At 42.2% G+C, this 1,153,433-nt stretch overlaps 8 protein-coding genes and 1 pseudogene across 53 annotated transcripts in view; 4 read left to right on the top strand and 5 right to left on the bottom strand.

Moving 5' to 3' along the window:
- Window positions 1-32,421: 32,421 nt before the first annotated feature.
- On the bottom strand, window positions 32,422-147,759 carry CD109 (CD109 molecule). Its single transcript, XM_074947991.1, has 33 exons — window positions 147,349-147,759; window positions 142,346-142,506; window positions 112,351-112,379; window positions 106,228-106,458; window positions 105,985-106,110; window positions 91,842-91,881; window positions 90,703-90,787; window positions 87,236-87,332; window positions 85,666-85,804; window positions 85,152-85,261; window positions 82,689-82,928; window positions 80,974-81,075; window positions 80,810-80,872; window positions 79,389-79,565; window positions 76,016-76,168; window positions 75,204-75,278; window positions 74,575-74,635; window positions 72,849-72,981; window positions 70,033-70,150; window positions 68,368-68,481; window positions 67,560-67,778; window positions 65,837-65,981; window positions 64,781-64,957; window positions 62,440-62,521; window positions 57,440-57,668; window positions 56,629-56,794; window positions 55,656-55,846; window positions 50,542-50,697; window positions 50,388-50,453; window positions 42,713-42,855; window positions 37,177-37,333; window positions 36,658-36,760; window positions 32,422-32,729 (listed from the first exon to the last, which is right to left on the bottom strand). The coding sequence occupies exons 1-33, from the start codon at window positions 147,441-147,443 to the stop codon at window positions 32,524-32,526; spliced, it is 4,389 nt and encodes a 1,462-aa protein (XP_074804092.1). The 5' UTR covers window positions 147,444-147,759; the 3' UTR covers window positions 32,422-32,523.
- Window positions 147,760-154,374: 6,615 nt separating this feature from the next.
- Window positions 154,375-231,734, top strand: SLC17A5 (solute carrier family 17 member 5). Of its 4 annotated transcripts, none has more exons than XM_074947988.1 (11): window positions 154,375-154,462; window positions 203,570-203,766; window positions 205,314-205,547; window positions 206,196-206,283; window positions 208,043-208,129; window positions 209,938-210,056; window positions 212,448-212,606; window positions 218,676-218,808; window positions 222,375-222,522; window positions 227,940-228,030; window positions 230,039-231,734. In XM_074947988.1, the coding sequence occupies exons 1-11, from the start codon at window positions 154,390-154,392 to the stop codon at window positions 230,174-230,176; spliced, it is 1,467 nt and encodes a 488-aa protein (XP_074804089.1). In that variant the 5' UTR covers window positions 154,375-154,389; the 3' UTR covers window positions 230,177-231,734. The 4 variants fall into 4 exon arrangements, with proteins under 4 accessions (XP_074804089.1, XP_074804090.1, XP_074804088.1 ...); XM_074947989.1 differs by having other exon boundaries at window positions 154,449-154,467; XM_074947987.1 differs by lacking the exon at window positions 154,375-154,462 and adding an exon at window positions 192,707-192,839.
- A 57,262-nt stretch (window positions 231,735-288,996) lies between these two features.
- On the top strand, window positions 288,997-293,598 carry EEF1A1 (eukaryotic translation elongation factor 1 alpha 1). The gene is made up of 8 exons (XM_074947986.1): window positions 288,997-289,145; window positions 289,940-290,129; window positions 290,997-291,176; window positions 291,275-291,571; window positions 291,807-291,957; window positions 292,183-292,439; window positions 292,619-292,853; window positions 293,198-293,598. The coding sequence occupies exons 2-8, from the start codon at window positions 289,986-289,988 to the stop codon at window positions 293,320-293,322; spliced, it is 1,389 nt and encodes a 462-aa protein (XP_074804087.1). The 5' UTR covers window positions 288,997-289,145; window positions 289,940-289,985; the 3' UTR covers window positions 293,323-293,598.
- An 8,069-nt stretch (window positions 293,599-301,667) lies between these two features.
- MTO1 (mitochondrial tRNA translation optimization 1) lies at window positions 301,668-314,929 on the bottom strand. 2 transcript variants are annotated; one of them, XM_074947982.1, is made up of 12 exons: window positions 314,719-314,929; window positions 313,185-313,384; window positions 312,195-312,312; window positions 310,795-311,084; window positions 310,124-310,236; window positions 309,775-309,998; window positions 309,362-309,492; window positions 307,216-307,420; window positions 306,964-307,135; window positions 306,096-306,214; window positions 305,394-305,551; window positions 301,668-305,134 (listed from the first exon to the last, which is right to left on the bottom strand). In XM_074947982.1, the coding sequence occupies exons 1-12, from the start codon at window positions 314,912-314,914 to the stop codon at window positions 304,949-304,951; spliced, it is 2,112 nt and encodes a 703-aa protein (XP_074804083.1). In that variant the 5' UTR covers window positions 314,915-314,929; the 3' UTR covers window positions 301,668-304,948. The 2 variants fall into 2 exon arrangements, with proteins under 2 accessions (XP_074804083.1, XP_074804084.1); XM_074947983.1 differs by having other exon boundaries at window positions 301,669-305,134; window positions 309,775-309,965.
- A 9,107-nt stretch (window positions 314,930-324,036) lies between these two features.
- On the top strand, window positions 324,037-365,039 carry CGAS (cyclic GMP-AMP synthase). 2 transcript variants are annotated; one of them, XM_074946849.1, is made up of 5 exons: window positions 324,037-324,780; window positions 336,618-336,840; window positions 339,749-340,003; window positions 342,257-342,359; window positions 344,401-344,755. In XM_074946849.1, exons 1-5 carry the CDS (start codon window positions 324,121-324,123, stop codon window positions 344,753-344,755), a joined length of 1,596 nt encoding a protein of 531 aa, XP_074802950.1. In that variant the 5' UTR covers window positions 324,037-324,120. The 2 variants fall into 2 exon arrangements, with proteins under 2 accessions (XP_074802950.1, XP_074802952.1); XM_074946851.1 differs by lacking the exon at window positions 344,401-344,755 and adding an exon at window positions 364,946-365,039 and having other exon boundaries at window positions 324,040-324,780.
- DDX43 (DEAD-box helicase 43) lies at window positions 346,972-411,294 on the bottom strand. The gene is made up of 17 exons (XM_074946848.1): window positions 410,913-411,294; window positions 409,318-409,373; window positions 406,285-406,417; window positions 403,855-404,004; window positions 402,607-402,688; window positions 399,661-399,817; window positions 399,453-399,571; window positions 398,996-399,106; window positions 396,349-396,490; window positions 392,187-392,287; window positions 379,024-379,111; window positions 376,293-376,420; window positions 366,553-366,666; window positions 365,656-365,790; window positions 360,781-360,868; window positions 347,581-347,718; window positions 346,972-347,225 (listed from the first exon to the last, which is right to left on the bottom strand). The coding sequence occupies exons 1-16, from the start codon at window positions 411,292-411,294 to the stop codon at window positions 347,605-347,607; spliced, it is 2,100 nt and encodes a 699-aa protein (XP_074802949.1). The 3' UTR covers window positions 346,972-347,225; window positions 347,581-347,604.
- An 8,781-nt stretch (window positions 411,295-420,075) lies between these two features.
- Window positions 420,076-936,002, bottom strand: KCNQ5 (potassium voltage-gated channel subfamily Q member 5). 2 transcript variants are annotated; one of them, XM_074947984.1, is made up of 14 exons: window positions 935,624-936,002; window positions 566,421-566,511; window positions 536,180-536,306; window positions 487,262-487,437; window positions 485,862-485,987; window positions 473,082-473,192; window positions 468,408-468,503; window positions 462,488-462,582; window positions 460,308-460,334; window positions 450,970-451,190; window positions 442,720-442,828; window positions 423,986-424,117; window positions 422,517-422,643; window positions 420,076-422,063 (listed from the first exon to the last, which is right to left on the bottom strand). In XM_074947984.1, exons 1-14 carry the CDS (start codon window positions 935,983-935,985, stop codon window positions 421,116-421,118), a joined length of 2,748 nt encoding a protein of 915 aa, XP_074804085.1. In that variant the 5' UTR covers window positions 935,986-936,002; the 3' UTR covers window positions 420,076-421,115. The 2 variants fall into 2 exon arrangements, with proteins under 2 accessions (XP_074804085.1, XP_074804086.1); XM_074947985.1 differs by lacking the exon at window positions 460,308-460,334.
- LOC141983831 (mpv17-like protein 2 pseudogene) lies at window positions 529,642-530,207 on the top strand (annotated as a pseudogene).
- A 187,547-nt stretch (window positions 936,003-1,123,549) lies between the features above and the next one.
- RIMS1 (regulating synaptic membrane exocytosis 1) overlaps window positions 1,123,550-1,153,433 on the bottom strand; it is a 490,703-nt gene continuing 460,819 nt past the window's right edge. For 19 of the 40 annotated variants that reach the window (XM_074947937.1, XM_074947946.1, XM_074947941.1 and 16 more), the window contains 5 exons: window positions 1,146,672-1,146,813; window positions 1,133,468-1,133,580; window positions 1,128,899-1,129,000; window positions 1,126,718-1,126,857; window positions 1,123,555-1,126,352 (listed from right to left, as the gene is read on the bottom strand). In XM_074947937.1, the coding sequence (XP_074804038.1) occupies window positions 1,126,134-1,126,352; window positions 1,126,718-1,126,857; window positions 1,128,899-1,129,000; window positions 1,133,468-1,133,580; window positions 1,146,672-1,146,813 (716 nt within the window). In that variant the 3' untranslated portion in view covers window positions 1,123,555-1,126,133. Of the gene's footprint in view, window positions 1,126,353-1,126,717; window positions 1,126,858-1,128,898; window positions 1,129,001-1,133,467; window positions 1,133,581-1,146,671; window positions 1,146,814-1,153,433 lie in introns of all 40 variants that reach the window. The other 21 variants (XM_074947964.1, XM_074947971.1, XM_074947972.1 and 18 more) reach the window with 5 other exon arrangements.

Here is a 1,153,433-nt window from a genome sequence, read left to right as displayed (position 1 = left end):
CTAAATCTTGTCTTGCAGGTAACAGTCAGCAAACCCCAGTTCCCAGGTTCCCCAGAGAGTCTCTCTTCAGCATCCAGTCCCTCTCACTATGACATTTCCAAAAATTATTAAGTTCACTGCCTCCAGAGAAACAGTGCACATTCCAACCTGTTAACTTAGCCAAAGACTCACACTTCACTTTACTATGCCACACTGATTTAGTTTTACTAAAAATAATCTTGTTAACGAAGACCAGAGATTTAAGTGGTACTGACCAAGAGAAAAAGAGACAAGATATGGTTACAAACAAAACAAAACACTTTCTGGTGAGTGAAACTTAATTCTACCAACTTCTATTTTTGCCTAAAACAGTTTCTCACTTACAGAAAGTTATCAACAGTTCCCACCAAGAGGATCCAACTTTCACAGACTCAGAGAGTGCTGTTCCCCATGTCCCACAAGACTAGAATGTCTTTTTGCTCCCCCTATATTACCCAAAATTCATGGTCTTTGCCTCAAGAGCCAGGAAAGCAGCCTAGCCTGCAGGCTCTGACCGCAGAGTACTTACTAAGTTGTCTCCTCCGCTCATTAGCTCAATGGCTTTGTTTACCTTTTATGTAAATGTACTTTCATTGTCCTCTGCCTGTAATCAAGCCAGTCAGACAGGCAAATTCATATTCCTTTCTCGAGGCGTGGTCAGGCTGGATGTATGCACTGCTTCCCAAACATATTTTAAGAACCTATTTCCAGCACACATCCATAACTCTTTATACCCAACCCAGACAATAATTTTCAGGACCAGTGTGTTATCAGTTTACAAATGATACCTTACAGGACACCTTATAGATACATATTATAACAACAGTGTGCTGTGGGTAACAAGGCTGTCAGGCTTGGTATGTGTTACAGTATGGTGGGCCCTTTACCAGTTGCAATTAAGGGGCTCTTAGGGTCACAATCAGATACAATAAAAGCAGTTGATACAGAATTTTGAACAGTCAGTTTTACATAGAGCTTTCTTACTTATAACCAGATGTACTCTTTATCCAGACCCACACATTACCCAGTATAGTTGGCTGACAAAGATTTTCCCAGCCCCAAAACACACACTGTTTCCCAAGCCCCTGCAATGAAGTCAATCTCCTGAAGGTATAAAACTGCTGGCATTAATACAGTAGTCGGCAGCATGTGTGCCTGGGAGCTCCTTGGAATTGACTCTGAATGGAGCTGCTTTACTATCCCTCCCAATGCTTTGAAAAGTCAAGTATTAAACCACTGGAGGAAGTGTACAAAAATGACCGAAACTCGGAAACTTTAATGACATTCAGGTTTGATTCAGATGTTCCAATGTTATTAAATCCTGGAATCCTCTCTCTCTTTTTCCCCAAATAGTTCTCTTGGCCCTAGTCTGTTTCTGAATTACCTTTTGCATAGCAGAATGATGCCAAAAGCTAATGGTAATCCATTCTATATATGAGCTGCACACACAGTATTTGCTGAACAGGAAACAGAGCCAACAATTTTAGGGTGTTTTTAATTTCTCATTTCTTTGTTTTGTGTCTTGCTTTTCCACTGAACAATTCTCCTCACAGAAGGTGGATCTGAAAAGGGAGGAGAGCTAAATGGAAGAGTAGCCATTTTATTTAATCAGCTTATTAAAAGGCACAATGAATACAGCTGCAGATCTTTTACCGTGTTATTAAATTAAAAGTATATTATTTTCCTTAGAAAAAATGAGTAAGATGAAACTTCTCCTATCGGGCAACATTCCTTTTTGAATATATATTTAATTATTATTTACAGAATTAATTCAGTTACATGTGTAAGCGGGGGAATAGTCCCGCTCTTGTGGGGAACTTTCCTGGCTTCTGCACGACCCCGGTGAAGTGGGCTAGCAAAAGGATCTGAGTCCTCACTCCCACTTCCTTTTTACCCAGTGGCCTCCCTGCCCTTGAGGACTCCCCTTCCACTCTCCTGTCTGGCAGAGTCCTCGTAACCCTAACAAGGCTGGGCCCAGGATTCCTGGGGGGCTCGACCCCCAACCCTGCTGTGGTCACCTAGGACAGGGGCTAGGGTGTCCCTACTCCAGGGTACTCTCTCTGCACTGGGCACTTCTCTGACACACTGACCATTACATACAAGTTAAAGCAAATGCAAGTTATTTAATCAACAATTAATTTTAAAAAGAATAAGGAATAATGGGAAAGGTTAAAGGAAACACATCACCCCGCTCTGTGGCAGGGAACATCACAAACAGTGTCTCTGGAATGTCCGGGCAGTTCACAGGCTGTTCCTTGTAAGTCCCAGGCCTTCTTCTCAGGCCCTGGCTGTGCTGCAGGGATGCTGTGGGTTGGACACTTGCTCTGGTGGTGGCCACACGCTCTCAGGCTCTAAGTGGTAGGACCCTTCTTCCCAGTATCGCCCCCACCCTGTCGAGGTTATGATCCAAGCCTGGCCTGCAGAGCCCCTTGGCTGAGGCGTCTCCCTGTGCTGAACCTGCTGCCCAGGGTCCCCCTCGGTCTCCCCAGCTGCTCATCGCACCCAGCTCCAGACTGCTCCAGCCCCAGCTGCGCCACTCGGTCTCTGCACTGCTGCTGCTGCTCTGCCTCCAGCTCCCTGGGCTGCTTCTTTGGCTGCTCTGGTTGCTGCAGCTCTGCTCCTAGGATGGGTCTGCTCTGCAGGCTGCTTCTGTGACTCTGCTCCCAGCACTGACCTGCTTCCTGGGCTGCTTTTCTGGCCCCTCTGGCTTTGGGGCTGCAGCTCTGCTCCCAGGACAGGGTCTGCTCTCTCTGGATCTGGCCCAGCTCTGCTCCCCAGCTTAGCTTGGGCCCCTGCTTTCTCCTTAGCTCGGCCCCACTCTGTCTGACCCAGGCAAATCCAGCTCACGCGGATGACGGGACCTCCCTGGCCTCCTGACTCTCTGATTAGCCTGCCCGCCCTGTCATTCAGGCTGACCTGGAGCAGTGGCCTCTCCCCATTGTTCCTGGGAACTGTCAGTCTCAGGGTCCTGGTTTCCCATAGACCCTTCCCCTTTTAGTACTGGGAGCTAGCCAACCAAAACACACCCACTGAATGTTAGTAAGGGGGCAACAGTCCCCTTACACATGGACAAGTAATACAACAAAGGAAGAAAAGAATTTAAAAATAAACCACCTGACAGACTATAACCCAAACACTCACGACCCTTTACAAACTTAAACCATATTTAAGTCCAAGATGATTCCTTCCTGAGGGATGATTCCCATCTTCTAAGAGCCCAATTCAAGTCAATTTGAATATTCTTCTATGTGTTTTTAAATACTGAGGGCCAGATTCATTCCAGTTGCTTTGCACTGCTGCAGCAATGCAAAGCAGCCATAGACCCAGTTTAACCAGGCAGTTAAGAAAGGTTTATGAATGCATCACTCTGATGAATCTGGCCCTGAATTGTTATGTACTCTTGGAGCTTATGATAGACATGTTGCAGAACAACTGAATATCAAGACCCTAAACTAAAAAAGCACCTCAAAAATGTAACAGGCAAAATTACTGACAAGGCTTTTTAATAATTTACAAGCATGATGCTAAAGTTTGAGCAAAAAATTCCCTGAAATTTGGAGAAGATAAGAAATGTTGACCTTAAAGGTCATGATGTTCCCCATTACTCTCCTGCTCAAATAAAAAAATAAAGGTTAATGAATAATTTAGGCTGGTAGACATGATACATACATAGTGAATTTTGATACTGAAATATAAAGATGAGGAATTGTTGATTGTTAAAAATAAGGGTTTTGTTATTTTAATCTAACAGTTCATAATTATGGATAGTGAATGAGTTTGGAAGGGATAATACTTATGCCAGGCTTTGGCCTAGCTGTTGCCTGACATGAGTGTTCTCTTACCAATCTTTCTTTTTATATAGACTAATTTAAATAACGCTTAAAACCAACAGAACAGAGGTGATGTTTTGTTATTGTACTGGAGGATTGAGCTAAGAGGAAGTTAATTAGTATAATAAAGTACACAGCACATCATGCTAAAAATCCCCATATTGGTAAAAACAGGGGTAAGGTAACATGAAGACATCATGACATGAAAACAGTGTAGACAGCAAATGTTATGTAAATTAAAGTTTGCAAATTCGGACTGTACAGGTAATGTAACTCACAATGCTTAAAATAGATTGGAAAAAGGCTAATGAATATGTAATATGAAAAGGTATAAAACCCAGTGAAGAAAGGGGCCAACTCAGAGAAATACCAGATCTGAAACTAAAGGAACAAGACTGAAGGACCCGATCAAAGACAAAAGCTGAACTGACCCTCATACAGTGAAGAAGAGCTTCCCCAGAACTTGATAACCCTACCTGTTCCCTCTTATCTGTTATTGTCTGGTATAAATATATGTTCAGAAACTATGTAACAATGATTTTACAAATTTTAAAAATAAAGGTACAAATTAATTAAGCCCGAATTGGGTGGACTTGTAACTCTGTTTCCTACCTTAAAGGTACATACTAGAAATCAAAATGCATAATTTGACTGTCTCATTGTACTTATTGCATTGTTTCCTTATACTCCCCCATCAGTCTGTCTGTAGTCTCTAATCTTATGGGTATGTCTTTACTAGCAACGGTAAAGTGCTGCCGCGGCAACACTTTAACGTGGCTGTGTAGTCGCAGCACCAGGGCTCGGAGAGAGCTCTCCCAGCGCTATAATAAAACCACCTCCATGAAGGGAATACCAACCAGCGCTTGTCCACTGTCTATACTGGCACTTTACAACACTGAAACTTGCAGTGCTCAGAGGGGTGTTTCTTTGGGTAGGGACCATCTTTTTGTTCTGTGTTTGTACAGCACCTAGCACTATGGGGATCCTGGTCCCTCACTGGGGCTCTTAGGTACTACTGTAATACAAATGAATAATAATAATTAATAATAATATAATGTATGGTACCACATTCTGAGATATATAGAGCCCACGCAAGTGCCATTTGTCATTCACTCTACACCTACATATTAAGGACGTAGATGTGCAGTAAGATCAGATACAGACCTGAGTGAGTGGAGAGATTCTATGACTGGAGTTAGACAAGGGTGTGTGTTATCACCAACCCTCTTTGCATTAATAACAGACTGGCAAAATGAAGCGACAAAAGACATCGTGTAAGGTGTAAAACAGGTTAGCAGAGATGAATTACATGACCTTGCCTTTGCTGAAGACATTGCTGGAATGATTGCTCTTACATCAGAAGTAAAACAGGAAGCTGTGAAAATTGGATTGAAAGTAAATGAGAAAGTAAAAGAGATTAGGAAGGTAAGAAACTGGATAACCGATGCAAAGGCGTACGTGGATGCAAAAGAAATTGAACATGTAGAAGAGTTCTGCCAGTGATCACATTTGAAGGTGGCCGCAATAAAGATATTCATATAAGAGTAGGAAAAGGAATTACCCCTTTTGGAAGATTGAACAACATCTGGTCAAGTAGAGATCTCCCCACCAAACTAAAGTCTCTGTACAATCAGGTTATACCATGTGATTGTACAGAGCATGCTGTTGTATGGAGCAGAGACTTGGCCATTGGCAGTGGCTAACAAAAAAGAAATTGGAGGCTGCTCATAACAGGTGGTTGAGGACAATACTACACATTTCATGGAATAAGTGTGAGAGCGAGGGAAGTGACAGAGCAGAATATGATAGAAAATATCATCAAGGAAAGAAGGCTTAGGTGGTTTGGACATGTACATGGAAGATGGGAGACATGCTAAACAAACATTGTATTGGGTACCCAAGGGAGGAAACAGACAGCAAGTAAGGCATGGAAAAGCTAGTAGAAGACAGTGACAGAGGATACTGAATGTGCTGGCATCACTTGGGAAGAAGTATCACAACTAGTGACTATAATCAAAGGAGGAACTAGAGTACCTGATGGGTCAGCAGCACAGGAGGAACTAAGGCTGATGCTGAAGCCGAAGCCTGAGCCCCGCTGCCTAGGGCTGAAGCCCTCAGGCTTCGGCTTTGACCCCAGATGGTAGGGCTCTGGCTTCAGCTTCAGCCCCGGGCCACAGCAAGTCTAACACCAGCCCTGGTGACCCCGCAACCCACTTTGGGGTCCCGACCCAAAAGTTTGAGAACCCCTGGTCTACGGTGCAGAAGTAGGGTCCAACAGAGGTAATGGTTCTTTTCAGAAAATCTGTACGAAAGACCATCTTGAAAGAGATTTCCAAAGGCACAAATGGCAATTGGAAGCCCATTCACTTCCAGTGGTAGTGAGGGACCAAACTGCTGTTTGTGTCTTTGAAAATATCCTTCTTTAGAAGGTTTTATTGAAATACTAGGAGCACTTGCTGATATTGCTCTGCTTTACCAGCTACCAACAGTATTTATAGCTGTACTTGTACAAAACTATATATTACAGTCCTGTCAATGTGACTTTTCAGACAGCTGAACCTCAGAAGCATTTCTTGAATTCAAGCATCTCCCTTTCTTTTCACTTGCCTGCAGGATAATCATTGAAAAACTGGTAGATCATTAGGAACTTGGGGAAAAATTAGTAAATTCCTGTGTGTAGTGGATTTGAGACTCTGTTGCTGGAGGAATTATGGATCCAACAAAAAGGAATCATGAGGTCTGTGGATCTAAGTGAAATTTCACATCAAAGCGAAGAAGCACTAACCACACCTATACCTCTTCTTCTTGATCATCTGCATCATTCACAAAACATTGCAGTACACCAGTTTCATTTACTCAGCTGTAAGTCATAAAAGGGAAATCTAACATCATCTTTTATAAATGAAACCTTCTGCATCCTTTATCTGCTGTGCTTAAATTCCCATATGTTGGGCTCATACAATCAACTAACTAACCACTCCAACTGTCCCCAGGTAATGGCCAGATAAAGTCAAGAACACTGCTCCACTTACTAAAATAGATTTGCGTCGTGCTATTTGTTGGAATGAGGGGAAAGCTGACAAAAACTTTTGGAATCTGGCTGCCAGATTCTTTAAGGGCTCATTTTATGCTGGCCAACCTATATCAATAACTTATGTCTAAATTCTTGTATGGGCCATGATTATTGTCTAAACTTTTCAAACTTGAGCATGTAAAGTTAGACTGCTTAGCCTTGTTTAGGCAGCTGTGTAGCAGTGGGCTAACTTTCAAAGGAGCAGAACACATATAGCTCTCACTGACTCCAGGATTTTCCGAAAAGGGGACCTGAAGTCAGGCTTCACTCATCTGAAAAATGTCAGTCTAAATTCTGAAGGATACATACCTAAATCAGGCGTTGTGCATCCAGGTGTTTGCTTCATGCACCCACATTTGGGAATGTCTGCCTCAGTTTAAAATGTTTCCCAGGACTAGCAAAGAAATCCCAAGGTTGGCGTTGTAGACACTCTTTTACCTACAAAGTGGGCAGATTGCTATTTTTCCACAGATAATTAAAATGAATAACCAAACCTGATGTTTTTTAAAAGCGTACGTATTCAAACATTTCCCAGCTTTCAGAAGGCTAAAATGGCTCCAGGGCCGTAACTCATCCGGCATGTTCTCTAGCTTACGTTTCTTTCAAGGGCATCTGCGTCCCAGAACAGCGAAAATAAAAAAAAATAATTGATGCGTTCCCACACCTCATCAAAGCTCATTGGAGCTTCAGCCATAATATAGAACCCAGAACCATCTGTCATTTCATTTCACTCATGTGGGCTCGGAACAATCTTAAGCGTACAGTCAGTGTTTATCCATGCAGCTGCAAGCTGTAGAACACAAAAACAACAAACTGCTGTGGTGATGTGAAAGCCTCACAGATATGGATATGTATTACACTAGTAACTTGCAGAGGGCCCAAAGCTTTCCATACAGCTATTGCTGTCCGTGTGTAAGTATGCTGATGTGCTCAGCAAGAGTGGCCTTTATTCTTAGATGCGGTTCAACACAGCCACAGAATATTCTAAATTGTATACTTCCTCTCTCTTTTGCAGGATCTGGAAATGGCTATTAACAGGAGCTGATTGTACACAACCTCAGCAAGGTGCTGAGTATCCTCACTTCCCATTCTGATTTATGGACTGACTTTTTCAGAGACCCAGAACACTTTCAGGAGCTAAAGGGTTTACCTGGAGATGCTAGTCATAGAATCATAGAATCATAGAATATCAGGGTTGGAAGGGACCCCAGAAGGTCATCTAGTCCAACCCCCTGCTCGAAGCAGGACCAATTCCCAGTTAAATCATCCCAGCCAGGGCTTTGTCAAGCCTGACCTTAAAAACCTCTAAGGAAGGAGATTCTACCACCTCCCTAGGTAACGCATTCCAGTGTTTCACCACCCTCTTAGTGAAAAAGTTTTTCCTAATATCCAATCTAAACCTCCCCCATTGCAACTTGAGACCATTACTCCTTGTTCTGTCATCTGCTACCATTGAGAACAGTCTAGAGCCATCCTCTTTGGAACCACCTCTCAGGTAGTTGAAAGCAGCTATCAAATCCCCCCTCATTCTTCTCTTCTGCAGACTAAACAATCCCAGCTCCCTCAGCCTCTCCTCATAAGTCATGTGCTCTAGACCCCTAATCATTTTTGTTGCCCTTCGCTGGACTCTCTCCAATTTATCCACATCCTTCTTGTAGTGTGGGGCCCAAAACTGGACACAGTACTCCAGATGAGGCCTCACCAGTGTCGAATAGAGGGGAACGATCACGTCCCTCGATCTGCTCGCTATGCCCCTACGTATACATCCCAAAATGCCATTGGCCTTCTTGGCAACAAGGGCACACTGCTGACTCATATCCAGCTTCTCGTCCACTGTCACCCCTAGGTCCTTTTCCGCAGAACTGCTGCCTAGCCATTCGGTCCCTAGTCTGTAGCGGTGCATTGGATTCTTCCATCCTAAGTGTAGGACCCTGCACTTATCCTTATTGAACCTCATCAGATTTCTTTTGGCCCAATCCTCCAATTTGTCTAGGTCCTTCTGTATCCTATCCCTCCCCTCCAGCGTATCTACCACTCCTCCCAGTTTAGTATCATCTGCAAATTTGCTGAGAGTGCAATCCACACCATCCTCCAGATCATTTATGAAGATATTGAACAAAACCGGCCCCAGGACTGACCCCTGGGGCACTCCACTTGACACCGGCTGCCAACTAGACATGGAGCCATTGATCACTACCCGTTGAGCCCGACAATCTAGCCAGCTTTCTACCCACCTTATAGTGCATTCATCCAGCCCATACTTCCTTAACTTGCTGACAAGAATACTGTGGGAGACTGTGTCAAAAGCTTTGCTAAAGTCAAGAAACAATACATCCACTGCTTTCCCTTCATCCACAGAACCAGTAATCTCATCATAAAAGGCAATTAGATTAGTCAGGCATGACCTTCCCTTGGTGAATCCATGCTGACTGTTCCTGATCACTTTCCTCTCATGTAAGTGCTTCAGGATTGATTCTTTGAGGACCTGCTCCATGATTTTTCCAGGGACTGAGGTGAGGCTGACTGGCCTGTAGTTCCCAGGATCCTCCTTCTTCCCTTTTTTAAAGATTGGCACTACATTAGCCTTTTTCCAGTCATCTGGGACTTCCCCCGTTCGCCACGAGTTTTCAAAGATAATGGCCAAGGGCTCTGCAATCACAGCCGCCAATTCCTTCAGCACTCTCAGATGTAACTCGTCCGGCCCCATGGACTTGTGCACGTCCAGCTTTTCTAAATAGTCCCTAACCACCTCTATCTCCACAGAGGGCTGGCCATCTCTTCCCCATTTTGTGATGCCCAGCGCAGCAGTCTGGGAGCTGACCTTGTTAGTGAAAACAGAGGCAAAAAAAGCATTGAGTACATTAGCTTTTTCCACATCCTCTGTCACTAGGTTGCCTCCCTCATTCAGTAAGGGGCCCACACTTTCCTTGGCTTTCTTCTTGTTGCCAACATACCTGAAGAAACCCTTCTTGTTACTCTTGACATCTCTTGCTAGCTGCAGCTCCAGGTGCGATTTGGCCCTCCTGATATCTTTCCTACATGCCCGAGCAATATTTTTATACTCTTCCCTGGTCATATGTCCAACCTTCCACTTCTTGTAAGCTTCTTTTTTATGTTTAAGATCCGCTAGGATTTCACCATTAAGCCAAGCTGGTCGCCTGCCATGTTTACTATTCTTTCGACTCATCGGGATGGTTTGTCCCTGTAACCTCAACAGGGATTCCTTGAAATACAGCCAGCTCTCCTGGACTCCCTTCCCCTTCATGTTAGAGTCCAGGGACTCTATCCTTGCTCTGTCTCTCTCTAGCTTTTGCTTTATGAAATAAATGACCATTCATTCATCCTTAGGGGGTACACAGCAGCTGTCCTATTTGGTACATGATAAATGTTATTAATCTGTTCCTTGTAATTGCACTAGACCTTCTGACAAGGACTTCGGTAGATGAAGAAGCTGATGAACAATTTGATTAGGACCACTTTAGTGCAGTTTTACCATTCATCCATTTTGTGTTTGAGTTGTGGATGGTTCTACTTTGAACAATTTGCACAATGGATTGTTGTGTGTCTTGGTTGTCATTCATAATAGCTGTGGCAGAAAAATAAACCCACCTTCCCTGGATTATGGAATAAGAAATCGTCCTGTCAATTATTGTGAAATTGTTATGATAGGGCACCACATAATAATGTGAATTATGATCGAGCCCCTAGAGTACCATATCATATATGGACTGGGGATCTGTGCATAGTAATAGGATACTATATTTTATTTATAAGTATAAAGCAAATTATAGTGCCTAGACTTACACTGCATGCATCCTTAATGAAATGAATGTATGGTAAGACAAACCAAACCCTGACTTCAAACACCTAATACTTTGGCTAAAATCTCCTTTCCAGTATGTTAGTACAATGCCACTGAGGTCAATGGGGCTACTCCAGGATAGTACAGTAGTTTCTTGTCCCATGTGTCTCATTTGCTACCACATCATCGGCTTTCTTCTTGGGAGAAATGTCTGCAGTGTCTGAGACTATAGTGTTGATTTCAGACATAATTGTAAGGCAATCAGTGGCTCATTCTTATTTGGGTGCTGCTATTTTAGGTTGTAGAATGCCATATGCAAACATTTATTTGCATGTTTTATTGCCATTCTCATAATTAAAAGAAAAAGGTGACCTCTTGCCATGCAGCCATAGTACACGTAATTAATGAGTGGCAAGGTAAGCCCTGGATATGTCCAACACAGAATGCATTCAGAGCTATTGTCTGAACCAAGAGGCAATTTGGAGCTGCCAAGCTGCACCTCCTGCCCCCTTTTTGTCTGTCTGACTCCCCCAACAACTCCCCCTTTTTAAACTACCAGAATTAATTTTGTTCTCAGGGGCCGCTCTAGCTCTGAGCAAATCGGGGTGGCTGAGTCAAACCTGAGTGTCGCTGCAACCCCAATCATAACACCACTCACTCAAATTTGGCTTGGGGGCCACCTCCTGTCATAATGGGGCCAGCCCAAACTTGAGCGAGTGGTACTGCAACATGGCACTTCGTCTCCCCACTTCTGTCATGACCATCAAATCATCAGAAGGCTCACCTCACCGGGCCACTCCTGAAAGCGCAACAGACCACCCCTCACCCCAGTTGAGAATCTCTATTCTAGAGTAGAGGGGCAGTACACTGACGTTTTGGCTGGGGTGGCAGGTTGTCTCGAGCAGCCCTTGCTTGTTTTTCTGTAATCCCAGGCTTTGGCCCTTTGGGACAAAACTAGTTTTGCAGGTTGACTGGGGAGGGGATAAAATCTTCAAAGCTAACAGCTCAGGCCAGTCTCCCCGTCCCAGCAGCTCATCATCTGATCTCAGTGTTCCTCCTCCCAACCACCAACTGACACCCAGCGTCTCCTTCCAATTTTCCTCACCAGGCTTGAGTCCTTAAAAGCCTTTGATGCTTTTCCTTAAAAGCCTTTGATGAGGGACCTTGTCAAAGGCATTCTGAAAATCCAAGTACACTATGTTGACAGGATCACCCTTATTCACATGCTTGTTCACCCCCTCAAAGAATTTTAATAGATTGGTGAGGCCTGCTTCCCTTTACAAAAATCATGTTGACTTATCCCCGACAAATCATGTTTAATTATGTGTCTAATAGTTCTGTTCTTTACTATAGTTTCTACCAATTTTCTCACTACTGAATTTAGGCTCACCAACCTGTAATTGCCAGGATTGCCTCTGGAGCCCTTTTTAAAAATCAGCATTGCATTAGCTACCTTCCAGTCATCTGGTACAGAGGCTGTTTTCAGTGGTAGGTTGCATACTACGGTTAGTAGCTCTTTAATTTCATATTTGAGTTCCTTCAGAATTCTTGAGTGAATACCATTTGGTCCTGGTGACTTATTACTGTTTAGTTTATCAGTGTGTTCTAAAAACTCTTCTATTGACCCATCAGATTGGAACAGTACTTCAGATTTGTTGTCCACAAAGAATAGACTGATGAGGGTATCTCCCCCATATCCTCTGCAGTGAAAACTAATGCAAATAATTCATTTAACTTCTTTGCAATGGCCTTGTCTTCCCTGAGTGCTCCTTTAACACTTCATGGAAATGGGTGACTTAGTGACCACAAGCTTGTTTTCGATTATTGCCATTTGTGCACAGTATATACGGTATTATTTTTCTATTGTTGTATATACTAATCCTCCAGTTTTACTCTTGAAAAATAAATCTTAAAAAATCTTGAGTTGTTGGGGAGGAAGAACAAAAAGTGGGCGGGCAGAACGCTTACTAATGACAAAGTTTGGCATGTAGCTGAAAGCCACTAATGAGAATGCCCACTGTGCAGTCTGTCCGTATTCTGAGTGGTTAATTCTGCAGACTGTAATCTAACAGCACAAATATAACCAGCAAGGCCACAAGAGATCATTCAAACCTTTTTACAAGGGCATGATGGGGAACTGAACTTTACAACAGCCTACGATGAGATTTGGCTTGGCCCTAGATGTAGCCTGAGAACGTGGCATCTGGTGTATGTTTAAATAACTCAGAAAAAGGCTGCACACATTTAAATTGCACATAAATATTCATTAGGAATGGGTGAACATTGAAAGATTCAGAAATTCTGTTTGGTTCAGGTTATGCCCTGAGGCACATTTCTTATAAGATTTCTGATATGTTCCAGTCAGGCCTCCTCAGTAATGATTAGATCATTTTTCAATACTGTGAGACTCTTTGCAAACCAGTGTGTGGAAATCTGGTCCAATAATGATTTAAAGAACCAGAACTCATTTACCTTGGGAACCATGGGCCTGATTCGCCTTTCATTTAAACCAGCTTTACCCTGGTGTAATTCCACTGACTTCAGAGGAGTTACTCAACACTTACATCAGTGCAAATCACAAGAGATTTAGGATTTGTATGTCTCCTTTAAATATAGCCTTATGTTTTGTTCCTGCAGCAAAGACCATTGACATCTTCAATCTTTATAGGCTTAAACATATACCATACAGCTCTCAAACTTCCAAGACCCAAATGTATGATGCAATGAGAAACCCAATAAACTAATATGAGTGTTGGAGATATATGGGTTTGTTTTTTTAACAGACATAATACTTTCTATGATATCAGTTTCCAGAGAACACTGTTGATAGATAATACAACATATGCATGGGATAGAGACAAATATTGGTCTGGAGCCCAGGACTGGGAGTTGGGTTTTATTCCCAAATTCATACAGATTTGTGTGCCACCCTGTACAAATCATGTTACTTCTGTGTGCCTCATTTTCACCGTCTTTAAATTGGGGACAATATACACAGTACAAGCCATTAGAAACTGATCATTTGCCAACAGTTACCACAAAAGTATCATAGACATTTCCATTGTACGTTCAGGGGAAACAGTAGTAATCTCAGAAATGTGGCACTCTAACTGTGGCTAATATTGATTTTTTAATGGTACTCCCAGAGTGCTTGAGAATTCAAGCAATAACATTTGTGGCATTTTGACATCTTAGAAGCACATTCAAATATGTGATCACCTACCAGATCAATATTCATAAGAGACACTCGTGTATCAGGCCCCAAACAGAAGAAAACTACGATAGAAAATACTTTATTGTTTGTTTCAGTCTATGGGTTGGTATACAGGAGTGAAATAGATGCTATCACGTCGCTCCTCAATAAACGAAAAATAAGAAAACAGCATCTTTGGGGAGTAGCTGAGAAATAGGTACTCTGTCCTGGTGAGTCACCAATACAGAAACAGAGAAGCCCTGAGACCGACCGCAAGAAGAAAGTAAATCTGAAAGATAAGTGCGGAATTACACTGATTTTTCTAGGCCTACATACTTAAACAAATTCCTTTTCTCGACTAAACCAGAAAAATAATGTACTATATGAAAAGTGAATCTCATTAACTGATGAACCCCAGACATTTGGACAACTGATATCTGCTGAATTAAAAAACAGAAACAAAGCAACCCTGGAAACAAAGTTGACACATGAAGAGCAGCATTGGTGCTGTGTATTCATTAATGTCACTGCACTTCCATTTTTTGTAACGTTATATGAATACTGTCACTGTTTGAAACGAAGATCTGAATAAAGATTAAAAATGGGGAAAAAAGAAGTGGTGTATGTAGCTCTTTAACTATGATTTTTTTCAGTGTATTGCCTCTAAATTTCTAAACCTATCCAAGTTAAAGGTGTCATTTTGTGATTCAGAGTTGATGCATCATATTACTGAAGCTACATACAGTGTACTCTGTCCTAGAACCTTACATTTATTCTTTTTTGTTTTATTGTTTCCTATATCCCATAATAAAATTAATTCAGACTGATAGCATGTGGCTGCTCTTTATGTACAGGAAAACACAGGAAAAACTCATAAAAAATCCAGCACCCATTTCTGACTGGAATGAGCAAAATGTTCAACGGCATACTTATTCCTTACAAAACTCTTTACAACTCACTGGTATGTTCAGTCAACCCTTAACATAATTTAATGTCATGCTAATGATAAAAAATTTTGCATGCTTTTTATTTTTCCAAGTTTCACTGAAATCCAATTAATCATAAACTAGAAGAAACAATAGTCTTAAGCTGGATGTGAAGAGGAAGATTCATTAATCATAATGACGCTCAGCTAAAAGTCAATCAACTCATTCCTCTTTAATAGAATTACCATTACAATGAATTTAAAATCATATCTGAAATCAAATTACAAAATATAAACTGAAAATTACATGACAGCTCAGTTATACAGACTCTGAGAGTGTGTTTTCACTGCCAAAAAGAAAAAAAAAAGTCTGTTCTTAACTGGGGGTTAGCTAACCTAAAGGTTCTCAACCAGGAGGTACATCATCTTATCTAGATATTTGCCTAGTTTTACAACAGGCTACATAAAAAGCCCTAGCAAAGTCAGTACAAACTAACATTTCATACAGACAATGGCTTGCTTATACTGCTCTATATAGCATACACTGAAATGTAAGTACAATATTTATATTCCAATTGATTTACTTTACAGCTGTATGGTAAAAATGAGAAAACAAGCAATTTTTCAGTAATAGGGTGCCACGACACCTTCTTTTTATTTTTATGTTTGATTTTGTAAGCACGTGCTTTTTAAGTGAGATGAAACTTGGGGATAGGCAAGACAAATCAGACTCCTGAAAGGCGTACAGTCATCTGGAAAGGTTGAGAGGCACTGAGCTATCCCACTTTAGCTAACTCAAGTTAAAATAGCAGTGAAAACAAAGCAACTCAGGATTTATTGCTGGTTAGCAGTTTGGGTTCAAGTTTATAAGGAAGCCTGAGACTGAGCTGATAACCCAAGTTGCCACATCTTCACTGCTATTTTAAGCAGAGTTAGCTCACACTTTATTATGACAGACTACACCTTTATTATAGCAGTGAAGCCATCCCTTGATATTGAACCTGAGAACACAATGTACTCTAAAACTTATGGCTTCATTAATATCCTGCTGAGCTAGGGGTGGCTGCCATCTTTTTCCTCATGCAAAACCACAGAGGTTTTTCAGTACATTACTTCCACATGTGCACATACTACTATCCTTTCCCTTTTAACCAGATTTTTAATAAGCATTTCTCGGTAAGATATCTGTCCTCTTGCATCAAGCGTCTCTGAACCTGATCCTCCTTTCACACCAGTGTACACCAGAAGTACTGCAACTGAAGTCGGTGAAGCTCCTGTGGTGTAAAGTTGTGAATCAGAACAAAATCAGGCCCTTTTCCTTAACTCCTTAATTTCTTGGTTACCAGAGGCACAATGTTCCATTTTCCTCCTCAGCAGTTAATGCCCTTTCTGTCCTAAATAGCAATGACTATTCCAGGCCTATTTTCAGGGTAGATTATACCAAATCAAATTTATTTAGGTGATGACCACTCTCAGGTCTGAAGATCTTTGTTCCTTTATCACCCAAATACAGACATGCCTGAAAATAGGCCTGGAATAGTCACTGGGTGTGAGGCATGTCTGTATTTGGGTGATAAAGGAACAAAGATCTTCAGACCTGAGAGTGGTCATCACCTAAATAAATTTGATTTGGTATAATCTGCAAGTTGTAACAGATGAAAAAGGTGTCATGGATCAAGAAGAATATTGATTGAGTGTAATTTTGGCAAGATGATGTTTTGGGATCTTCACCCACTATCCAATGTGGTAGTGATTTTCTTCGTCTATAGGACAGACAGAAATCTTCCAAACTCCTCCATATATAGATGGTCACCTCGGGAACCGCTGAAGCACAATCAAGAAGTATCTTCTAAATAAAACCCATCACCTCTTCAGATGAATTTTGTGCCTTACTTTCCATTTAAAAAAAAAAGTGGGCTTACTTTGAGCACTGCTTAAAAGCAGCTGGTACCAAATGCCTTCTAGGAAGATGTAAAACTTCCATAATGGAAGCTAACATTATTCAGTGGTTGGAAGTTCCATCAAGGAGAATAGGCTAAATTATGTAAACATGTCTCCTCAGCATTAAATTAACAGCTGAGATATGTCTGTTAAATCCAAAGCTGACTGCAAAGAGTTACAAATAGATCTCAATTAATGGGGTAAAAAAATGGCAGATGAAATTCAATATTGATAAGTGCAAAGTAATCCACATTGGAAAACATAATGCCAACTATATATTCAAAATGATGGGATCTAAATTAGCTGTTACCACTCAAGAAAGAGATCTCAGAGTCATCATGGATAGCTCCCTGAAAACATGCACTCAGTGTGCAGCAACAGTCAAAAAGCTAACAAAGTGTTAGGAATCATTAGAAAAGGGACAGATAGCAAAATAGAAAATCTCATAATGCTACTCTGTAAAACCATAGTAAGCCCACATCTTGAAAACTGTGTGCAGTTCTGGTAGCCTCGTCTCAAAAAAGATATATTAGAATTGGAACAGGTTCAGAGAAGGGCAACAAAAATTATTAGGGTTATGGAGCACTTTCCATAAAAGAGGAGATTAAGAAGACTGGGGGCTGTTCATCTTAGAGAAGATATAACTAAGTGGGGATATGATAGAGGTCTATCTATGCTGTGGAGAAAGTGAATAGAGAAGTGTTATTTACCCCTTCACAAAACAAAAGAACTAAAGGTCACCCAATGAAATGTATAGGCAGCAGGTTTAAAACAAACATAAGGAATCATTTCATTACACAACACACCATCAACCCGTGGCACTTATTGCCAAGGGATATTGTGAAGGCCAAAAGTACACTGGGTTCAAAAAAGAATTATATAAGTTAATGGAAGATAGGTTCATCAATGGCTAGAGATGCAACCCCATTCTTTAGACTTCCTAGACTAAACCAGAAGATTGGACTAGATGACAGGGAATCACTCAAAATTACTGTATTCTGTTCATTCCCTCTGAAGCATCTGGCACTGGCCACTGTCAGAGACAGAATACTGTGCTAGATGGACTATTGGTCTGACCTATTATGGTTGTTTTTTGTTCTAATAAATAAATGATAAGTCATGAGCATAGATGGCATAACGCACCCAGTCTACCCTTTTTAAAATAAACATGCAACAAAAAGGAATTCAGTAGAGATGAACAGATAGATGGAAGAGCAAAACATGGCCCATTTTTGGGGACGTTTGAAGGGTCCTACAAACTTTTTCTTAATGTGGATCCCATTTAAACAAAGTGCTTATATTGTGGAATATTCATCTCACCTCCTATTCATGGCCATATAGACCATCTCCCCTCCAATTTGCAATCAAACAATCTTTGTGGCAACTACAGTAACTGCTTACATGGAAAAATATTCCTCCCTCTTTTTCTGACACCACTGTTCATTCTGATACCAGTGTCACCTCTTTTGCTGAATGATAGCAGAGATCTGGGGCCTTGCAAGTTGCTTTCTCAATGGAGGAGAAATCAGTGATGTTGAGTCTGGGAATATTCTTATGTGTACCTCCCTTTATTTATACACATACACCAGTCCTGTAATGAGATGGTCAAACAGCGTGAAAGACAATCTGTTAGGAATTTCAGCCCAGCACCAATGCCAGGCTCCCAGGAAGCAATTCTGCTTCAAGTTGGACTCTGATCAGAACCAAAGGCAGACAGCAAACACTCGTGCTGCTTACGGAGCAACCTCTCTTCCCAGGCTGCCTAGTCTAGATTAAAATCTCGCATAATCCGAAACCAACCACAACGCAGCATGGATGTCTTCCTGAGAGTCAAAATTGGCTCGCTTGTTAAGAAAAAGAACTGAGAAGACCATATGTAACAGCACCACCTGGTGATGCACGCAATAATAGTATGTAGAAATATTTATGCATTTTAAGCTATCTTTTCATGCAATTTAGCTAATGGAAATGAAGAAGAAAAGTCAGCACCATGTGACCAGCCAGCTGTCCAGGGAACATAGTTTCTCCAATCACAAATTCTTTCCATTCACCATTTTCTATGTTTTATTTAATGCATTTTGAAAGAGAATGGTATGGAAATCTCTGTAAAATTGAAAATGAAGGTTACCCGCAAAATAAGTATGTTGTTTTAAAGGTGAAAATGGCACCTTGATTTACTTGGAAAATAAGAAGGTTTGCATAATGGAAGCCATCTCACGGTAGTAATGAAATCTAACCCAAACGCCACTCTGCTGCAGAACAACAATCATGTGCAGTAACAATAGTGTTTCATTTTTAACACATGTAAGGCTTTAAACAGTTGAAACGTTTGCACTTTGTACATTTAAATGTCCAGAGTTAAAAATGACGCAAGGGCAACAGCTGCTGCTTCAGTCCTCTCCTCCAGCCAAGCACAACAACTACTGTGTGAAAAGTAAAGTACTGTGCAGCACTACTCCTGTTCCCACTGAAGCCAATGGGTGGGATCAGGCCCACAATTTGGAACAAAGAGAAAACAAGCCAATAGACAAACAATAAAATGGAACATAGTGGTTTCTGAGGGGACCTACTGTGCTCACAGTAGAGATTTGAATTGGAATTTGAATTTATCAGGAGGAATTCCCTTTTCCTCTGCTGAATTTTTCCTCAGCCAAAGTCATTGCAACCTGATAGCGGTATGTTCTTTGCTGTAGTGTGATTGGCGTCCCTGTGGATTTTAGCTACAGAAGTGCAATAACAGCCTAAATCACTGCATAATCAAGGGCTGTGTGGTGTGCTGGTGGTTGCATTTGGTTGCATTTGCTGGTGGTTGCTGTGGTTGCATTTTCATGCAAAATAATAGAACTCCTAGTAATATGGAAGCAGCACGTCAACTCAATATCAGCTATTTATAGTCTTTCCATTTTCACAGTCAAGCTCCACTGGCAATTATGGCATAATCAGTCATTTATAATTATAATAATCTTATATTTATATCATATGACTAATCCAAAGGATTGAAAACCAGGCTATCAATGTAAACTTTGTGTTGCCGGCTGTATCGGATAGGAGACTTGAGATGGTTTTAATCCGGCTGCAACTTTATTATTCGATGTCCGGGACTACCCACAGATAAACCTATACAGTGCAGGTAACTCCAAGTTCATTCAATAACTAGCCAGGGGGCTTCTGCCAGCCCCTTCCCCCCTGCATTTTTCCATCCATTTCCCCCAGCCAACCCATTGCTGGGACTTTACCATCCCCCCCCAAATGAGGGTTAAGGGGGGCTATAAGGAAGGGGCGTTGGCTCCCTGCCATGCCAGTCATAGGAGCCCTAAGCACTAGCCCCATTCTGCTCCTTTAACCAACACCTCCTTTTTAAGTCCTTTGCCAAGCAATTTATCTGGTCAGTGTATCCCTTCCCAATGGTGTACCTCCCCTGGGCATCCTCCCCACACTTACATAGCGAGTTGCAACACCATAGCCTAACTCCCTTTCCTACTCACCCTAACAACCCCCATGCTTCAGGGCACGGTGCAGTCATTTATGTTACTCGGAATCTGTTTTCTATATGTTTCATCCTTAAATGCAAGAAGTGACTACGTTCAAGGTAGCAAGAAACACTGTTACTGAGTGAGTAACACACTGAACTGTTGTTTGTTCTCCTGGAGTTCTTTCTTAGCTTTTTGTTGTCCACATTCTGAAATGTAAGCCATTCAGACTGAATGTATATGTTTTGTTTTGTGTCTGCAAAACAAATGAAACTTTACTTTAAAAACCTCTGTTTGTGCAGCACTGTGTCTCCAGCTTTTGCAAGGTGAAACCATCTTGAGGAAAATGATACCAGTCAGGCCCCTCCCCAGCCTGCCAGATGTTGTTATTTGCACCTCATTTCTAGTCTGCATTTGTCTAGATACATCTTCCAGGTACTGGCTCTTGTTATGCCCTTGTTTACTCGACTGAAGAGCCCTCATCTATCTGGAAACTTCTCCCCCATGTAAGTACTTCTAGACTGTGTCGAGCAAGTCATCTGTTATCCCGCTCGTGGCTGAGCTAAATGAGTTTCTTAAGTTGCTCACTGTAATACCGGGCTTTTAGACTTCAAATCATTCTTGTAGCTCTTTCTTGACTTGTGTACCATTAGGTAACACCCTTTTTAAAGTGTGGATACCAGAACTGGACACAGTATTCCAGTAATGGGTTTCACTAATGCTGTATACAGTGTTAATACCGTTTCCCTACTTCATTAATACAGTGAAATGGTATTAACACTGTATACAGCATTTATACATCCAAGGATCATGTTTATACATCCAAGGATCGTGTTTGCTGTCTTAGCTACCACATTGCACTGGGAGCTCAGGTCTCAGTTGGTTATCCACCTAAGGCTCTTCCACAAACACTGCTTCCCAAAATACAGTCCACATCCCAAAAGGGCTGGCCTACATTCAGTATGCCTAGATGTCTGGCCTTGCTTTTGGCTCTATTAAAACACATGTTGTTCAAGTAAGCCCAATTTACCAAGCCATTCAGATTGCTCTGTAGACCAGACCTGACCTGATTATTTATCACCCCACCCATTTTTGTGTCATCTGAAAATGCTACTGGACATGATTTTATATTTTCTTCCAAATCATTGATAAAGATTTTGAAGAGCGTTAGGCAAGAACAGATCTTTTCTGGACCCCACTTTCTTACAAGTGGGGGAGATCAGTGAAAGTGTTGACATTTAAAGTATCATTATTAACATATAAGTTAACCCCACTTGAAATGAATGGGCAGTTCAGATGCCAAAGTCATCGCTTCAAGCTCTCTCAAACTCAAGTAGACATCACTGTATCAGTTATATTCTGGTCATGTTTTGAAACATTTCTCTGCCCCCATAACAAAAAGTGACAATTTTTTTAAAAATAGAAGCAAAGACTCTGGAGAATATTAAAAAACACTGTCTACAGACCCCAGCTACTCTTTTACGCTAGGCACTTGGAGAAGATTGCTGGACAGGTTGTTTGAGAATTGGTTTGTCAGGATAACTGCAGTGCAATGCAACTTTATAAGTAACCTGTCAAAAGATCTACACTACAGGATGTATGCCTTTCCAAAAGAATATCCCACCTAGGAGGTGCAGTGAAGTGGAATTATTTATTTATATTGGTGGAGCTTTCCTGTTTTAGTCTGTATATCTGTGTTCAATCCAGGTTATGAGAGCTGTATTGAGTTTTTAATAACGGTAAGAAAAAATTGTGGCCTAACGGATATATATTGATATGCTACTTAACTTAACCTGGTCATACATCAGCTGAGAGTTTTGGTGATATACTACCATATGAAGCAATCTGTGGATTGCTTTCTCCTGTGCAAGTGCCCCATATATTCAGTCACATTCTCTCTCCCTTGATGCACACTCAGTTCCAGGAAAAAAGTGACATATTACACCAGGAAAACGTTGTTTGATCTGAATATTCCAACCACAGATATTTAGAATTACACTTTCTGAAATAAACACAGCTCTCCACAAATTATTCAATCATTGGTCTCAGATTCAACAGTTTAGAGCTGTGAGTTACTTTTAAAGCAGGCTGTGAAATCGTATGAAAGCGTTACATAATGGTACAGAGATACTGCCAGTAATGTCTCCTAACTCATGAAGTAGAGGCCCAGTAAATATGAGATTTACAGCCGTTTCATAAGATGTAAATTAATTAGCAGCTCTCCTCATTATAATTTACAGAACCAAAAGTACACTCCCTCCAATACAAGGAAACACGTAAGTATATGCTTAATTTTAATAGGCTAGGAGGGGGAGCGGAGAGAGTGCCTGTTTACCAATGTGATGAACACATATTTCTGAAGAAAAACATACATTGTTTTCCATTTTTATCTTTCTAATTAGACTGGTATTTTTCTGAGCTGGAAAGTCCATTAAGAGGAAAGGGGACAAGCAAAACACAGACGAATTTAAAAACAGAAAGGGTAATTTATTATTGAATTGGAACCATATAAACAGGATTAGTCACTCTGAGCCTTGTACAGATGCAGGCTTGTTTACAAACCCAGAGTGCTGGTTGAAAATATATCAAAAATGGCTGCAGAAAGCTGGCATGCTGGCTGAATAAAACAGGGCTCTTGTATTGGCTCCTGCAGCAATCACAGGCACTTATTTTAAACCATAAGCTCGTCAACAAAAACAAAGCCCAAGGGTCAGAATATGACTTGAAGGCACAGGCCTGCAAGGGGGATGGTGCAGTGATACCTTCTCACAGATCCTGCTGGGGGGCAATGTGGGCAATAGCTCAAATGCACACAAGGGAATTAAAAGTGTGCACAGCACACATCTCCCTTCTGCAGCCAGCCACCAATACTGGCCAGGCCAGAGGCTAAGCCTCCACACTCCCCTTACCTTCTCTGGGATAGTCAGAGCCCCAGTGCAATCCCTTTACTCAAAGGGACTTTAATTCTGCCTGGCTCCTTATACCCTCCTTCCCCACTTCTGCACTGTGCAATGGCCAGGCACATAACACACAATACTCCTTGTTCTGGAGCACCAAGCTGAGAAGTAACAGCTGCTCTAGATTTTTAGGGCACCTTTCACAAATACAATTGCACTTTACAATGGAAAGCAGTGAAGCCTAATGGTTAGAGTCTGATACAAGGCATCTGAGGTTCTATTTTGACCCTGCCACTCTCTCTCTCTTTCTCTCTCTCTCTCACCTGGGTCATCTTTCTTTACCTCAGTTTGCCCATCTATGAAGTAGGTATAGTTATATGGCACAGGCATGAAATGAGGCGTAATAACAGAACTCCAGCTAGCTAGAATAAAAAATGCTTGAAGGCAAACTTGGAAGGAACTAAAAAAATCAACAATATAGATTTCATAGGTGAGTTAAACAAACTGAAGCCAAATGAGGAAAAAACTAGATTCCAAATGCAGCATGCTGTATGTAAAATACAAGATACAAATTAGAAACAAAATGTAAATTGCAAGCAGGAACATAAACACAAAGCAAGTTCTATATATAAATAAATCTATTCCACATTGCAACTGTTTGATCAAATGCTGGCTCTGGCCTGGACCAATGGAATCATACCCAAATATCATGGAATCAGAGGGACTGAGGAAAAAAAACTCGTGGGCTATTCAGTCTTTCCTCCTGCAGAACTGTCCTCTATTGTCATAGACTTTAAGGACAGAAGGGACAGTTATGATCAGCTAAGTTGACTTGCTGCACAACCCAGGCCAGACAATTTCACTCAGTAATTTCTGCAGTATAAAAATATAGGCTTTGCCATTTTGGATCAGACTCAAGGTCCATGGAGCCCACTATCTCTGATAGTGGCCAGTACCAGATGCTTCAGAGGAAGGTACAGAAACAATCTTCCCCCGCATGTTAGATTTTCTCCTGATCTCTGTTAGTCAGAGATTGATTTGATGCATAAGGTTTAATATCCATTTAATAAAATTTGCTGTAATTAATTATGATTTGCTTGATGGTATGATCAAACCCATTAACGCGTGGTTGAATTAGAGCACATCTCTATGAAAGTCCTGCCTCAGTGTAGGGGGCTGGACTTGATGATTTCTCAAGGTCCCTTCCAGCCCTACATTTCTGTGATTCTATGAAAAATTCACTCTATTTTCTTAGTTCCTTTAATTGTGCATTTGACAGGGTATTTTTATGTATACTCCGTTTCACTGTTTTAGCCCCTATTTTGTGAGTCTTGCATACAGCAACTGGGGAAAGAAAAACATTAAATAAGAACATGCCCATTATGGCTGTTTTGATAGCTACAGCCTGTTTACATGGCTCAATTTTCCTGTTTCTGAAGGCTAAGCGGAAGATTTCCCTATGGTAGGCACTGTAGAAGACAGCCATAAGTCTGCCTCCTTAGATCCCCAGGTAAGCTCCGCTGTGAGGTCGTACCATTGGCAAGGCAGGGGGTGGGAGGGACATGTCAAGGGCCAGGGCCACAGCATGCAGCTATGCAGAGATTGCAGGCAGCCCTCGGCCCAGAGGTCAATCCAGGGAGGCTGCCATAATTTATACTGTCCCTCAGAACTGTCTAAGCCAGGGATCTCAACCTCGAATCACCACAAGGGCCACATGAGGACTAGTACATTGGCCCAAGTGCCGCATCACTGACACCTTTTCAAATAAAGGTACAAAAGCCCGCCCCTGGCCCCACCCCCACTCCATCCCTTCCATGAGGCCCTGCCCCTGCCCTGCCTCTTCCCACCCCTTCCCCGCCCTGATTCCAACCCCTTCCCCAAAGTCCCTGCCCCAACTCCGCCTCCTCCCTGCCCCTATTCCAACCCCTTCCCCAAATCCCCACCCCTGCCCCACCTCTTCCCCTGAGCGCGCGGCTCCCTGCTCCTCTCCCCTCCCTCCTGGAAAGCACTAAGCGCCGCCAAACAGCTGTTTGGTGGGGGGGAAGCATCTGGAGATAGGCAGAGGAGCAGGGACACGGTGTGCTGAGGGAGGAGGAGCGGGGTCGGGGGAGCTTGGCGGCCCACAGGAAATAACTCCGGGGAGGTGGAAGGGATGCAGGAAGCTTGGCGGGCGGCAGGAAATAACCCCGTGGGCTGCGTGTTTGAGACCCTTGGTCTAAGCTATACCGGGAGCCACTCCAGAGTTTGTCTACACTGCAATTAAATGCCCACGGGGTCCCAAAGCCCAGGGTCCAGCCTGAGCCGTAATGTCTATGCAGCAGTTTTACAGCCCCACGAGCCCAAGTCTGCTGATGTGGGCCAGCCACGGGTGTTTAATTGCAGTGTAGACACAACCTTTAAGTCAGTTTAGCTCTTCCACCCTCTTCCTCCATCTTACAGGTGCAGCACGGAATCTTACCCAAACTTCTTTGTGGTAGATGCAGGTCTGCACATTCTAAGTTCCTGTGCCCACACAGTACGTGTTGCTTGATAACAAGAAGATCAAATGCAGTACTAAAAGGAAAAGCTTTTGAATGCTAGTCTTTGGCTCTGAATAGAATGGCAACAAGTTGGAATCCAATGGTGTGTTGATGGCATAGGGTTAGCAATTGCCTTTAATTATATGTGCTCATCTCCCGTTGCCCATAAACCGTAGTTGATCAGTTAGGTCTTTGTCCTACATGTTGCTCTAGTCATTAGACTATTCTGTTCATGCTAGGATCAAAGCAGTACAACACAGACAGAGAACAAAATCAAAATTACAGGTACACAAACTAAAACAGGAAAAAGATGATTTGCAGAACATGCACTTTAATGCATAAATACGGTATCCGCTGTTTTTATTATTAGTAAATAAACATTCCACAAATTCTAAGATCACTGTCTGCTAAAGTTCTCATTGACCTTAAAAATTACCACTGTTTACTTCCCAAAGTACTAGTAATGAGGAACATTTAGGCATTTGGGGGAGGGGGACTCAAAAGGCAGACATTTGGCATTAGAAAGATAGAAAAATACTGTAAAGACAATGGTTCTCTTGGGTTTGAGAAAAAATATTTTTAGAAAACCGAAAACTATGAAACCATCTACCACTCTGGGGATGTTTCTCTCTGTTATAAGAAACAAATTTGTAAGCATAAGTTATGTGTTAAGGATAAGAACACAACTAAAAAACATATGGGGAAAGGATTAAGCACCGTATTTTAATTATTTTATTATTAATCTTCTCATAGTGGATGAAAATATCTTCAGCCCTGCAACATTTATACACATGGAATGAAAATACAAGAAATAATTTTGACATATTCTGAGTTTCTCTAATCATCTACTGCCATCTGATGGTAAGTATGTTTTCCATAAGTTGTTAATTATCCCAGTTAAAGCTCCAGGTAATATATTGTTTTAAAACCAGCACTGTATTTTTGAAAGCTTTGAACTGATCTGGTGGATTCATTGATTTTTTCCTCCAGGACAGCTCAAGTTTAACAACTTGAAGTTTTAACTACTTTCAAAACTAAGGACTGCTTTCAAGCTGGTTGTAATTCCCCATGGGAAAAAAGTTTTCTAAAGCATGGGAAATCTGAAAAATCAGTTGAATTAATTCTATTATTATTTCATAAAATACTGTAGTACAGTGTAAGGATTGAATTGTGTTCCCTTGCTGCCAGCGTAAGCCCCAGTCCTGCAATAAACTCTGCATGGGAAGATCCCTGCACCTACTCAAAGAAACAGTGTCATTCATGGGGCTCATTATTAGCACTTAGACCCACATGCAGTGAACTCCATATGGATCTGTTTCTGTTGAAGATAATGGCAAAACTCCCACTAATTTCCGTGTGAGCATGATCACATCATTGTTGAATGATGTCACCCTAGCAGAATTTCTTTGGTTAGAATAACTAGGCAAACAACTTGTCAAAAATTAATGTAATATTTAATAGAATTTCCAGTGGGCATCATAATTTGTATATGAATAAAAATAAAGCAATTTTAATCTCTAAAATTCTTACATAGACTAGTCTATATTTAATCCCATAACATTCACCATAAAGAACTTACACATTTCAAAAACCAATTGGCCGCAGTCTTTGCACAATAGTTTTAAAAAACAAAGATTTTCTTTTAGAAATCTATGATTTGACTAGAAGTGAAAATATGCACATGACCTCAGTCTAGATCAAAGCAGATACTTGCCCATATCTCAAAGCAACAAGAATTCCGGAACAATTGGCTATGGCCTCAATACCTAAATCAGTTGAGATGCAATAGACCAGGACTGATGTGCAGTAGCAAAGCTGGGAAGAAATGTATAGTACATCTGCCTATACTATGCTGCTCTTTAGCCAGTGCTTTTATAGTTCCTTATTTACATTAGCATCAAACTCACCTAAAATATTAAAAACCACAATAAAAATTGATCCATAAAAAATGCCTGACATGAGAGCTGAGCATTGTTCATTAAGATTTTGTGAAATTACCAAGAAATAGAGAAACAAATGCATTCTGTAAAGCTAAAGAGAATTCTTCATTCAGCATCTCTGGTTATACATATATAGTACTATATAGTACAGTTACAAATTAACACTTTACACATCAGAAATCAAATAGTGACAACAAGAAAGAATAAGATATTTGGAATGGTCAGATACACTAAAGCTATCAGACTTCATTGCATAAAATAGTAGTGCAATGATGTTGCAAAATGGCATACAAAATCGGAATAAACTTGCTCTAAGAAGTACTGTTGAAATCAAACATATGGAGCCTAATAGCTTTTTTTACCCAGGGGGAACTAACAAGAGAATGGATCAAGTAGACAATAACTGCTGTTGTATTCACATCCATAAATTACTGGGGACATATAGTCCTTGAAAACCTTGAAAGCAGGACTATGGGTAAGTGCTATGTAATTTAATATGGATTAAAACAATAGGCTTCTATAGAAAATATAAATCTACAGAATTCAATTGACTAGCAAGTAAAATCCTTTCCATATGTTTTTGGACCATCCTATATAAATTCTTTAATAGGGATATAATTCTCTATTAAATTCTATAGCTTCAAAATGATTATACAAAGGTCATTGTTTTCTTTTAAATTCTATAGTACTTTTCCATAATGCTGTAGTTAATAATATTCTTCTACCATGTTCCCAAACAGGCAGGAGAAAAACATAAACAGTGCCCTGTATAAAGGGAGAAAGTATCTATAGAAAATGTAATGGCCACATTAGAAAAGGATAAACTATTATGATGGCCAAATTAAGCACAATACAATAAGAGTGAATTTGACCTCTCTCCTCAGAGTTTGAGATGGAAAAGGGAGCAAAGTAGCCAATGACCTTAGTCTTTCATACAGTCAACGCTTTTCAAATTTAGCTCTCATTTTACAAATTCTGCAAATTAAAGCTATTAATATATTACATATTCTTAACAGACTATTCTTCCTACACTGTATTGTAGTTACACCGTATACACATACAGAGTCCCTGGACCTATTTAAATCCATTCAAGTCAATGGGTTATGGAACATGCTCCAGGAGTAGAATTGTGAAAAGTGTCTAAAAATGACTGAGGGTGCATAAACTCCATTTTCATAAGTCAGTTAGGAGCCCAAGTCCCATTGGAAGTCAGTGATAGTTAGGTGATTTTCAGAATTGTACCTTTCCGCTAGATCTCTCTCTAAGATGTATCACGATGTTTGTATGGCAAAGTCTGACAAACTGTAGTCCCTGTAGTGGCAGGGGGGTCCTGGCTGGGAACCCTGGCAGTAACTGAACTGCCCCCGTGAGCAAACTTCACAGTCCATGTATAGTCATTATGAAGTACTCACAGCTAAGGGGAAACATTGCCCAGTTGACCCTACAATGATATAATCCAACATATACAAGCCTTCTATATGAGATACATACAAAATTTTAAACATATAGGTCCAAAATCTTCCCTCAGCTATCACCATGCAGCTTCATTGCTTACAGTTAGATTGTATGGATGAAAGTGAGTGTAGAATTTGGCCCCAAATGTTTTAAATACATTGTATGGTCACTTCTGGGAGCTTCAAAGAATACTGAAACACACAATGTTTTTCAAACGCACAGCAACCGTCAGACAACACACAACAGGACTCCTGTTCAAAAGCATTGTCTTAACAGTGCTCTTTAAGAGAGTCCACTACTGTGATTGCCTCAGATACATCCACTGCAAATATAAAATACAAAATCAGAATACTTACATAATTATCCCATGACTCTGATACAAAACTAAAGGCATTAGCTATGAATAAAAAACAATGTGGTGACATCATTCTTGTCAATGGAGTGTACAGATTAAAGATCCCTCAGAGTCAATATTCTGTTTTACATGGCAAGTTACATGCTGTGCATGTTCATGCCTCATCAATATTCTTTAGTGTGGAGACAGATTTGGATTTTTTTTAATGATGTCCCTGCTGTACATAAAAAAGGACTGTTCATATACTGATCCTGACACTTTTCATGACAGGATGCGCATGACTGATGCTTCTTAGTGTTGTTCATTAGACAGCCAAGAACTGTTTAAAACATGTGTAGTTTCTGAGAAAACAAAGTTAAGTGAACACTAATACAAGCTACACTGCAAAAAAATTAGACAAAAGCAATCTGAACCTGTGTTTCTGGAGAGTATTTGGGAAGCTACGATTCACTGCAAAAAATTCAGGGTTTTTTCCCCACCATCTACTGATAGAAAGTAGTAGTTCATCTCCAGTACTTTTCCACTGGAAAACAAGCCTCTTTCTCATAATATTAACCACATATCAATTTTCCTCTTGATAGCTTTATGTACAGTACAAGCCAAAAGTAGCGGGCTCTGTGTTCTGAAAATTTAGAATAAATCTGAGGAACATGACATGTCAACAGACCCAATGGCTGCCCACCAGAACCAGAGTGTGAGGTGAAAGAAGAAGTGTTCTTGAAGTTCACCGAGTCAGTATATTCCAATACAAAGTGAAAAAATAACTTCCACAGCATACACTATCTGTGACTGCCCATGCTCTATACTTGGGACCAAAGAGCTGACTGATAAACTGGACTTGGTAGGCATAGGAAGCGGAAGAATATTTATACTGGGGTCTTGATTTCCTATTAATTTTGGGTCCCACTAAAACAATGGAACTGCTCACAGATTCCAGACCTTTATTCAGGAGCATGGTATTGTACTCAGAAGGAGCCTCATTGATTTCAATGGGTAAGATACAAGTGAGACACAATCCAGCTCAGAATAAAATACTATTCAATTACTCAGTGACCCAGATACAACACACATCAAAATCAATGGGAAGGCACACACTGACTACAATGAGCATTGGATCAGACCCAAAATGAGACCCCACATTTATGAAAAATTTTAAAAAATTAACACTCTCTCTCTCTCTCTATATATATATATATACACATACACATGCTTTAGGCAATTTTTGAATATTCCTAAGCTACATTTTGATTTTAAAGAAACTCTCAGCAGGTAACACCCTGTGCAGAAAATCCTTATATCCCTCTGCACAATGCGGCTCTGAACTAATCCCTTTTCTTTAAAAAATATTACAAAAATATATATATTTTAAGCAATAGCAAAGTTGGATGAAAACAATACTCAAGAAAGTCAAAATGACTCTGTCAATTAATTACACACAGAGAGACTTAATACACAAGAGTGTGTATGAAGGGCAAATAATAGCCGTAACTTTAAAATTTTGTCTTGTTTCTATTTCTGTCACAACTGCAGTTGCTCTGTATTTATAGTAACTGTTATCATTTTGGTTGCTTTAAAAAAAACAGTCAAATTAAATACTATGGGCAATTTTGGTAAGGATGGGATGGGGGCATAACTACCCAACAAACAGGTGCTCGCGGTCATAGCAAAAGCAGAAACGGATCCTATCGTCCAACTCTGGCAGAACTTTCAAAGACTACACATTGAATTCTACCTGAGTATGGAGTGCAGATTTAGGCCTAAATGCAGGTCCATAATCTGGAATAAGGAGCTCCTACCCTCCCTCCCTGGAGTCCCAATCTAGTAAAGCACTGAAGCATGGGCTTATATGCTTAAAGATAAGCATACACACACACACACTCACTCACTCCACTTAATCTATTCCTACAAGCCCTTCCTGCAATCAATAATGGGAGTTATGGATTGCAGGATCAGATACTAAAACTGTGCAGCAGCAGATGTTTCTTTGCATAGCTGTTGCTGGCTAAGGATGCCTGTATCGTTAACATAAGGAACACAGGCCCGAGCACCCCTGTTCAGTCGGCCAATGCTTCCTGTAACAGAGGTCCTCCAGAGTGGCTTTTCTACAAGGCTCAAGGACACCAGAACTGGGTCAAGCCAACTTTGATCCTGGACTCCTGCTGCTACCCACAGGTTTGCCAGTCGGCACCTGGGTATCAATCACATTTCTTTGCCACTTCCCAGAGTTCAATGGCTAGATCATTCACTATGAGGAGGGAAGTTGTGTTTATTATTATTATTATTATTATTATTTTTTAGGATATTCAGAAATAAAGTCCCAGGGGTAGAGTCCCTGCTTTCCAAATTTCACTGTAAGAATCAAAGCCTTCTTTCAATGTAAAGAGTTTTTAAAATCTCTGAAACCTTTGAATAGCTTATTTTTAAAAAATATGTAACTTACAAACTGGCAAAAGCTCTCTTCTTTGCCATGATAAAAAGATTTGATGGTTCTTTGATTATCAGCCATTTGTGAATGCATCATTTCCTGGCTCCCATAATGGCTTTGTAGATAGCTCCATTTACTTTTCCGATTGTCCAATCATGAACGTGTACAATGGAGTTCAGTATTAAGCAGCCTTAGGTGTGCAGAACAGAACTGAGCAGGGTACTGATACAAACCCACAGTTATGCTTACTGAAAGTCAAATCAAAGGGTAGATAATTTTTCTGAATAATTCCAGAAACTAACATTATTCCTTAATGTTTAACACCCGTCCAAAAACAGTAAGCAAAACAAAAATAATGCTGAAAGGAGAAAAAGAACATTTGGAAAATAGAAAGTTAGTCTTAATTGTTTTCTCACTTAATCTAATTCTGTGTTTCTTTAGAAAATGTAAATAACTACAGCATGAAAAAAAGCATTTAAGAATTTGTTAAATTTGTCCAGTAGAAACACACAACATTTTTCTGACCCAGCGAGTTAGCCTATGGGCCCAATCCTGCTTCTACTGAACACAATGGGAGGCTAGTCTCTGATATCTCTGGGTGACGCTTCAGCTCTTATTAATATAAAACTTTCTTTGGGTGATTTATGGAAATCTCAGAAGTGCTACATAAACGTGTCTTCTTACACCATCCAACTCTGTAGCAAGCCTGCCTGGATCACAAACAATAAGCAGAACAGGGAAATCGCTGAAAAGTGCTGGTGCATTCCTGGAGAGCCATTACTGGAGTCCGTATCTCTTTTGCAAAGACTGCAGTCATTTTCACAGAAGACACAAGATGTCAAGCCTTGCATCACTTCTGAATTGTAGCTTCTCGTTGCTCTTCTCCCTGTCCAAAGAGGTTAGTAAGCATCAGCTTCTGATCTTAATGGAAATCATTGTCAAACAAACAAATATTTAGCCTGCATTTTCATAGCTGGTTGAGATATTTTGTTCAGGTTTCTTTCTTAAAATAAATACTTGGGATGAACCAAGCCACTGAAATGCTATGACTTCTAGTGGAATCTAGAATGCAAGAGGAAAACAATGCTTTTAATTCAAATCCATCACCAGCAGTTGGCCAATGCTTCAGAAAAAAATAATAACTTACAGCTGTATATTGCAGCTACAAACAATAACAGTAAAGAGATTATTTAACTTCATAGGGACCAAACACTAATGCAGACTGGGGCAAATACTGCAAAAATTCCTTGTATTTGCTCAAATTTAGACATGAATCTTTGCCCCTTTTTATGTTCACTTTCTGCCATCCCTGAAGTTTTTGCAATGTACTTGCACAAACCCTTACAAAAAGGTAGTTTGAATTGCACATGTTCAGGTATCCACAGTCACAGAGAAAACTAGGGCTGATTGGAAATCTTCTGACTATTCTTCCATTGGAAAATGCCAATTTGTCAACACTGAAACATTCTGCCAGAACACGCTGATTCCTAGGCAACCCACCTAGCAGGCCACTGAGCTCAGAAGCAGGAGCCTGGAAGCCCCGGGACCCCAGCTCCCAAGCTCCCTGGCTCCTTGCAGCTCTCCTGCTGGGCTGCCACCCATGTGATGGGGAGCTTGGGAGCCAGGGTTCCCAGGCTCCTTTGAAGCCCACCAGAGCCAGGTCTCCCAGGGAGCCTGAGGCGCACACTTTGCCTTGGAGACAGAAAACCGTACCGGCTGTACGGTTCACTAATTCTGAAATGAAATGCTGCAGGATTTCGTGTCTGCAAAAAATGCGATGGTTTTGTTTTTTCATCCCAATTCAGAATGGAAATTTTTCCAAAGCCTCAAAAAAAATTTTGCAGAAAGGAAATGTAATGTCATGGCCAGCTGTAGATAAAACATTGCTTGACACACCCAGGAGATAAGAGCTCTCCAAGCTCCTCATCAGAAACCTGGCATAGAGATACTTAATCAGATTAGACAAGGTTCTGCTCACACCCTTACAACCAACATGCACATTCAACGTTTTTCTCTCAGCAGCTGTGGGTGAGGATAGAAAATTCCAGAGCACTTAATGCACTAAAGCACCTGGCATATGTCATATAGGATGGAACTCTGCTTATTAACACAGCATGGGGAAAGATTCACAAAACCCCTTGCCAGAGTCCTGGCACAGAGGCTATTGTACTGTCTATGATACCTGATTAATGAACATCATGGACAATATTACTTTGACTGTAATCACATGCACTGGCAAAATTGCTGCTTCACTAAGTATATTGGTGATTTCCTACATAGCACTCGGAATGGCCTGCTTCTAGAATAATATGCAAAGCAATCTTTTTCTTTATTTAGGGTTAACACTGTGGCGTATTTGTGGTTTATATTGTAGTTTTTATACAACAGTACAAGATGTAATTGTACATTACACCTTCACTTTTTACGCCACTAAGTGATGCCTTGTTAAACAGTCAGTGTGTTCAAACCTAGAGGATAATAAGCAAAGTGACAGCCAACATGGACTTGTCAAGAACAAATCCTGGCAAACCAACCTAATTTCCTTCTTTGACAGGGTTAACACATAGGAGGGCAGCAGTAGACATGATACATTTTGGTTTTGGCAAGGTTTTTGACATAGTCTCACATGACATTCACATAAGTAACCTAGGAAAATATGGTGTAGATGAAATCAGTATAAGGTGGGCGCACAGCTGGCTGAAAGACCATACTCAAAGAGCAATTATCAGTGGTATGCTGTCTAACTGGGAAGTCATATCAAGTGGGGTCCTGCAGGGCTCTGGTCTGCAATATTTCCATTAACAACTCGGAGGACAGAATGGAGAGTATGCTCATGAAATTTGCAGATGACATCAAGAAGGGAGGGGTTGCAAGCAATTTAGAGAACAGGATTAGAATTCAAAATGATTTTCATAAATTGTAGAATTTGTCTGAAATCAGTAAATACAAGTGCAAAGCACTGCACTTAGGAAGGAAAATCAAATGCACAAATATAAAATAAGGAATAACTGGCTAGGCAGCAGTTCTGCTGAAAAGGATAGGGAGGTGATAGTGGATCGCAAATTGAATATGTGTCAACTGTGTGATGTGTGGCAAAAAAGGCTAATGTTATTCTGGGATGTGTTAACAAGAGTGACATCCATAAGACACAGAAGGTAATTGTTCCACTGAGCACTGGTGAGTCCTCAGCTGGAATACTGTGTCCAGTTTTGCGCACCACACTTTAAGAAAGATGTGAACAAATTGGAGAGAGTCCAGAGGAGAGCAACCAAAAATATAAAAGTTTTAGAAAAATCTGACCTATGAGGAAAGGTTGAAAGAATTGGGTATGTTTAGTCTACAGAAGAGAAAGCTGAGATGGACATAACAGTATTCAAATATATAGAAGGTTGTTTTAAAGAGAACAGTGATCAATTGCTCTCCATGTTCACTAAGGGTAGAACAAGAAGTAATCAGCTTAGTTTGCAGCAACAGAGATTTAGGTTAGATATTAGGGAAAACGTTCTAACTGTAAGGATAGTTAAGCACTGGAACAGGTTACCTAGAGAGGTTTTGGAATCACTGTTATTGGAGGGGTTTAAGAATAGGTTAGACAAACACCTGTCAGGGATGATCTAGACATACTTAATCCTTTCCCAGCATGGGTGGGAGAGTGGACCTGACATCCTGTTGAGTTCTCTTTCAGCCCTACATTTCTATAAGTCTACGATTTATTTACGCACTGTAAATTCAAAAATATTAAACATTCACTATGTCATTTTTGGAGATTAGCTCATCATCAGTGTTACACATAAAAGGCTAAATCCTGTAGAACTCAGTCAGTCCTGAAGGTTAATGGAAATTTCACCAAAGTAAGGACTGCAGGAGTTGGCCCACAGATTCCAGCTATTATGTATTCATGTCACGTACAAATTGTTACAGTGTGTTAATTAACACCTTACGACTTAAACACTCTTTAGATTGCCAGGATAAATTAATTACTTCTGCCACTTCCTCATTTTAATTTTGATCCCTAGGATTTGATTATATTTATTTAATATAGGCTGAATTAATTACCTCCATCCAGATAGAGTACTTTGTAAAAGAACGCTCTGCCATGGAGTATTTGGATTTCCTCTGGGTCTACTAAGGGATGGACAATAAAAACTGTATACAACCCAAATCTTTATTAAAGTTTAGGTCAGTTTGTAATAGGAGGACCCAGCCCTCTGCCATTTTCTCTGGCCTATCTTAAGCTCTTCTCCCCACCCCCCACCTCACCCCTCCACATGATTCCCCACAGCCTCCAACTTTACCCAAGAGTTTTATTCATTGCTGAATTTCGTCAAAACACATGCCACACCTAAAACAGAACCTGAGAAATATTTCTGCATGTACGTTTTTTTTACATAACTATTGAAATCAAAATATTGGCACCCTCTCCTCTAAGGAACTCTGTATTTAAATAAGAAACAGATGGAAGGGCCACCTGAAGATAATCATTAACTTGGTAATTGAACCACACCAGAGTTCATACTTCATTTTGGTAGTTTTGGAAACACACTAGGCCAGATTCTCAGCTGGTATAAATTGGCTTCAATAGGATTATGCTGATCTACACCAGCTAAGAACTGCTCCATTAAGACTAGAAGAGTTAATAGTAATTCATTATAACTCTTGACACATTTGCAGATAACTGGAGAGTAACCTATAGCATTTGTAAAGTATCAAGTGGCTTTTCCTGGTCTTCACATCTTCTCTGCTTTCATGAATACAATAACTGCATATTTTAGCTTGTGAATCACAGTGATCTATCAAGAATGACCAACACTTACTAGGTTCATAGTAATCCACTATAGTCACGGAGGCACTTTGAGTATTTGCTACTTTGAAGTCTCTCACAGCAGGAATATCCACACAAACCTGTGTTTCATTTAGCTAGAAAAATACAAAAAAAAAATACATTCAGAGAATTCTAGATAGGGTGTTGTGAGGGAAGGGATGGGGACTAGATGGTTGGCTAATGGTCTAAAAACTCACCTCTAAAGACCAGAGTCTGAATTTAGGTCATTAAACTGATCTCTGGAAATTTAGCCAAATCACAGATCATTTAAGTAAGCAAACAATTTACTAAGGGCTCAATCCAGCAAACCCATACTGATCTAAGTAGTCCTTACCTACACATGCAGTCCTGTTGACAACAGTGTTGTGAGTAATGGTTTAGCCATACTGACTCCCCAAAAGATGTAACTATGATTTTTATAAAGGTGTCCTTCTGAATTTAAATCAAATAGCTGGTGAGTTGAGTTTAGCACCTGCCATTACAAATGGATTTTCCTGTTTTTTCAACTTACAGAGTCTAAGTATAGGTTGACTTTCCCATTGTCCTTTTCCACCTTCTTAACGGGATCATCTAATGAAATGAAATCTGGTGATACAGAGAAGCCACTAAGTAAATCAACCTCCATGAGGGCCATACCATTCTTGGAAGATGCACCGGACCCCAAGTACCTTTTAAAAAAATGGAGACAAGAAAACTTTTAATAGAAATCAAATATTCTAACATTAAAATGAAATGCTCTGCTATTTAAATTCCACATTATAATATAGAAAGTATAGTATTTGGGAAATGAAGGAAAGATGATATGTTTGAGGACAGATGTTGAATTTCTAAGGTTTTAAGCGAATTATTTAACATACTCTGAAAATTAACAAGTTAGACAAACATTTATATCTCAATTCCCCCTAGCAACCTCAAACACATGGCCAAGGAGTAGATTAACCTCTGAGCAAAGAAAAGTATTGCAGTTATTTACCATTTGCAGGAGCCTAATTCTGATCCCACTGAAGCCAAAAGGAGTTTTGCCATTGGCTGCAGTAACAGTAGACATGGGCCCCAAAAATGCAGAGTAGTAATATAATTATCTGCAAATTTTAAAGGAGGCCTACAAGAAAACCCAGATTGTACATTGCTGGGATTCTAAAACTATATCACTTGGTGCTACCATTTTCTGGTATTTTTGTGTAAATTTATAGATTGAAGAGTCTATTGAATTTGCTCCCTATTTCTCCAATAAGGGTCCATAATTCACTTAATGGAATCACTTGATTACCTCTCCAACCTTCAATACAATTTTAAAATGTTCATTCCATATTAGCCATCTGGTTTTGGAAAGAGAAAGTTTAGCAAGTTGAATTTTTCCATTTCCCCCTGAATATTGCTTATTATAGCATCTTCTGCCAGTTTGAGTATCACATGGTGGAGGTGAAAACTTTTCTCTACAGCAGGAGTGTAACATACCGTGGTACACAATGAAACTATCAAAATATATGTATGGCTTTCTCTTCTACATGTAACACTTCCATGCCCAGCCAAGATTGCTTCTTTAAATAAAGTAGGTGGCACAGGCTGTTTCCTTGGCACTGAGGCTAAACCACCATTGTTATTGAGGATGGAACATGTCTCTAATCTGCATTTTGAATGCCTGACAGTAGTTGAAAGTAATTGAATAAACTATTTCTTTGTAGATTTGGATGGGTTTAAAAAAGGGGAAGACTTGCTTTTCACAAAGCAATGCTATTAAGCCTGACAGCATGGCTGATTGAACACAGATAGGACTTTGAAACAAATACAGCACCACTGCTGACTTCGGTTGGCTTATGAGATTAGAAACAGATGAAACCATCTGTTGGATGAGGCACTGTGCCAAAGTAGCTGCTATTGAAAACAAATAACTGAATTGGAACTGGATGTAATTAGGTCTGTGTTTACAATTACAGCTGAGAGGATATAGAAACATCCAAGCCATCTATCTAGCCTGGGTACCACTAAAATAACAATGGGCAACCCAAACAACCTGGTACTCCCCCCCAAAAAGTGAGTCAAATCTATCCCCTAACAATTACACATGTGCCTTCCTCCAAAAAAACAGAGAGAGGCAGGGGATAGTCCCAGTTATTGTCTCCTCTGTAACATGGGCCCTTAAAAACACACACACACATATACACAGCTAAGAAAATGGAAAGTGATAGAAGGAAAGAAGTGAAAAGAAAAACGTGTCTCTTAACTGAATTAAGGAGACCCTGGGCTGGAACTTTGGGTTATGTGATCATTCCTCCAGCAGTCTAGGAGCTGTAGCTACCCTCTGCACCATGCAGCAGAGGGCAGCAAATGAGCACAGACATCAAGCATATGTAGCCAGTAAGCACAGAGGGCAGAGTGAGTAGAGCTAATGGAGCATGCCTTCCTATTCCTTAGAGACAGCAGAAATCCCACTGCATGCAGAGGCAAGGCCATCCAGAATTAGCAACAACAGCACATGCTCCTCTACCAATCCTGCAAGTTTTCTAACCAAAAATCCATCACGCCGCTGTCACAGTTCAGGACAGCTGCACCTGCATTCCCCTTCTATGGTCCAACAAGGGCACCCAGTCTCAGCCTTCCATCACCCCTCTTGAATGGAGGCACAGTTCTCTTTCCTTTTGGACCTGGGGATCTCCAGGCTGAACAGTTCCCTGCCATCACTGTGTTATTCCCAGCAGAGGCAGGCGGCCCAAGCAGGCCTGCTTGCTGTCTATTCAGGGATGGTTAACAGTGGGACTGCCCATAGTTATATTTACCACACAGCTTTTTCTATGCAGCCTATTTTATTCTTAAGGTCGAAGGACTACACAGAAAAAATATTACAAACCATGAAAGAATCTACACGCATGCTAATAAAGTTTACCAGAGATCACCCCAGCACTAACATGGGCTCTGGCAGGAGCAGTCCTTCAACACCCCACCCGCAGGGTTTCCTTGTGTTACCAGTTCATCTCAGCTTCAGCTCTGAACAAGCACGCAGTCTTATGGAGCCTCAGTGGGCCCAGTCCTGCCAACCATTCCTTAAGGATTGGGGCCCTCTGTGGACCACGGGTCCTGTCCATTTGCTGAATCAGGAAGAAGGCAATGAGCCTGTGTAAAACCAGGCTATTTATCCAAAAATCTTTTCTTTGTCTCTTGGTCCCTGGGAAATCTAGTTTGAATGAATATTTGGGCACCTCTCCAGAAGGTAGCTTCAAAGAGTCTGATAACTGAAAGAATTACATTAGCATCTCTCTCCTCCTTGAGGAGTTATATACAGTGCCACAATAACAGACACAGTAGCATTTTGAGTAAAATAAGCCCCAAAATTTTTGAACCTAATTCAATAAGGTTTAACTTAATTCAATAAAGTGTATCTTAATTCTGTAAGGTTCATCCAGGAGGTTGCAGGATATTGTCAGCCTGGCACAGTTTCCACTAGGAGATTTTGTGAGACATCACAGGCTCAAAGGTCAACAGCATGCAGATGACACATGGTGGGCAAATGTTATTCTGTTAACCTAGTGCTTTTGGCCAAAGTCTGCTCAAGAGCTGGCTGAAGCAATACAGAATTTCTGCTGGCTGGTATTGGAAAAAACTTTGAGGTGTTTGCAGCCATTGACCAAAGATGCACACCCATAACTACTCAAACCAGTCCACAGCTTAGGAATTCTCCTGAACTAACAACCTGCATCTTGCTATGATTTCTAGATTATGCTGAAATGGAAAATCACATCATGTTATATGGATTCCAAAATGACTAACAGTAAAATTATTTAGGCATTCAGTACACATGGCATGAACCGTGTCCCATTAATCAGAGAAAAACCATCTGATTATCAGATCCAGGCACATATCTGTTACTCTAAGGGTCAAATCCTGCCTAAGGTGCATTGGCACAGAATCATCAGGACTCATGTGGACCACCTTAGGCTCCAGACTGATGGAGATTGGTCCTGAATGACCATGTACCATTCTGAAGTGGCTGCACAAAGAAAGATGTCAAAAGTGGCAGTGCCTTTCAGCATCCCAGAAGAGGAGAGAGATGGGGTCCTTCCAGGCTGTATCATTGGTCAAAAGCTCTGAATCAGATATCTCAGCCAGGGAAAGAAAATGGGGACATCCAGCTAAGATTACCCCCAAGCCCGTGGTGTATATTAGCATAGAATATGTCGCTGAAGTGCCTACAATTTGTGCTGGAGTTCACTTCACAGAAAACTTTGAAAAACATTCTGTTTACAGACAGCTCTGCTTATACACTGCAGTGTCCCTAAACCCCTCCTGTATCACTGGGGTTATTACCAGAGACATATACATGTAATCAGGACTTTTGTTTCAAGATTTTATACGCTCCTGTTGGTTATTACCCAATGAAGTCAATCTTCTATGCACTGACCTCATATCTGGCTATATATACATGTATATATATATATATATATATACACACACACACACACACACACACACACACACACACACACGTATTATTATTTGTATTATGGTGAAGCAAGAAGTTCCAACTGTGATCAGGGCCCCATTGTGCTAGGCACTGTACAAACAGAGTAACACACAGACATTGTCCTGAAGAGTTTACAGTTAAAATAAATAACATACAAAGGGTGTACAGAGAAGGGGTATAAAAAATAAGCAGCGTGAACAATGTGATGGTTTGCAAAGGTCACGTTTGCATGGAAATGATTATAATGTCACAAGGGAGCTGCAATTTCAAGGGAGGAAATATTCAACAGGAACAGATAAGCCCTTAAAGATTGTTTTTCTCCCAGTGTCCTTGGTAGTAAAGCACAGAAAGAAGGGAAAAATGTAAATATATAATATACAAGCACAATGTCCTTCAGGGTTTTCTGTGAAGTATCCGGAGCTCTTTAACCACAACAGGATGTGTCTAATGAGAAAACTGCTACAGAAAGATGTTTTCTTTAAATGCTTCCCTTTAATATATATATTCAGTGTCATGCCAAGTAACAAAGAAAGCCAGCAAAGGAATTAAGAACACAGTTCTCTTGTCTGACTGGATGACTCAGAGGTAACTAATGAGATATGGCGGTTCTATGCCACCTGTTCACTGCTAACCCAAATATAAAAGCTAATAATATCCTATGGCTGTTCAGTGGCTTACAGGAAGTGATTTTGATGATCTCAGTCCACTTCTAGTGGACATGTATTCACATCACAAAAAACACTTTTCACAACTGGTACCCTTTGTTCCACGTTGGAATGAAAACAAAACCTTTTGATTGTTTTTGCAAGAACAATGTCCATTTTCACACAGAAACCAGAGCACTTTTCAATATGGGAAATGGCAGGGGGCCTGTGTGTGTGTCAGTCATGCTCTGCAGCCTGGTACTTAGGGCACTGGCCTGTGATGTGGGAGACCTGGGTTTAAGTCCTTGCTCTGTCTGACTCAGAGCAGACAGGTTTTTCATTGCAGATCACTCTGAATCAGGCAGAACAGGGACTTGAACTTGGGTCTCAGACATACCAGGCTACAGAATATGACAGCCTTGTTCTCCCCACACCTAACGAAGTTTTTCTCAAAACCAATCGCCACAAAATGTTTCCGTTTCAACAAAACAGCATATTGTGACAAAATTTCATTCCGTCAAAAATGTTCTGCATCAGCTCTGAGATAAAACCTGCAGATCTTCTATCGCTGAGCAGCACAGATAACCAGAAACCTTTGAAACTTCAAATGATATTATTGTGCATATAAACACTTCCATATATCTCTAACCTTTATGAAACCCTCATACTTCGAAAAAATGAGATGACAAATGGCAGCTTTGTTTTTTATAATTATGTTAATTAATAATCTGTTCAGATCTAATAAGATATCTCTTTGTTCGTTTAAATATTTGCTTCTGAATTTAATAATTGGTCTCTTCTATGAAGTCATTAATTTGTTCTGTAGTAGATATAAATCTAAATCACAGGCATTAAAAAATACATACAGTACTTCACTCCTCTTAAATAGTATCAATACCGTACAGATCAAGAGAAGCAGCGGAAGCACCAAATGAGTTACTTACCTTGTACATACATTTACGGTAAAATGGTTTATGTCATTTTTGTCATCTTTTACGACAACATCTAAGTCAAAAGCTTCTTGACTTTGGACAGATCTGCGCCTTCTACCAATGACTGAATGTTTCACATTGTAAATAATGTTGAGCTATGGGAGTACAAACACAAGACATAGATGAAGTCTGTACAGCAAAAATGAGTTCAATAAGACGGTTGGCTTGATCTCAAAGTCTATAATGGTAGAACTCTAGAGAACAGATCATATTAAGTGTAGTGATTGTCTAAAATCTGGATTCTCAAAATTCTCTGTTTGTGGTCCAGTGTCAGCCATCAGTAGCCACTGAATACTTTTTATTGACAGATCAGTATATGATATTCAAAGGAATACAGGAAGTGTCAGAAAGCTACAAGTGCAACACTCTGATTGTCTTATGATTCAGTGCCATCCACTAAGACCTTAGCAGGGCCTGACTGAGGAAAATGTGTGAGTTCCATAAAATGCAGGAATTTTCTAACTAGCTTCTACCATTTGATAACATGCACTGCTGCAGATATTTCCTGTCAATTCTGAAATGCAACGAAAGAAAAAACTCTGGACAATGACACTAACAGAGTTAGAAAGGAAAAACAGTCACAGACCTGGGAATATGGAAGGAGAGCAAATAGGAATTTTTACTCACAAAGTAGTTTTATTTACGGAATTTACCTTGATCCTATGTGTGATATATTATAGCAATTCTACCTTCAAAATAGATGATGGTTAGCATTTTACTCTAGGCTCAGTGTAAGAGAGAGATATATTTATTTAAACCTTAATAAGGACCAATTTATCACATCAGCTAGTTCACTAATAAAAAGACACCATGACAGTCATCAGCTAAACACAAATCAGAAATATCAGTAACTGAGCTTTCACCTGCCAGTTCAACAAATGCAGGCCTCTGCCAGGTGAGCTACACAAGGAAATGTGACAGTGTGTCTAGCAGAGGACCGTGGTATACATATAAAAGAAGCCCATACACTGGACACCACTACAGAGGATTCCTGATGTATTTAGTGTAGGAGATGTGCATCAGCCACTTGAAACAGCTGGAGAAGGGTTGTAGAACAAGAATTTCTTCAGAAAGGTCTGACTAATCAGGTGATGATCTGATTATCACAACATTTTAGGAAAGTATAAATGTGAACAGCCAAACCAAAGATGCTGAGGTCAGGATTAAATGACCATGAGCACTTTCATGTGACAGTCATTAGAGAACATTCACCGAGGAAGGGAAGTGACTGGTGTGGCATAGAGAACCAAACATGCCAGACACAAAGCATTTAGAAGTTGCTGAGAGTTAGACATAAATGTCAGATGCCTTAAGACTGAGAACCTTGCCATGTGATATTGATTTATAATGGCAATATCTTCCCACCGAAACACAGTACACCAGCATGGTTGGCAGGACAAGGTATCTGGAAAGGGACCAGAGGAAGAGTTTATAATTCAGCACCTCAGGGAGAAAAGCACTTGGTACAACGAAAAGCTCAACTTTGAAATTCCTAGAACAACAAAAACAACTACAAGATGGTGAGAAAACTTTTACTATTAAGTGCTAATAAACATTCGTTTGACAGATTTGTGATTATACCCAACAAAAGGAAAGACTTGTGATTACACCCCACCTTCCTTTTAGATAGTTTGCATATACAAACCGATACTCTCTCCCTGTCTTCTTAGCCTTCTAGATAAATCTCTGGGAACAGCAAAAAGAACTTTACTTTCTGCTTATTATATGAAAATAGCAGAGTTGGTTCATCTTTTCAAATACAACTAACTACCAACATCACTATATCCATCACTACAACAGTACAATAGGAGAGGATGTAGGAAATTGTACTCCATTGCCATACAATCATTTAGCATGATGCCAGACAATGAAAGAAAAGATGTTAGTCTAAATTCAAAGGTACCACAAAGCGTGGTACAAGTAAGTCAGCACAAATAGAGGGGCCTTTAATTTTCTGTGAGCTGCTTTTCCTGCTCTATCTTCTGACCCCTTCTTGTGAGTTACACCATGTACTCCAACTTACAGATGTTTACTCCTGTCACTCTGTATAGCACCTCTGAATTTAGCACTCAAGTACAGACATGATTCAATAAAGACACCACAAAGATGGCAAAACACCACTGGCTCTGAAATGAACACTTATCTTGAACAACAACGTATCCCGAGGCAACTGAACAAGTTCAGGAATAACACAGAGGATAGAGTGGTCAGTTTATTGGAGACATGTCGTAAGTTTGGTATAATCAAGCTGGAACCCACACAGCAATTTGTCATCACAGGAACAATGTTGTTTTAGCTTTTGCCAGGAAAAACAAATTCATGAGAATTTACCACCAGCACATGGACATCTGAAGCAACATACTGAACAGGTCAATTAGCAAACATTTTACTGGAATGAGTTACTGCTGCTAAGGTCTGACTTTCCCTTCCTCCCTTCTCATGGATGAGGGGAGGTTCGCACAGGAATGGAAACAGTTCTTAATATAAAAAGGTTTACTGAAGCCACCTTCCTTGGTGCAGCCTAACTAAGTAGCAGAGAATCAGTTAAAGGCAGACTTGTCCACTCTTCTTATAACACAGGGGAATACCAGAGAGGGGCAGGGAGAGGAAATTGAAATTTAATATTTTGCATCCAAAAGAACTTTAAGAAAATAACTTCAATGGTATCACGTCCAAAAATATGTGAGTTATTTTGAAGGTCTCCATACAGCCAAGGACAACTTCCTCTCCCTTTCTTATTCTTAAACTATCACCATAACAAACATGTATTTGGCTGAGGGCATTTGTTGAAGGAAATATTTGCAGCATTTTCTCTCTTTTAATTATTATCCTTGGTGAAAACATGTTGGGAAAATGCACATCTCAGCCCAGATCCTCAGCTGGCGTAAATCGCTGTGGCTCCATTTCAATGGAGATAGGCTGATTTACATCAACTGGGGATCTGGCCCTTTGTCCAAAAGGCTTAAGGAGAGGAAAGATAAATTTCTTTAGGACACGGACACCGTCTGCCCAAACCAGGCCAGAGCTACCTTCCTTTTCAAATTATAGGGATGGACTAATCCTGCTCCTCTCCAAACCAGGGCAATAGCTTGCTGTGCAAGTTTATCAACTGCAAGACCAAGAGACTACAAGAAAAATGTTGGCCTCTGCAATTTTCATGGCAACCTAGAGGGTCTGAAGTAGAGGCAGCTGAAACTCATTTACAGCCCACTGAGACCAATGTCAGAGAAGGTTATAAAGTATCAAGCAGAGTCATCAAGAATTACACAGGTTTTTCTAAGAATCTATCTTGTGGAGAACTAAAGCTCTTCCAATAATGGCCAGTCCTTGAGATCCCAACAGGAGATGGTATGGGACTTTCTGGTATTTAAATGAATCAGTGTGTGACATGCTACATCTGGAGGTAAAGTCAGATCCGCGGAATAGAGTGTCTGACTACTGCACTCTGATAAGGTGTAGGACAGTGGAACCCAGCTGAAGAAAAACAATCATGCTGTCATATGCTATCTGATTTAGCAGACAAGATCCAGATCCTGCTTGCAGCTGGGGAAAAGTGAAATCTGATTTGAACAATATCAGAGCTCCTTCCTGAAAAGCAGCCCCACCAAGGAAAGCAGGAGGAGAGAGGTGGTCCCGCCTAGGAATAGTTTTATTGGATGAAATGCCTTACTCCAATGCCTTGTCTTTGCTCTGCCAAGCTGCAAGAAGATAAGGATAAAATTGTGGCATCTCTGTCTCTAAGCTACAAGAAGAAATACAACCTAAGGCTGATTTAGATCAGTGGTTCTCAACCAGGGATCCAGGGCCCCCTGGGGAGCCATGAGCAGGTTTCAGGGGGTCCGCCAAGCAGGGCCAGAGTTAGACTCACTGGGGCCCAGGGCAGAAAGCTAAAGTCCCACCACATGGGGCTGAAGCCCAGGCCCTGAGCCCCATCACCTGGGGCTGAAGCCAAAGCCTGAGCAACTTAGCTTCGTGGGAACCCTGTGGCTTGGGGCCCCCGGCAATTGCCCTGCTTGCTACCTCCTAACGCTGGCCCTGGCTTTTACATGCAGAAAACCAGTTGTTGTGGCACAGGTGGGCCGTGGAGTTTTTATATCATGTTGGGGGGGCCTGAGAAAGAAAAAGGTTGAGAATCCCTGATCTAGATGAAGCATATGAACTGGATCCAGCAATGTAGACCTTCGTACATCTGTTTGGTTTTTGAACCTTAGGTCTCGTGGTAGTCTATTAAAAATGTATATTATACAGTATTTCTCATTAATGGTGAAGGTTAAGTAGTATCATTGCTTTTGGAAACCATCCTTGCTAAGTTCCCCTCCCCCAGGCCTTTTGATATGATGGATGAGCAAATGTTGCCGCACTGAGATATTCATTCTCATCTTGGCCCACTGTGTGGAATCTAAAATTATTCTCTAACATATTGGAACTTTGTTGTAAACACAACTAGCATTTATGTCAATGCATAAAAAAGACTGATGATTTATGAGTCTGCCGGCATTGCAGCTTGATGCTGAATAAACAACGTATATACCTTTAACTGCTGTTCATTGGTAATGTCCAGTCATGCAAATTTCTTTGTGAATGTCATTTATCCATATGTATATTTATCATTTTAAAGAACAAGCTTTCAGTTCTCTTTCCTGGTCTCCTAGATGTGTCAGGACATCGAAGAGAAGATCAAACAGATTATAAGAAACTGGAATTGGAATTTTGCTGACTTAAAACTTATGGCAAGGATAGATTAAGCTCTATTTTCCCTGAGTAGGCATAGTAATGGTGGGAGCCTTTTAAAGCATTGTGGTAAAACAGCCTATAACTACCAGATATACAGTGATCTATATTTTTAAATAAAGAAGAATGAGCTTAATCCCCATGCTAGATAAGATCTAGCTTTTCCATACTGTCTACTACAGGGTTTCTTGCTTCTTCCTCTGAAGCATCTCGCAGTGACTACTGTCATATAGGATATTGGACTAGATGGACGGGAGGCCTGATTCAGAATGGCAATTCCTATATTCCTACTTTTCCCTACATAAATTGCCTCTGAAATTTCACTGAACATAATGAACAAGATTCCCTTCAGCAGCTGAGCTCTGCAAGCTAGGAAACTGAGAAGCATAAGGGAGCCAGTTACTGGTCCCTCTGAGGACCAATCAGTGCCAGCCCTAGTTTGAGACACAGCAGACAAAAATTAAGTTAGGGCTGCCTGAATTCATACCATAAGGTCCTCTGGATCCCAGCAGAGGTGTGGCAAAGTGAAGTTCTGCTATACTTCTTTTACTTCTTTTCTTTCCCTCCTCCTCCCTGACATCAGTCAGCTCTGTGTTTTTGGGGAACCAGGACACAGTATCTAGCCTGTCTGATTCATGAAAGACACCTCCCCACCACCACCACCACCACCACCACCTGTCTCTTCTTGAACCAAAACTGATCAGAGAAAAGGCTTGCAGAGAGCAGCGAAGGGCACTGGGAGACACACCTAGACCCCTCCTGACAAGGGTGACAAGATTAAGACATCTCCATTAGCATACAGAATGGAAAACAGAGACACCTCCCCTAGCCTCATCTGCATGAAAGATGGGACAGGGAGACATCTCAATTTGCATACAGAATGGAGAACAGAGAACCACACTAAACTCTGAGATCAGAAAAGCAGGGAGGCACTGCATCATGGGAATCTCTGCTCCAGATGTTAATGAACCTACGCCTGTACACACCCAGCTCAGAAATTATCAGACCAATTCTAGTAATAAATCCTTGATTGGTATCCAAAATACTGAAGCAGCCTAATTGCATTGTGAGCTCCCTGGAAGAAAACACCACCCATAAGCAAGAGTGATCAGCTCCTATTGACAGGTTTCAGAGTAAGAAGCCGTGTTAGTCTGTATTCACAAAAAGAAAAGGAGTACTTGTGGCACCTTAGAGACTAACCAATTTATTTGAGCATAAGCTTTCGTGAGCTACAGCTCACTTCATCGGATGCATACTGTGGAAACTGCAGAAGACATTATATACACAGAGACCGGTTTACCCATAAACAAATCTAGTGTTCTCCCTTGAACCATTGTATTTTCTCTACAAAAACCCCTACCTATGCCCACGTAAGTGTTCTGATGCTTAGATCTAAGCATCAGACAGGCTCTGCCTGTCTCCTGCCCTCAGGGCCCTGAGTTACCACCATCACCTGGGAACCCCGACCAGTTCAAGCTTCAGGGAATGGTGAGATCCCCTTCTTTCTCTCTCTCTCTGTTTTCCTTTCTACCTCAGGTATTAACCTTTGATAATGTATGTTTTGTTGGTTTAGGCTCTCCTTGTGTAGTTATCACTATCATTCAATAAATAACTTTTATGGTTAAGCTGGCTGCTTCTCTCTCTCTCTCTCTCTCTGAACTTTACTCTTTTATGTTTTTAGCTTCCCCCATTTGCTCTGCAGCAACGCTTCTTTTACCTAAGCTAAAGATCCCTGTAGTGCCCAAAAATACTGTGGGATTTACTCATCAAGTGGGTTACTACCAGTACAATTGTAACATGAAAGTGGGATAGGGACGTGTTAAACCTGTGGCACATCAGAGGGGGGCAGCTGAAAGTGCTGCTCAGCCCAGCCTATTGAGACCAGGGGCACATATAAGGGTGACAGCTTAAAGGTGCTGCTTAACCCAGCCCATTGAGTACAGGGACATATGAGGGGATCAGCTTGAGAGTCCTGATTGACCCGGTCTGCTCAGACTTGCTTGTTAGTGTGTGTGTGTGTGTGCGCATGTGTGTGTGCGTGTTCATCTAGTTCTAGGGCTGGAGGAACCCAGTCCTGGGGAACCTAGGTACTGCAGGATAGCTCCATTGGAAGGGGACTTGCAGAAGGAAGGAGATGAGCTCCATATGAACACACAAGTGACATAAGCAGTACATTAATAGAATTACAGAACGCCCCCCCCCCCAAGAGTAATCCTAATAAATGAGCATACCCCAAAGTAACGGGCACATCTGGTAACATCCCCCATATTTCCCTTATACTGGGGTACGGGTGGTTGGTGCAAAGCATTCCCTACTGGCAGATTGCAAGCAGATTCTGGCCTCTTTGTGATGTCAGAGTACCACAAAACAGCTAAATCCTGCTAAAGAGAACTTGGCCTTCTTCCCTTTCTGCCCTAAACAGCATTTAAACAACTGTGACAGTTCAGAAGTGGGAAAGGTAATCTATACATTACTAAGAGTGTACCCATGTTCTGCACTGATTTACAACCTATCACACTGGCTTCAGTGATTGTGCAGGGGAAAAGTCTGCACAGAATTTGACCCACATCATTTTGGCAATTAGTAGAGTGCCTTGGAATTCATTTAAGGTGCTATATAAATACAAGTTGTGTGCAATCTTGTTTTGTGCAGTCATATGGTCCCAGGATATGAGAGAGACAAGGTGGGTGAAGTAATATCTTTTATAGAACCAACTTCTGTTGATGAGAGAGACAAGTATTACCTCACCTGCCTTGTCTCTTCTCATATAAATACAAGATTCTTCTTATTATTGATCTAGTTTTATGAAATTTCCTATTAACATTCTTTCTTCAAAAACCACATTTAAAAAGGGATCTTAAAAAAAGGAGTAAGTATAAAATATCTTCCTGCGTACCTGAAAGATGGCAAACCCAACACCCTCTGCTGAAACTGAAATGGCCATCGGTTGCATAGGTACAATCTGAAAGAATGACATGGTGATTTAAACATATTCAAAATATCTTCAGGTGACAGGATTGATTAGAATTCTTCCTCATTTTCTACAGTACCTCTTTGGTCTGAAGAAGAAAACGGTTTTGAGTATCAACAGAAAACGTTACTGGAGCTTCCAGACTAGGTCCAGTCACTGTTAGATCAATTCCTGTTTTTCTGGAAGTAATGAGAGCTCCGAATGTACTCAAGGCTTGCAGGGCCACGACGGTGTCCTGATGAGAGAAACAAATGCTTTTGTATTAAATATAATACAAAAAGTCTGCAAACTAGGTGAGCACCAGTATCTGTTAAACTTTGTCTATACACAGAAGTTGCATTAAATTAATGACAGGTTTCAGAGTAGCAGCCGTGTTAGTCTGTATCCGCAAAAATTAAATGAGACCTCTTAGCAGGGACACTCTTAACCTGATTTCAGAGTATATTCATAAGGGTTGCATCAATTTAATAAAATAATCAGTTCTTAACTAATTCAGGTAAGTCATATGTAGGCAAGGTCTTAGATAATTGGGGCTTCCTGACCCTTACTGTGCAGACTGCACTGTCCATCCAGCTGACAGTTTGGTAATGACAACCATTTCTGATGGAATATTACTACTGCTTCCTCACAGATAAAATGAGATACTAGTGATAGTCACAATGGGCCACATGCCAAAGTCCTTACTCAGGGCCAGATCACCCTCTCCCATAGTAAACCCAGGAAAGAGGAAAGTCCTGTGAGGATTACCTCACAGTTACTGCCACATCATTTCGTCATGGAGGTTGGGATTTCCCCCCAACTCCAGATCCTCTGAGATATGCAGATAGCCAGGATCATCCATGGAGAGATCCTGTATCTCTGCTCAGACTGTTGGTCCCTGGTGCTCCCCTGCCATGTTCTCTGGCATCACAGCTCTACTGAAAGGCTTCACTCCCATCAGAGCAAGGGGGTCATAGTAAAGGAAATGCAGCCCCAGATACTTCTGGAATTTTCTTCTGGCGCTGTCTCTGGACTGCAGCTTGATTTTTATTTGTAGATGCCATGGAGGTCTGTGGAGTTTTGAGCCAGGCTCACACTTTTATAAAGGCCTTGGCCAGCAGGAGGACAAGTTAAGGAGGAAAGGCAATGAGCCAGCCACAATGTGGCCTAACAAGAAATAACTGTAAATATCAGACATTCTGCAGCACTTTTCCACAGCAGCTCGATCACAGGAACAAAAAGCTGTACCTTTGAGAAACTGCAGATGTTTAAAAAAAAAAAAAAAAAAGTAAAAATAATTTTTGCCCAGTATTACAGCCAACTTTTCAAAGAGGATTCCCCTCAGCTACAGACATTTTGCTCCCAACATTTTCTGCAATCATCTGAACCCACTAAACACAGTATGTGTTTGTACATCAGCATTCTGCAGGCACACAAATTCTCCTTTTTTGCAGGTGCAAAATATCTGGGTGTGCAAAATTGTAGCCCTAAATTAAAAGGCAGTTTTTGGACATTTGGACCTCTTGAGTTTAGTATGGGAGCTGAACAAGACAACGACTTAATCTGAGTCTTTACATTGTCAGAGAATGGATTAATCTTAAAGCATTTGCTATTCTCTTTGCAATTATTGCAACAATAACAGATTCATAAACTGTAATGTCCTGTTCTCATTATAATTGTGTCATGATTATCAGAATTTTAATAACTCATATTCTGAAAAATATGGTGATGAGCTGTATTTCTTTGACCTTTTCATAATTCAGTTATTTGATTTATTGTTTATTCTTAGCTGTTGGTAATAGAAACACTGGGCCCTGCGGGTTTGGCACACAGAGGTTTTAATTATTCAATCTTAGGTCACCTTCTAGTAATAGGAAATTTGTTATATGACAGCAAACATTCATTAACAATGCAACTCTGACTGTGCCAGTCATAAATATAATAGAGATTTTTGATTGACTAGTCAGCAAGTACTATCTTTTTTTCTCCTCACTGTGTTCTCAAATTATCTACTTCACTGATTCCTTAAAATCTGGAAAATTCAGATTGAGTGGCGAAGTTGCCAAAGTTAACAGAAGACTGAATCACTAGCAGTTGGAATTTCAGCCTGACGACTTAGATGAAATGTTATGGTAGAGAAGATGCAAATTATGGACTACAGGAGAAAATCAATGGTAGGTTGCAATGGGCAGACATTTCTCAGGAGAGGGCCAAGATTTACCCTACAAGAACACTGTCTGGTCTCTCATTCTTAAGAAGATGGTCCCTTTATAGTAGCAGAGCAATCAATAACAAAAAAATTGGATAACTGCCCCCACTCTACTCAAATTTCAGGAGTTTTGGACCTACTGATTGAAGGCCAGATCTTACAAGACCTCTATCATAACTGAAGTGAATGGAACTGTACATCGTATTAAGGACTAGAGGATCAAGCCCATAAACTCCATCCTGAATGCAACTGCAAACACACTGGTAAACTAACAAGCCGTCATGTCAACATGGATAAACTGTTATTGTGGTGCCATGCAGATTGAACAACAAGGATATGAAATATTTGAGGTTACTTGTAAGCAAATGGCTAGGGAAAATAGTAGAAGAGAATATTAATTCCTTAACAGAATTTCAGCAATTCATATATCAAACTGGAGCATGATGTCCATGTGGGATCTTATAAATATATTATTCTTTGGTTGAATTGAGCATTATTCCTTTATAATTGTCCACACTACTCTTTAAACATGCACACGCACACATAAATTAAAAACATTTTAAAATAAAACATTCTGATCATATTTTATATATTGCAGACATACAAATTAGAAAATAGTTTATGACAGTTCAAGTTAGAAAAGTATGACACAGACAGCCAAGAGCTGTCTAACCTCACTGTATGATAATGACGCAAACTCCCCAATATGGAAATCTCTTACAAGTCAGGGAAATACTCTAGCTAATATAAAATAATTCACTCTTTAAATGTAACAAATATGCTTTGGGGTCACACACAAAAGTTAAGTAAGAGCAAGCTATAAAGACATTATTTTCTTTGGAGAAATGTCAAAATTAAAATAGATTAATCTAGCCTTTATTGTGAGAAACAGTGGATAAAGGGATGGATTAAATTCATTGGTGAGCTTCACCATGATGGTACTACAGTGACATGCTACTAGATTTTCAAACTCCAGAATAAAAATACCATCTGGAAAATAATCTGAAAGCTATTTGCAACTGAGATATTGCTTTAATCAGTCTCTTCAATTAATAATAATAGAAGTAATGTATTACAAAGAACAACCTGGAATCCCAGGGAAACTGTACTGGTTTTACAAATTTATTCTTCATTTAACAGAACTAATATCTCTCAGATTACTGTCAACATTTGAACAATTGAATTGAATATGAAGCTTGGAAAAGACAATGAGAATGAGATAAGGCATTGTACTTGACTGAGACCACATTTTACAATAAACAGCTAGCTTAAACTAATGCATTCTCAAGTACTATATAGATCCTGTTGGATACCAACACAACTTGGGTGATGTGGTCTCAGTAAAATGGATACCTGCTAGAGGTAGAGAAGATCTTCCATATTTACTGGGGATTCAGAAATTCTGACAATACTGGGGATCTTCTCCAGATGCCATTCAGAACAACTGTAATTTGACAACAACTGGCTATTCTTCATGACTATTCATTGACTCCAAAAACAGTAACAATTTTCAAAGAGAGTTTGGCAGATGTACTTGTGTGAAATGTCCCTTATTGTTGCTAGTAATTAATAAAAACAATAAAGGGCCAGACCATGTCACATTGATTTATACCTAAAGTGAGCCCTGCCAGTGCGGAAGGTAGGGTCAGCTGATTACCCGGCACCATCTCCTCTGGCCTGTTTCCACAGATACCCTGTCCAAGGGTCCAAGGTCCCACACATAGAGAGGGGAAGACTAAGGGAGGAAGCATCAGGAGCAGGGCCAGGGTAGACATTTATCATTCTCCCACAAACCCTGGGGAATCTGCAGGGCACCAAAAGCCACTGGATGCCATACTTTTCTGCAGCATCTCCATGCTGGGAACTCCTATTTTCAGGTATGTACTGGGGCAGCCACAGGGAGAATCACACTGCCCCAGAGCTGAAAGGAGGGGCACAACAGTCCTCAGACTCAGTGCAGAGCCAGTGCAGGGACGCTACATGCATGGCCCTGTGCATCCCCTGGATCTCCTGATAGCAGCAACATTCAAGGGCCAACCCCTTCTCACCGTACAGTGGGAAAATTTCACCTCTACCCCTAAGAGGAATGCAGAGGAAACCCTAGAAGGGGAGGCTCCATGGGCTCTCCCACACCTCCGCGCAACTCTCCTCTGTGGCTTTCTCAGCAGGAGGAGTGACCTGGCCTAATAATGACCTCTTGCATTTAGAGAACATCTTCCAGCTGAGGGTCCCAAACACTTTAACTGAGGTCAGCCTCACAACAACCCTGTGAAATAGGGCAATACTACAGAGACCAAAAAAGAGAGATCTCGAAGATGTTACCAACAAAACAGGGTGCAGATATGGTGTGAGATGCAGAATGCAGCACAATATGCAATCATTTAATAAAATAACGGATTTTGTTTCAATATCTCCTCAATAGGAAAGATCTAAAAATGCAGGTGAGATTTTTTTTTTAGCTGAAAATATCACTTCCTCCGCTTAATTTCAGTTCTTGTTGCTTTCCTTTTAATATTTGCCCTTTAAAAATATTTGAACTGCTCTTCTTTTTCTTTGTTTAATATGTTTATTGGATAAAATATATAGTCTGTGTTTAAGACCTAATCCAGCAGAGCATTTAAGTATGTGCTTAATGAGAACTATTTGTTACAGAATAAGAAACAATCAATGTATGCTATAGAAACGTTTAAAAAAAATTAGAAGTGAAGGCCCAGCTGTTTGAAGGTATTTAGGTGTTGCCACTCTCAGCATTGCAGTGCCTAACTGAGGAGCCTAAGACTCATTTTAAGAAGTGATTTAGGCACTTCAGTCTAAATCCCATTGGCCATCATTGGCATTTAGGCCTCTAAGTGCCTATATCACTTCTGATAATCAGACTTAGGCATTACAATGCCGAGTGCAGCATCACCTAAACACCTTTCAACATGTGGGCTGACACGTCGATTTGGAAAGCACATTTATATATAGCAAAGCATCAACAATGCTTCTAAAGGTGACGGTCTGACCTGAGTCGATGAATAACCTCCAAGATGGTTTCTTTGCTGGCTTAACCATTTCATAATAGGGATCCCCTCGGATAGTCTATCTTGCTGAAAGTGAGAGAGCAGAGCATAAGCTGAAAGCTCAATGTCTATGGAGCGTGGCTGCCATGAGTCAGACAGTTGAGGGGCTGGAGACGTCCAGAATCGAATGTCTCCTGGAAGAGAGATCATCACTGATGTCAGAGCCAAAGACAAGAATAAATGCTCAATAGCGGAGGAAAAACCTGCCTATTTATGTTTACCTATAGGATCCAGCAAAGCACTTCAGAACATGGTTCACATTAAGCGTGTGTTTAAATGCTTGGCTGGTTAGAGATGGACTTGGTCATGTGTTTAAATGCTTTACTGAACTGGGGCTGAACGCCAGATACAAAACCCACCAGAGTCCACACAATGACTCCTACTGACTTCAAGGGATTTTGGATCTGCCCTTTATGTAGAATTATAGAAGGACCCAATTCAGAGAACACTTACTAAAGAGGCATAGTGCTCAGTACCAGAAAGAATCCCACTGAAGTGAATGGAACTGACCATAGTAGTAAGCATTACGCTTGGTAGTAAGAATTTGCTGGGCCAGGCTCCTTTAAGGCTTATCATCAGAATAATTGACCAGGCCTGACCCTGTTGAGCTAGTGAGATCTGATGGGCACTCATAACAAGGTGGGATGGCAGCAAGCTCATGTTTTGCAATAATATAATCACACTGCACACAAGTGAATACTGTCATTAAGGCTGAAACCCCACCTTCGTAACAGACCCTATTCACTTGCATATAGTTTTCATCAGGATTACTGCTCTTCAGGGTTCTATTCTATTCTAAATAGATCCCTATACAGCACTAACAACCAATGTCTGTATGCAGCCAAACAGTGATTTCTTCTATTTAAGTTGGAAGAAAATCCATTCACACTACTGCATGAAGAGCTTCTTACAGTACCTTGCTGCTCTGATCTCTGGTTTAGAACATCCAGGGCATCCTTTGCTTTTATACTCTTTGCCAATGACAATGCATATGTCACAAGTGTCAGCGTATAGTTATCTGAAATTCCTTCTTCTAATTTAGTTTCCAAGAAGTTTGCAGCATTTGCTACAGCAAGGGCATTCTGGGAATAAAGATTGTATTGAAAGATGTTAATTTAATACTACCAAGAATTTAAAAAAGCAGTTAACAAAAGAATGAATGTAGGCAACAGCAACATTAAATTGCAATATTAGAATTTATAAGAAATATGTATTAAGGAAGAGAAATAACATTTTTTAATATAAAAGAAAATATAAAAAAATCTCTTTCAGAGTCACAGACATGGAGGCAGACATGGCAGAGTCACAGTCATAGAGGCATTAAGGCCTCAGTCAACAAAAAACTTACTTAATTTGAAACATGTGAGCACTCCTGTTGAAGTCAATGGGACTGCTCACACCCTTAAAGTTAAGCACATGCTTATCTGCTGTGCAGGATCTGGGGCCTCAGCTACAATATATTTGCCTCTTTTGCCCCCAACTTTGTTAAGCTTTTGGAAAGGCCCACTGACACTAGATGTTCCTCAGTTTTAACACAACTCCTTACTACCAGTAGACAGGAAGGATGCCATCAGGCCAAAGTGTAGCAAAGTTTAACCCAATCATGTGTTATTGTCCTTGTTATGATATCCCTCAACTTCTTTAAAAACTGCAAAATGATTAAGAATTATTGGGATAGTTTGGGAGGTATTTTATTAACTACAAGCAACACCAAAGTATTCTAATACCTCATCATTTTGGTAACCAAATAAAGTTGTCATAATGTAAGCTGTGAGAGTGATTGGGCTACTACTGCCTCCTTGAAGTTCACTGTGTATCACTCTTCCAGGTTCCCAGAATTCACCATTAGGCTTCTGATGTTTGACAATCCAATCAGCTGTTTTCTTCACTACGTATGGATCAATATCTATGAATGGACGAGCTTGCAGGAAACATCGTAATACAAAAGCTGATAACCTTGGGGGAAAGGTTAACCAAATACAAAGAATTAATGATATATTACAGCTTCTTCTATTAAACATGTTTTATTATTCAGACTGCTGTAGTGCCCTAAGTGTGCTAAACACTTTCCAAATACAGAGGAAGACACATGCCCTGAAGAGTGAGCATTAATCGGCAAGGAACAGCTAAGAACCACTAACTGGCAAAGAAAATAGTTATTTTTCCTGTCCATAAAACAACACTTTCTTTACATCTTCAGCATTTCAAACCTACATACAGATTACAGGCTCCAATTCTGCCAGCACATGCTAACTTTTAGTCAGCTGTTGCTCATAAATTAAGTGTGTGTACACGTTTGCAGGATTGGGGCCTAAATTTGTCAAAGAACTTTATAACTATATTATATGACGTAGAACAGCAATAAATGTGATTTTAACAAGACAACAGAATCATAACATCCCACAGAATCATAATGTCAGAACAACCCTCTGTGGCTTAACTGTGAATATTTTGAAACTTTTGATTGACCTCTTCTTATGCCATATGTACATCCTAATACTGCACTATTTATGTACCAAGGTTCACAGTCTTGATACCACCATGCAGAGAATCTTATTTTCTCCATTCTATCAATATTAAGCCTGATCCAAAGCTCACTGAAATCAGTGAAAAGACTCTGACTGACTTCAGAGAGTTTTGGATCAGGCCAGTAATTTAAATCATTCTTATTTAGATGAGTTAGATGAGCTGCATGGAGCAGTCACTATCAGTCTATCAAGGTACTTTTACAGAACCCATCATCTTAGTATCCGAGCACTTCAAGAGGAAATTCAGTCCCTTGAAGAGGGCTAGAACAAGCCCTAAGTACCACTTCAATCCCACTTAAGACCTCAAGAGATAACTGGGATCTAAGTGGATGGCATAGGCTGCTGTTAGCAGCTATCAAGAGAGGTTTGGAAGTCAGCACCCTAGCAGGCAGGGTACAGGGTGTGGTTAGAGCAGGAGTGGGTTTGGTAGGTGAGACGGATCACTCACACCTGTAGAGAATCTGATGAGCTAATGACGTATTTAGCTCCCCTGTTAGATAGCCTGGAGAAGAAGGCAAGCAGTATAAAAGGCTGAGCCATGGAGCAGGATAGAGAGAGGCTCTGGCTCTAAGTCCAACTGCTGCTTGTTGGTGGTATACCTGGAGCACAAGACAGAAAATAATAATTAAAAAAAAAAAGACACCTAGTGGACTGTGTGTGCTGTTTAGTTTGTTCAGATGGGGCTTCCAAGTGTTTACAAGCAGGGTCTTGTCTGAGATCTGCTGGTCAGCCAGAGCCAGGAAGGTTGAGAGGCAGCCAATGTGAGGATAGGCTGAATCTGGGGGGAAAATGGAGGTGCTAATGCAGTGGCTGAGCAACAAAAGGAGAAGCAGAGGATGTTGCAGGCATTTCAGCAGACAAATCAACAAGCTCTGCTGGGATGGCAGGCGGAGCAACAGTGAGTGTTTCAGGTATAGCAACAGTTAGTACAAACTGTGACAAGTCCTGCCACAAGGCATGGAAATCAGGGGGCTGGGACCCTGTAAAATGGGCCCCAAGGATGATCCCAATGAAGTCTTACTGACTTCTGAAAGAACTGCTACTGGTGCAGCTGGGATAAAGGATTAAGGGCCTACAGTTAGCACCTTATCTGGCAGGAGAAGCCCAAGCCACTTCTATGGCATTGGGCAAAGAGCAGGCCAAGAATTATGAGATATTATAAGCGGCTATGCAGGATCAGGTAGACTTGTCAGCTGAAAGATACAGACAGAAATTTTAGGATGGCCAGGTGGACTTATGAGGTAGGGCTCAGAACAGTCACTCAGAAGGCCAAGGGGGGGCAAGATATAAAAGTGGTAATGGAGGTGTGATATTAGAGCAGTTTTTGCAGAACCTCCTTGATACCACTCAAGTCTGGGTGAAGCGACACCAACCAAAGACAATGGAGGCAGTGGTAAAACTGGACGAGGAGTGCGTTGATGCAGATTTTCAAAAAAAGTGGCATGTCCAACACAAGTGGGAGAAGGGGGTAATAATGTGAGACCGCTCAGGCAGTAAGACCTGCAGGTGCAAAACAGGATGAAAGGAAGGCCATTTCAGCCAGCCAGGATATCACCTGCTACCAATGAGATGGAAAAGGAATGTCCATGTTTGGAATGGAGGAATATTGATGCTGGACTGGAGTGATCTGAAGCTCTCAGAAGGGAGTAAAAACAATTCCTGTAAGAGTTAGCCAAAGACAAGAGATGGGTATTATTGATTCAGCAGCTGATTGCTCGCTCCGGCAGAGCAGGCTAGTTAAATCACAGTGGGTTCGGGAGGGGAGTGCTCTAGGCATAGAGTGCACACATGAGGAGAAAAAAACTTATCTGGGGGTGCTAGTGCCATCAGAGGTACATGGGAAGTTCTGATGGAAAAGGGTCAGAGTAGGGGGAACTTTGCCCCATCCTGTGGTCCTAGGGATGCATTGGAACCCATTCCATTTAAGTAGGAGAAGAAAGGCCCAGGAGAAGGAACCTCATTGGATGGCAGGAAAAAGGGGACCCCAGGCCCACAAGGGTGTATAAGAGTAAACCTTAGATGGGAACCAACAAGCCAAGAAAACAGGACCAAGGTAGACAATACTGGGGTAGAGGAGAAGCAGGAAAAGGGGATGGAGGAGCAGAGGTCACCTGTACAAGGACAGCCCGAAGAAAGAGTGGGAGGTGAACCCAACATACCTCAGAGAAAGGGAAGACCCCTGAGAGTTTAACACCTCAGGGGGAGGAGAGGCTATCAGACAGTGGGGTGCTGGTGGGGCAGGATGACTGAGAATGCTCTACAAAGGATGGGACAGATCAAGGGCCAAAGTCTGTGGGTTTGTCCCTGTTGCGATGACCTGTGGGATGAAATGGAATTGTGGGGTACACCACTACCTAAGGAGTTCTTATTCTGTGGACAGAGAATGGCGAATCCTCACAGCTGACCCACAGAAGGTCAGACTAAGAGAACTCCAGAGGCAATGAGGCAGAGGCAATCACCCCCATAAGGAAGATGAAACACGTCAGGGAGAAAACTGGAAAAGGGAGCCCTAGCTAGGAGAAATAAAGGGGGAGGTGTGTGTCATGGTGCCATTAGCAGCTGGGTCACTTATAACAACCACTGGTATAATCAGAGTAGGAGCAGGTTTGGAAGGTGGAGAAGAAATCACTTGCACCTATGGAGAGCCTGATGAGCAAATGCCATAATTAGTTCACTGGCTGGATAGCTGGGAGAAGACAAGTAGTATAAAAGGCTGAGCCAGGGAGCTGGAACTGCTGCTATGTTGGTGGGACCTGGAACACAAGGCAGAAGACAATAAGAGAGCCACTTGGTGAAGGTACCCTGGTGAACTGTGTGTGCTGTTCGGTTTGCCCAGAGGGCTTACCAGCTGGGGTCTCAAGGAGCTGACAGGGGGACCTGTTCAGAGTGGGGCATAGCCCTTGTGCTGGCCCTCTACACAGGGTCTAATTTCACCCTCAGAGAGACTGTTCATCCAATGGGCCTTCAGTAAAGAAAGATTTAAAAGATGTTCAGAACTTTGATGACAAATAATCCTAAATGTATTTGAACAGCTTCAAGGCTGATGAGTGGATCAACAGTACAGCTACAATTTATTTGCTGAGCATGGACAGAACAATGCTCAGAGCTATCCCTATTTTTTGTAATAGCATGAAATTATCTTTACCACCACAAGACTTTGGGAGGGATTCTCCCTCCTGCTCCAGTCCTCATACACTGCTGCAGGAGCAAACGGGGATCCTAAAAGCACTTCATCCTGCTGGGGTGACCCCCCCCCACACACACACTCCCCCAAGCAAAGGCACTGTGAAGGACAGCAACAGGCTGCAGTGCCCCTCACAAGCCCTGGAGCAGCGATTCTCAACACGTGGGCCGCAGGCCGCATGTATCCCAATTAGCACACAACTGCAGCTCAGATGTGTGCTAAAGGCCACCAGGCCATGCAGCAGGGTCTGGGTTCCCAGCTGCCTGGCCACCCCGCCTGGCAGCCCACAACAATAAATAGGTTGAGAACCATGGCCCTGGAGTATGGCACATATTGGGAATGGAAGAGGGTGGCACTATGGCACCCAGCATTACAGCCATTCTGAATAGTTGTGATGACCAAGGAGCTCCTCAGTGTCAGCCCAGCCAGGTCTGCCATAATTTAAAATAGCTCCCTAAATTATGCTGGGAGTTTCTCTGACCCCAAAGCAGCCTGGAATTGAGAGGTCGCAATAGTGGCTTAAAGGCCGAGGACACTGTGGGTTTCACAGCACAAAATTTCACCCTTTGTGTTGTGTCTAGCAGCCAAATGTGCAGTGTACTTCATTGGTTCCATTATAAAATGCTTTCTGTTCTAGTGAGCTATTCTCTGGGATAGAAGAATCACCTCCAAGCATTTAATTCAACAAATCCCATGGTGAAAGTGACTCACTACTCATCTTTTGTGAAGCTAAAAAACTCTGTCCTAATAATGGCCTTAGATCATCTAAGCTAAAAAGACAGTACATTCTGTGTAAGCTCAAAAGCTTGTCTCTTTCACCAGTAAAAGATATTACCTCAACCACCTTGTGTCTTAGAGAATCTTACAAGTTGGCCTAAAGACATACCGAAAACCAGACTGCAGCCATATCTGGGCATTTTTACCAGTTTCACAAACGTTTTAGTCCCAGTGAATTATGCAAATATTTGACAAAATTCCAAACTGAATATTTTCTTTTTCTGGCAAAATTACTTACCACGTGCTCCCAGAGGAGTCACTGTTTCCAAAGGCACTGAAAGAGCCATCATCCCTTTGGTAGAGAAGCTCTCTTTGGTAGCCTGAAGAGACCAAAGCAAAGACAGGTATTGTATAAATTACTCCTGAGTAGATCCAAACTGGAATTTCTTTCTGGGGGCTATAGGAAAGGAGCTTTCAGACAGTGGAGAAAGAGAAGTGAGATTGCTCCAGCAGAGTATATTTATGTAGATTTTAAATCTCATGTTTCAAAACATTTCTGCTAAATGTGCGGGAGTAAATATGAGTGAGAGAATTAAAAAAAACCCAAAAACTAGGTTGCAATAACATTAAGGATCTGTTTATGGAAACTGAGGTGCATAGCTCCCACTCCATCTTTAACCCTCCTGTCATCAAGGGACATCAGATCGGTACACAACTGTACATTTTCACATAACTCCACTGCTGCACTACCTACGCATAAGAATGAATTCAAGGCACAGTGAGATGTACCATCTTCTGAATAATAGGAAAAATGGAAAGCAGAAAGGAAAATATGTACCAGCTAGAAAGGCAGAAGATGCAGCAAAAAGTAGTTATGTTAGAGTTGCAGCTGCTCGTCTCTGCCAAATTTAAAGAACCAGCTAGCTGTCAGAAAAGCTTGCTGGAAAAAGTTCCCCTGCAAGGGTGGCCCTCCAATGAGGTGGTTCAGCAGTGACCAGCCAGCCATGAAGAGAAGTGCATTAGAGCAGAGGTTCTCAATCTTTCCCTTTCTGAGGCCCCCGCAACATGCTATAAAATCTCTATGGCCCACCTGAGCCAGAACAACTGTTTTTCTGCATATAAAAGCCACGGCCAGCGTTAGGGGGTAGCAAGCAGAGCAACTGCTTGGGGCCCCAAGCCCAGGGAGCCCTGCAAAGCTAAGGTGCTCAGGCTTTGGCTTCAGCCTCAGGTAGTGGGGCTCAGAGCCTCAGGCTTCAGCCCAGAGCGGGGAGGTTAGGCTTTCTGCCCTGGGCCCCACTGAGTCTAATGCGGTTCTGCTTGGCGGACCCCCTGAACTCTGCTTGCGGCCCCCCCAGGCGGCCCCAGGACCTTGGTTGAGAACTGCTGCTTTAGAGGAAGGCTCTGGTTAAAAGATATCCCTAGGTTTTCCAAGATATTTCCTGGTGTTTGACACATATATGTCTTTTTGTTGATAATATGTATCCTCAGGTATAGTTTGATATCAACCACTTACTTAGCGTCCCATCACAACAACTCATAGCAGTACAACATCCTTTTCTTCATATTTTTAACTGCAGTGCAAAATCAGTTTACGTAGATGTTTTTTAAAATGAAACGAGTCTTTTAGTTGAACTGTTTTGCTTCTCCACTGACTCTTTAATGTCTTTGAAACCTTTCGTCTAGATTTCACATGCTAGGAACATTATGAAAAACCCCATCCTGACTGTCTGTAAGCCATATCAATAATAATATCTATTGCACAGTAAGATTAATAAAAATATGTTGAATTAATGCACTGTGGTGCATCCTAGGAGCTGTAGCCTGACCCTTAGAGCAGAATGGAGGCATGAGGCACCCAGAGTATAACTTTCACTGCAGCAGCATTTCCAAATTAAAATTATTGGTTTTCAGCTAAAATTTTTCAGTTTTCTATTAAAAAAAAACAAACAAAAAAAAGTCCATGAAAAATTTTGCTGAAAACAAAAAACAAACAAAAGACTGTCTTCATCTAAACTTTCTGCAAGAAAGAAAACTTCTGACAAGCTCTGCTGTGTAGCTCTGGGGGTGACCAAAGTCTAATAATCAGGCCAAGAAGAACTCCTGGAAACTACACCATTGAGAATATTTCTATTCGCAGGGCTATTTCTCCCTCTAGTGCGAGATCAGTCTAGGAAGCTAGGTCAAATTTAGACCTGGTATCTACTTTAATCAAAGGAGTTCTCTTGGGGATTAATCTGGTTCATTGTGTTTTCTAACTAACTTGCAACCCTTTATGATGCAAGGAGCAGTCAGAAATATTCAGACTTGTGCTGTTTTATTGGCAAGAGATAACCAGCTCCAAGAATGATGATATGGATCACCTTTTACAGAGCAATTTTACCCTGGAAAGTTACTATATACAAATGGCATCTTCATACTCAGCAGATCTTACTTTAGGAACAAATGTAAAATTGTCTGACTTTTTAGTATTGTCAGCCCTGGAGAACCAACATAGCTACAAATAAGTGGGCTTCTCATCTAGCTCACACATCATCAAAAGAATGGCGAATCAAATTCCAAATGCAGGGCCACAAATGAAGTATTTTCTGTGAGTATGATATTTTTTTTAAATCTAGGATCTTCCCTGAAAGTTTACAGACCTTCTCTCATAAATGATGTAGCCTTCAGTTTAATATCTTCCTTCAATTGTCTTGTGTTAGTCAGGTATTCCAAAACATAAATATTAGGAGCAAAATTTATCATGTTCTGTTCACCACAGCCATAAGGCATCTTAATCAGTGATTCCAAGCCATTGATAGAAGGCCCAAGAATATCACCTGAAAGATAAAATTAAAGGTCAGTGCACATAAATGTATGCATACCACATAGAGGATGGGGTTACTTACACTGTGGAAGCATGTGATATGTTACACTTTTCATGTCCCCTTTAGCCATCTCATCTCACCCACTGCCCACTCACCTATCTGCCCAGGGACATATTCTAAGATTTCAAATTGCTCAGCAGTCACTGTTTTCAAAAACAAAATAGAACCTCCCACCCCGGGCCATGTTTCATTAATTGTACACATTTGCAATTTCTGTCCCAGAATTATACTGGCCTAGAGCTTCCTTATTAAAGGCTGAATCTCTAACCATATGAAAGAGACACCTACATGATGAAAACACTACCATAATATCCAAGTAAGATTCAAATTCCTCTGTCTTAAACAGTATCCACAGAAACCTCATTCTTAGCCCAATGGATGATGGGAGAGGACTTTGGGAGTTAATCAGAGCAGCATCCATCCCAACAATCTAACATTACAATTAAGCCAATATGAGTATAAACACAGTGTCATTAAAACCACAAATCAGCAACCACCCGGGACCAAATCTTGTTCACTTTACTCACACTAACCTCCCCACTGATTTCAGTGAGATTAACCGTATGAGGCAGGAGAGCAGACTTGGGCCCAAGAAAGAACTCTGCTATATGGAGAACAAGTCTGATAGTTTGGTAGGGGAATTGGGTAGACTGGCTTCTCAAAAGCGGTTGTAATGACACAGTGTTACGCTGTACCACATCTTGGAAGCTATGTGAGTTGAATGTAAATCCAACACAAGCCCAGCAGACAGTTTTATATTTACAGTGTGCAAAAGAGTAAGAGGTTGCTAGAAAATAAATGAAGGTGTAAATAGGATAAAATAATCCTTACCAATAACAGTGACTTGCACTCTTTCACTGCCACTTACTACATCAGGAGGGAAGGTGAAATCCAAAGTTTCTGATACAGTTGGTGGGTTATTCCCAGTCAAATCTAAAAGACGTGTCTGTGAATAAGACTGTTCCAGCCCCTCAGCCTATCAAAATAAACGAAAAGGATCACTTTAATCGCCAACACTTTACATGCTGTCTTTAAATTTCTCTTTGTGCTAGTACAAAAGTGTTTGTCGGACTGCAAGATCTAAACTGCTGCTATCAAATGATTTCTGCTACTTGCTAACACAGCAAGAAGTAGAGTATTGACTCATCTGAGCTGATGCACATGTTTGTGTTTCTTTAAAACAGCAGGCACTTCCATCTGTAGTAATGGCTTATCAAGATGAATTGTTAAGAACAAACAATAATATACAGGGCCTGAGACAAAGTCCACTGAAGTCAGTGAGAATCTTTCCATTGACTTCAATGGGTTTTGGATCAGGACCACGGAGCAGAGCATTCTAAGACAAAGATGTGTTCTTTCACACAACATGCAACACTGTAATGCTCAAAGAATGAAATTTTGTTCTCGGGGGAGAAATTCACCCCTGTGGAGAGGGCAAAGTGGTGGGAGGAAGGATGGTTTCAATGGTTAGGGAGATGGCCACAAACGCAGGTTCAAGTCCTTACTCCACTACAGACTTCCTATGTGACCTTGGGCAAGTTGTCTAGCCTCTCTCGGCCTCAGTTCCCCACCTGTAAAATGGGGATAATAGTATTTCCCTACCTCTCAGGGTGTTGTGAAGATAAATACATTAAGGATTGTGAGGTGCTCAGACATGACAGTAATGGGGGCCATATAAGTACCTTCAGGTACGTCTACACTGCAGCTGCAAGCATGACTCCCAAACAGACTTGCACTACCTCTGCTCAAGCTGCCGCACTAAAAATGGCAATGTGCATGCTGCAGCATGACTGGTGTCACGGGCTAGAGACCAGAGCTTAGACCCAGGGGATCAGGCAGGCCCAGACTCAGGTGGCTAGTTCCAGCCACTGTCCATACTGGAACATCCACACTGCTATTTTTAGCATGCTAGTCTGCCTGAGCTAGCACGAGTCTGTCTATCTTGGCTGCATGGCTGGCTCCCAGCTGCAATGTAGACATATCCTTAGACAGTGCCAGCACAAGTCTGTTTAGAGTATGATGTGTTTGTCCTCTATATAGGGGTAAATTTCACCCTTAGAGCCCAAGCCTGAACCCTTATTAAATTTCACTGAATTTAAAGGGACTACTCTTGCGAGTGAAAATAACTTGTTTGAGCAAGTGTTATAGGATTGGGCACTTATACCTCACTTAAATAGAGTCACAGTGGTGTAAAACATACAGAATTTGGATGAGAATTTTAGTTCCTTTATTTTATTTATGAATAACTTTTTGGCTAACTTTCTTCCCCTGCCAGAATACAGAATTTGTCATGTTAAAGCTCTGTTGAAATAAAGTCAACTGTGTCAAATTTAGCTATATTTTTGTTTATATTTCTTAAAAGGCAGTCTAAACCATGTTAAGGAAGGAGTTCTTTAAAAGATAAACTTTCTGATAACATTTACCCATTCTGAAAGCTTCAGGTCAAAATGCAGATAAATAAATATTCCATTGGTCTGCCTTTTCACAACATTCTCCTGTTTAAGGGGATACCATCTCTGAATGCTTGACATGATCTATGCCTTTGAATATTTACCTTCACTAAAACTTTCTGGAGGATGGCATCTGAAGCAGTGGGTGATATTGCTGCCACTTTAATAGGAATCTCTCCCAGCTCTTTTGGTTTGATTGGGAAATTAACCGTCTTTGCATCTTCACTTGGTACCAACACAGATTGCTGGTTTCCTGTAGCATTTATTTCATTGGATGTAATAAGAATTTCAAATGTGTCACTGAGGTCAAGAGTCACCATAACCTATAAAAAGATTGCAATTAATATTTTTAACTGGAAAAAGGGTGTTAATCTTAGGAACTCCCTTTTATAAACTGTCATTTTCTGTGTGTATTTAAAAATATGTCTTAGTTGTACCATTTATCACTGAAGAAACAGTAAGGATCTCAAGGAGATATGATCATTATAGTATGTATAAGCCTTGCAGTGTCTGGGCAACATCCAAGAATCAGAGCAAGAAAACATGGACAAGAGGAAAAGAAGAAAAAAAAAGAACTGGAAGTCGATGGGAGCTGAAGATACTCAGAACTTCACAGGGACTGCCATTCACCAAATGGAAGGGCTCAGGAAAACACTATATGTCATACCAGATCCAACCATCAAACCCAGTATCCTATTTCTGGCCAATCCCATTCAGAGGATGCCAAAGACAAATAGTCCATTTGACAAATTTGGGTGCAATGATTTACATGTAGGAAACTAGATTTTCCTGACTCCTGTAGCATATAGTTCATATATTAAAGAGTACCTCCAGAAGAGCTGACAAACTTCAGAGTGTAGCAAAATGGTAAGGAAAAAATACTAACAAAAAAGAGAGTTTGCCTATATTTACCTCAGTTGCTTCTTTCAAATAATTGAAGATGTTTACTTCCAAAATAAACTGCTCTCCTCTGGTAACCGAGTAAGGAAGATTCAAGGAAATAAAAAAGGGTTGAAAAGCTTCTAACTGGAAAACAAAATCATTATACAACAGTGAACCCTGGTGGTCATATATTAGCTATTAAATTGGCTACAGACAGTTTAGATTCAGATCCTTTCTAATTAGACTTTCCCATTGGTAAACCTGGACTAGAGAACAAATTTACTTATATTGGACAATTAGCATTGGGTAATATGCAGGGTTTCTGATTTTTGGTTTTAACCAATAAAACAGCCAATAAAAAAATGAAAACAGTGTTTATCCAAAAATCACCAAACACCAGAAATAGTTACTTGTAGTTAACGGCTTGTCTATGTAGAGCAGTAATGTGGACTAGAGAGGCATGATTTCTAAAATGTGTTGCACATTAATTGGTCTGTGTGGATCATGCTGATGCACACTAAAGATTCTCTACTGAGCTTTACCATAGTGCTGTTTGAAACAGTGTGACACTACAGCACGCTAGGGAACATTACAAAAAGGTTACTCAGTACAACACAAAGAGAGAGCCCCCCAAAACCCCAGTTTTTAGACATCTACATAGAACTCAAAAACTGCTAAAAATAAGCCTCAAAAAATGAAATGAACAAACCGTGAAAACCAGAAGCCCTAGCAGTAATATGATAGGACTGAAGCAGGAGCCAAAGCAACTATTAGTACAATAGCAAATGCCTGTTTCCGAGGACTCTCTGGGTATGTTTACACTGCAATAAAACACCTGTGGCTTCCCGATTGTCAGCTAACTCGGGCTCCCGGGCTCATGTTGCAGGGCTATTAAATTGCAGTGTAGATGGTCAGGCTCAGGCTGGAGTCTTGGCTCGGACCAGCCACAGGTGTTTTACTGCAGTGTAGACATACCCTCTAGCCCTGTTCACATGGGAGTAGCTGGGTTCTTGGCATTTTCAGATCTTAGGTGCCTAGAATGATTTAAAAGTCTAACCTCAGACATCCAGGTTTGAAAGCTTTGACCTTTCCCATCATTTGGGATCCTGTTAAATCATGACTTTCAACTGTTTTGGATGCCTAAGCAATGGACGATTTAAAAACTTGTCTCTACATGGCGCTATCTTCATGCCAATGGGGAAGAATATATTAGAAAGCAAAATAATGGGCTCATCTAATAATCTATTTTTTCTTCTTTATGTATTGCTTTCTGCAAGTGCTGTAATTTTTGGTTTGTATTTTTAAGATTTATCTATATTAGGTATATTTTTGAAAATACAACATTTTTTAACTAAAGCTGTGAAATAAAGAAACGAAAGGAGGCAGCAAGCAGATGCACTTATAATCCAACAAAGACAGACGCCCAAAGGCACAGAATCACTGTATATCACTCTGCAGTATTAAAGTTATTTATGCTTACAGGAGAAGGAGGAATATGGTACCATAGATTTTAAAAGAGACCTCTCCACTGATTTCAGTGTGCAGCTCTGCTTAAAATTTGATTGTATTTAATGAGTCTTGTTTTCCTTCTTAAAATAATCAGGTTGCTACTGTTCTTGTTACAATATAAAACTGAAAATAATAAACTGGGGTGTTACCACTAACATAAACTGGAACTATATTGTACTATGTTACCTCAACAGGAGCAGTCGTAATTCCAAGTCCAAGGTTTTCAGATATTACAAAAGCACTGGCTACCCAAGAAGTGATGGTATCAGGTACTGTAACTTCCATTGTTGTATCTCTGCTGGATCTAACAAGAGAAAAACACATCCGAATTTCAAAAGCATTAATTTAATGGTCAGTAAATTAAATGTTTAAGACAGACCATAAATGTAGTCTGAATTCTTAACTGGAAAGATTGTTGTTTACTTTTCTTCTTGTCCAAACTTTCTGTAAAAATGTTTTTGTTAGGCCCCAAAGTAATAATTAAATGGTGAATTAAAAATTATTCACTTTAAGACAATAAATCCCTCTATATTCTATAGAAATACCCTCCAGATGTCAGCTGTTTTCCTAAAGCGCCTGATACTAATGCTTAGTTAAATGAGTGTCATGTATTGAAGCACAGTACGGGTCAGATTGTGTCACCAATTTAGCAATTTTGGATCGTCTCATGGTTAAGACACTGGACTAGGGCTCAGTAAAGTAGGATTTAATTTCTGCATCTACCACAGATTTTAGTGTCATAGAATCAGGGAAATGTAGAATATCAGGGTTGGAAGGGACCTCAGGAGGTCATGCAGTCCAACCCCTGGCTCAAAGCAGGACCAATCCCCAACTAAATCATCCCAGCCAGGGCTTTGTCAAGCCTGACCTTAAAAACCTCTAAGGAAGGAGATTCCACTAACTCCCTTGGTAACCCATTCCAGTGCTTCAGTTTTTCCTAATATCCAACCTAAACCTCCACCTTGTTCTGTCATCTGCTACCACTGAGAACAGTCTAGATCCATCCTCTTTGGAACCCCCTTTCAGGTACTTGAAAGCAGCTATCAAATCCCTCCTCACACTTCTCTTCTGCAGACTAAACAAGCCCAGTTCCCTCAGCCTCTCCTCATAAGTCATGTGTTCAAGTCCCCTAATCATTTCTGTTGCCCTCCGCTGGACGCTTTCCAATTTTTCCACATCCTTCTTGTAGTGTGGGGCCCAAAACTGGACACAGTACTCCAGATGAGGACTCAACAATGCCAAATAGAGCGGAATAATCACGTCACTCGATTTGCTGGCAATGCTCCTACTTAAACAGCCCAAAATGCCGTTAGCCTTCTTGGAAACAAGGGCATACTGTTGACTCATATCCAGCTTCTCGTCCACTGTAATCGCTAGGTCCTTTTCTGCAGAACTGCTGCCTAGCCACTCTGTCCCTAGTATGTAGCAGTGCATGGGATTCTTCCGTCCTAAATGCAGGACTCTGCACTTTTCCTTGTTGAACCTCATCAGATTACTTCTGGCCCAATCCTCTAATTTGTCTAGGTCCCTCTGTATCCTATCCCTACTCTCCAGCGTATCTACCACTCCTCCCAGTTTAGTGTCATCTACAAACTTGCTGAGGATGCAATCCACGCCATCCTTCAGAACGTTAATAAAGATATTGAACAAAACTGGCCCCAGGACTGACCCTTGGGGCACTCAGCTTGATACCGGCTGCCAACTAGACGTCGAGCCGTTGATCACTACCCCTTGAGACCGATGACCTAGCCAGCATTCTATCCACCTTATACTCCATTCATCAAGCCCACACTTCTTTAACTTGCTGGCAAGAATACTTTGGGAGAGCATATCTAAAGCTTTGCTAAAGTCAAGGAATAACACGTCCACTGCTTTCCCCTCATCCACAGAGCCAGTTATCTCATCATAGAAGGCAATTAGGTTAGTCAGGCATGACTTGCCCTTGGTGAATCCATGCTGAATGTTCCTGATCACTTTCCTCTCCTCTAAGTGCTTCAAAATTGATTCCTGGAGGACCTGCTCCATGATTTTTCCAGGGACTGAGGGGAGGCTGACTGGCCTGTAGATCCCCAGATCCTCCTTCTTCCCTTCTTTAAAGATGGGCACTACATTAGCCTTTTTCCAGGCATCCGGGACCTCCCCCGATCGCCATGAGTTTTCAAAGATAATGGCCAATGGCTCTGCAATCACATCCGCCAACTCCTTTAGCACCCTCGGATGCAATGCATCTGGCCCCATGGACTTGTGCTCGTCCAGCTTTTCTAAATAGTCCTGAACCACTTCTTTCTCCACAGAGGGCTGGTCACCTCCTCCCCACACTGTGCTTCCCAGTGCAGTAGTCTGGGAGCTGACCTTGTTGGTAAAGACAGAGGCAAAAAATGCACTGAGTACATGTGTGCATTGAGTACATTAAGTGCAACTCCAAGTGTGATTTGGCCTTCCTGATTTAACTCCTGCATGCGTGAGCAATTATTTTTATACTCCTCCCTGGTCATTTGTCCAATCTTCCACTTCTTGTAAGCTTCTTTTTTGTGTTTAAGATCAGCAAGGATTTCACTGTTAAGCCAAGCTAGTCGCCTGCCATATTTACTATTCTTTCTACACATCAGGATGGTTTGTTTCTGCAACCTCAATAGGATTTTTTAAAATACAGTGTCACCAGAGGTAAATCATCAAATCTCCCTTTGCCTCATTTACCCATCTGTATAAGGGACCTAATACTACTTCCCTTTCCCCACCCTTTCTCTGTGTTGTTCATTTAGATTGTAAGCTCTTCAGGCAGAGATTGCCTCTTAAAATGTATTTGTACAATGCCTAGCACAGTGGACCTCCAATCTTAGTTACTGCCTCTAGGTGGTACTGTAATATAAATAGTAATAGGGATCAATGCAGAATACTATTTAAAATGTAATAGTGCAACATGCCCCTGGAAAATAATTAAAGTATGTCAGAAATCCAGAGCAAGTAAGAGTAAAAATCTCTGTTTTTCTCTAAGTGTTTACCTAGTATTGGTGTCAATCCAAAGCCAAGTCTCCGGGAAATTTTTCCTTACATGTGGACTACTGAAAGCAGGAAATCCGCCTGCAGTACCTAGATAGTCATCAAAATCTGCACTATAGGGTATCATCTCATCATCTACAAAATTAAAAATATTGTCAAATATCAGAAAACTACGTAGCAAAACAAAATCAAATTAGCACCCTGTTTCATGAATAATTATTTACAAACCCACAAGAAGTTTGGTAAGAGTACACATGGTATTTCTGAATTGAATTTAGTGTTATGGCACTGTTATTTTCACTTAAACACAAAAGCATTGCACACAAAATTTAAGTTTGGCAGGTCTCTATGTCTATACAGCAAAAGGAGCAAGTCTCCCAGCTAGGTCATCCGACTTGGGCTAGCAGGTCTTGTGCTACACTCTAAATGTAGCTGTATAGACAGGACTTTGAAGTTGCAACTCTGGCTGGAGCTCAGGCTCTGAAGGCTAGGGAGGAGGGTGGGCTTCAGACCTCAAGCTCCACCCAAGCCACAACCTCAAAGCGCTGTTTAGAGCACTAGTGTGAGCCCCACCAGCCCAAGTCTATCAACCCAAAGTGGGGGGCTCACTCCCATTTGCTTCCAAATGCTGCGTAGACATACCCTAGATGGCCTCTTTAGGGGTATACATATACTCCATATAGTCTGAATATAACTATACTAGGGGTGCTGAGCCATTGCTGTTTAACTCAATGAGAGTTGAAAACACAAAGCACTTCTCAGGTCCAGGCCCCTTTCAGCCACTTTGTGTCAAGACAGCAGTAGCATGGACAGAAACCATAGAGTCCATGGGGAAAAAATGCAAACTAGCCTAAGTCCCATGTTCAAAAGCACCTACGTTGATTAGGAGCCTAAGTCCCATCAATTGATTTAAGTTCTTATGAAAGTGTTACCCCATATTTATACCCAAAACTCTCTGAAAATCTTAGGGTGCAGTCCTGCAAACACCTATTCATGAGGGTAGTCATTAGAGATTAATTCAGTGGGCCTTGTCACAGTGGTTAAGACTGCTCATGTGAGTAAGAATTTGCAGGATCGGACTCTTAAGGCTTAATCTTGTGCCCAGAATCTGATTTAGCCGGGCTGGGTGCAGCATAAATGAGAGAAATTCTTCTCCCTAGATTGTAAAGTAACTGCAGAGATGTTCCGCAGAGATTATTCAGTCATATGAAGTAAGGTCTTATGTACCCACACATATAAGACAGAGGAGGAAAGGATCTGTGTAGTAGCCCTGCAGGCTCAACGCAATGAGCTCATGCAGAATGCAACTCACCTCCAGTACATTGCACACAAATCTAGTCACCCAAGCTGCACAGCTGAACCACATTGGTTCCGCTGCAAAGGGACCCTCTCCATCTGTGGAGGAAGGGTCTGTATTTGAAATATCTATTTCAGGAATTTGTCTTCAAGCCCCGATGGATCTTTTGTCACCTCAGACAACAATGTAATCCTGACAAATATGCAAAATACACGCTATTAAAGAAAGTGATTCAAATAAAAGATAAAACATGTAGGCCAAATTCTCCCATATTACAACATCTTACATACAGGTAAATCTATGACTTCTGTGGCGTGACTCTGGGTTTTTCTTGGTGTAACCAACCAGAATTTGGCCCTGTTTGTTTATCTTTAACTCTCCTGGACCTAGCAGATAGCAATGGTTTGGTTATGCCAATTTTTATTACTTACAGAGAACATTATTCTTGTCTTCTGGAAGGTTTGCATCAGTCAATACCCAAAGGTTGCATTTCTGGATAAAAAAAACATATAATATATTTCAGTACAGGACATGTAAAGTACTCATTCTCTTATTTTTCGTTTCTTTCATTCTTTTTAAATGTCTTTCTTTCTTTTTTAAATTAAACTCAATTTAAAATAAAATGAAAGTCAATTTTTAGCAAGTCAAATGCATGGCACAACAAATGCTATTTTCTGACTTTGAATCCTTACCACACCATCAGACATCACTTAGGTGGCATGACGTTTTGGCTTAAAGAAAAAAAGAATTAAGTACAAAGACTTCAGTGGGCTGCTAGTTCATCTGCATGCTTTCATTTTGAAATGGGCACACAGTGATGAATTTCACTATTATCTATTAAAATTTTGTGAATACTTTCATTTTTAGACTTTTGTAAAACAAAATTAAATTCTCCCCCAAAACAACTTGATGCTCTCTTGACAAACACAGTAGAAACTATGAAAACAGTGGATTGTCTGCAGTTTTCAAACTTTACAAGGAGTATTTAATATATTTTCCTTCTGCAGAGTATGTACAATTAAAGAGAAAAAAATCCAACTTCTAGATTTAAAAATGATACCTGAAAGACACTGAGAGGACTTCTGATTGCATCAAAATATTGTACTGTGTTGTACAAATGTAGTTCATGGAGCACCTAAGAAAAGAAAAATAAAAGAATGCAAATTGTGAAAGCAGGGTGCAATTCTTTAAATAAAATGTACTATACAGGATGTTAATTTGCAGAGCTATCCCTCAAATAGTAGATCTCTTGCCTCTGGAAAATTGGAGTTACCATATGAATGGCGTTAGGCAATAATGGCTTACACCAGTGGTGGGCAACCTGCAGCCCATCAGGGTAAGCTGATTGCGGGCCGTAAGACATTTTGCAGACGTTGACCATCCGCAGGCAAAGCCCCCTGCAGCTCCCAGTGGCCGCGGTTCGCCGTTCCTGGCCAATGGGAGCTGTGGGAAGCGGTGGGCATGTGTGAAGAGCTTTCCTATGTTATTTGTTTCTAAAAGAAAAATGATTTGACTGTGAGCAGTTTGATGGACAAAGTTCAAAAGTGTTGGAAAAAGATGAAATGCTGATTGGAATATTAGTCTGCTAGCATATCTAAGGAATGAAAATTTACAGGACAGAACAAGTATAATTCCAAATAAAGGGGCTCATCTTACAAATAGTATATTCCTAAGCAGCTCACTAATGTTGATAGACAACTTGAATGAGTAAGAATTGTTCACACAAATAAAGGTTGCAAGATCAGTACCAAAGTTGCATTCTATACTTATCTATTTATATCTATATAAAATAAAACATAAAAACTGTTACATTTCCATAACCTTATACTTTTCAGAAATACACTGTATACAAAGCTTTTTTCTTTTACTTACACTGTCTTCTGTAATGTCGCTACTTTCTCCAAGGAGCTTTGTACTTTTGTCAACAACTGAAAGTCCAATTACAGAACTGGGTTCAGTTACACTGATTTTAAGGGAGACTTTCTCAGATGGATTGACTTTATCTTTATTCCAAGATACTTTGATCTAAGAAAAAGAAGAAAATGATGATGGTTTAAATTACACGTTAATATTTCAGGGTCAGCCAAGAGCTTTCAATCATGAGCTTTTTATTTTAATTAGTTGTGGCTGAGAATCTGGTTTGGCTGAGGAAGGCATGGTTCCCACCAACTCTTGGAAGGCACTAAGGGTTTACATGCTGCTCCCCAAACCCTCAGATTCCTTCACTCTGTAGTTGGTAAGCACCAGCACCCCCATGGACATCCTTTGTTTCTGTGATGGCCACTATCTTGGCCAATAACAAGTATTCAAGGGACCACTAGAGCTAAAAGGATGAGTCGAAGCTAAAGCACCAGATTCTGTAGCCGGAGCAGTCACACTCACATCCTCTGTGGGTTGGGCACAGAGGGGGTTGTGTAACACACTCTGACCAGTGGGTTACACTTTCAATCTGCAAACCAGCCCCACAGGTTCCAACCGGCCCTTCTACAGCTATCCCAGTATTTGCATAGGGGGTTGAGGAACAGATGCCCGTTCAGTACTCCTGTTTCAGATGAATAATTTTGCCCTTTTCTTCATTGGAGAACCAAATTTTACTCTAAACTCTTGACTGGAAAAATGCATTTAAGGAGAGAAACAGGTCTTCCCAGAACTACATTCACTGTGAAAAGTCTGGGCCAGTGGCAAACATACTATCAATGGCTAAAGTAAATGTGATTATCACCATAGGTGCCGACTATGTGGATGCTCCGGGGCTGGAGCACCCATGGGGAAAAATTGGTGGGTGCTCTGCACCCACTGGCAGCTCCCAGCCCCGCCCCTCCGCCCCAGCTCACCTCTGCCTCCACTCCGCCTCCTCCCCTGAGCACGCCACATGCCTACTTTTCCCCCTAGCTCCCAGCACTTGCCGCCGCAAAACAGCTGTTTCACGCAGCAAGCGCTGGGAGGGAGGGGGCAGGAGCAGGAATGTAGCGCACTCGGGGAGGAGGCGGGGAAGAAGTGGGGCCGGGGCAGGGATTTGGGGAAGGGGTCCAGTAGGGGCAAGGAGGAGGCGGAGTTGGGGCAGGGACTTTTGGGAAGGGGTTGGAATGGGGGCGGGGTAGGGGTAGAGTGGGGCGGGGGAGGTCAAGCACCCACCGGCGCGGGGAAAAGTTGGCGCCTATGATTATCACTGCTTATTATGCTGTAAATAAGACAACAGACTGATTCATGAAGAGAGATGGGTTTGGATTAAATGACATTCAAAACACTGTTGTCAAGTTATTTATTGAAATGAAATGCAAGAACAGGCTATAAGTTACTCCCAGAAGTAACTGATCACGTTTCTGCTGCACTTAGGAAATTTCAATAGCTATGCCTCACAAAGAGAAGTAGAAATAGTTTGGGAATTTTTGTAGCTTTGAAGAAGATCAATTATTTCATTATATCCCATTGGTTTCCAAATCTGAAGTTTTCAGTGGCTGAAACCATTTGGCTAATATTTAATTCCCATTAATTCATCTTCCCAATTTTCCATTATCTCTGTATTTAAGATTGCCTGGTTTTCTCATCTTTAAATTGCACTTTAAACAGATACTTCGATTTTGGCCTGTTCCCACAAACCCATGCTCACAAGACAAGTCCTTACTCAAAGGTTTGCAAGAACAGGCCCTATCTCTGTAATATAAAGTATACTGTAATCTTCACTAGGAGCCTAATACAGCACCACTGAAGTCAATGGAAAGACTCCCATTGACTTCAATGGAGCTGGATAAGGCTCTATATGCTTTCTTGTTACAAATATCTTCTCCTGTTTCTGATCTTAAACTTCTGAGTTTTAGCTCTCAGCTACATTACCTTTCTTTATTGCTATTTTTAATTTATTGAACTTTTAAGAAAACAGATATGCAACACAGCAGGAATGTGTCACATGTAGGGTATGGCAGCTTTCTGACCACCTTGCCACACAACCTGTTTATAACACCACAAACAATGCTCAGCTCCCAAGGATGGAATAGCATTGTGAAGAGAATGGAGAATAGCTAACCAATTCACAAGCACGAGCCAGATCAATTTCCACCCGATTCCTGGTTCCAAATAAAACTGTTCAGCATATTTATAGGTTCCAAGGCCAGAAGGGACTATTGTGATAGTCTACAACACAGGGCATAGAACGTCCACAAAATAATTCCTAAGGCATATCTTTGAGAAAAACATCCAATCCTAATTTTAAAATTGCCAGTGTTGGATAATCTATTATAACTCTTGATAAATTGTTCCAATGGTTAATGACCCTCACTGTTAAAAATGTACACCTTATTTCAGGTATGAATTTGTCTGGCTTCAACTTCCAGCCATTGGATTGTATCCTACCTTTATCTTCTACATTGAAGAGCCCATTAACAGATATTTGTTCCCCATGTAGGTACTTACAGATTGTAATTAAGTCACCCCTAAACCTTCTTTTTGTAAGCTAAGTATATTGAGCTTCTATGAGGCATGTTTTCTAATCTTTTAATCATTTCCATAGCTCTTCTCTGACCCCTCTACAACATCCTTCTTGAATTCTGGACAACATAACTGGATGCAGTATTCTAGCAGTGGTTGCACCAATGCCAAATACAGAGGTACAATATCCTCCCTACTCCTGCTCAAGTTTCCCCTGTTCATGCATCCAAGGATCACATTAGCCCTTTTAGCCATAACGCGTTTGACTCCATTGAACAGGAGAAAAATTTCCACTGGCCAACTTTTTCCCAAATGCCACTTCTGTATTGCCACAAAGAGAACTGGCTGTACTCATGATTCATGGAGGGAGGGGAAAACAGTCCCTCTATGCAGCCTTTCCACAGTTTGGTTCCTCTCCACACAGCAGAAACGTGTTCATTCCATTTTGTTTTCTGCCTTCCGGATTCATAACATAGCTGGGAGTATTGCTCCTCTGAGAGGACAACACTTGTATGTTCTGAGTATCGCCCTTCTGAATCTTTCTCTAGTCCAGTTCTGGGGGAATCATAGTTGAAGCAACTCTCTCCTGGTTTACTATGATACCAGTATCTTCCCAATGTCTCCTCCAACAGTCTTTCACTTATGGCCTGAACCAACTGCCAATGAAGTCAGTGCGAGTTTTCCACTAAATTCAGTGAGCTTTGAATCAGGCCTACATTGAGGAGGATTTTTTTATCAGCAAATCTTCCATTCTGAACTATTACTTAGTATGTAAGACACATAAAGAAAGTCATCTCAAACTCAGTCTTTGATTTACTACCTTGTTTTCAAGAACAGGCTGAATTGGCAGAGTCAGGGCATCATTTACAACTTCCCCATTCTCATCAATATAAAAGATACTTATACACGCCACAGGAGCCCAGGAATTTTCTGGTTTTAAAGTGAACGTTGTCAAAACCTCTGTGCCTACAGCCACAATCTGTTCTTTAGCTACCACCTGAAAGGGAAAATAAAATGTCCAAGTTATAAGAAGATACTATCTGTATTACAATCACAAATTGTCCCTTATTTTGCAATAAATTTTAAAGACAGCTCATATTTTCTATGGAAGGTTATCTGTGCCCTTTTTTGGAGAAGGCCCGAGAAGGTTGGTTGGCTTTTGCGGGGGAATATGGAGGAGAGGGCAAATGGATTATTTTACATTAGAAACTCACGTCTTGACTAGCCTTTTTTTCTGGAAGACTCTCCGGACAACTGGGGAAATAATAGGATTGTGACATTGCAGATATCAAGCAACTGAAATCTAATTGAGAAGGGAGGTAATTTTAACTAGACAGATTGAAACATGGAGGGGGGCTGTTTGTTTGTGACATCTAGCGCTAGTAGGAAATTTTCAAATGTTTTGAAAAAAGTGGGAGAAATTTTTTAAAAATTGTGACATTTCCCCCCTGTTTTTTGACCATCTCTTTTAACACCACAAACAGTTTCCCTATAAACATTTGGAGGAAAAGCGCTGTTTGTTAATGTTTCAACACCATTCTTCATTTCAGTGCTGGGAAAGCTCAACGAATATACATTTCAGACCTCCAACCCCAACAAAACCAACGAAAGACCATACTTAACATTCCTCTTATTCCTAAGACATAAAAAACAAGAAGAACCACCAGACTTCCAAACTGTTCATTTTTTTAAAAAAAAGTAGCCTTCTTTTACATTATAAAAAAGGGCACAAATCTATTTTTTCTATTTCAGGTCAAATGTGAGATTCTAAGGTCACACTTGGTCAGCTTGCTGTTAATAGAAATCTATGCATCTAACACCAAGCATCTTGATCATCAGGGGTTAGAATGTGCTGTGACCCCATGTGGATTCTTGGGGTGGAAGGGTTGGAAATGCACCCCTGCCCAGTAGATGGGCACAATCTAATTGATGAGAGCTGGCACTGCTACTAAGGCTCATCAGCTAACAGAGCTGGCCTGAAACAGAGGAGAACACACTCCTCCCTTTAAAAGAATGGCAGAGCAGCCTCTCCCATACAGCTCCAAGGAGGCAGATAGTGGGGCTCCCTCTGAGTAAGGACTGAGCAAATACAAAGTAAGGACTGGATCCACTGTTTTTACCGAGCAAATCAATAATAATCAAATCTCTCAAATATTTAACCACATTTTTTTACTCATTTGAATTTATCTCAGGTTGGTAACAATCACCTCAAGTCATACACATGTAAAATTGGTACGTTACCAGATAACTGATCTCCTTTATTAGCTTGTTGCTTGCAACACTCAGCTCAAAAGGAATCCCAACCTAGAGAAATAACACGATGATAGGAATAAATAGGTGTCCATGATGAATACCAGACAGTAATGTTTTATTGGCAAGTATAGCTTCATATGAACATGTGTTACCTTTACATCTTGTCTTGGTTTTTTTATCTGGAGGTAAGTCATGCTGGGGGAGTTGAATACACCGTGAATTGCTATGTTAGTTTCACTATTAAGAAAACTAGCCTGTAAGACAATACAAAAAAGGCTGTTACTAGAATTATAAAATTTATTTACTGCTCACGTATATACTATCATTATATACGGTATGACACAGACTGAAAATGTTATATATATTATATACATATGGTTTCAACACAGTTAGGGTGGCCAGATTATCAAAGTGAAAAACCAAGACATGAGGCATGGGGATGGGTGAGCTCATGGCGAAGAGCATGGACAAGAAGGTACACCTGGGACTGGCTTGGCAGATTAAATAGAGGGCGTGAAGGTGCCTCTTCACTTTCTGTAGCAGCTCAGCAGAGCTCGGCGCAGCTCAGAAGCAAGTTTACAAAACAGGGGGGATAGATTTTTCGACAACCTTACTGCAAGCCAGGAATAACCTTAAGAAACTGGGAGATTCCTGGTTTTTGGGGACAACCTACCTGAGGTGGTGGGAAGGGGAAAGTGGCAACATGAGACTGGCCTGAGATGCATTGATCCCTGATCCCCATACGTGCTGTCATTCTCACCAGTCCAGCTGCCCACAGTCTCTGACCAGGCAGGCAGGTTTTGCAAGGGGGTTACATAACACCTTTTTTTTTCTTTTTTTTTTCCCCACCAAAACTGCAGGGACCCTAGAAAGGCCCTTGAAAAAGGACATTCAGGGCCATGTGCTTGCCATTCTCATAATACTCATGTATGGCATGTCACTTAAAGCAATGACTCAATAAGCAACTGAGTGCTGATCAGTTTTCAGGTTTTCTTAAAGCACTATCAGTAATAACATTAGTAATTCCTTGGTTGATCATATCTCCCATTAGTTTATATCAACTACAGTTATTCACATTGTGGCCTGTTTCCATTCAGTTCTACTGGTATAAAATCCAGAGTAACTCTACTGAAGCCAATAAAGTTATTCTAGATTTACAGTGGTATGATTTAGAGCAGAACCTGGCCCCATGAATTTCATCTAGAAAAGCAACAGCTGGTGAGATAGCTCAAACTCAAACCAGGTACAATCACAATTTTCCAAAGATCTCAGAAGCTTGTCACTACACATGGCCTTGACCTGAATATTAATCCCACTTCTTATTTTAACACCCTGTTCTCCCTTACCCTCCTCACAGGGGATAGCATTCACTGTGCCCTTCATCAAGTGAGCTATGCAAACAAACAGACAGGGAATCACCTGATGTACAAGTAGATTTATACCTTCCCTCTTCTTCCTCTAGGGCTAATCACCAATATCTGCAAGCTCCCCCATGAAGATCAGAATTCTGACAGCACAGTCAAGTGGATAAGGCACTAGCCTACACAACAGAAGACCTGCCTTCTATTTCTGGTTCTGCCACTGACCTAGTGTGAGACACTGGGTGAGCCATTTCACCTTTCTGTGCCTCTATTTCCTTCCCCATCATTGTCTGTCTTGTATACTTAGTATCAGGCACTCTCTCTCGCTGTGTATGTGGTGTCTAGGACAATAGCCTAGGTGCTACTGTAATACAAACAATAAATAATTGCTCCCCACACCAGCTGTTGCATAAGTCAGAGGCAATGTACTGTTGAAAAGCCACTATAGTCTCATTCTTTGAATTGTGCTGGATTAATGCTTTGAGTTTTCATGATGTAAACAATACCTTAATAAGCAGATTCATCGTATTAGTCAGAACCGGGACCTCAAGGTGAATGATTCCATTTTCTGGGACAGTGTAATTTAGGATATGCACTGTCTCATTTCTCTGCTGCACTGCTCCATTGTTGTACATAGAGAACACAGCGTGGTGAGGAACAGTGTCTGACTGTTCTGCAGTGATTGTGACATAATTTTGTCTCTCTTCGGCCGTCAGCTGATTTTTGTCGGAACGTGTTACTTTTAGCTAATAACAAAAAACAAGGAAGTGTTCATAACACAGGCCACAACATAAATCCAGGATTCATAAGATGTAACCATACATTCGTTTTTATGACATGATTATATTATTTAAACAGCAGTTATCTTCAGGTTTGTAATATGTCTATCAGGACACCTCAACTCCATAACTCAAATTCCAGGTCTGAAATTTCACATAGGGAGTATCCAGAGAAGAGCAACAAAAATGATAAAAGGTTGAGAAAATCTGACCATGAGGAAAGGTTAAAAAACTGGTCATGTTTAGTCTTGAGAAAAAAAAAGACTTAGAAGGGACCTGATAACAGTCTTCAAATATATTATGGGCTGCTATAAAGAGGACAGTGATCATTGTCCTCCGTGTCCACTGAAGATAGGACAAAAAGTAATGGGCTTAATCTGAAGCAAGGGAGATTTAGGTTAGATATTAGGAAACACTTCTAACTGTGAGGATAGTTAAGCTCTGGAATAGGCTTCCAAGGGTGGTTGTAGAATCCCCATCACTGGAGCGCTGTAAGAACAGTTTGGACAAACATCTATCAGGGATGGTCTAGGTTTACTTGTTTCTGCCTCAGCACAGGGGGTTGCACTAGAAGACTTCTCTAGGTCCCTTCCGGTGTTTCTACGATTCTACAATACTGACTCTGACTGGTAAATGGAATGGGAAGCAAGACAAAGCAGGCATGATGGGAAACCGTCCCCTTTCCAACTGTGAAGATTACTAGTGTTCTTGTGAAACCACCGCAGCACCCCACAGCTAAGTATGCACATTGAGCCCCAGTAGCAACAAGGGTTAGTCCAATGTCTAAGTCACGTGTAGGAGGAACAGAACTGATTCAGACATGGGCTCATCAAAAAGCCAGAGGAAAAGAAACTGCACAAAATTTGCATGAAGTACCAAAATGAGCACCTCCCAGTACACAACTTCTCCACTTCAAATCCCTCAGTTACCTTCACAGATTATATCAGTTCTCACATTCCATCAATCCCTTCCCCCATAGCATATCCAGTCTCCTCTCCATCCCACACTCCATAAATTCATCCCCCACACACATACAATTCATCTCTCTCCCTCCCTCCCTCATCTAAAAGCCTATCCCTCCCACTAGACTGTTAATTCTCCCTCACCCCGCAGTCCATTAATTTGCCTTCCTCTGTGTGTATCTCATATTCAGAGCTCCACTTATCAGTAGTTGCTCCTTTTGTGTGGATAGCTGACAATCCCTCTCTTCGCTTGTCAGCTGCTCAGCACTGGTACCAGCTTCCTCCAGTACCTCCCTGTGTCTTGCTTTGGAGGATAAAGTGGGTGAGGGCTGGGAGCAAGCTGAGAGGATGGTAAGGGAAGGGAGAAGAACCAAAAGCCAAAGACACCTGTTGTGAGGCCATAGTCTTCAGCTAAATGGTGAGGTTAGGCTGGTCTGCTGTGAATGCTCATAATCAGCACTTGCCATTTATCTATCTGGATCCAAGTTTTACACAGCTTCAGCGAAAAAAAATTCACTTGGCTCATTTCAACAAGCTTTAAAGTATTTCCCTTTCACATGGTGCAATTGTGGTTGCCTCTTAAATACTGACATTGTCATAGAGTAGAAACCCTTTTATCTGTCTAGAATTGGGAACATGAGATTTAGTTAGATGACAGGGCTTTAGATAAAAAGAAAAACACAAAGGACATAGCCCACTTTCAGAAACCAGGAGGTTTTTACATAAGGAGGTGTTTGGATAAATAAGTTTTATAAGATTCTATAAAACAGCTAAGTACTAAGCATATGTTAGTAAAAACACGAGATTCATTAGCTAACAGAGTTATTTAAAAAATCCAGACTAGCTATAGAGTGTTCTGACTGAAGAAAAATAGGTATCAAAATGGAAAATAATCAGCCCTGATGCAAATCCTAAAGACTCTGTGAAAAATTTCTTTTCCTCAAGAGCCTTCACCAACCATCTCCAAATATATTCCACATACCTGAGCCAATGTCCATTCTACAACATTTCCTATTATTTTATAATTTTCTAGTGCAAATGACACTCATGCTAAAATTGCTGGCATGAATACAATGAAATAAGAGGTGTCCTTAGAATAAATTTGTAAATTCCCCCTAACACTCAGCAGACATTTTTAGCTAAGCAGAACCATAAAAGGAACACTGATTATTTTTCTTACACAAGAACTATCTTGATGAACAAACCATAATTAAATAGAAGAACTTACAGTAGCTGTGAAGTTCAGAGAAGGCTTTAGAGCTCTAGCATAGTCAGAAAAATCAATGATGTAGTCATTCTGCTTTGGAAATACAGTGGTGCTTGCATTCTGCGTGATTCCTGTTGGAGTAATCATGAGTGTTCAGAAGACATGATTTCATGTATAATCCTTCTGAAAGGCTTCTCCCAGCTCTTCACGATGCTGAGGAAACTCTCTTTATTTAAAATATTAATTCCAATCACCTCCATTTCTACTGTTGTCACTATCCTTCCCACTGGGGACTCCAGTGCCCTGACAATCCAGGCATACGCACTGGTACCCTTTCCCTCAACACCAGATCCCTAAGGCTGCACAGTACTTCCGTGAGTTACACTGCTCCATTCCACACATTTGCCATCCTCCCTACTCTCTCCCGTGATTTGAAGGGTACAGCTTTTTGAGCCCTTCTGCATATAAACAAACTGCTAGGATATAAGTTCGATCATTTGTTTTCTATAACAACATCACATAGTAAGTAACATACCTGTAAGTGATTCTGTAACTACAGCTATAATTTCTGTTGGCCCTCTGTAAACTATATCACGCTGATACCGTGCATGTTGGACAGTAGATAAGTTTTCAAACTCTAAGTAATTAAAAGTGAAGTTCACAGATCCATTTATCTATAACGAGAAAACAACGATCTTAATTTGTTTGACTGGATTTTTTCCAGTGGAGTCATCAAAACTCAAAGCACTTAAAATCAGAACAACTTTTTTTATCCATTATTTCTAGTTAAATTGGATAGTACCCTCAATAAAAAACTACAATTACAGTTCATGAATTAAGATATTAACACTTTGTTTTGGTAATCATCATTCTTGTTTCAACAATAAAAGTCTTTTAACTGTAAGCGACAATAGGGTCTGATCCTGGCAAATTTTGATGTTTTATTATGAATATTCATTATCTATACACTGCCAGATTATTAGTGCAATGTGTTCTATAGTGAAATACAAATGACAAGTCCCTGCCCAAGAAGCTTAGAACTGGAGAATATGATCCTGTAAAAGGATGTGGTTAATTCTCCATCACTTGAAGTCTTTAAATCAAGATTGGATGTCTTTCTAAAATATATGACCAGCTCAGCCATAAGATATGGGCCTGATGCAAGAATTACTAGGTCAAATACTTGGCCCATGTTATACAAGAGGTCTGGCTAGATTATCATAATGGTCCCTTCTTGCCTTAAAATCTATGAATAAAGTACTGAGCACCTACTGAGACATAGCATAGTGAGAAATTATACAAACAAAAAGTGAGGGGGGAGGGATAGCTCAGTGGTTTGAGCATTGGCCTGCTAAACCCAGGGTTGTGAGTTCAATCCTTGAGGGGGCCATTGGGGATCTGGGGCAAAAATTGGGGATTGGTCCTGCTTTGAGCAGGGGGTTGGACTAGATGACCTCCTGAGGTCCCTTCCAACCCTGATGTTCTATGATTCTATGAGCAGAGATTAACAGAATAACAAAGGTTACAATGGTGAAAGACTGTGGGATATGCTTATTAGTTATTAATATCTGTATAATGGTAGAACCCAGCTGTACCATTATGACTGTGGCCCCAATGTGCTGGCTGCTGCACATAACATAATTGAGACAAGATACATACATCTTGTTAGTCCCATATAAGGGTGAGGGAGTTTCTGTTGGCTTTTTCTTTTCAATTTATTGAATGCATTAAAATGTTGGGAGAAAAACAGGCAGGTATGGGGACCAGCAATGGAAGAGTAACAGGAAGAAATGACTTTAGATGAAAGGTGTAAAGGAGAATGTTGATGATTGGCTCAGGGTCAGGAAAGATGCTTCAAGTACAGAGGGCGATATAAAAAAAGGTCTGGAGTGGCTTATGAGAAAAGAACAGGAGAATCAACAAAGAGCAGTGTGTGAGCAACACAATAGGAGGCAACAGGAGAAAAGATTCCCAGTGGGGACAGAATGTGTGTTGATAATTACTGATGAGGGTTTATTCCAATAGTTCATCTGGGCAGTGAAGTGGATGCAGAAGCAAAGTTCTTACGTTCATAAGGACTCTACGAATTGTCAACAAAGACTCACCTCCAATGTTTTAGTAACATTTCTCTTGCTCCCCCAATAGGACACAGGAATGCAAGTGACTGTTACACTTCCTCTCACTGGCTTTCCATAAGTATACCTGAAACATGACAAGAGAGATCATATGAACCATTATCACATGGTTTTGGATTTCTGAAGAATGTACAAGACCGAAGAATAAAGAAAAAAATGTATCTGAGGGCATTAAATAAAACTACAGCACATTTGTACTTTGAAATGATTAGAAGCTTTTAAAGCTGGCATCAGTTGAAATTCATCAAGGGCATGAGCCCCCAGATTGTGAGTGGGGGATGTGCACAGAAGTGGAAAATACTGCCCTTTTCCCCCACAGCCACTTGGAAGTCCATTATTATTATAAAACACTGTTCATCCATAGCAAGGTGCTGGACAATCTGAGATCAATCAATATCAAAATAACTACAGAAAAACAATAATTGGTCAGACTTTTTACATTTTATCATTTCATAATAATTATGACATTAACCCACAAGAAATAAGAAAATGTCAAACTTTTAAAATTCTATTGAACAAAATGTGAATGTTGCACAATTTTAGTGCAGTAGAGTTTAAAGGCTGTGAGGGAGGATCTTGTGTGCCCTTTGAGGATTGCACTAATCTTACTAGATGGAGCTAATACAGATGGAGACCCCAATTTATAAAATATGCCTGGAAAAGTAACCACAAAGTAATAAATTGATCTAGCATTCTTCCAAAAAAGTCCCCAGGCAAACATAATTAAAAACCGTAAACAAGTCTTTTCAATTTTAATCTGAAAGCTAGAACAAATTCAGGTTTTTGAATGTCATTGGGAAGCTTAGTTCAATTATCGTGAAGCACAGATACTAAACTGCTTTTCCGCAAATGCTTCCAGATTATGTTTAAGAAAAAACAATAGCTCATCAGACTCAGACCTCAAACAACAGCAAGGGAAATTAAAAAGAGCAAATCAAAGAGTGACTCTGGGCCAATATTGTTAGTAAACCTGCAAGTAAGCACTTTTAGTATTGTACAATCAATAAGGAATTACACTGGCAACTGTTACAGAGATTTTAAAACAGAGACGCTGGGAAAATATCATCAAATATCCTAATTCCAGGAAAAACTTTCACAACAGTCTGCAGCAACTGCAGTCTTTTTAGAGGACAGGCTGGAAGACCTAAAAATACGAGTTACATTAATCAGCTATAATCTAATCTAGAAAGTTGGCTAGATTGTCGGGCTCAACGGGTAGTGATCAATGGCTCCATGTCTAGTTGACAGCCGGTATCAAGTGGAGTGCCCCAAGTGTCGGTCCTCAGGCCGGTTTTGTTCAATATCTTCATAAATGATCTGGAGGATGGTGTGGATTGCACCCTCAGCAAGTTTGCAGATGACACTAAACTGGGAGGAGAGGTAGATACGCTGGAGGGTAGGGATAGGATACAGAGGGACCTAGACAAATTAGAGGATTGGGCCAAAAGTAATCTGATGAGGTTCAACAAGGACAAGTGCAGAGTCCTGCACTTAGGACGGAAGAATCCCATGCACCGCTACAGACTAGGGACCGAATGGCTCGGCAGCAGTTCTGCAGAAAAGGACCTAGGGGTTACAGTGGACAAGAAGCTGGATACGAGTCAACAGTGTGCCCTTGTTTCCAAGAAGGCCAATGACATTTTGGGATGTGTACATAGGGGCATTGCCAGCAGATCGAGGGACGTGATCGTTCCCCTCTATTCGACCTTGGTGAGGCCTCATCTGGAGTACTGTGTCCAGTTTTGGGCCCCACACTACAAGAAGGATGTGGAAAAATTGGAAAACATCCAGCGGAGGCCAACAAAAATGATTAAGGGGCTGAAGCACATGACTTATGAGGAGAGGCTGAGGGAACTGGGATTGTTTAGTCTGCGGAAGAGAAGAATGAGGGGGGATAGCTGCTTTCAACTACCTGAAAGGGGGTTCCAAAGAGGATGGATCTAGACTGTTCTCAGTGGTAGCTGATGACAGAACAAGGAGTAATGGTCTCAAGTTGCAGTGGGAGAGGTTTAGGTTGGATATTAGGAAAAACTTTTTCACTAGGAGGGTGGTGAAACACTGGAATGCGTTACCTAGGGAGGTGGTGGAATCTCCTTCCTTCGAAGTTTTTAAGGTCAGGATTGACAAAGCCCTGGCTGGGATGATTTAGTTGGGGATTGGTCCTGCTTTGAGCAGGGGGTTGAACTAGATGACCTCCTGAGGTCCCTTCCAACCCTGATATTCTATGATTCTATCCCTGTGTCTTTCATATCTCAATCTGGTAATATTACAAAGATGATAAAAAGAAACTGACAAATCTGAAGACAGTGTAAATCTCAATGCTTTTTTATCCAAAGACAGTATACTTGAATTATCATAAAAATATCACTGGGGGAAAGCCATGCCCAGTATACAGCTAGGACCAATAAAACTTCAGAATTGCAAGGGATTCAAATTCACAGAATCCTCTGACATCCAAAACTGACTGCCTTGCAACCATCAGTCACAACTGTAACCATTCTATCACGGTTAAATGGAAGAGTTAAGTAAACCTATATACATAACACTGAACCCCGACTCACACTGGCAAATTCTAGACATCAAAGTATCTTAGCCATCTATCTTATGGGTTTCTAAGTCCACTCATCTCCACAGTATGCGAGTGTCTTCCATGTAACATAGCTTGGCAACAGCAAAGTCCCTTGTAAACTTCATGGACTCTCTAGTTCATCTGCCTTTGGGAATTACAGAAAACTCTATTTGGGATGTTTTGGTATGAGGGTTTTTGAGAGGGATGGGAGGACTAGATCTTATTTTCACTCCCAGCCCAGTGACACTATCACAGATCAGTGAAAGAGCCTGTCACAGTGCATAACTGTCCTGGGCTGTCGAACAGTGGACTGTAACAGATTTAAAATAATGAATAACAACAACAAACACTGCTAAATGCGCTAAAGCAAATGAAAGAGAATCAGCTGCAATTAACAAATATTTATAAACCTTTAATAGTGACAATACTTAGCACTACTGTAGCAACATGCATCTAAGAATTTCAAAATGCTTTACAAATGTTTATTACATTTCAGTTCCTCCCTGATCACTTGCAATTTCAGTTCTCTTGAAATCCAGACTGAACTGTTTCAAATAAAATGGAGCTATACATGAATATTATTCCTCCTTTAATCTCCTTTTCCCACCACTTTAGGAGAAGTAATCTGCCATTTTTAAAAGTAGATTCTAAATTCTCTGGTCATACACCATGTTTGTGCCACACTAAGCACACTCTCATGTTCAATAAATAATATCTAAATTAGAAATGGGATGAAACACTCATTTGTCACCTTTTAAAATCCATATTATGATTGATTTATAACTTTATAACTACTTTATAACATAAAGTAACATGAATATATATGAATTATATATGAGAGAGTTGTGTAAATTTATGATTTACTTACTTTGCAGTGACAATACCAGTAAAGTCCTTGTCTTTCAAAGGATAATATAATGATGTTGTAAGAGTAACTTCAAATTTTGGTAACACTACAAAAAAATCAAAAGCTAACATTAAAACATATCAGAAGTATTAAATTCATACTCAGGAGAGCAAGTATCAATTTTTTAAGTAATAGGGGTATTTCAGTGTAATGATGATGGATTCTCCCATCAGTCTGATGGACGAGTGATTTCACTGTAATACAGATTGCATTACTACAGCTTCCTAAAGGACATCAGGTAGAACATGTATTTTGAACCAAAATTGGTATGCATCTAAGGCTGATCCTGCACTGAGAACCACACACAGACTGCTGCACCCATACAGAGCCAAACTGACTTTGATAAGTCTCCAAGCAGACATGGAGGTCCATTTGTGCAGAGACACTTGCAGGACTGAGAACTAAGGTATCATTCCTTTCTCTCTCAGGTCAGACTTGAAAAAAAAGACTACTCATCAATTCAGTCTTTACAGTACTATCAGTGAACTTAAAAGACTACACAGATGATAGGGTTTCATTTGCTCTAGTTCAGTTCACACTGATCATCATTTCAAAGTTAAGAATGCCTCCTCGCGGCATATTAGCAGTGACTTCAGTTGGAGTTATTGCCTTTGTTCACAGCACAGAGCAGGAATCATGCATTCAGATAAGCAGGGAACATCCCGCACAATCTATATCCTCTAATTGCTGTTGGTGAGATACTGGAAAACTGAAGTCCTCACTGTTTTTTCTACCACTTTTCCAATTTTTATCCAAAATATCATTGATTAAACTACTAAATGACATCCTGATCCTGCAAGCTGTGGGTCAGTTTCAGAGAGGTAGGAGATGCAAGTGGGGTTTCATGTCCGTATGTCACCAAGTAATTGTTTATCTCCAAGTGTTTAATGCCAGATATTGATACCTGAAGAATAGAATGACACTCTTCCACAGGAATCAATTTGAAGTATGGGAATTATTGTGATGTGCACTTAAAAAAAGACACCCATCAATGTAGTATTTGAGCACCGTTGTCATCTTGACACAATATAATACTTTCCCATTGCCAGAAAAGAAGGATTACAATTTTCTGTCTCTGAGTGCACATGGACCACACTTACCATATTCCATCACAGTAAATCTTTGATAATGAGTTTGATCCTATAGAAAAACAAAACAAAGTATATAAAATTGTGCTTAGATTATTTGGTTCGTTATATCTACTCTAGCCCAGTCCCACACTCATTCAAGTCAAAAAAAGCAAGATTTCAGCCTACAAGTTAAGTTATAGTCATTGAAATTGTGCCATTTTAAATAATGACATAACAAAGAACCAAATATTGATTTATGTCAGTGAAGATAAGTATTATTTATTTATTTACCATAGAGAGACCACCAGTCAAGGATCACAAGCTCCATTATGCTAGACGCTGTAAATACACACAATGAACAGATGATCCCTGCCCCAAAGAGTTTATAATCTAAATCTAAGACAAGAGAGCAGAGGTATTCAAGTAATCTTAAAATTCTTCATTAACTCAGTAAATCTGCAAGATTCTATTAGCCCTGTGTGTCCTGAACTGCTTAGTTTCCTTAATAAATAATAATACTTAGCTCTTGTATAGCACTGTTCATATTTTAGATCGCAAAGCACTTTACTAAATAGACCAGTATCATTTTACATCTCCACTGGCTTCAACGGAGATATGTCAGGGCTGAACTTAGCTCAATTACTTTTGTTTATTGGATTAAAACAAATGGATGGAAGAACTAAGTTTTCTATACAATATATAACATTGCTCAAGGCCTCTCCTTTCTATTTTCCGTCTTTCTAATTCCTTCTGTTGCTTCCTGATTTTCTCCAGGATCACAGTTTAAAAAAGTAACCCTTATGTGGCACATTTAGCTATGTGACTGTAATGTTTCGGTTTTCTGTGCACTGCACTTTTAAACTTCTATTCTGGTATTTAGAAATCAAAAGCCATTTTTGTTCTCAGAGACTAGGGCAGACTGTCCAAAGAGACACACAATCTGTGCTCTCCCTCTGAGACTTTACTTTTGATTTCATTTATTCTATTGTTCTCTTAATCTAAAATGAAAGTCATTGCAGCTGATAGTACAATGTCCGTTGCCTCTTTGCGCACATAACCCTTGATGGAACTTTTAACTTGTGCATTGTTACGCTAAAAGACACTGCCAACATTGCAATGGTCTGACTGCTGATTTACTGATGGTGACTTACAGTCTATAAAGTTCAGGATGACCTGCAAACAAACACGTGGAATAACATGATTAAACTTTCTTTCAAGACGGATGCATTAATCACTCATATTTCTGTTTGCTCCTTTCTAAACCATATGGGATATATTAATGAGCATTCTCTGATGATAAACAACAGATCAGTTAAAGAAACATTAAGACAATTGCTAAGTTAATATGTCTTGTATCTTGGATCTCACTGATCATTCGGCTTTCCAGAGCCAATAAACAGATGCTATTGTGGAAAAGAGGCTTAAAACATGATGTAAAGAATGAAATATTCCTAATTTGTCTTATCTGAAGCAAAAGTATACCAACAAGCCATTGGTTAATATACACTTGTAATGCCAGAGTTCATCTGAAAATGTAAAACAAATGTAGGTATTTGTTCTGTCCAACTAATTGTCCACAGCTTGGCTTTGAAGTAAGATTTCAAGAGAATGTTGTTGCCTTATATGAAATCTCAAGAGTCAGTCTCAAAGATTCTGAAGCTTAGTGGGAGTTGGAGCCTATCTGAATGGATTCCACAGCCCTTGTCATTTGGTGGAATCTAGAAGGGAAGGTCAGATCTCGACTGAATGGAGCTGTGGTCCCAACAACTATATGAGTTCCTGCATTCATCTAGAAGTAGTTCATTAAATCCTCACTGTCTGATAGAATATGGGTGAAGATATTGGGCCACAACGGAGTGGCCGCCCCTAAAAGTCTCAAATGCTAAGTAGGGCAGGGGAGGGGAGAATTAAAAGGCTCACCCCTAACAGTTTACAGGACTCCAGTAAAGTGGAGAGTCCAGTGGAAAGTCTGAGCTGGGCTGGGTGGAAGGGGCCTGATTTAAAGGTCTTGCATCCCTACTGCTTAATAGATTCCAGGTGAAATCACATTATCTTATTGTTAATTTCTTTGTTAATAAAGCCAAGCCCCAGAAGGAGCAAGCTTCTGATGTATATTTATATATAAATACTTACTTTTCCTAGCGAGTTATCTCTAGCACAAGGTAAACTCAGATTGTCTGAATTCTGAGCAATCAATCTGAAAGCAATGACCAGTGGAATAGCTGCCTTATACCTTACTAAGGACTTGGCTACACTTGCGAGTTACAGCGCAATAAAGGAGCCCCGGGCGCACTAGCTCACTACCCGTCCACACTGGCAAGGCACGTAGAGCGCTCTGACTCCGTGGCTACAGCGCTGCGGGTACTCTATCTCGGCGAGTGGACTAATGTCTGCTGCGCCCCCACTGGAGCGCCGTGGCGCCAGTGTGAACGAGGTGTTGCATTACTGCGCTCTGATCAGCCTCCAGAAACGTCCCATAATCCCGTTAAGTCAAGCGGCCACTCTTGTCATTGTTTTTGAATCACTGCAGGAATGCGGATATGCCCTTTGAAAGCACCGTTTCTGACAGCCGGCTGCTTATCTGCTCAGAGACAAAGCAAGCCATTAGTGTGGAATGCTGTGTGTGAAAGAGAGAGGTGGGGGAGCGAGGGGGGTTTGCTGCTGTTTGAACTTACAAGACAGCATGCTGACATGCTCTCAGCCCCCCAAAAACCCATTCTCTCTCCCCCCACATACACACAACACACTCTCTGTCACACTCCACCCCACCCCACCCCACCCCCTTTTGAAAAGCATGTTGCAGTCACTCGCATGCTGTGATAGCTGCCCACAATGCACCACTCCCAATGCCGCTGCAAGTGCCGCAAATGTGGCTACGCCAGTGCACTTGAAGCTGTCAGTGTGGACAGACTGCAGTGCTTTCCCTACCACGCTCTCCAAAGGCTGGCTTAACTCAAAGCGCTCTACCTCTGCAAGTGTAGCCATGCCCTAACACTCCATGTACGTTTGAAAAGATGCTATCACGGCCTGCAATTTCCACAGTATTAGGTATCTTAAAGAAATGACAGATACTGCATTAGACTGTATGCCCGATGCTTATTAAAGGCGTAAACCTATTCTAGGAATTAAATTAAATTTTACCCATAAACAGTCCATTTTGCTGAGCTAAGCATTAGCAGTTCACTGCTTTTAAAGCCAGGAAAGGGGAGGTATTTTCCTTCTTGAAATAAGTTTTCTGTGCACCCCAATGCACCAGTCTGGGATTGAAAGAGTTACTTGTCCCCGCTAGCAGCAGAAGACATAGATTAAAGCGAGTTTAGAGCCTTTGGCAGCAATTTCTTTAAGTTGACAACTTCCCTGGCAGCAATATCAAAAAGTCAAAGATTCATAGAATCATGGAATGAAAAAGACCCTACTAGGTCATCTAGTCCATCTGTCTGTCAAAGTGGATTGTTCCCTAGTGTGCATTTACTAGTGATTTGTCCAATCTAGTTTTAAATATGCCATGCAAAGGGACTTCCATCACTTTCCTTAGGAAACTATTTCGTAAACTAATAAATCTTACTGTCAGGAAATTTTCCTCATAATCACATCCATTTTCTCTGAATCTCACTACCATACTCCTAGCTAAAACGCCTTAAACTATGCTAAATAATTCCTATTCCTTTTTTATGTTTATGCCCTTTAAATATATATTACTTAGTAAATGCAAGTATAATCCTTCTTTCCAACTCCAAACCTACTGACTAAAGGATTCCATCCAGCCCACTAGGGATATTTTTAACTCTTCTTTGAATTCCTTCCCATTTAATTTGTTTCTAGTAATCAGATGTACAAAAATAAACACAATATTGCAGGTGTACTCTCAGCATGGCTACAGAGAGAAATTATTCCTTCCCAGACCCAAAACTGCTTGCTTTGTGCGTGCAACCCAAAACTACATTGGCTTTTTTTTTCCTACCATACCATATTGCAGGCTCATATCTTGTAAATTGTTCATGGCAAGGACTGTCTCTTTTGACATATATTTATAGTGTGCCTTGAACAATGGGGCCCTCGATTCTAAGCTCTATTATAATACAAATAAATAACAAAACAATCATAGTAGTGATGCACTACCAACTGTCACCCCTACTTCTCTTTCAGCATTACAACTTTCCAGATTTTTCCTTCTTCATTGCATAGCTGTGTTTTGCTGGAAAACATGCAAGCTGATACATGTGGAGAAATATAATTCAAAGTTGAATTCCATTTTGTTATTCTCTGCCTGCAATAGGCTGGCAGTGTTAGCAAGTAATGACCTGGCTAAAGAGAGATTAAATAAAGTAGAGCTGACTGCTGCAGCTGATGCTAGCCTACCTGATACAAGGGTACACCCCTCGGATAGACGAAGCTAGGGATTAGAAGAGATCTGTTTACTGGTAAGGCATTCTCTGGGGAATCCTAAGGAAAAGCTTCAGGCTGGAAGGGTTTCCTGTAATTACTGTGGGTTAAATCCTGGCTCCTCTGAAATCAATGGGAGTTTTGACACTGATTTCAATGCTGTCAGGATTTCACTCTGCATGTTGTGCACCAGAGTATAGTAGTGGTGACTTTGCTTTGAGACTGTAGTAGCTGTGTTAAACCAGACTTAGGAGGGCTGAGCTGTTTGGATTGGGGTAGGGAAATAGCACTTTACAGTTTACAATTTGTTTCTAAATATTAGTAGGTCCTTTTCTATTATCTGTAGTGTCTGCATCTCCTTTCAATTCAGTAATAACTCCAAATGTCATTAACAGTATGTCTGCTCACTCTTCTAGTTCATTCATATCTTATTTAATAGGACAGGACCTAACACAGAACTCTACATTTCCCTGCTAATCACCTCCTTTCAACTCAATATTTTGCTGTTTATCCTAATCCTTATTTTGTGGTCCCTCAGCTCGTTTTCTATCTATTATAGAGTGCATATCTTATTTAGGTTGAAATAAGCGAGAACATGATTTCATAAGACAGTATTTCAAATGCTTTGCTGATATCAAAATATTACATCTATGGCTTTCCACTAAATTTTTATTCTGTTTCCATAAAAATTTGGTTGGTTTTTTTAATTCATGCTTCTTACTACTGTTCATGTTTGTGTTCCATTGTTTTCCTTGAGATAGAAGTTAGAATTGTGGGGAAATAAATGCCAAACATTCTTCTTTTTTTTTTAAATCAATGTAACATTTGCCTTTCTCCAATCTTCTGGTGCTCTGGTCACCATTTAAAACTTAGCATTTACCAAAAGTAAAAACTGAATTACTACAGTTATAATCCTGCTCAGAGTAACAATTGTTGTACCTCAGAAACCATTATGTGATAACACCTAGTAAATGTCCTGAGAATTTATAATCTAATTTGAGATAAGATGTAAGGAGAGAGTGATAGTAAGAGGGAAGGAGGAAGAGAAGTCAAGTACATGTGAGCTTTGCTCTGTTAGCAATTCTCAAACTGTAGCATGTGTAGCACTAGGAATGTGCAGCCCACAATGAGATGGTACAAGTGTCAATTAAAAGTATAGTGTCAAAACAAGAATCCATTAGAACTACATTGATTAAAATCATGAAGGTTGGGCACCGAGTACTTTTGACTCTTAGATACAGTAGGCTTGGTCTTGAAGTCTGAAAACCTCTATTCTAAGGGGTAATTTTTGTTAAGGGGAGGGGCAGCAGTGGTGGTAAACAACAACAATAATGCTGGCAGCTATAGCATGCAGATTCCCTCAGGCACCAGCCTGATCCGGACCTAGAGACTTTTGTTCTTCTGATTGTATGTTTGATGGCGCTGAGGTAAGGGCCTTATGAACTTCAATAAGATGCTCCTTCCCCAGCCCAACACCTAAGAGAAAGGAAGAAAGCCTGCTTGCCTCCTAATGACAATAAGAGATCTAGGCTCTCTGCCAGGTGGAATCAGTTTGGAAGCCTTCTTAAATGGGACATGGATTATTATATTTTTTTAAATTTTGGTTTTGGCATTCCCCTTCCATATTCTTGTACAGATCCTTGACCCATACTACCTGAATGGGGCTGGGAAATAAAGATTAGTCTTTTCACACAGACCACTATCCACTAACTCAAGTAGCTATTGTGGCATCGCACTCCCACCCCTCTTTCCTAAATCAAATGCAAATCAAACATTAACCAAAGATAATTAGAACAAAATAATAACGCTAATTAATAACATACACAGAAACATCTAGGATACAGGACATGGTAGAGGATCTGAACACCTATGAGAGAAGACAGGACTGCAGGACTAAAGTGAAATCTAAGTGATTAATTAATTTCTTGATAGATTTTGGCATGAAAAACTTAGAAGAAATGTAGGGAAATGTGAGTAATTTGACAGCAATGTAATATTTATCATAAGGGCTTCAGACTGTAGATACTGAAGCCAGATTAATGTAATTATACAAACTGTCAGGCATACAGGAGCCTACAACAAAACACAGCAGAATGCCTAGCTGTTCAAAAAGTTTTTTCAGTTGGAAAATGCCATTTCATAGCATTTGAGGCCAGAAGGGACCACCAGATTATCTAGTCTGCCCTCCTGTATATCAAGGTCACCAACACCACTCAGTACCAGCACATTAAACCCAGCAACCAAAATTAGACCAAAGTATTACAGCCCACAGGAAACCAGACTTATGTGCCACTGGCAAACAACAGAAGGGACTGAGGCCCCTACAATCGCTGGGGAAAGATTAAGTGAGATATTCCCAGATAATCCTGGCAAGTGACACATTCCCCTGACAATGCAGGGGAATGGGGGAAAAAAACAATGTTCTTTCCCAAGTCCACATACAGGGATTAGTTAGGGACCCTGAGCATGTGAGTAAGAACCATCCAGCCAAGCACCTAAGAGAATACTCAGAGACACCTCATAGCCCTGGCCTTTTCCCTACCCAATGTCTTATCACCACCCATGGCCATCCCTGATGCTTCAGAGGAAGGAGATAAAAAATAAACCCTTCCAGAATATACTGGGGGAGGGGGAGAAAGCCTTTTAAGACCCCTGCCAGTGGCCGACTGAAACCCTGAAGCATGAGGTTTAGGAATACAAAACATAATCCAGAAGTGAGTCCCAGGACCGCTGAGCCCTGTCCCTTACCATCACAAGCAACCTCATCATACAATTGCACTCATAAATCTGTCCAGCTCTCCCTTAAAATTAATTCAGTTGTTTGCCCCCACAACTCATATTGGGAGGCTGTTACAGAACCTCATCCCTCTCTCTAATGATTAGAAACCATCTTCTAATTTCCAGCCTGAATTTGTTCATGGCCAGTTTATATCCACTTATTCTTGTGCCAACATTGTCCTTTAGCCATATCCCCTCTCAGCCTTCTTTTTGCTTGACAAAACAAGCCAAGCTCTTCCAGTCTCCTCTCATAAGACAGGCCCTCCATTCCCCTGATCATCCTGGCTGCTCTTGTTCCAGTTTAAATTAATCTTTTTTGAACATGCATGCCCAGAATTGTACCTAGTACTCCAAACAAGGTCTACTAGTGCCTTGTACAATGGCATTAATGCTTCTCTATCTACCGGAAATGCCTCACCTGATACATCCTAGTACCACATTTGTGTTTTTCACAGCCACATCAGACTGGTGGCCTGTAGTCATCCTGTGATCAACCCACACACCCAGGTCTCTCTTCTCCTCTGCCACTTGCAACTGACGAGCCCCCGGCTTGTGGCAGAAATTCTTATTATTAAACCCTAAGTGCATTACTTTGTACTTTTGTACTATTGAATTTCACCCCATTTCTGTGACTCCAGTCTTCAAGGTCATTCAGATCTTCCAGTATAATATTCTGATCCTCCTCTGTACTGATGATGCTTCCCAACTGTGTATCATGAGCAAACTTCATTAGCACACTCCTACTTTTTGTGCCATGGTCTTTTAATAAAAATATTGACTTAGATTGGTCCCAAGATGGATCCTTGAGGAACTCCACTAGTAACCTTCCTCCAATGTGTTAATTCACCTTTCAGCACAACCTGTTGCCTTCTCCCCTTTAGCCAGCTCCTTATTCACCTTACAATGCTTGTACTGATCCCCATCTTCCCTAATTTAATTAATAATTTCCCATGCGGTATTGTGTCAAATGCTTTACTGAAGTCCAAGTATATTAAATCTACTGCATGCAGTCCCCTTATCTAAAAAAATCAGTTATTTTCTCAAAGAAGGAAATCAAGTTAACCTGACATGATTTACCTCTGGTAAATCCATGTTGCATACATCACCTTTACCATTTACCTCTCTGAATTTAATTATTCATTCCTTCACAATTTATTCTAAAACCTTGCATACTGCTGAGGTCAGAATAATGGCTCTGTAATTGCCCGGGTCACTTTTCTTCTTTTTCTTAATTATAGGTACAATGTTAGTTATTCTCCAGTCATATGGTGCTACCCATGAATAGATAGATTTATTAAAAATCCTTGCTACCAGACTAGCAATCTTATGTACCAGTTCTTTCAGTATTCTGAGATAGAAATTACTCAACCCCCCAATTTGAGCGCATTGAACTGAAAGTTTTTCTTCCACCTCGAATGTGCTAATTTCCATTTCTAGACACCCGTTCCACCAGCCGTACTGCCTTAATGCACATGTTCCATATTATCATCCTTACTGACTACCAAGGCAAAGTATTCATCTCGGTTTTGGGCCATACCTAGACTATCTTTAATCTCCTTCCCATCTACACTGCCCAATGGCCCATCCTCATCTTTCCGAATTCTCTTTTTATTTACATAACTAAAAAAACTACTATTTATTTTAATTTCCTTGGCAAGAGTTAATTCAGCTTGACTTCTAGCCTTTTTCACTTTATTCCTACATTTTCTAACCTACACAATGTAGCTTTTTTGCGAATCAACCCCTTTTTCCATTCCTCATAGGCGCTCTGCTTACTCCTGTTAAAAAATTTTTAGGTGATTATTCATCCAGCTGGGTATGGAGCCCTTCCCTACAAATTTTTTCCTATTGCTGGGGGTGCAAATTTTCAGATAGTTTTTGTATAACTGATTTGAAGAAATTCCTAGCCTCCTCCACATTTAAGTCCTTGAACTCTTCAATCTAGTTGATTTCTTTAACTAATTTCTTTAATTTCCCAAAGTCTGCCCTTTAGAAATCAAAAACCATAATTAACTAACTGGTTTTGATTACCCTTCCATTTAATTTAAACTCAATCATTTAATTGAAATCAAAAATTTCCATGGGAATGTGTTAATTTTGACAACATTTCATTTAGAAAAAATAGAAACTAAGCTTTTTTGATTTGGTTGAAATGTTCTGTTTTGACTTTATTGGAATGGAATGTTTCAACTTTAATGAACACTTCATTTTGATTTTTTCTAAACAAAATTTCATCAGAATTGACAGGTTCCCACAGAAGCTCTGTTTCAATAAAACAGCATTTTCTGCAGAAAAACACTTTGTTGAAAAATTTTCAGTCAGCACTATTAGTAAATGAATACAGAATACTACAAATGTGTATATTGTTTCCCCCTGTGGGAATAGAATGTACACTTAAAATTTTGTCTCTGCTGTCAAGGAGAAATAATGCTAAAGCCCTGTATTAGGGCAAAAAACATCACAGGACTTTTCTGTTGCAATGCCTAAAGCATGCAGGTTTCAGTGCTTTTATCCTAGTTTTCTATTAAGGCTTTTTCTTGGTTATACTGACATCTAGTGGGCAACAATTTTTTTAAAAAACTCCATTTCTTTTGCATTGCAACTGACTATCCAGCATTTATCTAGACTGAGTGAATTTAAAGTAACATTTTATGATTTTGTAAAAAATCATTTTTGTTTTTATTTTAATTATGAAGTATATATTCTCTTAAAGGTGTACTGTAAAAGCTCCAAATCCTGCACTGGAAGCTGCTAGGGGATGAACCCCTGCAGTCATGCAGAGTCCTATTAATAGGGACCCATGAAAATCAAAATTTCATGGACTGTGCAGAAATAATGAAATTAGTCCAATACCATGATTATTCCAACAGCAGGGAGGGGGAAGCAGGCATCTCCATTTTCACCTGCCCGCTGAGGATGCAGCTACTTGTGGGTGGTTAGCTGGCCAGTCCCATCCCAGAGCAGTGGGGTATGGGGTGGTGATAGACTAAACCTACCCTGGGGAGTAGGGGGTGCAGGCTGGGGAAAAAATGTCTCATCGATGGCCAGCGTGCCGAATGGCACCTGAATGAACATCGAGAACCAGCTGAGCACATAGATGACCCATATGGTGCTGGCCAGTTCAACGCAGCTCTGACCCAGGCCACAGGTCTGTGCAGCCAGCAGGGAGAAGAGGTAGCACTGACAACGTAGAGATTAGGAGGCCTTGCCCAGTCCAGCCCACGGCAGACCCTGCAGGCCCAGGGGAGATGTAGCATTGCTGGCTGGTGAAGAGCTGAGACTATTGGCAGGGAGATGAGAGTATGAGCGGGCCTTGCCCCAGCAGAGGGCTCGGAGTGTGAGGGGGCCCTGCTCTGACAGGGGGATTGGAGTGGGGGGATGGATCCCAGTCTCAGCTCCTTGCCAATCAGATTCAAATATCAATCCAGATCTGAATGTTGCAAAAGGCCTTTAGTGTACAACAGGCCAAACTAAAACCCAAATCTGAACACCCTAGAATTCTGGGAAAGTTCTGTCCATGATCAGTATTCAGATCTTACCATTTGAGCCAATCTCTATATCCTGCAGCAACTAAGTTTTCCCTAATGGTACACATAAGTTCTGTGTAACCCTGCTTGGAAGGATAGCTGGTGCATTTGTATAACTTTACATATAAATAGATAAAACAATTTTTTTCTTTGAACACTTAGATGCAAGGGACCTCTTCTTCTTGAGGCAAATCCAGCTCCATCATCTGTAGCCAAATCAGTGCAGTTCCATTGCACTAGGGTGGAATCTCCACGGGAGCCATACAAAAGGTGTTCACCCTCTGCATATTGTGGAACACAGCTCCATGCTGACTTGGGGCACAATACCACACAGGAGGCAGGTGGGAGCAGGACATTGGCTGGCCAGGGACAGAGTTGGAGCAGAGGGAGGCATGATAATCATCTTACATGTGAAAACTGTTGACTCCAGGAAGAGAGAGGTGGCACAAATTTGGGGTGGCACAAATAATGGGGATGAGCAAGAGAATAAAGAGAATATTTAGCCTGAGTAACAGCAAAATTTTCCTAAGCAGTGAGACCTATCAGATTGTTCAATAGTCTGCAAGGAAAGTTGTGGATGCCTTGGATTTCGGGACTTCTAACAACAAACTGGACAAAGCACCAGAAAATATAGTACAGGGACCAATCCTGCATTAGCAGGGGATGGTATGTTCCACAGACCTCTGATAATCCATGAAGCACTTGCTAGTGGTCTGCAGAAAGACAATCTCTGTATTTAAATGTGGTCCACACTATGAATACCTTTTGGAACTCCTGAATTAGATAGCTTCAAAGGTTTTTATCACAGCTAACTTCTATGATTCTATAACTATAGGGATAACAGGTAAAATTTTCAAAAGATTTAGGAGCCTAAGTTCCACTGAAAGTCAATGGGACTTAAGCTCCTAAGTGACTTAGGCACTTTTGAAAATTTTACCCAAGAGGAACATCCAGAGTTATAGTAATAAAGATTTTTTTTTTAAGGCCAGATTCTGATATCCTTACTCTGTTTGATTAGTACCTTACTCCTGGAGTGATGCCATGGAAATAAATGAGAGCATTTCACGGAGCAAGGTGTTACTTAGCATATGGGGGTCAGAATCTGGCCCCAGGAGTTTTGGAAAGGAAAATGAACTCTCTTGCTTCAGGGCATAAGCCAACTCCTAACTAATGGAGTCAAGAAGAAACTTTTCCTGGAGGCAAATTACTCTACCATTGTCTTCTGCAGGGTTTCCTGCACAGTCCTCTGAAGCATATGCTATTAGCTGCTGCTAGAGACAAAATATTAGATGAGATAGTCCACTGGATGGATCCAGTATGATAATTCCCTTCTTCCTATACAAATTTGGAAGTATATTCATTGATATTTAGTATTCTGAAAACATAAGACCCTCATCAACATAAGACATCTCCATAGTATGTGAGCATGGGCTCCCTCACACAGAAATGCTGCAAAATATTCTATCAATGTACAGTGTGAAGCTCAAATCTGAGCATGCATGAGAGCCAGAAGGGAAAAGAGAATTATTATGGAAAATAATACACATGCTTGAATCTGAGGTTTGTGTTGTGTTGTCTCCAAGATACGAGCACAATGAGCTAAATGGCTCAGGCTTTACCAAGCCACAGCCAATGTCTTTCAAGACTGACCTGACATTTGTGGCTCACTGAAATTCCCCTTCTTGCTCAGGCTTATATAGTCCCTAACGCTTATTTGGCTAAGCGAGTTGCATACGTTTTGTGCTAATTTGCTTTGTGAACTGCTGCCAGTCATTGGGATGACACTAAATAGTGTCCTAATTTTCTCTCTGCAGCAATATGTGATCTGATTCTCTTTTTCATATTGCATTTGTATCCAGTGCCATGCTAAGCCCTACGTGTGAAGCTCCAAGCGGTATATGCTTTCCCTGAACTTTGCTGTAGATTCCTAAATTTCAAAACTTCAGGTTTTTGGGAACACTACATTTTTACTGAGATTTATTCATATCCTGTAATATGTGTTGGGTGGTTTACCAGTTGCAGAACGAGTTCTTTTAATCTGACAAGAACTCACCTCCCCTTTATGGCTTTTCCTCCGTTCTCTTAGAGCTACCACATTAGTCAAAACAGAAGCTAAGGAATTTTTCTTTTTTCCTTTCCAATAAGGAGCTTTTCCAACTTTGTCTTTTATTTTCTCCCTCATAGACAGTTACAAACCAAAGGCCCAAACCCGGAATCATTGCTACCGAGAACAGTGCTTACGATCCTGATTTCAGTGGATCTACTAACAGTAGGGAACACCATACTCAGTAGTAAATGTTTGCAGAATCGGATCCTTAAATGCATCTGACTGCTACTATCACCCACTTTAGACTATATGAATCTCTAAAGTTTTGTGAACAGCAAACTAAAACTAAAATTACGCACTTTTAAACCAGTCTTTAAACTTGTGCTCCCAACCCCCCACCCTGTCCAAAACTCATTTAGGTGAATGGGCTTCTTTCTATTGACTTCATTGGGCTTTGGAGCAGGCCCTGAATTTGTATGTACACAAGCAATAATTTACATGCCCAGATGGGAATTTGCAAGCACAAACTGGATAGGAAACATGAAGCTGAATTTCTGAGAGCCATATTAGAGGAAATTTTGGAAATGTGACTACAAAACTGTACACTTTTGGAGCAATCATTATTAACCTCTATGACATGTACATTTACAAAATATACATTACGTTTACTAGTATCCCATGGAATATTGTAAACAGTTAGAAACTATTATAAATTACAACTTACCAACTAACCAAAATTTAGTGACATATTTTGTGATGCCTTATTATTGCTTTATTACTCACTTATTTGCTATTGTGCATAACTCAGTCATTTTTAATGGCTCTCCCAATCACTAGTGTAAATTACTGAGGTTCTGCTCAAATAAAACTATCCAGCCCTTTTTAAAATTACAGCTCCAGTGTTTGATTCTATGGCCTCTTGAGCCAGTGACTGGCTGCATACCATGTTGATTTTTTGTAAACTTGCCTGTCATTAATAAATCTAAGTGTGCCTCTTCTCAAGACACCAGAATAGTCTGCTTGTAACCTTCCATGACTTTTTTCTTTCATGAAGGAACATTTGTTTAAAAAAAATGTAAACAACATTTAAGTTGTAACGTTAACTGTCAAAACCAAAACTCAAAGCTCAGGATGAAATATGCACCTTAATTTAGAATGTCCAGAATTCTACTTTGCTACAAAACCATAAACTATTAAAACCTTTACCTAGGTTTTGTTAGTTATCCCAGCCTATAGCCTCAGTCCTGCAATGAGCTCTGTACAGGCAGACCCACATTGACTTCAAGAGGGTTCAGCCTCATTGCAGGATCAGGGCTTATACTTGTTTCTGTTTTGTCTCATCATTGCAAATGTAGATTTCATTCTTAAACTGTGGGGAATTTCACTGTCTGGCAGGAGGAACTTACCTTCTATACAATTCAACAGTGTTAATACTCACATTGACTTGTACTTGTATTGACCAGTCTCCAAGTAGAGGACTTGTTGATAATTGAAATCTTCTGGAAACCATACCCAAATCACCTTTCTCTGACAACCACTGCTGAATCAAATTCCCTCGAGGGTCCTAAAGTAAAACCCATGTTGCATGTTAAATGTGAGCATACTCAGGAGCATGACTTGACTGGAAATTCAAATGTCAAGCTGATTCCAGTTTATTGCTAGATTTCTAATGTGTACTCACCCGGATGTATATGCTTAGAGAAGTTTTGAAGGGTTTGAGATCAGGATCAACAGTGACAACCCGAAACTTCACTTCTTGGCCTGGTTTATATAGAGACTTGTCAGTCTGGATGAAGACAGAGATACTCTTGTGCTCAAATAACAGGCTGGTGCTGTTAGAGAATAACAGCCGGCCCTCGGCATGGCCTTTCACCAGTAACTCATAACTGCCAGCCCTGCTGTTCAAAGGCAGCTGAAAGAAAAAGAGTATCTCTGTTACAGTCTCATGTACTGCAGCTTGTAAACATGAAGAGTAAGCGTGTTTCATAAAGACATGTCTTGTACACCCTGACACCTTTAGGAGCAGGTCAAGTGATTTAGTTCACAAAAACAGTGTGAAAACTGTCCCATTCTTGTGAATATGTACTTCTCTGAGAGGCCTCCTGTTTTCAAATAGTGCTTGCTAGGTACATTTCCACCCAGCTAGTTTGGCCTTTAAATATATCATTTTGGAGAAATCTGAAACAAATGGCTCACTCCAGCAGAAAGCAACCTCCTCAGTAAGTAGCTCTGCAGACTGCCTGGGATATACAGCCACTTGGACTACTTCTGATTGCACAGAGGTACTTTTCCCTTGTGAGCAAAATCCTGAAGTGATAGTGATGAGCAGCCTACCATTCCTCCCCATAGGGAGATCCTTAGCTGTTTGGATGCAGAGTTGATTGTTGGACTTCCATAACAAGCCAACCTATTTCCTGAGTAGTTTGGCCTGTTATGGAACCAACATCCATAATTTTCCATAGACATGCCCCAGCAGGCTGAAGAAACATTGCACTTGGTAGCTAGGAGTCTGACTCTAAAAGTGTCATTCCTTGCAATTACCCGCTAGTTGTCTGAGAACTTGCATTCAGATGTGCCTTTCTGAAACATTTTCTTCTTATTCCTGCCTATAATCAGACTCAACCAAAATGCAAGCAGGAGGCTTTCCATGTATGTATATATATAGCTGGAGCACTGAGAAAAATTTATAGTTAAAGTTGCCTAAGCATTTCCACTTAACTCGCCCCACTCTCCTTTTTTTTAGTTCAATTGCTTAGCAATTTCCACAATTTTCACTTTGGGGGCTGAAATTTTCCCGACTTGGTCATTGTCTGCTAATGAATTTTCCTGGAAAGTTTGAACAAAAGGCCTGATAAGGAGAGTATGCTGGATTGGATGGGGGAGGGGGATTAGGCACTTAAATAGCATTGAGGAACTGGGCCATCACCCTGGGAAGAGTGCCTTTCAGGGAAAATTGGGTTTTATTTGGCCATGTTACAGTGGCTTAAAAGTTTGTACGTAGCGCACACACTATAATTTTTCTAATAATACTTTTCAAAATAATTATCCCCCTCCCCCCAATACTTTAAGGAAAAAACAATAATACATGTAAATCTCCAGGCTCCGCCCCCAACTGGCCGCCATCATAGCTTTCTATGCAGGTTCAGTGCACAAATCCTTTCAGCAGTACCTAGCAGATATGCATGCCCTATGCAGGGCCTGAGTAGTGTAGAGAGTCAGGTGGTACACAGGGGAGTTTCACCCTGAATGAGGCATTGGTACATAATGAGTGAGCCTCGGGTACTGTGGATCTTTGACCCATGCTAGCCCAAATTCTGGGTCCTGTTGTGCCATCAGATTTTTAAACAAAACACCCAGATGATTTCTGGTTAAAAAAAAAAAAAACTTATGGTGTGACATGGCCTTTCATATGCAGTTAGAAAAGTGTAAATATGGAATCTGAAATCAAATCAATTTAAACGCAATAGGTTGACATTTTTCAGTAAAACATACAGGAAATTAAGTACACACCTCAAACTGGTAATGAGAATTGCATCTGTTAATTCACCAGGCCCAGCACTGAAAAATGTCGTACCATATTCTGTAAATAAACTCTCTCTTGCTTTTAAAATTTGTTTTAAGGTCATATGAGTGAATGGAATTTCCAGGGTGGGGAAAATGCCATACAATGACCATACAGATTAAATCATACGTCTATATAGAATGTGTATCTATACGTGTATGCACACAGAAATCAATAATTTTTATTCTCCTTTGTAAATTTTCTATTTATATAAGCAAGTAAAAAAAGTGAAAATCAGGAGTTCAGCATGAAGGAAAATATCTTAAAATATACAGTAGAACCTCAGAATTATGAATACCTCAGGAATGAAGGTTGTAACTCTGAAATGTTGGTAATTCTAAACAAAACATTATGGTTGTTCTTTCAAAAGTTTACAACTGAACATTGACTTAATACAGCTTTGAAACTTTACTACGCAGAAGAAAAATGCTGCTTTCCCCTTTTTTTTCAGTAGTTTACATTTAACACAGTACTGTACTGTATTTGCTTGCTCTCTCCGTCTCTTTCTGCTGTTGCTGCCTGGTTGTGTACTTCCGGTTCCAAATGAGGTGTGTGGTTGACTGGTCAGTCGTAATTCTGGTGTTCGTAACTCTGAGGTTCTACTGTACTCTCTTTGCTCTCTCTAGTTATATCTTTGTTTCCTATGCCAAATACACATTTATCACAGAAACCAAGACCATCATTCAAATGAGGACTTACCAAACTACATCTTTGAAGAGGAATGCCACACTAAACTTGGTGCTTTTTTTTTTTAAACTGGAGTTTTTAGTAGACACACTGCCAAGAACATATGATTCATGTCTTCTAAACCTCTCACACTTCATGGACAAATATTCTAGAAAATGTTAACTAAAGGGACACAGCCCCACTTATAACTTTTGTCAAAAAATTGGCTCAATATGTAAAAAAAAAAATTAAGTTAAATTTATGAACATTTTAATATATTTAATGATATGGTATTAATTGTGGAAACAGGCAAGATCCCCTAAGAAAAAGTCCAAGAAATATTCAGAGCATTCAAAACAATGGATAAAACAAATAAAGAGCTTGCTCCTTTTTATCATAGCAATTGAAAACATTTCTAACAATTATTATATGAGCACACTTGCAAGGATTTAGTTTGATTTTTTTTTTTTACTGAAAAATACACATTGATTATTTGCAGTTCCCAAATACATTTTTCATAGATTTTATTATTATTATTATTAATAATGGCAGCCAAAATGGATTAATCTATCACTTTTTGACTTCCCAATAATGCTAACACATCCTGAAAAAAAAATCATTTTTTTCTTCCTGTCACTTCCCTGGCTATTTCATCCTTCTTGATGCCGATGTCGGAAGTTGTCAGGCTTGTAAAGTCAGCAATAGGGAAATGAGGTAGCATAACTGTTTTGCTAAAAGTAACTTGAGTCCTTGCTCACATTTCTCAGCTGACAGAGACCACAAGCTCAGGAAGTCACTGCTAAAATAATGGTAGCCATTGACTCCAACTCCTCAGCTCCATAAAAAACTACTCTAAAAAGGGCATTTCCTGACCAAATGGGAGTTACTCAACTCTTGGGTGCTGTCCAGTAGGAGCTTATTATGTGCTTTCCCACTTACACTCTCCATCTTTTTTTCATGATTCTCTCCTCCCTCAGCCATGACAAAAATCATTCTCGCTCACAAATGGTATTCTTGTCCTCACTTTCTTTTTCTTAACAATAACAGTAATAATAATAGCTGGGCTATGAATAAAAGAAGTACAGCTGTAAATCACATCAGTTACTGTCATGAGCTCTCACCTCAGCCCATGAAGTTACTGTTTCTTTCGGAAAATATGACAATCAAAAATAGTAACTCACAGTAACACATTATGTAGATTGTATTACCAGACAATTACACTGTAGGTAATATGGTTGACTACTGTAGCCATGCTAATGAAAAAGAACATTCTCCCCTCGAAAGAATGAATTAGTTATCATTAATGCTACAACTTAGTCACAGAGGTCACGGCAGTCACGGCTTCTGTGACTTTACCAGACCTCTGTGACTTCTACACTTCAGGAGGCTGTGCGCCCCTGCCCTGCAACTGAGGCTAGCTGGAACCAGGACCCTGCAGCCCCAGCCTTGTGGCTTCTACCGGTGGCTGCAGTCAGGGCCACGTGCCACAGCCGAGGCCATGCGCCCTAGCCCTGTGGCTTCCACCAAGGGCTGCAGCCAGAGCTATGTGCCCCTGCCCGGCGGCTTCTGCCAAGGCCGTGAGCCCTAGCCCCATAGCGTCTCGGGCTTGGCGGGGTCTGCAGACACGGCCGTGTGCCTCAGCCCCGCACTTCCACCAGGGGCTGCAGCTGGGGCCATGTGCCCTAGCCCCACAGCGTCCCGGGCTTGGTGGGGCTGCAGCCAGGGCCACACAGCCCTCTCGTGGCTTCCCAGGGCTGTGCATCCCTCTCCGGCTGTGGCCAGGGCTTGGCGGGAGCTTCAGTCAGGTCTGCACACCTGTCCCACAGCTGCGGCCAGCTCTGGAACGTGGGCTGTGTGCCCCACGTGGCTGCGTCCCCCGCTGCGGCCACTGGAGCCAAGCTCAGCCTGTCAATCCCCCCATGGGACTCCAGTCCTCCCCCTATCTAGCCCTGCCCCCTGGTTATTTTTAGTAAAGTCATGAACAGGTCACAGGCTCCATGAATTTTTGTTTATTGCCCATGATCTGTCCGTGACTTTTACTAAAAATAACCAAGACAAAATCTTAGCCTTAGTTATCATAGCTTCAGATAGTAATTAAAGACACTAGAAGCTGAACTCTACAGACTCCTTGTGTGTATCAGAGCCACCTTTAGATCTAACACTTCCTGGAACTGGCCAGTACACAATTTCAGTCTTCATCACAAATTAGCACAGCCTCAGGGCTGCTCTAAATTGTGCAAGCTTGTACTAGTCCCCTAGAGGCCACTACGGTGGGTGGGGATCACCAGGAACTGAAGAATGCACTGGTCACGCTCATATCTCCCCCAACAAAGCCCAGGCTTCAGCAATAGAGCTTGGAAGGGTGCCCTAGAGTTGCTGTAGGGATTTCCCCACCAGGAAAGACTCCCACTGGCTTGTTAGGACAGCTTTAAGGCTGCTTTGTAGCACGGGAGCATCACAAATCCACCTTTTCATAGGCTAGAATCTGGCTCAAAATCAGTTTTCCTCTCTTTTTATGTGGTTATTCACTATGTATTAAAATACGTTAGTAATCACAGCAACTACCTCCTTTCAAAGCTTGTGGGAAATAATGGGATTTAATATGGGAGTGGTTTGAGGAGATGTAATGGCTCTTTAAGAAGTGAGCCAATAATTCATAACAATTAACATAGCCAGTGAATTAAACTCTTTTCTGTTCATGAAATATCCATGAATGGGCTTCAATTCTTAGTCTGTTTGCTGAATGAATGTTTTGTGCAAATATATTGCAACCTATGGATTTCTCACAATTCACAAACTGTTCACTGTGAGTGTTGCTTCAAATATTTGATATTTGCCAGTCACATTCAGTTGTTTTGATTGAGTATTCATGTTATTTGGGGTCTGAATATCAAAGATGCTTAGCATCTGCATCTCCCATTGACTTCATTTGGAGTTGCTGATGCTCAGAACCTTTGAAAACTAGCCCTTGGTAAAATGTGTTCCTTGATACGATAACATAGCTCTTAAAATCAGGTTTTCAATGTGAATACTTATGATTACAAATTCAGAATGCACTTTCCACCTCTCACACATTCTGTAATATCTGATTAACATATTGTTTGAAGTTGGAAAATTTGTTTGCTAGAGAATGTAATTCCAACAGAGTATTGTGTATGAACACAATCAATGTGAAATTGTTTAAAATTTTGATCTAATATTTGTGGATGGGGGTTTTGGCACTATTTATCTAGCATTCACAGTGTGTTGGGAAGAATGATGTCTACCAATCATAAACTAATCCGTGTAAATGCTGTTCAGATATTAGAGTCCTATGCCAGCTGATGCTGGGACTTGCCTTCTAAACCCTTCAATTATTCTATAACAAGCTATAAAAACATTTGGAATGGGATCTCCCTGGCTCACTGGTCAGCTAGGGGATGCACTCCATGAGTATCAAAATAATTTGCACCTTGCACAACACTAAAATATATCATGTCATCAACCTAAGTCAATAAAAGAAGCATTGAGAGACTGCAGTTATCCAACACAAACATTTGCTATGAAAGTCAGGTAGTACCAGAAAAGAATACTTACTGCTGGAAGAACAAGAGTTCCAAAGGAACCTAAATTAAGAAGGGAAGAGAAAAATAAAATAAAGTTCTGCCAGCAAGCCTCATTTTATCAAAAACATCAACATTAAAAAGATTGTAGCTCTTAGTGACTTGCATCCTCAGCAACAATTAACTAACAATCCTCACAGAGCATTCACATTCCTGCAGTTCCTGACCCGGAATAGGTGGCATTCCAGGCTGGGGAGATGTGTCAGAGCTTGAAGGGGCAGAACCACAAAACCATGCACTGGCCAGTAAAGCAGCTCCTTGGGGGTCTATATCAACTATTGCAAGTTAGAACAGCTTTGTGCCAAGGCAGGTTCAGGCCCTGATAGGTCCCAGGACCAAGAGAGCAGAAAGGTGGCATGTAATCCCATCTCTTCTCTCCAGATGTCCTGACCACTGCTCTAGCACACCAACAGCTATGGACTAATATTCTTTCTTCCAAATGCTTCACTCCTTTATTTAGTTCTTGTGTATCATTTTGGAAAATTTGAAAAATTGAACAGCTATTAGTAGGGACAGGCATAGGGTGGTCTAAGAGACACAGCACAAAATCTCACCCTTGGTGTTGTGCCAAATGTTTAGTGCACTTCATTAGTTCCATTATAAAAGTGTTTTAAATGCTTTCTATACTGGTGAGCTCTCTTTTGGATAGAAAAATCACCTCCAAGCATTTCATTGAACTGAACCCATAGTGAAACTAACTCACTACTCATCTTTTGCAAAGCTAAAGAGCTCTGTCCTAATAATGGCCTTAGATCATCTAAACTAATAAGACAGTGAGCTCCCTGTAAGCTCAAAAGCTTGTCTCTCCCACCAACAGAAGTTGGTTCAATAAAAGATATTACATCACCCACCTTGTCTCTCTAACAAAAAGCAAATCAGAGAAACCAACAAATAAAAAACAAACTGCCCAAACTGAAGAGTTAGCACATCTTGTCTGCTAAAAATTAAGCAAAGAAGCATGCCAGTTAAGTGCTAATACACAAAGGGAGGGGAAGGCAGGACGAGATTCCCACCCACACAAACTGTTAGGTAGCATCCCCCTCTAGCATACAGGAATGCACTCAGTGGTACACCAACCTAAGGGGGCATGGCCTGCAGATCAGAGAGCATCATCACCATTTAATGAGCATGCACCATGATCCTGCTCAGTGGAGCAGCAAAGTGACCCTTATAGAGCATCACCTTGGCCTGGGTCCCAAGGAATCCTGCTCTGTCTTGCAGTAGCAGGATTCCTGTGGAAGAGGGTGCAGCAGGAATACCTCTCTGCTCCCTCTTAAATTCAGCCATTGGTTTGGACCTAAAGCAGTCACAGAGCTTATTGAATTCATCTGATGACAACAGAGCTCGCTATTCTCTCCCACATTATTATCATCATCATTTTGTAGTCTGATTACTGCATGGAAATACAGGAGAAAGAGGTCCATGGAAAGTGGTCCATCAGTGGCACTCCCTGTAACTTAATTATATGGCACAGGCAAGTCTGAGGAAAATGAGTACAGTTTTGCTTTACGTAATGTGAATAGAACTGGGGCTACCCGCACAAAATTCTCTGAGGAGTCCTTGTGGCACCTTAGAGACTAACAAATTTATTTGGGCATAAGCTTTCGTGGGCTAAAACCCACTTCATCAGATGCATGGAGTGGAAAAAAACAGAAGGCAGGTATATATACACAGTACATGAAAAGATGGGAGTTGCCTTACCACGTGGGGGGTCAGTGCTAACAAGACAATTCAATTAAAGTGGAAGTGGGCTATTCTCAACAGCAGAATACCAAGAAAGGAAAAATCACTCGTTAGCACTTCCCACCTCTTCCACTCAGTTCCCCAAGAATGCAGTTTGACTCCAGTCTCATCACTCAGTTTCCTTTATTTGGCATACAGCAGAGCTACTCTGAGCTGATGAGACTAAAGCATGAGGGGTCAGGGGGTAGGGCACACCACACATCCAAAGTTACACAGCAAACCTCTCCCTTCCATATACATTTACACATCTCATTGCATTAACTATACACTGCATAACACATTTTGTGATTGGCTTGGTTACTTTGTAGGAACCAATCCCTGTACAGCATGCTCTGTACAGTTCTGCCTCTTAGCTTACTAATCCATTTACTTATTTTAGCACAAATATTCTGTTTTCAGCCTGCTAATTAATTTATCCCCTTACTCCTGTCTTCCAAGAAATAAGGCCTCCCCCATGTTTAATTTAGTCAGCCTACATTCCTACCATGTGTAAGGCATAGTAAACACCACATTAATAGGTATTACATGCATGGTATTAATATAATATACATTACATACCTAAAGTGTTGGGAAGTTATACTAAATTAATGTATTATGCTCTTCCCACAGTTCCATTCACCATATCCCACCACACTTTGCAAAGCTGAAGTCAGCTTTGGCATTAGAATCATAGAAGTGTAGAACTAGAAGGAACCTCGATAGGTCATCTAGTCCAGGAAAGGAAGGAATGCCCAGTCAAAAAGGTACCCTGGTGGCTCCGGTCGGCACTGCCAACCAGGCCATTAAAAGTCCAGTCGGCGGCGGGGCTACCTGCCCTGGCCCCTCACTGCTCCCAGAAGCAGCCACAGGTCCCTGCAGCCACTAGGCAGGGGCAGCTAGGGGCTGGGAGGCTCCACACACTGCCCCCCCGCACTAAGTACCTCCCCCTCACACATACCCCACACCCCAACCCCCCTGGCCTAGCCCGGAGTCCCCTCCCGCACTCCAAACCCCTCATCCCCGGCCCCACCCCCAGCTAGAGCTTTCAACTCCCTACACACCCCAACACCCTGGCCTAGCCCGGACCCACCTTCTGCACCCCAAACCCCTCATCCCTGGCCCAGCCTGGAGCCACCTTCTGCACCCCAAATCCCTTATCCCTGGCCCCACCCCCAGCTGGAGCTTTCACCTCCCCACACACTGCAGTGTTTTCAATGTAGACATATCCTAAGTTGTAACATTAACATTGTAGCATTCTAAAACGTAGTGTCCTCAAGGCTTCTACTCTCAGCCAGGTGCTAGCCACACAGACCTGCCCCGCAGTGCTCTTTGTTTTTGATGTATGGTTGAGGAAGCCTGCATGAGACTGTTTGCAGGGCCACACAAACTATGGAATATTAATCGACTGTTTCCTTACTCTTATGCAGTGCTAAAGTAATGTCACCCCTTTGCTGAGTGGGAGAAGAAGTTGAGTCTGCAGGTCATTTTCGAACAGGAGGAGAAATCACTGCTGTGGAGTCTGGGCATTTTCTTAGTGTAATTAGTTTTATTTGCACATTCTAAGGAATGGTAGGAGGGAGAACAGCAGAATAAAGATAATGAATTTCAAGAAGCCAGATTTTAGCAAACTCATGGCGTTAAGTAGGTAAGATCCCATGGGAAGCAAGTCTAAATAGAAAAACATTTGAAGACAGTTGGCAGTTTTTCAAAGAGACATTATTAAGAGCACAAGATCAGACTATCCCACTGCATAGGAAAGATAGGAAGATGGAAAGAGACCACCCTGGCTTAACCGGAAGATCTTCAATGATCTAAAAATAAAAGAAGAGTCCTACAAAAAGTGGAAACTAGGTCAAATTACAAAGGATTAATATAAACAAATAATACAAGTATTAGAAAGGCCAAGGCACAAAACAAGATCACACTAGCTAGAGACATAAAGGGTAACTTGAAAACATTCTACAAATACATTAGAAGCAAGAGGACAAGGTAGGCCCATTACTCAATGAGGGGGGGAAACAAAAACAGAAAATATGGAAATGGCAGAAGTGCTAAATGACTTCTTTGTTTCAGTTTTCACCAAGAAGGTTGGTGGTGATTGGACATCTAACATAGTGAATGCCGGTGAAGATGAGGTAGGATCAGAGGTTAAAATAGGGAAAGAACAAGTTAAAAATTACTTGGACATATTAGATGTCTTCAAGTCATCAGGGCCTGATAAAATGCATCCTAGAATACTCAAGGAGCTGACTGAGGCGATATCTGAGCCATTAGTGATTATCTTTGAAAAGTCATGGAAGACAGGAAAAGGGAAAATATCGTGCCAATCTATAAAAAGGGAAATAAGGACAACCCGGGAATTATAAACCTGTCATCTTAACTTCTGTATCCGGAAAGGTAATGGAGCAAATAAGATGATAAGTAACAGTCAGCATGGATTTGTCAAGAACAAATCATCTCAAACCAACCTGATAGCTTTCTTTGACAGGGTAACAAGCCTTGCAGATAGGGGGGAAATGGTAAACGTGGTATATTTTTATTTTAGTAAAGCTTTTGATACTGTCTCGCATGACTTTCTCATAAACAAACTAGGGAAATGCAACCTAGATGGAGCTACTATAAGGTGGGTGCATAACTGGTTGGAAAACAGTTCCCAGAGAGTAGTTATCAGTGGTTCACAGACATGCTGGAAGGGCACAACGAGTGGGGCCCTGCAGGGATCAGTTCTTGGTCCGTTTCTGTTCAATATCTTCATCAATGATTTAGATAATGGCATAGAGAGTACACTTATAAAATTTGAGGATAATACCAAGCTGGGAGGGGTTGCAAGCGCTTTGGAGGATAGGATTATAATTCAAAATGATCTGGACAAACTGGAGAAATGGTCTGAAGTAAATAGGAGGAAATTTAATAAGAACAAATGCAAAGTACTCCACTTAGGAAGGAACAATCAGTTGCATACATACAGAATGGGAAATGACTGCCTAGGAAGAAGTACTGTAGAAAGGGATCTGGGGGTCATAGTGGTCCACAAGCTAAATATGAGTCAAGAGTGTAACACTATTGCAAAAAAAGCGAACATCATTCTGGGATATATTAGCAGAAGTGTTCTAAGCAAGACACAAGAATCAATTCTTCCACTCTACTCCACGCTGATTAGGCATCAACTGGAATATTGTGTCCAATTCTGGGCACCACATTTCAGGAAAGATATGGACAAATTGGAGAAAGTCCAGAGGAGAGCAACAAAAATTATTACAGGTCTAGAAAACATGACCTATTAGGGAAAATTGAAAAAATTGGGCTTGTTTAGTCAGGAAAAGAGAAGACTGAGGGGGGACAGGATAACATTTTTCAAGTACATAAAAGGTTATTACAAGGAGGAGGGAGAAAAATTGTCCTCTGAGGATAGGACAAGAAACAATGGGCTTAAATTGCAGCAAGGGAGGTTTAGGTTGGACATTAGGAAAAAATTCCTAACTGTCAGGGTGGTTAAGCACTGGAATAAATTGCCTAGGGAGGTTGTGGAATCTCCATCCTTGGAGATTTTTAAGAGCATGTTAAGAGCATCCACCTGTCAGGGATGGTCTAGATAATACTTAGTCCTGCCATGAGTGCAGGGGACTGGACTAGATGACCTCTCGAGGTCCCTTCCAGTCCTATGATTCACACCAGTCCTTGAACTGAGATGGTCACTAACAACATGCAGGCAATCTCCTCTTACAGAATTCTCAACCCAAACACTAATGCCCACTTACCAAGAAGTAACTCTGCACCAACTTGGAGAGATCAAGGCTGAGATCAAACTATCTTGCTGAGATCAAAAGACTCTACAACACAATATTAACACCAATACCGTATTTCTTCAAAAACTGAAAATCCCTTATGTGTGACAGCACCTTCTAGTGACTCCCTCCATAACAATAAATTTAACTGCATCATATGAACCATCCTAATTGTTGTTTCTTCAGTGGATAATTTTTCCTTTATAAGTTAGCATTTTATAATGTGTACAAATATACTGAAATATTTTCACAGCCCGTCCAAGTACATATCTGGTCTGACTCTGAATTTTCAATTGAATTTGCAACTCAGACAAAGTTTTAAATTTTCCAAGCAGTGCAATAGATTTAACCCGTTCAAATTAATGGAAGATGTGGGACTAAATATCCTGCACTACTTTGAAAATCCCAACCAAAAGTTCCTCCCAAAATAAGTGTGCTCTCTCTCACTCACAATTTGCCCATACACATGCATGGGCATGCCCAAAGTCTTCCATCTGCCTACACTGTTCTTAGCAGGAGCAATGCCTGTTATTCAGACATCAGAGTAGGCTAAACCTCTATTAAGAAAAAAATCTAATTATCCCTGGAAATGATGTCTTTACATTTTCCAGATTTCTACTTTTTTCATTTCTGTATGTTTTCAAATGTAAGGCCCTTCCTCATCTCATCCAAGGTTGCAGTGGTTAGTCTAAAAAAGTAAATATTTACCTTATCAAGACATTGACCTTACCGCAATAAATTGAGATATCATCCTATTCTCATATCAACACTGCTTATGAAAGGAATAAAATCATATTAGAAATGAAGATCTATACAGTAAGGAAAAAAAATCCACAATCAAAAATATTCTCTACTTTTTTGTTATGCACCCATCTGCCATATGGGCCCTGTCGAGGGCCTCGCAAATAATAGTGACATTGTCCTCACAACACCCAGTGAAGTATGAAAGTATTGTCTGAATTTTTACAGATGAGGAACTGAGGAACTCTTCCAAGACTACAAAGAAAGTCTGTGGCAAAGCCAGGAATTGAAGCCAACTCCTCCTGAGTTCCTAGCCCATCATCTTAACCATAAAATATTCCCCTCTTGACAGGAAATTTCTACTGAAAACCAAATTCTAATCTGTGCAAAATTCTGCTTAGTACTTAATCTTTTACTTAATTTGATTGAAAAAGGTCAGGTAATCGCAATGTGACCAGAGAGTGATCGTTTCCAGTTCCCAGTGTAAATCAGTTCGAAAACAATAGAAACATGTGGGGAATTCAAAGAACATTGGTGCTAGTATTGATCCACTTTCATTACTTACTTCCTGATTTTTCTTCAAATAAAGTCAGTGACAAATCTCTCACAGATTTCAATGGGAACAGGATCAGGCCCTTATGGAGCTGTCTACACATTCAAATCTAAGTTGTTCACAGATTGTGTTATAAAACGATAGTCCCCATCTGTGTTATAACAGGGTCTAGTCTTGCCTTGTAATTGGGACCAAAGCATGTTACTAAATTGTGATACATAGTTGTCTATAACATAATGCAGTAATATGGTTATAACACAGTTTAGTAATCTGTATGCAAGCAAGACTATTCCACTTTATAGTATGGTTGGGAGATTATATATGATAGGCTGTGATGGGGTGTACCAACTCCGTACTGGGGCCTCCAGGGGCGGACTAATCATTGTGGGCCCAGGTGGCCATGCCCCCTTTCCCCTGCTGCACATGCTCCAGGTGGAAAAGCCAGCTAAAAGGAGGCTGCACAGCTCAGTTGGGGTGGAAATGGAGGAGGAAGGACGTACCATGCTGGTTCCTGCAACGCTCCTGGCAGTAGAGCCTGAAGACCCAGACTACACTCCAGGTGACTCGCTGACTGCAGATACTGCCAGGGAAGCCAAGCCACTGCCCGCTGAGGAAGCTGCTGCCTGTTCTATGTCCCAGCCCAGAGGGTAGTAAGGCCGATAGACTGTTTGTTTGTTTTGCCCCACCCAGGGGCCATAGAATGATTGATATTTTGCCCTGCCCAGAGGGCTAATTCCCCCAGGGCAACTGCCTGCCCCAGCCAGGAGGTTGCAGGCCATAGACTTTGTTTGCTTTGCCCCGCCCTGGGGCTGCAATCTGCTTTCTGCTTTGCCCCTCCCAGGGGGCTAATTCCCCAAGTGTTGCTGCCTGCCCCACCCAGGAGACTGCAGGGCTCCAGACTGGTTGTTCGTCTTGCCCCAGCCAAGAGGCTCCATGGCTCCAGACTGTTTGTTTTGCCCACCCAGAGACTACAGGCTATTTGTCTAAGTGACCCCGTCAGGGGCTGGGACCCACTTGGCCGAAATCACCCGCTTAACGTGGGGACCCCGATGATGGGATGATGGGGTGCACCAACCCCACACCGGGCTGACGGGGACACCCTAGCTCGACACAGGGCACCCCGTCACATAGGCATATTCATTTAGAAGCACTGATAGACCTGTTATAACCTGATCCAACAAACACAGTAAATTTGCCATTAAGGGCCATAAGAAGTTAATAGATTAAAGATTGTCTCTCCTTTGTTATCAAAATTATGAAATATATATTAAATATATATTCTCTCCTCCCTTCTTTCAAAAGACCAATTACATGATTTTCATAACTCTGCTATCCAGCAATCTAGGAAGCCCAGTTTCTAAGGTCATGGTTGAACTCATCCCCCATTACATTACAAAAAGCCTTGTGCATTCTCTTTATATACTAGATGGAAGTCCAGTTTTGAAAATAAACTCATGCAATATTTTAGTACTTATATACATATAAAGTCAAGACCTTGTTTGAGGGACCCTAATAATCTGGATGGACTGTTTGGAAACCAGACCATGAATCTGCCAAAAGAATGATGTTGATGTAACTAAACATAAGTTAGTTAATGTAACTAAAACTAATCAAGGCACAGTATGGTTTACACACCTATGTCAATACTTACTATTGTTATAAAGATAATGATGTGATCCATAGACATATGGTACTAAAACAGGCTCCATTCATTAGAGAAAGTAGTTGTAATACTGTACAATTTTACTCAATTTATTTCTCAGGAGAATTAGTTCTATCAGACATAATATATTTCTGATTGATTTCAGTTAAAAATCAAATAGCCAGAATAATCCCATTAAAATACATTTCACATATTCTTACTCTTTTCATTTAGAAAGAAAGTGGAACACAGGAATTGCCACACTGGATCAGACCAGAAATCCATCTAATCCAGTATCCTATCTGACAGTAGCTAGTACCAGATCTTTCAAAGGAAGATGTGAGAAACCCTGTAGTGGACAACTATAGAATAACCTCTCCAGGGCAAAAGTTTCTTCCTAATCTCCGTGAGTTAGTGGTTGGCATGAGCTCTGAAGCAGGAGGTTTATATCCATTTATTTTTAAAACATTTTCCTATATAATGTGACTGTGAATGTTCTTGTGATCCATATAAGCATTCAATCGTTTTACAAATCCTGCTAGGCTCTTGGGCTCAATATATATTGTAGCATTGAGTTCCATATTATTTCTTTTATCAGTTTTAAATGTATTGAATATCAATTTCATTGGGCATCTGCTTGTTCTTTGTTATGAACACTGAAAACACAGCTTCATAAAACTGGTACTTCCTTCATAGCATGTGCATCCTGTGTGTATTGAGTCATATGGGCTGATTTTAGTGACAAAAGTAAGTTTTTAGTACTTTTTTCCTATTAGCACTGCACAAGTTACATCACTTAAAGAGAGAGGGAGAAATGGATAACATTTTCATGTACATCATCAACAGAATTGTTCACTAAATTCTATTCAGGTACACCTGTGTAAACTTATTAAAGACAGTGGGTTTGAAGCAGTGTCACAAAGGCATAATTTTAGAACAGTGTTGTTGCACTGACATAGCTAATGGCTTAATTTGGCCTGAAGAACCTTTATTACCCATGGTGATCATTCATGAGAAGGAAAAAAACGTAATTTGACTCTCAATTGTACTTGTTTCTTCTCCCTCCTGAAACATAAATTCAGGTCCTGAAGTCTTTACTTAGGCAAATCTGCTTCTGATATCAATAGGAGTTTTGCCAGAAGTAAGTACTTAAGGATTGTGCTTCCTTATATTTCAAAAATTAAGTTTTCTCCTTACTGAGCTCCTGGACAAAATGAAAAAAACAATCAAATGTTCACCCAGGTCCTATATATATATATATATATATATATATATTTAAAGATATAGCATTAATTCTCCTGATTCTTTTTTTTTTTTTTTAATGAGGTAAAACCAGAATAACTCAGCTGATCTGGGATGGGCAAAGGAAAAACCCTACCTAGTATATGCCACCCATTAGAATTTAAACATGGGTTCAGCCACATGACTCATAACCACCAGGCCTTCTTGCAGAGAAACACATTCCAAAAGCCAAGTCTTCAGAAGCACTCAGGTTTTAATGGCAACTGCTTATATACATCTGTGGGTAGAATTTGGCCTCAAGCAACTTAAAAGTTTTCTCAGTGTTGTGTTTGTTCTACCTTTAGAGTGACAACCTTTTTTTTTTTAATGTCTCTAGGAGTTCTCATCAGCTGAAAAGTAGTTTATGCAGCTGCTGACACACAGACCCTCCCCAGGCCTCTTAGTTTTCACAGCCACAGAGGCTTCAGGAGTTCCAGGCAATAAGCAAATAAATATTTTTCTTCTCTTTGGCAACTGACAAGCACAGCATTTTAGCATTCTGGCCCACCTCACCACAGCTGGAAGCTTGCCATTCTCCTTGATTGCCATATATGGGAGGAACTTCAGGGAGTCCTTCAAAGTACTTGACATGTGAGTGGGCAGCCTCTCTTCTGATCAATGATATACTCCTCTTGAAAGCTTCTCTCTCTCACCAACAGGAATTGGTCCAATAAAAGATATTACCTCATCCTCCTTGCCTCTCTGTTGATCTATTCCTGACATTAGCCATGGAACTCTATTAAGAGCAGTATAAGCTTATCTACAGGAAACCTGGTTCTCCCGGAGTGGCATAAGGAAAAGATTTCAGAGTAGCAGCTGTGTTAGTCTGTATTCGCAAAAAGAAAAGGAGTACTAGTGGCACCTTAGAAACTAACCAATTTATTTGAGCATAATGCAACCGATGAAGTGAACTGTAGCTCACGAAAGCTTATGCTCAAATAAATTGGTTAGTCTCTAAGGTGCCACTAGTAATCCTTTTCTTTATAAGGAAAAGACTTATCAGTAAACCAAGAGGGGTTTTTTAAAAGGAACTCTGGTATTTGAGTGATGACTGAGGCAGGTTTTAGATTAACATATGTATTTAACTAACAACAAGAAATAATTTATAAAGTAAACGGCTGTAATGTAGCCTAGCTGTATCTTCTGTCTCCGTCCTTACAACTCATTCCTGTCTCTGTATGCGAGTGACTCGTGAGTTGACAGGTAGCATAGCATTGCCTGCAGTCAGCAAGGACAATGCTTCTCCGTAACATGCCCAAATACATCCATTAATGATAATAACTGCTTTGTATTTAGCACCTTTTACAAGAATCTCAGAGGGCTTTATAAACATTAATTAAGCCTCATTATTACACCCACTTTACATATGTTTTACCTGAAATACAAGGTGGTAACTGATTCACTGAGGGTCACATCAAGTCAGTGTCAGAGCAAGGAGCAGAAACTACTCTGCTTTGTGGAGTACAAATTCCCTTTGTGGAGGGAATTTGTAAATTCCTTAGTGGAGCCTTGTCTACACTAAGGAATTTAAATGAATAAATCCTTACCGTTACTAACACCATTTCATCTGCATTGGTGTTGGCATTTTGAGAGCCCTACTGAAGATGGCTCCCTGGGTCCAGCACCTATTTTCAGCACTATGTTGATTAGGCTCAGGCTCATTAAGCAGGTTTAACTGACTTGACCCTGGCAATCCATCCACACAATGATCAGAAGCATTGTTAACAATGGTACAACTGAACTGGTGTTAGCAACAGTGAGAGTTATTTTTGTAAAAGTTCTCTAGTGTATCCATTGCTTAGGAGTTCTTACTACCAGGACCATTACCCTACTATCCATTGTTCCTCCCTACCATAAGGAATAAAACTGAAAATATTAACTTCAAATCTTTCCGAGTCGAAAACATAAATAAACCATCTGTGGCATTAGGTCACATTTAGATTCTGATCACTGCATAATGATCTTGTTAGGAACTTAACACAGCCAAGTCTGAGACTTTACTTTTAAGTGTTAATGTGAGCTGCCTTGCCAGGAAGGTTTTCCCACATTCTCACTGCTTTAATAGTAATCCCTTCAAACTCCAGCCAAATTTCATCCTGAATGAGCTAAGGACTTTCTCAACTGAGATTATGATTCAAAAGTTCTTCTGTATGCTAGTATGCTGCTAAAACGTGTATCACACATTTTTTCAAAGCTTTGCTTGTGGACAAAATTAATTAATTAACAAAATTCTGCAGACAGAGTAAACACCAATCCCGCAGCCACTGCTTTGGTATGAAACTGCAATAGAATTTTGCTGCAGACACATAAGATTGCTTTATTTCTGGCTTTAAAAGATTAGTGTGATTCCTCCAAGGGCTTGAACATTTTGGGCCAGATTCTCACCAGGTGTAAATCAGCATATTTCTAATAGAGCTATGCCAGTTGAAGACCTGGTCCTTTATGCAACTATGGAGCATGACTAAAGATATCAAAAGCATTTTCCGTGGCCAAATCTTAAATCTCTTACTCAATCAAACCTCAGATTGAAGCCAAGGAAAGTTCTGTAAAAGTAATAATGACTAAAAACTGAGGAACTCGTGCTGTAAACAAGGTGGAGCCAAAAATCCCAGACACCCAAACCTGTAAGGCAAAACAGTGCACATCACCATAGGCGGTGGGCCTGATTCTCCAGTGCCTTGCACCTTGTGCAGTCACTTACACCTGTACAAGAGGTATATAAAAAGCTACCATGCTGATGTACACAATGTACAAATGAGGCTGTGAAAAATCAGGCCCATTGTCTTTAGTAAGCAGTACAAGATCCCTCTTCCATGAGTTCTGAGGCATCAGCATTCAGGAGAGCCCCTGGCAGCATGTTCCCACACCAGCTGATACAAGATGGCAGGGAGGTTGGGGGCAAAGTGGAAGGGTGGCAATATGGAACAGAAAGGTCTACATGCAGCTGTCCCTTACTGCTGGCAGCTTTTAACACCCTGCCATGTCTGTAGGGCAGAATGGGGTGGGCAACCTTCTTGTTCTTAGGAGGAGAATTAGGAGGAACCTATGGGGTTTCTGTTAGAGCTGATGTAAAGTCATTTTTAGTGCACTTCAACAAGTTTTATTGGTCTGTGACAAATGCAGCGAATGAACGGGTGAGCTCTGCACTCTGAGTACTCAGATGCCAACTAGTTCCCCAGAGAAAGATGATAAAAGTAATTACATAATCAGGCTGCTGAGCTGGGTAAGATAAAGAGCAAATTAGCCCATCAGCCCAAAACTGACAAAGAGGCAGAAGAAATGCCAAGAGGAAGGGACTGGGGGAGGGAACAAGGCTAGCTGAGCTCAGTCACACAGAGGCTTCACGGAAGGAAGACCTCTGTTCCCCTCAGGTCCTGACGGAGGGCCAAAATAAATGGTAGTGTGAATGTACAACCAAGGGAATCTGCACAGTTTCCAGAGGGAAAGAAGACAGGAGCGGAGATGCACCCTGTTACATGGTCCTACCGAACCCAGGAGCCTATGTTACCTATTCTTGAGCCCCAACTACTGGCACTAGAGCTGGTTGGGAATTTTCTATCAGAATGTTTTTCTTATAGAAAATGCAGTTTCTGCTCAATCAAAATTGTCCATGTTTCATTTCAGCTCAGTTCAGCATTAAACTCCATTTCTGGTGTCACATTGCTTCATGGGAGCTGTAGTTCAGGACTTCATTATCTCCTATGACCCTGGCTCTCTGGCCAGACCAGCTCTCCCAGGATACGTCAGTCTTTCCTCTGACTGAGTGGTGTGCTGCATCGCCTGGTGGGTGCATCATGGGTGCATGGTCAATAGGGAAAATAAGGGTCTCAGGCAACCCAAATTACAGCTCTCATAAGGCAATGCACCACAATAGGACACTACAGTTTAGTGTTGAATTGACTTAAAACAAAGCATTTTAGGTCAGTTAACAAATGGAAGCAAAACATTATTATTTGGGAAAGTCAGACTATTTTGTTTTCACTGAAAATGCCAAAAGAAAACATTTAATCATTTCTGAATGCAATTTTTTATTTTTTGTTCCATGAAAAATTTTGATATTTTAACTTTTCGTCCCAATTTTGGATGAACACAAATGTTGAGATATCGACATTTCCCATGGGATGGAAATTCCCATTTTTGCTCACCTCTAACTGGCACCTTATACAGAGGCGACACATAACCCTTGGTAGTGGGGGGGCATGTGACCGCCCCACACGTTGCCTCTGGTTCTAGAACCCAGAAGGGTGTGGAGGAGCATTTGTGGGGGCAAGCTACACCAGAAAGCTGGGGCGGGCGACACCAGGCAGCTTGGACCAGCCCCATGCAGTGGGGCTCCGGGAGAGAGAGCCACCTCCATCCTGACTCACCTTAGAAGCTGTTGCTAAATGGAAGGCAGGACAAGTCCGATGCAGTGCGAGGCCCTGAGCAGAGCCCCTGCTGTAGGAGTGGGAGAGTGTCCTCTGCCCTGGGAAAAGGCACGGGACATTCACCCCAGGGAAGTCTGAAAAGTAGGCAGTGGGAAGTGCTGGCACTCCAGCAGCGGGGAAAGAGAAGCAGCCCCATGTAGCTGTGGGGGGACTCTGCCCGCAGCCAGGCACCTGGCTGCTTTCTCCCTCCCTGCGCTGCCCGGACACATGGTGAGAGCCGCCACCAGGGGAAATCACTAGCTACTCGCTGCTGGGCATCCTGGCAAGAGGCAACCCAAGTACTTGCCTATCCCCACTGCCCTATGGGGCAGACTCTGCAGAAATCTGTGACCTCACTGCCCCCCCACCATGTTGCCTCTGCGTTATTAGTTACCTATTTACATATATACAGATATAGAACACTCCTGTAACTACTTTGTCTCACCTAAAAGGGGGCATGGCGCCCTCATTAAGGACTTCATGATTTGGCCCAATGGAAAAGAACTTCAGCTAGTATGAATCAGTGTACCACCGCTGAAGTGAATAGCTAACCTATATACCAGCTAACGAGCTGGCCTTATATTCATGTTAATTTGGAAGGTGTTGCTAAAAATAGTCTCTCCCCTCAACTTTCCCTACTAGCTGTCCTCATCTGTTCTTTATCCTGTTAGGGAAAGGAAATCTTAGGATGCCTGCAGGTTGAAATGATTGAAATTACTTCATTTCTTTCTTTTGGCAGCTGTGTTTACATATGCTTGTTCATAACATATTTACAAGTTTTTTCTTCAAACTAATAGATGAAAACCCTTTTTCCTGAACAGCATGTTTCAAAGCAGCTTAATACCAGAGAAACCAAGAAAATTTGTTCTGCAAAGTTCTCCTGGTTTTTGTATTTCCACAAAACCTATATTACTGTTATTGTTACCTCGTTGAAAGAATCCTCATCAGTTGCTATGACAAAGATAAACAAATCCCCTATAAAGATTCCATAGCCTAAATGAAGAGCAGGGGCTAAAATATTCACAGAAAGGAAATTAATTTTCCATTGTGAAAGAAAACCTAGAAAATTATTTTTATATGTTGATTTTGTGGCTTTATTTAAAGTATGTTAAAATTCTTATCCTATATAGTAACTGAAATCATACCAGGCTTATACAACATAACTATAGCGTTGTGTTTTCTGCCACTGGGGTTAAGTCATGGAAGAATTAATACACTGGACCCAAGCCCCAGAGGCTCTGCAAGGATAGTACTTGGGGTCTACTACAGACCCCAGGATCTGATTTGGATATGGATAGAGACTTCTAATATGGAGACCATATCTTTAATATTTTTGATTAAATGCATTCTATTAGGAATTGTGTGATTATGGGAGACTTTAATTTCCCAGATATAGATTGGAGGACTGGTGCTACTAATAATGGCAGGCCCAGATATTCCTGGATGTGATACTTGACAGATTTCTTCACCAAATAGTCACCAACCAACAAGAGGTGATGCTATTTTAGATTTAGTATTGTTAAGTAGCGAGGATCTCATAGAAGAACTGGTTGTAGAGGACAGCCTTGGTTTGAGTGATCATGAGCTAATTCATTTAAACTAAACGGAAGGATAAAGAAACAAAGTTCTGCAGTTAGGGTCCTTGATTTCAAAAGAGCAAACTTTAAAAAATTAAGGGGATTAGTCAGGGAAGTGGACTGGACTGAGGAACTCAAGGATCTGAATGTGAAGGAGGCTTGGAATTACTTTAAGTCAAAGTTGCAGAAGCTATCTGAAGCCTGCACCTCAAACAAGAGGGGCAAAAATGTAGGGAAGAGTTGCAGACCAAACTGGATGAGCAAGCCTCTCCAACAGGTTATTAAGAGAAAGCAGAAAGCCTACAAGAAATGGAAGATAGGAAGGATCAGCAAAGGAAAGCTACCTCCTGGAAGTCAGAAAGTGTAGGGAAAAGGTAAGAATTTGCAAAAGTCAACCAAAGTTGGACCTTGCAAAGGAAATTAAAACCAACAGTAAAGGGTTTGATAGCCATATAAATAAAAAGAAAACACGGAAAGAAGTGGGACCACTAAGCACTAAGGATGGGGTGGAGATTAAAGATCAACAAGGAATGGCCCAACGCCTACATGAATACTTTGCCTCCATTTTTAATAAGTGTAATGAGGAGCTTGGGGGTACAGGCAGAGTGGCTAATGGAAATGAGGATATCGAAGTAGAAATTACCACATCCGAAGTGGAAGTCAAACTCAAATAGATTAATGGGACAAAACTGGGGGAAGGGAGGGGCAGATAATCTCAATCCAAGAATATTAAAGGAACTGGCACATGAAATTGCAAGCCCAGTACCAAGGATTTTTAAGGAATTCGTAAACTCGGGAGTCATACCCTATGACCTGAGAATTGCTAAGATAGTACCTATTTTTTAAGAAAGGGAAAAGAACTGATCTGGGAAAGTACAGGCCTGTTAGTTTGACCTCAACTGTATACAAGGTATTGGAACAAATTTTGAAAGAGAAAATAGTTAAGGATTTAGAAGTAAACAATAACTGGGATAAAATACAACATGGTTTTACAAAAGTTAGATCATGCCAGACCAACCTGATCTCTTTCTGTGAGAAGATAACTGTTTTTTTTAGACAAAGGAAATGCAGTAGATCTAATCTACCTGCATTTCAGTAAGGCATTCGATACAGATCCATATGGGAAATTATTAGTTAAAATGGAGAAGATGGCGAATAAGCTGAGACTTGAAAGGTGGCTAAGGAACTGGTTAAGGAGGAGACTACAGTGAGTCACACTGAAAGGTAAACTATCAGGCTGGAGGGAGGTTACGAGTGGAGTTCCTCAGGGATCGGTCTTCGGACCAATCTTATTTAACATTTTCATTCATGACCTTGGCTCAAAAAGTGTGAGTGTGCTAATAAAATTTGTGGATGACACAAAGGTGGAAGGTATTGCCAATATCATACAAGAAGATCTGGATGACCTTGAAAACTGGAGTAATAGAAATTAGATGAAATTTAATAGTGCAAAGTGCAAAGTCATGCACGTAGGGACTAACAAGAAGAATTTTTGCTATAAAATGGGAACTTATCAGTTGTAAATGACAGAGGAGGAGAAAGACCTGGATATATTGGTTGATCACAGAATGACTGTGAGCTGCTAATGTGATACAGCCGTGAAAAAGGGCTAATGAGTCCTAGGATGCATGAGGCGAAATATTTCTAGTAGAAACAGTGAAGTGTTAATAACTTTATACAAGGCACTGAGACCTCATCTGGAATACTGTGTGCAATTCTGGTCTCCCATGTTTAAGAAAGATTAATTCAAACTGGAACAAGTAGAGAGAAGGGCTACAAGGATGATCAGAGAAATGGAATATCTCAAAGATCTTTGCTTGTTTAGCCTAACCAAAAGAAGGCTGAGGGGAGATATGATTGCTCTCTATAAATACATCAGACAGATAAATACCAGGGAGGGAGAACAGTTATTTAATTTAAACACCAATGTGAACACAAGAACAAATGGATATAAAGCCATCAACAAGTTTAGGCTTGAAATTAGACAAAGGTTTCTGACCATCAGAGGAGTGAAGTTCTGGAACAGCTTTCCAAGGGGAGCAGTGCAGGCAAAAAACCTAACTGGCTTCAAGACTGAGCTTGATAAGTTTATGGAGGGGATGGTATGATGAGATGCCTACAATGGCATATGGCCAATCTGTGACTGCTAGTAGCAAACATCCTCAGTGGCCAGGGATGGGGCACTAGACGGAGAGGGAGCTGAATTACTACAGAGAATTCTTTCCCTGGCTGCCTAGTGCCTCTTCCTCCAAACTCTTCCCTCCTACCACCTGTGCTCCTCCCTCCAAGTTTCATGCAGGTTGCTGCAGGATTGGCCCTCCCTATGCATTACCTTCCTCCATATCCACATCCCACTGAAATAATGAAACTGTCAATTTACAGAGGATGGCCTATTGGCACCGGAAACTGTAGTTTCTTGACATTTGGACGTAGACTGAAAGAGATAGGAATCACCACAGCTCTCATCGCTTTCAAACCTGGGTGCAAAACTCACTTCCTTGACTCACTTTTCCATCAATGACTAGACAAACATGTGCAAACTTGAACTCAGGCCTTATCTCCAAGGATTTCAGGCACTGGTGACCAGCCATCAGTTTAGCTACACTAGTGTGAACCCCTAGCATAGACTGGGAAAGATGCTATTTGCTGTTCTTTGTACTGATGCAGTTATCACTGCTTGAAACTGGAATAAAATGCATGAGTATGAATTGCAGCTTAACCTGTTCATGATTTGCTCTGGTGCAGCTACACAGGTGGCTGGCACCAATGGCTGTGATGGGTACATTTCCAGTCCAGACAAGTCAACTCACTCCTTAAACTCACTCCTTAAAAACACAAAGCATCCAAATATTTATTCAAGTTTCCTCTTAAAGGTGGTGAGACGAGTGGTTTTTTTGTATTGGTCTTGTTGAAATTATTTGGAAGGCACTCAGACACTACAGAGGTAATGCCATATAATAATCTACAGATGGGTTTAAAAAAATACTGGGAACCCCTTACACAGGTCAACAAAGATTAAGCAATTTCCTGCCCACAGGAAATAAGCACCTCTCACACAACAGCATGACATATTCACAGCATATCTGTACCAAATGGGAAATAGGGGGAAGCAGTTAGGGATCACCCATCTTACACCACATTTCCCCATGCAAATGCTTAATCTACACTGGAATGCATCATGGCAGAATCACTACCGTCTCCTGATAGGCACACTTTAACCCTCCCTGAACAGGTCACATGGATGCCTCCACAAGTAAGGAGCCCATGGCAGTAGGGCATGGAAGTCAGCCATGCTGCCAAATGCTGGGTGTGGTTCTAGGAGTCTCACAAAGGCATCAAGGACACCCATGTATGTTTGAAGTTCCCTCGGTTTTCTGATGACTTGCTAGCTGTCTGGGTATTTCTATAGCACCTAACACTTCAGGATGTAAGTGGACAGATCTGTCTCCTGCCTGTTTTGCCCAACCACTAATCCTGTACCTCCAGGGGAAATATACGGTGCAACTAATCTCAAGAAGCCACAGATTTTTCCATTGCAATATTGAGACGTGCTGGCAAAATCCCTATGCATCTCCTAAGGGAGTGCAAATGCACTCTGCTTCCAAGCAGTGTGTTTCTCAATAGACAGTAAAAGCAACTCTACATTCAGCACATGGCTGCAGAACCAGCTGCACAGCCTGCATGTGCTGCCTAGGGGATCTCGTCATGAGTCAGATAAAAAGGGAAGGTTTAGGCAGAAAAGAAGTTGCATTTCCACATTCATGACTAGAACAAATGAGGGTGTAGCAGAAGTAGCAGGGATTAGCAGTAACCACTCCACTCTCAGAGTGTGAACAACAGGTTAAAAACAAGCTGACTTCAGAATTCTGCTATTTTCTCTCTCATTTGACAGAGCCATGAAGGACGTCACACAGGATAGTGATGGGATCCATTCTCACCTCATCTGCATGGGCCAATGGCCAGTTTACTAGAATCAAACAGCTCAACGGCAGCAGCTCAGTCAAAATGCCCAAGTCTGTGAATATGCTAGGCCTGAAATATACAGTGTGGCTGATGTCAACCCAGCGTGGGAAGTGTAGTAATTCCAGTGGGTATTGTGTGTTTGCCAAGGGTGGGTGTGGAGGTGGTGATGCTGGTTACAGAGCTACTGGAAAGCCCTATAAATGAGTGCTGTATCACACCCGTTACCATGCTAGTGGCTGTGCCACATCATCATCCCTGACATCCTCTATAGCAGTGCTTCTCAAAGCCGGTCCACCGCTTGTTCAGGGAAAGCCCCTGGTGGGCCGGACCAGTTTGTTTACCTGCCGCGTCCGCAGGTTCGGCCGATCGCAGCTCCCACTGGCCACAGTTCACTGCTCCAGGACAATGGGGGCTGCAGGAAGGGCGGCCAGCACGTCCCTTGGCCCTCACCGCTTCCCGCAGCCCCCATTGGCCTGGAGCGGCGAACCGCAGCCAGTGGGAGCCGCGATCGGCCGAACCTGCGGAAGCAGCAAGTAAACAAACCGGCCCGGCCCACCAGGGGCTGTCCCTGCACAAGCAGCGGAACAAGTTTGGGAACCACTGCTCTAAAGCTATTCAGTTCCCTTTCCAATAGTCTGAGACAACATCCTAGAAACACTTGTAGGACTATATAACTGTTACCAAGGGTGTATGTTAGGCCAGGGAGTGAGGATAGGTTGCCAGCCTGGACAGAGTCACGTGTGATTGGATACTTCTCAGTCATATGCAGGTCTCTTCCCCTTGAAGCCGCAAACATCACCTTCTTAAGAATATACAGCTGCTGGCAGCCAGTGGAAGTGAACAGACCTACACTAGCACCTCCTTGCAGGGAGAACTGTGGGAGGTTCAGCTCCCTGGGACTTCTGACTATTGGGACTCTACCAGACTTGCTGAGGACACAAGATGTCTGGACCATCAGAAGATGTGAGATTTACCTTGGATTTATTTTGTTTAATGTTCACCTTTCTCCTTGAAGAGAAGTGGTCTGGCAGGGAGCAAATCAGGGAAGCAATGGTGCAGCACCTTGGGAGTGCATTAACTGTGTAATTATTGCAGCTGCTCAGTGCTGGAGTACACCAACCCCTTAGGTGCCAGTAGCATGCCAAGCGTACCATGACTTGGAGGCAAGCATTGTACATGCTTCAGCAGCTAGGCCTTGTAGGCAGCTAGCCCTGGTGGATCCCAGTAACCACACAGACTTATGGCTAAGGGGAAGGTTATTTTACCAGGGCTGCCAAGAAATGTTGCAAATACCCTAGATACAGAGTTATAGTTCAAAGCGAGCAATAGTGGTTCTTATTTTAGCCCCTGGGCGATCCAGTCGAGGGTTAGGTCTCTTCAGGCCTGGTGCCTGGAGTGCCCTCTCCAATCTAGTCTCTGTTCAAACAGCGACTTGCAGGTTTCCAGGCTAGATTCTGATAGTGTCTCTCCCTGGGGTCCTTCTGCACTGACTAAGGGAAGATTAAAAACCTGGGTATGTTTAGTTTTGAGAAAAGAAGACTGAGAAGGGGACCTAATAACCGGTTTCAAAGATGTTAAAGGCTGTTAAAAGAGGACAATGATCAATTGTTCTCCATGCCCACAGAAGGCAGAATAACAACTAATGGGCTGTAGCAAGAGAGATTTAGATTAGATGTTAGGAAAATTTTTCTAACTATAAAGGGTAGTTAAGTTCTGGAATAGATTACCAAGGGAGGTTGTGGAATCCCCCTCATTGCAAGTTTTAAAAAGAGGTTAAATACCTGTCAGGGATGGTCTAGGTATATTTGGTCCTGCCTCAGCACTGGGGGCTGAACTAGATGATCCCTTGAGGTCCCTTCCTGCCCTGCTTTCCTGTGATTCTAAGCTACCTGCCCTTTATTCATGACTGCATTGTAGAAGTTATTCTAATTGCACTGCACAGTTGGAGTATTGCACAGGAATGTTACCCCTGTCTTTCTGCAAAAAACTCATCACAGTCCATTATCATTTAGCTTTAGGTTGTTCAACAACTGTACAATCCCGTAATACTTTTTTCCATAAAGAGTTGGAAGTACTTCTCGCCTGTTCTATTTTTGTTTTAAACCACAGTCACTCAGAGAACTGAGGATGTATGAATCTCACGTCGCCCTACCCAGATGCCGTTGCCTCACAATTCCATAGCAACCACATTTCAGATTTTCAAGTATATCCTCTGCAACCATCAATGAATCACTTGGCACAGCTGAAGAATATTAGCTATACTGAAAAGAAACACTGTGATATGTTTATGTTAACACAAGGGATTCAGCATATCTAGTATTTTCATCCTTACTAAATTGTTCTTTCACAACTTACCATTCATCAGTGTTTTCCACTGTTTCACGTCAGAGCCATATTGTTAAGTATGCAAAACAACTTCTGGCAAGAACTATTTTTCCAGTATTGACATGGATGACATTGTACTTGTCTGAGCTTGCTAGTCATTCTCACAGCCTCTGTCATGTTTAGCACATATTCGTTTGGAAGATAATTTGTACAGCTCTCTAGTTCAAAGTTAATTCTAGTAACAGTTGTTTCTTTCACTACAGAGGGGATGTACAATCAATGCATATAAATTAATTTACTATTCCAAGAAATTTACAGTTAATGCATACAAATAATGAAAGCTATTTTCAACCAGATTATAAGAATGACCACACTGGATCAGACCAGTTGTCCATCTAGCCCAGTATCCTGTCTTCCAACAGTTGACCGGTGCCAGATGCTCCAAGAGGGAATGAACAGAACCAGTCAATCTATTCAGTGATCCATCCTTTATCATCATCGTATCCCAGCTTCTGGCAGTCAGAGATTTAGGGACACTCAGAGTATGGGGTTGCATCCCTGACCATCTTTGCTAATGTCCTCCAATGGACCTGTCCTCCATGAACTTATCTAATTAGTTTTTGAACCCAGCTACACTTTTGGCCTTCACAACATCCCCTGGCAACAAGTTCCATGGGTTGACTGTGTGTTGTGTGAAGTACTTCCTTTTGTTTGTTTTATACCTATTGCCTATTAATTTCATTTGGTGACCCCCTTGTTCTTGTGTCATGCGAAGAAGTAAATAACATTTACCTATTCACTTTCTCCACACCAGTCATAATTTTATAAACCTCTATCATATCCCCCATTAGTCATCTCTTTTCTAAGTTGAACAGTCCCAGTCTTTTTAACCTCTCCCCATAGAGAAGCTGTTCCATACCCCCACATTGTTTTTGTTGCCCTTCTCTGTACTTTTTCCAATTCTAATATATCTTTTTTGAGATGGGACAACCAGTCGTGCATGTAGTATTCAATGTGTGGACATACCATGGATTTATACAGTGGCATTATGATATTTTCTGTCTTATTATCTATACCTTTCCTAATGGTTCCTAATATTGTTAGCTTTTTTGACTGCCGCTGCACACTGAGCCGATGTTTTCAGAGAACTATCCACAATGACTCCAAGATCTCTTTCTTGAGCTGTAACATCTAATTTAGACCCCCAGTATTTTGTATGATCCTCTGTTGATAAAGCAACTCTACTTCATTTTGGCTCAAACAAATAAAGCTTAACCTAAGTCATATTTTATGAATCAAAATGTTTTTTCAGTTTCCTTAAATTCTAACATATGTTATTATAAGTAAAAGTATTTTTAAAACTTAATTTTCTTTCCATACTTATGCTGTACATTGACTTTTTTCACATCATTCAGTATTGTACAGATAATGAAAACAGACTGTTGGTTTTCACTCTAGCTTAAAGTCAATTTCATAATCAAGCTCTGTTGTTTTAATTTAGATGGACTATAGGGGCCCAGGTGTTAGCATAAGCCAACTATTGTCCAACATGAAAAATTGTTAAACAAGGTCCAGAATTTGGTATACAGTGGCCTTGGGCTGTTTAGTACCATGGCAAACACACCATTAAGTTTTTTTTAATCTTTTATTAAAGATAAAGAAAAGAAGGGGAAAACCAGTTGGCTGGGAACAGTGAACTGCAGCCACTGGGAGCTGCGGGGGGCCATGCCTGTGGATGGTCAACATAAACAAAATGTCAAGCGGCCCACCAGCAGATTACCCTGATGGGACTCATGTCAAAAGTTGCCAATCCCTGTTATAGGCAATTGTGACCTCTTATTAACTTACATGTATTTGTTACAGTTGAGCTCACAATTTGTAGGCCCAATTATCACAACAGTTCTCATGCACTAGAACTTATTGCAATGTGTAGATGGCAAACCCTGCAAAGAGAATGTTTTTGTTTCCAGTTGACTTTTTATTTTCTTTTTTATTTTCTTCTTCTTTAATTAATGGAAGCATTTCTGTTGAGCTTACGTTTTGAAAAACTTATTTGGGTCAGTAAAACTCATTAGGCACTGCTATTGTTAGCATTCCCCTGGGATTTTTTCTTCCAACTGCATTTGTAAGTAAGCTTGGCAGGACTCAATTTCAATAACCTTTTGCCTGGTAAAGAATCAAATAAATGTTAACTACGAGGAAGGATATTGTTCTGCACATAAGACTGGATTTAGAGTCACTTTGAAACCACCCCAAATTCTCTTTTAACTTAAGCGCTGGAACAATGCCAGTTGCTCATTGTCTATGCATGACACAACTCCTGTCTTGACTAGACTTTCCAGATCTGTTTTGATGATCTGATGGCATATGGCAAACTCACGCTCTCCTTGTAACATTCGGGTGGGCTGCCTGGCTTATTGGACAGCTTTTACAGTGAAATATTACATGCTCTCCATTTCTCCTTTGAAAACCAAAGCATGTTCCTTTAATACTGTAGCTAGACGGCTTTACTTTCCTCCATCAAGTGAGCTTTTCGCCAATTCAGCTGGATCTTTTTGATCCATCACTGGCTTCTCATGTATGGGAATAAAGACCATAATCAGAGACATTGGAGCTCTCTATCTATGGAGTTTAACCTGCATGTCTATAGTCCCCATCATTGTCAGTGGCTCTCCCATGAATGTCAACAGAGCAATTCATGTAGATTGGAAGATACGCCTTTTCTGATATAAGCAATACTGACGCTTCTATATTCACTTCCATTCAAAGTGAAGGTTCTTCTAATAGTGGTGTTACCCAGAACCTGTAGCAAGGCCCTAATGTCATGAGGATGTGCATGGTCATATCTTCTCCAGAGCTATTCTTTCTATATTCTTCTTAGTTTTACTGCAGAAAATACAAGCTCCTTCTCTTCCCATGTCCCAGGGGCATGTTTTTGTCCTGTTTACTCGTATATGTTTTTCCTCTAGACATGTGTTTCTACTTGCAGACATATTCAGTGTGTCCCTTTCTACCCCAATACCAGGAAGGTAGGTCTCCAAACCAAAGCATCACTTCTAAATAATCTCGCTTGCTGCATCAGTGTCTGATATTTTGCTTCTGGTACATGAAGCCAGGCTCAGGTGAGCAGCACTTCTGTATTGTCTCTCTGCATGGACCACAGACCAGCGTGTCATCAGTATATGTCTGTTTCATTTGTTACATTACTTAGTAAGCAAGGCAAAGATGTGAACCTAGTCATACTGCAACAGTATTTATCTCATGACTCATCTCAAAACTCCCCTAAGGAATCAAAATTTTAATTATAACATATTTAAAACTACAAACCTGTCAACCGTTAGAGAATAGACAACTCTATTCTATTTCTTACATAAAGCAAGAGTTATGTTAAATAAGGAACAAATTCTCATGCCAACTGAGGCCCTGATTAAGCAAAGTACTTAGAAATATACTTATTAAGTTTATGCTTAAAGTTAAGCATATGCTTAAGTACCTTGAGGCCCAAATCATTTGAGCACATGCTTAACTTTAAGCGTGTGCTTTGCTGAATAGGAAGTGATTACTCACACGTTTAAAGTTAAGCACATACTTAAGTACCTTACTGAACTGGGGCCTTCAGATTACATTGCTCTGATGAATACATGGAGAACCACTCCCAGGTTGTGGGATACATATTATGGTCAATAGCTTCAGGTACCCCACCAATACTTGGCCTGCCCATGAGTAGCATATCAACAGCTGCCAGCCTATCACTGTAGGTAACAGCACCATAGAAACAGTATATCTCAAAATGATGTCACCACATCAGCCAGTTGGCATGATCCAATGTGTCAACACCACTAACAGAAGCAACAATTTCAGGCCACCATATTCAACCGTGACATAGATTAACACAAGATTGTTTTGCTGTCCAGAGGGTAGTTAAAGAGGTTTAATCCGATAGGCTATTTTATCTCTGAGTCACAGTAGTTCCATACTAATAGTTAAGGCCCTACCAAATTTACAGCCATGAAAAAAATGTCACAGACCGTGAAATGCGATCATCCCCCATGAAATCTGGCTATTGTGGGGGGGTCTACCGTTGGCTGGGCTCCAGCGGCTAGTCCTGGCCAGGCTGGGCAGGGAAAAGATTTCCTCCTCCCCCAGCTGCAGGAAGCTCTGCAGATGTGCTGCCTTCAGAGCTGGGCTCCCAGTCAGCAGTTGTGGAGCTTCCTACTGCAGCTTCCAGCGTGCTGCCCTTACTTCTGTGCTGCCTTCAGAGCTGAGCTGAAGTGAGAGCAGCCACTGAGCTTCCTGCAGCCAGGGGAGGCTCCTAGGGGTTGGGGGGGGTCTGACCCGGCCCCAGGAACAGCCCCTGCAGGGGAAGAGAAAGTCCTGTCCCAACGCAGCCCGGTTGGGACTAGCAGCTGGACCCCGGCGCACAGTAGGAGCCCCCAGCTTGAGCACTCCTAGCCCTGTCCCTCCCCAGCTCTGGGCCCAGTGCTTAGGGGTTAAAAGGACCTTGGGCAGGCTGTGGGAGGGGACCACAGCAGCCCCCTGACTGTGGGATCCTGGGCAGTTGCCCATCTGTAAGGCTGACCCCACCCCCACCTCAAAAGCGACAACCCCGCATACCCTGCAACCCTCACTTCTGTGCTGATGCCCCCACTAGCAGCAATGCAGAAGTAAGGGTGGCAATCCCACAACCCCCACCGCATCTCCCCTTTTTGGTCAGAACCCCCACAGTTACAACACTGTGAAATTTCAGATGTAAACATCTAAAAGCATAAAATTGACTATTTTTAAAATCCTATGACTTTGAAATTGACCAAAATGGACCATGAATTTGGTAGGGCCCTACTTATAGTCTTCTGTGCCACCAGGACAGAACTCCTCCAATTCCCAACAAGCCCTGCTGTGAGAGCAAGAGCCTGGTACAGCTTGCTTGCTTCTGGCCCTGCCACTTTCTCAACGCTTTATCTCCAGTGCCTGTTTTTTTGCCTTTCCATGTATCAAACAGAAAATCAGGAAAAATATAAAAACTGACAAGAAACAGAGGTATATAAGCTGGGGTTAAAGTTAAATATACAATTTTTAAGTGTTGTTTTAAATCTTTTCCCCACTCCTCTCTATGTGGTATTGTTATAGATTCCTAGATTCCAAGGCCAGAAGGGTCCATTGTGATCACCTAAGCTGATTTCCTGTTCACAAAAGCCATATAACTTCCCCAAAATAATTCCTGTTTGAATTAGATCATGTCTTAAAAATATATATGTGAGTTGAGTTAAATATATCTAAGTTGAGTTGCTATGAGTTGGGTTCAAACTTCGTTGAAACTGATGGGTGTGAATGCACCCTTCATTTAAGATAGCTGCAAGAGACATTAAGGCGCCTCACCTAAAACAAGGCAGAATGGAGTCTGTCCAAAAATTAGCATCATAAGCCTGGAGGGTTCCACTGGATATTTTTTTACCAGAGATATTTTGTGGGTGGGTGCGTGAGTGGGTGTGGGTGAATGGTGTGGCCTTGGGAGAAGCCCTGTGTTCAGGGAAACAGGACTTTGTACGTTCTCTGTAAATAAACAAAATTGCATCAAACAGATACCTATCATCAATTTCTCCTCCTAACTGGAACAACCTGCTAGACCCTGAACTGTGGCTAGCTGCTCCGGTCAAAAAGGGTAACAATATGCTGTCTGTTTAGAGCCTGAGTCTGAGCACTCACAGCCCCCACTGACGTTAGCACATTGCACAATCAGGTCCACATATTACAAGTTCTTCGGGGCAGGAACTGGTCGGATCATATGTCGGTAAATTACCTGGTGCCCTCTTAGGCATTAAACAAATGTAAACAATAACAGCCCATACCAGGCAAGCTAGACTTGCTGTCAAGAGAAACAGAGACAGAGGAAGATAGGCTGGGAAATTAAAAGAGAAAGGAAGGGAAGAAGAGAGCAGTTTTTACAATAAATGTGCATTCTATTTTCCTTCCAGGAACAAAATAGCAGAGCATCTGAAGGGGCACTGTGAGCCCAAGAATATTCAGCCTCAGACAAGATGAGGAGGGGAAACGAGCTGCTGTAACAAGTTTAAAAGCAACCTAGAAAGTGCTGAACTGTCTTAAACACTTTCTGTGTGTATCATCTGTTATTTCAACACTTGCCATGTATTTATTAAAACAGAATGATTTACTGTGTTAATATACCTATACAGTGTTATACAAACATCTGTATCATAAGTGTCCAACAAATCTTTTCTAAAAGCCATGTTAGCTTCACGTCCAACAATTTATAGCTGGATGAGGTCTCTTTTGAAGGTAGACAAATTCACACTTTCACTTGTGACCTCATAAATCATTACTGCACACTTATACATTCCCTGAACTGATTTTTCCAGTGAAGAGAGGGGAGAAAATAGTCAGCCTCCTATTACCCAAACTGAAATATCCCACTGCCCATCATTATACTGTGTAGTTCTGTGTGATGATGTCATATGACAAAGTTTTACTCAGCATGGGTTCATATCTATATTATATTGTAGTGTGTGGGAAAGTTTTGAAATAAGAGGAGAATCAGTTACTATAATGAGGGAAATCAGGGCTATAGTTTTAAGCAAAATGATCTTGGGGAATGGTTTGGATGATTCGGGGACTTCATAGTGGAATGGGGCCTTCTATGTTTGTGGCAGCTATTCTCAGCCACCCTCTCGTGGAATGAGTTTGGGGTGTTCAGCCTATTTTCTAGTGAATATGTGCTCTGTTCTACATCTCCAAGGTCCTGATCCAAAGCCCACTGAAATCAATGGGAGCCCTTCCACTGACTTCAATTAACTTTGGGATCTGGGCCCAAAGGTGGGCAATTTAACAACAACAACACTCTTTTGGAGCGGATCCAAGGTATGAAGCACCTCAGTGCTCCAGCTATTCCTAGCTGTCAGACTTGCCAGCATTGGCTATAGCCACCTGAGCATACATTACAGCAGCTCTCAAACTACTCTAAACTTACAACATAAACAGGAGCAGTCATCAGCCAGCGCCAGAATTCAGGGGTCATAAAGGTGGCCTTCACCCCTTTAGCCATACAGCTCAGACTCTGGGCCATTGCCTCAAAACAAAGAGAGACCTTCTCACTCGACTCTTCTGAGTGACAGCCACCTCATTATGTGATCAGGGCAGCCTCCTCCCCACACTGGCCCCCCACTTTTTCTCAGTCTGCCTAATATATATAAAGCAATGGGGCTGGGTTGCTTTATGAGAGGCTTTGACACTTCATATGCTCCTGCCTGGTCTCTGAATCCTTCCAATAAATATAGGAAAGAGAGGGGGTTTCTGTATTGGACTCATGTGGCCCTAGTGTCCAGAGTCCTTTAAAGATCCACACAGGTACCATATAAAATGACACTCCCCTACTACACATATTATTTTCAAAGTGCTTATAATGAGTTAATGGTTTGTATATGTGTGCACCCATTAACTATTCAGCAAACAGTTCCACCTTTAACTATATTTAGATGGAAATAGGATTTTTCTTCTTTGATTGACCATACTTGGTAAAACAAGTCCAATAAAATTCATGTTTTAATGTATTTTTAACAGCCCTGATATTTCGGGGAGGAGGGGAAGAATAATCTTCATGTAAATCTCTCTAGGCCAGTGATTCTCAACCGGGGGTATGTGTTTCTCTGTGGTTACGCAGAGGTCTTCCAGGGGATACACCAACTCATCGAGATATTTGCCTAGTTTTACAACAGGCTACATAAAAAGCACTAGCAAAGTCAGTACAAACTAAAATTTCATACAGACAAAATGAGAAAGTAAGCAATTTTTCAGTAATATTTCAGTAATACACTTTTGTATTTTTATGTCTGATTTTGTAAGCAAGTAGTTTTTAAGTGAGGTGAAACTTGGGGCATGCAAGAAAAAATCATCTTCCTGAAAGGGGTACAGTAGTCTGGAAAGGTTGAGACCCGCTGCTCTAGGCTGTTCCTGCCAACCCACCTTTTTCAAAGGTAACTTCTCCATGTAGCACGGTATCATTCCCTCTGAGTACTTCACCTCTCACTGTGACTTGTGGAAGGCTGTCTGTCAGCAGAGCTACCCCGATTGTCACATTTGCACCAGGCCTAATGTTCCGGGGACCTGTCACCAGAAATGTGGGTCTGGAAAACATAAAAGGGGAAGAGGAGTAAATCAAATCCACTCATCACAGTCTGGTATTTAATAATCTTGTTTTACAAAAGGCAATAACTATGTTGGTGACAAATTCTATATTTCTGCTGTTACACACACACCCTATTGTTCTTATATACCAATGCTAGAAGTCTAAATAATCAGATGGGTGAACTAGAGTGCCTTGTATTAAATGAGGATATTGATATAACAGGCATCACAGAAACTCGGTGGAATGAGGATAGACAATGAGACACGGTAATACCAGGGTACAAAATATATTGGAAGGACAGAACAGGTCGTGCTGGTGGGGGAGTGGCACTATATGTGGGAAAAAAGCATAGAATCAGATGAACCAAACTGTACCATTGAATCTCTATAGTAATAGTAATTCCATGCTGGAATAATAAGATAGTAATTCCATGCTGGAATAATAAGAATATAGCAGTAGGGATGTATTACCAACCACCTGACCAGGATGGTGATAGTGACTGTGAAATGCTCAGTGAGATTAGAGGGGCTATTAAAATAAAAAACTCAATAATAATGGGGGATTTCAACTATCCCCATATTGACTGGGTACAAATCACCTCAGGACGGGATGCAGAGATAAAGTTTCTTGACAACTTAAATGACTGCTTCTTGGAGCAGCTAGTCCTGGAACCCCCAAGAGGAGAGGAAATTCTTGATTTAGTCCTAAGTGAAGCACTGAATCAAGTCCAAGAGGTAAATATAGCTGGACCCCTTGGTAATAGTGACCATAATATAATTAAATTTAAATTCCCTGTGGCGGGGAAAACACCACAGCGGCCCAACACTGTAGCATTTAATTTCAGAAAGGAGAACTACACAAAAATGAGGAGGTTTGTTAAACAGAAATTAAAAGATACAGCACCAAAAGTAAAATCCCTCCAAGCTGCGTGGAAACTTTTTAAATAGATTTTATTTAAATACATTTAATAGAGGCTCAACTTAAATGTATACCCCAAACTGAAAAACATAGTAAGAGAACCAAAAAAGAGCCACCACGGCGAAACAACAAAGCAAAAGAAGCAATGAGAGGCAAAAAGGTATCCTTTAAAAAGTGGAAGTTAAATCCTAATGCGGAAAATAGAAAGGAGCATAAACTCTGGAAAATGAAGTGTAAAAATATAATTAGGAAGGCCAAAAAAGAATTTGAAGAACAGCTAGCCAAAGACTCAAAAAGTAATAGCAAAAAAAATTTTAAGTACATCAGAAGCAGGAAGCCTGCTGAACAACCAGTGGGGCTACTGGACAATCGAGATACTAAGGGAGCAATCAAGGACAATACGGCCATTGCGGAGAAACTAAATGAATTCTTTGCGTCGGTCTTCATGGTTGAGGATGTGAAGGAGACTCCCAAACCTGAGCCATTCTTTTTAGGTGACAAATCTGAGGAACTGTCCCAGATTGAGGTGTCATTAGAGGAGGTTTGGGAACAAATTGATAAACTAAACAGTAATAAGTCACCGGGACCAGATGGTATTCACCCAAGAATTCTGAAGGAACTCAAATGTGAAATTGCAGGACTACTAACTGTCGTCTGTAACCTATCATTTAAATCAGCTTCTGTACCAAATGACAGGAGGATAACTAATGTGACGCCAATTTTTAAAAAGGGCTCCAGAGGTGACCCCGGCAACTACAGGGTGTTAAACCTGACTTCAGTACCGGGCAAACCGGTTGAAACTATAGTAAAGAACAAAACTGTCAGACACATAGATGAACATAATTTGTTGGGGAATAGTCAACATAGTTTTTGTAAAGGGAAATCATGCCTCACCAATTTACTAGAATTCTTTGGGAAGTGGGGGTGGTCAACAAGCACGTGGACAAGGGGAATCCAGTGGATATAGTGACTTTAGATTTTCAGAAAGCCTTTGACAAGGTCCCTCGCCAAAGGCTCTTAAGCAAAGTAAGCAGTCATGGAATAAGAGGGAAAGTTCTCTCATGGATTGATAATTGGTTAAAAGATAGGAAACAAAGGGTAGGAATAAATGGTCAGTTTTCAGAATGGAGAGAGGTAACTAGTGGTGTCTCCAGGGGTCTGTATATTCATAAATGATCTGGAAAAGGGGGTAAATAGTGAGGTGGCAAAATTTGCAGATGATACAAAATTATTCAAGATAGTTAAGTCCCCGGCAGACTGCAAAGAGCTACAAAAGGATCTCTCAAAACTGAGTGACTGAGCAACAAAATAGCAGATGAAATTCAATGTTGATAAATGTAAAGTAATGCACATTGGAAAACATAATCCCAACTACACATATAAAATGATGGGGTCTAAATTAGCTGTTACCACTCAAGAAAGAGATCTTGGAGTCATTGTGGATAGTTCTCTGAAAACATCCACTCAATGTGCAGCGGCAGTCAAAAAAGCAAACAGAATGTTGGAAATCATTAAGAAAGGGATAAGAAGAAGACAGAAAATATCATATTGCCTCTATATAAATCCATGGTACACCCACAGCTTGAATACTGCATGCAGATGTGGTCGCCCCATCTCAAAAAAGATACATTGGAATTGGAAAAGGTTTAGAAAAGGGCAACAAAAATTATTAGGGGTATGGAACGGCTGCTGTATGAGGAACGATTAATAAAACTGGGACTTTTCAGCTTGGAAAAGAGATGACTAAAGGGGAATATGATAGAGGTCTATAAAATGATGACTGGTGTGGAGAAAGTAAATAAGGAACTGCTATTTACTCCTTCTCATAACACACGAACTAGGAGTCACCAAATGAAATTAATAGGCAGCAGGTTTAAAACAAACAAAGGAAGTATTTTTTATCACAACACACAGTCAACCTGTGGAACTCCTTGCCAGAGGATGTTGTGAAGGCCAAGACTATAATAGGGTTCAAAAAAGATCTAGATAAATTAATGGAGGATAGGTCCATCAATGGCTATTAGCGAGGATAGGGAAGGGATGGTGTCCCTAGCCTCTTTTGCCAGAAGCTGGGATTGAGCGACCGGGGATGGATCACTTGATGATTACATGTTCTGTTCATTTCCTCTGGGGCACTTGGCATTGATACTGGGCTAGACAGACCTTTGGTCTGACCCATTATGGCTATTCTTATGTTCACCCTACTGCATGTTGAGACAGAGGCTTATACAAATAATGTAGGCCAAAAGCCTAATGGGTAGAAATTGCCTCAAATAAATTGTACTCCATTTTGCTAGCCTTGAATTAGTAAGAAGAAATAGTTCTGAGTTTATTCTTTGCTGGGGGGTGTGTGTGTGTGTGTGTGTTTGTGTTACTAATTAACAGAAAAAAGACAACTGGGCTGGATGGTCAAGAGGGGATTTGTTAGATGGCAGATTTACGACCCTAAAGCAAAGGCATACACCCCAAGGACAACATAAGGAGTTGAGCCAGAGGGACAAGATAGGAAACAGCTGCAGATACTCCTGGTAACAACTCAAAATAATGCTGATTAAGAACAATCTTGAATACCTCATGATTGACAGCTCTGGTGTGACACAGCAAGGTCCATAGGTTTATATGGGAACTTATTATGATAAAAGAAGAGTGTGTTGCCATGGGACTTTGGGTTTGTTCTGCATCAGCATTGGAGCTTTGAATGCATTTAACAAAGACCCAGCTCCCCTCCCTTGTGTGCAGTTTCAGCTGGCCACTGGAACTGACTGAGCAACACTAAGGACTGGTAACTTTTAGATCCACCTGCAGAACCTTGCGGGGGGGGGGGGGGGGGGGTGAATGGAAGCATATGCTGATATTAATGCTTAAATTGTACTCTCAATAAATGCAGTGTATTGCCTTATCCCCTTTTAATAGATTGTGTGTGCTGCTTATAAGCATAACAGCATTACTGTACAAGCCCAATCATTTCACCTCCCTCTAATAGAGGGAAATTACACTGAAGATACTTTATTGATAGGGTAGTGTCAGTGCCAATGTCCAGTTTAACTCATTCGTTCTTTGCTACCTACCAAAATGGGAATCAAGCCCGGAAGCAAACTTACAAATTAATTTCTGGTAACACAGAAGTTACTCTTTGCAGGCAAAGCTCAATGCCAGTGCAGAGACCCACTAATGCCAATGGAACCTTAGGCGGGCACAGGGGGTCCACCCGCACAAAGGAACCTGCAGGATCGGGGCCTTTTGCGACTCATCTTCCTCCACCGACTTCAGTGGGAGGAGGCTAAGGCCCCAAGCTTAAAAAAATGCAACTTAAATCCCAAAGAAGCACCTAAAAGCTGTGGTTAGTCTGTGAAACTCCTAGAAAATAAACAAGAAAGAAAAGGGGAAAGCCGCACACCCATCTCAATGTTGCAGGCTCAGGTAATTTTGTGTCACAACAGATTTAGCATGGGAGAGGGCAAATCACAGTGAAACACAAGAGGAGATCCAAAAACGCATTCCCTATCTGGGAGGTTATTGAACTTAAAGCACCCTTCCCTGGCACAGAAAAGCAGAGGGATTTCTCTGGTTCCTCCTACCCATGACTCACTACGGGGGCCGGGGGGGGGCACACATTAATGTTACACGCAGTGCATGTGAAATGCACCGTACAGCAGTCGGAGTGGGCAAGCAGCTGGCTATAAAGTTTGCTCCATTTATTTGCAGTGCTGTGATCACTCTGGGAGGGAACGTCTCAGCGGGCCCCAGCTGAGGCCAATGACTGGCCATCGCTTTCTGCGGCCCCGATCCTGCTCCACTGGAAACGGGAGGATCCGGCCGCCGCAGCACCGCGTTCAGGCCTGAGTGGGGCACCGCACGCACGGCGCCTTGCCTCCAGCCAGCCCCCCTCTTCCCGCCCCCCGCGGCTCGCCCTCGTCCATACCCCGCCGCAGCCGACGCTGCCAGGAGACACGAGACGAGATGAAGGAAGGAGAGCGGAGCGGAGCCGCTCGGTGCAGCCCGGCCTGGGAACAGCATCCTGCTCCGGGAGTGTGCAAAGCGGCTCGCGGGATGCTGCTTGCCTCCTCACCTGGCTCCCGTCCCGCCGGAGCTGGCCGCAGGGCGGGGCGTGCCCGCTCGGGGAGTGAAAGAAGCTCCTTCTTGCCGCCCCACCCCGCCCTCTCGCTTTACGCGGGGCTCTTCCCAACCTTCCTCCCTGCTGCGAGGGCTGCGGGCTCCAAAATAGACCGGCCCGCTCCCCCCGCCCTGACACGGCCTCTGGCCCTTCCCTGCCAGCAGGGGCGGCTGCAGAGCGCGGGGAAGGGATGTGGCGGCGTTTGAAGCCTGCCGGCCAAAGTGCGCTAGTCTCGATGAAGCCAGCTGTAGCTCAGGAAAGCTTATGCTCAAATAAATTTGTGAGTTTCTAAGGTGCCACAAGTACTCCTTTTCTTTTTTGCGAATATAGACTAACACGGCTGCTACTCTGAAACACCACCAGGATGCCCCTGATAGCCAGCCCCACCTCTCCACGGTGCCTATCTGAGCAGTGCCAGCCGCCCCCAGTTAAAGACGAGTTCAAGCTTGAAAGAAACTGGGCTGAGTGGAAAACATGCAATCATTGTCCTAGACTGTGAGTCAGACTTTCAGCGAGACGGCAACCAAATAGGCATCTCGCAGGGGCGTTTCCTAAATGCGTGTGTCAGATATAGATGAGATGGATCTCTCTCTCTCTCTCTCTCTCTCTCTCTCTCTCTCCAGACAGGGCTATTCTAAGGGGCTGTGTTCTGATCTACAGTTCCCACCTCTTGCCCTTTCTGAAACAAAAACAATATTGACGGTATTCTCGTACACTCCAGCGTGAATGTAAAAACCAAAAATAATCGTGATCGATGTGTTAAATAGACAACTGTGGCTGGCAACTTCACTTGGCTTATTTGCAAAGCTGTGAATTGGGCTTGGCTCCACTCAGGTCCAGCCCAGCGGCACTTGGCACAGGATTCAAGTGGGATCCAAAGTAATTGGAAGTCATCTTTCCACACTCCCACCCCCACTCCTGGATCTGGCCATGGGGACAGTGGGGCCCTTTGCACAAATTAGAGCCACTTTAGGGCTAGTTTAACTTGTGCTGATTCACAGAATCATAGGACTGGAAGCAGTAGTGCAAGTAGGGCAGTACCCTCCAGTACGCAGTACCGGCAAGAGATTTTTAGCGGGTATGGGGTACCAGAAAGACTTGGGGCTAGCCCCCTCACCCCCAGGAGGTGGGGCTGGGCTCTGCTCCTTAAAGGAGCGGAACATGGCTAGAGAGGGCATTTATTATTTATATGACTTTAACAGCACAATACATATGCTAATAAACTTAAACAAAGGCTTTATGTTTGTTAGCATATGTATTGTGCTGTTATTTGGTCAGGAGTTCTCAAGAGGGGAAGGGAGGGGGGACGGAAGATGTTTAAACAGTGTTTTTGATTCTGTTTCTCCCCATTGGTCTGAATTATCCGTGACATTCATACTGCATCACATCAAGTCCAAATCATTAGAGAAATGCCTCTGCTTGCACTGACCAGAGGATGTTTGGATTCTGACGTCAGCCCAGTTCTGCAGCCTGACGGGAATCAGGTGTTGTCCCCAGTGTACACAGAATTCTTCTTTGTTGCCAAACTAGTCTAACATGCATTTTGTTAACTGGAACTGAAGCAACAAAACAAAGAAAACAAATGCCCCATTTTCCAGCTTTGAGGGTGAGAGAACTAAAGTGAAGATTATAATGCCGGACACTGATGACCTTAAACCAGCTGCCTCAGGAATCTGCCAAGAACTTTGCTGAAAATAGGTTCCTCATCTTAGCAATGGAGCTAAGACTTATCACACATCTGCCCACCTTTATTCGAATGAACCTCCTTCTGATCTGACAGCTCAGGCATTGTCAGTTTTATCCAGAACAATTTACAAACCTGTAACGTAATCCTGTAAACCCTTGATCAATCCCATTGAAGACAATGGGACTGTCTGTATGACTATGGACCATTTTTGTAGTAAGAGTTTCAGGAGTCTGTTCTGTTCCTATAAAGGAAGTTGAATCTCCCATTGAAATGCAATGTTTGGGTACTATACCATAATGCAGTTTAGAATACAGTTCTACTTAAAATTTGTCTTTTAATAAATCATATATGCTGAAATGGCTCATCACCCAACTCCCATAGTCCATATAAACAGACAGAAATACTACATATGTGGGGGGAAAGTGAGTAGTTAAGCATGTTGATGTTTGTATATACAAACCCCCATTTCATCACTGTACTGGAAAATATAGTTAAACTTAATTTTCTATGGAATTTGAAGAAAGTTTAAGAGCACCAATTGTTGTCCGTGTCAATCAGTGTGAACCTGAAAAAATTACATGCCTTCTAAGAGAAAAGAATCATTCCACACTTACTGAAAAAAAAATTCCTTCCAACTGGTGTTCAGAAGAGTACTACAAGACACATACATAACCTCATGAGCAGGGGGCGGAGAGGATACCCTCCCACATTATGACCAGCAAAATAAATAAATAATAAAATCTCTAGGAAACAGAGGTTCACAGATTTGCAAACCTAAAGACTTTTGTTATGCTTTAAACCACCTCAGCACACACCAGGTTTATGAACATTAAAAAAGTTAACTGAAAAGGAACACTGAAGCCCATTAACCTGAATGTGTGCCAGCCAGTATGCCCTCACTGACTAAAGGCTCAGTCACACTTGAACAGCTAAAAATTAATCTTGCCCTTTTAGACTAAACAGAGTTATGTCACTGGCTCCAGCTCTGTTGTTACATAACAGATAACAAAGCTCTAGTGGTGCATGGTGCTGGCACATAGGGTCTCAGGTATGTGGTGTGACTTTTCAGAATCTCTTTTGGGAATAGTCATGTACGTGAAATAGCTGGTACTTATGATTATGCTATTTTTATGCGTGTATTATCTTGGTATCTGAAGTTATGAATATTAGCTATGTTTATTACATGTTTGCTCCTGTGGTAATATCCACAAGGTATTTAGCCAGCACATGAAGGGACAAGTCAAGTTGAATGCCCCATTAACAATGGACCCTGGAAAAAGCCTGTCTACACTTAATGGACTTTTCCTGTGGACATTCTAACAAGAATATGGGTGGAGGTGATGGACATGTAACTTGCCCATGTGACACCAAACACCATCTTTCACAGTGAGAACAGATTTCCCTTCACTTGGCAGAAGGTGGGGCCCTCGGCTGAAGTCACATGGAGGGTCACGTGGGGAGATCACATGCCCCCCCTTGTGTCTTTCCCATGAGTGCAGTACCAGCAAGAAATGATTTCTACTTGCACCACTGACTGGAAGGGACCTCGAGAGGTCATCTATTCCAGTCCCCTGCACTCATGGGAGGACTAAGCATTATTAGACCATCCCTGACAGGTGTTTGTCTAACCTGCTCTTAAAAAGCTCCAATGATGGAGATTCTACAACTTCCCTAGGCAATTTATTCCAGTGCTTAACCACACTGACAGGAAGTTTTTCCTGATGTCCAACCTAAACCTCTCTTGCTGCAATTTAAGCCCATTGCTTCTTGTCCTATCCTCAGAGGTTAAGAAGAACAATTTTTCTCCCTCCTTGTACTTTTTATGTACTTGAAAACTGTTATGTCCCCCCTCAGTCTTCTCTTTTCCAGACTAAACAAATCCAGTTTTTTCAATCTTTCCTCGTAAGTCATGTTTTCTAGACCTTTAATTGTTTTTGTTGATCTCCTCTGGACTTTCTCCAGTTTGTCTACATCTTTCCTGAAATGTGGCACCCAGAAATGGACACAATGCTCTAGTTGAGGCCTAATCAGCACAGATTGGTAGCACTGGCCTGACCTGGTTGAACTCTAGGTATACTGCAATATAACTGTTAAATACAATAGTCCCTTATTTATTATTTTATCATCTGAGGACCTCTGGAGCACTGTTCTCTGCGCACACATTCTTCCTGGGGCACAGACCTGCCATGTGTTCCTATACCAACTCTAAACTACAATGTTTCCACCAAGTTGAGGTACCTACGTAGGACAGCTTCATGGGCCCTTTGCACCACTCCATATTGGAGATGAAGATCTGGTCCACTGTAGTAATAATAATTACCTAGCATTTTATACAGGGCTTTTCATCGGTAGACTTCAAAGCACTTTACAAAGGAGGTCACTATCATTATCCAGATTTTACAGATGGGGCAACTGTAGATAAGTAAGTTATCTTTCACCCATGGGTTTGCATTATTAAAAGTCAAATGTACTAGAGCTGCCCATCAGTAGCTGGGAATTGAAGGCCCTGGTTCAGCAGGAGACTTAAGCATGTGCCTAAATTTAAGCAGTCCCATTGGGAGCTTTTCAATTGCTTATCTTTTATTTAGGCACCTAAATAAGGGCCTGATTTTCAAAAGTCCTCAGTCCCATTGTGCCACTGGCTTGGATTTTCAAAAAAACCTCAGTGCCTGACATGCTTGCTGGTTCTTTTGAAAACCTGGCTCCTGTTTTGGTGGCTAAACGGAGCAGAGTTCATTTGAAAATCTGTCCCTAAGCATAGTCTTCCACACAGATCAGCAATAAGTCGCAAACCTCCTGTGCATTCACTCCCTTATTTGCAAATGCACATGGCAAAAATGATTTGGGATGCGTGGTGGAAAATGAGCAAGTCCAGGACACTAGGGCTTAACCACTGTCCCCTTTATGCTAATGAGGTACAAAACTATGTGTTCTGTTAGGCTTAACTTCTGCTGTGGGTAAGAGTAAGTTGCCAAGGTTTATCACAACAAATCGCAGAATGTGGCCACCAACTCTTGCTCGTGGCCACACTGACACTTTTTCCTAAAATACTTAATTAACTTTAGGAAAAACGAATATACATATCCAAATCACTGTCATTTATTTACGTAGGGTTTCTGGGGGGGTTTTGCGGACTCAGTAATAAAAATAATGCTGTGAAAAGTAACATTTGTATGTTTGTTAATATCACTTCACAGCACACTTAGTAGCTAGCTGGGAGTCTGTGATAAGTGATAACTGTAGGTTTGTTAATATCACTTATCGCAGCCTCCCAGTTAGCTACTAAGTGTGCTGTGAAAAGTAATACTTGCATCTTTGTTAATATCACTTTCCTCAGCAAGGCCCAGGACAAATGAAGCCTTGGAGGGGGGGCTCCGAGGGGGATGCAGTGGGAGCCTGGCACGATGGGAAGGGTGTGAGCCCCGCTGCCTCAGAGCTGGGGGTCGGCACCCAAAGTCCCGCTGCTGTAGCCTGCAGTCCAACCAACCCAGGGATGAAGCCTGAGCTCCACCACCCCACCGCCCCCAAAGGCGGATTGAGAACTCACCTTGCTGCTGCAGCACTGTGCCCCACCTATCTCCAGAGGCGGTGCAGGATGGTGCATCCAGGAGCAACCGGGAGGGCAGGGCTGCAGGAGGCTGTCGTGGCTGCATAAAAAGCCCCTGGTGGACGCATTTGAGACTCGCTAAATTAGAGCACTATCAGGTTCCTCTACACTCCCTCATCTGGCATGTCTATTTTTACCTTGCAGTTAGGTTTTGTTTAGACTAAGATTTAAAGGTGTGTTGTTGAATTGTATTATGCTTATACACTAGAGAGTTAGGTTGATGTAAGGCAGCTTACGTAGACCTAACTCTGTAAGTGTCTACATCACAACGTTGCTTTTGCCGGAGTAAGTTGCCCACTACACTGACCTAATAACTGCACCTCCATGACAGGAATAGTGCTTAGGTCGATGTAGTTAGGGCGATGCACTGTCTGCATTACTTACATTGCCTGTTGGTAATGAAGTGTCTGCATTACTTACTTTGCCTGTTGGCTGTCAGCACAGTTAAGTCGATGGAAGCTCCTGCAGAGGATACGCACCACCGACAGAGGGGGAATAGTGTGGACATGGCCTGTACATTGACCTAACTTAGGTCAACTTAATTTTGTAGTGTAGATAAGGCATTAGTTATCCTGATCTAAATCAATCTAACATTTTCAAAAACACTAGTCAAAGGAAAGCTTGTGCTAAACTGGTCAAGTTAAACCTTAGGTGGGAAACTAGGTTTTAACTCAAACATCCTAACCAGTGCTAAAGTAAATCTTGCTGCGTGTTGACTAGCCAGTTCTGCATCCACTTAAATGAGAGCAGTCTCGTTTATTCTGGGCAGGTCTACACTACAAACGTGCATGGGCGCAGCTACACCGATGCAGTGGCACCACTGTAGTGCTTCTGGTGATGCAGTTATACCGAAGTAAGTGTGTAGTGTAGACTTGGCTTCTGTGAATACTTCTACTGTGCTAACAGTTCTCATGGCAATAATCCAAAGTAACTGATTATAATGGTATTATTAAACTGCTAAGAGATCTGTGTTCACCCAAGAAAAATGTCTTAGCTGGGGGTATAGTTTCCAAGACCACAGAAATACCCATTTGGAAAAGTCTCAGTCTATAAGCCCATTTTAAATGCTTGGCTCCTAGCAACACCTTAGAGATTAATTTGTGCATGCAACTAGAAGCTGGGCACTGCACAGCAAGTTACTGAGATCACTCTCTGAGGAAAGTTGTCCTGGGCCAGAACTCTGTCCTTTTAGAATAATTTTGAAAGCACAGCATGCAACATGAAAGGATTTAATAATCCTCAGATGCTTCAGCCCAACAAAGTGGACACACTGAGGGTTGCATTTGTGAGGTATAAGAAGTCATCACTGCATTCAAAGCAGTGGGATTGCCAGCCAGCAAAACCAGTGGAAAAATCCATTTCTGTTTGTTTTTGTGTTCTGGAGTTGGATACACACTGCAGACCTAAAGATTTACACGCTGCTGATATATCCCTCATAGCGGACATTCCATATGTAACAGTTTCATTAGCAGCCAGCTGAACCATTTACTGTTACTCTTCCACATCCTCAAGAACCTGAAACAAATTGTAGAAGCTGAAAAACCTGTGGATTTAAATGAATACAGCTTGTGAACCAAATGCTGCTCACTTTCCTCAGGCAAGCAGTCCAATTGACATCAATGGCATGAGTAAGGTTTGTGAACATCGACAGCCATAATACTTGGTAATGCTGAATTGCTATGGTGCAAAGACTAGAATGGAGCTTCCAGATAGTATGGCAGGAACATCTATTCTTCTGTAAAACAGTAGAAGCTGAAATAAAAACCATTTAACTTTGAACACAGTACAGTAACTCTGAAAACATGTTTGCCACACCAGTTAGAATTTCTGGGGGAAATGCCAGCAAAAGTGAAATATTGTAAGGATTCAAATGGTCAATACACTTGGCATAACTGCCAACTATCCTGATTTTATAAGGAAAAATTAACTTTGGAAGCTGAATTTAGGTTGATTAGGCATTAACCAAATTACTGACCCAGTAGAAGTATTGTGTTCTGTGTTCAAAGGTTTGGGTTCTATTAAAGGGAATGAGATAGATCAAGGAAGCTCTTGGCCTGTGCTTAATAAAAGTTTAAAGTGCATTTTATTTGAGTTTACCCTTTTATTCTGTTTGCAAAATATTTAATTGTTCCAACAGTGGAATATTAAAACATATAAAAGTGTACTATTTTTATCAGGGTGAGAGATTTTAAGAGATTTTACTAATGGCACCAGGTTGTCATAAAAAATTGCCCCATTGAAATTTATTCACGAAACAACGACAAAAAAAAGTATTTGTTTATTTTTATTTCCTTTCAATTGTACTTTATAAAATTCCATTTACACCAAGTTATATTAACCTTTTCATTTTAGCTTAAGTTCTGTTCCCTTTGTTGTAGTGGTTTACATAAGATCATTTCTTCCCTCTTTTGTTGTGAACACAGTAGAAAGAGCCAAGAAAAGTCCACTTTCATTAAACTCTTTAGTGTGCATTAGTACTGATTCATCATAAAGAATGTGACTTCTCTGAGAATTCAATGATGTCAAACTTTATCCCACAATTAAAGTGTTCATTTAAACTTCAGTGTTAAAAAGGAACTTCGAAAGCCAATGTTTCCATAATGTCATAAAAGACATTATTACCTTTTGCAGTACATGCATTCATATGTTATTACTTCACTTACAATTAAATACATTAAAAAACTGGTGGAAACATTTTTTATGAAAACATTTTTCTCTAACAATTACTTAGATGTGGAAGGATTAGATGTTTATCAGCAAATGTTGGTCAATGTCTATTTCACTGTACACACACAAACTGATGAAAAAATATTTCCATAATCAAAATTTACAGATAGGCAAAGAAACAAAAATGCTCTGGATAAGTTATTAGAATTTGATTTAAGGATATTCGCTGTGACTATTTTGACGTGTGATAGTGACAACTTGTATTTCAATGGTTATAAAGCTTTAACTTTTTTGAATCTCAACATTTACTATTATTAAATAGTTTTTGTTGGACTCCTCTTTTGCCTGACCGCTCCAAAATTTCCTGCAATTGTAAAAAAATTGATTGATAAAAATAGAAAAAATCCTTATAAACCTGTAATTATGCACAACTGTGAAAATTTAAATCAATAAAACTTGGAAAAATGCTTAAAAATAAATATATTATCTATCAAAATTATTTTAAAAAAATCAAATTCTTCCAAGCCTATTTATTAGATTATTTCATCCAGAAATATGGGAAGTTCTATAGCTCAATATGTCCTTATAGCATAGTACAGCCAGGCGTAACTCATTATCTAACTATTATATGTGATATTTCTAAAGCACATACTACCTTACAAAATTAAGAAGGATCAGAGTCCTTAAAAAAATGATGCTATTACTCTCTATCAGATTGAATGTCTGAATTTGGGTTTGAGGTTTATTCATTTATAATTAATAGGTGGGAGATGTCTTTCGGTTATTGTTCACAGGCACCATTCCTGGAGGAAAGGCTCTCCTGAAAAAGCAATCTAGACCTAATTACTGGCAGGCTCAAGCTTAATTTGATCTCTTCAGGCAAAAAGTTCCATAAACATAAGCCAGACATCCATGTGATAGTACCGATCACTTACAGTAGTTTTCATCCATAGATCTCAAAGCGTTTTATAAAGGCAGGTAAGTATTAAGACCCACATTTCACAGATAGGTGAACTGAGGTAGAGAGGTTAATGCCAAAATTTTAAAATGTCTGTGTGTGCTAATAGTCATTTTGCTGTATGCAAGCAGGGCTGCAAGCAGGAAAGGGGCAGCTAGGGAATTCTGAAAGATGGTTACTGAGAGCACACAAGTTTTCTGAATGCCCTGGGGCTTGAGCACACCAAAGCTGCAACTAAAAACCTGGGGCTGGTCCATGCCAGCTGCTTTAGGCTCATAGGGCCCTAGCTAAGGGGCTGTTTATTTGCAGTGTAGGCTAGGCTGGAGCCCAGGCTCTTGGACCCTGCAACGTGGGAGGGTCCCAGAGCTCCGGCTACAGCCTGAACCTGAATGTTGACACTGCAATTAAATAGCCCGGAGCCCAAGTCAGCTGGCACAGGCCAGCTGCAGGTGTCTAATTGCAGTGTAAACATATTTCAAGTGTCTAGTTGGGGGTATAATCTAGGTGATAGGCAGGCAAACAGAATTTTCTAAATAAAGTGGTGCAGGCTCAGCTGCCCAAAGCAGCAGGCCCTCAGGGGTTGCTTGACAGTCTCTACATGCTTAAAATAGACAGTTTTCAGGGTAACGATTCCCAGGCACATACACATGAGAGAAAGAGACAAACAGGATTTTCTGAAGGTTGCTAGAGTTGGTTTAGTGAAACATGGAGAGTCAGAGGAGCAGGATAGAGGTTGGCACCGGTCGGGAGATTCGGCTTCCCTGTCTGGACCCTTTATGGGCCATTAAAAGCCCATAAAGGATCAGGGGAGAATTGTCTGGCATAGGCACTGTGTTGGGCTGCCATACCAGGTGCAGCACAGACTCTGACATGCTGTGCTTTGACACCAGTAAGGGCTGACATTGTATCTGGCTCCCATTATACAAAAAATGACATAAAGCAGATCAATACCACCCCAATCCATAAACCCACTCCCCACAGACATGCACGTAGTACTGCCTAGCACAACAAGGGTTATACTTGTACTGAACAAGTGCAACCCCTTCTATTAGAATCTGCATTTCCCCACCAAAATACATTTATTAGGTTCTGAAGAAGGGAGTCCCTGAATGGGAGGCTGTCTGAGAGAGGTGCTGACATTATATTTTAGTTTAGGTGGATCAGTTTGTAATAGCCTACATGACTCAAGCATTTTCTGATCAGATAGCTGAGAAAGCTCAGAACTCCAATGAAATTAACTGAGTTATAAAAACTCAGTTCCTGTAGGATTATTGGTATTACAAGCTTACAACATTTTTGACTTTGTAATTTATAAAACATCCACAATTAAATAAACAGACGTATGTGTCATTGTATTACCTCATAGCTTGATCCATGCAGATCAAGGGATACTATCCATATGTTATGCATTGGTGCATAACATAGGTAATTATGTTCTTCCACTCTCAAAGTGCCTAGTGTCTGGAGCAGAGAAAACAAAAGCCATAATAATTACTTTAGCCATTCAGATATTAATGTGGTCATTGTTGAATTTATTATTATTAAGATTAAAGTCTACTAGTACTGCCATGAGCATAAGTAAAGCACAGTTGGGACATTGTAACATGTTGTATTTCCAAAATAGTAAGGAACATAACTATAGACTCCAGAGGTCTGGTTCGTCTAACCCCATTTCAGGAGGAAAGAAATACACATCATCTGTCAATATTCAATAGTAGCCACCATTTATCTGGACCATGAGTAATCTACAGGTAAAGAAGAAAGCAGAGGAAAGAAAAAGGTTAAGCTCCCAGACATGTGCCTAGAGGCCAGGTAAGCCAGAGAGAGTGAGCCCACATTCTGACAGCAGGGTCTATAATGCCTCTGGAGTTTTCTGACACAGGAAATAGTAATCCACAGGTACTAAATCAACTCCAAATATTCTGCTCCTCTGTCAGGGTTCCTTCCCCACTCTGAACTCTAGGGTACAGATGTGGGGACCCTCATGAAAGACCCCCTAGGCTTATTCTTACCAGCTTAGGTTAAAAACTTCCCCAAGGTACAAACTTTGCCTTGTCCTTGAACAGTATGCTGCCACCACCAAGTGTTTTAAACAAAGAACAGGGAAAGAGATCACTTGGAGACGTCTTCCCCCAAAATATCCCCCCAAGCCCTGCACACCCCCTTTCTTGGGGAGGCTTGAGAATACATCCTAACCAATTGGTTACAAAATCATCAAAGACCCAAACCCCTGGATCTTGGAACAATGGAAAAATCAGTCAGGTTCCTAAAAGAAGGATTTTATTTAAAAAAAAAAAAAAAAGGTAAAAATCATCTCCGTAAAATGAGGATGGAAAATACTTTACAGGATATTCAGATTCAAAACACAGAAGATCCCCCTCTGGGCAAAACCTTAAAGTTACAGAAAACAGGAATAAACCTCCCTCTTAACACAGGGAAAATTCACATAAAACAAAAGATAAACTAATCCGCCTTGCCTGGCTTACCTATACTGGTTGCAATATTGGAGACTTGGATTAGGATGGGTTGGAGAAGATGGATTTCTGTCTAGTCCCTCTCAGTCCCAGGAGAGATCAACCACGTAAACAAAGAGCACAAAACAAAAGCCTTCCTTCCCCCAAGATTTGAAAGTATCTTGTCCCCTTATTGGTCCTTTGGGCCAGGTGCCAGCCAGGTTAGCTGAGCTTCTTAACCCTTTACAGGTAACAGGATGGTGCCTCTGGCCAGGAGGAATTTTATAGCACTGTATACAGAAAGGTGGTTACCCTTCCCTTTATATTTATGACATCCTCTATCAGGGCTGGTGCAAGGATGTTTTGCACCCTAGGAGAAACTTCCACCTTGCACCCTGCCTCCGCCCTGAGGGGCCCCCCCTGCGGCAGCTCCGCACCGCCCCCCCTCCACCCTCAAGCGCCCCCCCGGGGCAGCTCCCCACCGCCCCCCCTCGCCTGAAGCGCCCCCCCGTGGCAGCTCCCCACCACCACCCCCTCCACCCTGAAGCACCCCCACTGTGGCAGCTCCCCTCCGCCCTGAGGCGCCCCCCCGCGGCAGCTCCCCACTGCCCCCTCGCCCCTTGGGGAGCCATGGAGCAACTCCCCTCGGCCCGGGGAGCCATGCGGCAACTCCCCGCTCCAGCTCACCTCTGTTCCGCCTCCTCCCCGAGCACACCGCCGCCGCCGCTTCTCCCACCTCCCAGGCTTGTGGCGCCAATCAGCTGTTTGGCACGCAAGCCTGGGAGGGAGAGAAGCACAGCGGGGCAGCATGCCCAGAGGAGGAGGCGGAGCAGAGGTGAGCTGGGGCAGGGAGCGGTTCCCCTGTGCGCCACCCAGCCCCCACCCCCCATTACTACTGCAGGCGGCCCTCCCCGTGCCCCTCTGCCCCAGCTCACCTCCGCTCCACCGCCTCCCCAGAGCGTGCTTTTGGCCACCCCCAACCCCTTGGTGCCCTAGGCGACCGCCTAGTTCGCCTAGTGGTTGCACCGGCCCAGTCCTCTATGATGTGTTACAACAGGATTCGGCAAGCCAGAGAAACAGAATCTATTATCTACCCAAGTTGGTCAAAGTGGCCATCACTCTGGAGTTCCTAACAATGGAACAGATATTTGCTGTTTGAATGGTGTGAATGGATTACCTACAATGACACTAGTGTAGAGCCTAATTTATTTAGAAATTATATCCTTCAGTTGGTGACCTGGATTGTGATACATTTACTCCTGATCGAACCACCAAAATCTAACTCTTCTCTTAAAATGGACTGTAGGCAGCAAGAGGTGATAATTAAATCTCAGAAAAGGCAAGGAAAATGAATGGTTACTTGTCTAGGGAGGTTTCTGACAAAAATAAATAGATATAGTTTGCTTTTTGTGACTGTGTCATTGGTTTCTGGGTGCAACAGCCATTTTGGACACAACAGGGACTGATATGGTTCTGTAAGGGACACCTTAAGGGGCAGGAGCTATATGGACACTTGCATGTCATTTACAAGATTGTCAAGATGAAAGGCCATATGGAATGGAAGGGAGTAGGTCACAACTGTGCCTGGATTCCTGATCACATCAGCCTGATTCACTATCACATCAGCCTGGCCTGGACACATGCCATTGTCCCTTGATTACAGAGTATAGCTTTTTGGAAAATGAGAAGATTGTTTCACAAAAATAAATCAGCTTTTTGTTTAAAAATCAAAAACTCAAAATACCAACAAAATTCAGTTTGGGGCAACCAATTTTCTGCCAAAAATGTTCAGTTTTCTGACAATAAATTGAAAGTTTTCTAAGGAAGCATATGCAGCAAAAAAAAAAAAAAATCATTACATTGAAAACCCAATAATTCACTGAAAAAGTTTCCACAGAAATTTTTCACCCAGCCCGTTCCCAGAGCATCCAAGCAGGAGAAAAGCAGAAGAGTAACAGTCTGTTTCAGAGCAGTGTCAGCCCATCCCTTCCCATCTTGGCAGCTGGCCCTGGTATGTTTACTCGTGACTAGAATCTGGCTCTGCCCTTTGTACAACACATTCCTCTGTGTGGATATGTGATCATGGCCTCCCTACTCAACAGCAGCTTTCTGATGGATTTGTGTCAGCGATTCACAGAGTTTAAGGCCAGAAGGTGCCATTACATCATCTAGTCTAACCTGCTGTGTAACACAGGCTGTAGTGTTTCACGCAGTGTCCCCTGTATTGAGCCCAATAACTTGTGTTTGGCAAAAGCATATCTTCCAGAAATGCATCTAGTCTTGATCTGAAGACAACAAGAGATGGAGAATCCACTACTTCACTTGGTGGTTTGTCCCAGTGGTCAATTACTGTCACTGTTAAAAATGTGTGTCTTATTTCTAATTTGAATTGTCTGCTTTAACTTCCAGCTATTGGCTCTTCTTATGCCTTTCTCTGCTAGACTAAAGAGCCTTATGATGAGGTATCTACCCCACACATGTGAACAAAGGGTAAACAGAAGTAAAGAGCTCCTGGATGATGGGCCAGGCCTAATTAATGATGCAACCCATCTGGAAAGGGGCCAGGTGATACTATAAACAGAGGACATTGGGAGCAGAAGGGTGATGTAGAGAAGAACTTTGTAGTTGCTCTTCTAGGTTTAGTAAAAAGTAGTCCAGCGTGGTGACAGCAAGGAGTCTGATGGAGTGAGTCTTGACTGTCTGTCCTAGGTCCTTGGACTGGAAAGCATTGTAGAGGGTGAGCCTGGGTTCCCCTACCAGGCATTGGTAAGGTGGCATGAAGCCCCTGAGAAGGGGATATGGACTACTGGAAGTCCTGAGAAAGGGGTGTACAAAACCACTAAGCCCAGAATTGAGGGAGGCACACAGGATGCAGAGGTTGGACATTTGTTTTGACTGGACTTTGTTACCCTGAAAGGTTGGGGCGGGGGGGTGAAGTGTGACCTGACTACAAGGATGAGTCTCAAGAAGAGACAGATCACCTTGGGCTGGAGTGACCGTCAGCAGGGGTTCCTAGAGAGGACAGTGATGCCACACCCAGCCATGAGGAGACACTCCAGCAGTGAGTCCACTCTTCTACAAGCTCTTTTGTACCCAATATGTTGTCCGCATAAAGATACTTATACACTTATGTGTTCTCTCAATCTTCTTTTTGATAAACTAAACAGATTAAGTCTCTTACTGGAAGGCATTTTGTCTCGCCGTCAAATCATTTGTGTGGCTCTTTTCTGCATCCTCTCCAGCTTTTCAACATCCTTTTTAAAATGTGGACAGCAACACTGTATGTATTCCAGTAATGGTGTTGCCAGTGCTGTATACAGTGGCAAAATCACCTTCCTGCTTCTACTCACTACTACCCTGTTTATCTATCCAAGTATCTCAGTAGCCCTTTTTGCCCAGCATTACACTGGGAGTTCATGTTCAATTGCTTCTCCAGGATTATACCTAAATCCTTTTCAGAATTGCTGCTTTCCAGGATGCAGTCCCCCATTCTGTAGGTATGGCCTACATTCATTGTTCCTAAAGATGTGACCTTGCATTTGGCTGTACTTATATGCATTTTGTTTGAATGGGTCCAGTTTACCAAGTGATTCAGATTACACTATATGACTCGCCTATCCGCATCATTCTTTATCATTTCATCAATGTTTGTGTCATCTGCAAATTTTATCAGCCATGATTTTGTATACAAGACCATTGATTAAAACCTTGAATAGCATCAGGCCTAAAACCAATCCCTGGGGAACCCCACCATAAACACCCCCAATTAGTGATGATTCCCTATTGACAACTACTTTTTGAGATCTATCAATTAGCCAGTTCTTGATCCATTTAATATGGGCTCTCTTGATATTGTATAGTGCTCGTTGTTTAATCAGAATACATGTGGTGCTAAGTCAAATGCCTTACAAACGTCTAAATACATTACATCTATGCAGTTACCTTTATCAACCAAAATTATAATCTCATCCAAAATATGAAATCAGGTTTGTTGGACAAGGCCTATTTTCAATAAAACCATGTTGACTGGTATTATATTCCTGTCCTTTAATTCTTTATTGGCTGAATCTCTTATCAGCTTTCCAGTATTTTCCCTGGAATGGATGTCAGGCTAATTGGCCTATAATTACCCAGATCATCCTGCTTTCCTTTTTTTTTAATATTAGCACATCGTTAGCACTCTTCCCATCTTCTGGAATTTTCCTATTATTCCTAGAATTTTATTAAAAATTAATATCAGTGGGCCAGAAATCTTCTCAACCAACTCTTTTTAGGACTCATGGGTGCAAGTTATCCAGGCCTGTGGATTTTAAAATGTTTATCCTTGGCAGATGATATTTAACATCCTCCTTTGTTACTACAGGATTGTATAGTATTTCATCATCCTCATATGGTAAGAATGCATCATCCTGCTTCTCTCAAATGCAGAACAGAAATTTATTGAACACATCAGCCCTTTCTGCATCATTAACAATTTTGCCATCTCCAGCTAGTAACGGGTCTATACCATTGTTATATTGATTTCTTTTGTTCCTGATACTCTTTGCCCCTCTATCCTTAGCCTTGCAAGCCATGGATTTCTGATTACCTTGGCTAGTATCCTGGGACCTGCTATGATTGATCCTGAACTCATTGTTTTATTACTCACTCCTGTCAGTCATCACGTCCACAGATTTTGTCCTCAGCATATATTGTTGCACTTTCAAATTTAGAGTTTTGAAGCTGTTGCCCCAATGAGAGATAAACAGAACACAAACCTTCTCTCACAAGGTTACTGAAGAAAATCCAAACATCAAATAAACAATATGTAGCATTGTTCGTTATTAAATCCTGCATGGGAAACTTGAAGTGAGCTGTAGCTCACGAAAGCTTATGCTCAAATAAATTGGTTAGTCTCTAAGGTGCCACAAGTACTCCTTTTCTTTTTGCGAATAAAGACTAACACGGCTGCTACTCTGAAACCTGTTTATATAACAGTACAACATAAATGGGAAAAGGGAAAAGAAGAGTATGTTGTGTATTATATTTGAGCAACCTTCATCCAAATCTGACTTGTAAGGAGTCACTGAAGAGTCACATTCTAGTCAACTTCTCAGGGGAAAAAAATCCTAAATGAAAAATTTAAAGCCGCGACCCACTATAGTAAAGACAGGAAAATTATTATTAATGAGAGTTTACAGCTACTGTGGGAGAATACTAATCCTATAAATCTACCTCAGAGTATAGCCAAGCAGGACAATATCGTCTTTGTGGCACAGGTCCACCAATGGCCTAAACCCTTTTGGATTGGCCAACATGGCAAAAGAAAGAAAAGAGTCAAATACTATGCAAAAAATTCAGATTAGGAGTCAATGCTACTAAGTTCTACTACAGCAAAATCAATTTTGTTTCCCTGAAATCTAGAGGTGGGTGAAATTTTTCAGACAAATCATTTATTTGCCAAAATATGCAGCTTCGGTAGACCCGAAACTATTGGCAAATTTGACGCTAATTTGCCAAATAGTTTCAACCAAAAAAAATTGGAGAAGAGGGTGTCATTCACAAGGGGATTTTCCAGCTATTCAGAAAATGGCTGGAGGAGTTGAGCCATCCCCCAACTTTTAGCCCCGCAGTTAAGACATTCACCTTCAATGTAAGAGAAATGGGTTCAATTCCTACCTTTAGCTGATGTAGAACAGAGAGTGTAACATAGGTCTTCTGCCTCTCAAGTTAATGCCATAGCCACTGAGCTATACGATATTCCAGGGCAGGGCCCTCTCAATTTCTGCTGTTGAAGCAATTTAACTTGTAATAAAATACCTGAATATTCACTGTAGTAGCAAGTGAGTGTGAATAATACAACAGCCTGATGAGAAGGGCACTGAGTGGGGAGACCCAAGTTCAAGTCCACTGGTGATTTAATTAATTATACATGGAACAGCTTTGCAAAAGTTGTTGGTCAATTTGCTGAAATATTCCAGAATGTTTCACTTTCAGTTTGACTGGAATCAAAAACTTTTTCAATTTTTTGCAGTTGCCAGCAAACCAAAAAATTAGTTCATCGCTCTGCTCTACTACAATTAAATTGATTGCTCAAATACCTACTTGCTTATAAAAGAAAACTATGGGGCTGATTCTGCTCTCACATCTGTTTCATCGTAGTGTAACTCCACTTACTTCACTGGAGTTATTCCTGATTTACACTGGTGTAAGTGAAGTCAAAATCAGATCCACAGTCTCTCTCCCAATGCACCTGTATTACAAAAGTGCCATCTTAAGTTCTACAGGTATATAAAGCAAATAAATAATCATCTAAACATAATTATCAGTGTAATAGTAAAAATTTTAAACAAAGGAAACTTAAGATAATGCAAATCTTATCAAGATATAAAAGAGTGGGAACAAAGCTAATGACCCTCTGCTGGGGAGGGAAAGTTGGCTTTTCAAAGTGGGTTCGGCTCAGCTCCTTTTGTGACTAGTTACCAACTCCCAGGAGTTGGATTTGGGTTTAGGCCTAGGCCTAGCCTGTGGTTGAGTTAGGTGACCAGATGTCACATTATAGCCTGTGCAGGGTCTTCCATAAGATGGAGTCTGCTCTCAGAACGAGAGGGAGCCCAGGGGCTAGGAAAGGTCCAAAACCTGGCATTTGACTGCCACAGTTTCCCTCAGAGTGGGCTCTGCAGACTGGAGAGAAACCTGGACCCTGATGATCTGAAACAAGGGAACGAAGGACAGAAATGTGTAGGAAATCCAGATGGTACCTGGAGTGAAGAAGGACTGGGGAAGAAGCTCTATCAGCTAGAGAGAAAGACCTGGCTGGAACTACCTGCACTGAGGGGTGGAGCAAAGGGAATTAGAAGGGAATTAGAAGCCCATGAGGGGCTTGGTGGACTGCTGACCAGCATAAGGAGGCTGGTAATCTCTAGTTCTGAGTTAAATTGTTCCCTTTGTTAGTAAACCAAAGTCACTGCAAAGCACCAGTTGTGACCACTTTGTTTGCCTCTGGAAAGATGTCACCTGAGGCAGTGGCAGGCTCTGATGCTGGATGAAGTAATACTGAACCACAGGTCCTAAGTAAAAACATTCCCAGCAGAGTTCATGTATTAGGCTGTGTCAAAGGCTAAACTTTCAAGCAGTGATTCTGAAATGGATTCTAACTTCCTCATGGTTGCCCAAAAAATCTCTCTGGGTATGTCTACACTACAAAATTAGGTCGAATTTATAGAAGTCGGTTTTGTAGAAAGCAGTTTTATACAGTTGATTGTGTGTGTCCCCACACAAGTGCTCTAAGTGCATGTAGTCGGCAGAGTGTGTCCACAGTACAGAGGCAACCGTCGACTTCCAGAGCGTTGCACCGTGGGTGGCTATCCCACAGTTCCCGCAGTCTCCGCTGCCCATCTGAATTCTGGGTAGAAATCCCAGTGCCTGATGGGGCTAAAACATTGTCGCGGGTGGTTCTGGGTACATATCGTCAGGCCCCTGTTCCCTCCTTCCCTCCATGAAAGCAAGGGCAGACCATGGTTTTGCGCCTTTTTTCTTGAGTTACCTGTGCAGACGCCACAGCACAGCAAGCATGGAGTCCATTCAGCAAACTGTCACCGTATGTCTCCTGGGGGCTGGCAGACGTGGTACTGCATTGCTACACAGCAGCAGTTAATTGCCTTTTGGCAGCAGACAGTGCAGTATGACTGGTAGCCGTCATCGACGTAGTCCTGGGTGCTCTTTTAATCTGGTGCCTGGGCAAACATGGGAGTGACTCAGCCAGGTCATTTCCCTTTTAAGTTTCGTCTCGTGGCGATTCAGTCCTACCGGCAGTGCACTGTCTTTTAACCTCCAGCCAGCAGAAGATGATGGCTAGTCATCATACTGCACCGTCTTCTGCCGAGCACCCAGGAGATGATGACGGCATGCGGTCGTACTGCATGGTCTGCTGCCAGCAAGATATATAAAGATAGATGAAGTGGCTCAAAACAAGAAATAGATCAGAGTTGTTTTGTATTCATTTTCTCCTCCTTCCCTCTGTGAAATCGATGGCCTGCCAAACCCAGTTTTGAGTTCTATCCTTGAGGTTTCGAGTTCTATCCTTGAGGGGGCCATTCAGTTTCTCGCAAAGCCACCCCCTTTGTTGATTTTAATTCCCTGTAAGCCAAACCCGTAAGCCATGTCGTCAGTTGCCCCTCCCTCCATCAGGGCAACGGCAGACAATCGTTCCGCTCCTTTTTTCTGTGCAGACGCCATACCACGGCAAGCATGTAGCCCGCTCAGATCACTTTGGCAATTAGGAGTACATTAAACACCACGCGCATTATCCAGCAGTATATGCAGCACCGGAACCTGGCAAAGCGATACCGGGCGAGTAGGTGACGTCAGCGCGGTAACGTGAGTGATGAGGACATGGACACAGACTTCTCTCAAAGCAGGGGCCCTGGCAATATGGGCATCATGGTGCTAATGGGCCAGGTTCATGCGGTGGAACGCTGATTCTGGGCCCGGGAAACAAGCACAGACTGGTGGGACCGCATAGTATTGCAGGTCTGGGACGATTCCCAGTGGTTGCGAAACTTTCGCATGCGTAAGGGCACTTTTATGGAACTTTGTGACTTGCTTTCCCCTGACCTGAGACGCAAGAATACCAAGATGAGAGCAGCCGTCACAGCTGAGAAGCAAGTGGCAATAGCCCTGTGGAAGTTTGCAACGCCAGCCAGCTACCGGTCAGTCGGGAATCAATTTGGAGTGGGCAAATCTACTGTGGGGGCTGCTGTGATGCAAGTAGCCAACGCAATCAAAGATCTGCTGATATCAAGGGTAGTGACCCTGGGAAATGTGCAGGTCATAGTGGATGGCTTTGCTGCAATGGGATTCCCTAACTGTGGTGGGGCCATAGACGGAACCCATATCCCTATCTTGGCACCGAAGCACCAAGCCGGTGAGTACATAAACCACAAGGGGTACTTTTCAACATGGGATGGCCAGGAAAGGTACATGAAGCTCGCATCTTCAGGAACTCTGGTCTGTTTCAAAAGCTGCAAGAAGGGACTTTATTCCCAGACCAGAAAATAACCGTTGGGGACGTTGAAATGCCTATATGTATCCTTGGGGACCCAGCCTACCCCTTAATGCCATGGCTCATGAAGCCATACACAGGCAGCCTGGACAGTAGTCAGGAGCTGCTCAACTACAGGCTGAGCAAGTGCAGAATGGTGGTAGAATGTGCATTTGGATGTTTAAAAGCGCACTGGCGCAGTTTACTGACTCGGTTAGACCTCAGCGAAACCAATATTCCCACTGTTATTACTGCTTGCTGTGCGCTCCATAATATCTGTGAGAGTAAGGGGGAGACGTTTATGGCAGGGTGGGAGGTTGAGGCAAATCGCCTAGCTGCTGGTTTCGCACAGCCAGACACCAGGGCAGTTAGAAGAGCACAGGAGGGCGCAGTGCGCATCAGAGAAGCTTTGAAAACCAGTTTCATGACTGGACAGGCTACAGTGTGAAAGTTCTGTTTGTTTCTCCATGATGAAACCCACTGCCCCTTGCTTCACTCTACTTCCCTGTAAGCTAACCACCCTCCCCTCCTCCCTTCAATCACCGCTGTCAGAGGCAATAAAGTCATTGTTGCTTCACATTCATGCATTCTTTATTCATTCATCACACAAATAGGGGGATAACTACCAAGGTAGCCCGGGAGGGGTGGTGGAGGAGAGAAGCACCAGGAGGGGTGGTGGAGGAGGGAAGGACAAGGCCACACAGCACTTTAAAAGTTTAAAACTTTAAAACTTATTGAATGCCAGCCTTCTGTTGCTTGGGCAATCCTCTGGAGTGGAGTGGCCGGGTGGCCGGAGGCCCCCCACCGCTTTCTTGGGCTTCTGGGTGAGGAGGCTATGGAACTTGGGGAGGAGGGCGGTTGGTTACACAGGGGCTGTAGCGGCGGTCTGTGCTCCTGCTGCCTTTCCTGCAGCTCAACCATACACTGGAGCATATTGGTTTGATCCTCCAGCAGCCTCAGCATTGAATCCTGCCTCCTCTCATCACGCTGCCGCCGCATTTGAGCTTCAGCCCTCTCTTCAGCCCACCACTTACTCTCTTCAGCCCGCCACCTCTCCTCCCGGTCATATTGTGCTTTCCTGCACTCTGACATTGTCTGCCTCCACGCAGTCATCTGTGCTATGTCAGTGCAGGAGGACACCATGAGCTCAGAGAACATTTCATCACGAGTGCGTTTTTTTCGCCTTCTAATCTTCACTAGCCTCTGGGAAGGAGAAGATCCTGTGATCATTGAAACACATGCAGCTGGTGGAGAAAAAAAAAGAGGCAGTGGTATTTAAAAAGACACATTTTCTAGAACAATGGCTACACTCTTTCATGGTAAACCTTGCTGTTAACATTATATACACGGCACATGTGCTTTCATTCCAAGGTCGCATTTTGCCTCCCCCCACCACGTGGCTAGCCCCTCACCCCCCCGCCCCCCCCCCAGCTAACAGCGGGGAACATTTCTGTTCAGCCACAGGCAAACAGCCCAACAGGAATGGGCACCTCTGCATGTCCCCTTAAGAAAAGCACCCTATTTCAACCAGGTGACTATGAATGATATCACTCTCCTGAGGATAACACAGAGAGATAAAGAATGGATGTTGTTTGAATGCCAGCAAACATACACTGCAATGCTTTGTTCTACAATGATTCCTGAGTATGTGCTACTGGCCTGGTGCGGTAAAGTGTCCTACCATGGTGGGTGGAATAAGGCTCCCCTCCCCAGAAACCTTTTGCAAAGGCTTTGGGAGTAATTTGCCCTGGCATTTGGATGTAATCATTAAACATGCTTGCTTTTAAACCATGTATAGTATTGTCAAGGTTCCTCCCCCACTCTGAACTCTAGGGTACAGATGTGGGGACCTGCATGAAAAACCTCCTAAGCTTATCTTTACCAGCTTAGGTCAAAACTTCCCCAAGGTACAAAATATTCCACCCTTTTGTCCTTGGATTGGCCGCTACCACCACCAAACAAATACTGGTTACTGGGGAAGAGCTGTTTGGACACGTCTTTCCCCCCAAAATACTTCCCAAAACCTTGCACCCCACTTCCTGGACAAGGTTTGGTAAAAAGCCTCACCAATTTGCCTAGGTGACTACAGACCCAGACCCTTGGATCTTAAGAACAATGAACAATCCTCCCAACACTTGCACCCCCCCTTTCCAGGGAAATGTTGGATAAAAAGCCTCACCAATTTGCATAGGTGACCACAGACCCAAACCCTTGGATCTGAGAACAATGAAAAAGCATTCAGTTTTCTTACAAAAAGACTTTTAATAGAAATAGAAGTAAATAGAAATAAAAAAAAATCCCCCCTGTAAAATCAGGATGGTAAATACCTTACAGGGTAATTAGATTCAAAACATAGAGAACCCCTCTAGGCAAAAACCTTAAGTTACAAAAAAGATACACAGACAGAAATAGTTATTCTATTCAGCACAATTCTTTTCTCAGCCATTTAAAGAAATCATAATCTAACACGTACCTAGCTAGATTACTTACTAAAAGTTCTAAGGCTTCATTCCTGGTCTATCTCCGGCAAAGACAGAATATAGACAGACACACATACCCTTTCTTTCTCTCCCTCTCCCCAGCTTTTTAAAGTATCTTGTTTCCTCATTGGTCATTTTGGTCAGGTGCCAGCGAGGTTACCTTTAGCTTCTTAACCCTTTACAGGTGAGAGGAGATTTCCTCTGGCCAGGAGGGATTTTAAAGGGGTTTACCCTTCCCTTTATATTTATGACAAGTATTTTAAAAGGTACACTCACCAGAGGTCCCTTCTCTGCCTGGCGGGTCGGGGAGGCAGGCTTGGGTGGGTCCAGGGGGACTGCCTCCAGGTCCAGGGTGAGAAACAGTTCCTGGCTGTCGGGAAAACCGGTTTCTCCGCTTGCTTGCTGTGAGCTATCTACAACTTCATCATCATCACCTTCCTCGTCCCCAAAACCTGCTTCTGTGTTGCCTCCATCTCCATTGAAGGAGTCAAACAACACGGCTGGGGTCGTGGTGGCTAAACCCCCTAAAATGGCATGCAGCTCATCATAGAAGCGACATGTTTGGGGCTCTGACCCGGAGGGGCCGTTTGCCTCTCTGGTTTTCTGGTAGGCTTGCCTCAGCTCCTTAATTTTCACGCGGCATTGCTTCGGGTCCCTGTTATGGCCTCTGTCCTTCATGCCCTGGGAGATTTTGACAAATGTTTTAGCATTTCAAAAACTGGAACGGAGTTCTGATAGCACGGATTCCTCTCCCCATACAGTGATCAGATCCCGTACCTCCCGTTCGGTCCATGCTGGAGCTCTTTTGCGATTCTGGGACTCCATCATGGTCACCTCTGCTGATGAGCTCTACATGGTCACCTCTGCTGATGAGCTCTGGCCAGCATGGCAAGCTGCAGGTGACCATGCAAACAGGAAACTGAAATTCAAAAGTTCGCAGGCCTTTTCCTGTCTACCTGCCAGTGCATCTAAGTTGAGAGTGCTGTCCAGAGCGGTCACAATAGAGCACTCTGGGATAGCTCCCGGAGGCCAATACAATCTAATTGCGTCCACAGTACCCCAAATTCGACCCGGCAAGGCCGATTTAAGCACTAATCCACTTGTCAGAGGTGTATTAAGGAAATCGATTTTAAGAGCCCTTTAAGTCGAAAAAAAAGGCTTCATCGTGTGGACGGGTGCAGGTTTACATCGATTTAACGCTGCTAAATTCGACCTAAACTCCTAGTGTAGACCAGGGCTCTGACTCTAATGTGGTCCAGTGGATAGAACACTGGACTGAAAGTCAAGAAGGGTGAATTTTATCCAGAGGCTTGCTGTGTAACCTTGAGCAAGTCAGTTACTTATCTGTCTGTTTTCCCATCTGTAAAAAGGGGGTGATAACTGCCTACATTAGCAAAGTGGTTTGGAATCTATGGATGAAAAGTGCTATACAAGAGATAAATATTATTACTACCAGAAACCATGGTTAAGTTCTGAGTGCAACATGCTAAACTGGAATTGTAAGTCTTGCCAGGGCCAATCAGAGGCAGGGCCAGAAGGGCCATTTGGCCTGGGCCTCAAGTTCCAAGGGGGCCTCAAATTTAGACACTTGTTAATTTTTTGGCATTTGATAAGTTTCACAACTGATTTTTATGTGCATCCCTATCGGACCAAAATATGACACACTCTCTCAGTTTAGAGCTGCAAATTTAAGCAAATAAGAGATGTGATTTGGTAAAAGACATAATTTTGGGGTTAACTGATATAGATATTGTCATATTAAAGAGTTTAAAATCGTCATAAATATTAATAAAAATATACTGGTTCTGATGGCACAAGAATAGACCATGTGTCGTCATTTTTTATTTTTATTATGGCTAGGGACCTCAAAAGCTGGAAGTGGCATGGGCCTCTCTGGACCTGTGAGAGGGCCTGAGACTTGCTTCTGTTGTAAAAGCCATTACATCTCTTGATTAAAAGTGCAGAATGTTCAGGGTAAATCCCAATTTTGAAATAAATCATCAAATGAGTAATCTCTTTTACAATTGAAAGATCATTGTTTCTGCTTGCTAGACTCTTGCAGATGATTATAGAATCTTCAGATCTGAAAACTTTCTCCCTGGAAGTCTCCTGGTAGAGATTAAAGAAAAAGGTTTCCATTCCTCCAGCCAGTTTGAGATCCTGACCACCACTGCACTAGGACTTCAGGTTTCCTGGATTCAGCATTGTCTAGGAGTGAAACAGTACTTAGATTCCTAATTCACAAGTTAATCCTTCATAAACAGCATTTTTTTGTCTTCGAGATAGTTAGACGTGCCATCCTGGCCTGTGGGGCAGGTTTACAGCTGTTATCTTTTATTTATCCTCCTGTAGTCTCTGCAAAAAGGATTCTTCTTAGCAATAGCAGAAACAGAGTCTCACCTCTTCTGCAATGTGGCCATACTCTACATAACAGCTTTTTTGAGATCAAACAGAACTGTTTTTCCACTGAGAGAATTCAAAATAGCAACAGCCACTCCCACTGAAGATTCCAACTTCAGCAGAGCTGCATTTTTAGGAGCAAAATAAGTGTCCTTAAGTGGCAGCTGCAACTTCTTGTTGGGCATTTTCAGTCCTTGGCATCTTCACTTTCCTATCCCAGCTCCCATCAGGCTTTCCCAGCAAGAAGAAAGAGAAAATCTATTCAGATACCTTGTCAGGAGCTCAGCAGCACGTCAGTGCTCCAGAACTCTCAGGGCTGCCCCACCACCCCCACACTCTTCTTTAATTATAATACAATGTATTCTACTGAGACTTACTCTTATTTTGTTTTGCCAAAGACTTGCAGTGACATGGGTGTTACGTGGTTGGTTCAAATAAGGCACTAATGCATTGGAGATAGTTAGGAGATGCAGTGCTTCAGTGGTAACTCCTGAAGGTGTGGTGCTTAAGATACCACAATGTCTCCAGGGACCCCAGGGGAGCACTGCTGCTGCACCATCTTGGAGAGGGTGCCGTGTATGTTCCCGTATCCCCCATCCCAGCATTGCTGACTGGGGTAAGGGCAGGGGGCTCTTTCCCAAGCTTTCTGACGCCGCAAGCAATGCCACTAACGTTACTGCCATTCCCTGCATGAAAGGAATGCAAGGAGTGCCATTAAAATGAGCTGGAGAGAGTACATGAAGCACAAAAAAGGAGGCACACCATGATGGCCACATAACTTGTGAGACAGGCTTCCTTCTAATGAATTTTTGGAAGGACCAGGTGACTCTGCCTCCGAACTTTATAGAAGACAGCATTGACCCGGAACTCACAGGAGCCCTGTGCATCTGCGATCAAAGAGCAGAGAGAGTGGGTGTGGGGGCATCCTCTCCCTTCCCAGCCTAAATCCACAGGCAGCAAAATCTATGGTGATAGGGAGCCCTGAGTCATCTGGAGCAGACAGAATGCCTCCAGACAGCTGGAAAACACATTGTACTGCCAGAGTCACATAAGCCAATTCTAACTTGGTCAGCATTACCTTACGCATGATTTAGTAATATTTTGTATGCTGCTTTCTGATGTGAGCAGGCTGCACTGGCCAATTGCTTTCAAACTCTGCTCTCCTTTTGATTGCCTCTGCTCTTCCTTCCCCTTAACCCCACCATTACTGTTGGAGCACAGGGACTGCTGGCACCTACATAGGGAACATGCCTCCTAACCAGGGCCGGATTTACACCTTACACGCCCCTAGGCACAACATCTTCAGCGCCCCACCTCCCACGTTCCCATGTGGCCCCCCAGCAGCCCTGCATGACCCGCTCTGCCTCCTAACCTAGCTCCAAGAAGGCTGCTGTGATTTTTTCACTTGAGGAAAAAATGCACCCGCCACCCGCCGGCTACCTGTTTGCCGCTGCCCGCCACACAAGTCAGCCTCAGCCAGCTCAGGCTGTTCTGGCCCCACAGCAGCCTCTGGTTGGGAAAAAGGCAGAACTGCAGCACATTTTCTGCAGGGGAAAAAAAAACTGCCTCCCTCGGACAAGAGCTCTGCGCGTGCTGCAAATGTCACCTAATGGGACGAGGGCACAACGTGAGACAAGCAGTGTGTGGGGCATCTCAGGGGGGCAGATCAGGAGGTTTCCTCCCTCACGAGAACTCCCACGCAGTGAGGCCAGCAGCCACAGGGCAACAAAATAGCCCCAAATACTGCAACTCGCAACTGCTAAAAAAAAAACAAAAAAACCCCTGGCAAGTGACAGCTAAAAATAGCCCAATTGGGCTAGAATCACATACTTGGCAACTTTTGAGCACGCCGGCAACCCTAGGCATGTGCTTGCTGTGCCCACTTGGAAATTCAGCCCTGCTCATAACTGCTTTTCTTCTCCTAATTATCTTACTATCTTGACTCTTCTCCTCCCCACCCCCCATGCTGTGCAAAAGAGGTAACTGTCTGTCTAATCTGCAAAACTGTATAATCATCCTAACATGAGGTACATTTAAATAGTCTTACTAGCAGATATACTAATCTTTATTTGGTCTCATATCTTTAAACTATTTATCTCGTTCTTCTGAGATGTCTGGCTGTTTCCATTACTGAGAAGTCATAAGTTTTGTAACTTTATTCAAATACATAATGTTTTCCTGTCCCTTTCCTTTCTTTTCCTTGATTAAATCTGACCGCAAAAGTTAAGCTCTCTCTAAGGACATAGTAAACATGACTATTCTGTAATATGAGTTCCTGAAGATCAAAATAAAGAGACTTGTGGGTGCATGGAAAATCCTAAGAGACAGACCATTTTAAATCATGTCCTCATAAAACTCCAGAGCCTGAGAGAAAGCTATTATAGTACTATATACAATTTGTGAATTAGATTGGCACTGTTTGTCCCTGATAAGACATCCTCCCTGGCCTGAAGTGGAAATTTTACCCACTTCTGCACCATCTGTACAATGTACTGTAGTAAAAACAGGCAGTGCTTAACATGCCCTGGAAAACAGGAAAACAAGCACTCATCTGCCTATGACAGATCAATGCAATGGAGCCTTGTTCATGATGTGTAACTACACAGCTGCACAGAGCTCTTCTTAAGGTGAGACCAACAGGATACAAGACAACACAGCAACAATTTCACATGCTTTCTCCGGCCAGGAAAGACTCAAATAGGGAATCCTTTTTTCCAATTAGAACTTTAAATGAAACAGTGCCACCTGCTGCTCTATCTAAGGTATGTCAATAAAGTGTCTTTTTATGTAGAAGTACACTGCAATTGTGATAGGAAACCTTAAATATGAATGATGTTAAATAATCTTCACAGCATGACAAAGAAATAGACAGAAAAATGTGGAAACTAAAATATCTTGTGCCAACAATGGATCCAGGTGTACCTAACCAGGGATGACAGAAGACCTGAAGAAGAGCTCTATGTGGCTAAAAAGCCTGTCCCTCTCACCTACAGAAGTTGGTGCAATAAAATATATCACCTCACCCACCTTGTCTCTCTAATATCCTGAGACGGACAAGGCTACAACGACACTGCATATGTAACACCAGCAGACCCCAGGCAGGATTGAACTTGGGACCTCTGGAGCTAACTACATGAGTCTCTGCTACATGAGCTAAAAGCCAACTGCCTCTTAGCTAAGGCTGTCGAGCAGACTCATTTAACTCTCTCTAAGTGGTTTTGGTGCCACTAAATGGGACAGAACACCACACCCAGAAGGTGTGTGGGTTACACATACATGGGAGATAGATGTTAGTCATGTTGCTTAATCCATTACTGGAGAGCAGTCACATACTACGGTGATGAAGGCAGTACACCTCTACCCCGATATAACGCGGTCCTCGGGAGCCAAAAAAATCTTACTGCGTTACAGGTGAAACTGCGTTATATCGAACTTGCTTTGATCCACCAGAGCACGCAGCCCCGCCCCCCCGGAGCACTGCTTTACCACGTTATATCTGAATTCGTGTTATATCGGGTTGCGTTATATCGGGGTAGAGGTATATAAGAATCTGAATAGAATAGAAACCTTCCCACTGTCTTTGAATTTATTTTCTTAACTGGCACACAAGTTTAACAGGTTTTGTGTGATACTATTATATTTACATATTTGAGTACGTAAATGATGCCCAACCCAGTGGTCCAATAATAATTAGTGGTCTTCAATAATAAAGAAAAGTGTTAATATGTCATGTAAATAGCTGTAGTGGTTATTCATGAGTTAACCAAACACCTACCCAGATAAAAGTCTTGTATTCTGACCTTAAACTCATCAGACTCAGGTTCTGGCAGACCACTAGTAAGAGCGCTAATGGGAATGCCCTGCCACTGCTCCTGGAGAGTTCAGCTCAAGTAACTCACAACAGGAAAGAAGTCAGTCTCATCTGCAATGAATGCACATAGTGGGGTCATATAGCTGGGTCCTGGACCTTTTAGTGCTTTTTAGAACATTACCAATATTTTGAACTGCATCCAGAAGCAAATGGGTAGCCTTTACAAGTCACTGATATGGTGTGTTCATAACGTGTTCTTACTCAGGAGGTGAGCACTATACACAAGTGCATACCAAGGCAACAATGTGGAATTGTCACAGGTTGCTGGCCCCTTTAAGGGGAGTCTGGGCTCAATCTACCCATGTTGAGCTAACTTAAGGGGAAGGAGGTTATTTAGGCAGCTAATTAGTAAAAAGCCCCTGGGCCTGCTAAAAGGCCACTGGGGCTCAGTTGGAGGGTGGTGCTGCTCCTCACAGAAAGAGAAGTTCTGTAAAGGAGCTCCAGAAACAAAAGGCTCCAAGGATGAGAACTGTGCAGCTCTTGAGCCCAAGGGGAGAGATGGGTTTTTTTCTTCAAGTTTATCTGTATTTATTAAAGTACAACCCCAGCAGGGGAATTCTGTCTTACCCCAGGGTTCGGCAAACTTTTTGGCCTGAGGGCCACATTGGGGTGTGAAACTGTATGGAGGCCCAGGTTGGGAAGGCTGTGCCCCCCAAACAGCCTGGCCCCCGCCCCTATCAATCCCCACCCACTTCCTGGCCCGTGACTGCCCCCTTCAGAACCTCCAACCCATCCAACACTCCCGCCGCTCCTTGTCCCCTGACCGCCCCCTCCTGGCACCCACCGCCCCTAACTGCCCCCCGGACCCCACCCCCATCCAACTCCCCCTGCTCCCTGTCCCCTGACTGCCCCGACCCCTATCCACATCCCCATCCCCTGACAGGCCCCCAGGTCTCCCACACCTATCCAAACCCCCGTTCCTCTCCCCCCGACCCCTATCCACACCCCCTCCCCCTGAGAGGCCCCTTGGGACCCCACCCACTATCCAACCCTCCCTGCTCCCTGTCCCCGGACTGCCCCGACCCCTATCCACACCCCCATTCCCTTACAGGCCCCCTGGGACTCCCACACCCTATCCACCCCCCACCCCGCCCCCGTTCCCTGACCACCCCACCCCAGAACATCTGCCCCATCCAACCGCCCCCTGCTCCCTGTCCCCTGACTGCCCCCAGGGACCCCCTACCCAACCCCGCTGCCACGTGCATGCCACCACCGCCCCCTTACCATGCCGCTCAGAGCGGCAGGAGCTCACAGCCCCACTGCCCTGACGAAGCCAGCTGTGCTGTCCATGCGGGGGAAGGGGACAGCAGGGGTGGGGTTGGGTGCTAGCCTCCCCAGCCAGGAGCTCAAGGGCCAGGCAGGGCAGTCCCGCGGGCTGGATGTGGCCCGCGGGCCATAGTTTGCCCACCTTTGTCTTACAGGCTACTGGGCTGCGTAGAGTCCCTTTTCTGAGAAGGCCCCTTGCAGCACTCTGTCATTAGGGGGTGCTACAGGTCAGGCATGCCTTGTGACAGGAACAATCAACAGTGTCTAGTGCAGTAGTTCTCAAACTTTTGTACTGGTGACCCCTTTCACATAGCAAGCCTCTGAGTGTGACCCCTCCCTTATAAATTAAAAACACTTATTTATATATTTAACCCCATTATAAATGCTGGCTGCAAAGCGGGGTTTTGGGTGGAGGCTGACAGCTCGCGACTCCCCATGTAAAAACATCGCAACCCCCTGAGCGGTCCCAACCCCCAGTTTGAGAACCCCAGTCTAATGCCTTGGTAGCATGGTGATTGGTCTCCCTAAATAAACTGACAGGAAGGATTCTATAACTATAGAAATATAATTGCTCCTCTTGTCCTAAGCACAAGATCTAGAACGAATCCCAAATCTATTTCTAGTTTGCTTCATGCTCTTGTACTACTCTAACAGCAATGTGGAACAGAACTGTTGTTATTCCACTGACACTTGCAAGCTCAACTTCGTATGTGATGATGCAGTTGGCATTAATATCAGGACTGTTCTGATTTAACCCTGTACTTACTAGTGCTGCAGCTCTTCCAGGCAGTTATTTTTTACACAGCTATAAAGATAAGGGCATTGGGCAGCCAGGAGAGCAGGATGTTCTGAAAGGATTACCAGTGGGGTCATTAGTCTGACTCAGCAGCACTCCAGCCTTGCAAAGGGCACAGAAGAACAGATGTGATCTCATCAGCTTCCTCTTGCAATCTGCAGTCTTGTGTGATGTATTCAGCCACAGGTTTCTGAGCAAGCTTTTTTTTTGCTTCCAAAGGGGAGAAGTGGGGCTCAGGCACTTTCATGATCTCATGCTATTTTCTCATCCACTTGAAATTGTGCAACTATGGCGAGCAAAGTGACTTGCTCCAGTCAGATTTTTATAAAGCCTGAGAGATTTTTGGGCACAGTCCGCTAAAAGGTTTTTTGGGTTGTGTTGGTGTATGGTGTTTTTTGTTTACCCCTGAAATTTAAATCTTAATAGTCAGAGATTTTTCGTCAATAAGGATTACTCTCATATTTGCATACATATTTCAGTGTTCACAAAGATCCTAATTTTCTGAAGTGCTGATCACCCACAACTCCCATTGGGCTATATACACCCCTGGAATAAATACACTGAAATCAATGGAATTGTGCAGGTTTATGCCATTGATGTATTTTGCCCGTGGTCTTCAGTGGGAGCTGTGGAGGCTAAAAAATTTTCAGGATCAAGCCTACAGCTCTACAAAACAAAAGAAAGAAATGACAGCACAAGATTATGCCACCTTTACTCATGTGGAATAGTAATTTACAGTGTACATAGTCCGAGTGATTTCAGTGTGATTACTTGCATAAGGTACTACTCACTGAGAGTAAAGATGGCAGAATCTAGCCCTTAAATATGGAGAGCTGCTTTAAGTTGTTTGAACCAACACAGAGGAGCTTTACCTGCAACTATCTCTGGATAAGTGACATTATAGCAAGAAGCTACAACAGTGCACATGTCTTGTTTGCAGTTAGAGGCCCCAATCCTGTAAATCGCTGTGCTCGTTCAGATCCCTATGACAGAGTTCCATGACTTCAATGTTTCCACAGTATGCATCCGATGAAGTGAGCTGTAGCTCACGAAAGCTTATGCTCAAATAAATTGGTTAGTCTCTAAGGTGCCACAAGTACTCCTTTTCTTTTTGCGAATACAGACTAACATGGCTGTTACTCTGAAACATGACTTCAGTGGCAACCCATGCAAGTGCTAGGTACATTCACAGACTAGAGACCATAGTACGGCTCATCAGTCTAACACATCATTTTAAACAAAGCGTTCTTAAAACAGCTATTTTGGTTTGGGGGTTTTGCACGTTTTATATGTATATGGTTTGTTACTGAGGCTCAAGCTGTCAGCTGCAACAGGCAAATGTAATTGTTGGGCTATGGCCGTGGTCAATGACACGAGACCATCTTAGAAATGTGAAGAGACCAAACTGTCTGTCAGATGACATAAGGCAGATTTAAAGGGTGACATGTCTATGGCTCTCTGTGAGGACATTTTCACATGAGATAATAGGATTGTAAGCAGTTGTTTAAAGATTGCTATTATAGGGCCCAGGCCCTTGGACTCAGGCAAAACTCCCATTTCACTGGGAGTTTTGGCTGGGTAAAGACTGTAGGGTCTGACCAAGAGTGAATAAATATTAAACCTGATCTAGAAATTGAATCTCTCAAATTGACCATCTTTCCTCTGCACAATAAAGATGTCTGAAATGTTTCTCACCTCTCCAGCCCTTAGTGCATAGGGCCTGGTCAGGAAGGAGAGAGAGAGAGAGGGGTGGGTCTCCACCCAGAAAGGCAACAGTTGGGGAGCTAGAAGCCAAGAGTTAGGTGCCCCTGCTTAATCACTGAGGGGAAATACAAGTGCAGTTGCCCTTAACTATGATATGTATGGTGTAAAAGCAAGTACTGTAGAATAAAAAGCACAGAGAAAAAAGTCTCAATAGTCTTTTTGGGGAAAAGAATAGCAAAAAGAGAGACATGGAAAGATGACAGCTAACAGAATGTTAGCTAACAGAATGTTGGGAATCATTAGGAAAGGAATAAATAATAAGACAGAAAATATCATACTGCCTCTATATAAATTCATGGTACGCCCACATCTTGAATACTGCGTGCAGATGTGGTTGCCCCATCTCAAAAAAGATATATTGGAATTGGAATTAGAAAAAGTTCAGAAAAGGGCAACAAAAATTATTAGGGGCATGGAACAGCTTCCATATGAGGAGAGATTAATAACACTGAGACTTTTCAGCTTGGAAAAGAAACAACTAAGGGGGGATATGATAGAGGTCTATAAAATCATGACTGGTGTGGAGAAAGTAAATAAGGAAGTGTTATTTACCCCTTCTCATAACACAAGAACTAGGGATCACCTAATGAAATTAATAGATTAATAATAATAATATATAATAATTATAATATAATATATTATATATTATATATTATTATAATTCATTATTATATATTATATTATAATAATATATTATATATATATAATATATTATTATAATATAATATATAATAATGAAATTAATAATTAATAAAACAAACAAAAGGAAGTATTTCTTCACACAACACACAGTCAACCTCTGGAACTCTTTGCCAGAGGATGTTGGGAAGACCAAGACTATAACAGGGTTCAAAAAAGAACTGGATAAGTTCATGGAGGAAGGTCTATCAATGGCTATTAGCCAGGATGGGCAAGGACGGTGTCCCTAGCCTCTGTTTGCCAGAAGCTGAGAATGGGCGACAGGGAATGGATCACTTGATGATGATCTGTTCTGTTCATTCCCTGTGGGGACACCTGGCATTGGCCACTGTCAGAAGACAGGATACTGGGCTAGATGGATCTTTGGTTTGACCCAGTATAGCCATACTTACGTTCTTATGAAGAGGGAATTCTGCTCACCTTGACTCTGTGTGTGGGGAACAAAAGGCCAGCGCAATGGGGTGGGGATCAATACTCCTCCCCCAAACAACCTGAGGTTAGACCAACAGAGTCCCTGGGTGCTGACCTCAGGGGACATGGAGCAGAGAGGGGAATTTGGCTATGGGGGAGGCTTGAAGACTCTCCCTTGCCTGACTCTTTTGCTGTGAAAAGCAGTGTGTGGTTGAGAGCCGTTGCACAGGGAGGCAGCCCTGATATTTCTCCCTTTGGAACAAAGAATGGCTGCTTGTAATATTCCCGGGGGGAATGGAGAATCTCAATCCAGTTTTCAGGTGATAGACAGATTGGGGAACCACAGGATACCATACACACTGCCTAGAAAGGCAGGTGGAAGGTAGAAGTTGGAGAATCAAGTCTCAAGTTTACACCCTGAGGTTTTGGGTAACAAGGGTAAGAAGAGGCATGTGAAAGCTCAGCTCCATAGGTTCTAAAGAAGAACTTTTTTTACAGGATGTTTTTCAGACAATTCAGTACAGAGTTTTAAAGGCTTGCTAGCAGGAGATTTGTTTTCTGAACAGATGAAATGTGAAACTGTGAAAAGTAATGGCAAAACTGACATCCAGGGAATAAACCTGTCCAGGCAATAAATCAGTGGGTTCCCCTAGGATGCTGGTCACTTTTGTAGGGGCAGATGAGACAGACTGACAATATCCTGTAATATCTTGAACAAACTTATGGAATTAAGATACTGTACATTTTATTGAATTAGGGTTAATACCTTTGGGGTATGTTGTATTAAAAATGCAGTTGTGTGTATGTTGGTGCATTGTATGTAATGAACTTTCTCCATTATTAGCTTTTGCAGCCCCCCACTCCTGGAGGGAGATATGCATATATTAGCTCAAACTGGATTCTCCAGATACCAACAGACAAATAAAAGACTTTTGGATAAAAGCTTGGATTTTAAACTGACTCGGGGCCTTCTTCCTGATTCAGCAAACAGACAGGACACCCTAGTCCTCAGAGGGACCCACTCCTTTTGGGGACGATTGAAAGGACTTGGCTTACTGAGGCCCCATAAGACTGTGAGCTTGTTCTGGGCAGAGGAAGATATAAAGAACCTATCTCACTCAATTAGATCTTTCAGAGCTGAACAAGGCATCAGGTGCCTCTACCATTGGGTTGCCAACCATGGGCAGCGGATATAATAGGCCAGGGGAGGCTAAGCCTCCCCAAACAGGATGCGGCACTCCTCCCTTTGGTGTGCCACCGTCGAAAGGGTGCCAAGGCCGTGGCCCCACCCAGGCTCCGCCTCGAGGTCCCACTCCTGGGTCCCGCTCTTACCCCGTGGCCCCACCCACGCTGCTCCTCTGCCTCTTCCCCCAAGAGCCACTGCCCGCCCACAACTCGCACTTCACCACCCCTTCCCCCCACAGCCCCACCTCCAACCCCCTCCTGCCCCCTGAGAGGCAGAGAGGCATAGGCATCAGAAGGGGAGGCTTGGGAAGGGTGAGCAGAGGTGGGCCTTGGGGCGGAGCAGGGGATGGGGCCACAGTCCAGGTGCTGGTGGGCCCACACACACTTCTAGGTGCTTCTGGCTCTCAGGCCCAGCCTCCCGAAATGTGGCAGTCATGCATCCATGTTGCCAACAAGAAGGGACGTCTTTATTTCTTCATCTCTGTACAACAAGATCGGGAGTGCAAAAAAGCAGCAAGAAATACACCCTGGTGAAGGTAGGCGAGTACTGCTTACTATTATTAATAATAATAATGAAGATAATAATAATAAATAGTGGGAGGAGAGGTGGGGTGGGGCAGGAGTGCTAAGAAAACAGTCCTTTATTTTTGAAATACCATGCTGAGAGCCCTATCTACGAAACACACTCCTTAGTGCAGCCAAACTCTGACTCAAAAGGTATGCTGGGGGGCTTAGTAGAGGCTACGGAGAATCAGAAGAAGCTACCACAGAAGGAGGAAGGTAGGAGTGCGACCTGCCTTTCCTCAAACCGATGGAAGGAGATTTCAGGCCACAGCAGGGCTGTGCTAAGGGAGGTTCAAACAGTTCCAGTGGAACAAGGCCTGGGCCCATACAGGACCCTTTTGGAGGGGAGGTTTATTTCTCGCTATTTCCTCCTGTCATGGGGCCCTAGCCTTCTCTATGTAGTGCCACAAATGGAGCATTTGGGAGCTCCCACTTAGTACCCTGAATGATGTATTCAGCAGCCTCTGCTTAGTGCTTTATAGATGTCATTGATATCCACCCCAAAACAGCGGAGTCTCTCTTTGCAGATGGGGCTACAGTGAGATTCAGTGGGGTTGGAGTCTCTCTGGGACTGGAGGCACAGTGACAGTGGGGATGGGGTAGGGTGACCAGACGTCCCGATTAAATTGGGATTGTCCCGATATTGAGCAGTTTGTCCCGCGTCCCGACCGAAGTACGGTCGGGACGCCATTTGTCCCGATATTTTGTTTCAGGTGCATCTTTTCTTCCCCCGCCCTCAGGCGGCAGTGACAGGCAAGGGGCGCGCCTTTTTAATGTTACACTCACCCGACACATCCAGGTCTTCGGCGGCGTTTCGGCAGCGGGTCCTTCAGTCGCTGATGGACTTCGGCGGCATTTCAGCAGCAGGTACTTAAATCTTCGGCGGCAAGATTTATTTCCCGCCACTTAACGTGCCGGGTGAGTGTAACAATTGAAAAGGCACTCCTCCTGTGGCAGTCCCGATATTTTGTATTTAGCATCTGGTCACCCTAGGATGGGGAAGGGGGTCTCTCGAGGTCCCTGGGGCCTGTGCCAGGCAGGGTGACCAGGTGTCTGGTTTCTGACCGGAACACCCGATCAAAAAGGGATCCTGGTGCTCTGGTCAGCACCACTGATTGGGCCATTGACTGTCCAGTTGGCGGCGCTGTGCAGCAGGGCTGGCAGGCTCCCTGCTAGCCTCCACACCACACGGCTCCCGGGAAGCAGTCGGCATGTCCCCCCTCCAGCTCCTACACGTACTGGCAGCCATGGGGCTCTGCGCGCTGCCCACAACCCAAGCACAGCTACCGCAGTTCCCATTGGCTGGTAACAGCGGCCAATGGGAGCTGCGGGGCGCCTGTGGATGGGGCAGCATGCAGAACCACCTGGCCACGTCTCTGCGTAGGAGCCGAAGGGCAGACATGCTGACTGCTTCCAGAAGCTGCTTGAGGTAAGCGCCGCCCGGAGCCTAGACCCCTGACCCTCTGCTGGGTCCCAAACCCATGCCCCAGCCCTGATCCCCCTCCCGTCAAGGTTCCTTCCTCACTCTGAACTCTAGGGTACAGCTGTGGGAACCTGCATGAAAGACCTCCTAAGCTTACTCTTACCAGCTTAGGTTAAAAACTTCCCCAAGGTACAAACTTTGCCTTGTCCTTGAACTGTATGCTGCCACCACCAAGCGTTTTAAACAAAGAACAGGGAAAGAGCCCACTTGGAGACGTCTTCCCCCAAAATATCCCCCCAACCCCTACACCCCCTTTCTTGGGGAAGGCTTGATAATAATATCCTCACCAATTGGTATAGGTGAACACAGACCCAAACCCTTAGATCTTAAGAACAATGAAAAAGCAATCAGGTTCTTAAAAGAAAAATTTTAATAGAAGAAAAAGTAAAAGAATCACCTCTGTAAAATCAGGATGGTAAATACCTTACAGGGTAATCAGATTCGAAACTCAGAGAATCTCTCTAGGCAAAACTTTAAGTTACAAAAAGACACAAAAACAGGAATATACATTCCATCCAGCAGAGCTTATTTTACCAGCCATTAAACAAAGGAAATCTAATGCATTTCTAGCTAGATTACTTACTGCATTCCTGATCTGTTCCCGGCAAAAGCATCACACAGACAGACCAACTCTTTGTCCCCCCCCCACTCCAGATTTGAAAGTATCTTGTCCTCTCATTGGTCATTTTGGGTCAGGTGCCAGCGAGGTTACCTTAGCTTCTTAACCCTTTACAGGTGAAAGGGTTTTGCCTCTGGCCAGGAGGGATTTTATAGCACTGTATACAGAAAGGAGGTTACCCTTCCTGTTATATTTATGACACCTCCAAACTCCTCAATCCCAGCCCAGAGCACCCTCCTACACCCCAAACCCCTCATCCCAAGCCCCACCCCAAAGTCTGCACGCCCAGCCAGAGCCCTCAAACCCTCCCGCACCTCAACCCCCTGCCCCAGCCCACACCCCCCTCGAAACCCCTCGATCCCAGCACGGAACATTCCAAACCCCTCATCCCCAGCCCCACCCCAGAGCCTGCACCCCCAGCCAGAGCCCTCGCACCCCACAGCCTGCCCCTGCCCAGAGCCCCCTCCCACCCTCCAAACCCCTCGGTCCCAGTCCAGAGCACCCTCCTATATCCCAAATCCCTCATCCCTGGCTCCACACCAGAGTCCGCACCCCCAGCCAAATGACAGGGGGGGGATGGAGTGAGGGGGGCGGCCTCGGAGGAGGGGCAGGGCAGGGACCGGCAAGGGTGTTCAGTTTTGTGCGAGTAGAAAGTTGGCAAACCTAGTGCCAGTTAGGATGGCCAACACTGTGTTTCAAAAATAAGGGACTGTTTTCTTAGCACCCCTGCCCCACTCCTTCTCCCAATACTATTATTATCATTATTATTAATAATAATACTAATAATAAATACTAAAAAGCAGTACTCACCTACATTCTCCAGGGTGTATTTCTTGCTGCTTTTTTCAGCTCTCAGCAACTCCTGGTCTTGTTGTACGGCGATGAAGAAATAAAGGACATCCCTTGTAATTAAGGCTTGTTGGCAACCCTGTCTTTGCTCTCCCAGCTCTGTTCCTCTGTGCTGGCCTTGTCCATGCTCGCCTTGCTCAGGGCCTGGCTCAGAGATTGTCTCATGGTGCTGGGCAGCTGTCACAGGAGGGTCAATGTCCCCTGCAGCTTCTACCAGCCCCTCCCCAGCTTCTGGGCTGCACTGTGCCACACTCCGAGCTGCTATCTCTGCTGCTCCCCAGGCATCACCCATTCCATATGTGCTGAGGGATGGGCCAATGAGTGGGCGGTGGAGCAGGAGCCAAGGGAGTTGTATGAGGCAGCAGCTCTAGAAGAAGCTCTGTATGGGTTTCAGCAACCCTTCATGAGCTTAAAAAAAAATAATTGGGGGGTCCGCCACTCTCCCACACATGGCCTCCCCACTTTAAGCACTGGCTATAGCTCTCAGTTTCACAGAGATATTATGATCTTTCATCTGATTTCTCTCAGTTTCCAGGACTTATTAGTTAGTTCTTCCACATGCTACCACAGTCATTCCAAACCTCAGAATCATTTGTGATGAACTTGGTAGGTGAATTCTTGTAGTCAACTGTGACTTCCACCCTGAGTGTCTACAAACACATGCACATGAGTGCTGCTCAAAAATGCAAGCTGCAGCAAGCCCGTGAAAAACAGAATCAGAAAAATGTGAGTGATCTACAAAGTTTCTTGAAACATGAGAAATGTGACCATGTTCCTAGTGAACAACCTGCAGATGGTTCTGCTACTCACACTTCTGAGCCTTCCTTAGCAAGAGAGGATGTTGATTTGGGTTTGCCAGTCTTGTTGGGTGCCGAAATCTGATTCTGGCACAGAGCTTGGTGCTGAATTGTTGGGTCCTGGCGTCTCTGATTCCAGGACAGAGTTGTTTGTTAGGTGCTAGTGCGATTGTCATGGGTGTGGATGCTGAAAATGGTTCAACTATTGAAAGTATATGGCAGAATTTTGACTTTGACAAAGCAGATCTGGCTACCTGACCACAAATGATGCATTCTGTTTTCTGGTTTTTTGCTAGAAAACAATCTAAGGCTATGTCTATGACTTTCGTCGGTATAACTCATGTCACTTGGGGTGTGAAAAAAACATCCCCCTGAGCAACATACAAGTCACAGCAACAGAAGCACTGGTGTGGACAGCACTATGTTGGCAGCAGAGCGTCTCCCACCGACATAGCTACTGCTGCTTGTTGAGGTGGTTTAATTATGTTGATGGGAGAGCTCTCTCCCATCGGCATAGAGCGGCTACACGAGAGATCTTACAGCGGTGCAGCAGCATTGGTACAGCTGTGCCACTGTAAGCTCTCTAGTGCAGACTTGGCCCTCCTGTTAATTTAGAACAAGACTTTAGCCTCACAAATGCAACAGAAGGCAAGTATTAAAATCATGGTTCTTTGTCAAAATTCCTGATGGGGAGTTACGCCAGCGATCTTAGTTAAAATACAGTTCAGCTCTTGCCTCCATGTTCAGCTTAACTTGTTTGCTTTTCTATCCAAATTCCTGATCTGCCTTTGCAAACCATAACACTTGGGTCACTATCGCTTTCCACTTTTGTGTTGGCATACTTGCACATTAATGTTCAAAGGAACACATGGAGGCAATTGCTTGCAGGATGTAACTTGCATAATAATTGGAAAAGGGTTGCACAATTGACAGGTTTGCAAACCTACTATCAGATGCAGAAGGACATGTGGTGCAATATTTTATATAATCACTTGGATATTTTGCTGTACTGAGGTGAGAAGTGGTTAGTTTGAAAGGTTCAGATGAGAAACGGCAATTCTCATAATGGTAATTTTTTTAGATTTATTTGAATTACTTGCAAGGTATAAAAAGATAGGCTTGTCTACACTTACAGCACTGCAGCAGCACAGCTGCAGCACTTAGTGAAGAGGCTACCTACACCAACAGGAGAGTTTCTCCTGTCAGCACAGGTACTCCACCTCCCTGAGAGGCAGTAGCTATGTTGACTGGAGAACCCCTTCCATCGACATAACACTGTCTACACCGGGGGTTAGGTTGGTAAAACTACATCACACAGGGGTGTAGATTTTCCACATCCCTGGGCAACGTAGTTATACCAATATATGTTTGTAATGTAGACCAAACCAGTATGTCTATACTTAAAACGCTGCAGCTGCACCACTGTAGCATTTTAAGTATAGACACTACTTATCCTGACTGGAGAGCACTTCTCCCATTAGAGTAGGTAAACCATCTCCCCCCCGAGAGATGGTAACTAGGTCAACGGAAAAATTCTGTCTACACCGGGGTGTTAGGTCAGTATAGCTGTGTCTCCTGGGGAGGTGGATTTTTCACACCCCTGAGCAACATAGCTATACTGATGTAAATTCCTAGTATAGACCAGGCCATGTTGCGAGATCATGTGGAAGCTATTAAGGCTGGTACCACAAAGGTAATCATAAAAAGATTAGGGTTGGAAGGGACCTCAGGAGGTCATCTAGTCCAACCCCCTACTCAAAGCAGGACCAACACCAACTAAATCATCCCAGCCAGGGCTTTATCAAGCCAGGCCTTAAAAACCTTAGGAATGGAGATTCCACCACCTCCCTAACCCATTCCAGTGCTTCACCACCCTCCTCGTGAAATAATGTTTCCTAATACCCAACCTAAACCTCCTCCACTGCAACTGGAGACCACTACTCCTTGTTCTGTCATCTGCCACCACTGAGAACAGCTGAGCGCCATCCTCTTTGGAACCCCCCCTTCAGGTAGTTGAAGGCTGCTATCAAATCCCCCCTCACTCTTCTCTTCTGCAGACTAAACAAGCCCAGTTCTCTCAGCCTCTCCTCGTAAGTCATGTGCCCCAGCCCCCTGATCATTTTTGTTACCTTCCGCTGGACTCTCTCCAATTTGTCCACACCCTTTCTGTAGTGGGGGGCCCAAACCTGGACGCAATACTCCAGATGTGGCCTCACCAGTGACAAATAGAGGGGAATGATCACTTCCTTTGATCTGCTGACAATTCTCCTACTAATGCAGCCCAATATGCCATTGGCCTTCTTGGCAACAAGGGCACACTGCTGTCTCATGTCCAGCTTCTCATCCACTGTAATCCCCAGGTCCTTTTCTGCAGAACTGCAGCCTAAAGCTGTGCATGGGATTCTTCCGTCCTAAGTGCAGGACTCTGCACTTGTCCTTGTTGAACCTCATCAGATTTCTTTTGGCCCAATCCTCCAATTTGTCTAGGCCACTCTGGACCCTATCCCTACCCTCCAGCGTATCTACCCCTCTCCCCAGTTTAGTGTCATCCTCGAACTTGCTGAGGGTGCAATCTATCCCATCGTCCAGATCATTAATAAAGACATTGAACAAAACCAGCCCCAGGACCGACCCCTGGGGCACTCCACTTGATACCGGCTGCCAACTAGACATCAAGCCATTGATCACTACCCGTTGAGCCCAACAATCTAGCCAGCTTTCTATCCACCTTATAGTCCATTCATCCAATCCATACTTTTTTAACTTGCTGGCAAGAATACTGTGGGGAGATCATATGAAAAGCTTTGCTAAAGTCAAGATACCTTCCGTCCACCGCTTTCCCCATATCCACAGAGCCACTTATCTCATCATAGAAGGCAATCAGGTTGGTCAGGCATGACTTGCCCTTGGTGAATCCATGTTGACTGTTCCTGATCACCTTCCTCTCCTCCAAGTACTTCAAAATGGTTTCCTTGAGAACCTGCTCCATGATTTTTCCAGGGACTGAGGTGAGGCTGACCGGTCTGTAGTTCCCCAGTTCTCCTTCTTCCCTTTTTTAAAGATGGGCACTATATTTGCCTTTTTCCAATCGCCAGGACCTCCCTGAATCGCCACAAGTTTTCAAAGATAATGGCCAATGGCTCTGCAATCATATCAGCCAATTCCCTCAGCACCCTCGGATGCATTAGATCTGGACCCATGGACTTGTGCATGTCCAGCTTTTCTAAATAGTCCTTAACCTGTTCTTTCACTACTGAGGGCTGGTCACCTCCTCCCCATACTGTGTTGCCCAGGACAGCAGTGTGGGAGCTGACCTCGTCTGTGAAGACCAAGGTAAAAAAAGCATTGAGTACTTCAGCTTTTTCCACATCATCTGTCACATCTGTCTCCCCCGTTCATTAAGGGTCCCACACTTTCCCTGACCTTTTTTTATTGCTAACATATCTGTAGAAACCCTTCTTGTTACCCTTCACATCCCTAGCTAGCTGCAACTCCAGTTGTGTTTTGGCCTTCCTGATTACACCCCTGCATGCTTGAGCAATATTTTTATACTCCTCTCTAGTCATCTGTCCAAGTTTCCACTTCTTCTAAACTTCCTTTTTGTGTTTAAGCTCACCAAAGATTTCTCTGTTAAGCCAAGCTGGTTGCCTGCCATATTTGCTAATCTTTCTGCACATCAGGATGGTTTGTTCCTGCACCCTCAATAAGGCTTCTTTAAAATACAGCCAGCTCTCCTGGACTCCTTTCCCCCTCATATTAGCCTCCCAGGGGATCCTGCCCATCAGTTCCCTGAGAGAGTCAAAGTCTGCTTTTCTGAAGTCCAGAGTCCGTATTTTGCTACTCTCCTTTCTTCCTTTTGTGAGGATCCTGAACTCAACCATCTCATGGTCACTGTTGCCCAGGTTGCCACCCACTTCTGCTTCCCCTACCAATTTTTCCCTGTTCGTAAGCAGCAGGTAAAAAGAACAGCCCCTGGTTGGTTCCTCCAGTAGTTGCACCAGGACGTTGTCCCCAACACTCTCCAAAAACTTCCCGGATTGTCTGTGCACTGCTGTATTGCTCTCCCAGCAGATATCAGGGTGATTGAAGTCCTCCATTAAAACCAGGGCCTGTGTTCTGGAAACTTCAGTTAATTATCCGAAGAAAGCCTCATCTATCTCATCCTCCTGATCTGGTGTGGTGGTCTATAGCACCCACCCACCACGACATCACCCTTCTTGTTCTTGCTTCTAAACTTAACCAAAAGACTCTCAGCAGGCTTTTCTCCAGTTTCATACTGGAGCTCTGAGCAATTATACTGCTCACTTACATACAGTACAACTCCTCCACCTTTCCTCTCCTGCCTGTCCTTCCTGAACAGTTTGTACCCATCCATGACAGTGTTCCACTCATGTGAGCTACCCCACCAGTCTCTATTATTCCAGTCACATCTTAGTTCTTTGACTGTGCCAGGACTTCCAATTCTTCCTAGGCTTCTTGCGTTCATGTATATGCACCTAAGATAACTAGCCGATTGCCCTGTTTTCTCAGTATGAATCAGGAGGCCTCCCCTGTTGCACCCTCCTCCTTGTGTTTGTTCCCGGTGTCCCACTTCCCCACTTACCTCAGGGCTTAGTTCACCATCCCCCGGTGAACCTAGTTTAAAGCCCTCCTCACTAGGTTAGCAAGTCTGCCTGCAAAGATACTCTTCCCTCTCTTCATTAGGTGGATCCCATCTCTTCCTAGCAATCCTTCTTCCCAGAACAACATCCCATGGTCTAGGAATCCAAAGTCCTCTATCCGACACCACCTGCGTAACCACGCATTTACCTCCACAATTCGACGCTCCCTAACTGTACTTATCAAACCTAATGGAAAATGAATTTATCAGTTTGAGCACAAGAAAAATATAAGACTATTTTTGACAAAGTTGGGAAAGATAACTACTGCTAGCGTTTATTTTGCTGGAGGAAATGCTTCCCAGTAGCTGCTTAGTGGATATAAATTGTGGGAATTAAGTTCTAAATGAGAAGCATCTCTTCCAACTAAGTTTTGTCTATTAGTTTTCACATGGTTGTCCTTTATTTCCTTCAGTTAGGCATTTTAGTTATTTATGAATCCAAAGCAATAAAATAGAGAAGTTAAATGTCTGTCTGCAACTGAACTCAGGTCTCAGAGTAGCAGCCCTGTTAGTCTGTATTTGCAAAAAGAAAAGGAGTACTCCGGTCAGAGAAGCTGTGATCCGTGCCCACAGCTCAGAAGGGGCTGGGATTTGGGTCCCCCTGTGCATGTAAATAGAGGGGTGTCTTGGAAATTTCAGCATAATCCCCCTCCCCAACACACACCACTTTCACGTGGGCCTGAAGAGGAGAGACTTGCAAACGGCAGGCGTGAGATGGATGCAGGAAAATGCTGCCTACACCCAGAGGAAGAGACTGCGTGAGCCCCTACCCTCCAGCCCGAGTCGCTGCCAGCACCAAAGATGGCGGCTGAGGGCTAGCTCAGGGCCGCGCTGCGCCGCTGGGGAGGCAGCTTCCGCCCGGCGTCAGTCACGTGGCCGCCGCCGCCGCCCGCCCCTGGGCTCCCCTGGCTGCAGAGCCCTGGCCGGGGCTCGGGTCCACTTCGCGGTGGCTACGGGCGGGCTGGCGCTGGGCGCGATGCGGGCCCCGGCGGGCCGCGAGGCGGAGCCCGAAGACGCGGCGGATCGCACCCCGCTGCTGGGCGAGTCCCAGCCCGGCACAGGTGAGCTCCGGGATGGGCCAGCAGCTGCCCCGGGCGCAGCGCGGGGCCGGGGCGAGCCCGCGCGGGGCAGCGTGTGAGGCGGCCTCCCCGCGTTGCTATGGAGCGGGCGGGGGGCCGGGGCCGGAGCGCCCCGGCAAGGCTCTGGCAGCGGGGGCAGCTTGGCCCTGCGGGGCTGGGAGCCCAGCTCTCCTGGCAGGGACCGAGCCGGCCCTCTGAGTCCGCTGTGCCGGCCCCTGCCCGCCCTAGAGCCGCTGCCGGGGTGCCCTGTCCCCTCTCCCCGCCCCAGTGCAGCGGGACAGGGCGTCCCGGGCTGGGCGCCTCCTGGGGCATGGCGAGGCGCTGTGCCCGGTCAGGTGTCTTTGCGGCGCGGGGCGCCTCTTCCACACCTTCCCTCGGCTACGCCGGTGATCACGGGGGTGGCTGGCCATCCTGGATCACGCGGCGTCCCAGCAGACTGCTGCTAAAAGCCACTCTCAGGGGACTGAAATATCCCGCAGTGTCCCAAATCTTTGTAAAGGTTTGAGCATTTCTCCACTCGGTATCTTAATCTTCATCGGAGTCTGTGGGCCTTTATGCACTATTAACTAGTTGCTATGGGAGAATTGTATTGTGAGCTGTGCATACAGGTGAAGAAAAAAATCAATAGGGCAGAGGAAACTCTAAAACACAGGTCATTTTAAAGAATGAGGTAGGAGAAATAAATCAGTTCTGACCCTTTGAGCAGCATTCTCATTATTATTTCTCATTTTTATTTAAAATGATTATTACCATAGCACACTAGAGGCTCTAGCCTTTGTGATATGCATTGTATGAGTATATGGTACAAAACAGTCTCTACCCCAAAGAGTATACAATCTTGGACCCTGATCCTGTAAAGACTTACATGTGTGCATAATTTTAAGTACAAGGGTGGCCCTGTTGATTTAAAGTTAAGCAAATGCACAAGTCTTTGCAGGATCAGGTTGTGACCTAAACACTAACTGGTGGGAAAAGCGAGCAAATGGATTTCAAGAGAAGAGGAAGTTAACAGAACTGGGGAAAAAGATTTTTCCGTTTGTTGGCTGTTTCAGAAAGTGGAAGAAAAATTGTTTGGGGTTGAACAAAATGTTTAGTTTTGACAAAAATCAGTGTTTCAGTTTTGAACATTTTTAAATATCTTTGATTTTAAAACTAAAGGATTTTTTTAAACAGTTATAGTAATACTAATACAACCATGTCTTTTAATAGCTGAACTGTGTAGACAACCCTGTAGATACAAAGTAGATGTATAGGTGGGGGCATTGGTTTGCTTACTAATAGAGACAAATGAGCAGTCCTAACACTTTTTTCTGCCTAAACTATTATCAGCTGACAGTGTTCCACAAGAGTCCTGGTAGACGTTAGTTGTAAGGAGGATTGGTAGTTGCTTTACAGCTTTTGGGGAATGGGGGGGGGGGTGGTTCCACCCATAAGGGGCGTGTGGAAGAAGGCATGATGGCGTTCATGGGAGCACCAGACACTGTGGCTTTTTATTTGTCAGTTGTTAAAGCAATACATTCTTAAGCTTGCACAATGTGCCATACTCTAGTTTGAGTGGCTCACCTCACCCACAAGAACAAATGCAAGAGAACAACACGTCCTTAAACTGCAAAAGTACAGTGTCAGGGAACTTTCAGTACAGACTTTCCCTTAAAAAAAGAAAGGGAGGGGAGGGGGCAGACTATTTACAGTTCTAACCGAAAGACAGGAAAGCATGTTTTTGAAAGCAACAGAAGTAGGAGCTGAAGGCACTGTTCAAGGTAAGGAATTGAACCTTGTATCTGACTGTGTTGGATCCTGCAGTGGCCGCCTTCCTCTTCATAATCATTTTAAAAGCTGGAAGGAGAGTGAGATGTATCTTAAAAAAATAAGTCTTGAGCTTTCTGTGCTTTGAGTCAGGGTTCCCTCCCCACTCTGAACTCTGAGGTACAGATGTGGGGACTCGCGTGAAAGAAAGCTTATTTCTACCAGCTTAGGTTAAAAACTTCCCCAAGCACGAATCCTTCCTTGTCCTTGGATGGGTACTGCTGCCACCACCACCAAATGAGTTAGACAAAGATTCAGGAAAAGGACCACTTGGAGTTCCTGTTTCCCTAAAATACCTCCCACCCCCGCAACTCCTTCGCCCCCTTTCCTGGGGAGGCTTGAGAATAATCTACCAACCAAATAGGTAAACCAGGTGAGCACAGACCAGACCCTTGGGTTTTTAGGACACTAAAAACCAATCAGATTCTTAAAAAAACAGAACTTAATTATAAAGAAAAAAAAGTAAAGAAGCACCTCTGTAAAATCAGGATGGAAGGTAACTTTACAGGGTAATCAGATTCAAAACACAGAGGATTCCCTTTTAGGCAAAACTTTAAAGTAACAAAAAACAGGGATAAACCTCCATCTTAGCACAGGGAAAATTCACAAGCTAAAACAAAAGATAATCTAACGCCTTTCCTTCCTATTACTTACAATTTGTAATCTTAGATGCTTAGTTCAGGTACGGCTTTAGGAGATGTATTTTCCCTGCCCTGATTCCTCACTGACCCGGAGAGAGCATAAAGAAACACAAAACAAAAACCTTCCCCCACAGATTTGAAAGTATCTTCTCCCCTTATTGGTCCTTTTGGTCAGGTGCCAGCTAGGTTATCTGAGCTTCTTAATCCTTTACAGGTAAAGGAGAGTGTTAGGATATAGATATACAGGCCTGTCTGTAAAGGCCTGTACTTTAACAATTTAGGGGTATTCTTATCACTTGGCTAGTTCTAGAAGTATAAAAGAAAGAATCAAAATCACTGTCTGCTGGTGTAAGGGCCTTCTCTTACTGTGACAGTCTGAGGCCCTGTGCTTAGGCTAAGGCCTTTGGCTAAGCAGCAGAGGCAGCCATAAGCTAGGAAGCGACAGGTCACATCCTCACATTCCAAACTAGTCACATTGAAAGAAGGTGCTATTGGGCTGTTAGGAATACAATCCTGTCCTGAATACAATCCTGTCCTGATAATGCCTATCACCTCCAGAGAAAGGGAAGTGCCTAGAAAATGTAAAAAGGAAACAGCATCCTGTCTGGCAAGAACTCACTTATCAATACTGGGATGTGAAATCCTCACTTCTGTATTGTTTTGTCATTATAGTTCCTACTTTGCTATTGTTTGTCTGTATAATCTCTGTCTGGTTCTGTGATTGTTCCTGTCTGCTGTATAATTAATTTTGCTGGGTGTAAACTAATTAAGGTGGTGGGATATAATTGGTTACATAATCATGTTACAATATGTTAGGATTGGTTAGTTAAATTTCAGGAAAATGATTGGTTAAGGTATAGCTAAGCAGAACTGAAGTTTTACTATATAATCTGTAGTCAATGAGGAAGTGAGGGGGCCTTGGTGGGAGGGGGTGGGTGGGTGGGTGTGTGTGAGGGAGAGATGGGAACAGGGTATGGGGGTGGAGAAATTGGAACCATGTTTTGCTAAAGGGGGAAATGGGAACAGGGAATGAGGGTAAGGAAATTGGAACCATGTTTTGCTAAAGGGGGAAATGGGAACAGGGAATGAGGGTAAGGAAACTGGAATCCTGTTTGGTTAAAGGGAGAAATGGGAACAGGGACACAGGTGTAAGGCTCTGTGGTGTCAGAGCTGGGAAGGAGAATACTAAGGAAGGAAACTGGAATCATGCTTGCTGGAAGTTCACCCCAATAAACATCGAATTGTTTGCACCTTTGGACTTCGGGTATTGTTGCTCTCTGTTCATGCGAGAAGAACCAGGGAAGTAGGTGGGTGAAGGAATAAGCCCCCTAACAGAGGGCTTTTATGCTACCCTTAGCTGTATGTTTATGACAGACTACCTGATCAAGCATTCTCAAATAATGCATCTACCTGTTGATCTATATGTTAAGCAAAATATATGGTGAGAAGTTTACAACTTAAAACTGTATGGTGGAGTCATATGTTTATTAGGTTCCCTCACCTTAATTTCTTAGTTTTGTATAGTGCATTCATTTTCCAGACTTTATTTCTAAAGGAAGAGTAATAGAAATTCCAATTAACCTACATTTCCAAGGGAGTGTTAGATCATAAAAATGTGAAGCTTCCATTACTATCATTTGTTTAACCTTTCTATTAACCATGATGTCTAAACAGATTTAGCCACAGTTGTACTCATTCTTTGGAAACTGTCATGATCAATCAATTTATATTAAGGACCTATTGCTTCCAAAGCAATTTGAGAGAGGATAAAGTTGCTTGACTAGTTTTGCACACTGGGGACTTCCTGAAGAATTATTTTTTAAGTCCCCAATACATCTCAATTATACTCCTTGATCTCACTTAAAAATGAGATGTGCCTCTTTCAAATACTGTTTTAAAAATAAGATTTTCAGAATGATCACATCCTGGTAAAGATTGACCTGTGTTTATCTTTTGCACTGAAGTTTTAGTTTTTTCTTTTGTATTTAAATTTTTAATATATGCAGAAAAAAGAAGTGATCAGTATACCCCGGCACAGCATTTTGAGGTGGTGGTCACCAGTCTACACTTACATTTCATGTGCACTGTTGATAAAGTTTCCATTAGCTCCAGACTTAGCCACCCATTGTCCTACAACCTTTTACAAATTCAGCATAATCCTTATTTATTTATTTATTTAACTCCTTGAAACTTCTATCTATAAACATTGGGCATCAGTTCACATTCCTCTAGCAAAGTAGCAATATATTTCCCTGGTATGTTTCCAGATTTCTTTGATGAGCCTGTCTTATAATACTAAATGCTTCCCACGAAGTGTGAAGTGTACACTCTGGTATGTCTGCAGAGAAGATTATTTTCTCCTTGTGTCCTGCTCATTGTATAATTTTAGTTATTCACTACTGTAATCCATTGTTTTTGAGTAAGCAGGTCTGCAGTTTCTGTTCTTCCTCTATTACCTTTTTTTCTGCAAATGTTGCTTTGAAGGTCTAACCCAGGGGTGGGCAAACTTTTTGGCCCGAGGGCCACATCAGGGTTGCGAAACTGTATAGAGGGCCAGATGGGGAAGGCTGTGCCTCCCCAAACAGCCTGGCCCCCAACCCCTCCCACTTCCTGCCCCCTGACTGCCCCCCCCCCAAGAACCCCCGACCCATCCAACCGCCCCTGCTCCTTGTCCCCTGACCACCTCCTCCTGGAACCCCCACCCTTAACCGCCCCCCGAGATCCCAGCCCCTATCTAACCCCCCCCAGCTCCCTGTCCCCTAACTGCCCCGATTGCTATCCACACCCTGCCCCCCGGTACCCCACCCCCTATCCAACCCCTCCTTTCCCCTGACTGCCCCAACCCCTATCCACACACCCCTGCTCCCCATCCCCTGACCGCCCCCCCATCTCCCCCCGCATCCAACTGCCCCCTGGGACCTCCTGCCCCTTATCCAACCGTCCCACTCCGCGCCCCCTCCTTACCATGCCTCTCAGAGCAGCAGGAGCTCGCAGCCATGCCGCCCAGCCGGAGCCAGCCACGCTGCCTGGCAGGAGTGTCGAGCTGAGGCAGCAGGAGAGGGGCTTGGGGCTAGCCTCCCCGGACGAGAGCTCAAGGGCCGGGCATGATGGTCCCACGGACCATAGTTTGCCCACCTCTGATCTAGCCACACAACAGTTGATTTTTTTCAACTCTTACCTCTCTTTCCCATTCCTCTATGATTGATTAGTCCATGTTCTGGTCTAGTGGCCATGCTTTTGAAAGTTAGTGATTTTGGCAGGAGGCGTAAGTTCAACTTACTTTTAAAGATGTATATCTTAGAATTTATTCTTAACATTTATTCTACCCTGTATCAGATATGTTTTTAATTGGTCCATAATTCAGTCTTTCACAAATGTTGTCTCTTCTAGATTTCTTACCAAAAAATACTTGTTTGAATGTGTTTTCTTGTCCTGGGAATACTTTAAATTGTATTCATTCTTGTCTTTTATCTCAGCATTTTATCCACGAGCTCCCTAGGTAACCCATTCCAGTGCTTCATCACCCTCCTAGTGAAAAAGTTTTTCCTAATATCCAATCTAAACCTCCCCCATTGCAACTTGAGACCATTACTCCTTGTTCTGTCATCTGCTACCACCGAGAACAGTCTAGATCCATCCTCCTTGGACCCCTTTTCAGGTCGTTGAAAGCAGCTATCAAATCCCTCCTCATTCTTCTCTTCTGCAGACTAAATAATCCCAGGGTTCAGAGTGGTAGCTGTGTTAGTCTGTATCAGCAAACAAAAAAACCCCAAAAAACCGAGGAGTACTTGTGGCACCTTAGAGACTAACAAATTTATTTGGGCATAAGCTTTCATGGGCTAAAACCCACTTCATCGGATGCACGCAGTGGAAAATACAGTAGGATCTTGGGAGACAGACTAGTCCTCGCTTACAAACAGCCCCCCAACCTGAAGCAAATGCTCACCAGCAGCCACACACCACACAACAAAAACAGTAACCCAGGAACCTATCCTTGCAACAAAGCCCAATGCCAACTCTGTCCACATATTTATTCAAGTGACACCATCATAGGACCTAATCACATTAGCCACTCCATCAGGGGCTCATTCACTTGCACATCTACCAATGTGATATATACCATCATGTGCCAGCAATGCCCCTCTGCCATGTACATTGGCCAAACCAGACAGTCTCTACGCAAAAGAATAAATGGACACAAATCTGACATCAGGAATCATAACATTCAAAAACCAGTAGGAGAACACTTCAACCTCTCTGGCCACTCAGTAAAAGATTTAAGGGTGGCAATTTTGCAACAGAAAAGCTTCAGAAAGAGACTCTAACGAGAAACTGCTGAGCTTGAATTAATATGCAAACTAGATACCATTAACTTGGGTTTGAATAGACTGGGAGTGGCTGGGTCATTACACATATTGAATCTATTGATGAAGTGAGCTGTAGCTCACGAAAGCTTATGCTCAAATAAATTGGTTAGTCTCTAAGGTGCCACAAGTACTCCTTTTCTTTTTGCGAATACAGACTAACAGGGCTGTTACTCTGAAACCTGTCATATTTCCTTAAGTATCTTCACACCTTCTTGTCAACTGTCTAAATGGGCCATCTTGATTATCACTACAAAAGCTTTTTTTCTCCTGCTGATAATAGCTCATCTTAACTAATTAGCCTCTCACAGTTTGTATGGTAACTTCCAACTTATCTGTGTGTGTGTGTATATGTATATATATATATATATATATATATATATAATAATCTTACTATATGTTCCATTCTATGCATCCGATGAAGTGGGCTGTAGCCCACGAAAGCTTATGCTCTAATAAATTTGTTAGTCTCTAAGGTGCCATAAGTACTCCTCATTTTAAATAATCCCAGTTCCCTCATCCTTTCCTCATAAGTCATGTGCTCCAGCCCCCTAATCATTTTTGTTGCTCTCAGCTGGATGCTTTGCAATTTTTCCACATCCTTCTTGTAGTGTGGGGCCCAAAACTGGACACAGTACTCCAGATGAGGCCTCAACAATGCCGAATAGAGGGGAATGATCACGTCCCTCGATCTGCTGGCAGTGCTCCTACGTATACAGCCCAAAATGCCGTTAACCTTCTTGGCAACAAGGGCACAGTGTTGACTCTCATCCAGCTTCTCGTCCACTCTAACCCCTAGGTCCTTTTCTGCAGAATTGCTGCCTAGCCACTCGGTCCCTAGTCTGTAGCAGTACATGAGATTCTTCCGTCCTAAGTGCAGGTCTCTGCACTTGTCCTTGTTGAACCTCATCAAATTTATTTTGGCCCAGGGGTGCTGGTGATTTTTTTAAAATTTGTAAGCTACAAATGAAAAAAAAAACAAGTGGCAGGTCAGGGTGGTGGTGGGGAACCTGGGAGGGAAAAGAGGGGTTCTGGCTGATGGTTGTGGTGGGATTGCTGGGAAGAGAAGTGTCGGGGGGGGGAGTCAGATTGGGGAAGGGGGGGGACCCCTGGATGGGGAAGAGAGGGATCAGGGTGAAGTGGGGTTTCTGGGAGAGGCCTGGCTTCTCAGGATCCTTTCTGGGGTTCAGCTCATCTTTGGCTCATTCTGCTACCTATTGGCAGTATTGGTGTCATGAACCATTAGAGCCATGGTGTCCTCTTCAGTGTCCTGGTAGTTGGCCATCATGGTATCCAAGTCCACCAATCATCCCAGGGGGACAAGAACCAGCTTTCCTGCTCGCTTGGCTGCTGATGCCAAATGCTGGAATCGGTGTCTCAGCATCAGTCCTTTGATTCAGCTCAAATTTATATCTAGATCCATCCCAGACTCAGTGCCCCTTTCCCTTAGGAGCTGGTAAAGTTCCTCTCTTAGCCCTACCTATTTTTCAAAAGGCAGCAAAGCATCTTTGGCTCAGATATCTAATGTACTTGCTGTTTTCTGATTTGTATGGTCTCCAGCAAGTTCTGCTTTCATCAGGAACCCTTCCCACTAGAGCTGGGGAGCCAGCTGGACTTGGTCAAGTTCATTTCTAAGTCACGTTTCATAAAGTCACCCAGGCAATTGGCCTACTTAGCAAATGTTTCTCAGAACAAAATGAGAGAGTGAATATTAGATTTATTTTAAAAATCAAATTGCCATGTATCTTGAAATTAAATATTCTAGCTTTATTAGTATATATTTAATATAATAAAATATATTTCGTATAATATTTTAAAGTATTCAATCTAATAACTAATAATTGGAGACGTTCTCATGTTTATAACTGTATATCATTTGGTCTGTCTTCTCCTGGGGGAATTCTGCGCTGCCAAAAAATTAAAAATTCTGCACACTATTTTAAAACTCTGCATATTTTATTTGTCAAAATAACACAGTATAATCACACCAGTTTCAATTATTTTTGGTCATTTATTTCAAAATATCTGTCAGCAAGTATGTGTAACAATACAGACAACAAAAAAGATTCAGGAAATTTTTTTTGACAAATAGATTCCTTATTAGGCATATTAATACACAACTCTGAGTAATAATTCATTTAAACCTCAATACAGAGCAGTATTTCCTGCACCCCTCAGAAGCAGTGCAGAGGCTTGGACGAGTCAGGGATAACGAAGGAGCTGAGGGAGGGGGAAGTAAATTGCTGGGAGGGACCCTGGGGTGTGAACTTGTAGGGTTGTTGGGTATGGGTGGGAAAAATATGGAACAGGTTTTTATGGGGGGTGAGAAGGGATTGTTAGGGAGCTTCCTCCATGCTGGCTGACCCCTAGCCTCTCCCATTCAGTCAGGCACATCTGTCCCTGTCCCCATGTGTTCCTGCACCTCCATGTGTCCTTGTACCACTTGTCCACCCACCCCCACTGAGACAGCCCCCCATCCCCATGTGTCTCTGTGCCCCTACTCAAGCATCCCCCGTCCCTGTGTCCCTGTACCCCCTCCACTTCTCCCCATGTGTCTCTGTGCCCCCACTTAGCCACTCTCCTGTCGTTATGTAGCTCTGCACCCCTTCCTCCGTCACCGTATAGCCCTGCATTTCCATTCCCATTCAGCCCCTGCACCAGTCTGTCCTCCCCTACTAGCCCTTATAAGTCCCTGTCTGACACCCCCCAGCACCCAATGCTGTCTGTCTCCCCATAGCCCCCATCTCTTGACCTGGCCTGACAGAGCCTGCCTTCATCACAGCACCTTTCTCTTCCCTAGCTGGCCAGGAGCTGCTACTGTGTTCTATCACCACAACGCCCTCAGGTGGGCATAAGGTGGAACTGCATCAACATTTCAGCAGAAACTTTTTTCTGCACAAAAAAATAAAAATATGCACAGCTCATTAATTGTGTGTGCACACAGTAGCTCAGAATTCTCCCACGCGTATCTGTCTGGCTTAAGGAAGGTGAGTAGTCCCCAATTTCCATAGTGTACGTAGCCAAAAAATTATTTTATCTAATGCTGGGTGTATAGGGGTTGCACAATTTGAGCTGCTGGAGATATCTCTCTAGCTGTAAAGGAGAGGGTAAGATTTTTTTCCATGGGTGGCAATCAGATCTTTTCACTTTACTGATCCAAAAGATACATTTTTATTGCTCTTCAATCCCATCAGCATTGAGAACGTGAGCTGGACTTTCACAGGTCACATTTTCAATTCTGTTGACAATGCCACGTTCTCTACAGAACCTATATTAGTCCTTGTGAAAGGCAGAACCTGCTTGACTTCCAGATCCAAGGCTTGAGTTCATTGGAGAGTTAGAAATCTCACCTTGTTACAGAGTAACATTTAGAGCAAAATTTGTCCTGGAAGCTATAGAGATGTGATAAACATGGAACCCCATGGTGGCCATTCTGTAGCAGCACTTCAGGAGTGTATCTTAAGTCACAAAGAGAAACAGGATACTGCACACATTTTCAAGTGTATAGCATACTTGCCACTAATCTTGTTTTTTTTTATTGTGAAGTTTCAGTTTGAATAACCATGTTTCAGAAGACCTCTTGAAACCTTTGTAACCATGCTGCTAAATCCCCTTTGTAAAAACCTTGCACAACATTTACGCTTGAGGATCAGCCCTCTGACCAATAGGTATATATGCTTTTAACTGCCACTATGTGTGGGAGAGGTTTACATATCAGCAGGGAACTAGATCAAAAACTTTTCTTCCCACTCCCACTCAGTCACTCAATATCTAAAATATGTTTTTCAGGGTAAATAAACTTGTTTTCTCACTTCTTATATATAAATATCCAAGTTATCATGAATAAAATGCTTTTTATCCTTTTTTGCAGCAAATAACTTCTAAAAATCTCTTATTGCAGTGCCTACATGCTGCTCTGCTCGCTACAATTTAGCATTACTGGCCTTTTTTGGATTCTTCCTGTTGTATGCATTACGTGTGAATCTAAGCGTTGCTCTTGTAGACATGGTAGAACCTAATACAAGTTTAGCGAAGAATACAACTTCCAAAGTGTGTCCAGAACATTCTTCTGCCCTAAACATACCTCGGAATACAACGGTAGGATTTAATATATGTTTTCTAAAATATGTGATGTTATTTTCAACAGCATGCTACGATTGAGTTTGATGTTTCATGTTTAACTGCTCTATTAACAGTAGAGGAGCGGTGCACTGTTTTGCTTTTGTTTTGTTTTTTTTACCAGCAGACCTTCTCAGAATATAGATTGGCTCTTTTAGAACTATTCTGAGACCTTAGGTGAATAATGTTGTGCTGTCCTAAAGGACAGACTATATTACATCCGTTCTAAACTATACTTAGCAAAATGGCTACACTGACCTTGTAGGTCTAATATGACTCACTCTGAATTGTGTGTGTGAAGTGGACATTTCCTGTTGTATCTGCATCAGAGCAATTGAGAACTCAGTGTCTCTGCCATATTATTAAGCTACATCTGTTTTTCATAGTCTTGACTTCGTATGAAATTTTGTTTTAATGAAAGGGACAAGTTTCATTAGATCTTTACTGCATACATAATATTCTTTATCTCTTCACTTATGATCTCTCTCACAATTCTGGTTGGTCCTTCATATCCATCCTCTTTCTTTGCTCCCCTCTCTCTGACCTTTGAAACTACCTTCCCTGATCTATTTCTAAAAAACACATTGACTTTTCCTTTCTGTTTCCTACTCTTTTCCATATCTCTGCTTTTTTTCCATTCTCCCCTGGAACACCGATTTGCCAAGCCATCTCTCTTCACTGAACCTCTTCCTTGAAACTTTGTCATATTTCCTATGAGAAATGAGTTGATTTAAAAAAATAAAAAAAGTTGAGGGCCCATGAAAATGTGTGCGTGTCTTAACTGACAACTATGCATCTTATTAGTGTAAAACTCATCCTGACTCACCTTTTTGACTCATTTAGGACTTGCTTATTGAGTCGTGACTGAATTTAGACCAGTAGCTGTTTGGGGCAGGGACCAGATTCCCTCCTTGTTTCTTTGAAGTGCCTGGCGTACCCTTGGATTCTCAGAAATAATTAATGATGATTCAGAACTTCTATGTCTCATGCTCTCCAAAACTACCACCTCTGCATCTGTCAGTGCCATTCCATCTCTTACCTTTATAATTGTAAAATTCACCTCTCTGGTCTCTTCTTTTACCGCTCTGTCCTCCAGTCTTCTACTAAGGTCATCTGCCCATCCCGTTACTCTGATCTCTCACACACACACACACACACACTAGTGCAACCCTGTCTCTTCTTGAATTTAGTGGACTCGTAACATTCTCCTTTGCGTAACCTTGCTGCTCCTGTATACGTTTGTCTGCTTTTCTGTCTGCTGCTTGTCCTGCCCCATATAATCTTTTTGTCTCACCTCTATTTTCCTTTCCTTCTATCTCTTTGCATTTTGGCTTGCATCAGGCTATGCCTATTCCAAAAACTGTCTGCCTGAGTAAAGGCCAAGATGAAATGCATTGAGACCTTCAAAGTTTAGCCATCAGGACTAAATAATGAACCATGGTTTAATTACATTCTTTGCTGGATATTAAGTATTGCATGATGCAGAAAGAGTGTTAGTTAAGCCCTTTTCTTTTTTCCTTCCTCAGGGGAAAAAGTATTCTTGGGATGCGGATACTCAAGGATGGATTCTTGGTTCCTTTTTCTATGGCTACATCATTACTCAGATTCCTGGTGGATATTTTGCACGTAAAATAGGAGGGAAGCTGTTGCTGGGGTTTGGCATCCTGGGTACCGCTGTCTTCACTCTGTTCACTCCCTTAGCGGCAGACTTGGGGGTTGGATACCTCATAGCAGTCAGAGCCTTGGAGGGGCTCGGAGAGGTACACCAAATTGTCTTGTCTTACCCTTAATCCAAATTAGTCATTTCCTGTATCAAAATAGTATAGTTCTTCTAGCACAGCAGTTCTCAAACTGTGGGTCGGGACCCCATTTTAATGGGGTCCCCAGGGCTGGCGTTAGTCTTGCTGGGGGCTGGGGCTGAAGCCCGAGCCCTGCTGCCCAAGACCGAAGCCCAAGAGCTTCAGGTTATGGGCCCCCTGCCTGGGGCTGAAACTCTTGGGATTTGGATTTGGCCCCACTGCCCAGGCGGTGGGGCTTGGGTGGATTTAGGCTTCGGTCCCCTCCTTCTGGGGTTGCGTAGTAACTTTTGTTGGCAGAAGGGGGTTGCGGTACAATGAAGTTTGAGAACCCCTGCCTAGCATATGGGAAACCAAGAGTGAGTTATAAAGAGAGTTATTTTATGTGTACTTTTACATCCTCTTCGTGCAAAAGGTATATTCACAAGCAAAAGCTTAATTCTGCCTAACTGCCCGTGTGCATTTTTTGTCAAAACAGCTTCTCGTTGATTCATGAGACTAATAGGTTGTGCTGCTGTTCCGAAGTATATGATTTAATTGGCACATGAAAGTTTGAGTAGATAATTCTGGAATTACCATATATTTCAACAGAATAAAAAAATTGTTTTCCAGGGTGTCACCTTTCCTGCTATGCATGCCATGTGGTCGTCTTGGGCTCCACCACTGGAACGCAGCAAGCTCCTTAGCATTTCATATGCAGGTGAAAGAGAATGAAATGTCCAGATTGGTAACAAGCTTATAAATGTTTAGTCTATTAACGCTTTTAAAAACTATTTGTGTATCTAGTTAAAAACATAATTTACCCTCATTATGCAAGCTATTGTTTACTCTTTCGATGTCTGTTCTCAAATGTGTCTTCAGGATAATGACTTAAGAAAATAGCCCATAATAACAAGATAAAGACTCTCCTTACTATTTGCTCCACACATGAAAGTACAGTGCAGTACAACTTGTCTCTGTGGTCCTAAAACATTTTAACATACTTATGTTATATACAATGATGCAACAAATGACTGAAAATTATGCTGCAAAGACGCTGTATAATAAATAAACTAAAACATTCAGGAACCAAGGAGGAAAGATGGTCACAGGCAAGAGTAAAAAGAGAGAATTTTTGAGAGTCGATAGAGTCCAAAGAAGTTAACAAAGTTACAATGGCGTAAGCAAGGTGTATAAGTGAGAGGAGAATCAGTCTGTCAATTGCAAACCCTGTTCAGTGGGCAGGAACGATGCTGGATAAGACACCTTAAGACACCAGGTGTAAATTCAGAGAACAATCTATTTTCTTCTTTGTTCATATTTTCATTCTTGGCAGGCCTGTGATTTTTGGGCTTATTTTCTTTTGTCAACACTTAATGTTAAAGTAAGATATAGTTCCCATTTAACTATCCATGGAATTATTATTTTGATGTGTGTTTTATGTGAATGTTGTATTTTGTTTAATTAGCCAGTTTGTGGTTGAAGCTTTCTCCCAGTGTGAACGTGATCTCTTAATATTGCCCTGTTTCAGCGAGAACACAGTTCGGACACCTTAAGCTGTTCTTACTTTTCGAACCTGTCTGACCAACAGATCAACACAATGATATCTGCTGGTTTCAGACTAGGTTTGGAAAGTGATCTTGTAAAATGACGTTTTGAGGTTCTGTACTGATTGTGTTTAAATGATTCCCAGGTTAGATTTCCTTAGTTTACAAATACTATGATGGCTTTTTGCCTCCTAACTGCCGTCTCTTTGACCTGAATCTTGGATTGGAAAGTCAAGAAAAGTTCTTTCCTGCTCATGAAGCATCACCAGTAATAGCTTTGCACATGAAATTCTTCTGTTATCTGCACAATCCTACTGAGGTTAATAGGATTTGCCTTGCATAACTGAGAGCAGACGGTGGCCCTGCAAATGGAACCTAGTTAACAGTTCTGTTGATTATGGGAATACTGTCCAGCTTTCACATCCTTAGGCATGCAAAGGCAGCACAGCTATGAGCAGTTCAGAGCAGTAAAAACCGAGTCGGGGAATCAGTAGATGTGACTCAGAAGATTTGTAGGGAACAGATCTTTGACTAAGAAAAGTGCCCTTTGTATGCTGTCACTTTTCAGAGTCAAACTATGTTTTTAATATGCCTCCATTTCACATTTGGAGCCCTCCAGTTTATCAGAGATCAGTAATAGGCCAGGAACTCACCTATATTTCTCACTCTTTCATAGATCTTTCATTGGTAGTGTTGAATGTTATGAGTCTTTACAATTCCATTTTTTCATTCTATTGAAGCAGTTACAGTAGCTGAAATGACAGCCCTCTAGTGGTGGTGAAAATATTTATCTGCAAACTTCCTTTTGGTAAATCAGTGCAGCAACAACAAAATCTGACTGGTAATTCCAGCCGTTGTATGTTTTCTTGGATCAATCCATATGCCACTTACATGTGTATTTGGTAAATTGAAAAACAAACTGTTTTCTTCTAGGTGCACAGTTAGGAACAGTTGTGTCTCTTCCATTGTCTGGCTTAATTTGCTACTATGTGAACTGGATTTATGTATTCTACATATTTGGTAAGTATTTGGACTTTTTAAATTCCAAACATACTCCTCTAGTGAAGATTTCCTTTTCCATTTCTGTGACACCTCTTACCTTAGGATTACAAATAAGAGATCAAATACTTCTAAAGATGTGCTTGTCCATATTCTGAAGCTGCTGATGCAGTGACATTTTCCATCATGGGAAATCTAGAGGCACTTCCCCTGCTTTACAAGAACAGTGATTCACAAGGACTTCCTGAGGGAAAATATAATTATATATATTATATATTTCCCAGGAGAAATATAAGGCTTATTGTTTCAAAGCTTCTAAACACATTTTTATTCTGATCCAGACTTCCCAAAACATTAAAACATTGCTTCCCTTGTTGCTTGATTCTTCAGAGAAACTGCCGCCTTTAATACAAGTAAATTCCTGTAGGAGGCTGTAAACTATGCCTTCAGTAAGCAAATTTGTCCTTAAATTGGGCTAAATGCTGTTACCCAACAAATAGTCTGAGGTCAATCAATTTAGAAAAACCTAAGACTTTAAGTTCTTGTTTGCTGTGTGAAATTGAGTTAACTTTGATCCCTGGAACATGGTCTTCTTAGCTGAAGACCTTCTCAAAAGTAACTTGCATGTGTTCTTCATTTACAATGTGAAACTTTCAGAGTTTCGCTAGCAAAGCCACAGGAGTTGAGCTAGGGATTCACTAAAGAATGCCTTGAAAGGTGGGATGCAGTCGTCTTACTGAGAATCACATCCTAAAAGCTGATAACGGCTCAGTGCACACACCTCAAGGAAAGAGAGAATGTATTTGAGATGACCACCACAGGTTCAAGGGCTTTCAACAGCCCTTCCCCTGCATCTGTCCTACTTCCAAATCTACCTTATATTTGGGAGAGAAGACCAGGAATAAATTACGAAGTATTAAACAGCTCCTGATTTCATGTTCCTAAAAAAGACCACCAACCCTAACCTCCAAGCAAAACAAAACGTGGATAAACTAGTGCAGTGGTTCTCAAACTTTTGTACTGCTGACCCCTTATAAATTAAAAATACTTTGTTATATATTTAATACCATTATAAATCCTGGGGTTTGGGGTGGAGACTCCCCAATGACAGCTCGCAACCCACCATGTAATAATCTCACAACCCCTGAAGGGTCCCAACCCCCAGTTTGAGAACCCCTGAACTAGTGGAAAGTGTATTTGTTTTATATAACATTTTTGTTATATAAAAACAAATACAACTGAGTAGTACTGCTGTGATCTGGTATTCCACCACAGAAACGGTTTTCCATAGTTTATAGTGTAGTATTTATTGCTGCTACTGCCAATTTTATTATTGTTGTTGTTTAACATTTTTTAACACAACCCTAGTTTACTATTTTTATATTTTAAAAAATAGGTATACTATCACTTGGGCTTTTCATAACTGTGCATCTTCTGTATTTTTTAGATTAAAATTTCTTTTATGTATATGTTACTTCCTTCCTGTGTCATCCAGATACCTTGTCCTGGAGCTGTTGCATGTAGTGGACTGACAACAGATTCATTATTTACCGTTATTGCAAATAAGGTCACTTTGAAGATGTCTCCATACTAGGTCATTCATATGAATCCTTGCCCACACTAAATGTTAAGGTCCATTCTCTGTCTTCACCTACAGCTGAGGGACTGTTGGTATGAGGGTAGAGTTTGGCCCAGACAGTCTAATACCATTTTTATTTGCTTGAGAATCATTTCCCCACTTTGTGGTTCTAAGTGTTTGTATCTGTGTAGTACCTGAGGGCTTTCTTCAATTTAATGTGCAGCTTTTATTTATTTATTTTCAATGGAAGGTGCACTTGGAGTATTCTGGTTCCTCTTCTGGATCTGGTTGGTGAGTGATACTCCGGAAACTCACAGAAGAATCTCTCCCACTGAAAGGGAATATATACTTTCTTCCCTCAAAGATCAGGTATGTAGCTTTGATGCCGGTTTTCTTATTTAAATAAGAACAGGAGCTACTGAGGGACAAGACCTGCCATAATGTTGAAGGAAAAATTGAAGTTTAGATCAACATTCTTAATCTGAAGCAACTGAGTAAACGTTAATAAAAAAAGTCAAATAAAACAAAGGATGTTAAGATACTGGACTGTTAGATCAGTGAGAAACAATCATTAGTCATTAAAAGAGAGATACCTGGGGGGGAAAAAAAGCAAGTTTACCCTTGACTATGTTTAATCAAAAAGTAATGTGAATGCATGTTAATTTTTTAAATATCCCCAAAAGGTGAATGCAGTATGACAACATACACAGGTGCACGCCATCCAAATTTTCTAGCAACATGGGTCTCCTGTTAGTGCATTGATTTGCATTACAACATACCTTTTTCTGCCTGGACAGTGTAGGGTATGTATAATTTGTTACCCGAAATTGGGCCAGCTAGTAAACTTAGGGAGGACTAGTGACCCACCAGAGTTTGGCAGAAAGCAGCACGTTTATTATTCTGATAGCTAAGGTCAAAATAAAAGGGGCGGGGGGGTGTCACACTCGTGTACTCACACTCCCAGGACAGGCGCGGAACTGGAGATGTCAGGATCCTTCAAGGTAAGTGTTCCACAGTGCAGCAATGATTATTAACTACAAGACATGCAAGCATTATCTGTTGAGAGTCTATGGTGCTCTCAATGCTCAAGATCTCAGAATAGGAGAGATTCGGTTCACATGTGTTTGAGGAGTGATTTTAAGTCCCTAATTGTTGATAGCAGTAAGGAGGGAGTAATTAAGTTGTTGCAGGAGGACAAACATTCAGAAAAAAATTCTGATTCCAAAACTACTTGAAATCATTGTCCGTTTGCAACATACCAAATAGAGGAACATTTTTCCTTGTCCTATATGTGTTTAGTGCTTTTTCAATGAAGCCTGAACATGGAAAAAAATAAGAGTTTTGCCTGCTGTAACCATGCCTTTGTGGGTCAAAACTGAGAATACCAAATTCAGGACAAACTGCTGAGAAATAGGCAGACACACCCCAAAACTGGTGGTTATTCTCCCATAAGATATACCAAACCAGCAACAAAAGTAAACTTCTGTTTCACCACACTGGCTAACAAGAAGTCAGAAAAGCAGTTTCCTTAGGCATGGCAGTCCTTGTATCACCACCAAAAACACTAGACTTAAAGATGACTTAAAACCAATTTCATCAAATAAAATGTGGTTCTGATTCCAAAGGACCAGCCATGCACCCAGGTCAATATATAACTCAGATCTTACCCAATAATCATGCTGTTGCCAATCCTTTAGTATCTAAAATCTACAGGTTTATTTATAAAAAGAAAGAAAGGTGAGAGTTAAAATTGGTTAAAGGAATCAAATACATATAATAATTTCAAAGTTCTTGGTTCAGGCTTATAGCAGTGATAGAATAAACTGCTGGCTTAAGTCAAGTCTCTGGTTGCTTCCAAATCATTGGAAGGACCTCAGTCCCTTGGTTAGAATGTTCCCATTTGTATAAGTCCATAGTCCAGAGGCTTGAGCAGGAAAGGGGCAAAATGGAGATGTTTTCAGCACCTTTTATATCTTCTCTCAAGGAAAGGGAATCCCGTTGTTCTTACTGTGGAAAATTACAGGTAAAAGATGGAGTTTGGAGTCACATGAGTAAGTCACATGTCCATGCATGACTTCTCTTAGTGATAGCGGGGAAAGTCCATTAGGAGTAGATAGACGTCTTCCATTGTAAGTTAAGTGTTCTTTAATGGGCCATTCTACTTGAATAGTTCCTTCACAGTGTGCTGGCTAAACACCTTATTGGTGTTACCCAGAAGCAAACACCTTAGAAATACAGGTATATAGTTAATATTCCTAACTTCAGCTACAAAAACGATACATGCATACAAATAGCATAATCATATTCAGTGAATCATAATGTTTCCATAGACATCTTACATGCCACATTTTGTACAAGATTTGTTGCAATTGTATAACAGTGGTAGCAACAATCTATGTGGTTATAGTTTAATCAGATAATGTTACACCTACATACCAAAGTAATTGAGGGAATAAACCCACTTTTTTATTATTCGTTTCGGTAGGGTTTCAGCTGCAATAGCTTTTTAAATATAAAGGCAAAAAATATGGCATAATAAGTGACTCCATAATAGATTTGACTTTCCATTTGCTTCCTAATTTGTCAAATTTTGTTTCGTTCGGTTACTATAATTAGCAATAAAGAGAACACATCTAAGGATTCAGGCTGACTTTGAATGTGCTCTTCAGAATGCAAAATAATCAGATTTAGGTAAGGGTCAAAACGTCTAGAATAAATATTCCTAGGAGTTGTCCTGATTATTTCCCTCCATTTTCCTAGCTTTCTACTCAGAAGTCTGTACCGTGGGAACCCATGCTGAAATCCCTTCCACTCTGGGCTATTGTTGTGGCACACTTTTCTTATAACTGGACTTTCTACACTCTTCTCACACTATTGCCTACGTACATGAAGGAGATCTTGCGATTTGATGCACAAGAGGTGAGATAAAACACAAATATTCCAATCCATTTCCTGTTATAGTTCATGACTTAGTTTTCCTCTGTGTAGTAGAGTGGTGATACAGTCTGGTGTTTAGAACAGGGTACTCAGTCGGGAAGCTTGGATTCTACCCCAGATTGTCATTGACATGTCATCGCTAGTCTCCACACACTGAATTTTTCCTGCTGATGTCCATTAAATCATTCCATAGCTACTAACATTGCTTAATTGCACTCTCTCTCCACTGTTTGTTTTTGTTTGCATTCTGTCAAAGAATTTTTTTTGTTTTGGTTTTTTTTTAAGAAAAGGACAAAGTAGGAGCACAGTGGAACAGGGAAGGGGAGCAAATAGAATTCCTGAATAAATACTTCTCATGATTTCTTAGCCCCGACAGAGGAAGGAAGAATCAGTGTACTGAAAGTGACATGAATCTGAGGAAAAAGAGGAGGCTACAAGTGCAGTTAGAAAATAGTGAAGTATCAGCTAATAAAATGTATATCTCTGGGACTAAATGGTTACATCTGAGATCCTATCTACACTGTAATATTTTCTGTGCCAAGGGACTTGGTTAAAGGGGCATCTCTAGGGCCCTACTAAATCCATGGCCATGGAAAACGGCGTCACGGACCATGGAATCTGGTCCATGTGTCGTCGTCGTTCCCCCCCCTCTTCCCCCCCCCCCCCCCGTGAAATCTGGTCTCTTGTGTGCTTTTACCCTATACTATACAGATTTCACAGGGGAGACCACTGTTTCTCAAATTGGGGATCCTGACCCAAAAGGGAGTTGCAGGGAGGCCGCAGGGGTATTTCAGGGGGTTGCGATATTGCCGCCCTTATTTCTGCACTACCTTCAGAGCTGGGCTTCCAGCCAGCAGTCGCCACTCTCCAGCTGCCCAGCTCTGAAGGCAACGCTGCTGCCTTGTGGACCCCATAACATCTCTTTTTTTTGGGTCAGGACCCTACAATTACAACACCGTGAAATTTCGGGTTTAAATAGCTGAAATCATGACATTTAAAATTTTTAAAATCCTATGACTGTGAAATTGACCAAAATGAACTGTGAATTTGGTAGGGCCCTAGGCACCTACTACCAAATCCCTTTTTCTGTTGGAATTTTTTACCTGTTACTAGAACATCTAAGATTACTGTAATTGAAAGATTAGTTGGGAAAATACATTTTCTCTGAATTCTTTTGAGCTTATTTTTGTTGTGTATTTGTTAGTGCTTTGTGTGCAGTCAGTTTCATAGTTTCCCCAGCATAGTCAGTTTCTCTTTGAGGTGGAATTGTTGTTTTTTTGTTTTTTTGTTTGGTTAGGTGGCAGGTGTGTAGGTGTGTGTGGAAGAGGGGTTGATGGGTATTCCACCTGACAACAACAAAAAAAGAGAGAGAAATGGTAAAACAAAAAAGGGGAGGGGGGGGTTTGGTGTGCAGGTATAGCAAAAAGGGACTCGGTGCAGACGACAGGGTTCCAGATCCAGGGCGAGCCCATCATCCCCCTGGCAGAGGGGAAAGCGTACCAGCACCTCAGCACGCCGACGGGTTTCCATGTCCAGCAGACACCCGAGGACACCATCCAGGAGATCTTGCAGGATGCCGCCAAGATCGACGCCTCCTTGCTAGCACCGTGGCAGAAGATAAACGCCCTGAACACCTTCCTGATCCCCCGCATCTCATTCATCCTAAGGGGATCCATCGTGGCAAAGGTACCCCTCAACAAGGCAGCCAAGATCGTCCAGCAGCTGGTGAAAAAGTGGCTGTTCCTTCCCCAGAGAGCCAGCAACGAGCTGGTCTACATCGCCCACAGGCATGGTGGTGCCAATGTCCCCCGTATGACATTGCGGTGATCACCCACGCTTTCCGCCTGCTGACGTGTCCCGACGCCATGGTAAGGAACATCACAGCAAACGCCCTCCATGACGCAACAAAGAAGCGGATCGGCAGAGCCCCCTCCAACCAAGACACCTCCAGCTTCCTGAGCGGTTCCCTGGATGGCGAATTGGGATGGGACGGGCACAACATCGCTTCACTGTGGTCCCGCGCTTGCAATGCCACGCGTCGCCTGGGGAAGCGCATCGGCTGCCGCTGGGAGTGGTGCAAGGAGCGCCAGGAGCTGGGAGTCCTGGTGCTGCAGATCAGGTCTGACGACAACACCATCACCACCCTACCCGCCAGGGGCATGCTGGAGAGGACCCTGAAGGCAGCCATCCACTCACTGTACATGGAAACCCTGAAGCGTAAACCGGACCAGGGTAAAGCCTTCGAACTGACCAGCAAGTGGGACACCAGCAACCACTTCCTCGCCGGGGGCAGCTTCACCCATTTCGCCGACTAGCGGTTCATCCACCATGCCCGGCTCAACTGCGTCCCGCTCAACGCAGCCGTCCGCCATGGGAACCGAGACAAGCGTTGCAGGAAGTGCAGCTACTCCAACGAGACCCTGCCCCACGTCCTGTGCAGCTGCAAGCCCCACTCCAGAGCCTGGCAGCTGCACCACAACGCCATCCAGAACCGCCTGGTGAAAGCCATCGCACCGCGCCTGGGGGAAGTCGCTGTGAACTGCGCCATCCCCGGTACTGACAGCCAGTTGCGACCTGATGTGGTAGTCACCGACGAGGCCCAGAAAAAGATCATCCTCGTCGACATCACGGTCTCCTTTGAGAACAGGACCCCAGCCTTCTGCGAAGCCTGAGCTCGTAAGCTGGAAAAATACGCCCCCCCCCCCCCCCGGTCGACACCCTGAGAGCAAAGGGTTACAAGATGCAGATGGATGCCCTGATTGTCGGAGCCCTGGGCACTTGGGACCCCTGCAACGAGCGTGTGCTGCAGACCTGTGGGATCGGTCAACGCTACGCACGGCTCATGCGGCGCCTCATGGTCTCGGACACCATCCGATGGTCCAGGGACATCTACATCGAACACATCACCGGCCACCGATAGTACCAGGAGGTGTGAGCCGGTACGACATCGTGCATCAACTATGGGAAAGGGACTGAGAGACTTCTTCCATTGGACCATATGAACTGGAACCATAAACTCACTGAACATTAAATCCTACCAAATGAGGGTAAATCCATCCTCATCATCGTATCCACTCATTATACTCCACACCTGAACATAGCCATTATATGGACAACGTACCCCCATATCTCAACGTCTGTACTTTGACCCATTAAACTTTTACCCCCAATCGGGGAGATTGCAGGTTATGTATTCCTTATGCCACCCGTTCCTAAACCGAATTTCACACCCTTTGATAATCTGTACTTTATTCCCTGATAACCAGAAACTTCTATGCTGAAACTCTGTACCATTTTCTCTTTACTTCAACATCTTAATAAAATTATTAAATTTGAAACTGTTCATTCCTTCTGAAGCACCTGGCATTAGCCACTGTTGGAAGACAAGATACAAAGCTAGATGGACCATTAGTCTGACCCAGTATGGCTGTTCTTATAATCTTAAATTAGTATTAACTCTTTTCTTTGAAATCTAGGCAACTTTTTTTAATCTGATGGGATCCCTTTTAAAACATGGTATTCCTTTTCCCCTTCTTCTCAGGAGAAGTAGAATACAAACCATTGTTGCAATGTAGGATTTAGTTGTGCTACAGCCCAGTTGAAGTCCAAAAATTAGCATAATTCAGGAATATAATGACAGGACATAAGATAAAATGATAAAGTAATTGAAATTATTTATCCTGAAAGGGGGAAACATGCTTATGCTGTGTAAATACCTAAATGAGGGTTATATGAGAGGGAAAACAGCATTAGACACATCTTAAAGCAAGATTGACTGGCTGAAGTTGAACAAAAGGAAAATATAATTTAGATCAGTGGTTCTCAACCAGGGGTCCAGGACCCCTTGGGGGCTGCCAGGCAGGGCCAGTGTTAGACTTGCTGGAGCCCAGGGTAGAAAGTCAAACCCCCACCGCATGGCACTGAAGCCCAGGGCCCTGAGCCCCGCCGCCTGGGGCTGAAGGCAAAGCCTGAGCAGCTTAGTTTTGCGGGGCCCCCTGTGGCATGCGGCCCCATGCAATTGCCCTGCTTGCTACCCCCTAACATCGGCCCTGGCTTTTATATGCAGAAAACGAGTTTTTATAGCATGTTGTGGGGGGCCTCAGAAAGAAAAAGGTTGCGAACCCCTGATTTAGATTTAATTTATTTGTATTACTGTTGCACCTAAAGGTTCCAACTGTGATTGAGGCCTACTTTGTTTACAGAGGTGAAATTTTCTAAGCCACAAATGGGAGCCAAGCACCTTTGAAAAATCTCTCTCAGAATCCAAACAGATGAGACAGACCAAGGGAAACAGGTGAAGTGGCTTGCCCATATTCATGCAGCAGGTCAGTGACTGAGCTCAGCACCCAGGTGTCCTGATTCCTAGGCAGGTGCCCAAGCCACTTGACTGTGATGCTTATATTAAGAAGAAAGTTCCAGCATCACTGTTGAAATAGTTTGCCAGGAGAAATAGGCAGGGAACCAACTCAGAGGTGCCCAAAGTTAAATAAGAGCTTGGAAAGCATAGCTTAGTGTCCTTCCTATTTAACACAGGCGGTTGGATCAGAGGTCTCAGGAGCTGTTCAAGCAGGCCCATGACAGAGGTGTCTGCCACCACAACCTTGAATTTTGCTACTTTGTATAAAACTGTTGCTTAAATGTTAGCGAGTTTTACTGTGTGGAGTGCAGCTTTCCTGTATCCCTGGCATTTTTAAAGCAAATTGACTTCAGATTGCCACATGTTTGACATTTAAAAAAAAAAAAAAAAAAATCGCTTGCATCAGAGTGTCATTTTAGCCTATTGCCGCACTTTCAGTTGGGAATTGCATTAACATTTAAAATGCAAAGCTGCCACATAGTGTCAACGCTATTCCTGTATCCGATTAATTGTCTGACTAATTAAAAGGGAATTTGTTAAAATGCTGATTAGATATTTGAAAGACACTTCAAAGGGGATCTTTATTACTGAGACTCTCTTGATTTTGGGTGTTTTTACTTATTGCTCTTCTTAAAAGCAGAAGTTTAAAAAACAATGGGCAGCATCTTTGAGTGTTGATTTGGAGGAATCCTGTTGGGATGAGACTTGTGCTTTAGTTCTCAAATATAACAATACGCTCTGATTTAAAATTAAATGTCATACAGAAGTTTTTCTTGTTCCCTGATTTATTTTACATTTAATGAGTAACATAACAATATTATTATGCCTAAGAGATGTACCCCATCGAGTGGACATCCAAACACTTCTTTAAGTAGGTCAGATACTTGCAAATTACCCTGCCACTACAGATAATCAGCTGTCAAGTTAAATGAAAAGGCAAAAAAGTTGAGTTAATTTGGGACCCATATAACACAGTTCAGTAGTTTAGATTTCCTACATCAGATGAACCACTTGGAACAGTACAAGGGCATACTAAGGACCTAATCCTGCTTCTGTGGAAGTCAGTATCTGGGTGTGTTGCAGTTGGTTTAGTGGTAACACTGTAAGGGCATGTAGGGATGTAGGAATTGCCATACTGGATAAGAAACCCCACAAAAGGCAGATTTGGGATAATCTGACCCGCCCACATTAGGTCTCAACTGGATCTCTAATAGTTATATATTGGATTACACTCTGAACCATGAGGTTTAATATCACTTTCAAAATTTTTGTTAGCCTTAAGAATTGTTACTTGGCCATTTGGTGTATGTTAACCTGACTATATAGAGTTTTTCTTCTACTTTTCTCTTTTGTCCTTTAAAGTGTTGGCTTTCATCTGACAATTATTTCCAAGCCCATTTTTGTTAAACAGAATATTTATCAGACTGACCTTATGTGATGGCCTCTGCGCAGTATTCATGCTCTGATACATTCCAAAATGTAATAAAATAATTGTGTAAAAAATGTAATGATCTGCCTAGCTTATCACCAGATATCTGATTGTCTTATGAAAGAACAGATGGCTATCCTGTTGGCTCACTTGACATTTTTAGTAGAGCTAAGTATCTTCCTATCGCTGCAGCACAAGTGCTTTTTCAGAATATTTTATGTTTATTTCAGTATTTTAACTTAAACACCTTTTTTCTCCTCTCCAGAATGGATTGTTATCTGCACTGCCTTATTTTGGATGTTGGCTGTGTATAATCATGTCTGGTCAAATTGCTGATTACTTAAGGGAAAAACAGAACTTGTCCACTGTGTGTGTGCGCAAAACGTTTACCCTAATAGGTAGGTAAATTAGGTGAATAATGTGCATGCTTTTTCTTCAGTTTAGAACACTTAATGGTGCCTAGTTAGGGATAACGTAGGCATCATGAGTTTGACTCCTTACAGATGGTCTGCTGTCAGTCCAGGTATATGTGTGTTTGGGGTGGGGTGCTGTTCGTCAGTGCTGGTGATTTCCAAGAGTTGCAGGACACATGCAGAAGTTGTACCAAAATGTATGTATGTACTTGCTGGACAAAATATCAGTATCATACTATTTCTTAGGGTTCCTTTGGACCTATGTGTCTTTAGTTTGACTGGTTTGATATGCACTAATCATACATTGGCCATTTTAGCTTGGTTTGCCTTATCTTTTTCTGTCTAGCTTTAAAATAAAAATCCCTCTTCCTATTTTAAATTCCTACTCTGCTCTAAAAAGGTGAGCTGCAAATGTTTTTACAAATTCCTCCAACTACTGAATGTGCTTACTGTCCCCAGCAACGGATGGGTTAAGAAGTGTGTTTGGCACATTTTAAGTTTAGAAATCTTCTAAACAGTTGTCTGCTGCACTGTTGAGGATACATTTATATATACATGACTGAAGAAATTAAATGTCAGACCTTTTTTTCTAAATAATAAACCTGCTGTTTTTTTCCACTGATCTGCACTGAAATATATTCTGGGAAAAAAGTTTATCGTTCCACTATGTTGTCCTCTAACAAGCAAAGATGAACATATCTATTTAAAGCAACTTTTGTCATCTGATTTCTCAGAAAAACAGATTCCGCTGGAGTAGACATTTCTTTTACAGTGCTCGCATCAAAGGGTAAAACTTTCAAAGTCACCTAAGTGACTGAGGAAGTCATTAAGAGTCAGTGAGACTAAGGGCTTGTCTACACTGGCACTTTACAGCACTGCAATTTTCTCGCTCAGAGCTGTGAAAAAACACCCCCCTGAGCGCTGCAAGTTTCAGTGCTGTACAGTGCCGGTGTAGACAGTGCACCAGCACTGGGAGCTGTTCCCCTCATGGAGGTGGGGGTTTTTATAGTGCTGGGAGAGATCATTAATGAAGACAATCCCTTAACCCTGGTCTACAGTATGAACTTACGTCAGTATAACTACGTTGCTCCTGGGTATGTAAAATCCACACCCCTGAGTTATGCAGTTTCACTAACCGAACTCCTGGTTAGACAGCACTATGTTGGGAGGGCTTCTCCCAGCGACATAGCTACTGCCTCTCGGGAAGAGTGCCCATAGATAGTGTCGGAGAAAAACACAGTTCTCACTCTCAGGTTGGGTGCAGCAAGTCAGATACAGTTTATTTTCTCAAGCAATTGCACAGAGGGAGAGAGTGCACTAGGACACAGGGTTTCCCCCACCTAGGCAGGTCTCTCTAAAGATAAACAATTAGAGCAAGCATTTATACCTTTATTACAGACAATAATGAGCAACAGCTGCATATTATTTATACATATTCCTTCATGATATCTTATTTTTCTCACCAATTTCTCTTATAGTCTACATTCTATTCTTATCTAATACAAGGTCACAGCGGCCTCTCTCTCAGTTCTTTTCCCACTCACTTTGCACAATCCCCACTTCTACAAATCTTGCGTTATTAAAGCTAGAGTTAGCCTGACTCCTGCTCATTTCAGAGGCCTGCATCCAAATTCCCTTTATGTACCTCCACAGTAGCATCTTCACTAAGCTAAGCTGCGACGCTGCAGTGCTGTAAGTGTAGACGAGCCCGTAGACTCGTAAATTACTATCTATAATTCAGTGCACCTTAGAATATGTTATGAAGTGGTTCTCACAGACTAATCTTGGTATCTTCCAGGTTGCAGTACCTGGCTGATTTTAGTCACCAATGCCCAAGAAAATCTGTAACTGTTGCAATTTTTGTACATGCCTGTAAATTAGAGAGAAAACAGCTAATTAACGAAGCTGAAGAAGGGCTAAAAATTCTGACAGGACATTTTGAAATCCAGGCCAGCAAAACTCAAAATGAAAAATCCAGAAATACGCATTTTAAAAAGAAATTCTCTGCTTTCCCTAAGACTCCTTAACAAGATACGTATGATGTCTTTTTCAAACTAAAAAGACGTCTTCATCCTTTTATGCAACCACATCTATCTGTGGTAAAGAGGACAAGGAAGTATTCATAGTTTCCAACTGTGTCAGCAGAGCATATGTTTTAACTTTTTTACAACTGACTGCCATCTTTTCAGTATCCAAGTGTTGTGGCATATCAGTATATTGACAAAACTCACATAAATCCAGAAACTTGTGATTTGGTTGCATGCCAGAAGTTACCTTTTGTAAAGAGCCCATTGGAAAGAGCTATGACAAAATACTGCATCAAAATGTTCTGAAGCTAACACTTTTGAGGAACATATGGGGTCACCATTTGAAACTATCTAAAGTAATGTCTTGTAATAGCAAGCTGTTCCATTAGAGTGTACTTACAGATAGTATGATGTCTGAATCCCACTACAGAATTCATAATCTCTTGTTCCTCCTTGTTTCAGAGTAGCAGCCGTGTTAGTCTGTATTTGCAAAAAGAAAAGGAGGACTTGTGGCGCCTTAGAGACTAACAAATTTATTTGAGCATAAGCTTTCGTGAGTTACAGCTCACTTCATCGGTTCCTTCTTGGTTTCTGATGGTTTGTAAAGCTCAGACTATTTTGAGTAATTACACATAGAGTTGCTTGAAGACCAGAAAGTATTTGCAGACGTTCCTTTGAATTCGAATGGTGGTTTGGTTCACTTATACCCACCCTTATTTCCTATTTGCAAATATTCATGCAAATAGGCTTTTGGTCACTCAAATGGTTCTCGAATGGTTGTTCTCCACATGAAGACCTGTATTTGCATTTGAATGGGGGTATTTGTGCCCAAACATCAGTATTCATTATTCACCTTTTGTTGTTCATTATTCTCCTGTCTTAAAAGGGTTTTCACCCCTGATGGAGCAGAAACAATACCATGTGACTTAAGTGACCAATTCTGATAGTGGACAGTCAAACTAAACAGCTGACAAACACCCACAGGCTGAAAGTTGGTCAAATCATCTGTTTACACAATTACAAATGATGAATACATGCAGAAGTCAGGATCAGTTCATCAGAAGAAAAAAGTGTTCAATTTGGATAACTTACTCATCACATATAATTCACACAGCTCTAGTCTTCCCCCATTTTATCTGCTATTGCAGCCTCTGTTAATTTTATCATAGTACATACATAAAATTGACCTGATCTGATAAGACTAGGCTGATCAGTATCAGTTACTTTCTGATGACCTTTCATCCAATTAAAGCTTGCTCTCCTATCTGCCACCGGTATGGACTTCAGTGGGCTCATGCAGCACAGACGTCCTGGATTCTCTTCTAATGGAGCCATAAAATTGCAAATCTCCATTTTAATTTAAAAAGTACCATGCTATGTTTTGTGCACTAGGTGGCAGTAGTAATATAGAAAATACACCTAAATACATAACTTAGTTTTAGGTTCTTTGTATGATAAATAACGGTTAAGCATCTTTGTGGTGGTAAGTGTCTGGAGGTTTCTAAATGATGTTGTTGTTTTTAGGAATGATCGGACCTGCAGTATTTTTAGTAGCAGCTGGATTCATAGGCTGTGACTACACATTGGCTGTTGCATTCCTAACCATATCAACAACACTAGGAGGCTTTTGTACATCTGGTTTTGGCATCAACCACCTGGACATAGCTCCATCGTAAGTATTGCTAAAGCTAGTTTTAACACAGATGACATTTTGATAATCTTCAACATGAATTAACACTAAAGCTGAGTGGTGTGTTCCATTTAGTGTTAAATGTTAACAGTGGTGAAGCATTATAACCTTTTAGAAAGGTTATTTGCATTTGAAAAACATGCTGTATAAATTGGTCAGATGTTACTGTGTCATAAGCAGGCAGTATGTGGTCACTGGCTATGGGCAGATCAATCCTTATGTACAATTATTTTTCAGTAATGATGTAATTTTTCAAAAGAGAAGGCTAGATTCTCATCTGTGTTTCTGTGCCTTGTACAAGACCAGAGCCCGGCAGATCTCTCTCTTTCCTAAAAGATTTATCTGTACTCTTTAGATGTCCACATAAATACAGAATAATGACCAGTTGGAGAAATATTCAGCTCTGAGTTTGATTTACCCTCGTACACAGGACACTAGTGAAGTACAAGATTTCAACACTTATCAGGGCAGATTCTCTGCTGTGCAAGGCTCCTGGGCACAGCAAAGCAGAATGGGCTGCTCTAGCTTTTGCTAGCTGTCTATGATCCCCCAGGTTCAGGGAGCTGTGGATTAATGGTTTGAGCGCTGTACTGGGAGTCTGGTAGTTTTAGTTTCTATTCCCATGTCTGCCACAGGAACCATAGCCAGATTCTGGTCACTTTCCCACCCCAACCTTTATGCTGGTAGCCAGCCTCCCACCGCTCATTTAACAGTTAGCTCTATCAATTCTGTCCCCTGTGGGGATTCCCCACACTGGGCGAATCTAGACGGCTGGCTGGCTCTCTAAATTAATAAATAAATAAATTAAATTAAAAATACACCAAAAAACTACATTAAAAATATTAGGATTGCAAAGTAAGGCAATGACAGAATTAAGGTTGCCTATACAGCCATAGTGCAGGCCCCTTGTATTATATGTGATCATGTCATTAAAGACTATACTATCTTTTCCACAGGACCCCTGCCTCATTAATTCCACAGAATGGACAGTGCTCACTTAATGAGCAGCTATTCAATATTTTGTTTTGTCCCCACTCTTCAGATCTCAGGACTTACATTCAGCACACCATTCAAACCCTGCTCCAAAGAGGAGAATTAGTTTCCTCCTGGGCTTTTCTGTGGTGCTCATCACTATAGTTTCTGAGTTTTTCACAGTCGCTAATTACTTTATCTTCACAACACTCCTGTGAGGTAAGGGCATGATATTTCTCCATTTTACAGATGGAGAACTGAGGCACAGAGAGATAGGGTCTAAAGTATTTTAAAAATGTGGGTACCCAATTAGAGAGACCTAAGATCTGATTTTTTCAAAGAATTTGTCATTTTATAGCTTTTTCTACACGGAGAGCACAATTCCTGTTGACTTCCATGTGAGTGCACAGCACTTCTGTAGATCAGACCCCAGGGATACCCAGAAAATAAGGAATTAAAATCACAGTGACAGTGTGGAAAGTTTAGCTTAAGTGACTTGCCCAGTATCACATAGGTACTCGGTGACAGAGCAGGGATAGAATCCATGTATCCAGTGCAGCATTTAATTGCCTTAACCGTGAGCCATTCTTTCTGTTTCTGCAATCCCCTGCCTCAGTCACTACACACCTTCCAATTTCTGCAACAAGTGAGGCTGGGGTCCTGGAGACCAATCTCCTTCCCTACCCAACCCTGATTCATCCCCAGAGCAGGTCCATCCTGTGCAGTGAATAAGGCAGAAGTCCTCTGCAAAAAAAATATTATGTAATCAGATAATGAAAGACTGTATTATAATGCATACGCACAAGGGGGCCGAATTAAGGTTACATGGACATTCTTAATTCTGGCTTTGTCTAAGTTTTGAGTGTTTGACTTAGCAATTTAATGTTTTTAAACGTAACTTTTGTATGTGTAACTTCCTAAGTTTTAAAAAAAGCAAACTGGAAAAAAACCCAAGTACCATCATATTGACCCGCACATGGGCCATCAGCAAGATTGGAACTGTTAGATCAATCACACAGGTATCTGCCACTTGAGCTAATGGCGTAACAAGGAGTAATAGTAGATTGTCATCCTTTGGATAACCAGCACTAGAGGGGGATGTCAGTGGGTTTCACATATATTTTCTGGGAGTGGGGGAATTATCAGATTTAGGATACCTTGGGTTCCATTCTAGGCACAGTGGAGGGAGTGGTACTAATGGGTACAGAATCTTCTGTTCATTTTCCCCCAAGCATGACCACTTTCACCCTATCCCATCCAACCTGTCCTGTCTCTTTCTACCCCTGAATTCTTGTCCCAATCTCACTTCCTCACCTAGCCAGCCCCAGTCTCCATTCCTCGGGCTTCTGTTCCCAGTCTTTTTGCCTAGCACATCCTATTCTCAGTTCTCTGGACTCTCCATTCCAAGAGTCCTTGCCCACTCAGTCCCACTTTTCCCCCTACTCCCCATCCTGCTGAGAATGCCCAGTGTAGATGGGAATCAGCAGCTAAATTTCCTGAAATCTAAGAAGTCTTTAGTGAGCACGTGAAAACTGCTCTTTTTACCCAAAGGTTATATTTGGGCAGATATTCCTAGGGGTGGCAAAATGATCATTCCAGAAGCAACGGCACCACCATCGCCATGCTTTCTCTCTCTCTTGCTCACATTTCAATACCCTACTCCAAAGCAGGGAAGTCCTAGCACTTTTCAAAGAAAAGGTTGCCAGAATTTTTTGACGTGATCAAAATGAGACCCAGGAAAAATAAGTCATGCTTGGAAACAGCTGAACCATTTTGTCTGAAATCTTCCAAAAAAAAACTTTAGACTGAGGCAGACACCTGCCATTGAAAGGGGAGAAAATGAATTGGGGCATTACTGTGGGCATATAAAAGAACATAGTGATGAGCTTGCTGGCTATTACCATAAGGGCCTTTTGCTATTCAAAAAATTGTAACATGCCACAGCAGGAATTTGTATAATAAATTTAAGTTGCAGGAACTGTTTCCTTAAATGAACAAAAATCTTCACACCCAAGTAGAAGACCTGAATTATAATATAAAAATGTAGGTGTGTCTCTTCCCATTATGTTGTAAACATTTGAAATGATTGGGGAAGGGGCAAAATTATCTGTGTGGGGGGGAAATATATTCACTTCTGGCTTCTTCCCTGAAATGTTGGCTAATTCAGCCAATTACAGTAATATATTTCCTTAATGATGATGATTCTTAATATCTCACTCATCATAGATCCCTCATATTGTTCCCCTGGCTCTCTGATGTGCTGAACACATCATGTATCTTGCATTGTCTTCTCATTCTGCCCCTTACTTAATCAGTGAGTCCACTGTATTCGTGAATCCCCTACTATGTTATAGAAGATCTTTGTCAATGTTTGGACTGTCTTGCTTTGCAGATTTGTCATATTTAGCTTTCTGTTTCATGCTGGATTCTTTACATTGTACAGAGAGTTGCACCATGGTTATCTGCATCAGACTGTGTGTTATCAAGTGCACAATCTATGTGAGAAATACTAAAAATGAAAGACATGTAGCCAGGAATGAGCTGCAAATGTTTCTCTGGGGCCTAGATGAGCTTTGAAAGTGCATATTAATATTGTTGCAGTGCTTAAATGTTTTAAGGAAGAAATGCTGCATGTAGGTCCATTAAGGGCTTCATAGTGTTTTGGTATATACACTTATCTGCCCCTAGAGGCTTTTACACTTGGGCTCTATGAAGCTGAATGTCATATTAATTTTTATGCACTTTCAAGTTGCCAAAGGAGTATAAATACATACCTTGTTTAAAAGAAATAAGTATCACTTTAGTCAAAATTTCAAAGTTTAAAGTAAAATACAGTGCACTGCCTTAGTAAGGCTTCGTAAGTGTGTTGACTTTAAATAAAAATCATCCAATAGTCTCGATGCTTGAATTTGTAGCTCCCTTGTAAATGCTTTATTCAGAACGAACACACACACACGCTGCTAATCCCATCTGATTGTACGCATAGGTGCTGGAACAAGGGCGGCAGGGGCTGGGGGGAGGTGCTGCACCTACCCCTCCACCCCCACCCCCACAGCGTGAAGTGGTTTCTATTATATACAGGGTTTGGTTCAATGGCTGTCAGCGCCCCCACTATAAAAATTGTTCCAAAACCCCTGATTGCAACATATGCATCATCGCCTTTTATCTGCAGTGTGAGATTCCTTCTAGATTCTCCTATTTCAGTAAGTAAAATGCCAGGGCTGTGCATATCTCTTCAGGAAGGCTAATAGGTTCCAGGGGTGAAATACTGAAGCCAACACGAATTCTGCCATTGTACTCCGGGGGGCCAGGATTTCATCCCATTGTGTTAAACAGGGAGTTAAACCAATACAGCTATTAGGAATATCTCCTTTCCCTTTTATTAGCTCATGGCTGACCTTAGTTAGTGATTTTTATATGGCTTCTGGGGGCAGCAAATCCAGCCTGCAAATCTTGCCCTGTTACTCCTTTCTGCTTCTTCAATCCCTGGGCTCTGAACTGGAAGATTACAATTTTTAGTTCTAGTCTCACTTCTGCCACTGACTTGCTTTAATGTTCTGCACTGGTAGAGCATTTTGCAAGCATGGCATCCATATGCCTTGCAACATCCCTATAAGTGATAAATATATTAATTTTACAGGCACAGGGAGGAGAAACTGAGGCTCAAAGAGGTTAAGTGAGTTTCTCGAGATTACAGAGCAAGTCGTCATCTAAGACTGCTGCTGTGTGTGTTGAGAACAGCACACCTTGGGATCCCAGAGAGATCCAAATGTCTGCAAGTGGACCTGCAAAAGTGGGTGTGGCAACCAGAAACATGGGTGGTCTTAGTTAAACCCACCCGCCATTTGTGTGCTACAGCCACAACCCATACAAATCTGAAGGGATCAAATGGAGCATGTGTTCCAAAGCCCTGTGTTGGTGGAACTTATGCTTTGAAGTAAAAGGTAAATGGAGAAATCTTTAATGCCTCCTGTCTTATTAGCAATGGCATCTGCGTCGTCTTTGTCTATCCCACACATCACCCTATCATGCACCACACACTACTCACCTCCACCTTCCATCCCCTTTTTCTCCTCACCTCTCCAATGGATCCATCCAAGACAAATTGGTTGGTGCTTACCAAAGAGGGCATGGTTTGCTGTAAGAGGCTGGGTGAGACTCTCAGCAGTTCACTGGTTTTGGCCTAGCCGAAAGGTGGCAACCCTATAACATGAAGCATGTAAACCAGTAACTCATTTTAAGGTGACACTGAGTTGCTCTTAAAATAAATAAATGGGAGCCATTCCCACGCAAGTACTAACTTGTCTTGGCTTTTAGTTCATGTGATCTGACAAGACTACAGCTGAAGGTGGTTTGGCTCCTATATCAAGCAGTTTCACCAAATATGGGAATAAGTTAATAAGCAGTGTGAACAATTTCTTCTACAGGTATGCTGGGATCCTGCTCGGAATCACAAATTCATTTGCAACTGTCCCAGGAATGGTGGGGCCAGTCATTGCAAAAAGCCTGACTCATCATGTAAGACTGTTTGTTTGTTTGTTTCACTGATAAAATTTCATATGCCCTCTTCTAGTGGACATTCTCCATTCTGAGATGCTGTTTTATAGAAGGATAAAACGTGATGTATATGCCAGTCTTACTCTTAAGTTGTGATAAAGCTCTGTGCCCTGGATTTTATTTTGGTGGCTGTTATACTGGCAGTAAAATGTGAGGTTGCATTTCAAAGAGCCACATAGGGCTTTAGGTATTTGGCTGTCAGTGGCATAGACCTTGCCTTCACTAAGAAAAAGAAAGGTGGGTGTATTTTATCACGAGTTAGCTAACACGTGAATGACTATCGTGGTAAAATCCTAGTGTGGACAAGGCCATTATAGTTTTAACATGTTAGCAGGTAAACACTGCCTTGGTTAGTTATGGAAGAGTGATGGTGTTTGAATCCTGAATTAAAAACTTGTCAGGTAAACAAGGAAAGAACTCCTTTCAGTTGTATTTATTTGTAATGTGTATCCTGGGATTTTAGTGTATATTATAAAATACTATATAGTTCCTCAGAGACTTGAATTAGATACCCAGTCTGAGACTTTTTATTCCCAGCACTACTTAGTCATAAAATGAGAAACAATCATGTACAGTAAAAGCTATATCATCTGGCACTTTACCAGCCGGAAAGCTCTATAAACCGGCATTTCTGATCTTCATTGAAAGTCCGGTTTACTGTCCAGTTAGCGCAGAGCTGTAGGCTCCCTATCTGGCTTCGCGCAGCTCCCTGGAAGTGGCAACATGTCCCTGCTGCGGAGGCTGGTTAGGTGGCTCTGCACACTGACCTGGCTCCACAACTGCGGGGGCGGCACCTGCAGGCGGAGGCAACATGCTGAGCTGCCTAGTTGCACCTCCGCCTAGGAGTATAGGGACTTCTTGCTGCTTGCGGGGAGCCACCCGTGGTGAGCGCCGCCCTGATCCAGCACCCCAAAGCCCCTCCCGCACCCCAACTCCCTCCCTCTTAGTTAACTGGAATTTTTCACTTACCAGCACCTCCCATTCCCCCAACATGCCGGATAACAAAGCTTTTACTGTACATAACCAAAATGCTTTTCTTTTAGAATTATTGATAGAATTATTTAAAAATCCTTTAGGGAGGGCAAGTGGGATGAGTGACTTTGCTAGTACAATTGGTGAATTGAGTAACCTAGTAATAAATCGCTCCAACCGTTGCTTTGAAAAACACTGAAGTATTATTTAATGCTGTGGGTCCAAACAGATCAGCTTTGTCTGGACAGCTTAACAAAAATTCTCTTATACTGTTTAGTCTGGTGTTAATACAGTCTCATTCAGCTACCCTTTTCCTTTCTTTACCAGTAAAGACACTTTGCAAGCTTGTTTGAATAGTCACCTGCTATTTTAAAAATGGCTTTTTAACCTTAAAACGTTTACATATATGTAAACCTCAGTATTTTTTTTTTTTTTTAGAAATGTATTAGCCAATGCCATTAATGCATCCTAGACTTTTTTTAGACTACAAACCTTCATCCTGGTTTCAGTGATATCCCTTCACTGCCAATAGTAAACTTCTCTGTGGCCCAAAATCAATCCAGGGCTGAAATGTTTATGTAAAACCCATGGCTGGAACAGTAATATAGTAACAAATAATCAAACTGATTACCCATAAAGCATAGGAAAGATTTGTGCTGCTCTGAAAACTGAGTAGTCCTTTCCATTAGGTTCATTCTCCATGCATTGGGTTAGCCCAAATACAATTTTGAGACAATATATTTGGACTTTCTCACTTTGTTAAATGACAAACTGGGCGGAACAGCCCTTATCACATGTTAATTGCATGGTTTTAAAATGTATTTGACTTCTACTGCTATTTAAGTTGTCCTTTTGTATTTGTAATGCTTTTGATGTCAACGTGAAACTGCACTGTGTAGAATTTTCATTTGACAAGAAAGAGTGTGTCTTTTTAGCAACTCTTCATTCTAAGATATGACGCTGTAAACTCATTGCTTTTATTTTTTTCTCTTGGCAGAATACTGTGGGAGAATGGCAGACTGTTTTCTATATTGCTGCTTCTATTAACTTATTTGGAGCAATTTTCTTTGCATTATTTGGCAGTGGAGAAGTGCAGGACTGGGCACTCAATGGCCGCCACTTGCATAGAAACTGAAGGAGTTATTGAGATATCAAGGCTATACTGAATCACTGTACTAAAGTCATGTGACCTGAAAAGTGCCTTTCATATTGATGCCCAGAAAGCTACAAAAGCTTTTCAGTTTAACCATTTTATCTGTGTACTGTTTGTACTGGAAGTCACTTGACAATGCATGTATGTTATTTCTGTAACAAGAAACTACTTAGCTCTAGTAGAATAGCCTCATGCTAAGACTTTATCAGATACTTGATCTAAAACCTAGAATTTTAAATCAGTGTGCTGGGCACCATTTTCTGCCACCTCTTAATATTTTCTGAATTAAAACGGGTAGGAAGATGTCTTCTATCATTGACAGGGCGCAGGAGAGAGAAGGGATTGTGTGTGGTGTTGGGAGGAGGAGGAATGTATGTAATAAGGAACCTTTTTTTAATTTTTATGATGAAGTTAACATGCTTCTACAATTTTAATATCCAGGAACTTCCTGGTTTTCTAGAAGTTTTTATTATATTTTAATTTTTCTTTTTACCAATATTTTAATTGGTGTTATAGGGCTCTGTTTTACTACACACATTTCCAATATGTAAATATTCCATGTTCAAGAACATGGCTTCACAATTAATAGAGTAATTAGAGAGCAAATTAACAACAAACAGCTTACATATGAGACAGACACACAGAAGGAGTCCTTCTGCTCCCCCCTCAGTGGGGTAAGATATTGACATACCATACATTCAGTGTCCTATGCATCAACAAAGGAGTACGTTGCTATGGTTTGAATTCTAAGCAATGTGAAGATTGCACTAGAAACGGAATAGCTGGGTGTGTGTATTAAAATGATTTTCAATCTGGCAACCTTTTTTTTTCTCCATGACAAAAAGCATTCAAAGCAAAGGAACTCTCAAATTCTTCTGCTAATGTTGTAAATTTGCCAGTAGAAATGTACTAAAATGAGGCCAGTGCAGAGATTAAGGATAATACTTTTTAGTTCTCTTCTACAGTTACTCTAGCCCTGTTCACAGGTTAAAAATCAGTGATATTGGGGAAAGAACCAGTGCAACTTCATTTTTGGAAGTTGCCCCAGGCGCTTGCTGTTCTGAGTCTGAGAGAATTGTGATGTTAGTACAGAATTGACACTTGGAGCATTCTTTTACTATAAATGTACACTTGGATGCTACACACCCCACTAAACCCAATTATGAGTGAAAATTATAGTCTAGAAGGAATCGGTGATTGAATATCAGAGGGACTCCACTTAGAGTATTCACCATGTAGAAAGGGAAAAATCCCCTTTCCAAAGATTCCTGGATTGGAGCAGGTTGGCGAAGGACACTTTGCTTTATTTTTTCCACCTACCACCAATACAAAAAGAGAAGCCTGGCACACCTGCCTACTGGTGCTCCAGGGGAGTCTGGCTGACTTCATTTCTAGGAAATGGCTACTGCCTCTCTTTACCAGCTTTAAGAACCTTTGTGTTTTCACCTGCGTTGAAGTGTCATGTTGTCTTACTATAGAAGTGTGTTAAAGCTGTGCTGTATCATCAATTTGTTTCTACAATAAATGGTGCCAGATTCATATGGAATTTATATTTGCACGTGACTGTTATTGGAAATGATACAATTCTAATTTTTGGGAAGTGATCCTCCAGTTAAACAGAGAATGTATCAACTGTGGGTGATGGATGGATTAGGGGATTGTGAATGGGTTTCTGAATCCCTAACCACTGCAGCAGTCTCAAATCTAGCAGAGACAGGTGAGTACTGTCTGTATGAAAAGAGGTAGCTTCGTTTTGTGTTCACAAAGCAATTGGGCTTTTTACTGGTCTCAGCAAAAATGGTGCCAAATAGTCCAAAGAATTGTTTGTACATAGACTGAACTAGCCTCTTCCCCTACCACCTCGGGATCATGCTCCAGGTCAGAGGTGCAGCAGGATGAGGAGAGGCTTGCATGGCCACTACTTTTTTTTTTTTTTTTTTTTAATTGACAACTGTTCTGTAGACAGAGCTTTAGATTCCAGTGTTGTCAGTCTGGCGTCTTGGTGACCACGAACATTGAATTTCCAGAAGAGAGATGGAATCAGAACATTTTGATTGTTTTTATCTGTGAGTTAAGACAGTAAACATTAAATAGATCCAATGTCACTGATTCTATTTGACAGGTTTCAGAATAGCAGCCGTGTTAGTCTGTATCCGCAAAAAGAACAGGAGTACTTGTGGCACCTTAGAGACTAACCAATTTATTTGAGCATAAGCTTTCGTGGGGTAAAACCCACTTCATCGGATGCATGCAGTGGAAAATACAGTAGGAAGATTTTATATACACAGAGAACATGAAACAATGGGTGTTACCATACACACAATAACGAGAGTGATCAGTTAAGGTGAGCTATTACCAGCAGGAGAGGAAAAAAACCTTTTGTAGTGATAATCAAGATGGGCCATTTCCCACAGTTGACAAGAATGTGTGAGGAACAGTGGGGAGAATAAACATGGGGAAATAGTTTTACTTTGTGTAATGACACATGCACTCAGTCTTTATTCAAGCCTAATTTGATGGTGTCCAGTTTGCAAATTAATTCCAATTCAGCAGTCTCTCACTGGAGTCTGTTTTTGAAGTTTTTTTGTGGTAATATTGTGACTTTTAGGTCTGTAATCGAGTGACCAGAGAGATTGAAGTGTTCTCTGACTGGTTTTTGAATGTTATAATTCTTGACATCTGATTTGTGTCCATTTATTCTTTTACGTAGAGACTGTGCGGTTTGGCCAGTGTACATGGCAGGGGGGCATTGCTGGCACATGATGGAATATATTCTGTTTTGAGTTATCCAAGCCAGACTGAGGAGTCTTGGAATTTCTGGTTTTCATACCTATTTTGTTCTTTTAATCTCATGCATAATTGACACAGGTGCTCTGTGTTCCATTAATTTTGAAGTGAAAAGCTTGGCTGGAAAGCAGGGACAGAAAAATTATAGTAGGTCCTCATGTTTATTTCTAGAAAGCAGACCAAGGCTAGCTGGGGTCCTTATTCTGAAGCAATCATAACATTTGATGATAGAGTTTGATCCACAAGGCGTTAAGCACGCTGGCCCCAATCCAGCAAAGCATTGCAACATATGCTTAACTTTATTTTGTAGGTTCAAACCCATAGAATAGAAAAACTATATTAAAATGTCAAAAATAATTTAAATAATTATTGCCCTTCTGCCTCTTTACCATGCTGCTGCTCGCTCTCCCTTCTCAATTTATCTGTTTACTTGCTTCCTTGTATTGTTTCAGAATGTTTTGGGTGCCCAGCTTGATACCTTAAAGGGTCTTGATTTTTTCAGAAAGTGCTGGACACACAATCAGGCCCTGTTAAGAAGTTTCAAGTTGAACACCCAAAATTAAGAATTAGTTTTAAAAACATTGTATTTTTTTTATATTTTATATTTATATTCATTTTCCTCCTTATCCTGTGTAACTGGTTCCTTACTTCATTTTGTCAACTTCTATTTTTAATATAAGTAATGGTGTTCTATGCTTCCCTGTGTCACACCTTACGGCAGTCTTCCCCTACTACCTAGTCACCAGGCTCTGAGCTGATCACTTTCCCAGGGGCTGAACTGTTACTGTCAAACACCCTCCCAGGCTGTAGCTCCTATTCTCAAAAGAGATTTTTTCCTTCCCATCCTGGAATAGTTGCTGGAATAGTTTGTTTCCACCCTGTATAACTGGTAATTGAGTCTAATTGACATCTAACTATTTTCAGAATTTGTCATGAGGGGAATAAAATGTTAAACAAGACCTGGATATTGTGACCTAAATCAGGCTACCTTTACATCTTAAATGTTCTTCCTCTATATAAACACTTCTGTACTGGAAAGGTCTACTGTCTACTACTATATCTTTCATGTGTCTCAAAGTCACATCTCCTATAAACAGCTGGTTGGTTGGCCAAGTCCTATTTTGGGAGCAATAGGATAAACAGAAATGAGCTGCCTTTACAAAGAGAGTTTAATAGCCAGACTACACTTGCAAGGATATATCAATGATATACTATTTCTGCTGTACTGTGACCGTGCTGACCAATACCAAATTGATAAGTGTTAAATAAATTAGAGCATTATGCTGCCAAGAAGCCAACACTCAATCAGTACCAAGTTTAGCAACAATGGATTAAATGGTCTAGGACAGAGCCTACTCACTTGGCAAAATATTCAAGTGGCAGAAACAGCCTTCTGTAATGTCTTTCCTAACATGCAGATTAGTGATAGACATTTTTAAAATGATGTACAAGAGTCAGTATGTACTTCTCACCATCCCTGGAAACTTCCTGTCTTCTTCCCTCACCACCTCCAGTATCCTGTGCTGCAGAATATCACAATTGGGCTACTTCAGGATGCTGGTTGCTTCCAAGGAGAGATTACAAAAGGGCATTTCTTTCCATGCCAGCCAGCCCATCCTTTTCCTTCCGATGTACAGCACCACTCAGAATTGTGCCTTAATGATCAAAGATCAGCTGCCCCAAAGGAAATCTTGGGAAATACTGCAAAGAGTTGTCCAAAATCCAGATAAACATTTAAGAAAGTAAAGTTGGATAACTTAAAGTCAGTCTGCATGGTAATGAACGAGCAGGTGGTCCATGAAGGTATTTAGGCACCTTAATCCTGTTTTTAGGCACCACTGCATGCCACAAAACTCTTGCTTGGCTGCCACCTCACCCTGTAAGTACCTAAATTCACTTGGCATCTAAGTTTTTTTGCAGTAAAAGTTCCCTAGGTGCGTATGTTTCAGTCTCTGGGCATTTGCACTGCTGCCAGGTGTCAGGGCACCTATCTCCCACCTAAGCTATAGAGAGATTCACAAAGCAGGAAAGCTGGATGTTTGACTGCCTAATTGCATGTGCGGCCTGATCTGGGAGGCATGCTCAGAGGCCAACTCTTGGATCAGGTCCCTCTGGTAAATTCACACAAAACAGCTGGGGGCAGGAGAAGGAAGAGAACCTCCCTTGTAATCTTTAGCCTAGTGGACAGGGAATTCACTCGGGATGTGTGCCACACTCCTAACCACTAGGCTGCAGAGTCAGTCCAACTCTTTCTCTAGCTCAATTAATATGTTCAATATTAATATTCAATTAGTAAAAGTGGAACAACTTCAATGGGCGAGACTGCGGGAGCCCCGCCTCAGAATATCCCATAGCCTAGTGATGAGGGCACTCACTTGAAAGATGGTCGATCCCTGTTCAAATCCCATCTCCCCCTCAGGAGGAGGGGGAACTTGAACCCGGGGCGGGGTGGGTCCTCAGACATTCTGGGTGAGTATCCTAGCCACTAAGCTAAAGATTACAAGGAGGGGCCTCCCCTACCCCTCTCAGCTCCCTGGTGGTTTTGTTCTGGGCCCTGCATGCAACTAGGCCACTGAATGCCTATCTTTTTTGGTTCCTGGATCGCAAGCTGAGCTTGGCACCTATCTCCATCAGAGGGATGGGGCTTAACACACACCCCTCTGGTCACTGTCTCCCATTCGCTAATAGACCACGATCCACAAAGACAGCATGCTAAGCAGGGAGCTGCCTAAGACACCTAGTTCTCCCTATTCATTGTATAGGGTGCCTACGTGCTTAACAGACTTTGTGGGTCACAGTGATGTCCCTGTGTTGTTGTTTTTTCTAGGCGCCTAAAAGTTAGGTGTTGCCACTCTGAACATCACAACACCTAAGTCCCTTTGAGGATTCCCACCCACAGTGACTATCAATTCTTTCAAGTATACCTATTTAACCCACCAACAGCCTACCAGCTGCAAAGAAACTGCTGTTTTGCATCTGAATTATTTTGGCCACCTGTTTCATTTGGATGCTCCTGTATGCAGGGACCTTGTCTTCCTCTGTGTTTTGTACAGTACTGAACATGCTGTTCATTTTGAAATAAGTGCCTTTAATGCCAAAGTAACCCAAATTGCTTCTAAAGGAAATATATAATCTCTCTAGACATCCCATACCCATCACCATTCAAGTGTAGCCACCAGAACAGTAGCTAGGGAAAGAGTTTCAGAGTAACAGCCGTGTTAGTCTGTATTTGCAAAAAGAAAAGGAGGACTTGTTAACTTCTTCCGTAACAATCAAAACAATCTTTGGTGTTAATAAACAATGTATGGTATAGCAAATAGCCTGGTGACACTAAGGACATGTCTACACTACCACTTTATGTCAACAAAAACTTATGTCGCCCAGGGGGTGTGAAAAAAAACAACACTCCTCTGAGCAATGTAAGTTTTGCGCAAGAGGCAGTGTGCACAGCACTATGTGGGTGGGAGAGCTTCTCCTGATGACATAGCTACCGCCACTCGTGGTGGTGGTTTTATGATGTCAGTGGGGGAGAGCTCTCCCAGAGTAGCTACACGAGCGATCTTATAGAGGCACCGCTGCATCGGTACAGCTGTGCTGCTGTAAGCTCGCTAGTGTAGACATGGCCTAAGAAAGCAATGACGTTCCAACTTAAGTCTGCCATGCACCCATTTGCTCTTCCTTCTGTGGCCTTTTAAAGTAAAGTGTTTTGTACAGTATGAACCTACTGAGGCCGAACACCAGCTTGTAACGTTTTACTGAGACATCTCACCAGCTGAGTAGAATTAGGCCAGCACAGGTCGAGGCTTGGAGAATTCCAAGAAAAAATACCCCGAAAGCTGTTCACAGTGGTGCGGCTGAGGCAGCGTAGACAGTCCCTTCCCCGAGGCACAGTCTTGTTGTTTGTGTTTGCATGGTGCCTAACACAAAGGGGCCCAGGCACTATTGCAATACAACTGGTAAACAATAACATTATTGCTATGCTAGAGCATTAGTTCAAAGAAGAATATGATGCTCAAACTGCCATCTCTAGGGTGTGATAGAAAGCCTTCAGCCAAAGCACCCGCAGCTGTTGCAAAGTCTCCCGTGCCTTTTGTTAAGACAGGGGCATAAATGCTGCGGTATAGCTGAATCGCAGATATTCTGTAGGTCTCAGATTTCCCCTGTAGCTTCAGTTGTTGTTACACGTGTCTTCACTCTTTCCCTAAAAGAAAAGGAGTACTTGTGGCACCTTAGAGACTAACCAGTTTATTTGAGCATAAGCTTTCGTGAGCTACAGCTCGCTTCATCGGATGCACATTCCCTGTCTCAAAGAGTTTACAATTGTCAGTGGTGTTTTATACAACTCTAGATACAGGAATGAAAGATGAAAAAATTAGTTCTTTACCATGTTTAAAACAATGGGTCAGATCTAATACAACACTCAGTAACCTCCTCCCCCCCCCCCCCCCCAGCTAACACTCCTACACACCTGGCTAATTCAATCTTCAAAGGGTTGTAACTCGATACAATCAAATTTCATTGGGAGAATTAGTTTCATGGTGAATTTCAATTGTTTATCTCCAGTTATTTCAACAGAAGGGCTGCTTAAAAAAAAGTCATAAGAATTACTTTATAATGAGAAACATATTTCCCCCTTACTCTTCTGGAACTTAAAAATTGCTGAATAGTTTGCTTAAATTTTCACATAAGTGTATGCACACAAAAAATATTCACATTGGCAGTGTCCAAGCCTGGAAAACTTCAGCCTGAAATGTGAAAAATCAAGTAGGTGTGAGTTACTGAAAGCAGGGTTAATGCAAGCCTGTAACCTTACCTTTAATGGTAGCTGCAGCTCCTATTAGATGTATGGGTGGGATTGGGCTGCTGGAATATGCCTAGCATCGGAGCTTGCTGTATCACCCCCAGAGCATCTCTGGAAATGAAATGTGGTTTCAAAAGCCAGAATTTCCTTCCTACCCCCACCTTCCTCCACAGGATGATGATTTGCTGCTGACTGGAACTGGGCAAAGGATACAAGTTCCGTTTTGAGAGAGGTTTTGAAATTTAGCTTAGCTCCAAATTGGAACAAAAACTAAAAATGTTTAAAATCTCGGCAAAGGAAATTTAAAAAAATAGGTTTTGTTTTGATTTTGACTTTTTTTTTAAGTCTGTTCTATATAATAGAAGTGACAATAAAACAATTGAGAAGTCATTCCAAAGCATGACAAACCTTTTGTTCCAACAATGATGAAAGGGAACATTGTTGGAATTTGGGGGGGGTTCCTGCCAAAATGAAATTCTGGCCCAGGCAACCCAATGTCATGAAGGATTTCAGTTTTGGTAGAACTGCATTCCAATAAGAAAAGGAGTACTTGTGGCACCTTAGAGACTAACCAATTTATTTGGTTAGTCTCTAAGGTGCCACAAGTACTCCTTTTCTTTTTGTGAATACAGACTAACACGGCTGTTACTCTGAAACCTGCATTCCAATAGAATCTGGTTCCATCAAAGGCTTCAGCCAGCTCATCTGCTGATCGGCACCAGAAGCAAATCACTAACCTTCCCCTGCTGTCTCAGCTCCACTGGCCAATGCCTGTTGGGCAGATCTAGGACTCTGCTCATTCCCCATCCCCCTCACACACCTAGGGATTAGTCAGTGAATAGTGCCTATTTACCTCTGCAAGCCCAGCCCCAAAGTCTATGTGGGGTGTTAGGAGGAGCACGGGGGGCTTACCCATCCATGTAAAGGTGTGAGGCCAAGGGACAATCCTGCTTTAAGTGATAAGCCAATGATTACTAAATGTTTCCTTTCTTGCTGTGCTACAGTTCACATCCTAAAGAACAATGGGCAAATAATTGCTGCTATGGTGAACTCTGTTTATAAACTGAGGATTTAAAAGGGAAATGAAATGAAGCACATTTGAGCACTGGTTTGAATTCCAGGCCTCATTCTGCCATTCTTACTCAAAGCTGTCTAAGCGATCCAATGGTGCTTTTTTGGTTTTGTTTTGAAAGATTAAGCAAAAACACTTCAGCTATTTCGAGTAAAGGGGACTGGGAGTTAAAAAACAACCTCCTTTTTGCATTATTTAAAAAAATTATTTTTTTGAACAGTTCTAAAGGAAAAATGGCTAGGAGTAAAAACTGAAATTTGGTACAGAAAGAACTCTTCAAGTAAAATTTGGTTTTTATCTGACCATGGCCGAACCCTTTCAAAGTTACATGTGCAGTACACATTGCATAGGTTGTTTGTTTTTGTTTTTGCTTGGCTAGAAAAATACATAACGTAAAAAAGAGTTACACTCACCAAAAGAAATATTTAGAGAGTAGGGCACTATTTGACATAATTAAGGTGGGCCAAATCAGCCCCTGGAGTAATAAGAAATTGGTTATTTACCAGAATCCAATTTCCTCTTGGTTTACTTCAAGTCTATGTCACTCACCACTACTGTCAGTAACAGTTTTTGTACATTTAGGCCCTGATCCGCCAATGGGCAGACCCTTATGTGCACCCAGAGTCCCATTAAAGCCAGTCTGCATAGGGTCTGCCAGTCCACACAATTGAGGGTTTAGACCAAAGGTGGGCAAACTATGGCCTGCGGGACTGTCCTGCCTGGCCCTTGAGCTCCAGGCCGGAGAGGCTAGCCCCCGGCCCCTCCCCCGCTGTGCCCCGCAATCACACTGCCACGCGGGCAGCCCTCTGGGCAGCGTGGTTGGCTCCGGCCGAGTGGCGCGGCTCCCAGACATGCTGCTCTGAGCGGCATGGTAAGGGGGCTGGGGGCAGGAGGGGGCTGGATAAGGGGCAGGAGGTCCCGGGGGGCAGTCAGGGGACAGGGAGCAGGGGGCGGTTGGATAAAGGGTGGAGGTTTGGGGCGGGAGGGCGGTTGGATAGGGTGGAAGTTCTGTGGGAGGTGGGGAGCGGTCAGGGGACGGGAAACAAGGGGGATTGGATAGGTGTGGGAGTCCAGGGGAGCCTGTCAGGGGTGTGGATAGGGGTCAGGGCAGTCAGGGGACAGGGAGCAGGGGGGGTTGGATAGGGGGTAGGGTCCCGGGGGGGGCAGTTAGGGGCAGGGATCCTGGGAGGGGACAGTCAGGGGACAAAGAGCAGGGGGTGTTGGATGGGTGGAGGGTTCTGAGGGGGGCAGTTGGGGGCAAGAAGTGGGAGGGGGCGGATGGGGGCGGGCCCAGGCTGTTTGGGGAGGCACAGCCTTCCCTACCCTGCCCTCCGTACAGTTTTGCAACCCCAATATGGCCCTCGGGCCAAAAAGTTTTCCCACCCCTGGTTTAGACTAAAAGGAGACTCTCACAGTCTGTAATTTGTTCTATAAATCCTTTGGAAATGTTCATGTAAATGCATAACTCACTGTCCAGAATATTTTTGTTAGTGTTTTTTGGCTTTTGTATCATGAAGTTTAGTTACATAATGTGGGTATTTTTACATAATCTTTATTAATATTCCATTCATGGTTATACGAGCCTACAAAAAACCCTGTTTCTGTTAAAAAAACCTCTATGGGTAAAGAGTGGGACACTAAAATATGTCAAGCAATCGCTGTCAGCTATATGATTACATAGCAGATGGGATTGCTGAATACTTCTGGTGGGGGAGAGTGGAAGTTAAGCACAGGAAATGTACAAGTGCCAGTAGAGAGCTGAAGAAATAGCAAAAAGAAAAGGAGTACTTGTGGCACCTTAGCGACTAACCAATTTATTTGAGCATAAGCTTTCGTGAGCTACAGCTCACTTCATCGGATGCATACTGTGGAAAGTGTAGAAGATCTTTTTATACACACAAAGCATGAAAAAATACCTCCCCCCATCCCACTCTCCTGCTGGTAATAGCTTATCTAAAGTGACCACTCTCCTTACAATGTGTATGATAATCAAGGTGGGCCATTTCCAGCACAAATCCAGGGTTTAACAAGAACGTCTGAGGGAGGAGGGGGGGTAGGAAAAAACAAGGGGAAATAGGTTACCTTGCATAATGACTTAGCCACTCCCAGTTTCTATTCAAGCCTAAGTTAATTGTATCCAATTTGCAAATTAATTCCAATTCAGCAGTCTCTTGCTGGAGTCTGGATTTGAAGTTTTTTTGTTGTAATATCGCAACTTTCATGTCTGTAATCACGTGACCAGAGAGATTGAAGTGTTCTCCGACTGGTTTATGAATGTTATAATTCTTGACATCTGATTTGTGTCCATTTATTTTTTTTACGTAGAGACTGTCCAGTCTGACCAATGTACATGGCAGAGGGGCATTGCTGGCACATGATGGCATATATCACATTGGTGGATGTACAGGTGAACGAGCCTCTGATAGTGTGGCTGATGTGATTAGGCCCTATGATGGTGTCCCCTGAATAGATATGTGGGCACAGTTGGCAACGGGCTTTGTTGCAAGGATAGGTTCCTGGATTAGTGGTTCTGTTGTGTGGTATGTGGTTGCTGGTGAGTATTTGCTTCAGGTTGGGGGGCTGTCTGTAGGCAAGGACTGGCCTGTCTCCCAAACACTATTGTTCACCTGCACATCCACCAATGTGATATATAGACTCCAGCGAGAGACTGCTGAATTGGAATTCATTTGCAAATTGGATACAATTAACTTAGGCTTGAATAGAGACTGGGAGTGGCTAAGTCATTATGCAAGGTAACCTATTTTCCCTTGTTTTTTCCTACCTTCCCCCTGCCCAGACGTTCTTGTTAAACCCTGGATTTGTGCTAGAAATGGCCCACCTTGATTATCATACACATTGTAAGGAGAGTGGTCACTTTAGATAAGCTATTACCAACAGGAGAGTGGGTTTGTGGGCGGGGGGGAGAGAGAGAAAACCTAGATTTGTGCTGGAAATGGCCCAACTTGATTATCATACACATTGTAAGGAGAGTGATCACTTTAGATAAGCTATTACCAGCAGGAGAGTGGGGTGGGGGGAGGTATTTTTTCATGCTTTGTGTGTATAAAAAGATCTTCTACACTTTCCACAGTACGCATCCGATGAAGTGAGCTGTAGCTCACGAAAGCTTATGCTCAAATAAATTGGTTAGTCTCTAAGGTGCCACAAGTACTCCTTTTCTTTTTGTGAATACAGACTAACAAGGCTGTTACGAAGAAATAGCAGTAGAAAAGGGTCAAATGTAGAGAAATATTCACACAGGGGTGATGGTAACCATCAAATGTATGGAAGTCTGCAGTGCTGTTGCAGTCGTGTTGGTCCCAGGATATTAGAGAGACAAGGTAGGTGAGGTAATATCTTTTACTGGACCAACTTGTGTTGGCGAAAGAGACCAGCTTTCGAGCTTATGCTGACCTGAAGAAGAGCTCTGTGTAAGCTTGAAAGCTTGCCTCTCTCACCAACAGAAGTTGGTCCAATAAAAGTTATTACCTTACCCACCTTGCCTCTCTCAACTATGGAAGGACAGGTATGACTCAGTGGTTGCAAAGTGCTTTAAAGATCATCAGCTGTAGGTAAGTCAGTCTCTCTAGCTACTTGTGCAGCATCCTCCCACACCTCAGAGCACTTCACAAAAAATAAGGGCATGGCTACACTGAACTGATGCAGCTGTACCACTGTAAGCTCTCTAATGTAGCCGCTCTAAGCCAACGGAAGAGAGCTGTCCCATTGGCTTAACTACTCCAGCCCCATGAGGAAAGGTCACATAGGAAATTATGGCAGAGCTGGAAATCAAACCCAGACCTCTTGAGTCCTAGGCCTTGTCTAAACAGGAAAGTTGCATCAGTTTAACTTAAATCAGTTTTTATTTGAATGTAGTTTACTTGGTGCACACCTCTGCATCAGTTTCAAAGAGAGGCATTTTTGTTTTAGTTTAAGCCTGCTCCAAAGCAACATAAATTAAACTGCATAAGACTCTCTTAAACTGAAATAAGACTGTCCACAAAGGGAGTTGCACCAGTTTAATTAAATCAGTTTAAAATCATACATTAGCTTAAACCAGTGCAACCTTCTCATGTAGGCAAGCCCCTAGCCTGCTTGCTTAGCCATTGACTCCTATGGGGCTGCTCATGTGGATGCATTTATTCACGTGGTTAAGTGCTTGCAAAATCAGAACTGTCAGGCTTTGCTCTTTATCAGGTTTCAGATAAAATATCACATACAACAATAATTTTGCCACTTCTTGCAGTTATATTGTAAGTATCATGATATTTGGTATTTTTCTTAAAGTCCCAGTACCTGGAATCCTTGGATTATCTGAGTATATCAGTTTTCATTTAAAAAAAAGTTTCTAGCCCTTGTGGTTGTGAAGGAAATAATTAATGATGATAAATGATGATATAATATCCCCTAGCTCTTACAGAGTGCTGTTCATCAGTAGAGCTCAAAGCACTTTACTGAGGAGGTCCACCTCATGAAACACATTTTACAGATGGGGAAACTGAGGCACAGAGCACGGGGTGACTTGCCCAAGGTCACTTAGCAGGCCAGTAGAATAGAAACCGGGTGTTCTGAGTCCCTGTCCAGTTTTTATCACCTTAATGGTTCAAAAATCAAAGAAGCCAGAAAAATAAAAGGCCCAAATGTTTGCCTAAAAATCATGAGCTTTTTAAAACTATCTCATGGCTTTTGAATGTTTGCAGTACTGACAGCAATAACAATATCAGTAAGCAAGCTAGCAGTATGCTGCCAGAAACTTCTCCATTCCTCGCTCCTTGAAAAAAAATCTTGGTTTTATGAGAGTCATGGAGAGGCAAAAATGGCATAAAATGCTGTTAGCTCAGATTAAGACACAATCAAAACCAATATTTTTTGCGGACGTAGGCTACATTCTGCAGGTTCATCATTTTCATTCTACAAGTGCTTAGAGTACCTTCTTGTTGCAAACATAGAAAATCAATGCACATCAGTCTTGTTTCATCTCCATAAGAACAGACTGAAACCACAAGGCCACTGAACAGTGGTTTTCCCCCCACGCTCCTTCACAGGGTGCTAACTTCAAAACTTCCTTTTGGCCATTGAAATGCCAACTCTGTTAAGCAAGTGGTCAAACCACCAACATCCAGTTTGAATCGCTCACTGACTTTTAATTATAAGGAGCAGCTGGCTTCACTTCTGACTGAGGACCTATTGGAAAAACACAAACATGCCAAACACGAGTCAAAACTAGGCCCTGCTGTCTGTTTCTGCTCCATGAAAGTACGTCACTTCTATCTAGGCTTCAAAGATGAACTATTTCAGAGCATGCGCAACTTTAGGCATGCTGAATAAACACACTTTTACAGGGGCAGATGTTTTTCCACGGAGAGCAAAACAATCCCTTTGCAAATCCCCCTGCCCACCCCCGGCCTGTTTGAACCATTCTGAATCATAATGTATGATTCAGGAATCAAACAAGAGTGGGGGTTTTCCAGATATCACAGTTAATGTGCAGCTCCTGTTTCTCTCAGGAGAGTTCCGTTTGATTCATATCTTTTTAGCTGAGTCATGAGTCATAACTATGTAGTTGTACGTTTCTTTGTCTCAATGCACTAGGCAAGGAGGTTACTGTTTAGAGCCGCTGCCCCTGTTCGCCGGAAAACACAAAGGAAGGGATTTAGAATGACTGAAAACACATTGCTGAGCTGGTGCATGCCTGTGGAACAATAGAAAGAGCTGGCAGGCCCCCCCATGCTATATAGAAAAGCTTGCAGTACATTCAGTGCCCCCTCCCCCTCCCTCAGAATGCCATTATGTTCTGAAAGACTCTCAGAGGCAAAGAAGAAGGTATACAGTGGAGTATTATAGGAATTTAAGGCACACAGTTATTCAAGGTGCAAAACACTTGGACCTAATTACAAGGGCTGTTAAAACACTGATCCATTAAAGGTTTCAGAGTAGCAGCCGTGTTAGTCTGTATTAAAGGATTTTTGGATCTGAGTCAAAATGAAACAGCAGAGCAGATAATACATTAGTTCAATAATAACAACGTATTATTCGTTGCAGCTCATGATGTGTATAGCACCACAACAGCACTTGATTTTGATTTCAGTGCTATCCTTAAAAGAATGTTCAAGACCTTTCCAAACAGGTCTCAATCCTCTCCTTGGGAGGGCCCCTGCACCCACATGCAACACACTGCATGATTAGCACCTTACCTTACACTGTTAGGTTTTAAAGCATAATGGCTTCAGGCTGAATTTTAACACCCCTTCCTTCAAAATCAAAGGGGAAAACGCTATGTAAGACTTGACAAAAATCCTCGAGCTTGGCCTGCAAAGGGTTTGACTAAATGCTACTTGATTCTCTGAGCAAGGCGGTGACCAGGAATTTAGTGGTTGGTAAAGTATAACTCTTATTAATGGTGTGATAATAAAGCATGAATAGCCATGCTTTATGCTTATCTAGTGCTTTCTGTCTGCGGGTCTTAAAGCAAGTTACAAGCATCCAGTCTGACCTCACCTCTGTTAGGAAGGGAAGTATTAGGGTATGTCTACACTGCAATCTCACACCTGCCCGCTGACTCGGGCTTGGGTGAAGGGGCTGTTTAATTGCAGTGTAGATGTTTGGGCTCAGGCTGGAGCTTGGACTCCAGGACCCCGCAAGGGGTGAGGGTCCCCAAGCTTGGGCTGCAACTTGAGCAGGGGCAGGCTGGGAGTGGGTGGCAGGGGATGGATCACTTGGTGATTGGTGATTGCCTGTTCGGTTCATTGTAGCTGGGGCACCTGGCATTAGCCGCTGTCGGAAGACAGGATACTGGGCTAGATGGACCTTTGGTCTGACCCAGTATGGCTACTCTTATGTTAATTAAAGAGCCCGTTAGCCCAAGCCCTGTGAGCCTGAGTCAACTGGCTGGCAAGGGCCAACTGCGGGTGTCTAACTGCATTGTAGGCATACCTTAACTAACAAGGCTGGCCTCTGGAGTTTGGGGTAGGCTAATATGATTATTTAATGCCCCTCTAAATGCAAACACAGCCCAACAAAATGGTGGATCAGTAGCTCCTGGTTCCTTAGCCCCAAAAGCTTTAGGAAGGACTGTGACCAGTTCCTGATTGTCAGGAGGCATGTACGTTTCCGATTTCAGCCATCAGTTCAGGTTCTGAAGATACTCTGTGCAGTGAAAATGGTTAGAAGCCTTCCACCTTTTCAGAGCTATGCTAAGTATGGACACTAAAGAGCTCTACAGCTTGGAAAACCTGTGTACCACAAAGGCTGAATCCCAAAGCCATTTTACAGTGCTGAGGCACACAGACACAAAAGGACAGGCTTGAAACTAAGTCAGCGGCTGAGCTGGAAGTAGACCCCAGGTTCAAACCACCAGACTGGTGTCTCGCTGTCTCCCCAACAAAAATTGTGATAGTTTGCAATTCCATTTGAAGTGACAAAGTTAAAATGACTTCATGCTCTTTGTAGTTGAGCAAAAGAAGATGCATTAGTGAAGATACTGGTATGATGTTGTTTTAAAAAAAAAAGAGAGAGAGAGAGAGAAATTGGCAGCTATTGAATCCCTAATATAGTCTAGTCCTGCTTGATACTTTGAAAAAGACAAATATTTAAGTATATGGAGCAACTCTTTGGCAAAAGGTATCTGTATAATGACTCTCACAGTTGCAGCTGAGTATTTTACTAGGTTTTCTTTTTTAAAGACAGGTTTATAAAGGCAATGTCCTGAGGGGCAGCCTCTGGAGCAGATTGCCTGCATGCTGGGTGCAGACTTCATCATTAAGTTCAGAGATCAAAGGCAAGGAGGTTTAGAAAAAGCCAGGTACAGTTGTGGTAGACTGAACTTTCTCATTAACAAGGAGGGAAAAAAGGACACTGGTGAGAGTGTGCGTTACACAGACTGTAGGCTGAATTGCTCCCTATGTAGAAACCACCTACACAATGCATGATGACAGGTTTCAGAGTAGCAGCTGTGTTAGTCTGTATCCACAAAAAGAAAAGGAGTACTTGTGGCACCTTAGAGACCAACATGCATGCATCCGATGAAGTGAGCTGTAGCTCACGAAAGCTTATGCTCTAATAAATTTGTTAGTCTCTAAGGTGCCACAAGTCCTCCTTCACAATGCATGATGAGTTGTTTGGGGAGTTTGTGTAGATTTCTGAATTCAAGAGCTGAGGAATGAGTTTCTCTTGTATATTTATCTCATTTAATCTTCTTTTGCTATCTAGTCCCTGTGATCAAACCTGCTGTCAGTGAATCCAGACAGAGCTACTAATTTGAGAAACTTCATGCCACCACACCTCCAGCTGGCTCTATATTTACATCTTCTCCCTTTGATCTCACATTCACCGAAATTAATGACTTTCTGGCAGCCCGTGCTTCCCGCCTGCGCTGCGTTCTTTTTTTTTTCCTAATGGAAGAGACCGGTGTTCAGAAAGTCTGGTTATTCAGTTTTCTTAGCCAAATAGAAAAGGTTCTATCACTCTGTAGCTTGTATGTACTTGACAAACGTGATAACCACTTCTGTGTTCCATATAGCCTACAAATTAACAAAAGAAGGCGAATGTTCTGCACTTCTACAAATGCTTCATTTATAACCTCAGCTGCTATACTATGGGGTCTGCTTATTTTATCCACTGGGAATTTTGTTTATTGGAAGAGAAACAAGAATGGTGCAGTGTGCCCCTGTTAGACTTACTGGACTAGTAAAGGGGTTCACTTTCCAAAGAAGAAAGAAAAGGAGTACTTGTGGCACCTTAGAGACTAACCAGTTTATTTGAGCATGAGCTTTCGTGAGCTACAGCTCACTTCATCGGATGCATAGCATATCGTGGAAACTGCAGAAGACATTATATACACACAGAGACCATGAAACAAAACTTCCTCCCACCCCACTGTCCTGCTGCTAACAGCTTATCTAAAGTGATCATCAAGGAAGGCCATTTCCAGCACAAATCCAGGTTTTCTCACCCTTCCCCCCCCCCACAGACACACATACAAACTCATTCTCCTGCTGGTAATAGCCCATCCCTCTTTGAAACCTCTCTTTATAATGCGCATGATAATCAAGGTGGGTCATTTCCAGCACTAATCCAGGTTTTCTCACCACCACCCCCCACACACACACCCCCCTCCAAAATCCACACACACAAACTCACTCTCCTGCTGGCAATAGCTCATCTTACAATGTGCACAGCAATAATCCAAGTTTAACCAGAACGTCTTGGGGGGGGGGGGTTGTAGGAAAAAAACAAGGGGAGATAGGCTACCTTGCATAATGACTTAGCCACTCCCAGTCGCTATTCAAGCCCAAATTAATAGTATCCAATTTGCAAATGAATTCCAATTCAGCAGTTTCTCGCTGGAGTCTGGATTTGAAGTTTTTTTGCTTTAAGATAGCGACCCTCATGTCTGTGATTGCGTGACCAGAGAGACTGAAGTGTTCTCCGACTGGTTTATGAATGTTATAATTCTTAACATCTGATTTGTGTCCATTTATTCTTTTACGTAGAGACTGTCCAGTTTGACCAATGGATCTACAACCTATCCTGAAGGATGACCCAACACTCTCACAAATCTTGGGAGAAAGGCCAGTCCTTGCCTACAGACAGCCCCCCAACCTGAAGCGAATACTCACCAACAACCACATACCACACAACAGAACCACTAACCCAGGAACCTATCCTTGCAACAAAGCCTGTTGCCAACTGTGCCCACATATCTATTCAGGGAACACCATCACAGGGCCTAACAACATCAGCCACACTATCAGAGGCTCGTTCACCTGCACATCCACCAATGTGATATATGCCATCATGTGCCAGCAATGCCCCTCTGCCATGTACATTGGTCAAACTGGACAGTCTCTACGTAAAAGAATAAATGGACACAAATCAGATGTTAAGAATTATAACATTCATAAACCAGTCGGAGAACACTTCAATCTCTCTGGTCACGCAATCACAGACATGAGGGTCGCTATCTTAAAGCAAAAAAACTTCAAATCCAGACTCCAGCGAGAAACTGCTGAATTGGAATTCATTTGCAAATTGGATACTATTAATTTGGGCTTGAATAGAGACTGGGAGTGGCTAAGTCATTATGCAAGGTAGCCTATCTCCCCTTGTTTTTTTCCTACAACCCCCCCCCCCAACACGTTCTGGTTAAACTTGGATTATTGCTGTGCACATTGTAAGATGAGCTGTTGCCAGCAGGAGAGTGAGTTTGTGTGTGTGGTTTTTGGAGGGGGGTGTGGGGGGGGGTGAGAAAACCTGGTTTAGTGCTGGAAATGACCCACCTTGATTATCATGCGCATTATAAAGAGAGGTTTCAAAGAGGGATGGGCTATTACCAGCAGGAGAATGAGTTTGTATGTGTGTCTGTGGGGGGGGGGGGGAAGGGTGAGAAAACCTGGATTTGTGCTGGAAATGGCCTTCCTTGATGATCACTTTAGATAAGCTGTTAGCAGCAGGACAGTGGGGTGGGAGGAAGTTTTGTTTCATGGTCTCTGTGTGTATATAATGTCTTCTGCAGTTTCCACGATATGCTATGCATCCGATGAAGTGAGCTGTAGCTCACGAAAGCTCATGCTCAAATAAACTGGTTAGTCTCTAAGGTGCCACAAGTACTCCTTTTCTTTTTTCTTTTTACGAATACAGACTAACACGGCTGTTACTCTGAAACCTTTCCAAAGAAGATGAGCTCTTTGGGGCAGAGCTGTGTGTGGACAGTGACTATTACTCAATTATAAATCATGATCCAATATTTCATTGCCAAGGTTTAGTCATATCCCTGGAAGCCTGCCCTGTGAGTGGCTGGGTGCTGTAAGGTAAATGAAGTGGAAGTGGTTCAGGTCTGTTGAGTGGATTGAGGTAGAAGAGCCTGCATGTGGAGAGCTACAGCCCGCCTACATGTCATAGAGTGATGCCTCAGGGAAGATGGTCCTAAGAAAGTCTAACCTGGCGGAGCCACTAGCCAAATCCTCCAGACCCTGCTGTAGGGAGGGACACTGTCTGCAGAGGCTATTGATGACAATGAGCTGTAGTAACTGCTATGGAGTTGCTTTGCTGGAGTTCCATGGCCCATCCAGAGTTCCCCTACACAAAAGATCAATTTATTCTGTCTTTGCCCAAGGAGAGATGATTTGGATGCAAGGTAGTGAGCACTTTGGTGACAACTTCTTGCTATCATGGTACACTTGGCCATACAGTAGAGTCGTCTTAATTGACATACGCTGGTGGATGGTGAGTCAAGCCGCTGCCCTTTTTCATAAAGAGGTGGAAGGATTTTCTTGTCGTTAAAGCACTGGACTAGGTCTCAGGAGACCTGTGTTCAGTTCTGGTATTGTATGTCCTTGGTGTCTTTGTGCCTCAGTTTCCCGCCTGTAATATGAGAATAAATACATTAGTGTCTGGGAGATGCTCAAATACCATGTTGATGGGCTGGAGGGGAGGTTTCTAAACAGAAGCCCTTAAATATAAAAAATATTTAAAAGGACATAAAAATTGTACTGCATAACATGCTGATATTATAATAGTCACTGCCTTTCACCTTGTTTATTCCTCTTATCTCTAGCAGCTTCTGTAGTAATATACAGAGTTTAGAAAGACATACTTCTTTAATAACTGGTTACGTGCCTCTTAACCCTTGGCACTGGTTCAATGCATTCCTGTTAAGCAAAACTTGTGTTAATTCTGTATTGAATTAGCAGAAATTCTTGCTATTCGTTCTGTTGGAGAATTGATCAGTCTAAAGACAATGTCTGTCCCTGTTAAATGGATTATACTTCATTATCATATGCGCAGTTATTAGTCTCCATTAAGCAGAGATTTCAGTACAATCACATTCAACCAAACACTTTCAAATTGTGCACTGGTTTGGAGAGAGGTGTATTCAGAGCAGAGACTAGGAGCAAGAAATTTCTTAGTTCCAATCCCAGTTTTCACACTGATTTTGTGGCTTTGGTAGAGTCACTAGCCTCTCTGCCTTTTGTCTTCCCATATTTCAAAGAAGAATGGTTTGTGTCTACCTCACAGGCACCTGTAGATTTGAAGTTGAAAATAACACAGTGCTTCCATAGCACTTTACAAACAGTAACAGTTAGTGTGAGGTAGATATCATTATCCTCATCTGAAAACTGAAGTGAAGATGGGTGGCTTGCCCAAGGACATTTAGGAAGTCTGTGGTCATCTGGAATAAGACCCCAGTTCTTACTGTTACCAGTCTTACAGTTTTAATCACAAACACATCTTTCTACTCTATGGCTCACTCCCTCTCTGTGCTATGAAAAGCATTTCCCTTGTTCACACTGGGGAAAATTTGCAGGGATTTCCCACTGTAGCTAATACTGGTTCAACTCCACTAGAGTTGACAATTCTGGTAGCCCTTGCATAAGTGGGCCACTAACTGCTGGCATTAGGGTGACCAGACAGCAAGTGTGAAACATCAGGAAAGGGTTTGGGGTGTGTTAGGCACCTACATAAGACAGACCCCCAAATATCAGGACTGTCTCTATAAAATTGGGACATTTGGTCATCCTAACTGTCATTGTTTAAAGCACTAAGTCAGTTAGACCTGCGCTGAGCACATTTAGATGACAGTGCTTGAAATGCCAGCATTTGTAATGTTGCTTACACTGGAGGAGCTGGAGTGGTATGAGTACGACTGTGAAATTCTTCAACAAAAAAACTTCCAAAACAGACTCCAACGAGAGACTGCTGAATTGGAATTAATTTGCAAACTGGGTACAATTAACTTAGGCTTGAATAAAGACTGGGAGTGGATGGGTCATTACACAAAGTAAAACTATTTCTCCTTGTTTATTTCCCCTCCTACTGTTCTTGTCAACTGCTGGAAATGGCCCACCTTGATTATCACAACAAAAGGTTCCCCCTCTCCCCCGCTCTCCTGCTGGTAATACCTCATCTTACCTTTCCACAGTATGCATCCGATGAAGTGAGCTGTAGCTGACGAAAGCTTATGCTCAAATAAATTGGTTAGTCTCTAAGGTGCCACAAGTCCTCCTTTTCTTTTCACCTTACCTGATCACTCTTGTTACAGTCTGTATGGTAACACCCTTGTTTCATGTTCTCTGTGTATATAAAATCTCCCCACTATATTTTCCACTGTATGCATCTGATGAAGTGAGTTGTAGCTCACAAAAGCTTGTGCTCTAATAAATTGGTTAGTCTCTAAGGTGCCACGAGTACTCCTTTTCTTTTTAAGGATACAGATTAACACGGCTGCTACTCTGAAACCAGTGATGATGATTGTGATGCTTGGTTGAGGTGGAGGAGTCAGAGGGTGGGATATTTCCCAGGAAATGCCTTACTGCTCAGTGATGAACTAGCAATTGGCTGAGCCCTCAAGGGTTAACTCTCATACTCTACAAGGCAGCAGGAAAGGAGGGAGGGCAGACAGAGACAGAGACACACACCCTGTGTGTGTTTGAGAGATAGAGATGCGCATTTTCCCTTTAAGTATGAAGAGTGGGGTCAGAAGTACACTGCCTTGTTAATTAGATCAGCAAGCTGAGACCAGACCACTCCCGCCGTCCCTGTGTCCCTCCTGCTCTATGGAAGATGGGGTAAGAGGGGCGCAGGAGCGGGAGGAGGGGGACATCCTGACATTAGCCCCCCTCTTCTTTCCGGCCCCCCCCCACAGCAAGCAGGAGGCTAGGGGAGCAGCTCCAAGGCAGAGGGCAGGAGCAGCACAGGGCAGTGGCAGAAGGGATAGCTGAACTGCTGGCAATTGATAGCCTGCTGAGCAGCTGCTGCACAGGGAACTTAGGGGAGCTGCTAGGGGGGCTGCCGGTCCACCCTGGTTCCAACCACTCACCAACAGGCTGCTCTTCCAGCAAGCAGTGGACAAAGCAGGCAGCTGCCAGACGTTAGAAGGGAGCATTGCACAACTTTAAACGAGCATGTTCCCTAACTGATCAGCAACAAAACAACATTAACCTGGACGAGTTTAAGTGAAAAGAAAAGGAGGACTTGTGGCACCTTAGAGACTAACCAATTTATTTGAGCATAAGCTTTCGTGAGCCACAGCTCACTTCATCGGATGCATAAAGTGGAAAACACAGTGAGGAGATTTATATACACACAGACCATGAAAAAATGTGTGTTTATCATACACATTGTAAGGAGAGTGATCATTTAAGATGAGCTATTACTTGCAGGAGAGTCGGGTGGGAGGAGAGAAAACCTTTTGTAGTGATAATCAAGGTGGGCCATTTCCAGCACATTTCCAGGAGTTAACAAGAACATCTGAGGAACAGTTTGGGGGGGGGGGAAGGAATAAACAAGGGGAAATAGTTTTACTTTCTATAGGTTTCAGAGTAGCAGCCGTGTTAGTTTGTATTCGCAAAAAGAAAAGGAGTACTTGTGGCTGTAGCTCACGAAAGCTTATGCTCAAATAAATTGGTTAGTCTCTAAAGGGCCACAAGTACTCCTTTTCTTTTACTTTGTATAATGACTCAACCACTCCCAGTCTCTATTCAAGCCTAAGTTAATTGTATCCAATTTGCAAATTAATTCCAATTCAGCAGTCTCTCGTTGGAGTCTGGTTTTGAAGTTTTTTTGTTGAAGAATAGTCACATTTAGGTCAGAAATCGAGTGACCAGAGAGATTGAAGTGTTCTCCGACTGGTTTTTGAATGTTATAATTCTTGATGTCTGATTTGTGTCCATTTATTTTTTTACATAGAGACTGTCCAGTTTGGCCAATGTACATGGCAGAGGGGCATTGCTGGCACATGATGGCATATATCACATTGGGAGATGTGCAGGTGAACGAGCCTCTGATAGTGTGGCTGATGTGATTAGGCCCTATGATGGTGTCCCCTGAATAGATATGTGGGCACAGTTGGCAACGGGCTTTGTTGCAAGGATAGGTTCCTGAGTTAGTGGTTCTGTTGTGTGGTATGTGGTTGCTGGTGAGTATTTGCTTCAGGTTGGGGGGCTGTCTGTAGGCAAGGACTAGCCTGTCTCCCAAGATTTGTGAGAGCGATGGGTCGTCCTTCAGGATAGGTTGTAGATCCTTGATAATGCGTTGGAGAGGTTTTAGTTGGGGGCTGAAGGTGATGGCTAGTGGCGTTCTGTTATTTTCTTTGTTGGGCCTGTCCTGTAGTAGGTGACTTCTGGGTACTCTTCTGGCTCTGTCAATCTGTTTCTTCACTTCAGCAGGTGGGTATTGTAGTTGTAAGAATGCTTGATAGAGATCTTGTAGGTGTTTGTCTCTTTCTGAGGGGTTGGAGCAAATGCGGTTGTATCGTAGAGCTTGGCTGTAGACAATGGATCGTGTGGTGTGGTCTGGGTGAAAGCTGGAGGCATGTAGGTAGGAATAGCTGTCAGTAGGTTTCCGGTATAGGGTGGTGTTTATGTGACCATCGCTTATTAGCACTGTAGTGTCCAGGAAGTGGATCTCTTGTGTGGACTGGTCCAGGCTGAGGTTGATGGTGGGTTGGAAATTGTTGAAATCATGGTGGAATTCCTCAAGGGCTTCTTTTCCATGGGTCCAGATGATGAAGATGTCATCAATATAGCGCAAGTAGAGTAGGGGCATTAAGGGACGAGAGCTGAGGAAGCGTTGTTCTAAGTCAGCCATAAAAATGTTGGCATACTGTGGGGCCATGCGGGTACCCATAGCAGTGCCGCTGATTTGAAGGTCTACATTGTCCCCAAATGTGAAATAGTTGTGGGTGAGGACAAAGTCACAAAGTTCAGCTACCAGGTTTGCCGTGACATTATCGGGGATAGTGTTCCTGATGGCTTGTAGTCCATCTTTGTGTAGAACGTTGGTGTAGAGGGCTTCTACATCCATAGTGGCCAGGATGGTGTTTTCAGGAAGATCATCGATGGACTGTAGTTTCCTCAGGAAGTCAGTGGTGTCTCGAAGAAAGCTGGGAGTGCTGGTAGCGTAGGGCCTGAGGAGGGAGTCTACATAGCCAGACAATCCTGCTGTCAGGGTGCCAATGCCTGAGATGAAGGGGGGCCCAGGATTTCCAGGTTTATGGATCTTGGGTAGTAGATAGAATATCCCAGGTCAGGGTTCCAGGGGTGTGTCTGTGCGGATTTGTTCTTGTGCTTTTTCAGGGAGTTTCTTGAGCAAATGCTGTAGTTTCTTTTGGTAACCCTCAGTGGGATCAGAGGGTAATGGCTTGTAGAAAGTGGTGTTGGAGAGCTGCCAAGCAGCCTCTTGTTCATATTCTGACCTATTCATGATGATGACAGCACCTCCTTTGTCAGCCTTTTTGATTATGATGTCAGAGTTGTTTCTGAGGCTGTGGATGGCATTGTGTTCTGCACGGCTGAGGTTATGGGGCAAGTGATGCTGCTTTTCCACAATTTCAGCCCGTGCACGTTGGCGGAAGCACTCTATGTAGAAGTCCAGTCTGCTGTCTCGACCTTCAGGAGGAGTCCACCTAGAATCATTCTTTTTGTAGTGTTGATAGGTAGGTCTCTGTGGATTAGTATGTGTTGGAAATATTCCTTGAGTCGGAGACATCGAAAATAGGATTCTAGGTCACCACAGAACTGTATCATGTTCGTGGGGGTGGAGGGGCAGAAGGAGAGGCCCCGAGATAGGACAGATTCTTCTGCTGGGCCAAGAGTATAGTTGGATAGATTAACAATATTGCTGGGTCGGTTGAGGGAACCATTGCTGTGGCCCCTTGTGGCGTGTAGTAGTTTAGAAAGTTTAGTGTCCTTTTTCTTTTGTAGAGAAGCAAAGTGTGTGTTGTAAATGGCTTGTCTAGTTTTAGTAAAGTCCAGCCACGAGGAAGTTTGTGTGGAAGGCTGGTTTTTTATGAGAGTATCCAGTTTTGAGAGCTCATTCTTAATCTTTCCCAGTTTGCTATAGAGGATGTTGATCAGGTGGTTCCGCAGTTTCTTTGAGAGCGTGTGGCACAAGCTGTCAGCATAGTCTGTGTGGTATGTAGATTGTAATGGATTTTTTACCTTCAGTCCTTTTGGTATGATGTCCATCTGTTTGCATTTGGAAAGGAAGATGATGTCTGTCTGTATCTGTACGAGTTTTTTCATGAAGTTGATAGATTTCCACTCCATACGGCTAAATGCAGTGCCTTGCATAATGACAGGTTTCAGAGTAGCAGCCGTGTTAGTCTGTATTCGCAAAAAGAAAAGGAGTACTTGTGGCACCTTAGAGACTAACCAATTTATTTGAGCATAAGGTTTTTTAAATGAGCAGTTCCTGTAACTCCTCTCCCTCCCTGGCATCTATCCCTCTGATGTATTTATAGAGAGCAATCATATCTTCCCTCAGGCTTTGTTTGGTTAAGCTAAACAAGCCAAACTCCATGAGTTTCCTCTCATAAAGTAGGTTTTGCATTTGTCTGCTCATCATAGAATCATAGAATATCAGGGTTGGAAGGGACCCCAGAAGGTCATCTAGTCCAATCCCCTGCTCGAAGCAGGACCAATTCCCAGTTAAATCATCCCAGCCAGGGCTTTGTCAGGCCTGACCTTAAAAACCTCTAAGGAAGGAGATTCTACCACCTCCCTAGGTAACGCATTCCAGTGTTTCACCACCCTCTTAATGAAAAAGTTTTTCCTAATATCCAATCTAAACCTCCCCCATTGCAACTTGAGACCATTACTCCTCGTTCTGTCATCTGCTACCATTGAGAACAGTCTAGAGCCATCCTCTTTGGAACTCCCTTTCAGGTAGTTGAAAGCAGCTATCAAATCCCCCCTCATTCTTCTCTTCTGCAGACTAAACAATCCCAGCTCCCTCAGCCTCTCCTCATAAGTCATGTGCTCTAGACCCCTAATCATTTTTGTTGCCCTTCGCTGGACTCTCTCCAATTTATCCACATCCTTCTTGTAGTGTGGGGCCCAAAACTGGACACAATACTCCAGATGAGGCCTCACCAGTGTCGAATAGAGGGGAACGATCACGTCCCTCGATCTGCTCGCTATGCCCCTACTTATACATCCCAAAATGCCATTGGCCTTCTTGGCAACAAGGGCACACTGCTGACTCATATCCAGCTTCTCGTCCACTGTCACCCCTAGGTCCTTTTCCGCAGAACTGCTGCCTAGCCATTCGGTCCCTAGTCTGTAGCGGTGCATTGGATTCTTCCATCCTAAGTGTAGGACCCTGCACTTATCCTTATTGAACCTCATCAGATTTCTTTTGGCCCAATCCTCCAATTTGTCTAGGTCCTTCTGTATCCTATCCCTCCCCTCCAGCGTATCTACCACTCCTCCCAGTTTAGTATCATCCGCAAATTTGCTGAGAGTGCAATCCACACCATCCTCCAGATCATTTATGAAGATATTGAACAAAACTGGCCCCAGGACTGACCCCTGGGGCACTCCACTTGACACTGGCTGCCAACTAGACATGGAGCCATTGATCACTACCCGTTGAGCCCGACAATCTAGCCAGCTTTCTACCCACCTTATAGTGCATTCATCCAGCCCATACTTCCTTAACTTGCTGACAAGAATACTGTGGGAGACCGTGTCAAAAGCTTTGCTAAAGTCAAGAAACAATACATCCACTGCTTTCCCTTCATCCACAGAACCAGTAATCTCATCATAAAAGGCGATTAGATTAGTCAGGCATGACCTTCCCTTGGTGAATCCATGCTGACTGTTCCTGATCACTTTCCTCTCATGTAAGTGCTTCATCCTAGTAGCCCTTCTCTGCACCTGTCCCAGTTTGAAATAGTCTTTCTTAAACAAGGAGACCAGAGTTGCACACAGTATTCCAGATGAGGTCTCACCAGTGCCTTGTATAATGGTTCTAAAAATTCCTTATCTCTACTGGAAATACCGTGCCTGCTGTATCCTAGGACTGCATTAGCCTTTTTCATGGTCGCATCACACTGGCGGTTCATAGTCATCCTGTGATCAACCAATACATCTAGGTCTTTCTACTCCTCTGTCACTTCCAACTGGTACGTCCCCAGTCTGTAGCAAAAATTCTTGTTGTTAATCCCTAAGGGCATGACTTTACACTATTAAATTTCATCCCATTTCTATTACTCCAGTTTTCAAGGTGTCCAGATCTTCTTGTATGATACTCTGATCTTCCTCTGTATTAGCAATACCTCCCACCTTTGTTTCCTCCAAAAATTTTATTAGCACACGCCCGCTTTTTGTGCCAAGGTCATTAAGAAAAATGTTAAATAAGATTGGTCCCAAGACTGATCCTTGAGAAACTCCACTAGTAACCTCCTTCCAGCCTGACAGTATGACCCACTGTAGTCTCCCCTTTAACCAGTTCCTTGTCCACCTTTCAATTCTCATATTAATCCCCATTTTATTCATTTTCACTAACAGTTTCCCATGTGAAACTTTATCAGATGCCTTACTGAAATCCAGTAGATTAGATCTACTGCATTTCCTTTGTCTGAAAAATCAGTTATCTTCTCAAAGAAAGAGATCAGGTTGGTCTGGCATGATCTATCTTTTGTAAAACCATGTTGCATTTTATTCCAATTCCCATTTTCCTCTGTCCTTAGTGACTTTTTCTTCCAAATTTGTTCTAAATTGAGGTTAATCTAACAGGATTGTAGTTCCCCAGATCACTTTTTTCCCCTTTCCCTTTGTCCCATGTTTTATAAGCAAAGAAGATGCGTTTCTGCCCTGCAGAATTTACACAGTAAATTATATTCATTAAATTAAGTAGTTCACAATATGTAATCTGTTGCTAAGAGATCCCTTTTTGCAAACTATAAGAGTAACTGCAGGATCAATACAGTGGAAATTCAGCCAAACCTTTCATCCTTGAGACAGTCTTAGGGCTAGTCTACACTACACCAATGCAGCTGTGCCACTGTAGTGTGTCTGGTGAAGACGCTCTATGCCGACGGGAGAGAGCTCTTCGACAATAGCGCTGTCCACAGTGATGCTTAGGTCAGTGTAATTTACATCACTCAGAAGGGTGGCTTATTGACACCCCTGAGTGACAGAACATAACCTGTAGTGTAGACAAGCCCTTATTGTTTAAGAAAAAACACAAACAAAACACACCCCAAATAGCGCTGTCACTTTTTACTTTTGTTAATTCTGCTCTCTTTCCTCTTTGTATTGGCTTACAGTTGCCACACTATACTAATCCTGGGAGATATAGCCAATGCCAAGACAAGTGACATTGGGTGATGTGTATACAACAGTTCCTGCCCCGTAGTTGAAAATAGGAATCACCTACTACAACTTTTGTTGAATGTGGTGTCAATGGTTGGGGGAGAGGGTGGTTGATAGATTTATTTCACCCCTATCAAAGGAATAGTATGTAAAACAATTTATAATTATCTTTGCAACTAGTTTCACCTCAAAAAATTAATCCTGAAAACACTCTACAGAGTACTTCATTGGGACTGTCTTTATTCTGAGCTATTGCTGGCCAACACTGCTTCCCAGAAAGTTTCCCCCCTTTTTATATGATGATGGCAAGTGAGAAACAGTTTCCACTTCTCTATCTTATTTAGGAGTTAAAGCATATCTAGGCTACCGTGACTCTCTGTACAGCACTATGAAGTAAATGTTTGTGAATGCAGAAAGTAGCCTACAAATTAAATATAAGCTATTTCCCTTCAGATCACCTTTGTGACTCTGAAATGTTGAATTTAGTGATGAAGTTGTCAGAGAAAAACACAGTTCTCACTCTCAGGTTGGGTGCAGCAAGTCAGATACACTTTATTATCTCAAGCAATTGCACAGAGGGAGAGAGTGCACTAGGACACAGGGTTTCCCCCACCTAGGCAGGTCTCTCAAAAGGTAAACAATTAGAACAAGCATTTATACCTTTATTACAGACAATAATAAGCAACAGCTGCATGTTGTTTATTCATATTCCTTCATGATATCTTATTTTTCTCACCAATTTCTCTTATAGTCTACATTCTATTCTTATCTAATACAAGGTCACAACAGCCTCTTTCACAGTTCTTTTTCTACTCGCTTTGCACTATCCCCGCTTCTCCAAATCTAGCGTTATTAAAGCTAGAGTTAGCCTGACTCCTGCTCATTTCAGAGGCCTGCATCCAAATTCCCTTTATCTACTTCCACAAAGTGTAAAGTATTTAAAATAGTATGTAGGGCAGCGGTTACCAACTGGTCAATCACAATCGACTGGTCGATCCTAGAGGATCTCCCAGTTGATCACAATCTCCGGCGGTGCAGCAGGGCTGCTGCTAAGACAGGCTCCCTGCCTGCTCCAGCCCCATGCCACTCCCAGAAGCAGCCAGCACGCCCCACGGCCCCAGGGCCGGGGGACAGGGGTCTCCCTCTGCGCGCAGCTCCTGCCTGCAAGCACTGCCCCCACAGCTCCCATTGGCCGGGAATGGGAAGTTGTGCCCAATGGGAGATGCTGGAGCAGTGCTTGCAGAGAGGGGCCACGTGTGGAGCCACGGGCTGCTCGCCCCCCCCCCGCCCCCGTAGGGGCATGTTGGCCCCTTCCGGGAGCGGCATGGGGCCAGAGTAGGTAGGGAGCCTGTCCTAGTGGCAGCCATGCTGCACCACTGACTGGGAGCCACCAGAGGTAAGTGCTACCCAGCAGGAGGCTGAACCCCAGCCCTAAGCCCCCTTATGGATCCAGCACCCTGATCCCCCTCCTGCACCCTGAACCCCCTCCTGCACCCCAAGCCCCAGCCCTGATCCCCCTCCCAGAACCCTCACCCCCTCCTGCACCCCAACACTGCCCCAGCCCAGAGCCTCCTCCTGCACCCAAACTCTCTCCCAGAGCTTGCACCCCTCACCCCCTCCTGCACCCCACCCCCTGCCCCAGGCTCAGCCCAGTGCCCCCTCCCACACTGTGAACCCCTCGGCCCCAGCCCAGAGCCCGCATCCCTACCCGAACCCCAACCTCCTACCCCATCCCAGTGAAAGTGAGTGAGGATGGGGGAGAGTGAGTGACAGAGAGAGGGGGATGGAGTGAGTGGGGCGGGGCTTCGGGGAAGGGGCAGGGCCTCGGGAAAGGGGTGGGGTAGATCCAAGGTTGTCCTTAAATTCAAAAAGTGATCTTGGGCGTAAAAAGGTTGGAGACCACTGATGTAGGGTAATATTTTGTATCAAAGTATTCACTTGCTGTATCAGTTTTGTCCCCTTTTTTTGCACCAAAGAACCATTCTAATTCTAGTGCATATGTAATAGAAAAATAGTGCAATCTGTGGGTTTAATGCTGAACTGTAAAACATGTCTAAAGTTTAAATTTTTTATGTTCCTAAATCAGTCTAGAGATTTGTGTAATTTAAAATTTCTAAACGTATTTGACACTTTGGTACATTGTACTTTTTTAAAGTTTCAGTGTGCTCTGTGATCTTAAATAGAGCTGATCAGGAAATGTTGTTTCCTCCCTCCCGGCGCAAACAATTTTGACGAAAGCTTTATAAAAGAGTTTTTGCTGAAATTTTGTCAACGTCTTGTTTTCATCCAAAAATGAAACATTTTTCAGCAAGCAAAACACTTTGGCCCATCTGGTAAAAGTTTTTGGTTTTACTGAAAACTTACAGCACACAAGATGAAATTTTTCAGTTGCCATTCCTTTCAGTGGAACCTCTAACCTCAAAAAAATAAATAAATAAAAAGTCCTGTTTTAATTAACAGGCGGTGGGAGCTTTGACTAAAAGAATTCAATCAGTGCTAATCCTAACTGTTTGCAGTCACCTTTAAAAATAATTGTGTTAGTACTGGAATAAAGTATTACTTTGATTACTAATTATTTGTACCTCGGTAGCTTCAACAATATGCATCAAGGAGCTTAAAGCTATGATCGCTTTATGACTTCAGCTGTCACTCTGATGCAAAAAGTGTCACATTTGAGTATCCAGCAAGGATAGAACTTATAACCTCCTGCTGTACCTACAATTTACGCTGAAGTAGAGCCTTGATTCTACGTAGCAGTATTAGTACTATACACAGTGGAATAGTTCCAATTCCAGCCAGTAGAGGGTAATAACACATGACTCACTAGGTAGTTTATTATCAGCTGGCCTCTTTCTAAACCACTGTCCTTGGGCATGTTTGATTTGTGTAACGATTCCGTGTCTGTCATAGCACTGCTCATTTCTCCCACTTCCTCCTTCACCCGACTTCTAAATCCTCTCTATCTGCCACATTAGAGCTTGGCAGAGTCTGACAGTTTGGCATGTCAGTCTTGGCTGACATTCATTCTTGAATTCCACTTGAATGCCATGGAGCTGACTCACATGATCTCACAGTTTAAAGTCTGCTTTTTGCAACCTTTAATACAGGCTTTTAACTTCTGAAGTGCCATTCCTCCACGCAAGCATGGCTGTTATTTTCCACAAGTATTAAAACCGAATAGACCAGGGAGGCAAGTAGTATATGTGAATCCACTCCCATGATGCTACATTATTTAACAGTTCAAAACACTTTGCCAGCAACCATGTCTATTTACTACCTTCTGTGGGAAATCACACGTTGTTGTGAACACATTTTTGATCCTCAGTCAGGAACATAGGAATTGCCAGATGAGTTATTATGTCAGGCTTGACAAAGCCCTGGCTGGGATGATTTAATTGGGGATTGGTCCTGCTTTGAGCAGGGGGTTGGACTAGATGACCTCCTGAGGTCCCTTCCAACCCTGATATTCTATGATTCTATGTATTATTGTACTTTTCCATCTAGTCCAGTATCCCTTTCTTCAGAGTGATCAGTACCAGATGCTTCAGAGGAAGATGCAAAGAACTTCATAATAGACAATTGTGGAATAAGCTGCTCCTGGCACAGACTTTTCCTCATCTCCGCTCCCCCTTCTAAAGTACAGTCCTAACCTTTCCTTTGCTAGAGCTTGAAACAGAATAACTGTGGTTCCCTTCCACAACTTAAGTTTTGTGTAGAGTCAATTTTTTTGATTCTGAATAGTGTTACATGCTGGGGAGATATTGCTGCTGCATTATATGGCCAAAAATGGGGTGCATGGGGGGGCAAGACAGCTTATACAGCAGCATGGGGTTCCTCTACACTATTAGTGACTTTCGTGTTGTTGCAGCATGTTATAAATTCATAGTTTTTAGGTCAGAAGGAGCTACTATGATCCTCTAGTCTAACATCCTGCAGAATGCAGGCCTTTGAATTTCTCCCAGGAATTCCTGCTTCAAGCTCAATAACTTCCGGATGAACTATGGCATGACTTTTAGAAAGACATTCATTCCTGATTTAAAAACTCCAAGTGATGGAAAAGCTGCCACTTCCCCCCATAAGCTGTTGGAGTGGTTAATTACTCACTGTTAAAAACTTGGCCCTTATTTCAGGTTTGAACGATTCTAGCTTCTACTTCAAGTCATTGGATCTTCTTATCCTTTTGTCTCTAGATGAGATTCTTCTAGTATAGGATTCAGTCTGCCTGTGTAGGTCCCCATAGACCGTGGCCTGATCTACACCTAAAAGGTCAACCTCGCTACGTCACTCAGGGCTGTGAAAAATTTTGCTGTGAAGCTGCAGTGTTATAGCTGTGCCTCTGTAGCATAGATGTACCCTATAATTGGGTTACCTCTTAATCTTCTCTTTAGTAAGCTAGATGGATTGAGCACCTCAAATCACCGGAAGGCATGTTTTCCACACCTTGAACTGTTCCCACAATGGCTCTCTGAATTCTTTCCCATTTTCCAGCATCCTCCTAGATGTCTGCAAATGGCTTGATGTGGTAACCATGGTTACCAAAGTGATGCAGGTGGCAGGCAGGCAGAGGAAATGCAACAGTATTCGACTGACAGATTGAATGTTACACAGTGCCACAGCCTCAAGACAGGCTGAATGAAGCTAAGAGGTAATACTGGCGTTGAGCAAGCTGCTTGGCATAGCGTTTCCTTACCAGACTTTCCCGGAAGGAAAAGGTTAATCACTTGGTTAAATTATCACTAGGGCGGTCAAGCGATTAAAAAAATAAATTGCGATTAATCACACAGTTAAACAATAACAGAGTACCATTTATTTAAATATTTTTGGATGTTTTCTACATTTTTCAAATATATTGATTTCAATTACAACACAGAATGCCAAGTGTACAGTGCTCACTTTCTATTTATTTTTAATACAAATATTTGCACTATAAAAAAACAAGAAATAGTATATTTCAGCTCACCTAATACAAGTACTGTAGTGCAATCTCTATCATGAAAGTTGAACTTACTAATGTTGAATTATGTACAAAAATATAACTGCATTCAAAAATAAAACAACGTAAAACTTTAGCGCCTACAAGTCCATTCAGTCCTACTTCAGCCAATCGCTCAGACAAACAAGTTTGATTACATTTGCAGGAGATAATGGTTCCTGCTTCTTGTTTACAATGTCACCTAAACGTGAGAATAGGCATTCTCCTGGCACTGTTGTAACTGGCGTTGCAAGATATTTTCATGCCAGATGCACTAAAGATTCATATGTCCCTTCATGCTTCAACCACCATTCCAGAATCCCTGATGATGACAGGTTCTGCTCGATAACAATCCAAAGCAGAGCGGACCAATGCATGTTCATTTTCATCATCTGAGTCAGATGCCACCAGCAGAAGGTTGATTTTCCTTTTTGGTGGTTCGGGTTCTGTAGTTTCCGCATTGGAGTGTTGCTTTTTTAAGACTTCTGAAAGCATGCTCCAAACCCCATCCCTCTTGGATTTTGGAAGGCATTTCAGATTCTTAAACCTTGGGTCGACTGCTGTAGCTATTTTTAGAAATCTGACATTGGTACCTTCTTTGCGTTTTGTCAAATCTGCAGTGACAGTGTTTGTAAATCAAACAACATGCTGGGTCATCATCAGAGACTGCTATAACATGAAATATGTGGCAGAATGCGGGTAAAACAGAGCAGGGGCTATACAATTCTCCCCCAAGGAGTTCAGTCACAAATTTAACTAACACACTATGTTTTTTTTTTTTTAATGAACATCGTCAGCATGGAAGCATGTCCTCCAGAATGGTGGCCGAAGCATGAAGGGGCATATGAATGTTTAGCATATCTCTCACGTAAATACCTTGCAACACCAGCTACAAAAGTCCCATGCGAAAGCCTGTTCTCACTTTCAGGTGACATTGTAAATAAGAAGCAGCCAACAGTATCTCCCATAAATGTAAACAAACTTCTTTGTCTTAGTGATTGGCTGAACAAGAAGTAGGACTGAGTGGACTTGTAGACTCTAAAGTTTTACGTTGTTTTGTTTTAAGTGCAGTTATGTAACAAAAAAAAATCTACATTTGTAAGTTACACTTTCACGATAGAGATTGCACTACAGTAGTTGTATGAGGTGAATTGAAAAGTACTATTTCTTTTGTCTATCATTTTTACAGTGCAAATATTTGTAATAAAAAATAATATAAAGTGAGCACTGTACACTTTGTATTCTGTGTTGTAATAGAAATCAATATATTTGAAAATCTAGAAAAACATCCAAAAATATTTAATAAATTTCAATAGGTGTTCTATTGTTTAACAGTGTGATTAATCGCAATTAATTTTTTTAATCGCAGTTAATTTTTTTGAGTTAATCGCGTGAGTTCATTGCAATTAATCAACAGCCCTAATTATCACTTAACAGCATGAGAGGCAAGAGATTTAAACATTTTTTTTAAAATGCACTTCGGGGGTCAGAGAATGCATTATTGAGAAAAATCAACCAGTCTGACTCCACCCAGCAGACTTCTGTACACGTTCACTGCAGTCTGTCATTGTGCACAGTGAATGCACGTATCTTTCTGATGAGTTCCTTGGACATGCTTTACAGTGAATAAGGGGTGCATGGGGTATCTGTATTTTGGGGTCCCTTTATGATTTCCATAGAAAGTGGTAAAATAAAATATCAATGTTTATTTCACCACAAAATGTATCCACCAGAATGAGACAGGAGAATGTTGTAACGTACACACACCAAAAATATTCAGGCAAAACCACAGAATATTTTAACACTAACAAATTATACTGCAGTGGGTATTCCTCAACTTCCCCTCCTGTTTACCTGTCTCTGACATGCATTGTTGGTTGGTCACTCTTTGAATGCCTGGAGCCATGTCGTCAGCAGATTTAGCAATACTAAAGTAAATGAAGCTATGTCAGTTTATAGCAGCAGAAGATCTGGTGGCTGGTCCACTATGCTGGGAAATAAGAGGTTGTAGTAAAGTAACCTATAGCGATCCCTGGTCTCTTCCCCATTCTCTATCCTGCTCCAGAAGAGCAAGCGTACTAAAATGGCCACCTCTAGGCAGGAATTCTATTTCCCATGCTGACTTGGGACGTGTAGTAGAGACAGGCTACAAGCAAGCCCTTTTTCCTTTTAAAATGGGAGTGGGCAAGCTGCCCACCCCACCCCCACCCCGGCACTATTCTCTCCAGCATAGGTGAGCTATAGAAACGTTGAAAGAAGTTCAGCATCAATGAGTGTCATTCCACACAAACACATTCCTTGCCCTATTTTTCCTAGTCACTGGCTTTTGATCATACTGGGGGCATTTACCAGGGATTGACAGTCTAAGACGCTCCCATCAAGTAGCTTACACATAACCTATTTCCCTCTTCTAACTCTGTAATTCACAACTCACCAAAACACATCTTTATAGGAGTAGTTCAGAAAAGAAAGGAGGACTTGGAAACAGCTGTTAATCTGGGAAGAGTTATGTGGGAAGCTTGTGCACACCTGCACATACTGTCTGATTTAAACCAGTATTAGTCCACTTTCATGAACAATAAAACATTCACATATGTAAAATCCTGTTTATTGAGAAGTATAGACATTCTATGCCCTGCTGCTATGGCACTAATCAAGTCAGGATGCCTTGGTACAATAACGGCTGGGATTTATTAATAAGTTGCTCAGCTAGAGGCTGTTCTCACTGATCCGAAACTTCCCTGTGATTTGATAGTAGATATATAAGCATGACCTGGAATTCTTACTCCTGAGTTTTATGAGGGGGTAGAATGGTTAGCTTCTGTCTCTGACTAAAATGGACTTGCTGGTTGGCTTAACAGTTTAATAATGAAGAATAAATCACTCAACAACTGAGCTGAAAATCTCAAGAATCAATATAATGTATGGATCTTGTGTTTTCCCAAAGGACTAGGTAGTAAAGTCTCTTTTAAGTCTTCAGAGACAGGTTTTTTTCCCAATCTCTTTCACCTATATTATGGGCAGCTATCCCACAGAGCACCTCTTCCCATTCTGGCACTATGGCTTGTGGGAAGGGGGCAGGGAGTGCGGGGCATTCTGGGTCCTGTCCCAATGCTCCGTGATGCATTGGTTCGCATCCCAGCAATCCCTGTGCTTCCGTCCACATTTGGCGCCATCTTTCAATGTTTTTTGTACTGCACGCTCTGTCTTCCCTTTCAGTCTGCGGGAATGGAGCCCGAACTGCTGAGGAGTATGCTGACGAGTCTTGCCAGTACGTCACGTTTGGCAGTCAAGTTATTCCTTATGATCCAAAGTGACAGTGAGTGCTCCGACGATGATATCGACTCGAGTAACGCATATGACACGAGTTTGCTTGTGGCATTCACGGACATGCTCACCACTTTGGAACGCTGCTTTTGGGCTCGGGAAACAAGCACTGAGTGGTGGGATCACGTCGTCATGCAAGTCTGGGACGACGAGCAATGGCTGCAGAACTTTCGGATGAGAAAAGCCACTTTCATGGGACTGCGCGAGGAGCTCGCCCCCACCCTGCGGTGCAAGGACACGAGATTGAGAGCTGCCCTGATGGTGGAGAAGCGGGTGGCTATTGCAATCTGGAAGCTGGCAGCTCCAGACAGCTACCGATCGGTCGCTAGCCAGTTTGGAGTGGGGAAGGCGACCGTTGGAATCGTGTTGATGCAAGTTTGCAGGGCCATTAATCGCATCCTGCTCAGAACCGTGACTCCGGGTAATGTGCATGACATTATGGCTGGCTTTGAACAAATGGGTTTCCCTAACTGCGGAGGGGCGATAGATGGCACGCATATTCCACATCTGGCACCAGCCCACCTAGCTTCCGAGTACATTAATCGGAAGGGGTATTTCTCTATGGTTCTCCAGGAGCTTGTGGATCACCGTGGGCGTTTCATTGACATTAACGCAGGCTGGCCCAGAAAGGTGCATGACGCATGCATCTTTCTGAACACTGGCCTGTTCAGGAAGCTGCGAGCTGGGACTTTTTTCCCAGACCAGAAGATCGCTGTAGGGGAAGTCGAAATGCCCATTGTGATCCTTGGAGACTCCACTTACCCTTTAATGTCATGGTTCATGAAACCCTACACAGGGAGCCTTGACAGCAGCGAGGAGCGGTTCAACAACAGGATGAGCTGGTGCAGAATGACTGTGGAGTGTGTTTTTGGCTGTTTAAAGGGCCGCTGGCGCTCTCTGTATGGGAAGCTGGACCTGGCCAATGACAGCATCCCCACGGTTATATCCGTGTGCTGTACCCTCCATAATATTTGTGAAGGGAAGGGTGCATGATTCACTCAGGCATAGAACTCGGAGGTTCAACACCTGGAGGCTGAATTTGAACAGCCAGAGAGCAGAGCTATTAGAGGGGCCTAGCGCAGGGCTGCAAGGATTAAGGATGCCTTGAGGAAGCAATCTGAGGCTGAAAGCCACCAGTAATGTCTGGTGCCCTGCACAGGAGTGAAGTACAGTGGTTCCAATGTTAGTAGGAATCTGTGTTTGCTACGCTGACTTGCAGTGCCTGTTTCTTTCCTGGGTTAAGGTATCTTTTACTTAATGCAATAATAAAGAATGTTTTCAAAGCCAAAAAATCCAGTTATTGAAAAGAAAATTCATTTATTGAAAAGAAACACAACTGTTTGGGAAACAGAAAGGACAAGGGGGTGGGGTGGGGAACGGTACAATCACAGATTTGCGTATGTCTTGTTATCATACTCAGCCTTCCTGTCTGGAGTGCTGTGCAATGAGTGCTGCACTTCAGGATGGCTGTACTGCATGGCGATGGGGGTTGAGTGCAGTGGGTAAGGGTGGTAGTTTTCAGGGCTGGGTGGTGAAGCTACAGGTCTTGGAGGCAGCTGGTGGCAGTAAGAACCCGGATGTTGGGGAAAGTGGGTTGGAGGTGACATGGGGGCACAAGGGAAAGAGATTTGGGACAAGGACTGCAGGGGGGTCGGAAACGGTAGTGTTCCGCCTGCATGACTACGAGCACCTGGATTGAGTCCACTTGGTGTTCCATTATGCTTATCATCCGATCCGTGCTTTGCTGCCGGAGCACCGCGCTTTTGTGCTGCCGCTCCTCATTCTGCTGGCAGATCCTCCTTTCACTGTCCCGCCACTCCTGCACTTTTTGATTTTCATTATTGAATGCTGCATTACTTCATGCAACGTCTTCCTTGCTTCTACATGGCCTCTTTCTGATTCTTTGGAGTCTTTCGGCCGGTGATAACACAGATGGCTGAGATTTCAAGGTTGCATCTGTAAAGGCAAAATGCAACACTTAACAGAGGCAGCATTGTTCACGTCAGACAGAGCAATGATTCCCCCATACTTAAGGGCAGCACAGTCTACACAATAGCATAATTTGCCTGTCCCAAAGCGAGCACACATAACCCACAGGAGTCCCAAAATGGTGAGTAAGCACAGGGTTAAGCGTGACTGATTGTTTCATGGCTGTACTGTCCTCTGGCTTTCTGTGCCTTGGGGAGAGCCAACAGTGGCAGGGGGGCCTGTACTGAACACATTTTCCACAGGAGTTCATCCTGGAAGATATCTCACTGCTGAGGGTGACTTAGGAAGCAAGGGAGGGTTTTCTACGGCAATGCGGCTTCTGCCCTGGCCCATATGCAGCTTGCCTGTGTACAGCAATGGTCCCCCCGCCCCTTACGACACAGTGGCCCAGACAAGTTAGCCTTACTGGGACAAGGACCACAATGGCTCTTCCAAGAAACCTGCGCAAGCACATTGCCCAAGTTCTGGATGAGACCTTTGAAGAGATCACAGAGGCTGATTACTGTGATGTGAGAGAGCACATCAACACCCTATTCTGCGTCTAGGCATGCATGCGGCCCTAACCCTCCTCACCCCAAGAGTCAGCATGAAATAACTTCCTTCCAAAAATAAAAGCTGCCTACTGGGGACCTCCTCTGGTGTTTGTCCTTCCCCAAGCACCGGCCTCCGCGACTGGCTACCTTCCTCCTGGTTTGAGAACAGCTCCTGGCTGCATGCATCTAGGGATTCCGGGGTGTCTTCCTCCGCCTCAGCACCCTCGCTCCCGCTTTGCTCCTCCTCCTCCTCCTGCCTTGTTGTCCATGGCGGTACTCGAAGTGGAGGTGGGGTCGCCCCCAAATATCGTGTCGAGCTCTTTGTAGAAACGGCAGGTCGCAGGGGCAGCACCAAAATGGCTGTTTGCCTCGTGGGCTTTGCGGTAGGCATTCTGCAGCTCCTTCACTTTAATCCTACACTGCAGTGCGTCCCGGTCATGGCCCCTTTCCATCATGTCCCTTGATATCTGCCCGAAGGTATCGTAATTCCTACAGCTGGAGTGCAGCTGGGACTGGACAGCTTCCTCCCCGCAAACACTGATGAGGTCCAGCACCTCGCCATTGCTCCATACTGGGGATCGCCTGGCGCGTGGAGGCATGGTCACCTGGAAAGTTTTGCTGAGAGCACTCCACGCCTGGCTGAGCAAACAGGAAGGGGATTTTCAAAATTCCCAGAGAATTTAAAGGGTGGATCTGACGGTTGGACATCTGAGGGCAGGGCAGTAGAATTCAAAGTGATGATCAGAGTGGCTAGAACAGGCATTGTGGGACACTTCTGGAGGCCGACCAGGGCGTCCACACTGGCGCTGTGGTGCTCCAGCGGGGGCGCACCAAACGTTATTCCACTCGCCGAGGTGGAGTACTAGCAGCGCTGTAGCTGCGGAGTCAGAGCACTCTACATGCCTTGCCAGTGAGGACGGGGAGTGAGCTAGCACGCCCGGGGCTCCTTTATTGTGCTGTAACTCGCAAGTGAAGCCAAGCCCTAAGTGCTCGTCTACACATGGAGTTATTCAGGAACCGGTATTTGTCTGGACACTCTTATTCCAGAACAAGAATACCTTGTACTTGTTTAGTTTAACCTACTTGCTTAGCGTATGTCTGCATTGGCAGAGTTACAGCGCCGCTCAGAGACCGCTGAAGGGAAATCACTGTTGTGTGTTCACACTGTCAGCTGTCTGCGCAATAGTGTGTTCACACTTGCGGCACTTGCAGCGGTATTCAGAGCGGTGCACTCTGGGCAACTATCCCATAGAGCATCTCTTTCTCTCCTGCTGCTAAGAGTTGTGGGAAGGCGGAGGGGGTCACGGGGCATCCTCAGTCCTGTCCCAATGCCCTGTGCTGCATTGCTTCGCATCCCAGCAATCCCTGTGCTTCCGTCCGCATTTAGCGCCACCTTTCAATGGTTTGTGTACTGCGCGCTCTGCCTCTTAGGTCTGCAGGAATGGATCCCGCACTGTTGACCAGTGTGCTGCTCGGTCTGACTAGCATGTCACGAGTGGCAGTGGAGTTATTCCTTAAACTACAAAGGCAAGAGGAGTTTGACATTGATCTGGCCATGTGTAGTAGCTACAACATGAGATTGCTTGTGGCATTCACAGAGGTGCTGACCACAGTGGAACGCAGCTTCTGGGCTCGGGAAACGAGCACTGAGTGGTGGGATCACATCGTCATGCAGGTCTGGGATGACGAGCGGTGGCTGCAGAACTTTCGGATGAGGAAAGCCACATTCCTGGGACTGTGTGATGAGCTCGCCCCAGCCCTGCGGCGCAAGACACGAGAATGAGAACTGCTGTGCCATTGGAGAAGCGTGTGGTGATTGCACTGTGGAAGCTGGCTACTCCAGACGGCTACTCATCAGTTGCTAACCAGTTTGGAGTGGGGAAGTCGACTGTTGGACTCATGTTGACGGAAGTGTGCAGGGCCATTTATCGCATCCTGCTCTGAAAGACTGTCACTCCGGGCAATGTGCGTAACATTGTGGCTGGCTTTGCACAAATGGGCTTCCCTAACTGCAGAGGGGCGATAGATGGCACGCACATTGCAATTCTGCCAGAGAGAGTTAGAATGGCTCTATTCCCTAGTGGTTGGGGTACTCACCTGAGAGACTGTAGATCTCTGTTCAGATCCCTTCTCCCACTCCAGAGTGGTGGGGATTTGAACTGGGGGTCTCCTGCATCCTGGGTGAGTGTCCTGACCAGTAGTTTTCAACCTTTTTACATTTGCAGACCCCTAAAAAAATTCACATGGAGGTGAGGACCCCTTTTGGAAATTTTAGACAGAGTCTGTGGATCCCCACGGTCTGTGGATTACGGGCTGAAAACCACTGGGCTACACTAAAGGTTGTAAGGGAGGCTGCTGCTTCTCCAGCTGTTTGTTTGGGGCTCCACATGCAACTTAGCTAGCTGTCAATGCCTCTTCCCTTGGTTCATTGATCACAAACAGAGCTAGGTACATATCTCTGTGAGGGGGTGGGGTTTAGCCCAGACTCCTCTGTCAGCATCTCCCATTGGCTAGCTTAGGCACCTCACCAATGACATACAAGCTTTGTGGATCGCATTTTAAGGTGTCCATCTCTCCCCATTCATTGCACAGGGAGCCTAAGCACCTAACTTAGAATTTATGGACCACAATTCTGTTCCTGTGATGTTTTTTTTTTCTTCTCAATCTTGCAACACCTACCTTGAGTAATTACAAAAGTGTCTCATAAAGGAGCATGTAACTGGGGACAGGTACTTTTTAACTTCAAGTAGACTTGCCATGCAAATAATACATTTATCTGGGCTTTGGGCCCCTTCATGGTCTCTCAAATTGGACGCTGAAAAATTGAGACACCCAAAATTACTCAAAAAGAAAAGAAGTACTTGTGGCACCTTAGAGACTAACCAATTTATTTGAGCATAAGCTTTCGTGAGCTACAGCTCACTTCATCGGATGCATAAAGTGGAAAGTACAGTGAGCAGATTTTATATATACACACAGACCATGAAAAAATATACATTGTAAGGAGAGTGATCACTTAAGATGAGCTATTACCAGCAGGAGAGTGGGGTGGGAGGAGAGAAAACCTTTTGAAGTGATAATCAAGGTGGGCCATTTCCAGCACATTTCCAGGAGTTAACAAGAATGTCTGAGGAACAGTATCACTCTTGGAAAGCTTGGGCCTTTGCCACTATCATTTTGCTTCCCCTTCTGAAATGTCTGGCAGCAGAAGTGGAGGGAGTGGTGAGGGGAGAAGGCCAAGAGCTTTAATGTATTAGGCACTGTGTGACGGAGCTGGGGTTAAATGTGAGGCTATCAACACACATTTTCATTCTGCTCCTAATAGATTTCCTTATTCTGGCATTGATAGACTGTATGGAAAATGAATTTACTAACCTCCTAAAGTACATAAATGTTCAGCTGATCTAGCAGTCTAGGTTTTTTGTATCCATGGCAGCCCTGGCAATCCCATTAGCATAATAAAATATCTGATCTTTAATTCTCTATGTCAACGACTTAACAGAAGCCGTTTATCTCAAGTAGAAACAGAACTGCTTCCTTCTTGACTTATTCAATCCACTTTTGTTTGTAACGTACCCTACCTCCACATCCCCAAAATGTCAGCACCTTGGTTTCAACTGTAAGACTTTCACTGTGACATAACCATAGGATGTAAAGGATCACCAGTCTAACACATTTCAGAGTAACAGCCGTGTTAGTCTGTATTCGCAAAAAGAAAAGGAGGACTTGTGGCACCTTAGAGACTAACCAATTTATTTGAGCATGAGCTTTCGTGAGCTACAGCTCGCTTCATTGGATGCATACTAACACATGCGATTCACATGCAGTCCCCAGTTCCTACACTGTATGTCATGAAGCAGACTAATGCTGACTTTGTTTAGCAAGTGTGAATAATCTTCAAAACGTATGTGCAGAGTGACTCGGCAATAGTGCTTAAACATATACAGTAGAAGTGAAACGTACACACTAAGATTTTTACCCGAGTTAGGAACTGTTTAAACACAGTTTGTGCCAAACCAGTTTCTTAACAGTTTGATTAGCCAATGTGGTTCTAGTTTCATGCATAATGTTTTAACTTGATTACGCTTTAGCCAAGCTTGCAAGGGCTGGGTTAACTGGAACCATATTCATTAGCCACATTTAAATACAATGAAAAAGGCCCTCATCTGCACAGGCCATCTGCGCAATGCCACATGTGACCTACAGCCATAATTTGAGAGATGCGGCATGGGTCAGTGGATATGGCATTGGACTAGCAGTCAGGAGATATGGATTGTCGTCCCAGCTCCACCACCAATCTGCTTTAGGACCTTGGATGAGTCGTTTTCTGTGCCTCTGTTTCCCCTTGTGTCCTTTTTCTTGTCTATTTAGATAGTTCCTGCCCTTACATATGTCGGAAGACTGGATACTGAGCTAGATGGACCTTTGGTCTGGCCCAGTATAGCAGTTCTTATGAGTGCTCCAGCTGGGGGTGTGGGCTCTGGGGGGGATGGGAATGAAGTGTTTGGAGTGTGGGAGGGGGCACTGGGCTGGGGCCAAGGGGTTTGCATTGCAGGAGGGGGTGTGGGCTCCGGGAGGGAGTTTGGTTGCGGGGGGAGGGGGGCCCTCGGGGCAGGGGGTTGGAGCATGGGAGGGGGTTCACCATGTGGGCTCCAGGCGGCACTTACCTCAGGCAGCTCCCGGAAGAGACAACATGTCCCTCTGGTTCCTAGGTGCAGGGATGGCCAGGGAGTTCTGCTCACTGCCCTATCCACAGGTGCTGCCCCCACAGCTCCCATTGGCCAGGAACCACGGCTAATGGGAGCTGCAGCATTGGCACTTGGGGAAGTGCCTGTGCCACGGGCAGGGGCAGCATATGGAGCCCCACGGCAGCCCCTGTGTCTACGAGTCGGAGGGACATGTTGCTGCCTCCAGGAGCCACGCAGAGCCAGCTGCTGTGGCCAACCGGACTTTTAATGGCCTGGTCAGAGGTGCTGACCGGAGCCGCCAAGGTCCCTTTCCGACTGGGCGTTTCAGTCAAGAACCGGATGCCTGGCAACCCTAGTGCTGCTAGATGACAAAGAATAGTCATATTAGTACCCATATTGTGTTATGACACACTCCGATCTTAGCTATGTGTATGGGGATGGGAGGAATACTGTATTATGTTGCAATTCTGTAGAGTCTTGCACTTCTGACCAGGCTGTACTGTGATTAGAGCATGATTTGGTCCAGTTCATTCAAGCGAGACCGAAGCATATTGTAAAACAGTGTGCGACTAACTGTGTTGTTACGTGTTTCCATGGGGGGGAGGGATAGCTCAGTGGTTTGAGCATTGGCCTGCTAAACCCAGGGTTGTAAGTTCAATCCTTGAGGGGGCCATTTGGGATCTGAGGCAAAAATTGGGGATTGGTCCTGCTTTGAGCAGGGGGTTGGACTAGATGACCTCCTGAGGTCCCTTCCAACCCTGATATTCTATGATTCTATGAACAGAGTAATGTCATTCTGTAAATAGGCAAGTTTGTCAAGGAAACTTCATAGTTGGATGTTTTCCAAAGATTTAACATTAGTTCTGCAGCTGTCAAAACTAACTGATTATATGCAGAGCTGGTAATGCTGTCCATACTGAAGGTTGCCTGACACTTCCCACTATAAGATCCTGCTTTCAGTTGCCAAACTTTAACCATGAAACTTACTATACTGGCTATCTGCCTCAGACAGAAGCAGGGGTCCTGTGGAATAATAGTATGTGATCGTGTAATTAAAGGTTGTAGCATAATGCATGCTCTCAAAGGGGCAGAATTAAGATTGCACAGGCAACTTTAATTCTGGCATTTCATTTCTAAGTGCTTTACTTTGCAACCATAACATTCTTTTCATGAACTTTTTCGATGCAATGTTAAAATACGGTTAAATTGTTCTGTATGTAATAGTATGGTTAGCTATTGTGGTAGATGCTCCCATATTTAACATTTGATTTACATGTGGTTATGGTAAATGGAAGATTGCTATAAGACATGGTTTTCTTATGACTCATTAAAAATTAGTCTCTGTTCAGTCCATTGTTTTGTGTTCAAGTAAATAGAAACACATAGTTTATAGAAAGTCTGCTTTTCTTGTACGCTGCCAACATCTGAAGGGATCTTTTGCCTCAAAGCATTATTAGCTTTCATTGGCTCCAACAATATATTGGATAAAAAGAAGGAAATGGTTCTTCAAATATGTTTTGCTAAAGCATTAATATTTACAAATACATTAGAAGCAAGAGGAAAAACAAGGTAGGCCCATTACTCAATGAAGATGGAAAAATATGAACAGAAAACATAGCAATAGGTAAAGTGTGAAGTGCCCCTTTTGTTTGTTTTCACCAAAAAGACAACTAACATGGTGAACATCAGTGTAAATGGGGTACGAAAACCCAGGGAATTATACACCACTCAGCTTAACTTTGGTACCCAGAAAGATAATGGAGCAAATAATCAAACGATCAATTTGTAAGTACCTAGAAGATATTACGGTGATAAGTAACAGTATTCGTCAAGAACAAATCATGTCAAATCAACCTAATATCCTTCTTGGGTTATTTGGGGAATAAGCCTTGTGGATAGAAGGGAAGCAGTAGATATAGCACATCTCATCTTTAGTAAGGCTTTTGATACTGTCTCTCAAGACCTTCTCATAAACAAAATAGGGAAATACAGCCTAGACAAACGTATTAAATAGGGGCAGGATATACAATTGATTGAAAACAGTACTCAAAGTAGTTATCAATGGTTTGCAATCAAGCTAGAAGGACATATTGAGGGGTCCCACAGAGGTCTAACTTGAATTTGGTTCTATTCAATATCTTCATAGATGATTTGGATAATAGCATAGAGAGTACACTTATAAAGTTTGCAGATGATACCAAGCTGGGAGGGGAAAATAAGTAGGATGCAATTCAATAAGGACAAATGCAAAATACTACACTTTGGCAGGAATAATCAATTGCACAAATACAAAATGGGAAATGACTGCTTAGGAAGGAGTACTGCAGAAAAGGATCTGGGGGCTATACTGCATGACAAACTAAATATGGATTAACAATGTAATACTGTTGCCAAAAAACGCAAACACATTCTGGGTCATGTTAGCAGGAGTGTTGTAAGCAAGACACAAGAAGTAATTCTTCCACTCTACTCAGCACTGATAAGGTGTGGAGTACTTTGTCCAGCTCTGGGCACCACACTTTGAAAAAGAGGTGGACAAAATGGAGAAATTTCAGAGGGGAGCAAAAAAAATGATTAAAGATCTAGAAAATATAACCTACGAGGCAGAGCCGTAACCAGGGCGGAGTGAGCAGGGCAGCCTCCCAGCACACAAAACCGACGGGGGGTGGAAAAATGGGGTGAGAGGCCAGCAATGTGGGGACCCATCTGGGGTCACATGCCCCCAGATATTTTGGTTGTGCCCCCCCCACGCACACCCAGACACGCTGGGTGGCTCGCTATGGTGAGTCAGGGGTTGGAGGTTGCCCTCCCTCCCTGAGCACCTCCAGGAGGGGCTCCCCCACACCCCGAATGTTCCTCCATCCCCTCCCAGAAGCTTGCTCCCCACAGTTTTAAAACCTCCATGGGACGGTAATATGCCCCTCCCAGAACCTTTCAATTGTTCCCCCTACCCCGCTATCAACAGTTGTGTGCTGCCTCTGAATGGGATGATGAAAAAAATGGTAGTGGGTGCACGTAGACTTGCTCACCTCAGGCTCTAAAATACCTCGTTTCATAGATTCATAAATATTAAGGTCAGAAGGGACCATTATGATCATCTAGTCTGACCTCCTGCACAACGCAGGCCACAGAATCTCACCCAGTCCTGCGATAAACCTCTCACCTATGTCTGAGCCATTGAAGTCCTCAAACCGTGGTTTAAAGACTTCAAGGTGCAGAGAATCCTCCAGCAAGTGACCCATGCCCCATGCTACAGAGGAAGGCAAAAAACCTCCAGGGCCTCTGCCAATCTGCCCTGGAGGAAAATTCCTTCCCAACCCCAAATATGGCGATCAGCTGAACCCTGAGCATATGGGCAAGATTCACCAGCCAGATACCCAGGAAAGAATTCTCTGCAGTAACTCAGATCCCACCCCATCTAACATCCCATCACAGGCCATTGGGCCTATTTACCATGAATATTTAAAGATCAATTAATTACCAAAATCATGTTATCCCATCATACCATCTCCTCCATAAACTTACCGAGTTTAATAATAGTTACGGCTCTGCTATGAGGAAAGATTGAAAAAACTGGGTTTTCTTTAGTCTAGAGAAGAGAAAACTGAGGGAGACATGAAACAGTTTTCAAGTACATAAAAGGTTGTTATAAAGAGAAGAGTGATAAATTGTTCTCCTTAACCACTGAGGATAGGACAAGAAGCAATAGGCTTAAATTGTAAGCAAGGGAGATTTAAGTTAGACATTAGGAAAAACGTCCTGTCAGGTTAGTTAAGCACTGGAATAAATTGCCTAGAGAGGTTGTGGAGTCTCCATCATTGGAGATTTTTAAGAACTGGTTAGACAAACACCTGTCAGGGATGGCCTAGATAATACTTAGTCCTGCCTCACTGCAGGGGACTGGACTAAATGACCTGTCAAGGTCCCTTGCAGTCCTATGTTTCTGTGATTAAGGGCCTGGTTTCTAGAGGCATTGGACATGTACAGTTTCCACAGACTTCAATAGGATTTACAAGAGCTCAGCACATCTGGAAATCTGACTCTAATTTTCTAGAAATTACTGTTTTCTTAGTATATCTATCAAGGATGAGCCCAAACTGGTGAATACCTATAGCATTGTTGGTACTGTACATGGCCAATGTATAAAATTATATGCACCAAAGCAAAGTTATTTAACCTTAAAGTGCTTTGGAAAAAAATTTGAGGACTTATTTGAAAATATTTTACAAAAATATTTTGAGGAGGCTTTATTTTGTGTTGCCTCCCAACTTTGCATCTAAAAATATATAAGTTGTTGGTTCTTTCCCATAAATATCACTCCACATTACTTCAACTCACTTGGCCTAGTCCTGGGTATTTCACCATAACTTGGGTGTGTCTGCCATTTTGACCAGATCTGCAACATCCCAGAAGTCATTTTAAAATGTAATTTCTAGTCCTTTGTTCAGAGAAAGGACCTTTAGATAAATCCTGTCCACAGTAGCACAATGCTAAACAGTTAACAAAATCAGCTTAAAGTAGCTTAAAGTAGCTTAAATTATTTAACCATGTTAAATTAAACCAGTTGGCAGAAGCAAGTTCTCTTTATCTAATCTCTTGATACTTGCATAGCCCCAATGAGTCTATTAAAAGATCCATACGTTTGATAAACACAGTTCATTAGAATGTGCAGTTTCCAAAGATAATGTACCTGTAAGGGACAAGAGGGAATGGTATAACAGTTCATCCATTTGTGTGAAGTTTGGAATTTCTCCTAGGAATGAACAAATTAAAATACATTTCTGACTTGAATATGCAGTATTAGTTATATTTTAATGCAAGCTTAGCCATTCTCAGTCTCTACTAACACTTACCCCCTCCTGTATGTAAATATTTTAGTTTAAGGGGAATCTCTGGCAATACAGAGATTGGATAAATATAGTTCACTGAGGCCCTGAGCCTGTGAAGACTGTATTTGCCCTTATGCATGTGAGTGGCCTTGTTAACTTCAAAGGGACTTGCCATGTGTAAAAATTAAGAGCATAAGTGTTTACTGGATGGACCCTAAACTTATGCCATTTTTACATATATGGTGGAATGGAGTATGGTAATTTTTTTGGTGGGGTGGGGGAGAGGAGTGCTGAGGATGACAGAATATGTGAATTCATCTTTATCTTCTGGTGTGTGTCTGATGATTTAATGTGTTTAGAGTTGGGGTGGATTTTATAGAAAATCAATTGCTTTATTTTACAATGACACGCATGAATTTAAAAGTTTAACTGCAGGAATTGGTCAGGGGGAGGGGGAAGACTAGCCTGATTTTAAATTTTAAGGTCAATCAAATATTTGGTCTAAAGATATGCTGACAGCAGAGACAACCCATGCCTGCCAACAGTCGGGGGAGGGGGATAGAGTGCGGGTAGCTGGCTTCAGCAGTGTTACTGAGCATGGTCAGTTTGTGTGAGCACGCTCACACCAAGCCAAGCAGCAAATCTGGGTGGGGGGGCACATAACACCCCCCCCCCCCCGCCGCCCATGACTCCCGCCGACGCGTCACCTCAGGTTGACAATGTCACTTTAAATAAAAATAGTTGATCTGATAGGAAATGAAAGATCTCTTGTAAAATGTCAAATACTCAACAGGTTTCCAGAACACAGGAACATTTTCTAAGATGTATCTGTGTTCTCTTATACTGTGCACATGAGTAACCTTACACATGCACTCTCGCAGGTGCACAATGGAGGACTAACTGTTCTTGCAAAATAAAATCTCACTGCTTTGGAGATCAAACTGGATTTAACAAAGTGATACTCCAAAATCTCTTCACTCTATCAAGGAATAAACTAGATGTTTAAAGACAGCCTGCCAAGAAAGTAATTCTACACATTCATCTCTTACTTAATAAAAAAGGTTTAAAACTTTGCAGTAACTTTTACTAGTCAGGCTTATAGACAAAGGAATTAGTCTTGTCAACACCTGCCAATGTTAATCACTTAACATCTCATCCTGAGGCTATTTGCACACAGGAATAACCTCACTCATGTGAATAGTCCCATTGACTTCTGTGATGCTACTCATCTGCCTGAACTACCAGTTACAAATATATTTGCAGGATAGAGTCCTTAATAGGGAAGATCTGGTAGTGCTTTGGGCAATGGAAGATCCAAAGGTAGCAGAGAGACTTTAATAAGAGTGTCGGGGGAGAGAGAGAGGGATGGCAAAACCCACTTAATTGTTATCAGTTTCATAGCATGTCATGTGCAGTGCTGTAAGTGTGCAAGGTACTTTGTAGACATGCAATACAAGGTCCCTGTCCCAAAGAGCTAACATTCTAAAATAAAATATTTTCTGTAATTGAACTAATGCAGCTAACAAAAATGTAGAGAGGATGTTTTTGTGGTTAGGTCACTGGACAGGGACTCCTGAGATGTGGGTTTGGTTTCTGACTCTGCCACAGGTTTCCTGTGTGATTGTGGGCAATTCACTTCATCTCTCTATTACGAAGATTAGGGGTAGTGTGAGAGGGGATGAACCATTAATGTTTGTGAGTGCACACCACAGTGATGTGGGCCATAGAAGTGCTTAGATGGATTTTAGATCCATGTTGAGCAGGAGGCAAACATTTTGGGGTGCCTTAGACTGGACATATTGCATATCTGCCCATTATCTCCTTTCTGGGATGGTTGGATGTTTTATAGTTTGTATGTAGAAAACCACCTTCTGTGTAATTCTGTACTAGTAATTCTGTTCATACTAGTCTCAGTTAAATGATGCAAGACAAGAACTGCTCATCTCCACCTCTAGTCTTGCCCAAGCAATTGTCCATATGATGATGCTCCAGAACACAAAGGTCATCCAAAGCAGTGCTGGTAATACATTGCATGTGTTGCTAAACCTTCTGCAGATGTACCAGAGAGCGGCTTCAAAGCTACCTCTACAAAATGTGTTCTGCTGCTCATTCCAGAGCTTCAGCCAATGCTCAGAATTGGTTTTAAAGTTCATTGATTTATCCACTGGCAGATTCAGAGTCACATAAGAGCTATCAAAGCACCCCAGCCTTAACAACTTTATAGCTATGAAGATTATAATTCATTCTTTCCTTCCATTCTGGTATCCCATTTGGCCAGGAAAACATCCAGTAACATCCAGAGAACATAAGTATGCCTATCAAAACCTATGGGGTAACAATTGCTGGCTGCCCTTGTACTCAAAGCAATTTCTGAGTCTTCTTCTACGTGTACATTGCCTTCTGTCGCCAATGTTTTATGAAATGGCCCTTTCTGTTTTGAGTGGCAGCTGCCCTTCTTAAATAGGGCATGATACAACTGCCATTCACGTAACTGGAGAGACTACTCTTTACTCATTCAGGCAGGTCCATAGTTAAAAAGATATTTCCCATGAAGTCCACAGACCTTCAGCTATATTGCAGAAGTTGTTGCTGTCTGCAGGAATATGACTTCTAGTTCAAAATGCCTTTATTGCTCCAAATACAACTGCCATTATAATTTTGGTATAACACTTGGAGATGTTTGATTTATAAAGGGCTATAGAGAGAAATAAACCAAAGGTTTTTTGCCCAATGTGAAACAAAAGTTACTGATTATCCCTTGAAAGATTGAAAATGAACTGTTTGCAATCCAAATTCACACTTGTTTCAGATATTCTCGTTTGTGAAAATTCCTGCCAGCAAACTCAGACTGGTTGACTTGGAAGGGAAGATGCCAATTTCTACCTACAGTGTCCACTACAGGAAGAAAAGGGTTCCATTTTTGAAAGTAGATCACGTAAATCTTTTGCACCTGTTTAAAGATAATGCTTAGTTTCATTGTCAATTAGAATTTTTGTCAATTGTCTTTTTAACTCGTGTTATCAGATGGATAGAGGGAACTGAAAGATCAGTCTATTGGAAACACTTTCCTGTTTGTTTTTTATACTAAATTTACAAAAAACCTGTCTTTAAATCATCTTTAATAAAGCTTTTTTAGATTCCTTTGAAAGTAAAGTCTAGAAATGGTGTTCAACTTTCTGACCAACCATTACCCTCTCGACCCAGATTTCAACCTTTGCCTCTGTTAACAATAAAGTGTGTTATCTTCTGGCTTAGAAAAGGCACAGAATTTCATTTCAGGGACATGATCCATTTCTCTCTCCCCATATTACATGTGCTCTTAGATGATTATTTGATGTGACTGAATTTATTTTTTACCTCTGTGGTATGATATGTACTGTTAACATTCTGAAAAATAATTGAACTGTATTTAAATTATCCTGCTTTTCTTTGTATACATTTTTTTTGAGAACATGGAAATTACCAACCTTTTACACTTCTCTTTCCCTCCTATAAATCAGTGAGTTAATTTAATATTATCTGAATCTGTGTTACAGGTTTTTATTTAGTGTGCTTTTGCCTTTTTTTCCTTGTTAGTTTAGTCAATTATGTACTATATTAAATAAAAATATTTTAAAATCATTTAACTTTTGGGAAAAGCATGCTTTCAAACTTTAAAAATTCCTTTAATTTTGGCCAGAACTGTGTAAAATATTTTTACACACACACACTGGATGCATTTAATTGGGGCAAACCCATCAAAAATTATGTCAACTTTACTTATATGTTAGAATCAAACTCTGGCCTGTAATCTTTTTAATATTTTTTAAAAAATGAAACACTACAGTTTGCAGTGAGTTTCATGCTGGGTCTGTCTGAGTTGGAGAAACTTACAGTAAGGTTGGAGTGCAAAGATCTTTGCAGCACAATGCTACTCTACTGTTTTATAGCCCCAGTCCAGTAGGCACATGCTCATAAGAATATGAGCAGTGTCATTGACTTCAGTGGACATTACTCATGTACTTAGAGTCACACTTGCTTAAGTGCTTTGCTGCATTGGTGTGGGGCTTTTTGTTTGTTTGTTTGGTTGGTTGGTTGGTTGGGGGTTTTTTTTGTGAATGAACTTCTAATATAGATGCTTAAAGTCACCTAAGAATAGTTATGGGTGTGGAACAGTGAGCGCTGCAATTAACTGCTCCCACCAAATGGGAAAATTGCTGAAGGTGGGTTGGGCATGTTTCTTTAAATAATTCCCCTCATCCCTATTGTGAATGCTGTATTAACTTTTCTACTAATTTTCCCTATTCTTTCTCCCCCGAATGGGAGCCAAAGGAAGCTGCAGCCACAAGGAATCACAGGCAGTTCAGCTCCATTGGAGTCGTGGAAGACTGCATTGTGAGTATTGGACATGAAGTGAAAGCTTTCTCACTGTGACCAGGGTCTCTAGACTGTGTGTACATATATGTATATTTGTGTATGCACCACACTCAGAGACCGTAACACTTCAAGGCCTTCTCTGTACAGCAAGAAGAAGGAAATAGAGCACAAGCTGTCCCCCTCCCCCTCATTTGCAGGTCACCTTTAAAAGTGACAAATAGAAAAATATTTGTTGTTGCCTTCAAGTAGCTTCCGTTCAAACTGAATTTCCCTCTCTTACATTGATATGAATCTTGGAATATTTCTGAGCTTTCTTATATTCCTTCTGATTTCTTACTCAGATTACTCAAGTGAATAGGCCAGAAAATAATTAAATCCATGTAAATCATGAAGGTTTTATCCCTAACAATATCCTCTTTTGTGAGCTGTTTTACACCTCACAGTTGACATAACTTGAGAACTAATTTGTCAGGGTTATCAATGCATTCAGTGGTTCTCTTGGCCAAGATAAATTTTTGACCTATAAATAGAATATAGTATTAGTCCAGATTTTTGTAAATCTGATTTCTTGCATTTTAGTACATTTTAGACCAACAGTGGGCAACCTGCGGCCCGTCAGGGTAATCTGCTGGCAGACCACCAAACGGTTTGTTTACATTTGCACAGCTGCCCACAGCTTCCAGTGGCCACGGTTCACCGTTCCCAGCCAATGGAAGCTGTGGGAAGCAGTGTCCAGAATATCCCTGCGGCCCATGCCACTTCCCTAAGCTCCCATTCGCCAGGAATGGCTAACTGCGGCCACTGGGAGCTGCGGGCAGCCATGCAAATGTAAACAAACTGTCTGGTGGCCTGCCAGCAGATTACCCTGACGGGCTGCGTGCAGTCCACGGGCCGCAGGTTGCCCACCACTGTTTTAGACGCTCAAACATCTCAGCTCAGATTTTAAACTTTTTGTTTCTTATGCTTGTTTCTCTTATACTACTAAAGATTTAGCGGCAGTTCCAAAAAGGAGGGACAAGAGACTACCTTAACAAATGCCCTTTGGAAGTTTGGCCTGTCTTGATGTAACTTTGAAGGTGTATGTATAAAATGTCAATCACCTTTTGTATTTTTTTGTAACATTAGAAGAAACGTCCACTAAACTAAAATGTACTGTACCCCTACAACTGCATCCACTGTGATAAGGCTGCTTTGATATTTGCCATTCCTGTGGGGTTCCTAAGATAATGAAGGCTTTTCTTAAATTCTGGTGTGTTGAGCAACTGCAGACAAATACAGGCTCATCAGGGTATGGATTGAATAACATTTTCCTATTTCCATGCTGAAGATTGTTGCATCTGTATTAAGGAGCACACTTGGTCTGTCTGAGGGCATTCTCTAGGGGGTTTGTTTATCTTACAGCACAGCGCTCCCTGTTCTGTAGAGAATGTGGCAATGATCCAGTTTGCACAACTTGTGCCTTCTCAGTGGCACAAATATGTCAGGAGGTGGTGCATGTTTAATTTATATTGGATAAGCAAATCTGCCCCATCCTATGATCTTTTTACGAGAGGAGAGGGAGATTGCAGCAGTATCCTCCAGAGAGGAGCTCACGTTGATGTCTGTCTGGCTGAACAAACCCACCCATAATGCCCCTGTGTAGATGCAGCTTTGTCAACAGAAGAGGACTCCCACTGACACAGCTAACTTTGTTTAGAGAGGTGGTGTTCCTAGTACACTGACAGAAAAAGCCCTTCTGTTGGTATAGGCTGCATCTACATTATAGGGCTATGCCAATTATAGGCTCCGTAGTGTAGACATACCTTTAATCTTGTCCTAGGAAAAGAAATAAATCCTGATCCTTCTCAGAAGTTTTAGGTAGGGAAGTGCAGCACTGCTCGGGGGGAGGGAAAACAGGCTGCTTTTATGTCCCACCATGGAAACCAAGTGGCAGTTATTTGCTTCTGGAATGGAGTCAGGAAATCCTATCTACAAATAATCCAGATCAGCTGACCCCTTTTTCCTCTCCCAGCTTTCTGTAGCTCTTTTCACTGTTCACCCAAAGCAACTGGCAGGGGAATCAGAAGAGGGTTGAGAGAGGAAGTCTGGAAGGAGTAGTGGGGTGGGGAGTTCGGAGGGCCAAGATGTTAGTGTCACAACAGGTGTTCCATCCCCCTTTTGGTGCCTAATGTCACACATCCCATATCAACCAACCTAGGAGACACTTTCTCTTGTTTTTTGTTGTTGTTTTTTTTTTAATATTAAGAATATGGGTGAAGGTGGCAGCAAAGGGGTCCCTTAAAATGAGATGATGTGTTTTGATAGTTCTTCATTTGTTTCAAAAGAAGGTGGTCACCTTAATTTCTCCTGCCTTCACACCCCAATGCTAAAGCAATGGCAAATCATTGTCTGCTGCAACTGTCTTTCCTGAACAAATGTCACCTAGGAGTAAGAAACAATATGGGAAACTGAACAGAAGGGAGTAAAACAGTTTAGTTTCACTTAAAATGTGTTGATCAATATCTTCTTGTTCATTGCTGACACACTTCCTTATTAGGTTCCTGGGAAGGCCAGTCATGGAGAAATATTGCACAGTGTGTAAACTTTCTGTATCTTTTCATTAAAAATGTAAGACTTGCCGTACTGGATCAGCTCAGAAGTCCATCTAGTCCACTGACAATGGCAAGTACCATCTACTTCAGAGGAAGGTGCAAGAAAGCCTGTGGTGGATAATTATGAAATAACCTGCCCACAGAAGTTTCTTTTTAGCACAATCAGTTAGTGGAGGAAGAAGGATTTTGAATGAGGGATTGTGAATATTTGAATGGCCAGACCCGAATGGTTAGACTATAAGAATACTTTGCACTTACATTATATATAGTAGCATTTGACTAATGTTATCCCCATTATTTCAGATGAGGAAACTGACATGAAGAGATTGCAGAACGTGACTGGATGTTGCACAGTGAGCTGCTTGCAATAAACTGCTCCTAGAAGACCCAGAATCTAGCTAAGCTCACTCTCTGTGTTCATGGAACCTTCTATTTTCCACCTTTCATCTTTCTCAGCCATCTCTGCCATCAACCTGAATGCTGAGACACACAAGCCTTGTCTACACTGGCAAGTTTCTGCGCAGTAAAGCAGCTTTCTGCAGTGTAACTCCCGAGGTATACATGCTGCCAAGCCACTTAGTGTGCAGAAACTGTGCAGCTGAAGTGCTGTAAATAAAGCACCCCGATGAGAGGCATACAGTTTTCTCTGCCGGGGATACAGTGCTGCAGTGCCAGTGTAGACCCTCTAGTCGATTACAGCACTGCAATTGGCCTCCAGTAGGTGGAGCTCATCTTAAGTGATCACTCTCCTTACAATGTATATTTTTTCATGGTCTGTGTGTATATATAAAATCTCATCACTGTACTTTCCACTTTATGCATCTGAAGTGAGCTGTAGCTCACGAAAGCTTATGCTCAAATAAATTGGTTAGTCTCTAAAGTGCCACAAGTACTCCTTTTCTTGTTACTGCATGTGATGCATGAAAAAAGCCCAGCTTGACTCTGAATGAGGGGAAACTGATAAGAAAAAAATCTCTTCATTTGTAAGAGCTTGTCTACACATGGAGTTGTTCAGAAATTACTATTTTGAAAGAGTAATTCCACACATGGACACTTGAATTTCTGAAATTCCAGTTTAGCTCAATTCATGCAGTAACCAGAAAAAAGGCACACTTATTCTGGAGTAAGCATGTGCATGCATGGATTTACTCAGAAATTGGGTTTTAAATTTACACCTTCCCTTAATCCAAATTAACTTTCAAATGTTGACAAGCCCTACAGTAAGCACATGTGATACAGAGAGACAATTAACATGGAACCTTAAAATGTCCTTTTATAGAAATGTTGTGGTAACCATGTTGGACCCAGGATAGTAGAGATAAGAGGTAATATCTCTTATTGGACCAACTTCTGTTGGTAAGCATGTGTAAGCTTGAAAGCTTGTCTCTCTTTCACCAACAGAAGTTGATCCAATAAAATAAAATTACCTCACCCACCTTGTTTCTCCTTTTACAGAAATGCTTTTCAGAGGAGAATCACACTTTAAACTCAAGATAGCCCATTTAAAGCAAGTTGTTCACTGTCTTCCAAATGAGTAACATTCTGCTAGCACAGCGACAATGAACGACTGGGGACAAAAACAGTTACCGGTAAGTGAAGTGTGCCTGCCTGGCCTAGACTGAGGGTTACTCTCTGTGGGCCAAACAGCTGGCATTGGCTTACAGAGAACAAAAATTCACCTCCTGCTCTCTGAGCACTTGGGAGAGGTCAGAGGCAGTTTGTGCGAGCCTGTGAGGGAGAAGAAGGTGTGTGTACACAGGTGCATAGGGGGCTAAAGGCATATGGTGTTTGCATCGGATGTGTAAAGAAAGAATGATAGAGATGCACAGGTGGTGGCGGAGGTGACTTGAAAACATGGGAGGAAATGACAGGATTGACAGGGACCAGGAATTATGTCTGGGATGGGGACGGGTGTGTGGGTATCTGAGGGGTGTGTGGGTATCTGAGGGCGTAGGGCAGTTTCGGGGGGATGGGGCAGTAGGTGGGAACTTAAGGAAGGTGGGAGATGAGGGGTAGGTTGTACATACACAAGCTGGGTAGGAGAAATGGAGAACGTTTTAAGGGGAAAGGCACCATCTATGGTGACTAGACAAGAGGACTGAGCTCCTGCAAGCAAAAGGGTCCAGGAATTTGTGTGGCGTGCGAAAGTGACAGGCTTGCTGAGGAAGGGGGTGGGGTGGGGGCAGGGAGCAGGGCTGGATGGGGAGAGGCAGAGTGCCCAGGGACGGGCTGAGGTGAGGGTGTGCGGCTGTATGGGGGAAGGGCGGTGTGGGGGAGGGGCAGCTATGTGGCTGTATGGAAGACATGCAGGGGGGGCCGGCTGCAGGGGGGAGGGACAGGTACAGGGGGCAGTGTGGGGGGGATGGGCCCACGGGGGCCACACGATGTGTGGCGATGTGGGGGAGGGGCAGGGAGCAAGGGGAAGGGTGGGCAGAGGGGACAGGGGGCAGCGTATGGGGATCGGATGGGAGGGGCAGAGAGCTCTAGCTCTGCGCCCCCCCCCCGGCGGTGACTCTGCCGCTGCCCCCGGCAGCCGGGGCTGGGGCTAGAGCGAGCGAGTGACACTCAGCGCTGGCGGGTCTGGAGGGGCGGCCGCGATTCAGGCGAAGGCCGGAGTCCGCTCTCTGGGCAGGCGGGAGGGGCCGTCACCAAACTCCCCGAGGGGAGACCCAGCGGTGCAGCGCGGGGGATGGCCCCTCCTGCAGTCGGTAGCGGGGCTGGGGACAGCAGAGTACTTTGTCCCCGCTCCCTGCCAGGCCCGACGCTAGGGGCGGTGGGAGCGGCGGGGAGGAGCGAGTTGAACGCTGGAGCGGTGACGTGTCCCGCACGCCCCGCCCCCGCGCAGGATATATAAGCGCAGCCGCTCACGTTGTCGGTCTTTTTCGCAACGGGTTTGCCGACGCCTCGCAGGTGAGAGCCGGCCGCGTGGTGTAGGCCCGCTGGGGGAGGGGCAGGCCCATGTGGCTGGAACAGTCGGGCCCGAGGGGCAGGGTGGGCGAATGCGGCCCCGCGCGGGGAAGCTGCGGCGCGTGCGAGAGTCCGGGGCTGGCGGCGGGGAAGGGATACGCGGGGGGGGGGGGAGGGAGGAACTCGCCCCGGGGGAGGGCCCCACAAAATGGCGACGTGTCCCTCGCGCTGCCTCTTACGTGCGGGGTCTGGGCCCCGGGGAGGGGCTGCTACATGCGGGGCCTTGGAAACACCCCCCTCCCCCCCGTGACTCTGGGGGGACTGTTCCTCCTTCCCTCGGCCTGGTGGCGCCGGCTGGCCGGCGGCGCGGCAATGGGGGGGGTGGAGAATAGGGCCGCGCTCCCCGGTGCAGGGCCGCTCCCATTCGCCGCCGCCCGCTCAGCGAAGATGGCCGCTTCCTCTGTCTACCCTCCTCCGCAAGCGCCACAAAATGGTGGACGCGGCGGGCCGGGCGGAGTGTTAGTTACACAAAGGAGCTGCGCCCGGGCCTGGCCCCGGCTCTGCGCGCTCCGGCCGCATGGCAGCGCCTCGAGCCCGCGGGGGACCGAGCCGGCGGCGCGGGGGGGCGCAAGCGCTTCTCGCGTGTGGAGCCCCCCCGCGGTGGGCGGAGCCGTGGCCCTCGAGTACCGCCTGGGCCTAGTCACGGCCTCGAGGCCGCCCCGCCCTGGGGCGGGCGCTGCCCCCGGTTAGCGAGGCTCTGGCCCGGGGTGATCCCTGCCATGTTTTCTCTTCTCTAGGTGTTGATTTTGTAACGAGCGAGCCGGACGCCGCGAGCCACCCATCATGGGCAAGGAGAAAACCCACATCAACATCGTCGTCATCGGCCATGTCGACTCCGGCAAGTCCACCACCACCGGGCACCTCATCTACAAGTGCGGGGGCATCGACAAGAGGACCATCGAGAAGTTCGAGAAGGAAGCTGCGGAGGTACCTTCGCTGGCCCAAAAGATTTAATTAGCCCAGTAGCCTGGTTTAAGTGCAAAATGGAGGCTCTGAGAGCAGCCTGGTTTGGTTACTCCAGGCCACTGTTGATGAAATAGCACTGTGCTCCTTAAGCAGCGCTTTTCAACTACTCTGCAGGCAGTACATCTACACCCGTCTGTGAGGTCAGGGGAAAAAATACCTGATTTATCCAGAGACTTCAGTAACAGCAGGGATTTTCAGAGTTCTCAGCCTCTGACTGGGTGTTCAGTCAGACAGGCAATGCTAAACAGTTTTGTGTAAGCAGCTGCTGCATTTAGGCTTTTTGCTAATGGTAGAGGAATACATGGCTCTTCCTATATCAAGTTGAAAAACATTTGTTACTACCTGTGCCTGCTCCATATGTTCATCGGTGTACTTTCATTTCTATGTAGTAGAAGAGACTGCATTTCAATAAAAAAAATACTCTGAGTGACATTAATTATACTAGCTATAAAAATTGCCTGCTGGTGAATAGCACATCTTCTAGATGTGGAAGAGATTACAGTGGTATGAAAACAACTTGAAGCAGACACTTGATATGAGGGCTTGTATTTGTAAGGTCTAATGTTAAAAGATCTGTTAATATAATTAACAGACTGAAGGCTAAAGTGTCACTAGGTTAAATAACCGAGAAGAGATGGAATCTTTCACCAGTTGTGCCAAATGTGTTCGTGCCAAAGCTGTATTAGCATTACAGAAAACTAGCTGCAACAGAAGCCTTGTACTATTTTAGATATTTTCCTCTGTTCACTAACGTACAAATTGTTTTAAATGGTCATTTAGAAAGCAGTGCAAAATATACTAATGTTACACTTTTTTAACCACCTGTAGATGGGCAAAGGTTCCTTCAAATATGCCTGGGTTTTGGACAAGCTGAAGGCTGAGCGTGAGCGTGGTATCACAATTGACATTTCTTTGTGGAAATTTGAAACAAGCAAGTACTATGTCACCATCATTGATGCTCCTGGACACAGAGATTTCATCAAAAACATGATTACTGGCACCTCCCAAGTATGTAAACACTATGAATTCAGTGGAGGGTTTTAGTGTTTTCTGACCTATATTTGTGGTCCGTGCAAAAGAAACTAATGAATCTTTTTTCCCCAAAGGCTGACTGTGCTGTCCTTATTGTTGCTGCTGGTGTTGGTGAGTTTGAAGCTGGTATCTCGAAGAACGGGCAGACTCGTGAACATGCCCTTCTGGCCTACACACTGGGTGTAAAACAGCTGATTGTTGGTGTGAACAAGATGGATTCCACTGAGGCACCGTACAGCCAGAAGAGATACGATGAAATTGTCAAAGAAGTCAGCACTTACATTAAGAAAATTGGCTACAACCCAGACACCGTAGCTTTTGTACCAATTTCTGGTTGGAACGGAGACAATATGTTGGAGCCTAGCTCTAACGTAAGTTTGTTTATCTTGTATATCAGAATTAAATTGGAGGGACTGCCAGAGTGAATTGTCAGGATTAAGAAACAATGCATTTGAATGGCGTTTATAGCTGTTTAAAACTGGATCAGATCAGGTTTCGTGTTTCACAAACTACCTTAAGGTATCAAGGAGGAAATGTATTTGTCCTTCCTATTTCTACATCGCAGTATTTCTAAATGCAAGTTACATTTTTGCTGCTTTTTGTTAGATGCCCTGGTTTAAGGGATGGAAGGTTACTCGTAAGGATGGCAATGCCAGTGGAACTACCCTGCTAGAAGCTTTGGATAGTATACTGCCACCAACTCGTCCAACTGACAAGCCTCTGCGTTTGCCTCTGCAAGATGTCTACAAAATTGGTGGTAAGTATTTTGTGCAAATAGTTCTGTAACTTTTTCTCCATTAGTAAGCTTTTTAGACTATCACTGTCAATCTGTTATATTATCCCTTTAAAAAGCAGAAATGCCAACATTTGCCAGAATGTTTGTTTTTTAGCAGGAGAATGGTGGTTTAAGTGTCATACCTGTTTGTATAAAACCTTAGTTAAATTGGAAGGAGTGAAAACCGAAAGTTGCTTTTCTTTTCAGGTATTGGTACTGTTCCAGTTGGTCGTGTGGAAACTGGCATCCTGAAGCCAGGCATGGTGGTAACATTTGCACCCGTCAATGTAACAACTGAAGTAAAATCTGTTGAGATGCATCATGAAGCTTTGAGTGAAGCTCTGCCTGGTGACAATGTTGGCTTCAATGTCAAGAACGTGTCTGTGAAAGATGTTCGCCGTGGTAATGTTGCTGGTGACAGCAAGAATGACCCCCCAATGGAAGCTGCTGGCTTCACTGCCCAGGTACTTTTCAGAACCATTTGAAGATCTTTGAAACGTAGTTATGGATTGATGCAAATATTGGTTCATCTTGTTTGGAGTGAATACTTTGAAATTCTCTCTAAAAGATAATCACTCTGGTTTTTTAACCAGCTTAAGCCAACAAGTTATGCTGAGAGGTTATTTTTTTAATATACTTACAGGTCATCATCCTGAACCACCCAGGCCAAATTGGTGCTGGTTATGCCCCTGTACTGGATTGCCACACTGCTCACATTGCTTGCAAATTTGCTGAACTGAAAGAGAAGATTGATCGTCGTTCTGGTAAGAAATTGGAAGATAGTCCTAAATTCCTGAAATCTGGAGATGCTGCCATCGTTGACATGGTCCCAGCCAAACCCATGTGTGTCGAGAGCTTCTCTGACTACCCTCCTCTGGGTAAGTGGTTCTCTAAAATGACTGCTTGTACGTTCATGGTATGTTAGTGCCATGCTCTTTTAGAAATCTCTTAGTTTCTTGGGTAGTATCCACTTTACTTTGTTAGGTGTCATTGACGCTTTAAGCTTGCTATAAATAAGACTTTGTGCAGTGCTCCATAACCCTTTTAAAATGGGTGGAGGCCAAATTCCAGTTTACCTTCAGATACTTCCATTTTCATTTGCAGTTTTATATTTTTACTTCCTGCCATATCCAGAGTGGTATTGTCACACAGCGGTTGCCTCATTCAGGGTGTGTATCTGTATACTCCCATACAAAATTATAAAATATTGTTTTGTTTCCAGGTCGTTTTGCTGTGCGTGACATGAGACAGACCGTTGCTGTTGGTGTCATCAAGGCAGTTGATAAGAAAGCTGCTGGAGCTGGCAAGGTCACAAAGTCCGCCCAGAAGGCTCAGAAGGCTAAATGAAAATTCTGTACGTCAGCTGCCACCTCAGTCTTAATCGGTGGAAGAACGGTCTCAGAACTGTTTGTCTCAATTGGCCATTTAAGTTTAATAGTAAAAGACTGGTTAATGATTACAATGCATCGTAAAAGCTTCCGAAGGAAAGGAATGTTTGTGGACCATTTGTTTCGTGGCAGTTTAAGTTATTAGTTTTTAAACCAGTAAATTTTTTAATGGAAACAACTTGACCAAAAATCTGTCACAAAATTTGAGACCATTAAAAACAAAGTTTAATGCTAAGTTTGTGTGTTCTTTGGATTAATGTTGACTCTATAGGAAAACTATATATCCAATTTGAGTAAAATTCAATTAATATTTTATATTTGCGTGAGTTAAAGGTGAATTGCAAAGCAGAAATAAAAATTGAGTCTCTTGAGTGTCCCGAACAGTACAGTAGGATTCAGTTTCAAAATTTTGTATCCATTTTACACATCCTTAAACAATTCCTCATTGACTGAAGATACCTGCTGCACTGCACAAATCAGATGCAGTAATGTATTGCAGAGTGCTGCATTCTACAATATGTTCAGTAAACAGATTTTTTTTGACTGAGGAAGGTGGGATGGACAGTTAACATCAAAGGGTAAATTTTGTTCCATGTACCATTAGATTAGTTGGGACATCTTGTGCACACTTGAGCTCAGTTTTCACTTTGTTTTCTAGTTTGTCCATAACCTAAATGGATAGGTATGTAACATACATTCATGCATTTGCTTAAGTCATTTATTAATCTGAATTCTCCTATGTATTCCAGATCACTAGCAGCATTAAGTCTGAAAGCTGCAGTGAACTTACCTAAATTCTGCTGCTGAAATCAGCCTGTGTAAAACCACTACTTGCAAAATCCTAGTCATGAATAAATGTGGGGAATAGAACTAGTATGCATTTTAGTCACACTGGTTTTAAAACTAAATAAGAACTAACTTAAATGTTTGAAGGCACATCTATACTTAAATATGGCTCTGAAATCTTCAACAAAGCTTGAGAACTGCTTGCTTGTCTAGTTGAATTGGATATTAAAATGCCAAAGGAGCCAAATTTTAAACCTGGGGAAGAACTTCTTTGAAGTCAAAGGACTTGTTAACAAAGTCTGAATCTGGCCCAGTTCTCTGTAAAAGCACACAGTAACAGAAGAAAAGGATTACTGGAGCTGTGATGGGATCAGGAAAAATAACAACTTGTAGCTGTATAATCCATTTCCAGCAAGATTTTTTTTTTTTGCTGTATGAAATACAAACCAGCAATGAGATTTGAGTTACAATTAGTTTGGCAGGGGCCTTTAAAGTAGACAAATACGGACAATGCAAGTTAATCGAGGTTTCAGTTGCACAATGATACAAGATAATTAATCTTACATTCTTTCTACAGCCTCAACAAACAAGGTAGCAAAGATCACTACACTTTGTGGCTGGTTAGTATTGCTTTAAAAAAAAAAATTTAGCACCAACTTTACAGTCAGACCAGTGCACCTCCTATTTTTCATCTGCAACATAACCTTTTTTCCCTTCACTTACAGACCCCTTGAAAGGTGGTAGGAAGGGCCACTGTACATAGTGAAAGGCTACTGTTTTTCTGTACTGACTTCATTTTCCCCACCCATCTCTCATTGTTATCTAACAATTAGATTAATTAGTTTCACACCTTAGATATATTTCCTGGATAATACCAAGCTCTTCTTACCTTTTTGTCTTAACCCCATGCCTTCTGCCTAACATCAACTATGTTTCTACAGAGTCTTTACTCACCTCTGCAAGGTAGAGCTCTCCCCCCCACCCCCACAGTGAATTAATCTATTCCTTCAGGAAGATGGTAGTATTTAAAAGGGAATAATGGAAGTATCTCAATTTTCAATGTTGACTGAGTTTAAAGGTTAATGTAGCTATCGCTAATAGCTGGAAGATCATTTGTTAAAATTATCACAAATGTAAAACTCTAGATAGTGTATACCTTTCCCATAAGCTGTTGCCATATCTAAAAAGATATGGCTGTGCAAATTCTGGCTAAAATAAAATTGTCCTCCAACCATGCCACTTCAGGAATTGTCACTAATTCAATAAAAGAAAAATACTGCTGCTGGTAGAAATAGGGTCCTGTTCAATTAGAATGAAAAGCCAAGTAAAACTACCACAGCTCCAGTGAGCTATCTTTGAAGTCTACTAAAGCATGTGAAATGAGGGAAGATCTTGCATATTCATATTACAAATTCCTATCAACCAGCCATCAGGGTGTAGCTGCTGGTTTTGCATTGATACCACTTTAGGACACAGTACAGATATAACATGTCACTTTGTTGTCCTGTCACCTTTCTCTGCATGTTGAAAGCTCCTTAGTTTCCACCAAGCTGAGTTTTCCATTACAAACCTTGTTCTTAAAATCTGCAGGGTACTGTCTTAAACTGAGTCCTTGCTGCATAGTGGCTTGGAAATAAGTTTGTGGGAAGGAGGTGATTCAACATCAGAAGTTTCTGTAGAGGCAAAAAGACTGCCAACAGATTTCGCTTGCAGCCTAGCACTTGCTGGCAGATTAAATGTGGCTAGCTGATGAACAAGTGGCAGAGAAGGAGGGCAGAAAGATGGACGCTTGCAGTGGAACTTTTTAGGATCCTATTTTCACATGGTCTGTAAATTCTGAAATAAAAGTCATTTCCCTCAAATAGAAAGAATGTTGCAGCATGCGAGAAATGCAAAGACTTGTGGGAGGAGAATTCAGAGCTAAGTCTATGCCTGAGTTACTAAAACGTCACCTTTTGATTATTAAAAACAATTTACAGTTTAACTTTTCACTATTTATGCTGGGAACTTATTTTTGAGCACGTTCAGCTTTGACAGTGTAACTAGGCTAGTTTTGCTTTCTGGTTTTTATGATCTAATACACTGCTGTGGGGGACACTTTTTTAGAAATCTATGAACATATGTAAAAGCATATCTCTGATTTTATAAGCAAAATTTTGGGCTTAGACTACTTACGTCAACCCTCTAATAAATTCCATAGCTGAGAACTGCATCTGATCTCTGATTCTTTATTTCCCAAAATGTGTTCTTCCCAGCTGTCACACTGTCATTTATCTAAATAACTTAATATTCAAATTATCCTACAGTATTTGAGATTTGTTTGTGTGCAATGCTTTGATAATCCTACTTAAATCGTAAACATTATTACAATAGCCTATGGAGAAAGTGGTAGAATCCCCCTGTCAAATTTATTTCAAATTGGAATGGTCAGAGTAGTAAATAACTCTTGGATACTGAGTGCTCTTTCTAATTTCTGTTGCACATCCTAGATTTCTAGTTTTTAATAGAAAAACAAACATAAAAATGTAAATATTTTTTAAAAATCACCGAAGCTATGGATCAAGCATTGTGTTTAACCTCAGGCTGGTGCCTCCCTAACTACCGTAACCCGATGAAACAGTTTTAACGAATGTGGGCAGAAGCACCAAAAATGAGAAAACAGGTCATTGTTAGAAAACTTGTGAGTGGAATGCTGCTCTCTTAAGGGTTCTTGAAATTTCGCTCCACTTATGGCAGGCAACTAGCAATGACCTTTGTTAGGGCTGACCTGCAGCTATTTAACTGAAGGTGTTATGTGAAACAGATTTTAGAGAAAGCCTAAAGTACGTCTGGTTTAAACTGAAAGAAGTTGAGTTTAACTCAGAAACAAGTCTGTGCTAAACCAAAATAAACCACTGTCAAACTGAAATAATCTTTTACCCAGGGATGAATTCCAATTTAACCAAACCAGCATAATTAAAGTAGTGCAAGTTTGTGTCTAGGCCACTGGTGGGCAACCTGCAGCCAGTCGGGGTAATCCACTGGCGGGCCGTGAGACAGTTTATTTACATTGACTGTCCGCAGCTCCCAGTGACTGTTCGCAGCCAATGGGCGCTGCGGGAAGTGGCTCAGGCTGGCTGCCGCGTTCCACAGCCCGCATTGGCCAGGAACGGTGAACCGAGGCCACTGGGAGCTACAGGCAGCCATGCCTGTGGATAGTCAATGTAAACACACTGTCTCGCAGCCTGCCAGCGGATTAGCCTGATGGGCCGCAGGTTGCCCACCATGGTTACTGGCAGAGGCTCAGATTAACTTTTTCCCCATATAGTTCTTACAGCAGAGGTTTTCTAACTAACTGTGGGGCAGAGGGTCACAGCAAAAAGTTCGGGGTGGCGAGCGGTGACGCCAGGCAGCTTGGGGAGGGACCACCACCTCCAACGCAACTCACCTCAGTGATAGAGGTGGCGCTGTGGGTCAGTGTCAGCAGCCACCATGGCCACACTGATGTTCACTCCTGGTAGCTTCTGCACCTAGTACTGGCTCTGCCTTAGGGACCATCTCTCATGTGCCTGCCTCCACCCTGAAATCCAGAGGAGGGAGGGGTGGATATTGGGGGGGGAGGGTGCTCAGCGCAAAACTTTGAAAGCGGCTGCCTTACCATAATAGGCTAGGCTACAGGGTAAGCTTGCAAGTGTAAGATCCACGTAAGATGGAGGGGAGATGTAAACTTCCAAAGGCCAGCTAACCTAGCTGCTGATGGGCTTGGCCATTAGCTGAGCATATAAAGGTGTGATCTTTTGCTGATGGATGGTAAATGAGGAAAGTTATATTCTTTGGCTTGATGCGAGGATGATGTCTGCCACGGGGTTCATTGGTGGGGGGTCTTAGGTGGCTGAGGAGCCCAATTCGTGCCCTGCAGCGTTTCCCACAGAAGTGATAGGTGTAAGCTTGGAGGAGACTGTTGTGGCCTTTCTGTCCTCCTTTGTCGCTTCTCATGAGCATGTCTGTTCTCCTCAAAGTGAGCGGGTGGAAGCATTAACATGGGCGCGACCACTGGAGCCTTTTTTGCCATCCAGTTAATTAAAAATCATTTTGCTGGGAAAGGTGACGTCTGGTTTTCGCAGCCCCTCCCCGTCCTAACCTGGGCGCGTGTGTGGAGTGTTAACCGGGGTCCTGCTACTTGTGAGGCAGCCTGAGGCTGCGTCACAGAACCCCTCAGCTAAGCGTTAGCCCTTTGGCTTGTGTTCTGGGCTACTGAATAGAAGCAGGCCCTGTGAAACTGGGCTTACATACCTGCAGGCAGCCAAGAAGCTGTAAGGATGACAAACCTTGCATAGGGTGAGGCAAGCCGCTTTGTCTGCATGAGACGGGAGAGACTTTATAGGAGGAGCGAGAATAAGAAAAAGCTTGTCTTGAATCCTCCGTGCATTAGACGATTGAAGCCCAGGGGCCTATCCATTACCAATGGCCTTCTACAACAGGGTTAACACAGGCTCAGACACATCACAGAGCCACTTCCCCATTGGCAAGACTGCCCTGGCCGGGGATGGACACACAGGAGGAGTCAAATGCAGGGCAAGGAAACTGATCTCAGGCCTGGAAAGAGAACCTCACGCCAAGCAGGCACAGCCCTGAATGGTGGCAAAAGGCTGGAGCCCTGCAAAAGGGAGGGGGTGAGATACGGTTCTGCCTCCTTGAGCAAAAAGCTGGCACCATTAGTAGGTGGCAAAAGGACTACACTGTGATCTCTTCACGTTTGCCATGCCTCATTCTGTGTGTCTAGGATGCTGCCTCTCAGCCCTAACTTTCCTCTGGCACTGAGACATATATGAGGGCTGTGACGTGTCTCCACCATGCAGGCAGAGGCAGAGTAAGGTTTCCTGGGGCCCTGGGCCAGAGCAAGTGTGTGTGTGGGGGGGCAGGCTGCAGGCAGAAGGGGTGGAAAGGGGGTAGCCCCCCCCCCCAGCTCCACCCCTTTCTGCCCCCTTCCCCCCGGCTCACCCCTGTTCCACCCAAGGTTCCCCCCTCATTCTCACCCTCCCAATCCCACAATCCCTTTTGTGCCTTTCTGCCCCCCCTCCTGCCTCCCCCCCCCCCCGGCAGCCCCAAGACCAAAGAAGTTCCTCCAGTCCCAGGGCTGCAGCATGGAGTCAGGTGGGGGGGGGTCTTCCCCTGCCCCCCCCCCATGCTTCTGGGGGAACCAGGGTCACGGCCCTGGGACTTCTCGCATCCCCCACAACTGTCCGGCGCTTCTGCCGGAGAGTGGGTCAGGGCGGTGGGGCTTCTGCCCCCATGCTGTGGCTTCTGCCAGGGTCGGAGGCTGCGGGGGGGGGGAAGAGGCTTGTCCCGCTTGGTGCTGATAGCGGGGTCAGTTGGCAGGGGCCCCTGGGCATGGGGCTGATTGGCCCAGTAGTTAATCCTCCACTGCATGCAGGAGGCATAAGAACTAACAAGAAGCCTGTTGCTTGGCTAAGCTGCGCCAGTTAGACGTTGCCTTCTCAAAAGGCCAGTGATTGCTTTCTGAATGATCTTGCCCGCCTTGTTTCTCACCCTCACTGCCACCTCTGCTTTAAACAAACTAATCAATGCCAAGGAGTCTTGCTGTAATAAGCTTGCTGTTCCCGCCTGCATTTCTGAATAGCTATCATCTGATGCTACCCAGTTCCCCAACTCCTGTTTTTAAATCCTGGTCTTTAATTATTAAAATATTTACCCCAAATAATCCATTTTGACAGCCTCCAGTCCCTGCTTATAATGCATTTGTTTAACCAAAGTTTTCTTAGCAAGCCCATAGGAGGGTGACATGGTTAAAACAATGTTAAAAAATAAATCACTTCGAAGCTATTGCTCCTGCTCGGACAGCAAAGTGGTTATTCAGCTCCACCCAGTGGCACATCTCAGAGCTTTGTGAAACAGACACTTGCTTACAGCGTATTGCTGCAGAACAAAGGGTGGCCAGCACCTTGCAGCGAGAATGCATTCGCTAGCCATGTGTGTAATAAAACGTGGAATGCAGAATAGCAGCTTCTCCTTCTGCTATCTTACGGCCATTTCGGAGCAAACTAACCCAAAAGCACATAGCTGGGCCAAAAGACTCCATATGTATAATTTCTAGCATGTTGGGCACCTAAATCACTACTGACCTTTGGAAATCTTGGCTAACATCTTTAGCTTAGAAGTTTCTTCACCCTTCCCTATAAGAACTAATGATTATATATAAGTGCTGAATTGACACAGCTAGTATTTAAATACTCTGGAGCTAGATAGCTCCAGCACTGTTTCTCCCTCTCTTTTGCTAATCACCATAGTAGTTGTATGCTGTTTACATGCTAAAATTGACTAAAAAAATCTGGCCTTCATAGGCTCAATTTTATTGCTAGTGTCTTCCCCGACCTTCCTGATGCACCTTTATTGCAACTGGCAGAGAAGCTCCATGGCTTAGGCTTGTCCTCAAAAAGGCCATTCTCCCAGGCATCAACAGTTTTAGCCAGGGGCCACTCAATTATAGCTGCCAGGCTGGAGTAAGAGGTGGGGTTCTGAGACAACTCAGGGCTGGCTCATTGAGGGTGTTAAAGCTCAGAGGCAGGATATTGAAATGGATCTGAAATTGAATAGGGAGCCAGTATTGACCAAATGTGATACAGGGCATGCTACATTCACTTCTCCCCCACCTGAGTCATCCCACACAGCTTCTGCATGGCTTTCCCTCTCCCCACACTAGAGCATGCTGCAGCAGTGTAGACAGGAAGAGAGAAAACAGCCTTGTTGAAAGGGCAGCAACTCCTTCATAGCTGAACTGTTGTTTCAACAGTTACAGGCATGACAAAACATCAAAGCTGTGCACGACCTTCATCGCCAGATCACCTTGATAGGCCACAGTACCTGCCAGTTTGTCGATGTCTCCCCCCTTTCTTTTACCATCAAACTATCCCAGATTCAGTTTGGGGCAACATCTTGCCTGGAAGTTCCAATTTTCTTCTGCAAAACTGAATTGTCTGCATTCCATAAGAAAATCTAGGAGCTCCGTGCTGTAGCATTATAGTCCATCTCACCTCTTTTGTTCCTGAGCTATTTTACTGGCAAACATTCTTGTTTGCCTTTGTAGCAGAAGTTTGCCCTTAATATGTACTCTGTTGAAGGAAGGGAATACAAAGGATTCTCTTACTGAATGACTCCTAACAAGAAAGAACTCAGAGAAGCAAATGTTGTCTGCCAGGAACAACAAAAAAGAGAAAGAGGGTGAAGGGAACTCAACAGGAGTTCCTTTGAACTTTAAAATAGCTCTAACTAAATTGCTGATTAAAAAGAGCAGTAACAGGGAACTGACGTGTTCCTTCCCCAGCGAACCACAGAACAGCAAAACTCAGCTGGTATAAATTGGTATAGTGCCAATGTAGTCAACAACAAAGCCCTTTGGTTTCATGTCAATCTAGTTTCCGGTCAATTTCTGTAAGTACTTAGAGTACAGTATGCAACTTACACAACAAAAGGTTAAAACTCAAAGACTCTCAAATGAGACTGAAACTAGTATTATAACAATGAAGTTCAAAGAGATACATGCCAGGATTATGCATTGAACAGCAGTCTTACAAGTAGGGGTGCAGAAACCTCTGAACCTTCCAAACCATTGAGAACCAAAGGCCAGTCTACAGTTTGGCTGTCCAAAATACTAACCCACATAAGCTGACAGCCTACAAACTCTACTAGTGCACGCCTGGCCCCTGACTTGGCTCTTACTGTAAATGGAGAGGACAAGAATCTGCTCTGACATGACTGACTGACTGCTGGAAGGGAAACAAACATTCCCTGCAATGTTAGATCAAGAGCCACTCTACACTGGCTTAGGAAAAGCATTTAGAAAGTGTGTTTATAGTTTAATGCAAAATGATTTACTAGATTCAGATTCTGTATAAAAATACTCAACTGCAGAGCACCCAGGTTTCCACCCAATCCTAGTGCAGACAGGATTCAAGTCTCTTCACTCCCTATTTTTGCGACACAGTATAAGTGATATTCCTAGTACCTAAAACCCATTTCTAATGTAATTTCATTCTATTACTAAACATATGGATAACAGTGTCGACAATAGCAGATCTTTGATTGCTTGTTTTCTAACGAAGGTTGCCTGCTCACCTCGCTTCCAAATTCTGCCTTTGATTCCATGCACATAACCCCCTCTGTGACCCCAGTTGTCATGCATTAATTAATGTGTAGATTATAGTCAGTCACTATTTCTGGTGTATTCTCTGGCACTGTGTAGACACTACTTCATTTAAATCAGTGACTGGTTGGGTATTTTGTCACCTCTCTCTTAAGTACTTCTGTGCCCCCCTTCATTACCATAATTGCTGAGCACCTCACAGTCTTTAGCTAGCTTCACAACACTTCTGTGAGATAGATAATTACTGTAATCCCCAGGTCCTTTTCAGCCAGCCAGTCCCCAGCCTGTAGCAGTGCATAGTGAGAGACAGTCTCTACCCTGAACTGTTTACAGGTTAAGTATAAAACACAATCTCAGTCTGCAGTGGGATCTGAACCCTTATAAAACTCATACAAGCCCCTGGGCCAGACAAAGCTGCAATATTTGTTTTTTCATATGTTTGTTTGCATTTGTTCACATTTAATCTTTTTAAAAGCTACAGTAAGTTTGAAGGAAATGTCAATCTCAGCTTTTAAGTGAGGTACAGCTATGATGTACTTTATTACATGCTACTATTTTGAGTTGTTAATATCAGAGTAAAACATTTGGGATGCAGACTGACTATCCCACTGCTGGATAGCTGGAGTTTAGAGGAGGCCTAGGAGTTTCTTCATATTACCTAGGATTGTGCATCTTACCTTTTTCCACCTCTTTGTGGCAACTGAGAGGGGTGAGTCTCCTTCCAAGAGCTGACAGAGCACTGGATACTGGGGATAGTTAGGCAAGCCTGCTCACTCATTGCTTTCATACTTGAAAAGAAATGCCATTTCAGACTTCTCCTCTTAAGCACAGGCACAGATATCCTGGTTAATTCCAAGGGTTGATAATCAATCCCTAAGATAATTGCTTAAAATTCAGGATTTTTTTTGGAAGAGGCACAATCTTTTTAACATGGAGCTTTTTTAACCCTCCAGCCAGAAATGTCCTGCAAAGTCAGTTCCATCATAGAATATATACCCGTGCTAACTGTTTTTTGTTAGAGAATATTTATGCCCTTCCAAGACTTGTATGGTAAAACAACTAAGTGGACTGGCATACAGGAAATCATTGTTTACATTCAGTTCTTCTCACACGCTTCTCTATAGCACGATTCATTCTGTATTATGTTTCATGGATAATGGGTATTTTAAGCTATGTTTATCCATTAGAAGTGTGTGTTGCAGCATTCTAAAACTAAAACATTATAAATATATTCTCCATTCCCAGCATTTAGTTTTTGCAATAAGTAATCTACCTCTGTGTTTTCAAACAGGCAAAAAGACACATTTATGCTATTGTTTTGACATCAGTGAATTCAGGCTTATGACAGAGGACTGGCAACTCCACTCAGTTTCCCGAGAAGCCGAGCACAGACAAAAGAGCAGTCACTCCAAAGCTGTTCCTCATGTGGCTTAGAAATGTAGTTCTGCTCTGAAAGATGCCTGCAAAAATGGCACTAGGGATTGTGCGTTTGTCTCATATTTACAAAGTAAAAAGATGTTTTTTCTCCTAAATGCCAGCCCTGCAAACTCAACCTAGGGGCAGAGTAAACCTGGGTTCTTTCTTTCTCATGCCTGCCCACCAGTATTAAAAGTCAAATCAGTCCTTCAGTGATGCCCATGCAAACTCATTGTCTCGCTGGGTTGTACAGGTGTAACTGACAGGAAATTAATAGACAGCTCGGTTGATGGTGCGTAAGAAGAAACAGACTCCAGGTCCCACAGCCTTAGCTCTGTTGACTCTGTGGGACTAACAAGGGTAGAGTGCTTATTTTTGTCACTAAATGAGCAAGTTTGTTGAGTGAAGGTGCCATTCTGCAGTATCGCTTTTCTGAGTAATAATAATTAATTGAATACGTTAAATCTTCCCATCCTACTGTGTTCTGGGGTAACCATTTCTCAAGCTATATGCTGGGTATGAGTTAATGGCTTCTGGAAAATAAATAAATGGAAGAGTGATCCTAAAGTTTCATCTAAATTGAAAGTTAACTTTTCTTCATGATCAGATTGAAAGCCAGCCCTCCCAATTGAGTTACCTCCCAAAGTTAATTTTAAAATTTGAGGCCCAGGGGGTTGCATCTTAACATTACCCTCAGCCCATTAAAAAGAGTTACTATAAGGTAAGTATTTATAAATTCTTTCCATAAGCAGGAATGTTTCCAGCTGGCTGAAATCATATTAAAACAAAAGCAGCGCCAGCCACTGCAGAGTTGGGGACAAATCCAAGTCCTATTGAAGACAATAAGCAGAGAGTTACTGGGCTTTTGGCTTTCTAGTTCTCACTAGCATCTCATGCTGCTCACTGCTCAACAGGGCGATATGTTCCTCCTTAGTCAACACCTTGGGTAGAAGGGATGTTTTTTCAGCAATGCTTTTTAATAGGTGTTTGATTGACCGATATCCCCACCATCATTTTATTTTAACTCAAGAGGAGCATGACACACTGATGAGCTACTTAGACTCCTGGTCACTCTACAAAAGCTCATGGGTATGCTGACTTCAGATTAAACTGATGACATAAGCCATAGGAAACAGCTACAATGGTTTTTGGCTTTAGGTGTAGCATACTCATCTGTATACTGTCTAATGACTGTACTCTCCTTCGTGAAGGCATTTTAACAAAGCCATTTTCTGGTTCCTCCTCATGAAGCACAGCTCAAGCTTGAGTTCTGAAATTTACTCTTCCCAAGCGTATTTCCCTCTGGTAAGGGTCTGCCAATCCTAGAGTGCTCTATGTGCTCTGTCCTTTGCCGATTGGTCTTCACAAATCTCAGCAGGTTAACAATGGCGGCTGGTGTAATCCCAGGAATGCGGCTGACTGCTCCGATCTGTCAACAGAAACAGTAACAGATCAACTGGAGAACACCCGAGTCTCTGAAGCTTTCCAGCGAGCCTTATTCCAGACAATGATGTCCAACTCCAAAATAGAGACATGACACACACTGAGTGTTTAGTCCTCCCCTTCCTCGCCAGCATATACATATTTAGACACCCATACAAAGAGTCCCTTGGACAGATATGGAAGCATTTGGTGCTTAGATGGGATTCCATCACTGTTCCATCCTCATCCCTGACCCAGTGCCTCACCGTCTGGGGGCGGTTGGAGTCTAGTTTCTCTCGCACTTCCTGGGACAACGATGCATCAATGGCAAAGTAATCTAAGTCCTCCGGCAGCTGGAGAGCTTCATCTCGACGTACTTCCTCTATTTCCTGCTGCTGGCTGGCTACATGCCACTCATAAACAGCTGCAATGGGAGTTGTGGGGGGCACAGAGAAAATAATAAAGATACAATACATTTACAGCACAGGCGCTCTTGTCCCCAGAACTAGGACTTCTGGGTGGGATTTTCAAAAGTACCTAAGAGAATTAAGCCTCTAACTGCCAGGGACTAGGGAGTTTAACACCTGTAGGTGCTTTGGAAAGTTTCACCAACTCAGCTTGCAATGGGAATGAATAAACACAGACAATGTTCCTCTCCCCTGAGGAGAGGCTGGTCCTCTGGGGCAGCTTGCAAGCCATTGATGGAGTGGTATGGTGGGAAAAAACAGGACAGAATGAACAATGAGACAATTCCTCTCGTCCCCCAAAAGGAGGAGAATAGGGGCCTCTCCAGGGGAGGGCTGGGGGCCAGAGATGAATGGGTCTGGTGCTCTGGGGGCAATAATTCTTTCCCCACTCAAGTCCATGCAGAGATGACTGGGGTTTCTGGTCTGTGCTCATTCACCACTGAATGAGCTCTAAAGCCATTGAGCAGATCTGGTTAAGGAGGACTAGCAGACTCCTAATACCTTCTATTTTCAGCCTCTTTGCCAGTTCTCTGCATTCAGCAAACTTTCTCAAGGGCTCTGGGATAGCTCTTGCCAAAAGCTCCATGGTGACCTCTGGATACTGAAGGATGTCCAGGGCACTGTGAAAACAAGAACACGGTAACAAGGCCAGCGAATTACCCAGAACAGGTTAACAGCTGTTCCTAGCGAGAGCCACTGAATTTAGCTTTGGAAGGACAGTTCAGAGATGAATGATCACAGAACCTAACCCCTTTTCCTGCCACCATCAGATGAGTAAGGGAGAGCAGCTCTTTGCTGAGAGGAGGGCACATTTGGGTAGGCAAATAGGGAGAAGGTGGCTACATAATGGCATCTGAGGAACCTTGAAACTGGAAAGTACCTAGCGAGGGAGTTTTCAGGTATTGACCTGAAAAACAACAAAAGGGAAGGTAAAGAGAGGGGAGACTAGGAGAGATGGAGGGACTAGGGCCACCGTGACCAAGAACTGCTACCATCTGGCCTAGGTGAAATGAGTTGGTGTCTCAGTCTAGTTCCTAGGTCCACATCGTCCAACCATCACCTCCCTTGTCAGCAGTCTCAGTAGAGGCGCCACGGGCTGACCAGCACTAAAGCGTGGAGTACCTTCACACAACCAGGGAATAGTCGCTCCAGAGCAGGACTGAGGCACGTTGCATAGAAAGTGCCACTTTGCCGCAGCCAGTGCTATACCTCTTCCATGGCTAAGACAGGCTGTCAGTCTGCCACCACACCACCTCCACAGAATTAGATTTACTAACGGAGTTTTAGAAAGCAGAGAAGAGAAAAAGAAAGGTGTCTTCTGCAGAAGTACACACTGGACAGACAAGAAAGGATCAGCTGTAGCCTTTACCTGGCAAGTGAGCTTCGATTGGTGCTTATGGGAGCCTCTGGAACCAGCCTGGACCACTTGGTGGCAGTGAACTGAAGAGATTTTAGCACTGCTATTGCCTCCTCTATAGCAGCCTTCATCCGAGATGCTTGTGCATATCGCTGTTGGGACACACAGCCAGCTTCCTCAAAACCTTCAGAGAGAGAGCACGTGTGAGCAAGAGAGGGTGCACAGACAGGGCTGTGAACATCACCAGGAGACGCGACTGCCTACCTCGGAGGGTGAGCCTGCTGTCTGCGTTATCGGGCCGCAGGGACATGCGGAATTCCACTCGGCTGGTGAACATGCGGTATGGTTCATTGGTGCCTAGGGTGGTGAGGTCATCGATCAAGACTCCGATGTAGCCCTCCGTGCGGCTAATGATAAAAGGGGGCTTGCCACTGACACGCAGGCCAGCGTTGATCCCAGCAATCACTCCCTGACAGAGAGCAAAAATGGTCATAGGAGCTGCTGCGAAACCAGCACAATGGTACTTTCCTGATCCACACATGTGGCCAAATACAAGCCATTAGGTCTGTGTAGCACACTCCATGTCACATGAGGTGTGTGATGGTCTGTGATGCTTTAACTGCCCTAGTGGTTTAATTCCCGCACTGGGAAAGAAGAGGCTCTCCACATCCCTTTCAGAGCTCTGAGGATCCCCTCCTTGTTCTCCCCCAGCTGAAAGCATGTGTTGTGGTGACTATCTTTCAGCCTGAATGTCAGGCAGACTGCTTGGAGCTAGTCATCATTGCTACTTAATCAATTCAGAGGGGCTCACGGGTGAGCAACATGATCCTATCCTGCCTGTATGTCCGTCTGTCCCCTGAGAAGCATTTTTTTTCTGCAGCTCTTCCAGCTGCTTTAGTCCTTGCTACCAATAATCACACCAGGGCACCAGGAAACTAGCCTCTTGGGCTGACTTTAGGATTCCTTGGCATTTTTAAAAACGAAGTTGTAGGAAAGTGGTTCCTGAGAATAGCAGGGCCTTTGCTGCTGAATGCTCTGACAGCCGTGTGCACATAATCCCAGATCATATCCACAACTCAGGCAGTGCCCAGTGGGAACAGTGCCGTGTGGGAACAGCACTGGGATCGCTTGCAGGAGGAAGGAGAAGAGTGACAAGGCAGCCACTGTCTGACATAGTACCTATATGGTTTGCAGTGCTGTTCGGTACCACTAGTTTGTGGGGTTTTTTACGGTCAGTGCTTCTCCCCTCACTGTCCAGTACTGCAGTTGCTGATTGGGGTTAGAATTCTAAGACACCTTCAGTCAGTGCAGCCACTGGAGACTTTTCACATGTGCTCCCAGTCATGCCCATCAGGAGTGCAATCTCCACACTGCCCATGTGGCTGTGTCTACACTAACAGACTTTGTAGCTGTAATGCATCACTGGTGCGACTCCAGCAGTGGTAATCAAGATAGAAGCCAAAATGCAGGCAGGGTGCAGGCGGGCTGTGGGCTTGGCTACACTTGTAAGTTAGAGAGCATTAAAACAGCCCCAGGCACCCTAACTGCCGACCCGTCCACAGTGGCAAGGCACTTAGAGCGCCTGGACTCTGCAGCTGGAGCGCTCCCGGTAATCCACCTCCATGAGAAGCGTAAAGCTTGCTGTGCCCCGGCTGAAATGCCCGGGCGTCAGTGTGAACGAGGTGCTGCATTACTGCACTGTGACTGGCCTCCAGAAACGTCCCATAATCCCCTTAAGTCAAGTGGCCACTCTTGTCATTGTTTTGGAATCGGCTATAGGAATGCGGATATGCCCTTTCAAAGCTCCATTTCCAACAGCCGGCTGCTTATCCACTCTGGGACAAAGCAACCATTAGTGTGGAATGCTGCTTGCTGTGAGTGTGTGAGAGAGAGGCGGGGGGTCTGGTGCTGTCTGAACTTATAAGACAGCATGCTGACATGCTCTCAGCCCCCCAAAACAAACTCTCTCTCCCCCCACATACACACAACACACACCCTGTCACACTCCACCCCACCCCATCCCCATTTGAAAAGCAAGTTGCAGCCACTTGCATGCTGGGATAGCTACCACAATGCACTGCTCTCTGTGGTGTTGCAAGAGCTGCTAATGTGGCCATGCCAGTGCGCTTGCAACTGACAGTGTGAACACACGGCAGTGCTTTCCCTACTGCGCTCTCCGAGGGCTGGTTTAACTCTCAGTACCCTACATCTGCAAGTGTAGCCATGCCCTATGACTAGTGTTGGATGACACAGTGGCAAAGCTGTTCCCATCTGCACTACACTGTTACTGCCATTGGGGGCTGCACTGGAGGTGAATTACATCTACCAGGCTTGCTAGTTCAGAGGAGGCCTTTCAGGTTCTATCCATTCCCCTTTTGAGCGTGGAGCATGCACTTCCAGATCTGCTCACCTGGGCTGCAGCTTCTTCATAGCCCGTGGTGCCATTTATCTGTCCTGCAAAGAAGAGTCGCTGAACAAGACGAGACTCAAGGGAAGCACTGAGCTGACGGGGGTCCAGAAAGTCATACTGAACCCCATAGCCTATTACAAGCAAACCAGACAGACAAAATCAAACACCCCGCCCTATTCCACAGAATAAAGGTGTCAGAATTCCCACTGACAGCCCAGGATGATATAACACCTCCCCACTCACCCCCAAGTGCAAGGGCATGTAGGTTTTTTCACACCCTCAGCCTCTGGATACAGTAGGGGTCACATTTCCAGATGCCTTTGCAATGTAGACTCTCCTCCACCCCCTTCAGTGGAAAGGTGGTCTGGAAAGGGCCAGGTCACACTGGTTGGAGTCATCTGGCCCTCACTCACCTGGCTGCATCATCTTGGCTTTCTCCAAGCCACGGATGCACGCAATCACCTGCTCCTGGAGCTCCGGCGGCAGAGTCATTGACATCCCTTGGGGGTAGATGACATTGGAATCCAGACCCTCAGGCTCCAGCCACAGCTGATGAATGCGGTTTGGAAAGCGCAGAACTTTGGATTCAAGCGAGGGACAGTATCTGGAACAGGCAACAGCCATCACAACAAGGGCGCTGACATGGAGAGAAGCAATCTCTCAGAACAGCCCTTCCCGAAGCTACACAAGGGAGACCCAGAGGGCTTCAGATACACTGTCAGATCACTACAGAAAGATCTCTCCAGGATGCCCCATACTCACCGGGGCCCTCTTGTTGTCTCCTGTACATGGTTGTTCAGGTGAAGGCTATTGTGGATGATATGCTCCACTTTGGCATTGGTGAGAGTCCGGTAGCATGAGAGCTGATCTTCTGGCTGACAGAGGTCAAGAATCATTTGGATTTAATCCAACAATACTACTTTGCACTTATTTAGCAGTTTTTTTCTAAAGACCTCAAAATGCTCTACAAACATAATAGCATTGAAAGGGGGGTAGCGTTGTCATCCCCGTTGCACAGATGTTCAGTGATGTTAAATAACAAGCTGAAGAGTAAGTCAGTGGCAGTGAGTAGTATAACCCTGGGAGCCTTGAAACCATGTTCTCTGCTCTAATCAATACACTACCCAATTACAGAACAGATATCCCAAGGAAGGTGATGGATATGGGGTGGAGGTCCATGGCATTCCAGCTGGCCTTACCCTTCCTATCTAAGAGCTGATGCCTCAGAGAAGCAGAATTCTGAGCCATCAAGGTGAGGTAGCTGGACACCCTCTGATTGCATGGGTCAAACACTGACAAGACCACTTCCTCAGCCAGCAGACCCCACCCACACACTGCCTTGATGGTGCTGATCACAGCAGTATAGGGATCACCCTGAGAGCACTTTCCCAGCTCACCCCAACTGCATGTGTATTATCAGCATTCCATCCCACCTTGATCCACACAGCCTCACTGAGGAAGCTGAATGGCACAGGAGGGTTGTCAGCCATGTGCCTCTCCAGAATGCTGAAGTCAATAGAGTCTTTGGCCAGTCGAGGTGGGGTCCCAGTCTTCAGCCTCCCCACAGCAAATCCCAGTTTCTCCAAGGTCTGAGCCAGCCCAATGGAGGGCTGATCCCCTAATCGCCCAGCGGGATGCATCTTTAATCCGATGAAGACCACCCCCCTCAGAAACGTGCCTGTAGTCAAGATGACACTCCCAGCGTGGACTCTGCTTCCATCCCCTGGAATAGAGTCAGTTTATAGAAATAAGCACATTTCATATTAACAAGCCCTTGATGTTTTTGGTGCTGTTACTTAGCACCAGCCCACATTCTCCACTGAATTTGCGTGCGCCTCTTGTCAATACAGACAAAACTTATGGAGACACAAAACCAGGCGCAGTTTAACATTCCCAGTACTCTGTCTCATCCTCATCTGAGGGGACAAGAGCGAGTGCCAGTGACCAGAACAAAGCCCAATAAGTTGCGGACCCAAATTTCAATGACTCTACCCCTCTCCTTCCGCACCAAGGACTGATGACAAAGACAGCTGGAGGGTCCTTGAGTGCTTAGAATTTCTTTCTGATGGGAAGAAAATTTTATCCACAGATTTTAGGCCCTCATCAGTAAAGTGACAGAGGAAATACAAGAACTTACAAACATGAAAGTTAAAGTAAAAGGTCTCATCAGTGCAAAGCTGCTTATTTTCATGTTACTACTGGGGAAAGGTGTTGGTCTGGCAGCAATGGTGGCTGAAGTTCTTCTACCGAGACAGGATGACAACCAGATAGCCACGAAATAAGAATTATGAATAATTCCTTCTACACTTCTCTCATGCCTGATGGCTACCCTGAAAAGCTCACTTCTAGGGACCAGTTCCATGCATTTCTTCATCTTGATGAGATTGTCAGCAAGGGAGTCAGTTGGTGCTACGTGTGATGGTGATGTCTGTAATGTGGATAACACTCACTAGACAATGTACTAAGAAAAATATACTCTTTTTCACAAGTCAAACACTTATTAGAGGAAAAGGAGTTTGTCTCTGGCACACCTGATTAACCCAACAAAATCTTCTCATATAGCCTGGGACATATTCTGAATGACTGGTCTATAGATAAACCTTTGTAAATCTGTTCTCCAAATCACCTAGTTCTCACACCCACCACTGTGATGGCTGGTTTGTTTCGCTCATACTCAACCTAAACCAGATTAACGAAAGACTCCTTATCCTTTTACCAGTCCAGCCTTTAAGCATAAGTCAACTTGAGGAACCAGACATGTTTACTCTCATGGTCCCACTTACGACCAAGACATAACCAACCCAGTGAAGCACCTTGAGCTTCCAGTATGTACCTAGAATGACCCCACTGACTTGGCATTTCCCAGGACGGTCTGGCTCTGGTTCCATCAGGAGAAGATCCTCCACGGATGCCTCATGAACAGTCAGCAGTGGAGTGTTAAAGATTTCTTTCTGCCATGAAAGAAGGAAGCATTGAGTGTCCATACATCACTAAGATGGGCCTGCCCTCCCCTCAGAATAACATCTCAGAACCTCGTCCCCAAAACATTCAGCAACAGCCTCCCTCCTGGATACACAGAGCTTCCTTTCTTTCACCCCATTGCTTTCCCACTCTGTCATCAGGTCATTTCACTGTACTTGTGATCTAACTCGCTGCCCAGGACATCCAATTACTGCACTGTTTGGGATTTATTACATGGAAATGAAGCACTAATAGATTTTAAGGCCAGAAGGAACAATTAGATTTACTCTGATCTCCTGTACAACACAGGTCAGTTACCCTGTATTCAGCTCAATAACTTGTGTTTGACAAAAGTATCTTGCAGAAAGGCTTCCAGTCTTGAAGACTTAAGAGATGGAGAATCCACCATTTCCCATTCCCTAGTGGTTAATCATGTTCACTGTTAAAAACCTGCGCCTTATTTCCAAACAGGTTTCAGTTTCCAGCCATTGGTTCTTGTCATGTCTTTCTCCGATAGATTAAAGAGCCCTTTAGTACCTAGTATTTTCTCTCCACAGAGCTACTTATATACCATAATTAAGTTGCCTCTAGATTGTTTTTGATAAGCTAAACAAATTGAGCTCTTTCAGTCTCACATTGTCAGACACTGTTTCTAGCCTCAAATGAGTTTTACCTTCTATCTGCACCCTCTCAATTTTTCAACATCCTTTAAAAAATGTGGACACCAGAACCATCGTGGGCTATTTGTTTCTCTAATTAGACCCAGGTTTTACTTCTCTCCCATTTCCCTTGACCCAGTCAGAAATTCCCCATCCCATTTTACCCCATTACTTCTCTTCTCCCCCTGCCATGTCATTCTCACCTGCATGTTTTCTTTATAGAGTTTCCTATCAATCTGGGCTCGGAGACCCCACACAGCAGGCCCCTTACACCGGTTTAGCACCTTGTAATGAACTCCAGACTGATCACAGATCCGAGCACACAGCCCGTCTAGGGCATCCACCTCCCTCATGAGATGCCCCTTTCCAATGCCACCGAAGGAAGGGTTACATGACATTTGCCCTGGATAAAACAAAAGAGAGCCTTTTTTCATCAACTAATGGCAGCCTTGCATTTTCTGAACCCTAGCATTTATTACTACTGTTTAACAAGAAGGCAGCTCAAGGCCACAGTATCATAACTCACCATTAGACCGGGATCTTGGCTCCTAGCCTCATACTCGTCTACACGTCTATGCTGCCTCTCATGAGACATCACAGAAACTACTAAAAGGTTAGTTACATATCACGGTGTGGCCATAGAATCCACTGGGTTCTGTCACACATGCAAAGCTACTAGGGGAAACAGACTGTGTGTGCCACAAGTATGCTGGTGAAGCTCAGCTGTTTCTCATACGCATCATAGCAAGACAATGTAGTCACTCAAGCTTCAAGCAAAGGACAGTATTTCAATGACAGCTAGCTAGTTAGACACTCAATTTGATGTCTGGTCTACACTACAGCTTTACATTGGTAGAACTGTTTCGCTCGGGGGTGTGAAAAATCCACACCCCATGTGCAATGTTGTTATACCAACCTCCCTCCCCTGGGCCGGTGTAGACAGCGTTGTCAGCGGAAAGCTTCCCTTGTTAACATAACTGCTGCCTCTTGGGGAGCTAAATTAACTATGCCGACGGGAGAGCTCTCTTCCGTCAGAGTAGGAGTGTCTTCATGTTAGCGTTACAGTGGCACAGCTGCACTGATGCAGCTGTGCCAGTGCAGTGTTTTAAGTGTAGACCTGTCTGTCCCTAAGACGGAAGTAATTCTAGTTGAGTGAAGGACATAAGAGGGACATCTCAGAGCGAGGAAAAGCATCTACCTTTTGTGATTATGGCCACATCTACGTTATGGGTGCTACAGCGCTGTAGCTATGCCATTATAGCAGCACAGAGTAGACACATCCTAGACCAATAAAAGGAGTTTTTCCAATGCTGAACGAACTCCACCTCCCAAACAGTGGTAGCTAGTTTATGGAAGCATTCTTCCTTCCACCTTGGAGCGTCGGGGGCGGGGGGAGGCGGGAGGGCAAGGGGGGCATAGATCAGCCTAGCTACTGCACTCAGGGTGTGAATTTTCCACCCCCCAAGCGATGCAGCTATGTCGATCTAAGTTTTACGTGTAAACCAGCCCTAGGGCTTGCAATAGACGAGTCCTGCTGGACCCTAGACGTGCTCAGCTCTCCCGCAGCATCGGTGGCCAGGAACGCTCTCCCCGGCTCGGTGGCCGTGACCCTTTAGGCTCCCTACGATCAGCCGGGGGCTGTGAGTCTCTCTGCGCCGGGCGCTGCCCGGGAGCCCACGCGACGCACAGAAAGGGTCACAGCGCGGGCGACTGACGGGCTCCGGGGGACGCGGTTACCGATGGTGTCGGCCTTGTGCGTGACGAGCAGCGTCCGGACCCCGCTCCGAGCCGCCGCCGCCGCCGCCTCCGTCCCGGCATGGCCCCCGCCGATAACGACGACATCCCAGCGAGGCGCGGTGCCATCGCTCCCCGCGCGGCGGCGCCAGGGCGACGGGGCGGGCGGTAGCGCGCGGCGGCGGCGGAGCAGGAACATGGGGGCGGCAAGGAGACCTCAGGAGCAACCGCTTGGGGGAGGGGCGGGGCTTCCCCGCAGTCACGCCGCGGGCTGGGAGACGGCAGGCCCCGGGGTCAGCGGAAGAGTGAACCGCGGACCCGCCATTCCACGCTCCCTCTGGGCGCCGCCATGGCTGCGGTCCCCGGACCCCGCCCCTGGAAGGTGGCTGACAACGAGAGGGCGGAGCAGGAAGTAGGCACCATCGCGGCAGCCGAGGCGCAACAAGCGCGTCTCGTCTGCCCTGGAGGACCGAAGGAAGCGGCAGCGCGGTCTCCCCCGCCCGCGGAATTTCCGAGGCTGCGAGTCACGTGCCCCGCCCCGGCTGCGTGCGGCCCCGGAGAGAGCGAAGAGCCGAGCCCCGCCCCACGCCACGCGGTGCCTGCCCGGCTGGCCGTAAGTGGCGTCAGTGGCCGGTCTTTGTTGCTGCGCCGTCGCGAGTTCCCAGCCTGAGGCCCAGGGGTAGCTATTGGGGCGGGGCTGGGGGGCGCCCGCCCCGCGCTGCCCCCGGGGCAGGTGCGTGTGTCTGTGTTACGTGGGCGCACAGACAGAGCCAGGTGGTTTTGCAGTTTGGAAAAGCGCTGTACAGCATTCAGCTGCGGGGCTGCTCTCTGCCGAGTCCGGAGGGAAGCTCCTGCTGTGTTCTTTGCTGGCCTCTTTCCCGAGCAGATTAGAAATCGTGGGGCCTACAGCAGGCAAGAACTTAGTGTATGCAAAACACTGAACGAAGCGTAAAGCCTTGCAAACGGGATTTGCAGTATTTATGAATGCAAGCTATTAGGCAGAAACTCCACCATTGCTCCTCACACAGCTTCACCTGCCCTGTGGTCACTGTTAGGCATCGCGATCATGTTTCCAAAACAAAATTTGCACTTCTCTACTTCAGCACTAACAGATGAGTATATTGCCTTCTGATCCTAGTCCAGAGACGTTTTCTCAGGCCTTCTCCTCACTGTGGCCTAGTGTACGCTATGGAGTTACGTCCACATAAGGCAGCTTATGTTGAGCTAACAACATCTGTATGTACACTAACAGGTCCCACCACAGTAACTTGCCTGCTACATCGAATTAATTACTCCACCTTCATAAGAGGTGTAGTGCTTAATTCGATGTTGTTAGGTTGACTTAGAAGCAATATAGTCACTGCGTTGCTTATGTCGACCTAATTGGCCTCCAGGAAGTGTCCCACAATGCTCCACAGTGACCACTCTGGTAAACGTTTTCAACTCCGCTGTACAGCAGCCAGGTACACAGGAGACACCTCCCTGTTAAAGGACTGGGAACTTTTAAATTTCCAAGAGCTCGCCTGCCCAACTGATCATGGTGCAAATGTGCTGTTGCCTGGAGTACACAAGAAGTGGCGGATCTTTTTAGTCTGTGGGGAGAAGAGGCTCTGCAGGCACAGCTCCGATCCAGCCGTAGAAATGCAGACATCTACGAGCAGATTGCACAGGGCACGGGGGAGAAGGGCTACACCAGAGACATGTAGCAGTGCCATGTGAAAATCAAGGAACTGCAGCAGGCGTACCAGAAGGCAAGGGTGGTGGACAGTTGCACTTATAAGGCCTCAACTGGTATTATGTCCAGTTCTGGGCACCACATGTCAGGAAAGATGTGAACATATTGGAGAAAATCCAAAGAGAATAAGAAAAATGATGAAAGGTCAAGAAAATATAACCTATGAGGAAAGATTGAAAAAACTGGGATTGTTTAGTCTGGAGAAGACTGAGGTGTGGGGGAGGGGACATGATAACAGTTTTCAAGTATGTAAAATGTTGTTATAAAGAGGAGCGTGATCAATTGTTTTCCTTATCCACTGAGGACAGGACAAGAAGAAGTGGATTTAAATTGCAGCAAGGGAGATTTAGGTCTTGTCTACATTGCCACTTTTCAGTGCTGAAACTTTCTCGCTCAGGGCGGTAAAAAAACACCCCTAAGCAATGCAAGTTTCAGCGCTGGTAGCTACTTTGCTCGTGGGGGTGGTTTTTTTACAGCGCTGGGAGAGCTCTCTCCCAGCACTGGTGCCGCGACTACACAGCTACGTTAAAGCACTGCCGCGGTGCCTTAACGTTGGTAGTGAAGACATACCCTTAGATTAGACATTTGGGAAACTGTCCTAACAGTAAGGGTAGGTAAGCACGGGAACAAATTACCTCAGGAGGTTGTGGAATCTCTGTCACTATAGTCTTTTAAGAACAGGTTAGACAGATACCTGTCAGGGATGGCTTAGATCAGTGGTCACCAACCAGTCGATCACGACCAACTGGTCAATCCTGGAGACTCTCCCAGTCAATCATGATCTCCGGCCAGTAAAAGTCCGGCGACGCAGCAGGGCTAAGGCAGGCTCCCTGCCTGCCCCAGTCTCATGCTGCTCCTGGAAGCGGCCAGCACACTCCTATGGCCCCGGGGATGGGGGGGGGCAGGGGTCTCCACGCGCTGCTCCTGCCTGCAAGCACCGCCCCTGCAGCTCCCATTGGCTAGGAACGGGGAACTGTGGCCAATTGGAGCTGCGGAGGTGGTGCCGGCAAAGAGGGGCAGCATGCAGAGTCACATCCCGCCCCTGGGGACCGCAGGGGCATGTTGGCCCTTTCAGGAGTGGCATGGGGCCAGGCAGGCAGGGAGCCTGCCTTAACCCTGCTGCGCCACCGCCCGGGAGCCACCCGCAGTAGGTGCCGCCCGGCAGGAGCCTGCACCCTAACCCCCAAGTCCCCTCCTGGAGCCAGCACCCCATACCCCTCCTGCACCTCAAGCCCCTGCCCCAAGCTCCCCCCCAGAGCCAGCACCCTGTACCCCCTCCTGCACCCCAGCACTCTACCCCAGCCCAGAGCCCCCTCCTGCATCCAACTCCCTCCCAGAGCCCGCACCCTGAGCCCCCTCTTGCACCCCAACTCCCTGCCCCAGGCTCAGCCCGGAGTCTCCACCCACACTTCTAACCCCTCAGCCCCAGCCCAGAGCCCGCACCCCCTCCAGAACCCTAACCCCTTGCCCCAGCCCACTGAAAGTGAGTGAGGGTGGGGGAGAGCAAGCGATGGAGGGGGTGGGGGGGAAATGGAGTGAGTGGGGTGGGGCCTCAGGGAAGGGGCGGGGTAGATCCTGGGTTGCCCTTAAATTCAAAAAGTGATATTGTGCGTAAAAAGGTTGGAGACCACTGGCTTAGATAATACTTAGTCCTGCCTCAGTGCAGAGGACTGGATTAAATGACCTGTCAAGGTCCCTTCCAGTCCTTTAATTCTATGATTCTACGAGTGCTCTATTACTTCATGACTTCTCTTTGGACTTCAAAAGTGGGCTACACTTGGGCTATATAAAATTTTAAAAATGTTCAACACAGGTAAAAGTCCTGATGATTAATAGTGTGTTGGGGAAGAACTCCTGCAATCTTCTATGGTTGCCTTGACTGACTTTGTCAAAAATAAGGCCACTGTTGGATCATATTAAAGAAGTTCTGTATTAAAATCACAAATGAGTTTCATTCCCCATAGTTTAAATTCCAGGGTATTACTAATTAAGAGGTCTCTTGCGTTTTGGTACTGTTTCTCTCCCTCTCTGTGTGAAACTTGCAAGCTGCTAATTGTGTTAGCACATTCTAAGACAGAGTCTGTTCTCAAAGCAATTCTTTGTAACAAAAGAAACAGCGCACAAAGACTCCCCGCCCTTTTGTTGTAGTTATCTCACTTTGTTAACAAATGTGATTAAAATAGAGATAGAGGATGTATGTGGATGGATGCTTAGTGTGGATAATAACTGAATGATCAGGAAAGTGCCATTCTAAGAATCCAGTGTCCATCGGCCGAAGAAGGCATCAAATGGAAACTGTTATACCAATAAAATAAAAACCAGCAGGATCTTATTAAAGGGGAAAAGGCAAAATGCCACATTTATTGTGAATACAGAAAGAATCATAGTAAGCAGTTAGTTATAGCTATAACATTCCATTCAATTTCATATTTATTCACACATTCATTCATATGCACACACACACACAGGTTCTGCAAGGTTGTTATCATAGTTACCAGCCTTAGAGTTGCTCATGCCAAGCCACTGGCCAGGTGGCCTGGACATGAGGAGGGAGCAGGGCCTTGTCAGATGCACATCTGATGCTCCTGGAAGTTGGTTTGAAGAATCAGACCCCAAAGTTCTCACTTTCTAGAGTCCATTTTTATAGGAATTTCTTCCTGTGCCAGTCTATGGGAATTGCTTCATCATGCTGTTGCTGAATCAATCAACAGATGGCACATTCTTGACCGCCCTGTGTTGTTCTCCCATCCTTGAGGCTGTTGGGTGGATTCCAGTCTGCCCTCCAGGGGTCCTCTGGTTATTTCCACTTGATGCCTTCTTCAGCCAATGGACACTGGATTCTTAGGCTGGCACCTCCCTGAATCATTCAGTTATTATCCACACCAAGCATCCATCCACATACATCCTTTATCTCTATTTTAATCACAATTGTTAACAAAGCGAGATGAATACAACAAAAGGGCGGGGAGTCTCTGGGTGCTGTTTCTGTTGTTACAGAGTATTGCTTTGAGTCTCTCTCTGTGCGAGTAGTTGTTACAAAGAATTGCTTTGAGAACAGACTCTGTCTTAGAATGTGCTAACACAATTAGCAGCTTGCAAGTTTCACACAGAGAGGGAGAGAAACAGTACCAAAAACCAAGAGACCTCTTAATTAGTAATACCCTGGAATTTAAACTATGGGGAATCAAACTCCGATCATTTGATTGGACAATTTAGTCCAATTTGCTAAAAGAACAAAAGGGGGTTCTATTGGAACTTAACTGCCTCAAATGTATAAAGGGAATGTAAGATGTAAAAAACAGAGCAGTGTGGAAGGGATGTTGAGGAAAAGAAAATGTGTATGTATCTATCTGTGTGTGTGTAAATATGTAAAGTTCTAAGGACCAATTGGTTTAGTTTTTGTTTTAAATAATGCCACTAAAAATCCATTTGACTCTTTAATTCAAAGTTGCAAAATGGAGACCTTTTTGCTAGACACAGATGATTAGTGTTGTTTGGCTTTGGGATTTGGCATTTAACCCTTAAAAGGTAACCCAATGCTTTACAAAATTTAAAATGTTTTTAAGTTGTGGCTGCAGCAGGGCAGTCAAAATCAGGAGAATAGAAAAAAAAATCTGGATTCTTTTTGTTTGTTTGTTTTTGTAACAAAATAGCAGATGAGAGCTGCAGTAAAAATAAATAAATAAGCAATTAAAAAAGACAGTACCCCTCTGAAGCAACAGCAGGGGTGAGGTGCACAAAATAAAAAGAAGCAATGTTAGAAACACTGAGTCTTAAAATGGCTCTGAGTAATCGGACTGTCACTTTGATAAAGGAACATGAAAACTCTGTAAGCACAAAAGAAATAGTTACACCTTATGTAAAAATTAATATGGATAATGTTATAGAAGTTAAACTATGGAAGGAATGTGCATTTGCCCCAGAACATGTGCAGTGCATATTGTGCAGTGTATATTGGGGCAAAAGAAATGCAAACATACCATGCTACCTAATTAAAATGCTATTAGGACTCCAAAGGGAGCCACAATAGGTTGGGGTTTTCTTTTTCAGATTGCTGTGTGTTTTGGAAGCAGAAGTTAAAAGTTATCAAAACTCTGGTGAAAGTTGATTGTGTCCCTTTTAAGATAGAGTCTCTGAGCTGCTGATGGCTTTAAATCCAAAAGCAAGCAGGAAGCATCTGTGAAAATGCAAATTACTTAAATGATAAAGGAAGGAAAGAACTAGCAGCACAAAGGAGCTGCAGATAAAGGACATACCTGGTCAGCAAACAAATTGTCTAAATAAAAGGCATGGGATCACAAGATAACTTTAATAAATTTAATGATAATAAGTACCCCTGTAACAATGTATAGTGTGTATGATTTTTGGAAAAATCCTTTAAGGTCATATGGTAATGATGCTTCTCAGCTATTACCTGTAAATAAACTTAAAGCTTAACACAGCAGAAAAAACATTATAAACTTGGTCTGCTGTATAAGGAAGGAAACTGAGGTATCCCACCTCAAGGATTTAATGACTAAACAGTGGGATAATTTCCCCATAACCCTTAAAAGATAGAAGCCATTGAAATCTGGCCTGCCTATAGAACAAACACAGGAAAATATGGGGGTAATTCCTCTGTTTTGCCTGCAATCAGCAAGGGTATTTGTAAAAGAAATATTTTAAGCAATAATCTGCCACCCCAAAAGGGATAGAAACATGTTCTTTTTATCTTTCAGAAAATCAGGAAAAGCTGATGCCAGCTGAAGAGCAACTCAATACCATGAATCTACTGTCACAATAGAAATTGTGTTTTGTGTTCTATGTTTTGTCTTGTTCCTAGCACTGTTGTGTGTTTAAAAAAAAATACTGCAGACCTGCAGGTAATTAAGAAAAAATTAAGCTCTCCGTCCCAGCTACAGGACAGCCTAATACAAAAACAAAGAAAGAGATCATTGTTTGACACTTATCAATATGAATGGATGCAATACGTTTCCAGTATTGTAAAACCAGACTTGTTAATGGGAGAAATTGTTGTCAGAATTGCACACCAACAGTTCCTGGAGGCAAAGGTATGGAAGGTTAGCCCACTCCCCATATTACACATGGGATCCTTCTGGCTACCCCGGACCTCTCGTTGGAGTCGGTTTTTGAAGTTTTTTTATTGAAGAATTGCCACTTTTAGGTCTGCAATCGAGTGACCAAAGAGATTGAAGTGTTGTCCGACTGGTTTTTGAATGAGAAACTGCTGAATTGGAATTAATTTATAAACTGGATACAATTAACTTAGGCTTGAATAAAGACTGGGAGTGGATGTGTCATTACACAAAGTAAAACTATTTCCCCATGTTTATCCCCATCCCCTCCCCCCCCACTGTTCCTCACACATTCTTGTCAACTGCTGGAAATGGTCCACCTTGATTATCACTACAAAAGGTCGTGTGTCCCCGTTCCCCCCCCCCCCCCCCCCCGGGCTTTCCTGCTGGTAATAGCTCACCTTACCTGATCACTTTTGTTACAGTGTGTATGGTAACACCCATTGTTTCATGTTCTCTGTGTATATAAAATCTCCGCACTGAATTTTCCACTGCATGCATCCGATGAAGTGAGCTGTAGCTCACGAAAGCTTATGCTCAAATAAATTTGTTAGTCTCTGAGGTGCCACAAGTACTCCTTTTCTTTTTGCGGCTGCTACTCTGAAACCTGTCAGCGTTTTCAATGACATTTGTTATTTAAAGAAACCAACAATTAAATAGCACAATGGTATCCATCTGCACAATGATAACAAAGGTAAATGATGAAGTGCCAAGAGTAATAAAAATAACATTTAAAAAAGTAAATAATGTAAAGGTGTGAAACTCCATTTATCATGGATGGCAAGAAAAATACAGTCCAGTTCAGGCAATGAGAAGAGCAGCTAAGACAAATTGGCTATGAGTCTTTATGCAGAGGTATAAAGTGATAAGGGATTCTTTTAAACACTAAAAACATTTCTGAATCAAGTCTCCTGTAGCAGCTCAGCACAACCCACAGGGAAGAGGGGTCTTGTCTAGACCCTTGGATGCACTGTGCCGCTAACAAAACAGCCCTGGGAAATGGGTGTTGAGTGCGTGGAGAAGAAAAGCCCTTCAGCCCCCCAACACCCTATTTTGGCAGTCAGTGCATGTGGCACACGCTGTATGAGGTGACTGTTACTCAGTGGCAGATTAGCCACTGGGCCAATGCGACCATGCCCAGGGGCCTCAGCCAACTGGAGGGCCCTGGAAAAATGGGTGCTCCCGCTCTGCCTTATGCTCCTGCAGGGGAGTGCGGCAAGACCCCGCACCCTGTCCCTGCTCCCTGACAGGAGCACGGGGGGACTGCCGACAGAAGGGGGGAGGGGCCCCCACTTGGTCTGGCCTAGGGCCCCACAAAACAGTAATTGGTCTCAACCCTGGTCTGGACCAGGCTCCTCCCTGATTTGGCCCCTCTCCTGCCTCTACCTGTTTGACCCTCCTGTGCAGTCAGTATCCCCGCTGCACAGGCTTTGTCCCACAGCCAACGCTGATGAGCCGCAGTTTTTAACGTTACACCGCTTGCCCTCCAGGGCAGAGGGGGGGTGAGGGGCTCTGGGGTTGCCAATTTTCTATTTTCAGAAATGCAAACACCCTGGTTCCACCCCTTCTCTGGGGCCCTATTCCCATTCACTCCATCCCCCCTCCCTCCATTGCTCGCTCTCCTCAACCCTTGCTCATTTTCACTGGACTGGGGTAGGGGGCTGGGGTGCGAGGGTTATAGCTGGGGATGTGGGCTCTGGGGTGGGGCCGGAGATGCAGGGTTTGGGGTGTAGGAGGGGGCTCTGGGCTGGGGCCAAGGGGTTTGGAATGCGAAGGGGCTCCAGGCAGGGGCAGGGCGTTGAGGTGTAGGAGGGGTATGGACTCTGGGCTGGGGGTGCAGGCTCTGGGGTGGGGTTGGGGATGAGGGGTTTGTGGTGCAGGAGGGGGCTTAGGGTGCAGGAGTAGGTTCCCGCCTGGGGCAGGGGATTGGGGCATGGGAAGGGTTCAGGGTGTGGGCTCCCGATGGCGCATACCTCAGGCGGCTCCCAGAAAGTGGCCTCCAGGTTGCTGTGGCTCCTAGGCTGAGGCGCAGCCAGGCGGCTTTGTGCGCTGCCCCTGCCTGCCCCCGCAGCTCCCAGTGGCCACGGTTCGCAGCCAATGGGAGCTGCAGAGCGTGTGTGTGTGTGTGTGTGTGAGAGCAGCCCAGAGTCCCCCTGGCCACCCCTAAGCCTAGGAGCCAGAGGGAGATGCCAGCAGCTTTCTGGGAGCCAGGCAGGGACCCTGTCTGCCCTGCTAGGAGAGGCCGACCGGAGGTTTAACTGCCCGGTCAACAATGCTGACTGGAGCCGCCAGAGTTGGCTGACCCGCTGCCTTGGGCTGCGCTGTGCCCTGGCCGCCGGCGTTTACATAACGCCCCTCACAACACCGCGGCTGGCCTCGCTGCTCCTGCGCCCGCCAAAGCCCGGCCGGTTGTGGCGTGGGCGGTGCCGCTGTCCCCAGCAGCCCGCGGCGGGAACAGGGTCGTGCCCCGCGCTGAGTTTCGTTTCTCCAGCGGCGCGCCCCGGCCCCGGAAGGGAACTTGCCTGAGCCTGGGCTCGCGCTTGGCGCCTCAGAGCCCGGAGCTGGGCGGGCGCGGGAGGCGGTGCGCGCTGAGCCATGGGGGACCAGTGCGCCGGGGCCAGGCGAGCGAGAGGCTCGAGAAAGGCAGCGAGTCAGAGCAGAGCTCCTGAGCCCCCTCGGAGCCAGCGCGCCGAGCCCCCTGCCCGGGGCGGGGGGCGAGCTGGGGCAGGGAGCGGGGACGCTCGGCCTCCTGGTGGGCATGCCAAAGCCCCTAACCCCAGAGACGCCCCTCCGCCCATTGACCCGCAGGACGCCACATCTGCCAGATCCCGCGCAGCGAAGGGACCTGCTCTCAGCGAGATGGGATGTGTCCCCAAAGGGAAGGGCTCTGCCCCGGGAGAGGGTATCGCCGTCCCCAGTAAGCAGGGAGCCATCCCCCCTAGGAAGGGCTCTGCCCGCAGAGAGACGGGCGCTGTCCCTAAAACAAAAGCGTCCGCCCCCAGAGAGCCGCCCGCTGTAGCTGCCGCCTGCTGCACAGGGGCAGAGAGCGGCGTCGGTGCCAAGGCAGGTGGAGTGGGAGCCCGGCCGCTCCGGGATGTGCTGAAGACACTGAGCCTGGGCCGGCAGGACACGTCGGAGGCTTCGGAGCGTGTGAACCAGGTCATCCGCGCGCTGCTGTCAGCGATCAGAGCCCGGGAGGGCAGTTTCAGCTCAGTTGAGATTCTGGGCACCGGTAGCTACTACGAGCATGTCAAGGTGAGGAGAAACGGGCAGGGGCTTAAGCACTTCATCTCCAGCGGACACTATTCATGTAGGACCTAGCACAGGGGCGGGCAAACTTTTTGGCTGGAGGGCCATATCTGGGTGGGGAAATTGCATGCAGGGCCATGAATGTAGGGCTGGGGCAGGGGATTGGGTTGTGGGAGGGAGTGCAGAGTGTGTGTTTGGGGGTGCAGTGTGCAGGAAGGGGCTCAGGGCAAGGGCGTGGGGCAGAGGAGGGGTGCAGGGTGTACGAGGGGGCTCAGGGTGCAGGAAGGAGTGCGGGAGGGGGCTCAGGGCAGGGGGTTGGGGGGCAGCAGGGGACTCAGGGCAGGGGGTTGGGGGGCAGGGTGCAGAAGGGGTTTGGGGTGTGGGCTCCGGCCCAGCACTGCTTACCTGGAGTGGCTCCGGGGTTGCAGCGACATGCCCCATTCCTGGCCCCTGGGAACTGCAGGGAGAGGTACCTGCAGGTGAGGGCAGCATGCGGAGCCCTCTGTTCCCCCTCCTCCAGGGGCCCCAGGGACGTGGTGCCGGCTGCTTCTGGGAGTGGCGCGGGGCCTGCAGTGCCAGAGGGCTGGCAATCCTGTGGGTCGGATCCAAAGCCCTGACAGGCCGGGTCCGGCCCATGGGCCCTACTTTGCCCACCCCTGACCTAGCATGACTAGGGCACTTCCAGTTGTGTGCATCCGATGAAGTGAGCTGTAGCTCACGAAAGCTTATGCTCAAATAAATTTGTTAGTCTCTAAGGTGCCACAAGTCCTCCTTTTCTTTTTGCGGATACAGATTAACATGGCTGCTACTCTGAAACCTTCCAGTTGTGATGTGACTCATAATCTTCTGCCACCTCCAGCCTCCCTCCCTGGAACAGATTTTGAGATACTCTTCAGGGTCCTTTTCTGTCCCTGATTCTTACTTAAAATGGTCTCCATTCAAATTGTCCCAGCATGGCACAGCCCTTGCTTCTGCTGCAGTAGCTTCTGAAACTATAGTGGCTCAAGCGCTCTTTGTGCCTTTCAGGTACAGCACATTATCTTACAGGGACACTTTCACTGCACTCTCTTTCCCATAATGGCTAATTATATTCCTTCTAGCTATGCATTTTATATTGAACCATAGATTTGAGTACCCCCAGGTTCCTAGCAGGTTTCATGAAATCTGTTTTGTCTCCCTTTGGGGTTACAGGGATAGTGGGGGCCAGAACCACCCGGGTGGGGCAAGTGGGGCAATTTGCCCCAGGGCAATATACTATACTATAGTATTGCAACTTTTTTTTTATGGAAGGGGCCTGTGAAATTGCTTTACCCCAGGCCTCCTGAATCCTCTGGGCAGCACTCGTGGGGGCTAGTTGGGAGGGAGGGAGATTGATGTTGTAAAAACAGTTTTGTTATAGGGGTGGGGAGGCTTTCCTCCTTAATAAAATTTTCCAGATTTTACAAAAGATATTCAAACTGGTTTACTCTAATTTCTTCAGGAAGTTTGTTGAATTAGTTCCTGTTGATTAAGAGACAGCTCCAGATCTCAGACAGTTTGTGCTCTGCATTAATAGTTCTAGAAGAACACAGTTATCCTGATGGTTCATATAGATGAAGATAATGTAGCTGAGACCTGCTCCATTAGTCCATTTAGACTGGGAGCAAGTGGAAAAACTGGAGCACAGGCTTGATTTGCTCATGGTACCTAAGACACACAAGTAATAGGGGTATTGATCATTGTGGATAGTCTTTATATATGAGAAAGCCTGGGTGGTGGGGACAGGAAGAGTAAACTCTAACATGTCAAGATGGATCCTTCATGGCTGGGGATAACAAGTTTTAATACAGTCTGAGCTGACACTAGTTATCCCTTAATTCTTCCGGCACATACCACAAACAGCCTGTGCGTGTATCCAAATGGTTTAGTCCTGTCTAAATAAAAAGCATGCTCTTACAACATCCAGAGTATGGAGTCTCACTTGTCTTGGGGTGGAGTGAATTTCAGAAGACCATGAGATAAACAGATTACATGGAGGTCAGAGAACATAAGAACAGCCATACTGGGTCAGACCAAAGGTCCATCTAGTCCAGTATCCTGTCTTCCTACAGTGGCCAATGCCAGGTGCCCCAGAGGGAATGAACAGAACAGGTTATAACCAAGTGATCCATCCCCTGTCACCCACTCCCAGCTTCTGGCAAACAGAGGCTAGGGCTACCATCCCTGCCCATCCTGGCTAATAACCATTGATGGACCTATCTCCATGAACTAGTTCTTTTTTGAACCCTGTTATAGTCTTGACCTTCACAACATCCTCGGCAAAGAGTTCCAAGGTTGACTGTGCGTTGTGTGAAGAAATACTTCCTTTTGTTTGTTTTAAATCTGCTGCCTATTGATTTCATTTGGTGACCCCTAGTTCTTGTGTTATGAGAAGTGTTATTTACTCCTTCCTTATTTACTTTCTCCACACCAGTCATGATTTTACAGACCTCTATCATATCCCCCTTTAGTCATCTCTTTTCCAAGCTGAAAAGTCCCAGTCTTATTAATCTCTCCTTATACAGAAGCTGTTCCATACCCCTAATCATTTATGTTGCCCTTTTCTGAACCTTTTCCAATTCCAATATATCTTTTTTGAGACGGAGCGACCACATCTGATCTGCACACAGTATTCAAATTGTGAGCGTACCATGGATTTAGATAGAGGCAATATGATACTATCTGTCTTATCTATCTCTTTCTTAATGATTCCCAACATTCTATTTGCCTTTTTTTTTTTTTTTAACTGCTGCTGCACATTGAGTGGATGTTTTCAGAGAACTATCCCCAATGATTTCAAGATCTCTTTCTTGAATGGTAACAGCCAATTTAGACCCCATAATTTTTTATGTGTATTTGGGATTATGTTTTCCAATGTGCATGAAGGTTCTGAACTTCAGTCTCTTATCTAGCAGCCTAAATTTGGACGCCAGGACCTCTCGCCTATCCTTCCCTATGTCATTGGTACCTACATGTACCATGACCGCTGGCTTCTCCCCAGCACTACACATAAGTCTACCTAGATGTCTTGAGAGAGCCGCAACTTTCACACCAGGCACGCAAATCACCATGCGGTTCTCCCAGTCATCAAAAACCCAGCTATGTTTTTAAATGATCGAATCCCCCATAACTTACCTGTCTCTTCCTAATAACCGGAGTTCCCTCCTCCAGAGAGGTATCCTCAGTGTGAGAGGATACCATATCATCATCTGGAAAGAGGGTCCCAACTTGGGGTGAGGCCTAAAGGTGACTGTCCTGTTGGAAAATTGTACGATAGGTCCTCTCAGAGCCTGAATCTACTCAATTTTTCTAGTCAATGTGATGGCCATAAGGAAGGCAGTTTTCATTGACAAATGATAGAAAAGAGGTGGCCAGGAGTTCAAATGCCCCTTCCCCAAAAAATCAGGCTTGACAGCACCAGATTAAGGGCCCGCAACAAAGAGGATTCCCAAACTGGGAGGAAGCTCCTTAAGGAACTTTGATCCCAGAGGGTTTAAGAAGACTGCATATTCCTGGACTGGAGGGTGATGAGAGGATATTGCCATCAGGTGCACCTGTATTGAGAGGCTGCAGTGTTTTAAGGACAATAGATAGTATCTGCTATGGACTATGTGGCCCATACTGAAAACTTTCTCCATTTGGCTCCGTAGATTAGTCTGGGTGGTGGCTTTCTGCTGTGCAGTAAGATGTTCAGCATTGCACTAGGGCAGTTCAACTCTGTAGATCAGGGGTGTCATAACCATAGGGGTAGCCTAAATTCCTCCTTACCTGTAAGGGGTTAAGAAGCTCAAGTAACCTGGTTGGCACCTGACCAAAGGAACCAATGGGGACAAAAGATACTTTCAAATCTGGGGGGGGAGAAGAGGTTTTGTTTTGGGTTCTTTGTTTTTCTGTGCCGTTCGCTCTTGGGACTAAGAGGGACTGAACATCAATCCACGTTCTCCAGAACTTCCTGAACAAGTCTCTCATATTTCGAACTTGTAAGTAACAGCCAGGCAAGGCGTATTAGTTTACCTTTGTATTCTCAACTTGTGAATTTTCCCTTTCCTAGAGGGAGGTTTATCCCTGTTTTGTTGTAACTTTGAAACTAAGGCTACAGGGGGTTCCTCTGTGCTCTTTGAATTTTCTGCTACTCTGTAAGGTTAACTACCAACCTAAGTTTAAAGAGGTGATTCTTTTACCTTTTTCTCTTTTAATACAATCTTTCTTTTTAAGAACGTGACTGATTTTTCCATTGTTCCAAGACCAAGGGGTTTGGTTCTTTGATCATTTTGTAACCAATTGGTTAGGATGTTATTCTCAAGCCTCCCCAGGAAAGGGGGTATATAGGCTTGGGGGAATACTTTGGTGGAATAGGACTCCAAGTGGTCCTTTCCCTGATGGTTAAATCACTTGGTGGTGGCAGCGATCCCAAGGCAAGAAGGGAATCTGTGCCTTGGGGAAGTTTTAACCTAAGCTTAGGGGGTCTTTCATGTGGGTCCCCACATCTGTACCCCAGAGTTCAGAGTGGGGAAGGAACCCTGACATGGTGGCAGAGTGGTGGGATCATTTTTGAACCAAAAGCACAGCAGGATTTTAAAAGGACTAATTTTTCTTTCCTTTTAACTGCTTGGAAACAGGTTTTTGCTGAGAGCAGTTAAGAGTTTTTTTTCTCTGCCTGAAGGCAGAGGGGTCAAGTTACAGTAGCAAAGGAATTCACAAACTGGGTTGTTTTTTTCTTTCTAACTCTTGGGTATAGCTAGGTTAAACACAAAAAGGCTTGGAGGACAGAAAGTGATGTCCAGAAAAAACTGGAATTAGCCAGATTCAAAGCACAAGAGAAAGAAAAGGAACATAAGAGAATGATTGAATTAAAACAACTCGAGAAAGAAGCTGCTGAAAGAGAAGAGAAAGCCAAAGAGGCTGCCCACAAGAGAGCTATGGAGGAGAAATAAAAAAAGAGAGGAAGCATGCTGAGGAGGAGAGGGAAAAAGAGAGGAAGCATGCACTGGCGTTAGAGATGGCAAGGGCTAAGCAGAATATACCAGACAACCCTAGCAATCCTTCTCCACGTACCTCTTCCCATCCCAGAAAGTTCCCCATCTACAAGGCAGGCGATGATACCGAGGCCTTCTTAGAAAATTTCGAAAGGGCCTGCCTTGGGTACAGCATCTCTACAGATCAGTACATGGTAGAGCTGAGGCCGCAGCTCAGTGGACCCTTAGCTGAGGTAGTGGCTGAAATGCCTAAGGAACACATGAACAGTTATGAACTTTTTAAAAACAAGGCCAGAATCAGAATGGGGCTAACACCCGAGCATGCCTGTCGGCGGTTCAGAACCCAAAGGTGGAAACCAGACTTGTCATTTACCAGACATGCCTACCACATTGTGAAACATTGGGATGCCTGGACATCAGGAGCAAATGTTAAATCTCCAGAAGAGTTGCCCTTCCTAATGCAAATGGAGCAGTTCTTAGAGGGTGTTCCTGAGGAAATATAAAGTACATCTTAGATGGGAAGCCCAAAATTGTAATCGAGGCAGGGGAGATTGGAGTCAAATGGGTGGAGGTGGCAGAAAAGAAAAAAACTAGTAGCAGTTGGAGCGAATATCAGAAGGGGCAACCCGAAACAAATCCCTGTCATTGGGGGCAAGCCAAGGCCCCACCTACATCCCAAGGAAAAACCCAGACAGCTTATTGTCCCACCACACCATTCTCCAGGAACCCACCTCGCCCCAGTGACCAGTCAGCTGGGCGATGTTTTAAATGTAATGAGCTGGGGCATGTGAAGGCCAACTGCCCCAAGAACTCCAATATACTGCAGTTCATTACACCGGAGTCACACCCAAGGTCCTCAGGCCCAGATGCCTCCCAGGTACCCTCAGAGCGAAGGAAAACTGTGAGTGTGGGCAGGAAGAAGGTTACAGCGTGGAGGGACACTGGAGCACAGGTGTCAGCTATCCACCAATTCTTAGTGGACCCCAAATTCATCAACCCAGAGGCCCAAGTGGTGATTCAACCATTCATGTCAAAATCTTTAAACTTACCTACAGCTGAGTTGCCTGTCCAGTACATGGGCTGGTCAAGAATGTGGACTTTTGCAGTCTATGATGTTTATCCCATTCCCATGCTGCAGGGGGAAGATTTGGCCAACCATGTGAAGCTAGCCAAGAGGGTGGGAATGGTCACCCGCAGCCAGACTAAGCAAGCTTTCACACCTCTCCCTGTTCCTGAGCCTTCCACCAGGGCCCCATCTGTGTTACCAGAGACCCAGACAGAGGTGATGGAACCCGATCCCCTGCCAACGACTGCAACAGCCATAGTGGATCCAGTCCCAGAGACCCAGCCAAAGCCAGTCCCAGAAGCAGAACTGGCAAAGCAAGCAGCACCAGAACCAGTGCCAGCATTGAGTCCAGCGCTGGCAAACCCATCTACAACTTCAACACCAGAGGACACCACCGAGCCTGCACTGGCAGCAGCACCAGATAACCCTACACAAGAGACTCAGCCAGAGCCTGAAATACCACACAGTGCACCAGTGGAGAGCGGTTCACAGTCAACGGAAACAGCCCCATCACTTGCATCGCTTCCAGAGGGACTGAGCCCAGGTCCACAATCCAGTGAGGAACTGATGTCTCCAGAATCAAGGGAACAGTTCCAGGCTGAACAGGAAGCAGATGAAAGCCTCCAGGGAGCTTGGACGGCAGCACGGAGCAACCCACTCTCTCTCAGCTCTTCTAATTGATCCTGGTTTGTTGTAGAAAGAGGACTTTTATACAAGGAAACTCTTTCTGGTGGGCACCAGGAAGACTGGCATCCTCAGAGACAATTGGTAGTTCCACCTAAGTACCAGGAAAAGCTCTTGAGCTTAGCCCACGATCATCCTAGTGGCCATGCTGGGGTGAGCAGGACCAAAGACCGTTTGGGGAGGTCATTCCACTGGGAGGGAATGGGCAAGGATGTTTCTACCTATGTCCCGTCTTGTGGGGTGTGCCAAAGGGTGGGAAAACCCCAAGACCAGGTCAAAGCCCCTCTCCAGCCACTCCCCATCATTGAGGTCCCATTTCAGCGAGTAGCTGTGGATATTCTGGGTCCTTTCCCAAAGAAGACACCCAGAGGAAAGCAGTACATACTGACTTTCACGGATTTTGCTACCCGAGGGCTGGAAGCAGTAGCTCTAAAGAACACCAGGGCTAAAAGTGTGTGCCAGGAACTAACAGACATTTTTGCCAGGGTAGGTTGGCCCTCCGACATCCTTATGGATTCGGGAACTAATTTCCTGGCAGGGACCATGAAAAGCCTGTGGGAAGTTCATGAGGTGAACCATTTGGTTGTCATCCCTTACCACCATCAAACAAATGGCCTGGTGGAGAAGTTTAATGGAACTTTGGGAGCCATGATAAGTAAATTTGTAAATGAGTACTCCAATGATTGGGACCTAGTGTTACAGCAGTTGCTCTTTGCCTGCAGGGCTGTACCACATCCCAATTTAGGGTTTTCACCATTTGAACTTGTGTAAGGCCGCAAGGTTAAGGGGTCATTACAGTTGGTGAAGCAGCAGTGGGAGGGTTTTACGCCTTCTCCAGGAACTAACATTCTGGACTTTGTAACCAACCAACAAAACACCCTCCGAACCTCTTTAGGCCTTGCTAAAGAAAACCTAGAAGATGCTCAGGAAGAGCAAAAGGCCTGGTATGATAAACATGCCAGAGAGCTGTCCTTTAAAGTAGGCGACCAGGTCATGGTCTTGAAGGCGCTTCAGGCCCGTAAGATGGAAGCATCATGGGAAGGGCCATTTACGGTCCAAGAGCACCTGGGAGCTGTCAACTATCTCCTAGCATCCCCCACCTCAACCCTTGAGTGTACCATGTTAATTCTCTAAAACCCTTCTATTCCAGAGAATTGAAGGTTTGTCAGTTTACAGCCCACGGAGGAGATGACACTGAGTGGCCTGAGGGTGTCTACTACGAAGGGAAAAGTGACGGGGCGTGGAAGAGGTAAACCTCTCACTGACCCTCGGACGCATGCAGCGCCAGCAAATCAAGGAGCTGTGAACTAGCTTCACGCCGATGTTCTCAGCCACCCCAGGATGGACGCAATGGGCCTACTACTCCATTGACGCAGGTAATGCTCGCCCAAGTAGAGCCCAGACTTACCAGGTGGCACCTAAAGCCAAAGCTGCTATAGAACAGGAGATCCAGGACATGCTACAGATGGTGTAATCAGCCCCTCTAACAGTGCATGGGCATCTCAAGTACTTCTAGTCCCCAAACCGGATGGGGAAATACGCTTTTGCGTGGACTACCGTAAGCTAAATGCTGTAACTCGCCCAGACAACTAGCTAATGCCACGCACAGATGAGCTATTGGAGAAACTGGGATGTGTCCAGTTCATCTCTACCTTAGACTTAACCAAGGGGTACTGGCAAGTACCGCTAGATGAATCCGCCAAGGAAGGATCAGCCTTCATCACCCATGTAGGGCTGTATGAATTTAATGTGCTCCCTTTTGGGCTGCGAAATGCACCTGCCACCTTCCAGAAACTTCTAGATAGTCTCCTAGCGGGATTGGGAGAATCTGCAGTCGCCTATCTGGACGATGTGGCCATATTTTCTGATTCATGTGAAGAACACCTGGAGCATGTCCAGAAAGTCTTTGAGAGCATAGGAGAGGCAGGGCTATCTGTTAAGGCTAAAAAGTGTCAAATTGGCCTAAACAGAGTAACTTACTTTGGACACCAGGTGGGTCAAGGAACTATCAATCCCCTACAGGCCAAAGTGAATGCTATCCAAAAGTGGCCTGTCCCAAAGTCAAAGAAACAGGTCCAATCCTTCTTAGGCTTGGCCAGGTATTACAGACGATTTGTACCGCAATACAGCCAAATCACCGCCCCACTGACAGACCTAAGCAGAAAGAACCAGTCAAATGCAGTTCAGTGGACTGAGGAGTGTCAGAAGGCCTTTAACCAGCTTAAAGCGACACTTATGTCTGACCCTGTGGTAAGGGCCCCAGACTTTGACAAACCGTTCCTAGTAACCGCAGATGCATCCGAGCGAGGTGTGGGAGCAGTTTTAATGCAGGAAGGACCGGATCAAGAATTCCACCCCGTCATGTTTCTCAGCAAGAAACTGTCTGAGAGGGAAAGCCACTGGTCAATCAGCGAAAAGAAATGCTACGCTATTGTGTACGCGCTGGAAAAGCTACGCCCATACCTTGGAGGACGGCGTTTCCAACTACAAACTGACCATGCTGCGCTGAAGTGGCTTCACACTGTCCAGGACAATAACAAAAAACTTCTTCGGTGGAGTTAAGCTCTCCAAGATTTTGATTTTGAAAAACAACATATTCCAGGGACTTCTAACAAAGTAGCTGATGCACTCTCCCGTGAAAGTTTCCCAGAATCAACTGGTTAAATTGTTCTTGAAATGTGGGACATAGTGTTAGTTTTTATATAATCAGTAGTATGTCTAGAGGTGCATGGGTCTTATCAACTCTGTTTTCTCCTAGAGCTCCAGGAAGAAATCACAGCCAGTGTGGTACCGGCTGTCCGACACCATCTGTGATTTGTGGGGTGTGTCATAACCATAGGTGTAGCCTAAATTCCTCCTTACCTGTAAGAGGTTAAGAATCTCAAGGTTGGCACCTGACCAAAGCAACCAATGGGGATAAAAGATACTTTCAAATCTGGTTGCGGGGGGGGAGGGAAGAGATTTTGTTTGGGGTTCTTTGTTTTCCTGTGCCGTTCGCTCCTGGGACTAAGAGGGACCGGACATCAATCCATGTTCTCCAAATCTTTCTGAACAAGTCTCTCATATTTCAAACTTGTAAGTAACAGCCAGGCAAGGCGTATTAGTTTACCTTTGTTTTTTCAACTTGTGAATTTTCCCTTTGCTAGAGGGAGGTTTATTCCTGTTTTGTTGTAACTTTGAAACTAAGGCTAGAGGGGGTTCCTCTGTACTCTTTGAATTTTCTGCTGCTCTGTAAGGTTAACTACCAACCGACGTTTACAGAGGTGATTCGTTTACCTTTTTCTCTTTTAATAAAATCCTTCTTTTTAAGAACGTGACTGATTTTTCCATTGTTCCAAGACCCAGGGGTTTGGTTCTTTGATCATTTTGTAACCAATTGGTTAGGATATTATTCACAAGCCTCCCCAGGAAGTGAGTATATAGGCTTGGGGGAATAGGACTCCAAGTGATCCTTTCCCTGATAGTTTGTTAAATCACTTGGTGGTGGCAGCGATCCCAAGGCAAGAAGGGAATCTGTGCCTTGGGGAAGTTTTAACCTAAGTTGGTAAGAATAAGCTTAGGGGGTCTTTCATGTGGGTCCCCACATCTGTACCCCAGAGTGGGGAAGGAACCCTGACAAGGGGGTCTCAAACTCAAATTTACCTTAGGGCCAGTGCCAGTCCTCAAATCCTCCCAGCAGGCCAATTATGTCACTCATGCTGCCCAGAACCCACTCCCCAAAGCTCCGCCCTCTCCAATCTCTGCCCCCCTATCTGCCTAAGGCTTTGGGAGGGAGTTTGGGTGAGGGAGGAGGTCTGGGTTAAGGGATTGGGGTGCAGGCTCTGGGAGGGAGTTTGGGTAGGGGAGGAGGTCTGGGGTGCAGGCTCCTGGATGGAGTTTGCGTGCTGGGTGCAGGCTCTGGGCTGGGGCAGAGGGTGAGGGTGCACGAGGAGGGGGTAGGGTTGCAGGCTCTGGGAGGGAGTTTGGGGGCAGGAGAGGGTGTATGGGAAGGGGAATGGGGTGCAAGCTCTAGGAGGGAGTTTGGGGCAGAAGGGTGTGGGGAGGGGGTGCAGGCTCTGGCAGGGAGTTTGGGGGTGGGAGGGGGTATATAGGGAGGAGATTGGGGGTGCAGCACTTACCTGGGGCTCCAAGGCGGCGTGGGCTGGGGGGCCTCCACGCGCTGCTGCCCCCCAGGCACAGCCCTCACAGCTTCCCATTGGTCGCAGGGGTGCTCGGGATGGGGGCAGCACATGGAGGCACAGCTCCGCCCCACGCCGGGGCCGACAGACACATGCAGCGAGCAGTGCAGAAAGCCGCTCAACTCTGCTGCACTGCCGGTGGCTGGCGCATGGGCCATTGTAAATAGACCGGGGGACGCGCGGGAGCAGCAGGCAGGGCTAAGGGAGAGACCTGGCCCCAAAATTCCTGGAGCCCTGCGAGCCACATTGGGGAGGTTCTCGGGCTACAGATGGCCCACGGGCCGGGAGTTTGAGACCCCTGCTGTAGATGTTATCAGAATTCAAGAAGAATGTTGATATATTGAAGAGGTTTCAGAGGAGAACCATGGGAATGATTAAAAGGATTAGAAGAACATGCCTCAGCAATTGAGCTTGATGGATCTATTTATCTTAACAAAGCAAAGGTTTAGGGGTGACTTGATTACAGCCTGTAAGTACCTATGTGAGGAACAATTACTACTAACTTCAATAAGAGGGAGGGAGAATTGAGCAGCATAATGTGGGTCTGTCTCTTCTTGCTGCACTTAGGCCTTTTATATCGATGTTGTGTAAGTTGTTCCAGTTTCACTTTATGAAATGTGTTGCTTACCCCACTCTTTAACAGAATGATTAAATCACTTCTAATCTACAGCCATCCAAAAATAAAACTTCCAGTAAGAGTTGATAAGAGTATCTGCCTGACAGGGTTGTATTGTCTTTCTCCTGTTGAGGGTTCCCTGGTCTTAATTTACTGCAAATTACCATACATTTGTTCCCCTCATCACTGCACATGGAAGTGGATGGGAGAATAAAGTTCATAGAGGTATTTATAATGGAAATGCAGGCTAAAACTTTACTTGTAATAACAAAACTCAGTAAGCATTGTATTTCTATGATTCACAGATTTCTGCACCAAATGAGTTCGATATCATGTTTACAATGCCAGCTCCTAGAGTTGAACTGGAACAATGTGATGGCTCTGGTGCCTTTTATTATGTGAGACTTAAAAGAAATCCTCAAGGAAACGATCTGGACAAATTTATACAGGAAGATGGAACATTAGCAGCCTGTAAGATGCTTTTTGCCCTGAGGAACATTATTAAAGAAATTGTAAAGAGCATGACAAGTAAGTATTCAGTGGATAATATTTTCACTTACAGGTATTACTGTTCACATTAATCTCTGTACATATAAATCACTGTAAGTAGTGTTGTACATACAACTTATGTTCCTGTCAGCAGTGCCTTCATAGATGTGTGCACAAAATGCTAGAAAAACCTATACATATCTGAGCTTTTTCTTGTTGCAAGAGCAACAAGAGAAGAGCAACCACAGACATACAGGGCCTGATTCACTCCACAGAGTGTGGAGTGGAAGGGTTCTGTCTGACTCCATTCTTATGCAGCAAGCTGTTTTTGCAACTTGAAATGAAGGACATTCAGGGTATGGTCTAAAGCCGTGTATACACCTGCCACCTGACTCATTCAACATGACCTTGTGCAAAGGTCTTGGTGTTGAGCCTCCAGCAAAAGAGACTAAAAGGTAGCTATATATTTTTCCCTTCATTTTTGCTGTTCCTCCCGAGCTTCAAAAGTTTAATAAGAATTTTTAACTAATGCTTCTGTGGCAGACCACTCATTCCTTATCTTGTCTCAGTGAAATAGTTCTTTTTAAAAGTATGTTGTCCTAACCAGCTGCACAAAAAATTGTATTAACTCAAGAAGACTTTCTTTAGAATATTCTTTGTATAGTACAACTCCTCAATAGAGTCTGCTTAAAGAGCTCTGGAAATGTGGAGACTTAAAAATAAGTGTTTCAGATCTAATATTTCCCTCAAATACAGTCAGTCTCTTAGGGATAAAACAAATTAGAGTTTAATTCAGGCCAGTCACATTATGAAAACAACAGATGGCTTAAACAAGTTTGCAGAAGTATTTGAAAAAATCCTTATCCCATATACTGACTCAATTTCTTCTGCTTTATACCAAGTGTTCTTACATTTTTACTGGAAGTAAGCTTTCTGTAGTTTCTAAACTTATCCCGTCCCTCTTAAAACAAAGCAGTTTTTTCTTCCAGCAAGGTGCTAGAAACATTCAAACTTATAAGTTTGTAAAATAACTCCAGAGACTGATTGTTGTAGCGCTGAAATGACGGATATGGTTTTTGACGTTTGAGTTTCTTTTACGTCAGCATTAAACTGTTCAAATAACCTTGTCCCTAATGGACCAGGTCAGTGAATGTGGATCTTGTGAAAAATTCAGTGTCTTGCTTTTCAGTGTAGTATTTTTTGCTCAAGAATATGGTGCTATAATCAGGGGTGATACTCACATGGAAAAGAGGGGTGAATCTATGTTGAATTATGGTGTGTAGACCAAGATATAAAGTAAGCACTATACATAATGGAATGCCCATTGATGTCAGCAGGGGGGGTATACAGAAATTAGGGAAGAATATGATTTTAATTCATTAAATGTTTTATTTGTGTAAACCCTTGTGGTTTAGAGAGCTTGGCCCCTTTAAATCTTTTTCCTATTGGGGAGGGGGAGCAGTGAGAGAAAGGAGGGAAACTTGGGGGTGTGGCTCTGGAGCCCAGGTTGAGAAGGGCTGCAGCTGGGAGGCCCTGGACAAAGTGAAGGGGAGAGAACCTGCCTGAAGCCTGGGAAGTACAGGGTGGCCTATCGGGGACACCCCAGGACAGGAGCCAGGAGGAGCACTGTGCCAGGGAGGAATTGCCCAAGAAGGACAGGCTGGAACTGGACCCAGTATCACTGCTGCCCAGGGCTGCATGGGGCTGTGAGTACTGGGGCTTGTGACTCTGCATTGGGAATAAGGAGGGAGGCTGCTAGTTAGTTAAGTGGGGAGGTTGTTGCTCTGTGTGGCTTTGCAGGGAGCGGCAGAAGAGGGTACCGGAGGGGTTTGTTGGGGAAAGTTCACTGGCACCGAAGACGACCAGGAGCACCCAAGAGTCACCATTGAACTGGAACTCTGCTCAGGACTCCTGAACTCTGTGTGCAGACACATTCCTCAGTGTCTGCCCTTTCAGATTGTGCTACCACTGGGCCTGTGGGGCCTTGGTTTGGATGCAACCCTGTTCTACTGCTCCCCCTACATTTCCCCGTGTTGTTTTTCTCCTCTCATCCCTCTGTAAATAAATATCTCCCTTTGTTATATCCATTGTACTTTTCCTGTGGGGGTGTGTGTGTTCACTCTGGGGGGTTTGGAACAGGTGCCCCTGGGGTGGAAGGAATTGTCCTGCTGCATTCCTGCGTGCGCCGTCTCTTGGCCAGAGCTGCCTGCAGAGAAGACTCCATCTTGGCCACGAGGGCACTAAAGTTAAATTTGACAATTTATTTCAAAAACAAATGTAACACTAACAATATACTCTAAGTGAGAAAATACAGTCCCCTTTAGCTAACAGGTATGTGTGTTGAAAATTGTGAACATAACTAACATTTACAATATTAAATATAAAAATACATTGAGTTCTATGGGTCTAATGTATTCATACAAAAATATTCCTAAACACCACAAGAACATTCCACTTTTAGAATCAGTACTCACTGCAAATACAAGATCTCTCCAAAACACCTTAATTTCAGTTATATTAGAAAGGCACTTTCTTTTCATTACATGGTAGCATATTAATGCAGCTAGTCAAATACTGAAATCTTATGTTAAAATTTTACATAAGCTACTTACAAAAATGGCTTGGTTATTTGTTCTCGATGGGGGAAACCTGTAATTATTTGTCCCTCATGGAGTTCTAAGTAGTTTCATGCATCTTCCTTTGTTTACTTGGTCAATTTTCTGCACATACCTTAAAAAAAAAAAAAGAACTATTTGCATTATACAAACTGATTTAAAAATACTTAGTCTCTTCATATATTCTCTAATAGTCAATTACTGAAGCTTTGTATATGACATGATTTAGCTGCAAATTCTAGTTAAATAAAACAAAAAACATTCAAAAATGGTTTCCTCCAATATTAAAAAGTTAAGGTTATTAAAGAAAAGTTGTTACTTTTTTTTAATAGGAACGGAAATGAAAGTGACTGTGGATAAAAAAAAGGCTGGAAGCCCTGCAATAACACTTCGCATTGGGAATCCTCCAATGGAGATATCAGTGGATATAATCCTGGCTTTGGAAGTTCGGAGTCAGAGCTGGCCTGCCAGTACACAGGATGGCCTAAAAATTGAAAAATGGCTAGGAAGGAAAGTCAAACAAGAATATAAATGGAAGCCAATATACCTAGTACCCAAACATGCCAAGGATGGAAGAGTGCTAAAAGGTATTGTTTTTATTTTGAATACAAACTAACTTTTTTTTTTAAAAATGTGAGAGGGGTCTTCTGCTCAATTAGTAATTACCCAACTGTTATACGGGGAAACTACGTATTACTTTTTGTTTGTCAGCAGGGCATGCAGTATTCTCCTCTTAACAGAGGGGTAGCCGTGTTAGTCTGTATCCACAAAAACAATGAGGAGTCCGGTGGCACCTTAAAGACTAACAGAGTTATTTGCGCATAAGCTCTCGTGGGTAAAAAACCCACTTCTTCAGATGACTGAAGTGAGAATTATAGATACAGGCATAAATATATATAGGCACATGAAGAGAAGGGAGTTACCTTACAAGTGGAGAACCAGTGTTGTAAACCAATACATAAAAGGATAAATGGATACAAATCAGACATCAGGAATGGGAATATACAAAAGCCAGTAGGAGAACACTTCAATCTCCCTGGACATTCAGTAACAGATTTAAAAGTAGCCATCCTTCAACAAAAAAACTTCAGTAACAGACTTCAAAGAGAAACTGCAGAGCTACAATTCATTTGCAAACTTAACACCATCAATTTGGGCTTAAATAGGGATTGGGAGTGGCTGGCTCACCACAAAAGCAATTTTCCCTCTCTTGGTATTGATACCTCCTCATCAATTATTGGGAGTAGATCACACCCACCCTGACTGAATTGGCCTTCAACATTGGTTCTCCACTTGTAAGGTAACTCCCTTCTCTTCATGCGCCAATATATATTTATGCCTGTGTTCATAATTTTCACTCCAGTCATCTGAAGAAGTGAGTTTTTTACCCATGAAACCTTATGCCCAAATAAATGTTAGTCTTTAAGGTGCCACCGGACTCCTTGTTATTCTTCTCTTAGTCTGTCTTGTCCGTGGCTACATCTGGATCAGAGCCATCATCTAAGAAAACCCTATCTTTGAGTTATTAAACTTGTGCTATTATTTGTATCGTGGAGGCTCTGTACAAAGACCGTTCCTACCCTGAAGCTCTTACATCAACGTGTCTGACACTGAAGTAATTTGAGATAGACCCTCCCATATTGGAACATTGTGGTACTTACCAACCATGGCCATGAAGAGGTATTTTTGCCACCTTTTTCGATTATACAATAGAAACCTATTGAGAATGAAAGAAAGTATGCTTTTGCACAAATAGAACATCAAAATGAGTTTCTGTATGTGAAGTTGAGTGATTTAGTCTACACAAAAATACATCTAAAACCTCAATGTTTTGCATTGTCAGGGCAATTTACTAGATTTCCCTATCAAGTTCAGGTCTTCATAAGTGCACCATTACCATTATTTTTATTTAACTTGGCTGTCACAATCATGATCTGTGGCAGTAGAGTACATCTTGGGGGAAACTAACATTTTTTCTACTATATTTCAGCAAAAGAAAGTGTTATGCTAAAGAAAGGCTTTGCTACAGAATTTTTTTTTTAAAAAGCTCAGTACAGATTTCACCTAATGCTATTTGAGAGTAGTATTACCTTGTCATGTTGATCGCCTGTAATAGGAAAATTAAATTTAAAACAGTGACTATGTGCTTCATGGGGCAGAAAGCTGATCGATAACTGGGTGGGAAGCATATAGCCATGTGTTGGTGCTATAAAAATAATGTGGCTTAAGCCTATTTAATTCTTCATGGGTGTTAATTTACTCAAACTGAATGCCTTGCCTTGGGTGGATAACAGGGTACTATTGCGAGAGTAACAGAGGCGTACTCCTAAAACAAGGTCATGTCAGAATCAATAAACAGTAGAAGAAGTCTTAAAAATAAAGTTATGCCAAACACTACCGCAATTGGCTTATCCCAAAACAAAAAATTGTTTTCAGATTGAAAGTACATTTCAAGTAATTTTAAAGATGGAAGACTTCTTGGGGTGTTGTAATTATCCCAAAACCATGCATTGTAAACCCAGGAAATTAAGAGTTAAATTTACACTTCAAGAAAATCCAAACATATTTAGGTATGGAAATGCAGTTAAGGTATCCAGACAACCATAACTCTGTCTTGTAGGAACATCATGAAAAAAAACATACAATTAGGGGATTTTAGCATTTTGTGGATTAGATTATTAAACTGATATTTTTAAAGTAAAAAAAAAAAAGTTGCAGACATGTCCAAATAAATTCACTTCAGGATGACTTTTCTTTAGCTACAGAAACTGTGTAAGACTCATATTCTGAATGGGTAAAAGTGTTAATAAAATGTTTGTATTCTTTTAATACATATTTAGAAGACACCTGGCGACTCTCTTTCTCACACATTGAAAAGGACATGATAAAGAACCATGGCAACACAAAGACATGTTGTGAATCTAAGGGAGTGAAGTGTTGTAGGTTAGTACTTCGTATGTCTTTTTTAAAGTCTCTTTTAGCCACTATATCAATCTAGCAAGTGTGTTAGTTCTTTCTAAATTTATAATTTAATCTGTGGTGTGAGAGAACAACCACCCATACTCAGGAATGATAGTGAGCCTCTATGAAGCCTTTTTATTTGAAAAACACTTCATGCAGATCACCTAATCCTCACAACACCCTTCTGTTGTAGGCAAATAAATACAATCTTGTGCAGTGCTGACTATGTCTGGCTTCCATTGAAGTCTAAGGAAGATGGGGGCATACTACATCACAAATTCACTTCCCATTTTTGCATTATAAAGCAAACAGATGAAATCTGTCAAAAAAAAACAAAACAAAACAATCCCTCCCCACACTTCCTAAGTCTGATAAAAAAAAGTTAGCCCCAGTTTGTTAGATTGGGAAGTCTATTGGCTCAGCCATTAGGAACTTCACCACTGTGGACAAGAAGCTGGATATGAGTCAAACAGTGTGCCCTTGCTGCCAAGTAGGCTAACGGTATTTTGGGCTGTATAAGTAGTGGCATTGCCAGCAGATCGAGGGACGTGATCGTTCCCCTCTATTCGACATTGGTGAGGTCTCATCTGGAGTACTGTGTCCAGTTTTGGGCTCCACACTACAAGAAGGATGTGGAAAAATTGGGGAGTCCAGCAGAGGGCAACAAAAATGATTAAGGGGCTGGAGCACATGACTTATGAGGAGAGGCTGAAGGAACTGGGATTGTTTAGTCTGCAGAAGAGAAGAATGAGGGGGGATCTGATAGCTGCTTTCAACTACCTGAAGGGGGGTTCCAGATAGGATGGATCTAGACTGTTTCAGTGGTACCAGATGACAGAACAAGGAATAATGGTCTCAGGTTGCAGTGGGGGAGGTTTAGGTTGGATGTTAGGAAAAACTTTTTCACTAGGAGGGTGGTGAAGCACTGGAATGCGTTACCTAGGGTGGTGGCGGAATCTCCTTCCTGAGAGGTTTTCAAGGTCAGGCTTGACAAAGCCCTGGCTGGGATGATTTAGTTGGGGACTGGTCCTGCTTTGAGCAGGGGGCTGGACTCGATCTCCTGAGGTCACTTCCAACCCTGATGTTCTATGATTCACTATATATACTAGATATTGGACACTAAATAAGTTAGCTATTTGAGGCAATTCATTAATTAGTATGTTGGGGGTGGGGGGGAAGGGGAAAATACATGAAGATCCATTTGGTGTTTTAAACAGTATAGTTTAAGGAATTGATTTTTGACAGATAATCCATTTTGCATTCTGTAGTTTTACAAATCATGAACCCTTCTGAATTTCATTAACAATTCTAAGCATAGGAAGAGAGAAAACAAAGTCATCAAGTAGGTGTGCATATAAAGACAAAGCTAACTCCTTGAGAGTCTACTTCGTGTTGGTCAGTTCTCTAGATTTGACATACAAGACATCAAATTATTAGGAGAATCATTTTATTTTTAGCTACAACAGTAATTTCAAAAATTGTTTTATGGACTGGGCCAGATTCACTATTGTTGGTGCAACCACATGTAAATTGCACCTTCCCATACCCATTGGCTCCTTCTGTCCGACGGAAGGCAGTGGTATATCAGTTTGTCAGAAGAGGGCAGCTTTAATTTGCAGCAGTCTCCAAAACTGCCCACTGGTGGTAACTGCTGTGGGGAGTGCACTAAATGAAGCATATGACTGGCCAATACTACTCAGTTTCTGGGTTATGATGGCTCTCAGTGGAAGGAAATTTCTATTATAATGCATCACTGAAACTTCCCTTGGACGCAGTCCTTCAATCTTGGGAGCCCTGTGGTAAAGCTAATGTAATCCTGGGATGAATCTGGCCTACAAAAATGCAATGGGTTTTCATACTTCATAGGAAAATATTATTGGCAAGATTCTTTATCCCACTGGTTAGGGATCAGCATCAAGTGCCTCACAAAAGCAAAATATTCTGTACTTTAACAACATTTCCAGAAACACTTATTTAGCATACATAAAGCATTTCCCAGTAATATCATCTTATTGTTCAACAGGAAAAACTGTCTGAAACTTCTGAAGCATCTTCTGGATCAGCTTAAAACAAAACATGGAAACAGACGGGGGCTGGACAAATTCTGTTCCTACCATGCCAAAACTGCCTTTTTCCAAGCATGTGTCCTTTGGCCAGATGACAAACAATGGCTGTTCACAGACCTTGAGAGCTGTTTTCAAAATTTTTTGGATTACTTTCTGGATTGCCTCAACAACGCATACCTTCCACACTTTTTTATTCCTACACATAACCTTTTTAGTAGGCAATTGATTGATAAGGCAAGCAGTGATTTCCTTTCAAAGGAAATTAAATATGAAATAAACAATAGATTTCCAATATTTGAACTGCAGAATTAAGGAAATATTCTATTGTGTTTTTTAAAATTTTCATTTATATTTTATAAATCAGAATATCTAATAAAGAATCAACATTTGAAGTTATTCCTTGGGAATTTCTGGTGCTATGAAAAGTGGTGGTAAAGTAATCATGGACAATAAATGACACTTGCACATTTAAATTAAATTATGCAACTTAGTGGTAGAGGAGAAGGGACAACAGGACAAATTTTTCACAATTTCAAGTCTGATTGGTGCCAGACTACTTTCAACAGGGGGCGGGGGACACGGCGGGAGAACTAGCTATAATCCATACTTTCCTGCTCTCATTTCTATGCGCTTGTCTACACAGTGCAGCAATGCATACTATGGGGCTGTGATTTCTCAAGTGCACTTCCATGTTACACATTAACTAGTCTGCATAGTCCCTGCTGGTGTACAATAAAAGCTCCCTCATGTACTTTAACACAATACAGTTCTACACTGAAGTGCTAGGGAGCTTTTAGTGTGCACCAACAGGGTCTACGTGGACCAGTTAGTGCGCAAAACAGTGCGTGTTACAAATTACGCCCACTGCAGTGCACAGTGCCACACACTATAGACAAGCTCTATGCTTCTAAGAAGGCAGCAGTGATTCAGTAGTAAGAATAAAATATTGATTTGATGCAGAACAATGACAGGCAAACAAATTTACAGACAAATGGCCATATTATACTCCTAGTTATACTGGTGCAGTTCTGAAGTCAATGGAGTTGCACCAGTATAAACAGAACAAATTATTAAGGCTGCCTTTATGTGAAGGACAATCATCAGTGGCTGACAGAAGTTGGTTACTGACTTTGATATAGACTCCCCCAACTAACTGCTTTTATCTATTTATGTATTTTCAGAGATGTTCCAAAGATTTGCTGCCATAACACTTTGCAAGTACAAAGGACTATAACTATTAAGTATAATTATATAACATGGAGTTGATGGAAACACAGTGTTTGAGGTCAGAAAGTGGAAGAATGCAGGCCGATCCTGATAGCACTGATGAACACTAGTAACACAGCAATCTAGTGACAAAAGCAGTTAGCAATGCTAGTGCTATCACAGTACAACAGTAACTATAGCCACTTTATATTTTGGAATCCAGTGCAAAGACATATGCACCCAAGTGCTAAACACATTTACATCCTGCAGTTTGATTGCATGCTGTATGTACCCATGTGGCTTTGGCATTTGCAACCCATGAATAGGGCTGTGTGTAGGAGGTATAAATGTTTTACAGCCACATAAATATGAGTATAGGACACAGGAGTGGAAATGACCTCCTGGGTCATTGAGTCCAATCTCCCCACTAATAAGTTTCATCTTAAAACTTGCTAGGTTGTTTGTCCCCACTACTCCTACCAGAAGGCTGATCCTGTACCTCGTTCCTCTGATGGTTAGAAACCTTCTAATTTCCAATCTGTTTTTATCCATGGCCAGTTTGTACCCACTTGTTCTTGTGCCAACATTGTCCATCAGCTTAAATAGCTCTTCTCCCTCACTGCTGAGTATCCTCCATATGTATTTACAGACAACAATCATAACTTACCTCTATATTTATCCCGAAGAGGCAACACTGCATAATAGCTTGCAAAAAACCAAAATCATAGATCTGATTTTCTTTCATCCATCACTTTGCTCACGTTGAGGTATTTGTTGGATACTTGAGTACTGAATATTCTAAAACAGAAATGTGCTTAAGGATAATTATACTTTTTACTGATCCTGCTTTTAAGTGATAACGACTATAGTTGCACTTTAATTTTTGGATGTCAGAATACAAGCAGCCACAACAACAGACTTTATCTATTACATCTGCTCAGACAGAACTTAACTTGATTCTTCTTTCTTGAAGAGACTCCATGAAACAAGAGCACATAAGAAAGGTACAGCCAGTGGAAAAGCTATTACATTTTCAAGTTTTTTATTTAGCAGATGCAAAAATCTTACAGCATTTGAAAACTTCAGTGCTGTACAAAACTGTATTCCTTTATTCTCTTAAAAAAGGTCAAAAACATAAAAATAAATACGAAAGGTGAAATCTTAGCTCAACTGAAGTCAACAGGAGTTTTGTATATAAGTATATAAGCTTAATGTAAAAGAAAATAAGAGGCCCAGAAGAATCAAAATAGAAAGCATACAACCTTATTAGAAAAAAAGATTCGGGCCTCACAAAATTTGTGTACTGTTAATCATTTGGTTAGGTTTCCATCCACTCAGTATGACAGACTTGATGAAATATTAGTTCAGAGATTTATTCAGCTATTACTGTAAGAATGCGCTTCATTTTCCAACAATGAAAGAAGACACCCATCAGTATTCCATGCCTTATCTGTCCCAAACTAGAGATGTAACATCCTCCTTGCACTCCACTGACATAAATGGTGGTAATATCAGGCATGTAAGTTATTTTGGAACAATGCTGACAAGCGTTGGGTGTATGCACCAATCTGATTCCCTGAAAATATAAGGGAAAAGTTAATTTTTAAAATTCTTGTATATTAAAAAGTTCTGCAGTTTGTCAAATTAAAAGCAGAATCTTAATTTTCTCCGGCATTTTTACAATTTTAAAAAATTAAGTCATTGCAATGACTAACCTTGACACACACTTTCCCCCCCTTAAGCGTGGATTAAAGAATAATTGAGAGTGACGTCTAAACATAGCAACACATCGTTAAATGTAAGGAGAACCAGATTTTCAAAAAGTCCACAGACCTAATTCGTGTGTACAAGACAGGACAAAAGTACACACACTTAAAAAAACTGGCCCTAAATTCAAATCTATATTACTATTATTATAAGAATTTACTTACGTTGTTTAAATATCTCCCAGGCGATTAAAAACCCTTCTGGGACTTTCCACGAGGTCTTCCTAAATCCTTTTCGATTTCTTTTTTCACCTGAAATTGCTTGAATCTTTCTGCCATTGAAATAAGCTCTTCAGGAACTGCCTGATAATTAGAAAGGTATGTTATGGAGAAAGTTTATTCTAAGTGATTCTCTAAGCTTTGCAGTCATATGCCCATGAGGTCAACAAATAAGTATTTATCCAGAATGTTTTCTATTATTCTATTACTCTTATGACTTTGCAGCTGAATACTTTATCAGCACACCAACAAGAAAAAGCCAAGGGAAGATATCTTTTTACCTAAAAAAATTAGGAAAAATCTTGTGCAGCTTGAGTGATAAATTCTTTGCTGCTTTGTCATTAGATTTCTAGTATACGTAGATAAACCAATAGGATATTGTCAACTAAAAAATCCTATGATGTATTTCAAAGACTTCTGCCTTTGAGTTAAACTCTTCAGAAAAAGTTATGGGAAAAGGACATAAAATTCAAGTAGATTAAAATCTGGCACTAAATAATCTACTTGAATTTTATGCTGTTTACTCCATTTCTGCACCCAAATTTTACACCTTCAATTTGGTTAGCTAAATTCCTTATCTGCTCATGTTTAGTTCTTAAAATGTTTTTAAAGTGACTGGAATTCTCTTAGGATTTTTCATCCAAGTAAGCCTTAGTATCAGACCACCAAGTTAGAGTTCACTGAACTTTGGTTATGAAAAGACCAAGAATTCAAGTTGTTAAAAAAGAAACACCACAGTTTAGTATTTTTGTTTAGTGAAGATCAACCACCTCATTCTGATGCAATTGCAGGATAGAAGAAATCTTAGCTTTCCTATCCACAATACATTTTGCCCTACATGAATGAAAATGGTTCACATATTTGATGGAAGTTTTCTGTCAGAAAAAGGCAAGTCTGGCTAAACTAAAATGCTTTGTAAAACAGTGTCAAATTTCACTAAAATTTTGTTTGTGAGAAAAAAGGGAAAAGTTCTAATCATCTCTGAGTGTCCCATTTCAATATCTTCAGAACATGAAATGGTTGATTTTTCCTTTTCAAGTGGACATTGTTTTTAAGGGTTTTTTTTGTTTGTTTTGTTTTAAGATATGGAAGACACCATTGTAGAGGGGAAGGAGGGCAGGTAGTGAAATATATATACCACCACATCTCGAAGAACTCAAGTTTCTATAAGGTGACTCTTCTTTGAGTACTCCATATATATATTCCACTCTTGGTGGCTCAAAGCAGTGAACTGAAGACAGACAGGTGCTTGGAGTCTACTTAAAGAAACATAACAGTGCTCTGCCAGAAGCAACATCAGATAAAATGGTTACCTACCTTCATGCTCAAATAAATTTGTTAGTCTCTAAGATGCCAAAAGTACTCCTTTTCTTTTTACCTGCCTTTTGTAACTGTTCTTTGAGATGTGTTGCTCACGTCCATTCCGTTCTAGGTGTGCGCACGCCCACGTGCACAACTGTTGGAGACTTCTGCCTTAGCAGTATCCATAGGGTTGGCTATGGCACCCTCTGGAGTGCCACACGCATGCGCCGGTATATCAGGCGCCGCCGGCCCTATGCCCTCTCAGTTCTTTCTTGCCAGCAACTCCGACAGAGGGACAGGAGGGCAGGTAATGGAATGGACATGAGCAACACATCTTGAAGAACAACAGTTACGAAAGGTGGGTAACTGTTTTTTCTTCAAGTGCTTGTTCATGTTGATTCCATTCTAGGTGAGCACAAGAAGGGAACAGGACACCAAGGGCTCGAAGGGGGCTTTCATGAGCCGCACAAGCACCAGATTCAGGTCTCAGAGGGACTGGGTCCTGGATTTGGAGGTAGAGCCGCTCTAGACCTTTTAAGAACCGGCCCATCATGTTATGAGCGAAGACTGACCTGCCCTGAAACAGAGGGTGAAAGGCTGATATGGTGGCCAAATGGACCTTAATTGATGAAAGGGACAAGCCCTGGAGTGTGAGATGCATAAGATAGTCAGGATCGACTGTAGCAAGGCCTGCTCAGGCCTAACCCTGTGGGCCGAGACCCAGCACGTGAATCGTTTCATTAGGCCAGGTAGGTTGCTCTAGTGGAGGGCTTTCTACTACCCAGGAGGATCTGCTGGACATGGGCCAACCACTCCTGCTCTTCAGCAGTTAACCATGCAGCAACCAAGCTGTTAGGTGCAGCAGTGGTAGATTTGGGTGCAGGAGCCTGCCGTGATTCTGGGACAGGAGATCTGGCCAGAGGGGCAACTGCATCAGGGTTGTTACCAACAGGTCCATCAGCGTGCCAAACCAGTGTTGGTGAGGCCAAGCCGGGGCTATCATGATTACCTTGGCTTCGTCCTGCTTGATCTTCGTGAGGACTTTGTGCAGCAACAGCACCGGTGGGAAAGCATACATCAGAGTCCCCAATCACGGGAGTAGGAAGGTTTCTGACAAGGAGCTCCTTTCGTTCCCCCGAAATGAGCAGAACAGATGACATTTCCTATTCTGGTGAGTCGCGAACAAGTCCGTTCGGGGAGATCCCCACTTTTGAAAAATCCCATTGACCACCTTGGGGTGGAATGCCCATCCCTAGTGAGACAAGAAGGCTCTGCTGAGGCGAGCTGCTAATATGTTCCTGGTTCCAGGGAGGTGTGCTGCCATCAGATGAATGGCATGCTGCACACAGAAGTCCCAAAGCCGCAGGGCTTCCAGGCAGACGGCTGATGACCTGGCTCCACCTTGCCTGTTGATATAAAATATTGTGGTGGTGTTGTCCGTCAGGACTTGAACCACTTTGCCTTATAAGTGGGGCCGAAAAGACTGACAGGCCAAGTGAAGTAAAAAGGGAAAGAAACTGCTGACCACTTGCAAGGCAAGGGAGAGGTGCACTCTGACCAACCATCACGGGCAGTAAGAAGAAACTGAGAGGGTATAGGGCCAGCGGCACCTGATATACCGATGCATAAGCATGGCACTCCAGAGGGCACCACAACCAACCCTATGGATACCGCTAAGGCAAAAGTCTCCAACAACTGTGCACATGGACACGCACACACCTACAACGGAATAGACATCAGCAAGCAGTTGAAGAATATGGTTAGAATATGGTGTAAGGAAAGTCACTAGCAAATGAATCATTTGCTTCAAAATGAAAATCTAAGACTACTTTATGCAAAAATATGGGATAGGAGCTAAAGGTGATTTTGGGTGGAATATTATATAATGAGGCCTGCATAAGTGCCTGTATTTTCCCAATTCTTTGAGCTGATGTAACTACTATGAAGATGGTTGTTTTCCTGGACATGTGTAGTCAGGAACAAGTTGTCTGGGGGCACAAACAAGGGGCCCTATTAAACCCGCTAGGACAACATCAATATTCCAGGAAGGAGGAGGAACTCTGAGAAGGGGAAAGAAACATGATCCACTGCAAGGTGGGAGAAAACTGTGGTCCTGAATGTTTGAGTGGGAGAACATATGTTGATATGGCTGCCAAATGAACATGAATGAAACTAACAGGCAGTCCCAAACTCATTAAATTCAGCAAGTAGTTCAGGTAGCTGAAAATTGTGTCTTAATAAGAAATAAATGGCACTGCTCAGCCCAAATAATGAATCTCTTCCACTTGGTTGTGTATGTTGAGCTGGTGGAATCATTTTTACTTTGAATTAAAGCGTTCTGAACATCCAGAGACCAGAGTCCATGGGGCCGGATGCACTGCATCCGAGAGTGCTAAAGGAGTTGGCGGATGTGATTGCACAGCCATTGGCCATCATCTCTGAAAACTCATGACGATCGGGGGAGGTCCTGACAACTGGAAAAAGGCTAATGTAGTGCCAATCTTTAAAAAAGGGAAGGAGGAGGATCTGGGGAACTACAGGCCAGTCAGCCTCACCTCAGTCCCTGGAAAAATCATGGAGCAGGTCCTCAAGGAATCAATTCTGAAGCACTTAGAGGAGAAGAAAGTGATCAAGATCAGTCAGCATGGATTCACCAAGGGCAAGTCATGCCTGACTAATCTAATTGCCTTCTATGACGAGATAACTGGCTCTGTGGATGAGGGGAAAGCAGAGGACGTGTTATTCCTTGACTTTAGCAAGGCCTTTGACATGGTCTCCCACAGTAGTCTTGCCAGCAAGTTAAAGAAGTATGGGCTGGATGAATGGACGATAAGGCGGATAGAAAGCTGGCTAGATTGTCGGGCTCAATGGGTAGTGATCAATGGCTCCAGGTCTAGTTGGCAGCCAGTATCAAGTGGAGTGCCCCAAGGGTCGGTCCTGGGGCTGGTTTAGTTCAATATCCTCATTAATGATCTGGAGGATGGCATGGATTGCACCTTCAGCAAGTTTGCAGATGACACTAAACTGGGAGGAGAGGTAGATATGCTGGAGGGTAGGGACAGGATGCAGAGGGACCTAAACAAATTAGAGGATTGGACCAAAAGAAATCTGAGGAGGTTCAACAAGGACAAGTGCAGAGTCCTGCACTTAGGATGGAAGAATCCCATGCACCACTACAGACTAGGGACCGAATGGCTAGACAGCACTTCTGCAGAAAAGGACCTAGGGGTTACAGTGGACGAGAAGCTGGATATGAGTCAACAGTATGCCCTTGTTGCCAAGAAGGCCAATGGCATTTTGGGCTGTGTAAGTAGGGGCATTGCCAGGAGATTGAGGGACGTGATCGTTCCCCTCTATTCGACATTGGTGAGGCCTCATCTGGAGTAGTGTGTCCAGTTTTGGGCTCCACACTACAAGAAGGATGTGAAAAAACTGGAAAACGTCCAGCGGAGGGCAACAAAAATGATTAGGGGACTGGAACACAGGACTTATGAGGAGAGGCTGAAGGAACTGGGATTGTTTAGTCTGAGGAAGAGAAGAATGAGGGGGGATCTGATAGCTGCTTTCAACTACCTGAAAGGGGGTTCCAAAGAGGATGGATCTGGACTGTTCTCAGTAGTAGCAGATGACAGAACTAGGAGTAATGGTCTCAAGCTGCAGTGGGGGAGGTTTAGGTTGGATATTAGGAAAAACTTTTTCCCTAGAAGGGTGGTGAAGCACTGGATTGCGTTACCTAGGGAGGTGGTGGAATCTCCTTCCTTTGAGGTTTTTAAGATCAGGCTTGACAAAGCCCTGGCTGGGATGATTTAGTTGGGGACTGGTCCTGCTTTGAGCAGGGGGCTGGACTCGATGATCTCCTGAGGTCACTTCCAACCCTGATATTCTATGATCTCTCTGTGTCCTTTATCCAGCTAACATCTCAACTGTGAGGTGGAGGGAGGCTGGATCCAGAAGCAGGAAGTTTCCATTATCCTGAGAGATTAAGTCCAACAGAAAAGGTGGTAAGGATTTTGGAGGGTGAGCTGATAAGACTGAGATCTGAATATTAAAAACTGTCTTGGCCAGACGGGTGCTATCAGTAAGGCTGTGACTCTGTCACGGAGGTCATGAATTCTGTAACTTTCTGGGATCCGTGACTTCTGCAGCCGCCGGTGCCACTGACCCCAAGGCCACTTGAGCAGCTCAGGTGGCCCCCGACCCTTCCCCCCCCAGAGCACCCAAGATTTAGTGAGGGATATATAGCACAAGTTTGGACTGGTCACGGGTCGTGAATTTTTGTTTAGTGCCTATAACCTGTCCATAACTTTTACTAAAAATACCCATGACTAAATCTTAGTCTTTGCTATCAGTTCTATGGGATCTTTCTCAATACCATCTGAATCATCATCATTCTGGAGACCATGGATTGAAGAATGTGTCTGACAAGAAACCTTGTACTTAGGCCTCCCCTCAAACAGAATCCAAGACACTTCTCATTAGTGACTCTCGAAAACAGGTTTACTGACAGTTGACACCATCCTTGAAAGATGTCTTAGATCAGGGGTCTCAAAGTCCCGGCCTGCGGGCCATCTTTGGTCCGAGAACCGCCCCACTGCGGCCTGTGCAAGAGATGCAGGCAGACATGCTAGCAACAATCTCAACTACAGGCACCGCCCCCCCGGAGATCCCACTGGCTGGGGGAGAGGGACAGAGATACCATCACTGGTTGCCGGGCACAGTCAGCCCTGGAGGAATCATCATTAGTTGCCAGGCAGAGTCAGCCATGGAGACAGCATTACTCCCCCCCCCACACAATGAATACAAGTCAAAACACCAAACACAACTAGCTGATGCACACCTTGCTGCAATCCTGAACGTTTCAACTGCTCAGTCACTGAGGCCAAACATCAACAAACCGACAGAACTGAAGCATTGCCAGGTGACTGGCCAACACTAAAAACTCTCTGGGAGGTGAAAAATTGTATAAAGTTGTATGACAGTTTAATTATTTCTAAGAAATTCGAAATAAAAAAATACAATAGAAACATTTTCTTTTCTGAACACCATCTTCAGTAACATTATTGGTCCACTGGGAGGATTTGAGGACTAGCACTAGCCCTAAGGTAAATTGAGTTTGAAACATCTGTCTTAGATAATGGAGTCCGACTGTCCACTCAATTGCTGGAGAATTGCCCAATTAGATCTTTCACGGCATCTTACAGGAGGTATAGGGCTCTGGAAGAATCTATTCCAGAATCAAACAAACAGTCTCCTGCCATAGGGGCTATAACTGGGCTCCTTCCAGCCTGTTTATATAAAACATGTCAGTCATTTTCTGTATGGTCAGTCCCTGAATCATTGGTAGCAATGTAGTCAGACTCGGCAAATTACCCTGAGTTCTAATATATTTACTTGCACTAGTTTTCTCATGGGTCCACAGACTTGCATTTGATGGTGGTTTGGATGTGCTCCCCATCCCAGGAGAGAGGCATCTGACACTAAGGTATTGGTGGGGAGAATGCTACCCTCCCCACCTTTGCATTTGATTGGGACCCTCCAACTGAACAAGGGAATATTGGAAGAGAGTTGCACTAACATACCTATGTAATGTCTGCTTAGCAGGTAGTCAGACTTCAGCCATCCTTGCATGCAGTGATCACTTTTTGAATTTAAGGGCAACCTCCTGCCCCTTCCCCAAAGTCCTGCCCCACTCACTCCATTCCCCCCGTCTCTGTCACTTGCTCCCCCTCACCCTCATTCACTTTCATCGGGCTGAAGTAGGGGTTTGGGAGGGGGTGCAGGCTGGGGCCAAGGGGTTCACAGTGTGGGAGGGGGCTCTGGGCTGACCCGGGGGCAAGGGGTAGGGATGCAAGCTCTGGGAGGGAGTTTGGGTGCAGGAGGGGGCTCCGGACTGGGACAGGAAGTTGGTGTGCAGGAGGGGGTGTGGGCGCTGGATCTGAGAGGGGGGTCAGGACTGGGGCAGAGTGTTGGTGAAGAAGGGGGTCTGGGGTGCTGGCTCCAGGAGGGGGCTCAGGGAGTGGGGTGTGGCCTTCCGCCAGGCAGCACTTGCCTCCGGCAGCTCCCAGTTGGCACCACAGCATGTCTGCCACTAAGGCAGGCTCCCTGCCTACCCCAGCCCCACGCCACTCCCGGAAGGGGCCAACGTGCCCTAGCAGCTCCTGAAAGCAGGGAGGGCGGGTGGCATGTGGCTCTATGCGCTGCCCCTCCCTGCAAGCACTGCTCCCTTTGGCCACAGCTCCCTGTTCCCGGCCAATGGGAGCTGTGGGGGCGGTGCTTGCAGGCAGGAGCAGTGCGCAGAGGGAGATCCCTTCCCCTCCGCCCCTGGGGCTCATGTCCACTTCTGGGAGCGGCACGGGGCTGGGGCAGGCAGGGAGCCTGTCTTAGTGGCAGCCCCATTGCGCCGCCAGAGATCACGATCAACTGGGAGATCCTCTAGGATCGACCGGTTGGTAACCACTGTCTTAGACGATCGACTGAATTGACCAATTATGAATGTGAACCTTCAACCAAAGAGACTGCACTATACTGCAAACTTCTGAAAATACTTTCCTCTGTCCACCAGCATCATCTCTGTTCTGCCCAGGTTCAGCTTCATCCAGGTATTCCTCATCCAAGCACTGAGCCATCTTGGTTGTAGTGGTATGTTCATGTTGTGAAGGATAAGCAGAGCGGTGTTTCATCTGAATATTGCTGGCACTTAAGTTGATGTCTGACCAGTTCACCTAGTAGAAAAATGTAGATGATGAAAAGGACAGGAGAGAGAATTGATCCTTGTAGAACCCTATAAGTGAGGGGTGTAGTGGTGGAGAAGCATCACTACTGCTTGGGTGTGTCCCTCCAGGAAGGACTCAAACCATCTGAGTGCATTATCCTGGACTCCTGCCACGACTCTCAGGTGAGACAGCAGTATCTCATGATCAACAGTGTCAAATGCTGTAGAGAGGTCCAGGATGAGAATGCATGTCTGTCCACTGACAGCAGATCATCCATTAGTGCCAATAAGTTTGAGTTTCATGTCTTGGCCTTAATCCACACGGATGTATCTAGAATGTTAGCTTCAGTCAAATGAGCTTGTAGTTGGCCTTTTGCCAGCTTCTCTATGAGCTTGCTCTCAAATGGGAGGTTTGACACTTGGTGATAGTTGGCAAGGACTGAAGTATCTAGAGTGGGTTTCTTCAGTGTTGGTCTGATTATTGCGTGTTTGAAAGAACAGTACCTCTGAATGAGGTGTTAGCACTTTTAGACAAGAATGGTACCAGCTGTTCATGACTTTCTCAAGGCTAGGAGGCTGGCATTCACAAATCTTGAGTTGGGACTTCTCTAGGGTACCTAGAACTTCCTGAAGAGTGAGTGTAATGAACTCTGGGAATGTAGCTGGGATGTTTGTTGGTGGATGGGTGCAGGCAGAGTGAATCCATGCTGTTTGAGAAGGCTTCCTAAATGTGAGAGATCTTTTCTGGAAATTCAGATGATAGTTCTTTGCAACAATTGTTGCTTGGCTCTGATGCAGACGGTAGGCATTTAGGATTGATGAAGTGATTTACCATCTTGGGGTAGGGTTTGGAAGCCTCAATGGAGGCTGATATGAAGGTTCTTTTGGCCTCTAATATAGCCTCAACATAAGCTTTAAGAATTTGTTATATTTCATCCCGTTGGAATCAGCCTTTGTTTTCCACCATCGGTGCTCAAGTTTCTGCCTCTTTCTCTTCATCCAGTGCAGGGTGTCTGAAAACCCAGGAACATCTGTGTGGGCCAGTGTGTCAATGGCCGAGACCAGAATAGAATAGTAATGATTAAGACTAATATATTGTCACAGTTATTTTTAGTAAAAGTCATGGACAGGTCATGGGGAATAAACAAACATTTATGGGAGCCTGTGGCCTGTCCGTGACTTTTACTAAAAATAAATGGGGGGAGGGGCAGGGCTAGGTAAGGGGGAGGAATGACAGCTGAAGTCCCATTGGGGGGAGGGAGGGAAGGAAGACTGACAGGCAGAGCCTCCTGCCATGGTGGGGAGCACAGCCCCAGCGGGGGGGGGGCACAGAGGCCCCCACTCAAGCTGGCTGTAAGCCGCGGGGCAGGGGCACATCGTCCTGGTTCCAGCCCCAGTTGCAGTGCAGGGGCGCGCAGTCCCGCCTCCAGCCCCGGCTTCAGCCCCTGACAGTTGATGCCGAAGTAGTCATGGAATCAGTGGCTGCTGTGACTAAATTTTAGCCTTAGTAATGATTCATCAAATCCTCAATTCCTCATCCTGTGCGTGGGGTGCTGTTGCCCCATACCAAGCTTTATAACATAGGTCCCTAAAATGTGGGGTGTGCCCCCTTAGGGGGGAATGGAGGAATGTTTGAGGGGGGAATGGAGGGGCCCAGGCCAGCTCCCATGAGAGGGGGGGTGAGAGCACCACCCAGCCCTGTTCCATACCCCCAACTCTGCTCCGACCCCAGCTGTAACCCTGGCTCCACTCCCAGCACCAGCCTTGGCCCCCCAACCACAGCCCTGGCCCCGCTTCCAGCCCCCAGATGCAGGTCTATTCTTGGCCCCAGTCCCACCCCCCAGCCACTGCTCAGTTCTCAGCCCCAAACCCACCCCAGCTGCGGCGTCAGCCCCCTTACTCCTGTCTGCACCCCCCCCCCCCTTGGGAGCTGTGGTCCTGCTCCTGGACCCTGGAAGGGTGTGGATAGGGGTAAGAGGGGCATGACCATGACAAGTTTGGGGACTACTGCTTTAGAATTTGGAGTCCACAAGACTCTGGTCGAATCAGGATAATTTCTCTTTCTTATTGCCTGGATGCTGGAAAGTCTCTGACCATGGCCTTAATCAGGTGATGCTCTGTCCAAGATTGTGGCTGAACTGTAATGTCCTTTATATCCAGGATGAAGATCAGGTTCAGGGTATGTAGAGGCTGAAGGTCTCCTTTTCTGGAAGATGTCTCTTCCTCCAAGGTTCCAAGCATCTTTGCCTGAAAGAGGCTCGGCCATGATCTTTGAGTGGTATAAGATTGAGGTCTTCTCTGTTTCCTCTAGCTGCTGGTGTGTATACGCCTAGCAACTGGAGCCTGGGCTGGGATTCTAAAATGCAGAGCACCAGCTGCATTTGTGATGAAGCGTGCAGAGTCTTTGAAAGGGAGATCTTTAATTGCTGTCTGCACCTCCCCAACCATGCAATGTTAAAGACCATAGCTAGGATTCTATCCTTATGGTGTCAGAAGTTGCCATGTATCTAGCCGTTGTATTGGAGGCATCTAAAGTGGCCTGGGAAGAGGTTAGTGCTACCAACTGCCCCTCAGAAAATCTCTCTCTTTCACTTTTTCTTGCTCTCCTGAAGAATGTTATTAGCAAAGTCTAAGACCTTGGACCAGTTCAAGTAATTGTATCTTACTGACAAAGGGTAATAGCAATTTTTAATTGCAGGCTAACTGATCAGTAATTAGAGACACTTTAGCCTCCTGCCTTTTTGGTTGCTACTTTTTATTATTTCTCTCATTGGCCACCATGACAAGAAAGTGAACCTGGTACACAAGGTATTATGGATACAATCTTCCTTCTGAGAATATCTAATACAGTTTATCTGCCTTCTTAGATGTCAGTGCAACTGATGCTTGAATATCCCAGATGTCCTCTGCCAGTTCCAACAAGGCTTCATTGATAGGTAATCCCTAGCGACTACGCATGGAGTATATCTAAGAGCTTGCAGGAGTTCTCCGGTACTACCTCCACAGGAGTTTCTATTCAAATTCTATACGGTGGACCAAGTCCTGAAACTTTTGTAATTAGTTGAGAGAGCTGAAGGAACCATTACCTCATCTTGTGATGAAGAAGCAGTGGCCACAGACGGACTGAACACCCATGGAAGGATGCTTTTCTTTTGATATCTTTGGTAGGTGTGCTCAGTGTGTTGCAGTGCAGTTTGAGAAACAATACCTTAAGATGGTACAGGAGAAATGGACCTAATTCTGGAGCAGGTGCAGATGCAGGTTGTCCCAATTGTTGTAATCCCCAGGCATTCCAGTAGGGCCAGCAGTCTGTTATAGAGGAAAACACCCAGAGCCAAGGTGGATGTCACCAAAAAAAGACTGCCTGTCTCTGTAAACCCTAGATCTTGACAGAGGCTCTCAAATCTGAGTTTTAAGGGTCATATGAATATGACATCAGGGAATAATCAGTATATTATTTTTGACTTTGATTTGAATCAGATAAAGAGACGAAGCACTCCTCATCCAGAAGAAGGGTTTGGGGGTCTTAGGATCCACACCCAAATGTGGCTCAACCTGTGTTGAAGAGGTACTCAGAACCACAGCAGTAGTGGTAGCTGGCACTGTAGAAGAGACATTCAGGACCAAGGACAGCAACAGTGACTCTGGTTCAGCTGATACTTGACCGTCTCCCACTACTGCAAATGATCTCAGTTCAAAAAACATTGCCTTGAGAAGTGGAGAAGGGGGTTATAGCACCAGAGTGAACTCTGCTGATGTGATTGGTACCAAATGAATCATCAGTACTGCAGTCTCTGTACCACTCAAACATGGTGCCAAGGGTCCAGCGCTGCTCCCTTGGGGGTCCAGCGCTGCTCCCTTGGGGGTCCAGCGCTGCTCCCTTGGGGGTCCAGCGCTGCTCCCTTGGGGGTCCAGCAGTACCTGATCCAGGCAATGAAGCCCCCTTAGACTGGGAGTAGTAAGGCAATTTCAACCACTTAGGTCTGCAGCAGGTGATCTACCTTTACGCTTCCCAGAGAAGTGATCCTTTCTACCCCATCCAAAGTTTACTTGGGGATCTAAACAATCCTACCAGAGTCCACAGCCAGGAGTCTCTTGGAGGATGGGGCTCAACTATTGATCTAAAGCATTACTAGAGCACTTCTGGACCTAGGGTGAGCTTTTTGGGGGTGGAGGGGGCAGGCAGGTTTCTTTGCTTGCACGGATCTAAGGCAGGCTACAGAGCAGTCTAAAAGGAAGTTTGAGGTGAGCCTCTCTCAACTTCTGGTCCTTTTTGAAGAAGACTACAGATGGAAAACATATCAGGTCTATGTCCTTTCTCTGAGACAAAATAAGGATCTTGTGTGGCCATCACTAAGCAGCATGCGGGAGGAGGGGCAGGTTTTAAAGTCAGGAGACTTAGTTCAGTTAGTAATTCCCTGTACCAAGGGAAAATATTTTCCCTTGAAGAAGAAAAATAATTATACCTAATATTCCTCACTGTACTATAATCCTAATCCTTGCACACATATTTACAAGTACCTACAAGGAAAACAGTTTACATGAACGCATTGAGGCCTGGACACTGCCAAGGTTTTGTCTCAGAGCCACAAGTAATAAGAAGGAAATTAGGGACAGCTGAGCCCGCTCCACCCTTTCAGCTTGCGAACTGAACAGAAGGACACTCAGGGTGACTGCATGGCCCCAGTGGATACTGCTGGCCAAAAGACAGGACACATGCATACCCAGAGTGGATTACATATGGACAATCATGTCAACAAATGCTTTTTGGAAAACCCAGTCCACTCTCTTGTACAGTCCTTTTTCACTGCTCAGCTGAAGGGCTTAATTGAAGTTAGGCAGACTCTGCCATACTGAATGGCAACAGCCTGTCTTCTGGCTTCTCTTTTTACAACTGAGGTAAAGTACCACTGCCAGAATGTCCAATTTGAGGATTTTTTTTTTTTTTTTTTTTGAAGGCTGGAGGGCCCAAGCTCCCAATTTTCCCAATGAAACTACAGACGATACGGTTAAGAACGGGCTTCTCAGTAAGCTTCTCCCCCATGCTAAAATACCATTTCAAATGGTATTTAGTGATATTTAAACAATTGAGAACTACGTACACCTTGCCCTGCTAAGGTAAATATTCTTACTTGATTTGCTCTTTCAAGAATGCTGATCAGCTCAGATGCAATCCTCCAGTCATTCCTAGTGACAAGCGTTACAGCCTCCCCTGTGCGTCTAAGAGAAAAATACATTCTTACTCTTCAAGAGAAGAGAAAACTACATTGTTGGACACTTCCTACCGACATAGGCATAAGAAGCTAAACTTGTCCAAGGAGAGGAGAAAGTCAGAGTATTGAGATTTCAGAAATAACGTTGCAATTTATAAATTAAGTTTTCATTAACAGAACTGGTGGAAAAGGCTAGACTCCTCAATGGTGTTGCTTTTACTATGTAAACTGATTTATTGCTGCCCTATTAACATCTTTAGGCCTGGTACTTAATTCATTCTTGTTAAATGAGTTTTCTACAATTCATTTCTGAATATGGTAGGTCCATACCTATAATGGATCATTTTGAAAAAGGTTAACATTTAGTACAACACTAACAAAGAGTAATCTGAACTCTTCCAGAAAACTAAACATTGAGCACACTAAGCCAAACTCAGAAAAGCACAAAATGGACCCACAAGTGGTTGGGTGAATGCACACATTGCAAAAGCAGCCTGCGTGTTTGTATTCGGTCTAACCTGAAACGATCTCTTCTCTTCTCCTAACGAATTATTCTAGTCAGAAGTAGGAATAATCTATTAGGGAAAATATGTTTAGTGACAATCGCAGGGGTGAAACATGGTAATAAACCATAAACAGGGGTACTACAACCCAGCCTCTGTCCTGCTCCTGTCAGAGCTATTAATTGATAGAGTACCCTCTCTACTGGCCTGAAGCCAAAGAAGAGAGCAGACAACTTCTCTAAGCAATTTACAATAGCTTCAAGGCACTACCAGTGATTGGTGCCTTCTCATGCTGCTGGTCACTGGTTTTCAGAATTTGGCCCATGTGTCTCCTGTATGTTTTTTCCTCACAGAATAGAAATCTTGTGCACAAAAATTCTAAGCAGACATTTACTGTCACACTGCTTGGGCTAGGAAGAGACTGGACTTCGCTCTGCTTCACCTGTTGATCCTAGAAAATGTTTTCTAGCTTTATAGTTACTCCTCTCCAGCAACTGTAATGGATTGGTACATATTTTTGAAAAAAGTCTGCAGCTATGCAATCAGATTTGACAATCTGTGGCTGAATCCTCTGTCCAGCTTCTAGACTTTCAAACCTCTTTAGATTTCTTGGCTTTGGCTGTACAGAGCAGAAACATATATACATTTAAAGAGCTCACTGCTAAGTCTCATCCACATTAGGCACAAATGAGTTATCAGATGTTTTACATTCTTATGTATTGTCCATAAGAAACAATTTGCAAGACGACCAATGCTGCATTAAATGTTCCCTAGACACTCTTACTACTAACCACTTATGTGTTTCATCTGTAGATCTAACAGCAGTCTACATAACCAGATAAATCACCATTTTACAAATGGGAAAATGGAGGCACAAAGGTTAAGTGACTTGCCCTAAGCTAAGGAGCAACTGAAATTCAGAAATCTGGTCCCATGATTCCTAGTCCATGTCTCATCCACAGGATCGTGCTGCAAGACATGTTAACCACTTTCAAACTTTTTTACTTCCTCTTGTTGCTGGAGAATGTCATTTATGAAATTTGAAGTATGAAAATCAATATGGAAGTCCGTACAGTCAGTTCTCATTCTGCTTAATACTACTTTAAAAAGGGTGAAGTTTACATAGTACAGTGTTTTTTCTGACACTGAAATACTGTAACCACATACATCAATACCTTAAAGGCAGTGCAATTTCCATATATAAAGAGATACAGATATGGAATATATATTTATTTTATAAGAACAAATCTGTACAATACATTAAAATGAACTCCCTAGAATAAAATCCAAGATACATACTAATATAGAAGCATTAGGAAAACGCCTATCAACAAAGCTCCATCCCATTAGAGGCTCAGTACAGCGTTCTTAGGCAACCTGCATCTGTCTTATGTTGCCTCAGTAAAGCATCTTCATTAGCAGTTGCTGTTCCTTTTTGTTAAATCGGAAGTTCCCAAACTGTGGATCACAACCCCAAGTGGAGTAACTCCATCAGCAGACGAGGTTGCGGCAATCCCAAGTATGCAGAGGTTGTAGTTTTGCAAAATGGCACCCTCCGCACAGCAAGACCCATACATACAAGGATCATGCCGCATAGACGATATTTTTAGCTCCGCAAAATGGCATCATCCATAGTGTGACCTCACACACTCTGTATGTGTGTAAGGTCACACTGTGTGGAGAGTGCCATTTTGCAGAGCTAAACAACATCCTCTATGTGGTGTGACCTTGCATGTATAGTGTGCATGAGGTCACACTGCACGGAGGATGCCATTTTTAAATGGCGTCCTCCGTGCTGTCTGGGGAAGCAATACACGTGAAAAGGAGGTCATGTAATGCGAACTGCTGAGTTCATTCTTATATAATGGAATCATTTGTCCATCTTCTAGACTTTTAAGCCTCTTTAGGCTCCTTGGATTTGGCTGTACGCAGCACCTGTTCAACTGTTCCCCCAAACTGCCTGCCACAATGAGGGTCACCACCCCGGGGGGGGGGGGGAAGAGGGGTCGGTGTGTGTGTGTGTGTGTGTGTGTGTGTGTGTGTGTCCCTTCCCCTCTCCCCCTTCATTATTATTTGATTAAGGCAGAATGGGAACAGGTTTAGAACCCATTGTACTGCCAGTGACTGTCATGAAACTGGAGCACAATGGCTACAACTACCAGCAAGAAGTTCAGAAATAATTATGTTCTCAAATTCCGTCTCCCAGTTTACTATGGAGACAAATACTTACTCTGTAATCTTTCATTTTACTCCTGGGGGAATGCTGAACCAAAAAATTAAAAATTCTACACTAAAATATTTGAAAATTCTGTAAAATTATATAATCATGCCAGTTTCAATTTTGGTAATCTGTTTCAAAATATTTGTCAGCAAGTATGTCTAACAATACAAAGCAAAAAAAAAAATTCTGGTAATTTTTTTTTGACAAACAGATTCCTTACTAGGCATATTAATACAGAACTTCGTATAATTCATTTAAATTACAATACAGAACTGTATTTCCTGCACCTGTGAAAAGCAGTGCAAAGGCTTGGGGGAGTCAGAAGTAACGGAGGACTTGAGGGAGAGGGAAGGAGCCTAGGAGTGAACCTGGAGGGTGTTGGGTGTGGCTGGCAGGTTTTTCTTTGGGGTGGTGTGTCGGATTGTTAGGGTGTTGGAAAGCCTCCCTCATGCAGACCCTGGATGACCCCAAGCCTCTCCCATTCAGTCAGGCATGTGTGCCCCTGTTCCTCCACCCCTACTCCCCATGGGTCTCTGCAACTGCCCTTCCCCATCCCCAGGCTCCATACTGTCACCCCACTAGCTCCTGAGCCCATGCTCCAGTCTGTCCCTCCCAATAGCCATTCTGAACCCCAGTCTGTGATTCCCCAGCAGCTCTGTGCGCCCCACTCTGCCCTAACCTGGCTCCGCAGGCAGGGTGCTGTGATGAACTTCCACTCCTGGGGGAATTCTGCAGCACTGGGAACAGAATTTTGTATTTTCCCACATAAAATACATTTTGCCTAAGAACAGGTTTCAGAGTAACAGCCGTGTTAGTCTGTATTTGCAAAAAGAAAAAGAGGACTTGTGGCACCTTAGAGACTAACCAATTTATTTGAGCATAAGCTTTCGTGAGCTACAGCTCACTTCATCCGATGAAGTGAGCTGTAGCTCACGAAAGCTTATGCTCAAATAAATTGGTTAGTCTCTAAGGTGCCACAAGTCCTCTTTTTCTTTTTGCCTCAGAAATGCTGCAGTTTTGCTTTTTGTCCACCAGAGGCAGCTGTGGCACTAGAATAGCCAGCATGAATGCAGCTGGCTGTTCTCTTCCCACAGCAGCCTCTGGTGGGAAAAAGGCGGAACTGCAGGATTTAGGCAAAATGTTTTTTTTAGCGAGAAAATAAAAAATTATGCCAGAGAGAGGAATTCTGCACATCCGCAGATGCGCAGAATTCCCCCAGGAGTATCATTTGCAGTAAGAACAACTGACACCTTAATTTTAAGCATACTTCAAAATCACAATTATATCTTTATTGGAGAGAGAGTTTCCCTATGAACTTAAGTTATTACACTGTAGTGATTAAATGGCACTTGTTTTACAGGCACTACGGGCACACTTTTTATGGATCAAGGCTAAGAAGAAGTCAGAAACTAGTTGCAGTCTTTATATGACAAACACCATGTATCACCAGATGCTGACAGAAGGCTATATAGAAACTGTTTTTTCATCAATCTTATTTGTTTTGTTACATTTCTGGAGTTAATCTGGCATTCAGACCTCTCTTTGAAGCCAACAAGCTGCATGACTGTAGTAAGGTGAAACTCTGGACATTCAAAGTGTGCTTGTTGATTGAATTCCTAGGGAGCTGACTGAGAATTTTATACAGTAGTTTATAATGTAGAATAGATTTAAGACAAGGAAATATTCATCTAGAACATCTTCCAAAATATGACTCTACTCAGGTTTAAACCCATTTTCATTTTTTGTTCACAACCCAAGTAATTACCAACATCACGCCAAAACCCTGATATGCCTTTTGCTAATTGATTTCAAAACACACAATGCCAGAAATGGAACATTAATATTTGAAATGTATCTTGGTATACACATCATACTCTGGAAACATCATTTACTGTTGATCTCACATTGCATCAGCAGTAAGATTTAGATTATCTGTTGCTCTAACATCTTAGAAACCATATATTAAAAATATACATTAAATAAAAATGTGAGTAATCCTAAGTAGCAAGCTTTACTGTCATTTTTAAAAGATGAAAGAGAATTCAGTTTATATGTAGAAAAACCACTTACCCTGCTCGTCCAGTACGACCTACTCTATGAACGTACTCTTCAATGTTCCGAGGGAAATCAAAATTGAAAACATGAGTAATATCTTGTACATCAAGCCCACGGGATGCTAAATCTGTAGCTATCAATATTCTCACTCTTCCTGCAATAAGCATGTATGGAAAATATACATTGGTCTTTTATCTTGCTAATGTACAATACACAATCTATCCACCTTCAATGCTTATATGGCTCCCATTATCCTAGTATTGGAGTACCACACAATCTAGTGTACTTAGCCTCTCAGCACCAAGTGAAGAAAGTAATTCCTATTGCTACCATTTTACAGATGGGGAGCTGAGGCACAGAAAGACTTGCCCAAAGTCACACAAGAAATCTAGTTGATTAGCAAATTGAACCCAGATCTTCCAAGTCTCAAGTTAGCATCCCAATGACTGGACTAGCCTTCATCTTAATGCCATTCTCCTTAGCAGGACACAATCATGGACCAGGTGGGTTTTACTACACGAAAACCATCACCCAACAACAAACATTTCATACTCATATAGCCTTCATTCTAACAAAATACGGTTTTGTTTTTTTAAATTCCAAAATATAAGAGAGAAGTCAGCAGTAGTTTAAACTGTCATCTCATTTTCACTCATGGTCATTTCAATTTTTAATGGATAAAGCAACAACTTATCTCCTCTTCCTTACCACGTTTTTCTAGTGCTAGTATTTGGTACATTAATACAATTAAAAATATTCTGAGTCTTACTCCCACACATTTAACATTGAAGTTATTTTACTTTTAACTGCTCTGTGTTACAAAAACCATTATGCTACTGGTATGGATATTAAGTTTTTAAAAGTACAGACTGAAATTGCCAGGCTCAAGAGAATAGCATTCAAGGGCAATACTTGCCTTTCTTGAAGTCATCCAAAGCTTGTTCTCGATCACACTGTTCTCTGTTGCCATGAAGAGACTGAACTGGAATTCCTTGGAGACTAAAATCACTTGATAAGTCATCAGCTCTAAAGTTAGATAAAGGGACCTTTAAATACTTTAAAATGTATGAGGAATGAACCACTAGCAAATAGTTATGAACAGAAGCATTCCTATCTTACACAAAAGTCTGCTCTAGTTAAGAAGAGACTTATTGTGACAGTACTGGAAATGAGCACCCCTAAGCAAATATGCATTTGATGAACTTTTTCAAATGTCAATAACAGTATACTCATTCAAGTCAGAGATGTCCCCTAAGTTTTGAGGGGCACCCTGGGAGACAAACTAGAGTATGACTGTAGATACTCGTACGGTCCCTATCACAGTAGCATTTGAAAGCCTCCCATGTATTTATGGATTTATCCTTACAATATCCTTGGAAGACAGAAAAGAACTGCATCTATTTTACAGGGGCAGAACTGAAGTACAGAGATTTAGGGACTACATAGGACGTCTGTTGCAGAACCACAACAGAACTCCAATTCAATGGCTTACCCACAAGACTATCCTTCCTTGGGATCACCTTTAGAGAATGTGTGGAAAGAAAAAACTAATGAAGCCTACTTCACACCTGTAGTAGCTCAAGAGCATACTAAAAACAAGCAGATACAATTTCAAGATTTCTCTCATTTTTGGCATGCATGCAGACCATTTAATGGATTCCCTTACCCTTTAATGGTAGAAAATGCTTCTTTGGGCCAGAGTGTACACTAATATTCTTTCTACAATGTACTTCATGCTCGCGTATTGTGAAGGTCTTTTGCTACTTTCAGCTTCAGCTTACTATCTTGTTAAATATTGGAAATGTTTCGAAGTATTTAGAATATTTTTAACAGAAGCTACCTTTTTTCTCTGTATTTGAAGGATAACCATTGGGATATTTCTCATGGGGATCAAACAGTTTCATATTTCCAATAACTCAATTCCAAGTGAACATAGTTAAGAGAACTCACTGGCAAGGGGTGTTTTCCCTACCAGTCCAGGAGAGTAGCTCTACTTCAACGGCACGTACATTAAGAAAGTGTTCTATTACTGAAAAAATCTGTTTTATGTACACTCATCCCACATATATCAACTGGATAGATTTCACTAACTTTTAAATCCAGGAAGGAGGCAGGTGCAGAGGCTTTTTCCCAAACAGAAAGTCCTGGTCAGAGAACATATCTCACCCCAAAATACCTTCCCACAGAATTCAGGAAAACCAATACTTTTAATCTTATTACAAGTCATTATTTATGAACTGAAAGTGCTGTATGCACTGCCGCACACCTTTATACAGAAGAAAACAGAAACCACAGACTTCTACTTATAACAGAACTTGTTTTCAATGAAGTGGTTTCAACTCTAAAATGCTACCTACTACTGAAGAGCTCTAACTGATACTAGATCTTTTACTCAGGATACTTCCCTATCAATTAATTAAAACAGAGCAAAGACTATGTGCAAGTGAAATGTTTTCTACTTCTAAATGAACATATATTGAGGAAAGCTCATGCCCCATTTTTACTTCCTTCAGTCAACATTCTACATTATGTATTGTTTTACAATAAAGGTTGTGCTAAACCCAATTTAAAGAAAATTCATATAGTTTTTTCTTTTGAAAAGGACTCACACCTCTAGCTGGTTTCAAGATAAGAAACTGCACTTCTGGTGTGCAGAACTGAACAGCTTCTGAACAAGGTAAATCTGCCCCAGGAAAACTAGTTATGACTAAGGTTAAGATTTTGTCATGGTTATTTTTAGTAAAAGTCACGGACAGGTCGCGAGCAGTAAACAAAAATTTATGGAAGCCCGTGATCTGTTTGACTTTTACTAAAAATAATTGAGGGGTGGTGGTGGGGGGAAGGGGGCTGATTGAAGCTTAAGGAGAGGGCAGGAAAATGAGAGCCTGAGCCCTACCGCAGGGGTGGCTGAGAGCTGCAGGGGCTTCTGCCCCTGGTGTCTGAGAGCTTCCCTTGCTGGCTGACAGCTCCAGCCCACTGCCTTGGGCTGTGGCAGAAAATGTCATGGATGTCTCTGGAAGTCACAGAATCTGTGACAATTTTAGCCTTAGTTATGATATTCAGTTAGGTCACAGCATCTTCATATAAAGAAAAGGAGTACTTGTGGCACCTTAAGACTAACCAGTTTATTCTCTAAGGTGCCACAAGTACTCTTTTTTTGCGAATACAGACTAACACGGCTGTTACTCTGAAACCCATCGTCATATAGTATTCCTTCAGAAAAAAATCTTATATTCTTATAGTTGGATAAAAAGGTTTGGCATGTCTACATTCAATATTGACTCTACTGTACATCAGTCAAGGGAGAAAGAGTCTTATAATAGTAAATATGACTATATTAACAGATTATCCTAAAAAGGGAAATCAGATTTTTAACATATTTAAAAGTGATACTTTAGTAATATGCAAGCAAAATTGTGATAACATACAAAAAAACAAAACAAAAAATATCCTAACAGACTAAAAGTATTGGAAATAATTTAAGATTTTATTATTATTTTAGGAGGTATATCAATTTGAAATCTATTTTTAATTAAACAAATTAGAAGTAGTTTCAACTATTATGCCCGGCAGAGTCCAGTCAGTTAGTAGTTTAACCACCACATATTCTGATGCCTGAAAATATTCCTCTCCCCTATTATTTTGTAAAAGATTTAGCTTAATAGGAAACTGACCAGAGTCATTTTCCCTGTATCTAGAAAATGTTGCCAATGCACATAACATGAAGAGAAACATTTTTCATTCATTTTGTTATAGTAGTTTTGGGTGTTACTTGCTAGAGCAGGTAAATAGTTGCATACATCGTCATGTTCTGGGGTGCAACCCTGACCAGTGATGGGTTGTGTCATCACTTGCCCTGAAAACATGAGTGCCTTAAAACGCTCCACAGCTGTACCTCCCTTATCTGGACACTCATGCACAGCATACAAGCATGCTATGAGTGTCTGCATGATAAGCCACCCTGGTTTAGCTGCTCTGACTCCAGCAGTCCACTTGTTATACCACAGTCACACTCCAGCCTCCATGAGGCTTGGTTATGATTGGAAAAATGATCCCAACACTCCCCAGTGCTGAATTTTCCCAAAACCACGTGCTTTGCAATGTCCAACCCTTTCCTGGACCATTCAGAAAAAACAAGGTTTGTTTGGTCCTGTAGAGAAACAAACCGCACAGCTCAGTACTTTAACTTGAGTTAACAATCACTTTAATTCAAACAGCACTGGGCTGATTTAAGTAAAATAAGTTTGTTAACAAAAGGAGATAGGATTTTGAGTGAGTCCAGGTACAAAGGATAGAGTTAGAAATGGATTACAAGCAAATAAGAGACTAGATGCTAAGAGTTAACAAAACTACAGTCTTGGTAAAAGGTAAAAGTTTTACCACATTACCTTCTTGCAAGATGGCTGACCACCCATCTGATCAGGATCTGCCTCAAAGTACTTAGTTCCTGTATCTTCCTAAGGTAAAAGATACCTTGGGGCTCTTTGCCTCTGTTTTATAATACTGTGAACCTCTGAAACGGATTCTTCTGAAGAAAATTCCATGCTGGTTTCTTTCCCTGCTTGTGTTTGCTAAAATGCAAATGAATGGCCACTTGACATGTGATTGCTAATTGATTCTGATGACACCTGGTTGGAAGTGTGGGCCTGTCTTTTGTCTGGGAGAAACCTGTTTACCCACTCCCAGATTTGTCTAGTAAACACTTTAGTTCCACATTTCCATTGTCCCCTGGGCATTTACCATATGTACACCAGGCAAGGATATTAATTATCAGTGTGTTAGGTTTTCCAACGATACCTTACATGACACATCAGATACAGTTTATGACATTAATGAACTGCGGCCCACTGAACTGGTTAGGCCAGCTGAAACTCACTACCAGATACCAGAGAGCCCCCTGCCCTCTTAGGGCTAGTCTACACTGGCAATGCTAAAGCGCTGCCACCGCTCTAAAAAACCCCACCTCCACGAGAGGCGCAGCTCCCAGCGCTGGTGCACTGTTTACACTAGCGCTTTACAGCACTGAAACTTGCTGTGCTCAGGGCGGTGTTTTTTTCACACCCCTGAGCGAGGAAGTTGCAGTGCTGTGAACTGCCAGTGCAGACAAGCCCTTACATTGGGATGCTGTTAGATCCACATACATGTGTAACTTAAGCTGCCTGTATTCATCACATTCTCAACACTTATTCTTTGTACCTTTACTATAAAGAAAGATTCTACTGAGTTTTGTTTATTCAGCTTTTATAAAGAAATGTATTCCTATTATTTGTATTATTGTAGGGCTTAGGAGCCTCAGTCATCAGAGGTAATCGTACTTCAATAGCAATTTGCTATGCAAACCTGGAGGCAGAAGAACAAACAACCTTCTTTCAAAACAGGTCTAGTTTCTTTCTGTGTTGGTGAAATAACAGAGGCAGTTGGAACTGCTCTGCCCTTTGTGTCCTTGGGGGAATTTGTTTAGATTGCAAAGATCCAGGATGGGATGCCAGCTGCCTGACTTCTTCTGAATCCGGAAACAGTGGGAGTAGAAACCCTGTCCCATGTGCTGGGGAGGGACCTGTGCTATGGCTCCCAGTTGCAGAAGAGGACTTATTTTTCCCTGTAGAATAGACTTGTGAGAGGGGTCCCTGAAGAGGGAAGGTGGTAGGACGGGACAGATAGGAAGGGGATGGAGTATCCTTCCTTGACTATCTCTAGAACCCACTTGTCTGTGGTGATGAGACTACGATGGGAAAAATGGAGCTAGTCAGTCGCCAAACTTTTGGAACGGCAGACATGGTGGGGATGACTGGAACAACGGAAAGCTTCTCGGGGCCTTGACCACACCTTCAAAATTGTTGCTTTGGTATTGGTGCATCAAATGAACTCTGATGGAAGAATGTGCAAGGCCTTGGTCCTTCAGACGAAGCAGGTAATCCAAAATTGACTGGACTGAAGAATACAAGGGGGAAATGCCCTGTTCAGCTGCCCAGTGGGAAAATCGCACAGGCTACCGCTGGGTGGAACACCCACTCGTGGTGAGAGGAGAAGTCCCTGCTTACCTGATCCGCTAACGTGTTCTTGACCCCCGGGAGGTGACATGCTTCTAGATGGATTCTGTGGTGGATGCAGAAGTCCCAAAGACAGAGTGCCTCTTGGCATAGGACCGAGGATTGAGTTCCTCCGTCTGTTGATATAGAACATTGAGGCTGTGTTGTCCGTTAAGACTCTGACCACTCCGCCCAACAGGTGAGGAAGGAAGACTGCGCACGCCCTGAGCTCTCTGACGTTTATGTGTAAAGTCATCTCTTCCGGGGACCACGTACCCAGGCTCTGGAGATCAAGGTGTGCCCCCAAACCGAGATCCGAGGCGTCCAAGACCAACTCGACTGAGTGGAAAGTGCTGTTGAAGGGGACTCCTTCCAGGACATTCTGGGGGTTGGACCACCATCAGAGTGAGGTGAATATCGTTGCGGCAATGGTGACGACCTTTTCCAGGTGTTGCCTGGACTGGGAGCAGACAGTCGCCAGCCATTGCTGCAGGAGTCGCATCCGGAGCCTGACATGGTGCACTACATACGTACATGCCACCGTGTGACCTAGGAGGTGCAGGCAAACCCTGGCCATGGTCAGGGGAAACGCGGAGACTTCTGCGATGAGATCCGCTAATGCCCTGAACCTCTCCAGCGGCAGGAATGCTCTGCCAGAGGTTGAGTCGAGCACCACTCCAATGAACTCTATCCTCTAAATGTGGATTTTGTGTCATTCACCAACAGGCTGAGGTGATGTCACATGGCCAGCAGCACCGCAAAGTCCCCATGGACCTGGAGTTGCCTTTGACTAGCTAGTCATCAAGGTATGGGTAGATCTGGATACCCCGAAGTCTGAGGTAAGCTGCCACCACCAGCATGCACTTGGTAAATACTTGTGGTGCTGTCGCTAGGCCAAACCGAAGGACCTCAAACTGATAGTGGTTGGGACCTATCATGAACCAGAGGAAGCATCTATGGTCTCTCCGAAGCTCTGGATACTGAACAGGCGTCCTGGGAGGGCTGAGTCAACCCCCATGGGTTCCATGGGTACCATGATGCTGGCCACGGAGTCTGAGACCACGGGGCTGGCTTTGATGTCGTCCTGTAGCCTGCAACATCGGTGCCAGAGCTTGTCCTGCAGCTAGGGAACCTCGTTCCAAACCCAAGCTAGAGCCCAAGTCTCTCTGCCCTTGTCCGAGGTCCGGAGACCAGATGGTGCTGCGAAGCTTCTGCCTGTCACGGTCAGAAGCGTGTTGGCTGCAAGAGGGCAGCCGCTGGCAGGACGTCCCCCACGATGGGGAGCGTTGCCATAGGAGAGAGGACTGTGGTGGTCCAAACACGGGTTTACCCAGTCACTGGGACCCTGCAGGGGCTGGAGTGGGCGGCACCGGGAAGGACAATCTCTTGTGCTGCTTGTAGGACCTCCGGCATGGACAGCACCCATAGCAGACAAGGGACCTCTGTTGCTATCCAGGAAGTGGGCTGGGTTACACCGCGTGACCTTAGCTGGGGCCCGAGATCCCAAAGGGGGTGAAGAGGTGCCCGAGACAGTGCCTTGGTCCACCCCAGATTTATCCTTTCCCTTGCAGGAAGCTGGAGACCTTCCTCACCCTGTCTTCTTGGCTGTGAACTGGTGTCTGCTTGCAGACTGTACCGGTGGGGCACTGCGCACTGAGTTCACGGTGCTCAGCACCGAATCAGAGAGCTGCTCCGGCATCGGGGTAAGGGCAGACTCCATAAGGAGCACTTTCAAGTGAAAGTCACGCTCTCTTTCAAGCTAATGTCATGCTCCTCCTTCATCCTTGGCTTGAAGGACTTGCAAATTCTGCACTTATCACTAATGTGACCTTCGCCCAAGCACTGAAAACAACTTATGTGGATCGCTAATGGGCATGGGCCTTTTACAGTGATCACAGGGCTTAAAGCCTAGGGACCAGGTCATGCCCCATCCTGAGGCGAAGTCCCATTCGGGACCTACTAAGTCTCTAAATAGCAGAAAAGAAACTAAAACTAGAGGGAAACTATATACAATATACAAGAGGTAAACGAATTCAAATGAATAAGCAGCAACAGCTCTAGCTGAAGCAGCAACAGTTCCATGCACTGTCACTGGCAGCAAGAAGAAACTGAGGGGGGTGGGCAGGCGGCATCCTATATGCCATGGCATATGCGCACCACTCCAGGGAAGCCAGAGCCAGTCCTCAACGGATACTGCTGAGGGAAAAACTTCCGGCACTGGTGCATGTGGCAAGCACACACGCCTAAGCTGAATGGACGTGAGCAATCACTCAAAGAACCACCTTAGGAAAAGTGGGCTCTGCTAGCGGATTCTGTCCTAGACCAAAAGACAGTAGAGAAGGAACTGGGGGCGGTCAGACCTTACAGAGCTATATGTACGTTCTGCGTACAGTGTCAGAGAGGGGACGTGTGCATGTGCTGGTGAAGAGCTCCGATCCCAGCCACAGAGGGTGCTGCCACACTTCAAGTGATGTCCCTTTGAGTGCTCCACTGTAAGAACTCATTTTTCTCTTGTTCCATTAGCTATGATCACTTTTTTTGAATTACCAGTTCACTACAACATTCCTTTGATCTTTACATGCCAAAATGTTCATAAGTAACTATTCTGTAGTTTCTAAAGTTTTAATGGAATTTTACTAAGAAGAGATGTTTGCAGCACTGTCAAACTTTTAGGCATTGAGTTAGGAGGGCCAGGTTGTGTTTTCTCTTATATTACAACCACTACGAGAGATCCTGGAACGGGACGAGTGCAAAACACACCCACACTCAAGTCTCTTTGGAGTCTTGAGTCTGCTCTTTTAGGAGTGGCAGAGATAGAGGCCAGGGTCTGCCACAGATCATTGGCCATCTTAAAGATTCCCTCATTAAGGGGCACAATTTATCTGCCAAGAATCATAGGGTATAAGATGCCAGTTTCTATGATTTTTCTTGGATAATTGCTAAAGGGATCTCTAAAAGGTGTCTGCCATTAGTTTCAAGATACCTAGAAAGGCCTCCAAGTTACCATCATCAGACAGTACAACTTCATCTAGCAAATTACCATAGATGCATGAGGAACTGAATATTCCTCCTGATGATCACCACCACTCTGCATGAATCATAGAATATCAGGGTTGGAAGGGACCTCAGGAGATCATCTAGTCCAACCCCCTGCTCAAAGCAGGACCAATCCCCAATTTTTTTTTTTTTTTTGCCCCAGATCCCTAAATGGCCCTCTCACGGATTGAACTCACAACCCTGGGTTTAGCAGGCCAATGCTCAAACCACTGAGCTATCCCTCCCCCCAGTTTGAGAGCCACAACCTGCTGAGGGGTCCACATCATTCTTGGAGACCTAGACAGAGTGGTCAATTTACGCCTAGATGAAGTGGGGGAAAAAAATCTCTAACAGGTCCTGGAAATTGAGCTCAAGGATTCCAGGGTGGCCAATAAGGCCAGGTCTGCACACCATAGGGATATGGTACATAAGGCCAAGACGAAAGAATCCAGGCAGTTTGGACCCAGACCAATTTGTGTCTTACTGTAGGTAGAAGAGTGTCCTGAGATCCCCTTCTATGGCGCCCACTTATAGATTGTGTCAACTCAGAGAGAAGGGTTCCTACTATCCCCTGAAAAGGAAGAAGTAGAAGAGTAAACTTCTTTGAGAAGAGGCTGATTGCTGAAAAAGTTAGGTTGAGATGATGTTCCATGAAATAGGGATACCAGTGACTACGGAGGTTAATTTAGCACACTTTTCGTCTTTGGTACCCTTCGTTCCACTACTGATATAGGTCTTGCAGATATTATCAGTCTCATGTTCAGAAGAGGAGCTTCTGGTTCAGGTGTAATTAGCCAAGTTTCTAGAAGATGTAAGTGTAAATGGTTCCAAGGTTGTATGCATCAAGGAAGGTGTTGCCAAAGGCAACAGTACTGCAGGGATTAGTGCCAATGAGGGGCTCATCTCTCACTCTGTTGCAATGTCATCAGCGTGGATGTAGCTGGCGCTGATACAGAAGGATTGGTAACCAAACTCAACTGGCACGTGATTGCCAGTGCCAAAGAACGTGCATCAGGTGGGACAGCTGAACCATAGTGCAGATCAGGCTTTGAAGGGAGTACTGAGGCACAGTCACAAATATGACTCTTCAACTTCCTTTTTGACAGTACTGGGGAAGATGATCAAGTTGGAAACCGTTTTCCTGTCTCACAAGAGTTTTCGAAAATGTTTCCCATCCAAAATAGGACAGTCAAAATCTCAAATTTTCATGAACTGATAGTCCAATAAATAAATAAAAATTCAGATCAGGTCAATCAAAATGTTTCATTTCAATAATTTCAAAACATCTCATTTGTCTTTAATTTTAACATTCTTAGTATAGAAAATCTTAAAGCCCGTTTTAAGTTAAACAGTGCAGTCACATTCCAATGCATATTAGTTTTATGATACTAGAGAACTTGCATAAAATGTAATGGTCATGTACAGTGCTGGGGAAATACAGTAAGTCAATATAAACACTAGAATGTGGTTGAAAGTAATTAAGAGTGTCCTAGTTAGTAACTTTGATCTGAGAATAACTGATTAATTTCTAAATAATGAGTTGATAGCAAACTAGACAAATGTAATATTGGTTAAACAATTACATACGTAAGTTTCTTTCCCACAAATATGATGACTTTATCTTTAGGCTTCATAGTATCAATGAAGTAGCGTGTGAAAGCTCTCTTTTCTTCTTCTGGGATAATAATAACTTTCTGCTCAACTGTATTTACTGCCTGTGAAATATGAAAAAATGATGTTAAGTAAAAAGAAAATCATTTCACTCCAGTTAATTCATTCTCACATTACAATACCTCAGGCCACAGACTTCAAAACTGATATACTTGATTGTGTCAATAAATGATATCAGGAGAGAATCTTAAATATTCACTTCATAGGAAAATAGACTGTGTCAAACTCTAGAAAGATAAGTTTGCTATTTTTCTCTGAGCAGAACTGGGAAGAAGCAAATTAACTAAGCTTCAGAGGGCAGGCACATGCTACTGAGCCAGTTACAGCCATGGGCCCTGTAAAACTTGGAGCTGTAGTTGCAGGTCTTCACCCTAGTCTTGTACCCTACAGGAAATTTCATATAGGGAATTCCTGCTCCTTCAGCAAAAGACCAGACAGGAGAGACACAGGGTAAAGGAAGGAACCTGGAGGGATATCTCTGCATTTATCAGAAAGGCGGCCCAGAATAGGAGACATCTGCAAAGAGCAGGAGCTGGCTGTTATGAAGCCTCAGCTACGGAAGGTTGTGAATCCCTAAGACAAAGGCTAAGTGAACACCTGAGGAGCTTTGAGATCTTTTCGGTGCTTTGTTTTAAGTCTTTTTCTAAGTTAAGAAAAGTCCTGAGCAGAGGAACTGAAATAGTGAAGTTGTCTGGAGCATGATCTCATTGGGCTAGTGGATTAGTCCACAGGTTTACAGTCACTTAAACTCTGTGCTTCAGTTCTCTGTTTGTAAACTGGCAGTGATAATACTTTCTCCCTTTCTCTCTATTAGCTCTTTGGAGTCTAAGCTCTTTGAAGCAGGGACTTTTCTTACTGTGTATTTGCATAGTGACTAGCACATGCAAGTCCCAATCTTGTTTGGGTGCCAGTAGGCATGACATACTAATTAACAACAACAACTGTGACAGAAGATGGGGAAAGGCGAACAGACTGGAAGGTAGCCAGGTGGTAATACAAAATTCACTTACTTTATTATAAAGGTTTATTGACAATCCTTTTTTTTTTTTTTCCTTTTACTCTATGACTGTGCTATTATGATATTTACATGGTAACTAGAGAGCAAAATCTGCTAAACTGAGATCAGACATTGAGCTGCCTTTGTTGAACTTCTAAAAGAAGAAAGGGGGCTTCAATCATTAAAACAAGTTGGCAGACCACCGAGGAAGACAGCTTTTTTGCATTGTAAAAGGAAGAGGGCTGAAAAAACTGCCTGGAAGCAGGAGGGAACTAGTGGAACCACATAAAGAACTGAACCAAGTCTTGCTCTGATGGATAAAATATCCTACCTAGGGTCTGATCTACAGAAGGTAAAGCTCATTGTCAGAATAACAAATCTGGTTGTGAAAGAGAAATACTAATTTCTTTATGGCACGATTGCATGCAGGCTGAAGCAGGGGTGAAACAGCATATGCACTATTTGAAAGTTTGATAAATTTCAGAACTCCCATGCTTTATAAAATTGTGAGTAAAATGCGTTTGAACAAATTTCTCATTCGTTATAGTAAAGTTATAAAACAGGAGTAAAAAAAACCCAAACATTTGCTGCTACATTTCAGTACAATGTTACTTCAATCTATAACCAGTCAATCCAAAAATTAAAAATGCATTGTAGAAGCTCTTGGAAGATATAGCAACTATATAAGGGCTAATGACTCCTTTGGCATCAAGAAACAATGGATTTTTATTTATTTATTTTTAAAGGCATCCAGTTGAGGCTTTCAATACTGGGGAAATAGTAGTACATCTTTCCCTCTTGCTTTTTGGCAGGGCAGAGGGTAACTTTACATTTAGGGAGGTGGTATATGAATTTCTTCCTTGTTCTCCCAAATCAAACCTTGAATGCATTTCACCCCAACCTAATATCTGATGCTACATCTAAATACGTCTAAATACTCCAGTTTGATGTTTCTGCTAAAATGATAGGTTGACTTTTACATGCAGTTGACTTTTACATTTGTTAGGTTTCAAAGTCAATACAAAAATAGAGATAAGGGGGGAACTTTACACCTCTGAGAACTATGACAGGTTGTCTGTATACGCCGAGCAATGCGTTTACATCTGTTTCACATTTTAAAGGTTATTTTTGTAACCAAAAGAGCTCAAATTTTTTTTAAACACAAAAACTCCAATTCTGGATGAAAATTATATAGCATAATCAAAAAGGGCAATTACATAGCAATGTGTGGCTACCTAATATTATACACGAGCCCTTGGCCATTAGGTAGATTTGGATGAAAAATTTACTATTGAAGTCATCTGCTTATGGGTGGAGAAATACATTATTATTAACCAAATCAATGCTTTAGAGACTTCATAAAATTTATTTAATCATTTGTCCATTACCAAAGCTGAGACTAAATGCTCTTTGGCATGTCTCATTATATTCTTATCACAAAGTTCTTTTCTATTTACAGTTCTAAGATACATTCTGGGCTTTTACTGAAGCTTTTAAAATACCACTGATTTCTGCTTACTTGGAGCATGTTGTGAAAGACCAGACTGGATTATGCTTTTAACTAAATAAAGTATTATTTGAATGTTCCAAAACATTCAAAGTTATGAGCAACTACAAGGAGTAATGTGATTTTAAAAAAAACCAACCTACCGCTAAATCAAGAGTGCCAACATATACGATCATAGGATCTTTCAAATATGATTTTGCAAGGCGGCGAACACCATCTGGCCAAGTAGCACTGGTGGGAGAGAAGAAAAACATATTTTAAAATGTGTTAAAAGGCAAGAGGTCTCCAATACGTCTCTCATCCATCCCACATCCCAATACATTCCAGCAAGGTCTTACACCCACAATAGCTGTCATGCATATGTACTAACCTTAACAAGAAAAATTGGAATTGCTCATTTATGAGCATAAATTCAATCCAGTTGGTATTACTGAAACCTGGTGGGATGATTTATACAACTGAAATGTTAAAAATCAATGGTTATAACTTATTTAGGAAGAACTGGAAGGGGAAAAGGAGAGGGGGAGTGGCACTCTGTCAAAAATGGCATTACCTGTTTCCGAGTTACTGATAACTCGGAAGAAAGTTATCTTGAAGGCTTCTGGATCAATGTCCTAACAGACAAAACACAAGATGGGGTACTAGCTGGTGTTTGCTACAGACCACAAAAATCACACTAGGGAAAATGAACAGTTCCTTACATGCTTATCTACAATGTGCAGGAAAAAAACACTGTGTGATCATGAGGGACTTCAATTTGAGTGACATATGCTGGAGGTCTCGTACTGCCAGAACTAAAACATTCTTGGAATTTCTAAACATTATAGATGATAGGTGGATAACAGTGCCTTGGCTGTCTGTCCAGGCTCCTGTGTGGCGGCAGAGATGTTGGCTGTCTGTCCTAGGACGACTCTGAGTCGGACAACGGTTCTGTCTGAAATAGCAGGCCCCAATCCGATGAATGGGGAAGGTGTACAACAAGAGCAGCAGTTCATCCTGAGGTGTAGGGATGTCTTGGAGAACAGACAGCCCGAGAGAAGCAGAGACTGTAGGTGACATAAATATAAAGGGAAGGCTAACCACCTTTAAATTCCTCCTGGCCAGAGGAAAAACCCTTTCACCTACAAAGGGTTAAGAAGCTAAAAATAACCTCGCTGGCACCTGACCAAAATGACCAGTGAGGAAACAAGATACTTTCAAAGCTGGAGTGGTGGGGGGAACAAAGGGTTCTCTCTGTCTCTGTGTTGTCTTTTGCCGGGACCAGAGCAGGAATGAAGGTCAGAACTCCTGTAAAGGGTTAATAAGCCATCTAGTTAGATATGCGTTAGATTCTGTTTTGTTTAAATGGCTGATAAAATAAGCTGTGCTGAACAGACTGTATATTCCTGTTTTTGTGTCTTTTTGTAACTTAAAGGTTTTGCCTAGAGGGATTCTCTATGTTTTGAATCTGATTACCTTGTAAGGTATTTACCATCCTGATTTTACAGAGGTGATTCTTTTACTTTTTCTTCTATTAAAATTCTTCTTTTAAGAACCTGATTGCTTTTCCTTGTTCTTAAGATCCAAGGGTTTGGAACTGTGTTCACCTATGCAAACTGGTGAGGATTTTTAATCAAGCCTTCCCCAGGAAAGGGGGTGTAGGGCTTGGGGGGGATTTTGGGGGGGAAAGACGTTTCCAAGTGGGCTCTTTCCCGGTTATATTTTGTTAGACGCTTGGTGGTGGCAGCAATAAAGTCCAGGGACAAAAGGTAAAATAGTTTGTACCTTGGGAAAGTTTTAACCTAAGCTGGTAAAAATAGGCTTAGGGGGTTTTTCATGCAGGTCCCCTCATCTGTACCTTAGAGTTCAGAGTGGGGAAGGAACCTTGACAGTAGGTATGGCAGGAACATCCTCTGGTGTCAGGAACATCTCCTTACATCCTGGAGTCTGTGGGGTGCTCACTGAGACTCCAGAGGTACCTGGTTCAGTAGTCAGAGCCAACTGGTTTGCATTTTGGTGTGGTGGCAGCAACAGAACATCCAGAACTGCAGTCGTAGAGGGAAGCTCTACGTGTCACCGGGTGGTAGGGATGGATCCCGCTTCTTCTTTACCTTACCCTTCAGCTGGGGGACCTTTGGTGGTGGTTCTGCTGGATCCACAAGCAACATCTTACCCAACCTGGCATGGCTCAGAGAGGGAATGTGTCTATATGAGTAGTCTGACGCGGGGATCTGCTCTTATGCCTATGAGCGTTTATTACTCTCGTTGTGGGCCTTTGATGCTGGCAGCTTCGTACCATAGCTCATGCTCAGAGGGACTCTACTGACCAGTAGAGGCTGCTATACAGTGGGCATGTGTGTGGGGTATCTCCCTGGCCAGGATCAGAGTGCATCCAGGGCCTTACTGCCTCTTCCTAAGGAACCTGTGGAGTTGGAGCTCACAGGTCTCTAGTTCTGAGTGCGAAGGACTTACAGATGCTGCACGTCACCAAGATGTGCACCTCACCCAGACAGTATAGGCACCGTTGATGGTCAATGCTGATGAAAAAGGAATGATGGCAGAAGACAGTTCTTGATGCCTGGGATCCTGGGCATGCTCCTGGATAGCAAGGGGTTGTCCCCCTGAACTGGGGAGGGTTTATACTAAACTATGAAAAACAATCTATTTACACAAGTATACAACAACAACTCTCTTATCGAAATAAGAGAAGGAGGAATAGGGGTTTTGACTCAGGCCATGAGACGGTAAGAGGGAACTGGAGTGACATTGACCCGCACCACCCCATATACCCTCGGTCGGGAGCACAAGGAGACATACTGAGCATGTACAGGTCAACAGACGCTGCTTGGAGAAAACTTCCCGACTCAGCACACATGCACCTATGTGTGGAATACACATGGGACCATCACTGGAAGAACAGATCATTCTGAACCAACCCTGGAAGCAGAGGAGGCACAGCCTTGTGTGATCAGTTGCAAAGGTGCAAGCTGCCATGGGTCTCCAGAGCTGAAGACAGTTCGTAATTGTGGTCCAAGAGCTCTCCTGAATTGCATGTACCAGACCTGACAGAGTTAAGAGTTTAAGATATGGTAGGCCCTGGCTATCAGTGATGCCCCTATAAACTGTATCTTCCGTACAAGGAGTTAACATGGATTTTTTTACCTTTAGCTGAAGATCCAACTCCTGGTACAGAGCAAAGGCTGTCTGGGTGGAAGACAGGACTGCTTCGTAGGAATGTTCCTTGAGTAGTTAGTTGTGAAGGTACAGGAAGACTAGGATCACTTCTTGTTTCAGGTAAGGACCTTTGAGAACACCCTTAAGGTTAAAGAAAGGCTGAAGGGAAGCACTTGGTATTGGAAATGATCCTGGCCTATAGTGACATGTAGGTATTTCCTGCAGGATGGGTGTATCTTTATTTGGAAATAGGAATATTGTAGGTTGAGGGCTGAAAACCAATCCCCTTCCTCCAGTGAAGGAATTATAGCTGCCAGAGTCATCATTGTAAGCTTGAGACTTTACAAACTTGTCTTAGATACAAGATCAGCCTCCACACTGTCCTTCTTTGGCACAAGGAAATATCTTGAGTAAAACCCTTTGCCCTTGTGAGGAGTAGGACCAGTTCTATCATTCTTAAAGAGAATATTTACTTTTCGTCTCAAAGGCTTAGAAGAGGGGTCCGTTAAGAGGAAGAGAGAAGGGGTCCGGAAGGGAGAGACTGATGTGAAATGGATGGTATAGCCTGTTGTGACCTCTATGACCCACTTGTCTGTAGGGATCCCGCGCCAATCATGTTGGAAATGGGAAAAGGGGTCTTCAAAGGTGGGGAGGTGAGCAAATGGACAGCTGTAAAACCAGAGATGTGGGAGGATATGAACCTTGACCAACCCATCAACACTGTTGCTTTGAAGAGGACTGGGTTGTTGTGGAGGGCAGATGAGTGGCCCTTTCTATCTCTCTCAGGAATGTATGTCTTTTTCTAGGGGTTTTGGTGGATCTTTGGAATTCAGAGAATTTAGCAGAATGCAATCTCTGGGCAGCTGGTGACCTACTAAATCTTCTCTTATCGTAGGTATGTATATGTCCAGGGATCTCAAAGGAGCCCTAGAGTCCTTCAGCATGTACAAGGACTTGTCGATAGTCTCGGAGAAAAACTTCCAACCGTCAAAGGGGAAATCCTCAATAGCGTTCTGTACTTCCCTTGGAAACCCCAAGAGTTGGAGTTATGATGCCCTTAGCATAACAGCTGTGGAGATGTACCTGGCAGCAGCGTCTACAGCATCCAAGGATACCTGAAGAGCAGTTCTGGCCAATAACTGGTACTCTGAAGTGATGGACTGGAATTGCTCCCTCTGTTCCTGTAGCAGATGTTCAATAAAGGCAGTTAAATCTACTATAGTTTGTAAAATTATATTTGACCATGATCCTGATAGTTCAGTCTTCACGTCCGTCTAGAAAAGTCCAGTCTTTAGTTTATCATATGTGATAGAATTGGACAAGTGTTGCTTACCCACTCATTTACCATAAAAAAAACCCAGAGAGTCTTTAGGGGGAACCATTTACATGTTGGTGGAACAGTACTCGAATTGGCTAAGATAGTGTAATGCCTCATTAATGGGTAAGGCAATCCTGGAGTTGTTGCTGACTGCAGGAGATCCAACAGTTTGTGCTGTGAATCCTTGACCTCTGAGTGGAATCTGAAGAGTGTCAGCTACCCACTTTATGAGGTCTTGAAATTGACAGAAGTCATCAGCTATGGAAGGTGGTGGAGGCATAACCACCTCGATTGGAGATGAGGATGAAATGTGTGTTTGGTGGTTGGCCTCCTGCTCCTCAAACATCTCCTGTGAGGGACTGGTGGTGTCAATGACCGAGAAGGATCACAGGCAGGAAGCACAGAGTCTGAAGCCTGGAGTCGTGGGCACAGTCTGGTACCCAAATGAGGCATTGGAGGGGGGAGGGGTTGTTCCCCCAGGAGACTAATCTAATGCTAAACTATTAAACTCTTTACAATTAGATGATTCTTGTTCTGTAGCATGAAGTCAAAGCTGTGGACACTAAAGGTTCCAACCTGAACCATGCAGTGATGAGAAGGAATTGGAGAGGTGGTCAGACCATCCTGTCCTTTACACCCACTGTTGGAGGAATGAGGGGAGCAAGGGTGCCAGTGCAGACCAATGAATGCTACTTTCTGCTATGGGTGTGCATACGTAACCCACAGCAGAATACAATAAGGACCATCACTTGAAGATCAAGCTTGATTTTCAAGAAATCTTGGACACCAGGGAATTTCCAGCAGACTGGAAGAAATGTTGTGCCACTTTTTTTTTAAAAAAGGTAAATGGGATGACCCAGGTAATTGTAGGCCTGTCAGCCCGACAATGACCCCAGATAAGACAATGGAGCAGCTGATATGGGACTCAATTAGAAACAATAAAAGGAGGGTAATATAATTAATGCCAATCAACAACGGTTTATGAAAGCTAGATCCTGTCAAACTAACCTGATTTTTTTGTTGTTGTTGAGAATACAAGTTTGATAAAGGTTATACTGTTGACATAATATACTTAAGATTCTGCAAGGCATTTGACTTGGTACCATATGACATTTTGTTTAAAAACTAGAAAGACAAAATTAACACTGCACACATGAAATGGATTAAAAGCTGGCTGATAGGTCTCAAAATGTAATTATGAAAGGGAAACTGGGTGTGTTTCTGGTGGAGTCCCAAAGGGGATCCCATGCTTGGTCCTATGTTATAACTTTTGTCAATGACTGGCAAGAAAAAATCATCACTGATAACATTTGCAGATGACACGAACTGGGGGAGTGGTAAATAACTAATCACAGAACCATAGAATATCGGGGTTGGAAGGGACCTCAGGAGGTCATCTAGTCCAACCCCTTGCTCAAAGCAGGGCCGATCCCCAACTAAATCATCCCAGCCAGGGCTTTGTCAAGCCTGACCTTAAAAACTTCTAGGGAAGGAGATTCCACCACTTCCCTAGGTAACGCATTCCAGTGTTTCACCACCCTCGTAGTGAAAAAGATTTTCCTAATATCCAACCTAAATCTCCCGCACTGAAACTTGAGACCATTACTCCTTGTTCTGTCATCTGCTACCACTAAGAACAGTCTAGAGTCATCCTCTTTGGAACCCCCTTTCAGGTAGTTGAAAGCAGCTATCAAATCCCCCCTCATTCTTCTCTTCTGAAGACTAAACATCCCCAGTTCCCTCAGCCTCTCCTCATAAGTCATGTGTTCCAGTCACCTAATCATTTTTGTTGCCCTGCGCTGGACTCTCTCCAATTTTTCCACATCCTTCTTGTAGTGTGGTGCCCAAAACTGGACACAGTACTCCAGATGAGGCCTCACCAATGTCGAATAGAGGGGAACGATCACGTCCCTCGATCTGCTGGCAATGCACCTACTTATACATCCCAAAATGCCATTGGCTTTCTTGGCAACAAGGGCACACTGTTGACTCATATCCAACTTCTCGTCCACTGTAACCCCTAGGTCCTTTTCTGCAAAACTGCTGCCAAGCCATTCGGTCCCTAGTCTGTAGCGGTGCATTGGATTCTTCCGTCCTAAGTGCAGGACTCTGCACTTGTCCTTGTTGAACCTCATCAGATTTCTTTTGGCCCAATCCTCCAATAATAAGATAGGTCACTGATAAAGAGAGATCTGGATCTCTTGGAAAGCTGGGATCAAGCAAACAGATTAATGTTTTAATGTGGCTTAATGCAAATGTATACATCCAGGAACAAAGAATGTAGGCTGTACTTACAGGATGGGGAATTTTATCCTGGAGTCAGTAATTCTGAAAAAGATTGGAGTTCTTGGTGGATAATCAGTTGAACATGAGCTCCCAGTGCAATGATGTGACTAAAGTGCTAATGCAATACTGGGATGCAAAAAGAATGGAATCTTGAATAGGAATGGAGAGGTTATTTCACCTCTATGTTTGGTACTGATGCGACCGCTGCTGAAACAGTGTGTCCAGTTCTGGTACCCACAATTCAAAAAGGATATTGACAAATTGGAGAGGGTTCAAAGAGCCATGAGAATGATTAAAGAATTAGAAAACATACTTTACAGTGGCAGACTAAGAACATAAGAATGGCTATACTGGGTCAGACCAATGGTCCATCTATTCCAATATCCGATCTTCCAGCGGTGGCCAATGCCAGGTGCTTCAGAAGGAATTAACAGAACAGGTAATCATCAAGTGATCCATCTCTTGTCATCCACTCCCAGCTTCCGGCAGACACTAGAGACACAATGCATGACCATCCATGACCATCTTGGCTAACAGCCACTAACAGACCTATCCTCCATGAATTTATCTAATTCTTTGAACCACATTATACTTTTGGCCTTCACAACATCCCCTAGCAATGAGTTCCACAGGTTGACTGGCCATTGTGTGAAGTACTTCTTCCTTTTGTTTTAAACATGTTGCTTATTAATTTCATTGGGTGACCCCTGTTTCTTGTCTTACGTGAAGCAGTAAACAACATTCTTATTCACTTTCTCCACGCCATTCACGATTTTATAGACCTCTATCATATCCCCTCTGTTGTCTTTTTTCCAAACTGAAAAGTCCCAGTCTTTTTACTCTCTCTTCATACGGAAGCTGTTCCATACCCTTCATCATTTTTGTTGCCCTTCTCTGTACCTTGTCCAATTCTAAAATATATTTTTTGAGATGGGGTGACTAGAATCAAGGAGCTTAATCAATTTAAGATTAACAAAGAGAAGATTAAAGGGTGATTTGACTACAGTCTACATAAGGAACAAATATTTAATATTGGTCTCCTCAATCTAACAGAGAAAAGTATAACATGATCCAATGGCTGGAAGCTGAAGCTAGACAAATTCAGACTGGAAAGAAGATGTACATTTTTCACGGTGAGGGTAATTAATCATTGGATCAATTTAGCAAGTGTCATGGTGGATTCTCCATTACTGACAATTTTTAAATTAAGATTTAATCTCTCTCTAAAAGGTATGCTTTAGGAATTATTTTGGGACAGGTATACAGCCCGTGTTATTCATAAGGTCAAACGAGATGATCACAGTGTTTGCTTCTGGCTTATCACTTCATCTATGAACTGGAAGTATGTTTTTCAGTAGTATAACTACACACTTGCCTGTACTCTTAGCAAGAAACACATGTTCTGAATTTTACCTGTGTCCACTAGTAGGCCCAGCACTTTGGCTATGACTGAGCAGTGCACAACAGAGCTCCAGGGGGAGAAGAAGGGTCAGTCTGTAAAAGTGGCTCTGAACTCCCAAATCCTTAGCCAAATTTGCACTTTTCTGGGCCCCCAGAATAAATCAGAGCACCTGAGGATTATACTAAAAGTACACATGTTGTATGCAGTGTGGTAGTTGTGTTAGTTCCAGAATATTGGAGACACAAGGTAGGTGAGGTAATATCTGAAGAGCACCTCTGTGTAAGCTTGTTGCTCTCACCAACAGAAGTTGGTCCAATAATAGATATTACCTCATCCATCTTGTCTCTCTAAAGTATACAGGCTGTTAACAGCCTTAAGGTGTTATTACAGTATCTAAAGATCTCTGAGGCAAAGAAAAATCCCAGCCATGTCCCCATTCTCCCTTTCACAAACCTTGGCTAGCCACAGACAGTGGGATAACACAGAAGCAGTCACGCTGGCTCTACATCAGAGGATTCTCCTACACTAGGGTTATCTTCCTGTGGCTAGTTATGGTGTGGCATGCATTGGCAAGAATTCACAGAACCAGGGGTTTGGTGATTAGAGACTGAAAGGTTCATAGACTGATATTCATATTAATGTAAATATATAAAATAAGATTTATACCAACACTTGAGAGACAAAATAATTCACTCTGATGTATTTTGAACTATATCCCTGATAATCCTGGATCCTGTTAGGAAATGTATTATGTACTATGCAATCAGCAATCATAAACCTCTTTACATCTGCAAAGTCATTTTAAAACATTAAATATTTTCAAACACCTCTGAAGTACAGTTTTTAGAATGCAGGTGGGGAAACAGACAGAGGTTGCAAAAGTTCATTCTATTATATAAATATGCTAAAGTTGTAATGAAGTATAGTTAATACCCTTGCTCCAAACCTCTCTTGTGCACACATGATTTGAATCTTTGCCCACAACTTCAAGAAATGAAGTAAAATTTCACTCTAAAACCATATTCCAATCTATATGAAGAGGTTACTAACCTGTACAGTAACTGGAATTAGAGATTTTGTCCCTGGGGTGCTCCATTTTGACCTTGTGCTTTCAATCAGATTTCTGTCAGCAGTCTGTGGGGCTGCACCCACACCCTACTCATCCTTATGCTCAGGACTGAGAGTATATAGGGAGAGGCAGACTTGCCATTGCTCCAATTCATTCTCAGTCATGAATTCCAGCAGCAAGAACTCCAAATAGAGGGGAAGGGGAGTGCAAGTAGTGGAGCACCCATAGGGACAAAACATCTAGAACGGGGCGGGCAAACTTTTTGGCCTGAGGGCTGCATCAGGTTTCAGAAATTGTATGGAGGGCCGATTAGGGGAGGCTGTGTCTCCCCAAACAGCCAGTCAAGGCCCAGCCCCGGCCCCCTATCCGACCCCCTCTGCTTTTCGCCTCCTGCCCCATCCAACCCCCTGGGTTCTCTGACGGCCCCCCCAGGACTCCTACCCCATCCACCCCTCCTGCACTGTGTCCCCTGCCCGGCCCTGGACCCCTCGCCCCTAACTGCCCTCTGCCGCCCCATCCAACCCCCCCTCTCCTTCCTGACTGCCCCCCCCCAGGATCCCTGCCCCATCCAACCCCCCCCTTCTCCCTGACCACCCCGGACCCCCCACCCCTAACTGCCCCATCCAACCCTTCCCCTTCCTGATTCCCCCCCCCACAAGGACCCCGCTCCATCCAACCACCCCATCCAACCTCCCCTGACCGCCCCCGGAAACCCCTCCCTTGACTGCCCCCCGCCACCCCATCCAACCCCTCTTCTTCTTCCTGGCTGCCCCCAGAGCCCCTGCCCCCATTCAACCCCCCCATTCTCCACCCTCTGACCTCCCCAACCCCATCAACAAATTTTGATATCCCCAATTTTTTATTCAGAAACTGGATTCTTGGATCACTTCTAGAAATTCATTCAGTACTTAATACCAGAATTCTAGAATGGTCTCAACAACAAGGTTAAGAGGACATTCATTTAATTACCTATTGATAAACCTGCAGAACATAAAAGTACCAAGCACATATTTGCTGCAGACTGTCAGTTCCTACTCAATGTGATGTCCCCATACACACTCTCTTAAGGATATCACAGTCTCAATTGAAGACTGCTGGAAAGGCGAGTCTGTGTATAGGAAAATCCAGTTTCTTCAATGACACTTACTACTTTATGCCAGGGGTGGACAAACTATGGCCTGTGGGACAGATACAGCCCGCAGGCCATTTTAATCTGGCCTTCAAACTCCCACTGGGGAGCGCGGTCAGGGGCTGCTCCACATGGCTCCCAGAAGCAGCAGCATGGCCCCTCTCTGGCTCCTACGCGTAGGGGCAGCCAGGGGGGTTCCACTCTGCACCCTGCCCCCGCCCCAAGAGCTGTTGCAGCAGCTCACATTGGCCAGGAACCGCAGCCAATGGGAGCTGCGGGGGTGGTGCCTGTGGATGGGGCAGTGTGCAGAGCTGTCTGGCTGTGCCTCTGCATAGGACCCGGAAAAGGGACATGCCGCTGCTTCCGGGAGCCGCTTGAGGTAAACACCACCTGAAGCCTGCACCCCTTTCCGCACCCCAGCCCTGATCCCTTTCCCGCCCTCTGAACCTATCGGTCCCAGGACAGAGCACCCTCCTACACCCCAAACTCCTCATCCCCAGCCCTACCCCAGAGTCCACACCCACAGCCAGAGCCCTCACCCCAAAACCAATTTTGTGAGTATTCATGGCCCGCCATACAACTTTTATTCCCAGATGTGGCCCTCGGGCCAAAAAGTTTGCACACCCCGCTTTATACCCTAAGGCTATAGTGCACAACTTCCAGGTAAGCAGTCCAATGTTTTCTGTGGCCGTCTGGTGGTATTTCAGTTCTGCAGAATTTAAATTTTACTTAAGAATGGTTTCTTCCACATGACTGCAAAGAAAAACTTTGCTAATCAAAAGGTTTTCTTCAGATAGGATATACTCTAGGTGAAAACAAATGCTTTAACACAAGTGTAAACTACCTTCATTTCTCTCACCAGGTAGTCACTCCAGCATGTAACATTAACAGTTTAAACAACATTTAGTTTACTCCCAACTCATCCTAGCTGAAATATCCAAGCAAATTGGATATAACTGAAAACTAGTCGAGACCCAGTGGATGTGTTGTGCAATGTAGGAAACATCCATGTTATTGTCAAGTTTGTGCTCTCTCTGGTGTTCAGCAACATAGCAAGAGCAGACTCAGGGCATAAGAAGCAGAGAATAGAAAGCTCTTGTTGCTAGCTAAGATGATCTGAGATTCCAGCAGCAATGGGAGTAAGAACAGTCACCATCATGTCTACCATCCCTACCATCTCATGGGACCTAGGCCTTCATCACCCTGATACTGAGAGATGTCCTGACCAGACCAGGACAGAGAGGACTCAGGTATCACCACCATCTCTACTGAATCCAGCTGAATCCCAACCACCACCTGGAATGAAATGAGGATAGACTTTAACAGCAATGGCAGCTCTAGCTCATCTCAGCTAACTTTTTCTTTTCTCCAAAAGTACAGCTACCATCATCCAAGAGACTATCAAACAAGGAGTTGTTTTCCTTCTAAAACTCTCTCCAGCTAAAGGGAAAAAGGGATGTTAAAATAAAAGCCTTAATGTTTTACATTTCAATTATGTTAACTGTTTTTCTTTCTTTTCTGTATCTTTAATATAAAGTTGAAAAGATTTTTAATGGTGGTTTGTGCCATGGTACTAAGCAGACTGAGGTCTCTGTATACCAAACCCCACTGTTTAGCGTTGGACAGTGACAGGGTTTTGTTAACACCTTTGGCCCATTTATTCCATCTCACTCAATACCAGAGTTCTCAAAAAGTGAGTGACAGTTCTGTTTAGAGTATAAGGATCAAAAATCTTTAAAGTTTGAGCTTTGGCTAAGAGACTTTCAAGGTAAACAAGACTTGTAAGTTACTTGCAGACCCATTTTTCACCTGACCCCAAAGAGATGTCAGATTCAGTTAGAACCAACTGATTTACTAAGCTTCAGTCTAAATGTCATGAAGGAAACAATGAATTTCTATGAATGCTTTCCACGTGACTTATTTAGTTATACAAAAGATCTTCTCTGAAGTACTTATTTATGAAAAAGATCTATGCACTGGAATAAATCAAAATGCCACACACTGAACAATGGTAAGTCTCCATTTCATTGTGTGCACAACCACTTCTAAGTCAGACATCAAGAATTTGGTTTCAAAGCAGTGCCAGTCTTCCCGTTGATATGCCTTCCCCTGAAGCCCCCAAAGTATACATTCAGTTATGCGGTGCATACTTACAGCACTATTATTTTTTACTGACTAAATCCTATGTAAAATTATTTACAGCTTTTGGAATCTTGTTAGGTTACCATGAAGTCCTCTGTGTTACAAAGATTCTGCATCAGTGCCCTACATGATAAAATATTTTCTTTCTGAAGTCAAATATTGGAGAAGAATGAGACTTACCACTGAAGACCATTGGGATAGCTAAGGGGTAGGGGAGACTGATATAAGCAGAGTGCATACTCATATACACACAGAGCAGCAGCTGGCAATCTGCAGTGGATATGTGCATCGCAAGCTTGCAAAAACAAACAGATAAAAAATTAAAATTTCACGTTACTAGTGTACTGAATGTCTCTCCTAGCCTACCTGGAGACATACAGTACATAATTAATTAGTTAAAAAAACCAAATGTGCAGGCTCTCTTTAAATACCCTCAAATTCTTCAGTCCAAGATTTATCACTGATTAAGTTGGACAGACAGGCCTATGGGAATTCTTCAATCTATTAAGTCTGTGTCTGAAGTCTAAGACGCAAGTAGTTACCAATTATTATCCAACTAGTCAGTATCCAAGAGTATCTGAAAATTCTCATGAAACTGAATTCAATAAAAAAGTAACCTATTTGACATCAAGAGGATAAAGCAAAATGATTATAGCAGGTATCCACTGTCCCATAAATATGAGCACAATAATTATTTAGGAGCTTTATATTAAAAAGTGCTAACATGAACCGTTAAAACTAAGTATAACTATACAAGTTTACAATGACACCAACCTTAATTCTAAACTACTGAAAACATTTACATACCTAGTCATGACTGTTTGTCTGTCAGGGCGTACATCTAGTAAGATCTTCATTATTTGAGGTTCAAATCCCATATCCAACATCCTATCAGCTTCATCTAAAACCTGTGCAAAACAAGGTTAGTGCCTATGATTCTTCAGTTAAGTTTTCAGCAAGACACTACACCGCAGACTTTCCTTAAGAGGTACAGTATTTCTCACTCAACCCTTAAAACCCATTTTAGAATCTACTTATTTCCATTCCAGAAACTATTAACTCCTTTTCAAGTTTTCACCTTCTAAATTGTTTCTGGTGCTACTCCTTGATGAGGCAGCAAACCTGGTATATTTCTAGACAGGAAAATTCTCTTAGACAAATGCTTTTATCCATACCCCCAAGAACAAAAGCCAGAGAACACCAGGATTTTGAATAGTTTTCACTTGCCTATATTTCCCTCCTCCCCCCAGTTTGTTTGGCATATAAAATTCAAATAGAAGTTTTGATTATGTAACAGAAAACAGTAAAAACAACAACCCTGCAACTATTTCAATCAAGAGGGTTTCTTCAGAAACTTTAAAGTGAAGTTTCCTATTTTACTTGTTAGAGCTTTTCTATGCCAGTCCAGAAATACGAATTTTGTCCTTCACAACGAGCAGAAAGACATCACAACATTTGCAAGGGGCCTATCAGTTCTCAGAGCTCAGCCTTCTCTTAACCACTAGGTAAAGTGCACTTGACCACCGCTTGATCCTTCCTAGTACTCCTGAAAAATTAATAGTCTTTGAGGCCTAAGTCTCTGAGTCAAAACTCATAATGGCCAAACAATGGTTAAACCATGTCATCTGCAGTGAGTCAAGGCTACAAAGTAATATCCTAATTACAGTGAAAGAATGGTATTTGGAGCTGGAAGTTAGGTGTGATTCCTCACAGAAAAACAAAGAGGCCTTACACCTTGGACATATGGCTAGCTGACCATTGTTTGAGCCCTAGAGATCTTCTGCCACACACAAGTGAAACTGATGATCCTACCCAGGGCAATATGGTAAGTACTCATTGGATATCTTTGACTTTCAAAGACTTGGAAAGCTTTTATAATCTCCTGGCCCTTAACCATGTAATCTGCTCTGGAAACAGAGACCTGATAGGTTTTTTAAGTGTTGCACTGAACTAAGATCCTTTAGTGATACACCCCCTACCATGGGAATTGGAATTAGTTTGACCAACTGAGAAGTGACTTCATCTACCTAACAACTTGCTTCTAAAATACCTTCCTTGGAAAGAGGTCACAAGATTTTCAATTCATTGGAATGGTTTTGTAATCTGAGTCCCACTCATGATCCACTCCATTCTGACATGTAGGCACAACTGTGAGAATTTCAGAATCTTATACAAAATTTAAAAATATTAAGCCAACCAGAACCAGGTCCGCTGGACTTTCCTCCTTTAATTTTCAGGTTTGAGTTATAGGGTCAGTTATATAGGTTAAAAAAAAAATTAAGGCCAAATTCTGTCTTCTCTTATACTGGAAGATCAGAGATTTTCTGGCCATCCCCTTGATTATCCTCATCCCTGTTTTCTCCTTTTTGGACATCCTAGTCCAGTTGTGACTCATCAAAACTGCAGTGCCATTGGAATTCCCTGAAACGTAAGTATGAACATAATAATCCCTCATCTGAGAGGCTGAGGAAGGGAATTCAATCTTCTGATTAACGCTTCATGTCCAAAAGACTTAATTAAGGTTGTTCTTCGTTAATTATACACTCCATCGGAATATGTAAAGGCTAGAATCTCTATTGTGGGTTACAGAGAGCAGCTAGCGCTTTGTATATGAGAGTGTCCTTCCTGATAGGACAGAAGGTACTTCCTTGGCTAGGAAATGAACTATTCCGGTAGCTGGAGGAAGGGGAGAGAACATATGGAAAGCCATATTGGATCAGACCAGTGGTCTGTCTAAGGTCAATATCCCATCTCCCAGATAGGATAACCCGCCCCGTTAATGTTTCTTCCAAACCCCCAACAGTTGGATATCTGTTTATTCCCTTAAGGATAAGATTTAATATCACTTAACAAAACTTTAATATTCACTACACCACCTTCTGGACATTCTTTCTATCCATAGAAAGGTCCACTTCTTTTTTGAATACAACAAAGATCTTTGTCGAAGTTATACCTTGTGGTAAAGAGTTTCACAGGCCAGTTGGGCACTGTGTGAGAAGTCTCAACTTTTATCAGTTTTAAATTTGGCTCTCTATTTTACTATGTTTCCTTGTTTTTGTATTCTGAGAGAGGGTAAATAGGAGCACTTGAATTGACCAGGGAAGGTAACTAACTAATCTGTATACTTGTATGTCCTCTTTTTGTCTTCTCTCTATAGGTTTCTTTGATGTTCCTAATCATTCTCATCATAGGTCTCTAAATCAGGAAGGAGGGGGAGGCGCTGATCGGTGGGGCTGCTGGTGGGTGGGAGCGCTGGGGGGTTGGGAGCAGTGATGGGAAGTTGCTGACATATTACTGTCTCTCTTTTGCAATGTACATTGGTAAATTCTGGCTCCTGCTCAGGCTGGCTACCCCTGCTCTTACACATAGTGGGGTGGGGAGGGGGCGAAGAGGGAGAGAAGAGGACAAATACACAGGTGAAAATTTTAAAACACGATCTCAGTTTTGGGTCCAATTTTAGATACTTATGGACTGGAGTAGAGGGTGTGCAGCACTTCCGGGGGAAAAAAAAAGGTCAGTCTACTGGTACCTAAAAAAAGTTGATCACTTTCAAAATTCAGTCCTCTGTGCATGTCTCCCAACTACTGGAAAAGTGGAACTAGACCTAAGTGTCTGGACTAACAACTGAAGTTCAAGGAGAACCATTTTCTCCCTTTGTATGCGATTCAGAAAGATGATGGTTAAGGCCTTTTGGTTAACATGTAACGTAACTATCAAGCTATTTTCAGCACGTATAGCCTTTTGTTCTATTTCTAGCCAGCACCACATCCTTTATTTTCTAATGACAGCAAAAGTGCATGAGACTGAATATAATATTTAGCTGCTAGTGCACTAAAAACTAGCAATTCTTTTCTTTACTACAGAAAGGAGAGAGGAAAGAAAACAAAAAATAAACAAAAACCTTCTCCAGTACGACTTCTCTTCCCCCAAGCAGGCACCTTCGTTCCTATCTTACAATCAAATAAGGCTACTCTCTAGTTCCACTACTATTCTCTTTCTCAGCTGGTCAAAATCCTGGTGATGCTCATCTCTCTTTGCTGTCTATTACCATCCTTACATATTTGGGGTCTGCAAGTCCACTATTATTTCTAAAACTGGAGTATAGGCAGGTACTGGCATCAGGGGAGGCATGCTATGATACTTTACCAGGTGCTCAGGACTGGATCTTCTTACCAGTCCTAGTTTACTCATTAAAGTATTTCATAGGATTCACCTGAGAAAGGGCCAGTTTAAACTGTTATCCCCCCTAGTGATTAACCAGTGTCCTAAGGGTTAAAAGGCCACTGACAATTGGTAAACCTGAGAGAACAGAGTACCTATAGGAGTGGTTCTTAACCTGCGGCCCAATCAGCACACAGCTGCGGCCCATGTGACATCCTCAGGGCCATACAGGTAGTATATGTATTGTGTGGATGCGGCCCACGTAACAGAGAGAGCTGCATTTGCGGCCCACAATGGTAAATAGGTTGAGAACCACTGACCTATAGTATTAAAAAGATGACTGTACAAAAAAGTAAAGGGTAATAAGGACATTATGCACTGAAGTAATCTAACAAGTTTCTTACTTAACTTTATGTCCTGAAGTCAGACTGGTAGCTTACTACTTGTAAAAAATGGCCAGGAAGACTTATGGCTTTCAGTACATGATACTATTACATCACAATAGCTATCTAAAGAAAGTTTTTCTTCAAGTGACCTTTAGAAACGTGAGCCACAAGCTATTTTCCATTTTATGAAAACTGATTACATGTACCAGGAGTCTACTTTTCCCAGGGTGGTGTCAGTGTCTTCAGCAGAGATACTCAGTTTACAGTACTAAGATTTTCAGATTTTAGCCTTAAAAAAAAAACACCTCAATTCAATTAAAATTTAATTAAAAAAACAAACCAAAAAACAAACCAAAGATTTGCTTCAGATTAATCCACTTCTACCCCAATAAGTGCATTACTTTTCAATGTTGACTACTTGCCAAGTAGGTTATGCTCTTCAGATTTATGAAGTTGTTCATTTGAAGGTCATTCAGTCTACCAGGAGTAGCAATAACAATATCCACACCTTTGGTAACCATGTTTATCTGTCCTTTTCGGTCCCCACCACCATATATGCAAATACTAAAAAAAAAAAAAAAAAAAAAAAAAAAGTTTTCCAGAAGTTGAGTATAGTTCAATTAAAATCAATCTTTCAAAATTGAAAACAATACCATCACCATTGTCCAATAATATTTGAAGAGTTTTTTTTGTATGAAGCTATCAAGAGGAAAGATTACAGTCACAGAATAGATCAAAAAGGACAAATGATTGATTTACATTTTCTACTTTAAATGAATATTTGTTATTTTACATTATCTGCCACAATCAATGTTTTTTAAGTTCAGATACACTAAACAAGACACAAATTTTAACAATAAAATTGTCACTGAGAAGCTGACTACATTAAACCACATCACTAACAATTTGTCACTGAATGTGCTGCTTCAGTTTCTCATCTCATATCCAGACAAGCATAGACAGAAGCCAAATGATTTGTTAAAAGTACATATAAAAAAAAACCCCCAAGAGGTAGCGGTAGGCCAAACTAATGACAAAAGGCCACGGAGTAGGTATGAAAAAGGATTTTAGGCATGAGCACAAGTTATGTGACCACCTATTACAGTACATAGAAGCATTATCAGAGAAGGAAATATGTAACATTTAAAAAGTTAACCTAGCAGCGAACAAGGGAATTAGAATTCTTCGGGTACCACAGCACCTTAGCATTCACACATTTCAACATGTGAGAAGATATTCTGAAGTAAACTGCAATAAAGAAGAACTGACGGAATGTGGAACATGCACAATATCCTATTTTATAAGAGAATTTTGTGAAAAACAAACGAAATAATTATAATTTTGTTTCATTTCTGGAGGAACAGATGGTGGAGCCTGAATGTCAATTGAGAACTACTAAGAGGTACAAAGGCGGTCAAGAGAGAATAACTGATAGCAAGCTGAAGCCACAGACTGGATAATGGAGAAATATGGCCTCAAAGACTCGAGCCAGAAGGAAAAGCCGTAAATATAAAAGGTACAAATTAAGGACCTCTTTAGACTTTACACCACCAACAAAATATCTTGCCCTTGGAATACACAGGAGAAAGAGGGTCAATCAATGGGAAGCTCAATTATTGACCAAAGGGAGCCCAGAGGAAAAGACAAGTAGTCCTATTTAGTGACTTCATAATGAAGAATATAGTAGACATAGAATCATAGAAGATTAGGGTTGGAAGAGACCTCAGGAGGTCATCTAGTCCAACACCCTGCTCAAAGCAGGACCAACCCCAACTAAATCAACCCAGTCAGGGCTTTGTCAAACCAGACCTTAAAAACCTCTATGGATGGAGATTCCACCACTTCCCTCCCTAGCTAACTCATTCCAGTGCTTCACCACCCTCCTAGTGAAATAGTTTTTCCTCATATCCAACCTAGACCTCCTCCACTGCAACTTGAGACCATTGCTCCTTGTTGCGCCATCTACCACCACTGAGAACAGCCTAACTCCATCCTCTTTGGAACCCCACTTTAGGTAGTTGAAGGGTGCTATCAAATCCTCCCTCACTCTTGTTTTCTACAGACTAAGCTGAGTTGCCTCAGCTTCTCCTCATAAGTCATGTGCCCAGCCCCCTAATCATTTTCATTGCCCTCTGCTGGACTCTCTCCAATTGGTCCACATCCTTTCTGTAGTGGGGGGACCAAAACTGGATACAATACTCCAGATGTGGGCACACCAATGCCAAATAGAGGGGAATAATCACTTTTCTCGATCTGCTGCTCCTACTAATGCAACCCAATATGCTGTTAGCCTTTTTGGCTATCAGGGCACACTGACTCATATCCAGCTTCTTGTCCATTGTAATCCCCAGGTCCTTTTCTGCAGAACTGCCACTTAACCAGTCGGTCCCCAGCCTATAGCAGTGCACGGGATTCTTCTGTCCTAAATGCAGGACTCTGCACTTGTCCTTGTTGAACCTCAACAGATTTCTTTTGGCCCAATCCTCCAATTTGTCTAGGTCACTCGGATCCTATCATTCCCCTCCAGCGTAACTACCTCTCCCCACAGCTTAGTGTCATCCACGGAGTTGCTGACGATGCAATCCATCCCATCATCCAGATAATTAATGAAGATGTTGAACAAAACCGGCTCCGGGACTGACCCTTGGGGCACTCTGTTTGATACCAACTAGACATCGAGCCATTGATCGCTACCTGTTGAGCCTGATTATCTAGCCAATCCATTCATCCAATCGATACTTCTTTAACTTGCTGACAAGAATACTGTTGGAGACCGTATCAAAAGCTTTGCTTAAAATCAAGGTATATCACATCCATCGCTTTCCCCTCAGAGCCAGTTATTTCATCATAGAAGGCAATCTATGGCCCACACAAAGTGAACAGCACATATGCTGCCTTCTATTGACAGAACAAATAGAATACCAGATATCTTAAAGGCTACAGGATAATTAAATCTTTTTGTATTTGTTATAACGCTTTAGCTTTTAAGTGACAGGACTTGCTGTAATACAAGACTTCTGGCAACACTTGTGTCTTTAATATTAAGAAACTGGTGAGAATAAAGATTACCTTTTAATTCCTTTGTACGTATACTTTGAGCACTCTGCTTCCACTTGAAGAGCTAGTTCTCGAGTGGGAGCGAGGACTAACATACCTGGCCCACCACGCTGATCTTTTGGGCTTTAAGAAAGAATTAAACAAAATTTAAATAAATGCTTTATACAGTAGTTCCATGAAAATACAGAAAAACATGATATTGAGTACACCCACATTAGATATTAAAATATTTTAATGTAATATTGCTCTAGAGTTTCTCAATATACTGCCACATTGTGTTATCCAGACAGATCAGGGCTAACAGTTTCTTAAACCAATACAGTTAATTTTAGAACTATTGATTGGACTCTTTTTCAAGTTGTGTTTTAATGCCAATTAAGAGTTTAAAACCAAACAAAAAAAAAAACCCACCCCAAAACTTAGCGAGGCAATACAAAACTCAAAAAGTTTCACTCCATCAAGCCCTTACATTGGTTGTGAATCCAAATGAATGAATCCAGGCATTAAATAAGCTAATGTCTTCCCAGTACCAGTCTGTGCTATACCAATGAGATCAATTCCTTGAAGTATGATTGGCCAAGCCTGTGACTGAAATAAAGCAATGTAAGTGCTTAACATATGGACTGCAAATTTCTCTTTAAAATATAAAACTTACCAGAACTGATAGCACACAGTACCTGAATTGGCGTAGGATTCTCAAAGCCAACTTTTCTGATATTTGCCATAACATCAGGATAATATTTAAATGCATCTTCAAATTTACAAACAGGATTGGGAACATGGCGCTTCTCACCTTCTTTCAAGTCATCACAAATGATATTATTATTTTCTTTTCTGTATAGAATTTAAAAATATTAATGCGGTAGCTTGAAAAATCAAATAATTTTAAAAGCAAAACAGAAAAATATTCTAGAAATTGAGAAAAATTGTGTGGTCTATAAGAAATGAGTACAGGTTTCTTGGGAAAAAGAGAGCCAGGACCACTCTTATGTTCACAAAGGGTGTTACTTGGGAGACACCCTTCCACATCCTTCAGCTCTCACTTTTCGTTACTCCCCTCCACAATTAGATGCTCTAAATGGATAATGACTATACACCCTGGCCACACATCTGACCTTGACTGCACTCTACCTGAATGAACTATACATTTGCTGAGAATATTCGTGTCCTACTGCAATCCAAAAGTCATTGGAGAGTGCCACTGACTAGTTTTAAATGGTATCCTATCTAGGCCTTCACCAGAACAGTGGTTGTGACAGCGTGGGACCATAGCACTCCATATGAACAAAACCACCACAAAGGTCACAAATTTAGAGTAAAACAAAAACATAATAGAACAACCTATGCCATATTAACAAACAGGAAGGACTAAGGTTTCTACAGATATGCAACCTACTTTAACAGGCTTTACAGCACACTTAAGCACTGAGATATATAAAGCCATCATTTTTAAAAGAAACATGTATCAATGGTTTGTCTTAATTTTTTCTTCTCTTCAGCCTAAATACAAGATTCCATTCAACCAACATCTTTGCTTCAACCAGTGAGCAGGAAGAGAAAAGCACTTTCAATCTCCCCCTTTCCCTCAGTTATACTTAGTTAAAAAAAAGAGATGAATAAAATTACAGAAATATTAATTGTAGCTAATCATATACAAGATGGGAAGAAGAAGAGGAAACACTACAGAATATTTTTACTCGCTCATAGCTGTTGTCCCATACATTCTCTTTTCTGATCCTATGAAAAGTTCCATACAGCATGGAAAAGTGGCAAGTAGAAGCATGCGCATATACCACCAGACAATAACTAGAATCCCAGTTCAGATTACAGGTTATATTTCCTAACAGAGAGACATATGGTTAGAGACACTGATAAAGCTGCTGGGGCAGCACACATGGAAAAATGATAGCAGCCACAGCAGCAAGGGAGGGTTGCAAAATCCGTTACTACTACTAGAGAGAGAATACTAGAGTCAACATGAGGGGACTGAAAAGTAGGATGCTCTGTGCACTTGATTCAAAGTGACTGGAACTTAGTGATGAACCAGGTTGGTACTTACCAGAATCTACGGGCAAGGATAGGGTAGGATGGCAGTGAAAATCAAAGTTCTAACTGCTTGGAAGATGTTTGAGTAAGGCTTCAATGAAGAAAAGAGAGTTCAGGGAGCATTTAAGATGGACACAATGTTCAGATGATCATAGCTTGAAGGAGTTAATGAACTCCAATCCACTATCTCACAATATGCTCAATTCCAGTAGGTAGACACACTGAAGGGTTTTGTTCACCAACTACACTGCCAATACCATCTTTTTATAATACAAAAGGAAAGATTCTGATATTTAAAGGGGATGGGGGGGAGAAGACGACTGTGGCCATTTGCCTTTTACAGAGATTACAGCCACCATTTGCTACCAGCTTGAAAAAGCAATGTCTGCTTGCCTAATGCTCAACCCATGTTGGATAAAAATCAACGATTTAATTTAAAAAATTGGATATTTTTAAAATTTAAATTAAATAAAGGGTTTTTTTAAATTAAAGAAAGCTAATTACAATTTTAATTTTAAATGACAACCTATGCTAAGGCCTAAACTTATTATGAGGTATTAAAATAATTTAAATTAAACAAAAAGCATTAAGCAGTTCATTTGCTGCCAAGTTTTAAAGAAAATCAAACCCCTGACTGGTGGAAGGGACTGGCTAAGCTTCCAGAGCTTGATGACATTCTAAATCAGCTTTTGACAGCAGTAACCTCTTCTGCATGTGCTGAGAGACAGTTTTCTTAATTTCAGTCCAGTTCAGTTCAATGAGCTAAGTAAAGAACACAACTGGGCGCTGAAAAATAGGAAAGTTTGTTTTTGTCTTCCAATCTATGAATAAAAGCTATGTGTGAGAGAATGAGATGTACTAATTCTAAAATTTTTGAAGGACCTGGTGATCAGAAACAATTAGTTCAATTCACTAACTACAGATAATACTTCCGTTTAATAAATTAGTTTTAAATTCAAAACATGTCTTGATGAACTTTTTTCTTACATATCAAACATATTTAAGGTAGTTTTATTTAATAAAAAGATAAAAAATTGTTTTTGTGCATTTTAATTGAATAATAATTTCCAGCCAAACAGAGCTTGACACAAATTAGTAAAAAATTAATCCAGTAAATAAAAAACACCTCATTTGTCATTGTCCAACATAATAAGTGTAAAAATTAAGAATCAGAATAAATGTAAGAAGCTATATAATTGCTTAAGTGCGTAAAGATATAGTATTTCCTCCTGATTAGCAAAAAGCAGCACCAAATTTAGCAAAAATATATTTTAATGGTTACCAACCAATGAGAACTGATCTTTCTTCATGAAAATAACTGATGCGCACAAACAATGCAAAACATAATGAAAACTGATATTTAAATCAAGGATTCCTGCTTGCTGATTTAAATCATGATTAAAATTGATGACTTAAATCGCTTTGATTTAAAAATCAACCCACCCTGGCTCCAGCCCAAATAAAAATCTACAAAACTGTTAATAAAAAGAAAATGTTAACATTTATACAACTCCTGTCTAACAATCATTTCACCATTCCAATTCCAAAACAAGCAGTTACTTATACAAACATCTTACCGCCACTTCTCCACTTCTTCTTGTGGCATGGAAGCAATCTTGGGTGATTCTTTGTAAAATTTTCTCTCGATTGGAGGCAAATCTTAAACAATTAGGAAAAAAAGCAACCTGTTAAAAAAAATTAAATTTTCCAAATTGGTGAGAGATGTGCTTATTCAGAATTACAACATATAGTTTAAAAAGAAACAGTTACTGGTACAAGTCGGCCAAAATTATGATCAAGATTTAAGATGGAAGAGCCCAAAACCCACATAACATTGTGAATCCTCACATCACTCCCTACTACAAAAATTATTGTAAGTAGTGTGAGGATTCCTTGTCGGAAGCATGTAAACAACAAAGCTGAGGAAGAGATAAAACCCAATATTTTTAAAGTATTTGCTAAATAAACCACCTCACCAAATTTTTAGTCTAGCTAATCAGAATTATTCCTCTAACAGAGATAATATGATGCAAACAGTTATACTTTAGAAAATTACAATGCTTAAGCATTGTAATAATGTTATATTTGTAATTTGTATATAATAACGTATAGAATAATGTAATTTGTATATTTGTATATAATAATGTTATATATAAATAATGTTATATTTAATTGAATCTAAAGAAAGTAAGAGTCTACCAGGAATTAATAATTCAGACAGTGAAAAATACACATTCATTTCAACACAGACACATGATTTAAATTTTTCTATTCTGCATTTTAAAAATCTATCAAGACTTTATATGTAAGATCATAGAATCACAGAATCATAGAATATCTCAGGAGATCATCTAGTCCAACCCCTTGCTCAAAGCAGGACCGTTCCCCAATTAAATCATCCCAGCCAGGGCTTTGTCAAGCCTGACCTTAAAAACTTCTAAGGAAGGAGATTCCACCACCTCCCTAGGTAACACATTCCAGTGTTTCACCACCCTCCTAGTGAAAAAGTTTTTCCTAATATCCAACCTAAATCTCCCGCACTGCAACTTGAGACCATTACTCCTTGTCCTGTCATCTGCTACCACTGAGAATAGTCTAGATCCATCCTCTTTGGAACCACCTTTCAGGTAGTTGTAAGCAGCTATCAAATCCCCCCTCATTCATCTCTTCTGTAGACTAAACAATCCCAGTTCCCTCAGCCTCTCCTCATGTGTTCCAGTCTCCTAATCATTTTTGTTGCCCTCCGCTGGACTCTCTCCAATTTTTCCACATCCTTCTTGTAGTGTGATAAGCACACCACACTTTTTCAAAGCCTGTATACTAACCTGCCCACTTCATAGCTTCATATTTAGCTTTATTTTCTCGAAGAGATGCCCAGTTAATTACTGATTTCTGTGGGCCATTTCCAGACTTGACAAGATCATGATGGCTTTCAGTGGAACAACTAGAGCCAAAATCCTGGTGTTGGAGGGAACCTGCTGGGAAACAGTAGCTTTGCTTTATTTTTAACAAACAAAACCTTTCCCATTTTGAATTCTAAGGAGATGTTATGTTTAAATAGAAAGTTCTTTCTTGGGACTTATCGTTAGAAGCCTGGTTTGATCATAGAATACTAGGGTTGGACCTCAGGAGGTCATCTAGTCCAACCCCCTGCTTAAAGCAGGACCAATCCCCAATTTTTGCCCTGATCCCAAATGGCCCCCTCAAGGATTGAACTCCCAACCCTGAGTTTAGCAGGCCAATGCTCAAACCACTGAGCTATCCCTCCCCCTGAGGGAGATCTGATCTCCAGATCCAATCTTATTATAGACCAGAAAGATCTATAAAACCTGTGTGGATGCATTGTTGTGAAAAGGAGAGAACAAAGAGTGCTTTCAGCAATTTCTGGCTACTTAGGAGTAGTACTGACAGGTTCTAAAGCAGGGGTCTCAAAGTCCTGGCCCGCGGGCCATCTGCAGCCTGAGAACCTCCCCACTGTGGCCCGCAGAAACTTTTAAAAAAGTTCTTTCATCTGGCCCTCATGACTGCTGGCTGGGGGATGGGGTGAGAGCAGGGAGGAGAGATTCACATGCCCCTCTCCCCAGCATTGCTCCATCCTGCTGCTCCTGGGACCCTCCCAGGGGTTGCACTCAGCAATGTGTCATTCACCTCGGGCAGCTCGGCTCCCTATCTCTGCTGTTGCCGGAGAGGAGAGACCCATGCAGCCACACGGCCTGATGTCTGCTGCAGGCACCGTCTCCTCCCCCCCCCCCCGCACCTCCCATTGGCTGGGGGAGAGAGACAGAAGTACCATCACTAGTTGCTGGGCGGAGTCAGCCACAGAGGCAGCATCACTAGTCGCCAGGCACAGTCAGCTGGGGCGGCCTGAGGCCAAGAGAGCAAGGGAAAAGGGTGGGAAACGGGCTGGGAGGTGGTGTGAACACCATCTTCAGTGACGTTATTGGCCCACTGGGAGGATTTGAGGACTGGCACTGGCCCTAAGGTAAATTGAGTTTGAGACCCCTCTTCTAAAGGGAACTCCAAGCAGCTCTCTCAACTAGAAGGAAGGTTTGCTGTGATATGGGTTCTTCGGGGACTGGGTGTAAACTGGGGGAAAATGGGAGGTAAATTCTCAGAGCCCCAAGGATCAAGCAGAAAACTATTTTCAACAACTGTAAGGAGAGAAGGGGTATTTCTACAGCACAAGATGATAATATAACAGTTAAATCACATATACCAAGTGTATAGATAGTACAGTAAATTTAAAAGAGATTCATTAAATTAGGATCTCTCAGAAAGCAACTTTAACCACGACACAAAGGCAATACATACTACATGTGATGACAGTGATTAAGTGAGTCCCAATGATAACCTGGGACAGCATAGGAGAAAATGTAGTGGTGTGCCTCATTCTTATGCTGCTCTGGGCTGTTTGTGCATCTGAACAGCAGCTTTCAGTTCCCCCTTAGTTATGATACATTCAGAAAGTATATTAAGAAATCCACTATTGAGTATTCCTAGCTGCAGCTTTGCTCCTTCCTCAAAGATACCTGCTAGTCCACCATACTAGGCATCTCACAGCTGCCCCTGCCACCACAGTGGTACACTCCACGCTCCATTCCTCCTCTCTTGGAAATGTGGAACCTAACTCTCAGTTCTGAGTTTAATTCCTTTCTTCCCTTTTTGTGCCTCAGTCCAGATCTGAAGACATACATGGTCCTTGCCCCAAAGGGCTTTCAATACAAATAGACCAAACAAATAATAACAGACAACATAAGCAAAATGTTAGAACAGAAACTGTAGTAATTGCTTATGTATCCCTACAACATATACAGTAACAATATTCATTGCATTCCACACTGCACTGTGTGGAAACTTAACAGACCTCTTACTCTCTTCATGGGAAAAATAAATTTCTGTTAAGCATCAGTGAACAGGCAAATTATAGGGTATGTTGAGGTCAGAGCTGTAGTTCAATAAAGTGAGTAACATAATGTATATTGTTTTGATGCATTTGGAGGCACATGGGATGTACTTACAGAGGGCACTAAGTTTGTCAGTGCAAGTGGTATATGTATCCTCTTCTATTTCTTTGTTTTTAAGGATTTGTGTGTGGTATTCTCCTAAAGCAATTTTAACTGTTTTTTGACAAAAGTTCTCTCTCTGTGGTACAGCATATATACAGAGGCATATTGTACATGTTAAAATGTTAAGAACAAGTCAAATGTTATAACAGGACACAAGTCCCAACAATTCCCCCACTGTAAATTTCTTACCTTTCTCAGTTCTGTCTCCAGGGTAATTTTGGCCATACCTCTTAACAAGATCATCTATCAACATTTTGGCTTTGTTCTGTGTATCATTACTACCAAAAATCTTTACTTCAGCTTCATATGCTCCCCTTATAACCTAAATTTAGAAAGCCTAATTAAATTTTTATATAGCACAAGCTTCATATACTAGAATATACACAGGTATCCCACTCCTTGATTTCTTCTTTATGCAGTCTCATAATTTCTCTGCCTAACACAAGCCCTACAGTGAGCTACCCAAAAGGACTTAGACATCATAATACCTAATTTTGGGGCACCTAGAAAAGTCACAAGAACTTTTGTTGTTCTTGTGGATTGCCAAGAACAAGGGCAATCCACAAAGCCACCATTAAGTGCATCAGCTTCCCTATACAATGAATGGGGAGAGCTAAACGCCTAAGAGTATGTAGACACTTAAGGCAGTAAGAAAAGGAGTACTTGTGGCACCTTAGAGACTAACAAATTTATTTGAGCATAAGCTTTTGTGAGCTACTAAATTTGTTAGTCTCTAAGGTGCCACAAGTACCCTTTTCTTTTTACGAATACAGACTAACACGGCTGCTACTCTGAAACTTAAGGCAGTTGTTCCCAAACCGGTGTTCGTGAACGAAATCTTACAGGGAGTTTTTGGGAAAAAATTCCCTAATGGCGGACAGAGCTGCCCCTAGGGACTCCAGGCAACGCAGGGCCAGCAGCCCAGAGCCCCTGGACTTCCAAGAGCTAAGCAGATCAAAGCAAGCATATTTATCACACTGAGGAGATTTAAACGTCAAGACTCCTTATAAGAAATGGAAAGGGAGGTGGATATTTTTTGCCGTTTTTAAAATTAAATAGGCAGCTAGTACTATTTTTAAAATTATTATGAAGAACAAGTTTAAGCTTTGTTGTAAAGTGCGCTGTTTGCCTGGACTGCTCTAGATCTGAATGCTCATGGAGGAAGAACAATTTGAGTTGGCTTCTTAAATACCTTCATGCTGTTTCACATCTGATACTCCTTGATGAAACACAGGAGCCTTGTCTTATAACAGGCTTATTCAAAGTGATACAAGCTACGAAAGTGAGATCTTGGAAGAGTGTTGCCGCTTTCATAATGTAATAATAATTATTAATAAATAGTGTGTAATAAGCATGTCATAAAACATATTTCCAAGATCACTGCTTTTAGAATTTATATTTAGGTAAAGGAGAAAAATCCTTGAAAATATTCATTTTTAGGAGGGGGTTTGCGAGACTTGACATTTTAGTGAAAGGGGTTCACAGTTTGTTAAAGTTTGGGGAACCACTGACTTAAGGATATGTCTACATACGTTTGAGGGGGAGGGATAGCTCAGTTGTTTGAGCATTGGCCTGCTAAACCCAGGGTTGCGAGTTCAATCCATGAGGCGGCCATTTAGGGATCTGGGGCAAAAATTGGGGATTGGTCCTGCTTTGAGCAGGTGGTTGGACCAGATGACCTCCTGAGGTCCCTTCCAATCCTGATATTCTATGATACATCAGGGATTAGGTCGATATAACTGCCCTGCAGCCTTAGCTCAGTATACCTATAACCTGGTCTACACGGTTACACTATACTGTTAGATCAATGCAAGGCAGCTTACATTGGCCTACTTGCGCATGCACCTACACTCAAGCTCTCTCAGAGAACTCTCCCACTGGCTTAATAACACCATCTCCGCAAAAGAAGTAGGTATGTCAGTGGGAGAAGCTCTCCTGCCAACATAGTTCTGTCTACATGGGGCGGGGGGGATTAAGGCTGGTACAACTACATTGCTCAGGGATGTGGATTTTTCACACTCAAGTGACATAATTATACCGAAGTATGTAGACCAAGCCTAGGTGCCTGCCTTGTGCCATAAACAAAGACAGGATAATGAGTGACTGGACCCAGGGTCTTTCACCTCCCAGGTTGGTGCCCTAACCACCAGCCTACGGAGTCATTCTGACTCTCTGGCCCTATGTCTGTAACTTTTTATCCACAGTGGAACAGCCATTGGATGAGGGACAGAAAGATGGAATGTCTCTGTAGTCTGGTGGTTAGAACACGCACCTGGAAGGTGGAAGACCCAGAATCCAGTCCCCTTGCTCCAAGCACTTTTGTTATTTATCCTTTGAAACAGCTCCAGTAAGTCCCACATCAGAATATCCCATAGCTCAGTGGTTAAAGCACTTCCCTGAGAGGTCAGAGACCCCTGTTCAAATCCTTTCTCCACCTCTAGCAGAGAGGGAAGAACTGAAGCTTTGCCTCCCACGTTCCATGCAAGTGCCCTAACCACTGGGCAAAAAGTTATAAGGTGGCACCACTACCCTCTATTCCGTCTCCCAACAAATTTTAAATGGAACCTGATCCAGTATGCAGCCTCTGAGCATGCCTACTGGATATGGCCTTGCACTCAGCTTAGGCAGCCTGAATGCCTATCTGAATCACTCTGGGGCTTAAGTGGGAAACAGGCATCTAGACACCTAGAGGGAGGCAGCAGTATGCATGTCCAGAGCATGAAACATAGGCACCTAGGGAGCTTTTACACTGAAAACTTAAGTGCCAAGTGAGTTTAGGCACCTACAGGATTTGGTGGGAGTTCTGTGGATTGCTGTGCAGACAAATCTAGCATTTAGGTGCTTAAATCTGGGGTTTAGGCTGGCACCTAAGTATCTTTTTGGCTCTGAGCCCTTGTGTTACATTAAAGAAAAAAAAGGAAATTTTGTATGTTCTTACCATTTTTTTTTTTAAAAAGAAAACTCTACATCACCAAACTGTTCTGTTACACCCCAAGCAAACTGTATGTTCACATCTTAGTTCTGTTTAGTTACTCTCCATGCATACAGGGACTAGGAGTAATGTAAAGGCATCACATGCAACCTCAAGATAAAGAAATGACAGATGAAAGGAGAGACTCTCTCATATCAGGGAGCAATCACTAGGACATATAGAAGGAGAAATGGCAAGACCTGGAGAGAGTACTGAGCAATAAGCTCTTGACAAAATGTAGTGCACTTTACCTGTATTTTAGAACCTGAAGAATCCTCAAGTTCTCTAATTTTAGTTCCAGCCCGACCTGTTACAAAATGCAAATTTGTAGATATTATACAAATCTTGACCACAGACCAACTTGCGCCAAGAATCGGAAATAAACTACTGTTGATCATTACTTTATCATTCATTAGACTGTCATCAAATAAGAAATCCTTTGATTTCTTCAAAAAGGGTAGAGCATTTAACAAGAAACCGCAGAAAAAAAAATAGGTAGCTTATTTGTGATCATTCAAAATCAAGACAGAAAAAAGTGCACGGGGGGGTGGGGGGAGAACCCATTGAGAAATCATGGTACCAGGGAGACACTTCAGGTTCCTTCCCTGGACAGCAAAATTTTGTCCCCATCTTCCGCTCTTCTAGCTAAAAGGCACGCTCACACAGCCACTGGGCTGGCCAACAGAGCCTGAGCAAGCCTTTTGTGGTGAACCCCTCCCAGGCAGCAGAGGTGAAAGTGGGTCGGTACGGTGTACCAGTAAGAAGCGGCTGCCAGTACCGGGGCCGTACACAGCCAATAATAAAGGGCTGGCGTGGCAGCGCTTTAACGTTGCTGCCCTTTCCTCCCCCTGGGCCACTGAGGGGGTGCAAAAGGGGCAGCTGCCCTGGGTCCAGCAATTTAAAAGGGCCCGGGGCTCCTGGCCACCACCACCGTGGCAGCAGATGGAGCCCCAGGCCCTTTAAATCACTGCTGGAGCCCCAGTTGGCACTGAAGGGCTGGCTGTGGGAGGCTGACACCGAGCCCTGCCCTTTCCACCCAAGCCCCCGTACCGATAAGACTTCTAAGTTACTTTCACCCCTGCCAGGCAGGCAAGCCATCGTTCCCTCAAGGTGATCAAATGGGAAATCAGGCAAGCAGCTGCCATGCACGCAGCCTGGTCTCCCCAGGCTACCATGCATTCATCGGGGAGAGAGGCAACGCAGAATGTGTGTGGCCCCCTGCCTCAGCAGGGACAAGGGCCAACTATAGATCTAAGGGGCCAAGCAGGTATCACACCCAGCCCCCATCAACACCCTCCGCCTCTGCAGCCCACTAAGTGCCTTGAGCTCGACTGGCTGGGGTGGAGATTGGGAGGGCATACGGCGCATACCCCACCCCAACCAAGGGCAACACATGGGTGGGTACGCAGGGTTATGTGCCCCCCTCCTCTAGGTTTCTGCCTTCCATTCAGCACAGAGGTTTTCAAACTGTGTGTGAACGCAGGAACACTGAGCCACTCCTGCACAGCGGGTCTCAGTGAGGTGAGGGTGCTGCTCCCTCCCCAAGCCCTGCCACATGAGACTGGCCTGAGCCGCCTGCCTTCGCCACTCGCCCCCCCCGCCCCCAATGTTCCTCCATGTGCACTGGGGGGGCCCCACACCCCACAATTTGAAAACCTCTGTGCTAAATGGGAGACAAATCAGGGGAGGGGGCACAAGTCCCTCACGTTGCCTCTGTCCCCTGCATATACAGAAATCAAACTATGCCTATGTCACCCACCAACCTGGCACGCCTCCTAGGCTCGCCCTGCTCGGGAAGGACTTGGGTCTACCAGTGCCAGGCACTCGGGCACGGCCCGGTAGTTACCTATGACGGTCCCGATCATGGCGTTGTCCAGGTGGAAGCAGAGCGGCACCCCCAAGCCCCGATCCCTGGGGGGGCCGCGGGGCCGATATTCCAGGGGGCCCGACAGCCAGGATTCCCGGGGTGCGTGTAACGGGAACGGCCGCGAACCCTCCAGCCTCCCCCAGCCGCCCTGGGAGCCGCTGCCCCTCCGGGCCGGCCTCTTCTCCTGGCCCTTAGCACAAGGCCCGGCGGCTCCGCTTCGCCCTCTGCCGCCCACCGGGGGCGCTGGGCTCCTCCGGCCCTGGGTGGGGGCCACCGCCGGCTGCCACTCCGGCAGCGGGGGGCCTGGCGGCCGGCTTCCGGGGCGGAACTCCTCGTCGCTGTCCGCTTCCCAGTCCGACATGGCAGCGCCGGGGACCCCACGAACCCGAAGGGTCCTGTCGGGCTCGCGCCGCCTGGCGCGTGCTCTCCAACTGTCAACACGCGCGTGCAGAGCCCCTCCCAACAGCTTTAGGCCGGGAAGCGCTCTGATTGGCCACAGCATTTCGCCTCTACGAAATGATTGGCTGGTTTGCCTGGGCCTCTGAGTGATTGTCCATTGGCCTCTGGAAGCAACGGGCATTCCGCCGCGGGGGGGGGCATGCTCTGGGGCGGGGCTCGGCTCGCCCCCCCCCCCCCCCCAGCGCGTCCCTCTTGAGGGTTTTGCCTTCCAGTGAGACTCCCACAGGCAGGGAGCCCGGAACGTCCCAGCAGCCTGCGAGGGGGTGACGCTGACCACACTCATTACCGCGGGCGAAAGGAGAGTGCGCATCCCCAGTAGGTCCGTGGGCCAGGTGCGACTGGCAGCCGAGCCCCTTCTGCTCACCCCACATGGTCATCGCATTTGAGGAGTTGGGTCTGCGCCACCCAGTCTCTAACTATGGAGCGTCACGTAGAGGCCGTGTCGTCACCAAGCAGCAAACCTGCATCGCGCCTGAAGAGACATGTGCATGCCCCATGGCTGCTGGATGGGAAATTGCTCTGTTCTGTGCAGTCACAACACACGAAGCCCCGGGTCGTGTCAGGTGTTAATTAATGGGAGTCCCATTTGTGCAAGAGCCACTGTTTGCGACATCCCCACAGAACATGCTGTGTGGTCGGTCACTAAGCAAAGTACACTGAATGTTCATTTAATGTGTGGGTCTGTACATGCTGCCAGTATAGTGGTGCATCTGTTATTTGAAATGAATTGGGTGGCATCAGCCCAATTCTCAATTGGGAAGTGTCCCCACAAAAACAACCAGCTACATTCCTATGCCAAAAAACCTCTACTGCTGTAACTACTAACTTTTGGTCAGATTTGAACTTCTGTTTGGCACAGCAGAGAAGTGTGGGACATTAGGGAGCAGTTTAAATACATATTTTTATCCTAATGCCTCAGTGAGATCCTATTCCATACTCAGGCTCCTGGGCACTACAGTAATACAAATAAATAAATAATGTATTCCTTGCCTGAACCTACCTTTAGGGTCTGATTTACCCCTATCCATATTCAGTGCTTCTTACTCATGGCACTAGGCTCATCAGGGTTGACAAAATCCAGTCTCACATATGTCCAGGGCAAATATGTTCTAGGTGAGTGCTGTTGCTTTCTGCTGAACAAAAGCTTTCATTAAGAAAAAAAGTACATTTGCATTTGGAAAGCTAACGGCAATCATTCAAGCTACAAACAAGGCTAAGTCTATGCAGTGCTGTCTTCCTAAATCCTCAGGCAGAGTCACTCATCTCTGCTGCCACACTTGGAGCTTCCACCAGTGGCAATACAGTGAAAACCAGCCAGTTTTGATTGTTTTCACTGCTGATCTTCAGATTCCTGTGGGCAGCAGAGAAACTGAGAAGAATTAGATAAATGTCATTCTGTTGCACCCGGGGAAGGCTATGATCAACAGCAACTTCAAGCACTGAATCTATTTCCCTGTCAGGGCTGGGGAGAAGGTAGAATGGCAGAAATACTCTTGTTGCACCACCCAGAAAGCTAAGAGAGGAGTAGAGTAGAAAGAAACAAACACCCATGACTACAGACAGGAGGCCTGGGAAGATGTAAAGTAGTTTTCACAGCAACTGGGATGCTCTAGGAGGAAAGAACCACAGAAAGAATCTCCCTCTCCAAGCTGGAGATGGCTGCGGGGAGAGGTTGGCTTCAAATGTATGAGACACCTACTAGCTACTCCTCCAGAGCCTCTCTGTCACCTGTTTCTTCCGTCTCCCAGGTGCTCCCCAGAGTTCTCTCTAAACACGCCACATAGGAGGCAGATTCTCTAGTTCCCATCCCCTCTTCTTAGAAGCAGTAGTTAAAAGTAGCAGCAGCCTTTAGCACTGGAAATAGAGCTTGACAGGAGGGCAGGATCAGAAAAGAGCTGAACAGACATCCACAGAATGGTGAGGAGGAGACTGGGGTTATGGAGCAGCAAGAAAGAAGTTACTCACTTTGTGCAGCAACACTGGTTCTTTGATATGTGTGTCCCTATGGGTGCCATGGCCCACCCTCCTCCCCTATATACTCCTGGGGGAATACTGCATGCATAATTAATGAGCTCTTCAGATTTCCAATTTTTTTTGCAGAAAAAGCTTCTACCAAATGTTGCTGCAATTCTGCCTTTTGCCCACCGGAGGGTGCTGTGGCGCAAGAAAAGCAGCAGTTCTCAGCAGAAAATAACTTCTGCAGTTCCACCTTTTGCTCACCAGAGGGTGCTGTGGTGACAGAACAAAGCTGCAGCTAAGGAAGAGAAAGACTGCCTTCTTCACAGTGCCTGTGGCCAAGTCAGGAGACGGGCTATGAGGAGACAGACAGCATACGGTGCTTGGGGGCAGGTCAGATGGGCTCATAAGGGCTAGTGGGGGAGTACAGACTGGGGCAGGCACTGAATGGGAGTGGAGACACAGGGCCACAGGAGGGGGAGGTGCAGAGACACATGGGGACGGGGGAGGGTGTACAAGGAGACATAGAGATGGGGGAGTGGCTGGGTGGAGGCCCAGAGACCGGGGGATGCAGACCTACATAGGGATAGGGAGTGGCTGGGTGGGGCCACAGAGACACAGGGGGAGGGGATAGAGGGATAGGGGGTGGCGGGGTAGGGGCACAGAGACACATGGGGACAGGGGCAGATGTGCCTGACTGAATGGGAGAGGATGGGGTCAGCCAGGGTCTGCATGGGGGAAGCTCCCTAACAATCGCTTCCCACCCACCAAAAGAACCTGTTCCATACTTTTCCCACCCATACCCATCAACCTTCCAAGTTTACACGCAGGCTCCTTCCCAGCAATTTACTTCCCTCTCCCTCAGCTCCTCCGTTACCCTTGACTCCCCCAAGCCTTTGCACTGCTTCTGAGGGGTGTGGGGAATATGGTTCTGTATTGTAGTTTAAATGAAGTATTACTCAGAGTTCTGTATTAATATGCCAATAAGAAATTTATTTGTCAAAAAACATTTCCTGAACCTTTTTTGTTGTCTGTATTGTTAGACATACTTGCTGACAGGTATTTTGAAATAAATTACCAAAAATAATTGAAATTGGTGTGATTATATTGTGTTATTTTGACAAATAAAATATGCACAATTTTGCAGAATTTTAAAATATTGTGCGCATAATTTTTAATTTTTTGGCACAGAATTCCACCAGAAGGTACCTATACTTCAGAGTTCTAGTAGTTGACTCTGTGGTAGAGAAGGAGCTGAGGAAGGATTGCCTGCGGATGCTGGCTAGCCTCATGGCAGGCGGGGAGCAATGCGCAGGCTAGACTGATACAGCTACCAAAGTTCTCTGATTAGCAGCACAGGGCTGCAGGAATAGGGAGCGGAGAACTGATAGACTTGGGGAGAGGAGACCAGAAATGGATTACTGAAAGGAAGGGAACAGAGAACTGAATAGACTTGGGGATGGAGGTAGACCTGATTACTTTTGTCCGGCTGATGAATTTTTAGTCAGACTAGTATGTTTTAATAGGAATTTTGGAGGGTTGTCTTAATCTTAAATTATAACCCTGATACTTTCACATTAATGTAATGAAGATTTTGATTTGGCCCATTGTACTAAAGCAGACATAGTATTACAAACCTTTCAGTCAACAGTGCAAATCTGCTAAGTATTTGAGGGTTTAAATGTGCCTTGTAGACACAGCCCTGCATTAGAGGCAGAATGGAGCAGCACTGCCCCAAAGGGCATTCTGAGCTCCCTGGCATGAAGGGGAAAATAGGTATGCAGCTATTTATGGGTGCAGGTTACTATCCTTGTATAGACAGCCTGATCTACAGCAAGTGCTGCATGAGGGAAGCAATTTACCCTGCTTCTTCTGCGCCCTCCCAACCTCCTTTGGGGCACCATGTGCCTTGCTGTACAAACTGTGTGTATCTCCTTGCACATTCCCCCTTTCCCCTGTGTACCTACATAAGGTTGAGACAGAATCTAATCCTAAGGGGACAGACTATGGTAAAAGATACTCTTCTTCTAAAAGTTCATGATTTAGGAGTATAAATGAAAGATATGCAGGGGAGGCAACTTGGCCCTTATATTTTTACACTTATCATAAAGGACTTTACTTCAAATTTTGTAGTCACCGTGTTACAGTAAAAATCACTAAATAATTTCATAAAATATAGGAGGAAATTGATTAATTTAAATTAATACTCTTCATGAAATTATGGAACAATTATGCAAAGAAAAATAGTAAAATATCTGCAGCTGGATTCTCCCTTCCCTTGTACCTTGTGTAGTCATTGATATCTGTGCAAAGTGCGTATAAAATGCTACCAAATCAGAATGATAATGTTTTCTGCTCCCTTTGCACAGATGTTAATGATTACGCAAAATGCCACACAGGGGAGAATCAGGCCCCATATATTTATATACTTAGTCTCCAAGTCTGAAAGTTGACTTCAGTAGGGTTCCACATGGGAGCAGGATTCACCCATGTCGGTTTCTGTGGGCAGAACAGAAGTCCTGATCCAGGCCATATAAATTGATAGCACAGCACTAGATGCAGTTCTGCTGGTGGCCGCCTCCTAAAAATCCTGCTTCCTGGCGTGTTTAGTCCCCCCCAGGTGTATAAGAACTACGGTTTCCCCTCTCCTCAAAAATCCCTGGTTGATCACTGGTCAAAATGAAAACTGAGTACAGCAACTACTGTTTGAAATGCCTTAGCACTGCTCTTAATAGCTTCCAAAATCACTTTCATAGAGGGTTTGTATTCTGTGAAGGTGAAGCGGGTTTAGGTAAACCATCATTAGAAATCATTAGAAGGTGTTATACTGGCCTATGTTGTATGGACTTTTTGGTCAAATAAACTTGTTTTGTGATACCTTGGTCAAGTTGAATCAAAGCCATATAAAACGTTAAAGAAAAAAATGAGCACATCATGGGAATTTTTCAGGTGCACAATTCTGCTCAGTCCTGCCTGAGCTGTATTCACATGCAACACCAATATTAATCTTTAATCAAAAACAAAACAAAAAAATCAACCAACAAACAAAAAAAAACTTCAAGTATACACAGTAGCTACTTTATAACCATGTTTATTAACAACAAAATGGATTTACCTTTGTCATGAAGTTACAATTAACATTGTATTATAATGTAATGGCTAAAGCCATTGCAGCATCAGTGGAAGTGTCCCTTATACTTTCCATAATCGTTATAAAACTGATATTTTAACACTGCTCCCTCCCATATTGGCTAGCAGAAATGTCTCAGAACACATTCAATAGCAGATGATGTTTGGTGCCCGTGGAAGTGTCCGATATGTATCTGAATTAATGGCAACCCCTCATATGCTTCCTTTGACATTCCACGGGTTGGTTTAGATTTAAAAACCGATTCACCTTTTTGGATAATTATAGCAATTTATTTGATGTGGCAATTCATTTGAACTAAATTGATTAACATGCTTGAAAAAAATGTGAAGCAGAAATATGACGGCCAAATTCTCTTTGGACGTACACCTCCTTCAATCCTTCTGAACTCCGTGGGATTGCACGAGTCAGGACAAAAATTGTCCCAGTGGGACAAGTTTACTCCTGGTGTAGGCGGGTGTAATCCCATTGAGATCAATGGAGTTGAGCCTCATTACACCAAAGAAGGCTGAATTTGGCCCACTTATGCTGTCCTTTGAAGTCAGTGGAGCCATACAGGGATGAATTTGTCCTCAGATGTTTAATCACTTTTTTCATTCCTTTGCTCTACATTTTATTTTTCTGCTTTGTTCTATTTTCTTACTGACCTACTTTTCTCTGTGCTTTTTAAAAATTTCCCTTCTCTTCATTCCTTTTTATCTTACTATTTTGTGCGTTACTTTTTATATAGTCAATGTGACATATGGGTTAATTCAGCTAAGCATTAGTTTCCTCAGGAAATAACTGGAATATTATCATTTTCACTTTATACAGATGCCCAACAAAATAAGGGTTTGAATCTGGACTCCTGACTCAGGCAGAGCTCTTGCTGAAGTCCATGGAATTTTTGCTTGAGTAAGAACTGCAGGCCCAGACCCATAAATCGTACTGTATATCAGGTGTTCCTCAATACAGCAATAATTCAGTATGACTTGACTTATCACAGAAGAGTAGGTGAATTACCTATCAGCAGACTGTAATGAGAGCAGTCATTTAAGCAGGATTATCTCAAAAACACATGTAACAGCTGTGGGCATGTGAATAAAAGTGTATGATCTTTGCAATCTTGAACCCTAGGCTAAAACACTATATCCATACAGAAATAAAAAGTATAGATCACATAAGCCAGGAGTATATAGAGTTTGTAAAACAAATAATCATCAAAAACTATTCTTTTAAGTTCTCTCTTCAATCAGGTACAACAAACATGCTGATCAGAAAACAGTTATTTGGGTAAGGCCCAGTCCTTAAACCCTTACTTAGAGCCAGATTCTGTCCTGTTTGACACCCTCCACAATCCTCCAGTGGAGTGTATATTAGGGCAGAATTTGGTCCTTATTGCCTACTCATGTAAAACTCTTATTGACTAAAATGAGAGCTTTGACTTAGTAAGTAGTTCAGGACAAGACCCTTAAGGCCAAATGCTGTTCCCACTGACATCAATAAATTATTGATACTGATTTCGGTGGGAGCAGGCTTGGTCCTTATAGTGTAATTAAAGGTATACTGTGGACACAGGAAACTCCTGGTGAAGAAAGGTCAGAACAGCTCACTTTGTAAAAACACATAATAAACCCTCTCCAGATCTCCACAGATTCATTAATTATCTCGCAATTTTCCATCAATATAATGTTAAGAAAATTCCTGTATGATAATAACTGTAGCTACAAAAAGAAGGATGTAACGGTGACAATAAAAAAAATCAGTAATTTCAACTTAAAAAGAGATAAGGTCTTCCTGATTTATCCGATCTTTGTGAAGACATGTACATAGAATCATAGAATATCAGAGTTGGAAGGGACCTCTGGAGGTCATCTAGTCCAACCCCCTGCCCAGAGCAGGACCAATCCCAACTAAATTTTCATATATAATTTATAGAATTCAGTTATGTGCACAGAATTGTATTAAATAAATTAATTTAAAATGAGGAGAACTCAGGTATGTCATTTAAGCCAAAAATACCAAGTTCAGCAAGTAAAAATCAAGATCCTGATTCTGCAACTGCATCTGTGCAGGCAGAGCCTGTGCCCATGTGGAACCTCACTGATTTCACAGTAAGGCTCAATGTGGATGCAAAGGTCTGCTCAAGCAGATGCAGTTGCAAGATCAGGGCCCAATTCAGGATGCTGTTGTGTTCACATTTAATGAAAAAGGGGAGGTGAGTCTAATTACTGACACATTTGTTAGCTGTCCTGTGCCCAAGCTCTTGCCCCTACATCAGACCTAAGTACAGATTTACATCTACAACTGTATGAGATTTTATATAAATGGCAAGAAAGGCACCATAAAAAATTAGGAAAAAAGAAAAGAAAATCCTAAAAATTACATCATTTTTAGATATTGTACAATACTTTAAATTTACAGATTTGGCTGGACAAACTGCAGACATTCAAATAAGTCAATATTTAAATGTTCTCAGATGTTGAAAAACCTATTTATCATCACAAAAATATCTTCGCAATTCGGCTTTAATATGATCAGGCTGCACATGAAGGATGTAGTAAAGGATGAATGCGATGGCAAATCAGTGATAGCTAATTGTGCTTCAAGACATCTTTCAGAATTTACCACGTGAGCTTTGTTCTGGCACAAGCCACAGAATGCAGCTTATCATCCATAGATCCTGTATCACTGACACAATATATACACTCTACAGTATGCATGTACTTTCACATAATAAGGTTATCATGTAACATCCAGGAATACTTTTGTAAAAGAAATATGGAGGCAGAAATTACAGTGGATTCATAGTAAACAGTTCAAGTCCTTCACAATACAATCTACAGCATTTAGCCATGATTAAGACTGCTGTGACATTTTTGATGTATAATAAATCCTCAGCAGGGCTGGGCTTTGATGAAACAGTGCTCTGAGTGAGCTGGAACTGGCACTCCCATACATTTGGAGTTCTTGTTGCTAGAGGTGGCCAGGCCCAGAACAGGTTGCCCATGAGTCAGTGGTACATGTCGGCTGTAATTTGGGGGGATACAAGAAATAGAAATCTTGTTCAGTGCGGAAGGGTGGAGGCTCCTACAGGGTTCCATGGCAAAGCCCTGGTAAGGACCAGTAGGTAGGCACTAGTACTGCTACTGCACCTCTGCAGAAGTGAAACGTAGAAAGGCTATGAGAGCAAGAGGAGGTCTTAGGGGAGAATGCTCAATATGCTGCAGGTTTTGAATCCCCAAACTAGGTGGGAGGTGGTATGGGGAAGGAGTCTGAGGGTCCTTTCTTGGCACCTTTGTAAAATGGCATTATAGAGCTAATAAGAATGTGATTCCTTTCCCTCTCTCCTTCTCGTCCCCTCGTTTTTAAAAATTCAGTCTTCTTCAATTTGGGCAATTCAGCTGTTTGTCTCTATTACCTCTCCCATTTCCTAATTCCTTACATGGCTTTTTGGAAAAAACACTAGCTGTCTGGGACCAACAGGCTGGAATTTTAAAGACCTTTTTCACTGTCCCTGCCTCCCTGCTGTTTTCATTTTTTCCCCATCCCCTTTTTTCCCACCCCTTTTTTTCTTCTCCAAATTCATATTTTCCTTTGCTTATCGTATTGTCTCTCTTTTCCCCCTCTTCACCCCTTCTGTAGTCTCTCTCTCTTCCCTTATCCCCTTTGTTTTTCCCTCTGCTTTCAATACCCCATACGTTACCACGTTCACTTCCTTCACAGACTTCTGACACAGTATCATGGAGTATCAGGGTGCAATTGTGAAGCATGCTGCCACCTTCAGGGCAGAAAGAAGAACTGCCTCTACAATAAAGGTAACGCCCTCTCCTCTCCTGCTGATTCTACTTCCAGAATGCTTCAGATCCTCGGGAAGGGCACATCAGTGATATCAGCAAGTTTGGGGTAAGGAAAGCTGCCCCTGAATTTTTGGTGCAGTAGTCCAGATTATCCATCTCTAATGCCAGCCCTTATCCTTTGAATTTATACATTTCATAGCAAAAGAAGGTTCTTATCATAAAGAACAACCTGAAAGTGGTGTGCAAAGTACTTTGCCACAGCACTAAATCACCAAAAATGTTACAGAAATTAACATTCTAAAGCTGAGAGTGTTAAAATCACTGATTAATGATGAGTTAATGTGTATATCTTGCAACTAGCAGCCATTTCTAGTCCCATATTACTAGTTTCCTTGGTACCTTGCTAGCAGCTGTAGATAATATTTTTGTTGTAAACATAAACTATTGTCTAATTCAGGACATATATATTTTTAATTAATCCAGAAGCAAAGTGCTTTAAATCTTACAATTTTTACTTCTGTACTGTAGAAACAACACTATTTCTAAATGCTCAGACCTTTGCTTTCTGACACAGTCTGCAGTATTAACTTTGTAGATTACTCATTATTTACACCTACTGTACTACATAAAAGTGATGTACATTAGGTATAAACTTGAATTTTAGCTGTCACTTAAGCATGCATTTTCATGCAACTAGAAGATATGGGCTCATTCAACTGCCTTTCAGATTCTTCCTGTTTCTTACAATTTTATTTTATTAAAAAGGCTTTCAAAAGTGTTCATGCTATGATATGTATGATTAAAGGAATTACTCAGCCAATGAAGAAAACCCATAAATTGTTATTTAAGTTTGACATGAGGCAAGCTGAGTGCATCTGTACTGTCCCCTGGCTTGCAAATGCTTTGAGATGATCTTGATATTCCAGTCCTTAGACAGTCAGTAGAGAGAGTTGTTTCCACTAATGAGCGAGAGATGCTTTCAAAAGCCTCTGTTTTTGTCTCTGCTTCCAACTCTTCATCTGTTATAAATAATTTTGACTCCCTCCATTTGGAGTACACTTCTTGGCTCCCTCTTGAGCCACTGGAGTCATTCCCAGCAATCTGTACATTCAGTTCTTCAGATGATTGTATAAGATTTTGTACAGATAAAGATTTTCCTAAATCCATTTGCACTACTGGTTTAACTGGGACCAAGGGTTCCCCTTCTGTATCAAGGCTTTTTCTCCATGAAAGATCCTTTGTCACTTTGGGCTGTGCAACTTTTCCATTATCCTTTAAAGCAACAAGGCAAGCGGTGACATCAGAAATATTTTCCTGTGTGGTCGGAGGAATAATATGAAGAGGCTCAGGCCAGTTGGCGTGCTTGACTGAGGAGAAAGGTGGTATTTGTAATGTTGTTGGTGTTGTTGGCTTAGTTGCCTGGTTTATTTGGTTTGATGTATTATTAGTTATTACTGTTGCAGGTCCATCATTTGGCACCTGTGTTGCTTGACTATGCATAGTGGGACTAAAAGCATAGTAAGCCTGAGTGCTAAATTCATTTGGTGTCAGTATAAGCTGTAGGCCACGAGGCATGTTGGCACTAGCTGATCTGGATACACATCCACTAGTTTGTGCAGAACTAGATAAATCTTTGCTGTCTACAGGACTTTGATAATCAGAGGTCTGGTCGCATTCAAAAGATGGCATTTGAAATGAAGCCAAAGTAAGTGCTGATGCAGATCCTTTCCTTAAGACCTGTTGATAAATATCTAACAGGCTGTCCAGTTTTGACTCTATGGATTGTACCTGCAGATTGGGGAAAAAAGGTTAAAGTAAGTTCAAAATATTATTTAAAAATATTTGCCTCCCTAGAGCCTCTTTAGAATCTAAGCAAAGAGAAAATGTAAAAGATAATAGGAACAATCTGCATATAAAGGAAATGTGTGTTTCTCTGTATAAAAATGCTACTCATCAAAAAAAGAAAGCTATTAAAAGCAGTGTATTTACAGATGCTTCATGATTAAGTTAATGTTTTAGCTATTAAATGGTGCAGATTTCAGTAGTGTATGTGTCTCCATTTCTGTATACAAAACACATTTAATGTAATATAATTTGTGTGTGTTTTACTTCAACATTTAGAATAGTGCAGACACCAGATAAAGTTATTTTACTAAGTTGTTGTAAATTGAAAAATCCATTATTAATTACAGAAAGTTATAAGCAATAAAACAAAATCATGGTCTCATACAGTCACTTTACCTGCTTCTCCACCTTGACTACACGCCCTAACATACTAAGGTCATCAGTTGTCTCATTCTCTGCAGTATTCTTGTCTCGATTTTTCTTATCTGTTGTGATTTGTCCTTTTCCAAGAATCTGGTCAACGCTGTGAAAGAAATTGGAGACTATAATGATTCCTGAAAATGGTGAAATTGTGGAAGTATCCCCTGTTCACATCTATTGAAAATTATAATTACAACAACTATTTAACAGTTTCTGAAAAATGCCTAAGAAAAAGGATGGATTTATTTTTGTTAAAATAATAGTAATCAAAGTTCACAAAAATACTATAAAAGAGTGTGGAATGATGTTTAAAGCATCTGGGGAGAGCAAAATGTGAAGCTAAATGGCAATGAAGTTATATTTACTGTTAGTTGTGAGATCTGCTACACATATAAATAAATGATAATAGATACATATTTGTGAGGGATAGTTTAGTCTCAAGCTATCGGCTCAGTCCTCCAAACACTTACTACTGGGTACATTGCTCACTACCATTAGTGGTCCGATTGATCAAATATGAACAAAAGTGTTTAAAGGATGGGGCCCAACATTTATATCTCATGCTTAGTATTATCTGTATTAAACCAGCACAACATAGAATTTTTAAAAAAATCGGTAGGTGTTGAGAGTGGTATGGAGAGATTTATTGTAATGTGTGCTCTTACTCTAAACTAGTGACATGAAGCAGGGGACAGTTGCTTAAGAGAAGGTTTAAAAAAAGTAATGTTCAGCAATAAGGGCGATAGGCTTTGAATTATATATATATAATTATATATATAGTGCTCACTGAAATAAATCAATATCTCTGATAACTAATACGCAGTATTGAGCCCTCCGGGTGTTCTTCAGATGTCATTTCATAGTGGCCAACCGGCATACAGTATATAAGAGCCAGAGGTGGAGGGAACTGCAAAACTCTGCATTGGAAAGGCTGGGCACAAACAGAGAGCTTGGGCTTCTAAATCTGGGAAATGCTTCCCAAATGCAAATATAAGGAGGGATATATATGTATCATGGACGTGTCAGTTTATTACTGTATGGGGTCCAGAATATTAAAATATAGGATCCGGGCCATTGTGGTGCTATGGGCCCTCAGCTTCTGTTAACTTCAATGAGAATATAAGGGATTGGAAAACAGTTTTCAAACAGTCACTGTATTAAATATTCCATCAGTTTGAGTGCACTTAAAAAAAAAGGGGGGGGGCCTAAGTTTTTAAATTTTCTGGGCCCAATTTACATCCACATTTTTTCCACCCACAATTTAATTGCAGGGCTAACTGCATTCACAGAAAGGAAGACCAAGCTGCAGTACAGGTGAAACTTGGGCCAAAAAAAAACTGGTAATATAAAAGACACACAGTTCTTCTGGTGCTAAATGACAAAATAGCTCAAGGTATTTTTATACAGGAAGGATCTTCAATGATGAAGGATTATTCTTTCCTTACCGGGACTGAAGACTTTTTATTCTGCACAACATATCAAGGTGACCAGCTGAATACTGTTCAATTACATCTTTTACATCATATGGACGTAATGTCTCTTTAAACTTTCTCTTTGCAACATGAAATTTCATGATTCTGTGGAAGAAACATTTTTCCAGATTAATCCTTATACATTTTTGTAAAACAATAAAGTCATCAATACGGAGTCAAATGTTAGCTCTGTCTATCTTTTCATAATACTGACAGCTTAGTGTTACATCAGCTAAACTAAACTAAGGCCTTGTCTACACTACAAAGTTTTGTCAACAAAATGTAGCTTTTTTCAACAAAACAGTGAATATGTACACACTGCGATGTGACTTTTGGTGGCAAAATACAACCACCCCAATGAGAGACATAAGTCTTTTTCCTCTAAATTTTTGCCAACGAAATGCCAGTGTAGACACCACACTTGATTTTATTTCTTTAATTGGCCTCCAGGAGGTGTCCCACAAAGCTCATCGTGATCATTCTGGTCAGCAGTTTGAACTCTACTGCCCTGCAGTCAGATAAACAGCCATCCGCCCCTTCCCTTTAGAAGCCCCCGGAATTTTTGAAATTCCATTTCCTGTTTGCTTGGCATGGAGAGGTCTCATTGCATCTTCCCAGGCGACCATGGCAGGTAATTGCAGCAAACGCTCTCCTTCTTGGACCAGTGCGGAGCTGCTGGATCCTCTCAGTATATGAGGAGAGGAGGCTGTGCAGTCCCAGCTGCACTTGAGTCGTGGGAATTGGAATACCTACAGGCACATTTCTCGAGGCTTGTGCAAAAAGGGCTGTGAACGGGATGCGCTGCAGTGCAGAGCGAAGATAAAAGAGCTGAGGCAGGCATACCATAAGGCGAGGGAGACAAACGGTCGCTCCGATGCTGCACCTAAGACCTACTGGTTCTATAAGGAGTTGAACGCTATCCTCGGTGGTGACCCCACCTTGACTGCCAAGAGCCCCGTGGGTACTTCGGTGGGCCTGGAGGCAGTGGAAAGAGGACCTAATCCGAAGGACAAAGTCATTGATGAAGAGGTGGAGTTAGACAATGATGTGGAGCTCCTAGCAGGATCACCCAGTGAGGCAGGCATCCAGGAACTGTTCACCACTCCAAAGGTGTCTAGCCAGTCTCAGCAGTTGCTCTCCGGCAAGCAAGAAGCAGGAGAGGAGACATCTGGTAAGTGGCTGTGGTTTGTGTAGTGTGGAAGTGGGTTCAGGGTATAGAAATGTAGAAGGCTGGCTGTGTTTCTGTGAGATGGACATTTCTCTGTGTAGCTAATCAGTATGGCGGAACAGGGTGTTGATGCACGCCGAGATCTCACAGGAATCCTCCAGAGAGATCTCCAGGAAAGGTTTCTAGAGGAACTTCATAATCCTCTGCGGAAGGTTCCTCGGCAGAGCAACTTTGTTCCTTCCCCATTGTAGGAATCTTTCCCGTGCGATTCAGCAATCACTTGTGCAGGGACCAAAGGGGCACACAGACAAGCAACACAGGGAGTAGGGCGGAAGCCACAAGCATGTAGTAGATGTACCCTCATGTGATGGGATGGACTAGGTCCAAAGGCCCCTTGCTAGAGGCCTCACAGTTCTACCACACTCATTCCAGGGAAGGAGCAGTAGAGAGGTCCTCCAAGCAGGCTAGAGTAGCTGCAGGGGAAGCAGCCAATCAGGGCCCCGGAGGGCCATATAAAAGGAGCTGCAGAGCAGAGCAGTTGTCAGTTACTGCTTGGAGCAGGAGAAAAAAGGACTGCAGGCCTGGATGCCTGGAAGAGCAGTAGGGCTATGGATGGTTTGCTAGTAGAGACCAGGGGAGCATTGAGGGAGCTCCTGGCTGGTTGTTGGGACTGAGTAGGCACTGAGCCTGGGGAGGGCTGCAGGAAGACAGTGTCTCCAGTGAGGAAGCCCTGGAGATACAGTCCCATACCAGGGCTGGACTACTTAGAGACCAAAGCGCAGGGAGGTCTGGGGGGAGAGGGGGTACTGAGATAGGCCCAAGTGGACTGTATACCCTGGAAGGGGTTTGTGCTAGTTAATATGCAGACAATGTGACTCGGCTGGAGCACTGTGTTACTGATAAACCTGCCTAAGAACCACCAAAAGGAGTCACTCCTCCAATGCAGAGAAAAGGGAACACAAGGAGTGGTGGAAGCCGAAAGGCAGGCCAGAAAAGAAAATCAGGAGTTTGTTAAGGACACTACTGAGCGGTTGATTAAAGTAATTCAGGAGCAAATGCAGAAGCTGAAGTCCTTAATAATGCTGCAGACTGAGTAGATCAGTACCCGCCCTCCCCTGCAGCACATTCAGAACTCTCTTCTATGCACCCCCCCCAAACTCCACCCACACAGTCCACTTCCTGGAACTTCTCGGTTTCCCCTTTATTCCACCCCCTCAGACAACTTTCATAATGATAGCTGGACCTACACACAGCTCTGAAAATCTGCCCTTCCCTGGTACCTTCTTTCCCACCAAGCATCTTTGGATGTTTTCGATGCGTTGTTTCTTGTCCAATAAAAGCAAAGTTTTTGAGTGGTAACTCATCTTCAGGATGTGGAGTGGAGCCCGCGGAGCAGCTCCGGAGCAGTAGAGCTGCAGGTTTTTGCCTGGAGCTGGAGCGGAGCCGGAGCACAGCTCCAAAGCCCTGCTCATCTTTATTTGTTTTCTGCAAATTGAGATAGCAAGCAATACCAATACATACACAAACAGTTTATTCATGTGCTTGCTGGACAGTAAGGCCCCAGATATCACTATTACTTCCTAGGAAAACTACATGTAATGTAACATTGCAGCACCAATCACAGAGATAGACATTACTGGTTCTCATTTTCAAAGTGTTGCCTCAAAGCCTCCCTGATTCAAATTGGCCCCCTCTGGCTCCTCTGACAGCCCTTGTATCTGGCTGCTCAAAATCAGCAGCCAAGTGCTCTACCTCCACACTCCACTCAAACCTTTCACCACTCAAAGCTTCACAAAGATTATGCAATGTACAATATGCGGCTATCACCATGGGAATATTATTCTCATTAAGGTCTAACCTGCCATAAAGGCATCGCCAGTGCACCTTTAATCTGCCAAAGGCACATTCCACTGTCATCCAGCATCTACTCAGCCTGTTGTTGAACTGCTCCTTACTGCTGTCCAGGTTTTCCGTGTAAGGTTTCATGAGCCACAGCTGTAAGGAGTACACTGGATCTCCCAGGATCACTGTAATCTTCTGGTTTGGAAAGAAAGTTCCCACTTGTACCTTTCTATACAGGCCAGTGTTCCTGAGGATGCGTGCATCATGCACCTTCCCGGACCATCCCACGCTGATGTCAGTGAAACGCCCACGGTGAGCCACAAGTGCCTGCAACACTGTGGAGAAGTACCCCTTTCCTATTGATGTACTCCTTCGCAAGGTGGCCTAGTGCCAAAATTTTGCCATCCATCGCCCCTCCACAGTTAGGGAAACCCATTTCTGCAAAGCTGTCCACTATTTCACATACATTTCCCAGAGTCACGGTCCTTCATAGCAGGATTCAATTAATTACTCTGCACACTTGCATTAACGCAGCCCCAACAGTCGACTTCCCAACTCCAAATTTATTCGCAGCCGACTGGAGTCATCAGCTTCCACACAGTGATTGCTACATGCTTCTCTACCAATAAGGCAGCTCTCATTATGGTGTCCTTGTCCCGTAGTGCTGGGGCGAGCTCTGCACACAGTTCCAGGAAGGTGGCTTTCCACATCCGAAAGTTCTGTAGCCACTGCTCATTATCCCACACCTGCATGATGATACGATCCCACCATTCAATGCTTGTTTCCCGAGCCCAAAAGTGATGGTCTACCCTATGCAGCTGTTCTGTGAATGCCAAAAGCAATCTAAAGTTGCTCCTAGCCATATCACACAGCATGTCACGCAACTGGGAGCTTCTTCAGTTAGGAACTTTGTGATTAACTGCACTGCCATCTGCAATGTCTTCATGACAGCTAACAGAGAATAGGAGAGCAGTGCAGGATCCATCCCGTCTCACAAAGATACCGGGGTGCACAGCAAAGAAGGGCCGTTGAAAAATGCCGCAAAAGAAAGCCGGAAGCCCATGGAGTGCTGGGACAGAAAGCAATGCATCACGGGACATTGAGCCCAGTTCTAAGATGCGCTGCAATCTGCTCCGCCTTCCCACAACACCTAGTGACAGAAGGTGTCGAGCTGGACTGTGGGATAGGTACCCACAGTCTATTGCTCACACTGTCGATGATAGTGCCCCAACTGTGGACGCACTCTGCCGACAGAAGAAGCGAGTGTGAACATGACACTCCGATTTTTATTATGCAGATTTTTGAGTGTCGACATCACTTTTGTCGTCAAAGCTTGGTAGTCTAGACAAGGCCTAAGCTAAGCTGATGATATTTTCTTCTGAACTCTTGAGTTACACTCAGCAAAACCCTTCTTTTTCAAGGTGATTCGTGGAATTCATAAGCACAATTCCACAGAAGTCAGCATTTTGCAAGTGTAGAATTGTCATCTTAAAGACATGTTACATGGGATTTTAAATAGCTTGTTTAAAGTTATAAATGTGTGCCCATCAAAGTGTTCTCTTCTGTTAGGTGCAAATTCAGCAAGGTACTTAAACATGGTGACTAGTCTCATTGAGGTCAATGAGGCTGCTCAGGTCCTCAAAGTTAGGCTTGTGCTTCAGCAACTTCTTGTACCAGGATCTTAATGTTGAGGGAATTTTCATAGCTAAATCTCAACAAGTCATAAGTTTTGTTTTGTTGCTAGATTGGTTCCTTTCAAAGCTTCCCATTTTGTTAGCAAATGCCCTCCTAGTTATATGTGTATAATTTTAATCTAACGCACTCCAGTGCTGAATAACTTAAATGATAAAAATTGCCATGCTAACTGTACTCTCGTTTATATAAACAAATCTGTGCACGTTAAAGGGTGTGCTTTTATTTTCTACTGAGAAAATAGTAGGGTATATCCATCTATATCTAGGTAGCTATACCTAGACATATATGCAGTGTAGTTCTAATCAAGTTGGTCCCAGCATATTAGAGAGACAAAGTGGGTGAGGTAATATCTTTTACTGGACCAACTTCTGTTGATGAGAGAGACAAGCTTTCGAGCCACAGTGGAGAAATCTCTGTGTGGTTCGAATGCCTGTCTCTCTCACCAACACAAGTTGATCCAATAAAATATATTACCTCACCTGCCTTGTCTCTCTAATACCTAAAGATAAATATATAGCTGTGGATGGCTGTATGAATGACAATTTGAATCAAACCAAACAATTTTGCATGCAGTTTAAAGGCCTTGATTCTGCTCCCACTGAAGTCAGCAGCAAACTTCCCACTGATTTTCGTGGGAGGAGGATAAAAACATAATAATTAATTTAAAATATTCACTTTATTGTGTTCCTTATAAGTATAGTACCACACATCCCATTTTGTAAGTATCTTTAATTGTGCATCCAATTTGTTTCTCATTAATTTTTCATTTGTTGATTAACAGTGTCTCATCATGCAGGCCAGTATTCTCCTTTTTAAATTCTTCTTTTGCTGCTTTGGGACCAAACACTACAGTCCAGAGATTTGACTGAGGCACAGTTCTCATTCAGGTACAATTATGACATTTTCCCAATGGAAATCAGTGGGAGTTATGGTTGAATAAGGATTGTGGGATATGACTGTTGGATTTTACCGCAAAGCAATCAAAGGTGCCATTCAATAGCAAATAATTAATGATGAAACATAAATTTCACATGAAGACCATTTCGCACAATTTTGTGTAATTTGTGTGGCAATCAGATGTTCAATGGATATTTTTTAAGAACAGGAAACTTTGTGTTAACCCATAAATGTGAAGAAATACAGGCCAAAGATTTTGAATATATCTTTAGGTGCCTAAATAAAAGTGATCAGATTTTTCAAAGGTGATGTGAGCTCCTGTAACTTCCACTGACTTAAATAGGAGTTGTGGAAGCTCAGCATATTTGGGAGTCTGAGAAGTTTGGCCATACTGCTTTGTGTTGAAGAGAGGTAAAAGGAAGATACTAGTCATAACTTGGAAAGATCTACACTCTAGTGCAAGTAAGCAGGTAGGGAGCACAAAACTGTTGGCCCATCTGTAGAATGTGCACAATCACCAACAGTGTTGCCTAGTGGTCAGGTGGGGTTTTAGCAGGGCGTCTCCCCATTGAAACCACAGTCAGGTCCTTCAGTGCCCTGGCCCCAATGATTTCCAGTCCTCCCCTTTAGCTCTGAGATTTTTTGAGGGTCGGGGGGCTGGGCCCTTGAACAGTCAATGCCTTTTTCAGCTGGTCTCTCATCTAGATGAAGATTCCTAGTGTTGTAGTGTCCTCTTGGGGTGGGTGGGGCTCCTGGGCATGCTCTCTCCACCAGGCTCCAATCCGGGGTGCTAAACTGCTCCCCAGGGACAACTTCCTGTCCCCAGCCCCTTTTAGCTCCCCAGAATAAATTACTCCAATCAAATTTCAGAGTAACAGCCGTGTTAGTCTGTATTCGCAAAAAGAAAAGGAGTACTTGTGGCACGTTAGAGACTAACCAATTTATTTGAGCACAAACTTTCGTGAGCTACAGCTCACTTCATCGGATGCATACTGTGGAAAATACAGAAGATGTTTTTATACACATAAACCATGAAAAAATGGGTGTTTATCACTACAAAAGGTTTTCTCTCCCCCCACCCCACTCTCCTGCTAGTAACAGCTTATCTAAAGTGATCACTCTCCTTACAATGTGTATGATAATCAAGGTGGGCCATTTCCAGCACAAATCCAGGTTTTCTCCCCACCCTCCCCAACAAACCCACTCTCCTGTTGGTAATAGCTTATCTAAAGTGATCACTCTCCTTACAATGTGTATGATAATCAAGGTGGGCCATTTCCAGCACAAATCCAGGGTTTAACAAGAACGTCTGAGGAATGGGGGGGGGGGTAGGAAAAAACAAGGGGAAATAGGTTACCTTGCATAATGACTTAGCCACTCCCAGTCTCTATTCAAGCCTAAGTTAATTGTATCCAATTTGCAAATGAATTCCAATTCAGCAGTCTCTCGCTGGAGTCTGGTTTTGAAGTTTTTCTGTTGTAATATCGCAATTTTCATGTCTGTAATCGCGTGACCAGAGAGATTGAAGTGTTCTCCGACTGGTTTATGAATGTTATAATTCTTGACATCTGATTTGTGTCCATTTATTCTTTTACGTAGAGACTGTCCAGTTTGACCAATGTACGTGGCAGAGGGGCATTGCTGGCACATGATGGCATATATCACATTGGTGGATGTGCAGGTGAACGAGCCTCTGATAGTGTGGCTGATGTTATTAGGCCCTGTGATGGTGTCCCCTGAATAGATATGTGAGCACAGTTGGCAACGGGCTTTGTTGCAAGGATAGGTTCCTGGGTTAGTGGTTCTGTTGTGTGGTATGTGGTTGCTGGTGAGTATTTGCTTCAGGTTGGGGGGCTGTCTGTAGGCAAGGACTGGCCTGTCTCCCAAGATTTGTGAGAGTGTTGGGTCATCCTTCAGGATAGGTTGTAGATCCTTGATAATGGTTGGAGGGGTTTTAGATGGGGGTTGAAGGTGACGGCTAGTGGCGTTCTGTTATTTTCTTTGTTAGGCCTGTCCTGTAGTAGGTGACTTCTGGGAACTCTTCTGGCTCTATCAATCTGTTTCTTCACTTCCGCAGATGGGTACTGTAGTTGTAAGAATGCTTGATAGAGATCTTGTAGGTGTTTGTCTCTGTCTGAGGGGTTTGAGCAAATGCGGTTGTATCGCAGAGCTTGGCTGTAGACAATGGATCGTGTGGTGTGGTCAGGGTGAAAGCTGGAAGCATGTAGGTAGGAATCGCGGTCAGTAGGTTTCCGGTATAGGGTGGTGTTTATGTGACCATCGTTTATGAGCACTGTAGTGTCCAGGAAGTGGATCTCTTGTGTGGACTGGACCAGGCTGAGGTTGATGGTGGGATGGAAATTGTTGAAATCATGGTGGAATTCCTCAAGGGCTTCTTTCCATGGGTCCAGATGATGAAGATGTCATCAATATAGCGCAAGTAGAGTAGGGGCGTTAGGGGACGAGAGCTGAGGAAGCGTTGTTCTAAGTCAACCATAAAAATGTTGGCATACTGTGGGGCCATGCGGGTACCCATAGCAGTGCCGCTGATTTGAAGGTCTACATTGTCCCCAAATGTAAAATAATTATGGGTAAGGACAAAGTCACAAAGTTCAGTCACCAGGTTAGCCGTGACATTATCGGGCATAGTGTTCTTGATGGCTTGTAGTCCATCTTTGTGTGGAATGTTGGTGTAGAGAGCTTCTACATCCATAGTGGCCAGGATGGTGTTATCAGGAAGATCACCGATGGATTGTAGTTTCCTCAGGAAGTCAGTGGTGTCTCGAAGGTAGCTGGGAGTGTTGGTAGCATAGGGCCTGAGGAGAGAGTATACATAGCCAGACAATCCTGCTGTCAGGGTGCCAATGCCTGAGATGATGGGGCGCCCAGGATTTCCAGGTTTATGGATCTTGGGTAGTAGATAGAATATCTCAGGTCGGGGTTCCAGGGGTGTGTCTGTGCAGATTTGATCTTGTGCTTTTTCAGGGAGTTTCTTGAGCAAATGCTGTAGTTTCTTTTGGTAACTCTCAGTGGGATCAGAGGGTAATGGCTTGTAGAAAGTGGTGTTGGAGAGCTGCCGAGCAGCCTCTTGTTCATATTCCAACCTATTCATGATGACAACAGCACCTCCTTTGTCAGCCTTTTTGATTATGATGTCAGAGTTGTTTCTGAGGCTGTGGATGGCATTGTGTTCTGCACGGCTGAGGTTGTGGGGCAAGTGATGCTGCTTTTCCACAATTTCAGCCCGTGCACGTCGGCGGAAGCACTCTATGTAGAAGTCCAGTCTGCTGTTTCGACCTTCAGGAGGAGTCCACCTAGAATCCTTCTTTTTGTAATGTTGGTAGGGAGGCCTCTGTGGATTAGTATGTTGTTCAGAGGTATTTTGGAAATATTCCTTGAGTCGGAGACGTCGAAAATAGGATTCTAGGTCACCACAGAACTGCATCATGTTCGTGGGGGTGGAGGGGCAGAAGGAGAGGCCCCGAGATAGGACAGCTGCTTCTGCTGGGCTAAGAGTATAGTTGGATAGGTTAACAATATTGCTGGGTGGGTTGAGGGAACCATTGCTGTGGCCCCTTGTGGCATGTAGTAGTTTAGAAAGTTTAGTGTCCTTTTTCTTTTGTAGAGAAGCAAAGTGTGTGTTGTAAATGGCTTGTCTAGTTTTAGTAAAGTCCAGCCACGAGGAAGTTTGTGTGGAAGGTTGGTTTTTTATGAGAGTATCCATTTTTGAGAGCTCATTCTTTATCTTTCCCTGTTTGTCGTAGAGGATGTTGATCAGGTGGTTCCGCAGTTTCTTTGAGAGCGTGTGGCACAAGCTGTCAGCATAGTCTGTGTGGTATGTAGATTGTAACGGATTTTTTACCTTCAGTCCTTTTAGTATGATGTCCATCTGTTTGCATTTGGAAAGGAAGATGATGTCCGTCTGTATCTGTACAAGTTTTTTCATGCAGTTGATAGATTTCCACTCCATACGGCTAAATGCAGTGCCTTGCATAATGACAGGTTTCAGAGTAACAGCCGTGTTAGTCTGTATTCGCAAAAAGAAAAGGAGTACTTGTGGCACCTTAGAGACTAACCAATTTATTTGAGCATAAGCTTTCGTGAGCTACAGCTCACTTAATCGGATGCATACTGTGGAAAATACAGAAGATGTTTTTATACATGAAAAAATGGGTGTTTATCACTACAAAAGGTTTTCTTTTCCCCCACCCCACTCTCCTGCTGGTAATAGCTTATCTAAAGTGATCACTCTCCTTACAGTGTGTATGATAATCAAGGTGGGCCATTTCCAGCACAAATCCAGGTTTTCTCCCCACCCTCCCCAACATACCCACTCTCCTGTTGGTTGTGCTGGAAATGGCCCACCTTGATTATCATACACATTGTAAGGAGAGTGATCACTTTAGATAAGCTATTACCAACAGGAGAGTGGGTTTGATGGGGAGGGTGGGGAGAAAACCTGGATTTGTGCTGGAAATGGCCCACCTTGATTATCATACACATTGTAAGGAGAGTGATCACTTTAGATAAGCTATTACCAGCAGGAGAGTGGGGTGGGGGGAGAGAAAACCTTTTGTAGTGATAAACACCCTTTTTTTCATGTATAAAAATATCTTCTGTATTTTCCACAGTATGCATCCGATGAAGTGAGCTGTAGCTCACGAAAGCTTATGCTCAAATAAATTGGTTAGTCTCTAAGGTGCCACAAGTACTCCTTTTCTTACTCCAATCAAGTCTCTGACCTGCTCGCTCAGTCACTTGCCTCTTCTATGTGGGTTTGCATAGGTCTGTGTTGTCAAGTCTCAGGCAATGGGCTCCTGGGCAGTACTTTCCCATCCATGCAGTTGTCTGCTCCCTTCCACTGCCCTGCTCTGAAGAGCTCTTCTCCCTTTTTAAAGCTCTGCCTCCAGCTTGTGCAGGCCCTGCAGGTGTGGCTGTGCAGGGCCGCCTGACAAACCCCTTACTCACCAGTGTGGGGTTTATATATCCCATCACAACATCCTTAATCCTAATATTTCATGCTATAACATTAGCTAATTCAATTTTTATTATACTACATAATTAACCTGTAAGACAGCCAACAAGAAGATAAAAAGCCATGGTTATCACTCTGTGATAACTAGAGATTAGTATTACTTTAAATGGAATTACATGAAAACTGTACTTTGTGTTATTTATTTACCACATTATTATAAAAAGTATGCAGTCAGAGTTGAAATTTATAATGGACCCCTTTTGATTATGTATAAACCTGTTATTTTAAGTAGTATCGATCTTTTCCCACAAGGCTTAGTTTCTTGATTTGTCGCATTATTGTAAGTATGAAGTTAAATGGTGAATTCAGATAAGGTGGAGTGTCACTGATATAATGGATGAAGCATAATCTTGGTCATAGAGTCTAGAAACGGAAGAGACTTATTAGAACAACTCTTCCATCTCCTTGCCAGTTCAGGATTAATCTCTATTGTGCACAGTGGAAATGTAGTTTTTAATATGCAAAGGGACAAACTTCCATTGCTTCCACTGGGAGACTAATTCCACAAGCTAATATATCTCACTGTCATTTCTAACATGGAGGAACCTGAAGCAGGAAAAATGTTGGAAATGGAATTTTTTCACATAGTTGTCAAATGACTCCAATATGTTCTATTCCTAAAAGTCTGATAGAACATCTAATCCCCATGTATTCCATTCTTTGTTCAGGTTATGAAGAAAACATTAAAGTGACTTGTTCCAAAACAACTTGCATTATAAAGGTGGTTTATTTAGGAGAAAATATGGCTGTTCTTTTTTTCTTTTTTCTTTCTTTTGGTTGCCGTACATAATTGCCATGCACACTCCTCATGAAGTGCAATATGAGACTAAACAGGAAGTGTGGAGCAAGGGAAGTAGTATGTTATATGGGAAAATAATCCAGTTTCCTACTACGGGATGGCATGTACAAGAAAATTGCGGCAGAAGGACAGTTTTCATTATCGGGCCATAAACCTGGTTAATCAGCATACACAAAAATCTGAACTGTAGATCAGCACCTTGTCTGGAAGCAGTAAGTTGTTATACAGACCAGGGCTTTGGTTATTCAAGGCTGTTTTAACATTTTTCCTTGCTTGACCAAGGGACTATGTTGTTTTGGAACTCAGGATGATTCTGGCTATTTGGGGAGAATCTCTTTTAATGTATCTATGTTTCCTAATGTAACAAGGGTCTTTTTTCTTGCGTCCTCTGAACCTAGGAGTCCTCTGAGCCTAAAGGTTTTTCATTGACTTCAGTTGGAACAGAATTAGGCTAACACTCATTGCTTTGAAAAATTCTACCCTTGATGACTGTTTCCATTTCTTTCCGGACATGAAATTGTATAGTAATTGCACCTGCTCTTAATGGGTCAATTTCAGTAGAGTCCTGTTCTCAAAAATTTCAGTATTTAGGGCCTGGATCCAGAGCTCATTGAAATCAGTGGTAATTTTCCCACTAATTTCAATGGGCTTTGGATCAGGCCCTTATTCCCATGTGCCTCAGATGTGTGAAGTTTTCTTCTGGATTCCAAGAATACATGTAAAATATCCTACAGGAGGGAGGAGGGGAAGGAGATATATGAGCTATACAAATGATAAAGAAGTCAAAAGAATGATGTTATTAAAACCTGTCAGTTACTATGTAACATAAAAATGCAGGGATTATTTAAATGATGGAATTGAGGGGTTCCTTTGGAGTTGTTAAATTCTATTTAATCAGTAATTCTCAATTAAAAAATAAGTCAATCTGTTTTTTTAAAAGTCCTGAAATAACTATTTATATAATAGATTTTAATAAACGTAAACACCCATTATGGTTAATGATAGCAATTTTATGGACTTTTTTCAAAATAAAAGAATTATGTCACAAATCCAAAAACTTTGAATTTACCTTGTATTTGTTAGTTTTAAAAATCAAAATGTTAAACTATTTTTGTGTGTTCACATGTGGTACAAACTAAGGGTCTGATACTGCAAACACTTAAACATTGGGTGACTTTACTTGCATGTAATGGCACTACTCCCACAAGTCAAGTTACTCAGATGCTAAAGTATTTGAAGAATTGGGCCTTAAAACACACAACAGGGCACACTAATAAGTACAGCTTAGTGCTTGTTTTCTGTTTGTACCACAAGAGGGCAAAAAAGACTCACCATAAACCTTGACTGTATGTAAACTGAGTAGACCAGTTTACATACAGTCAAGCATACATACTAAGCAGAAAGTAAAACAAACAAAAACGAACAAAACAGTGCAGTCCCCTGTCTAGTTGAAAGGCTAATTATTTTTTCTCAGAGTCACTGTATTAAATATAACAGGGTCATTTTAATATAATTTAAATATAATGAGATGAATGATACCCTGTATACTAAACTAATCTAATAAAACAATTGGTGTAAGGCAACTTTACCATAAGAATTATTTGTAAATAATGGCTCAGTTCATAATCCAGCAAAAAGCAGAAGCTAAATTATTTTGTATTGAATTGAGCTCCAAATGATTTCAGACACTTTTGTATGACACTACGTCATTTACACCCCAAGAATCTCTACACGACTTGCTCTGCATCTTTACTGAGGCTAAACTCCTCCTGAAGCTCAGACAAGTTTTGCATGAGCAAGGCCCAAACAGAACAATATTAGCACCATCACCTCATGTCAATAACATCAAATGCAAGAGCAGAAAAAATCAGGATTACAGGGACATGAAGATTATTCTTGTACAAAGTTTTGCTTCCCATTTGTTTTGTATTTCTTTCCCTTCATTTTCCTCCCCATTCATGCTGCCAGTTATAGTGTTATGTACAAGTACGCTTATCATTAGTAGAGCCTACAAATCTGCAGATATCCACGGACAATTTTTGCAGATTGGCTGCAGATACAAATTTTGTATCCACACAGGACTCTAGTCATTGTGCTCTTTACTGAGTCTGGGGCTGAGCAAATGCATCGTCAGTTCTTTTAGTGATTCTGATGCTCTTACGTCATTATTTTTTTAAAATGTTTAAATTGCCATAGCACCAAGAAGCCTCAAAAAGGACTGGAGCCCTAGTCTGAGAGGCATCATGACATAGTCCCTGCTTTGAAGATTACAGTCCAGGAAGATTGCTTTCCTCTACAAGATTACCACAACTACACTGCTGAGTGTGAAAACATGCCCCACCACTTCCAGCAATTCAGCAGCCCCATGATGCTTGCCCAGGATGCTGGCTGTACCACAGTGCTCTTCTACCCTGCTGGTTCCATGACTTTTTTTTTCCCATCCCTGGCCTCAGCAACCCCTCCTGGTTTTCTGCCTGCAGAAGGGGTCAGGAACTAGTAGCAGGGAGGCAGATCATGTGGGAAGTGCAAGCCACGGAAGGAGGGGTGTTCAAGGTGTAGGTAGATTGAGGCAACAGTGACTCCTCCCTAGAATACTAACCTGCTCTATCCCCAGCAGCCAGAAATCATCTTTTCTCCCAGGCAGTCTTTTTATATATGCCTAAACAGTCTGGCTGAGACTCTAGAACAGGGGTGGGCAAAATTTCTGGCCTGAGGGCCACATTGGGGTCCCGAAACTGTATGGAGGGCCGGGTAGGGAAGGCTGTGCCTCCCCAAACAGCCTGGTCCCCGCCCCCTATTCACCCCCTCCCATTTCCCATCCCCTGACTACCCCCCTCAGAATCCACGACCCGTCCAACCCCCCTGCTCCTTGTCCCCTGACCGCCCGCTCCTGGGACCCTCCTGCTCCTAACCGCTCCCCCCGGACCCCACCCGCTATCCAACCCCCCGCATTCCCTGTCCCCTGACTGTCCCACCCCTATCCACACCTCCACCCCCTGACAGGCCCCCCAGGACTCCCATGCCTATCCAATCCCCCCTGTTCCCAGTCCCCTGACCACTGCCCCCCAGAACCTCTGCCCCATCCAACCGCTCCGTGTCCCCTGACTACCCCCTGGGATCCCCTGCCCCTTATCCAACCCCCCTGCTCCCTGCCCCCTTACCATGCTGCTCAGAGCACCAGGACTGGCAGCCGTGCTGCCCGGCCAGAGCCAGCCACGCAGCCTAGAGCACCCGGACAGGCCGGCAGCTCTTGCAGCCGCGCTGCCCGGAAGGAGCTCGCAGTCCCGCCACCCAGAGTGCTTGTGGCACGGCGAGCTGAGGAAGGGGACAGCAGTGGAGGGGCTGGGGGCTAGCCCCCCCCGGCCAGCAGCTCAAGGGCCGGGCAGGACGGTCCTGGACAGACAGGCCCACATGTGGCCTGAGGGCCATAGTTTGCCCACCTCTGCTCTAGAACCATGTAGGGGTGGGGGAAATAGTATGTTATGGGTTAAAATATATAGGAATCTGAAGCAGAACACCATAAGACAAAGTTCTAATGGATAGTAAAAGAGAAATACATTTCAAACTATATGGAGTTTAAAGAAAATGAAATTAAACCAAATTGATAAACGGGTAAGCATAAAATTAAAGAATTAAAGTTAGCTTACAATTGGTTAAGGATCAATATGTGTGTTTGTAAAGAAGGCCCCAATCAGGAAGTAAAAGAAGACCATGAGAATAATAAGCATTACTTGTAGTGTGGGAAGGCTGTGTGGATTCAAAAGTAGCTAATAAAATAAAGAACTGCAGTAACAAGACAAAGAATGTCTTAAAAGAAACATGCCCAAATCTTCTCACTGTTCTGCTGGTCAGCAAGGAATGGGAAAGAAGATAAGAAATGAAAGACCTTGGGAAGAAAGGAGGTTGTAAATCTTATCAAAATTAAGACTGGAAATAAGGGTGAATTGTCTCAAATTGTTTTTTAGCTGAAGTCAGTAATTAGCAATGACATCATGTGTTTGTTTAAGGGTATAAAAAGTAAATTCTTAAAGGGATCATGGCTAATACCTGCCTGATTATGCTGGAGTCGATCAATATGGATCTGAGCACCCTTGGGGTTAGCCAGTTTGTAAGTATCTTGATCAAATGCCTATAAATGTTTTGTTACTACTTATTAGTTAGGCTTTTCAGGCATGTTTAGAGTAATTGCGTAAAGTATCCTTCGGATTTAATAAAGGAATTTATTGTTAAATTGGTGTTTGGTGATTTCCCATATTAATATTAATTATTTCAAATATAATTAATAATTCCAACAGATGGAGTTTAAAGAAAATTAAACCAAATTCATAAATGATTAATCATGTTTTCCTGCTTTTTTGCATCTAATATATATCCCTATGCTTTCATTACATAACTAATCAGCTCTGGAATTTACAAGTTTGCATGACGTTTAGCTACATTATTCGGATTTCATATTAACACCAAATGAAAATGTATGTATGAAAACATACAGCAGTTAGAGATAGAAAAGACCTCCTAGGTCAGCTAGTTTACTTCACTGCCACACTACATAGTTATTCTCTACTGTGTATTTCTTAGCGCTGATTTTATAAGTCCTAAGAAATGTAGGAATCCCACCATTTCCATTGGGACAATATTACACAGCCTAGTTGCTCTCATTGTCAGGAAACGATCAGATATGTTGTACTATACGGTAAAAATTTGTATTAGTTTCTTCTTTTGACTCTATTTTACATGCTTGGTAAATGTGAGTTAATGGCCATAGCTAAAAACTGCAGTGCTTTCTGTCAAGCCTGCAGGTCTCGCAGTGCAGGATACTAATGGCTAATTGCTGTCCAGGGATCCAGGACTGGTTCAGATAATACCGCCCATCCTGCCACCACAGAGGGGACTAGTATACCATGCACAGGTTGAAATATTAGTTATATGTGTAATACTGTTGCTCTGCTGATGCTTGGTATGGATTATCAGCTGCTTCGTGCTGACTGAGAGCTCCATGGTGAGAGCTTGATCCTCTGGGGAATCAAGACACTGATTCCTTTATTTTGGCCCTGACTGAGGCATGTGGCACCATTTCTCTTAATTCACTATTGCCCTAACACTCTCCTCAAACACATACAACCATTATGGAGAACTTTCACGGTCTTCCCATGTAACTCCTTCCCTCAGCTGGCCTGGCACAGGAGCTTGGAAGAGGTGGGGCAGAGGAAGCCGTGGCCCTTGTAGCCAAAAAGTTCAAGCATATGACTTTCAAGAGAGCCCGATTTGCTTGAACTGTTATTGAACAGATCCACTGAGAGAGTCTTCAGTCTCCCTTGCTACTTGGAGGCAGTCAGACCTGTTGAGCAATGGGCGCAGGCTAGGAGCCTTTCACTGAAGAACACATTGGTTCTTTCCGTCTCCAGAGATGCAGCTGCCATTGCCTCTGCAGCACGCCAGCACTACCTCTCCCATTTTGATAAAACTTCCGGAGGATTTTAAAACAAATTTAATTTTTTTGTCATTTTACAGCAGTTTGGGCACAGACTTGAGGTGTGACTTTGTCTTTCTGAGGACAGCCTTTTGAAACACAGCAGTGGCTCTCTTCTGCTGCCAGAGGTATGTTCTTCTCTAAAGTGATAGATTCTGCCATGAAGATGCACAAGACGGGAGCTATGGGAGCACTCATTCAGGGATGTGATTGTCCCTATGTATTCACATGTACATACTACTCAGATAATAGAGATGGGTCAGTCACACACTGGAAGGTTAGTGTGATATACAGGTTTGTCCCACTATAGAAATTCTTTTCTACTAATACCACATGAAATAATACAATCTGTAGGAAAAATACTTTCAATTTCCAAAATATCTGAAAAGTATTCATGTAACTATTGCAACTTGGTGATGACAGAGTGAGTGAAATAAAATCAATTATGGTATCCTACTTGATTTTTGTCCACTTCTTACATTGGCTGACGCATGTTTTATAGCAAATTATAAGCTTTGTGCATTGTTCAGAAACACTGCAGTCAGTTCATGATAGCATTTCCCCCAATAATTCATCTTTCAGTGGCAGTGCTTGTCTATAAAAATTGATTTGATAAAGGAAGTATGAAGTTCTGTGTGAATGTAACAGTACTCATAGCTGGGGAATCTGCAGTGATTGAATTTCTGGATCTAAATGCATGAGTCTCTCTACTGCTTGAGTGAAAGGATCAGGCCTATTAGTTTGAAGACTGTAAATCTCATACATGATCCAGCTACTCGAGGAGGCCAAAGGCCCACACTTAGTTAACATGGGTTATATACGTTTCTTTAGGGCCAGTTTCTGATACTATTACTGAAATTAATGGGACTACCTGAGAAGTAAGGTGTGAGCATGATATCAAAATGTGGCCACTGGTGTTTAGGTCAGTTTCTTTTCTTCCCAAACTCACCATTAAATGAACATATTTCCCTTTCAGTAATTTTGTGCAGCTTGCCACTTTGATAAAGGAGACAGAAACTGAGATTAGTTTAAAACTGTTGGAGTCATAACTAGATCAATGAATTATCATTGACAAGGCTCTCCTTAGCTGCAGGAATATAGCTGTTCTGAACTCACCAGAAGAAACTTATACCATAAAAAATATGCTACTGCAGAAAGATTTGGGAGTAAGCAAATTCAATACACAATGTCAATTTGACAGTGAGAAATATTAGAGACACAAGGTGGATGAGGTAATATATTTTATTGGACCAACTTCCGTTGGTGGAATAAACAAGCTTTCGAGCTACACAGAACTGTTCTTTTCTGTTAGCTCGAAACCTTGTCTTTCTCACCAACAGAAGTTCATCCAGTGAAATATATTATGTCACCCACCCTTGACTCTCTCATATTCTGGGACCAACAGAGCTACAGCACTGCAAAGTGAGAAATATTATAACTTGTCCAGGCCTGGTGACATACATTCAGTAAATCTGCATCTGTATGTTGAGTGTATTTTGAATTACAGAACGTATATTGTATTGTATTGTGTATTGTATTGTAAATCAAGCTTCACTTTTCTCTTTCTCTTCCCATTCAAATGAGACCCATATTGTATAATATGTTTTTGAAATGTTGAAAAGAGGATAACTTAGAGCTATGGAAATATTTCAGCTTCTTGTAGGCATACTGCTGAATAGCAGTGGGGAGAGAAGTTATACTAGCATGTTTACTAGTGATGTAAAAACATAGCCATACAATAATTTCAACAGTCAATAATAGAGTTCTCCAAATATTTCTTCACTAAGTATTTTTCACCCACCTGATAGCTCTAATGATGGTTTTAAGTGCTGGTGTGAGATCTTCTACTGATACATCACATTGGCATCCTCTCTCAACATAAACATCGTCTGTTCCAAGAGTGGTGTCAGCTACAGGATACATTTGCAAGCTAAATAACAAGCACTTCAAGACAATACCCTTGTACATTTAGGTAGCTTTTCTCTCATGCTGTCTATATTGGGAAATAAAACTACATTAAGGAAACCAAGTTCTGCTGTCTAGTCTCAACCTAAAAGCAAAGAGGAAAACAGATTTTTAGTAATTAGAGACAGAAAAAGGCCTGAGACCTATTAGATCATCAGTCGATCTCCCTGCTAGTGCAGGATTGTATAGTCCAAAATAGATACTGTAATATCCATTCCTTTTGAATGCAGGTCTGCGTGGCATCTGAATATATCACATCATGTTCTCTATTTTAGAAAGAAGCAACAAGGTAATAGAAACCGTGGCAGAACCACAATATAGATAAAAGACACCGATATTGTAATGATGAATTATTAGTTATTATTTATATAGCACCATAAATTTACATAGCATTTAAAAGAAAAATAAAGGATTTGGTCCCTGTTCCAAAGAGCACATTTATTCTGTGTGAGGACAGCTGAATGACCAAATACTCCAGGTAAAAACTGTGTTTAACAGAAGAAAGATATAGGATGAAATACATCCCAGTTCAGTTGGCCCACATAAGCCTTCTGCCCTAAGCCACTTAAGCATTGCCTTTGCCTGCCATAGTGGGAGCTGAGGAAGCTCTCTATACTAGCCAGTCTTATGATTTAGAAGAAATCTGCTTATTTTCTTCATAAAATATTTATGCCCCATCACCTCCCTAATGAAAGCTTGGATGCTTGACAAAATTATTAATTAGTTTTAACTATGTAATTATCCTGCTATATTATTTTAAGTTCACCAAAGCTACTAATAATTAAAATAATAACTGAAAACCATACATAATGCTGAACTTTCCAGGTGTTTCACACTTCTGTCCCTGATTTAGTCTTTCCAATAACTTCCCCTATTTCTGGAATCTCCTGGCTTATCCCTAAATACCATACTAAATAAGTCTTCCTTTATTCTAGTGGTATTTTCACTAAAAATCTGATTCTTCTCACTTACACTGGTGTAAATCAGGAGTAACGGTTGAAGTCAATAAAATTACAACTGTATAAAACCAGTGAAAGAGGAGATTCTGGCTTCTGCAGTTTAAAATAAAGTGCATTTCTAAATGGCGGCCTCTATTATACAATCCTTGGACCTTGTTCTAAGTGTAGCTTAATTAATGAAAGAGCTCCTTTAGTGGAACATTGCAAAGAAAAATCTGCATAAATCTGGTGTTGAATGAGACTCATGCAATCTGTGAAGTTCTCCAGGCAGTTCACAGACACAAATATCTTCAAAATATATTTATAGATACACAACAAAAAGTTCTTGTAAGTTTAAGCCAACATGCAAAAGAGGCACTTTTCTTAATAAATTGCCTTCTTTCTTTCTAATATTTCCGTTGGCATGAGTTTCCCTCAGCATGGTAGGAGCTCAATACAATATGTCAATAATGCTGTGAGGAAAAGCTATAAACCTTATTTGATTTATATGAGAAATGTGCATATTTCTTTATAATACTTAGAGACTTGGAAACACCACCCACCCACATCAATGGGTAGGAGAAATTGATGGGGCTGTTGGTGAAAGGAAAACAGTCACAGTAGCAAGGGAGGGAGACGTTTGCCAATGGACAATAGGTAGCTCCTCTCCCGGGAGTCTCTGGCACCCATTGGCCAATTGGGGGAGAAGGGTGCTGATTGGCCAGCATTCCCAGCTCCCAGGATTTAGCCAGTGCAGGGGCCTTGTGGAGCTTTTTTTGGCTCTGTTCCAGCTGCCCACCTTACCCACCTGAACTAGGAATGGGAACCTGGCCTCACAGATACTGCAGGTCTAACCAATCGCCTATTTACAGGGTCAGGAGGGAATTTTTTCTCCCATGGGCCAACTGGCAAAGGACCTGGAAGTTTTTTGCCTTCCTCACAGCACCTTCAACCCACAGTGGTCTGAGTAGGAACACACTTAGTACCTAACTGAGGTACTTGGGTGGTGGAGTTTATTCATCAGAAATTGCCGCTGGTTTCCAGTGCAGTTAAGAGAATAAAATGAATGGTTCCCAGAGGTAAAAGACCTGGGATTTTGGTGATGAGCCTTGGGCTCATGTGATAGGGTGAGTCCTTGAGGCCTTCATGGGCAGAGGTCAGACCTTGTAGCACTTGCGGACTGAGGTCCCACCCTGCTGCACCCTCTGTCCCCTTTGCGGGGGAAGGGGGGGAGGAGGGTGCTAGGACTCAGAGCTGAGTCCTGGGGTGTAAACTGAGGAGAGCCACCCCGTGTTTGAGTTATATGTTAAATAGCCCTGTAAACCTGATGCTAGTTATGGGTTATATGGTAACAAGCCCTGTAAGTCTGGGCCAGTTAATGGGTTCTCTGGTAAGGAGCTCTGTAATCCCCACACTGGAACCAATTAAGTGCCTGGTATAGGAGAATATAGGTGATGGGCAGGTATAGCCCCTCCCTCGTGTTAAAGTTTAACAAAATTGTAATCCCATGCATATGTCTGTCCTCATTTTGCTGCTGTGTCCAAAAAGAGTTTGGGGAGCATGTATTAAGAAGAATTTGGAAAATTTTCCAATTTGCATTCCCGATGAAATAAACGTTTATGCTCTGATTAACTTTCCAGTGGAATTTTATGGACATGTATGCATTCCATTTATGAATTTCACTGCCATTTATGATTATGCAGAGATATATGGGATAAAATTATGTTGTGAAATAGCAAATAAAAATGCATGAGTTCATAACTGTATGTCATATGGTTTGGTGCACAAGTTATGCCTTGGTTTTGATTTATATTTTCCAAAGGCCATATGTGTATTCAGTTTGTTTAGCAATGTACTTTGGCTACAGTAAAACTGACATTGCTTCAGTGCTTAACTCCAGCAGACAGTTCACAGCTGTGAATCCTAGTAGAGGGAGGTACCTACTCGTAAATGCCTAACTCTCTTTGAGGGGAGGGGCTTAGGCAATATTTCTTTAAGATAAGAAGCCTCATTTTTATTGGTTATCAAATAATTAATGCGTGATCCTAAAATTCAAAATTCTGCGTGTATAATGAACATTGCATAAAGATTTCCATCTAATAATTATCAGTTAGCTTTAGTTGCTATTAAACTTCCGAAAAACGCTCTGTCGAAATATTGGCAATATTTCATGGAATGGCTCCCGATACTTAATTAAAAAGGAGTTTCTCCATGTTGAATGATGATAGCAGAATCAGAAGTTTTTCTAAAAACAGTTAATTATATACACCATAATTCTACAGTTAATATTGCTGATCACATCATAACAGTGAATCACTAACTGATCTGTTATTAACTCGCCATAAAAGGAGAGTACGAAAGAAGGATGATTTTGTTTTGATGCTTTTTAACTTTTAAAATTCGAAACTTTTAAAAATCTCTATCTAACTGATATGTATCAATATAGCTATACACACAAACATATCTCATACCTATGTAAACAGCACACATGTTAAAGTATAGCCATGTAAGAAAGTGCAGGCTATGTGATAAAGTGAAGAGCTATGGGGGAAATATCCTGTATCTTTGACTGCATCATTTGTTGTACTCTGCCCACAAAACCGCTCTGTTGGTGTGAGCTCTGAAATTCCAAACCCCTTGTCCTTGGGGGTGGGGACAGAGATCACCACTGGAGAGTCTTCAGCCCAAATGCCCAGTTTTGGTCAGGGTTAGCAGCAGCAATGACTTCACCCCTGCAATCACTCACCCCACTAGGGCCAGCTTCATCCTGGGCTTGGCTCCCTCTCCCTTTCTATTAAAAAAGCAGAGACTCCAGCTGCTGGGTAATGGTAATGAGGGTACTTGGCTTTAAATGCAGAAGGTTATGAAGAACAGTACCAACAACATTTTTTAAAATTCTAAAGCATTCCTAAAATAGTACTGTATTTGGCATACGCAGAATACATGCCGTGTAGTGTGGTATAATGGCTTAATTGGCACTCAGTTCATGGCTTCACCACTCATGAGTGTGTGGTCATCTGAAATTCATTTACGTAAAACCTCTGTACCACACCACATTGCATTCGCGCTCTCTCTCTCTCTCTCTCTCTCAGAGCCCAATTGTGCAACCCTTACTCATGCTACTAAGCAGTCCCTTTGAAGTCATTGAGTACTCACCTATATGAGTAAATTTTGCACAATCAGACCCTCAATATGTATTGTAGAGATACACACTGAATGACAGAATCATAGGGCCAGACCATCAGTTGATGTCAATTGAAATAACTCTATCAAAACCAATGGAGCTATGCTGATTAACAGCAGAAGAAGATCTGGCGCATAGAATTCAAATTAGAATGGTGGATTATGTTTGAGAAGATCTTACTAATTCAATACAGTGTAAACTATATGAAAATGACAGGAGATACATTATCAGTTTAAACAATCACAGAAATATTACCCTATCGACTGACGTCAATTAACATATTGCTAACAGCACAACAGCTTTTTATCCCAAGGTATTAGCTCATACAAATGCAGTAAGGAGACGAAAGACACCAAATGGCTTAACTCTTAACCAGTAATTGCTAACTAATGAGGGCTTAAAAACAACTAAACTAAGGACCTGCCCCTGATCAAATGAACTCTAGATGAGGGCAAGATCTGTGTGTTATTGAAAGAAAAAGCTGTCATTTTTACGATACATAAATTTTATGGTAATAACTAAGTATATGGGGGATGAAGTATACATTTGCATTCTTTCCATGATTTTTATAATCTACTCACCCTGAGGATTCAATGTAAGTACCCTCAGGGGAATAGAAGGGCAGAGAGTTCATGTGAGTTTATAACTTTCTGCCGTTAAGTTTAGAGATAAGAATAGAAATCAACTATTTCCTTGGAGAGGCCTTTTCAATTAATCAAATGAAATATGTCTGTAATTTCTCAAGTGTTGAACACTTTGATGTTTTATTCAATAAACTGCACAATGTCTTTAGGTTATAGAGAATGCTAAATATCTCCTGCAAAGGCTCGAAAGCATAAAGTGGTGGAATACAATGTAACAGGGTGTGTTGGTCCTTATAGATGGCTACACCCTGTGCCTACTTTCATCTCAGAATGGGAGAAAGGGTGATTTAGACCAACCCCTGCTGAGAAGGCAGTAGGGAGAAGGGGAATAAGTCCTGTTCCTCAGAAACCAGAGACGCAGCAAGACCTGGAGTAGGGCCTTCCACCAGGAGTGCTGGGGAAGCAGCCCTGGAGAGTCTGTGGAAAGGGTCTATGAAGAGACAGGAAACACAGGGAAGGGTAAGTTGTTCAAGGCCTAATGAGGCAGGAGAGAAAAGAACTTCCCATTCCTTTGCAGGATAAGATTTTCAGTAGAATCAGAGACTGTTTGTGAGTCCTGCACTAAGGGGATGAAGATTCAGATGTGTGGGAAAGCAAGTGAAGGAAAGGCCTGAAGCAATGCACTAGTGGAGTGGGCTGGAGGCCTGTTGCTAGCTCCTGCCTTTAGCTAGAGATGCCAGGCTAGAGCTTGCAAGAAAAGGTGGGAGGAAGCCCTTTTCACTCTCCTGTGTTAAGGATGGAAGAGCAAGGTAGGAAAGGACTATTGAGTTGTTTGGTCCTGGAAGGATGAAGAAATTCCTTAGCCTGGAGAGGTCAGTGAATCACTGGTACCTGCCTTACATCAAAAGAGATGAAACGTGATACAAGAAATGGACCACTGAGCTCCTACACTAATAGGTGGCAAAAGGCCTGGCTCAAGGAGGGTCAAATATGTGTGGTGTTTTGTGTTTGGATGTTTGTTTATCCCAGAAAGGGAGGATTTTTGCTTTGGTTGGAGGGCCAAAGTACCACAATCACCCAGCCAAATAGCCAGTGGAAGATCATCATAAGGAAGAAAACTGAGGTAGTGACCTGACACCTGGGAGATAAGAATACATTACTACAACAAATAAAATGCTGTAGTTCCATTCAGCAAGAAGAAAAAATGCTCTAAGCTAAATATGCAGTCTATTGAACATCCACCTTGAGACAGCATTTAATAACTGTAGAATCGATAGCATGTGAGGAAAAATTTTGAACACACCAAGGTTGGTACTACATATCTGAGGTATAAATGCGAGGCTGCAGAATGTACTGTGTGAGTGTTGCCTATAAGTAGTAAGCAAGCTGGACATCAGTTTGATGACACTGATCCCAGAGGTTGCTGGACTAAGTCCTACAGTGGAAACTTTACCAAAGAGCTGGAGTCACTTAAAGCTGTTGTTCCTTCTGTCACAGAAGAGAAATGGACATATCTGTTGGCTTTTGTACATAATGGTGGCTGTGCAGCTGGAAACTGCTGACATGCATACAATCGGCGGTTACTCTGAGGAACTGGAAAGTATTTAAGTGTATTGTAAAGAATTATAAACTATATTTAGTTTTTATGAGTATTGATTCCTGCAGATGCAATTCATGGCATCTTTTCCCTAAAAACAAAGACTGCACGGGAAGTTCCTACTTATTTTGATGATGCTTCAAGACTATAAGTTACAGTATGTCTAGGGGAAAATATATGGCAATGTTTGCGTAGTTTGTTCGATGAGCATGGGGAGCTGGTAAAAAGGAAATGAATTCCTCAATGTGATGGGGCTAGAGAATGAAAGATAGGAGTATAAAATAAGGGGTAAAAATTAAAAGCAATATTACAATTGTGCTCAGCAAACTGCACTGGTTGTCAGTTTATGTCGAGGTGCAGGTCATGGTATTGATTTTTTTTACCTATAAAGACCTTACTGGTTTGTATCTTACAGACCACTTTCTGTTCCATTGTTCTATCATAACCTTGAGATCAGCCACGGGTGCTCAACCCCTAAGCTGAAAGTCTCAAGATTTGTACATCTGAGGATTCTCAGAGGAGGACCCTAGACTCTGGATTGCTGATCAGCAGATGGTCTGCTTGTTTTGTTTTCAGCCCTTCAGGGAATGTTGCTAACCCTGATTATTTAGTGAGGCATTTCCTGAATAGGTATGTTGAGTCGGAGGCTCTTAGTTGTGGTCTACGGTGTATTTCAGTTCTATGTATGTGCTAATATGTGCTCTTAAAGGGATGCAGATAGCTAAATCACACTCTTGTCTGATATTTTTTATTATCCACAATTATTAGAAGTTGCATACATGATTACTGTCATGAAAAGAGATTAGCGACGTCTCTATTTTTGTCAATTGGTTTCCTTTTTGCAGTTGACAGCACTTTGTGTACAGTCAATTTTGCTGCTTCCCTTGTATTCCCCTATCCTATTGTTTATATGTGGGCCTTCAGGGGGAAGTCAAATCTTTATATAATAGGAAAATGTGATTGTATAAACCTAAAATTGCCAGGGAACACTCAGGCAACTGTAATACCAAAAACTACTTTTAACTCACTTTTTGAAATTGACTGTATTTCAAGTTGAACTTTGATAGGTTACAAGTTGCCTGGCTCTCCCTATTCTTGGCTGTCACTAGGCTCCCTGGCTATCTTAGTCCTCCAGCATTGCATCTGGTCTCCACATCCTTGGTTATCCCTGACACGAGGGGCCACTGGGTCCCTGTTGATGCGACATCATAGAGGAAGATCTTTGATGAAGTGAGGGTTACATTAGTGAAAAAACAGGATTTTTGTGAAAGTGCTTAGCTGGTTGAAGGAGAAGGGGAGAGGCATAACCTAAGGTCCTCTGGCTCTCCTATACCTTCCGTAAAACAGGAGCCAATGTGGACAAAACTTGGAATCTCCATTCTGTCGGAAATTCTGACACTTCACAATGTCCTTACACAAACCATGATCTTGTTTATCTATTATCTTTTAAGGTTGGTCTATGCATAATTTGCCTAAGATAAAACCATAAAAATAAGGAAACGAAAAGTTAAAGCATCTACTAGTACATCTCCCTCCTCTGCCCAGTGACACAAACTCACCACTAGCACCACCACCAAACAGTACACCACAGAAAAAGCACTACAGCTTGAACTCTAACCTAGTGGGAAGCCAGCTTTCCAGTACCCCCCTTCTCCAAACTCGAGTATCTGCAGTGGTTTCCTAGAACTGTGGAGAATGGATGGTGGTGGAAGTCTGGCCGCTTTGTGGCAAAGGGGAGATAGGGACAAGGTATAATGAAAAATACGCATGAAAAATATCTTACCATCTGCCACTGGTTTTGGCTGAGAACTCTTCAGACGCAGTGAAGGTCTGAAACGGGTTCGGTCATTGAAGCTCCAGCTCTTTTGCACTTTGGTTGGGCTGCTCTCTGCAGTAACATCAGTACCTGGTGACCGTCGATCTCCAACTGATGCTTGCCTGTTCTTAATACTCTGGCCTCTTGGGCTAGCCATCCGTACCCGCTCTTTAAAACTTAACTTCTGGCTGTGAAAGAGAGAAATATATATTATTTCATATTTAATTCATTCCAATTTCCTTTGTTATGTGATAGACACGTAGATATATTTATTTCCAGCAACTAAACTAAAGAAAGCACAATGTAGATTTTTAACCAGTGTTTCACTTTCATGGAATATATTCATTCATTGGGATAACGCTCATTTGAAATAAGTATAATTCTATAAAGACATTATCATTGAGAGTGTATAGTGACTGCAGTGATAGTGTATAGTAAAGCTAACAAAATGTAATCCAGTAATAATGGTTTAACCTTACAGACATACTTTTAAGGTTAGGACTTAAATTTTAGATGATTACAAATATATTTCCATGTAAGACAGCCCAGCTCAGTGCATTTCTGATCATCTCTACAGATAAACAAGACAAATTGTTCTATTATTTCTGCATGCCATGTAGTTTTTGTTTTTTAAACAGGCAAGATTAATGTTATTGTTATGTTCATGCATTTTCAAGACATGACATTTTCCAACATTTCATACATATTATTAATGATCACATAAATTTAAAATTCTTTGTTACAGCATTCATTTGGACAAGACAAAAACCAAAAATGAACAACCTCTCCCACCCCCCCCGAAATGTTATTGATGTGATGGCTGATTCACAAAAATGTGATATTATACTGTATGTTTAATAAAGTTAATTTCCTGTCTTTGAGCTGGGAACTGACCAGCTGGAACAGCCACTAGCAGATGGTACTTCAGGACCAGTCAGCTGAAATAGCCTGGCCATGCTAGTGATTGTGACTGCTTGATCTAAGATGGCCTGTACATTGGGAGAGCTACAGGAAGAATGCTTTTCTTCATACACCTGTGACTTTTCCCTTCTACTTACTCATTGGTAAGATTTTGGGCGCCCCTAATTTACAGAATGTACTTTCCAGCTTTGTTCATGTTTGTATATGCTATGTAATGTACTTGATTTGCTCACTCTGGCTGTTTTCATGTAACACTTTTCCATATTTATTTATAATTTGCACTATTCATTGTCACCATTTTACATATGGGACACAAATAGGAGACGGAATGGAGTAATCCACTTTGAACCTGTGTATGCAGTTTGGAGGCATGAAGATGTGTTGTATCTACATGATTCAGTTCAATAATCTATACAAGGGGGAAATTTTCCTGCACAATGATCCTATTCTTGCAAGGGAAGGGGTTGACAGACACAATTGTATTGTGGCTACATAACAAATGTGGGAATTTTCTGTAATATTTTTATGAACAATGTATGTGCCCCCATCTGACTTTCTATTGTTACCCATTGGATATAGAGGGGTTAAATTGCTTTTCCTGGAATTGAGCAGGAGGTATGAGGTGTTTGGGCTGTGTAGCTGTCTGGGGTAGTAGGAATGCGCCATTAGGAACTAGGCTGGAATCAACCCAGATGAATGGAAGATCCTCCTGAGGTAAGGGAATCTCAACAACCAAAGATTAACTCCTACCTGCAGAAGTAGCTGAACGTGTGAACACAGCATGGCTGTGTCTGGAGAACAAAGACACAAAGGTGTTAGGTGTTTATGTGAAGAAAAGCAGGGTTCACAGACACAGGGAAGCTCACTGGGGACTGAGAGACAAAGGGAACGGGGCAGAGGAGATGGGAGGAAACCTTAGGGAAATAGGGCGTGGCAAAATCTTGTCTCCCCGCAGTGTGAAACCTGTCCTAATCCTGCCTCTCTCAGGGCAACCCAGACTTTCAGCCTCTGTATTCCAGGCCACTAATAAATTGTTACTTTATTTTGAAAAATCTGCCTAGTGCTGTTGCAGATATTTACTGAAGAGCTCTGTGCCCTGAAGCAGGGGGAAAGTATCTTGCAGGAGCCTGGCTCGGCTGGATTGCTGCAGGCAGCCATCGAGATACAGGGATTGGTGCGGCTTGAAGGCCTAGTTTTGGAGTTGTGGAGGCCACTGGCCTGTCCCTGTGGAACAATAGGGATCCTTGGAGTCCAGCACACTAATGGGATATTCCTCAGGAGACCAGTTAAAGGCTGGGGCATAGACCAGACCCTGTGAATCCATGACAGGCCACACTTAGGAGAGCCTCTTGTGAATTTATTGACTCTAGCAAAAGGGACAGGGTGTTCCAGTGGCAATAAACCTTTTTGGGGGTCATGGCAAAGACTATCTGCTTGTTGTTCATGACATTGAGATGCAGCCTGTTCTGCTTCCCTCATGGTCCCTGTATTTTACTGTAAGACACTAAAAAGAAGCGTTTTGAACAGAAATGTATTTTGCAACTAAAAAGAAATATTAAAATGTACTGTTCCATGTCTACCTGCTTAACAAACTATATTCTGAAAAGACAGAGTTCTCATATGTAACTATATGAAATGGAATCACATGATCTTCTGAGGTTATGACATTTTCAGATAATCATACACTCTTTGTCCATGCATCATACTATGTCTCATACAGCTGAGACTGACTGAGAGGCAGTAGGCGGCAAGCAAAGCACATGCTGAGCGGCTTATAATGAGGTCAGTTTCAAGAATGCTATAAAGATCTTCATTAGACAAATATGGTATCTTATATCCCTTTAAAGAATACTTGTTTCTGTAATTTCTCAATCTAATCCCTTTCTCCCCTTGCCCAAAGTAAGCAATTTTTGAAACAAACATGGGATGATACTGGAAATGTCATCTCTTTCCATTGCAAAATATTAATCACACCTGGAACACTAAATCCTGTAGTGTACTGAATACAAAAGACCCTCAGAACCTATAATCTGAAAGAAAAGCAAGCTCTAAGGTTTGTTTTACAGTAACAGTTACAGTTCAAGGCTCAGTTCAACTCTCAGTAACTTTTGTTTATAATCTGTCATGAGAATGTACTCTAGGAGGCAGTCATTTAATAGTCACACTACAATGTATTCACACTAGCGTGCATGAATTACATAATGCAAATGTATTTCTTATTATGGGTACTATATCTATACATGTGCTCTCCATATACTGTATTTGCTGTACTGGTAAAAAAAATTAATTATTACTCAAGCACGAAAATCAAATGATTATTTTCTAGAGAAATCCTATAAAGTAAAAGCTTTCTGGAGATGTCACTTTGTCTTACATTAATTTAACCAATTGGAAAATCGATAAGGTAGCCATAACAAGGATTGATAAGGACTATATTTTATTACCCCAGTAAATGCAAGCAAAAATAAAATTAGATGAAAAGTACGTATTACTGCTGCTAAATCAACTCATTTGTACTAATATAAATCTCTTTTCTCTCATCTTTTAAAAAGATGTCATGGATGTAGTGCTTTGATTGAAAGCCATCCTGTTGATGTCCAGTAGAGACAAACATAACATCATGAAATTGGATGGGGTAGACTGTGGCGTGTGCTCACACATTGCTGTGGACTTGTCAGTGTTCTGGGATTAACGCTTGAGGGCCCTCTTAGCCGCCACGCAAGGGTTCTTGTAACTCCAACCTGAATGCTGACCCAGAAGGCAAAAGCTTTAAGGCACTGATTCAGGGAAGCAAAACGGTTAAGTGCTTTCCTGAAGAGGTATGGTCTTTTGAATCACAGCCCAAGTGTACAGAACCTGAATGAGCCCCACTATCCCTACCGTATAGCAATTTTGTTCTTTTTGGGGGGATGACTCTGTTCTTTGTTGCTTATATTTTATCTGTTTAATCTTTTATGCCTTTCTATTTCTTGACTTTGACAATGATAATCTTCTTGGACCTACTGTGTTCTTTTGCTGCCTGTTGCAGAATTCTGTATATTTCTATAGCTATAGTGCTGGAGCTTTAACGTCTTGGAGGGCAAGGCTACACTACAGCGCTACATCTGTGCAGCTGCACTGATGCAGCTTCACCACGGTATCGTGTCTGTTGAAGATGTGCTATGCTGACGGCACCTCGGCGAGAAGCATAAGCTATGTTGGCGGGAGAGTGTCTCCCGCCGACATAGTGCTGGTATGGACAGCGCAAAACTTGCATTGCTCAGGAGGAGGGACTTTTTCATACCTCTGAGTGACATAAATTAGATTGACTCAGGGCTAGTCTTCACTATGGAGAGATCAACACTGCTGCTATCGATGCAGCGGGTGTCGATTTAGCGAGTCTAGTGAAGACCTGCTAAATCGACAGCAAAGCACTCTTCGGTCGACCCCGGTACTCCAGCTCCCCAAGAAGATTAAGGTAAGTCGACCGGAGAGTGTCTCCTGTCGACGCAGCGCAGTGAAGGCATTGGGGTAAGTCGACCTAAGTTATGTTGACTCCAGCTACGTTATTCATGTAGCTGGAATAGCGCAACTTCGGTCAACTTACCCCTGTAGTGAAGACAAGCCCTTAAGCGGTAATGTAGACCTGCCCTAAGAGTAGGGATCAGTTACAACTGGAACCTTTGGAAAAAAGAAAATGACTTCTCTTTAATTTTTGTACTCTGAAGGCATTAGTTGTAACATCTCACCCACTTAGTCCTCCACCCCGCTAGTCAACATACACATGAACTGTTCTCTTGCACAGGGCTTTGTATTCCTTTTAGTTTTTCCCAAATTCTTTATTTTCTGTCCTTCACTTATGAAGGAACTGCTGCGGGGGGACACACTAGGGGTCACTGTGGCTTCACTGGAGGGGTAGTGAGCAATATTCTCTAGTGGACCAAATTACTTTAGGAGCCCGATTACTCCAACTGGGTGCACATGACACCTATTGAAATCAAACTGAGTCACACACATGTATTTGATAATCCAGCCCTAGAAGTTTAAGATGTAAAACTTCTCCACCAGCCTCATGCTAGAAGTGTGAACCCAAGAATGGTGATGTTATACCTCGCACCTTCTATGACCGTAGGCAAGAATTACAAGGAAGTAATTTTAGTTTAGATTTCAATGTAGTAATGGAATTTTAAAAGAATACATTTGAAGCTTTTTGTGAATGGTGTTGAAAAATAGTGCATTTATTTCAAATTAGTCTCTGGACAAATAGAAACTATATTTTTGCTCACTTTATAATTTCAGTCTGGGATTATAATGACTTTTTGAAATCATTAAAAAAAACTTTAAAAAAATTGATGTAGCAAGTTTTTGGCATAGAGCAGAGGATTCTCCCCTGAGATTCATAAGCTAGAAATTACCATGTTTGGCAAGAGATAAAAAGGTCAACAGAGTCCAGTTGAAGCAAACCATTGTTTTAGCATGCAGTCCTCTACACTGTAGATAATGCACTGATTCAGGCACTGATAATGCACTGATTCAGTATCCAAGGGAATACTTCTCAGTAGCAACCGTAAATTTAAGTTATTGAAATAGCCTAGCATGAGATACCTTAGTATTTCCCACTAATTAACATTTATTTGACATGGGAACACAGCCTCCGCTGTTGCAATAATCCTCTTAGATTTAGGAAAATGTAGTTATCCAAATAGCCAAGAACTGTTTTAGCACTTTATAGGGTCAAACATTCCAAAAGTTCAAGTCTCAGGCGGAAGAGGGTACCCAGGCTTAGAAAAGCCAATGCGTGCCGCACTCTGCAGTTGTCAATTGCATGAATTTTGAGGTGCTGACACAGTATACTATAATATACAACACTTTATTGCCATTATATTAATACAGCACTGCAGGCAACAAGCAACAGGGAAAATTACAAGCACTTAAAAAAAATCAAGAAAGGACCCTAGGAGAAGTAAGAAATTGTAAAGCACTAAGAAGGGGAAGTAAACTGATCATGCACCTGATGTTAGTGGCATTCTCAAATATCATGTGAATAGATAGGATGCTGGATACCTATGTTTCCGAGAGCTGTACATCCTGAAGAGCTTCTGTTTATTACTACAAAGCTTACTAGGAGTGAGGGGAAATAGAGGATTGTATTACTAAGCATTCCACTACTAGGAAAGGAGTTAGGTTTTCCATATAAGCCAAGACAGGTTCCAGATTACTGACAATTCTTTTTTCACAATGCTGGAGGCAAAGATAATAAACAAGGTAATCATTTAATTTTAAATCTGCTATGAGAAACAAATACAATATTGTATATGGAGATTCCAAAATATAATACATTTGAAAGAACCAATCAAAATGAGTAGAATAATAGGTCTTTTCTTGAACTCCTATGCAGGCAAAACTCCCATGGCCTGTAATAGAGAGTATTGCCAGAGTAATGGATGGACGATCAGGCCCACTATTTAGTACTTCTATTTAAAAGGATAATAAAAAACTACACTACTTGGGTGAAATTTACTTTCCTGCAGAGAGAATCATCCCAAGGCCTATGCTCCTGAGGCTCCTGGGAGGTCTGAATATAGATAGGGCTTAAGTGAAATGTTCTGCACTGACCTTGTGCTGGTCCTCTGCACAGGGGTGAATTTCACTCATGATGAATAAATTGTTAAATATATATATATGAATGCAGTGTATGGGAATTCAGATTTAAAATGGCTTGCAGAATTCTAACAATGATTTACAGAATAATCTATTTTACACCAAAGAAAATACTAGAAAAATACAGTCTAATTTTATAAAAGAGAAAAAACAAAACAGCACCTCTATATAATGTTTAGAAATACTAAATATAAAATGTTGTGCATTTTGTTAGCAAAATTAATGTTCATGTATAGCTCAAAGGCTCAGTTCTATCCTCCAAACACAGAGTGACAACTTAGCCACACTCTGAAAGGTTCTAGGTCCAAATAGGAGTTAATGAATAAAAAATGTTATAATATGTCCAAAATTCATTTTTATAAGCAAGAAATTAAAATAATTTCCAGATAAATGGATAAACATTTCTTGTTTGTTTTATTAAAACAGAATTAAGAAGAAAAACCCTGTTCACAAAGCAATTCAATGCACTGCGAATACAAACACATTTTAATATAAAGACACCATTTTTTTAGTTCACATAGCATCACATGCAAGTCGCTAAGCATCACAGTAAAAAGAAGTTAAAGACTAGAAGATAGTTAACTCTAGAAAGTGCATTGCAGAACATTGCATTTACATATTTAATGCAAAAGACTACATTCATTACATATTTTTTAACTGATGTAAACATACAGCCGTACAACACTGTAGGAACTATTAACAGCCACTGACAACAACACAATACTTAACTTCACTTAAAAAGGCAATGAATGGTCAGCAGGTTTACACTGAAGTCAAAGATATCAGTTAAAAATTAAAAATGATTGATAATCTTTAAAACTTTTCAATTGTATTTCTTTTTCCTTGGGAAAATTCAATTTTAACATGCTATTGTGTATAAGCTGTTGTAAAGTGTTTTAATGCCATGCAAAAAAGTGCATTTTGATTCCTACTCAATATACAGCAACAACAGAAAAGACTGGTTGAGATTTTCAAAGGGGATATGGTCACACATCTTCCATTAGTATTAATTCAGTGAAAAGTCATTGAAGATATATGGTTAAATCCCCTAGACTACTTTAAAATATGAACCATTATCTTAATCATAGGATATACTATCATCTTGATGTTCAGGGATTTATATGAGTATTTTCTATTTATGGTAAAGGGAACTGTGTGTATAAAGGCTCACCTGTCAAGGTGGGAATTATTCCCTTCTCTTTTGTCTAAATCATTCTTTTTGAGAAAATAATGTAAGGGGATAAGTAATCATAGAATCATAGAATATCAGGGTTGGAAGGGACCTCAGGAGGTCATCTAGTTCAACCCCCTGCTCAAAGCAATGACCAATCACATCTACAAACAGCTTTTTATAAAATCTGAAATCAGTTTTTGAGCACTGTTGTTAAAAGAAAAAGGAAGTATGAATAGTATTTGAAAGTTTTGATCACGTGTTATACTGTTCAGTGTAAAAAGAGTAAATTGTTAGCGGGCTCAATGAGGGAATATATTTATATATGAAAAGGCACAAGTTCGACAACAATAACAAACTGGTTATATGTGAAAGACAGACTAAATAAAGTGGATGTAATGGATATCTTAGAATGGATCTAGGACCTCAAGAGATATGTGTGTAACGTTAATAGGAGTTACATGCACATCAAGAGAAGAATCAGAATACCGTAGCTTCAAAAACGAGGACAAGTGGCAAGTTGCAGGCCCACTAGGGAGATGTAAACAAGTTCACCTAACTTTCATGTTTTAGACTGTTGGGATGTCCAAACTCCTCAAATGTGGCTCCACAGCCTGTAAGTGTTACAGGACTGTAATATGTCCCATATGCAGCTGCACTTGTGGGCTGGTTTGGCTCTGAACTATATTTTATTTCTTTTAAAAAAATGTTTTTGGGTGTCATGCAGGTGGTGAGATAAGCTCCGCCATTCCTTCCTTGATCACTTTTGTACTGGATAATTGACTTCTGAACACTAGTTTTTGGGATGGTGTAGTTCAGTGGTTCTCAACCTATTTACCATTGTGAGCCACATATGTGGCCTGCAATGTGTTATGTGGGCCACAGTCAATACTACCTCTATGGCCCTGAGGATGTCACATGGGCCACAACTCTGTGCTGACTGGGCCACAGGTTGAGAACCACTGGTGTAGTTACTCTTCCAGCCACCTGGTCCTTTTCTGACTCTGCTCTCTGGATCTGAGCTGTCAGTAAGGGGAAGAGCAGTATTTACAGGTTGTGTCTTCTGACTGACATACAACTAAGCGAGGGAAGATCCCTTCTTGGTGTTAGAATGATGATGGATTCTCTGAAATTAGAAGGCCAGATTCAAAGACGCAGCTACAACCTCCACCAAAATCAATGGGAGTTGTGCCCATCTATCTTATGGCAGAATCTGGCGCACAGACTCTGAACTGGAGAGAATGCTTAAGTCATTATTCTGCAGTAACTAGAGCTGGGATCTTCCCTCAGAATAAGGGTGTGCTCTGTGGCTATGAAGATTAGTAGTCCCCTAGATTTTCCCGTGGGAAAACGGAGACAAAAAGGCAAATTTCTGCTAAATTAAGCTGCTAATGTAGGACAAATAAAAATGAGATTTCAGACAATAGTAATAAAAGTTTACAGAAATGATTTTCCAACTATTACAACTCCGTGTTAGCCAACCTATTTTGAACCTACTATACAAAAGACATTCAAAACCCCGTTATAAAATTTGGAGATTTAAAAATATATAACAAATAGAGAAATGACAAACCTGTTAGATGTTTCCCCTTGTTCTTTCCTTCAGGTGTCAGGGTATGGGGAGAAAAAACAACTTTGTTATGCAGATAGTAATTATTAATACTCAGTTACAGATGGTGTTAGATAAATGCTAAATTGTAAATGGATGTGTTAATTAAATTAATGTGAAATACACAGGTTATAGTGCAAGCACAAAACATTCAAGCAACATTCAGAACTACAATATTTCTGAAAAATAAACTTCTCAGTCACCTTAATACATGCATAACTTGCTGAATACATACCACTGCAGACTGAGTTGGCAAAGCACTTACTTAGGCAAAATGCATTGGTGACACATATATAACAGAAAGCTGTAGACTTTTTATTTGATAAAGTTATCTGCAGTAATGAAACATGCTTGATTTAATTAGGACTGTGATAGCACAGCAATGGAGTTCTTTAAAATAATGATTATTATGCTTTATTTTTCTTGGGCTATAATTGTATTCTAGACTATTTCAGATAGGATATAGCTTATTTCTATAGCTTCATATTAATTCATCTATGCAAAAGTTGCCCTATACCTGAATATCTATTTGTCTCAAACAAAATTATTAAAATCAATATTTGTGAACTCTGTGATAACTTTTAATCTGAAAGCTACTTTTAGTTTGAAGTATTCAGGATGAATACTTGTGGTAATAGATCACTTATGGCTCAGTTCTTCCAAACTCTTTGAAATTCACAGATCAGCTTTCTGTAGTCAGCCAACCCTTTTTGGCTAAATTTATCTGGCACATAATCTCCTCTTTACGGTTGCGTGGGTGTTCATCACACGTTTGAGATGAACAGCTGGTCTCTTGCACTGGCCATAATAACAACAACAATAATAATACTTAGGACTTCTATGACACCTTTCATGCAAGGCTATCACTGTGTACCTTTCAAAGCTGTACTTAGTATTCTCCATTCCAAAGTATACGCCCCACATTTGGGGCAGTGACATACTGCCTTGTGTTAAATTTTTTCAGAGCTACGGAACAATCTTGGACCATTCCTCTTAAAGGGTGAATTTCTGCCAAAGCACTGAGAATTTTCATCCAGGTTGTGACATCAGTGTACTCTCTATTGGCCAAATTCTTACATTAGAGGTACAATACATGGTTTTATTCTATTGATTACGTGTGTGTATATCCGAAGACATAATATCCCCTAACTAAACTCTTAGTGTATCTGAAGTTATAACTAAAGGCTACATTCCCAAGAGGTGGAATGTCATAAAGTTCTTTGCCACTTTGGAAGCACAGATGTTTCCAAAGCCTCATAGTGCAATGTAGAATAATACTGCCCATGAGAATAAAGAGCAGTCACTGCATTAATTATATTGCCTATGCTCCCCTACAGAGGATTTGCCACTAGAAAAGTAAACATGCTGATTTAAAAAGATTAATAAGGATAACAAAGAGAAATTTAAATTTCTACTCAGAGAAATGTAGTTTATGTATAAAGCAATGTAATTAGAGAAACAGGAAATGCTTGTAGTGGATAAATGATTACATGAGCTTCCAAATATATCTGATTCTGGTCTCAAAAATTCTATGGGCCTGATCCACAGCTGGTGTGGCACAGCTCCATTGACTTAAGTGGAGCTAACCTGATTTACACCAGTTGAGGAGCTGGTACATAATCCCAAATTCCAAGATCCAGGGTAGCTGTTAGTTCTTCAGTCAATCAGTAAGCACCATTCGCTGAGTTATGAAGAAAGCATGTTGTGTGGAAACCAATAGGTATGAGCCCTATAAATAGTAACACGTCTTTACTACAGTAAATAGGATGAATTAGTGTGACTTGGAAATGGAGGCTCTGATTATTAATGTGTGTATTGCTTACAGTTAAAACATAGCTGGTACGGTGCATGGATACGAGTAAAATATTAACCTTCACAGCTGAGGGTTTGTGAGAAAATGCTTTGAATACTTTAGCACAGTAATATTTCATAGATAAATGGAAATGGATTCTATTTATCCTCACTGTGTTTGGAGTCTCTATAATACTGGCCAGATTTGTTAGTTGAGACCTTAATGAAAGGAATTAGTGAGAGAGAGAGAGAGAGAGAGAGAGAGAGAGAGAGACAAACCAAACAGAAATACTAATTTTCTATAAGCTTGAACAGACATCAAGAACAGCACCAGCTGCCATATTTGTACCTACTTTGTAGGGCTGCAGGTATGCAAGGCCTTCAAATGAGGCTTCCAGGTAGCAATGGAAACCGATTTCTCATCAGCCGCATAACTACGCCATACACACTACGTGCAGGATATATGATAAAAAGAAAAACAAGGCAAGAGGGAGCAGGGGATGAAACAAAAATTGAAAAGCAGATTAGTAAACCAATACAAGTCATGGCTTTTTTTTATCATTCATAGCACTGATACATGCCTGAGGGGTGGAAGAATACTTTCATAATATCGCCAGGTGGCTGTCAGGTTTGTTCGGCTGGAATCAGTGGAATAAAACCGCCAAGCAGCCTGGTATGAGGAAACAATAGAAAAGCACAAAGGAACCAACAATATATGAAATGAAAATGCCACCATATTGATTATGGAAAGTCTGGACTTTGTTCAAACCAAGAATATTACCTGTTAGGCTGTCTAAATAAACATTAATACCAACAAAATCTAGCAAAAATTGCTAATCAGGACATGGTAAAATATGGCTAATAATCTCTGGGTAAATATCACAATACAGCCAATAAACAGAAGGTGCATAGTAAGCAGTGCAGTGATTTATTTGTAAAAATCCCACAGGAGAAACTTTCACAAAGTTGCAGACTGAAATAAGAAGGGTGTAAGAATTAGAGCTCACCAAATACATTTTTTTATTTTTTGGTTTGGGACCAAACTGAAAAATGAGGAAAAAATTGTTTCAGGTTCAAAAATTCATGTAGTTTTTTCAGTTTTTCTCACCAAAACAACCCCCCCCAGAATCATTCAACCTGATATTTTTTGGGGGGGGGCGAGGGGAATGTTTTGTTTTGGGTGTTTTTTAACCTTTAAAATGTTTTTTAAACAAACCTAGTTAAATACAGAAATGAAACCTTGTTTCAAAATTAAAAGTCAAAATGTTGTGTTTTGAAAATATCAAAATGAACCATTGAGACTTTTTCCAATTTTTTTCATTTTTCATTCCGCTGAAACTATTTGCCCAATTCAATCCAAATGTGCAAATAGTTTGGTTTGACTTTTCACTGAAAAATATTCACCCAGCTCTAGTCATAATATAGTTTGCAAATGATAATGAAAACCAACCACAAAAAAAATTAGAGGAAAGGTAGAATATTCTCCTTGGCTCAGGCATTTTTGACAATATAAAGCTATGAAACAAATAATTTGGTGGGTGGAAAGCAAATATACAGTATCAAAAGTATTTTCAACTTTTAGATTTATAATTGGACAAAAATGGTGAGCCAGACCTTCATCTGGTATAAGGTGTTGTAGTTAAATTGTAGCTACATTGGCTTCACCAACTAACACAAGCTGAGGATCTAGCCAGTTAGGTTAAAAGGTTTCCTGGACATTGTTCCATCATTTCCAATTTGTACTGTCATGCCATACTAATATGGACCAGGTCTTCACTGACATCAATGGAGAGACACCAATTTACACCACTTTATAATCTATGTCTGTATAGTCCTTTCAATGCCCTTTGCCTGGACATATTTAGTACCAACTGGAGTGAAAGAATAGAAATATTAAGCCTGATTCTCCACTATTCTGCATCCCAGCTAGTGATTTACATCTGTGTGAAGAGAATGCAAAATAGGTGTAACATGCTACCATTCTCCCTTGGTAGCATTTCACACCTGCTTTGCATATGTGTAAATTGCTACATCGGGGCATGACAGTGGAGGATCTGAATGCTAATTCCAATGCCATCACACTTGAAAAATCAGGGCTCTTGAAACTAACAACAGGTTTTGCAGTTATTCAGTTGCAAATGTGCATTTTTTATTGCTACTGAATGTGTGAAAAAATAAATAGAGCTTTTGAATACCTTATTATTAAGTCTGTGATTCTCTCAAGGAGGATGCGGAAGTCACGGCCATAAGAAGTGGGAGGACCATGACCCCCGGAAACCTGCCCTATTCTGGCACCCCTGACTTATACGCTACAATCAAGTCACCTCTCAGTCTTCTTTTTGATAAACTAAACAGACTGAGTCTCTTACTGTAAAGCATTATCTCCAGTGCTTGAATAATTTTTATGACTCTTTTCCTCATGCTCTGCAATTTATCAGTATCCTTGTTAAAATGTGGACACCAGAACTGGATGCATTATTCCAGTACCATTCTCACCATTACTGTATACAGAGGTAATATCCAAGGACCACATTATCCCTTTTTGCCATAGCATCACACTGGGTTACTTGTTCACTAAGTCCTTTTCAGAGTCACTGCTTTCCGGGATACAGTCCCCATTCTACAAGTATGGCCTGCATTTATTCTTCATAGATGAATATTTGCATTTGGCTGCATTAAAACACATTTTGTTTGAATGGGCCCATTTTACCAAAAAAGTCCAGACTACGCTATATGACTTCCTCTTCCTCATCAATATTTACTACTGTGCCAACCTTTGTGTCATCCACCAATCTTATCTGCTGTAATTTTATATTTACGTCCAGATCATTGATGAAAATGTTGAATAGTGTCAGGCCTAGTGCTGATCCCTGTGGAACGGCTCTAGAAATATCCGCATTCTCCACTGACAACTACTTTTTGAGATCCGTCAGTTAGCCAGTTCTTAATCCATTTAACGGGTGCCTTATTGATACTGTACAGGGCTAATCCTTTAATTAGAATATCGTTGTGTTAGGAGCAGCAGGTCCAGAACCTGAGCCTGCAGGCTCCCAGGACAGCAACTGTCCCTATGCCACCAGCTAGCAGCAGAAATACTTGGCAGGTCATGAGTCAGAGGCACCCACACACATAGGCACCGACTTTGTGTGTGCTCTGAGGCTCAATCACCCACGGATAAAAAAAAGAGGGGGTGCTCAGCACCCATGGACTCTGCCCCACCTGTGTTGTGCCTCTTCCAGCCCCCACTCTGCCTCTTGCCCCAAGGTCTGCACCACTCACTCTTCTCTGTCCCCTCCCCCCATCACTCACCCTTCAGGCAGGAGGGGGCAGAAAGGAGTGAGCGGTGGGCGGGGGGGGCCTCGGGGGAGGGGGCAGAGCAGTGGGTGGGAAGTGTTCAGGGGAAGGGGCAGAGAGGAGCAAGTGGCAGGCAGGAGGGTCTTGGGGGTGGAGAGAAGTCAGCAGTGGGCAGGCGGGGTCTCGGGGCAGAGAGGAGTGAGTGGTGCGCAGGGGAGGAGCCTTGGGGTGGGGGCAGAGAGGAGTGGACAGTAGGCACTCGGGGAGCGGGCGGAGCGGGCAAGGAAAGAGGCAGAGTGGGGTGGGGCCTTGGGGGAAGAGGCCGAGTGTGGAGGGAAAAGCTGGGGTGGACCTCCCACCGGGAAAAACAAAAGTCAACTCATGAGCCCCCACACACCATATGACATGCAGCCCCTGGAAGTCTTGATTGACATAACATTCCCTAACCAAACTCTTAGTGTATCTGAAGTTATGACTAGGAGGCCCAGGTTCCCCTACCAGCCACTGGGGAAGAGGCACAGACCCGGCAGTGGAGAGTGGACTGCCTGGGACAGTTTGCTTCTAAAGACTGTGATACACTGGAAGGGAGAAACATGCATAGTGACTTGACTGAAAGGCTAAGTCATGAAGGAGCACCTGGCATTGCAGAGACAGGTGGACAGACCGCCAGAGGAGGGTGCAGCACCTGAAAGGAGCTAATCCCCAGAGCGGCAGGAGGAGGCGGTGAGTGGACCCCATGGCAGATGCTTACAAGCAACATGCAGATCACTGGAGACAGCATGGCCCGGAATTCAAGGTAGGTGAGAAGGTTTGGCTCACAACCAAACATCTCCACACCAGACCACCCCATAAACTAGATCACTGATATCTTGGACCATTTCAGATCCGCCAGCTAATTAACTCTGCCACCGTTAAACTCTGCCTGCCTAGGTGACTCAAAATACACCCTGTTTTCCAATCTCTCTTTTGAAGCCATTCACAGAATGGTCCGTTTCTGGGCCGAATGTAACCACCTCTGCCACCCATCCATGTCCAGCACCATGAAGAACACCTAGTCCCGACCATCCTGGATTCCAGGATCAAGCTGGGTACTTTGTGAACTGGGAGGCATATGGCCCCAAGGAGCAGTCCTGGGAACCAGCCCACCATGTACAAGCTCCCAACTTATAGAGCCTTTCCACAAAGGCAATCCCCAAAAAGCCTGGGCAGGTGATACTACAGATTTGCTCTTGGGCAGGGAGGTGATTTTAAGAGCAGCAGGTCTAGAACCTAGGCTTGCAAATTCCCTGGGCAGCAACCATTTCCTTGCCACCATGTAACAGCTCTGGTAGTGAAAACACTCAGCAGGTCATGAGCCTCATGGACACACACACATCACAGGACATCCCCCCCCCACAGAGGGTATGATTGGAAGGACATTCCCAATTGGTCCAGACATACTAAGTAACTTCTGCTGGGGATGATTCAGTAAGTTTGTCTCTGCAATTATGTAAAGCCAACTGCTGCTACAGACCCTGCTTCCTCATCCTGCTTCTGCTCCCTGATTCCTGACCTTGGCTTTTCCTCCTGGCTCTGATACCAGGTTTCTGGATAGGCGTGTCTTCTGCTTCTGATCCCTGGTTCCTGATCTTGGCTTTACTTCCTACCTCTGATATCTGGTTTCTGACTTGGCTTTGTCTCCTCCTTCTGACTCTTGGTTCCTGACTTAGCCTCCACTCCTGATGCTGACCCTTAGCTCCTAACCTTAGATTGATCCCTCCCGACTCCGATTCCTGATGTCTGACACTGATTCTAGCCACTAGGCTGTCTGTCCATGACCTGGCCCTGACACATCAGTACTAAGTCAGATGCCTTACAAAAGTTCAAGTATATTACTTCTATGCAGTTACCTTGATCAACCAAACTTGTAATCTCATCAAAGAATGCAATCAGAATGTATATATCTTGGAGAGTTTCACTCATCCTACAGCAGATGCAAAAGGAACGACAAAGTACTAATTTATGCTGTCAATTAATAATTTATTAACTGCCTGAACATTCCAAAGATATCTTTGTCATCGTCTTGAGCTTAGCGAAACAATGTTATATGAACTGCTCAGGTTCTTTGTTTTCACTTGCCACACCAGTATGAAAAAAGACAATATATGGTACACATTTAAAAGAGTTGGTTTCCAAAACAAGTAAATGAAGATGATATCTGCATTTCAGTCCAGTACATCAAATACAATAAAGTTCAGTAGGAAACCGATTTCATTCTTTCTTTTTTTTGTATGTTTAGAGCTAAAGACCTCCGGTATGAAAGTCATCAGCAAGCATTTCAATCCACTATGATCAGAAAGTTAAAATAATTGTACAAAATTACAGTTTAAATGATCAAATATACTAAAAAAAATTATTTACTTTTATCTCTTTTAAAACATTGATCTGCACCTTCACCTCAAGACAACAGGTAAAAAGATGCTCATCATTTCAAGACACTGAACTATTCAATTCCATATTTCCAGCTCCTAGATTGGGTGATATTGAAAGCAATTCTCTGGACAGGAAACTCTACATTTTAAAGGAATGTATTACTCATCTTAGCGCTGTGAACTCTCTAGTAGTGAAAAGTAATTGAATCTGGGACAGAGTGCTGTGCTATCTCTTAATCCTGTCCTTTAGTGATCAAATCTGTTTTCCCAAGTAATTTATATAATCAAATGTCAAGCAGGACTGCACATAATTTGCATCTTTGCCTGGCCATTTTGGCATGGATATTAATCTGAAATTCAGCAATGCATGAAGCATGCGCTGTAAAGCTGAATACAACATTATACAAATGCAAGGTGTTTATTGAACACAGTTCATTTTAACAAAATGTTCAACTTGTGGCAATTAAAAATATTTCTGCAGAACTTCGCATAATACAGGAGGTAATACAGGTTTACTTAACAAGCACATAGAAATCTATTTTAATCCTCTCACTGTTTTTATATTTACCTGAATTAAACTGGCAGCTGGATTCCTTCTTTTCTCAAAATGTTTCTGACGGTGCTGTTCTTGTACTTTTAATGCAAAGCCTGAGCCAAGAATGCCCTAGAGTAAAATATAACACAAAAGTTTTTATCATTAGGAAGGTAATTGTAAAAAGTAGTTTAAATACATCAGCTCTGAAGTTATTTTGAGGATGAGAAAAAATAAAGCACCACTATTCACAATTGGAATTGTTTTGTCTGATTATTTCAAACAACCACATTTACTACAGTACAAAAGTTTCACAATAGACAATGTCCATTCACTGTAAGACATGAGAATCCCTACATAAGAAATAACATTTGCAGTGTTATGAATGGCTGCTCATCTAAACCATTCGATGCTATAGGCTACGGTGTGCTACTGATATTCCAAATAAGGTATCTGTGTAGGCAGCCAAACAATCATGTACATACTTCACTTATAGTCACAACCCTGTGTTGTAACTTTTGAATTTAGAAAATTCAAAAATAGCTTGCATACAGCAAGTTTTTCAGTTTAATTAATTAATCTGTAGTATTCATTCTATGGGGTTTGCAGTGTTGCCAACTCTCATGATTTTGTCATGAGTCTCATGATAATTACTGTTTTCCTTAAAGCCCCAGCTCCTGGAGTCAAGTGGATATGTGATGATTTCAGCCTTCATTCTTAATGAAAAAGTAAGTTTCTAGTTCTCGTGGCTGTGGAAAAAGCTTCAAAATATGAGCCCAGTGCACCCTAAAGGCTCAAAAAGCAGAAGGTAAATAAAAAGAACACAAAATCTATTATTTTTACATAATCTCATGATTATAAAGCCAGTCTTGTGATTTTTGGAGAGCCTGACTCATGATTTTTGAACATTTGGGGTTGGGAATACCCGGTTTGAAAGAAAGTTTATAATTAAATCTTTACCACTTTTGGCTTTTTACAGGGTAAGACTATTCATTCTTCTGCTGAACAGGCCAAAAGTGCAAAGATGCTTGCTTCCTAAGCTTCTGCAAGAGGTGTTATTCCGCTGAATAATTTTGCATTATAAGGAGGAAAGATACCACTTGACTCTTATGCAAGAAAAATAAAAGAAAATCCATGAAAGATACACACATCTTAATATATTTCTCCATAGTCTGACTAAACACAAATGTTGCTCATGAAGAAAATGAATGGCTACATGGATATGACATGTGGAATACATTTTCTGATATTTACTTTAAGGCTGTATTCATTTTTCATATACTCATCTTCAGATATAAATATTCTATTCCCTAGTCATCTCTAAGAGTATGTTTTCTGCTAGGGATAATTATAAAACACATTGATTCAAATACAGTGGGTACCATTGATGTCAACATTTGCCAACAGGTATTCCACTGTAATATCTGAGATAATGAAGTATTGCTCTGTACTGTACAGTAACTCCTCACTTAAAGTTGTCCCGGTTAACGTTGTTTCATTGTTACGTCACTGATCAATTAGGAAACATGCTCATTTAAAGTTGTGCAATGCTCCCTTATAACGTTGTTTGGCAGCTGCCTGCTTTGTCCATTGTTTGCAGGAAGAGCAGCCCATTGCAGCTAGCTGGTGGGGGCTTGGAAACAGGGTGGACCAGCAGCCCCGCATCAGCTCCCCGCTCCCCTAAGTTCCCTGTGTGGCAGCTGCCCAGCAGGCTATCAATTGCCAGCAGTTCAGCTGTCCCTCCTGCCACTGCCATGTGCTGCTCCTGCCCTCTGCCTTGGAGCTGCTCCCCGAGCCTCCTGCTTGCTGTGCAGGGGTTGGGGAGAGAGGGGGGCTAAGGTCAGGGTGTCCCCCTCCCCCCCCAGCTCCTGCACCCTGCTTACCCCATCTTCCATAGAGCAGGGGACACACACAACAGGGCTCAGGATGGAGGGAGCTTCCTGGCAGCAGCTGCGGTCTCAGCTTGCTGATTAACTTAACAAGGCAGTATACGTAAGAGTGGGGTCAGCGTACTTAAAGGGGAAATGCGCATCTCTCTCAAAAGACTCTCTCTCTATATATATAATATAGTCTTTTGTCTGACCAAAAAAAAAATGTCCCTGGAAACTAACCCCCCCTATTTACATTAATTCTTATGGGGAAATTGGATTCGCTTAACATCATTTTGCTTAAAGTCGCATTTTTCAGGAACATAACTACAACGTTAAGTGAGGAGTTACTGTATTTAAACAAAGAAAATAAGTGTGGAATCACAGGTGCTGCAATGTTGTTGGTAAATGCTGACTTTTTAATGTTGGTCAGTCTATATGGTTAAATATAAAAATATTCTAATTCCAATTAAAATAATTTTTTAAATGATCTATATGTTAGTGAATAAATAAATTTTTAAATATTGATGTTTCATATGTACAGTGACAGGTTTAATACAAGAGGAATTAATGTGCCCTTTGGATTCAAGCTTATTAAATGCACCATTTGTATACACACGTTAAATGTTACGATATTTCTACCACTTCCAATACTCATTAGATTACTCTCATTTCCATTAAAGTCCCTTTCATGTCTGTAAATCTCATAAGCTCTCGTGTCTTTCTTATCAAGTAGTCATTTATAGGATAAAAATAGTTGTATTTTTTCATTTAATAGAGTGAACTTCTATTACAATCAGGGGCCAGACACCCTTAGGGGAGAACAGGGGGGGCTGAACCCCCAAGAGTAAGTAATTGAATCAACTGGTTGTGCAATGTTATTGTGTATAAAAGAATGTCAAGTAAGGCCTTCTATGAAAACTTGTAATATTCTGAACTCGATCGTCATTGTGAGATATGCATACAGACTGTGGTTATGAATTCATGTATTTCTGCAGCTATAAAACTGTGCTGATAATTTGTGCTGCAACATCCAGCTCTATCTAAAATTCTCTGTAATCTGAAGTCTTTAAATCATGATTTGAGGACTTCAGTAACTAAGCCGGAGGTTAGGGGTCTATTACAGAAGTGGGTGGGTGAGGTTCTGTGGCCTGCAACGTGCAGGAGGTCAGACTAGATCAGGGGTTCTCAAACTTCATTGCACCGTGGCCCCCTTCTGACAACAAAAATTATTACATGACCCCAGAAGGAGGGACCAAAGCCTGAGCCTGCCTAAGCCCCGCCACCTTCGGCGGAGGGCCAAAGCCCAAGTCCCACCACCTGGGCCAGTGGCGGCGGACAAAGCAGAAGCTCAAGGACTTCAGCCCCAGGTGTGGGGGCCTGTAACCTAAGCCCTGCTGCCCAGGGCTCTTCCCCTTAGACTTCGGCTTCAGCCCCAGATGGTGGGGCTCAGGCTTCAGCCCTGGGCCCTAGCAAATCAGCCCCGACGACCCCATTAAAACAGGATCACAAAGCACTTTGTGGTCCCAACCCACAGTTTAAGAACCGCTGGACTAGATGATCATGATGGTCCCTTCTGACCTTAAAGTCTATGAGTCTATCACAAGGTAGTAGTCAGCCAGGCAGGGGGAGGCTGCCTCCCCACTGGATGAGACTAGCTCCAAGCACCTAGCATGGTACAACCCAGGAAAAGACAAATGATGGGCCAGTAGGGTTAATGGGAAAACATTAAGACATCCCAGCTCAAATTTTCCCACCTAAATAACTGAGAGTCACCATGCAAGGAGAAAAGGGGGAAAAAGGGGGGGATTGGGGAGCCTTTAAAAAGGAGGCTTGAAACTCAAGTTTTTATGAAAAATGAGGGGCAGCGTCTAAGCTGGAAGCTGTATGTTAAATGCTGGATCTCCTCTATGACAGAGTCAAATATGAGTGAGCAAAGTACAAGCGTATGGTTTATTGTTTTCTTTTTCTTATTTTGGGTTAAGGGAAATAGAACAAGACAAGAGGAAACCGAGCCATTTCGAATCCTTGGACACAATGGATAAAAAGCAGCTTGGAGCCTGTGTGTGCAGTATGGTGTACAGCTTCTGCCTGATTTCATGCATTCTACTGCAGTCAATTGATAGATCCTACATGATCATTGTAGACCATCCACTAGCAATGTCCTAATTTTTCCAACTGCAATAAATCCAGAAGAACGTATCTGCTCCATCATTTCAAAGCCCTGAGAGAAACATATTGCTAGGGTATGAGGCACAATTCACAGACAGAGAGAGGAATTTCTGTCTTTCAAAATGCAACAGGAGTAAATCCTGGAAAAAAGATATTTTCCATTTTTGTTCAGGCCAAACCCCCATACAAATACAATGATAAGTCTTTGCAATGACACTTTCGTTTGGGCCATATCATCCCATCAGTTTTGATAGTGAATAAATTAAACCAATGTAGAATTCTGCTTCAAAACTGACCATACGGGCCTATACTTTTTTTTAACTGAATAATGTACAACTTAAACTCTGTGGTTAGGTAATAGATGGCCATAAATGACTTACTAGCTCATAAGTGAGTAACTGTGAAGTTTTAGAAACATTGGAGTCATAATAACCCAGTGTTCCAGGCTAACACCACAGAAAAAGGGGCTTTATGTAGATGATCCAACTGCATGATCAGATTTCCTTACTCTATGAAAAGGCACTTGAGAAAAGTTTTAACATTAGTGAAGGAGCTTTACATATTCAAACAATGACTCTTTATGCTGAAAGCGTCATGCAGCTTCTCACATCAGCCTTAGGAGTTATTGAAGTTCCTGTTACCTTTTTTTTATTTTTGTAAAGATACTCACAGCAGGTAGTGCAAAGAAAGAAATTCCAAGTAGAGCAAACCCAGCAGAAAGCAGCCTTCCAAGCCAAGTAAGAGGAGTTTTGTCTCCATAGCCAATTGTTGTCAATGTGATCTAAAAAGCAATGAATAAATACCATGTGCAATAGAAGTACCTGAGAGAAAAGCTACAGATCAGATACACAGTATGCAAGAACTTTTCCAGTAAATAATCATTCACTAAGACACATGAAAATCTAAATGTTTCTCTTATAACACAATCTTCTATTTTAGAACACATCTGTAAAGGAAAAACATTATTTAAATAAATGGATATGAATAACTTTGTAACAATGAACAGAGGTGATGTGGGGGGGCATGAGGGGTCATGTACCCCCCCAGATTTCTGCCTTCCATTAAGCACAGAGGTTTTCAAACTGGAGATCACCCCCCGTCCCCTCCAGTTTGCATACCATCACCTCCTTCCAAGAGCCAGTGGATCGGAAGCTGGTGGGAGCCACCTGGCCTGCTTGTGTTGGATCATATTAAAGAAGTTCTGTATTAAAATCACAAATGAGTTTGATTCCCCATAGTTTAAATTCCAGGGTATTACTAATTAAGAGGTCTCTTGGTTTTTGGTACTGTTTCTCTCCCTCTCTGTGTGAAACTTGCAAGCTGCTAATTGTGTTAATACATCCTAAGACAGAGTCTGTTCTCAAAGCAATTCTTTGTAACAACAACTACTCACACAGAGAGAGACTCAAAGCAATACTCTTTAACAACAGAAACAGCACCCAGAGACTCCCCGCCCTTTTGTTGTATTCATCTCGCTTTGTTAACAATTGTGATTAAAATAGAGATAGAGGATGTATGTGGATGGATGCTTGGTGTGGATAATAACTGAATGATCAGGGAGGTGCCAGCCTAAGAATGCAGTGTCCATCGGCTGAAGAAGGTGTCAAGTGGAAATAACCAGAGGATCCCCGGAGGGCAGACTGGAATCCACCCAACAGCCTCAAGAATGGGAGAACCAAAGAACAAGATAACATCTGGCAGCACGGAGCCATCACGAATGTGCCATCTGCTGATTGATTCAGCAATAGCATGATGAAGCAATTCCCATAGAATAAATTCCTATAAAAATGGAATCTGGAAAGTGAGAACTTTGGGGTCTGATTCTGCAAACCAACTTCCAGGGCATCAGATGAGCATCTGACAAGGCCCTGCTCCCTCCTCATGTCCAGGCCACCTGGCCAGTGGCTTGGCATGAGCAACTCTAAGGCTGGTAACTATGATAACAACCTTGCAGAACCTGTGTGTGTATGTATGAATGAATGTGTGAATAAATATGAAATTGAATGGAATGTTATAGCTATAACTAACTGCTTACTATGATTCTTTCTGTATTCACAATAAATGTGGTATTTTGCCTTTTCCCCTTTAATAAGATCCTGCTGCTTTTTATTTTATTGGTATAACATTTTGGTGGAGAATTGCAAAAGGGGGAATACTGGTAAAAAACCTCAGTTATTGTAAATATTGGTGTGCACGCCGCCAGCTCTGTTGAGCTAGACATTTCTATTGGGTTAACCAGACCTGCTGGCCTCCGGCAAGGTAGCAGGGAAAAACAGGTTAACCAGACCTGCTGGCCTCCAGGAAGGTAGCAGGGGAAAGTGTGTAAATTAAACTAAGATTACTAAAAACAATCAGGTTAACCAGACCTGCTGGCCTCCGGGAAGGTAGCAGGGGAAATCAGGTTGACCAGACCTGCTGGCCTCCGGGAAGGTAGCAGGGGAAAGTGTATAGATTAAGCTACGATTACTAAACCTAAGTCCTATTGTTCACTGAGGTATCAGGGGCAGCAAGAAGGCCTAAGGGCCAGGCTAAGCTACTCGCTGGAATAAGGAGTAGCAGGGTTCAGAGAATCTAGGCTGTGTCACTCGCTGACCTGTGCCAGGTGTGACGAGGAAATTTGATAAGCTATGATTTCAGAATCTAGGCTGTGTCACTTGCTAAGTAATACCAGGAGTGACAAAGAGATTGAAATATCCGTGTTAAGATGTTTAAAAGAAAACAGGGTAAGCCAGTACCAGAGGGAGGAATGGAGTCAGAAGGAACTCCAACCTCACCTTTTGTTAAAAAAAAAATTACACCTTTAAAACAAATCCTTCAAAAATTTGGGCACAGTCCTTGGACTAAACAAGCCCTAGCTGATGTCTGCACTATTTCGGACCTAGAGGATAGATTGGCTCAGTATATCCTTATATACAAACCTTCTAGTACTGCCAAAAGAGATGCAGCAGCAATTTGGTTGTTGTGGGAGGCACGTAAGGATTCTTACCTCCGCTTGTCTTCATGTAAAGAGGAAAAGGCACAAACAGAAAAGGGAGCAGACAATTGGAAGGTGCTGGCTTCAAATACCCAAAGTCAGCTGAAAATAGTGAAAGAGGCACTCCAAGAATGCAAAAAGAGAGAAAGATTCCTGGCAGACCAAGCTAAAGCCTCTGAGAAAACTGAAAGAGAGAATCATGTGCTCCAAGGTCTGGTAAAGAAATTAACCTTGAAGCAGGGCAGAGCACCTGCAAATCATAGTCGTTGTGAATCACTAATTAAGAGTCTGAGACAAAAATTGGGCTTTGCCAGTAAACAGGTAGCAGCCATTACAGCGGGTGAAGGGGGAGAAGGTCCTATGTACGGCACCCCCAGGCATAATTACAAAGAGAAAAGAGAGTGAAAAAGTTAACTCTGCAGAGACTGGAGGGAATTAAGCAACTAAACTTTGTGAAAATGTTAAAAAGGAAAAATGTTAGAGAAAGAGCATTCTTGGTTTCTTTGCAGCCATTCTGAAGGAAAAATGGGCCCTTTTCCAAAGGAATGTCTGTAAATTAGCCAGGCAAAAATAAACTATCTGATTAAAATAATTTGACTGGACAATTTAGTCAAATTTGCTAAAAGAACAAAAGGGGATTCTATTGCCTCAAATGTATAAAGGGAATGTAAGATGTAAAAAACAGAGCAGTGTGGAAGGGATGTTAAGAAAAAGAAAATGTGTATGTATCTATCTCTGTGTGTGTAAATACATAAAGTTCTAAGGACCACTTGGTTTTGTTTTTGTTTGAAATAATGCCACTAAAAATCCATTTGACTCTTTAATTCAAAGTTGCAAAACTGAGACCTTTTTGCTAGACACAGGTAATTAGTGTTGTTTGGCTTTGGGATTTTGGCATTTAACCCTTAAAAGGTAACTCAATGCTTTACAAAATTGAAAATGTTTTTAAGTTGTGGCTGCAGCAGGGCAGTCAAAATCAGGAGAATAGAAAAAAAAATCTGGATTCTTTTTGTTTGTTTGTTTTTGTAACAAAATAGCAGATGAGAGCTGCAGTAAAAATACATAAATAAGAAATTAAAAAAGACAGTGCCCCATGAAGCAACAGCAGGGGTGAGGTGCACAAAACAAAAAGAAGCAATGTTAGAAACACTGAGTCTTAAAATGACAGGTTTCAGAGTAACAGCCGTGTTAGTCTGTATTCGCAAAAAGAAAAGGAGTACTTGTGGCACCTTAGAGACTAACCAATTTATTTGAGCATGAGCTTTCGATGAAGTGAGCTGTAGCTCACGAAAGCTCATGCTCAAATAAATTGGTTAGTCTCTAAGGTGCCACAAGTACTCCTTTTCTTTTTGAGTCTTAAAATGGCTCTGAGTAATCGGACTGTCACTTTGATAAAGGTACATGAAAACTCTGTAAGCAAAAAAAAAGAAATAGTGACACCTTATGTAAAAATGGATATGGATAATGTTATAGTAGTTAAACTATGGAAGGAATGTGAATTTGCCCCAGAACATGTGCAGGGTATATTGTAGAAGGGGCAAAAGAAATGCAAACATACCATGCTACTTAATTAAAATGCTATTAGGGCTCCAAAGGGAGCCACAATAGGTTGGGTTTTCTTTTTCAGATTGCTGTGTGTTTTGGAAGCAGAATTAAAAAAGTAATCAAAACTCTGGTGAAAGTTGATTGCGATGAAGTGAGCTGTAGCTCACGAAAGCTCATGTTCAAATAAATTGGTTAGTCTCTAAGGTGCCACAAGTACTCCTTTTCCTTTTAAGATAGAGTCTCTGAGCTGCTGATGGCTTTAAATCCAAAAGCAGGAAGCGTCTGTGAAAATGCAAATTACCTAAATGATAAAGGAAGGAAAGAACTAGCAGCACAAAGGAGCTGCAGATAAAGGACATACCTGGTCAGCAAACAAATTGTCTAAATAAAAGGCATGGGATCACAAGATAACTTTAATAAATTTAATGATAATAAGTACCCCTGTAACAATGTATAGTGTGTATGATTTTTGGAAAAATCCTTTAAGGTCATATGGTAATGATGCTTCTCAGCTATTACCTGTAGATAAACTTAAAGCTTAACACAGCAGGAAAAACGTTATAAACTTGGTCTGCTGTATAAGAAGGAAAACTGAGGTACCCCACCTCAGGGATTTAATGACTAAACAGTGGCATAATCTCCCCATAACCCTTAAAAGATAGACGCCATTGAAACCTGGCCTGCCTATAGAACAAACACAGGAAAATATGGGGGTAATTCCTCTGTTTTGCCTGTAATCAGCAAGGGTATTGTAAAAGAAATATTTTAAGCAATAATCTGCCACCCCAAAAAGGGGTAGAAACATGTTCTTTTTGTCTTTCAGAAAATCAGGAAAAGCTGATGCCAGCTGAAGAGCAACCCAATACCATGAATCTACTGTCACAACAGAAATTGTGTTTTGTGTTCTATGTGTTGTCTTGTGTTTTGTCTTGTTGCTAGCACTGTTGTGTGTTTAAAAAAAAAATACTGCAGACCTGCAGGTACTTAAAAATAAATTAAGCTCTCTGTCCCAGCTACAGAGATACAGATACAAAAACAAGTACATGCCAATGTAGACTTGGTCCAAATTGGTCTGGGTAACCTAAAAGCCCGATCGAATCTTTGGCAATGGCTTAATACTACCACATGGCTTATGCATAAGAAAAAATTTAGAAATAGGAAACTACACAGCCATAGCTATGGGATGCACTGAAATGCAGATACTTGCCCTAGCTACTTTGGAACACGAAATGTTCTGGGTCATATTGGGAAATATTTAGGGTTTGATGCATTTGTTAAAACAAAGAAAGAGATCATTGTTTGACACTTATCAATATGAATGGATGCAATAAGTTTCCAGTATTGTAAAACCAGGCTTGTTAATGGGAGAAATTGTTGTCAAAATTGCACACCAACTGTCCCTGGCGGCAAAGGTATTGAAGGTTAGCCCACTCCCCATATTACACATGGGATCCTTCTGGCTACCCTGGACCTCGAGCCAGTGGGCTGGGGAGGGAGAGAAGCTAGTGGACACTAGAGGTTGTACTGAATGGACTCCTCAAAAGTGGGTGTGCCTCATCTTGCCTGTTGCCCCAGAACTTTGTAGTAAAGATACATCACTAGGATCATGTATGTGGGATGTATTGGAATCACGTATGTGGGATGAATTGGAATCACAAACTCAAATTGCCTCACAGTACCTTCTCTTGAATAGAAAATGACACTGTCGATTATAAATCTTAGTGTCAAAAGGGGGATTATGTTGGATCATATTAAAGAAGTTCTGTATTAAAATCACAAATGAGTTTGATTCCCCATAGTTTAAATTCCAGGGTATTACTAATTAAGAGGTCTCTTGGTTTTTGGTACTGTTTCTCTCCCTCTCTGTGTGAAACTTGCAAGCTGCTAATTGTGATAGTACATTCTAAGACAGAGTCTGTTCTCAAAGCAATTTTTTGTAACAACTACTCACACAGAGAGAGACTCAAAGCAATACTCTGTAACAACAGAAACAGCACCCAGAGACTCCCCGCCTTTTTGTTGTATTCATCTCATTTTGTTAACAATTGTGATTAAAATAGAGATAGAGGATGTATGTGGATGGATGCTTGGTGTGGATAATAACTGAATGATCAGGGAGGTGCCAACCTAAGAATGCAGTGTCCATCGGCTGAAGAAGGTGTCAAGTGGAAATAACCAGAGGAGCCCCAGGACTGGAATCCACCCAACAGCTTCAAGAATGGGAGAACTGCACAACAAGATAACATCTGGCAGCACGGAGCCGTCAGGAATGTGCCATCTGCTGACTGATTCAGCAACAGCATGATGAAGCAATTCCTATAGACTGGCATAGGAAGAAATTCCTATAAAAATGGAGTCTGGAAAGTGAGAACTTTGGGGTCTGATTCTGCAAACCAACTTCCAGGAGCATCAGATGAGCATCTGACAAGGCCCTGCTCCCTCCTCATGTCCAGGCCACCTGGCCAGTGGCTTGGCATGAGCAACTCTAAGGCTGGTAACTATGATAACAACCTTGCAGAACCTCTGTGTGTGTGTGTGTATGAATGAATGTGTGAATAAATATGAAATTGAATGGAATGTTATAGCTATAACTAACTGCTTACTATGATTCTTTCTGTATTCACAATAAATGTGGCATTTTGCCGTTTCCCCTTTGATAAGATCCTGCTGGTTTTTAGTTTATTGGTGTAAGACTTGGGCCTCTCCCGCAAAGGAGCCTGGTGCCAGCTGGTGATGCATTCTGGAGCGGACCCTGCCTGTGGAGCCTGGCTGCCATGACATGCTCCCTGAGGCGCTCGCTTGCCACAGCCCTGGCACTTCTCGTTCTGCTACTGCTCCTCAGCCCAGAGGCAATGCCTGGGGCAGCGTCCCCCGCCCCCATCAAGATTTATGCGTTCTCTGACTATGAAGATGTTAGAAGTGGATCTGAGCAGGTGGAAATCATGCAGATGGCATTGTCTTTTTTTTGTGCATATGTAATTGTACCATTCATTTAGTGTAACAATCAGGAGTACACTGCAGGAATTTGCACAACAGACTACACGTGTGCCAAAGACTACAATGCAAAGATTTAATACTCCAGTGATGAAAAAGGAAGTATAAGTTCATAGATAAGGACAAGGTCAAAGGAAGTGCAGAAAGAAGTTATATTTTCTATGAACACATTTGGACAATTAGAGCTGAGTCATCTGTTGCAGTATAAAACTCCAAGCACACAGGGTGAAAAGATGCACTAAAAACTAACTGCAACAGGGCTGTGTAAAAAAGCACCGGAGGTGTTTCTTCACTAGAAACATGGCAGGAGCATGGCTGCAGGGCTCAGTCAAGCGAAGTTTTTAGTGTAGACCTGGCCTTAGTGTCCCAATGACTTCAGAGGAATTTGTCACATCAACACTGATCATTGGCTATAGCTTTTCTGAATGCAAAGATTACATAGGGAAAGTCAAAATTCAAGTAAAAACGTGTATTATGGCTCCATGAGACTCAGCCCAGAGCTGACTGCACCTAGTTGTAGCACTCAGCTTTGGAGTGAGCTATCCTTGTTACACTAATGAAAGAAGAAGTAGCTCAAATCATCAGGTAATATCAGCTCAGACATGTATGAGGATAGTATAAGTGAAGAAAGATGGCATTTGTAAAACACTCTTCAGAACTCCCCTTCACATGAAAGGGTAATCCGAGACAGTGTATATACGCAGAAAAAGTTGTATTGTAGAGACCAGGGTCGCTGCCATGTAGCACAAATACAGATCATGACAGTGCTCAGGATGTGCTGGAAGGCTCTGCCTATGTAAATCAGCTGCTACCACCTCTCACTGAACTCATGCCACCTCTCACTACAGTATGTATCCCAAATGTTGCCCCACTGTCTAATGCAGTTTAAGATGTCTCAAAGGCAGAACAAGCCAAAAGTTTGTAGTATCTTAAGTATGGAGCATGAGGAACAGATTTGCACTGTGGGGCACACTATCAGGAAAAGATTGTTTAATACCCATCAGAGTTAATAGATCACAGAAATCATTTCCAGAAGAGACCTGTTGCTCACTCTGGGAAGAATTCATTCCAGTGCAGAATGTCTTGCGACAGCACCTCTGTATCAGGGGCTGTATGGGGGATGGGTTTCCACCATGCCAGGGAAATGGCCTCCATGCCAGCTCTCCATACCTTGTCACAAAAAGTTACTTTGGAGCTATGGCCAGAGGAGGGGTCACAGGTACCTATTTACAGTGTTCCAGTACCCCAGGAAACCAGCACGAAAGGGTTGTGGTTCTATTCCTGCCCGCAGACTGGAATAAAACCCATGGCAAAGGAGTGTGAGAGAGGCTGCTACTGCACCCTGGGACTGGGTTGTGGTAAGGGGATTTTGCCTCCCTGTACTTCCCCTCCATAGAGGAATGAATACTGCAGCTGTAGGCAGGTAGAGTGACTTTCACCCACCGATGGACCAAGTGGGTTTATTAACTCCAAATGGAACACTGAACGGCTCACATCCACAACAGAACAAAGTTAATTTTAAAGGGTAAGATGGACAACACTAGGCTAAATGCCAAGGATTCCAGAGCTTGCGATTAGTGAAAAGCTTGGACAAAAAGAACTATTTTATTTAATGTTCTAATATGGCCAAGTTCAGGCTTAGACAGTTGTCTGGCAGAAGTGAATTTCCAAGGAAAATGCCTGCTGTTCTCTCAAAGGTCACTCTTGGGAAAGGTGGCAAAAGCAGTGCAGCTCAATGCAGTGGTCATCACTGGGCAAAGGTGGTGAAATAGTTTCCTAAGTAAATGGTATGTAAGCTATTTAGGGCTCGTAGATAGTAAGCAGTACCTTGACTGTTTCCATTGTTGAGGACAAAGCCCAGGTGTGATGTCTTAGAGAAAGGCAGGCTAGCTAAAAAGGAGGCAGTCATTCACTACACTAGCTGAAATAAATTTGCTCTAATAAATTTGTTAGTCTCTAAGGTGCCACAAGTACTCCTGTTCTTTTTGCAGATACAGACTAACAGGGCTGCTACTCTGAAACCTGAAATATTCAAGTGGCTGTCAAGGCTAGCCTCTGGGAGAGTGACCCATAGTAATGTTAGCATGCCTGTGATGGGGTCTACCTCCAAAAGGAATGGCTTCTTGGCCTGACAAATGACTGTTGCCATATGGGAAGCCAGGAGCAGCTACGAGGCTTCTAACCCATTTTGACAAAAGCTCTGCAGATGTCTTCCACTGACAGAATGATTATTGACTTTGCTAATTCCTCAAAGTGCTTCCCCCTGCCAATCAGCATCAACCTCTTTTTTCAACACTGAGCTTAAATCAACTGGCTTTCATCAATTTTCCTGTCTCTGCCAGAAACTGGAGAATGAGGAGATGTCTCCAGTAGGGCTGTGGAAAAGGAGATGTCGGATTTAGTGTTGTCTGCGTGTTAATGACATTGTAGGGTAACCATCTTCCCAAAAAGTTAGACAAACTTTGAGCCCTATGAATCTTCACACCTGAAAGCCCTCTGGAGAGAAAAGCAATCACTCAGCACAGAATTTATCTGAAGAAAAAACAGAACCATATTAAAGCAAGAGTCCCAAGGATAGGAGTTCCTTTCTGTTTAATTAACATTCCAATAGTTTGTTCTTTAATTAGATGCATTCATACGTTCCTTAATAAATAATTCCCTTTTGAATCTCCACATACTATGAGGTTAATTGAAAGAATTAAATTTGTTCAAGTTCTGATAGTGTTGAATGAGAAACTTATCATCAGTATTTCATATCCATTGTAATAATATCATCCACGATTAATTCATTTGGTATTCACATAGTTGTTGCAGATATTTCATTATTCTATTGTAATTACAATGTACTATTAGAAAAGGAAAAGTCAATATAACTGAGAGAAACTCTGAAAAGATGCCAGCTATACAAGTATCTTTTTTACACCATAATAAATTATGTTTTCAGGTAAAACAAATGACTATATATGATAATTGCAAAAAGCACACACTTTTGTATAGCACTGAAGTGCTAAGGGCTTGAATAACAAATATTTAAGCCAAGGAATGCTCCCTCTTCCTGTTCCCACATTATATATGGTCTATTAAAATAATTATTTTATTTAATTAATTTGCCATCCTCTCCAAGTATTCTTGCTGTTGGAGCCCTGCATGGCACCCATTGATCTTGTTTGTATGCACTGTTGTTGTAGCCACGCTGGTCCCAGGATATTAGAGAAACTAGGTGGGTAAGGTCCTGAAGTCCTGAAGAAGAGCTCTACGTAGTTCAAAAGCTTGTCTCTCTCACCAACAGAAGTTGGTCCAATAAAAGATATTACCTCACCCACCTTGCTTCTCTATTAATTTGGTTGGCATACATAAACCAGAACTGTGGGAGCTCCAGCCATAAAAAAATACAATTGATGGCATTTATGTTATGTTAGAGTTGCAGATTGGAAATCTAGATGTATTTAAACTAACAGATCATATCCTGCCTTTGATTTCAGTGAAAAACTCCCATTGACTTCAATAAGAGTATCACACATGGAATGATGGCAGGATATGGCCCTTAGATAATTTGATTGAATGAGTGTGCCAGTGTCAATTAATTACAGCATACTGGGTATGACGAGAAGGCATTATGAGTGTTTCTAGAAGCCTGGAACTTCAGAGGATGATTCATGGCTAGTCCCCCCTTTTTTTCAAACGGGAACATAACAAAACCATTCTGGGACTTGATGTATACAGTGGAATGTAAATTGGAATAATTGTTGCAAATAAACAAATCAATGAGACTAAGGGTTGACGCCCCCTAGAATGCCATGTGATCTGACCTTTTAAAAATCTGCATGTCGGTTATTCTGGCAATCAAAACAAGCAAGACTACATTTCCCACATACTGTTTTACAGATAATACAGAAATTATCATTATTAAGAAGGAAACAACAAAAATAATGAATTAGGGGGACATGCTGATTTTCAGTAATTTTATGCCCCTGAATATATTAAGAATTTAAATGTATTCAGGTTAATTAAAGAGTAAAAAAAATTGTTTTCAGGTTTTTGATTATAATTTGTTTTTCTGTTGATAGCAAGAAAAAATTCCTGTTTTCTCAGTTTGCACAAATTATCTGACCTATGAGTCACACATTTTCGTTTTCACTGTATGCAAAGTATTTTAAGCCACCATTTTATAAAATGATTGCTCCCTAGCAGGGCTTTTCCTTCTAAAATATCAAGAAGGGGAGAAGCAAATTATAAAATTAAGCTCTTGTTCATGCAATCAGATCTGCTTGGATCTGTGGATTTGACTACAGGGTCAAGGCCTGACTCTGTCAAAGCCCCACTGTTCAACTACGAACTTGATCCTGCTATTGTGAAGCAGTCAAAACTCTTACTGACTTCAGGCCAGTCTGCTCTCAGTTACATTGCAGTAAACCCAGAGCAATTTACATTTGTGTAACTGAGAGCAGAGTTTGATATGATGGTTTAACTTTAAGTCAATTGGACTCTTACCTGCATTAGGATTAAAGGATCAATTATTAAATATTTTATGAGACATTTTTTCTTGACATTTTAAAACAAGTCTCATCAGGCAAAATACTTCTGTATTTTTTATAACTGTTGCTGTGCAACCAACAGATACTTTGGGTTCTGCATGTTCCCAGCTCACAATTCTACTCACTGATCGTTCAAAAATACAACCCTTACGGAGGAGGGGTAACCTGTGGCCTAAGAATGAGTGAACTGGTTCAAATAAAAAGGTTTGGGAAACCTACCTTTCACCCAAAAAGTAAACAAACCCCCAAATGCACATTCTTTTTGGGTTCAGAAGTGTCTGGGAGTTTATTTTGTTTTTCGTTGTTTCTCTAAGCAAGTTCACGTTTTGACTAGTCTGTGAGTCGAAGTACAAGAAAGACTTGGGTCCGGTTGAGCTCCTGTCAGCGCAACACCCGAGGTGGGGAAGTTACCTTTTTAGTCCTCTGATCATGGAGCATGCCAGAGGCTGGTTCAGCCCCCCAGACTTCCCTTAGTCAGCCTAAGCGATGCTCTAAGTTATAAAAAGAAAAGGAGTACTTGTGGCACCTTAGAGACTAACCAATTTATTTGAGCATAAACTTTCGTGAGCTACAGCTCACTTCATCGGATGCATTCAGTGAAAAATAAGTTATGCATTCTGTGGAAAATAAGCTCTAAGTTATGTTGACACTAATGGCACCACTGACTGGCTGGGATTGCTGGAGCACAAGGTGTTCTACTATGGGAATAGGAGTGCTGCTTTATCCCCTGAAGGGGGATACACCAAAAGGAGGTGAATAAGCAGCTTCCCTATTAGGGCAGCCTTCCAGTTGTCTGAGCAGAACAGTGCAGTTGAGCGTGGACCAAGGATCTATCTCACTATTTGCATAGTATTTCTATTCCCACTGAAAACAGAAAAACTCAGAATCTTGTGAGAAAGTTTGTTCTGGTGAGATTTTTAACCAGATTTCAAGATCAAAAAGGAGAAATCTGAATAAACCTCAAACATCTAGAACTGATTCTCCATTTTCTTATACCATGTATAGTTACTTAATCCCCAGTTTGGCAAAGCACTTAAGCACATGATTACTTTTAAGCACGTGAATAATCCTATCCCTTTCAGCGAAGCACACAAGCATGTTCTCAAGTCCCATGGACTTCAACAATGCAGCTGCACTGAAGTTTGAAGTTAAGCATGTGCTTAAAGGTCTTGCTGAATCAGGGCTTTACATCTGTGTAAAGCGGGTGTAAAAATGCTATCAAATTAGGATATAAGGGTAGCATTCACACTCATTTTTTCACAGATGCACATGCCCATTCAAGACACAACCACTAGGATACTCAGGACTACTATAAGTTTATATCTTTTAATATGTGCATTCATGTAATACAAAATATTCTACAGTATTGGTTAAATAGTTCAAATGATCATTCTATACTTACTGTGCCCCACCAGAGAGCATCTGCATACGTAGAAAACTGAGTATTTGCATCTTTTTCCACCAGATAGACAAGGAAAGAGGAAAAGATGAGTACTAAAAATCCTATGTACCAGGCTGTGATTAATTCCTAGATAAAAGAAAATAAATATCAACCTGTATTAAAAAGATTAAACATAGAGTGGAGTGGCATTTGAAGAAAAAATAATTAAACAGTCCATATTCTTTTGGCATTTTAGCAGTTAAAAATCAAATGCTTCTCAGTTCACATAAATTGTCTCCAAACAATGGGTAGAAGTAGAAGTGATTGGGAATTTTTCAACCGAATGTTGGAAAATGCTGATTCATCAAAAAGGTTTCTCGGGTCCAGGATGGGGAAAGCGCTAACACAGAACAGCCAATAGACTTGTGATTAGGGCACTTATCTGGGATGTGGGAGCCCGAGGCTGAAGCTCCTGCTCAGTGTGATTTGGAGGAGAGACTTGAAGCTGGGTGTCCCACATCCCAGGTGAGGGCCCCAACCAGTGGGCTACGGTGTCATTCTTTCTCAGTCTTTCCTGTTGGAGCTGTTTCACTTAGTATAAATCATTTAATATTTGTTGTGCCAGAGGGATATTTTTCTTTCATTTACACTCTCTCTTTCTGAAGAGCTCATGCCTGGGATTGCATCAACAAACTGACTTCATGGTCATTAACTATACTACATGGACCTCAAAATTGTAAACAAGTATAGAGCTCAGGAGCTTTGTCTAAATGAAGGGAGTATGCAATGAAATGGCTAATGTGTGTACTTACCCCTTCCCTTTGCTAGCTGGTCACATATTCTGACATTTTTTCAAATATGCTACTGTCTAGTGATTGGCACCCAGAGATTCTATGCTTTAATGCTACTGCAGCTAATTAGAGATTCTCTTTTACCTTATGTGGTAGTGTCTTGTATTTTGGAGTCAAATATCCACTACGGGGCTATTCTATTGTGGGGTGGATCTCTTTCTCTCTTCTCTCTCTCATGTTTTTTCGCCAAAGGTTTTGAAAGGCTTCATTTTCATTCCAGTGTGGAATCTCATATTTTTTCATGAAAAAGAATTCTTGTTCTCTGGCCAGTCTGAACAATGGGCCTGATTTCCCAGTTCAGTTTGACACTTGTGTAACTCCACTGATTTCAATGGAATTACACCAGCATCCAACTGGTGGTGAATCAGGGCCAATATTTTTAGCATATTTTCAAAAACCTGAATGAACATGAAAAGATGTATTTTTGATAATGCATTACATAGCCAACATTACTTTAGGAAGTTTTAGGTATTCACTGGAATCTTATAGATATATGAGGTGATGTTGATTCATAGAGTTTTATTGAATCCGACTGAAGAATTAAATGAAATGAACTGCCATGACAGTTACCTTGCTATGTGCATAAACTACTGAACCTAATAATTTCCAAGTCCCTCCTCTTCGGTCCATGCGCACCATTCGAAGGATCTGTAGGAAACGAAGACTTCTCAGTGCTGATGTTGCAAAAATGTTACCCTGAGTTTTTGCAGAAACAACTGCTATTGAAGCGATGAGAACAATGGTGTCTGAAAGAAATACATTACAGAATATATTAATGTACATAAAGCAATCATGAACATAGACGTACATATGCTGAGTGAAGGGAGTTGTGCATAAAGAGGAGTCCTTACTCCTATTCAATTCCCTGGGAATTTTGTCTAAGATAGGACTGTGGGATCGAGACTAGAGTCTAAAAGTGAATAGAGACCATTCAGGATGAAAATCATTAGCTACATTAGAAATGTTAAAAACATATACTGATAAGGCAGGCAGTACTGAAGGAACTAGTCGCCTTGTGGAAGGTATTTTCAAGCCCAATGTGTAGAACTGTATAAATCATCTGATGGTTTAAAACTGCAGTACTACTTTCCCCCATAGCAACATTCCTATGAAAAGGCATTAAAAAAACCAGTAACAGAAAACAAAACCCTCTCAGTCACATGAGTCAAATGGAAGTATGTAGACTTATAAATATACATTTTATTTTCCTATGTGTGCGAATACTATGTGATGCAATTGTGCAGTAATGAGCTTCTGGATACAAGCTTCCCTTATATACATTTTCCTGGGGGAAAAACAGAAATAAACTTGGTTGCATAAATGCCCTCCTAAGCATTCATTTAGCTGGCAGTCTGGAAAGTTCCAGCACTCCGAGTGTTAATACTTTGCATGAGAGTTTGTTTCTTCACAACAAACATTTAAAATTTTTTGTTAAGTGCAGCGTGCTTGTTTATAACTCTTGGAGCCAGTGCCATGCTTAGGAGAGGATGAGGAGAAGAAACACTGTTCAAGCAGAGACAGCTAGATGCATTATGGCCTGCAGTAGCTATGAGTAGTATGGAATAGAAAGGGGTAATTTTAAATTGTTGTATTCCAAGTAATTTTATTTAAAAAATTACTAGAGATATTTACCCCAGAAAAACAAGAAACGGGAGACTAGCTCTTACTAATTGCTTCTCTTGTCACCAAATCAGGGCTATGACTTCCACTGTTCCAGGCTATGTCTATACTATGAGCTAGGGATGTGATTCCCCTGTTTGCATACCCATATTCACACTAGCTCTCATTGAGCTAGTGCAGTTGCAGTGGTAGCAGCTGCGGAGGCACATCAGAACCACCCCTCCCCGGAGTGACAGAAGTGACACCGACATACGCGACACTGCTTCTGCCGCTCGCGGAGGTGGTTTTATTAGGCTGAAGGGAGAGCTCTCTTCCGTCGGCACAGAGCGTCTTCACCAGACGCACTGCAGCGGCTCAGCTCTATTGGTATCGCTGCAGCGCGGTATGTACAGACTTGGCCTTAGGTAACTTCCTCTCACTAATTCATGTTGAAGTCTTACGGAGGTTTTCCTTGGGTTGGTTTCTTCCTGAGCCTTCTCTGGTTTTCTTAGCTCTCTGTGGTAGTTTGCCTACAGAGATGGGCAGGATAAACTGATGAGTGCTGTGTGTTCGTTGAGCAGAGTAGCAGGGAGTATGTGTGTGAGGGGAGCTTACTTGAGAGTTTTTTATGCTCTTCTCCTTCCTAGTTCCATGAAGTTACAAGAAAACACACCTCTTTCAGGCTTTTTTAAATTCAAGTTGATTGCTGTCCTTCTTTCACTGGCTCAGTATCATTGTGGGTTGTCTTGAGGTGCCTCTTCATCTTTAGAATATGCAGTTTGTTAATGCACATATGTGTTGGAGTTTTAATTCTTTCTTGATGATTGCATTTCCTGTGTCTTTGTGGCAGAAGATTCTCAGAACATCTCTAAAGTTAGAGTTTTAACTCCTTCTTTTTATTCAATATATTTCTGAGATATTTCTTTAGTTTTACTAGACTTCAACAGGAAATGAAATTCTGTTTTCAAAAACACTAAACATTCTTGTTCTTTATACAAAGTTTTTAGTTCTCAAAACCGTCTTTTTAAAATTAAGTCATTCTTAAAGAGAGTCTTCAGCTTAAATACAGGTTTCAGAGTAGCAGCTGTGTTAGTCTGTATTCGCAAAAAGAAAAGGAGTACTTGTGTTAGAGACTCACCAATTTATTTGAGCATAAGCTTTCGTGAGCTACAGCTCACTTCATCGGATTGAGTTGTAGCTCACGAAAGCTTATGCTCAAATAAATTGGTTAGTCTCTAAGGTGCCACAAGTACTCCTTTTCTTTCAGCTTAAATAGTTATTAAAGAAGGTGTTGATTATATATGGCAATTTTTGGAAAGATGATTCTTGTCTTCCTGATTTGGATGAGGGAATTGCTTGAGCACTGCCAGTAAATAATGAATTCCCCAATAAATATAAATATTATATCCCTAAATGGCTTCTTACATTAGTAATAAGTTTAGCAAGCTCAGTAGATTCAATGTTGGTACATAAAGCATTTTATCTTTTACATAGCAGTGACATTAGGAAATTATATTAGGAGCTTTGCATTAAGCTGACATATTTGCAAGTAAGCATTTCACAAAGGTATTTGCCATTTCAACTTTTAAGAAACAAAACGTTTAAAACATTTCCAGCTAACATGTTTTCCTGGAGTTTCAAAGACACAAGCAGAGGTTATTTGGGGGGGACGGGGAAAGGGGAAGAAATGTGTGTGTGGGGAGGTGGTATAGCCCACCTTAACACCTGGATTTATTGCTCTGATAACACATTCCTACATTCCTTTTTGAGGTACCCTGCATAAGGAACATCCTCACATATTTTTTTTTTTGCACATAGTCAGGTTTTTTCCAAAAACATGAATGTTTTACATGGCTTGTTTTCTTGAGATAAGGATTACATTTGTCCCACACTGGTATCTTATATAAAGGGAGGTGCGCTGGCCTAGATAAAAAGAAAAGGAGTACTTGTGGCACCTTAGAGACTAACAAATTTATCGGATGCATTCAGTGGACTGTCCACTGAATGCATCCGATGAAGTGAGCTGTAGCTCACGAAAGCTTATGCTCAAATAAATTGGTTAGTCTCTAAGGTGCCCACAAGTACTCCTTTTCTTTTTGCGAATACAGACTAACACGGCTGCTACTCTGAAACCTGGCCTAGATAAGACACTCTTTTGGTTTGTTTGTCTATTGACCCACGCTCCTTAAAGTTACAATCTGTTTGTTATAGCAATTAAACTTCTATTAGATATTTTGTACAAAGTAAAAATTTCAAAAACCAACACATCTTTAAACACAGCACAAAAGAAAACAGAGTAAAAATTAAAGTAAGGTAAAGTTTAAAATGCAGCTTTCTGGAGTTTGTATAACACTCTTTGGGGTAATCAACATGGTTTTATGGCTAAGAAGGGGTTATCTTCCTTATATTTGCTCGTCCTTGGGAGATAGAAAGTAGAAACCTCCTGCAATTTCTTTAATCAGCCTGAACATTTTGTAACATAATTAACTAAAACATACACAGGTTTTGTTATATTCTCAAGCACCCTGGCTATAACATACTTGTAGCTATATCTTAATAATACCCAGTAAAGGTACAAACAGGTTTGCAATGACCTAATATTTTTAAAAAGTGATAATTTTATAACTATCATTTCTCTGTTGGTATTGATATTGAGGTCTCTCCACCAGAGGAAGGAACAGTACCTTCAGCAACATTGGGGCAGATATACGCACCAGTGGCCCTTGCTACTTGTTTGTAAACAGTGTGGCTTGTACTCCCCCAAGCACAGCACAGCAGCTCTTGTGTGGAGGGGTGAGCTTAGCCATGGTCACTCCATCACCTCATCTGGACATGACCCACAGGACATTGAGCAATGCTGCTAGCACTAGCAGTAGCTCCCTTGTGGGAAGGGAGCACAAGGCAGCAGTATAAGGGCTGCTTTCTATGCAGCTGTCAGCAATAGACTATCAGTGCTCTGTCTATCTGAAGTACCCATATAACTCCCTTCAGGATGGAATCTAGCTTATAGTCTTTAATGTATATATTTAGTCTCACAATACCTCTGTGAAATAGCGAAATGCTATTAGCCCCATGTTGCAAATGGGGAACTGAGACATAGAGAGACTAAGTGACTTGCCAAAGGCCGAAGTTCCTAGTAGAGTAGGGGATTGAAGCCATGTCTCCCCTGTCCTAGCTTAGTGTCCTAACCACTAGAGAGCATCCTTCCCCTCATCCAACCAACTCCCCCTTCCTTGCACCCCATTCCCTAATGCACCTGATCTGAAGCTGCCATAATTTAGTCCAGAGTATTTTGGCATGGAACAGATAATTAAATGGTGAAAATGCAGTGAGCTATACGGCACTGACAGGAAAGAGGGGAGTTTAAAAATATTAAAAACACAGCTCCCAATAGGATTTGAACTCTGTATTGTACCTTTAAAGCATAAGGCAGACCCTATGTTACACAGACATTAGTTCACAGCCATGGGAATTTAGAAGTGTTATGATTGGCCAGAAGACGTAGCCTGCATTAATTTAATACAGTCAAAATATACCTCAGGCCAGATTTTGTATTCTTTACTCAGGGAAAGCTAATGATTCTGGGAAGAAGAGACACAAAAGTGTGTGTCAGATTCAGAGCATTCTTCCCTCTACTTTCTGACCCAACAGAAGGCCCTCCCTGGTGGGGTCTGCAGATGAAAGGAATGGCTCCTATCAAGGGCATCATTCCCCAACTCCATAGGGATTCTCAGATTAAATTTATGTATAGGAATGTATGAATTCCATGCCCGGTCAAACAAGGAGTCTGTTTACCCCATATCCTATCTTTGCCTGTGGCCAGTACCAGATGCTTCAGAGGAAGGAGTAAGAAACCCATAGTGGATAATTATGGAATAACGTGCCCATTGGGGAAGTTTCTTTCTCATCCCCCATTCACTTAGTGGCTGGCTTGTGCTATGAGCTTTTATATCCCTTCTGAAAAACATAAGGGTTTATGTGCCTTAAAAGAGGTTTTTTTATTTTTTTTGTAGATTATCTAATTGCAGATGTTCTCATGTATGGAATACCGATTTTTAAAAACCCTACTAAATTCTTTCTATCAGTGCCATCTTGTGGCAATGAATTCCACAGATTAATTATGACAGGTTTCAGAGTAGCAGCCGTGTTAGTCTGTATTCTCAAAAAGAAAAGGAGTACTTGTGGCACCTTAGAGACTATCAAATTTATCTGAGCATAAGCTTTCGTGAGCAACAGCTCACTTCCTCGGATGCGTTCAGTGGAAAATACAGTGGGGAGATTTATATACATAGAGAACATGAAACAATGGGTGTTACCATGCACACTGTAACCAGAGTGCTCACTTAAGGTGAGCTATTACCAGCAGGAGAGCGGGCGGGAGGGGGGGAAGGGGAGGGGGAGGAACTTTTGTAGTGATAATCAAGATGGGCCAGTTGGGGGGTGGAGGGGGGAATAAACATGGGGAAATAGTTTTACTTTGTGTAATGACCCATCCACTCCCAGTCTCTATTCAAGCCTAAGTTAATTGTATCCAGTTTGCAAATTAATTCCAATTCAGCAGTCTCTCGTTGGAGTCTCTTTTTTGAAGTCTTTTTGTTAAAGAATTGCCACTTTTAGGTCTGTAATCAAGTGACCAAAGAGATTGAAGTGTTCTCGAACTGGTTTTTGAATGTTATAATTCTTGACGTCTGATTTGTGTCCATTTATTTTTTTACGTAGAGACTGTCCAGTTTGACCAATGTACATGGCAGAAGGGCATTGCTAGCACATGATGGCATATATCACAATGGTAGATGTGCAGGTGAACGAGCCTCTGATAGTGTGGCTGATGTGATTAGGCCCTATGATGGTGTCCGCTGAATAGATATGTGGACACAGCTGGCAACGGGCTTTGTTGCAAGGATAGGTTCCTGGGTTAGTGGTTCTGTGGTGTGGTTGCTGGTGAGTATTTGCTTCAGGTTGGGGGGCTGTCTGTAAGCAAGGACTGGCCTGTCTCCCAAGATCTGTGAGAGTGATGGGTCGTCCTCCAGGATAGGTTGTAGATCCTTGATGATGCGTTGGAGAGGTTTTAGTTGGGGGCTGAAGGTGATGGCTAGTGGCGTTCTGTTATTTTCTTTGTTGGGCCCGTCCTGTAGTAGGTGACTTCTGGGTACTCTTCTGGCGCTGTCAATCTGGCAATCAGGGGACACCATCATAGGGCCTAATCACATCAGCCACACTATCAGAGGCTCGTTCACCTGTACATCTACCAATGTAATATATGCCATCATGTGCCAGGCTGAGTTTGATGCTGTACTGCAGGAGCATCTAAGAAGAGTCACCACCCAAGAAATGTACACACACCACTACCTTGGAAAAACAATTCAAAATGAGATCATACAGTTACTGGCAACAAAAGTCAAACAGAAGATTGTGGCAGATCTGAAGTCAGCAAGATATAACTTTGTTATTCTGGGATCGGTCCTGCTTTGAGAAGGGGGTTGGACTAGATGACCTCCTGAGGTCCCTTCCAACCCTGATATTCTATGATTTTATGCACAACTGACATCAGCCATATGGAACAAATGACTTTAATGGTGCGTTTTGTAACAACAACAGAACCTAGTGAAAATGTCCCTGCAATGGTGACTGTCAGAGAGCATTTTCTAGAATTTATTGACATTGATGATAGTACAGGAGCTGGTATGACAAATGTGCTTCTTAAAAAGCTGGAAGATACGGGAATTGCGATAGCTGACATGAGAGGTCAGGGCTACGATAATGGTGCCAACATGAGAGGAAAGAAAAGAGGAGCGCAGACACGGATCCGAGAGTTAAACCCTCGAGCTTTTTTTGTCCCATGCAGTTCTCATTCATTGAACTTGGTGGTCAGTGATGCAGCATCAGCTTCTAGTGAGGCTGCTGAATTTTTTAACGTAATTCTAAGCATCTATGTATTTTTCTCTGCACCAACTCATCGATGGCAAATTTTGAAGCAACATCTGGGAACATCCTCTCTGACACTGAACCCACTGAGTGCCACATGATGGGACAGTCGAATGGAGGCGATAAAGCCTATCAAACACCAAATTGGGAAGATAGATGATGCCATAGTTGCCATTATGGAGGATAATGCTATGACAGGAACTGTTTGTGGGAGAACAGTGGCAGAGGGAAATGGAATCACCAGAAACATACATAACTTCAAATTTCTGTGTGGCTTAGTGTTGTGGCATGACATACTGTTTGAAATAAATGCTGTAAGCAAGAGATTCCAAGGTGATGACCTTGATATATCTGGAGCAATGGAACAACTGGACAAAGCCAAAGTCATACCGACAGTCTTATCGGTCAGATGAGGGATTTCAAAACATTCTGAAGAGTGCACAGAAGTTGGCAGAGGAACTTCACACTGAAGCTATTTCCCCACCCATTCAAGAATACAAGAGTCACCAAAGAAGAAGACATTTTGATTACGAGGCACAGGATAATCCCATAAGAGACCCCAAACAACAATTCAAAGCTCAATTCTTTAACTGGGTGCTAGACTGTACAATACAGTCAGGAGAGCTGGCTGTATTTTAAAGAAGCCTTGTTGAGGACGCAGGAACAAACCATCCCAATGTGCAGAAAGAACAGCAAATATGACAGGCGACGAGCTTGGCTTAACAGAGAAATCTTCAGTGAGCTTAAACACAAAAAGGAAGCTTACAAGAAGTGGAAACTTGGACAGATGACTAGGGAGGAGTATAAAAATATTGCTCGAGCATGCAGGGGTGTAATCAGGAAGGCCAAAACACAGAGTTGCAGCTAGCAAGGGATGTGAAAGGTAACAAGAAGGGTTTCTATATGTATGCTAGTAATAAGAAGGTCAGGAAAAGTGTGGGACCCTTCCTGAATGGGGAAGGCAACCTAGTGACAGATGATGTGGAAAAAGTTGAAGTACTCAATGCTTTTTTTTGTCTCCGTTTTCACAGACAAGGTCAGCTCCCAGACTGTTGCACTGGGCAGCACAGTATGGGGAGGAGATGAGCAGCCCTCAGTGGTGAAAGAACAGGTTAAGGACTATTTAGAAAAGCTGGACATGCACAAGCTCATGGGTCCGGATCTAATGCATCAGAGGGTGCTGAGGGAGTTGGATGATGTGATTGCAGAGCCATTGGCCATAATCTTTGAAAACTCGTGGTAATCAGGGGAGGTCCTGGACCACAGGAAAAGCCAAATGTAGTGCCCATCTTTAAAAAAGGGAAGAAGGAGAATCCAGGGAACTACAGACTGGTCAGCCTCACCTCAGTCCCTGAAAAAATCATGGAGCAGGTCCTTAAGGAAGTCATTTTGAAGCACTTGGAGGAGAGGAAGGTGATCAGGAACAGACAACAGGATTCACCAAGGGCAAGTCATGCTTGATTAACCTGATTGCCTTCTGTGATGAGATAACTGGCTCTTTGGATATGGGGAAAGCGGTGGATGTGATATATCTTGACTTTAGCAAAGCTTTTGATACGGGCTCCCACAGTATTCTTGCCAGTAAGTTAAAAAAGTATGGATTGGATGAATGGACTATAAGGTGGATAGAAAGCTGGCTAATCATTAGGCTCAGCTGGTAGTGATCAATGGCTCGATGTCTAGTTGGCAGCTGCTGTCAAGCGGAGTGCCCCAGGGATTGGTTCTGGGGCCAGTTTTGTTGAACATTTTCATTAATGATCTGGATAATGGAATGGATTGCACCCTCAGCAAGTTTGCGGATGACACTAAGATTGGGAGAGAGGTAGATATGCTGGAGAGTTGGGAAAGGCTCCAGAGTGACCTAGACAAATTGGAGGATTGGGCTAAAAGAAATCTGAGGAGGTTCAACAAGGGCAAGTGCAGAGTCCTGCACTTAGGACAGAAGAATCCCATGCACTGCTACAGGCTGGGGACTGACTGGCTAAGCGGCAGTTCTGCAGGAAAGGACCTGGGGATTACAGTGGACGGGAAGCTGGATATGAGTCAACAGCGCGCCCTTGTTGCCAAGAAGGCTAACGGCATATTGGGCTGCATTAGTAGGAGCACTGCCCGCAGATCAAGGGAAGTGATTATTCCCCTCTGTTTGGCACTGGTGAGGCCACATCTGGAGTATTGCATCGAGTTTGGCTCCCACTAGAGAAAGGATGTGGACAAACTGGAGAGCCCAGTGGAAGGCAGTGAAAATGATTAGGGGGCTGGGGCACATGACTTACAAGGAGAGGCTGAGGGAACTGGGCTTATTTACTTTGAAGAAGAGAAGAGTGATGGGGGATTTGATAGCAGCCTTCAACTATCTGAAGCGGGGTTCCAAAGAGGATGGAGCTAGGCTGTTCTCAATGGTGACAGATGACAGAACAAGAAACAATGGTCTCAAGTTGCAGTGCAGGAGGTCTAGGTTGGATATTAGGAAAAACTATTTCACGAGGAGGGTGGTGAAGCACTGGAATGGGTTACCTAAGGAGGTGGTGGAATCTCCATCCTTACAGGTTTTTAAGGCCCAGCTTGACTAAGCCCTGGCTGGGATGATTTAGTTGGGATTGGTGCTGCTTTGGGCAGGGCGTTGGACTAGATGACCTCCTGAGGTCTCTTCCAACCCTAATATTCTATGATTCTACGAAATGGCATAGAAATAGATAAAATTATGAATAATAATCTCATTGTGATTCTGGGCAGGACAGTCAGATTTCAGTGAAATTAAATTCAAAATGAGCAACCAAATTGAAAACAGTGAGTAAATTCATACACAATTTGTCTTTTATTAGATCACATTCATGTACAAATTTCACTATGGGCATTTCTGCCATGAGAAGTCTCCATTATTACTTTGTCTAAAGACTGAGGCCATGTCTACACACAGATTTAACGTAAAGTGTGATTTTGAACCTACAGAGTTATACTGGTGAAAAAGGCTGTGTAGCCACTCCTATTTCAGTTTAACGAGGCTTAGTTTAGCCAAGGGTGTGGTCTACACTGAAAAGTTACAGCGGCATTGCTACATCAGTCAGGGGTGTGAAAAAACATGCACCGTTGATGCACATAATTATGTCGAGAAAACCCCCAGTATAGATGCAGTTGTGTCGATGGAAGAATGCAACATAGTTAACGTCATTCAGGGAGGTTGTATTGGCGTTCCTACACCGAAAGGAAAAACTCCTGTTGGTATAGGCTGTGTCTACACTAGGGCCCTTTGCCAACATAGCTAGGTTGTATAGTCTCTGTAGCATAGACATACACTCGATTAAGTTAATCAGGAACAGGTTTCAGAAATAAGTCAAATTAAAGTGAAATAAGAGTGTCCACACAGCCTTTTGCACTGGTTTAATTATCTCACCTTAAAAAAAAAATCACACTTTACGTTAACCTAGTACAATTTTATCATGTAGTCAAGATCTTAGTAGAACCCTTAAAACCTAAAGGCCTCATTCTCCACTCTCTTAACTCCAGTTTTGTACTCACGTCACTCCACTAGTCCCATTTAAATAAGAGAAGTAATATTTTCTTGAATTGTTTTTTGTGTTCCACCTGGATTTTTTCTTCTTAAAAGATTTAACAAAGTTCTGCCAAGTTTTTCCTCCTATTCTCAGTGGTGAAACTTAGATCAGAAGGAAAAAAACAGATAGAGGGTTGTGTTGCCTTGTGTCTTTTCGCTAGTTGCTTTAGGGATTATGGGTGAAATCCCAGCTCCTTTGAAGTCAATGGCAAAATTCCCATTTACTTCAATGGAGCTAAGATTTATCCTTACATCTTGCTCTGAAATACCAGAAAGGGCTGTAATTATATTGCTCCCTGGTTTACTATTAGGTACTTCCATTCTCTATAGTAACTACAGTTAACGTTTTACATAGATGGTATCCTTTATCTGCTTCCAGGAGTTTTTTTCACAAGGTTTCATTCCAGCCAATATCTTGCATATGTATTTGTTTATCCAAAACTTCAAGATGCCCCTCAAATATGATGATGGAATTAGCCAGCTTTTTAGAAAATGTTCCCATTTTACTTTCCCTGCACGTATTGTGTTCCCTTGTGAGCTCCAAGAGAGATTATAAATCTCCTAAAAACCCCTGTACAATGTTTACTTTTGAATACATCATTTCAAATTTAATTTCAGACAATGGGTTCTTCCATTTTGGAGGTAGAGACTCCAGTCCAGATCTCATGGAAAAGTGAGCCGAAGTGAAGACAGATCTTAGGCTATGTCTACATTAGCGAGCTTACAGTGGCACAGCTGTACCAGTGAAGCCGTGACGGTCTAAGACCGCTTGTGTAGCCACGCTATGCAGACAGGAGAGACCTCTTCCGTCGACATAATAAAACCACTTCAATGAGTGGCGGTAGCTATATCCGCAGGAGAAGCTCTCCCGCCAACATAGCGCTGTGCACACTGCTACTTATGCTGGCAAAATTTATGATGCTCGTGGGTGTGTTTTGCTGACATAAGTGGTTTGGTAGACATAGCCTTAGGCAGCGGAAACAGCAGCATGCTGTCAGCTGACAACCAGGACTAACACACTGGAGGCTGAAAAATACAACAGATAAGCCCAGGAAACATGTGTGACTCGGCATACCTGGAATACTGTCACAAACCTCTAAAACAGAAACATGGAAGTAGAGATGAGTGATTGAGGTCCAGCAATGCCAACCATCTCCAAACACAGCAAATTACTCATGTGAGATATGCCAACCTGCATTTAACAGTCAAACAGATGTAAGCTGATTGCAGGCTGCCTTTTTCACAGTTCAGGCCAAAGCAAATTTTTACAGTTTATTTATAAACTCCAGTGAACCGGGGGTTTATAATAAAATGCTGTTGGCACACCTAAACTATAAGTGCTTCAAATGGTGACAATATTATAGTGGATTATTTAATACTAAAAGCTCCATAATAATAAAAAATGAGGTATTGCAAATCACCTTAATGGATTGGTTTACTTAGAAAAACTTTTTCATTGTAATGTCTCTATTATGAATGCTTTGGAGGCTGTGAGATTCTAAAAGCTTCAAAGGTATCACGTTGATGGGTGCAGTTTAAGAACCTGTCTAGAACAGGGAAATGGATGAATGCAATCATGTCTCCAGAGTGTAGAATAAAATAGCTGATATGCTACTAATGCTTTTTTTCTTTAAATACAAATTACAGGAGGAGTTTGAAAATGTGATCAGGAACTATGGATAATGATGGTCTCTCACCTGACTTGAGCATGCTTAAATTGTAGCACTGGTGTCAGTCATGTCTGTGTTATCTATGCTTGATTGATACTACTCACATTTCAGGTATATCAGAAATTTAACGGATAGCTATTCTTATTGCCCATGTTCACCACTGATGTGTTAGAATATCTGATTCTTCCAAATCAAATGACATCGTGGACTGACATGAGTTTTGCTGTGTTCATCTCCTATTTTTTGTCTGGATAGAACAGAGAACACATTTCATCTTATTAATTCATTTTTGATCACTGAAATAATTATTGGTGCACATTACATTAAAATTATTCCTGTTTATAATATTTTGAAAGATGTATACGTAAACACGGAGGACAGACTGTCAGTTAATTTGCTGTGAGTGAGGGTGACGCATACTTTCCCCATGACAGGCCCACAGAACTATTTATCCCAGAGTAGGAGAACAAGCAAGACAAGACAGCAAAAGAATGTGGTTTAACTAGGCTGCAACTTTATTAACTGACCACATCAAGGAAACAAGCCAGTAACAACTTACCCAGTGCAGGCCAACCTCCCTTCTGTAAATCCACACCAGCTGGGAGAGGGTTGCCCACATTCCCTTTGCCCCCCTTTAACCTGGTCTGACAACTAGAGCTAGGACCCCACCACCACACTCCCTTCATAAGGGGGTTGAGGATATGGGGAAAAGGGACTGACCCTTTGCTGTTCCAGGCATTAAGAACTTTATGCCCTTCTCCCATGTTCTTGAGCAGGACTAATCCTAATTTTAATTCCTAATCCTGATTTTAATTCCAGTTTATCAGTGAAGCAGACTGTGATATTCCCAGTCTTGAACACAGACCAGGGCGTTCCAAAACAGGTGCCACATCTTGGCCTCCACCCAATGTCTGAAGAAACGAGATGGGCTTAGAAGCTAGTAGGACTACAGGCCTCAGCCAAGGTACCACCCACTGGAGCCCTGATTGGAGGATTGATCAGCTCACCAATTGGTCCAATCACTCTATTTAAGCCAGGAGGCAGCACAGGAAGTTGTCTGAGCAACAAGGAGATTTTCTGTTGTGGCTGCACTAGACCCTGCTTCCTGTGTCCAAACCTGTTCCTGATTCCTGCTCTGCACCTGGCTCCTGCCTTACTCCCGCCCACAGACAACTGGTGTCTCCCCAGTGGGAGGCACAAGCTAAAGGGGAGGACACATGACCACCCCACGTGTCTCCCCTGCCCAGTGACCCCTTCTGCCCTGAGCCCAGCCTGGGGCCACAGCACTCTCCCTGCCCCATGCTATCTGCAGTGGGGACGGGATGGGATGGGGGGGGGGAAGGGGAGCTCTCTGTCCTTCTTTCCCTGTGCCTCCCTGCTGCACGTTTGGCTGCTCTCCCTGGCAACTGGGTGGGGAGCGGGATGGAGCTGCTTCTGCCTGAGAGAGCCAGGCATCTGACATTGTTTGGTTTTTGAGTGCAGTTATGCAAAAAAAATAATTCTACATTTGTAAGTTGCATTTTCACAATAAAGAGATTGCACTACAGTACTTCTATGAGGTGAACTGAAAAATACTATTTCTTTTATCTTTTTTTACAGTGCAAGTATTTGTAATAAAAATAATAATATAAAGTGAGCACTGTACACTTTTCAGAGTAGCAGCCGTGTTAGTCTGTATCCCCAAAAAGAAAAGGAGGACTTGTGGCACCTTAGAGACTAACAAATTTATTTGAGCATAAGCTTTCGTGAGCTACAGCTCACTTCATCGGATGAGCTGTAGCTCACGAAAGTTTATGCTCAAATAAATTTGTTAGTCTCTAAGGTGCCACAAGTCCTCCTTTTCTTTTCACTGTACACTTTGTATTCTGTGTTGTAATTGAAATCAATATATTTGAAAATGTAGAAAACATCAATATTTAAATAAATGGTATTCTATTATCGTTTAATAGTGCCATTAAAATTGCAATTAATAGCGCTTTTTTAAACCTCGTGATGAATTGCGATTATCTTTTTTAATGATTTGACAGCTCTACACAAAATAGTTTATTCAACATATCACAAATGAAGAACTATGATTATTTTCCTCTTAATATACCCATTTGGGATACATTAGTCTGCGAGAGGTTGGGTGCTTTAACTCCAGCCCTGGCTTGATGTTCATAGTGGATTCAGACTGTCACAGCTGAGAGCAACTGTACCTGTATTTCCCCTTCAGTGGTCCAGCAAGGAGACCCACCCTTAGGCTTCCAGCTCCGCAGCTGTTGCCTTTCTTATCACTGGGGTATTTCCAGGTTGAAGAGTTCCCTGCCTTCACTATGTTAATCCCAGCAAAGAAAATCTGCCTAAACAGACCCCCTTGTTTTTTCTTCAGAGTTTGATAACAGAGTGATTGCTACCGATATATTTCAGAGTAACAGCTGTGTTAGTCTGTATTCGCAAAAAGAAAAGGAGTACTTGTGGCACCATAGAGACTAACCAATTTATTTGAGCATAAGCTTTCGTGAGCTACAGCATGCATCCGATGAAGTGAGCTGTAGCTCACGAAAGCTTATGCTCAAATAAATTGGTTAGTCTCTAAGGTGCCACAAGTACTCCTTTTCTTTTTGCTACCGATATAATTACCACACAGCTCTTTCTATGCAAGCCTACTTCATTCTTAAGGTAAACATCATTACACAGAAAACATATTAAAAACTATAAAAGAACCTACACGCATGCTAATAAGCTTACCAGCGTTCACCTGAACTCCATCATGGGCTCTGGCAGAGCAGTCTTTCACTTCATCACCCACCCTGGGGGGTTTCTTTGTGGTTACAAGTTCATCACAGCTTCAGTTCAGAACAAGCACATGCATGACAAATGTAGCCCACCCTTTTATACAGATCAGGAGTCTTTGATCTGGAGTTTCCAGAAGCAGATAATTAGTATACAATGAGTCTCTCTGCCCAGGGCACATCTTCACAAGGTTGGCTTCATAGGGGAGAATTTGTATTCCCCTCACCTCAAGGTACTTCTTGGTAATTCACATGTATTGTGCCAAAGACCTTTGAACTTCCCCGTAACATCTAGAGATTGCATTAATCTTGCCTTTCTGCTAAAGAGCTTCCATACAATGTCACAATAGTACGTAAACATTTGCATTTCTAATACAAGGTACCCCAATGGTATTAACTCCATTTCAATAAGGTTTAACTTAATTCAGTATTCAGGATATTACAGGATATCAGTCTGATACACAGATAAAATACATATTGTTGCTGTATTTTACTATTGCATTATAGTTTCTTTAAATAGTATTAAAATTAGACTGTGTGTAAAGAAGATACTACAAAATGTACACACAAAATGAAAGTTAATATGTGCTACAGTTTTTATAAAAAGGATTCCCTGAGCTTAAAGTCCACCTGTAAAACCAAAGGGTCCCAAATGGATAACCCTTAAAAAGCCAGTGCCTAGAGGGTGAAAGAACATAGGCACTACTGAAAATTTTACCTAAGTGATTTAAAAAGCCTAAGTCCTAAGGCTTAGGATTTATGACTAGGGTTTAGGAACACTTAAGGCTTTCAGTGAAACATGGGCTCCTAAAGCCTAGATTTTAAAGGTATTTAGGCACCTAACACCCATTTATTTCTATGGAAATTAGGTGCCTAAATACCTTTAAAAATCTGGGCCTAAGTGCCTAAAGTCACTTCTGAAAATGGGGCATAGGCTCCTAAGTCACTTGGACACTTTTAAATTTTTTCACGCCATATCTGTGCAGTGAATGGATGAGAGACATGGACACAAAGTGCTGGTAAATGGAAAACAGGAACTTTGGGATCAGGAAAAGCTCAGCACTGTTTGTTTTATCAAATGTGGGCCTACAAACAAGGCAAAAGGAAGGTTTTTCTTTTACTCTGGTCATCTCTCCTCCAGAAAAACAAACAAACAAACAAACAAACAAACAGAACCAACAATTCAATCTCTGTAAAACTGAAAGATACATGCCAAGAAAAGCACTACATAGTTTTGGATCATGATTCTGTGGAGAAGCTATTGGACTCCATGAGCAACCAGGAGAGCCAAGTAGACATGGATACCCAGGGGCCTATTTGCTGTACTGGCATGTCTGCACGTGCCCAGTGCAATTCCTCTGACTTTAACATTTTATACAATTCATCATTCAGCTCTATAAGGATAATTATGCATTGGACTTAAATAAATGTTATAGTTTGGCTACAATCTACCTTTACTTAAAACTCCTCTCAGATCTCCAAAGTCCACAAGGTTGCATGGGGTTTTAATTTGGGGCAGAATCTGGTCTTTAGTTTTTCTAATCTTTCCTCACATGTTAATCCCTCTTCATCTTCGCTGCTCTTCTCGGAACTCCCTCCAATTTGTTTATGATAGATGCACAACCTTTTGGGGACCAATGGCCCCAATGACAAGTTGGCAGGGGACTGAGGGCTTCACTTAATTTGCATATACATGCATTTAGGATTTTTATCAGACAAATGCACAATGTTTTTTTAAATACAGATTTAACAGAGCACTGTACATGAGCAAAACACTTAAAATATACTTAATGAGCTAGATCCTAAGCTGGGGTAAAATAACTAATTTACACCATCATAGGAACTGGCCTAATGACTATAGGATATGCCTGGTTTTACCGCTGAGGTGGTCATGCTACCAGTATATCAGAATGAAGTTTGAGTCTCTAAGCATGTGTTTTAGGGTGTTCAGATTTTTAACAGAAGAGGTCTGTTCACATAGATACTTTAAAACTGCTTGCACAAATAGAAGCCTTTTGAAACAACCTTGTAAGTCACTGAATTCCAGCTGCATTTTGCTCTTTGCTTCTTTTGGCTAGCTAAAAAACAGGGCTTCAAAGCAGTTTAAAAAGTCATAACTTTTCAGTAGACAGCACAATGGTCTCATTATTCCTTGAAGAAAAGAAGTACTTGTGGCACCTTAGAGACTAACAAATTTATTTGAGCATAAGCTTTCGTGAGCTACAGCTCACTTCATCGGATGCATTCAGCTGTACCACAAGTACTCCTTTTCTTTTTGCAAATACAGACTAACACGGCTGCTACTCTGAAACCTGTCATTATTCCTTGAGTGTTTCTTGGGAAGTCAGAAAATGGGAAACATCAAACCATGGCTGTCCATGAAAATGCTTTCAACTTCAAATAAGGGCCCCACTGACTGGTCCCCTTCACTGGCAGAAACATTAGTTTAAAAAGGGGAAGAGTAAAACCAATCACGATAATATATTGCAATGATTTAAAGAGAAGCAGACTCTGATGCTTTTATCACACTGGGCAGTACCTTCCTCTGTGAATAGTCCCACTCATCTTAAATCAACGAGATGTCTCATACAGTAAGGATAGCAGAATCTGGTCCAATATTAGGCAGGAGTTCCTGGTAACATTCAATTGTTTTTTAAGCTCAAACGATGGAAGTTTTTCAATATTTTGAATCTTTAAAACTATCCTAAACCTCACAAATTTTACAGGACTGAAAAAAATCTTGATTCTCTAATTAAAGGCCACAGTCTGATACGCTTATGATGAACATAAGAACAGCCATCCTGGGTCAGACCAAAGGCATCCTGTCTTCTGACAGTGGCCAATGCCAGGTGCTTCACCGTACCTTACTCTGTAAGTAGTCCCACTGGAATGAGTAGAACTATTCGTGGAGTACAGTGCTCCTCAATATGAGTTACAGTGACAGAATCTGGCCCAAATTGGATTTTTACAAATTAATTATGAGCGACATAGTCATTCAAGATCCTCTAGCACTGCCCAGTGAAATATGATATTCTCAAATATTAGTGTGTCATAACTATTTAGTTCAATGTCACCTGTCAAATGATACTATTTTAGCATGATTGTCCAATCTGAGAGTGAAGGGGGCTCAGCACTCCCAGGAAGTGCTCAGCAACCTGGCAGGATCAGGCACTAGTTTTGCAAAATAAAAACCAAGCACACTCAGATATCCTGATTTTGCATTTGCTAAAAATATCTGAACAGTACTTAGGCTCTAGAGTCCCAGCAAAAATTGCTTTCAGCAGTGTTTGCATACAGCATTTCTCCCGGCTAAGGAACCTGATCTCTCTGCTCAGATGCCAGACAGGTTATGATTAATCATCACCTCGTAGTAAATGTAATTGGCAGGATCCCTTCAGGAAATTCTTTTGATACATGGTGCTGTTTGATATTCACAGATGTTGCCATCACTCTAGCCAAAAGGTCTCTGAGTTCTCAAGTATATCACACCCTCTGAATAGGAACCATATTAATTGTCATTAAAAGAATCATTGGTTTAACTTGCTTTTACAGTCCTGTTCAAGGTGCAAAATAACATGGTATTTTCAGAAATAAGAAAGCAAAATGACTTAGACATCAAGATAATCCTCAGAGAGGAAAGTAAATGTTCACACCTGAGCAGGTTTATTACTATTGAAGAACAGAACAATGGTGCTATGAGGTAGTGGATTACAGAAAAGGGATGGCATGTGAAAATGTATAACTATGATTGGGCACTGAAGATTCTTTCGTTAATCTTACTGATCCTGTTGCCTTGAGGGTGGCACCAGGTGGTCTTGAGGGTGTTACCAGGGTGGCAAATGACTACTTTAGTTACTGACTGGAGTTACTTGGAGGCCAATAAAAGTGATATTTGCACAGAACTCTGGACTTCCATACTCCTAAACTGTGCAAAGCTGGCCTTTAGAAACTCCTGTGAAAATACCAAATAATACAAGTTCTATCTGGAGTTCTCTTCTTCTTTTCCTTTCCTCATCATCAATGTATTTGGAATCATCTAAATAGATGATACTATGATCTCGAAGTTATTTTAAAAAGTCAGAGTGATTCACTGAAAACACAGACTTGTTTGTTTTAGACTGGCAATTATTTGTAAGTAGCCAAGTCTGGTCTACTTGGAGAACTAGCTCGTCACTGAGTGCAGAAATTTATTTTTGGCAACGAGAAAATAGGAGAAAGTCAATAAAATGGAACATAAAAATAGTTTGGTCGAAAGTATCTGCATGCCATGACCAATAAAAATGCATGAAACAATAGGAATCTGATAAAATATCAGTCCAAGGGTTATAAAATTGCAAGTGTTTTGGGGATTAGTTGCACTACAATGCTGTGACCTCCAAATTCCCTCCAGTGAGTTGGATGGAACCTGTGATAGGGTCCCAGGAGTGAGTTCAGAGATGTAAACATACTGTAAGGGGGACAACATCTGTTATAAAATAGTTTGATTTGCATTGTTGCAACTCAAGAGTACAAGTGAAGTTCTACTCTAAAAAGTGACTGTGTAAAAATGGCACCTTGCTCAACAGCACCCTGTCTACCCCAGGGCTAGATTGTCACAGGGCAGATAGGGAGCATGCAAAGAATTTTCCTTTCCCTTCTCCTCCCTCTACTTTGTGCCACCCACAGGAGGGCATATTTACAAACCTAGGGTTGCCATATTTCAGGTTCCCAAAAAGAGGACCTGGGGAAGGGGAACCTAGGGGGGAAGGGGAGGGAGGGGGAGCTGAAGGGGGAGTTCGGGTTGCCAGGCGCTGTTTTTGAATGGAATGCCTGATCGAAAAGGGACCCTGGCGGCTCCAGTCAGCACATCTGACCAGGCCGTTAAAAGTCCGGTCGGTGGCGCAGTTGGGCTAAGGCAGGCTCCCTGCCTGCCATGGCTTCTCACAGTTCCCAGAAGCGACCAGCATGTCGCTGCAGCCCCTGGGCACAAGTGCGATCAAGGAAGCTCTGCGCGCTGCACCTGCCCTGAGTGCCAACTCCGCAGCTCCCATTAGCCAGGAATTGCAGTCAATAGGAGTTGTGGGAGTGGTGCCTGTGGGTGCGGGCAGTGCGCATCACGCAGAGCTGCCTGGACACGCCTCCGCCTAGGGGATGGTCATTGTGGCCACTTCCGCGGGCAGCGCGGAGCCAGGGCAGGCAGGGAGACAGCCTTAGTCCCGCTGCTCTGCCGATTGGGAGTCACCTGAGGTAAGTGCCACCCGGCAGGAGCCCGCACCCCAAACCCTCTCCCATGCCCCGAGCCACTGCCCCAGGTTGGAACCCTCTCCTGCACCCTAAAACCCTTCCAGACCCTGCACCCCAACCCCCTGCCCCAACCCAACTCCTACATTCTGAACCCCTCAGCTCCAGCCTGGAGCCCCCTCTTGAACCCCAAATCCCTCATCCCCGGCCCCACCCCAGAGCCTGCACCCCCAGTTGGAGCTCTCACCCCTTCCCGCCCCCACCCAGAGCCCCCTCTCACACCCTGAACTCCATATTTCTGGCCCCACCCTGGAGCGTGCACCCCCTCCCGCACCCCAACCCCCTGCCCCAGCCCAGAGCCCCTTCCCATGCCCTGAACCCCTCATTTATGGCCCCCCCAGGGCCTGCACCTTCTCCTGCATCCCAACCCCCTGCCCCAGCCCAGTGAAAGTGAGTGAGGGTGGAGGAGAGCGAGCGATGGAGGAAGGGGGGATGAAGTGAGTGGGGAAAGGGGCCTTAGGGAAGGGGCGGAGCAGGGGCGGGGCAAGTGTGTTCAGTTTTGTGCTATTAGAAAGTTGGCAACGCTAGGGGGAGTATCTGCAGCAGGGGTACTCATTGGAGGTGGGGGCAGTGTCGCTCGTTCTCTGTCACGGTGGCAGGGCTGCTGGCACAAGCCAAGGATGCAGTGATAGCCATCAGTCAGCGCCATGGGTGATGAGTGAACCCCCCTTTGGGGAGGCTAGCCCCGCACCCCACCGCCTGAGGCCCCACCCGCCAGAGCTTCGAGTGCCCCCCCACCTGTGGCCTGAGAAGCCCCGCCCACCCCAGACGGCCCTCCAAGCACCACTGCCAGCCCCTCCCCCAGTGCCAGGCCAGCCCTAGTGCCATGCTGTGCTGCCAGCTGCGCCCCACCTCCACCCCCCCAATGCCAGGCTGAGACGCCAGCCCCCTCCAGCACCAAGCCTAGCCACCAGCCTGACCCCCCACACACTTTGCTGGCCTCAGCGCCGCCCTGACCTCTTCCCCAGCACTGGCCCCAGCCCCACTCCTGATCCCCCGCCAGCTTCAGGTAGAGGGGGAGGGAGGGCAAGGCATCGGGGCACAACATAGGCGGGGCCACATCCTGTGTCAGGTGAGGCTTAGCCTGCCCTGGCCTCTGATATCTGCCGCCCATGTTCAGCGCCTCCCTGCGGGACCTCCTCCCCAGGGCTGAGAGCTGGTGTCTGGGTGGGCAGGATCTGTCAGCTGTGGCTTGCAAGGGAATGGACCAATCAATTGCAGATGCAGGGGAGGAACCAATCGGGAAGTGGACCAATCAGGGATATTTCTGAGCTGCAGCTCGTCTGCTCTGCAAAAACTGGGACATTTGCTGTTATTTGAAAAGCCCGTCTGGACGGAGAAAGCAGGTTCACAAAAGAGGCTCTGTCCAGGGAAACTCGGCATATGGTATCCCCACCCATATCCTTTGTATTCCTCTATTTCCCCTCTACTCTGCTGCAGCATCCTATATTTCTCCCAGTTTTCTGCACATCCTTCTCAATGCCCTCCCCCCCTGCATGCCACTTTCTTGCCTCCCCCATAACTTCCCATTCTGAGACTGAAAGGCATGGCTTCCTACTACATGTTCCACATAGCCTCAGCATCCTATCCTGAAGGCCCTGTCTCTTCCTATCCCCTCCCAATTTTTTCTCCCTCTACATTCTCCTCCAGATTCCTACCTCATACTCATTTCTGAACGAGTGTGACTCAGGCCATAGTATTGATAACAGCAAATGGAGGACAGGGAGGTGAGATACAAACAAATACTGCCACTTGGGGATGTACACACACACATGCTTCTGTTCAGTACATTTCCACACCCTGGTCCAAAGTATGAGGAGATAGGACGTGGGATTTCTTCAGCCTTGTCCCAAAGAGGAAGAGAAACAAACAGTTCCTAGTTTCAGAGTAGCAGCTGTGTTAGTCTGTATCCGCAAAAAGAACAGGAGGACTTGTGGCACCTTAGAGACTAACAAATTTATTAGAGCATAAGCTTTCGTGGGCTACAGCCCACTTCATTGGATGCATGCAGTGGAAAATACAGTAGGACGATTTTATATACACAGAGAACATGAAACAATGGGTATTACCATATACACTGTAACGAGAGTGATTATTTAAGGTGAGCTATTACCAGCAGGAGAGGAAAACAAAAACCTTTTGTAGTGATAATCAAGATGGGCCATTTCCAGCAGTTGACAAGAACGTGTGAGGAACAGTAGGGGGAAAAAATAAACGTTTTACTTTGTGTAATGACACATCCACTCACAGTCTTTATTCAAGCCTAATTTAATGGTATCCAGTTTGCAAATTAATTCCAATTCAGCAGTCTCTCTTTGGAGTCTGTTTTTGAAGTTTTTTTGTTGTAATATTGCGACTTTTAGGTCTGCAATCGAGTGACCAGAGAGATTGAAGTGTTCTCCGATTGGCTTTTGAATGTTATAATTCTTGACATCTGATTTGTGTCCATTTCTTCTTTTACGTAGAGACTCTCCAGTTTGGCCGATGTACATGGCAGAGGGGCATTGCTGGCACATGATGGCATATATTTCCAATTTCCCAATTCTTCCTAACTGCCTGGATTTGGAGTCATTTTCAGGTTGAGAAGAAATAGAGCTTTCTTGTGTCTCCTCCATATCTCCTCCCTCTAATGAGCCCTTAGTTAATACCTGTCCTACATTTTAGAGTCTGGTTAGGCACACCCCATCACAAACTGATTACACTGTATTATATAGTTGTTTTGGAGGGAAATACAGATAAAAATCAAAACAACCCTTTCCCCAACCTATAAGCCACTTCTCAGTAGGGACAACCAAGTAAAACAAACTTGAACTGTGCAGCCCAAGTCATTCAGGAGAAATTATGAGCCAAAACAGATTAGGAAAAATTTCAAAAAGTCAGTGACAGAAATGTTTTTAGACACCATAATTGATTGTTTCCAGGAAAAAAATTCTACCACTGGTTGAGTCATGGCATATAAAACTTCAGGAGACTGATTTCTTTTTGGGAAAGTCAGGTGATTTCTTTTTGTTTTTTTAAAATCAAGTTTATAGTGTGAAGCTAGTTTAATCCCTATATGGGGACCAGATTCTACAGCTCATTAATACGTCCATGAACTAATATTGCATGCTGAGTGTTCATTTGCAGATAGCCGTACACTGCTATGCCATATTGCCCAATTTTCTAATAATGACATTTTTACTTTTCACATAGCACACGCCAGAATATTTCCTCAGTGAAATGAGAATCACAACTGAAACATGAATGTTGAATTTTTATTTGGATGTACATGTTATTCTAGCCAAAAGTAAGGCCTGTAGTGGGAGCATTAAACATTGATTTATATTATTGGAATTTAGCTCTTTGGCCCTGGCTAGGCTGAATTATTTGTATGCGCTGAACAAGTCCATCAGCAAGTGTCAGGCCTAGAGGTCAAAGCAGGAGCCAGAGCTGAAGATCAAAACCAAAGTCAGAGTCTGAATGCCAGAGTGAAGGCAGAATCAGAGCCAGGAATCAGAGCCAAAGCTCAGAATCAGATTATCTGCAGTCAGAGATGGCAGGAGCATGACTCAGAGAAGACTGGAACAATGCCAAGTGCAGGGCAGAGTTTAGGCTAGAGCACAAAAAAAGCAAGGCAAACAAGGGAGAGAGAATCCACAGTCGTATGCACTGAGGAGCCAGCAAGCTACTGCTGCTGCAGAGCTCAAGAAGAGAAGGTTACTCACCTTGTACAGTAACTGAGGTTCTTCCAGATGTGTGTCCCTGTGGGTGCTCCACTCCAGGTGATGGTGAGTCCCTGCACCTTTGTTCGGAGAGTTTTGCAGCAGTGCCCGTACAGGTCGGGCACGCACAGTATCTGCCTCATGTGCCGTTGGTGCTTCAAGCAGCGCATGTGCAACCTGGAATCATCAGTTCCTTCTCTAGCGCAGGGGCTGCTTCGGGCGCTGATGGCCCTGGAAGAGGCCGGGGACCTCTGCCACTTCCTGGAGTTGGGGGAGGATCCCTGGCCGGGCTGGGGGCTCTGACCTCAGCAGTATCCCTGTAAAGCCCCAAAGTGGGTGCATGGCCTGACGCAGGTCCTTTGCCCAAAGCCCCATTGTCTTTTGGTGCCAAAGGGCGCCTCTTCTTTTGCTGTTTCTTTGGAACCGGTGAGGAGGAATGGTGCTGGGCGCAGCCTGGTGCTGGCGGTGGGGTCCACAGTGGAAGGCTCTGACACAGGGCGAAGTGCAACCTCCATGAGGAGGGCCCTCAAGCAGATATCCCGCTCCTTCCGGGTTCAAGGTCAAAAGTTTTTACAGATCCGACACTTATCTTTCCTATGGGATTCCCCCAAAGACTTAAGGCAGCTGTCATGGGGATCACTGATAGGCATCAGCCTGCTGCATGTTGAGCACGACTGAAAGCCTGGTGAACGGGGCATGCACTCCTCGGAGACAAAGTCCCAGCCGGGACTGTAAGCACACTAACCTAACTCTTCTAAAGGCTAACTACCTACCTACAAACTATATACAGATAAGAGGAAAAAAAGCTATAAAGAACTGCTAATGCTCTTGTGATCTGCAAGACGAGGTGCTCCAACCAACCGTCATGGGCGGTAAGAAGGAACTAAGAGGCCATAGGATTGGTGGCACCTAATATACCAACGCATGAACGCGACACTCAAGGGGGCATCGCAGCCAACCCTACTGATACCGCTAAGGCAGAAATCTCCAACAACTGTGCATGTGGATGTGCGCACACCTAGAATGGAATGGACATGAGCAACACATCTTGAAGAAGAATTTTTGTTTACTGCCCATGACCTGACCATGACTTTTACTAAAAATACCCATGATTAAAATATAGCCTTAGTTATAGTAGATCACAAGCTAAATACAAGTCAACAGTGTAACACTGTTTAAAAAAAAGCAAACATCATTCTGGGACATACTAGCAGGAAACGTGGACAAATTGGAGAAAGTCCAGAGAAGAGCAACAAAATGATTAAAGGTTTAGAAAACATGACCTATGAGGGAGATTGAAAAAAAATGGGTTTGTTTAGTCTGGAGAAGAGAAGACTGAGAGGGGGACATAACAGTTTTTAAGTACACCTCTACCCCGATATAACGTGACTCAATATAACATGAATTTGGATATAACGCGGTAAATCAGCACTCCAGGGATCAAAGCAAGTTCGATATAATGCAGTTTCACCTATAACGCGGTAAGATTTTTTGGCTCCCGAGGACAGCATTATATCGGGGTAGAGGTGTACATAAAAGGTTGTTACAAGGAGGAGGGAGAAAAATTGTTCTCATTAACCTGTGAGCATAGGACAAGAAGCAATGGGTTTAAATTGCAGCAAGGGTGGTTTAGGTTGGACATTAGGAAAAAATTCCTGTCAGGGTAGTTAAACCCTGGAATAAATTGCCTAGGGAGGTTGTGAAATCTCCATCATTGAAGACTTTTAAGAGCAGGTTATACAAACACTTGTCAGGGATGGTCTAATTTAGTCCTGCTGTGGGTGCGGGGGACTGGATTTGATGACCTCTCAAGGTCCCTTCCAGTCTTACAATTCTATGCTTATGCCATCAGGAAACGGAGCAATTATAACTGCAGGGCCTTATTCTTGATTGCAAGTATCTTTGCATCATTAATAGCCGACTCAAGACAGCCCTTACTCTTGCAAGCTTTCTCCAAAGTAAGCTTAGATTCAAGTAGAAGCTCTTCAAGGATTCATGCATAACTAGTCTTTTCCATTAATTGGTCTCTAAACATTTAATCTGATCTAATTCATATGCACCTACCATAACAGACCACTGTGCTCTAAGTAGTACTTTAATCTGGCTTTTGAGACAGCTGACAGAATCTATGGCTTTCAGCAGTAAATCTTTGGAATAGACTAAGAGTCTCTAACATAGAAACTGAAGAAGCCTATGTATCATTGCTATCTGGTAAAGTGTATAAAAAGCCTTCTGCAGCAAAGCAATGAAGAAAAGAAACAAGCCATGATTGCCTTGTAGCATCAGGTAGACTAGCAGATAATTCTCAAAAAACTTTCATCTACATTTTAAAGGGAATTATTAATCTATTAGACAAGGAGAAAAACTAATGGGAAATGTAAATGTGCAGTATTGGCAGGCCACCTAACTGTATCTGCTGCCTTCTAGTGGGTGGTGTCAGAGCTGTTTACCTAAATCTCAGGGAAAAAGTGGATAGAGTACTACTGAGAAGTGTTTGAAACTGGCTAGTGGAAAGAAGACAAGGATGAAGAGACAGTGTTTCTCTTTCTCACACACACAGGATATACACGGAGACTCATGAGGTCAGGCAGAGGTGTAATGTATGCACTCTGGTTCCATACTCAGAAGTGGTATGGAGGTGTGTGCTAGGTTGTGTGCCTCCAAGATCTGGCTAGACTGAGGCGCTGGCAGCTGCAGTGGGGCAAACAGTTATCAAAACTTTCTCCTGAGTGAAAGCAGGGAGTGGTCCAAATGGGAGCCATTTCCCTCTGCTTTAGGGCTACTTTTGTGAAATATGACTAGGCACTGGCTAACATTGGATATGACTAAGCACGTGATGACCAAGAGAAGGCACTGGACACCAAGAACTTCTCACTGCTTAATATTAGTGGCACCTAGTGGCCGGATGTCCATTAGCTACAAAGCAGGTGGCTGGGTGTCCAGGAGGGAGGAGCAGTCAACTTCTCTGGCCTTACTACTGGCCATGCTACAAGCAATTCCTTTTCCCAGCTCCTCCATCATCCATGGTGATGCGGCAGGCTGCCAGCAGGGCAGTCAGCTGAGGACTCATGTGACTTTGCATTCAAAATTGGGCAGGCTGAGCAAGGTCAATGAGTTTTAGGATAATGGTTATTTTACTGTTGGTGGATGTTAGTGTTGCAGCAGATTCATCCTGCTTCCCACCAGAATCTGTTTACCAAAGCATTCTTGATTCTTATAACCAGTATGTTATGATTTCAAGAGGAATAAAGTAAAACTTTACAAGAAATATTAATGCTGTGATGTGCATAACTGAACTACACGGGCAGGGCCGGCTCTAGGTTTTTTGCCACCCCAAGCAAAAAATTTGCTGCCCCCAGCTCCAAGAGCGCAACTGTCCAAGCGAAAAAAAAAAAAAAAAAAAAAGAAGATGACTGGAATGTCGCCCCTGGAATTGTGCCACCCCAAGCACATGCTTGCTTTGCTGGTGCCTAGAGCCGGTCCTGTACATGGGAAAGCTCAGTGCAAATATGCTGTGCCCTAAGTCAGCTTTTCATTACGCTTTCAGACAGAACACACAAAAGCAACCTCTCTTCTGAGAAAAGTGAGCCAGTCTGGTTTCTGTGAACTACCCATGCAGCCCCACCCAATCAGGGAACCAGAACTAATATCACGTGACTTTTATTATCAGTTACAAGCAACTAACCCAGTTTGAAATCTAAAAAAGTGACGTGAAAATTTGTCACATGATTTTTGCATGAAAGAAAAGTACAAAATGTGATCAGGCAATTTAAAATTTAATAAAATTACATGCATTTGGTGGATATTCTATAACTTGAAATCAGGCAATTTTCATTGAAAAAAAGATTTCGTTATGCATATTTCACCCAGTTTTAAATATTAAATATTTAGAATTATTGTCAGCTAGTGGAGATGGAAGCTTGCCTTTATCAACGATTTATACATTAATACTTCAGAGGATTAACAGCTAATTATCTTTATAATCTACTTATAAAGCATCACCCCGCACATACAACATTATCTACCTTTTCAAAGGACACTGTTAACTAGGAGAATGAGTCACAGCACAGCTTTTACACTAAAAAATTGAGGCATGCAGGGGTAAATTTTCATAGCTGTGCGCAGTGATTTAGCTGCACGACTCCCACTGAAATTAATAAGAGTCACACTGTTAAATCTTCATGAATTGCTTTAAAAATTTACCACATAACATCAAACTAATGAAACTCTCAGATTGTATATCTAATGATAGGATTGGCTCTCTCAGATGAAATGGGACATCTCCTTACTTTAATAGGAATAATCTTTAACAAAACTAAGCTTTAGTGAAATGTACCTGATGATCAGAAACATGACACTCAGATACTTAAGATGTAAGATGTGAGTTCATTTTAAGAATGAGATTTATAGATTTTAAAGCAAAAAGGAACCACTGTGATCATCTAGTCTGAATTAATTCCTGTTTGAGCTAGAGCATATATTTTAAAAAACCATCCGATCTTGATGTAAAAATTGCCAATGGTGGAGCATCCACCACAACCCTTTGTTCCAGTGGCTAAATACCCTCCCTGTTAAAAATGTACACTTATTTCCAGTCTAACTTGGTTAGCTTCAACTTCCACCAATTGGATCTTGTTATACCTTTGTCTGCTAGACTGAAGATCCCATTATCAAATTTTTATTCCTCCTGTAGGTACTTAAGTTACCCCAACCTTCTCTTTGTTATGTTAAGTACATTGAGCTCCTTGACTCTTTCCCAATAAGGCATGTTTTTCAGTCGGTCAATCACTCTTGTGGCTCTTCTCTGAAACCTCGTCAATTTATTAACATCCTTCTTGAACTGTGGACACCAGAACTGGACAGAGTATTCCAGTAGCACTCACACTAGAGCCAATTAGAGGTAATATAACCTCCCTAGTCCTATTTGATATTCCCCTGTTTACACATCCAAGGATCACATTAGCCCTTTTGCTCACAATATTGCACTGGGAGCTCATGTTCAGGTGATTATCCACCATGAATCCCAAATCTGTTTCCCAGGATAGAGTCCCCGACTTGTATGGCCTACATTCTTTTTGTCTAGAGTACTACTTTCCATTTGCCCATATTAAAAGGCATATTGCTTTCTTGAGCCCCGTTTACCAAGTGATCACTCTGCATCAGTGACCTGGCCTCTTCATATTAACCACTCCCCCAATTGTTGTCATCTGCAAACTTGATTTTATGTTTTCTTCCAGGTCATTGATAAAAATGTTATAGGGCCAAGAATTGTTGTATTAATTTAGATGGAATATATGGGCCAAAGTTGTTAACATAATCCAGTCATTGTCCAACCTAAAGCGTGGTCTACACTGTGTGGGGAAGGGGGGGGAATTGATCTAAATTACGCAACTTCAGCTACGTGAATACAGTAGCTGAAGTCGACATACTTAGATCTACTCACCGTGGTGTCTTTGCTGCGGTGAGTCAACTGCTGCTGCTCCCCCGTCGACCCCCCCTGCACCTCTCGTGCCAGTGGAGTACAGGAGTCGACGGCAGAGTGCTCTGGGGTCGATTTATCGTGTCTAGACTAGATGCGATAAATCAACCCCTGCTGGATCGATCGCCCGCCGATCTGGCGGGTAGTATAGACTTACCCTTAGTGTTAAACAAGATCCGGAGTTTGGTATATAGAGATCTCAGACTGCTTTGTACCATGGAAGATACACCATTAAATTTTTTTAAACGTTTTAATAAAGAGATAGAAAAGAAGGAAAAAACAGTTAAAGCATTTGAAATGTATAGTATTAAACAAGGCTTTTATTTTAACATTTCTTGTTTTCTTTCCCTGATCTGTTTTTTATGGTTAATTCTTAGGTAGGCAAAAAGGCAAAGGTTATTGTGACATCTTATGAATTTTCACATACTTTTCACAGTTGAGCTTAAGGTAAATTTTTAGGTCCATTTATCACAAAAGACCCCACTAGAAACTCACCTGCTCAGTGATGATTTCCCATTTACAGTGATAGAGAGACCTACCGACCAGTAAGCCAGTTTTTAATCCATTTAATGTGTGCCATGTTAATTTTGTATCATTCTGTTTTTTCAATAAAGATATTGTACAGTACTAAGTCAAATGCCGTAAAGAAGTCTAAGTATATTACATCAACACTATTAAATTTTTCAACCAAACTTGTAATCTCACCAAAAATGGTATCAAGTTAGTTTGACAGGATCTATTTTCCAAAACCCCATGCTGACTGGCGTTTATATATTGCCCTCCTTTAATTCTTTATTAATTGAGTCCCGTATCAGCCATTCCATTATTTTTCCTAGGATCAAAATCAGGCTGAAATGCCTGTAATTATATGGGTCATCTGTTCAAACTTTTTAAATGGAGTGAGTGAACTTCATATTGCTGGAATAGATTCTAAATATATTAAATGTCAAGAACTACTGGATTACAAACTTATTAAGACACAGAAAAATGGAGTAGGAAAATATGACCAGCCTTCAGTATGGAAGTTGGTTGGTAGTGCAATAAATGGGACTGGAGAGCAGGGAAGAGATTCAGGGAGCAGGTCTCTGGGGGACAGCAGCTCTGGGGAAGAGGGGTGAAGGGGATGGTGTTTGAGGGAGCAGGTGTTTGGGGAGAGGGGAGAGGAGGTCTGGGGGCACAGGTGTCATTATATACTGTAGATATATACTATACAGAGAGAGACCCAATTGGAGGTTCCAACCTATTTCTTTTGCCTTAATCCACTCACCACAACTACAAAAGATTGTGGGTTTAGGGTATTAGCAAGAAGCTGTGGGTTATTTTTTTGTGGGGGTGCTAGGTGTGGGGTGTTGGGGCTGTGGATACTGGTCAGACTACTGTTGGGTTGGTCCCAGGAGCCAGTGAATGCTAGGGGTGCTGGCTGGGTAGTGGGGTTGCTAGGAGATAGTTAGGTATACTAGATAGGAGGTGGTGGTTCTTGAATAGTGTTGTTGGTGAAGATGCTGTAGCTGGACTGGGGGACTGGTGTGGAGTGAGGGATGGGGATTGTTTTCCTCTCCTTGGTCACACAACTGTCAGCTGTGAGGCAGCACCACTTCAAGAAGCTGTGAAGATAGCTCCAGGGCCTCATGAAGTACCACTTACCTTACAACTGAGCACTGTGCTGGAGGGAAGCGTGGGGGAGAGAAGCCACTCTTTAAATGGGTGGGGCAGGGAAAAAGCAGAGAGCAGCAGCGGCAGTAGGGGGATGGAGATAAAAGATCATTTACTTCCTTTCCTAACCCTGGGTCCCATTTGGTTTTAGCAACCTCAGGATTTTGCTGCATTTTGTTTCTCTACTAGTGGAGTGTGACCCAGTGGGGTCTCTCTTGCATCCACCTGCCTGTCATACCACACAGGTTACGAAGCCCTGCTCTGAATGATCAAGAACTGTGCAGTGTAATTTCTGAATGTTAGGAGGATTTTTTGAAATGCAAGTCGAGGTCAGGGAAAAAATAAGTGGTGATACTCTGCCAAGCCTTACACAGTTGACCCCACAATCAAATATCAGTCGCACAGGTTATGCAGATCTTTGAAATAAGACACAACCGACTTCCTCCAGAAACTCTGCAATATTAACAAACTCCCTCAGAATACAATTCTTGGCACCACAGATGTCACTTCCCTATACACCAACATCCCTTACATTGCTGCCTGCTTCAAATATCTACAAGATATTGGACAACACTCAAGATATCCACCTCAAATACATCACCAAACTCATCCATTTCATCCTCACCCATAACATCCTTATATTCAGCAACAAACACTTTGTCCAAACCATTGGAACAGCCATAGATACTGAAGCTGGCATATCGGGGAACCATCCTCTTCATGGGCCACCTCAAAGAAGAATTTCTGGACAAATTCACCACAAAACCAATGACATATCTGAGACATATTGATGATATTTTCATCCTCTTGAAAGATGATCTAAACTCCCTTACAGATTTCCACCACAACTTCAACAACCACCACCCATCCAACAACCTCTCTCTAGAACAATGGTTCTCAAAGCCAGTCCACTGCTTGTTCGGGGAAAGCCCCTGGCGGGTCGGGCTGGTTTGTTTACCTGCTGTGTCCGCAGGTTCGGCCGATCGCAGCTCCCACTGGCCGCGGTTCACTGCTCCAGGCCAATGGGAGCTGCCGAAAGCGGTGTGGGCCATGGGATGTGCTGGCCACTCTTCCCATCGCCCCCATTGGCCTGGAGCGGCGAACTGCAGCCAGTGGGAGCCACACGCGATCGGCCGAACCTGTGGACATGGCAGATAAACAAACCGGCCCGGCCCACCAGGGACTTTCCCTGAAAAAGCGGCGGACCAGCTTTGAGAACCACTGCTCTAGAACACTCCCACACCAGTATCAACTTCCTGGACACCATGCTCAGCTTCAACAACAGAACTCTACAGAAAACTATTTAAAAGAAGCCCATGGATCACCACACTTATCTTCACAGATTCAACAACCACCCCAAACATACCGAGAAATCTGTTATCTACAGCCAGGCACTCAGCTGTATATGCTCCGAGGAGAAAGTTTGGGGTACACACCTTAGCACACTTAAAACCACCTTCACCAAACAAGGACAATCCATCAGATAAGTAGATCACAAAATGGAATTGGCCAGCCAAATATCCTGAGAAAAACTGCTTCAACATGGAAAAAGAACCTTCCAACCACACACCTCTAGTTGTCACCCACCATCCCACACTGGAATCCATAAGGTGCATTATTAAACAATTGCAATGCATACACAATGGGGACCACATCCTGAAAGAAATATTTCCTAAACCTCCTCTTCTGGCCTTCAAACAACAATGTTGCCAAGCTCATGATCAGAAGCAAGCTCCCCACAGACCAGGACATACCAAGTCAAAGCAGCATTGGACCCTGCCATAACAAAAGATGGAAAACTTTCAGTGATATCTCCACTAACATCATGATCAATATCCCACGCAACACACCTTTCAAGATCTATGGGTCCTACACATGCCTGTCTCAACATGTGGTGTACCTCATCCAATGCACTAACTTCCCAAATTACAACTAGGTGGGTGAAACAAGACAATCCCTATGCTCTTGAATGAACTCACACAGGAAAATGATAAGAGACAAAACCACCATATCACCCTTGGGCAAATACTTTCCACAAAACAATCAGTCCATACCTGACCTCTCAGTTCTTGTCCTCAAAGGAAACCTGCATAACACCTTTAAAAAACAAGCCTGGGAGCTTAAATTTGTAACTTTGTTAAACAATAAAGATCATGGACTCAGTAAAGGACTGCATTTATAGTTCATTACAACAATCTATAACCCACTAACCCTCTTTAGTCCTATTACTTCAGAGCTGTTAATTGCCCACTTCACCTTGAATGGTCTCTTACAATATATGTTAACTACTTATGCTAAACAATCTGTTCCATCTTGTATTTCGCTGTGATGCACGTTTCCCAGACCTGAAGAAGAGCTCTGTGTAAGTTCGAAAGCTTGTCTCTCTCACCACCAGAAGCTGGTCTAGTTAAAGATATTATCTCACCCATCTTGTCTCTCTAATATCCTGGGACCAATAAGGCCATAGCAAACAGTCATTCCTCATGTCTCTTTCATGCTTTAAACAAAAATGTAGACATTTAAATGGTTATAATTAGGCTTCAGAGTTAGCATACTTTTGCAACAAATACGGTCACTGACACCTTTCTTAGACCAGTTACTTCAGCCTGCCTGCAAAATCAGATAGTTATCCCTGCATTGTTACATTTGCTTTACATTTTTAAGGTTATTGCCACAATCATAAAGGTTAAAAATTGGAGTTAGATTCTGAAGCACAAGCTATAGTCACTAGAGAAAAGTACCAACTGGCAGAACTGCTGCAAGCTGGCCAAATTCGATCCCTTATATGTAGTATTTGTAGATAGACAGTTAATACCCAAAGCATCATTTACTGGCATACAATATTATCTAATATTGTTAAGTGTGTGATATAAATACATTTGTTATTGCGCTGCAGAATGTTTCCTCCTTACTCCACTTAATATGGTGTCAGAAATAGGTTTGTGGATAGCCATTTGGGGCCCGATCCTGACACTCCCATTGCACTACTCTGAAGGTCAGGGTTTTAGTGACTTCAGCAATGGCTATGAGCAACATTCCATTCTCTGCAGCAATGCAGATGAATGGACACATCTGTGGAAAATGGAGCTTCTTCTGACATTGTGATCAATTATGAAGTACTTGTAAATCACAGAATCATAGAATCATAGAATCACAGGGTTGGAAGGGACCTCAGGAGGTCATCTAGTCCAACCCTCTGCTCAAAGCAGGACCAATCCCCAATTAAATCATCCCAGTCAGAGCTTTGTCAAGCCTGACCTTAAAAACTAAGGAAGGAGATTCTACCACCTCCCTAGGTAACACGTTCCAGTGTTTCACCACCCTCCTAGTGAAAAAGTTTTTCCTAATATCCAACCTAAACCTCCCCCACTGCAACTTGAGACCATTACTCCTTGTCCTGTCATCTTCTACCACTGAGAATAGTCTAGAACCATCCTCTTTGGAACCACCTCTCAGGTAGTTGAAAGCAGCTATCAAATCCCCCCTCATTCTTCTCTTCTGCAGACTAAACAATCCCAGTTCCCTCAGCCTCTCCTCATAAGTCATGTGTTCCAGACCCCTAATCATTTTTGTTGCCCTTCGCTGGACTCTCTCCAATTTATCCACATCCTTCTTGTAGTGTGGGGCTCAAAACTGGACACAGTACTCCAGATGAGGCCTCACCAATGTCGAATAGAGGGGAACGATCATGTCCCTCGATCTGCTGGCTATGCCCCTACTTATACATCCCAAAATGCCATTGGCCTTCTTGGCAACAAGGGCACACTGTTGACTCATATCCAGCTTCTCGTCCACTGTCACCCCTAGGTCCTTTTCCGCAGAACTGCTGCCTAGCCATTCGGTCCCTAGTCTGTAGCGGTGCATTGGATTCTTCCGTCCTAAGTGCAGGACCCTGCACTTATCCTTGTTGAACCTCATCAGATTTCTTTTGGCCCAATCCTCCAATTTTTCTAGGTCCCTCTGTATCCTATCCCTACCTGCCACCGTATCTACCACTCCTCCTAGTTTAGTATCATCCGCAAATTTGCTGAGAGTGCAATCCACACCATTCTCCAGATCATTTATGAAGATATTGAACAAAAATGGCCCCAGGACCGACCCCTGGGGCACTCCACTTGACACTGGCTGCCAACTAGACATGGAGCCATTGATCACTACCCGTTGAGCCCGACAATCTAGCCAACTTTCTACCCACCTTATAGTGCATTCATCCAGCCCATACTTCTTTAACTTGCTGACAAGAATACTGTGGGAGACCGTGTCAAAAGCTTTGCTAAAGTCAAGAAACAATACATCCACTGCTTTCCCTTCATCCACAGAATCAGTAATCTCATCATAGAAGGCGATTAGATTAGTCAGGCATGACCTTCCCATGGTGAATCCATGCTGACTGTTCCTGATCACTTTCCTCTCATGTAAGTGCTTCAGGATAGATTCCTTGAGGACCTGCTCCATGATTTTTCCGGGGACTGAGGTGAGGCTGACTGGCCTGTACTTCCCAGGATACTCCTTCTTCCCTTTTTTAAAGATTGGTACTACTTTAGCCTTTTTCCAGTCGTCCGGGACTTCCCCCATTTGCCACGAGTTTTCAAAGATAATGGCCAATGGCTCTGCAATCACAGCCGCCAATTCCTTTAGCACTCTCGGATGCAACTCATCCAGCCCCATGGACTTGTGCACGTCCAGCTTTTCTAAATAGTCCCTAACCACCTCTTTCTCCACAGAGGGCTGGCCACCTACTCCCCATGCTGTGTTGCCCAGCGCAGCAGTCTGGGAGCTGACCTTGTTCGTGAAGACAGAGGCAAAGAAAGCATTGAGTACATTAGCTTTTTCCACATCCTCTGTCACTAGGTTGCCTCCCTCATTCAGTAAGGGGCCCACACTTTCCTTGGCTTTCTTCTTGTTGCCAACATACCTGAAGAAACCCTTCTTGTTACTCTTAACATCTCTTGCTAGCTGCAGCTCCAGTTGTGATTTGGCCTTCCTGATTTCATTCCTACATGCCCGAGCAATATTTTTATACTCTTCCCTGGTCATCTGTCCAATCTTCCACTTCTTGTAAGCTTCTTTTTTATGTTTAAGATCCGCTAGGATTTCACCGTTAAGCCAAGCTGGTCTCCTGCCATATTTACTATTCTTTCGACACATCGGGATGGTTTGTCCCTGTAACCTCAATAGGGATTCCTTGAAATATAGCCAGCTCTCCTGGACTCCCTTCCCCCTCATGTTATTCCCCCAGGGGATCCTACCCATCAGTTCCCTGAGGGAGTTGAAGTCTGCTTTCCTGAAGTCCAGGGTCCGTATTCTGCTGCTTACTGGATCTGGATTTTACTGGATTAAAAACAAGATTTGGCAATCAGATTGGCCACACTGAACATAGCAATGGGCCAGGCCTGCATTTTAACATGCCATTAACAATTAAGGCCGGCAAGATATAACAGAAATCTTAATCACTTCTGAAAAACACATGCTATCTAAAAGAAATGAGAATGCATCTTTTCTAAATTACAACACGTGATCAGAATGAAACAGCAATTGCAGACCAATACTAACACAACTGCATCATCTACCCTCATCCTAATATACCCTCTACCCTACACCACCTACCCTTGTCTACAGATGAGCTTATTAGAAACAGTCTAGTCTTAGGCACAAATTATAATGAAGCCATGGCAGTAAACAAGTAAATAATAATAATCATAGCTACAAAAACTTAAAGCATCAGACAGAGTGGAAGATATACAGTACATACAAGATAGCTTCAAACATCCTAGGTTAAACCGAAAAAAACCAAAACTGTCTGTAGGCAGAGAACAGCAAAAATGTATTTATTGGGAAAATAAATGAGGCAAATGCCCACCATCAGTGCAAAGGAGATTAATGTGATTACTGACACGAAAAATAAAAATCAAGACAGTTGCGAGGTAGTTATAGAGAGATCCTACAATATATACCAATCACATTTTTTCAAATAAGTTTGTCTATATCATCACCCACTGGGTTGGGGCTGTGACAATCAAAGAGGAAGAGCCGTTTGCACAACTAAACCTGCAAGCCACACCACACATAGTTCATATATCCAGATATCAGACTGACAATTCTCCTGTCTTCCATGTAATAAGCTTTAACAATTACTCTAATGTCATTCTAGACAGATTGCACAAACTCGGGTACAGAAACTCTAAACTAACATTCAACAATGGCACATATTGGCACCTTGAAGATAAATGCACTCTGGCATGCTCATAATGGGAAATGCCACAAATTGGACTTTAACATAAATTGCCACCAGGTGGTGCACCTTCGTCCACCAGAATCTAGTGAAAGGTTGGGCATTGCACAGTTAGGGCAATACAACAGTCAGTTGCAAAAGTATACAATAATATACATCGAGCAAAGGAACCAGTGATGGATCAATATGGAAGGTTTTAAATGATTCAACTCTCTGCCTGAAGCATCTCGCTGGATATCATATAGAGGGGAAACTTGCACAGCAACCAATATTTGAAGCAATTCTTTAAAAAAAAAAAGCTAAAATGGGACTGACAATTATTTTGAGGTAGGAGCTATTTTACTACTTCGTGGACTCCATTCCGTTGACATATTTGGCATAATCCTGTTTAAAACATAAACATTAAATCCTAAACGTTCTGTAAGGGGCGGATGCTATTGTCAATGACTATTTAGGTTGGGGTATGGAAATATCTTACGAATTTCAACACAGATCATGATTGTAATCCGATAACACAGCCCAACAGAGCAGAGTATGTAAATCTCAGATTGAATAAAGGAAGGTAGGAGGGAGGGAGAGGAACAGAGGCCAATTCTGTTAGCAATTTCATATACTGGAGACCACTAATAGCAGAAGGTTTAGAGCCAGTCCCTACAAAACATTTTAGCAATTTTGGACATGCCCTGTCTAAAAAGTGCACAAAGTGTACAGTATTCCTCAGGGCTGTCGACTTATCTGTCCAATTCCTATCACCTCTTCTGCAAGGTCAATGAACCTCTTGATGTGTTGAAGGCTCAGGGATGCTACTGGGAATTCTAGCATCAAAATGTTTTCAAAGAGTTTCAAAGGTTAGTGACCAAACATCCAGCCCTAAAATATGATGGGAATGGAATCTGTAACTCAATTACAGGGTGAATATGGATTAAGAGTCTCCAGACTGCTAAACGGCCAGCCTGTGGCATTTGACTTTAGGACACTTTTTCTAGCAAAGCAAAATCTATGCTCAAATGTGTAAAGAATGTCTAGCTTTGTTTTTGCACGTACCAAACCTGACTGATATAATCTGGTATGAGACCACACGTGTGGACACAGTACATGATGCTTTGGAAATGATCTTCAATAGTTGCTGTTATTAGCTCCCAAAAGCCTTCAAAGAAAGTAATTAAAAATATCACTTGGATAGACAATGCAGAAAAGGATCTCTGACGTTCATCATGGACTTTCTATTGCATACCTGTCCTCTGCTCTGTCCATTGGCTTCCCATTGAATATCTTTAAGGTGCTCAAAGGTCTGGTCCCAGCATATGTAAAAGATCACCTAATACTCTGACCCTGGTCCTAATCCCAACACCTCCACTCCTCAGGCACAACAGAACTTTCTACCACAAGGGTAAACCTCATCTGTGCAGGAAACAATGCTTTCTTGGAGGCCAGTCCTAGAGTTGAACAAACTTCCACAGGTGCTAACTACCACTACAAACCTCACCACCTCCCACTTAAAGTGCAAAGTGTACTTCTTCAACCTTGTCTGCTCTAATATAAACACTCAGTAACTCTACCAAAATAAAACATGACACAAAAAATTTTCCCCAGAGAGAGAATGAGAGAGGGAAAATGAACCACATGTGACAGATGTTAATCACGTCACTTAATGCACTACTGGAAGGTGCTGAGATACTGTGGTGATGAGGCTGCTATAAGAACATACACAGAGCAGAATCAGATCACCAAAAAGAAGTGACTACTGATATCTCAGCTTATGCCAAAAAGATGTAACCAGGAACTGGAGTGTATCAATCAAGCAGATTTCCTTTGAATGGTGGGTAAGTAGCTTCATAAAATAGAGGACCAGACTTTGTCATCCTTATTAACACACAGTAAGCAGTCCCTTAGTCTGCCAGTAGGCCCGCTACCTGCTGAGTAGGTAGCTGCTTCACACACTCCAAAGAATTGTTCTGTCAGGACTGCCAGACATGAAGAGATGCCACTAAACATTTGTGAAAAAAGCCCTACAGGGTTTGGGACCTATTTACCTTAAAAAAACATAACTCTTCCTCTGCCCCTCACTGTGCCAACTGAGGTCATCTGAGGCACTTTCTCTAACAGTCACTAATGGACAAATCCTGTTAATTTTGCTCAAGTGAGTAATCTGGTTGGCTATAATTAGACTACTCTCTGGAGTAAGGCGAACAGGGTTTGGCTCTGAATGTGTTTGATTGAAGTTTATAACAGGGCATTTTTAGCAGCTGGGCCCCAACTGTGAAGCTTGATCCTTCGAGACCTCCACTTTGCCAACCTTTAGAATGTAATGCAAGGCACATCTCTTAGGTTAAGCATATACTTAACTTGGACCATAATTAGGCTCTTTATAGTTCAGGGAGTACAGGAAAGGGGTTATTTATGCTGTTTATTCAGGGCAGTAGATTTACTGTCTAGTTGCATTTAATCTATGTAATGTGCCTAAATACTATGGTGATGGGCACATAACATATCATTTCATAAATAAATTAAACCCCCAACTAACCTTGCAACAACCTAGATGTAGATTTGTTTATAGTGGGCTGACAAAAATATCCTGTGATGGTAATTACTACTTTGATTAATGAGAAATAGATCCTGTAACACACAATAGCCACTGCTATCACTGAATGTTCCAAAGCAAGGTTTGCCAAGCATGACATCCAAGAGACTGATTATGGAGAATGGACTTAAGTTTCCCTGTTGGGAATTTGCACAGTTGAAACATCAGCAGAATTTGAACTTGTATAACTTTCATTGTACTATAGCTAGTCTAGTGATAAAGTAGGAGCAGCTATAAGGAAACTACTAATGGACTAACAGAGATGCATGAAAAGCATTACCGGACTGGAGAAATACACCATCAGAAAGCATGAACTTTCTTTATCTTCCCTTCCTGCTTGATGCCTCTGTTTAATGCTTAAATGCAAATTAAGCAGAGCACACCCCCCTTTGATTAGGACAGCCCTGTTTGCCCTCTGTTGGGGCAGGGCTGTGGGGTTTGGAACATACACCATACAGGGCACTCTTATAACTTCACATACAATGTTACCACACATATTTTATCAGGACAATACTGACCAGCAAATTATGAGTTTTGAAATGATACCTTACAAGGCATCCTGTGTATAAAGATTATTACAATGGTGTGTAGGGTGTGAATACAGGAGTATATTCTGTCACAGTGGGCTCAAAACAAAACATTAGGTCAAAACATTCCCAAACAAGGGGCTGAAAACCCAGATTCGAATCTGGACTTTGCACAAGGTTGGGGCATTCAGATTCAATGGAAAACTCTACTACCACAACCATAGTTTCATAAGAACTACTGAGGAACAACTGTCCTTCAAGGCAGAGCTAGACAGATCACACACTGCAACTGCAGGTTCAGGGGCTGTTAGAGACACTGGTGACGGCTGGGGAGGAAGCTCAGTGGCTAGTAACACACAGTTGATGCAAAGGATGCCAGAATATAATTAACTTGCCAGTTGCACAATTCCCTGACTCTCGCCATCAGTAGAAAGAAGACACCTTGCGAACTGGGAGGGTAGTAAGATAGCCTACAAACTTAAAAACTTTATTGGTAACCAACTAAAAGCCTGAAACTATCATTCAGCTTTAGAAGGAGCACTATAATGAGAGTTCTGTACAAAAATTATATGAGAGTATACACTGAATTTGTAGACAGTCAGTTAATATGAACAGCACACTTACATGTACATTAAGTATTGCTTTTGTGTATGCAAGTGTTATGCTGGATCATATTAAAGAAGTTCTGTATTAAAATCACCAATGAGTTTGATTCCCCATAGTTTAAATTCCAGGGTATTACTAACTAAAAGGTCTCTTGGTTTTTGGTCTTTTATTTTTACTGTTTCTCTCCCTCTCTGTGTGAAACTTGCAAGCTGCTAATTGTGTTAGTACATCCTAAGACAGAGTCTGTTCTCAAAGCAATACTTTGTAACAACAACAACTCACACAGAGAGAGGCTCAAAGCGATACTTTGTAACAACAGAAAGAGCACACAGAGACTCCCCGCCCTTTCGTTGTATTCATCTCGCTTTGTTAACAATTGTGATTAAAATAGAGATAGAGGATGTATGTGGATGGATGCTTATAATAAATGAATGATCAGGGAATCCAGTGTCGATCAGCCGAAGAAGGCGTCAAGTGGAAACAACGAGAGGACCCCCGGAGGGCAGACTGGAATCCACCCAACAGCCTCAAGGATGGGAGAACCGAAGAAGAAGATAACATCTGGCAGCACAGAGCCGTCAGGAATGTGCCATCTGCTGATTGATTCAGCAACAGCATGATGAAGCAATTCCCATAGACTGGCATAGGAAGAAATTCCTATAAAAATGGACTCTAGAAACTGAAAACTTTGGGGTCTGATTCTGCAAACCAACTTCCAGGAGCATCAGATGTGCATCTGACAAGGTCCTGCTCCCTCCTCGTGTCCAGGTTACCTGCCCAGTGGCTTGGCATGAGCAACTCTAAGGCTGGTAACTATGATAACAACCTTGTAGAACCTGTGTGTGTGTGTGTGTGTGTGCGCGTATGAATGAATGTGTGAATAAATATGAAATTGAATGGAATGTTATAGCTATAACTAACTGCTTACTATGATTCTTTCTGCATTCACAATAAATGTGGCATTTTGCCTTATTCCCTTTAATAAGATCCTGCTGGTTTTTATTTTATTGGTATAACACAAGTTCAAGAATTAAATTTTCTCCCTGTTGTATGCAACAATTTACTGAAAGATGGTGGTGACATCATAATAAAGCACAAAAGCAAAAGTCTTAACTAGAACCTAATGATAAGTTTGTTAGTGGTGCCTTTTATTCATGGCTTTGATTAATTTTCTACAAGATCTAACATGGAGCAGTTTTCCAGCTACTTCAGCCTGTAATAAGACTCCAGAAAAGCAAAAGATGGTAATTCTCACAGGACAGACTTCTCAGGGTCTGGGAAAAGAAGGAGATGAGGGACCACCGCTGAACACCCTTGCCTGAGTTATCTGGTCAATATGGATTTATTGAAGAGTAAAAAAACCAAGGAGAAAGATGTTTGGCTGGGGTAGTCAGCTCTTTGCTGTCTTCTCATGCTACAGGAAGGCCCTTTTCAGTAACCAGTTCATTCTGGTTACAAACACAGTGAGTTGTGTCACACTACCGTGCCAGCAACTGCAGACATACTTCAGCAGACTTGGGAAATCAGGACAAACACCAAACCAAAGTGGGAGCTGATCTAGATAGCTTGTATGTTTGCTACTGGTGCATCCATCAGACCATTAATACTTTACCGGTACCTCTGGTTAGAAGGAGCATTGCAGATTTAAAGGATAAATAATGTCCTTACAGAAGTATCCATTGATAAGATGGTAGCTTCTCTAGTTAGGAGAGGGTAGTATTTCATGGGACTAGGCACACTGGAAGGCCAAGAAATGAAGGAAAACTGGTGGAAACTCAAGAAGTTTGGAAAATTGTACAAGGCAGATCTCTGAGTTTGGCCATAAGTTTGGGTGATTAATTTCTTGTTCCTCACTCCATGTAATCAAGTGATATATGTGACTATGGTTACGCTGTGATGGAACACATAATTTTCACACCTCAAACACAGAAGCAAATGACCACAAACACTGGAGACAGATTCTAAGAGCAGTGATGGCTAGACCAATAATTAAAACACCCCAGTATCAGAGCGGCTTTATAGCCATGTGTTTCTGTAAGATGTCCATGAAAGTTCTTTAAAAATAATAATGTGGATGTATGAGGGTTTTCCATTCTAACCCTGTAATATGTGAGGTGGTATTCAAGATCTGACATTCCTACTAATCCTGTCTCCCAGAAGAAGGGAAATGGCTGGATCAATTGTAGATGTGTAGGAAATATCATATTGATCACAGTTTTTATTTCACTTTTAAACTTTTAAACTATTAAACTTTTCTGTAGACATGCCACTTGCACAATCCCTTAACAAATATTTTTCTGAATTTAGAGACAATTTCACAGTGTATCTGTATTTGCTATGATAAGGTGCTGATTGAGATTGTTATGTATGAACTGGGGGTACTAGGGCCGGAAAGGAAAATGTTGAAATATTTATGATAATTATCTACTCACTTTTCTTTTTCATCTGCTCTCACCTCATGACCTCCCCCATGCCATTCTTTTTCTTCTCTTATGCATCTGTAATAACTTTCTGTCTCTCCTCTGATTCCTTTGCCTCTCTCTTCAGATATGCCTCCGCCCTATGCTAAAAAATCTTTTCTCAGTCCCTCCTGCCTTATCAGCTACTGTCTAATCTTTCTCCTCCCATTGACTTCCAAGTTCCTTGAGCATGTTGCCTAGTCCCACAATTGTGGCTTCTACATTGCTGACTCCTGGAGTCTTTTCAATCTGGCTTTCCCCTACTTCACTCCACTCAAATTGCATTAATGAAAGTCACCAGTCATCTCTTCCTGAACAAATCCAAGTGTGACTTCTTCATTCTCCTCTTTCTGTCTGCTGTTTTGAAACAATACACTTTGCCATCCTCATTGATTGTCCTCACTGGACTTTCAGGAACAATTACTCAACTCGATCTCCTACCTCTCATAGTGCTCCTTTAGTGTCTTCTTCCTGGGCAGTTCTACTTTCTTCTCTCTCCTACTTTTCAGCCTGAACCAAAAGGGACATGTCCCTTCCTTTGTTCTCTCCAGACCTGGGTGACCTCATCAGCTGTCATGGCTTCAGCTATCATCTTTATACTCGTGAGTCATAAATCCATCCCTCCAGTTTGTCTCTGAAGCCGCCTCTGGCACATTTCTTCCTGGATGTCCCAGCTCCACCTAAAACAGAACCCCCAAGTCCTCCTCTCCCTGTCACAATGGATAACTATCAGAGATGGACAAATAATTGATTTTTCAAGATGAGGTAGATGTGGATTCAAATGGCTACTCTGAATCAGGCAGAGAGAAGATTTGAATCCATGTTTTCTACCTCCCAGGTGAGTGCCTTAATCACCAAGCTGGAGAGGTGTTCTCACGCTCTCTCTTTGACACAATGAATGTTTGGTTGTTTATTCAGATTAGAACAGCTGCAACAGGAGAGACTGAATGCAGAATAGCCTGTACCCTGGTGGTTAGGGCACTGCCTTGAAGGGTGGAGGCTGAGTTCAAGTCTCTGCTCTAATATTTACTCAAAGTGAAATGGTTTCAACAAGAGAGACTGAGAGCAAACCCCCCTCCACCCCGCCTGAATACCCTATAAGCTAGTGGTGGGGATGCTCATATGGGAGGAGTAGATCTGTGTTCAAGTTCCTGTTCCAGAATGGGAATTCAAACCCTGGGTCTTCCACATCCCAAGTGCCTTAATCTCTGCGCTAAAGGTTATAGGGAGAGATGGGGATGCTCACACTCTGACTCTGTCCCTGGAAAAGTTTTTCCCAGATGAAATTTATAGGATCAAATTTGCAAATAGTTTTGGGTTGACTGAAACTGCATTTTTCAACAAGTAAAGTTTTCCAAAAAACATTTCACCCAGCTCTAATAACTACACCATCCTTCCCTATGCTAGCTACAAAGCCAATGCCTTTTTAAAGGAAGAAGTGTATTTTTGCCATTCAAGTGCACTTTTTGTTTTGGGATGTCAATGAATTGCCTAACAGAACTGACAGTTTCTTGCTATTATTCTCATTTCTTGTTTTAAATATTGAAATAGCACCTATGAACCCCAGTCATGGACAAAACTCTATTGTGCTAAGTGCTGCACAAACACAGATTTGTTCCTTCTGACTTTTAATGAAAATTTGTAATTTTGCATGGCTCAGATTTTTCTGTTTTATGGCTGCAACATCCTAGAGTAAGTGTGTCCTAGATATGCCCACATCTTGAATACTGCATGCAGATCTGGTCCCCCATCTCAAAAAGAGATATACTGGAATTGAAAAAGGTACAGAAAAGGGCCAAAAAAAAATGATCAGGGGTATGGAACAGCTTCCATATGAGGCGAGATTAATAAGACTGGGACTTTTCAGCTTGGAAAAGAGACGAGTAAGGGAGGTATGATAGAAATCTATAAAATCATGACTAGTGTGGAGAAAGTAAATAAGGAAGTGTTATTTACTCCTCACAACCAAATGAAATTAATAGGCAGCAGGTTTAAAATGAACAAAAGGAAGTATTTCTTCACACACAACACAACTGTGGAATTCTTTGCCAGAAGGTGTTGTGAAGGCCAAGACTATAACAGGGTTCAAAGAAGAACTAGATACATTAATGGAGGATAGGTCCACCAATAGCTATTAGCCAGGATGGGCAGGGACGGTGTCCTTAGCCTCTGTTTGCCAGAAGCTAGGAATGGGCAACAGGGGATGGATCACTTGATGATTATCTGTTCTGTTCATTCTCTCTGAAGCACCTGCCATTGGTCACTGCTGGAAGACAGGATACTGGGCTAGATGGACCTTTGGTCTGATCCAGTATGGCTTTGCATACTGGAGAATTTCAGAGAGCATTGCTCCCTCCTGAGGCATGCTGCTTTTTGGAAGCTCTTCCAAGGGCTGTATGGCTGGGCACTTCCTCCTACACAGCCCTGCGCTTCAGTGACACAATTTGACCAGTCTGACTACCTTAGTGAAGAGGATAAATTAAAGACCCATATAAATAGTATTGGAATCCAAATTATCATTTTTCTAAATAAAGGACAGATATGTCAAAATTAGGACAGATCATATATTAAATCAACAGTCATTGGGGCCCAATAAAGAGAAGCTAGGAAGTGAGGGCCTTGATCCCTTCTCTGCTGTGAGCCTCTACAGCACAACATGGCAACATTCCTTTGCAGACCTGAAATTCCAGCTTCAAATTGATATGCCTAGTACACGGGTCAGCGCTTGTGTGCTCTGTGGATGAGATACACTGGCCAAGTAGTAATTAGGTAAAATAAGGGATATCAGGCAGTTCTCAATCTAACACAAAATACACAGCCAGGATGAATAGCACAATTCTATTTCCCATATCCTCTGAGACAGTGAATAGGGTGCAAAGCTGGCCAACATGTACTGATGTATCTTTTCTTACCAAGGAGTTGTTTGTAAACTAACTTGTCAGACTTACTGACATCATAGGCTCATTATTGTAAGTATTGGCCTTTGGTTGTGAGTACTACACACTGATAGGGCATGAATGAAATCTAAACAAAAGAAAGGCTCTCTGAACTTGACCTTTTTGGTAATCCGGACATTTATTATTTCTACCTCTTAGGCCAATGACCTAAGTAATTGTGTTTGACTGCAAAAGTAGTTAGATCTGCTGAGGATATACAGGCAAGTTAAATTAAGGGCAAACAGACCATGGCTGTAAAGATATCACTATTACATTGAAATGGGAAGTAGAATGAATAAACTGTAAATAAGAATTAAAAAACAAAAAGCCAAATATAGTCATGAGATTTTAGAGGAAATCTACTTTGATTTTAATGGGGAGTTCAGCTAATAAAGCCATATGACTCACCATTATTAGTAGACCTATTAAAAAAATAGAAAAGAATGCTAGTTTTCAAGTGGTTCAAAAAGTAAAAATAAAATAACCCATAAAGGAAAATTGCTAAATATTTAGAGCAATACTGTCAGATAGTTTAGGCCCAACATTTAGAGTCCCCACCCAGGAAAAACATTTTACAAATGCTAACAAATAGAATGGCATTCCTTACGTTTTTTTCCATTAGTTCATTTTTTAAATGCTGCAGCATGAGGCATGAAGCATGAGAATACTATAGACCAAGAGAAAAAGCAGAGATAGGAACAAATGGGGCCAGTTTAATAGTTAGAAACAAGTGAAGAGCAAGAAACAATCAGGGAAAACGGTGAAAAGTATATAACGATTGCTTAAAATACTGGTCTAGATTGTGACCTAGCCCCATGCAATGGAGTCTATGTTGCAGTGTTGCTCCTAGAATGGCCCAGAAGGGAGACTGACTGCCAGAAAGTGCTCCCTGATATGCTGGTGTAGATACACCGCCAGGGGTCGGAGTCAAAGCTGTATTCACTCCTCACTCCTTCCTGCTCATTGGCACGCAGGAGGGGACACAGCAGCACTGTGGAGCATGCTACCCACCAGGTACTGGAAGCCGCGTTATGGTATATGGGGTGCTTTATGCCCTTCTTACTCCCTTCGGCTAGTGCCCAGAATGGGCCATAATCTGGCCTTCTTTAATTATCGACAGGTTCATAAGTAACACAGGTTTGGATGTGTAACTTTGAGCATGACTGTTTCCCTTAACTAACTTACTTTATGCAAGGAATTAACACCTCCAAAATGAAGTTAGTTAGCAGCAAAAGGCTTGCACACAGTAGGAGGAAAGAAAACTGAAGATAAACTGAAGCTGGATTGAACAAATTGTGGTTATCTCCAAACAAAGAGTTCTAGGACAGCAGCAAGTAATCTGGGATGTTAAACATGTTTCTGTTATTTAAATGTTTGACTTATTTTATCGTTAATAAACCACCTGTGCTGAACTGTCTGGTTCTGTTATCTGGAATTATGTACAGTAGAACCTTGATTATTAGAAAGAGCTGAGTGTACCAAAAACCTGCAAATACCCATGGGTTTGATTAAGCAGGGGAGTCATATGGCTGAATTCAGGGAGAGGGAATGTCTGAGGGGCTGGCTTCCCCAATGAAGGCTGCCTGGAGAAGACAGGAGAGAGTGGAGTTTCTACACACAAGTCCCTTCTGTCTCCTCTTCAGCCAGTTGGCCTTGGGGAAACAGGTAACTTCCTCTCCCTGCTTTCCTCTTTAGCCAACTGTGCAGTAAGCCTCAGGGGACATGTTGTTCCCTAAGGTCACATTAGATCTGGCTAACCATGGTTCGGATATGGGACTCAAAGTTCTATTGTATTTATTGGAAAAACAGCCCCTACAATTGATAATTATAGGAATTATTGTAAAGTGCTTTATAATGATGCTTTTATAGATGATACACCTCTGAGTAATGCAAAATGGTAGAAACCCACTGTGACCTTCTCTATACACTCCCAATCAACTTTTACCTGACACACCCATACTTACTTTGGTCAGTGTACTTGTAAGGAACCTGCAACGTGGCTAATATTGGCTGCTCTTGTATTCTAAACATCACAGCTTCAACAAAAGTGATTCTTTTGGGAATTCCACCTACTCATATTTCCCTCATTACAGCCCCACTGCAACTGAAGGACTTCTTTGGTGAGATTATTTGTTATTTGCATTGGGGCCTTTGGGTGCTACTGCAATCAGGTTGGGGACCCCTGGTGCCAGGTGTCGTCCAAACACAGGCCGATATGTCTCCTGCCCCTAGGAGTTTATAATCTAATTTGAAATGAGTTGCAACAAGTGAGTGCAAATAGCAACTGGAGAGAACAAGGAGGTCAGAGGATGAGGGTAATGAAGCTGAGATCCTGCTGTTACACAGGTTCACTATTGCACCAACATGTTGGTTCTAAATCAGACATTTTTTTAAAGAATTACAGTAAAATCAAGTAAATAAACTGAATCTGTTATTATGTGTGCAAGAAATCAGCCAACCTGTGATGTCTAGGTTGTAACTTTGGAATTTACATTGAAATTAATTGGGAAACTCACCTATTACACAGAATGGTTTCCTCGCAAATCGCAATCTTCCTTGCCATCCTCGGTAGCGACAACAGCAGCCAGCTGACCAGATACGAATGATATATTCCAAACCAAACACAACAATCATGACAAACTCCTGGAAAGGGAAAATAAAAGACATGTCTGTTGCAGGCTCCAGAAACAAAATAGCAAGAAATACTTGACAATTATGCCTGACGAGTCAATTCATCTAATGCAACTGTATTCCTTTTCCTGAATCAAACCAAACTGGTTCTGTAGGGCATCAAAATACTAGGACTTGCATGTCCATACAGTAAATACAAACACCCAAAAGTGTCCCTATTAAGGGCACAGTCCTGATCTGTGCATCACTAAATATCTTCTAAAGTCAGCTATTTAATGTGAAACAATTAAGTGTCCAGTCCTGCACCATAAATGTCAATGGCAAAACTCTCAGTGACTTTCAAAGTCCCACAATCAGGCCCCAGGTGATTTTACAAGTTACCCAATAATATACATATTCAAAACTGGGCTCTTATTTTGAAAGCTTAGTATTCTGGCAGATACATTCTCATTTTACTTCATGGTAATGATATGCATGTGAAATAATTTAGGCCACACATAGGAATTCAGGAAACACTGTTTTTATTCTGTACCAGTCTGAGATAAAACCCCCACGTGCCCATCTGGTGCAGCATGTGTTAGCAGTATTGTCCTTCTGATTTAGGGCTGGTTCCTGCTCTCATTAAAGTCAGGTAAGAGAAGTGACCATAACTGGCCAATGGCATACACAGTTTGTATCCCAGTAAATGTATGCACAAATTGTGTGTAAGTTTTCCACATACAGCTGTGTGTGTAAAACCTTTGAAAATCTGGCCTTGTTTTCTTTACTTTCAAGTTGAAATTGTCTTTCAATTGTCTACACCAGGGATCGGCAACCTTTGGCATGCGACTCATAAGGGATATCCGCTGGTGGGCCGGGACAGTTTGTTTACCTGTAGCATCCGCAGGTTCGGCCAATCACAGTTCCCACTGGCCGCGGTTCGCCGTTCCAGGCCAATGGGGGCTGCTGGAAGCAGCGGCCAACACATCCCGCGGCCCACAATGCTTCCCGCAGCCCCCATTGGCCTGGAACGGCGAACCGCGGCCAGTGGGAACTGTGATTGGCCGAACCTGCGGATGCTACAGGTAAACAAACTGTACCAGCCCACCAGCAGATATCGCTGACGGGCCGGGTGCCAAAGGTTGCCGATCCCTGGTCTACACATTTCAAAAGTTTCAACCTATATTTGCGGCACATACGGCAGGCCAAATTCTGCTTTCAGTAAAACCAGTGAAGTCAATGGAGTTACAGCAGTTTAACTAAGTAGAATTTAGCTCACTATTTCTTAAAGTGATTGGAATTCAAAGACATGATGTGAAATAGTGCATTGAGTACAGGCATGGTATTATAATCTTCATTTAGATTTACTCCCAAAATGTCATTGATATGGTATACTGGTTTTAAAATGATTAAATGAGACTTTGGTTAACTTGCAAATGGAAGAGAAAAGTACTTGACGGAACTTATTAAGCAGTTTATCAAGAAATGAAGGACGAAAATTATATTTTATTTGACAGGTGACAACATTTCTCTGTCCAGAATAAAGCTGTTCTATGTCAGCCAATTAATTTGTTATCTTTACAGGATGAGGACTAGCATGGTACCAGTAAGTAAGCATTACAAATAAATTAAACAGAGGAATATTTTCAGGAAAAGGGTTGACCCACCTTTGATTTTTTTCCAGGAATCATTCATATGTTTTTGGTTTTTCTTTTCTTTTTTTTTTTACACAGTAAAAGCCTAAAACTCCTGAAAGCAAGTCAGTTGCAGACAGCACCTATGGTTAGCTCAGGGACTCATTTACATGAACTAATGGCATACATAGTTTTGTGGTGTGTAATAACTTAACTTAACTTATAATTAATGGCCTTATATTGATCTATTCTGTACTGTGTTTGCCTATCCTTGTGTACAGCTTTTTCCAAACATGCAATCCCTTTCTAAAATGATGTGTCAGCTTGATTTAAATTTACCACATTTATTAAACTGTACTTATAAGCCCCTCTGGAAGCTTCCTTTTTCACCTTTGTAAATCCTTGTATTTAAATTCATAAATCACATATAAACCTAAGATGAGATGTCCTTATCCATAACACAGTAACAGAAAAGGCCTAGCATTGCTTTGTTTTAAAGAAAATCCAAAGAACAATTAATATGATAGGTTAGTGGGGTTAATTACACTATTTCAGCAAGCACTAAGGTAAGTCTATGGACAGAATTACTGCACAGTATTCTAGTGTGATATGTTCCTTATTAATTTTCTTGCTTAATCAATTCATTAACTATATTGCAAAATACTTCCTTTTTCTAGTAATTCTCAATAGTGGTTTAGCATGTGGCAGATTCCCTATAGGTCAATTCCCTGTTGGCCAAGAATGAAAAAAGGAAATACAATCTGGTTGGAAAAATTAGAGAAATAGTATTTTAGTTATTTAGCTACCACTTTTATATTGTAAATGGCTAAATCTGGCTTACATATGGTCAGATGAGGTTTCCAACTTTTTGTGTGTTCATGGAAGGGATCTAGTCATTTTACACTTGATTCCCTTGGTGAAGTTTACTTTTTCTTTGGGAGTGGTGGAAGGAGGGGCACATGGTAGATCTCCAGTCACTGTCTTGATTCCCTTAAAAATCTCTTGCTTGTTAAAATCTAGTCACATTTTGAATGAATTACTACAAAACTAGTTTGTATGGCAAACGGGGTATGCATATGCATGGGAAGCACGCTGAAACTGTCATAATTCTTCATCCCATGTACTGAATCTGATTCATACACATAGAAAGATGCTCTCCTTCATGGTCCAGGCCCCACTAATGCTTCTGAGCTAGAATAGGCAAGAATGAAATTCATTCATGAATACTATACAGAAGTATTATTTTACAGCATTAACCATTTGGCTGAAACTCACAGCATATATTGCTGATATAATGAATGAGATAAAGTGTACTAAACTTTATGTAACTTCACACTGGTGTCTATTACTGCCCGTTTTGTTTAGAGTTCATTTCCAATATTACCATTAGGAATTCCTGTTCTCAGTGTTTTCATAGCTATAGTAAGTGGTGGGGAGGGGGGTAAGGGAATTAATTGTGTCTTGAAATCTTGTATGTGATTCAAGGTGTCCTGTGGTACAAGGTCTTTTCTGTCAGAAAGCACACTTTCTCTCTTTCACATACACATTTTGAAGAAAAAAAGGCCATTTGGGCATATTAAAGTCAAGGGAGTAAAAGAGATAAAGAATTTGCTTTCAGACATTCTTCACAAGAGTATGAATTTTTTTAGATTGGATACGTAGATTGAAACATCTCAGTTTTATTCTGAGACATATCACCATTTCTAGCAGTATTGCCCATTTAAGTATAAAGAAAAAAGAAAAGGAGTACTTGTGGCACCTTAGAGACTGACCAGTTTATTTGAGCATGAGCTTTTGTGAGCTACAGCTCACTTCATCGGATGCATAGCATATCGTGGAAACTGCAGAAGACATTATATACACACAGAGACCATGAAACAAAACTTCCTCCCACCCCACTGTCCTGCTCGTAACAGCTTATCTAAAGTGATCTTCAAGTAGGGCCATTTCCAGCACAAATCCAGGTTTTCTCACCCTTCCCCCCCCCCCCACATACACACATACAAACTCACTCTCCTGCTGGTAATAGCCCATCCCTCTTTGAAACCTCTCTTTATAATGCGCATGATAATCAAGGTGGGTCATTTCCAGCACTAATCCAGGTTTTCTCACCCCCCCCCCACACCCCCCTCCAAAAACCACACACACAAACTCACTCTCCTGCTGGCAATAGCTCATCTTACAATGTGCACAGCAATAATCCAAGTTTAACCAGAACGTCTTGGGGGGGGTTTGTAGGAAAAAAACAAGGGGAGACAGGCTACCTTGCATAATGACTTAGCCACTCCCAGTCTCTAGCTCTCAAGCCAGTAGAATTTTTCACAAATAAAATAAATTTTAAGCGCAACCACTTGGCAAATGATCCTATTATCTTGCAGGATCAGGTCTCCAGTGGCCATTGCTTTAGCTAAATGACTGGAAGAGTCATATTTTTCAACCTATATTTCTGTCAGGGTTCCTTCCCCACTCTGAACTCTAGGATACAGATGTGGGGACCCGCATGAAAGACCCCCTAAGCTTATTCTTACCACCTTAGATTAAAAACTTCCCCAAGGTACAAACTTTGCCTTGTCCTTGAACAGTATGCTGCCACCACCAAGCGTTTTAAACAAAGAACAGGGAAAGAGACCACTTGGAGACGTCTTCCCCCAAAATATCCCTCCAAGCCCTACACACCCCCTTTCCTGAGGAGGCTTGAGAATAATATCCTAACCAATTTGTTACAAAATCATCAAAGACCCAAACCCCTGGATCTTGGAATAATGGAAAAATCAGTCAGGTTCTTAAAAGAAGGATTTTATTTAAAAAAAAAGAAAGATAAAGATCATCTCTGTAAAATCAGGATGGAAAATACTTTACAGGGTATTCAGATTCAAAACACAGAAGATCCCCCTCTGGGCAAAACCTTAAAGTTACAGAAAACAGGAATAAACCTCCCTCTTAACACAGGGAAAATTCACATAAAACAAAAGATAAACTAATCCACCTTGCCTGGCTTACCTATAGTGGTTGCAATATTGGAGACTTGGATTAGGATGGGTTGGAGAAGACGGATTTCTGCCTGGCCTCTCTCAGTCCCAAGAGAGAACAACACGTAAACAAAGAGCACAAACAAAAGCCTCCTCCCCCGCTCCAAGATTTGAAAGTATCTTGTCCCCTTATTGGTCCTTTGGGTCAGGTGCCCGCCAGGTTAGCTGAGCTTCTTAAGCCTTTACAGGTAACAGGATGGTGCCTCTGGCCAGGAGGGATTTTATAGCACTGTACACAGAAAGGTGGTTACCCTTCCCTTTATATTTATAACAATTTCTATATGAGATTTTTTTTAAAATCATCATTTAAAGGGTATAAGAAGCTCATAGGTCATAAGCTACTCTTGAATAAATTTGAAATTCTGTCTTAGACCACAGGACAGGAAAATCAGAGTCAAGAATGAAACCCAGTGCTTGTGCCAGTTATTACAGCTGGCACGAGCTACTACTGCTAGATGCCTCAAACCACTGGAAGACTTCAAACGCTACAGGTACTTCAATACCAAGGGAGCAACTGAGGGAGTTGGAGATAGAATTTCAGATTTCTGTTTCCATTTTCTGTCCTACTGATGTCTAGGCAGGACTTCTGGGACCCAGTTACACTGCCCTTACTCCTCCCAAACCATTGATGTTAACTGTACTTTTGGCAAGAGAGAGCAGGATCAGACTCATGTGGATACTTTACTAAATGTTTTTTATGTGTGGCTGCTCACCTACTTAGACACCGTTCACCTGGTTCTGATTTTCCTTACACCAGTGTGAGCCTAGATTAACTTCCCTGAGGTCAATGGAGTTACTCCTGTGTAAAACAAATCAAATTCAGGATTTTTATTTTATATATGAAACCAGGTGAAGCTATGAGCCTACAGAAAATTCCTACTTACTACAAAAATGAGAACAAAATCCAGACTTTTAAATACTTTGAATATTGTTGGTTTTTTGTTTTGTCCCTCAGTGATGGAGACACAAGGACCAAACATAACTGGAAATATACATAATAATTTGGACAGTTATTGGATTCCTTATAGTGACTTCATATCATTTTAAAAGGCATTGTAAATATGTCATTCTAAGCAACACACACAGGCACGTAAATCAGAATAAGACCGCACTGTTCTTTAATCTGGCCTCTTTAAGGAACTCATCGGGTAGACTTCACCCGTGACTACATATACACTACGAATGGTAGCCTTTTGTAGAGGGGGTGAGTAACCAAGCCCAAGTTTTCCCCAGTAGTTGATAAAACAGATCATTTGAGTGGGAAAAAAGTCTTCACTACTTCCTGGAATGCTACTAATTCTGCTCAACAGGACACAATAGTATCAGCTCCATCTGAACTGACATTTTTTTACATTCAAAATTCCCATTAACATCATAGGAGATAAGCATGTGTGTTTCAGTCTTGCAGCCCTTGTGCATATATAATGTATCTGGCCCAGGAAAGCAGATCAAATATGAAATTAACAAAAGGTTATATAGGGCTTCAGTGAACTGGGCTGATAATTAATGAACTCAAACAGGGTAACAACTCAAACAGGGTAACAATTATTGTTAGTGCTTTTTGTTTGTTTTTCTCTCTCTAATTAGGATTCAAACTGTACTTTGTTATTAAATTAGCATGCTTCTCAGATGCTTTTCTGTGATAATAAATTTCCCTTAATATAACATTCAAATGGCTAAAAACTATTTTAATTTCTACATTAATTAATATAATTATTCATTAAAACTCTAAATAACCTTGGGTTAATTTGCTGCATACCTGCTGTGGCCATCAGGTTCCCTTGGTTCCAGACCATTATTTTACAGAATCAGATGGTATTTAAGTAAAGAAAAAATGCTGATATTGTAAATTCTGGGTTATTTTTCCCAGTCATAAGAGAGTCACGGTTAATTAGTTACACTAGCTATTGTATTCAAGAGATTTGCATACAAAACAATAGCTCTTCTCTTATTTTACTTATATTTTCTGTACTTAAAATAAAGTTTCATAATATTACGTAGAGCACTAAACTAAGATATTATTTGCAATGGAGCTTCTAATGGGTATAGGCCCTGTTTGTACAGAGCTCATTGTAGATTGGGGTCTCTGTGCCAGTGGTTTTCAGGAACTCAGAAAGTGAACCAGAATCTATCAAAATAGTCCTGTGAAATAAACGTTAATATAAACATCAGATAAAACCAGCATCTCTATATTAATGGAAACACATAGAGCCAGAATCTCAGTTGGTGTAAATCAGCTTAACTCCAGTGGGTCAGATGGAGCTATGCCAATTTACACCAGCTCTGGTCCAGAAAGTCTTGAAAACAAATGTATTTATTATTTTCAAGCTACCAGAAAAAGAAAGAACTAATTTTTCTCACATTTTCGATTCCCGATGACTTTGCATCAGCTTCTGCAATTTTAGTTTGGTAACCTGTAAAACTTCTATGACACATAAATGGCATCATCCAAATAATAATGGCTAGGTGCTAGCGTAATGCAAATAAAATAATAATAATAGTGCTTTATGATTCACAGTTTATTGGAAGTTGAAATGTTTGCTCACTCAAGTAAAAGAAGAACATAACAGTTTATCTTGGTTCCAGGACCATGCCCTGCACCCCTTGTCAGGTAAAACTCTAGCGTGGTTCTCAAACTGTGGATCAAGATCCCAAGGTGGATCATGGCCCCATTTTAGTGGGGTTGCCAGGGCTGGCTTAGACTTGCTAGGGCCTAGGGCCAAAGCCCAAGTACAGCCCGAGGGCTTCAGCCCTAGGCAGCAGGGCTCAGGTTACAGGCCCCCTGCCTGGGGCTGAAGACCTTGGGCTTTGGCCCCTCAGCCTGGGGCGGTGGGAATTTGGCTTTGTTCCCTCGCACCCAGGGTGGCAGGGCTTGGGTGGACTCAGGCTTCCGTCCCCCCTCCTGAGGTCTTGTAGTAATTTTTTTTGTCAGAATGGGTGGTGCAGTGCAATGAAGTTTGTAAACCCCTGCTCTACTGATTCCTGAGCGATGAGTACAGGATTGGGTCCTACAATTAATAGTTCTTGTTTTCAGAATGACATAAAATTGTGTCATTAATGCATTGCTCCCTGAATGCTGCGCTGCCCCATCTCTGAAAATCTGGGAGGCATTGTGCCTCAAACAATCCAAAGGCTTCCAGAGTTCCAGAGGATAATAGCTACTGCATCTCCCCTTTAAGAGGGTGCACTCTGCACTTCTCCTTTACAGCTGACTGCTTTAGGGATAAGTGGCAAATATGCCCCACATCCTCCTTGACCCTTTTGGATCAGCCACGTGCAACACTTTGACAAAGAGAAGTGTAAAGGTTCCAACTGTTACAATATGGTTCCACCCCCATAACTGCATTGACACCAGTCTGTTGTGATTAGATCCAACCAATGAATCCCATGGGTTGCTATGCCACCTGGGTTTGGGCAGTGCTTGCTCACTGTTCCTAGCTCTCAGGTGCACACCCAGGTGTAGACCGCACGAGTGACACCCTTCTTTAATTCAATTCTTTACAGTATAAAGCCTTACTTGTTTCCTTGTGAGTTGTTCTTTCACATATTCATTATCCATTTATCTGTTCATAATATCCTAAAGTCTTTAGGTCTTGCATCTGTTTGTCATTCCATTTTCACAAATCAATAAGAGGAATTCAGGTAAAAAGCACTGTTTCTACTACTTTGTATTCAACACATGCTAAATTCCTGTGACAATGCCCGACATTTTCTATTAAAATGATTTCAGTGATTGTTAGGTACTTAGAAAATTAGAGATTTCCCATAGAAATTCAGGTTCAAGGCAAAAGTATGGCTGTGCTTCATGCTGAAACATCGGAAATTTTAACAATAAATACTAATTTTAATGCATCAATTAATGGAATATCATAGAAACAGTTCCCCAATCCTCCCAGCCTAATACATTTTGATCTAAATGTACAACTCTTGTGCTATCAATTCTAATAACAGAAACTATATTGTGTTACTATATGGTTTTCTATGATATAATTTCCTCCTTTTGTTAACAATTGCTCAGTGATTAATATATACCCTATTTCTATACAACAGGTATGGTAAATAAAGGATTAAATTTTTATGATGTTACACTATCTAATTACTCTTGTGAGAAAGGACTGTGTCTACCTCTGTTTTTTCAGCAGTTAGCACAAAGGATTCCCGATCGGGGTGAGCGGCTGGCAGTGCAACTAGAAATAATAACATCTCCTGTAATGCCAACAAAAAACTGGACAACGGTTAGGGTGCTGCTTTGCTGAGACCACTGCCTAGCGTGCTCACCAGTATTGTGCTTCCCCATCTGTCTGTATCCATCTGTTGTGTTTTGTCTTATACTTAGATTGTAAGCTCTAAGGGGCAGGGGCCATCACTTTGTTCTTTTGTTTGTTCAGCACCTAGCATAATGGGTCCTGGTCCATGACTGGGTCTCCTAAGTGCTATAATAAATAACAAAATAAATAATAAATAATAATAATAATAAATGTAGCAAAAAAATTGAACTCCAAGGGTGAAATCCTGGCCCTGTGGATGTCAATGAAAAAAAATTCTGACAATTTCAGAATTTCACCTAAGAGGTCTCTTCATTCCTTAGTGGGAAGAAAACGAGTGGATAGAGACACAGGATACTACCGATTTATTTACAATATGTACTTTTTGAACAAATATATTAGGTGGCAAGAACACAGCATAGCTGTTGCTCACCAACTCAGTAAGGTGTTAAACCCCAGTCACTTCAGTGAGGCTCTGGGAGGGTGTAAGGGTCTGCCCACCTGGAGCTGTTTGCAGGATGAGGCCAAATTCATGACATCACATCCACAAAGCATCAGTGTAACCATTTAATGGTGATTAAAGAATTTTGGGGCCTATGCACTGTGGAAATTGGGAGCTCCCCACTTTCACTCATTTTTGGACCAGCCGTCCCTCCATCATGATGAAGGGGCTACTGGGCCAAACCTGAGCAGCACTCGACCTCGCTCCAGTTCTGCTCCAGCTGCTGCCAGCCCTGTATAGCATGAATAGGGGCTGTTCAGCAAAGTGCCTCCACCCCATACATTCCTCATCCTGCACACCTCCCTGAATGCTCATCCCACCCCACATATACCCCAACAACCCTCCACCAGCCGCCCTCTTACCCTGACGGCCCCCCTACCCCCCCCCCCCACATCCCAGGAGCCCTGATGTACTTCTCATTCACAGAAGCTCCAAACATCTCAGCCCCATAGGCCACAGTTCCCAACATGCCCCACTCCCACCAACATCCTCCCCCTGCACAGTCCCCACAACTCCTCACCTTGCAGCCCCCCAACAGTCCCCACTTAGCTTAGTTGTTTTTATGATGGGATCCTCAATGCCAGGCTCTCACCCACCGTCCCCGAGTCCTTCCTGGCTGCTCACCAGGACCCCACTCCTGGCTCAGCATTCCCAATGCCAGCTGCTCCTATCACCCGTCCTGTGCTCACATGGCATGGGCCAAATTTGAGTGAGTGGCACTGAAGATCATGAAGTTGAAGATTTACAATCCTGAGGCATATGAACTATTAGGAGCATATTCAGGAGCTAAAGATGCTACCTAGATCTTTCCATGAAGGTACAACCAATGAAAGGGTGACAACAGCTGATATTTGGATCCTGCTAAGCCTCTGATGAAAGAAGTCCATCTTCCACCTTCGGAGACTATGGATGAAAAAAAGTCTCTCTCTTTAAATTGACATACCAACTCAGCACTCTGATCTCTTCTGAGCCTGTTAATCTCATCTCATCCAAGTAAGTAAACAGCAACAAAAGGCAAAGAAAAAAGAAACCACAAAACAGCACCAAGAAGAAGCAGGGCCGGATTAATCTTTTGTAAATCCCAGCACCTGGACTGTGGCCCTGCCCCCTGCACTCCGCCTGAGGCCCCGCCGCTGCTTGGCCTCTTCCCCACAAGGCCCTGCCCATGCTCTGCTCCAAGGCCTCACCCCCACTCGGCCTTTCCCCCCTTAAGCCCCACCCACTGTTTGCACAGGGGGGAGGGAGTGGAGAGGAGTGAGCAGCAAGCGGGGGCCTTGGGGAAGAGACCGAGTGGGGTGGGGTATCGGGGGTGGGGGGCAGGGCCACAGTCCAGGTGCCCGGGCCCCTTCTGAGTGTGGGGCCAGCACCAGAGCATCATTGGCACCACTGTAAACCTGGTACTGAGAAGAAACATTCTTCAAGGCCAACATTGCTTCTGCCACATGACACTACGAAAACTTCAGCACCATTGGTGACATGATGTTTGCAAAAGCATTGCAAAGGAATTACATTTAATCAGTTCTTGCAATAATTTTCATTGGATATTGAAACACTGTTAGGCACTTAAAACTTCTCATGTTAGCACTAGATTGTACCGATTGCATTCTCCTGGAGAGGAAACAAACTAAACAGCGAACTAATGGGAATTACTTTGAATTTAAGATTCTTAGTATTCATTAATATGCCTGTCTCAAAACCATTCCTTAAAGCAGTGGTCCCCAATCTGTGGGGCACGCCCCCCAGGGGGGTGCACAGGAACATTCGGTGGGGGGGGTATGGTGGGGCCTGTGCCAGGCCCCACGGAGGCAGGGGGAGGGAGTGCCACACAGCCCAGCTCTGCCCCCAGCTCTGCTCTGGCCTGCCCCCAGCAGCAGCCCCACCTCCTAGCCGTGGCTCCACTCCCAGCCCTGGCCATGCCCCCAGCTACAGCCCTAGCATCTTCCCATGTCTCCTGGCCTGGCTCCATACCTGGCCACAGCCTTGGCTGCTGGCCTCAACTGCAGCCCAGCCCCAGTCCTGCCCTAAGCCGTGGCCCCCGGCCACAACTCCACTCCCTGCCCTGACTCCACTCCCAGCCCCAGACCCGCCCCCAGCCTTGGCCCTCTTACCCCATCCACATTCCCTACCCCCGGGAACCACGGCTCCACTCCCATCCCTGGTTTCCAACCACAGCACCCGGGGGTGAGGGGCAGGAGGGCGCATACAGGGGTAAGGGAGATATGACATGAAAAGTTTGGGGACCACTGCCTTAAAGTGAGTTTGTGAGTAACGCTCCATGGGATTAGAACCCAGATCTGTAGAGCCTATAATGGCTGATATTCTCACATTGCCACTGGAAGGGCAGGCACAGCCACATCCAGGGAACACTGCAGAGACTGGGCACTGCAGGAAGTACCGCCCAAAGGGTCCAGAATGACAGTACCCTGCAGCCTTCTGATTGGTCAAGTACCCTGGACTTCTGGCCTGCTGTGACTCCTGACCACATCTTGTCTTCTGATCTCCAGTCTACAACCCCAGCCTGACTCTGACTCTTGCCTCCAGATTCCAGCCTGGTACTACCTCTGGTCTCAAGTCTCCGCCCCCAGCCAGACTCTGACCCTGACTCTTGCTTATTGAACCTAGGTCTAGTGATTCCTTTGACCTCTGCTCATGGACTAATGTCTTGTGGCCGTCCTTGACATGTGGACACCAGCTCAGCTGTGAACACTAGGCCAGACCACCTATGTCCTGGTCCCTTATAGTGGGTGTATAAAAAACTATTTCATTTGAATGGCTTCTTTACGTACCTAAGTTTAATACTATTGTCACTTCATAGAACTTTGGGCTGGCCTACACTGAAAAGTTATACTGGCATAGTTACATCTCTCAGGGTGTGAAAAATCCACACCCATGAGATGTAGTTAAACCGACCTAACCCCTAGTGCAGATAGCACTAGGTTGATGGAAGAATTCTTCAGTTGACCTAGCTACCCCCTCTTGGGGAGGTGGCTTACCTACAGCAACAGAAGAACCCCTTCCATTGCTATAGTAAGTGTCTACACTGAAGCACCACAGGGGTGCAGCTGCAGCTGTACCCTCTGTAGTGTTTTAAGTGCACCCATTGTCTTAGTTAAGTTTCTCATGGTTATGGAACTGCTATGTAATAATCTAGGACTACTGAGAGGGAATGCACTCAGAGAAACCAAAGGGTGGGCGGTCAGATGTGCTGTTCACCCGGTAATTATCACAAATATCACTTACTGCTGTCCATTTATAAACTGCTTATGTTATCCTTGATAAAACAAACAAGATTCACCAACCCTTAAACAAAATTCCCTTGACCATCTATAAAATGTTTTAGTTAGCTATGATACACAGACAGATCTCACTACTGACTTTGGAAAATAATATACTTAAAGGAGTGTCCCCATTTCTTCTTTCTATAAACTATACATTTTTAGTTATTTCTGGAATAAAACTACCTGGCATCTGACACCTTAGGAACACCCCTTTCTATCCACAAGCATTACTCAAGACCATCTCTGTGCTAGTGTCAGGTTTCAGAGTAGCAGCTGTGTTAGTCTGTATCCGCAAAAAGAAAAGGACTTGTGGCACCTTAGAGGCTAACAAAATTTATTTGCGCATAAGCTTTCGTGAGCTACAGCTCACTCCGATGAAGTGAGCTGTAGCTCACAAAAGCTTATGCTCAAATAAATTTGTTAGTCTCTAAGGTGCCACAAGTACTCCTTTTCTTTCTGTGCTCATGCTAAGCATCGGATTCTGCCCTGTTAAATAAAACAAAGCCAACTGCAGCCCCATTTCAAGTGCTTGAATGTCAAAAGACCCTCTGCTTTTGAGACGTGTGTCCTAAACTTCCTTTCAGATGAGAAAAATTGGTTAATTTTCCATTTAAGTGCTAACTAATGTTATTGTGCTGATTTGGTCTCCTGTAATTATTTTAAATGTACTTCCCTTTACAGGACATTCTTCTCCATATCAGATATAATTTATTTTACCACTTTTTTATTGATTTCAGCTTTCCTTTTTTTAATAAAGAAGTTTATTTCAAATATTTATGAGCTGTATAATTTTAACACTTTTGCTACAATGTCCAATTTCCAGACTAACATCAATGGACACAGGTAATATAATGTGTGCACTGTACTATTCAAAATGAAGTTATAACTTGCATAGTAAGTATGATCCCTGCATCAACTTTAGGAAGTAGCATTTTAGAAGCAGACAAATTACATACACACAGAGAGTTTCAGAGCTAGAATGAATTCCATTCAACTGGTTTTTTTTAATAGTGGGAGATGTAGAGTCATAAATCTGAAAAAACAGTCTGGAATAGACCTTATTAATGGGAAAAAAATTTGGAGACTTTTAATCAGCTCCCAGTTGAATACCTGATAAACATGTAAATAAATGCCAAAAATGTGCATCCATCAGCTTTTGAGACGTGTGTTCTGAACTTCCTTTCAGATGAGAAAAATTGGTTAATTTTCCATTTAAGTGCTAGCTAATGTTATTGTGCTGATGTGGTCTCCTGTAATTATTTTAAATGTACTTCCCTTTACAGGACATTCTTCTCCATATCAGATACAATTTATTTTACCACTTTTTTATTGATTTCAGCTTTCCTTTTTTTAATAAAGAAGTTTATTTCAAATATTTATGAGCTGTATAATTTTAACACTTTTGCTACAATGTCCAATTTCCAGATTAACATCAATGGACACAGGTAATATAATGTGTGCACTGTACTATTCAAAATGAAGTTATAACTTGGATAGTAAGTATGATCCCTGCATCAACTTTAGGAAGTAGCATTTTAGAAGCAGACAAATTACATACACACACAGAGTTTCAGAGCTAGAATGAATTCCATTCAACTGGTTTTTTTAATAGTGGGAGATGTAGAGTCATAAATCTGAAAAAAACAGTCTGGAATAGACCTTATTAATGGGAAAAAAATTTGGAGACTTTTAATCAGCTCCCAGTTGAATACCTGATAAACATGTAAATAAATGCCAAAAATGTGCATCCATCAGTTATATAATAGACACGCTTCTTTTACAAGTTTATTTTTTCAAATCATGACTGAGATTTTGCATCTTGGTTTTGTGTTAATAGATGGATTATTTAAAGACAAATTACTTACCAAACAACTATTTCTAACATATTGCTATAATTTTATTAGCATAACATTTAAATCCCAGGTAGATGCTCAGTTTCAGCTGTTATCTATATGTCTCTGAATATGTTCTCTACTGGATTTTTTATATCTCAATCTCTCTAATATTTTTGTGCTAATTAACTGAAATGGCATAAGATCAGCTGGTAATGTGTCATAAATCATGTATCACACAAGAAGTAGACCCCTAAGTGTCAGTGATCTTGACTCAAGTAGCACTATACTGACACCTAACACACATATTGTATTTCTTTTGTTTCTTTGACAATTTAATAACTGTTTTTACTACATTGTATTTGTATCAAGTATTTAGCCTGTGAACCAAATCATGATTTCTTGCAGCAGGCCTGAGATAAGGTTCCCCAGCAGTAATGAAGGAAGATCAGAATCCCTTCCTCCCTCCTCAAATCAGGGCACAGAGCACCAGACAACCCACTTCACAGCCACCATGGTTCCGGTATCCACCCTTGTCTGTGGAGGGTCCTGCTGGTACAATTGCATAGGAGCCAGATACTTCAGTGATGAATGTCCTGTAAATGCCTATATCATTTTTAGCAACTTCTTTGCTACATAGACTGCATAGTCTGCTAGTCTGTTTTATTGATGGTATCTAGGACTGGACTTCTTTTGATGAAATTTGTAAGCTTCAGCTGAGTCCAGGAATTCCTTGTTCATGACCTGTGGTCCACTGTCTGTTATTACAATTCTCGGATTTCTGTGATGAGCAACCATGAATTTAACATGCCAGATCATAGCTGAAGCTGCACCTTTCTGTGTCACTACTTATAGAAAGTTGCTAAAACAGTGCATCATCATCATGTTTTTCCAGCAAAACACATCAATTCTGATTTTGTCCCATGCATTATCATATATTGTTTCCAATGTGCATTTTGGTATTTCAACTATGTCCACTGCTGCTCTCCATTCTATCAATATCACTGTTCCTCTCCGGCCAGAATACAATTTCTCCAGCTCCACTTTTGACTTAGTCATTCCTAGGTGCCCTTACTATATTCTTTACAACATTTTCCTTATCTCTGTGGGGACTACAGACCTGCCAACGCTATGAGTTTTCCCCACTGACTGTGGATTTCCCAACCTTCCTATGAGTCTGTGAGGAAAACCCATCAGTTTACAGGGAACTCCACTTCTGAGTGACTTTATAGAGAATTGCAACCAAAACGTACTCCTACACTGAGAGGCATCTCCTTCTCTCCACATGTGAAGCAGTCATCTACCTCTCACCTTCACCTTTCTGCACAAAGGGCTGGAGTGCTCAGCCTTTTGATCTTGGAGCTCTTGTGCTTCCTACCAGCCTGCGGGGGCGGGGGGGGGGAAGAGGGAAAAGGACAGTGAAGAATCTCTGGAGCTGCTCCCATCCCCAGGTCTGAGGTCAAGGAAGAAAAAGAACTTCTAGAGTTGCAGACAGAGCCACGATGTGCTGGAAGGCAGGGGCAGATGTAGGGTTGGCGGTATGCAGAATGACTGATGGGGGGCGGGGGGCTGCAAAAGATGTAGGGCTGAAGGATGCAGAATTACTTGGCATTCGTGTGTTTTGGGAGGAGCTGGACCACCATCAGACACTACGGGATACAATTTAAATAACTTTATGCAAATGTGAAAAACATATCTAAATTTATGCAAGTTTAAAATGTATTTACTTCCCCCCCAGATTTTGGTAGGTATGGGACTACTATTTTTGTGCTGTTCATGATTACGCCTGAAATCACCGAAAGCTTCCTTTAATACTGGCAACATGCAGGTGGGAAGTGCTGATTTCTCCATCCATTATTTATCAGTTGTATTACTGCATATGGTGTGTCATCCTTAACTGTTTCACTTTCCAATTCATCCCATATTCCCAGTGACACAGCACATAATAGCTTTTATTATCTTTACATTTACTTATACTGCATGAAGAAGTGATCTGGAATATGTGAGAAATGCAACGGATGCTCTTAACAGTGCAATGTAATGATAAGATGATGTCCATCAGACCAAGATCATATCAGTAGATTCCAGGGCCAGAAGGGATCATTGTGATATCATAATTTTCTTCGTTCCAAAGTAATCTCAGTATCCTGGGAGGGACTCCTCCATGTCCTTTCCTTATGTAGTAAAAAATCAGTAGTTTATGTGTTTCAGCTTTGAAATTATGACCACAGAGAAAATCATGGTGCTTTGTACAGCCATATATGCAAGTCTGAGCTTTCTTTTATTATTTGTTTACACATTTTTTTTTGCTGCAGTCAGAGCACTGAAGTCATATACTACAGGCAGACAATCAGCCCTATGTGTCTGTAGCAATACAGCTCCCAACTCTCCTTTTGACGCATTTGTGGAGAGTCTGATCTCTTTTACTGTGTCCAAAAGAAACATGGCACTGATGGCAAGGCCAGTACATGCTTCAAATCCTTTACATTTCTTTCATGCTCTGGCATCCACAGTCCATTCTGTATCTTTGTGAAGAAGTTTACTTAGGCTAATTGTTTGAGCTGCACAGATAGGCCTGAATCAACGGACACAACCCACCATGCTTGCAATCTCTTTTTCTTAATCTTTGGGTCTCAGCATGTTTGGAATTGACTGGATCTTAGAAATATCAGACATATTTACTTTGTGGTTAATTACTCTCCTAGCTCAGTGATTTCATTTGTTTTGAAAATGACATTTGCCTTGTTCAGTTTTAAGTTTTTATTCTTCCAGTGCTCTCTGCAATCATTCCTCATGTATATTAGCAGTGCTGCCCTAGACCAGGGTTTCCCAACCTGTGGGTCAGGACCCAAAACTGGGTCACCAAAATGTTTCAAAGGGTTCCATGGCAGCTCCTGTGGCTCCTGTCCCACGGAGCTGACTGGGCTCGCCTCCCTGGTTCAGGCCCTGTAATCTCTGGGGCCCCAGTACCACTCAGATTTGGCCCAATTGTCATGATGATGGGAGTCCAAGTAGGCCAAATTTGAATGAGTGGCACTGCAATCTCATGAGCCAGGACACAACTCCACTCACACAAATTTGGTCCAGCCGGGGGTCGGGGCCAAACCTGAGTAGCTCTGCAATCCTGGAGGTTGCAGTGCCTGGAGCTGAGAGCCAAGCTCAGCCAAGCCCATAGCTCAGGAGCTGCAGGAGCCACCACTGTGAGGTGAATGCTGGGCAGGACCAGATGACAAAACCATCCCATACTATTTATTGGGTTATGACAGGCCATAAACATTTACATATGGGTCCTGAGCCCAAAACAGTTGAGAACCACTGCCCTAGACTATCATATTATTAATGTACATCTTGACTCCTGTGAGACTTTCTAGCATCTGGGAGTTGGGACACTGTCCAGTGAAATACTTCCGGTGCCAAACATATTCAGAAAGGCACTCTCAAGAAAGCAGTATTTGTCAAACAGTAAATTTACAGAGCAAGTATTGGAGCTCTCTCTATGCAAACTGCCAAAAACTGCTAATACATCTTGTTTGTTGAAGAATTTAGCTCCTGTAATCTCAAACACTTTTGTTACTTGTTGGCAAGAAGAAATGTTCCTTGGATATTTTTGTTCAACTCCTTGGGGTCAGTGAAAAGTCGGACTGCCCCTTTTTTCCTCTACAATAACTAAGGAATGAACCCAGTCTATTGGGTCTTCTACTCTATGAATGATGCCATCTGCTGTCATGTTTTGCAGCTATCGTCTCTTTTTCAACGCTTATGGAATACTATGATAGGGCCCTACCAAATTCACGGTCCATTTTGGTCAATTTCATGGTCATAGGATTTTAAAAATTGTAAATTGCATGATTTCAGCTATTTAAATCTGAAATTTCAAGGTGTTTAATTGTAGGGGTCCTGACCCAAAAAGGAGTTGTCGGGGGTGGGGAGGGGTTGCAAGCCCATTGTGGTACTGCTCCCCTTACTTCTGTGCTGCTGCTGGCGGCGGCACTGCCTTCAGAGCTGGGCAGCTGGAGAGCAGCGGCTGCTGGCAGGGAGCCCAGCTCTGAAGGCAGCGTCCCACCAGCAGCAGCGCAGAAGTAAGGGAGGCAGGGTATGGTGTTGCCACCCTAACTTCTGTGCTGCTGCTGGTGGGACACTGCCTTCAGAGCTGGGCTCCCTGCCAGCAGCCACCACTCTCCAGCTGCCCAGCTCTGAAGTCAGCGCAGAACTAAAGATGACAATACAGTGACCCCCCTAAAATAACTTTGTGACCCCCCTGCTTGCAACTCCCTTTTGGGTCAGGACCCCCAATTTGAGAAACCTTGGTCTCTCCTGTGAAATCTATATAGTCTAGGGTAAAAGTAAAGAAAAGACCAGATTTCACGGTCTGCGACGCATTTTTCATGGCCACGAATTTGGTAGGGCCCTAACTATGAGTGTCATGTAAAACAGACTTTGCATCCCCCACCCCCCAAATGTATATACATCCATGTCCTATGATCGTATTTTTATATAGATCAGCTCATTCATGTTTAGTTCAGGTCTGATACCATTATTCTGACACTCTATGGCATATAGCCTTTTAATAAGGTCAGATATTTTGTGTGTGATTTGTGTCCCTCAATGTGCTATATCATAACTTCTTGGTTGGCTTTTTTACCTCTGCACCCGAGTAACAGTTCACATTTTCTCTCAAGACTGGAATTTATTTCTCACTACATGATTTTAGTCAGATCCACTGATCTTTATAATCTCTTTGGATTGCTGTATTTCAGAAATTTATGGCCTTGTCTATTTTGTAAGACACATATAGGTCATTCATGTATATTTTTATTAGCCATTCTTTTGGATTTACAGCTTATTTTTATTGATTTTGCTGCATTCTGTCTGTAACAACCTGTGTGTTTTCATGGTTTGTCTTTATATCTTTGCTATGTGGCTGGGCTTATTTCTGTTTCTGCATGTTGTCCGGATGCTGGACTTTTTCTGTGCTCATACTAAACTTTCAGATAACTTATGTTGTGCCTTATTTGGCATGTTTTTGCTATTTTACTTTCTGTAGTCTTTTTTCTCACTGGCCAGGGGTCTGGAAGCTACGGGAATATGGATATGGAAGCTCTGGGTCCTTGACCCTGGGACAGTCCTCATCTTGGGGCTGCTTCAGAGCTGCCGAGTGAAACTGACATTCTTGTCAGTCTCACAAGAATGTCAATTTCACCCAGCAGCTGCCAGTTCTGGGGAGCAAATTTTCTTTCAGAAACACAATGCTGGTGTGTGTTGGTGTTTCTGAAATGAAGGTTTTTTTCAGAATCCCTGGTTCGTGAGAAAATTTGGATTTGTTCTAAATTGGAATGAACCCAAATTTCAGAGTGTTTGAGAGAAATGTCTGTATTTTGAAATTTGGGTTCATTCTGATTTGGAACAAACCCAAAATTTTTTACAAAGTAGAAATCCTGAGTTTTGGCCACCTTTACTTAAAAGGGATTTTTTTTTCAATTGTTAGTTTTAAAAGGTGACACCCTCTTGTCCTCCAAGGAAATATTTATATCCAAGTTGGAACCCTTATATTTCCACCTCTACCACCTGATTCTGTCCCTTTCCATTACCACCATAAATCCTCATATTATGGCCACCATCCGTCTGGACAAAGAAGGATAACTCTCCCCTCAAAACCACTCCTTGAATGGCTAGAACATTTTCTGTTGCGTAACACGTGACAGTCCCTTCATTCTCAGGGACATGCATCTTGCCCACATAGCACTCCTACTCCTTCTTGATCTGAGAAGAAAGTGATTAGGAGTGTGACCAAGAACGGTATTCAGGACTCCAGCAAGTCTGATTACTTTTTACTTTGTGCGTGAATAACACCTCCAAGTCCATACTGTGTTCTGTTTCTATCATCTATTTATTGTCAAATGATTGATTCCAACAGTACAAATGATGTCACTTGGCTTATCTTGGACTTGGTGGTGTTATGTTTATTTAAGAAAAAACAGAGATTCCACTAGAAACAAGCAAGAGTGATGGAAACAAATGGTTACAATACAAAATAAAATCATAAAACGTAACTAGGGTCTACACTTATTGATAGTTACCGATAAAGTAGGTCCCCCACTTCCACATCAAAGTTCAGCCTGTTGTAGAGCTGGCTGGCTTCACAGGAGGCTGGATCCAATCTTTTATGAAACACTCCTACCCAGCAAGATGTCTCCTCAGTGAAACGGATGCAGAGTGTCTTTCTCCACCCTTTGACAAACTGAATCAGGGAGGGGCAACAGATCCCTCCCACTTGAATGGCCCATCACTGAGACATATGATTCCCTGGTGACCAATTTCTACTCCAAGACCATAAGGCATAGTTTTCAACATAGTTACATTATTCCTTAAATATTACCTGCACACATCTTGCGATGATTCTGAGTAGGACTCCGTGTCTGTCACAGAGGTTGCGGAAGTCACAGATTCCGTGACTTTCCGCGACCTCTGTGACTTGTACAGTGGCCAGTGTGATGATGCCAGGGCCGCCCGAGCAGTGGCCAATGCGGCTGACCCTGGGGACAGCCTGAGCAGCTGCTGTTCGTTTGTCCCCAGCAGCTCGTGCCACCGGCCTTGGGATGCGGCTCCCACCCTAAACTGCAGGCCTCCCAGGCATGGCCATTCCCAACCAGCATGCCCCCCAGGGCACCCTGTCAACAGCTGCCCCGCTGGCTCCCCCTAGCAGTACTGCTCTCCCCTAAGATCTAGTCAGGGGTATTTATGGTATAAGTCATGGACAGGTCATGGGCCATGAATTTTTGCTTATTGTCCATAATTTTACTAAAAATACCCGTGACTAAATCTTTGCCTTAATTATGACTATTGATAAGTTACAAGCTTTCAGTAGAGACCTCGCAAGCTACCCTTTATGGAAAATATCATGAATGCAGCGTATTAAGTGTGGTGAGTTTGTCAGGTCTGAGACAGCAGTTACCTGTAAAGAACAGTCAGACCCCTTTGCCAACTGACAGCAATGATGTTGCACCATCAACCTCCCCTTTTTTCTATTTTCTATATTTGGATTTATTTAATTATTCTTATTATTTATTAATTGCTGATTTTGCATCCCTTGTTAACCAGGTTGATAGTTTTTTTTCTCAAAGCAGCCTTTTTGTCATGACTAAGGAACTGTGGCTTTTGGTGCATCTATTAGAGTGTCCTTAGGAAACTCCAAATTTTCATTTACACTTCTCTGTTTATTTTTCTCCTACTCTACATTGCGTCTAATTATTTTTAGTTTGGGGAAATTGGCCCTTTTAAGTCTGTATATTAATAATGGGGCCTGTATTCTATTTGCATACGATGGCTGTAATGAAGTCAGGATTAAAGCTGGTCGAAAATTTTCTGATGGAACATTTTTTTTGCACTGGAAATGCTAATTCGCTGAAATCTAAACATTTCATAAGAGTGTGTTGATTTCCTCAATATTTTTGACAAAAAATTATCAAAATGCTTCATTTCAATAATGTTGAAGTGTTTTATTTTGGCTAGCATATTATAAAGTTAAATGCAGTGCTCCAACCTTATCAGAACAAATCATTTTGATATTTTGATATTTCTAAAACATTTTTTCAGAAATGTTGTTTTGCGGGTAACTTTGAATCTTCAACTTTTCACTCTAATTTGTGACAAAAGCAAATATCGGAATCTGTGTTGTGCAGGAAATTGTGAATTTCAACCAGTTTAAGTCATCCTTGTTTGTATACAGACTACTAATTTTTAGTCCAGGGATCAATTTCATCTTTATGTGTCAGAAACAGGTTTAATATTTAATTACCCTATGTTCTGTAAATACCTTTTCTGTTAGAAAGTCCAAAGACATTTTACTAGTGGCAACATGTGATCTCAAATGTATGTTCTGCAGGATGAGGACTTCCTTGATAATTATAGATACTAACAGAGCCACTCGTCCTGATTTCTAGGCAGATTTGGTGGCCTGTAACAGACCCCATCTTGTGTTTTATCATTTAGCACATTGATCTATAACCATTCAAGATCCATTGCTTCTGAGCTGGCAATAAATCTAAAATAGGTAATGGTATCTTTCATATGTAATACCATCCTTCTCCCCTTTTGCCCACTCTTCCATCTTAAATAGTTTGTAGTCAGTGCTGCTACTATTACGTAATCAATGCTCATCCTCTTTGTACTTTCCCATGATGGACAAACAACCTCTACTAGCATCTAACAGTATAAGCCACAATATCAGAAGCATTTACTTGGCTTTCCTTTAGGACTGACATAAAGTGCCCTTGGTCTAAGAAGAAGGTGGCCTCAAACACAACCTGTATCTGCCAGCTTCCCTTTCATCTCTCGTGGAGCTATTTCTGCCCGGAGAATGTGTGTCTAGGCCATAAAATCATTTTCTTAGGCCTCGAACTTACAAACACATAAGCACATGTGTATCCCCACTAAAATCAATGGGACTACTCACATTTGCAAAGTTATGCACATACGTAAGTCTTTGCAGGAATGGTGTCTTAATTTGGGACTCTAATTCTAACATTGTATGATGTATAAATACATCTAATTTGTGGTAAATGCAAAATACAGACACTACTAGAAACAGATTCAAATTAATTTCTTATACAGATCCACCTGGAAAAAACAGATGGATATCACTGTAAGGTAAGGTATGACAAACAATGCAAAAGACAGGCCTAAGCTAGCATTTCTTGTACTGTAACTCTGAACTAAATTGATAGGAATTTTAAATGTGGAAGGAATACAGGAGAAGGCTTGTGATGTGCTATATATAAAAATCTTCAAAATATCCTAATAAAAAGTGTTAGTAAAAACAAACTTGGAAAAATTACCTACATTCCTCTTTAACAGATGCACTATTTCTGGACATAATTTCAGCCTTGCTAAAGTCAGAAGACTTTTCTATCTCACTAATGAGCATTATCAGGCTCTCTGCTGAGGGGAAGCTAAATAAAGTAATTTCAGGATAGTGCAAGAGCCCAAACACAAGACTCCTGGCTCTCCTGCCCATCTTTATCTTTGCCCTGTGGAATGATGCTTGTCTTTGTGAACATGTAAGAATGGGGAATTTTTTCTAGCCTTATGTGTAACATTTGACCATCATTTAAAACTTCCAGTACACAAGTTATTATTGTAAAAGGAACACTGAGGAGGGATTATGACTCCAGCTCACAATTCTTCCCCTCCTCAGCTCTTACTTTGGTGGAGTAAATCACTTACTGTAGTTCTGAAGGGTAGGTAACTTCTCCATTTGTGCCTAGAGCATTCCAGTGACAGGAGTGTAACAGGGGTTGAGCCCTGGCTCTTTGCTGTGAAGGACTGTGGGTCTCAAGCCATGTCCCCTGGTCCCCAGGCAGTCCTCAAAGAGAAGCTACCAGCTCGCTGGCAGCAGCAGAGAGTTTGAGTTATTTGACCCTAGCTCACCAGAGGCACCACCCACTATTGGAGGAGATATCTGGCCCCCCGATTGGTTCAAACTCACTATTTAAGCCAGAAGGAGGCACAGGAAGTTGTATGAGCAACTAGTTAATATCCTGGGTTGGTTACTACATTGGACCCTGACTTTCCACCCAACTCCTGAGCCCTGCCTTCCTGCCTTGTTCCAAACCTCTGTCTTGTTCCTAGTTCCTGCCCATCTGCCTTGCTCCAGATCCCTGCGTCTGTACCCACACCCGTGGCTACTGACTCTGGCTTAGACCAGACTCTGTCTCTGGCTTTGAACCCTAGCTCTGGTTCCTGGTTTCCAACTCCTGCTCTGACCACCACTGCCCTGACCACTAAGTTTGACTGCCTACGTCACAATACACAACTGCTTCCTTTAGCACACTGGCTCTTGGGGGGGGGGGGGGGAGAGGGGGGCTGTGAAAGTGCAGAAGCTACATTCTACAGGGGACTAACAGCTGTGATCTATGCAGCAGTACTGCGCCCATGCAGGGAGGCAGGATGAGGCCCTGGCATGGCCACATTAGGGCTAGAGATGATTTTGCCTTATATAACAACAACAACAACAAAAGAATCAAACAATATGTACATATAGAATGAAAACACTAATACACGATGACTTATTTTATCATGCAAAGGAAATGTAATGGGAGCTAAGAGTTTAATATTCAGATTAAATATCACATTATGGTTTAATAATGGTTGGTGTATTAGTTATATACCACAGGTCACAGAAAGAAGATAAGTACAAGTAATGAATTCTATACTACAGCTTGTTATAAATGCTATTTCATCCAGAGGTGCACTCAGTGCAGTGGTCCTATATATATTTTTGTGCGTAGACACAGATTTACAATTTTTGCAACATTATTTTCCACTAAAACTTCTAAAAAAAATATTTTTGTTGCTCCGATTGCTCAGTCCCTTTCGTTGATATGAATGGGGCTACTCTTGTCGGAAGGTGCTAATGAAAGTGAATAAGTAGAGCTGAGTGCAAATTGGAATATCCATTGCATGAGAAATTTTGATATTTCAACATTTGCTTTTGTCCAGAATTGGGATAAGAGTTGAAATATTGAAATTTTTGGCAGAATGAAACTTTCTAAAATTTTGATGTAGAAGTTATTAAACATTTCATTTTGACATTTTTAATCAAAACATTTTGATATTCTGGAATAGAAATATTTCATTTTGGTTTGTTGAACTAACCCAAAACATTTGGTTTCAAGTAAGTTCAACATTAAATTGCATTTCTTGATAATGCGCATTGTCTCATAGGTAGTTGTAGTTCAGATGCCTGATGCCCCCATTGTCCCCTAGGGATTGGCCTCCCTGGCTGTACTATATCTCCCAGGATGCCCCCACAGCTTTGTGACTCCCATGATGCACCCCTCTGCTCAATGAGAGGGGAGACTGCATTGTATCATGGGAGATGTAGTCCAGCTGTAGAGTGGAAACTTCATTTTCAGCTGAAAAGTCATTCACAGAGAAAATCAACCACTAGCTCTACAAATACCGGCGACAAAATCTTGCTGTGTGTTGTAAGATTTCTTAAAATATATAGAGTTTGGTCATGAGAGAGAACAGTTCTCTGTGCCAGATTTATTTTCTTGGCTAGCTTCCCCAAAAGGTTTGACTTTTGCCTTCCCATGCTCAGTTTTACTTCTTCAACTTTTACTATTTGATACAGTGCCAGTAGTTGTTGTGCATGTAGAAGACTAGTAATACACCAAGGATTATTTTCCTGCTGTGTTGGTTGGATTCTTAAATTGCTTGTGGCTTTTTCAATGTTGGAGGAGAATTTATTCTAGTGTCTGTGTGGAATACATCAGTAGTCAGATCCAAGTGCCATAAACTGTGTGCAGAGAGGAGATTAAAGGATGATTGTGATAAGGAGGTATAAGGAGATGTCTGATGCTTTCTTTTCCTTTGTTTAGGCTTATTATTTCCAGAAAGTGAAGTAAATAAGAGCTGTTTGGGGAGACTTGTGTATTTTAGATTTTCAATTCTCTTGAAAAATTTTTGAAGCTTGATGTCAATGGAGATGTTTTAAATCTTCAACCCACCCAACCCAGCTGCTGTTTTCAGGAGTCCCAAGTTAAAAGAGAGAGAGAGAGAGAGAGAGTGTAAATGTATATAGCAATGTTCTTCTTGCTATTTCTTGTCTGTGACAGATGTCAACTTGCTCCTACCTCTGCCTAGCAGATAGTCTTACCATCCCAGCCCTGTAGGAGGAGTGGGAAAGAAGACAAGTCCCTCAGCATCTCTGGCCCTTGTAGTGAGGAGGTGGAGACTAGGGGCTTCTCTACTTCATCAAGTTTTGTTGACAAAACTTATGTCAACATCCCAAAGTCGACAAAACAAAAATTGCCAAAGGGTGTTCACGCTTGCTCCCTCGGTCGATAGATCATGCCCACATTGGGGACACCATCATCGACAGGGTGAGCAATGCACCATGGGTATATATCCCACAGTGCAGTGTTGTGGGAAGGAAGAGCTGATCGCTGCACATCTTGGGATTCTCTCCCAGTTCTCCCACAGCCCCCTCAGCTGCCGAGAGCAGCATCATGAGTAGCTCTGCGAGATGTCCATGCTGAGGAATGGCATAGCAGCACAGCAGTGTGTCCCGGTCTGCTTGCTGCTATGTTCCTAGTGCAGGGCAGGACAGGAGCATTCCAATGATTTGCTCTTTTTTTGTTCCCCAAACGGAGCAGCACACATATACTTCCCAGAGCTTTGAAAGGGGAGGGGCATATACCTGCAGGGCATCAAAACACTGAGCAGAGCAGTCAGGGAAGGCATTGTGGGATACTGGCGGAAGCCAGTTCTGTCGACAAAACAATCAGCAGTGTCTACACTGGCTCTTTGTTGACAATAAAGGGAGGGAAAAAAAGATAAAAGTCTTTCATAGGGGTGGAAGTGTTTTGTCACCAAAACTGGGCATTTTTCGTGACAAAAGTCCCATTGTAATTTGTATGCTCTTGCTGTTTTGTCGCCAAAAGGCAGTTTTTGGCGACAAAACTTGCCAGTGTAGAAAAGATTACCTACATTTACCTCTTCTCTTTCACCTTGCTAGTAGCAGCTAAAATAAGTAAAATAAACAAAACAAAACAAAAAAACAGGTGCCAGTGCAAGGCAGAATATGGCAAAAACCACAGATATGAGTGTGAGGAACATTATTGTTTTTGTTTTATGGTAGCAAATTAGGGTGGCTCTTCAATACCATCTGGAATGAGTCCATGAAGCAGTTTGTTCATGCAATTCCAGCACGCAGCTCCACAGAGTGTTGTACTTTACTTCATTAGAAAAGAAATATAGGATGGTGTATCTCTTCAGTATGAGAGAAACAGTTCTTTGATATTTAGTATAACTGTCTCTGGTAAATTGTGTAAGCGGAACATTTGCAAGAACTGTGTGAATCATTACAAGTAAAGGGGTTGTGAGAATTGGTGGCACACAACACCGCAATCAGTGTGTTTACGTAGTCAAAATGATTGCTGAAACATTAGTGTTGAATTGTAGTATTATTATGTCGTTGCAAATCTGCATTGCTAGACTTGCTACGTTTAACTAATGAGTCAGCAAATGAAGGAAAGAACATGTGGTCCAGCAAACAGGAATGAACTAGTTTAAGTTTCAGTTTGCTCCTGGACCTTATACTTTCTCCATTAGAGAGCCACAGCAGGAACTGTAAAAATTTCTCATCTCAGGACCTATTCTTGCTAACAGGTTCTACAAACACATAGGGATAGTCTATAGAAATGTTGGCTCAGACTACTACAACTAGTATTAATGCCTCACAGATTAGCCATCCACTTCTATTAAGCTCATCACTCTAATATACAGATGTCCTAATTTCTACATTCTGAATTGTTCAGGATCATACGAGAGACAGAGAGACTTGGTTAGACTCTAAAATCCAAAACAATAGGAGGGGTTGCAGGATTGGACAGTTACACACAGTAGTCTAAATCAGTGAAGCTATAATGATTTACACCATTGAGGATCTGGCCTATATGCTTAAATCTTATGAGCAGATCTCACTGCACCTGAACAGATCGCTGAGAATAAATGTAGGACCCCACAAAGGTGTTCTACAGTCACATTTCAGGGTGAACTCATTGCAAACAGAGACTGTTTTAAGAGGAGTTGAATAATTACATTAACAACATCAATTATAGGATGTCAATACAAACTCATTACAATGGTGTTGCTCAAATCAGTAAATAAGGGAACAGGATCTGAATGCTATCATTATTAACTGATTTTTGAGGGTATCTGAAATCACTAAAGTAACTGCATTGGAAATTACCATGCATCAATTAGCCAGCCCACTCCTTAACTACTTAAGAATTGTTATGATGAGAATCAGTAATGAGCACATACAGTGATTGCCATCAAAAAGTCGACATTTGTCAACAGCTGCCATGCAGCGGAGCCTACCTAACATGCCTCAATATGTCTGTGTCCTTGGAATACAAAATAACCATCAATAACTGTGATGTCTGGTGACTTTTTAAATTAACACCAATGTACCCCCACTGGCTATCATTGGCCCAGCAAGAAGGGTTTAGAGGCCAGAAGGGAACATTGTGACAATCTAGTTTGACCTCCTGTATAACACAGGCCATAGAACTTTCTCAAAATGATGCTTGTTTAAGATAGGATATTTTTCTAAAAGATATGGTCTGTCTTGATTTAAAAATTGCCAGTAATGGAGAATCTACCACAACCCTTGATAAGTTGTTCCAATAGTTAATTACCCTCACTGTGAAAAATGTGCGCCTTATTTCCAGTCTGAATTTGTCTAGCATCTGCTTCCAACCACTAAATCTTGTTATATGTTTAACTGCTAGTTTGAAGAGCACTTTATGAATTATATGCTCCCCTGTAGGTTCTCACAGACTGTGATCAAGTCATCCCCTTAACCCTCTCTTTGTTAAGTGAAATAGATTTTGCTCTGTGTGTCTGTTTTCTAATCCTTTCATCATTCTTGTGGCTCTTCGCTGAACCCTCTCCAGTTTTATCAATATTCTTCTTGAACTGTGGACAGCAGAACTGAACCCAACATTCCAGCAGCGGTCACACTAGTGCCAAATACAGAGATAAAATAACCTCTCTACTTTTACAACAGGGTCACCTGTTTATGCATCCAATACACATATTAGACCTTTTGGCCATAGCATTGCACTGGGAGCCCAAGTTCAGCTGATTATCCACCATCACCCCCAAATCTTTTTCAAAATCATTGCTTTCCAGGATAGAGTCTCCCACCTTGTAAATGACAGATTTCAGAGTAACAGCCGTGTTAGTCTGTATTCGCAAAAAGAAAAGGAGTACTTGTGGCACCTTAGAGACTAACCAATTTATTTGAGCATAAGCTTTCGTGAGCTACATCCGATGAAGTGAGCTGTAGCTCACGAAAGCTTATGCTCAAATAAATTGGTTAGTCTCTAAGGTGCCACAAGTACTCCTTTTCTTTTCACCTTGTAAATGTGGCCTACAATCTTTGTCTGTAGATGTATAACTTTACATTTGGACATATTAAAACATTATTTGCTTGCACCAGTTTACCAATCATAATAACGTTAAGCAGTTTTCTAGATTAAATTCACTATACTTAAATCACAAGCTAAAGGAAACAAGAGGAAAATATAGTAGAAAAGCACTTAACGAGAAAGTCATGAAGCTACTCTACCCTACCCTACCATTAAAAAGTCAGTATTTACCAACAGTTAACACATTGGTTAACACACTGGTATCTAAAGTACCAAAATTATTTCCTGTTTAAGTATAAAGAAAGATTGTAGTAGCTCACTATCTCTTGTCACATACTGACTTTCAGTGACAAGAGCAGTATCAAAGGTCTTTCATGCTTTATCAGCCAAGCTGCAAAAGAACTATTAGTGAAGTATGGCAAGTCTCAAGAGGAGAAAAAAGATACAATCAAGTGTTTGTTAACACTTCCTTACGTAGAATAAGTCCCAAGGGAAACAGTGATCCTGTCAGGTTTTTGTTTATGATGGGCCTATTTTGATTCTTTCACCTTGTTGATGAAAAAAAATTTTAAAGCATAAATTACCTATCTCTGTTTAAAGTGAGATAGAGTTTAACATACTTAATGTGGCTGTGAAATTGTCTTGTATTCATAAATTTGACTTACCAGAATGAAGAGGCAACGAGAGGAAAGTTTTGCATGCTCAGGAATGGTAGAAAACACTGACAAAATCAAGCAACCAAATACAAGAAGAAAACTGAAAAAGAAAAGAATATTAAAGAATTAAGAACAGTGAATAAATATGTCCATCAATTCTGCATTTCACAAATAGGAGCATTTAATAAAATGGCACTATATTATGTTAAGTAACAAAGGAATTTTGGTAGAATTATATACAGTATTTATAAATTTACAAGTTTCTAAACAGAAGTATAAATAAAGGGTAATAGAATTAAAGGAAATAACACAAGAATCTTTCTCCATGAGATGCATGAGCTATCTCTTGGTGCTCCAATCTGGGAAATATATCAATTCTAAACTAGTGTCTAATGCTGGGTGATATTTTTTTGAACAAAATGTTTTTTAATGGGAAACCCCCCCACAGATTTGGGTTGCTCAAAATATTTTTAAAATGTGGGTTGAATTTGCCAAATTGTTCTGGTCGAAAAAAGTAATTCTGAAAAAGTCAAACATTTTGTTTCACCATCTTTGAACCTGAATATTTCCACTTTGATTCCAAATGACTTTTTGTTTCAAATTTTACTTCCATTTTATTTTTATTTTTTGTAAGGTAAAAAACCACTCCCAAAAGAAACCAAACATTTTGTTTGTTTGACCAAAACATTTTTTTCCAGTTCAGCCACTGTCTCAAAAAAAAAAATCATTTATTCACACAGCTCTACTAGTCTTAGGGGTTTTGAAGAACAACCATCAATTAGGCTTTTCCATAATCTGAAAGATCCCTTGATGTTTGCCACAAGACTTCTCCAGTGCCACCTAAGGTAGGTCAAAGACAGCAAAGTCACAGACTCTGTGTCTCACTGCCATGTATGGCAATTGGGCACATCCCCTGCTGCTATGACTGTAAGGTGTCATTTTGAAAATTATCACATTTTGAAAAGAGAAAATAAAACCTGATGCAAAATCCTCACTAAGTATTTTTCCAGTCAAAGAAAGGAAAGATCTATCTCGGCCACAAGCTGACTATTCAAGTTAGAGCTGAGTATTCACAGACCAAGATTCAAGGAAGGAAACTATTACATTTAATAGTATAACAAAATGATGGCAAAATTGCAGGGGAAATTTGGATTGCCATTTCCAAGACATGGATTTCTAGAGGACAAATAGGCAGCCTCTGCTTACTGCACATTATGAGATTTTGAAGAGCAGTGTATTCTGAGATTTTTTTTATTGCAGATGACACAGATAAATGTAGAGTATATGTTTGAGTTATATGTCATATAAAATTAATGTATAAGAAGCTAATTATATATTACATCTGAGCTAGTATGATCTTAATGATGCAGACAACTCTCTACAAAATGTATCCAAAGTATAACAATAAGATGACTTTCTATAAACTGGTTGACTCACAAAAATAATTTGCTATATTTTTCTTTGCAATTGGCATTTTTAAGCAAAATGTTGTATTAGTATTTCTATAATGAAATTTTGTATTGCATTTTAAGTAGATATTGAATAAGAGTCAAATTCTGAAGTCCTTACTATGTTAATACTCAGACCCTATTCCATAAGAATCTCCATGGAGTTTTTCCTGAATAAGGTCTGATTATTAACAGAGTAAGAACTTCAGGCTTTGGCTCTGTATAAGCAGAATAAATAACATAACTATGATTCATGGAGAGACAAGGTGGGTGAGGTAATATCTTTCATTGGACCAACTTCTCTGAGTGAGAGAGACAACAGAAGTTGGTCCAATAAAAGATATTACCTCACCCACCTTATCTCTCTAATACCCTGGGACGGACACAGCTACAACTACATTGCATATGACCGATGGAGTTCTGTTGGATGCTCTGGGTACGTAATAAACCAGAAGAATAAAGTTCAAGTAGTTTGTGTAGCCCCACAGTAGAATTTATAGGGTCAGATTCTCCCTCCAAGCAGTGTAATCAGGAATAACGTCATTGAAATCTTCCAGACATCTGTCTGTATAGATGTTTATATGGCATTGGCTATCATCTCTGTTGTATCTGCTCATCAGTTGAGTTACACTCACTGCATAAACCTCATGTGAGTGAGTGGAGAATCAAGTTCACAGCCTCCGCTTCAAAATTTGCCTAACTGTACATCTACGAATATGCCCTGGCTGTTGCTTTCTACATTTCTGTATTGTTTTTACTTCCCTTCCCTTCCCCTTGTTGGAACTGCACTTCTCCTTCACTTTGTTACAGTCTGTTACTGCTGCCCTCAGCTCCCCCTTCCTGTTGTCAACTTTCCACCTTTATTTTCCTCTTGTGGTCTACCTCTCCATTTCTGTGTACATCTCCTCTTCTTAATGTTTGTTCATCACCAGAGCAGCCTTTGCTCCTTCTCTAGTGGCCTGGCCTTGGCTACTGATGCAGCTGTTGCTGGAGCAACTTTCCCCTTTTACTCTGATGACAGTTACTAGATATTTGGCAAGCAACAGGCTAAACTGTAGCTGTGAATTAGGAGTATTTTTCCACTATGCTTAGCACTGTAGTCCCCGTGTTATTCTATATTCACATATACTGAACATGTAATTTTCTGATCTTTTGCTGCAAATGGATGATTGTGACTTTTTGTTGTATTAAATGTTTTCGTTTAAAGCAACAGACCTCAAGTACAGATGCAATTCTAGAACATGATCCAAATGCAATACTGTAAAGACCTTTAGGACATTACTTTCTTAAATGACCAGTTTCCACTTTGTGTATTGTATGATTTTAAGCCTATCAGTTAAAACAAGGGAATCTAGATGAGCTACCAGATTGACAGGACTAGAAACACAAGCCCTCTCTTTATACTCAGAACTAGTTCAGCACTGGTAAAAACATCAGTACAGTGTTCTGCAGACTGACCAATGTACCAGGGCCCAGCTGCCTCCCAAGCACCTCTTCATGGCCAGGGACGGCTCTGCTGCACCCTGCCTCAGTTTCCCCTTAGCCTCCTCAATAACTCATAAAAACCTTTCACAGGTCCAACAAAAACAGCCCTTCTTGGGGTCTGGTTTATTAAAATAAAGTTCAAAATAATTCACGCTGTCCTCAAAGTCCCAAAATAATTCAAGCAGCCTCTTCTACTTAGAGTCTGGCTCCGAGACATCAGCAGGCAAAACCTCCCCTCTGCTGCTCCCCTGTTGTTTCAGGGTCCCATAAAGAGCCCTGCCCCACTTCTTGCAAGCTTCTTACTATGGGTTTTTGTATCTACAGCTTTTTCTGGCTTCCAGGCCCAAAGTTTTCCCCCTGATCATGGGTCTCCTGAAGGAGCCTTTTGCTCATTGCAGCTCTCTCAGCCTCTGCCAAAGTTTCCTCCCTCTATTTCCAGTTCCCTTCTGGCTCTTTATAGAGACCAGCAGCTCTCTATCAGGCCCCCTGTAGAGGCTGTTGGTGAGGCACAGATGGGCTGGAACAGTTCCCTCTTAAAGGGCCCAGTCCACCCTGTGACACCCAGCTTACGTGTTTTAATTTGTGATATCAATGAGAACGCATAGATAGTGCAAGGCACGGACAAATCAGTTACTCAAGCTGTAGCGCAAGGAAGATGTAATGATCATATACAGTTAAGGAAATTCTTGCATATTCCCAGGTGTGTTCCATAAAACATACGGTACATGAAAGGATTAGCATTGGCCCCAGGGACCTCTGCCAGGAATGATGAGGAAATTTATTCTCTGTGATCCTTACTTTGCTACTAAGAGTGCTAATTAGGCTGGTATTTTTTGTTTATGTGAACACCTGTTCTCTAAGGGCTTGTTTACATGGTGCAGCAATGTGCTCTGTAGGGATGTGATTTCTAAAGCGCACTAATGTGCTCTGCACTAATTGGTCCACGTTAACCTTGCTGGAGCACCCTAAAAGTTCCCTAATGCACTTTATCATAGTGCTGTTTGAAACAGTGCTTGAAGCACACCCATCAATGCACAACATGCTAGTGCACTTTAGGAATCACACTCCTGTGCAGCTCACTACCCCATCACATGGACAAGCCCTAAAAATGCATCAAGACAACAGCTCACTTCATACAACCATAAACTGGCTACAGCCACTGCAGCCATAATTTAAAATGACAGACATTTGGGCATTACGCATACTAGCGCTTATACTGTTTTGCTAAGTGATCATCCTCAATACTATCGATATCCCACTCTTCTGTGAACATTTGTCAATCACATTGTACTACAGCACGCTGAAAAAGGACCCTGCATATGGATGCAGGGTTTCTTTGCTGACTCATCCTGTTGTCAGGTGCTTTAACCCTGCGTGAAGATGCAGTGCAATTAATACTGAGTTATACAGGCAGGAAGATTCAGTCAGTTCCCCCAGGCCATGAGGGGGCTTAAAGCCTCTCTCAGGGGCAGAGAGAAACAGGGCCTGGGACAGAGGATGTTCTACTAGGAAAATGAGTGAACAACCAAGCTTAGCAGATAGCTGAGGTTTATATATTTTTTTAAATTGTTGTTTGAGTTACAAATAAAGCCAAACCCAAGGAAGAAAGTACATGTTTGTTTGGACTCTAGAGAGAATAGGCACAGGTATGCGCCTTTTTTGGACTATACAAGACATACTGGCATTCTAAAGTAATAGAGATGAAGGATATAAACCATAACGTCACACTGCATCTTTTCATATTGAAAATTGTTTTTAATTAACCACTTCACTGCTCTTCTGCTACACTGTGTCCTGTGTTTACTGATATTAAGAAAACCTGGTGTTCACGCATGATACATGCTGGAATTGTTTTCATATTTGTTAATCAAATCTGAGGAAACACCTTTTTATAGCATTTAATACACTCAATGAAAACAAATTCTACTCTGAAGATCAATTCCAGGAGGAACCTGCACATAAACTCTTTTCCGAAGTATAGAAAAAGCAAATATTTGAGAGGCAATAGAATTTTATGACATGCAGAAGGGCAAACTAGCCCATTTCACACACTCAGCCAGCAGGCAGTTTTCCAGCCACCACACAAAACCCCCAAACCAATAACAGATATATATTTCAACCTTCAGAGAGTGACGTTCAAGAGGCAAAAATCCACCACATGCCCTTCTTGCTGTCTTTATTTAGATAAATGTCCCATTGATATCAATGGAAGTTTTGCCTGAGTAAGCATATCAATGTGAACCCACTGTAATTACAGCCTGCAGCTGACAAGACTATTCTTTGAGCTGCGGAAGCACTGGCTCTCTTTGCTAATGTCTACACTTAAAAGCTGCAGCGGCTTCTCCTGTTGTAGGTACCTCCCCAAGAGGCGGTAGCTATGTTGACAAGAGAAGCCCTCCCATTGACATAGCGTGATCTACACCAGGTGTTAGTTAGGTCAGTATAACTGTGTCTCTCAGGGGAATGCATTTTCTACAACTCTGAGAGATGTAGTAATATAAGTTGCTTACACTAAGCCTAAGACATGTCAGGGAAGGCAAAATAAAATGGACTGAGGACTTATGGTAACAGGATGTGATCTCCCTCTGCGGGCTCCGAGAGGGAGTTTGTGTGCAGGAGGGGGCTCAGGGCTTGGGCAGGGGCTTGGGGTGCAGGAGAGGACTCAGGGTGCAGGCTCCGGTGGACACTTATCTCAGGCAGCTCCCAGAAGCGGCCGGCATGTCTGGCTCCTACGCGGAGGCGTGGCCAGGAGGCTCTCTGTGCTGTCTGCATCCACAGGCGCTGCCTCCGCAGCTCCCATTGGACATGGTTCCTGGCTAATGGGAGCTGCGGAGCCAGCACTTGGGGTAGCGGCAGCACATGGAGCCCCAGTGGCCCCTGCGCCTAGGAGCCAGACATGCTGGCTGCTTCCAGGAGCCGTGCGGAGCCAGGGCAGGCAGGGAGCCTGCCTTATCCCCACTGTACTGCAGACTGGACTTTTATCAGCCCGGTCAGCAGTGCTGACCGGAGCCACCAGATTCCCTTTTTGACCAAGCATTCTGGTCGAAAACTGGACATCTGGCAACCCAGTCTTTGCTCCTGACTCAGCTGTGCACTGCGCTGTCTGTGTGGCTGACTTGCTACCAGGCTAATGTCCCTACATTTCCTGTGCCACTGGTGTCCACTAAACAGTCCCTCCAGGGAACCTGGGTCCTCTGACTCCAGTTCCACTGACCACGATACATTACCTAGGTGAAACTTAGACAGAACATCCGATGAAGTCTTTGCAGTGTTCCCAACAACAGGAAATGGCAAAAGAGCAGCTTTAAGGCCAGGTAAGGTAGAAGTATTCAGAACACTGCAATAATCAGAATGTATAAGAACTTGTTTTCATTTACTATGCATTGATATACCCCATTTTTACATTGATGGATTAATGGATCTGCATGAGGACTTGCACAATCATCTTGTACACCTTATATGATGAAAAAGGAACTTTCAAATGCCAGTATTTGAATTGTGTTCTGAAATACATGGAGCTGGAATAGAGAGGTTAGTCTAGAGAATGCTATTGCAGGTGCAGGACAGACAGACCAAAATGCACTGTAATTATTTCAGCCTCTAGTGGTTCAATCTGAACCATATATTGATTCAAGCTGAAGGAAACAGATGGTCTAGTCTCTCATGCATTTACTTTCAGACAGTAAAACATATGCCTTAGGCAGCAAGTTACCATAAAATTATTCAGCCACAGCTATAGTGTTGTATTTTATCAAAAGCAGCAACTTCCATTTTGTTTCAGCAGAATAAGTCTTGATGTAGACCCTTTCATTTTATTTCCTTTCTTCTGAAAGTACATACTAAATGGAAAAAGGGCCAACTTATGAAAGATAACAGAATCTCAAACGTGTTCATATTTGTTCAAGCCACCTCTCAAACTTTTTGTGTTGGCTAATTAGGAACCAGTAATTCGGCATTTATCTAATTTTCAACAGAGCTCTCTACTTTATCTTGACATTTTACTGGTGGTTTGTAAATCCAACCATGCTCAACTTAAAAATATGCTTAAAACATTAGCCAGGTATCATCACCATATAAATGAAATAGGTACTCAGTGTAGACCCTTAAAAGCTAATTTGCTACATAATTTAGTACTAAAATTAAAATAATCAGAAAATAAAACATCTGTAAACAGCTTTACTACCTCTTTTGTAAATAATAAAAATATATCTGTTAAAGTGACATAATTAGATAATTAGATCACCAAAGTTATATTAAATTATTATTCAGGGTCTAATATAAACCCTATAAAAGTGGGGATACTCAGAATCATGGTTGTAACTATCTTTAAATCACTCTATTTTCTTAGGTGGTGCCGCATATTGTATGTGGTATGCAAGATGAACAAAAGTTTCAAAACTCCAGCAATTCTTAGTTTAACAAAGTGTTAAATTCTGGTCTCAGTTACATTAGTATAAATTCAGAGCTAATTCCATTGTTCAGAGAATACACAAAAGTAATTTAGAGCAGAGTTTGAACCAGTGGATTGAAGAATGGAGTTTTGGCCCGAATTCTGAATGTCCTTTCTTTGAGGGTTTAAATGAGACCTTAAATTACCACCTGTAAATATATATATTTTAATTCCCTCTATCTTTGTAATATGTATTCAGTACCCAACTAGCCAGGAACCTATTAGTTATTAGATACATTCTGTATATGATTCAGATTTTTAAATGTGGATACCTAGGACCTGATCCTGCAAAGTGCTGAGCTGAGGGCCTCCAATACCTGCTTCTACCAAAGTCAACAAAGGGTGCTGAGCGCTTCCAAAGAGGGGCTCAGCATCTTGCAGGAATTGACCTCCAAATGGTACTTTTAAAATATGGTTTGGTATTTGTTGGATGCACAAAACCCACACTTTCTGGCATCTGATGGATAACTACACATCTACATACCTTTTTAGTTACACAATAACTAATTTAGTGCATGCATATGTGGGTTTTGTTACACATGCAAATGGTATAATAGCAGATCAGACAACAATGTTTGAATATATGGCCCTATGAGTTTGCCACACCCAACCCAGCTCCAATTATCACCTCATACACAGAGGTAACATGATGTAGTGAGGGATAAGCAAGACAACAGTAAGCGAAGATAAAGGCTGCACAGTTACTTAGCAAGGGCTCTGTTGAATGATGCACTCAAGATTGTGAGACTATTATTTTGGGGACTGGCTGGGAGACGGCATTACCAAATGGATATTCTAAATGGCTAATTTTATGTAGTTGTTGCTGCTGAACTTGATATTATGGGTCTAAAGTAGACATGGAACTGTCTTATTGGGGCATAAGGAAAATGCTCAGATAAATGCTTTTAGTTTTAATGCATTGTGTTGTTTTCAAATCAAAAGTAACTCGTGTCCAAGATATCAAATGGATGGGCAGCCTCTAAGCTCAAGAATATTTTATAATTCCTTCTCAATCTGCTTTGTTGTAACCTAACAATCACTTTTTGAAATACTGGGAAAAAATGTAGGGCTACTGGGAGACAGTAAAGCAAAGGTGATACAATCAATCATAATGGAATTCATGAAGCCTAAATCTCTATCTCCTGTGGTACACAACCAGCCATTCATTCTCCTTGAGCAAATAACCCATAGAAAGCACCATATCCTCACTGCACGCCACAATGGAAAGAATATCCTTAAAAGTTAATTTATTAAAGATCCGTCTGGACTAGATGAAAAAAACGTAAGCAGAGAAAACAAACTAATTTGCAGCCTCTGACGTGTCATGGACTAGAACAATACACTCTTTCTGAAAAACTCATGAAAAGAAGCTTAGTAAGTGATCACCGTATCAAGTAGCTTGAAAAATATGAGGATGTTGGACAACCAGCAGATGCAAGAAAATCAGCTTTAAATCATACATGGAGATCTTGGTGTCTACAATTCTGAAATTAAACATATAGGATGATCTCCCTCCACAATGAATGAGCATATCAGGATGCCTTTCACACAGCGAATAAAAACACTGGAAGGAAGGAAGTCATTAATATGTTTTGTTTTTTTTCATTTGACCATTGGGTTTGGGACTGATGCCCACAAGAAGGTGGCAGCAGGGGGAATTTTAGTTTATGGCTTTAGTATATTGTGATGCTGAGAATAAGAAAGAAGAGCATTTTCAGGGCTAGAGCAGCAGATCATTTGTCAGAACAAATATCCCAGAGAACATGCCAGGTGAAGAGTAAGAGATGGACAGACATGCAAATAGAACAGTGGGGAAGACATGGCTAAAATACAAATATTTGACCCCTAGTTTGATAAGCCAGTATCAGCAGAAAGTTCAACAGCTTTAATTTCTATATGATTTAAGGAAGTTACTTTTCATAAGGAATTCCATTTCTTTTCTGGCCTGAAATATCTCATTTTATATAGTCACAGGAGTGTGCACGCAAGCACAGACACAAGCATACACCCCCTCACATGCACACCATTAAACTCCCCCAACTGGCTTATGTATAGGAAAAATAATGCTCTCAGGCTGGGAGCCAAATTAGATCCTGGAGCAAATGTACACAGTCAACGTAGGGATGACGGGAGAATCTTAACAGTACCAGTGAGTCCCACTGCACTTTGTAATATCACTGACTAGTAAATTCCCTGAAGTCAGTTGAAAGAATGTCTCAAATAATGATATGGAATAACAAGCTCCAGGATATTCAGAAATAACTGAAAGTGAAAACATCAACTAGCACAGACCTGGGAGTGGGGAAATATTTACCCAGGTCCTATGGTATCTCCCTTAAAAAGTAATCTTTTCAATTTTTCTTTAAAAGAGATAATGCAACTGCTGACATGGTGGAAAATAATACAGTTTAACAGTTTTGATAATGCAAGCCATGTGGATTAAATTTTCCATCATTTATAGTTTCAATGTGACTTGTTTATGCAAGAAAATGAGATATGACAAAGGTTATGATAATTTGTTAAAATTGTTTGACAAGAGTTGTGTAGAGCATAAGCGCTCTCCCATAGAAAAAGGCTCATAAATTTGTCCTGTAAACTTTCATTTAAAATGACTTGCTCTTTAACCTTTTCTAGGACTATAAGAGTGTAAAACATTAAGGACCTGATTCTGCACACCCTCTCAGTATGGAAAGCCTACTGAGCTTGTGCATGGAAGGTCTATAGGATGGGGCTCTTAACTCTCTTAAAATGTGAAAATACATATACTAGGGCACTCAAAATGGTTTTTGTGTGTGTTACGAAAAAAATAAAATTGTGACAAACCCCTATTTTAGAAGCTTGGTTTTCTGGTTAATTAACTGTAAACTTTTGTAGAAACACAGAACTTTTGAGAATATTAAACTTCTGCCAAAAAACGAGGTTTTGCTGCCGATTGAACTCATCACCATAAACTGATTTGAAAAGTTGTTTTTGTTTTGTTAGGCTCTGATATACAATTTTATTCAGACAATATTTCCTTGTTAATTTATATATTGTACATTCACTGCTCTAAACATCAGAACAGAACAGAACAACAATTCACATGATATGAAAGGGTTTAAATTAGCAGTGACACAAATGTTTGTAGACCTAAATCGATCTTCTTTGTTATATTTTTAGTGAGAAAATGAACAGTCAGTGTCTGCCAACTGACTGTGTTCCAGGATTATCTTATTGTATTTGGCCTACAGAGGGAAAGCAGTAAAGTGGCTAAAGCAGGAGAGCTCGTGAGACACCAAGTAAAGTGTTTGTGTTATTGGCAGCAGATTTCATAATCTGGTTCACTACAGAGAGAAAATAAAGCACCAAGATAAATTTCTCCGGGGAACAGTAAGCGCAAACACCATTCTCTGTCAAACATGTACAATAGCTAAAAGAAACCCCGCTGGAATTAGCCTTTAATGGCATATGTTGCACATGTCCAAGTGTTTAACAAAACAATGAGAGAGCGTTTAAAGATTTCTTTGGATTGAGTCAAATGGTTTCATTTGAAACTGTTGTTTACAATCATCCCATTAGGATGCACTTGTTTGGAAGTGTGTGTTTTTCCTCCAGACTGTAGCTGCTTTCAAAAAGCCTAGTAAGAACAGGGGTGTTGTAATTTTTACATACTAGAATCAATGTCCATTTTCATTAGGAACCAGGTTTGATGGAACTCCATGTAACTTTGCACCCACTCCCTCCTAAAATCTATGGAAACTGCCATATGTTTCACTGTACCACACCCAAAGAGGTGAACATGCAGGCCAACATTTTCAAATGGGAGTTCCTAAAGTTAGGTACCAAAATCTATATTTAGCCTTGGTCTCCAAGGTGACGTGTGGGAGCTCAGTTCAAAAGGAAACCTCTGTTCTGTCTTTAAGGCTACGTAAGTGACAAAATATGGATTTAGGTATCTAAATTTAACTACCCAAGTTTGGAAATGTTGGCCTCAGTTCATTCACTAAAATGATTAGACACCTTTGGGTATGGCTGCCTAGACAGCTAACTCACTTTTAAAGTCCATAGGGATTTTTTCTTGCCTGGTGCTGCACCACTGTACCTTTTACCCCAGCCTCTCAGTGAGTAATTTTAATAGCCCTTATTGAGACATTTTTTGTGGAATGATTTTTCCATTTTCAGCTAACTCTACTAATGTTGTCCCTCAGCCTACTGTGAGGAGAAACAGATTAAAAAACATGTACATTTTTAATAGTTCATTCTAATTGTTTTTGTATACTACAAAACATAAAAAGTAGATTGTCAGCTAAATTCACTTCTAGCTCAGAATGTCATACTTTACAATTTAATATGGAAATATGATCATGTTCCCTGTGACATTCTGGGGTGCAATTCAGAATAGTGAGGGGTTGTGTCACCGCCTGCCCTATAACCCTGGGTGTCTCACAATGCTTCGCTGCTGTAGGTCCCAACCTGGGCTGCTCCCAACCAGCCTTCCAGCATGCAGGTCACACCCTGAAAGTCTGTGTGTTAGACAGCCCTGATTCAGCCGCTCTGAACCCCGCAGCCACTCTACAGCCCCACTCTGGCTTCCAGCTCTATCTGTCTTCCCTCCACCCGTAGCCATTTCCACTCCAGCCTCCACAGCTCTGGATTTCTCACCATTGCCACTGTCTCTGCTGGATCGTCTGAGGAACCATCTGCTTGATCTCCTGCATGTGCCCCATAGGAGAAAGAGGGACCTCTTCTGGCCCCTAGGTTTGGAGCAGGTGCCCCATCCTGCCTCATGGCATATGTGGACAACATGGCCACTAGCTCCAATTGCTTATGATCAGCTGCTGACAGACAACACTGTACTCACAGCTCTTCTAAATGCTGCTTCATGAGCTCAGCAACTGCTTCTTTGCTCCTCCTACCTTTTCTGCTTCTTACTCATTTGTACACTTTCTTTTCTTCTCTTTCCCTTGCTCAAAATAAACAAACAGAAAATAATCAAACTATAACCTTTCTTTGACTGTTCTCAGCCTTTGCACTTGAGAATCACTTAAAACTATTTCGCCAGTGCTTAGAGGGTAAACCTCCATTAAAATAGCAAACTGTGTGTAAATCCTGCATAACGACACCACAGTCATGTTCTGGTCAGTTGGGGGTGCAGTCCAGCCCTGTGAGGGGCTGTGCCTATCCTCTAACCTTGGGAGCCTCACAATGCTTTGCTGTTGTAGCTCCCACCCTGGTTCACACACACGTAAGAGCTAGGGATACGTGCTAGAATTATAACTAAATACCTGTCGCATACATACATCATGCAAGAATATTAATGATCAGTGTGTTGTTATTTTTCAAAGGCATATTTTGTACAAAGATTATTACAGTAGTGTGTAGGGTGCGAATACCAGGGTGCATAGTGTCACAGTAACTATCATTGACAATTGTAAGCTTAAGGAGAAGAAACAAGAAGGGACTGAGGAACAATCACACTCACATTGATAATACATTATATTCATCAGAAGAGACAAAGGATTCTCTTCTATGTAATTATAAATCAAAACCTGACTCCAGTGAAGTTATTGGGAGTTTTGCCACTGACTTCATGGAGCCAGGATTTCACCATATGTCTCTATTACCCCCATCCCATGATCCAGCAATGGCAGAGGGCCAAGCGGAGGTACTGAGACAGTGGTAGCTGTGCAGAGTCAGAAAAGATGTTGACCTAGATGAGACTTTTGGAGTGTCTCCCACTCAGCATGAATGGACACTGGAGGACCCTGAGTAGGCCGTGGAGGACCATGACATGTGGCTACTCGGTAGGAGACACAGGTACATCTACTCCTTGTCTGTGAGATGTTTGGTGCCCTGAGTTGGTGTTTCAGGTGGCCAGGATGCTCGTGGCTGTGGATGGAGTCAAAGCAGACACCTCTTTTGCAACATTTCCAGTATTTGGCTTCTCCGATAGACCTACTACTAGCCCTAGGATTGAGGACCCCTTTTCCCTCCGCTGTCTATAGGGATGCAGCAGACTCTCGGTATCAGTTAAGGAGGGGTCAGAGGTCTTTATTACACACAAATCCCCATCCAGGTTTGAAGCACTATCAAGCTAGGATATTTCAAGTCTGAGCTGAAATGGTGCAACAAAACCCTGTCAAAACTAGTACATTTCAATTTTGTTTTTAACTTAATTTAACTTAAGACAAGGAAGCCAACTGTATTGAAAACTGATTTTAAAAACCTGGTTCCTAGAGGAATCCTCATATGCTGAGTTTCTGCTTGGGGCAAAACACAACTACTTTTGTGCTTTCTCCCATACTGCCCCACATGCTTGGGAGAAAACCTACCTCATTATCCTCTTTCAAATTCCTCCTTAAATCTCTCTCCTGCCATGATGCCTACTAAAAATTTGACAACTGTTAGGCCACCCATGTGCTGAGATCACAGCCTCTCAGTATTGACCAATATTGTCCCATTGTGTCCCTGTATTCCCTCACCTATATCTCCCTGTCATCTCTTGTCTTATACTTAGATTGTAAGTTCCATGGGGTAGGGACCACTTTTTTGTTCTGTTGTTCTGTGTTTGCCTAGCACAACTGGGTCCTGGTCCATGGCTAGGACTTCTAGGAGTTACAATAATTAATAATAATTAAGACAACATAAGATTCAGTGGGAAATACAGCCTAGTACAGGGATTCCACTTCATTGTTTTAACTGAACAGTGTAACTTTAGTAACATATCTGAATACTAAGTAACAAATTTAACCAAACATTTTAGGACTTGTAACCAGAGTGTAACTGGTTTTAAGTTGTGTATTGTACATCACTTTGCTTTATCCTGGTAAATGATTGCTGTAGCAGTGGTGGTATAAAACTGATACAACAATCACATTTAAAGTGACAAACACCAGTTAATCTGTGAACTTTATGCTGCTTTTACACTACAACTTTACTAGGAAAGGAACAATCCATTGTCTTTTGAGTATATTAAAATACAGAATCCTATTTTTAAAATACTCTGCTCTGGAGAATGAGGATATAGGTGAAATTTTGTCCCGAACAAAACAATGTACATTGATTAATTATTTAAAAAATGTAAAGACAATAGCGTTTTTTAAAAGGCCAATACACTTTACAGCCCCACCATTCCTTGCTGCAGCAGCAGGATCAATCTAAGCAGCCACAAAATTCAAGGATTGAAACTGGCCAGAATAAAGGCATAGTCTTTATAGAAGGATAAATGGTTAATGAAAATTTCTCTATTGTACCAGGATGCCTGTCTTCTTTCTCTAGCTTTATTTTTCTCATTTTAACAAATAGTCAAGTTCCAATCCTTGCTGCAAAATTACTACTGAGTAAATAGAAGTTTGGCCTGTGTTGGGAGTATTGAATTTGTCCATTAATGTTGCCAGTGCAAGGAAACTCTTGTTCTTAATTTGCATGAGTTCTCCACTAATTCTCTGATAGCAAAGATGGATATAAATGGAATACAGAATAATTTTCCAATATACTAAATTATTAGTATTAAAAATCCAATGTCACACAGTCACTCAAGGTGTTTGGTTCTATTCCACAGCAGTAGTCTTGTCTTTTAGGAATCTAAATTGATTTTCTGCTGATTGAAATGTATAACCCCATCTATTGATGTTATACAGTGGCACTCACTTAAGAAGCTGTTATGGCAGAAGAATTTCAGACAGCAGAAGGAAACAACTGCATCAAGTTCAATAGCATTATAGACTGTGCTCTCTGAATGGGTATGTATCTATGGGAAAAATTTACACCGGCTGAAGATCTGCCCCTACCGATATAGGCCTTGATCCAGCAGAACACATAAGCATGGGTTTAAAGCAGGGCCGGCCCTCAACATTTTGGCACCTGAGGCGGGGAGCTCAAATGACGCCCCCATGCCCCCTCACTTGGGCCAAAACTTTGAAAGGTCTCAATTCTGCCTTCTTCCTGTTCTACTCCTCTCATGGTACTGCTCTGCTACCTACCCCAGTAAAGGAGAACTAACAACTTAAAATGCCTTGTTCAATAATTTTAAGTAACACTTAACTTTCAAATGCCTGAACAGCAAATGTAACTTTTCTTGTCTCCATACTAAACACTGGCATTTTTATCTGTTTGAATAATCAAAGTGGTGCTTTCCGTGCCTTCTTGGTTGCAAAGATTTGAACTGCTTCCTGCTGACTGTCCACAATCTGGGCCAGCTCATGGTCTATTGAGATGGTTGCAAGGCCGACCAGCCTCTCCTGTGTCATTGTGGAGTGTAGATGTGTTTTTATTAACTTCAGCTTGGAGAAGCTGCGTTCTCCACTGGCAGCTGATACAGGAAGTGTTAGAAGTATGCGCAGAGCAACAAAAGCATTTGGAAAGAGGGTGGTCATCTTATTTGTGCACATATCCTCCAGAACAGCCTTTGGAGTTGATCCTGCTGAAATGTATCTTGAAAGGGCTTTTGGTTCATCACCTAAATCACTTGCATCAATATCGCGCATGTCATCCTGTGTCAACACTGTCTCCAGTGCCCTGCATTGCTGGTGTAGGTCTTCTTCAGGTATAATGAGGAGTTTTGGAATATCATACAACATCCCAGATATATGGCTGTGTTCCTTGAGCTGCATGAAACGTTCTTGAACTGACTGTATTGCACAATCTAGCACCTGGTTAAAGAATTCAACTTTGAATTGTTGTTTGGGGTCTCTTATGGGATTATCCCGTGCCTCATAATCAAAATGTCTTCTTCTTTGGTGACTCTTGTATTCTTGAATGGGTGGGAAAATAGCTTCAGTGTGAAGTTCCTCTGCCAACTTCTGTACACTCTTCAGAACATTTTGAAATCCCTCATCTGACCGGTAAGACTGTAGGTATGACTTTGCTTTGTCCACTTGTTCCATTGCTCCAGATATATCAAGGTCAACACCTTGGAATCTCTTGCTTACAGCATTTATTTCAAACAGTATGTCATGCCACAACACTAAGCCACACTGAAATTTGAAGTTATGTATGTTTCTGGTGATTCCATTTCCCTCTGCCACTGTTCTCCCATGAACAGTTCCTGTTATAGCATTATCCTCCATAATGGCAACTATGGCATCATCTATCTTCCCAATTTGGTGTTTGATAGGCTTTATCGCCTCCACTCGACTGTCCCATCGTGTGGCACTCAGTGGGTTCAGTGTCAGAGAGGATGTTCCCAGATGTTGCTTCAAAATTTGCCATCGATGAGTTGGTGCAGAGAAAAATACATAGATGCTTAGAATTACATTAAAAAATTCAGCAGCCTCACTAGAAGCTGATGCTGCATCACTGACCACCAAGTTCAGTGAATGAGAACTACATGGGACAAAAAAAGCTCGAGGGTTTAACTCTCGGATCCGTGTCTGCACTCCTCTGTTCTTTCCTCTCATGTTGGCACCATTATCGTAGCCCTGACTTCTCACGTCAGCTATCGCAATTCCCGGATCTTCCAGCTTTTTAAGAAGCACATTTGTCATACCAGCTCCTGTAGTATCATCAATGTCAATAAATTCTAGAAAATGCTCTCTGACAGTCACCATTGCAGGGACATTTTCACTAGGTTCTGTTGTTGTTACAAAACGCACCATTAAAGTAATTTGTTCCTTATGGCTGATGTCAGGTGTGCAGTCCAGAATAACATAGTAATATCTTGCTGACTTCAGAGCTGCCACAATCTTCTGTTTGACTTTTGTTGCCAGTAACTATATGATCTCATTTTGAATTGTTTTTCCAAGGTAGTGGTTTGTGTACATTTCTTGGGTGGTGACGCTTCTTAGATGCTCCTGGAGTACAGCATCAAACTCAGCCATCAGTTCCAGAATTTTAAGGAAGTTTCCATTGTTTGGCAAATACAGCTGATCTGAAGTGCCACGCAGTGCTAGGTTTTGCGTAGCAAGCATTCTCACAATGACAATGAGCCTTTTCAGAACATTTTGCCAGTAAAGAGACTCTGATGCAATCTTCTCTTGATGCTGATCATCTATGGTGGCCTTTAACCTTACTTTCATCTCAAGCTCTTTCCACCTATGGAATGCTCTCTGGTGATTTGCTGCTTTCTCATGGCATGCCAGATTTTTCCAATCCTTTGTTCCTGTACAACCCAGTGTGGCTGGAACATTAGAATGGAAGAGTTTGCAACAAAAACAGGATGCAGCATTCTGGGTTTTTGAGTACATAAGCCATGGCTTCTCTACTTTCTCACCATTGCGGATTTCAAGCCAGTAATGTGTTGGATGGAAACTTCTATTTTCATTGTCTTTGGGGAACATGAAGTTTTTCACTTGCTGTGGCCCATGCAGTACAAGGAAGTCCCTCAGGCTATTGCTCAAGTGGGTCCAAAGTCCTGGATCATCTAGACTTAAGGAACTAAACTCAGCAGCAGCTGTTTCTTGCGCCTCCACCACACTCTGATCTACACTTTTCTTCAGGAATGTGCATGGTTACATCCATTTGAGATGGAGATAGGGATGCTGCAGTAGCTGCCAGGTCACCTGCACTCTGACTAACTGGAAGATCAGGCACCTCCTCACCACTCACATCCTCACTGGGGCTGGAAGTCTCATGGGCCCGGAAGGCTCACCGTGAACATTTGTGTCTATGTATCTCAGGAGAGCTCCTTTCTGCTTAAATAGAAAAGCTTCCTTTGCTTGCTTGCTTTTTCTGAATGCTGCCCCAGAGGGGCGTTTTCTTCTTTCACTCATGACTGCTGTTCTGTGCCAGCTATAGTGGCTCTCAACACTCAGTTGAAGGGGACAAATAAGCACGCTGGGAGCAGGGCCTGAGTGAGGGAAGATATCAGCATCTTAAGGGCTTAACTGGCTCCTACTACTGCAGTTGACTGCCTGTTCTCCTCAAGTAGGTTCAGGGAAGCAGCAGGAAACAGGAAGCTCCCTGAGAAGCTGGTGTTAATCATTCCAGGCTCCTGGGGGTGCCAGAGAGGTACATAAGAGGCTCCTCCTCCTCTCTCTCCCTGCAGCTCCTGCTGCTTTCTGTTATTCCCTCTCACCTTTTCTCCTGCCTGCCTGTTTTGTCTCTTGTGCCCGCCTTCCTCCAGCACAGCACTCCACCATCTCTGTGCATCTAGAGCAGAGAAAATACATATGCGCCAGCAGCAGACACAGTTTTCTACACTCTGGGTCCTAGTGGTGCCCCCCACCACACTCTGGCATCTGAGGCAGCCGCCTCAGTTCGCCTCATAGTAAGGCCAGCCCTGGCTTAAAGTCATGTACATGCTTAAGTACTCTGCTGTATGGGGGACTTTATAACATACTCAGTCACCATGGCATCTAACCTTGCCCTACAGTAAACATGCCCATTCTGTTGATAGTGTCATTAAGATATCTTTATTTTTTAAAACACACTAAGTGATAAGACAGATGTGCTCATCACAACAGTATGGTGGGTCCATGCCTAGCTGGCTGACAGAAAAGGCATTGTTAACCCTTTAAGGGCTCCCTGTGCAACTGATAGCAGAGGGGGAAGGAGGAGGAAAATGTCCCCGGATGGAGTGGGTAGGAGCAGGAAGCGGCTGGAACAGGTCAGTGGAGAAGGGCACTGCCCATTCTGCTGACCAGAAGAGTTGGAAGGAATTTATACCATGTGCAGCCCCAGAGAAGCCCTCTTTTACCTGGTTTGGGCTGGCAGCACCCACCCACCCAATCTGAAAAAGGACCGAATTTCCTTATGACCTGCCATAGGCATTATGCTAGTTGTCCTTTGTCCCCTTGGGGTCTGGGAAGGAATTTTCCCCTCACTGTCTGATTGCCCGAGGTGGGATGGGTTTCGGACCCAGTGGGGTACGGCAGGGGTTAGGTTCTAACCTCACAACTTAGTATGTAAAACTCATGGCAGATTTCCAGAGCAGGTACTCGTTTGGAAGGGATACAGTTGTCAGATAAATGGACTGGAAAAGGATTTAAAGGAAAGTATTCCATAAAGAAGCTGAGGAAGGGGGTGTCAGGGCTCCTATGTGGGGAGCTGACCTCCTTCCTTTTATTGCCCTCTTAACCCTCATACTAGGAGAGGGTGTTGGGGGCCCAGCAACAGCATGGCTGAGACAGGTTGAGTATTAGGTAAAAATGATGAGGACTGCACTCTAAAATGTATAGATAGGCAATCCTAGATACATTACGTGACTGAAGTTGTGGCGTAATTTAAACCACATCCCTCTCTTTCTTCCGGTGTAGCAGGACATGTTCTATTTTGTCACTGCTGCAGGGAGCAGCCACAAGAGTGTAACCTGTATGGGCTTTTCAGAAAACGTTACTTTCTTTACCCTTTATGTTCATTAGCCAATTGTCATTGTTCATTCAGGAACAGACTTCACCTTCAGCCTCATTCTCCAGAGCACAGAGTTATAAAAAGACTATTCTATATTTCAATACACTGTAATGAGTTTCTATTTCCCAGGGTCTTGGGAAGGGGGCTAAGATTTGTGCTGTAGGTCAGTTTTTTTTGCTGGGGGGAGCTGTTGGTGTTAGCTACTATTTTCAGGTGATTTGTGTTTCCTAATGCAAACCAATGGTGCTTAGACTGTTAGGTAGCATCTCTGGTAAAATCCTAGCCTAGTGGATAGGCACGGGACTGGAACCCGGATCTGGTTCTATCAGGGGCCTGGTGAGTGACCTTGGGCAAATCACTTTGCCACTCTGTGCCTCAGTTTCCCCATCTGTAAAAAGGGAATAATGATACTTACCTCCATTCTAAAACATTTGGAGAATGAGTGATGACAGGTGTTATAAGAGCTAGATATTTATCATTGCAAAAGTTAAGGGGACTTTCAGCATTCATTAGGAGCAGGATTTTACCCCTTTTTGAACATTTTTATCAATGCATAGAAGTTAGTTATACCAAACAGAATCAGTGCATGACAAGCAGATCAGTATTATACCTTCTCTTCTTTCAATTTAATATTACTTGTGGTAAAAACAGAATAGAAGGAAGACAGCTAGGAAGTGAGACAAAAGGTCCTATTCTCTGGAATAGGTGTTATATTGCTTTTTCCATTATATAAAACTATCCAGGTGAGCTTAACAACTTTGTAAAGAAGTATTCACCACCCCCATCATCTGAATGTGTGAGCAAAATACAGAACAATTTAAGTGTCCTCAAGCTTCAAAATGATTATGGAAAATGTCTGACAAAAACCCCACAATGTTGAGATATTTTAGGGCCCTTCGTTTTCAGTTTTTATTGTATTTAATTTTCCCCAGGAATTTATCAGTGTTTATAATTACAAAAACAAAAACAGGTGAAAATCAGTGCAAAAAACTATTATTAATTTTTCTGGGCTAATATCTGGGCTTATTTTGGTGGATGGAAAGACAGGGGGAGAAGTATTCAGTAGATTAATGCTTTGAATTCCATTAATCAATGTGATTTGCTGCAGAACTAACAGAGAACTCAAAACACAATGCCACCTCTGAGTTTAAGAAAACAATATATCTCTAAGTCCCAAATAAAACTTTTCATTTGAATAAACAGTTTACTGTTGTAACTCTAGAACTATTAGCCTATAAATATTTACATTTAATAATTGGGCCACACCATTTGCAGCACATACACTCAACTTCATCCTTTTCTCCTGTTTCTCTTTTTTTTAAACTTTCGATTACTTCCTTGTGTTCTGGAACGTATTCTGATACAGGTTTTTGTTTTCTTCCCATTTTAGTGTGTCAGATCTTTAAACTGTTATTTGCTAACAGCTTGAAATATGTACGTGGTAGGCATGAGGTTCATCAGTACGTTCAGATGCTCAGACACTTCAGAGTTTGTGTGCGTGCCTATTTATTGTGTGTATCTTCTAGATTTATACATCACCATACTTCAACAGGCAGCTTTGCATATACACACAGACTAACGTATTATCATAATACATATATATCATGCCATGTATTGTGTTTTCCTAATAAAACAATGGTTTTTTTATATATATTTGAATGATGCAAAAGTAGGGTGAAAATCAGAAAAAACTGAATAATACTTTTTGTAATACCCGGGAATTTTTTGGTAAAAATCAGTTTAAACTGAAAATGAAGGGGCTTAAATATTTTACAGCACTCATTTTCCACAGTGAGTCATCCCCCCGCCACTCCCTGTTCAAAACTGCTCTCAAGCAGCCTGTAGAATCAGCAGTGTTCATAAAACCCATCTACAGAAATGCTCAGTTTTTCAGGGACTTTCATTTCAAAATCTACGCAATTTGGGGGGGATACATTAATGTTCTTCCTGATTTTCTTCTACATTAGCCAATATAATCTAAAGTCCTGCCAGCATGCAATTGTGAAACGTTAATAAGCACAACCTCAAATATCTGTGTACTTGTTGCAGGTTGCAATGTAGGACTGTAGCATCTTTTCTTTACACAGCAGGGACTGCCTGTCAGGGATAAACTGCATGTTTATTTCCCCCCCCCCTCCTGTTCCTCAAAAAGAACAGGAGGACTTGTGGCACCTTAGAGACTAACCAATTTATTTGAGCATAAGTTTTCGTGAGCTACAGCTCACTTCATCGGATGCATCTCATGAAGTGAGCTGTAGCTCACGAAAGCTTATGCTCAGATAAATTGGTTAGTCTCTAAGGTGCCACAAGTACTCCTGTTCTTTTTGCGAACACAGACTAACACGGCTACTACTCAATGTTTGTGAGGAAGTTGTTGGATCATATTAAAGAAGTTCTGTATTAAAATCACAAATGAGTTTGATTCCCCATAGTTTAAATTCCAGGGTATCAATAATTAAGAGGTCTCTTGGTTTTTGGTACTGTTTTGGTACCTCTCTGTGTGAAACTTGCAAGCTGCTAATTGTGTTAGCACATTCTAAGACAGAGTCTGTTCTCAAAGCAATTCTTTGTAACAACAACTACTCGCACAGAGAGAGACTCAAAGCAATACTCTGTAACAACAGAAACAGCACCCAGAGACTCCGCGCCCTTTTGTTGTATTCATCTCGCTTTGTTAACAATTGTGATTAAAATAGAGATAGAGGATGTATGTGGATGGATGCTTGGTGTGGATAATAACTGAATGCTCAGGGAGGTGCCAGCCTAAGAATCCAGTGTCCATTGGCTGAAGAAGGCATCAAGTGGAAATAACCAGAGGACCCCTGGAGGGCAGAGTGGAATCCACCCAACAGCCTCAAGAATGGGAGAACCAAAGAACAAGATAACATCTGGTAGCACGGAGCTGTCAGGAATGTGCTATCTGCTGATTGATTCAGCAACAGCATGATGAAGCAATTCCCATAGACTGGCATAGGAAGAAATTCCTATAAAAATGGACTCTAGAAACTGAGAACTTTGGGGTCTGATTCTGCAAACCAACTTCCAGGAGCATCAGATGAGCATCTGACAAGGCCCTGCTCCCTCCTCATGTCCAGGCCACCTGGCCAGTGGCTTGGCATGAGCAACTCTAAGGCTGGTATCTATGATAACAACCTTGCAGAACCTGTGTGTGTGTGTTTGTATGAATGAATGTGTAAATAAATATGAGATTGAATGGAATGTTACAGCTATAACTAACTGCTTACTATGATTCTTTCTGTATTCACAATAAATGTGGTATTTTGCCTTTTCCCCTTTAATAAGATCCTGCTGCTTTTTATTTTATTGGTATAACATTTTGGTGGAGAATTGCGAAAGGGGGAATATTGGTAAAAAACCTCAGTTATTGTAAATATTGGTGTACACACTGCCAGCTCTATTGAGCTAGGCATTTCTATTAGGTTAACCAGACCTGCTGGCCTCCGGGAAGGTAGCAGGGAACCTGCTGGCCTCCAGGAAGGTAGCAGGGAAAAGTGTATAAATCAAGCTAAGGTTACTAAAAAAAAAAAAGAAACAGGTTAACCAGACCTGCTGGCCTCCGAGAAGGTAGCAGGGAGAAACAGGTTAAGCAGACCTGCTGGCCTCCGAGAAGGTAGCAGGGAGAAACAGGTTAACCAGACCTGCTGGCCTCCGAGAAGGTAGCAGGGAGAAACAGGTTAACCAGACCTGCTGGCCTCCGAGAAGGTAGCAGGGAGAAACAGGTTAAGCAGACCTGCTGGCCTCCGAGAAGGTAGCAGGGAGAAACAGGTTAACTGGACCTGCTGGCCTCTGAGAAGGTAGCAGGGAAGAACAGGTTAACCGGACCTGCTGGCCTCCGAGAAGGTAGCAGGGAGAAATAGGTTAAGCAGACCTGCTGGCCTCCGAGAAGGTAGCAGGGAGAAACAGGTTAACTGGACCTGCTGGCCTCTGAGAAGGTAGCAGGGAAGAACAGGTTAACCGGACCTGCTGGCCTCCGAGAAGGTAGCAGGGAGAAATAGGTTAACCGGACCTGCTGGCCTCCGAGAAGGTAGCAGGGGACCTGCTGGCCTCTGGGAAGGTAGCAGGGGACCTTCTGGCCTCTGGGAAGGTAGCAGGGGAAAAACGCATAGATTAAGCTATGATTTCAGAATCTAGGCTGTGTCACTTGCTAAGTAATACCAGGAGTGACCAAGAGATTGAAATATCCATGTTAAGATTTTAAAAGAAAACAGGGTAAGCCAGTACCAGAGGGAGGAATGGAGTCAGAAGGCACTCCAACCTCACCTTTTGTTAAAGAAATTACATCTTTTAAACAAATCCTTCAAAAATTTGGGCACAGTCCTTGGACTAAACAAGCCCTAGCTGATGTCTGCACTATTTCGGACCTAGAGGATAGATTGGCTCAGTATATCCTCATATACAAACCTTCTACTACTGCCAAAAGAGATGCAGCAGCAATTTGGTTGTTGTGGGAGGCATGTAAGGATTCTTACCTCCGCTTGTCTTCATGTAAAGAGGAAAAGGCACAAACGGAAAAGGGAGCAGACAACTGGAAGGTGCTGGCTTCAAATACCCAAAGTCAGCTGAAAATAGTGAAAGAGGCACTCCAGGAATACAAAAAGAGTGAAAAAGTTAACTCTGCAGAGGCTGGAGGGATGCAGGTAAAGGGGGAGAAGGTCCTATGTACGGCACCCCCAGGCATAATTACAAAGAGAAAAGAGAGTGAAAAAAAAAAAGTTAACTCTGCAGAGGCTGGAGGGAATTAAGCAGCTAAACTTTGTGAAAATGTTAAAAAGGAAAAATGTTAGAGAAAGAGCATTCTTGGTTTCTTTGCAGCCATTCTGAAGGAAAAATGGGCCCTTTTCCAAAGGAATGTCTGTAAATTAGCCAGGCAAAAATAAACTATCTGATTAAAATCATTTGACTGGACAATTTAGTCAAATTTGCTAAAAGAACAAAAGGGGATTCTATTGGAACGTAACTGCCTCAAATGTATAAAGGGAATGTAAGATGGAAAAAGCAGAGCAGTGTGGAAGGGATGTTAAGGAAAAGAAAATGTGTATGTATTTATCTGTGTGTGTGTAAATACGTAAAGTTCTAAGGACCAATTGGTTTCGTTTTTGTTTTAAATAATGCCCCTAAAAATCCATTTGACTTTTTAATTCAAAGTTGCAAAACTGACAGACCTTTTTGCTAGACACAGGTAATTAGTGTTGTTTGGCTTTGGGATTTGGCATTTAACGCTTAAAAGGTAACTCAATGCTTTACAAAACTGAAAATGTTTTTAAGTTGTGGCTGCAGCAGGGCAGTCAAAATCAGGAGAATAGGAAAAAAAATCTGGATTCTTTTTGTTTGTTGGTTGGTTTTTGTTTGTTTTTGTAACAAAATAGCAGATGAGAGCTGTAGTAAAAAATAAATAATAAGAAATTAAAAAAAGACAGTCCCCTTCTGAAGCAACAGCAGGGGTGAGGTGCACAAAACAAAAAGAAGCAATGGTAGAAACACAGAGTCTTAAAATGGCTCTGAGTAATCAGATGAAGTGAGCTGCAGCTCACGAAAGCTCATGCTCAAATAAATTGGTTAGTCTCTAAGGTGCCACAAGTACTCCTTTTCTTTTTGCGAATACAGACTAACACGGCTGTTACTCTGAAACCAGTAATCAGACTGTCACTTTGATAAAGGTACATGAAAACTCTGTAAGAAAAAAAAAAAAGAAATAGTGACACCTTATGTAAAAATGGATATGGATAATGTTATAGTAGTTAAACTATGGAAGGAATGTGAATTTGCCCCAGAACATGTGCAGGGTATATTGTAGAAGGGGCAAAAGAAATGCAAACATACCATGCTACTTAATTAAAATGCTATTAGGTCTCCAAAGGGAGCCACAATAGGTTGGGTTTTCTTTTTCAGATTGCTGTGTGTTTTAGAAGCAGAAGTTAAAAAAGTGATCAAAACTCTGGTGAAAGTTGATTGAGCTCTGAGCTGCTGATGGCTTTAAATCCAAAAGCAGTGAAAATGCAAATTACCTAAATGATAAAGGAAGGAAAGAACTAGCAGCACAAAGGAGCTGCAGATAAAGGACACACCTGGTCAGCAAACAAATTGTCTAAATAAAAGGCATGGAATCACAAGATAATTTTAATAAATTTAATGATAATAAGTACCCCTGTAACAACGTATAGTGTGTATGATTTTTGGAAAAATCCTTTAAGGTCATATGGTAATGATGCCTCTCAGCTATTACCTGTAAATAAACTTAAAGCTTAACACAGCAGAAAAAACGTTATAAACCTGGTCTGCTGTATAAGGAGGAAAACTGAGGTACCCCACCTCAGGGATTTAATGACTAAACAGTGGCATAATTTCCCCATAACCCTTAAAAGATAGACGCCATTGAAACCTGGCCTGCCTATAGAACAAAAAAAAAAAAAACAGGAAAATATGGGGGTAATTCCTCTATTTTGCCTGCAATCAGCAAGGGTATTTGTAAAAGAAATATTTTAAGCAATAATCTGCCACCCCAAAAGGGGTAGAAACGTTCTTTTTGTCTTTCAGAAAATCAGGAAAAGCTGATGCCAGCTGAAGAGCAACTCAATACCATGAATCTACTGTCACAATAGAAATTGTGTTTTGTGTTCTATGTGTTGTCTTGTGTTTTGTCTTGTTGCTAGCACTGTTGTGTGTTTAAAAAAAATACTGCAGACCTGCAGGTACTTAAAAATAAATTAAGCTCTCTGTCCCAGCTACAGAGATACAGACACAAAAACAAGTACATGCCAATGTAGACTTGGTCCAAATTGGTCTGGGTAACCTAAAAGCCCGATGGAATCTTTGACAATGGCTTAATACTACCACATGGCTTATGCATAAGAAAAAAAAATTTAGAAATAGGAAACTACACAGCCATAGCTATGGGATGCACTGAAATGCAGATACTTGCCCTAGCTACTTTGGAACACAAAATGTTCTGGGTCACATTGGGAAATATTAAGGGTTTGATGCATTTGTTAAAACAAAGAAAGAGATCATTGTTTGACATTTATCAATATGAATGGATGCAATAAGTTTCCACTATTGTAAAACCAGACTTGTTAATGGGAGAAATTGTTGTCAAAATTGCACACCAACAGACCCTGGAGGCAAAGGTATTGAAGGTTAGCCCACTCCCCATATTACACATGGGATCCTTCTGGCTACCCTGGACCTCGAGCCAGTGGGCTGGGAAGGGAGGGAAGCTAGTGGACACTAGAGGTTGTACTGAATGGACTCCTCAAAAGTGGGTGTGCCTCACCTTGCCTGTTGCCCCAGAACCTTGTAGTAAAGATACCTCACTAGGATCATGTATGTGGGATGAATTGGAATCACAAACTCAAATTGCCTCACAGTACCTTCTCTTGAATAGGCTACACAGAAAGTGACACTGACGATTATAAATCTTAGTGTCAAAAGGGGGATTATGTTGGATCATATTAAAGAAGTTCTGTATTAAAATCACAAATGAGTTTGATTCCCCATAGTTTAAATTCCAGGGTATTACTAATTAAGAGGTCTCTTGGGTTTTGGTACTGTTTTGGTACCTCTCTGTGTGAAACTTGCAAGCTGCTAATTGTGTTAGTACATTCTAAGACAGAGTCTGTTCTCAAAGCAATTCTTTGTAACAACAACCACTCACACAGAGAGAGACTCAAAGCAATACTCTGTAACAACAGAAACAGCACCCAGAGACTCCCCGCCCTTTTGTTGTATTCATCTCGCTTTGTTAACAATTGTGATTAAAATAGAGATAGAGGATATATGTGGATGGATGCTTGGTGTGGATAATAACTGAATGCTCAGGGAGGTGCCAGCCTAAGAATGCAGTGTCCATCGGCTGAAGAAGGCGTCAAGTGGAAATAACCAGAGACCCCCGGAGGGCAGACTGGAATCCACCCAACAGCCTTGTGGGGACACTGGGCACTACACTAGGTAACACGGGAGGGTGGAAGACCATGAGTGTCGAGGAAGCCCTCCTGCTCTAGGCCCGGATAAACCAAGGTCCCTTTGCTTCTTGAATCCTCTGTGATCCTGCATAACACTGAGGAAGCTAGCACACAAACAGACTGGTTTGCACACGGCTTGCCAGCCAAGGCCAGCTTCGGCCTGGGAAACAGATAGATACGGCAGAAATGTTTAGCAAAAACTAGTAACAAATAGGACCAAATAAGGCAAGGCTCGGGCAATGCTACTGAGGAAAAACACAACTGGCTGCTTTAGCTGATTGGCTATGGTATTGTACGGGGCAACAGGTAATTGGTTGCATAAGATTGTGTAGTGAAGTAGGAAAAGGTATAAAATGTATACTGGAATCTGCTGCACTGGGGCAGGATTTGAGACAGCTCAGTCTCCCTGCACCCTATTTGGAGCTCCAAATAAATCTCTCTGCTTCTCCACCCCGTTGTGTTTATTGGGTGACGCACACCGGGCAACGAACCCCTGCTGCTGTTTGCCTCTGGCACTGGGTGCCGGCAACAGCCTCAAGAATGGGAGAACCAAAGAACAAGATAACATCTGGCAGCACAGAGCCGTCAGGAATGTGCTATCTGCTGATTGATTCAGCAACAGCATGATGAAGCAATTCCCTTAGACTGGCATAGGAAGAAATTCCTATAAAAATGGACTCATGTCCAGGCCATCTGGCCAGTGGCTTGGCATGAGCAACTCTAAAGCTGGTAACTATGATAGCAACCTTGCAGAACCTGTGTGTGTGTGTTTGTATGAATGAATGTGTAAATAAATATGAGATTGAATGGAATGTTACAGCTATAACTAACTGCTTACTATGATTCTTTCTGTATTCACAATAAATGTGGTATTTTGCCTTTTCCCCTTTAATAAGATCCTGCTGGTTTTTATTTTATTGGTATAACAAAGTCAGCTTCTGCTAGCATGTCTGGTTTCCTCATGCCAATGGTATACTTGCACATTCCTTTAGCAGCAATAATAGTTCTGTTCTGGTAATGTGTTATTTTATTAAATGCTGATTAGAGTAGCAAACAGGTTCTGGACCAGTTTGTAATAGAGTATCAAACTCATTGTGGTCACTTTAGATATTACGAGAGACTACCCTTTCCAGCTGTTTCCTTGAGCTTCTTAAACACCTTCAAGATGCAATCTGTGTCCTTTGGGACACTCTATGCACATGCTTTGATCTTCCAATATTTCACCTTGTAGCTGTTTGCACTGCCTGCCAGGAGCCTAGGACTACTGGTACTTAAGAATGAATGGAATATGAAAGAGTCACAATAGGTGCACCTTAGACATTAATAAATTTATTTGAGCATAAGCTTTCGTGTGCTACAGCTCACTTCATCGGATGCATTCAGTGGAAAATACAGTGGGGAGATTTATATACATGGAGAACATGGAACAATGGGTGTTACCATACACACTGTAATGAGAGTGATGACTTAAGGTGAGCTGTTACCAGCAGGAGAGGAGGGACGGTGGGGGGGAGAGGGACCTTTTGTAGTGATAATCAAGGTGGGCCATTTCCAGCAGTTGACAAGAATGTGTGAGGGAGTTGGGGGTGGGGAGGGGGGAATAAACAAGGGGAAATAGTTTTACTTTGTGTCATGACCCATCCACTCCCAGTCTTTATTCAAGCCTAAGTTAATTGTATCCACTTTGCAAATTAATTCCAATTCAGCAGTCTCTCGTTGGAGTCTGCTTTTGAAGTTTTTTTGTTGAAGAATTGCCACTTTTAGGTCTGTAATGGAGTGACCAAAGAGATTGAAGTGTTCTCCAACTGGTTTTTGAATGTTATAATTCTTGACTCTGATTTGTGTCCATTTATTCTTTTACGTAGAGACTGTCCGGTTTGACCAGTGTACATGGCAGAGGGGCATTGCTGGCACATGGTGGCATATATCACATTGGTAGATGTGCAGGTGAACGAGCCTCTGATGGTGTGGCTGATGTGATTAGGCCCTATGATGGTGTCCCCTGAACAGATATGTGGACACAGTTGGCAACGGGCTTTGTTGCAAGGATAGGTTCCTGGGTTAGTGGTTCTGTTGTGTGGTTGCTGGTGAGTATTTGCTTCAGGTTGGGGGGCTGTCTGTAAGCAAGGACTGGCCTGTCTCCCAAGATCTGTGAGAGTGATGGATCGTCCTTCAGGTTAGGTTGTAGATCCTTGATGATGCGTTGGAGAGGTTTTAGTTGGGGGCTGAAGGGGATGGCTAGTGGCGTTCTGTTATTTTCTTTGTTGGGTCTGTCCTGTAGTAGGTGACTTCTGGGTACTCTTCTGGCTCTGTCAATCTGTTTCTTCACTTCAGCAGGTGGGTATTGTATTTGTAAGAATGCTTGATAGAGATCTTGTTGGTGTTTGTCTCTGTCTGAGGGGTTGGAGCAAATGCGGTTGTATCATAGAGCCTGGCTGTAGACATTGGATCGTGTGGTATGGTCTGGATCAAGCTGGAGGCACATAGGTAGGAATAGCTGTCAGTAGGTTTCCGGTATAGGGTGGTGTTTATGTGACCATCGCTTATTAGCACCGTAGTGTCCAGGAAGTGGATCTCTTGTGTGGACTGGTCCAGGCTGAGGTTGATGGTGGGATGGAAATTGTTGAAATCATGGTGGAATTCCTCAAGGGCTTCTTTTCCATGGGTCCAGATGATGAAGATGTCATCAATGTAGCGCAAGTAGAGTAGGGGCATTAGGGGACGAGAGTGAGCTGTAGGTCACGAAAGCTTATGCTCAAATAAATTTGTTAGTCTCTAAGGTGCTACAAGTACTCCTTTTTTTTTTGCGAATACAGACTAACACGGCTGCTACTCTGAAACTTTTCAATTACCAAAGCCCCAAAATCTACAAAGGGTTTTGTAAAAAGAAAAGGAGTACTTGTGGCACCTTAGAGATGCATCTGATGAAGTGAGCTGTAGCTCACGAAAGCTTATGCTCTAATAAATTTGTTAGTCTCAAGGTGCCACAAGTACTCCTTTTCTTTTTACGGATACAAACTAACACGGCTGCTACTCTGAAAGGAATTTGTAGCATCTAGCTTTGAGGCATTTATCAACCCACAGGGTGGACTGATTAAAATCAATTATTTTAATCATGATTTAAAAATGAATAAGCAGGAAACCTTGATTTAAATAATTGATTTTAATTGTTTCACATTTATACTTCAGTTATTTTCCTAAAGAAAGATTGATTCCCCATTGGTAACCATCAAAACATATTGTTTTGCAACTAAATATAGCTATTATACTAACTTTGGTGTGATTTTTCCAATCAGGAGGGCACATTATATCTATACAGTTTATTTAAGCAATTATATAGCTTGCCTTTTACTCATATTTTTAATTTTTACATTTTTATATTAGAAAATGGTGGATAAGTCATTTCTTGTTTACCAGGTGACTAACTTTTACTTGTGATTTATGTCAAGCTGTATTTGGAGGAAACTTCAAATTCAATTAAAATGCACAAAAACTGCATTTTAATTTTGTTTAAGGTAGTTTTATTTCATAAATATTATGGAAATATACAAAAATAAATGCAAAACATGTTGTGCATTTGTGTAGCATGGTTAGAAAGGGTTAAACATCCTGCAAAATAAATAACACACAGAAGTCATGTGGGGAGATAACGTTTGTGTTTATTTACATATGTATGAGTAGGGTCAACAATGTAATCAACAGTCCCTGTCTATGCCGTATTCTGATCATTTGGAGGTCAAAAGAAGATCCTAGCATTTAAATGAATTGTAAACATGGGATATCTCGGTATTCATCTCTCTTTTAAATGTATAGCAAATAATCTGTGAATGGGGAGGACCAAGCAAATGGCTTTATGTTAATTCATATAGCTAATTACTGCTGTTGGACCTCCTTCAAAAGTCATCCTAATTACTTTTTGTTCCCCGAGGAATTCCCAACTTGTCAAAGAGGACATGAAATTGTATAAAAGATCCTTGCGTCCTGATTCTGTCATCTCAGATCTGCTAAGGCTTCATCAGGGGAAGTTTGAGTCGCAAGACTGAGATCCCCGTTATGCTGGTACGCCCTGAATATGATATTTGGACATTGGACTATGACCTATGAACTGAATTCTAAAGGAACTCTTTGCAACTACAAAGCTCACCATCTCTGCTGTGAATCTGAACCTCAATGAATTGAACTCATGTCTGTATGTATATTGATCTTTTAACCATACTCTCTCTTTTGTTTTTTAATAAATTTTAGTTTAGTTAACAAGAATTGACTGTAACGTGTATTTGGGTAAGATCTGAAACATTCATTAACCTGGGAGTAATGTGTCTGATCCTTTGGCATGGGTAGAACATTTTCTTGTATATGAAATAAAATATTTAGAAATAATCATATTTGACATGGGTACCTGAATGGAGGAGTGAGGTTGGATCACTTTAAGGGAACTGTGTTGTTTGGACTTCTGAGTCACCAGTCAGGTAATAAAGAAGCTGTTTTATGCTGGCTTGGTAAATATATGTATTGCAATATCCACCAGCTTTTTTGGGTCTGGCTGTCCCATTCTTTGCAGTTCACCCTAACTGAGTGACCACAGCTGGCTCCCCACTAGGACACTGGTCACAGCATTTAAAACAAACAAATTTACTAAACAAAGGAAGTATTTTTAGTTAGTTAATTGAAATGATTGTTTCTGGTCATCATAGCCTTCAAGATTTTAGAGCTAGTAAATCTTCCCTTCTCATGCCTAGTTTTTATTAATAGATTGGAAGAGGAAAACCAGCTTTCCTGCTTTTTCATCTCCCTATTGGCTTCTTTGAATGAAAAAGGGTCCTTGAAATGAGCTAGCTGAATAAATCAAAATGAGGATAATATTCATTGTGTATTTGCAGAAAAGGTTACTGCTCTCAAAAGCTGGTTTAACACTTCAACAAGCTCTGGTTCCATGTGCTTCGCCAGCAACAGCCACCAGTTCAGTGGTTTGGTTGTCTTAAAACATGACAACAAACATGTATTCCTTATTTTTTCTGTATTTTAATTATATTAATAGATTATAATAAAGTTAGGGAGTAGGCACCTAAGTCCTTCAGTTGGATCTGTGCCCAAGTTTCTTTGGCTATGTCTACACTACAGCCTATGTCGGCAAAACTTATGTCAATCAGGGGTGTGATCTTCCACCCCCAGACTGACATAAGTTACACCGACATAAACGCTCATGGGCACAGTGCTATGTCGGTGGGAGAGCTTCTGCTGCCATAGCTTCTGCCGCTTGCGGAGGTGGGTTTTTTTATGCTGTCAGCATAGAGCATCTTCACTGATGTGATTAGGCCCTATGATGGTGTCCCCTGAATAGATATGTGGACACAGTTGGAAACGGGCTTTGTTGCAAGGATAGGTTCCTGGGTTAGTGGTTCTGTTGTGTGGTGTGTGGTTGCTGGTGAGTATTTGCTTCAGATTGGGGGCTGTCTGTAGGCAAGGACTGGCCTGTCTCCCAAGATTTGTGAGAGTGATGGGTCGTCCTTCAGGATAGGTTGTAGATCCTTGATAATGCGTTGGAGAGGTTTTAGTTGGGGGCTGAAGGTGACGGCAAGTGGCGTGGCCGACGTGCACGGGCTAAAATTGTGGAAAAGTAGTATCACTTGCCCCATAACCTCAGCCGTGCAGAACACAACGCCATCCACAGCCTCAGAAACAACTCTGACATCATAATCAAAAAGGCTGACAAAGGAGGTGCTGTTGTCATCATGAATAGGTCGGAATATGAACAAGAGGCTGCTCGGCAGCTCTCCAGCACCACTTTCTACAAGCCATTACCCTCTGATCCCACTGAGGGTTTCCAAAAGAAACTACAGCATTTGCTCAAGAAACTCCCTGAAAAAGCACAAGAACAAATCCGCACAGACACACCCCTGGAACCCTGACCTGGGGTATTCTATCTGCTACCCAAGATCCATAAACCTGGAAATCCTGGATGCCCCATCATCTCAGGCATTGACACCCTGACAGCAGGATTGTCTGGCTATGTAGACTCCCTCCTCAGGCCCTACGCTACCAGCACTCCCAGCCATCTTCGAGACACCACTGACTTCCTGAAGAAACTACAATCCATCGGTGATCTTCCTGAAAACACCATCCTGGCCACTATGGATGTAGAAGCCCTCTACACCAACATTCCACACAAAGATGGACTACAAGCCATCAGGAACACTATCCCCGATAATGTCACAGCAAACCTGGTGGCTGAACTTTGTGACTTTGTCCTCACCCATAACTATTTCACATTTGGGGACAATGCAGACCTTCAAATCAGCGGCACTGCTATGGGTATCCGTATGGCCCCACAGTATGCCAACATTTTTATGGCTGACTTAGAACAACGCTTCCTCAGCTCTCGTCCCCTAATGCCCCTACTCTACTTGCGCTATATTGATGACATCTTCATCATCTGGATCCATGGAAAAGAAGCCCTTGAGGAATTCCACCATGATTTCAACAATTTCCATCCCACCATCAACCTCAGCCTGGACCAGTCCACACAAGAGATCCACTTCTTGGACACTACAGTGCTAATAAGAGATGGTCATATAAACACCACCCTATACCAGAAACCTACTGACCGCTATTCCTACCTATATGCCTCCAGCTTTCACCCAGACCACAGCACATGATCCATTGTCTACAGCCAAGCTCTACGATATAACCGCATTTGCTCCAACCCCTCAGAAAGAGAAAAAAACCCAAAAGATCTCTATCAAGCATTCTTACAACTACAATACCCACCTGCTGAAGTGAAGAAACAGATTGACAGAGCCAGAAGAGTACCCAGAAGTCACCTTCTACAGGACAGGCCCAACAAAGAAAATAACAGAATGCCACTAGCCATCACCTTCAGCCTCCAACTAAAACCTCTCCAACGCATCATCAAGGATCTACAACCTATCCTGAAGGACGACCCATCATTCTCACAGATCTTGGGAGACAGGCCAGTCCTTGCTTACAGACAGCCCCCCAACCTGAAGCAAATACTCACCAGCAACCACGCACCACACAACAGAACCACTAACCCAGGAACCTATCCTTGCAACAAAGCCCATTGCCAATTGTGTCCACATATCTATTCAGGGGACACCATCATAGGGCCTAATCACATCAGCCACACTATCAGAGGCTCGTTCACCTGCACATCTACCAATGTGATATATGCCATCATGTGCCAGCAATGCCCCTCTGCCGTGTACATTGGTCAAACTGGACAATCTCTACGTAAAAGAATAAATGGACACAAATCAGATGTCAAGAATTATAACATTCATAAACCAGTCGGAGAACACTTCAATCTCTCTGGTCACTTGATTTCTGATCTCAAAGTGACTATCCTTCAACAAAAAAACTTTGAAAACAGACTCCAATGAGAGACTGCTGAATTGGAATCAATTTGTAAATTGAATACAATTAACTTAGGCTAGAATAGAGACTGGGAGTGGTTGAGTCATTATACTCAGTAAAACTATTTCCCCTTGTTTATTCCTCCCCCCCGCCACTGTTCCTCAGACATTCTTAAAAAAAAAAAAAAGGAGTACTTGTGGCACCTTAGAGACTAACCAATTTATTTGAGCATAAGCTTGCATGAGCTACAGCTCACTCACGAAAGCTTATGCTCAAATAAATTGGTTAGTCTCTAAGGTGCCACAAGTACTCCTTTTCTTTTTGCGAATACAGACTAACAGGGCTGCTACTCTGAAATCAGACGTTCTTGTTAACTCCTGGAAATGTGCTGGAAATGGCCCACCTTGATTATCACTTCAAAAGGTTTTCTCTCCCCCCACCCCACTCTCCTGCTGGTAATAGCTCATCTTAAGTGATCACTCTCCTTACAATGTGTATTTTTTCATGGTCTGTGTGTATATAAAATCTCCTCACTGTACTTTCCACTTTATGCATCCGATGAAGTGAGCTGTAGCTCACGAAAACTTATGCTCAAATAAATTAGTTAGTCTCTAAGGTGCCACAAGTACTCCTTTTCTTTTTGCGAATACAGACTAACACGGCTGCTACTCTGAAACCTGTACATAATAAATAAATACATACATACATAAACAAAGAAACAAATAAATAAAAGTGCCTGAAGGCTTATAGGTATCTTAACAAAAGCAGATTATATCAATGTTATAAGCAGCCCAGGCAAAAGGCCTATACAAATCCCACACACATAGTCCACATTATACAAAACACCATTATTATTAAGTCATTATCATGATTCTCCATATTGTATATATTCCCCATGCTCTCTGTATAATGGGAACGCATTATGTTTTGTGGCTATTGCTTCATGGCTTTGATGTGTCTTTAGGTTAAACGTAAGCACATTCTGTTGTTGTCAAGCAACAGCAAAATAGCTGCAGGGTGTAATACAATAAAAACGTCAAAATTCAACCCAATCTGAAAGAATATAGTCAACTAAAGGAGGGAGGAAAATGACAAACCTTGGATTATACTTTCTAAGTATACAGCTTCCAGACTATGTCATTTGCCACAATCAAAGGAAGTGAAGATCATTTTTTGTTGGTGCTTAGGGAAAATGAGGGGAAGTGTCCAATTCCTAGGAGGGCTACATGCAGTGCAAAATATCTAATAGAAATAGAGCTACCCAATCTGGTATTGTACAATGAAATTGGGTCATGATGTACAAAATAATGATACTTTCATCATGTTGCATTCTGTAGCCTGCTGACCATTTCCCTCATAAAAGATACTCAGCACCTTACCCCTTTGCAAGATCAAGTCTTTAATTCCAATTTCTACATGTCCAGCTCTCACTGACGTCAACAGGAACTCAACATGCATATGTGCAAGTAGCCTTTGGACCCTGAGTTTGTGCAAAATACCTTAAACAGCTTGCTTTAAAAAAATTTATTCATTTACGCATGGAAGTCATAGTGTGGATGAAATACATTTAAACAATATCATAAATGTAAATTGTACTTGAGAAAACTGTAACCGTGCAGCACTAGAGTCCATAAAGATAAAGTTCATGTTTTCATAACACTTAAATTCTGCTATGGTTAGTCGAAGCTGTTTGCATATTTTGCATTAGTATCACCAAAAACTCTATCCCTCATTTATAATTACCACAGTTTGGAAACCATGCTTACATAGCTGAGGCAATAATCACCACAAAAGGAAAACTGAAAATCAGAGATTTTGTAACATCTGGATAAACAAGCGATCAGTTTGGATTTTGTAACTCATCAGCTGCTGGATACATTTCACTTTTGACTGAAGCAACAGCCATGTTTCCAGAACTGACACAGCATGGTCCATACTAAAGTAGGTCCTTGAATATTTTCCTATGAAGATACTGTAAGTGTTATGTATTAGTTAATCAACCAGAAATACCCTTTCCACTTACTCATGCTAGAAGAGTTACAGGAAAACTTAACCTTTTAGGCCCACGCAACCTCTTCCTTTAAAGATTATTTTCCTATCAAGCACAGAGACATGTGTCGTAGTTTCAGGGTAGCTGCACTTCTGACCCCCTTTGTGAATGCTCAGGGGATGTCCCCTTAGGTCTTAGGCCTCTAGCAGTCACCTCACTTTGGCAAGGAACCAAATCCCCCTCCCTCCATACCAGTGGTTTAGGCTGCAGCTCCCCTGCACTTCACTGTGATAATCCCAGCAGGTCTGACCCAGCTCAGGACCCACAGTTTCACTTTATTTCTCGGGGGATAAAGAGGGTGGTTTACCAGTGACCAAATAGCCTTCACAAAGCATAACACATTCATTTTAAGATGAAAGCATTACATATAAATAAAACAGCCAAAGCACGAGAAGCATAATTAAGCTTACCAGAAGTCCCACATTCTTCCTGTGAAGACCCTGGGGGATTCCAGACCCTTCAGCAGACGTTGTCCTCTAGGTTAAAGGTTCATGTCTGTTGACTGGACAGAATGAGAGCCTCTCAGTGCGTTTGGCTGACCCTTTGTATAGCCTTTTGGGCCACTGGTTCTCAGGACTCCTGAGACACGTAAAACCAGCCAATGCCCCTTTCCCCCAGGGTGAAGCTTTAAAGACTCCGTATCCACATAATGAGCGTTGGGATTTAGCATTAGTCATCCCCTCATCCCACATGCAACAGGAGACCCACCCAGTGAGCTAGGAACACACAACACTTATTGGTAAAAAAGTTTATGAATAGTCTGCAGGCCCATAGCATCTGGCACATCTGAATATACTAGACTGAAGTTTTCATGCTTCCAAAGCTTGACTCACAAAAGTTACAGATAACCTTTATAAAGTTGATCCAATAATCTCAGACAGATGCCTGTGATGGTCAGATCCGTCACAGCATGGATTCCTCAGTGCTCATCCCCTTTTCAATCCTACTGGTGTCACATGGAAAGGAATACCTTTTGTGGTCTGCATATAAGCAAATCCATCCCTATGCAGTATTATGGTACACAGAACCTGGGTGTGCAGCTTTGCTTACATGCTCTGCTTGCTAGGGTGCACAGAAAGGCAAGGTGATATATATTTAGGGTGAAACTGTGTCCCATTTAAGTCAATGGAAGTTTTGCCATTTACTTCAATGGGACCAGCACTTCACCCTTAACATTTATTTTTTCCGTGAAGCAAATTTGGTGTTTGTGAAAGGTGTTGGATTTACAGCCAGAGGTCAGATCAAGTGAAGACAGTAGTAGTGTAAGCTTCTCCTTACTGTTGCCATTGTTGTACTGCAATGTTTGGAGTTTCAATTAAAACTGGAACTCCTGGAGACATGCGAGAATCTCAGATTTCATTAAAAAAAGGAAGTCAGTTTCTAGCCTTCCTGGCTGCTAAGAAAAGCTTAATATTATGAGTCCTAAAAGCTCAAAACCCAAAAGGCAAATAAAAAGAACCTCAAAATTTTAATTTGTTAAATCTCATGGTTTTAAGACAATCCCATCATTTTATAGGTGTGACCCATGATTTTTTGAACACTTGGGTTTGGGAATCCTGTGTGTTTCAACCTTTTCCTGGATATATCACATCTAGTGAGTGAGCAGCTAATTCCTCCTCTGGGCTCATTCAATCCTTGGCCTTTCTATAGGCTATTTCTTATGGCATTCAATTTTCCCTCAGTCCTTACTCAAGCAATCTCGCATTGATTTCATATGAGATATTGCCTGAGTCAGAACTGAGTGAAAACTGAATTAGGCTGTCAAAATTTGACTTTATATTATTTTCAGGATAACATTATTCCCCACTAACTGGTTACAAATGAACACCAGGGGAATCTTCACCTTCAATCCCACACAGAAAATTTCACATAAGACATGTGAGATTTGGGCTGTAAAAAGTTGCCAGTGTTCCTTCAGTTTTGAAAAACTTTTACCTTTCTTTGGAATACGGGTTCAGGAAGTCTTATACATATCCATCGGATGAATACGATGAAGTGAGCTGTAGCTCACGAAAGCTTATGCTCAAATAAACTTGTTAGTCTCTAAGGTGCCACAAGTACTGCTTTTCTTATTCCTGTAATTGTATTGTTTTCTGCATAGAGTTGGTGTTATTTGCTTTTTTAATAATGAAAAATGGAATCATCAGCAATCTTAAAAAATATATACCTTTGTGGCTTTCCACCTCACCTTCCACACTTTTTCTGTTTCTTTTGTGAAACCACTGGGCTGCAAGATCAGTTTAGGGAAAAAAATCCATAAGTGCACCTTTACTGGCTTTAGTTCTTATTTTGAGAACAGCAGAGTAAAGCCCTTTACTTGTAAAAACAAAGATATCTGTAGTGATATTATTTGACCACTTCTGCCTTTCGTGTCTCTTTTCTATGTGCAGATCGCCATGGAAACTAGGCACCACATAATAAAATCTTATGCAAAAGATCTCTAGACTGGAGCTGCCATGTAGCTTCTTCAATCATTCCCAGATAATGTGAGCTGTAATTGTATTGGCTTCTGCATAGAGCTGGAGTTATCTGATTTTTTAATAATGAAAAACTGAATCATCAACAATCTTGACCCAACCTGGAGGTGAAAAAAAGGAGAGATCAGGGGCCAGATCTTTATCCAAGAGGAACAAATGCAAACATTTGGCTAGCCAGATGTGGAAGGAGGCATTTCACACCACTGTTGTTCCTTGTGAGTCCAGAAGAAGTGATGAGACCAAAAGGAACCAAAGACTATATACTACACACCATGATGATCAGAGAGCAAATGCCTTCCACAGATGGGGAACAGTCTCAGCCTTGTCCTCCAAATGTTTCCTTCTTCCTGTTAGCATGTCTGTTGTGTTAGTTGGGATGAATAACACAGGTACTGAGTTAAAGATAGCTCAGGACTAATCAACTTTTGTTTAGAAGGGAAGCAACTTCCTCAGTAACGTTTCTATTCTCTTCTGAGAATTCTCTGCAGTTTGAAATACCAAGTACTTGTGTACACGGGCCCCATCTATGTAAGGAAACCTCTAAAGTCAGGGGAAGTTCTGTGCAGAGAGAACTTGCCGAACCAGACTTTATAACAGAAACCAAACGTCCTATTATGATGATTGCATAACATGTTAAAGAACTAAAGGAAACATTTTCAAAGCCAAAAAGGTCAAATTTTTAAAGATATTTAGGTGCCTAAAGATGCAGATAAGCATCTAATGGGATTTTGAAAATCCTGCTTGGCACCTATTTACATCTTTATGCACGTAAATACCTTTAAATATTTGGCTCTCAATAACTTTATCGGAGCCTGAGTCCCATTGACTATCAAGTCACATGGGCACTTTTGAAAATTTTACCCTTGAACACAACATGCTGGGTTGTAAGGATATTCAAATATATATTCATTATTTAACTAAAGTTTTGAACCATTGATACACCATTGACACTGGTATCAGTGATACACCATTGACACTGGTCTGAAGTCAAGTGACCATAACCTCAAAGAAGGGCAGTAAAATGTATTGCTCAGCATATCTTTTCAGTGTTAAGAAATGGATTTTTTATGTCAAATTATTGAAGAGAAGCTAGGCATTGGATTTTAAACTCATTGGCATGGGGTCTATTTCTTTACATGCAATTGTAAAATGCTTCACACGTCATAGGCACTATGGAACTGTGTACAGACCGGACATCTTAGACAAGATATTCAAGTTTAACAGCCAATCAGAAAACTCTAATTGTATCCAGAATCCTAAAGCATTTAATAGTGCTAATTAGAAAATGGGCCACAGAAATGCATTTATCTTACTGGCTCCTACCCAAGCTATTAAGAGAGTAAAACAGTGCAGGTGGGAAATTGGCCTGATTTGCCAGAACATTGTGACTATTATCTTGGAGAGGAAATTTGCATGGCAACACTCAAAATTTTAAAAGTACTGATAAGCTGGAGATGGCTTGCAGGGGGATAGTGCAAGTCCCTTTGTTAACTGAGACATCAGTTAGGCCATGTAAAAAACCACCTCAGTTTTCACTTAAAAAAAAAAAAGGGCCCTGGCACATATCCTTACAAAGACAGCCTAAAAACTTAAACTGAAGGAAACTGATGCGAACACATCATGTGGCCCTGATCCTAACTTGGGCCCTAGGTTGCTAGTTTGATAAAACAATACATAATAGTAACAGGTGCATAATGTACAATTAAAAAAAAAACCCCAAAACATTAGACTACCACAGGATCTGCCTTTTAGTCTAACAGCAGTTCTCAAGTCTGGGAAACTCAAGTCAAGTTGGTCTCACTCAGTTAACTTGACATATGATAACACATATCAAAGTCACACGTTATCTGCCTAGAATATGGTGATATCGCCAAGTATCACACACTACAGGTAATAAAAAAAAATTATTTTACAGAGCTCCAGAATATGCTTCCAGAATACAAGAGGACATGATCCCAGTGCTGAAGAGCTTGTAAAACTAATTTCAGACATGAGACAATTGGACATAGGCAGAGAATGACAGAGGGACTGAAAGAGATGAAATAAAGGAAGATTATTCAGTAACTCAGCAAAAGTTAGTGCCTAGCATTATGAATAATGACTTTAAAACAAAATTAATGGAGGACAAATGGAGCATCAAGGCTGGCAATACCGGCAGGGTGGAGAGAGAGGGGTGGTGTCTATGGATAGAGAGACTGAGTTATGTAGTGTTTTGAAGGAGAGAACAAAAGGTTTTATCTTGATTTCTGGTGAAGGGTGAGCAAGTGGAAGGTTTCTAAGATGAGGGTGGATGGTCTCAGCACCTATATTTGTCTTTTATTTTGTATAGCAGGGGACAATGTGAGTGTCAGGGAGGCCAGAGAGGAGGAGGTTGCAGAAATGAAGACAGCAAGAGAATGAGTCTCTGGATGAGAGCTATAACAGAAAGGAAAGCTTGATGGTTCTTTAACATCCTGGGAAGGCTTTGTAGATGATTACCAGGACCTTGAAGTACTGTAGAATAGGGGCACTGTAAGGCCTAGAACAGTGGAGTGATGTCCTCTTGCTGATCTGTGCTACTCAGAAAGTAAGCAGCTGCATGAAGAGTTGGAATTTTCTTGTGGCCTCCGTTTTCTTCCCCAGGCAAAGGCATTACATTAGTCAAGCTTGGAGGCTATGATCCTGTTAATCACTTTGACTAAGTCCTTACTAATGGGAGGGAGTGCAGCCTCTTGCCCAGCTAAAGAAGATAACATTTCTGGCTACTGTTCTGAGGGCATTCAGGAGCAGCAAGGTGTCCTGTAAGACTCCAAAACTGCACACCATCTTCACAGCTGGATGGTAGGTACCTTTGAGAGAGATCATGGTTATGCCTTCAGTCTCGACTCCTCCAGGCAACATCTTTTTTGTCCTGTCTGGTTTAAAACCATTTGTTCTTTATCTAGGTTCTTATTTCAGGCACCAGAGGAGCTACGAGATGGTGCGATCTGCATTTGATGAGACAGCAGGAGAGTGTTTATTGTGATGCTGGCACTGGAGACCACAGACAAGATCAAACCTAATGAGACTCCACAGGTGAGAACTCTGGGAGCAGAAGCTTATCATGACACTATCTGGCCTCGCAGAAAGGAACACACTTAGGCCTGGTCTATACTTAAGGCCTCTCTCTACTCCCCTCAGGTTGGTCATAATCAACAGTGTCAAAAGCAGCCGACAGATGTGTTTCTTTGTAAATAAGTTGGCTGTCCCTTGTGTGCCCCCTTCCCCGGTGGCCAGTGGGCCCTCTCCTCTGCTCTGCTCTTTTTTCTCCCTCTTCCAGGTCCTTTTACACAGACTCCAAACACTTTGCTCAGCCAGTCACAACACCCTTATGGGCATCTGGATTTATTCAGACAAAATACACTTAAAAGTAAAACGCAAAGTCCCAAAAATCTGTACCTCGGATCCTGGGTGAGTGAAAAGGTGCCAGCTCAGGTACCTTCCATTAGCTCTAGCTAATTCAGACCGCAGGTGCCTGAATTCTAAATAGGTTATGAATGTCTTAAGATGTCATTCACATTCTTAGGTCTTTCCATTGGCTTCCGTCTTATATTTACATAATCAGAATAATATACTGTAGTTGACTCCCTAGCAGACTTCCCAGAGTCAGATCCCTGACTTGCTTCAGCTCTCTTTATACGGAACCAGCTGGTTGAAGTGTCTCTTGTTGGCTCATTTAGCAAGCCTGCTCGAGGCTTCAAGTCTCCTGCAGGCAGCTCCTTCACTCCCTTTGCTCTTTCATACCTGCACTGACATTTGTCTATTGTCCATGGCTGAGAGGAGATCATCCAACAATACAATAAGAATCAAGTGTGTGTGATTAAATAACTAGGGATGTGATGAACAAACTTGTTTCATTGATTCATGGTGTATTGCATCAGCATATTTTATTATTGTATTTTTCGCTAAGAAACGGAGTTTAAGCAAAGTGCAGTGCAGACAGTTAGAGTGGGTGTTTTTCTCTAGCATGTGGATAGGTCTCTGATATTTGGATTATGTTCCTGGTTGGTGTTTATGTATCTAATTGAGATATACTGTTGAAATTACCCATAAAACACAATAGACCAAATACTGATGATTATTGACTTTTGACAGACTTCAGAATGAGAGAAATTATTTTATAATAATTAAAGAAGTTGGCTAAAAGGTAAAAAAAAAGAAAAGAAAAGATATATTATGAAACAATTGCTTGTTAAAATAAGCTAACCTAATTTTTATAGCTACTCAAGTGTTCAAATCATAGCCAAATTTCCATGATGCTACTGACTTAAATGCCTTTGAAGATGCACGCCAAAAGACTTTTCATATCCAAACAAAGAAAACAAAAGCGGATCTTTTCCATGAGTTAAATACAAATCCTAAGTTAACAGGATCCAGATAAAAGATAATAACAGCTGACGAGATTAATAAACTACACCAGCACACACACTACATTGGCAGCAGGTTTCTATCAGCTTTAATTCTCAGACTTGCCCTTCACTTTCAAGCTTCATGTATTGTATAAAACAGATGTCAGACATGATTTTACTGCACTAGTGGAGCCAACCATCCAAACCTTCTCTCTGTACTAAGCCTTTTTGGAGAGCCAGTACTTTTTAATAAGGCACATTTTGCGGTACATAGTTGTCATGGTAGATTCGAGCCAACAAAATACTCTGGTCAAAGCTGTTCTCTCAACAATCAAAGCTGTTCTCATCAAGGTGATTACCTCAAAAGTGTATTTACATTTAAAAACAAATAGTTCATTCATGGAGCGTGCAAAAAGGTTTTAATAACTATAATTGAAAAAAGCTTGAGAACATGATGACCCGAATGTTCATATGCCATCCCAAGTGGATTCTTATCCACAATAAAGGGGAAAAAACCCCTTTCTTAGCCATTTTTTCCAATGGAGCAGCTGTGAGGTGTTTTTGCCTATCTTAACTGGTTACTGTAGAACTGCTGCTCTTTTCCAGTCAGCATCAGCTTGTTAAACAAGTACATGTAAGATCTAAACTGCCAGATGATAGGTGTAAAAAGTAAACCCACTGTCAATGAAACTACTTCCTTTAAACACACACAACCTAATTGCTATTGATAATTAAAGCACTTCTCACTTATGCAGCCCTTATCACAGACGGATCTCAAATAGCCCTGTATGAAACTTTCAAAATTAAATTCCAAGTTTCTCCCTATCAGCCACCCTGGTAAAGGTTCATGCAAAACATTTAGATGGTTTTACACTCATGCTTTTGGTGTCGCTAGATTCCATACACAAGAAGGAGAAAGAACTAGGCCCCTAGACTGTCCTCTCAGAGGCAAAAAAGTCCTTTCCGTCCTTTCTCCCAGACTCATTGTATCTTACCTCAATGGACTAATGCTGAATACTAGTCTCACGTTCCAAAAAAGTAACAAATAAGATGGTAGTGTGGTACAATTAATATCGAATCACATTTACCACATTGCATTTTGTGTAAATACAGTACATGAAACATAATACAGAGGCCTAAGTAGTTTATTGCTCTGCATTCAAGGCGCATAATCCCTTTGGAAAAAATATTGACCTTTCACTTAACCCTCTCACTCCATCTGCAGCTACTGCTTTAGCCAACTGTACTGAACTGAGAATTGTCATTTGAATAGAAAATGTGCATTGTATGACTGAGATTATATTTGCTTTCCAAAGTAGTATGTCAATATCAGTCCTACGTACACATTCAGTAGGGTCCAGTCTAGGTCTCACCAAGTAAATTGCAAAATTCCCGACTTCAGTGAGAGCAAAATTGGGCCACTTATGTCAATGATACATAATGCAGAATTCAACATTGAATCTCTGCTATTTATTTTATAGTATATAATCATGCACTCTCTATTATATAAAATTGGACATTTATTGCAATTCCAGTATGGTACTCATTTTTAATTTTAGAGGATAATATCTAGAATTTTTTACTATGTTCAGCAGAATGGAGATTTTTATCTAAGGGACTATGCCCAATTTTAACAAGGAATCAAAGTGGTATGCTTAACTGCTAATGCACAAGCTAACAATACTCAGCTTACAGCTCTCATCTCTTTAATAATGGTGATAGTGTCTCAGCAACTTGAGCAAACAAAAACATAAAGTATATGTTTGTTCCAAGGTACCTTCACTATTTTATCATGAAAATAACAGCGTAGCATTTATCCTTACATTTGATAAGTAAGATGTAGAATATTCGCATGCTGGTCGAGTTAGGTAACAGTTATTGCTGAATATAGGTTTATTTAGTATATTTCAATTTTTAATGGTGTAAGCAAAATGTAGTCATGTACTGGGATAAAAATGTATCTACTGTGTGAACAAAATTAAAAGAAAAAAACCCATCTTTACAAATATAAGTTGTGGAGCTGCCCAGTACATTGACATCTCCTGAGGTCTCCACTGCACTGTCAACTACTCTTAATTTTTGGCTCCATCAGATTCCCTGTCCATTAAAACAAAACAAGGAATTAATCCGTCTCTAGAATTAACTTCCCTTTCTCCCCTCAAATGCCAGTGCGTGGGGGACTATCTTCCCCAAATTTCTGAAAAAGAGTGCAGAAGAGGGTCTCTTCCACATTGCTGTTCTGGTGCGACTGTTTCCTACTTTCCCTTCTCCTCTTATAACTTGCTAGTTGCTGAGGGACAAATGAGAAAAGACCCCAATTTAAATAAATCCTGGCCAAAATTACAATATACATATATATTTTTACAAGTTACAATCTAAAGGCAATGCCTCCTGAAATGGTGAAAGAAAAGAGTAGGGGAGGGAGATGAGGAGAAGTGACAGTGGCATAGTACCCTGACCATCTTTTAATATTCCAACACTGAATATTTAAGGCTTATATCAGCCTTCCAAATTCCAAGGCAGTAATGGCCCTTAATCCCAAGCTTTAAGGAGGCGTGTAAAGCTTTTACACTGAATTAAACAAACCTTAAACTGAGAGTTTGGATGTCAGCATGCCAAGGTAGTTTGATACCTAATCTAGAAAGGACATCTTCCAACCACTGTGGAATTAGGAGAGCTAACTCCAATACAATTCATACACACATACAATTCATACAATTCAATGCCTACCCAGGAAACTAATCTAACCCTTGCTGTTACCACACGTGCTCTATCTGATTAACAGAAAGGATATGAAACAGTGAATGGCTCCAATGTCAGACCCACATCCCCCTTACATCTTCTCTTTTTGGCTCACCTACGGAATCATCCAGCGTCATTCCCAAGAGGCAAGCTCCTGACTTCTGCATGAATACTCAAATTCTCAACTTTAATTTTGCATTAACCAAGTTTTTGCCAAAGAAATTACTGCACATGATATATCTAAAATATTAAGAACACTTCCAAAGCAGATCAATTTGTCAATGAATATATGAATGAATGATACAGAAAGTAGTTAATGGAAAGAAAGAGAGATGAAAACTAAATAACGTAGCAAATCAACTCTGGGCCCGGAGTTAGTCTATTTTAGACTTTTAAATGAATATATAATTTATGAAATGATCTTATTGAAGTGGAAGAGGAATCTCTATTGGGAGTCCTACTAAGCCCGTTACAATGTGTTTTGTTACACTGGTGCCTATAAATCAGGGATCGGAAACCTTTGGCATGCGGTCCGTCAGGGAAATCTGCTGGCAGGCTGGGACGGTTTGTTTACCTGCAGTGTCTGTTTATCGCAGCTCGCACTGGCTGTGGTTCGCCGTTTCAGGCCAACGGGGGCTGCGGGAAGCGGCATGGGCCGAGGGATGTGCTGGCCGCTGCTTTCTGCAGCCCCCGTTGGCCTGGAACGGCAAATCGCGGCCAGTGGGGGCTGCAATCAGCCGAACCTGCGGATGCTGCAGGTAAACAAACTGCCCCAGCCTGCCAGCGGATTTCCCTGCCAAAGGTGCCAAAGGTTGCTGATCCCTGCTATAAATCCTGAACGATCACAATAAGACACTAAAATGATTGGTGAGTAATCCTCAACCCAGATTTATTAAAATAGAGTTTTCTGCAACTATTCAGAAAATATTTTGAGAGCTGTGAAGTAATAAATAAGAGTATTCAAAGGAATGGTAATGTGATAGATGTCACACTGTTCCAACAAAAGCAAACATCATTCTGGGATGTATTAGCAGGAGTGTTGTAAGCAGGACATTAAAAGTAATTTTTCCATTCTACTCCGCATTGATTAGGCCTCAATTGAAGTATCATGTCCAATTCTGGATGCCACATTTCAAGAAAGATGTAGACAAATTGGAGAAACTCCAGAGAAGAGCAACAAAAATGATTAAAGGTCTAGAAAACATGACCTATGAGGGAAGATTGAAAAAATTGTGTTTGTTTAGTCTGAAGGAGAGAAGACTGAGAGTCATGGGTGACTGGTATCCCCCATTCTGGGGGCACCAGCTAAATGGGATGACACATGACCTCCCCATGTGTTTCTTCCTCACTCTCGCATGCGACATTACCTCTGTGAGTGTGTGTGTGTGTGTGTGTGGGGGGGGAGATTCTGTCCTCCCGTTGCCCAGCTCCCTCCGCCCACCCCCAGCACGCTTGGCTGCTCTTCCTGGCAGCCAGACCTGGACAGGGAATGGGACAGAGCTGCTCCTGGACGCTGCCTGGTGCAGTGCAGCAGCTACCTGGGAGAGCACCTGGCTACAAGGCTGGCGTGCTGCCTCCCACCCAGGCTTGGCTTCTGGGACAATGGCTGAGCGAATCGGAGCCCCCTGCCCCTGGCATGCTCTGTGCACAGCAGCAGCTGGCTCCGAGAGAGTCTGGCTGGGGAGGAGCAGCAGCGGCAGCCAGCTGCTCAGGGTTGACTTCTGGGAACAAGAACAGGAGTACTTGTGGCACCTTAGAGACTAACAAATTTATTTGAGTATAAGCTTTCATGAGCTACAACTCACTTCATCGGATGCATGCAGAGGAAAATACAGTGGGGAGATTTTAGATACACAGAGAACATGAAACAGTGGGTGTTACCATACACACTGTACCGAGAGTGATCAGTTAAGGTGAGCTATTACCAGCGGGAGAGAAAAAAAACCTTTTGTAGTGATAATCAAGGTGGGCAATTTCCAGCAGTTGACAAGAATGTGTGAGGAACAGTAGGGGGGAAAAATAAACATGGGGAAATAGTTTTACTTTGTATAATGACACATCCATTCCCAGTCTTTATTCAAGCCTAATTTAATGGTGTCCATTTGCAAATTAATTCCAATTTAGCAGTCTCTCGTTGGAGTCTGTTTTTGAAGTCTTTTTGTTGTAATATTGCGACTTTTAGGTCTGTAATCGAGAGACCAGAGAGATTGAAGTGTTCTCCAACTGGTTTTTGAATGTTATAATTCTTGACATCTGATTTGTGTCCATTTATTCTTTTACATAGAGACTGTCCGGTTTGGCCAATGTACATGGCAGAGGGGCATTGCTGGCACATGATAGCATATATCACATTGGTAGATGTGCAGGTGAACGAGCCTCTGATAGTGTGGCTGATGTGATTAGGCCCTATGATGGTGTCCCCTGAATAGATATGTGGACACAGTTGGCAACGGGCTTTGTTGCAAGGATAGGTTCCTGGGTTAGTGTTTTTATTGTGTGGTGTGTGGTTGCTGGTGAGTATTTGTTAGCCGATGGCCAGGGATGTTTGGTGAGGTGCCAGCTATGCCCGTTTTATACCATCCGTGACTTTAACCGCTAGGGCGCACTGTCCCTTCGCGGCGGGCAGCCCGGGCTAGGCTGACGGATGCCCCAAGGTCCTAACCACCCGTGACTTTAACTGCTAGAGCTCAGAGCTCCTTCGCAGCGGGCAGTCAACACTGACTGACAGGTGCCCCAATGGCAGCACTTAGAGCCTCTCCACACCTGTGACTTTAACTGCTAGAGCTCAGAGCTCCTTCGCAGCGGGCAGTCAGGATTGACTGACAGGTGCCCCAAGAGTTTGCCCCGTGGAGGCGGCACAACTCAACGCTAGGCTCTTAGTACTCTCACCTAATGGCCAGGCTTTATAGCCAAAACGGCTGAGGTTCTTTAATTGTGTTGGCTGCTTCACAGTAAACCAGAGAAACAAGTCAGGCTTATGCACAAATGGTTACCAAAATTTATTAAACTAGATTCTAATCATGTGGTTACAAAATTGCTAGTGCCTACTTATTTAAATGTAGAGATGTTACACACACAAACAAGTTACAAAACTGAAGCTACAATCCCAAAGAAAGAAAACAAAGTATAGAGCTCTATTTCAAAATATGTGTACACTAAAGATAGGAGATCAGGTGTGGGTGCTTCTTACCCTCCTTGCATCTCTCGATTCCAGCGGTGCCAAGCCAGGATCGGTCACTCAATTCCGCAGAAAGACGAATAAGGGACAAGGCTTAGGGACCCTCTTAGCTGCAGAAGCCTTGGGAGGCTGTCACTTATCTGACCAGCAGATAGATAGTGAAAAGCACTCAAAAATCATGGTGCTGTAGGTCCCCTACTTATACCTCTGTACTCCTTTATTCTCTTTCTCCTTTCTATGCTAAATTGGGGCTGGTCTGTCGGGGTGACGCCAGCTCTCGCAAGAGTAGTTCACACTTGCAAGGGAGAAACAATAAGTTTCGACTACTGGACACTTCTTTTATCAGGGTAAATATTTTCCCACCTAGGATGTTGGTGTGTGTGCATCATGCTGTTTTAGTAGGGGCTAAGAACCATGTCTGTCACAGCGCCTCTGCCTGCTGTGAGCCCAATCGTTGTATACGTTCCCAGAGGCACATTGTCGCAGCACACCTGTGCTTCTCTCAGCTTCAAAGGCTGTGCTGGAGTGCCCTGGTGTTTTGGCTCCCGTGTGTTTCCAGCAATGCTGGTCTGAGGGGGGGGGGCTGGCTGTCTGGCTACAGTATTTGCTTCAGGCTGGGGGGCTGTCTGTAAGCAAGGACTGGCCTGTCTCCCAAGATCTGTGAGAATGATGGGTCGTCCTTCAGGATAGGTTGTAGATCCTTGATGATGCGTTGGAGAGGTTTTAGTTGGAGGCTGAAGGTGATGGCTAGTGGCATTCTGTTATTTTCTTTGTTGGGCCTGTCCTGTAGAAGGTGACTTCTGGATACTCTTCTGGCTCTGTCAATCTGTTTCTTCACTTCAGCAGGTGGGTATTGTAGTTGTAAGAACGCTTGATAGAAATCTTGTAGGTGTTTGTCTCTGTCTGAGGGGTTGGAGCAAATGCGGTTGCATTGTAGAGCTTGGCTGTAGACAATGGATCGTGTGGTGTGGTCTGGGTGAAAGCTGGAGGTAAGTATAGTGGTCAGTAGGTTTTCGGTATAGGATGGTGTTTATGTGACCATTGCTTATTAGCACCATAGTGTCCAGGAAGTGGATCTCTTGTGTGGACTGGTCCAGGCTGAGGTTGATGGTGGGATGGAAATTGTTGAAATCATGGTGGAATTCCTCAAGGGCTTCTTTTCCTTGGGTCCAGATGAGGAAGATGTCATCAATGTAGCGCAAGTAGAGTAGGGGCATTAGGGGACGAGAGCTGAGGAAGCATTGTTCTAAGTCAGCCACAAAAATGTTGGCATACTGTGGGGCCATGCGGGTACCTATAGCAGTGCAGCTGATTTGAAAGTCTACATTGTCGCCAAATGTGAAATAGTTATGGGTGAGGACAAAATCACAAAGTTCAGCCACCAGGGTTGCCGTGACATTATTGGGGATAGTGTTCCTGACGGCTTGTAGTCCACCTTTGTGTGGAATGTTGGTGTAGAGGGCTTCTACATCTATAGTGGCCAGGATGGTGTTTTCAGGAAGATTACTGATGGACTGTAGTTTCCTCAGGAAGTCAGTGGTGTCTCGAAGATAGCTAGGAGCGCGGGTAGCGTAGGGCCAGAGGAGGGAGTCTACATAGCCAGATATTCCTGCTGTCAGGGTGCCAATGCCTGAGATGATGGGGCGTCCAGGATTTCCAGGTTTATGGATCTTGGGTAGCAGACAGAATACCCCTGGTTGGGGTTCTAGGGGTGTGTCTGTGTGGGGACAGGAGCTGACTACGAGCCTGCCGGGGGAGCGGTAGGGGGCTCTGGCTCACTCGGCTGCTGTCCCCAGAAGCTGAGCCTGGGCCAGGGGGCAGCCTGCTGCTGCCCCAGCCAGGCGCTCTCCCAGTCAGCCACTGTGCTGCACCAGGCAGCGTCCCAGGTGGTGTGGCCCCGCCCCTTAGAGGGACCTTAGAGGGACCTTAGAGGGACCTCTATTTACATCATATAATCCTGTCCCCTTCATTGAAGGGGACTAAGTATTATCTAGAACTCCCCCGACAGGTGTTTGTCTAACCTGTTCTTAAAAACCTCTAATGACGGGAGTTTCCACAACCTCCCTAGGTAATTTGTTCCAGTAAGTACTTAACTCTAGGAAGATTTTCCTAATGTCTAAACTAAATCTTCCTTGCTGCAATTTCAGCCCATTACTTCTTGTCCTGTCCTCAGTGGTTAAGGAGAACAATTTATCACCCTCCTCTTTATAACAAGATTTTACGTACTTGAAGACTGTTATCATGTGCCCTCTCAGTCTTCTCTTCTCCAGAGTAAGCAAACACAGATTTTTTCAATCTTTCCATGTAGGTAATATTTTTTAGACCTTTAATTATTTTTGTTACTCTCCTCTGGACTTTCTCCAATTTGTCCACATTGTTCCCGAAGAGTGGTGCCCAGAACTAGACACAATACTCCAGTGTAGGCCTTTTGAGTGCTGAATAGAATGGAAGAATTACTTCTTATGTCTTGCTTACAACACTCCTGTTAATACATACCAGAATGATATTCACTTTTTTTTGCAACAGTATTACATTGTTGAGTCATGTTTAGTTTGTGATCCACTATAATCCCCAAATCATTTTCCACAGTACTCCTTCCTAGGCAGTCATTTCTCATTTTGTATTTGTGCAATTGATTTTTCCTTTCTAAGTTGAGTACTTTGCATTTGTACTTATTGAATTTCATTCTATTTATTTCAAACCATTTTTCCAGTTTGTCCAGAACATTTTGAATTGTAATCCTGTCCTCCAAAGAGCTTGTCAGATCTGTTTTAAACTGTAATAGAGATTAGTCTTTTTTAGAAATTTAATTTGAATGAGACATTACTGGATTTTGGTAAAGAACACAATTTAGGAACCTCTATCAATACAGGTTACAAAGCAGATCAGACTTTACTTGAATGGGCCAGTAGAAAAACTGTAGATTTTGCTCTTTACTTGTTTTGTTCTAATCCTGAACTTTGCCATGTCTTACAGGTAGAACTGACTGAGTGAAGTATTTCGTCCAAACATTTTTTTGGGGGGGGGGGGGGGTAAAAATGCAGATTTGGCATCACTTAGCAAATTCATGTAGATTTGGCTAAATTGGTCACGTCGAACGCTCCCTCTCACAATTCCAAAAAAATCAATGTTTCACTTTGACATTTTCAAAATGAAATGTTTTGAAATTCTTATTTGAAATGAAATTCCTTCAATTTTATAAATTTGTTAAATGTTAAAAATACTCAATTGAAAAAAACATTTCATTTCAGGTCCACTGATACTTTTGATTCACCAAAAGTTTCGGAAAATTTCTTTTTTTGGGTTGAACTGAAGTAATAATAACACCTTATTTGAATATCCACAAACAAACAAATTAGTTGTTAATGCCTGGATCTAGCATGCTTACTAAGAAGGCTCATATTCTGCTGTAATAAGCTGGAAACCAAATGAGATATCAAGTAGGTCAGATTCCCTGAATATATGGGGGCAGATGATTCAGCATTTCTAGTGAAGAGAAGGTGCATTGTTAGTGTACAAACATTTTGGTATTTCAGTCTCTTTCCAACAATACAACGCAGTAGTATTAATAGTTTGTATTATTGTAGCACCTAGGGGCCACAGTCATAGACCAAGACTGTATTGTGCTAGGCGCTGTACAAACACTGGAAAAAATGACTGTCATCCCAGTAACACCTGCCTGATAACTCCCTTGAGAGTGCGAACAGCAGCAGAGAGAGCAAACAATCTCTCTTGAACTTGAATTGGTCCAATTACTCTAACTTTGCTCTTGGGGACTGATGCTCTCTTACTCTTTAGGGTGGCACTGGATTCCCCAAAAGAGTTTGAGACCCAATTGTCATAAAGAAAATGAGAGACAAGATGGGTGAGGTAACATCTTTTGTTGGACCAACTTCTGTTGGTGAGAAAGATAAGCTTTCAACCTCTGGGTGGCTCAACAGCTTGTCTCTCTCACCAACAGAAGTTGATCCAATAAAAAATATTACCTCACCCACCTTGTCTCTTTAATATCCTCGGACCAACACAGCTACTACTATGCTGCATACATAAAGAAAACAAGGCTTATTAGAACAACCCTGAGAAAAAAATCATATCAGAATTAATGTAAATGGTGGGAAAGCCTAACTTATCTATTCTTCACTGAGTAAGCTTATAATTACATCACAGAGAAAACAGAATATGAAAAATGTTCACATTAGCATTTGGGCTGGTCAGTCTGTCTATCAATCAGATTTCCAGGGACTCAGAGCGTCAACCCCGAGCCAATTACTCTTGTTATACTCTCACAGACTTTGTTTTCACTACTTCAAACGGAGTATGTGTGTGTGGTTTTCTTTACAGCAAGATAACAAATGCACCATCATTATCTCCATGTATCAGAGTAACAGCCGTGTTAGTCTGTATTCGCAAAAAGAAAAGGAGTACTTGTGGCACCTTAGAGACTAACCAATTTACAGTATGCATCCGATGAAGTGAGCTGTAGCTCACGAAAGCTCATGCTCAAATAAATTGGTTAGTCTCTAAGGTGCCACAAGTACTCCTTTTCTTTTTATCTCCATGTAAAATCCTATATATCCTACATGGAGATAAGCATTTGTGTTTACTCTGAAGTAGCTAGGCGTATAACCCCACCAATGGTTGACCTCAACCAGTTCCTTCAGTATCTTGTCTCCAGTTTGTTTTTACAGTGGGGACTGCTAATGCACACTAGTTATCCTTCAATAAAAAACATTTTGTCAGTGAATACAAGCCCATAAATGTATTCTAATCCTTGAAAGTTCAGATGTTTTGACAGGAACAGAAAAACCCTCTTTTTCACCTCTTTGCAAAGGTGCATATGAGAACATTGTGGTCTACTGTCCATTCAAGTTTCATCCAATATTGTAAGGGGCCCTTTATCGTGAAGGAAATTGTGTGTCATCCATCCCTTGTCGCTTGCAAGAACAATAGTTTCTTCTCCATATTTTCTAACAAACCTTTTGATTTGGTCTGGTTCAAACTAAAGTTCGTTTACTTATCTTTTTCTTTTTAATCCCAGCATACGTTAACATTCCTCTTCCCTCATCCCAGAGGATCTCTGTGTTCCTTGGCTGAGATGCTTGTGAATGCTAATTAGGCTTCAAATGATCTTTCTGAAAGTGAGACGTGAAGTAATTTATTTCTTTTTCTGAGACAGGTAAATTTAAAGGGACAACATTTAAATACCTCCACCTTATCCATGTGTAATCTACATTAAATGGAAATTCTTTCCAGATGGTATCCTTTTTAATCAAGACAGAGATTGAAGCAGTCTTTGCAAAAAGCAGAGAAGGCTCCTAAGAAGAAGAGAATTCTTATGCAGCTACTATTATGGAACTCCTCTGTTAATGGCTCAGAGTTGTTTATGTGCTCTGAGCCCCGACAGTTGCGAGACTTCGGAACACTGCTGAGCAGTTTGTCCTTTAGCAGCTCTGCACTTAATTAGACCATGACATCTCATAAAATACAAACCAGAGCACTTTCCAATTCAGAACACTTTTACTGATTATATGCCCCCCCCCATAATTTTCTCAATTCAAAATATAGTGTAATACTTTTTCCCTATTAGAACAAACCAAAACCTGCACCAAAGGCCTATTTTAAGTTATTTAGCAGTAATTTGAGGTTTATCATATACAGTTATGAAACAATGAAGAGAATGTTTATCATAGAAATTAAAGTAGTAAAAAGCCTTTATTGAATAAGCCAATAATTAAGATGATTTCAAAGCAGCTAAACAAAAATAAACATAAATGTACCCCCAGAACAAATCCTGCCTACTTGTGGAAGACCACGTCTAAGTCTGAAAGTTATCATTTTTTCATCAAGCAAATGCCCCATTAGAAAATAATCTGTCATCTCCACAGTCACTTTGATTAGGAGATTCTTCTTTTTGCATGATCTGCTTAGTATTTTTGCCTGGGGGAGAAATCATAAAATACCTATGGGACTGAGCTAATAAAGAATTAAATTTATACTCTATAGTCCTGAAACCTTGAAGATTTGTGCACATGCTTAACTTTACACACTGAATAGTTCTACTGAAGTGAACAGCACTACTCACTGTGCATAATGTTGAACATATGAGATGTAGTTCTTTGCAGGACCAGGGCCCATGAAAGGTATGCAGGATATTTAAGAGTCAAGACAGATGGGACAATAATCATGAAACAGTTAGCCCAATTGTGATGCATGGCTAGAAAGGGTTAAACAGCCTGCAAAATAAATAACCCGCAGAAGACATGTGGGGAGATAATGTTTGCATTTTGTGTATTTACATATGTATGAGTAGGGTCAACAATGTAATCAACAGTCCTGGTCTATGCTGTATTCTGATAATTCAGAGGTCAAAAGAACATCCTATCACGTAAATGAATTGTAAACACCAGATAGCTCAGTATTCATCTCTCTTTGAAATGTACTGTGAATGGTGGAGGAACAAGCAAATGGCCTTATGTTTATTCGTATAGCTAAGTACCAGTGATGGACCTCCTTCAAAGTCATCCTAATTACTTTTTGTTCCCTGAGGAATCCAACTTGTCAGAAGACATGAAATTGTATAAAAAATCCTTGTGTCCTGATTCTGTCATCTCAGATCTGCTTAGCCTTCATCGGGGATGTTTTTGAGTTGCAAGACTGAGGCCCGAGTTATGCTGGTACGGCCTGAATATATTTGGACATTGGACTATGACCTATGAACTGAATTCTAAAGGAACTCTTTGCAACTACAAAGCTCACCATCTCTGCTGTGAATCTGAACCTCAATGAATTGAACTCATGTCTGTATGTATATTGATCTTTTAACCATACTCTCTCTTTTATTTTTTAATAAATTTTAGTTTAGTTAATAAGAATTGGCTGTAGCATGTATTTGGGTAAGATCTGAAACATTCATTAAACTAAGAGGTAATGTATCCAATCCTTTGGGATTGGTAGAATCTTTTATTTTATATGATGAAATAAGATTTTCAGAAGTCATCATATGTGACATGGGTCCCTGAATGGAGGCCTGAGGCTGGATCACTTTAAGGGAACTGTGTTGTTTGGACTTCTGAGTAACCAGTAAGGTAATAAAGAAGCTGTTTTATGCTGTCTTGGTGAATCTAAGTATTGGAATACCCACCAGCTTTATGGGGACTGTCTGTCCCATTCTTTTCAGTTCACCCTAACTGAGTGACCACAGCTGGCTCCCCACTAGGACCCAGGTCACACCAATTAATACAACCATTTCTTTGATACTGGTTTTAAAATAACTCCTTTGCCAGCCATTTAGAGTATCATATATAAGAAGTTTATCCAATACTAATTTTATCCTAAAGCAGCTAAAGGGAAGGGTCTCTATCAATCCTCATATGGTTGTACTTGAGAATATTAGTAGTAAGCAAACCAAGGTTAACTAATTAATATTAATTAGAGCAGGATACAATAAACCACACTACCTGAAGATTATAGGACAAACTGGACCTTGGTATAAGTATCACCTGCTTGCATTAGGGCTGAATTTGGACCTATTTGTGAATCAATATAAAGCTGCCCAGAAGTTTAGCAAATACTTTCATATGCCTGCCTCATAATATTAATGTATGAAACCATTTGGAAAGAATGGGATAGACTTCTTGGATTTAAATCCCACTAAATATAGAAAATATCATTTCATTCTTTAATGGAACTCTGTTCAAAACACATCCTATGTCTGGGCCTGATCCTGTAACCTTCACTCATATAAAATAGTTCCATTAGGTTAACGAACTATTTGAATGAATAAGGCTTTGCTGGGTAAAGGTGTTATACCAATAAATTAAAAACCAGCAGGATCTTATTAAAGGGAAAAAGGCAAAATACCACATTTATTGTGAATACAGAAAGAATCATAGTAAGCAGTTAATTACAGCTATAACATTCCATTCAATCTCATATTTATTCACACAGTCATTCATTCATACACACACACACACACACACACAGGTTCTGCAAAGTTGTTATCATAGTTACCAGCCTTAGAGTTGCTCATGCCAAGCCACTGGCCAGGTGGCCTGGACATGAGGAGGGAGCAGGGCCTTGTCAGATGCTCATCTGATGCTCCTGGAAGTTGGTTTGCAGAATCAGACCCCAAAGTTCTCACTTTTTAGAGTCTCTTTTTATAGGAATTTCTTCCTAGGCCAGTCTGTGGGAATTGCTTCATCATGCTGTTGCTGAATCAATCAGCAGATGGCACATTCCTGACGGCTCCGTGCTGCTAGATGTTATCTTGTTCTTTGGTTCTCCCATTCTTGAGGCTGTTGGGTGGATTCCAGTCTGCCCTCCGGGGGTCCTCTGGTTATTTCCACTTGACGCCTTCTTCAGCCGATGGACACTGGATTCTTAGGCTGGCACCTCCCTGATCATTCAGTTATTATCCACACCAAGCATCCATCCACATACATCCTCTATCTCTATTTTAATCACAGTTGTTAATACAACAAAAGGGCGGGGAGTCTCTGGGTGCTGTGTCTGTTGTTAGAGTATTGCTTTGAGTCTCTCTCTGTGAATTGCTTTGAGAACAGACTCTGTCTTAGAATGTACTAACGCAATTAGCAGCTTGCAAGTTTCACATACAGAGGGAGAGAAACAGTACCAAAAACCAAGAGACCTCTTAATTAGTAATACCCTGGAATTTAAACTATGGGGAATCAAACTCATTTGTGATTTTAATACAGAACTTCTTTAATATGATCCAACAAAGGCTCAAATTATTAGATATGCCTAGAAAACTTGATACTCATATATGTATATAGTAAGCAGGCTTCATCTGCTACTGGGATAATTATTTCACCCAACTGGCAGCTATTTTGCTTTTTATTGTCACAAATTAAAGTAAATTTAAAAATGATTAAATAAACTATAATCCATATTACATTTCAGATGTTTGTTGAATTTCAAAACATTAGGGGATTGAACCAGACCTATCATTTATTTTAATGAATATGGATTAGATCTTGAACTTTTGATATATTTGTAAAATTTCACTCTATTTCTTTAAACATTTAACAGACTTTGTAGGAACAATAGTCAGTTCCTGGCCCTGCAGAATGTATAAATCAGAGCAGATTTGTCCCAACTTGCCATATTTGGTTCAAGACCCTATCCTGCTCCCAATTATGGCAAACTTGCATTGACTTCAATGACAAGAAAATCAGCACCTTAGTAGCTAGTTAATAGAAAACCCAGCAAAACAATGAATGAAATGATATAGTTAAGATTTTATTATATAAAAGTAACTCAAAATTATGGCATGTTCAATAACTATAACATTATCCCCACTAGACAGAGTTTGTCTGTGTGGGGGGGCGGAGGGTGAGAAAACCTGGATTTGTGCTGGAAATGGCCCAACTTGATGATCACTTTAGATAAGCTATTACCAGCAGGAGAGTGGGGTGGGAGGAGGTATTGTTTCATGGTGTCTGTGTATATAATGTCTTCTGCAATTTCCACAGTATGCATCCGATGAAGTGAGCTGTAGCTCACGAAAGCTCATGCTCAAATAAATTGGTTAGTCTCTAAGGTGCCACAAGTACTCCTTTTCTTTTTGCGAATACAGACTAACACGGCTGTTACTCTGAAACTTTTCAAAAAAATTACTTAGGTGCCTGAGGGCCAGATTTTTAACTGCATCTTTAGGTGTCAAAATATATTCAAGTGCCTAGTGGGATTTTAAAAAGCACCTAGGTGCTAAATCCCATTGATTTCAATAAATTGGCTGAAACTGTAACTATTGGCATCTCTAGGTGCCTAAATGCCTTTAAAAATCTGAGAGAGAAGGTGAGTGAGGTAATTTTTTATTGGACCAACTTCTGTTGGTGAGAGAGACAAGCTTGTCTCTCTAATGTCCTGGGGCCAACAAAGCTACAACTACACTGCATTTAAAAATCTTGTCCTAGGTCCCAATTCACTTTCAATAAGACACGGGCTCCTCTGGCACAACGGAACTCTCAACAATAAAGAGCAAAGCTCATTTGTGTGGGAGACAGAATGAACTCCCCCAGGACCCAAGGACCATCACAAACTTCACCACTTCCTACTTCCAGTGCAAGGCACATTTCTTTGACCTTGCCTACTCTAATATAAACATATAGCAACTGGTATATTTTTCAACATACAAAAATCCATGCCAAAACAAGACACACCACTGAACACGATTCTCTCTCTGGGGAGAGGATGAGAGAATAAACATGTAACATTGCTTAATGTACTACTGGAAGGTGCTTAGATACTACAGTAAACATGGTATAAAAACTTATACGGACTAGGATAAATTTTTCTCTCTTTATCTTGTATCTGTAATGTGATTGAAATTATGCTCCATGACAGATAAGCACTCAGCAAATATGTTATTTCTGTGTTGTAATGTTAAAGGCTGCTCTATGTAGCATTAGCAGGACACTGGATGTGAATTAAAATAAATAAATAAACAAAGATATTTAAACACAACTTTATATATATATATATATAAGTCGTTAATCTTGACAAACTTCTCTCTGAAGAAATGAACAATTTTCATCTCAGTCAATCTTAATTGTACAGCAGCTCCCTTTAATACACATTTGAATTTTAGATAAATGACTAGCTAGTAACAAGTAAGTGCTTAAAGCAGACAAATGGATTGCTCAATATTGTTTAATGACACATGCTAAATAACAGATTAAAGTATTCGCCTTCTTATATATTTTATGATACACATTTTATAATATAACCAATAAGTAAGTATGTAAGCTTCATATTTATGCAGAAAAAGGACAAAAACTAAATATACATTGCATTGCTGATACATTAATATTGCTAATGGAACTTTAATATTTGCATTTCTTGACTTGTGTGAATATAAACTGTGCAATTATGTTGCACTGATCACTGGTGGAGAGTGCTGTGTATATCTGCCCAGGTTTATTTTAAAGAAAAAAAGGGGAAAAAGTGTCTGTGCTTGATAATTTAGTATTTAAGTCATCCCAATTAAGGAATAAAGGGCACATCTAACTGAGGTGTTCAGGGTACTGGAAGGGTAGATTGCCACCTATAATGTTGCTTCTGATTGGCTAATATATAACTTTCTACCGGATAGGGCTGTAGCATGATAGGTAAGTGGTGGAATCTCCTTCCTTAGATATTTTTAAGGTGAGGCTTGACAAAGCCCTGGCTGGGATGATTTAGTTGGGGATTGGTCCTGCTTTGAGCAAGGGGTTGGACTAGATGACCTCTTGAGGTCCCTTCCAACCCTGATATTCTATGATTCTATGAGGTATTTCTGTACAATGAGAAATGTTCTGAACCTATTTCTAAATGTAAGATCAGAATTTGTAGGATACTTGGAGAAAAACAAAATAATCAAAGCCAGAATTTGTTTTTGCATCTGTGACTTCCTCCTGTTCTTGATGAGGGTCATATTCATGGAGGAATTTGTTGGGTGTGTTTCAGTGACATAATATTCCTCATTCAAATTATATCCTAGCAGCTTCCTGATAGGTGCAAGTAGAGAAAGTCAATGTGAAGTTATGACACAATAGGGGTGGGACTATACTGAGCTCTGCTAAATTTTCAGCAGATACCAATGGAATACACGTAGAGTGATTCTCTTCCAACCCAACAAAGCAGGCATTTGCCTAACAAAGGAGGAGATTACCTATTGTACCTGGAGGTTCTTTAAGATGTCTGGTCCCTATTTAGATTCCAAATGTGGGTGCGCATGCATGCCATGTGCCGGAGCCATAACAGTTTTACAGTAGTAGCGTCCGTTGACCCTCATGGGCATCGTGCGTCATCTTCATGCTCACTTCCAAGGTTAGAAAAGACCATGTGGGTCGATGCTGCTTCAGTATCTCTCTTACCAGCAAGCAATGGAGTCTGTACCACAGGGGATGGAGTGTGGGTAATGGAATCCAAATAGGGACCACACATCTCGAAGAACCTCCAGTTACAGTAAGAAACCTCCTCTTCTTTTTCAAATGACAGTCCCTATATGGATTGCAAATCCTGGTGATTAGCAAGCAGTGTTTAGTGCACAGTTTGGTGTGAGCCCATCCCTCCAAACACACACCTCTTCAAAAGCACCCACAAGCAAAAACAAAAGTCAGCACCTATGCGTCCCTGTGCCTATGTCAGGAAATCCAGGTGGGTGCAGAGGCGAGTCGGGGGGCGAACAGAGAGGTGGAGGAGTCTGTGAATTGATATTGGTGAGGCCAAAAGGGGGCTATCAGTATAACTGCTGGGTAGGGACTTGTCCTCTGATACAAATTCCCAGATTGGTGAGGAGATCATGAAGGGTCTGGATAGCTGAAAGGAGGTGATTGCGTGACATCACAACAAAGAGCCAGTCATCCAGGTAGGGAAACATGGAGTAGCCAAGGCATTGCATGTGGGCTGTGACGATGGAGAAGACCTTTTTGAATACGTGGGGAGTGGTGGCGATACTGGAGGAGGACATGGAACTGATAATGGGAATGACCAACTGTAAAATGGAGAAATTTCCAATAAGCCGGGTGAATGTTGATGTGGAAATATCCATCTTTCATATCAAGAGCTGTGAACCAGGCTCCGTGGGGGAGGGAAATGATAATGAGGGGAGCATGACCATCTGGAACTTGAATTTTAGTGTGAACCTGTTGGGTAATTGGAGGTCCAGAATGGGCGGGTGCGGGGGGGAGACTGCATCCTTTTTTCAGAATAAGGAAATACAGGGAATAAAAACCGCAGCCCTGGTAACAGAGGAGGACACACTCTATGGCACGCTTCTGGAAAAGGGTGTCTGCTTCTTCTCAGAAGAGATCTCAATGAAAGGGATCTCCATGCCCACCATGGGGTGGGTGACAAGGGGGAAACAAGAAGAATTCTGTAGAGTACCCCTGGTGAATGATGTCCAGTGTCCAATGGTCTGTGGTGATCTTTCCCCAATTGTGGGTGAACAGGGCAAGACAGCCCCCAGAGATGACATGGGACAATGTGGGAAGGGTAGGAGGAGGTTCACAGGTCTCAATGGAGGAGTCAAAATGGCTGTTTCGATTGACATGGCAGGAGGGTCAATGGGGTGAAAGTGGTAGTGGCAGAGTAACAGCATCACTGAGTGCGCTGACAACACCAGGACAGCTCCTGTTGTCTTTGGAAGTAGGGTTGGTAGGGGGCGTGGTGTGGTGAAACCTCTGCTGCTTCCAGGTTGGGGTATAAATGCCGAGCGACTGCAGAGTGGTGTGAGAATCCTTGAGAGAATGGAGGGATTCATTTGTCTGGTCATTAAAGAGCTTTTGGTTGTAAAAGAAAGTGATCTGGCCCTCCTTAGGGAACCCAGACAATTGGAGCCAGGAGTCTCCATGGAGTATGACACCGGTCACCAGAGGATGCGATGTCGGCAGCATCCACTGCTGGCTGGAGGTTCACCTTGGTGACCAGTTTTCCCTCATCCAGCAGCACCTGGAAGTCCTGTTGTTTGTCTGACAGTAGAAAGGCCTGAAATTCTGCGAGCTTGGAGTATATATGAAAATCGTACTTCACCAAGAGGGCTTGGTAATTGGTGATATGGAACTGGAGTTCCACAGACAAATAAACTTTTCTCCCCAAAAGGTCCAGCTTCTTGGCTGCTCTGTCCAGAGCTGTGGATTTAAGGTGTTGTTGGCGAGCGTGTTCAGTCGCTGTGTGAACCATGAGCGAGTTGTGGGATGGATGAAAAGGAAGTCCATACCATTAGACAGGACGAAGCATCACTGCTCTGCGCATTTATGAGTAGGGGCACAGGAGTCTGGTGTATACCAGACCAACTGTGCTGGTTGCAGGATGGCTGTATGGATAGGGAGGGCAGTCCAGGAAGGCCCTGGCAGTTGCAAAATATCTAGGAGCTGGTTTTGTGTGTCTTAGACTTCCTCCACTGTGAGGCTGGAGTCGAAGAGGAGGAGGGAAGAGGGAAGGCAGAATTAGTGCCTCGTCTGGAGATGATAAGGCTCCGGTGGGGACCGGCAGCACTGGCTGCACTATAGCCTTCTCTGATTCATCATAAACAGAAGGGGGGTGCAGTGCGGGCAGAGAAGGGCTGGTAAGATGCCACCGCAGTACTCCACGGTCCCGGTAGGGGTCCCATGGAGGCCAATGGGGCAAAACGTACATGTCATCAGGAATTGGCACGCCCTGGGGATAGCGGAACCACGACTTGGCAGAAGGGTCATATGCCAGTGGATAGGGTGGCTGATGCCTGGGATCTGGACTGTGAGATTGGACAAGTGAGAAAGAGGGGTCTGGCTCTGAAAAGCACTTGGACCTGGTGGATGGGTCCAGTAGGGCCGGTGCAGCCAGTGTGAGATGGGTGGAAGAAGCGCATCACTCGGGGAGGAGCAGGAGAAGTTCATCCACTGGAGAGGAAAGCATTGAGGTGGAGGGGTCCAGTGGTGTCAACAGTGCTGGCAGTGAAGATGATGTTGGACTGGTGACCGTAGCTGAAGGCTGTACCATTGGATCGCAGGAGTACTTTGACTTATGCTCCATCTGTGGCTTCTTAGCAAGACTAAGAGCACTGAGGAACAGGGATTCCGACTCTGGCCATGCGACGGTAAGAGGGAAGTGGAATGGTGTCGACCTGCGTGGCCTCTTATAACCTCGAATGTCAGTATGTGGATGATGCATGACACATGTTCAGGTCAATGGCCACTACTACTTCAAAACTGTTCTGGCTCCAGCGCATGCACTCCCACGTTTGGAATCCATATAGGGACTATCACTCAAAGAAGAAGACTCAGTTCTGCTTTCTGGGCTTTGGCCATTTTTTTCTGTAGCCTTGTTAAAAATGTGTAGACCTGATTCTGATATCACTTCAGCCAGCGTAAAATCGGGAGTAACTCATCAAAGTCAATCTTACACTGATGGGAGATCAGAATCAGGCCCTATCATGGGAATATTTTTTTACAGTTGAAAGAGTATATTCAATCTTCCATAACTTAAAACTAGTTGAAGGGACTCTGTGCAAACATTCCCAAAATATTTTTCAAAAATCTTTTTCTAAAAAACAAACAAAACAAAGCAAACAAAAAAACAAGCCTGAGAGGGGGTAACCAGTTTCTCAAAGACAAAGGACAAGCTGATGCCTCTAACCAAGTTGATTGGCAATCATTGGTCAAGTGGCCATTCTTTGGCAACAAGGTGGGGCAGGAACAGATCAATCTGCATTTTAGCAAGCAACATAGAACCTCTTTTACCACAAGACTCCATGTTTCCATTCTCAAAGCAAGGAACTTTATATAGGGGCAACCCTCAGGAAAATGCATTTCAAAGGGTGACTGGACTATAAAAGTGAGGGGCAAAACATCCCAAGTTCTCTCTCTCTCTTTCTCCCTCTCTCTATTTTTTCCACCTAAGATGACAAAGGAACCAGCCCTTTAACTTTGGGGGAGTTCCTGATCTGAGAATCTGGTCACATATGTTGCCAGGAACCTGTGCAAAGGCTTTTACCTTGAACCAAGTCTAGCTGATTTAATTTTAGCTACTAGACAGTGTTTTATCTTTTATATCTCTTGTTACAATTTCTGACTTTAATACTTTATACTTGTATTGACTTAAAATCTGTTTGTAGTTAAATAAACTTGTTTTATTTTATTTAATCAAAACGAATCCAGTGTTGTGTTTAAACTGAACTGTTGAATATTGACTCCTTACAGAGGCAACGGACCTCTAATACCTGAACTGTCCAGGAGAGGGCTGCACAGTGCAGAACACACGTTTTTGGGGAAAATTTAGGACTGGGAGTGTATTGCGATCTTCCTTCAGGTAGTAACCACAGCTGCTGGAGTCAGAATTGCTAGACTAGGGCTGTAGCTATATACAGACACTCAGAGTGTGACCTACATGCTGTTTGGCTGTTTGTGAGTGGCCCAGGTAGGGAGCTACGACATCAAAGCATTATGGAGCACCCCAGGTTGAAGGCATGCGGTGACACAACCCCTCACTGCTCTGGCTGCACCCCACAATGTGACAACATGAAAACAAGGTGTAGAATAGAAACTATTAAGCAACTTTAACCGCCACAGTCAGTGCTAAATTTACATTTTTACCTTCCTGCTGCTAGTAATGCTGTTTACCTGAACAATTGTCACCTCTCTTAGTTTCTAGTTGATGTCCCTCATGCCATCACAAACGTATGTACTTCTTTTTATAATCTCAGAGAAAAGAAAACGATGGCTTTGTGGTTAAAATAACTGGATTGCAACTCTGGTGATCTGAGTTCACCTTCTGACTGTCACAAGCTTCCTGTGTCACCTGGGCTAAATCACTTTCCATGGCTGAACTCTTAATCTGTAAAATGGGGGTATTATGAGGATAAACTCATTAGTGGCACTCGGACACTATGATGATCATATAAGTATATAGCTAGATAAGCTCCTTTAGTTCCAAAGAACACTAAAATGGGAAGATGCAATATAATTGCAGTGTCTCTACTGTTCGGATTGATTCATTCCATTTTCTTAACCTTGTATTAACACCACAGAACTTTTTTAATCAATAGGAAAAGTGATAACTAAAACTGTACATGCTTTTTCATCACTGGGAACACTTGAAGTAACAGGACAGATATACTCTAGATGTTTTTGCACAAGGGCCAATTCCACCTTTGACTATGTGAAAGCAGAGATCAATTTCACTAGACAGGGAATAAACTAGAGTCAATTATTACCCAGTATACTCAAATGAAAGAGGTCAGTAATCAAATATCAGGTCATTGACTCCATGACCCAGCCAATAATGATCACTAAACAGCTATTAAAAATGTACCTTTGATCCAATTACCATCATCAGATGCATAAAGTTTGATTTTATTAAGGCACAGTATATTACAGCTTGAAACAAGCAGATATGATTTTAAACAAGCAAATAGCTGATTTACTCACTCACTTAACTGTATTCAATCATTTATGCAGTTGCTGGGACCATCTGCCTAACTTCAAATTGAACTGAACAGAAGCACAAAACCTGAATCTCTGTACGTCATTTAAATGGCACACTCATTACCTTAAAAGCAATTAACATAAGCAGTATGTGTATTACCATGTAGAAACACACATGGCCAATTAGGTTACACTTAAATTGGACCATCTAACTTTATTTCAAATACCATTTGGCACCTGTTTCCCATATGTTGGCCAGATGTCTTCACTAGTGATTCTGCATATTATCAATGACATCAAAAAGCAGCTTAAAACCTCAGCATTTACTGTTTACAGAACAGTGAACATGTCCTTTAATGCTCTGTTTATTTTTGCATAAATGTAGAAAGCCAAGCATTATTAAAATGCAAAGCTCAAAAACTGGAGCTCAGGTTTCCTGGCACCTATTATAGTTTCTTCAATGCAGAGAAGGTTCTACTTATGGTGCTTGATTTTTATTGAACAATTTTCCTTTCACTATGACATGCCATTTCTCCCATGGCAATCAAGACTGAAAAGCTTGAATTTCTCCTAGTAGACAAGTCAGAGTTATCACCACTTCGTTCATGTGAATGTTATAAAGTCAAATTACTCTGCAGCACTCCCTTTTGTAATCCTGTTTAAATGTACCTGCCCTGAATTAAAAAAAAAACTAGTTTGAATTAATCAGTGAGTGGATAATCCATGGCTTTTTTGTGGATGACAGGGCAGAAACTGGATGGAGGTATCCTTTTCCAGAGGAGGGGAGGTCTGGTGCTGCTGCAGCAGGAGTAGCCCAAGATGGAGAGGAGCCATGTGGCTACTCAGTGTGAGTAAGGGTTATTTGGATTTTATGTTGAAGTGAATTTCACCCTGTGACGTTATTGACTTGAACTGGGACTGTATAGAACACTGTTGCAACCAAAGTCCTGTTGTGGCACCAAATCTTGTATAAAGGGGGTCAAAAGAGGTGTCTAAGACAAGGTTATGGTTTGGTGGTTATGATTATGCTGTCTATATGTGTGTATCATTTTTATAGTTAAAGTTATGAATATTGGCTCTATACTGTCTGTATTTCAAACTTGTGCTATGCTTCTGGGAAACATTCCAGACAAGTTGGTGTCAGCTCTGCCTAGCCTGCTTGATGGCCCATTAAGGACCATCAGCTATACAACTGACCCATTGAGAGAAGGCAGACTCGCCTTATGACTCAGCAAAGCATGCAGGGATATGCCTATGGACAGAACTCTGAGGTTTTTCCAGGCCATGTGCTGGACAGCTTGTCTTTGGAACAAAGAAAGAAAGACCACATGGCAAGAGAATATAAAAAGCTGCTGCAGCTCCTCCATCTGGTCTTCAATCCTGCTTCTTACCTCTGGAGGGACTTTGCTACACTGAAGCTTTGAACAAAGGACTGAATGACCCATCCCAGCTGTGGATGTTCTCCAGAGACTTGATTTGAACCTGCAGTTTATTCTATCACTGCTGCAAGCCTGAACCAAGAACGTTGCCCTTACTGTATGTAATTGATTCCATTTAACCAATTCTAGCTCTCATCTATATTTCTTTCCTTTTATGAATAAACCTTTAGATTTTAGATTCTAAAGGACTGGCAACAGTGTGATTTGTGGGTAAGATCTGATTTGTATATTGACCTGGGTCTGGGGCTTGATCCTTTGGGATCGAGAGAACCTTTTTTCTTTTACTGGGGTATTGGTTTTCATAACCATTTATCCCCATAATGAGTGGCACTGGTGGAGATATTGGGAAACTGGAGTGTCTAAGGGAATTGCTTGTGTGACTTGTGGTTAGCCAGTGGGGTGAGACCAAAGTCTGTTCTGTTTGGCTGGTTTGGGTTGCCTTAGAGGTGGAAAAACCCCAACCTTGGCTATGACTGCCCTACTTTAAGCAATTTGTCCTGAATTTGCATTCTCAGTTGGGTCCCGCCAGAACCAGCATCGTTACACACCCAATTGGAGACACTCATTGGATCTTATTTTTCTTTTCAGGATGCTCATGAAGGATTTGAGGCAAGATCCTCAACTGATGTAAAATGGCATATTCTGATGTCCATTGGGGCCATGCCAATGTACTCGAGCCAATCACCTGGCCCTTCATATTACAGCAGGCATCGAAATTTAAGTTTATTATCCAAATACTTCTGAAAAAAAAATCAGATCACCTCTGGAAGAAAACAGGGTTTTAAGTGACTGAAATAAAAGGTCTGGGAACTCAGAACTAGTTTTTTGAGCCCTCACTCAGCACAACATCGAACTCATCACTGAGGTTTTTTTATTGGCATACAATCAAACTATACTTGAGTGTATCAGGCTCAAGTGTAGGTGGTGGATACAGGCCATACCACACATCCAAAGCTACACAGAATCCCCCTTCCTTTATATACATTTACACATCCCATGGCATTCGCTATACATTGCATTATGTGTTTTGGGATTGGCTTGGTTACTTTGCAGGAACGAATCCCTGTACCGCGTGCTCTATCCATGTGCTGTCCACTTTTGACTTTACTCTTTACTTCATCTTTACACTCCCACATTCTCTTGTCCATTGTTCTTATTAATTGTTCTTGTTCTTAGTAAATGGTTTCCTAGGTGTTCCCCCTCTTATCTTAACTAGCTCTTTTATTTTACTGACCGATTGACTCGTGGGCCTCGAACCCAATCCACAGCAGCAGCTATGCTACAACTCTTCATTTGGCGGCCTGCAGACACAGGCTGACCCAGGACTCATGAAGCCCAGCCCCAGTTTGACATCCTATTGGCAGAGTCCCAGAGCAGCTGATTGGCCCGCTGGCCTTACGTAAGCCAGCAACAGGAACAGAAAGCTGTCCGAACAACTGGGATCCACCCTTCTCCCACCCCCTCAGCTTGACTTCCAGGCATCCCAACCTGACCTGGCTCAGCTCGGTTCCTGACCTCTGATTTGTGGTTCTGATCTCCAGTTTGTCTCCTGCCTCTGATCCCTGGTACCCTGACCCAGACTGACTCTGGTTATCAACTTGTGGTTCTGATCCCAAGTTTGTCTCCTGCTTCTGATCTCCCAGTATCCTGACTCAACTCCTGACTGTGGAGTCTGGCTCTGACCACTAGGTCTTGCTGCCCAAGACCCGGCCGTGACACCTTGGGCAAGTCACCTAGTTTCTCTGTATCTGTTCCCTTCCTTAAAATGGGCATAATTACTGCATATGGATACTGTGAGGATAAATATAACACAAAAGACTGTGAGGTGCTCATCAGATATTTAAATAGCCCCCATTACCATAGTACCTTAGATCACATGTCTACACTTTAGCATGAAACAGGGTCAACAAAGTAAACTGATGTACTTCAAGATACATGTACAAAAATAGTTCCCATGGATCTTCTATAAATAAGAGTCAGCCTAGTAAAGAACTTGTAAAGAACAGTAATTTAACTATTTTTACTCAAAAAAGCCCCTTTTACCTTAAGGGGGTCCTGTGCTACCACCCTTCAAAAGTTAAACTGGAAAAAGAGGATAGCCTCTATACAAATCTGATGGGCATGTTGGCAAGTCAACTACTGGGCATTGGAACTATTAATGTATGTACATATGTAATTATGCATATGTGCATCTGATTTTGCATACATAAATCTGATGCAATGAGTTTCATGCAACAGTTTCAAGTTTTGTGACTGTATTTTTTATTAGAAATTCCTTCTCCTCCTTCTCTCCTTTTTGCACAGCCTCTCCTAAGTAGGATGCAAATTCGATAATGCTTGAATTTCAGCCAAACTTTTGAACCCATGATATTCTAGGGCATAGGTAAATCCAGCACCCATAACCCTATATTTTATAGCGAAATATATATGAGAGGCAACTGGGTGGGGGTTGAGACCAGGTCATGTAATCCAAAATGCAAATATAACCAAAATTAGCTTGCAAAAGCAAGATGTGAATAAGACAGACTTTTTGTAGAAACTTTCCTTAAACTCATTTGTCATAGCAGCAGTGCGTGAGAATCTCAGTGGGATTCTGGCCAGAGATTTCTGACACATTACTACAGCAAGAATGCTTAGTTTGTAAGATGTTTAGCATTTTCCCAATGTAGCTAGCAGAGGTTCACAACACACTAAAGCAGCCATAAAATTCACTCACTGGCATGAGTCCCAGTGCTCCGCTCTTCCTAGAGCTTTTATTTCTTATGCTAGTGGTTTTTTTAAAAAATTTAAACTCTGAAGCAGTTTGTTAATATTTCTAAAAAAAAATTAACCACTACAGTTGATGAGCGCGCCCTTGGGGTACAGCATGTCCAGGTAGCTTTTTTGGGATGACAACAACCTCTTTGTGACCCCTCTACCCATGCCCCATTATGCTGCACCTATAAATGGACAGTACTGACAACAGAGTTGAGAGATGCATTCAGAATGTGATCCAATGAATTTATTGTGGTTAGTAGCTACGTTGTTGGTATCAGCTGATCCTTAAGCAAGATTATTTTTATTAATGTAATTTAAATGAGTCAATTGAAAGGATCATTAATCATGCTTTCCAAACTTGTATTACGGCCATAGTTCATAATCATAGACTATGTCTATACTTAAAAACGCTACAGTGGTACAGTTTAGTGGAGACACTACAGCAACAGGAGGGGTTCTCCCATCACTGTAGTTATTTCACCTCCTGAGAGGCAGTAGCTAGGTTGACAGAAGAATTCTTCCTTTGACCTAGTGCTGTCTACAGTGGTAGTTAGATCAGCTTAACTACATCTCCAGGTTGGATTTTTCACAACCCTGAGAGATGTAGCTATGCCAATGTAACTTTTCACTGCAGACTAGCCCATAGAGTTTAAGGCAAGAAGGTACCACCAGATAATCTATTCTGACCTCCCGCATGTCACAGATCCCCAACACCACCATAACTTCTCATTAAAAGATTTTTCCTCAGGATTTAAAGTGAGCCAGCTTGAACACTGCTGGACTAATTCTTTTTATAAACAGTTTAGACATTTGTTACTGCGGTTCAGATATTCATAAACTGATAGTTTTCTTGGTGTAATAAAATTAGTTAATCTTTTCAAGACAGCCCTATGTTCCAGAACAGTGGGATTGTGTACCCACTGTACTAAAAGGAAGACAGGATGTTATCTGCTTTTCTGGGTACTAAGAAGGAATTTGAGAGTCACTTAAAAATAAAACCCCACCAGAACTACACTACTGAGGAATGCAGATGGATAAAATAGTATCTGATGCAGATGATGACTACACTTATGGTCAGTCTACAGCAGTGGTTCTCAAAGCCGGTCCGCCGCATGTTCAGGGAAAGCCCCTGGCTGGCTGGACCGGTTTGTTTACCTGCCGCATCCGCAGGTTCGGCCAATCGTGGCTCCCACTGGCTGGGGTTCCCACTGGCCCTTCCCACAGCCCCCATTGGCTTGAAGCGGCGAACTGCGGCCAGTGGGAGCCACGATTGGCCAAACCTGCAGACGCGGCAGGTAAACAAACCTGTCCAGCCCGCCAGGGGCTTTCCCTGAACAAGCGGCGGACCGTCTTTGAGAACCACTGGTCTACACTACAGCAGTAAGTCAACCTAAGGTACGCTACTTCAGTTACTTAAGTTATGTAATTGAAGTCGACGTAACTTACATTGACTTACAGCAGGGTCTACACCATGCTGTGTTGATGGGAGATGCTCTCCCTCCAACTTACCTTATTCTTCTCGGGAGCTGGGGTACAGAAATCAACAGGAGAGTACTCTGCCATCAACTTAGCGGGTCTTCACCAGACGCACTAAATCGACACCGCTGCATCGATCACAGCAGTGCTGATCTAGCCGTAATGCTCTTACGTATCAATCTGTCTTGTTTCTCCTTCCTGAATTTTTCATTGCTAAGGATATAGATTCTTGTTTTATGCTTTGCTTTAGCTGTTTATTCTTATCTCTTCTTAAACTAGGCACAATTTGCTGTAATACTGTTGCTGCTTGCAGTGAAAATTTTATTACTGAAAGGACTTTGACTACTTCAAGTGAGGAATTAGCACTAGGAACAAATGAACTCGTAAAGAAAATCTATCTCCATGAAAAGATGAGAAGGGGAAAAAATAACAACCCAAGAGGATAAAAATGGAAAATGCATGATGTAGAGCCAGAATTGTTTCTAAATGGAATGTTTTTGAAAAATTTTTCCATCAGGGAACAAGCTGCACTTTAAATATTTTGGCCTCGTGTGCTATAGAAAGCAGTCAAGGTTGGGTTACCCTTAAAAGCTCCCATGTCAAAAAATGAAATTAAAAATAGTGACTGGCAGTCACTATCTGTCTTGAAACCATCAAGATTCCTTCACTAAGTTTGATAATCATGCCTGATGGAGCTGGAAAGAACCAAAATGTTAGTGTTCACTACACAGAGAAATGGCTGGAAAAAGGGCAGAGGATGGACCAAGTATGTGTTCAGGATCATTATTTTATATAGCCATATCATGCAAGTGAAAAATGTCCCATAGACAATAGTTGAAGAAAATTGAAATGAACAATTTATATTGAACACATTGAACAGTGTGAGGATAATATGGGATGCAGATTTTTAATAGAAGGTTTCTAGTAACTTAAGGGTAGAGTTAGCGGAACTAAGGTGCTCTCCTAATCGATTAAGATTATAATTATCACAAAGGAAACAAATAGTGCGTGCTTTCAATGCCATGGGAAGCATAGCAGGTGTTTAATGTTTCCATTTGTACCTACTATCTGCGAGCAAATGTTTTCCAGTTATGCTGGGGAATATAGAGTTGGTTTCGCTCTCATGGACTCTTCCCCAACAGTCTAAAGTAATTAGTATGTGGAATTTACTTCATTTGGATCAGCAATAGAACACAGACACGCAAGTATCTGGTGTACAGATGTTCTATTCTGTATTTGCCTGTGAGCCAGTACTAGCCCACATTTGGTCACAACTGTTATTGAGATGAAGAAAGGAGTCCATATGCACTCACTCCATTAATAGTCTGCCTCCTTTCTGGTGCCAGAGTCTCTATTATGACTTCACTTCCATACTCCTAATCACTCTCACTTTCTGTAGCCCACTCCAAGATGTGCATTGTTACTGTCCACTCATAGCAAAACCGTTAGGTAGGGTCCTACATAAATAACGGAGAGATACTGGCTTGACACAGATTTAAGGGTGTGATGACACTCTGATAAGTATACACAGGCTCAAACTTTGATTAATGTTTGTTTTTTACATTGCACTGAGGATACATGTGCTTCTTTACATGTGTTCCTGATTCTGTGGATCCACAGTGACACATAGGCACCAACTTCCCCACTTTCCCCTGGGTGCTCGATCCCCCGTCTACCTCCAACCCTGCCCCCACTCCACCCCTTCCATGTGGCCCCCTGGCTCTTCCCACCCCCACCCCCCATTCCAACCCCCTCCCCAAAGTCCCTTCCTTGCCCCTATTAAAACTCCTTCCCCAAATCCCCGCCTTGGCCCCGCCTCTTCCCCACCTCCTCTCCTGAGCATGTCAAGTTCCCGCTCCTCCCCATCCCTCCCAGCACGCTGCCAAGCAGCTGTTTGGCGGCAGCCGGGGGGAAGCACTGGGAGGTAGGTGGAGGAGTGGGGACGCAGTGTGGTCGGGGGGAGGAAGAGGTGGGGCAGGGGGTGAGGGGAGCTTGGCTGCCAGTGGGTGCAGAGCACCCACTAATTTTTCCCCATGGGTGCTCCAGCCCCCAAGCACCCACGGAGTCAGTGCCTATGTGGTGACAGGCCATGAATAATGATGTATGAAATGAAAAGCCACTGCCCATTCATAGAGACAGTACTGCAATCACTGCTGTTCTGTGCTATTTGTTGTGTACACAGGACACAATGTCCAATTTCATTTAAAGGCACACAGGTAAGCAAGCAGAGCAACTCCCTTTCCACAGGAACAACATTTTTGTGTTTTTAAAGTTGTTTTTTTCTGTTTTTACTCAGCAATCTTCCCTCTACCAACCGCCAACGGTGGATAGCAAGCACTTCAAGGATACATGAGTATCTGCTTTCTTTTTCTACAGATACCGCTGCTGCATTATTACCACTCTGTTAAACCAGAGACAAACTGAAACTGTTTCCAAGAGTGTTGGGATGTCACTGAAGATTCAAGTCACAGTGGGCTGGGTATAGTCAAACAACTTGTGTGAACATACCCTGGTGGAATTTCGGTTCAGTGAGGTTTTTCCTTATTTCAGAAATTAGTTCCCACTCTCTATAGCCTTCTCTACACTGGAGACGCTTACCATGAGAAAAGCAAAAACAAAACAACCTCTCCCCCACACAAAAAATACCCCACCAAACCCAAGCCACTGGTCCTAGCATGTTAGTTAGTGCTTAGGAATTCAATCTTGTGATGTGTTGAAGACTCATTCATCTTCATGAGATATTGCCATGCCTAAAGGTATGCCTGTGGATAGGTGCTTTGCTGGGTTGGGACCATAGTGCTATGATCAAGACCTAGTTGAGGAGGATGGATCCCTACCTGAAGTACTTCCAGAAAAGTCTGGTACCTCTGAAACTGAGGTATCCACTATTGTAGACCAGGGTCTGGCAAATTGATCCAATTTTACTTATTGTACCAGTTAAACCTGCTGAAAACGAGTCTAAATTGAGTCACTGAGTCTATCTAAAAGAGTCTGATCTACTGTAAGGATATCCTCGGGTCTACTGAACTGGTGTTACAACCTGTAGGAGTTTCCCCCCGCCCCTGTCCCTCTAGTGAACTTCCATAGTGTGGACAAGCCTAAATATTAGCAAAATTAGCGTCTGAAATAAGGAGAAACTTTTACCAAGCCAATACTCCTCCAGGACATAGTCCCTTGAATTGTTTTACTATACCAAACTGTCAGGGCTGGGATGTAGGTGGCTGGCTGGAACCAAGGGTCAGAGTTCAGCCAAGGGTCTGAGTTGGAGTCTGACACCAGGAGCAAGTGTCAGGAAAGTGGGAACCAGGAGTTGGGCAAGAAGGAAGGGCCCAACGTAGCAGCCAGGTAGAGCCCCATTGTGTGGACAACTTCCTGTGCCTCTCTTTAGGAAGCCCTGACCAATCATAGCTCATGGTGTTCCTCCAATCAAGCCTAAGGAAGCCCTCTGTGATGTAACTTCAGGTTTCACAGTCTCTCCTACTTAGTTGGTTAATAGCAAGTCACTGGGTAGGAGCAGGGTGGTGACAATCAACTGGGAACTCTGCAGACTCAGGTTCAAGAACTGCAGGGTCATGACACCAGCCACTGAGTAAGAACCCATCTCAGTTTTGAGCCCCCAATTTTAGAATTACCAGACTTTCTAAACTCCTCCAGCCAATCTCTAATTAGAATGTTGGCAAGTGTATTAAACTTCTAATAACAGAAATTACCTACAATAATTCATAAGGCTCTAAACTTCAGCTTACTGTTACATTTTATTCTCTATAACTTATCCCATCTTTGGCTGGTTTCAATTAGGCAATTAGAACACTTACATATTTGCTCACTGCAGTGAAGAATGACAGTAGGACCGTAAACTGCCAAAATCAAGGGGGAAAATGCTCAAGCAATACTTTCAAAACACAGAAGCCATCAGCAAAACTGCCACAGAAGTAATGTTGAACTAGTGCATAATCTTTATGGAAAAACAAACTTGAGATCAAACATTGTTGTCATAAATGAAACACGGAACGGAGCTGGGTGAAATTTTTTTGGCTGAACAGTAATTTCACTGAAATATTTCGTTTTGGGGCAACCAAAACTATTTGAGAATTGCATTCAGATTCCTCAAATAGTTTCAGCCAAATAAAAAATGAGAATAAAAAGCTGAAATGGTTTGTTTTGACTCTCTTGAATTTGGTTCAAAACAATGTTTCATTTACAAATTTAGCCAGTTTTGTTTATTGTTTTTTTTTTAAAAAGCAAACCATCACACACTGAAACAAAACACGGAATCATTTTAGGTAGAAGACAATGTTTTGTTCGACCTGATTTTTGTTTGTTTGTTTCATTTTGGCCTCCAAACCAACAAAAAATAAATAAATCAATTTTTCCCTTAGCTCTAGTCTAGAGTTTTCCCTTCACTTTCATTTGATTTAACCACATAGCAAAAATGGATGACAGGTGAGGGTTTGCCCACATGTTGGCAGCCATGAAGAAACCCTGATTTCAGTATGTTTATAAAAGAGGTACATAGATAGCATGTAGAAGTCATGTTGAAAATATGACATTTTCATTGTTCTTCGGGAATACCTGCTATAAGAAATGTCTGAAATAATATTTAGCATTGATCAAAGGCTTCATATCTTTAAATTCTATAAGGATGTTGCAGCCGTTACTTCACCCAATCCCACTGTGAGGCATCGCTTATCCTGTTTTAGAGATGAGGAAACTGAGATATGGAGAAATTAAGTGACTTGCCCAAGGCTACACACACAGAATAAGGCTATGTCTACGCTGCAGCCACAGGTGTGATCTGTAGCTTGTGTAGATGTACCCATGCTAGCTCACTAAAAATGGCAGTAAGCAGAAGCCTCCCTGATGCCCCTGGCTCCATTCTCGTTTGTGAAACCAGCCTTGCGGTCCTGTCCACTAAATTATCCTGTGCATCTAGATCCTTTCCTTAGGCAAGAGACACAGTTCCAGACAGTTGGCAGAAAAGGAATAAAAGGGTTGGTTCAGAGAAGCAAGCAAGTGCCAAACATTGGGTCCCGTTTGGGCACAGACACCTGGGTAAGGCAAATGGAGCCATGTTTGTTTATATAAGACCAGGGTGAAGGGGGAGTGAAAATCAAGCAACAGTTTGATAACACTAAAACTAAAATCGTGTAAGGGGACTGTTGCCCCCTTACTAACATTCAGTGGGTGTGTTTTGGTTGGCTAGCTCCCAGTACTAAAAGGCGAAGGATCTATGGGAAACCAGGACCCTGAGACTGACAGTCCCCAGGAACAATGGGGAGAGGCCACTGCTCCAGGTCAGCCTGAATGACAGGGCGGGCAGGCTAATCAGAGAGTCAACAGGCCAGGGAGGTCCCGTCATCCGCGTGAGCTGGATTTGCCTGGGTCAGACAGAGTGGGGCCGAGCTAAGGAGAAAGCAGGGGCCCAAGCTAAGCTGGGGAGCAGAGCTGGGCCAGATCCAGAGAGAGCAGACCCTGTCCTGGGAGCAGAGCTGCAGCCCCAAAGCCAGAGGCACAGCCCAGAGAGAGCAGACTTGCCCTGGGAGCAGAGCTGCAGCCCCAAAGCCAGAGGGGCCAGAAAAGCAGCCCAGAAAGCAGGTCAGTGCTGGGAGCAGAGTCACAGAAGCAGCCTGCAGAGCAGACCCATCCTAGGAGCAGAGCTGCAGCAACCAGAGCAGCCAAAGAAGCAGCCCAGGGAGCTGGAGGCAGAGCAGCAGCAGCAGTGCAGAGACCGAGTGGTGCAGCTGGGGCTGGAGCAGTCTGGAGCTGGGTGCGATGAGCAGCTGGGGAGACCGAGGGGTACCCTGGGCAGCAGGTTCAGCACAGGGAGACGCCTCAGCCAAGGGGCTCTGCAGGCCAGGCTTGGATCATAACCCCAACAGGGCGGGGGCGATACTGGGAAGAAGGGTCCTACCACTTAGAGCCTGAGAGCGTGTGGCCACCACCAGAGCAAGTGTCCAACCCACAGCATCCCTGCAGCACAGCCAGGGCCTGAGAAGAAGGCCTGGGACTTACAAGGAACAGCCTGTGAACTGCCCGGACATTCCAGAGACACTGTTTGTGATGTTCCCTGCCACAGAGCGGGGTGATGTGTTTCCTTTAACCTTTCCCATTATTCCTTATTCTTTTTAAAATTAATTGTTGATTAAATAACTTGCATTTGCTTTAACTTGTATGTAATGGTCAGTGGGTCAGAGAAGTGCCCAGTGCAGAGAGAGTATCCCGGAGTAGGGACACCCTAGCCCCTGTCCTAGGTGACCACAGCAGGGTTGGGGGTCAAGCCCCCCAGGAATCCTGGGCCCCGCCTTGTTGGGGATACGAGGACTCTGCCAGACAGGAGAGTGGAAGGGGAGTCTTCAAGGGCAGGGAGGCCACTGGGTAAAGGAAGTGGGAGCTTGGACTCAGATCCTTTCTCTAGCCCACTTCACCAGGGTAGTGCAGAAGCCAGGAAAGTTCCCCACAATAGCAGGACTATTCCCCCGCTTACAATAGCATACAAATGCTTTTCCTTTATATCACTCAGAGAAACACCTGAATATCTGTTACTTAGAGGACAATTATTATACTGATCAAAATGGAAAACCAATCCTGATCACTTCACAGATGGATTACATAACCACACTTAAAAGTGGCAATTCTTCAACCAAAAAATATCAAAAACAGACTTCAGCGAGAAACTGCAGAACTGGAATTAATTTGCAAACTGGACACCATCAAATTAGGCCTGAATAAAGACTGGGAGTGGATGGGTCTCTATAAAAAGTAATTTTCTCTCTGCCGATACTCATACCTTCTTGTCAACTGTTGGAAATGGGCAACATCCACCTTGATTGCATTGCCCTTGTTAACACTACAAAAGTACTTTTCCCCTCTCTTGATATTCACCCCTTCTTGAGAATAGGCCACTTCCACCTTAATTGACTTGGCCTTGTTAGCACTGACCCCCCACTTGGTAAGGCAACTCCCATCTTTTCAGGTGCTGTAATATTTATACTACTTACTGTATTTTTCACTGCATGCATCTGATGAAGTGGGTTTTAGCCCACAAAAGCTTATGCTCAAATAAATTTTGTTAGTCTCTAAGGTGCCACAAGGACTCCTCATTGTTATAACCATTTAGTGTATATACAACAAATGCCATCAGCCCATATTCTCACATTCCATTAATCTGAGTGGACATTCCTCAGAGTATTACTGCAGGGAAATGAGACAACAAGGAAGGGGTTAACTAGGATTCTTCTATGAAGAGGTTTTTAACTAAATCTGTCAGATGCTTCCTCTTAAGAAGTTCCATTTAATTTGGTGCTTTCTTTTGATGTGTTAGGGATGAAGCAGAGGGAGAGCTATGCAGAAAATGCTGGGTAGCTTGGCATTTGAGAAAAGTTTATGTTTTATTATATATACACACAATATATTGTTATTTATGTCTGGTTTTTATTTCTAACCCAACCCGAGTTTTGTTTTGCTGGGATTGTTTTTGCTCACAGTTTTTATGATCTGACTTCCTTTTGTTGGGGCAAGGGTAAGGAGGAAAAGTGACAGTGGTTAATGTATTCATCAGTGCCGTTTTACACTCATGTTTCCTGTGATACCAGTCCTGGGCTAGTGCCAGGTTGCAGCTTGAAAAGTGTGCTGCCTTGTAGATTTCCTCACATAAGCCTCAACTGTCACTTTCTCTCAGCCTCTGTCACTGAAAGTAACCAATCCTGGCAGAAGATCACAAACTGCACTTAAGCAAAAACTATTCTTTGTGCTTCCATTTTCCACAGTTCTGGCCAAGAAAAGAATTTGTGAACCCTTCTTTCCTCCTCCTCCAGTTTTCTCCTCTTTCCCCCCTTGTTTCTTCAGTGCTGTTGTGTTAGTTCTATTTCCTTTCCCCAGCCTCACTCTGGATCATTTGATTTCACTCGCATGTTGCCATGCCTCAAATGCCCCTATTGGTTTTCATCCAGTAGTTACAATACCCATTAAGCCCCATCTATCTATAATCTTTTCTCTTACCCCTTTCTTACTAGTTACACTGATTTACTGTTATATATTATCAGAACTCATTATCTGTGCTGTTTTTAATCTCTGGATCCTCAGCTTACATTATCCCACTTGTTTTATTTTTAACATGAAACATTAAAAAATGCTGGCTTATATTTGAGTCCTTGATCATATTTTCCTGTGTAATTACTAACTCACATCTAGTACAGTCCCTATGATCCCCTGGTTAAAGTTACATTTTCTACACAGCATAGAAAGAATAGAAGACACATGTTTCCATGAATACAGCATCCATACATGTAATTCAAAATGTACGATTAGTTTGGTTTTAAAAGTAAAAAAGCAGTAGATATGTAAGATCGTGCTGAATTGATCTATACCTACACTATACCATATCTAGTTACAGCAATAAATCCAAATAGTTCATCCTCTTATTTAGTTGAATTTAGTGATGATAGCAATAAAACCCTTTCCCCATCCCCTTTGACTGCTGAAATCTGGATTATTTATTCCACATTAACCTGATGCTGTACTCTATTCACATGCACTTCAAATGCCCACAGAAGTTCTCTGAATTTCAAAAGCTCCAGTTACGTAGGCCTCCACAAGTGAGCCTTTTTAATTTCAGTGAGGACAATCTGAAAAGATTAAGTAAATCCAGCTGTGTGAAAGTATTCTTCAGGATTGCTTGAAATTCATCGTGAGGGAGGCAAGATTTGAAATTTGGAAATGTGTAATTATAAGTAGTATGGTTCAGCTACTTATAAAGCTTTTTATCAATGGGATAGAATTCTCTGATTACGCTATGGGAACAAGTTAAACTTTGCTTTCAGTGACACTAGTGTAACTCCATTGAGTTCATAAATACTGAGTGTAAGCAAGAGTAGAGTTTGGCCTTGGACTTTGACTGGTCAATTTTCTTTTCTAATACAAGAAAAAGCTCATCTCAGTGTCCAAAATGATATCCTGAAAATTGTATAATAATGCTGTGGTGGAATAAGGGCCCGAAAAAGCAGAACCAGTGCCAGCATGCCATCAGCTTCAGCAGTGCTATAAAAATTAAACTCCGAGGCCAAGAACTATCATGATGTGATGCTTTAAATAGATTAGACAGAAAACTATTAAGGATACCTGTTAAAAATAACACTATAGTGACCTTCATATACACCATGGCTCTGAGGGTCACTATAATCAATTCTCCCATAGCAGAGTATGCATATGTAACACTTGACAAGGAAAAAGGAAAAGTCCATACTAACAACCTCACAAAGATTTTAGAAATACATAATAATAAATAAAGAGAAAGGAAGAAATCCAGCTATGGAAACAAAATATGCATAAAGTAGTTATACTTTAACATTTTCTGTCATAACCAGTTTAGTTTTGGAATGACAGGATTAGTTGCTAAGCACTCTGCATAAAAGGAACATGTACAACAACCACCATCATCTGCCAAGGTGATTGGAAATGGCATGCTTTACAGACAGTAATTGATTTAAGTCAGCCACTCTGTGAAATAAGTAGGTAGCCGCAGATCCATTTTACAGATGAGGAAACCGAGGCATGGAATGGTTAAAGTACTTGCTCAAGGTGACACAGAAGATTGTGGCACAGATAGCTATGGAACCAACCAGTTTTCCTGACTTCTAGCCCTAGTGTCCTAATCACAAGAACATTCTTCCTTCCAGATAAATTATTATTCATGCATTATCTGGGATTAATAGTTTATTAAGACACACAGTCAAACATAGGTAGAATGCCATCATGTTGGAATTGCTACCATGGGTTCTTTATCTGGACTATCCTTCTCTGAGCAGACATTTCAACAGCATTGTACAATGACAATTACACTATTTTATTGTGGACTACAGCACTGCTTCCCTGCAGTTTTTTTTTTACACTACTTTTGAGGTGAAAGGCGAGGGAGGCTATGAAGAAGAAGGAAGGGGACTAATGGATCATTAAATAAGAGTATGGAGTTCAAAAACTTGAAACTTGCTCTTGAGACTCATAAAATACTCCACTTAACACTTAAAACACACTGCACTGTAGCTGCATGATTGACATTTCGAGAAGTTTAACTTTATTGTAAAATGTACAGCAGATTGTACAATGTATTGTTAATATCTTAGCAGCCAGAGTTTCTGCTACTTTGACATTTTCCTTCCTGTTAAAGCAAGAATAATAAAGCACGACTCTGATTCCTTCAACAAGTGATCTCATATCCCATGAAACCATGCTACCAGTGACATCCTTATACATTATACATCAAACTCAGTGGCTATGACCACACTGTGCCTATCATTTCATGTAAAACAACAATCTGAACAAAGATGCATGCTCAGCTGCAACCTATTTAGCAGGAGTCTTCAGGCATTTCTCTGTCTCAAAGACCAATTATTTTCTCAAACAACTGAAAGCAGAGACACTTGTTTGTATAATTATATGAAATTTATTTTTGACTTCTTTAAAATAAGCCTCCCCTTTACACAAAGATCTGATAAAGATCACACAACACAATCAAATATTATCTTTCTTTGGCTTAATTGGAAACCCAGGGTGTTATCAGCAAAGAGTGAGAAAGCATGTAGTGATTATTAGAGCTAGTGGTAAAATAGCTCTTTCAGCATTTTATCAATAAACTGGTTTTGTGATTTACTCTTTGAGGAAAATGAACAGCAACTTGAAAAATTAAAGCACCCATGTATGAGGATCATAGAACAGTCTTAGATCAGAGCACTGCCTTAAATTTCTGTCCAAAAATGGCATTAATTCATTGCAACCTTTCAGCAACAACTGCCAGCATAGCAACATGAAAAACATCAAGGTGAAATAAGTGGTACAGCCACAGTGTTCCTCAGTAGTCCTCAAACATGAAACATCCTAGAAGAATAAACCAGGATTCATACTAAAATATTAATCTAATTCCCCTTCCCTTCCCCACTCCCCCAGCATCTCTAATTACTATTTATTCTATTTCCATTGTTTGTATTTATAAAAGAAGTACCTAACCCTCAATGCAGATGCAGCTATGTTGATAGAATAACGCTTGCACTGATGTCGCTAACTTTGTTCGGGAAGTGGTGATCCTACACTGACGGAAAAACCCGTGTCTATACTAGGGGTTATGCCACCTTAGCTATGGTGATACAGCTGATACAGCTTTGCTGGTAAAGTCTCTGTAGCGTAGACACAGACTTAGGAGCCTCACTCATGTACTTTAATTTCACACTTTTAGTAAATATGGCTTAACTTTTCTGTCTGTCTCCTTTATAGACAAGCCCTTAGAAAAGTTGCCTATTGTTTGAATTCACCAGAAATAAAACCTGATTTCCATCAACTCCCTCTTCATCCTGTCAGCACTGAGGGCATGTCTACATTACAAAATTATGTGGACCTAAATTATGTCGATGAACAGCCACTGCAGAAATTAAATTGCTTTTGAATGTCCACACTATGCTCCTTGTGTCGGCCGTGCACATCCTCACCGCAATTTAATGGTCAGTGTGGGCATTGTAGGATGGCTTCTGAAAGCCAGCAACAGTCGATATAAGCAATGCAGTGTCTACATTGACACTGCTTTGATCTAACTACGTCAACCTAAGTGCTACGCCTCTCGCGGAGGTGGAGTTATTAAGTCGGCATAGTCACTTACAGAGTTAGATCGATGTAAGTTGCCTGCATTGACTTAACTCTGTAGTGTAGACCAGGGCTGAGAGAAAGAAACTGTAGAGGTCTCTGCAAAGCTGCATTTCTCTGTCCCTTCTGGCATGTCTGCAGGGGACGAAGGGAAGTTAGGGAAATTAAGACAAATTAACTAAAGATATGAAGTGAGAGCACATTACTTGAAACACATGATATCTCTGTGTGCATGCTCTAATAATCTAAGCCACAGCGAACTAAGGCCACTTTTCTTTTGAATGAAAAATCCATGCAGGGGTTTAATGAGCTTTAACTAATGCACTTTCATGTCACTCCTTGAGTTAATTCATTTTAACTTCTCTGAGTGTGCTCCTGTAGACCAACCTTTATTTTAGCACATTATCTTATCTCTAGCTACAAGTGATCATCAAGAATATCCAAACCACCACCTCAAGGTATTGTTCACAACTGGAAGATAATTAAACAGCTTAGAAACTTGAAATGGAAATCTTCACCAAATTTGGTTTCCTCTGTCAGATGTGGACACCTGCAGATACTCATGCATGTTAACACACACCACTTTTTGCTAGCAATGTCCATGAACAAATGAACTGATATTCTTGATGATATTAGGGGAATTGGACTAAGGCCTTGGAGTAAGGCCTTTACTCTCAGAAGTATATTGGGTAGGAGTGTGAAAAATCATCCTTAACTGACATTGCTATGCCAGCAAAAGCCTCAATGTAGACACAGTAAGAGCAAAAAAGTCTTCTTGCTGGCATAGCTTATTTTGTTTGAGGTATGAGTTCTCTCTCCATTTGGAGCATTTGCTGGTACTGATCTACCTGCATAGCTATACTGGCAAACACTTTCTAGTGTGGAGAAGGTCTAAATATAACAAAGAGGATTAAAATACCCGTTTAAAATATAAGGGCCAGAATTTGGCATTTCAACCCATAGCAGCAGGGAGTGGAAGGGGTTGCACAGCAGTTGCTACAGGCAGTTGTAGAATGCTAAGGTGGTAGGCACAATGCCTCTGGGACTGTAGGAGAAGGATGCACAGAAGCAGCAAGTATTGAACCATTTTCAAAAGGTGCATTGCTTGTGCCCACTTGCTCCGATCCCCAGGGTGCTAGTAGAAGGAGGCAAAGTTCATCCCCGTCCCTTCAGCCACATCTACTTTGAAATGAAGAGCGCTTCTGGCCACACAAACCTCAGGAAGCACAAATATTTTGGCTCTCCACCTCTTCATCCCAATCCCTGCTCACCGTCACAGCACGGCCTCAATGTTCGCCTACATCTTTCTTAAAAAATAAAGAAAAAGATTGTGCCTGTCGCAGTTCAGGACAACTTCACCTGTATTCCCCCTCCATGGTCCTTTGAAGGCACCCCTCTATACTCCCAGCTCCACAGCCGCCACCTTTCTGTACCTCTATCTCCTAACCAGGGTTTTCCCAGGCTGTGCAATTCCCTACCTATTCAATGTTTTTCCCAGGAAGCTAAACTGCCTAAACAGGCCAGGATCTGTGGTTTGCTTTCTCTTCGAAGTTTTATGAACAGCATTTATAAGTCATCACATAGCCCTTTATCAGCAAGTACAGTTATTCTCAAGGTGAAAGCATTCCACAGAAACCATAAAAACAATAAAAGTTCCTATATGCATGCTAAAAGCTTAACAGAAGTCACCCATCAGTCTTGTGTGTCCTCAGGAAGCCAAAGTCCTTCCAATCCTTCTCAGGAAGGATTGAGGCCCCCCTTAAACAGAAGGTTCCACCTGTTTGTTGGATCACAAAGATGACCCTGAATCAGTTTAGACTCAGGCTATTTATTCAAAAGTCCTTTCTTCATCTGTTAGTCTCTGGAGAATCCAGTTTGAATCAGTATATGTGAGCCTCTCTCCAAGTGGTGGTAACTCTCTGGAGGTGTTACAACCTGAGTGAATTTGCCTAATCATCCCTCACTGTTCGTAATTCCTAGAGGAGCTGTGGTCACCTTCCCCCATGGAATTACATACTATCTCTAGTTCAGAATGTTACCTAAACTCAATAGAGTAAGATCTCCCAAAGACATCACAGGAAATTGCCACAGTTGTCACAGTGCCATCCAGGCCATTTTTGCTCTGTTGCCAACACTCCTGCCTTGAAGTGCTATTGACTGAGCTCCGCACACACTGATAGTTGGTGGAAGGCAGACAGATGGAAAACCCTACTGAACACTGAAGACTCCTTAGCCTATGGGAAGACTGGAAGCAAAATACCCACAGTTCATGACACACAAGCATTTACTATTGACTGGGTCATTTTTCAGTTACCACTTCATTCCATTTGACATGCTTTTAAGGTAGTTTCTGATAATTACCAGAACTTTTACAGTGTGCACTACGTTATTTTCCTGTCTCACTCACTAGAACTCTAGTTTTAATTTGTTACACAAAAAATTATTCAACATTTCTGAAAAACACCCCGAAGCCGTTTTACAAAGGAGGCACTTGCTGTTATATTACTGTAGCCTCCCTGAAAATATGCCACTTACACAACTTTGAATTTAAACCAAATACATAGCCCTTTGCTACAGTATTTTGGTTTCTCTTTCAAATATCTGATGAAACTGTTACACTAACTGATATGTTACAGTAATGGTATTTTCTTTTTGATATTTTTTGTTTATCTAAAAGGTGTTTCATTGAATTATGTAGGATGCTGAAAACTACAAACAGAAGAGAACCCGAGACAAACATGCAAGCTATAGGCTGAGATGAGAAAGGAACTTGGGGGCTAGAAGGAAGGAAGATGGGGGAAGAAGTTGGCTTGAGCCTGAGGCAAAAGCTGATTGGGATGGATGATGGAGGTGGAATGGTGTTCTGATGCATTCATGCGCATTGAGCTCTGATTCTCCAGCACAGGATTACAGTTGCCAGTTCAGAAGTTTGAATAGGATAAGTTATCTTTTGGCAGCTCCAGTTCCTCAGCCCCAGCAGTGATTGTAGATATTTATTTGGTTTGATTTGTCTTATTGTCTGTTTTGTCTCCTGCAGTGTCATCTCCCTCATGGTCTCTCATATTACCTCATCATCTCTCTCATTCTCACTCATTACTTGCTGTGCTGAAAGTCACAGGCATCTCTCTATTCCAATAGTCTCTTAATCACTGTTTTCACACATACAGAATATTCTTCCTTCCCTTATCATTCCCTACTTCTGTTCTAATAATATTTCCTTGTCTCTTCCCCTGTGCTCATTTACAGCAACAAACACTTTCACAATAGGGTATCAACTGGCCTCATAGATTCAGAGATTCTATATTTCCAAGGCCAGAAGTGTCCACTGTGATCATCTAATCTGACTTCCTGTAAAACACAGCCCATAGAATTTCCCTAAAATAATGCCTAGAGCATAGCTTTTTGAAAAACATTCAATCTGGATTTTAAAATTGTCACCAATGGAAAAATCTACCACTGTTGGTAAACTGTTCAAAAAGGTAAAATTACCCTCACTGTCAAAAATTTACATCTTATTTCCCGTCTGAATTTATCTAGCTTCAACTTTCAGACAATGGAAGCCTCTCCAATTTATCAATAGCCTTCTTGGATTGTGGGCACTAGAACTGGACACAGTAGTCCAGCCATGGTCGCACCAGTGCCAAATACAGAAGTAAAATAACCGCTCTATTCCTACTGTTTATGCATCCCAGGATCTCATTAGTTTTTTTGGCCTTTTTTTGGCCACAGCATGACACTGGTCAGCTGATTATGAACCACAACCCCCAAATCTTTTTCACAGTCACTGATTTCCAGGATACAATCCCCCAGTCTGTAAGTATGGCCTTTGTTACTAGATGTATACATTTAGCTATATGTTTGCTTGCACCCAGTTTACCAAGCAATCCAGATCACTTTGATTCAGTGACCTGTTTCCTTCATTATTTACCACTCTTCCAATTGTTGTGTCACCTGCAAACTTTATCAGTGATGACTTTATGTTTTCTTCCAGGTTATCAGCAAAGGAGTTAAAAAGCAGAGGGACAATAACTGATCCCTGTGGAATCTCACTGGAGATAATTCCCCACTTAAAATTACATCTTGAGACCTATCATTTAGCCAATTTTTATCTATTTAATGTGTGCCACATTTTTATCTATTTAATGTGTGAATTTTATATTGTTCTAGTTTTTTAATCAAAATATCATGTGGTACAAGTCAAAAGCCTTACAGAAGTCTAAGTATATTATGTCAACACTATTATCTTTATCAACCAAACTTGTAAGTTAATACAAATATCAAGTTAGTTTGACAGGATCTATTTTCCAGAAACCCATGTTGATTTGTATTAGTTACATTACCTTCCTTTCATTCTTTATTTATCAAGTCTCATATCAGCCACTCCATTATCTTGCTACGGATTGATATCAGGCTGACAAGCTTATAATTACCCATGTCATCCTGTTTAGCTTTTTAAAAAATTGGTACACATTAGCTTTCTTCTAGTTTTCTGAATTTCCCCAGTCCTTTAAGACTTATTGAAAATCAACATTAATGGTCCAGAATTTCTCCTCAGCCAGTTCTTTTAAAACTCTTGCATGTAAGTTATCTGGGCCTGCTGATTTTCAAATGTCTAACTTTAGCAGCTCTTGTTTAATATCCTCCAGAGATGCTATTGCAATGGAAAGAGTGCTATCATTACTATATCAGCTGTTTTTCTCCAAATACAGAACAGAAATATTTATTGAACACTTCTGCCTTTTCTGCATTATTATTGATAATTCTACCATTTCCATCTATAATGGATCAATACCATTGTCAGGATTCTTTTATTCCTAATATATTTTAAAAACTCCTCCTTCTTGTCCTTAGCTCTTATGTCCAGAGAATTCTCCTTGTGACCTTTTGCTTTCCTTTTCAAATGTCTACAATTTCTAATTTCTGATTTATATTAATTACTATCAACTGCCCCTTTCTTCCATTTGTTAAACATTCTTTTTTTAATGTTTATAGCTACCTTCATTCTCCCCTAAACCAGGTTAGTTTTTTCACCAGCAAAGTGTTCTTCCTCTACTGTTTGTGAATTTTTGGGCATCTACTCAGGTTCTTACATGATTACCAATTATCATTCATATCTTTCTGATAAAATTCTTCTTCCTGGCTGATCTGGCTCAGAATAGTTTTAGCTTTGTGAAAATGTTCTGTTATTTCTTCTGACTAAACTTTTTGCTTCACTAGGTTTTAATTTTTATCCATCACCAGCAGTGGCTGTTCACAAAACATCTTCTTAAAGGAAACAGTTTATCTTGCAAATATTTCTTATTAAAATGTACCACCACTGTATAGCTGAGGTTAAAACTATATTCCTATTAAACACCAGACTTGCAAACCATGCTCTAACCTGTCCAAAAAGTAACTTCTACCCTTGATGTTTCATATGCTGCATGTCATCCTACTGTAGAATTTTCTTGGGAAGTGTGGGAAAAATAAACAGAAATGGCACCCTAATATAATGGAATTTAAAAAAGATCCATTTCAATGACTTTTTCAAAGTTTTCTGAAAGTTTTCTTGGCTCATTATACTTTCAAAACAGCTTGGCCTACAATTTTTTTGTTTTTGTTTTTGTTTTGCTGAGGAGGGGAACCTTTCGGTATTTCTGATGGGCTACCTGAGGAATTATGAAGAACTTGGGGATCCATCACCCGCAGTGAGGTAGGCAGGGAGGAGTTAACTAAGAGGTCATTAGAGCGGAGATATAAAGAACCCAGAGAGGAAACTGGTTAGGAAGCACAGAGGAACTGGAACCATTTTACCCAAAAGTATTACATCGCTTACAAGATTCTTTTATAGTAACTACTGTCCCATCCCCCCTAGCTGAAGCGAGACAAACTCTGTTTCCTGTTTTGCTCTTTACAAGAAAAAGATCTTTACAGAGGTGCATGCACCTGAAGTGGCAAGCTGAAATGTGTGTTTCTTTTTCTTTGTTTTTTACCCTTTTTGGTTACTTGAAGCTGAGTCCCGTGCCACATCTATACGCAGCTGTATGTACACCTATACATAGCAGCATTTCACCTTATTTTAAAACTTGCCATGGACTCCATGCTGCTGGGCTGAGATGGGGTGAAGGGGTGGGATGGTACTGAGAAAAAATGCAGAACGGCAAGAGTTTTGAACACCACGCACACATACACCACTGGTGAAATAATGCAGTGTCTTCTATGTTGTTAACAGAATTTTTGTACTCTTCACTGCCCTTTTATCAAGGATCTCTTATACATGCACTTTGCAGATTCTAGCCCTCTGTGACAACCAATGATTAAGAATGTGTCTACAATACGTCTTTGCTTAATAATTTACAGCCCTTAAGTAGAAATAGTCCACAATGCAAAAACCAAGCAAATCAGAAACAAGATTTCAAAAATATACACTAAGTATTCAACAAAATAAAAATGTGACTCCCTGGATAGAAACAGATTAATCCAGTAGGGGGAACTGACTTTATAATACTGAATCCATAATTTACAGGCAGTTGTGTGGTGGTATTTTGTGTTGTCTCTGAGGGTGTCGCCTGATGATAGACTGTCTGGTTTCCTAGACACCATTACATTTGGCTCTTCTGTTTATTTCAAAGGAATTTGCGTCCTCGGTCTATTTAAAAATGAGGCCATCTGTGATTTCTGCGGGAAAGTACAGGCTGTTTTAATGGGTGTTTCCTGATGCAAACTAGCCTTGAAGCTACCTACATTCCACTCACAAAGCTAAACTCTTTTTGTAAACAAAACTCCTGTGTAGTGCGTACATGCATCTGAAGTGGCACTGGCCTTTTAAACATTTAAATTGGGCGATAAGGAGAGCAGAAGTGGCAAATATATATTTCAAGAGCATTATTTTTAATGGACGGGGACATTGTCATTAAACATGTCTCATTGGCACAAACCCATCCAGACCCTGTGGGTATGTATTTGGGTGCCTAGCCTGACCTGCTGCCCAGGCTGCCATAGCTACCCTACTATTTTTAGCGCTATTCAATGAGAGCTACCACAAGTATGTCCCCTCAAGCTGGGAATCACACACCCTCCCCAGCTCCAAGTGTAGACGTACTCTCAGTGCTTACTACAATGGAGCCTGAACTCTGATTGGGACCTTTGGCCACTACTGCACACAAAACAATTGAGAATAATTAAAAAGCCCCACATCCATTTGCATAAACTCTCTTACACCTGGGAGGTTCTACAGTTCTCAGCCATGGAGAAGAGTTTTCTTTTTGGGATAAGGGTAGAAGAAAATAGGAACCAGGAAAGGTTGACCTGACCTCTAGATAGCTCAAATCTGTCATGTAGCCAGGGCCCCTTGCCTTTAGAAGTTTACTATTTGCAAGGCTGCTATTAGGTCCTAATCCTACAAACAGTTGTTATTAGCATACTGTAATAAACCCATGGCTAATTCTAACTTCATGGATATTACTGTGCTGCACACAATGGCTATTCAGAACTTCACAGAGGCAGCAGAGATCAAACTCAGATCCTCCTGTGCTATAAGGCCTCTACCACTTACCCTACAGGAAATGAGAATCTCTTTCAGCAGTTAGCCATATATGGCCTATGACACACAGTTGATCCATACTGATTTTACTCAGAAGACAGTGGGATACACACATAATAGTTATTTTATTACAGTACAGTATCAATTACACACATGAAGTCCTTGAAATTATGCTTGAATATTTTATCTGACATGCAACAGTAAAAGCACATACACCACAGAAAGCATCCAAACTGACTGGTGTATTGAGGAAAGAGAGAATTGCCTCAGGTGTGTGTGTTAAAATAATCAGAAAATTTCATCTTGACTACATTTTATTATTGTCTTTCATTAATTTAAAACTTTGCTTTACAAATCCATTTGCCTTTTTACATATCTATTCACTCTCGCCTATCTATTATGGCATGTTTTATTTATGGCTAGTAGCCAGCTTTCATATGGTCTTTCACCAACACTGCTTTCATCACTGATTGCCAGGGCTCCCATTAGACTTTATGGTCATTGATTATCATTTCCATGACACATTCATTTTTCATACTCACAGGGCTCGAGGTCTATATTTTCCCCTTAGACATTCTGGGTCAGATTCTCAGCTGATGTAAATTTCATTGATTTTAATGGAGATATATTAATTTACATCAGCTGAACAAACAGCCCTAGGTTTTCTAATTGCTTCTTTTAAATAGTGAAGATGATTATAAAAAATAAGTAGAATACACAAGTAGAATACAATCAAAGTCCCATGGCAGGTTTACATGAACCTCTAAAGGATTCATGAGGTTCCATTTGGATAAATATGAATGTCTATCTGGGTTTTATCCAAACAAACTCAACTTCTAGAATCAGGGATAACAAACATTTTTGATATATTATAGAACTTCTGCTTCAGACTGCAGCCAGAACCAGGAAGTGCAAGGACACCAATAAAATGAAATAAAATACCTTTCTGAACCTCAAATTGGTTTGGTTAAGACTCAGATTGAGTATCAGATCAGTTCACATTTTACTTAGACCTGTTCATCGGTCCCTAATTTTCAGGTATTCAAGACTAAGACTAAGCAAAGGTCATATTCAAGAGCTTAGAGAGAATTTTTGTTTTGGAAAAGTCGGAAGTGTCCAAATACAAAATTCTGTAATTTCTATCTATAGTGGGATTCATATTTGTTTGTTTGATACTTTGATAAAAAAGGCTTTGAATTTCTCAGTTAGAGCTCAGCCATAGTGCATTTATTAACTTAAACTAGAGGAAAAGGCACCTTTTTAAAAACACAGAGCCAATAATAGACAGGAATTCCTGACAAGTGTGATGATTAAAATCTTCCATTGTTGTGTGCAGTGTTGTTGTAGCTGTGTTGGACCCAGGATATTAGAGAGACAAGAGGGTGAGGTAATATGTTTTATTGGGCCAACTTCTGTTGGTAAGAGAGACAAGCTTTCAAGATTACACAGAGCTCTTCTTCAGGTCAGTGTAAGCTTATTCAGGACCTGAAGAAGAGCGCTGTGTAAGCTGGAAAGCTTGTCTCTCTCACCAACAGAAGTTGGTCCAAAAAAGAGAGTCCCTCACCCACCTTGTCTCTGTGATTAAAATCTCTTATTCTGATCATTAAATAAACCACCAAGGAACCTTAATTTTAGACACTCTCAGCAAGATTCATCCAGAATAACTCCACTGACTTCCGACTCCAATGGAGTTATATCAAATGTGTTCCCTAGTATCTATCAGATGGATAAATATTACTGAATGAAAACTGTATTATATCCCTCTTTTTTGGTTTATGCTGTTCTCCTTTCAGATTTTTACAGTGAGGAACTACTGAAAATTCTTTTAAGGGTTTGTATTGTACATTTTCATTAGGTTCTACGCTTACATGCTCAGTGATACTGAAAACAGCTTTAATCAGTAGAGATATAATTGTCAAAGCTGATGTCAGAACTGTGAGATTCTATTTTAACTGCAAGAGATGATCTGAGTTTTTCAGGTTCATTTAAATGTAATAAGCTAACATTGGTACTCATATTAAAATCCCTGAAAATGTAATTAAATGCTCAAATGACTACTAACATGATTAAAAAGAAAATGCAATAAGATTATTACTAAGCCTATTAAAGCCATTGCATGTGCTGTCCTGCTCAGCAATAAATCACATCTGATTTCTGGAAGCAGGATGACCATGTAAGAAGTTCTACTATTTCCCTGTGCAGCGGGAAAATAACGCTGGAATGGGGTTTCCATGTAGATATAAATCTGAGTTTTTATTTTTCAATAGATACATCTACATCACCTAGTCAATTTTTTCTGTTGCATATTCAATACTGATTACAATAAAAAGCAGTCTTTATAATAGACACAGCCCAATTAAATAATCATATCTGCTTATGCACAGAATATGGATTGACAGGCACAAAAGTGATATCTGAATTCATAGGACTTACCTTTCTTACTAATAATACTTTTAAAATCCCTTAATTGGAGGAGACTGTGATATGAAAACTATTACTGACCCTTTATGGTATTTATTTCAAATAACCAGATCAATGCATTTATCTAACTCCATGACTATTAATATTAATGAAACTGATTATTTTTCTCTTTACATTAATTCTATACAATATAAAGGTACAGTAGACAGTACTAGAGTTGCCAGCTTTTGACTCGCACAATAGTGAACACACTTGCCCTGCCCCGCCCTTCCTCCAAGGCCCCACCCTTGCACCACCCCTTCTCCAAGGCCCTGCCCCCATGCACTCCCCCGTCGCTTGCTCTCTCCACACACACTCACTCACTCATTTTCACCAGCCTGGCTCAGAGGGTTGGGGTCACTTTCCCTTTAAGCTGTGCGCACGCGCACAGATCTTAAACCCCACTCACATGGTGAAACACTGCGCGCACAAAAATTTGCACAGAAGACATTTTTTGTGCACACGGACTGTCAAAAATTAGAGGGAACATTGTGGAGGGAGTGAGGGGTTTGGGGTGTAGGAGGGTGCTCTGGGCTTGGACCGAGGGGTTCAGAAGGGGATCAGGGCTGGGGCAGGGGGTTGGAGCATGGAGGGGGAATGAGGGCTCCAGCTGGGGGTGTGGACTCTGGAGTGGGGCTGGGGATAAGAGGTTTGGGGTGCAGGAGGAGGATCAGGGCTGGGGCAGGGGGTTGGGGCATGGGGGTGATGGTGTCAGGGGTGCAGGCTCCAGGTGGCACTTACCTCAAGCAGCTCCCAGAAGCAGCAGCATGTCCCCACTCCTGCTCCTAAGTGGAGGCGAGGCCAGGCAGCTCTGCGCACTGTCCCGACCGCAGGCACTGCCCCCACAGCTCCCATTGGCCATGGTTCCTTGCCAATGGAAGCTGCGGAGCTAGCGCTTGGGGTGGGGGCAGTGCGTAGAGCCCCCTGGCTGCCCCTACACCTAGAAGCCAGAGGGGGGACATGCTGCTGCTTCCGGGAGCTGCACGGAGCCAGGGCACGCAGGGAGCCTGCCTTAGCCCCACTGTGCCGCCAACTGGACTTTTAGTGGCCCAGTCAGCGGTGCTGACCAGAGCCACCAGGGACCCTTTTTGACGGGGCATTCCAGTCGAAAACCGGACATCTGGCAACCCTAGACAGTACAGTAAAAAAGAAATGCAAGAATACAATCTATAGTCAATGTTTTATAACATATATTTTTATTTACAAGATGGGCCCAAATCTGAACTCTAGATCCAACAGTACCCAACTTTGAAAAAGTTTGCATCCAGATGTGAACTTTGACACTTAGCTCTACCACTGCTATGATGGGGCCCAGGTCCTGTGACCACTGAATTCAATGGTGTTTTGACATTGATTTCATTGGGAGCAAAATCAAGCCTAAGTAGTGTACTGAGTTTGAATAACAACAGGGACCAGGATCTTCTGTGCCAGATGGCCTGCAGGTTCTCTTTTGCTCACTGGAATCCAGGGTTGTTGTCCCAGAACAAAGGGTCTTTTATTGTCACCTCTTGTAGAACCTCCTGAGCACCAGTCCCTCCCCACAAAGTTTTGTATAGATAGATAAACAACTTCAGTAGTCATGCTCAAGATAGGGAGTTTGACAGGGAGAAGCAAACTGGTGAATACAAACAATATATCAACCCCACGCTTTTAACAGTCTAATGAGGAGCTATATGCCATGGTCTGGGATATGCAGTACTGAATTAATCCCTATAAGTGCATTATTTCTTTATCGGTGATTTTTATAAATAAAATAGGCCTGAATCAAACTGAAAGACCCAAGTATGACTGAGCTGTGAAGTGTTCAAAATCCAGTTCTAGTTCCGAATGTTGCACCTGGAACTCATCCCTATTTATTAGCACATTTCAATGTAATAAATATACCCAATGCTATCTTACACTGATATGCACACCTCTCATCCAGAAGGATCCTACACCACTTCACAAATTATACAGGAATCACTTCACCCATCACTGGTGTGCAGCTAACTTTGCAGTGGAATGCAGGCAGCTGGATAATAGCATGAAGCAGCACTTCACAAACGTTGAGGACAGGAAATGGAAAAGATATCAAGTAGGTTGTCCATAAATATTTGCAGTGTCAAGACACCTTGTGAGAGTTTCACATTTGTGGCCCATTAGAACAGAAGTTTAGTGTTTCATGTGTCAAACTGACTCTTAGTAGTATTGTCTTAAAGGCCTTGTAGGAAAAAAAAAGGTGTGAATATAAAGTTAGATGAACTGATTCTTACTTCAAATAATTTATAATAATAAACAGTATATTCAGTGCCTCCATTAATAAAATTCAGGTCTTTGCCAGACTCCTAAGTCCTGACCTCAGTACTTTGCAGTCTGATTTCATTACTGTCGATAGTAATTACTATCTACTTACCACAAAACCATGAATTGTCTTTTACTTCAGCTGCCTATAAATCAAAGGTGTTTATTTTGCTCCATAAAAAGTGTTAATCACCTTTTATGGAGCAAAATAAACACCTTTGATTTTAGAGCTCTACTCTAGGAATCTATACCATGGCAACACTGGAGCAACAAAGCCGTGTTTTTTGGAAGCTGCAAGTTAAGTTAGTACATATTAAAGTAATAAAAAAGAAATGTGTTATCAGAAACACTATTACATTGACAGTAACAAGCATTCCTCCTCCAAGGAAGCCTTTTACATGAAACCCTCACAAATTCTTGCCACAGTCCACACACACTTTCCCTGACATGACTCCAGATCTACAGAGGACTATCGATGAAATCCTCAATGCCAGCTAAGGCTCTGTGATGCCTCCAATCCTTTCAGCACAAGAAAAAGACGTTGTACATGGGCCCTGTAACTCTGTGTTGTAGAAGGATATAGTGTGGTATCAGCCACCATGTTGGCAAAAGTAATCATTTGAAGTTTCTAGTTCAATGTATTTATTGAACTTTTCAGCTATTATTATTTCAGGATCAGGTTATTTTCCATCTTGGAAAAGATCCTCACCACATACATTATCATTATGACTATTTGCTTACTTCCAGAAGCCCCAATCACTGCAGCAGTTGAGGGGTGATTATGTTAGGTTAATGCTCGCTACTTACAACCAAAGTCCCTTGCTTATTAAATAAAAGAACCACACACACACACACACACACTTACTCAGAGGAGAAAAATAAATAATTTTTAAAGAGGCATGTGTTGTATAATGTTCAGCAACCTTCCTCCAAATTCCCCATCAGGACTTTGGAATAACCAAGAAGAGACTGTCCCAAGTGAACCAATCCCAGATTATAGACTGAGCCCATTGAATGCTGAGGCAGTGCTTTTGGAGACTGGTCAGTGCTGAGTGGATAGTCACAGAATCCAGACATGATTAATTAGATCAGTAAATATGCACCTCACTATAAAGTTTCAGTGATTTAAGGAACTTTCTGGTAATTGTGGACATCAGATATTACAGCATGCACTGAGGAAAGTAGAAGAAACAAATGAAAAAAAACCTGTTTGTGAAGGAACGTGATGTAACCAATTATTTGAATTAGCTGCCCAAGACAACCACTACCTGCATCCACACAAGTTAAAGCAAGAAAGGGTGATAGTAGTTTATACTAAACATGGAGGTAACTCATGAATCCTGGCAATGATACATTTCTGAAAAGGGTTTTGCCAAGTGAAGAGTGCTGATCTGAAGTAGAAAAACATGAGGGTGCACTTTGCTGACCTGGGATTATAATAAACTTGATAGGCCTATATGACTAAATATGACAGCCTGACACATCAGCTTCTAAACTGCCAATAGAAGTTCCTAGCCCCTCATCATCTACCAGAGCGTGCAATGTAGCTGGGTCCAAATGTGGCACAGACAGTCAGTGGGTCTCTAATGACCATTGCTCCTGCAGAACCACATCTCTCTCTACCTCTGAATTCTGATATAAGCTACAGAGGAAAGAGGGATATAGCAAGGATTGCAGAGGAAGAAGCAGAATCTAAGGCAGGTCACACTCTTTCTGGAACATAACAGGGCCTTCCAGAGAGAAAAAGATGGGAAGGATAACAGCCAGCCTAACAGCACCTGGCTGAATCAAAGAATGTTAACAGGTAAGGTGTCACCTTCTTTAACCATGCTATGTAAATAAGCTTAGAGCTTAACTAACTATACTTCTCATACTGATGTATAACTAGGCTTTGAACGTCCATGTAAGGATCTCATGACAAATGAATTTAGCTTTCTGTGAAATAGACAAGTGTTATCCCTTTTTAACATATGACGAGACTGAACCACAGCTAGGTTAAGTGAGTTGCCCAAGGCCAAAATAAAACTTGATAGTAAAGCCTGGGAGAGAATCCAAGACTTCTTACTCCTTTTTAACCACAAATGCAGCCTTTTTTACATCCCACTAATCTTCCCTTGATTAGCATAAATGAACCCAGTTCTGATCTCATTCACGCTTGTTATACACCATTGCAACTCCATTAAATTCACCTGATTTACATCAGGATAAGTGAGATCAGACTTAGGCCCAATCTGTTTACAGGCACAAAACTTTTATTTTTAGGCTTTTCTTTTTCTTTTCCATCTATAGCTTTTGCTTTTATTTATGGTAACTGGAATTGCTTTTATTTATGGTAACTGGAATTGCATCTGCTATTGTGGTTAGGGGTTAACCATTGTGGGTACCTCAGAGAAATACACTGAGGGAATAAAACTGCAATGGCTTGATCTTTGGGGTTTTACAATTTACCCCTCCAATAGAGCTGTCAGTTGGGTGAGGCACATGGACACATGGAGAGCCAAGATGACCTGACACTAGACAGGCTTACAATGTGTCACTGGCCTTTATAATGTGTCTGACAAAGATTCAAAAAGAAGCCAAAAAGAAAACAGCAAACGAGAAATCTTGGAGTAATGTGAGGGTTCATTTCTTTAACATAAAGGAAATTTTTTTTAACCTTAATTTCATGCATCAGCAATCAGTTTACAGTAACGTGTGTCATGGGTAGATTCCTCTAACATGAGTGACATATCGTGCAATGACGCTTGGCTGACAGATGTGCTACTAATAGAGATACAGGGCAGAGATCTAAAAAATAATTTGAAAGTACAACAATAAAAGCAAGAAATGACCTACGGGGATTTTACCTTTACAGCCTATGTGTTAGTGTCTTAGGTTAGAAATGAAATAAGTTTGTTTCTATGGGACACCCAAATCTATCAGCATAGCTGACAGTCTATGAGCAGAGAATGTACTATGCTTGAATACATTTGTGTGTTTCTGTAATCAGGTATATTTAGAAGCATTATGTGAGAAAAATACATTTGTGGATTTACTTTATAACTCACTGATAAACTGCCTGCTGGTGCTCCAAGTCCCTGCTTTCATTATTCAGTTATTTAAATGTACATGCACACTAAATATTGAGAGATTTACTATGTTTATTAAAGAAAAAATGTCCCAGATCAGACCCTACTTCATTACAAAAAAAGAAGAAAAAAAAAAGAAAAAGAAAAGGACACATCTGTTCTGCAGTTTTTGCTACCAGTTTGAAAATGAAGGTATCATAGCAAATACTGATGAAGAGACTATCTAATCACAACAATTCTGGACACAGTTCCTATTGTAGAACAGGACTTAAATTTCAAGGGAATTTAAGGAAATGCAGCTGTCTTATTTCTAACAAAGTTATTAGTGGAGGAAAGATGGTCCAAAGAGGAATTAGAGTAGCAGCCGTGTTAGTCTGTATCCGCAAAAAGACCAGGAGTACTCGTGGCACCTTAGAGACTAACAAATTTATTTGAGCATAAGAATTGTGATCTTGTGGATAAGGTCCTGGACTGGGACCCTTGAGTGCTGGTTTCATTTCCTGGCTATGACAATTTACACTCATTGATAAGCCTTCTCTCTCTCTCTGCCTCAGTTCCACACCTAGAAAATGGGGATAACATCTTCTTAGCACACCAGGGTAATGTGATGTTAAAGTCCTTGATGTTTATGAAGTGCTCAGATATTATGGTAATAGGGGTCAGATGGTTAATAAAAAAAGAAAAAGACACTAAGAAGGGAAGGGAGTTTCCTCGTGCAAAATATTTGTCATTCAAAATATGAGAAAAGTCCACAGAGACCCACACTTAATTGGGCTTCTATAACGATCCTCCTTTAATGGCGCGCAGGCATATTCTTATTAGTATGACCACAAAATGAGTCAATGTTCCTGCTTATTATGAAAAACATCCTACTTGTACAGTTACTGTCTCCTTCTCCCTGCCCTCTCCTACATACCTACTCCCATCACTATTTCTTTCATCCACCTGTTGCGTTTTGTCCAATTAGACTGAAATAACTCATTATGCGGTAGCATAATGGTCATATTACTTGTTTGTTCAGAGACTAGCACAGCAAGGCTCTGATCTTTGATTAAGACAAATAAATAGCTTAATAAATAATAATATAACAGAAAAATTTTAGGATGTTGAATATTTGTAAACTTCTCCCCTACACTTCTCCCCTGAACCTTTTCCAATTCCAATATATCTTTTTTGAGATGGGGCGATCACATCAGCACGCAGTTTTCAAGATGTGGGCGTACCATGGATTTATATAGAGGCAATATGATATTTTCTGTCTTATTATCTATCCCTTTCTTAATGATTCCCAACATTCTGTTTGCTTTTTTGATTGCCGTGAACAGAATGTTGGGAATCATTAAGAAAGGGATCGATTAACCTGGCTAACTCTCAACAGCAACACAGACTGAACAAAGAAGTCTGGAAACACCGTATGTGGCAGTGAAAATAATTATTTTTCCTCAACACCTTAATGTAGGTGAGGGCCACCTGTGAATGAAAGAACAAGTGCAGGCTATGAACAATCTTATTGTCTGGCAACCTGAGAAAACCAAAACCACAAGTTTATTTACTGACCATCCAACAAGCTGATGATGTGTATTTTAAACTCCTGGCTACATTGATGGACTGGGCAAGGCGGGAACTTTCAAACCCCCCATTGCAATGTGAGACATAGACTCTCAAAGATAGTGGCAATGTGAGGCAGTGAGCCCTGAAATGAGGGACAGTCTATAGGATGCCATTTCTCCCACACCATCTCTAGTGTTGTCTCTTTCCCTCCCCCACCGTGTCTCACCTTTCCCTTTTTTCTTCCTTCATCTTTCTCATTAATATTCTTCCCCTACCCCTATCTTTCCTTCCTCTCTCCACTGGGGACAGTGGCTGCTCTCATTATGTGAAGATGATGGGAGTAAGAAGAGCACTGAGTAAACACGCAAGGCAAGTGCTGGAAAAGCAGCACCAGCCAGTTAACCCAATATTTGCAGCAGGAGCACAAGAAGTAAGTTATATAGCAAATGCAGTCAGCTGGGATTAGCATACAGCAGCTGCAACAGGCAAACATCACTAGCCATAGAGGACTACCGAGAACAGCGAACATGTTCTTAATACAGTCTGAAATATGGGATATTTTACACAATGGGCGACAGTTGAGAGGTATGCTTAGCATAGGTTCTACTGCTATTAAAACCCTCAACAGCAAACTTACTTCCAGTAAAAAAATAAGTTTTTAAAAAACCATCTGTTTTAAAACTTATTTTTTAAATCATTGGATTATATGCAGATCTGTCTGTTTCAATCAGCTATTACTATTACTACTCTCTTCGCAGTACAAAGTATAATAAAGAAATGCCACCGTCAATATTAATGATTATTTTCCTTCTGTTTTTCTTGAACCTATGTTATTCAGAGCTTGCAATATGATTGGGGAGTTGGGTATTCCCAAGTGATACTGTGATTACTTAGCAGTGGCAGGAACTGGCTTAAAAGAAGTCATGGAAGTTTTACCTTGTGGAGGCATTTGGATGTATTTTTTAATATAGTGAACTGCTCAGATTCTTCAATAAGTTCCACAGAAATTCCAATCAATAATCACCATCATGATGTTCTTAGTCTCTAAAATGCTCAGTGTCCTGAGAATAATTCTTAACTTTAGAATTATAACCTGCAGCGCAATATCTCTTAGCTCTACCTCAGCGTCGAAGGAACTGCATTGATCTTTCTCCCCTTCTCTATAAAACATGATAGTAAAAGCGGTTATATACTATACATAGACAGGGCCTGAACCAGGCAGTTTGGTTCACCCAGGAAAAGTCCATTTCTAATGGGTCCAGCTTCTAATCTCCTGGGCTCCCAAGGGGCTCCTGAGCTCTCTGCCTCTGTTGGAACAACTGCTGTTTTGCTTGTTTGACACTCGGGCTTTCAGTGCACAGGATCAACATACACTATTAGATAAACTGCTATGTTTTTAAACAGGGGTTATAGTTAGAAAGGAGACGATGGAAAAATACTGTACATTTGTGTCAGTAGCTTCTGTCAAACCTTTGTTGCATCCTTTTTTCTCAACAGACCTGCTCCCTCCGTACAGTCAGAGTGACATCCTCACTAACTCAAGTCCTGTTTTACTCTTCTCACTGCTGCATAGCCAATACAGGAATGGGACAGAGAGCTGAATTCTATCAGGATACACATCATCAAAAGAAGTTACATTTCTTTTTATCGGAGTTCCAAATTGCCAGGCCAAATTCTGTCCTCTCTTACTCCCATGAACTCCCATTGACCTTATAAGTCAAGGATTCAAAGATGTTGGAGAAGTTGATGGGTTCTGGTAATAGAAAAGATCCAGCTTGACTTTCAGATTCTAGGTCATATGTGTACGGCTGGCAGTTAGAAATAAACATCTTTTGCATGTAAATTGAACAAGTGTGATATGATTGATTGATAATACATATAGAATTCCCCAAACCTGTTTTACAGTCATTTTTAAGACTAGAAATGCACATTAAACCATTTTTGTTCCTAAATCAGCAATTAGAAAGACTGAAATAATCATAAGATTCTTTCTCTTTTTTGGCTTGCTACTGATGACCATAATAGGATTGCACAGGGTAGAAGGGAAGAAGATTCTGATATTTTATGTTGGAAATGCAACTACATGAGAAACTGCTATGGGAGTGAGCTAGGACGAGAAAACGCATGAGGCTGAAGTCGTGCAGAAAAGAATATTTAAAGTATAGTAAAAAGTGTGGGTGGGGGGGAATTTCCCACTCATTTATTTCAGTGGTTGCACTTAAGCTTTGTGTTTACCAGCAAAAATGTACCAAAATAATTCAGTCCTAAAAAAGACTACCCACAAACCCACTGTATTATGTGTTATATTTCACAATCAGCAGCCCAGGAGTCATAAAACGGCACAGAAGCACTCCCTTTTGTTATTAATTAATCACCAGATAATGGATTTTTGACAAACAGTGAACTTAGCACACAGGCAAGACACTGGGCAAGACACTTACTACATTTGTTTCCTTCTATACCTTCCTTGTTTAAAAATACACTAACTACTGAAATCCCAGCACTACTCTGGTAAGCTTTATTTCTAAAAATCAGAAAACTGAGTCCAGCTGCGAGTTAAGCTCTAGTCCAGGGGTCGGCAACCTTTCAGAAGTGGTGTGCTGAGTCTTCATTTTATGCACTCTAATTTAAGGTTTCACGTGCCAGTAATACATTTTAACGTTTTTAGAAGGTCTCTTTCTGTAAGTCTATAATATATAACTACACTAGTGTTGTACGTAAAGTAAATAAGGTTTTAAAAATGTTTAAGAAGCTTCATTTAAAATTAAATTAAAACGCAGAGCCCCCCGGACCGGTGGCCAGGACCCGGGCAGCGTGAGTACCACCGAAAATCAGCTCTCGTGCCGCTTTTGGCACGCGTGCCATAGGTTGCCTACCCCTGCTCTAGTACATGTCACTCGAGGCTACTTATCCCTTCTCTGACATGGCCTACTAGGGATCCTGTGAGGGATGGAAGGAATTAGTTGTTTGCCAATGTTTAATATGCGATCATTCTGTAAAACCACAAAAAGTAATGTGTAGTTTTGTTCATACAAGATATTTATGTAGAATACTGAGTGAAGTACTGCAGTGTACTTTTTTATTTAAGGACAGATGATTGGGATATATGGTTGGTTTCAGGCCTAATCCAATGCCCATTACAGTCAGTGGGAATCTTTCTATTGACTTCAATGGACATTTGAATGGTCTCCTGGCAACAGCTCTAGTACTGTGAATCTCCAAGAGCCAGAGCACAGAGAAGAGAACCTGTATTATTTTTAAAATAGAAAATAATTATTCTAGATTTGGTTTTAAGTTCACTGTTGTTTGAAATTTATTTCTGCCTGCTGAGTAAATGGCTGTTACGGCTGAACAAAATGGATTTTGTCTTCTTTATATTGTATAAAAAAAAAAAAACAGCCTCAGAGAGAAATCTTTTAAAGTACAATTTGAAAGTAACCCCAGGTATGAGTGGAAACCTCCAACCAAACAGTGCAAGGGAAAAACCCACGTATTATAATTACGGGAATGAAGATTTAGTGTATATGTAAAGATGCATATGACAGAATTACTGCCATAGTTACTGCTGCAGTAGCATGCCCTTGATTCCTGCCTCATCAACTACTTTCAAAATGCTTCTGAAAACCTTTTGCCTCCCTTTCTTTTAGTGTTAACTTATCTCATTCTCTTCACTGGTTGTATAGAAAAAGGTACACAACAGAAAGGTATACTATAGTCCTTATTGGTTATTGTTGATTTTAAAAGTGCCTTTGTTTTTAGTGAAACATTAACAAAATAAAATTCATTAATGTCTGTTTATGCGGTTCTTGATGGGAGATTTGTACTTTTCCTCTTGTGGGTTGTTTTTATTACTATTGGTTTTTGCTGGTTTTTTAAACCAGGTTCATGAATTTGTGCACACATTTTGAACACATTTAGTGAGGAATCTAATGATCTTAACACAATTTGATCAACATTAATAAGTTAAGCCTCACAAGTATGACTCTCATTTTGCAAATGGGGAAACTGAGGCAAAAAGAGGTTAATCTAGTTGCTGAATTCCCACAGCAAGAAAGAAGTAGAGCCAGAAATAGATCCCAGATCTTTTGACTTCCTCTGCTGTGTTTTAACCATTAAACCAGCTTTCCAGCTTCCATTTGATTGAGATACTTCACGTTCAAGTGCAGAAAAAGCAACACAGTCCCATCACTTTTGTTTTTCTAGAGTGTAAGCTCCCTGGGGCAGGGACAGTTACTTTTTGTGTGTTTGTGCAATGAGGTTCTGAATCTGATCTCAGTTAGAGCTTCTGGGCACTACTTTAATACAAATAACAACAATCATGCTTCATATCTGTAATGTGAAATGAATTAAAGTACAAAATAGTTAAAAGCACTCTGATTTCTTGCTCAGTGGGAGCTCACTCAAAAAAAGGCAAGTGTTGCTAAAGTTAACCTGATAGTCCCTTTTACAGACAATCTAAGATTACTGCAGGAGTGGTGACTGGCATGAATTTAATGGATTTTTAAGAAATTTGAGTGAAGTCCTGGCCCCATCGAAGTCAATGGCAAAACTCCCATTGACTTCACTGAGGCCAAGATTTCATCCTTTTTAGTGACTGTGGCATACAGAGTATGTGACCTGAGTATCCTCCTGCATTAAGAGATAAGATAATCTACATTCTATCATTATTCCCAGAGTTTTTATGGTAAAAATGGTAAATCAACACATGCAATTCTCTTAGAGATTATTTGAAAATATTATTAGCTGCCTTTTCAGCTCAGCACTCTCAGGCACAAATAATAGCAACTGCAATTTTGCAGCTGCAATGCATTGTGGGCACAAAACAGTGCTTGCATGTATATGTTCCTGTAAATGATGGCGCTGATCCTGCAATGAGTTGGTTAAAGGTAGGCCCCTGTGCTCACATGACATGCATTGCAGACTCGAGGCCTATGAGTGCAAAACCAAAAATGTTTTTAAAAAGTCAGCGGAAGATTCTCTGCTAGGGTTGCCAGGTGCCTAGTTTTTAACTGGCTAGTCTGGTCGAAAACGGGACCTAGCAGTGTCTGATCAGATCTACTGACCAGATACCCAAAGTCCAATTACTGCAGGAAAGGAGGTGCCAAGTCATCACCCACATCAGCTCCCACAGGAGCAGACGGGGCTGCCTCCTACCTGCATCAGGCAACTGCAGCTCCCAGCCCCGGCTCCTCAGGTGAGTCTCTCCTGACCCATCCCAACATTATTCACACAAGAAACAAAGGAAAACAACAACAAACATTCTAAAATATTTAATATATTAAATGATCACCTCCCCCTGAATCATTAAATGTGTGATTATATGTTATTTAGATGTACAGAAGAACGGCCATACTGGGTCAGACCAAAGGTCCATCTAGCCCAGTATCCTGTCTTCCTACAGTGGCCAATGCCAGGTGCCCCAGAAGGAATGAACAGAACAGGTAATAACCAAGTGATCCATCCCCTGTTACCCATTCCCAGCATCTGGCCAACAGAGGCTAGGGACACCATCCCTGCCAATCCTGGCTAATAGCCATTGATGGACCTATCAGGAACAGTCAGCATGGATTCACCAAGGGTAGGTCATGCCTGACTAATCTAATCGCCTTCTATGATGAGATTACTGATTCTGTGGATGAAGGGAAAGCAATGGATGTATTGTTTCTTGACTTTAGCAAAGCTTTTGACACGGTCTCCCACAGTATTCTTGTCAGCAAGTTAAAGAAGTATGGGCTGGATGAATGCACTATAAGGTGGGTAGAAAGTTGGCTAGATTGTCGGGCTCAGCGGGTAGTGATCAATCACTCCATGTCTAGTTGGCAGCCGGTGTCAAGTGGAGTGCCCCAGGGGTCGGTCCTGGGGCCAGTTTTGTTCAATATCTTCATAAATGATCTGGAGGATGGTGTGGATTGCACTCTCAGCAAATTTGCGGATGATACTAAACTGGGAGGAGTGGTAGATACGCTGGAGGGCAGGGATAGGATACAGAGGGACCTAGACAAATTGGAGGATTGGGCCAACAGAAACCTGATGAGGTTCAATAAGGATAAGTGCAGGGTCCTGCACTTAGGACGGAAGAACCCAATGCACAGCTACAGACTAGGGACCGAATGGCTAGGCAGCAGTTCTGCGGAAAAGGACCTAGGGGTTACAGTGGACGAGAAGCTGGATATGAGTCAGCAGTGTGCCCTTGTTGCCAAGAAGGCCAATGGCATTTTGGGATGTATAAGTAGGGGCATAGCCAGCAGATCGAGGGACGTGATCGTTCCCCTCTATTCGACATTGGTGAGGCCTCATCTGGAGTACTGTGTCCAGTTTTGGGCCCCACACTACAAGAAGGATGTGGATAAATTGGAGAGAGTCCAGCGAAAGGCAACAAAAATGATTAGGGGTCTGGAACACATGACTTATGAGGAGAGGCTGAGGGAACTGGGATTGTTTAGTCTGCAGAAGAGAAGAATGAGGGGGGATTTGATAGCTGCTTTCAACTACCTGAGAGGTGGTTCCAGAGAGGATGGTTCTAGACTATTCTCAGTGGTAGAAGAGGACTGGACAAGGAGTAATGGTCTCAAGTTGCAGTGGGGGAGGTTTAGGTTGGATATTAGGAAAAACTTTTTCACTAGGAGGGTGGTGAAACACTGGAATGCGTTACCTAGGGAGGTGGTAGAATCTCCTTCCTTGGAAGTTTTTAAGGTCAGGCTTGACAAAGCCCTGGCTGGGATGATTTGATTGGGGATTGGTCCTGCTTTGAGCAGGGGGTTGGACTAGATGACCTCCTGAGGTCCCTTCCAACCCTGATATTCTATGATTCTATGATTCTATCCTCCATGAATTTATCTAGTTCTTTTATTAATCCTCTTAGAGTCTTGGCCTTCACAACATCCTCTGGCAAAGAGTGCCACAGGTTGACTGTACATTGTGTGAAGAAATACTTACTTTTGTTTGTTTTAAACCTGCTGCCTATTAATTTCATTTGGTGACCCCTGGTTCTTGTGTTTTGAGGAGTAAATAACACTTCCTTATTTACTTTCTACACACCATGATGATTTTATAGACCTCTATCATATCCCCACTTAGTTGTCTTTTCCAAGCTGAAAAGTTCCAATCTTATTGATCTTGCCTCATATGGAAGCTGTTCTATACCCCCAATCATTTTGGTTGCCCTTTTCTGTATCTTTTTCAATTCCAATGTAACTTTTCTGAGAAGGGGGAACCACTTCTGCACGCAGTATTTAAGATGTGGGCATGCCGTGGATTTATATAGAGGCAATATGGTATTTTCTCTCTTATTATCTATCCCCTTCAATGATTCTGAACATTATTTTTTGACTGTAGCATCTAGCACAATGGCATTACTGCAATACAAATAATAGCTAAAATACTCACATGTACATATTACCAGATGTAGGGTAAAAGTTGCAAAAGCACCTAACTGATGTAGGAGTCTAAGCCCTATTTTAAAAAATTACGTAGGCACGTAGATGATTTTTATGGGACTTAGACTCCTAAGTGCCTAAGTCACTTTTAAAATGGAGGGTTGGCACCTAAATCACTTTAAAATGTACCCATCTAGTAAACTATTACTGAGTGTAATCCCAGCACTATGAATACCTAGTAGCAAGTGTTTTACTCTGTCCTCTCTCAGGTAAATTACTGTGGACTTGCAGGCAAGTTTGATCTGCATAAACACAAAATAAATCCTGCGTAAGAACCTCAGGATTTGGAATGCTGGTTTACTGCTTTTTCCCCCAATTAATTAAAAATAGTTTAGAGATCAAGGAGAAATCTCTGCTCCACAGTTCTGTGTTCAGAACTCCCACTGATTTCAATAGGAGTTGCATGCATATATCTCAGGGCAGAATATGACCTCATTATGTATATAGTTTTTTGGATAACAAAATCATTACATCCAAGGCCATCAGTTAAGTTTATATTAAGAACATTTTGTAACAGTATGGTTAATAAGGAATAGAACATTATGCTGGACCTCAGATAAATCTCCAACTTTTGTTGACAGGTTGTTACATGAGTTGGGATTGTTAATCCCAACAGACAGGTCTGCTTATTTTTCAAAATAAATTGTTAATATTCTGGTGAATATAAAATCTGTGTATTGAGTTCATAAAGAGGAGACAGAAAAGATGGAAAAAATATTGTCAAGAATTTAGTATTTTAACCTTTATCATGATGTGTACAAGTCATATATTATAAAGATTCTGAAATTAACAAAAGCTGCTATGTATATTTACCTACTTTTGCTTGATGTTTGCAAGTCTACAATTGTGGCTATATGGAAAATGCAAAGAAAAGACTTAGTCTTGGTTTCCTTTTTCAGACAAAATTTCTAATAAATAAATTTAGATTTTTATATGAGTAAAGTAAGGATGCAGGACTGGGCCCTAAAATTATAAAAATATTCTGAATTAAATTACACTCCACAAAACAGCTAGACAGAATTTGGTCCATTAACATCTATTGCTTTTTGGCAAGTTTTTATCCTTATATTGTCAGCATTTAAAGAGAATGATTATGTAATGAAAATCTTATATAAAAATTCACAAAAAGGATAAAAAATGCTTGTTCCAAGATAAAACCCATTTAAAAAATTATCAGAATGCATTTCATTTCAAAGGCTAGAAAGCCAAAGATATATCAGGGATCCATTTGTATGGTTAATGTACTTATGAACCTTAGCAAACATTATGGTAATTATTTATCTTGATTTATATTTTTTGTAACAGTAGCCAAATATAAATACTTGCATATTACAGAGAACTGGCTGAACTCAGAATTTCCTGTATGTGGAAAATTTTGAGATTTCAGGATTTGGTTTTGGTCTGATTTGGAAGGAAACCAAATTCTTTGAAATTTCCCATGAATTGGAGATTCTGAAAAAACACAGTTTTGAAACACTAAAACATGGCATTTCCCAATGAAATACATTTCCTGGGATGCCTGGCAGCTGCTTTTTGGAACTGACATGATTCTTGTCAGTTTCACTGCTGCTCACCACTGAATAGCAGCTATGAAACTGACCAGAATGGGACTCTCAGGGTTTCCAGCCCCAGGCCAAGGAGCCTAGAAGTCCTAGAGACCTGGAGCAGTCTGCATAGCAGGAGTGCTCCAGAACCATGGATCTTGGTACCTGGAGTCTCCAGCAGTCCACCAAGTGAGCTGGAACCAGGTAGGCTTCCATCAGACTCCTGCCTGTCGTTTACTGAAAGTTAGTCAAACCCAACATGTTTCTGCAAAACATTTCAGGTTTGACAAATCAGCATTTTCTGATTAAATCTTGTTTAGTTGGAAAATTCCCAATCACCTCTACTGTTTGACTGGAACAAGAGTTCTCACACTTGTTATAACGTGAGCCACATTTTAATAAAGAGATTACTTTGTGGGCACCTCTCCTCTCATTCATGATCCTGTATACTATGTCCCCTCTCGCTAGCAGTCAAATACCATGCCTGTAGCAGCTGTTTTCATCAGAAGGTAATATTAGGAAAGTATTTAATGTATTTCAACTGTCTTTTAATATGATTTAACAGCTGGAAACAAGGAGGAGACTTCACACCATCTGACCAGACAACTCTCCAAGAACCACACGCAAGTGCTTTGTGGACCCCTGGTCACCTGCAGCCTATAGTTTAGGAGCCATTTAATGAAAGCATTAGTGCATTTTGCACCTCCAGATAACCTGGCAGTGTTATAAAATGCCTAGAATAAACAAAGAACTTTTAGTGCAAGAGGGGCCCATGGCATATTTTTACTATTTCATTTTTTAAAACATGTTCTGCCAGAAAGTAATTCTACTCTCTATTGGTAACATTTTTCATCTCATGACAAACAGCATACTATAAATCTTTTATCAGAGAAAACTTTTAACTGAGCCACAGTTTGAATGAAAAATAATTCACATTTGTAATATAATTTAGTGAAGCCAACAGAATTGTGATGAAGTGGCTTCATTATGAAAAGGAACAAGTAACTGGATTCGATTTTCAGCACAATAAACACAGTGCAGCCTCTCAGAAAATGCGGTGCATAGATCAGCACTGTTGCTGTCTCCACCCATTCACAATAAGCCAAGAGACTACATATCCAAGATATAAGATTTACATGAATAACAGAATTAGCTGGGCTGTTTTGTTTGGTAAAGATGAAGATAAAGATACTTGTGAACTCAGATGCCCCTGATACGGCATTTTGTGTCTGTGGCACTAGTAAGGCTATAATTCATAATTAATCTGTGGAATTCATTGCCACATGATATGACTGAGGCTAAGAGCTTTACAGGAGTCAAAAAAAGGCTTCAGCATTTATGAGGGTACTGATAACATCCACAGTTAAATTGGGCAGGATAAACCTTTTTTTAGAAAGGATACCAACCCTCTTGTTTCAGGGCAGAAGCTTACCACTCATCAGTGAGATTTTAAAAAAAATCCCTGTGGGCAAGTTATTTCTGAGCTGTCCACTACAAGGTTTTCTGCACCTTCCTCTGAAGCATCAGGTACTGGCCACTGTGAGAGATAGGATAATGAACCAATAGGGCAACTTCTGTATGTAGCATAGGAACATTCTCTGCATGATTTTACAAACAAAATAATTTAAAATAGACATGCATCCGATGAAGTGAGCTATAGCTCACGAAAGCTTACGCTCAAATAAATTTGTTAGTCTCTAAGGTGCCACAAGTCCTCCGTTTCTTTTTACTATAAACATGGTATTTGCTGCATTGGCAACAATTTTGCTACTTTGATTACCCTATAAAACACAAAAATAAAGAAGGTTGCTCAGGAGGGAAGCCAGGAACTTCATTAGTTTTGCCACAGAAAGATAAATGAATAAGTGTCTCAGCGTATTTGGCACTGTTTTTGCGCACCCTATAACAAAATGGGGATTACAGTTTAGCTGAAAGTTGTAATTTGCACGAACAACAAAACGTGGCTTCCTATGAAATCCTCAAAGCTCGTATTATGTTATTAAAATCAGAGCAGTGGTTGCTCTTTTTGCTCTCTATTGCTAGCTTGGAAAATTGAGAAACAATATAGTCAGTAAATGTTACTTTGTTTTGTAAACTAAATGCATTTTAAAATCTGGATAATAATCCTTTGCAATAAGTCCTTCTATTTTAAGACATTTCCATGGAATATTGTTCCCTGTCATTGAAATGTATTTATTTTGTAATAAGAAACAACTACTGATTCATGTCTTCATTACAGACAGAACAGATAAAAAATTTATAACTGTATGAACTGAGAGAAAGCTGAGCTTCTCCTCAGGAAGATCAAAAAATACATTAACTCGATATTACTTAGACTAAGCATGATGAATGTTTCCTAATATAAATTCACCATGCTATAGTAAATTAAGGCAATGAGAAACATAAGAGAAGTAGAGAAAATGGAGGATGAATAGGAAGGGAGCAATTCACTTGTCACTAGATCATAAAGATCTTCCTTACTAATATTAAGCAATCCATATGTATAGTCCATAATAGTACTATTTCTTTTGGGCTGATTTTCAGAGGGGTTTGCTCTCTCAGATCCATTGTCTGCAATAGGAGTTGTGGGGATTCAGCACAAGACATTAGCTGTTTTAGTACTTTTAATGCATAGATACCATAGAGCTTTACAAAGGAGGGTACAGTAATCTATCTCAGGGTATGTCTACACTGCAATGAAAAACCCATGGCACCAAGTTTCAGAACCTAGGGCAGCTGATTGGGGCTCATGGGGCATGGGCTGTGAAGCTAAAAATAGCAATGTAGATGTTCAGGGTCAGGCTGAAGCCTGGGGTCTGAGACCCAGCTAGTGGGTACGGTCTCAGAGCCTGGGCTCCAGCCTGAGCCCAAAAGCGTATACTGCAATTTTATATCCCCACAGCCTGAGCTCCAAAAGCCCAAGTCAGCTGACCTGGGCCAGCCATAGCCATGCCGCAGGTCTTTTATTGCTGTGTAGACATGCCTTTAAGGCCTCTATACAGTTTTCTATCACCATAGTATCCGAGCACCTTCTACGTAAAAGCCGTAGCGGATTTAATTAAGTCTCTGGCACTCTGTCCTTTGTGGGATAAGAGCTCTACTTGGGGTAGGGATTTTTTGCTGTTGATTTTATCCTCCCTCCCCACTAATTTATGATTTTTTGAAGGTTGATTTGTTTCATGGATGGATTTTTCAGTAAGTATCATTCCTCTTTTTTTACAAGTGAGAAAACAGAGAAAGTTAAGTGACTTAACCCAGGTCATACAGTGACCCTACTGGATGAGCCAAGACTAGAACCCAAGTTTCCTAAGTCCCTGTCCTATGAAATATCCCTTAGAGAACTGGTTCCTGATGCAAATATTTCAAAGGTACATTTGGAAAGCTCAGCACAGACCTCCCAGCCAGAGCGGGGCAAAGAATATATTTTTCTGTTCACTGGCAATTCTGAGAACATTAGAAAAAAAGTTTGGTTCAGGTTGAAACCAAAAATGATCCCCCCCCCGCCCCCCAAAAAAATTTCCAATGAATCAACAAGTCAAAAAGAATGAACTGGAGAAGAAGCTCCTTTACAAGCTGTAGCCCAGTGGTTAGGGCACTTTCTGGGCTTATAGGAAACTGAGGTTCAGTTCTCACTCTACTAGAAATGGAGGAGGGGTTCGAATTTAGATCTCCCACATTGCAAGAAAGGGCCCTAGCCACTGGGCTATGGGATATTCTGGTATGCGGCTTTCTCAGTCTCTCCTTTTGAAACTGTTCAATCCATAGGCGCTGACTCTGTGGGGACTTTGGGGCTGGAGTGCTGAGCACTCACCAGCAGCCCCCTATGAGAACTTCCCCCTCCCCCCAGTGCCTCCTGCCCACCAGCAGGCCCCACCGATCAGCGCCTGCCACTCCCTCCCCATGCCTCCCAGCTGCCACAATCAGCTGTTTCGTGTCATGCAGGAAGCTCTTGGGGGAAGGAGAGAGGAGCAAGCGTGCGGCACGCTCGGTGGGAGGGGGCAGAATGGGGAGGGAAGAGGTGGGGTGGGGGTGGAGCAGGGGCAGGAAGAGGCAGGGTAGGGGCAGGGCAGGGCAGGGGTGGAAAGAGGCAGGTGGGAGTAGGGCCTTGGGGGAAGGGGTAAAGTGGGAGCAGGGTCTGGGGCAGATCCGGGGGTCGAGCACCCTCCGGCACTTTGGGAAGTCAGCACCTGTGGTTCAACCTTTACACAAAGTTGAAGAGTTTCAAAAACAGAGACTAAGAAAAATGTCTCCAAATCATTTCCTGTCCCAGTAGCTAGACACTCTCCTGCAATGTGGGAGACCCAAACTCAAATCCCTTTGCCACATCAGGCAGAGGTAGGAACTGAACTTGAATCTCCCATAAATCAGATGAGCTCCCTAAGCACTGGGCTAAAAGATCATAGGGGAAGGCCACTTCTCTCTCTCCCCCTCATTTGTGAATCCAGTCCTCCTTTGCTTTTGGTAATTGTCTAAAATTAGACTGAAAAATGTCAAGTCAGTCAAAACAAAATATTGTTTCAACATTTCCAAAATGTTTTGATATTTTGGTTCAGTCAAACAGTGGAAACTATTCAGTGAATTTGACATGAATTTGCAAATAGTTTTGGATAAAAAAAACCTGCATTTTCAGCAAATAAACTATTCACCAAAAAAAAAAAAATCACTCAGCTCAACTCCTAAATCTTTAAACTCTAGCATATTACCTGTGCATTAGACTCTCCTATCTCTAACCTCCGATGGGTACTCTTTCTAGCCAACATACGATTAAAATGTGATAAGAATGGCCTGGGCTTGTAACAGTAAGGATTTGTATATAGATTCCGCATCGTCCATCTATGGAGGATAAAATAAACTTATTAATGTCAAACCATGTAAGTCACAGAGATGACTATCTACCTACCACCCACCCACAGAGGACAAATCAGTTTACAAAATATTAGGGCTGTAAAGCGATTAAAAAAAGTAATTGCGATTAATCGCACTGTTAAGCCATAATAAAATACCATTTATTTAAATATTTTTGGATGTTTTCTACATTTTCAAATGTATTGATTTCAATTAAAACACAGAGTATAAAGTGTACAGTGCTCACTTTATATTTATTTTTGATTACAGGTATTTGCACTGTAAGAAAACAAAAGAAATAGTATTTTTCAATTCACCTAATACAAGTACTGTCATGCAATCTCTTTATCATGAAAGTAAAATTTACAAATGTACAAAAAATTGCATTCAAAAATAAAACAATGTAAAATTTTAGAGCCTGCAAGTCCACTCAGCCAATTGCTCAGATAAAAGTTTGTTTACATTTGCGGGAGATAATGCTGCCCGCTTCTTGTTTACAGTGTCACCTGAAAGTGAGAATGTTCTCATGGCACTGTTGTAGCTGGCGTCGCAAGATATTTATGTGCCAGATGTGCTAAAGATTCATATGTCTCTTCATGCTTCAACTACCATTCCAGGAGACACACATTGTTGCTGATGATGGGTTCTGCTCGATAACAATCCAAAGAAGTGCGGACTGATGCATGTTCATTTTCATTTTCTGAGTCAGATGCCACCAGCAGAAGGTTGATTTTCTTTTTTGGTGTTTCAGGTTCTGTAGTTTCCACATCTGAGTGTTGCTATTTTAAGAGTTCTGAAAGCATGTTTCACACCTCGTCCCTCTTAGATTTTGGAAGGCACTTCAGATTCTTAAACCTTGGGTCGAGTGCTGTAGTTATCTTTAGAAATCTCACATTGGTACCTTCTTTGTGTTTGTCAATCTGCAGTGAAAGTGTTCTTAAAATGAACAACATGTGCTGGGACATCATCCACGACTGCTATAACATGAAATATATGGCAAAATGAGGGTAAAACAGAGCAAGGGACTTACAATTCTCCTGCAAGCAGTTCAGTCACAAATTAATTAACACATTTTTTTAACAAGTGTCATCAGTATGGAAGCATGTCCTCTGGAATGGTGGCCAAAGCATGAAGGAGTATATGAATGTTTAGCATTTCTGACAAGTAAATATCTTGCAGTGCCAGCTCCAAAAGTGCCATACAAATGCCTGTTCTCACTTTCTGGTGACTTTGTAAATAAGAAGAGGGCAGCATTATCTCCTGTAAATGTAAACAAAGTTGTTTGTCTTAGAGATTGGCTGAATAAGAAGTAGGACTGAGTGGACTTGAAGGCTCTGAAGTTTTATACTGTTTTGTTTTTGAGTGCAACAAAAAACCAAAATATAACAAAAAAAAATCTATATTTGTAAGTTGCACTTTCACAGCAAAGAGATTGCACTTGTATAAGATGAATTGAAAAATATCATTTCTTTTGTCTATCATTTTTACAGTGCAAATATTTGTAATAAAAAATAATATACGCTGATTTCAATTACAACACAGAATAAAAAAATATATGAAAATGTAGAAAAATATCCAAAATATGCAATAAATTTCAACTGGTAATCTATTATTGGTGCAATTAAAACTGTTATTAATCGCGATTACTTTTTTTAATCACGATTAATTTTTTTTTTGAGTTAATCGCGTATATTAACTGTGATTAATCGACAGCCCTACAAAATATATTAAATGAACCACTGCAGACAAGATGTCAAGCAAAGAGAATAAGAAAGTGAGATACTGTACTGGATCATGCATGCTCAGCTGCTTCCTCCCTTCCTACAGCCAGCACTAGACTTACAGAACCAGGTTCTTAGGTGGGGTAGTCAATGGAATTGCTTTGATTTACACTAGCTGAGAACCTGGCTCAGAGTCCATGTGAGCTGGAAGCACTTGTGCATTATGATCATGGGTGATCCCTGGGAGGACACCTAAGGCACTTTGTCCCCAGCATCCTCTTGTAGGGACAGTCCCAATCTGACACTTAGCAAGGGATGCCAATGAGAGCAGAGTTAGACCTGAGCACTTTTGGAAATCCCGCACTCAAGGAGGCAGGTTCCAAAGGGAAGATGTGACTCGTGGATCTTGGGAGGAGAGACATGGCTGTAGAGATGATAAATAATAATTGGCCAAATGCCAGTCTTTTCTCATTGAGGGCAATGAGTTTTGCTTACATAATGATTAAATAAAAACCTCGAGATTGAGCCTAACAACAACAACTGCATTTATAGAGAAGCTTTTATCCTGAAAGATCCCGTAAAACTGTACAAACTTAAACTGACATTCGAACTATCGACATGGATACCTTCACCAGCCACTGAAAACCACCCATCTGTGTACCAGCACATAGTAACGCCACCCAGAACTTGTAAATCAGGAGGTGAAGAGTAATAATGATTTAATTGAAATCCTAAAAGGATAATTTTATTGAACTACTTTATCTGAGTTAGAATTTGATGGCAATCCAGGATTAACACCTCTGCTCTAATGAAAATGCTTACCTCATTAGCCAACGTGCAGGTTCGATGGGACCAGGAGCAGTGGAGACACCCTCAGCAGAGATGGGCTGATGAGAGCTCAAGCAGGAGCAGGTAGGATGGTGGTGTTTCTTATGCTCCGGCTTCTCCCTCCTCCCCTTTCCTTTCAACGTGTGTGTGTGGGGAGGAAGAGCTGCTTCTTTCTCTTTTTCCATTCCCCACCTTTGTGCTGCACTAGTGGAATATTGGAGGGGGATAGACTATTGGCCAGACTGGTGCCAGTTCGGTTGAGCTGTGTGGTGCAAAGCCCTGTAGGGGAAGCCAGCAGATCTCTCTGGGTGCCACCACAGACCTCAGAAGGGAGGGTTCTGTACTTGAAGACAGGAGAAAGTACCCCCCAGTGATGGTGAGGATGAGTAGATCTCCTCTAAGGGAGGCACTGAAGTGTATGGCACTCCCAGTACTGGCATCTGTACGGGTACTTGTAGGTACTCTGGCACCAATGACTATTCTGGTTCTCTCCTGGACTCATCCTCTGTGATACGTATCAATGCCAAGGGGTGCAATACTGGGGTTGGAGCTGGTGGGGTCCTTTATGCTGCAGCCTGTTCGTTCTCCCCAGTCCCTGATGGTGTGGACAGCCTGGTGGATCTATCTCTACAGGATTTATGTTGTCTGACCTTATCAGAGGATGCTGAACTCCTCCTGGAGTCTCTGCCTCTGTGTTCGGAGCAGCCTCTTTCAGTGCCAGACTTCAACACCACAGCTCAGTCTAGGGTCCCTGTTTTGGGGGTGGGGCAAGTGGGTATTTTGGTATTAAAAAAAAAAAAACTTCCAAGACTTCACAGGATAGTTAGACAACTTGAAAATCTTGGATTTTAAAAGCTTAAAGAAGCAAAATTTGGCTACCATGTCAGTATTTTTCTGAGATTTATAATTTATATAAAGGAAGAGAAGACTTGCCAATCTGCTGCTCTTCCACTGCTTCACACTGGATAACTTTCTATGAATTTGGACCTTTCTAAAAATAATTTGGAGCCCCTTGAAGTTCCATTGGAGGGCGGCAAACATCCACTTTGCTCTATTAGCAACACTGGGCCTGCCAGAGAAGTCGGTGCCAGTTTCAGTGCTGTTTATGTTGGGGTCAGCTTCAGCACTGGGAACATCAGTGCTGGGTCTTTTCTCAGCAACATCTTCTCTGCACCAGTATTCGGTGTCTAGCTTGTCTGATAAACAGGACACTGGATGATTCTGACTTGTTCACTAGCAAGATCCTGGATTGTTCCAGAAGATGGCGCTACAGTCTGGCATCTCACAACTGATAAGTCCTAGTGGAATATGATACGGACTCCAAACGTGTTCGGTTTATGTGGCTCTCCGGGGCAGAAGAGGTACCTGTTGTATTCATCTTTTGAGGGGATTAGACAATCGCAGGACGCACAGAGCTTGAAGTCTGGAGTCTTTGAGTCTGCCATGTTACAGAGCCCTATATCAGGGAATCTAACCATCAATGCTCAGTCCAGACAGGCAGGTATAATCATAGGGGTCATAAATCAAGATAATCAGAAGAGTTCTGAAAGGATTTAGAAGATTTGCAGATGGTCTACCTAAAGCTTAAGAACTGGTCGGACACTCACTGGACTGTGTCTCTTGGTCACAGGTGGTAAGAAGGAACTGAGGGAGGTTTACAGCAGCTATGCTGTATGGGAATCCAAGGAGACACAGGGCTCATGTGCAGGCCTGATTGACACTACTATTCAAAAGAACCTGATCTCACATGCATGAAGTACATGCATACATTCATGGGATCCATACTGATACCTATTCAAAGGGCAACCTTGTTTATACTTCTTGGCCAAATATTTCACGGCTAGCTGCATATAGACTTTCAATGTTGGTGCATCGGCTCAGTGCTGACTCAGAAGAATGCCACCAAATTGCACGTGGTTGGCAACCTTCCTGGTGGATTTTTAGTCCTCTCATCTTCATAGTCATCATTCATTGTCCAGCGCAGATGCAGCTGAAAAGTTGAATTAAATGCATATGTGTTTGTCCTTAGTAGTAAAAGAAAACAGACCAGAATTAAGGGGTGGGTGTAAAACTGATGGTTGCTATTTGCCGCAAAATTTCAAAGTCTCTGTTCAGGTGAAAGAAGGTCTCTAGTAGGACTGGATAAGAGCAGGGGATTGCGGTATTGAAATGTTTGTGACCCCTGACTGTTAAAGACGATTTATAAGTTCCAGAAAAAGAATTCTACTGACAGTCTTCAGACGTATCTTTTAACAACCTATCATTTTCAGAAATTCATATTTCTAATTATTTGGCTTGTTTGGTTTTGGTTTTGTGCCTGCAATCCATACCATTTGAATATCTAAGTACCTAATTATGGCTGTAGTTATTTGCCGTTTTATGGACACAAAAGTAAAAAGATGAGATGAGATGTTTGGAATCTGGTCTTTCAGCACCTATACATCAATAAGCTAAGTCATGAAAGCAATTCTGTGTCCACTCTAGCAACAATATAGTCACGTCTGGTTCACTACCCTGTCACCTCTGAGATGTGTGTGTCTCTTGGATTTGTAGCACATCTACTGAGACAATCTTAAGGCAACTCTCACAAAATTCTTTCCCAGATGCCCCAATCCTACATCTGTTCCATGCTCACCCTTATAAAACAGCTAGAAATGAGGCCTGTGAGTCAAACACTCTCCTGTTTCTCCCAAATAATGAGCAAATGGATCAATTTGTAATAGACATGCTTGCTACTGAGCATTCACGTGATGAAGTGCTGAGTGAAATCCCTGAAAGAGCACTCTCATAACAACAGACAGGATGGGATTTATTTATACTGTGCTTACTGGGAAACAAAATAAATATATGCAATAAGCCAATCACACAACAAATGTATTACTAGCAAAGAGCCAAAAGGTTTTGGCAATGTGACAGGAAGCTTGCTTACTGAAGGAGGCGGCAATGATACTTTACTACCATGTACAGCCCAATCTCTCTGAAATCTCATTTAGCAGGTCCTGGCCTCTGCAGAATGATGAGAAACAACAAGAACGTGGTTCTCTCTCAACCCTCAGACCTTCTCAGTTTCCAACTGTTTCTCTAAGACGCTCCAGTCAAGTCAGGTGACACTAGTTTAATTTAACATAATCCCCAGGTGCTGGGAGAAAAATGTCACTGGTTCTATGGAAGACTTTTCATTCTTGATGTGAATGAAGAAGTCCCCTTTCTGGAGCCCCTCTCTCTCTCTTCTCAGCACTTGAATTCATGTGACTAGCATCCAATATGTGAGCCCTTATCCCATGGCCAGTTACTGTTTAATCCTTTTCTTCCAGTGTTACATGTAGATTTCCAAATTCATGGAATGCTGAAATAATGATGATAAAGCCCAGTGAAATCTTACTCAGCACAACGAAAGAGACGACTAAGAAAAGAAGAGACCATAAAAGGCTCCTCATGTTTGGGGAATTCACCAGTTCTGACGTTCTCAATGAAATTCTGTACAGGGTTAGCATTCTCAACAGTCACATGTTCCCTGCAGTAGGCATGAACTAGGTCTGGGGTTCAGAAGGAAATTCCTAAAATGTACAAAAATCAAGGAATGGGGTTGCTGGTGATGCTAACCCTGCAACAGTTCTTTTGATGGCTTTGCTGCCATCCCAATGAGCACTATGAACCATGCCAACCCTCCTTCTTCCTTTCCTGCTCTTCCTCCCCGATCAGGCTTAAGTAGTCAGCCACTTAGGAAAATGTGCCCCAGAATCTTGTATGGTACATATATTTAGCATATACATGCATATGCACTATGGAGCTGGAGATATGGATTACTGGGATTCAAAGGACACTGAGGATGTATAGTTTAAACAGAATTTTATTCACAAGATCTCGGTCTTAAAATAATTATAACTGAATGTATTCTTTTATATTGAACTTTCCTTCCATGTAATAATTGTAATGCAGCAAGTTCTAGTTTTTGCCATAATATTTTTGTGAAAAGGAGGTATGAGTCAGAAGCCATTCTTTCTGTTAATTACCCTAGCATGCTGTTAGTGCTCACTCAGGGTCTTTTTCTTTAAGAAAACGCAGTGCTGCTTAAAGTAGTGCTGCCAAGATTCCAGGGGGGGAAAAGCAATTGGGCTCCTTTTTAATATTATATTTTTTATAATTTTTTGATTGTGCAAAAAACAATTAACATATTTATGAACCAAATTTGCTTGGAGAAGCTTTGGATCTGCCTAATTTAGCAAAATCTAATGGCTAACGTCGCAACCTTCTGCTCTGGCTCTTCTAGCTGCAATGGATCCATCACAGTACTTATTTGAAATGGCCTGAAGTTTGGAGGACACCTCTCTGGGACAGTCTTCTGACTTTGAATTGAAATGACAATCTGGCTTCCCGAGGCTCTGGGAGCTCCTATGTCCTACCTGGTCAGCTAATAGATTAGTTTCTTGTGAGTCATGTGACTCTGAGGGATCTTCTGAATGGACACTATATACTTGTAAATATGATGCAGTCAAACAGAATGATAGTTATTGTGTTTATTGACCCTGTTTATATAATCCAAAATTATACAGTATATGAAAGAAGAAACACACAGAAACGATATCACTAAAAACAGTAATAGAATGATTTATGCTACTGGGAAGCTTTGTTACAGAGAAAGATAAAAATAACCTTAAGGACTGTAACAGGGCCTTAGGGCTCTCCCAGTGTGCATGCTATGGGCACCTTGCCTACAGGGGCCGTGCAAGAACTCAGTAATGTAAAACTAGAATGTATTTGCATTAGTGTTAGATACATTGAGAAGAAACTTCCCTATGAGACATTTTTGGGTCAGTTTTATCATTTAAATCCTGATCCCCTGCCTTCCTCTGAAGAAGTCAGAGAAAGAAGAGTTTACTGCAGTTCTGTGCAGACATCAGTTAATTCATTTCCAAGTAACTCACCTTTGTGTATGTGTGTATTATATATATATTAGAAATCCAAATGTCAAACCATGTGATCTTGAGACTGTAGCATCCATTCTCATCCCTTAGATTTTTCCCCACTGTTGTTAAGGGAGTGTTAGCTCTCACCTCCCATTGTTCCGCCAACGAGGAGTGCTTCAGTTACTAAGTAAATATACAGCTGTGCCAAGATACAACCTCCTCTGCCCACATAGATCATATGCATAAAGCAGAAACTTAAATCTGTAGTTAACTCAAGATCCACCCTCTGATTCATAGACTCCAAGTAATGTCAACCTGTTTAGTTCTCAAAAGGAATACAAAATTCAACTCACATGGGAGAATCACCATGCACCAGTATCAAATTAAATCATTAAAATGTACTCTCATTCTACTTAAAAATATGTACACGTTTCAGGTGCATTTTGTGAAGGCTTGTTTCCTAAAGAAAATAAACAATAATGGAATGAAACCTACATGAATAATGTTAAATATTAATAGAATCTGAAAGCAAATAATCCAACAGGGATTACGTATGTTGTTTTACTGTATATCATTTCTTGCAATAAATAAATAAAACCATTATGGGAATGATGTCTTGATGAAAAGTGTATAATAATTCTACTATAATTAATGGGAGTTATGTATGAGGTTCAAGAGCATGATATGCATACCCACAATTTGATGTTCATTGTGATTTATGCATTTTAGTTAAATTTAGATATTTCAGTTAATAATTTCATGACGCCACTGTTCATTTTCATATCATTTCAGTTGGAGCTGAAGTCAGCCTTTTGATTATAGTAAAAGAGAGAGAGAGAGAGAGAGAGAGAAAGGTGCACAGTCCAAGCGGCAATGCAATACTTCTAGATGACAGGTGTGGGAATACCAAAGGACACTCACGTGACACCTATGCAATATAATAGGTGCTCTTTTGGAATGCAGAAACAGTCTGGAAATGTTACATTACAAAGCAAGCTTCCGCTAATAAGCTAATATTTCTTGCCTTGTTATTCCCAGTGGTGGAAACGATTGTGTCTGGCCTCTATGTGGTTTAGCTCTTTCCTCCTGTGACTCCATGTAGGGGGGAAACAATTTAGCCAAAAGAATTAAAGTGACAGATAATTATCCCATTCTGTTGTTTTCACGGTTTCTGCAGCCTAACATGATCCATATTCAGAAATCAATTACTTGCAACCCTGGAGTTCTGTGATGAAATCTTAAATTACTACCGAGCATCGTCCACAATTTCGCCAAAGCTCCTTTCCACATTATTCAGTCCTGCAACCTCAGTTCTCTTGACATCTCAGAAAGTGTTCACCTTTAACGACTAACATGCTAAGCTCATATAACTGTAATAACACTCCCCCTGTTTCTGCTAATTTTGCCACTTGGGGCCTGATCCTGCATTACTTAGACACACTAAATTTCCTTGGTTTCATTTTTAGCGCAAGCCGAAGGCCCCATACAGCTGAATTTCTACTGACAAAATCCAAAGGATGACGGTGGAAATCTGTTTCATGATTTCTAAACCCATTCATCCAAAGCCTGTGTAAAACGCCAGGGGCTGCTTTGTGTATGTTGCATATGTACAGTTTTTTTAAAGAATATTTACATTGCAAAGTTTAAAAATCTGTTTAAGTCAACTCTGTGTAAAAATAAAATGAAGAGAGTGATGCAGTTTCCCCAAGGCCTTTCTTGCAACAGAATGTATTGTTTAAAATACAGAAAACTGTTTCCCAATTTTGCTGAAACCTGTAAATACTTTTTAAAGGTTCACATAACCAACATGTTCTTCTGTTCTGCAAATTAGCTGTTATTTTTAGATGTGCTCTGTCCACATAGGGAGTTTACAACAAGAGCTGAATTCCATTTGATACGTAGTAAAACCTTAAAGGCCACGTAGAAAACTAAGCTGCTGACAGTGCTCATTCTATTTTCACTGCTACTCCCCAGATGCACAGTTTACACTCACTGAATCGGTCTATTCCAACCACTTGAAGTTACAATAATTTTAGAGTTGTGGAAACAAGTGTGTGATGATAGACAAAAGTGACAGACTGTGATGTACACAGAACATTAAAAGAGAATCTAATGTGTCTTTCTTGCTCAACATTATGTGCCAGGATTTGAATAAATTATACAATAATTTGATGAGAGGGCTGAAATTAGCAGCTGAGTGCTAGTTCATGCTGCTAATTGGTGACATATATTAAAGAGGCATAGCATTATACTGAAGAGAAAATGTCAGTAAACTAACAATTTGAGATGTAAACTGACAACCCTACAGCACTTATACTTAACAATCCATATTTCGCTTGAACACTCTGGTTACCCTCTCCAGACCTGACGAAGAGCTCTGTGAAACTCGAAAGCTTCTCCTTTCCACCAACAGAAGTTGGTCCAGTAAAAGCTATTACCTCACCCACCTTGCCTCTCAAATAAAAATATTGTAGTTTCATTGTCAGCTATCAGAAATGAACAAGATTTCCATGAAGTTTTGACTTTTTTCCCAAAAATGTTCATTGTTTTCATTTGCTGTTGGTTAAGCACACATACAAATGATGTTAGTTCTCACGTTATTATTTTTGCTGAAATGACTGAGCCACAAAGACCCTTCAGATTTGGGGTATCTGAGATGGACAGTTTGGTTAATTCTAATTTTATTAAAGTCCCACCTCCCCTAAAAAATTTACACAGACCAAGGCAAACAAGAAATAAATTGGACTGAATCCACTTCAAAGGACCATTCCTATTACAGTGCACCTGATTCACAATTCAGGGTCACAATTCTGACTGCAGACGAAGGAAAATGTCAGCAGACCACTTGAGATTGCAGGGTCAACTACAGCAGAAATTAGACAAGATTAGAGAAACAATCCCCTAGCTAAGTGGCTTCAGAAAACAGTGCCTACTGGAAGATAAACTGATTCATGTCAGCTACAGAAGGAGCCCCTGGTGTGGTCCTGCATTTGTTGTGTGGAGCTGTCCAATATTGTGGTTAACAAATAGGCACAGATAAAGTTAATAAAAGCAGAACAAGAGGAGGAAAAGAGACACAGTTGTAAAGGTCTAGTGAAAATATAGCTGTCCTAACACTATCTCAGTGTGAACTACTGAAGGTTATTGGATTTGATTGACAGGAGGGGTGGGTAGCCTAAAAAAAAACCCACAACACTCCCAAGGGGTGTATTGAAAACTGCTCTGGGTAAAACTGGTACTGAATGCTACTAACATAGAGGTAATAGCAAACAAACTAAGTTATAGAGTAGTAGCCGTGTTAGTCTGTATCAGCAAAAGCAATGAGGAGTCCTTGTGGCACCTTAGAGACTAACACATTTATTTGGGCATAAGCTTTTGTGGGCTAAAACCCACTTCATCAGATGCATGGACTGAAAAATACAGTAAGAAGGTATAAATATTACAGCACATGAAAAGATGGGAGTTGCCTTACCAAGTGAGTGGGGGCTGGGTCAGTGCTAATGAGGCCAATTCAATTAAGGTAGAAGTGGCCTATTCTCTACAGTTGACAAGAAGGTATAAGTATCAGCAGAGGGAAAATTACTTTTTGTAATAACATAACTAAGTTATGTTACAGCTGAAAAACAAGAATTGGGAAAGCCCATCAGTGCATCCTTGTCAAAATTAGAATGGGGCAACAATTATTTTCTAAAATACTGCCAGTATGGCAACAGCAAGGTGAAAAGGATTTGTTACTTTTAGCAGGGACTATGGAATCAATACAAGAAAATGTCCTTAGCATTAGCCCGTACACAGGCCCAGGAAATAAGTCAGCAATTGGTTATTCAAGTAATTCGTGAAGGAATGCAAGAAAGACTACCATTAGAAATAAAAAAATTGCTGTGGGAAAATTTCACTGAGGGAGAAAGACAATTGGTATCCTGGTGGAAACTAGTAAATTTTACCTTTATAAGGATCAATGACTATTCAAGCATATGTTATAACTGTCTACGCTAGCCACGCCCTTAACATATACCCATTACTACTTATAGGGATCCAGATAACCAACAATTTAGTAATGCATTCGGTAGTACACCATACATGGACATATCAAGAACTGTGATGGGGCAAGGCCAGATGGCTATAGAAAAGTAGTGGGAGATACATATATTAGCCCCAGGCTAAACAAATCCCTGGTACCAAGATAAGTAAATGGCAGCTGCTCCAGGTCAATTAAGACATCTGGGGCCAATTAAGATCTTTCCAGAAGACAGGGAAGACAGCTAGTTTGATTGGGAAGCCAACAGGGGCTGGGTGAAACTAGTTAAAAGCCTACCAGTTAGTCAGTTGGGCGTGCATGTCAGGAGCTGTAGGAGGAAGCTGCACTGTTGGAGGAATTGAGCAGTACAAACCACTTCAGGCGCAAGGAAGGAGGCCCTGAGGTAACAGTGAAGTAGATATTGAGGAAGGGGAGGGCTGCTGTGGGGAAGTGGCCCAGGGAATTGTGCACGTCCTATTTCCAAAAGGTCAGCTACCATAGCTGCTACTATTAGGGTCCCTGGGCTGGAGCCGGGAGTAGAGGGTGGGCCCAGGCTTCCCCCCTCCCCTTCCCGATTAATCACTGAGACTGGGAGACAACAGAGACTGTGCAAGGGAGGGTTGCTTCTCCTCACCTCCCTTGCTGGCTTATGATGAAAATGGCTCAGTAGGCTGTGACCCTTGCCTCTAGAGAAGAGCTACGTGGAGGGTCACAGTGAGCCTCTGAGGCTAGCAAAATCCACCAGGAAGCGTGGGACCCATGGAGACAAGGACAGAGCTTTGTCACAGAACATAAACAGTGGAAAACCATAGATGTATCCCAATGTATAGCTCATGAAGATTTAGGATATGTATGTGAGAACCAAAATTTGCAAACAAGGGATGAATGTTTTTACATTAAAACCAAGGGTACTCAAAGGTTCATGTTTAATGTGTTTACAGGACAACAATCAACGGTAATCTATGCAGGTAAAGCTTATGTATGTGTTAGATCTCATTGTCCAGAGGTCATTGTAAATAATAATGAGGTATACCTTATGACATATTTAATTTATAAATGTTTTTGTAATGTTAGTAATGTTAAGGGTTGCGATTTTGAATATTATGTATCCCTTTGGAGTGTAGAACACTTACAGTATAATGTTCATGTGATTTATGACATACGACCTGTTAATGTAGGTATAAATACGAGTTTAGTCCGACATTTGTTAATTCACCCTATGCTGCAAGATCGTTTGTAATGCATAAAATGCACTGAAGAACAAATTCGCATATAAGTTCAGCACAACAACCAACAGGTGACTAAAGTTTTAAAAACCATAGCTAAAATTAGATATCACTCCTGGTGGGAAACTTTGCTGGGGTGTTCACCTACAGCATCTGGAGTTTTAATATAATGATTCACCCCATTGTGGTGATAATTGGAATCCAACTGGATTTGCTTTCCGGTATGGTGGTATTGGTGGTGTGGGTAAAAAGAACTGTTTGGAAGATACAAATGGACAACATGAGAGCTCAGCTGATACCGCTGCTAACTATACCCGGGAAACATACCCAAATAATATAGCATGGGTATCCTGTGGTGGCAATGACTGCTTTGGTGAAAGCGTCATCAAGGAGGGGCGGGTAGGCCTGATATTTAACTCACACCCATACTAAACCAGCCTCGGGGGGAACTCACAGATTTCACCACTAAAATTAAGAAAAAAATGCTCCACTGCTGCTAAGGTGTCCCCTTGTCAGGTATGCCACTAACAAGAGTTATAACACCGGGTTGTAAAGTAGAGACACTCAGGCACTGGGAAGTTTAGGGAGGAAACAAAAAGACCCCCAAAATTAGTAAAATAGATAAGATAAGCTCTGACCAGTGAATTCATGCTGACCATCTGCACAAACAAACAAGGTCATAAATAAGTTACAATTTGGGCATCAGAGATAAAATGTAAAAAGAGTTGAGCAGGGAGGAGAAAACATAGGTGCCAGTGCATGATTGGTCAAAATTTGTTACCTAGAGGTACTGAATAATGTGATAGGGTTAGTGAAGTTAAAGGAGGGAGCTAGTTTTACCTATATAATGTAACAAAAAAAACAATGCTCTTTGGGAACCACCTCCAGATTGGAAGTTAACATCAAGCTGCAAGAACTCTGACCTCTCTGCATGACTGTGACATGCAGAGGCATCACCGGAACCCCCAGATGAGAAGATTCTGACTGGCCATCGGGTGAAATTTGTCTGTATATTCAGAGTGGTGAGCATAAGAGATTTGCTTGGTATACGTATTCTATGTGTGTTGCTAATAGATAGATGTTTAGAGCACAGCTGTGTAAGGGCTCTCGCACTGGAAATAGGTCCCGCAGACCTGTAAAGCCCTGAGCCCCGAGGGAAAGGGCAGGTACTTAAACTGACCAGGTTTCTTCTGAGCCCTGTAGGTAAGGATAGGTGCCTTACACCCTGAGCCCTCAGAAGGAAAGGGTGGGTGTGCCTAAATTGATTGGGTCACACCTTGAGCCGTCAGTAGGGTATAGGCGGGGTGCCCTGGATTTTTTGCGAGTAACACCACCATGAGGAGAGTCTAATCTTTACTCTCTGTCACCAAATTCTGCCCAATGACAAGACCCAGAGTGTCCACATGTGTTTTTGAAGTCTGAAAGCACCGGGATAGGTTAATGGTGATAACCATGGGATCTGAAGCAATCCCAGGAAAGCTATTGCCAGCATGGATGTTGAAGTCATCCAGGACTATAATCTGGCTCAGCTCAGGTGGCTGGACTAGATGACCGCTTCAGGTCCCTTCCTGCCCTCCATTTCTACGATAATCAACATCAATCAACCAGTCTATTATCTGACTAAAGCTAGCCTAAGGGGGTTGTTTTATAATAGAAAGATGTACAGTAGGTGCTCCACAAGGAGCTGATCTGAAGGAGATAACACACACACTAGGAAGCCCCTTGATGGCTTTCTTCTGTCCATCCAGATAGATTTGCTAAAATAGGTTAATATAATAGGTATTTATAAAACTGATATAATCAATAGATTGGTACTGAAGCCTTTGCACAAAACTCTTTTGCGTTACTGTTGCTGAAAGAAGGGAGTGTAATTCTGAAACAAGAGAAATATGGTGTTTATAATAGAACCTATGGTAATGTAATGTTCTAGCTAATTGTCACAATTGTCTGGGAACACTTTCTTCCACCTTACTTCCCATACAACACAAACACAGCCTGTCACCCGCATGTTTTAAAGTTAACTGCAATGAGAATCACTGCTACCAATTATCCTTAGCGGCAAATGCAACAGTTTTTCCAGTTCTTAATCTTTTAAAACAGACTCCCTCAGATGTATTCTATTCCAAAATCTGGAATCTTAATGGTAACACCAATGTTAAATTTACAGCAAGTTTGATGCAAAAATGTGGTGTATTTAAAATGTAAACATATTAAGATGCATTATCTTAAGATATGTGGCTAATATGTATGCTACATACTTTGGAATTGTAGTTTAAAGGGCTTATTGTAGATGGTAATCTGCGAGATACTTTATTCTCTGCAATAGTACTCAGGGGAATTTTTACATTCCACTCTGGTTTGTTATTTTATGCTCATGATTTAAGTACTCAAGCTAATAACAATAATATATACGTTGTCTGCAGTGACACATGCTTGGGAGAACAGAAAGAACTGCTTCTTTTTATTGTTTTGAATTCAGCCAAACCTCATAGCTTTAAAGGAGAGATTTCTGAATTTCTTGGCCATTAAGAACTTTATAGCTGGGTACTTTTCTATTTTTCTGCAGCTTTACAATAGAGTCCAAAAGGCAACAAAAAGTATTCAATATCAAATTAAAAACAAAGAACTAATCCTGCCAACGATGCCAAACTTAACTATGGAACAACTTGCTCTTTTTTAAAAAAACTGAAAATTTTAGAACTGACTAAATAAATCACTGTAAATATTTTTTATTTTTTAATTCTGTGGACTGAGTTTGAACAGTTTGATATGAGTATTAAATACTTCACATTTGACAGTGCTATCTAGGTGAGATGTGGTAAGTCAAGTGAGGCACCTTTTACTGTTCCTGCTCCTTGACTGGAGGAGAATAACTGTTATAGAACCACGAAAAAGCCAGTTACTTAAGTACATGCCTGAGTTTAAGCACTGATTTCATGTGCTTTGCAATTAGAGTAATCATGTGCTTAAAATCAGGCATGTGCTTTAGTACATGGCTGAACCGAGTGTTCAATGAACCTCTGGGACTTTGAATTTCTGAGGTGGAAGCAAAAGATAATAAGGACGAGGGAATTTTCAAAAATGTTACTCTTTTGCCTTTGTGGGCCACATAGGCTTCACCAGAAAATTATTTAAAATATTAAACTCCTCTAAAGCTTACTCAGTGGGTGCAGACTAGTTTAAATCAAACTTGCTCTCACCACATTAACAAAAAATAATTGTGTGTACGCAGAGTTCTAACTGAGAAGGGCAAGATCAGTTTCTTGTTTGGCTTATTTAAAGCAAGGTACATAAGCATGTGTTTAAAGTTAGGCATATGTGTCAGTACCTTGTGGAACTGGGCTCTAGAGAGGTGAAAGGTGATCGTGGCAATCCTATCCAAAAACCGCTTGTACCAATTGTACTTTTGTAAAAAGAGAACCATGTTACGGAGTGTGAATATTACTGACCTTCCTGAAAACGCACCAAACATGCACTGTAAAATATGGATTAAATTTAATTACAAAACTATAAGAGCCCCATCCTTTCTTTGTGAGTAATCTTTGGAATTAATTGAGAAACTTAACAGTAACAAGTCACCGGGACCAGATGGCATTCACCCAAGAGTTCTGAAAGAACTCAAATGTGAAATTGCAGAACTATTAACTATGGTTTGTAACCTGTCCTTTAAATCATCTACTGTACCCAATGACTGGAAGATAGCTAATGTAATTCCAATATTTAAGAAGGGCTCTAGAGGTGATCCTGGCAATTACAGACCAGTAAGTCGAACGTCAGTACCGGGCAAATTAGTTGAAACAATAGTAAAGAATAAAATTGTCAGACACATAGAACACCATAAATTGTTGCGCAAAAGTCAACATGGTTTCTGTAAAGGGAGATCATGTCTTACTAATCTATTAGAATTCTTTGAAGGGGTCAACAAACATGTGGACAAGGGGAAACTAGTGGACATGGTATACTTAGATTTCCAGAAAGCCTTTGACAAGGTCCCTCACCAAAGGCTCTTATGTAAATTAAGTTGTCATGGGATAAGAGGGAAGATCCTTTCATGGATTGAGAACTGGTTAAAAGATAGGGAACAAAAGGTAGAATAAATGGTAAATTTTCAGAATGGAGAGGGGTAACTAGTGGTGTTCCCCAAGGGTCAGTCCTAGGACCAATCCTATTCAACTTATTCATAAGTGATCTGGAGAAAGGGGTAAACAGTGAGGTGGCAAAGTTTGCAGATGATACTAAACTGCTCAAGATAGTTAAGACCAAAGCAGACTGTGAAGAACTTCAAAAAGATCTCACAAAACTAAGTGATTGGCCAACAAAATGGCAAATGAAATTTAATGTGGATAAATGTAAAGTAATGCACATTGGAAAAAATAACCCCAGCTATATATACAATACGATGGGGGCTAATTTAGCTACAACTAATCAGGAGAAAGATCGTGGAGTCATCGTGGATAGTTCTCGCAGTGTGCAGCGGCAGTCAAAAAAGCAAACAGGATGTTAGGAGTCATTAAAACAGGGATAGAGAATAAGATGGAGAATATCTTATTGCCCTTATATAAATCCATGGTCAGCCCACATCTTGAATACTGTGTACAGATGTGGTCCCCTCATCTCAAAAAAGATATACTGGCATTAGAAAAGGGCAAGTAAAATGATTATGGGTTTGGAACGGGTCCCATATGAGGAGAGATTAAAGAGGCTAGGACTTTTCAGCTTGGAAAAGAGGAGACTAAGGGGCACTATGATAGAGGTATATAAAATCATGAGTGGTGTGGAGAAAGTGAATAAGGAAAAGTTATTTACTTGTTCCCATAATGTAAGAACTAGGGGCCACCAAATGAAATTAATGGGCAACAGGTTTAAAACAAATACAAGGAAGTTCTTCTTCACTCAGCGCACAGTCAACCTGTGGAACTCCTTGCCTGAGGAGGTTGTGAAGGCTAGGACTATAACAGGGTTTAAAAGAGAACTGGATAAATTCATGGAGGTTAAGCCCATTAATGGCTATTAGCCAGGATGGGTAAGGAACGGTGTCCCTAGCCTCTGTTTGTCAGAGGGTGGAGATGGATGGAAGGAGAGAGATCACTTGATCATTACCTGTTAGGTTCACTCTCTCTGGGGCACGTGGCATTGGCCACTGTCGGTAGACAGGACACTGGGTTGGATGAACCTTTGGTCTGACCCAGTATGGCCATTCTTACGTTCTTATGTTCGGTAACGAGAGCAGTGCCACCTGCTAATCATGATTATTACAGCTCTTTATCATAAGACTGCTCTAAAATGTAATGGACATTTATTGACTTTTAAATATAAAAATAGACTTTAAATTACTGACTCTAAGGATTTTAAAAAAAAATTCTTTAGTGCTAACAAATTACCAATTCACATGACTAATGTCTCAAAGCACAATTCTAACAGCTCTTATTTCCTTCACAACAGCCAGTACACTAGGAGACATGTTTGTTCAGAAACAGTAAGGTTAATTTAGTCTCTTTACTGCTGTGCAAAGTATAATTTCTGTGTAGATTGATATAGACTTGTGCCTCAGCTCATCCTACCAAAGGTTTGATTTCCTGTCATTGTGGCACTTGCATTTATAATATGGGCCTGATTCCACTCCCACTGAAGGGAATGGAAATCTTGCCAGTGACATTCAGTGGGAGCTGTATCAAGCCCATAGTTTACTGTATTTAAATGTTTTATTAGAAGTCTTCTGAGAGTTTGTCAAGCAAAAATAATTTCTAGTGTACTGGGATGGCTTTCTTAATTCTTCATGGAGCTGTAGTTTTGCAAAGGAAACACGTTTCTTTAATTGTTCAAGCCAATGAAAGCACTGCAAGCAGAATACAAAATAAACTAGGACCATATCTACAGCTAGTATCAATTGCTACCATTTACACCCGCTGACAATCTGGCCCTTTATATATTTAGATGTGTCAGAGGCATGATGCAATTTAGGACAAGGTTAAGAATATCTTTCCTACACATAGCAGATTTCCTTATAATTAATGTTACCTTTATAATGATGTTAATTCTGTTAATCTTAGCAATCCTTTCTATAGGTGGGGTTTATAAGGTAAAAAATTACTTAGCTAAATCACAGTTATTAAAATATTGAATTGGAAATTTGGGAAAAACACAGACCCCAAAGGATTGTATTGGTAAACCAAGTTACCATGTTATCTAGGAAGGAAGGCCTTTCTTATTCCCTTTATATTGCCTTGTTTTTTAGCAATATCTTCCATTCTGCTTACATAGCTAAGTTCAAAATTGTGTGCAGGGGATGGCTGAGGGGGAGAGAGAAAACGTTGTATCGTAGAAGAGTCTGGCACTCCAGCTCTATGAGCCTAGGATACCTGCAATCATTTCAGCCTCTGCCAGCATGACTCACTTGATTTGCTCAGTCTGTTTCTCTGGTCATTCACATTAAACTAAAAAGAGCTGTGTTGGCTTTGAACTAAACAAATTGAGCTCTTACACTGATGAGCTCACCAGAAAAGCTCTCCAAGCCAGTAAACTTGAACGCTTTGCACAGAGATACTATAAGGCCATTCTTAAAATGTCTCATTTGCCACTCTAGAACAACAAATTGAGTGGAAATCCTGCGCACTTCTCTTTGGACATAGACAAGGCTTTGGCATCTAACACTGAAGACAAGTGGTTTTATGATACTTAATATGAAAAATTAAGCAGAAAAGGACTGTTCCAATCTGATCAAAAGAAAATGTGGGTTTTTTTGAGATACGTTATGATGTGAGCCAAGCATGTGAGGTCAGACACTGCTCAATAGGATAGGGATTGGTGGAGAGCAGAATCAGATATTTCACTGTTTGAACTGTAAATTTGGGATTATTAGTCTGCTCTTGCTTAGGTTAAATTTGCCATTTTAATTTATATTTTTGAGACCCTCTGAGAAAAAAAACATCCATATACATAGTAAGAAACAACAATTTACATGAGTAAAGTAGATTGTATATAGTCAAGAGACCAAGATTTTTAAAAATACTAGGGATTTGAGGTGACTCAGTTTTGGGGTCCTCAACTTGTGATATGTTGAAGGGCTCTGATTTTCAGAAAAGCACTGAACACGCAAATGCTGAAAATCAGACCCAATAAGGAATCTCAAGTTCGTCACCCCTAAAATGAAGCATCCATTATTTCTGTACACATAGCTACACATATACTACTAAAAAAACCAGGAGTACTTCTTGAGCAGATGGTGTAGTTTCTTTTAGTAATCCTCAGTGGGATCAGAGGATAACGGCCTGTAGAATGTGGAGTTAGAGAGCTGCCTAGCAGCCTCTTGTTCGTATTCCAACTTATTCATGATGACGACAGCACCTCCTTTGTCAGCCTTTTTGATTATGATGTCAGAGTTGTTCCTGAGGCTGTTGATGGCATTGTGTTCTGCACGGCTGAGGTTATGGGGCAAGTGATGCTGCTTTTCCACAATTTCAGCCCGTGCACGTCGACGGAAGAAAACTATGTAGAAGTCCAGTCTGTTGTTTTGACCTTCAGGAGGAGTCCAAGCAGAATCCTTCTTTTTGTAGTGTTGGTAGGAAGGATTCTCTGGGTTAGTATGTTGTTCAGAGGTGTGTTGGAAATATTCTTTGAGTCGGAGTCATCAGAAGTAGGATTCTAGGTCACCACAGAACTGTATCATGTTCGTGGGCCTGGAGGGACAAAAGGAGAGGCCTCGAGATAGGACAGACTCTTCTGCCGGGCTAAGAGTATAGCTGGAAAGATTAACAATATTGTTGGGTGAGTTAAGGGAACTACTGTTGTGGCTCCTTGTGTCATGTAGCAGTTTAGATAATTTAGTGTCCTTTTTCCTTTGTAAAGAAGCAAAGTTTGTGTTGTAAATGGATTGTCTAGTTTTTCTAAAATCTATCCATGAGGAAGTTTGTGTGGAAGGTTGGTTTTTTTATGAGAGTATCCAGTTTTGAGAGCTCATTCTTAATCTTTCCCCGTTTGCTGTAGAGGATGTTGATCCAGTGGTTTCGCAGTTTCTTTGAGAGTGTGTGGCACAATCTCTCAGCATAGTCTGTGTAATATGTAGATTGTAATGGATTTTTTACCTTTAGTCCTTTTGGTATGATGTCCATCTCTTTGCATTTGGAAAGGAAGATGATGTCTGTCTGTATCTGTACGAGTTTTTTCATGAAGTTGATGGATTTCCATTCCATACGGCTACATTCAGTGCCTTGCATAATGACAGGTTTCAGAGTAGCAGCCGTGTTAGTCTGTATCCGCAAAAAGATACGGAAACAGAAAAGATACTCTGAAACCTGTCATATACTACTAAAACTACCAGCTGAGCTGTGTCAGAGAACAGAGATGTCCATTACAATGTTTTGGCTTATCTGCTTATATTCCAGTACAGACAAGTTATTTGACCCACCTCAGTGGTATGCTTAGAATGTATGTGTTTTACATTTGTAACTCTTAGTATTTTCTTAAAGAAGGAGGTCAGCCAGTTCCCACAGTTTGAAAATTAACTTCAATGCTCTACTGGTAGCAGCCATAATTGAAAGTGCCAGCAATAAAGATTTCAGTAAAGTTTATTTGTGTGATCTCTCTCTCTATGTAATATATAAATTAAATTAATATGTATACATTTAGAAGAGTGTTATCTTGCTAGTATCCTCCTATTGGTGGCATTGTTTTTACCCTTACAATTATAAACGACAACGAAATGAGACTTTGATTGAAAAATAGTATTTCTACCTTTAGTGAGATTTGTGGTAAAGAGATAAATTAGAACTTTTAAGAGAAAAGGTCACCTTTGAATAAAATACATGCTATTAATTCAGTAATGAGAAGCTGCTAGTTCTTAACCGTGTGTTTTTGTGGTGTAACAAATGGCTCCAGACAACTAAGGATAGGAGGTGGGCAGTGTGTGTGTGTGTGGGGGGGCGGGGGGCGGGAAGAGGTGTGCTAAATATTCCTGCTGAATTTAAACACAAGAGTAAAGATTCCTGTTTGTTTGCATAATTTTTAAGTGATGCTGTCCCAACTGGCTATTTGCTCCAAGTTGGGGCACAGCTGTGACTGTAACTAATCAGAAAATGGCTTTGCACAAACACCGTGCTCAAATTGTACTATAGTAGGAGTTATGCATGTGAATCACAGGGATAACAGATTCCTACGAAGGCATATCCAGAACAATTTGATATTGTGGCCACCCTACAGGGCTGGTTTTCCAGCTCTTTTTCTTACCTCAACTTCTGAATGAAAGTGGCGAATTTACTCTTCTGCTCTGCTCTTCCAGAAAACCCTGCGCATGTAGTGGGGAGGGGGAGAATCTTGTTTTGCATAAATGACCTATAAAATAGGTGGACTCCCTAATGGTGTTCCCTCTTCATTCATCATTAATTCTTATCTAATTTCCAACCATAATGAAAATTCTAATGATAATCTTAATGAATTTTCTCTGCAATGCCTCAGGCTACACAATGCTCTACAATAATATGAAATAACATGTTCAATAGAATCTCACAAATCAAGCTGTAAATGAACACAATATTACAAATTACTTAATGAGACACCACTGAAAACACATCCAGTTTGTTTTAGACTGTTATTTAAAAGCCAAGAGCAAATTCACCTCCTAGACATCAGAAGTCAATGTATTAGAGAAAAGGGAATATAATACAGGAGACCTTGCCAATGATTCACTCTAACTTTGGGAATAAAGAAAGCATAAAAGGCAGGCAGGTCACTCTGGGTATGATCCATAATGAAATCAGGAGTCAAACGATATAAAGCCTTAAATGTTAGGAGTAAAATTTTAAAGTCAGTTCTTTATTTCACAGGCAGATGGCATTAACTGAGACTAAAAATAGGGCAATATGATCATATTTTTGTGTCTGGGGCTTTCAAACTGACATCTGAAACCTATTAGTCAATTAGTTAGATGGGTCTGTTAAAAGGCCATTATAACTTTATAGCTTCACAGCTGAGAAAACATAAAAACAAAAACCATTTTCTACATCAAGTAGCAAAATAAAGTACCCAATTCAGCAGTATTTCTTAGATTATAATTTGATGTTTTTACTGCAGCTGGAAAATGATATAAAGTTAAAGTGAACTTGGAATCTGATTAAAATACCAAGATTCCTGGCTACCCTTACACATTCCACTTAACAACTATCAAACTAAAATAGCATCTCTGGAACCTTCTTTGAGTTACATGTTAATGGAAGTTACACTTGCAACACTGAGGGAAAATATAGCTCAGTTTGGTTTTGAGCTAATTAACCATAAGGATTCTACAAGTCCAGTTGGGCAAACCGATTCAGAGGTAAGGAGATCTGCCTTGAAACCTTCCTTCTGTCATTCAACTCTGTATTGTTGTTGTACACTTTCTAAAGCAGTGGTAGAACAAAAAGAATACTGCAAGAAAACTGATGCTTAAGCTTTGCTTTGAAATAAAATGACGAAGCTGTCGACTTTGCTGAAGATGTGGTTCACAAAAATTATAAACCCAAGCTATATCTTGATGATTTAGTCTTGTTTGCTAAAGTAGGAGAAACAAAGTCCTAAGGTACTGGGTCTGGAATGAACATTGTTGTTTCCTACAAGATTATTTAGACCTGGGATTCATCTTCATTAAGGCAGAGCAAGTCATTGGGGTCAATACCCACCTGCTGAAGTGAAACAAATTGACAGAGCCAGAAGAGTACCCAGAAGTCACCTACTACAGGACAGGCCCAACAAAGATAATAACAGAACACCACAAACCATCTCCTTCAGCCCCCAACTAAAACCTCTCCAATGCATCATCAAGGATCTACATCCTATCCTGAAGGACGACCCATCACTCTCACAAATCTTGGGAGACAGGCCAGTCCTTGCCTACAGACAGCCCCCCAACCTGAAGCAAATACTCACCAGCAACCACACACCACACAACAAAACCACTAACCCAGGAACCTATCCTTGCAACAAAGCCCGTTGCCAACTGTGCCCACATATCTATTCAGGGGACACCATCATAGGGCCTAATCACATCAGCCACACTATCAGAGGCTCGTTCACCTGCACATCTACCAATGTGATATATGCCATCATGTGCCAACAATGCCCCTCTGCCATGTATATTGGTCAGACTGGACAGTCTCTACGTAAAAGAATAAATGGACACAAATCAGATGTCAAGAATTATAACATTCATAAACCAGTCGGAGAACACTTCAATCTCTCTGGTCACTCGATTACAGACCTAAAGGTCACAATATTACAACAAAAAGACTTCAAAAACAGACTCCAACGAGAGACTGCTGAATTGGAATTAATTTGCAAACTGGATACAATTAACTTAGGCTTGAATAGAGACTGGGAGTGGATGTGTCATTACACAAAATAAAACTATTTCCCCATGTTTATTCCCCCCCCCACCGCTCCTCAGATGTTCCTGTTAACTGCTGGCAATGGCCCACCTTGATTATCTGTATGAAAGGTTTTCTTCCCCCTCCCCCCCCCCCCCCCGCTCTCCTGCTGGTAATAGCTCATCTTAAGTGATCACTCTCTTTATAGTGTGTATGATAACACCCATTTTTTCATGTTCTGTGTGTATATAAATCTCCTCACCGTATTTTCCACTGAATGCATCTGATGAAGTGAGCTGTAGCTCACGAAAGCTTATGCTCAAATAAATTGGTTAGTCTCTAAGGTGCCACTAGTACTCCTTTTCTTTTTGCGAATACAAACTAACACGGCTGCTACTCTGAAATCTGCTTCCTGAGGATATGTCCTAGGTACATTACTGCCTAGGAACTGATGGCTTTTGCTTTTGAGTCTTCATATTTGTGTATTTAGGGGCTGATCCACTGCTTGCTCAAGTCAATGGGAGTCTTCCTATTGACTTCAATGGACTTTGGATCAGGCCCTTTGTTAGGGCTGTTTATTTGCTGCAGCATACAGTCTATTCAGATGATATTCTTTCATGTGTTTCCAAAACTGTGGGTATGATTCAATCCCTGTAAAGTATTTGACCTTCTGTTGCTCAAAATACTGTCCACCTGCTGGATGTTGCCACAGCATCTGACTTAACATTGAAGTATTTTGGTGGGAGGCCAGTCTGTAGCAAACAGTCCATCTGGCCACGCTGTACTTGGTGGAGAATGCTGGGTCAGTTCTGTGAAGTTATTGTTGTTATTTAAGGCAGTGGTTCTCAAAGCCAGTCCACCGCTTGTTCAGGGAAAGCCCCTGACAGGTTGGACCGGTTTGTTTACCTGCTGCGTCCGCAGGTTTGGCCGATCACGGCTCCCACTGGCTGCGGTTCGCCGCTCCAGGCCAATGGGGGCTGCGGGAAGCGGCGCGGGCCAAGGGACGTGCCAGCTGCCATTCCCGCAGGCCCCATTGGCTTGGAGCGGCGAACCACGGCCAGTGGGAGCCGTGATCGGCCAAACCTGCAGACGCGGCAGGTAAACAAACCGGTCTGGCCCGCCAGGGGCTTTCCCTGAACAAGCCGGCGGACCGGCTTTGAGAACCACTGATTTAAGGTATTTCTTGTCTTATAGAATTCATATGCATAGGTCCAAATAAGTTATTTATTGTTATAATTTATTATGTATTCCAAAAAATACTCATCTCCCCAACACCTGGGCACCATTGCATGAATTAAAAGTGCATCAATTTTGCCAAGGATGAGGAACAAAACAGCCATCCCTTTCCCAACAGATTAGAGCTGCTTACTTGTGTGGAACCCAAGTTGAAGAAATTTGTTTCCTAGGACACAAAATATCTTGTTCATTCGGTTCTTGTTTAAGATTTGGTCGCACTAAAATCTTCACAGAACTCCGAAGAATCACAGCATCGCTTTCACTTCCACTGGCTGCTTGCTCCTCTTTTTAGATTTATGCTCGACTTCTAGGTCAGAGCCGAAACAACTTCTTTCCAGATTTTAGAAAGAGTAAAATTACAGTAATCTAATAGCATTACTACCTCACTGAGGAATTGTGCCTTTTTTGCAGGAATTCAAAGGTAATATATTCAAGTTATTTTAAATATGTTCATTTGAGTTCCCTTTTTCCTTCACGTTTTCCTAGTTTTGCAAGGCGTGGTAGCAGCTGGTCATTAAAATAGTGAAGCTGCTACGAAACAATGTATAAAAACATGACTTGGAATGTCTGCATTCTGAAAAAAAAGTATAGGCACTGGCAGCCTCTGATGAATTATAAATTAAAAAGATATTGATATTTCTATTTCGGTAATCTAGAGAGGAGCGATTCGCTAGACCCAAAGCTATTTAAAAGAAATGATGTTCTAAACCAAATAAATAAATCATCAGTGTAACTGTAACTATGCTAAACGACATAACAAAGCTAAATACTTTTAACAATCGCATTGCTATAGCCCAATTTATGGTTTAGTGATACCTATTTAACAGAAGCTCTGTTTTTATTACTCTACCTACAGTAAAGCTGTACTTGGCCTTTCAACTAACTATCCCAGTAGTGTACACTAATAGCTCCTAATTTTTCTTCCTTTATGACAACTTAACTGCATCTATTATGTCCTAACATCCATTTCCCTGGTGCTCATAATGCATGTACAATCAGCCCCTGTGTATCTGACAGCAGTTCTCATACTCTCCTGGACAAAGAGAGAATATATTTTTTAAGGTTGTTACAAAAACAGCCTTCCTCAACCTGTCTAGGCATAAGACTGTTTGTTCCTTTCAAATCCATAGAAGAAAAAATACATGTTCTGCTACTATAAAGTGTACAGGTTGCTGAATTATACTCATGTAACTTACTAACTACAAATGAACAAGGAACATATTTGCTCAGCTTATTAGGACTGGTGATATACAAAGCTGTTAGACTCTAAGGAGAGCCAACTACTCCCACTCACTGTGAAATTCTATTCTAATTAACACACTAAACAAACAACAAGCTATGCCACAGAGTTGACTTTCCTTAATTACAACTGCTGGCCATGTGATTGTTACAGCACATTGTCATCTTTTGAGGAAAGGTCTAGTTTAGTTAAAATTAGAAAACAATGACAATGTACATAACATTTAAAATCATACAAAAATAATTCTGCAATATGTAGAACGCCAACCTACACTATCTTCTACAGCAGCTTACAGTTACATTTTTATTTTGACTGCTTGTACAATACTTTTAGAATTATATGTGAAATTATACACACACAAATCGTTTTGCAAAGTCAAGCACTCAAAAGTTAGGAAATGCTGGAATGAAGGTTGCCTGTGCAATCATACTTCAGTCCTCTTTTGTGTGTGCATTATAGTACATGATCACATACTATTTTTTCCACAGGACCCCTGCTTTAATCAGGGCTCAGGAAAGATGGTGCTCACTTAATGATCAGCTGTTCAATATTTTGGTTTCTTCCCATGGTTCAGTGTGTGGCCCCAAGCCATCTTTTACTGCACAGTACTCAAACGCTGCTTTGAAGACAGAATTATTAGTTTCATCACGGGCTTTTCTATGGCTGTCATCACTAGAGTATCTGAGTGCTTCATAAACATTAGAATCATAGAATATCAGGGTTGGAAGGGACCTCAGGAGGTCATCTAGTCCAACCCCCTGCTCAAAGCAGGACCAATCCCCAACTAAATCATCCCAGCCAGGGCTTTGCCAAACCTGACCTTAAAAACATCTAAGGAAAGAGATTCCACCACCTCCCTAGCTAACACATTCCAATGCTTCACCACCCTCCTAGTGAAAAAGTTTTTCCAAATATCCAACCTAAACCTCCCCCAGTGCAACTTGAGACCATTACTCCTAGTTCTGTCATCTGCTACCACTGAGAACAGTCTAGATCCGTCCTCTTTGGAACCCCCTTTCAGGTAGTTGAAAGCAGCTATCAAATCCCCCCTCATTCTTCTCTTCCGCAGACTAAACAATCCCAGTTCCCTCAGCCTCTCCTCATAAGTCATGTGTTCCAGTCCCCTAATCATTTTTGTTGCCCTCCGCTGGACGTTTTCCAATTTTTCCACATCCTTCTTGTAGTGTGGGGCCCAAAACTGGACACAGTACTCCAGATGAGGCTTCACCAAGGTCAAATAGAGGGGAACGATCACGTCCCTCAATCTGCTGGCAATGCCCCTACGTACACATCCCAAAATGCCATTGGTCTTCTTGGCAACAAGGGCACACTGTTGACTCATATCCAGCTTCTCATCCACTGTAACCCCTAGGTCCTTTTCTGCAGAACTGCTGCCGAGCCATTCGGTCCCTAGTCTGTAGCGGTGCATGGGATTCTTCCGTCCTAAGTGCAGGACTCTGCACTTGTCCTTGTTGAACCTCATCAGATTTCTTTTGGCCCAATCCTCTAATTTGTCTAGGTCCCTCTGTATCCTATCCCTACCCTCCAGCGTATCTACCTCTCCTCCCAGTTTAGTGTCATCTGCAAACTTGCTGAGGGTACAATCCACACCATCCTCCAGATCATTAATGAAGATATTTTACAAAACCGGCCCCAAGACCAACCCTTGGGGCACTCCACTCCACTGCCAACTAGACATGAAGCCATTGATCACTACCTGTTGAGCCCGACAATCTACCCAGCTTTCTATCCACCTTATAGTCCATTCATCCAGCCCATACTTCTTTAACTTGCTGGCAAGAATACTGTGGGAGACCGTGTCAAAAGCTTTGCTAAAGTCAAGGAACAACACGTCCACTGCTTTCCCCTCATCCACAGAGCCAGTTAATCTCGTCATAGAAGGCAATTAGATTAATCAGGCATGACTTGCCCTTGGTGAATCTATGCTATCACTTTCCTCTCCTCTAAGTGCTTCAGAATTGATTCCTTGAGGACCTGCTCCATCATTTTTCCAGGGACTGAGGTGAGGCTGACTGGCCTGTAGTTCCCAGGATCCTTCTTCTTCCCTTTTTTAAAGATTGGCACTACATTAGCCTTTTTCCAGTCATCCGGGACCTCCCCCGATCACCATGAGTTTTCAAAGATAATGGCCAACGGCTCTGCAATCACATCTGCCAACTCCTTTCGCACTCTCAGATGCAGCACATCCGGACCCATGGACTTGTGCTCGTCCAGCTTTTCTAAATAGTTCCGAACCACTTCTTTCTCCACAGAGGGCTGGTCACCTCTTCCCCATGCTGTGCTGCCCAGTGCAGTAGTCTGGGAGCTGACCTTGGTCGTGAAGACAGAGGCAAAAAAAGCATTGAGTACATTAGCTTTTTGCACATCCTCTGTCACTAGGTTGCCTCCCTCATTCAGTAAGGGGCCCACACTTTCCTTGACTTTCTTCTTGTTGCTAACATACCTGAAGAAACCCTTCTTGTTACTCTTAACATCTCTTGCTAGCTGCAACTCTAGGTGTGATTTGGCCTTCCTGATTTCACTCCTGCATGCCTGAGCAATATTTTTATACTCATCCCTGGTCATTTGTCCAATCTTCCATTTCTTGTAAGCTTTTTTTTTGTGTTTAAGATCAGCAAGGATTTCACTATTAAACCCAAGCTGGTCACCTGCCATATTTACTGTTCTTTCTAGACATCGGGATGGTTTGTCCCTGTAACCTCAATAAGGATTCTTTAAAATACAGCCAGCTCTCCTGGACTCCTTTCCCCCTCATGTTATTCTCCCAGAGGATCCTGCCCATCAGTTCCCTGAGGTTGTCCAAGTCTGCTTTTCTGAAGTCCAGGGTCCGTATTCTGCTGCTCTCCTTTCTTCCTTGTGTTAGGATCCTGAACTTGACCATCTCATGGTCACTGCCTCCCAGGTTCCCATCCACTTTTGCTTCCCCTACTAATTCTTTCCGGTTTGTGAGCATCAGGTCAAGAAGAGCTCTTCCCCTAGTTGGTTCCTCCAGCACTTGCACCAGGAAATTCTCCCCTACACTTTTCAAAAACTTCCTGGATTGTCTGTGCACCGCTGTATTGCTCTCCCAGCAGACATCAGGATGATTAAAGTCTCCCATGAGAACCAGGGCCTGCGATCTAGTAACTTCCAATAGTTGCCGGAAGAAAGCCTTGTCCACCTCATCCCCATGGTCCGGTGGTCTATAGCAGAAAGAAAAGGAGTACTTGTGGCACCTTAGAGAATAACCAATTTATTTGAGCATAAGCTTTCGTGAGCTACAGCTCACTTCATCGGATGCATACTGTGGAAAGTGTAGAAGATCTTTTTATATACACAAAGCATGAAAAAAAAATACCTCCTCCCACCCCATTCTCCTGCTGTTAATAGCTTATCTAAAGTGACCACTCTCCTTACAATGTGCATGATAATCAAAGTGGGCCATTTCCAGCACAAATCCAGGGTTTAACAAGAGCGTCTGAGGAGGGGGGTAGGAAAAAACAAGGGGAAATAGGCTTGAATAGAGACTGGGAGTGGCTAAGTCATTATGCAAGGTAACCTAAGTTAATTGTATCCAATTTGCAAATGAATTCCAATTCAACAGTTTCTCGCTGGAGTCTGGATTTGAAGTTTTTTTGTTGTAATATTGCAACATTAATGTCTTTAATCACGTGACCAGAGACATTGAAGTGTTCTCCGGTCTATGGTTTATGAATGTTATAATTCTTGATATCTGATTTGTGTCCATTTATTCTTTTACGAAGAGACTGTCCAGTTTGACCAAATGTACATGGCAGAGGGGCACTGCTGGCACATAATGGCATATATCACATTGGTGGATGTGCAGGTGAACGAGCCTCTGATAGTGTGGCTGATGTGATTAGGCCCTGTGATGGTGTCCCCTGAATAGATATGTGGGCACAGTTGGCAACGGGCTTTGTTGCAAGGATAGGTTCCTGGGTTAGTGGTTCTGTTGTGTCATGTGTGGTTGCTGGTGAGTATTTGCTTCAGGTTGGGGGGCTGTCTATAGGCAAGGACTGGCCTGTCTCCCAAGATTTGTGAGAGTGTTGGGTCATCCTTCAGGATAGGTTGTAGATCCTTAATAATGCGTTGGAGGGGTTTTAGTTGGGGGCTGAAGCTGACAGCTAGTGGCGTTCTGTTATTTTCTTTGTTAGGCCTGTCCTGTAGTAGGTGACTTTTGGGAACTCTTCTGGCTCTATCAATCTGTTTCTTCACTTCCGCAGATGGGTATTGTAGTTGTAAGAATGCTTGATAGAGATCTTGTTGGTGTTTGTCTCTGTCTGAGGGGTTGGAGCAAATGCAGTTGTATCGCAGAGCTTGGCTGTAGATGATGGATCGTGTGGTGTGGTCAGGGTGAAAGCTGGAGGCATGTAGGTAGGAATAGCGGTCAGTAGGTTTCCGGTATAAGGTGGTGTTTATGTGACCATTGTTTATTAGCACTGTAGTGTCCAGGAAGTGGATCTCTTGTGTGGACTGGAGCAAGCTGAGGTTGATGGTGGGATGGAAATTGTTGAAATCATGGTGGAATTCCTCAAGGGCTTCTTTTCCATGGGTCCAGATGAGGAAGATGTCATCAATATAGCGCAAGTAGAGTAGGGGCGTTAGGGGACGAGAGCTGAGGAAGCGCTGTTCTAAGTCAGCCATAAAAATGTTGGCATACTGTGGGGCCATGTGGGTACCCATAGTAGTGCCGCTGATCTTAAGGTATACATTGTCCCCAAATGTAAAATAGTTATGGGTAAGGACAAAGTCACAAAGTTCAGCCACCAGGTTTGCCGTGACATTATCGGGGATAGTGTTCTTGACGGCTTGTAGTCCACCTTTGTGTGGAATGTTGGTGTAGAAGGCTTCTACATCCATAGTGGCCAGGATGGTGTTATCAGGAAGATCACCGATGGACTGTAGTTTCCTCAGGAAGTCAGTGGTGTCTCGAAGGTAGCTGGGAGTGCTGGTAGCGTAGGGCCTGAGGAGGGAGTCTACATAGCCAGACAATCCTGCTGTCAGGGTGCCAATGCCTGAGATGATGGGGCATCCAGGATTTCCAGGTTTATGGATCTTGGGTAGTAGATAGAATATCCCAGGTCGGGGTTCCAGGGATGTGTCTGTGTGGATTTGTTCTTGTGCTTTTTCAGGGATTTTCTTGAGCAAATGCTGTAGTTTCTTTTGGTAACCCTCAGTGGGATCAGAGGGTAATGGCTTGTAGAAAGTGGTGTTGGAGAGCTGCCAAGCAGCCTCTTGTTCATATTCCGACCTATTCATGATGACAACAGCACCTCCTTTGTCAGCCTTTTTGATTATGATGTCAGAGTTGTTTCTGAGGCTGTGGATGGCATTGTGTTCTGCACGGCTGAGGTTGTGGGGCAAGTGATGCTGCTTTTCCACAATTTCAGCCCGTGCACGTCGGCGGAAGCACTCTATGTAGAAGTCCAGTCTGCTGTTTCGACCTTCAGGAGGAGTCCACCTAGAATCCTTCTTTTTGTAGTGTTGGTAGGGAGGTCTCTGTGGATTAGTATCCTGTTCAGAGGTATGTTGGAAATATTCCTTGAGTCGGAGACGTCGAAAATAGGATTCTAGGTCACCACAGAACTGTATCATGTTCATGGGGGTGGAGGGGCAGAAGAGAGGCCCCGAGATAGGACAGCTGCTTCTGCTGGGCTGAGAGTATAGTTGGATAGGTTAACAATATTGCTGGGTGGGTTGAGGGAACCATTGCTGTGGCCTCTTGTGGCATGTAGTAGTTTAGAAAGTTTAGTGTCCTTTTTCTTTTGTAGAGAAGCAAAGTGTGTGTTGTAAATGGCTTGTCTAGTTTTAATAAAGTCCAGCCACGAGGAAGTTTGTGTGGAAGGTTGGTTTTTTATGAGACTATCCATTTTTGAGAGCTCATTCTTAATCTTTCCCTGTTTGCTGTAGAGGATGTTGATCAGGTGGTTCCACAGACTCCCACCACGACATCACCCTTGTTGCTCACACTTCTTCTAAACTTAATCCAGAGACTCTCAGGTTTTTCTGCAGTTTCATACCGGAGCTCTGAGCAGTCATACTGCTCTCTTACATACAATGCAACTCCCCCACCTTTTCTGCCCTGAATTAATAGATAGAATTAATCTATCTTCAAAGCACCCCTATGAGATGAGTGAGTATTATTCCCACTTTATAAATGGGAACCTGAGGCACAGAGATTAAGGTCAAAAGATTCCACTAATTTTGTGTGCCCAATCTGAAGGAAGGCAAACAAGACCAACCTGGCCTCAGCCAATCTGTCCACCGGATCAGGGGGATGAGGTGGATGAGGCTTTCTTCCGGCAACTCGCAGAAGCTACTAGATCGCACGCCCTGGTTCTCATGGGTGACTTTAATTTTCCTGATATTTGCTGGGAGAGCAATACAGCGGTGCATAGACAATCCAGGAAGTTTTTGGAAAGTGTAGGGGACAATTTCCTGGTGCAAGTGCTAGACGAGCCAACTGGGGGGGAGCTTTTCTTGACCTGCTGCTCACAAACAGGGAAGAATTAGTGGGGGAAGCAAAAGTGGACGGGAATCTGGGAGGCAGTGACCATGAGATGGTCGAGTTCAGGATCCTGACACAGGGAAGAAAGGTAAGCAGCAGGATACGGACCCTGGACTTCAGGAAAGCAGACTTCGACTCCCTCAGGGAGGGGATGGGTAGGATCCCCTGGGGGACTAACATGAAGGGGAAAGGAGTCCAGGAGAGCTGGCTGTATTTCAAGGAATCCCTGTTGAGGTTACAGGGACAAAGCATCCCGATGAGTCGAAAGAATAGTAAATATGGCAGGTGACCAGCTTGGCTTAATGGTGAAATCCTAGCGGATCTTAAACATAAAAAAGAAGCTTACAAGAGGTGGAAGGTTGGACATATGACCAGGGAAGAGTATAAAAATATTGCTCGGGCATGTAGGAATGAAATCAGGAGGGCCAAATCGCACCTGGAGCTGCAGCTAGCAAGAGATGTTAAGAGTAACAAGAAGGGTTTCTTCAGGTATGTTAGCAACAAGAAGAAAGCCAAGGAAAGTGTGGGCCCCTTACTGAATGAGGGAGGCAACCTAGTGACAGAGGATGTGGAAAAAGCTAATGTGCTCAATGCTTTTTTTGCCTCTGTCTTCACTAACAAGGACAGCTCCCAGACTGCTGCGCTGGGCATCGCAACATGGGGAGTAGATGGCCAGCCCTCTGTAGAGAAAGAGGTGGTTAGGGACTATTTAGAAAAGCTGGACGTGCACAAGTTCATGGGGCCGGACGAGTTGCACCCGAGAGTGCTAAAGGAATTGGCGGATGTGATTGCAGAGCCGTTGGCCATTATCTTTGAAAACTCGTGGCGAACGGGGGAAGTCCCGGATGACTGGAAAAAGGCTAATGTAGTGCCAATCTTTAAAAAAGGGAAGAAGAAGGATCCTGGGAACTACAGGCCAGTCAGCCTCACCTCAGTCCCCGGAAAAATCATGGAGCAGGTCCTCAAGGAATCAATCCTGAAGCACTTACACGAGAGGAAAGTGATCAGGAACAGTCAGCATGGATTCACCAAGGGAAGGTCATGCCTGACTAATCTAATCGCCTTCTATGATGAGATTACTGATTCTGTGGATGAAGGGAAAGCAGTGGATGTATTGTTTCTTGACTTTAGCAAAGCTTTTGACACGGTCTCCCACAGTATTCTTGTCAGCAAGTTAAAGAAGTATGGGCTGGATGAATGTACTATAAGGTGGGTAGAAAGTTGGCTAGATTGTCGGGCTCAACGGGTAGTGATCAATGGCTCCATGTCTAGTTGGCAGCCGGTGTCAAGTGGAGTGCCCCAGGGGTCGGTCCTGGGGCCGGTTTTGTTCAATATCTTCATAAATGATCTGGAGGATGGTGTGGATTGCACTCTTAGCAAATTTGCGGATGATACTAAACTGGGAGGAGTGGTAGATACGTTGGAGGGCAGAGATAGGATACAGAGGGACCTAGACAAATTGGAGGATTGGGCCAAAAGAAACCTGATGAGGTTCAATAAGGATAAGTGCAGGGTCCTGCACTTAGGACGGAAGAACCCAATGCACAGCTACAGACTAGGGACCGAATGGCTAGGCAGCAGTTCTGCGGAAAAGGACCTAGGGGTTACAGTGGACGAGAAGCTGGATATGAGTCAGCAGTGTGCCCTTGTTGCCAAGAAGGCTAATGGCATTTTGGGATGTATAAGTAGGGGCATAGCCAGCAGATCGAGGGACGTGATCGTTCCCCTCTATTCGACATTGGTGAGGCCTCATCTGGAGTACTGTCTCCAGTTTTGGGCCCCGCACTACAAGAAGGATGTGGATAAATTGGAGAGAGTCCAGCGAAGGGCAACAAAAATGATTAGGAGTCTGGAACACATGACTTATGAGGAGAGGCTGAGGGAACTGGGATTGTTTAGTCTGCAGAAGAGAAGAATGAGGGGGGATTTGATAGCTACTTTCAACTACCTGAGAGGTGGTTCCAAAGAGGATGGTTCTAGACTATTCTCAGTGGTAGAAGATGACAGGACAAGGAGTAATGGTCTCAAGTTGCAGTGGGGGAGGTTTAGGTTGGATATTAGGAAAAACTTTTTCACTAGGAGGGTGGTGAAACACTGGAATGCGTTACCTAGGGAGGTGGTAGAATCTCCTTCCTTAGAAGTTTTTAAGGTCAGGCTTGACAAAGCCCTGGCTGGGATGATTTAGTTGGGGATTGGTCCTGCTTTGAGCAGGGGGGTGGACTAGATGACCTCCTGAGGTCCCTTCCAACCCTGATATTCTATGATTCTATGATTCTATGACTGTGAGGGAAAAATTCCTTCCCAGCTCCCTACAAAGGAGTGCTATGTCGGCAGTGGATCTTGATGAAACCTGGAATTTTAACTACTTCCATGGGTGGGAGTTGCTAGCCTGGTCCAGATTAAAGAGGGCTTTCCTGGAACTGCCCTGGTTGTATTTATACCACCCCCTTCTTCCAGTCCCCTGTCCCTCCCAATCAGCCTGGTCAGGCTGACTGCTTCCTCTCGGGGAAGCGGGGGAGGTTCCTTAAGGGGTAACCACCCCTTTCCTTCCAGCCTGCTGGAAAAGCCAGGCTTGCAATTAAAGGAACAACTCAACTTCTCCGTTAAGGTAGACAAAGGGCCCCACTGCATAATTTGAGGTGAGGACATGATTTTTTTTGTAATTATAGAGCCATATCTGGAATCATATTACTGTCATTTTAAAATCCATCATTTAAAAAACAAAATAATAGGAAAATAAACTATAAACTCTGGCAAGTAAGTCCTTTAACATATCACCTTCTGACATCAATCACATTTTAAAATCATTTAAAAAATTTTCACAGTTCCAAGCAGGTGGAGACCAGGAGCAAGATTCACTGTCTGAGTTCTACCAGCTTTCATTGTGCGAAACCTATTTGAGAATGGAGTTTGTAATCAAGACTGACACATTGAAGCCTGCTGCTGTGACATTCACTAGGTCACAAAATCATCTAAACATAACCAGTGCTACTATAAGCCATAATGTGTGCAGATCTGGCAAAAAAGTTCAACCAAATTTTTTTGGCGGAAAATGCAGATTTGGTAATACCAAAATGTTTCATGGGTTGGTTTTGCCAAATTGTTTTTGTGTTGGGAATTTGTTTTTGGAAAATAGAAACATTTTGTTCTGACATTTTGAAAATGAAACATTTTAGTTTTAAGTAATGTTTTGTTTCAAAATTTTGATTAATTTTATTTCTACAAAGTTTAAAATATGCTCTAAGCAAAACATTCAGTTTCAGGACTGAATGAAATATTTCATTTGACCTGAAACAATTTTTTTCCCTTCAACTTTTCAATTCACCAAAATTTTACTTTCAGGTTGACCCAAAATTATTTTTTTCCAGAATCCCCAGTGAACCAAAAAATCAGTTATTCACACAGCTCCAAATGCATGATTAAATATATTGGGCTATTTTGTGCCACTGATAATTAAGGCCCCAGTAAGAGATTCATACTTACTGTCAGCCTGAACAGATTTCATTACAGGATGGATGCCTAAATTTGCTACCCTTTTGGTACTTCTGTCCCTATTTTTAGCAACAAAGAAACTTAAGTGAATTACCAGAAGAAAGTAATCTCGGCGTCTAAATGCATGCTCCTTTGAATACTTAACTGATATAAGTTGTCCTGTTGATTTAGTACTACTCACAGAAGCAAAATTTTACTGGCTCATATCATGTGATGGCATTAAATGAATTTGCAAAGACAAACCTTATACTAGGGAAACATATATAGTTTATAAATGATTGATAGAGGTTATTAGAATGTTACAGATGTGAGGAGCGTAGTGTATGGGCCATAAGCACATCAGCTCCTACTGGACTCTATAATTATGTATAACAACTTTTAACAATTATTAAACTATTTATTAATCATTTAATAATCCTTTATAAATGGTCTATAATATTAAGTATAATTCAACATTTCAGGTAGCATAAAAAACCCTTCTGTGCAGGGTTCTCCATTCTAGGGATGTATGGACTAAGTATAATTAAAGAATACAGCTGAAGAAGGAAAAGCTGCTCCAACGTAAGGACATCTCACAGACCATACATTCAAGTAATGACACTGAGATGATGAATCATTACTACTGGGGATTCCTCTAACTTTACCATCTCATGATTTTGACATAAATAATATTTGACAATAATATCAAACAACTAGGAAGGCATAGGATTAATCTGCCCATACGGGAAAAACTTTAAATTAGGGTTTGGATTATAACATAAGATTCTTGTTAGCCAATTCTCTATGATGATTGAGAACATGACTGTGCAGATTAAGTAGAAGTGTACACTCTCCTAAATTGCTTGAAGCAGTGAGCACTGAAAACTCCAATCTGTTTTGAATAATGCAAATTTGAGATAGAGCTATGAACCTTTGACCCTGGTTAAAATTTTTAGATTATTTCTCTTGTTTCTAGAGAAACAATTGCATCTTTTCCCTCCTTTGAATCCAACCTCAAAAGTTTTCACCTATCTTGATGATGTAGTGATTTTTTGGTTTGTAAGAAAAGACAGCATTATCTGAGGCCTGATCTACACAACAAACTTAGGTCAACATAAGCTGCATTAAGTTGATCTAATAATGTATGTGTCTACACTACTGAATCCCTTCCACCAACCTAAGTGGCCTGTAAAGTCGCCTTCTGTACTCCATCTCTGTGAGAGGCATAGCACTTGATTCGACATCCACGGGTCGACATGGGGTAGTGGAGACACTGCATTGTGTAAGCTGAATGAACTGGTCTCCAGGAGGTGTCCCCCAGTGCTCTGCTGTGACTGCTCTGGAGAGCACTTTCAACTCCATTGCAAGTCAGCCAAGTACACAGGAAACAGCCACTCCCCTGTTAAAGCCCCGGGAACTTTTGAATTTTCATTTTCTGTTTGATCAGCATGGAGAGCTCGCCAGCACAGCTGATCACGGAGACTCAAGGCCACAAATGCACTCCAGCATGGAGTACATAGGAGGTGGTAGATCTTATTGCTGTGTGGGCAGAAGAGTCTGTGCTAGCAGAGCGCCAATCCAGCAGAAAAAACGCTGACATTTATGCCAAGATTGCATGGGGCCTGGGGAAGAAGAACTACACAGGGACAGTGCTGCGTGAAAATAAAGGAGCTTTGGAAATAAAGGAAAATAAAGAAGACAAGGGAGGTGAACAGTCGTTCTAGTTCTGCCCCACAGACATGCCGCTTTTATGAGGAGCTGCATGTGATTCTCGGCGGTGACCACACCAGTACCACAAAATGCTTCATGGATACCTTCCGGGAGCCCCAGGCAACCTCGGGCAACAACCAAGAGGACACTGTTGATGGAAAGGAGGAGGAGGAGAACGTGAGGCAGGCAAGTGGAGGATCCATTCTCCCTGACAGCCAAGAACTGTTTTTAACCCTGGAGCCCATCCCTTCACAGGACCAGTTGGTGGAGGAGCGTGATGCTGGGGAAGGCATCTCTGGTGAGTACACATTTCCAACCAAACTGTACGGATTACATGCTACTATTTTTTATGGTTAATCTGAACAAAAAAGTAGGTGTAGTGGGTATCGATGGCCACTCCAGCTACACAAAGGGTGTTCGCTGAGAAAGACTGTTTATGTGCATGGGGATGGCCCTCGAATCCTCCATGGAGATCTCTAGGAAGCTTTCATGGAGGGACTCTGCCATCCTTTGCAGAAGGTTTCTGGGAAGGCTGCCTTATTTCGTCCACCGTGGTAGGATACCTTCCCCTGCTACTCCAGTATTAACTCTGCTGGCATCACTGCAGCACACGGCATTGCAGCATAAGGACCAGGGCTGTACCCAGACACTTGCAGCATCTGCTCCCTTGCTGCCTCTGTTACCCTCAGGAGAGTGATATCGCATAGGGTCACCTAGGGGAAACGGAGGAAGTTTTCAATGCTAGCCCTTAAACCACAAACAATTCAACAAGTAATCCGCCCCCTATTTGGTGAAATCTTGGTTACACAACCACGCTTTCCCAAACGTGCCGTGGTTGTAGTTAGAAGGTATCACCATGTACTGCAAGCAGCATTAAAAAAAAAAAGGGAAGGGTGGCGGCTTCCTGTTTGTGTCCCTTCCCCCCCAACCTGGTGCCACTTTTGTAAAAAACAACCTATTTGGGGGACTTTACACTGTCCTCAAACACCATCCAGCTTGCTAGGGGAAAGGGGGCTGTTCTCAAGTTTCAGCCTGTGATCCCAAGGATGTCTTCACAAAAGAAGCAGCACAAGACCTCTTGCCCATGCCTCGTGGCCTTACTCACCGTGGCTGGAGCAGCAAACTGACTCTTACAATAGCCAGCCATTGTGATTATGTTGTGACTTGCAGTGAAGTGTATTGAGGGGTGTCTTTTTTATAAAAAAAAATTAACCTTGCACCAGAATGTATGCACTGCCAATGCTACCCTTGTGCTTTGCATTCCTTGCAGCTGAAACCTCGCATCCTCAACACTGGGACAGAGACTTTCCCAGATTAGAAGGCGGAAAAAGACTTGGGAGGACATGTTAAATGTGTTAATGGCGCGCCTCTGAGCATGACAAGATGGAGCTCAGAGCATGGAAGATTACACTGTCTGAGAACTGGGACATGGACAGGGTGGACAGGAAAGCATGCAGGGAACAAGAGCGTGGCATGCAGGAAGAAATGCTGCAGATTATGAAGGAGCAATCTGACACGTTGAAGCATCTGGTTGAGGTTCAAGAAAGGCAGCTGGATACTGGAGTCCCTCTGCAGCCGATGCTGAACCTGCTGCTGTCATCGCCCAGTTCTCAATCCTTCTCCCCCAAAAGTCCTATGAGGCAGTAGCGGGGAAGGGTGCGGGTGGTTTGGTATCCCTCGCACTCAACACTAGGGGAGGGTACAAGGACCAGAAGGCGCCCATTCTCACACCTTTGATTGTTATTGCAGTGCATCTGTAAGCAAGCTGTCCTTGTTTCTCTCCCCACTGTGTTATCAGCCTTTTTGCCCCAGGTTATCTTACTTTTCTTTGCTGTCTCTGTGTTTATGTGCATAATAAAACTTAATGGATTGTGTTTATTCATTCAACACATGGTGGTTGGTGGGGGTGGAGTTTACAGGGGAGAAAATGCAATGGAGGGGACAGTTTGGTAAGGAACACCACAAATAAGTGTCACATTACTCTGGCTCATTGCTGAAACTGATTTTCAAAGCCTCACAGAGATGCAGAGCCCTTCAATTGCCCGGGTGTCTGGCTGCTAGGTAATCTGCCTCAGCCCCCCACCCTGGCGGAAACTTTTCTCCCTTTGTTTCACAGATATTATGGAGCACACAGCAGGCAGCAGTAACAATGGGGATATTGCTTTCACTGAGGGGTAACCTACTAGCAAACAATGCCAGCAACATTTTAAACATCCAAAGGCACATTCCGCCACCATTCTGCATGTCTCAGCCTATGGTTGAACCAGTCTTTACTGCTGTTCAGGCTCCCTGTGTACATGAGCCATGGGACCAAGGGGTAGGCTGGGTCTCCCAGGATCACAAGTGGCATTTCAACATCACCAATGGTTATTTTGCAGTCTGGAAAGAAAGCGGCTGTTTGCAGCTTTCTGAACAGACTGGAGTTCCTAAAGATGCACGTCATGCACCTTTCCCGACCATCCCGCATTGATGTCAATGAAACGGCCCCTGTGATCCACCAGCGCTTGCAACACCTTTGAGAAGTGCCCCTTTTGGTTTATGTACTCTTTGGCAAGGTGTTCTGGTGCCAAGATAGGGATGTGTGTTCCGTCCATTGCCCCTCCCACTTACGGAACCCCATCGCCCAAAAACCACCCACTATGTCCTGCACATTGCCCAGAGTCACTACCCTTCTTAGCAGAAGTCTGTTGACGGCCTTGCAAACTTGGATCACAACAGATCTGACGGTAGATTTACCCACTCCAAATTGATTTCCCACTGACCGGTAGCAAGCTGGCATTGCAAGCTTCCACAGCACTATCACACTTGCTTCTCCACTGTCAGAGCAGCTCTCATTTTAGTATTGCTGCACTTCAGGGCTGGGGAAAGCTCTTCACACAGCTCCTGGAAAGTGGCCTTATGCTTTCAAAAGTTCTGCAGCCACTGCTCGTTATCCCATAGCTGCATAATGATGCAGTCCCAACAGTCAGTGCTTGTTTCCTGGGTCCAGAAACAGCGCTCAACCGTGTCAAGGTGATGTGTGACTGTTGCCAGCAACAGCGAATTCTTCCGTTGTATATCTTCCAGCAGGGCTGTTTGCATGGCATCACATTGTTCCATGCAGTAGTGGAAATACTCAGGATAAGGCAGGAGGTGTTTGCAATGCTCACAACAGTGTACCACTGAGCAGGGTCCATATTTTTCATGCTATGGCATCTGTGCGGATAACCCAGGCTTACGAAAAAAGGTGCAAAAAAGGCTTGGTTTGTTTGTCATTGATTTCAGGGAGGGAGGGAAGGAGGAAGGAGAGAGTGAGGTAAGTGCGTCATGGGAGGCTAACGACATGTTACCATAACCACGCTGTGGCAAATTTCAGGAATGTTTATGATCGGTCTTACGCTTCCTCTTCTTGGGGGGGGGGGGTTTCGGGGTGCAGTTTCCTGCCCCTGAACTAGGGTATCTACTGTCCCACTAGTAATCCAGAGAAGCGTAGTGGAGAGGGAGGGACCCGGGCCGCCCTCCACTCCGGGTCCCAGCCCAGGGGCCCTAGGAATAGTGGTAAACCACTTGAACTAGTGCTTCCTTCCCCTGGGCTACTTCCCTCACCTGCTCTTCAGCTTGTGGGGCTTCCTGCCTTCTCTCTCTGCACAAGCCGGGTGTCTCTTTACCTAGGGTCTTGGTCTTCTAGCCAACGACGGCACTTCTCCAAACTCTCCTCAACTTCAACTCCTTCAAACTGCTCTCTGCTCCAACTCAAAACCACTCTGCTCCAACTCCTTCTCCTGGCTGATTGAAGCAGGGGGGTTTTATTAGGTGACTAGCTTCAGGTGCTCTAATTGGCTTCATGTGCTTTTAATTAATCTATAGAAAACTTTCTTCCCTCTACAGGGAATAAGGCTTCTCCTCATCCTGGGACTTACATATCTCTCGTATATCACTCTCCTGCTGCCTTCTGGCCATGATGTATCACACTCCCACATCGGTGTTTTGGACCCATAAGGCACTGCAAGCCCAACCCAAAATTCTACTCAGCTACAGTGCAGTGCTCCGTGCGTCGATGCAAGCCCTGCTAGTGAGGATGCACTCTACCAACACGAGTGTAGTGTGCACGCAAGAACGACTTGCTTGAATCGGAGGCTCGATGTCGACTTACATGAAGTCGACTTAACTTTGTAGTGTAGATATGGCCTGAGTAATAGAAATCATGATAAATTCTTCTTCAGATAAATAGCTTTTAAGACAACTGATCTCCCAGAACAGGACCTCTGCCTAGTTCACATTCCAAGGGCTTATCTACACTGAAATTCTTCAGTCGACCTAGCTGCTGCCTATCGGGGAGGTTGATTAACTACAGCGATGGGAGAACCTATGGTGATTTATCTGAATTCTCAGATGATCTGCTCTCAGTCTTCTGAGCTACTCCACTGCACCTACCAAAAATGGTTTCTCTCTTCCAGAAATGTTGGAGTGGCTAGTGTGCATTATTTTGCAGTGCAGGTATGTATGGTACTGCTATTATTGAAGCTGGGGTTAATATTACTCTGATTATTAATTTTAATATGGTGATAAATATATTGAGCTAGATCTTCAACTGTTGTAAATCTGAGCAGCCCCATCTAGCCCACCATATTTTCTAAGACATTATACTTACTGTCTATTTCTATAGCTGTGTGGTGGAGGAATTCACCAGCGAGGATGAGAAGGAGCTCAAAAGGAAAAAGCTTTTAAAGGATTAATACAGGAGGATAACCTGATTTTTAAAACCCTGCATTGAAATCTTACAGGAAACCCCAAAGAGAAATATAGAACAATCAACTGCAGGGTACATTGTACAGCACATAAAAAGATACTTTGGTATGCTTACCTTGTGACATATTTCTATTACCAATCTGCCTGAGGCATCAGGTGATCAGGCTGAGGCCACAGGATCGTTTGGGGAGGGGGCGGGGAGATGAGGAAACACACCAAGTGTCTAAGTTTTAAAGCTTTATTGATAAAATAATAAAATAACAGCGAAGAGTGATGGGTTTTCCCCATGTCACTCAGAGGAAGGAAGAAAGCACTAGTGCGCCAAGCCCTAACCCACTTTCATACTCACACACACTCTACCTGAGGCTGGCCAAGCCTGGGTGTAACGTAAGAAGAAGAGGGGGAAGGGTGGACAGAAGTTCTGGCCTGGGTCCAGGTCATCTGGCATCCGCTGTGATCTCCGAATTGCTCCAGCTCTCAGGAGGGTTTTAAGCCCTGGGCTCCTATGGGGGTATTCCATTCCACGACCTCTGTTCCTGGTGCTCTTCGTGCCAGTCTAAACCGGTTTTCTGTGGTCTCCTCAACTTTCCCAAAACACACCGGCTAGACTCTGTTGTCCTCTTTGTTTTCCTCTGTGTTGGCCTTCACTTGCCTCGCTTGTTATGGGCTGGCTCTGCAGGTCTGTTCAGTTGATCTTCCTTTCTCATGGCTTGCCGGTGGATTCCAGGCCCTGCTCTTTCTTGGCAGGCAGCAGAGTGTCAGATGTGCGCTGTGTCCTTGAGCTGGCTGGAGTCAGCATCTTATCTGTGGGCCTAACAGGAGCGTGGAGTTAACCCATTCTCTGCTCTCTTCTGTCTTCCCCCCACCCCGGCCTCTCACGCCCTGCAAAGGAATCCTCTATTCCACACTCACTCACACCTTTGACCCTTCCCAAAATATCCTGCAATGCTTGCAACAGTGTTAGCAATAAACAATGCTGATCTGCCTTCCCCCGGGGACCCCTTGAAGGAGGGGACCATCAGGGTGTGACAACCTCAGGGGAGTGGTTTGGTTTTTGTGTCTTTGCATTTAACTATTCTGGGTTTCCTCTTCATCCAGGATAATCCAGCAGTATGTGCTGGGTGACACCATCTATGCCCACATATATAGATTTGGTAATGCTGCTGATTTATGCCTTCTCACAGCACAGAAATGCACGAATGCAATATTGCAGCTTCACATTGATATAAATGGTGAAACGAGCAAATAGTTTGTCAGTTTTTGTTTTATTTGTCTGTTCTAACTCATTTGTTATTTTTTGTGTTGTCATGAGTGGCAATCGGGGGGTGGGGGGGGGAGAGCAGGCAGGAAGCAGCATGGAAAAATGGAGGAGATAGATTAGCAGAAGATAATGGGAAGTGAAGAAAATGGTCTCCAGGACCAAGGCAAGGTGGTTCAGACTAGAATTCTAGAACAGAACTCAGCACTAAGACTCTGGTCCTGCAAGTGATGCTGCATAGCTAGACCTATGTGGAGTCCCACCAGGTGCCTATCTGCACCTTTAGGCTCTGTTACAACCTTTGAAAATCTCACCCTTAGACTCCAAAATGCCTACTTTTTTTTGGAAGGGGTAATGATTATATGGATTTTCATTACATAAACATTGTAAGATAAACTAAACCACTTTTTTGAAGGAGTTTTGATTAATAAACCGACACCTGACTTATTTCTGCCCTTCCTTCCCCCACCAATTTTAAACAAGTCACCAGCCAATGATTCCCATGGTAGAGCTATATTGTGAGGAAATCTATTTTCAGTATGGGTGCCAAACTGCTGCTTCTAGAAACAAGGAGTCCCACTAATTGCAAGGACAAAACCTCCTGGAACAGATAGTGGAAAAGGTTTGACCCAATTTTATTAACATAGCTCAGACCGAGAACTTTTCCATTCCTGTGGAAGAAGTTTTTATACGATGCATTTACTCCTCAAACATTAGTGATCAATTCATAAAGGTATTTTCTTCTTTTTTAAATGTAAAATTCTCACATCATTATATTTCAATCTCATTTCAATATATTATGCTGAGCAGATAACATTTCTTTGAGTTCAGTGTTGATTTTCAGTGCTCTCAGGCTGGTTTTTATTATATAAATATGTTGTCACTCATCTGTACATTTCATGTCTAGCCTCAGAGTTACTGACTTTAAGATATATAGTCTGAATCCACTGGTAAGGTAAAGCATTTAAGATTACATACTAATTACTATATATTGATTATTACAGATGGACTGATAGGTTGAGTTTGTCAATTTTTTTCACCGCTGTTACCTAAATATCAACATTTTAAATTAATATTTCCATATTATTTTAAGTATTGCCTTCACTTTTACTTCCCACGAGGAGGGAATTTTTTCTTTGGGGAAAAAATATGTATGACGCTTGTCAAAAATCTGCTCAGTCTTCAGGATTGGTGACCAGTATTTTTATACTGGTCCAAATCTGCTCTCCCGTTCAGTGAATCCAGAGTAATTTCAATGAAGTTGATGTGCTTGATTCATCCCCTTGAGGTTGAGGAAAATGTAAATTACACACCCTTTCAATCCAGAGTTGAAGGTTATTGATGGTTTTACCTTTCAGATGAGGATTTTTTTTAAAAAATGTCCTCACCATTTGCAATCATGAAGTACCCCATGTTAGTAAGAGTACTACAGAAGTGTTTACCCTAATGATCTGGACAAATTTAAAAACTGGTAATTACATTCTGCATACCTATGTTTCAACTGTAGTTTAGATTGGAGATGAGATTCTTCTTTTTACGTCCGACACTCTTCGTTGTATAGCATATTAAACAGTTGCCATTTTGGGTGACTGCATTTTGATGGTGGGTGAATTGATCCTTGTGCATACAGTATAGTAGCTAGTACAGTGCTTTGGGATCCTGTGGGCTGAAAGGTGTTTTATAAACTAGCAACCACAAATTTCAGGAAAAGATATGAGCTAAAACTTTGAAAAGTGCCTAGAGGCCAGATTTTCAAAGGTGTTTTGACACCTACAGATTCAGACAGGTGCTTAGTGGGATTTATAAAAGCACCTACGCAGGTTAGGCATCTAGCTCCCATTGTTCGATACCTAACCTGCTGAGGCATTTTAGAAAATCCCTCTAGGCACCTATCTGAATCTTTAGGAAATGAAATACTTTTGAAAATCTGGTCCTTAGGCGCCGAAGTGCCTAAATCCTGTTTGAAAATGTCAGTTAGTTACTTTTGAAAATTTTATCCCTTATCCTTTCACAATACTGCATTCTGCTCAATTGGAGAGTTATCTTACAGTAAGAGGAAAAATACGTCTCTTTTTCTGTCTCTCTGCTATTTTACTGTCACGTGGAAGAGTCTTGGCTTTCTTTGTTTGTGTTTTGACCATTGTTTGGGGTTATAACAGTAATATCTTGCATTGAAAATAATGGGGATTTTGCTTCAGTAATCAGTGATGTAAAATAGCCCATATCATGTAACAGAGAACTATATCCTTGCTATAGATTTCTATAGGATGGGTAGAAAAATAAATGTATCAAAAGGATACCAGACCTTAGTCAGTTTTGTAGGCTTCCAGGTTATTTCAATAAAACAATGTTGTTTTACTATTCAAATTTACAATGCATTTCCAAAAGGAACTGAGAGTTGATGTGCTGAGTGCGTGGTATGCCTCCAAACTCCCACATCGTATAGGAGAGCCCTATCATTCTGAAGCTAGACAAATTCAGGCTGGTAATAAGACATACATTTTTAACAGTGAGGGTAATTAACTATTGAAATAATTTACCACGGGTTCTGGTGGATTCTCCATCACTGGCAATTTTTAAATCAAGATTGATTTTTAAAAGACAGATATGCTCTATTCAAAGGGAATTATTTATGGGGAGGTCTATGTGTAATACGGGAGGTCACACTAGATGATCACAATGGTCCATTCTGGCTTTGGAATTTATAAATCTATGAATCTTTTATTTAAAATGCTAAGGACCATCTGACCTTGGTATATGGAAACATGAGGCCTAAGGGTATAGCTATCTGGATCTTCAAGCCTCTATGATTATATTAAGGTATCTTCTTTGATATGTCACTCATTTGATATAGGACTCCTACACTGAGTATGTGGTAAATATAACTTAGGATAAAACCTATCAGAAGCAGGAAAATTCTGCAAATCAACGGTGGGAGGGAAAAGGCTATGGATATATATGTATATAATGAAGTGGTTCTTAAAAGATAACATCACAATTTTTAAACACGCAAATAAATCTACTACTGACTTCAATAGAAGTTAGGTGCACATAATGGCTGCAAGAGTTATCTTGTACATTATTTGAGTGAGCAACACATTACACTAAAGTGGCAGGGGGACAAATCATATATGAAGTAGTGGTTGCCAATGCAGTTAGCTGCAGTGGCTTTAAAGTCAGACACATGCAACTGAACTGAGTATTAATTGGGTAGCAAATGGACAGAAATACAAAAGCCCAGAGAGTTCTAAAGCCCAGAGAGTTCTAAAGGGGAATGACGGAGAAAGGAGCAGAAGGAACGATGAACTCTGTGACGCACAGTAAACATATTTATCTCTATTTATCAGTGTTCTTGGCTTTGTTACAACTGGTTACTACACAGCAGCCATTAACCCTCCATATTGCATAGCAGTACTGAAAAAAAGCTGAACTGCAAATGCTCAGATACTATGGTGATGAGCACGGTATAAGAACCTCTATAGAAAAAGACAAGACTAGAATTCTAGTAAACAGGAGGAGCTACTATCATAACTGTTGGGCATGTGAATTGTAGGAATGAGAAAGCACTCTGCATCATGTTATACAGCCCATCCACTCACCACTACAATTCCTCCTGCACATTCTGCCATCACTGCTGTGCATCAGCTTCCCACATTCTGGACTGAAGAGGAGTCTGTGGTATATGCTTGTTCATTCTGCACTGCACTATAGGAGGGCTGTAGACAAAGGGAAGCCTAAATACTGAGTATTGCCAGGCAATAGCATTTTATCCAAAGAGAAAATGCAATGAGAAATGGTTGGTTTTGTCATTGTGCAGTATTATTTAGGAGGGTTTTTCAGCAATGAGTTTTGAGCTGCCAAGTATGGTTATGTTATGCCAAGTATGGTTATGTTCAAAATTCCATCTTATCTCCTAACTCGTAATTTGCTTCACACATAAAGTACAGCATGGGGTTGGCACATCTGGTGCTTAGTAATTTTTTTTTTAAATCCCATAAAATAACTTGTGTTTGCAATTGTTGGCTGGCATATAAATCGTCTTGGAAGGATTCGATTTTTATCAGTAATCGATGATAAACATTGATTTCATTGCACACACACAAACCAACAAAAAACTATTTCCATCGAAAATAACCTACATTTACATATAGGCAAAGTAAGAAGAATGATGTGTGAGAATTTATTAGAGGTTGATTAAAGGCTATTTACTTTGTGTACTTGGACATGTGACACTGCCAATCTGTATTTTAATGATTACAAAGCTTTAACTTTGTGAATCTCAACATCTACTGTAATTAAATAATTATTGTCTTACACCCCCCCATAATTTTCCTCAAGTCCGAAAATTCAAATATACAACAATAGAAATAAATGTTTAAAAATAACCACCATTATCCATCAAAACTATAAAAAATAATCAAATTCTGCCAAGATTAAACATAAAGGATTTTTAAAATGTAGAGTATAATACGTGTTTATGTGTGTGTATAACACACACACAGAAAAAAAAACCCTGCCTACTCAGTCCAAACTCCTGGTTGGGTTCACAAACCCCTTTAGATTTAGATTAGTGGGGTGGAGGGGCTTCTGATTAACTCATCCTGACAGTTATGTTAATTGAAGGGTGCATTCACACCCATCTCAAAAAGGTTGTGATTCATGCAGTCACCAGTACCTTTCAGCATAACAGTGTCATGGACACAGACAGACAGGCTTTCCTTTCCTCCCAAAGCTCTTCAACTCTTAAAAATGCAATCCCCTTTGGAGAAGTCAGCTGGCACGTAGAACTCTGCGCAACAGTGGGTAGTTTTGGAAAACATGTCCAAGAACACTGAGACAAAGCTATAAAGTGCCATGAGATCTTGAATGTCCTCAGAGTAGGTAGCTGCTCAGTTTCTGTTTTATAGATGAACCATAATTATTTTTTCATTGTTTCACTCTTGTACTGTTTCTTTTAATTGTTATGTGCTTAAACGTAATAGCTCCTCCCTCTCCGTACTTCTTCACACAAACACAGAAATATAATCTCATATGGATTAACAAAAACCCCAACCAAACAAAAAACACATGCAGCATTTAAGACACATATACTATTAATCCACACTATGAAATGATCTTATTATGTTAAGTCTCATAACTCTTCCTGCTAAAATATAAGTGGAACATTAATTTAGGGCCAGGCTGCTACATACAGAGGCGAAAACCGCAAAGGGGACAAGAAACTCTACAGTGCCCTACCCATGAAATTTCCTTTTAACCATTTCATCGGGAGTTCTGGGGATGTGAAGACAGTTCAGTTCTCAAAGCCAACGGATGTCCTGGGATCCATGTGAATCTCTCGACAACCATCAAATGCCAGGGCCATCTGAGCAGAGGTCCTAGGGAGGCCAGGTTGGCCAGGCCATGGAGACATTCTATTACAGGGCTGTAATGAGATACCAGGAACCACCTCCTTCTCAGAGGTTATGAATCATAACAGTTTATGAGATGCAAATCTCATAGTACTGATTTGTCTTTGAAGGTCTGGTTGGGACTATGTCACAGACAGCAGCTCTCTCCCTGACCAGTCTTCTAATTGGTAAAATCCTCTACCATAGGAATTTTATTAATATTTTAAAATATACAAAGGTATTTCAGTTTATTCTTTTCCTTTTAAAACAAGAATAATTTAGGCTTGTGCTAACATGGACTATCAGCTGCTCTTTTAAAGATCACAGATAGACTAGAAGGAAATACCACATATGCCCACACACAGGTCCAACTCCGTTCACATCAATGCTGTCCCACACACTTTAAAATGGATTTAGTCACATTTTCCATTGACGAGTTTTTAAACACAGGCTTAATTCAAAATGATTCAGCTTTTCAGATATTTGTCTCTGCAGGATTTTTCATAACACATTCACTTGTAACCTTTGAAGTGAAAAGGCTGATACAAATGCACTAATTTTCACTACTTAATAATCCATTAACAGTGACTGGTGCCTAAATTTAGAATATGATAATTATCTGGTTTTCTCTATTGCTTTAAAAAGGCTAATTATAATAAGAGAGCTAATAAATATCTAGTCTTAAAGGAAAAAATGACCAGTGACTAAACATTTCCCTAATGCTGTATGTAATACGTATACATGTGACCAATGTATCAGTTTCATTAAGCCACTGTCATATAGGTTATTTTTGCTCATTTCTGTAACAAAGCTGCCCACAACTGCATCAGAAAATAGTCTGCTTCGTGTCAATTTACATTCATTCACAAACTGCAGTTAAACAATTCACTGGCATCCTAGTAGCACTTTTATATTTATGAACATTATTTTGTAAAATGAATGTACACATTTCTCAGCAGAGAGTTACTGACATTCAAAGACAACTTGATTGAAGTTAATTTGATTGTAAGCGGTCCTGAAGTTGTCTTTAACTTTGGTATTGTTGCAGAAGAATGACATTATCTATTAAATTACCTGCTCTTGTTATTTAGTAAATTTAAAAAAAAGGGATAAGGACAAAGCCTGTAGAATATTTTTGGTTTTATTTTCAAGCCTCAGATAAAGTACTAAAATGCCGAGAACAAACATATTTTAAAAAAACTAAAAGAAGTTTGTCCTTTAAAAATGAAACATTTAAAAATGTAATGTAAGAAACTTTTTTCTACTTTTAATTTATTGTTCCGGAAAGCTGCCTATATTGAGTCAGCTGCTTCCTAAGAAGCCGCTAATTGCTAAACAGAAAGGTCATGTTCTGTTGCACAGTACACCCCCCACTACTCAGAAAAGCCAGCAACTTAATGTTATGATTCATAATCAGCAAGTAGAGATAATTACAAAGGAATTATGAAAGCTTTTTTCCTAAAAGCTAGTTTAAGTGAACCAGCCGCTGATTCCCAAGTTGCTGCTCACAGACAGCCTTTGAAACAATAGCCCTGTCCTAAACAGAGGACAGATACATAGAACAAGATACTTAAAACTGTATCTACATCCCACTACCAACTTTTTGGAAAAATTAAGATTAATCCAATGAAAAGCACAGCTTACTTTTTATGCCTAAACATGTGAAACATCATAATATTTTAAAATAGAACACAGGAATACTGACTGCAAATTCAACTTGATTTTCAAACAAATCACCATGTAGCATTTACAAAAAGCTGTTTCTTTGATTGTGCTTTCAGCCTATAATGCTTAGTGGTTGACCTCACGTGTTTAATTCTTAAAAGAAAACATTTTTTTTTCCATTTTACACATTTGTGTGCCCTTGAACTGCTGAACTGTCATATCACATTGGCACTGCAGTCCAGAGAGCCATTCAAAATCAGATTGGTGTCTCTATTCCAGAGGGAGAGCAGAATGAATAATGGTACCTTGGTGGAAAACATGGTGAGAAGATGAAGTCATCCAGCAATAACAGTTTGCCAGAAATAAATAAAGGAGCAGAAAGAACAAAACATTTATTTGCAATATAATTAAAGTTGTACTGATAGTGCCACAAGGCCACATTGTAAAATACCGCCAAGCCAGAGTTTCACTTTATAGGTGCTATTTGTATGAGCAAGGGTTATTCAGGAGTAGAACTGTTCGTTAAACTTTAATAATTCCTCACACTCGTTCTTAAGTAACAATTGTTATTTCTTTGAATGTGAAGACATTTATTCTCATCTTAGTGTGTGGGAAGCTCAGCATATCAATCACGTTCTACTCAAAGCCCAAAGAGGACCCACCTGAGCAAGCACATCAATTCTCTGTACTTAACTGACTAAATATCACCACCACAAAACACACACTGCTCAGCCCACAGTTTCATACAAGGAAGGATAAAATGAGCTAAATCTGTGTAGTCTGGGTAAACAACTAAGAGAGGATATATTAACAACGACAAGTATTTGACATGTGCACATTAAAAAGGGAGAACAATTGTTTAGGGAGGTGCAAAGGGTAACAGTAATAAAGTGAAATCAAGAACAGGTAAATAAATAAAATTAGGATGACTAACAGGAAAACAGGAAAATCTACCGAACTGTGGAACAGCATCCCGAGAGAAGTGGTGGTGGTGGCAGGAGGGTATTGCTTGTAAGAGTTAAAACAAGATTTGAGAAAACAGTGGAAAATGGGCTTGGGCAAGCAGGTGGGTGAGTGAGGAGACTCAGAAGTAGAGATGGTCAAACATTGGAATTAATGTTCCACAGGAAATTCTGGGGGGAAAAAATCATTCCTTTTCAGAAGGAAGAGTATACATTTCTAAATTGCCTATGGAAGAGAAAATCCAAACATTTGTTCTGAAATAATCAAAATGTTTCATTCATAACATTTTGCAATGAAATTGAGCCCGGGAGCCCAAGCTTTCCTGGGTGCCCCTGTAGATAGCTGCCCTGATCCTGTGGTGATCTGGCCCTTCTGTTACTCGGTCCTCCAGCCAGGTCATGTGTTCCAGTCCACTCCTTTTGGGGTATGCAGAAGAAGTCCAATAATGTGGAAGTCTTTTGATGTCTGCCAGGGCTTTGGGGCTTAGTTCTCAGCTCAGGGTCTGGACTTTCAGAGTCTTCCCCAACTAGGTTCCCTGCTGACGGACAGGCTTCTATCATTGTCTCCTCTTTAAAGGTTGGTAGGGGAGCCTGGGCCCACGCTCTCCACCAGGCTCCTATCCAGGCCCAATGGAGCACCTTGGAGTGCTATGCACCTGCCTCCCTGGATCATTTCCTACAAGAGCCTACTTTTCCCAGAGGCTATGTTAAAGAATTGAACACAAAAGCAATCTTCGGGGACAATCCCCAGTCCCTCCTTTGCAGGCTTGGTAGGGTCAATATTGATAGGTCTCAGGCAGACAAAGCTCCTGTAGTACTGCTTCCCAAGAGGACAGATCTGCACTCTTCTACTATCTGCCTCAACTGAGCTGGCCTGCTCTCCTTTTAGACTCCTCCTCCAAGCCAATGCATGCTTTGCAGGTATGGCAGGATAGGGCTGCCTGGCTCAGAGCAGGTGCTTAGCCTCTTCCTTCCTGGGGTGGGGTTTGTATGCCCTATCACAGTCCCATTGAAGTCAAATGCTAAATTATAGTGCAATAAATGCATAAACAGCATTGCAGACTTAAAGTTTACAGATTATTTAGCTTTCTAAGGTACATTTCAAAAGAAACTGACTACATACAGAATACAATTCATTCAAGTGCTCACAGACAGATATTTTTCATTTAGTGAATTGTAATAACTAATTTGCAACTCCTACATTAGTTAAACTTAGGCTCTCCAAAGGATGCTCTGTTCATGCATATGAAAGATACAGAAGTATAGGGTCACCTTTATAAAAACATTTACCTGAGATACTTTAATTATATTATTTCTCACTCAGATGCCAGTGTGTTAACTGTCAGTAGGTGTTGCCTTTTTCCTGGTTACCGTTGCTACCTCTGCAAGTCCTTTCTTAAGGGAGGAAGGGGAAGTTCCATCACCTGGACATTTAAAAATAGATTGAACAACAATAAATATATTCTTGGGAACAGTCCTGCATGGCGAGGGGAGCACAGCTGATGATTTGACTTGATATATTTACCTCTACATTCTATAATCTACAGCTCTCGGTGCAGTTGGTTAGCTCTTTTCAACATTCCTATTTTCTTCTTCTCCTAAAGGTCACTGCTCTCTGAGTTGCCTCATTGCCCAGAACATCAACAGCGAAAAGTATATTGCTAATTACTTGTTGTTTCTGATGCAAATGAAGAGCAGCAGGAATTAAAAGACTCTCCTGAGAAGAGATACTTATTGTACTGTATAATAAATTAACCCCCTATCTTGAAAGGGCAAACTACACTTTAAGCCCTGACAAATACACACATATACACATCTACAGAAATTCACAAATTGTTTCACAGAATGAATCCTTCATATGTGATAGTACGAATCACTCTATTCATAATCACACAACTTTCTTGGGTCAATTATAGTAAGTTTTTACATTGTTTACTATCTATTTTTCCTCTTCCTCTTAGATACAAGCAAGGAGGAGAACCAGCAGAATGTGGCCAGTGAGCTCTCCATAGAATAGTAAGTGCTACCTGGACCACCAACAGTCCACACATCATCCCACTTCAGGAACTTCTGATCTAATATGTTTCTGCAAAATTTTCATAGATTATAAGGCCAGCAGGGACCATTGTGATAATGCAGCCTGACTTCCTGTATAATGCAGGCCATAGGATTCCCCAGAATTAACTCCTGTTTGAACCAGAGCATATCTTTTGAAAAACATCCAGTCTTGATTTAAAGATTTCCAGTGATGGAAATTCCACCACATCTGTTGGTAAATTGTCCCAGTGGTCAATTACACTGACTTTTTAAAATTTGCACCTTATCTCTAGGCTGAATTTGTCTAGCTTCAATTTCCAGCCCTTCTAGCTTCACTTTCTGTCATGGTTACCGGGCTCACTGCATCTCTGTCCCCTCCTTATCTCTTTGAGTTTCATCCCAGGTCTTTGGCTGTCACCTCTCTTGGAATCACACAATCTCCCCCTGTTAGACTGGAACCTGGCTTCAGTCCCCTGTGATGAACTGTGATTACCATAGCAGGTCTGACTTGTACTTAGATCCTGCAAATCTGTTCCTTGTCCGAGCAACAACAATGGTAACCAGTAACTAGAGAGCTTTTTAAAGCAAAGTATTATTTATTAGAACAGCATTTCAGAGAACACATATCTTAAAAACAGTAAATCAGTCTATACACATGCCTGCTTTTCCCTAAAGCTTAACATTCCCTGGAACGGGGAAGGCCAAGCTCCTCCAGACTCCTCTGCAGCATCTCTCTTCTCCATCAGATTCTCTCTCTCTCTCTCTTCAGCTTCTGACAATTGACACCTCCCCACCTTCTTCCTCTGACTGTTTAGTATTCTTTTGATCTCCAGGCTTGCAGCTGTTGGAGACAGAATACAGGATCCCTGAAGCTAAAGTGTGTGCCATTTTCTTTCAAGTGTGTGCCTGCATGCCATTACCTGGGAAGCCATTGTTTTGCCTTTATGCACAGACCCCACTGAATTAAAGGATTATAGGCATTAATAAAACATTCCACTACCCCCAATATAATATATAAGTTAGATCTATACACAATCACACATGAAATTCTAATAACCCACCACAATTACACAGTAACTTTACCTCACTGATGAGGTCACATAATTACATCTCAGCAGTCACAGATTATTACATAGCAGTTCCATGACCATCACACCTTCTCTTTGACAACTACATAGACTGAGCTCCTTGAGTCTGCCACAATACGACATGTTTTCTAATTCTTTAATCAATCTCATGGCTCTTCTCTGAACTCTCTCCAATTTACAAATATCCTTCTTGAACTGTGTACACCAGAAATGGACAAAGTATTCACACCACTGCCAAATACAGAGGTAATGTAGGTTTCAGAGTAGCAGCCATGTTAGTCTGTATTCGCAAAAAGAAAAGGAGTACTTGTGGCACCTTAGAGACTAACCAATTTATTTGAGCATAAGCTTTCGTGAGCTACAGCTCACTTCATCGGACGCATAAAAGGGAAAAATGCAGTGAGGATATTTTTATACACACAGACCATGAAAAAATGGGTGTTTATCACTTCAAAAGGTTTTCTCTCCCCCCACCCCACTCTCCTGCTGGTAATAGCTTATCTAAAGTGATCACTCTCCTTACAATGTGTATGATAATCAAGGTGGGCCATTTCCAGCACAAATCCAGGTTTTCTCTCTCCCCACCCCACTCTCCTACTGGTAATAGCTTACCTAAAGTGATCACTCTCCTTACAATGACAGGTTTCAGAGTAACAGCCGTGTTAGTCTGTATTTGCAAAAAGAAAAGGAGTACTTGTGGCACCTTAGAGACTAACCAATTTATTTGAGCATAAGCTTTCGTGAGCTACAGCTCACTTCATCGGATGTAGCTCACGAAAGCTTATGCTCAAATAAATTGGTTAGTCTCTAAGGTGCCACAAGTACTCCTTTTCTCCTTACAATGTGTATGATAATCAAGGTGGGCCATTTCCAGCATAAATCCAGGGTTTAACAAGGACGTCTGAGGAACGGGGAGGAGGGTAGGAAAAAACAAGGGGAAATAGGTTACCTTGCATAATGACTTAGCCACTCCCAGTCTCTATTCAAGCCTAAGTTAATTGTATCCAATTTGCAAATTAATTCCAATTCAGCAGTTTCTCGCTGGAGTCTGGTTTTGAAGTTTTTCTGTTGTAATATCGCAACTTTCATGTCTGTAATCGCGTGACCAGAGAGATTGAAGTGTTCTCCGACTGGTTTATGAATGTTAGAATTCTTGACATCTGATTTGTGTCCATTTATTCTTTTACGTAGAGACTGTCCAGTTTGACCAATGTACATGGCAGAGGGGCATTGCTGGCACATGATGGCATATATCATATTGGTGGATGTGCAGGTGAACGAGCCTCTGATAGTGTGGCTGATGTGATTAGGCCCTGTGATGGTGTCCCCTGAATAGATATGTGGACACAGTTGGCAACGGGCTTTGTTGCAAGGATAGGTTCCTGGGTTAGTGGTTCTGTTGTGTGGTATGTAGTTGCTGGTGAGTATTTGCTTCAGGTTGGGGGGCTGTCTGTAGGCAAGGACTGGCCTGTCTCCCAAGATTTGTGAGAGTAATAGGTCGTCCTTCAGGATAGGTAGTAGATCCTTGATAATGCGTTGGAGAGGTTTTAGTTGGGGGCTGAAGGTGACGGCTAGTGGCGTTCTGTTATTTTCTTTGTTAGGCCTGTCCTGTAGTAGGTAACTTCTGGGTACTCTTCTGGCTCTGTCAATCTGTTTCTGCACTTCAGCAGGTGGGTATTGTAGTTGTAAGAATGCTTGATAGAGGTAATGTAACCTCTCTACTCCTACTTGATAGTCCCCATTTTATACAGCCAAGGATCATATTAGCCCTTTTGGCCACAGCATACAATACAACACTACCACTTTGATAAAATACCAACCAAATCACACCCCCACCCTTTTTCACAGCTGTGCAAATGAGACAAAGAAATTCAGTTAAGTATTAATGGCCCTACGGATATGAGCTTCTTTTTATTTTTGTCTTAGACTTTACGAGTCAAGAGCTAAAACTATTTTACAGACGCTGTACCAAAGAATAAAATGTGCAAATGTTTGTATAAAATACGGTTTCAAATTATTCTATTGAAGAAATATAATGGTGTAGAACTAGGCTAAACAGTTACTTTCTAAAAAATCAGTATAAAAAATAATGCTTCAACTTTCACCTGTAAACTGTGTTGAGGGATTTCAAATACAAGAGCTTTACAAAGTAAATCTAGAGTGAAAAAATATTTTTTTAATAAATCCTGTGCTAAATGAATACCATTAGGCAAAATATATTTAAAAAACAAAACATTTACTTACCTGTGTTACCGACACCTTTGATTATTAAAACTAAAAGAATTTTATGAGTCTTAGTTACTTTTCACTATTTATGCTGTTTGAGTTCTCTTTTAATTTCTCTCTTTTGGTCAATGAAAATAGTAATTTTTAATCAGTTTGTAATCAATGTTCGTGCACAAGTACAATGCTACCATGTTAAATTTGCAAAAACACTGTAGGGGTATATTTGAATATAGTTTTCACTGGAATTATTTTTTTAAAACATGGAAGCACTCTTAGGTTTGTAAAGCTTTGTATACAAAACCTGAACTTTGGGTCAAATTTTGCTTAAAGGTTTCCCTTTAAGTTAACTGATTTTTTCCATCTCCATTCTCCCCATTAATTGTAATTGCCTATTAAAAGGAATTTGAATCCTAACACAGTGAAATCTATTTAAATATAGATCCCTTCCAAGTTAAATTAAACTCTTGCTCTCATGAGGAATACTGACAGATTATATATTTATGTCTCAACTCCCATTAAGCTTCCATTCCATTTAGAAATTTTCAATTTCATCTAACAGGCAGGCAAAGATCAATATGCTAAATGAAACTGTATTTGATACCCACTGATGCCTGGGGATTTTATTTGTCCATGTGCTATATAAATACTCATGCAGCGATAGTTACCAGCAGTACATGAAGGAGCCAATAAACTGTCTCAGGTTTATGTAACAGTAATTTAAATATATTTTGTCTAAAATATTACCTAGATTCACCAAATTAACATCTTCTCCCTGGACCTTCCTGCCTCAGTAACCGAGCTTGGCCCAAGGGGTTTAGGTGGGAGGGAAGGAAGGCTACATTCCACAGACACAGTTGCAGTCCTAAGGCTATAACTATCCCCTGCTGCTTCTCCCCTCTGCTCTATTTACAGGAGTCAAAGGCTGCTGGTGGGGTAACAGGTACACTGGTCCTGCCCAGCTCTTCCCCCAGCCAACCCCTGCTTACCTGAGAACCACACAGGGAGACCTACAGTGCACAGGCTCCCCAAATCCTAACTCAAACTGCAGCGCAGTTCTGCTGTTTCTTGGGCACAACATAGTGGAGGAAGGGAGTGGGAGTTGACCCCATATGCATAGTGGCAACACTTGGCTACCAGATTCATGGCTACCAGAACTTAACTAAATCCCAGTAGCTATTTTCTTTTCCTCTCAGTTATTCTGATCAGTCAGGCAGCTGGAAACCAATAGAAAATGTGCACTTCAGCTAACCATTCCTCTTCTCTGCCTTTTCCAGGTAAGGCAACAAAATTTTCTCTCTCCAGGTAACAGATTTACACCTTTATGAGAGGGAATGCTTAATTTGCTCGTCAATAAAGACTCCAGCTGCTAACATTCCGGAGTGCTGCTACAGTGAGCTGCAATCTCTGTATCTCAGAAGCGTTACTTAGCTAGGAGAGTTTCAAGAAAAAAACAGTGAGAGTGATGATTTTAGCAGTGTTGAGGGTTCAGCAGCATTTAGTCACAAAAATTAGCTTGGACTATGCTGCTGGGGACTGTGTTTGCAATGAGCTGAAAGAAAAAGGTCATGACCATTGTGTTCATTTACTATCACAATTAAAAAAAAAAACAACAAGAGACTACATTCTGTGGGAAAGGAGGAAGAAAAGAAAGAACAGGATTTTTTTTTCTATCTTGAAAATTTGATTTCTACAAGAGTCACCAATATTCTGAAAGCCCTTGGGGTTCTGTATATAGCTCTGTCCTAAAACATATAAGATTTCCAGAGCTAAGACTGCCAAGGAAATATTCAATGCATTAGAGAGTATTGCAGGGAGGGACAGAAGAACATGAAAATGTCTGATCAGCTGACTGGTGGAGATACGATACTTACCATTAACAACTCAGCATGTGCCAATGGTTACTACACAGGGTGTCACTGAAATTACCAGGTTTATACTTGCATTTAAAATAAGAGCTTTCTATGTCAGGTGGTAATAGCTGGTGAATGGTTTTTTAATGATTTCTACTGCACCACATGAATTCAGAAGGAAAAGAAGAAACTCTGGTGCCTAGCTTATAGGAAATATTCAAAGAAATCCAATTTTCAATGTTGTAACAACATTTAACTTCCTCTCCTTTCCCTTCTCTCCCATTGGCTTCCACTCTCCTCTCTTTTTCTCCATTATACATTTGTTTTCTGTACTGAAATGTACTGCTGCATGACTGAGTCAGGGTTTGGTATAAGTGGACCATTGGAGTTAGTATTCTATGATTAACACTGGTTTCTCTATGATAAGTAAAGCTGGTGAATACATATTCGTTCTTTATTTTCCTAGGCCAAGGATGGATAGCTCAGCAAACTAATAACTTTGCAGCTTTTTGGTCGCTGAGGAACTGAAAAATTCAAAATCCCTGGCACAAGACGAAATGAAGAACCTGCCATAGAAAGAAAAGACTAAAAGACTGTGAGCATACAACCGTATGCAGCTGTCATCCATCAGAATAGTTAATATTCATGTCATCAGAACAAGATCAAAACATTAGTAGCCTGATCAAGTTGTACCTCCATTAATACTGGGTTTGTTACTAGTGTGTAATATCTGACTAGCAATACGCCGGCAGATAACTGACATACAAAAGTTGTGAACTTGTTGCATCTCTATCATAAAAAAATAAAGAGCACATTGATGAATTTCACAGATTATACTAAATTGGGGGTGTTGTGAAGAGCAGCAAGGACACAGAAATAACATAAAGCGAGCAAGAGACATTGGAGACATCAGCAGAAAGCAACAAAATGGTGATTGACATTGAGAAAGGCAAGTTAAGATGGAAAATTACAACACATATTTTACAAGAAGACAGCACCAGTACTTTGAAAGTAGCAATGTCAAAAATAGAGATTTGGGGTGACAGTGGACAGCAAAGTGAAGTGTTATATGGCATAAAATAAAACAAAATCTCATCAGTTTGAGGCTAAATTGCAGACCAGTGCAAAGACCAGTGAGGTGATGATGCCTCTGTATACAAAGTTGGTGAGATAAATTGTTGGATGCTGGAATACTGTGTTCACCTCTAAGCACAATAATACAATAAAGCAGTGCACAAACTGCAGGGCATTCAGAGGAAAAACAACAAATATGATCAAGTGTCTGGGGAGAATGCTTACACAGAAGGATAAAATGAGCTAAATCTGTTTAGTCTGGCTAAACAACTAAGGGATGATATATTAACAGCAGCAAGTATTTGATGCGTGAACATTAAAAAGGGAGAACAATTGTTTAGGGAGGTGCAAAGGGTAATAGTAATAAGATGAAAGCAAGAACGGGTAAATAAATACATTTAAGATGACTATCAGGAGAACAGTGAAATCTACCGAACGGTGGAATAGCATCCCAAGAGAAGTGATGGGGGGGTCCATTGCCTGTAAGATTTAAAACAAGACCTGAGAAAGCAGTGGGGAATGCACCCCAAGCAAGCAGGTAGGTGAGTGTGGAGACTCAGAAGTAGAGCTGGTTGAATGTAGAAATTTCTGATTCACAGGAAATTCTGGGGGAAAAATAAATCATCCCTTTTAAGAAGGAAGAGTATAAAAATGCCCATGGAAGAGAAAATCTAAACAACATTTGTTTTGGAATAATCAAAATGTTTCATTAAGAAAACTGCAATGAAATTGAGCCTGGGAGTCCAAGCTCCGAGGCTTCCAATTTCCCATCAGCCCTAATTGACTAATGAGGAGCCAGGAGCCTCCTTCAAGATTCCTGCCTCCACAGCAAAGAGCCTGGAAGCCACAACAGCCCCAGGATTTCCAGGCTCCAATCTCCACAGCAGGAAGCCTGGAAGCTCTGGAATCCCCAGGGTCTACAACTCTCAGGGTAGTCCCCAACAGCCAGCGAGGAAAGCTGGCTGGTTTCTAAGGGGGGTTTGCTGAAATGTAAACGTTTCTCCACAACAGTTTGGTTTTGATGAATTGGTGTTTTCCAACGAAAACCTGTTTCATTCAAAAATTCTCTACCAGCTCTATTTAAAAGGTCTTTTCTGTTTTTAATTTCTATATCTACCTGCTGTATTACAGGCAGAGATTGTATTTTGTTCTCAGAATTAAGCTATAAGATACTTGACCTCAAATGGATGGCCCTTGCTCCTCAGAAATATAGGGCATGCATAATATGCCTTATTTTATTACCTATCTGGGAGTGTGCAGCTACTGCATATGAATCTATACAAGCTAAAACCAGTTTCCCAATGACAGTTCTGTTTTCTATGTCAATAATTAGACAGTACTTGTTCATTAGCCTTTTAACAAATACTTCACATTTCCTAAGCTTCTCCAGCAGAAAAGGACACTAAAGAAAAAATGCTAAATAATGAAATTATTATTAACAGAGGAAGAGAGGGAGAAACAAATCATTTTTCCAGTTTTTTCCCCTCTGTAACAATATTATGACTTCCAATAAGAAATGCACACTTCACCTCTCATGCTCAAGGTGCTCAAACAATTGCATATATCAAGTAATGAGATCTTTGTCCTTCCCTTCCCTTGAAGAAGGAGGTATACAATTGCCTTAAAAAAATTCTATAAACAATCCCATTTCTTCTTCCTTTCACAAAGAAATACAAGACTTTGCTAAAGTGGGGTCACTTGCAGTATTTGGATTATTGTACTAAATGCAATGGTTTGACACAGGTCTCTGGGGCTCTTAACTAACAGATCATCTCTGAATACGACACTGTGTGCATGAAATTGTTCCCTTAAGTAACAAGGGAATTGCAGCAATGTTACGACTCTAGGGCTCTGACCTGCAACATATTGAGTACTTTGGCCCCAAACCAGCAGCGCACATAAATGTAAGCTTAATTGTGCCATCAAATTTTCATACATAATGTGACTACACACATGGTTAAAGTTAAGCACGTGGATAAGCGCTTTACTGAACTGGGCCCAGTGTGTTCAGCATTTTGCAGGATAAAACCTAAAAAGTTTATAAGATGAGTTTCAAGTGAAGTAGGTAATGTGATACAGATATTATCTGCTTCAGAGCAGATTCTGCAGTGTGATATATTCATGGTTATACTTTAGGATGTGACCTCTAGTTCAAATGTTACTGCTGTTAAACTGGGAATCATTCAAAAAAGGAGATGTGAGGTGTTTTTTTTCTTAATTCAATAGTGATTTACTCTATAGCAAATATGGATATTCCTCTTGAAACAAGTGCCAATAGTAATACCATAGATCAGTGGTCACCAACCAGTTGATTGTGATCCTAGAGGATCTCCCAGTGAATCGCGATCTCCGGCAGCACAGCAGGGCTGCCTCTAAGACAGGCTCCTTACCTGTCCTGGAAGCAATCAGCGTGGCCCCTAGGATGGAGGGGCAGGGATCTCCCTCCACGGCCTGCTCCTGCCTGCAAGCACCGCCCCTGCAGCTCCCATTGGCCGGGAATGGGGAGTTGTGGTCAATGGGAGCTGAGGGGGCGGCAGCACAGGACAGGTATACAAAGGTGCCATTTCCGCCCTGCAGTCTTCAGCCAGCTCAGCACTGATTTGGGTCCTTGCTGAGATTAGATCATCCTGCAAGCTGTTGTAAATTGCACTGACTGCCAGTAGGCCCCAAGAGATCGAGGACATCCAGGTCACACCCCCTTCTACCAGCCATACCTCCTGTACCAGGGGCCTGGGACAGAATAGTATAGGAGTCACTGTAGTTGCTCTGTGCTATCTGAGAATTCTTCTATTCAAGCAGCTCAGTAAACTGACCGTAGGAGAACCATGCATTGCTAGAGTGGTGCAAAATGGATGCAGAGCATCTGTGATTATGGCTTTAGCATTAACAGACGTTTGCATACATGATAATAATAATTAAAAAACCCAAAAAAACTAAGAAAAATCTAAACAGGAAATAGAGTTTCTAAAATAGGGAAAAATTAAAGTTTCTGAATAATGAAATCAGATTATGTTGACATGTCGTGAGTCTCAATCCGAAAAACTGATAGAGACGGGTATCTAGAAATACTCCTACCCATAACTGGTTTGAAAATCATTACCTAACTCCAGTTTCACAGGAGCAACAGATTAAAGAGAGAGTTCAAGAGGGACATGTACTATTAGAGCATAGGACTAAGATCTGGGGACTCCTACGCATAGCTCCAACACTAATTAGTTCTGTGGTCTTGGGAAGATCACCTAACTTCTCTGCTTCAACTTCCCCTCCGTAAAATGAGGATAAAAAGTCCTTAGTTACCTGCCTCTCAGTGGTGATGTGAAGATGAATTAGTTTATGTGTGCAAAGTGACCTGAAGATGATACATGCTATATATCTTAAGTGCTATACAGTGTAATTATTTTTAAAACTAAAGAAGAATCATTAGGTGCCATTTTTGTTTAAAAATAGTAAAAGTTGTGTAGAAATGTCTTTGAATAGTCATGGACGAATTAAACATATGGTTGAAACAGTATGTGACACAAAAACAGGTTTTCAAAAGCACCTAAACAACATAGGAACACAAGTCTCATTGATTTCCAGTCAAATTTGTGCTCCTAAATCACTTAGGCACATTTGAAAATCTCACCCATTAAGTATAAAAAAGGGGTCATTATCAGATCATCACAGATTTAGATTCATTTCCAGTCCTCAGATGAAATTTCTGTGTCAGTGATCTCTCAGTGTTCATACATATTTTAAATTTGGCTAGTTACTGGGAATCACCAGTGATTCTGGATTAGTGAAAGCGAACTTGTCCATTGCTTTCTATAACTGTATAATAAATTTCCGTTTTGTAGAGCCTACAGATAGGAACAAGTTTGCCCATCAGGAAAGAAAAAGCTTATGTCCAGCTAGTTGCTACAAGCATTAACCTTTAAAAAAAATAACATATACCACAAAGATAATAGATGAACTAGCTGCCCATAAAGGTTGAAGAGTTTCCCTCATAAGTCACTAAGCTTCATTTTTAAGTTACTATTTACAAACATGCAACTTGAGGCAAAATACAAGAATTGATCAAATAGTGTTGGATCTCTCCCTTTTCTTTTATTTCTTCCTCTCACGTCTTGTCAGAATGAAGAATGCAGAACAAATACCCAGCATGTTACACATTCAGTTTCAATTTAACATCGTTGAGGGAGTGGAATATGTTACATTCAGTGTAATAAAAAGATGGAAGGCAAGAGGTAGGTGGAGGAAAAAAACTTGAATGTATGAAGAGTGATTCTCTCTCCCATGGCCTATAGCATTTTTAGTGTTTTTCCCATTATGGGATGACATACAACCTCAGCTTTAATTGAAAATGTATAAAGTAGATGTTCTAACATTTAAGTACTCCTTGTCCAATGTCAAGAATATATAAGTAGATGGTATTAACAACTAGTAATAATGTTCAATCAATCAAGTTCTGTTTACAATAACATTACCTCTAGCAGCCGGTGTTACAGAACAAGAAAACAATAATGTACCATGCCAAATTCTTCTGAGAGTAAACATATACAAGGGAGTTATATAGAGTAAATCATTTAACTACTGTAGAATAAGTTATAATGATATGTAAGCTTCAGATATACTTCTAGTAAACATTTATTGCATATAGTGCATAATGAAGTAGTGCTCTAAGGTTTTTACTGGAATGCTATTTCTCCAGACATTCAAAGATCATTAACCATCACAACAGAGGCAAACAGCAAATGTGACATATACCTATAAAAATACCACTTACCAGCTGTTCTCTGGAAGAGGTATGTTGTGTTCATTGGAGTCATTAGTGTATGTGAAATTTTCCAGCTGTTCATAATGAAAAGGGCTGAACATCGGGATTTTGTTGAGGGAGAAAGCGCGAGAGAAAACAAATAAAAACAAAACAAACAAAACAACCCAAACCCAGTATCACTTGGTGCCATAACGGCAGCAGAGGGTACCCCACATGTTACTGTTTGTCTGAGCAGAAAAGTGCATCTCCATGTTTCTGTAAACTATGGTGAATGTTCAATTAAGAGCCATGTCCACACGTTTTTCTACCTGGTTTTGGCCAGTCCTTATCAGATGGCTTTCTAACCATTTACATGTTTACATGACCTGAAGATGTTACAAATGGCACATTTACATGTAACATGTAATGGCATGATTTTCTGCCACCAGTGTCCTTATGCTGTTTGTTAATGTGGCAGAGGTTCATGGCATGGGACATGTCTCTTACTGTCAAGCATTTTGTCTGCAGCATGCATGCCTGAGCAGAAAAATCAATGTGTGACATGCTTTGCAATTCACTAACGGTGGCATGCCACATGTTACAAAATGCTGCAGTCCCCTCACACATTGCTGTATGAGCAATTGCCATTCAGCTGTGTTCTCGCAGGTGAGGGTCTGAAACAGTAAAATGAAAAGAAGAATATTTCTAATTTACATCAATAGCTTGAGCTAAATAATTGGAATGAGTTTGCTTATAAAATGAAAATTAGCATTATTACAGCTATCACAAGGAATAAAATCTCTATACATGCAAGCATGTCATTCATTCATTCATTTATTTATGGATCTACAGAGTCCTCTAGTATGTGCCACAAATCCATGTGGTGTCCCCGAGTGAGGGATTTTATATTTAGATCTCTGGTAGGATGCAAGATGTGTAAAATCACAACTAGGCAGAGAGCTTTCTACTAATGGAGAATGCTTTGTATGGGTCATTCCAGCAAGTGTATGAAGTATCTTGAACTAAGGAAACATCTGGCATGCAGCTAACCCCTTGTGTTTGATGGACTGATATGCAGGACTTGAAACTTTCCACTTTTTGAGACGATACATCACTTCTTTCATTCAAGCACTGCCATTTTCAGACATATTGGGTGAAATAATGGCCCTATTGAAGTCAAAGGGGGGGGTTGCCATTTACTTCAGTTGGGCCACAATTTCACCCAATGTACCTTAATTTCCTTTGACACTAATTTCACATTTATGTGAGTGGAAGGAGAGTGGAAGGAAGGGGGTAGAGCAGTGTTCCCTTGCTGATACTTGAAGGAAGCAGCAGGCCTGCTCCTCCAGTCAAACTCCATTTTTTGGAGAGGGAGTAGAATTAGCGAATGATATAATGATCATATCCCATGAAATAAGAATGGGATGTATTTTTTATCCCCATGATTACAGCCGTTGGTTCAATAATGACATACAGGTACATATATTTTTGTCCATGCTCTCTATGTTATTAGCACCATGGCCAAGTTACTTAAAGGTTTTAGATGATTTTATAAGAATCACATTTATTATGCTATGCCATTTATAACAAAAGTAAACTAGCCGTTTGAAGTAAAAAATGTGTGTGTGGGGGGCAGATTAGGTGGAAGTGGAGAGTCAAGAAGATTTTAAGGCACATACGCTCATTAAAAATGAATGTACAAAATTGTTCACTGATGCAAATAATAGTTTACAATTTATTTTCTGTGTAATAAAGTTATTGATTTATGGGGAATGGCTTTTTTTTTTACTACCTATAGTAAATACATCAAAACTTGATTTTTCATAAAAAACCAAATACAGTACTTCCATCAGTATTTAGATATCACAATATGACCTCTCCTGAATGTTTATTTCACGTTGGGTCTTTAGGGATCGATTATATTGTCATGCCAAATATACAGACTAACCCAAATGGATGAGTTTGTATCAGCAAAACTAAATCTGAAGTGCTATGGATCAGATTCCAGAAGACTGTGACTTGGAACATCATGCTGAAGTGCTGCCAGCCGAGAGTCTGGGATCTATGAGCCAATCCTCAGGGCACTTTTGACAGAAGAGGGCCAGCTACAAGGGGAAGTAGTTAGTCAAGACTGGCCCATGCTCCAGGAGCCCGTGGGGAGAAGTCTGGCTGCGTCCCCTTTTTTGGCTCCTGCTGTCCATCACTGGAGCATAAGTTTCACTGGGAGGCAATTCAACATGTGATATTTACACAACGTTTATATTGCAACGTATTGCAACCAAGTATGGGTTCAGGATTCACTGATTTTGTAGCTAATTTCCAAACATGAAAGAGTCTGGGTTTACCCACACCTATTCTTTATTCATTATTCTGTCTCTTACACACTTTCCCATTGGGTGTATATCTACAAACCTTTCTATGCTGCAGTTATATTTTCCTGTTTTCTGGAGTAAAGAAAAATGATGAAAATGCAGGATTACAGTGATAGTGTCTATTAAGATGCTGTAGGTCTTGTCAGTTATCTGAGCTGATGTTTGCAGTAGATAAAACAACAACTGTCTGTTGTAGCTGGCTGGCCAAAAACAACAAAAAAAAATTAAAAGCACAGAACTGTTTTGTTCAATTAGGCAAGTGTCCTATCATCTGGCATTAATTACATTAAACAGTAATAAAAATGGTCTCAGACTGTGAAAAAGGAAAGAGTTCCCCTAAAACCTGTAGTAAGCAAACAAATTGGGGTGTAGGAAAAAACCCTCCCACTTTCAAAAATCTCCCCAGCTATTTATCTTGTGTCTTGAAATGACCATACCAGAAGGCTGAGATAAGCAGAAAGCTTCCTGCTTAATAATAATTATGCTAGATAGTGGGTCACTATGTCTCCCAAGGAAATTGAATCACCCATTACTTCCATCAGCAGATGGAGTGAGAAGAACATCAATCATGCATTTTCTAGAAACTCTAGGCCGACAGAATCAGCATTTTTTCTTTTATACATGATAAGGCAAATTACCATTTCCTGCAAATGGACAATAAAAGAATTAACTCTTAGACAACTGAAACTCAATAAAGAGGGCAAGTTCATTCGTCAGCCTTTTGGGACTCAAGGTATCCTACTGATTAATTCACAATTACTGTAGCTAGTATGATTACATGATCAGAAGCTTGCACTCGTTAAAAAGTGATGAAGTCAGCTGTTTATACATTTATCAGATATCTACTTGATATTTCTTGCATGTCTTCTTTCTTACTTCTAAGTGTTTGTAGTTCAAATGGGATAATTAGGAGGCATCTAATAAAATATAATTTGCTAAGGGTTAAAAACAAGGACACATTTAGGTTTCCTAGAACAACAAAAACAATGTGTAACAGATCATCTTGTAAAGCAGTCCCTGCTGACAAAAAATTGCTTATTTCAGTTTAAGAATAGACTTGTAAGCACAATTAAGGGAAAATCATTCAGGACAGCAAAAAAGATGCCGTTGAAGAGTAAAATCACTAAAAGTCAGGAGTTTTAGTTGTGATAAATCTGTGCATTTTAATTGTAAAAATAGCATTTTATTTGTAAAAACAGAGGTTAATGTGATTTTGGATGGTATAATAGTCTCTATTAAATGTTAATAGCTTAGAAACCTGTGAGAATTTTTCATTGTAATTTAGGGAAATGTATAGCTTTCCGTGATAGAAGCTGAAATGATTTTTATGCAAAGTAACTTACAGCAGTAATAGCTGAATCTATTCTTCTTGCTTTGGAATGTACAGCACTGGAAGGCTGTATGCTCCGAGATCAAAAGAAAGCTTGAGTCTTGCCTATTCCCCTGTAAAGGGGGCAGTGGGGACACCTTAGAACATCAGCTTGTGGAGATGCAAAGTATCCCACACTCCTGAATCACACTGCCTCTGTGCTCCTGGGAGCTTTAGGTGGCATTCTGTATCTGCCTCCCTGAGGCTGAATGTTCCTGGTATCTATGTGGAGTCACATCACCTCAATGCAGGGCTCTACCTTACAAATATGAGTGAATTCTTAATGGTCTTCCAGACATTTTAATGCTTAGGATTTTTTGTAATTATCTTCTTGACACATAGTTTAAGTAAAGTTTAATATTTAATCACTGAAACAACCCTAACTTTACATTAAAGTTTTTTTGTGTGTGTGTGGAGGAAAATTAAAAAAAAAAAAAGTGAGTATTAAAAAGACTTTCTGAGATTTTTAAGTTAAAAAGTGGCAGCTGCAGAACAAGGTCAGAACTAGGGGATTTGAATCTAAGGAGAGGAAATGGGAGAGTGTAAGTGTGCAGAGGAGAACAGGAAAGTCAGGGGGAGATAGAGGAGGGAAAATAATCACAAAGAGGTGGAGGAAGACAACAGTGAGGTATGAGAGGTGGAGAAGGTGCGAGAAGATGGAAGATAGAGGGTGTAGTGACAGGAGAAGGAAGTGAAGGGAAGATTAAAATCCATGCACTAAAACAAATATCCTTTGCAAACAAATTCTATCTGGGATTGCTAGAGAATTCACAATCCACACGTAGTATATAAATGTCACCAGAAAATCATCATAGCTTTGTAATGCATACCTTCTTCTCATTTATCCTGTTGTCCTAGTGAAATCCAAGATCAAACTCTGCCCTGAATCCCAACTGATGCAGAACTTCAGTGGCTTCAAAAAAGTTGCATGGGATGTAAGTCAGGGCAAAATTTGGTCCTGAATATTAATTTATTATTTATACGGATTTCCCAAAAAGGATCTATCTGCAAGTCTAGGTGCCATATCCTATTCATAAAAACACTCAAAAATTCCCATTACAACCCCCTGCCCCAGACAAAATAGAGCTATGTGAGTTATAGACATACATACATGCAGAGGACGCATTATAAAGGTCCCTATGAAGAAAGATTCGATTTGCAGGGCACATTTTAAGGGGTTCAGCGGGCGATGCACGTTTACGGGCACTAGAAGGGAAAGTTGATGGCAGAAAAACACAAGGCAGAAAAAGGAAAATCTTGGATGGATGACGTGATATCCTGGGTATATCAAAAGGATGGTTCATCCACAAAGAAATTAGCAGAGGATCATACGGAATGGTCTACCATGGTTGCAAACCTCCAGTTATGGAGATCCATGTAGGAAGAAGATCAAGTAACAGCTTCTGAAGAAAATTAGATTTAGGGTGAAAAATCACCTACATATTCTTCCACCAGGGTGTTCAGTAAAGAATGCCACCTGGTACCACATTATTCAAATACCTAGAAATACATTAAGGCTTTAAGAGGGCAGACGTGTAGAAATTCAATCTCTTCTACAAAGGCTTCACTGAAGGTATGTGACAAGCAGCTTTTTACGAGTTATTCAACGACAAATCAGGATTAGTATGTATCTCTAAGACACAGAGAAGCAGTGAATTGAAAGAATCTACTGATACTACACATCCACTCTTTGTAATCCAGGGTCTTTGCAAAAGCTTATCTGGCTGAGAACAATCTCATTACAGCCCGCTGAATAGATCCAGTATTAGTATTAGCCCTTCTGGCACTTTAATCCTATTACAGTACCTGCTTGTGCATATAATATTTGTACCTCTAGAATGAAATTGCAGCTCATTACTGTGTTATCTCCATTTACTATTGTTCTGTGTCTTGATTAACTTCTTCTGACACTTAAGGAAGATGTACATACATGTAATTCTGGTCTTAATGTAGAAAGAAAAATATTTTGATCCAGCAAATGTAAAGGAGATATCTTGCCTATCATCTCAGCAGGTGACTGTTCAGTTAGACCACAACTGTTGCTACAACTCCTCTCATGCACTCAGTGACAACCAAACAAAGATAGGAGTTAATTAGTTAGGTTCTCCAGGCCCCTTATCCTTACTATATTTGCAGAGCCTCTATAAAACACATTAACTCACCAAGCATTTGTTAGACTTAGCAGCAGGTGGAATCTTTGCCTTTAAAATTCAAAAAACTCTTATCTTAAAAAGAAAAAAAGAGTACTACACAACACCTGTGAGAGGTAGGGAAGTGTACAGATTGAGAACTGAGGCAAAGACAGATAAGTGACTTGACTATGGTCAAACAGGAAAGCTGTGGCAGAGCTAAGAATTGCATCCAGATTTCCTGAGTCCCAGTCCAATGCAATAACCACAAAACTTTTCTTTCCTCTCCCACCAATCCCAGTTCTTCATCTCTCCTCCCGATCGTCTCTGGAAGGGCATAGTACTACCTGCATTGCAGTTGTATCCGTGTAGCCTGCTCAGCATAAACAGTTATGAAATATCTGAAGGGAGCTTAGACCTCATTTGCATGAGCTTCCAATCCCTTCAGCGGCTCTATGAGTCTCAGCTATGGATTTACTCCAGCAGTTCTCGAACTGTGGGTCAGGACCACAAAGTGGGTCACGATCCCCTTTGAATGGAGTTGCCAGGACTGGCTTAGACTTGATGGGGTCCGGGGCTGAAGCCAGCCCAGGGCCAGGGCCAGGGCCAAAGCCAAAGCCTGAGGGCTTCAGCCCTGGGTGGCAGGGCTCAGGTTGCAGGTCCCCTGCCTGGGGCTGAAGCCCTTGAGCTTCAGCTTTGGCTTCCCTGCCCAGAGTGGTGGGGTTGGGGTGGACACAGGTTTCAGTTCCCCCTACTGGGGTTGTGAAGTAATTTTTGTTGTCAGAGGGGGTTGCGGTGCCATGAAGTTTGAGAACCCCTGATCTACTGCATGCTGCTTCCATATGAGCTGATGACCTCAGAATCAGTTAGGCTGGTGTGAAGTCTCCATGTTCAGGAGTGTAAGAGTCATGCGTCTCTTATTCCTACAAAAGAAAGGTGTCAGGATTTTGCCCTTATTGAATAATTAATAGTTATTGGAAGTTTTAACAATGACATAGTAATGTGAAATTTAGCGAGGCTATATGGGAGGGACTGGATGAGCATGTGAATTTTGGCTGGGAGTGATTAGTGCACTCATTCAAAATGTTTCCTTCCTAAAATCAGATTCATTTTTTGGAATAAAAATTCGGATCTTAATTCAGATGAAACATTTCAACTACTATGGAGAATGGTAGAAATGTAGGGCTGGAAGGGACCTAAAAAAGTAGGATCCAGCCCCCTGTGCAGTGGCAGGACCAAGTAAAGTTAGACCATCTATGACAGGTATTTGTCCAACCTGTTTTTAAAAACCTCCCTTGATGTGGATTCCACAACCTCCCTTGGAAGCATATTACAGAGCTTAACTATACTTGTAGTTGTAATTTTTTCCTAATATCGAATCTAAATCTCCTTTGCTGCAGATTTCAGTGGATATGGAGAATAACTGATCATTGTTCTCTTTATAACACCCTTACCATATTTGAAGACAGTAATCAGGTCTCCCTCAGTCTTCCTTTCTCAAGACGAAACTTGCCCAGCTTTTCTAACCTACCTCATAGCTCAGGTTTTTCTAAACCTTTAGACTCTCTTCAATTTGTCCACATCTTTCCTAGTGTGGTGTCCAGAATTGGACACAATACTCCAGCTGAGGCCTCACCATTGCTGTGTGGAATGGAACAGGTCTCACATGGGACACTGCTGTTAATATACGCAGAATTATATTAGCCTTTTTCCCAGCTGCATCACATTGTTAACTCATATTCAATTTGTGATCCACTAGAACCCCCAAGTCTTTTTCTGCAGTACTACCAGCATGATAGTTATTCACCATTTTATAGTTGGGCATTTGACGTTTCCTTCCTAACTGTCGTACTTTGCATTCGTCTTTATTTAATTTCATCTTGCTGATTTCAGACCAATTTTCCAATTTGTCAAGGTCCTTTTGAATTCTAATCCTGTCCTTCAAAGTGCTTGCAATCCCTCCCAGATTGGTGTCATCTGCAAATTTTATAGGCATGCTCTCCACTTCTCTACCCAAGTCATTAATGAAAATATTGAATAGTACCAGAGCCAGGATTGACCCCCTGTGACACGCCCCTAGCTACACCCTCCTAGTCTGATAATAACCATTGATAAATAATGATGATAAAATTATTGCTCCATCTCCTAAAGTCCAGCGTTGAGTCAAAAGAGAACCTGAAAACCATGGGCCTGATTCTCGTTTACACTAAGGTCACTTCACACAACTATGGCAGCATAATGGGGCCTTGAAATAGGTGTAACTATAATTTACTTCTACTTTAAAGCTGTTTTATACCACCAGGGTGGAGTAAAGTGATCTTAGTGCAATCGAGAATCAGGCCCTCTGTGTGTTAACTGCTCATTCTTCAGGTCCATCCATCAGATTCAGAACAAACATTTCCATAATGCTGAAAAGTGACCACTTTCATAATTAAGGAAAACCCACTTATGGAAGAGTAGAAGCCTGTGCTTTTACTATACCTACAGCATCAGTTTTCTGGTGGATAATAATTTAGCTGGATGCTGCCCAGGCATGATTAACAATATATGTACCAATATATGGGCACATGCCCATATTAATATATTACTAGAATGAAAAGCTAAGGAGACCAACTAACACAATTAAGGAAAAATACTAGACTGAGACAAACGTTTCTGTAAACAGGAACAGAATAATGCCAAAAGCCACACCTATCAGAACTGACCAGGTTATCATTCCAGCCCGAGAATTCTCTCACACACTCTAATGGCAAGAAGAGAAAGGGTTTGTGTATCAGAAAGCGTTCATAATGTTTCTCCCTATGCTGCATATGTGTACTGTTCCCTTAACCAAAGAGTCACCCTAACTTCTGACTGCCATGGAAAAACTAACAGGTATTTTATTTATTAATCTGTTTAAATTTTTTCCTACTCTAAGTCTCGAGAAATCGAGCCTCAAATGTTCCTGCCCTATTCTTATTCCCCAACAGACACCATCGTATGATATCATTTACATTACCATGATGCCCTGCTGGAACATGATTCTCGTCTGGAAGTCTGGGCTGTTTTATTATATTTTACAAAGTTTTAAAATGATTTTATATTTCACAGTATAGGAAATCTATTTTTTAATTTCTTTTTGAAAATGTGCTTCATAGGGTAAGCTGTGCTAACAGTTTCATAAAGTAGTTTAAACGGCTGATCTACCATGTGTCTGCAGTCTAGCTTTTGCTGCATCTTAAAGCACTACAAATATTTCTTTGTCGATAGAATAGAACAGCTGCTATATAATTTAAGATTGAATTTATCAAACTACACAAACTATACTATATGCATATGCTTGCAATATTTACATATTATGTACATTACTTCCATATCATTATAGTATTTACTGATCATATTTATGTCAGACCTTACATCTTCATTCATTTAGCAGTATATCTAATTCATTTTGGATTAATTTAAAGCATTTCACTCTTGAGATTAAGTATTTTGTTATGCATTCCAAGGAAATTTTTAATATGCAACTCATTTAAATCATCACAACAAGAGAATCACAAGCCATGTGGATAACATACATTATACATAAATAGAAATAACATAAGTGTTTATAGATTCATTTTAGAATTAATTTATTTTGATGTGCCTCTCCTTTCTGGGCACATTACATAGATTAAATGTAGCATTTCTTTAAATTAAGACATCACATATCAATTCAACCAACCACTTATAAACAAAGCAAGTGTTTGACCAAAAGAATGGGTCTTGCCTCATATTGTGAAGATCAATACAAACTGAGACCACTCGATAACAAAAGCTAGCGCATAATATGATGACCACTTATTGGTGGGTGGAGGTGATATTGGAAGCAAAATATACTAGTGCTCCAGGATAAGCACTGGCTTCCAATACATTTCTGAGTTTCAGGTGTTGGTTTTAACCTATAAAATCCTAAACAGTTTTGTGTCTCATTACCTGAGGAATTGCTTCTCTTCCCTGGCCAGACTGCTACAACTGAGACTGGTGGAAGCTCTGATGCTCCCTCATTAGGAATGGTAGCATGCTGGTGCGATGACATTATTCATGAGGGGATCTCAACTTTTACAATTACGCTTCTACTTGGGATACCAGAGCCTGGATTTGTTAACCTTTCAGGTGTGCTGCAAAGCTCATCTTTTCCCAGGCCTTTGGAAAGAGAGTGGTCTGAGCCCTACTGGAGGTTGGGTTTATTTTTCTCATATTAGCAGATGGATATTTATTGAAGTTGGTGAAAAAAAATCCTACAGAATAGCTTTCCATCAGAAAATGCTGAATCAGTAAAAAGTTGAAGTGCTTCTTTTCAACTTTTTCATTTTGACTTTTATGCTTATGTAAGTAAGTAAAAAAAAAAAGCACTTCAACCTTATTGAAATGAAGTGCTTTAGCCCTATGGAAACACAATATTTCAATATAGTAATTTTAATATTTCTAAAACAACATTTTTTCAGAACTTTCATTCTGTGGGAAATTTCACATGGAATGAAGTTTTGACCAGTTCTAATATTTATGTAAGTGTCCAAGTGGGATAAGCAGTCCGTGATATTGTATTTTGTATGGTGTATTTTAACATATGAGTACCCAGGACACAAGATGAACATCTAACAGATGAGTTTTATACATTTAAATAAATATTTAATGAATAGATATTTTGAAATATACCATGTGTGGAGTCTCAGCTTTCTTAAAGGTCATCTCTAACCTGTGAAAATATTTCTTACATCACTCTTCGCTCTATCTTGTAGTCTTTTTCTCATACTCCACCACTCCCCACACTTACATATAACACCTTTCTTTTCAAATCTGCCATGAAATAAAGTCACTGGCGAACTTATTCTCGCATTTACACTAATGCAGACCCTTTGACTAGAATGGCGCTACCCCAGTGTAACTTATGGTTGAATTTAACCCATTAATTACCTGCTTAGTTAGGGACAATCTAATGAGGTGCCTATTCCAGAGCAAGTGGAACCCAGCAACTATACTCTGATTACTCTACTACTGTAACAAGTGCTAAAGAACATAAAACAATCTGGACAGATTAAATAATAACAGCAGCCTCTAAAATCAAATAAATTCACAAATCCTCAAATCAAGATAAAAAACTTAAGGACAAATTCTCTTTTGGAAATGCAAAACCTGATGAAAATTTAATTCATGCTTATCGCATAGCTTCACAGGTGTAAATCTAAACTGAGATTCTGTTGTGCAGCATGTTACACAAAGTAACACAGGTGGGTAGGCTGGAACAGTTTGGGTAATGGGCTACTACTTCTGCACATCCCATTTTACAGAGGAAAATAACTCACTGACCCAGTAATCAGATCTGGCAGGCACCTAAACTCACAGACATCAAAGCAGAGCTAGCAAAAACTAAAATTTCCGTTTCATGTTTTCATTCTGAATTGAAAGAAAACACACACACAAAAACTGAAATTTTCCATGACGTGAACTTAAAAAAAAAATGGTTCGAGTGTTCCGTTTAGATCAAATCAAATTGTTTTGTTCTGAATCGGACTTTTTATATGATAAGTTATAATATAAACACATTTCAAAACAAGAAGTTTTTATTTCTAAACAAAAAAATCAAAATGTTCCATGCAAATAATGTAAACCTCAACACTTGGTTCAATTTTTTTTCTGAAATGAAATGTTGTTGAAATTGCAACATTCCTGCAGAAAGTTTCCATTTTGATAAAATTTTCAATTGAAACACGTTATTGGAAAAATTTTGACCATCTCTACAAAATAGGAACCATGCCTACTGCTCAGGCTATTGAATAAAGAAACCTCACCCAGGGTCAGAGGCAATCCTAAAACACCATAGGACTAGAGCGGGTCAAAAGTTAGAATTTCTGTTCCATGGACAATTCTGAAATTCTCAAAAAACAAAAACAAACACAAACAAACAATTGTTCCATTTTGGAAGAAAAAGTAGAAATTTCATTTCTGACAAATTGGCATTTTCCAATGAAAAATTGTTTCATCAGAAAATTGCCTGATCAGCTCTACAAAGGACCTTATTCTGGAGAAATGTATTTAATATAAAAATACAGAAAATAAATAGTCTATTTTAAATGCATTGTCTATTAAAAATGCATTAAACATATAGAATTGGAACCTCATAATATGTAAAACATGCAAAATATACTGAACATACATGAATTATGTATTTCAGTAACATATCTTGTAGGGTATATTAACTTGGAATAATACAATATTGAGAGATCAAAGAGGCCCCTGCAGTGGAAAGCTAGAGTGTAGGAGTTATTGGCACACACTTTCCCTTCTGGTGTGGGGACCCTGTAGTCAACCTGCAGGCCCCAAAATGGCAGATATTGACCATCAGATGACCACAGAGGGAAGAGTAGTGCTGATTTAGCATGTACCCTCAGAAGCCTCTGGCAGTGTGGTCCAATTGCTCACATTACCACAGGATAGGGTTGCCAACTGTTTACTCACACAAAACCGAACACCCTTTCCCTGCCCCATAGCCAAGGTCCTACCCCCGCCCCATCCCTTCTCCAAGGCCCCACTCCACGCTCACTCCAGTCCCACCCCGCGTCGCTCGCTCTCCCAAAGCTCACGCGCTCATTTTCACTGGGCTGGGGCAGGAGATTGGGGTGAGGGAGGGAGTATGGACTGGGGGTGTGGGCTCCGGGGTGGGGCCAGAAATGAGGGGTTCAAAGTGTGGGAGGGGGCTCCAGGCTGGAGCAGGGTGTTGGGGTGTAGGGGGGATGAGGGCTCCAGGCTGGGGATGAGGGATTTGGAGTGTGGGGGGGGCTCTGGGCTGGGGTGGGGGTTAGGGTGTATGGGGGGATGAGGGCTCCGGCTGGGGTGCGGACTCTGGGGTGGGGCTGGGGATAAGGGGTTTGGGGTGCAGGGGGTGCTCCGGGCTGGCACCGAGGGGTTCAGAGGGTGGGATCAGGGCTGGGGGATGGGGTTGGGGTGCGGGAGGGAGTGAGGGGTGCAGGCTCCTGATGGACCTTTCCTCAGGCAGCTCCTGGAAGCAGCGGCATGTTCCTCCTCCGGCTCCTATGCAGAGGCGTGGCCAAGTGGCTCTGTGCACTGTCCCATCCACAGATGCCCCCCCCCAGCTCCCATTGGCCCAGTTTCTGGCCAGGGGGAGCTGCAGAGCCAGTGCTTGGGGCGGGGGCAGCATGCAGAGCCCCTGGCTGCCCCTACACATAGATGCCAGAGGGGCGTCTCGGCATGCTGCTACTTCCGGAAGCCATGCGGAGCCACGGCAGACAGGGAGCCTGCCTTAGCCCCGCTATGCTGCCCACTGGACTTTTAACAGCCCGATCAGCGGTGCTGACCAGAGTCACTAAGGTCCCTTTTTGACCGGGTGTTCCGGTCGAAAACCAGACACCTGCAACCCTACCACAGGACAGGCTTAGTGGGACTTTTTCCCTGAAATATCCTCTTTTTGACCAGTTATTTATTCATTTCCTACTATCCCCTTGAGTAGCAAGTGGAGTTATTATGGATACAGTCCATGAAGAGTGCTAGGTATGTAACAGATAAGTGAGGGTAGGCAGTCCCTGCCTTAAGGAGCTCATAATATAAACAACTCTGAGCAACAATGCAATGGAATACAAACAAGCAGCTGAGCAGATAGTGATATTCAGTACTCTCTTGATTGGACCGTATTTTTTGTTTTAAAATACTCTCATCACTTCTGTTGCATTCTAGCTCTCTGTCTGTTGATTTTCTTTTTAGACTTCAAGATTTCTGAGGCAGAGACCTTGGATGAAATCCTGGCCCCATTGAAATCAACTGCTTTTTTCTAGGAACCCAAAATATTAAAAATAAGATTATTTTGTGTTCTACCGCAATGCACTGTCACAATTCTATCTACAAAAGTACTTACAATGACCCTTATGACCATAAAGCAAGTACTTTCCAAAGTATTGTGTCCCATAGTTACATTTGTGAAAGATGGCAAAATCATAGCTGGAGTCCCTTTTTTCTTTTTCCAACCCTGTTTTTCTTTCTAAGATGGAACTTTTAATAAATTGCTTAGTGTCATAGTAGAAGGTATCTGATAGAAGCATAGACCATTCCTGCAAAACACAAGCTTTAACATATTTAAAGCCACTAAATTTTGTTCTCGTATGTCCACTCTTGATTCCTTATATGCATAGTAATTTTCTGTTCCATATTTTGTACTTGTCGCAAGCGTAATAACTTCTTTTCACATCACTGAAAGTTTCACATACAAAACGACTGCAGAATATACAAAATGCATATGCCAATATGAGACCTGCAATTCAAATCCGAGAGGAAATATTGTCCTTAAAGATGTTCACCAGGGCTGGCCCACAACGTTTTAGCACCTGAGGCGGGGAGCTCAAATGATGCCCCCATGCCCCCTCGCTTGGACCAAAACTTTGAAAGGTCTCAATTCTGCCTTCTTCCCGTTCTACTCCTCCCATGGTGCTGCTTTGCTACCTACCCCAATAAAGGAGAATTAACAACTTAAAATGCCTTGTTCAATAATTTTAAGTAACACTTAACTTTCAAACGCCTGAACAGCAAATGTAACTTTTTTGCCTGCATACTAAACACTGGCATTTTCATCTGTTTGAATAATCAAAGTGGTGCTTTCTGTGTCTTCTTGGTTGCAAAGATTTGAACTGCTTCCTGAAGGTCTACAGTCTGGGCCAGCTCATGCTCTACTGAGATGGTTGCAAGGCCGACCAGCCTCTCCTGTGTCATTGTGGAGTGTAGATGTGTTTTTATTAACTTCAGCTTGGAGAAGCTGCGTTCTCCACTGGCAACTCTTACAGGAAGCGTTAGAAGTATGCGCAGAGCAACAAAAACATTTGGAAAGAGGGTGGTCATCTTATTTGTGCACATATCCTCCAGAACAGCCTTTGGAGTTGATCCTGCTGAAATGCATCTTGAAAGGGCTTTCAGTTCATCGCCTAAATCACTCGCATCAATATCACACATGTCATTATGTGTCAAAATGGTCTCTAGTGCCCTGCATTGCTGGTGTAGGTCTTCTTCAGTTATAGTGAGGAGTTTTGGAATATCATACAACATCCCAAATATACAGCTGTGTTCCTTGAGCTGCATGAAACGTTCTTCAACTGACTGTATAGCACAATCTAGCACCTGGTTAAAGAATTCAACTTTGAATTGTTGTTTGGGGTCGCTTATGGGATTATCTCGTGCCTCGTAATCAAAATGTCTTCTTCTTCGGTGACTCTTGTATTCTTGAATGAGTGGGAAAACAGCTTCAGTGTGAAGTTCCTCTGCCAACTTCTTCAGAAAGTTTTGAAATCCCTCATCTGACCAGTAAGACTGTAAGTATGCCTTTGCTTTGTCCAGTTGTTCCATTGCTCCCGATATATCAAGGTCAACACCTTGGAATCTTTTGCTTACAACATTTATTTCAAACAGTATCTCATGCCACAACACTAAACCACACCGAAATTTGAAGTTATGTAAGTTTCTGGTGATTCCATTTCCCTCTGCCACTGTTCTCCCACAAACAGTTCCTGTCATAGCATTATCCTCCGTAATGGCAACTATGGCATCATCTATCTTCCCAATTTGGTGTTTGATAGGCTTTATCGCCTCCACTCGACTGTCCCATCGTGTGGCACTCTGTGGGTTCAGTGTCAGAGAGGATGTTCCCAGATGTTGCTTCAAAATTTGCCATTGAAAAGTTGATGCAGAGAAAAATGCATAGATGCTTAGAATTACATTAAAAAATCCAGCAGCCTCACTAGAAGCTGATGCTGCATCACTGACCACCAAATTCAATGAATGAGAACTGCATGGGACAAAAAGAGCTTGAGAGTTTAACTCTCGGATCCGTGTCTGCACTCCTCTGTTCTTTCCTCTCATGTTGGCACCATTATCGTAGCCCTGACCTCTCATGTCAGCTATCGCAATTCCCGTATCTTCCAGCTTTTTAAGAAGCACATTTGTCATACCAGCTCCTGTAGTATCATCAATGTCAATAAATTCTAGAAAATGCTCTCTGACAGTCACCATTGCAGGGACATTTTCACTAGGTTCTGCTGTTGTTACAAAACACACCATTAAAGTAATTTCTTCCGTATGGCTGATGTCAGATGTGCATAAAATCATAGAACATCAGGGTTGGAAGGGACCTCAGGAGGTCATCTAGTCCAACCCCCTCCTCAAACTCTTCTTAGATGCTCCTGGAGTACAGCATCAAACTCAGCCATCAGCTCCACAATTTTAAGGAAGTTTCCATTGTTTGGCACATACAGTTGATCCGAAGTGCCATGCAGTGGTAGGTTTTGGGTAGCAAGCATTCTCACAATGGCAATGAGCCTTTTCAGAACATTTTGCCAGTAAAAGAGACTCTGATGCAATCTTCTCTTGATGCTGATCATCTATGGTGGCCTTTAACCTTAGTCTGATCTCAAGCTCTTTCCACCTATGGAATGCTCTCTGGTGATTTGCTGCCTTCTCGTGGTATGCCAGATTTCTAGCCAGATTTTTTCCAGTTCTTTGTTCCTGTAGAAGCCAATGTGACTGGAACATTAGACTGGAAGAGTCTGCAACAAAAACAGGATGCAGCATTCTGGGGTTTTGAGTACATAAGCCATGGCCTCTCCGCTTTGTCACCATTGGGGATTTCATGCCAGTAATGTATTGGATGGAAACTTCTATTTTCATTGTCTTTGGGGAACATGAGGTTTTTCACTTGTTGTGGCCCATGCAGTACAAGGAAGTCCCTCAGGCTCAAGTGGGTCCAAAGTCCTGGATCATCTAGACTTAAGGAACTAAACTCAGCAGCAGCTGTTTCTTGCGCCTCCACCACACTCTTCTCTGATCTACACTTTTCTTCAGGAATGTGCATGGTTACATCCATTTGAGATGGAGATAAGGATGCTGCAGTAGCTGCCAGGTCACCTGCACTCTGACTAACTGGAAGATCAGGCACCTCCTCACCACTCACATCCTCACTGGGGCCGGAAGGCTCATGGGCCCGGAAGGCTCACCGTGAACATTTGTGTCTATGTATCTCAGGAGAGCTCCGTTCTGCTTAAATAGAAAAGCTTCCTTTGCTTGCTTGCTTTTTCTGAATGCTGCCCCAGAGGGGCGTTTTCTTCTTTCACTCATGATTGCTGTTCTGTGCCAGCTATAGTGGCTCTCAATACTCAGTTGAAGGGGACAAATAAGCAGGCTGGTAGCAGGGCCTGAGTGAGGGAAGATATCAGCATCTTAAGGGCTTAACTGGCTCCTACTACTGCAGTTGACTGCCTGTTCTCCTCAAGTGGGTTCAGGGAAGCAGCCGGAAACAGGAAGCTCCCTGAGAAGCTGGTGTTAATCAGTCCAGGCTCCTGGGGTGCCAGAGAGGTACATAAGAGGCTCCTCCTCCTCTCTCTCTGCAGCTCCTGCTGCTTTCTGTTATTCCCTCTCACCTTTTCTCCTGCCTGCCTGTTTTGTCTCTTGTGCCCACCTTCCTCCAGCACAGCACTCCACCGTCTCTGTGCATCTAGAGCAGGGAGAATACACATGCACCAGCACCAGACACAATTTTCTACACTGTGGGTCCTAGTGGCACACCCCCCTCCCCCCCAATAGTCTGGCAGCTGCCCCAGTTCACCTCGTGGTAAGGCCAGCCCTGATGTTCACTAATATTTAAACTTTATGAAGAGAACCATAAAATTTTGACAAAATATTTGACAAAACTGCTTTACAATTTGTTTTAACATTTTAATGTAATAAAATCACCCCTAAAAAGCATAACACTGCACTTTGAGGGGCAGAGCATGTCAAACTAGCTCCCTAGATTTCAGTGCAGCTACATTAATTTATACCATATTAGAATTTGGTCCAGAGTGTTTTCTTTAAAGTCAGCATAAAACACATATAAAGAAACCCAGGATAAAGCAGTTGATGTGTGAAATCAGAAATGGGAAGTGAGTTTCTCTCAGACTGGCTAATCTAACATTTTCATAGAACACGTAAACTGCAGTCTAAGAAATCTTTGACTATTTTCTCTCTTAGGTTTTACTAATAACTCCAATCACTGTAGTCTCTAAGTCCTGATTTTCTTTACTGTGATTGAGGGAGACATCATTTTATATAATCTTATATGTATATTGTACTACAATGTGTATGCTCATAGCAGATTATTTCCTGCATTTGCTAAAATTTGTGACTTTTGTCAAAATGTATTAAATATTCAGAGGTAACCAAAAAAACAAAAACAAAAACAGTTTAAAGCATTTGGGAGTGAAATTCTACTCTTGCACATGCACATAGAGTTCCTATTAAAATAAATGGAAATCTCGGTCAACTACAATGGGACTACTCACATGCTTAAAGTTAGCCATGTACTGAAGTGCTGGATTGGGGCCTATACTCTTATAGTTTTATATGTTGCGTCCATTAATTAGAAATGATAGGAACAGTGGTCTTTTTGTACATATTACAACCTGCTGATTTTTTTTTTAAAGCAATGTAGAGGATAGAAATTTAAATGCACAAAACTAAAGAATTGTGAGAGTTACAGTTCGATATTAAGGCCTAGCAGCTGATGTTGCAGTGGGGGAGGTTTAGGTTGGATATTAGGAAAAACTTTTTCACTAGGAGGGTGGTGAAACACTGGAATGCGTTACCTAGGGAGGTGGTAGAATCTCCTTCCTTAGAAGTTTTTAAGGTCAGGCTTGACAAAGCCCTGGCTGGGATGATTTAATTGGGGATTGGTCCTGCTTTGAGCAGGGGGTTGGACTAGATGACCTCCTGAGGTCCCTTCCAACCCTGATATTCTATGATTCTATGTTGCAGAAAAGCAAAAAAATCTAAACAACATTGATGGATTTTCCTGTATGAATGTCCTTGCTATCTCTCTCCAAGCTGAGATACTACTGATATTTCTATGGCACTTTTACGTCATTCAAGTTTTTCAAACTTGAAAACACTTCAGCTCCTTGTTGCTTTCTAAAAGAAATTACAGAGTACACTGAATTGCCTTTCAGCTTTAAAGCTAAAATAAAAATTCTCCACTATTCATTATTACAACCACAATAAACTTAGTCATTCAAATCACTTAACCTCCTTTTTTCAAACCAGCCTATAAAACCAAATTCCCAAAAGCAGTTTCTAAATTGTGCCCACAATTTTGCACACTCAAGTTGCAAGAGTAAGTTAATTGCACACAAAGATTTTTAAATACAAGCACATGTGAATGTAAACCATGTAGTTGATGTTTAACTACATGTTCTGGTCATGCAAATCTGAGCGTTCAGGCACACAAAAACTTGTGCCCAAACACCCAATAGAGAGAAAGCGTGGGGTGGGGGGGAAGGAGCACGCAATCCTCAGCATCTCTCTCTGATCCAGTCACCAGGCTGGATGAATGCCCATCTATGGGAGAGTTCTCTCATGCTGTGTTCTCTCATATGTGCTCTTCCTCATATGGTAACTGGTCACACAGACAGACATGGAGGCCAGCTTATATTTTAACCCAGTACAGTGCAAACTTTTCACACACAGAATTCATATCACAGCATGTTTTATTATCAACAAAAATATTTTGAAAAAGTCTAAGTGAAAGTAACCTGTGCCAGACTCAATATTGTTTGAGGGAAGCACATTATCCCGCCTGGTGCGGAACATCTCAAAATGCCAGCTTTTCTGCTTATTCAAAAACACAGCACTTATGAACTGATCTTCAACAGAACAGAATCAGTGGGAAATTGTTAGCGTTTTGCCAAGAAAACAATGTTTTGCCTGTGGGATAGAATGGCTACAGTAGCACAGTGTCGTTTCAGTGAACTTTAGCCTAGCAGTGCATCTGTGAATGATTTCTTTATGCAAGACTCTCACATCAATGTGTGCTTGAAGGGAACACTTTGTTTTGGGAGATTCTAGTCCCAGGCGCCTCTGTACTCCCTTAGTTTATAAAAATAAAAGTTAACTTAAAAATGTATTAGAGAAATAAAATTACATCCAAATAAAATGTATTCATTCCTGGTCAAAAGACACAGAACTGTTTCTAGTTAGAGGTTTCTGGAAGAAGATAAGAGAAGCTGAGGACTTAGAAGCAGAAATTTTTAAAGGGTATATAGTGCACAAAGGTGTTCTCATATACTGTAGATTCCTTTGATTTGGGCTGGATGTCTCTTGTAGAAATTATGCACTGTTTTATATCAGAACTGCATTTAGGTTTATGCTACAGTTAGCACTCGGTCAGTCCCTAAAATTTAGTTTGTTCAATAACCGGGAATAAAAAACATTGTATAGTACAGCACTTGTACCTCCTTCCAAATAAAATACACTAAATCCACCTGCACAGTGTGCTAGCATAGAACACTTTATAAACAGATGATAGGACCAAATGCTGACTTAGTGTAAGTGTGCCAGGATCTTTGGGTTCTCAGATCTGAATGTCTTGCATCATGGCCTATCAGGTTTTTAATTAACATGGTCTATCATGAATATGGCCTATCATTAGGGCCTTACCAAATTCAGGACCATGAAGAACGTGTCACGGATCATGAAATCTGGTCTTGTGTGTGGCTTTTACTCTATGCTATACATATTTCACAGGGGAGACCAGCATTTCTCAAACTGGAGGTCCTGACCCAAAAGGGAATTGGAGGAGGTCACAAGGTTATTTTAGAGGAGATCGTGGTATTGCCACCCTTACTTCTGCACTAATGCCTTCAGAGCTGGGCAGCCGAAGAATGGCGGCTGCTGACTGAGGGCCGAGCTGTGCATGCAGCAGCACAAAAGTAAGGGTGGCAACACCATACCAGGCCATCCTTACTTCTGCACTGCTGCTGGCGGTGGCTTTGCCTTCAGAGCTGGGCTCCCTGCCAGCAGCCACCGCTCTCCAGCTGCCCAGCTCTGAAGGTAGTACAGAAGTAAGGGTAGCAGTACCACAACCCCCACCTACAATAACCTGGTGACCCCCACAACTTCTTTTTGGGTCAGGACCCCAACAATAACAACGTGAAATTTCAGATTTAAGTAGCTGAAATCATGAAATTTACTATTTTTAAAATCCTATGACCGTGAAATTAACCAAAATGGACCATGAATTTGGTAGGGCCCTACCTATCATGTTTTAAATTAATAGAAAATTTCTTAACTCTTTGATATTTCATCTGCTAAGTGTAGCTCAGTAAGATCTGAAAATGTTTCAACAATCATTGTGCATCCAGATTTGTGCAAGTGCAGAAAATTGCAGAAAATCACCACAAACAGAATATGAAAGTACAGTCTATGCAAATGTAATGCTGACAGACCCCGGTCATCGTCGTGCATGATCGAACCCCAGACTTCTGGAGCTTAATGCATGAGCCTCTACCCTATGAGGTAAAAGCTAACTGGCTGTTCGCTAATGCTCTCTCTTTCTCTCTCTCTCCCAGTGGTCTCGGTGCCACTAGATGAGACAGAACACTACACCCAGGAGGTGTATGGGTTATACAAACAATTACGGAGTCCATTTAATCTCTCTCTTAACATGGAGCTAAAAGGATTTTCATCATCAGGCAGGAAACGTATACAGAATTTAGAGCTTTATTTATTGAATAGCAACCTTCTAATATAAGACAATGGCCACAGGAGGTAAAGTGTAATTGCTATTCCAATGCCTATCAATTTAACCGCAATGTACAATTTAACCTCCCAAAAAACAATTTATGTTTTTTTAATATTAGATATTAATGTAGACATCTTAAAAATGATTTCTAGAAAGGCGGCACTTGTCTTCCTTTAAAGATGAGAACCATTTGTTCTAATAGTATCCCTATCAGAAGCACTCTGATCATGATTACTTTTGTGGCAGTATTGGTTTAATGATCTGAAGCGCTGTTAGTTAATCTTGAGATGGTATTAAAATAAAATTGCAAATACTAAATTTTTTTCACTAAGTCAAACAGAATATTTTATGTTTAATGAACTCTGCAATATAATAAAATGCATTGAAGTTTTTTATTGCTATTATTAAGGATTCTTTGAGATAGGATTCTGAACTCCTTTTAATGGCATCTAGCAACAATAACTGCTACAAAATGAAAGCCAAAACCGCATTCTAAAGTGTAAATTGCTCCAAGGGCCTAGCATGCCATGTGCATGCAAATCTCCCATCAATTTCATTGGGAGCTGTGAGTGCACAAGGAATGTAAGTTTGGGCTCACCACTGTTACAAAAAACAAGTGACACAAATTAGAGTTTTACAGATAACTTAGCAGAAAGAGTAGTGGAATTTCAGTTATATATAATTAGAAATGGAATTAATTACCTATTAAAAAGCATTTTACTTTTAATGTAAATTTTAATTTTTCTGTGTCCTGCCTATTTTCATCAAGCTCACTCATCATTTGCTTATGATAAGTGTTTTATTGATATACAGCATGTTCTGTATATTTCAAGCTCCTTAAGAAATACTGTATGAGTTAGGAAATCTATTAAGCTGTGAAGCCCAAGGAATTTTAAATATTGTCTGCTTGATTTTTTCGGAAGGTTGTATAATCCACCATATGTGTTTTTCACAGTATGGTAACATGGTCATAGGATTTGTTTTAGTCAAAGACCAGCAAACTCAAATATTTCACTCTTTTCATTATTGTATGTGAATAGCAAATCAATCATTTCAACAGAGGCAAACAACCTAAACAATTTCCTACTGGGATTTATTCAAAATAAATACTGTTGTTTTCTTCAGGGTTGTCTGCTTAGATAATAGTAATTAATAAGTGATTTTTCATAAAACACATTATAATTAATAATTAAAGTATTCAGTTCTTATTATCATAGTCTTGGTAACTTGCTTATCTCTTGATTTCCTTGGTGTGATTTCTGTTGCATTTCCTAGCTGTAAGAGAAAAGTTCTGCTTCTAATAGCCTCAAAGGATAAAAAATGCATCCAAAACAAGTACACTTTTATTTCTTTTGCATTTCTAAGAACAACCCAATAAATGTAATCTCCATGACTACTGGCTCAGGAAAGCTCCGTGTATTCCTTAGGCTATTAATTTGTGAGTCTGTATCTGAATATGAACGGGAAAATGCTCATCTTTAACACCCACCAAAAAACAAATTAGGCATTTTACAATATCCCCTTCTGTGTTATCCCAGCATCTCCCCTTTGTCTGATTATGTCTAACCCAATTGCCATCTGTGGAGACCTCCTACAAAGTTTCCCAGAAGGCAGTGTCATCTGGAAGAATGAGTATGGGATTGGGAATCAGGAGGTCCTCCTTTCTAATCCTGGCTCTTCTACTACTTGCTGCGTGGCCTTGAAAAAAGCCCTTTGTCCTTTCTTTCACAGTTTTTCCGTAAGAAAAATGGGGATTATACGACTTATATCACAGGGTTATTGTGAGGATTAGTTAATGACTATACAGTGCTTTAAACATGTAAAACACCATATAATTGCTAACTATTATTATAAACATGGAGTATAGGGGCTTTCTGAAGCAGAAAGGCTAGCGGTAGGACCCTGCTTCGCAGCAGTCCCTAGGTAATTAAGGAAAAACAGGTTTCAGAGTAGCAGCCGTGTTAGTCTGTATTCGCAAAAAGAAAAGGAGTACTTGTGGCACCTTAGAGACTAACCAATTTATTTGAGCATAAGCTTTCGTGAGCTACAGCTCACTTCATCGGATCCGATGAAGTGAGCTGTAGCTCACGAAAGCTTATGCTCAAATAAATTGGTTAGTCTCTAAGGTGCCACAAGTATTCCTTTTCTTTTTAAGGAAAAACAGCTGATGAAAGGACTGAATTACTCTGAGTCTGTTATCCTGACTGCCCAGGTGAATTACTCCAGCCTCCCACAGAATTAATTCTCTCTTGCCTCACAGCCAAAGACAGAGAGGTTTGACAGTCCTGCGGATAGAGAGTAGAGCAGCACAGGACATTGGGAACTCATATGTATGCATTTTTAAACTCCCAAGTGACAGTTCAACTTGTGACTACAGAGCTGGTTTAATATTTTATGGGCTTCTTTAGTATTCCTTTGAAAAGGATAATCTTGTCAGGAGTCTGGATCTGAGAGCCTTCTAGGGCTTCTACATTGTGGCTATTTTCAGCAGAATTGGGCCCTTCCAACTGAAAAACAGACAGCATTTTTTAAAACTTCCAAAACCCTTGATTTGGCAGAGATCTTGTGTACTGACTTCAGCCTGGAGCCTATATTTATGGGTGAGTTGTAAACCTCTGAAGAAAATACAGAGATATATTCTTACCTTATCAAAACTATAGGGAGAAGGTAGAATACCAATTTATTAGCTGCACACCCAGATACAATCATTTTAAAAAGTAAATGCTGTATAAGAGACATCATTTTATGTTAATGCTAAAAATTGTCAGCATTTATGCCTGAGAAAGGAAAGGCACAAAGTACAAAAATTTGTTATTGCCTATGCATGCTGTTTGATAAAGAAATGCCATGGAATAATTATTTTTCCTGGTCTGAATACTTAAAATAACAGTCTCTATTTCACTTCAAAACTTTGCTGTATGAATTTAAAACAAGTGCTTAGTCTTAAAAATATCTGCTACAAACTAAGCCATTTTGAAAAACCACGAATTAAAAGGCATTATTTCAGTAAAGGGTATTCCATAAGAGTATTTAACTAAAACAAAGGGGTAAAAATGGTTACTCACAGTCTTATAACTGTTGTTCTTCTAGGTGTGTTGCTCATATCCATTCCAATTAGGTGTGTGCGCACCATGTGCACAATTGTGGGAAAGTTTTTCCCCTAGCAACACCCTCAGGTTGGCTGTGGAGCCCCCTGGAGTGGCGCCTTCATGGCGCTCAATATATGACCCTGCCAACCCAGCGCCTCCTCAGTTCCTTCTTGCCTTCTTGTTACTCCAACAGAGGGGAAGGCAGGTGGGTTTGGAATGGATATGAGCAACACATCTCGAAGAACAACAGTTACGAGAAGGTGAGTAACCGTTTTTTCATCTTTGAGTGATTGCTCATATCGATTCCAATTAGATGACTCCCAAGCCCCACCTTGGCGGTGGGGTCGAAGTATGGCATCGCTGATTGGAGCACCACTCTGCCGAAAGCTGCATTATCTCTGGCATGCTGGATGATGGCATAATGAGAGGTGAATGTATGTACCAAGGACCAAGTTGCTGCCCTGCAGATTTCTTGTATCGGGACCTAGGCCAGGAACGCCGCCGATGAGGCCTGAGCCCTCGTGGAGTGTGCCGCAAGAGCCAGGGCAGGTGTTTTGGCCAGCTCGTAGCACATGTGGATGTATGACATAATCCTGGAAAATATTCTTTGAGATGAGACCGGGAGTCCTTTCACCAGGTCTGCCACCACCACAAACAGCTGGTTCGACTGCCTGAATGGCTTAGTGTGCTCAATGCAGAAGGCTAGCGCCAGCCGAACTTCCAGAGAGTGCAACCTCTGCTCACGGCTACTGGCATGAGGCTTAGGATAAAAAAACAGGGAGGAAAATATCCTGACTAGTGTGTAAGTGTGACACAACCTTAGGAAGAAAGGCTGGGTGAGGTCTGAGTTGCACCTTATCCCTGTGGAAAACCGTATAAGGTGGGTCTGAGGTGAGGGTCTTTAACTCAGACACCCTCCTTGCTGATGTAATGGTGACCAGAAAGTCTACCTTCCACAACAGATAGAGAAGGGAGCAAGTCGCCAGCAGTTTAAATAGGGGCCCCATTAGCCTGGAGAGGACCAGGTTAAGGTCCCACGCAGAGACAGGCTGTCTGAGCTGGGGATGTAGCCATTCCAGACCCTTGAGGAACCAACCAACCATAGGGTTGGCGAAGACGGAGCGTCCAGACGCTCGCGGGTGGAAAACTGAGATAGCAGCAAAGTACATTTATGGAGAACGTTGCCAGGTTTTGCTGTTTCAGGTGCAGAAGGCACTCTAAGATGAGAGATATAGGTGTCTGAAGAGGGGGTGTATGACACTGGTCACACCAACAAGTAAATCTTTTCCCCTTTGCCAGATATGTGGCTCTAGTGGATGGCTTCCTGCTGCCGAGTAGGACCCCCCTTACCTGTTCTGAGCACAGAAGCTCCATGGGGTTCAGCGATGAAGCTTCCAAGCCGTGAGGTGGAGGGACTGCAGGTCAGGTGATGAAGACGATCGCAGTCCTGAGTGATCAGGTTGGGGAGGAGAGGAAACGTGATCAGGGTGTCCACTGACAGTTCCAAGAGTGTAGTGTACCAATGTTGTTGAGGCCACGCTGGTGCCACCAGAATTATCTCTGTCCCATCTCTGTGGACCTTGAGTAGGACCTTGTGCATGAGAAGGAACAGGGGAAAGGCATACAATAGGTGGCTTCCCTAGGGTAGCAGGAATGCATCCGTGATTGAGCCTGGGCCGTGTTTCTGGAAGGAGCAGAACACTGGGCACTTCCTGTTGCATCGAATGACAAACAGGTCGATCTGGGGAAACCCACATCTTTGGAAGATGAAATGTATGACATCCAGCTGGATGGACCACTCATGATTGTGGAAGGACCTGCTGAGGTGGTCCGCCAGTGCGTTCTGAACTCCTGGTAGATAGGATGCTTCCAGGTGAATGGAGTGGGCTATGCATGGTTTGTTGAACCTCGGGAGGGAGTCCTGAGGCCTGCAGGCATGAGCTATGCCTCATGGCAATACCAGAGGACAAGGTGCGCGCCACTGAGTCCGCAGCATCCAGTGAGACTTGTAAAGAGGTCCGTGCTACCACCTTGCCCTCCTCCACTATTGCTCCAAACTCCTCCCTGGACTCTGTTGGCACCAGCTCCTTAAACTTGAGCATCGAGTTCCAGGAGTTGAAGCTGTCTCTATTCAGAAATTGCCTGCTGATTGGCAATCCTGAGTTGCAACCGTCCAATGGAATACACTTTGCGCCCAAATAAATCTAGGTGCTTTGACGTCCTTGGACTTAGGCGCTGGGGCTTGTTGTCCCTGCCTCTCCTTTCCATTTACTGCAACCACCACTAATGAGCAAGGCTGCAGGTGAGCGAAGAGGTATTCATATCCCTTAGATGGGACAAAATACTTCCTCTCCACATGCTTCACGGTGTGGGGGATGAAGGCTGGGGTTTGCCAAATGGTCTTAGCATTGGCCTGTATAGTCTTGATGAGGGGTAGAGCCACCCTCGATGGGCCTTCCAGGGCCAGGATGTTGACCATCATGCCCTCCGACTCCACCACCTCTTCGGCCTGCAGGCCCATATTTCGCGCTGCCCCGCAAAGGAGGTCCTGGTGGGCATGGCTGTCCATGGGAGGTAGTCCAGAGACAGAGGAGCCTGCAACGCCTCATCCAGGGAGGATGATGAGGAGGCTAATGAGAGAACAGGGTCCTCCAGGGACTTCCTGCCCCACCTTTCTGTCAGGGCCAACCACACCTGGATCAGGCTCAGGAACTGGCATTGGTTCCAGGGGAGGTAGTGCAACCGGGTACCTCCTCGGCACCCTTAGGGGTGTGGCGACTGGCTGATGCCTCCGGCACCCATGGTACAGAGGCAGCTGAACGGAGACCTTTGGATTGGGCGCCCTGGGCTTGGTGGTACGCCCACGGGGTCCAAAATGGCCACTGTGCTGGTCCCTGCCACTGTGCAGGCCATGGCCCTGCACCCACCTCAGGCCTTTCACGGCCTGACCAGTGCCGGCCCCGGTCTGAGTATCTAGACCCCGTCTCTGAGTCCAAAAACAGGGCCCAAGACTGCGATGTCCAGGGCTGTGCTGAGCAGAGCTGGACTGGGGAGCAGTGCCATGAGGCTGGGGCACAGTGCCACGATCTGGAGTGGTGCGGCGATCTGGAGCAGTACTGAGATTGGGGTCTGTGCGGGGATGCTGACCGGTGCCGGGATGACTGGTACTGGCCGCGGGAGCTGCTGCACAATGGGATCAGGGTGAGGATTGGTGTTGCGATCAGGAGCGCTGGCACCACCTGGAACGGTGCCATGAGTCTGACCAGTGCTGCGAGTCCAACTGGTGCCAGGATTGCAAGTAGCGCTGAGACTCCGAGCAGTGCCGGGACTCCGAGCGGTGCTCAGGGACGAAGCATTGCCAGTTTGTCTCGAGACAGTGAGATACCAGTGTGGTACAGGAGGCTTGGCTCGAAGGACCAGCGACCACGATGCCGTCATGGTGATGAGGTCCCTCCCTCACCATTGTCCAGGGTGGATGGCAATTCCACATCCTCAATGACCTGGCTCGGGGATTCCAGTGGCAACGGACTTGGCAGTCCCTCTTGCGGGGCCGAAGTCGACAGTGCCAACTCCAAAGTCTTTGGCCCTGGGTGCTCCTCTCTGGGATGCGCCCCATTAGCTGGCTCCAAAGGGGTGGGTCTCTGAGTCAGAGATCCACTCCTCCCCTGCTTCTGGTGCCGCTTCTGCATCGGGGAATGGGACTGGTGCTGGGTCGATCCTGCCAGTTTTGGCGTTGGGGAGTGATGGTGCTGCAGTCTCTCCCAGAGTCCTTCCACAATGCTGCTTCTACCTCTGCTGCTGGGGCGCTACTCACCGATGAGTTTGGTGCCGGGTCTTGCCACGCCGATATAGGTTGCGGTCTAAGAAGCTCCTTGAGGTGAAAGTCTTGCTCCTTTTTTGTTCTGGGGCGAAACCCTTTACAAAGCCTGCACTTATGCTCTTGGTGTGCAGGTCCAACAAAGAAAATAACAGAACGCCACTAGCCATCACCTTCAGGCCCCAACTAAAACCTCTCCAACGCATCATCAAGGATCTACAACCTATCCTGAAGGACGACCCATCACTCTCACAGATCTTGGGAGACAGGCCAGTCCTTGCTTACAGACAGCCCCCTGCCCTGAAGCAAATATTCACCAGCAACCACACACCACACACCAAAAACACGAACCCAGGAACTATCCTTGCAACAAAGCCTGTTGCCAACTGTGTCCACATATCTATTCAGGGGACACCATCACAGGGCCTAATCACATCAGCCACACTATCATGTGCCAGCAATGCCCCTCTGCCATGTACCTTGGCCAAACTGGTCAGTCTCTATGTAAAAGAATAAACGGACACAAATCAGACGTCAAGAATTGTAACATTCAAAAACCAGTCGGAGAACACTTCAATCTCTTTGGTCACTCGATTACAGACCTAAAAGTGGCTATTCTTCAACAAAAAAACTTCCAAAACAGACTCCAACGAGAGACAGCTGAATTGGAATTATTTGCAAACTGGATACAATTAACTTAGGCTTAAATAAAGACTGGGAGTGGATGGGTCATTACACAAAGTAAAATTATTTCCCCATGTTTATTCCTCTCCCCCCCTCCCCCCCCGCCACACTATTCCTCACACGTTCTTGTCAACTGCTGGAAATGGCCCACCTTTGTTATCACTAGAAAAGGTTTCCTCCCCACCACCGCTCTCCTGCTAGTAATAGCTCACCTTACCTGATTACTCTCATTACAGTGTGTATGGTAACACCCTTTTTTTCATGTTCTCTATGTATATAAATCTCCCCACTGTATTTTCCACTGAATGCATCCGATGAAGTGAGCTGTAGCTTGCGAAAGCTTATGCTCAAATAAATTTGTTAGTCTCTATGGTGCCACAAGTCCTCCTTTTCTTTTTGTGAATACAGACTAACACGGCTGATACTCTGAAACCTGTCATAATCTTTTAATTATTCAGGACATTAATATCCACACTGGCTCTTTTGCCATAGAGATCATGATGCCATACTCTAGAATAAAATATATTTAGTCTCATTCACATCAAAAAGTAATTATAGATAACTCACAATTTTGTAACAAATGTACAGCTTTGCAAGATATGATTTTTTAAACCTATAATACATACCTTTTCTTTGATTGAAAGGTTTTTAACACTAATTAAGCTTTATTTCTCTAACCAGCTTCTTTCTAACTTGGTACTTATGACATCCCAATTTCTCACCTATTTCCTTTTATGAAGTACTAATGCATTTGGCCTGGGGAAGCTACTGGTTTTCAAAGACAACCTGTGTTGCAACTCAAATTCTACTTGGGGTTTTTGAAGTAAAAGTAAACCATAACATATATAGTTAAAATTTGACCTTGTCCATTGGAGAAAATATTCCAATATTTGGAATACCACAATCTCTACCAATACCTGAATGCATGTTCACTTTTGGATCAAGTTATGTGAAATCTCATTAAATATTTTAAGTTAATGGTCTAAATAGTGTCACAAAACACAGCCCAGAATAAGAGGCAATGCATTCCTGTGCTGCCCCAGGAGCATCCTAGGGAAGGAAATGTGGTCCAGGGGCCACAGCTATCTCCCTGCTCTTCCTTGTCTACAGGAGTGTTGTAATTTGCTGCTGGCCTATCCAGCACAAACTCAGGCTCACCGGCCAGTGCTTTGGGAGGTAAATCCCAAAATTCCAGGTTTCAGAGTAGCAGCCGTGTTAGTCTGTATCTGCAAAAAGAAAAGGAGGACTTGTGGCACCTTAGAGACTAACACATTTATTTGAGCATAAGCTTTCATGAGCGATGAAGTGAGCTGTAGCTCATGAAAGCTTATGCTCAAATAAATTTGTTAGTCTCTAAGGTGCCACAAGTACTCCTTTTCTTTTCCAAAAAATCCACTCATTTCCTGATGACCTGCTTTGGTGGAGAAGTAGCAAGTGAGCAGCACCCAATTAACCCTGCAGACTTGGAATCAAGCCTGGGTAATCTGCCCAGAGCTGTTAGGTTATTTCTTCCTCTGCTTTATGCCTCTACATAAGCACATAGGTCAAGGTGTAATCTAACCCAATGTGTCATGACTAGAGCTGGTTGGAAAATTGGTCCTTCTCCCTCGCCCCATGGAAAATTTTGATTTTTCAGTGAAAATTTTAATACTGAAAATTTTTAGCTGAAAACCTAATATTTAAATTCAGAAATGCTGCCCTAGTGCCTCATGGGTGTTATAGCCCAGGTGCCTCATGCTCCCATTCTCCTCTGTAGGCTGGGTTCACTGGTCAGACTACATCTCCGGGTGCATCATGGTCTCCCCTCTTGAAGAGGAGACATCATGTATCATGGAAGTCCCTGGCCAGAGTGTATCATGGGAGATGTAGTCTGGCCAGGGAGTTTTGGTCCAATGGGAACATGGGGCCAATCAACTGCCATGGAACACTGTGGCAGCATATCCAAATCAAAACGTTTCAGGTTTTGGCTGAAATGCTTTGGTCCTTTGAGCATTTGGTTTTTCAATGGAAAAATATAAAAAAATTCTACAGAAAACAGATATTTTTGCAAAAACTTTTGTTTAACTGAAAACCCAATTTTTGTCAATAGACTTGTGAAGTTATTTTCAGATTTTTAAAGGTCTAATGAACAGAACACCATTAGTTTCACTTTCTAATTTATAACAACATTTGCCAACATAACTTTAACCTGCTTTATTCTAAACCCTGTAATAATTAGTTACTAAACTATATGCCAGGTTTCAGAGTAACAGCCACGTTAGTCTGTATTCGCAAAAAGAAAAGGAGTACTTGTGGCAACTTAGAGACTAACCAATTTATTTGAGCATAAGCTTTCGTGAGCTACAGCTCACTTCTGTAGCTCACGAAAGCTTATGCTCAAACTATATGCATCATCCAACCTCACTGTTGCTTTCAAATAAAAAGTAAAATAATATTGATTTAACTTTTGTGCTTCATGCACCATTTTTAAATGGTTACTGTATCTCATGCTGCAAATGGTTTGAGGTTTGTCACCACTCCATTCATGGCTTCTTCTGCAGTTTGTGGAGAAGAGTATAGAGATTGCCAGAATAACTGCTCCAGGCCTCTGGCTGCATTCCCATTTCAATCAAATTAGCAGCTGTTCCTCTTGATTGTTTTACCCCGAGATGAGTTGTTGAATTATCCTGTTTCTAATTTCCCATTCCAATAAAAAAGAGAGACGAGAGAGAGAGAACAGTATAATTTAAAAGACTCTCCTGTTGCTCCATAATTGTAATCATAGTTGATATGGCACATTTCAATTTGGTTTCAGGCATGGTCACTGAATGGCTATGGCTCCTGGAAAAGATTACAATAATTTTGTTGATTCTGGGGCCTTTTTAATATTTTAGGCTAGATTCTGCAAGCCTTGCTCATATAAATTAGCAATGAAACTACTCATCTGAGTAAACACTACTCAGCTCAAGTAAGGTTACAGAATTTGGCACTTATTCTGTTACATTTATTGGTTGCATTTATCTAATGTCTAGTTGTAGACATTAGATTGATTGAAACACAAAGTCCTTGCTTGGTTTAATCCTAATTTGAACACATACAGTTTATTATTTATTTCCTTGCACATGATTATAACATATAAAGATTTCTCACACTATATTCAGGCCCCTATTATTTTACAGGTGTTCTGCATATGATTTCACTTGCTTCCCTTTTTGAAAAAGTGCTCACTGAATTATCATTAATCTGTTGACAACTTTCAGGCCCACTTTGCCTTGCAAGCAAATTCCATTTAGTACATTAGATTTGCAGATTGGAAGTAACAAGGACAAATTCTCTGCTACCGCAAGACAATTTACCTCATTAGAATTACACAATCAGATAATTTAGCCCATATTTTTTGTTTTAACTCAGTACTTTATTCAGAAGTTAGATAACAGAAGCAGCAGAATTCAGGCATGTTGCCACTATTCTTGATTATAGGCAGAGCTGGCAACACTGCCTATTGTTAAGGTTGCCTGACATTTTCCATTATAAGACCCTGTTTTCAGTTGCTTATGCTTTCCCATACTTTAATTGTTTTTGTTGAAATTTTCCATGCCTGGTGTCTGCTCCATGCTGAATTGTTTTGAAAAATGTTCAAAACAGTTCAGCCATTTCCAAGAACAAGGCTAGGGAAAAATACACTGTTTTGTCCACATTAAAAACTGGTGGTGACTTTTTCTTTGAACAGCTCTAGTACCTCTCTGCTTTGGAGCAGGGACTTAAGATTCGGTAGGGGGTGGCGTTTGTGTCAGAGATGTGTCTTTTGCTGTCTGTGTGACAATCTACACAAATCTGGACAAGTTAAAAGCCTTTGACAAATAACACTTCACACATGCTGAGTAGAGACTTTTTAGATTTTAGCAGGTAAATTCCCCAAAACAGCATCACACTAAGCATGCTTCCACGTGGTGCAGAGCAGGATTTTCCCTGCAATTGGAGGGCTGCGCTGCTGCTGGTTGTGCCAGGCCCAGGTACTTGAACTGAGAGCGATGTGCCTCTCTCTCCTTTTAGGGTATGTCTACACTGCAAAAAGAAAGAAGGGTTATCCGTATAAGCGCTTCAAAGATAACCTGAAGACTAGTCTTCAGTGGGCTTGCATCCGTCTCAAAGAACTTGAGTAAATGGCTCAGAACAGGACTCACTGACGGTCTCTGACAAGATTAGCATAAAACAGGTTTGAGTGGGATCGGAGAAATCGTCTCCAGGATGCACGTGAAAGCACCACAGAGCTGCATCACAGATACGGACTTCCCATGCCCTCAACTCTGTGCATCAGGGTTCGGACTTCAGAGTCATATGCACAGCTGAAGATGATAATTGCAACAATAGCAGCAGCAGCAATGGACTACCAACACCCCCCCCACACACACACACACAGTAATTAAAAACCTACAGCTGCTTTATCCTCTGATTTAAGCTCTTCTTTCATGTATTGATTCATAATGCTATCAGCATTTCAGTTCTTAAATCCCATCTATGTATCTGAGCTGTAAATAATACTGCAGTACCATTTTGTGAAGAAGGTTTGAGTGGATGATGATAAAAGATGTTGTGTTGTTGTTATGAATCTAGTTAACCGGAGGACATTCTGAAAAACACTGGAAATTTGCAAACCATCGAAAGAGAATATGACAACAGATGAGTGTGTGTGGGAGAAAGAAGAAAAATAGGTTCTTGAACCTGTAATTGTGACTCCTACACTGTTTCTTTCAATTGTCTGTAGTGATAATGTTCATAATACCTCATCCCAGCAAGGCCCACATATCCTCAGTGTGGGTAAATATTAAACTTGTTTTCTGTGGCAAACAAAACAGTACAATGTTTATACAAGATTATACAAGATTTAATATGGTATGGTCTGTTGTTTTCCTAGGTCCAGAACGCATGAGGTGGTTTCTGAGAGAAAAACAAGCTGTTCATTTATACTGAAAAAATCCATTATAAGTACATAATAAAAATGAGGTATGCATACATTAGCAATTATGCTTGTATCTGCAGCCTGCTTTCAGTGCACTCTTATTACAAAAGGCAAATAAAAATGCAAAATTTCAGCTAATTCTAAATAGTTTGTAACTGATGCTATTGTGTAACTGATGGATGTAACGGCTATATTATGTAATATTGTGTACTCAGGTCTGTAGCTGAAAGGAGCTCCAGGAACGTACATTCTGCACCCTATTTTTATTCCATGTATAGATGAACCTAACGATAAAAACAATTAATATTCACATCAGTAGTCCCATTGACTTCAATGAGACAATTACTGTGCTTAAAGCTAAGCATGTACACTCGTGGTAAGAGGACAGGTCTTAAATATGGTACTGAATTAGCTTTCATTTACTCCAACCCTGCGGGCTTGTCTTCAGGACCGGGGAGATTGATGCTGCTGCAATTGATGCAGATGGTGTCAATTTCGCAGGTCTAGTGAAGACCCACTAAATTGACAGCAGAGCACTCTCTGGTCAACTCCGGCACTCCAGCTCCCCGAGAAGAGTAAGGTAAATCAACGAGAGAGCATCTCCCATCAACGCAGCGCAGTGAAGACACCTGGGTAAGTCGACCGAAGCTACGTCCACTTCAGCTACATTATTTATGTAGCTGGAATAGTGTAATTTAGGTCAATTTACCCCGGTAGTGAAGACAATAAGAAATTATAATCCAAATAAAAGGTGCACTTTTATATATGAACAAAATACCATTGTATAAAATTGTCCAAACTATGCACAGTTGGAAAAGCTGCTGCCCTACTGTTTATTTTCTTCTGAAACTTAAGGCACTGTTCACTACCAGGTGCAGGTATAATCAACGGTGTAATGTAGCATGCCATCTCCTGTGGGTGGTGCAGATCTGATGTAATACACAACGTAGAGTATGGGAGATGTGATGATTTGGAGGATCTGTCTGTACCACTTATGAATGCTGCCCCATTTATGTGCACCGATAATGGCTTAGAAGCCTGGAAATACTTCTCTGCCAGACCATAGACAATATCAAATCATCAAGAATTATCATCACCTGAATAGGCCTTACCTGAGAGAACAAAATAGTAACTGCATCCTAAGGGATTCCAGTTCCACAAGCAACACAACAAACATGACAAAACAGGGTTTTCAAGAGGACTCACAGGGAGAGGATTCTTGGAGAGCCCTATAGGAAGTTAGGGCAGGAGAGGGGAAGGGATAGGACACAGAGGTCACAGAAGGCAAGCTGAGGAAAGAAGTTATGTGTTTCAGAACTCAAGCCATGCACTGCAATGGTCGATCCCTGGATGACCCTAGACCACCCTAACCCTTGCACAAAGAATGCTCTGTAGGGTGAGGAAACTAATGTAGGGAAAGGTGTGTATGGATCTGTGTATTTCTTATGTGATTAAGTAAAGATCAATAAGGGTGTAAGAATTTTGTGCAAAGTATTTTTGTGTTTATGTTACACATGTCATGTGGTCCCTTGGAGTGGTAAACAAGAAGGCTCAAACCTTTGGATGGAGTTCTGTGAGAAGGTGTGTATAATGTACTGGAGTTTCTGGGGGTCAGTGCTGGTCCTGGGGGCCTGTGGGGCTCTATTTCTGTGAAGGGGTAACAGAATGAGGATCAATGCCCAGGAAATGATCCAGAAAGACCAAAGGAGGAAATAATGCTGCAACCTACTGAGATCTAAGGTATTTTCAAGCACACGGGGATTCAGTGTCTGGGGATTCAGCAATCTGGTGAGTGGCCAAGAGGGGGTCCTAGACTTGGTCTGTGACAGAAGGATCTCAAGGATTTCCATTTATGTGTCACAAATAAGTATTACCCCATAATACTTACTTTAAGATACATATCCGAGATTGACACTTTTAATCTAATGTATTAGGTCCTGTATTAAATTTTTTGCATTGCTGGTGCTGTCTGCACCCATTGCTACTAACATTTGAAAGCAATTATGAAGGCCTTTTGAAGGAAATCTGCATAAAGTCAAATAGACTGTACATATATTTTAGAGTGATTGTGGAAAAAATTATAACATTTTTTCTGAAGATAGAAAAACTGCACCTTTTCAAAAGAGATTGCTGGCATAAATGTTAGCTTCTTGTATACTATAGTAATGATCAATGTCCATTTACAGTGCAGTACCACTTTACTCTGCCACCAGAGTTGCGGAGTGCAGGAAGATAATTCCACACTCTTCATTTTGGGAAACAAAAAGCTGATTATTATTACAGATCATTTTCCCATTATATGAAGGAAGTGTAATTCAATCAGTGACCATATTGTTAAAACAGCATAATTATTATTCTGTTAACCCAAGTAAAGTAGCCACAAAACAGGCGATAACACAAAAGTAGCAATGAAGATTTTTTAAATTCATCAAACCACTTTGTACCCCAAAGATAGTACAATATTTGACAAAATGGAGGAGGGTCTGGGTTTTTGTTCAGTGGCTCTATATAATATATAAAAGGATTATACCCCCATGTACATTTACCTCCCCTCATAAGAATGTAAATTGCATTAGTGTCAATGGGTTATGTCTGTCTTTGCAGAGAGTTATCCAGCATGTCCCCTTACTTAATCATTTCCAGGCTGGTTGATCCTGCCACTAGCATACATTTTTCTCAGAGATTAAGCCATGCATGTCTAAGTACACATGGCCTATACAGTGAAACTGCAAATGGCTCATTAAATCAGTTATGGTTCCTTTGGTTGCTCCAACCCTTACTTGGATAACTGTGGTAATTCTAGAGCTACTACATGCCAATGAGTGCTGACCTCCAGGGATGCATACATTTATCAGACCAAAACCAATCCAGGCTCGCCTGGCCGCTTTGGTGACTCTAGATAACCTTGGGCCGATCGCACACCCTCGTGGCCTCTAAGATGTATTCAAATGTCTGCCCTATCAACTTTCGATGGTACTTCCTGTGCCTACCATGGTGCTCACGGGTAACGGGGAATCAGGGTTTGATTCCGGAGAAGGAGCCTGAGAAACGGATACCACATCCAAGCAAGGCAGCAGGTGCGCAAATTACCCACTCCCGACCTGGGGAGGTAGTGACGAAAAATAACAATACAAGAGTCTTTCGAGGCCCTGTAATTGGAATGAGTACACTTTAAATCCTTTAACAAGGATCCATTGGAGGGCAAGTCTGATGCCAGCAGCTGAGGTAATTCCAGCTCCAATAGCGTATATTAAAGTTGTTGCAGTTAAAAAGCTCGTAGTTGGATCTTGGGATCGAGCTGGCAGTCCGCCGCGAGGCGAGCTACCGCCTGTCCCAGCCCCTGCCTCTCGGCGCTCCCTTGATGCTCTTAACTGAGTGTCCTGGGGGTCCAAAGCGTTTACTTTGAAAAAATTAGTGTGTTCAAAACAGGCTGGTCGAAGAAGACCTAAAGAAGAGCTTTATGTAAGCTCGAAACCTTGTTTCTCACCAACAACACAAGTTGGTCCAACAAAAGATATTACCTCTCCCACCTTGACTTACTAATTCTGTTTAGCATCTGACCATCATGCAATATTGGAGTGTTGTAGCCACGTCAGTTCCAGGATATTAGAGAGAGTAAGCCTAAAAGCTTCTCTCACCAACAGAAGTTGGTCCAATAAAATATATTACCTCACCCACTTTGTCCATCATACTATATGCAGTCTGGGCAACTATACACATGCCTTACTGAATCATTGAGCAAGAGGTGTCTAAAAACAAACTGAAGATAAAGAGAGGAAGAACACAGATGGTATTTTGCTTCCACATAATTGCAAGATATTCATTTTATGCAATTCTTATTATGTACTAATCAAACTGGTATGGAAACCAACTACTGTACCATCCATGAGTGTCATATCCCCTTAATAAAAAGGAATATTAAAACATAAGGCATGCAAAATATATCGATACAGGGACAGATTAATTCCCCAGGGCACAAGCTGTGGCTGCACAACATAACACCCACAGAAGTGGCTCTGCTTATGAGGGGATTCACTCTTCAGCAGGTTGAGCAACCATAGTCACCACTTTAGGAGGGCAGCTTTAAAGCTCTGGCCTCAACTGTATAGGAGCACCCATGCCTGTCAAATGGCCTTCAATTTGAGGGCTATCACCCATTTTAGTCCTACAGTTACCAATGTTCTACACAAACTTAGTCTCCCCCCTCACTTTTATAATTTCTCTTTGCATCAGAAATAGGAAGCCTGCCTTAGGCTCCCCCCCACCCCCCGCTGACCGGGAGCCATCCGAGGTAAGCCCACGCCCCAATCTCACACCCCAATCCCTGTCCCAGCCCTGAGCCCCCCCTGCACCCCAAACCCCTCATCCCTGACCCCACTCCAGAGCCTGCACCCCCAAGTCCAGAACCCTGACCCCCTCCCGCACCCCAACCCCTGCCCTAGCCTTGAGCCCCCCCCCAAACTGAAGGCCCCTTCTACACCTCAAACCCCTCACCCCTGCATCCCAACCCTCTGCCCCAGTCCTGAGCCCCTCCCACACTGCAACCCCCTCATCTCCAGCTCTGTTGAGTCGCGGTCATCGACAATTTTCTTCAACTGGGTCGCCAGAAAAAAGTTTGAAAACCACTGGTATAGAGTACAGGCGCTATACCTATAGCCACATGCCACAGTGAAAGACTCTGGCAAGCAGGGAGGCAGCAGAGCACTACACTGCTACAAATAGCAGTGGAAACATGGAAGGCACTGCTTGGGCGTGTAGAGAGGATGTAGGATATATACTCTGGGTGTTCAGGCATGTAGGGCACTCAACTCTACTCACCTAAGCCCTTCCTCACCATCTACACTGCTACTAATACCTTTGCTAGCAGGACGTGCAGTGTCTGTCCTTTACATGCTGCTGGAAGTGTAGGTGTACCTTAGACACTACAGAGAGAGGTACTGGAGATAAAAGTCAGATAGACATACTGCGCAGGAGATTTTTTTAGTTTCAGTTTCTATTAAGTAAAGTGTTCTTTTTCTTTTCTTTTTTTTTCTTCTTTCAGAGAAATTTGGTTGTGGCGTAGGAATGCCATCTTTTAATTCAAAAAGTAAAACCAGCCTCCTCATACAAGATGACAGAGTTGTATAGCAGGGCAAGTTTAAACAATAACTTGTGCAAGTGCCTCCTGCCAAAGGCTTTGAACAGGAATTCTGGCTATGCTATCTTTGGGCTTAGGGCTATTTTTGGAGAATTTAAAAGCTTCTAGAGCTTCTGTCATTTTAATTCATATACAGGAAATTTATTTGGAATTTTTTTTAATAGTGATTTGAGTTCATCTTCAACTAGTTGTTTTTAATATTAAATCAAAAATTTCTCTACCAATCCAAGCACTGAGTAGCAGTTGTACCTATCTCTTTAGTTAGTTCAAATTACTAGCAACTAGGAGGTTCTTCAAAGCACTATATTTTCTACTTCCCTGGAGTGGGACTTATAAATAACTTCTCCTAACACCTCTCCTTCCACCACAGAGGAAACTCATGGATCCAGTTTCCTTGGCTGGATTTCAGCAATCTATTTAATAGATTGATATGATATATCCACTGCAAATAACCAGTAACAATGCTCTTTCAGGATAGAGCTGGCCGGAAAATGTATATCCCCTTCCATGAAAAAGCTCACATTTCTGGGGAAAAAAATTCATCCCAAACTGGGATGACCTGCCAAAAATCACAAATTTTTTTGGTGGGAAGATTTTTCTAGAAAAGTCCCATTTTGGAAGAACCAAAATGAATTGTTTTCACTTCACTGGCTGCCTAGGAATTAGGAGCGTGTCTAACGTTAACTGCCTCTCTTCCTCCTTTCCCATGGAATAACATAGCAAGGTCAGAAGGCACCATTGTGATCACCTAGTCTGACTCCTATATAACACAGAACTTCCCCAAAATAATGTATTTTGAAATAGAGCATATCTTTAAAAAAAATCTCATCTTGATTTAAAAATTGTCAGTGACTGGGAATCCACCACAACACTTGGTAAACTGTGCCAATGGTTAATTACCTTCACCCTTAAAAATGTACACCTTATTTCCAGTCTGAATTTGTCAAGCTTCAGTTTCTGGATCCTGTTACACTTTTGTCTGCTAGATTGAAGAACTGATTATCAAATATTTGCTCCTCATGCAGATACTTATAGACTGTGATCAAGTCATCCGTAACATTTTCTTTGTTAACCCAAACAGACTGAGGTCCTTGAATCTATGACTATAAGGCATTTTTTTCTAATCATTCTTGCAGTCTTCTCTGAACCTGCTCTCCAATTATCAATATCTTTCCTGAATTGTGGACACCAGAACTGAGACACAGTATTCTGGCAGCAGTTGAACCAATAGCAAATATAGAGGTAAAATAACCTCTACTCCTATATGAGATTCCCTTGTTTATGCATCCAAGTAACCCATTTGCCCTGTTGGCCACAGCATGTCACTGAGAGTTCATGTTCAGATGATTATCCACCATGAACCCCAAATATTCAGAATCACTGCTTCCCTCAGGATAGAATCTACCATTTTTGTAAGTATGGCCTATGTTCTTTGTTCCAGGTATATACATTTACGTTTAGCTGTATTAAAACATATATTGTTTGCTTGCACCTATGGAATGGTGGACTGTATCTTGGCAGACAGTGACTCTGAATAATGACAGGTTTCAGAGTAGCAGCCGTGTTAGTCTGTATTCGCAAAAAGAAAAAGGAGATGAATCAGATGCATCAGATGAAGTGAGCTGTAGCTCACGAAAGCTTATGCTCAAATAAATTGGTTAGTCTCTAAGGTGCCACAAGTACTCCTTTTCTTTTAGTGACTCTGAACAGGATTTAGGGGTCATAATGGACAAGCAACTCAACATGAGTTCCCAGTGTGATGTTGTGGCAAAAAGTGCAATGCATAAAGGATGGTCAAAAGTTTTCCAAAGGAACAGTTCTCCCCAAGAAAATGGTGATTGATGGAATTGAATCTTTCTGCGAGAACGCATGGATTCTGACTAAACTTTCAGGGACAACATGGTTCCTTGGGCTTCCCAGCTAGCCAACTCCCTTGATCTTGTTATTTTATTTTTATTTTATATTTTTATTACTTTTATATTTTTTTACATTATACCGACTACTATAGGAAATTACCAATTACAAAGAAATCACTAATCCAAATACCTGCTATCAATTAGAATAACAATTACAAATGATCAGTTAGAATACCATTTGAGCAAACCAACCACCAATTACCAGACAAGTTAGGGCACCAATTACAAAACAATTATCAACTAGACTACCAAGTACCAATTAGAATATCACTTACCAATTAGAATACCAATTAGCAATTTATAAAATATAAAAATAAAAATATATTTTAATTTATAATATAAAAGTTTAAACATTTGAACTATGTCATTTCAGAATAGATTTGTAATGTTTTGAATATATATTATAGTTGATAAAACATTTTCATTTTGACTAATAAGTAATATCATTTCAATATATTTAAAAAAAAATTCAGAATTTCATTCTGTAGGAAAGTTTTACTTCTCATTCCGATTTGGATTAAAATAATCATGATTCCAGAATTTCCCATGGAATGGGAATTCCATGTTTCAGCCAGCTCTAGAATAAATGGGGATAGTGAATAGGAATAAGGTGATGGTTTTACCTCTGTATATGGAATTGGTGAAACCAATACTGGAATACTATGTACAAGTCTAGTCTCCACATTTTTAAAAGGATATTGAAAAATATGAAACAGTGCAGAAAAGAGCCACAGAAATTTCTTGAGCGCTTGAGAATATGCCTTACAGTGAGAGATTTCAAGAAGTCTATCAAAAAGAAGATCGAGAGGTGACTGAATTACAGTGAACTTTCATGGAGATAATATATTGGACACAAAAAGGCTCTTTAATATAGTGAAGAAAGACATAACAGGAACCAATGGCTGGAAGCTGAAGCCAGCCAAATATAAATGAGAAATAAGGCAAAACCTTTTAACCCAGAGTGAGTTTAGCATTGGAACACTATCAAGGGAAATGGTGGATTCTCCATCTCTTGAGGTCTTTAAGCCAACACTGGAAGATACGCTTTAAACAAACATAGTTATGCTTTAATCAAACACAAGTTATTAGGCTCAATACAGAGCTAACTGGGTTAAATTTAATGGGCTGTTGATATACAGGAAATCAGATTAGATGATCAAACGGTCCCTTCTGGCCTTAAACCTTCTGAATTATCTCCTACACAAGAATTAGTCACATAAGGGTTTTGCTAGATGGAATTTCCTTGGAATAATTTTTTGAAGATGTGGAGAGTTACCTGTTCACGGAATGAACAGGGGAGGTTCTGCCATCCCTATCTCTCCCAAAGAAGTAGATCTTTGGGGATCTGACCTATGATGTTTTCATGCTCTCTTTTCACTTTTAAAAATGCCTCTTTTCATTATTGTTCTCAGTCAGGTCTTCTCTTAAGTACCAGAGGTTTATATTCTCCTCATATAGCCTTTTATTATTTTTCTATGATTCTTTGCCTGACAGGTTCTGAGTCACATCTTTCCACTTATGTTGGCTTGCTATGATTAAGCCTGACTCCGTCATACTCTTAAGCACCAACATGAAGCAAATTTTTGTTTTACCATACCATTATAGTTCATTATCTTCTGTTTTTACATTAATCAATATACATTGTTTTACTCTGCAGCCTCTGAGGTCTGTAAGATTAAAGGAAAGTGAAGTGGCCCTGGCTCCTTGACAATAGGACAGCTATCAAAGTATCCTATGGTTGTTTGCCATGGACCTTCCCCAGGGAATCCCCTTGTCGCACTGTCCAGCTGCAGACCTCAGACCTGGCAATTCTGTTCCCTCTGAGTCTGAAATGAATATTTTTCTCTTGAAAGGGCAACCTTGATGTTCCTTCTCTCCAGTGGTGGCATTTGTCCCATGGTGCAAAGCTCTATCCTGGGACCCCTGCCAATGTTACTGCCCCCCATGCAGGGCAGTGTTTGTGTCCCTGAGTTGTCACGCTGGGCACGGTTTGCATTTCACTTTGTCATCACAAGAACAAGTAACTAAGTCACCAAGTCTGGTGGTACCCTTGCTGCCTTGGGGTGCCCTCCGATTGCAGGGCTTCTCTCCCCTTCGGCAGGTTATTGCTCTCAGGCATAAGAGAGAAAGGTCATCTCTTCATCAGTTCATCACCCTTTGCTTCTTCCTTTCACATCCTGTTGTCCTCCAAACTATTCTGTTCTCCTGCAGAATCCTGACATTTATGGCAGAAATTAAGAGGTGGTTCTAACTGCAGCTCCTGTCTACAGGCCAGGATATTAGCCCCTTCCTGTCCCACAAAGTGTAAAGTTTATACAACCCATTACAGAGCCCTGTGTATTAATTCACAGATCAGAGGGATGGGTCAGAGGTTTGAGTGCTAGCTTGGAACCTTGGAGACCTGCGTTTCATTCCCTGCTCTGAAATAGATTCCCTGTGCAACCTTGGTCAAGTCTGTAAAATGGGTATCTCATAGGGGGTTTGTTGTGAGGAAAGAAAGATTGTGGGGATCTTAGATACTATACTAGTGGGGATCATATCAGCACCTAAGATATCTAGGGGGAAACCCTGCCCCCATTAAAATCAATGTGAGTTTTTCACCCCTAATGTTTATAAAGAAGGGGAATAAGATAGAATGATATGTTATTGTCATTCTTCAAGTTCCTCCTAACAATTTGTCCAGAAATAATCCCACTGTTTGGAAGAGTAAATTATTCTTCAATTTGGCAAATGAAACTCTTGTACCCAAGATCCTCACACCTTTCTTTGCATATGCTATCCTCTCACATCTAACACATTTCACAAGGTCCATGAAAGTACACCATCTCAATGATAAAACAATTTTGATATTTTTATATTATCAGAGTAAGAACTGTGCTATGGCAACTTCGTTTTAATTTCTCAAATAACCCACAGGTTTCAGAGTAGCAGCCGTGTTAGTCTGTATCCACAAAAAGAAAAGGAGTACTTGTGGCACCTTAGAGACTAACAAATTTATTTGGGCATGAGCTTTCGTGAGCTACAGCTCACTTCATCGGATGCATGTAGTGGAAAATACAGTGGGGAGATTTTATATACACAGAGAACATGAAACAATAGGTGTTACCATACAGACTAATCCCCTAATGTCCCTACTCTACTTGCGCTACATTGATGGCATCTTCATCATCTGGACCCATGGAAAAGAAGCCCTTGAGGAATTCCACCACGATTTCAACAATTTCCATCCTACCATCAACCTCAGCCTGGACCAGTCCACACAAGAGATCCACTTCCTGGACACTACGGTGCTAATAAGCAATGGTCACATACACACCACCCTATACCAGAAACCTACTGACCGCTATGCTTACCTACATGCCTCCAGCTTTCATCCAGACCACACCACACGATACATTGTCTGCAGCAAAGCTCTACGATACTACCCCTCAGACAGAGACAAACACCTACAAGATCTCTATCAAGCATTCTTACAACTGCAATACCCACCTGCTGAAGTGAAGAAACAAATTGACAGAGCCAGAAGAGTACCCAGAAGTCACCTACTACAGGACAGGCCTAACAAAGAAAATAACAGAACACCACTAGCCATCACCTTCAGGCCCCAACTAAAACCTCTCCAAAGCATCATCAAGGATCTACAACCTATCCTGAAGGACGACCCATCACTCTCACAGATCTTGGGAGACAGGCCAGTCCTTGCTTACAGACAGCTCCCCACCCTGAAGCAAATACTCACCAGCAACCACACACCACACAACAAAAACAAGAACCCAGGAACCTATCCTTGCAACAAAGCCTGTTGCCAACTGTGTCCACATATCTATTCAGGGGACACCATCATGGGGCCTAATCACACCAGCCCACACTATCAGAGGCTCATTCACCTGCACATCTACCAATGTGATATATGCCATCATGTGCCAGCAATGCCCCTCTGCCATGTATCTTGGCCAAACTGGACAGTCTCTATGTAAAAGAATGAATGGACACAAGTCAGACGTCAAGAATTATAACATTCAAAAACCAGTCGGAGAACACTTCAATCTCTTTGGTCACTCGATTACAGATCTAAAAGTGGCTATTCTTCAACAAAATACTTCCAAAACAGACTCCAACGAGAGACTGCCGAATTGGAATTAATTTGCAAACTAGATACAATTAATTTAGGCTTGAATAAAGACTGGGAGTGGATGGGTCATTACACAAAGTAAAACTATTTCCCCATGTTTATTCCCCCCCCCCCCCCCCGCCACACTGTTCCTCACAAGATCTTGTCAACTGCTGGAAATGGCCCACCTTGATTATCACTACAAAAGGTTTAACCCCCCCAACCACGGCTCTCCTGCTAGTAATAGCTCACCTTACCTGATCACTCTTGTTACAGTCTGTATGGTAACACTCATTGTTTCATGTTCTTTGTGTATATAAAACCTCCCCACTGTATTTTCCACTACATGCATCCGATGAAGTGAGCTGTAGCTCACAAAAGCTTATGCTCAAATAAATTTGTTAGTCGCTAAGGTGCCACAGGTACTCCTTTTCTTTTTGTGAATACAGACTAACACGGCTGCTTCTCTGAAACCTGTCATATTCCAGTTTGAATTTTTCTATTTTCAGCTTCCATCCCTAATGCTTCCCTTTATGCCACATAGATGGAATGACTCAGGGAGCTTCAGCTGGCTGTGAACAATTCCCGATCCCTGCCCCCAGCAGAGCAGACAGAAGCAGGGCCAGAATTTATCTTGTAAATATAAAAATGTTTCAAATGGACCTTTGCTTTGTAAGTAAATGAACTACTTTGAGAAACCTCCGTTTTTAATACGGTCTGATCATGGCACTCTAGTACTTTTTTCCTTTCAAGTCCCAAGATTTTACATGCTTAAGTAAAAGTCAAATAAACTGGTAGAGCGGATCAGCTGGCTGTGAATTTTATTTCTATGCAATGGGGGTACAATATGAAAAACATCTATTTATGTAACAGACAGAAAAAGCCCAAAGTGCAGACCAAGATCCAACCCAGCTCTGTGACCAATGGACAAAGCACTTTTCCTCCCCCCAAAAAACACTTCCACCTACAATATCAAAGAGGTTTTCTAACAGCATTTCCCATAATGCCCTAATCCCCAGCGAAAATGACAGGGCCTCCAGGCCTCAGCAGCGCTGCGGTACTTACTTCTGAACACCCATGAGAGGTCCACATATAGAGTAACTCCCTGGTTACCACCAATCAGGTTGGGCTTCTGCACCTCGTCACAGTCCCAAATTTTACTCTGCATGTAACCCTATATCCACCTCCCTATCTCAATTTGCCAGCATCCACCCTTTCTTCATTTAAATCCCTCCTGAACACCTACTTCCATACAAAGGTCCACACACACACACACATCTTGACACCATCACCATGAAATTATAAAAAACAAAGAACAAAGAGTTATTTTCATTCCTTGTCTCCAGTAAGTTTGGCTAATCATTGAACTTAACACTATAAGATCGCCAGGCCAGCAGCTGTGATCCCAGTTCATCTCAGGGTCAGTGCTGCGCTGAGCAAAATGCGTAATGCTATTTCAACAGTACCTTAATGATTTAGAACTATGGCTGTGCTGAATATTCATGCTGATTCACAAACACTGATTTTTCAAAACCCTAGTTCTAGTTAATAAAATCCAGTTGAAAGAGCTTTACTATTTGACAAAACTGAGGTTTGGATTCAAAGTTCATTGTTCTTGTGGATTTCAACCCATGCTCGAGAAATTTCAGTGACAATAGACTTGAAGTTATCACAAGCAAGAAAGAGACTCCTCACAAATAGCTTTCTCCTTCCCCAATGTTTGAGGAGGAAGGAGTTACTTAGGAATTCACTGTGGAAGTAGAGAGGGTTCACTGTTGGAGTAGTGTGGAGGATGAGCGGGAATGGTTTCCAAGGAGTTCGTCTCAGATGTTTGAATTCAGCAAACTGAAACTTGCAAGCAATCTTGGGACCCCAGAAGAGTTCTCTGGGCTGTTGATGTAATTTTTAAATAAATATTGGAAAATTGGGGAAGTTCCAGAAGACTGGAAGAAAGCTGGTATTGTGGAAATATTTTAAAAGAATAAACAGGATGACACAGGTAATTGTAGGCCTCTTAGCCTGATATGGATCCCAGGAAAAATGATGGGGCAGCTGATTTAGAACTCAATTAATGAATTATGACTGTATACAACAATAACTAATGACAGTCAACATGGTTTCATGGAAACTAAGCCCTGCCAAATAAACTTGATTTTACTCTTTGATGAGATTATCTTTATCAACCAAACTTGTAAACTGTTTTGATGTTTTTAAAAGTTCACACCAGTTTATAAAATTCAAGTCAGGGTCACTGCTCTATTTAACACACCGCACTTTTATATATAATATATAAAATGAAAACAAGAATGTATTTATTATCAAAGAACAGAGAGTCAGGCGATAGTAAGAATATTGGAAACAAATTGTTGCACATAAAACAAAATCATAACATGCTTTCCAGAGCCTAAACTTAACTCACAAAGTATTCCCCTATCTCCTACAAGATAGCTTACCCCAAGTCCTTTCCCGAGGATTTTCAACCAGGTGGGCTGAAATCCTCCCCTTCATAAGATCAAGCCTGCTGGCAAGCTTTTCCTCACAGACTGAAGAAAAACTGGTGATTAATCTGTGCCCCAAATATAGTTCCAAAAGTTCATTGTCTTACTCGTAAACAGGATAACCCCTACTGTTTTTGTTTTTTCCTGCAGTCCCCACAATCTATTTATTAGCACTTTGCTCAGACTGTAAATGGGCATCCACTGTGAACCATACAATATTCAATTTGCACATGACCAGCCACAGAGATAGATAAGTGTCTCTCCTCCCCCAACAGGAGTATGTGTATCACCTTTTGGTGACCTGCCTTAACTCTCAGACCTAAAGAACATATTGAGAGAAGAGGTCGTTTTCTTCCACAATATTTTTTTATTATATATAACTCTTCACATATTTTCTGCACCTACATCTTGCAATGATTACAACTACTGGCGTGACACAGGCGTTCACTAGAGAGACCTTGCATGACATACTTTTGTGGACTAGTATGTAGATACCAGACCTAGGGGATCGCTGTAACACTTAGGTGTTCCTGTATCCTCTGCCAATTGACATCAAGAGTCCTTGGGTCACAGAGTTACAAAAGAAACCAAAGCAGCAGCATTTCTCCTTCCCTCTTCCCCAACCACATCCCAACATTCAGCCTACCCAATATGGATTAAAACTTGCCATGCTTTCCCCCAAAAAGAAATCTCACCCCCACCTGTCTCGCACCTCCTCCAGTGTATTGTCCAAGAGATAATTTTAAAGTTGCTTCTAAGATGTTTCTTATAAATCTGGTCCTGGAATCATCTTTTCTTTTTCTGAATTAGTTATATTTGTATTCATATATTCATGCCTTTTAGGACAAAATGCTATCTGAACTAAAACATACCATACACGTAGAACAGCTGAGCTAGAAAAAGGATAGCTAAGCCACATAAGGATAAGAGGCACGAGTTTCTACAATGAGCAAACTGCACATATTGATGTAAACGGTTACACAAAAAGGATTTAAAAATACTAAATCAGAATTCTTCACTCACTTATAAGGGTGGTAGAAATTTACACCTACTCTACACTCATTTTGCCTAAGTGAATATGCAAATGAATATTTTCCACTACCTTGCATATTGTATGTATAGTTATTTACATCTGTAAAGTGGGCGTGAAATTATTAACAATCAGAATGATAGCATTAAGAATGAGGAGTACTTGTGGCATCTTAGAGACTAACAAATTTATTTGAGTATAAGCTTTTGTGGGCTAAAGCCCACTTCATCTGATGCAACGTTGTAATCCACTTTCTACAGACTTGCACAATCATAAGCAAGATGAAGGCAGAGGAGAACCAGGCCCATTGTTATCTTTTATTAACAGTCATGAGAGCACAGAGATAATACTTGTACCACCAAGAGTACATATTTTCCCAAGAATGTCCATTCCCTTCCCCACATAGGGACAATACATGTTTAAAGAATAGCAATTAATTACTTTCAAGATTCTGATGCAGGCAACATTTCATGACAATCAAACAACATGATGTTCTGTCTTGCTTTGCCATCAGAAAGTTAACATTTTTGTTATATGCAGCAAAATGGGGATAAGAAAGGTGATTAACAAATTAAAGGGCCATGTAACTGGGTCTGCTGCCTCCTTAGTGATCCCTCTTGGCTAGAGGTCACGCTGCAGCACCCTGCCTCTGTTTCCCACTCTTTAGGGCCCTTTACACAGACTCCACACACATTTTCTGTGGTCATAATACTCCTTTTCTTAGGAGGTTTATTCACAGAAAATAAACTCAAAATAAAACTCGAAGACCCACAAGTCCAACAAATAAATGTTTCTTTTCCTTGTCCCAGAACTTTGCTAGATACTAAAATTCATGGACTGAATAGAGACACTGGATTTATGGCTTATTATAACAATCTATAACCCACTAAGCCCCTCCCCCCAGATTTTTGTTATCCTTTTCCCACTATGACTGGAGAATGGTTAAATAGGCCACTTCATCTTGAATGGTCTCTTGAAATGTGTGTTAACTACTTATGCTAAACAATCTGTTCCACCTTGTATTTAGCTCTGAGTATATTTCCCAGACCAGAAGAGCTCTGTGTAAGCTTGTCTCTCTCAACCACAGAAGTTGGTCTAATAAAAGATATTGGCCTGATCTACACTCAGAATTTACATCAGTGTAGCTACATCTCTCAGGGTTATGAAAAATACACACCCCTGGGAGATGTAGCTATAGTGACCTAACCCCTGGTGTAGACAGCGCTAGATCAATGGAAGAATTCTTCCATCATCTTTACACTACAAAATTAAGTCAACCTAAGTTATGTCGACGTACAGCCGCTGCAGTAATTAATTACTTTTCCATATCTACACTACACTCTTCTTATTGGCGGTGTCCATCCTCACTAGCAGTGCTTTCACTGATGCAGAAAGCAGTGCACTGTGGGTAGCTATCCCCTTGTGCAACTCGCCACCATCTGGCAGAGGGTGTTTTGGAAAGGGTTTGCAAAACCTGATGGGGGCAAAATAGTCGGGCAGGGGTGACTCAGAACATGGTTTCAACATCCCATTATGCAGTTTTCTCCATCCCATAATATTATCTGCATTGCCTACAAGAGTACACACTCAGTGTCATACCACATTTCCCAGAGTTTTCCAGCTGATGATTATGTATTTACATATCACCAGTTAAATGTTCTTTTCTAGTCTTCTCCTGGCATGTCCCAGGAAAGTTTTTTTTGGTCAGATGAAGGACTTATTTGAATGGGGTAAAAGTTTATTGCTAACCCTTGATAGAAGAGCTCCTTTAATAACACATTACTTTAGAAAACAAGGCAATGTACAGTTTACAACCAATGGTAAGACAGAATGTATGGACTTTAATGTGGCTCAGCTGTCTCTTCTTCAGGCTAAATTGACACTACCAAGCACAGCTCTAGTTCTCGCATAAATCATTGCTTCTGATGAGCAAAACACAGCATCACAGAAGACAAGTGGGGAATTATTTTTGGTTTGGATATAAGTATTCATTCAATGTAAATGCCGCTGTACTGAAGGACAACACAAGCCAGAGCTTCCCCTACTACATTTTAGTTAAATGTGCAGTGAAGAGAAAGTTACTCATCTTGTGCAGTAACACCGGTTCTTCGAGATGTGTCCCCCTCTAGGTCCTCAACTTAGGTGCGTTTGAATCCCTGCACTGCCAATCAGAGAACTTTGGTAGCAGTGTCTGTTTGGCCTGCTCATGCACTGTCACAGGCTCGTGCTCTGCCCTGAGGCTAACCAGCACGTGTGAGTGAACCCACCCCTCCTCCGTTCCTTTTCTACCACAGAGTCCCTGACAAGAAATCTGAAGTAGAGAGGAGGAGGGTGGGTTGTGGAGCACCCATAGGGACACCCATCTCGAAGAACCATCGTTAGTGCACAAGGTGAGTAACTGCCTCTTCTTCTTCTTCGAATAGTGTACCTGGGGACAAGAAGGGGCGGTGCAGGGGTGGGGGCTTGAGGGAAGAGGTGGAGTGAGGGCAGGGCCGGGGGCTGAGCACATCCAGGGAAGATTGGAAGCCGGTGCCTGTGACAAGAGCAGAAACCTCACAGATATTGATGTACAGTTTCTATGGTTCCTGGACGGAGGTGGTGATCTACTTCTTGTCATAATGAACTGTCATGAGCAGGGTTCCAGAAGAGGGAAGGGGAATGGTGTTGGGGGCGGAGGGAGTTGAAGTGGATAGAGTAGCGATTGTGGATGATTTCCAGAACCCATCAGTCAGATGTTATTCATTCCCGGTTGTTGGGGCACGAAGCAAGGTGGTACCCAAATGGGCGTGACGGGTTGGTCAGCTGCAGTTGGTGTTGAGGGCAGTGGTTTGTCAGCACCCTGACCAAGATGTCAAAACTCATGTTTTGATGGTTGTGACAAGGAAGACCGGGGGCCTGATGGCTTCCGTTTGGAAAATCTGGATTTTTTCCTGAGAGGCTCATAATAGCACTGATTTGGAAAATGCAGAGTGTGGGATTTATGTTGAGGTTGTGGACTAAATTTTCTCTTTTTGTCTAGGTGTATAAATCCCTAATGACGAGAGAGTGGCCCCAGAGTCTTTAAGCATATGGAGAGACTAGTCAGTCTTCATGGTGAACAATTTGGTGCCTTAGAAGGGAAGGTTCTCTACTGTAGTCTGCACTTCCTTAGGGAAGCCAGAGGTGCAACCAGAACATTCGCCACATAAGCACCACTGTAGAGATGGACTGGGCTGCTGTGTTGGCTGGATTAAGCGATGACTGGAGTGCTGTCTTGACCACCAGCTGTCCCTCCCTAACAATAGCTCAAAACTGTTCACAGTGCAACTCTGGGAGCTGATCAATAAAAGTGTTAAACTTGGTGTAATTGATGTAGTCATATTTTGCTGTCAGAGCTTAATAGTTTGCATCTCTGAACTGCAGAGTGGCGGAGGAATAGATTCTCCTGAATAAATTGAGGCACTTCCAATCCTTATCATAGGAGGTGGACCTCACTTGCTGTTGGCCATCGCTGTATCCCTAACTGGGATGTAATATTTCTTATCGTCTCAATTGCAGGTAGGTGTGACTGATGCCGGGTTTCCATACAAGCTTGGCTGGGTCCAGAAGAGCCTCGTTGGGGAGGGCTATTCTGGAGGAAGACGAGTGCAAGATGTCCAAGAGTTTACGATGTGTGTCTTTTAACTCCTCAAGGGGTACCCGCAGCACATTTGCCACTTTTTTTTAGCTAGATCTTGAAATAGCCTGAAGTCATCGGCTAGGGATGGCGAAGAGGGCATCACTGTCTCCTCTAGGGAGGAGGAAGAGATATTGGTCTGTGGTGTAACTTCCTCCTAGAATCTGCCCTCCTGTTTCTCCATGATCTCCTCTGGAGGTTCAGAGGCTCTGAATGCCGTGGCTGAGGGAGAGTGCCTCAAGGACTCATGGTGGGTCACGCTGAATGCTTGGGAGGCATGGAGTCTGTACGCTGCCCAGGGATCCCAGTAGGGTCACTGGGGCAGTGGAAGAAGTCCTAAGGGTGGCAGCCATAGTTGGCCATACCACAGTGGTTGAGGAGCAGGCGGAAGGTATGACTGAGGGGGCCCAGGTTGATAGCGGACATTATAAGGAGCATGAAAGAAGTGGTGAAAAATGACCTCCTCCTGCTCGCTACCTGATTCACCACTGGCGAATGGAGGTGCATGACATGGTGCTTGTCATAAATATAAAGGGAAGGGTAAACCCCTTTAAAATCCCTCCTGGCCAGAGAAAAAATCCTCTCACCTGTAAAGGTCAAGAAGCTAAAGGTAACCTCGCTGGCACCTGACCAAAATGACCAATGAGGAGACAAGATACTTTCAAAAGCTGGGAGGAGGGAGAGAAACAAAGGGTCTGTGTGTCTGTCTATATGCTGTTTCTGCCGGGGATAGACCAGGAATGGAGTCTTAGAACTTTTAGTAAGTAATCTAGCTAGGTATGTGTTAGATTATGATTTCTTTAAATGGCTGAGAAAAGAACTGTGCTGAATAGAATGACTATTTCTGTCTGTGTGTCTTTTTTGTAACTTAAGGTTTTGCCTAGAGGGATTCTCTATGTTTTGAATCTAATTACCCTGTAAGGTATCTACCATCTTGATTTTACAGAGGTGATTCCTTTACTTCTATTTACTTCTATTTCTATTAAAAGTCTTCTTGTAAGAAAACTGAATGCTTTTTCATTGTTCTCAGATCCAAGGGTTTGGGTCTGTGGTCACCTATGCAAATTGGTGAGGATTTTTACCAAACCTTCCCCAGGAAGTGGGGTGCAAGGGTTGGGAGGATTTGGGGGGGAAAGACGTGTCCAAACTACGTTTCCCAGTAAACCCAATTAAAGTTTGGTGGTGGCAGTGGAAATTCCAAGGGCAAAGGGTAAAATTAATTTGTACCTTGGGGAAGTTTTAACCTAAGCTGGTAAAAGTAAGCTTAGGAGGTTTTCATGCAGGTCCCCACATCTGTACCCTAGAGTTCAGAGTGGGGAAGGAACCTTGACAGTGCTGGTGAAGATTCACATGTCCGAAGTAAACTCAGTATTGGATCCCCAATACCGAGAAAGAGAGACTTTGGTATGTCAGATACCATGAGATATCTAGAGTGTCTGAATTCCTACAGTGCCGACCTAACCAGTACTGATGGTGGTTGTTTATGGGCCAGCAGTATGGAAGGAATCAGGGATCTTGGCCATCCCAAGCACTCCAAGGTTGGATGGCTCGCTGTTGACAGTGCAGATGGAACTGCTTGTACCAGCAGCATCTTTTTAGAGGTGGTATAATCTCTGTCCTTGCCTTTATTAGTCATTAACGTTGCTTCTGTGCCTTTGACCATCAGGTCTTTAGGTGCATTAATGGTACGTGCTGCTTCAGACCCTCATGAGCTCCGAGTACTGTGTTTGGACTGTCTCGGTACTGACAGTACTGATGATACCGAATGTGCTGGTGATATTTTTCGGCTAGCTCGGGGCTAACTCTGAGGAATCACAGCTCTGTTTTTTGAAGCCTGATGTGAGGGGTCTGCTGCTGTTTTTTTTTTTTTTTTTTTTTTTAAACCCAGGTCCTTAGATGTTGAGGGTTGTGGAAAAGATTTGTGCTGTCTGGATGACTCCTGGTGCAGGTCCAGGGAAGGCTGAAGAGCTGCCTTCATGAAGAGGAGTTGTTGTCTCAGTTCCCTGTCCTTCCAAGATCTGGGCTTGAATTGTTGGCAAAGACCACACTTATGGGGAATGCGGCTTTCCCGGAGGCAGTGGATACAGCGGGAATGCTTATCTGCTACAGGGACGGCTTCCTTGCATGAGAGGCACTTTTTAAAGTCCGGTGAACCAGATATACACCATGCTGGGACAATCCCAGGCAAAGGGAAAAATAAAAAGTTGGGGGGGGGGGTTGTGTGTGTGTGTGTGGGGGGGGGAAGAATATAAAGAAAGCTCTACAACTAAGGGCTTGTCTACACTGGCAATTAATAGAGCTGCAACTTTCTCACTCTCCCCCTGGGTGCAGCAAGTTGCAGCGTTGTAAAGTGCCAGTGTAAACAGTGCCCTAGTGCTGGAAACCATGCTCCCAACGCTGCGAGCTATCCCCTGTATTGGGGTGGTTCTTTTAGAGCACAGGGAGAGCTCTCTCAGCACTGCCCCACGACTACACAAGACACATTAAAGCACTGCCCCAGCAGCGCTTTAGCATTGCCAGTGTAGACTAGCCCTAAGAGAAAAGGATTAACTAACTACTGACGTGGTAAGAGAGAGAGAACGATCCGATGAACAGACTGCTAATAGCTCCATCTCTAGCCAAAGGTGGCTGAGAAGGAACTGAGGAGGGTTTGCCTGCGCATGCTGGTTAGCCTCATGGAAGTCCACGAGGAGGGGACAGCGCATGTGTGGGCCGAACAGACACTGCTACCAAAGTTCTCTGATCGGCAGTGCAAGGGCGCAAACGCACCTGCAGTGGAGCACCCCTGGGGACACTACTCGAAGAAGAATCCTTTGGCTACTGCTGGACCATTCTCTTATACCACAGTGTTTAAATGAGATTTCACTAAAGTCAACAGAACCATAGTTAATGCCCAGTGAGAAAGGGCTGCTGCTAGGACACAGCAGATACATTTGACAGATGAAAGTAGGTAGAGGGTCCACTATATTTCTATGTCATTTGTATAGACATTGTATTTTATGCAAAGAATAAGAAGTGTGCAAGAAAACTCAGATAATACAACACAATATGAATATTTTTTCTAGTGGTTTACAATTTTTAAAAGAAAAATCTTAACCAAGATGAAAACAATGTTTTCCTTTTACTGAGATTTTTCATCCCGAATTATCTCCCCTGTGAATTAAAAGACATGTTTTTTTCTGCTGTCAGAAACTAAGAGCATAATAATTTTTTTAATACACTTGCCATAGAGGGTAGGCATTCACTTTCAAAAGAACATGGAAAGAATCTTATGAAAATGCACTTGGCTTCTGAATTGTTAAATATGCTGTAAAACAGCATTCAATCTGCAGTTGCTTATGACATTCTATTATCTATATAAATCAAAATTGGACCTGAACTCTTTGCAAACCTCTCAAATGCACTATTCTTTTTTATTATCTTCTATCCTAGTACTTTGCATCCCCTTTCAAATGAGTCCAGATAATTCAAAGCCTTTAATTAATAGTTAAATGAGTTTGAAAAAGCATGTTTTACGTGTATTTCTTGTAATGCCCTAAGTATGTTAATGGTTCTATTGATATATAATTAGGGCCCTACCAAATTCAGGGCCATGAAAAATGCATCATGGACCAAGAAATCTGATCTTCCCCAGTGACATCTGGTCTTTTGTGTGCTTTTACCCTATACTATACAGATTTCACAGAGGAGACCAGCTTTCTCCAACTAGGAGTCCTGATACAAAAGGGAGTTGCAGGGGGGGTCGCAAGTTATTTTAGGGGGGTCACGGTATTGCCACCCTTACTTCTGCAAGCCTTCAGAGCTTGGCAGCCGGAGAGTAGAGGCTGTTGGCTGGGTGCCCAGCTCTGAAGACAACACCCTGCCAGCAGCAGTGCAGAAGTTAAGGGTGGCAATACCATACAATGCCACCCTTACTTCTGCGCTGCTGCCTTCAAAGCTGGAGAGTGGCGGCTGCTGACTAAGGGGTGAGTTGTGCAGGCAGCAGCACAGAAGTAAGGGTGGCAATACCATAGCAGACCATCCTTACTTCTGTGCTGCTGCTGGCGGTGGCTCTGCCTTCAGAGCTGGGCTCCCTGCCAGCAGCTGCAGCTCTCCAGCTGCTCAGCTCTGAATGCAGTGCTACCCCCAGCAGCAGTGCAGAAGTTAGGGTAGCAGTACCACAAACCCCCCTACAATAACATTGTGACCCCCCGACAACTCCTTTTTGGGTCAGGACCCCGACAATTACACCACCTTGAAATTTCAGATTTAAATAGCTGAAATCATGAAATTTACAATTTTTAAAATCCTATGATAGTGAAATTGACCAACATGAACCATGGATTTGGTAGGGCCCTATATATAATTAGATATAATGTACAGAATAACTTAATAGCCTTAATAGTTAGAATAACTTCAGAGATAAGTAGAATGGGGGTTAATAAAAAATGTATTTAAAAGCTGGGAGTATCCTATTAAATCATTTAAATGTTAAAGTACACTGGCTAAATGCATGAAATTATGAATTAATGCTACAAAAAACAAACTATGTAAAACATTAATCAAAATCAATACATTATTTACATTAGAATCAGATTTTATTAATGGAGTTTCCAGTCTTGGTATAATTAAGCAAAGGCTGACTTACCGAACAGTAAAACTACTCTCCAGTCATTTAGCTATATAACTCATCTTTAATTTGACAGGGCAGCAAAACAGTATGACTATTATCCATTTAGAGGGTTATTTTTTTTCTGTTCATATCGTCATTCAGTTATGTTAAAGACCCAGAAAAATACTTATAGCTTTATATTTTTGTCTTTTGTATCAAAACAATGCATATCAAGAAGATGCTTAAGTAAGATGACATATTTTAACAGTAAAAGTGTGCTATCAATTGACTTGGGAAACTCTGAAATCTGGAAATGCATATCCACTTATTCTTCCAGAAGAAACTTTCATTTAATGCATGTTTACCAGACATTTTTCCCTCAAAGAAGCAAAATATATGACTTAGAGCAGGGTTTCCTAACCCCTGGGTCAGGACCCAAAATGTTTCAGATGGTTGCACGGCAGATCCTGTGGCTCCTGTCCCATGGGGCAGGCTGGGCTCGCCTCCCTGCTCCAGGCACTGCAACTTCTGGAGTCCCAGAGCCACTCCAACCATCATGACGATGAGAGTTCAAGTAAGCAAAATATGAGTGAGTGGCACTGCAACTCCATGAGCCAGGTCACAACTCCACTCACACAAATTTGGTCCAGTCAAGAGGATGGGGCCAAATCTGAACAGTGCGGCATTCCCGGAGGTTGCAATGCCCAGAGTGAGAGCCAAGCCCAGCCATCCCCACACCACGAGCTGCAATAGGGCAAGTGGGGTGAGTGCTGGGAAGGACCCAAACCCCCAGGGGCAGGATCCAACTGTAACCACCCCAGTGTAGGGCCATAACCAGGGCGGGGTGAGCAGGGCAGCTGCCCAGGGCACAAAGCCGCAGGGCAGCTCGGGCCGACAATGTCAGGTGGCTTGGGCCAGCTCCGCACAGCGGGGCAGCAGGACTCACTGGAGCTCAGTTGGGCTAGCCCCACGTGGCAGGGCTTGGTCGAGCCAGCCCCACATGGCAGGGCTGGATCTGGGAGGGAGCTCCATCTTCATCCCCTGACTCACCTCAGCAGGCCACCCAGCCCATCTGGGTGATGGTGGGGGGGGGTGGGAGACAAAACATCTGGAGGGCGAGACATGACCCTGCATGCTGCCCCTGGTAGGGGGCGCTAATATGCTTGCTCGCCCCAGGCACTAAAATGCCTAGTTATGCTCTGCCCCAGGGCCTGTACCCCCAGACTATTTACTGGGTTGTAACAGGCCACAAACATTTACAAATGGGTCCTGAGCCCAAAAAAGTTGAGAGCCAGTGACTTAGAGCATAACAAATTTTGACATCAATAGTACCTTTGTGTGACATCATTTTATAAAATAACGATTAAGGGCATATTACTTAGACTTAACAAGATTGTTTAGCCTATTAAAACTAACACCAAGAACTAAATTCTGCCAAAGGTGGGGCTGACTGTGACTCCCTCTGGAGCTTGTCAGTTCTGCTGTGAGCCAGAGCAGATCACCATAAAGTAACACAAGATGCTTCCTTCACTGCATCAGCAGAAGTAAAAGTTCCTAGATCACTGCGCTAGCCTAGGAGTGCAACAACCTGCTGTACCCCAAGGAAGACAAGGAAAACAGAATCCTGCTCTATGCTTGTCAAAACTGCGATTACCAACAGGATGCCGACAACAGCGCATCTACATCAATAAGATCACCCATGAAATTTATAATTTCAATTGGTATTCTATTATTAACAGTGTGATTAAAACTGTGATTGTGATTTTTTTAATCTTGTAATTTAATCATCATTAATTTTTTTAAATCTTTTGACAACCCTAAAACCAACACATTATTTTCTTATAGAATCTACAGAAATTCATACTCTTAAAAGTGTACAACTAAGAACAGAAAATAAAATTAGAAACCCTCCTCTGCTGCAGAAATCCAAATAATTGTGGAGGAGAAAGGGAAATCCCTGCAAAGATTGCTCAAAATACCAGGAAATTCCTATTACCCTAGAGTAGGACATATTTGCTAAACCCCAGTTTAGGTTTTTACTAAAAAGTTTGTTTTCTTTTTAAAATATTACATATTGAGGCTCTCAGCCATGCAGACTTTCAAAGTGTCCAATTATTTCTCTCTACAAATGACTGTGGTAACTTGATAACTTCCTAACCTCGAGATTTCTCCTAACTTCTCTTTCAATTCTGATAGTCTATTTCAATGAATAGCCACTTATCCCTTATGCTATGCCAGGTTACTATCTTTCCCTCCAGTCTCTTAAATAGAGTAGGAAAGACAGTAATCAGTAAAGGATAACTTCTCACTCAGTTTACCTTAATGGTGGAAGAAATATTCTAAGTTTTAAAGTGTTTTAAAAAGTATATGCAATTTTAGACAAGCGACTGTAAAGACCCTTGGGGTTTTTCACCTTCCTCTGCAGCATGGGGCATGGGTCACTGGCTGGTTTGAACAAGAGTAAATGGTGCATTTTCTGTAACTTGAAGTCTTTAAATCATGATTTGAGGACTTCAGTAATTGATTCAGAGGTTATGGGTCTTTTACGAGAGTGAGTGGGTGTGGTTTTTGTGGCCTGCAATGTGCAGGAGGTCAGACTAGATGATCACAGTGGTCCCTTCTGGCCTTAAAGTCTATGAGATCCTGATATTGCAGGGCTTGTGAATACAGTAGAACCTCAGAGTTATGAGCTGACCAGTCATTTCAAACCAGAAGTACATAATCAGGCAGCAGCAGCGGACAAAAAACCAAAAACCAAAAACAAACAAACAAACAACAACAAAACAAAAACAAAAAACCCCAAGAACAGCAAATACAGTACAGTTAAATGTAAACCACTAAAAAGTAAAGGGAATGTTAAAAAAAAAATGACAAGGAAACTTTCTGTGCTTGTTTCATTTAAATTAAGATGGTTAAAAGCAGCATTTTTCTTCTGCATAATAAAGTTTCAAAGCTGTATTAAGTCAATGTTCAGCTGTAAACTTTTGAAAGAACAACCATAATGTTTTGTTCAGAATTATGAACATTTCAGAGTTATGAACAACCTCCATTCCTGAGGGGTTCATAACTCTGAGGTTCTACTTTGCATACAAAAATACCGTTAAGAACCCAAAGAGTGTGGTGAAACTGTACAGTGTGTTAAATGCACATTCTAAAGACTAAGTGATGTTACATGCATCAAAAACACGATGGATTCAATATGAATGAAAAGATAGATTAATAACGTGTCTTTCTTGATGCTCATTTTAAATAAAAGTTTGATAATTCTGTAGATAGTATTTGTTGCTTAGGTTTTATCAGCCCAGAACTGGTAATAAACAGCTGTCTGAGAACATAAATGATAAGATGAAGTGGCAGCAATGGATATTTCTCTCTGATATTAAATAGTACATTAGTTACTATAGTAAAATCTTCTGAAACATTGTTAACTAAACAAGGAGATACAAATGGAAAAAGGGGGTTGAAAGAATATGACAGTTCCAGGTCTTGATGCCCTCTGCATTTGATTGTATTTTCATTGCTTCTGTTTTAGAGTCTCTGCACTTGAATATTGTTCCTGTCATCTGGGCTCTAGTTATGTTGCTTTATCTGTGATATGGAATCAAGCAGACAAGTTTATAGGTGCAGTTATAGTTACTGTTGAGATGCAGGTTGACTTTTTCCATTACAACTTTGCAGCCTGCTATCTTCAACCACTGTAGATGTCTGAAGGACTTTCTCTTAAATATTGGATAGGTTATTGGAAGATAATTAGCAGGTTGAGGTGTCCTGGAACATTTTGTATCTTTTGCATTTTGAAGAATTTAGTTACTCTGTAAGCATTGTGTTGGATAGGGTGGGAAGTCTGGGTACATGTTGTACTAGAACGAAGGTCTATCTTAGTTCTCTTGTCACTGCCTTTATTGACAATATATTTTACAGATGCTAAATTTTAGAATAATATGTCCAGCAATTCTTTAAAGATTGTCCTTCTAAAATTAGGTAAAATAATCCAAATGCAATGAAAGCAAAGAAGTGAAACATATAAACAGCAATGATGGAGGGCAATGAGTGAGGCCAATATCTTATCCCAGCTTGCACATCTGTGATGATCTGGTAGCCAAGGGAAAATTGAGTAAAATAATTTTTATCTAACTTGATTTATAGCCAGAACAGGCAACTTTAAAAATAGATGACATTTTACCTAACATACAGGTTAACCTGAGCTACCTGAAGGAACAAGAAGCTCAGATAATAATGAAAATTAGCTAGACCAGATGCAGCGAAAAGTTGCATGTCTTGAGAAAAAACTGAAGCAAATGAAACAATAGCCCATTGTTTGGCCATCTTCAAAAGACTTCAGGTAATAAAACTGTTGATTTCCCTCCCTAAGTAACTGCCTAAACTTCTTCAAGCCATGGAATTATTGAAAATGTAGGTCTCATTGTTCTCTTGGATCTTCATCTAGATTAGGAGAAAATACTTGAACTGTAAAAATTCATGTGCACAGCTTTACAGATAAAATCCTCATGTAGCTAGCATATACAACCATTCTAGAAGCTGTGAACAGAAGTGGTAACCTAAAGGTTTAGAATAATCATTTCTGTTTTTCAGTACTTTTCTATAGATTTCCAATGGCAAATAAGACATTTGATGAGTTACCGGAATGCCATTATGCATTTCTACATTAAGTTAAGCAAAAGAGTGATTGTAGATGGATGGAATTAGAATTAGTCTCGAATTAAGCAGAAGTCTAACTGATGTTTAAATTGATGTTTCATGCTGTTATTTTGAGGAAATGAGTTATAAAAACATAGCTACATCGATAGAAAGAAAATGTTATTAGGAACTGTATGTCAGCTCCTACATTCCAGTGTGGGAGAAATCTCAATTATGGATTCTAGTTTAAATGTGTTTGCTTTGGAGTTTCTAAGCACATTAAACCTTCTAGAAAAGAGTTATACTTGTCTCTCTCCATACTGGGAATATAGCCAGAAGAAGATGGGTAATATTTTGATTACCCATCTAGAAAAAAAAAATCAATGGGCCACAGAGAGCTAGGGATCTGTATGTTAATTTGACTTATTCTTCTGGGGCTTAAATTTTCTGAAGGGCTATGTCACATTTAAAAATAAAGCAAAGGGCACCATTACCACAACTGTTTTCTGATTCCTCAATCGGTTTAAAAAACAGGAATATCTGTGACAATGAAGCGGTCATCCTACATCAAAACCAAAAGGACAAAAAGGAACATTTCTCTTTCCTACTCTCCCTACACTCCCAAGAGATTATCAGCTAATTGGAAAGGGTCAAAGCAAAACCTTTTAGCTTGGCCAAATAGGAGAGAAAATGGCAAAAAAGGTACCAAGGAAGGAGAGGGAAAGTGCCAAGTGTGCATTAGTAATGTAAATGTATTTCTTAAATATGCCAATTTTGAAACTGCACACATGAAAAACCATTTCCCCCCATTGTATATCTCGGAAGAAAACCAAAGTGTGTATGAGAGTACCCTGAAGATTATTTTTGACTATTAACATAAATATTACTGTTTTGTGGCAAACATATGTGCAAACAAAGCAACACTTTACAAAATGCTGCTAAACTGTAACATTTGATGGTGGGCATGTGTTGAATTGACAGTTCTGAAGAATGAAGTCTCCTATTTATGTACTGAATATATACATCAGAGGCAGCATTGTTGAGAGCTTTCCAGTAACTCACTATGAATATGTCTCAAACCAAACCTGGAGGTCCATTATGTAGCCAGAGAGGTCACTTGTCCTCTCTGCTCATACTGCAAAGAATGACATTTTTGGTGGAGACACTTGTCTACTCTTAACAATGGACAGCATCAGTTCATTCCATGTAGGGCACTGGATACCCATGAGATGGTAATACATTTTCAGTTGCTACCACCAACCCAGTGGTTAAAATATGTCAGTGGAAGATCAAACATTCTTTCTAAGCTCACAGGCCAAGCAACTGAATTGGCCTGTTAAAACAGCGGTGCTTCAGACTGAGTAGAAAAGAATTTTCTAAATTATATTTTTTAACATCCTGCCACTTCAAGTCATATTGATGACTACTTTTTTTCCCTAGATTTTTTTTGCACTTTTAATATTTATTAATCATCAGGAAGCCTAACAGAAGGCAACCTTTAAAAAATACTGTCTAAACACATACGTTAATGAGATAGTACCCAAGAGAGCCTGATGATACTTTATAGATTCATTCAACAACAAACTGAAAGCTTACAACATTTCAATAGCTACAGCAGTAATACCCCAAATGAAAGTGTCATCATACAAACATTCACTGCCACCTCCATAAACCACCAATGTTATATTTAGTTGTAAATCTTTGTAAGAACTCCGGGTTAGATTGTGCCCTCCTACCCTAAAAAAAGACAAATGGGAGCTGAAACTCCCACACACAGTTTTCTCCAAATTCTGCCACAGGATGGGACATAGGTAGCCCACCCATTCCCCCAGGTTCAGCTCAAACCCCAAGGATCTCACGGGATCCACTTGACACCAGGAGCATATGCATGGAGATCATGTATACAGGTCTCTGCCACAGACGGCCTCAGGACTTCTATGAAGTGGCCACAGAAACAGTCTTCTGAAGAGTTCCCTCTGAACATCATCCACCCATCTGAGGATCGCTCCTCCTGTTCCTGTCCCTCTTCCTGGTACATCGCAGTGGAGGATGTGTGCAGTGGAGAGTCCAGGGAAGAAGAATGCAACAGAGGTAATTGAGGTCTTCCTCCTTTCTCCTCCCACCCTTGCATGGTGGATTGGCAAGTTCCATACAAATATAGTGGGAACATTATTCCCACCACTTATACCTTATCCTATTTTCCAAGACTTCTCAATAGCATTCCTACCATAAAAAATGTTACAGATTTAATAGTAAGCATGTCACCAAATGATGTTGTCTAGTTTTTTATTTTATTTGTTCGTTTTGCTATGCAGATTGCAATGTCATGGAATTAGGATTCAGATATTCTTTGTTTTTTGGTATGAATGAGTGAGTGACACACACAAATATAATTGATAAAAGGAGTCCCCTATCAGCAGACAGCACTATCTTCAATTAACAATATTAACAATTACATGTTGGCATCATCTACCACAAATCTAATGCATTAGTTAGTAATTTCATTTACACTTTTAATAAGTGACTAAGTAACTAACATTTTTAACTGCTGACCAACGCTGTATTTTTGATGGTACTACATGGCTTTTTAAACTACAGACATGCTAGAGAAAGGTTTCAGAGTAACAGCCGTGTTAGTCTGTATTCGCAAAAGAAAAGGAGTACTTGTGGCACCTTAGAGACTAACCAATTTATTTGAGCATGAGCTTTCGTGAGCTACAGCAAGCTGTAGCTCACGAAAGCTCATGCTCAAATAAATTGGTTAGTCTCTAAGGTGCCACAAGTACTCCTTTTCTTTATGCTAGAGAAAGCGCTTGCTTATATAAAACACTGTTCCATAGTTCATAGAAACAATCTCAACAAGTTTAGGGAAAAACGGAGTAGGATTTGAACAGAGATGGGTTTAAACCACAAAGATAAACCATATGACCTTCCAAGTTTGTGAGATGTGGGATGAAAACCAAGACCCAAGCTGAATTTTACAATTAAATTCTAATTCCTGGACTGACCCAGAACCCAAAGTCAGAATGTCTGTTAATTAACTCAGACATTACCTAACTTAGTTTCTGGAAGTAAATGAACAAAGCAGGTGTTAAATTACGTCCAATTTCAGCCGAGTTCAAAGTGAAGCAAGCAAGATGATATACTCTAATCTGTACTGGCAGATTTTTTCTAGCTCTTTCAATTTGCACTGAAAATGTGGAAATAATACAAGAGAGTGTTAAATGCAGCAAGTGCTATTTCCTTTTAATGACAGCAGCACTATTCATTCTGTTGTGCTTGAGAACTCTCATAATTTTTTATTATTAACTCCAGGATGGGAGTTTAATACCCAAGACCAGACTGAGACGTGGTGCTACATGTATGTCCATGTAATGTCTGGAGCAAGATTTTTAGTGAGGCATTCCAGCCCACATAATTGGCCACTCCAATAATTTGACACTAGTTCTGTGTACTGCAGTGTAGGTGGCTTCGGCTCAGAGAATAAGAGGGCTAGGTGAGTACTGCAAAGAATGGATTCAAAGTTTTTTAAATTCACTTCAGTCAAGTTTTTCCCCCTTTGTGTTCTCTGCAAACATTCCAGCAATTGTGTGGGTCTGGCACAAATATTAGCGGAAAGTGTATTTTACATTTGGATGCAAAAATGTTAGTATCAGAGAGGCTTGTGGGCTCATTTAGTTGATTGATGGGAACAATACCATATCACACATCTAACCTAGCACAAATAATTGGCACAGTTCAAACAGTGAATACTCTCAATAAACTATTCACAGTCAATACAGAGGTTTAAAAATGAACTGCAAAAGAAAAAGTTCAAACAACATACATAAATATATAAAATGTCAGGAAATAATGATCTGTTCCTAGTAATTCCACAGGCTGAAAAAGAGACAAATCTAATCAAATAGTTACAAAATATTCACTCAACTCTAAAAAATGTAACACTTGCTTCCAGGTCTACTTGTGCTTTACACTGGTGAACCAAACAGATTTCTAGGGGAAGATGGTTGATTGATACATAGGCAACTGTTCCGAACTGAGTCAGCTGTGGGCTTGGCTTTGGAGGAGACTGCCACTCATCTGCCTTCTCAATCAGAGGAAGAGGTCTATAAATTAATCCGTCGCAAAACAAAGTTTCTGCTGGAAAAATGAGACTCGAGAGAATGAAGTGGTAAAGGAGCCTCTAGCATTCCACCTTCAGTAAACTACCTGAAACTCATGATTTACATCAATACAATGTGGCAAATGTGAATGTAAATGTAAACCGCATAGGTAAATCCTAATTCAAATCACTTATCTCCCCTTCATTGAAGAAACTTATAAAAAAGTATGTTCAGAAACAGCTGTTCGATTTCAAGCTGAATAACAATAACTAGTAAGTATTTGTAAAAGGGATTTACTGTATTTTCCAATAAAACTTGTCTTATTAAAACAGGAGCATGATTCCATCTAACATGACTATTTGAAATGTAAGATACTATTGGGAAATATGAAATGTATCAATGAGCCATTTTGTTTTAGTTTACATGTCAAGAGTTCCTTAATTGCAGTTTAGATGCACTTTGTGACAGACTGACAATATCCTGTACACAGTGTTGCTGTAGCTGAGTCTGTCCCAGGATATGAGAGAGACAAGGTATTTTTTATTGGGCCAACTTCTATTGGTGAGAGACACAAGTTTTTGAGCTTACACAGAGCTCTTCCCCAGGTCTGGGAAATTTAGGCCACACTACATCCTTCAGTATAACTACGTTGCTCATGGATGCGAAAAATCCACAGTGTAAAAGGCTGAGCCAGGGCTCTCAGCTCCATACAGCTCCCTGCTGGGGCTCAGGTGCCCCCCCGGACTTCTTGTCTCCAGTGGGGAGATCCACATCTAGAGTCCGGTCAGCTGCCATGCTTGCGGCAGGGAACCAGGAGCCAGGAACCAGGAGCCTCAGTGCAGCCGGGCTCCCAGTGGGGAGCCTGGGAGGCAGCCCAAGCCGGGAGTCTGTGTGGCAGCCTGGGTTGGAGCGGAGATTTGGCAGCAGCCCAGCTGGGGAACCAGGATGTCTTGTCCAGCAGAGCTGTGAAATTGACAAGACAGCCAATAGTTGATGTAAGAAACACAGTATCTACACAGACCAGGGGTGTGCGCAGGAATTTAAATTTGAATACTTTTGGAGGGGCACGTTAAACACACACAAATGAAAGGTTTGTGTGACCTGCCCCCCTCTGGCGGAGACACCCGGCAGCGAGGAGGCAGCAGCTTCCTATGGCAGTGGCACTCTCTGTGTCCCTGCAGCCTGGGGAAGGGAGGAAGCAGCAAGGCGGCTGGCTATCTGTGGAGTTCCTCCTCCCCTAACCCCTACAGCTGCAGCCTGCGGCTTCTCCTTCCCTGCTGCTGGAGTCCCAGCACTGCTGCCTGCTCTGCAGAGGCCCACTGAGGTGAGTCACAGGCTGGAGGCATAGGCAACAGGTGGGACTCCAGCAGCAGGCAAGGAGAAGCAGCAGGCTGCAGCTGTGGGACTGGGGGGAGGAGGAGCTCAGTCAGCAGCCAGCCGCCCTGTTGCTTCCTCCCTCCCTGGGCTGACTTAGGAAAGGGACTACTTTTCAGAAATGTTGTACACTCAACATTCTGAAAATCAGGCCCCTTTGAGGAGTTTCAAGCTGGGTCCCCCAAAACTGAAGGCCCCAAAGGCACAAGTCACTTTTGAAAATCTTGCTGTTTTGAACAATAAAATAATTCAAACAATTTGGAACCTTTGGCAATAACATCAAATGGGCTATAGACAAAATTCTGCTCCTAATCTGAGCCTGTGCAATTCTATTGACTTCTATGGTATTGCACGAAAGCAGAATTTGGTCCTATTTTTTAACTGTACTTCCTATGGGCTTGATCCAACTCTCACTGCAGTAAACTGAACGGCTTCTGTGGGGCTCCAAATTTGTAAAAAATCACAAGTCCTGCTAGATTTAGTAGGAATATGTATGATACTTTTTATTGTTTTTCAATATTTTAAAAAATTATAAAGAAAAACAAGTCCAACATTGTCTTAACAGGCTGAAGATACTTTGTATTTAATATATAATGTTTGATATTACTGTTTTTCTTCTATAAAGCTATTGAATACTTCCAAATTTGGGTATAAAAATAACTGTACTTCAACCATAATAAAAATATTTGGACTCTTGTGATTAATTATACCTCATCTGAGAAATGCCACTGAGTGAAAAATGAGAGAAGCAATTATCAAGAACCTTTTATTAATGAGGGGTAATTTTAGGTTTCCTAATATCTAATCTAATTAAATAGTGTTTCTTAACTACAATTAAATACACACTTTCTTCTGTCACACATATCAGAGTCCTTTCAGAAATACTCACAGTTATTTTTTTATAAATACATCAAATGCTGCTCATGCAATCACTGCTTTCTGTAGTTGCTAATTTTAGAATATGAAAATTTCAGAAGAATATTTGGGACAGTGTGAATCTTCTGAGCATTGTGGCATCCTCCTAGTATATTCAAAACACAATAAAAAACTGGAGAAATATTGTGGCAAAATGGGAAAAATAGTAGCAATTTGAAAGTTACTTGCAGAGTGAAAGGGGGATTTAAAAAACATGAAAACTTCCCAGGCTAAGAAGTCAGCCATGATCAAGACTTTTGAAAAGTAGCTCCCCCAAAATAACAGATGCCCCTGTACTGTATTTTTATTTCTGTCTTTAAAACTGCCTCTAAGTCCCAAAAACATAATATCATATTGAAAGCAAAATTACTTCAATAATACAATTATAGTATCCTTCTGCTAAACTAAATTCATTAAAAAGCACTTCATATCTAATGTCACTTGTTTTGTCACAGTAACCAATATTTCAACAGAAAAGCCTTACTCATTTGAAAGACAGCACTGACCCCTTAAAACATGGCTGACTATAACCAGGCAGATCCACTTAATTCTGTATTTTTAGAAAAAAACAACTTATTTTAGTGCTTAGATCAGCCCTTCCTGCAAGAAACATCCATAGAAGAGGCTCTGCAGAGATGGCAGATCCCATAAAACTCTCCTAGTTGAGCATTTCCTAGGATTGTTCTGCCACAGGACTGGTATTTGATACCTCCTCTTTTGTGGAACCACCAGAGGTTACACTGCTATGCCCCACAGAACCTGGAAAGAGAGCGGAATCAGCAGGAGGCAAGAGCCCCCCATACAAACGCCAGGTGCCCTATTTTGCTCCATAATAATGTACCTGCCCTGGAGCTACATTATTTCCTAAATCATAGAAGAATCATAGCATAGAATCATAGAAGATTAGGGTTGGAAGAGACCTCAGGAGGTCATCTAGTCCAACCCCCTGCTCAAAGCAGGACCAACCCCAACTAAACCATCCCAGCCAAGGCTTTGTCAAGCTAGGCCTTAAAAACTTCTAAGGATGGAGATTCCACCACCTCCCTAGGTAACCCATTCCAGTGTGTCACCACGCTCCTAGTGAAATAGCTTTTCCTAATATCCAACCTAGACCTCTCCCACTGCAACTTGAGAGCATTGCTCCTTGTTCTGTCAGGCTGTTCTCAGTGATGGCAGATATCTCCATCCTCTTTGGAAACCCCCCCCCCCTTTCAGGTAGTTGAAGGCTTCTATCAAATCCCACCTCACTCTTCTCTTCTGCAGACTAAATAAGCCCAGTTCCCTCAGCCTCTCCTCATAAATCATGTGCCCCAGCCCCCTAATCATTTTCTTTGCCCTCCACTGGGCTCTCTACAATTTGTCCACACCCTTTCTGTAGTGGGGGGCCCAAAACTGGACGCAGTACTCCAGATGTGGCCTCACCAGTGCCGAATAGAAAGGAATAATCACTTCCCTCGATCTGCTGGCAATTCTCCTACTAATGCAGCCCAATACGGCATTAGCCTTCTTGGCAACAAGGGCACACTGTTGACTCATATCCAGCTTCTCGTCCACTGTAATCCCCAGGTCCTTTCCTTCAGAACTGCCGCTTAGCCAGTCGGTCCCCAGCCTGTAGCAGTGCATGGGATTCTTCCGTCCTAAGTGCAGGACTCTGCACCTGTCCTTGTTGAACCTCATCAGATTTCTTTTGGCCCAATCCTCCAAATTGTCTTGGTCACTCTGGACCCTATCCCTACCCTCCAGCGTATCTACCTCTCCCCCAAGCTTAGGGTCATCCGCAAACTTGCTGAGGGTGCAATCCATCCCATCATCCAGATCATTAATGAAGATGTTGAACAAAACCGGCCCCAGGACCGACCCCTGTGGCACTCTGCTTGATATTGGCTGCCAACTAGACATCGAGCCATTGATCACTACCCATTGGGCCTGACGATCTAGCTAGTTTTCTATCCACCTTATAGCCCATTCAGCCAATTCATACTACTTTAACTTGCTGGCAAGAATACTACGGGAGACCATATCAAAAGCTTTGCTAAAGTCAAGGTATATCACATGCACCGCTTTCCACATATCCACAGAGCCAGTTATCCCATCATAGAAGGCAATCAGGTTCATCAGGCATGACTTGCCCTTGGTGAATCCATGTTGACAGTTCCTGATCACCTTCCTCTCCTCCAAGTACTTCAAAATTCATTCCTTGAGGACCTGCTCCATGATTTTTCCAGGAACTCTACCTCTGCTCCCAGAACTGCACTGTTAAGGAAGTTTCCGAAGCACAGAAGCGCTTTGGAAGCATCCCTATAGTAGCACAGTGCACTAACTCTTGGATGACCTTTACCCCCCGGTCTTCTGTACGTCTGTGTGGCAGAGGAGGGGTGCCTTGCCCCCCACATAATCCTTGTGCTCACCCTCGCCCCCAACAGGCACCTTCCTCTGGTGTAGATCTCCAACTCCTCAAAGCCCAAGGCAAACGGGGAGGCTGAAGGTGCTGCAGAGGCAGCAGAGCCCCACCATGCAGGAAGGGGAAGATTCACACAGAATGGTCTTTCCTTTGAATGCACCCGATGAAGTGAGCTGTAGCTCACGAAAGCTTATGCTCAAATAAATTGGTTAGTCTCTAAGGTGCCACAAGTCCTCCTTTTCTTTTTCCTTGCCCTGATATACACCAAACAAATTCACCCATTATTAGCATTATCAGCATGCAAGAAAGAACAGGGTAGCAGGGCTGGCATGCTGTAGGGATGGAACATTTCTTGACTCATTACATACATAGCAGGATGTGAAAATGAAGGTTTACTATTGACATTATAAGCATAACGCCAAGTAGACTGAAGGAAAAACCATTACTTTTGGCTTGGGCGAGACGTGTTATTTTAGCACTTTGCTCCTTTCAGAGAAACAAAGCTCTGCTGACGTTTACTTATATTCACATAGATTAAAAATGTATTAAGATTTTATTAACATTATTACTTTAGATAACTTTAATATTATTTAATGAGGAATGTGAATTATACATTTTTGGCACATTTCTGTTAATCCAGCATTTTACTGCGTAACCTTCTGTGAAAGATTTATCAAGAAAATGTGGAGTTCAGCTCCATGATCAAGTTTTCAGAAGTGCTGTAGATGAAATAATGTTTGCAATAGCATCTACAGCCACAGTTTCATTATTAATAGCCTTTTAAGACTTGCCACTGGAAATACACAGATGAAAATGCTCCTCTTATGCTGAAGTTAAGAGATTGGCCCTCTCTGGAGAATTATAAAAATTAACATACTTCTCCTTTGTTCCCCTCTCCCTTCTCTTACACCATTGTCTGTTTACATTCATAACTTCAAATAGCTTTCAAGGAATGGATGGCTCCCAGGATTTGCACCACTGCCTCTTTTCAATTCTAGTCTATTCGGGTTATTCACCATTAAGTTCTTATGCCACATCCATCACTCTAGTATTTTTTTTTTAAACTTCTTGTTCGATTCAAATCTATCCATGTTGATAATGTCTAAAAATTATCATCTGATAGTGAAACCATACAATGAGTTTATTGCCTCAATCCAGTTCCTACTCCAAATATATCCACAAAACACACTGTTGGGGACAGTTATCTGAACCAGAATAATATATAATAATCAAATTGAACCAAATTCACCACTGGTGTAATTCACCACTCCAGTGACATCAGTGGACCTGCCACTGGTGAATTTGGTCCTTCATTGGCAGTCTCAGCAGAGGCAGATGTGGTCACTGTAGTACAGGAATGATGCATGCTGTGGGATCAGCCTGTGGGAAGATCTTGATGTTGATGTGAACGCTGTGTGAAGAATTTGTAACAAAACCTGAAAACCTCAGAATAGGAAACTTGTATATTCCATTCCAATTTCACAAAAATGATCTGAAAACAGAATCATTAGAAATTAAAATGGACACATTTTTCACTCAATTTATTCTGTTTTCAAGAATGAATCACAACATTTAAAAATTTCATCTGGACAAAGCTTAATCTGTATATTGAAACAAGCAAACATCTAAATGTTCATGTTACAGTGTGAAAACCCCTTTTCCCATGAAGTTTCAAGGAAAAACATCACTGTGTAAGCATAAAATCACCCAAAATGAAATTGCAGAACTTCTTTGCTATGATAACATTTCCAATAAAAATGACCGTTCCATAATTTTACACAACCCTACAAACTATCTTATTATACCCGGGCTGCAGACGAAGTCAGAACTGTAGTCTCCATAGCTGTCACTGTAATTCCTTTTGTGAATACAATACAGTTCAGACAAAATTATGGCAAGTGCAGATTCTCAATCTGTAAATTAGGGGCCCGATCCTGAGATTCATAGATATTTAGGTCAGAAGGGACCATTATGTTCATCTAGTCTGACCTCCTGCACAACGCAGGCCACAGAATTTCACCCACCACTCCTGCAAAAAATCTCACACCTATATCTGTGCTATTGAAGTCCTCAAATCGTAGTTTAAAGACTTCAAGGAGCAGAGAATCCTCCAGCAAGTGACCCGTGCCCCATGCTACAGAGGAAGGCGAAAAACCTCCAGGGCCTCTTCCAATCTGCCCTGGAGGAAAATTCCTTCCCAACCCCAAATATGGCGATCAACTAAACCCTGAGCATATGGGCAAGATTCATCAGCCAGATACTACAGAAAATTCTTTCCTGGGTAACTCAGATCCCACCCCAACTAATATCCCATCACAGGCCATTGGGCCTATTTACCATGAATATTTAATTACCAAAACCATATTATCCCATCATACCATCTCCTCCATAAACTTATCGAGTTTAATCTTAAAGCCAGATAGATCTTTTGCCCCCACTGCTTCCCTTGGAAGGCTATTTCAAAACTTCACTCCTCTGATGGTTAGGAACCTTCGTCTAATTTCTAGTCTAAATTTCCTGGTGGCCAGTTTATATCCATTTGTTCTTGTGTCCACACTGGTACTGAGCTTAAATAATTCGTCTCCCTCTCCAGTATTTATCCCTCTGATATATTTATAGAGAGCAATCATATCTCCCCTCAACCTTCTTTTAGTTAGGCTAAACAAGCCAAGCTCTTTGAGTCTCCTTTCATAAGACAAGTTTTCCATTCCTCAGATCATCCTAGTAGCCCTTTTCTGTACCTGTTTCAGTTTGAATTCATCCTTCTTAAACATGGGAAACCAGAACTGCACACAGTATTCCAGGTGAGGTCTCACCAGTGCCTTGTATAACGGTACTAAAACCTCCTTATCCCTACTGGAAATACCTCTCCTGATGCATCCGAAGACCGCATTAGCTTTTTTCACGGCCATATCACATTGGCAGCTCATAGTCATCCTATGATCAACCAATACCCCAAGGTCCTTTTCCTCCTCCGTTACTTCTAATTGATGCGTCCCTAGCTTATAACTAAAATTCTTGTTATTAATCCCTAAATGCATGACCTTACACTTCTCACTATTAAATTTCATCCTATTACTATTACTCCAGTTTACAAGGTCATCCAGATCCTCCTGTAGGATATCCCTGTCCTTCTCCAAATTGGCAATACCTCCCAGCTTTGTGTCATCCGCAAACTTTATTAGCACACTCCCACTTTTTGTGCCGAGGTCAGTAATAAAAAGATTAAATAAGATTGGTCCCAAAACCGATCCTTGAGGAACTCCACTGGTAACCTCCCTCCAGCCTGACAGTTCACCTTTCAGTAGGACCCGTTGTATCTCCCCTTTAACCAATTCCTTATCAACCTTTCAATTTTCCTATTGATCCCATCTTATCCAATTTAACTAATAATTCCCCATGTGGCACGGTATCAAATGCCTTACTGAAATCTAGGTAAATTAGATCCACTGTGTTTCCTTTGTCTAAAAAATCTGTTACTTTCTCGAAGAAGGAGATCAGGTTGGTTTGGCATGATCTACCTTTTGTAAAACCATGTTGTATTTTGTCCCATTTACCATTGACTTCAATGTCCTTAACTACCTTCTCCTTCAAAATTTTTTCCAAGACCTTGCATACTACAGATGTCAAACTAACAGGCCTATAATTACCCGGATCAGATGTACTGAGCACTGCAAGTTCCTACATATCTGAGCTCTTGTGGTAAGATAAGGTTATACAGTGACCAGAGTTGACAGCCAAACATTTCTTCTCCATGCTTTATCTGCCTTGCACAGCTCCAATGGTGCACAGCTCCCTAAGTATTCCACTTGTGTAAGGACAATGGATAGGTAACATGGAGCTGACATAACAGCTCCTTTGCCATCCCTCTCTTGACCCTGGGAGTATGGAGAATGGCTGGGGAAAAGAGTTTTGGCTGGAGGGAGTGATCATCAGGTTTTGCCGAAGCTCCTGTGGACTCTGAGCAGCCCGCCCTGAAGCTGTCCAGAGTTGTGCTGGGAGGTGAGACCAGTGTTGGGCCAGCTCAGGACTGGAGGGTATAGAGATGACTTAAGCCACTTCTGGACTGCCCCTGCTTCCTCAAGCTGTGCCAATATGCTCTGGTGTGGTCCAGGATCTGGCTCATCAGGTTTCTTGCCATTTCCATTTGGAACTCTAATAAAGTATTATTCAAAGTTGTCTCCTTCTTAAGGAGAGAAAAAAGTTAATTATCAAACAGGATTCAGATTTTTACAAGCCACATCTACCAATAAATACCCTCAGATTATGTTTCAGATAGCATTGAGAGCTCTGGGGTACAAAATAAAATTTAAAAGAAAACTGATGATATTGGCTTCCAAGAGAGTGATACTTTTCAAACATTTCCTGCTACTGTAAGATTTGTGCTTTTTGCCATTAGGTTTTTATTTTTTTAAATGCAGTAAAAACAATCCCTGGATCAATTCACCCTGAAAGTCGCTTTGTTCCCCTCAGAAATGTCACAATAGTGAGGTTACATTTCAAGTCAAAGCACTCTATAGCCAAATATTTGAGAAAATTGGAAAAATGTACTCCGACATAACTGACTACTGAAATCTACCAGTGATTCTACGGGGTCAATCTAAAGAAAAAATATTTCTGGAGGATATTCTAAAAAAATCCAGATTATTTAAATCTGTGCAGGATTTACCAATCAGCAGTGTTTCAGTTACTAGTAGTGAGCAGTTTGCTTATTATTAACTCTTAAACACTTAAAGTACAATAGTGTCTAGAGGCTACTATCAGGATTCAGGAGTCATTGTGCTGGGTGCTGATGAGAGGCAGGGAAATTAAAGTGATCCTCCATATACAGAAATGGACTACTTCACAATGGGACGCAGATGAAGGAAGCGGAAAATACTGTAAATGTTCCACATCTGTTCCCTGCTTTTTGTTGTAAGAAAACTCGAAGAAAAAGAACCAAAGCAAAGAGAAAAGAGAAAATAGCCACAAGAAATTACAGGAAAAATGGCACTGGGATCATAGAACGACAATCTGAAGAAATACCAGTCAGCACCAGAAAATTGTCATCAGGCAACTATGTTTTATTGAACATCATGCTTCAGTCCATAGCTGTCTTCAGCATTGTTTTACTTGGAGCATCAATATAGTTCTTGTATGCATTACTATTGCAGAGTTATCTGTCAATCAAACAACTCTAAAAATAAAGGCCATTGTGATTAAATACATTTACTAACTATAGTCTGCAAAATTCTAAACAGGCACCTATGTTTAATCTCAGCAAATCAAGACATTTCTCGACCACCATACAGATAGAAATTTGGGAGATCTCTCTCTGAAGTAATGCTTATATCAGTACTCTAAGATCAGTACATAAGATATGAAGATGGTTCCCTAAAAAAAAATGGTGGTCCCTGTTTTCCTACGCAAAAAAAAGTAATAAAAACATAAGGCTCAAATGTTGTGGAGTCCTTTTCTACTTTTATAAAATATTCTCTCAGGAGAGTCCATGCCACTTAATCATTGTACTCCTTTACTGTCTTGAAAGGTGAAGGTGATTTCCAGTGGTATAATCACAGATGTTATGCTATCACTGAGGCTCATAGGAACCAGTAAACTTCTGAAGGTGAAAGGTGAAGGTGAAAACTTTGGGCTGGTGTAGAAAAAAGTATATTTTTCATGTAATCTGTTTTACTATATTTTAACTGACAATGTAATTTTGTCTGCAAGAATTAAACCATGAATTGCTGGTTATTAGGAGTGTCATCTACTAAAGAGAAGTAAAAGCTCATGGATCAGGAAGAACTACTTTTGATTTTTCAGTTCATTTTACTGGGAAACTAGTTCCTATTGTTGGCTGCTGAGTCTTTTCATATTAAGTATGGAATTGGCCCTCAAATTTAGATGCTTACCAGCATTAGATTCTGGCTTTAAATCAGTTTCTTAAAACCATTTTAAGGGGATATGGTTACACTCTCAGTCTGGGAACAACTATTGATAACTCCAGCCTTTTAGTGTCATATTTTTGATAAACCCATGCTCCTCCATTTTTTCTGCATGCTACATTCAGACCAATTGTATATATTTTTTACTCTGTGCAGTTCCCTCAGTGGGAGTGCTGGGTTTAGTAACAAGGCAGGAGGACCAGGCCCCCCAACAGTAAAAGCTTACTGCTTATGATAGTAAGCACATCCATATAACTAATATATGAGGGAAACTGTTTAAAAAGGTGTATTGCTAGAATTATGTGTGTTTTATGGACTCAATCCTGCATGGTGCTCAGCAGCTTTCTTCTGCAGTATAATCTAAGGTTGTATAGGAAACTCCAGTTTGTTTAATACCATGTATTATTTGACAAATTATATATAAAGAGAGACAATATTTAAAGGCGTGTGAACAAAGCAATAGAGGTGAAGTTGAGCATTCAACTGTAGTTTTTGGATGGTACTGAATTTTGAGCAACTGATTTCTCTGAACGTTGAGGAAACACTAATTCTATTTGCTTGCATTCCACTGCCTTCTTTCTGGAGACTGGTGGCACTATTATAAGATTGTCCCCGTGATTTACTGGCTTCATATATGTGAATATTAGGCCTTGTCTACACTACATAGTTTTGTCAACAAAAGTCAGCTTTCACTGACAAAACAGTGGAGGTGTACACACTACAATGCTCCTCCCACGGATTTAACTCTCCTGCTACACTGACAAAATAAAACCACCTCAATGAGAGGCGCAGAGCTTTTGCAGCAAAGTTAGATTGATACAGTATCAGTGTAGACACTGCGCTTGGTTATGCTCTGGTAAGTGGTGTCCCACAATGCCCATCCTGACCGTTCTGGTCAGCATTTCGAACTCTGCAGCCCGGCAACCAGGTACAAAGACATCTGCCCCTCCCCCTCGAAAGGGCTGGGAATTTTTGAAATTCCACTTCCTGTTTACTCAGGGTTGACTGTTTACATCACATCTTTCCAGCTGACCATGGCAGCTTCATGCACTTAAACGATCTCTGTGTGAAGTACACCAGAGTTGTTGGATCTGCTGGCACTGTGGGGAGAGGAGGCTGTGCAGTCCCAGCTCCACTCCAGATGTAGGAACTTCAATACCTTATCCCATGGCATATTTGATAAGGGCTACAAACTGGACACACATCAGTACTGTGCGAAGCTCAAGGAATTAAGGCAGGTATACCAGAAGGCAAGGAAGTTAAACGGTCACTCTGGTGCTGCGTCGAAGACCTGACACTTCTCTAAGGAGCTGGAAGCCATCCGCAGTGGCGACCTCACTTTCACCACCAAGAGCCCCATGGATACATCGGGGGGCTGTAGACAGTGAACAGCAGACTCAACTCTGATGATGACGTGTGGATGAGGAAATGGAGTTGGAGGATGAGATGACACAGGTGACAGGGTCGTCCGGTGCCATGGTGAGCCAGGAACTCTTCTCAACCCCAGAAGGTTCAAGCCAGTCCCAGCACTCCAGCTCTGGCACTCATGATGCAGGAGAGGGGAGCTCTAGTAAATGATCTTTTTGAGTTGATGCTGCTCTGTTACATGAGGTAGAGCTGTCCTTTGCTTCGTTATACGCTAGAAGTGGGTTAAAGGATAGAAATGTACAAGACTAGCTGTGTTTGCATCTGCTTCACATTCCCCTATGCAGCGGGGGCCCTGTGGAAAAGTGTGTTAATGGACACCAAGATTTCATGGAGATCTCTACGAAACTTTCCTAGAGGTACTTGCCAATCCTCTGCCAAAGGTTCCTTGGCAGAGCTGCTTTGTTCCTTCCCCTGCTGTAGGAAACTTTCCCACACCAATCGGCAATCGCTTATGCAGGGACCAAAGTGGCACACAGGTGAGCAACATAAGGACCTGGTCTAAAGCCGCACACGTTCAGGAGATGCATCCTTGCATACCCTCAAGAGTAAGATATTGGCTTCAGTGACCCCTGCCTGTGAGAAAATGGTGGAAGAATTTACAATGTTGTCGCTTATTGCTTGCAGTGATCTCCTTAAAAAAACCACCTAGATCTTTTGCCCCATCTTGAAAGCTCCATCCTCACCCCTGACTGAATGCACCATGTTTAGTGCGTTCACCGAACTCTGTGCTTCACAAGTGATAGTGAGAAAAAAGTGTATCTTACTCTTAGGATTCAATGCTCTGAGTGCACTAACAATCATGGCTTTGTTTATTATTTGTTGTGCTTCTGCAGTTGTGGGGCACAACTACATATCAGCAGAGCACCTCTGCCAGATAAGGAAGTGACTCAGGAAGAGCAAGGAGGACACGAACAAGAACATAGGGCACAGAGAGAGACAATTAATGAAAAATTAAAAATAGATAGCCAGGAGAGGAAGCAGGGCCAGGAGCAGATGCTAAAAGTGATGGAGGAGCAAACAGAGATGCTGAAGTCCCTAATTGTGCTGCAGGCAGAACACATGCATGCTCGACCCCACCTTCCAGCCCGTACAGAACTGCTTGCCATGCCCTCCCCAAACTCCACCCACACATTCCTTGCATTTTCCAGGCCCGTTGCTATACCCTGTTCACTCCACCCCTTTGGACAGGTTACCCAGTGATAGCTGGACTTACTCACAGCTGTGGGAGCCTTTCAAGAATCTTCTGGTCTGGAAAATAAGTCCCTGCTTGCAGCTTTCTGTACAGGCCAGTGTTCCTCAAGCTGCGTGTGTCACGCACCTGCCCTGACCACCCAGCGTTGACATCAGTGAAATGACCCCAGTGATCCACAAGCGTCTGCAAGACCAAAGAGAAGCACCCCTTTCTAGTGATGTACTCCATCGCAAGATAGTCCAAGGCCAAAATAGGGATATGCATGCCATCTATCGCCCCGCTGAAGTTAGGGAATCCCATTGCCGCAAGGCCATCCAATATTTCACACACATTTCCAAGAGTAACCATCCTTCGTAGTAGGATGCGATTAATGCCCCTGCACACTTGCATGAACGCAACCCCCACAGTGAACTTCCCAACTCCAAACTGATTTGTGACTGACCAGTAGAAGTCTGGAGTTGCCAGCTTCCATACAGTGATCACCATGCACTTCTCCACTGAGAGGGTAGCTCTCAATTTGGTGTCCTTGCACCGCAAGGCAGGGGAGAGCGTCACACACAGTTCCAGGAAGATGGCTTTCCAAATCCGAAAGTTCTGCAGCCATCATCACAGACTTGTATAATGATGCGATCCCATAACTCAGTGCTTGTTTCCCAATCCAAAAATCAATGGTCCACTGTGTGCAGCTGCTCTGTGAATGCTAAAAGTAATCTGGAATTGTTTCATTCCATGGCACACAGCAGCTCATGAAATACTGCATCATCAGTCACATTGTATTCATAACACTTATCACAAGACTATCAATTCAAGATCCATGCTTTCAGGCAGAGATGGTGGATGCACAGTTTACAGGGCTCTTGAAAAATGCTGCAAAACATAGTCGGAACCCAATGGAATGACTGGACAGAAAATACTGCATCATGGGACACTGAGCCTGCAGCCATGATGCACTGCGATCCATTCCCCATTCCCCACAACTTCTAGTCACAGAAGGTGGCAAGTTGCACAGTAGGATAGCTACCCACAGTGCACTGCTCTCTCTGTTGATCCAAGAGCACAAACTGTGGACACGCTCCGCCGACACAAGGAGTGTTGTGTGAACATGCGCAAGCGATTTAATTACAGCAGTTTATGATCGTCTGCATAACTTGTGGCAACTTAACCGTGTAGTGTACACGTAGTCTTACTGTGTATAAGAAACGAGATCCCAGCACAAGAGATGTTAAAGAACAATATTTCTGCCTGGAAACGGAAGGAGCTGTTGAAGCACTCTCTTTGGAGAAAGTATTTCAACTACAACAAAGAGGAATAAAATCAGCTTTCTGATTTTACTATGTCAAAATTACATAAATATCCCTTAATGAAAGACTCCAGAGCAGACACTTCAAAGATGTGTTGTGCCAAGTACTTTTCTAGGCTTTGAAAACAAATTAAAAATAACTAAGCTTGTGTGCTTTTGAATAATGATGTAGCAATTTACATACTTGCCAACACTGGAAAGCTATAAATAGGGATAGTTTGGGAGAAAAAAAACAGATTAGCACGTTTAAGGCCCAATCCTGCATTCATTAGTTGGTTATGCTTTTTCTTCCAGTTTGAACAATCCTAACATTGAGCCCCTATAATAAGTAGTGTATAATACAGTAAAGGTATAACAACACAATTTATTGGTCATCATCAGCTGACTGAAAAGCCAATTAAAATTAAAACTTTATTTTCAAAATGTATTTAAGTCATTTCATTTCAATTCAAGAAATACTAACTGTTCTGTCTTTCTGGATAACCTTGAATTGTTACACAGTCTCTGTAGACTAACCTGAACATTTGCCCATAATAATACAACAAATCCATTATATTTGTACACTTTTTCTTTCAACATTCAAATGGAACTAGAGATAGATGCTAATGAACAAAACAGAGATATTCAGTTTCAAAGATAGTGATTTTTTTTCCTGCAATTTCTGACGATTCAGCTGGATCTCTAAAAAACGTAATGACAAAATGGTGTCTATCAGAAAATAAAGTCAGTTTTCTTGCAATCATTTTCCTTTAACTGAAGCCTGTTGACAGCACTAAATAGTTGTTATATTGTTGTTACATTGCTGTCTCTTCTGTCATTTTGGGCACCAATGACAGTCATTCCCCATAAGAGGCACACAGGAGAGAGCTACACCTAAAAAGCGGCGGTGATGCAGCTGCGCTGCTGTCGCGCTTTAGCGAAGACACTACTATGCCAATGAGAGGCTTAAGGTCTGTATAATTAGTCACGCCGGGATTTTTCATACCCCTAGGCAATGCAGACATACTGATGTAAACGTATAGAGTAGACCTGACCAAACATATAGAGTAACTGTGTGGAACGTATAATTGAAATGATGACTAAGGTTTTTGAAAATGCCTTAGCAATAAGACAGTGCAATATTTTTCTCAATTAGCAGTCCTGAAGGCAATAAGCTTGATTCCCATGTCACTTGCACCAGTGTAAATCAGGAGTGTCTGTACTGAAATGAGTGACAGTGTAAAAAAACTGTGAGAAACAGATTTATCCATAAGTCAGTGGAAGTTCAAACTTCTGCACATTGCCCCATTCCTTGTGTCAATCCTAACCTAGCTGGACCAACTCTAGGTGTGAACGGGTAATTCATAGAATCATAGAATATCAGGGTTGGAAGGGACCCCAGAAGGTCATCTAGTCCAACCCCCTGCTCGAAGCAGGACCAATTCCCAGTTAAATCATCCCAGCCAGGGCTTTGTCAAGCCTGACCTTAAAAACCTCTAAGGAAGGAGATTCTACCACCTCCCTAGGTAACGCATTCCAGTGTTTCACCACCCTCTTAGTGAAAAAGTTTTTCCTAATATCCAATCTAAACCTCCCCCATTGCAACTTGAGACCATTACTCCTCGTTCTGTCATCTGCTACCATTGAGAACAGTCTAGAGCCATCCTCTTTGGAACCCCCTTTCAGGTAGTTGAAAGCAGCTATCAAATCCCCCCTCATTCTTCTCTTCTGCAGACTAAACAATCCCAGCTCCCTCAGCCTCTCCTCATAAGTCATGTGCTCTAGACCCCTAATCATTTTTGTTGCCCTTCGCTGGACTCTCTCCAATTTATCCACATCCTTCTTGTAGTGTGGGGCCCAAAACTGGACACAGTACTCCAGATGAGGCCTCACCAGTGTCGAATAGAGGGGAACGATCACATCCCTCGATCTGCTGGCTATGCCCCTACTTATACATCCCAAAATGCCATTGGCCTTCTTGGCAACAAGGGCACACTGTTGACTCATATCCAGCTTCTCGTCCACTGTCACCCCTAGGTCCTTTTCCGCAGAACTGCTGCCTAGCCATTCGGTCCCTAGTCTGTAGCGGTGCATTGGATTCTTCCATCCTAAGTGCAGGACCCTGCACTTATCCTTCTTAAACCTCATCAGATTTCTTTTGGCCCAATCCTCCAATTTGTCTAGGTCCTTCTGTATCCTATCCCTCCCCTCCAGCGTATCTACCACTCCTCCCAGTTTAGTATCATCTGCAAATTTGCTGAGAGTGCAATCCACACCATCCTCCAGATCATTTATGAAGATATTGAACAAAACCGGCCCCAGGACCGACCCCTGGGGCACTCCACTTGACACCGGCTGCCAACTAGACATGGAGCCATTTATCACTACCCGTTGAGCCCGACAATCTAGCCAGCTTTCTACCCACCTTATAGTGCATTCATCCAGCCCATACTTCTTTAACTTGCTGACAAGAATACTGTGGGAGACCGTGTCAAAAGCTTTGCTAAAGTCAAGAAACAATACATCCACTGCTTTCCCTTCATCCACAGAACCAGTAATCTCATCATAAAAGGCGATTAGATTAGTCAGGCATGACCTTCCCTTGGTGAATCCATGCTGACTGTTCCTGATCACTTTCCTCTCATGTAAGTGCTTCAGGATTGATTCTTTGAGGACCTGCTCCATGATTTTTCCAGGGACTGAGGTGAGGCTGACCGGCCTGTAGTTCCCAGGATCCTCCTTCTTCCCTTTTTTAAAGATTGGCACTACATTAGCCTTTTTCCAGTCATCCGGGACTTCCCCCGTTCGCCACGAGTTTTCAAAGATAATGGCCAAGGGCTCTGCAATCACAGCCGCCAATTCCTTCAGCACTCTCGGATGTAACTCGTCCGGCCCCATGGACTTGTGCACGTCCAGCTTTTCTAAATAGTCCCTAACCACCTCTATCTCCACAGAGGGCTGGCCATCTCTTCCCCATTCTGTGATGCCCAGCGCAGCAGTCTGGGAGCTGACCTTGTTAGTGAAAACAGAGGCAAAAAAAGCATTGAGTACATTAGCTTTTTCCACATCCTCTGTCACTAGGTTGCCTCCCTCATTCAGTAAGGGGCCCACACTTTCCTTGGCTTTCTTCTTGTTGCCAACATACCTGAAGATACATACCATTCAGTCTTCATGCCTAGTCTTTAGCCTCTCTGTTGAGACAGCTAACAACAATTATTATAATGGTGTTTTCTGTCATGTGGATATCTGTCCTCAAGGAACAAAACTGAGGCCAACAAATCACTTAATACAGACCACCATATACCCGAAATATGATGATTACTTTCCATTACTATTGGCCTGGGTAATACTTGAATCAGTGACACAAAAAAGAAATTATCTTTCTCTCATTAACAGTTCTCTGGCCTATCAAGTGCTGTAATTCTTCCTTTATAGTGCAGAAAATAATATCATTAGGATCACCTGGGTAGTCTGGCACCATTTAATATTAAGAACAAAAATTCCCAGGTTTTCTGGAAACTACATTAAATAGCTAATTATGCAGAATATTCACTTTTTGACTCCTAAGCTTAATGGGACTGACATATTTTTCACTGAGTGAAAGATTAACCCTGCACATGAAATATCAAAATTGATATTAATAGAAAAAAGATACGGGATACTAAATTACAATATATTATAGTATTGTACTGCAATTTTCTCTCAGAATAATGAATAATTGCTGGAACTCTGCATATCTTTTGATGCACACATTTCCATTCAATTAAAACTATTTGCCTTACTTTAAGTATCATATTTCTTTGATGACATTCTGTAAAAGCTAAGGATGCCATCTTAAAATAAAATTCAACCTCACCACATTTGCTCTGACAAGGCTATAGCATTTCTAACAAAGTCACCCTACAGGGCATAAGCTCACAGTTCCATTTATCTCATTACATACAACCCCCTTTATTTGCAATTTATTTTGCTGTAAAGAATACCTTGCTAGAAAGTGCAGACTGTAGGTATTACAATCTCTGCATTAGTCGCTCTATTTATAATTTATCACTGCACGGTGCAGTCTGCACCTCTGATACAAGAGGAATGTTATTCTCGGTGTAATATTGGCCACATCCCTTTGAAACCATAGTGCACTTCAGAGTTCTTTCATGGACAGTAGAATTTCAGAATTAAATACAAACTGTTGTTAATCAGACTCCTCTTTCCTCTCTAAAAAGAAGGTGCTATTTGTTTTTCTTTTTCAAAAGTCACCTCAACCCCCGCACCCAAACTAACACTATCATGATGAGCACTGCACAGATACTCCTAATCATAGCTCTTCCTAGGGATGTGAAAGGAGCGCGGTTGCACATGGCACCCTAGGACATGAATCTAATACCTGAAAGAAGTGGCAAGAGACAAACAGTAAGGAAGGACTACAGTATCCATGCAATGGTAGAACCTAAGGCTCTCCTCCTTCCTTGGCTACTCCCCCATTATTTCCTGTGCGCTGCCACACAAATTGCTTCCACAGAACTGAGTTCCAAGGCATGTAGGGGTTTACCCCTCAGTGTGTCCCTCCCATATGCAGCCTTACTCTCTTGCATGGTAAAACCACAGGGTTCCCCCACCAATCAGCCTTCTGCATCATGGAAGAAAGATAGGATCTGAATCTTATTCAATAAATAGTGGATCTCAGAATAAGTATATGACGTCATCTCTTGTAGCCTTTTATAATTATGAATGGTAGATTGGCATACTGTATTTTTACGATCTGTTTAACATTTACATGTCATTTATTATTCATCCACACTAATCCTACAGCATAGCTAAATCTCGTGTTAAACTACCAAACTACACAATACCGTGCCCTTACCCACTTTTTTCTGATAATAAAAAAATAAAAATAGCACAACACAAATGCATTTCTACAACAATTTTGAAAGAAAAATCTGTGGAAATATTATTACCTGCTCTTGAAAGGTTACATTTAATAAAATGCAATTTCTCCCTCTTAAATACCTTCCAAAAGTTACAATTTTCTGGAAAATGTCAAGAGCGCAGGGGCAGAGCCAAGATGCAAATGTTTGAATTCCAACAGCTGCAGAATCATAAGATAGATCCTTATTAAAGGTCCCCACCCAATTCTTTTCTAAAGTGTCAAAAAATATCATGAAAGTGGAGTAGACATATTCTTACGGATTCTGTTCACAAAATGAGATTGCCAGAAAATAAACACTTTAAATCTCCCAAGTTATGATACATAGAGATATCCAATAACAGAACACCCACTGACAGTCAGACCAAAAGCTACTCTAGCCACTAAGCCATGCAGTTCTGCTACACCTGATCAATCCAGCCCCTTCTCGAACTTTACAAAACAAAAACAAACAAAAAGCTCCTCCAAACTATCCCATTCTTTAAAAAGTGCAAGCTCCTAAGGACTTTTATGCTATTCATAACAGCAGTACCAGACTATCTTGAAGCAAACCTGTAAAATAACAGCACACTGCTGAGTCCATCAATACCTCTCCATCAGCCACAGAGACTGCCGCAGAGCAACACAAACCATTCACCATGTAGGGTTTGACTGTACTGCTTCTAGCCTGGGGAACAAGAGACTGACCATGGGGTGCAGGAAAAAATAGAAATCAAATCCATCTCTCTCATATGGTAAAGGAAAGCACTACCCACAGGACCACCAGGCTCTCCTTCAACTCTTAATTAGGGGGGAAAAAAGCATGCTATTTGGACTTTCTAAGGGAAAATACTAACCTCTCTCAGAGATTTTCCTGTTTAAACATGCAGCAAAATAAAGTCAATGATAAACACTATGATTTCCATAACATATTAAATATGTCCTTGAATTTAAGCCATGGCAATGTAAGAGGAAATATAGTTATTCCTAATGGCAATATTTAGATTGAGTAAAATTCATGAAGATATGAAATCCTTCCTTAATACAGATCTGCAACTGTGCATTTAATAAATAACTGTAGAGGAAAAAGGTCAACAAATAACACATCCATTAACTTTTGGGTCCCTTGACTTATTCAGTAATTTGACAAATTGATCCACTTTTACTTCAGAGCTCTTTTTGTCTCAGAATATAAGCTACTTCCATCCCAAAACATAAAAATTTGTGTTAATTACAAGTCCTACATATTCTGAGCAAATGCTATTATATGAAATTATTCTGACGCATAATATCTGAATCACCACCTCAGCAGCAAGGTTAAGACAGCCTTCATTCCAATTCTCAAAAAACCACACTAATAGTTAACATCAGGAGTTTGTTGCACTAGTAGCAGAAGAAAGATCCATAGCTCTAAATCTACTATAAAATGTGTGAGAAAATGTGTTTACAGCACAGTAGCAGTGGCTTTTTAATTATAGCAAGTTAGTTATTTGTGGTTAAAAAGACAAAGCTGTAGTGTATTTCTGGGTAGCTTGCTTCAGGTAAGTTAAGGAGTATTTATTTGATTACACAAATTAAAACTTCTTCCATTCTTTGTCTGCATGATCCTGCTACTTGTCACGTAAAATTAGGTTCAATGCAATTGAATTTTCAAAACTTCTAATGAAGAAAAGTGCAGATACACACCATAAATTGAGAGAGAATGTAATTATTGTTTTTCTCCTCAAGATTGATTTCCAGACTTCCAAATCTAGTTCATAAAACAGATTTCCTGCAAAAATTGAGATGGAAAATAAAAGATTCAGATTCACTTTTCCTTGTTTATTAATTTTGTGTGTGTTTCTTTTTAATAAAGGAAAGGAAAGGGAACTGCAGAACTACTAGACAGTATATTTACCCAGTCCTGTGAAAAAACTGTAACATTCTATAAAATATTTACTGTAAAATAATTGCACACCCAAATGGTTCATTTTCACTGCTACAACCAGAAGACAATTCTTTTAATGACAGTTAAAAACTATAAAGGAGTAACACTGAGCTGCCTTTAAGCCAGGGGTGGGCAAACTATGGCCCGCATCCGGCCCATCAGACCTTTTAATCCATCCCTTGAGCTCTAGCCAGGGAGCGGGGTCAGGAGCTTGCCCCACTCCGCACGTGCCGTGGCTCTGCGCAGCTCCCGGAAGCAGCAGCATGTCCCTTCTCCAGCTCCTATACATAAGCTCAGCCAGTGGGCTCCGCACTCTGCCCCCACCCCAAGTGCCGGCTCTGCAGCTCCCATTGGAACCGCGGCCAATGGGAGCTGCAGGGGTGGCACCTGTGGACAGGTCAGCATGCAGAGCCACCTGGCTGGTGCCACGCCTCCACATAGGAGCCAGAGGGGGGACATTCCGCTGCTTCCGGGAGCTGCTTGAGGTAAGCGCCACCCAGGGCCTTCACCCTGACCTCCTCCCATGCCCAACCCCCTGCCCCAGCCTTAATCCCCCTCCTGCGCTCTGAACCTCTCAGTCCCAGTCTGCAGTACCCTCCTTCACCCCAAACCCCTCATTCCCAGCCCCACCCCAGAGCCTGCACCAACAGCCAGAGCCCTCATCCCCCCCACACACTCCAAACCCCTCAGCCCCAGCCTGGAGCCCGCTCCCCCACTTCCCAATCCCCTGCCCCAGCCCAGAGCCCCCTCCTGCACTCTGAACCCCTCATTTCTGGCCCCACCCAGAACCCGCACCCCCAGCCCATATCCCCTCCCACACCCCAACCCCCTGCTTCAGCCCAGAGCCCCCTCTCATACTCTGAACCCCTCTGCTCCACCCCCAGTCCGCAGCCCCCACCTGCACCCCAAACCCCTCATCCCTGGCCCCACCCCAGAGCCCACACCTCCAGCCGGAACCCTCACCCCCTCCCGCATCCCAACCCCCTGCCCCAGCCCAGAGCCCCTTCCAGCACCCTGAACTCCTCATTTCTGGCCCCACCCCAAAGCCCACACCCCCTCCCACACCCCAATGCCCAATTTCATGAGCATTCATGGCCCGCCATACAATTTCCATATCCATATGTGGCCCTCAGACCAAAAAGCTGTGTTAGAGAAATTATTGTATCATTAGAAGAGTGTGAAGCAGCATTTGATTCTCAAGTAAGAGACAGGTTGCTATAAAAGATACAAACCAAGAAAAGGCAAATCAAAATGATTAATTCACCCCGGAAGCCCATTACCACAATTTAGAACCAATAAAAGAAGCAAATACCATTATTTGGATGTACTTATAGAAACATGAAGTATGAAGTGTATAGTTATTCTCCTCCTTTACACTGCATTACTGAAGACTCTAGATGGGTAGTGAAAAACTCAGCTACCTGAAGCTATCCTCCAAAAATGCCCAGATTGATTTTTTTTTAAGTATATCAGGTGCCTGGACACCCTGAGCCTCTTGATTCCTTCAGAGGGAAGCTGTCTTTAGGGGCTGTTTCAGGGGCCCCCCAAAGAGCTGGGATCACAAAGTCTGTCTCCTGGCCCTTCTCTGCCACTGCTGCCAGCCCTGCCGGTGCTGCTTCCCAAGTCTCCCTGCCACACACTGCGGCTGTAGGGCATTCTGCCACCAATTTACCCCATAAATTCTGCTCTGAGACTGACAGGAAGGGTGGTGAGATGTTCTGCTCACAGGCCTAGTCCCTATGGTCTCAGCTAAGTTTCTCCAGTTTATGGCTGAAGCCTAGTGGAGACAACAGAAAGTAGGAGCAAGGTCCTCACCACTGCTCCAGCCCCTTTATACAGGGTAAAAGGGCTGGAGTGGCATAAAAAGGTACCAAAAGCCCCATAACCACAGACACTATGGTAGGACGGGCAGCTACTAAGACTGTCACTCAAGGACCCCCCTCACAAGCCCCAGTGTATGGGGGGCAGGGGGGTAAGGGCCAACTGAGGTCTGTTGGAGCAGGGCTGCAGCAGGTAGGAGATTCCTGGCAGTGCTGCTGCCCATAGGACAACTTTGGGAGGCTGCTATGACTTAGACAGGCCTACCATCTCTTAAAGGCATACCACGGAATCTCACCCCAGTAGTATTTGTGGGTACCCTCACCCCCACTGCCTGTTTAAGTCTCCTTGTTCCCCTGGGAGAGGAAAACTCCCAGTTGGGATCCCAGGAGACAGCAGAGACATTGGGAGTCTTCCAGGGAAAATAAGTGATTTAACAGGCACAGCTGCATCCCAGGGTCTAGCTCAGTTGTACCCAGGACTGAACCTGAGGAGAGGGCACTGATGGCACTCTTTTGCCACCTTCACACTTCCCTGATCCTAGGGGCCCCTACAGGCATACATTTGAACAGCCTTGGGGCTTTGCTCCCTGCAGTGGCTCCTAGAGGCTGTTCCACTGCTCCAAGACCACGAGTGCACAATGCTCCAGCCACACCTCTGGACATGCCCCTTGCAATGGGGCCCGGAGTAGGTACCATAGAACTTGCTACACAAGGTCCATGCCACCCAGGGATCCCTAAGCAAAAAGAACCCTCGATTTGTAAGTCAACTTTCCTAGTCTTTTTCACCACAGCGCAGAAGAACTGCAGAAGACAGCTTCTCTGTCATTTCTCACTCAGAGGACCAGGAAGAGGGTTTGTGAGAATTAATGGGAGAGAGGTTTTTTTAACAACAACAACAAAATCTACCTAGTCACCCCACCTAGCTTTCCCACTGTCATCTTTGATCCAAAGGATCTGAAGAGAAGTAGCAGAATGAGATCACGGACATGACTGATTGATTTTAGCATCCAAGCTTTGAGACCAATCCAAAAAGTTTGGGGTTACTTATGTTTGCAATAAGTTCTGTATTTTCTGCTTACAGTACAGGTAAATACTGAAGTGATCTTAAGGCACGTATTTAATCATAGGTTTCAGAGAAGCAGCCGTGTTAGTCTGTATTTGCAAAAAGAAAAGGAGTACTTGTGGCACCTTAGAGACTAACCAATTTATTTGAGCATAAGCTTTCGTGATAGAATGCATCCGATGAAGTGAGCTGTAGCTCATGAAAGTTTATGCTCCAATAAATTGGTTAGTCTCTAAGGTGCCACAAGTACTCCTTTTCTTTTTGTATTTAATCATAATCATTACTACTGTCAAAAATTAGTAAAAACTTCATAATTTGTATTTGAATATAGAAAGAGGGTTTCCATTTATATAGTATGACATTAGCTGTGACAAATGCATAATATCTTAGGACTCTCTCTACAACATTTACTTCCCTCAAGCCCAGGTAAGCAAATAACTCACTCTACCCATCTGTTTCTGCTATCTCCTCTATTTCACATTAAGTGAAAGATTCCTTTTTCCCCAATTTCTATTTTCTTCCATCTTGGAAGACCAATATTCCAAATTAAGCCTAAATTGCTGAACTGATTTTTCGGAGAGCGTATTTTTGCTCTCCTTCAACATACATGGCTCAAAACAAAGATAACTTAGTCATTTTTGACTAGCCATGCAAGTGACCAGCACAAACAAAAGAAAAAGCACTCTGCCCAAAAATATAATGTATTTTTCCTGTTATTCATGCATATTCACAAACAGAATATGAACATATGGATCAAACAGTAAATGGTATCTGTAGAATATATATATGCACTACACTTCAAATTAGAAAGTAGTTTACAAACCATATCAGCACTTTTTTTTAACCAGAGGGACTTTACGACACCTTTTAGTGCTTCACTGGAACAAAAAACCAAACGCTGAGTGCAACACAAAAAAGGTAAGTTATGGAAAAGAAATATAGGGAAAAACAAGGAGATATGCTTATTTAGAACTGTTAGTTTATATATTTAATGGTCCACTCAACCCTGGGCTGTGATAACAATTGTTGTCACTTTAACCTACATTCTGCTCCACACATTGTCATGCACTGTCCTCTAGAATTCCATGAATTTGGAAGCTCTTTGTGTCTTCTGTGGTACTCTGTCATGAGGAAATGGTCTGGTGAGCTACTATAAATTCATTGCTTTTTTATGTTATTTCTGAGTGATTAGAATGATCCGTAAGTAGTATTTTAAGGCAATTTTGTAATTCTTCCCTTCAGCTGTACACCCCTAAAGTGGCACTGTTTATTATAATGAATTAATTATATTATATAATATGTTAATGAAAGCCGCTGTTCACAACAGGTCAAGTGAGAGGAGAATCAGGCTTTTTCTGTTTTTCTCCTGTGTGCCTCTACTCTTCCCTTTTGAGATAGTAAGATGTTTGGGAAAGACAGAAATAGCAAGGTCCACTAGAGGTTTGGGGCCACCATACAGTGCATATGAAATGTGCTTCTGAAAGAGAGAAAACAAAAAGACTAACAGAAAGGGTGAGTAACAGAGTGGAATAAGATAAGGGTGAATCACTATCCAGTTTTTTGTTGTCTGTGCATGAAGCAAGATCACTAAAAGATGTTCTACTTATGAGGACTGGTGTAAGACAGATGCATAAAAGTTACAATGAACAAAACTGAAAATTACTATTATTCTGGTATAAAAAAAAAACAGGTACTAACCAATTCTCACTCTCTGATCTGAAATACTGTAGTATACAATGTACGAGGTAAACCTGTTATTCTTTGACCAGGCCCTGAAATCCATTTTTCAGCTATCATCTGGTTAAAAAAATAATAATAGTTCTTCATGACCAGAATGAAAAGAAACAACATTGACTGGTAGGATAGTGTTTTATACAATAAGCTTTAACTTTTTTTTGTACAAATTGTAAAATCAAGAGTACATTCCAGTATTTCACTCTTAAAGTTTTATCTGGCTCACTGAATATATTTAGCCCACTCTCTTTACTATTCTTTTCTTCTTAACCACACTTTTTCTTTCTTTTGTTTTCCTTTTCTGATTTTTTAAATCTTATTCCTGAAGTGTTGGTTTTAGAATAATTTTATTTACCAATATCTGTGATGGAAACATTCCATTTGGTTTGCAGTCTGAGACCTTGATCTTCCTGCACATGATTGGCGTGGGAGGAATCAAAATGTTATTTTGAACTGTCTTAACATTATCAGTTATTTGCCCAGTGACAGAAATTAGCTAGTCTTGCAAAGGACTGTTGACATACATCAGCTGCAATCTGAAATTGAAATGGCAGTACAAACAGCAATGAACTTGTCAGCCTCATTTTTCCATTACTCAACCAGAAAGACATCTGCCTTGTGGCTTAAAAAAATAACATATACTAGTTTGTATATAGAAGGTAATTATTAGTCTAATGTATTTTACATTGTAATAGTAGCAATTTCTTTGGTGTTTGTATCCAAATTCCTTAAATATATCATCCAGATCATAAATACCGCAATCATCTCTGTATACATACATAGTTTCATAGATTCTCAGAGCCCGAGTCAGTTGACTTAGGCTGGTGCTACGAGGTTAAAAATTACACCATAGATCGGGGTGGGCAAACTACAGCCTGCGGGGCCCCGGCGAGGGGGGCAGAGGGCTCCATGTGTTGCCCTTGCCTCCAGGCACGGCCCCCCACAGCTCCCACTGGCCGGAAATGGGAAACCGCGGCCGATGGGAGCTTCAGGGTAGGTACCTGGAGGCGTGGCAAGGGCAGCACACAAAGCCTTGTGCCCACCCCCACCCCCACCCCCGGGCTGCGCAGGGACATGGTTCCGGCCACTTCCCGGCATGGCGTGGCGCCAGGGGAGGCATGCAGGGAGACTGCCTTGGCCCCGATGCACACCACTGCCCCCCAGAGCCCAAAGTGCTCCTGCACCCCACCCCCCAACTCCCTGCCCTGAGCCCCCTGCTGCACCCTGCACCCCAATTCCCTGCCCGAGCCCCCTGCTGCACCCTGCACCCCCATGCACCCCAAACCACTGCCACACCCCTCTTGTACCCCAACCCCTGCCCTGAGCTCCCTGCCGCACCCTGCACCCCTCCTGTACCCCAACTCCCTGTCCTGAGCCCTGTCGCATCCCGCACCCCTCCTGCACCCCTGCCCTGAGCTCTCTCCCACAGTCTGCACCCCTCCTGCACCCCTGCCCTGAGCCCTCTCCTGCACTCCACACCCCTCCTGCACCCCAACCCCCTTCTGAGCCCCCTCATATGCCCCATACCCCTCCTCTTCCCCAATCACTTACCCTGAGCATGTTCCTGCACCCCCCCCCCCATCCCCTCCCACACCCCAACCCCCTGCCCTGGCCCTGCATACAATTTCCCCATCCAGATGTGGCCCTTGGCCCAAAAAGTTTGTCCACCCCTGGCATAGACATTCATACTTGGCCTGGAGCCCGGGTTGTGAAACCCACCCCCATTGCAGGGTTTCAAAACCTGGGCTTCTGCTTGAGCATGAGCCCAAATGTCTACACTGCAATTTTCAGCCCTGCAGTTGGAGCCCTGCAGCCTGAGTCAGCTGACCAGGGTCAGCCACGGCCATGTTTCAGGTCTTTTATTACAGTGTGGACATATCCGTAGTGACTGGTTGGAACTTTCATTATAACCCACTGTTTTCAAATGCACATAACTTTCTCATATAGGCAACATTTGGGCTCAGATTTTCCATGCTTGGTTTGGTCCCCAAAATGAACTTTCCCTGGAAAATCTCATAAAAATTCATTCATACGTATTTTCTATTTTCAAAGATTTAAGATACTTTTAAACAAAGTCAAAATTGATTCACTGACTTTGATGGAGGTGCTGTCTAAGAATGGACTCCAACAATAGGTTCAATATTTTTCAATTATTAGAAACTACACATTCAATAGCCAAGTTTATCAAATGCAGTGCTGCAGTTTCCAGGGTAGTCATCTTTTTGATGGGACGGTGAGGACTACAAGGTGGCAAATTACTGACTGGACAGAGCAGAACTGTGCTGAAAACTTTTAGAGAGACAAGGTGGGTGAGGTAATATCTTTTATTGGACCAACTCCTGTTAGTGAAAGAGATCAGAGCTCTTTTTCAGGTCTGGGAAAGGTAATCAGAGTGTCATAGCTAAACAAAAGGTGGACCAGATTGTTAGGCATAAGGAGTTGACACATGTTGCAAGAAGCCATTCAAAATGAAGTAGGCAGTCATAAGACAAAGGAGAGTTAGGGCATGTCTACACCACTGCTCTCCAACCAACATAGTGCTGTGCACACGAGCTCTTATGTCGGTGTAACTTAGGTTGCTCGAGGGGTGGTTTATTCACACCCCTGAGTGACATAATTTCTGCTGACTTAAATTGTAGCGTAGACGTAGCCTTAGTGGTTTTATAGGTCATTGTAATGAGATAGAAAACCAATATCCCTATTGAGTCCCTGATTTTTGGGGTCTAGCAGAGTTACGAATTTAAGCTCCTAAACCTATCTTTTGATGGTACTGTGCAGGTTTCCTTTGAGGACAAGGACTGAGAGGTCAGATATGGCATGATCACTCTGTGTAAAATGTCTGCCCCCCAGGTAGGTTTGCCAACTTTCTAATTCAAGAAAACTGAACACTCTTGCCTCGCTCACTGCCCCACCCCTTCCTGAGGCCCCACCCCCGCTCACTCCATTTCCCCTCCCTCGCTCACATGTTCATTTTCACTGCAAGGCCCAAACAGGCATATTTATTGTTTTGACAGATGTACGATGCTAATTTCAGGTTTTATTTGTTACAGGTGTGGGAGTCAGTTTTGAGCTGGCAGCAGAATAGTCAAAAAGGGGAATTTAAAAAAAAATGAATTTTCAAAAAGATTTTCATGATTCTTTCCCTCCCTTCTTCCCATTTTTCATAACCAGTTCCATGTTTTTTGTTCATTAAAATTATTGTAATTTTATGTGTGGAATTAGGACCACACATTATCACAGCTGCAATGGGTCCATTAAAGGCCCACTCCTGAAGCCCAAATACAAATCCGTAGAGCACAACCACAGAAATGCACACCTGTCCATATACCTATATAAATAAATCTGTAGAATCTGACTCCCATATCTACATGCAGATACACATGTGTATTCATGTGTACACATCTAGCATACACTAACACATATTTCCACATTATTTATTATTACAATTGTTGTTTAGTGCCTAGAGACTCCAACTAAGATCAGGCTCCAGGGTGACAGGTGCTGGACATACACATAAAAAGAGAGAGTGTGCAACAAAGAGTTTATACTGTAGCTAGACAAAGGTGAGGAGAAATGTATGATACATTGGCTCTTCTGCAATTACTAGTCAACATACACTTTTTAAGAAATAATACATTTCTTTTTGAGTTCCCTTCTCTTTCAAAAATTTGTTATGAAAAGAATACACACATATTTTATGTCATCAATTTTTTTGTGCGCAAGCCAGCAAAAGGCATTAAAGTCAAAGAGTTAGGCTGCAAATTTTATTCTCACAGGTATATACATACGTGGCAATACATGCACCTCCCTACACAAAGGCACACAGTCTCTTACACACATACAATGCATGCATGCCCACACTTTCCTACACAGAGACACCCAGCCACAAAGGGAAGAGGGTGGGCTGGAGGGGAAAAGATGCAGGGTGTGTGTGTGTGTGTGAGTGTGTGTGTGTGTGTGTGAGAGGAGAGAAGATGGGGAGGGAAAGAGGCCAAGCCTGAGAGCAGGGTGGGGGTGAGAGGGGTCAGTGAAGGCGAGAGGAAGGGTGGGGGGTATGTGGGGTGGATGGGGATTCAGAGGGAGGCAGAAGGCTACAGGTGTATGAAGATGTGGGGGGCACAAGGGTATATAGGGCCATAATGGGAGTGCAGCAGTGTATGGAGGTGAATGGGGTGCTGGGCTGTCATAAATATAAAGGGAAGGGTAACCACCTTTCTGTGTACAGTGCTATAAAATCTCTCCTGGCCAGAGGCAACATCCTGCTACCTGTAAAGGGTTAAGAAGCTCAGCTAACCTGGCTGGCACCTGGCCCAAAGGACCAATAAGGGGACAAGATACTTTCAAATCTTGGGGGAGGGGGGAAGGCTTTTGTTTTGTGCTCTTTATGTGTTGTTTTTTGGGACTGAGAGAGGCCAGACAGAAATCCATCTTCTCCAACCTATCCTAATCCAAGTCTTTAATATTGCAACCAGTATAGGTAAGCCAGGCAAGGCGAATTAGTTTATCTTTTGTTTTATGTGAATTTTTCTTGTGTTAAGAGGGAGGTTTATTCCTGTTTTCTGTAACTTTAAGGTTTTGCCCACAGGGGGATTTTCTGTGTTTTGAATTTAAATATCCTGTAAAGTATTTTCCATCCTGATTTTACAAAGATGATTTTTACCTTTCTTTTCTTTTTTTTAATAAAATCCTTCTTTTAAGAACCTGACTGATTTTTCCATTATTCCAAGATCCAGGGTCTTTAATAATTTTGTAACAAATTGGTTAGGATATTATTCTCAAGCTTCCCCAGGAAAGGGGGTGTGTAGGGTGTGGGAGGGGATATTTTGGGGTAAGATGTCTCCAAGTGGTCTCTTTCCCTGTTCTTTGCTTAAAATGCTTGGTGGTGGCAGCATACTGCTCAAGGACAAGGCAAAGTTTGTACCTTGGGGAAGTTTTTAACCTAAGCTAATAAGAATAAGCTTAGGGGGTCTTTCATGCGGGTCCCCACATCTGTACCCTAGAGTTCAGAGTGGGGAAGGAACCCTGACATGGGCTCTGGGGGGTAAGGACATGTGGATGACGGCTCTGGGAGGTGGAGAGGATAGGTGGGACCCCCCTCCCCCAGCTGTCCCTACACATAGGAGCCAGAGGGGGGACATGCTGGCTTCTTCCTGGGAGTGGCGAGGCGGCTAGAAGGGAATATGCCAGCCCCGCTGCACGGTGCCCACAACCGGACAGTCAATGGCCCGGGCAGCAGAGCTGCCAGGATTCCTTTTCAACCGGGTGCTCCGGTTGACAACCGGACACCTGGTCACCCTCCCCCCAGGTGAAAGGGCATTTTTGTCTTTTGTACCTTTTTATGTGACTGGAAATAAAAGGACTTTGGAAAGAAGCCTTTCTGGTGAAATAAACTGCACTCTCAGAATGGCTTCCTGTCCAAAACAAGTATTCTTAAATTATTGGACCTGTGCTCAATGCCTGTTTTATTTATACTGAAAAGAACCCACAAAAGAAGGGGAGGGGGAGAGAATCTGCTATTGTGTAAGGTTTATTGGATTGGAACTTTCTGAAAATTTAAGTATTCACATTAGTAAGGCATAATCAATTTAATGCCTGCAAAGGCTCTCTAGTCAGTCCTCTTTTCCCTTCAAAGGGTCCTAGTAGGATACTTGGTAAAAACTACATGTGTCAAAGTGATTACTATACCAGTTGTTACTATATTGCTCTTGCCAACAAAATTCCTCTTCAAGTAAAGGGAGGGGGAAAAACCCTTCACTTATTTCATATCATAAATGGAAACATCCTCTAATTAACGTTTTCTTTTCACTACATGGTTACTGTGTTGCTGGAAAACTAAAGAGACTGTCCATATGCATTACTTGCAAATTTCCAAAATTCCACAGACTGTTATTTCCATTTTTTTAATACTAAAAACAAACATAATAAAACATTACATTCTAGCTTACTTTCACATCAACTTTTTATAGTTCATTTTGCATTAATAAATGTATAAGCATTCACCTAGTAACTCAACAAACAAAGTGTGGCCAGAAGAAAGTTATAAAAACATGTCTATACTGTAAGTGGCTCATCAGTAAAGCTTCTACTATTTACCTACCAATTTAATGAAGTTACCCATATATGAACATTAAGTCATGGCTTTAACGAGCCGTCAAGTTTAATCTCTTGCAGAACTACTATATGTAAAACTCAGGATATTAAAAAATTGGTCACTAAATGAGAAAAAATGACATGAAACCTTAATTGATTCAGCTGTATTTCCCAGTGCTATGTAAAAGTGTGCATCAAGGTTGTTCAATAATCTAGATGAACTCTTGAACTGCAAGAAATTTTAGCTCAAATTGATGCCCAGTGTATCCTGTCTTATGTAATGTATCATGAAGTTAATATATAATTTAATTCAAGCAGATTCAGAGTTACAAAAGGAAAGGAACCTGAGCATTCTCAAATAATTTATTTTAATTGTAGTTTATTTAGAAAGTAATCTGAAGTTTTTACTGTGTCCTGGATGGTTCTAAACATTTCTTATGATCCAAATTTCTTTTCTCATATTCTCGTACAGTTATTGTTTCCTCCCCTATTAGAGCTAGAAATCCAATATAAAAAAAATGGCAACAATGATCACTTAAAAAATGTCTGCTGAAGCAACCAATTAGCATGAGAAAGGTACCTGTAATCTTCCCCTTATTGTCCTGCTCACGTACTTCCTTATAGTGGTGTAAGAATAATTCATAAAGTTGTAACACCGACAGTTGTTGGGAGGCAGAATCGAATCTGGAGCCTCTGGAGCTTAGTATATGAGCCTCTACCACATGAGCTAAAAGCCATATGGCCCTTAGCTAAGGCTGTAGAGCAGACTTATTCATCTCTCTCTCTCTCTAAGTGGTCTCAGTGCCAGTAGATGGGAAAGAACACCACACCCAGGAGGTGTGTGGGTTACAAAAGGCACACCAAATGCTAGCATAGGCCAAGGTTACATGCAGAGATGGTGGTTCTTGGATATATTCCATGAACACTCCTTGCATGATGTGGATGCAATCCTTGAGTTACAAAAGAAGGTGTTAAATGCATTGATACTGAATCAGTTCTGGGCTTCTTTGTGATTAAAGACTGCTACTTTGTCACAAGTGGGAAAAGGTAACCTTGGAATAATACAGTTCAGTTTTGTAACATCAAACCAGAAGTTACACTTGACATTAAAGCCATAAGTTAAAAAAACAAGTCTGTGATATTATAAGAGATTAAAAATCCTTTAAAATGACACAAAGATTGGTAGGGTGCTAAAGAATCATATAGACTGATCTGGATTGCTTGGTAACTGGGGCCAATCAAACAAAATGTGTCTCAATACAGCCAAATGCAAAGTCATACATCTAGAAACAAGGAACACAGGCCATACCAGCAGGGTATCCTGGGAAGCAGTGACACTGAAAAAAATTTAGGGATCACAGTGGAAAACAAACTGAACATGAGCAAAAATGGCTAATGTGATCCTTGGCTGTATAAACAGGTAATTATGAGTAGGAGTAGGGAGGTGAATTTATCTCAGTATACGGCATTGGTGAGATTGATGCTGGAATACTGTGTCCAGTTCTGATGTACACATTCTTTAAAAGATGTTGCAAAATATGAGAGAGTACAGAAAAAAGGCACAAAAACTATTTGAGGGCTGGAGAAAATTCCTTGCAATGACAGATTTAAAGAGCTTGATCTTTTTATAGTTTATCAAAAAGATTATGGTGTACAATTACCTTCACCAGGAGAAAACAGGTGCTATTGGGCTCTCTAATCCAGTGGAGAATAGCATAACAAGAATCAATGCTGGAATCTGAAGCCAGACAAATTTAAATTAGAAATAAGGCACAATTTTTTAAGAGCGAGGGTGATTAACCATGGGAACAAACAACTAAGGAAAGTGATGAATTCTCCATCTCTTGACATCTTCAGATCTTTATCTTTCTGGAAGATAAACTTTAGCCAAACACCAGGATTCACAAAGATGTAAATGGGTAAAATTTAATAGTCTATGATCTATGGGAGGTCAGACAAGATCTCTAACCATCCCTTCTGGTCTTAAATTCTATTAATCTATGAAAACAGTATATTCTGAGTGTAACAGAGATATGCTGATTACTTTGATATAATGACAGGTTTCAGAGTAACAGCCGTGTTAGTTTGTATTCGCAAAAAGAAAAGGAGTACTTGTGGCACCTTAGAGACTAACCAATTTATTTGAGCATAAGCTTTCGTGAGCTACAGCTACAGCTCACGAAAGCTTATGCTCAAATAAATTGGTTAGTCTCTAAGGTGCCACAAGTACTCCTTTTCTTTTTACTTTGATATAAGAATCTTCAAGCTTGTTTATTCAAAAATTCACATTAAAAATGATTGCCTACGGGGTGAAAGCGTTGTTTCTTTAAGAGGCCAGAAAATGACCAAAAAATGGCATTCTGACTGTATTCTCACAGCAGTTTAGTATAGAAAAAAAAATAGCTAGCTTCATCTCCTTTGTACTTAAATCATTTTTATGACCATTCACAATAATCACCTATTGTTCTAAGTGGTAATGGATTTGATTAAGGATATCAGACATGAAAGAAGTGGTGAGTGACTAATTTTACTTAACCCAAGCTTCAAAGCTAAACCATTTACAGTTTCCATTTTATTTGCAGATTACAGTGTGATGTGAAAAAAGGTTTAACTCCTTCAAAAATATCACAAAATTTCTCCTCTATAGGCGGTCAAACTAGATAATCATAATGGTCCCTTCTGGCCTTGAAATCTATGAATCTTCCATTAGCCAGAAACAAGAGACTCAGCATTATAAGAACAAGACTATGGAGGATTTGTCGGACCCCTTTTACTCCTAAAGAAGAATGAAAAACTGGCCTAATTTCTGCCATTGAAACACTTCAAGATGAGATGAGGAATCCTGTCTGAGAGCAGGAAAGACATCCAAACTGCTGGGAGTTTGGATTTCCAAATAAATAAGGAAGAGAATGCTGCATAAACTATTTCAAGATCTAGGGTCAGCAGTCTCCATAGAAGTGTCCTTCTGGGAAGGAAAGAGGAATTAGTTGGAATTTAGTTGTGAAATCCACCAACTAAAAAATTTAATTGAGTGTTCTATATAAGTGACCTGATTTTCGGAAAAGTCACCATTTCTGTTAACTCCAGCAGGAACTGTGTGTGCTCAGCATCAGCAGTCTGTCCACTCTTTTAGGTGCTTAAGTATGGATGTAGGTGCTTAGCTTTAGATATCTAAATTTGAAAGTTTTGGCCATAAGGATTTTATTGGTCAACTGTGCAATAGTTTTTACTTGAGTTCTCTTGATAACTGGAGACAGAAGAAAGCACTGCTTGTAATTGCTGCTCTTTGAGTGTCCAGGGACAGAAATGAATCCAGTGTGACTTCAAGACTATAAATTTTAACCATGAGACATAAGAGGACCTTAATGGAAAGTGATGGTGGATTTCACCATTTCCTCAAAGCTTTTTCTACTTCCAAATAACATCACTTCAGTTATTTCCTAAGGTCAAATTTGAAGCAGCTGTTCTCTGTGCACTGAAATATCTAGGAGACAACACTATATCCGCAGCATGAAAAAGATGCATCGAACTGTGTAGCATCAGCATATTGCATACACATAGCAGCAAGCATAGCCTTGTCCCACAATGTTCCCAAGAGGTTGTAGGTAGATTGTTGAACATGTGTTTTGACAGAGGACTGATTCCTGTGGCCTGTTATGCAAGTTTGAGAATACTTTGATGAAGGTTACTAGTGTCTGACTCTATGAACTTTACTATGTTATATTATGAATCAAGGTGTTTAGACAAATTAGTTTTAGATCTGTTCAATGGAGACGCCGTAGACCCACAGTTATTAAGATACTTTAGGACAAATATTGTGATTAGCTGCATATCAAATGTGCTTATCATAACTGACCAGAATATTTTAACCATTTATTAACACATAATTTTGAAGAATGGCCAAAGAATATATTTTACTGGTCTGTATTTAAATGAATTGAAAAATAAAGATTTCTTCAAATATCTGTCAAACTAGTCAAAAGGTTCTAAGAGAAACCTGTTACAGTATGTGATCTTGGCTTACAATTGTACTGGGCAAATCCATGTAGGACATCTTGTTTTAGTGGAATTTATACATTGTTCCTGCACAACAAAAAGGACATTTTTAAATGCTGTAGTAGATTAAATCTCAGTAGAGGCAGCTGGAGCAGGGCAAGCAATAGTCATTCTGTCTCTGCTGTGTGTGGAGCCCAACCACTGAGATCAGGGGAAAGAAAAGCACACTTTTAGCAAGCCTTGAATACTGTAGCTCCTGTCCCTCAACCTCCTCTCTCAATGACATGTTTGTTAGCTACCACAATTAATCTCATTAGTGCACTTTTGGATGAAGAAGTGTTTCTGTTCTCCACTAGAAACTGTAAAATAGTTAAATGTGGCTGAGGACACTTGCCTTCCAGAAAACTTGAATTAGAGAAAGATGTGGTGCTGGTGTCTGTAGGCATTAGAACTGATAGAATAAAATAATTACAGAAGGTCGTGAAATGTTACAAAATCCTTTTTTTCCAAATTTGAAAAATTTGAAATTTTAAACCATTTAAAAAAATTCCACCAACTATAGAATTTTCATTTTTTAATTACAAAATTTTGCCATTTTTGATTTCAGCTAGCTTTGGTAAGAATGTGTTTCCTACAAATTTTCTGCAAGTAAAACTGTACAATGAACAAAATATTGTATCAGTGAGAACCCGGAACTAGGTAACTGTTTAAGGACACCACAAAATAGCCATCAAAATCACAGAAACAAACACTGTGGCACTGTCAATGTCTGTGGTGAAAGTCCTAGATGCTGATGAAGTCTGCATTGCTTTTGGCTATGGGGCAAAACAAAAAACAGACTCCTTGCAGCCCACAAAAACTCCCCAAATTAGTGGAACCTATTTTCCAGATAGGTGATCAGTACAGGAAGCGTATTAAGAGGCTAAAGCAGGGGTAGGGAACCTGCGACCCACAGGCTGGATCCGTCCCATTGCTTAATTTCATCTGGCTGGTGGCAATTCTTGGCACCTCCCTCTACGGGGCTGGAGCCATGAGCACTGGCTTGCCCCGCCACAGGCAGGAAGCCCCGAGCCTAGGCACCCTCCCATGGGGCTGAAGCTCTGAGCCTAGGTGCCCCCTCCCCCGTGGGGCTAGAGCCGCAAGTGCTGGCTTGTCCCACCGCAGGCAGGAAGCCCTGAGCCTCAGCCCACCCCGCCCCAGCAGGTGGGTGAGTTGAATGTTTTATATTTCTCTCTCTCTCAAAAAAAAATCTAATTTGAGTTTGTCATAAATATAAAGGGAAGGGTAAACCCCTTTAAAATCCCTCCTGGCCAGAGGAAAAATCCTCTCACCTGTAAAGGGTTAAGAAGCTAAAGGTAACCTCGCTGGCACCTGATCAAAATGACCAATGAGGAGACAAGATACTTTCAAAAGCTGGGAGGAGGGAGAGAAACAAAGGGTCTGTGTGTCTGTCTATATGCTGCTTTTGCTGGGGATAGACCAGGAATGGAGTCTTAGAACTTTAGTAAGTAATCTAGCTAGGTATGTGTTAGATTATGATTTCTTTAAATGGCTGAGAAAAGAATTGTGCTGAATAGAATGACTATTTCTGTCTGTGTGTCTTTTTTGTAACTTAAGGTTTTGCCTAGAGGGATTCTCTATGTTTTGAATCTAATTACCCTGTAAGGTATCTACCATCCTGATTTTACAGGGGGGATTCCTTTCTTTTTCCCTCTCCTCCTCCACATGCTTCCTCTCTTTTTCCTTCTCCAGCCGCATGAGTTCTGTCTTTCATGTTCCCTTTGTTTTTCCTTAGCCTGAAATCTGGCTAATTCCAGCTTTTGTCGAGCCGTGGATTTTGTCATCCTAACCTCTCTGTTTTTAACTAACTTTACACCCGAGGTTTAGAAATAAACAAACAAAACTTGGCTGTAAAATTTTGCTGTGCTGGAATAGAATACCTATTCTCTGATAGTGATTGTCAGCCTACAGAAAAAGACAATTCCCTTTGTCTCTGGTCTGGCCCCAAATCATAGCAAAAAGCCTCCAACTACTTGGAAACCTGCTTACCAGCAGCCCAAAGGAAAAAAAAATTCCTTTTCAAACTTGTGCTCCTTGTAAAAAAAAATCAAAATCCTAAAAAAAAAAAAAACCCTGCCACTTTTGTCTCCAGGCAAATGGGTAGAACACCCCCCCGCCCCATTTACTTTTAGGGGAAAAAAAACCCCTTCTGGTCTGGAAGACTGAATTTCCCTGCAGGAGTTAAGTACCCTGCCTCCAGGCAAAGAAAATCTGCAATTCACAAAGATAATCCCCTTTTGTCTCTCCTCTGGCTTCAAAGCAGAGAAAAAACAAGCTGCTTTCAGTTTCAGCTGCTTTCTGAACCTCCTTTCCAGCAGCCCCAAAGGAAAAAAAATTCCTTTTTAAAATCTGTATTTCTGGTTCAAAAAAATCTCAAATTGATCTCAAAATGATTTCAGGTTAATCCCACCACTCTGCCACCATGTCAAGGTTCCTTCCCCACTCTGAACTCTAGGGTACAGATGTGGGGACCTGCATGAAAAACCTCCTAAGCTTACTTTTACCAGCTTAGGTTAAAACTTCCCCAAGGTACAAATTAATTTTATCCTTTGTCCTTGGAATATCCACTGCCACCACCAAACTCTAACTGGGTTTACTGGGAAACGTAGTTTGGACACGTCTTTCCACCGAAAATACTTCCCAAAACCTTGCACCCCACTTCCTGGACAAGGTTTGGTAAAAAGCCTCACCAATTTGCATAGGTGACCACAGACCCAAACCCTTGGATCTGAGAACAATGAAAAAGCATTCAGTTTTCTTACAAGAAGACTTTTAATAGAAATAGAAGTAAATAGAAGTAAAGGAATCACCTCTGTAAAATCAGGATGGTAGATACCTTACAGGGTAATTAGATTCAAAACATAGAGAATCCCTCTAGGCAAAACCTTAAGTTACAAAAAAGACACACAGACAGAAATAGTCATTCTATTCAGCACAATTCTTTTCTCAGCCATTTAAAGAAATCATAATCTAACACATACCTAGCTAGATTACTTACTAAAGTTCTAAGACTCCATTCCTGGTCTATCCCCAGCAAAAGCAGCATATAGACAGACACACAGACCCTTTGTTTCTCTCCCTCCTCCCAGCTTTTGAAAGTATCTTGTCTCCTCATTGGTCATTTTGATCAGGTGCCAGCGAGGTTACCTTTAGCTTCTTAACCCTTTACAGGTGAGAGGATTTTTCCTCTGGCCAGGAGGGATTTTAAAGGGGTTTACCCTTCCCTTTATATTTATGACAGAGTTGCTTTTTCTTGTGTGACCCCCACAATTAATTTTTTCTGTGGGTTAATGGCCTGTGATAGAAAAAAAGATTTCCCATCCCTGGGCTAAAGAGTGATTACAGGAAGAGCAGGGATAAGAACCTCACTTCAGGCAACTCGCCAATGACATGCCTATTTTATGATAGCTATTACTGGTTTCTGCGCACTGCGCTCACCATGGAGCCACCCTGTGCTTCATGACATGCTTAGCTGGGACAGTGCCCTGCTGGCTCCTGAATCCAGCCTGGGGACTGATTCCCAAGTTTAAAATTCTCTTTTAATATACAGTAGAACCTCAGAGTTATGAATACCTCAGGAATGGTGGTTGTTCTTAACTCTGAAATGTTGGTAACTCTGAACAAAACGTTATGGTTCTTTTAAAAGTTCACAACTGAACATTGACTTAATACAGCTTTGGAACTTTACTATGCAGAAGAAAAATGCTGCTTTCTTTTTTTTTTCCTAGTAGTTTACAGTTAACACAGTACTGTACTGTATTTCCTTTTTTTCCCCATCTCTGTTGCTGCCTGATTATGCACTTCCAGTTCCAAATGAGATGTGTGGTTGACTGGTCAGTATGTAACTCTGGTGTTTGTAATTCTGAGGTTCTACTATACCACACAAGTCATTGTACCAGCTTGGTTTCCTTTATTTACTAATCCTCTTGTAACCTATGTACCAAGTTGTTTACTGAGGTCATAAGAAATTTCCAGACTTCTAGTGATCAATGCAAGATCTTCAGGTTCAGGGCTTTTAGCTGTAATCTTTCCTTGTCAATTCATGATGTTGATGTGAGTTATCTTAGTAAAATTTAGCTCAAATTATATTTAATAAATTAATAAATTATCACAAATATAACTAACATTTCATTTCAGAGTGGCAGCTGTATTAGTCTATATCAGCAAAAAAAAAAAAAGGAGGCATACTTGTGGCACCTTAGAGACTAACAAATTTATTTGGGCATAAGCTTTTGTGGGCTAAAACCCACTTCATCAGATGCATGCAGTGGAAAATACAGTAGGAAGATATATATAAACAGAGAACATGCAAAAATGGGTGTTGCCATGCCAACTGTAACGAGACTAATCAATTAAGGTGGGCTATTATCAGCAGGAGAAAAAAACGTTTGTAGTGATAATCACGATGGCCCATTTCAAAACAGTTGACGAGAAGTTGTGAGTAACAGTAGGGGAAAAATTAGCATGGGGAAATAGTTTTTACTTTGTGTAATGACTCAGCCACTCCCAGTCTTTATTCAAGCCTAATTTAATGGTGTCCAGTTTGCAAATTAATTCCAATTCAGCAGTTTCGCGTTGGAGTCTGTTTTTGAAGTTTTTTTGTTGAAGAATTGCCACTTTTAGGTCTGAAATTGAGTGACCAGGGAGGTTGAAGTGTTCTCCAACTGGTTTTTGAATGTTATAATTCTTGACATCTGATATGTGTCCATTTATTCTTTTGCGTAGAGATTGTCCGGTTTGGCTAATATACATGGCAGAGGGACATTGCTGGCACATGATGGCATATATCATATTGGTAGATGTGCATCATATTGGTAGATGTGCAGGTGAACGAGCCTCTGATGGTGTGGCTGATGTGATTAGGTCCTATGATGGTGTCCCTTGAATAGATATGTGGACAGAGTTGGCAACGGGCTTTGTTGCCAGGATAGGTTCCTGGGTTCGTGTTTTTGTTGTGTGGTGTGTGGTTGCTGGTGAGTATTTGCTTCAGGTTGGGGGGCTGTCTGTAAGCGAGGACTGGCCTGTCTCCCACTCACTGTGAGAGTGAGTGATCGTCTTTCAGGATAGGTTGTAGATCCTTGATGATGTGCTGGAGAGGTTTTAGTTGGGGGCTGCAGGTGAGAGCTAGGGGCGTTCTGTTACTTTCTTTGTTGGGCCTGTCCTGGAGTAGGTGACTTTTGGGTATTCTTCCGGCTCTGTCATCTATTTCTTCACTTCAGCAGGTGTGTATTTTACATTTCATTGTAAAATATCTAACAATGCACGACATGTATGGTGTGAAATCTCTATTAATATGGTAAGTGTATTTTAAAGACTTCTTCAGGGTTTGGTATGAAATATCAAACCCTTGCATTGCAAATTAAAATACTATGGTCTGTCAAAATAACTGAATTTCTTTCACAACTAATTATTTTCAATTCACTCCAATAATAAATGTAGAGTACCCAGTACACCCTATCTTTGCTTTCAAAAATCAACCTCCATTGCGGTCAAGTGTTTCAAAGAAAAACAACCATCTAGAGATTTTAAAAAATAGAAGCATGGCAGAAAAATATATAAATGGAGTATGTATCCTGATGGCACTCTCGTTATACCAAAAAATCCTACCAACTCAGTCAATCTGCTTCTATGGCTAATTGATAGATTTGGTATGCTGTCAGGATATCAAGTAAACTGGGACAACTCTCACTTAATGGATGTCTCAAAAAAATACAGACCACCATTACCAGCAATTCCAGTTTAAAGATTGTAAATAAATCACTTAGCTAGAAATGAAAATATGCATAGCTAAAAAAATTCAGAATCTCAATTATAATATAAGACAACCAGCAAAGGCTGCAGAAAGATAGCAACAGCTCCCTCTGTCCCTACTAAACTGAATCAAAATCTCCACAGTGAATATAAATCCCAGGATTACCTATTTGTTAAGAATGAATATTCTAAGGCTGATAGTCTCTTTAATAACATAAACAAATTTTAAATACAACTTCTATAGGATAAAAAAAAACCCTAATACAGCTTGGCATCTCCCATGAATCTCTGAAAAGATCCTGTCTATCTGGTAGTATTGCCCTCTGCATCTCTATTTGTATTATCTAGATTTTCATGTATGCCTAGTCACGATATAGTTAACCTCTCCAGAATTTGACTGTTTTCCTTTATGACTTATTTTAGGCCTTGATCTTGCAAAGATCTATATATGTACATAATTTTACACACAGGCAACAATCCCACTTTAACCAATAGGACTGCTCCCTCTGTGTAAAGTAAAACACATGCTTAAATCTCAGCAGGATTGGGATCATAGACATCGGTTTACTAGCTTTTCTTTGTGCTTTAAACATTTATCCTTACTTCAACTGTTTTTCTCTGAGATAGAGGCAAATAAAATGATCTTACATTCAATTTGAAGTACTTTGTAAAACTTTAAAGCATTTAGCAAAACTACTTTTATCAGTTCCCCACTGAGTTCTATCTGAAATAATCCCTTAATCTCACTTACTGTAAGACTGCAGGATGTTATGAAAATGTTTAACCATGACAGAGGATCACGTATACAAGAACAAAATAACTTTCTTCCCAGTCCTGCATGCTAGATATAATATCCCACATGGTCCCAATACACTTTATCAACAGCTTTCTTCCCTGATTTGGCAATGTATACTATGCTTTGTTGTTATCTGGCGGGAAAATTAAAGTGTGCATGGCTATCTACCACAGTGAAGGACTATCTGAAAACCATTGCCAGTGCAGGTCACGTTGCAGGAAATACCCATATACGTGAATGAACACCATTAAAAGCCAGCCCGCAGAGAAAAATAGGAAACAGAATTAAACCTCATTCTGAAAGGATATTTTCTGTGTAATCACACTCCTTCCATGTTTTGGTGGTATTACTGAATGATTCAGTTAATTTATTACCTTCAGCTATGGGAATATTAATAACATACGGTAAGTAAAGGCAACTCTCAGATTCTACATGTTACTTTTGGAAAAATTTAACTAACTCCACTATTTTATTACTCTGACCTCCTAATGGATCTCCTGTTTACTCATAGGCACTTTCCTCAAATATCAATATTACAGAAAACATCCTTCTGAGAGAAGCGGATTTGCTGTAGTTCTCTCCTAAAATCTGTCAATTGCATTCCTTGCCACTACTAGACTATCTGAGCTGAGCATGCAGCCTCCTTAGTATTCCCAGCTCTTTACTTTGGGAGCTCATGTCTAAGTTTAGTATTGGATTCCCATGTGACAATGAATTGTGGTTTCACCAGACTACTGAAACAGCTGAAATTTTATTTGTTATTATTTCTATTGTAAATGATTGATTTCAGGAAATCCCCAATACTTGCAATGTTAGTAGCGTTATAAAAAAGTATTACACTGATTTTCACTGCAAACTCTAAAGGACAAAATACATTTAATTTCTAAAATTAAGTGTTTAGATTCTGAAATTACTTTTTGATAAAAAACAGAAAACAAAAAAAAGGAGTCAGAAATCTTCTTTAATGTTGTGTGTTTTCATTAAATTAGTAATGTGGGCAGTAGAAATTTAGCGAATATTCAATACCTACTAAATTATTACTTGACCACCTGTGATTTGTCTTATAGTTAAAATACACAATTTAGCACAGATATCATCTAGACTATTCTCAGTGATAGCAGATGACAGGACAAGGAGTAATGGTCTCAAGTTGCAGTGGGGGAGGTTTAGGTTGTATATTAGGAAAAACTTTTTCACTAGGAGGGTGGTGAAACACTGGAATGCGTTACCTAGGGAGCTGGTGGAATCCCCTTCCTTAGAAGTTTTTAAGGTCAGGCTTGACAAAGCCCTGGCTGGGATGATTTAGTTGGGATTGGTCCTGCTCTGGGCAGGGGGTTGGACTAGATGGCCTCCAGAGGTCCCTTCCAACTCTGTGATTCTATGATTCATGTTGTAAAAACGCTCGCCTAGGGAGTCAAGTCCATTAACTTTACTTTGCTGTCAGTATGTAATGATGAGCTATTACCAGCAGGAGAGTGAGTTTGTGTGTGTGTGTGCTGGGAGGGGGGGTGAGAAAACCTGGATTTGTGCTGGAAATGGCCCACCTTGATTATCATACACATTGTAGGGAGAGTGGTCACTTTGGATGAGCTATTACCAGCAGGAGAGTGAGTTTGTGTTTGGGGGGGCAGAGGGTGAGAAAACCTGGATTTGTGCTGGAAATGGCCCAACTTGATTATCATACACATTGTAAGGAGAGTGATCACTTTAGATAAGCTATTACCAGCAGGAGAGTGGGGTGGGAGGAGGTATTGTTTCATGGTCTCTGTGTATATAATGTCTTCTGCAGTTTCCACAGTATGCATCCGATGAAGTGAGCTGTAGCTCACGAAAGCTTATGCTCAAATAAATTGGTTAGTCTCTAAGGTGCCACAAGTACTCCTTTTCTTTTTGTGAATACAGACTAACACGGCTGTTACTCTGAAATATGTAATACAAGTTTACCTGATGCACATGTTAAAACAAAGTGATCACATCCAGGAAAATAGGTTCTGATATACTTGACAAGTTAAAGAATCCTAATACAGTGTAGTATTCCATAGAGCAGGGGTGGCCAAACTTACTGACCCTCCAAGCTGCATACAACTAACCTCAAAAGTTTGAGAGCCAGAGCACACCTGCCAGGACTCAGGATTTCAGGCACATCCCGTGGAGCTGAAGCCCCAAGACCCCCCTCCCTGCTGGGCAAAAGCCCGTACCCCACCACCCTGGTACAAGGCAGAGGTCCCAAGCTCCCCCTTCCCAGTCTAGTAAGTGGAGAATGGGGGGGGGATGCTCCGTGAACCACCCTTTAATGGTAAAAGAGCCACAGTTTGGCCACTGCTGTCATTGCCCATCCTGTGAAAAGTAATCAGAACTGCATTTCACAGAGGAATTTAATAGTACCATGTATTGCATGGTTTTTCTATATGTTTATATGTTGGTCAGGAAGACATAAGGAAGGATCTGATTTGTCCAAAAAAGTTCCTGATGCATTATTAGTGATGTGTGAAATCCACTTTTTTGGTGTTTGTCAGAATACCAAAGAGTAGCCGCTAGTATTTGCCAGATAATTTAAATAGTTAATATCCAGGGAACCCTAAAAGGACTTGCAATAGCAATGTAATTTTGAGAATGAGTAACCAGTGTGCATAAGCCAGTAAGTAGGGCTATGCCTATAAAAATACAGCAAAGAACTTCACAGTGCAAGTATTTGCAGCGGATTACATGAGCCACTCAGATGTCTTGCTGTTTTCGCACCAAAACCTGGTAACTTTCTCTCTATACCACAATTAAACATCATCGGAGCCCAAGCCCTGCCAGCCCAAGCCAGCTGACAAGGGCCAGCTATGGGTATAGAGATACCCAGAAACATCTGCTACACACTACTGAATTAACAGATCCCCTGGGTGAGAAAAACTGGTGGACGCCCGAGGTCCAGGAAGCAGCTGCAGTCTTTTTAATCAGGGCCTGAAGACGACCAGTAAAGCAGGAACTCCATCTCTCCCAACAGCCAGGGACAGAGAGAAGCCAAAGGAAGCAGAGTTCACATAACATCAGTGAAGTAAGGGAATGATTTATCCATGGGAGGTATCTGCACCCTATTGTTTTGTCTCATGAGTATCTCAGCCTTTGGAACCACATACAGACTTTTAGAAAGCTTCTTTAATTAGAACGTGGGATTAGGTGGTAAAATGTATTTGTTCGCTTGTTCATATCTGGGGGTGGGGGAAGCTATTAAACTTTTGCCCCTACAGCTCCTGATTATTAATTATTATTTTCAGGTGGGTATAGAACATTCAGGAGTGAAAAGGCTATTGGATTGGTAGCAACAGCTGGGAGGCAATTGGAGGAAGAAGCAGGGTGCACCAGGAGACACAAAGGATTCCTAAGAAGGCCAAGTAGGAGGCAGATGGGGAGGAAGGGAGAATGGAGGGCCGAATTTTATGAATGGGGGTAGGGCAGGAACTTAACTCGGTAGCCCACCAAGGGGAGTTCCTGAAATGTACATGAGAAAGCCGAGGCAGACCAACTTGCCCAAGAGCACAGCAGAAATCTGTGCCCCAGACTGGACTGGAATTCAAGAGTTCCTGGTTCTTAGTTCTGAGCTCAAGCTACTGAGTTCACAGAATATAATTATCCAGATTGGGATCTGAACCGCAAAACTGGAGCTACACTCGTGAAAAGTGCCACACGTGGTCAGGAACTTGTCTCAGTGCTGCCTTGTAGGAAAGAGAGCCACCAACTGAATAACCAGCAGCAGGTACCCTTTTGAGTTTTGCCCTACATGATTTTCCTATGAAGACCTTCTACCGTGACTTGTGAGATCTCAGCAGATCACAGTTCAAGGTGGTCTGAATTCTGGCATAAGTAAAGCAGTATACGCCCTGGGATTTGGCAATATCATTGTAGCTGTAATCCTGAGACCTATAATGGAAGCAATTAATAGTGTTCTGTTCCACCTGGTTAGCAGAGCTCAGGTGCTTTGTTTAGGTGACAGGGTAGTTTTTTCCAGGGAGGGCAATGGTTGCTACATTAAACATTCTTTTTACCCAATCCAACAAGTAGTCCTGATGCAAGTCTTGGGTCTCTTCAGGCCAGAAAAAGAACAATACTGTACTTGTAGAAAACTACAGGGTAGGGCTAAAAGAAGAAAAAGAATGCTTCTCCCACCTCCAAACAGGAATATGCACAGTATGTGCTGAAGAACTTCCGCATTGCATGAAATCTAACTTTTTTTCCTTCTGCCTACTATACAATCATAGAAGTGTAGGACTGGAAGACCCCTCAATAGGTCATCTAGTCCAGTACCCTGCACTCAAGGCAGGACTATGTAATAAAGTTAGTGAGCTAAATTCAGCTCCCAGATATACACGTGTAAATCAAGAGTAATGCCATTGCTACTAATGGAGCTACTCACATGTTATACCAGGTTAACAGAGTATAATTTGCCTAATTGTTTTTTTTTTTTGAAAAAGAAAGACAACTGATAATGATCAGATCTTACATTCACACACATGTAATATTAACACTTAGTTTTTATAAAAGCTTCACTAATTAACTGAGCCACCTACAGGTTCATCAGTACTATTTCCTGTAGCACCTAGCTTGTTCCTTGGTTTCTCATCAAAGTCTCCAATCAAAGTACTGAACAGGGTCAAATCTAATTAATTTGTAGGAATTGACTCTATCACAGAACAAAGTAGTATGGCTACTGGCTATGGGATGATGCTCCTTTTCAAATATCTTCTAAAATAGAGTTGATGCTACCAGAAACCTCAACCAGTTACAAAATACAGAATAGCATACTATTGTAGCATAAAATGAATTACTAAAGCATAATTATTATGCAAACATCTTAATGGCATTACACACACAGCTAGCAGAAAGAAAAGGAGCATTTTGCAATATAAATCCAATTTACTTTGAAACAGTAAAGAGCTTGAGCCACACACCCTTGTTTCCAGCCATAAGGTACACCATCCTCTGCAAGCAAGTCCTAAAAGAGTATTTAGTAGAAACAATGTTTTCCCACATAACAGTTTGTAATGCAAAGGAAGCCAACAAGACAGGTTAATGCAGATGCACGCTAACATCTGCATTGTATGACACAGGAGGTGGCAAGGAGAAATTTGTTCAGCAGCAGATTATATAGTTACTTAAAACATATCTGCATGTGCTATAGGTTATTGCAGGACTAGAGACTGCCAGAAATATTGTGTCCTTTACAGTTAATTTTTTAAAAAATAAGAAAACAAATTGTTCTGGAGCAAAGGGCTGAAACCAACAAAATTACAAGACACAAATGATGCCATAAAGTTTTATCAGAAGAACACACCAAGGTTTGCCTTGAGAGTTACACAGAAACATCTTTACACTGTTCTTGAAGCGGATGAAGAAAATTCAGAAAATCTGATTCAACTATCACATTAATACTGGCACCAAAATTTGCTATGATGGTTATAAGGCTATTAGTACAAATGAACCAAAGTGACAGTGTTTGGATCCAGGAAGGAAGAGATCTGGATTAGGTTTAGGCTAGGGTTTCAATTTTGGGTGTTGAGGCAGAACTAAGGATAGAACAGGGTTTGATGGCTTCAAAATATTGTATCAAGGTCTAGTCCCGTCCCCCCCAAAATGGAAATAGTACTGTTCAGCTGCTCAAGGTTGGGGCAGAACTTGAAGCAGGGGGTTCACCGTGGAGTACACAACCTCGGCATAGTACAGATATCATCTCCACAGAGACTACTGCAGTTTATGTTTACATAGCCTGGCCCAAGCCTTTTCCCAGCTCAGCTACTCAGACCAGGCCTGCACTGAAGACACCTCTGTAAATGAATGCTGAGAGTGAACACACACACTTCTTCATCAGTACTTGTTTGATCTTGCTGTCTGCATACCTTGTTCATGCGTGGGCAATGCTTTACACTCTCCTTTGCATTGCTTTGCAGTTTAGATCTAAACGAGGCTGAAAAATTATTAGGGTTTTTTGGGGTTTTTTTTTTTTTTTGGCAGTTTTGGCATCCTCTCTCAGACACAGGATATGCTGTCTTGCCTCTGCATGTAGGTATGTGATTTCTCCACACCTGCATTTTGTGTTGCTTGCTCTCAGTTGTGCTGTATGTTTTTATAGGCATTATTGATAACCTTTCTGTACAGTGATCTCAATTTCTGATGCATGTGCTTAGGAGAGTGGTATAGTTTAGCTCAAGTCAAGCAGTTTTTTCCAGAGTCCTTTCTGGATCCTCTAATGCTCTCCTTCATAGCCTAATAAATGTACAGTTTGCACAATCTATTATTTTACCTTCTGATTACATCATGGCTAGCTCTAATAGACACATGTGATATACACAGATCCATTTTCAGCCAGGATTTGTTTTGATTATTGGAACACAAGTCCAAATTATCTATTTTTCTTAGAAATCAAATAGGTAGTGAACACATTTAATTCCTTTTTCCAGAGCATTTTTATCATCATGGAAGGTATAGTCTGGTAAAACGTTAAACATGCAATTTATTTTCTACATACAGAAACGAGTTAAGGATTGCTGAGTCTCCAGGCTGGTCTACACTGAAAAGTTACATCAACAAAGCTTTGTCTCTCAGGGATGTGAAAAATCCGCACTCCTGAGATATGCAGTTAAGCTGAACTAACCGCTAAGGTAGTTAACGCTAAATTGACAGAAGAATTCTTCGATTGACCTCACCACTGCCTCTTGGGGAGGTGGATGGAAGAAAATTCTATTTTCTAGAATTATCTACATTTTATTCCTGGAGTATTTTGACAATACAGAACATGGTTCCATTTGTATTGTCATTTGAAACATGCGGTGAACATATAAAAAGATTAAAGGGAAGTCTGGGGTATCTTCTCCTGCTGGGACATTACTTTGAAAATATCCATCCCAAGGTACAATTTAGTAGTGCATTCCAAAAGCAAAAATATTGCTCGTCAAAAAGCCAAAGGGTAAATAATTTTTTACTGAAATGATTATACAGTATCCAGATAGGGGTAAATTCCATCAGAGGCCAGGGAACTAAGTTCTACTTTTCCTTCAGCTTGGTGGTGACATTTAACAATGGGTTCCAAGAGCCTTTTCCAGCACATCACCACTACTGCTCCTGTTTTTGTGCTAATATTAAATAGGGATTAGAAGTAAAGTTGCTACTATTTCCTGTCTCTCACTCACCTCCAGTGTGCTGGACAAGGTGGATTTGATTTTAATCAAATTGATTTAAATCATGAGTCAGGAAGACTCGATTTAATCATGGTTTTCTACATAAAAGTGCATTCTTGTCGGTTATTTTAACATTAATACATATTCTTCACAACTCAGACACAGATGTAGGCTTCATTTTTAGAAGGTACACACTATACATTTTTAAACAGTAATTTATTTTGAAAACTTTTCAGATAAGTTTTACAGCTATATCAGAAAATGAATGATTATTTGGTTATTTCATTTATCAAAGGTAACTGAAGCAGATATTTATGAAGTCATTGGGAGGCGAACTATCCAAATCAACAGGGTAATCATTAATATTTGGAGGATTTTCTTGCCATGCTGTATTAGGAGGAGAACATCACCAGACAGACATTTAAATTGTTTTATTTAACTAAAACAACAACGTTAGAGTATTCTGGATTTTTTTCTTCAACAGCAAACATAATATTTTAACAAAAAAGCGTATGTCCCTCGCTTCTCACATTTATCTCCAGACTTCTTCTCCTTGTCCAGATTTATTCCAACCCCAAAATCTTCTATTCATTGAACTTTTTGAAGCTTTGCACTTTTAGAGAGAGGTAAAGGATTGAGTCTGTGTGCACAAATTTGCAGAGAGACAAGAGAGTTGAGGTCTGTTATTTCTCACCTCTATATATTATTTATTTATTTTAAAACATTTTTGCTGTTAACAAGCATGTTACCTCTGGAGACACAAATCCACAGTTTGAGAACTGCAAAACTAAGCATCTCTGATGGTATCTTCTAGACTGATCGCTGAGTCCCACTGGGTAGATAGAAAGATTAACTTAAATAACCTATACAAAAGCTTGTGGAACCCCATAAGATTGGGTTTCTAATCCATGAACTATTGGAACTCATTTACAAAACTTTTCTTAAACATTACATGAATATATACGATAGAATTAAATTTATAATTCCTATTTCATGATGCAATATCTTTGAGCTATAACGTATCTTAATTAAAACTACCTTAAATATGTTTTTGAGGAGAAAACCTTTTAACAAAAAATTCCGATTAAAATAAAAATGATCTGATTTTTTAAATTTCTTTTTAAAAAAGCATTGATTTTTATCCACCCTGGTGCTGGATGACTTTATAGCTCATCAGCGATACCAACTCTCATGATTTGTTCACAAGTGATGGGATTTTGGCCTGGGCTGGAGCCCCTCTGGCAGTGACTGAGAAATGCCAGCCCTCTAACAAATTTGAACCCTGCCTGGGGGAAAACCTCACTGACTGATGCCTACCTGGCCCCCCTCCTGGAGCTGAGCAACCAATCAGAGCTGCTACAGGAAGGGCTCTCTCCTGCCCCCTACCCTCCTGTGAGCAACAGGGACAGGGAAGTTCCTCTTCTCTCCTGCAACACTAGGCCTGGCAAAGGAGGTGAGGAACCCAAAGAAGAGCAGAGGTGAGGCTGGGGGTAGAACTGATAATGTACTGGGAGAGGGGGCAGATTGATATGGGGGTTGGAAGAAGAATTAATTGCTGGGCAGGAGACAAGCAGCTGTGGGGGTGAGAGTTCCTGCAGCAGATGCCAAAAATCATCTTATCCAATACATTTGGGAGAGTGAGCAACACTGACTGCCACACACAAAGGGGATAGGCAGGGGTAGCTCAAAAATTAAAAGGCAGATCAGAAAACACAACATAATCTCATGATTTTGGGGTCCAGACTCATGATTTTGGGGTCTGACCCCAAAAATATTTATCCATAATGAAAAACTTGCGTGCTTAAAATTAAGCACATTCATTAGTATATGCAGGATCAGGACCTAAATATTCTTAGGCTAATGCAAATAGGTTTTTTACCAGTTAATTCATACTTTAGGAAATGAAAAAAGTGTTACAATAGCAATCAAGTTATTACAGGGAGTGTGGCTGACATTTCAGCATCCTGTAACATTAGACACATATGCAGATTATCTTCTCTTTAGCAATACCATAAAGCAACAGCTTTGTAACTTGATAATTAGCAACCTGATGTGAAAGTAAAAAACACAACGTAACCTTCATATTGCAATCAGGCAAATCTCAATGAACAGATGGCACAGTTTTTTTCTACACAGATTATGCTTCTGCCAAAAACCAGACAAAGCAAGCACATTATATAGCCGAGTTCCACTCTCTCAGCATGCATAGAATAGTTTTTCAGAAAGTGATGGGTGACTAAAGAAAGATGTTAAGGATGAAATAGGTATTCCAGCTAAACTAAAATGTCATTGCCATGATGTTACAATAAAACGAATACATTAAAGGACCACATGATTGGTGATATGAAGGCAGCTGGGAGATTAAGGGAGTTAAAGCAGCTGAGTTTGCCAGCAGAGGAACGCAATGAGGTAGGATTGAGTGCTTTTCCCCCCGCTCCTTTCCTTAACTTGCAGGTACTCTACAAGGAAGAGCCCACAATGGGAAAAAAGCGGTGTGTAGCCAACACCATTGCTAGCTCTTTCTCTGTCTGCACCTGTGTCCCCCACCAGAAAGGCATCGTGACCCTGGAGACTTCCACCCAGGTCTTGTACTTGACTTGCTGGAAATGTGGCCTGCATGTCCCCGCTGACAAAAGCCAGGCAGGGGGAACCACTCAGTCTAATTTGGAAAGCTGGTCTAAAATCAAGAAGATGAAATTCAATATAGACAAGTGCAAAGTACAACACTTAGGAAGGAAAAATCAAATGCACAACTACAAAACGGGGAATGATTGGCTAGGCAGTAATGCTGCTGAAAAGGAGGTTATAGTGGATCATGACTTGAATATGAGTCAACAGTGTGATGTGGTTATGAAAAAGCCTAAGGTCATTCTGGGGTGTATTAACAGGTGTATCATATGTAAGAAATGGGAGGTAATTATGCTGCTCTACTTGACACTGTTGAGACCTCAACTGGAGTACAGTGTCCAGTTCTGAGAACCACATTTTACAAAAGATGTGAACAAGTTGGAGAGAGTCCAAAGGAGAGCAACAAAAATGATAAAGGTTTAGAAAACTAACCTACAAGGAAAGGTTAAAAAAAACCTTTTATTTAGAAAAGATGACTCCAGGGGGACCTGCTTGTCTTCAAATATATTAAGGGTCGTGCCTGCCGCTTCTGGGAGTAGCGCAGGGCCAGGGCAGCAGGGGGCCTGCCTTAGTCCCGCTGCACCACCGAGCAGGAGCTGCCTGAGGTAAGTGCCTCCCGGCTAGAGCCTGCACCCCTCACCCACTCCTGCACCCCAATACCCTGCCCCAGGCCTGAGCCCCCTCCTGCACCCAAGCTCCCTCCCAGAGCCTGCACTCCTCACCCCTCCTGCACCCCAATCCCGTGCCCCAGCCCTGAGCCCCCTTCCAGCACCCAAACTCCCTCCCAGAGCTTGCACCCTGCACCCCCTCCTACCCCAGGCTCATCCCGGAGCCCTCTCCCACACTCCAAACCCCTCGGCCCCAGGCCAGAGCCCACGCCCCCTCCTGCACCCCGACCCCTGCCCCAGCCCGGTGAAAGTGAGTGAGGGTGGGGGAGAGCGAGCAACGGAGGGAGGGGGGATGGAGTGAGTGGGGCGTGGCCTCAGAGATGAGGCGGAGTCTCGGGGAACAGACAGGGCAGGGGCGGGGCAAAGTGTTTGCGTTTGTGTGATTAGACAGTTGGCAGCCCTACAGCCAAAATGTATTATCAAAATCAGTAAGACAACAGGCCTTATAGTTATAATTTTCACCAGATATATACTGCATTATAAATATATTATAAACTTTTATTATTATGTGAAATTGCAATCCATTACAAACCCTTGACAATCCCATTAGAACAAGGACAATCCCACTAAACAGGGGAATCCTGTTAAATCTTGTATAGTTCAAGAGTTTGCTTAATGTGTAGTAGAATAACACTAAGTTTAAAATGTCTCATTGCAGAAAGACACTGTGCAACTATTCTGTTTTTCTCATTTTTAAATGCATGATATTTTGGTAGATTATTTAATGAGATGTCCATACATTTGATAAATCTATGTGTTGTCAGGGAAATTTGTTTTATTAGATCACTATTTTCCAAGGTAAGATCAAAATTTGCTGAAAGTGGAAAAGTAGAGACTTCTGAAAACAATTAATAATTTGGCATCTGGAATTCAAGAAGGTGAAGACTGAATTTTGAAATCCTGACTTGGAAAAGGCACTTTTATGTTAGAAGTGTGCACCTGTAAAGTAGTTTTTAATTAACATAAAAATAAATCAGATTTTTAGCATATATAAAAAATCCATTTCTGAAGTACTTAAAACTCCAAATACAGTACAAATACAGTAGTTCCATTTGTATTACACAAACTATTGAAAAATTCTGAATGGTTCCAATAATTTTAGATCATTCTGCTCAGCAAGCCCAGAACATTGACTATTTACAAACCACTATCAAGGATCAGACACAGTCTAGTCATTTAAAATTTTGTTTTATCATTACAAATGATTTTATCACCTGGGTGGATAGGTTTGTGTGTTCAAGGATAATTTAAAATGTCAATGGATTTTAAAAAAATGTATTGACAGCTGTCAATCCTGGGGAAAGTCTCATTGAAGCACTGCATGTTGTACTTGTCTCGGGCTCAGTCTGATCTCTTCTGGCAAGGAGTTCAGAGCTGTGGTCCTGCCTCTGAGAACGCTTTGCCCCAGATAACCTGAACCTGGTTGTCTCCAGCTGCACTGTACTATGTGGAGCATAGGAGAGGTGGGATTTCGAGGTAATCATGTCCCAATCTGTTAAGAGTTATCGATTCAGACCAGAATTTTGAATTATGTTTTGAAATGGATAGCTAGTGAAATTCACAGAACGAAATTTCAGCATATTCACATCAGCCTTTGTTGCTTTTGAGAAGCGCTCATCCCATAATGCATGATATCTCTTAAAGATTACTTACGCTATGCTGGTGACTTCACAACAACCATGGAAGTCCACAGGAGCATGCAGCTGAGGTTAGGAAGTGTTAGCAGGTAAAGCTTTTTATCACCCCTCTTAACCTGTTGGGTTCATTCAGTCCATAGTGTTACAGCAGAAGGAATTTTGTGCAAACAACTTGCAGGTCATCTTTAATTATATGGCATCTAGGGATGGCCTTCCATATTGCCTTAAGATTCGGAGTTTAGAAGCATAGCTGACATGCCTTTCACTGTTACCAGACTGTCATTTATTGTTTTACTCCATGGCTGACATACAACAGATGGCTTTTTCTTTGAGTTGTCACCTGGCTAATAGGAATGGCTGACAGGCTGGCAGTCTTATTTAGTGACTGTATGTTATATCTGTTTCTGTATTAGAAAGCACCAATGAATTGACTGAACACTTTAATATTAAATCAGTTTTCATAGATAAGGCCAGAAGGGTCCACTGTGATCACCTAGTCTGACCGCCTCCATATTTTCTCTTAATGTAATTCCCATTTGAACTAGAGATTATTTTTTAGAAAAACATCCAATCTTGATTTAGAAATGGTCAGTGATGGAGAATCCACCACAACTCTTGGTAAGTTGTTCCAGTGGTTAATTACCCTGACTGTAAAAATTTTACTCCTCATTTCCTGTCTGATTTTGTCTGGCTTCAACTTCCAGTCATTGAATCATGTTTATACCTTTCCCCGCTAGACTGAAGAACCAATTATTAATTTTTTATTCCCCATGTAGGTACTTAGTGATTGCAATCAAATCACCCTTTAACCTTCTCTTTGATAAGCGAAATAGATTGAGCTCCTCACTACAAGGCACGCTTTCCAACCCTTTAATAGTTCTTGTGGCTCTTCTCTGAAACCTTGCTGAATCATCTACATCCTTCTTTTCATAAAAGTTATAAAGTGCATAGCTTCAAGCAGTGGCCTGAGACTAATCAACTGTCTCTACCACAGAAAACTGTCGTTTAGTAGTTAAGCAAACAAACACAACGTTTATGACAAATGTGTCTTACCTAACATTTTCCAAAATAAGATATATACATTCACAGCTAAATATGTACCTGAACAACCCTCCAATATAATTCAAAATTGCTATGCAGAATGTATCACTATAGGAAGCACTACCCTTATAAACAGTATTTCTGTGTCTTCATAATGGAATTGATGCAAAGCTTAATGAAGCCACTGAAAAATGCCTACTGACTTCAGTGGGCTTTGGATCACTCTTATATTAAACTAAGCTGATTGCCCAATGTGGTGAATCACTAACGGAGAAATGTGCCACAGTTCCAGATATATTTCCTATAGCAACATCATGTAAGAAACAGTCCTTGGATCACATATATATCTAACTGTAGGTATGGCATGTGTAGTGTATCCATTGATGTTTATTTTTGGTTAACTAAAAATAATTTTTAACATGCCAAGCTAATTTGTAATACACCAGCAGCTTTTCTCTCTTCTGATATTAAATTATGCTTGTCTCATGATTCCTTTCCTGTTGCCCAGACATATGACAGTTCTGCACATATTAATCATTTTATCACTGAACCACAAATAAGAGCTTTCCCACACACAAAAATTAGTTATTCTGTTTTGAAAGGGGATTAAGCTTGCTTTCTGATTTTTTTACCCATTGAAATGTTGAACTTTCCATGGTATAAATTTTAGGTGCAGAATTTTTTTCTGTCATTTATACAAACTACTAATAAACTTAACCTAAAAATTCTGAGTGACCACAATGACACCTCTCAGTGACAGCTGACCCTATCAACTGCAAGTTCGCAGAAGCTAAATTGGTTGTAACCTCAACACTCATTTCTACTACAGAAGCTAAAAGAACTACTGCAGGAAAGGTTTCCTTTCTCTCGCCAAACTTCCACAGCCTTGTTTAGTACCCAGACAGAGAAACCGTGTTGGCATTACTCACTGGAGCAGGTCTTGAACAGTAGGGCCAAGACAGCAAAGTGCCTAGCTACAGATTTGCGCCTAGAATCTGTATGCCAGCCAGTTACTATCCATGTACTGACAATAATCCTTTCTGAATTCTGGGTCCTTAATAATCTTGGGTTTTGCTCCCTTGATATTTCACATTTATCCAACTTCCTGCTCTGCAATTTAGCTCTTTATTTAGCTCACAAAGTAGGCATTATACTAAGTAGGTAGAGTATTCATCTTTTAGCGTCAGTGCCAGTTGCCCTTGGCAACCACCACTTGAAGGGAAACCTTATTTTCATCTGGTAACTCAAAATAGGCCTGAAGGGTCAACTGCAAAGCAGTAGCAAAATGCAAGTCTTACGTTTTCAAAATGTTCAATACACAACCTACTTTCATTTGTACAATTCAATGGACAAAGCAAGATATGTATTTTTAAATTCTTTTTACGTCACATGACTGAAAAAAAAATCTGTTCCTAAGCAAAAGTTACACGAAAAGGCTACTTTTTGGTTTATGAACATGAATTTTTACAGGCACCAAGCCAACATGGAAAGATCTGGGGAGAAAGATCCTTGAAATCTTTACACAAAATGTATTATGGGCCCAATTCTGTCACCCTCATTCACAATGAGCAGTGTCTAGCCCCACAATACACCTACTGAAATAAAACATGATTGTTCACAGAGTAAGGCACATAATTAACAGCGAAAGAATCTGGCCATATATTAGAGTTCTTCTATCCTAGGGCTAATGAAGAAATACAAATGCAATATCCTGCATTTTCTGGCTAACTTTGAAGTTTACTACTGTTTATAGTGTTAAAGGTATATTGTAAAATATACAGGGTGTGTGACACAGCAGCATTGCTGTTTGAACCTTCACTTTTGCTTTTCCTGATTTAGGGCTAGATTGAGCCACTACGCTCAACCCATAGTAAGGAGCAGCATGTGGCTGCGCAGCCACAGGAGGAGCTCTGTGAAGAAACAGAGAGTGAGGCACTATTCTGCCCTGCTATCCCTTGTGCCAGGAGGGGGTTACTTAGGGCATGTCTACACTGCAAAATGACATCGACCTAACTTACGTCGGCATACAGCTGCCACAGTAATTACATCACAGTGCGTATCTACACCTTGCTTCTTTTGTCAGCAGTGCACGTCCTCACCAGGAACGCTTGTACCAACTGTACTGTCAGTGTTGGGTATTGCGGGAAGGCTTCTGAAAGCCAGTAAGTGTCAATGTAAGAAACACAATGTCTACACTGACACTGCGTTGACCTAACTACATCAACAGTGACTCTATGACTCTCGTGAAGGTGGAGTTATTAAGTCAGCGTAGCGGAGCAGTTACATCAGCAGGAGTGAAATTTTAGTGTAGACGCTTACATAGTTAGGTCGACGTAAGCTGCCTTGCATCAACCTAAGTCTTGAGCACAGACCAAGCCTTAAGGCTTGTTGTCTTCACATACAGTGCGACAGCAGTGCCGCTGAAGAAGGAGAGCTTCTCTCATCAACATAGCGCTGTCTACATGGTGGGTTAGGTCCAGGTGCGGCTCTACCAATTTTGCCACCTCAAGCAGTCGCCGCCGAATTACCGCCAGGCCCAGAAGAGCAGCGGAGCTGCCGCCCAAAAGCCACCATGGCGGAGCTGCCGCCAAATTGCTGCCACAGGACACAGACTGCCGCCCCAAGCACCTGCTTGGAAAGCTGGTGCCTGGAGCCAGCCCTGGTTATGTCAGTATACTTACGTTGTTCAGGGGGGTGGATTTTTCACACCCCTGAGTGACATAGGTATACCGATATAGGTTGTAGTGTAGACCTGGCCTTATTTCACACCTTCTAGCAATCCAGCTCACTCTCCTCCCCACTGTACATTGGATCAAATGCTCCAAAGCTCTTCCCATTCCCCCTACCTACACACTAATTTGCAGACAGACTATTGGGCCAAAAGTCTCTGCTCTCCCCTGCCATGCCCACAGCTGAAGTCAGAATGTGAGCAGCCTTTGCTTGGCTCAGTAAGAGGTATAAGGGACGCGTTACTTTCCTTCCTTCCTTCCCTGTGTGGCTGAGCAAATGCCAGGGAAAATTTAGCCCTATGTGATTTTAACTGTGCAACCTGAATGTTGCAATAATACAGTTTTATTTTAATAACAATGTGCTTGCAAAAGCGGATATAATAAATTAACCAACATGTTCTATTCATTTGCCATATTAAATTAATTATCTGGGGAATTACTATTCTCTGTGAAAAGAGGGACATAAAAGTAGGCAATGACAATGTATTGTTACAAAGTTCCTCCTCTGCGTTGGTAAGTCCTGCACTTTTTTGGGGGATTTGCTCACCTCAGAGGTTCACAGCAGCCCTCAGTTTGGCCACTTCTGCTAGAGGCTCAAACCTGCCGTTCACTCAGCTAACCTCATCACTGGCCAGCATGGGGGAAACAGAGAACAATCTCCACAGTCTCTGTTGTGCCACATAGTCATTCGGAGACAGGCCAGATCCCTTTCCAAATTAGACCTTCCCTTCCGGTGCTGCTCACAGACCAGGTCAACTCCTCCTGTGTCCGATCAGGAGTCGGGGGGATGGGGAGGAACCCAGGCTCACCCTCTACACTGGGTTCCAGCCCAGGGCCCTGTGGATAGCAGCTGTCTAGGTCTCCTGTATCAGCTGCCTGACACCTACTGCTACAACTCCCTGAGCTACTTCCCCATGGCCTCCTCCCAGCACCTTCTTTATCCTCACCACAGGATCTTCCTCCCGAGGCCAGATCAGGCTTGTACTCCTCAATCCTCCAGCAGCACGCCTTCTCACTCCCTGCACGCCCTCCACTAACTGATGGGAGGTCCTTTTTAAACCAGGTGTCCGGATTAGTCTGTAGCCATAATTGATTCTAGTATGTTAATTGGCTACCAGGTATCTTAATTAGCTTGCCTGTCTTAATTGGTTCTAGCAGGTTCCTGATTGCTCTAGTGCAGCCCCTGCTCTGATCACTCCGGGAACAGAAAACTATTCATCCAGTGGCCAGTATATTTGCCTTCTACCAGACTCCTGTACCCCACTGGCCTGGGTCTGTCACAGTATGGATAGTTAACAGTTCAGAGGTACTTTTTAAAATGTTGTATCTGAATATGTTCTCAATAACTAAGGCTTAATTTTAATCTAAACTTCAACTGCACAGTGCTATATTTTAAAAACCATAGAATCAGAGGCCCTGGGGAGGCAGGAGAGAAAAGTATCAACTGTTATATAGCAAAATCATACATTCTATTCCAAAATCTGGGATTTAAGATACATTAGTCTTTAAAAATTGCATGTGTAACATAATGAATATGGCTCAATGTTGTTCCTATTATAGTGTCCAAATTATATCTGAAGTATTTTTGGGGTACGTTCTAAAAATTTTGCATCGACAAACTGTTCTTGTGACTTGAAGCAGAATAAACATCAAAATAAATGTTGGTCCTATCTTCCCAGCTTTTTTGTGTCAGACTGCAGGTCAAAAAGGAATAAGACACTGCCCTGAGGTTCAGAGCTGCATGCCCTGCAGATCACAGCTGCTATGTATGCACAGAAAGTGCAGACTGCACAAAAAGGAGAGTGAAAAGTGCAAAACAGAACATGAGATACCATCAGGGCTGTATACACCATGTGGCTATCAGTTGGGTTTTACCGTCTGCCATATGCATGGCTGCTTCGAAAACTTTTTCAGCACTTTCCATCCTAATTTTATAAGGTCACAGTGCCGTCCCTCTGACTCTGCTTGGACTACAGTTGCTGCTCCATTACACAATATCTGAGTTAATAAAATCCTATTAATAAACCTGTTCCTACATTTTGAACCCTTCTATTTTCTTCAAATGTAAGTTAAATTATAATTTGTTCTAAGAGAATACAAGTAAATTATGGGTACATTCTTTTCTTTTAATTCAATAGGACCCCACAAAAATGACTTTTGACTCTCATTGGTACACTATATACAGGTTATCTAGAGACTACACTTAATGTACATAGCTCTCACTTTGGGGGGAGGGTGAGTACAGGGTTGTGAATTATTTTTGGGGGGACAAACTGGAACATTTTATCTTTTTAAGATTTATGTTTTAACTAGTTGATTTTGGCTGCGTTGGTTAACGTATTCTGGTGGATTTGTAATTTTGTATTGATTGCATTTTTAAGGATTTGTCAAAAAAAGCTATTGGGCAAGGGACAGAGGATTTTTATTACTGTTATATTAATCTACATAAATATATATATACACACACACACACACACATCTCTGTGTGTCATATAGTTATTAACTAGCTTGTCCTGAGGGAAAGTTTTATTGGTTGAGAAGGGCTGTAATTACAGACTATGCATGCATAGGTCAATGCTTCTCAGCAAGAAACATTAAATAACTCTAGATGCTGGGGGAATACAGCTTTTGACTTTACACCTTACCCCACATTCAAGGTGTATGACACCAGTTCAGGGCTTGATCCTGCTCTCATTAGAGTTTTGGCATTGATTTCAATGGAAGCAGAATCAGATCACATCTACACACCATGTTGTACATTACTGTTTTCATAAGCAAGTCACAGAGGATATGTGACATTTTTATTTTCATGATTTTTCCCCCTCAAGGTTTTTAGTACCCCAATTAGTAAGCTGTATTTCTAGCAACTTGTGATTTGCAGTAAGTAATTGCAGTCTAGTGTTGTTTTTCCTATTGCCACTCACTAAACATGCACTTTAAAAACTAAATTAAAAAAATCCATACCCACATTTTTTCTTGTTTGTGACCAGGAAGAGTGAAAAAGACAAGGAAGAAAACAAAAATAACAACGTATTTCATAATAACATTTCCATTTTTGTTGTAAACTGAAAAGATTTACGACAAACATGTTATTTTCTTAGATGCTTACTGATTAACAGCACAAAGCTATTTTTAAGCATCTATATACATTTGACCACTGATTATTTATCTTGTACTAAAAATTATCCATTTCATCATAATGAAGATGCCACTGTTACTTTACAAACCTCTTTGTAAGTCTCATTACAGGTGCAAGGCAAGGCCCAAAACTGATACTTTTAACCTTGTATCATAAATTTGATTCCATTTTAATGAGACACCATACTTAAGACAAGATCCCCTGTCCTCACCAACCCCATCAACACTTCCTAAAAGACAGATCTAAAGGTCATTATCTTGAAGTCATTATCAGAGTTGCTGAAAATGGAGTAACAGGTAACTAACTCACTCCATTCTGTGAATAGGATATTGTGACAGGGTCGGGCCAGATGGCTACAGGAGAGTAACAGAAGGCAGATATATTAGCCCCAGGTTAAATAGGTCCCTTTTCCCTGGGTAAGGTAACAGGGAAGGTTCCAGAACAATCAGGAACTTTCTGGAAACAATTAAGGCAGACAGGCTGATTAGAACACCTGCAGCCAATCAAGAAGCTGCTAGAATCAATTAAGACAGGCAGGCTAATCAGGGCACCTGGGTTTTAAAAAGGAGATCACTTCAGTTTGTGGCGTGCGTGCGAGGAGCTGGGAGCAAGAAGCTGAGAGTGAGAGGGTGTACTACTGGAAAACTGAGAAGTAGAAGCATTATCAGACATCAGGAGGAAGGTCCTGTGGAGAGAATAAAGAAGGTGTTGGGAGGAGGCCATGGGGAATAGCCCAGTGAGTTGTAGCTGTCACGCAGCTATTACAGGAGCCACTGTAGACAGCTGCAATCCACAGGGCCCTGGGCTGGAACCCGGAGTAGAGGGCAGGCCCAGGTTCCCCCCCATCCCCCTACTTGATACCAGAGGAGTTGAACTGGACTGTGGGTTCCACCAGAGGGGAAGGTCTCTGGCCTGTTCCCCGATCCACTAGGTGGATCAGCAGAGACTGCGGGGATTGTTCTTCTTCCTTTCCCCATGCTGGCCAGTGATGAGGCTAACTGAGTGACCAGCAGATTTGACCCAGGAACGTGGCCAAACTGAGGGCTGCCGTGAACCTCTGAGGCGAGAAAATCCACCAATAAGCGCAGGACCCACCAAGGCAGAGGAGGAACTTTGTCACAATATGAAATAGAACACGTTTTATATAAATATTTTTAGGGAATATACAGAAGATCCAAATTCTGGCTACAGATCCATGCATGGAGCTCCCATTTAAGTCAGTGGGAGACCAACATGTAGGGCCAAAATTTGTCCCTAAGAATTTTATTATTAAAAGAGTATGCTGCTCTTCCTCATCTGTCCTAGTAAGATCCATTTTCTACAGGCATCAGACACATGCATTTGATTTCTGTGCAATGACCTGCTGCTTCCACTTTTAAAAACATTTTTTAGATGCTGGTATTGCCATTGCTTTAAAACCTGTTTATAGTATCCATGTGAATTACTATTGAAACGCCAGCCTGCTAAAGGAAGGAACAAATAGGCAAATAAATTGTACCTGAACCCTCGCTGTCTTCCGTTCCTCGTCATAAGGAAATCAACCCCATTTCCATGCGTACATTTGAACTGTGTAACAGAGAGGGCAACATCCATTACCTTTGTCATTTGTATTGTGAGTGGAATGAAAACATGGAGACATGGAAATTATTTCTATCCTCTTGTTCGGATTTACCATTTTTAGAAGAAGTCTGAAGTTTAAAATCAAAGAAAAAAAAGCTGCCAAAAGCTGGACTTATACTAAGGCATAACAGATTTTGTTTCTGGCATTGTTTCTGGCATTTGTTAGGGGAAAGCCACTCAGAAAGTGTTTTGACACCATGTTCACTGCCCACAGCCTTACCCAAAAGGCTTATTCCTAGTTGCCAAGTTTGCTACAGTGCAAAGTGCTAAAATTAATGTCAGGTAACATTTGTCCACATTTTGATGCTGTAAAGCACTTTGCAAATGCTACACATTCCATCTGTCCTGGTATTTATAAGTTTGCTCATCATCACAATATCTGAGTGCTTTCCGTAAGAAATAATCACAAAAATCTCTTCCCATCCTGCTGGCAGGAACAAGCTTAAAATTGTCAGGTTTACTTTTTGCTTTATATATATATTATATATATACACACACACATACATATATATAGAGAGAGAGAGAGAGAGAGAGACTTGAATGCTGACTTGTTTGAGAGGGTCATTGTGGTTAAACTAAGTGGAAGAGATGAGGTTTTCATTTCATTCTGACCATTGTGGTTATTCCTATTTCATCTGGCATTGAGTTCCACAGTCTTGGTTTGTCTCCTGCATAATATCTACTTACTGGGGATAAGAGTCTTCCCTGTTTTTACAGAATTATATTCCAGTGGAATATAAGAGGTCACCACCACAGGAAGAGAGGCAATCTCCCAGGAAGTTAAGCCAACACCATAAAGGACTATGGAAATCAGCATAGTGACCTTTAACCAGACTCTGTTCAATGGGGATCCTACATAAGGGGATCCGGAGTATGTACTCCCAGAAACATCTATTAGCAATGAGATGCTGCACTCAGGCGAATTTGTTTTGTCATTTGAAATTTGTTGAAAGGGCTCGAAAAAATCCATTTCTGAAAAAAGGTCAACACTTCAAAAAATTCAAAACAGGGGTAATCTCTTTGCCCAGTTTTATTTCTTACTTGTGATAAAGTATTGTCAGCATGCCATCAGGACACTGGTTGTAGATAGATAACATGCTTCTTTTATCTTCTACTTCATAGAATCATAGAATATCAGGGTTGGAAGGGACCTCAGGAGGTCATCTAGTCCAACCCCCTGCTCAAAGCAGGACCAATCCCCAATCAAATCATCCCAGCTAGGGATTTGTCAAGCCTGACCTTAAAAACCTCTAAGGAAGGAGATTCTACCACCTCCCTAGGTAGCATTCCAGTGCTTCACCACCCTTCTAGGGAAAAAGTTTTTCCTAATATGCAACCTAAACCTCCCCCACTGCAACTTGAGACCATTACTCCTCGTTCTGTCATCTGCTACCACTGAGAACAGTCCAGATCCATCCTCTTTGGAACCCCCTTTCAGGTAGTTGAAAGCAGCTATCAAATCCCCCCTCATTCTTCTCTTCCGCAGACTAAACAATCCCAGTTCCCTCAGCCTCGCCTCATAAGTCATGTGTTCCAGTCCCCTAATCATTTTTGTTGCCCTCCGCTGGACATTTTCCAATTTTTCCATATCCTTCTTGTAGTGTGGGGCCCAAAACTGGACACAGTACTCCACATGAGGCCTCACCAATGTCGAACAGAGTGGAACGATCACATCCCTCGATCTGCTAGCAATGCCCCTACTTATACATCCCAAAATGCCACTGGCCTTCTTGGTAACAAGGGCACACTGTTGACTCATTGTCCAGCTTCTCGTCCACTGTAACCCCTAGGTCCTTTACTGCAGAACTGCTGCCTAGCCATTCGGTCCCTAGTCTGTAGCGGTGCATGGGATTCTTCTGTCCTAAGTGCAGGACTCTGCCTTGTCCTTGCTGAACCTCCTCAGATTTCTTTTGGCCCAATCCTCTAATTTGTCTCGGTCCCTCTGTATCCTATCCCTACCCTCCAGCGTATCTACCTCTCCTCCCAGTTTAGTGTCAGTTCAGGTACACCTTTGTTTCTGATATTATCCCCACCTGCCCAGTTAACCACCTCTGGTTTTTCTCTGGCTGATTTTTTTTTTTAAATTAAATTGTATTGAACTCTGAACTTGACAGCCCATTAATAGGGATGTGCTCACCAAGGCTTTTGTGGTGTTCCTAGCTGTCCTTGTCTTTTTTTTAAAACTTCCGCTGCTTGCTTGCAGGGAACTAGTTGGCTATCGAACCAGTGTTTGAGCCATTTCCCCTTAGTGCTGGAAGTTTTCATGTGTGAAATCTTCTATACCTCAGAAATTTGGGTCAGGCATGTATTAAGTCATAATTTTGATTTAAAATTTCCCTTCCATCAAGAACAATACATAAAGAGGCACAATTTAAAGCCTCAGAGGAAGACTAATGGCATGGCATTACCAGGCATTCTTCCCCCTTCATTCATTCATCACCAAGAAATAAGTTCTGTGAGACACTGCATAGGGCAGCCTGGTTTTTCAACCCTGGCACCAGCTTCACAGGCTGTTGTAAGACTGCAGAGGTATTCCCTCTGCCTATTTTTCTCTAGGATCAAAGTTACAATTCCAAGAAACTATTCATCTTTTTGCTACATAGACTATCCACAATTTCACAAAAAATGTCTTTTTTTCCATCAACATCGCCAAAAAAAATCTTACTCAGTTGATTGTAAGCAGAATACTGTGTATCAAAAGCGCTGTTATATCACTGACAGCAATGGCAATAATTATCCTCTACCCCCAAAATGTAACTCACAGAGACATATAGCATCAATCAGGCCTGCAAAAATGAAGGTGAACAGGACAGCTTACTCAATTCTGCAAGACAGTTACTACATGTTTTACAGTTCTAAATCTATCTTAATTTGACAAAACTGACTGGAATATTTTTAGAAACACAGTATGAAAAAAGGACCAACCAATCAATAAATAAAAGCCCTTCACCCTCACTGCAACGCTGAACAACAAAATAAATTTTTGAAGATGGGGAGTGCTCTACCTTAGAAACTTTGAATAATGCTAGAGGCAAGATAACTGGACATTAGATTGAACCAATAATTTAATATAATGTAGCAAATTTCACATTCCCACATAAAGGATCAGGATGCTACTGAATTGTGAATGGTAACAAGTCTAACAAAGAACCTCTGAACAATACTTTAGAGAACTATGGATTGCAACAATTCAATGCCTTTGGGACACTCAAGGCTTTTGACCCAAAATCTTGATTTACTTTGTAAGTAGTGATAGAGACTTTTCCCAAGATTTGAACCATTTCAGTCACTTTAATGTGTTGTACAAATACATACAAATACACCTCCTTTTCTCCAGAGGAGCTTACACTCTAAATGAAGTCAAAGACCAATCTACAATTTAAGATATCTGTGGGAAATAAAAGAAAGCAAAATAATATAATACTGTATTTGTCCTCTGTTTTTATATTTGCATAGCACACAGTACAATAGAGCCCTGATTGGGCCCTCAGAACACAACTGTAATATAAATAATTAATAATAATGGATTTGGGGAAAATGGGATCACTTTCAGCAATCTGACCTATTTCTAAGTTACCAAGTTATCTCTTATTTGTTTTTACATCAGATTCATGCTATCTTTGTTACTGCAGTAGAAAGCGATATTGTTTGTTCTTTAGTTTTCATTTGACCAAGGAAAAAACAAAATCCAACACCACAATATCCTTGTTACTGCTTGCTCTGAAGGCAACATGTAGTTAAGATGTGGACAATGTACTCCCCACTCAAGTTGTTTTGGTTTTAATACTTAATTTGTGTGTAATGGAAAAACTTCACAGCATAGTAAAGGAATAATCTGGTGAGTTTTTTGAACTCATAGGACATTGTTTTTTGATAATTTGCCAACTAGTGCAGGAGATTTATTATGCAAAGAGTATGCCAAAATGGCAAAAGCCTTCTCACGCAGCAAGACTGTGAAAGAATCATTTTGTAGGATCAGTGTTACCGGCACTTCTATTGTATGTTAGGACTCTCTTTTGACATACAAAACATGTCTGTCTCCTGGAAATTTCCATCTCTTTACATTTCTATGGTATAGAATATATTGTGATGTCTTGTCTGTGCTGGCCACTGAATCATTTCGATTCATGTGAATAGGTTTAATTTATTATTTAATGTTAATACATTTATTGTTTGCGGTCAACACATTTTAAAATCTTTCTCTAGAGACTACATGCAGTACCTCTAGCTATTATCATTACCAAAATAATATATATATTCTGTTATTAGGTTCACCGTTGTCACTATTATTTTGAAGCATAATATCTGCTTAACATTTTAAGTTAAATTTGAAAAATTCAAGCTATTTTTTAAAACCAAAGCATTCAGTGTAAACTAGACAGGAAACATTCTCTGTAGAAGAATATAACATTTTTTGGGTTCTGTCTCAACATTTTACTTCTGTTTCAAAAAAACAACATCACCTTTGTAAAACTAAAATATATAACAACTTATAGCATATATAAAAATAAAAAGACATCCAGGGCCAAAGTTTGCTGTTGACTAGATTCATATTACTGAAGGCAGACTTTGATGCACTGTATTGTTGTTGAAATGATATAGGAAAAAAGATATCTTTTGAAACTTGGACATTGACTGAGATTTTGTTCTCAAAGATTTTAACACTTTCTGATTCACAATTTATAGCCAATGTCCCTAGTAATACCCCTTAGATCAGGGATTCCCAACCTGAGGTATGCAACCCCTGGCGGAACGCAAGACATCTCTGGGGGTTTGCAGGAGATATTGTGTAACGGTGGATTTTATTATTAATAATTTTATTTAATGCATTTTCATAATAGGCTACTCAATTGAAGCTTTATAACTCTGTGGGAATTTGTTATATAAAATATGTTAGTTAATTTACTTCAAGATGTTCCAATGAGAACACAGATACACAGAGATGCTGACTCACAGACCCCTCACCTCCAAACACTGTGCAGCGCGAGTTCAATTGCCCAGCAACTGTCCAGTCTAACTGAGCTCCGAACTTAGTCAGGTTTTTTTTTTCTATTGTATATATCACACTATATCTGTATTTAACAGTGAAGTATGGACAGATGGTTAAATACAGGTAGTGTTAATAAGAACACACAAAGTATCAGTGATAAGAAGGATGGGGTATGCACACAGCTGGTCGATCTGAAAGGGGGTAGACAATAAGAAACGTCTGGGAGCCTCTGCCTTAGATGGTGCATTTCTACCCCATCTAATCTCCTACTACAGGTTAACATGAAAACATATTTGGTTTTCCATGTTTTTATATAATATTTCCCCATCTTCTGCAGGTAAGAATGTACCTGCTTTGAAATAGTAAATGTACATGAAACAAAGACTGTTATCATGGTTACATGGATGCATTTTAAAATAAAATATTGTATACTTACTTTCACCTATGTACTACATAAAATTGCTGGTTATGATATATTAAGATTTTGTACTATTGATATATTCAGTGGTGACAGGTCCTTAATTTGATTACTAATGTTCTTCTACATGATTCCATTTGATCAGAATCTGAAAATAACTGCACCAATAAAGAGTTCAAAATCCAGGGTACTTGGTGATATGAGCCACAAATAACATTCGGTATAATGCTGTTTTGCCTTGATAAGTTGAACTGGCCAAGTCAAAGCATACTGCCTTCCAAATATGCATCTCCCCAGATGAGATACATTTTTACACTAGCACTGAAGCTATCGTCTGTTCTATTTATTTATTTTGGAGGCTCTATTTTGTGCCACTATATAGGTCATCAGTTTTTATTTTTTTAAAAAGCTTATTTTCAGAGTTTATTTATTGGCTGGCTGTTCAAAACTGAACAGCCCCCTAAAAGAGTTAAACTCAAATCTAGATTTTTTTTTTAATTTTTTTTTAAATTTAAACCTTTCAAGCCCTTTAGAGATTGACAACATACAGTAAACACATAGTGCCACATTTTTAGAGATCACCTTCTGCATGTGCAAAATCATCTCTGTGTGAAAACACAGTTTACATCCGCAAACTGGATTTGCTACCAGGTCTACACACAGTTCCAACTGCATACAAAATTCTATTATTTATTTGTACAAAGAATGTCGGTACAAATTTGGCAGCTGGTTTGAGGCAATATAAATCCCTATATATATATATTAGGCTCACATTATAAAACTATGCTAGTATTCTAAGGAATAAATTATATTACTGTCAACATGAGAAGTTGCCTAGTTTGAAGTTTTTTATGGGGGGAGGGGGCAACATCAAAATGGCTTTTTTTAAAGGAAAATTTACAGTGTTGGAGCTTTTAGTAACTTAAAATTTGTGTGTCAATTTGCATGATAAACTAATTATTCTGAGATACTACAGTCTATCAACCCCATGATAAGGCTTTAATAGAGCACCTAAACAAAGATTTATTTTTAATACCTAGTCTCTGACCAGGGACTTTCTTTGCAGCAGAGAAAAGGAACAAAAAAGAGAAGGCTTTTGTAGAGGGTAAGGGTTTACGACATAGAAAACTGTACTAGTTTAATCTAAAATGTGAATTTAAACTGATTCCATTAAATTTCTGTGTGGATGCTATATTAGTTGTCCACACAGGGCTGTGCACTCTCTTATTCTGGTTCAAGAGTAGTTTAATTCGACAGGGAACAGGTTAACCAGGGGTTCTCAAAGTGGGGGTCGGGACCCCTCAGGGGGTCACGAGGTTATTACATGGGGGGTCACGAGCTGTCAAACTCCACCCCAAACCCCAAAGATTAGGACTTTTCAAGTTGGAAAAGAGACGACTAAGAGGGAATACGATAGACGTCTATAAAATCTTGACTGGTGTGGAGAAAGTAAATAAGGAAATGTTATTTACTCCTTCACATAACACAAGAACTAGAGGTCACCCAATGAAATTAATAGGCAGCAGATTTAAAAGCAAACAGAAGGAAGTACTTTTTCACACAACACACAGTCAACCTGTGGAATTCGTTGCCAGGGAATATTGTGAAGGTCAAAATTATAACAGGATTCAAAAAAGAACTAGGTAAGTTCATGGAAGATAGGTCCATCAATAGCTATTATCCAGGATGGTAAGGGATGCAACACTATGTTCTGAATGTCCCTAGCCTCTGTTTGCCAGAAGCTGGGAGCGGACGACAGGATGGATCACTCAATGAATGCCTGTTATGTTCATTCCGTCTGAAGCACTTGTCAGAAGCATTGGCCACTGTCGGAAGACAGAATACTGGGCTAGATGGACTATTGGTCTGACCCAGTATGGCCATTCTTATGTTTATACAAAACCAAAAAGTAATCTCAGTCCAGGGGGAAAAAACAGAGAAAAGCTGACATGAGCAGAAGGGAGGTAGTGAAACTTGGATCAGTGTGTTTCAATCAGCAAGGGGTTGGAGCAATGGATTCCAGCTGAAAAAGATCTGGTCTACACTAGGAAATTAGGTCAGTATAACTACGTCACTCAGGGGTGTGAAAAATCCACACCACTGAGTAACACATTTAAACCGACCATAGGTGCTGGAACTAGAGGTGCTACCGCACACCTTGGCTTGAAGTGGTTTCCATCATATACAGGGTTTACAATTTGGTTTAATTGATCTCAGCACCCCCACTATACAAATTGCTCCAGAACCTCTAAAACTGACCTAACCCCCAATACAGACAGAGCCGCCACTTAAGGAGGTGGATTACCTACACCGACATGAGAACCCCTCCTATCGGCGCAGGTAACATCTTCACTGAAGTCCTGCAGCTGCATCGCTGCAGTATTTTAAATGTAGACAAGCCCTGACTCTTACCTCTCAGCTACCTGTCTGAGTGCTAATGGACAAGTCAAGTCATGACCCAAGTTACAATTACTTGCTCCCAGCTCAGCAACTCAACAGTCCCATGCTCTCTCTCTTAGTAAGAGGAGTTCAGTTCCCACAACAGTGCAATGGAGGACAATAGGCCAAGGATATTGTAAGATCAAGCCATAGTTTGGGGAAAAGGGAGTCTTAAAGCCTGGGCCCAGGCTTACAGTTATGGGAGAATGGGGAAAACGGCAGTTCAGCAAATTTGCAACTGTTGTTCACTATGTCATAAGTGCTGGCATATATGCAAGTGTGCAACAAGATAGTATTTTTAGAGAGAGAAAAGCTAAGCAACTAAAATGGAAAGATGGTTCATTATCTCCCAATTATTTCTGGTTTGGATGGAAAGCATGGGTGGAGGGTGAAACTTCCCCAGGGGAAGGCTAGCTCCTTGTCCCACCTCTTCTGCCCCAGCAGAATGCCCACAGCCCCACCACACACACACTCTGCCCCAGACTCCGCTCCCGCCTGCCGCTGACTCGCTGCTCACCTCTTCACCCCCACACAAGATTCCCCCCTCCACTCACCTCCTCCCCTGCCCACCTGCTGCTCGCCTCCTCACCCCCCCGCCGGACCCCTTCCCCACCCGCCACGAGACTGCCCCCAGCTGCCATACAGCTGGCTTACAGCTCAGCTCCTCACCCTGCTGCTGCCACCCCCACCCCCACAAAACCCTTCCCCCTTTTCACCTTAAAACACTAACAACATTCCCCAAGGGAACTGAGCAGGCAACAGCTATAGATCAATTGCCAGATGGATTCTTTTCTGCGTGGCAGGGAGTTCGGAGTCTACTGTATAGAGAGAGACGAAAAGCCAGGCTACCTGCACCAAACTGAAGCCTAATCTCTCCTTTTGAAAAAGTGTTTTGTCATTGACAGCCTGCTGCATTAAGGCAGTAGTTTAATAACCTTTCACACACAATTTCCTGCCAGACTCGTTTACTGGGTTTGAATAAAACAACTAGATCAAGAAATAAACTCACTGGCTATGTCAGCTCCTCCTTGAGCGAGGTTAGTCAAAAATACTTCTGCTGGGTACAGAGAATAACTGATGGTTCATTTGGAAACAGTTTTTAACCCCAATAACACATTCTCCTACAATATAAAACCCAGCTGTATGTGGCCAAAAGCTTCCTGGGCACTGGCAAATGCCTATTAAATGGCTTCATTACCACCTTAATGGCCCTTTAACAGTTTCAGTGATCTCTGCTACTAGGTCTCTGGAAGGCTTTTTCACGTGTGTAAAGTTAACTCAGAGATCCCCTCCCCTTGTCTCCGCATTCCACGCCTGTGGCTGGCATCCTCACATACCTCGCGCCCCTTGGGGACGGGGGTGGTGAGGATGAGGGATGCAGCCAGCAGCTGTGGGGACCTCTGAAGGGGGTGGGGTGGACGAAAGGAGGAAGAGTCTCCAGGCAGCAGCAGCCGACTGTGGGAGCCTCCGAGAAGGGTCAGAGCAGGGAGGGGAAGAGGCAGGGGGGAGGGGCACCACGGCTCAGGTGCCAGGCAGTAGGGGCGGCTGTGCTAGGGCAGGCACAGCTTCCCCTTGCCTATTATACCCGCCACCCATGATGGAAAGCTATCTTTCCCATCGTGGACTAGAAACCAAATTCACCTATGGAGTTCCTTTGTGTAGTACAATGTAGGCACTAGTACGTGAGTATGTGCACCAGGACAAGGGGCAGGTCAGTGGCCAACTAGATGATCCCTTAGGTGATACCAAAAGGAGAAAGGCCCCTTTCCTCTCACTTAAATTGAAAAGGCTACCTGCCCTTCACCTTCTATTTCATTACCTCTTGTGTCAGTCATTCTTTCTGTGTTTATAGCAGACTCTTAGCATTCAGGAGTTTTGTTGCTGTATTGTCCCCATTATGCAATATTGAATATTTTCTGTTTTCTCTGGCTGTGCAATCCACATGTTTTCCATTATTAGATGGCTGCAAAACAATATCTTTCAGTGTTCAGTTATTGTATTTGTAGAATGACATATACCCTATTTCTTCTCTACCTATTACTCTGCAAATTTATTTTTAAGTGTAGCTCTGTATTTTAAGTGGGACGTGTAACACCATCTGTTGTTTTATTTATTTATTGTGTGCATAGTCGTCTAGCCAAGCGATGGCATCTTCAGTGGCGTGATGCATCATCGTCCATGTTGCGCCGCAGCTGCACAAAGGTCTGTCATGAAGGCCCCAGAGATACTGGTTGGCTGCACAGAGACCTTGCCCGGTCCGGAACCTGTTCAACAGGGACCGTTGGCGATGGGGCAGGTCAAAACCAAGCGGGCAAATTGTGGATCAGCAACGAGGGACTGGTTGGGGATTATAACAGATATCCATTTTCAACATCTTGGTGTGGCGGATCAGACCATAATGGGCGATGTGACAGCAAATGTGCAGATGGTGGTTTTAAAAGGTCATTGTGCAGTGGCAGGCTTGCGTTGTTTATCTGTTATTAAGGTTGTGTGTCACTTCCCATTATAAGACCCTGTTTTCAGTTGCTTATAACTAAGGCTACAATTTAGTCATGGGTATTTTTCGTAAAAGTCATGAATCATAGAATATTAGGGTTGGAAGAGACCTCAGGAGACCATCTAGTCCAATCCCCTGCTCAAAGCAGGACCAGGTCATGGGCAATAACCAAAAAGTCACAGCCCACGACCTATCCATGATTTTACTACAAATACCCCTAACTAGAGGAGAGGAGAAGGGGAGGTCCCAGGGCCCCACTGCCGCCGCTGCTCTGGAAGGGGGACAGTCCAGGGCCCCATCGCTGCTGCTCTCAGACCACTGCTAGGGAGCAGTGTCTGGGACCAGCTGCCTGGGGCTGCCCGAGGAGCTGCCAGTGCGGCTGACTCTGGAGCACCCCAGCTGGCCCTGGAGTCAGCCACACCAGCTGCTGCGGATTGCATGGAGGTCCTAGAAAGTCACAGGATCTGTGACTTCTGTGAAAGACTCACAGCCGTACTTGTAACTTTGCCAACTTTGCTTTGGAGTAGGGACCTGAAATTTGGCATAGGGTGGCCTGTGTGACAGGGATATGCCTTTTACAGTCCTCATGAAAATTTGCCCAATTTTGACTAAGTAGACTTGCTACCGAGCCACAGCTCAATTCCCCAGTGATTCCATCCACACTGAGCATGTGGAAAAAATAACATATGGTCATGTAATTAAAGACTAACATAATGCATCCACAGGACGTGGGAAATAAAGGTTACACAGGCAACATTAATTCTGACAGTTCCTAATTTTTGAGTGCTTGACTTTGTTAAAAGACCATTATTAAGGTTGCATAGTTTCTTTTGGCGTGATTTTTAAACACGTCTAACTGTATTTTATATAATTACACAATAAACCTTAATGACTATTACTGTCCTTTTGGAAAGTATTCATGCTTCACTAAAAGTTAAAAGGATATTATATAACAAAAATGCACACTCAAGTTATATTAAAGTTTTGATTTAAAGCCACAAAAACAAAGAAATTCAGGTTCACAGTTTAAACTTTGTGCTACATTTAGCATACCCCAAGTGATTCCCTGCACACTTTTGTAACCAATGTTAGAGTGCCCTTTAATAATTATTAATATGGTATCTGGACCTGTCATTTTTGTGTTGTTTCTGTTCCATTCTGAAATTTACATTACACCCAATCAGTCTGTTTGGGTGGCAGAACCTAGCCACATGGGGAAAGAGGGAGGAAGCCCTTGCTAATAGTCTCCTAACTGCTTACAGACCAAGTGGCCTTATCGGCTCTATCCTATTCTTGCGTGGAGCACTGAAGCCAGTTTGAACAGGATGGGTCAGAGAGTACCAGACAGAGTCCCCACAGACAAAGAAGCATCTGGGTTTTGCTAAGAGAACTTAAGTTGGTTCAATCCTGTTTCTCTATCTTAGGAGGAAAGCCTGTTTAATTTAGTTAGTGGTTAAGTGTAAGATTACATGAGACTAAATATGCATGTTGGCTGTTTGTTTTAAAGTTCTTTATTACAAATGCTAAATAAAAATACTTGATGTTAAGAAGGGGGTTGGTCAATCTCATTCGTCACAGATTCCTGAAGGGAAGAAATGTAGGTGCCTGAAATCTTGTCAGACCTGTAAAGTGATAGGCAGTTGTTACACATAAGGTAGTGTATCCAGGTCCTGATCTAAGAGATGAATAATCACAAGATTGCATACCGAGACGGGTCAGGGCAAGAGGCTTCTCATCTGAGGGGGCACATTCAGAGAGACCAAAAAGGGGCACCAAGCTAACACCATAACTTTGTATATCAGATTTATTGGCATATGTGCCAACAGAGACACGTGCAACTGCAATGCATCCAAATTCCTAGCATTCCATTTAATAACTTATCACAGTATTGTCCACCTCCAAACACCTTTAAAAGCTATTTAAAGCAAAAATGGATTTTAGTCAAAATATTTAGGTGTGAGCAATATTTCATAACCAAGGGATAAACTTCGAGACAGGGCTTTAAAAATAAAACTGCTGACAAGTCCTCAAGTATGGAAATGAAAGACAATGCCTCCACAAAAAAGGGGCATAATCCAGCTTTCTTGATGCAATAGAACCGTATCTGTAATTTTTCTACAGCACTGCATATCTCTGGGGCAATGTCCTTTGACTTGGAATTCCGTGCTTCGCCAACTCCTATTGGCCAATGCAGTGCAACCGCACTTTTGAGAAAGGATTAGTGCTAGTCAAACTACAATATGTCCAGCCTGCAGGAGAGAGTGGATGCAAGCTCTTTGCATGCTACCTTCTTTACACACTCATTAAGGGCCCTTTATGTGTGGTAACATTTCATCACAATGGAGTGTATTAGGTTTCAGCCACTCCTGCTATTAGGCTATGTCTACACTACAAAATAAGTCGACCTGTGTTAGGTCGACTTCAGCCCCCACAGTAATTAATGCGGTGGCGGATGTCCACGCTACTCTTCTATCGGTGGTGTGTGTCCTCATCAGGAGCGCTTCCACCAACTGAAGAGGAGCAGTGTGGGTAACTCCATGCAGCTCTCCCCCAGGAACCCAGATGCCCCCTGGAGCTTCTTGCCTTCCCACTCCCAGCTGGGAGCTGGGGGTGGGGGTGGGGGGTGAGAGCCGCCTCGGGCTTCTCGTCTCAGGCACGGAGATCCACACCGGAAGTCTGGTCGGAGCAGTGATCCGGGGGGTGGGGGGGGTGCATGCAGTAGGGCTCTCAGTGGGGACCTCAGGTGGCAGCCCAAACCGGGACCCTGGGCAGCCCAGCTTGGAGCAGAGACTGCACAGCACCCAATGTACAGAATTCAGTGTCTACCCAGACACTGCGTCGCTCTAACTCCACTGACATAAGCCCTATGCCTCTATGGTGTGGCTGGGGCCGCTCCGGCCAGCGGGCCTGGGAAGGCTGGGGCCGCTCCAGCCGGCCGGCCCGGGGTTAATGATTAAGGTGAGGTAACCGGTAAGACTAATGCTTACTGGTTAACTGTTTAATATTTTACATCCCCACTATAATGAAAAGGAAATTAAACAAACTTGTTAAACTTAATGCTGCACATTGACAGGTAAATTGGACCATATGCATAGCAAGGAACATTAGAGTTATGAAACTAAAGTATTTAAAATGTACAGAAATGAACAGTTAAAAGAAAGTATGAGAATTTCTGAATGACACCGTTCATACAATCTCATAAATAAATGTGCACATCTATCCTTAATTTAAGGGTAACCACATTTGTCTCTCTTTCCCCTGTACATTTCTATGTTTGCTAATACGGAAGAGTGAGAGGGTAACCCTAAAGGGAAACAAAAAATGGCCTACTGGCAGCATAGCCTCTTTCATTGATTTGTCACCTGATGAATAAGCCTAGCCTTTAGTCATCAGTATTAAAGCAAGACTCAGCTCTCACAGGTTTTCCCACAGATCTTATTTTCCCCAATTCATCAGCTAGAGAACATGATGCTTTCCCTAAGCTTTCAATTTATTGTCAGATGTCTCTCAATAGAGCTTTCCAAGTAACGCTCCTCTCATTTACAGTAATTACATTTTAAAGACCTACTTTAGTTTCATTTACCCTGCAATCATAAAGGAGATTTTAAAATTCTATGCCCGTATAACCTCACAGAGCTAGGATTTCCAGTATGTTTGTATTTATCTTTAGCATAAACATATAATTCAGCTCATTCTTAACATGACTGACCATTTAAAAATCCAATCGTTGTATCCCTGTATTTAATTACCAAATATTTATAAAATTCCTAAACAAATTCCTGTACAATTTGAGAAACCCATGTCAACCCAAAAGCCTAGAATGTCTGTATCTTTACCAATTTGAAGATAATGATGACATTGCAACATAAGGAAATCACAGTATTGTATGTGAGTTAAATTTACCATCCCAAAGGAAACTTCTGCAATGCTTCTCTGAGTTAAAAGTTGCAAAGGATTAGGGAAAAATTCTGCAAATCCATACTCGCATGAATAGATAGTCCTTATTCATATGACTTATTTATTCATTGACTTCAATGGGACACCTCCTGTAGTAAAGTCTATTTGTGTGAGTAGAGGTTAAGCAGTCTGGGCAATTATCTACCATACAAAATCTTCTAAACAAAAATATTTATTAGAAACTGTACAATGAAAACAAACACCATGTAACTCAAATATTAATAATAAATTAAATGAAATCATTTTAAACAGTTTTAGTGCTGTTTTTAACCTCCACACCAACAAAAATATCTTTACTTCAGTTTTACAGAGATTTACTATACTGTGTTTTAGTAATGTTTTATGCCAGTTCTTAGTACTAACTTTTGCTTTGTATTGAAAAGTTTGATCAAGGTTGAAATGAAACAATTAATTCTTCTTCTAGCTGTGATTATAGAAGATACAACAGGCTTGTAACTACTAGCACATTAAACACATATTTGTCTCAGTTACACAAGAAAATTAAACACAAATGTTCTACAGTTAAAAAAAAGATTAGAACAAACACAAATGTCTTCCTTTCATCTAATTTACTATTATGTTTATGTTAAAAGAACAAACAAAATTACTTACTACTATCTTAAATTCAACTATATGTGATTTTATCTCCCAAAATTCACTAAGGTCTAAATTCCATGGGAGCTCACTTATTGATTCATGTTAGTAACAAGTAATCTTTCTCAACAATTCATGTCTACTATTTCTTCCTTGCAGCTCTCAATACCTTCATCTGGTCTGCTTTGTTAATTGAAATCGGACTTCTGATTCATGTGCAAAATAATAAGAATGGTACTAAATTAAGTTTTTGTTCAATTTATAAAATTCATGTCAAATTATTGTTCTGTAGTATGCTCTCACACCTGCTAATAAAGGTTTACAATTGGAAATTATCTGAATTATTATTCTCCAATGTTTATATGAAATTTGTCATTTCAAATTAATATTTTATTATATACACAAAGATGTAAAATATTATAAAATGTAAACCATCTTATCTGAGAACCCTTGTTTATTGATACTGTAGCTGAAAATTTTTGCACAGAATTTCCTGCCTTGAATACTACTCATTCATGAATACATATCATTCAGAAACTGTAAGAACTGATCTACTGAGTGCCACAGAACAATAGAAACTGTATCAGAGTATATAATTTGGATCTTAGTAGAAACAGAACCACAACCGACTTTAGTGAAAATTGAGACAAACACGTATATGTTTGGTAGATATAGTTGTAAGCTATGACAACTGAAAGTTTAGCTCACAGATCTGACTAACCTCACTAGCCCATCCACTATGTATTTATATTTGAGATGAAACCCATACAAATAAGTCCCCAAATCCCTTGCTTTGCCAGATGCCACAGGAACTCATAAGGTGACATCAACACATTAGCTCCAGGATCAGAGCATCCTACAAAGCAAAGCACTTGGGTTTATGCAGTCAGAAAACAATTTCACAGGCTCTGGTAGCCAACCACAAAGTATGGGCTATATGGAAAAAGCCAGGAAACCTAAAATCCCCCATCGTATGCTGGGGTCTTCCCCGGAAGTACAGGTAGCAATTAATGATTATGAATTCAAAATTTGCTTTCTACAAATAGTTTCAATAGTCACTTACAACTTGCTGTTTCTGCTAACAATCACAGTGGCCAACTTTCATGCAGCAAATAAGCACCATGACTTTCACAATAAGCCAAAAATGAAGCTAATCCCATTTCAAAACAAAGCTAAAACAAGCCAATCCCTAAGAACTCCAACGCTCTGTGTGACTAGATCCCACCCCAGTGTGCAATCTGGGACTGTGGTGGGCCTGCTGTGCACCCGACTCCCCGCCTTGCCCCTGCTTGCTTCCCCTTCCCCTGCTTGCCAGGAGCCAATAAAAAAAAAAGAAGCAACAAGCTACAAGCCACAAACTAGCCAACAAAGCAACTCACAAGCAAATTAAGCCAAAAACCTATAAAGAACCAGGGAATATTCTTATTCTTACATGGTAAAATCCTGTAGTTGTTAATAAAGGGAAAGTTTCAAGAAGCCAGCTCTATGGGAATACAAAAACCAGTAAATTTAAAAAAAAAATGTACAGAATGATGCACTCTGGATTCCCAGAACAAAAAAGTATTCATACTGACTGAGCCACAGATGTCACCATATTAAAAACACACCAACCAGGAAACACAGCTCCAAACAGCAAATTAACAAGTTGGGTAAACGGAAGGGGTAAAGAAAAGTAAGGAGTAAGGATGGTAGTTTCATTCTTCAATGGTTTAAAAGAGCAAGTAAATCACATTATTAGTAATAGCTTGACAGTATTCCTTTAATCTTGTTCATTCATGTACACAGGATGAAAGTGTGCATCGTCTGAACAGAACTGGTACTCTTTAAAAAACTTTCACTACTGACCCTTCAGAGTCATCTATATTTTAAAATGTCTGGCTCCAAATATGCATAAGACAGCATGGGTTAATAAAGTTTAATTATGCAGGAAGGAAGGAGCATCTTTGTAATCCTCAAAGATGAACATAATACCCTGTGGTGAAATGGCTCTATCTGATCTCTAATGATGAAATCCTTCAAACATAACTCATTATGGTAAAGATGCAGACAATCCTAAATCAGCTATAAAATACAGAAATCAAACAACATGTCTCAAGTCATCACTTAACTCTAGGACCAGATCCTGTATGCTTTTACAGTGTTGTGACTTCCTTTTGTGAGGAGGAAAAATTCTGTGCACGGTAGAAAGTTCCAACTACATTCTATCTCCTTGCTAAAAAACAGCAAGATGCATATCTGGCAATGGAAAGAGTTCCAAGAGACAGCGGGAAGTATTTGTAGGAAGGGAAGCGGGCACAACCCTATTCATGTGACATGTTTTGCACCAAGCCTCATCCTAAGGACTGCAGGTAAGCACATGAAGAAAAGGAGTACTTGTGGCACATTAGAGACTAACCAATTTATTTGAACATAAGCTTTCGTGAGCTACAGCTCACTTCATCAGATGCATTCAGTGGAAAATATTATGAGGAGATTTATATACACACAGAACATGAAAAAATGGGTGTTATCATACACACTAAAAGGAGAGTGATCACTTAAGATGAGCTATTACCAGCAGGAGAGCAGGGAGGGGGGGGAGAAAACCTTTTGCAGTGATAATCAAGGTGGGCCATTTTCAGCAGTTAACAAGAACATCTGAGGAACAGTGGGGGATTGCGGGGGGGGGGGGAGAATAAACATGGGGAAATAGGAAATAGTTTTACTTTGTGTAATGACCCATCCACTCCCTGTCTCTATTCAAGCCTAAGTTAACTGTATCCAGTTTGCAAATTAATTCCAATTCAGCAGTCTCTCGTTGGAGTCTGTTTTTGAAGTCTTTTTGTTGTAATATTGCAACTTTTAGGTCTGTAATCGAGTGACCAGAAAGATCGAAGTGTTCTCCAATTGGTTTATGAATGTTATAATTCTTGATATCTGATTTGTGTCCATTTATTCTTTTACGTAGAGACTGTCCAGTGTGACCAATATACATGGCAGAGGGGCATTGCTGGCACATGATGGCATATCTCACATTGGTAGATGTGCAGGTGAACAAGCCTCTGATAGTGTGGTTGATGTGATTAGGCCCTATGATGGTGTCCCCTGAATAGATATGTGGACACAGTTGGCAACGGGCTTTGTTGCAAGGATAGGTTCCTGGGTTAGTGGTTCTGTTGTGTGGTGTGTGGTTGCTGGTGAGTATTTGCTTCAAGTTCGGGGCTGTCTGTAGGCAAGGACTGGCCTGTCTCCCAAGATTTGTGAGAGTGATGGGTCATCCTTCAGGATAGGTTGTAGATCCTTGATGATGCGTTGGAGAGGTTTTAGTTGGGGCTGAAGGTGATAGCTAGTGACGTTCTGTTATTTTCTTTGTTGGGCCTGTACTGTAGTAGGTGACTTCTGAGTACTCTTCTGGCTCTGTCAATTTGTTTCTTCACTTCAGCAGGTGGGTATTATAGTTGTAAGAATGCTTGATAGAGATCTTGTTGGTGTTTGTCTCTGTCTGAGGGACTGTATCGTAGAGCTTGGCTGTAGATGATGGATCGTGTGGTGTGGTCTGGGTGAAAGCTGGAGGCATGTAGGTAGGAATAGCGGTCAGTAGGGTGTGTATAGGGTGGTGTTTATGTGATCATCGCTTATTAGCACCGTAGTGTCCAGGAAGTGGATCTTTTGTGTGGACTGGTCCAGGCTGAGGTTGATGTGGGATGGAAATTATTGAAATCATGGTGGAATTCCTCAAGGGCTTCTTTTCCATGGGTCCAGATGATGAAGATGTCATCAATATAGCGCAAGTAGAGTAGGGGCATTAGGGGAACGAGAGCTGAGGAAGCGTTGTTCTAAGTCAACCATAAAAATGTTGGCATACTGTGGGGCCATGCGGGTACCCATAACAGTGCCGCTGATTTGAAGGTCTACGTTGTCCCCAAATGTGAAATAGTTATGGGTGAGGACAAAGTCACAAAGTTCAGCCACCAGGTTTGCCGTGACATTATCGGGGATACTGTTCCTGACGGCTTGTAGTCCATCTTTGTACGGAATGTTGGTGTAGAGGGCTTCTACATCCATAGTGGCCAGGAGGGTGTTTTCAGGAAGATCACCGATAGATTGTAGTTTCCTCAGAAAGTCAGTGGTGTCTCGAAGATAGCTGGGAGCGCTGGTAGCGTAGGGCCTGAGGAGGGAGTCCACATAGCCAGACAATCCTGCTGTCAGGGTGCTGTCGGTAAGCACATGGGCACTTTTGGGTAATTTTATAAATCACTCTTCTTTCTCCCTGCCACACAGTTATATTTATGAAGTTACTGTTTCAGTAGGGTGTAAAATAAGTTATGATGAGATACTGCTCAGGTAACCTACAAAAGATAACATCTCAAACTGGAAAAAAAAACCTACACCAGAATATGTGATTGTGACAAACGTCTAGATTTTCTCTTTTAAATTTTGAACACTGGTCAAACACAATCCCATTTTTCAAGGTTAGAGAATTGCTCCAGGTTCCAAAGTGGCCTCTTCAAAATATAGTGGGGCAGGCCAAGGAACGATGCTCTCACAAAAAGTTTTCATCAGCCAATAGAACTGTCCGTGTGCAAGGAAGATCACATGCCACAACCTTTTAAGTAGTACTTCAGTAATGACATTCCCCTGGAGACTCTGCTCCGGGCACAATGCCATTGGGAGCTCCAGCTAGGACAGGGCACCCCCATGCCTCATGCTATTGAGAGCTGGGTCAGAAAGGCACAATTTATTCTAAAATGATGTAGCTTTCTCATTGAGATGGCAGTTAGCAGTTCTAATTTTAATCTTGCTTACACGTGTATTGCACTGTGTAACTGTACTGCACCACTGATTTCAATACAACTGTCAAGGTTCCTTCCCCACTCTGAACTCTAGGGTACAGATGTGGGGACCTGCATGAAAAACCTCCTAAGCTTATCTTTACCAGCTTAGGTCAAAACTTCCCCAAGGTACAAAATATTCCACCCTTTGTCCTTGGATTGGCCGCTACCACCACCAAACAAATACTGGTTACTGGGGAAGAGCTGTTTGGAAACGTCTTTCCCCCCAGAATACTTCCCAAAACCTTGCACCCCACTTCCTGGACAAGGTTTGGTAAAAAGCCTCACCAATTTGCATAGGTGACCACAGACCCAAACCCTTGGATCTGAGAACAATGAAAAAGCATTCAGTTTTCTTACAAGAAGACTTTTAATAGAAATAGAAGTAAATAGAAGTAAAGAAATCACCTCTGTAAAATCAGGATGGTAGATACCTTACAGGGTAATTAGATTCAAAACATAGAGAACCCCTCTAGGCAAAACCTTAAGTTACAAAAAAGATACACAGACAGAAATAGTCATTCTATTCAGCACAATTCTTTTCTCAGCCATTTAAAGAAATCATAATCTAACACATACCTAGCTAGATTACTTACTAAAAGTTCTAAGACTCCATTCCTGGTCTATCCCCGGCAAAGACAGAATATAGACAGACAGAGACCCTTTGTTTCTCTCCCTCCTCCCAGCTTTTGAAAGTATCTTGTCTCCTCATTGGTCATTTTGGTCAGGTGCCAGCGAGGTTACCTTTAGCTTCTTAACCCTTTACAGGCGAGAGGAGCTTTCCCCTGGCCAGGAGGAATTTCAAAGGGGTTTACCCTTCCCTTTATATTTATGATAACAACTATTCCTTATAAATAAGTTGCTGTAGAAAACGATAAGTGTGAAAGTACTAGGCCTTACTCTACTCACACTTGGGCCCAGTAGTTTCACACTTATCGTTTCCTACAGCAACTGTAACTCACCCATGTTGCATATAAAATTATCATGGATACCAGTACAAATATATATTACAGCAGCCTTGCAAGTTTCTACTCACTATAGGCAAGTTTTTCTTTTTGGGTGGGGGTTGGTGGGTTTTTTGGGACAGGTAGTAGTTTTATGAGTATCCGTTTACTCTGTTCTATATGGGGTCTTTTGCTGCCTTCATCACTATACAATCCAAGAACCTTCCAGTTGTGCATTAAGTGATATAGTATTTGTCATGTACACGTAAGGGGACTGTTGCCCCCTTACTAACATTCAGTGGGGGTGTTTTGGTTGACTAGCTCCCAGTAATAAAAGGGAAAGGGTCTATGGGAAACCAGGACCCTGAGACTGATAGTCCCCAGGAACAATGGGGAGAGGCCAATGCTCCAGGTCAGCCTGAATGAGAGGGCGGGCAGGCTAATCAGAGTCAGCAGGCCAGGGAGGTCCCGTCCTCCGTGTGAGCTGGATTTGCCTGGGTCAGACAGAGTGGGGCCGAGCTAAGGAGAAAGCTTGGGCCCAAGCTGGGGAGCAGAACTGTGCCAGATCCAGAGAGAGTAGACCCTGGTCCTGGGAGCAGAGCTGCAGCCCCAAAGCTAGAGGCACAGCCCAGAGAGAGCAGACTTGTCCTGGGAGCAGAGCTGTAGTAACCAGAGGCAGAGGGGCCAAAGAAGCAGCCCAGGGAGCTGAAGGCAGAGCAGCAGCAGTGCTGAGACAGAGTGGTGGAGCTGGGGCTGGAGCAGTCTGGAGCTGGCTGTGGTGAGCAGCTGGGGAGGCAGAGGGGGACCCTGGGCAGCGGGCTCAGCACAGGGAGACGCCTCAGCCAAGAGGCTCTGCGGGTCAGGCTTGGATCGTAACTCCAACACGGCAGGGGCGACACTGGGAAGAAGGGTCCTACCACTTAGAGCCTGAAAGCGTGTGGCCACCACCAGAGCAAGTGTCCAACCCACAGCATCCCTACAGCACAGCCAGGGCCTGAGAAGAAGGCCTGGGACTTACAAGGAACAGACTGTGAACTGCCCTGACATTCCAGAGACAGTTTGTGATGTTCCCTGCCACAGAGCGGGGTGATGTGTTTCCTTTAACCGTTCCCATTTTCCCTTATTCTTTTCAAAATTAATTGTTGATTAAATAACTTGCATTTGCTTTAAATTGTATGTAATGATCAGTGGGTCAGAGAAGTGCCCAGTGCAGAGAGAGTACCCCGGAGTGGGGACACCCTAGCCCCTGTCCTAGGCGACCACAGCAGGGTTGGGGGTCGAGCCCCCCAGGAATCCTGGGCCCAGCCTTGTTGGGGTTATGAGGACTCTGCCAGTCAGGAGAGTGGAAGGGGAGTCCTCAGATCCTTTCGCTAGCCCACTTCACCAGGGTAGTGCAGAAGCCAGGAAAGTTCCCCACAAGAGTGGGACTATTCCCCCGCTTACATATAGTTTGATCTGTCTCTGATCCTGTCCACAGAGTGTGAATTGTGTGTGCAGTGTCGCATTGTGTGTGTGTTTGTGGGTCTTTTTGTTTTAAATAGGTACAGCCTTTATATTATTTAGCAGAACCACATTATTTTCTGTTAAGGAAAAAATGAGGACACTGTACAATGTATAGTATTTCTCCGTAAGTGCCATATTTCTGGATGTTTATTGTAACCACAAAGGGTAACATTAGCAAGATCACAACACTTTATTTTGCTTTTCTGCGCTGTCTTATTTATATAGTATCCTTGGGTTAGCACTTCTCAGTAACTCAGTAAGTTTAACAGTGTTTAATAGTAATTAGAAGCAGTCGTTTTTACTGTATAAAGAAGGATGTCAGCACTACTTTTGTGAATCTGGCAGTACTCTACTTCTGGTAGCATGTTTGCACAGCTGCACAGAACCCTGTCTGAAAAAATAAAACAAGAGTTTTGAAAAACAAAGCAAGTCCAACTAATATTATCTAATATCTGTTAATATACATTTTATGCTCTCCTTTTCATTCTAAACGACAAAAACATTGCAGGTTTATTAATCATCTAAAACTAGCTGCTCAGGTTGTTTTGTCTGAAGTGTTACTGTAAATCCTAACTTGATTTAAACAATACAGTTTAAAAAAAACTAGAACAATCTCGGTAGCTTCTGCAAACTCTGACTCCAACAAAAGATAATGAGATAAACTCAAATACAACAAACATATTGGGATCTCCTCCATTATTTTCCTACCTCTACTCAGTTCTCAGATGCATCTGCAGTAGGTGCCTGGAATTCAGTGTGTGCCTATAATGGTGTGAGTTTCTTTGGGACAGTTAGAAATTTATGAGGATGGTGCCCATGGCACTGGTGGCTTAAAGTTGGGATTACACAGCCCTGGTCATTGTCTACTAGTGCTATAGGGAGCCTGAAGAGAGGGGGGAAGGAGAAGACAATAAGAAATGTAGCGAGAAAAGATATTAGGTTACAGATGGGAGAAAGAGGGCATCAGTTAGTCAATAGACAATGCGGGGGGCGGGGGGGGGTTGAGAGAGTGACCAAAAGGAGAGGAAATAAATAGCTGAAAGGGACACAGACATATACATACACTGAGAAGAGGAAGAAAAAAAAATCACTACTGCCAAGAGGAATCATTCCTGAAAAACAATTACATTCAAACTAATTTGATAGGACAAGGATACGAGAGGCTGTTGTAGGACAGCAGATAACTAAGCATACAAAATTTGCTTTAGGAAGAAGTAAGCAGCTGCAATGAACACCAGAGTGGATGCAATAGTTCCAAGTGCAAATATACCTATCTACCCCATAATGTAGTCTCATTTGGGGCATAAGTAGTATAATGCTGGTCCTGCTACTAGGACTAGCAAAGACATCAGAGACTGACTTTATTGCTATCAAGAAATAGCTTTTATCGTGAAATGTGCATATTTGGGTGAGGTTACAGGAAGAGGCCCATGCCAGCAAGTAAAGAAGTTCAAATGCAGAATGCTGAACAGCTGTATTATGGAATGCTGATCACCATTTAAAGTTACTCAAGTTGTTGTTGTGGTTTTTAAGAAAAGCTATTTGCCAACCATTACCAAACAAATATTTCTCCCAAATGCAAGATGTTGTCTGCCCATGACTTACACATCTGCTACCTTAAAAAAAGAAAGAAGATTCTCTACTTTAGTACCAATTCTAGCTGCTACATTTATATTATACTTAATATTTTTATTCATACTAGCTTTCTCTTTCTTACTGGTATTTTTCACATTTTGGCATATTTTGAGGTTTGAGTCAGATTTGTGATCTCAGTTCAAAACTTCTTTAACTGATTTTAGTCATTACTTAAGTGAAGACTTTAAATCCATTTCAACTTTCTGGGATTCTCTTGACTATTCTGAAATAATTTCTTTCGTCCAGCGTGCCAGAAGACCAATACAGCCAAGAGAGATAAATCTGAAAATTTGCTATAAATTCAACACGAGTAGATTTTGGACATCACAAAATGCAGTGCATGGTATCACATTATTTTATTTTTCTTCTAAGACTACCTAATACTGCTCCATATAAACATATGAATTATTACACGCTATCCACCCATCTTTAAATGGGTGATTTGATATCTAGCTATGCATTGGAAACAAATGGGTTATAGACCAATATTATGCAACAGTCTCTCTGCACTCATAAAAACAACAAGGAGTCTGGTGGCGCCTTAAAGACTAACAGATTTATTTGGGCATAAGCTTTCGTAGGTAAAAAACCCACTTCTACAGATGCATGGAAGAATGCATCTGAAGAAGTGGGTTTTTTACCCACGAAAGCTCATGCCCAAATAAATCTGTTAGTCTTTAAGGCGCCACCAGATTCCTCGTTTTTGTGGTTACAAACTAACACGGCTACCCATCCGATACTCTGCACTCATAATGCACTTCACAACACACCCAAACCTCACAAGCAAATTTGCTAATTTGAATTCATAATCCCCACTGATGAACATGCCAGAAACTAAGCTTCCTCTGCAAAGAGTGTTCCTCCTGCCGATTTATGCTTTGCAGATATTCATAAAGAATTCCAAGAATGCATGCATACATGATCTAGTGCATAAGTGGCACCTGCAGCATTCTCTTAACTGATTTACTTTAGTACATTTGAGAGCAAAAACATTCTATCAATGAGATTTAACTCTCATGTATGAAAAATTGGGCCCCCCCAAACCTTATGGCAATTATTCTTATGCAAGGGACTAGAAATTCCATCAGTTTCAACATAAGGAAACATCATTCTTCTGTTGGAGGCCAGAATTCAATCCACTAAATCCACAGCTCCCATACCATTCACATGGATCTCTGAGATCTACTTGAGCTCAGAACCATTTGCTCAAAAGTCCATTGCTTACATAATACTCTCCCAGCCCCATTTGGTTCTCTGTGGTCCCTTGAAGGAGTTGTGATCCCAGGGAAGCCTCCAGTTGCATCCCTACAGAATCATTCCCAATGGAGGAAGAAAAGTATTCCAGAGCACCAAAAGGAAACCCATCAACCCAATAATACCAGTTACTGAAGACTCGTTCTGAACTAGTTTTTATTGTTTGGTCTAGGAGTTTGAAGAGCAGCTAGCCTTTCACCTTTGTCTCCTCCTAAACCACAGATCTGGATACCCACAGAGGAGCTACTACCAGATCTACAGAAGGTTTTCCAAAGTGGGGGACAGAACTTCTAGTGTGGGTGAGACAGGGCAAAGAAGAGGAGCAGCAGGAAAGGGAAAATTACGTAATCTTGGATTCATCCCGACTACACAATGTAAATTTTCTTCTATGACTAAAGTAGCAGAAACTAATCTTTCTTCTCTGCTCCCGGCCTCAGGAGAGGTTCATCTATCTTTCTTTTGTATTCGGTTTTAATTTAGGCTTGGGCATATCCTTTAGTTGGGAAGCCCAGTGGTTCCTGCACAGCTGGATGCCATCTTGCTGTTTTCCTACCTCTCGCTGACAGATTCCTTTCTGAGTTGCTATCCCCTCTCAAGCTAGCAACACTGAACAAAGGCAGCTGAACACCCACAAAACAGCAGAATCCCCTGATGAGTAATGGAGTGCTAATAAGTTCTGCATGATCTCTTTCTGGGCTTTTCTGGAGCAAAGCAGAGCCAGCAAATCTTCCAATTGGCCACTCTCTCAGTAGGGACTGGAGAGAGCCAAAAACTGTGTAATCAAGAGTTTCATGTGGTACTGCACATCAAAAGTAAAATCAAAATAAACTATTAGAGTGAAAAGCAACTGGTTTTCAATATTATAACAATGCTATGACAAACAGTAATTTTAGCAATATGCACTTTTTTATATACTACTCTGTTCAGGTTCTTATATTGCCCTCATCAGCATAGTATCTGGGTGCCTTCCAGTAGCCCATTAAGTGATGTGATTAACATCCATTATGTGTGGTTCATTCGTCTCTCGAATTCTGCTGAGGGAGAAAATAGTGTATGCAGATAGGTAATGTTTTGTTTGGTCGGGGGGTTTTGGGTTGTGTTTGTTTTTAATTATAAATTATCTGTACAAGGTGTTATGTTTATTTTAGAGCAGGCAAGGTTGAAGAAATGTGCCTGGCAATGGAGTAGATGATGAGGCTTCTGGTGGTTTTTAATTCCTGTAGGACCTTGTTCCACATTCTTTTACTGGGCCCAAGAAAGCTCTTGTCTTTTATACAAATAAGCTTTACCTTTGTGGTAGAAAGCTCCATTATGCCAGAGGAGTGAAGGTGTTGAAAACAGTCTTTATTCTAAAGCAGGATATATAAAAGATCCTGGTAATCTTTTACATATCCTGGGCCCATGCCACTGAGTGCCTTGAAGATAAAAAACTGAGTCTATATTCTGTGGAAAGCCAGCAAAGAGTGCAGAGAACAGGTCTTATGCCCTTGTAGTGGCGCACATTGCTGAGGAGACATGCTGCTGTGTACTTGTTGGAGTTCCCTAAGGACTGATGGCTTTGTGCACAGGTATACTGCATTGCTGAAGTCCAGACAGGATGTGACAAAGGCATGCATTATAATTTATTGAGGCCAGGTCATCGTCCACCAGGAGTCTCCCTAGCCGAGCATGGATGGATATTAGAAAGTGTTATTCGTGGATGCTGCTATATGAAAGTTTAGCATCCATGAAGAATCCAAGAAAACTCTATTGACTGAACTGAATTTTTGTTGGTGTGTGCCATCAGCCAAAGGAGACTGCACTGCAGCTCCAAACTCTCCAAAGTGCTTTCCTCTACCAACCAGCAGTAATTCCATCTTCTTCAGATTCAATTCAGCTGTTGTCCATCCATGCACTGATTTTGTCCAAGAACTGATTCATCTTGCTGATAGTGGTGTTGTCATATGTAGTGAAGGATAAGTAGAACGATGTGCCATCTGCATAATCCTTGGCACTTCAATCCAAGTCGTCTCATCTTTTCTCCTAACGGCTGCATGTAGATGTTGAGTAGGACTGGACAGAGAATTGATCCTTGGGGTACTCTACAAATGAAGGGTCTAGTGGTAGATGTGCAGTTTCCTCATTAACACCATTGGAGTATATCCCTTCAAGAAAGGGCTCAAACCATTTTAGCATATTCCCATGGACACTTACCACCTCTCAGATGGGACAGCAATATCTCATAGTCAACACTGTTGAATGCTAAAGAAAGGTGCAGGAGGAGGAGCATGAATGGATGTCTCCCCTACATCCAATGGCAGTTAGTGGTGCTGGAACATTTACAATGAAGGAGCTGAAAGCCAGTGGTCCCCAAACTTTTTACTTTGCACCCCCTTTACCTCTGTCTGTGCCCCCTCTTCCCAGAGCTAGGGCCAGGACTGGTCTCTTCTGCTGCTTGATTGTGTACCTCCGATTCCAAATGAGGTGTGTGGTTGACTGGTCAGTTCGTAACTTTGGTGTTCGTAACTCTGAGGTTCTATTGGGCTGAGAATTAAGCTACCCAATGCTTGTTTTAATAGAATATTCATATTCTAAAAGGCAATATGCTATTTTAATATGTATCCAGAGTACTGGAAAGAATGTCGTCACATAATGGTGGTTCCAACATAGCTCCTTCAAGAAACGGCATCATCCACATTCAAAATACAGAATATAAGACCCAATCTTTCATCTTCTATTCATGGGAGCCTTCCCATTGACTTGAATGGGCTTTCGATAGAGGACCACAAGCCTTACTGAAGAAAGTAGTCCTATAGACTAAAAATAATCTAAAATGCAAGAATTACATTAAAGACTTCAATGAAACTACTCATATGAGGAACATTTACATGGTTGGCCACTGAGTTTTGTACCCTGAGCACTCCTATGTTTCAAAACGGATAAAAAACACAGTAAGGTTTTGTATATTAGAATAAAATAGATTTGTGGGATCAATAATGTTTTATAATACAAATACCTATAATCTTTCATAAATTATGCATTAAATATATGATTTCTTATCAGTTTTTTTAAAAAAATGCAATTCTGAAATGGATTCTTTTCCTATTTTGTCTCATTTAAAACTTGCATCAGAACCAAAATAGAATTCCTTTGTTTAAAATTAAAATCCCTCATTACATTTTTCTTTAGTCTTCTCCACAACAAAATGAAAATGGATTTTCTTTTGAATGCACACTCTTCACTAAGACTTTGATCCTGCAAACACTAATGCACATGGTTAACTAATATATGGTAGTAAAATTAAGCACATGTGTAAGTGTTTGCAGGATAAGGGCCTACCTAGCACATTCAACACAAGAATGCACCTTTCCATCTTCTTATATAGCTCACTTGTCTCCCAAATTTTCTTTCTGAATAAAACGTAGAAAGTATGGACTTACATTGTGCATCATTGTGATGGGGTGTATGCTCCACACTGGCCGGAGAAGATAAATTAGGCCAGGCGAGCCTAATTGACCAATTAAGCAGCCAGTAGAGGAGAGAGAGTTATGCTACAAGGAGGCCACTAATTAGAGGCAGACACAGCTGGGCAGGAACAGGAGAGGCTTATAAAAAGCCCAGGAGCTGCAAGTGTGAGGAGGGGCTGCAGGGAAGGAGTCCACAGTCACTCCCTGAGGGGAGGGAGAGTGGGCTGGCTGGCAAACCCAAAGAGAAAGGGGAACCAGTCAGATACGAAAAAGCCAAGGAAACAACAGCAAGTACAGGCCTTGGCTGCATGTTATAGGGGCCCTGGGCTGGAACTCAGTGTAGAGGATGGGTAGGGTGTTGGCAGCATCAGCTGGACAACTGATCTGGAAGGACTGTGATTTCCCCAGAAGGGGAGGAACACAACAACCTGTCTGGAGGGCCAACCCACAAACCAGAAGCTGCCACTCCAAGAAGGAGAGAGGGGCTGCAGACAGTAGGGTGACCAGGTGTCCGGTTTTTTGACCGGAACACCAGGTTGAAAAAGGATCCTGGAAGCTCTGATCAGCACCGCCAACTGGACCGTTAAAGGTCTGGTCGGTGGTGCTGCAGCGCTAAGGCAGGCTCGTCCCTACCTGTCCTGGGGCACCGCGCTGCACCACGGAAGTGGCCAGCAGATCCGTCTCCTAGGCGGGGGGGCCATGGGGTTCCGCATGGTGCCCCCACTCCGAGCACTGGCTCTGCACTCCCATTGGCCAGCAGGGAGCGGTGCCTGCAGGCAAGAGCAGTGCACACAGAGCCTCCTGTCCCTCTCCCCTCCCCCAGCCTACTAGCACCAGACCTGCTGGCTGCTTCTGGCACATGCGCAACATGGTGTCAGGACAGGCAGGCAGCCTGCCATTGTGCCCCCCCCCACACCCCGGGAGCTGCGCGAGGTAAGCCCGTGCCCCAGCCCCCCCCACACCTGGAGTCCCCTCTTGCACCCCAAAGCCCACATCCCTGGCCCCATCCCAGAGCCCTCACCCCCCCTGCACCTCAACACCCTGCCTTAGCCCAGAGCCTCCTCCCACATCCTGAACCCCTCATCCCTGGCCCCACTCCAGAGCCCTCACCCCCTGCCACACCCCAACTCCCTGTCTCAACCTGCAGCCCCCTCACACACTCCAAATCCTTCGGCCCCAGCCTGGAGCCCCCTCCTGCACCCCAAACCCCTCATCCTCGGCCCCACCCCAGCCCAGTGAAAGTGAGTGAGGGTGGGAGAGAGAGAGCCACTGACGGAGGGGGAATGGAGAGAGCAGGGGTAGGACCTCAGGGAAGGGGCGGGGCTACGGTGTTAGGGTTGCCAATTTTCTAATTGCACAAAACCAAGGAGACAGAGAAGACGATGGGTAGAGAGACTGCTGAGGAGGGCGAAGCACTTGGCTGAACTGATCCCCAGGATGGCCAGGAGGAGGTGTCACTGTGGTGAGGAAATCCTGTCATAATCCGGAATAATCAACTACTTTTTCATAACTACAACCCTTACTATCTGTTCTTAACTTATTTTAGAATTGCACAAAAATTAAAAACCGCAAGAAATAACAGTATTTAAAGTGTTAATATTTGGTTCATACCTGAAATGTTTTTACTATTTCAGAAAATATTTTATATTACATTTAAAGGAGACAGTGAATACTTCTAACATTAATGCAAGTTTAATTTCTCCAAGTTTTTATTTATAATGTATTTGTAAAGGAGGCTTCTTAAAATACTCTAACCAAGATACCAACTAAATTTTCAAATATCACTACCTCACCCCCCTTATCACTTCTATTTAGCATCTTTGGAAACAAACATTATTTGCATTTTTGCTGGCACTTACACAGTGACTGGTCTCTCTAACTTGTGGAAAAATGGCTTTGTTCCCATTTCTAATTTCAGAGTGTAACTGATGATGTCTGGGTTATGAACCATATCCTATTGAGTGCCAGTAAAAACATAAATTGGAATAAAAGTTTTTGTAAAAAAACCCTACAATAATATTTTTAATAGAAATCAGTTGGCATTCTGCTGTTATGCTAGAGTGTCTATAACACTACAAATTTTCTTAGACATGATAAAGGGGTGAAGATATAAGTTGCTTTGCCCACTTTCAGTTGATGCAGATTTAGCACTCACTTTAGCTTTTCAGAATTTGTTTACATCCTTCAAGCAATCATCAATGTTTAAATGATTATCTTAATTAAAATTAATGCTTTCTCATTACTTTATTCACTTTAATACCCCAAAAGGGCTTGTTAGAAGGCCATAGTAATCAGTAGAAAACAAGGAGGAGGAAAATGTATGCAAACTAAAGACACAAGCTTGGGGTTTTCTCTCAGGCATAATGAGGACGTGAGCTTGTTTTTGCTTTTTATTGTAAATTGAATCAAACTGCTAGAACTGCGGACCTCTGATTGTGCAAACAACAAATATAGCATGTGTCGTGCCAATACAAGCTTCCATACGGCACCCTCCCAATAACCTCAGCTCTATCCTGGCCCTAGAATGACCATTTGTAAGATGAAAAGCTATTTTAGTCTCCATGTAAATTGAGTTCTTAGCCTCTCTGCTTAGATATCAGCAATAGTGCCCATGAGTGACAACTATGGGGGATTTTTTTTTTTTTGTGATGTAGACATCTGTCCAAAGGCAGAGATCATCCAACTCTTACAGGCAAACACGCCACCATCATATAGTAACAACTTTCAGTCACTGCATGGGCTGGATTCCAACAAGAAGCCCAGAGGTGGAAAGCTTCTTAGTCACATCACCAATTCTCTCAGCCACCCAGCACCTGCACCCACACACTTTCAGTTATGTATGTGATTGGGGCATGATCCAGCAAAGCACTTACGTATGTGCTAACTTTAAGCATCTTAACAGTCCTGCGGAAGTCAATGGAAATATCCATGTGCTTAAATACTCTGCTAGGCTGAGGCCTAAGTTACATACAGGCAGAATGACTGTGCACATACACTCAATTACTGTTGTCATGGAAGCCAGGAAGACTGCATATCGAACATGTTAAGTACAATGCATTCAGAAACACTCAGCCACTGTGGGTGCTCCATTGGACATTTATAAATCTGGATGCTCTGAATTTTTAAAGGCGCTCTCCCATCACTAGTATTTATATGTATTTTTGTAATACTAAATGCTGATTTTGCGCATGCTGTCCTATGTATTTCTGAAGTATTGACGGTGGATTTTTTCACCTGGTAGCCCTATAAGCAAGACAGAAATTCCCTTCCCCTTTTTGTAAATGATTAAAATTGCAAATTAGCAGGAGAAAATGGAACATTAAAAATTTTTTTTAAGTACATAATTTTCCTGTAAGCCAGGGATTCAAAACCAAATCTCTGGTTTGGCCCATCTCTACCTCCAACGTCTCATAATAAAGGAGATTTATTTCAAATAATTTGTAAAGCCCTGCTGAAAGTCTCATGAAAAGACATTACTACCTACCGTTGTGCAGAGAATGATACATTTTCTTTATACAGGGCTATATACAAAAGCACTTGAAGCAATTTACCATAAAACATGCAGATTAAATATGACAAACGTCCACCAGCAAAACAATTTCACTCAGTATAAAGCATAGTCAGTTTGCAAACATTAATCACTCAAACATTTATTCTATACAAAATTACAAGAAGGCACAATGCACATTCTAGACTAACTAAAACTTCATTTAAAAAAATTTCAGTAATGAAGGCACATAAAATTAAGAAGCTTCTGTTTTCATTAGACTGTGTCTTAATATTCAGGAGAAAATTTTTACCCAGTCTTTGTTCTACTGTTTTTAGCTCTTATTTAATAGTGTGGGGGGGGGTGTGGAAAAGAGCCACGGTAGAGTTAGAAAATACCTGTTAATTTATGTAGCACATCCAGTGTAAGGTAGTTCCTTACTGCATAGATTCAGCAAAGCACTGGAGAGTAACTTTAAATGTTTCAAATGGTGGGGCTTCTACCAAGCTATTTCAGAGCAGGGACTTCGCTAAGCTGTTTTTGGGAGGCACAGGGCCTCCCATTCCTGTAGTTCATCCATCATCCTACAGGTCTGAGCTCACCCAATAGCAGCTACAGAGTGCACTATGCTCTGCATTCTTGGCTGCTTCCCTATGTTCACTCACTTCCTGCTCCTAGCAGGCACACAGTTTAGAGAATTTTCCCCAGATAACACTTCTAAATGTTGACAATATGCACACGACATTATCATCACATAACATCAGCACTTCTCCAGGATGGGAAGAGGGAGTGATTTCTCATCTCTCTATCCCCACCCCTTCTTTGACTGCTGGGGTAGAACAAAAAGGGGGGGGGGGAAGGAGAGAGAACAATGCTGTATCCTATACAGTAAATCTTCTATTTCATCCAAAATTTCAGTTGGATGAAACCTAAATGACAAGCTGATTCTAAAATACAGTCTAAAACATGGTGCAAATTAGAGTAAACTCTTTGGGGTCAGGATCTCCTTTTCTTTATAAAGGATCATGCACAAGTATGGTACAAGAGAAATAATGCCACCTTTGCCACGCTTTTAGGTCCTTATTCAGCGCTCCTTACTCAGGCAAAACTAAGTGAATTCTCAGTAGTGCCGTACAGACTCAGACTATCACCTCAATGCTCAGTGACATGATGCCTCCACTACACAGTTTGAATCTTATTTGCCTTTTTAATGCTGTTATCACATTTCTAACTCATATCTAGTGCTTTTTATAGGGGAGGGGGAGGAGACACTAAATCTTCACTCCACTGTGATAGGGACCACTCGGAGGGCCATCCAGCCCAGTGGTTAGTGCACCCAACTTCCAGCCCCTTGCCTCTGTTATGGAAGTAGGGGTACCTGTTCCTGACCCTAAGCCAGGGACCTTCAACTTTCCACCTACATCTGGGTCTAGGCCCTTAGAAAGGTGTGGTAGAGGGACCCTGACTCTCCCTCTCCACTGGGTGCCAGCCCAGGGCCCTGTGGGAAGCAACACCAGCAGGGTCCTCTCTGTAGAGAGTCTGACTTGCTTCCCTGAGCTACTTCCTACCTATAGATCCCTTCAGTTTGAGGCATGGCCTCTACAGTCCAAACAGTCAATTACCATACAACAAGAGTGTCCAAAGGAGCAGAGCCTTCCAGACCTGCAAGTTTGCAAACGGGGTATGGTTGGAGAAGCCTCTACCTGTGGGCCTTACCTGCTGTGTGTTCCCTGTTAGGCTCAACCTTCTGTCTGGCTTCCTGGAGAAGGATTCCTCTCTCCCGCAGCCTGTCCACAACCCTTTGCCTTGGCTTCTTTTAACCGGCTCATCTAGCCACAGCATGCTCAGTAGGTCTGGGGCAAGGAGCTATCTGGACCCAGTATTGCCTTTTAGCCCCTTCAGGCCCAAACTGGGGGTTGTATACCTCTTCCCACCCACCATCTTACCTTTTTCTTTTTTATAACTCTGACTCTAAACATAAGGAATCAGGTTTCAAGGATGGTGGAGCTGATCCTGGTTTAACTGCAAGATCCAAAAACAAAAACAAATATCATAAAAACATAAAAAAGAAGCTTACAAGAAGTGGAAGACTGGACAAATGACCAGGGAAGAGTATAAAAATGTTGCTCGGGCATGTAGGAATGAAATCAGGAGGGCCAAATCGCACCTGGAGCTGCAGCTAGCAAGAGATGTCAAGAGTAACAAGAAGGGTTTCTAAAGGTATGTTGGCAACAAGAAGAAAGCCAAGGAAAGTGTGGGCCCCTTACTGAATGAGGGAGGCAACCTAGTGACAGAGGATGTGGAAAAAGCTAATGTACTCAATGCTTTTTTTGCCTCTGTCTTCACGAACAAGGTCAGCTCCCAGACTGCTGCGCTGGGCATCACAACATGGGGAGTAGATGGCCAGCCCTCTGTGGAGAAAGAGGTGGTTAGGGACTACTTAGAAAAGCTGGACGTGCACAAGTCCATGGGGCCGGACGAGTTGCATCCGAGAGTGCTAAAGGAATTGGCGGATGTGATTGCAGAGCCATTGGCCATTATCTTTGAAAACTCATGGCGATTGGGGGAAGTCCCGGACAACTGGAAAAAGGCTAATGTAGTGCCCATCTTTAAAAAAGGGAAGGAGGAGGATCCTGGGAACTACAGGCCAGTCAGCCTCACCTCAGTCCCCAGAAAAATCATGGAGCGGGTCCTCAAGGAATCAATCCTGAAGCACTTACACGAGAGGAAAGTGATCAGGAACAGTCAGCATGGATTCACCAAGGGAAGGTCATGCCTGACTAATCTAATCTCCTTCTATGATGAGATTACTGGTTCTGTGGATGAAGGGAAAGCAGTGGATGTATTGTTTGTTGACTTTAGCAAAGCTTTTGACACAGTCTCCCACAGTATTCTTGTCAGCAAGTTAAAGAAGTATGGGCTGGATGAATGCACTACAAGGTGGGTAGAAAGTTGGCTAGATTGTCGGGCTCAACGGGTAGTGATCAATGGCTCCATGTCTAGATGGCAGCCGGTATCAAGTGGAGTGCCCCAAGGGTCGGTCCTGGGGCCGGTTTTGTTCAATATCTTCATAAATGATCTGGAGGCTGGTGTGGATTGCACTCTCAGCAAATTTGCGGATGATTCTAAACTAGGAGGAGTGGTAGATACGGTGGCAGGTAGGGATAGGATACAGAGGGACCTAGACAAATTGGAGGATTGGGCCAAAAGAAATCTGATGAGGTTTAAGAAGGATAAGTGCAGGGTCCTGCACTTAAGACGGAAGAATCCAATGCACCGCTACAGACTAGGGACCGAATGGCTAGGCAGCAGTTCTGCGGAAAAGGACCTAGGGGTGACAGTGGACGAGAAGCTGGATATGAGTCAACAGTGTGCCCTTGTTGCCAAGAAGGCTAATGGCATTTTGGGATGTATAAGTAGGGGCATAGCCAGCAGATCGAGGGACGTGATCGTTCCCCTCTATTCGACATTGGTGAGGCCTCATCTGGAGTACTGTCTCCAGTTTTGGGCCCCACACTACAAGAAGGATGTGGAAAAATTGGAAAGAGTCCAGCGAAGGGCAACAAAAATGATTAGGGGTCTGGAACACATGACTTATGAGGAGAAGCTGAGGGAACTGGGATTTTTAGTCTGCAGAAGAGAAGAAGGAGGGGGGATTTGATAGCTGCTTTCAACTACCTGAGAGGTGGTTCCAAAGAGGATGGTTCTAGACTATTCTCAGTGGTAGAAGATGACAGGACAAGGAGTAATGGTCTCAAGTTGCAGTGGGGGAGGTTTAGGTTGGATATTAGGAAAAACTTTTTCACTAGGACGGTGGTGAAACACTGGAATGCGTTACCTAGGGAGGTGGTAGAATCTCCTTCCTTAGAAGTTTTTAAGGTCAGGCTTGACAAAGCTCTGGCTGGGATGATTTAATTGGGGATTGGTCCTGCTTTGAGCAGGGGGTTGGACTAGATGACCTCCTGAGGTCCCGTCCAACCCTGATATTCTATGATTCTATGATCATGTTCACCTTGCTCTGCTACTTTGTGTGCATGTGTTTAGTTTATTAAGAAGTGGGATGATGGGAAGAGAATAGCAGGTCTTATATTTAAGTTACAATGGCTGGCATGATAAAAATCTCATTTACCTGCTCATTGGATACAACTATTAACCTGCATACTGTATCAGTAAGAGGTCCTTTACAAACAGAACAACACTATTTGTCTTGCATGGGATTTTCAAAGACACTGCATAGTAACAGGTGAATTTCAATGGGAGTTGGGTGCTTTTTTAAAAATCCCAATCTCTGTGAGACCCACCAAAGAGGAATCCAGAAATGTCAGCGCTGAGACATAGCACTAGTTTCTGATCTTTGATTTATATTGATATATATTTATAAATGTATTGTATACAAAATAGAGGTCCAAAGCATCCTTAAAACAGCTAGAGATAGCCATCTGAGAATTACCTGTGTGTAATTCTCCACTAATGGAAATTTGGCAGATAGCTCCTCGGCCACCTTTCTGTCACCCTACATAAGGAGAGGAAGGGGGATCTGTCAGGGGCATTCCAGTAGGTGGGAGGGGAGGAGGTGTAACAAAGTTACATGCCCGATTTTCCTATGGCTTAAGGTCCCTGATCTCTTCCACTGAAGTTTTAACTTACACTAGCGCTGGGGGGCAGAGGACCAGAGACCTCCAAGCAGTCCTTGTAGTCCCCTCATGTCTGAGCAGAGCTCGGAGATAACAGACAATCAAGCCTAGATGCTCTGCAAAGACCAAATGAACCAGTTTTACTGGGTCAGTCCCAGTTTTTAAATATGATCTCCCTGGAACTTCTGCAGAGGTACTTGAAACATCAAAGACTTCTTTTCAGTCAAAACGTTTGGGTTTTTATATAACTACAAAACGTTTGTTCAAGATTAGAGCTGCCCAGTAAACAGAATTTCCATTCTATGAAAAATGTCTCATTTTCAAATATTTTTCTGTACCAGAACAAGACAAAAGTTGAAAATGTATTTTTCCCCCATGGGACTGAAATACCAAAATACCATGTTTTGGAAACATCAAACAAAATATCCTCACTGAAGTCCCCTGCTTCTTGCCTGTTGGGATGCCCAGCTCACAGGCTGGCAGACTACCCTATCTTCTCTTCTGACCACGTAGCAGGTCACCTTGCTGTCCAGGAGCTTGGGCAATCCATGCAGACAGAGCGAGGGGCAGGGAGCCCAGAAAGTTGGACATCCTGGAACCATCTTCAACCAGGCAGGCTGGAAGCGAAATAAATAAATTTGGGGAGGATTTTGAGGGGGAAAGACGTTTCCAAGCGGGCTCTTTCCCCGTTATATATTTGTTAGACACTTGGTGGTGGCAGCAATAAAGTCCAAGGGCAAAAGGTAAAACAGTTTGTACCTTGGGGAAGTTTAACCTAAGCTGGAAAAAAAAAGCTTAGGGGGTTTTCATGCAGGTCCCCATATCTGTACCCTAAAGTTCAGAGTGGGGAAGGAACCTTGACATATGGTTACCCTAAATATCTAGGAAAAATGCATGCCAAACAGGTAGCACAACTTACAACAAACAATGATCTTGTGTTAGTTCGGTCTGTACAGCTTTGGGCAAGGTTTCCGTAACCATGCTTACCACATGCCTATGTTTATGAACAAAACAAATAAACTGGAGTTAACTGGGTCCTAAATGCAGCTTTAACTTGATCCAAAGATATTCACTGTGTTTAATTTTGTCTTGTATTACAACATTTTGCAGTTAGGGTTGCAGCAATCATTCCAACTCTCATAAAGGGGAAAGCATATGTTGATTTGCTTGATTTTTGACTGTTACTTCATGCCTTAGACCAAAGAAAGAGAGACAAAAAAGTAAGCAATACGAGAGTGTAACATTAACTTCTCTTCACAGAGGGACATGCCTCATTCATTTATGTTCTTTCAAATATGGAGTTCTAAAATGTTTAAATAAACTAAAGAAATATTTCTAACTCACAATAGAAATTTTGTTTTGAAAGTAATCAAAGTATAACTCAAAGTCTGTTTCATCTTACAGTGTATCAACCGCAGGTTAAAAATTCTTGCCTATATGTATGAATGACATCCATACATCCAAATCTGTGCCGAGAATATCAAATATCCACAGAATTTCCCCAAATGCTGGATTTTTCATTTGGATCTTTAAGTTTCCATTAAAGATGTTTAAAAAGGTAGAAAGATTCTAATTAACATAAAGAGTTATGCGCTCTGTTTATTTCCATATTGTATAGTAAGAGAACATGTTGAACTCAGGAAATACTACTCAGATATGTTAAGTTTCAAGGAATCTGCAAATACTGTAACTAATACATGCAGGGCTAAATATCTCATTTTTAGTCAAACCATCCCTTTTTCTAGGATCTATTCTAAGCCACCTTTAATAGGAAAGCAATAACCAGGGGCTGCCAGTACGGAAGTCTGCTGCTAGCTTAGAAGTTTGCAGTTGCATGTTATCCCACTATTTAGTCATATATCTGTGAGGATGAGAGATCAGAATGGAGCCCTTTGTAACAGAATAGAGCCCTTCATAACAACAAAAACAAAAGCTAGCTTTTTCTCATTTGTGTACAGTGCAAGCTGTGTTGCACACTGCAGCCAGCCAACATGAAGGATGATTATTAAGTACAGTATATTGAGCACTCTGATTTGAACCTTGTCTCCCTAACAGAGAAAAACAGTAAACAGTGAAATATAAATTTAAAATACTAACAAAAAACACACTCAGCCAGACCCCAACAGATGCCAAACACTTGTTGAACATCTGAAACTCCTATTGACGTCAATGTGGAGAGCAGGTACTCAACACTTCTCTGGATTTGGCCCTGAGAGAAAAATCAACCGAAACTAAAATTTCCCTTCTGGGAAAGAATAGGTGTGTATGGGCTGAATGTGCCTGTCACAAGTGCCTCTTTCATAACTTGTGCTGCTCTTAAGCAGTGCTTACCAATAGTTGCAGTCTCTCTCTTTCTCCTCTCTCTTGAATTACTTAAAATATTCTTAATGCAGTTTTGTGCTGCCTGGCCCCCTTTTCAGGCTAAGTAGCTGTGTTGTTGCTGCAGAAATGGAAGTAATATGACCACCCACATCCTGAGAATCAGCCTCCTTTTGTGAATTCTATTCTGAAATGGCAAACTAGAACAAGAATGCAGCAAGGAAACTGGGCTGGAAATCTCTTGAACATAGGTTCTCTAGCAAGATTAATCAGTGTTTTCTAATGTTGGTTGTGAGAGAGAGTGAAGGGGGGAAAGGATAGAAAATAGGTTGAGAGTACAACTGGTCAGGGGTTTTTTGACTAAATGTTTTTTCATTAGAAAAATGTCAGTTCATTAAAATTGATTTTTTGGGGAGTCATTTTCAACAAATTTCTCAACTCAAAAGTATGTTGAAAAATGTTTCGAAGATGTTGAAACTTTTTGCATTGCCATTTTGAAAAGTCCATTTTGAAGTTACTTTTTTTTAGAAATTAGGGAATTTTTTTTAATGTTAAAAATTGAAACAAAACATTTTGATTGACCTGAGCCATTTCCCACCCACCTCCCACCCATTCCCCTGTTGGCAAAAATTTTGAAGATTTTGACCTTTTGCACTGATTCAGGATGTGAGAAAGTTTCAATAAAATCTCAAAATTTTTTGCTGGGCAGGAAAATCATTTCCTGGCTAGCTCTAGTTGAGAATAGCCTCTTTTACACTATTTATCTTTAATACTGAAACCCACTTTTGGCAAATACTTATTAGGGGGATAAACTTGTGTATACACTAATAATTGGTTCAACAGGTCCATAATGCACTGCCTACATTCACATAATGAGTAGTGTGCATGTGTTCACTGTGAAAAGCAGGGAGTAAATGAGAGAAATGAAAGGCAAGGTTAAAAGAAATATTAAAGTTTCAAAATAAATACAGCAAGAAATAAATGTTCATTTGATTAATTTCTTATATCAATACTGTAAAAAACATATTTGGAAAAGTTTTGGGATGTTTTATAGTACAATGTAATAGAAAAATGTCCTCCCCTTTAAAAAGAACGAAAATACCACAGATATTTCCCAGAATTCCAGCTGTCAGCTGTAGGTTTGCATTCTCTTGTGTCTGCAGTGTTACTTCATTTTCCTTTCTAGGTAACTTAAAGATGTATTCCTTGGTATTTAGCAGATATTACGAAGTGCTTTTTACTTTTATAAAAATTTTATTTAACTAGGTACTGTAGTTCATTTTCATATAATAGGAAACTTACCGTTTATGTTGCAGAATTATGCAATGTTAAGGTAGACAGGGCTTTATATTGACAGTTTCACATGCAGACAAGTTTTAGTGAGGAAAAAGGAATCTCCACCAATTAAAGAGTCCAGATTCACACACCATCCCAATTTAAAAGTAAATTGTTTTTCAAAATAGAGGGGAGAGAGAATAATGCGTCAGAAAGTGCTAAGAGAGAAATTCCAAACCTAACAGTTATCTAATCAAACATAATATTTACACCTCCATAAACAGCAGAAGAGACTATACAAATTAGTAACAAATTCTTACTAAAAGGTCAGGTTTAATGGAACAATAGGAGGCCAAGCAAAGGATAAGAATTTAAGACTGAGCTCCATACTTCCCACTCCCTAACGTTCTGAACTGCCTTGACAGACACTGGTGGGAAACATGCCCAGCCTCTTTCATCCAAAGTTGGAGCTGCTGCAATGCATCAGTTCTGAAAGTAGGGGAAAGGGAAAATAATAGGAGATCTCACAAAACAATTCTGGAAAGTATTAAAAAAGAGACTTCTTGGTTTATGATAACCTATACAAATTTTGATGTTTGCATAATTAAATATATTTTTGAACAACTTTAAGTTCTTCAGCTGCCTGTCTTCCAATAGACAAATGTGAAGGATGTTTACTGTATACAAGCATGTCATGTTATGTGAAAATAAATAAATTTCTACTCTATTTATTGCATTTTGAGGGAACAAAATATAACAACACACTTCTATATTTAATCAATCCCTTGATTATTATCCAAGATTCATTCGGTCCATTATGTATGCAAAAGTGATTGTGTACTTAAGAGAGTTTAATGCAGTAATCAATGAATCCAATATAATCTTTGTCAAGAAGGGAAAATGTAAGATCATATAATTTCACTCTGTGCAGAATATTTTATTCAAACATTTATAGTCAAATAAATCTATTTCCATATCTAGCTGATGAGTTCAAATCCAGTTATTAAAGACAGAAAATTACCATTTTTGACTGCACTGTGGCTCACCATGGGACATGAATTGATGCCTTTGGTCCTGTTCCCAATGGACATCAGAAACCTAACACAAATGTCACTAATTAGCACACAATATATAGTTCTGTTTATTTCACCTCTAGAGGCCTCAGGAGAGGGCTAGAGAACAATGGCAAACCAATTTATGGAATTTTACAATGTATGCAGATACATATATTGTACCTGATCTGTAGTTACATAGGATACAGATTTCCAGAAACATCCATCGAGTACATTCCAACTAAATGCATGATAAAAAGGTTAAAGAGAAAAAATCTTCTCTGATCATTTAGAAATAGGGAGCTGCAGGAAAATGCATTAATCTCTAGTTAACTTTAGCATAGGTTCATCATAATGAAAAATACACTATACAATGGAAAATTAGACATGATTGTATCTTCTCTGAAGTTATTTTAGGACTAGAAATATATCAGTTGTATTTCTTGCATTTTGTTTGGCTGGAAAGTTGTTTAGAATGTGATGCTGCAGGGCTGCATTTAATTATGTTGAGGGTATCCAGAAATAGATGTACATGACTCAGAGTTTTTGTGTACTCAACCAGACAATCAGATCACAAAACAGACAACAGCTACAGATAAATTAAGCAAAAAGACACCAGTTGGAATATTTATCAGCACACCTTCATGCAAGGAAGAGGTCCTGACCAGGAAGCATAAGTTTACAATAGTAATTCTATTCATTAATGTTATGAATATATTCACAAATCACTACTTGGGACTCATTTTATTCAGTCAGAAAACGAACCACACTTCATAATAATGGATCAAGCATAAAGTGAGGACAAAGGCTTTGTTTCACAATCTTAATAAATATCATTATCATTGGTGGCTAAAGTGAGAGACCTACTATATAGTCTGTTATAATCAATCACATTTTTAACCCTATAAATACTTCATTTTGACAAAATACCTGTTGAGAATAATAATATAATTATAACGACAGTTAAGGTTTTTAAAAACATCTGTCTCTCACTGTGTACAACATAGCTACAAAAAAGGGCAAAGGATGTGGGGGGGTGGAAATAATACATGGTAATCTAAAGGTATCATTAACATGAATTTGGGAAGGTTGCTTGCTTATTAGTGGGGAAGCCATAAACTAATTATGCAGGTCATTCCGAACTAAGGCTGATAAACTCTTTAGACCTCATCATAATATATTTTGCTTATGCTACATAAAGAGAGACAAATTCCATGCTGACTCTATTAAGTATGACTTAAAATTATTTATGTAGATTGTAAAAGATTTAAATAAGTGCAGACTATGGCCCTGAATATTTTTGAAAACTACATTTTATTTATTGGCACTATATCACATCCACCTACCTGTAAAACCAAGTTGTTTTAAGTACCATCTTCAGGTCTTGCAGTGATAGTAATATATAACTTCTAAAAATGATCTCACGAATTTAAAACATGTCAGACTGGATGCCTCCCAAACTGCCAAAGCTAAATACAAATACTCTCTAACATTAGATATTTTTTCCCTTTGAAGTGCTGGGAATTCAGGATAAGTGTTTCTAGCTCTGATTTTTGAACAAAATGGAAAGCCTTAAACATTTCAAGGTTCAGGACTCAATATTACCTATCCTACGCCTTGAATAGGAATGATTTTCAGGGAGGAAAACTACCTTTACAGGGACAAAGAAAATATTTTGTTGCCCAAGAGCCAAGTTCTTTTCTTTTTTTTCATTTTTATTGTTTGGTTTTGTACTTTGGTTTTGATTTTTTGGTTGTTTGTTTTCTGGTTGGTGGGTTGGATTTGGGTTAGTTTGGTTTAAATGAGAAGTTTGGAATCTTAAAAATAATTGTGGCTACGATGAATCATTGGTCGGAGTGCAGGTATTCAGTGTTGCACAAGAAAAACAGTTTATCACATAACCCTGTAGTTTACTGCATAGCTGTAAAAGCAAATGATATCCATGCAATAGATTCCTAACTACATAGGTATTTATGCCCTATACATGTTATGCATCTATTGGGGGGTTGCCATTTAAAAAAAACCAAAAGAGCATTTACCAAAAGTTACCAAATGGAATCTGAATTTACCACAATATTCCTCTACGCTTAGATCAAAAGATAGCAGTAACCAAGTGGTAACCCTTGGCAAATGCTCAGATTTTTATTGATTTCAAATATACATGTTATACTTAAGTGGCTAGTGAGAATATGTACCAAGAACAAGAACAATGTACCTGTGTTTCTTAATACCTGTGCTACTAACAGTTGAAAAAGATTCTCCTTGAGGTCAAATGTCAGGAACCAGTACTGTTGCAGCTGGAAGATCTGAGTTCTATCCTCACTACAGCCACAAAGTTCCAAAAGCACAGAGAACTATTCTGTGTAGCCACAGAGTTGTGATATTGGTTTCAGCAGAAGCAAGACTTGAACTAGTGCAGACATCATAGTATTAAAGAAAAGATTTGTTTAGTCTGAGAGAGTGTAAGTAATTATCTCATGTGTACCGCTACCAGCTACTGAATGGAATCAGAGCTGCTCAACTGGGTGTCATATTGCTAACAACAAAAAGTAGGTTATTTTAGTTCATGTAATAGGGGCCTGGATTTGAATATGGAAGATTTGAATTCTAATCTCACTGTGAGTTTCTAGTGGCCCCACTGTGCACTTGCTCTTATTACAGAATTTTGATAACAGAGGGTTCTTCAGTCTAACACACAAAGATATAGCAATATCCAATGGGTAGAAGTTGAGGATAGACAAATTCAGACTAGAAATAGGTCACAATTTTTTAACAGTAAGGGTAATCAACCATTGGAACAATTCACCATCACAAGAAATTTATAAAGCAAAAGTGGATGTTTTTCTAAAAGTTATGCTTTAGGTCAGCCACAGCTACAAGACTTGAAGCAAGAATTAATTCAGTGAAGTTCTATGGCCTGTGTTATACAGGAGGCCAGACTAGATGATCTTGGTAGTCACTTCTGGCCTTAAAGTGTATGACTTATGGTACTAATTGCACTCACATTTTAAATAGTCTAACAGCTGTATGCAACAGGCGAATGTTGACTATATTAAAACTTCATGCTTCTTAGAGCAGCTCAGTTGAATAGCAATTCTACTACATACATTTAAATAAACTATCCGGGCATGCATATCACTAGTAAATTCACTACTGAAAAGTTTGTGATATACAATGCACACATTAACATTTTCAAGCATTCATACTGTAACTTTCATATTGCCTAGCCAAAGTTTACAAACTTCTACGTGTATATTACTGTGTGTGTATATATATATATATATATAATCTCAAGTTTAAAGATTCAGACTTTTTTTAACTGTTTCTCTTCCTGTGCTCCCAAAGTCAATGGATTTGTGTCCATTTAAAATCAGGCTGACCATGGCTCAGTATTTCTAAAAATCCTTCCTCCTCCTCCCTCAAACAACCCCTCCCACCCCCATCTGAGTAGCTTAGTAGCTCTAGTAGCTTGACTGGAAATGCCATTCTGTGCTTCAACAGATAACTATGTGGAGAGGGGTCCCTTCAAAAACTCTCAGAAGAATGTATCACTGTTGAACTAACAGCGACATACCAGTTAAAGCAACACAACTTTAAAAACTGAGCTCGTATCTTTACGTTTGGTACACTCATTCATTATGGGTCACTGAGGAAAAATTCCCAATTCATAACCTGATGTATTCATCAACCATTTTTACTAAATTTCAGCTATGCCAGCTTCAGTGTGGGTGGAGGAACTGATCGTATGGCAAGTTCTCAGCACACTGCAGGATTAGGAAGTGAACACTTTGACTTAATGATGGGATAAGAGAGAAAGTACTCATGCATCAGTAGCTGGTTGAAAGATAGGAAACAAAGGGTAGGAACAAATGGTCAGTTTTCACCATGGAGAGAGGTAAATAGCTGAGTCCCCCCAAGATGTGTATTAGGACCTGTGCTGTTCAACATATTCATAAATGATCTGAAAAAGGGGGTAAATAGAGAGGGGGCAACATTTGCAGACGATACAGAATTACACAAAATAGTTAAGTCCAAAGAGTTACAAAGGGATTAAACTGGGTGACTGGGCAACAAAATGGCAGATGAAATTCAATGTTGATAAGTGCACAAAGTAATGCACATTGGAAAAAATAACCCCAATTGTATATGCAAAATGATGGGTTCTAAATTATGTGTTATGACTCAAGAAAGAGATCTTGGAGTCTTTGTGGACAGTCTCTGGAAAATATCAGCTCAACGTGCAGCAGCAGTGAAAAAAGCTAAGAGAATGTTAGGAATCATTAGCAAAGGGATAGATAATAAGACAGAACATATCATAATGCCTCTATATAAAACTATGGCATGCCCACACCTTGAATACTGTGTGCAGTTCAGGTTGCCCCATCTCAAAAAAGGTATATTAGAATTGGAAAAAGTACAAAGAAGGGCAACAAAAATTATTAGCGGTATGGAACAGCTTCAGTCTGAGGTGAGATTAAAAAGACAGACTGTTCCATTTAGGAAAGAAACAACTAAGGGGGACGATACAATAGAGGTCTAGAAAACCATAAATGGTGTGGAGAAAATGAATAGGGAAGTGCTATTTACCCTTTCACATAACACAAGAACCAGGGGTCATCCAGTGAAATTAATAGGCAGCAGGTTTAAGCAAACAAAAGGAAGTATTTCTTCAAACAATGCAGTCAACCCGTGGAACCCGTTGCCATGGGCTGCTGTGAAGGCCAAAAGTATAACTGGGAGGGTTCAAAAAGAATTAGATAAGTTGATGGAGGATAGGTCCATCAATGGCTATTCGCCAAGAGGGTCAGGGATGCTCCCCATGCTCTGGGTGTCCCTAAACCTCCAACTGCCAGAAGTGTCTGGCACTGGCCACTGTCAAAGACAGGGTACTGGGCTAGATGTTCCATTTGCCTGACCCACTATGGCTGTTCTTATGTTTATATGTCACCAATACAAAAATAAAGGCCTCAGGCCAAATTCAGGTCCTATATGATTTTTGGGCTCAGACAAACATATGTGAGTGCTGCAAAAGCAACATGTAAAAAGAGCTCATATTCAAATTTGGTGATAGATCCCTAAATAGATTATTCCTGCAGGGGCAGAATTATTTTGTATGAGATATGGGACAGCTGAGTAAGATAGCAGATCTCCAAAGCAAAAATATGTTGTCCATGACATTTTACCCCCAAATGCCTCCTCTACACCTTTGATGGTGGGGTTTGAAGGAGCTCAATTACACTTCTTAGTTACTTCCTTTCATGTCTATAAAAATAGAGATGATATAGGTTGAATTTAGGAATTTATAGAAAACATGATGATGTTGAAATATTTTCATTGCAACAGCTTAGTCATTATTAATTACTGAAATAAAGCACTCAAGAAAAAGAGAGATAAGATAGTAAACTTTCTGGAGTAGGGACTATCTACATTTTAGATAAACTGTAACAAGTGCGGAACCAGCCACAAATGACAGAGATTAGGAGAGATTAAGGGTGAGGAGTAAAGGTACTGACAATGATATCAGCAATTGTGATTAAAAGAAAAATTAAATAAATTGATATAGCCTTGTTGAAGATCAGTAGACCTATGTACATAGTATTTTTCTTCAAAATATGTGTTTTCATAAAATATTTACTATATTCTTGCTAATTTGCTTATTTGTTGACTGTCTGTTTGAGGAGTTTCTTTTAAACAGGGTATTAATTTTAACGAGTAGCTAAGCTTCAACCACTAACAGTCTGACTGGCTGACATTCATTGCATTAGATACAAACATTTCATTATTTTACATTTATATTTCATAATCGGAATTCATTTTCAGTATTTATCATGAAAAACTATGCTATTAGACACTGAATCGTGCTGGAACATAATACATGAACAGCTTTCAAACTAAACTGAAATATCAAAGAGTTTCTTGAAAAACTGATTTATTTACAATTGGTTTTAGATTAGGAACATATCCAGGTTTCCATGCCTTAGAAAGAACTATCTGTTCCATTGTTCCATTTATGGATAAAATGTTACGTAGTAAATAACTTGTAAGATATTTAGTGCCAATATTTTGGAAACTCTAGGTTCCTTTTGTAACAGTAAATTTAATTATTTTTTAAAAAAATAATAAATTTCCCCATTTGTAACCCATTTTATTTATTGCTGCCTCCTGAAGTAAAAATCTAAAGATACAATCTAAGGTGTATTCTGGCACCTTTTGATTGCCTTTTTAAGAAATGCAGTGGACCTGAAGTTTATGTAGCACAAGTGAAACTGAAATAGGCAGCAATGGATGACACACTGCTGGCAAAAATCCAATCAGAATTTGTTTTAAACTACTTTTGCATACACTCAGAACCCTCAGTAAATCCAAGAATTAAAAAAATGCTTTACCTTACTTATTATATCAGTGGAAGTTTTATTCTGAGTCAGGACTTCAGGATTTAGTCCAATACCAAAAGCCAGTAAATGTCCTTAAGATTTGGCATGCTACTAATACACAGTAAATATCTTTCAATCCAAAAATATATTTACTATTAATATCTGAATCAAACAAACATTAAATCATACTCTTTCAATTGAAATATGCTGCAGAAACCATAATAAAAATGCATGTGCATTAATCTGCTGGTATTCCATATTCTTTTCCATAGCTATGGTCAAGCTATGCCTCCTGCTCAGAAGCTGAGCCACCTGAGAATGTCATGTAAAATCACTGGTGTTTTACCATTATGTTCTGTTATTCCTTTTGTAGAATATTTCTCCCTTTTCTAAGTGCTGAAGAAAGGTGCTGGTGATTCAGTAGACAGCACATTTTAATGCCAGTATTAAACAGAGCCACATATTCTTTTTCTGCAAATGCCCAAATAGCTCACTACTCACGTAAACCTAAATACACTTACATGCCACCGACAGCCATTTATAAGGCCAAAATAATGCAAACTCCACTATCCTGACATTATTACAACCTTCCAGGATATGAAATACTGTAACGAGAGGTCTACTCGTCACCTCTACCCTGCGATGGGGTATACTGTTCACTTGGGGCCCTGGAAAGTCACAAGGGTGGCCTCACCAGGAAGCCCTGAGGTTCCAGTCCAGGATTCTATGAAAGGAGACAAGGGTTAACTGGCAGGGCACAGAAGCAGATGGGGCTCATTAGCCTCTTAGCTATCGAGCATGGCAGTGGTTCTCAACCAGAGGTCTGGGGGGCCATGAGCAGGTTTCAGGGGGTTCACCACACAGGGCCGGCATTAGATTTGCATGGCACACATAAAAGAAAGTTTTTTGCTGGGGGTAGAACGGCCAAGCAGCCATGTTAAGGGAAATCAGATGTCCACAGATGACTTTGTTAAAAACTTGAGGAGGGACCACAGACTTCATTTAAAGCCTGTTAAGAGGGGGTTGAAATGTTTCTACTTCTCTTTCATGAAGGATGAAGAAATTAGAGGAATCTGATTGTAACAAACACAGGAATAGGGGGCATGGGCTATATGATTTATCTTTCCTGAAGAAAAGGAGGAACTCAAGACCTTACATTGTTTTGCCCTGAAACAAGGCAGTTGAGACTCTTGTTTGCCTTGACCTTGGTGAGGGGAACCTTGAGATTAGACAGGGTAAGACCTCAAAATAACTTTTCTTTTCTCTTGGTTTGCCACAGTTCCTTCAGCTGAATGTCCACACATTCCCATCTCCCTCAGATCGCTCCATAGTGCACTAAATTGGCAATGAAAACACACAATTACATAAACTGTAAATAAAACAAACAAATGGATGTGTGAAACAGATATTCTAAGTCTATATTAATAAGCACAATGTAGTGGTGTTACGATGCAGAACTGGACCAATAGATTGAGCATGCCTTGCTTACAAAGGTTTGTTTGTTGTTGTGTTTTGGGGATTTTTTTAAATAAAAGAATCCCTTCTCATCTATAGGCTAGTTGGGAAAGTATGTAAAATACAGTCTTTCATTTATGGAGACCTGAGTTCCAAATCTATCCTAGGTCACAAGTAAAAAAATACAATCTCTTCTTAGTCTATTTCTTTCCACCACAGATCTACTATACGGCTTTGAAAAATTGGCAGTGTGCCTCACAGAGGGCAAAAGCTTGAATCTCAACAAAGTAGTAACTCAGAACTGATATGCCTTAGCAGCTCTGTGTGGGTAAATATTGCACAGGATCTAGCCAACTGTGGTTGGCTGTACAGTTCCTTTAAGTCTCTCACTTGCATATATGTCAGAGGCAAATGTCACCAGGCAAACAGCACCTCTTAGCCCTCCTAATTTCTTTGAGTGCAACCCCTCCTGCTCCAGGCCTCGAGCTGTTCACTCTCTTGGGGTGGAATCAAGTGATTCTCTCATTCTCAATCCAGGCTCTGGTACTAATCACAAGTATCTCAGCAGGTCCAATTTAGTTTGGCACCTGCAGATCACTTTCCTCCAGGAGCAATGACCAGTTGTATGCAGTGACTAAACAACCTTATTAAACCAAAGTATTGTTTATTTAGCACCAAAGCAAGAAAAATACCTTAAAATAATAAACAGGCTATATGGATTGCTAGGCTTCCTTGAGGATTACCATCCCCTGGAATTTTGGAAAGGCCCCAGCTGCTTCAGACACTCCTCCAGGACCTGTGTCTGGGTCCTTGTCAGTCTGTTCTCCACAGAACAGCTTGCTGACAACTTCCCCCACCTCCCTTGATCTGTGGGAATCCAGTCTTAGAAGGTCAGGTGACAGCAGCAGTTAAAAGGTCATTTTACCACCTAGGCCCATCCAGACAGCTTTCTCTTTCGCATTCAGATCTTGCTTCCATCATCCATACCTTTGTCTCTTCAAGGTTTGATTATTTCAATGCATTCCACATGGGGCTACATCTTAAATCAATTTGGAAGCTGGAACTAGTGCAGAAAGGCGGCCACCCACTTGGTAAGCAGGGCATCCTACAGAGAGCACATGTTCCAAGGGCAGGCTATAAAGCTTATTTGTTTCATCTAGACTTTGAGGAAAATCTAAGGAGGCTGAAGTGCAGGCAGATACATAGGGACGTTAGTATTTGGTTACAGGCTGCTGCTCAGTAGAACCAGTAAGTTGACTCTATGGCATATTATATTGCATTTTGGTTTTGTAATTTCAAATGACCAGCAAGCCACTTAGATTGTGTGAATGGGTGGCATTTTATTATTTATTCTAACTTGAAATAAAATTAAATGAATGAATAAATATCCATCTTATTGCAAACAAAAGCTTTAAGCTTTTTTTTTTTTCTGGTAGAGCTAGAAGAGAGATATTTGTGCATTTACTTCTCCTTAGTGGTGCTCAGATACCATAGTGATCTGTGACTTTAAAAAAAACATACAAAAGTTAAAATTAAGGTACTAGAAGAATTTAGATTTGGACTAGTAGTTCTGACTATCTGACCTAGGAAGGGAACTTACCAAACTATCTTATCTAACCCATTAGTACTCTAGTTTGAGTATTTGAACTGTATAATTGCCAACTTTTTCATTCTCTTGTACCAGGAAAGTATTTTTCCCTCTTGCTTTCATCACCTGTGAGAATCAGCACTAATGTGTTGATACAATATGACATCAAGTATGGTTACAATAAAGTCATTAAAAGACAATGAAAGCCTTGAAATCCAAATTTTCATGTCTTTACGTTTCAAACTGGTTTCAGAGTAGCAGCAGTTAGTCTGTATCCGCAAAAAGAAAAGGAGGACTTGTGGCACCTTACGACTAACAAATTTGAGCATAAGCTTTCATGAGCTACAGCTCGGAAGTGAGCTGTAGCTCATGAAAGCTTATGCTCAAATAAATTTGTTAGTCTCTAAGGTGCCACAAGTCCTCCTTTTCTTATTTCAGACTGGGTATCACAAGATGATGTGCTTGATCAGGCAGATGATGGATGCCATAGAAAACAGGAGAATCCTGCCTGAATTGTAAAGGTGGGCAGGTACAGAACTGCCTTTCTTCTTTCTAATGGGATGAAGAGCGTGATTCATTTGTTAATTTTTACTCCATACGAGCTTTGAAAAAAGGCTAACTGTCTTGTAATTATTCTTTATAGAACATTTTAAAGTGTGTGTAAAATCACAACAAAACAACTAACTTAAAAAGAATCTACAGGTGCTCAGCACCTCTGAAAATCATGTAATCGTTTAGAAAAGCATTTAGGCAACATGTTGAAGTCCTTATTCAAGAATGCACTTACAGATATGCTTAAGTGTTTTACTGAATAAGGGCCTACTAGGAGTATCCAAATATGAATTTAGGTTCTAACTTAGGCACCAAGTTTGAAAATGTTGGCCATACTGTACTCAGGCAGTTAGCACCAGCAAATAGTCAACCTCTTACCAGAAAGTTCACAAAATTGCTTGACCATACATCTAATCTGTGAGAGAACCTTTGAACTGCCAGTTAAGGGAGTTAAGAAGCTTGTTCTGACCTCAGCTAGGCAACTGCTTTATGATCATTTTGCAATTGACGAAGGAACTCTGGCTTAGGTGCTGAATTTGCTTTCTTAACTGAACTGTGGTGCTAATCCCATAGGCAATCTCTTATCGGATAGGTTATCTAGACAGACATACTAGCATTAATACTCAAGAAAATAATATGGAGAATCAGTTTGTTGCTTATTTCAATCACCTGCACAAGGGAAAGATTTCCCCTCTGAAAAGTAAAGATTTGATATTGTAAAGAGAGACGTTTGCCTTGTTTAGAAAAATGGGATACTGAAACTGGGTCTGCTGTATTTTTATGGTATAGGTTTGCCATTAGATAATATTGGGGTTTTTTAAAGCTCAGCTCTTTTACCCACATATGAAGGGCCCAGTTCTGTTCCCATTAATAGCAAAACTCCCTTTATTTCAGTGGAGCAGAATCAGGCCCCAAACCTACAGTAATGGAAACATGAACCTGAGTAAAATCAGGACATGATTAAACTTTAGGCATCTAGTATATCTCCCATCTTAGTCAGGGGTCACTAAAATACAGCAAGATACTACCCATTAAGCCCCAGAGAGCTAATATTTGAAGGTTTATTGTAACACTTTGGTGGCTTATATTATTTGAAAGGAAATTACTCTGCTTGTTTTCAATGTGTTTGTTTATATAAAAACAAAGTATCTTCATTATAGTGACATTCTTGTGGAAAAATTCACTGACTTCATATATACTAGAAAATATATTAATTACGATTAGTATTATTAAAGCAAATACTGAGTGCAGTAATGATTGAATATTGAACGTAAAATGCCACCAATTTAATTATGTTAGACATAATTCACATTGCATTACTACTGGAAAAAATAATACTTAATTCAGATCCAAAACAACAGTAGTAATTTAATGCTGATGCATATTAAAAAACTAGTCATATTTTTCCACTGTTAGGTTGAAGGTACACCAGGACATAGTGATAATCCTGTTCAAATAGAGGATTTACATTTCCAGTATATTTATCCTATTAAAAAAATTGTTTTTAAGCTCACAAAGAATTACAAAACTGATCAGTCAAAATGTGTCACACAAATGCTGTCCCATAACTGAGCCAAAACCTCTCTGGCCTCTGCAGCCACCACAGCTGCTCCTTCTTCCAAGTTGTAATCAGCATCCCATGTTACACTAGGCATTCATGACTGTCCTTTCTCATGGATCATATATTTCATTCCACCCAGCCTTTACCAAATACAGCATTTGGAATCTTAGGAAATATTGAGCTTTCTTGATATAAGACATCTCATGTGGGTGTGGGTTTTTCTCTGGCGGATTGGATGTCAGTCAGAGATAAATTTTAAAAAGCCCAGATTCTTTCATAAACAGGGAGACAAAAAGAGGGCACATCATGCTCAAAATCCACACATTAAGAAAAATGGACCTAGGATTGACCAGAGGAAAATGGAGATGGGACTCCTTGCAACACAATGCCAATGTATACTTTCACAGAGGGTATCGGGGGGGGGGGGGAGAGAAGAACTCCTCCTGGCAAAATAGTAATCGTAAGATAAGGCCTGACCCACTTCTCAGTAAATGGAGATGGGAGATAGACTGTACTTCCAGGCATTACCTTCACTTTAAAAATCTATTCCAAACAATGGCCCAGAACACTGTCTTTTCTCCTGCGGTCATGCAGGGTTCATAATTCCTTCAGGGTACACACCCATGTGAGGGAACGAACAGGATGCAGCTCATCTGCACAGTCTTTCAGGTCCAGGACTCTCAGTAACTCTTTCCTGAGGAATGTTTTTTGTTCTTTTTTTCCCTACAGGGTGGGGAGAAGTTCTGCTTTTTGTGGCAACCCAGTGTTTCCCCTGGATAGATCATCTGCTGTGGAGCCAGCATCTGCAGCCTTATGGAGCTTACATAGCTCATAAAGCTGAATATATAACATGTGGGATCGGGCCCATACTAAGCTGGATCAGGCCCAAAGAGACTGAATGAAGGCAAGTGAAAGTCACTTGTATTTATTCTCTGGATGTGAACATTAATCACAATAAGAACATTCATCACATAACATCTTGAAAATTCCAGAGTCTTCAGTAGCTCTCCAGCAAAAGCGTTGCCCATGGAACACCATAGGGGAGACGGGGAGTGAAGCATTGTTGTTTGCTCCTTCTCTTCCACCATCATAGGTAATAAATGATATGAAGGCAGTTTTTAATTGCTGGTATTGTGGTATTGCTGTTGGTGTGCCACTGTTTAAGTTGGATGAATATTTAACATATAATTACACTATACATCCTAGTACTGAAAATAAATTTGCCCAGGTATGTGCATTCATGCTTATGTATAGTTTGCTCCCAGCACAATATATCCATGGCAGATTTATGCTGAAATGCCTCTACATTTTTATTGTTATATAGAAGGGAAAAAAAAATCTCTGTCTTGTATTTAGCTGAAAGTTATACGACAGGTCATAGAGATTCCATTGTTTTCCTCCTCAGGACCCGATAGAATTGAGTTTTGCATAAATTTGCATTGCTTTACAAATGCAAACCCTGATCCTGGAAGTGGACTGAAACAAGCTCCAGAGGATTGCCACATATGTTCATTGTATGCCCTGAAGTACACCTCTGATTGCTGATACAACAATATTTGTATCACTTTAACGTAAGGCAACACCACAGTTAATCCAAACACTGCCTCCCTAGAGCCTTCAAAATCAGAAAAAAGGAAATGAGAACTCCAACAAGTAAAACAGAAATGAGAAGGGGAGAAAAAGAAATAAAATACTGTTCACCAGATTTTGTGACTAGTTCATCAGAGAAATGATACAGCCAAAGAGTTGGAGAAGTGCATAATATCTAATTCCAAAACATATTAGGCCATATCATGCCATCAGTGTATAATCAGAATGGGGAGTTCTGCCTAAATATCAATGGCATGATATTTGACATTTGATCAATGTCATTAGCTACAGAAATCACTACTCAATAGACATCTGAGAAAAATATTCAATTAACAAACATGTTTGGAGAACAAAGCTGGAAGAACAGAATTCCTGGTAAAATTATCACTGGCCAGAAATGGGGGGTTCAGGCTGTAGGAGGGGACTCAGGGATGGGGGGTTGGGGTGTGGGTTCCAAGAGGGAGTTTGGGTGCAGGAGGGGCCCAAGGCTGGGGTAGGGGGTGCGGTGCAGGCTCTGTGAGGGAGTGGATTGTGGGCTCCGGGAGGGAGTTTGGGTGCAGGAAGGGGCTCAAGGCTGGGGTACAGGCTTAGGGCATGGGAGGGGGTTCAGAGTGCAGACTCCGGTTGGCGCTTACCTCAGGCAACTCCTGGGAAGCGGCCAGCATGTCCCTCTGACTTCTAGGCACAGGGACAGCCACGGGGGCTCTGTGTGCTGCCCCCGCAGCTCCCATTGGCCATGGTTCCTGGCCACTGGGAGCTGCAGAGCTGGTGCTTGGGGCGGGGGCAGCGGCAGCGTGTGGATTCCCCATGGCCCCCCCTATGCCTAGGAGCAGGAGGGACAGTCACTGCTACTGGGAGCTGCGCGGAGCCACGTAGGGAGCCTGCCAGCCCTGCGCCAACCAGACTTTCAATGGCCCCGTCAGCAGTGCTGACCGGAGCCACCAGGGTCCCTTTTCGACCAGGTGTTCCGGAAAAAAAAAATGGACACCTGGCAACTCTACTGCCATATCACAAGCAAGTTAATAAGAAATGGAATATTTGCACCTCAACAGATTAAACAATGTTAACAAATTAAAAAAATATATACAAATAATTGCATCATACCCATAATTATATCAAAGGGCAAAGCTTTCCCCCCACACTCCAGCTGCTCGTCAGAAAGACAACTAAACACAATCACACACACACACACACACACACATTCTTACACTTCTGAAATTCATAGAGAGATTATGGAGAGATTTCCAAATATTTCTGGTAAAGACATTCAGATATGTAACCCATATATAAAAATAGATATAGGAAATGTTTTCAGAAGGCACAAATTACATTTAGGCATTCATTTACTTTCATTGGCAGTTAGGTGCTTTTGAAAAATCTCCCCCACAGAAACTTCATGTGTTGGATTATATTTATTGTCACTGATAATCATTAAATCAGTACTCAATAGTCCCCTTAACAAAAACAAGCAGATAATATGTTATGAAGACAGGTTTGAGCAATATTCAGCTTTAATGTTGGAAGCACTTACAGTAGTGTACCACGCAAACAACAGTTCACTGTATTTCTGCACAAACGGATACAAAAAAAAGAATCAGCATTTTAGGGGCTCTCTGAGAAAACACTTTTAGAAAAGTTAGTATTGTTAATGTATTTGCATGTTAAATATTAGCACGAACACAAATGACTAGGTGGTGTGATATGAAGATTTTACCAGCATGAGTTTACGAGGCCAGCCTCGTTACTCACAATTGGTATTGGACATTCTGATTTTATCCGTGTTCATATTTGAACTATTCCTAAACCATTAAGAGTTGAAGATTAGGGAAAATTACCTTTCGAATGGCCCAGACTTACAATACAGATTTTACCTAGAACCTCTATGTCATGAAGTACTAATAAAATGCACACAGGTAATATGTAAGTAAAGAAACATGTAATTTGTGGGTCTGATCTGGCAAGCCCTTACTACCCACTATAATCCTATTTAAGTGACTGTCTCTGCCCAATAACAAACACTAAATCCAGAAGGTCACAGGATGGTACCCTTTCTGTGTAAAATTACAAAACTCTAGGAATGAAACACAAATAACCAAACTCATTGATTTCTAAAATTTAACTTACTATACCTGTTCCTCAATGGCTAGCTCCCCTTACTCCTTTATTTACAATGGCAAAAGTTTTTCCATTTCGAATAAATTGGACAATATTACAGATTAAACCCGGATCTAAAGTCCTTCTGCATGGAAAAACTCCATGAAAGTTCCACTCCAGGACTGGTTGCTGATTAGATAATGCCACTTATAAATACTGCAACTCCCCACCCCAACTGACCAAACTTCGAATTCTAAAAATTAAGAAAACCGAAAATTTGGGGGAGGAAATAAAATTTGTGATTATGTCATCTTGCAGATCAGAGTGATATTTACATCCAGAGTTATAGTCTCCTGAAAATAAGATTTAACAATTTATAGCCCCTAACTGTAACAGCAATAATAGACTCTGTGGTAATGTAGATATGCATTAACAAAGCTCAGAAATGGCATCTCAACAAGTAGATAACTTGATTGTTACACATTTTTTTCAAAAGATTTGTCATTTTTAACATTACAATATCTGCGTAGAAAATTTGCCAAGATGAAGTTATGTTCAATCAGATGGTTGCAAAAGATGCAGCTGAAACACTGAAAATTGTATATATTCTTTAAATTGTATATATTCTTTTAATCTCAATAGATAAAAATAATTTATACAGAAAAAATGCATCGAAAGTAATGAGCTCTTTGCCAAATTTTCACCCAATGGAGCTTCAAATGGCCAAGTTAAAAAGCTCATTAAAATGGGAGTGAAAATAGAAACACTGACAAATCCTTGAACTAGCGGTACTACTAGGTGCTTCTATAGTACAATAGTGTTTCCAAAATGCTTCACACAGCTTTGATCAGATAAAAAGATACTATGTTGGCATTTCCAGTTGCCAGAATTGCCATTTGTAATTAAAAACTAAAATTGGCACTCATTCTATGCAGGCAATTATCTAAAGGCATCTGGCAATATTCCTTGTTTACAGTGTTGCTGTGTCATGACTTCACTCAGTTTGGAAATTCATTTTTTTATAGGTTTAATACTGTGAACTTTATTTTAATCTTGGATTTTATTTAATAATTATCATTATGCTACCAAATTGAACAGAAGAGTACCAAAGTAGGATTTCTTGGTATTTACATGATGACTGCAATAAGAAGTGTCCTAACAAGTATTTAAGTGATTTTCAGAGTATTGGTAAAGTACTGTCTATGCCAGAATATGTCCTAGGGTAAGAGTTTCCTATTAAAAACACAAATAGCAAAGTGTACCCAATAAATGAACAAAAATAACAAAAGTTCAGTCTACCACAGTAGATTTTCATAATGAACCATTTAGAGGGGAATAAGTAGTTCTACTTAGTTGACAGCAATCTTTCACTAAATGAAATGTCACTTCAGACCGCTTTCTGTTGTTTTTTGTTGACAGCAATTTTGGTCTACTAAGTAAATCTATCCCTGAAGTACCTCATTAATCACAGTGCAGTGGTTCTTGGCAAGATACTCTATATGGCTATAAAAACTGTTATTAAAGAAGGATTTGGGGATTCCCATGCTGGTGTGATACAAAGCATTACTTGATCATAGGTTACCAAAGACAGCTTTTAACAAATAGTTGCTTTATTACTGAAAGTGTTACAACTGACATTTGCTCACTATAGGTAATCATCTTTTCAATGAAATTCCTGGAACTACCATTCAAAGAATAGTAACCTTACATTTGCTCTATCCTGTGCAGTATGTTAGTTTTCTATGATTAAAGATAGTGACCCATGCTCACACACAATTTATAATATCAAAGATAAATTTTTTGTACTTTTACAAATGTAAAGCACAATATTTTAAGAAAAAACATTTCTTTGACTAGTCTTAACATCAGTCATAGTTCATCTGGTTTACTGCAGCTTTCTGGGGTTAGGACTATGGTGTATTGCAATGACTTCTTCACAAACTCTGTCTTTAGGCTGAATGCTCTTTGGTGTAGGGAAATGTATTTGGATGGAGACAGAATACATAATAATAAAAGAGGACTAATATTGAACTAATTTGTTTTGGAAACCCTGGGGATACTTTAAAGGGGTTGCTTAAGGTAGGGTTTTAAAGCCTACATCACATAAGCAACACCCTGTCTTAAGGAGCCAATTCAAGATACACCTGAATTCTCTTTGAAGGATCACAAGAAACATTTTAGTCACATTCTCTACTAAACCCATGTACACTGCGCACACATCCAAAAGAGAAGAGTAACTTGCTAGTACAAGTTGAAATTACATTAACATTCAAGAGACAACATAAATTAAGACTACATAACAAGATAACAATTTACTAAGTGCTTCCTAAATAATGCCCAACTATAAGAGAAATAGTAAGGAACTTCTTGGAAGTCTCAGAGTAATTTATCATGATCATTACTAAAAGGAATTAGTTTGGAATTAATCCTAAATATTGAACATTTCAATAAAAATATAACAGTAACACTATGTCCATTAACTACTGCTGCTATGGAACTCAACTGGAAATACATATGCAATTTGCATGAATACTAAATGAGTTCATAATGATCAAAGCGATTATTTATAATACCTAATGAATTCATAATGATGGAAACAACGCGCTGCAGGATGCAAATGAGAAAATGGGCAATAATAATTAAATGGAGTAAACATCTCAAACTACATCATTCCTGGTTTGTAAGAAGCAAAAACTTGGATATTTAAGTGCAGGGGTAATATTAAAGAGAATTGACTAGAGCCTAGTTCATGCGTAGCTCATGAACCATCTCTGCATCCTGGCCTTTTACAATCGCCCCACTGTCCTTTTCAAGTTATTGCAGCCAAGAATTCCAATTCACAAGCAACAGATACAACCGCATCTGTGAGCAGATGCTCGGTGCTTCCTGCCTCTAACATGAACAGACACCTGCAAACTTACATTTCAGAACAGATCGAAAACGGTCGAAAAGCTGTGCATCAACACTCTGCCCTCTTTCCCTCCCTTAGCTCTGCTTTTTGTTTAGTTTCTGGGAAGCAGCACTTATAAAAGTATCTAAAAATAACCAGCTGGACGAAACTGTAGTAAGAGCCTGGCTACATGAGCGAGTGAACGGACGCGGTGGGAAAACAGTATTAAAACGCTTTAAGCAGGCGAAGGATTTAAAGGCCCGAAGGGGAAAGTCCACATTTGCTTCCAATCAATTCCTCGTTGGGCATTTTCCGCTTCACGGTCAGGTCTAGGCTGCCTCTCTTTTCCCACCTTCCCACAGCGCCACGAGCGAGCCCAGATCAGCCTTTGCCTGCTGGCTGCCGGGGCCAACCGTCCGAGTGACAAAGAGCCATGCGGCTGGCCCGGGCAGCCCTGCCCCAGCACAGTCCCTTGCAGAAATGACCGCCAACGCGCGGGCCTTTCCCCGAGGGCCACGCGCTTCCCCCGGCACAGCAGAGCTCCCCGTCTCCCATGGCAGTGGCTCCCTTTGCCGGTTGCTGTCACCGCGTTTAAACGGAGTGGCGAGCTGGGGGGGGGGGGCGGTTACAGCGTGCACAGACCACCCCAAACGCTGACGTTTCTGAGTGACTTTTTGGCGGGTTTTTGGGGAGCGCCACTCCCTCTCTCCCGCCCTCCACTGGGGGCTGTCACCGGCCGACAAGCCCCGCTCTCCAACCTGGACTTTCCCCCGCTTTGCCTCCCACCCCTGGAGAAGCGCTGCAGGCGAGCCACAGCCGTGCGCTTCCCTCCCCGCTCCTGGAAGATGCTCCAGGAGCCGGGGCGGGGCCGTGCCACCGCTCATGCCTCCTCGCTGCTCCGCGCCTCGCCCCACACCCCCTGCCTGGGCGAGCAGGCGCCCGGCTCCCGGGCTGGCGGGGACAGGTGCGGGCGGGGGGCTGTACTCACACGAACGCGTGGTAGATGAACGCCCAGCTGCGGGGTCTCTCCAGCACGTTGTACAGATAGTTTTGCAGCCTCCGGTACTTGACGTTCCTCCGGCAGCTCTGGCTGCTATTGTACGACAGCGGCTTCCCCAGCAGACTCATCCGGGCTCCCCCTGGCTTTCCCCGCCGGTTCTCCCGCGAGCCGCCGCGGCCGATGGCGCTGCCGGTGCCCAGCAGGAGCAAGCCGTCCCCTCTGGGGACCGAGTTCAGGAGCACCCTGCTGCGGCCGGACTCCACATCCTTCATGCCGCTGCCCGCGCGGCTGCTCTTCAGCCAGAGCCCGGCGGAGCTGCCCTCGTCTCCTCCGCTGTGCTTGCGGGGCATGGCATCACCACGGGCGCTGAGAGCGGGGCAAGAGCAGCACCGGAACAGGGCCCGGGCAGCCGCCGTGCGATCGGCTTCCCCAGGGGCGGGAGGGAAGCGGCCTGCGGAGCAGGGGAGAAGGCAGGAGAGAGAGAGGGGCACAGTGTCCAAACGATTCCCCCGGAGGAGGGAAACAAAGCGGAGCGGGAAAGGGGGAGCCGTGTGGGCCACTTTGATCGAGCAGGGTCCTTTCTCCTGAGCTTCTGGCAGGAAAGGAGCCCAGCGGTCCCCAAACACCCCGACTCGCCCCTCGGGTCCCCCAGACAAAGGGTGGGACTCCTGAGCAGCTCCCCAAGCCTGGTGGTGCCCGCACCTTCCCGTGAAAGGCAGGAGTGGCTTCCTCGGCCCCTTCAGCCTTCTTTAAAAAAAACCACAACAACTTTGAAATAATATGGTCTCTCAGAGAGCGAGCCGGCCAACAGGGGATCAAGCCGTGAAGGGGAAATGCATCTCTTGGGAGAAGCTCTCTTAGTTTATTAGGATGTAGGGAAGTGAGGAAAAAATATAAAGCCAGGGCAGCTTTAGGGGGGAAATTAACATAGAAGGCGCCTGCCCTTGGCTTGGCCAGTACATTTTGCTCTGACGGGCACCTCAGTCGACCTAACAAGCTGTTGCTCTAATTCCAAATGCATGAGAAAGTCAGCAAGTAATTGTACATCCCTTGAAAAAATGCTCCAAAGTGTGACCACTTTTCAATGGTAAACAACACCATGCCCGGGCAATGACAATGGTGATGAAAACAGCAAACGGCTGATTACACGCAGCTCCCGGAGATTATACACATTGTCGGGAAATGTCCATTTAAATCCGCGAAAGTAATAAAACGGTTGAAGTCTCACTAGCGGCAGCTCCTGTGAGACTATGGAGGAGAGAGCTGTCAGCTGGAGCAGCCTCCCTTCGTAGGTACCCAACAGCTTTTCAGATTTCCCTCCTCCGCCCAATCGTATAGCGTGGCACGATGTATACAGTAAACAGCTACACAAACAGAAATGTGTATCAGGTTTGAAGTCTCAAATAATCCCCCACGTTGCGGATCCTAATAAACGGCCCTGGCGGGTCCTCGTTGATTGGGGCGCTGGGCATTAACAAATAGGAAAGAGATTCAATCCAAGCCCGAAGGGAAAGAAAGTCCTTCTCTCTCGTGCTTGCAAACTCCCAGCAAGTGCCAGGGATTCGCACCCCCGAAGGAAAGGATGGTCAGTCAGCAGGCGAAGATATTGCTGGGCGGCGCTTGGTGTCCGAGCGGAACGGAAGAAAACAAAGCTCCCCCTTGCTGAGGGTGGGCGTTTGGCTCCTTGCCTCTCCCAGCGTATCAAGGTGAGTGTGCAGAAAACCACACCCGTAGCTACCCCGCGTCCCTCTCCTCTGAGGCGCGCCACTCACACCGAGGCAGGCGGCTGCGCAAGCTGGATTTATCTAATTATTATTTATTAGCTGTGCTCTCGGCTGCAGCGCCCGCGGCTCCCTCCTGAGCTGTCTCTTGCGGGAGCGTCTCTCGCCCAGACATACACACACGCGCTCTGGGGAAGGGCTGAAGCAACGTGCGCTCGGCAGGAGCCCCACGTGACTCCCCCCCAGCACTCCACCGCCACCCACCCTCTTGAACACACCGGCCGGCGAGGAGAGTCGCTCCGGGCGGGCGGTCACCTGACACCGGCCGCCACCACTCGCCCAGGGCGAGAGAAGCGGGGAATCCGCACGCCGAGAGAGGTCAGGGCTGGTCATCCTGGCTACACGCTAGATCAGCGTGGATTTGCAAGAGCCCCAGGGTACTGCTTGGCCTCTCTCTCTAGAGCAGCACATGTATTGCTGTAGTAAACCAGAAGACATTACTCATTTCCTCTTAACCCGAGCCTGCTGCTGCTTTGCATACTGCAGCTAAAACTCATCATCGTATCCATTTCCTAAAGTCAACTGTTCGCCGCCCGCCCTCGACACACGCAGGCTGTTTTGAAAATAAATAGTTCCCAAAAGGGCACCGTGACACGTGCCTTAAGAATGGGCACAGGGCTTTCTGCCTACTTCCAGTCTAACTGGAGCCGCCTCTGGCTTACAGTGCTTCCTCCCCTTTAGCGTTTAGTTAAGTCTCAAACCTGTTCAAATCCTTAACCTCCATAACCTTCTTTTAGTGCTTTGATTGGCACTTTGTTCATGTCACTGAATATTAATTGCGATAGTTGTGTTGATTTTCTGCTTGTGGGACTGTTCTGTTAATTCTGTATTAAGAAAAATGCTAACAAAAATAAATTCATGCATTCCCGTGTAAGTCTCGTTCCTAAATTAAGAAATGTTTAATCAAGCGTCTCCTGAAAGCAGTCTCTCTGGAGTCTAATTGTTTAGGGCTAATTTTCAAACTAGTTTGGGAACTCTAAAATTAGGCCCTTACTGACTTGTTCCCCGTACTGTTAAAGCCTATGTGCATGTGAGAACAATTAACTAATGTCAAAGCAATTAAAAGATCATTGAGGGATTGCTCCTGCAGTCTCTACTTAAGCAAACCTTCTGTTAAAAGGTGTTAGTTATGACCAGCTTCCTTGTTACCTTACTTTTCTAAAGAAGATGCAGCATATTAAACAAATCATTTCACATGTGCAGGATAAAATAACAGGAAGCTGGACAGAGCATTTATGCTCTGCACCATCACATTAATTATAAAGCAGGTGGGGCTTGATTACTTGTCCACTAGGTGTTGTGGTGTTTTGCGATGAGATAAGGGTAGTTTAGTAATTAATATGAAAAACTAATTCATATTGAGATAATGAAAAACTTCTGCTGTCTATTATAACCAGGAAACACAGAAACTGATATTTCAAGAATACAGTTGTTTTCAGTTGATCAAATATTTCAAAGAAAATCAAAATGTAAGATCTAGGAGGCCAGTTTAAAGTTTGAGAGTTTGGGGTTGTTGTTTTTTTAACTGTTTAGAAGATTACAGCAAAATGGATTCTAAAATAAATTATGAGAAATTTAAGGTTAAAGTTAAGAACAGGCAACTAACAAATATTTTATTTAGTGTTACAAAATGTCTCCAAAGCTCTTTAATCGGAGAATTTGATCTGCTTCATTTCTTCACTAGATTTCCTCTTGTAAGCAAACAGGAACTTTAAAAAACACAAGTGAGACATAGTGGAAACACAGATCTTGAGAGGGGAGCGGGAACAGTATACACTGAAATACAACACACACACACACACAGAAATGAAAACAAATGTTAAAAAGTTCCTGTAACTTATTAATTGCAAGTTCATTTCACTCCTCTCTATTTGAATTGTAAATTGAGCTTAGTAAGTTCTGCATTTACTAATTATTTGCACTCCCCCTTTGCATTGATGCAAGTGTTTAAGTCAATATTTCATTTTCCTCTTTCATCCCCTTTGTGCATTTTAGCAATGGGTATGTAAAATAAGTGTTAAGTTACTAAAGACCTGATCCTGTAAACGCTTATGCATAACTTCATACATGTTATAAGTCTCTTTGACTCACATTAGTAAAGTGTTGGCAGGGTTGGTCCCTAAATTCTAGAAAGCCTCAGTGTACAGTCACATCTCTGCAGGAACAGGGGGTGGGATCCACAAAGGGAATTAGGTGTTGTGACTCTGAACGTCATAGAAAATTACAGGAACAACACTGCAATCCACAAAGCCTAAATTAGACAGCTAGGCTCCTATATAAGGAATGGGGAAAGATAGGTGCCTTAGACTGAGATTCACAAAGCCAGCATGCTAGGTAGGGAAGCAGTTTAAGATAGCCCATGTGAGTTGCCACTGAGAGGATTGTGTGCTAAGCCTCACCCCCTCAGAGTTTGGACCCTTAATTCAGGTTGCAGGGAGGGGCCTATTGGTGCTTGTGAGCACAAAATGGGGAAGGTAGGTGGCCTAAAACCCAAATTGCATGACCTGAACCAAGATAGCCAAGGGAAAAACTATACCTCTCTTGTAAAGGTTAGCCAGTGGCTAGGAGATTCACTAGGACATGGGAGACCTGTGGTTCAAGTCCTACTCCTCCTCCTGAGGGAGGGGACAAGGGATTTGAGCAGGGATCTGTCACCAGTCAGGTGGGTGCCCTAACCACTGCACTATGGAATGTTCTGATGTAGGGCTCCCTCAATCTCTCCTATTGACATTGTTCTAATTTAAATAATTGAGTATTAGTTGGGCCAGGGAAGAAGTTAGATTGACTCTGTAGCCTAGTGCAGTCATCTGAGAGGTAGCAGCTTCCTGTTCAAATCTCTTCTCCCGCTCAGGAGAAGGGGGGACTTGAACAGGGCGGCTCCAACAGCCTGGGTGAGTACTAGGCTAATGGTTATAAAGAGAGGTGGTCTTCTTCTCCCTGCCCCCTCCCCTCAGCTGTTTTGTGGGAACTTGAGTGTGGTGCCCAATTCGATAGATGGCCTCTGAGCACACCTACCGAATCAAGCCTCCCACATGACTTAAGCATCTTAGCACCTATCTTCCCCAGTTTGTGAATCGCTCAGGGGGTTAGGCCAGGTCCTTGTATACTTCAATATAACTTATGTCACTCAGGGGTCTGAATAAACCACCCCCCTGAGCAATGTAAGTTACACCGACCTAAGTGCTGGTGTGGACAACTTCTCCTGCCAACATAGCTGCCGCTGGTGGAGGTGGATTTATTATGCCAACAGGAGAAAGCAGAGTGTCTTCAGTGTCTTCATGCTACAGCATCCGGTCATTTGTGCCAATGTAGCACTTTTAGTGTAGACTAACCCTTAGGCAGGGAATAAGTGTCTAGATGCCTACAGTGAGGCTGCAGCCACAGGTACTGATTTTCTAATGTGCTGGGGAGTACTCCACCCCAGGCCCTGCCCCCACTCCACCCATTTCCCCATTGTCCCACCCCACCCTGCCCCACCCTCTTCCCCAAGAGCACCCTGCTCTCACTCCTTCCCCCCCCAGCGCCTTCTGCACACTGCTGAACAGCTGATCATCACTGTGTGGGAGGCGCTGGGGGAGGGGGAGGTGCTGATGGGGGGCGGGGGCTGGTGGTGGCTGCTGAGCACCCACCATTTTTTTTTCTGTGGGTGCTCCAGCCATGGAGTCGGCACCTATGGCTGCAGCGTATACCTCCAGAGGCAGTAAGTTAGGCACTGAGTAAATTTAGATGCCTACAGGGTTAGACAGCAGCCAAATGGGTATATTGCTGATAGCAGTGGTCCCTAACAATGGGACTTAGGTGCTTCAGTACCTTTGTGGATTGCACCCAATGTCCACCACATAGATCCTATTGCATCACTGTATGTCCTTGGAGATAAATTCTGTTTTGGAGGTGCTTAATTTTACTTCTGTGGTTATTTGGATTGATTTCATTGAGACTAGTTACAGCAGTAATATTAAGCATGTGCATAAGTATTTGCAGGATCCGGGCTTAAGAGTTGGGGAAATAAAGTAAAACCGTTAAAGTTAGCAGACACAATGTCCTGTTCTTGATGAACTTTTTGTGAGCCAGTAGGAAATATTGTAATAATTCTGTGCCCCCTAGTGGTACTGAAAATTATGTATTATATAAGAAATAGTTGGGAAACAGCAAAAAGATATGCCAGTTTTTCAAGTGAAGTCACACAAGCATAGTAAGTCAAGCACACAAATGCAGTACGGTACGGATGAGTTGAATATTTTATTTGCAATTTATGTGAACATCCAATAATGCTTTGAGAAAAAGCACATAGGACAAAAAGACAATTATTACTTAATCTGATTCTTCCTTATCTATGTGATGGACAATATGGGCATTCAGGGCATGACATGTGGATGACTCCAGGAAGAGGGACTGCTAAGCAGAGATGGGGTCCACCCATGGAGGCAGTGGAAGAGCATATTTGGACACAGACTGGCTAACCTAGTGAGGCAGGCTTTAAACTAGGTTTGAAGGGGGCAGGTGACAAAAGCCCACAGGTAAGTCAAAAACATGGAGACCTGGGAGAAGGGTCAGAATTTGGCAGGGAGCATGGACTGGGGGAGCATTTATGAGGAGCAGGGATAAGGGAGAGAGAAGACCTAACAGGGGTGGGGGTGGAGATCAAATCAGTGTCTTAGATGTCTGTATACTAATGTGAGAAGTATGGGGAATAAGCAGGAAGAACTCAAAATGCTAGTAAATAAACACAACTGTGTCATAGTTGTCATCACAGAGACTTGGTGGGATAATACTCATGACTGGAATATTGGTATAGAAGGGTATAGCTTGCTCAGGAAGGACAGGCAGGGAAAAATGGAAGTGGTGTTGCCTTATATATTAAAAATGTAGACACTTGAACTGAGGTTGAGATGGAAATAGGAGACAGACTTGTTGAAAGTCTCTGGGTAAGGATAAAAGGGGTAAAAAAACAAGGGTGATGTCATGGTAGGGGGTCTACTACAGACCACCTAACCAGGAAGAAGAGGTGGATGAGGCTTTTTTTAAACAACTAACAAAATCATCCAAAGCACAGGACTTGGTGGTGATGGGGAACTTCAACTACATAGATATCTGTTGGGAAAATAACACAGCAGGGCACAGATTATCCAACAAGCTCTTGGAATGTATTGGAGACAATTTTTTTATTTCAGAGGTGGAGAAAGCTACTAGGGGAGAGGTTGCTCTAGATTTGATTTTGACAAATAGGGAGGAACTGGTTGAGAATTTGAAAGTGGAAAGTAGCTTGGGTGAAAGTGATCATGAAATGGCAGAGTTCATGATTCTAAGGAATGGTAGGAGGGAGAACAGCAAAATAAAGGCAATGGGTTTCAAGAAAGCAGACTTTAGCAAACTCAGGGAGTTAGTAGGCAAGATCCCATGGGAAGCAAGTCTAAGGGGAAAAACAATTGAAAACAGCTGGCAGTTTTTCAGAGAGACATTATTAAGGGCACAAGAGCAAACTATCCCACTTCATAGGAAAGATAGGAAGTATGGCAAGAGACCACGCTGGTGGAACCAGGAGATCTTCAATGATCTAAAAAAAAAAAAAAAAAAAAAAGAGAGAGTCCTACAAAAGGTAGAAACTAGGTTAAATTACAAAGGATGAATATAAACAAATAACACAAGAATGTAGGGACAAAATTAGAAAGGCCAAGGCACAAAACGAGATCAAACTAGCTGGAGTCAAAGAATAACAAGAAAACATTCTACAAATATGTTAGAAGAAAAAGGAAGATCAAGCACAGGGTAGGCCTGTTACTCAACGAGTGGGGGGGAAAAATAAGAACCAAAAATGTGGAAATGGCAGAAGTGCTTAATGACTTCTTTGTTTCGGTTTTCACCAAGAAGGTTGGTGGCGATTAGACATCTAACATAGTGAATGACAGTGAAAATGAGGTAGGATCAGAGGCTAAAATAGGGAAAGAACAAGTTAAAAATTACTTAGACAAAGTTAGATGTCTTCAAGTCACCAGGGCCTGACGAAATGCATCCTAGAATACTCAAGGAGCGGACTGAGGAGATATGAGCCATTAGCGATTATCTTTGAAGACAGGAGAGATTCCAGAAAACTGAAAAAGGGCAAATATAGTGCCAATCTATAGAAAGGGAAATAAGAACAACCTGGGTAATTACAGCCCAGTCAGCTTAATTTCTGTACCCGGAAAGATAATGGAGCAAATAATTAAGCAATCAATTTGCAAACATCTAGAAGATAATAAGGTGATAAGTAACAGTCAGCATGGATTTGTCAAGAACAAATCATGTCAAACCAACCTGATTGCTCTCTTTGACAGGGTAACAAGCCTCGTGGATGGGGGGGAGAGAAGTGGTAGATGTGGTGTGTCTTGACTTTAGTAAAGCTTTTGATACTGTTTCGCATGACCTTCTCATAAACAAACTAGGGAAAAGCAACCTAGAGGGAGCTACTGTAAGTGGGTGCAAAACTGGTTGGAAAACTGTTCCAGAGAGTAGTTATCAGTGGTTCACAGTCATGCTGGAAGGGCATAATGAGTGGGGTCCCACAGGGATCGGTTCTGGGTCTGATTCTGTTCAATATCTTCATCAATGATTTAAATAATGGCATAGAGAGTACACTTATAAACACAATAAGATAATCTTTCAAAATTATAAACTCGTGTTTTTGTGACCACCTTGCATTTTCCCAACTATGTACAGCCTACGTTACAGATCTTGGTCTGTGGAAGGGTACAATTTACACATCTACATTTTTTTATAATAAAAGGATCATATTATATGGACTAGTTGTGCTTCCAATTACAAGATATCAAGTAACTAAGAGTAAAAGGTATGTTAATTATATAGCATATTGTCTTAATTAATTGGTATTTCTGGATTCCATTTGGATAAAAGAGTAAAATTATTTTCCTCAGCAACAAAGTAGTACCCTTCATTCCAGTAGGATCCACTTCCACAGGGATTTATAAATACTTCATGAGAGACATTATTCACTATCAACAACTTCAGGTACAAATATGAAGTGCTAGAAGTTGAGGGAGTTATCTTTCACTTGGGCAAGGAGAGGTATGTGTTAAACTTGCAGATAAATATTTTAACAAGAATACCAAAAAGGAGCTGATCCAGCCACAGGGCCTCAACACAAGTAATACGAATGATTAAGCAAGTCAAATACATTTATTCATGTCTGAATATTGGTGCCATCATAGCAGAACTTTTGGAAGCCTTCCCTATCCATTGCTATCTTAGAGCACTCATCTCCTTGCTGGTCATCCCCTGCTAATCTGACCTGCCACCTGCCACTATTATTCCATAATAACATTTTCAAGGATATTTCCATCTTTATGCCTAATGTGACCAAAGTACACTAGTTTGCACCTGTTGATTTCTGACATTAGGGTGTGCTTCTTTCCAATAATATTTCTAACATATTCATCTTCTTTTCCATACAGGAGATGCACAAGAGTCTTTGCCACCACCACGTCTCAAAGGCTTCTTCTTTTTTTTGTCCAAAGCATTAATTTCTCATGATTCACACCCATAAATCACTTAATCCAAAATAAAGCTTTTCACCAATTGAATCTTCATACATTTTCCGGTGCTATTGTTCTCATAAAGGAGCCCATAGTTGAGCAAGCCATTCCTACTCTTCTTCCAATGTCTTTGGAACAGCCTTTTTGGTTGGATATGTCTGATCCCAGATAACTGAATTCTTCTACTGCCTCTATTGTTTAACCATTAATCATGGTGTCCATTTATCTGATTTTTTTCTCAGCTGGCCACTCCTTCTCACTCTTTATTTCTCTGTGGAATGAGACACGTCAGCAGGCAGGCCTCCTTCCCTGAGGACGAAGTTGTGGCCCAAAGCATCCAGGTATTCAGACTACTGTGATAATCTTGTACAAAATATGCCTTGTGAGGTATCATTTTAAAAACTAATAACTCACAGGTCAACAATATCATGGTGACATGTATGTAGCAACATTATATGTCAAGTTATGCATTCCCCCTGTATGATTGTGATGGGGTCTCCAGGGTGCAACTTGGACTGTGGGACCACTGAGCCCTCCAAAACCCACCAGAAATATATAGGTAACTCAAGGTAAAGTGGTACTGTGTACAGTGTGTCTTTAGAGGAGCAAATGATCTGTATTATTTCTTTGAGTGGTCCAGGACAGGGCTGGACACTTCAGAGCACATAGTTTGGGAAAACTCTGGGATGGAAGTGTGTTGGGATCACCTTGCTGGTTGTAACCAAGGATGGTGGAAGTCAGAGTGGGGCTGTGGGGCTGCAGACAGGGTGCTTGGAGCAGAGCTGCTGAACCAGGGCTTGCTGCATAGCACACAGACACTCAGGATGTGACCTGCATTCTTGTTGCTGACTGAGAGCCTCCCAGTCAGAGAGCTATGGTCGCAAACTATTGTGAGGAACTCAGGGTAAGAGGTGACACTCACTAATATGGATTGCACCCCAAAGTGTGACAGAAGTCTCACTCATATTATGAGGGAAGAGATTGGTAATCAGACATCCTCTTTTCCAGGACTCAACCTAGCTGATTGGCAGAGAGAGGAGCCTTGTCCCACTTGACACTACAAGGCGCCTGGTTCTGGTCCATTAAAGAAAAAGTCCCCTGTAAACACCCAGACACTAACAGTCAGCCTGAGACCACATTATCCCGCATGTGTTCCAAATCACCTGGTCAAAGTTTTACTGGCCATAGTGCCTGCTCACACTTAAAGGGGACCACTTTGTTACAATTATTATGAAGATGCTGAGCATCATAATACCTAACTTTTAAGTGACTAGAAAAATCACTGAAACAACACTGGGATCCACAAAGCAGAAATGTTCAATAAATATTTCTGTATTTGGGGAAAAAAAAAGAGATGATACAGTCTCATCATATGGTGATGATGATGCTCTTTCCATTCTACTAGTATCTCTGGAGGATGTTAAACAGAAACTACTAAAATCAGACATTATTGAATCAGCAGGTCCAGATAACTAGCATTCAAGAGATTTAAAAGAGCTGTCTGAAGAATTTGCTAGACCATTAATGTTGATTTTCAATAAGAGGTTCCTGAAGACTGGAAGAAAGCCAATGTTTTGTTCATTTTCAAAAAAAGGTAAATGAGATGACCCAGGTGATTATACGCCTGTCAGCCTGACACTGATCTCAGATAATAGAGCAGCAGATATGAGACTCAGTTAATAAAGAATCAAAGGAGGATAATGTAATGTAAATCAACATGAGTTTATGGAAAATAGATCCCGTCAAACTAACTTGACTTTTTTTTTTTTTAATGAAAGTAGAGGTTTGGTTGACAAAAGGTAATAGTGTTGACATAATATACTTACACTTCTGTTAGGTGTTTTATTTAGTAGCACACAACTTTTTATTGGGTTAATTTAACATTTTTATCAAGGACCTGGAAGAAAACAAAATCATCACTGTTAAAGTTTGTAAATGACAACAATTGGGGGAGTAATAAATAATAAAGAGAACAGAATGCTAGGTGGGGAGTCACTTAAGCTACCCTATGGGAGATGCTGGTGAGAGGGGTGTGTGCTAAGCCCCTCCCCTATCATGGAGTTGGGAGCCTAAGTCGAGGCTGTAGGGAGCTGCCTATCTCTGCTTGTGACCCAGAGCTGGGAACTCCTTTCCTGGAGTCAGATGGCTTAGGTGCCTAAGTAGCTTCCTGTGAGAATAAGGCACTTACCTCACTCCACACGAAACAGCTAGAGCAGGAGGTGCACATCTAGCAACTTTTATCCCCATGGTCAGAGCATTAATCCAGGATGTGGGAGACACATGTTCAATCCCTCCCTCTGCCTGAGGGGAAGAAAGGATTTCATAGAAACATAGACTTTAAGGTCAGAAGGGACCATTATGATAGTCTAGTCTGACCTCCTGCACAACGCAGGCCACAGAATCTCACCCACCCAGTCCTGCGATAAACCTCCCACCTATGTCTGAGCTATTGAAGTCCTCAAATCGTGGTTTAAAGACTTCAAGGTGCAGAGAATCCTCCAGCAAGTGATCTGTGCCCCACGCTGCAGAGGAAGGTGAAAAACCCTCAGGGCCTCTGCCAATCTGCCCTGGGGAAAATTCCTTCCCGACCCCAAATATGGCGATCAGCTAAACCCTGAACATGTGGGCAAGACTCACCAGCCAGACACCCAGAAAAGAATTCTCTGTAGTAACTCAGATCCCACTCCATCTAACGTCCCATCACAGGCCATTGGGCATATCTACTGCTAATAGTCGAAGATCAATTAATTGCCAAAATTAGGCTATCCCATCATATCATCTCCTCCATAAACTTATCAAGCTTTGTCTTGAAGCCAGATATGTCTTTTGCCCCCATTGCTTCCTTTGGAAGGCTGTTCCAAAACTTCACTCCTCGATGGTTAGAAACCTTCGTCTAATTTCTAGTCTAAATTTCCTGGTGGCCAGTTTATATCCATTTGTTCTTGTGTCCACATTGGTACTGAGCTTAACTAATTCCTCTCCCTCCATGGTATTTATCCCTCTGATATATTTATAGATAGCAATCATATCTCCTCTCAGCCTTCTTTTAGTTAGGCTAAACAAGCCAAGCTCATTGAGTCTCCTTTCATAAGACAGGTTTTCCATTCCTCAGATCATCCTAGTAGCCCTTCTCTGTCCCTGTTCCAGTTTGAATTCATCCTTTTTAAACATGGAAGACCAGAACTGCACACAATATTCCAGATGAGGTCTCACCAGTGCCTTGTATAACGGTACTAACACCTCCTTATCTCTACTGGAAATACCTCGCTTGATGCATCCCAAGACCGCATTAGCTTTTTTGATGATCCTGTGATTGACCATTACTCCGAGGTCCTTCTCCTCCTCTGTTACTTCCAAGTAATGCGTCCCCAGTTTATAACAGAAATTCTTGTTATTAATCCCTAAATGCATGACCTTGCACTTTTCACTATTAAATTTCATCCTATTACTATTACTCCAGTTTACAAGGTCATCCAGATCTTCCTGTATGATATCCTGGTCCTTCTCTGTATTGGCAATACCTCCCAGCTTTGTGTCATCCTCAAACTTTATTAGCACATTCCCGCTTTTTGTGCCAAGGTCAGTAATAAAAAGATTAAATAAGATTGGTCCCAAAACCGATCCCTGAGGAACTCCACTAGTAACCTCCTTCCAGCCTGCCAGTTCACCTTTCAGTGTGACCCGCTGTAGTCTCCTCTTTAACCAGTTCCTTATCCACCTTTCAATTTTCATATTGACCCCCATCTTTTCCAATTTAGCTAATTATTCTCCATGTGGAACCGTATCAAATGCCTTACTGAAATCAAGGTAAATTAGATCTACTGCATTCCCTTTGTCTAAAAAAATCTGTTACCTTCTCAAAGAAGGAGATCAGGTTGGTTTGACACGATCTACCTTTTGTAAAGCCATGTTGTATTTTGTCCCAATTACCATTGACCTCAATGTCCTTAACTACTTTCTCCTTCAAAATTTTTTCCAAGACCTTGCATACTACAGATGTCAAACTAACAGGACTGTAGTTACCCAGATCACTTTCTTTTACCTTTTCTTAAAATAGGAACTATGTTAGCAATTCTCCAGTCATACGGTACAACCCCTGAGTTTACAGATTGATTAAAAATTCTTGCTAATGGGCTTGCAATTTCATGTGCCAGTTCCTTTAATATTCTTGGATGAAGATTATCCAGGCCCCCTGATTTAGTGCCATTAAGCTGTTCGAGTTTGACTTCTACCACGGTTGTGGTAATATCTACCTCCATATCCTCATTCCCATTTGTCATCCTACCATTATCCCTAAGCTCCTCATTAGCCTCGTTAAAGACTGAGGCAAAGTATTTGTTTAGATATTGGGCCATGCCTAGATTATCCTTAACCTCCACTCCATCCTCAGTGTTAAGTGGTCCCACTTCTTCTCCAGCACATCTCAGGAGAGTGCTCTGACCACTGAGTTTGGGATAGTCTGATCTGGGGATACTCTCACTCTCTCCTGTTGCAGCTCTTTCATCATGGTAACTAATTAAATAGTGACTGGAGTAGGGGGACTGGACCGGACCAGACCACTGGTCTTCCCCCTCCTATGTGGGTGTCCTAATCACCAGACTATAGCCACTCTTTTTCAGGCCAAGTGACTAAGTAAGTATTATACACAGTGGAACAGCTTCAGCAGGACAGACTGAGGAAAACCCATATCAGAATATCCCATAGCTCAGCGGTTAGAGAAATTGCCTGAGAGATGGGAGACCCCTATTCAAATCTTTCCTTTCCCTCAGACAGCGAGGAAAATTGAACAGGTGTCTCCCACATGCTGGGTGGGCACTCTAGCCACTGGGCTAAAAATTATAAGTAGGCACCACCACCACTTTGAATAGGACTCAATCTGGCAAGCATGCTTAGAGGCAACCTGTTGTATTGGCTCCTGCAGGTGTGATAGGTGGAGGAGTGTCTATATTCCTCCAGTTCAGAGATCACACTGGGGTTTAGGAAGAAGATTCTCACTGGAGGCATCTCGGTGTCTAAGCAGTGATCCTGCCCAGAAGCAGAAACATAGCTAAGGAAATTTTACAGAGGAAATTTAGGTGCCAAGGGGGAGTTTAGGTTTGCAAAGGTTAGGTAGCAGCCAAATAGGAGTCTTGAGGATCACAGCAGAGCCTAAAACTGGGACTTAAGTACTTAAATCCAAGATTTACACACCTTTGAGGATCTGGGCCCAACTCACCATTTTACTGCATTCAAAAATACTTTTGCTAAGAGTTGCTGGCAAACACTTCTAAGCTCATGAAGTTAATATTTAAATTAATAAAACAGTGTAATCCTCCTCATTTCAGTCGAGTTACACCCTTGTAAAACTGTATTTCCAAAGTATTATAAAAAGTTTCAGAGGTAAAGATTAATTCACTATTCTCAAAATTATGAATATCAGCTATTCATGTTGCATTTGAGCCCTATTCTAATGCTTCATTATTATTGTACTACATTGAAAGTGGCTGAATGAGTCTGTTAATCAAGCAATTAATATATTCTACAGCCATATGCTAATATAGAAATTGTGAAACAAGTGCTTTGCAGTTGGTCCTTTAACAAATAATAAAATCAAAATACTTTGCTTTTCTGTAGCACATTTCCCATTTAAAGAGCTTTCCAATATTAATTATCCTTTGGGAATTTCAACAAGCTATGTCTCCCTGTATTCCCTAAGTAATATATTGCAGCCCATTCATCACAGAATATTGGATCAAAATACTAAAATTCTGACAGTTTATATTTTTATAAAAGATAATAAAGACTACTTTCTGTAAGTCCTTTTTATTTCAAATTCCCTTTGAAACCAATGAGACCTATATATCTAGGGCCCACTATCACCCACTGAAAAACTCCCATTGACTTCAATAACTCATACTCTCTGGGAAGGGTAGGTGGTGAAAGTGTGGGAGATAATAGGACCCTTGGAAGGCTTACATCTCATTGGATGAGGAATTGACCTCAGCAACAGCTGTTGTGTGCATAGTACTTTTGAAAAGGATATGATTTCTTTGGGTGCCTCACCTGTAACAGAGCATGGGTAGCTTACAGCTGACTCACCTCTCTGTGTGCTTTTTAAGGGTCCCCACATGGTCCAAATTGACAAGGTAATTAATTAAGCACCAGGTGATTAACCAATTAAGGTGATTCATCTGGTTAACTAAAGGCAAGAGGGCTAGGAAGGGATGAGAGAGTGGAAGGCTAGAGGGAAGGGCTGAGAAGCCCAGGATTTCATGGAAATGAGAGCTCTTATTACCCCTCCTGCAGTGTCTGGAGTGAAGGGAAAAGCTGTATACTATGGAGAACAAGCACTTGTATAGCATGTTGTAAATAAAGCACCATGGTTTTGAAATTGCTACAGGAGCATGTGAGCACGGTTTGCAACAAGGAGTGCAGGAGGAGGAAACCCTCCTCTGTGATAATGCATAAATGTGTCTATAGGAACCTAACTTTAGTTGCCTATTTTTGAAAATCTCATACTCAAGCTCTTTTGTTTAAAACTCATCCTATCAGGAGGATATGAACAGTCAGGAGAGAAGACAAAGCAAGGGGCAAGAGGAGTACAGAAGTAACAGTAATGCTGTGAAAACAGCAACAACGAGACAGAAATCTGTAACAGACAAATACAAATAATAAGAACTGGGCATAAGTTATTAATAGAGAAAAGATTTTATTCAGAAAGGAACCTTAAAGGGCTTTCCTACAGTTTTATACCTAAGAGACTTGATAGCTCTTTTATTAAAAATACAGCAATAGCTATAAAGAGGAAGGCAGCTGTTACTTTTATTATGTTTCCATATACACCATAGTCTGAGACACAACTTATTAGCCAAAAAGGATTTTTAAATATCCTAGGAGGTTGGAGAGAGGGAAATGGGTGCTGCTTCCTGAAGTGGCAGAGGCCAGAGTTACCTGACAGGAGGACATAAGGTGCCAACCAGAGAAGCAAATATCTGAGAAACAAGATAGATAGGCCTGTGAAATGAACACCTAGTGACCTGCCCTATGATACAACAGCTTCAGTAGATAAGTTTGACTAGCCAATGCATCTGAGACAAGAATATATCTGAGTGAGGAGGAGGCCACTCAGCTCCATCACTTATGATATCCTGTCCACTAAGAAAAAAGCAGAGACTATCGAGCCCGAGCTATGTTAAGTAAACACCCGGCACTTAACACAATCAATCTTATCCATATTGTTCCTCATCTGAGTAAAAGCAAAATGATTAAACTGTCAGATGAAGTTTTCTATAACACTGTATACAGTAAAAAGAAAACGACGACTTGTGGCACCTTAGAGAATAACAAATTTATTTGAGCATAAGCTTTCGTGAGCTACAGCTCACTTCATCAGATGCATTCAGTGGAAAATACAGTGGGGAGATTTATATACACAGACAACATGAAACAATGGGTGTTACCATACACACTGTAACAAGAGTGATCAGGTAAGGTGAGCTATAACCAGCAGGAGAGCGGGGTGCGGGGGGAACCTTTTGTAGTGATAATCAAGGTGGGCCATTTCCAGCAGTTGACAAGAATGTCTGAGGAACAGTGAGCGGGCGGGGGGGCAGGGGAATAAACATGGGGAAATAATTTTACTTTGTGTATTGACCCATCCACTCCCAGTCTTTATTCAAGCCTAATGTAATGGCGTCCAGTTTGCAAATTAATTCCAATTCAGTAGTCTCTCGTTGGAGTCTGTTTTTAAAGTTTTTTTGTTGAAGAATTGCCACTTTTTGGTCTGTAATCGAGCGACCAAAGAGATTGAAGTGTTCTCCGACTGGTTTTTGAATGTTATAATTCTTTCTTTTTGAGGATACAGACTAACATGGCTGCTACTCTGAAAACTGTATGCAGTGGCAATGTTGTGGTGCCAATAGTACATACTAATGGTGATTATTAAGATCTTTTAAATTAGCCACTTATTTGATGGTTATTTATTTTATTTTCTTATTGGCCCATTGGATATGTTTGCACAATATAATTATCCACCACAAGGGTAAACACATCTTTCCACCTGTGGACAGGCAGGGAGAAAAAGAACCAGAGTCATGCTGGACAGATATAGTCACATCACTTAATGTATTTCTAGAAAGTGTTTTGACAGCACAGCGATGGGTGCTAGACAGTGGTGCAAGTAGAAATTATTTCTTGCCAGTACTGGACTCATGGGAGGGAGGAAGGGAGGGCACGTGACTTCCCCACAGATGCAGTTGTAAAATAATGCTTTGGGCCCCTGGTGCCACCTGTAGTTCCAGGTGTCCTTGAGGATCCAGCAGCACCCCAAATTGAAAACTTAAATGAAAGAAGGATAGGAAGGACAATCATCCCACTTTCCCTTAACACGCTATCAGTGCCTCCTTTATGTCCAAACTAAGCTTCTGCCAGCTTGCCTTTATCTAAGTATTGCTCTCCACCAGGCACAAGGAAAGCAAAGATGCTGCACCATCCGGGTTTGATGGAAAAGAGGCATAGAACTGTGTGTGCCACATGCATCTTGATAGAACTACAGCCCAAATTGTTTTATTATTTTCCTCAGCATGACATACAAGAGGGGCAATCAAAATCAGCCTGGCAGAACATGCAGGAGAACTGTCTCTGGCCAGATAAGCAATTGATCAAAATCACATTCTCTGATCTCTTGGGGGCCAAATCCTGTTCCCATTAATAGCAAAACTCCCTTTGATCTCAAGTTCGATGGGAACAGGCTTTGACATTTGCATAGGAAAGAACAAAACCACTCAAGCAAGGGCTATGTTGCTTATACCAGAGGTATCAAAGGCTGCTGACTCATGTGAGAAAGTCAGCAGACATCTGATCTTTGTCCATTGCAAGGGAGAAATCAGCAATCAGTGAGGCTAGAACAGTCTCTGTACCATATCCAACTCAGTACCATATCCAGTAAAGTCCATCTGCAAAGGATCAAGGAAATATGAAGGCTCCAGAGTTACCTTAAAGTCCTCAGTCACTTGGTTAGAATGCTCCCATTAGTATATGTTCATAGTCCAGAGGCTGGAGCAGGAAAGAGGCCAGAGCAGGAGAGGGGCAAAATGGATATTTTTCCAGGCCAGGGCCTTTTAGCTTCTGCCAAGTAAAGGGAAATCTGTTCTTACTGTGAAAGATGGTGTTTGGAGTCACATGGGCAAGTTACATCACCCCCACCCATATTCCAGTTAGAACATTCACAAAAAGTCCAATAAGTGTAGACAGGTGTTTTCCAGGTTCCATTGTGAGCTAAGTGTTCCTTCATGGGTCATTCAACCTGACTTGTTCCTTCATGTGCTGGCTAAATACCTTGTGGACATTTCCACAGGAGCAAACGTGTAGTAAACATAGCTAATATTCATAACTGCAGACACCAAGATGAATATACATGCATAGCAATAGCATAATCATAAGTACTAGTTATTTCACCTACATGAATATTCCCAAAAGAGATTCTGAAAAATCACACCACATATCCTAGACCCTATGTGCCAGCACCATGCTGTACTGGAGTTTTGTTATCTGTTATGTAACAACAGAGATAGAGCCAGTGACATAACTCTGTTTAGCTTAAAAAGGCAAGGTTAATTTTTGGCTGTTCAGGTGTGACTGCACCTTTAGTCAGTGAGGGCACGCTGGCTGGCACACATTCAGGTTAATGGGCTTCAGTGTTCCTTTGCAGTTAACTTTTTAATGTTCGTAAACCTGGTGTGTGCTGAGGTGGTTTAAAGCATAACACAGGGTTTTAGGTTTGCAAATCTGTGAACCTCTGCCTCTTTGAAATTTTTTTATTATTAATTATTATTATTATTTTGCTGGTCATAATGTGGGAGGGTAGCCTCTTCGCCTTCTGCTCATGAGGTTATGTATGTGTCTTGTAGTACTCTTCTGAACACCACTTGGAAGGAATTTTTTTTTTCAGTGAGTGTGGACTGATTCTTTTCTCTTAGAAGGCATGTAATTTTTTCAGGTTCACACTGATTAACACAGAAGATAATTGGGAGTGTTAAACTTTCTTCAAATTCCATAGAAAATTAAGTTCAGCTATATTTTCCAGTACAGTGATGAAATGGGTGTTTGTATATACAAACATCAAAGTTCTTAACTACTCACTTTCCCCCCACATATGTAGTATTTCAATTTGTTTATATGGAATATGGGAGTTGGGTGAGGAGCAATTTCAGCATATATATGACTTATTAAAAGACAAATTTTAAATAGAACTGTGTTCTAAACTGCATTATGGTATTGTACCCAAACATTGCATTTCAATGGGAGATTCAACTTCCTTTATAGGAACAGAACAGACTCCTGAAACTCTTACCACAAAAGGGGTCCATAGACATGCAAATAGTCCCATTGTCTTCAATGGGATTGATCAAATGATTAAGGGTTCACAGGATTAGGTTCCAAGTTTGTAAATTGTTCTGGATGAAACTGACAGTGCTGAATCCTGAGCTGTCAGATCAGAAGGAGGTTCATTCGAATAAAGGTGGGCAGATGTGTGTTAAGTCTTAGCTCTGTTGCTAAGATGAGGAACATATTTTCAGCAAAGTTCTTGGCAGATTTCTGAGGCCACTGGTTTAAGGTCATCAGTGTCCAGCTTCATAATCTTCTCTTATAGATCTCTCACCCACAAAGCTGGAAAATAAGGCATTTGTTTTCTTTGTTTTGTTGCTCCAGTTATCAAAATGCATGTTAGACTAGTTTGGCAACAAAGAAGAATTCTATGTACACTGGGGACAACACCTGATACCTGCGAGGCTGCAGAACTGGGCTGACATCAGAATCCAAACATCCTCTGATCAGTGCAAGCAGAGGCATTCCTTTAATGATTTGGACTCGATGTGATGCAGTATGAATGTCATGGATAATTCAAACCCAGGGGCGGCGAGTTATATTCCCTTGTGGTGCCCAGGCTCCAGCAATATTCAGGGCTGGTGGCCCTTCTCCACCAGTGTTTGGAGCTGGGTCTCTCCCCCAGCCCTGCCTGGAGCAGACCCTGGAGCGTTGCCCCCCCCCCCCCCCGAGCACCCCTGCCTGAGTGAAAGCAGCACGGCTCTCCCTGGCCGGCAGCAGGCTGAGGCAGCTGCTGCTGCTGCTATTGCACCTTGGGAGGGGGAGGAGGCGCACACGTGCTTGGCAGCCCTCCCCTCCCCCGGCACCAGACAGCGAGTGGCTTTCAGGGGGAGACATCTAGAGTGGACCTCCTTGAATCACCTGAGCAGCTGCTGGGGCTTTGGTGAGTGTTTGACCCTGTGATCTGTGCCCCCAGCCACCACTCCTGCAAACACTGGGCAAGGGGCAGCCCCATCCCCCACCGCCAGTGAGGCTATGGCGAGGGGCAGCAGGGGAGGAAGGAAGCCACATGTGATGGCAGCCCCCTCCCACCCCAGCACCCACCACCCCCTTCCAGAGCCCACACCCCCTCTCTGGCCCGAAAACTCCCTCCCAGAACCTGTACCCCCAGCCCAGAGCCTGCACCCCCATCCCCTTCCCACACACCCCGTCCTGCACCCAAACTCCCTCTCAGAGCCTGTACCCAAACTCCCTCCTACACACCCACCCCTTACCCCAGCCCAGAGCCTACAACCAAACTCCATTCCAGAGCCTGCATCCCCTCCCTCCGCAGCCCCTCCCATCCCCAAACTCCCTCCCAGAGCCTGCACCCATCCTGCACCCCCACCCTGTGCCCCAGCCTGGAGCCTGCACCCAGCTCCCAAACTCCATCCCAGAGCCTGCACCCCAGACTCCATCCCAGAGCCCAACCTCTCAACTGTCCTCCACCCCAATTCCCTACCCCAACCCAGATCTCCTCCCCCTACCCAAACTCCCTCACAGAGCCTTAGGCAGGTGGGGGGCGGAGTTCGGGGGTGGGGGCAGGCTCTGAGCCTTCTGGGCACCACCAAAATTTCTACAAACCTGCCGCCCCTGCCAATGGGGAGAAACAGAATAAAAAACACTGTTTAAACACCTTCCCCCACCCCACCCCTTGAGGGCTCCTGACCAATTTAACAGCACAATACATAAGCTAACAAACTTAAACAAAGTCTTTAAGTTTGTTAGCATATGTATTGCACTGTTAAAGCCATATAAAGAATGAATGCCCTCTCTAGCTGCATTCTGCTCCTTTAAGGAGCTGAGCGCTGCCCCCTCACCCCAAGTCTTGGGGGTAGCCCTAAGTCTTTCCAGTAACCCATACCCCCTAAAAATCTCTTGCTAGTACTGTGTACTGGAGAGTAGCACCCTACTTGCACTACTGGTGCTCACTAGAAAACCCTGAAGAGAACAGAACAGACTACTAGGCAATTATCTGACTCCACTCTCTTCTCTGCTAAAGTGAGGATCTGAGTTGTGAGAGGAGTCTCACAGATGTGTAGGTGTGTGTCTAATCTCAGAGAAAGAAGTCTATACCTCTGTATGTGATGGAGGGTGTATGTGAGGGGAAGTGATGGGTATACTCACATGGATTTAGAAGAGTATATGTGCATACGTCTGTGGATAAGAAAAAAAAGGGGGGGGAAATGTATGGGTAAATAAAGAGGAGAAGAGTAGAGAGACAAGGAAGATATAGGGATGAGGGGTGCATAGCGAGTGGCCCAGAGAAAGACAGTGAGGTATGTGAGTGTGCAGTGAGAAAAGGAAGCTGTGGGGGCACAGAAGGAGGAACAGAAAAAGTGCATGGTAGGAGAAAAATGGAGAAAGGTGGTATATATGGCATGGCCCAGAGACAGATGGGAAGGTGTGAGAGAGAGGCCCAAAGAAAGGTGGAGGAGGACCACAGAGTTAGATGAGGAAGTTGTGTGTGAGGGGAAAAAAGACAAGACACAAAAGAGAAGGTAAGTGTATAGTAGGTCAGAGAGCGAGAGGTGTGTACATGCAGGGGGAGCCCAGAGACACAGGAGGAGTGGCAAAATGTGTATTTGTAGAAGTAACTGCTCTCTGCATCTTCTAAAGGGGGCAATGCATACTCATGGGGAAAGAAGCTAATAGAGTGTTACGCCCTGATGCACAGCAGTCTCCCTCCCAATGAAGCAAGACATGCAGGTAGATTGTCAATTTAAACATGTAATAACCATGGACCAATTAGTCAGCTACAGTCTGACCAAAACATTATAACAGTCTGAATAGCAGATACATAGCAGCAGGCCCTGAGTAGCTGCACAGATCCAATGGGACAACCACATACCACCCCCCCCCACCCCCCCGGCTGAGAAACAGGTACACTGGGTTCAGGGAGCAGGAGGAAGGCAACACATACAATCACAATTTTCTTCCCCTCTTCCCAAAAAGTTCAGTGGTAGCTGGCCAGAGGCACCATGGGATCCCAGGGCTGTAGATTAGACCTCCGATGCAGCTCAGGGGGCGGATGCTGTTGCCGTGGCACATCTTTCCCTGTTGGCCATGCACATGCTCCACAGTACGAGCGTCCACTTCTACCTGCAGAACACATACTCGCCACATTCCAAACCCTACAGCCCGCAAGATTGTGCCATGAGTGTTGAAACCACTTCCAGACCCACGCCTAACGTACACACTTTGTTCCGCATAAAATGCATGGAGTCTTGCATGGATATATTTGTTGAAACTCACATAATTCACTCACATCCGTGAGCTCCAAGGATGGTGAAGGGGGAGGATGAACTTTTCCATCAGCTCTTCAGATGGCCTATGAGGACTGCGTTGTCTATGCTGACGAAATAGGATTTCTCCAGCACTTTCATAAGGTGTATTCCAGATATCATATAAACCATGATTTAATGCAATAAGGAAGGACGTATGTTGATGGTCCTTTAATATGTGAGCTACACAATTTTTCTGAGTCCCATGCAGTCTCTCTATTATCCCATTTCTTTGGGGATGGGACACAGCAGATTTATAGTGTACTGTACCAATACTTGTCGGAAAGTCATCAAACTCTCGATACAAGAGGTACATTACCTAAATCAAGGCTCTCTGGTAGGCCAAACATAGCAAATAAGGTGAGTAGGCAAGAAATGAGCTTCACTGAGGTGCCTTGTGAAATTATGAATGCAATGAGATAACGTGAGTAATCGTCTAAGACACTCAACAGTGTGTAGCTGTGCAGTGCAATCAAGGGAACAGTAGTATCCACTGCAATTCTCCGCCATGGTCTGTCTACAGCTACCACTTTCAAAGGGGTCAGAAGAGCAGTAGTTCTATGCACTGTGCAGGCCAAGCATGTCTTCACACAATGCTCAGTGTCTGAGTGCAGCCTTGGCCACCAAGCAATGACACAGCTTCCCCCCAACCCCCCTCAAAAAAAATAGGAAAAGGAACACTGGGTTCAGGAAGCAGAAAGACAATACATACACACACATGCACACCCCTCCCCTTCCCCAGTCATTACATGGAGACATAGCTGGATCAATTCCACTGGCAGAGGTGCCCTTAAGGCTAGCACCATTGTAAAAGCAATCTTTGGGAGTGGCATAGGAGTCATGCAGTTGTATTCTACCTTCCCTGTACATATTTCAGTTTTGTGGGCTTTGCAGGCCAATGCTGCTTCTTTTCTCCACCCCTACTTTGTGGAGCTGCAAACCCCTTCCTTCCATATCAGATGGTTTGAACCTGGTAGACTTTTTGCAACAGTTCCCCCATCATGCTGTCTGGAGTGGTTCATGACTATGAGTGCTGACTTCAGGGCAGACTGTCAAAAAGCAGGGCACCCCAAACTGGTGCTATGTTCTGTAATTAGATTTCACCAACTCAGTAACAAATGTTAACTCCTAAAGCACTATAACAGTCTTACCATGGAGTCACAGACAGTACCCTTGGGCATTCCCATCTATCTTGGCACCCAGGCAAGATGGAATTAGTGATAGTTGGTTGCTATATGTGCCGAAGAGCACAAAAGATTTGGGACTGGAAGCAACCTGAGAGACTATTTGCAGAGTCATTGGTTTCAATAGGGCTACTCACAGCGTAATGAACTACTTATCCTAAGAGGATATAGCCCTACATGATGGTATGTTTTTAATGAAAATAAAGAGTTATCATTAACAACTTCCAGAATGGGTCCTCAGTAGGGTTGTAAACCTGGACTTGAGTGCCACAGCACACATCTCCACCATTTAAGCTAAAAGAACTACTGGTAGCAGGAGTAGGTTCTTATTCTCTGTGTAGACTAGCCACTAGAGGGGGATGTGGCATATATAGCTAATGGGTTACATAGCCCATTATCTTGTCACTGGAATGGTGAGAGGAGAAGTGAGGCATTTAAAAGTGCCCAGTTCCCATATGGTTTTCCATATTGTGCAGATTATATACTGGAACTCCTATACATTTCACAAAAAATGATGGCTTAGAAGATAATTATAGAGAATGATAAAAACAAACAAACTTATCTCCAGCTGCTCCATACTTCAGCTGGAAGTAGTTATCAGCATAATTCCACATTCCTTGAGTTGAACCCTGATAGCAAAATAATTTTGCTCAAAATGCTTCCATGGCGCAGAAATGAGAAACGGCTGAAATCTTGCAGATGAACATTTTGGAACATTTCACAAAACACATTGTCTGGGTACGTATACATACAACTCAATTATGATGTCTGATTGAAGAAGCCATTCTTTCCATTTACTGTGTCTCTCCCTATTTAAATTCATATAGATAAGAATCCCTCTGTTTTTCCAAAGGGAATCTGTATGCTACTCCTCATCATCCTCTAGGGCCAAAGCATACATATTCCATTTAAAATGTAAAACAAACAGTGGATTAATTACTTATTGAAGACCTAGCCCTAGACTCATTTTACACTGCTATGAATCCAGGGTAACTCCACTGGTGCAAGTGAGCTGAGAATTTTTTCTATTGTGTTCCTCCTTATCAGTGTAACCTTTCACATTAGTATTGTTTTCAGCTGCTGAAAAGACCGCCTAAAACTAGACCATCCAGTTGTGTTTTGGTTTGTGGGCACATGAGCAGCGCATCTGTCTCTCTGCTCTGTTGATCTATAGCATTTTCTACTTCTAGAAGTGTAGCAACACATACCAGAATCAAGTTATTCAAGTACCTAAGGCAGGAGGATTTTCTATATTTCAGTGCCAATCTTATCAACTGAGTGGGTAAGGTCCAGCACAGCAGAGGGTGCAATTGCAAGAAAAGCCAAAGACCTAAATCAGCTATTCACAGACTGCCACTGTGGAGAAAGTTGAAATGTTGTTTCAGCCCTCAGTCGGGAAAGGTAATAGGTTCTTCAGAACTGGAAGAAAATTAAAAATATAGTTTTCAGACTGGCTGAAGATCTCAATTCACACCTCACCCCCCACCCCCCATTGTGTAATGTAAAATGATGACTTAAACAGTGCCTAGGCATTTTGCTGGGCCTCTGTGCCATGCTGAATTTCACCTTTTGTGAGCATTAACCAAACACAAACATGACAAGTTATTGACTACTCTGGAATTCCCAGTTCTTAACATCTTCTCTTAGAGGAAGATTCTTAAAATCTTGTCCATTGCCTTAGATAACGGGAGCAAGCATTGGCAGCCAGTTTCAGGATTTTCAGTAACCAAAGTATTTCTGTAGTAAATATAGAAAAGTATGAAGAACTACTGGAGATACTGAATAACCATGCCTAATTATCATTGGTAAAACTTGCTGTTTGAAGAGCCACCACTGTTTGTCTTGTTTAGATTGTAAACTCTTTGGGACAGGGCCTGTCTTTTTCCTTGACAGTTGGCTTGCGGGGCAGCTGGGGTCAGTTGGGCTAGCTCCATGTGGCAGGGGTCAGGGAGGGAGGGCCAACTCCACCCCCTAACTCACTTCAGTGGCCACCCAGCCTGTCTGGGTTGGTGGGGCGCAACCAAAAATTTGGGGAGGGGGGAGGGAGGGAATGTGACCCTGCATGCCTCCCCACTCCACCCCTCCCCCAATGCATTGCCTCTGGTAGGTGGCACAAATATGCTTGCTCATCCCAGGCACTAAAATGCCTAGTTACAGATTTGGAAATTCTCCTGTGGAAACTGAGGCAGTATTTAGGGACTGTGCAACCATCGCAATGGTAATGTACAGGCTTGGGGGGCCAATGTAGGAGACAGGGAGCACAATCACTGCTGCTTTGCGGCTGTGGAAAAGTATTCGGTTCTTGCTTCCCCTCATACCTGCAGTGATCCCTTGCACATATTTAGGGCTTCTGTTTTCAGGTTTTAACTGGTGAACACTGATAAAACACTCCCAGGAAAGAAAAGGGCATACACAGAATAACAACATGGACTACAGGGGTGTACTTTTCTACACTGCACTAATGTATTGCACATTAGCCATCAGTGTAGACCTTGCTGGTGAGCACTAAAGATTCCCTAGTGAGCTTTAATATAGTGCTGTTTGAAACAGTACTACTTTAAAAGCGCACTAGGGAATGTTGTAATGAATAATCTCTTTGTAGTGTATATAAAGTCCTCACATCTTTCCTGCATGGATCTGAGACACAGACTCTTTATAGATGGCACATTAAACAGCTAGAGCAATTTCACATGCGCTCCCTCCACTCAACAATGAGCATTCATTGGCAAGACAGAGTGACCAATATTAAGGTCCTTGAGAGAGAACACACACAACCAGCATCAAGGAAGTGCTATTGAGAGCACAACTTAGGTGGACCAGACATGTCAGAATGGAAGACCACTGCCTCCGAAAACAGATCCTCTATGGGGAGCTGAGGCAGGCCAAAAGAAAGAAGGGTCATCTGTATAAGCACTTCAAAGATAACCTGAAGAGCAGTCTTCAGTGGGCTGGCATCAATCTCAAAGAACTTGAGGTCTCACTGGTGGTCTCCGACAAAGTCAGCATGCAACATGTTTGAGTGGGATCGACAAAATCATCTCCAGGCTGCACGTGAAAGATGCCACAGAGCTGCATCAAACATAATAGATATGGACTTCCCATGCCCTCAGGGCGGCCAACTGTGCATCAGGATTTGGACTTCAGAGTCATATGTGCAGCCAAAGATAATTGCAACAATATCAGCAGCAGCAATGGACTGACAACATATACAAAGAGAAAGCCTCAGCCCCCCCCCTGATTTTTGGACATCTACATAAAACTCAAAAATAGCCAAAAATAGATGCAGAAAAACAGAAGCCTACAGATAGTACATTTATTTATGCTGAATGCTGAGGTCCAGGATTTGGCCTTAAGGGATTCGGTCACTGTAATAAAGGTGTCACAGGTATGCTGTTAAGATTTCCTGACTCTATTTGAGTCAGGATTACACACGGTTATATCCCTATCTTTGGCAGGGGGCAGTATCCAATGGCTACTATTATAGTCAGTAGTAGAGCAGGAATGCAGAGTCATTACTATGCTGCTTTAACTGCTAGTGCCTCCAGTGACATGAAGGAAGAAAACCAAACAAACCCAACAACAACAACAGAGACATACATCAATTAAGGACGAGAAAGATACAAAAAGAAAAATAATACAAGTATTTGATCAACAATCTCAAATGCATTATTTTGACTGAACATGCATTTTGGTCACAAGTACAGAATTATGTAATGGTGGGGAGAAAATATCATTAACTATTTTTAGATTATTGCATTGTGAATGGGATAGCTACACAAACTCAATTTTAAAGAATCATGAGTGAAATTCTGGCCCTAGTGAAGTCAATGGAAGTTTTTCACTGAGTTCTATGAAGCCTAGCTTTCACCCAGTTTTTAAGATTATTAAATTTTGGGACCGTCAGACTGTGCACAGACATGCGCGCGCATGCACACACGAACTGCCCTTATTAGCTGTCAGTGTCAAAAGCTCTTTGCTCTCCACATTCAACCTCACATTAAAAATACTAGTAATGGATAAATATTGGATATTGTAGGAAGCAAATTCATCTCTGGTTTAAGTAGGTGCAACCTCAGAGAAGGCAATGTGGTTGTACGGGGGCTGATTTCAGCCATAGGCATCTTTTCATAAAGGTTTGAGAAGAGCAGTGGCAGACAGTGCTATAGCCATAAAATGTTGTGAAGGGTAACAAAAGGCAGAGGGGAAAGTAAGCCGGTCCAGTATGCCTTACCAGCAAGAGCTCACAGTGGGCAGCTTTCCCAGGCCACCAATTTAAAAGGGCCCTGGGCTCCAGGCAGCAACAGCCAGAGCCTTGGGCCCTTTAAATCGCCGCTGGAGCCCCGGGGTCACAGCAACAGCCAGGAGCCCTGGGGCTTCAGCGGCGATTTAAAGGGCCCGGAGCGCCTGGCAGCAGTGGGAGCCCCAGGGTCACAGTTTTAAAGGCCCGGGGATTTAAAGTCCCTGCCTCTTCTGGTTGAGGCCCCGCCCCCTGCTCAGGACCCTGGCCCTTCATACCGGTAAGTCCTTTAAGTTATTTTCACCCCTGACAAAAGGAGGCCAGCTCTGTGAGGTATTTGAATATCTGCATACTTAAGAGCACTCCTTTAGACAACATGAAGGATGCTTGCATAATTGAGTGGCAAGCTAAGATCCCTCCACTGAGAGAAGAGTCTGAGTATACAGAAGGACATTAGTTTATTGATCTTTTAGATTTGTATGATCCAAGTCAGTGGAACAACAAGGCAGGAAAAGTATAGGACTTTTTCTTCTTACTTTAAAGTGGTGAGGAGCTAGTCAGATTGCTTTCTAAAGAGGTGAGCACTTGCAATGCTGATGATGGCAACGTCAGAAGAACAGTCTGCAGCAAATTGCTGGCACTACTTTGATGGATCTTGAGCTTTCTCTTCTTGGGAAGGGTTCAGGGCACCATTTCTTGCCCCAAACTTGGGTATTAACTGCCCCACTAGTATCCTAGAGGAGGGGAGTGGAGAGGGAGGGACCCGGGCCCACCCTCTAATCCGGGTCCCAGCCCAGGGGCCCTAGGGATAGCAGTAAACCATTTGAACTAGTGGTTCCTTCCCCTGGACTACTTCCCTCTCCTGCCCTTCAGCTTGTGGGGCTTCCTGCCCTCCCTCTGCACAAACCAGGTGTCCCTTTACCTAGGGTCTTGGTCTTCTTAGCTCACCACAGCACTTCTCCTCTGCTTCCCTCCAAACTGCTCTCTGCTCCAACACCAATCCACTTTGCTTCAACTCCTCCAAACTGCTCTCTGCTTCCACACCAATCCACTCTGCTTCAACTCCTTCCCTTGTCTGATTGCAGCAGGGGTTTTTTATCAGGGCTCTAATTGGCTTCAGGTGATTTAACTGGCTTCAGGTGCTTTAATCAATCTATAGCAAAGTTTCTTCCCTCTACTGGGAATAAGGCTCTTTTCTAACACTCTTCTGCTGCCCTCTAACCATGCTGTATCATAAGTCATATTCAGGACTATTCCTGGGGGAATTCCATGCCAAAAAAAATAAAAAATTCTGTGCACAATATTTTAAAATTCTGAAAAATTCTGCACATTTTATTTGTCACCATAACACAATATAATCATGCAGGTTTCAATTATTTTGGTAATTTATTTAAAAATTCCTTTCAGGAATTATATCTGTAACAATACAGATAACAAAAAAGATTCAGGAAATGTTTTTTGACTAATAGATTCCTTACGAGGCATATTAATACAGAATGTTGAGTAATAATTCATTTAATCTACACAACAGAAGCATATTTCCTGCTCCCCTCAGAAGCACTGCAAAGGCTTGGGGGAGTCAGGGGTAATGGAGGAGCTGAGGGAGTGGGAAGTAATTTGTTGGGAAGGAGCCTGGGAGTGAACCTGAAGGGTTGTTGGGTGTGGGGTGGAGAAGTATGAACAGTTTTATTTTGGGGGGAGAGGGATTGTTAGGGAGTTGGGGAGCCTCCCCCATGAAGACTCTGGCTGACCCCATTCAATCAGGCACATCTGCTCCTGTCCCAGTGTGTCCCTGAACCTCTACTCCTCATTCAGCCAGGCATATCTGCACATCTTCCCATGTGGTCCTGAACCCCTACTTCTCCCTGTTCCTATGTGTCCCTATACCCTCATTTAGCCAGGCATAGCTGCCCCTGTCCCCATGTGTCCCTACACTCTCACTCCCTGTGTCCCCATTTGTCCCTGTTTGCCCACTCCCATTCAGCCCCGGCTCAATGTTGTCACCCTACTAGCTCCTGTGCCCCTGCTCCAGTCTGTTCACCCCCTTAATAGTCTGTGTGACCCCCTAGTAGCCCCATGTGTTCCACTCTATCCATCCCCCCACATTCCGGGCCTCCTCACCTGGCATCATGGGCAGGGTGCTGTGAGGAAGGCAGTGTCTGCCCTCTTCCTCTCCATAGCTGGCTGCTGTGGCCTGTGAGCCTACTGCCCTCTCTTCTGGTGCCACATCAGCCCCTGGTTGGTGAAAGGTGTAATTGCAGCTTCCCTTTGCCTCCCCGTCAGAATCAATTATTCTGTGGTGAAAAAAAATCTGGAGGGGACATTAATTCTCTGCTTGCGCAGTGGCACAGAATTCTCCCAGGAGTACAGGATTCTGAGCAGCATTGATTCAGCTTACAGAGCAAAGATTTTATTTTCTTAGCTTGCCAAATATTGCATTAATTTCATATACTGTTTCTGGCTCAAGAGACCTTTCAAAGGTGTTTTGGTTTAATGCACTCCTTTAGTTACAAGAAATATTTCCCACAATGTTCTATTACCTCCTCTTGCATAATTTTTTGAAAACTATGTGATTTGCAATGGAAAAAAATTTACAGCATACTGCATGTTATGTTACACAGCTCTTCGGGAACTAACTAGTCTGTCTGTCAAGACTTTGGAAATGCAACTTTAAAATTAGCTATTGTTGAGGAAGGGCAGAAGTGATAGAACAAACAGTCGTACTGTGGAAGGGTAAAGGGGACAATACTGGGGATAACAACTTTCTCTTAATTTAGAACTTCAAACTGTGAGACTATCATAAGTTTAAAATCCTATGATACTGTATATCTGAGACATTGTACATTAAAAATACCGCAGCCTTTAAGTTATTCTTTATACAATACAAGAAGTGGGATCAATTGTATATGGATCCTGCCCCATGCAGTTTACATAGTATAGCTGAAACATATAGGTATCATGTCAAAGTTCCAGGAATTTTAGGCCCAACACTGGTCTCACTGAAGTCAGTAGGAGTTATGTCAGTGACTTCAATGGGAACAGAATCAGATCTTATATTACTGAATTATTTCTTTCATGCAGTTCTTTAGACTCATGCTATGCTAAGACTTGCCATTTTTGCAAACGTCTTTTAAAAACTAAGAACTACAATAGCCAAATTTATTCAGCAGGTGGCACTAAGAACATTCAGCAACCAGCCAAGGAAACATCTTCTTTATTTATCTTTGGTGTGTGATAGTGCACCCCATTGTACTGCAGCAGTGGCCACTCTGGCTGCATTTTTGGCAGCTTGTTTACAGAAAAATGTAACCTCCAGGAAATCACTTCCTCAACAGGGACTGTCTGACTTTTTGTGCAGTGCCCTTGAGCTCCCTTCCCACACCTGGGGAAACTGAGGATCAGACAAGGATAATAAAATAAATAAGACTCAACCACCAATGGCAACACAAGCCTTTCAAATGAAACTTTCCAACTGACTGATCAAAGAATAAATCCAGGGCGGATTATCATATTAAGAATTTGTGCTGTTTATCATTTTTATTATATTCACACATAGAATTTGGTTCTTTTAATAAATGTGCTCTTGTTTAGGAATGCACTCAATCAGGAAAAAATTATAAATAGTATTCCCATATCCATATGTTCCCTGGGAAGTCCATTCCTTTAATTGCCATCATTACTGCTATTGGATTGTGTTTCACTTATGGTATTTACACATTACATTAACATGGTCTTGTTATATTTGGACAATATAATTTAGCACTGTGATTAAATACTTGTGTACCAACTCCTACAATGATTTCAAAATGTTTTTTGAACACAGAATATCCCTAGAGATGAAGGGTACAAAAAGACACACTTATAAAAGAGTATAAAATTATGAAATTACTGAAATTATGTTAAAACAATTACTTCTCTAATTACTGACAGGATGATTCCTATATAATTGAATGTTGAAAGTGTTATCAGTTGTGTTTTTTGGAAGGAAATAAATTTCATTTCTACTATGATATATATATACATTACGTTTACACACCACTGGCCTTATATTGGTAAATGGTATGTGCAATAGCTTTGTTTCCATATTTTTCTGTTTTGGGTATTACATGTCCTTTGGATGCCATTTTTTGTATTATATTTTAAGGCTGTTTTAAAATATTTAAGTTTTATTCAACTGGGTTTTTAAATAGTTTCTTAACATGGTTATATATGAAGAGGATTAATGTTTATGGATAGAATTGCAGAATGGAGATTAGTTGAGTACCAACTTAAAAAAACTAAGGTAGTTAGGACTTGACACAGTGAGCCAAATTCAATTCCCAACTGTATCCCTATTAACTTCAGTGGAATTACATCAGGATGACTATGACTCATTTTCTTTCAGCTAAGGTTTCTGTACGGCACGTATGCCTCTAATGAATAACACAGGGAATAGGTGAAAAATAGACCACCTCAGTTGCCATTTTTTTTAATTAAGTCTGTCTCTATTTATTTGCTAGTGACTGTTTTTATCAGCTCGTATCCTTTCTATTTATTTGTTGTCCTTTGTACCTTTACATGTTTCCTTCAATTTTTGCAGTTTGTCCCAGGAAGCAGAGCAGCTGACATTTAGAACTCTTTTGTAGTGGTACTGTCATATATTGGCTCATTGCTCTCACGTGGAACTTCGATTTTTTTTTTTTTTTGAAGAAAATACAAAAGGTCTTGCAGTGTTGGGCTTTAAGCAGCTAGAGACCAATACATTTTTCACCATGAGATGACATGTTTTTCTCTATTGACAAGAGCTTCAGAAGCAGATCTCCTGAGCATGGAGAGGAATACTGATAATGATCTGTATCAGGAAACAAAAGGAAGGAGTGTTGGTGGGAAAGTGATGCAGGTTTGCTGGTTCTGCATGTAGCTCCCAGCTACATAAAAAAAATATGTACTGTAGCAGCAGTTACCATGACTGCACTATTCTGTTTATTTCTCACAAGGTTCAGTAACACTTCACTTTTCTTTTCTATATTGTATACTGACTTCCTATTTGAAAATAATTCATAGAATTTCTGGTTCATTGCTGTGTCCTCTCAAATTGATTATTGTAATGTTTTATTTATTAGCATGCAAACTCCTACAAGAGAAGTTTAAATAAATACAGCAGAGCAGTAAAATTCTGACAGGTGTTAGGCAATGCAATCACAAGATCCCATATCTTTTACAGGGTGCATTGGTCATCAGTCACATTTTTGCAGTAGGTCATGTGCTTATGCTGCCTTAAAAAAGTTTTCATGGATAAAGCTACCTTTTGATTCCTTAGTCTCCTAAATGTCAACTACAGTTACATTGATTCAAGTCTCCTTGGATCTTTGCTCTGAACATATGTCACTTTGGCTAGCCATTGTTTATAGATTGTCTTTGTAAAAAGAAGAGGAGGACTTGTGGCACCTTAGAGACTAACCAATTTATTTGAGCATGAGCTTTCGTGAGCTACAGCTCACTTCATCGGAGCTGTAGCTCACGAAAGCTCATGCTCAAATAAATTGGTTAGTCTCTAAGGTGCCACAAGTCCTCCTTTTCTTTGTGTAAATCAATGGAAGTTAAGAGCCTAAATAGCTTTGAGGAACTGGGCCTCATTGCTCAAGACTTGTCTACATGCAGATTTGCACCAGATTAACTTTAGATGTTATTTTAAACTGATTTAAGACATATCTGCACTGCAACTGAAGGTATGATTGCAGCATGTGTAAACGTAGCTGGGTTAGATTTAATCTTGCTAGCGTGAGTATCAGTTGCTATGAAGCCAAGGCAGCATGGGCTATCCAAGTAGAACCCTGCAAGACACAAAATTTGTATCCACATCCAATCCACGATCCTTGGTCCACGGATATCCTCATCCACAGATGCAAATATCCTCAGATATAACGCGGACATTCGCAGATTTGCAGGGATCTATGTACAAGCCCAACCAGGACCTGAGGTACTTATTCAGGAAGTTAGCTCATGCTGAAGCTTGATCTGATGAGGCTTCACAGCAAGGTACTCATGCTAGCTAGATTTAAGCTAGTTTGGGCACATCTACATGTGTTGCAGTCACACCTCTGGCTCCAGTGTAGATATACCCTTAGTTAAACTGATGCATACAGTTGGTTAGACACTTACTTTGGTTTAAACCAAGCTTTTAGGGTTTAGTTTAAGTTGATTAAGAACAGGATTAAACGTAATCAAAATAAACCACTCAAGCCAAAATGAGAGTGTTTACACAGTGGATTAGTTCAACTACCTGAAGGGGGGTTCCCAAAGAGGATGGAGCTAGGCTGTTCTCAGTGGTGGCAGATGACAGAACAAGGAGCAATGGTCTCAGTTGCAGTGGGGGAGGTCTTGGTTGGATATTAGGAAAGCTATTTCACGAGGAGGGTGGTGAAGCACTGGAATGGCTTACCTAACCCTAACCCTAAGGTGGAATCTCCATCCTTAGAAATTTTTAAGGCCCGTCTTGACAAAACCCTGGCTGGGATGATTTAGTTGGAGTTGGTCCTGCTTTGAATAGGGCATTGGACTAGATGACCTCCTGAGGTCTCTTCCAACCCTAAAACAAAAACAAAACAAAAAACTAAACCCATCCAAGTTTGTGTGTAGACAACCCCTTCTTAAATTACTGAATTCTCAGGTACATTTAGGCTCCTTTATGCTGCCAGAATGGTGTAAAGGGGCCTAAGTGTAACTAAAAATTAAGGCCCAAATGAATTATATTCACTTGAAATATATTAGCACATTCGCTTAACCGTCTCATACTAAAGCCTTGTCTACACAAGTCAGGTTTTGTTGACAAAACAGTAGATGTATACACACTGTAATGAGCCTTCTGTCGACAAAACTCTCCTGCTTTGCTGACAAAATAAAATCACCTTTACGAGAGGTGTCAAGCTTTTTGTGGCAAAGTTATATCAACAAAATGTTAGTGTAGACACTGCGCTTGGTTAGGTCGCTGAATATGGCCTTCAGGAGGTGTCCCACAATGCCCATCCTGACCGCTGTGGTCATCAGTTTGAATTCCACTGTCCTGCACCCAGGTACACAGGCATCTGCCCCTTGCCCTTTAAAGGCCCAGGAATTTTTGAAATTCCACTTCCTGTTTGCTTGGCATGGACAGCTCACATCGTATCTCACCCTGCTGACCATGGCAGCTCCATAAAGCAAATGCTCTCCCACGTGGAGCACATGTGAATTGGTGGATCTGTTGGCACTGTCAGGGGAGGAGGCTGTGCAGTCCTAACTCTGCTCCAGCCACAGGATTTCTTGTGGTTTGTTGCATAAGGGCTATGAACGGGACACACATCAGTGCCGTGTGCAGATAAAGGAGCCGAGGAAGGCATACCAGAAGGCCAGGGAGGCAAACCGTCACTCTAGTGCGGTGTCAAAGATCTGCCGCTTCTATAAGGAGTTGTATGCCATCTTCAGCAGTGACCCCACTTCCACTGCCAAGAACCCTGTGGATACTTTGGCGGGGCTGGAAATGGCGGATTGTGGACTCAACCCTGTAGACGATGTCGTGGATTAGGAGGATGAGTTGGAGGACGATGTGGAGCACACGTCAAGGTCATCTGGTAGAACAGCGAGGCAGGAACTCTTTTCCACTCCAGAAGGGTTTATTCAGTCCCAGAAGTCTGTATCAGGTGTGCATGATGCAGGACAGGAGAGCTCTGGTAAGTGATCTTTTTGAGTTGATGCTACTTGGTTATATGAGGTAGAGCCATCTTTTGATTTGTATATTCTAGAAGTGGGTGAAGGGATATAAAATGTACAAGACTAGCTGTGTTTCTGTGCACTCCATATTCCCCGGGCAGCTAAGCAGTGTGGCAGAACAGTGTGTTAATGCACACTGAGATTTCATGAGAATTCTCCACAAAGCTCTCTAGGAAACTTTCCTGAAGGTACATGCCAATCCTCTGTCAACAGTTCCTTGGCAGACCTGCTTTGTTTGTTCCCCCATTGTAGGACACTTTCCCATGACAATCAGCAACCACTTGCACAGGGACCAAAATGGCACACAGGCGAATAGCATAGGGTCCGGGTCTGAAACTTCACGTTTGTAGGAGATGCATTCTTGAATCCTTGCTTACCCCCAGGAGTGAGATCTCTGCTTCAATGACCCCTGCCTTTGGAAAATGGTAGCAGAATTTACAATATTGTCCCTGGTTGCCTGCAGTGATCCTCTTAAAAACCATCTAGATCCTTTGCCCCATCTTGAGCGCCTAGCCCTCCTTTCCCAGGCCTAACTCACCATGTTTAGGGTATTCACTGAAATGTGTCCTTGCCAAGGGAAAGTGAGAAAGTGATTTGCATGTAAAAAGAGGTGTATTTTACTATAATGATTCAATGTTGTGCATGGACTAACAATAATGCTTTATTGTTTTTTGTGCCTATGCAGATGTGGCCTTCAGGGGAACCCCCTATACACCGGCAGAGCACCTCTGCCAGATAAGGAAGTGACCAAGGTGGAGCAAGGAGGACATGTTCCAAGAGGTGCTCCAATCCTCAGAGGCCAGAAAAAAGAGAGCGTAGGGAGTGGACAGAAACCCTGAAGGAAAAATTTAAAATAGACAGGCAGGACAGAAAAGGGATTGAGGAGCGTATTCTAAAGGGCCAGGAGCGGATGATAAAAGTGATGGAGGAGCAAACAGAGATGCTGAAGTCCTTTATCATGCTCCAGGCAGAATACGTGTGCTCACCTCCCCCTTCCCCACAGCTAATACAGAACTGCTTTCCATGCCCTCCCCAAACTCCTCCTATGCATTCCTTGCAACTTCCTGGAATGTCTCAGTATCCCATTCACTCCACCAAATTCGGGCAGCTTCCAAAGTGATAGCTAGACTTACACACAGCTGTGAGAGCCTACATGCACTGCACTCTTATCTCTCTTCTCACCAAGCTTTGTGTGTGTGTGTTGTTAATCAGTATTTAATTTAAAAAACCCTCTAATGATACACAATTTTTATTTATTTCCTGCACATGGTGGTTGCTACTGGTAGAAATACATAGTGGCAATTAGATCACTTGCTGACTAACAAATCCCAGTCAGGAATCATCACAATTTTCAATCAAGGCGGCAAGTTAACAAAGCATGGCAGAGTGCTGTACAGAAAGACACATTACTGGTGCTCATTGTCAAACTGTTGCCTCAAAACTTCCCTGATTTGAATAGCCTCACATTGTGCCCCTCTTACAGCCCTGGTATCTGGCTGCTCAAAATCAGCCACCAGGTGATACACCCCAGAGGAAACTTTTCATCCTTAGCCTCACAAATGTTATGGAGCGCACAGCAGGCTGCTATGACCATGGGTATATTTTCCACATTTAGGTCTAACCTGCCATAAAGGCAGTGCCCATGTGCTTTTAATCTTCCAAAGGCACATTCTATGGTCATTCTGTACCTGCTTAGCCTATTGAAGCACTCCTTGCTGCTGTCCAGGTTTCCCGTGTAAGGCTTCATGAGCCATGGGAATAAGGGGTATGCTGGGTCTCCCAGGATCACTGTGGGCCTTTCAACATCCCCCACTGGAATCTTCTGGTGTGTAAAGGAAGTCTCTGCTTGCAGCTTTCTGTACAGGCCAGTGTTCCTCAAGATGCATGAATCACGTGCCTTCCCTGACCACCCAGCATTGATGTAAGTGAAATGACCCTGGTGATCCACAAGCACATGCAATACCATGCAGAAGAACCCCTCTCTATTGATGTACTCCATTACAATATGGTTCAGGGCCAAAACTGGACAATGTGTGCCATCTATCACCCTGCCGCAGTTAGGGAATCCCATTGTTGCAAAGCCAGCCACTATTTCACGGACATTGCCAAGACTCAGTCCTTCATAGCAGGATACAATTAATGGTCCTGCACAATTGCATTAACGCAGCCCCAATGGTGGACATCTCAACTCTAAACTTATTTATGAGTGACCAGTAGCAATCTGCAGTTGCCATGTACTTCTCCACCAAGAGGGCAGCTCTCATTTGGGTGTTCTTGCATTGCAGGGCTGGAGTGAGTCCGCACACAGTTCCAGGAAGGTGGCTTTCCACATCTGAAAGTTCTGCAGCCACTGCTCATCATCCCAGACCTGCATAATGATGCAATCCCACCACTCAATGCTTGTTTCCCCAAGCCCAACAGAGACCACTGTGTACAGCTGCTCTGTGAATACAAAAAGTAATCTGGTGTTGTTTCTTTCCATGGCACACAGCATGTTAGGCAACTCTGATTCCTGTTCAGATTGGGAGTTCATGATATACTGCATGACCATCTGCGATGTGTTCATAATAGTGACCATACCAATAGAGAGTAGTGCGGGATCCATCCCTTCAGTAAACAGGGGCCATTGGAAAATGCTGTGAAACACAGTCAGAAACTCATGGAATGATGGGATGGAAAAAACTTCATTGCAGGATGTTAAGCCTGCACCCATGATGCACTGTGATCCATTCCACCTTCCCACAACTCCTAGCTGCAGAAGGTGTTGAGTAGTACAGTGGGATCGCTACCCACAGTGCACTGCTCTCACTGTTGATGCTAGAGCACCAACAGTGGACACGCTCTGCCGACAGATGGAACATTGTGTGAACATGCGCAAGCAAAGTAATTATACCGGTTTTTGATTGTCGGTATAACTTGTGTCGACAAAACTGTGTAGTGTAGGCAAGCCCAACAGTGCACAGGAAATCATCCATCCATTTGTGATCGTCACACAGTCTCTGTAACCATGGACAATATACATCCCTAAGGAGCCAGAAGGAACACAGTACACAGCATGGACACACTCACTTTTGGGGCACATCTATGAGAAACAACTGCTGAGCCATTGTGGAACAGATACTTGCACATATTTCCTCATGTTTCCCCGGTGGAACAACTTTTCTTGTCTCCTGGAACCATTAGTTCAGCTCCTTGTTATAGAGCTTTGAAATCAGGTTTCAAAAATCCTCATTAGCATATTCAATTTTAACTGTCAGTCGGAGAGGTAAGTATACTTATAACTCCTGCCCCACCTCTATAAGTAATGGTACTTCCATATAACAACAACTTTCAGTTTGTTACAACACTCACTGAAGTTCCTCCTCATAAACCTAGGATTCAAAGACCATGGATCCATTTCTATAGATTATTTTGGTTTTTAGTAAAGGGTTTATCTGTTTAGGTTCAATACAGAACTTCATGCCAACTACCTTTGTCACCTTTCCAAAGGGCCTCAGCCTGGCCTCCATTTGTGCACACATAATTTTGTATGTGCAAATACATTTTAGGCATGGATACCAGTGCACACAGTTGATAGATTCTAAAATCTGCATGACCCTACATGTGCAAGTGGCAGTGTTTAGATGCACACTTTTCTTATACATGCACTTTTTAAAAAAATCCTTCAGCGAGCATGAGTACCGCCTGACCAGCCTTTCAGACTCCTACCGTCTTCCACAATCGAGTTAATATGGGACGATAGAGACGCCGACTTTCCACATTTCCTGGCAGAAAGTGATCAAGTGTCCAGATCACATTTTTTATGCATGGTACAATGCAATTAGAATATGTCATTTGATTCCCTCTTATCACACATTATATGTAATCAAGAGATGTCTGTTACTTCAATCAGTAATTCAGTGATAGTTTAATATTTTACTCAGTTTTGCAAAAGAAGGGAGCAGGGATTCTAAACAAGTGAAATTGAAGTAGAGGAAATAAAGAGGAACAGGTCTTAGATGGCTCTGGGTGGAACAAAAAGATATGGACAACCAACCAGCTTTTTCTGCTCCTCTCCCCAACTTTGTGCACTTGCTCAGAGGACAGCAACACTTCCGGAGTAGAAAGACTGGGTGTATATTAGTGCTTCTAATTGGAAGTGTCCTCACACCCTTTCTGCATCATTTCACCCATGTGTAGTAAGTCTGAGAGCAGAGGTCAGTACCTGTATAGTCTGCTGCGAACATATTTCCCTTAGTGCTCCACAGACAGAATGCCTCTGGGGACGGGAGCTGGTATGGTGCCCATTCACAGGCACCACCGTGCCTTGTAAAGGCACACAGAGCAGAAAATGATTAAGCTGGAGTGTAAGCAGTATTCTACTATGATATGAAAACATTAGTTTATGACAACAGTTACTACTTAGTTCTGCCGAAGAGTAGCTCTTCTCTATAGTATGTTTAACACCATTTAATGACTCAGGTTTTACAAAGTTGTAATAAAGTAATGAAGAGAGGTTTGCATTGCTATTAAACAGTTTTATATTAGGTCAGTAAACGCTCTGTATTGGAAAAAACATGTATCTAAGCTAATTATTGGAAGGGATAAGTTATTGTTTTGGGTATTGTTTCAATTTTTTCTGCAAACTCTTAGTTCTGTCTGCTGTTATTAACTGCTCTATTTGGCATGGCATAGATGTAAAAATTATATCAATAATTCTAGAAAAACTTTTAAAAGAAATTTAGTTAACTGTGTAATGTAATCTTTTGATCTGTCTTATCCAATATCTATAGCATATTTTAATAAAGCCCATCAAGCTTTGAGAGTTACCTGGAAAAATATCAATACTTTGCTTACAGGGGCTCAAATTTGCATGCCTCAAACTTCCTTAGATGTCAGGGAGGCCCTGAATATGCAAAGAATGAAGGACTTTGTCCAAACTTGCCTTAATGACTCAACTTGCAGAGGAATAAGTTACCTTGAGAGAGATCAAGCTTTGGTACAGGGGAACAGTAGAACTGTACTCCTTTGACCGGAGAGTGGCAAGAGGTGCTCAGGTGATGGTGAAGTCATGGAGGAATGGTGATTTGCAAATGTAACTGCTATTGACTTTCTTTGGCAGAGCACCGCAGCTACAGGGTGTGTACTATAGTGATGGTCTTGTTGCTAAGGCACTGGCTTGGCAGAAGATCAGGGTTCTCTCTGTAACTCTGCCATAGACTTCCTGTCGGACTCTGGCCAAGTCACATGATATCTCTGTGCCTCAGTTCCCCATCTGTAAAATGGGGATGATACTTCCCCACTTTCCAGGGTTGGTGAGAGGATAAATTTTTCAGTGCAAGACAAGTGCCATCATGTTTAGCACCATACCTAAGCCTATAAATAAATAAATCCACTCAAGCAATTTCTCAAGGGACCAACAAAAACTGATTGCTTACTGGAGGTGGTGTTCTACTAAAGGTGGAGCAGAATTCTACTCATTGCACTGGAGGTCAGGCTTATAATATAAAACATTGCCTAATAGTGTGACATTTTCCATAGGCTTCACTGCATAATATACTGAGATTCAATGCAAAAATCTCTATTAATGCTCCATTGACAATAAGAATTTAAAACCACAAAAGGAAGTGGATTCAGAGTTCCGGTTCTCATAGCTAATACAACTCTTTTCCACTGAAAATTTGTAACATTTTGTATTGACATATAATGCTGTTAACCATATGCTACTACACACATGCAATCAAAGTGACTCAGTTACCATGCCAATAATTAAATTTTCCCAGCATTTAAAATCTCAGTCATTAACTGCATTAACAACATTTATTGCATTGATACTTTTTTTAAAAAAGTTACCAAATGAAACATTATTCCATTTTAAAGATAAATAGAAAAAGATCGATAAAAATGTGGACTGGACACATATTAAAACAAAATTATGCTGTTTGCTCCTTTCAGTGGGTGATGCTAGAGTCTGATGTTCAGCATTCCAGATAAAGGTCCACTTGATTAATATTTATCTGTCCTGTAAATGAATCTTGATGGTCCCATCAGCTAAAGAAATGATCTGCTTATTGTCTAATTTAATATAACAAACGGGTAGTTAATATGAGGGCTCCGTGCATAGGGAAAGTCAGTATTGGAGGTTTCACTGTTAATGTGGATCCTTCTATTCCACACCTCTAGTCCCTCCCCACCAGCCAGGAAACACATTAGTGCTCTGGGGCTGTAGTTGTAAGCAGCAGGGTGCTTCTGTAGCCACTCCATAGCCTGGGGGAAGGATTATTTTCCTCATGTCCCCTGCAGAGCTACCAGCACACAGCCCAATATTCAGCCTGTGCACTGGATTTCAGGATCTGGGCCATAATACAGAAAAGCACTAGATATATGTAGAGAGACAAGACATTGTGCACCATGGTATCTAGCTGCTAAGAAGGCGAGGTACCAATGTCGTTCAGTGGGCTCCAACTATCAACATTTTGGGTAGCCATTGAACATGCTAGCCCACTGTATCACAGATACACAAGGCTAATATTTTCCAGCATGGATGACTAAAATTAAGTCAAATACGTTCAAATTTAAACACATAAGATTGATTTTCATTCACTTTAGGGAGAGGTGGTAGGTACTCAACTCCTCTGATAATCCAGCCAAATGAAAAAATGGATTTGGATACCCTAGTTTGAAATATTTGGCCAATGTTCATTGGGACAGTATTGGAAACAAAGAGTACTGATTTAAGCAAAATATGGTAGGGAGTGAGCTATTATTTTAATTACAAGTCATCACAGCTACAGTTTATTTTTAACAGTTTAGTTTATATAGTGCCTTTATATTAAATCTCATTCTTATTTTTGCTTTTCCAGTATCCTGCCATTCTCTATTCTTCTACTGTACTAGTAGATATGCTTAAGAGAGATTTCAATTTAGAGAGGTCTGGACACAAACCCAAATAGTGAAGTGGGTTAAAATACCCCATCTTTTCACCTCTGCAGATCTTGATTCAAATCCCTTGTTTGTATAACCACAAGAAAATTATTTTGTTGAGTGTATCCTACTCCCATATATCAACATAAACAAACAAACCTAGAACTGGCCACACTTAGGCATAGTTTGCAACCGATCCTGCAGATTGGCTGATAAAGAATTGGGATGGCTGTGTTAGACAAGCCACAAACACCTTCTGCTGCAAACACAACAAAGTTGAATGGAGTGTGTGGAGATCATGCCTGGCAGCAGCCTGTTCTAAATTGGTTGCCTGAGTCAACCACCAAGATTCCTTATCTTTCTTACACAATGACTAGATGACAAACCTATTGTCTTTGCTTTTGTTATCAACAAACTTGTGTTTGGAGACTTACCTTATAACTAGTTCCCACCCCAATGTGAGTCTCCTCACTGATCATGGATGATGCTTAAAGAGCGGAGGCCTCAGCACTGAGCTAGCAGTGATCAGCACTGATGACCTGAAACGACATCATTCCTTGTCAGATGACAGGGGCATGAGCCCTCAGTCTCTAATGCTTTGATGGCCTTAAGCAGTTCAGAACAAAAAGCCGTCTGATAGTGTGGTTGTAATAAGAGCTTTTGGTTGAATTGGACTAATGTCAGCCCACCTTTGTCAGTAAAAGCCAATGGTCAGTGTCAAGTTCAGTACCTCTTCAGAGAACTCAGACATCCATGACTGTTGACCACCAAGTCCCTGACCATTACCATCAGGCAGCCTCCAGCTCCAGGTTATGGCTAGCACCAGACCGGACATCAAGCAGGTGGCAAATGTCAGATATTTGGGAAACATCATAGATGAAAGATGTGGACACTCATATAGCTGCAGCTGCTGCTGCCGCCATGTTTCAGGCCTTTCAGCTGCCTCTGTGGGGATGTTGTGACATCAAGCTTGCTATGAAGCCATGGATGTATAGAACCAGGGTTGTACCAATTCTATTGTATGGAAGTGAAACACTGGTGCTGAGGAAGGCTGCAGAGCACCCACTGATGTTTTCAATTCTTGTCATCCTTGTCAGCTACTCTGTATCAAATGGCAGGACAAGATCAGAAATAAGAATATTTGAAGCCAAATCCAGCAACTGCCTCTAGATCTGGTTTCTGAGGCTTTCTTGGAATGAACATATTAGAATGGCAAACCAATGAATTCTGAAGCAGGTATACCAAGGAAAGCCATGTGACACTCAGTCTGCAAGGAAACCATGTCCCTCTGGGAAGTGCTGATGAGGAGGAGGAGGAGGAGGAGGAAGAAGCAGTGGCACGGAATGAGCCTCTCTCACTTTGTCTGCTCCGGTAAAACTTGAAATTGGAGAAGAATGATTACTGCAAATCAGGATTCAGTTTCACTGGCAGAACTATGTGTGGAAAATTGCTCAACAGCTGGTTCAGGACAATGCTATTACAACAGGCAAACTACCAGTATGAAAGTATTTATTGGCTTATTATTTCAATTTGCTCCCCATTCTCTCTCAAACCAGACAAACTTTCAAACCAGTAAAAGCATGTTAAGTGCACCAAAGCATGTTAAGTGCACACACACAAAAGAGAGCGACACACCATTTCATATGCTCTGTAAATGTTTTTTGTTTTGGTGCATAAAGGTTACATGAGTTATTGATGTGAGATCCTGGTTCTTGCCTATGTACATGTATTATTATAAATAATGTCAGAAAAATGTTTACTTAGCCAGCTTATTGGGAGAAATAGAGAAAGGAAAGAAATTGGCCACATGCTTCATAATAAACAGAAACTAAGGAAAACATGGGAGTTATCTCAATTTGTTTATATTTTTTTTTATTAATACATTTTAAATCATTCTGTGTTTTCCACTGGTCAGAATAAGAAGCGTCTCCAAGCTGATGTTCAGCCTGAGTCTGTTATTTTGGAACAAAAGCAGAAAGACTCACATTTCAGGCCATCACTATGTAGTTCTGGGTACCAGCAATGGGACTCCTGGAGCATATTGAGAAAACAAAGGGCTATTTGGTCTTTACTCGGACAAAACTCACACTGTCTTATTTACAATAAAAATTCCCAGACCTATCCATGCCATACATACTAGGTGCACACAAACAAATGCATACAATGGCTGAGCACTAACATCTTAATACTCAGATGTCAAAAATCAACTGCATGCACAGATATTGTTACTCAAAAAGTGCATTTGCACAAACTGAAAATTTAGCCCTCCAGAGTCTAGCTGGTAAAATATAAGATTACTCTAAGGAATAACTTAATAAACTACAATACATTATAAACATTTTGAGGAGCTTTGTGGACCCATATTCATACTAGCTAGTAAAATCAAGTTGTGTGGAGGTACAGTATTGTATTCATTGTTGATAAAGATCATGAAGCATCTTCCACAGGAAGGTAGGATGCCAGCTTCTCTCAAATAAGTGGCCATCTATATCCATACTGAAGAAACTATCTTGACACTGATAATTTCACCAGTTGCCATCTGCCTCAAGTGTTCCTTTCTGGGGCAAGTTGGGAACCCTCACACTCCTTTCATCCATATCAGTCTGGTTTTAGGCCTAAATATGCAAGTCTGCATTCAGTTTTGTTAACTGAAAATGTACTTTTACTGATGGACAAAGATCATGGTCAAGATTTTCAAAAGTAACTAGTGATTTGGGGTGCCTAATTCAAGACATTTTGAGACAGCTGATTTTCAGAAAGTTCTGAGTAACTGCTCTCTGAAAATCAAGCACTTTTAAAAGGTATCTTAAGGTGGGTACCAGAAAAGAGATGCACTCAAAATCACTAGCCACTTTGGAAAATATTGGCTCAACTGCCTATGCTAGGGTGTGCCTGCAACTTTTGATGCCATTAACCATGAGCCTGGTTGGGATAGTCAGGATTGCTCAAGTAGTTCTTTTCTGTTAGAAAGATCAGAGTACGTCTTGTTAAACAATTGTTCATTAGCTCCTAAGGTCTTGGTCATATGTCTTCCTCAGGATTTTATGTTATCACCGCCCATTCAGTGTGAGTGTGAGGCTGGGTGGAAAAAGCTAGGAAGAAGACTTAGACTTAGAAGCTCTTAGTATATGGAAGACATGCAAGTCTAGTTCCCCTTTTCATCAGCACAGAAGGTGCCATTTCTCTGATGACCCAGTGCTTGCTTCGCAGAATGACTTGGGTTATTATGAGCTGGTTAAAACTCAAATCCAGGGAACACAAAAATGCTGAAACAGAAAAAGTCACAACTTTTCCTTTTCCCGTCTCTGAAATGAAACGTCAGTGAACTGGACACAGTTTTGATGTCACTGCATTTTCCACCAGAAATCTGTTCTACTTAAGTTTTTCAGACCATCTCTAATCAAAATTATTAAAAAATGGTCTTAGTTAAAACAAAAAAGAGCATTTTCTGTTGTCTCATGGTACAGTAACACTCAGCTAAGTGGAACAGAGGGGAATAATATTGTATAGGTTCCAAAATCTAGTTCCCTGATAATCATTTTGATAGTGAGACAGAGTCAGGCCAGATGGCTACAAGAGAGTGGTCAAAGGTAGATGCATTAGTTCCAGGTTAAGCAGGTCCCTTTTCCCTGGGTAAGATAACAGGGACTATTCCAGAACACTCAGGAACTTTCTAGAACTAATTAAGGCAGGCAGGCTAATTAGGACACCTGTAGCCAATTGGAAAGCTCTAGAATTAATTAAGGCTAATCTGGACACCTGGTTTAAAAAGGCTGTCACTCCAGTCAGTGAGGTGTGTGCGTAAGGAGCTGGGAGTGAGAGGACGTGCTGCTGGAGGACTGAGGAGTACAAGTGTTAACAGACATCAGGAGGAAGGTCCTGTGGTGAGGACAAAGAAGGTGTTAGGAGGAGGCCAAGGGGAAGTAGCCTAGGGAATTGTAGCTGTCATGCAGCTGTTCCAGAAGGCACTCTAGACAGCTGCAGTCCACAAGGCCCTGGGCTGGAACCTGGGGTAGAGGGTGGGCCCGGGTTCCCCCCAAACCTCCCAACTCCTGACCCAACACAGGAGCTTCCACCAGAGGGGAAGGTCTCTGAGCTGGTCCCTGACCCACATGGTGGATCAGCAGAAACTGCAGGGATTGTTCTTACTCTTTTTTCCCCATGCTGGCCAGTGATGAGGTTATCTGAGTGAACGGCAGATTTGAGCCATGAAAGTGGCCAAACTGAGGGCTGCCGTGAATCTCTGAGGTGAGCAAAACCTGCCAATAAGCGCAGGACCCACCAAGGTAGAGAAGGAACTTTGTCACAATAAACATCATTTACTGATTTTTCAAAGACAAACGCTAGATACCCGTATCACTCTTCAATAGTGGCTAACCTGGTAGGTAACCTCTAGAAGTATATCTGCTTTTCCCATTGTTTAGAAAGCAAACGATCTTCCTCAGAGGAGTATAGATCAATTACATTATTTCTTCCTTACCAGAGAACAGCTCAGTTACTGATCCTGCAAACAGTGACATATATAAGTATTTCCACTGACTTTAATGGAACTACTCAAATGTTTAGATTTATACACATGTGTAAGTATTTGCAGAATAGGGACCTTAGTGATGGAAGGACTCTGACATGCATTTGCTTCTGAATTCAGACAGCTTCTCTAAACAGGAACACTCAAGAAAATCTGAATTAACTGAAGGGGTAAATTTGAAGTGGATTTGTTCAACTGCATTAAATCCCTGTGTGGATGCTTTCGGTATAGATTAATTAACTTATCTCCAGTTGGATTCATAAACCCTCTTTTAGAGCCATGAACCCTCTCCTAGAGTTCAGAACCTAAAGTAGGTCAGCCCTTTAAAAAAACAAAAAAACAAAACAAAAACGGTAGTGCCACCCTCCCCTTATAACATTTAGCCCAGTAGTTAAGACACTCACCTGAGCTGTGGGAGGCTGGAGTTGAATTTCTTCTACCTGATATGGAGGAGACATTTGGAATGCATGCTACAGTATTGGGCCCAAAAGATGATATGGGGGAACACCTAGTTTGTGAATCCCACTGAGGAGGCAGCTGGATGTGCACCCAGCTGCCCAAATATAGGTGCCTAGGGGACTTTAACAGCAGAAACGTACTGTATGTCTACACAGCAAAACAAAAACAACCCCTCTACCCCAGCAGTGAGTCTCAGAGCCTGGGTCATCTGACTCGGGCTCCCACTGCAGTGTTAAAAATAACAGTGTAAACCTTTGGGCTTGGCCTGGAACCTGGGCTCTGAAACCTGGCAACGAGGGACTGTCTTGGACTTGCGCTCCAGTGCAAGCCTGAATGCCTACATTGCTCCTTTTAGTCCCTGAGCACCAACCCCGTGAGACCAAGTCAGTTGACCCAGCTCTGAGACACACTGCCTCAGGTCTTTTTTGTTGTGTAGATGAACCCTTACGTGCCTAGAGACTTTCAGTGAGTACAGGATTAGGCAGCAGTTGAGTAGGGATTTTGGAATGCCAGAGGTGCCTAAATGTTGAATTTAGGCCTCTGTAGTGGATGTTAGGTGCCAAAATCCTCATTGTGAATCCATCCAGAGTGCCTGACTGTAGCAGGCAATTACCTCACCTGGATTCTCTTTCTCCATTTAAAGTTAAAAACAACCTTACACAGAGAGACAGCTATTACCTGTAGTGATTTAGAAACACAGCCAGTTGCCAAATGTAGTGTCAGGTTGCACTAGGTGATCTGCTAATTAGGTGCACTATGAAAATTGCTTTTCAAATTTAATTTTAAAATTAGGGAATGAAGATTAGTTATGGCATCCACATGCCTAAATGTGAAAAAAATTAGAAGACAAACAAACCAACCTGTAGACTCAACTTACTGGAGAACAAAGAAATGTACTGTTTAATTTGACATGATGCAGCTGTGATATAAATTGGAACTGGACACTATTTAGGCTCCCAAAGGATGCAAGGAACTCAGCAAAATAATAACTGATTCAAAAATGCCCTAGTAGTTAGGCTTATTATGCAGGTTTCTTTCTGTGCTAAGAAATGAATGCAATCAAAACAAAAGGGGGAAAAAAAAGAACAAAACCCAAACCCTCTGGTAATTTCTGTACGTTCGGTGAGAAGGAGCCATTGATTTTAGTACAATTACTTGAGACAGTAAGCACAATTTTTCATAATATTTCAGCGGTTATTTGCAAGAAAAGAGATTTTGTAGTCCCCTCAAGCATTTTTTCAGATAATTTGATTTGAGACTCAAGTCTGAAGTAAGGAGGTAGTCAGGTCTTGAAACCGAAGCCTGGGTCATCCCATGCCATAAAATAAATAATTAAATAAACCAAAGTTTAGGTCAGAAATTTTTTTAAAAAAATCCCAAACCTAGCCATATATTGAAATGAAAACTGAACACTTTCTTCATTGTCCGAGGCAAAAACTACAACACAGGCTCAATTAGGCACCCTGGGAAGGGTTTCCCTGCAACAGTCTCAAGTATCATGGCTTTGCCAACTACATCAAGGAAGGCATTAAGGATTGTAACATGGTAGACACTAGGAGCAATTCCAGAATCCTCACAATCTAAATAAGAATAATCAAGACAAAGTTAGTAATGCATATAAACCACTGAAAACAGATTGGCCTTCTCTCCCATTACCCACAACTTCTCGCCTGACTAGATGTCATTTATTTCTATAGCCACCACACGATGCTGGGTTATAATAGTATAATAGATACTGTGGGTGAGGCACTTGTGGAATAGTCATCTGATGAAGACACATACCTTCTTTCTGATGCAAAAGAAAGAGACACTTTTCACTCTGCTGGAACAGAGATCTGTTCTCTGCTTCTTCAGCAAAGACCAGTTAGGAATCCCTCAGAATGCCTCCAGAACAATTCTTGGTAACTCTTCACACAGTCAGTATTGACTGGTGACTTCTGAAAGGCAAACTGGCTAGAATTCACTGTGACAGTTGAGGCCACCATTGACATAATTCCACTGAGGCCCAAAAATTACAGTTGTTTTGCCTGGCTCATCTGAATATCCACAAGGAAAAACAGTTCCTGCAGCAATCAAAATGGATACACCCCATGCTGGAAATCCAGAAACAGAAAGTCTATTAAAGGAGCACCAAACATCTGGTGACTCAAACACGGCAACATCCCTACTAGCATCACTGAATTTAGAGCAATGTCAAAGATGGATCCACATGGTTGAAATTCTGGACTTTGCTCTCTTCAGCCACAAAGCGTGGGTATTATTGCATTAGTTTGGGGCTGCAAACCCAGTGAAAACATCAAAATCCTGAAGTCTCAGCTGATGTGATTGCAAGAATGCTCCTTATGAACTTAAAAGCACCAGCAAAAACTCCTTGTGAACTTAAAAGCGCAAAGTGTGCAGAGCACTCCAACAAATAGCTCAGTATCTGCCTCATCCTCCCTATAGTTGCCCTTCCCTGTTGAGAAGGCAAACAAGGCTTTCTCACTCATGAAAGCTGAGAAAGCTGAAGGACCTTATTGGGTTTTTCTAGAATTTCTTAAATACCTTGGAGTCAAGGGACAGAAATGGCTGGCGGCACTTATCTCTAATATCCATTCCACAGGGTTCATCTCAAGGATCTGGTGTGAGGCTATGGTCATTGCCACTGCCAGGCCTGGGAAGCCAACGAGTAATTCCTCATTGTTATGCCCCATATCACTCTTCTGCACATCATACAAACTCATGGAGAGAATATTACTGGGAAGTATTGTGTCCCTTGTACAAACAATGTTACAGAATGAACAAATGGGTTTCTGACCAGGCTGCAGCTGCACCAAACAAGTATTAGCCTAAACAGCACACAATGCAGCAAAAGCTGAAGACTGGGGCAGCTTTCTTAGATTTACCTGCTGCCTACAGCATACCAGCCTACAGCAGGTATGGAAGAATGTCCTTCTCCTGATAGCCAGCAAAATTATTCCATGCAATGAAACAATGAAATTCTTCCCAAAATTTTGACCAGTTCTAGGTTTAGCATTTTCCTTCATAACCAGGTCAGCAGGTCAAGTACTCTCAGTGAGGCCTAACACACAACACCAGCAGCAAGCGTCTCTGCATCAACAACAGTAGCCGCAATTCATTCAAGGGCTGACCACCCAACACTAAGGGCAGCAACAACACCTGGTCCAGGAGAATGGCAGCTCTCGTATAGTCTTCCAGGAGCTGCTACTAACTTAGGGCCAGAGTCTTCTGGGTAGGGTTCCGATACCAGGGATCTAGTGAAGCTGATGAAGATGGGCCTAGAAGATGACTCTAAAGCCTTCTTGGCGACATTTGAGCATGCGGCCACTCTGGTGGCACAGCTGCTGGATCACTGGGCCACACTCGCAGACCAATATCTGACAAGATTGGCCCAGGCAGCCTGTAGGTGCTAGATCCCATGGATGCTCTAGGTTAACAGAAAGTCAAGACAGCCATTTTAGACTATTTTGATATCTCCCTGGAGACGTATAGGCAGTGCTTACAGAGAGAAAGACACCCACTGCAGGGCCAAGGCCTCAAGGGTTATTGCTTTACTGGCTAACCCTGGAAAAGTGAACTGGGGTGCAGGTGGTGGAGAATATTGTTCTTGAGCAATATATTCATGTTCTCCCAGTCAGTGGCTGGGAGTAGGTACAGAGATGCTGACCAGGCAGAGACAGAAGGCCTCATTGAAAATTGCCTGGCAGCTGAAGTTGTGCCTCCCACCCAGACTTCCATGTTCAGCGATGGCCTAACCTCAGGACCCCCATCCTTGGAAGGCTGAGCACAGCGGAGGGAATGGGACACAGGAGATTGTCAGCTGTAGTGAGGCCCAAGTCACTTCCGTGGCAGACACTATAAGCCTGAGCAAGAAGGCCCCAAGATTGTTAAACTCTGATACACCCCAGAATAGCAGTCCCCAAATACAAGAAAATCAAAGCAAGACACATAGGTAGGTGGTCAATCAAAACATGTAATAATCTTGAACAAGTTAAGTCAGCAACACAATCTGAAACCCCCCCCCCCCAAAACAAACAAAAAAACCCCCCAACACACATAACAGCCCAAATGGCAGGTATGTAGTGGCAGGCCCTGAATAACTGCACACAGCCAATGCTACATACATACTCACACAGGAACACGAAGCAATAAGCAGGAAAGGTTCCCCCCGACCCCAAAAGTCATAATAATTTCCTCTATTTTCCCCAAAAGATCAGTGGTACCTGGCTGGAGACACCAGGTGATCCCAGGGTGGTCAGTTTGGGGTGGATGCTGTTGCTGTGGTGCAACTTCCCCAATTGGCCATATGATGTCATCATATACAGGAGTGTCCTCTTCCCTATCTGTTCCCCTTTCTTTAAGCAGTATATGTCAGCGGTTAACAACATGTTCTCTCTGTAGTAAACATACTTGCCACACTCTGTACCCTGCAGCCCACTAGCTCATGCCATGAGTATCGAAAATTATTCCAGATCCTTGCCTAAGGTACACCGCTTGTCCAGCACAGAATGCATGGATACACTGCTCGAAAAATCACATATTTGCTAGTTGCATCGGTTGGCTGCAAGGATGGCAAAGGATTGGGGTGAACCTCTTCTGTCAGCATAGCTAGTTAGGTTGGCTGAAGAGGGTTTCCCCAGTACTTTCATGAGATGTACTCCGAATATTTATATATAAACTATGACTCAATGTAATAGGGAAGGGTTTATCTTGATATTCCTCCAGTATATGCAAAACCATGCTCTGAAGTGTTTTTGCCAGAAGCTGGGAATGGGTGACAGGGAATGGATCACTTGATGATTATCTGTTCTGTTCATTCCCTCTGAAGCACCTGGCATTGTCCACTGTTGGAAGACAGGATACTGGGCTAGATGGACCATGAGTCTGATCCAGTATGGGCGTTCTTATATGAGCTGCAGTCTGCTTCAGAATCCCATGCAGTCTCTCCACCATCCTGTTGCCTTGGGGATAGTACAGAGCAGATTTATAATGTACTGTACCAATATTGTCAGAAAGTCTTCAAACTCTCTTGATACAAAAGGTGTCCCATTATCTGAAACAAGGCTCTCTGGTAGGCCAAACATCACAAATAAAAGGGTTAGGCAAGAAATGAACTCCACTGAGGTGCCATGTGAAATTATGAATGCAAAGGGGTAACGTGAGTAATAGCCTGAAACTAGTGTGTAGCCATGCAGTGCAGTTGAGGGTTTAGTAATTGCCACTGCAACTCTCTGCCACTGTTTGTCTACGACTACTAGTTTCAAAGGGACTGGAGGAGTAGTAGTTCTATGCACTACGCAGGCTGAGCCTGCCCTTACATGACACTTAGACACTAAAGGCAGCCATGCATGCCAATCACAACTACACAGGAGTTTCTTCATCTTCATAACTCCCAAACGTCCTTTATGAGCCACATCCTGGACTGTTTGTTGCAACACTGTGGGAACAATCACCCTGGCTCCTCTGCCTAAGATGTATTGAGTAGCACATGTCTTCACTGTGAGCTTGGAGCGAATTTTCTAGAATGTAGACAAATTTCAGAGTAACAGCCGTGTTAGTCTGTATTCGTAAAAAGAAAAAAGAAAAGGAGTACTTGTGGCACCTTAGAGACTAACCAGTTTATTTGAGCATGAGCTTTCGTGAGCTACAGCTCACTTCATCGGATGCATAGCATATTTTCCACAATATGCTATGCATCCGATGAAGTGAGCTGTAGCTCACGAAAGCTCATGCTCAAATAAACTGGTTAGTCTCTAAGGTGCCACAAGTACTCCTAATGTAGACAAAGTTCTCTTAAAGACTGGAGTCGTCTAATCCACTTGCACAGCAAGTATCATGTTGGACAATTCAGCATCGTGAAGAGTGGTGTCTACAATTTGTGCTCTCCCGATACTGGGGGGGGGGGGGGGGCTCTGTCTAAAGGGGAGGACATGTGACCACCCCATGTGTCTCCTCTGCCCAGTGTTGCCCCCCCGGCCCCCTGTGCCCAGTCCAGGGCCGCCACACTCTCCCCACCAGAGTTACCTGTGGGGTGGGGGTGAGAGGGCTCTGTCCTTCTCCCACTGCGCTTCCCCCTAGGTACGTTCAGTCCCTGCCCCTGGCAGGCGCCCCTGGGCAGGGAGCGGGATGGAGTCGCTTCTTATGCCAGCTGAAGCTCGCCGCTCCAGGTTGCTGCTCTGTGCAGTGCAGCAGCTGCCTGAGAGAGAGCCCGGATGGGGAGATGGAGGCAGTGGCTTGCCCCCAGCTGCTGGGGACAGGGGCTGCATAAGCTGGAAACATGCTGGGAAGGAGAAGGGACTTCGGCTCGCTTGGCCCTTGTTCCCAACAGCCAGGCTTGGGCGGGAGACAGCCAGCCTCTTGAAGGCAGCTGCTGCACTGCACAGAACAGCAACCTGGAGTGGCCAGTTTGAGAAGTGGCTGGTCCTGCCCCTTCTGCTTCCTGCCTGGGCCTGACTACCAGGGACAGAGGCTGAGTGTGCCGGGGTGCAGGAGAAGAACAGAGCCACTCTCCCTTACCCCGGCAGACTAAGCAGAAATCGGGGGGGGGGCACTTGACCCCGCATTCCCTCCCTATGCATTGCCTATGGTGGAGTCAGTAGTCCACTTTAATTCAATTGGGATATCTTTCAGTAAAAGCATTTGATGTACTCTGCCATTTCTGCATACAAGGGTGCCAACCCAGCACAAGTTCTCAAAGGATCATTGGCAAATAAATTACATGTTCCTTTGATATGTACCACATTGAAGTCACACTGCTACAACTGAATAAGCAAATGCTACAGACTCACACTGAGCAGGTCAATGGCTTTATGATAGAGGCCAAAAATAAGCAAATGATCAGTTTCTAATGTAAAATGGCTTCCCACTATGTAGACTTTGGAATGTACAATAGCAAAAACCATTGCCAAGAATTCTAGCTCAATCTGGGAATACTTTGCTTCCAACAGGGTGAGAGTACGGAATGCAAATACAACCAGCCATCCTTCCTAGAGCGGAACTGTGCCCAGGCCTCAATTGCATTCATTGGTCTGAATCACTGTTGGCTTCCTTGGATCAAAATAAGCACAGGATTGGACCTGACACAAGGCTTGATGCAGGGTTTCAAAACCCTGCTTTGCCTCTTTAGTTCAAGCCAACTGGCCCTTCGTTAAATCCCACAGCGGCTTGGCAAGGATAGTAAAATGGGCAGGTCATGGCCACCTATGTATTGAACGAGGCCAAGGAATGGATGTAAACTGCTATGATCAGTGGGTAATGGTAGCGAAGCAACAGCTTGTAGCTGTTCAGGTGTCAGTTTCACATAACTGACCAACAGAGAATGCCCTAGGAACTCTACAGCATCTTTGGCAAAACCATACTTGACCTCATTCAACTTTGTGCCAGCTTGTTAGAGTTGGGTTAGCATCTGGTCCAGAATAGCATTATGCTCAGGAAGGGTCTTAGCAAAGATGAGAATGTCATCCAAATAGAAACATATGCCTTGGATATTATCCAGGAGCCGAGAGAACTCTCTGAAATACCCAAGGAGCAGAAACTAAACCAAAAGGGAGTTGTGTGTGCTGAAAATTAATAACTGCAAATTTTCAGCCACAGGTATTTGCCAATAAACAGATTGGTAATCCAAAAATAGAGAAAATCTGGGATCTACTTACTTGGAATCGTCACCTCTTTGAAGCTGGCAATTGAAACTGATCATGTTTCACACGTTTATGAAGTGCCCTAGAATCTGGGTGCATTCTTCTTGTATATAATCACTGTGTGTGGGCCCTGTTCATAGGCCTCTCCATCTCAGGTGATACCTTTATCTTTCATGTGTGGCAATTCTGCTTGGAGCTTATCCATAAGTGCAGGAGGAACAGGACATGCAGGCAATGTAAAGAGCTTGGCATTTGAATGCCACTGCAGAGAGTGCAATATCTCAGGGACAGAACACGATCACTGTTGGAGACACCATGGTGTCTCTGAGTTCATGCAGGATAAGCACTGATCATAGGACAATAATGGAATAGCATTCACAGCAGTACCTGTCACAATATAAAACTTAGCTGTCAAGGCTGTGCCTTTGTAAAGCACAGAGCATACAGCTTCACCCACTGTCTGCAAAGCATACAAATCCCAAACTTTTATAACCACTATACTTGTTCAAACGTCCAGATTAACAACTAACCCAGAAGGGGGAGATTGTTAACTTCAGCACCCATATTCACCATGCACTTCAGCAGTGCACCATCAATTTCTACAATATGGGATACCAGCTTCAGTGCTTTGTCACACGAGAAGAGCGTACTAAAGGAAACATCAGGGTCCCTGGTAGATGTCTCATGTGGCTCCACATTTACGGTACACAATTCTGGCCTCCCATCATTGTGAACCAGCGTACCGTGGCAGGCTAACTAAAAGTGTCCTTCCTTCCCACAAGCCCGACACATAGCAGTTCTAGCCAGGCAGGCAGGAAAATTGACCAAGTGACCTGGACTTCCTACCACAGCGGAAACAGTGAGGAGCTGGCAACTTCTGCTCCTGAGGTTGTGGAACGGGAGTAGGTAGCATTGTATGACTGAGTGATGGAAGCAGGAGGAGCAGCTGAGGATTTAAGGGTAGGCACAAAGGTAGCAGCAGTCTGAGACATAGAACCCCTTTGAGTCATTTGAGAGGGTTCAGACTGACTCTTAGCAACTGCAGCATCAAAAGTTAGAGTTCTAGCATCTTCAGTCAGTAACCGTTCACCCAGCTGGTCATTGGCTATGCCAACAACAAAAATATCCTTGAGCATGATCATGTGAACATTCCCAAATTCACAGTCCTGGGCCAACCACTGCAAATGACATGCATACTCCCGTATAGTTTCCTTGGGCTGCTGGCAGCTTCAAAAAACATTTTCTTGTTTAGCAGAACAGAATGTTCAGTCCCAAAATACTCACTGCGATGCTGCACAGCCACATCAAAGGAGGACTTGGGCTCTAGGAGTCCATCTTAAATATCAATTCCAGTCAAATAGCCAAAGGATGTGCAGGCAGCATGGGTTGCAGAATAGAAGCATTCATTACCATAACGGCATATTCTGATGCATCCCAGAACAGCAATCCCCAAACATAAGGAAATCAAAGCAAAACATACAGGTAGGTGGTCAATCAAATTCATGTAATAACCATGAACCAGTTAAGTCAGCAACAGTCTGAACAAAACATAACAATCCAGATGACAGATATGTAGCAGCAGGCCCCGTTGTGACAAAGTTCCTCCTCTGCCTTGGTGGGTTCTGCGCTTTCTGGTGGATTTTCTTGCCTCAGAAGTTTACGGCAGTCCTCAATTTGGCTCCTTTTGTTAGTGGCACAAACCTGCTGTTCACTTGGCTAACTTCATCACTGGCCAGCATGGGGAAAAGGAGGAGAACAATCCCCGCAGTCTCTGCTGGCCCACCTAATGGGTCGGGGGACAGGCCAGAGACCTTCCCCCCTGTGGGACCCACAGTCCAGATCAATTCCTCTTATATCAAATAGGGAGTTAGGGGGAATTGGGGCCTGCCCTCTACTCCGGGTTCCAGCCCAGGGCCCTGTGGATTGCAGCTGTCTATAGTGTTTCCTGTGAGAGCTGTGTGACAGCTACAACTCCCTGGGCTACTTTCCCATGGCCTTCTCCCAACACCTTATTTGTCCTCATCACAGACCTTCCTCCTGATGTTTGATAACGCTTGTACTTCTCAGTCCTCCAGGAGTACGCCTACTCACTCTCAGCTTCTTGCGCGCCTCTTGCTTCCAGTTCCTCGCACGCACCTCACTAGCTGAAGTGAGGTCCTTTTTAAAACTAGGTGCCCTGATTAGCCCGCCTGTCCCAATTGATTCTGGTAGCTTCTCAGTTGGCTCCAGGTCTCCTAATTAGCCTCCCTTAATTGGTTCCAGCAACTTCCTGATTGTTCTGGAACAGCCCATTATCTTAATCAGGGAAAAGGAATCTGCTTAATCTGGGGCTAATATATCTACCTTCTGTCACTCTCCTATAGCCATCTGGCCTGATCCTGACCCTGTCACACCACAGACACACAATGCTATGTACACACACACAGAGGAAATGGAACATTGAGTTCAGGAATCAGGAAACAAACAAGAACAGGGAGCAGGAAGCAAAAAGCAGGAAAGCCAACCTCATCACAAGGACACAGAGACTTAGGGAGCTGACAAGCACTAAAGCTAATGATCCCCAAGCCATGATACCCCCCGTGGAGAGGAGACGGACAGCGGTCTTACCTGCAGGCAATTTCTTCAAGTGTGGGCAGCTCAGTCACTTTTGACACAACCGTCCTTTATGGATTGTAGGTACTGCCAACATTGCTGGTTTTAAACCATATGAAAAAAGTTACCTTGGGAACAGGCCTAATATATAGCACTGGGATGTTCCTCCCCCTGAAGCTCCTGAGACAACACAGCTCCCAATCTGCCCTCCACAGCATTGATTTTTCAAAATAAATACTTTTGAGAACTCTGGCCTATACAGGATCATTTCCTCACACAGGCACTGCTTTAATGACCTGAAAGCTCTTTCCCAAACATTGAATCAGCTGGTCTTTCTTGGGGTGTTGTCTTTGGTCAGGTCTGTGAGGGCGGCTGCTACCATGGAAAATCTCAGTACAAACTGGCGATAATACTCTGTGAGCCCCATGAAATTTTGCAACCAATTTTTCATTGTTGGAGCATGGCAGGCTTTCAAGGCCTGCACTTTGTCTGTGAGCAGCCGAATTTTGCCCTCTCCTAACGTGTACCCAAAATAGGTATCAGAGTAGCAGCCGTGTTAGTCGGTATTCGCAAAAAGAAAAGGAGTTTTGGAAAAAGAAAAAGAGTACTTGTGGCACCTTAGAGACTAACAAATTTATTTGAGCATAAGCTTAAGTCATCCGATGAAGTGAGCTGTAGCTCACGAAAGCTTATGCTCAAATAAATTTGTTAGTCTCTAAGGTGCCACAAGTACTCCTTTTCTTTTTCAAAAATAGGTAGTTTCCTCCTTTCTGATTTTGTATTTTGACATCAGTCTTGCCTCTCCCAGCAACTGGAGGACATCCAATACATGACTAAAGTGGATCTCCCAGTCTTGGCTATCAATAATGGCATCATCTACTTAAGCAGTGGCATATGCACCATGGGTCTGTAGGAATTGGTCCATCAGTCATTGGAAGGTTATGGGTACCTCAGGTAGGCCAAAAGGCATCATATGAAGATGGTATAATCTAAATAGCCTGGCAAAAGCCATCTTCTCACAGGATACTTATGTGTGTGGAATCTGCCACTACCCCTTTGTCAGGTCTGGCATAATAATCTATATGGCTTCCCGCAGCCAGTCAATTAGTTCATCCACCCAGGGCATTAAATATGCTTTGAATTTGGAAATGGCATTTACTTTTTGAAAATTGATACAAAACCTGGTGGTCCCATCTGATTTAGGAACTAACACAATGGGGCTGCACCACTCATGGTAGGTGCGTTATTCAATAACGCCCAGCTCTAGCATGGTATGGAGTTCTTGCTTTGCCACTTCATGCATTTTCTGGAGAAGTGGGTGAGGGTTGCTCTGGCTCTGTCTGAACGTGGTGCTGTGTTAAGCAAGTCTGGTCCAGGTAGAGAACACCATTGTAAGGGAATCACAATCTACAATTACCATTATATAGAGGTATCCAACTGCATATTTCTCAAGAAGCCCTGCAGAGTCCACTCCTATCTTCTCGAAGAGGTTATCCACCAACAGGAAGGGAACTAAAGGAGTCTTTGCAACTCCATTTGGGATAACACATTGGCACTCAGGACAAGAGGCACAAAAGTCTGCTACCTCTTCGTATATTCTAGTCCAAAAAAACTGGCTCAAGATTTTCGGTTCCTCCTTACTGAAATGCCCTGCAAATGGGATGATGACACGTGCCAACCTCAGAATTCCCTGCCAGTCTCCTTAGGCCTGTCCCAGGCAGCAGAGACAGCCCAATAGTCTTTAGGTCCTATAAGCCTGTCTCAGAGAGCACAGACTGCCCAATATTCCTTTTTGTGGTAAAGCAAAGATAGTCCCCAAAACAAGCTCAATAGTCCTGGTGCCAGGCCTACCTATCTTCCTCTGGAGGACTCTGGTAGTCAGCAGTCTCTGCGGAATTTCAGGGCTGGTCCTTTCCCAGGCAATAGGAGATCTGTACTCCTCCTTGGTCAGCCCACTATTGAGCTGTTCTCTTCCCTGTTTAATTGCCCCTTCATTACCTGACAGTGAGTGCAGGTGTGCAGGGCAGGGCTGAGATGGCCACAGCAACTTGTTAACCCTTGCTAGTCAGTGTGGGGTTGTTATACCCTTTCACAGTACCATAAACGTTTAAGTCTTTTAAAAGATTCTCTAACTTAGGCAGTTTTTCAATGGTAATTAAATATTTAGATGTATAAAAAGATTTCAAACTAAATATGCAGGTTCTGTAGGGCACAGGCGTACATAATTTTTTTTTTCTGGATCATGAGTAACATGCAGGTGTTGAGAGCAAGGTAGCACTATGACTTTGTAGAATACCCTTTACCTTTAAGTGTTTTTTGGTTCATCTTCAAGGCTATATCTATGCTACAAACTAGTGGCCTGATTCCCCTAGTCACATACACGTATTTGTGCTAACTTTCATCGAGTGTCAAAATCTGGAGACAATTTGATACATGATTTGGTAGTCTCTGCTCAAGAAAGCTCCAGGATTGCAATAGCAGACAGAGATTGGTCAAGGCTCAGGTTTGTTTCTTAGCCTTAGTGGTTAGCTTGCCTCACATAGTGTCTTTCCTTCACTTGCTTAACACAGTGTACTTTCCTCCACTTCCACAGTTTCTGCTCTTCTACTCTAAACAAGAAAAAGGCCCCAGTGCTGCAAACATTTAGGCATTAGTAATTTTACACATGGGTACTCCCATGGAGTCAGTAGGACTATTCATTTGTGTAAAATTATGCAAGGACATGTCTGCAATATCAGGACCTTAGTGAACCTGATAGGTACTTCCACTCTCTTTCCCAAGCACTGTATCCCCTGTTGATGGCCTGTTCTTGGAGAGCTAAATGCTAAAGACCCTGAGTCTACCCTTAAGCTGCTACAGCAACACAGCTGCAGTGCTTCAGTGTAGACACTCACAACAGCGAAAGGAAGGGTTTTTCCATTTCTGTAGTTAATCCACCTCCCTGAGAAGTGATAGGTAGGTTGATGCTGAAGTTCTTCCTTTGACCTAGTGCTTTCTACACTGGGGGCTAGCCCGACTGATGTAGCTCAGTTGACCAAAGTCCCTCCTCCCACATCCATAAGACTGTACTGAGAAGCAGTCTCAGCAGAATGAAAAAATCTTAATGTTTAATAATAACCTGCAGGAGTGGGAAGAAAAGGAGAGACAAGAGGGAATATAGAGGGAAAATCTAATGAACGTCTTAAATATCTGTATACTAATGTAAGCAGTATGGGAAATAAACAGGAAGAACTAGAAATACTAGTGAATAATCACAGTTGTGACATAATTGGCATCTCAGAGACTTGGTGGGATAATTCACGTGACTGGACTATTGATATAGATTTACATCTTGTTCAGGAAGGACAGGCAGGGAAAAGAGGGAGGTGTTGCCTTGTATACCAAAGATGTGCACACTTTTCCTGAGGTCGAGATAGAAGAGAGAGGCAGATTTGTTCAAAGTCTCTGGGTAAGGATAAAAGGTAAAAATCAAGGGTGATGTCATGGTAGGGGTCCACTATAGACTACCTAAGCAGAAGAAGAGGTGGATGAGGCTTTTTTTAAGCAACTAACAAAATCATCCAAAGCACAGGACTTGGTGGTGATAGGGGACTTCAACTACCCAGACATTGGTTTAGATCATAATAGAGCAGGGCACAGATTGTCCAACAAGTTCTTGGAATGCAGTGTAGATAACTTTTTATTGCAGAAGGTGGATAAAACAACCAGAGAAGAGGATGTTCTAAGAACATAAGAACTGCCTTAATGGGTCAGACCTATGGTCCATCCAGCCCAGTAGCCTGTCTACCAACAGTGGCAAGTGCCAGGTGCTTCAAAGGGAATGAACAGAACAGGACAATCCTCAAGTGACCCATCCCCTGTCCTCCACTCCCAGCTTCTGGCAATCAGAGACTAGGGACACTCAGAGCATGGGGTTGCATCCCTGACTATCCTGGCTAATAGACATTGATGGACCTATCCTCCAAGAACTTACCTAATTTGATTCTGACAAATAGGGAGGAACTGATTGAGAATTTGAAGGTGGAAGGCAGCTTGGGTGAAAAGTGATTATGAAATAGAGTTCACGATTCTAAGGAATGATAGGAAGGAAAACAGAAGAATAAAGACAATGGACTTCAATAAGGCAGACTTTAGAAAATTCAGAGAATTGGTAGGTGGGAAGCAAGTCTAAGGGAAAAATGAGTCCAGGAGAGCTGGCAGTTTTTTAAAGAGACATTATTGAGGGTGCAAGAGCAAGCTATCCCACTGCATAGGAAGGACAGGAAGTATGGTAAGATATCACCCTGGCTTAACCAGGAGGTCTTCAATGACCTGAAACTCAAAAAAGAGTCATACAAGAAGTGGAAACTAGGTAAATTACAAAGGATGAATATTAAAAGAAAACCACACACAAGCACGTAGGGACAAAACTAGAAAGGCCAAGGCAAAAAATTAGTTTAAACTAGCTACGGACATAAAGGGTAACAAGAAAACATTTTACGAACACACTAGAAGCACAAGAAAGACCAGGGACAGAGTAGGCCCCTTATTCAAGGAGAGGGGATAGACAATAGCAAAAAAATGCAGCAGTGGCTGAAGTGTTAAATGTCTTTTTTTTGGTTTTAGTTTTCACTAAAAAGTTTAGCAGTAATTGGACAACTAATATAACCAATATCAATATAAATGGGGTAGGATCTGAGAATAAAATAGGGAAAGAACAAATTAAGAATTACTTAGATAAGTTAGAAGTCTTCAAGTCGGCAGGGCCTGACAAAATACATCCTAGAACAATTAAGGAACTGGCTGAAGAGATCTCTGAGCCATTAGCGATCATCTCTGAGAACTCATGCAGGACAGGAAAGATACCAGAGGGCTGGAAAAGGGCAAATATAGTACCTAACTATAAAAAGAGGAATAAGGACAACCCAGGGAATTATAGACCTCTCAGCTTAACTTCAGTACCTGGAAAGATAATGGAGCAAACAATCAATTTGTAAGCAACTAGAAGATATTAAGATAAGTAACAGAGAATATGATTTCGTCCAGAACAAATCATGTCAAAACGGACTAATAGCCTTCCTTGACAAGGTATCAAGCCTTGTTGATAGGGCAGGAAGCAGTAGATGTGGTATATCTTGACTTTAGTGAGTCTTTTGATAGTTTCTCACATGACCTTCTCATATGCAAACTAGGGCAATATAGCCTAGACCAGGGGCTCTCTACCTTCTCCTTTCTGAGGCCCCACCTACATGCTATAAAAACTCCATGGCCCACCTGTGCCACAACAACTGTTTTTCTGCATATAAAAGTCAGGGCCAGCATTAGGGGGTAGCAAACAGGGCAATTGCCCAGGGCCCCACACCACAAGGGGCCCTATGAAACTAAATTGCTCAGGCTTCAGCTTCAGCCCTGGGAGACAGGGCTTCGGGCAGTGGGGCTTGGGCTTTCTGCCCCAGGCCCCAGTGAGTCTTATGATAGCCCTGTTTGGCAGACCCCCTGAAACCTGCTCACAGGCCCCCCAGATCTCAGATCCCTGGTTAAGAACTGTTGGCCTAGATGAATCTACTATACAGTAGGTGTACAACTTGTTGGAGAACCATATGCAGAAAGTAGTTAATGGTTTACCACTAAGCTGGAACGGCATATCAAGTGGGGTCCTGCAGGGATCTGTCCTGGGACCGGTTCTAGTCAATATCTTCATCAATGATTTGGACAATGGCATAGAGAATATACTTATAAAGCTTATGGACAATAGCTAGTTGGGAGGGGTTGCAAGCGCTTTGGAGGACAGGGTTAGAATTCAAAATGATCTTGACAAACTGGAGAAATGGTCTGAAATAAATAGGATGAAATTCAATAAGGACAAATGCAATATACTACACTTAGGAAAGCATAATCAATTGCACAAATAGAAAATGAGAAATGATTGCCTAGGAAGGAGTACTGAAGATCAGGGGGTTATAATGGATCACAGCTAAATATGAGTGAACACTGTAACACTGTTGCAAAAACACAAATATCATTCTGGGATGTATTAGCAGGAGAGTTGTAAGTAAGATACGAGAAATAATTCTTCCACTCTCCTCAGAAATGATACGGCCTTTCCTGGTGTACTGTGTCGAGTTCTGGTCACCACACTTTGGGAAAGACGTGGACAAACTGGAGAAAGTCCAGAGACGAGCAACAAAAATGATTAAAGGTTTAGAAAACTTGACCTATGAGGAAAGACTGAAAAAAGTGTGTTTGTTTAACCTGGAGAAGAGAACATTGAGAGGGGAGGGGCACGATAACAAGTATGTAAAAGGTTGTTATAAAGAGGAGGGTGAAATTGTTCTCCAGAACCACTGATGACAAGACAAGAAGCAATGAGCTTAAATTGCAGGAAGGGTTAATAACGTAGCTGCAGTCGACGCACTTAGATCTACTTACTGTGGTGTCTTCACTGCGGTAAGTCGACTGCTGATGCTCCCCCATTGACTCCGCCTGCGCCTCTCGCTCTGGTGGAGTAGCGGAGTCAACAGGAAAGCGCTTGGCGGTCAATTTATCGCATCTTCACTAGATGCGATAAATCGACCCCTGCTGGATTGATCGCTCCGGAGCTAAGTGTAGATAGGCTAGACATTAGGAAAACTTCCTAACTGTAAGGGATGTTAAACACTGGAACAAATTACTTAGGGAAGTTGTGGAATTGTTGTCATGGAGGTTTTAAGAACAGGTTAGACCAAGGGTTCTCAAACTTCATTGCACTGTGACCCACTTCTGACAACATCCCTGAATCACGTTGGCTCATAGCCATTGATAGACCTATCTTCCATGAATTTATCTAATTCTTTTTTAAACTCAGTTATAGTTTGGCCCTCACAACATCCCCTGACAAGGAGGTCCACAGGCTAACTGGCTGTTGTGTGATGTAGTACTCTCTTTTGTTTATTTTAAACCTACTACCTAATCATTTTGTTGGCTGACTTTTGGTTCTTGTGTTATGTGAAGGGGTAAATAACGCTTCCTTATTCACTTTCTCCCCACCATTCATTATTTTATAGACTGTCACAGGAGTCGGGGAACCTTCGGCATGTGGCCCATCAGGGTAATCCCTCTCATCAGGGTGAGACATTTTGTTTACTCCATAGGCATGGCCCCCCCATAGCTCCCAGTGGCTGTGGTTTGCAGTGACTGAAAGCAGCAAGTCACTCACAGCTTTTCAGAAAATAAATGTGAGAATGTGAACAAGAAAAGGCTAAGCCTATAGGGCTTGTTCTACTGAATAATTTCTCTTGAAATAAATCTTCATATGCTGCTAATTCAGTTATAAAGTTTGTCATTCAGGTAACTTGTACAGATATAATTCTATGTGGGTGATTTTTTAAGGAAATTTCCATGGTTTTCCTGGAAAATGGAACTTTATTCACAGAACGTATTTGGTCTTTTCATAGCTCCAAGTGTATTTATTATGGTAATGAGAGCAGTTGTTCATCTCCTAAATTCTCTGGGAGGGAAAATGTGTTTTTACTTAGATGGTATCTTGATTGCTGCAGTCAGAGTTAAATACTAAAGCTGCATATCTCAGCCACAGCGAATCTGGTAATAGTTTTGGGCTTCTTGTCAAGAAAAACTATTCTATTCTAACACCCACTTCCAGGTTAGATAGCATGGGTTTCATAGTAATCAGCACAGCTCTTACCCAAAACACCATACAGTATAAGAGGGAATTAATAACTAAAGTTTCAGGAAGAGATGTCTGTCCCTTTATTGCTTAAAATAAAAGTGTTTCATGCAAGTTTCTCTGTAGTCCCCTCCTTTCTTTATTTTGGAAAAGTTGTTTCAGTGAAAGTGGTCATTGAAATTTCATCAAAACTTCAGAAAGTTTAGACCAGCCCCATAGATATATTTAGTGAGGCATCTTCCAGTTCTCATTGCACACTTCACTGCAGTAACTTGGTTACTGAGAAAGTAAGAGCAGGACAGTAAGATCACAAGGTGAAAATGAACTTTTGTAAAGGGAGTATGGCTGTTTGGTTACATCCTTCTGTTCTGTATCTTTCTTCATTTCCTTCCCTTGGTATAGAGCTTTCTATTTATTGTAGCTGAATCTCTCCATTGTTTCATGTGGTCCACATTCCCTGGTTTCTCCAGGTCACTTTGCGGTTTGGCCCTGCCTGCCAATTTGTTTGCTTTCTTCTCCAATTTGGAGTCTTCTGCAAGTTTGATCATGATTAATTTACACCAAAGAAATGCTTGAAACAGCCACACTAATGAGATGATGCGTGGGGGGGGGGGGAGAAGGGGCATGACCCCCCATATTTCTGACTTCCATTTAGCACAGGTTTTCAATCTGTGGCTGCACTCCCCTACAAAGACACACCCCACAGTTTGAAAACTATCTCCTCCTGTTTGGAGTTGGTGGATCAGAAGCTGGTGGGAGCCACCCAGCCTACTTAGGCCCCTGGTTCTCCGCTCTGTGGGAGTTGGGGCGCTGGTTGCCCAAAAGCCCTCCCTGCCCTGATTTTTGAGCCATGTCACCTCTGTATGGCCAGGTGCTCCCCAGGCAGGGTGGGTGGCATGGCTCCGAGCTCATCCCGGATGTGCTTTTGCCTCTCCCTCGAAGGAGCCTGGCACTGGCTGGCACCATCCCCTGGAGCCATCCCTTGCCTGTGGAGCCCAGCTGCCAGGAGATGCTCACTGAGGCACTCACTACTGCCCTGGTGCTCCTGGCTCTGCTGCTGCTCCTCAGCCCAGAGGCTATGCGTGGGTCAGTCACGGGTCCCCCCCTAGAGTTACATGTCATCTCTGTCTGGACTAGATTACAATTAGCAGGAAACATCACTGTTTGAAGACTGACAGAGGCTTCACCATTATGACAGAAGCAGCAATGCTTCACAGTCTACTAGGGGATGTCTATACTGCATCATAAGCCCATGCTTAAACTTGGGATCAAGCCTAACCCTCCCTTGTGTCTACTCTGCAATTGTGCTAACCAGGGCTCGGACTAAGGGTCCCAGGACTCTGCAGGGTCTGAGCATGAGTCAAGCTGGCATCCAGGGTTCAAACCCTATTGCTTTGCAGTATAGACACAGCCCTGCTTGATTCATGTCCCAGTAGTCTTCCCAAAGCATCCCACAATTCCATGGGACAACTTCCTTAGTCCTCTCTGTTCCAACAATCTCCAATCTACTCTTGAAAATGGAAGCCATCCCCCTCCTTGGCAAACAGAGCAGCTCAGGTCAGCGTTAACCCATTCTCTTCTGATCACTGATCTGCAAACACACTGTCAAAGAGCCTCCTGGGTTTGCAATGGAGACAGAACTGAACAAGACTTTGGCAAAGGAAGCTGCTTCCTGGTCATGGGAGCATAGCCAGATTTTGGTGAATCTCTGGCGTGAGACCAATAAAACTATGGACTTGAGCAAAAGCACCAGGAACAACCACCCACATGTACCAGTAGCTAGCAAAAAAGCTGGCAGCTCTGCAGACTTCCCAGACAGTGCAGGAAGTGTATTAAGAGGCTGAAGAGAAAGTACCAGAAGACTAGGGACAAGAATCACAGCTCAGGCAACTCGCCAACATACCCATTTTCTGACGACTTTGACCGGGTTCTCGGCACTGCACGCAACACGGAGCCACCTGTGCTTCATGACAACATGCTCAGCTGGGATGGTGCCCTGCTGGCCTCTGAATCCAGCCTGGGGACTGATGGGAGCCAGAAGCAGGCTCCCAGGGAGGAGCATGAAGTGACTCGGTTTATGAAACTGATCCCTGAGCGGACTGTGAATCAGAAAACAGCAGCAAATTCTCAGCCCCTACTCGGAAGAGCTGTTTGATCAGCCCCCACTCCCCGAGAAGCAGCCCACTGCCAAGACTGCAGCAAACATGGTGGAGACAGAAGCCACCTCGGAAGCCGATCGGTTTATTATTACCATAAGGGGAGGGATTTCTGCTGTAAGCAGCAATGCAACAATGCTAAGCCCTGGCTACCAGCGTACAGACACTAATGGCTGATTGTATCACAGCGCCTTGGCATCACCCCTCCCTTTCTCCCCCACCATGTGAAGTTCAACATGGTGATCTGGAATTTCAAACATTCCTACACAGATGTCAAAGGTTATTTTAACTGTAAAGTCACAGATGTTTGCTAGGGGCATTCATGTTTTCCTTTTAGGTATAAGAAATTTGCCACTCTGTAATCACTCCTTCTAGGTCTATGCAGCTGCCTGTGAACAGTGAACAGTGAACAGTGTGGTAAACGGTCTTCTATTTTCAAATCTAGTCCATTTTAGTTAGAGGTAATCCATTCAGTCTGCAGGTCACAAAAATCATTTCCCCAAAGTATGAGCGGGGTGTCAGTTCCCCCCCCCCCCCAAGAACTGTGTTGGGTGGAGGAAAGCGGCAGATTTCAGGGAGTTTGCGTGCAGCAATAATAGAGAAAGCCACGTGTGAACTAACACAGCATCATGTTAATTCCCCCATGGATTCTGACCCAATCCTGATTGCTAATAGCTGCAAACTTTTCTTGAAACAGGAAGTCCAGATAGCCAGTTACACTGCAGGAAAGGGCATATTTTCCAGGGCCTCCAACCCTGCCCATATAGCTGACTAGTCCACTCTACTCACAAATGTGCTGTTGGGTCACTATAGTTTGAATATATCAGCTGCATACACTGCAGGTTTCCCTCCAGCCACCAAGAACAGTTAGGTCTTCCAAAATGGGACAGGGCTGAAATGACAGGAAAAGCCTTTTGCAGTGAGGGTGCTATCTATACACCGCGCTCTATATGGCAATAAGTTATGAAGTGTTTATGAAACAGAAAAAAGGTTATGTTTTAACTTCGGCACTTCTGTAACTGCGATTAACAAGTTTGTGTCCAGAGACAGTGTGAGGTCTAAAACATCCCCTTCACAATACGTGTTGGTTCACTTTAGAAATGTTCCATTTTTTGTCCTCGAGATTCCACAATAATTAATTCTTTGATCCTCCACTGAGCTAGTTTAGACAATAACCCGCAACCTCTACTGCCTGCTGTTCTTCAGGTACTCGATCCCTGGCCCAACATACCCTCATGGACTGTTCTAAATGAAGTGTTTCTGTGATGAAGTTATGGTTGATGTTCTTGAGAGGGCAGACCAGCAGATCCAGTACCAGAAGGAGGGACAAAAGACTGGAACGACTGCCTACTGACAGGCAGGGAGAAAACACTGAGGCTCGCTGCCCAGGTGGAGGACAGGTTTCAATGAGGGAACAGGCACTTGCAAAGCAGTTCCTGGTACAGGAACGGCGGCTAAGGGAAGAGGATAGAGCTCAGAGAACTGTTGCAGCCATTATGAACAGGAGTTGCTGAAAGAGCACTGTCTCCTGCTTCCTGTCCAACACTATGACATGATCACCCTGCAATATACCTTCAGTCCAGCAGTAGCATGGACAATACCATATCGGGGCAACCCAAGCATTCAGGACTCATGACTAATTGGGCAGGGCAACTGAACCCCCTTACAGCCTTCATTCTTCCACCCCACTCCTGTGGAAACAACCTTCCCCTTCCCAAGTGAGGAGAGAAGAATGTGCGGCCAGGGGACATATAGCGGTGGGGGTATTAACTATTGTGTGGGGTATTAGCTATTTCCTGCCCGTTTTTGTGGGTGTGTGGTTTTGTCATACAGGTGGCCTGCCCAAGAATGTGACTGTTGTGCTATTTTAATAGCAGTTTACAAATAAAGCATGTTATGTTTTCAAGAAAGTTTATTTGATGTGATGCAGTAACAATAATCATGATTTGAGATAATAAAGCTAAACACATGCTCAGGAGCAATTACGCCTTAGTAGGCAAATGGTATTCCTCTAATTAACTAGGTACAACAATTCACATTTCAATAATTTCCAGCTGTAATTATTGGCATGGCATGGCAATCAAACCCACACTCCTCACAAGCACTGCCCCACCCCCTAAAAAAAATTAGTGAGCCACTTCTCCCCTCCCACAAGCACATTCATACTGGTACTATTCCCCCTCTTCCATTGGGCCATACAAGTCCATAATGTGAGAACACAAAGCATCCCTGACTTCTGCTGCCAAGATGCAACCAGCTCCCTCAGTGGTAGCTGCACTTTCTGCCCGAGGGTACCGATCCAGAGTCCCCTCGCTGGCCTAGGTCCATTAAGGAGGAAAATGGCTCACCCCTGGCTTCACAAAGGTTGTGAAGAGCTCAGCAAGCCACAGTAATGCAGACAGCATTGATGCCACTGGCATCCAAACAGATCTGTAGACATCTCCAAGGTGATTTTAATCTGCCAAAAGCACATCGAACCATTCTACACCTTTTGAAAGGGTGTAATTAAACCTTCTTTTGCCAGGGCCTCTGAAAAATCAGGGTACAGTTTCATGAGCCAAGGCAAAAGGGAGTACGTGGGGTCTCCCAGAATAAGAGTGGGGACAGTAACACCATTTATGTCAATGTCATTTGATGGGAATAGTGTCTCAACCTGTCCATGAATGCAGACTCGCAAGTGGTGAAAACTCTGGCATTATGAACTTTTTCAGTACAGCCCACACTGAGATTCATAAATCTGCCTCTCTGATCTATGAGGGCCTGCTCTAACAGTGGAGGGGTACCTTTTGCATTTTATGTGCTCCTTGAGGAGGGCAAACTATGGGCACATGAGTCCCATCAATGGCCCCAGCGCAGTTAGGAAACCCCATTCTCTCATAGTCAGCAATTACCTCCAGAATATCTTTAATGCCCACCACCTTGGGCTAAACCGCACACCTGATTGCCTCAGATACTTCTGCCACCATTTTACCCACAGTCGACTTTCTAACCGGAAACTGGTTGGCAATGAACCTGTAGTAGTCCGGGGTAGCCAGCTTCCAGACGGTTATAGCAACCCACTTCTGGGCCAGTAAGAGTAACCTCAGTTGTGTCTCTTTATGCTGGCCGGCGGGAGGGGGGGCAAAGCTGCTCACAAAGCTCCAGAAATGTGGTTCTCTTCATGTGAAAGTTTGGGACCCATTGCTGGTCATCCCAGGTCTGTATGAGGATGTGGTCCCACCACTCTGTGCTTGCGACACTGCCCCAGAAGCAGCGGTCCACGTAACGGGCATTGGTAGCTTTGCCAATTGTACTGAGCAGCGTTTGCCAGGGCGAGTCTGCCATGCCAGGGTCCTCCTCCTCCTTTGCTGCCTCCTCCTCCTGCCTCTTCGTCAGGAAATCTGTCACGGAAATGCCCACCGTGACCGGCGGATGCCCGGCCCGTTTCCTGACACGGGTGTGACAGTGCTAGCAAGAGAAGAGCTTCCAAAAGGTGCCTTCTCTGTGTTGCTGGCTCCACCGGCTGGGAGCACACATACTGTTAGGAGAGAGGGGAGATCAGGAGTAAATCCAGAGAATCGGGAATATGGTGGGATTAGAAGCATTCCCAGTTCTCTGGAATTACTCCCGATTTCCCCACCTCTTCTTGTAGTCCAAAGTCATATTTCCAAAGTTACTAGGCCAGAATCATACCTATTAACATGACTACACAAGGTCTGGATGACCACGTTGTACGTGCCTGTCACGGTTATGCTGCATCAACAGATTAAGAGAAGCAGAAATCTGCCATGCAAACACCAAGTCAGTCTGCATCGAAAACTCTGATGACTGTCTGCTTTAAAAGGACATGTGAACACTCGATGGTGGGGGGAGAGGGGAAGTAATTCCCGCCAAACAAACAGAATTAAATCTTAATTTCAAAAGGTGACCGGTTTTACTTTAGGCATGTTATTAGGTCAAATGATGGGCTTGATAAACAGTTTCAGAGTTTAGAATAGCTTTATTTCAAATTATAACTATGTATGTCCAGAGATGGTCCTGAACCACGACTGAGCCCTGTGGAAGGGATAATATAAAAGTCTCCTCAAATTATTGTATCATTAGTGGCCAAGGTAAGGCAATTAAGGATACTTCTTCTGGCATAATTCCTACCTCCAACCTACTACTTACCCAGTAGGAGGAAGAGGGAGTGACACAGGAAGATCACCAAAAGGCCAGATTCCAAAACAGAGAGACAACAGAGCAATCTAGATAGTACAGGAAGTTCTCTTTTACCACTCTTTACTGCATTAATGTAGCTTCATATTTGTAGTCTTTCTACAATTTATCACAGAAAGGACCCCAAAGAAATGACTTGTTTCCAGAAAGAACGAAGAACAAGTGGAAAATTAAATCCGAAGTGACACAAATTGTAGCTTAACAAATGTGACGACTCAGATAAATATTCCTAATACTAAAATAGGTTTTTTAAATGGCTTCAATATCTATGTCCCTGATTCTTTCACTTGGGTTAAGCTGTATGTGCTTTGGGTGAAATCTTGGCCCTATTGAAGTCACTCTCTTTGCCATCAACTTCAACAGAGCCAGGATTTCACCCTTTGACTTCAATGGAATTACAAAATGTGTGTAAAATTAAGTATGTGCATAAGTCTTTGCAAGATTGGAGCAGGGTCAACCTAAGGTGTTTTTCTGCTCAGGGCAGAAAAGGTTTTCAGCTCCACTTTCCCCAAAAAGGCTTAAAAAAAGTTGTCAAGCAAAACGGTTGCGCCATAAACCAGAAATGGGGATTTGCATCTGGGGGAACCAAGGATTTGGCACCCTCAAATGTTGGTGCCCAGGACAGCCATCCTGTTTGCCCCTAAGGCTGGCCCTAGATTAGAGGCTATAACTGATCTGAGCAATTTCACAAAGCCAAGACATTCATAGAATCATAGTGAAAGTTTAACAATACAGGAATTCCACTGCTATCAGTAAGGATTGTAAAGGTGGAGAGAATGTTAACATATAATTGCAGCTTAATATTTTATAGAACAAGAGAAAATTCCAATACAAAATAATTCCTCCACAGACAGGGATTTCTTATGGTTTAAAACGAAAAAGTTTCAACAAGATTACAGTGATAAATATACAGAGGAACACATTTATATTAAAGTCATAAATAAGACTCACTAACAGCTAGAAATGACAGAAAATAGACTGCTTTAAATTAAAACTTTATACTCATAGCAGTCTGTGTACTTATGTAATATAAAACATTTTCATAATAACAAAAATTAATGAAAATCGTTAAAAATTTCATGTGATAGGATTTTTTTTAAAGTCCAGAACATTCAACAAAACAGATTAATAATTATCTACATACAAGGTTTATCATACATTTAGTATGACACTATATTTGATATTGTCATAGCTTCCAAATATCCATAATTTTGAAGGTCTTAGAACATTAACTATTTGGTCCATAGAAACATTACAGATAAGACCCAAAAAATGGGAGAGGTTGAACTTTTTTTCTCTTAACAAGTCAAATACAAATTAAATTAGGTTATTTATGCCCAAGAATAGAGTGGATTCTGCATGGCACAGTGGTTTTAACAGATTTTAAACATACAAAAAACACAGGGCCAGATTCACAGCTTCACCCTCAAGCTACAAAGGATTTGGAAAAGCTCACTGCAAATTTCCATATGTCATGGCTTCATATTAGATGTGTAGCTAGTCGCCCATTAATTTGCATCATCTCCAGAAAAGCAATGGAAGGCAGTGTCATCTCGTGGTTGGAACACAATACCAGGACTCAAGAAAGCTGAGTTCTATTCCCAGCTCTGCCACTGGTTTGCTGTGTGAGCTGGGCAAGCCAATTGCCCTGCATGTGTCTCACTTTCTCCATCTGTAATACTGGCAAAGCGTTCCTAGATTTTAGGATGGAAAATGCTATTATGAATATTAGTAATAATAATGATGTATTCTCACATACCTTTGTATCACTCCAGCAGGCAAACCCTCAACTCAAAACCTTGTGAACAAATGCAAAGTGGATTATAAGTATTGCATTCTTCAAATGTGAGGACTGGATACAAATTATTAATGTAAATATTAAATGCATGACCCATTAAAAAGCATTCTTCTAGCAGCTGCCAATTCAATCTTTGGGGTCCCAAGAGCCAACAGCATACAGATTGTATGAAAACTAAAACATTAATAATGTGGTGCTAAAGGCATGGTGCTTAGTGGATTTGCCATGTGGCCTAGTGGCTAGATCAATGGACTAGTACACAGGAGACTGGGCTCTATTCCTAACTCTGCCACTGAGATTCAGGGTGACCTTGGACAAGTCACTTCATGCCCTTTTTCTCAGTTTCCTCATCTGTCAAACAGCAATAGGGATACTTGCCTCCTACATAAAGTGCTTTGAGATCAACTGAAGCACTATAAGAGCTAGATATTTATATTAATAAAGCAGATCTATTTACAGAAATGTCTATGATAGACAAAGGTTTAATTGTATTTTTTTTTATTATTTGATGGATGAGGAACATATTCTTTAAGCAGCTTATTCTTTGGCTGGCCTGAGAATTCTACTTTATTTCCATTTTGCTGCACCTGAATTTAAAGTTTATTGAAATGTCATATACAAGGTACATTACTATATCAGGTACATGGTAATGCTCAAACAATTAAGGTTGTAAACATTTTCACTAAAGAGCAACCCTCTGTTTCAAATACAAAGCACAACTTTCCATAGGATTCTGGAATTTTGGGCTGAAGTTATTCATGCTTGGTCTCTGTCAAAGACTGTCACTTTTGAGAAAGTCTGAGCAATAATAGTAGATTTTGAACTCAGCAAAACAGAAAAAAAAAACTTATTACACCCAGCACATTGTCAGTGTATATTTTCAGAAGCCAAACTGGACGGGCTCAGGATAGGCGTACCGATGTTTGCAACAGTCTCACCCAACCCCAGCCCCTACGCTACAGCTTGCAAAGGGCCCTACAGACGAGCTGGAGACTGTTTTGCACATTGCCTGTGTCAGTGTATAGGAGGCATGAAAGCCCCCGTAAACCATCTGGGAGAGAAATCTTTTGGTGCAGGCAGTGGGCAAACTTACAAACTAAAAAGAGAAAGCAGATGAAGAATGGAGGAAGGGGATACAATATAAAAGCAAAGTGATCATGATGATGGCCAGCATATGCATGTGGCTAGTTCCAGCTCTTTTTAAGTTTACTTTTTATTATATTATAAAAGTTTAATTTTAAGGCAAGTGATCTCCACCCTACCCCCATCCCAGACCTTACATGCTACTTGGCTGGAGGAAACCATCACGCTGCAACATGGGAATAGATGGGGCCCCAGAGAGGGGTAAGTGAGATACGCCGAGGACGGGTGTGGAGGGCAAGCCTGGCACTGGCAAGTTACTGTCAGTAAGTTGTGAAACCCCAGTTTCCTCACTTTCTTGCACCAACCTATTTTTCCCTGCTCCTCATCTTCTTTCCTCCTATTTGTTCGTGGGAGAGGGAGACTGGCTGAGTGGGTACTATCCTGAGCAGAGCTGGTGAATTCTGCACTGAACCTGGGCCCAAAGAGCTACAAAAGATGGTTGGGGAGGCCTCACTTTGTTGGCCAGGTAAACAAAGGGCTCAATCTGGCCCTGAGTTTGCAAGGGATTCAGCCAGTTATGAGCTGGAATCATAGAGCTAAATTCAGCCCTGGAGTAAGCACACAACTCCTACTGACTTCAATGGAAGTTCTACCTGGTTACTCTCCAAGGCTGAATTTGGGCCAGGGAGTAAAATATAAATATAATTGAGGATGAGTTAATAAAAGTTTTCGAATACCCATTAAATAATGCTCCTTTACTGCAAAAGACAGCAATCCCAGGGTTTCTAAAATTAACGAGGGTAATGTTTCCTTCTGTCCTCATCTGACTTCCAGAATAATCTCATCTCACATTACTGATGAATCCTGAAATGCTGGGACTGTTCCTCCTGTGTATATCCTTTACAGATCATTTCTAAAGATACACACTGTATCTTGAGTTCTGCCAGGATCTACTATGCTTATCTGTTCATTCCTTTCACTCTTTAATGTGCAAGATACCCCCATGGCAATATGAAGGTATCGATTTAGTCAGAAAATTGTTTTATTTCACTTAAATGGCTACTGTAGGCTCAGGTTTATTCTGACTTTTGCTCCTGGTGAGAATAAAAACAAATACTTTCCTAAAATACTCTTTGATTTCCTAGTTGCTGATTTTAATTTATATTTTTAAGGGTGTCTAGCACTGATCTCTCACAGAACTCTCTCATTATTGTGTCACAGGGCTGGAAAAGAAGAGAGATTTTATTCCATCTCATTTTCTGAAACTAATCTGCCCTCTTCACATGCCTACTGGATTTTTAAAACCTTTGCATGCCTCCATTTCTACCAGACCTGACCCCTTGCCAGGCCAACCAGACTTACTGCGAAATAAGGTTTCCTGTCACATTAAGGTACAGCTGTCATCTTTCCTTAACCCTCAGTGCTGTAAACAAGAAGTTGCTGGCAAAGGATCATAAACAGAACTATAATCTATGTGCCTCAATTTTCCACATGTCTGGCCAAGAAAGGTATCTCTCCATGACATCATTCCAGCTCATCCATTTCCCTGTCTCTTCAGCCCTACAAAGCTTTTATCCTCCTTTTTATTTCTTCTGCATCCATTTTCCTTACATCCCTTTGAATAATTTCTCTGTGCCGCTTTGGTTACCGTAGCCCAGCAATGAGTCATGGAAACTCCTTAAGACTTGTCTCCTTCTATTTATTCTACCAGCCATATCCTGTTATTTGTCTGCCTCTCAACTGTTCTTGTAACTGGACACTTTCTGCTTGCCTTTACAATATTATTTTACTTGCCGAACTTTTGCATTTTTGAACATGCAATCCCATCACTACTCCTATGTTTTTCCTGTCCTTAATTCTCCAGTCTGTGCTGACAAAAAGAAACTATACTTAGAGATATTAACAAAAAAGCGTCTACCTGCACTAGTGTAACACAGTAACTGAGTTAGTTTGAACTGGCCTCCAAGTAGTGCTTTAACTCCTAATTATTAGCCCCTGACTTGTCTCCCTTCCGTGTTACCAACACTGAAATCGCATATCCCAAAGGGCTGCAAAGGAGTTTTAATTTAGTCCCAAACTGACATTACCATGATTTCTGTTTACCTTGAAAACTCATTATATCTAGCTTCCTCATCTGGAATCTGTATCATTGCATCCTGCCAACTCAGAAGCCAAAATAAGGGTTGAATTTGGGAGATCCTGCTTTCCCCTGTAAAGAAAGAATTAAAAAAAAAAAATTGGAAGGGAGGAGAGAAGGTGCCGAATGTTAGGTACCCAGGTTTGAAATTTGGGCTTTTACTCTGAGTCAGTAATATCCTAAACAGACAGAACTTTAAGAATTTCTTTCTGTTGCAGAATGTGAGGTTTGTTCTAGTTCTTGACACGGTAATCACAAAATAGGATAATATTGGCAATTACAACTGGTGGCAAGATTTTGAAGTGATACACGTGGCACATACACATTATTCCCGTTAGAGACAAGGAAAGTTGTATGTCTGTGCATTCAAGGGCAGAATTTAGCCCCCACTGAAATTTAAACATGCTAGGTACAAAATTGATAGTTGAAAAATATTCTGAATTGTACATTCGTGATTTTGAACTAGAGGTCAAAAGAAAGCCACAAATTAGTCCAAAAGCCAATTTCTTATCTTTAGTATTTATATATGGTACATTACAAAGTCTGCCTTTAGGTCTAGGGTAAAGTTTTCAAAAGTGCCTATGTTTTTTTTGTTTTGTTTTTTTTTTAAATGGAAGACTCATAAGTGCCCATGTCTTATATTTTTAGAGGTATTTAGGTATACATCTAAGTACTCAGTGGGCTTTTCAAGAGCACTTAGGTGCTTAACTCCTATTGAAACAATGAGGAGACGGGTAGCACCTTAAAGGCCAACAGATTTTGGCATAAGCTTTCATGGGTAAAAAAATGCATCTGAAGAAGTGGGTTTTTTTTACCCCAAAAAATCTTATGCCCAAATAAATTTGTTCGTCTTTAAGGTGCCACCGGACTCCTCATTGTTTTCATGGATACAGACTTACACGGCTACCCCTCTGATACTTAACTCCTATTGAAATGTTTTTGGACAATTTTTTTTTTAAAAGGTACAGTTTTCAGCCACTAAATGTGCACCCATAATGGATAGGCCAATACAAATCTCTCTACTGTTCATGTCTGCAATCGGGCAGTTAACACTGCAAATTTTCAGATTAGCATCCACAACTAATTCTTGTGGGTGCAAAGCAAATATGCAATTATTGGGGGGGTGGAGGACAGGAATTTTCAAATTGGACCAGGAAAAAAGAAGGATCGGATCTTTGACATATGCCTGTGTAGGAACTCTTAGAAAAGGGAAATCTTGAGTAGAAGTAGAGAGGTTATTTCACCTCTGTATTTGGCACTGGTGCTACCACTACTGGAATACTGTGTCCAGTTCTGGTATCCATAATTGAAGAAGGATATTGATGAATTGGAGAGGGTACAGAGAAGAGCCACAAGAATGATTAAAGGATTAATCATGCCTTATACTAAGTGATAGAATCAAGAAACTAAATCCATTTAGCTCAACATGATTACACTCTATAAGTGCCCCCATATCTTTTAATAATGATCTCTTCAATCTAACAGAGAGATATAAAATATGATCCAAGGGCTGGAAGCTGAAGCTAGAAAAATTCAGACTGGAAAGAAGGTCCATACTTTTCACTGCCAGAGTAAGTTGGAGCCACTTACCACGGTGGATTCTCCATCACTGAATTTTAAAATCAAGATTGGCTGTTCTTCTAAAAAGCTATGCTCTAGGAATTATTTTGCAGAAATTCTATGGCCTATGTTACACAGGAGGTTAGACAGATTATGACAATGGTCTCTTCTGGCTTTGGAATCTATAAGATTTACCCCAAAGGCATTGTAGTTTCTGTGAATTCCAAGAGACTAGGCTTTTTCCTTTTTTTTTAAACTTAACAATAAAAAAACTATCTGATTTTATTTTTTTGTCTAGCCTTCCTTCCTTAAGACATTTTCTGTCAATTAGTAAGCTAAGCTCTAGGAAAACTATAATTTTATAGGTTTCAGAGTAGCAGCCTTGTTAGTCTGTATTCGCAAAAAGAAAAGGAGTACTTGTGGCACCTTAGAGAGACTAACCAATTTATTTGAACATAAGCTTTCGTGAGCTACAGCTCACGTCATCCGATGCATCCGATGGAGTGAGCTGTAGCTCACGAAAGCTTATGCTCAAATAAATTGGTTAGTCTCTAAGGTGCCACAAGTACTCCTTTTCTTTTTATAATTTTATAGGCAAGCTTGAAGGCTCTTTATTGCAGTGGTCACTTTAATACCCAGGATAACACTTTTGCTGTCTAAAGACCTACTCCCCAGCTGCTTTCAGGATATCATCAGTCCTGGCATTTACTACCACTCTCTTGCTACTGGTATAGTACAGCATGCGCATATCATTAATCTCTGCTGATTTCAGGGCCAAAGTGAGTGCAGAGAACAGAAGCAGCAGCCTGACAAAAGCAAAAAAGAAATTGGTGCTTTCCTTCGGTGTCAGCTCAATGGCCCACCTTTAGCTTGGTGTCCAGTTAAAGGCGAGGCGAAAAATAAAAGTGGGTAAGTTGTCTTATTTGTGAGCTAAGGGGAAAAATAGCTTTTTCAAGAATTTTTGTCTATAACTATTATAGATCACCACAGGCTGATATATCCCATAGTGCATTTGACCACCTCCATTTCAGATATAGTAACTTAAAAAAAAATGTATGATCAGAGTGTTTTTCAAATCACGAATCAGCACTGGGTGATGTTTGCATTCACTACAACTGAATGTATTTGATGCACAGATGGTCTGTTCCACGATCCATGAAACAGTGCTGTTTACTGATGGTTTGAACCTTTCAGTCTGTTTGTAGCGTAGTGAGAGAAAACCATCCTCAGCACACGATGCGGAGAAGCCAAGAAAGAGCATTTCACGGCTTTCAGTTGGCCACTGGAGGAGGCTATGAAACAAAAGGCTGCTTAAAAACCACACACACACACAAACAAAATGGGCAGGGACACTGGCACAAATTCTATGTTCTTTATATGGCTCCACCAGTTCTACCATCAGCTTTAGAACCTGTGTTTTTGAAATGGCATCTTTGTAATGCCCACTAACCTCAAGGAGCTAGGACAGCAAACAGAAAATCAGAAATTAGCCCTTTCTCCCCAAACCCCAGGGAAGTTTTTTCCCCCAGTAATAAATGAACAATTTAAAATCTGGCCCAAAGTTAGCACCAATTGTTTGAATGTAAAGGCCATTGTGAGGGTGGTTTTCAAATGCACCAGCTGCCAACTATCTCCAAATGATCATTTACCAGCTGGAAATTAGCAGACTGTATCATGTTCTGGCAACACCCTTTCCCCACTCTGAAAGGCCTGTCTATGAGATTTGCAGCCAGTCTCTAACTCACCTGGGTCATTCAGAGAATCTTTCGTAAGTATTTAAGAGCATGCTCTTTTATCATAGGCTTGGAAACATACATCAAAGAAGATTGTCTTGCATATTAGATGAAAGTATTACTACATGTAAAGATATTGAAGGCTTTATCTTTGTTTATTAGTTACAGACTTTGTTTACCAGTTACTAACACAACTTATGCAGCACGTTATTGGACTTATAGAGGCATTGGCCGTGACTCCTTTATGCTTTCACGCTTTAATATCTGAATTTAGACTCCAAATCTAACACAATAGCTCTTCAGAGGACAGTTTAATTTCTCACAATTTTTGTTAAAATATTTACCAACTTTTTCAGAGAAATTTTAAAGTAATCTTTTGGGGTTTTTTTGACCCTAATGGTCTCAAGTTGTTTCATTTTCCTTTAGCTAAAGAAAATGAAATAGGTTTGTTTGTGTTGGGTTCCCCCCCCCCGGCCCAAGCCATTTTAAAATTATAAACACATGGACACAAAAAGAATAACTCCCTTAATTTGTCTCAACCAAAGTTAGCTGCACAAAAGAAAAGATGAAATTGGCGAACATCCACCAGCTACTTCCATTCTCCATTGCTGTTTTCCTGGCTCCCTGACAACTCCACTTGTCCTATGATGAAGTGGGACTGTTCTTAATATTTCCTCTGAATACTGTATGGGTGCCTCAGTTTCTCCTATGCATTTCTTAAGTCTCTAAGTGGTGGGATAAGGGGGTGTAATTGTTGCAGAGAAAAGGGCCAGTGTACATAAATGGCTGAAACTCTGTCTTCTGGCAACTGATGGCCTGGGCCCTTCCCCCCTGCAAGGTGATAGCTAAAGGGTTGGAGAACAAAGGAATCCGGTGCCCCCCTGGCCCGGGAAAGGGACAAAGCCCAGAGGAGGAGGGGGAGTCAGATTGGGGCTGGCTGGGGACATGGAGTGAAGTGCAGACATGGTTGTCTGGCTCACTGCCTCCCAAAATGGACCCAGCTGAGCGGTCCTGTTCTCTGTACCTACAAGCTCCGTTTTAGACAGTGTTCCTGTCATCTAATAAACCTCTGTTTTATGGGCTGGCTGAGAGTCATGTCTGACTGCGAAGTTGGGGTGCAGGACCCCCGGCTTCCCCAGGGCCCCGCCTGGGTGGACTCACTGTGGGAAGCACACGGAGGGGCAGAGGATGCTGAATGCTCCAAGGTCAGACCCAGGAAGGTGGAAGGTGTTTGCCCTGCAGACAGTCTGCTCACAGAGAGGACACTTCACCAGAGTCCTGACTGGCTTTGTAGGGAGCAGTTCCAGAACATCGCCCGGGGACTCCGGGACACCTGCATCTACAGCTCTTCACAGCCTCTCATCCCCGCCCCACCAACCTCCCTGGGGTGCATTAAGGTTGGGCAGTAGGTGTCCCACTAGCACAGACTAGCTGCAATGTGTTGGTCCGGAGCTCTATTTTGACGAGCCTTAAGCGGTTCACAAATACAGAAGCTGTCTCCCTGCTGGAACCACAACATCGGCTTCTCAGGCAATTTTGCCTGCAGCCTTCCCTCTTTCCCTTCCTCCAGCTCAAAATAGGGATGAGAGTAGAGACTGGAACATTTGCATCCATGGTTGCATGAGAAGGGATTTTGATTTGCAGGCAGCTTTTCACTTTGGCAAACCTCCTGCCATTCTCTAAGGGGGATGGGCATGGGGATGGGGTGCTTGCCTTCATCCAACAGACCTTACGAGGTCCTTCAGACTGGGACTTTAATTGCTCAGACTTAATATGTCCCAGGAGACTGGGGCATGAATGAGCCTGGCATAGTGGAGAGGAGGTGTACACATTTCTCAGGGAGCAGAGCTGTTAATGTTGTGAATTTTAATAAAGGCAAGACCTTAAACTGAAAGACAGACAATGATTGCCTCTTTACTGTTCTAGGTGAAGAAATGGGCACTCCAAATCAACAGCTGCTCTTATACCCCAAAGTTTATTGGCTTTCATGTGGTGTATAAAGGGAGGTACTAGGGTGGAGAAAGTGGAGAACCACTGCAGCAAAAAGACTTGCAGAATATTTTCTAGTGTGACTGATGGGCTGCCAGCTGTACTCCCTGCATCACTTGGTAAAAGGGAGAGAGGGAGAGTGCGGAACGACTCTGGGTAACTTTCTTTGTTCCAGCGCCATTTTTCCTGTTCTTTTTTTTTAAATTTACATATAGACCTGCATTGTCTGACCATCTTCACAACATCAAGCACTTCTGGGTGCTTGTTCTGCTGGGCCGAAGGAGTGATTAGGAAAAGGCAATTGTTCTTTTTTTAAAAAAGAATGAACTCTCTTCTACCCAGTCAATTCCCTTAAATCCTTCAATTTGCCAGCTTTTTACATTTGCCCTGCCAGCTGTCAGGAACAAGGACTCGACTTGCAGCTTTACCTGCCAAGTGTCCACGTAGCCTATGAGCACAGCTGAGCCACAGCAGGGCCATCTGATCGAGCTCTCCACCCAATTGGCTGAGGAAGTTAGCAAGTCTGCTCTTAAGCCCAACAGCTACATCTGATCTCTGGCTGCTCAGTAACATGCCTGCAGCTGCGATCTCTCCTGTGTGTGCCTTGCTCCTGTCTTGCCCAGTCTCCTTCAGCCCTGCTAAGTTCTTGACTACTAGTTCCAGACCTGTGGCTCTGTATCCACCTCTGACCTTTAGTGCTATTCCTGGCTTCTGACTCCAGCTCTGAGCACTAGACTTCTCTGCTTTTGCACTGACCACTAGGAAAGACTGCCCTAGTTCCAGTTTGTGACATGAACCGTAAGACACAAACAGGACCAAGAAGTACAGAGACTGAATCTAAGAAACATTTTCTGAACACTCTAATTAGGCCCCTGCACACAAAATTAGCATCAAACCACATATGCTATATTTCATAGACTTTCATCTTGTTAGTAGACAATATAACTGATAGAATCAATCAGAACATTAAATGTCTCAAACCATATATGGCTTTGAACACTCATATGTATATATTTGCATAAATGAAATCATTTGAAACAATACGAACTGTGTTGAATAAGACCATTTCTCCTACCCAGCACTTTGTTTTGAGTTTGGATGATGTGCAAAATCAAATCACAATAGCTTACATTAAATCTTCCAGTAATGGTGTTCCAGTGCTGTAAGCCCAGAATGACAAATATAATGATTAGCATTTTAAAAGTTCAAATACACGCTTTTTAAATTTAAATTCAAGTAGGACTTGCAGATTTTAGTCAGCTGAGAAAGAATATATTTTTGAAGTGGGTGCTATGTATAGGAAAGAAAACAAAGATACTGACACGGGATATATGGTTGAATTAGATGCCTTGATGAATTAGTCCATAGGGAAAAGATTGGTTAAAATAAAATTCTTCCCAGTACTTCCCTCAAAATCATGTTAACACACCATACCCACTTGCAGGCTAAGAAAAGACCTACTCAAAAAAAAATGGAAGATAGGAGTGCTTGTAGCCTCTAATATTCTCACAAAAATCAATTCTTTTCTGCCTCACTAGTGCTGTTACCAAATAGATGTCAAGAAGACATATTGAAGCGTTTCCAGAGATAAAGCCTGTTGGGAAACTGAATTCACATGTTGTGCTACTTCAAGCTCTCTCTTTGTGATTATGAGACGAATAATAAGAGGTAGTTTTGGTGACCAATAGGGTGTATTTTTAATGTCCCTTTATTATATATTTTAAGGAATTATATTTTTAACTATATTTTAAGGAAACCAGTAAAGAATAAATAGACTGTGTGATAAACTAAACTATTATATACTGGAGTGGAACTAGTATGAAAACTCTCTCAGATGATATTTCTAATAAGTGTTTAGGCTAAACGTATACATATCTGAAATAGCAGTATAGGTAAAACTAGCTTAAGGATAAAAGAAAAGGAGGACTTGTGGCACCTTAGAGACAAACAAATTTATTTGAGCATAAGCTTTCGTGAGCTACAGCTCACTTCATCGGATGCATACTCTGAAACCTAGCTTAAGGATATATTTTAGTAAAGTGACATACTGCAGACTATCAGGGCTGGATGAAGGCACAGGTACTATAGGCATGTACCTGGGGCACCTACTCCTGAAGTCAACCTCAGGTTTCATTAAAAATAAATAAAAAAATTTAGCCCTCACAATTGCAAAGAAAAGCTTGAAAATGTAACTAAAGCATAACCAGCAAAATGAAGTGACGTCTGCCTGGATCTGCAGACAATCTGAAACAGTATCCCGGAGGGCTGAACAGCGTATCTATCGCAATGAGTTAACTCTGAAACCACATCTCTGGGGCAGGGCATTCCTGTCAACACTGCCCCAATTGAGGATTCTGTGCATGCATGGAGGAGGGATGGGGGGGACCTCACTGGTGCCAACCCAGTGTCTCTCTGAAAAGTGATATCACCAGGACTCTGTCTCCCACCACACCACTTCCGAATCCTCTGCCCAGTTGAGTAGGGTCTGAGTTGTCCTGAGCCCTCCTGAAGGCAAGAAGTGGCGGTTTGTGGAAGGGATAGGCCTCCCCAAAGAGCAGTGGTTGTGGTAGTGGCCCCACAACAGTCCCTACCACGAACTCCCCATGCAAGGGCGGGGCAACATCTCAGATGCTCCCTGGGAGGTAGGTGGGTATTCTTAGGGCTCTTGAGTGCTTTAATCCAGTCTCTTAAACAAATACATATAGAGGGTAGACTATTACAATATTTAATATGCTACCAACCAATGCATGTAATGTTTCCCACCATCTTGGTTTAATTTCTTCTGAGCTGTAAATGGAATGTACTGTAAGTTTGCTTTCATTATGTAATATTCTATAAAAAGTGATTTTTGGAAACTATGTAGGTCAAATTCCTCCTGGTGCAACTCCACAATCAACTGACTTCCATGGAAATAAACCATGGACGTGGCTGGGCCTTTATGTTTAGTCTAGTCATTGATATTGTATTTTGAATTCTCATATTTTATACTTTTCATTCTGCTTTGCTGCTAGTATGAGAAAGTATTCTGTGGAAGTCATGAGGATATCATGCTTAGCTGTGTGAAAAAGCAATGCATTAATGCCTGAAGAAGATTAGGGACTTAAAGGAATGATTTTTCTATAAATCTTCTCTCTGAAAAGCAGCTACTATATAAAAGGGAATTACTATAACACTTAATGATTTTGAGATAATGTATGGTTTGTTTTTTCCCCCAAAGTCAACAGGAGCTTTCAGATTTGGACTGTAGGGAAATTATTATGCCCAGTATATGATAACAGGATAAATAAACTAAACATTGATTTCAGTGGGATAATGTTCCCTGAAGAGGAGATAAGAATTAGATGCAGTATATTGCCTTTTCATAAGGCTTAATTTTCAAACATAGATGTCTACCTTTAGGCACATACTCATATAGACAAGTGTCTATATTTATTCATTTAGCCAAATACTCGTATTAGACACTTGTGTTGACTTAAGTTTCTAAATATGGATTTGGGTGTCTAATGTTGGGTACCTACATTTGAAACTTGGGAACTGATTAATGTTGGTCTTTATTACATTCTGGAATACAGAAAATTGCATCCTTTCCCTTCTAAGCATACCAAAAAGGCAAGATGCACTCAAGTCATGATAAGAGGTGCATTTTAAGTGTACATATATAGGCCTGGCATGAACAAAGAAAGAAAACAGAAGTAAGGAACAGAGATTAACAATGGACAAAGCATAAGCTCACAAGTGGCCCTGTCAATAACATGTAGTTAGTAGGTAAAGAAATAGTAAGAAGAGTAGAGTAATGTGTGGTAAGCTTGCAGCTGCTGCTTTGCTTACTAGCATACTTTCCAGCTTGTGAACAGTTCACAATCTGTACAAGGAGTGGTTACAAAAATTACTAGACCAATCAAAGTGTGTGATATGAGTGACAAAGCTCTGTCCTTGTCTCGGTGGGTCCCGCGTTTCCTGGCAGATTTTGCTAGCCTCAGAGGCTCACTGTGACCCTCCACATAACCCTTCTCTCTCTAGAGACAAGGGTCACAGTCTACTGAACCATTTTCATCATAAGCCAGCATGGGAGGTGAGGAGAAGCTATCCTCCCTTGCACAGTCTCTGTCTCCCAGTCTCAGTGATTAATTGGGGGGGTGGGGGAGGCAAAGTGGGGAGCCCAGCCCGCCCTCTACTCCAGGCTCCAGATAGTATCAGCTATGGTAGCTGACCTTTTAGAAACATGACACGTACAATTCCCTGGGCTACTTCCCCACAGCAGCCCCCACTTCCTCAGGCTCCACTTCACCCTTACCTCAGGGTCTCCTTCCTTGTGCCTGATATGATGTGTACTGCTCAGTCTCTCCAACAGCGCAACTTCCTCCCACAGCTCCTGACATCCACACCCACCTGACCAAGTGGGAGGCTTTTAACTAGTTTCAGCCAGTCCCTGATTGGCTTCAGGTGTCCCAATCAACCTAGCATTCTCCCTGCCTTCTGCAAAGTTCTTAATTGGCCCCAGGTGTCTTAATTGACCTGGAGCAGCTGCCATTTGACTTATCCTGGTACCAGGGATTTGTTTAGCCTGGAGCTAATATATCTGGCCTTGCCCCGTCACAATATATAAGCAGATTCATGATTAAGTATGTCGGCTGTGCAGTACATCCTGATCAACTCAAGTGTAATTTGACTCTATGTCAATAAAGAAACCCCAGTGAGGAGTCTGGAGTTGAAGTGATTTCTTGGATTGCAGAGAATTGGATGAAGTGTTCTCTCAGAACTGGAGGTGGTGTTCTGGATAAGATCTCAGAGGAAATCCCAACAACGTACCATCATAGATCCAAGTGAACATCCCTTCCTGGCCATCCACTGAGAGAAATCCAAGCCTCTGTGCTCTGGATTCCTAGGGGTGTTTCAAGCTCCTAGAGCCTGAATGAAGCCCAGCTACTGCTCAAATCTCAGGGTCCATAGGCACACTCTCAGGGTTCAGATCTTTTATCTGGCAACCCCCTCCAAGTTTTGAAACCCACTATCCAACCGCCTAGCCCTGCTGGGTGGAGCACTGACCCTTCAGACCCCCCAGTACTTAAAATAGACCCCTCTCCCAGAACTCCACCCAAAAGGTATGAAGCTTCTGGTTTACAGTTTAACTCAGGGGCACACAGTAGTTGTGAAGCAGTCAACATACACACATGTTCAGTCTATCAACTTTATGCTCTTTATATTTAATCATGTAAAGCACAGGAGAGTATAGAATATACAAAATAATTAAAACATCCTAAATGCAATGTCTCTCACTAGATCACCCTTCTTTTGGGAGATCATCTGTGCTCCATCTATCAGGCAGGCAGGGTCCTCCACCTTCTTGCCTATCATGGGACTGTGTAAACACTCATTAGGTACTTTTTAGTTTGCACCGGCACATGTTGGACTGCTCTATAATTCACCATGTAGACCAGCCCTTAATTGTGCAAAACTAAATGTGAAAATTTATGCCTATTGAATCTGGATTTCGAGATCTGCACATTTCCTTTATAGAATCATAGAATCATAGAATATCAGGGTTGGAAGGGACCTCAGGAGGTCATCTAGTCCAACCCCCTGCTCAAAGCAGGACCAATCCCCAATTAAATCATCCCAGCCAGGGCTTCGTCAAGCCTGACCTTAAAAACTTCTAAGGAAGGAGATTCTACCACCTCCCTAGGTAACGCATTCCAGTGTTTCACCACCCTCCTAGTGAAAAAGGTTTTCCTAATATCCAACCTAAACCTCCCCCACTGCAACTTGAGACCTTGACCTGTCATCTTGACCTGTCATTCTACCACCTGTCATTACTCCTTGACCTGTCATCTTCTACCACTGAGAATAGTCTAGAACCATCCTCTTTGGAACCACCTCTCAGGTAGTTGAAAGCAGCTATAAAATCCCCCCTCATTCTTCTCTTCTGCAGACTAAACAATCCCAGTTCCCTCAGCCTCTCCTCATAAGTCATGTGTTCCAGACCCCTAATCATTTTTGTTGCCCTTCGCTGGACTCTCTCCAATTTATCCACGTCCTTCTTGTAGTGCGGGGCCCAAAACTGGACACAGTACTCCAGATGAGGCCTCACCAATGTCGAATAGAGGGGAACGATCACGTCCCTCGATCTGCTCGCTATGCCCCTACTTATACATCCCAAAATGCCATTGGCCTTCTTGGCAACAGGGGCACACTGCTGACTCATATCCAGCTTCTCGTCCACTGTAACCCCTAGGTCCTTTTCCGCAGAACTGCTGCCTAGCCATTCGGTCCCTAGTCTGTAGCTGTGCATTGGGTTCTTCCGTCCTAAGTGCAGGACCCTGCACTTATCCTTATTGAACCTCATCAGGTTTCTTTTGGCCCAATCCTCCAATTTGTCTAGGTCCCTCTGTATCCTATCCCTGCCCTCCAACGTATCTACCACTCCTCCCAGTTTAGTATCATCCGCAAATTTGCTAAGAGTGCAATCCACACCATCCTCCAGATCATTTATGAAGATATTGAACAAAACTGGCCCCAGGACCGACCCCTGGGGCACTCCACTTGACACCGGCTGCCAACTAGACATGGAGCCATTGATCACTACCCGTTGAGCCCGACAATCTAGCCAACTTTCTACCCACCTTATAGTACATTCATCCAGCCCATACTTCTTTAACTTGCTGACAAGAATACTGTGGGAGACCGTGTCAAAAGCTTTGCTAAAGTCAAAAAACAATACATCCACTGCTTTCCCTTCATCCACAGAATCAGTAATCTCATCATAGAAGGCGATTAGATTAGTCAGGCATGACCTACCCTTGGTGAATCCATGCTGACTGTTCCTGATCACTTTCCTCTCGTGTAAGTGCTTCAGGATTGATTCCTTGAGGACCTGCTCCATGATTTTTCCGGGGACTGAGGTGAGGCTGACTGGCCTGTAGTTCCCAGGATCCTCCTCCTTCCCTTTTTTAAAGATGGGCACTACATTAGCCTTTTTCCAGTCATCCGGGACTTCCCCCGTTCACCACGAGTTTTCAAAGATAATGGCCAACGGCTCTGCAATCACATCCGCCAATTCCTTTAGCACTCTCGGGTGCAACTCGTCTGGCCCCATGGACTTGTGCACGTCCAGCTTTTCTAAATAGTCCCTAACCACCTCTTTCTCCACAGAGGGCTGGCCATCTACTCCCCATGTTGCGATGCCCAGCGCAGCAGTCTGGGAGCTGTCCTTGTTAGTGAAGACAGAGGCAAAAAAAGCATTGAGCACATTAGCTTTTTCCACATCCTCTGTCACTAGGTTGCCTCCCTCATTCAGTAAGGGGCCCACACTTTCCTTGGCTTTCTTCTTGTTGCCAACATACCTTTAGAAACCCTTCTTGTTACTCTTGACATCTCTTGCTAGCTGCAGCTCCAGGTGCGATTTGGCCCTCCTGATTTCATTCCTACATGCCCGAGCAATATTTTTATACTCTTCCCTGGTCATATGTCCAACCTTCCACTTCTTGTAAGCTTCTTTTTTATGTTTAAGATCCGCTAGGATTTCACCATTAAGCCAAGCTTATTGTTTTTCTTTTAGCTATTTTGCATTTATATACACTATTTCTTATGTATTTATAGCCCTGGAAGGGTACACATAAGAATGGCCATACTGGGTCAGACCAAAGGTCCATCCAGTCCAGTATCCTGTCTACCGACAGTGGCCAATACCAGGTGCCCCAGAGGGAGTGAATTTAACAGGTAATGATCAAGTGATCTCTCTCCTGCCATCCTGACAAACAGAGGCTAGGGACACCATTCCTTACCCATCCTGGCTAATAGCCATTAATGGACTTAACCTCCATGAATTTACCTAGTTCTCTTTTAAACCCTGTTATAGTCCTAGCCTTCACAACCTCCTCAGGCAAGGAGCGCACAGTCAACCTGTGGAACTGTGTGAAGAAGAATTTCCTTTTATTTGTTTTAAACCTGCTGCCCATTAATTTCATTTGGTGGCCCCTAGTTCTTATGTTATGGGGAAAAAAATACTTTTTCCTTATTCCCTTTCTCCACACCACTCATGATTTTATATATATCTCTATCCTATCCCCCCTTAGTCTCCTCATTTCCAAGCTGAAAAGTCCTAGCCTCTTTAATCTCTCCTCATATGGGACCCATTCCAAACCCCTAATCATTTTAGTTGCCCTTCGCGGAACCTTTTCTAATGCCAGTATATCTTTTATGAGATGAGACCACATCTGTACGCAGTATTCAAGTACACAGAATGGTTCTCTTTGGCAACTTGCCACATGCCACAAAAGGAACCTCAGCATTTGATTCATATAAGTGGAAAGAAACAAGAAATAAAGGATCGATTCTTAACTTTTTCCATGACTGTTCACTCTGTTTTTGGCAGATTTTACTGTTGTGGTCCACAGTGCTCATTAGATTTAAAACCCCCTCCATAGTTTTGACACAACCAGTACAGTAAGACTGACCTGTAGCTAGAATGATTTTTTTTAAGTTGTTAGTATGAAAGTTTGTGGCTGAGCAACAGCCATTGCTGTTCTCTCAGTACTGGGGATGATCATGTGACAAAGAAAGAAGTCTTTATAAGATCAGGAATATTCCAGTTCATTGGGTCCAATTAACTTGAGGATTTCTGACAAAATAAAAATTGAACTGCTTACTGCTCTAAATGTGAATACATCAACATTTTTCCTTCATTAATTAGGAATAAAATGCACTGGCTTAGGAAAACTTCAATAATGCTCACGAGCGGAGACTTTTTGGAATTTTTATCTTCAATACAAAAGGTTCCTCATGTCCCACTAGATAAATTATCCCATTAACCACAATTATCTGAAATAAACTACCACTACCTGAGTTGGCCTTCAAAGTCATCATTTCTAATGTTCTTCACACCTGCTCTATCTTGTATTTGGTTGGTTGGAGAGCCTATGCAACATCTATCCACTTTTACTTTGCACATTAGGTTTAACTTCTACTGTTCTGAAGGTCAAGAAAATTATCTAATAAGATCTTTTTCCAACCTTTGTTCTGTTGCTTTGATTTTCTGATATTTTCCTCACAAATTCAGCTGTAGATGTTTTCTTGCATTGTCTCTTTCCATTTGTTTTTTTTAATTTCTGAAGTCCCCTGTGCAGTCCTGTTTTAGAAATAAATGAAGTAGCTCCTTTTGGAACTATTATACTGCTTTGGTTTTGCCCTTCTGTTACTTAATGATATTAAAATATACATTAACCGTGCTACAGCATATTTGAAGGCTTCACTGCAAGTGAAATCCAAGAAAGGAATTGGTAGTGTTGTGTCTAAGAAATACTAGTGAAAGCCAACATTTTCAAACCTGGGAGCCTAAAGCAAGGCTCCCAAATATACGTTTTAGCCTCATTTTTGAAGGTGCTGAACACGTGCAGCTCCCTTTGACTTCAGCAGAAGCTGGGCTTGCTCAACACCTCTGACTAATCAGACCACTTCTCTAGGTGCCTAAACATGGCTTCAGATGCCTAACTTTAGGCACCTAAGTTTGAAAAATCTGCAGGGAAAAAGCTAACTGCATTAAGAAGCTGAATTAAATGGCACGAACAAGATTGAATAGGGTGACCAGATAGCAAGTGTAAAAAATCAGGACTGGGGGTGGGGTGGGAGGTTAAATAGGTGCCTATATAAGAAAAAGCCCTCAAAATCAGGACTGTCCCTATAAAAATCAGGACATCTGGTCACCTTAAGGTTGAAAGATATGGAAAGTCACAAATCACTCTACAACTACACTCTCACAATTCAGCCAGCAGGAGTGACCAAACAAAAACAGCCTCCCCTCAAAAACAAAAACACCAAACAAAACCAACAACCCACCACCACCCAACCAAAAACTGCACACAATTACATCATTATTGGGCGGGGGGAGGGGAGAACCCAATCTCAGGGCAGGACACTGACCCAGCTATTTCCATCATTCGTTCAACACTCTTTGGATGTCACATATTCCACAAGGAATGCTTCTACATTTTTATGCTCTAAAACCACATGAATGTAAAAGAAATGTAAATGGGGGAAAACCATTTACCCCACATATGTATTCTTGAGTAAAAAGTCTTCTCGTATCCAACTTTTCTGCCGATTATCTACAACTGATTATGACATAGAAAAAACCAAACAGGGAGACATTATTGGAAGGAGATGAAAACATCTTACGGAACAATTGCAGTCTGTAAGCACCAATGTTCCCTCTAATTTCTGACAGGCCGTGTGCGCAAAACTTTTCTTCTGTGCAAATTTTTGTCTGTGCTGTGTTTTGCCGTGTGCATGGGGTTTAGGATCTGTGTGTGCGCGCACACATGCACAGCTTAGAGGGAACAGTGGTAAGCACCATACTTTACGTCACCAAAGTATCAGCTTTCAAAACTTTTTACAGCCTTTAAGTATCTAGGTTTTTCTTCTGCAGTTGACCAAAAGAATTATACCCTGCTTTGCAGATACTGTCACCCATGCATTTCAATAGCACCTTAATTTTTTTCCTCTTTGCAAAATCAGCTGATTTAAAACTTAGAAACTAAACTATCCAGTATATTGCAATTTTAGCAGTCCCTAACCAGATGAAGGACTTATGACAGAATTTTGTTCTCATGAAAGGATATTTCCTACCTCCTTTTGAGAGCCGAACAACAATATGTATTATTATATATCATTATTATTTTATTTTCCCTTAGGCTATAATACTTTGACAAGCAGCCCACCCAAGTAGCTGGGCCAGGTGCTGGGCAGATGTATTGGGATAGGTGAGAAGCAAATCCCCTGATCAGGCCATGAAACAGCTGTGGAGCCACTCCACAGAGCTTGCTCCAGGCCAATAGCTGAAGAAGGTCCCCTCCAACCTCTTCTCCCACCCTCTCCAAACACACAATGGCAGGACAGAGAATGCACAGTTGTGTGTCCCCGACTCCTCTCTCAGCTTAAACTTGTTCCACCCCCTCCTGCTCCCTGTGTACTACTACTCCCTTCCTGACACACAACATATGGGGGATGTGCTTCTCCCTCCCCGCAACCCTTTTATGTAGTACATCTGCCCTGGTACTCCTGCATGGTGACCTACAATAGCTGTAGAGGTGGCAGGGGCTGGATTTTAAGGGTTCTTTGCCTCATCAAGACATCTCAGAAAATGAAAGTTTTTTTCCCTGCTTCCTCCCACTCCAATCCTTGGGGACAGCACGTCCTAATGTGGATATAATTGCAGGACCAAAGGAATCTGCATTCTATTTTAATCGTCATTGTAAGGTGATGGGAGCCAAACAGTGGCCAAGTTTATCATCTTTGTTCTTAGACGGACACACTCTCAGTTTGATTCTTGTTGACCACAGTTCTTAGAAGTACTCCCGTCATACTAGTAACCCGATTTTCAGATGTCCTGAGTAACTGAACTCACTATTCCCATTAACCCATGCCTTCCCCCCTCCCCACCTTCCCCCCAGGTACTAAGATACTGATTTTAATTGCCTATTAGAACATTGGGTATCCACGTTTTTTGTCATTAATTGTTATAATGTAGAACCAGGACCACTCCCCACCTCTCCCCTCCACTCCCCACTTGTGCAACCACATTTACTGTCATGAAGCTATTGCTCTGCAGATGTACAGACATATTTTTGTTTTTAAAATTTTTAACTAGCCCATACAAGTTTACCTCATATGCCCTTCTATTCCCGTTAAATAACTCTTCCAGGCTACACTGCATGAAAAGGGCAGAGGGTTTGGGTAAGAAATGTTGTTGAACTGAGATGTCCAGAATCCAATCAACTATACAGCAGAGTACATGGCCAAAACACAGTTATATTAGCTTAGGGACTTGAGACATGTGGCTCAGTTTCAGCAATACTTTAGAAGACATAAGGAGACCAATGAAACAGTGACAGTGTTTCTGATGAGTCATTGAAAGATTATCCAGTGCAATAGTGACCTTTAAAACTGATCAAAACCCAGAAGGCCTCAAAGTACTTTCCTCTGTTGGCAAGCAACAAAGAGAGAACAATGGCACCAAAAACCTCAAGAACCACGATCTTTTATCAGATTTAAGAGTACATATAAGTCAGTCAGTCTAAGATGTACAGGCTCATATTTAAGAGAGACAAGTACTTCAATTTATACAGGGCAGTAGAGATTCGAGTGCCACACACTCACAGCTTCTAGTCAGTCACACCTCTCAAAGATTCACATCTTTCAGGTAGCCCATGCGTGCTAATCCATATCATATGACCTCAATTTTCCATGGAAGGTGATCAACCAAACAAAAGGAAATCTAAATCATCTGCCTTCTCTGGGTCTCTGCCATTTCTCACCTCAATATCTGATGTTTAAAAATCAATAGTTCCTTGGGGCAGGCACTGTTCTTAATGTGTGTCATACAGTACTGCACACATTTTAGAGTTTTAAGAAGATCCTGATCCAAAGTCAATGGAAAGACACGATATCTGAGTGCTTTCAACTAGTGCTTTAAGTGACAGGACTAATAGCTGTCACATGTGACTGTTTCTCTTCCTTCCTCTCCCTGGGAAAAATTGCGTATGTATAATTATATAGAAAGTAAAAAGATAAGATTCCAGGAATAAGAAAAGGAGTACTAGTGGCACCTTAGAGACTCTCTAAGGTGCCACTAGTACTCCTTTTATTTTTGCGAATACAGACTAACACGGCTGCTACTCTGATTCCAGGAATGCCACACTGTGTGTCATTCTGAAGCCTATTATGACTGTAGTGTCAGTATGAAGTGATGGAAACAGCCATAAGTATGCTTGAGAGCTCTTTTTTGTTCAGAATATCACCAGGTTCAATCATCACTGGGTTTTGCAGTCTGTTATTGTCCAATTTTAAAGTTTTCAGGCATGAATTTTATCCGGGTATGTACAGTAATAGTAAAGAATATACTGTATCTATGCCATGCCAAGAGTCCTAGATCATTGTGATATCAGAGGTAATGCAACCAATCACCACCCTTACTCCACAGCTAATAGTTTCATTGGATACTGCACAGACAGTGGATTACTTGGTCCAGATACCACAGTTCTTCAAAACCACCCATATAACAGAAGTCAGCAGGCACAATAACCCAAACAAACTTTGCGCCTCAGGGCAGCAAACACAACCCTCATTCTCTACTGCACAAATCATAAATGTTACACCACAACCCCTACATAGGTACAAATCAACACAAGACAACCAGCACATACAGTAACCCCAAACATCACTTGGAAGGTTATACTATCTGTATTGGTAGTGTGAAGTGATGGAAACTGCTACAAACTGGTTTAGAGCTCCTTTTGTTCAGAATATAACCAGGTTCAGTCATTCATAGTCAGTTGCCATCTGTTTTGAAAGTTCTCAGCAATTTTTGTTTTTTCCCTTCCACTTTTTAAAAACCACATATGCCTTTATGAATTACACCCATGTCACAGCATAGGCTTTCAACTACTAGTATATATTTTATATTCATGCTGTGTGTTTTTATTCAAAAGGAAAGATCAGAGACAGTCACCTTGCACTTGGGACAGAACTTGGTGAAATCTGTGATTACTTGAGTTCCTACAAGGTGTTTGTTCCACAGTCTTGGACCACCCCTGTAGCGGGGCAGGACTCACCCCTGCGGCACCTCCTGCTGGTCACCCAGGGAATTAGCATTCCAGCCTCCAGAGTGCCCTCTGCAGGCTGGTGTCCCACTTGCTGCTGGGCTCTGAGTCCCTCCTGGACCAAGGTGCCCCTTTCCTCAGGGTTCTGCCCCCTTGCAGTACCCCACACAGATCTGGGTCTCCCCTCCCCAGGGAACCCCCAGCCCTCTACCCTCTCCTCACCTCACCTCAGTCTATGGCCACTGCCAGTCATCACCTAGCCCCTGTTCCCTGGGGCCAACTGCAGTGTAAGCGCCACTCATCATAGGCAAGGGGGGTTTGGACCTGCTGCTTTTAGCTGCCCCCTGCCACTTCAGTACCTCTTTGGCCTTACTCTAGGCCTGAAGCCTGGGGGGTTTCCAGGCCAGAGATCCCCAGCTCCGCTCCACCTCAGGTACTCGCTCAGCTTCCAGGCAGCCAGGCCCTTCTCCCTCAGCAAGCTAGAGGGAGAGTCCTCTTCGTGCCTGGCTTCACTGGCTTTTATAGGGCCAGCTGGGTCTGTTTGGGGCATGGCCCCAACTGAGGCTGCTCCATCAGCCCAGCTTTTCCCCTGCCCCAGCCCTCTCCCAGGGCTGTTTTAAGCCCTTCTGGGCAGGAGCAGTGACCACCCTTCTACAACCCCCAAGAGTATTTCTTGGGTACTGACAAAATTATTCTGGTAAATACCATGAGAGAAGAAGTGTTATCATACAACAAGCTTAAGACAATGACAATAAGATTATAATAAATTGAGAAATATGGAGTAAGTATTACAAGACCCTAAAGTTGCAAACACCTACACTCATGAGTAGCTCCACTAAGATCATTGGTGCTATTCATGTGCAATAGTGTTTGCAGGATCAGTGCCAAATGTTATCTGTGAATTAGTATATCATCCTGTAAGCTAAATACTACTATAATTCTTACACACACGGGGGTCAGAGTTAAGGTTACATGTCCAACTTTAACTTTTACATTTCCTGACTATTAAATGTTTATTGTTCAACCTTGAAACAGTTGGTTAAATCTACTAGCTAGATTTTGAGAGAGGTATACAGTACATGTGCAGGAAGGTGCAGAAAGGCACACTTGTGCAGAAATAGGGAGCAATTTTAAAGAGTTTTTAGTGTGTATCAATATGCAATGCAAATAAAGCAAGAATGTAATAAATAAATAAAGCAATAATAATAATGGTGGATTTCAGTTATCCCCACATTGATTGGGTACACGTCATCTCAGTACGGGATGCAGAGATAAAGTTTCTTGACACTTTAAAAGACTGCTTCTTGGGGCAGCTGGTCCTGGAACGCACCAGAGGAGAGGCAATTCTTGATTTAGTCCTAAGTGTAGCACAAGATCTGGTCCAAGAGGTGAATATAGCTGAACTGTTTGGTAATAGCGACCATAATATAATTAAATTTAATATCCCTGTGGCAGGAAAAACACCACAGCGGCCCAACACTGTAGCATTTAATCTCAGAAAGGGGAACAACACAAAAATGAGGAGGTTAGTTAAACAGAAATTAAAGGGTACAGTGCCAAAAGTAAAATCTCTGCAAGCTGCGTGGAGACTTTTTAAAGACACCATAATAGAGGCTCAACTTAAATGTATACCCCAAATTAAAAAACATAGTAAGAGAACCAAAAAAGAGCCACCGTGTCTAAACAGCAAAGTGAAAGAAGCAGTGAGAGGCAAAAAGGCATCCTTTAAAAAGTGGAAGTTTAATCCTAGTGAGGAAAATAGAAAGGAGCATAAACCCTGGCAAATGAAGTGTAAAAATACAGTTAGGAAGGCTAAAAAAGAATTTGAGGAACAGTTAGCCAAAGACTCAAAAAGTAATAGCAATTTTTAAAAAAAAATACATAAGAAGCAGGAAGCCTACTAAACAACCAGTGGGGCCACTGGATGATCGAGGTGCTAAAGGAGCACTCAAGGACGATAAGGCCATTGCGGAGAAATTGATAAATTAAACAGCAAATAAGTCACCAGGACCAGATGGTATTCACCCAAGAGTTCTGAAGGAACTCAAATGTGAAATTGCAGAACTACTAACTCTAGTCTGTAACCTATAATTTAAATCAGCTTCTGTACCAGATGACTGGAGGATAGCTAATGTGATGCCAATTTTTAAAAAGGGCTCCAGAGGTGATCCTGGCAATTACAGGCCTGTAAGCCTGACTTCAGTACCAGGCAAATTGGTTGAAACTATAATAAAGAACAATATTGTCAGACATATAGATGAACATAATTTGTTGAGGAAGAGTCAACATGGTTTTAATAAAGGGAAATCATGCCTCACCAATCTACTAGAATTCTTTGAGGGTGTCAACAAGCATGTGGCCCAAGGGGATCCAGTGAATATAGTGTACTTAGATTTTCAGAAAGCCTTTGACAAGGTCCCTCACCAAAGGCTCTTACATAAATTAAGTTGTCATGGGATAAGAGGGAAGATCCTTTCATGGACTGAGAAAAAGACAAGGAACAAAGGGTAGGAATAAATGGTAAATTTTCAGAATGGAGAAGGGTAACTAGTGGTGTTCCCCAAGGGTCAGTCCTAGGACCAATCCTATTCAACCTATTCATAAATGATCTGGAGAAAGGGGTAAACAGTGAGGTGGCAAAGTTTGCAGATGATACTAAACTGCTCAAGATAGTTAAGACCAAAGCAGACTGTGAAAAACTTCAAAAAGATCTCACCAAACTAAGTGATTGGGCAACAAAATGGCAGATGAAATTTCATGCTGATAAATGCAAAGTAATGCTCATTGGAAAGTATAATCCCAACTATACATATAAAATGATGGGATCTAAATTAGCTGTTGCCACTCAAGAAAGAGATTTTGGAGTCATTGTGGATAGTTCTCTGAAAACATCCACTCAATGTGCAGTGGCAGTCAAAAAAATGAACAGAATGGTGGGAATAATTAAGAAAGGGATAGATAATAACACAAAAAATATCATGTTGCCTCTATATCAATCCATGGTACGCCCACATCTTGAATACTGTGTGCAGATGTGGTTGCCCCATCTCAAAAAAAGATATATTGGAATTGGAAAAGGTTCAGAAAAGGGCAACAAAATGATTAGGTGTATAGAATGGCTTCCATATGAGGAGAGATTTATAAGACTGGGATTTTTCAGCTTGGAAAAGAGATGGCTAAGGGGGGATATTATAGAGGTCTATAAAATCATGACTGGTGTAGAGAAAGTAGATAAGGAAGTGTTGTTTACTACTTCTCATAACACAAGAACTAGGGGTCACCAAATGAAATTAATAGGCAGCAGATTTAAAACAAATAAAAGGAAGTATTTCTTCACATGATGCACAGTCAACCTGTGGAACTCCTTGCCAGAGTATGTTGTGAAGGCCAAGACTATAACAGGGTTAAAAAAAGAACTAGAGAAATCCTTGGAGGATAGGTCCATCAATGGCTATTAGCCAGGATGGGCAGGGATGGTGTCCCTAGCCTCTGTTTGCCAGAAACTGGGAGTGGATGACAGGGGATGGATCACTTGATGATTCTCTGTTCTGTCCATTCCCTCTGGGGCACCTGGCATTGACCACTGTCGGAAGACAGGATACTGGGCTAGATGGACCTTTGGTCTGACCAGTAGGGCCATTCTTATGTTCTTAATGTACACACAGTTTGGCATGTGGGCATAGACTGACTACCTGTGAAGGTTGTGAAAACCCTCCTATTTCTTAGCTTCCTCTGCTCCTCCTCCCATCCGGGAACTGATTTTGCATCTGGACATGGATGAGTGAGTGGAGAAAATCTCTTCTAGCTCTCCAGTGCCTGAAGGGGGCGGGGGGAGAAGAAGATCCTGTGGGAGACTGAACTTTCACAGAAGTTGAACCTACACCATGGCTTCCCCTACCCCTCCTCCACCTCACCTACCATGATATGTTGGACTGAGTTGATATTTTTGTTTTTTCGGTTCAATTTATTTTTGATAAAAATATTGTGGGAAATTTTCACAAACCAAAACTAATTTTTTTTTGAAAAAACAAATTAGATTCAGCTTTTGTAATATTTCATTTTTCCAAACTCCTGAGTTGCTTCCTATTGTCAACAGCTTCATCGTTCCAGTGGAACATACTTGTTATGGGAGGTCATTGTCACAGAGGGAGAGGCAATCTTTCTGGTAGTTTTAGCCAATCCTATGGAGGGCTTTGAATATTAGGAGACACTTTGAATTATGCTCAAAGTACAATGTGGAACAAGGACAAAAGAGCGGAGCAGCAGGGGGATGGGTTCATCAGGTTTTGTATTACTAACACAGCGGCTCGACTCTATACCTGTTACACATTCTGGCAGCTGAGGGGTAACCATCTGCATTTACTTCTGCTTCTCTTCTTCTGATGACCAGGGTCTCTTTTCTCCACTGTTTCTGCTACTCCTTGTCCAGATCATCTGGCAGGGTGGGATACAGGAGCATCCCTGGCCCAGTAGTGCTGCTCTTTGACTATATGAAGCCCTTGGAACAGAGGCATGGAAAATCATACCCTCGGTCCCTTGAGCAGAAGGTCCACTGGAGCGTGGGGGGAGACTTACCCCAGTTGAGTCAGGCTTAGTGATTCCATTTGAACTCTGTTGCTCAGTTGGTGCACCCCTGCGTTCCCCCACCATTTAACTGTGGTGTTCTAGCCACCATGTAGCCCACACTCGGTCGTCCAGATGTTTCAAAAGGGATGTGTGACACTATAGATTGAGTTTCCTAAACACAGAAAATGTGTTTCTATGGCAACTTGATATATACGAGTCCTTATTTCCTGAGTGTAAGTTTAGAACCTGATTGCAGTTGCCATAACAGCACAAGGCATCATAAACATTGTTATTGAAGTTCAGCACAGATATTGCAAAGCCATAAACCCACAACGTTTCCATTACATATGGCATCTGGGGAACACTGAAAGAGATAAAGTCCTGCCAAAAAGAGACTGTGACAAAATCTAGTTGCTCTAAAATTAAATAAAGCTTGATTTTTTAAAAAAAGGTGTGCAAAACCAAGCAAGTGCTGCAGTATTTACTTAAAAGTATTAATAGAATGAAGAGATACTTAGGAACTTATAAGGTATGTTTAAAGCAGTAATAATTGCAGTACAAGTACAGCAGAGCTCCAGATGCTATCAGGACATGTGCAGTGGCTAAGCCATCTATCTGACTCGGGGACAGGAGACGCGTTCTGCTCCCATCTTTCCCACTGGCTTTTTGGATGCATGTGATCCCTTCTGTGCCAAGTGCTTCAATATCATGAGCTTAAAATTGCTTAGAAGTGGAAAGTACTATTGCTATCACCATAGTTTTGGAAGAAGCCTGGCAGATAGCGAGCGATGGAACGGTGGGGACAAGAGCTGAAGGAGATAACATATGGAAAGTGCAGGAAAGGGCAAAGTACGTGCTGAGACAAGTGGCAGGGTAAAAGGGGAACTAGAGAAGAGAGTAAGTAGCAGTGGTGAAGCTGTGTAGGGAAGGCTGCGAATGAAGTTGTACTACTCTGAAAGGATGACTTTATAGAGAAAAGGAGGCGGCCATCCTCAGACAAGTGTTTTTTTAAAATAAAACTTTTAGGGGAAAATAAGACTAAACAGTTCTCATAAAACGATCCGTTAGTAAGTTTAGGAGTTAAAATACCTATCTTGCTCAGCGAAGGAGAACTAATTGGGTTGGTGCTACAGTGCTGTTCTAAGCTTGCTGCTTTAGTAGGGTTCATGCGGAGAGACTGGATAGCCATGCTGTGTGCTCAAGTTATAGAAAGCAAGTGCAAATGAAGAAAACCACTGCTCTAATGTTAAAAGTGTCATGGAGAACTGCACCGTGATACTAATACGAATGCTGCTGTTACAGGAACCCTATCACCCCAGTCACCATCTTACTATTAATACAAATATGGACAATATTGATATTTTAAACAATGAGCCCATTTCCTTGTGTTTTTCTTCTAGCTGGCTAGACAATAACTTGAGCAACAACAGTATTTTTCTTCAGTGAGATGTCTTATGAGGACGCTAATTCACACCAAGGCTGAGCTTCTTCCTGGATACTTCGTGTGTTTGTGCCTGCTGATTAGGCAACACGGTTATAGCATTGGGATATTTTATAGCCAAAAATTCACAAATGTAAAAGGGAAGATGATTTGTAATTCCTACTGACCTTTTGCTATTAGAATGTTAGCATTGTCTCTTGGAAAGAAAAAACAACCCCACATCCCTAATGCACCCAGGGCCAGCTGTGAGGGGTGGATCCCTGAAGGGGCTGTGACACTCAGCATCGTAACACCTAACTTTAAGGCTACTAGAGGAATCACAGGACTGCAATCCACAAAGCCAACTTAGGTGCCAACGCTCCTATACAGCAAATGGGGAGAGATAGGCCCTTAGAATGTGATCCACAAAGGCACCACAGTAGGTGGGGAGCTGCTTAAACTAGTCAATGGGCTAGAGCAATGAGAGGGATGTGTCCTAAACCTCCCCTTTCTTGGAGTTTGGCGCCTAAGTCGGGGCTGCACACTAAGTCTCTGCTTAGCGATCCATGAATGGGAACCAACCACCTAGAGTCAGGAAGTTTAGGCACCTAGTGTGTTTCTGATAGAAACGAGTTAGGCTCCTGCCTCGCTTCACACCACACACCAAGAGGAAGAAGCAGTGGGGATGGTGGTGCTGATCAGGGAAGGTTCATGATGCATGCATCTTTAGGAACACAGGCCTGTACAGAAAGTTACAAGCAGCTCTCATTTTAGTGTGTCTGCACTGAATGGCAGGGGAAAGCTCTGCACGCCATTCCAGGAAGGCGGCCTTGTGCATCCAAAAGTTCTGCAGCAGCCACTGGTCATCATCCCGTACCTGCATAATGATGTGATCCTACCACTCGGTGCTTGTTTCTTGAGCCCAGAAGTGACCGTCCACCATGTAAAGCTGCTTCATGAATGCCAACAGCGATCAGAGATTGTTTCATTCCATGCCACACAGCAAGGCAGACATCAAGGTATCGTCATCAGAGTTGCAGCTCATGAAATACTGCAGGATCAGGTGCGCTGTGTTCACAATGCTCAACACGGTATTGGAGAGCAGTGCAGGATCCAGGCTTTCTGACAGATATGGCGGGCATGCAGGTTACAGGGGCTCTTAAAAGTGGAGCGAATCATACTAGGATGTGTGTTGAATGATGAGATGGAGAAAACTGCATCATGGGATGCTGAACCTGACCCCAGAACACTCTGTGGTAGATGGTGGTGAGTGCACAGTGGGCTAGCTACCCGTGGTGCACTGCTCTCCATGTTGATGCAAGAGCTGCTATCGTGGATGTGCTCTGCTGAGACAAGGAGCATACTTTGGACATGCAACAATGGTTTAATTACAGCAGTGGCTGTACGTCAACATAACTTAAGTCGACTTAACTTTGTAGTGTAGACAAGGCCTTAGTCTGGGATTAAGTGCCTGAGTATCTTTGTGGATCTGGGCCAAAGTGCTTACTCAGCCAGATCTCACCTTCACTTCAGTGGGAGCATTACATTTTGAATAGGTTTTCTTCGGTCCAAAATCATAATGAGCTCTGCATCAGTACAGGTATCCATTTACCTTCACTGAGCTCATTGCAGAGCCAGGACCTTACTGAGAACCTATTCAAAATGGAGTGTTCCTAAGTGTTATACAAGTGTCAGTGGGTAAAATAAAACCCATTTTCCCTGCAACACTCAATGACACCTCTCTTCAATGGGGAATAGATTTCCATGGCACATGTCAGCTTTCTACTTTAAACCTTTTCTACTGTAGAACTGTTAAAGCAAACCCCACCTTTATTTATAATCGGAAAGCATTTGTCCCCTTACTCTCCAATTAAAGTATCAGAGGGGGTGCCATGTTAGTCTGTATCCACAAAAACAACAAGGAGTCCGGTGGCACCTTAAAGACTAACAGATTTATTTGGGCATAAGCTTTCATGGGTAAAAAACCCTCTTCTTCAGATGCATGGAGTGAAAAATGACAGATACAGGCATATATATCTATAATGGCACACGAAGAGAAGGGAGTTACCTTACAAGTGGAGAACCAGTGATGACAAACCAATTCAGTCAGGGTGGATGTGGTCCACTCCCAATAACTGATGAGGAGGCGTCAATACCAAGAGAGGGAAAATTGCTTTTTGTTGTTGTTGAAGGATGGCTACTTTTAAATCTGTTATTTAATGTCCAGGGAGATTGAAGTGTTCTCCTACTGGCTTTTGTATGTTACCATTCCTGATGTCTGATTTAGTCCATTTATTCTCTTATGTAGAGACTGTCCGGTTTGGCCAATGTACATGGCAGAGGGGCATTGCTGGCACATGATGGCATATATCACATTAGTAGATGTGCAGGTGAATGAGCCCCTGAAGGTGTAGCTGATGTGATTGGGTCCTATGATGGTGTTGCTAGAGTAGATATGGGGACAGAGTAGGGAATGGGGTTTGTTACAGGGATTGGTTCAACAACCAAAAAAACTTCCAAAACAGACTTCAAAGAGAAACTGCAGCACTACAATTCATTTTCAAGCTTAACACCATCAATTTGGGCTTGAATTGGGACTGGGAGTGGCTAGCTCACTACAAAAGCAATTTTCCCTCTCTTGGTATTGAATAATTTGGGCTTGAATAGGGACTGGGAGTGGCTGGCTCACTACAAAAGCAATTTTCCATCTCTTGGTATTGACACCTCCTCATCAATTATTGGGAATGGACCACATCCACCTTGCAGTGGCCCTCGAAGAACACTTACCATATTTATCAGCAAGCACCACGCTACTGTGGACAGGATCTTTGGAATCAGGGGACAAAGTGAGGGGTGACACAAAAGTAAAATTTCCAAGTGTGAAAGTTGGCTGTGGCTAGGGTTGCCATGTGTCCGGTTTTTGACCAGAATGCCGAGTCAAAAAGGGACCCTGGTGGCTCCACTCAGCACTACTGACCCGGCCTGTTAGAAGTCTGGTTGGTGGTGTGGCAGGGCTAAGGCAGACTCCCTGCCTGGCGTGGCTCCGTGCGGCTCCCAGAAGCAGCGGCATGTCCCCACTCCGGCTCCTATGTGTACGGAGCCCTCTGGCTGCCCCCACACTTCCCCCGCCCAGTTCCACAGCTCCCACTGGCTGGGAACTGTGGCCAGTGGGAGCTGTGGGGGCGGTGCCTGCAGTTGGGGCATCGCCTGTGGATGGGACAGTGTGCAGAGCTGCCTGGCCATGCCTCCACGTAGGACCCAGAAGAGGGACATGCTGCTGTTTCCGAGAGCTGCCTGGAGCCTGCAAGCCTGACCCCCTCCTGCGCCCCAACCGCCTGCCCCAGACCTGAGCCCTGTCCTGCCCTCTGAACCCCTTGATCCCAGCTCAGAGCACCCTCCTGCACCCCAAACTCCCCATCCCAAGCCCCACACCTGGGGCCATCACCCCCAGCTGGAGCCCTCACTCCCCCCATGCCCTAACCCCCTGCCCCAGCTCTGATCCCCCTCCCGCCCTCTGAACCTCTCATACCCAGTCTGGAGCACCCTCCTGTATCCAAAATCCCTCATCTCCAGCCCCACACTAGAGCCAGGACCCCCAGCAAGAGCCCTCACCCCCCTATACCCCAACGCCCTGCCCGGAGCCCCCTCCTGCGCCCTGAACCTCTCATTTCTGGACCCACCCTGGAACCCACACCCCCAGCCCAGAGCCCGTACCCCCTCCCACACTGCAACCCCCTGCTTCAGCCCGGAGCCCCCTCCCATACTCTCCACCCCCCAGCCCAGAGCCTAGGAGAAAGGGTGTGGGTGGGGCAGGGCCTCAGAGGAGCGGTGGGGCAGGGGGCAGAGCAAGGGTGTTCGGTTTTGTGTGAAGTAGAAAGTTGGCAACCCTAGAGGGGGCTCAGGGCTGGGGCAGGTGGTTGGGGCATGGGAGGGAGTCAGTGGTGCAGGGTCCCCATGGCGCCTAACTCAGGCAGCTCCCAGAAGCAGTGGCATGTCCCCCTTCTGGCTCATACTCGGCGATGCAGCCAGGCAGCTCTGTGCACTGCCTCGTCTGCAGGTGCCGCCCCTGCAGCTGCCATTGGCTGCAGTTCCTGGCCAATGGGAGCTGCAAAACCAAAACTTGGGGCAGGGGCAGTGTGTGGAGCCCCCTGGCTGCTCCTATGCATAGGAGCTGGAGGATATGTCGCTGCTTCTGAGAGCCGCACGGAGCCATGGCAGGAAGCAAGCCTGCCTTAGCCCCTCTGCGCTGCTGACCGGACTTCTAACGGCGCGGTCAGCATGCTGACTGGAGCTGCCAGGCTTCCTTTTTGATCAGGCATTCCGGTCGAAAACCGGACACCTGGCAATCCTAATATTAGCAGACCTGCATACAAGCAACTATTAAAAGGGCACTTTTAAAGAACAACTGTCCAGGGCACTCATGCCATAATGTGTAATAGTATTTGACCAAGAAGGTGAATTGTGTGAGATTAGTGTCAATATGTGAATGAAATGAAAACCTATTGTAATGTAAAGCTGCGTGTATGAACTCTTTTCTTTCCATAACCAAGCTCTATCTGGGATGTACTCTTATGGATATATTTTGATGCACAAACAGTTTACACGGTCAAAGAGGCCATTCTTTATTTGCTGGGGCAATGATATGAAGTAATTTTTTAAGAGACATTTAAAATTTCCAATCCAAGAAAGCAAACACTGTGCAGAGTTTAGATACTAAAACACATCTCATCAACTGTTAGGCTTGCACTTCCTTCACTTAATACTTTGCTGACTCATTGGCTGGTTCATTCAATCAATTTCCTACTGTTCAATATTAATTTAGCTTAGGGAAAAGTGTGTCAACAAGCACTTGCCATCCCAGTTCTCCTTCTGTCTAGGATATATAACTAGTAATGAAAACTAGAGATGGGCCAAAATGAGGAAACCGAGTGTTCACTTTCAAAACACCATTCCTGCCAATGAATGTCACAAGCTGGTATGAACATGTGGCCATTCCCCGAAATGCCAGCTCTGGAACACAATATTCTGGTTATTGCTCTGTCCTAATTACCAATCAGTGTTGTCAAATGACTGGTGTCATACCATGAAGTATTGCTTATGAAGATGGTACTGTGATTCTTAGAATGACCACAGTGAAGACCTATAAAAAAACTTGAAAACAGCAAAAGGAAATATCTAGACTATTTATAAAAGTTAAAAACTGTTTCTCTGCTGCCTGGACCTTGTCTTCCTTGTTTTGTTTTGTTTTTTTTCCTACAGCAAATGAATAAACCATGAAAATAGGGAGTTTTAACAGAGAAAGTGATTCAGCCTCTCAGTGCTTACATACTCTGTATTAGTGATTTTGAAGAACAAGTACTTACATCAGAAGGCAGCAGATATGACTGAGGTTCGTAGTCAGTGAAAACATACAAGATATTTCAAGCAAAATCATACTGCCCCAACACATTCTTATGTAACGGTGTCAAATTGTCACCACTTTTTAAATGCTAATTCACCAATTTAAGATGAAATAATCGTATAGGACCATAATTCTCTTTACAAACCTCCCTCACCCCAAACTTAGAGTAAAATTTCAAAAGATAATAGGAAGTATACTCATTTAAAAGAAGTAGAGCTGCCCAAGTATTTGAAAATAGATATCAGAAACATTTGTTCAGAATCCAAGAAGCAATTCAGTTTGATTATGTTGCCAATCAATCAAACAAACACTATGAAACAGTAAAAGTTTGCTAACACCTATAGGCTGACATATATATTGTAGCAACTCAGCCAATACTGCAAATAATGGACACATGGAGTTCAGTGGAACTATTCAAGTACAGAAGTTAAGAATGTGCATAAGCGTTTGCAGGGTGGGAACCAAGTTCACATCAGCCAAAAGAAAAATGCAGAGGACATGGATGTGGGTGACAAACCTTCGGAAGTGATATGGGAAAGGCTTACAAAGTGGCCTTTGCATTGTTTTGCGCTACGTTTATTGCTTCCCAGAGCTGAAATTTTATCAGTGTAACAAATTGTTAAGGCTAAAACAGCTTCTGTCTTTTGAATGATTCTCCTCAGGGCCCTTCAGCCCCCTTTTGTTTACATCTATGACCTCATGTAACTTAGTTCACTTTAAGCCTTGGATGAAAGGGGCAGTCAAGAAACACTTGGTTTTGGAGATAGATAAAGCTAGTTTGAAGTTCAGGATATAATTTATGAGATTTTAAGTGATAGCAAAAGACTTGTGCCAGGGCACCTAAGTATCTTTATCACTCCAAACCCTCATCCAGAGATGTCCAAATTTGTGAAGCTAGATTACTTGGTCATTTCTTTTATTTGTAAAGAGTTTATACACACACACCCCACTGCATTTTAAATTACGATAAAAAAAAATCTGTGTTTAAAAACATTAAGGTGGAAAATTCAAGTACTTGAAAGTTAGGAAATGCCAGAATTAAGACGGTCTATGCAACCTTAATTCATCCCCCTTGTGTACATGCCTGATACAGTCTTGAATTACAGGATCACTTACTATTTTTTCCCACAGGACTCATCAAGGAAATTCCATCCAGCTAACTGCCACTCTGGAGAACTGGATCCTATCCCTGCCTCTGCCATAGAGTGCTGTGAAATACTGAGCAAGTTACTTAGGCCAGAGTTTTCACAGATGATCATTAACTGTAGCTTCTTCATTTTCTGGGTGCCTGACTTGAGACACCTGGGACCAGATTTGCGGAGCAGATCATTCACAGCTGAAGCTGAAATCAGTGAGATCTGTGCTTGAATACATAAAGTCTAATAAAAATGCTAAGTATTTGGACAAACCAGGCCCTACATGACACAGGTTGGGCACCCCAAAAAAATAAAAATCAATGGACACTTTGGCCAATTTTCACCTTAATCTTTCAGTCTCAGTAATCCCATCTATAACATGCAAACATAGTAATGCCAGCCTACCTCACAGGAGTATTGTGAAGAGAAATTCATTACTGATCGTGAAGCACTCAGATGCTATAGGGAGAAGATCACAGAAAAGCATTGGGAAATTAATAATTCTGTACCCAACGCAGCATTTGGATGGTGTGCCACAACAATGAAGGGTGAAAATACATAGAAATATTGATTGTGATGATATACATATGACAACAGTTAATTAACCTCCCCACTCAGTTTCCACAAAAGTCCCACACTACCACTACCTAAGCCCTTCCCAACACCCACATCCTCACAGGGAAGGAAGAAAAGATGGGACATGCTCCACTGACCTCAGCCGTTTGAGTTGATGGAGTAAGTGATAGCACGATTATCATGGAGTAACAGAAATAGTCAGTTGTCATTCTTTATGTGGATCAACTCTAGAGGGGGCTAAGACACACACACACACACACACACCCCACAGAGCCGCGGGTTTCATAGGTATTTGCTGGTAGCAGTGGACTGGTGAGGCTCAGGAATCTTGGGCTCCATTGCAGGGTCTGGAGAAGAGTGAGCTCTGGTGGGCAGAGAACCTTCTGCATCCTCCCCCCAACTTGACCTCTTCTGCTTCATTCCCTCCCCCTGTCCCTGTTCCAGTCCTGCCTCAGCCCTACTTCTGGCTCCTTGTCCCAATTCTCCATCCCTACCCAGGCTCCTCATCAAATCTACCTTCACTCCTCCCACCAGCTCTCAGTCCCCTGGCCCAACAAGTCCCAGTCTACCCCCACCAAAACTCCCACTCCTCCCCCTCTCCCGGGCTCCTTGTCCCAATCCACTTTCCCCACCCCCCAACCAAGTCCATCCCTTTCCCCCTCTGCATTTGAATCAGGCACCTTCCTCCTTCACATTGCCCGGGTGTCAGCGGGGGTTGGGGAGGTCACTGAAAGCACAGAAGAGACAAGCTCCTTGCCCTCAGTTCCAGTGCCTGGACCCAGCCCTGGGCATCCAGGCAGCAGCACAGAGTTGCAATTGCAGGGAAAGTCCTGTTCAGCCCTGGACTGGTGCATGCCCAACAAGGCTAGAATCTTTGAGTAATTTAGTGCTAAAACTTCAGCAAGTCTCTACTGATCATGTAGAAACTAGAGCAGGCAGGTGTGTGAGGTAATATCTTTTATCGGACCAACTACAGTTGGTGAAAGAGACAAGCTTTCAAATGGCTCCTCTTCAGGGCTGGGAAAGGTACTCAGTCACAGCTAAATACAAGGTGTAACAGATTGTTTAGCATAAGCAGTTAGCACGTGTTGTAAGAGACCATTCAACGTGAAGTGGCCAAGTAACACCTCTGCCATCATAGGACAAAGCAGGGGGGGTTAGTGGGTTGCAGCTTGTTGCAGACATGCCAACTCTCATGAATTAGTCATGAGAGATGCAATTTCTAAGTAAAATTAAGCCTGACTCATGATTTCAGGATAGAGCTCTCAAATGTCAGGGTTTTTTGTTTTTTTTTTTCCATCCACAGCTGAAAAAAATCCTGACATTTGAGAGTTGTATCCCCAGAATGAATAAAAGTCGGAATTAATTTTTACTTAGAAAGTGCTGTGGCAGCCAGAGCTCCCAGTGTCAGTCCAACCAGGCAGTGTGGCCAGGGGTCCGACAGTCAGTCAGCCCGGGGCTGACAGTGTGAGCCACAGCCAGCCCCTGGGGTCCCTGCTGTCAGCCCCAAGAATCTGGAATTCTCCTGCCAGCCTGGGAAGTGGAAGTGGGAGAGGCCTGGGGAGGGTGAAGAACCCTAAGAGGAGCAGGGGTGAAGCTGGGAGGGCTGAACTATGGCCTGGGGGCAAAGTGAGGAGGCTGGGGACTGATAGGATGGGGAGGGCTGTATTGTTCTGGGAAGATGCAGTGAGTACTGGAAGGGCGAACTGAAAGTATTAGGGGAGTTGATGGGGTAGGGGGATGACATGATGGGGTGGTGATAGAACTGATGGGGGACAGGATTAATTACTGGGCAAGACAGAGCAGATGTGGGGGTGAGAGCTCCTTCAGCAGGGACCAAAATCACCTTATCCAATACATGTGGTGGTGTGGCAACACTAACTGTCTAGCAAAGTTATGAATTTATACTCTCAGGCTCATCTTCTGAAGGTGTTGTGCAGGTTTCCATTGAGGACTGAGAGGTCAGATATTGAGTGATCACTCTGTGAAAAGTGTTCGCCCCTGCATGATACGGTGTTTTTGTCTCTTAGTCTTGTTCAGTGTGAGTTCATCTGAGAGTGCAGTGATTGTCTGGTTTCACTTCACAGTTATTATTGGTTTCAGAGTAACAGCCGTGTTAGTCTGTATTCGTAAAAAGAAAAAAGAAAAGGAGTACTTGTGGCACCTTAGAGACTAACCAGTTTATTTGAGCATGAGCTTTCGTGAGCTACAGCTCACTTCATCGGATGCATAGCATATCGTGGAAACTGCAGAAGACATTATATACACACAGAGACCATGAAACAAAACTTCCTCCCACCCCACTCTCCTGCTGGTAACAGCTTATCTAAAGTGATTATTGGGGCATTTATTCCAGTGGTTATTGGGGCATTTATTGAGGTTCACCACATGTTGTGATAGGTATGTGTAGGACTCCTGGGTCCTGAAAGGTATGTTGTGGGGAGTATTAATTATCAGAGCAGCAGAGGTACATCTGCAGGTTTTGCATGTGGTATGGCAAGGTCTGGGGCTGCCTTAAAGGAGTGATCTGCTGGACAAGGTGGTGGTGGTGCTGAGTGGTCAGCTCTTGGATGAATTGCTGCTGCTGTTGCTTTTGAGCTGCTTGAGTTGGGTGTCAGCTGTTGCAGTAATAGACTCTGTTGCTGTTGGCTCTCCACTACCCACTTCAGCAGCTTCTCTAGATCCACATTACCCCATTTTTATTTTCTTCCTTGCTTCTCTGATGGCCTTATTTCCTTCAGCAGGACTGGGCTGTTATGCTTGCTTTCTCCACACATTGTGAGCTGAGTGAGGGTTCCTGCCGAGCAGTTACAGTCTGTGGCAGTAGCCCTACCTCATGATATGGGGCCAGGGGATCCTGGGATCTCTTACTTCACTGGGTTCCATTAGGGTTGCCAACTATCTAATCGCACAAACCCTTGCCCCACCCCTTCCCCAAGGCCCCGCCCCTGCTGACGCCCCACCCCAATTCACTCCATCCCCTCTCCCTCTGTTGCTCACTCTCCCCCACCTTTCACTGGACTGGGGTAGGGGGTTGGTTTGCGGGAGGGGCTTCAGGCTCTGGGATGGGGCCGAGGGGTTTGGAGTGTGGGATGGAGCTCCGGGCTGAGCCTGGGGCAGGCCGTTGGGGTGCAGGAGAGGGTTCAGGGTGTGGGCTCTGGGAGGGAGTTTGGCTGCAGGAAGGGGCTCAGGGTTGGTGCAGGGGGTTGGGGTGCAGGAGGCGGGGGGAGGAGTGCAGGCTCCGCTGGACAATGTTTACCTCAGGCAGCTCTCGGAAGCAACTGGCATGTCTGGATCCCAGAGCTCAGGCGGCTCTGCACACCACCCCTGCCTGCAGGCACTGCCTCCGCAGCTCCGACTGGCCGTAGTTCCTGGCCAATCGGAGCAGCATGCAGAAACCCCCTCGGGAAGGGGGCAGCTTTCAGAGACCCTGGCAGCCCCTGTGCCTAGGAGCCAGACATGCCAGTCACTTCCAGGAGCTGTGTGGAGACAGGGCAGGTAGCCCTGCTGTGCTGCTGACTGGACTTTTAGCGGCCTATTAAAATCTCCCAGATTGGTTTCAGTAGCCACTGGGAGATCAATTCCAATTCCAGGAGACTCCCAGCCAGTCCAGGAGGGTTGGCAACTCTAGGTTCCAGCCCCTGGGAATGCCATTCTGGCATAGTCCCTCTGGAGCAGAGTGCCCAGATCTGCCTCTCTCTGCCAGCCACCCTGCTGTGTCCAAGATACTGCCTTTTAAGTCTCTCCTCCAACTAGAGCAGGCCCAGCAGGCCTGTTGGGCTGAGGCTTCCTGGCCCCAGAGTTGTTCCTGCATCCTTAGTTCTCCCATGTGGGTTTTAGCCGCCCCATCACAAGGGTTAATGAGAGGTTTTAAACCCATAAAATAGAAAACACAACTATCTCCTTATTTGCATACCTAGGATCATCATAGGCCATCTCTCATTCAATTCACACAGCCAGTCATCCTCTGAACCTAATCTTTGACGTAGATGTCAAAATCAAGGACATTACAAGCCAGCCACTTTCTTGGACAGATCATCACCTTCCCCCCACTCCCACCCGCTTTTTTTTTTCTTTTTTTCCCTGAGGACAGCAGAGGTGTTAACTGGCCACTTCATCTTCAATGGTCTCTTACAATATAGCTTAACTACACATCCTAAACCTTGTATTTACCTGTGACACTGAGTACTTTTCCCAGACCTGAAGAGCAGCTCTGTGAGAGCTTGTCTCTCTCACCAACAGAGGTTGGTTCAATAAAAGATATTATCTCATCTGCTTTGTCTCTCTAATATCCTGGGACAAACATGGCTTCAAAAACACTACAACCATATAGAAACTGATTTTTCAAAGGCTTATAATCTGGCCATAGCAGAAGGCATATTTTTGACACTAGAACACCCTGCTGCCAAATTTCAAGTTGCTGCTTTAATGCAGGTCAGCGCTTCAACGTCTCAAAGAGAAGATTGACAGCATTTCTTAATATGGGCAAAACCATGCTCTCTCCAACCGACCTCTCAGAAATGGTTACATTATTTTGGGTTAAATTTCCCAAAAAATTCAGCCTGAGACAGACATCCAGGATGGAAAAAATCTCAGTCCAAATGGTTAAAAGTTTTGCGAAGTTATAAGCAGCTTAAAACTGTGTCTTTTATACTGGGAATTGTTAGGTGACTTAATAGGTGTTGCTGCTAGCTTCGCCTAGAATATACACACATCATTAATAATGTTTTATCTTAAATATACTTTAGAATGTTTAGAGCTGACTGTCATTGCCTTTCTAAGAATATCAAATCTTTATCTCAGCTAAGAAATCTATATAGACAGATTTATCTTCTGACATTTCAGCAGTGATCCATGCTTTAGCCACTTCGAGATTTAAGGATGGAAACAGTCTACTTTAAGGTCTTTCTTACATTGCTCTGTAGAGATTGTAACTTGTACAGAATGCAGTGGTCAGGGTTTTTAAATCTAACCACTTATTTTAATATCAGGTTTCAGAGTAACAGCCGTGTTAGTCTGTATTCGCAAAAAGAAAAGGAGTACTTGTGGCACCTTAGAGACTAACCAATTTATTTGAGCATGAGCTTTCGTGAGCTACAGCTCACTTCATCCGATGAATTGGTTAGTCTCTAAGGTGCCACAAGTCCTCCTTTTCTTTTTCTTTTAATATATATCCCTAGCTGTATGATCCTTGCCCTGTCTCCTGATTAAATCTCCTGTAGCATATGGAAATACTTTTGAAACATACAAAGCACCTCAGCAACTAAATTCAGTTTTATCTCAGTGACATGTTTGTGTCCTATATTCTGAGCTGTGCTTTGATGTCTAATGAAACAAGCCTAGTTGTGCCTCCTTAATACCATTGTGAGATCTGAGGGTTTATGAACACTTAGTTGTTGTTGCTCCTCTTGCTTTAGGAACTCCCTGTTGCTAGGAAAAATTCAATTTTAGGAGTTTATAGGTTATTTTGCTGGTTTAATTACAATTATAGTTAAATATTGAGCTGTGTGGGTAAATTGTAGGATAGCCAATAGGAAATGCCATTCCCACCTGATGTTGCAGAAGTAGAAAGAACTAAACTCAAAATTTGGAAGTGGGCATTCTGGAGTGTTTTAAAGACATACTTCTCAAATTTCATTTTCAATTGCTAGTCTTTGTTTTAAGATTGCTAAATAATCAGATGTTTAATATGAATCCTAAGACTCGTGGGAAATCAGTTAGTATAGATTTGTAGTACACAAATTGCTATATAAAAGTGAAGGGCTGGACTATAGTTTCCAGCTCTGCAGCCCATGCCGGAGAGTCTCTGTGTACAGGAGCCCAAAGTACAAATCCTAGCTAGTACAGCAAGAAGTAAGGGACTTAATCTGCAGCAACAAAGATTTAAGTTCGATATTAGAAATTTTTTTTTCTAACTGTAAGGGTAGTTAAGCTCTGCAATAGGCTGTCAAGGGAGATTGTAGAATCCCTGTCACTGGACATTTTTCAGGACAGGTTGGACAAACACCTTCATGGATAGTCTAGGTTTACTTGGTCCAGCCTCAGTGCAGGGGGCTGGACTTGAAGACTTCTCAAGTCCCTTCCGGGCCTACATTTCTGTGACTAACAAATTATCAGCAGTCAAAGCATGAAGTGTATGCTGCTTGGAGCACCCTTCCCCTCAGCTTTACCTTCCTTCCCTGCTACTTCATACCCTGAATAAGCTTGAAGAGGCCATAGGGAAGTGGGAAGGAGGTGGGGCTGTGAAGACTGCATGTACCAGCTCAATGCAGGAAGGGGCAGGAGACTGGAGATGCAGAGACCTCACCCTACTTCAAATCTCATCCTAGTGGATGTGTAGAACCATTTTCTTACAGGACTGCAGCAAAGGAGGCTCAGAGAGGCACGAAGTGGCCAATTCATCTCCGTGTGATGCTTTCAGCTGAAGCAGAACACTGTGACATAGAATCATAGAATATCAGGGTTGGAAGGGACCTCCGGAGGTCATCTAGTCCAACCCCCTGCTCAAAGCAGGACCAATCCCCAATCAAATCATCCCAGCCAGGGCTTTGTCAAGCCTGACCTTAAAAACTTCCAAGGAAGGAGATTCTACCACCTCCCTAGGTAACGCATTCCAGTGTTTCACCACCCTCCTAGTGAAAAAGTTTTTCCTAATATCCAACCTAAACCTCCCCCACTGCAACTTGAGACCATTACTCCTTGTCCTGTCCTCTTCTACCACTGAGAATAGTCTAGAACCATCCTCTCTGGAACCACCTCTCAGGTAGTTGAAAGCAGCTATCAAATCCCCCCTCATTCTTCTCTTCCGTAGACTAAACATTCCCAGTTCCCTCAGCCTCTCCTCATAAGTCATGTGTTCCAGACCCCTAATCATTTTTGTTGCCCTTCGCTGGACTCTCTCCAATTTATCCACATCCTTCTTGTAGTGTGGGGCCCAAAACTGGACACAGTACTCCAGATGAGGCCTCACCAATGTCGAATAGAGGGGAACGATCACGTCCCTCGATCTGCTCTCTATTCCCCTACTTATACATCCCAAAATGCCATTGGCCTTCTTGGCAACAAGGGCACACTGCTGACTCATATCCAGCTTCTCGTCCACTGTAACCCCTAGGTCCTTTTCTGCAGAACTGCTGCCTAGCCATTCGGTCCCTAGTCTGTAGCTGTGCATTGGGTTCTTCCGTCCTAAGTGCAGGACCCTGCACTTATCCTTATTGAACCTCATCAGGTTTCTTTTGGCCCAATCCTCCAATTTGTCTAGGTCCCTCTGTATCCTATCCCTGCCCTCCAGCGTATCTACCACTCCTCCCAGTTTAGTATCATCCGCAAATTTGCTAAGAGTGCAATCCACACCATCCTCCAGATCATTTATAAAGATATTGAACAAAACCGGCCCCAGGACCGACCCCTGGGGCACTCCACTTGACACCGGCTGCCAACTAGACATGGAGCCATTGATCACTACCCGTTGAGCCCGACAATCTAGCCAACTTTCTACCCACCTTATAGTGCATTCATCCAGCCCATACTTCTTTAACTTGCTGACAAGAATACTGTGGGAGACCGTGTCAAAAGCTTTGCTAAAGTCAAAAAACAATACATCCACTGCTTTCCCTTCATCCACAGAATCAGTAATCTCATCATAGAAGGCGATTAGATTAGTCAGGCATGACCTACCCTTGGTGAATCCATGCTGACTGTTCCTGATCACTTTCCTCTCGTGTAAGTGCTTCAGGATTGATTCCTTGAGGACCTGCTCCATGATTTTTCCGGGGACTGAGGTGAGGCTGACTGGCCTGTAGTTCCCAGGATCCTCCTTCTTCCCTTTTTTAAAGATTGGCACTACATTAGCCTTTTTCCAGTCATCTGGGACTTCCCCCGTTCGCCACGAGTTTTCAAAGATAATGGCCAATGGCTCTGCAATCACATCCGCCAATTCCTTTAGCACTCTCGGATGCAACTCGTCCGGCCCCATGGACTTGTGCACGTCCAGCTTTTCTAAATAGTCCCTAACCACCTCTTTCTCCACAGAGGGCTGGCCATCTACTCCCCATGTTGTGATGCCCAGCGCAGCAGTCTGGGAGCTGACCTTGTTCGTGAAGACAGAGGCAAAAAAAGCATTGAGTACATTAGCTTTTTCCACATCCTCTGTCACTAGGTTGCCTCCCTCATTCAGTAAGGGGCCCACACTTTCCTTGGCTTTCTTCTTGTTGCCAACATACCTTTAGAAACCCTTCTTGTTACTCTTGACATCTCTTGCTAGCTGCAGCTCCAGGTGCGATTTGGCCCTCCTGATTTCATTCCTACATGCCCGAGCAACATTTTTATACTCTTCCCTGGTCATTTGTCCAGTCTTCCACTTCTTGTAAGCTTCTTTTTTATGTTTAAGATCCGCTAGGATTTCACCATTAAGCCAAGCTGGTCTCCTGCCATATTTACTATTCTTTCGACTCATCGGGATGGTTTGTCCCTGTAACCTCAACAGGGATTCCTTGAAATACAGCCAGCTCTCCTGGACTCCTTTCCCCTTCATGTTAGTCCCCCAGGGGATCCTACCCATACGTTCCCTGAGGGAGTCAAAGTCTGCTTTCCTGAAGTCCAGGGTCCGTATCCTGGTGCGAACCTTTCTTCCCTGCGTCAGGATCCTGAACTCGACCAACTCATGGTCGCTGCCCCCCAGATTCCCATCCACTTTTGCTTCCCCCACTAATTCTTCCTGGTTTGTGAGCAGCAGGTCAAGAAAAGCTCCCCCCTAGTTGGCTCCTCTAGCACTTGCACCAGGAAATTGTCCCCTACGCTTTCCAAAAACTTCCTGGATTGTCTATGCACCGCTGTATTGCTCTCCCAGCAGATATCAGGAAAATTAAAGTCACCCATGAGAACCAGGGTGTGCGATCTAGTAGCTTCTGCGAGTTGCCGGAAGAAAGCCTCATCCACCTCATCCCCCTGGTCCGGTGGTCTATAGCAGACTCCCACCACTACATCACTCTTGTTGCTCACACTTCTAAACCTTATCCATAGACACTCAGGTTTTTCTGCAGTTTCATACCGGAGCTCTGAGCATTCATACTGCTCCCTTACATACAGTGCTACTCCCCCACCTTTTCTGCCTTGCCTGTCCTTCCTGAACAGTTTATAACCATCCATGACAGTACTCCAGTCATGTGAGTTATCCCACCAAGTCTCTGTTATTCCAATCACGTCATAATTCCTTGACATCACCAGGACCTCCAGTTCTCCCTGCTTGTTTCCAAGGCTTTGTGCATTCGTATATAAGCACTTGAGATAACCTGCTGATCGCCCCTCATTCTCAGTATGAGGCAGGAGCCCTCCCCTCACAGACGTTCCTGCCTGTGTTTCCTCCCGGTATCCCGCTTTCCCACTTACCTCAGGGCTTTGGTCTCCTTCCCCCGGTGAACCTAGTTTAAAGCCCTCCTCACTAGGTTAGCCAGCCTGCTCGCAAAGATGCTCTTCCCTCTCTTCGTAAGGTGGAGCCCGTCTCTGCCCAGCACTCCTCCTTCATGGAACACCATCCCATGGTCAAAAAATCCAAAGCCTCCTCTCCGACACCACCTGCGTAGCCATTCATTGACTTCCACGATTCGACGGTCCCTACCCAGGCCTTTTCCTTCCACGGGGAGGATGGACGAGAACACCACTTGCGCCTCAAACTCCTTTATCCTTCTTCCCAGGGCCACGTAGTCTGCAGTGATCCGCTCAAGGTCATTCTTGGCAGTATCATTGGTGCCCACATGGAGAAGCAGGAAGGGGAAGCGATCCGAGGGCTTGATGAGTCTCGGCAGTCTCTCCGTCACATCGCGAATCTTAGCCCCTGGCAAGCAGCAGACTTCTCGGTTTTCCCGGTCACATACCTGTGTACAATGTAGACTAGTGACTAGCTGTGTCATCCCTGCCCTCATACCTGGGCTGCCCTTCAAACTGCTTTGCTGTTGTTGCCTCCACTCCTGGACTGCTCACAATCAGCCTCTAGCATGTAAGTCACTCACAGCTATGTCTGTGTGCACTTGCAACCTGCCAGTCATACCCAGGCTTTTACCAGCCTGAATTATACTGCAGGGTGACCCCAGCACACTCCCAGATTTTTTTCCATAAATGTATTTCTTTTACTGCCCAGCCCTTTCCTGGACAATACTGGCTCATATAAGGTCCATTAGTTTATTAATAGATATGATATGCACAAATCCTGTTATTCCAAATGGAGTTTCCTAAACACTTCAAATCAAACACACTGGTTTAGATAAAATAAAACAAGTTTATTAACTACACAGAGATCGATTTTAAGTGAGTAACGATTTTAAGTAATGAGGTATAAAAGTCAGATATGCTTACAATAAAAATAAAAATAACTCAACTAATGTCTAACAAACTATATTAAATTCAAAGCAGTTTTTCTCACCAAACTTCTTTGGCCCTTTGTTCAGTTCAATGGCTGCTTCCTTTTTTCCTTCTGGGGCTGTGAATCGATGGACAGGGAGAGAGACGAGGAGGGGGTCTCTTGGGGCATCTCCCCTTTCTTTTTATAGTACTTGCCCTCCTTTAAGAAGTATCTCCTGTTGAGATGCAGGAGACAAAAAGTCTAGGTGGATGGAAACCGCATGCTGTTTCTTCACTTAAATATAGATTTTTCATGCCCCCTTTCCTGCCAAAGAATGGCCATTTATCCAGGTATTAGCCCACTGATCTTTTTTATACCTGGCTGAGGCATCAGCTTACCCTTATGTCTCTGAGGAACTGGTTTGGCCACTCTCTGGACTTGGAACATGTTTTAGTAACACCGTACAGTGGACTCTTATAACATTACATACAATGTTACTACACATGTTTTACCAGGACAATAGTGACCAGCAAATTATGAGTTTTCAAATGATACCTCACAAGGCATACTTTGCACAAAGAGTACTACAATAGCGTGCAACGGGTGAATACGGGGTACAGTCGGTCAAAGCACCGCATGGAAATGTGCACAGCTTTCAATAATTGCTTTGAGACATGTGAACTGCTCCAATCATCGGAGTGCATTTTCTCTCCCCACCCCCCGGGCATTTAGTATCCCACCTAACACATGGGGGATGGGAGGGAGAGGAGCTCACCCCCAGAGAGGCAGGGCCCCCCAGATCCTAGCATACACATGGGGAGCAGGGAGAAGGGCTCGGATTTCCCATAGTGGAAGGGTTTGCTGGAATCTGGCACACAACTGGAGCTGCACCAAGAAAATTATAAGAATCTGAAAATGTATGAACAGCTCATGGCAGAGGGGTTTTGTATCAGGAACCCCGTGATCAAATGACAAAGGCATTTGCTTTCCTTTGATTCAGACCCATTGTGCACGGAAACATTAGCTTAAATACCTTTCATCTTCCCTCTATTTAATTAATGCTAATTTACTTGACAGTACTTCTAAAGTAAAATCAGAGACAACATGTAGATTTTGGAGCACTTTAAAATGTCACTCAAGTCAGAAATTTTAGTCTCAGGGCAAAAATTTCCCAAAGGAGTCCCTGAAGAAAGAGATCAAAGCACATGCCCAACACACATGGCCTGAAAGCTACCAAGTGTAGGACTCATACTTATCAGTAAAGGTCTGTAGCACAGGTTCAATCACCATCGTCTTCCTAAGCCACTCCATTTATCTGACAACAGCCTGACTGGAAACCCTCTAGCTTCCACACAGCCTATAGTTGTTAAACATACATTTCTTGTGTGCCCCCTTGCATAAAATCTGTGCATGCCTTTTGCTACTACATAATGCATCACACACAAAACTTCCAATGGAAGAAAAGATTTTTAAAATCCACTACTAGTTCATTTCCTGCTGCATGATTTGCTGTCCTTTCATCTCCCACACTATAAGAAGAAAAATTCCTTTACTGTGCCTCGGGTTGCTGGCATATAATGATACCTATTAGTTCCTATGTGGCAAACAAGACCTGATCCCTTAAAAATTGCAGTGTCCAATTTTTAGATTAAAGGAATAGTATTGTATACTACTCTACTGATCAACAGTGGCACAAAAGAGAGAGAAAACTGGCCACAACAGTGCCACAAAATGTAATAGCTAAAAATGGAAAAGAAAGTTTTGAGAGGGTACAAGCATAGACTGCTGTTGATAGCAGAGTTCTATCTCTGAGAGCAAGTGAAGACTACAGAACCACATTTCATGCTGAGATTTTCTAGCAAAAGAACCCCCCCCCCCTTTTGCAAATGTTAACCCCTCTTCAAAAGATTTTCAGCAGAAAAGGAGCTTTTCACTCTCACCAACAGAAAGAGTGAAATTTCTTTAATGTTAGTTGAGATTCAAAGGCATCAAGAACGCAAGCTGTGAACCACGAGAACTGAACTGGACATCAGTAGGCAAGCAAAGGTTAGATGTGTTCTGGAGGATGGGAAAGAAGCCAGTTGCTGAGCTGGCACACCATTGCTGCCACCCATGGAGAAGCATTACTATTAACTCTGAAAGCAGCTTTTTAAGCTGCCTTGCCTGGTAGAGGAAAGTTGTCAGGAGAAATATATTTTAAAACCTTGATACTGAATCTTTCACGATGTGCCACTTGTGGATGATATACACTGCATTATAGAGTTTCTCTGCTTGGTGAAAATATTACCTATAGAGCCTGCTTATTTGATAGCATTTTCTTCTGTTGAACAAAGGCAGAGCTGTAAGAGACCAGCTGATTGCATGACTAGGGATGCCAACCCTCCTGGTTTTGCCAGGAGTCTCCTGGAATCAGGCTTTATCTCCCAGAGGCTACTGAAACCAAACCGGAGATTTTAAGCGCTAAAAGTCTGGTGGCACAGTGGGGCTAAGGCAGGTTCCCCGCTTGCCCTGGCCCCATGCCGCTCCTGGAGGCAGCCGGCACGTCCCTGTAACCCCTGACAGGGCAGAGGGCTCTGCGCACACTGCCCCTGCCTGCAGGGACCACCCTCATAGCTTCCAGGCCACAGTTCCTGGCCAACAGGAGCTGCAGAGTCAGCACTCGGGGCAGGGTTAGGGTGCAGAGACTCCTGTGTGCCCCCTGGCCAGGGGCTGCAGGGACATGCCAGACACTTCCCGGAGTGGTACAGAGCCAGAACCTGCCATAGCCCCACTGCACCATCGCCCAGGAGCTGCCCAAGGTAAGCGCCACCTGGCCGGAGTCCTTACCTCCTCCCGCACCCCAACCCCCTGCCCCAGCCCTGAGCCCCCTCCAACACCCAAACTCCCTCCCATAGCCTGTACCCCAAACCCCCTCCTGCACCCCAACCCTCTGCCCTGGCTCATCCCACAGCCCTCTCCCACACTCCAAACCTCTTGGCCCCAGCCCAGAGCCTTGCACCCCCTCCTGCATCCCAACCACCTGCCCCAGCCCAGTGAAAGTGAGTGAGGGTGTGGGAGAGCGAGTGAGCGAGCGATGGAGGGAGGGGGGATGGAGTGAGTGGGGTGGGGTCTCGGAAAAGGGGCAGGCCAGGGTGTTTGGGTTTCTGTGATTAGACAGTTGGCAACCCTATGCAAGACTGCAGCTGAGTACTGTGAACTGCCCAGGGTATCCATTTAATAGATGTGAAGATAAGCTTAATAGTCCATTTCTAGGGCTGGGAGTCTCATCTCAACTCTGACACTGGCTCCTCTTGTGTCCTTGGGTAACACTCTCAGAGATTTAATTTCCTCCTGTGTCAAATGGGGATAACCCCACTTTCTTCAAAGGGATGTTTGAATTTGCAAACAAACTAAATGCTATGAAGACAAATGCTAATAATTAGGCCGGATTCTGACCTAGCACCAGTTTTTAACAACAGTGTAACTTTGGACTTCACGTACTATTATCTTTCAGGATTTGGCCCTTTGTTTCTTTTGTTCACTGTTAACTACATGCTTTCTTCCGTGCCATCCCTTATACTTAGTGTAGCCTACATAACAAACAGCTGCATCCTTCTCCATAGACTTTAAGGCCATCATGATCATCTAGTCTGACCTTCTGCACATTGCAGGCCACAGAATCTCACTCACCCCTCCTGTAATAGACCCCTAGCCTCTCGCTGAGTTACTGAAATCCTTAAATTATGATTTAGAGACTGAGTTACAGAGAATCCACCATTTACATTCGTTTCAACCTGCAAGTGACCCATGCCACAGAGGAAGGCAAAAAACTCTGCCAATCTGACTCAGGAAAATTCCTTCCCAACCCCAAATATGGCAAGCAGTTAGACCCTGAGCATGTGGGCAAGACCCACCAGCCAGCCACCTGGGAAATAATTCTCTGTAGTAACTCAGAGCCCTCCCCCTCTAGTGTCCCATCACTGGTCATTGGAGATATTTCCTTCGGAATACTCTTGAAGCCCATTTGTTGGGTGCAACATTTCAGCAGCAGTTACCACTAGACACTCTGTGCTCTGTACTGTATTGTACTCACTTGTATCTATAGACTATATTAAGTTCTTTAGGACAGGAACTCTGTTCTGGGCAGAACTGGTGGTTTTTCCTTGCATTTGTGTGTGTGTGTGCGCGCGCGTGCATAGCCACGCACACTTATGGTACTATAAATAACCTTAACTCTTCTGTAGTGCTCTTCATTCTAAATTTTACCCCATGATCCAAGCATGGTGGCACAATGGGGCCATAAAGGGACTGTAATGTAGCCATAAATGTCCAACACAAAATGTACCTGACTTAGGGGAAGTCCTTGCTGGTGCATTTGCTCTTCAGCCAAGGCCTGCACCAGTCACTCCCACTCCTGGGAAGGGGGGCATGTCAAAGGTGAGAAAGCATAAAATCATTAAGGATCCTGAGTTAAGGGTGGACCTTCAAACTGTCTGGCATGGTACCAACTTTAAATTGCACAGGGACTGGTGTTAGGCCTGTTTGAAGTGGATTCCTGACATCCAGCCCCCACTCCAGGTGAAGCTCAGCACAGGAAAGAATCCAGTCCTTTCACTCTGACAGTGTTATAGCCTTCTGTATGAACTGTACTATTGGCCATTCTTGGAAAGGTTCACTTAAATGCTATTTTCTCCTCTTGCTTTTCCCTTCAAGTATTTTTTCATTATCAAGTTGCTTCTCACCTTGTTAATACACAGAGGTTTTCATCAGTTTGTGACAGAAATAGTTTGGCTGAAAGGGGAGAAGTGAAGTCACGGTACACTATGTTAGTATCCCTGAAACAGCATGGACATACAGACAAAATACAACAGCATCTGAATGTTCTCATTATTGTGCATTGGATAGCTGGAGGATTACTGGGCAAAATGTTAGTCCAAGTTCCCCCTCCCTCAGATAACTAGTGCAGTGTCCAGGTCATTAATATTTTAATATATTCTACAAAGTGCAGGGATGCTTAGCAATGAAATTTGATTATTTGATGCTTGACCCATGCTGGAAACTATGTTAGAAATAGGATATTTTAGTCTCTTTTCCAGAAGTTTTAACTTGCTTTGGTTAAGTTAGATACTTACTTACATCCAAAAGGTCAGTTTTATATCTCTGATTTGGTAGAAACAAATATAGGACCATCTTGCCTATATGGAACTATATTCATACAGACACCATACATCAGGCAGAAATCAAACCAGGGTCCTTCAAAGCTTAATCCCTACCCATGAGATAGAGTAACTCTGAGCTGTTACGAGCAGCAGGCTCTCATCTTTGCTGGTGGGTCTCCCTATAGAAGAAGATTGATCAGGTGCAGTCAGCCAATCCTGTGTATTTAACACATGTATATAAGAGAGCAACAGAATGCCTTGGGATCAAAAGCAAAAGACTTGACTAAAGTTTTAGAAAAGAATTGTGACCACGTGGGAACCCTTGCTCCTTCTGAAGGGAAGCATATTCAAGCCTCTAGCAGACAGAGAGCACCTTGAAACTATTTCTAGTGGCTCCCATCACCTGAACAAGTAGCAGCCTTGACTCACTGGGGTGAGAAAAGCATTCTTGGGAACCTAAGGAGTAAATATAGGGAGATCCCAAATAGTTACCTTCTCAAATCTCTCCCACCAAACATGCATGATGGCATGAGAGAAAGCCAGATCAGACTAGTCCCAAAGTGTTCCTCAAAATGTGTTTTCCTCTTATAGGGACCCCTGGCTGAAGTTGGGTTGCTTTTATTCTTCAGCTTACATCCGCAGACCAGTGACAGTGGGAGGGGTTACATTTTCACATGCAGCCACCAGGGCAAGAAGGTTAGGCAGCTGGGAGAGGAGATGGGAGGGGAGGGAAGGCAAGGGGAATAGTAACAAAAAGGCATATCTAATTCTTGAAAGAAAAGGGTAGTCATAACCGGATTAATGATGCATTGTATCAAGCAGAGCATGAAGTGCCCATATACGTACCTAAAAACACAAAAATATTTATTTCAGTTGACAGTCTACATACAGTATGCAGTTGCTGGACAGGGTTCAGAAGCATTCATCAAATGTAAATGAAATAAACCTTGCTGAACATATTGTGGCATGTCTACAAGTTTGTTTCTGTGTTAGTCCACGTGATTCCTTCCTTAAGAGGAAAATTGATATCAGAAATGTTGTTGCAAATTAGTCCATTTGAACCCTTCCATAACACTTGCATCGCATTTGTAATCCAGGTAATTCGAGGACATGAAATTTAGAAAGCAACCCTTTTTTCCCCCACCAGACTTAATTTGGAACTAGCCAGCAGGATTCATGAGTTCGTTACATGCAGCAATCTGTGGAGTGTTGCGTTGTCTGAGCCCTGAAGCACGGTCAATTCCATTATTCGTAGGGCCCTACCAAATTCATGAACCATGAAATCTAGCCTGCCCCATGACATCTGGCTGTGGTAGAGCAGTGGCATTATTGCCACCCATGCTTCCACGCTGCTTTCAGAGCTGGATGGCTGGAGAACAATGGTTGCTGGCCGGGCTCCCAGCCCCGAAGGCAGCACTGTCACCAGCAGCAGCGCAGAAGGAAGGGTGGCATGGTATGGCATCGCCACACTTACTTCTCTGCTGCTGCTAGTGCCAACGCTGCCTTCAGAGATGGGCAGCTGTCCAGGAGCTGCCACTCTTGCAATCGTCCCCCCACAAAAAGACTTGTGACCCCCTTTTGGGTGAGGATCTCCAGTTTGAGCAATGCTGCTGTATGAACGCATCTGTGAAATTTGCTATTTATGCCCACGACCAACCCACAAAAATGTGTGTAATTTCTCCATGATTTAAGTAGACCCCTAATTATCTGCTGTCTCTCTTCTTGCCAAGCTAATGATTTTCTCAACTCCGTTGAGGAGGAGAAAGGAAGCTTTTGGCTAGTGTGCATTTAATCAGGCCTCCTATTTACTTCAGTTACTGTGAATCTGGGTAACTGATGATTAATTCTAGCACCACTGCAACAGTGGCAACTTACATTTCAAACTGACCTGAGCCCTTAGAGATCTGTCAGTCACTAGTCATCAGCCAGTTTATATTTATTCATTATATATAAAGTGTGGTTAGGGCATCCACCTGAGAGGTGGTAGTAGATCCCTGTTCAAATCCCTTCTCCTGATGAGAATGGGGGACTTGAACTGGGGGGTCTTCTGCATCCCAGGTGAGTACCCTAACTACTGGAGTAAAGGTTATAAGGGAGGGCTTCCTCCCACCTCAGGCAGACAGACAGACCCCCTCCCCCCAATTAAAATGGCAACACACTGAGGAGCCTGAGAGGAGAGCATTAAGCCATCTGGGTATGAGCCCATATTCCACAGCTGAGCCATTAGCTCAGACCTGAGGAGAATACCTTGGTCTCCTCAGCGCTGTCCTGCAGGCACCATTCCCCCATCCTGCTCCAAGGCTGGTTAAGCTCCCTCTTATCCCTTGGTCCCCTGCTGAGTCTGTGCTCTAAGTCAGGGCAGTCCCTTCTACAGAGGCAAAATCTGGAGGGAAATGCAGGCTAAGGAATGGGAGGTGACATAAATCAGGACAAACTGATGTCCTGGGAAGACTTACAGATTTCCTTGGATAGCTCAGAAAAGGAATGATCCTGGAAAACATGAACAGGTGGCAACCCTACCTCTTCCTCCCACCTCACCCCCAGCTGAATAAATATTTTCTAATTGTCCAGCACCAAATACATGCTATATCAAGGGTGGCCAATCTGTGGATATAGCACAGAATATGCAGCTCCTTGTATAGGCACCGACTCCAGGACGGGAGCTACAGGCGCCAACTTTCCAAGGTGCCGGGGGGGGGGGGGGGATGGTGCTCACTGCTCAACCCCTGGCTCTGCCACAGGCCCTGCCCCCACTCCACCCCTTCCCGCCCCATCTCCTGAGCCTGCCATTCCCTCGCTCCTCCCCCTGCCCCCCCGAGCCTCCTGCACACCACAAAACAGCTGATCAGGAGGTGCTGGAGGCGCTGATTGGCAGGGCTGCTGGTGGGTGGGAGGAGCTGGGAGCGGGGTGGTAATGTGGGGCTTCTAGATTCATAGATACTAAGGTCAGAAGGGATCATTATGATCATCTAGTCCGACCTCCTGCACAACGCAGGCCACAGAATCTCACCCACCCACTCCTGAGAAAAACATCTCACCTATATCTGAGCTATTGAAGTCCTCAAACCGTGGTTTAAAGACTTCAAGGAGCAGAGAATCCTCCAGCAGGTGACCCGTGCCCCATGCTACAGAGGAAGGCGAAAAACCTCCAGGGCCTCTTCCAATCTGCCCTGGAGGAAAATTCCTTCCTGACCCCAAATATGGCGATCAGCTAAACCCTGAGCACATGGGCAAGATTCACCAGCCAGATACCCAGGAAAGAATTTTCTATAGTAACTCAGATCCCACCCCATCCAACATCCCATCACAGGCCATTGGGCCTATTTACCATGAATATTTAAAGATCAATTACTGTGGCTCTTTGGCAATGTACATTGATAAATTCTGGCTCCTTCTCAGGCTCAGGTTGGCCACCCCTGTGCTATATCAATTAACACATTTTCTTAGCTCTTGTCTCCTGCAAACAAGATTTTTGCACTTTAGATTCTAGTGTCTTCAAGTCTTTAAATAATGGCATTAATTAAATCCTAAGGTGCTTCCTTAACTAATGGCAACTAATCCATTGCCTCACTATTAATAGTTCAATTTCATTAAGACTTCCTAACAGAAATTCAATCTTTCCTTCTCTGCCTCCCTTTCCCCCTGCCCAGAGCTACAAATGCCTCAATCCTACCCCAAGGTTTTATACTCTCTCCTTCAGCTTCTTACACAATATTTCCCTTATATCATTGAACTCTTTGCTGCAGTGATTCAGCCAATCCCAATTCCTGGAATTATTATCTGTACTTTAACCATATCACCTATCCTGTGCAAAGGGCATACTTCTTTTTGGAGAATACTTAATTTGATCAAAAATGTAGCCATATACAAAACAGGAGAATGGCTAACAAATCTTTCCCACAGTTCCCCAATATTGTTTTTAAAAGAGGCATCATTGAGTTTTCTGCTTAACTTTCCTAAATTTAATCATACATTAGAACTGTTCTCCCCAGGTAACCCTCTATTATAGGCAAAACCAGAGTAATTGGTGTCCCAAATATACTGCCACATAATCAAACCCCACAGTCTCTAATCATTGCTGTTTATGTTGAAAATGGAAGATGCAACGTGAGTTTTGAAGATGGGTCCACATAAAAAAAAAGTTATCAGCAGGAACAAACATATTAAGCCTGTTAGCGTCATGCTTTGAATCCAAAGTGAATGATTTAAAGAAACCCAAGTTAAGAGCATTCGTTATTCTATTCTTATTTGTAAAAAAAGATTTGAAAAGTGAAAAGCACAATTCAAATGATGAATTATAACTGAGCCATTTATTCTACTCGCTATAAGATAATGTGGCACATGCACTTTGCAAAAGCTGACATAACTGTATCCGGGCAGGTGATGTACTTGTAAAAAGACATCCATATTAAGTAAGGACAAGGGGCCAAATTCATCCCATTGTAGCTCCACTGAAGATGGGGGAATTTGACCCCCAGGTCTATAAAAGGGGATCAGTTATACACCTTTCACTTAAAACTGTTAAAATGTACTCCCCCTTCAGAAGAAAGTGCCAAGCTGTTAGGCTGAGAAACTATAGAAACGATTCCATTGTGGATATCATGGCAACCATTGTTCTGCAGCAGCTGGAGAATGTATCGGACGGCAGCAGGGTTTATTTTCTTCGCCAGGCGGTGAAGGCTTAGGGCCTGGTCCAAAGTTCAGTGAAGTCTATGGAAATTTGACTTCAGTGGGCTTTGGATCAGGTCCTCGATGTGTGTTTCTACTATGGTGACCGGATGTTCCGATTTTATAGAGACAGTCCCGATTTTGGGTCTTTTTCTTATATAGGCTCTATTACCCCCCCCCACTCCCTGTCCCGATTTTTCACATTTGCTGTCTGGTCACCCTAGTTTCTATTCTGTGAAGCAGCTACAAAAATGATATTGAAGAATTCCATCTTGGTCTTAATTATTTCCAGATCAAGTGTGCTCAATTAGCTTGCAGACCTTTTTTTCCTGACTGTAATCCTGTAAATTCAGCCTAGGATTTGAAAGTCAGGCCAAGTTCTCGTCTTCATCATCAATCATCTCATCATCACCAGTAAAAGTTTTGCAGGCCATATTATGACTGCATTTTATATAGGCGTGACCAATTGAACCGAAGGCCTGAGTTTCTTAGTGGAATTCAGGAGTAACTCAATTGGATTCAAAAGAATTACACTAATCTCAGACAGAGGAGAATGAGGTCCTATGCAGATTAAAAAAAAAAATTTAAGATGCCCAGGGAGGAATAGACTCCACTTCACACGTTCTTAGCTGTATTGATTCTGCAGTGGTATCAGGAATAGCTTATAGTTGTCAGTAAAATAAGCAGATGTGACTGAATTGACACAGACAGCAGATCACGAAGTAAAGCAATCTTACTTTTCAGTCACGTTTCAGTCAAAGTGTCATTTCGGGGAAATTATGTGAATGGTGTAATGGGTATCTGGGAAATTAGGGAGCTTTCAAAATAACGTTCAGTGAAGGAAAGCGTAAGGAAAATTGGGAGTGCTTTGTTTCCTTTATAGCAGGAGGAAAAAAGCACCACCATCAGTTTGGAAGTGAAGTAGAATAATGGTACAATAAAAAGAGGGAAGAAGGAACAGTGTGGAATGTTATTATTTTAAGTTTCAGTTGAGGAGGGATAGACACAGTACAACAGCCTGAGGAACAATGAAAGCATAGATGCATAGCCTCAATCAACAGGAAGAGCGTAGTGTCAGAAACAGAAGCCATAAGAGCAGAGATGCAACAGCCAGCCAACCCCCTCATCCTGTGCATCCTTTTAACTGAACCCCTTGCTAGGCTTCAATAATAAGATATAGAGGACCAGATTTTTAAAAGGAATTTAGGCATCTAAATATGCAGATAGGCAGGGGTACTGGAACAATTTGTATAATAGGGGTACTGAGAGCCATTGAACCAAACTGTAAACCCTGTATACGATGGAAGCCACTTCAAACCAGCACCCCTAGTTCCAGCACATATGCAAATAAACATCTAGTGGTCTTTTCAAAGGTGCCTGGGCACCCACCTCCCACTGAAATCAACTGATCAAAGAACAGGAACATTTTTCACAAAAAACTTTGCCCCTTTCTCCCCCCTCCTCCCACATTGAAATATTTTACAGTTTGAAATTTTTCAACAAGGTCTACTAAAAATGTTGAGCAATCTTGGAATCAAACAGACTGAGTACTGGAGAGTATGGGAGTCTCACAATTTAGAATCAGATATTACTTTATTTGAGTTGAATGATAAGTATTAGCCAACAGAAAACTTAAAGAAGGGGTTTATAACCCTATGAGGAGGATTGGTTTTGAAGTAAAGAATCTTACTTTAAGAAGTAATTTTGCATCCTTATAGACTACGAGCCACTATGATATGGGAGTCCACTGAGGAAGGACAGACAGCAGTCATCACACTCAGCAAGTATTCCACTGGCCAGGGTGGATAGATTTCATTGCTATCTAACACAAGCTGTGTAGAACTAACAGCATCCCACCTTTTCAAGTGCCAATCAGGGGAAAAAATACTTCCCAGCCTATAGTTTCAAGCAAAGTATCACTTACCTCAGACAAGTTCCCAGGAAAAAACAAGGACAGAAACACTCCTAAACTTCAGGCCTGCTGGGCGTTCAAAGAAACATGTGGGTTCCTCACTGAATTACATTCACACACCCTTTCCCCTCCCCCAGTGAAAAAGCCTCCCCACAGCTGTCTCCACCCTGACCTGAATATCTCTACACTGAGGATGGACAGCTGAGGTCCTTCTTACATATGGAGAAACTGAAACAGAAGGCAAAGTTTGTGGCAGAAGCAGGAACAGAAGCCAACATTGTTGACATCCTGTTCTGTACTTTGACCATGAGACTGTCCTTTCTATGTGAGGTCATTTGAATTGACTTGTCAATAAACAAAGATGGTTGAAAAAAGGGAGACTACTTTCTGTACTAATGCTGTGCCAGAGTCTGCCGTCTGCCACACCCAGGGAATGTGTGGAACCTAATCTCACTTCATACAGCCCAGGGATAATGACAGACTCTCTGCTTTGGACACAGCAAGAGCTGCTGTCTCTCAGCTTCCACAGGGGCATTAAGAGTCCCCAAAGGGGAAAATTCAGCCCTCCTCATGCACTGACCAGCATGGGGTGGGGAAATCATGCTGCATTCCATTCAAGACTGCAATGTGGCTCCTAAATAGTACAACAGATCTTTGGTTGGTGATTTGTTTGACAAACACAACCTACAAAATCTTTGGATCTTTTATTATTTAATGTAGTATCATGAGAGGTACTTGGAGATTGAGAATGCAAGAGGAACGCAGTAAAGAAAGAGTACGAGAAAAGGGTGCAGTAGCTGATTGCTTGCCTCAGGCTTATTAGAGGGAGCAACCTATCTCTGAAAAATTGTTAATATGATACCTGCACAAATATGTATTAGCTTCCAGACTGCAGCAGTAGCACACGGTCAGTTTTCTTTTTTTGTGCAAGACTCCAGTATCAGAGAATGAGTGTCATGAGGACTGTAACTAGAACACACTTAGTGGCAAGTCCTTCCTCTTAACCCCACATGGACATGTACCAGCAAAATACAGAATACCTGCTGTCCTACACCCTGCTTGCAGAGTGAGAAGCCTGAGTAGAAATGTCTACCCCCCTGGTGCATTGCAGTTCTATGCCCCTCATGGATCCTTCTGGAACATGTTTAGTTGTGACAACTCTTCCAAGAGCTAGCTCTGCATCCATAGTAGAAAAAAAACAGAACAAAAATGGGGAAGTAAATACATCCTGGACATTTGGTGTTTCTGGGCTGAGCTGCGTGGTAATTATTTTTCTTTATTTCTCAGAAATCTCAATAAAGAAACAGGAAAAAAGTACATAGATGTCTGCAGCTGAAGTACAAGGAAATCAAAAGAACAGAAACAAATCCCCTGTTCCACCTTTAAGTCAGGTTGCCAAAAATATCATTATGTAAATAAAGCCATTCTTGTTAAGTTATGTGTCAAGATATCTTTTGAAAGCGCTTTCCTTTCTGGTACAGTACTGCACCCAGACTGCCATTTACAAGCACTGCAATACTTCAGTGGACCATGGAGAATAAAGTCTCGCTCAGACTTGGATTGATAGTAAGGCCTGAGCCAGCAACTAGACCCATACACTGCTCTCAAAAATCAAAGATGATAAAGAGATTTGTTGTGATGTTACCATGAGCTGCACAGTTTTCAACTCAATCTCAACTTCTTCCATTGCCTGCCACTCACTAAAGAGCACAGCTCTGCTATTGGTGTTACATTCCTATTACATACAATTACAGCCACATTACGATACCAAGCTACCTTATCAGTACCTTAGCTAGATGGCTCAATACAATATTGGTGTGATAATCTCATTGACGTAGACTGTGGGTGCACCATAGCCCCGTGGTACCTCATGCAACTCCCAGTGACATTCTCACCAGCACTGCAGCGGGCACCATTGAAAAACAAAATCATATTTACCCTCCCCCACAGCAGTTACAGTACTTACACTGCTTCTTATCAAAATTATAGGGAAAAATCACCACACAGTAAAATGCTGTGGCACAGTAAATATCGATTTTTTAATGGTACCCACTGTATGTTCATTATTCAAATTACAGTCTTACCAAGGCAGTGTAAATGGGTGTTATAACTTCGATGGTTTTCAAATGAGCCTGCCCAAACCCCCATGCTTAGTGCCCCATCTGTTGTCCTTCTGCAACCTGCTTCCACGTGGCTCCAGAGAATCACTTGCTACTCACTTCCTATCAGGTCACTTAAATGCCATAAATGCTGACTTGATTAAGATGGGCAAATACTTCCATCAGTGGCATTTATAACCAAGTGTGACCAAGACAGTTCAAGTGTATTGTTGGATCATATTAAAGAAGTTCTGTATTAAAATCACAAATGAGTTTGATTCCCCATAGTTTAAATTCCAGGGTATTACTAATTAAGAGGTCTCTTGGGTTTTGGTACTGTTTCTCTCCCTCTCTGTGTGAAACTTGCAAGCTGCTAATTGTGTTAGTACATTCTAAGACAGAATCTGTTCTCAAAGCAATTCACAGAGACTCAAAGCAATACTCTAACAACAGAAACAGCACCCAGAGACTCCCCGCCCTTTTGTTGTATTAACAATTGTGATTAAAATAGAGATAGAGGATGTATGTGGACGGATGCTTGGTGTGGATAACAACTGAATGATCAGGGAGGTGCCAGCCTAAGAATCCAGTGTCCATCGGCTGAAGAAGGCGTCAAGTGGAAATAACCAGAGGACCCCCGGAGGGCAGACTGGAATCCACCCAACAGCCTCAAGAATGGGAGAACCAAAGAACAAGATAACTTCTTGGAGCCGTCAGGAATGTGCTATCTGCTGATTGATTCAGCAACAGCATGATGAAGCAATTCCCATAGACTGGCATAGGAAGAAATTCCTATAAAAATAGACTCTTAAAAAGTGAGAACTTTGGGGTCTGATTCTGCAAACCAACTTCCAGGAGCATCAGATGAGCATCTGACAAGGCCCTGCTCCCTCCTCATGTCCAGGCCACCTGGCCAGTGGCTTGGCATGAGCAACTCTAAGGCTGGTAACTATGATGACAACCTTGCAGAACCTCTGTGTGTGTGTGTGTGTGTGTGTGTGTGTGAATGTGTGAATAAATATGAGATTGAATGGAATGTTATAGCTATAACTAACTGCTTACTATGATAACAACCTTGCAGAACCTGTGTGTGTGTGTATGAATGAATGAGTGAATAAAGATGAGATTGAATGGAATGTTACAGCTGTAGACTATGATTCTTTCTGTATTCACAATAAATGTGGTATTTTGCCTTTTTCCCTTTAATAAGATCCTGCTGGTTTTTAATTTATTGGTACAACAGTATTCCATCTTTACAATGCCAGAGCAGGCCAAGAACTGAATGCCTTTGGACATTACTTAACGCACGAATCCCACCCAGTCTACCTTGGAGTAACCCTACATTCATCTCTTAAATATATATCTTAATCACTTGGGGAAAACTGTTGCTCAGGTGAGTTCGTGTAAAGACCTTCTAAGCAAATTGGCCAGCACTTCATGGGAGCAAATGCTCAAACTCTCCAATCATCCAGTTTAGCCCCCTGTTACTCTGCAGCAGAATACTGTGCTCCAGTCTGGCTCCATTTGGCTCACATCAAGTTGAGTGACACACAACTACACTCAACCATGTGCATCATTAATGGGAACAATTTGACCCACACCAGTACTGTCAGGGCCGTCCCTAGGGGGGCCCAGGACAACCCCCGCTCCACCCCAGGCCCTGCCCCCGCCTCCCACTCCACCCTTTCCCCCAAGTCCTCTTCCCGCCCCTGCCCCGCCTCTTTCTCGCCTCTTTACAGCTTCCACCTCCTTCCCCAAGTGACGCCGGGAGCCGGCGGGGCAGGGCAGGGCGGGCTCATGTAGGAGAATGCAGGCCCAACCCCTGATGCCGGTGCCAGGCCCCCCTGGCTAACCCCTGGGCCAGCCTGTCCCCCTGCACTCTAACCCCACCCCCCCGGGCTGGCCTAGCGCCCCCCACATGACACGAGCACAGAGCTGTCCCTAGGGTACAGTGATTCGGGCGGCCACCACGGGGCCCCCAAAGCACGGGGCCTGGGGCGGCTGCCATGATTCGACATACCCTAGGGATGACTCTGAGTACTGTGGCTCCCCATGTTAACCAACATCACTCCTCCACACATCTGTCATGAGAATGCTACAGCCAAAATGGTTGAGAAGATCAGGGCGAACCCAGGCCTGCCACTATACGCGGACCTCTTTGACCATGCAAGAATATGCTTGTAGTTGAGGCACCCATTGTGGGCCCACTTGCTGTGCCCAGATTTCTCTGTAAAGTTGATGTGGTGTGAAGAATGGTCTGCAGCTGATGTCAGACAGCAGTCTCTTATGACTGATCCGACCGTGTATGTACCCGGCTTTGATGTGCCATGCCGCTCATGGGCCCTTCTGAACCAATTTTGAACAGGCCTCTGGTCAGAGGGCAATCATCGGTGATGTGTGACATTGTCTGTCTTTGACCACAGCTACACGTGGCATCCTCTTGATGACCCCAGGTGTAAAGGCTGTTTTGTTTTTTGAAAAAATGGAATTAGCACTTTCAAAGGGTTTATTTCTATTTTAACTTTGCATTTTCCTTCCTTATGTAGTTTCCATTCAACAGCAACACTTTGCTGGATATTATTTATAGATAAACTTGCCCTTGATAAGAAGGAAGCTTCTACAGTAGTGATATATGTCTGTGTTGGTCCTTTTATTACTTTTCTAGTGTGCATTGCTTGCAAAAACCATGGCTGGTCAGCAGTTATTCTCCACTACACTATCTTAAAGATTGTCATTTTATTTTAAATGTACATGCACCCAAAAAGGTGGATAAGCACATTTAAAAAAAAAACCTAACCCAAATAAAACAAATAAATAACATGGAGCTCCAATGGGATTGCCAACTATGCAGTTCCCTGGGGGTGGTCTCAGACATACCTGCATAATAAAACTAACTATGCATAGGATTAAGCCTTGTCTATAATTGGATCACAATGCTTGACAGTTGCTGACCAGTAAAATTTTAGCCATATAACATTCTTTCAGCTTAACTTAAGTTTTTAACATGAAGGAAGTGATTTATAAGCCATGTCTATACAAAGCACCTCCACATCAGTCTGTCTGCCTCCTTAGCTGTATAGGCAGATCTAATACACCCAACACCCTTGTATCTAGGTGCTGAATCTTTTTATAAAATGTCCTGAGTAGTCAGACAGGCTCTGTAGTCAAACTCTGACACTGCTTGTATAGAACTTGCTCTATACTTGTTTTTATTTTCCCTCAGGGAGGTATACAACATACTACACAATTTCCTAGTAAGAGTTGTTTCAGGGGAGTCTGCATACCTTGTATAAATCTCCTGAGTACTATGTACAATATTGGTTTCTTGATTTTTTATTCTAAATTCTAAGGATTATTAAATAATAAAGCTTTTAAAATAATTTACACTAGAGTACTGTATGTATTTAGTCGAAAGGAAAAGATAAGAATATATCACTCAGGAATATTCCTTAAAGAATAGTACTTCTAAAAGCCATTTTTGTGTTAAAATAAAACCTATTAAAAGATTAAAAACAGATTGTATGTCCCCACTTTTTTCCAATACTAAGACAACCAAATAAGTAATTCATCTTTTATAACTGTTGGGTATTTGTTATCAATATTCAGCTGCCATTATACATCCCCTTAACAGACTGCAGTACATCTAAAATTAATTAGGAGGAGAGGTTGCTACTGGCACTGGAATCCAGGATCTTCAGTTATCAAAGCAAGAGCTCTGTCATTGATCTACAGGGAGTTCTCTATTAGCTTAGGCCAGCAGGCTCTCTATTATCCTTAACCCAGATTTTGTAAAAGTTCATTTCCTTTTGTACCATGTAATGACAAAATCCCAAGTGTCAAGAAGGGAGTCAGCTATACCTTTAAGTAGAGGAAGCAGCTAAAAATAAATTGCTTAATAGAATGTAAGAGCCCATAGAGTATATTCTATCTCACTTAAATGCAAGGCAGAAAATGAGGAAGTTTCAAATATCTCAGTGGAACTACTGCATAGAATTCATCTCGCTTGTTAACAAAACAAAATGAGTGGCTCTCAGCTGTGGTCCATAGACCACTGGGGACCCACAGAGGTCTACAACAGGGGTTCTCAAACTGGGGGTTGAGACCACTCTGGGGGTCAGGAGGTTATTACATGAGGGGTCGCGAGCTGTCAGCCTCCACCCCAAACCCCGCTTTGCATCCAGCATTTATAATGGTGTTAAATATATAAAATTGTGTTTTTAATTTATAAAGGGGTCACACTCAGAGAGAGACTTGCTATGTGAAAGGGGTCACCAGTACAAAAGTTTGAGAACCAGTGGTCTACAGAGAGCTGGCTAGGCACATGGTGGTAACTCTCTTCCTTGTTTCCACCTGCTAAATCTCATTAAAAAGAAGCTGAAAATACATTAAAATTACTTTTCCACATAAGCAATTGCTGCAGTTGCTATAGGGATGTTCTGTGATTGCAAATGGGAGAGAAGGTAGTCGGTATGGAAGGGGAAATGTTCCACGAGATCTACTGCTATTAAGCTGTGGCTCACTATATGAAAAAGCTGGAGAACCCTGCCTTAAGTGCAGGAAAAGCTTTTAACAGTTGATGACTTATAGTCAGGAATAGTTATATATTGTATGGACCATGAATTAAACACTAGTATATGATAAAATAGAAATCTAATATCATCGGTAATGCGTAATGATTTGCCAGAATATGAAAAAAGTGAGTGGATTATGAGATCCACTTTTAAAGAACGGACCTTTGGACTAGAAGAAACTTTGAGAACCAGATCACTGCCTTTGTTGAGGAATGGGAATGAAAACTGGAGAAATACACCCCCACCTCCACCCCAGCTGATACTGTGAGAGAATGGGGATACTCCACTATTGTTCACATGCTGATCATTGGAGCACTGGGTGCTTGGGACCTCAGGACTGAGACTGTGTTCTGAGACTGTAAGGTGCCCAGATGTTATGCCAAGCTGATGTGGTGGTTGATGGTTTCTGATACCATCAATTGGTCGAGGGACATTGATATTGAACGTGTTACTGGACACCACCAATATTAGGATAATATGTCCAGACTAATTTCCCACCAGGGGGAATTGTCAGTTCATACCACTTTTCTCTCTTCATTTGCAATTCATGTTTATAACATCTTTTTTGATAAACAGGAGTGGATATGGCTGGAGCATTCATAATGTGTATTCAACAACTTGTGTTCTATCATTTAAAATATTTCCTAATAAATGTTTTAATCCATTTTTATTAGGGCTGTCAAGCAATTACAAAAATTAATCGCAATTAAGCACGCTGTAAAACAAGAATAGAATACCATTTATTTAAATATTTTGAGTGTTTTCTATATTTTCAAATATATTGGTTTCAATTACAACACAGAATACAAAGTGCACATTAAGTTTATATTTATTTTTTATTAAAAATATTTGTGCTATAAAAAACAAAAGAAATAGCATTTTTCAATTCACCTCATACAAGTATTGTAATGCAATCTTGATCATGAAAGTTGAACTTACAAATGTAGAATTATGTACAAAAAATAACTGCACTCAAAAATAAAACAATGTAAAACTTTAGAGCCTACAAGTCCACGCAGTCCTACTTATTGTTCAGCCAATTGCTCAGACAAACAAGTTTGTTTAGATTTGTAGGAGATAATGCTGCCCACTTCTTGTTTACAATGTCATCTGAAAGTGAGAACAGGCATTCACATGGCACTGTTGTAGCCAGAGTTGCAAGATATTTATGTGCCAGATTCACTAAAGATTCATAAGTTCCTTCATGCTTCAACCACCATACCAGAGAACATGTCACCATGCTGAGGACGGGTTCTGCTCAATAACAATCCAAAGTAGTGCAGACCGATACATGTTCATTTTCATCATCTGAGTCAGATGCCACCAGCAGAAGCTTGATTTTCTTTTTTGATGATTTGGGTTCTGTAGTTTCTGCATCCGAGTGTTGCTCTTTTAAGACTTCTGAAAGCATGCTCCATACCTTGTCCTGCTCAGATTTTGGAAGGCACTTCAGATGCTTAAACCTTGGATTGAGTGCTGTAGCTGTCTTTAGAAATCTCAGATTGGTCCCTTCTTTGTGTTTTGTCAGATCTGCAGTGAAAGTGTTCTTAAAATGAACAACATGTGCTGAGTCATCATCCGAGACTGCTATGGCATGACATATATGGCAGAATGTAAGTAAAACAGAGCTGGAGATATATAATTCTCCCCCAAGGAGGTCACTCACAAATTTAATGCATTATTTTTTTAAACGAGTGTCATTAGCATGGAAGCATGTCCTCTGGAATGGTGGCTGAAGCACGAAGGGACATACGAACGTTTAGAATATCTGGCACATAAATACCTTATAATGCCAGCTACAAAAGTGCCAGGAGAATGCCTGTTCTCACTTTCAGATAACATTGTAAACAAGAAGTGGGCAGCATTATCTCCTTCAAATGTAAACAAACTTGTTTGTCTGAGCGACTGGCTGAACAATAAGTAGGACTGAGTGGACTTGTAGGCTCTGAAGTTTTACATTGTTTTGTTTTTGAGTGCAGTTATGTAACAAAAAAAATCTACATTTGTAAATTGCACTTTCATGATAAAGAGATTGCACTACAGTACTTGTATGAAGTGAATTGAAAAAATACTATTTCTTTATCCTTTTTACAGTATTTGTAATAAAATATTTGTAATAAAAATAATATAAAGTAAACATTGTACAATTTGCATTCTAGTGTTGTAATTGAAATCAATATTATTTGAAATTGTAGAAAAACATCCAAAATATTTAAATTTCAATTGGTATTTTATTGTTTAATAATGTGATTAAAACTGTGATTAATCACGATTAATTTTTGAGCTAATTGCACGAGTTAACTGTGATTTATCGACAGCCCTAGTTCTTATAACTAAACTGATATTTGGTTTAATAGACGGTCTCACACTATTGACTTTTTTTTTTTTTTTTTTTTACAAAACAGGAAAGGTTGCACATGTGGAATATTTCAAACAGGAAAGAGACATATTTTACAATAGTCATCAATTTTGTCTGTTATAGCTATTCTCTATATTTATATAAAAGACACATAGGGCTAAACATTCAGTTTTTAACATCAATCAAATGTTTCTAATTTGTCTTCTATAAAAGAAAAATATATATAATACAGCTAAAATTTGAATAAAGTGTAGTAATGACTTTTATAGAATCACAAATTCAGACATCTAGGGCTGGAAGGGACTGCAAGAGATCAGCAAGTTCAGCCACCTGCACTGTGGCAGGACCAAGTAAACCTAGACCATCCCTGACATGTGTTTGTCCAATCTGTTCTAAGAACCTTCATTGATGGGGGTTCCACAACCTCCCTTGGAAGCCTATTCCAGAATGTAGCTACCCTTATAGTTAGAGAATTTTTCTAATATCTAACCTAATCTAAGATTAAGCTCATTATTTCTTGTCCTACTTTCAGCTGGCATGGAGAACAATTAATCCTCCTCCTCCTTATAACATCCCTTAACATATTTGAAGACTCTTATCAGGTTTCCCCCTCAGTCTTCTTTTCTCAAGACTAAACATGTCTAGTTTTTTAAACCCTTCCTTATAGGTCAAGTTTTCTAAACATTTTATCATTTTTATTACTGTGCTCTGGACTCTCTCCAATTTCTTCATGTATTTCCTAAAGTGCAGCACCCAGAACTGGACACAGTACTCCAGCTGAGGCATCACCAGCGCTGCGTAGAATGGGACAATTACCTCTCATGTCTTATGTGCAACACTCCTGTTAATAAACCCCAGAACATTGTCCTTTTTTGCAACTGCATCACATTGTTGACTCATTCAATGTGTGATCCACTATAACGCCCAGATCCTTTTGAGCAGTACTAGCACTTAACCAGTTATGCCCCATTTTGTATTTGTGCATCTGATTTTTCCTTTCTAAAAGAATTACTTTGCACTTTTTTGAATTTCACCATGTTGATTTCAGGCCACTTCTCCAAATTTGTTGAAGTCCTTTTTAATTCTAATCCTGTCCTTTAAATTACTTGCAACCCCTTCCAGTTTGGTGTCTTCCACAAATTTTATAAACATACTCTCCATTCCAGTATCCAAGTCATTAATGAAAATATTGACTAGTACCAGACTCAGGACAGACCCCAGTGGGATCCAACTAAATATGTGCCCCCCAATTTGACAGCAAACCACTTATAACTACAATTTGAATACAATCTTTCAACCAGCTGTTCACCCACCTTTTGGTAATTTCATCTATGCCACATTTCCACAATTTTGCTTTCAAGAATGTCATGTGGGACTGTGTCAAAAGCCTTACTAAAATCAAGATACATCACATCTACTGTCCCATCCACTAGGCCAGTAACCCTGCCAAAGAAGGAAGTTAAGCTGGGTTGGCATGATTTGTTCTTGACAAATCCATGCTGGCTATTCCTCATCACCCTATTATCCTCCAGGTGCTTACAAATCGAACATCTGTTCCTGTATCGCTCCACGTACCAACGTTAGGCTGACTCATCTATAATCCCCTGGGTCCTCTTTTTCTCCCTTTTTAAAGATAGGTACTATGTTTACCTTTCTCCAGGCCTCTGGGGCTTCCCTGTCATCCATAAATTCTTGAAGATAATTACTAATGGTTCCAAGATTACTTCAACTAGTTTTTAATCAGGATGAATTTAATCAGGCTCTGCTGACCTGACTACGTCTACGTTATGTTGTTATTTAACTTGTTCTTTCCCTATTTTGTCTTGTCGTCCTTATCTCTTGTTGCTTACAATTAATTGAGTTTAGTATCTGGTCACCATTAACCTTTTAGTGAAGACTGAAGCAAAATAGGGATTAAACGTCCTTATACAATAGAAAAAGGCAAAATGCAGAATGATTATATTTTGTTTTACTTACTAATATTTACTTTGCACTCCTATATTGCCTTCCAGTCATGGATCTTCAAACACTTTACAAGTAACAGTAGATTTAGTGTCACAACAGCCCTGTAAAGTAGGTAAGGTTTGTTATCTCCACTTTGCAGAAACTGAGGCTGAAACCGAATTATGTGGTTTGTCTTAAATCCCCCTAGGAAATCTGGAAATAGAATGCAGAAATGAGCCTCTGCCTAATTCATGAACTATGTTCCTGCAATATCTTTCTTCCCCCATTTCGTGATGGGACCTTTTCATTCTTTACACCCCTCATTTGGTAAACTATTTTTTTTGTCCATTGTTGTTTTCCTGGTTGAGGAAAGCTTAGCCTGTCCACAAACAATCCAAGAAGCAAAGGAAATCAAACACTGAATTGCCAAATCAGAATTTATTAAAGAAGTCAAATTTTATCCAGTGTTTTTCTTATGTGGTAACTTCTCATGAAACTTTTCTGCATGACACTGCTGGCATGTATTGGAAATTGTTTAAAGTTAATGACAGAATCATTGTAAATCATGAGCGCAAGTAATAGCAATAGCTAGTGTAAGACATTACTGCAGATGTTTTTGATACAATGTAGTACTTTCTGATGGATGTTCTACTCTTGAAATTAAATAGAAGGGGTTAATCTTAATAATTAATTTTGAAGTGATAAGCAGAGTGATAGAATGATTTCAAATAAATATATTTTCTGATGAAAAATGGAAACTGAGGAAAATATTAAAAGTTTCAAATTGCTCACTGTTGTCATAATTTTTCATTAAGTTAATTTTGAAGACATGTTGGAGTCTCAGATTAGTTGCAGACATTTTGCACCCACAGACTCTGAAGTTTCCCAAAAGTCTTTTGTGATGTTCTGAAGTGATGAAACACAATAAATTGGCAAAAGAGGGTAAAGAAGAAAATTTGGTCAGATATAGAGAGGACAGTATCTAATATCTTTGAGGGCCAAGGATTCCATAGTTCATTTTCAATCTCCAGAACTAGCTATTCTGATGACGTTTTAAAGTAATCTTATACACACACAGAAAGAGAAACTTTCCAATAGGGTTTATTTTCAGTCTTGTAGAGTGATGAACATGTTGTTCTTGCCTAACAAATAATAAAGGTTCTGAATAATGAAACTAAAAAGGTGTTGTAAGAGGTTCTCATGATGGGTTCCAAATTCTCCTACCTCAAGCCAGAAGACCTTTTTCTAATTGCTTTCATAAAGTCATGGCTCATGATTACAGGAAATGGAGCCAGCACATGGAGAATATCTTGATACATGATATAAAGGTGAATTGGCTTTGCTTAAAGAGTAGCTTTCAGCCTAGGAAAAATCATTTAAATATATCACAATTTAGCATAAATCCAATTAGCCTTACATAGTTTTCAGATTCCTTGTCATTTTATTACTTATCAGAGATACATTTACTCAGCTGAGCACCTTTTATTTTCTACTGCATTCCTTCTTCTCCTGTTTCTATTCTGCACTGAATCATAGAGTCAAATTCAGTGCCTTAAAGCAGATTTCAGTTTGGATCATTTTGCTTGAAATTGTAAGCTCACAATAATTTCTACCATAACAGAGTAGAACATCATTCAGTCAATGCTACAAATGCAGGATCAAACAGAAGCAGAAGCTAAACTGTAAGGGAGAAAACTCCAATAGAAATACAAATATCTTAAATACACTTGCCATACGTTTCCCTCCCGTGCAAAACAACACAGAGGAAAATAAATTAATGCACAGGAGCTGTAATGTCTGGGCTCTGTCTTTTGGTCTGCAGGACTGGCAACTGTGATGTTGGTGGGGATGTGTATACTCAGTGAAAAGCACCAGAGGAAGAGTCCAGGAGCCTCACTCTTCTCCAGAACAATATTGTCTCAAAAATGAAATTATAGACAAAAGCAGCTCCTGAAGGCCCCCCAGACCTGAGAGCCCTCAAGCACCAGTGGGGTGAAATTCTTGCCTATGGGTCTGAGGCTGAAGACGTTGCTCTATGGTCCCTCAGTGCAAGTGGCTATTAATCTTCAGTGTTTTGACTAGTTAGTATTTTACTTGCTGCTTTTAGACTCCTTGCATGCTGCTGCTGTGACACCTAATGTCCAGAAGGAGGATGGCACAGGAGATGGCTGGTCTCAAAGCAGCCTCTGTATTTATGGTGGTGTGGTGACCAGGTCAGTATAGCTAAGCAGAGCAAAACAGAACCCATGCATTACAGAAGACCGGGATTAATGTAATTTGCATTAAGACACTAACGATTTTGTCATCTCTAGTTACTGAAGCTATATTTTAAACAAAACTAAAAGTACAGAACAGAGAAAAGTCCAAGATTTTTTAAAGATAGCTTTTTGTTCATTTTAAAGAAACCACCTAAAATATAAAAGGAGGACTTGTGGCACCTTAGAGACCAACAAATTTATTTGAGCATAAGCTTTCGTGAGCTGATGAAGTGAGATATAGCTCACGAAAGCTTATGCTCAAATAAATTTGTTGGTCTCTAAGGTGCCATAAGTCCCCCTTTTCTTTTTGTGGATACAGACTATCACGGCTGCTACTCTGACACCTAAAATATGTGTTTAAAAGGAATAGCATCACGGTGGGCCTTTATACATAGATATTGAAAACATATCTCCCATGTGCTAAAGGTACTTGTCCCAATATAAGTGAGGTGTTTCAGTTTAGTACATCTGCAACATATATATATACACACACATTTCATCCCTATGGGCTTATTTTGGAGTGATAAAGTGTTTTTTGTTTTCCCGATTTAATGTTTTCTCCATTTGCATAGCAGGTTTTTGAGAACAGAAATAAGTCTAGCGATTTGTCTAATTTGCTACCATTACTGATAAGCACAGTTTCCCTCAAAGAAATCCACTGTTTCCTAGAGGCTATCTTTCTGAATGCTGTAAAAGTGTGTCCTTTCACTCAGAATTCTACCTGGTTTCACCAGGTATCTTGCTGGACTTCAGCAATGCCAAAGGACCTACCATTTTTTTAGCTCTCTGAAATTCAATCTTTTTGCATTGTGAAAGAAGATGAAACTATGTCATTTGCAGTAGAAGCAAAATCGAGAAGGAGTTTAGGTACAATCACTTTTTTATCCATATCATGATTGTCAAAAGTTTAATAAGTTTTTTAAAAAAACAAAACACATAATTTAGCTGTGTAACTCATTCATGGAGCCGGAGAACTTAGAGTTCAATAAAGTGTTAGACACTTGTGTAAATAATGAGAACATCCATGATTACATAAGGTATTTTTAATAAGGGATATAAACTCTCATGGTTCAGGGCGTAAGCCAACCACTTACTGATTGGAATTGGAAAGAACTTTCTCCTCTACTCAAGGAAGAAGAACTTTCTCCTCTGTACGGTTTTTCATAAGTGACTATGAGGGGTTTTCTTGGACCTTCCTCTGAAGCATCTGGTACTGGCCACTGTCAGAGACCGCATACTGGACTAGATGAACTATTGATCAATATGGCTTGGCAATTTCATATTCCCATGACTATGAACCACAGCTATAAGGCACAGTTTGATTATTTACTCACAAAAAACGGGTGAAGACTCATTCACTCACTTGGATGTTGATTCTACAAATATCTCCTGTTGTATTAATTTAGATGGACTATATGGGCCAAAGGCCATAACCCAGTCACTGTCCAATATTAGACAGTGCTGAACAAAGTTTGGGGTTAGGTATACAGTGGCCTCAGCCTGCTTAGTACCATGGAAAACACACCATTAAAAATCCTTTTAACCTTTCACAAAAGATAAAGAAAAGCAGGAAAAGCAGTTGAAGAATTTGAAATGTAAAATATTAAATATGGCTTTCATTTTAACAACATCCTTTGTTTCCCTATCACTGGTAGAGTTTTTAAGAAGAAAAAAACCCTTGTGTGACAGTCTCTTAGATGGTACTGAAGTTGGTAATACCTGCCCTTATGGGGAAAAGAGAAGTTAGTTGAGCTGGGCTGGAACTGTTGTTGCTAACGTTCGATCCAGTTTCAGCCCCAGTGGTGATTTGGATCCTGCTGCAGCTGGTAGGGGTGGTGATGTCATTGGGGTCCCTCTCTCCAACCCAGTCTGGTCAGGACATTTCTCATGATTGGGATGATGAAGGCCCAGGTCCTAGGGGATGGTGGGAGTGGCAGCCATGATGGTGAAGGTTGCTCCAGTTGCTAATTTTTCTACCCAAAGTCTCTTTCTTTAAGGACCCAAAGGGAGTGATGGGCAGACTAGCCCCTCTCTTCATTATTTTTGTTCACAAATTAGGCCTAATTTCTGACACACCAATTTTGGTTCACTGGCTTTTGGTTCCACACTTTTATTTGCCAAGCATGATCTTAACACAGTGCTTGAGTTATATCAGGACAACTTTTTGTTTGGACTAATTCAGTCTGTCTCCCTTTCATACTTTTCCCCACCAACATTTATTATAGGTTATTGTGACATCCAATGAACTCATGCTCACTTCTTACAGTTGAGTACAGAGTAAATCTGTAGGTCCAGTTATCACAACACTCCCCATTTCACATAACACGAAGAAGTTTAATAGCATACCTTCCTTCATCCTCACTTATTGACATGTGGAGCTAGCGCACACCTTGTTCTGTGTCCAGGTTTAAATTAATAGTTAGGGAAAATGTTGAAATCTGGTGCCAAACTTTTACTGATTAAAAAAAACTACTAGAGAGCAAGTTATGTTCTCATAAAAACTGGCCAGAAAATTTTGATTCAAACCAAGCATCAATTAAGAGTGAAAATGTTGATGTTTTTCTTTTCACTTGTCTGCCAGCTCCGTCTTCAGCTTGATGCCTCTCCTCTCACAGCAAGTGCTGGAAAGAGATGTAACGTCACTGTAGTAAAGCCACCCTCTCAAGAGGTGGTAGCTAGCGATGGAAGAATTGTTCCGTTGACCTAGCGGTGTCTATGCCAGGGCTTAGGTTGACAACGTCTCTCATGGAACGTAAAAGCTAGCGATGTAGCTAGGTTGACCTAACTTTTAGGTGCACTTCTCTGAGTGTTTGTTACTGATAATGGTGTTGGAGTGATTTTTGGAGTTAGGAGTGGTCTCCATCCTAAGGCAAGGATGGGAGCATGGAATCTACTAGCACCAGAGGGGCCTCTCCACCATACAACAGGATGCTGAAAAGAAAATGGAGGGGAGGCCTAGGCCTCTGGCTGTATTACAATCCTGGCATGGTCAGGAGGAAAGGAGAAGTAGAAGTGCATTACTTTTGCCGGTCCACTCTTGGCCTGGCCTTCCCACTCCCTTGTTCCTCTCCTATGTTAATCACTGGAACCACAAAAAGCCCTTCACAGTGTCTGGGCAAAGGAGGGAACAATGCCAAAGAGGTGATTTAGCTCCATTTACATGTGGGAGGGAAAAGTCCAAATGCATAGGGTACCTGTGATGATGGCAGACCAGGTACCAGCTCATGCCAAAGTCCCCAGGACTCAACTGACCACTGACAAATACATAGTTGGAGTCAGTTTGGCTCACCTTTGTGTTAGCATTGTAAAAATAGGTATTATGATTATAAGAATGTGTTTAGACTTTATTGAATATTTGTGAGTTTCTGCATGCATTACTCTCACTTAAAAAATCTGTAGCCCATATTGTAAGGATTTAGTTGAGCAGTTGTATTGTGAGCCTCTGTGGCTGTTTAAATAACCAGACAGGAGACAGACATTAACTAGTGTGAGGTGCTGGTCTGCAACAGAAGGTATTACATCCTGCCCAGTAGGGAAGCTCCATCAACAGTAGACAGACTATTATGGAACATTAAAGAGGGCAACAGATGTTATTTTCCCCTGCCCTGTGAAGATGAGTCATGCAAGTGAATTCCTCTTGTCAGCTGAGTTTGCAGCTCAGAGCACAAGGGTGGAGGGGGATAAAAACCCCTAACAAGAAGGAACTCTTCTCAGGGCTGCTTGGACTCGGGGGCAGGGGGTCAGGGGGGAGGAGTGCAAGGTTTTCTAGGCATAAGCAAGAGGTCCCCAGCTGCTTAGCCTGGGCTAGCCCTATAGGACATATAAGAACATAAGAACAGCCATATTGGGTCAGACCAATGGTCCATCTAGCCCAGTATCCTGTCTTCTGACAGTGGCCAATGCCAAGTGCCCCAGAGGGAATGAACAGAACAGGTAATCATCAAGTGATCCATTCCTTATTGCCCAGTCCCAGCTTCTGGCAAACTGAGGCTAGAGACACAATCCCTGCCCATCCTGGCTAATAGCCATTGATGGACCTAGCCTCCATGAATTTATCTAGTTCTTTTTTGAACTCCGTTATAGTCTTGGCCTTCACAACATTCTCTGGCAAGGAGTTCCACAGGTTGACTGTGCGTTGTGTGAAAAAATACTTCCTTTTGTTTGTTTTAATCCTGCTGCCTATTAATTTCATTTGGTGACCCTTAGGTCTTGAGTGATGAGAAGGAGTAAATAACACTCCCTTATTTACTTTCTCCACACCAGTCATGATTTTATAGACCTCTATCATATCCCCCCTTAGTCATCTTTTTTCCAAGCTGAAAAGTCCAGTCTTATTAATCTCTCCTCATACGGCAGCTGTTCCATATCCCTTATAATTTTTGTTGGCCTTTTCTGAACCTTTTCCAAATCCAATATATCTTTTTTGAGATGTGCACACAGGATTCAAGATGTGGGCATACCAAGGATATAGAGCTTGCTTATTATAGAAGCTTCTATTACTTTTTGAAATTTTAGATTGTAACTCATTTCTGTGTATGTTTACCTGCTTTAACCTGTAAATAACTCTTATTTGGTTTTCCTAGTTAGTAAATCCTTACATAGTATATGAAAACATGGGCTACAAGCATTGTCTTTGGTGTGAGATGTAAGGACCAATTGACCTGGGGTAAGTTACTAGTCCTTTGGGACTGGGAGCAACCTGAATATTGCTGTGATTCTTGGTGTAAGGGACCATCTATCACAAAGGTAAGCTTGCCTAGGTGATGACATAGGTTGGAGGTCCCAAGGGGACTGTCTCTGACTCCATGGTTAGGCTGTTATAGTCCTGAGGAGTTTACACTTGATTTGGTTTGTGAAATCAAAGTATAGAACTCACAACCAATTTGGAGTTTGTGCCCTAGTTCCTAACAATCTGCCTTGAAGTTTATACTCACATTCTTGAGTCACTGCAGGCAGCTTGACACTGGTGTAGTCATGACAGAATTCACATACCACAGGTCAATTTAGTTTATAGATCATAACCTCCGCACTGTTAAATTTAAACTTGATATTCAGAGTGAACCACAGTCATATGATGGTCTTGTGAGAAAAGACCTTGAACATTTATGTTTGCAGAGGCGAATAGCCTATAAAAAGAAAGTCCCAGTTCAGGAGCTGAGAGCTTTGCTCATAAGTAAGGCTAAGATTTAGTCATGGGTATTTTTAGTAAATATCTTGGACAGGTCACGGACAATAAACAAAAATTCATGGCCTGTGACCTGTCCATGACTTTTACTATAGAAATACCCCTGACTAAAACTTAGCGGCTTCTGGAGCCCTGGGTGCTGCTGCTCTGGGGGGCCCCGGGACACTGCTGCTCTGGTAGGCCCAGGGGCTGATGGCTAGCCCCTGCACTGGCCGCGGGGGCTGACTGCCCCAGCCACTCCTGCTCCAAGGCCCCCAGGACTGCTGCTTGGGTGCTCCCTGGAGCCAGTTGCCTGAGCAGTGGCCGGTGCAGTTGGCCCCAGGGCAGCCCCCGGGACCGTTACTTGGGCACTCTCCAGGACTGCCCAGGGACCGCTGCTTGGGTGAGCCCCGGGCTACCCCTGGGACCACTGCTCAAGAAAATGTTTTGAAAATATTTAAGATTGAAGTGTCAGTTGAAGTGCAGAAACCTCAAAATGTTTGACAATCACTCATGCTTAATATTTACATAAAATGTGAAATTTTATGAGGAAAATGCATAATGGGGATGTTACCGGGGTCCTAGTGGGAAGCCAGCTGCGGTCATTCAATTAGGGTGAACTGCAAAGAATGGGACAGCCAAACCCCCCAAAGCTGGTGGATATTCCAATACTTAGATTCACCAAGGCAGCATAAAACAGCTTCTTTATTACCTTACTGGTTACTCAGAAGTCCAAACAACACAGTTCCCTTAAAGTGATCCAGCCTCAGGCCTCCATCCAGGTACCCAAGTCAAATATGATGAAAATTTCTGTAAATCTTATTTTATCATATAAAAGAAAAGGTTCTACCAACTCCAAAGGATTGGACACATCACCTTCCAGGTTAATGAATGTTTCAGATCTTACCTAAATACACGCTGCAGCCAATTCTTATTAACTAAAATCTAAACGTTTATTTATAAGAAAGAAAGAAAGAAAGGTGAGAGTTAAAATTGGTTAAAGGAATCAATTACATACAGTAATGGCAAAGTTCTTGGCTCAGGCTTGTTGCAGTGATGGAATAAACTGCTGGCTTTAGTCAAGTCTCTGGAGTACATCCACAGCTTGGATGGGTCATTCAGTCCATTGTTTAGAGCTTCAGTTTGTAGCAAAGTTCCTCCAGAGGTAAGAAGCAGGATTGAAGACAAAATGGAGAAGATGCAGCTGCCTTTTATAGTTTCTTGTCATGCAGCCTGTGCTTTCCTTTGTTTCAAACACAAACTGCCCAGCACATGGCTTGGAAGCCTTAGAGTTCTCTCCATAGGATACCCCTGCATGCTTTGCTGAGTCATAGGGTGTATCTGCCTTCTCTCAATGGGTCAGCTGTATAGCTGATGGTCCTTAATGGGCCATCAAGCAGGCTAGGCAGTGCTGATGCCACTCTCTCTGGGGTATCACCCAGAAGCATAGCACAAGTTTGAAATACAGACATCATACATATCTATAACTCATAATACAAAGGTGATACAAACATAGAAACAAGATGATCATATTTAGCAAATTATAACATTTTTGCAGATGTCTTACATGGCATATCTGGCTGATTACTTTGTGGGCGTTACTCCAGGAGCAAACATTTGAAATCCAGGTATAGAGCCAAAACTTATAACTTTAAATTCAAAAATGATACATGCATACAGATAGTATAATCATAACCAGCAAATCATAATCCTTTTCATAGACATCTTACTCGACAACCTTTGTACAATATTTTCTGCAAATATATAACAGTGGTTGCAACAATGATCTATATGGTCATATTTTAATCAGATAACGTCACAGTGGGTTTGGGCTGGAGGGGTTTATGGAAAGGTGTTTGATCTGATGGCCCAGGAGCAATTATTATTGGTAGTTAGAGATTAGATGACAGCCACAGACAGTATGGTTCTACCTCGCCTCGATTGTCTGTGGAAAGCAGGGAAGGCTGCGGGGATGGGGGGGTGGGAGATTCCCTTAGTCCTTTGTCAGATGAGAACAACAGTTTATCCCTGGAGGGATTAGCCATTGCTTTGACAACATCTGCTCTTAACTTAAGGGAAACTCAAAAGGAGTTTATTGAGCTCAACAGGCTGATCCTTGCCTGGACAAGGAGAGGAATGCAGCTCAGAATGGTAATCTGGCTGTGAAAGGAAAGGGTTGATTTTTCTAGAAGAAGGTTTGTTGTACAGGGAGGATCCCATAGGAAAAAGAATTGCCCTGGAGAGGTTTGCAAGCAGGTGCTTGTGCCAGATAAGTACAGCACAGAGTTGCTGCAGCTAGCTCATGATTGTCCCTTTGCTGGACACTTAAGAGTGGAGAGAACCCGTGATAGGCTCAGACAGAATTTCTGTTGTCCTCACATGTTTGAGACAGTAAAATAATACTGTAAGAGTATTATATCAGAAGTGTATAGATTAAAAGGACCCTGCAAGATACTTTTGCAGCCATTCCCCATCTCCATTAACGAGGTGTTTGCCAGAGTATCTGTAGATATTGTAGGACCCAGACCTTCCAGAAAAGGAGAGAAATATATACTGGTTGTGATGGATTGTGCCATCAGGTACACAAAAGCCATAGGTCTGTCTAATATAGAAGCTGAAAGTGTGGCTACTGTCCTAATAACCATTTTTAGCAGAGCAGGTTTTCCCAGGGAAATGCTGTCAGATGGTAGTGTCAATTTCATGTCCGTAGTTTTCTAAAAAATCATGGAATCGTGGAGAGAGGCATAAAAAGACCACCCCATATCATGCAGAAATTAATGATCCGGTAGAAAGATTCAATAGGACATTGAAGTCTATGCTGAGGATGTATGTTACCCAGCAAGAGAATGACTGGGATGTCTTGCTTCCTTACTTGTTATTCACATACAAGAGTCTGTGGGTTTTGCCCCCATTGATCTCCTTTATGGGAGATAGATGAAGGGACCCTTAGATTTAATCAGAGGCTCTCGGAAGGGTAGTACAGAAGAGTCAAGACAGCCTGTAGGGGAGTATGTCACTCATTTTAAAGAGAATTTAAAGTCTATGATGGACTTAGTAATCAGAACCTTGAAAGGACTCAGGTGTCTCAGAAATATTTGGTATGACAGGGATGCTGGAGAATGATCTTTTGATATAGGTGACTTGGTCCTGGTGTTGATTCCAGTGAGGAAGAACAAGATGCCAGATTGTTGGGGGACAGAATGAATGAGGTTACTTATGATGTAATGAAACCTCATGGCAGGGGAGTAGTGTAAACAGTACATGTCAATAGATTGAAAGAGTGATGATAATGGTGAATATGATTTGCTGTGCTGATGAGGGAACATTTACTGCCCCTTTAATTGATTTTGTAAGGTAGAGTAAGGAGATTTGGGAGGGTTTGAACCTAACCCAAAACCAGGAGATGCCGGCCCTATGGAAATACGCCAGGCAGGTGTATTCCAACCTGCCAAGTTTAAGGAACAAAATAGTGCATTCCATGAAAACTACAGGACCACGCCCTGCTCCTAGCAAAGCATACCCTGCTAAAGGAGTAATGGAAAGACAGAATCAGGGTGAGGTAGAGAGCATGCTAGACATATGGGTGATTACTAAGTTGAAAAGCCCCTGGGCATCTCCTATTGTGATGGTATGTAAAAAGATTACAACCATAAGATTTTGTGTGGATTTTAAACAGGCAACACCATCACCCAACCTGATCTCTGCCCCACATCCTGGAGAGAGGACCTACTGGATCTGTTGGGGGAGTGCAAAATTCATAAGTACTCTAAATTTGACTCGAGGATACTGGCAAATTCCCTTAGATGCCGATGCCCAGGAAAAGTCAGCTTTCATAGTGGAATCTGGCCTATATGAGTTTAAGGTTATCACTTTTGGATTAATTAATGCAGGGGCAACCTTTCAGAGGCTTGTCAATGAGGTGCTGCAGGGTTTACAGATCTTCACCAGGGCCTATGTAGCCCTTCAGAGGGTCTAGGGCAGAGGTGGGCAAACTACGGCCTGTGGGACTGTCCTGCCCGGCCCCTGAGCTCCGGCCAGGGAGGCTCACCCCCAGCCTCTCCCCCGCTGTCCCCTCTCCCCTGCAGCCTGAGCGTGCCATGCCGCCAGCGCTCTGGCCTGCCGCTCTTGCCGGGCAGCGCGGCTGCGTGACTGGCTCCGGCATGGTAAGGGGGCAGGGAGTCGGGGGTCCCGGGGTGGCAGTCAGGGGACAGGGAACAGTTGGATGGGTTGGGCGGTCTGGGGGGGGCAGTCAGGTGACAGGAAGCAGGGGGCAGTTGGATGGGTCGGGGGTTCTGGGGGGGCAGTCAGGGAACGGGGGGGGTTAGATGGGTTGGGGGCTCTGAGGGGGCAGTCAGGGGACAGGGGCAGTTGGATGGGGTGGAGGTTTTGGCAGGGGCAGTCAGGGGACGGGGAACGGGGGGGGTTGGATAGGGCATGGGAGTCCCGGGGGGCCTGTCAGGGGTTGGGGGTGTGGATAGGGGTTGGGGCAGTCAGGGGATGGGGAAAAGGGGGGGTTGGATAGGGGGTGGGGTCCTGGGGAGCAGTTGGGGTGGGGGTCCCAGGAGGGGTGGCCAGGGGACAAGAAGCCGGGGGGGGGGAGGGAGGTTGGATGGGTCAGGGATTCTGAGGGGGGCAGAATTCCCTACCTGGCCCTCCATATAATTTTGCAACCCCAATGTGGCCCTCGGGCCAAAAAGTTTTCCCACCCCTGAGCTAGGGGAAGGAGGGAATGATGCTGCAGAGGCATCTGAGCTGCATTTGGAGGGGAAAGTCCAAACGCAGAGGGCACTCATCCATATGGGTCTGTGGGACACAAGCAGGTCCTATGTTGCTAATACAGCCTTAAGGTTTTTAAACTATTCCTCAAGAATTTGCCCTCTGAATCTGTGGGGCCTTGACCAGACAGAATTGTTCTAGAAAGACCCACAGGCTCTCAGGGAAGTTAATGGGGAGCATGTAACTTGAGGTTCTGTGCTCTCCTTTGATACAACAATCTCCAGCTGGGCTAGGTTTTGCTTCCCTCCCCTCTGAATAATGAGATGGAGGCATTGGTATAAAGGAACGGGACTAAAATTGTTCACTGAGCCAAGTGGATTTTGCTCAGTATAGGAGCAGGATTTTATATTTGTATTAGAGGTTATAATGATTGACGGTTATAATAATGTAGTATGTATTAAATGTATTAATGTATGATTTGATTTCATCCTGCCAGCCACCCTTTTTGATTTCAAGGCAGGAATAGACCAGAATAGTCCTTGTGGCTGATTATGGTCACCTTTTGTTTTAGAATAAGATTTCATTACAGTAATTGCTATAAAGTCTTGCTTCTTGTATGCATTGCAAACTAAGTTGTATAAGGTTCTTTTGTAATCCCTTTAGTAACCAAATAATCTTTTCCAAAATGTTATCCTGTCTGAAAGTCTCTGTAAAATTGTTTGGTATGAGTAAAGGATGGGTGCATGGTTAAGGATGAGTGTGAAAGCCATCACAAATGTTCAGATGGTCAAGAAAAAGTGAGAGACTTGGAAACACCAGGAGACAATCAGAAAACATCCATTGTATCCGATGCTAAACATGTTAGCAGCATTGATGACCGCAGAAGTGAGGCAGGCACCCCTGAATGCAAGACAACAAATAGGCGATAACGATGGGAAGCCCGACAATAACCATCAAATTATAACAGCGGAAAACCCCAAGATTAACACCATTTAAGGACTAACGATTACAGAATAACATTGCAAAATCCATAGACTAAAGTGGAAATTTGCAAGTATAAAGCTGGGCTGTTTTGCCATAGAACTCTGGGTTCAGTCCTGCAAAACCTTGGAGCCCAGACAGAGCCCACCTCACTCGTGCTCAGTCTAACTGGCCATTAGATTGACTCGAGCTACGACAGACTATAAAGACCATCTGCAGGACTTGTTTGTGTTGTGTAATTGAATGCATAGGCTAACTGTTGTATTTTCAATAAATGCGGTGTATTGCCTTTTTCCCTGTAAAAGATCCCATGTACTTCTTATAAGCATAACATCAGTTGCTTACCAAGTGTTCATTTCCTAGATAAGAGGTATGAAGCAGCATCTCATGTCCTGAAAATGTGCAGCTCTGAAAAAAATCATATCTAAAATTGCAGTCTTAGGGCTCCTCTACATGGCATGTTAGGGTGCAGCAAGCCAGAGTGTGACTCAACCGGGCACTACCTTGCCCTGTGGACCCTGCTACCATGCACTATAAATTCCATAGAACACTGTGATGAGCATGTCAACTATGTAACTTTGCATGGTAGAAGAGTCCACACGGCCCGGTAGCGTGTGGCAAGCTTGTGCACCGTAGAGTCACACCCATGCTTGCTGCACGCTAACTTGCTGTGTAGACAAACCCATGGTGAACTTCTCCTATGGGAAGTGATTTTCTAACTCTTCTAACATTGCTAATTTCACACAAGTATTTTCAAACTTGGGACTTGTCTATATGAATACTCAGTTCAAGTAGTTTCAAAGCACGGTGGATCAAAGCACATCACAGAACTTCTAGTGAGTTACAGCAGGGTCCACTTGGATAATCAGTGGGGGGAACTAGGGCAGGACTGAACAGATTAACGCTCCTGTTTGCTGTGAACCCAGTCTTTATATAGATAAGACCCTATTCTTGGACAGACTCCTCCATAAGGACTAGTTACAAGTCAAACTTCAAGCTTCAAAGATCAGTGGTTCTTCCATTATTGTTGTGAAGGAAGAAAAGTATATAGTTTAATTCCTGCAACCTAGAAATGGCTGAAGGGATTTTCCTTAAAGTTTTAACCCCCCAAAATTCGGTTTTGGCAGAATCTAAACATGGGAAACTTTAGCTCCAAGACAGAATATTTCTGCTAGCCCTGAGCAACAGAAAACATAGGCTTATAAATAAAACTGTCTTAATCTGAACTATAGTAATTTTCCACATAGGGTATACTTGGTAGCACCAGCGTTGCTGCCCCCATTCAATTAAGTTGTCCATTTAAGTTAATTGTTGAGGTGGAAATGATGCATGATGAAGTTAAAAGGAAAGTACAAACCAGCAGATTTCATCATACAATACTTCATCTTTTCCCATCCCATCTGATGAGTTGGCAGCTGGTGTGCTCTGACCATTGTTTATCATGCTTATTATAATCATCTCATTATTAACTTGTGCTCCTCCACATCTGTTTGTCATATGTATCTGTTGTCTCTTGTTTTCAACTTATTGTGTAAGCTCTTTTGGGCTGGAGAGGTCTTCTGGTCATATGTTTGTATAATGTTTAGAACAACTGCTTGTAGGCAGTATGGCAATGCAAATCAATAATAGTACTTCAGATGCACACTATTCCAAGACAGATGATTGTTAGAGAGCTACTGCTAGACAACCTGCTTTCTTGATAATGTGTCCAGACTCTTTCTTGACTTACACAGTTTCCCTCAACCTGGGTCCCCACTACAAGAGGGGTTGTGCTATATTCCAAGGTATTTAAACTTTCCCCAGAGATTACTGTTAGAGACGGGCTCAAGTCACAAAGTTAAGAGTGATTGGATCTGGGGCTTTGGTTCAGGTCTATCTTTTGTTACCGACAGCTATTTTAATCTTTAATGAAGCAGTCTGTTCCTTAGTGTGATTTGGAAAGGAACCAGAGGCCCGTGGTTTTGGTTTTCACTTTATTTAAACACAAGTCAGCACAGAAGAATCATCCTTCCAGTTCGTTCAAGTCAGACTGCAGGTTGTTGTTAATCTAGGCTGCATTCAGTGTGCATATATAAAGGGCAGAAACCACTCTGAAATGGAAGGTTATGAACAAAAGATGGATAAGAGTAAAACAGAAAAACAGACAAAAAAAGAAATAATCACTGATGTGCCCCAGTTGTTATGCCCTGTAATGCTAGAATGTGGCGTATAGAAACCTTCTCTAGACCAGAGTTTCTCAATGACCGATCCATGGACCAATGCTGGTCCCTGAGATTTCCCTGACACAGTATAGAAAGGCAGCAAGCTTGTCCCTGGTATCAAAAAGGTTGAGGAACTCTGCTCTAGACAATTCTGTTAGCACCCAGCAAGTCAGTTTTTGGAGTCACTGCTTAGCACAACAGCCCTGACGTTTAGGAAGAGTATGGTTGACTAAGTTCAAAAATGTTAGGTTAAACAAAAATTACTTTTGTATTATAATTTCCATCTATTGTGTTAGAAATGTGATTGGTGATCTTCAGAACGATGTCAATGAAATGTCTATATCTGAAGCCTGGGTGTGCTGGAGTCAGAAGATCTTTCCTCTTCAGAGGCTGAAATCTGTGAATATGCACATTTGCCAAGTCATTTTGTCAAAACAGATAGAACTGAAATAACTTCACATTGTTTCAAACCTGATTTACTGTCTCCTTTATGGATACAGCCTACCCTGGCACTCTACCAAATAGATGGAAGAGCTCCAGAAAAGCCCACAGTCAGTTATTTCTTCATCTAGTCAGGAAGGAGGAAGCCAGGTTAGGGAGCTTTAGATTGAATTACCTTCCCCAAAACTTTTCTTCAGACATGATCTCAAGCAGTGCTTTCCTAACTTCAATATAACTAACTGGCCACAACAAAAAGAATAAGGAGGTCATATTAATGGATTGATTAGAGCTATTACTGATACCAGCAACGGCAGTGTTCAGGACCATACTAAGAACTAAGAGCCCAATCCTGTGAGGTGCTGAGAACCTTCACTTCTCAGTGAAATCTATTTTCAAAAATAGCAGGGTAATCTCAAATCCATATTTAGGTACTTAAATGAACGGTCTGATTTTTAAAAGTGATGCGTGTCTTTCATTTATTTTGATGTCAATGGGAGCTGCTGGCTGCTCAGTGCTTTTGTAAGTCAGATCACTTGTAGAAGATGACAGGACAAGGAGTAATGGTCTCAAATTGCAGTGGGGGAGGTTTAGGTTGGATATTAGGAAAAACTTTTTCACTAGGAGGGTGGTGAAACGCTGGAATGCATTACCTAGGGAGGTGGTAGAATCTCCTTCCTTAGAATTTTTAAGGTCAGGCTTGACAGATCTCTGGCTGGGATGATTTAATTGGGGATTGGTCCTGCTTTGAGCAGGGGGTTGGACTAGATGACCTCCTGAGGTCCCTTCCAACCCTGATATTCTATGATTCTATGAAATGCCTAAATATGGATGTAGGAGTCAAACTTTAGGCTCTTGTTTTTAAAAATCTTGGCCTTGTTTTCTGCTCAGAAATTGCAATAGTATTGTGACTTACTGTTCAGATAAACTCCACAAAGGTTAGTTGCTGCAATATATTAATACTCTCGATCCAGGGCCTCATGTATTCTGCAAGTCTGCTGTAAACTGCACTGCTTGCCACAGAATTGTGCTCCAAAATCTGAGCCTTCATTAATGTTTTCTAGCTCTCAAGGTTGCTAAAAGAGTGTTGAAAAAGTGAATCCACTGTAAACCAATAGGGGGTCTGACATAGTGGTTAAACAATGGTGGGAGGTGGTATGTCACAGCACTTCTGCTTCTGGGAGCATTGTGTAGCTGCACTGGTAATGATGCCATACCAGGAAAGTTTTAAAAAAATGCTAGCGTAGACACAAGCTTAGGTTTAAAACTGACACCATAGAAAGTCACCAGTTATCTGTTCATTCATTACTGTTCTGTTCATTCCTTCTGAAGACCTGGCATTGGCCACTGTCAGAAGACAGGATACGGGGCTAAGTGTACCTTTGCTCTGACCAGTATGGCTGTTGTTATCATGTCACACAGTTGTTGACTGAGTCCATGGTGAATCCTGAACACCAGGAGGATAATTTTGAATTGGAATCCGAGATGAATACAGCCTTACTGAAGATGAGGTGGGCTGGAGGTGATATGTTCCTACTTTTAGTAATAAGATAATAGAAAATAGAATGGACTCAGTATTCTGGATTCCCTAATGTTTTCCTGGTAAGGATCTAGGCTGAATAGCAAAAAGGGAACTGTAATAGTTAAAATAGAAAGAGATGAAGGCATGAGTAAGGAATTCAACAGAGGCAATATCACGATAACGATGAAAAGGTGGCAATGGCCATGATGGTGATAGGCAGATATTCAAAGAGATGTAAATAGAGAAAAGTTCAGGGTTCAGGATAACTTTGAATATTATTCACCTTTCTTCTATTATAAGAGGTATCTTTATATATTTATCTATTTATTTATCTGACATGATTTATAATACTGCAATGTGTTCATTGCAGTTTTAAAGCACAGTTTCACTAGATAGCAGACTACACTGCAATTGCATAAAATGTACTCTTTGTTTCTACTTTTCCATATTTTTTCCTTTTTATTAGCCAGTGTTACTGTTTCCTCAATTTCCTCTGAGAGTTATTGCTAACATTAATCTCGCCAATGATTCACATAGAAAAGCACAAATCTACCCACAGTAACAGATGTGGCAGAAATTTAGAGAAATACATAGATATGTCAGTGAAAAATTATAGAATTTCCACAGATGTATGTTTTCTTCAGTTAAATGTTAAATTGTTTCCTTTTTAGTTCAAGTTGCTCCAATACGCAAGTTTAGAAACAAAAATCAATGTTTTTTTCAACCCTCCAGAAAGGAATGGCCTGTAATTTATAGGTTTGTAAAAGTAAATTTAAACAGAACATAATAGTAGATTTTACAACAAACAATTTTTGCATGTCTCTTACAGAAGAAACATAATACATGCGAGTGCTGCCAGGAAGAAAGTTGAAAACTGCAGTGTACAAGTTGTCCTTAGCACAAAAAGGGATTCATTTGTTTGAAGAATCACCTTATTTTGTCCTTCTTTCTAACCATTTGCTGTTGCTCTTGGTTCTCTGTCTTCCTGTTAAGTACCATAAATGGTATGTAAGGAAGAGTGGTTCTCACAACTGCCATGGGCATCACGAATACCATCCTTTATGTTTTAAATGACTGTCCAGAGTATCTGACATTTGGAATGTCTTTTGGGAGGTGAGTTAGCAGCCGAGGTGTATTTACAGTTCTAGGATATGGGCAGGCAGGTGAACAGAGAACACAGTGGGTAGGTGGGGGAGTGACTGGAAGCAGTGGGTGAGAATATATACATATAGGTGGGCATTGGTGGCTGGGTTAACAGTAGAATAGGTAAACCATTGTATAAACATAACTGAGAGACTTAAGAGATTAGCCCTTAGTACTGTACAGGAAGGTTTTTGAGAACATTAGCTGATCAGGCCTCCAGGGCTGTATATGGCAATCAGGTTATGGAAACAAGATGGTCCTACCACATCCCCATATATTTTAGGATATCATTTATGGGGAGGCTGGGATATTTTTTTGTTGGCATATGAAAGAACTATAAGGATTCAATGTAAAAAGGAAGCAATAACTGAGAAAACAACAAATCTTTGTACTTCCTAAGATATATTACAAAATGTTTAGAGGCCTGGCACATTAGACATATTGGTATGATTTATAGTAAAAGTGTAATTATTTTACTGTTTGATGAACTGGTTGGAAAAAAACATCAAAACCAAAATCAATGAAAAAGGGAAACTAAATTTTTCAAAATTTTAATCAAATTATTGATCTTGTTGCCTCAGCAGCTGTCAGTATTTGTATTATGGTAACATCTAGAGACCTCAACCAGGATCTACTGTGCTGGGCTGCATGCAAACTAAGATTCAAATACAATTCCAGCCCCAGAAATTTTCACTATCAGATTAAGGCCTGTGGAACTTGTTGTCAGGGGATGTCGTGAAGGCCAAAAGTATAACTGGGTTCAGAAAAGAATTAGAAAAGTTCATGGAGGATGGGTCCATCAATGGCTATTAGCAAGATGGTCAGGGATGCACCCCATGCTCTGGGTATCCCTAAACCTCTGACTGCCAGAAGCATCTGGCACTGGCCATTGTCAGAAGACAAAAGACTGGGCTAGAAAGACCATTGGTCTGACCCAGTAAGGTCATTCTTACGATGGACCCAGGCCTAACTCAGATTATTATAAAACATGTTTGTGATGATTTTTGCCATGATTTCCATTGCTTGTAACTGGGAGCAAGTCTGGTGACTGCTTGTATGCAGGACATCTGTGTCCTCTTTGTAACGAGGAATGACAAATTCTCAAGGGATGCTGGGTGCCTTGGTATGTCTTGTGAGCTGGGATGGTAATTCCTGATGTATGAATCCAGAGAAACTGCTGAAGGTCTGGAAGCTTCAGCCAACGGAGCTGACCACATTTGGGAAAGATTACTTCAATATGAATAGAATGAATAGACTTGGAATAGCAATGGGTCTGAGCTGCAAAACACAGAGACATATTTTCAAGGCTCCCAGGTTTAGAAATGCTCAGATCTGGGGTTTCACTTCATAGAGAAGAGGCCTTAAATCAGAGTTGGAACATCTCTCCCGCCTTCTACAGGGTGTTCAAGCCTGGGGCTTGGCTGAGCCCAGGTCGAATTTTTCATACCATTTTATGTTACCCTAAGTCACTCATTAAAGTAGGTGCCAACTTTCTTCAAGCAGATCAAGGCCTCTGTCACAATGTGGTTTCAGACTCATACTGTAAAACAATGGAGAACTGAGGGCATTGCACATGGGGAACAGAGGGCATTGCTCACACAGGGCATAGCAATGGGACTGTTAACAAGAGCTGTACAAAATTCAGCAACTTCAGTGGCCTCACTCCCTACTTGAGTGGGAGGGACCACTACACTCCTGCACAGGTCTATTCTGAGCTCCACAGTACTGCCTAATACAGGGGGACCTGTAAGGGGTGTTATATTATCTCAGTTATTACAACAGGGGCCATCCTGCCTGCATTTTAAGGACTGTCCCTTATTTGAGGCCTAATGTTCATGACACATTTCCATGTCAGAAACCCTAAGGAGCATTTGGTCAGGTAAATGCTGCAATTCAAAGGATTCCCTATATATCATGAATCAAGTAGTGTGGGGGTAAAGCCTTTTAAAAAGAAGCTTTGCCCTCTATTTTTCATGTGGTTGGTTTTTATTGCTCAAGTTGGCTGCAGAGGTTGCCCTATGGTAACATTCCCAGGATTCTTCCAAAATTTACCAAGACAAAGCTGCTCCTCTGATGATGTCAGTTGTTCAGCAAATATTTCCCCATGTATTCTGCGATAGCATTCCACTCCTAGGAGCTCCGAGGCCTGCACAATCTAGTGAGGTTTGGTCAAAGCTGTCAGGCTTTGCAATAGCCTCATAGCAAAAACTTCCATGTGAAGCACAATCCCTTTCTGAGCTGTGGCAGACACCACCCTGTTACTCAGGGCTGTGCCTGAAGACACAATCTAGAGCAAGGTGGTTCATACTAACCCTATGCTTTATTTCCTCTTTGAGACCTTCCCCTCTCTTCCTCCTCCACCACAACACCTCGTTAACGGTACGATATGTAATATTATCTTCACCTAGGAGATCGCTGCCTAGACAGGTTTTTTAAGGTCATTCTTGGACAGATGACAGTACAATATTATTTATGGGCCCACAAGTAACAATGAAAATAGGGAACAAAAACAATCATAGAAATAACTGCCAAGGCAGCAAAAGGAGAAAATAATCAGGAAAAGGATTTGGGGATGGTCAGACAAATCACTAAATCTGTCTCTACAATATTTGACAGTAGTGTTAAAAGAAAGCAAACAAGCTAGCATTAAGCTATCAACATTTTCCCGTAAATTGACAGATATTTTGGCACTAGTAAGGCTACATTAGGATGAACCAGTGTATGTAATTTGACAAACCTAGTTATAAAAGGGACTTTGCTGAGCTAGAATGGGTACAGGAAAGAGCAGCACAATGCACTGACGGGTCTGAGGTGCACATTATGAAGAAATAGTTTTAAGATGTGGCCCATTGGAACCTAGAAATATAGGTCAGTGGGATATGTTGCTGAAAGGAAAGAAACAGTTGGATAGCAATGGGGTGTTTGAGAATGAAACTAATTTCAAAATAAGAATGTGTAGACTCTGGCTGAGGAGCTGTTAAGGTCTGATAAGCAATTCAGGTGCAATTTCTTTACACAAATGTTGATTTGACTCCGGAGTGAATTCACAATGCTGGCAATAGATGTTTGTTCTGTAGAATAAACCTAGTGAAAAGGGTGATAGAGAATTTCTAATACAAGCAGACATGGAGCAGTGTAGTCAGTCACTGAATTTTGGAGTTCATATATTTAGAGATAGCTGTACTGCCGTATTATTCCCCAGGTAAACCTTAACTGACAGTGCATTCTCCAGCCTCTTGATGATTTTGCAGATCACGGTCAAATCTGACCTTTTTATTCTATGTAGAAAGCTGAATGTTTCTGAAGAAAAGCAAGCAAGGATGAATGCAGACAATGTTTCAGATGCCCTGTCCTAATTAGACTCAATCCTAGCACCCAGTGCTTTAGTAATAAAAATGTAGACATAAAATTCATGAGTTACTCTATCCCATGTGAGGGAGCTTTTGTACAATTTAGAATGGAGTGGGATAACAGATAATGGCTGAACAATAAACACCCCAACTAACTCACTACAGAAGCCTCTCCTGTTGTTAGCCTGATGTGCTGGGCGATATTCAGCTTGAGTAATTATGTTCTGTTAGTTATGCATTTATTCTGTGTTAACTTTACATTTGGTCTGTGTTACATTACAGCTGTCAAACATGTACATTCAAACAATCAATAATAAAGAAACTACAATTCTTCAAATTATGGAGTTATAGAAGAGTTCTGAAAACATCGTAGATAGACTACGTAACCAACAAAAATATTGGAGATGATTGGAATTTAGCAAATGCTACATAGAGATCTCATGAACAGAAAGATTCAATTTGCAGGGCACATTTTAAGAGGTTCAGAGGGTGATGCACTTTATGGAGACTGGAAGTGAGGGCTGATGGTAGGAGAACATTAGGCAGAAAATGAAGATCTTGGCCAGATGATGTGGCAGCCAGGGTGGATCAAAAGGACTGTTCATCCACAAAGGGCTTAGCAGAGGATCATAGGGAATGGGCTACTCTGGTTGCAAATCTCCCATGATGGAGATGGACATCTCTAACCAAACTAATATGTACTTTTGTGTGTGATGCCTTAATAACATGTAGCTTTGTCCTGGTAAAGATCACATGTAAAATTATACTTACAGGAGAGGCTGGGCATGGAGACTATTTACATATCATTATTACAATAACGGATGGTAGCTTTCCATGGCCCATATCGCTTTGCCTTCTTGTAAAATTCTGCGGAAGGGGACAAAGCAAAAGGAAGTCTCCACCAGGAGAGGAGTCCAGTGTAAAGGGTGGATACTGAGAAGACAGGAGACACTGGGAAATACAGAGGTGAAGATGAATATTTATTTAAATTCTCCCCTATAATTATAATAAATTGACTTCTTATGGGTTATGAAAGTCATGATGGAGAAGCTGAAATACATTCGAGGCAAAAATTTTAAGCTAATTCCTACAGATCAATGTGTCTTTTGTTCATACAGTGCATTGTAAATTTAGTCAAATGTGAATTCCTGGAGCCTTCAACCTTTAAAGGAATTAGATTTAAGGAAGAGAGGAATGTTAGTCCATAATTGGCTATAGGTGCCTTCATATGATGCAAACTAATTTAAATTAAGTAAAGGCAGTTTTTACTTGGAGATAGAGAACACTAGTAACCTGAGGACCATTCTTCAGCTGGAAGCCATTATTAAGCAGCAAGAACTCAGAAAGCTAATGTAAACTAGGAGAGCTAGCTGTGGGAGTAATTATTCTGTTCTGGCAGTACCGAGGGCTGCTGATAGTCAATGTGTAGTTTGAGCATGTGTCCTTTACTATGGCTTTGGGCATGTTGTGCTTGTGAAAGAAGCTAATAAAACATATTAAAATATCTATGGATATCCAATTGCTTTAAGTGCCACTTGCCATACACAATGTAAGTCTTACAATTATGAGCACTCAGAGATGTTTGCAAGATACCGAATATTCAGGAAAAAATAAAAAGCGCTGCTGATTAATAAAACCATAAAAACATTAATGAACTGCAACTTTATAGTCCTCACCACAAAGTAAAGCAAGTCTCTTCTCCTTGGCAAAACTGGGCTCTGTGTCCTTCGGAATGGGAGATTGATGGTTTATTAGAGAGACAGCAATAAAGTAAGCAGAACATCATAGCCTGTTCAAACGAAGAACAGAATAAAAAATGACTTGAGTGTTCGATAAGTGTTACATGGGGAACCATTTTTAATCTGCTTTGAATGCAGGATGTGTTCATCTCCTCTTGTGTTTATATAGAGAAGCTCAGTCTAAAGTTATATTAACTGCACGTGTTGGAGGGCTTTCCCTTCACCCTCTCCCCTAGTTCTTGTCATGTAGACAGAAAGCAGAAGACCAGAGTCAGAAGCGCAGACAATGCAATGTTTATTGGGATTAGTTTCCAAGCAAGCATATTCCAAAACCCTTCACACCAGTTGGGCTTATCTCTATATGCCAATAGAGTCTGTTCCCCAGTGTTTCCCCGTGTCCCCCTTCCCAGCTCTGACACCGCAGAGCGTTTACCCCGTGTCCCCCTTCCCAGCTCTGACGCCGCAGAGCATTTACCCCGTGTCCCCCTTCCCAGCTCTGACGCCGCAGAGCATTTACCCCGTGTCCCCCTTCCCAGCTCTGACGCTGCAGAGCATTTACCCCATGTCCCCCTTCCCAGCTCTGACGCTGCAGAGCATTTACCCCATGTCCCCTTTCCCAGCTCTGACGCTGCAGAACCTTGCCTATATCCCTGTTCCCCGTTCCCTATTCTCATTCCCCCCTCTTAGCAAACATGATTCCAATTTCCCCTCCCCCCACTTCCTGTTTGACCCCAGTTTATATAGTAATATTATCAGCTATATCTTAACCAATCATTTTACTGAAATGTAGCTAACCAATCCTAACATATTATAACATAATTCTCTAACCAATTATATCCCACTACCCTAGTTAACTTATACCTAGCAAAATTAATTATACAGCAGACAGAAACAATTAGAGAACCAGTCAGATTAACAATAGAAAAGTGGGGTCCATAAAGATAAAGACACAGAAATGAGGGTTTCACAACCACAACCATTGATAAGTGATTTCTTGCCAGACAGGAAAACTAAGTTTTCTTTAACCACCTTAAGATCTGTTTCTTTATCTGTGGTGATGAGCACTATTAGGACAGGATCGTCTTCCTAACAGCCCAATACCACCTTATTTCAATGTGACTGGTTTGGAATGTGAGGATCTGACCATACGCTTCCCAGCTTATGGCTGCCCCTGCTGCTTAGCCAAAGGTGTTAGCTTAAGAACAAGGCCGCAGACTATCCTAGTGAGAGCAGGCCCATACACAGGCAGACTGTAATTTTGATTCTTTGTTTTTATACCCCTGTAACTGTAGCTAAGTGATAAAAATGCACCTAAGTTCTTAAAGTATAGGCCTTTACAGGCAGGCCTGAATATCTATATTCTAACAGCATGCACTACATCCAACCTTTGTGTTCAGTTGAACTTTTAGGTCTAATTGGGGATTTCTAGAACACGTCTGAATCCTTACAAAAACAAACGAATAAACCACAATGACTGCAAATTGCACTAATGGACAGTTGATTCAGCAGCGACTACTCACTGCTTTGACTAGATGCAGGGGGATGTATATTCTGTGGGATGAGAGCCATAAACGACCTATGAAGGAAAGACTTGATGCTCTAGCCCCAAGCCGCACATCAGTGTCTAATATTAACATTAACAGTGTCTAACATTGACTATATATACACATTAACCCTTCTGCAAGGTGCCAATGGCAGCACAAAGCTGGGGTTCAATCTGTCCAGGGGTCCTTTTCTAAAATAAAAGAAACAATGGCTCAAGCCCCAACTCAGAGCCCCATTTCTACTTCCAGGGAGCTTAGAATAAAACCTCCCAAGTCACTTTTGCAGGTTCCTTCCCACTTGCAGAACTCAGCAATCCTTGGGTATATGGAACACAAATAATTTCTTTTCTTTTGGGGGGGGGGGAAGAATAAAAACATGACAACCATATATCTATATTTACGTGCAATAAAAGTAACAAAACGCAATCAGTATGTCAGCAGGATGATCGGCACCGAAGTTCCAATGATTAATTATCTGGGTTGTTACACTCTGGAACTCTTAGTTCACCCATTTAAAGATCTCACTTATGGGGTCAGATAGATTCAGTGGTAGTCAAGTTCTTCTCTGCCTGGCTGCTCCACTCCAGTAAAGTCTGCACTGCCAAGTCCCACTGTGATGCACAGCTCCCACGTCCAGTTCTGCAACATCAGCATTATGGCCGGCACGTGAAATGCCTATTGGGGGAGCCTAGCCCCCGGCCCCTCCCCTTCTGCCCAAAGTCCCGCCCTTCCCCTCCTCCCCAGCCATAGTATACTGCCTGTATACTCCAGACCATATCTTACACCATTTCTATGTCCTTTCATGTCACATGTGACAGTTTCAGTCACAATCTGTTATCATTTATACAATCAGAACAGAGACAAATTCCAATTAAAACAACAAAACACAGGATGTGGAACTATGGGCATGCAACATAATAATTTATGTAAATGAGGATGGCCAGAGCTAGCTTTTCCCCTTGTCCCTATAGAAGGAGCAGAGCATTCCACCCCTCTAAGAGCTTGTCTACATTTGAAATGCTACAGTGGCACAGCTGCATCTCTTCAGTGTAGATACTGCCTATGCAGACGAGAGGGGTTCTCCCATTGGCATAGGCAATGTACCTTCCTGAGAGGAGGTAGCTAGAGTTAATGGACGATTCTTCCATTGACCTAGCCGTATCTACACCAGGTCGGCTTAACTACATCGCTCAGGGTTGTGGATTTTTCAGAACCCTGAGTGATGTAGTTTGGTTTACCTGACTGTTTAGTGTACACCAGACCTAAGCTCTGCGATTTACATCCATATACAATGTGTCTGCATGTGTGCATCTCCCTGTGAGATTATTTGTGTGTGTGTATGTATATTTAAGGCCAGCCTTATTTACATAAATTATGTAAATATACACACACACCTCACACAAACCATATTCCTTGTGTGAATTCCAAAGATAATGGACATGTAAGAGAACTATGGGACACGTTTGTTGCTGAAACCCAATCTGTGTCTATGTGTAAATTTATGTTTGATATCTCAAGCTGGCTACCTTTATACTACTTTTATATTAACTCAAATCTTTCTCCATTCACACAAATGATTAATTAGACCATTTGTTGAATTTAAAGACTCGGGGCAGAGTGACTTACAGAATGGATATTTTTGTTTCTGGAAGCAACTTGAACATAACTGTGTGGTTGATTGACGTTTTATTACAATCCCTTGTTTCTGGGTCAATATGAATGTGTTCGTATGTATGCAATCAAATTAGAAGTAGGCTTGAATTCCATGAGAAAAGACTCACTCTACATTCTGGTTTTCTCATCCACTGACAAATTAGAGAGGTCCCTATAGTCCAAATTACGTTAATCTCCTTCTCCAAAGTACATGACTCACATAATCTAGGTAAACATGATGGTACACAGTAGGAGGAATGTTTAGTAACCATATATTTTGCAAGGCTCGGGCTCCAGCACAAGTATCTAATCACAGCAGCAATGGTCCCCAAGCTCCTTTCTCAGAATTTGTATTACTGATAAATGAAGCTTTAAACACACACTGAAAATTGGAACTATTTGTTTATATATTTACCATCATCTACAGTTGTATAATATATTAGTGCTTACTGCGCTGGGGATTACAAAAGCAAGATGAGTGGTTTCTAGCAACATGTGTGAAGCATGTACATTGAAAATATTGAGGCAGTTCCTTACTAAACATATAGACTCCCAATCATTGCACATCCTGTACAGATTACAGAGGGGCCCCAAGTGGAAAGTCTGGATCCAGATCTGAAAGTTTTCAAGGTGGTGATGGTGGTGGTTTCAGATCCAGGGAGCTCGTTCAGCTCAGTTTATGCAGAGAGGGGCCAGCTGTGAAGTTTGGAACTATTTCAAAGTTCAGCCATCTTCCAGAATTTTGGCTCAGGCCCTTCTCTGATTTAAATGCTGTTAAAAAGTGAAAACACGCCTTGAATGTATCATGGCCATAAGTAGCTGTTTAGAAACAAACAATGGGAGAGATATTCAAAATATTTTTCTGATTCTTTAGACACCAATGTCACACCTATGCTGAGTGGTAGCAGATGTCTGGGGTCTTTCAGGATGGCCTCCCAGTGGAGGAGAAATCAGTGATGCACAGTCTGCATATACTGTAAGTATATTGACACACACATGCCAGTCCTGAAATGAGATAGTCCAACAGCAAGCAGGGCAATCCCTTCAACTAGGAATTAAAACCTAACATCAATGCCCTATTCCCAGAGAACAAATTAACTCAAGATTTGACTCTAATCAGAGGCCAGGGCAAAGTGCAAACATTCCTGCTGCTCACACAGCTCCTTCTCTCCCCAAGCTGCCTCTATGCGAAAAAGTTTGTGTAACTCACGTGCTTGCACTGCTGAAATTTATTATAATAATAAACAATAACAATAATTATTATTACATACATTATTATTATTTTGGGAGAGAAGCAGTGGGGAAGAGACATGGATTTTTATTGAATCCCATGTTTTTCTACACACAGGCGGAGAGCAGCATAGGACACTTTGTTAGCATGGGCAAGAGGCAACTAGAGAAGTGGGGAGAGTGGTAGTTTTTGGACCTGCTCAGCAGCTGTCTCTGAACTATGCAGAGAGTTTCCATTAAGGGCAAACAGGGCAGCGGAACAGGTTCCACACATGCACCATCTGAGAGCTGAGCCAATTGGAGCTCCGTAGGGAGATGGTTATAAATAGGGAGTGTTAGAAACAAACCCATGGATTCAGCAGCTGAACAATGCAAGGCTAAGATGTATCTGCTGTGAGAGCTGCGTCTCAGCTGCTTGTGCCACTGGATCCAGACTACAGACACCCTGTCTCCTGACAGCTGAGGAGATGGCCAAGTATTGATGATGGGACTGGAATTGCTGCTGGCTTTGAGGATCTTCAGACTGCTTTGCTGAGGAAATTTTGTGAAGTTTGGAGGGGAACTGTGGGGCTGTCATTCTTCTCTCACTCTGAGGAATCCAGGTGACACACATGCACATCTGATGCCATCCTGCAGAGACTGAGAATTCCTCTCCATGAAAAGATCAGAAGGGAGTGTGACATGGTGGCCCATGGGTGCCAACTGGCAAGGGGTTCACGATTTAAAAGCAAGTACTGCCTGAGACATGACAAACTCGCTACACCTAATACACTACTTTCATGGTATTTATCCACAAAGGGTAGCATGTGAGATCTCTACTGAAAGCTCGTAACTAATTCAAAACTCATAATCACTGTGAGATGTATATATGGATAATATATAAGGAACAATGTAACTATATTGAAAACAGTACCCTTATGGTCTTGGAGTGAAAGTGAGTCACTGGGGACTCAGGGGCTGTCACCCCTTCCTGGATTGTTGCTTATGCAGCGTATTGCTCAATTGTCCACCATTGCAACAACCCAGAAAAGTCAATAGAAAAACTATAAACATCAGAACTAGCTGGAAATGAAAAGGAACAGTATGACAGTGAGACGATCGCTCTGTCTATGACTAAAGACAAAAGACTGATTCAATCTATCACAGGGAGGAGAAAGACACTCTAGGTCCATTCATTGAGGAGATACGTTGGTGAGTGGGGGTCCTTCATGAAAGACTGGGCCTAGCTCCTTGGGGCTAGCCAGCACTGCAAAAGACTGAACTGTGGTGAGAGCATCTAATTTAGTAGCTAGGAAAGCAGTGTTTAAACAGGTGTTTAAGCACCTGTAGGCTTGGCAGTTCATAACCCCTGCATCTCTGGACTTGCTTCATCAGTTATGAATGTAAAACAATTGCTTGAGCCCTGGCCCCTCTTTCATTAAAAATTAAGCACTGTAGGAAAGGTAACTGTTAAGTGTAGGCCGTAGTTTACATTTTATGATTTTGTTCTGTAGTGGAACCATTTTTTCCCATCGCACATTTGTTTCTATTTGACTCTCTTTTCTGTCTTAAATAAATTTCCTTTTGTTTAACTGTAATTGAACACCAGTGTTGTGTGTGTGACACAGGAGCGAAGGGCTAAGGCAAAGCAGGTAGAGTGGGGTACACTGTTCCTTTGAGAATGGAGGGGCTGAGATTTCGGTGGGTATCCAGTGATCAGGAGTTGGATACCACCGGGGGGATGTTTTGTAAAGGACTTGGGGGCTGGGCTGTATCTATTGTCAATCAGCATGGCAAAAGCAAGAGTGGTATAGCCCAGAAGGGAGCGCTAGAGCGGTTGACAGGCTGGTAGTGTTAGGGAGCTGACACCCAGCTGGCACAGGCAAGACGCCCTTGTGCTGGAGACAGGGGGCACCAAAGTGGGTCACAGCCCTGGGTGCCCCAAGAAGCATCACAAGGAGCATGGCTGTGTGTGTGTGCGTGTGTGCGCCAAGGCATACTTATGTAACAGCATCAAAGTGGGCAAGCCTAGGGGGGACAACACCAAGAGCGTTACCACATAAAAGTTGTTCAAGAAAAGTTTTCATGAGTGTTTCAAACGCTGGCTGCAGATGTTTATATGCATATATGTTATTTCTAAAGAAAGTGTATGTCATGCTACACAGTTTAACTCTGTGCAATTTTTTTTAAAATTTAATTAAAGCCCTGAAAAGACTGAGCTCTGGCCTGAACTTCCACAGAGAAGTAAGCTGAGGTGCAGAATAATTAGCTATGCATAATATTACCTCCTGGCCCATTACACTTACATAACCCAAGCCAGACAAGAGGGCATGTCTTTCCAAAAGTCAAAACTTGCTCACATACTCGAGAAAAAGAAATAAGACAGTGTGACAACCTCGCCTGGTAACACCTGCCATAACAAGATTGAGCTAATAAAAGTTTGCATTTGCTCATTTAAGTGTATTATGCAACTGAAATTCCAGGAAGTTGTGGTTCAGTGCACTTTCAGACAGGATGCAAAACTAACTGCTGGCATCGCATATCTTCCAAGACATCGGAGTGTTGGGAGATCTGTGACTACAGGCACAGAAATGAAACCAACAAAAAATGTTTCTGTGCCACTTACATCCATGTCAGGCAACTCTAGACAAGTGAAACACTCATTCATTAGCTCCTTTCCAGCCACTCACCACTCAAACTATAGAATCTGTACCTCCATTTTCTCTCTGTAAAAAGGGGTATGATGTGATCTGTCAGGACTTTTCTGCCCCTGCTGGAGGCATTGGTGCCCTGACACCTCCTTGCTCAGGCTGGGCTACCAACAAGATTTAGTCCTCCAAAAGCCTGGAAGGGCCAGGAGAAGATGCTGACCAATCTGGAGCTAGCAGGCCAGTTAAGAAGGTTTGCCTGCTTCTTCTCAGGGGAGGATGGGTCAGACGAGGTCTGCAGTGCTATCTCAGAACCCCAGACCAGGTCAGGGACTTGCCCTCAAGTGCTGCAACTAAGCCCTTGCCTTTGAGGTTTTGTTTATTTAAAGGTGAAGACAGCCAAATTCTGAGGTCTTTTTTTTTAAATTAACTATACAGACTAAAGAGTATCACCCTGAGCTTACAGCATGAACCACCCTATGCCAAGCAAAAGACCAACAATTTTAGATTAAGCCTGGAAGTGCCTTCAGAGGCATGTAAGGCTTAGCAGTGGGTGCTATAGAGCAGCTCCCCCTTGTGATGAGGGCTAATGGTGCTTCCCTACCTCACAGGGGAGTTGTGAAGATAAATATATTAATAAGTTTGTGAGGCACTTAGCTACAATGGCGACAGGGGCCATATAAGCACCTTAGATCAGTGGATCTCGAACTATCCCTCACCAGGAGGCAGCCTAGGTTTGCGGCTCTCCTTTCCGCCGCCCCCCCCCCCCCCCCGTCAATCCCTCCTGGGGAGGCAGCCTGGCTCAGGCTCTCCTTTTCCCTGCAATCCCTCACCTGGAGGCAGTGAGGCTCTGGCTGTCAGACCCAGGGCAGCAGCAGCAGCACAGAAGTAAAGGAAGCAATGGGATGCTAAGTCTGCTGTGAAAAATGATGACAAATATCACTTCTCAAATTGCCACCCTTACTTTATGTGACTGCTGGCACAGTGTTGCCTTCAAAGCCAGGCACCTAGCCAGCAGCTGCTGCTCTCCACTTTGCCTTCAGAGCTTGTGGCAGTATATATGTTTGTGGAATGGGTGGGGCATAACTGACTACAGATACAAAGAACTAGGGCCCAATCGAATAAGTTTGAGAACCGCTGCCTTAGATAGACAGATATTTGAATGGATTGTTGATTGAAAGTATAGCTATGAAGCTAAAACCCCTGGTAAAACTCCCTCAGAATCATCCATTTACTGTCTCATGTCTTTTAACATATTACAAGTGCCTACTAGAAAACTTGGACAATTCCCTGAAAAAATTCAATGAACAATAATGTTTCCTTACATAAATGACTCCACAAACTTTCATGGACAGGTCCTGAGATCATCAAATGCTTCATAACATTTTTTTAAAATAATGTATTTTTTTCTAGACACCCAATGTTGCAGCTCAAGTCTACGCAACAGGCAGCCATGTTTTTTAATGTCTCCACACTATATGTAAATACAACGGACATGTTGTTTAAGATGTCAGTGCAGTTCTTTTCCTCTTGCACATCTAGGGCAGATGCATGCCCACTTTGTGCACACAATTTCACTTGCAGTTCATTTACCCGTTCACAGAAATGCATTTTTTGTCATTTCAGCTACCAGATTGCATACATAACGCTAACATTTGCACGTGCAAATTAGATAGATTTAAACCCTGACGAATCAGAAAATCTGGCCCACAATCCTCATATTTCAAGCATTTACTTGTTCAATACATTTTATTCCCCTTTCCACCACTTGAAAATCTACTTTCAATTCACATTAGTTACTGACAACATATCTATCCAAATTCCGCCCTACAGCAGTTTCCTAGGTAACCAGCACATTGGCAGGAAAACACTCTACACAACAGAATGACTTCAAACACACTTGAACTATGGTATTATTTTCCATCTTTTCAAAGCATGCAAAGATACAAAAGCTATTAAGAATTAAAAATAAATGACAAATGCCAGTGGGAAATTACATTCATCCCCACTAGTATTATACGTCACCTAGAGAAGTGAGCTCACCTGAAAATAGGGCAGGGTTGATTTCTAGTGTGACCTGTGACTTCAAATGGGTTTGAACGTAGCACCTTTTTACTTTTGCCTTCCTTTCAGGTGCCCTAACCTCATCTCTCTTCAGGGTCTGGGTCTGGGTCTGGAACATAACCCAGATGGCTTCTGGGTATGGTGGGAGCTGATATTTTGATTTCCTCTCCCCCCAGTTTCTTCAGAGGGCAGAAGACAGCCAATCACCAACAGTTCACAGGATTACCTGGGAAGGGCTGTTGTCCTGTCTATAGGTGGGTTTCTTGGGGAAACAGCAGTATTTACCCACATAGACCAGCCCTTCACAAGATTTCTACAGCAGTATTTCTTATGCTCACCAACTGATTGTGGGTCATGTAATTTTGGAGCCTGCAGGAGCAGCTCTTGCGCTGATTTGAGAAGCTCCTCTGATCCAGTGATTTTCAGGGCAGGGTGTGCACGTAGAGCTACCAACTATATACCAAGGAAGAGAGAACCTGTAATCCTTAGCTCATGGTTGCTAAGGGACCCTGGGGAGAATGTGTATATGGGAGAGTGTGGGGAGGAGCAGAGAGGAAAGCATGGTGGCTGTGATTTCCCTTGTTAGCTGGCTAGGAATTATGGGACCGTATCAGTAGACAGGTCAGAAGCAGAGCTAGCAGTAGCAGAGTATTTCCCCTCTCTTGCTTTCCTATTCTGTGCAGGTGAGAAGGAGACAGCAGATTCCTGCCATCCCATAAGACCCCTTGAGTGGATTGTGCATGGGCTGGGGGAAGGGGGAAGCATTAGGCCTGGTTTACACTGGAAAGGATTTGTCAATATGGCTACACTGGCAAATCCTTCTTGTGCTGACAGTTTATACCAGCAAAAAAGTGCTTTGTCCATAGACCTTGTACTGGGTCTAGGCTAAATAAGCTAAGTAAGGAGATGGGGAAAGGGGCTGGTGCAAAGTGCCCTATTGGAAGGGGGAGGTTTCATGAAGGTTCAGGAATGTCAATCAGAACGGATTGGTCTGATGTCAGTCTCTCTGAGCACAATCTCTTTCATCTAGCCCACATGAACTCAAACCTTTCAGGCCTCGCCCACCTCTGTTTATAGGGGAGAGATGGGGGCTGCATAATTAGAGGCTTTACAGGTGCAGACCCTTCCCTCATTATTGATAATTGTAGTATTTTGTTGAAGGGGTGTATAGCTACATATGGCTGAAATATAGCTGTAAGTACTGCCTGCTCCTGGCCTTGTTCCAGTGCAAATTAGAGCACTGTCACATCACCTGTAATCTATGTTCATCTCCAGTGGTCCCAAGAGGCTATTTTGGCAGCCTAGAATCACCAGGAGGGAAGGACATGCCAGCTATGTCCTCCTTTCCCTAGCCATGACCTCCAATACCAGCAGCTGGGAAGAGGGTATCATAAAAGGACCCAAGATCTTCTTTTGCAGGATGTGAGGAGCCGCTAAAGGTTGAATGGGCAGGGTTTAGGACAGCTTTATGCCAGGGACTAGCACCACACCTCTACACAGCAGGATCTGACTCATTGTGTCGGTTGATAATATAACATTGTACAGTTGCAGAGCACTTTTCATCCTGAAGGATCCTAAAGCACTTTATAGCTATATAAAGCAAGTATTGCATTCTTGCAATAATAAGTCTGTCAATAATAAGTCTCTCTCTCGATCTCTGCTGCCCAACTGGCACTTTCACTGAAGGGCTGTCAAGGCATGACAGCTGTTTTAGTAGCACACAGCAATAAAACACAGCACTTTGGGATAGGAAATGAAGAATGTTCTCTCCTATTGACGTTGCAGGCTATATGTAGGAAGGCAGCATAAATTATCCCTGATATGCGGGTGAATATGCCTCACCAACAATATTTTGGAACCTTTAATTCCTTCAGTTTTCTCTTGAGCTGAAAGCACTTTTGATACCACAGGACTTCTGCCTAACATGGCACTTTGAAATTAAAGGCCAGAACCTTATTAGCGAGGGCACACTGGCTTAGTTTCAATGAAGTCCATGGAACTACACTGATTTATACCAATGGGGGGTGGGTCTAGCCCATAATTTATACTGTCTCAGAGAAAACTGTGTCTCGTACTGAATCATGAATACAGTTTCTTCTGGCATCCTGGGTTTTACTTGGAGATCTTCTATCAAAATACTGGATAGTGCTGTTACAGTGAAAGCAGTACACGTTGTACCATGGTAACCTGAGACTAAGATAGTCAATCATCAGTTTCACTACGCTCATAAATATACATGCAACACATGGGAAAACACTATAAGATGCAATGCTCCTAGCTTCAGCTATTGACATTGAAACAAGTTTCAGTAGCATTTTTATTCTTCACCCCAAACTGCCCTTCCCTTTAAATTGACATCCAGGACAGAAGGAGAGAATATTAATAATGCAATGACAGCAGCTTTTGTGACCCAGGCAAAACCAAGCAGCCCAGGAAATCTAATGAGAAAACACTCTAGTCAATTTTCCAATTCAAGGATGTTAGGATGAGCTTCAGAGAGAAATTTTCGTTGCTTTTCTGAATTTAACCGAACCTTTACATGGGCACCCATGTCTAATCCCGATCACTGCAATACCCCAATCCAAGGGCACAGAATCAGACTCGGTGATTATCCTGACCCCTCTGAAGTCCGTGGGAGTTTTGTCATTGATTTTAATGAAGCAAAGTCTTCACATTTCATAATACAGTTTCAGCTATGCTCATCTGAAACGTCAGTGACATCTTGTGGCCTACGGAGTTAACCACACTCTCCAAATTCTATACTAAAATACATGTCCTGTTACACACTCGAGGCCGGCATCTAACCCCTAGGACTGAGTGAAAAATTCAAAACTAATAATTTATTCGATTAATTTAGCATTTTTGCTGTTTGTAAATAGTCTGAGAGTAGTTTACCACCTTTTCAAATGTGTTCATTATTTAAAATTATTTACTAAATAATTTCTACATATAATTAGTGGTGTTCAGATTATTTATCTGTAGTTCGTTGGAGCTGTATTGGTTAGATCACTTAGTATTGTTTCTGTTCCACGGTCGGATAACTTGTTAATATTTATACAGCTGTAGCACCAATCAGAATCAGGGCCCCATTGTTCTTGGTACTGCCCAAGACACAGTCCCTGCTCCAAAGAATTTGCAAGCAAATAATCAAGTTTCTGGTTTGAACCTTCACATTTTTAGTTCAGAATTTGCTTTCTGTGAATACACACTTAAAATCATTGTTTCTATGAACATTCCTACCAGTGAGCTCCTGTGTTAGAGCATAGCCATGGAAACTGACCACAAAAGAGGCACAAATACAGGCAAAACCAATCCCATTTTTTATTGTCGTGAATATTTATGGGCACTTTTTTGATCTTCAGCTGAAACAACCTCAGCTGTGTTGTGCAGATTGCTGCCTAGCTCAAAACCAGCATATTTCACTTTCATGCATATGGAATTAGAACTTGAGTGTGACAGAGCTCAATTTATACACAGCAGTTTCTCCCAGTACTTTGAACAGGAAATAACAATTGTTCCTCCCATGCCAGCGTGTGGTAATGCTTCGCAAATGTTGGCTTTTAACTGATTCTCACAATACTATCAGTTTTAATTTTAGTATATTTATAAGGAGCAAAATCTTCAGGTTTTTACTAAGTCAAACTTTTTCTGAAGCTAATGGGAAGTTGCCAGAATAGAGACTGCAGGAAAACTGTGGGAAAATGTTTGGATTTGGCCGTGTGTGAGGTTCTTTATATACTCTACGCCCATATTTGTGTGTAATATACTATGTATCTCAAATTTTCTGGAACAGAAAATAAAATCTATCCTTTCTTACTGCCCTTTAAATGGTCACATACAAAGTGAAGGTCAGTTCCAGAGAGAAAAAGTATTCAGAAGGTCTTAATCTTTTTCCATTTACTGTCAAACTCTGAAGGAACCTAAATGTTCTCACACCGAACAGGTTTTCACTGGCAAAAGATACAATCCAGAAAACACTTTTCAGGCAACTGGCTGATGGAAGAACAAGGCTAAGGTTAGTACTGCAAAGCAGTGGATAAAGGTCTAGAAAACAAAGCAAGGTGAAGGCTAAGCCCTGAAAAGTCACTCCCTACCATGGGAATGTTTGCCTCCCTCTCCTTCTCTGCTGAGATTTACACAATGGGACATGCCTTATGGAAAATTTGAATGGGTATAACCAATCTAAAGAAGAAGCCTTAATGTACTGAGAGGATGGACGATTATACAGATACCAGAGCAAAGAATTCTGACATGACTGCAGTTAAACTCTTATTCAAGATGACCTGCAAAGAAAACTAAAATGGGCCTCTGCCCTTTCTCTTTTTTATGATGGATAAGAACAACTGGCAATCCAGTGTAACAGGGGATAGCTCGGTGGTTTGAGCACTGGCCCGCTAAACCCAGGGTTGTGAGTTCAATCCTTATGGGAGCCATTTAGGGATGTGGGGCAAAAATTGGCGATTGGTCCTGTTTTGAGCAGGGGGTTGGACTAGATGACCTCCTGAGGTCCCTTCCAACCCTGATATTCTCTGATTCTATGAAACAACAATCAAGTTAAAAAAAGAAGAAAAATTTGGGAAAGGTTAAAGGAAAACAAATCACCCCGCTCTGGCACGGGAACATCACAACAAGCATCTCTGGAATGTCAGGGAAGTTCAGTCTGTTCCTCACACGTCTCAGGCCCTGGCGGTGCTGCGGGTCAGACACTTGCTCTGGAGGTAGCTACACGCCCTCAGGTTCTAGGGGGCAGGACCCTTCTTCGCAGCATTGCCCCCGCCCCATCAGGGTTACAATTGCCCTCCAAGTCTGGTCTGCAGAGGCCTGCACTGGGCCTGCTGCTCAGGGTCCTGCTTGCTCTGCTCACTGCTCCAGCTCAACTCTGCCTCAGCACGGCTGCTGCTGCTCTGGCCCCTCTGGCTCTGGTTGCTAGAGCTCTGCTCCCAGGACAGGTTTTCTCTGCAGGCTGCTTCTGTGACTCTGCTCCCAGCACTGACCTGCTTCCTGGGCTGGTTTTCTGGGCCCCCTGGCTCTGGCCCAGCTCTGCTCCCCCGCCCAGCTTGGGCCCCTGCTCTCTCCTTAGCTCAGCCCCACTTTGTCTGACCCCGGCAATTCCAACTCACACAGAGGATGGGACCCCCGGCCTTCTGACTCCCTGATTAGCCTGCCTGCCCTGTCAATCAGGCTGACCTGGGCATTGGATTCCCCCCATTGGTCCTGGGGACTGTCAGTCTCAGGGTCCTGATTTCCCATTGACCCTTCCCCTTACTTTTGGTACTGGGAGCTAGCCAACCAAAACAGCCCCACTGAGTTTTAGTAAGGGGACAATAGTCCCTTACATTCAGTTGAAAAACACTAGGGCTGGAATTCACAGAGCTACTTAGGTGTCTAAACTGAGATTTAGGCACCTAAGTCCTGTTTTTAGGTTCCTAAATCCCCCCACTACAATTCAAAAGCTATTGCTGAACCTGTAGGCACCTGAATTCCCTAGGCACCTATGGTTTTGCCTCTGGGCATGTGCCCTGCTGCCTCCCTCTAGGCATCTCCTGCCTAAGCCCAGAGTGATTCACAAAGCAGGTTGTTTGGCTGCCTAATATGCTCTCTGAGAAAACCTACTGAATCTGGCCCCATTCAAAATCCAGCCAGAGGAGGAGGCAGTAGTGGTGCTGCTACCCACCTTATCGCTTGTAACCCAGTGGTTAGAGTATCACCCGGAATATGGGAGACCCAGGTTTAAATCCTCTCTTCCTTAGCAGAGCGGTGAGGAAAAGTTTGAACAGCGATCTCCTACTTCTCAGGGGATTGTGATGACCATTGAGCTAGGGGGTATCCTGACCCGGGCCGGCTCCAGGCACCAGCTTTCCAAGCAGGTGCTTGGGGCGGCATTCAGAATGGGGTGGCAGTCTGTGTCCTGCCGCGGCAATTCAGCGGCAGCTCTGCCGCTCTTGTGGCTGTAGCAATTTGGCGGCGACTGCTTGGGGTGGCAAAATTGGTAGAGCCGCCCCTGATCCTGACATAAGGTTCCCTGCTTCTCTCCTGCTGAATGGATAAAGAGAGAGTGAAGGGAGCAGGGGAACTTGACCCAGGGTCTTCTGCCCCCTATGTGGGTGCCCTAACCACTGTACTACACACTCATTTTCTCTCTCTCTCTAGCCCTGTCCCTCTTTATGTATCCACAGTGGCACAGCTTCACCAGGAGAGACTGAGGGTGCACTACATAAGACTAGCCTGCGGCTCAGTGGGCAGAGCACCATCCCAAGGAAGAGGAGACCCCGGTTCAAAGCCTTTCTCACTGTCAGCAGGTACCTGAACCTGGCTCGCCCACGTTAGTGGTCTAACCACTGGGCTCAAAGTTATAATGGAGGCATCACAACATTTGGTCTGGAGTGCAGCCACTCCAGCTATAAGGAGTTAAGGATCTCTAGAGAAGAGCTAGGCACCTAGCTCTAAGAAAGGGATGGGTCTTAGCACATTGGAATCTCGCATCAGCTTTTGTGGATTGCATTCTTAGGCACCTGTCTCTCCCCATTCAGTGCATAGGGAGCCTATACATGTAACTTGGCTTTGTGGATTGCAGTGTTGTTCCTGTGATCATCTAGGCACCTAAAAGTTAGGCACTGGTTGCTTTCTTGTTCTGTATATTGGATTTCTAATATTAAGTTGATAATATTGGGCCAAATCTGGGAGCTTTTTGTTTTATTTACTCTCAGGAAAACACTGATTTCTTTCAGTGGGAGTTTGGCCTGAGCAAGGGCTGCAGGAGTTGGCCAAATAATAGCCACTATTCTTGTTTTCAGGTTTCTAAATCAAAGGATGGGAGCTAAATAAACTCATGATCTATCCCTTTTCTCCTGTTTTCCCCTAAACTCAGCAAGTACATCATTGTCCCAGTAACCTCCCTGACTTCCTTCCTACCCACACTGAGTTTCAGCAGACCTTGCATCTTTCCAGAAGTCTACCTTCTCCCAGTCACACCATAGAGCCACTCTAGGATTCATGCCTGCTTCTCCAGGTACTGGGACCTCCTGTCTGGGGTCCAAGTCAACAGTGCAGCCTTAAGTCAGGGAAGTACCTAAGCAAGTATTTCAGTTTAAGCACAAACTTAAGTCCCACAGACTTAGCTAAGCACAATAAGTAAATGGATTGCTCCATAAAGATGGACTTAAGTGTGTACTTAAATGCTTTGTTAAACTGGGGCCCAATGTACACTGCCTCCCCTCCTGGTGGTAGAGGGGCATTTGGGACTCACTCTAAATCCTGATCCACTCCCACTGGCCAGAGACCTTCTGGCACAGTGGCAGCTACAGTATTGCCAACCTCAAGCATTCAAATATTATGAGGCAGCCCTCCCACCCCCGGTCATATGATTGCTTCCTTCGACTCCCTCAGGGAACAGATGGCCAGGATCCCCTGGGGGACTAACATGAAGGGGAAGGGAGTCCAGGAGAGCTGGCTGTATTTCAAGGAATCCCTGTTGAGGTTACAGGGACAAACCATCCCGATGAGTCGAAAGAATAGTAAATATGGCAGGCGACCAGCTTGGCTTAATGGTGAAATCCTAGCGGATCTTAAACATAAAAAAGAAGCTTACAAGAAGTGGAAGGTTGGACATATGACCAGGGAAGAGTATAAAAATATTGCTCGGGCATGTAGGAAAGATATCAGGAGGGCTAAATCGCACCTGGAGCTGCAGCTAGCAAGAGATGTCAAGAGTAACAAGAAGGGTTTCTTCAGGTATGTTGGCAACAAGAAGAAAGCCAAGGAAAGTGTGGGCCCCTTACTGAATGAGGGAGGCAACCTAGTGACAGAGGATGTGGAAAAAGCTAATGTACTCAATGCTTTTTTTGCCTCTGTTTTCACTAACAAGGTCAGCTCCCAGACTGCTGCGCTGGGCATCACAGAATGGGGAAGAGATGGCCAGCCCTCTGTGGAGATAGAGGTGGTTAGGGACTATTTAGAAAAGCTGGACGTGCACAAGTCCATGGGGCCGGACGAGTTGCATCCGAGAGTGCTGAAGGAATTGGCGGCTGTGATTGCAGAGCCCTTGGCCATTATCTTTGAAAACTCGTGGCGAATGGGGGAAGTCCCGGATGACTGGAAAAAGGCTAATGTAGTGGCAATCTTTAAAAAAGGGAAGAAGGAGGATCCTGGGAACTACAGGCCAGTCAGCCTCACCTCAGTCCCTGGAAAAATCATGGAGCAGGTCCTCAAAGAATCAATCCTGAAGCACTTACATGAGAGGAAAGTGATCAGGAACAGTCAGCATGGGTTCACCAAGGGAAGGTCATGCCTGACTAATCTAATCGCCTTTTATGATGAGATTACTGGTTCTGTGGATGAAGGGAAAGCAGTGGATGTATTGTTTCTTGACTTTAGCAAAGCTTTTGACACGGTCTCCCACAGTATTCTTGTCAGCAAGTTAAGGAAGTATGGGCTGGATGAATGCACTATAAGGTGGGTAGAAAGCTGGCTAGATTGTCGGGCTCAACGGGTAGTGATCAATGGCTCCATGTCTAGTTGGCAGCCGGTGTCAAGTGGTGTGCCCCAGGGGTCGGTCCTGGGGCCGGTTTTGTTCAATATCTTCATAAATGATCTGGAGGATGGTGTGGATTGCACTCTCAGCAAATTTGCGGATGATACTAAACTGGGAGGAGTGGTAGATACGCTGGAGGGGAGGGATAGGATACAGAAGGACCTAGACAAATTGGAGGATTGGGCCAAAAGAAATCTGATGAGGTTCAATAAGGATAAGTGCAGGGTCCTGCACTTAGGATGGAAGAATCCAATGCACCGCTACAGACTAGGGACCGAATGGCTAGGCAGCAGTTCTGCGGAAAAGGACTTAGGGGTGACAGTGGACGAGAAGCTGGATATGAGTCAACAGTGTGCCCTTGTTGCCAAGAAGGCCAATGGCATTTTGGGATGTATAAGTAGGGGCATAGCGAGCAGATCGAGGGACGTGATCGTTCCCCTCTATTCGACACTGGTGAGGCCTCATCTGGAGTACTGTGTCCAGTTTTGGGCCCCACACTACAAGAAGGATGTGGATAAATTGGAGAGAGTCCAGCGAAGGGCAACAAAAATGATTAGGGGTCTAGAGCACATGACTTATGAAGAGAGGCTGAGGGAGCTGGGATTGTTTAGTCTGCAGAAGAGAAGAATGAGGGGGGATTTGATAGCTGCTTTCAACTACCTGAAAGGGGGTTCCAAAGAGGATGGCTCTAGACTGTTCTCAATGGTAGCAGATGACAGAACGAGGAGTAATGGTCTCAAGTTGCAATGGGGGAGGTTTAGATTGGATATTAGGAAAAACTTTTTCACTAAGAGGGTGGTGAAACACTGGAATGCGTTACCTAGGGAGGTGGTAGAATCTCCTTCCTTAGAGGTTTTTAAGGTCAGGCTTGACAAAGCCCTGGCTGGGATGATTTAACTGGGAATTGGTCCTGCTTCGAGCAGGGGGTTGGACTAGATGACCTTCTGGGGTCCCTTCCAACCCTGATATTCTATGATTCTATGATTCTATGATTGGTTTAAAAATCATGATTAAACAATTACAGCATTTGGGTTCCTTTTATTTGCCCTCTGGTTCCAAATCCCATAAAACTTTATTTTGTGAACACTGAACGTTTGGACTAAATTAGCTGACAGGAGTCCTTTAAACACTGAGGGCTTAGCTAGGACCCAAGTGAAACTATATGAAATGTGTGATATATGGATTTATTCCATGCTCTTCTGTGGTTGGGTGCTAGTAAACGCATTTTTCTGTAACATACCGTTGCATTTCAAAAGACCCCCTTGCCACCAACGTAAGGGAACAGGCTGGTAAGTCAGAACAGATGGTACCGATCGGTGGTAAAGTGGTGCAAAAATTTTGGTACATGCAGCTGGAACTGGTGGTACTGTTAACGTCTGTAGTTGCTTTGACCTTCCTGGAGGGCACAATACGTGGCAATGCTATACCTTCAGTATTAAATACTACTTTGGTGGCACCAGGTATTGATGAGAAAGAGCCAACAAATCATGGGAGGTCAAGTTTATTTTTCTGGAGTGGGACTTCAGTGGCATTCCTCCACATTAAACACATCACTGCAAGATATTTCTTAGGCACTGGAGAAATACTATGAACCCCAGGAATAAGCTCTGTTACTATCGACCTACTTACACGGTCATTACCATAGTATCCGAGGATTGCCCAATCGTTACTGTATTGATCTTCAGAACATCCCACTGAGGTAGGAAGTGCTATTATCCCCATTTTACAGATGGAGAACGGAGGCACAAAGAGATAGGGCCAGATTGAAAAGATGGGAGTTGGGCGCCTAAAGACTTTTAAAGGTCTGGCCCTAAGTGACTTGCCCACGGTCACATAGGAAGTCTGTTCTAGAGCAGGAAAAGGAACCCCAGTGTTCCCAGTTCTAGGCTAGTACCCTACCCACTAGACTATCTTTTCTCTCTGTCCCAGGTATGATGTTTTTATCACAGGAGCCACTGTGGACTTTGTTGCTGCACTTTATCAGGCACGTGAGAACTTAGACACACTTCCAAGAGAGGCACATAAAACAATTACCTGTGGGTTGTATAGGGAAGAATTAAGAAACAGCTTGTTGTAGATCATGCACAGAGCAGCTTTCTTGGTGTATGGCTATAGAACTTTGTCAGACTTTTGAGATAACTCATTTCAGGTGAACCACAATTCAGATATCAGCCAAAAAGTTACTGGGTGGCTGGTAATCCTATAGATCCTTTTCCAGATAGGACTGTTCCAATGGTGTGATCCTGGAGGTATCTGCCCATCAAACAAGGCCAAGAAACAAACTGGCGAAAATACTTCTAAGGGATACCCTTGAGATGGACCCTTATATTTTGAATTCTTTGTGACCTCATTTAAGGATATCATGTTCCTTAAATACCTGAAACTGTTTTCAGATAACGCTGTACAGTAGGTAATCCAGCAATTTGGCAGAAGTGAATTACCATGTTGTCATCTACAGAGGATGGTACTTTTGACTCTTTTCCCCTTATGACTTTCAGTTTTCACAATGCTGCATGTTATGCATTTTTTTTTCAGTGCTGCATGTAGGCAGAGTCCCATTGAGATTTATTGTTCTGATCAACAATAAAGCCTAGAAAATATTTACTCTGTCTGGTGTGTGTTTTCCATATAGAACAGATAACATATTTCAGACTGTGCATACCCCAAAGTACTCATGGTCAGTCATGTAGTGTTTAAGCAAATGCACCGACCGGGTGACTGTACAGATCAGTACTTTTTAAAAAAAATTGTGAGGGGATAATTGTCAAGAATGTTGGTATTATCTTCTTCTTAACAAGAGCTATGGGAGGTTTAGTTTCCTGCCAGATACCTCCAGAGATGGTCTGAATAGACCATAGGATGAGTTGAGGAAATGCATCTTTAACAATTCTGCTTTCCACTATATCCTAAGTATTATACTGGTATAACACTGGAGGACAGCTCAGATGCATTATGGGACTTAAACACATTGAATCAATAGTTCTAAGAGAGGCAAAGGTGGCCTACAGTCTTCTTGCCAGAGATGGGTTAGCTACTACTTCTTAAAGGAGCTAATGAAAAAAAGAAATGGCTGTGATGGAATGGAAGTCTCAATCAAATGTAACGTTTCAGGATATAAATAAACCCTTGGTATATACATAACATTTGTGAACAGGTGTTGAGGATTTGAGGATAAAAACAGGTGTTCTTAAGGTCAGGCTTGACAAAGCCCTGGCTGGGATGATTTAATTGGGGATTGGTCCTGCTTTGAGCAGGGGGTTGGACTAGATGACCTCCTGAGGTCCCTTCCAACCCTGATATTCTATGATTCTATGATTTTATCCATTTAAAATTCTTCTAGTTTAGTTTGGATATACAGCACTCAGTTTTCAGGCTTTCATTCACGTGCTGTAACTGATTAGTCAGAGTGGGCAATGCAAATATAAGTTTCTTGTGCCTTACAAGGAGAAGAGGCTGTTAAATGTGCAGCCCATTTTACTGATCTGCCTTCAGCCATTCTTAAGGTCCCAGCACTATGCCACATAGGCCAGCAGTTTTTCTTCTGTAATAAGGCAGTAAATTATAAAGGGATTTCAATATAAAGTTGAATAAACTCTTATCGTGAGGAAAGTGAATGTCAGGTTGTATGCTTAAACTTAGTGATTATGATTTTTAGTAGCTTTACTTTTATGATGTACATTATCTGTAAAGGTTTCAGAGTAGCAGCCATGTTAGTCTGTATTCGCAAAAAGAAAAGGAGGACTTGTGGCATCTTAGAGACTAACCAATTTATTTGAGCATAAGCTTTCGTGAGCTACAGCTTATGCTCAAATAAATTGGTTAGTCTCTAAGGTGCCACTAGTACTCCTTTTCTTTTCATCATCTGTAAAGTGATACTGTGTCCTCCTCTCTGGGGAAAAGTAGTAGGGTGAGGAGACAAGCGAGGAGTGACTCACCTGTGATGCTAAAGTCCCACCACTCAACAATGAGCAATTCAAAAGGCAACAGCAGCAGAAGAGCAGGAGCAACTCCTGTCTCATCTGGCTTCACACATTCTACCATCTAGTGGGGTTAAAAAGTCACTTCTCTCCCGAATGCTTCCTACATGTGTTACTTGTTCATTAGATACACTGTGCTTGAAAATAAGGTTTAAATGTTTAAAATATTGCTGGTACCTTTTCTGTGTTATAGAGGGGATCAGGAATACTAAACAATTTTGTTTAATTTATTCCTGAGGATGGGTAAGAAAATGGGTAAGAAAAATGCAATATCCAAAGCCATGGAAGTCATGAAACATTCATTCACCTAACTTGAGAAGGTTTTACGATATCATAATGTCCTCTGTATTTCACAGCTCATTCTCTCCCCACAGAAGTAGAAACATAAAATTCTTTTTTGTGAATAGTTATCATTTTAATAATTCATTTTGCTGAAGCTTAGTTATGTATTCATTTAAACAAGGCAATAAATGTATGTGTTCAAAGTGATGCAATAGTCTTTAGGCTATTTCTAAATTATGCTAAATGATATCTGGAGGATAAGGAGAACTAAAATCAAACGCAGTACACCATCTTTGCTTCTCTAATAACAACATTTAGTGCCAAATTCTGCTCTCAGCTACACTGGCATAAATAGTTATCCATAATACATTTATTGGTGTAAATAACAATGGTGCTATTCTGGATTTAAATGACTGCAAGAGAGCAGAATTTGCCCTTTGTACCTAAATAACATTTTTTACATCAAATACAGACCTGGGACCAACATCTGTGCAACTCCACTGGACCAAGATCCAACCTAGTATAAGCAGATGTAACCTCACTGAAATCAAATGAGTTGCATCTGCTTACACCAAGTGTGGTCCAATGTCTTCAATATGATTGCATGAATATAAATGAGAGCACAATTTGGCCCCCTCCTTTGTGGAAGGGAATGCAACATCATTGAAATCACATGACTTGCACCCACTTACTCCAGGTCTAGACTTGACGCTACTGTGAACACATGCTTCTACATCCGTTAAAAGGACCACTTGTTTGCTCACTTCTATGACACATCTCATTCAATTCGGTAGCAAGAGGAGTCGCATCTGAACCTTAGAACATACCGAACACAACGACTACTCTGGACATGAAAAGGAAATTTTATTAAACATGTTTACATAACATGAGTTGGGAGTTCATTTAAAAGCACAGGGGAGTGTTAAGACAAGTGGTCAAAATAGAAAGATACTACCGAATTATAATTAGTTGATTTTTGGTCACTAAGACAGAGCAGAATCTCGTAGTAGTGCACCAGTGCTTCAGTTCTTCCTGCTCAGCAGGTCGAGCAGTAATCAATCTGTGCCCTAGGGAACCCTGGGCAGAATAGTTCCGGCATGTTAAATAATAATAAATAGTTCACCTGGTGCAGGCAGTATGTCTATGATTTCAAACCTAGTGTGCACAGAGTTTCTACATGTGTTACAGCCCCACAGGAGGAATCTACACCAAAATATTTATTAGAAGGAATTTGGTCCATACTACATCACGTTTTCCATAGGGTAAAAAATAAAGTCCATCTATAGACATTTAGCACCAGACTAACAGACCTTGCCTGGCTAAAACCTGCAAAATGTCTATAAGAAAAATGGATGGCTTAGATTTCTTGGTTACTTCAGTATAGTAATTACGAGCAAACTGTACAAGTACATGCAACATACAAGCTGGCCTATGTGGAACTAACATACATTATTAAATAACCTTTTTGCTTCTTTTTACAAAACGTGCATGCAGCTTTGAACAGTTCCAAGTCATGCTGCCCTATTTGTGTGATCACAAAATTGAATGGCCTGTAAAAGGAGGGAAAACATATCATTGAACCAGCAGAGTCTGCAGTTTTTAGCACATTTACAGTAAATCACATGGAATTTCAAGGCCAAGAATAACTCAAATGAATAAAATGCAGATTGAAATTTGATTTTTTTTTTTACCAAAAAAGTAAGGTATCTTGCGTTAAAAAATCAAGCTTTGTGCTTGCATCAATCTCAAAGAAATGTAAACTAAAATTTGATAAAAACATTAGTAAGTGCAGAATATTTCAACTGGAATTTCCAGTGAAATACTGAACAACTCATACCATGCTCTATCCAGGGCAGACATGTGTGTCTAAAGTGACACATATCAGAGAAGCCTGGGTACAGCTGAAAGTGTCATATGCTCAACCCCATTCCTGGTCAACATTTTGGGAAGTCAAATATACATTTATACACATGAACGTAAATATTTCCTCTCTGAGTCTAGGAAGAAAACTGCATTGCCAGTAATATTTTCAGTGTCAAAATGAAGACTAAAGCTGCTTTTATCAGTCCCCAGCATTAGCTGCAGATAGATTTCTTCAAAACTCTTCCATGCAAAACATCATAAAACATAGAAAACATTATATATAATGCAAACATATTTGCTTTTTACAAAGAAAAACTAGCACTGTGACTTAGTTGTTGTTGTTAATGAAATAATCTTGATTGGTCATTTGTTCTGGGTTGTCACCTGATAGACTTGGAAGAACCAGAACTAAGAAACAATGAGAACCTTAGTGGCATCATGTATGGTAATTCTGGCTGCTGAACACTTGAAGGGATACTGACAGAGATATACTTCAGCCCTTTTTTGTTTAGTTTAGAAAACGAAAGGAAGGGTCTCTGTTAGCATTGTGAGGACTTTTACAAAACTGGCAGAATCACACAGCAAAAAACTAGTGGAAGTAACAAGTACAGAAAAACTGCTGAAACACCAGGAAGTTAACACTGCTTGTGGGCTCTGTCAAAATGTGAAAAAATACAACACTTAACAGAGTGAGAGCTTCCAGTTTTGTATTTTTTTTTCATTTTATTCTAATCTAAAGGTCCCGCTCTTTTTAAAAATTGTAATAAGCATCAGTGACTGTCGCTAGTAGACTGACTTACTGTATTTGATATACTATTTTGTTCTGTTAATTTAAGCCATCTTTTAACAAATAATTCAGACATATTTTTGGATAACTACTACAGGCAAAAACAGAAGTGATTGTCTCTCTCCAACAATGCTTTTGATCATATAAGAATCTGGTTCTGATTGTTATCCTGGGTGGTAACATTTTTATTAGACAGCATCTGCTATAAGTTCACTATGATCTAATGCAGGGAGGCCCAGTTGAACTTTCCAGAGATGATTGGGAAGCCCTGCGGGTCAGGGGAGTCAAGGTTGGATCCACTAGTGATGAGGGTGGAAATAATTTATACCATCCTATTACTACACTGGACAGATCAAGTTCCTCCAGAAGGATCTGTGCAACACCCATGAAGCATTTGTGATCCATTCGGCCATAGTCTCCCCAAACTATCACCTGTAAGGACATAAAATACAGATTTAACACTGTCCAAAGAATATACACTTATATGTTCATTCATGCAGCAACTCCCTACCTGCATGAGTACGGTGAGTATTTTTTCAAAGGAGAAGAGAAGGGGCCTGATGGTAGGATAGGGTTAGGGCCATAGAAAGCAATAGAGAAAAACTTCTAATAAATAATAAAGCTACATAGGTACATTTTGGGAGTCTCATGACATTACAAACCACTTAGATATATTAACTGATATTTCTGAAATTAAGTGTTTATGTGGGTTGGGACTATTCACAATCTTACAGTTAAGTGAACAGTCAACTGCTTTACCAAATCAGGGCCTAAACCAAGATTAAGTAATTACTGACCTGAAGGACTTTACCCTGTGGACTTTCATCAAAAACCAGTGTCTGTTGGTACAAAGGATCAAGTGTTTTCCGTGCAATTCTTGTCTTTTTCTTGGCTACACAGGCTCCATTTTCCAACAGGTACACTTTGACATAGGGAGCTGCAAAAATCAAACACCACCAATTTTATGTTTGGACTTAAGCATTTCACAGTATTGCACCATTAGGGTGGAGGACAAGAACAATGAATGGAAACTGACTAGAAAGAAAAGTGAACGTAACCACTTTCATTGGCCAAACTGAGTTGAATTTTCAACAGTAAGCAAACAAGTTAGATGATGAAAAGTCAATTAAATATTTACTAGTTTTTAATTAAAAGTATTATCAGAGAGACAAAGTGAGAGAGGTAATATTTTGTATTGGGCCAATTTATGTTGGTGAGAGAGACAAGCTTGGTCCAATAAAAGATATTACCTCACACACCTTTTCTCTTTAATATCCTGGGACCAACACGGCTACAACAACACTGCATAAGTGATTATTAGTAACACGTCTTACATTTATCTGGTAACGTATGATTTTTTTAACTGATGTGTCCCATGAACTGGATATTATTAACAAGAATATGTTGTCACTGATAGACAGTTTGATTGTTCCATGTGTTAGGAGTTCAAAGCCATTTCAAAATATGCCATTCCCGATGACATTTCAATGAACTGGGTGTTTAAAAATGAAACACAGTCATTCCTGAAAACATTCATATAAAAAGGCAGTTGTTCCTCGTTTATTTCGTGTCTCAAATAGTTTTAAAGTAACATCGCAGCAAAATGTTAATCTGAAACCCATATTCTAATTATTATGATAAACAGTGTTTGTCCTGGAAAACAAAAATGTTTTCCAGCAAAGACGTCTTAAAATAAGGAGATTTTTATTATAACAATAATTTAATTTATTCTCGGTAAACTCACATGTTTGAGCTCACAGGCACTGGTACCGCTTTCTGATTTATTCAAAACACTGCCATATCACTGAAGATCACAGTACTCAGTTTCCACCACCTTGCTTGCTTGCTATTCCCTTTCAACTACTCTTTCTCTTTTGTAGATGAAAATAAACAAATGCATAAATAATAATGTAAGGGACTCCATATGCATCACCAGGTCCATGGTGAAATGTAACTAGATTTTGATTATTTTAATAATTTTGATGGATAATATCGGTTTATTTTTAAGCCCTTTTCCCAATTTATATCAATGTAAATGTTCACAGTTGTGAAAAATGATGTGTTTTAAGCATTTTTTCCCAATTGTTATCAATGTAAAGTTTCACAGTTGCAGAAAATTATGGGGGCAGGAATCAGATGATAATTACCTAATTACAATAGACATTGAGATTCAAAAAGTTAAAACTTTAAACCATTACAATACAAATTGTCAGTATCACATGTAATAATATACAAAATAAATATCCTGAAAGCAAAGTCTAATAAGTTACAAGCAACATTTTTCTTACTTTGCCTATCTGTAAATTGTGATTATTACTGATGGATTTTTTGTTGGTTTGCGTGTGTACCATGAAATCGACATTTATCAACATTTACCAATAAAAATCTAATCTGAACACCCCTTGCAGACATTCCTTCTAGCAAGGATTTTTCAGCCTCAGAAATGTTGATTTTGCTCTTGTGAGGGGAGCACTCCTTGAAATTAAATGGTGTGCAGAGGGAGGAATTGAACATGGGCACAGTAGGTATTTCTAAGCCCTGGTCTGCACTAGTGGGGGATCAATCTAAGTTACGCAACTTCAGCTATGTCAATAATGTAGCTGAAGTCGACGTACTTAGATCGACTTACCATGGTGTCTTCACCGCGGTGAGTCGACTGCTGCCGCTCCCCCGTCGACTCCACCTGCGCCTCTCGTGGCGGTGGAGTACAGGAGTCGACGGGAGAGCGCTCGGGAGTCGATTTATCGCATCTAGACTAGACGCGATAAATCGATCCCCGCTGGATCGATCGCTGCTTGCCGATCCGGTGGGTAGTGTAGACATACCCTTAAACACATCTCTATTGAAAAAGAAAATGAATACATGTAAATGTAGTGACTGCTACAAAGAGCTGAGAAGGTCTCTTTTGAGATCTCTGGTCCACGCTTTACTGCATATTTTGTATTCTCCTGTCCTCCATCATTTGCAGTTTTCCTCACCTGGGGTAGACTTGGACCCAGGTTTTTGTGTGAGGCCTCGGGCTCTAATGACTTCTACCTCTAACTGGCCTTTTTTATCCACCATTCCAATCTGAATATCACCTGAAAGGAAAGGAGAAGAAAAAGCTTATTCCATTATCTGGGTCAGCTCAGTGCAGACCGCACCACAGTCAATTGTCTTCACTCAGGCAATTATTTTGATTATCATTATTATTATTGTACTGTGGTAGCATCTGGAGTCTCCAGTCAGGGATTTGTATCCCATTGATGGTCTCTTCCTCAAAGAGTCTTTGATCCAAGTATAAGAGGAGAGACACCAGGTGGATACACAGATGGAAGGAGCACAAGGTAAGTGTTCACCTCTTCTTGTCAACTGTTGAGAATAGCCCACTTCCACCTTAATTGAATTGGCCTTGTTAGCACTGACCCCCCACTTGGTAAGGCAACTCCCATCTTTTCATGTGCTATGATATATATTCTGCTTACTGTATTTTTCACTCCATACATCTGATGAAGTGGGTTTTAGCCCATGAAAGCTTATGCCCAGATAAATTTGTTAGTCTCTAAGGTGCTACAAGGACTCCTCATTGTTTTTACTAGGTAAGTGTGTGGCTGCAAACCTTGCAGGTCTGTCCTTTAGAAAGAAGAAAGCCAGACAAGTAGACTGCAGTCTGTCTAGCCAACAACTAAGTTCTCTGAGGCTCACAATTTTTTTTTTTTACGAAAGTTTTTTAATGAGGGCAAGAGGGTGACAGTTCCCTTCCTGAACAGCACCTTGAACAAACTGCCAGAATATTAAGAGAACAAGATTTCCAAGCTGCTTCCTCAGTTCTGAATGTTCTGGCAAATGACAACTCTGGCTATAGCTGCAGACAAGAACATTTGCCGTGTTGGGGTCCAAGTTCTGCTCTGACTTGGAAAGAAAGACTGTAAATGAAAAAAAGACACTTAAGTGCAGATCCACAAAAGAACTTAGGTGCCTAACTTCCACGTTAGGTGCCTAAGTCCAAATATTTAGGTGCCACTGAAATCCTCTAACCCCCTGCTAAGCTGCTGCCTAGTCCTCGAGTTGCCTAAAATCCTTCAGTGCCTGCATTTTCACAAGTCCCCTAAGTGCCTAAATTTCTGCCAACAGACATGTGCACATCAGTCTAGGTGCCAAGTGCCTGATACCTAAGCTAAAAGTGGGATCCTCAAATGGGGCTCAGACGAGGTGCTGTGGGGCTTAATATGCTAGGCATTCTCAGAGCATGCCTAACTACACATAAAATGGTCTGGAGGGAGGAGGAGTTGCGTGCCCTGTCCACTGGAGAGTGAGACACACTGATGCTGGTCTCTCTCAATCTCTCTGGTTGAGGCCATTATACAGTATATAAATATGTAAATATGCATTGAGCCAGAGATAAAGTGAGGATGACACTCTTGAGCAATTGTTAGGGCGCTCCTCTGAGAGTGGGAAACCTACGTTCAAATCCCTTCTCCTCAGGCAAAGGGTTAATTGATCCAGGGTCTGCCACATCCCAGGTGAGTGCCCTCACCACCACTAGAAGGGTGGCTCTTGCTGCAGTTAGGCAATGTACCACTGCTGTTCTTGCAAGAAGTGGCTGAGGCACCTGACTCCAGGAGAGGGTTTCCAGGTCTGGATCCCAAATAGAGTTAGGTGCCTAACTCCCTGAGAGGGGTAGAGCTTTGGACACACCCCTCTTCTTTGCATCTGCCATTGGCTAGCTTAGGTGACTCCCTGCCTAGCGTGATGGGTTTTGATGACCCCATTCTGAGTCACCTATTTGTAACCACTCAGTGCAGAGGGAGACAAGGCCACCTAATCCAAGGTTTATGGATTCTATTGGGCAGCTAGGAACCTACAAGTCAGACTTTGTGACACTGAGTGTTGCAATACCTAAGTCCCTTTGTGTGTTTGGGCCTCAGTAATTACGGGTCTGATTTTCAAACCATGAGAAGTTCAGGGCTGCATAAAAAAAAGTCGCCAAGACAGATCATGCCAATGGGTAGATAGTCACCTAACTGGCTGTCTGGGTGCCCAAATACCTCATTGGACATGTCCAGTTGTGGTAACTGTGGAAGCAAATGGAATTCCCACCTGTGCAGGACCCTGACCTTATGATGTCTGACATGTAGGTCCATGTTTCTAAGCAAAGAATAGTGTATAAACCTGAGCTACAAAATTTGCTGTATTCTTAATGATAAAAGCATTGTTGTTCAAATGTAACTGAAAAGGAGACCTTAGCACACTTGTTCCACTATCAGAATATTATAGCACAGTGCTTCAGACTACTCTAGTATTCGTGATATGACAAGCCAAGCAGGGATGGGGGTTTGTTATCTATCAAAAATTTGCTTCAACAAACACAGCTCTATACTGGGCTACAAATAGTTTAGAGGAAAATTCCATAAACCGTGCTCTTGGGCTACCTTTCAATGCTGTAAGCCTGTATATTCAAATCCAGTCTATGCTACTGGCAGTCGGCAGGGGGTGCCACAACACAGACATTTTCAAACCAGCAGAGACAACTATCCACTAGATATAAGCCCTTGAAGAGAAAGTGTTAGGCAGAAAGATTGAGTGAATTTTGTAGCCCAACGCCTTCCCTCAGCCTATAGAAATAAAGGCTCCAATAGATGGAAATAAATTATCACTCAGGAGCCCTGTTGGAAGAGGTCTAGGGAGGAAAACAACTTTTAAGCAAAAAGTGAGGCGAATGTAAACTAGCACCTGGATTCACTACTGGAATCACCCTGATTTTAAAATGGACAACAGAAGAACCCCGACGCTTCTTATTTCCTGTAAGAAGGAAATCTGATATATTTTAACAGGCCTTATAACATTGTACAGGCTTCATGCTCAATAAGCTTATAGCCCGATAACTCCTATTGCAAAAAATAATTAATTTTGGATTTATACAGCAGCTCAAGACTTCTCCTTCTTTTGTACAGCTCATGAGCTGCAAAAAAGAGATGATCCCCTCCCATTTTTCCTCCTGGTTCCCTACTTCTCCTCAGTAGTAGTTGAGTAGCCTCCTGAACCTGAGTTCCTGCAGTGCTTAAGACTGCTCAGCCAAAGCACTTGCTATCTGTGATTTTTAATGTGCATAGCGTGATTAGGCTAGTGGAGATGTCAAGGGTTATTTCTTCTTCATCCTCAATGCACAGCCCCACAAAATATGTCACCAAATCACTCAAATGCAGACTGAAGGGATTTTGCCCATGCTCCTGTCTTTACACACTGCTGTGGTGGTGTACGTGTACCGTAAACAGCCTGCAAGGGCCCGGGGAAGAATTTCTCCCCTGCAGGCAGAGCATAAAGCCATCATAAACGGCCCTATGCAGGCTCCCCATAAGTGTCCATGCAGGGAGTGTGGAGTGGATGTGTCAGGGGCGAGCCTGTAGCGCTTGGTACTCCAGGGGATTCTCAGATGCTTCGGATTACTGAGAAAACCATAGGTAGCCTTTGAGAGGCTGCTGGAAATTAGACTTTAAATTTTAATCTGTTCCAACAGCAACAATCTAATGGCATCATTTGTAAACTGGTTGTCAGTCTTGTTGCAAATATGCAGTAGAGTTTCAAATTTTTGGATTATCTTTCAATTAGCTAAATCTGGGTCAGATTCCATTATTGGCTCCATAATCAGTGGCAACCATGTGCAAAAGCTAACTAGCAATTTGCCAGGAGCCAAGGACCATAATTATTCTGCATAGACAGGAACAGATTGCAGCCACCATCTTTGATACGGAAGTGAGCTTTGTGGACATTACAGGTCCCAGCATGAAATGCTCTATCTTCATCTGATTTTGGATGAAACAGAGCATCAGTTGTGTTTATGGACAGCAGAGCTGGTGCTAGGCATAAGCAGACTAAACAATTGCTTAGGGCCCCAAGCAGCTCAAGGGGGCCCCTATTTGCTGTTTATTATGTGTTATGTGGGAGGGCTAGGCCCGCTGACAGCAATTCCGGGCCCCAGAGCCAAGGCTGTTCCCAGGGGGTGCAGGGCCTGGGGCGGAAGTGACGAATCTGTCACTTCCAGGACCGACCGGTCACTTCTGGGACTGACTGTGCTGGCCAATCGTGCCAGCCCGCGGGGCCCCCCAAAGCGCAGGGCCCGGAGTGGTCACCCTGATTCGCTGTACCCTAGGGATGGCTCTGCCCAGGGCAGAAGAGTTAGTGGGACCCTAGAAAGGTCTGCCTGAGATTTGGGCGGTGCTGCGCCTGCAGCTTCTGGCACAGCCAGGGCTTCCACATGCCCGCCCGGCTGCCTTTGCTGCTGCCGGTACCACCCCGTGCGCACCTAGGAGCCCTTTTAAATCACCCAGGCCCCTGGGCAATTGCCCCCTTTGCCCCCCACTCACCCTGTCGGCAGGCCTCCAAAATATTCCTGCTTAGGCCCGCCAATGGGCTAGCACTGCCTCTGACACAGCACCTTTGTGTTAAAGATGAGGAAGGCCATTTGGCAGAACTCTTTGGTAGCCCATGAGCTAAATTCTGGCCACCTTAACTCCACTTTGGTCAATGGGATAGCATTTGTCTTATACATGAGAACAAATTATTCTTACCCATAGCAGGGGTTGCTAGTGTCTGTCGACCTACTAACTGTGCAGGTCCAAGTCCATCAAGGAAATCACTAAATTGACTGTCAGCACCCAGCCGCACTCCAGGGAATATTAGGCTACAGAAATACAAAACATGAGTACGTGTAAATACAACATTAATTTATAGTTGCCCATAATAATTAACATGGAAGTGCTTCTCATGCACAATACACAGCCTCAGGGAATGTAACTGCAAACTGTACTGCAAAACCAGAACCCCAAAATAGGTACACTGAAACCATCTCACAGGGAAGTAGCTTTGTTCACCCAAACAACTTGCCATCTTTGAGTTTTACTACAGCAATAAAGAGCCTGACCAACATTCCAGATGACCCTGACTGTGACAGCAGGACCTTGCTCCACAGGTGCAATTAAAAGGGTATAGGCAGCAATGTTTGTGGGCTTGTGGACGGCCATGTACAGTGGGGGATAGTTGTAGCAAGACCATCTCTTCACTGGGATGTATCTGTGGCAAGACCAATAGCCTTTTCACCCCACTTCCATGGAAAAGTGGCTATTTCTCTACCCCACCCCTACTCAGCTAGAACTGACGTGTGGCAAAGGTCATAATCCCCAGGGCACCGAATGTAGTTCACATTTGAACTGGGTGAATAATGGATTTTTGATTTGTTGGCAATTTCAAAAGGTAAAAAAATTGTTTCAGGTCAGCCCAAAATGAAAAATTTCAGTGAATTAAAAAGTTTTTTAAAAAAGTTCATTTCATGTTTCATTTTGACCTTTTTGAAACTATTAAAATTAAAACGAAAAGGAAATTTTTTAAATGAAAAGTTGTTTCAAACTGAAATTGAAACATTTTGTTTAGTAAGTGATGAAACTAAATGTTTCAATTTTTTGGATTTTTTTTAAACAAACAATTCAGCAACATCAACATGAATTTGTAAAAGGTTTCAGTGTTGTGGAATCGGCATTTTTGCTGAAAGAAGTTTTGGATGAAAAATTTCACCCAGTTGTAGTTCATTTATGTGTTAAGTGCTGCATTTCAAGGGGATTAGTACAATGGACACATTTTTAAATGGAGTGAAGCATCAAATGATCATGAAATGTTCTGCATCTAACATCCTGTCACCTGTTGATGTTAACAATTTTCTACCGGATTCCAGTTATTTAAAAATTAAAATATTACAATTAACAAACAAAAAAAGCAAACTAAAGAACACTAAGGTTTGTAATAACATTCTTGTATCACTCCTGCTTTAAGCCACTAGTACCATAGTTCACCTTCTCTGAAAGTTTTCAAATAGGGAAAACAGACACTGGGATCTAATAAGAGATTAGGGCCCAAATCTGGGACCTAGGATTTGAATGAGCACACATCACCCGACTCCTCTGGGCCATGCAGGATGTGAGAGAGGTTTAAGATACATTCTGATCGCTGACCTATTAACGAGAAAATAGCTATCTTTGTCGTCGTGGTATGCTGTGGTTTTTAGTTTTGTTTTAAATGACTGTAGTACTTGTGAAAGATGCTGGATTTTTTCCCCTCCATATTCCATTAAGGTCAGGCTCAGACTGGGGAGAACAGTGCTCTTCTCAAATCCCACAGGCAAACAGAAAATGCCTGTGATGCCCACAATCCCAGCATTCCCCTCTCACTGTATCCACTATGTAAAGTCTTCTATTGATCTTCATTATGGTATGCTCTGAAACAAATACTGCACTGAAAAGAGTAACACACTCTTTATATTTACATGTAATCATTTGATACTTAATTTTCCAGTAATATTTTTCATTTACTGTTTTTCCTCTATAGATATTAGAGATGGGCCAGATTTGAAAAAATTGGGTCCAGATCCGAATCTTCTTGTATTTTGAGAGGATTTGTTCTAGTTCAGATTCATCTTACAGAGTTGGGCTTAGCCAAGAAATTCAGAATTTCTCTGATCTCTTTGTGGGCAAACTTGGTTTTCTTTCAGTTGGGCCAAGCTGCAATCCTCCTGGTCCTCTTCTCTCTGGTGACCACAGCATGCCCATCCTTGTCTATCTCCAGCCATGTAGAATGTTGCCAAGACCTCTTGCCTACGGTGATTCTGAACTGCCAGGCCTCTTCTCCGATGTCCTCTCTCTCCAACTCCTTGCTGGCCAGCTCCATTCTTCCTTGAACCTGGAGTACTGACATTTCCCGAACCTGGTTGTACAGCTTTTCTGATTCGCTGTAATGTTTCTACTTGCCCTTCCAATCCAAGAATCTTTTCCTGCAGTACAGCCCCCAGCTTGCACTTCATGCACAGGAAATCCCTTCTGTCTTCAGGCAGGAAAGAAAACATGGCATAGCTGTTGCAGGTCACCTCCACTGTTCCATCACTGGGCATCATGGAATCGCACATGAGGCTGAACCTGCAAGCCTCTTACACTCCCTTTCCAAATACCTTCAGAAACGCCCCTGTTAGCTTCCTTGGTTCTCAGCTCTCGAGTTTGCCTAGCAAATTACTTTTATATCACGTTTCCCTGCTTAGCTTAGCTCAGTTCAGCTCTACAAGTGAGTGATTAACCACTTATAGGCTACAAAGAGTCAGACCCATCTGGCCCTTACCAAGGTACCAACAAACAGACTTGTCTTAGCTGCTTATCAGGGGCCAAAGGCCCATCTACACAGCCCATACACAGAACAAATAAATAGTCACATAAACAGTATATAGATGAACCAAATGCACCACTCACCAAGTCTTGTTACAGCAAAGTCTATAACTACGCCCTCCAAAACTCTCCTGCTAGCTGCCTCTGTTTGTGACTCTCAAGTTTGCCTAGCAAATGTCTCAGGGTGAAAGTTTCTGTGGTTGTTTCCATTGGTCTAAGCCAGCTATTGGCTCAATAATCATTCTTTAAAAAGATACATTTTAAATACACATTTGTGATCCAGGGACCTCTTGGTGCCAACTGGCAGAGGACACAGGGGGTGCATATGGCTTACAGGGATCACATGGATCAGATATATTCATGCTAGTTCACAATGGGTGGCATGTAAGGTCTCTACTGACCTATTCTACTGAGAGCCAGTAGTCCACTGGTTGTCATAATCATTGCAAAGTGTATGTGTGGATAATATTTAAGGAGTTATGTATTTACATACTGATAATTATGTTCTTAAGGTCCTCGAGTTAATTCAGATCATCAGGAGATGACATGCCTCAGACTGATTCCTTTCAAGCAGGAGGTAACAGACGCTTATCTCTTTGTCTGATCATACGTGTATTGTCTGCCTCACAATTGAGGCCTATTTGCATAATGAGCAAAGTGTCAGTGAGAGATTGTGAAATCTACAAGAAAGAAAATGTACAGGAAGAAATAAAACAGCAGGGTGTCCTGTCTATGAATGAAGACAAAGGATAGGACTTATATATCTTGGGGGACAAAGGAATACAATGAATTCTTCATGAGGGAGTCAAGCTGACAGTGTACTTGTCTCAGGAAAGGAGGGTCACAGCCAAGTCCAGCTGAAACGCATTTCCATGATTTTGGGTGAGCCAAACATTAGACTTTTCTAGGGTTAGGCTCTAGGGTGCACGTCATGATTTTGTTTTATATGTAACCATTTCCCCCCCAATACTTCTATTTACTGTTACTTGACTCTCTATGCTTTATTAAATAAACTTATACTTGATTTCACTATAAACATATCTAAGTGCTGTGTGCTATGCAGAGCCAGTCCTGGTAAACTGGGGTGAACTGTTTCTTTGGAAGCAGAGGATCTGTGAATACTGCAAGTGTCCAGTGGAACAGGAGCTGGACTCTCCAGGGAGATGCCTGGAGGGCTCGAGGGTTGGAGTGTGCCTATCGCTAACCTATAGAGAAACGGGTGCCTATCTAGGCCTAGAGGGGAGTGGTTGTGTTGCCTGTGGCTGGTGGAGTTGGGGAGCTGACCCCTAGAAGGCACAGACAAGACTTCCTTACACTAAGGGCAGTGGTAGTGAGGAGCCTCACAATGCTAGGTACCCCTGGGAAGCATCACGGCATATTTATGCCAAAGAAAAATTCAAGGAAGTAGACCGCTAATACAAATAAATATGTATTAGTCCATTACCAATGCCATGTGACAGTAGAAGAGTTTGCTGAGTCAAGCTATTGCGATTAAAAAAAAAATCCAGAGGCTGATCCTATCCCGCTATGATTCATTTTAAATTCCAGTCATTAAAAAATGTAAATTAGTTTTATCATACTGCATCAGTTTTAATGAAAAAATCACAAATATGTCCTAGGGAAATATGTTTCCAATCACTGTCTGGAATTGCTAATCTTTGTTACTTGCAGTCAATTGGTCTTGCACCTGTCTGTCCGATGTACAAATATTTTGGGACGTTTTCTTTTTTAAGTTATGTTTGTGGGAAGTAGTGCCACAGAAATGTACCAAAGCTAGGTCATTTAACACAATTGCAGTTTTTGGTTTTGTTTGCTAGACTTTATATTATCACTATCTGTGGGGCTAGGCCCTGGCCGGAAATTATGGTTGCCCAACATATCTAATTATAAGACCCTGCTTTCAGTTTCTTGTAACTGAGGCTACAATTTTGTCCTGGACATCATGGTGGTCACGGAAACCATGAATTTGAATAAAGTCTGTGAAATGCACCCAAACCAAGTAGCATTGTGACCTAGCCCTCAGGATCGCAACACCACTCATGTTTCGTGCATCTGCACCTACATAGATGGAGACAAAGGAGTGGATGCAGCAAACCTGTGTGGCATTGTGACCTTGTGCACTAGATTGCAATGACAACCAAATTTGGCCCACTGCCCTCCTCTGTCTCCATTTACAGAGGGGTGGACATGCCAAACCTGACTGGCATTGCAACCGCATGGGCTAGGTCACAACACCTGGAGCCCAGTCCTGTGGGACAGGAGCTGCTGCTGCAGGATGAATGCAGAGTGGGCTCACTCTCCAAACCCCATTCCCTATGAACCCCTTGCCCCTCTTTCTGTGACATATTGTTCTTTTCCTGTACCTCTGCCATAAAATTTATTAAAAATTGGTGTGATTAAATTGTAGCCCTGCTTATAATTTTGTGGAACTTCAACCATTTGGGCTGAAATTTTCCATGCCAGCCATCTGCCCCACACTGATCTATGTCTATATCCAACCACCTTCAAAACAGTTAGACTATATGTGGAAACAACTATATATGTTGCAGTTGCTTACCACACTAGCAAACTGGTCCATAATCATAGTGCTGTTGAGAGCTAGTTTCAATCCTATTGCCACTGGTTGGCCAGATCGTTGTTATTTTGACCAGATCCTGATCTGATCCAGTGCCTAGCTCCACATATAATGATAATATAAAGTCTAGCAAATAAACCAAAACCAGCTATTGCACTGAATGAACTATCTTTGGTATGTTCCTGAGACACTACTTTCCACTACCATAACTTAAAAAAAACCTCTAACTGACAGAAGCTGGGACAGGACAACAGGGGATGGATCACTCGATAAATTGCCCTGTTCTGTTCATTCCCTCTGAAGTATCTGGCACTGGCCACTGTCAGAAGGCAGGATACTGGGCTAGATGGACCATTGGTCTGACCCAATATGGCTGTTCTTATGTTCATATGATCTATATCAGCTGTGAATCTAAGTATTTATGACACGAACTGGGCTGGTATCCAGCAGTGTGGCACCTTTTGGAAGCTATTGTCTTATTCTCCAGGATCTCAACTTTCATTAAAAAAAAAAAAGTCCTCTCTAACTGTTACGGTTGTGAAGCAAAATTCTGTTCCCATTGTCAAGGTTAACCGATTCAGCAATGTCAGCTTGTGTTTGCAGACTTTCTGTAACAATAGTCAGGAGGGGTGAGAACAGCCCTCGTCATCTTAAAGTAAGATTACTAAACCGTACAGTAACAGGAGCTCTGCGAATGTGTGAACCCTGCCTATATTCCACTTGGGGTACACCTAAGAGTGGAAGATTTTTTCCTAGCACTATCCATTGGTTTGCACCCCTCCTCGTGCTCTGAGCTGAGGGCATAAGGAGCAGAGCGGACCAACTGCCATTCCAGTTACCTTTTAGTTGTGAATAGTCCTAGGATAAGGCTCCACGGCAGAGGAAAAGGAAGGCGGGTAGTGGAGTACACGTAGTAACCACACATCTCAAAGACCTCCAGTTATTGTACAGGTAAGTAAACTTTCTTTCTTCTTCAAGTGATGGTCCCTATGTATATTGCACTTGAGGTGAATCACAAGCAGTATTCATTGAGGAGGAGGAGGGTGCAAGGAATACTGGGGTACTTAGAGGATTGCTCTGCCAAAGGATGTCAGCAGTGGAAGCTTGTACCAGGGCATAATGTCTCATAAAGGTGTGTGTGCCAAAACTATTTAGTCAAAATTCATGTGTTATTAAAGGCTATGTCTTATGCTAAGGGGGTCTCTACTTCCCGCATGCTTTGTGCTGGAAATATATTAAAAATGGTGCATAAAGCTTTTATTCTTGGTATGTGTAGAATCATCAAGGACAAGACAGGGTTTTGCTGAGGTTTTCCTGAGTTTTGTTAAAGGAATGAATAATTATTATAATTGCTGCAAAACTCTTAAAACTAACTGGATACAGATATCCACTGTTTCAGGAGGGACAGTGCTTCCTGAGTGGTCCAGGACAGAGAGATGCTCCAGCACTTTGGAATTCCCCCCCCTCCCACCCCCAGCCACTGGATCTTTCCAAGGCTTGTGCTTGCAGAGTCCATCCTGAGTGCGTTCAGTGTCCAGAGACCTTCCTTGGTGCGGTGGCAGCGAGTCCATCTCTCCCTGGTGCTGCCTCCAGCAAGAACGGAAGGGAGGAGAGAGGAAGGGGCTGTGGAGGACAGAGCCAGATACAACTACAGCCAGCTGCAGCCACTGGCACTGCCACACAGCTCCCTGCGTTCCCGCTCCTCCACCACAACCCTTCACTCACCCCACTGCCACAGACTCCCAAATAACCCCATCCCACAGATCTCCACCCAAATCCCTGACATAGAACCCCAAATAACCCTCCTCCTACAGCCCCCTGCTACACCCTCCCAATTGCCAAATAACTTTCCACCCAGCCCCTGCCCTGCTTAAACCCATCCAGCCCCCTGCTATTATAACCCCAACTAAACGCCCCCAAACCCCTCCCACTCCAAATAAACCCACAGTCCACATACCCCACAAAACTTCTTCCTGCCACAGCCCCCACTTATCCCTTCTCCCCACCATACCAACCCCCATCTCCACAAAAATATCACCCTGTCACAATTCTTCAAACCATCCCCAAACCACATCCCTCCCTGCAAACTCCCTCTGCTCTCCACAACCCCTTACTCCCTGCAGGGCCCTTCTGCTGCCCCCAACCTTCCAGTCCATCTACCATACAGATCAGCCCAAATGCCCCCATCTCCTGGCTGCCTCAATCCCAGTCTCCCTTCCTCAATTGCTCCAGGTCCCTGTGGCTCACCAGGAACATCCCCACAGGGCCTTCTCACCCCTTTAGCCCTGGCATCAGCATCCCATCTCACTTTGGACTATGACCTTTCCCCCCTTCCCCTCCTTGTCTTCTTGGACACCTGAGAAGGGAAGAGGAGGGCCAGACTGGTGGGAGGGTGCAGTGTACTGTATGGAGCACATCTATGACCCTCCCCCGCCACACCCACACTTTAAATGGTGCTCCACAGTCCTTGTTGCCATTTACCCATAACAAAGCAGGATACAGCCCAAAATCCTCTGTTCCCCTCTGACATGTTCTGCAAAGAAGACAAACAGTTGAGGAGATTTTCTGAAGGGCTCTGTCCCATGCAGGTAGAATGCCAAGGCTCGACAGATATCCAGAGAATGCAGTTTCTTGTCCTCTCCGGTGGCATGTGGCTTCGGATCGAATATAGATAAGTGAATGTCCTGGTTATAAAATTCCGAGATTACTTCAGTAATGAATTTGGGGTATAACCTCAGAAAAACGTTGTCCTTATGAAAGCCTGTATAGAATGGAGCTGGGATACAAGCCCACAAATACACCTACTCTTCTGGCTGAGGTGATAGCAATCAGAAGGTTTACCTTCATAGATAGATGAGTGAAGGAACACGAGGCTAAGAGTTCTAAGTGTGCCTTTGTTAATGGCAATAGGACTAAGTTGAGATCCCATATTGGGATAGGTTTCAGGATTCACTTCAGAAACCATCCAACCATTGCCTTCAGTGAAGGGATTATGGAGGCCTGGGCAATCATTCTGAACCTCAGGCGGCAGATTAAGACATTTAGCTGTCTGAGATACTAGTATGGGCCTCCAGGCTCCTTTCTTCTGAGAGATGAGGAAATAGCTTGAAAAAAAAACAACTCTTTTTCCTTGTGTTGAGGAGGCACTGGTTCTATAGTGCCCAAATGGTGCAGTAAGATCACTTCTTGTCTGAGCATCCTCCCATGAGAAGGGTTCCCGAAGAGGAACAGGGACTCTCTCTGGTGGTGACTATCTCCAGAACCCATCTATCTGACATTACAACATACCAAAGCCTGGGAAAAATGAACAAGGTGGCCATTGCAAGGGTCCCAGCCTCCACTGCCCAGCCCTTGTTCCACCCCACCTGGTGCATAAGAATAAATTGTATCTCACCCTGTGGTATTAAGAGAAGTGACACTGCTAAGTCATCAGCATCCATGCTGAAAGTTTATTATACATAATGGTCTTCAAACTTGCATCACCGGTTTAGTGTGGTGATCTAGCAGTTGGACAGCAGGGTTAGGTACCCAAATACTATGGTGATGAATGCTTGTTAGCTGGTGGTGCAGGAGTCCCGAATAGGAAAATGTGGCAGGGGGACTGGTTTGCAGTTCTTGAAAGTCCCATCAGTAGGATTTCTTGGTGGGAGGCTATGGCTGAAAGGAGAGTTAAGGGGGGATATTATGCTTATTGTGGTGCATTTTCTGGCATTTCCTGGGCACCTTGTAATCCCTTTGATGGTAGAATAGTTGAGGGGCTGGTCATTGTCAGTAGGGTGAAGACTTGAGATATTTCCTTCATAGACCTGGCTTATAGATACCTACCAAGCAAAGGGGTCGCTTTTGAGTCTTTGAGGGAATGTAATGACTCATCTGTCTTCTCACTGAATAGGTTATTTCCCTTAAAAGGCGGATCATCCTCCACTGACCATGGTGGATTAAACTTCTTTTGAAAATCCAGAGGTTTGAAGCCACAAAACCCATCTCATGACTATGGACGTTGCCATACAGAGGGAGGCTTTTATCTAGTGCATCCACGGAGGTGTGAAGGGCCAATCCAGCAAGCAATACTTTATCTTCATCAATAATTGCCTGGAACCAGAGTCTGTCTTCCAGATGGAGTTTGTTGGTGTATTCCGAGAACATTTCACAATTAATAAAAATAATATTTTGACCCTAAGACTTGGTAGTTCTCTATGTGCTACTGTAAGCTCATCAAAGTGAAGTTCTTTCACCCAAGGAGGCCTAAAAGTTTGGCTTCCTTATCATAGGGTGTAGCTCTGGGATGGTAATGCTCACTCCTTGTGGTGATAGCTTGCTCCACTAGAGAATTAGGAGCGGAGTGTGAGAATAAGTATTCTGCTTCCTTAGATGGCACAAAGTATTCCTTCTACATTCTCCACAGAGTGGGAGCACAGGTGGCTGGAGCATACCAGACCATTTTGCCTGGTTCCCAGATGGCCTCATTGGACCAGCACTCTGGAGGATGTCCTGTAGCAGTTTATGAGGGGTGGCCTGCATTTCCTCTGGGGGAGCTGAAGTGTATCTGCAATCCTCCTCCGGAGTTCTTAAACTGCCCGTAGCCATCAGGTGGTGATGGTGACGCTGGCATGAGTGTGTCAACTGGGGACAGTGAAGATAACCCAGCGGGGGCAAGTGGTTCTCCCTGATCAGGTTGCTCCTCTTCCTCAGGTCATTCTTGAGGAGGCAGAGGTTCTTCCCCCATAGGGAAGCTTTTTTTGACTTCCAGTGAAACCTTATAGATTTGGGATGTCACAAATATGGATCCCAGTAAGCCAGCAAGAGGGATCATAGGAGAAATGGGGCCATCCCCACTAGTCCCAAGTTTTGTAGTCCCTCCTATGAGAAAGGGAAGGTGCCTGAGAACTCTTGGAACCTCTGTTGGGGCTGATCCTGCCTTTCGATGGGTGTGGTGAAGCTCTCCCAGTGATACCAGACTTGTGGGAGGAGGAGGAGGCAGCTTCTACTTTGATAGGTGGTGCCATTGGTACTACAGACCTTACTATGCCACAGCTGGTCAACAGTACTGGTGAGTGGCAAACTGATGGTGTGGGGGACCTCCTTGGTTAGGATGAGATCTGGAAGTATTGGTGACCTGCGTAGATCTCAACTCCCTCAGGGAAGTGAATCTAGCACCTGATATAAGAGAGCAGGCTTAGCTTCTTTTTCTTGATGGTGCCTGAGGTACTAGCTTACGGGCGACCTTTGGTACCAATGGCTCCTTCTCACTCTGCATCACTACTTATGATGCAGGAGACATTTGCTGCCTTCTTTCCCTCTCTGGCATCAAGGGTGGTCCCGCTTCTTTGGCTGGGTCCAGTTTTTGGGTGCTCTTGGCTTTTGGTGTTGGAAAACTGGGACCACACTCCTTGTGAGTTCCTGACTCTTCTGTACCAGGGTGAAGAATCTCACCCAACTAAGAGGGTGTCAGAGAGGAGGTGCTCTTTTTTGGATCAGGACTTGGATGGGAGTTTCTCACATGGCTTGTGAGAATGCTTGTTCTTAGCATCCTCATGTCTCTGTTTGGAAGATTCGTTAGCTCTGCTCTGCTCATCCCTGGAACTGAAGAACTCTATGTTCTCAGGGGCTAGGTTTGCCAACCCTTCAGGATTGTCCTGGAGTCTCCAGGAATTAAAGATTAATTTTTAATTAAAGATTATGTCATGTGATGAAACCTCCAGGAATACATCCAGCCAAAAGTGGCAACCCAGCAGAGGCACTTCTCAGTGCCTCTGTCCGATGTATGGGGGAGATCTGATGGGCTAGGACTGGACTGTGGCCTCACAGTGCAGTCCATCAAGAATATTCTAAACCTGTGCTCATAGGCTTGATGGGTTTGGCTAGGAAAGGTCTGGCAGGTGGTGTATTTAGAGTGGATATAAGCATCCCTGAAGCAACAGCGGCATGTGTAATGATTATTGAGGACAGGGAATGCCCAGGCAAGGCCACAAGGCTATTTAATGCTGGGATCGTGGGCATAGTACCAGGAGATGTTGGTGTGGGGACCCCAAGCCCTCAAACCTACTAACCTACATGATATCTAACAACAAGTTTAAAAACTATTTACAGCGAACTACAAAGTTTTTAAGAACACTGGCTTATGCTATGGATGCTGAAGAGGTTCCATCTCAGACCACAGGAAGTAGAAAGTAACTGTAGAGATGGTTGGTCCTTATGGTTCGGAGCACAAAGAAAAGAGGGGAGTATGCATGGACCAATGGACATTGCTAGCAAAAATCGTCTTGTCTCAAGTTCCTGGAGTGCACATGCACCTCAAGTGGAAAACAGGTAGGGACCATAACTCGAAGAAGAATAGGTGTTAATTCAAATGCTAATAATATTTTAAATGTCAGCATTTTGTTGGTTTTCATCATACGATTCTTCCTCTACTTTCTTCCCTGCTTTGATGAACTCTAAAATGGCTAGCCTGCTCTGAATGATAGTACCAACACTTACATTTCCCCTCCCATCAAGAAGGTTCATAACTGGGCATCTGAGCCTGACTGAGGGGAAGATAAGCCTGAAGAACTCAGCAGTGGGTGAAATTCCATTTAGGAGCCCAGCAAAGTCCACAAATAGGCAAGATCATATTTTGAACATCTGTGAAATTTACTGAGAGTGGCATCTCACTCTAGTGTCTCAAATGGGCAGAGATGGGAAGAGTACCACTATTTGCCAATTTGGACCCTGTAGATACTTATGAAGTACTGAATGAAATGGGTCCTGTGCGGAAAATAAGTATGTCATCATGTAATTAAAGACTATCATAATGCATATGCACCGGGGTCCAAATTAAAGTTGCATGGACAGCCTTAATTTGAGCATTTTCTAATTGTTCAGTGCTTGATTTTGCAAACTTCATATTCTTTTAATGTAGCTTTTTTTGTATGCAGTATGAAAGTATGCTATGCTGGGTCTGTCTCTGCTCACCCCTCAGTACTAGACCTCATTGTTGGAGGATCGGGTTGTCTCTAGGACAGTGCTCTTTCAGCAGTTAACAATAAAAGTAGTCCCACTAAGACCTCTGAGGAGGTTGGAATATGAATGTATGCTCTGTGCTAGGTCTGCCTCTGTTCTTTCTTCCTACATACTTATTAGCAATGACAACTGTGAAAGAAGAGAACTGTCTGAATACTCAAGCTCCTATGTTTGATTTTAGCTGCAGTAAGACTTTATAGTTTTCAGTAAGAGCTGTACTTGGACCAGCTCCAAACTAAACTTTCTTTATATTCAGAGTTACTGAACACAGTTTCATATAACAGGGAGTTTAATATACAACATCTGAAGTTTAATTCAGGATTGATCCAAGCAGAGACCCACCACCAGTGTAAAGTAAAGGTGGCCAAATGTCTTGTTTCAAATAATATTTGTTATGAATTTAGCTCCTTTTTTGATTAGTAAACCAATCCTGATTTCTGTAACCATATTTGGTTATTTATAAATATTTACTGAATAATCTGAATCACAGAATTTTCAGACTCTGGGTTTTTCTCAGACTGTTCCCTTTGATTATTCACACTGTTATTTGTGTTGTGTGATTGGTCACCTAGAATCATAGAATATTAGGGTTGGAAGAGACCTCAGGAGGTCATCTAGTCCAATCCCCTATTTAAAGCAGGACCAACACCAACTAAATCATCCCAGCCAAGGCTTTGTCAAGCTGGGCCTAAGGGACTTGTTATAATTTTTGCTGCCTAATTGAATGACTGGAAAAACTTTAAATGGAAGAATAGTCTTTAGAAAGCACTCTTCAAATGTGAATTTTCATGAATAATGCCTGAAAGTTTTGGGATCTGCAAAGAATTACACAAGTGCAAGATTTTGTACAAATAGCAATTCCATTAATCATAGGGAACCAAATCTGGAACTTTCACAAATCAGGAGGTTTGTTTTTCACTAGTATTCAACCAACTTTCTTGTAAGGATAAGAAAATTCAATGTATTTCTGCACTGCTACATATTTGTAATTCCACTTACTTCCCCTCAGAGCTGTAACTGTTTATGCTGCCATCAGTGGACTCCCGACTTGGCTGCCGAACCATACGATTCCTCATTTCTGCTGCCATCCCTGTTTCTGTGCTTCTCTGTATCGTGCTTTTTAGCTTCTTGTTGCCAGCCTCTGAAAGTAGAAAAATAAAAGGAAGCATTAGCATTGCATTCTAGCATCAGGTCTTTTCTTGCATATTTTTGTCTGATCACAATTTGCCCATTTCCATTCATAAACAAGACATCAGAAACAGATTATTCTATCAAATGTAAATAACCTCTCTTTTCTAGTACTTAGTTGGTGGTCTCTCTGAGATGGAATCCACTTGAAAGATAATGGAAACACTCTAGCCTTCTGGCTGCAACCCTGAGATCATCATATTACACAAAGATATTATGTACTTGTATATTTCCTTTATGAATTGCCCCACTCAAAGGAGCTTCCATCACAGGTTACTTAAAATGAAGTTTGAATTTCGCAACACAGAATGGCTCTTTAGATTTAAACAAGTGGAGCCCCAAAATATGATGGTTTGAGTCTACCACAGCATCAGGTTTTGAAGGTGACAGTACAGTCACTGATGTTAAATGTATTCTGCTATAGTTATGACAAGTGCTGGAAATGAGGCTGGGTCAGAACGATTTCATAAATAATTACTTTTGACTTCACAAATCTTTCATCAGAAATGCCTCTAACAAGTCTCTTGCTGCTCTAATAATTTTTTGTTGACTGCAGACTTGCAATGTTCTGTTAGTTCATGTGCCTTCTACTAGACCTCAAATTTCACTGGTAACATTATTCTCTTTCACGAAGTACTATGTTTGGCAAACGTTCATATAACCGTATGAAGAATAATTTCTCTGTACTTCTCCCTCATATATGAATGCTCTTACTTTTGGTCAGCACCGTGGTTCAAAGCCAAAATGGGGGAACACACCTCATCACATCCATTTCTCAGTCTGTTTGTAATTTAGGGCGGTATCTGGGGGGGGGTGTGGGGAAACACTTCCAAATGCATCTGTTTTGGAAGTTGAACTGGAGTCAAAACAATTCATTTTCTCTGCTTCTTGTTTCTGGAACAGTTTATGTTTGACGCAATGGCAAATGAGTATGGAGGGCCAAATCCTAGCCCTGTTTTATGTAACTGTAAGGAACATGGTCGTCCACACAGGCCTGACAACTCCTGAGGATGGTTAAATTTGCTACAGAGCATGGCTGGAGGACTCCAGCTACATAGTCAGGATCTGTAGCGCTGGTAGGAAGTATGGAGAAATCATGCCATGGGCATATCTCTGCAGATCCTGGGATCATCTCTTCCTCTCCATGCAGGGACCACAGGAGTTATTGCAGTAACCCCTCTGGAGGTATCACTGGGAGATAAAACATGGCCAAAAGGGGTGCCAAAACAAAACAGAAAGAATTGGTACATTGGTTTAGAGAAAGAAGGAGTCAATTAAAGGGCTGTGTCTTTCCCATTGATCATTACTAGAATGGGGAGTTTTTTGCTAGAATTTGAATTGGCCACTTGAGCCATTCGATACCTCGGGCTATCCATCAGCCGAGAAGAAATCAGCCATCCCCAATGATCACAACTACGGTGGGAGTTCTTTGCTCCATTTTGAAGCCAACAGCTGCAAGTTCCTGCCGTGGGCCTATGCAGTCCATTTAATATGCGTGGCTACGCATTAACTGAGAAAATGTCCCCTATTACCCACCAGTGTCTGTGTGAGGCAGAGCTACACACTCCATTCCTGGGTTGTGCATAGGTGGCTGTGGAAGCAATATGCAGGACTGTGTGTGTTCTCTGAGTCTACTGCCATGGAATTTACCCCTTGCTGCAGAATTATGCTCCAGAATCTCAATTTTTATTTGAAAATAAATGATGTTTCTAGGCATTATAGTTGTAAAAATGACACTGTGTTCATGTTTTCCACATTAACTGTTGGAATGAGTCTGCAGAGAGTCTGAAATCATAGCTCTAGGAGATATAAACTGCCCGTGGACTCTACAGAATTCCACCATATGCTGTAGCCAAGAGCTTGATACTTTGTTTTCTCTCTCCCTGCACTGCTGGGATTGATCTACAGTTGCCCTGCTCTCCAGCTGTATCCACATGGGGAAGTTACATTACACAACATAGTCCCACCACTTTTCTACAGGGCTGGCCAGGCTGGGCAGCCAGAGACCAATTTGCAGCCGACCAATTTACAGCTAGAAAAGCAGGCTGGTGAACTGGGCTGCCCTGAGAACAGTGCAATAACTAAGGCCCTGGAAACTGGACAGATGAGACACTGAAGCTAGGTACAAGCTCCTCCCACCCATGGCATAAACGGCAGAAAGAGATTATAATCTGGACTGCCAGGATTGAGGCTGCTGTTGTTAGGTTTAGGGAGTGGAGCCAAGGTGCCTGTAATGTACAGTGAAAAAAAACCATCCTTGACAATAATCATGGTTGAAAATATCCACTGATTAATATTACAGTAATGACGATTTTAGCTATGAGCCATGGCTCTGTTTGTTCAGGGATAGGCTTGGATGGGAACGAAGAGTATTTAATAGAATAGAATAAATTATCACCGCCATGGAATACAGGTGTTCTTGCCACTGAATGTAGTGATTTTTGCCACAGAATTTAAGGGTGTGCGCCATGGACTGTGATCACATTGTGCTGTGGAATATGCCTAGCCCCAGCCATATATGACTCTGACAGGCTTGATTTCTTGCTGAGTTGTGAACATTGAACTGGCTAAAGAGTCACTTTTTCAGAACATTTTCTAGGTTACTATTCTTTGCATAACTGTTCTGGCTTCCTCCCTTTTCCCTCAATCACCACACATCATTGTGTTTTACAATTAAATTCTAAAGATCCTGCAAAATTCGAAATATTCTGCAATATAATCAGAAATATACCATACAAGTAACCTAAAATAGTGTGGTAAGATACATAATGGCTTTTATGAGATACAGTGAACAGTCTTCACTCAAGATAAATAAGCTCAAGCACATACCTCACATATTTTCCAAGTCTTACACTAGCCAGTGATATGCATTATCCTTTATTTATTCCACTCATACTGCCAAAACGGAGATATCAAGCTTTATTTTACTGGCACATTCTTTAAAAATTCCCAGCAAAGCCTAATTCTAACAAGATACTTAAAAGTGGGATTGCATTGCCTTTTGGTATTTTTGAAACTCCTTTGGAAATTTAAGTTGGTCTCTGGTATGAAGCATACTTGGGATCAAGCATCAGTTGCTTGATGAATAGCAGGACCTGGCCAATTAACAGGTGTGCTGTTGTTTTCTTTTTGTTGGTTTGTTTAAAGCTTTTATTTTCACAGCTGAGAAGAGTGTTCGAGGTCTGGCACCTATGCCCATACACTTTTGAGAATGCATCTACATGAATGGTACAGGCTTATTAAAATAGCTTAGAACGATACCTATGCAGTGACATAACCGAGAAGGTTTTCTTCTTTTGCCTGGAAATTTATTTCAGAAGCTATGGTGCCAGCTTCTGATTTTTATTATCATTTGACATGGATAATTAATTTCAGTTTCATGTTATAGGTATTTTCCTGTGTTGTGTGAATTAAATTACATCCATTGTGAAGAAGATAAACAAATTGGTTCACTCATGAATGACAGACATGTAAGGCCAAATTTTCAAAGGTGCTTCAAAATGGCTTCCAAGCTTATATATAAACTTTCATCTAAGGCTTTCCATCTGCAAAAACTCAGATTAGTGAGCACAAATTGCATCTACACACCTAGCATAACAACGATGAGTGAAGATCAAGTATAATAAATACTTTTTGCAGGTTTAATAACACATGCAGAAGGATCTCCAAGAGATCACAAAGCAGCCATCTACAGCTGCATAACACAGTTAGCTTGTGTAAACGATTAGCAATGCACCAGCTATTGTAATATAACTCCCTTACAATCCACCAACCAGTCCTACCAAGGAACTCAGATGGCTCTTGTATCCCATTTTACCTATCAAGACAATGTCCTTCCCAGTGATGTCTCTGTTGACCTGAAGGGGAAACAATGCCTTTGGTTTTCTTACAGACAGGAAGCTTCAGACCAAAATGAAAGTTCACCATGTAGTAACTTCGTCTTCCCTACTTTATTTTAAGCTTGCACAAAACATCAAGAGAATTGATGCTTCTCCACCTTCCCTGCCTGCAAACCATCTTGAAATTTAAGAGCCAGGATCAAAAGGGCTGTTTGCTACTGGAACTGAAGCTAAGACATAAAGGTGCACAGTCAACTAAGCTGTCCACACCATCAGGATGTTCAACTAGAGATTCCCTAAGACCTCTCTGTGGACAACTAAGTTAATGAAGTCTAACATAAAGAAGTCAAACGAACACTTTAATAAAACTTAAAAGATGCGACATTGCTAAGTCTATGAATGAAGGGCAATAATGCAGAGGAGCACTGCATGGCTCAAGGACAATGATTCTTCATGCCAAAGATACTCATGGATGCAGAGAAGAAAACCTAAAAGGACCACAGCTCCAAGCCAGCTCTGACAGGATCTGCTGTGCCTGCAACCACATCAGTGGTTCACACACTGACTGCAAGACACTAGCTAGATTAAGCCAGGCGATACTTTTAAGCAGCATATCATGGGTCTTCATCAACCCAATAGCAACCACGCAGCACATTCAATGAAAACATGAGATTCCCCAAGTTTAAACCCCCCTAGTAAAGCTGCACAACCTTTTTGCTATTTCGCTTTATGAAGAAAAGTGTCTAAGCATAATATTTTGCATAAACCCCTCCACTGCTATCCTTAAAATATCCCTCTCCCAAAACCCAGGTGTCATCAGCAACTATGAACAAAGCAATAGTTGCAGTGCGTTCATTTTGACACACAACATGTATAAACTACACTGAATGTAGAATAACAAATCCACTGCCAATAAGATGGTAGCAAGAAACCATCTAGAAAGTGGGTCAAATCCATTTACTTGAGATTTCAATATAATTAGCATTGGATGATTTATTATTTCCAGGAATCTGAAAAAAAACCCACCCCTCTTTCTGTTATACTGCATATTCAGATTCAGACATTCAGGTGGCAAGCCAATTTCATTTCCAACATAAAATTGCAATTTATTCACCATATAGTCATCTACTGGTATTTATTACTGGGATAGAAACAAAGGGGGGATAGAAACAAAGGGATAAAACCCACTGAAAACAACAGGAGAAGAGTTGAAAGCAAAATGCTGCTTTCCAATTATATTAACTATTTTAATTTGGGGCAATAGGGTCACCTGCAGAGTAAGGCGGCACTAACCTAAGGGTGGCAGAATCTGACCTTTTGTTTGCATTGTTAATTAAAAAAATCACATTAACTATTTAATTAACTATTAATTATTACCCAGCAGCTCCCACTAACTTCTAGTTGATCGAAGTAGCACTTCGAGCTCTATGGATGAAAAGCCCTATACAAGAGTTACGTTTAAAAAAAAGTGAATGAGAGCTGCTGACTGGTCAGCACTAAATATGGACTTGGGAAGCCTAATTTTAGACTCACACTTTGGAAAATCTTGCCTCCCTATAAACAGATCATGTTAGTTGTGTCTTGTTGCAAAATTTCTAAACAATCATGCAATCTCTTGTATATTATTTTGAAAGACTTGATTTTTCAATGCCAAGAAAAACACTTGAAAAGGGGAGTGTTGTAAGACAGCCACATCTATAAAAGACAACTATCAATATCTGTCTGGATGAGGAATTAATGATGACTTTTAAGATAGCAAACTCTGTGGTTTAATTATTTTTAAACCTCTTAGGTTTAAGCAAAATTAATTTAAGCAATAATTTTTCCTTAGTGAGCAGTAAGAAGCCAAGGAAGCTTCAACCTTGTTTAAATATCTTGTGCTGTTTCTGGGTAGAATAATCTCTGAGCTTCCTCTGTAGCTTTTAGGAAAAAAAAAACACTTGCCCTGTATTAAATGAAACTAGCAACATTTTGTCAGCCAAAGAGAGACATCCCTGTGGTGAGGATGCATGGTAGTGAGTTTTTACTGCTGGAATAAAAAGGCAGTTTACAGTGATATGAAAATAACCGGGTATCGATTGCTTGGCCATTTTAAGTGCTCTGCAAAACTAAGATTAATAAGATGCAAACGGCTACCATATACAAATGCACATTTTTTCCAACTCCTAATGCCTATTTCAGTGATATTCAAATAGTACTAAATATTTACTTTCTTGGAGGAGTTAAAAACATAATGAGACCGCACTGTCTACAAATTATCTACTGTATACAATTTTAAAACCATTTTACAAACACCTATTTTCTCTCACACTTTGGTGCCTCACAGGTTTTATGGGAAGGAGGTAATGAAATGGAGAGGGATGAGAAACTGATGGAAACTGTTCACTCTGCAGATGACATGTTTAGACTGAAGACTGGCTAGATATTCCTCTACAATCTTTTGCTAGATGATTCTCAGAGCAAAACTGGCATAGGGTCCAGACATGACATTTGCCCATTGGAAAGGTGTTGGACTGCAGCTGCCAATCAATGTAGGAAGGCAAGCTCGGATTAGAATGGAGAAGAAAGCATACAATAATTTATATAAAGAAATGAAGTGAAGTACATCATTTATCCTGTTCGTTGAAGAATGCTAAGTGGTTTCTAACATCCATCTACTAGTTTTGTTATGTCCTGCAGTCTTAGTTTTAAATATTTTGTTTATGGACCATTACATGAGCTCCTTTTCTCTTTC

Source organism: Natator depressus, chromosome 3, assembly GCF_965152275.1.
Source record: "Natator depressus isolate rNatDep1 chromosome 3, rNatDep2.hap1, whole genome shotgun sequence".
Classification (NCBI taxonomy): Eukaryota; Metazoa; Chordata; order Testudines; family Cheloniidae; genus Natator; species Natator depressus.
The sequence above is the reverse complement of the archived record's forward strand: the minus strand, read 5'-3'. Positions and strand labels throughout refer to the sequence as shown.

Excerpts from the sequence above, each read along its gene's own strand:
- CD109 (XM_074947991.1), bottom strand. The coding sequence starts at position 147,443 with ATGCTGTTCCCAGGCCGGGCTGCACCGAGCGGCTCCGCTCCGCTCTCC. Across the intron at positions 81,076-82,688 it reads CGATGAATCTGCTTATTAAG|GCTAGTTTTCTTAATAGTGA; the intron begins GTATTGTTTACA and ends ATTGTCTTACAG. Across the intron at positions 64,958-65,836 it reads AGTGCAAGTCACTGTTATTG|GTGATATTCTTGGGCCTTCT; the intron begins GTAAGGATTATT and ends TTTATCTTTCAG.
- SLC17A5 (XM_074947987.1), top strand. The coding sequence starts at position 192,755 with ATGCGGGCCCCGGCGGGCCGCGAGGCGGAGCCCGAAGACGCGGCGGAT. Across the intron at positions 192,840-203,569 it reads CGAGTCCCAGCCCGGCACAG|TGCCTACATGCTGCTCTGCT; the intron begins GTGAGCTCCGGG and ends CTCTTATTGCAG. Across the intron at positions 218,809-222,374 it reads CAAAACGTTTACCCTAATAG|GAATGATCGGACCTGCAGTA; the intron begins GTAGGTAAATTA and ends TGTTGTTTTTAG.
- EEF1A1 (XM_074947986.1), top strand. The coding sequence starts at position 289,986 with ATGGGCAAGGAGAAAACCCACATCAACATCGTCGTCATCGGCCATGTC. Across the intron at positions 291,958-292,182 it reads AGATGTCTACAAAATTGGTG|GTATTGGTACTGTTCCAGTT; the intron begins GTAAGTATTTTG and ends TTTTCTTTTCAG. Across the intron at positions 292,440-292,618 it reads CTGCTGGCTTCACTGCCCAG|GTCATCATCCTGAACCACCC; the intron begins GTACTTTTCAGA and ends ATATACTTACAG.
- MTO1 (XM_074947982.1), bottom strand. The coding sequence starts at position 314,914 with ATGTTCCTGCTCCGCCGCCGCCGCGCGCTACCGCCCGCCCCGTCGCCC. Across the intron at positions 311,085-312,194 it reads AGTCAGTGGGGTCATTCTAG|GGGATGGAAGCAGAGTCCAC; the intron begins GTACATACTGGA and ends ACTCTATTCCAG. Across the intron at positions 309,493-309,774 it reads AGCCAAGATGATGCAGCCAG|GCTATGGGGTTCAGTATGAC; the intron begins GTGAGTGAGGGC and ends TGCTTGTAATAG.
- CGAS (XM_074946849.1), top strand. The coding sequence starts at position 324,121 with ATGGGGGACCAGTGCGCCGGGGCCAGGCGAGCGAGAGGCTCGAGAAAG. Across the intron at positions 336,841-339,748 it reads AATTGTAAAGAGCATGACAA|GAACGGAAATGAAAGTGACT; the intron begins GTAAGTATTCAG and ends TTTTTTTAATAG. Across the intron at positions 342,360-344,400 it reads AAGGGAGTGAAGTGTTGTAG|GAAAAACTGTCTGAAACTTC; the intron begins GTTAGTACTTCG and ends ATTGTTCAACAG.
- DDX43 (XM_074946848.1), bottom strand. The coding sequence starts at position 411,294 with ATGTCGGACTGGGAAGCGGACAGCGACGAGGAGTTCCGCCCCGGAAGC. Across the intron at positions 399,572-399,660 it reads AGAATCCTACGCCAATTCAG|TCACAGGCTTGGCCAATCAT; the intron begins GTACTGTGTGCT and ends GCTTTATTTCAG. Across the intron at positions 392,288-396,348 it reads TGAAGAGCATAACCTACTTG|GTTTTAGATGAAGCTGATAG; the intron begins GCAAGTAGTCAA and ends TGTTTTGCACAG.
- KCNQ5 (XM_074947984.1), bottom strand. The coding sequence starts at position 935,985 with ATGCCCCGCAAGCACAGCGGAGGAGACGAGGGCAGCTCCGCCGGGCTC. Across the intron at positions 487,438-536,179 it reads GAAACCATTCTGTGTAATAG|ACACCATTGTTCTCATCGCT; the intron begins GTGAGTTTCCCA and ends TATTTCTTTCAG. Across the intron at positions 462,583-468,407 it reads CAGCTGCCAGTTTAATTCAG|TGTGTATGGCGTAGTTATGC; the intron begins GTAAATATAAAA and ends TCCTGCACGTAG.